Raw genomic sequence first — 1,135,197 nt, forward strand, 5'->3', positions numbered from 1 at the left:
GGGAACTGAGGTTGCTGGTGGAATTCAGGGTGCTAATCAGACCACCTTAAAATAGGGAGAGTTTCCCAAATATCCTGGTGGGCCAGTGTGCTCACAGGGCTTAGAATTGGAAGAGGGAGGCAGGAGGGCTGGGCGGAGGAGAGGGTGTGAGAACTCCACCTGCCACTGCTGAATTTGCAGGAGGGAGGGAGGGACCACGAGCCACCAAGCGCAGATGGCCTCTGGAAGCTGGAAGAAAATCGGATTCTCCCTGAGAGCCTCTGGAAGGAGGCAGCCCTGCCCACATACCGGTTTTAGTTCAGAGAGCCCTGTCTTGGACGTGTGACCCACAGAGCTGTAAGACAGTAGAATATGCTGCTGTTTTAGATTTGCTATGGCAGATATAGAAAATGATACACAGAGGATGTAAGAGGCATTTTTTTCAAATGATGCCTCTTTCAGTAGGCATTTTTTGGGCACTTCTGGGTACAGCAGGAGGCAGGATTTCTTCTGCATCTATTGTTTGTCCTGCAATTTCCTCAGTGGGATCCAGGGCTCCTGCCTACACAGTGAGTCTCACAGATTTCAGCAAGGCCCCCTTCACCCTGCTGGGAGAGCAGCTCAGAAAATGGGGCATCCTACTACAGGAGCAAAGGTGTGTGTGTGTGCCTGTGTCAGTATGGTGTTTTGTGTGTGTGTGTGTGTGCTGCTTGCTGACACATGCTGGTTAGGAATTTACCAAATAGGAAGAAGAAATTAGGTTGGAGAGCCAAGGACCAACAGTGCAGACTGGCTTTATGTCTGTATTAAGAAGGGATGGGCATGCTGAGGCCAGGTGGCAAAGCACAGGAGACACAGTGAGGTAAAAATCCTATTCCCAGGGCCATGTGCTGGGCACCTGCTTTGCTGCACAAGATGACCGTCCACTGTCTCCTGCCAGCCCCAGATCCATCACACAGCTGGGCTCCTCTCAGGGGTGCATCCCCCACACACACACACAGGCCCTAATGCACACACAGATAAACATACATCCATATGTTCACATGTGCATATGTGCTCTCATGCACGTTTATGCATGTATACACATGCATGAAATCATACTTCCACATATACACACATAAGCACACACGTACACACATGCATATGCATGAACTCACCCACCCACACACCTGTGCACACACACATAAGCATACATGTGTACACACTCATGAACTCACCCGCCTACACATGCGCACATGTGCACACACAAGCACACACACACACGTGCATACACATGCATGAACTCACCCACTTACACACGCACACATGTGCACCTACACATATGTACATACACACATATGCATGAGCTCACCCACCTGCACACACCCACGCACAGGGCTCTGAGTTGGAGTGGTCGTGATGCTGCTTCACCTCCCCATGAGGAGTCATATGGTAGCAGCAGAGGTGGTCATGACCTGAAGCCAGCGGGAGGGGCCAGAGGAGTGGGGAGCTATCCAGACTGTTATTGGTAACAACACAGAAAGTCCAAAGGTTATTGTTAGGCTAGAAAAAGATTACACTTCATAAAACCATGTTTATTCAAAAAAATCTATTCAGAAAGTCTGGAAAGCGTAATAAATATCTGTACAGTGGCCACCCATCTCAAACATGAATTACAAAGCAGGAACATAAAAATGATGTGTAAACATAACTGCTGAGCCAGTGAACAAAGTGCTGAGTCAGGAGCGAGGCAGAGAAGCGTGCTCAGTAGAACGACACAGATGCTGCAGCCTCCGTCCTCAGCCCCTCAAGCTGCGCTGGAGTCCACCTTCCGCCCTCTCCACACCGCTCAGGGACCGGCAGCGTCCTTCTCCATTCTCGAATTTGCATGACGCTTAGAAAGGTAGGAGGCAGCAAAACGTGTCAGAAATGAACGGAGTGCAAATCAAACTTTGCCATGTGCTTGAGAGAATCAGTAAAGCGTTAGGTAAAAATCCCAAGTGCAGCTTTAGGATAACACCATTTAATGAACAATACTGGATAACATTAAGTACTATTATCACTTTAAAATTCAAACAATCTTCCAAACATCAATACATACACAGTTAGTTTAAAATCACAGACAAATCGGACTTGAGGGTAAAAGTGAAATCCTCACCTCTTGCCCATGTTTGACTTTGGGATGGAATTCAGCAAAGCTCTCCCACTGCAGATTGGGAGAATCAGGTATTTCTCCCACATGGGGGGCTGCCAGGGAAGGAGGACCCTATAGGGTGGCCAGCAAGGGGCCACTGGCGGTAGGTCAGGAAGCCTGAGATCTAGGGTTCAATGTGTTTATAAGTTCTGTGATTTTCATGACCCGGGGGTGGGGGGTTGGGTTATGATGAACTGTGTGAGGAAGGAGAGCCAGTTAACTTTTGGGGAGGTCTATGTCATTTGTGCAAATCATACGGAGCATTTCATTCGTTGTGGAGGTGCGCTGAGCTGGCAAAATGCGAATTCTAAGAACACCTTCATTTACATGTCGACTGCTGCTTGAAAGCAGTCACTTGCTATTTCACTAAGGTTTTTGAAAGCTTAGTTTAACATATGATACCATAACTTCTTTAGGCTGACTTTTGTGGAAGGATGTCAAGTATCATTTTGTTCTGGATATGGGAGGGAAAGTAGAGGTATTTCACAGACACTCAGCGGAGCAGGGCCAAGCCAGTGTTCTCCTCCGCTGATGCACATCAAATACATGTAAGGACAGAGCTCGCTGTGATGGGGAGTCTCGTCGGTCCCTTTGGCATTCTTAGAGTTCAGAAGCTAAGTCTGTACAAACTGGGATGACTGAAAAAGACCATGAGCTGGTGCCCCATGGGCACACAAGGAGGGAAAACCGTGGCCGCTTTCTCACGGATGCTTTCCCTTTCACTTCCCCCACTTCTCACTCCCTGCACCAGAACCCACTGACTTTAAGCAAACAGACAGGCCTGCACACCAAGCCAGGCCAAAGGGTCCGGGCAGCTGATGGGGGAATCGTTGCCTGTGTAGCAAGCAGAAAAGGTGATGACTTTTGTTCATTTCTGGGAGGACAGATTGTGTGACCTCAGGATTATCCACTTCTTCCTAAGTTTCTAAAAAGAAGTGAAATAATTAAGACCTAAAAAGCAAATTCATCATGGTGGAAGTCGTTCTAGCCTTGGGAAAAAGCATCTTCTATGGAGAAAATGTGAGGAATACCCTGTGGGCACTATGGAAACAGGTATTCAGTCCGACTTGCTCCTTTTATGTTTTGTGGTTCTCTAAGAAAAAAAAAATCCACATGGATTAAAGCTTGTGAAACAAGTTTATATTTTAAGGTCTGAAAACAATCAGACCAAGCTAAGGAGTTATTTTTCAGAACGCAGCACATTTTTTCTTTATTTTTTTTTTTTTAGTTGGGTACGAGAATCGAGATGGAGGGGGAACAAAACCCAACAAAATAACATCTTCTTAGGGAAAACCTGGCTGTGGCCAGCGGGCACCTCCTGAAGCCCTGCTTGCTGCAGAGGCGCCGCTCTTCAGTGATGCAGGGTGAGGGGCTGAGCGGCGCCTCCTCCCATCTAGTCTGCTTGGGGGCCGCCAGGGAGCATCTTCAACACCCTTACAGGACAATGAAGGACCCGTGTGTTCCCTCTGCCGGCTGGACTGGGCGTCGATCCTGCTGCCCGGAACCTCTCACTCGATTTTACTCAATGAAGTAGAGCACAGCATGGCCTAAATGCCCCACACCCGCCCTGTGTGCACACCCAGGGGAATACGGATCAGTGTGAAAAAACAGATCTGTGCAACAGAGACACAAAACGCAACACAAAGCCACAGCATCTACAAAGTGCATCGCTCCTGTCCACGCTGATCTCCGCTGCCCTCCCACCTGTGCCTCTGCCCCTCAGTCTGCTGGGTGGGGCCTGTGTCTCCCTCCAGCCTCCAGCTGGACTGAGAAGGTTTGGGTGGGAAGCCACAGAGCTCCATTTCTCCAATTCACAGTTTCTCCACAGACCAGAAAAATCGAAGTGAACACAGCAAAACCACAGCTTTAGGTGAGCACACAGGAAGCCGACACAGGGCTGAGCAGGTGCGAGAACCCACGACTCCCTGCAAAGCCTCCAGATAGCTGTGTGGCCACGGGAGCTGGGGACAGACGGCAGCCCAGTGCGCTTGGCCCCCCGGGGAAAGCCGAGACTGGAGGTGGACACAGGCTCCTCCGAGAGGCACCCCCTTCCATCCTGGTGACACGGAGCTCTCAAGGCAAAGATCCAGCCTGCCTTCCTCTCGTCTGGGCTCTTACTCCTCATTTGAATCTGGGACAGAGGAAAGGATGGGCTACCCAGCACCTCAGGCAAAAACTGAAGGGCGAGGAGGAAACGGCTCTTTGGATTATTTTGGGCAGAACCAGGCATCTCCTCCTGGACGCCACAGTGCCAACCCCGTCATCCAGCCCGTGGGGAGCCCCGGGATGCCAGGTCACCCCAGCCCTCTGGGGCCCTGCAACCACCAATGGCTGCGCCCTCGCACTGCCACTTTCCCACCGGGTACCTGGGACGTGGGTGTCGGGAGTCTGACCAAACCGACCGGCTTCATAATTGGAAAACAGATCTCTCGGCAGAAACAGAAGCCATGTATGAGAGGACCCGCGGGCTCTGAAAGAAGCCCCCGGCCTCGCACGGGCACGCGAGGTGAAGGGGCGCATTTGGTTTCGCTTGGGAGAAAAGAGAGCGGGCGGGGAGGCTGGCGCAGTGAGGCTTGGAGAAGCCCCCAGGTCAGGACCCTCTCCGGGGCTGAAAAAGAAAACACGGACACGGCGAGGGCGGGCGCCGCCTCCCTGCTGGACTTGTGGTCACTCTGGGTGCCAGACGGGCTCCGAGGCCGGGGTCTGTGAGCCCACGAGGATGCTGGCAGGGGACGCTGGGGCCAGGGTCCCACCCGCTACAGCCGCGTGGACGTGAGTCTCTTCATGCCTCTGCGCTGAGCCAGGTTGGATGACAGCACGGGCTCCAGCCGCGGGGCCTGAGGTGTTCTGTTTAGAGCAAAGTAGGTGGCGGCCATCGCGCCCTGCAAAACAGAAGACAAGGGTGAGAGCCGCGGCGCCTCACTCCAGGGGTTGAGCCGGAGCCCGGGGCCTCCATGGGCCTCAGCTGCCCCCAGGCAACGTGGGAGAAACCAGAGCTTCCCCAGGGTCCCTGGAGCATGGAGTGCTGTTAGCCTGCCGCCAGGGGCCAGCACACGTGGGCCCCAGGAGACAGGGGCCCTGTCTCCTGCACCTGCCCCCCCCACCCCATGCCACCCTGGCACTGTGCTTGTGCCTTGGGGGAAAATGTTTTGGACGCTTGTGGAGCCCCCAGGCTGAGGTCACGTGATCCCCTGCATTCTGACAGTGAGGCCAGGTCTGTTTTGGGGCTCGCTGGGTCCTAGGGGACACAGCGAATGCCAGGGCCAGTCACCCTGGACTTTGGCCACTGTTGAGGAGTCTGGACTCATTTGGAGGAACAGGCATATCCTGGAGTGAATCCAAATTCTCAGAATGGATCTGGAGGGGGCGGCTCTTAACTGGATCATGCCTATTCCTGCTGGGGTGGGACAGTCTACACTTTTCAGAAAAGGAGTCCCACCCAGAGGATGGGGTGCCTGAGAGGCTACTGCTGCCTGAATGTAAGTCACTTATGAAGGGGACTTTTTTTGCATGTGTGGCCTAGAATAGAGGCTTTGAACTTGAGTGGAACAGCCACACCAGCTGCCACCACGTCAGCAGAGGCTGCCACCTACTCAGGTAGGAGCCCTGTGCAATACTGCACGTGTCTGGTGAAGTGCACGAAGGTAGGTGGGCCGGCGGTGCAGTTTGGGGCTGCTATGGGCTCTTTCTCTGCACTCTGTGGTTTCTTCGGAGTGATTGCAAGGTATCAGGCTCTTTTCTGGGTTTCCCATTCCCACCACTCTGTCCTCACTGTCGCCTGCCGGTACCTTCACCAGGTGCACGTCCTGTCGGCTGAGCTGGTTTGGGGACAGGTACTCTCTGTTGACCACCCACGGGTGTTTGAGCACTTGCATCGCCGTCAGGCGCTGATGAGGGTCCACGTGGAGCATCTTGGACACGACGTCCTGCCAGGGAAGGTCATGAGAGTCGGGGGGATGGTTGGATCATTTGTGCTGGGTCAGAGAGCCTCCCCAGCAGAACTCCTCTCCCTCTATGGCAACACCCAACCACTATGCTGAGTGTGGGTCTTTGCATTTTGGGGTCATGTTCACTTTCAGGTTTAGAAGTATGTCAATGGTTTTTAGCTTTAAATATTACCAAACTTGGAAGTTCACTGAAGGTTTATCTTTTATTAAATATTTCATGTCTAAAAAGTTAAATGTGGAAATATTAGATGATGCATGTAAATCGATGAAACACTGTTTCTTGTAACAATTATATCTTTCCAAAGGGAAAAGCTGAAATAATTAATATTCCACAGGTAGAAATCAATTCATAATGATGCACATACTTACATTTTTTATCAGGACTACCCATAAATATTTACTACAAATAATCAGAAACCGCAAAATCTACAATCTGGAGCCATCAGATATGTCCAGTGGGTTCATGTGCAATAATGGTATTTTTCCATTTCATTGTAAAGTCGTAGCAGTAAAAACCTCTAAAACAAGATTCTACATGTGTGTACACATGCACATACAATACAGTGCACATTCTATTACAGTGAATTACATTTGCAGAGTACTTGGTTACAGTGTGAATTACATTTGCGGACAAACCTGATGCTTCTGCTCTAATCACCATAATCATCCTTGAGGTAAATGGGGCAAATATTACTTTTCCTAATTTGCAGATGAAGACATTACTGCCTGAGGAAGATCCAAGATGAGAATCCATATTCTCTCCACTAGCCTACCCTCCTTCCTTAGTGTTCCCACCACATTTGAAGAGGTAATAAAATGAATTAGAATGCGGCTGGGCGCGTTGGCTCATGCCTGTAATCCTAGCACTCTGGGAGGCTGAGGCAGGTGGATCACTTGAGGTTAGGAGTTTGAGACCAGCCTGGCCAACATGGTGAAACCCCGTCTCTTCTAAAAATACAAAAATGAGCTGGGTGTGGTGGCATGCGCCTATAATCCCAGCTACCTGGGGGGCTGAGGCAGGAGAATCACTTGAGCCCAGGAGGCAGAGGTTGGAGTGAGCTGAGATTGCACCATTGCACTCCAGAGTGGGTTACATGGCAAGAGTCCATCTCAAACAAACAAACAAACAAAAAAGAATGCATATAGAATGTGAAGTTGAATTACTCATTAGAATTTTGGGTCATGAAACAACTAAGAAATACTATGCACAATAACAATATCTTTTTTATACAGAAAAATCTAATGCCTTTTGATATTTGATAACATTGACCTTGGTAATTTCTTGAAACAAGTATCTCCTAGAAAAATGAGTGTTGTCATTTTCAGGTGTAAAAACAAAAGCCTTTAGGGCTTTAATAACTCTTTTCACGATCTTATAGTCATGACACTGAGAGAAGCAGTATTTTTACTTCATACCTGTAGGATGTGGAGAAAGACATACTAATTTGTAGCTTTGCTGGTGTTTGGAGGACTGGAGGTTCTGTTGTGTGCTAAGTAAGAGAAAGGAAGAGGCACAGGGGAAAGACGGGGGATGTGGTGGTGGTAGGGACTGGTGGTGAAGGGCAGGAAGGGTTGGTGAGGCCCTGTGAGGCGGCAGAGACCTCTGCCTGCAGCAGCGATCTTGACAATGTGCCCTTGTCCTTGACTTTGCTCCTTTTCCAACACCTTCTCCCTGCTCCCATGCCAGCTTCCAAGATGGCCTTCCAGACACACCACCAGCACCCACGTCCTAGTCTGAGGCTCTATTTTGGGAACCAGAACTAAGACATCTACACTCATTTAAGACAAAGTGAGGGTGTGGACAGGAGCATTTGGACTGTCAGGGTCTGACATCTGGGATATGCTCACTAAATGCCAGCTGCCATCACCTCTGCCACCACCTCCACCATCACCCTTACCATCATTCCTCCATCACCCCCACCATAATCTTCACCATCACCTCCACAATCATCCTCACCGTCCTTCCTCCATCACCCCCACCATTACCCTCACCACAATCACCTTCACCATCATCTTCACCATCTCCACCATCATCCTCACCATCCTCCTCCATCACCCCCACCATTACGCTCACCATCATCTTCACCACCTCCACCATCATCCTCACCATCTCCACCATCACCCTCACCATCCTTCCTCCATCACCTCCACCATCCACCCTCACCATCCTTCATCACCCCCACCATCACCCTCACCATCATCTTCACCACCACCTCCACCATCACCCTCGCCATCCTTTCTCCATCAACCCTACCATCACCCTCGCCATCATCTTCACCACCACCTCCACCATCACCCTCACCATTTTTTCTCTGTCACCTCTGCCGTCACCCTTGCCATCCCTCCTCCATCACCTCTACCATCACCCTCCACCATCATCTCTGCCATTACCTTCCATTATCTTCACCATCACCTCCACTATCATCTCTGCCATTACCCTCATTAGCCTCACCATCATCCCCATCACCTCCACCATTACCTCCACAATCACTACCATCATCTCTCACTATCATCTCCCACCACTCCCACCGTCACCTCCATGATCACTGCCACCACCTCTGCCACTTTTGCCATCCCTTCATCACCTCCATCATTTCCTACCATCACCTCCAAAATGATCACCTCCACGATCACTCCCGCCACCTCTGCCACCACTTCTGTCATCCCTCCACCATCAGCTCCATCCCTGCTCCCACCATTACCTCCACCATCAGCTCCATCCCTGCTCCCACCATTACCTCCACCATCATCTCCACAATCGTCACCTCCACCATCCCTCCACAATCACCTCCATCATCACTCCTGCCATTATCTCCACCATCATTTCCACAATCATTCCCTCCACCATGCCTTCACCATCACCTCCATCATCGCTGTCGCCACCTCTGCCACCACTTCTGCCATCCCTACACCATCACCTCCATCATCATTCCCGCCATTACCTCCACCATCATCTCTACAATCATCACCTCCACGCTCACTGCATGAAGTTGCACTGAGATGTCAACAGCAGAATTGGAATCAGAGCCCCTGACTCCTTCTCTTTCAGCCCTTTTACATGAACACGGGAACAGCTGTTGGTGCTGCTTACCAGTGGCTGGATTATGATTTACTATTGGATTAGAGAGGAATTTGATGATGCCAAGTAAAAAAGCGTCTGATGGGCAAACGAAATAAGGCCGGTCATAAACTGTGTGGACTGCAGACAAGGCCAAATTCAAAGTATTTTACAAGAACAGAAGTATACCTCTGGACAAGAGCTCTACTTGTTTGTTTGGTTTATGAACATGCAGGGCAATCATTCTGCAATATCACTAAAAGCATGGTGGTTAATTTTATATGTCATCATGGCTGGGTTATGTTACCCAGTCTAGAGGTTGCTGTGAAGGTGTTTTTCAGGATGTGGTTAACACTTAAGTCAGTCGACTTGAGTAAAGCAGTTACCCTGCACAATGTGGGTCAGCCTCATCCAATCAGTGGAAGGCCTCCTTAGGAAAAAGACTGCTCCCCTGAGGAAGAGGGAATTCTGTGGCAGATAGCCTGTGGTGGGCAACTGCCCCATCCATTTCTCCTTGGGGCTCCAGCCTGCCGGCTGCCCTGCAGTCACAGACTTCCCCGTCCCCACAATCACGTGAGCCAATTTCTTACAAATAAATCTCTCTCTCTATACACACACACACACACACACACACACACACACGCACGCATGTTCTGTTTGTTTCTTTGGAGAACCCTGCATAAGATACCAAGATAGTGGAAAATGTGAAAATGCTAAAAATGTTTTTGAAAATAATGTTTTTAGATGAAAGGCTTAAAAGATGCCGAGGATAAGGCCAGGTGTGGTGGCTCATACCTGTAATCCCAGCAATTTGGGAGGCTGAGGTGGGTGGATCACTTGAGGTCAGGAGTTCAAGACCAGCCTGGCCAACATGGTGAAACAAAAAAGTTTTAGTACAAAACTTTTTTGTACTAAAAATACAAAAGAGTTAGTCGGGTGTGGTCGCACACGCCTGTAGTCCCAGCTACTTGGGAGGCTGAGACAGGAGAATTACTTGAACCCAGGAGGCAGAGGCTGCAGTGAGCCAAGATTGTGCCACTGCACTCCAGCCTGGGTGAGACAGAGCGAGACTCCATTTCAAGAAAAAAAAAAAAATATGCTGAGGATAAAATACCTATACTACTTACATAAAACCTATCCCCTGGCTTCCTCAGAAATCATATGGCTATTTCAGAATCTGAATATTTAAAAGCAACGCTGGGACATGTACTCACTTTAGCTGCGTCAGATATCGAGTCCCAGTTTCCCCCAGAAAGGGCATACTTCCCACTGCCGATCCGCGCCAGAATCTCCTCAGGGGTATCGTCTGGCCCATTTGCAAAAGGGGTAAATCTGTATAATTAGACAAATTTGTGGTAATGAGCTTGTATTTTACAACCTAAAATAAAGTTTGCAAGTTGATATCACCCCTTGGCTGTTCAAAGGAATAGCACTTTGCTTCTCCCTCCTCTGCTCTGAAGCCAGGATTCATGGGAAAGCGGAACTTACCTCTAACACTATGCCCGTTTTCCTTCCTTAGCAATTGGGTGGCTAGAGGTTGATGGGCAAGTGGGAGAGCCCTGTGAGACCTGTGCTGTATCCCCTCCGGACCCAGGTAAACTGGGATGGGGTGGCCTAGTGAGTTGCCTGGTGCCGTGGTTTCCACGGTGATGGTGTGGCATCATGCGAGAGAGCCTGAGACGTGGAGTCTGAGAGACCCACGGTGGATGTATTCCCAACTCTGTGTTCTTTGACAAGTTAACTTTTTGAGCCTCCACTGCAAATGCAGAGTGTATGCACAAATACACATACATGCTTGGTGCAGCTCTGGCCATATTCCAAGCGCGTGGGAGGTGTTCATGGTGTCCCACCTTAAAACACACCCACACACTCCTAGGAAAGGAAGGACACGTGTGCTGCCAGCGCTTCCTCTAGTGGGAAAGTGTGTGATCTAGTTTTCCGTATAGGCAAAGTGAGTATTAGAAGCGTCACAAAGTAACCTGACTGTGGTATTGGTAAGAAACTGAGGTTCCTTCCTTTGCTACTGCAGTCCTCAGGGTGCGGCTTCAGGGCCTGATTTACTCTCCTTCTGCTGTGGACACTACCTGTTGACTTATGATGAAATAAGTGAAAAGCAGGCCAAGCTCATTCATTCTCATGAGGGCATTCAAGCCATTTTGCTACAGCAAACAGGATTCGATGGTCTAGGGTTCTTTTCTTTTTGCCTCCATTCAAGTATTTAATAAACGTAATAGGAACCAGCGGATCTTGTAAGATCCTAGACCTTCCTGCCTAGAAGCAACCATGGTGTGTCCTCTTCTCACTCAGGGGAGAGGGAAGGGAGGCTGGTACAGGTTAAAGTGTTTAGCCCAGAGTCACGGCTAGTGGCGAGTGGGGCTCAGATGGAAGTCAGCTGTCTGGATGGCAGGCCCAGGCCACTTTCTGTAACACCACGTGTCTTACCACAATGAACCGGCCCGTGCATGACTCATGACCACGAAACCCAGGTACAGATGCTGTTTGACCCTGAAGCTGCTATGGGGCTTTCGGTTTAAGAGGATGTCTGGAAGGCACATCTGTTGCTACCTTTTAAAACAGTGGCAGGTGCAGCAGAGAGAATGGGGACTATGCTGGCAAAAGACTTGATGTTTTGTTCATGAGCTGAGTTTAAAGAAAATGGGTGGCTACATTTCTTGTCCTTGTTGTTCAGTTGTCCTGAGGGGCTAAGAAAGTCTGCGAGTGTTCACTCAAGGCCTGGGAGTGTTTGCATACACGTTGGGTTTGCCCACATGCGCACACTAGGACAGGGCTGGCCCTGGTCCCCTGACAGATCAGCCACTGAGGCTGCTGCCCTGTGTCTCCTCCTGACACCTGTTTGAGGTGACTGCTTACCCTGCCAGCATGGTGTACAACAGGATCCCCAAACTCCAGATGTCACACGCCGCATCATAGCCTTGACGCTTCAGGACCTAGGAGGGAACGACAGGACACCGGCACGCCCTTCACTAAGGACATTCAGATTGACAGCACGTTTCTCCAGCGGCATCCTACGCCGGCAAGCTGGGGACCAGGAGGAGGGCGGTGCCATGTCTTCGGTGTGACCACTGTTTCTTAAGGCAAAGCCAACCCTAAGGTACTGCAGTGGGACTCCTCCCAGGCCAGCCACATGGTAAACTAGTACTCTTTCCAGACACATGACAGACAGGCTGAAAAGGAGGGCCTTAATTTTTAAGGCAGAAGGATTTTTCTGTTACGGTAAAATATGTATGACATAAAATTGACCATCAAAGCCCTTTTTAAGTGCACAGTTTAGCAGCATTAAGCCCATTTACATTGTGGTGCCAACATCACCACCATCCATCCACAGAGCATTTCACCTTCCCAAACTGAAACTCTGTCCCCATTAAACAACAACTCCCTGTCCCCCAGCCCCCAACACCTACCCTTCTACTGTCCGTCTGTGTGAATCTGACTCCTCCAGGGACCTCATAGGAGTGGAATTATGCAATGTTTGTCTTTCTGTGACTGGCCCATTTCACTTAGTATAACACCCTAAGCTTCCTCCAGGGGTCAGAAGTTCCTTCCTTCTGCAGGCTGGACAATGTTCCGCTGTGTGTGCATGCCACGTTTTGCTTACCCATTCATCCACCGAGGGACACTCTCGTGGCTTCCACCTTTTGGCTGTTGTGAATAGTGCTGCTATGAACATGGGTGGACACATGTCTCTTTGCGTCCCTGCCTTCAATTCTTTTGGGTATATACCCAGAAGTTCCATTCTGGGCTACGTGATAACATTTAATTTTTTTGAAGAACTGTTAAAGCAGCAAAACTTGTATGCATCCTAGGATTACATACTTCAGTAGAGGGCAATCCTCTGATATAGTTACAGTTGAATAACAACAAAGGAAGCCACAATGGTGCTCATGGATTACTGCAGATGACTGGATTTAGCATTAAATATCGAGTCGGGAGAGCTCGGCTCAATTTCCTTAGAGATGAGAGCAAGGAGCCTGTCCTTTTCTCTGTATCGCTGCTACCATGTGTGAGCCTGCACCATGGAGGGGACCAGCCAGCGCATGCTGAATGAATGTGGTGCTCATGGTGCAAGCCTCACTTCCTAATCCATCAGCGGGGTGACCTTCAGAAGTCACTTACACACATGGAGCTTGTGCTTTCTGACTCTGTGAAACATGGTTAATAGATTTTACCCTGCCTACTTTGTATGGTGGATGAGAGTGAAAGTAAAAAAAGTTGGTAAAAGTGCTTTGTAAATGGCAAAGGAATATCACAACCTAGGGCATTCTACAATCAATAAAATCAATATTGTGGGAGACCAGAATATGCCACCCCAAAATATGCTGCATAGGCGTGAGGGGCGCTGAGCTGAAGATACATAAGAAGCAGCAGATGCAGGAGAGCTCTGTGTCCTCCATTTGTCTAAAATCAGGACATGGATTAAGACAAAAGGTACCTACCCCCAACCAGAGAGGACAAAGGCTTCCCCTAGGGACAGCTTTGGATGCATGTGGTCCCACCTGGGACCAGCCTCCATAGGCCAGCCCTGCACCTCCCCAAGCTGCAGCCCCTGGAGACCCTAACCCTCTTCCTTTGTCTTGCCAGGTCTCTAAAAATTCTCTGTTCTTTGTTGCAGATACCATGTAGGCTGGATTCAAAGCCACCTCTGTGAGGATGACTCCTTCTCTGGGCATCTCGCATGCATAAATGAGAAGATGTGTGTTAATAAACTTCTTTTTCTCTTGTTAATCTGTCTTTTGTTACAGGGGTCTGGTCCAGCTAAGAACTTATGAGGGATGAGGAAAACGTCATTTTCCTCCCCCATAATATTATCAATATTAATATTGATTAAGTAAGGCATGAACAGAGGCTTATAACCTGGTTACTTTCATTTTTTTTAGTTTTTATTTTTTGAGACGGAGTCCTGCTCTTTCAACCAGGCTGGAGTGCAGTGGCGTGATCTCGGCTCACTGCAACCTCCACTTCCCGGGTTCAAGCGATTCTCCTGCCTCAGCCTCCTGAGTAGCTGGGACTGTGGGCACACACCACCACACCTGGCTAATTTTTGTATTTTTAGTAGAGACGGGGTTTCACCATGTTGGCCAGGCTGGTCTCCAACTCCTGACCTCAGGTGATCCACCTGCCTCGGCCTCCCAAAGTGCTGGGATTACAGGCGTGAGCCACCGCACCCAGCCAAACTTGGTTATTTTTAAAGGGGCCACAGGTTGCTCAAGTGTCTGGATGACCCCTGCATAACCTAAAACAGCCTCTCAGTCCAGCCCCTGGCTGCACATCCGTTCACGTCTCAGCACGCAGAAGCATCTTTGCAATGGACCAGTGGCCCTGGGTGACCTCTTAAACAACTCCAAGACCCACAGTGAGATGCCAGGCGCCTCAGACCTGGCTGCTCGCTTGACTCCCCTCCCATCGGAGCAGCTCTGGTCCAGTTCCATCAAGAACCCACGGGATCCACACAGACTCTGAAGTCCGCCTTCCTTCCCAGTTCCCTCCTCCCCTGTCCCATTGGCAACATCAGCCACAGCCCTTCCCTTCCTCTCTTTACCACTGGCTTTTCTCAAAGGCAAGAAATTGGGCTTAGATTTATAAACACATCCTTGAATTCAGAACCTAATGGAACTTGTTCCCGGGAAATGTGAAAAGAGAGAAGTTCACCAGGTGCCTGCTAGCTGCTCCGAGCGGGGCTGGGAGCAGACACAGACACTGAACAACGTAAGCTTTCAGTGGCAAATCACCCCGGAGCCCTGCGGTTCTCAATCTGACAGCTGCTGACTTGCTGCTGTCGGGGAACCAATCTGGAGTGAGAATTGGGGTGCAGAGAAAATCCGTAAACTTAGTTGCTCCCTGCGCTATGACGGATCCATTTCCCATCCCAGGTGAACCGCAGCTCTGCGTCCTGGTTGTATAAGGAGACTACTGCATCATCTCTCTAACTTGGAATAAATATGCAGATTTCATCCAAATTGTCTACAGAAGACAATTTTACATAAAAATGTTACTGTTGAAAAGTTTTTTCAAATGGGAAAATGAGAATGATAAGAACAACTACGTTTAAGCAAGATTGGCCCCTGGCTCAAGAGACTGAAGGTTCTCGTTTCTGTTTCCCAACACCACTGCTGACGCAGCTCAAGCCGCCTCTGACATCCCCGCTGTCCGGTGGCTCTGCAGTGGGAGGGGGCAGAGCCTGTCTTTGCGGATAGAGAGGCCTGGGTCTGCAGTCGGGGAATGCTCACCTCCGGGGCCACGAAATTGGCCGTGTAGCAGGGTGTCATGAGCAGCCCGTTCCCCGCGCGCAGCTGCTTGGCAAAGCCGAAGTCGCAGACTCGGATGGATTCTGGGCTCCCCGACTCATCCCTGTACAGGATGTTACTCGGCTTCAGGTCTCGATGAACAACCTGCAAGACAGAAGGCACAGTGCCTACTTGGGGGCTGAGGACTGAGCAGGAGAGGGAGGGCAGGTGCATTTGGAGGGGAGGGTGCATTTGGGAACTGTCTTCCTAGCAGGTCCTGCAAGCAGGCAACAGGCCAACAGTGTCAACAGCTGCTGTCTTCTCCAGAGGGCCCCCCACCTTCTCCCATTCTCCTGTGGTGGTCACTCACTTCTGAGCTCCTGGTGTCACCTGCTTTTACAGTGAATGAATATTTGAGTAAATAAGTGAGCACCTCTCCAAGTTGAGGCCGCAGCTTACTGGAGCTGTCACATAAAAGGAAATGTGGTGAGCTCTGGAGATAGGAATGAAAAGCATTTTAAAGATGATATTCATTCAATAACTACTCCCTGTGTGCCCACCCCCATGCACTGTGAGGTGTTGGAGCAGCACCAGTGAGCAGCACAGATCAGGCACCTGCTGTCCTGGGTGCAGCAACTCGTTGGGGAGACGGACCAGGGCCACGCGATCATGCAGTCACTCTGCAATCATGCTCTGAGGCCTCCCATGGAGGACTGCGCTGGCTGCAATGATGGTGGGGCCAGCACACCTCAAAGCAAAGCAGCTATTTAGGGCACAAAGCAATGTGTTCTGAGGGGACAGAGGGCCATTGTGAGGACGTGTGGCGTGCCTTTGTACAGCTTGGATCCTGAACATCTCAATTGTCCTAATGAAATCCAGTGGGAGGATGTAGAAGGGAATTAAAGGGACACACTCCAGCAGTCAGGCCTGGTTTACAGAGGTCCTGATGGCAAGGCAATCAAAGACTGTGGCTTTACTTCCATTACCTCCCCTCATTAAATACAAGCAGATCTGCAGAAAACATCATCCAAAGGGCTTCCCCTGAGTTTGACTGTACTGGGAAAACCTGGAAGTAAGTGCTTAATGCTCAAGACTGGGTGACCACACAGAAAAGACCCCAGTGTGTGGTCCTGGAAGAATATTCCCGTTTGGAGATGACTGCATTCTGAAAACTCAGGACTACGCACACAGCTGGCTAAGACAGTATTTCCTGCTTCAGGAGAAACACTGGGAAGAGATGGCGCACAGAGGAAACATGTGATACGGTGCAGCTGCCTCCCTGTGAGGCCAGGGCTGGGACCAAGAGCACTGCCTGGAACCAGAGAGTGGGAGTCCAACCCCACTGGCCACCTACTCATGTGTGACCTTGGCCAAGATACTCAAACTCCTGTGCCCCTCGCCTGCACAGTGGGTGTGATCTAGGGTTAGGGAGTCAGTGAATGAAGAGCTTGAAGTGCAGCCTGGATCACGGTGAGGCCCACGTGAACCTCAGGCATCACCGTCATCCCTGCCTCAGCGTCCCTGCGCTCCGGTTAATGAATTCTTTACCCGTTGCAAGTAACGAAAATTCTTAATTTCTTTTGATTAAGGCCAAAGTATTTTTTTGGCTAAAGTTGGTAAAAATGATTTTAGACCCTCAAAGGGTAGCAGAGTCAGCCACCCCAAAATATGCTGCTTTGGCATAAGGATTATTTGGAGCTGAAAACAACTGAAAAGATGCAGATATAAGCAAAGCTCTCTGCCCTCCCCTTCTTTACCTAAAAGGAGGATATAAATGGGTAAAGGTGTCCCTCCTGTCCTCTCTGCCTGGAAGGATGGAAGGGAAACTCCTCTAGATGCTTACAGCCTGGAGAAGCTTCCAGAATAATCTCTATAACAAATGTTCCTAACTAGCCCTCATCTTCTGTTAGTTTCCCATAGACTTAGCTTCCCACAGTCTGCTGCCTTAGAAACACAGTCCTTTTTCTTTGTCTTCTTTAAAAATTATTATTCTTTTTAAAATTTAAAAAATTTTAAAATTTGAGCTCTTTTAGGGCTCCTGAAGGAAGCACTAAACATGGAAAGGAACAACAGGTACCAGCCACTGCAAAATAATGCCAAAATGTAAAGACCATCGAGACTAGGAAGAAACCGCATCAACTAATGAGCAAAATAACCAGCTAACATCGTAATGACAGGATCAAATTCACACATAACAATATTACCTTTAAATGTAAATGGACTAAATGCTCCAATTAAAAGACACAGACTGGCAAATTGGATAGAGTGTCAAGACCCATCAGTGTGCTGTATTCAGGAAACGCATCTCACGTGCAGAGACACACATAGGCTCAAAATAAAAGGATGGAGGAAGATCTACCAAGCAAATGGAAAACAAAAAAAAGGCAGGGGTTGCAATCCTAGTCTCTGATAAAACAGACTTTAAACCAACAAAGATCAAAAGAGACAAAGAAGGCCATTACATAATGGTAAAGGGATCAATTCAACAAGAAGAGCTAACTATCCTAAATATATATGCACCCAATACAGGAGCACCCAGATTCATAAAGCAAGTCCTGAATCACCTACAAAGAGACTTAGACTCCCACACAATAATAATGGGAGACTTTAACACCCCACTGTCAACATTAGACAGATCAACGAGACAGAAAGTTAACAGGGATACCCAGGAATTGAACTCAGCTCTGCACCAAGCAGACCTAATAGACATCTACAGAACTCTCCACCCCAAATCAACAGAATATACATTTTTTTCAGCACCACACCACACCTATTCCAAAATTGACCACATAGTTGGAAGTAAAGCTCTCCTCAGCAAATGTAAAAGAAGAGAAATTATAACAAACTATCTCTCAGACCACAGTGCAATCAAACTAGAACTCAGGATTAAGAAACTCACTCAAAACCTCTCAACTACATGGAAACTGAACAACCTGCTCCTGAATGACTACTGGGTACATAACGAAATGAAGGCAGAAATAAAGATGTTCTTTGAAACCAACGAGAACAAAGACACAACATACCAGAATCTCTGGGACACATTCAAAGCAGTGTGTAGAGGGAAATTTATAGCACTAAATGCCCACAAGAGAAAGGAGGAAAGATCCAAAATTGACACTCTAACATCACAATTAAAAGAACTAGAAAAGCAAGAGCAAACACATTCAAAAGCTAGCAGAAGGCAAGAAATAACTAAAATCAGAGCAGAACTGAAGGAATAGAGACACAAAAAGCCCTTCAAAAAATTAATGAATCCAGGAGCTGGTTTTTTGAAAGGATCAACAAAATTGATAGACTGCTAGCAAGACTAATAAAGAAAAAAAGAGAGAAGAATCAAATAGACACAATAAAAAATGATAAAGGGGATATCACCACCGATCCCACAGAAATACAAACTACCATCAGAGAATACTACAAACACCTCTACGCAAATAAACTAGAAAATCTAGAAGAAATGGATAAATTCCTCGACACATACACCCTCCCAAGACTAAACCAGGAAGAAGTTGAATCTCTGAATAGACCAATAACAGGCTCTGAAATTGTGGCAATAATCAACAGCTTACCAACCAAAAGAGTCCAGGACCAGATGGATTCACAGCCGAATTCTACCAGAGGTACAAGGAGGAACTGGTACCATTCCTTCTGAAACTATTCCAATCAATAGAAAAAGAGGGAATCCTCCCTAACTCATTTTATGAGGCCAGCATCATCCTGATACCAAAGCCTGGCAGAGACACAACCAAAAAAGAGAATTTTAGACCAATATCCTTGATGAACATTGATGCAAAAATCCTCAATAAAATACTGGCAAACCGAATCCAGCAGCATATCAAAAAGCTTATCCACCATGATCAAGTGGGCTTCATCCCTGGGATGCAAGGCTGGTTCAACATATGCAAATCAATAAATGTAATCCAGCATATAAACAGAACCAAAGACAAAAACCACATGATTATCTCAATAGATGCAGAAAAGGCCTTTGACAAAATTCAACAACCCTTCATGCTAAAAACTCTCAATAAATTAGGTATTGATGGGACGTATCTCAAAATAATAAGAGCTATCGATGACAAACCCACAGCCAATATCATACTGAATGAGCAAAAACTGGAAGCATTCCCTTTGAAAACTGGCACAAGACAGGGATGCCCTCTCTCATCACTCCTATTCAACATAGTGTTGGAAGTTCTGGCCAGGGCAATTAGGCAGGAGAAGGAAATAAAGGGTATTCAATTAGGAAAAGAGGAAGTCAAATTGTCCCTGTTTGCAGATGACATGATTGTATATCTAGAAAACCCCACTGTCTCAGCCCAAAATCTCTTTAAGCTGATAAGCAACTTCAGCAAAGTCTCAGGATACAAAATCAATGTACAAAAATCACAAGCATTCTTATACACCAATAACAGACAACCAGAGAGCCAAATCATGAGTGAACTCCCATTCACAATTGCTTCAAAGAGAATAAAATACCTAGGAATCCAACTTACAAGGGACGTGAAGGACCTCTTCAAGGAGAACTACAAACCACTGCTCAATGAAATAAAAGGATACAAACAAATGGAAGAACATTCCATGCTCATGGGTAGGAAGAATCAATATCGTGAAAATGGCCATACTGCCCAAGCTAATTTATAGATTCAATGCCATCCCGATCAAGCTACCAATGACTTTCTTCACAGAATTGGAAAAAACTACTTTAAAGTTCATATGGAACCAAAAAAGAGCCGCCCGCATCGCCAAGTCAATCCTAAGCCAAAAGAACAAAGCTTGAGGCATCACACTACCTGACTTCAAACTATACTACAAGGCTACAGTAACCAAAACAGCATGGTACTGGTACCAAAACAGAGATATAGATCAATGGAACAGAACAGAGCCCTCAGAAATAACGCCGCTTATCTACAACTATCTGATCTTTGACAAACCTGAGAAAAACAAGCAATGGGGAAAGGGTTCCCTATTTAATAAATGGTGCTGGGAAAACTGGCTAGCCATATGTAGAAAGCTGAAACTGGATCCCTTCCTTACACCTTATACAAAAATTAATTCAAGATGGATTAAAGACTTAAATGTTAGACCTAAAACCATAAAAACCCTAGAAGAAAACCTAGGCATTACCATTCAGGACATAGGCATGGGCAAGGACTTCATGTCTAAAACACCAAAAGCAATGGCAACAAAAGCCAAAATTGACAAATGGGATCTAATTAAACTAAAGAGCTTCTGCACAGCAAAAGAAACTACCATCAGAGTGAACAGGCAACCTACAAAATGGGAGAAAATTTTCGCAACCTACTCATCTGACAAAGGGCTAATATCCAGAATCTACAATGAACTCAAACAAATTTACAAGAAAAAAAAAAACAACCCCATCAAAAAGTGGGCGAAGGACATGAACAGACACTTCTCAAAAGAAGACATTTATGCAGCCAAAAAACACATGAAAAAATGCTCACCATCACTGGCCATCAGAGAAATGCAAATCAAAACCACAAATCAAAACCACTTTTCATTAAAAAGTTAGGAAACAACAGGTGCTGGAGAGGATGTGGAGAAATAGGAACACTTTTACACTGTTGGTGGGACTGTAAACTAGTTCAACCATTGTGGAAGTCAGTGTGGCGATTCCTCAGGGATCTAGAACTAGAAATACCATTTGACCCAGCCATCCCATTACTGGGTATATACCCAAAGGACTATAAATCATGCTGCTATAAAGACACATGCACACGTATGTTTATTGTGGCACTATTCACAATAGCAAAGACTTGGAACCAACCCAAATGTTCAACAATGATAGACTGGATTAAGAAAATGTGGCACATGTACACCATGGAATACTATGCAGCCATAAAAAATGATGAGTTCATGTCCTTTGTAGGGACATGGATGAAATTGGAGATCATCATTCTCAGTAAACCGTCGCAAGGACAAAAAACCAAACACTGCATGTTCTCACTCATACGTGGGAATTGAACAATGAGAACACATGGACACAGGAAGGGAAACATCATACTCTGGGGACTGTTGTGGGGTGGGGGGAGGGGGGGAGGGATAGCATTAGGAGATATACCTAATGCTAAATGACGAGTTAATGGGTGCAGCACACCAGCATGGCACATGTATACATATGTAACTAACCTGCACATTGTGCACATGTACCTAAAACTTAAAGTATAATAATAATAAAATTAAAAAAAAATTTTTAAATTTGAGACAGAGTTTTGCTCTGTCGCCCACGCTGAAGTGCAGTGGCGTGATCTTGGCTCATTGCAACCTCTGCCTCCCAGGTTGAAGCGATTCTCATGCCTCTGTCTCCTGAGTAGCTGGGATTACAGGTGTGTGCCACCAAGCCTGGCTAATTTTTGTATTTTCAGTAGAGATGGGGTTTTGCCATGTTGGCCAGGCTGGTCTCAAATTCTTGACCTCAGGTGATCCACCTGCATCAGCCTCCCAAAGTGCTGGGATTACACGTATGAGCCACTGCATCCAGCAAAATTATTGTTCTTTTGTTAAAATGCTATATAAGCTCAAGTTCTAACAACTCCTTGGAGTTATTCATGGCTGGGTGCTCCCGTGTGTATGTGAGATGCACATGTTAATAAACTTCTGTTTTTCTCTTGTTAACCTGTCTTTGGCCAGTCTTGTTTATAGGGCCTCCACCGAAGAACTAAGATGGGCAGAGGGAAAAAAGAATTTTTCTTTTCTTTTTTTTTTTTTGAGATGGAGTCTCGTCCTGTCACGCAGGCTGGAGTGCAATGGTGCTATCTCAGCTCACTGCAACCTCCGCCTCCTGGGTTGAAATAATTCTCCTGCCTCAGCCTCCCGAGTAGCTAGGATTGCAGGTGTGTGCCATCATGCCCAGCTAATTTTTTTTTTGTTGTTGTTATTTTTAGTAGAGACAGGGTTTCACCATGTTGGCTAGGCTGGTCGCGAACTCCTGACCTCGTGATCTGCCCGCCTTGGCCTCTCAAAGTGCTGGGATTACAGGTGTGAGCCACTGCACCCGGCTGGGAAGAGAATTTTTCTTCCCTTGCACCGTCACTGAGCCTCCAGACACAAGAGAGACGATGGTGGCACGGAAGGAATTCCAGGACAATCCGCGTTCTCAGCTCTTGAACCCATAAACCCTTGTGGTTTTGGTTCCTGCCCTGAAGCTCCCTCCTCCCCGAAGGCTGCCCCAGGCATGGCTCCTACCCCCTGGGAATGGAGGTAGTCCATGGTCTTGGTGATGGTGCACAGGACGTCACTGGCTTCGCGCTCCGAGAAGTATCTCTGCCGGAGGATGCGGTCCAGGAGCTCCCCACCACGCATCAGCTCCATTACCAGGTACACAAACTTGCCATCATCATAGACCTGCGGAGTGGAGAAGGGGCGCACACGTCACCACGGCTGGTTGCTGTGAAAGAGCAACTACTCCAGAGGGGACAGGAGAGGGAAGTCAGAGGGGAGAGGCTGGGACCACAGGGTCCTATGGGAGTGCAAACAAGGCTTCTGCAGGGTAGAAGCAAATGGCCATTCCTGTCATACCATATGTGCTCTTTTTAGGAAGAAAACGGCTTTAATAATCTGCTGCTAAGCAGGGACTGAGTAAGGACATACAAGATGGGCGTGTCCTTAGCTGAGATGAATGGCTTCATGACTCTGCCAGGAGATATTTGTTATTTATTTATTATTATTATTTTTTGAGATGGAGTCTCGCTCTGTCACCCAGGCTGAAGTGCAGTGGCGCCATCTCAGCTCACTGCAACCTCCAGCTCCTCCTGGGTTCAAGCGATTCTCCTGCCTTAGCCTCCCGAGTAGCTGGGATTATAGGTGCACGTCACCATGCCCAGCTAATTTTTGTATTTTTAGTAGAGACAGGGTTTCACCATGTTGGCCAAGCTGGACTCAAACTCCTGGCCTCAAGTGATCCGCCTGCCTCAGCCTCCCAAAGTGCTGGGATTACAGGCGTGAGCCATAGTGCCTGGCCTGCCAGGAGATATTTAGACGTTAAGAAATGCAAATGTTGGCAAACCACCTTGCAAGAGCAGGGCCTCAAGGCAGTGCTTTTCAAACTGTAACGTGCATCCAATCCAATCTTGGGGATCTTGCTAAAATGCATGTTCTGGTCCTGCAGACTGAGGTGGGGCCTGGCCCTCCGCATTTCTAACCAGTTTCCCATGATGTCTGTGCTGCTACCGCATGGACAGCACTGAGTGGCCAGGCGCTGGGAGCACAGAGAGGCTAGGCAGAGTCCAGGGCGAAGTTACATATCAGAGCCGTGCTGTTGCTTCAGAGAAGCAATAGAAAAAGATAGTTTTCTCCATACTGGCTTTTATCTCATAAACTAAATAAAAACAATATGCTCTGATTATTCTTTTTATGTTTCGATTTTTTGAGATGGAGTCTCTCTCAGTTGCCCAGGCTGGAGTGCAATGGTGTAATCTCGGTTCAGTGCAACCTCCACCTCCCAGGTTCAAGCAATTCTCCTGCCTCAGCCTCCGGAGTAGCTGGGATTACAGGTGTGCGCCACCACACCCGGCTAATTTTGTATTTTTAGTAGAGATGGGGTTTCACCATGTTGACCAGGCTGGTCTCAAAGTGATCTGCCTTCAGGAGACCTCAAGTGATCTGCCTGCCTACGCCTCCCAAAGTGCTGGGATTACAGGTGTGAGCCACCGCACCCGGCCTGTTCGGGCTATTCTTATGCCAAGCTTGCATGTTAAGACCGTTTGCACGCAGCAGTCACTATGCATGAGGGAAACTGAGGTAGGCCCAATATCCTGTGACTCTAGGTTCATAATGCTAGAATCAGTTTGGAGTTGGAGCGTGAGGAGGAAAATTGTCTCCTGTCTGTGCTCCCGGATCCCAAACCCTGCACCCCCATGGGCCTCTATGAGAGACTCCGCCTGTGGACTGTAATTCACACAAGCTCTCTCTTCCTCTGTTTTACTTGCTCCCTCCATGACTGGGGCGGTGGCTGTCAAAAAGACTTGAGTACACAGTCCAGCAAGTCAGCTCCAAGTGACTGAGATATGTGGGTGGTGGAAACCAGCTGAGACAGGCATGAGATGTGAGAAAGCTTGCTCTGAGTGAATGGGAGTTTTGTGTCAGTTGAAGAAACAGAAGGAAGTGGAGATGCTGTTGCACGGGGACCACTCACATCCTTGAGGGTGATGATGTTCGGGTGCTGGCCGTACCGCAGGAGGATCTCAATCTCTTCCGAGGGGTCTCTCTTGCTCTTATCAATGATCTGGAACAAACACAGCACATGGCAGTGAGGGGTCTACTTTAGGCTTTCGGGTGGTATCTGCTGGTGGACCATTGAGTTTGGATAAAGTCTGGCCCCAGGTGGCCCAATCACTACAATCTCACACCCGACCAAGAGATAACCTGAGATTGTCTGGAGATTCATGGCAAGTCCTTTCTTTGACAACTAGTGTAAGATTTACATCTACAAAGAGGAGTACAGGCTGGGCAAGGTGGCTCATGCCTGTAATCCCAGCACTTTGGGAGGCCGGGGTGGGCAGGTGGCTTGAGGTCAGGAGTTTAAGACCAGCCAGCTTGGCTAACATGACAAAACCTGGTCTCTACTAAAAATACAAATATTAGCCAGACATGGTGGTGTGTGCCTGTAATCCCAGCTACTCAGGAGGCTGAGGCATGAGAATCACTTGAACCTGGGAGGCAGAGGTTGCAGGGAGCTGAGATAATGCCACTGCACTCCAGCCTGGGTGACAGAGCGAGACTCTGTCTCAAAAAAAAAAAAAAAAAAGGAGTACAAGACTTCAGACATGAATTTTAAGGTGTTATAAGGTTGGGTGGAGACACGTGTAGGGAGCTCATGCAAGTGCCACCAAATAACAGACTGTGTCCCACCCTCGCAGTGGGCACCATCCACAACAAGCCTCCAGCCACTGTGCACCTTCTGCCTTGTTCCGGGAATTACAAACCAGCCACAAAATGAGGTGAGGCGCATGGCTCTCACCAAGAGATGCTGGGGATGGTGCGCAGGCCAGACCTGCCTTGCTGTTTAGACATATGCAAGCTCCCCTCCCCCGCCCAGCATCTGTATCCGATGTCTTAGGATAACAGATAAAGTTGCTTCAACCCCATGGAGACATATGGTTTCTGAGGACAGGGTGTTGGGATTTAAGCCTACCTTGGAAACAGGAAGTCGCTGTTGGTCCCTGGTGGCTAATCCCTCTGGAGGTGCCTAAGTCCCGCCCTTGCCGCCCCTGCTGTGGGGACGGGACCAGTGGGAGGAGGGCACCACACTCATGGGAAATTGGCAACATGCAACATGTATTTTGCAAACAACACTCAGAGCAGAAGAAAAGCGATTGGAAACACCTTCCTAACCATGATTTGTACTATTCTCACATTAGTTCAACCTAATTTTAAAATAGTCTCTATTTGGAGACCGTGCAGTCATTTTACTACTAGAATATGAGGGTGACTTGCTTTTAACTTCTATCATGTCAAAGTCTCTAGGCAGAGCTTTGCATAAAACTCTATTTCGTTAATTTTTTTTGGAGACAGGGTCTCACTCTGTTGCCTAGGTTGGAATACAGTGGTACAAGCATAGTTCACTGCAACATCAAACCCCTGGGCTCAAGTGATCCTCCTGCCTCAGCCTCCAGAATAACTAGGACTACAGAGGTGTGTGCCACCCTACTCAGCTAATTTTTAAATTCTTTGTAGAGATGATGGGGTCTTGCTGTGTTGCCCAGGCTGGTCTCTAACTCCTGGCTTCAAGTGATCCTCCTGCCTCAGCCTCCCAAAGTGCTGAGATTACAGGCATGAGCAACTACACCTGGCTATTTCTTTACTTTAGAGAACCAAACGCTTGGGTAGCATTTGACTCACTGCTCATAATCTGTCCCCTGGTCACCCTTCGTCCACTCCCCGTCACCGTTATAAAAACTCACCATAGTGCCAGTTCTCACCCCATTATAGTTTCAAAGGATGCTCTGCCACGGCCACCATTCAGCTGTGACTGCATCAGTGGCCCATGATCTGTGAGTCCTAATAGCCTGCGTTGTAAACAGGCAGAAGAGTTAGGGTCCCTTTCTGGACATAGAATTTCTCTCCTTCTGCTGCATTTAATTCTACTGAAGTTTTAGCTAGGACACTAGGACTAATTCTATTGCCAACATAAATGCATCATTCTCAAGTAGAGACTTTTAAAACGATCATTCAAGGAGGGGTGGGGGACTTTCCCTAACATGCCACAGCCTAAGCAGGTCCTGGGAGGCTGGTCCTGCACTGCTTGTAGGGAAGCTGGCTGTCAGGTACCCAAACTCCTCTGCTCCTGTCTGCCTGTGGGCATCCCGTCTATCGGGGCCGGGATCCTGTCTTTGCAATTAGAGAAGGTTAAAATACATTTATAAATTTATAAAAGAATTCAGTAGAAGATTTTTTCGCAAATATGATTTCATGATAAAGGGATGTGTTCTTAGCATGAATCTGTTTTATCACTCTCACAGTGGAACAAGATGCAGAGTAAACAAGAAAGTGGGAGCTTTTTCTCCACCGCCACGGACCATCTTCAAGATACAAGGAGTAAAAAAGGCCGACGCGAGCAGGTGCATCCTACGCCATCCCTTGTTTTAAAAATGGAGAGAAGAATGCAGATAGACGCATCCATTTCCTTGTGGGTGCATAAAATAACCCTGGAAGGAAGGAGGAAACATTTAATTGCCTTGCCTTCCTGTGAGGAGGGGAACAGGGTGCCTGGGGGCCCATGGGTGGGAGGGAAACTTTGCTGTATCCACATGAATTTTTAAAAATTTTGAACCACAAGAATATATTGTCTATTCAAAATATGAAATAAAGAATTCCAAAATTTCAGCTTACTATTTTGTAAGCTGAAATTGCAGGACAACGTGACTATTATTTTAAAGAATCTGGGACTACAGATGGCTGCCCTCTCAACCCTAGTATCTATTTTATTTCTATGTGTTCTTTTGTTGTGAGTCTTCAGAAAAATTCTGACTTACAATGATAAGTATTTGTAAACAGTTTTCAAAGACAGATTACCTTAAACTCTTGCTTACTTTAAAAACTATCTTAAATTGTAATAAAAGCTAGCATGTATGTGCACATGTGAGGCACACTGGATTTCAACCCATCGGAGCCAGTGTCCTGGTCATTTGCTAGAATCTGATACACATTTAAGCATGCATGTTGACTTTCATTACATTTTCAACATATTAGTTACGCCTTTCAAAATCATGTAATTGCTTGGTGGAACCCCCAAAGCACCTCTGTCAACAACCAAACACCACACACCAGCTGTTCGCTGAGGTGGCATTTGGGGAAATGGAGGAAAATGAAAGAAGCTCCCAGGCTGAGGTCCTGTGGGGACAGGAGCTCATCTGGAGGAGACTCCAAGGGGCCCACGAGTGCTGCTGTTTCTCACCACAGGGTAGAGCCAGCGGTCTTTCAGCAAACATCTGGTTTGCTCCTGAGGGGAAGTCACGTTTGCTGTCTCAGGCGACAACACTGCTGTGGGTGTGGGTGGCTTGGCCTGTGGCCATGTCACTTGCTGGTACTTGAATGTGGGTGTCTGCAGGCTCAGCTCCCGTGGAGGGCTGGAAAGGTGGAGGAAGGCGTTGCTCCTGGGGAGGCCACGTGCTGCGTGGTTGGCGGCCCAGCCGCTGAGCCAGTCTGAGCCCCAGCTGAGACCTGGCCTCCCTGTCCACTCCCTGTGGGGTTGCAGGAGCTCCCTGGGCCTCTCTACACCTAGCTTTCTTCATCTGTAAAACTAGAAAACACCAGGCACTCCTCTGGCTCACTGTTAAGATTCAACAAATTAATATGAATCGATCCCTTCATACTCTCCCTGGTACACAGAAAGCACTTGGTACAAGTGAGTTATTCCTATTACAGAGATAAAATAGAATTACCCTGACACCGCCAGGCAAGGGACTAAGCAGCTGTGACCTGCCACGTTTACAGCCCTGAAATGCTGCTTTCGGTCCTGTCTGAATCCTCACTGCGAGTCCGTGCCATGAAGCAGTGTGATGTTTAAAACTAATGTCAGCAGTAGAGCGTGTTTCAGTTAAAGCCCCAGAAAAAAAAAAAAAAAAAAACCTCAGATGTCACACCAACTGGGTCAACCCAGAGGCCTTAATTAAAGGATCGTTTGCAAAGGAGTAGAGTGGCTGGAGGGTCACTGGCCGGCCAGCAAGGCACAGTGTAATGCCTTGGGGGCAGTCCTGGCTCTCAATGCCAAAGAGCTGCGCAGGGTCAGTCACAGGACCAGAAGGGGCTGCATGGGGTGGGGAGGTGCGCCCTGACAGGGGCTGTGGGCAGAAAGGCCTCGGCCCGACACTTCTCTTCCCACTCTTGTCCTGTGGTGTCTGTCTCGCACTAGCAGAACTGCCCAGGAGCCAGAGGCATGGAAGTGGTCCCTAACAGTCAGCCTCCTGGCTTCCTTGCCTCCTGGCCTCCCAGCCTCTGAGGCACAGGGCAGCGAGGAGGGTGGGTTTGCATGGGAAATGGCGCTCCCCGTCCTGGAAGGGAAGTCCCACAGACTGGGGTCTCTCCTGCCTCAGCCTCCCGAGTAGCTGGGATTATAGGGCACATCCTGGAAGGGAGTCGTGGCGGGAATAGGTTCTCACACGACCCTCCTGGGCTCCCGCCTTCCCCTGACCCGGGAGAATTAATCCAAATCAAGCCAAGGCTCTGAGATGAAGTGGCAAGGCAGTTCTGACCCAGCGTTTCCGTCCCGGATGCTGTCAGGAAGTGCTGGCTGCTTTTCCCTGTAACTTTTTCTGAAAAAAAAATTTTTTTTTTTTGCTTTTGTTTTTATTTTTGCATGGAGGGTGAGCTATTTGAGCAAGGTAAGGCTGGAGAGTGCTAACGCAGGAGTGGGCAGTGAGGTGTGGCTACAGTCCTGGAGTACATGACCTGGATCTGCTGCGGGCAGCCGGGGTTTGGACACACTGTTTAGGAGCACCAGGGAGTGGGCCCCAAGTGCCTGCCAGCGCACTTCTTCTCTATGGGGTCGGTTTCTTGGGGTTGACCGTGTTGGTCTTACTCTTATTAGAGCAAGCTCTGGTGGACGGCGTTCCTCATTCTGAGAATAATATTGTTTTATAATCTTTATTATGCAACAAAACAGGGAGGCCTTCTCAGCAAGCGTGGTGATGAACAAGGCCTCCCCTCCAGGCTGACGCTCAAATAATGCTGACGCGCCACGGAGTAGGAGTGGTGTCGTGGGGCGGGGGACAAGCTCGCTCAGCTTTCTTTTTCTCATCTGGCAACAGCTGGTTAGAAAGGACTCCTACAACCTCCAGAGAAGGGCATTCTCCAGGGGTTGGCCACCCACCACAGCCGGTAAATAAACTTTCCATGGTGTTGCCACCGAGCAGGCTGAATATTTCCACCTTCCTTAGAGATGCTGAGTCTAGGGGTCTGAATATCCACGAAGCAATTCTGGGTTCAACATGGATGGCACACCACCATGATCTTCCTGAGCACGGACACATGCAGCCATGTGCCAAACAAACACTGCCATTCCTGCTGGCCGAAGGCGACAACAGGAGACTTCGCTGCTCTTGATAACACCTTTCCTCCTGCTGGCCGAAGGCGGCAACAGGAGACTTCACCGCTCTCGATACACCTTTCTGGTCTTTGCGTTTCTCTACCTTCCCTGTCTTTCTTGTCTCTCTCCATCAGTGGAGACACCGTCTCCCGGGACACTCAGCAACCTGAGCAGATGGCTTTGAGGCAGTAACTACGCGGGCAGTGGCATGAGCTCACAGGCTTGCAGAACACTCCCACTAGGCAGGCCATTTCCCTTGAGTTGCCGAAAGGATCAGTATCGTATTTGACACAAAGGTAGGAGAGCATGTAATCATTTGTAAAATTTAACAGACACCTTCTCCTGTAAAATTAATTTAAACTAATGACAGAGAGAAAGAACTCCTGTTTTATCCTGGTAGAAAAAGTTAAAATTTCCAAGCTCATCAGTTCTCCTTCTAAAAATAAGCTCTATTCATGCCGAACATCTGTCTTAATTCCGTTTCTTTTTTTGGTTGGCAAATTACACACACAGTGTGAAGATGGGCACAGAAACACCACGTTCTTTTCAACGGTCTCACGTGAGTACAGACTGGAGCCTCCTCAGGAAGGCTGGCCCGCGCTCCAGGCCTGCGTGGTCACGCCGCGTCACTACAGTTAACAGCTGGGTGACACATATTCTTGCACAGTTCTAAGGATCTCACTTTATTTCTTATCAGATTCTGTTGCTAAAGCAAACTAAGGTACTTTCAATACCATAACAACAAAAATTTGCTACCGAAAAGGGAGAGTAGCTGCATCTTAACTCATGTGCTTCTTTCTAGGAAAACCCAGCCCCACTGAGCTTGTGCGGTCTTCTTCTCCTGCACGAGCTTTCAGACAATTGAAGGGAAATTTACAAGTGCAACAGTCAGTGAACAGGCACGTATATTGGTACCATGTGTTTGAAGATACAACAGGCCAAGAGAAAGAGCCAAACCAACTGTAAAGCTCATTTAATTTCAGATTCCGGAGATGCACTCCACTTTTTGGTATAGTTTCTGGTTCTGTCATTGACACAATTCCTAAATGGCTAAGCTGTGAGCTCCCTGGAGCAGGTTTGTGTTCTCACCTTGCCCTGCGTCTGTTGCAGTAAAAGCGTCCAATTAAAAAAAAAAAATTCTCAATGAATGAAAAAAGTAACCAGCTTCCTGAACAAGGGGATTGCTGCAGAAAGAAATGGATTCCAAAGGCACGAAGTGCTCTGTTGAAGAATTATATTATAAACCCCGATTTTAAAAATTTGAATTTGAAGGAAAGCTCCTGATTCATATTTTTTCTTGTCTTTATTTTTAATTAATTAATTAATTAATTATTTGAGATGGAGTCTCTCTCTGTCGCCCAGGCTGGAGTGCATGGCACAATCTCGGCTCACTGCAACTTCTGCCTCCCAGGTTCAGATGATTCTCCTGCCTCAGCCTCCTGAGTAGTTCGGATTACAGGCACGCGCCACCATGCCTGGCTAATTTTTGTATTTTTAGTAGAGACGGGGCTTCGCCATGTTGGCCAGGCTGGTCTCGAACTCCTGACCTCAGGTGATCCAACTGCCTTGGCCTTTCAATGTGCTGGGATTACAGGCATGAGCCACCGTGCCCGGCCATATATTTTTCTTTTAATCAACACTTAGCCTTTCACTACCAAATATTTATGCTAAATGAAGATAAGGAGCCCCTTCATTGTGTGCTGAAATTGAGTGAGCTCCTGCCATGTGCCCGACTTTGTTGAGGTGCTGGAACTATAGCAAAAGCAAAGCCTTTGTTGCCCTGGAGTGGCTGCCCTCACAGGGCCGTGCACACAGACAGTGAACAACCCATGCAGGGGGAACGTGCCATAGGGAAGATGATGTGGGTGAGGGGGGCTGCTGGCTGCAAAAGATGGAGGCGGGGAACTAAAATCAGGGCATCCTGTGGGCTTTGGGTGCATATTTGTGTTCTCTGGTTGGTCCTGACTTGGAAGCAGGGACAGAACTTAGGAAGCTGTCAGTCATTCATCAAGTCCTGGCCATGTGGGGCTGACTGTCACAGAATTTATAGTTCAGCTTCCTGGGCTGTCACTAGAGATAGCAATCTGGCTTCCTGCAAGCCTGACACAGCTGCTGGCCTCCCGAGCTATGTATTGTAGATAAAGGGGCTGGCTGCAGGTGTGGGTCAGACTTCTGTCGGGCACCCAGCCTGGCCACCATCTGCTGTGTATCCACTCTCAGCCCCCAGAGCCCGCGGAAGGAACCAGCCTTGGGGACACTGGACTTTAGCCCAGTGAGACAGATTTCAGAATTCTGACATCCAGAGCTGGAAGACAATAAGCTCAGGTTGTTTTAAGCCACTAGATGTGGGGTAATGTGTTGCATTCCTAAACAATAGGAAACTAGCCTGTGTTGAAAGACCGGGGAGAGGTTTGCAGTGGGAGAGTTGAGAGCCAAGTTTTGGCTGGTGGGTGGGAGCCTGTGAGATGGGCTCGGGGACCCGGTAGTGGGCAGAAGGCACATGCTACATCTTATTGCTGATGACCGTCCTCCGCCGCATGCCTGCTGGGAGGGGCTGAGCATACGAGAAACAAAACCATAAGCCAATCACATTAAGCCTTTCTCGTTTCGAAAAAGCAAAAGTGCAGCTCGCTGCCAGCGCTCATTTGATTTTACATAAACATGTTCATTAAGGCTGAAACAAATCTGATTTTCCATGTGAAAATAAAATTTAAAAACTGTTACTGGAGTTATTTCTAAACAGAACTAATATCAGAATCATCTGAATCATCAGAATTGTCTATTTTGGAAAAATTGGATTCATCAAATGAATCTTTGGCCAACAACTGTTTGAGAACGAAGTTAACATCCCATGTAGGAATGCTACGTTTTCTAGGATTTGACATTATCAGCAATCGATTATGACTATATTTTGTAAATGGAAATGCCACTACTAAAAACAGAATGCTATCGATAGAATGATGTCCTTTGTTTCCAAAGTTGGTATACTAGAGCGGTGCAAAAATAATAATAAAAGTGAGATATTTCGCGGCAAAGTTATCTCGGGGCAAACGCTGCAGCCGCAAGTGCCGCCGGTGAGTATTCTTGGGGAAAACGGGCAAAGGGTTAAATCATCCAGAAAGGCAGCTTCCCAGTGTGTGTTTCGAGGAGATACAAATGCCCAACCAATTCCACTGAGGAGCTTCTTTGATTAGAGAATGCCTGTGCAGAGACACAGGCTGGACAGAGCATCTATTCTGGCAGGCGATACAGTCATTTTCCCGTCTTCGAGTCTCTCTCTTCTGGTGGAAGAGAAATTTATGCCACCGTTTTCCTCAGTCATGCAATCTGTTACCAAAGCTGCCCCGTCTCCTTCCTTGTCCATCTAAATGTTGCTTTCTTTCTTTTCTATTTTCTATTTTATTTAACTGCTCCTAGTCCCGGCCTCTGTGCCTGTGAACGCTCCTTTCTCTGTTTCCACTGTGGCTGTGAAGGCATCTACAGCCTCTGCCTGTCTCTGCACCACTGCTGTTCTTGAGATGGTTCATGTTGCTCCTTCACATAGCTCAACTCTCAACTGCTGTTTCTCTTTGCTTCAAATTTTCACATGATTTCTATGAAAAATGCATTTTGATCCCTAAAGACAGGACTGGCCTGGACCTCTCTCTTCCCAGGTTTGGCCACAGTGGTTTGACTCAGCTGCACAGCCACCTCTGTTCCCCAAGACGGGTGCAGCTAACACCCCACGTGATACTGGGAAGCCCCATGGTGAAACCATCCACTGCTTTCTCAATGGCTTAGAATTCTTTGCAGGACCTGGCACTGGATCCTCTGGAGTGAACTTGAACACAAGCTCCCCTGAGTCCTCTCCTTCTCCGGCCCCGTGCGGCTCACTGCAGCGCCCAGCGTTAGGCCATGGGCTCTTTCAAGATGTAGCTTCTGCAACAAGCCCAGGTGCTGCCCTGAGGACGAGCAGGCTGTGATCCACAGGAGCCGGGGCTAGTGCTGCCAGTGACCTCGGAGCACAGACTGAAAACAGAGGTCTACATGAACGCAGACCATCCTGAATGCTGTGGGGAAGGAAGCTGGAGCAGCTGCCGGGGGCCGGGGGCCGGGACCCTGGCTAGGGGCCTCGCAGCTGAGTGCTGGAGGAACCAGGTGCACTGTGCCTTTGGAGGTGAAGTTAGAGGAAGCGGTCCGGCTGCCGCTCAGCACTTACACAGCTGAACCATGGCCCACTTGGTGGCAGCAGGACCTTTCACTGGGGTACACCCAGACTCATAAGACCAGGAGACTCAGGTGCGATTTTACATAGAGCTCCACTTGCACCTGGCACACCTTCCCCTTACAGCCTAGGGACTTTGGCTATTTATCAAACAATGGATTTTTCTTGCAGGTCCCATGACTTGAGCTTTCCAGCTATTCTGAAGCCCAGCCTTACTGCCCAGCCCCATCTGCTCTGAATACTGCCTCATTCTTTCATGGTTTGGGTACTCTGAGATGCATAGAGCATCTGGCTGAAACAGAACACTGGGGCTCCCCGCCTTATGACGAGTGAGTCTGCTGGACAGGGGTCGAGAGTGTGCACTCGGGGTCTGACTGCTTGGACGGGAACCTGCTCTCTCACTGACCGGCTGCGACTTCTCGCATATGTGTTGAACCGTTCTGAGTTTCTGTTCCCTCATGGGGATAATGAAAATAATTACACCGTGGGATGCTGTGAGGATTAAATGACTTCACACATACAGAGCGCTTATAGCAGTGCTTGGCACGTACTGAGTATGAAGTATTTACTCTCGTCATCCTCGTAACTCTCGTCACCATATTCTATCTAACGCCTGCAGCTCCTGGTCTCAGGAACTTCAGTTCTCGGGCAGTTTCCTCTTCATATGTGTACTGACGTTGGTGTTTTGCAAAAGAGGGTCAAGGTGGCAAAATTGGCACTCGAATGATGTAATGTAGTTTTATGCCTATTATGACATCTATAATAAATAAAAACTTCAGTCATTAGTAGAGATGGCCAAGAGCTCTCTCAAGGTATGTGTATTAAGCTTATGAGAAGGGGAGATACTAGTGACACAAGCTAACATTTCTGTAGTGAATTAGCTATGATATGTGTAGACAGTTGACCCTTGAACAACATGGGGGTTAGAGGTACCGACCCCTCAAGAAGTTGAAAATGCACATATAACTTTTGACTTCGCCAAAACCTAACTAATGTCCCACTGTTGACTTAAAGCTTTACCAGTAACATAAACGGTCCATTAACACATATTTTGTATTTGTATAATTATATACTGTATTAAGAATAATTATACAATTATATACTGTATTAAGAATACAGTATATAATTCTGTAATAATACGATCTAGAGGAAAGAAAATGTTACTAAGCAAATCATAAGGAAGAGAAAATACATTTAGTGTATGGGACTGTATTTATGGATATAGTGAGTTTATGCCATCTGTTCACAAGATGGATCGTCTGTCTGAAAAGGGGGGCACTCACAGCTGCAGACCTCAACCTGGGGTACGTATCATGCAATTCAACTTTTGTTTTTTTTGGTCATGTGATGACTTTTCTCTGCCTCTTGGGAGCACTCACAGCGTCCCTAGTGGCACGGGACTTCTTAGTGGTTCTATGGTGTTATTCAAGGTTTATGGAACTGCACTAAACACGGTGAAAAATATGTGAGAACCACAAGATACCATTTTTTACTGCTATTCCCAATTCCCTGGAGAGACAGACTCCTCACATGGAGACGAGGAGTGTCACAGGACGTTTAAAGCGGATCCTTCCAACACCTGAGCTTACTACAGCAGCAATGGAAGGCTGCTGTGAAATTCTTACGGTAGTGCCATATTCGCCACAGTTAATTTGCTGCAGCTATGATTTAATGCTGAATCTATGTTTGTTTACATTTATCTCAACTGCAAATGGCGCCACGTATGGTCTATGCTTGAGCACATAAATTTTGATACATTTTAAGTTTGTATAATAAATCTGTGTATATTTTATAGTAGAAAATGATAAAATAGACTAGCATCTATGTATATTTTATGCATCCTGACATACCATTTTCTTAACTTTTTAAATATTTCTAGGCTATGTGGTTTGTCTGTGAGTTTCTTCAAATTGTAACAAATCTCTAAAAAATTTTCCAGTATATTTACTGAAAAAAATCTGCATACGTGGATCCTCACAATTCAACCCCGTGTTGTTCAAGGGCCAACTGTATATATTTACATATTCCCCCACCAATATAATGCCAGGAATCCTTCCATTTATACAAATCAGCACTATCTAGAATATGTACCTAATTATGTTAAGCAACAAAGTCCTAAGAATAAAATAAAAACAAATAATTCCCTCTCTCAATTCTTATAAAGTGAATACAGCATCTTTGATGGAATAGGAATATTATTTTTTCTTTCAAATACACCTCTCCCCTTCCTTTTAATCCTCCTGGATCACGATTACCTCCAACACTTAATAGTCACTTCTATTTTAATCTTATTTTAAATGAAGGGTGCCCTAATGTGCGGACAGCAATGCAGCCATCCGTCATGCTATTTTGAAGCCCTATACAACTTCATCGCCCACCACTAGTCTCCCTGGGTTGGTTATAAAAACAAAGGCGGACTTTAGTTTTCCATTAGATTACTTAGCTGTTTTGTCCCAATAAAATGGCTTGTAGTTATTAGAAAGTAGGGCACATCTGTTCACCTACAATGTGTCTGATAAAAGGAAGAGGAAGCGCTGAGGGAACATAATAGCTTTTCTCATTCAACCATCAGAGCACTGGCTGGGGGCACCGGCAGAATGCGCTGCATCAAGTCCAGCCTGAAACAGTGCCGTGCGCGTGAGAAGGAAGAGGGTCGGTGTCTTCCCGCCCGAGGCCGGACTGCCCCAGTGAAGGATCTTGGACGTTCTAGTGTTGTTTGCCGAAGTCGAGAGGGAGGGACAAGCCTGGGAATCCAGGTTGTCATTCAGCCCACGTGAATTGAGCCCCTGCTCTAAGCTGGGCACTGTGTTGGAGACTGCGATAGCTAGAATTGGTCTTAATTTTAGTCCTAATTTTAGGACCGATTCTAGCTGTCACTTCCCACAACCTTTGGCAGAGTACCCAGCATATAGCAGGGACTCAAGTTAAAAATGCAGCTGAAAATAAATGCAAAGTGAACAATCTTGTCGTTTGATTTACTCAGGTAAACTGGTTTCAGTAGAACCTTAAATGTAGTTTACGTTATTCAGGGTAATTATGGTGGCAAAATTAGAAACCTGCAAAAATGCAGAAATAACTTAAAGCAAAATATAATGATATTCTAAGAATGTGAGAAGTACTATGATTCCATACTCACTATGAACCTCCATACCTGACCGTCATAGAGGTGAAGAGCTGGCCCCACTCTCCTCTTAGAAGGACCTGCACTTTAAGTCACGGCCCAGTCACAGTGGGGTGGGGGTGGGGGGCTGCCCGCAGCACGTGGGGAACACTGAGCTGTTGGTCGGTCATCATCCTGTTGCTAAAGGACTCACCAGAAACTCAATGAAGAAGAAAAACTCCATCCCCATCTCCAAAATATCAACCTCCTGGCCTTTATCTACATGAGACCTGCTCTCACCCACAAGGATGCTGAGGCTGGGCTTCTCAACCTTTCGTTGGGGCAGCAGGTTGTGGGGGCTGTCCTGTGCACACAGGATGCTAACCAGCTTCCCTGACCCGTATTCACCAATGCCAGGAGCCCCTGTCCCAGCTGGAAAAACCAGAAAGTCTCCAGACATTGCCAGTGTCCCCTGGGGGCCACAGTTACCCCAAATGAATATGACTGCCCTGGGCAGAATCCATCGATTCTGGTCACTCTCCTCATTGCTTACTAAAGATTGCTGCATTTCTCTTTCTGTCATTACTCGGTGGGGACATTTCTGGGTCATCCCTGCCATTGAATGGGAGGATGCCCTGTCTGGCTGTGACGGGACTGCTTCTGAAGCAGACCCCGTTTGTATCCATGAGCCAGGGGTAGGTGGGATCGTATACGGCTCAAGCGGCAACTGGGAGTGGTAAAGCCGGATTCTAGTGACAATCTCGGCTGGACATCTGCTGAGCTGAGATCCAACTCACACATCAGATAATCAGCTGCCACATGCTTAGTTCTGGGTCATGTTAGAAGTCACCGAACTTTGCTGTTTCTTAGTCCATCAATAGGTGGGGATGCTGCTTCTCATGAACAAGTCAGCAGATACAGACAAAGGCCAAAAGTATTTCAACTACATTCCACCTGGAAATGCTGAAAACAAAACCGCACAGTGCTCTGCACTGGGTCAAAGCAGTTTTGGTAACAAGTGGACCCATTCTAAATAACAAGCTCGTTGCACAGAAATGCCAATTCGTCCATCTTGGAAGGAAATCCAAACAACCGTGTCTACCTGCAGATAATTGAACTTGTTGTCACCGCTCCCTTGACCGGCTGAAACGTGCTTCTGAAGTGGCTCTGGTCACAGGAGCCTTCTGGACCACGAGCCACATCTCTCTAAAAAGTCCCGGGCCGTTCATGGGGCTGCACCTTCCCGTGCTCGGTTAATTTATGCATCTTCCAGACTACACATTATTACCCACTGTAGTCTCAGAAGGGACAAGGGAAATCCCTGCCATGTCTGCTGGCCAACTTTGTCCAGGGAACTTCAGGGTTTGTGAAAGAGAAACAGGAAGACCGGGCTCTTTCTTCTACCATCGGCCAGAGCCACAGTGCCTGGCTTCTCTCCCCGAGAGCTGTTGCTGAAATTCCACAGAGTTTGACCTCAACAAGATCTTTGAGGACTGACGGACTGAGTTTAAGCTGTGTAACAAAGCTGAATTCAGACAGTGTCCATATAAGAGCTGGATATGGGAATATTAGGAGAAAACACACCATCGCCTCGTCACTGGGGGATTTACTTGCAGAGGCACAAAATGGGGGCTGATCCGCAGGCTGTTTCTGGAAGGGCACCGCGGCTGCTGGGCTGACCAAACCGTAGGCTTGTTTCTTTGAGCTCACTGGGAAGCAGTGATTGTTTCTGGGATTGCTGTCTGTCACCTGGTAAATAATCTAAAGAAATCCTGTGAGCAATGACTCAGGCAGAAAAAAATTCCAAGGAGCCTATGTAGGCTTACGAAGCACATGTGAAATACGTTTCAAAGTACAAGTGAAATTCTCTTGTCTAAGGCAGAATACAGGTCTGCTCTTCACCACTGGAACATCTGGACACAGGAACGGCACCTGGGTATGCAGATGGTAGGCGCCCATCTAAGTGCTCCTTTAAAAAACTCTCCCAATGGGATGGAGGAGCAGGACAAACCAATCTCAACAATCCAAATCCTAGAAACGCATGAAGCCTACGCGCCCCAGGCTGCAGAGGCAACCACTTCATAACAAAACTTGGTTTTCTCCTGCCCTTCACACCACGGGTGGACATTCTACCATGACAGTAACCCTCGCTGCAGTCTCCACCCAATTACAGTTCCAGGAACTGTAAATCATGATCTATTTCCTTCCATTCACCCTTCCTGGATGTGTTCAAGACTCTGGGCAGACTAAACACAGAGATGGTATCAGAGCAAATCACAAATTGATTATTTCTCCATATTTAAACTTTCTTTTTTTGTTTGAGAAATTCAAGATAAATTTGTCAATAATCCATAAATTCTTGACCCAAACAAAATCAAGGGACCTGAGATTTTTTTTCGGCTGGCGTCTTCTATGACAGCAAAGCGTTTTCCCAGTGCAAGAAACACGGTAGACGTTCCCAGTGAATATGCTTGAGGATCCCAGGCCATGCTTGAGGATCTACCCTTTTGAAATACCTGTTTTCACAAAATGTCAGTGGAGCTCTGGGCAAATGAGGATGGAACTGGGTCATCTCAACATTGTCATTATTTTGAACAATCTCTTCAGAGTGTAGGAGAATCACAGTTGATGAAAATTACTCTTTTTACACGACTTGCTGGCTGGGCAGATGTTCTTTGAAGGGCAAGCGTAGCACCGTGTGCTACAGACGTGTCTGGGAATAAGCCGGGAGGGTCCTGGTCATGATGGCAACACAGGCTGGGACCTCGCTCTGCGACAGCCTGGGGTTTGGCTCCACTGGAAAGGGGCAGAGTTTCAAGTGTCTCTTGCTGTCTTTTGGAGAGGATGTACAATGTATCTTTTTTTAACATAAATTTCATTCTGATTTTAGCAGGAAGCTTTACCTTTAATCCACATTTTACTAACCAAAAATCTCTAGAAACTGGTATTCTGGATTCCCAGATCAAATATTTAAGCAGCAACAATTACGAAAGCTAAAGTTACTATGTAGAGATTGCCAAATTGGGTTACAAAGAATTGTTTCTCTATACTGTTCTTGACGGTTGGGAGTAAAACCATTAGCTCTCTGCCAAAGTTTGTTGTAAGTAATACAAGCTTATTTATTTCTTTGAGTATTTTCTTCCTCCCTTTTTTCTTTCCTTCCTTTCCTTGCCAAATTCTATACCTGTCCCCCAACTCTGTTTTCTCAAAATACTGGGGGCCCAAAACTTTTGCTCTTGGTGTATGTCATACACCAAGCTACGAAAGGTGCTCAGTCCCTGCGTGGTACATATGACTGAAAATATTCATGATTTGCAAAACTACCTTTTAATGGGTGACCTCATATCAAAGCAAACTGAACTCCATCATATCAGAGCTTGGAAAATGGCAAATGGAGAGAATGTTCACTCAGGCTCAGGTGTCCCTGCTGGAGTCACTGCACAGCTGAGCACGTGAGCACATATGCTGTGCTCCTATGCTCCGTGCTCCCATGTGCTGTACATGCTCCCACACGCTGCACTCACACAGGGCCCTGCTATGCTCCTATGCTCCGTGCTCCCACATACCACACGTGCTCCCACGCGCTGCACTCACACAGGGCCCTGCTCACTCAGCAGGCCTGCCTTACCTTCACGGCATACTCGGTGTCTGTGGCTTTATGCACACATCGCTTGCACACTGAGTAGGAGCCCACCCCGATGTCCTCCTTGATCTCGTAGCCATCGGTGAAGTGGATGTTGTTCCCGTGTAACTGCTGCAGAGGGACCAAGAGAAGAAGAGTTGTCGGAACCCTCACACGAGGGGACGGTGCAGCTACACGCACACAGAATGTGGGGCGAAGAGAGGCACCGACTGTGAACTGAGTGTGTGGAGGCCTGGGAGCTCATGGGTCCCCCTGCCCAAGGCTGCAGAGCTACTTAGTGATGTTCTTGACCTAAATGCCAGCTTCTCTGATTCCTTGGGCTATGACTCTTAACTTTGAGACACCAGGCCGTTCTGTGTCCACTGGCTGGTATGTTTCTCGCAAAGATCTGAGAGCAGGAGAATGTGAAAGTGAAAAGGAAGTGCTGGCAGCTGCTGGGTGCGTGGCTCCAATGCCTGTGTGCAGAGCAAGACTCTGGATGGAAACATCTCATCGGAAATCTGACTCCATGGTGTCCAAGTCACAGCCTGCTCTGACCTGCATGCAGCAGCCCCACCCACCCGCTCTTAACTAAGACAGAAAGCCACCATGGCAGCCTGCACTGTCATGACAACGTCTACTTTACACACCTGTATTTCTCCAAAGGCCAGGGAAGGAAATAGGATGGAAATCCAATGCCATTCAACTTACCCGGATTTCATTCTTAAATAAGTTTAATCATAATTAGAATTAAGTTTAACCCCTTAGAATTCTCTGTATTCTGGTTACATTTATTAGGTGGGAAACTCATTATGAAAATACCACCTTCCAAAGACCTCCCAAAGATTCCATTTCATCATGGGAAAATGATGCCCACAAATTAAACTGCTACCCTAGGGTCCTGGCTGGGCTCCACACAGTGAAGATGCTCCAGTCTCTGGCCATAGACACCATGGTGACATTCTTCCCAGGGCTTTACCTTCCCTCTTTAAGACGAATGCCAAGTAGGGTAGGAGCAAGGGCTCAGAACACCATGGAATACCACCACGGAGACCATTACAGGGACCACCATGGGAGCCACCACGGGGACCACCATGGGAACCACCACAGGGACCACCACGGGACAACCACGAGGACCACCATGGGAACCACCACGCGGACCACCATGGGACAACCACGAGGACCACCATGGGAACCACCATGACAGACTACCACAGGGACCACCACAGGAACCACTACAGGGACCACCATGGAGACCACCACAGGGACCGCCATGGGAACCACCATGGATGTCACCTAAGGGACCACCACAGGAGCCACCATGGGAACCACCACAGGGACCACCGTAGGAGACCATCATGGGTACCACCGGGGAACCACCATGGGGACCAACATGGAGACCAACACAGGGACCACCATGGGAACCACCACAGGGACCACCAGGGAGACCACCATGGGGACCACCACAACAGGGATCACCATGGGAGGCTACCCTAGGGACCACCACAGGAACCACCACGGGAACCACCACAGGGACCACCATAGGAGACCATCACGGGTACCACCAGGGAACCACCACGGGGACCACCATAGGGACCACCAGGGGGACCACCACAGGGACCACCATGGGAGGCCACCCTAGGCACCAGCATGGGGACCACGACAGGGACCACCACAGGAGATCACCACAGGGACCACCACAGGGACCACCATGGGGACCACCACAGGAACCACCATGAGGACCACCATGGCTACCACCCCAGGGACCACCCTGGGAGACCACCATGGGGACCACCAGAGGGACCACCCCAGGGAACACCATGGGGACCACCACAGGGGACCACCCAAGGGACCACCATGAGGACCAACACAGGAGGCCACCATGGGGAATATCCATGGGAGACCACCACAGGGACCACCCCAGGGACCACCCTGGGAGACCACCATGGGGACCACCACAGGGACCACCACAGGGACCACCACAAGGGACCACCCCAGGGAACACCATGGGGACCACCACAGGACACCACCATGGGGACCACCACAGGGACCACCACAGGAGGCCACCATGGGAGTATCCATGGGGACCGTCACAGGGACCACCACTGGAGACCACCATGGGGGCCCACAATGTGAGACCATCACAGGAACCACATGAAGGAGCACCACGTGAGATCATCATGGGGACCGCCATGGGGGATAACCACGAGGGACCACCATGGCAGACACTCAGAACAATGGGAAGTGTGAGGGAAGAATTGGTGATTAAAGTCCACCCATCCTAAGCACCCAACCCCCGGGTGACTGAGGCCACAGGGAACACCAGAGTCACCCATCATCCAAGTGCCCTCTTACCCCCAACCCACTGCAGGCAAACACAGTTACCTGCACGATTGGGTGAACTGGGACTTTGTGCAGATCTTGCTGTGAGGGCTCCTGGATCAGGCTTGAGGCCACAAAGCTGAATCCTCTAAACAGGTGATGAGCGTTTGCACTCGGGGGGACGCCAGGAGAGTCTGTAGGTGACAGGGGCAGAGTTCAGATGCCACGAAAGCTGGGTGACCCTGGGGTGAAGTGATAGTGTGTGTGTGCATGTGGTATGTGTGTGCAAGTCCGTGTGTGTGTGTGTGTGTGTGTGTGTGCACGTGGCGTATGCCTGTGGTGGAGGAAAAGGTAAAACAGACATGTAGAAATGCTGAACCAGATGAAACTACATTCTTTTGGCTTGTGCTAATGGTTTGATTTTTAAATGGCAAAAATACCCAGAACAAAAACTTCAGGATTATCATTGATGGCATCTGTTAGTTTGCCAACTTCTGAATTTACTCTATATTCTTGACCACACTCCTCCACCCCTACCCACTCCAGACTCAGTTAAGAAGGCACCAATGACCTCAGGATGGAATTGTCAGTGAACATGAATCCTGTATCCTTAGCTTCTGGTCTCTAGGTTCGACAGGTCCCACCCCTGTGCCCACAGCTGCATAACTGCATGTGTGCTGTGCACGTGCTCTGCTCTCCAAGGACATTTGGGCAACGTTTCTCCTGTCCACAGCAAGGCATAGTACGAAAGGAGTAATTCCCTTCCATTAAGATTTTTCTGATCTCTGTAAGATCTGTGTTCAAAAGCATGACTGCTGTGAGATTGATCCCATTTCAAGTTTATCATTAAGAAAAACAAAAGGATAAATCCCTCGTGGGGAAAAAAAATCTGCATCATACATAACAGATGAGAGGTTAAACTCTCTATTGCCCGAAAGCTCCCAGAGATCAATGAGAAAAGAGCAAAATACTCAAAGGAAGGAATTCTGATAGCTACCATAGGCATGAAAAGATGCCCAATCTCTCTAAGGAGTAAGCATACACATATTTAAATAGGACAACACTTTTGTCTAATGAACTAACAAAAATGAAAGAAATCAATCACATCTGGGTTTGGCTGGGGGTGGACACTTATAATTGTAGGAGGGAGCATAACTGGCATAATCTTCTGGAAAGTCAACTGGCAACATTTAAAGCCAACTTTAAAATTTCAAAATTAAAAATTTTGAAAGTAATTCTACAGAATTACTTTCAAAAGTGCACAGTAATAACAAATTGTAGATGACGCAAACAAATGGAAAAACATCACATGCTCATGAATCAGAAGAATTAATATCATCAAAATGAACATATCACCCAAAGCAATCTACAGATTCAATGCAATCTCTATCAAAAAACCAACGTCATTTTTCACAGAATTAGAAAAAACAATCCTAAAGTTAACATGGAACCAACAAAGAGCCTGAATAGCCAAAGCAATTTTAAGCAAAAGGAACAAAGCTAGAACTAGAAGCATCACATTACCTGACTTCAATTATATCACAAGGAGATAGTAACTAAAATAGCATGGTACTGGTATAAACATAGACACACAGATTAACGGAACAGAATAGAAAACCCAGAAATAAAGCCACATGCAAAGTCAACAAAAACTTTGTGGGGAAAAGACACTCTTTTCAATAAATGATACCGGGAAAATTAGTTCGTCATAAGCAAAAGAATGAAACTGGACCCCTATGTCTCACCATATACAAAAATCAACTAAGAGATTAAAGACTTAAGTGATGAAAGACCTGAAACAATGAAAATACTAGAATAAATCCTAGAGAAAACTCTTTAGGACATGGGTCTAGCGAAAGACTTCGAAAGTCTTTTAAGGGCTGGGTGCAGTGGCTCACACCTGTAATCCCAGCACTTTGGGAGGCTGAGGCAGGTGGATCACTAGGTCAGGAGTTCGAGACCAGTCTGGCCAACATAGTGAAACCCTGTCTCTACTAAAAATACAAAAAAAATTAGCCAGGTGTGGTGGTGTACGCCTGTAATCCCAGCTGCTTGGGAGGCTGAGGCAGGAGAATTGCATGAACCCGGGAGGCGGAGGTTGCAGTGAGCCAAGATGGCGTCACTGCACTCCAGCCTGGGCGACAGAGTGAGACTCCATCACACACACACACACACACACACACACACACACAAAAAGGCTTTAAGACCAGCATAAGAAATCATCAACAGAATGAACAGACAACCTGCAGAATGGGAGAACATATTTGCAAACTATGCAACTGACAGGGGAGTAATATCTAGAATTTACAAGGAACTCGAACAACTCAACAACAACAACAAAACAAATAACCCCATTAAAAATTGACCAGAGGACATAAGTAGACATTTTTCAAAAGAAGACATACAGATGGCCAAACAGCATATAAAAAATGCTCAAGATCGCTAATCATCAGATAAATACAAATGAAAACCACAATGAGATATCACCTTACATCAGTCAGAATGGCTATTACTAAAAAGTCAAAAAAATAACAGATGTTGGTGAGGATGTGGAGAAAGGTGGTGGGAATGTAAATTAGTACAACCTCCATGAAAAACAGTACGGAAATTTCTCAAAGAACTAAATGGAACTATATTCGATGCAGCAATCCCACTGCTGGGCATTGCCCAAAGGAAAAGAAATCGTTGTCTCAAAAAGATACCCGCACTTGGAAGCTTACTGCAGCACTATTCACAATTGCAAAGTCATGGAATCAACCTAAGTGTCCATCAACAGGTGATTGGGTAAACAAAATGTGGTACATATACGCAATGGAATACTATTTAGTCATAAAAAAGAATGAAATCATGTCTTTTGCAGCAACATGGATGGAAAAGAAGGCCATTATTTTAAGTGAAACAACTCACACGTGGAAAGTCAAACATCGCATGTTCTCACTCATAAGTGGGTGCTAAATTGCTAAATAATGTCTGCATGTGGATGTCGAGTGTGGTGGGATAGAGAATGGAGACGTGGAAGGGTGGGAGAAGGTGAGGGATGAGAAATTACTTAATGGGTAAAATGAACACTCCTCAGGTGATGGTTACACTAAAAGACCAGCCCTCACCACTATGTACTCTACCCATGAACAAAACTACATCTGTACCTCTGAAATTTACAGAAATAAAAAATAAAACAGGCTGGGCGCGGTGGATCACACCTGTAATCTCAGCACTTTGGGAGGCTGAGGTGGGCAGATCACGAGGTCAGGAGTTCACGACCAGCCTAACCAACATGGTGAAGCCCTGTCTCTATTAAAAATACAAAAATTAGCCAGGCGGGGTGGCGCACGCCTGTAATCCCAGCTACTCAGGAGGCTGAGGCAGGAGAATCGCTTGAACCTGGGAGGTGGAGGTTGCAGTGAGCCAAGATCGCACCACTGCACTCTAGCCTGGGTGACAGAGCGAGACTCTGTCTCAAACAAAACAAAACAAAAAAACAAGCAAACGAAAAAATCCCAAAGTACTTAGACATAAATGTAGAAAAAGTCTGTTTCAGTGATATGTGTTACAGAAAAGAAAAAGGAGACACTAAATACTCCTCACTAAGACAATCATGGTCATGGTCAACAGTGGCCCATCTGTATCAGGATGCTTTGTAATGATTGCAGTGTGAGTCCTGCCAGCGAGACCAGGGCCATCAGAAGGAGCCACAGTTGCATGGACTGACAGAGACGTGGCTTCCTAATCGTTTGTCAAATCAAAAAAGCAAAAAGCTGTTGAACAATATGAAGAACCCAGACATTACTTAAAAAATTAAATATATTTTAATATATTTAAAAACAGAATAGGATAATAGATTAATATATTAAAATAGAATATATATTACACTAAAATAGAATACTATAATACATTATATAATATGTAAATTTATAATATATGAAAATATAATACGTAATTTTTCCTGAAAACACACATATGTACAAATTTAAACATTCTTATTTATATATCTTTTAAGACTCCCTGTATGTATAGTTGTGTGCATATTTGTATATTCGAGAATTCTCTACCCGCAGGCCTTTGTCTCTCAGCACTTCTTCCCCCCCTCGTCTGTTTAGGTGCTGTACTTTGAAAGGAAGAAAGTGCACCTAGTTCTCAGTTTTATCTCCACACGGTGCGGCAGGTGTGTGGGGGTGGGAGGCAGCTGCAGAGAACACGTGTTTTGTTTCTTAGCATCATATTTTGGGGACAACGGTTATGAGGGCAGCCGCTCCGAAGCCCAGGAGCCGGGCCCCACGCCGCGTGGGCCTCTGGTGCAAGCGGGGGCCAGGCCGTGGGCAGATGGACGACGCAGCGTCCCACTGGTGCTCTTCCTGGGGTAGGAAGCGTCATGGACCCGGGCTCATCTTCAGTGTCCTGAACCAAGAGGCAGCTAGAGCCAGGTGTCGGCCCTCAAAGGGGCCAAAAAAGGGGCCTTCACAGTCACCCCAGGTAGATGCCCACGCGACCCCTGGACTAATGTGACCAGAGTCGGCTGTGTTTGGAAATAAACTTCCAACGCTCCAGACTAGCGAAGCGTCGTTAAAAAACCGAAGGTACCCTGAGTGGTTTTTAGAAACTGAAATTCTGCAGCGCGACCCGGCAGAGAAGCTCGGGGCTTTCTGAGCGGCTCTGCTTCGCGGCACACGGAGCCGCTCGAGGAGGAGGCGCTCCTGCTACACCCGGTTTGCTCTCTGCACAAAGTCTGGCTTTGAGGTCTGCCTCCTCCCAAAGATCCCCTGAGCTACCACGGGCCGCAGATTCTCCCCCGGAAAAATGAAACACACATGGCTACATCATGGTTTAAGAAATCTTCAAACCTGGAGGCACTTTGATGTCTTCCCTTAGGGATTTAGACTCAGAGCTTGAGCTTATTCTGGGGAATCCGCAGAGCCACACGAGTGTGAAGTGCTGAGCAAGGATTGGGAGTCCAATTTACAGCCTGTGGAGGAGTGTGTGCGGGGGTGGGGGCACAGGCCATGTTAACTTGACAGACACAGTTTCATTGGTGAATGGAAAATCTGTAATTCCAATAAGCAATGTCTTCTAACCAACCAAGAGGCACGGAAGACACAGCCACAACCTTCCGTGGCCAGAGAACCCATGCCTCTCCTCACACAGACCAAGGAGAGCCTGCGGAAAGGGTAAAAGTAACAGCAATTTACCGAAGGCCAAGTGGATCTTCACCAAAAGTTAAGAGGCTGACATTTGGTCGGTGTGGCTAGCTAGTAAGGAAATGACAGGTGGCCTAAATAGAATTTAAAGCACTTTATAATCACCTGAGGGATGCCGATTTTCAGCACAGTATTTAAGAAGAGCAAAATTGTGAGTCAGATAAAAGGAGATGTAGAACTACAGTAATTACAAACAACCTCTCATGGTCCTGTGGGTATTTCCTGATTTGTGGAGTCTGCCTGATCGGTTTAAAATCTTAGATTGGCATCTCGGGCTAAGCAGCATGCTCTAGGGGGCAGCCAAGGTGTGATCAGGGAATAGAAACCAGCTTGAGCGCTGGCTGAAGTTTCAGAAAAGACTGAAAGCCTAACTGTAAGAAATTCCCACTGTGAGTCCAGGATCTAACATAGAGGATTTGTAGCTTATCCATTGCTTCAGAGTCACATTTCTACAGCTGCTCATTCACCCAGCCATGTGCTCAGCTCACATGCTTAGAAAATCCTACTCTCCTGTACAAATCAGAATGAGTTTAATGTGTCTTTAGCACTTCAATTACTACCTACCTCAAAGGCAAACAGTGGTGTGATAAATTAACTGAAACTGATTGGAGAACTGGAAACACTAAGGAATAAAAAAGGCAATTCTGAATAGCACTGGAGTGCATTGTGTCTAATTATGTTTTCCTTAGGCTATTATTAAAATACAATGGAATTCTCTAGAAGCTCAAAAAAAGCTTCCGGTTCCACTGGCCAACTAGGTTGGGGTTTAAATTCTTCACAGATAAGATAAAAGGCATGTCCATATGAATATTAGAGTTGACTGTATTAACATTTTCTTACCAAGCAGCACAAACATAGACTTTCTTTCCACATTTTAAACACACAGCCCCACATGTTGGCACCTCACGAGGATGTGTGCACGTTCTGTTAGGGACCTTATGGTCCTTGTGGACTTAGGGACAACGATCTCGTGGTCAGACCTAATTGCCTCTGAGCTCCTTTTACATTCAGGCCAACAATAGGTGGAGAAATATCATGACTTGCTTGGGTGACCTGTGGGCAGGGGCAGGAGGGAATCCCCAAATCCTGCCCCATCTTTTCAAACTCAGAAACTGAAAAGTAATCCTGTTCTGTGAATTGGGTTAAGTTTGTCAATGGGAAGGACCAACCCCAACACACAAATACTTTCTAAGGAAGCTGAGAATGGGGTGAGGTGAAAATCCCACAGTCACTTACCGGAGAGAGCAGACCCAGAAGTGTTCTCCAAGGCAGCCTCATTACATCATGAATCAGTGATGAACCAAAGCTATAATGATAGTTTTAATTCTACCTGGGGACTGCAGGATGACCCAAAAGAAGTAACTGAGCAGCCGGTGGCATGACTCCCTGGTTTACAGTGCCCGGAATCAGCTTTCTTCCTGTTCTTGGTACCAATGTGGCCTGGGTCAGGAGCTGGCCTAGGCCCATCAAAAGTCCCGCTAAAAGCCCCGCAACCCTCCCTATCTGCACACGCTCACACCCTCCTCAATGTGTTCATCTGGGTATATGGGAAACAGGGATTTCACCAACAGCTGAATCTGGAGGAACAAAGTGGATTCTCTAACTTCATCTACCTGACATTTTGTGGTTGACCATATATTTGTTTCCCGATTATCTTTTAAAAAATAAGAAAATTTCAGATTCAAAAGCAGCGAGAAAAAATACAGTGAATCCCCGTAGATCCAAGATGCAGCCTGGCCAACCACCAGCTCCCTGGACTTGTCCCACTTATGTCTACAGAAGGAGCTTGTGGATGGTTTTGTACATAACCAGCATACTGTTAGTGTTGTGGACTGAATTATGTCCTTCCCAAATTCAAATGTTAAGGCCCTACCCCCAAGTGTAACTGTATTTGGAGACAGGGCCTTGATATGGTTCAGCTTTGTGTCCCCACCCAAATCTCAGGCTCTGTGTCCCTACCCAAATCTCATCTTGGAGCCCTCATAATTCCCATGTGTTGTAGGAGGGACCTGGTGGGAGATGACTGAATTATGGGGGTGGGTCTTTCCTGTGCTGTTCTCATGATGGTCAATGAGTCTCATGAGATCTGAGAGTTTTAAAAAGGGGAGTTTCCCTGCACAAGCTCTCTCTTTGTTGCCATCCACGTAAGATGGGGCTTGCTTCTACTTGCCTTCTGCCACGATTGTGAGGCTTCCTCAGCCATGTGGAACTGTAAATTCACTAAACTTCTTTCTTTTGAAAAATTGCCCAGTCTCAGGTATGTCTTTATCAGCAGTGTGAAAACAGACTAATACAGGCCTTTAAGAGAATAACTGAAGTTAAGTGAGGATAAAAGTGTGGGGCCCTAATCCAAGAGGACTAGTGTCCTTATAAGAAGACAGAGAGACACCAGAGCTCCATCTTGCTGTCTTTGCACACACAGAAGAAAGGCCACGTGGGGACACAGCAAGAACACAGCTGTCTGCAAGTCAAGGCGAGAGCTCTCACCAGGAACCAACCCTGTCAGTACCTTGAACTTGGACTTCCAGCCTCCAGACTGTGAGAAAATAAATGACTGTTGTTTAAACCACACAGTCTGTAGTATTTTGTTATGATAGCCCTATCAGACCAGGATAATTACCATATATAAAAAAGCAGACTTTAATTCATTAATATCCCAAAAAGATAACTTTTAAAGGGAGCTGACCAGTTCTGATGAAATTTGCTAGACCCCAAGAGTAATTTCAGACACACCAGGAGACCAAATCTATGCATCCAATTGCTGTGCTATTTAGTAGCCGATACTACTTTTCAAATGGGTTTCTGTTTTTTGCATGAATAATATCTATAGCTCATAAATCTATAGACATAACTGACAGCCTTCCCTCTCCGTAAATGCACTTTAATTGAAAGAGGGATTTTAATTGCCTCCAGTTTCTTTTCTTGCTCTTGCTGTGTGTCTCTCTGACACAGGAAGTAACTGGACCGGTGTCTTGGAATAAGGATACCTTCATCATTTCCAAGGTGGAGGTTATATAGGGAACAACAGAGAACTGGGGCTATCACTTAAACCTTTATCACTGAGCAGAGAAAACAACAACAAAAAACCCAAACAGAATGGACAGTTATTTTCCATGAAAAGAATTCTGAGGCATGGGAATTTCTTGTTCCTAGATATCTGTCTCTAAGGGGTCAGGTGGGAGAAGCCACCGATAGAGGGAACCACTGTGGCACACACCTGTGGGCGTCCGCGCTGTGAACTCGGGGTCAAAGTGGAAGGTGTCCTCAGGCCTGCCCACTGCTGGTTTGAACGGTGGCTTGATCTCCTTCCGGTACAGCGTCTATTAATACAAGGAAAGCAAGACAGGGCACTGAGGATGCACAGACATTGCCACAGAACACTGGGGACAGAGAAACCTGCTGTGGGGAGGGAAGGATGTTCTTATCACAGACTGCATTGGCCTTGTGGATTACAAGGGATTTCTAAATACTCTGAAATATAGATGGCATAAAATATATTATGTGTAGTATGATAGATACTATGGCATATATAATAACGATGTATTATAGAAAGGTATAGAAAAGGCATAGTTTGAGGTATGAGGGTTTGGGGACATGCCAAGTGTTCTTCATTTTAGGGCAATAGTTTTCTAGCTTCTTCTTGGTAGTAGAATCTTCTTTTCCAAGTAAAATCATACAGGACAGCCACCACTTGCCCCCACTGGGGACAGCAGTGAAGAGGCCGTGTGGCTCTCTCCTCCCTGCCCTGGGACTTTGGGGCCAGCACCACGGAACTTCAGCTCTGCGGGGCACTGCAAAAACCGCCGACCCAGAGCCACCCCAGGGTGCTCTCTTGCCAGTGTCTCAGGGCCTGTGCTCTGGGGCCTTGGCACCTCTGCCAGAAACCTGCCTTGGGTGTCAGAATGAGGGCGCCCAGGCTCCTCGACAGGAGGACGCCTGCATCTGCAGAGAACCGGCCCTTCCCATGCCCCCTCTGGGCCCAAACTTATTTCCCCAACAGGACCTTGGACAGAAGGCACAGAAAGTCCACAGCCCTCTGTGCTCCGGTCTCAGAGCTGCCTGCCTGACAATGCTTTCCAAAGCTGAGATGTGTTGTTTTCAATCCTCTAGGGCAACAAGGCATTCTGTTGGGAATTCAATGTAAAGAAAGCACACACAGGTACCTGGAACCTGGCGTAGTCCTCAGGCGGGTGATGCTGCAGGTGGTGCTTAGATGGAGGGAGCCGGGGGAGCCCAGTGCTGAGAGAAGTGTGGAGGGGGAGGGGCACTGGAGGGAGGACTGGGGCCTGAGGCCTGACTGGAAGGCCGAGGGACCTCCGGGCAGATTCAGTAGAGGATGCTGGGTTTAGTCAAATCACCCTGACGACAGAAGGCACGGGCCATGCCAGTGTGCTGAGGGGCCAGCCTGGTAGTTAGCAGGGCAGCAGCAGGGCAGGGCCAGGCTGGGGTCTTGCCCCCCACTGAGCATGGGGTTTCCTTAATCCTGCCTAGGGAGGGTCCCCACGGTGTTCGCAGAAAACATCCAGCCTGGAGTCCTGTCCTGGGCACTTGTGTGTGACCATCTAGAGCTCAGTTCTGGACTCAGGGACCCTCATGGCCGTGCAGCTCTGGAAAATGGACACAGTGACTCCAGCTAAAACCTGTTCTACATCTCTGGAAAGCAAATTTCAACACCTCCTCCGATGAGGCCCGACGGGAAGGGAGAGGAGGGAGGAGGGCGTCTGACATCTGGGTCCCACCTGGGGCACACCCTGCTCTGCTTATCCGGGAGCACCTGGGTCAGAGCCCAGGCCAGAAACCAGGGCCCACAGCTACTGCAGGAGGGCGAGGTGCCAACAGACGCCCCCGAGCTCCCCCGGGGGCTTATCAGGCAGCAGGATGTGCCCTGATGTGCAAGAGCTCAGGGCGTGCACGCGGGAACCATCGGAGGAGAAACAGGATTGAATTCAGCCCTGAATTATTTGCTCATTTCCTGCCTTGGGGGCATAGATTTCATTAGCACCGAGTTACTCTTCAAGCCATTTTCAGAAATGAAAAGACGCTGCTTTCTGCAGTGAGGCACAGGACAGGTGGGAATAATCTCCCCAGACACATGTGCTTGCCTGAGGAAGTCTCCTGAGCTGGGAAGCCCAGGCCATCGGGTGCCACGAACAGGCCAGTGCAGCCCATTCCCCACCCAGAGAGTCCTGAGAGCCGGGCTATTAAGAATCCTGCTGAAGTCAAAATCACATCCTCCCTCTGTGTGAGAGCAAGCGAGGGAGAGAGGTGGAGAGAGAGAGAGAGAGAGATGGGGAGAGATGGGGAGAGAGGGGGTGGGGGGAGAAAGAGACGGAGGGGAGGAGGGGAGAAATGGGGGAGGGGGAGGGGAAGGGGGTAAGAAAGAGAGAGAGCACGCACTAGCTCGATCCAGCACAGAGCCAGGCCTCCTACTTTTATTATGAGGAGGAATTTATTTACACAAGAGATTTCCATTAAAAACAAAATAAAATACAAAACTGGTTGTCACGTATTCATTCCAGTGTGAAGTGTTTACCTCCGGAAAGCAGGGGCCCACATGGCCCCTCTAGCTCCTCTCCTCCGTGCCAGCTCTTCCTCCATCATCCTGGGGACCCATCTTGCCCACCCCTGCCCCTGCCCCACCACAGCCTCTGATAAAACCATCCCCAGAGCCTGGTGCCCAGTGCTTCTTCATAGAGGGGTTTTGCCCCCACTGGGACATTTGGCAGTGCCCAAAGACACTGCTGGCTGCCACACCTGTGTGACCGCTGCAGGCTCCCAAGGGGTGGAGGCCAGGGTGTGCAGAACCCAGCCACCCATAACAGCCCCACCACACAGCATCGCGCAGGTGCCACCCAGGGTGAAGGTGGGAGACCCTGGCCCTGCCTGCTTCCTTCTCTACCTCACCCTTCCTGCCTTGTTTCTGCTCCAACCCTCAAAAGTGCAACGTCAACCAGCTTCTTCAAGAAGGAGGACTGGATGTTGAGGCGACTGGCCACTGTCCTTGGAACCCCTTCCCCTCCCCATGGAACCCCCGGTGGGGCAGGGCTGCAGGCTCTGCCTGGCTTCCTACAGGCCACATCCTTCTCCCTCCTCGTCCACCGATGGGGCAGGCACCACAGCCTCGCTTCACAGCTGTCCAGGAAAGCACAGGCTCTATCTGTGACCACCCTGCCTCTGGAGGCTCACATCCAGAGGCTGTCACCTTCCTGCCTTCTAAGTCAGATTCACAGCCCAGCACTGGTACTGCTGTGACCTCCTCTGGGCTGAGGCCATCCCACTCCTTTAATACTAAGTATCTGCTGCTAAGTCAGGTCCCGGTTCCCTCCAGCCCAGGACACTGCGCCTGGGGGCTGGGCTCAGACTTCCCCTGTGCTCTGCCCCATCTGTGCCTAGCCCGGTGCTGCGAGTCACCTGGGATGCCCAGTGAGGAGGTCCTAAGCCCAGGTAGTCCCGTAGCACTTTTGTACCACACAAATAGCTCCCCCTCACACGGCAGCAGGAGGAAGCCCGCCTCTGCTTTCCCCGTGCTTTCCACCCCTCGGCTGTGAGCCCAGGCTTTCAGCTCACAGACCCCAACAAGACCAGAGGGAGGCATGCGTGTGAGAGTGGACGGAGCGCTTGCTGAGGGCCAGGGCCTTCCTTCTGTGCCGCGGGAGCCTTCAGGCAACTGGCCACCCCGTAACATGGGTCCGTGTGCCAACCGCAGCTATGAACACAGCCTGTTCACTGGGGCCTGCAGACCACCATGCCCCACCTGCTGGAGGCTGCTGCGTTCTCACTCTGGTCTGGGCCAGGCAGTGAGGTTCTGTGCGGGCCGCCGGTGGCCAACTGGAGCCGGTCACTCTGGCCCTTTGGACGGCTTCCTCGAGGCTTGCTGCAATCTTAAAGGCCGGTCAATGTCTTCCTGATGCTGCGTAAACATTTGGAAGGTGCTAATATGTGTTATTACTGTGTATGCTTTTTCTTTCCATGTGCAAACCTAAGAACGGGTTTGAGGCTTTGGGGGAGAAGTCATCCGGCCTCTTGCTTTGTATGTAAACCACTGTAGGCAGGGTTGTGTTGAGAGTGAAACAGCAGCAGCATCTCACCTGGGATTCTGAGCTTAACGAGACAGACACTGGCAATTCTGCCCTGGATCCCCCCTTTCTGAGACTCTGGGACAATTCATGCCGAAACCGACGAGAGAAAATGCAGTCTCATGATCAAATTCGCCAGGCACATTTAAAATCATCTCATTTGTCCCAGGATGTCAGAATGACACAGTGTGGCCGCAGGGCTGAAACGAATTTCACGGGAAACAAGCGCACGTGAGGAAGCCCGGAGCAGGCCCATCAGGATTCTATTTATACTAAAGACCTTCAGCTAAGTGAGAAGAGGACCGAGACAGCAACAGAAAAACGGGAACTGGGTGATGACATAGGAAACAGATGCTAGTTTGGGGTCTCAGACCCTAACATCTGCCTTCTGTAGACGGTTTTGGCTTCAGGCATTTTGGAATTAATACGCTCCAATAAGGCAAAGGGCACATTTATAGATTATTCCTAAAATAATAATGCAAAAATATGCAGACCAGAGAGAAGACAGGATCGAAAGCGCCGCAGGAAGAATCTAAACGATTTTCAAAGCGTCACGATGGGTGTGACAGGTCAGTGGCTCATGGAGCGGGACTGTGCCTGCAGTTTACCCGGCTGTAGGTGGGTCCAACAGAAGAAGCACCTGAAGGGTGATGATTCATTGCACAGAGTCCTTGCTGGGTTCCCTGAAGGGGGAGTGCTCCTAGTGTATATAATGTAGGAATAAAAGGATAGAAATCTCGCTGCTGGCAATGGGAGCAACAGCTGCATGGAGACGCCTGTGCTGTGAGGCCCTGACCCGCAGCCTACAGCTCCCACACCCCCAAACCACTCTCTGCGCCATACTGCAAATACTCCACTTGTGGGCAAGAAGACCAAAGTGGCCTGAAGACCCGGAACCCACCCTCTGCTCCTGCCAGGACACACAACAGCCAAGTTCAGGGCACACCCCACGCGCTGCCAGATCACCGAGCGACCTCAAGCTTCTCATTGTCCTGTGCCTCAGTCTCCTCTACAAGTTTCTCCCATCTCACAGCATCACAGCTAATGGTGTGCTTGGAAGGGTTTCAAACTGTACAAAGAACATAAACATGAGCTACTAGTATTGATCATGAATAACGAATAACAGTAATAATAAGAGTCAGTGCAATACTAAGGGTCTAGGCCCTGGACAGAGTTCCAGAAACAAAGATGTCCCTCCCTGGTGACTGTGTGTCTCCAGCATCATCATTCACTGCCTGTAATAATATTTGCAGTTCCCTGGGTCCCCCTGCAAGGGACGCCAGGCTGGGCTGGGAGCCGTCCTCAGACTGGCTTGTGCTGTCTGCAGTGATTAACTTTTACGAAGCTTTTTTTGGGTTCGTGCTAATTCTGTGTTCTCAGCATGCTTCAGCCACGGGGGAAAAACCAACACAGCTTCTATCTGCTGGACTCTGCCGTATCCTCTGCAGAGGTTTGTAGTCCGATCATTAACTCGTGGCTTCTCACTCAGCTCATCAAGCAGAGCTGGCCTTCAGAAGGAATGGCTCCCGTGCAGACGTTCACTCGCTCATCTCTGAAGCTAAATTAAAAGGCAGCAGCCCACACCTCCACCGTCCCCACACTTACTGTCAGCAGATGGGTCCTGCTCCAGCAGGCCACTGAAGACCCCGGGGACAGCAGTGGGATGACAGGTGTTTACTTAAAAAAATAAATAAATAAATAAATAAATAAAAAGATCTGCTGGCAGTATCGGATCACAGAGAGCAGCAGAAAGCAAAATAAATATCCTAATATTTTCCCAGTTGGATCCTGAGGCAAGCCATTGGGTGAAGTACCCAGGCAGAAATCTAGTGGTTAGGAAATGTCTTCTCATTCGTCATTAAGGAGTGTCTGCATTGCAGAGGGAACGGCTTTTGGTGTTAACAGTTCTTGCAAATGAGGCTGAACTGTGGTTTTCAGTTTTCTGAGCTGCCGAAAAGCAGAATGGGCACATCTGGACAAATACATCACGGAGTAAAATTACCCCTTAAATAAATACCTTTAAACATCTTGCATTTTAGCCCCTGCTTTCTGAAGAATGGGTTGATGGCTTGCCTGGATGTGTTATTGGGGTTTGAGGTTAGCCATGAAGACACATGGGCTGCTACTGGGGCCGCAGACACAGGAGAACACACGGGCAAACTTGACTCATGAGAGAGGATCAGCTGAGATGGGGGGACCACTGGACTCATCCTAGCAAGATGTTGACAGCTTCTAAGACCATCACGGAGCGGGACTGTGCCTGCAGTTTACGCGGTGTCCTGAACACGGTGTTTTCATGCCTACACATCTTTGCTGGAAGCATCCTTCTTCTCCTCCTTCTGCCCCTCTGCTGGTTAATTCCACTCGCCCTCTTTCAGGCATCATTTCTCTCTCTTTCTGCTGGCCACTTTCACTGTGCACAAACCTCTTCCATCGGTGGATGATGGCGTTATGGGACAGCAGACTCCTCAGTCTGTGAGCAGCTGGAGGACGGGGCTCTGCGTTCCAGCTGTGACGTCATGGACATGGACACTTTGCTGGTGCACCACCAGGGTGAGCACCAAGCGTTATTTATCAAATGCATGAATTAATGCAAAAGTGGCATTTCTGAGCTCTTCTGCCACTCACGGGCTGTGTGGGTTCAGGGCGCTGGGCAGAACAAGAGCCTGCCATTCCTCTAGCACTGCTGCCTGCCTTCCTCTGGGAAGTACAGACATGAAGGAAACACGCCTGGTTCTGATCAATCACAAGGACCTCTCTCAAAACGAAAACAAGGCCAAAATAAAATCAAATTAAGTGCTAAGAGCAACAAAAGGAACTTCTCAGCTCTGATTCTAGTCTGATTCCTTTGAAATCACGCAGAAATGCCACCTTCTTGGGTTGTGTTTGCTTTCCAGCCACAGGGAGACCAGAGCACCCTGAGCAGAGGCGCTGTGTAGAGAAGGCTCTTATTGCCACAGGAAAAAGGCGGCTTCTGCTCAGAGCTCGCCGGACCTCAGCATTCTGGAATGCACATTAATCTAATGTGTCATAGTTTTCCAAATCCATCGTATTGTTAAAATTCCAGGCATCTCACAAGGTTGTCTTAGCAAGTGCGTAAGCCCTTCTGGGCCATGCATACTTTGGAGTGGCTCCACTCTTGGCTGAGTGCTCTGTGTTGCACTGTGTCACCTGGGGGTTCGGTGTGAAGAGACTTCTCTTTCCTACCAGCTGCAGCCCTCAGGGTCTCCCATCCCAGGATGCTGCCCTGCCCACCTGCAGCTCCCCCTCCCAGCCCAGCAATCCTGGTTCTCCATTCTCCCAGGCATGGTCTCTGGAGGAAGGACTAGAGTGTGAGAGTGAGGAAATGGAGGGGGCAAGTCTCCCTCGACAGCTGTGACTCCTGTCTTGAGAGTCTCACTCATTCATTCACTGATTCATTCACTGACTTACTGACTCATTCACTCACTTATTCACTGATTCACTGACTCATTCACTTATTCATTTGCTCGTTCACTCACTCCCTCATTCACTCACTCCCTCACTCACTCATTCACTAACTCACTCACTGACTCCCTTACTCATTCACTCACTCACTCATTCACTCACTCCCTCATTCACTCATTCCTTCACTCACTCCCTCACTTGTTGACTCACTCATTAACTCACTCCCTTACTCATTCATGCACTCCCTCACTCATTAACTCACTCACTCCTTTACTCATTCATTCACTCATTCATTCACTTCCTCACTCATTCACTCACTCATTGACTCACTGACTCATTCACTCACTCCCTCACTCATTCACTCTCTAACTCACTCCCTCATTCACTCACTCCCTCACTCATTAACTCATTCATTCACTCACTCATTAACTCACTCACTCACTCCCTTACTCATTCACTCACTCACTCATTCATTCACTCCCTCACTCATTCACTCCCTCCTTCCCTCACTCATCCATTCACTCACTCAGTAGGGATTCATAAAGTGCCTCCTTTGAGCCAGGCCCTGTTTTAGAGCTGTGGGATACACCTCTAAGCCACAGATTCCTGATCTTGCAGCTTACATTCTAGTGGCAGGAGACAGAAAATAATAATATACATCAGAAACACATGGTATTTTGAGGCGAGTCAGAAAGTGATAAGGGATATGAAAACAGAGCAAGGCCGGGGGCTGGGGTGCTGGGAGAGGAGCTGCAGTTTGGAAGAGCCGCAGGACAGGTCTCATAAGATGACACTGAATGGCAGACTGGAAGGAGGAGACCAGTGAGCCCTTGGGAGACTTGGGCAGGAGGGGCCCTGGAAGCCAGACCAGCTGGAGCCAGTGCTTGGGGGGAACCTGTTCCATGGAGGCATGGGAAGGAGGCTCCGTGAGGATGGGAGGGGTGAGGTGTGGCTGTCCTGACCACTTTCGTGTGCTTCTCCATCTGTCCCCTGCTGCATCCTCCTTGTCAGCACAGTGTCCTCCTGTGACATGTGCAGACCCATCTGTCCACCGCCTTTCTCTGCCAAGTCATCACAAGACCCACGGGTGCAGGACTTTGTTCCATCTACGGCTCTATCCCCAGCCCTGGAAAGTGCCTGAGACTGGGACGCCCAGCAGAAAGGGCTGGATAAATGGAGAAGCAGATCATACGGGGAGAAGCTGTGTGGTCCCACCTTAACCACTGGCAGGCAGGGGAGGGGATGCAACATGCTGTGACCCCCTGAGGGGCAGGCATCTGGGTTCCAGGCACAGTGCTGTGCTAACCATCCACAGGCTGACACCCAGGTCCATTCTTCATGAAACAGGCTTGCCTGAGATCTAAACGCCGTGTAAGGTGAAGTCTCCATAGAAAATACATTCCAACGCAGAGTCGAATGACAGTGACCTTAGGTGCCCATCTGTGAGGTGAGCACAGCCTGAGCTTCTGATAAGCCTAAATTTTCAGGGAAGCTAAGTAAGAGACTCCAAAGGGAGGCCTTGGTTTTCATTTCTTGGAGGTCCTGGTTGGGAGGCACAGATGTCCTGAAACTTTACACTCTTTTCTCTAATCTTACTTTCGAAAAGAAGTCTAATCTTACGAAAGTTCTTTAGTCAGAACTGTAAAACTAGGTTTTAAAAAGTTATCACTCTTCCCCAGTTTGAGTGCTTTGCTGGGGCTCAGGCTGAAGGAAGAGGAGAGCTGGCTGGTTTTATCCAGCACTGGTGTTACACATTCCCAGAGGAGAGGTCTGGGGCTGCAGGTGGGGCCCACCTCTTAATGAAATGCGTGGAGGCCCCGGACTCCATGAGGACATAAAGAAGACAGAGGCCGGGCGCGGTGGCTCACGCCTGTAATCCCAGCACTTTGGGAGGCCAAGGTGGGTGGATCATGAGGTCAGGAGATCGAGATCATCCTGGCTAACACGGTGAAACCCTGTCTCTACTAAAAATATAAAAAAAATTAGCCGGGCGTGGTGGGGGCGCCTGTAATCCCAGCTATTCGGGAGGCTGAGGCAGGAGAATGGCGTGAATCTGGCAGGTGGAGCTTGCAGTGAGCCGAGATCGCGCCACTGCACTCCAGCCTGGGCGACAGAGCGAGACTAAAAAAAAAAAAAAAAAGAAGACAGAGAGGAAAGCGAAAGCAGATAATAAACTCTATACTGTAGAGGGCATTTAAATCTTAAAAAGTGTTCCATTAAAATCTTTTGAGGTTAATTTGTTAGGTCAGGAAAAGAAAATCCCAACATAGCTGTTTTTGTGTTAACCTAAAGGAAAGAGCTGAAAGCAACTGATAGGAAAGGAGGTATCGCCTTCCTCAGATGGAAGGAACAGCCTCCGAGTTTTAGCCGCGAGAACTCCCTGTGTGGGGGACGCGTCAGACGCTGACTGCTTCACCATTCGGAGTTGGCGTCTTGGCAGAAATAGGCAATTGACACTTGTAGCTTGGTGAAAAGTGAGATACGAGAACTTCTCAGACAATGTCCAGCCTGGCCCAGAGAACTGGAAATGGAGGCTTTACCAATAACTCCACTAACAGAAGCTCCAGTTTATTCCAACAACTCGGCACTGTTGTTTTTTTTTTTTTTTTTTAAATGTGACTTCCACGTGGGCATCAGCTTGACTAACGATGGAAAATGCAGTATCGAATCTGGGCCTGCCCATAGCCCTAGCACTAAAGGGTCCTGGTTGAGCAGCTTGTCATGACTTTTGTCTGTTCAGCCCTTGAGGTTAGAAGACAGTCACTCCTGGAGCAATCGGGAATATGCAGGGCTCGGAGAGGCCGGGGAGTGGGTGCAGGGAGGACAGAAGCCTCGACTCTGATGGGCAGAGGAGAGTAGAAGGAGGAAAGCTGAGGGGACTTCAGGCCTCAAGCTGGAGGGAGGGGCACTCACGTGTCTGTGCCTCCCAAGTTGCCAGCCCGCTCAGCAGGGTCCTGGGGGCTCCCTGCCTGCAGGTGGCTTGTCTACATTCACCTCCGACCTACTTGTGACCCGGACACTGAGGACCCTCTGCACCAAGCCGTATGTTCCCTCCACCCACTTCTGTGTCACGCGTGTGCAGGTGGGGACTGTGGCATGCAACTTACGTTCCAGTCTATGGTCACAAAGAAGGGATGGCGCTTAATTTCCTCCACTCCGTCAATGCCAGCACCTGTCAACAACACAGAAATGATCATCAGAACAAATCCAAGATGGGGTTCTCTGACAGTTTCCAATGCAGCAGTGTGGAGGGTGGGGATGTGCAGAGGTGGGGCCGTGGGAAGGAGCCCAGAGGCTGCTCACTCCTGCCCAAGGCACCTGCGCACCTGCCGATGCCCCCAGCTCAGAAAGCCACGACTCAGCCCCGAGGGCTTGTGAGGCAGAGGTGGCCTGGGGTTGGAGTGAGCAAAAGAGGTGGTCAAGAGAAGCATGGGACAGGCCAGCCAGGTGCTGCCTGCTGCATGTGACGGCTGCCTAGCACCCCACTGTCACCCCCAGGAGCTTGAGGTGCCTGTGAGTGTGAGCACCAGGTGGACCTCCCAGGAGGCCGGAGGGGAAGGTGCAGAGCAGAGTTCCTGGCAAAGCTGCTGCAGTTAACCCGGGAGGGAAGGATTCCAGGAAATGAAGAGGAGTTGACAGGACTGAGTCCCGGAGGAAGCCAGAGCCCAGCCTCCTGCCCACACCTGGCCACCCCTGAGCCTGCTCAGACAGGTGACTGTGTTTACCTGGAGGCTGCTTACAAATATCTCTGCTTTGTTCTGTTATTTCTACCTAACCTCCTCCCTTACTTTGTTGCGTACAATCCTAAGGCCCTGGGGCAGAAAGGAAGGAGGGAGGAGTAGGCGGAGCGCTGGGGGCCCTTTCAGGCAGCATGATTCCCTAACGGTGGATACATGTCCACTCATCTGCCAGAAATCGCCACTGTCCCCCCAGAACGAGCCCAGTGTGGACAAGGCCTTTAGTCAGTAGCTCAGCTCACCGACTGCAGAAGCGTGCCCATTCACGGAGGCACTACTGTTCGGGAAAGCGGTGGGGCAGGGAGTGAGGGGCCGTGGAATCTTGCTGCAGTTTCTGTTCAGTTTTTCTGTAAACTTAAAACTGTTCTGAACACAAAGTCTATTAATTAAAAACAAAAGGCCCTAAAGCTCTAGGACTCTGTGTTTTCTCCAGGATGGGACGGCCACAGAGGAGCCCATCCTCCCGGGTCACGAATCCGAGAAGAGGCGGGCTTGGCTGGAAGGGGCAGTGGCGGCGGTGGCTGGGGAATTCCTGCCAGCTCCGGGCCCAGGGCTGGGGAGGGTCTGATCCCTGGGGCCCGGCTCCCCTGTTCTGCAAGCTGTGTTCCTTTCCGCTGCCAACTCCTAACGGCTGTGCTCCAAATCAGAGCCTCCTGTGCCATGTATGCCCCTTCGTGGAGCCCCCCTCATGTCCAGCTCTCACTCCTGGAAGAGCGGGGCTGCCCGGGGATGCTGTGGTCAGCACAGGTGTGGCCCGGCCTGTCCGGCTGGAAGCTGGCCTGGAGTGGCGCAGGTCACCGGGAGTCACAGCAGATGGTGCCATCGTTGGCTGGAACTGCCCGTGTCCTGACCCCTCCCACCCCTCCATTCCGCACTCTGGGCAGTGATGTGGAGGAGGCTCGGGGGCTGTGGTGGCCTCAGAAAGCGCCTCTAGGTGGTCAACGGCTCAGAGACAGTCCCCTTACCCTGGAAGCTTGGCCAGGGCCATGGTGCTAGGAACGAACCCACATACTAAATGCCCCTGAAGGCACTCTCACAGCACTCTCAGCTTTGTGTTATTCACACTTTGACGTGAAAGTCCATCTAGAAGGAATTAGAGGAAGGGCACACATTCAGGAGTTTCTCCTTCCATGAGGACGCAGAATCATAGGACAGACATAGCACACGGACATCTCAGTCATCCGATGCACAATTGCTGTTCCCATTTTACAGACGAGGACACTGAGGCTGACACAGGTTGGGTAGCTTGTTCAAAATCAGACCAGAGGTTATGAGTTACAGGTACTGGGTTTGGAGGCACATGTCTGAAAAGCAGCTGAGGTGCCCCACCTTCTGAAGTGTCTTTCCCGAGGACTCCCTGCTGAGGCCCCTCCGGGTCCCCAGTCTAGCTCCCTTGTTCTCCTCTAAACCCTGAGCCCAGGGATCTGATCCCAGGCCTTTGCAATCGCAGCAGCTGGCATGAGCCTTCGCAGGCGCACCAGTGGCTGCTGTAATGAAATTTCCAGAGCGACAGTCTGACTTCCAAACAGCCCTCCCCAAGCGCCCATCCTGTGTGCAGGCCTCCTTTGATGATGACCAGAACTCTGGGTTGAAGAGTCCTTCTGGTCACGATGATTAACAGAAAGACCCTCCTCTGAAGTGTGCCTCTCCTCTACTCTTTTGTTTGGTGACTGTTGGACGCATGGCCAGAGGCACTCTCAAAAGGCTGGAGATTGGAACAAACAGTTCAGAGGCCCTGGTACACGCACAGGTGTGGCAACTTGTTGGCTGTACTTCTTTGGAGGATCTATTTCACATTTTGTACCCACTGTATTTCCTTCTTGTTCATCATTTGCAAATATGGTCTGCAGGAATTTTAGAAAGTGAGAGGCAGAGGAAATACAGGTATTGGTATAACTACTATGTAACTGGTATATGCTGGGTTTACCTGGATCACTGCAATCAACACATTTCTATCTTTACCTCCTTTCCCCTAAGGTAGTAAGATTTTGCACCATGTTTGTATTTTAAGCCCTCAGCAAAAAGAGTCAACAGGGGAATAACACTTTGGTTATCACTAAAAAATTACAGGGGTTCCAATTACAGGGGGAAACATGAAACAGGAGGAGGACTTTTGCACTCAGCACCTTGAAACCTGTGTCAACCCTCCCAGGGCAGTCAGGTTTATTATTCTTGTTAAAATAGGTGACTTTGCACTCGGCTCCCCCTTTTTATCTCCACTGAACCCACTGGACAAATGACGGTGAGTGGAGTTCTGGGCGGGGAGAATCGGAAGGTATCAGGCTGATGCTGGAATCACGGCTGGCTCGCTACGGGATGCGGATGACACGCACTGAAGGCCTTCCTTGGTTCTAGAGGACTGCTGCCACTCATCTAGATCATGAAGCACTGACAAGAACAGGGACAGAAACTGTGAGCACAGAAGGCCGGAATTCCCTCCTGTCAGGCTTAGCAATTTGTCGTTAAGTTCCTTAATGCAGGGCAAATAGGAGTTCAAGGTTCAGGGGAACAGAAGATTCAAGAATCACACTTCTTCTCGGTAGTAATAACACCTGATCCTGTTTGTTTAAATGGCTTGTGGTCTATCTCCAAATTGGGGCGTCACCTAATGTGTTTATCTGGGTCTGTGTCTCCAATTGCTGTTCTCTGGTTAAGGGTATAATTTTGCAACCAGTTGGAACTCTCATATCAATGACTAAAGTGCAGTGCAGTGCCTGTGAATGGATTTTTTTTTTTATTTTGGGGGGATTCATTCTGTCGCCCAGGCTGGTATGCAGTGGCATGATCGTGACTCACTGCAGCCTCGATTTCCTGGGCTCAGGTGATCCTCCCAGCTCAGTCTCCTGAGTAGCTGGGACTACAGGCATGTGCCACTACACCTGGCTAATATTTTGTATTTTTTGTAGAGATGGGGTCTCACCATGTTGCCCAGGCTGGTGTCAAACTCTTGGGCTCAAGTGATCTGCCTGCCTGGGTCTCCCAAAGTGCTGGGATTATAGGCAGGAGCCACTGCACGGATGATTTATTCTTTCATTGCACCGATTCTGTCCAGCTCTTCTACTCCATATTTTTCACGAGGTAAGCCATTCATTTCATTGTGGGGATTCTAAATTCTCAGCAGGTGATTCCCAAAGGGTTTTGGTATCTGCCAAAAATGTGTGCATTGTGTCTGTATATCCACAGATAGCTTTAGGAGATGGTTAATTCATGGTTTGGGACTCCTTTGCAATATTTTCATTTTTGTTGTTTGAGAGTCACACAAACCCATCTCCGACACTTCTGGGAACATTCAGTAGAATCTTACTGGCTGCCTCCTTAGGTTTCTTACATACTGCAAGCTTCTCCTAACCAGCCCACCATGTCCAGCCTATAACCATCCAGGGCAACTTCCATCATTGACTTAAATACTAGGTCTGCTTTTTCAATTTCTTCATCACTTAAAGGTTATCTACACATTATTTGTTTAAAGGTTTTTTTTTTTTTTTTTTTGGCCAATTTGAAATTTCATCTATTTCATGTTTACACCCTTTGTCAGGGAGTCGCTCGTGTCCCACAGGACTCAGCCGGTTAGGAGTCAGGGATGGGCTAGGGGCTCAGGCTTGAGCGGTGTGGGAGTCAGATCTGCAGACAGGCCCTGGGCATGGGTCTCTAGCGGCTCCCTAGGGCTGGTTGTGAGGGTGGGGCTGCCTGGTCTTCAGCAACCATCAAAGCCTGGCTTATGACAGGCAGTCCCAGCAATGCCAGTAGAAACTGGGATGAGGATCAGAATGGACCACGTTTGAAGTCATTAAAAACACATCATCTGGAGATCAGTTCTGGACAGGAAAACAGTAACAAGAGCAACGGAAAACCTCTGCCCGTGCGTCAGCCACAGGCAGCAGGTGTGCTGTGAAGACAGCACGCCTGGCTTAGGTGATGGGCGTTGATTTGCTGTGCTATTTTTGTGCTCATCAGCACATCGAATTCCTTTCTAACCTTTCCCTCACTTTAAACTTCCCCCTGGGAGTCTCAGAATATCTCATGAGTTTCTAGGAGAAGCTACAGATGCTCATTAGGAATGAGCTAGAAAGCTGTCAGCTTTGGAAAAAAGGAAGATTTGGAGGTAGGCTTAGGAAGTTTTATACTCACTGCAAACTCCTGTCCTGGGGGGGAAGTCGGGAGATAACAAATAACAAACACTGGTGCTGAAAACCCCAGCAGTTCCTGATCTCAGTGCAGGATACATTTACAGCTGTTTCTAGACATCACTATGGTATAAACTTCCATCAGAAATGGAACTCACTTAAGTAATGAGAAGCAGCCAACACCACACCCAGGGTCTAGCCCTACAAAGCCTGTTCAGCAGAAGCATCACCCACAACCGCGAGCCTCTCCCATCTCAGCCGGGAGCAGCGCCAAGCACAGAGGGACCAAATGTCCTGCTGAGCCTGTTCCTGCAGAGCTTCATCCCGGAGCCTACCCGTGATGCTGCCTTGGTCCGTGCTTACAGGGTGCAGTGCCGAGGGCGCTGGCCAGGAGCCCCTTTCTCACCTTTCTTTTATTCTATTCTTTGAAGTCCCTGGATTTGCAAATCACTCAGAGTCACCGAGTCCTCCACCTGGGAGGCGTTTTCCTCGCACAGACAAGAAAGCAGACAGCCTGAGCAGGGGTGTGACCCTCCAAGGCCTCTATCGTGGGATGTGCCCCAGCCTGTGGTGCTTCTGCTTAGACTGGGTCACCCCATGCTGCTACAGCCACCCCAGGGTCTTTCTCTAATTCACAACCACACAACCACCAGAACAACAGTGCGAAGAAACAAGACTGGTGTCCCCTCGGCTGCACCCTTGAGAGCCCCCACGCTCACCACACCCACTGCGTACTCCCGAGCGTGGCCCGGCCCCTGGCTGCTCTGTCTCCTCTCCACTCACCCGTCACCCAGGCATGGGGACATTGCAGAGTCACACGTGCCCCCAGGTGTGCCATTCTTCCTTCCTTCCTCCCACTACTCTGCACGTGACGTTTCTTGGGCCCAGAAGGCCCCTCCCCCCACACCCCGTCCAGCATCTGGGACATCTTCTGAGACCCAACCCAGGCGTCCTCACAGAGCAGCTCTGTCGCCCCCACTCAAATAGATCAGTGGCCCCAAACCAGTGGCCTCTGGAGGTCAGTGGCAGTGCCATCCACCTTCCTAAGCCAGCACCTGCTACGGGCATTCAGTACACATTCACTGAACAGATCACACACGAAGGCAGGGGGATTCAGTCTAGAACTCTTTTGAACGAAGACATTTTATCTTCAGGGGATGTGGAGGTGGGAGAAATGCCAGTCTTAGACTCAGAAGCCTAGGAGCCTGGAGCAACTCACACGGGGGCAGAGGGCCGTTTTCTCACCTGCAGAGTGTAAGAGAGGAATGAGATGCGTCTGTATTTCTGGTAGTCTGGACATGTATAAACACATTATGCCATCTCTTCCAGCTGTCAATATCTGTGCAGAAACTCTGGGAGGGGTCAACTCCCCCAAATTTGTATGCTGAAGCCCTAATCCCCAATATCCCCAATGTCTCACAATGTGACCACATGTGCAAAAGGGGTCACTGCAGGTATAATGAGTCCGGCATCAGCAGGGCAGGCACTCATCTCCTATGACTGCTGTCCCTAGAACAAGGGGAAATTTGGACACAGACCCACACGGAGGAGAAGGCCACATGGAGATGGAGGCGGAGGTCAGGGTGTGGCATTCACAGCCAGGGGTGTCAAGGCTGGCCAGCAAAGCCCCGGGGTCTAGGAGCGGCCAGGGACACATTCCTTTCAGTGGGAGCACAGCCCTGCAGCCTTGAGCTTGGACCTCTGGCCTCCAGAGCTGCGGGAGGACACATTTCTGCTGTTCAAGCTGCCCAGTTTGCAGTTCTTTGTCAAGGCTGCCCCAAGAAACTCACACAGAGGGGCGGCCAACGAACAGCTCAGTGTTCACTGTGGTCCGCTGGGCATTAGAGACGTGTGTTTTTATCCGTGTTTCTCGCTACACTGTGCGCACACAGAGGGCACATTTTTCCTTTGATTTCCTAATTTCTAGCTTATTGTTTTGTCCACTGATCCCTCTGTCAACTGGACTGAACGGAACTGTCTGGAAATCCAGAGGCTTCCCGCTGGTGGGGGCTCATTAAGGAAGAGGCAGGGGTGAGGAGGTCGAGAGGCAGAGAGGGTCCCCTCTCTCCCTGGGGGAGGCCATAGAGAGGGAGAGTCTACAGCTCGAGGGGACTCACACTAGGGGAGACACCAAGAGAGGACAGGTGGGAGGCAATGAAGACGCATTTGCTCCTCCTCCCAGCCCCTCAATTGGGCCCTGAGGTCCTGTGTGGCGAGTCCAGGGCGGGAGAGCTCTGGCATTGAGAGCTCTTATCAGACAGGCTCAACACAGGGGCAGCTGGAGGTGTGCGATTGCCTTGCATATCCATGCGAGGGCCCAGGGTTAGAACGAGGCCTCTAACAGCCACCAATTCCCCAGATGGTCAAAGGGAGAACTCAATTCCAGGCTCTTTTGGAGGAACGAGAATAAGGCTCACGGCAGTCAGAAGCAGAGGTAAGTTCCAGCCACAAAACCGGCCGCCTGTGCAGGTGAAGGTGACTCTGCCCAGCGGGGTTTTCAGACTACCTGGCTCCAGCTCCGCAGGCAACTAAATCCAGCGCCCTCCCTGGATAAAGGCTGGGCAATTAATTCTGACTGTAGCTTCTTCATGTTGAGCCTGGGCATCTTAGGTTGTAAAATACACCTGTGGGAGGGTCCACAGCTCCTCGAAAGCTTGATGATAACTCACTTAGACACGGTTTGAAGGGCGATCTTGGCCCGAGGTGAGCCATTCTCCATGCTTGTGTGAGCTTCCAGGGGGCTGGTATCTTTTAACCAATACTCATCTCTACACCTAGGGAGGAGGTAGCTCCATCTTTCTCTCATCCATAATTTAAACCAAATACTAAAACAATATTTTAAAGAACTATGATTTTAGTAATGTTAAATTTGAAGGGTTTTAATTTAAAAAATAGGTTATTTAGAAAATTATTTGCTTCTCCCAGAACAAGGGGAGAAAAAGTACAAACACCCCAATACTTTGTCACATTCACCCAATTTACTGTAGCAAATCCTCTCCCAGCAATATAATAATGTTTGAAAGAAAATAGTGACTCTGGCCAGGCACAGTGGCTCACGCCTGTAATCTCATGTTGGGAGGCCAATGCAGGAGGACTGCTTTAGTCCAGGAGTTCGAGACCAGCCTGGGCAACATAGCGGGGCCCCTTCTCTACAAAACAGTAATAAACTAGTCAGGTGTGGTTGTGCATGCCTGTAGTCCCAGCTACTCAGGAGGCTGACGTGGGAGGACTGCCTGAGTCCAGGCAACTGAGACTGAAGTGAGTCATGATTGCACCACTGTGATCAGCCTGGGCAACAGAGCAAGACCCTGTTTAAAAAAGGAAAGGAGAGGAAACAGTGACTCCAAGACAAAGCGCTTCGATTGCTGCAAGAATAGATCTGAATTGTTGGCTCTCATGTACGTTTGGATGAATAAATACGTCCAGCATCTCCACTTCTCCTTTCTGACTCCAATTCGCATTTCCAGGGGGAGGCCAAGCAGGGGAGGGGTGCACAGCAAACCCTCACGCATGTGGCCCCACAGGTGGTGACTGCGGCAGCTCGGCTGGGCGGGGGCGGTTACCATGCGTCACCTCAGAGGGAGTGGCAGAGGTGGGGTCGCGGTGCCTGCCACCTGAGGCGGCACGTCCCTTGCACATATGCTCACGTGCTTATGTTATAATAAGTGTCCAGATGTCATTTGGGTGCTTGGGAATGACAAGGCAGAGACTACACAGATTTCCATCATAAAAGCTTGGTCTTGAAAGAGGAGTTTCAGCCACCGGCAAGGTTCCTGGCAGCAACTGTGTGAAGATGTTACCCTCTGAGGGATCAGACCCCGGGCAAGGCGGGCATGACTCTGTGCTCTTGCCAGGGTGGATTTCCCGGGTGAGCTTCGGGACTCTGGCATTGGCCTCAATGTTCTTCTGGCTGGTACTGCAGGCTTTCCATTTACCCTTCCATTCTGCAACCAGCTCAGTGGAGGGTTTAACAACATCTATTAAAATGCATCTCACAAAACGATGGTTTTCTCCAGAAAACGCTCAGAATTGTGGCTCCTCGGCTATTGTGCACCAGATAACGTTCCTCTGTTCTGTCCCACAGCCAAGTGGCAGAGAAAGAAAAGTGTCAGATGAGCAGGAAGCAATGAGGCCGGGGGGTTGGACACCCTTCCCGGCCACAGGCCTCTGCACACCGGTGCTCTCTGCTTGTTTATGTGTTTACTCGTCAGACCCATTACAGTGCTTCCCACCCATCAGGCACTGCTCTGCCTCCTCAAATCCTCCTACTTCACGATGTCGGTGCTGGTATTACCCTCAGTTCGTAGAATAAATAAGCAAGCACAGAGAGGTGAAGCCATCCGCTCAGGCCCACACGGCCAGGAAGGGGTGCGTGGCGTGGGTCTGAGCACCTGGCTCTCGCTTCACTTTGCTTCTGTGCCCTGCCCTGGACTCCAGCCTCTCCCACACGCTCCCCTCTCCTCTTTCGCTGCTGCTCTTTCTTCCCCTTCCATCAGGCCCTCTCCCCTCTTCTGAGATCCATTTTGTGCCTCATCTGCTTCTCTGCCCTGGCTGCAGGCATTTGTGCGCGTCTGGGCTGCAGCTGGCCTTGCTGTTTGCTGTCAGAGAGCCCACGAGCATGAGGGCCACACTTTGGCTTCACGGGTCCCCAGAGCCTAGCCCACGAGTGAGGGAAGGCACGGGCCAGACTGCCCATTATCCACTCACACTTGCTCTGGACGAAAGCACCCAGTGTCTGCCCAAGAGCCATGAGAAAGGGGCAGCAGGCGATGCTGGGGACAGGCGGTGGCCCCAGCCACGGCGAGGTGGCAGTGTGGTCCTGCAATCTGCCAGGGGGGCGGCCCCGGCCACAGTGAGATGGCAGCGTGACTCGCCAGCTGCCCGAAGAGCATGGTGAGTGGCAGCATGGTCCTGCTAACTGCCAGGTGAGGTGAGGTGGCAGCCATGGTGAGGTGGCAGCATGGTCCTGCTAACCGCCAGGGGGTGGCCCAAGGTGGGGCGTGTGCTAGCACGTCACAGAGAAGTCTCTGGCATCAAATGTTTCTCCCTAAAACAACTTTTTAAAAACTGGGTTTTCAATCATAAAAATAATACATATTGGCAGAAAAAGTCCATATTGGCATGAATGAGGTGAAAGGAAAAGCTCCCCTTCTGCCCGTCCCTCCGGGGAGAAGCACCCGCTGTAGGAGCTGCTTGCCTGTGTTTGCAGAATTTTTCTTTGCTTACCTCCCTTGCTTCCAAAAACACAAACAGGATAATTCTGAACGTTCTGTGCTGCAATGAGCTATTTTTACTTAACACTTCTTTTTTTAACTTACACATCCTTCCATGTTAGTGCATGCAGAATGGCCTCACTCTTCAGTACTCACATAGTATCCCCTGTGTAGACGACGGTAATTCAGTTAACCGTCCCTGGGTGATGTGGGTTTCAGCTTCCATATCTCTCTGTGCACTTGTGTGAATATATTTGAAGGATATATTATTTGAGGTGGAATTACTTGGGTGAGGTGCATGTGCTTTACTTTTGCAGAGATTTTTCAGGTTGACTTATGAAAAGTGGGAAAAACACACCCCTTCACCCGGAAGTTGGGAAACTGCTCTCCCATCGCCAACAGTGAGGATTGCCAAATGTGTGCCTCTGTGCTAACTTGAGAGGTAAAAATGGGCTAGACCTCCATGAAGACAGTAAGGACATGAAATATCACGAAGAAATGTACAGGTACTGGCTGATTCGAAAGCACAAAAACATTCACGGAAAGCAACAAGTGCCGAACTTTCAATAGCCCCTTCGTAAGACAGGGAGGGCTTTAGGAAAAATCTTCAACCCTCGCTAGATGTTTTGGACCTGACAAGCAAGAATCTTATATTCCTTAAGATTGTGATTTTATATATATATATATATATATATATATATATATATAATATATTTTTTTTTTTTGAGAGAGAGTTTTGCTCTGTTGCCCAGGCTGGAGTGCAGTTGTGCGATCTCAGCTTACCACAATCTCCACCTCCTGGGTTCAAGCAACTCTCCTGCCTCAGCCTCCTGAGCAGCTGGGATTACAGGCACCCATCATCACACCCAGTTGATTTTTATATTTTTAGTAGAGATGAGGTTTTGCCATTTTGGCCAGGCTGGTCTTAAACTCCTGACCTCAGGTGATCCGCCTGCCTGGGCCTCCCAAAGTGCTGGGATTACAGGCGTACACCACCACTCCTGGCCAATTTTTGTATTTTTGGTAGAGATGGGGTTTCGCCATGTTGGCCAGGCTGGTCTTGAACTCCTGACCTTAGCTGATCCACACGCCTCGGCTGGGATTACAGGTATGAGCCACAATGCCTGGCCAATTTTATATACATATCTTTCTTCTAGTGTTTTTCTAAACCTTGATGCTTTTCGCCCAATTTTTCTATAGAATAAAAATTCTATATAAAATTCAATGAAAACAAATAAGTTGGGATTTTTACAAAATTCTGAAATTAAGCTACAGTGAAATTCTGGGAAATTCTCTGCAGGAAAAGAGAATAATTATACATTCATTCCATATTAAAGTATAAAAGAATTGAGTTGTGAATTAAAAGATAGTTCATTTTTCAAGTTTAAAAGGCCAAGTCAAGTACTCTTATCAGAAATACAAGCATAGCTATAGGGAATTTTCCTGAAAAGCCTTTTCAATTTTTAATTAAGACTGAGCAAAGCTCAAAGTGGTCTTTGTTGTTGCAAAGATTAGAAATAAATAAGCCATGAAGGCTCAGCTCTAATTTGTGGCTTTAAAAAGGATACTGATGTCTGACATTGCTCTGGAATCAAGCCAAGGTCCCCTTTGAAATTGAATTAATAGATCTTAAAGTATTTGCTGCAGAGTGGAGGCCTCTGATGAGATAGTAGAGTGTACGTATACCTCTCTGATCAATCTTAAAGTATGTGCTGCAGTGTGGAGAGCTCTGCTGAATTCTCTGATGAGATAGTAGACTGTATGTATATCTCTCTGATCGATCTTAAAGTATGTGCTGCAGAGTGGAGGCCTTTGCTGAGTTCTCTGATGAGATGGTAGACTGTACATATACCTCTCTGATAGATCTTAAAGTATGTGCTGCAGCGCGGAGAGCTCTGCTGAGTTCTCTGATAAGATGGTAGACTGTACGTATACCTCTCTGATCAATCTTAAAGTATGTGCTACAGAGTGGAGGCCTCTGCTGAGTTCTCTGATAAGATGGCAGACTGCAGGTATACCTCTCTGATCGATCTTAAAGTATGTGCTGCAGTGTGGAGAGCTCTGCTGAGCTCTCTGATAAGATGGTAGACTGTATGTATACCTCTCTGATCAATCTTAAAGTATGTGCTGCAGAGTGGAGGCCTCTGCTGAGTTCTCTGGTAAGATGGCAGACTGCACGTATACCTCTCTGATCGATCTTAAAGTATGTGCTGCAGCTTGGAGAGCTCTGCTGAGCTCTCTGATAAGATGGTAGACTGTACATATACCTCTCTGATCAATCTTAAAGTATGTGCTGCAGAGTGGAGGCCTCTGCTGAGTTCTCTGATGAGATGGTAGACTGCACATATACCTCTCTGATCGATCTTAAAGTATGTGCTGCAGCGTGGAGGGCTCTGTTAAGTTCTCTGATGAGACGGGAGAATGCACGTGCATCTCTTTGTTTTGGTGCAGGCACACACAAGTACACTGGAAGTCTTGGTTCTTTCTCATTTTACTTGGGTTGTCACCAGTTTCTGGCAGGAAATTCTGCCTCAGCTATCGGGGCCCAAGAGCCAAATGTGCTCCAAATCTGGGCCCTCGGTGACTGCAGAGATGCCACCCTTTCCTTTCAAATGCAACTGCCCTTGCTGGGGGAGGAATGTCCCAGGAAATTCTCTGAGTAACACTGTGTCTGGGACAGGTATCTGTGCTCCGAGGAAAGAAATAGTTTTCTAAATAGTTTGTTTTTGTCTCAGAAACCAGAGCCAGGAGCAATGACAGGGAGCCACTCAGTTAACGCCTAGAGGCCTTGCTTATTCTGGCTGCGATCACAGAAGGCTTCGGGCGATGATGAGGAAACGAGTGTGACCCTCTCAGGCTGGCTTCACAGGGTTAGCCGTTGGAGGAGAGAAAACCCACCCAAATTAGTGAAGTGGAAAGGTTTCATGAACTTCTCCAGTTTCAACAAGTGAAATCTGTGTGTTTGGGTGGGACTGGAGACAAGGGAAGATGAGGGAGAGGAAGGAGGAGAGAGGGAGAGAGACATCACATCCTATTGCATCTTCCCTAAAACCCAGAGTGCTTCGCAGCCATGCTACAGGACGCCCTCACCATAAAGCAAATGTGGGGGATCATTTTAAATTAGTTGCCTCCCAAAAGGGACTGTTCTAAACAAAGGTGGCCGTGCAGCCTTGACCTTCAACAGGGAGTCCCAACACTTTTCCAATTGCCTCAAAAGCAGAGATTCTGGAAAACCAGATGCAACAAGATGCCCCAAGACTCACAGCCTGAAGACTGCGGGGAGCCTTTGGGCCGATGGGGCCGCTTTTATAGGACATGTTTGTGCCACACCAGGTAAGAGACCACCTGGGACGTCTATGTGTGTGGGGAGAGGACACGCGCAGCTGCATGCTGTCGGAGCTGGAAGGAACTGCAGGGACCATCAACCCCACCTTCATTTCCCAGAGAAAAGGAGGGACAGGGCCCATGGCTGTGCAGCTGGCCACAGCCCAGTAGGGTCTAGAACTCAGAATCCGGACAACCCCCATGCCACTGTGGGCCGCAGACCAGAAGCTCACAGAGCTGGGGCCGTGGCCTCCTGGATCCTGCTCTCACACATCCTGCTGCCACACCAACACCAGAGAATCCACCGCTTCTAGCAGGAGGACGGCCCGCAAACGCTCAGGGGAAAGGAAAAATCAGGCCTGATTTCTTACGGAGTTGGAAAAAATTAAGAAAAGCCCATTTTGCATTTTGAAGACCAAAAATGTCGTGCTAACGAAGAATGAGAAGAGCAGGGCCTTTTTTTCCTCTTTTTAAGATTAAGGGTAAATCGCATCCTCACTAAATAAGAGAAGCTCATACATGGTCTTCTCAGAAACCCACAGAGAAGGAATGGGTTTGTGCTTCCACATTCGGGAAGGGAGGACCCAGGCCTCTGCGACAGCTGCACTGCTCTCTGGCTGGTCGGGTGCCAACTAGAGCCGACTCCTGCACACATAGGGTCCCGGGACAAGCCCTTGTACCTTGGAACAGAGCCTCACTCAAACAGAAAATGATGAACACAATTTTACAGTCTTGTCATGAAGATCGGAGGAGATGACAGGTGCGCATGCTTGGCAGGTGTGAAGTGCTAAGAGAATGCAGGACTGTGCAAGTCACTAGCAGAAAAACACTTTGTGAACAAGAATTCTGGGTAAGCGCACAGAAACAGCATGACGTCCATGTCCACAGGCAGAGCCCGTGCATCTGAGCAGGCACTGCGGGGGCCAAGGCGTGACATGCCCGCAAACCTGTGCTGTCTTTTCTGCTTTACCACTTGACAGGGAAAATGGATAGAGATGAAGCAGGAGCACCAAGGGTCAGGCTCGACTCAACTCCACACACTTCAGGGCAAGGAGCTTTTCAGAGCACCTTAAAGAACAACTACAATTCCTTCAATTCACTTTAGTTCATGCATATTCACCAGGGGCTCTGCGTGGTCCGAGAGCTGGACACAAAGATGAGCCAGACACAACCTCTGCCTTCGTGGATCTCATCACTTAGTGAATACCTGTGGCCGGCCCAGCTGCCTGGCCAGTAAAGCCGCCACTCCAGCCCTCATTTCCTTCCTCCAACCACAGATGCTTGTTCTCCTGCCTTCCTTACGGTGCCATATGTCACGAGTGCCATGAGACAGGGTTCCAGTCAACAAGAAGTACAGAGAACTCCCAGGGGCTTCCAGAAAAGCTTTGTTTTTGTGAAAAAGGGGACAGAGGCAGCTGGCCTCATCCAGTTCCTTTTTCTCCTGCAGTGAGGATGTGATTCCAGGAGGTGTTGTAGCCGCATTGCCATCACAAGGCACCGAGGATAAGGATGAAAAGGCAGTGCACTGAGGATGGGAAACAGAAGCCACAGGAAGATCTGGGCTCCTGACAGCAGTAGTTCAGCTGCCAGTGTCTACAACTCATCCACCACCACGTGGTGTGTTAATAAGAGAATGAAACCGTGATTTGGAAAACTAAATTAATTGAACAAAAAAATTAAAATTATTTAAAGGTTCTATTCCTTGCAGCTAAAAGCAATTCCTATGGATACATCTGTTTTCATAAGTGAATTTCGTAAGTTTCTTGTTTGACCTGCTTTGAAGTACTGTCACGAGAATTCAAGTCAGATAATGACTACCTTAGTGCAGTGCCAAGGCATCTTCTCATCCTCATCAACAGCACCGTGCCGGGGGAAACCTGAGGCTCGAAGAACGACCTGTTCTCCTGGTTCATTAGAAATCCGCCCAGGCAGGGGAACGTCGGAGCTGTCCACCCACCCTCTGCCACCACCCATGGGGCCTGCCTTCCAGGGCTGTGTGGGGGAGGCTGTGCTTACACCCAGCAGCATAGAGAATGAGGGGAGGAGAGCCACAGACACAATAAAGGTGCAACCTAGGGTCACGGAAAAGAACAGCTCTGGACCAGACACTGAAAAGGCTGATGAAATGAGACCAGGGGCTCCAGACATGGGCAAACTTCAGAGTTGAGAGATGAGTGGAAATGGCATGCAAAGATGCTTCTGTGCATTTTGTGGCAGTTTACAGCATTGCAAACTCGATTCTAAGGCAGGCGTGTCCTGAAGTGGGTTGAGATCTGCTGAGCTGGGGAGCAAGCCCCTGCCAGCGAGCCCCTGATCCCCTCCAGCTGGGAGGGTTACTTCCTCCCAGAAGGATTACATCCACATTGCTCTTAGGGCTGACGGACACTGCAATGGAAGGGACTCAATTTAATTCACAATCTGGAAGACTCAGATCAGAAACATGACCTTTGACATAGCATTTGGACAAACCAGGGCACCGCGATGCATTGGCTTAGCTGAGACACGCTTCTCAACTTGCATCTGTCTCCAAACACGCCCTCAGAGTTAAGAAACACCGCCTCCCCCACCTCCCCAGACGCACGGTGATGAACGGGGGGGTCTGTAAACAAAAGGCCAGACCACACCCAGATTTGGGAAAACTGCAGTGAAACGGCAACTTCGGGACACAGGGTGGGACACAAGCCCTTCCTGCCTTGCCCAGCCCAGGCTGTCCCTCTGTCCAAGGCTGCATCTCCCACCACTGGGACCCCACCCTCAGGGGGTGAGGTCTTGCCCATGACAGGCCCTGTGTGGATAGGGACTCTGGGCACTAAGGGTGAGCGCTGAGCCCTTGCTGCGTTTCCTGAGCCGAGTCACTGTGTAACCGTGGGTGTGCACCAGGACCAGCGAGTGAAGGGCCAAGGTGCAGACAGCTTTAGGAGCTGCACATCTCTTGGAAATGTGGCTGTGACCCTGGCTAACGACGACCGTCACCACTGATGAAAAGGAGGAGTCCTGATGACTCTTGGTTGGAATCTCAGGTCCCATCTGGGACTTTGCTGAGGGGGTCCCAGTAACAACAACGTGGCAAAAATTGTTTGGTCAGTAGGTTCCTCTAAGCCATGAACCCCACACACAGCTGTGAGCACACACACACACATGTGCACGCACACGCATGAACACACACACACAGTGCCCCTGTGTGTGCTGCAGCATGGGCCCTCTGTCCTGATCAGGCGTCCTCCCCTCTGGTCCTGAGTGCTCTCCATCCTGGGCCTCCCATCTCATTGTCGCCCCCAGCTGGCATCTCAGTGACTTGGGGCTGCTCTGCTGGGGCCTTCAGCTTTGTCCACAGCACTGTTGGTGAATACCCCTCTAAGGAAGCTGCCTCTGTCTGGGTGACAGTTCCCCAGCCTCTCAGACCCTTGACTGGGGACAGCGCTATAAAATGTGTGCAGTGACCTGCTAGTTAGTTTTCATCCAATGCACTGGACACAGTCCTTTCCACAGACACCAGCATGGGGCCCTGCCAGGTGGCATTGGGGGCTGGGTCCATCGGTGTCTCCATGTGCCCTGGCATGGATGCACTGTGGTGTGGGTGGCACGGGCTCCGCTGCGGGGTGAGTCTACACTCTCCAGCCATGTGGGCTGCAATTCAGTCTAGACCCTGGCCCTTCCATGTCAGTAACAGCAACGTGGAGATTCTCAACAGGGGGACTTTGCCAATGTCAGGAGACGTTTGATCATCACGGGGTGGGGGTGGGGATGCGCTAAACAGCCTCAATGCATGGCGCAGCTCCCAAAACAAGAATTAACCGGCCCAAAATGCAGACGGTGCAGAGCCGTGGCCGAGACACCGTCCTCCAGCCCCAGGCTGTGGTGTGGACGTTTCATAATTGATTCAATGATTTCCTTATTGATTGATGCTTACTTCATCTTCAGGTCTTTGTTAAACAGGAAGACCTTCGGCAAACACCGTTTATTTGTACCCCTTTTACGCAGGTATGGCTATTTCTGTTGGAGAGATTTCTGGAAGTAACACTTCTGGGCAAAAGGGTGCATACATTTAACATTCTGATGGTTTTACCAAGGTGCTGAAATGTTGCAGGGATTTACTCTCCTGACACACACCCACGTGCCCTGGGCTTTCTGGATTGGCCTGCAGTGACTGGCAGACAGTGACGGCAGAACACCCTGTGACATCACCCATGCCACGGGGAGCTCACCGTGTCACCTGCTCTGACGTCACCAGTGCCACGGGAGCTCACTGTGTCACCTGCTCTCCTGGTAGCCACGCTCGGCATGCAGAGGTGCTCGGTGACAAGGAGGAATTGCTTTACTGTGTTGTGTGGAAGAATGAAAACAGGCTGAGTGGACAAAGGCGCTGACAGTGGGTTATCACCGAGAGGTCTGTAGAGTGGAATAAAATATCTGCTTACACAGAGGAGAACTGCCTCGGAAATACAACTATGGGACATCTTTATATGAAGTAAAGAATTACTATGAAGATGAATCTGCAGGAAGGAAGAGTGGTTTACGTGATAAAAATCTGGATTAGAAGTTGGATGTAAATGTGTTTAATTAGGTGAATACAACTATGACAATTCATTACAAGATGAATCTCATGGGGATTAGTACTCAGTACTTTAAATACATCAATGTTGATTTTTAAAAATCACCTTAACTCCTTTTTTCTAAGATCACAGTTATACTTCAATTATCTCACATTGTGAAATATGACTGTGGAGTAGGAAGGTACTTTTGATTAGCTTCACTTTCAATCACTGAAGGATTGCAAATGAATGCAAAAGTTCCCTGCAATGGAAGCTGATGTGGGGAAGAAGTTAAATGGGTCCTTCTTTCTTTGGGGTTAAGGCATGCAGAGAGGAAAATCTAGTATTTTTTCCGAAATGAAGTATTTCCTGATTTAACTTTTGCCTTCCCCTCTGGTATGTCTTCTATCTATGAGGTTAGAGTTTAAAAAAAAACAGAATTTAATGTGTTCCTTTCGTTTTCTTGTTAAAATAACCTGAAACACCCTGCTCCAGTTGCTGTCTAAACCGTAAACACCCTGCTCTAGTTGCTGTCTAAACCGGAAACACCCTGCTCTTGCTGCTGTCTGAACCGAAAACACCCTGCTCCAGTTGCTGTCTAAACCGGAAACACCCTGCTCCTGCTGCTGTCTGAACCGGAAACACCCTGCTCCTGCTGCTGTCTGACTCTGAGACAACACGGCCGCGCCAACTCGCTAAGACCGGCCCAGCCCACGGAGTAATCCTCAATACGCTGTCACATACACGAAAAGAAAATCAATCAGTAGTTAAAGTAGATCCTGATTTTAATAGATGTGGAGGTTTCTCAATTTAGGGAGAATTAAATTAGAAGCAGCTTTTCAACGGTTCTGTCCTTAGCTTAGAGACTTTCAAAACTCAGGGAAGTCAGATTGGTTGAAGGATACTACCATTTTGGGTAAAACCAGTGGCTTTTAGAAAACAGCTTATGGTATTTTGGCAGCAACTATGTGTTTTAGAAGCTGTGAAGGGGCCTTTTTTCCTGGAGCTCAGATGGCACTGGTACTATTTCAACCTCTAGGTGAGGTCTGTTTTCAGTGACCTTGGTTGGCATTGGGCCGGAGCAGGAGGGTGGCCCTCCACATCTCCACTGTAGCTTGCGGGGCAGCGCCCTGCACGTTCCCGTGGTGGGGTGTCCCGGGGAATCTTACCCAGCCGGTTGCAGGGGTTCCGTTTGAAGAGAGCTCGCAGCAAACTCTGTGCCTCCCCACTGAGGAACTGCGGCATCCCCAGCTTGGCTCTGAAAAACAAGATCCTATTTTAGGATCTATTTTAGGAGAACAAGGACAAGCTATAAAGAGGGCCCCAGTCAGCATTCAGAGACCTCAATCGCAGTCACCCAGAGCAGCCCGTGCTCTACCACGTGGGTCTTAGGACCCTTTTATGCTTTAAAAGTTACTGAGGACACCAAAGAGCTTATGTTTATGTGGGTTACAGCTGTGATATTTACCACAGTAGAAAGTAAAGTGAGAAATTTGTATAATTTCCATTTCCTAATTCACTTTAATAAATTTTTATTAATAAACATTATTTAATAATAAAATCATTAAAAAACAATAACACTCCCATTAACACAAATAACATTGTTAATGGAAATTATCTATGTTTTCTCAAACATACATATAAAAAAGTCTTTAGTGGCATTGTTCTGCACTTGGGTGCGTCTCTTCCTGGCTCATAGGAGACAGCTGGACCCTGTGCTCGGTCTGTTGCGATGCTATGAAGAAAACCTGCGAGAGGAGGACCTGCAAACCCCGGGAGGGTCTCAGGACCACCGGAGTCCTCAGAGCACACTGAGAACCCCACGCGCAGAGCCTAGTGCTCCCTCCAGAAATTCTCCATCCCTCCCAAGTGGAATGCCCTGAGGCCACACCCGTGACTTGCTGTCAGGGATTATTCCAGCTTTAGCAAAAGTAAAGAACATGTCCTCCCTTAAAATTCAAACAATGAGAATCACTGCAAAGGTCCTGACTTGCAGCTCTCAGTGTCTGCTGCAATTCAAGGTCCCTTGATGGAGGAAAAGGCTGATTAAATAAAAAGACACTCCTTAGCTTGACAAAAGGGTCCTCACAATGGGGCTTCCTTCACTCCCCTCTCTCCTTCCATCTACATAAGGACCGAGCTTACAAAAGCTGAGCTGGTGGTGTTTTAGGTGATTCTCAATTTTATAAAAGTTATGTGTCCATTTGCAAGCAGAGTTGGCAAGAGCAGCTCATGAGGACAAACAGCTTTATGACTCCTCCACCGAGTGGCCTCACTTAGGAAGGAACTGATTAGGGGCTCCCAGCCTCTCTGTTTCCTGCCCTCCTGCTGTCTGCTCTGGGACAGTGATAGTCAGTGGTGTCTGCTCACATTTAGGATGCTATGGCAAGGTGGTATGGGGATCAGGCTTCTTCCTACAGTCCAAGAGCAAAACCTTGGCTTAGTAAATGATTTTTCATGAGAATTAAGCAGAAAATGGTTTGTATCCAGTCACATGGTAAAACGATACCGAGTCCTGCCAAGGTCAACCAGGAGTGCTATATGAATGGGGTCAGCAGGTGGGGAGGGAAAGGAGACCCCTGCTCCTGTGATCTCTCCGGACAAGGCCCTGGAGGCCTTGTGTCTTTTTCCGTCTATCCTTTACTTCTGGGAGGTCACCAACCATCACGCTTGAAAACCAGCCACTACACATTCTAAGTGACTTACTGATGGAAAACTATCTATGGTAGAAGAGTTCATCAGAACCACTCAGCAGGATGAGACAAACCAGCAACTGCTCCCTTGACCCACTGTCATTAGAATGCCCAGCACCCTATTACCACTGCTACTGGCGGACGAGCGCTACCATTTTGTGTAAAACCAGTGACTTTTAGAAAACAGCTTACAATACTTTGGCACTGTAAGCCTAGCAATGTAATTAAAACTTCACAGTTCCAGGTTCAGAGGCAGCAGCTCTTGATATCAGAAGGTGCTCGCAGGTCTCTGGGGTGGCTCCCACACTACTCACTTGAGGATGAGAGCCATGGTCTCCTTCCTGTCCTTCCCCTGGAACGGCAGGGACCCCGTGAGCATCTCAAACTGCAGAGCAACACAGAGCACAGTGAGTTCATTCATCCAGATGGACCCGGCTTCACGGCAGAGTACCCCAGCAGGGCAGCCTGCTACCGTGTCCATTTCCTCATGCAAAATCTCCATCAGTCAATTGTAGCCACTGGCCTACGTGCTTGGGGTACAACAGTGACTAAAACTGCCTCGCAGAGCTTGCCATTTGGTGGGTGAGACGGGTAAATGACAGATGTGGTAGATAATCACACTCTGTGGCAGGCCAGCAGGCCCCGAGTACGACAGAGAAAAGAGGCAGAGCAGGGTCCTGTGGTCAGGCAGTTTGGACGAACACATCTTACACGCGGTTTAGGAACCTGTCCTGCCCTGGCAGGTGTTGTGGAAGGGATGAGCTAGGAGGAGGAGGAGGAGAACAGCTAGCTCATGTTGAACACCCATGCATGCCTGGATGGTGGGGGCTAGAGTGCTTCCAGCATGAGATAGACCTGACCACAGCCATTAGCCTCTGACGAGGACAATATGGCACAGCAACCTCTCAGATACAGCTGCCGCACCCTACATCCTTATTTTGTTATTACTGGACACCTGCCAGGACGGAACTTGAGATAAGGAGGGGATGGAGCACAGCCTTGTCTGAGCATGGGTTTCTTTCTTGCACCAACTCCCCCGGGCACATGCAGTGGTGATTACACACACTCTGGAAGCAGTGGCCTGGAATGGTCTCATCAGAGCAAGGTGCACAGCTGACCGCTTCTCACAAAAGAAACTAGGGCTGCAGCAGGAACCAATCTTTTCATAAAATAAGACCCTGAATCTAAGTGGAATGTGCCCAAGGATCAATCCTACTCGGTGTCTTTCACGTCAGTTTAAATTACGGGGAAGCAGGTGTTTCCATGGTCTTATTGAATTCTCTCTCATCTTTATTTTTTGCTGCGTGTGTCTCTGCCCTTTTAGAATTCATCCTCCAGCATTCGTCCTTTGCAGTTCGAAAATCTCAGGAGATACACAAAGTAGAAAGACCAAAAAAATCACGCAGAATTCCATTACCCAAAGATATCCAAACTTAACATTTGTTAGTTCCTCCTAGTACTTTTTTCAAGCTGTTTTTTATTTTGTTTTAAAAACACAGATAAGGTTTTGTATACTAACTTTTCACAGAATAATATAAAACTTTCAATGGTTATGATGAAATCTTTGTAATATCACTTAACAAACATGGATATGACAAAATGTATAGTGAGTGTATTTGTTGCTGTACACTTAGGACATTTCCAATTTTCTGCTATTGTAAGTACTACTGAAATGTGCACAGATGATTTCCTAAGATTTATTCTTATGATAGGCTGCTAGGAGTGAAATTATAATCTTAAAGAAATGAATGCATTTAAGGTTTTATTAATATTACCAGTCTGCTTTCTGAAAACAACATTATAAAAGAAATGGAAACTCTTCCACCAGTTCTGACGTTTGAAGCCTGTTCTGTCACATTAAAATGTGCTGTCCATCCGGTGCACAGAGTAAGTGAGGGAACTCAGAGCAGACAGGCTGCAGGCAATCAATCAATACAAAAGTAATAAAAAGCAAGCGGAAGGGGGTCCAGATGAGAACTGAAAAAGAGACAAGTGTAATTAAACAGGAAAGGCCAGAATGCTCTGACTGGCAGATGAGCTGTTTGTCTGGTAAAACAGGATGAAAGTTTATAAGCTGATCATACACACTGAAATATCTCTCAGAATAGAATGGTATTAGCAAAGGGAACTCCTTTCCTATTCTGCTCTTTCTTCTTTCTTTCTTGAGTCTATTAATAGCACTATGAAATCCCATTTCCAAGGACAAGCCTTCTGGCTACATGAAATGAGAAAGCTGTCATCCCATACACACCGTTTAATCCTTGTTACACAAATGGTGCCTGTCCAGATGCCCGGATATCATTTATTTTTTGCTGATGGACTGGTATCTTGCATACATTTGTTTGGTGATTTCTTTTTCTTTTCTTTTTTTTTTTTTTTGAGATGGAGTCTCGCTGTTGCCCAGGCTGGAGTGCAATGGCACAATCTCGGCTCACTGCAACCTCCGCCTCCTGGGTTCAAGCGATTCTCCTGTCTCCACCTCCCGAGTAGCTGGGACTACAGGCGTGAGCCACCATGCCTGGCTAATTTTTGTATTTTTTTTTTTTTTTTTTTTTAGTAGAGACAGGGTTTCACCATGTTGGCCAGGCTGAACTGGAACTCCTGACCTCAAGTGATCCGCCCGCCTTGGCCTCCCACAATGCTTGGATTATAGGCGTGAGCCACTGCGCCTGGTCTGGTGATTTCTTTTTAGCTTTTGAAGATGATTCCCTTGTGATCAGGGTCCACTGCTTTGTGGTTCTCTCTCTTCCTCCCCTTCTTCCTCCATCCATATGGTAGGAGGTCCCCAACCATCTACTCAGCCAGAGAACACCCAGCACAGCACCCATGAATATTCAACAACTGCTTCTTGGTGATGAAGGTGCTGCTGACGGTGGGGATGATGCTGGGGCGGAGGTGTGGACTTTGCAGCCTCCACCAGCCATGGGGTTCTGCTGCCTTTCCCATCCCCTTATCCACCCTTTTCTGTGGAGAAGGGAGATCATTTCAGTATGATTGTCTGAATGGAGCTGCCCGGGAACTTTCCAGTGCCGAAGCATTACTGACTGAGGTTTTGCTGATGAGTTTCTTGGGACGTTATTTACAGTAAGACTTTTGCTGTGTTGCTGAGCAGCACTGAGACTTGCCAAGGCTTCCGGGGTGAACTGAGAAAAGCCGAGGTTCATCTTGGGGTTCCCACAGTCAAGTACACGCACCGGGGGAGGGAGGGCACTCCAAAGGATTCTTTCCCAATCGGCACCGAGACCAGGCTGCAGACAGGCACAGAGGGGCTCAAGGAGATGTAGCCAAAGCTCCACCGGGTGCAGGCCCGATGCTTCTGGGAAGGTAATTGGACAGACATAACGCAGTGCTTCTCAACTGGGGTCACCGTTGCCTGCCAGGGGACATTTCCGGCTGTCATGCCCGGGAGCCCTGGTGCTACAGGCGTCCACTGAGGGAGGCACAGATGCTGCTAAACATCCTATGACACACAGGGCGCCCCACAACAAGGAAGTGTCCAGTCCCGACCTCAACAGTGCTGGCTGAGAAGCCCTGTCTAAAGGGACAGCTAAGGAACCTGGAAAGAGTGGCGGCCCCGGCACAGGCAGGATGCGCCTCATGGAGGCCAGTGGTACTGGGGGCAGGGGAAGGAGGAGACTCTGGGGAGACCCTTGGTGACAGGAGCCTCGATTTCAAGTTTACTTGGCCGATCACCATTCTTAAAAGGGCACCAAAAGCAAGCTAACATTTTAATCTGAAAACAGGCGAGGACAAGCCCTGACCTGAGATGGATGACTTGAAGTGGTAGAGGGCCTGGCTTTGCAGGGTATGGAGGGGCTGGGTCTCGGAGAGCTGTGTTGATCCATGCCCATGTGTGGAGGTCCCTGTGTGCACAGACACATGCCCTCTAATCCGAGCTGCTCTCGCTCCGTGTGCTGCACCCCACTCCGAGTGCCAAGAATCTCAGTCTCAAAACAGCCTTGGAAGGTGCCGTTCCTCACAACCGTCTACAGATGAATGGTCCAGTGGCAAGCAGCAGAGCCTGAGCTCAGAACCATCCGTGTTTGCTATGGTGGCATAAGGACACATCACATGGCACCTGAGGCGGGATGTCCAGAACATTCCGTGCCCGTGGTTAAGAAACGGGAGAAGGATAAAGTGGTCTCACGAAACCAGAGTGCTCAAGAGATGCTTTAGATGTTTACAAAACAGCCCAAATATCCTTCTAGAAACTGGCTCCAGCCTGGCGTAGAGGAGTGCTGGAAATTCTACAAATGTCACCACGCAGCCGGCCACCAGGTTTGCACGTTCTTCTCCAGGTACCAGCTCCTAATTTCAGACACGGAATTTTATTCAGGGACACTGACTTCCTGCCCCTGGCACAGGCATCCTTCCTTCCAGGTCTGGGGAGGGCACTTGTGGATGCTGCTCCTCGGGAAGAGATCCCAGCACACATCCACCTCCAGGGGACGGACGGCCACCCACACATGAGGACCACTCCCTCAGCACGCGGCCTCCAGGGTCTCAGCCTTCTTTTAAAACAAGGCCCCTCACACGCACAACGGCTCTGCACCGATCCGCTTACAAGGCTTGGGTAAGATACGACTTCAAAGGTCACCCGAGGCCCATCTCTTAGCTGCAAATGAGAATTCAGAAGTCACTTCTGATGCCACCCACGGACGTGTGGGAAGCGTGGGGCCTCCACAGTCAAGACCTTTGCCTGTGTGCAGCCAGTCACCACGTGGGCGGGCGGCACTAAATGAGAATGTGTTTCTGGGACTATTATGTGATCTTGAGCCCGACACTTAGGCTCTTTCAGCTTTAGTTTTCATTTCTGTGCACAGAAAGAATACCGTCTTTCCTGCCCGGCTTGGAGATTGTTGGGTTGAGATCAAATGTGAAGATGGCCAGGCAGCCTTAGCTTGTGGTCACCACGGCAACAGCCAGCCCTGCCTCGGGCTCGAGAGTGACACAGCAGTTCTGGAGCCGGACCCCTTCCCCAGCTGTCACGAGACATTGAATGCGGGACGATCCCAGCAAACAAGTGAACAATTCAGTAAGAAATGTCCTGTGCCCAGGGAGGCACGTGGGAGGAGAGTGCCTGCTGTGTTGACGTGCCGGGCAGCGCTGGGCCAGGCCTCCTTCAGAAGCTCTCAATATCATCTTCTTCACACTCCAGGGACAGGGAGGGTGGGGACTCCAGGATGGGTGAAGGCTGCCGGGCACTGGGTCTGGGTGTGAGTGCCTCTCTGCTTCCACCCTGTTGTCTTCACTCCCTCATGGGTCCCTTGGAGGCCTGGCCAGGTGCAGGCACTTTTGTCTGTGCTGGGGCATCTTGGGTAAGGTGACTGGTGTTTAAGAAACTCCACGTGCCAGGAGACACTCACAGAGACAGACAACGACAATAAAAGATGGCAGACGTTAGAGCAGTGGCAAGCCAGGAGTGCTGAGAAGACACCGAAGCCAGAGCCACCAGCCAGAGCCACCAACCCGGCCAGGGTCAGCAAAGGCCACTGGGAGTGGTGCTTCTGTCTTAGGGCTGATGGTGGAAGGGGACCGGGGGGAGTTTGCTGGAGCAAGGCGAGCCCGACGTGGTCTCATTTCCTCTTCTTCTGGCCCCTCGTCGTGTCTCCATCTTTGGATCATTCCTCTTCTGTCTCTTCTGTTCTCCTATTTCTTTTTCTTTCAGCTTCTCCATTTGTCTTTTCGGTTTGCAGTGATTAAGACCAGAAGAACTGGGCGTGGTGGCTCACGCCTGCAACCCTAGCACTTCTGGAGGCCGAGGCTGGCAGACTGCCTGAGCTTGGGGGTTCAAGACCAACCTGGGCAACACGATGAAACCCTGTCTCTACTAAAATGCAAAAAAAATTAGCTGGGTGTGGCGGGTGCCTGTAGTCGCAGCTACTTGGGAGGCTGAGGCAGGAGAATGGCTTGAACCCAGGAGGCGGAGGTTGCAGTGAGCTGAGATTGCAACACTGCACTCCAGCCTGGTGACAGAATGAGACTCCATCTCAAAAAACAATAAAAAATTAAAAAATAAAAAGAAAAAAAAGAAAAAAAATTAAATATATATTTTATATTATGAGATAGGTTTTATGATCTGTTGCCTTAATAGAAGAAACAGAAGACTATCAAATCTCCCCTCCCCCTGTCCCCCCAGAAACCTCACAAAACTAAGTCCAGTTGGTTTTGACTTATATGTGGTGTTTTGGCTGTGCTTTTCTCTGCTAAGTTACTCCTCTCCACTCCAGCCTGGCCTCTTGTTCTTTTTAAACATTGGTTCACCTGAGAGCCAGGTGGCAACATTTTATGACCTTGTTCATTACACAAAGGCTGGCCCGCAGTACTGCTGGATGGGCCACTTGTGAGCCCAGAGTTATAGGACAGGACCCAGAGACAGAAGGATGCCAGGAGCCCTTTCAGGGAGCCTGGATGTGCAGCGTGGCCAGCCCTGCTCTCTGGGGGAATTTGGGGTTCTCAGGAGGGGGTTTAAGAACTGGAATCTCTCCTGAAGCCACAGACTATAAGCTTGGACCCATAGCCCAGCGTCAGCAAAGGCAACATCAGACTTCCCTGCACCGGCAAAACCTGCACCAGCGTGGGAGGTCTCCACAGGGCTATCCCCGCTGCCCTCACCCACCACTCACCAGCCAGGGTCACACAGGAAACCCACACATGTGGAAGGGAGTGGACCTATCGAGGCAGAAATCACCTCCAAGACGGCAAAGCAAACCTGCCTCACTGACCTATCTAAAGAAAACCTCTTTCAGTGGAAGGAAAGCAGAGGTGGTCTCAGAGGGGTGACCGTGGGGGACTTAGCTCTGTGGTCTCCGCATGGAGAGGACCTGCTCCTTAGCCAGTGCCACTGAAGGTCTGAATAATAGTAAAAAATAAATCAGCAGCATCATCCTCTTGGCTGAGCTCGCGGGCCCCTTGCTTTGCTGCAGGCATTCTCTCAAGTGTCGTGCCTGTGCTCACGTGTTGAACTGCACGACTGTCTGTGTTGTGACTCACTTTACAGGCAGGAATGACCAGGGACGGAAGGGGCTTCCACAGGAAGGAGTAGCCACAAACGTGATGTGGGCATCTCCGACTGCGAACTGGCTTTCTGGGTTAGGCTGTGGGCCCATCTCCGGAGCTGGTCTAATGTGTGTCTGCCCCTCGCGGAGAGGTGAGCAGCCCGTGCGGGCACGTGGAACACAGCCAGGGCCTGTGAGCTCCCGGGGCTGAGGCCGGAGCCTGGAGAGTGCTGCAGTGACCCAAGTGGCAAAGGACCAGCGAGGCCCTGGGCACCAGCCGGGGGTTCTCCAGGCGACACCGCAGGACTCAGCCCTGGGGTTCCCTAGCAAGGGGACGAGGAGTAGGGTGTGGTGGGAGGAGAGGCGGTCAAAACTCTGAAGGGAACTGGGTTTGGCAGGCACACAGTTCTGCCACACGCCAGCGGAGCAACCTTCATCCCGTCTCCTAAAGTGCTCATGGCCTCAGTTTCCTCCTGTGTGTGATGCACAGGCCGGAGGGCGGGATACCCCTGAAATGCCACGACCCGATTGTCATCCAGGTCAGATTCCAGAGCACTCACTGCACGCCTGCTCCACCCTGAGGTCACCAGCCCCCTGCCCAGCTGGGAGAGTGGGATTGGGGGAGGGAGGGAGGGTCCTGTGAAGATTGGGAAAGGAGCCCACACAGTTCCTAGGGCGGAGAAGACCCAGTCCAAACTGGGTTCTGTTAAGCACTCTGCCTGCGAAAACGCGACAGAGACAATTCACATTTCCAGACGCTGATGCAAAAATGCCTAACTCCGTGTACATCTCAGTTTGTAACTAAGCGCAAGGATTCTGTGTCTAAATAAGAAAAATACTTTAACTCGAAAATCATGGCATCTCTTGTAATCATCACGCTAAGCCCGAAGAGCACAAAGCATAAAGAGGGTTCGACTCCTCCCACGTCTGCGTTTCTGCGTTCTCGTTTGCATCCCAGCCCCACTTTCTGATGGTGGGGATGTGGGATGGGGAGGAGGCTGCCAGGAAATGCTTGGCCTGGACACTTGCCCAGTGTCCCAAGCCCTCAGGCACTGCCTTCTTCCGCATTTCGGGACCTCTGAACCAACCTGGGGACAGGGGTCCACGTGGGGAACAGCCGCCATGGCACAGAAGAGGGTCGGGGCAGGCTCACCATGAGCACGCCGAAGGACCACCAGTCGGCACTCTGCGTGTGTCCTCGCCGGTTCACCACCTCGGGCGCCATGTACTCGATCGTCCCGCAGAAGGAGTACGCTCTCTTGTCGTGGTCAATGGCCTCCTTACTCAGGCCGAAATCTACATGCAAACACAGCACACACACTGCCTCAGTCTCTGGGTGTGTTCGGGGGTCCACACTCAGGCGGGCATCAGCGTCCTTCTGTGGGCTCTGCCCCCTCTCCAGGTGGGCGCAGCAGAGCCCTGCTCAGCAAAAGCGGGACCATGTGAGTGCTTCCCGAAGCCCGTCAGTGCCCGAAGCCCGCCGGTGCCTGAAGCCGAAATCCTCAAAGCGTGAGGAGTTCCTTATGAGTGTACACACTCAGGAGCGCCTTGGAACACCACCCAGACAGCAGGTTGTCAGTCAGTGACGGGAACTCCCCCAGACCCTTTTCCACAGGCACGTGGAGGTGGGGTGTTGCAGGGCAGAGGGACCTGGGGTGGAAGGCAGGTGTGTGGCTGACAGCTACTGGGAAAGGGGCTCTGGCTGCCGGGGAGCCAAGGGGAAGGCAGAGTGTGGCGAACCTGCCCTGCCCCGACAACACGAGGGTGTGGAGAGCACAGACAGGCGGAGGAGGCCTGGGGAGCAGAGGCCGAGCTATGATGGAAGAACAGGGATCTCCAGGTGCCACAGAGCAAGGAGGGGCTTCTGAAGGAAGTGGCCCCGGGGCTGGAAAGAACAAGAGTGCATTGGCTCAGGGCCCCCAAGTCTTGGGGATGACAGAGCGTGGCTAAATAGAGCCAAGGCAGGCCCAGCCAGTGGGTAGAGCAGCAGTGCCCAGAGAGGCCATGTCCTTGCCCCTGAGCCTGGGAATGGGCCACCTTATGTGGCAGAAGGGACTGATATGGTTTAGCTGAGTCCCCATCCAAATCTCACCTTGAATTGTAAGAATCCCCACGTGTCGTGGGAGGGACAGAGTGGGAGGTAACTGAATCATGGGGGTGGGTTTTTCCAGTGCTATTCTCGTGACAGTGAATAAGACTCACGAGATCTGATGGTTTTATACAGGGCAGTTCTCCTGCACATGCTCTCTCTTTGCCTGCTGCCATGTAAGACGTGCTTTTTCTCCTCCTTCTCCTTCTGCCATGATTGTGAGGCCTCCCCAGCCAGGTGGAACAGGGTGAGTCCATTAAACCTCTTTCCTTTATGAATTACCCAGCCTTGGGTATGTCTTTATTAGCAGTGTGAGAATAGGCTAACATGGGGACTTTGAGAACAGACTAATACAGGGACTTTCAGAACAGACTAATACAGGGACTTTGAGAACAGACTAATACAGGGACTTTGAGAACAGACTAATACAGGGACTTTCAGAACAGACTAATACAGGGACTTTCAGAACAGACTAACACAGGGACTTTGCAGATGCCATTGAGGATCTGGAGATAGGGGATGACCCTGGATTTCTGGGTGTGCCCAACACCATTGCAAGGGTCTTCAGGTTAGGAAGGGAGGCAAGATGCAGTCAGAGAGCTTGGAAGATGCTGCCTGCTGGCTTCCACCATGGGGGACGCAGCCCAGCCAAGGACTGCGGGCAGCTTCTACTAGCTGGAAGAAGCTAAGCAAGGGAGTCTCCTCTAGAGGCCCCCAAAAGGCAGGCAGCCCTGCTGACACCTTGATTTCATTCCTGGGAGACTTATTTCACACTTGGGGCCTCCTGACCTGTCAGGTGATAAGTTTGTGTGGTTTAAAGCCCCGATGTTCCTGGCATTTTGTTGCAGATGCTATAGGGAACTAATACAAATGGGGTGTCCTGAGACTAGAGGAGCTGTTGCCAGTTTGACTGAATTTGCTGGTGGCTGCCAGGGCTCAGATGGAAACAGGGAGGGAAGTCACGTGGCCACCACCACGGTCCAGGGAGTGAGAAGGAGGCAGGGACAGCATCAGTGAGGGCAGCAGTGCAGGCCGCACTCCAGCGAGACTCCAGATGTCTGCCCTCAGGTTGGCACTGGGCATCTGCAAGGCCCACATTGCAGGCTACACTCCAGCAAGACTCCAGATGTCTGCACTAAGGTCAGCACTGGGCACTGGGACTCCTGAACTAAACACCCAGCGACGCTGAAGGAGCCCAGCAAACAGAACGTGGCAGGGGAGAGGGAAAAGAAGGGGCCACCGGGAAGCTGCATGGGTCTGGACGTTATGAAGACATACAATGCCATAAGCAGTCTGTAGCTATAGAAAATTCTGCCAAATCAGAGACAAGCATCTGGCAAAGGGAAGGGCGGTGTAAATAAGAGGGCTTGGGCTTTGAGGTGGTCCCCAAAGGTACCAGGGCTGAGATGAAGCCATGGAGGGGGCCTGCCGTCTTTTACAAACCTGTGATCTTAATGTGCCCCTCTTCATCCAGGAGGATGCTAAAAGAAAGGGAGAGAAAACAGATGCTTTAGAAAGAGACCCAGCCTGCCGACGGGCACGCAGAGCTCAGAGGAGAGCTGCGGGGCAGCTGGGGGCGGACGTTTTCAGGGAGCCCTGATGGAGCTGGCCCAGGAGATCCCCACGGCTTGTGCGGTGGGCCTTCCCATCCTGCCTCGCTTCTCCACAGCTCCCAGCTCGAGAAAGCATTTGGTGCCACACCTCCTGGATAAAGGGATGTGTGTTCGTGCAGCTGGAGGACTGCTGGCTTTAGATATTCGTGGGTCCCCAGGGAAGGTCTAAGAGCCCTCCAGACTGCTGTGCGCAAAGCATAGGTGGAGAGCGTCCTGGGACTGCTGTGGCCTGTGGAGACCCAGAGCCTCGCAGATGGAATGTTTCTGCACTCGGGATGCCCTTGATGTCCAAAGACCCCCTTCTTCTCCCATGTATCCTCCCCTGAGCCCTGCCCTGGCTCTCCAGACCCACCCAGGTGAGGCCTGCACAAGCGGGGGCCAAGGCATCGAGGAGCTTCGGGCTTCAGCAGGTACATCTTGTGATGAGACCTGCTCCCGGCTTGGCACCCCTGCGGGCCACTGGGTCCCTGTCTTGTTCCCTGCCAAGCCCTTGTCACGCCATGTGCCGGACGTGACAGTTGCCTTTGCTCCTCCCAGGTATCCTGCCGTGGGGTGAACCCTGCATAGAGAATGGAGGCAGGGTCCGTAAAGGGCTGGGTGCAGGCATAAATCCCTTCTTCCCTGAACATCAGGCGGGAGTCTGGGCTGTGATACCTTGACACACCTGTGGCCCTAAACTTTCCCCATTTATTTATTTGGCTGTAATTAAATCCTGTTCTTCCAGATGCTGGGAGGTACCAGCCTAGCCCTAAAGAGACCAGGAAGTGGGCTGGAAAGAAACAAAGGCAAGGCTTGGAGGATTAATCTGTGATACCTTTATAGAAACCTGTGAAAGGAAGGAAAGCCTGACTTGCTACAGCACAGAGGAGCCCGGAGGACATTATGCTCGATTAAATAAGCCCGTCCCCAAACGACAGGTATTATATGATTTTACAAATATAAAATGTATGGTCCCTAGAGGGGCCAGAGTCACAGAGATGGAAAGTGGATGGCGGGTGCCGGGGGCTGGGGAGCTACTGTGCAGGGGGACAGAGCTTTAGTTCTGCAAGATGAAACAGTTCTGGAGATGGACGGTGGGGATGGGGGCCCAGCAATGGGAACGTGCTTAATGCCACTGAACTGGGCACTTAAACGTGGTGAAAACTGTAAAAGTCATGTGTATTTTTCTACAATTAAAAAAAATCTGCCACAGAGTTAAAAAAATAACCACTATTTTCTGGAAATGGGAAGGAAAAGTTACAGCATGTAATTAAGATGACAATTTATAATGAACAAGGCAAATCTTTTCATCTTTGCCTTTTGGGCATATTCAATCTTTGCCCAGAATTAAGCACCTTTCAAGATTAATTCTCTAATAATTCTAGTTGAACAACACAACCTTTTCCTTCAAGCTTGCAATTAAATAAGGCTATTTTTAGCTGTAAGGATCACGCTGACCTTCAGGAGCAATGAGAACCGGCACTCCCGGCCTGAGTGGATGCACGGGGAGTGTGTCTAACACACAGGCGTCAACAGCCAGGGCCGCACGAGGAGGAGGAGTGGCAACGTCCACACAGACTCACAACACGGCACTCCGACTTGGAGGGTAATTAATACCAGGTTAACTTCTGGGATGACCTTGGCAACGACCCAAGGTGACAGGCCAGGCTCTGCAATCACCTCCCAATTAAGGAGAGGCGAAAGGGGACTCCCAGGGCTCAGAGCACCACGGGGTTCTAGGTCAGACCCACTTTGAAATGGAAATCTGGCCTTGTGCTGCTGCTCTTGTGGGGAGACAGCAGCTGCGGAGGCTGCTCTCTTCATGGGATTACTCTGGATAAAGTCTTTTTTGATTCTACGTTGAGCATCCCTTATCTGAAATGCCTGAAACCGGAAGTGTTTAGGATTTGGGGATTTTGCAATATTTACTTATATATAATGAGATATCTTGGAGATGGGCCACAAGTCTGAAATGAAACAAAATTCATTTATGTTTCATATATACCTTCTACACATCACCTGGAGCTAATTTATAGAATATTTTAAATAATTTTGTGTATGAAACCACGTTTGTGTTAAGTGCTTATGTGTGGAATTTTCCACTGGGGGGTGTCCCATTGGGGCTCAAAAAGTTTTGGATTTTGGAGCATTTCAGATTCGGATGAGGGATGCTCCAGCTGTATTTACACACGTATTCAACTCACATGTGTGCCTGTGGCGTTCCACGGACTGGTGGTGAAGTCAGATCATCAAGCACATGGGCAAATGCATTTTGCATCCTGCAGTGGATATGGGATGTGACCTGGTTTCTGGGTAAACCCAGCTGTTTCCCATAGATGACAGCTGCATCTAACAACACCAGCTTCGGAGCAGGGCTTGTCTTTTCTCAGTTCCATGCAGGTGACAGGGCAGGAATGTGGAGTAGCAACTGGGACGCGTTTGCAGACCCCAGGGCCCCCCCTTGGTCTTAGCTCACAGGCACGGGGCTCTCTGGTGGTACCCAAGGCCGGTCGGTCCCACCAGGCCACAGGTGATGCCTCATCTAGGGGCGGCTATGGGCCCTGGTCTGGGTGGGTGGCATTAATCGGCCCCTCAGGGCAGGGAAGAGTGAGTGATCACCTCAGGGATACTGCTGAGGTCAACTCAACCTAAAATACCATCCTCCAAATCTCTTCTTTTCTAAGTGGATCACTCCTAGTTATGTGTCAGGTCTACAAAGAATATGTAAAAACAACAACAACAAAATGAAAATGGGAACACTATTATTTTGGAGGGACTTTACTGTTCAAAAATCTAGAATAGATTAGCAAAATATCGTAGAAATAATAGCCTCACAGGTCACCACTGCCAAGGATATACAAATCTCAGTGGACTCTGGGTCTGAGAATTCTGGGGCCGTTGTCTTTTAGGTAAGTTCTTGGGAGAGCTGTTCTGACTGGGGACCTAGAGGTGGGGCTGACAAGTAACTGAGTAGAGGTTCATTGACCACATTCCTGGGACTTGCTGAAGTAGATGAAAGGGCTTCCTGAATCTGGAGGACAGTAGGGAAGAGATGAGAGAGGAGGAGAAACTGCCCTGGAGGCAGCCATGTTTGAGATGGTCCCCAGTGGCCAGATGAGCCTCACCCAGGAGAGAGGGCGGGAATGTGGGTCAGGGTCGTGGGCGTGCCCCTCCCCAGCTCCGGCTTCCCGTGCATCACAGACATGCACCTGAGCCTGGCCTCCCTCAGGCGTTATGAGTGTCAGGTGAGAATGGGCCTGGGCATTTCCTATGCAAATCAGCAAGGCCACACCTGCATCTGGGCACCTGATGCCTGAGCCGGTCCTGCCGGCACAAGAGTCTCCCCAGCCTGCTCTCTGATATGTCCTCATTTAGGAAATAAATATCTAGCAGTGGCTACCAACATGGGCCAGGAAAATACATGGAGCTGATGGGCGTGGGGAAGTCAGCCCTAGTTTTTTCTCACTTACTTCTCAGGCTTCAGATCTCTGTAGATGATCCCCAGGCTGTGGAGATGGTCTAAAGCCAAGGCCAGCTCAGCCAGGTAGAACTTGACATCCTCCTCCGTGAACATGACCTAGTAAGAAAAAAACAAAAACAAAAACAAAAAACGTTTAACTTGTTTTATGGCTGGTGTGTTTTAAAGAACTCTGCCAGAGAGACTGAGAGTCCACACTGGGGTCAGTTTGCTCTGTGGAACGCTATGGCCCCCCAGAGTGGTCTTCTGACTCTTCTCATGGAAAAGTGAGTTCCCTCTGCAGTTCCAAGATCAGTGGATGGAGACGAGGGCTTCCTGCACAGGTGACTCATGCCGCCTTGAGAGTGGGGTGCTGAGATTCAGCCTCTCCTCTCTGTGTCCTTCTCACCCCTGCAAATCATTTGGCTCTGGAGTAGGTTTCTGGGTTTACATTCTAGCATGAGTGCTGCTCATGTGAATTCATAACAAATGTAATACAAGTAAGACGCTGAGGGCTTGATGAGGTGACTGAAAATGGGGCTCAAATATCATTCTTTCCCCATGGATTATCTATCTCCACTCCTTGGGTTGATGCAAACTAGTAGCCTACGTAACCTGCTGTCAACCCAAAGTGGGATTAGTTCTACCAAAGATCACCCACAGGTGGTACAGAGTTGGCTATGGGTGCCCCAAGCTGAGGGGGCGGGATGGGGAGGGGTTTCCAGGTGTTGGGGTTGGCAGCCACATTCCGGGATCCCACGTAGCTGGGACAGCTCAGGGCTGGGAGGTGACCAGGCAGGGATGGCCTAAGTGTCCATGTCCCGGGGGCTCACTCAGGCCAGCCGAAACATGCATGAGGCCTCGGAGCCCAACAGACTCCAAAGCCATCGCCCCATAATGACTCATCCCCACCCCCGACTTGTTAGAATCAGCACATAGATTTTGTAGACCCCCTTAAGAGGAAGCAAAATCATGACCACAAGCCATTTTCTATATTCGTCAGGAGAAATCAATGTTATGGAGACTACAAGTCCACATGATTACTGAATTCTCTCCGGTAAGCAGACGTGAAAAATCAGCACGCAGCCAGAAGGCTGCCCGGCAAACACAAAATTAGAAGGGCAGCCAGGGGACCTGAACGGTGAGTGGCGTCAGGCCGACAGCCGGGCACCCGCTTCACACAGGGGGTTCTTCCACAGGGCTGGACACGCAGGCTCTGCATCCTGACAGTGACTGGTGGGTGCCAGCCACCCACCGGCCCCCCGAGTCCCCGTCCTCCATTCCACGCTTGGCCAGCGCCTTTCCCGGATGTATGTTTCTTTTCTAGATCGGTTAAGGTGCTCAGTGGACTGACTGACAGCACGTTCTGCTAGTGGCCTGGTTCTTTCCTCTGACTTGACATATCCACACGTGGCCCACCATGGGTTTTGTGTACAATTTAGGGCTCAGAGGCAAACCTGTCTTTCCACTCCCCTAGCTCTTAGTGTAACCCCCAAGGACAATAGCAGGAAGTTTCTCCATAGAAAGGGAACACCTCACGGTGTGAGTTCTGCAGGTTCACCGGCACAGCGATGGTCCCCGTAAGATGCTGGACCCCGTACTTGCTAAATGACGACCCAAGGTGAGTTCTGCAGGTTCGCCGGCACAGCGACGGTCCCCATAAGATGCTGGACCCCATACTTGCTGAATGAGGACCCAAGGAAAAGACTTTCCGCAGGTTCCCAGCAACTCCACGAATCTGTGGTGCCCGCCCTGGACAACTTCCCTCCTACTCCGAAATGAAGGCCCTCGGGGGAGGCACACATTCCCACGTGGGGAGCTGCAGGACTTTTTGCTGATTACTGTTGTCTTTTTGGTCAGGGGGCCCAACCACAGGCGTGTCATAGCAGCTGCTGGACAAAACTGGACCCCAAATGGACTGACTCCCTGTGGATGAGAGGGGAGTGGACAAACCAACAGATGATACCACATGAGGAATGGGCAGACACCAGGCTCCAGCATCTTTGGAAATGGCCACACAGCAGGAGGCAAAGGAAGGGGCCAGACGCCAGTTCCCAAAGGCCTTTGTGTAGAGCTTGGATCAGGTTCTCCCGGCCCACTGTTTTTCCTCCATGCAAGGAGCCCCACAGAAACGTGCACCACTGTCCAAGGGACTGCTGGACGCAGAGGGACAGGGCAGCCATGGTCTCTGGGACCCTTTGCGCCCGATTCAGGAGCAGCTCTGCCTTGGTTTACTGTTCATTTGGGGCTTTGTGCAAGACAGCGGGGTCTCCTGCTGAAAAGGGGGAAGGTGGGGAAAAGGGAGTGGGGGGTGTGAAGGCCACTGTTGCTGTGAAAGCACCTCGGCCACTCCTTTGTATAAGAGATGAACAAGCAGGATCGTCAGAACGGAAAGCCCGGCACTGGCACTGCCATGGGCAGAATCTGCCTTTTGCCATCCCATGAAGCGGGGTGCTTTTCACGTCAATCAGGGCCACGGGGCTCTCAGGGTGCAGTGAAGTTGCATCCTGGAGGGTTCCTACCTAAGGCACTGGAGGTCAAGGAGAAGCCCTGGGGTGTGCAGTAGCGGCTGTGAGACAAAGGTGGCGTGCGAAGACCACACCCGATGCTCCCGAACAGCCCCAATGTTCAGCCGGCTTAGCAGTACCTCCCTCTTCCCTCCCTCTTCCCAGGATGGAAAGTGAGACCCTGTGAGAGTCTTTCCCAGCCGCTCCTACCCACCGACCTGCGCCTTCCATCTGCGCTAGCTGGGAGGTCAACAGCGTGACTTATGGTCCCAGAGCTGCAGGGGCGCTGCCAGGGCCACCTGGGACGATTGCTAGGGCCACTTGTGCAGCTTCCTTAGAACCAGGCAGCAATGCACACAGCACACCCAACACACACACACACACACACACCCACCCCACATCACACATAGCACACACCACACATACCACATACAGCACACACACACAACTCATACATACACACACCCTACATAGGCACACAGGATGTCAAACACACAGACACCCCACACCACACAAAGCACATACCACACATACCACATATAGCACACACACACCCACACACAAACACACCCCACACATACACACACCCTGCATATGCACACATGCACAAAGCACACCACACACCCCACACATAGCACACACCACGCACACCAACCCCACACATGCACACAGCATGCCAAACACACCCCCACATATACACATAGCACACACACCATCACACACAGCACACATCACATACACCACAAATCACACGCCTGACATATACACACAGCACACATCACACACATACCACACACTTATCACATGACACATGCACACCCCACATGCACACACACTCACATTCCCACACACCATGCACACACAACCCCAAACACCACGCACACCCCCCCACACACGCACTCAAACACATACACACCCCACACATCACGCACATGCACTCACACAGCCCCCATGCAAACCCCACACATGCACATGCAGTCTCGCAACCCCCCACCACACATCATGCACACTTGCACACACTCACACATGTACACCTCTCCCACACACGCACTCTTGCACACACTCACACATGCACACACCCCCACACACACACACGCACTCTCGCACGTGCTCACGTCCTCTCAATGCTCTCCACCCCTCCTCCCCTCGAGTCCCAGACAGAAGCTCCTGCCCGCCCTCCTGTGTGATGTGGCGGCTGCTCACCTCTTTGGAGAGCCGGGTGAAGAGGTCCCCTCCCCGCAGGAAGTCCAGGATCAGGTAGAGCTTTCCTTCCGTCTGAAAGGCTGTGGGGGACAGAGACCCGCATTTTGACAGCTTGTCGAATGTCCTGTGGCAACATCGCTCTCTGGCTTCTCCCTGCTCACGGTGCTGCTTACTCCGGGAGGCTGAGTCACTTGAGAAACGGCAGGACCCCGGCTGGTGACCAGCTCAGAGGGGCAGCACCCGGCAGAGGGGGTCTGACACTGTGAGCGCTGCCCCTCTCTCACTGTCGTTAGGGGGCCTTGAGATTTCTTTCATCTTTCTTTCCTCTCCCCTCCCTCCCTTTTTTAATCACAAAGGAATTGAAAGATACACGGGGAGAAAGATGTGAATATTTAAGCTGGTATCGTTGCTGGCTTTTGTCGTAATGCATTAGTGAGCAGCCTGAAGATGGCTCTGGTGGGTTTGGAGGACATGTCCTTTCCGTCCTATGGAAGTGCCTTCTTCTTACAGAACTCCACTCTGGTACCAGGGAGCCCCCCGCTTGCCTTCCTCTCTTGAGGCAGTTCTGGTGATAGGTCAGCCCAGTTATTTGAACATCAACAATGGGGCTCACGTCCTAGGTCTGGTCACTGTGAGCTATAACTGCAGACTTTCTGTTTCAGGCCACAGGCAGGCTACACAGCTCCTGCCCACACTCAGCAAGGGCCTGCCTCTGTTGAGCGGGCGCATGAGCACGGGAGGGTCTAGAGAAGCCCGTCACCATCGCTGCTGTGACGATGGTTGCTGCAGTGGCACTGGTGAGGCACCGCGTGGCATCTTTTTTATCTACAAAGGAAGTGTGGCTGGAAGGGATCCCAATATCCCTGCATACTAGAAAACGTTTTATTTTCTAAAAGTAAATGCTAGAAGCATCATAAATGTGGGGGTTTTAGAAACATAGCCCCCAGCTAGAAAGCCCTCTGCCAGGACTGTGTAAACTGAGTGTGCATTAAATGCTCCATCCTGGGCTTGGCAGGCAGGTGGAGGTGCTGGGTCACCACTGAGGTGATGTGGAGGTCTGTTTAAAGCTCTTTGTAGGACACCCAGTTCTCAATTTCTTCAGAAAAGCACCCTAGCAAGTAATGTAAATGACACGTGGGATGGGACTTGACACCAGCCACTTGGCAGCAGCGGAGGGGGCAGAGTTTTGGAAAGCCAGCCTCTGCAGCCTCCTCTGCCGGGAGGTAGAGGTTTGCAACTGCGCTGCCCACGGCCGAGAAGGAACAGCAGGGTGTGCCCAGCTTCTGCAGGCCTCCTTCATCCTGTCCTCAGATTCACGCAAATCTCACTAACACCTCCCCGACACACCACCTTGCCCTTTGCAACCAAGAACAAACTATTAGTTTTGTTGCTGTTCCCTTCTGTACTTTGCTCATCTGGATTATTAGGTGGGAAAGTTTAATGTAATAAGCCATGAATCTGCAGCCACCATCTCATCACATCTTTTTTAAATTTGAAGATTTCACTTACTGCTTCTCTGTTGGGATAAAAAGGCAGACAGCAAATGAAGAGAAGTTGTGTGGCAAAGCAGCTATGTGGCCTTTGGTTAATTATTTGAGCCTCAGAACATGAAAATAATAAGCTACCTTGAATAGAAGTTTTGAGGGTTCAACGAACTACTATCTTTAAACATGATATTCATTTGAAATGAGGTGTTACCATTTCTGGTTTAAAGAAATTATTGGGTCATAGAGTATTTTATTCTAAAACAACACAAAAATAAGTCATAGATTCACCCCAATCTAGGTTAAGATCTTCTAAATTATCAATGGTATGGTAATAATTTAATAATGGATACCCCATCTAAAATTAGATCTTTGAGATGAAAACAGGGCTTCTTGCTCTTTCAAAGAAAATAAATACAGAAGAGATTAAGTGATCAGGATAGAAGGCACCTTCCTCCCCAGGCAGGGCAGGACTCTATGGTATAGGAAAGATTTTCTTCTTTCTGATCTGTTATTTCTTTTTCAATTTTCTTTGATCTGGAGAAGGTTGCCCTGGGTCCTCTTTAAAGTGTCATTTTGACTCTACTTACCATAATGAAGCTTCACAATGAAGGGGTGATTCACTTCTGCCAAGATGTCTCTCTCCATCTTCGATCTCACTCGGTCCCGAACTGCAAAGTAAAAAGATAAAGGCTTTCATGAGGCAGGAAATAAGAGTTCTGAGGAACACTGAACATGAAATACTAGATATAATTCCCGCCAACTTTTCATTAAAAAATTTCAAACATATACAAAACTTGAAAAAGTTGTACAATAATCCTAGATTTAACAACTGCTTACGTTTTAATACATTTGCTTTCTCTCTCTCATATATATATATATATATATATATATATATATATATATATATATATATATATATATGCATCTCTAGCTCTCCAAAAAATTGTAGGCAGCACGACATGTTACTCTGAGGTGCATGTGCAGGTGTCTCCTAAGAATAAAGACAGTCTCTTAGCATAACTTTAACACCTACTGTGCCACATAGGAAAGCCAACAATCACTCCATGAAACATCTAACATCCAATCTATATTCAGTCCTCCCCTCCACGTCGTTTTCCCGACCTAGGATCCAGTTCAATTATATTGGTTGTTAAATGTCTTTGTTTTGCTCCTAGAAGACAATGGTCCCATACCTATTTCCCTCGCCCTGTATTTTTTCGTGGACTTTTTGGGAAGTCCAGGTCAGTTTTCGTCTGTAGAATGTTCCACATTCTGGGTTCGTCTGATGGTTGCTCATTTGCTTTCTAAAACTCTTGTATTTCTTGTAAACTGGAGGCGTGATAAGATTGGGGCTAAATGATTTTGGTCACCAGGTGATGCCTGTACTTTAGCCTGCCTCAGATCAGGGGGTGCCTGCTGGGCTCACCCTCTCTGTGTGATGCTAAACGTGATGTGTGGTTGAGGTGGCAGGTCACCATCTCTCCATGGAAAAGGTCTTCATGTCCCTTTGTAACAAGAACCTGTGGGCTGATATCTGGCATAGAGTGACCTGCGGGTTCCCTAACAATCCTTCATCCAATGGTGTGAGCATACATACGTGATCCCTGCCTGAATCATTCAGGGCTAAAGAACAGCCATGGTCACATTTCTGATGGAACTGGAAATCAAGAGGAAGATTCCTTCTCTCCCTCTCCATGAAGATAACCATGGACCATGTACTTTCTGTTGAATTTAGTGTGTTACAACAGCTACATATTCTTCTTAGTGCTCACACTATCTCAAGTGTGGCCATCTGGGAATACAGATGTAATTAGTTTTGATGCAGAAACAAATGAACAAACAAAGAGCACCACTTGAGTAAAAACAGCTTTAGCATTCCCCTGGGCAAGCTGCTACACCCAGGGCAGTATCCGGGACCTCACACAGCCCCATGAGCGATGGGAGAAAATTTCTTCAAACATTGCTATTGGGACAAATATGATCAGTATTGTATCATGGGCCAGGTATTTAAATTTATCCATATTTAGGACTTGTGATACATACTGCTAAAGTTTTATTTAAGAAATTCTTCACCAAGAATGCTGCAATAATAAAAAGAAAATAGAAAATTACAAACTGGGAGGATGTGGAGAACTTGGAACCATCATGCATTGCTGATGACAGTGTAAAATGGTGCAGTCACTGAGGAAAATAGCTTGGTAGTTCCTTACAAAGAAGTAGAATTACCATGCAGCCCAGCAACTCTGCTCACAGGATACACATCCAAAAAAACTGAAAGTATGGATTTGAACGGGTTCATCCACCCATGTTCATGGCAGCATTATTTACAACAGAAAAGGAGGAAGCAACCCAAGTGTCCATCAACAGATGGATGAACAAAATGTGATGCTGTAGTAAATACACACACACATACACAAACACACACACACACACAATGGGATATTATTCAGCTCTAAAAAAGAGTAAAATTCTAACACACAGTATGAATGAAACCTCAGGACATTATGCTAAGTGAAATAAGCCAGACACAAGAGGACAACTATTGTAGGATCCCACTTATAAGAGTTGCCCAGAGTAGCCAGAATCAGAGAGACAGAAAGCAGGATCGTGGTGAACAGGAGCTGGAAGGGGGAGAATGGGAAGTCATTGTTTCCACCTGGGATGATACAAAGATTTTGGGTATAACATTGGTGAGGACAACATTGTGAATGTATTGATGTCACTGAACTGTTCACTTACAAATGGTTAAAATGATCAATATTATGTTATATATGTCTTACCACAGTTAAAAAGAGAAAGTCCTTCCTCATTCCTGGGTCCCTGAGTTTCACTGTCTCAACTCCTGGTTTTAATACTCACACCTAGGATTCAGGCTGTCTGAAGTCCACCTTTGTCTTTGGTGTTGGGACAGTTTTGCTTTCCCGTTTGGTCTGTAATACTGTCTCCGGGGGCCCAGGTGGTGACCGTGGTGTATGGCCCTGCAACCCAGCTCACTGTCAGTGTCACTGTGCCCTACTCTTGGCTTTGGTTTCCTCATATACAAACCGGATGAGATGGCTCCCCCTCCTGGGGCTGCCTAAGAAACCTGTGCAGTGATGTGTGTGCCACAACAACACGGGGCCCGCCCACACTGTGCCGCTTCAGGTGTCATTGCAGTGACACCTTTATTATATGCTCAGATCCCCTTTTTTTCTTTTTCTTTTTTTCTGATCTCTCCTTGCTGTTCCACTGCTCTGCCCATCCCTCTTCTAACCCCAGACCCTTGTCATCACCGTGGTCCTGTGACATTCCTTACAGCAGGGGTGTCCAATCTTTTGACTTCCTGGGCCACACCGGAAAAACTGTCTTGAGCCACACATAAAATACACTAACACTAGCTATAGCTGATGAGCTTCAAAACATCACAAAAAATCTCATAATCGTTTAAGAAAGTTTACGAATTTGGGTTGGGCTGCATTAAAAGCTATCCTGGGCCCCATGTAGCCCACAAGCTGTGGGTTGGACAAGCTTGCCTTAGAGTCTAGACAGGCATCGAGTAGGCACCCAGCAGGCAGTGCTGTGGGCAGAGCTGGGGGATACTAGTGTCTCCCCTAAACCTCAGCACCTCCTTCCCCAGTGGTCCTCGCAGTTCCTAATCCCTTGAGACCAAAACACCAAGGTGGAGGGTGCGGGAGCGACTGCTTATCACTTCTGCCCAAGGGGACACAGGAGGTCCTTCTTCTGCCTCAACTAACGGAATCAGGATTTTATTGCTTAAAAGACCTTGGGGAGCATGCAATTCAACCCCATGTTCTTACAGAAGAGGAAACATGCTCACTGCAGTAAAAAGTATTGCTTAAAGTTAGGTAGCTCCTGGTAGCCTGGAGGAAGGAGACCCCTGCCTGCCCCGCTCCACTGGGTGAAGGCCTGGCGTACGTCCCAGCCAGCATGTGAGCACTGTCCTCACTGGACACAGGGGCAGCATGGACTGTGGCACAGAAGACAAACGCTGGGGAGGAAAAGGGGGAAGCAAGCAACCTGGGCTGAAGGAGATTTAATGAGAGGGGCCATGAATGGAAACCACTGTCCCAGTCGTTAAAGTGGAGCACTGTGTTCAGAAGCCAGGATAGCGCAGAACACTTTCAAAGAATACAATTTTGTACCCCTGGCTATGATTTTCTCTCTAGAGTAATGACCCCGGAGTTTAGAGATTCTTTTCTTCCTTTCTGATTGTAGTCATTGTGTGCAAACATTTTCAGAAGGCTCTCCTGCAGAATTTAGTCTTGCACCCGCTCCTGTTTATCATTTGTGAGTTCATGTCTTAGTGATCTGGATTCTGCGTGCTGGTCAGAGTAGTTTTTCTTCTCTATGTAGGTGAACTGGAAAATAGGCCATAGGATCGCGGATTGTGGGGAGATGTGGGAGCAAAGGTAGGCTCGGTCTTCCTAGCCCTTTTGCAAATCAGACAGCTGAATGGTGAGGTCACAATTCTTGCCGCTTGGCCTCAAATTCCTTCCTCCCCCACCTCTTCTCCTGGCCCACTCCTTTCCCATCACTACTTCTCAGTCTTCTTTGTGCCAGGTGTTTGGAATGTGAAGAGGCAGGCTCTGCCCTCCAGGAAGTGAGAGCCCAGTGGGGAGATGCCCTGTGGTGATGGCAGCAAGGGGCCACCAGAGGGTGACCAGTCCCACCTCTTGTGTGCTGGGGGACCTGTGCATGCTGGGGGAACTGGAAACAGCCTGGGAGGTTTTCACAGAGGAGGGGCTAAGCCTTACAGGGGACCCGGGAGCCTCCAGGTGCTTGGGCAGGAGGATACAGGCCAAGGGATGGCCCTGTAGGGTGGCAGCTGGGGTACCCTCAGGGATGCCAGTGGGCTGGCGCACAGAGCTGCAGTGCCACACTGATGAGGCCTGCGGGCAGGGACATGGGGGCCTGGGGAGCCAAGAGACCATGGACAGGACTTTCACACAGCACATGTTTAGGGCCTCTAGATTTAAGAGGTCATGTGGAGGATGCAATAGCAACATGGCTGGAATGGACAACGTGGCTAGAATGGGGCAAAAGGATACTGCTATCCAGCCCTGCAGAGGGACAGATCTGGCCTGGAGGAGGGAGAACTGAGACCTCAGGACCTCTCAGCTGCTGAGAATAAAAAGAAGGGAGCTGCATCATCCTAGCCCTCTGCCTGGGCGACTGGTGGAGAAATTAGCCAGGAGAGAAGTCAGGTGGTGGGCAGGGAGAGAAGAGGCCACCTGCATTCTCGGCCTGTTGAGTGCTGGGGACATGCAGGGCTCAGGAAAAGACTTGGTTTGGAGCTTTGCTGGAAATACAGATGCGAACGCCCACCCCACAGCAGCAGCCAAGGGTGCCCAAGGACCACTGGAGGATATGTAGGATGAGAGTAGAACCATGGTGAGGACCTCGGTAGGGTTACTGTTGTTCTGGGGAAGGAGGGAGAGAGGATGCACCATGATGTGGTCCACAGTGGGAAGACCTGGAGGAGACAGACAGAGAAATCAGGAAATGTGAAAGAAGTGTTTGGTGGCAGCAGATGCTCAAGACAGTCCACCAGGTGGGGACTGCAGGAGGCCGCTGGTGGAGTTGCATGACTCATGGCCGATTCATCAGGGACGATGTGATGAGGACATCGCTCATCCCCCGGGAGGGGCCCGCAGCTGGGTCTGTGATGTGGTGGGTGAGTGAAGTCAGCATCTCTGTAACCCCTTGGTGTGACTTTTAGAAGCTCTGATATACTTTCTTATTAAAACATTTTATCCATTCATTCTTGAAAAAATAGTTCCTGATGTAGATAAAAAGAAGAGAGCTTGTTTTATTAACCATGACTGCAGTTATGCACCAGAGAGGACACTCTGAAGGGCAAAATCTCATATCAGCATCGGCGTGACGTCATTAGGATGCTCTCAACACAAGCTGGAGATTGCCGAATGGAGCTCTTGTATCTACTACCCTGGCTCTGCAGCAGAGGAGAATGAATGTAGGGAGGAAAAGCAAAATGATTCACAGGGAAAATGTTACAAAGAATGTCTCTGTGAAAGGAAAATAAATCCTGGGGCCCCCACATCACTAAGCTAAAGGGAAAAGTCAAGCTGGGAGCTGCTGAGGGCAAATCTGCCTCCCATTCTATTCAAAGTCACCCCTCTGCTCACTGAGATAAATGCAGATCTGATTGCCTCCTTTGGAGAGGCTAGTCAGAAACTCAGAAGAATGCGACCATTTGTCTCTCATCTACCTATGACCCGGAAGCCCCTTCCCCGCTGAAGACTGGAAAGTCTTCCCACCTTTGCTTCGAGTTGTCCAACCTTTCCGGACTGAACCAATGTTCATCATACATATGTTGATTGATGTCTTATGTCTCCCTAGAATGTACAAAACCAAACGGTCCCCTGACCACCTTGGGCACATGCTGTCAGGACCTCCTGAGGCTGTCACAGGTGCATGCCCTCAACCTTGGCATAAACTTTTTAAATTAACTGAGACCTGTCTGAGATTTTGGGGGTTCACATCTCCATTGCCCACCTCTCCCCCGTTACAGCCTCCAATAGCTACAGCCAGTGTGAGCACCAAAGAGTTTCAGGGAGTTGATGAAAGCAAACCTGGAATCTATTCACTCAGCACAAAGACCCCAAAGGAAGAAAGGACACAGTGGAGTCAGAAAGATTTCTCTCAAAGTAAAAGCAAAGGCCTAGGCAGAAGACACAGGGCTCACGAATGCAGGCAGGCTCTGCAGGAAGCCAGGGGTGGGGGAGGCAGGAGTGACTGCACACAGTGGGAGGGGTGGGGACACTGCCCCTTCTAGGATGATTAAACAACAAGCCTCTCTCTCTCTGAGCTGCCTGCTGGCATCAAACAAAGTTAAACTCAACAAGGAAAACTTCTCTGTCACACATCACACAGCCAACGGGGCTGCCATTGAGGACCCGTGGGCTCTGCCACGCCCTAGACTCAGAATGCTTCCACAAGGAGAAATCCTCATGAGATGCATGTGGCCAGGCTTCCTACACTGTGCCCTTTATCTCAGCAGAGCAGGCCCAGGCTCGGCAGGGCCCACGGGAGAGCAGGCCATCCGTCATTCCAATGTGCCTCCTCTTCTGGGTGAAGTCCCTGTTCCATCTGCCAGGCCCTGCATGATCTGAAGCTGAGACCTGGTGAAGCAGCATGGCAGAGAAAAGGGGGGTTCCTACTCCATCTTGCCATCTCCTTGCAAAGCTTGATCTTTGACTCTGGGTAAGAGCATCTAAAAATCCTCTAAATAGGACTGATGTTATTGAATTCACATCCATTTGGAATGAAGAACATTGTTTAGCCACATGTCTGACTTTATAGCATTGGTAAGGAAAACTTGGTAAGTCTGGTGAAAAATTAGAGAAAGATAGATGTCTTATATTCAAATTTTGAAGGGACTACCTAGTTACAGTAAAAAAAAAAATAGGTCTCCTCCCTATATCTTACACTAAAATAAATCCCAGATCTATTAAAGAATTACTTAAAAAACAAAACAAAACAAAACAAAAAAACACAAAGCTGGCCAGGCACAGTGGCTCATACCTGTAATCCCAACATTTTGGGAGGCTGAGGTGGGTGGATCACTTGAGCCGAAGAGTTGGAGACAAGCCTAAGTGTTGGGAACAGGCCCCCAAATCTGGCCATAAACTGGCCCCAAAACTGGCCATAAACAAAATCTCTGCAGCACTGTGACATGCTTGTGATGGCCTTGACAGCATGGCCCACCCAGGGCGGAAAACCACTTAAGGCGTTCTTTTGTTTTGTTTTTTTTTTTTTTTTTTTTTTTTTTTTTTTGAGACGGAGTCTCGCTCTGTCGCCCAGGCCGGACTGCGGACTGCAGTGGCGCAATCTCGGCTCACTGCAAGCTCCTCTTCCCGGGTTCACGCCATTCTCCTGCCTCAGCCTCCCGAGTAGCTGGGACTACAGGCGCCCGCCACCGCGCCCGGCTAATTTTTTGTATTTTTAGTAGAGACGGGGTTTCACCTTGTTAGCCAGGATGGTCTCGATCTCCTGACCTCATGATCCACCCGCCTCGGCCTCCCAAAGTGCTGGGATTACAGGCGTGAGCCACCGCGCCCGGCCCACTTAAGGCATTCTTAAACCACAAACAACAGCATGAGCGATCTGTGCCTTAAGGACCTGTTCCTGCTGCAGATAACTAGCCAGTGCCATCCTTTTATTTGGGCCCATCCCTTTATTTCCCGTAAGGAATACTTTTAGTAAATCTTATGACTGACTTGCTGTCAGTAAATATGTGGGTAAATCTCTGTTCGAGGCTCTTAGCTCTGAGGCTGTGAGACCCCTGATTTCCCACTCCACACGCTATATTTCTGTGTGTGTGTCTTTAATTCCTCTAGCGCTGCTGGGTTAGGGTCTCCACCACTGAGCTGGTCTTGGCACCTGAGCAACATGGTAAAACCCTGTCTCTACTAAAAATACAAAAAATTAGCCAGGAATGGTGGTGTGCACCTGCAGCCCTAGCTACTTGGGAGGCTGAGATGGGAGAATCTCTTGAGCCTGGGAAGTTGAGGCTGGGTGACAGGAGTAAAACACTGCCTCAAAAAAAAAAAAAAAAAAAAAGCAATAACAAATTATAATAAAGTTGAACACTTATCTGGTGTCTGGAAGGGGAATCTTTTTTGTTTTTTAAATATAAACTATGGAAGAAATAACACAGTAAACATAGTTACAAAATATTTACAAATTGGCCATTCAAAAAGATTATAAAATTAAAAGGCAAACAAAAAAATATGATTATCTTAAACAAGCAGAAAAAAGGTCAAAAGCCAAAATAAATACAATACCCAAATACTATCATTATGCTTATAATAATAAACAGAGAATCCAGCCATGACAGTGAATGCAACATATTCCAGATTAAACCCATCAGTGCAGGGAAGACGTTTTTATAAGAATGTTCTGTATGGTTGACTCCCCAGGCACAATGTGGCCTAACACAAGTATATGTTGAGTTTAGGGTGGCAGAAAACAGGAAAAGGATGTGTTCATTCCAGGGCAGGGCTATATTACTGCTGACAACACTGTGTAACTGACCATGCCTAGTTTCCATATATGAATGCAAGGACAAACTAAACAAGATGTCAAGGGACAAGGACAGTCATTACACCAAGCAATGCCCTCAGCATATGAAATACTAGGACTGGAAATGGCTCTTCAAGAGGGACTAGGGAAGATGTTCAGGTCTGTGCAAATTCTAGCTTTGCTGGGCAGAGCTGCAATCCACTGACCTCACCATTGCCCACCCTAGGTGGTGTCAGTCATTCATGGCCCATATCCAGGGATGGAATGAGAGAGCTGCAACCATGGATCTGCCAACTGACAGCCATGGAGTGATTCTTCCACTAAGAAACAGACAGTGAAAGCAAATGTTTCATTTTCTGATGCTGAGTACGTTCAAGCCGCCTCTTTGACAGCCAGGGAGTCCAAGGAGTTTTCATTTCTAAGATCTAGATGTATAAAAAAGAAAACCAAGTGAAGAGGTTTCTTCAGAAATGTCAGCAACAATTTCCTGTTGGGTAGTTCTAGACTACTGGAGACTCTGGAGCCAGGCCATTTGGCCCAGGCTATAGCGTCTCTGTGATGTTTATTCTCTGGTACTTAACAGGTTAGTCTGGAGTTGACTGGGGATTGCTACTATAGATGTGAAAAGAATAAATGTTCTCGGCTATCTTGAGATTCGCTAATAAATGGTAGGCACTGGGGATAAGTTAAAATTTCATTGTCCTTCAAATTAGCCCTCTATTTGTGGCCAACCTGCCGCGTTTCGGGTTTGGATGATGTAGTTTCCGTGGTTTACTTTGCTCTGTTCAGCAACCTGTGCCTACTGGTACCAGCTCTAACTGCCATGTGCTCTTCACCTGTCATGGCCCCAAGACAATCCCTGGGGCTGAGATGGTTGTGGAGGCACCAACAGGTTCACCCCACTGTGAAGGGCACACTGGTTTCCTTCCCAGGAAAACACGGGAGGAAGCACTTTGTGAGATTATCCTGGCAGGCATAGGATATATGATATGCAACTAGAGCTACTTTCTGGAACCCCTCTTCAAGGTGCCTCTTTTCAGGCAGCAATGCAGGCATTGCTTTGTGTTTCTGATTTTTAAATGATCTCCACCAATAGACATTATATGTATATTACATTATGTAGTATATTGTGGTGGTTAGTTTTACATGTCAACTTGACTGGGCTAAGAGATGCCCAGAGAGCTGGTGAACCATGATTTCTGGGTGTGTGTGTGAGGGCGTTTCTGGAAGATATCAACATTTGAATTGGTGGACTGAGTAAAGATCACCCTCCCCTATATGGGCAGGCACCATCCAGCCCACTGAGGGCCAGAATAGAACAAAAAAGCAGTGGGAGAGGAATCTGCTCCCTGTTGAACTGGGACATGCATGTTTTCCAGCCCTCGGACATCAGTGCCTGGTTCTTGGACTGAGACTTAAACCATTGCACTCCTCTCCCCACACCAAGTTCTCAGGACTTCGAATTCAGACTGAAACTTATACCACCAGCTCTCCTGGTTCTCAGGACTTTGAATTTGGACTGGAACTTATACCACCAGCTCTCCTGGTTCTCGGGACTTCGAATTCAGACTGGAACTTATACCACCAGCTCTCCTGGTTCTTGGGACTTTGAATTCGGACTGGAACTTATGCCACCAGCTCTCCTGGTTCTCAGGCCTTTGGATTTGAACTGAATGACACCCCAGCCTTCCTGGTTCTCCAGCTTGCAGACAGAAGCTCCTGGAGCTTCTCAGCCTTCATACCCATGTGAGCTGATTCCTGTAACAAATCTCCCTCTAAGAAATGTATATCCATCCCGTTGGTTGTGTTACTCTGGAAAATCCTGAATAATACAGAATTTGGTACCCAAAAGTGGGATGCCCCTATAATAAAACCTAAGAATGTAGAAGTAGCTTTGGAAATGGGTAATGGGTAGAGGTTGGAAGAGTTCTGAGATACAGCTAGAAAAGGCCTATCTTGCCATGAACAGACCTTTCAATGTGATTCTGGTGAGGACTCAGAAAGAAAAGGAGAGCTGTAGAGAAGGCCTACATCTTCTTAGGGAATAACTAAGGAATCCTGAATGCTGATAGGAAGTCAGTATGGACCAGCCATCTCCACAGAAGCCGGCAGCGATTCTCCAAGGCAACAGAAACATGACCCTGCAGCCAACTCAGAGAGCATCAGGGCTGCCCACCCATGTCAGGCCAGGCACAAGAGCCCCAGGGTAGAATGATTTAAAAGTAGGGGCCACTGGTGCCTGGGACTGCAAGGGCACTGCCTCACATCATGGGCTGCCCACCCTCCAGCACTGCTGTCCCTGGCTGTCCCGGGTGCAGCTCTGCCTTGGGCAGACCCTGGTGCCCTGTGAGCCCCAGCAGTTGCCTTCTGGAGGGAGCAGGTGGCAAAGGCTGGCAGTGACTGTGTGGTTCTCTTTTCCCCACCATGGGGAGTGCAGGAGCCTTGGGGGTGTGGCTGCCCTTACCTAAATTTCAAAGGCTGGGGTCCAGGCACAGAACCACTGTAGGGCCATCCAACTACACTGGATTGGGTCACCCAAAGCTGTGGGAGGCCACCCAAAGCTGTGGGGCCAGGGACTTGGAGAGCCAACCCCTGCCCTGCAAAGCTCCGGGGCAGAACCGCCAACTCGTTATGTCCAAAAGGCAGGACCCCTGCTCCAGTGGGTCTGGAGGGCACAGCATCTAGTCAAAGAGGATTATTCTGGAGTCTTGAGGTTCCATGTTATTTTCTCTGTTGGGTTTTAGACTTACTTGGGACCTGTTACTCCTTTTCTTTCCTATTTCTCCTTTCGGAAAGAAAATGTCTGTCCTATGCTGGTCCCACCACGGGATTTCTGAGGCACAGAGCTCGTGTGTTTTCATAGGCTCACAGCTGGAGGGTGACTGTGGTCAGGATGAATCATACCTTGGATCTCACTAATACAGAGAGATCGCAGAGATACTGACATTGGGGATCAGAGGAAACCATATGATTTGGATGAGATGTTGGGCTTTAGACTTGAGTTGATGTGGGAATGAAGCGGAGGCTATGGAGATGGGATGAATGTGGGAAAGATATGAATTTTAGGGACTGGGGTGGAACGCCATAGACTGTGTATGTTCCCCCCACTAAATTCATATGTTGAAACCTAACCCCCAGTGTGATGGTTTTAGGTGGGGCCTCCGGGAGGTGATTAGGTCAGAAGGGTGGAGCCCTCATGCATGAGATTAGTGCCCTTAGAAATGAGACCCCAGAGAGCTCATTCATGCCTTCCATCAAGTGAGGACACAGCCAGAAGATGGCTATGAACCAGACAGCAGCCCTCCCCAGGCACAAAATCTGACACAGCCTGGATCTTGGACTTGTGGCAGAACTGTGAGAAAAAAATTTCTGTTGTTTAGAAGCCACACAATCTATGATGTTCTGTGATATCTGCCTGAATGAACTAAGACACGTATCGTATCATATTATAGCATACTGTTCTGTTCTGTTCTATCTAGGTGATAATACAAAAGAAAATTAAGGTTAAGATAAAATTAAATTAAATGCAATTCTGTCAGCTGCTGTGAAGATGAGCAATGGCTGTGTAAATGCACCTAAGGAAACCACTGTGTTGGGGACGTAGTGGATGCCGCACTGACCGTGCAGTGCCAATAGCTCTGCTGCCACAAACCCACGGGACCTTGGCTTCTGCACACACCTCTGTGGGGGGCTGAGCATACGCAGACGGCCTTGGTGACCTGAAGGCCTGGCAGTCAGAGGCTCGATGATGCTTTGTGGTTGATGCAGCGCAACTGGAGGGATTTTGAAGACTGAGCCGACAGACACACTTTCGCCTGAGACTTACCAGCACTGGAGAGTGCGGGCTGTGCTAGCTCGGTCTCCCCCACTGCGCGGCCATTGCCTGAGACTTCCTTTCTTTACCCCCATAAAGGCTATTGAGCCTGAAATTATATCCCGAGCAGTCTCCCAGATGCAGAATAAAAGTCCTTCTTCCCACAGTATCTTTTAGCTTTCAAAGGTTTAATTCATAGTAAAAAACGGACTTCCACGAGCCATCGTGTGGCTAAACTTTTGGGGGCAAACTTTTTACAGTGAATTACTCCACACATAAAGGAAGAGAAGAAAACCATAAATAATAAGAAGCAAAGTTAACCACACTGATTACCAGAATGGGCATGACTCCCCAACAGGTGTCTTTTTATTCTTCTATACTCAAGTATTTTTTAAAAGACTGATATGGTTACTTAACTGACTTCCTTAATAGAGAATCTTTGTCAGAAAAATCTTAAGCCCATTACTCTTAACTACTTACACTGCAGAGGTATTAAAGATGACAAGTAATGAAAAAAATCTATTTCCTCCTTTTTGAATATCTGTAATTCAAGAAATGCAACTCTGGTAATAAACACATAGAGGACTCCACCATACAGAGGCGGGTGTATCTGTAATAAATCAGATGCCTGTTAGGTAAGGGTGATGTTTATCTGAAATGCAAGAGACAGAGTGAGATCGTACCTTACAAAGGGCTTGAGAAAGACAGAAGTCAAAGATGGCTTAAGGAGGAGACATTTTCATTTTGTTTGTCATCTTATGCAATTAAATGGGAAATGAATCCCTTGAAGAGTAAACACCTTAAGTACCATGAGCAGGGATGTAGCTTCTTGCTGAAGAAATGCAGGGAGTCTGTCATCTGGTGAGGATGCAGCTGGCCCAGGGAGGCCTGGGGACCCCAGGAGTTATCTTGGGATAAGCATAGGATTCTGACCTTCACCACCTCCAAACAATACGCTTTTGAGTAACTTTGCTGCCTTGTGCCTTAGTTTCATCATTCGTAAATAAAGATGATGATTTATAAAAATATAATAATAATAATAACAGTCCTCCCCTCTTAAGAGAGGGCAAAATTGTGCTTAGAATTTTCCTTACTTTTTTCTCCCCTGGGAATCTGAAATCATCCAAATGGGAATCAAATGACATAAATGAATTAGCATATTATGGAAATACAATCTGTTCAAGCTACCAGATTGATCGGAGCTGAGTTTCTGAGTGACTCAGTGCCTTCTAACGAAGCATCTCAGCATAAGAGAGGAAAACAAATAAAGAGGTGCTGAAAATAACATTCTGGGGTTTGCAGCCAGGCGGGCTAACTCCGAGGAGGTTCTATTTCAAGATGCTGTCATTGATACCTGTCTATGCGGGTCACTACACACAGCTCTGCATTCCCAGTGCCTCTGCAGTGATCCCATCTTACAGGACGTGCTCCACTGCTTACAGGAAGGACAGAGGGGGCTTTGACATGTTGGCAAGCTCGGACTGTGCTGCCTAGGCCCATTCCAGCATCTCCTGACTGCCGTGGGTGCCATGAGAGTGACCCACCACACAGCTGCCAAAAACACACACCAGCATAACCATCAGTGACTTGACTTGCTTCAACAGAGAGATTCTGCTGGAATGATTTTATTTTCTCCTTTACAAACAACTGAACACAGCTTATTTCCTTCCAGGAAGGGAATGCATATCTCCTCTAGGCTGAGAAAGTTGACTTGCAGGGAAAATGCTTGAAAACTAGTTAGGCATGAAAACCCAGGTGCAGTCCTATCAGAAAAATCATCATTACCAAGAAATATTTCACGTAAGCAGCTCATTCGACACTGCGGAGAGCGCCTACCGAGACGAAGGAATTCCACACTGCAAGCCCTCCTGCAGAAGGGCGCACCTGTGTTCTCCGTGCAGGCACCGGCCATCTTTAGTCATGAACATGATCACAGGCCTTTCATATTGTAACTGGAGGTATTACAGCTGAACCAAGACATCATTCTTTCTAACCAGGTGGCATCTAACTTCCTCCCCACATCCCTATTCAGCAGAACTAAATAAAACCTCAACCAGGAAAGTCCTAACACAGCTCCAAAGCCAAGCAGTCTTTGTGGAGAAAAGGGCTGAAGGTGAACACAGCTTACACTTTCCAAGCCTTTGCTTGAGCCGGCAGCACTCTGCACACTCTAACAAGGGAGAGCCTCACGTCGGCAATGATGTGGGGTAGTTATCTGTTAATACAACCTATCCCACTTTCAGCAGGGGGACACTGAGGCCAGGAGAGGCACCCCAAGATGACACAGCTCGTGGGGTTAGAGCTGGACTCAGCTCCAGGGTCTGGACTTGGTGTTCCTGGCCCCTGTATCAGGGATTCTCCATGTTGGCAGTGCCCTAGAGACACCGGCGGAGGTAGCTTTCATCAATTCTCGCGCTCAGACCAACCAACTTAGAGTCTCCCAGAGGGGTCCGAGGCATCAGCATCTTGTGAAAGTCCCCCAGGCCATTCCAGCTTGCAGCTGAGGATGAGAACTACTGCTCCATACAATACAGCCCATCTCTTAAGGTGCATGACCAACCCTGTTTGATGAAGATGAGGCTTGGTTCATTCTTGGTCTCACGGTTGGGAACACGTTTCTTTGCAACACATTCTTTTAAATCAAGTTCCCTTACAATACAAAGTGGGGATATTACCCTTTGGAATTCATTTTATGTGGAATGCATTATATAGAACGGTTACCTGTAATAACTCCATGTTGAGTCATGAATATGGAAGCTTTGTCAAGTTAAAGGAGTCGAGCACATTTAAGGCATCCTTAAGTACTGGGGCGACAGGCAGCACCGCCGGGTCAGAGGGAGAGGAGCAAGGTTGCAAGCGCACCCCAGCAGTGTGGCCCCCTCAGCAGCTGAGCAGATGACCTCCCTCGGAAGTGACCCACCCCCTCTCTAAAGGAAGGAGACGGGTGCCCAACGCTCCAAACTTGTTTGGAGATCAAATGGAGCCGTCGGAAGCCATTATCCTCCGAGGTGAGCTGGAAGGAATCCCACTGACAACCCTCACTTCCAGGCACAGGACAATCAGCCACGGTTTGGAGAAACAAGCTGGAGTTTCAAAATGACTTCTGCAGGTCTCCCGCCTCCTTTCATTTTTCTTTTTCAAAACATTTGACTATTCACATGCCTGGCATCTTCCCTGGACGGCCGCCTGGGCTTTCGGGGTTTTGCTGTCAGCAGGTGGAGAGCATCCCTGCGGCTGTTACCATGCGTTCCTTCTTTCTCCTTGACATTCTTCAGGATGATTAATGATCTCACAAATCAGGGATATTATGAGGGTGGAGAACGGGTTAGGAGATACTTGAACAACTTGGGCTAATGGAACGCAGAGGTGTTAGAGCTGAGACAAACTTGGAGGTCCCTTTGAGTCAACTCTCTTCTTTCACAGATGAGGAAGAAACAAGAAACTAAGGTTTTGGGCCAGCAGGTGTCCTTGCCCAGGCTAAGTGCTAGTTAGTACCAGTTAGTGCTAGTTAGTGCCAGGCCTCCTCTCCACATAACTCCGCTGCATCATGGTTAGATCCAGGGACCTAACCTACTTCGAAGTATGCAAAGTATTATTTGCAAAGCTTTTCTATTTTTCTCTTCAGAAAATAGATTCCAATGAAATTTTTGGGAAAAAAAAATCTACTTTTTAGTGATGGATCATTACGGAAAGCCGAAACAGTATAAGATGTAAAACAATGATTAGTTTTAAAGCTGACTTTTAAGGAACACAAGGAAACAAAAATGTTTCTATTCTTCTATGTTTATATGGCTTTTTTTTTTTTTTTTTTTTTTTGGACAGGGTCTTGCTCTGTCACCCAGGCTGGAGTGCAGTGGCACAATCACAGCTCACTGAAGCCTTGAGATCTTGGGCTTAAGCAATCCTCCCACCTCAGCCTCCCAAGTAGCTGGGAATACAGGTGTGCGCCACCATACCCAGTTAATTTTTGACTTTTTAAATTTTTCGTAGAGATGGGGTCTTAACATGTTGCCTAAGTCTCGAACTCCTGGGCTCAAGCAATCTTCCCACCTCTGCCCCCTAAAGTGCTGGGATTACAGGTGTGACTACCACATCCAGCCACATGGCTCATTTTCATAGCATAAAAATAATTTTAGCTACTCAAGCACATTGTTCCAAAATATTTTAAAAATAACTTTACATTACAAAAAAATTAGAGATATTTCATTTCTGTTGAAAACTTGCAGTAACAGAGTATAGGGAAGAAGACAACAGCTAGCCCCAATCCTGTAAGTCAGCCCTTCACTTTGGCATGTTTGCTTCTGGCACAATGTCCATCTCATGTGTGTACACACAAATACACACACCTCACTACTGCTCAAGTCACTCTTAAATTTAACAATACCATGATTATTCTGTACACAGAGTTTTATGTCCAGCCTATTCCACATAACCATGGATCAGGAGCCGTTTCTCAAGGACACTGTGGACTGGATTATAAACAGCCGTGGATACTTGCATTAGGGAGAGTGAAGTCATCGAGATGGAGCGTTCTGCACTTTAGCTAAGAGGCCAAGGTCAGCCCTGAGGGAGTCCAGGCTTAGCGACAACTTAAACAGGGTGCAGCTTCCCGCTCCTCCATTCCACTGTATTCCTACAGAGCAGAGCAGGCAGGCACAGATTCCAGCTGCATTCCCACTTTGCCTCCCTTTCCTTCAGTGGCGGGGGAGGGTGAGGCCAACTTTGAAGGGAAAGAAGGAACCGTTACGCTTGAAGGAGAAAAGGAGCTCTTCCGGGTCACTCCTGGTGCCCTGGAGAGGTGAACATGGAACCGCCTGATGGACAGTAGGACAGTGTGTGGCCAAGGACAGGCTGGAGAGCTTCCCGCATCCACTTGCCTTTGTCTTAAACCACAGGAAGATGCCTCATCTGTGTTTGAGAGCAAATCTCAATGCCTCGAGGATGAAAGAGTGGGTTTTAGGAAAGGAACGTATTATCTAGCAGCTGTTCATTTTAAGAATAACAGCTTTTTGGAGATATAATTCACATTCCATATGATTTGCCCATTTAAAGTGTACAATTCAATGGTTTTTAGGATATTCACAGAGTTGTGTACCATCGGTGGGTTTTAAAGATTTTAATCACCCAAAAGCAGCTCCAGACCTGTCTGCACTCAGTTCCCACCTCTCTCACCCCCCAGCCTAGGAAACCACTCATCTACTTCCTGTCTCTAGGGTCTGCCTCTCCTGGACGGTCATATGAGTAGAATCTTAACCCGTGCGGCTTGGTGCCTGGCTGTTCCCGCTAAGTACACTCTTCCCAGGCTTCACCCATGTTGGAGTGGGCACCAGTACTTTATTCCTTTCTATTGCCCAATATCATTCCGTTGAATAGATAGACACTTTATTTTTCCATTTCCCAGATAGTGGACATTTGAGCTCTTTCCCTTTTTTGGCTACTGTGAATTGGCTGGTGCTGCCATGAACATTCCTGTGCTAGTTTCTGTGTAGACAGCTGTGTTCATTTCTCTTGGTGAACCGCCTAGGAGTGGACCAGTGAGGTCGCATGGTAATCTCTGGTCAACCTTTCGAGAAACTGCAAGAACAGTTCACTGTGTTGGCATTCAGATGATCCTGCACTAACAAATGTCTAATTTAACTTCCTATTTTGAAGAGATAGCTGTAACTGAAGAGACATAGACCAATGGAACAGAACAGAGCCCTCAGAAATAATACCACACATCTACAACCATCTGATCTTTGACAAACCTGACAAAAACAAGAAATGGGGAAAGGATTCCCTATTTAATAAATGGTGCTGGGAAAACTGGCTAGCCATATATAGAAAGCTGAAACTGGATCCCTTCCTTACACCTTATACAAAAATTAATTCAAGATGGATTAAAGACTTAAATGTTAGACCTAAAACCATAAAAACCCTAGAAGAAAACCTAGGCAATACCATTCAGGACATAGGCATGGGCAAGAACTTCATGTCTAAAACACCAAAAGCAATGGCAACAAAAGCCAAAATTAACAAATGGGATCTAATTAAACTAAAGAGCTTCCACACAGCAAAAGAAACTACCATCAGAGTCAACAGGCAACCTACAGAATGGGAGAAAAGTTTTGCAATCTCCCCATCTGACAAAGGGCTAATATCCAGAATCTACAAAGAACTTAAACAAATTTACAAGAAAAAAATCAAACAACCCCATCAAAAAGTGGGCAAAGGATATGAACAGACACCTCTCAAAAGAATACATTTATGCAGCCAAAAGACACATGAAAAAATGCTCATCATCACTGGCCATCAGAGAAATGCAAATCAAAACCACAATGAGATACCATCTCACAGCAGTTAGAATGGTGATCATTAAAAAGTCAGGAAACAACAGGTGCTGGAGAGGATGTGGAGAAATAGGAACACTTTTACACTGTTGGTGGGACTGTAAACTAGTTTAACCATTGTGGAAGACAGTGTGGCGATTCCTCAAGGATCTAGAACTAGAAATACCATTTGACCCAGCCATCCCATTACTGGGTATATACCCAAAGGATTATAAATCATGCTGCTATAAAGACACATGCACATGCATGTTTATTGTGGCACTATTCACCATAGCAAAGACTTGGAACCAACCCAAATGTCCATCAATGATAGACTGGATTAAGAAAATGTGGCACATATACACCATGGAATACTATGCAGCCATAAAAAAGGATGAGTTCATATGGTTTGTAGGGACATGGATGAAGCTGGAAGCCATCATTCTGAGCAAACTATTGCAAGGACAGAAAACCAAACACCACATGTTTTCACTCATAGGTGGGAATTGAACAACGAGAACCCTTGGACACAGGATGGGGAACATCACACACTGGGGCCTGTGGTGGGGTGGAGGGATGGGGGAGGGATAGCATTAGGAGATGTACCTAATGTAAATGATGAGTTACTGGGTGCAGCACACCAGCATGGCACATGTATACATATGTAACAAACCTGCACGTTGTGCACGTGTACCCTAGCACTTAAAGCATTAAAAAAAAAAGTTCACTCTAAAAAGCATGGGTTAAATTACGTTACAATTGATAACACTGAACTAAAAACTTGAGTGCCTACAATAAACTAGAATGTCTCACCTAAGACTTTTGTGTACGTAAGAATTACTGGGACATCTTGTTTGAAAAGTCATATATCTAGGCCTTGTTTCTACAAGATGATGATTCAGTAGATCAGGAGTGGGGCCAGGATCTGTGTTTGTAACAGTCCTCTCCCCGCCCCCAAACACACAGACAATTCTAATCAGGTCTAACCAAAGTGGTCAACTTCTGCATTTTCTTACCATTGGTTGTACTGATAAATGTCAACCAGATTTCTCTCCCCTATAGAATTTTCACCAGAAGTCCCACGGACCTTCTAACTCACTTGGAAGAGCTCTTTTCCTCCTTTGTATACTTAAGTGGTTTAAAGTCTGTACATATTTGGTCTATGCATTTTTTGTCCTTCTTGTTGGTGACAGGTCCTTCCCAACATATATCTCATTTCCTCAGCTAGAAGGCAAGTGACCTGAAGGCAGAGAATGATATATTTGTACTGCTCCCCTGCCTGTAGTTGCTGGGGACACTGTTGCAAGACCTAAAAATTCAAGTGCCGCCTTCACATCTCAGAGCCTCATGGGGCCCCAAGGCCTCTGCATGAGCTCCCTGCTCTGCCAAGTGTGCCCCCCTCCCAGAGAGAAAGTCTCCCTACCCTGCAGGTTTCCCCATAAGCTGGACCAGCTGCCCCCATCCAGCACCCACCCTAAAAGGCTTCAGTTCCCTGCCAGCCCACAGAATCATTCCAACAAGCCAGCCACACCTTCTGCAGGAACCAGGGGCCACGTGACCCTCCCGTTCCTAGGAAGCCTGCCTCTCACCGTCTCGGCACCTAAGTGCTGCCCCCGTGACGCCCTGTGTGGCACGGGGTGCCCTCCTCCCCAGGGGGTCAGTTTATGTAACTAATAAGCTGCTGTCAGTTCATCTGTCCAGTGCCCGGCGCTGTGTGTTCAATCGCCTAATGCTGTTTAGGGCAGGGGGAAGTTCCCTCTCTCACCAACACAGTGAATAGGAGGTGATCAGAACAGATACGGTAGGTGCCCAGCTAGTGACGGGCTTAAAGACTGTGAGCCTGGAACGGAGATTTTGGATCACATTCTGACTCTAACGCTGCACTAGGGGCTCATCCCTCACTTGCAGGATGGGCGTGCAGAGGAGCTGGGCAGAAATCGGTATTTCTAATGCCCAGTCACTGGGTCAACAAAGGAAAACAACCCAACCCAACCATGAGTCACGTTGTATTTAAAACCGAGTGAGGCCGTCGGCCTGCCGGTATCGAGGCTGGTTTGTCAGGCCCCATCCAGCCCAACAGCCTGCTCGCAGCCTGCTGCTCTGCTTTCCCAATGCCGCTCCACGGCAGAACATATGTGGGAGAATGGTATTTACGCAATACAGCTCTTCTCTGACAATTGTGGAAACTCTGCAGGGATATTTTAAATATTCATGGAAATGTTTATACTGTTTATTATCAATCAGAGAGTAATGTGCTCATTTAGAGACATTTTCAGAAATCGTGAACATTAAATGGAATGAATATTTCCTCAAATAACGGAGTAGAAATTGCAGTTACCTGTCTCTGAAGCAGCCGGCCCTTCCGAAGCTCTTACCTTTTAGGGTGGCTTTCTTAAGGACCTTCATGGCGTAGAGCTGCCCAGCGTCGGACCCCTTCACCTTCCTCACCAGGAACACCTTAGCAAGAGAAAACGGAACATCAGAAACCCGTAAGACTTCAAACTCGCTTTCCATATTGGATTTGACAAGGGGATACACAAGGAAGTTTAGAGCATTTTCAATAAAACAAGTACACTGGTGAGAATTTAAAATTTTCTCCAACGTCAAGGCTGCCGGAAAATGCTCTAAGTTCCTATAGCTCTGCGGCGAACATCACTATGTGCCTGTATGAAGAAGCGTCATTTGTTTTTGGTATCATTAACTTTGCATTTTATGCCAGAAATAATACCGCCCCTTGTTTTGAAGACCAGCTGTTTAGAAAAACAAACAGGAGTTTTAAGGGAGATCCTTTGGTTTGAGTATCCCTCTGTAAATCCTTACTGAGAGACCACGCTGAAAGGTATTACCAATCACACAAAACAGGCTCTATCCGATTTTCAAGAAAAGCTACTTTCTCTTACTTCAACTGTCTTCACCCAAATTTTAGCTGTGAGTAGCTTAAGAGTTCCTTTCTAACTGGATCTTAAATACACTTACGGATATTTGGCAATGCTTTCTGAAATACATTTTGATGTGTATCACTGAGAAAAACAACAAAAAAAGGTAATTGAGAGCTTGAGTTTAAATTTGTATTAGTGATTTTTTAACAAACTTAGTAAACAAAACTGGAGTTCCTTTGTATAAAAAAAAAAACTTCCATGCAAATTAAGAAAATAGTACTTGATTTTCCTAAAAGTGTTTTCCAATAGATGCAAATATCTGCTTGCATGATGGAGATGACACAGGCACACGGTGCACTGGTGTGGCTGCCCATGCAGTATGGCTGGAGGGCCGAGGTAGGGTGGCTCCTTCCCAAAACGTCTCCTTTACTAAGCCTCAAAAAGCCAGAAAGACCAGCCACTATAGATGTTCTAGTTCCATGGAAACTCCAGGTGGCCCAAGTGAGCATCCGTGTGGAGCAGCAGCCTCACCTGCCATGGGCAGAGGGACATGGCTGGGACCTTTGCACTCTTGGCTCCCCCCCAAGACTGGAGGGGCAACGTCTAGACACTTACCGAGTGCAGGGGCTCTAGGAGCAGGGGCTGCTAGGGCAGCCCAACTGGAGGGAGACCAACCAGCGTCTATTCTAGAGGCACAAATAAAGAGGGACCGGGAAGACGCAAGGTCCCAGCACAGGCATGTGGATTCACGGAGTTGCTGTATCAGTGTCACGCTCTCACCATGTGCCCCTGAAGTGATTCCGGACCCCACTGCTGCCCTGCCATCTGTCCCGATCACTGTCATTATTGAATCACAGCCCCTCCCCAGGTGGGGACTCTTCTAGATGACGCCCATGGGAAAGCACCCCAGCACCCCTACCCGGGGTGCAGGACGGTACAGCATCATCCTGTGTGATGAAATGCTGCCTCTCGGACCCGATTAGGTCCCAAGAAGTCACAGGCAATTAGAAAGAGGCTTCCCTCTTCCCCTGGGTTATAGACTATACCATCACCGACAGTTAATATTCATCTCTGGGAGATGTGTGGAGTGTGAGAGAGAGAGAGAGAGAGTGTGTGTGTGTGTGTGTGTGTCCCCAAAGCTGGATAAACAAGCTTGTGGTGAAGCCCTGGGGCGATAGCTGGGGCATCACCCTTACGCACACTGTGGTGGGAGACACAGGCACAAGCCCTTCTCCGGGCTCAGGATCCCATGGCTCTTGCTGGCAGACCCACTGTAGCCCTGGAAGTTACTGCACATGGAAGGACTCTGCCTCAGGGTGTTCCCTCTGTGCAGTGGGCGAGCTTCCTGACAGGCAGGTAGAGATGTGAAGGCAGTGGTCTGAGGACAGGATTTTTACAGAGAGAAAAACATTAGTGCTTAACTCTTGAGATCTTCTGCTTTGAATCACGGGAAAGTCACATGCCATGCACAGTTTTAGCTTCCATCTGATGCAACTCCTTTCATTTCTCCAGCCCGTCCGTGTGCCTAATGTCCCTAGGTTGACTTGATGAGTGGTGCTGTGGAGATCAGGACCAGCCAGGACAGTGCAGGGAGGAGGCAGGCGCAGCCCAGGAGTCCAGGAGCTGGGCAAGGCTGCGTGAGCGTCCCGGTGCCGGAGAGGCCGCACTGGCAGAGAGGAACCTGGGTCCCAAAAAAGTCGGAGGGGGTGTGGAACAAGGGACAGTTGTGTTTGTGGCAGGGACGCCACATTTCCCCGGCATCCTGCAGGTAAGTTGGGCAGTGACACCAGCAAGGGCAGGGGTGTGCCTTCCTGGCCTAGGCAATGAAGAGCAGGTGCAAAACGTTCCAGCTGCCACTCCCTGCTGTGGCAACTGAGGACACCTGGTGCAGGACAAACCGGGCAGCCTGGTCACTGAGTCACTGTGTGGAGGATGGAAGCCTTGGGTGGTTGCTCCAGCCCATGGTGGACTTTGGTAGGGTGACAGATGAATCTATCCATTCCATTGCGGCGAAGCTGACATGTTAGCTCCCAAAATAAGGCATTCTTATAATCAGAAAACAAAGGGCCAGGTTCAGTGGCTCACACCTGTAATCCAGCACATTGGGAGGCTGAGACAGAAGGATCTCTTGAGGCCAAGAATTTGCAACCAGCCTGGGCAGCATAGCAAAACCCCAGGTCTAGTAAAAATAAAAATAAAAATTAGGGCTGGGTGCGGTGGCTCACGCCTGTAATCCCAGCACTTTGGGAGGCCGAGGCGGGCGGATCACGAGGTCAGGAGATTGAGACCATTCTGGTTAACATGGTGAAACTCCGTCTCTACTAAAAATACAAAAAATTAGCCAGGCGCTGTGGCAGGCGCCTGTAGTCTCAGCTACTCGAGAGGCTGAGGCAGGAGAATGGTGTGAACCCGGGAGGCGGAGCTTGCAGTGAGCCGAGATTCAGCCACTGCAGTCCGGCCTGGGCGAAACAGCGAGACTCTGTCTCAAAAAAAAAAAAAAAAAAAAAAAAAGAAAGAAAAAACAAAAATTAGTTGAGTGTGGTGGTTGGTGGTGCGTGCCTGTAGGCCCAGCTATCCGGGAGGCTGAGGCAGGAGGATCGCTTGAGCCCAGGAGTTTGCAAACAACAAGCTCCCTCTTTCAAAATGGGAGGACCCTGAAGAAAAAGGAAGCAAGGTACATGACGGATTTGTGTTTGGACGGTGCAGCCTTCACAATATCCTGAGTGGGTCCGTACTTTCAATACCTCTGCACTCAACCCCTAACCCATAAGAAGTACGACCGTATAAACTCAAAGAGCAGAGGAAGCCCCATTCCACTCAAGTCTGAACTGGAGACCAAGTCCACATGGGGCAGCTGCCAGTTAAGATTTGGTTTAAATGATGTCAAGTTTTGCATAGGTCTTGACACATGAAACTTTTCTCTCTCGTATGTTAGGCCTTAAAGATGAGATGACTGATGGTCGTGGCTAATGTTCATACTTATCTGTTTTGAAGAGAGAACCATACTTTTGCTTTTTAAAAGAATGGAAAAAACTCCATCCTACCAATGTCTGCCAAGCTTCTCTGTGGGGCCAGGTACTGCGAATTCCTGCAGCAGGTGCTGCCTGACTCGCAAGCACAGGACCCAGTGGAGGGGAACGGCACCTTGAGACGAGCAGCAAAATACAGCAAAAATGCAAAAATGATTTTGGTAACGAGTGTGGCAACTTGCTGGTCTGCGACAGGGATCTTGACCCTTGGGTGCCGTGCAGTTCCCTCTCCCTCTCTGCTGTCATTCTTGTCACTGAAGATCAATTTTAATGTAGTGGAATAAGCTCCAAAACAACACTGTAACCTCGAGCTAACGCAGGCACTGTGTCTTTAATACTCAACCCAGTGGGCGCTGTGTGTGCCCCCTCATTTCATTTTTAGAACTGCCTCTCCAGCAGCTTGGCGTGCTGCATTGCAAAGATGCTGTGAGAACCGCGACCTGGCAACAGGTGCGATGTCACTCTGAACTGCCTCATGATGTCATGGATCACCGTGATCTGCTGATTCTCTCAGCAGAATTCTCAGCTCTCTCTCAGAACTGGAGGGTTTCTATTGGGCTGCAAAATCCTTCAAGCAGGAGCTAAATGCCCATGTGCACTTCCAGGGACTTTTGAGTAACAGCCACCCCCAAAAGGAAGACATTTAAAGACATGTTCTTATCATGCTACCAGCAAAGTCAGAGAAAGCAAGGATTTTTAAAAAACTTTGGTTTGGTTCCTTTTTCGAATGCAGGAATCATAACCTACAGTTCATTCTCCAGAATATTTTAAAGGAAAAGAGGTTTCCTATCCTACTCCTGGCACTTATGCGAATAGGGGAGCTCCAGGAGCAGGTGAGGAGGTGGGACCAGGGCAAAGCCACTTTCCCAGCCCCGGGGTGGTTCCCACACCTCCCTCCTCTAAGCTCGCAGGGAACACTGGGTCTGCACCCCTCCTTTCAACACTGAACAAGCTTCACCATCTTTCATTGCTTTCCTGATTCAAGCTTTAAATTGCTTTTCATTTTGAGGATAAGGCTGTTTTCTGTGCTTTTCTCTGGTCCCAAGCACCACCCATGGCCCTGCTCTCTAGATAGCGATGAAATCATGATGGCTTCGCCTTGCAGGACTGAGCTCAGAGCTCATAGACGCTTCCCGCTGGTGGTGAGTGCAGCTTCTCCCACAGGAACAAGCTTATTCCGGCTGACCAGGTGAAGAGCAGCGGCTTCGGAGAGCCTAAGCGGCTCACACAGGCAGGCAATGGGACAAGTCACTCGGATGGCTCCTGGTGCAGTCTGAGGTCAGGAGCTGGCACCAGTGCAAAAAGTCTAAAGGGAAGAAACTGCATGTCATCCATTTCTGCATCTCCAATGTCATCATTAAATAAGAGAGAAAGAATGGAGTGGCTCAGTGACAGGCAACTATGAGCCCTGTTGAAGGACTCGGCTCCCAGGCAAGGCCTGTCCCGGGACACTGCGTCCAGATTCACACCAGGTCTTTGCTCTTTGGAGCGGAGGCAGGAGGTGGAAACCTGAAGAACAGGTGCTTTCTGCAGAATGAGAACATTCAGTGTTGTCCTTCTGTCCCTGGTAGGTGCAAAAGGGAAGATGACTCTTGCATAAGGTTGTGTTATTTGCATGTAGAGAGGAGGAATACAGTAACGTGGGGCATTAGAACACACGGCTTCTCCCCCTCGTCATCAGTTTTGCTTAAATTAAAAAAACTCACCACAAACAAACCTATGTGGACAAATACAATTTGTATCTGTGACTCTCTAGTGACGATATTAGCTCCAACCTTCCCTGGAAATGTCTGAGCAACGCTTTTGAGAATAGTATCTCTTCTTTCCAGAGTCCAGCTCGCATTAATCCACGAAGCGGACCTAAGCCTCCCTTCCCACGCCAGCCCCAGCCTGGACCTCCTGCCCCGCCCCTCACACCAGCTCTGGACAGGCATTACTGGAGCTGGCCCATTCCGTAATCCCTGGAGGTCAGACACCCATGGGCGCTGCCACTGCCTCATCCTTCTCTTTCCCCTACCTACTACTGTTCTTGAAACTTTACGTTTTAATTCCTCATATAATAAAGACACAAGTAAAGATAAAATTAGAAGTGGTGAAAGGCTGGGAAGGAAAGGGACAGAGTGTTATGAGCATTATCATTCCAACGGGATTCTGCCAAACACCATGATTTCACTTGTTTTCCAAAACATGTTTTTTTAAAGCAAAATTAAAATTCAAAATTTGAAATCTGAACGAGGGAGCTGGAAAAGCCTTTCTCCTTTCATCTTTAATACCCCAGTTCTGTGAGGAGGACATTGGTAAGATTCACTCTGTAACAGAATTGGTCAACCAAAGCCCTCCAGACACTTCCTGGGCCTCCGCCATGGGATGTATTCCAGCGCTCCTTCCCTCCAGATAAAGACGATTCGGCTGATTCTGTGCTTCCACAGGTGGAATCTGTTCTCAAGAAACAATGCATGGGCAACACCCTTGAAAGGTGGAAAAAGGAAAGAATGCTTGCTTGTCTCTGTTTTCAAATCATGGAGAAAATTATTCTCCTCTCTCTTTTTTCTCTACATTTCTAATTAATAGTGAGGCATTCCACTGTCACATTACGCAGGCTCTGCCTTCTGTGATTTTGTGCTTTTTGGTAATGGCTATTAACATCGTGAGAAACTGAAATCTTCATCCCCCTATTTCATAAACACCATATCAACTAGCCATATTAAATAGACATTTTTGTAGGCCCAAAATATTGCTGGTAATTTCCTATGGTTTAATCTAACGTATAAAAATTTTACAAACAATCCAGTTCATGCGGACTGTAGGATTATCCAGAACACCGATGTACTATTCATTCCATCCAGTTCATGCGGACTGTAGGATTATCCAGAACACTAATGTACTATTCATTCTACACTTAAATTAACAGCAGCCACATGCATTTTGGCACAAAGTCATGTGAAGAATGCAAAGATTTGGTAAATGTCTACATACCACACAAAAATAGTTACTTTAAAGAGCCAGGCTGTTCTGCTTACATGTAAGGAACGGTTGGCTTCATGGTTTATTTCAGGCCCTTATGTTCTAGAAATCAAGTTGTCAGAGCCTATATATTTCTAACAGCTAACCCAAGGAGGCAGAGAAATCAGCATTGTGCTGGAGTAAGTCACGTGTCATCATAATTGAAAAGCGTTATTGACATCTTGTTGTATGTGGACGTGGCATTAAATGAAGAGCCAACTATTTCTCATTTCCTGAAAGAAATTAGCTTTTATTGCTGCAATTTGAAGGTGACAAAAAAGGGAAATGAACAATTCCACTGCACAAATACATCTTAGGCACCTGCTGGGTGGGATTCGTGCCCTATTTACTCCATGGAACAACTGTATAAAGTAGGTTTTATCCTTTCCATTTAGTGGGTGGGGAAGCTGAGGCTTCATGAGGCAATCGTGCAGGGTGAGGAGGGGAGCCGGCTGCAGACCCTAGCCTTCCTGGCTCCTGTGCCCAATCCAGAGGAATGGATTCTTTTCTTTTCTTTATTCTTTTTTTCCTTGTTCTCTTATTTTTTTCTTTCTTTGGGGAAAACAGCTGCTAGAATGCACTTTCAAAGATACATTGGCTCAGGTCAATAACCTTCCTCACCTTGGTGATGATTTACCAAGAGCCAAGGGAGGCTCTAGAGAGAAGGCAAAAGTGCATGTGACGGCTCCAACGGCATTTTGTTCTCACCTGGCACAGCCCAGCCCTGTGCCACTGGAATTCTGGCTGTGCAAAGTGAGACCCCGGTTCTGAACTGTCCAGGTTCCCGTGATCGCAGCCCTGCAGGTGAGGACCGCCTGCAATTTTCATCCAGGGGGGCTCTGTCCAGGTGTCCTTTGTGTTCAGGAATGAGACTCAAGAGACAGCCAGGGCTGAACTTACCTTTCCATAGGATCCTTGTCCTAAAACCTTCAGCAGCTCAAACTGGGAAGGATCTGCCTTCTCAAAGCCCTCCTTCACATGATGGCTGATGTCTATCTCCTTCACGACGCCTTCTTCCTGCAAGAGAGCGGCACGGGTGAGAAACACACCGCGAGGAGTCCCTCAGAGCCGCTCACAGCTTCCTCCTCCCCTGAGTTTACCACGAGCTGGGTCTGTTACAGATTTTAGCGCTGGAGTTTGAAAGTGGAGACACCATTTAGTTGTGTTTTTTTCTTTTTTTTTTCTTAAGACGGAGTCTCACTCTGTCTCCCAGGCTGGAGTGCAGTGGCTGGATCTCGGCTCACTGCAACCTCCACCTCCCAGGTTCAAGTGATTCTCTTGCCTCAGCCTCCTGCCACCATGCCCACCTAATTTTTGTATTTTTGTATTTTTAATAGAGACGAGATTTCACCATGTTGGCCAGGATGGTCTCGATCTCCTGACCTCGCGATCCACCTGCCTCGGCCTCCCAAAGTGCTGGGGTTACAGGCGTGAGCCACCCCGCCCGGCCCATTTAGTTTTATGGAATCAACTTGGTGATGTGTGTGGTTATTGTGTGCACCCTGTGGGCCTTCATGGTTTCTTTTCTCCATGGACTTTTGTCATTTGGTCTTACCAAGGCCTCCGAAAAATCTAAGGGTACTCTCAATGAAATCCATTCTGCTCTTTAACAGTCTGGGCAGAAGTTCTGGTACGATGAATATAGCAACTATGGAACAAAATGACAGCAAAAGCATATTGACGGGTTCCTAGATGGAGAAGTGGTCTGGAAAATGCAGACGGCTTGTCCTCCTTCTCCTTCTGATTCACGCTATCCCTGGTATGTTTGTCAAAGCTAATGTAAAGAACACGTCATTGCCATCCTATAGATTATATTTCAGAAGAAGCAGTCAGGTAAGATTTGCCACCAGCCCAGAAAGCAAGATTTCCCTGTAGGAGAAAGAGTCTATAAGTGAAAACACTGACAGAAAACACTACAAATTTTCATCCCAGAGCTTCCTGTCCCCAGAGTCACATGACTTCCCTTGTAAAGGGGTAGGCCATCTGCCCAAGTGCCAGGCCCTGGAAATGGAACACTGGAAAGGAGGTGTTTCTCCCAACATGAGACATTCGAGCCCAACTGTTCCTTGAATTTATCTCTGCATTTCTCTGAGATTTCTGTTCCACTATCTATACATTCGTACACCCCTTTCTACAGTTTTAGCTCGGGGTGAGGGGCTGAAAAACTTCAGAAACTGCTGGCTAAAATGCGCATCCAAAAACAGCAACCAGGAATTGTATGCATAGTGTGCTCTGGGAACCAGGGGCCTCTCATTCCTCATTGCTTCTTTTCATGAAGAAACTGTGAAGTGGAGATTTTCTCCTGAGACTCAGATTACACATTAATAGCTGGAAGTGATAGAGGTGGGCTTCTCATCAAGGACTGACTTCGAAGCCAAGTACTTCCACCCTCTGTTTTACTCTAAGAGTGAAGACTTCCAAATGAAATCACAATAGCAATAACGTACATGACGATGTTTGAAAAATTCAGTTTCTCAAAACGGTTACTTATAAATCTTGCTATTTTACCTCCATGTCACAAATAGAGGCACATGTAAAAGCAGATAAGGTGTCTGAGCCGTGGAAACTCACAGCGGATTAGAGGCCTATGCAGTTATCCATGGCTTTTCCATTCTCAGTTAAAGGAAACACTTTCGTCTCCATATCTTCAAGGATGATTTGCTATTTTTGTAAAAACAGTGGTTTTTTTTTGTTTGTTTGGGAAAACAATGAGTATAGCCAAAATTGACTCTGTTTAATCCATCCTGAAGTTCATATGAGTGCAGTTGGAAGATACAGAATTACAATTTTGTTGCTTCATAATTACTTCTTGAATGAGTAAGTAAAAATGCTAGAGGCACAGCCCAGCCAATGGGCATTATATTTAGATGCTAATTTGTGAGGGGACATCACATTTTAAGCCCTTCCTCCCTTCACAGCACAGGCTTACTAGAATTGCAGGACCATGCTAGCCACCCGAGACTGTGCAGCTTTTGTGGTGAAATCTCCTGGTTTATGGAAAGGGACAGAAAAAAATGAGGCCCTCAGGGATCCACGTGTGTCACTGCCTGTGAGAACCACTACCTTCCACGCGGCTGCTGGAGGTGGCTTCCTGCACAAAAAACAAAGGCAGGAGCCCAAGTTCAAAAAAATTCATCATGGAAACATGTATGCTATCTTTTCCCGTCATTGACCTACGAAAGGAAGAAAGAAATTGCAGACGATTTGTCATTTAAAGAACAACAAAATACTCCTCTTCTGTTACTAAAACACTGTCCTCGCAATGGGTCCATTAACATCCTCTACCTACAGGACTAGCACGCGCATGAGTCATCCAAACCCCAGCCTCCCTCCCAAAATAGCTCCCATCATGCAGCTGTGTTAATGCGACGCCCACACTATGAAAAAAGGAATCACCACCAAAGCACACCCTTCTGTGACTTCATTTTGGTAACGAGAGCATGGCAACGGCCACACTGCAGAACAGAAAGTAAAATTCAACACCGCCCAGAGGTGTGGGGCAGGCGAGGCACGAGCTGGCCAGGGAGGCTTCACACTGCAGCCACCACCCTTTCCTGGGGCACGTTTCCCAGCCCTTGTGTATGTTTCCTAAAGATTTCCAGTTCCTTCCTTTTTCTTCAGCAGCTCTTTGTGGAGGGTCTGAGACCCACAGCTGTGGTGAATGAGCTCATGCAGTCCCATGGGTCCTGGTCCCCTTCACTGCCTTTGTGGGACATGCCTTTGTGGGACTAGGCTCTGAAGCGAGAGTGACAGCATCCGGGCTACTTGGATGCCACCTGGCCATGGACGCTGGCACCTCAGAATTCCCATGGGTGTTCCCCTGCTCCCAGTCAGCCCGTTTTTTAGGCTGGCTTCACGCCTTCCTCAGCACTTCCAAATTGCCATCCCCTGTTGCCTCCCGCCTCCCCGGTCCATGCCACACCCCCACCTCCGTTGCAGAAGTTCACCTTCTTTAGTCATTTCTGTAACGTTTCGAATCAAAGCCTTCGACGCAGATATCTCATAACATTTCAAATTTTGTGCAGATTCTTTCTGTCAAAGTATTGAGAGCAAATGTACCTGAAGTACACACATAATTTCATCTCCTAAAATGACATGAAAAACGCCAGCTTTCTTCCCTAATAATATTGCGATAGAGTTCACTTCTCATTTCAAATCAGTAAGGTTTTTAACCGCAAAGCATCTGAGGCGTCAATGGAAAAAAATCCCCAAGAGCATCACCTTTCAGACTTCAGAGTTCTGCCTTCACAGTGACATTTTAGCTTGAACTTGCTGGAGGATGCTTAACTTTCTTTTTCACTTTCCCCAAAACGAAAACAAAACAAAACAAACAAAGATCTGGTGTTCCATGGACTCGGCGCGCACTCTGGGGTCTGTGTGAATAGGAAACAGCCAGATGAAGCCCCAGCACCATACTCCCGGGCACTGCTGATAACGACCCTCTCTGGACAGCCCTGGTTTCTGGATCCCTTCATGACAACCACCCTAAGGGGCAACTAGCATGAAAATGTTACTCACATTTCATTTTGAAATATGTGCCTTTTCTGTTTTATGAAGCAGGTAATTTTATCTAGAGCTTGATGAGGATTTGCATGCAATGCCTTAGGAAGATCAAGTCTGTTCCTGAATCGGCTGCATCCATGGCAGGAGCATGTGGTTTCCAGCACAGCTACTGTAAACAGTATTTTTAAAGCTAACTTGAGAGCTTTGGGAGGAGGAGCTGGGACGGTGATCAGGTGCTAGCTCCATAAGCAACAATTCCAAACATTTTGTAACGTAAGAAAGAAAAACTAGAGGTATAAACTGTTTAAATGATGTTTGAATGTGACAAATTGTGACAAGGAATTTTTAAAATTCCTGCAGAACTGCACTCAAAATTCCAATGACTGCAGGAAGTCCCGGGCAGGTATTTCAGCAGCTGCTGGGAGCGGCTGGGAAGTGGGAGTGACAGGGAGAAAGATGAGGGCGGTTGGCCACTGGCTCTGCATGCCTCTCTCTGGGCCAAAGTCGCCTTCTTAGGTCATTTCCTCTGCTCTGAATCACCTGCTCTTCATGTCATTAAAGGGATAATATTTATAAAAAGTGCAAATTAAAAGTTGTGGAATATTAATGATAAGGACATAGGAAACAAAATAGGCAAGGGTTCACCTCATTTCCAAAAAAGGAGAGAGGTCATTCTATAAATCGCAGATTCACATGTAGGATATTAATTTCCAGAATAATAACAGAATATATTATTACACAGGTGGTTTATGAAAATGTGGAAAAGAACGTATCTCCAACTCACAGGTCCCATCAAGCCAGCACTGTTCTGCTGCTGACGGCATGAACTCATGAGCAGGTGGACAAGAGCCTGGCTTTGAGGGCAGCTTTGGTGGAGTCCCTCCTGAATCCCAGGTGACAAAGAGGCTGGCATCATATAAACGCTTAATGACAGAGTACCACATCGCAAGTCATTCTCTCAAGGCACAGAACCCGGACACACCTGCCCAGGAACAGTATCGTGTCCTGGAGGTTCTGAACGTATGAATGTTCTATGTTGCCCACCTGCTTCAGAATCACCCCAAGGAACTTGTTAAAATGCAGATTCCAGGCCCTGGGCAAGGCCTTCTTGGTCTGGAATCTCTAAACTTGGCTTCGTCTAGAATCTGACTTTCATTATCTCACCAAAGGTGCCCTTCTCAAGCCATCCAAATCTTACCCATTGCTAAATCGAGTGGCTAAATTTCCATCCTCCATAGCACTGGGCATGGCTATTCACTCCCTCTCACTTGAAACACTCTCTTCACCTGGATTCCAGTACATCCTACTCCCCTGGGTTCGCTCCCACCTCCCCCTCTTTCTGTGTCTGCCAAGGTCACCTTTCCCCTGGGCACAGTCCCTGGCCTTTTGTCTCCATGTAGTTACCCCCTTGGAACCTCGTCCTGTCTCCGGGCTTTATAAACCATGTGAATAAACACTGACAACTCTCAAATCTCAATCTCCAGCAGGGGCTGCTCCCAGAGGTCCAGTTCTAGAGGCCCATCCATCACAGGCAACTGTCCTGAGTGTGTGCACGTGTGTGTGCGCATGTGTACATGTGGAATGCACATACGTGAGTGTGTGTGAGACAGGTCTTGTTCTGGCTTTTTCTCACATTGGGATGGAGCTCCTTAAAGTCCCAGCTTTATGCAGGAAGTGGGGCAAGAGGTCTGCCTGGGGCCAGCCCTGGGATTTGTCACCAGTTCCCCTGCCCTGTGAGGCTGTAAACAGCCAAGCTCAAATTCACCAGGTTGTCACCTGGCCTCCAGGAGAAAGCTGGCTTTAACTGTCTCCTTCCTTGGGTTCCCTGCTCTAACACAGGGTTTGGCCTCTGCGTATTCCTTACTCCCCAGCTCACTCACACTTTTAAACATTCTTAAAGGGATACTTGATCCAGGACTTTCGGTTGTATTTCACATGAGGGCTAGCCACATGTAGTCTACCACGCCGCTAGAATGGAAGCTCAGGAATGCTTTTAAAGGGAGAGAAGATTCACTAAATGGCTTTTTAGCCTCTTCCGGAAAAGAAAGACAGCCGCAGACTTGCTGAGAAGAGTAGAGGGGAGTCTGTGCAGGAACAGCCCCCGGAGAGCGAGCTCCATCTGCGGCACGACTCCTGATAGCTCGTGGGTCCTCGGCCTTTGGTTACCAGGAAAGCTGGCTGCACCAGTGAACACATGCCACCCATGACAAAAATCCTCCAGTAGGCCGTTTTTGTAATTACTAAAACGAAATAAAAATAACTAGACATTTGAACCAAAGACTCTTAAGAACCAGAAGGAACCTCCCATGTAGCAGGTTGGGCATCTTACTATTCAAGGGACGAGAATTCAGATCATCTGAGGCCCAGGACCCATGCTCCTGGCAAAGCTGCTTCCATTCCAACCAGGGCCTAGGACGTTTAGAGTGGTAACGGCTCGCGAACTCTGGGGCCTTCTCTGCCCTTTAAACTGCCCTTTCTGCATCTCCGCAAATGTGTCTGCTTTTGCTGGTGTGAGCAAATGTGAAATGAAATGATGGGACCAGCTGCATTTGTCCAATCAATTCCTTAGGAAACCATTTCTACAACAAGTTTCCCTTCCATTTCTAAAAAGCTAAATATAAGTGAGCCATTTAGTACAGCAGAACGAGTACCCTCAAGAATGGAAATCAGGCTGGTGACATGGGCGCTTGCTGGAATCTAGGTGAAACAAAGATGGCTTAATTTAAGATGAATAAATCTGCTACAAAATCATAGGAGGAAGGGAAGCAGGAGAAGGAAAGAGAAAGGAAAATACCGGGTGCCATGTCAAGATCGCAGATAGAAGCTCTGAAATTTCAGGAGTGTGAGCCTATCTACTTGATAGAGGGCTGCTCAGCGAGACAAGGTCTCCATTTCAACCCTGGTCATTTTCAGAGTTTGAACTGCATCTATTCGATACAATGCTCAAATGGATGCCGCAGAATCCGCGGAGGGAAAGCAATGTGCAGGAACAGGGCTGGGCTCTGTTTTCTCATCCATCCTAGAATATCACTTTTTCTTTTTCTGACCAATGAAAGTGATTTAGCTTCCAAGAGTGGTCACTGCAGTCACCGCATGCACAGTGACAATCTAGGAGTGGGCTGGCTGCTCGGGCTCCTTTCCTCTTTGGGGAGAAGTCTCCGTTAAGCTACTCACTGAAGCTCCTCGGAACTGAGGCTGGGCTAATGTAAGGTTCCTAGAACACAGCAGCACTGAGTGGACAGAGACTATGGGAAGAAAGGAGGAGAAGCAGCAAAACCAGCCTTGGCATTTCTCTCCTTTTTTTTCTCTTTCTATCCAAACTTGCCTTTCTGCCTCCCCACCCCGTCCCTGTTCATTTTAGTGACTGAGGAGAGAGGAACCTCCCAAGGATGTTTCCTCTCTGGTTTTAATTAAGCCCTGCCACTTCGCCACTGTTTCTGCCTTCGCCTTCATTGCCTGTTGTTCCCGTGGATTATTTTCTCTTCCCTTCTTCTCAGCCCTCAGTCTGCTGGTATTTTTATAAATCACAGTCAAGGCAAATTGGACTCTGAAAGTTGTGCTTATAAACGGTGACTGACAGATGGAGCGCCGCCACTTTTGCAGGGGCCTCCTTCCCACAGAAAAGACGTGCAAAGAGTGGAGAGCCAGGGCTTCCTGCACACACATGGGCTCCCAGTCCTGACATCGGCCATTCTGTCGGTGTGCTCATTCTGATAAATCCTCCAATCCTTAACCTCCCTGGGAAACGTCAGTGTGAAGTCCTCACGGAAGCCTGGGGTGTTGGTGTCTGACACGGTGTTTTAGGTATGGCTCCGTGACCCCTTCCACTTCATCTTGAAAATTATCTTCAATGATTTGCTTTATAAAGACTCATTACTAGCATCGGGGAATGAGACGGTAGCTACTGACTGACATGAGTGTATTAAGATGCACAGGAACGATCTCCGAGAAGCCTCACACTCGGGGCAGGTGGAACACGAATGCAGATTAGGTCAAGCCACAGTGTTTCCTCGTGGAACAGCTTTAGATGGGACCATTTCCGGTCTGGGCAGTGGGATGAGTGCCCAAAGGGGCTGAATACATCTGTATTATTTAGCACAACTTTAAAATAACGCCAGGTAAAAACCCGGTGACAGTGATACCAGGACGCATGCCTGGTGTGCACCCAATGGGACATTATTTATGCTAGTGTGTCACCCTGACTGGGAAAACTTTTTTTTTTTTTTTGTCTCTGAGATATATAGTATGAAACTGCACTAAGAGATGAGAGAAAACTGATAACACGGGATTTAAAATCACAAGTGGAAAAACCTACATCATCATAAACTACATCATCAGTATAACCAAGAAAACTACAGTCATATCCCAGTGAGACCTATTGGGATAAATTTCCTATTTCTTTAGCAGAAAAGGGAAAATAGAAATTCTACAACTATCATCTTCTCCCAGACTCAATTATCGATGTGTCCAATGTGATCTCCTCATTCTTTTTCAAAAGCAACATATTGGTGAATGTTTGGTCAATACCTCTACCAGAATAAGTTGATGGCTGCGATGTTTCCATTAAGAAGAATAAAAAATGCTGAGTCAACTAGGATGTAAAGAAAACGCACATCCCAAGAGTGCCCAGCTGTTGGGAACGCTGAGCTGGTGGGCTCTTCTCACACAAAGTTAGTTTCTTTTCTTTTTTTTCTTTGAGACAGGGTCTTACTTTGTCACCCAGACTGGAGTGCAGTGGCATGATCTTGGCTCACTGCAGCCTCGACCTCCTGGGCTCAAGCGATCCTTCCACCTCAGCCCTGCAAGTAGACAAAATTAGTTTCTATTTCAAGTGTACTGAGCAAAATCGCAAGGCTATATTGATCAGACCGTTCAGATACCCAGCAGAGGGACGCTTGCTGGGGTAAGAGAGGCCGGTGACGTGCGTCCTCCTCTCCAGCAGCTGAAATGGGAGTGTGCACGGGGCCAACTCACTCTACAATGCTGCAACACCACCGACTTAGAGGAAGGAAGGCAGTTTGGGCTCTGCAAGGAAAGGCTGCTTAAGTAATGGATTTTTAAAAAATGGTCCACCAAATCCATGGCAATCAGTATCACAGCTGATGGGGTGATGGGGAAAGTCTCATCCCCAAAATGGTTCTGAAAGGTCGGCAGCTGAGTTGGCAGCTGAGTGCCCGCTCTCCGGCAGTGGTGCTGGTGCCCAACTGGTCATGCACGGTGTTTGTGATCTGGATGAGAGCTGGCAGAGCAAAACTGTTAGGCTGCAGATCAGGATGAATTATTCAAATTGATAACATCTTAGCAAATGGAGAGGATGTGCTAGAAGATCAGAAGAGGCCATTCCGGCAGGCAGAGTGATGGCGGCAGCCGCTTAACCCATGGCACGTGTGCAGCACGAGGTCATGTTTTCAAAAAAACAGTAATTGTGCCTTATATGGAACTTTATATTAATTGTGATAGAGAGTAGTCAGCTGCAATGCAGGAAAGGATGGAAAGAGTAACTGAGTCCGTGTTTTAGAAAAAGAAATACCACTGTGAGTGGAAACGCACCTGCCCTATGGGGCAGACTGGCGGGCCCTGAACAGAAAGCCTGCTTCTATTCTGTACAAATTCCATGGTCGACCAATAGGCATAACGTGCACACCTTCTGACCCAGGGACCTCACTCCTCAGAATTCATCAAAAACATTTACACATAGAAAGCTGTAACATTATTTATAACAGTGAAGAAATAAGAAACAATTGAAACGTCCAGCAAGTGGGGAAGAATAAGGAAAATGATGATCTATCCACCAAATGAAAGTTTACGTAGGCTTTCAGAGTGATTGCGCTTTTTCCCATTACTCCAAAAAGATGAAATACTTACATATAAAGTAACAAAACAAGTATAGTATCTGTGTGTCAAAAATTACGGAACATATTATTGGAAGAAATCAAAGATCTAAATAAATGGAGAGACATGTCATGTTGACAGCTCAGAAGAGCCAACATGGTAAAGATGTTAAGTGTTCACAAATGCACCTGTAGGTATAATCTCCCATCAAAATCTGAGCAAGCATTTTTTTAAGTATAGAGAAGTTTATTCTAAAATTTCATGGAAAAGCAAAAGACCTGTAATACCCAATTTTGAAAAAACACTAAAGTGGGAGGAATCACTCTACAGATGGTAAGGTTTGCTACATAGCTACAGTAATCAAGATGGTGTGCTATTGGTGAAGGGGTAGACACACAGATCAATGGAATGGAATAGAGGACCCAGGAATAGAAGCATTCAAATACACCCAGCTGCTTTTGGAAAAGCAATTCAATAGAGGAAAGGCAGCCTTTTTGACGAATGATGCTGGAGCACTGGACTTTCATAGGCAAAGAAAAAAAGACATTTAACCTAAATTCCATCTCTTATACAATAATTAACTGAAAATGGATCACAGACATAAATATAAAACATAAACTACAAAACTTCTAGAAGAAAACATAGGGGAAAATTGTCCAAACTTAGGGCTAGGGAAAAATTCTTAGACATGACACCCAAACCATGATTCATCAAAGAAAAAAGTGATAAATCAAACTTCATCAAAATTTAAAGCTTTTGCTTTGCAAAGACTCTGTGAAGGAGATGAAAAGACAAGCTATAGAGTGGGAGAAAATGTTTAAACCACACATCCAACAAAGGTTCTGCATCCATAATGTATAAGGAATTCTCCAAAGTCAATAGTAAAACAAAACAATCCATTAGAAAATGGGGGAGACAAGCAGATATTTCACCACTGAAGATACACAGATGACAAATAAGCACATGAGAATATACTCAATATCATTAGTCATCAGAGAAGTGGAGAGCCGCAATAAAGTATCAGTACATACCCATCAGAATTGCTAAAATAAAAAAATAGTGATAAACATCAAACATCGGTGAGGATGCAGAGAAACTGGACCTTGTACGTTGCTGGTGTAAATATAAAATGTTCCAGCCATTGTAGAAAACAGTCTGGCCAGTGTCTTACAAAACAAAACATCCCAGCAAACGTATTCCAGGGCATTTATCTCAGAGAAATGAAAACTAAGCTCACACAAAAACCTGTACTCAAATGTTCATAGCAGCTTTATTTGTGATGCAAAAACTCGAACAGCCCAAATGGTCTTCAATGAATGAATGGTTCAACAAGCTGCAGTACATCACATCATGGAATACTATACACAAATGCAAAGGAACAAACTACTGTTAGTCACAAGTTGTATGGATCTCCAGAAAATTACGCTCAGTGAAAAAAAGCAAATCTCAAAGGATTATACAATGTATGATTCCATTTACATATTTTTTGAAATGCAAAATTATAGAGGTGAACAGTTTAGTGGTTGCCAGAGGTGAGGGATGGTTGGTGTTGGGGGGGTGTGTGTGTCCATAAAAGGGTACCATGGGGGATATCTGTGGCGATGGGACAGTTCTGTATCTTCATCAGGATGGTATTGCCACAGATTACACATGTGATATATTTGCAGAGAACTCATATACACACACACGAGTACACGTAAAACTGGTAAAATACGAATAAGGTCTGTTGATTGTACCAAATGTGAAATTCCTCGTTTTCATACTGCCCTGTGGTTGTACAAGGTGGAGCCCGGCTGAAGCACAAAGGACCTCTGCCACGTGTTTTGCAGCTTCCTGTGACTCTATAATCATTTAAAAATTTTAAAAATGGTAAAAAGTGATTTTTAAGTCTATTTGCCAATATTGAAAGAGCTTTGTTATAAGATTTAAAGAAAGCAGAAAAATAAACGTCATGTATATGATGATTACCGTGACATTTTTACAAGGTAGGAAAAATATTTATGGAAAATACGTCAAGATATTAGAAGTGATAGTATTAGAAAATATAAATGATTAATTTTCTCCCCTTTGTTTTCTGAATTTCCTATACAGAAATAGAAAACTGGCCAAGTTTCTATACAAGGACATTTAAAATGATAAACTATGCGACATTCCCTCTGTTTACTCACTGCTATCCTATTCAGCTGCACTGAACTATAATGGAAAGTTCAGGCAAAATTAACTGTGAGTTTTCAAAAGCAAATAAGATCAAACAACTTGCTGCAAGGGAAAAAAAAATGGAAGCCAATGGAAAACAATTTGGATATCATTTCTGGATCAAAGAATAAACCTATTAATTGGTAAAAAAAAAGAAGGACTCAATATTTTTAAAGCTATTAACATTTTTTATACTCAACACACAGATTCCTCCCGTGCATGAACATGGAATGTCCAATCAGGGTACAGATGGCGAACATGGACGCCTGCAATATGGACGGCAACATGCACTTCCCAGCACTGCGGGCAGTCAGGGAGGCAGTTCACAGATTTTTTCCTGGGAGGTGGGTGTCTCTAGGGGTGGGTGGCAACAATTTACTGGAAACTGACAAACAAAAGAACTTGTTTTAAAGTGAAATTAGGGTTGGGCGCGATGGCTCACGCCTGTAATCCCAGCACTTTGGGAGGCCAAGGCGGTCAGATCACAAGGTCAGGAGATCGACACCATCCTGGCTAACACGGTGAAACCCCGTCTCTACTAAAATACAAAAAATTAGCCAGGCGTGGTGGCGGGCGCCTGTAGTCCCAGCTACTCGGGAGGCTGAGGCAGCGGAATCGCTTGAACCTGGGAGGCGGAGGTTGCAGTGAGCCGAGATCACGACACTCCAGCCTGGCAACAGAGCCGGACTCTATCTCAAAAAAAAAAAAAAAAAGAACGTGAAATTAGGTACTACTCTCTGTAACACTAATTAGATAACTGAGTTAAGTGTGATACATTTATTTCTTTTACATTAAGTAGTTTTCTAGACATAAATATGAAGGGTTCAATTTTTTTTTCTTTCAAAGTCCTTAGGATTAACTCAAGCAAAACCAGCGACCATCTCTTTTGTAATGTATGTGTGTGTTGGACTGATGCTCCCCTAATCTTTGAAGGAAGGTTCAATGTGAATGGTATTCTCCAATGCATAAATGAGATAATTGGGGCAATGGAAGAGAACTACTTCTGCAATACTCTCTGGTCCTAACTACTTTTTCAGTTTCCTGCTAAAAGTAGATCATTCCGGATCTCCTTGAGAGAGGATTTCCAATGTGGCCAGTGGAGTTTCAGAAGACATGTGGCATGTGGCAGCCCCTGCTCTGTGTGCTATTTCCTATCCTGACGATTCTTACGAATGGAAGCCCTACGAAAAACAATCAACACTCCAGAATTAGGTTTCAATGATGTCAGAGGTAACGTGCAGATCATCATTTAGCAGTTTCCAAAACTGTTGAAAAGATGAAACTTTTGGACAAAAACCTCATTCAAAGGAGTTCATTAAATAGCCATCCTTCTTTCTTTTCTTTTTAAACTAACCTAGTTATTGCATTCTAAAAGATTATGAAGCATTTTGTTAAAAAAAAAATTAGATATGGTGCAAAGTTTAGAAACGGCCTCACCAGCCCACCAGGCACCTGATCACCCTCCATCCCTGAGCCTGCAGAATGGTGAGAGCAAGAAGGACTTGGCACAGAACAATAACTTGAATGGAATTAAGCTGACTGCTGAAATGCAAACATGCGGTAGGCTTTGCCAATATGAGCTACAAATTACGGATTTCCGAACAGTCTTGGGCACAGATAGGGTATTTCAAGTGAGGCGACAAACTGAAGTCGTTGACACAGCACAATGCCCTTGCAGACCGCCTTCCGACACAGCTTAATTCTATCAGCGTTTCCATTGTCATTCGCAAGCAGCACAGACTGACAGGCTGAAGACCCACACCTAGTGGATTTCACCCGCCTAGAGATCCTTGTTACCCAGTGCTGCTCCAAAGCAGCTCCCTGACCCCATGAACACTTACAGGGGAACTCAGGGGCTGTGCATGGATTAAATACAGTCTCAATTCTCAATTTCACAGGTCTTTGACCCCCCACAGGACAGGCCACATTTTGTACTAATGCCTGCTTATCCCCTCCTACCTCGCAAAGCGTCTGGCACCATCCTTCCTCAGTCTTTGTTCAAGGAATCGATGAAAACTTGTGAAATGGTTTAGAGCGGTGCTTGGCGGTCCCCAGGAGGCCCTGCTCAAATGCCAGGCTGCAGAATCACCCAGTGGCATGGCCTCACCCACATGATGACAGCCAATCCCTCTGTGTGGCGAAAGATGTGGGCTTGAGAACTTTCTACACTCCAGAAGCCATTACTGGCACAATATATAAGTGTTCAAGATCAAAAGAAATTGTATTATAAAAGTTTTTTTTTTAAATCTACCCTAGCTTGAGGTTTGGTAAAATGCCTTGGCCACATCCCCCAACTGCAGGTGTCCTGTTCTGCATCTGGACCACACGCCTTGCCTGGGAGAGACTTCAGTGATGGAGGAGACAATCCCAAAAGGTTTCTGAAGCTCTCACAGTCACATGCCAAAAAGTCCACTATTTATTTTAGAAAAAAGGATTTGGAAACTTGGTTAGGAAACCCATGCATCGAGGATGCTATTTCCGAATTGCTAAGTAAAAAGTTTATCATTTCCTATGCACAAAAACGACCAGCTCTTTTTCAGTGGCATAGCAGGGATGGGCCGATAACCACGCTGGTCCCTGGAGGCTAATGTGGGCTGTATCCTGGCAATGGCCACAGGTGTGCAATGGCTCTCTACGGATTCTGCAGTCTAGCTTTGACATTGATCTACTAGGTTTTAGTAACAGCTTGACATCTGAATGGTTTATTATCATTAGCATATGAACACACACTTATATAATATTGCTGAATGTAAAATTCTCAAGGTAGGCTCAACTCAAACCCTGGAGGCAGCATGTGTCTTAGCCACTTACTCATTTTTGGTTTTTGTTTTTATTTTTGAAACAGGGTCTCACTCTGTTGCCTGGGCTGGAGTGCAGTGGTGCAAACACCCCTCGCTGCATCTTTGACCTCCCTGGGCTCAAGAGATCCCCCACCACAGCCTCCCGAGTAGCTGGGGCAACAGGTAAGTGACACCATGCCCGGCTAATTTTCTTTGTATTTTTTTGTAGAGATGGTGGTCTCACTATGTTGCCCAGGCAGGTCTCAAACTCCTGAGCTCAAGCAGTCTGCCCACCACGGACTCCCAAAATGCTGGGGTTATAGGTGTGAGCCACCATGCCCAGCCTCCACTTACTCATGTTTAGTCCCACTTTTTTTTTTTTTTCCTTAAACTCCTTAATGCAAGAAAATGCTTGGGAAAGAAACAGGAGTCATTTAAAAAAAAAAAAAAAGGCACCCACTCGTGGTGTTCCCAAGTAGCAAACTGACTGGGCAGAGTGGGAAGGACTCAGAGACAACTCACTGACCCGCCCCGCCAGCCCTCTTTCTCTGCTGGCTCTGACGTGGGCCAGTCAGCCCTGACTCAATGCTCACATATTATCACACGTGCGGCTCATCCCATTGTTAGAGGATACCATTGCTGAGCCAAACACAGGGCACTGCTTTAAACAGACTTGGCTAATTTCTGCACCCATTACAAGCTGATACGTTAAAAAAAGAAAGCCAGCCTACTATCATCTGTTTTCAAATGTTTCCAAATTGCTCTTCTTTCTCAGAATGACAGCTTTGGAACATTAGCGCAAATCCCCACCGAGATTTGCATCCGTATTCTTGGATCTTATTCAGAACTTAGCCCTGCTGAAAAATACACAGTTAGGTCAAAGTCTGTTCATGGGAAACTAGTATGCGTATTTCAGAAGGAGCTCTCACCTACAGGCTACCCCGAGGCAGTGGCTGGAAACTGCACCAAACCCTGTGTGTGTATCTGTCTATCTGTCTGTCCAGGCAAGAACATTTGGAATTTTCTAGTGCAGTTCTTGGTGCTGCCATCACTGAAGCAACTGATGCAGTTCGTAAGTTCAGCTTTCTGCTACTTCTTCCCACAGAGTGACATATTTTTCTTATTAGACTTAGAGCTTTTCAAATAATGATGACCTGAGAAGCGACTGCTACCCCTTTCCCAGAAGTAAGAGATCTGCAAAATTTTGCTCGTTCGTGAGCATTTTAGCTTCTGTTTCAAGTCTTAAGACTAACATATTCCCAGACTGTCAGGCCAGTTTTATGAAGCTGAATGTGATATAAAGCTTAACCTGCCTCCTTTTGTTGTAAACATTGGATGCAAAGAAGAATTAACCATGGAACTAGAAGCTGCTGGCTGAATAAAAATCCCACGGGAATTTCTGTTCCCTTTCTATTCCTCTTCCCAGCTCCGGATGTGCATCCTGTGTGGGGACAGAGAGAAACATTCAGGGACAAAACCTAAGTCACGAGGTCTGATGCGATGTGAGAACTCGCGGCTGGCACGCGGGTGGCCATGGGGGGGTGGGGGTCCCACTCCAGCACAGGACTCCATCCTCCTCCACTGCAGCCTGAAAGCAGGGGGCAAAACCAACCTGCTGTCTGAAAGGGTTTTGTTTTTTTGTTTTTTTCTAAGCAAACAAGTCTGACCTTCCATCCCTAGGAAAGGCCTACTTATGATGAGAATTCTGATGTCAATGTGAGGAGACACTGCCCAGACCAGCAACTCCACAGCAAGTCAGAAATACAGAGATTGCCCACCGCATGAAAAATGTCTCCAGTTTTACAAAGGTCAATTGGTAATTTACAAAACCTGATTTTGAGATGACTTTAGGAAATTGTTGCTTCTATACTTTTTCTCTACAGAGCTAGAATACTGTTCAAGCGACAGCAGAAAACATCAGTTCCCTAAACCCAATGTAAAAATTGATGATTTCTCTAGCAATTTGGGCTCAAAGACACTGCAATAGCTTGAACCAGGAACATACATCCTAAGCAGGTAAATCTGTTTTCTTCCCAGGTACGTGGTAGGTTTTACAATGGGAAAGGGACTCCTCCAAGTCACGGTTATTTGTGCATCTCTTCATAAGTGACAGGGGTGAGAAGAATTGCACGCTGGCTTCTGGACAGGAATACAGTTCTAAGCAGCATTCATCAGGCCGCACTCTGGCCCACTTCCTTGTTGTGAAAAGTCACATAGCTCTAGACACTGACCACCTGCACCCCTATTGTTCTGGGCTCTCCGACCTTGGAGCCATAAAGCTTTTGTTTAAGGATCACTTAAGATGTTTTTCAGACCCTGAATTCCAGCAACCAGTTTGAAGACCCCCACAGAGGAATGGCATTGGTGTAGAATATAGCTTCTTCCTCTCCCTGTCCCACGAAGTCACCCTGTACTCTTCCACAAATCAACAATCTCCACGCTGCAGCCACTCCAAAAGCCACAATCCTGAGCCCAAATTCCTCGGGGAGGTGGATTTGAGGTTTTCTCCCATCGCCTCGTTCAGGGATGCTACGATTGAGCCTCTTTCTCTGCTGCAACCCAGTATCTCGGTGTACTGACTCCTGTGTGCATCGGGCAAAGAACCTATTACGCTTACATTTCCCAGTCACCTTTCATGTTTGAGGTTTCATCATTCTGAAAGGTGACACAGAATCATCATGGAACAAGAGCATCCTTCTCCCTACCCAGATAGGTCCTTCATCTGGGCGTCATCAGAGAGGTGGGCTGCTGTCACCTCACTTATAGGTAAAAATATACTTTAGGCAGACTGTGGGGAAAAGGAAGGAGACTAGAGGATGCTGCTCTAGGAAGGATGGCCCAGGGTGGAGGTGATGGGGAATCCTAGAGTGACAGTTGCTAAGTGGGGTATCTGGGGGAAAACAGTTGGGGCAGTGAGCTCAGGACTGGAGTGAAAGGGCCACGGCTAGAAGCCCTGGGGTAAGAAGATGCAATTTCTGATTATTTCTCCTGTAATCCAGGGGTTATCCATATGCACTTATCTGGAGCTGGTCTTTGGGGAGCAGTGAATAGCCTGTTCCTGGACCCTCTTTCTCTCTTCTGCAAAGTCCTGGATGGGCAGGAAATCAGGTGGCTCTCTCCTGTGCAAGAGTCCTTGTTCCAGGCCCTACCTGTTGGGGTTCTCTGCTCGGGTTCAGACAGAGCCTCACCCACTGGGTGCAAATTCACTCACACCAACTCCTCAGCTCCACAGGCGACTGACTGTAGATGTTACTACATTTTCATTTTTCTTGGCTTGTAAGTCCCTAATGACTTTTCCCCCTACTACCTGACATGTTAGAAATGGTCATTCCCATAGCCACTGAAAGATACCCATGTTAATCTCCACCTCTGAGTCAACTGGCCTTGTAAGCACACTAACCCTTCATCACAGAAGAAAGTGAATTATGTGAGTGGGTTGTGGTTGGGAACCACTTACTCCTGAGAAGACAGCAGAATCCCACCACTAACCTATAGGAATGAAGATGACCAAGTCATGCTGGAATAGACTCAAGAGTACAGAGGTGGGCAACTGGCACACCCAAAGGAACACAGGACATAATACAAACCTTCCTTTCCCACCACAATAATAAAACCCCAAAGAGAATGTAATGTTACTGTTTCTCTGTGGAGCAGAATCCCTCTGAGTCCAGCTGTCTGAATCGGGCGTCGTTATTCTAGGTAGGCCACCCACAGCCTTCCAGTAAGCTCCACCAGAAACCCAAACAAAACACAACAAAAAAAACTTGTCAGGGCAGTCTTTGTAAAAGTACAATCCCCTAATGAACATTTTCTATTGTTTCACCCAGGCAGATTTAGAAGCCCGCTAGAGGCTGGTATGCTGGGCGTGGACTCAGTGTGTAGCTGGTGTCCAGTGTTCTGGCCAAGTCCACGAGTTCTCAGGCAAGTGCCAAGAAACCTGCATGCCAGCAACCAGACCACGGGGCATTAGCCGGGGCTGACTCATCACATCCCGCCTCGCCAAACACGTTTTCTCTTCCTGTTACCCAGTGCCAAGTGGCTGTGCTGAACAAGAGGGCACAAAGTAGAACATGCCCTCCCCCTCTCTGCTAAGTTCCTCCCTGATCTACGGCAGGCAGTTCCCACCCAGCCAACAGGCAGAGGCAGCTGCAGCCTGAGTGCGCAGAGGGTAGCTCCTGCCGGGGTGAGGACCGTGGGCGCGGAGCATGCTTCCCAAGAACAGCCCGCAGGGAAGACGCCCAAAACCTAAATCGACATAAACACGGTCCTGGCCACCACGTCCCCCACAGACTCAATGGTCAGGTGGCCGGGGTCACTCTGAAAATGAACTGTTCTCCCACTGAGCTGTGCCTCAACCCAAATTAACCTGAAGTTCTGTTTACAGGGATTGAGAGAAATGAATGGATTGAATTATGCTAATATCTTCCCTTCCCATAATCCTAATTGAGTGATATGGTCTGGCCTTAGAGTTTCTCTGGCACCTTTGTCAAATGACAGAAAAATCAGCTTTTGTGTTTTTGTGTCTGTTATTAAAAAATGTTTTAATGAAGTATTATACCACATAATAGATATATAGAAAAGTCCAGGCAACTTACAGAAATAATACAGATAAATTACAAGAAAGTTGTTATTCCCAGGCAAATATCCAGAGTTCAAAATGAAACTCGAAATCCTTCTAGTCTCTATATACAGACTTTCCTCACTCTGTGAACCCTCACTATCCTAATATTTTCCATAACAACTTGCAAAACATTTTAGCCCCAGTTCACCATCCAAATAGAAAGCCTGTTACACCAGTGTATGTCAGGGTTCTTCAGAAAAACAAAACCAGTAGGTGATATGTGTGTATGTGTGTGGGTGTGGGTGTGTATAGAGATGTATATGTATATACAGAGGGGTGTGTGTGTGTGTGTATATATGTATGTGTATATATAGGTGTGTATGTATGTGTATATATAGGTGTGTATGTATGTGTCTATAGATTTGTATGTGTATATATATAGGGGTGTGTACATATATATGTATGTATATATAAAGATGTGTATGTGTGTATTACATCTATGTATGTGGGGAGAGAGAGAGAGAGAGAGAGAATGAATCAGCCCCCACACATATAGAAGCTGACGAGTCCCAAGGTCTCCAGTTAGCAGGCTAGAGACCCAGGAAGAACTGATGTTTTAGTTCAAGTCCAAAGGCAGGAAAACACCAATGTCACAGCTCAAGCTGTCAGGCAGGAGGCGTCCCTCTTCCTTGGGACAGGGCCAGCCCCTTTGCTCTGTTCAGACTTTGGCTGGTGGAGGAGGCCTACCCGTATCTAGGGGGCAACTGCCTCACTCAGTCCAGTGACTCAGATGTTAAAACCATCCACAAACACCCTCACAGACATACCCAGAATAAGGGTTAACTAAATATCTGTGCATGTGTGGCCAAGTTGACACATGACATTAATCTGCATCCCAAGCAGTGTGTGCCCAGGGCAACACTCAAGGCTGGGCTGGGGCAGGGGGAGGGTGAGAGGCAAGCGGTGTCTCAGCCATTCTCCAACAGGATGGCGACCATAAGTGGGGCGGTAAATGTGCTTATAACATCACTGTTGGTGGCCCCATGCTGTTAACGGAAAAGGTTTTCCAGGAAAGTGGCAAACCGTGAGAAGTAGTGAGGGATCCGAGAGGCCTAATAAAGCCCACACCGTGGAGAAAGTCTACAGTCACGGAGCATCACAAGTGCTGGCTGGACACGTGAACCCATGATGACACACAAGCTCTGACATCCTTGCTATGAAGGTAAATTCAGTCTTGAGGAAACATTTGGTGTTTCAAGTGCTTTATGTGAGGCAGAAATTCTTGAAAGATTATATTGGAGTTTCAGAGTTTTTGTGTATTTGTGTATTTTGTGGTTTTGTGCTTTTGAGTGGGTTGAGCTAGGAAAATGTAATTTTTTGCCATTTAAAATAAAGGCATGTGGGCTCCTGATATTCATAAACTTGCTATGCTCCATCTCTTCATGAGGATTAGATCTGGGTTAAGAAGGAGGCTTTGGACCTGGAATATGACACACCGGAACTACTGTATCATTCTGTAGTGGGCAGTGTGGGCAAGGATTCAGTAGAGGAAAAGAGACATGGAATATGACACACCAGAACTACCGTATCATTCTGTAGTGGGCAGTGTGGGAAGGGATTCAGTAGAGGAAAAGAGTTCTGCATTTTCTTTCTCAATGCACAGGGATAGAGGCATGTAACAGGAGAAAATACATGGGTAGGATGCATGACATACGAATTTTGTCAGTGTTGCCTCATCCTTCAAGTGTGCACCAGCCAAACACGCAAACCTTCCGACACTTCCTGAATGCCAAAATCATCACATCAGAGCCAAGCCAAATGAGGCAGAAACCACCATGCTAAGTGATGAATGCTTCTCTTATTAAGGATTAGTTAATAATGACCATGCTGTAAATTACTGTATCATATGTCCAAAGACATCCCCAGTGGACTGGTGAGTAAGTTTCAGTAACTTGTATGAGTAAAAACGATAAGCAGGGCCTCCTAAACTCTCCCCTATCCAGAATCCGAATTGAGTAATATGGTCTGGCCTTAGAGTTTCACTGTCACCTTTGTTGAATGAAAGAAAAATCAGCTTTTGTGTTTTTATGTCTGTGTTATTAAAAAAAAGTTTTAATAACATGTTATACCATATATTAGATGTACAGAAAAGTCTAGGCAACCTAAGGAAATAATAGAGATATATTACAAGAAAGTCAAGTTATCCCCAGACAAATATCAAGAGGCCTCTTAAAATGTTACCAAAAAGAGAAAAATCTATGCCACAACTAAAGATCCACATTTTTACAAGAACTCTCAGCACCTTTCTTCTAATGGCATTTAAGAAGAAACCAGGAAAACATACACATGTGAACTTACAAAGATGCAAACCGCATGACCTTCCCTGACACTAGCACTATGACATCAAAATCAGCATGATTTAGACTGAGATGTGAGTCTAGTGGGCATCTCATACCACACACTGTCAGGACAGTACCAGACACAGCAGACACACCAGACCACACCTACTGCTCATAGGCCATGGAAAGAAGCCACCAATGAATAAGCTGGGCATGCATTTCTGGCCCTCTGTGTTCTGCAGGGGAAGGGTTCTATCACCAATGGGCCCAGTTCCTGGGATTCCAAGCACATATTTCAATGCGCTTACATGAAATACTGGTTTTTATTTCAAAGAACAACTAGTCTTCATATTTCTTTTAAGGTCTTAACAAGTACCTTGCAATACAATAAATAATAACCAAACACAATGAAGGCAGACATGAAGATAAATTATCATTCCAATGAGGCTTACAATTGTTTTCCTGACAGTGAATGTTCTCAAGCACAGTGCCAGAATGCAGCATAAAGAACAATGACACATTCCATACATTTCGCTTAAGATATGTGATCAGAATTCAGAGGAGACCAGGGTCTTAATATGCTTAGGGGGCTTCTGAGGAAGGAAAATCACAAAACACACACCCATTGTGACGGGAAATCACAGCAGAAAAAAGAGAAATGGGGTGGTCGCGAAACTCCAAGGCCCCGCTTGGTGGGAGGGGAGGGAGGGCAGGCACCAGCAGGTGGAGGGGGTGGCCTGGGCAGAGGATGCAGGTGCAACGTGACCAAGTGAACAGGAGGACTGGCTTCCTACCCCTGAATCTGCACCCCTCTTACAACACTCTTGCTTTTTCTTTTATTCTTCCCTAACGCTTCCCCAAGCATACACCAAAAGAAATGCTATCAATGGTCACTTATTCTCATGCAAGTGGCTCATTCCACGGTCCTTTTGGGGCGTATTTCTTAGCCCAACATGGTGTTTTTTTTTTTCCCTGAGACTAATCCCATTCACTCATATGTGCATTGGTAATCCACACCCCTACTAAATAAAGCAAGCTTTTTGCAAGTATTGATCAGAGAAAAGCGTTCAACTTATCCACCATTAAAACAAAAAACTCAGGGCTGTTTCCAGTAGCAAGAACAATCATATAAACGACCTTCCTCCATGTTGGAGGTGTGTTTCCTGGGTGCACTTGTGCACACACACTCCCCCTGGAGCCCTACACACCTCATTCAGGAGACCCTGGAAGGCCAGCGGGCAGGAGCCCTGACCTGCAAATGTGTTGTCATCTCCACCCATTTCAAGACCTTCCCTCCATCCTTGGAGGATGAGACCCTGTGCCCAGCTCAAGGTCCCTGCTTTGTCCCCGATACCCTGAACACTTGGTCTTGCTCCTTCCTCCCCTCCACCATTCTTCAGCTTGTCCCCCTTCCCAGGCCTGCTCGTTCCCCGCCAATGGGTTCCCTCCCTCCTATAAAGAAGAAAATCTGTTGAGCATGGTTCATCGTTGACTGCTGCTCTGTGCCCCTACTGCCACCCCCTCCCCATTGCTGAGCCCACTCTGGGAGTCACCCTCGACTCTCTCATCTGCTTGACTCTGTGGGGGGAGTCCTGGGTCAGTGCTTACCTGTGACAGTTTCTAGCAGGCAAGACGGCTGAAGGGGTATTAGGAACTAGGCTGCTTGACTCTTGCTTTCAAGTTGTAGTCACAGTTGACATGTACCCTGCCCCAAAGCCTTGGAAAAGTCTGTTTACACCAGGAGTGTCCAATCTTTTGGCTTTCCTGGGCCACACTGGAAGAAGAAGAATTGGAAGAAGAAGAAGACGATGGGCTGCGGGTTGGACAAGCCTGGTTTACACAGAGATTTTTGAGAGGGAGGCTCTGGAGCAATCACAGAGAAGCAACTGGCTTTCATACCAAACAGCATGAGGGAGGAGAGAGCGGCCACCAGAAGCCAAGGTCATAAAAGTGAGGGCGTACTGAGCACGCATATGTCAGGCACTGTGCAAAGCATTTTGCAAACATTATGTCATTCAATCTTCAAAGCAGGCGGAGAGGGAGGCATTGCTGGCTCATGTTTAGAGATCTGGGGAGGGAGGAACACAGTCACCCGAAACTATAAGCCCTGGATATTTTCAGAGTCCTTAGAGAAGGAATTAGACTTCCTACAGGATACAGGACACGCAGCTTGAGGCAAATAGATTTCAAAGCAAAATCCACCATCTGAGAGGCACACTCCAAGCAGCACCACTTACTCACTTTGCATCTCTAGGAGAGCTGCTTAGTCTCCTGGGCCTCTGTAAAATGGCGTGATCACAGTACCTACCTCGTGGAGTTAATGCAGAGATGGCATTAACCAGTGTTGGTGATCAGACACTACCTATTATTTATATTATTGTTAGTATCACCCATGTATACATACAAGTCTCTAAGTATGCATTTCTATGTGCATACATACATAGCACACGTAGAATCAATGAATGTAATGACCATCTCTGGCTCTCTGTTGAGAGAAACATGAAAATTTATAATCCCTGCCCTCAAGGAGTTCAGACTCTGGTGACAAAGGAATAAACTAAATAGGTAGACTGCCAAGCACAATAAAATTCATTCCCAAACTGGTCCTAAGCACCTACTAAGAGCCCGGCTGCTACTAAGCCTTGAGTATGTCAAAGTATGACCCTTTCTCTGCCTCAGGCTCAACCTGGCGGGAAAGACAAACCCGTTACCCATAACCTTCCAACATTCCAAGAAACAGCCTCAGAAGAGGTTTATCCCAGGTGCTGGAAGTCTCCAGGTGGGACACACCAAGTTAATCCAAGATGCTGAGCTGGTGGATGGGACAGCATGGCCACGATGGGGGCTGGGGGCTTTGCAGACGAGGTGTCTTAGTTGAGCCCTGAAGGCTACTTGGACTTCCAGAAGTTGGGGGTGCAGGGGGCCTGGGATGTGTGGGCAGGATGACTGGGGCAGAAGCAGGGGTACAAGGACAGGCGCCCCGGCGGGACAGACTGAGAAGGCGGCCGAGCCAGACCGAGGAACAGCGCAAAAGGTAACATCCAAGTCACAACAGGAGTCCAGAGGGTCCTGAGTGTGGGAAACACAAGCTCTTCTAGCTTTTAGTCCTTGGAGTCCCTTCCAGTGTGTGGAAGAGATCCAGCCTGCAATGACTGGAGGGTGGGAGTGGACGAAGTTTATTCTGGAGACAACAAGGGGTCCTGGTGGCTTTTCCGGGGTAGTGGAGACACCGCCACGTCTGTGTCTCTGGAGAAGGAAGATGGAGAAGGCATCCTCCGGTGGGATGGGGTGGAGCTGGGAGAGGCCCCAGCGGGAAGCACTCGGAGGAGCGGGGGCCAACCCGGAATCAGCCTCTGTTCCTTCTTTTCCGCAGCTCACCTGTTCCCGGCTTTTCCTCCCAGTCTCCTGGGCTCGCCGCCAGCGGTGGGATCCCTCTTCCTGCACAGAACCGCCTCTTCCTTCCTCCTGGTGACAGATGCCCCCTGCCACCCCCAGGGGCTGCGGCTCCCCCAGATGCCCAGCCTCAGCCTCCTGAGTGCTGTGCCTGCCCCCACTCCATCTGAGCGGCTGACCAGTCACCAGACTCACCCCCACCCGCCCTCTCCCCTCCACACAGGGTAGCCCCCAACTCCAGCCAGAGGGAGCCAAGACCTCCCACCCCAGGCAGATCTTGTGGGCAAGGTATCTGCTTAAAGACATTGATGGATTTTATGAAGAAAATATTTAAGCCAATTTAAATATTTCAGCAATTGATAAGTAACTCAGCTTTTATGGGCTGGACCTTTAGGGTATTGTTTGTAAGATGTATATGATTTTCATATCTATATCAGTGCTTATAATATTGTTTGCATGAAAAAAAAGTTTCTCATGTTTGCCATCCATTTACAAATGAGCTTTACCTATTTGTAAATTACGGGCTTTCAACACGCAGCTGGACGTGGCAGGAAAGAGGAGACGATTACTCCGTGTCTCAGCATGAAGAAATGGCAGATGTCAGATGTCAGCGCTGCCAATGTTTCAGCACTGCGGTTCCTTGCTCACTGAGTAGGAACAGTTTGCAGAAATACTGGACAACCTGCTGTGGATAATAAACTATGTCCCAGGCTCTGTGTTTCCTCAGGAATATATTTACTTAGAGAAGCGGCCTATTAACATTTCCCGGGAAAATGCAAAATCCATTTTGTGAAGCAGTGAGGCTGAGTTTTCATAGTTCTTTCCTCCTCCAGGTGTCTTCACTCCAAGCTTGTCACCCGCATCATTCGATCAAGAGTGCCCAGAACATCGCATGTGTCAAATCCTTACCGTTTCTGCCTAATTGGCAGTTACAGCCTCGGCCCACCTGTTTCCAGGGTTCCCAGTGTCAGTCGGACACTGGAGGGGCCTCCCTCTCCCCACCAGTCTCTGGGGCAGATTCCCCCTCAGCCTAAACATTCTGCACTGCAGAGGGCCTGCCACTCACAAGCAGCTTCTGTGCCGCTCTTCCAAATTACCCTGAAGACATTCCCTGTCCGCCCCACGCCTCCCCTTTATTCTCTTTCTCATCTCCAATGTTAAAGAGTTTCTGAAGCAAATGACAATGACAGTTGACAGATTTCAGTCTGAATTTCCCTTTTCTAGGGCCCTCTTCTAGGCATCTATCTTGCACTTGCTCTTTAATGTGAAGCTTTTTGACTATTTCTGTTGTAGGAGCTCTCATTCAGACGCTGTAAAAACAGCTGTTTTCCAAATACACAAATAACGCAGTCTAGAAAAACTGGGAACTTTCTATGGGGGAAAGTCCTTGCTCATCCTCCCGAGCCACGGATCAAGGTCGAGGGCTGCAGCGTGTCCCTGCGGCAGCATCACCTTTCTGAGAGTCCTCAGGAAGCATCCTCAGTGGCCAGATCCCATTTCAAGGGCCCTGTGCTTCAGGGAGCGGGCAGGAGCTTTAGGACATGTGATCCCTTATATGTCTGAGCCGTCATCTGTGGGCCATGAATGTGTTTTTAAAATGGTCATTTTAATTACCCTTATGAGGTGTTCACGTGGTTCCCCATTCAGAGTCTACAGCCAGGAGGGAATAAGGCAGACACCAAGAGCCACTTGGCGAAGTGGAGATGGCTGGGCTGAAAGTCACTCCTGCATCTTCCTGTTGAGTCTGGCTTGAAATTCCTGGGAGAAAAGAGCAGGCTGGGGCCAGTGCTCGGCCTCTGCTATGCAACCAGAGGCTCTCCAACTTTTCCCCATCCCAAGTGATTTAAGTCACCGCCAATTCCAAACCATTAAACTCACACTGGAGAGAGGCCCGTTGTTTAAGCTGAGATGGTGCTGACAGCGAGGCGGTGGGGGCTGGCTTTAACGAAGCCCTGAGCTTGTTCTTCTGCGGTGTGCTTCAGCCATTTCTCCAGCTTCCCTCGGGACTGACTGAGCTCATCAGACCCCGGGATCCAAAGCCTGTGCTGGGATGCAGGGGTCCGCCCTCCCTGGCACCTGGCTGCAGGCTTTGCTGGTGTGGCTGGCCTGGGCCCCGGCTGCCTCTGCCTACAGTGCCATCCACGCTAGGGAACAGCTGTCCCCACAAGAACCATGTGGTCCATGTCTGGGCAGTGACCGCCTCACTTGCAGCCAACCCCACACTCTTCAGTGGTGCCGAGGTCCTGTGGCAGACTCAGCCAATCCCAGTGTGGACTTGACTCGGTCTTGGACACCGGGGGCCAGTGAGCTAGCTGTTGGGCCAGTGGGGCTCAGCCTGATACTGGACAGAGCCTGGACCTGGGGCCTGTGGCTGGGGAGGGGTGCTCCTGTGTGGGCCAACAGGACGGCCGATGGCCTGGAAGACAGTGTGACCGAGCTATCAGCTAGCACTCGGGACTCCACATGGATGCAGAGGTCACCGCTGGCCATTTCAGGAGACACTACGCCTAGGAGCTACTGCAGCCAGCACTGCCAGGCAGCGACATCACAGGAGGACATTTCTAACAAAACAAAAAGCATCTTCCCATCTTCGTGGACAACTGCCATGTGGTTCTGATAACCACTTTTCAGGAGAAGAGACACATGAAACTTGGGATAGAAATAAAGAATGGGAAGAGTGTCATGGAAACCTAGATGAAAATGTAGGAATTAATCTTCAAAGTTCAGTGTGAGGTGTGTGACAGCAGGGAACATCCTAGGGTGTACAGAAAGGGAACAGACCTACTCCCGGGCTCCTGGGACGTGATGGCCTTGGCTGGGCGCAGGCTGCTACTGCAGGGGAGGCCATGTTCCTCTTCATGATTGTACCACATGGGGAAGAGCCTACATCGGTGTCCTTGCCAGAATATGCCAGAACATGCCTGGAAATCCCAGGCTGCTCCTTGGCATCTCCAAAGGGCCCCTTCACAGGCGTAGGCAGTGTATCAGGCAGGGACACCTGAGCCCTGCCAGCCATGTCTGAATGAGGGATGGATGGCTACCACCTCAGTCACCTCAATAACCTCACTGTTGGTGCCACAGGTCTGCCCATCCACCACATCACCAGAGGTTCTGTCTCCAGATGATTCTGAAGCACCAGGCTCAGGCTTCCAGGCAGCAGAGCTCTGCACAGGTGCAGGGGGTGGCCCTCTCCCAAGCTCCATGCGATGCTATGGTCCCTGGAAGTCCATGCTGGGTCTGCGGAGCCTGTCTTGCACAGGCCCATGGGTCTCTCACACCTCCCCACCCTTGCCTGGAATCTCCCCAAGCCTCTTAAGGGAAGCAATTCTGTCCACTCCTGGCCCTGAGGTCTCTCAGCCAGGAGCTACCCTTGCTAGAGGGGCGGGGATGAGCTCTGAGCCAGTCCCTGACAGCCCCACTCCTGCACCTGACAGGCTCAGGGAAGCTGGGTGATTGGCTGGAGATCACACAGCCCACGCAAAGCTGAAGGTCTCATCTCCCACACTGTTCTGTGCCTGTGGCAGGATCACAGAAAGCAGAGCTGGCAACAGGGATTTTCCCTCGGACACAGTGACTTCCATAAACCCTACATTACATCGTCGCAGGTGCAAATGTGAACTAAAGGAGCTTCTTAGCCCAAAGAGTTGCAAATACGCTGAAAACAGCTTCCAGAATGGGTCACATGAATTAATGGCAAAAAACAATCCATGATGAGCCACTGAGGTAACCCAGGAAGACATCACAAACACAGAGGCCTTCGCTGCCCTTCCGCAGAACACCCTGCTTGCTACCCACAAAAGCACCCTTTAATCGGCCATGAGTCACATCCATGGTGGCAAATCGGATGTTCTTTCCTAAGTGGGATTTGAGAAATCCAAATCCTTGACATGTGCTTGGCCGTGAGCCTGCAGCCCTGCCTGTCCTCCCATGCAGACCACATACTTCGACTCAACCTTGTGATTCACTTTCCACACATCCCTACACACCCATGGTTAATAGGGAGACAGTAACCCAGAGGTTCACGTGAGTCACTAAAAAACCAGAAGGAAAAATGAGTGGCCACGTGAGAGCAGCTGTCAGGGAGGAGCAAACACCCAAAGTTTTGATTAATTTCCCAGGGATCTAATTTAACATAAGAAGTAGACATGGACAGATTAACTATGGGCACATGACAACACATCACGGTACCAGGTTTCTAAGAAAAATGTTTGCCCAGGGGACTAGCTTAAAACAGAGAGTAGTAAATCGGCAGCGGACTGGTTTGCTTATAGCCCAATGTGCATTTCACTGTATCACTGAACTGAGCTGGGGTTTCGAACAGAGCTGGGATTGAGATAAATCACAGCACATGCTCGGCCCTCAGTCTAAACTGGAAAACCTGTTCGGAGGAAACCCATGCCCTTCCCATGGAACGAGCTGAATTACCTAGACCAGCAGGAGACAAGAGGTTCCATCTCTCCCCAGCGATCCGTGCTAAGCTTACGTTTCCCAAGGGCCTGTCAGAAAAATGGATTAGAGAAACCTATTTCCCTCTGAATCTAAAAGCCAGCTCACCTGGGGAAAGAGCACACCACCAAAGTCCAAGGGCACGCCAGTGCAGCCTCTGCGCCTGGCAGCTCCTCCTCCTGGGAAACATCCTGTCTCAGGTCTAGGATGGAAGAGGAAATACCTCCACCGCCAGCCCCAGAATCGGCCCTTGGACATCCTGCTCTCGTAACCAAGAGAAAAGGGGACACTGGATGCCCACCACAGGCCTCAGCTTTCTTGGGGTGACAGGAATCTTTAAGAATTTCATGAAATCTTGGCATTTTCTTCCTGGAAAAACACACACATGCACATCCACATAAAATCTGTCACAGACTGTCTGGAATTCCTGAGACCCATCCACAGAAGCCATGTTAAGAAAGCCTGTTCTCAGAGGACTGCATTAAAAGAAAATTGAATCCAAAATCTATTACTTGGCCAGGCGCGGTGACTCACGCCTATTATCCCAGCACTTTGGGAGGCTTAGGCAGGCGGATCACCTGAGATCAGGAATTCGAGACCAGCCTGGCCAACATGGCAAAACTCTGTCTCTACTAAAGATACAAAAAAAATTAGCCGGTCGTGGTGGCAGGCACCTGTAGTCCCAGCTACTCAGGAGGCTTGAGGCAGGAGAATTGCTTGAACCTGGGAGGCAGAGGTTGCGGAGAGCCGAGATTGCGCCATCGCACTCTAAGCCTGCACAACAAGAGCAAAACTCCATCTCAGAAAAAAAAAAAAAAAAAAAAAAAAAAAAAAAAAAAAAAAAGCAAAATTTTTTACTGGCTACCATGTTTTGGGGCTGAAACACATAAGACTTCGGAGACCCCACTAACCAGGCAGAGCCCTGCCCTGGAGGTGACTGTGCTTGTCCCTGCATAGCTAGTGACCAGCACAGGCCCAAAGCCATCTCTGAATGTATGTGGCATAATTACTGAAACTAGAAAACAAACATGCAAATCACAAGTGCGTTTTGTGCAAATAATGTGATATTTTAAATCAGAAAATCTGGGTATCAATCTAGACTCTGCTTCTTCCTGATTTCATGATTTTGAACAAGTACTTTTTTTTCCTCTTTTACCAAATACTGTAGTTGAAAGTGTATTAAAAATTAAGCTTACATTAATAAACGTATACAAAAGATTATATTCTGGATTTAATAACAAAGAAGGGTATTGGGAAAAAAACAAGTCTGTAAGTAAAAAAATGCAAGTTTACTCTAAGTTAATGGGTACAGACACAAGCATGTCCCGTATAATTATTCCCTTTCCATTGGATTCCTCCCCAAGGACTGGCACAATCTTCAACCCACAGGGGCTGAGACCCCGCAGGGGCCTTGAGACTGGCCCTGGTTTGGCCCATTCTGCTCCTCCCGTCTTCCATGGCGGGTTTTCTTCTGAGCGACCTCTCCACAGGGAGGCACCGAGGGCTGGGCGTCACGTGAGGTTAGCGCTGTTCCTGCCCTGGCCGCTTTCCAAGTGATGTTTACTCCCATTTCATTCGGCTCCCTTGCAGCATCTCAGATGTTTGCATGGTATGTGTCTCTTTCTGTAGAAGAACCTTCTGGGTGGTTTGGGAAAGGCCCTGGCCTGTCATCGGATGCCTCTGCCCTCGCTGGGTCCCTGCTGGGGCCGCCCTGGAAATCTCCAGGCCAGGCATTCTCACCACCCTCTTGCCTTCTCCCTGGACCTGCTCTCATGAGGGGTCTTTCTGGTCACTCCCAGGACTCCTCTATGGGCAGGGGCCACATCGTAGGCTGCTGCACGGACCACAGACAAGGTCACCTTGGGAGCTGTGGACTTCTGTGTCCTTGTGATCCCTCTGGGAACTATACTTACTCTGCACGGTGATTCGGGACAGCAAGGATGGCAGAACACTTCTCAAAGGACACCCCCCTCGGGAATAGGACATCTCCCTGTACTGACTTGGTGCCGATTCCTTGCAAAGCGTCTTCCCCTCGTCCTTCAGGACTGCTGGCCAGCACTGAAACTTACATCCCAATTCTACAGTCCCAGGAGAAAAGCCTCACTCTGTACTTTCAACCCCTGCCATTGCGCTGAGGATCACAAGATTCACAGAAGAGATGTCTTATTTTCACTTTGCAGGTCTTAAAACTCTGAACTAAAGTACTGTCTAGACAATTATCACTTGAAAGAAAGTTCAGCAAGTCACACATATAAATCCAAGGGAGAGGCTGTCCAGTATGAGGGTGACAAAGGGACACGTTCCCACAAAAGAAGCCTACTGAGTACCTGTCACCTCTTGCAGCAACCCCAAGGGTGTAACAGCAACTACGTGGTCTCAGACCCAGGAGCTTCCTGCCATAGCTCCAGACCCTCGGGGAGCAGCACTGAAAAATGGCAGCACCCCGGTATGGAGAAACATGGGCAGTCACCGCCTCCTCAAAGAGAGGCACAAGATGGGTCAGCAATGGGCCCTGGCTCCCCTTCCACTGTCCTGCATGCCCCGAAGCTGTTTCTGACAGCTGCACCCACTCCCCACAGTCAGATGTTAGGGTCACCAATGACAACGCATTGATTTCTGTTTCATGTGTTTCACCTGCAAAAACAAAAACCCTTAAACTTAGGATATAAGAAATTGCCACCAATACTTAAAACTCTTGGACATTTCAGCAAATGAAGTAAGCACAGAAATAGAAATAAGAACTACAAATATAGCTCTAAGGCAGTATGCTTGTATATTCAGCATAAACTAAAATAAATACAGCAGATCTAATAATACAGGGTTTAGATACAAAAAGAAATACACACATAAATTCCATGCTTATAAATCAAAATTAGCATGACAGTGAGTGCCACAGGGAAACCAGACAACATTCAAAGATTTACTCCTAAATATTTAATAGTGAATATTAAAATATTAAAAATAACAACTAAAGGGTATACAGAAAAGCAAAGGGAAACATTACAGAGACACAAAGGTAGATCTGAATAAGTAGACAGGTAGGCTGGGAAGACTGAGTATGTTAATTCTCTTCACTGTAATAGTGTTTAACCCAGTTTAAATCCAAATTTTAAGAGGCCTTTTTAGGAATTTAAAAATGGCAAACTTTTTCTAAACTTTACACGAAATAATAAAGAATAGCATAGGAATTCTGGGAAAATAAAGGCGTGAGAGAGAAGTCGCACTGCCAGATGCTAAACCATGCTGTGAATCTGCACTGTCACAACAGTGCGGTGAGGACGCACCCCAGGACCGATGAGGCCGGCCCCGCATGCCCAGCAGGCCTGGGAGACCGAAGCACTCCACACAGGAAACAGTAAGCGCGGGACCAACCCATAAGGGATACCGGGGAAACTGCCATGAAATTCATCAGGTGAAAAATCGAGTCCTTCTCCAGTTGCCATCAGATACCAAAACATCTTCTATCGGCTTAAGGTTAAACGCTGACACACACAACACAGAGAACTAGAAGAAAGACCAGCAAAGAGGTTGCTGCTTCCCGAACAGCAAAGAACTCACCCTAAAAGCAACAGCAGAAAGACAATGATTTAGCTACACAAAAACGTCTGAACTTTAAAAGCTCGTAAGCAAAATGAAAAAGCCAATGACAAACAGAAAATATTGAGAACCACAAAATAGTGTGTGCTTGGGCGTGTGTGTGCATGAATGCACGCACATGCGCGTTCTAGCACTCCAAAATAAACAGTGGTCAAAGGAATGAAATGCACAGTTACATGGGGGGAAATTTAAAATCCAAGAAATATATTCTTTAAAGTAGTCTCATTAGTAATCAAAGAAATAAAATTAGATAGGTGAGAGACTTTTTTTTTTTTTTGCCTATCTAGTTAATTAAAATGTTGAGAATAAAAATATCTAACATTTGCCACGTTGAGCGTGGTGACGACTTGCTGACAAATGCCAGTGTGAGCGCAGCTTGAACGGCCTCTGGAAAGCAATCTGGTGCATTTGTATCAAAAATCATAATCTTGAAACAACTGACTTCCTTTTTAGAATTTTTGGAAAAAAATCAGAGCCAGGGACAAATACTTCTGTGTAAACGTGCCATGTTGGCATTATTTATAGTGAAGAACAGTGGGGGGAATAAAACCCTTACATCTTCTATATTGTCTTAATAAAGGCAAACAACAGAATATTATATATAAAATAAAATGCATTCATAATATTTAATAACACGAGAACATACACTATAATACTCAGTTTCATTTTAAACACAAAATTCTATGTTCAGAATTTTATTAATTTTATAGCAAAACTCCTACATAGATATAAATTCAAGAAAGAACCAAAATGTCCCCAGATATTAAATATGTGTATCTGAGTGGTGGGATTGATTAGGGATTCTAATTTTCTTTCCAGTTCTCTAATTGGAATATCTGATACAATGTCTTCCATATATTAGCTACCCAATAAATATTGAGAAGAAGAATGAAACGATTTCAAACTTCCAACATAAACATGAACGATTACTAATTCTAAGAAAAGAGTGAAAGCATGTTATAAAACAAACACTAATAAACAGATATTGGTTTAGGAAGGTGGCTGGTGGCCTCTCAGGCTGGCTAAGCCAAGGGATGTTTACTTTTGTCAATTTCTGCAGAAACCACACAAGTGGCTGGTGACGTATTTAGCTCTTTCCTCACAGTAACCCTCCTGAGGACTCTAGGATGATGTTCTCACATAGCTCTCATTGCCGGCTGCTTTCCCTGCCTGTTGCCCTGTGGCAGAGCCCTAGTTATGGGCTTACAGCTCCTCCACGCTCCACTGGTCATATGGCCTGGGGATAGGGGACCAGGGTGGCTGAACCTGGACCAGCAAGGCCCCCTTTCCTCCTGCCTGTGACCCCTCACTGAGGGTCCTTGGGGGACACAAGCAAAGAGGAACATAGCCCACACGGAGCCCGCGTCACTAGCAACGGCACACGTGTCTCTACCCTCATGCAGGGTGTGAGACAGAGCAGCTCCCACGTCCTCTGCTCCCCTTGAATCTGCACGTTCGGGTCTACCCCTGCCTGCTGAAGAAGAAAACAGGGGAAATGCAGGAATGCAGCTCATGAGGTTGGGCCCAGGGAGCCCCTGCGTGGTCAGAGGGAGCGGAGCACAGGAAAGGAAGAGAAAGGAGAGGCTCCTCTGCATGCCCAGCCCCACCCCACACCATGAGGACAGTGTGCCTGGGGTTCCCGGGGTGCCCAGAAGCTCTCGGGAGCCCTCCTTCACTGACAGGAGGGATGGCCCGGTGCAGGGAGGGCAGGAGGGTGAGATCTTTGGTCTGTGGGAAGCCACATCAGATGCAGAAAGTCCATTTCAAAGACAACACTGACCCTGCACAAATCCAGCTCCTCTGCCCTGTCACGAGAAGGGCACTCCATCAGGGCAGGCGCTCACCACCTCTGGTTAGAGCTTCCAGAACCTCGTGTTATGAAGCACATTCAGGGACGGGCAGCACCCTCGTGCAAACTCAGGGAAAACAGAGGGTCCACTGCTGCACCTAGGTTGAAGAGGATGGCAGGGTCTGCAGGGGGATTTTTATCTTTTTCTACGTAAAGGACAGAAGACCCAGCGCACGTGTTCTGATGCAGGAAGACGTACTGCTGTCTATGTAAAGTACAGATCAACAGCAAACCCAGGAATAAATTCCTGCTGAGGAAGGCATCCAGGTGCCTCCCTGCAGAATGTGCCCCTGGGTCAGGCTGCAGCTGACTTTTTACAAAGTGAGCTCGCCACTGCAAAGCCCCATGGGTTTTGTCACACTGACTCTGTGGCTCCGGCCTCACCGGCCTTTGCTGCACTTACTCCCATTGACTGCCAGGGTCGTGACCGTAAACACCGAGGTTCTCTTCCAGAGCCTGGTGGCATAAGCTTGCAGCCTCGAGTCCATTGGCTGCGTGGTGAAACAGTCTGGGAACTTCCCAGTTTTGAAAAAAGTTAGAGATGGAACTTCCCAGTTTTGAAAAAAGTTAGAGAGAACTTTTAAATAGTTAATAGAGCATTCAGAGAGAAGAAAGAGCTCCTCACGCATGTGAAGGTGTGTCAGATGCAGCAAATCCATTTCAAAGGGAACGCCGACCCACAAAGAGCAGCCACGCAGGATCTTTAAAAGGACTCTCAGTCCTAACAGCTCACAATAAACCATCTCTACGCGGTCCACTCAAGACACACTCAGGCCCTGCCGTGGTCATTCTCTCTCTACAGCACACAGAGGGCAATGGCACCACTCCTTGCTCTTATCCTGAGTCCTGGCGTGCTGACCGAGGCCAGGTGCAAGAGGGTTTTTTAATTTTTTAAATTCTTTAAAAAAACATTCTGGATTCAGGAGGTCCATGTGCAGGTTTGTTACGTGGGTCTATTGCATGACGCTGTGGCCTGGGGTATGGGTGGCCCCGTCACCCGGGTACTGAGCACAGTACCCAGTAGGTAGTTTTTAAGTTCACATGCCCCTCCTTCCCTCCTCCCCAGCAGCCCCCAGCGTCTGTTGTTCCCATCTTTATGTCCATGTGTATTCAATGCTGAGCTTCCAGTTTTAAGTGAGAACATGCATTTGGTTTTCTGTCCCTGAATTAATTTGCTTGGGATAATGACCTCCAGCTGCACAGATGTGGCTGCAAAGGACATGATTTCATTCTTTTTATGGCTGTGTAGTATTCTATCACGTATATGTACCACATTTTCTTTGTCCAATCCACCATTAATGAGCACCTAAGTTGATTCCACGTCTGTGCTATTGTGAACGTTGTTGCAGTGAAAATACAAGTGCATGTGTCTTTTTGGTAGAATGATTTATTTTCCTTTGGATATATACCCAGTAATGGAATTGGTGTGGTAGTTCTATTTTAAGTTCTGCAAGAGTATTTTAAATAAAAAGTTATATAAAGATAGGAGTAAGATGGAAACAGGAAACATACAAATGATTGCAGAAAAACCAGGTTAATTCATCAGGTAGCTTGAAAAGCGGGACTTTCTGAAGCAGTAAAATATCTGACTAGGTTCTATATAAATGAAACTTGTATTACCTACAAATAGAGTAGACTTAGTAAGACACCAAGAACCACCAGGAAGAGCTACCAAGGATCTACTTTTGTCAACAGATAAGAATGATTTTAAATGAACAAATCGAGAAAGATGGAACAAATAATTTAAAAATTTCCCTGGTCTGCCCCACTGCTCCCAGATAATTTCAGGTATCTGGCAGAAGAAACTGACTGCCCCAACCATGATAGGCACAGCCACCAACAAAACTAGACATGCAAAACGCCTGGCTCTTTTAACACAGCTTTTGTTTACGAACGCCATACAACTTCTCAGAGCACATTGGAGGAAAGATTTTCAACACATAAAAACTTTGAATAACTACAATGATTCATGTGATTTTTTTGTCTTTGCATTCAAAAGTCAGAAGCATAACACGAGGCTATGTGTGATCCGGGCTCAGGGAGTACGGGGGAGCGCTCAGAAGTGTACGGAGAACTATTTTCAGCGCTGGCTTTTGCTGGAGTCCAGACCTGCCAAATCGAGCACGAGAGGGCACCTTTTGCCAAGATGGAAGCACTATGAAATCCAAGGTTGCTCATTTCCGGTTCATTGTGTTTATCGTGTGAGGCTTTCCAGAAGGGAAAAAAGCCAGCTTCTATTTTAAATGACGATCCACTGATGAGCAGATGGGTTTGGTGTTGCTTTTTGTTTATTCTCTCTACATCTGAAAATATTTCAACATTTTAACTTCACAGAAGTATAATGATTTTTCTTTCCTTTTTTACATGCTTTCATTATTAAACGTTTTACCTCAGGAGAGTTAAGACCTCAGAACAACACCTCCCACTGAGCTGAATGGAAGGACACTAATGGGTCCACTGCCTCTTTATCAATGGGAACCATCTCTCTAAACACAGAATTTCCTCCATGGATTGGTTTGGAAGAATAAAATTTTCAGGTGTAAAGGAGCTCACCAAGATAGCAATCTATTCATTTCACATGAAAAAAAAATTCCAAAGATGAGAATGAATGACTTGAGGTCCCAAATAAAGCAAAATAGGTGATATGGTTTGGTTCTGTGTCCCCACCCAAATCTCATCTTGAATTGTACTCCCATAATTCCCATGTGTTGTAGGAGGGACCTGGTGGGAGATAATTTGAATCATAGAGGTGGTTTCCCCCTTGCTATTCTCGTGATAGTGAGTAAGTCTCAGGAGATGTGATGGGTTTATCAGGGGCTTCTGCCTTTGCTTCTTTCTCATTATCTCTTGCCACCACCATGTAAGAAGTACCTTACACCTCCTGCCATGATTCTGAGGCCTCCCCAGCCATGTGGAACTGTAAGTCCAATTAAACCTCCCTTTCTTCCCAGTCTTGGATATGTCTTTATCAGCAGCATGAAAATGGACTAATACAGTAAATTGGTACCAGTAGAGTAAGGCATTGCTGAAAACATACACGAAAATGTGGAAGTGACTTTGGAACTTGGTAACAGGCAGAGGCTGGAACAGTCTGAAGGGCTCAGAAGAAGACAGGAAAACGTGGGAAAGTTTGGAACTTCCTAGAGACTTGCTGAATGGCTTTGACCAAAATGCTGATAATGACGTAGACAATAAAGTTCAGACTGAGGTGGTCTCAGATGGAGATGAGGAACTTGTTGGGAACTGGAGCAAAGGTGACTCTTACTATGTTTTAGCACAGAGACTGGGCAGCATTTTGCCCCTGCCCTAGAGATTTGTGGAAGTGTGAACTTAAGAGAGATGAGTTCAGGTATCTGGCGGAAGAACTTTCTAAGCAACAAAGCATTCAAGAGGTGACTTGGGTGCTGTTGAAGGCATTCAGTTTTATAAAGGAAGCAAAGCATAAAGGTTCAGAAAATTTGCAGCCTGACAATGTGATAGGAAAGAAAAACCCATTTTCTGAGGGGAAATTCAAGCCGGTTGAGGAAATTTGCATAAGTAATGAGAAGTTGAATGTTAATCCCCGAGACAATGGGGAAAATGTCTCCAGGGCATGTCAGAGGTCTTCATGGCATCCCCTCCCATTGCAGGCCTGGAGGCCTAGGAGAAAATGGTTTCCTGGGCTGGGTCCAGGGTCCCAGAGCTGTGTGCAGCCTAGGGACTTGGTGCCCTGCATCTCAGCCACTCCAGCTGTGACTAAAAGGGGCCAAGGTACAGCTCGGGCTGTTGCTTCAGAGGGTGGAAGCCCTAAGCCTTGGCAGCTTCCATGTGGTGTTGAGCCTGTGAGTGCACAGAAGTCAAGAACTGGGGGTTCTGAAACCACCTAGATTGCAGAAGATGTATGGAAAACGCCTGGATGCCCAGGCAAAAGTTTGCTGCAGGGGCGGGGCCCTCATGGAGAACCTCTGCCAGGGCAGTGCAGAAGGGAAATGTGGGGTTGGAACCCCCACACAGAGTCCTTACTGTGGCACTGCCTGGTGGAGCTGTGAGAAGAAGGCCACCATCCTCCAGACCCCAGAATGGTAGATCCAACGACAGCTTGCACTGTGTGCCTGGAAAAGCCTCAGACACTCAACACCAGCCCATGAAAGCAGCTGAGAAGGAGGCTGTACCCTGCAAAGCCACAGGGGTGGAGCTGCCCAAGACCATGGGAACCCACCTCTTGCATCAGCATGACCCGGAAGTGAGATGTGGAGTCAATGGAGATCATTTTGGAGCTCTAAAGTTTGACTGCCCCACTGGATTTTGGACTTGCATGGGCCCTATAACCCCTTTGTTTTGGCCAATTTCTCCCCTTTGGAACAATAACTGTACCCCCATTGTATCTAGGAAGTAACTAGCTTGCTTTTCATTTTTCAGGCTCATAGATGGAAGGGACTTGCCTTGTCTCAGATGAGACTTTGAACTGTGGACTTTTGGGTTAATGCTGAAATAAGTTAAGACTTTGGGGGACTGCTGTGAAGGCATGATTGGTTTTGAAATGTGAGGACATGAAATTTGGAGGGGCCTGGGCGGAATGATATAGTTTGGTTCTGCATCTCCATCCAAATCTCATCTTGAATTGTACTGCCATAATTCCCTTGTGTTGGGAGAGGGACCTGATGGGAGATAATTTGAATCATGGGGGCAGTTTCCCACATACTGTTCTCATGATAGTGAATATGTCTCAGGAGATCTGATGGGTTTATCAGGGGTTTCCGCTTTTGCTTCTTTCTCATTTTCTCTTGCTGCCACCATATAAGAAATGTTTTTTGCCTCCTGCCATGATTCTGAGGCCTCCCCAGCCATGAGGAACTGTAAGTCCAATTAAACCTCTTTTTCTTCCCAGTCTTGGGGATGTCTTTATCAGGAGCATGAAAACAGACTAATACAACAGGATTGGAACCCAGGTTTCCTGACCCTCAAGATGCTGGGCAACGTGTTCCTTCCCTCAGAAGCCACGTGCCGTAGACTCCTCCATCTGTGCCCTGGACTGGGGGCTGTCCTGCTGCTGCACACCTACATGTACTGTCCTTGAGCTTATAATTGGGTGGCCCTAGGAAGTAGTGGGATAGTAGGAGCAGTTAAGAGGCCTCAATGCTGGAGGTGAACAGGTGGGATTTGGGTCCGGGCATCATTATGTAGGAGCTGGGTGACCAGGGGCAAGCACCTTAGCCCTCCGGCACTTTGCTGTTCACTTTTGCAAAGCAGAGATGAGTGCTTTGGCCTTAGGGCTGTGAAGTTTAACAGTGTTAAATAATGCAGAAGAAAGCAAGCATCCCACAGATACTACTGATGACAATAACACAGCTCTTTCTTTAACAAATGATGGCTTAAAAACTAATCCTGGCCAGCATGCTCCAATCTAGAGAGCGAGGTTTTGTAAACCTGATCCTCAGGTGACAGCAGTGTCTGGACCAGCAGGGCTGCTCACAGGAGTCACCGTGCCAGGATCACTGTGCTGGAGCAGGCCTACTCAATCAGAGTGTCTGGGCTCAGCTCCGAGGTCTTCCACCATGCGCCTCGTGCATTTTCTACACAGAGAAAAGTGTCAATTGGCCCAGGATATTGATGGGATCTGTGCAGAGATATGTGAGGGACAGGAACGTCACAGCTTAGAAACGCAGTTTATGAGATTCTGCATTTAAAACCCACCTTGACTCAACTGCACTCAGAGAGACCAAAAAGCCTCTGCATTCTATATTTCACATTTAGTGAGAAGGCCCAGGTTAGAAGGAAACAGTAAGTCTGATGTCGAGCAGCATGGAAAACGGAGGATCAGTGGATCATGAAAAACAAGCCGGAATGAGAAGGCGTGTCAGTCAAGACAGCCCCGAGCCACCGCCTGGCCGTATCTGCCAAAGGGGTTTGTGATCTTAGACAAGTATCCGTTTATGCTGTTTAGAAAACAATCTATAGTTGTATTCTATTTTCTGCATTCAGCTTTTTTTGAGTGCCATTATGATAAAATGTCATGTTATTATAAAATTTGAAGTTATAATAAAATCCAGGTTGAGATGGGCCCAACAGGTGCGACCTGCATTCTGTACAGAATGCTACAGAATTCTTGGCTGCTCGGGCCCTTCCTGGAGTGGTGCTGGCCTGTCGCCCACAGGCCATCTGGGGAGGAAGAAATGTATGCAAGAATGTCATGCTTCCAGAGGTTTCGGTGGTGGCAATTCTACTGCAATTATTAAAGATACATTGTTACACTGGCTAGTTACAAGTGGGTTATATTTAAACAAAATTTGGAGAAAAATGTTAAATAAAAAATGTTTCCAAGCACAAAATTGTTTTTGGAGAAGATGAACATCCTACGTCACCATGAAACTGGTGTATTCAAGATTCAGGCCATTAGGAAACGCCATGTGTCATGTTACAAGAAGGAAGCAGCCTGTGAAAAGTGTCAACCGCTCCTTTGGCAGAAGAAGACCAGTGTTGTGGTATTTAATGTCGCTAAATTTCACGATTTGACATTTTCTACATTTTCCTTTTTCTAAGATCTAAAGATCACATTATTGAAATTTTATCTCTAAAGAATGGACCTCTTAAATAGTCCTCTTTTATGATTATGCAAATAACTCACATACTGTTTTGAGAAGAAAAAAAAGACAACTAAATAATCTGAGGATAGTTCCTCTGTTATCCCAGCCAAAAAGAATAGGGAATGCATAGTGACAACACCTTCCTAACTGCGACCTTTAGAATCACGGCACTTCATCAAGTTCAGCATTGAACATGCTTAAAGGGCCGTCTTTCTATGACTCAGCCCGGAGGTTCTGGAGTTGTTGCCCCCATCACAGTGGGCTTTGGGCCCCCGGGCCTGCCCCTTGGTTCTAATGATCAGGGAGGTCCTCCCTTATGTGCCCACTGAACTTCCAGTCTCAGGCTGACTCACACAGGACACACTGTGAAAAGCTGGAGAGGAAAGGGCCCAAGTGACACAGTCACCCGATGGCTCTCAGGGACCTGAGGGCCGGCAAAGGTAGAACAGGTGTCCACTAAGCCTGGAGCGTAGCCTCAAACCCACTGTGCCAACACACCCTGACTTCAGCCATAGTCCCGTGCATATCCAAAGGTCTGAAGGAAACTTCAGAGGTGTCCAGTCTTTTGGCTTCCCTGGGCCACCCTGGAAGAAGCAGCATTGTCTTGGGCCACACATAAAATCCGCTAACACTCATGATAGCTGATGAGCTTTAAGAAAAGAAAGGTGAGTGCATAAACCTCATAATGTTTTAAGAAAGTTTACAAATTTGTGTTGGGCGACATTCAAAGCCCCTGGGCCACGGGTTGGACAAGCTTGCTCTGGATTGTACCCAGTCCATGCCTGTCATTGTATGTGATCAAACTAAGCAAAAAGACCTGATTTTCAGTCTACCCCACCCCCAACCCCTGACCCCCTCAGTGGGTCCCCAGTGAGGACGGATGAGACCAGAAGTCCCAATGAGCCCAGTGTGCCTTGTGTCCCTGGGGGAACCAGACCCGATTGGACACGGACTGGATTTTCATGCGTAGGGGGCGGAGGAAAGGGAGGACATTAAATCTTTAAGTGGTTAAAGACACAAAACCCACAGGAATGATTTCTAATGAACAGAAAAAGGGCTGAGGAATTTTTCTTTTCTTTTCTTTTCTTTTTTTGAGACGAAGTCTCATTCTGTTGCCCAGGCTGGAATGCAGTGGCGCAATCTCGGCTCACTGCAACCTCTGCCTCCCAGGTTCAAGCGATTCTCCTGCCTCAGCTTCCCAAGTAGCTGGGACTACAGACACACCACCACGCCCAGCTAATTTTTGTAATTTTTAGTAGATAGGGGTTTTGCCAGGCTGGTCTCGAACTCCTGACCTCAGATGATCTGCCCGCCTCGGCCTCCCAAAGGGCTGGGTTTATAGGCTTGAGCCACTGTGTCTGGCCAGGGCTGAGGAATTTAATATTGCACATACATATTGTCTATGATTCTTTATGTGAAAATCCACTCAAACATCCACTCTGCTTTTGACAGCATCAGCCTTTCTCATGACAAAACCTTCCCCTCAGGGCCTATGCGGAGAATGCCGACAGCACCTGGGCTCCAGCGCCTTCTGGGGCCTAGGCCTCTCTACACCCACCTGGATGCGCAGGTCAAAGTGCTTTGCTTCTCAGGGAGGGAACTGACGCCCCGCTCAGCCCTTCCTTCTCCTACGCTCCACTGTCCTGAGGGACTTGATGTCCAAGTGCTCAGGTGGGTTCGGCATTTTCCACAAACCCAAGGACCAGGCATGGCAGCCTGTTGAGGCCACCGAGAGGCCGGCTTCGAGTATGCGGGGCAGTGGGTGGGTATTTCGCTGTGTCCATTTTCCTTATATTCACTTTCTATTTGAATGACAGAGAATTATACCCAGAAACAGACTAGTTTAGATTTGAAAGCCCTTGGAAATCACCACTTCAAATGAAGACCCACCCTGGGCGAGATGGGGAGGGAACACCCGCTGGGCAGGAGGGCACGGGGAGAGGGCCGGATGGGGTGGAATGCCCACTGGGCAGGTGGGCTGGGCAGGAGGGCACAGGAAGAGGGTGAGATGGGGTGGGACGCCCACTCGGCAGGTGGGCTGGGCAGGAGGGCACGGGGAGAGGGCGGGATGGGGTGGAATGCCCACTGGGCAGGTGGGCTGGGCAGGAGGGCACAGGGAGAGGGTGAGATAGGGTGGGACGCCCACTGGGCAGGTGGGCTGGGCAGGAGGGCACAGGGAGAGGTGAGATGGGGTGGGACGTCCACTGGGCAGGTGGGCTGGGCAGGAGGGCCCAGGGAGAGATGAGATGGGGTGGGACGCCCACTGGGCAGGTGGGCTGGGCAGGAGGGCCCAGGGAGAGGTGAGATGGGGTGGGACGCCCACTGGGCAGGTGGGCTGGGCAGGAGGGCACAGGGAGAGGTGAGATGGGGTGAGATGCCCATGGGCAGGTGGGGTGAGCAGGAGGGCACAGAGAGGGTGAGCACAGTGGCCACTGAAAGCCGCTGAGCCGTCCATGGAGATCTGAACTGTTGAGCTGGCTTCCGGTGGCATGCACTTTTTGAAATAAAGCCTTTTCATTTGACCATGAATGTGTTCAACAAAACCAAACTTCTTGGGAGAGTGAACATGTGTTAAATGACCATATACTAACCCATCACGCTGACTGTTCACAGCTGCTCACCACCATGACCTCATTAGTTGGGCGGAGATGAATATGCAGCCATTTTACGATCACAAATTACATTCCACAACTGAAATGTAGCATGGAGCTCTGAGAGATTTTTCATAAATCACAAGTTTTATAGTATGCAATGAATTTTTATCAAATTCATAACATAGATGCATACATCTTATTTTGGAAAATGAAATGGCATTTATTTTCTCCACAGAAAAAGTGCCAAAAAATGGGCAGTAATAAAATTTCCATTATTCAAGAGGTTAGATATGATTTCCATCTTGACTGAAAAAGCCAGAACGCTTTGAAAGAACTTCTTTTAGGGGTTCTTATGTAAGAATTGCTATTATGCATCCAATGTGCAGAGGAAGAAAAAACAAAACACAAAAAAACCTCTTGAATAATAAAAGCTATGGAATAAAGCAGTATAATAGGTTGGTTTTAAAACTTAAATATTTTTGGTAACTTGATGTGGATAATAATTTGAAGATTTAAGAAAAATAACTCACTATATTTTTTACCTTCCACATTTTCTCCTACTTTAAAATTCACTCACTTTGTCTTGACTTGGTCGTTGACTGCTTTTATTCATAATTCACTTGGGATAAACAGACTTGAAGCATATACACGATAATTATTTCAATATCAATTCTAATAAAGACAAAGCAGTTTGGTAAGTTTTACTCGCATTCGCATACTTTTCAAGGTATCATATTACACATAATTAGATCCTAGAAACAACCAAATTGCTACTTGTGAGCTAAAAGTGCTGAATTCTTGCTTGTTTAGAAAGCACACTGCCTCATCCAAGGCCCTGATGTCCAGCTCACCCTAGGGTCTAGCACTCTGCACCCTGTAGGACTTGCACCAGAGATCACGGCCTTCTTGGGGCAAACCACAGCACTGTCGCTGTGATCTGCGGAAACGGCTCCCTCCACTTTGCCTCCTGTGAGTCTTGGTGATTAAATTGTTGAGCAACTTCAAAGCACAGAGGCGAAAACCAATGGGAAGAAGCAGCTGGTGGTGGAGAGCTTAAGCATCCTGCGCACCTTCTCTGAGCTCTGGCCAGGCCGTGCTGAAACACTGCGGAAGTCATGTCTACACCAGGGTTCCCCACCCACTGTCCAGAGGTGACAAAGGAGAGACGCTCCTGATAAATGTCTTCACGTGACAGTTTGTCATTAAAAACCGAAGCTAAGCCCACTGAATTCCTGAGTGCTTATTAAAGCGCCAATGGCCAAAAGAGACAAGACTCACAAGACTGTGGCTTTCTCCTCTGGATGGCAGAAGACGTATCTCACTTGGCTTGTTTCAGTCCAGGAGGCATCACGCCAAAGGAAGTACTATGCCACAGGAAGAAATGTGCAAACTGGCTGGTTCTCACGTTTTTCTACAGCATTTTACTTCCATGGGTTCTATCTAATGGTAACATAGGTTAGAGCAAAACACAGTCAACACAGTTGCTTTAGCTCAAGTAATTTCATCACCTTACCCCATAGTGATAGTGACCCTCTAAGGGTCAACAAAAAGGCGCATCTTAAAATGTATTTTATAGCTCTGGTAGGCCAGGTGTGCAACGAAACAAGGTTAATAAATTTAAAATGCCTTGGTGTGTTTTGCTCCTTTCTTAGTCTGCCTGAGCTGCCATAACAAAGTACTATGGATTGGGTGGCTTACAAAACAGACATTTATTTCCCATAGTTCTGGAAGCTGGAAGTCCAAGACCAAGGTGCCAGCCATTTGGTCCTGGTGAGGGCCCAATTCCTGGCTCACAGGCAGCTGCTTCTTGCAGCGCCCTTTCGTGGTGGAGCAAGAGCTCTGGTCTCTCTTCCTCTTCCTCTGAGGACACTACTCCCATCGAATCAGGGCCCCAGGCTTAGGACCTCACTTCACCTTCATTACTTCCTTACAGGCCCTTTCTCCACATAGAATCACACTGGGGGTTGGAGCTTCCAAATGTGAACATGGAGGGATACAATTGAGTCCATTAACATTCCATCCCTTATTTGTAGTAACAGCATGACCATACTCAGTGATGACAGGGACACTCTAAATGTCAACATTTACATCTTACAACACTTTTTATAGCTCTATTAGGCCAGTTATGTCATGACATCACAATTAATAAATGAAAAATGCCTGGGCATTCTGGGGATACTCAGCAGCTCTCCAGATGTTAAGGAAACTCAGTATACCCCAATCTGGTCATTTCTATCTGTGATTGTGATCTTTTGCACTTTATTTTATAGTAATTTTAACTGAAATTTTTAACGGAAACAAAGGAGCTACGCTGTCATGCCAAGTTTTCAGTAAATACGTTGAGGAGCTGTGAGCTCAGAAAGCGTTCCAATAGAATTCATTTCTCATGGAGAGACCATGATTGATCTATTTGAAATGCAATATTGGTCCAGAAACTCAGAAACATTTGGTGGAACTCAGGGTTTACAATAACAACATTAGCTAAAGATTCAATCTGGACCTATTTTAAGATCCCGAGGGGGTGGCACATTGGTGTGTCATTCCCAAGATGTCTCAAAACACACAGCAGATTTCTGCTGTAGCAACTAGTGTGAGAAAACCCGAGAGCTTCTTGGTCATCTTTGCACCTCTGAGTGCTGAGCACACGTGTGGTGACGATGTTGCTACAACGATGTGGGGTGCAGGAAGCTCGAGTTTCAAAAGAAGATCATAAGTAACACATTTTTCCTTCTAGCCAGAATGCCCTGAAATACATGAAAAAAGATGCAGCTCTGGCTACGTGAAAAAGAGGTAGTGAGTGACTCGGGGCTGGGAAACGAAGCCGTCCTCGCTGGGATGGACTTTCAGTCTCACATCTTCAGCAACTTTAGCTTCTTCATTATGACTTTTTTTCTCTTGAAGATTAAGGAATCGAGGATTGCTGACATGTCTGTATTGATTAGTTATGGTTCTCCACTATGTTTACTGCCATCCTAATTACAGAACCTAATTTTCACATTTACTTATAATTGTGTGCAATTGTCCAGGCTGATCTTTTAAGGTTAAAGAGAAAATCTCAAACATGACATCAAACAAGTCTTTTTTTTTTTTTTTTTTTTTCCTTATTTTACAGCTTTATTACTGATTTCCCTCTAAAAAGAGACTCAAGTGTGGAGCTGACTCATCTATAGATTAAGGAATCACAAAGTACCATAGTCACTTAACAAATGCAAAAAAAAAAAAAAGCAATTGTTTTACCTTTCAACTGCTGATGTTATGTACAATCTATCACAAAAAGCATAGCTGTGCATTCATGAGCTGATTATATCAACCTCTAGAATTTTAGAAACGAGCACATCTAAGCATATGGATACTCTCTTACCTTACAAAGTAAAAGCATTTTCTATTTTAAAATTTTTATTTCTGTGTAAAACAAAGAATTCCTAGAGGTCAAATAATATACCAAACTTAAAGCACTATTAAGTCATGAAACAAAGAAGATTCTGAGGTAGAAGTCAAGCAATATAATCCACAGTTTCAGGTATTCCCAGCAACCATCGCATTTCGCAAGTAAGATCTATTTTTTTTAAAGTCTCAACTTCCAAAAAATCAATAATCCATTCTGTAAAATCAGATGTAAAACTATGACCAACAGAAGACACCCAAACTTTTCTCATGGTAACAGAGTAAATGCTTTTACTAAAAGCTGCCAACATTTCTATCAGTAGTAACCGTAAGGAGGCCGCTGGTTGTAACCATAATGTCCATATTGCTGGGGATAGTAAGGTTCTTGTCTGTGTTGCGGGTAGTTGTTACCCCAGGATCGTCCATGCCACTGATTGGATCGATTGTCACTTGGCCACCCCCATCTGTTGTCCCTGCCTCTGAACTGTCTGTTGTCTTGCAACCGATTGCCTCTGTTTCTTTGGTTCCCACCAGCTCTGCTATTCCATTCCTCAACAATTGGAGGAGACTCAGGAGGGCGTTTCAGGTATTCCTGATACTCCTTGTCATTTTCTGTGAATCTACTAGCAAACATCTCTTCAAAATTTGGAACAGCTTCGGCAGTGTCAGTCATTCTGAAAATCCCAAAGGTTTGAGGCAGCTGTATTGCTTAATGTTTAGGTTGTTTAAATCCGCCAAGGGCTATGTCTATCCAGCTCAGGCCGAACCCCGCCGGCGAGACACTGAGAAGCCCAGGAGAGGTGGCCTCTGGTCCACTACACCGTGGAACTCCAGACCACTCCAGTTCTCCAATGTAACCGAGCGCCTTCCTCTCCAAACAAGTCTTTTAATAAGGCCCATGAACTAGTCCATATATATACCAGAGGAGGAAAGAAAAAGAATGACCACAGTTTATTCTGAAGACATGACAAAGGTAACACACATCAGTTATACACAAAGTCAAATTTCAGCATTACCTCCAGGGCAGAGGGAGCCAACAGCTTTCAGAAATCTCTGCTCCTGCCATAGACTGGGGCTCCCCTCAGCTGCCTCCCAGTGGGGACTACATTACCCAGCCCTCCTTGCAGGCAGGTGTGGTCATGTGACTAGCCCTGGCCAATGGAGTGTGTCTGGATGGTGTACCTTAAAGAAGCAGGTGCTTCTTTCATAGTCTCTTTCCCCCCACAGCTAACTGCAGGCCCTTAGGGCTGGTGGAGCTACAAAGAAGAAGCCTGGGTCCCCCAAATCCCCATGTGGAAGCAAAGTGGCCAGTCATCAGGAACCCTGACATTAGACTAACACATAAGGAAGAAATAATTTTTCTTTTATGAACTCAGGGAAATATTTTCCTGAAACACAAGAGTGCACAGTCCAGAGACCCTGGGTCAGAGCCCTACAGGCCCAAGAAAGGCTTGGTTGGACACTGGCATGGGACAGAGGGAGGCAAGAAAGATGAGATAAGCACAGACTAGAGATTCGTATCTGCTTTTCATAAGTACAAGAGAAATGTACCATCAAAATCAGTTCTAATCACCGTCACTCTAATTGTGTGGCATCAGACAAGCTCCTCACCCGTCCTTGGCCTCAGTTCCCTCCTATGTAGAATGAGGGGGTCCTACCTGGATTAGTGGTTGTGAGAAATAAATGAACCCACGCATGTAAAACTCCCAGAACAGTACCTGGCATAGAGTGGGTTCTCAAAAATAACACTTTAGTTCTTCCTGAATATCTCATGCAGTGATATAACATCTTTCTTGAACGAGTCTGCCCTTTTTGAAGTCTGCCATTGGAAAAAAAAAAGCAAACCAGCATAAAATAAATATTATATATATATATACACACACAAAAATGTAAAATATATAAGTGGATTCAGAAGTAGAAGATGAAGGGCCCACGTCTCTGAAAAGCCACAGCTGAAGGCGCTGAAACTAGCCGTCTGGCCTCACTAGCACAGTGGGTAGAGTCTGACTTCCTGCTGGCTGCTGTCATTCATGGCAGGACTTTCCGGGACTGTGCGCTCTCTGCCCTGTGGGGAAGAACCCCGAGGAGGTGAGAGTGAGACCCTGCGCCCTCCTCACTCACTCAGGTTCCAGCCACAACAGTGAATTTATTTTGTTTTTTATCTGTTTGGCTTATCACATCTGAATGCAAAATATGCAGCATAAAATGAATGAAAATTGAGACCCCAGTGATGGTTAGAGAATTCTCGTATCATGAACTAAAAGTGAACTTCTTTCCAAGAAACAGGGGACCTTCGTTTTGCTCCCCAATGTACACACTGTGCTGGGGTCTGAAGTAAACAAGGCAGGAGCTCAGCTCCATCCCAGGGCCCTCACCCTCCACTGCTCCCTGAGTGTGGTTTAAAAAGAGGAACAAGGACCTCCACAAAGTCAGCTTCACATTCAGCAGGTGGACAGCAGAATCAAATCTCTGCAAAGAAACAGCCTATGAGTGTGTGCAGCTGCTCACAGGCCTAAATTATAATTTCCAGGTGGGGCCAGCGAGTTGCTGCAGGGGTGGCTTTCTGCAGAAAAAATGAGGGGTGGCTGAACTGGATTCCACAGGCCCTAGCCACACAGAGCATCATGCACCTGAACTGGGGGTCTTAGGGGACTCCTCTTGGGCACACGACATCCCTTTGCTGCCTCCTTTCCACAGGGACCCTGCGCTGGGAACTTGCAGCACGTCGCTGAGACACCAGAATCTGGGGAAATTCTGCCTGTCCCCAACCTCTCGCTCTGGCTGATTTTGCCATCTAATTTGTAGCCTTGCATGTACATAATTCCTATTTGTACAGAAAAACAATCAAAGGTGGAACTAGATCGTCTGATCTCAACTCCAGAATGTGGGCTTTATTGCTGCCCTGTAACCTGGGGCTGCTACTCTGCCCTGATGATGGACACAGGGTTCCCGGAAGCTCAGGGCCCGAAGAGAGTCCAGCTGGGCAGTCGCACATGACAGACAGGGTGCGGCAGCCAATGGCCCTCCGTGCTCACTGTCAACCCGGCCAGCAGAGGCCATGCATAGGTGGCCAGGTGCGACTACCTGTGTTCCAGCAAGTAGATGGAAAAGGAACACTGTCGCTTTCTCAGGGCTGACTTCCAAATTGGGGGGAGGAGGAGTGGGTGGTTAAGGGCATCTAGGAGGTGGGTGGCAAGGGAGTGCCCCCGCAGAAAAGGAGGAAGAAGCTCTAAGCCCTTGATGAGTCAGAGCTGAAATTAGTAACATTGGGGTTGCCACTACTCTTTCAAAATTTAAGTCTTTTATAAAAGAGCCCCAGGCTTTCTGGAAACAGGTGGTCAGATTGAAATAAAAATGATGGCTATGGGGCCAGTCTCCTCCTACCACCAGCAAAAGCCAAAAGTGAATTTATGTTTCACAGCCAGTGTGGAGAAAGCGTCTGCTCAACAGCTCAACAGGAAACCACGGTGCATTCCAGGGCCCCTCCTGGGGTTCCTTTGCTCATTTTCACATAAAGAAAGAAAAAGGATGGGAAGTATTAATCTGCAGCACTAAGTATGCACTTTTGTGAGCACTTGTTCTAAATTATTGCCATTACATATCCACACTGGAATTGAAAAATAACCCAGCTCAATTCATCGGCCAAAGACACCCAGCCTCCATGGTCAGAGTATCTTCTATGCCCGACAGGAGGGACTGTACCCTTAGAATTGAAATCAGTTGAAATCAGTCATGCTTCATGGAAGGCTGCATAAACAATGTCATTCTACCCTTAGGTATTTTACCCTCATTAAGTCGCAGAAAATAAGAGCCTAAAGGGAAACTGGGAAATTGAACTTTCAGCTTTTACTATCAGCTCCAATAGAGACTGTTGGTAGAAATGGGCGCACATCACCTGTGTCTCCAGCATCTCTGCATGAAAAACAGAGCGTGGTCTATCAGTCTTACAGAAGACTCTCACCCAGTGCTTTGGCCCAAACAAATCAGATTTGTTGGAAACATTTTCAAAATTTCTAACTCCTAGATTTGATATACAACATAAACTAAACTGTGGCATGAACAGAATGGAGAGAGACTTGGGATCTTACCGGGAGACAAGATCATACCCACCAACCCAACAAATGAGGCCACAGGCATGCAAGTGAGATACACAGAAAACAAGAACAGGAAGGGCCAGAGGAAGAAGGGCCCCTGGGCAGCTTGATTGGGGTGCTCAGAGGAGGAGGCAAGGGAACTGGGGGGAATACAGACGGTGCTGTGGAGAGGGCATTCAAGGTGAAATAAAACAGCTCAAGCAAAGACACAGGGGCTGGAATTGGCAAGCATCATCGGGATGATAAAGACTAAATCTATTTGATTAGAGCAGCCTTCTGGTTTTGCTTCTTTTGTTGTTTTGCTTATACTTTTTGCTTAAAACTTGGACATAGTGGGAAATAGAATCAGAACAGTAAATTACTAGTTCCTACATCAGTAGGCTTTGAGGAGCAAGAACCTACTAAACGCTGATAAGAATCAGTCATTAGGGTCTGGCAGATACAGCATCCACGTAAGATTAAGTTCACAGATTCCCAGTGTGAACTCCGTGTCAGACTCTGCTTTAGGAGGAGACAGATCCTATTTCAGGGCTGGGCACACCTAAAGATGGAGCCTGGCGAGGAGCATGACTTAGGGTGAGAACCATGCCATCAGCCTGCCCCAGAAGAATCCAGACATGCAGCAGCACAATTGAAATCCTCATTGAGGACTTCAGGTCGTTGCACTGTACTATACAGGGGATTCGTGTGGAATGAGTTGATTGCTGCTGCTCTTGCCCCACAACACACACACGCACGTGCATAACTGAAAGCACGTCTATGTTAATGGGCTTTCCTGCAGTAACCTTCTTACTATCTCTACTCATTTCCCGTTGCATCATGTATACCTTAAACATACACAATAAAACTCATTTTAAAAAATTAAAAAAAAAACCTCATTGAGGCAGTGAGTATAATCAACACTAACGGATAAGTGATGGCCCCAGGCAAAGAGCATAAATAAGGGAACGGAAGAGATCATCAAAGACACGACTTAGAGTAAGGCCTTGCTGGATTTAAAAACAGATTAAAACCAACCCACACAAACCTTTGCAAGTAAAATGGATCTGCCTGCCATGTCACAGTCAATGAAGAGTCAAATCTGAGCATTATTTAATTACAAGCATCACAAAAGCAGAAAAACAGGTTGTCTCGGTCTGACTTTAGAATTCTCTTCTACATATTAAATGCCAGAAGATGCCAGAGAGCAATGTTCACTGAGCATCAGGTACAAAAAGGTTGCAGCCCAGGCATTTCACAGTCGCCCAGGCACTCTTCATAGATGCAGGTGATGGAAAAGGCCAGCGTGCAAGGACTCAGCAAACACACCCTCCACGGGAGGCCCTGGGGGCACCTCGGAAAGATGTTACCATCATTCAACGCGACCAACAGTGCCACACTGGAGTGCCTTCTGGGATGAGCAGAATGCCTTTAGACCAGTCACAGTGTGGCTGCTTCCGTCCAAATGGCGCTCGGCATGGGCATGGTTTGATGTGTGCCCCCCACCCCTGAAAAAAGACGTGTTGCATGTCTTGACTTGGAAACATGTGACTTGACTTGGAAACAGGATCACTGCAAATGTGATTAGTTAAAACGAGATCACAGAGGAGGCGAGTGGCCCTAATCCAAGATGACTGGATGACCACCTAATCCAAGATGACTTCTAAAAAGGCCACTGGAAAGCAGACACACACCAAGAAGGCGGCCCTGAGATGATGGAGGCAGCCAAGGAGTGCCTGGGGCCACCAGAAACCAGAAGGGGCAAGGAAGGATCCTCCCAGGGCGTTGGAGAGAGCTTGGTCTTGCCCAGGTATAGTCTCGGAAATCCACCCTCCAGGACTGTGAGAGCATAAACTCCTGTCGGTTAATCCCACCTGTTCGAGGTAGTTTCTTACAGTAGCCCCAGAAAACTAACCCAGCATTTAGTTTTTACTAAAATCTCATCAGTGTACCCACCATGGCCACCTTCAAGCCTGTGTGTATTACACACTGAGTTCCACAAGACAGAAGGCTGTGGACAACAGCCCCCAAACCCAAGCCGGCCCACACTGATGGCACTGGCTGGGCCCACTGTACCTGCAGAAGACAGAAGCATCTGCAATACAGAAATCACTCAGAGCTTAGACAATGAGAAAATGATGGACGTTCTGTTTAAAAAATAATCACCAGCCAGGGCGCAGCAGTGAACCAGAAAGTTCTCAGAAGTCCTGAAAAGTGGGCAAGAGATGGGCCTGGCTTGTAGAGAAAGTGACTTCACCAAATACCAGCAGAAAGAGAAAGACTTCTCGAGGGAACTAGAGAGTCACATATTATAAATAGTAGCGAGGGTCATGGAGAAATCAACAGGATAATGAATTCTCTGCTCTATGTGGAGTCCTGGCCTGCTGAGAGCTTCTGATGGGTGCACCTCAGATTAAAACCAGGGAACTCACCTGCGGGGAAGAGGGCCCCGGTGTGGTGCTGTGAGGGGCTGACAAGCCCGGCCTGTCCTCTGGATTTACAGGGGACTACTTATTCACCCAATCTATGGGCTAGGCAGAATCTGTGAATCTCACTTTACATAAGGGAACTAGGAGGTGAGAACTTACTAGTTATTCTTATAACTAATAAGTGAGGAGCTGGAATGTGAACCCAGAAGCCCAGAGTCAGTGTTGGTGACCATTCTGCTGTAATGCCTGATACGTGAGGGGAAGAAATCAGAATGTGAATCAGCGCCTGTCCTTATATCAGGCCCGGATTGATGAGAGGGACAGAAGCACAGAAAGGGACGGGGGAGGGCAGGCAGGGCAGCCACCGCACAGAACTGTACTACAGCGCTTCACTTCCAGGAGAGCACTCCTACCTGCCCACCTGCGGTCTGCCCTTACATTCTACAGGGCAACGGCTCTTGGCTATGTCTACTGTGACTCAAAGAACAGGCCTTCGGGGAAACAGATCATGCCAGCGATCTATCCTAATTATATTCCTAATTATATTCCTTATGAATCAATAACAAAAGGATCATTAGACATCGGAGACCAAAAACATCAGCACAAAAGGTTGAAGGAAAGTATGTTTGAAACTCGAATTCAACATCAAGCTGAGACAGTTCTCACAGGAACAGGACAAACAGACGTGTTAGTCACTCAAGACCTCAGAGCTCACCACTGATGCAACCTCGACAGACACCAGTGAGCAAAAGAGCAGTTCAGGAGAAAGGCGCAGGACACAGCAGAAAGAAGCTTTCCGATGCAGTGTGAGCACCAAAGAAGGCGGCATGAAGTCAAAGGAGAATTCAGGGGCCCTTAAATCCCAATCAAATCCCCAACATATACTTTTGGATTCTAAGCGTTTGGAAGAAAAATTCTTTATAGGTAATACCAGAGCTAAAAGAGAAACAGAACAGAATACAACAGAACAAAATAGAATAGAATGAAATAGAAGAGAATGGAATGGAATGGAATAGAATAAAACAGAAAAGAAGACTATATAAAAACAGAACATTTGACAAAAGTAGTATTTCAGATTGTGGGTAAATAGCTAGTTCTAAAACCATATGCTGGCTCACACTACAGTCAACTGGAATTATTGTGATCAAGTGTTAACAGAGTAAAATTATAATATAGCCAGCACAGTACAGGCAACCAGGTCCACAAATCTCAGAATGGTATCGATTTTTCTTATGCAGGTACAACAGCAAAGAGATAATTTATAAAGGAAATAATTTATAGATTTGGTTACATTAAAATTGACGTGCGTCAAAACATTCCATTAAAAAATGTAAACACAAACTGGTTTTCGGAAAAAAAAAACTTGCAAAAGGCAAGAGCTCTTAATATATAAAGAGCTCTTACGAATCAGTAAGGAAGACAAATAGTTCAATTAAAATGGCAAAAGATCTAAACAGGTGATTAACACAATCAATAAACATATGAACAAACTTCAAACTCACTAATACTTAAAATGTATATTTTTAATGTGTCAAACTTCTATAAATGATAAAATGATATCAAAAATTCTGAGAATATAGGAGAGTAAAAATCTCAGATAACTCAGGTAACACTATCACAAATGTAAATGCACAGAACTATTCTGTTCATGCCATTGACCTAACAATTCCATTCCCGACAATTTACCCTAAGAGAATAAAAGTGCACGGACAATTCTGTGTTCAAGACCGTTCATCATAGGGGTTTTAGTAATATAAAAATCGAAATGAATTTAATATTAAAATATATGATTAACTAAATACAGCTTACTTTATTTGATGTGTGACCATTATACTTGTATGTGTGGAATATTTAATGGTGGCGGTAAAATTCTGAAAATGTCTTGGTAAGTGATATGAAACAGTTTCTAGAAGGTGATTCAAATTTTTAAAGAACTGCACATATGTATACATGAAGAAAGAATCAGAGGAAATCAAAAATTTAACAAGGGTCATTCTAAAGTAGAAAATGTTAAATAATTTGAGTTTTTAAAAATTTATTTCCCTCATAATTTTCACAATAAAATGTGTTATTTTAGTAAGCAGATCAAATATCTTATTAAAAAAATTGTCACGTGAAAAAACAAAACAAAAAACTTGTCTGTCCAAACACATTTTCTTTTTTTTTTCTTTTTTGAGACGGAGTCTCGCTCTGTCGCCCAGGCTGGAGTGCAGTGGCGCAATCTCGGCTCACTGCAAGCTCTGCCTCCCGGGTTCACGCCATTCTCCTGCCTCAGCCTCCCCAGTAGCTGGGACTACAGGCGCCTGCCACGATGCCCAGCTAATTTTTTGTATTTTTAGTAGAGACGGAGCTTCACTGTGTTAGCCAGGATGGTCTCGATCTCCTGACCTCGTGATCCGCCCGCCTCGGCCTCCCAAAGTGCTGGGATTACAGGCGTGAGCCACTGCGCCCAGCCCAAACACACAGATTTTTCAAAGATCTGTCCTAAACTATCACTTTCATAGTGCTTTTCTGCTATAAGGTTCTCAGAACACCAAAGTTCTTTCCATCCAGTATTTACTGAGATGCAAAGAAACAAAAGAAGTAAAAAGATAAAAGAGGCAAAATAACATAATGGAAGGAGATCTGGAAACTGGGTCTGGGATTCTAACATTAGTCTTGAAATTAACTGGTTCTGTGACCTAAGCCAAAGTTCTTGGTCTTGGTTTTCTCACCCAAATAAACAAAGAAGTTGAAATGAATAATTTTTTTTTGTTTTTTTTTGAGACAGAGTCTCATTCTGTCATCCAGGCTGGAGTGTGATGGCAGGATCTCAGCTCACTGCAACCTCTACCTCCCAAGTTCAAGCGATTTTCATGTTTCAGCCTCCTGAGTAGCTGGGATTACAGGCACATACCACCACGTCCGGCTAATGTTTTGTATTTTAGTAGAGACTGGGTTTCGTCATGCTGGCCACGCTGGTCTCGAACTCCTGACCTCAAGTGATCTGCCTGCCTCGGCCTCCCAAAGTGTTGGGATTACAGGCATGAGCCACCGTGCCCAGCCAAAACGAATAAACTTTGAATGCAATTTTGTACCCTAAAGCTCTATGATGCTATTTCATAATTCCCAAAAAGCCAAGTTCAACGACAGCAAAGCTGCCCAGGGAAGCGGTTGTATCCTCCACCCGCACAGACTGCGGCTGTCCACTGGGACTTCAATCCCCAGATATGCTTGTGATTGGAAGCCCTTTTTCCTCTCTGAAATTTCAAAAGGTGCTGCAGTCACAGCTGGTTCTATTTTGCCACTGACAGGCAGACACATATTTTTATGCATTAGTAACCTTAGGAATCTCAGCCCCTCAGTGATGTGAGTCAAACAAACACATTTCATGTTTCTAAGGAGAGAATCCAGTCTAATGTTAAATGATCTTAAGGAAGTCATTCTGTCCTTACATGATCTACCAGTCAAGGAAGACAGGCAGAAAGATATAAAAGAATAAGGATGGGTACACATAAAACTACTTGGAGGAAAACTCCCTTCAATGTATTACCAATAAAGGAATGGGGTTCCCTCATCAGTCAGTCCTGAGCCAAGCAAATCCAAGCCTGGTCAGAGGCCAAGACCTCTGAAAGAGAATGGCTTTTAGAACTTATTGTAATAGTATCCAACCAGTTTTTTAAAGCTTAAAATAAGATACACAAGGTTTGGATATGGAAATCTTTGAAGAGTCATTGGTATCTTATCTCACAGAAAGGGAAAGGCTTTCAATGGGTTTAAAATATGTGACTTGCACTGTGATGCCAGGCAAACTGCACTCACTAGAGTTGATGTGCAGGAGGTTTGGAAGGCGGGGCGGCCTCCAGACAGGGGTCACAGGCCATGGGGAAGATAGGCGGTAAGGTCCACGTGATGATCAAGGAAGGAGGTCGGTTTGAGTTTATGGTCAATAATACTCTGTGTGATGATTAATACTGACTGTCAACTTTACTGGATTGAAGGATGCAAAGTATTGTTCCTGGGTGTGTCTGTGAGGGTGCTGCCGAAGGAGGTTAACATTCAACTCGGTGAACTGGGAGAGGCAGACCCACCCTCAATCTGGGTGGGCACCATCTCATCAGCTGCCAGTGAAGCTAGAATAAAGCAGGCAGGAGAAGATGGAAGAGCAGACTTGCTGAGTCTTCTGGTCTTCATCTTTCTCCTGTACTAGATGCCTCCTACCCTCGATCATCAGACTCCAAGTTCTTCAGTCTTTGGAATCTAAGACTTACACCAGTGGTTTGCCAGGGGCTCTCGGGCCTTCGCTCACAGACTGAAGGCTGCACTGTAGTCTTCCCTAATTTTGAGGTTTTGGGACTCAGACTGATCCACCACTGGCTTCCTTGCTCCTCAACTTGCAGATGGCCTATAGTGGGACTTTACCTTGTGATGGTGTGAGTCAATTCTCCTTAATAAACTCCCTTTCACATATACATCTATCCTATTAGTCCTGTCCCTCTACAGAACCCTGACTAATACACTCTGTGAGGAAACACTGGGCCTGAATATGGGAGACAAACAGGGTGGGGGGTTTCCACCACTGAAATCTTTACTGTGGGACCAGCAGAGCTGTCCCACCGTGGATGGACAAGCTATGTAGGGGTGAGGGGGATTTCGAGGGGACTGTGGTGATTCACCACAGATGCGCCAGTTGGGAGCTGCAGAGAGAGGCCTGGGTGATGGGCACATGTGATGTCAGGCACAGTCATGGGAACAGATGGAGAAAGGACACGGGGAGGGGCCACAGATGCTGAGAACCAGCCCATGGTGTTCACCCACGAAAACGAGACCAAGTGAGATGGAGAGAAAGGAAAAGAAACAAGATAGTGCACGCCATGGGAGGCAAGAGAGGGGCACAGGTGGCTGGGGACATAGGCTACGGGATAAGTCGAAAGAATGGAGTCTCTAGAGGGCAGAGCTGGTGGCGAGGCACCCCGTGAGGCCCCAAAGGACACAGCCCCCGAGGACGAATGGGACTCAACAGGTGGAGACAGCTCATCTCTGAGGAGGTGGCAGTCACTGAAGGGAGAAAAAAAGGACAAGAGACAAATGTGAAGCCAACACCTGGCAGCCAGGCCATGGGGGCCATTTGAGCATCTCTACAGGACACAGAGCTGGGGAAAAGGACGGCAGTGGAGCGGGTGCTGGGCTGCAGGGTGGAGGAGGAACTGGCTTCAGAAGGAGGAAGAGCATCTCTTCTTCTGGGAAAAAAGGTAGGAGGATTGGAATAAAGATAGAGGAGACATTTAACACATAAAGAAAACGTAAGCCATTTTGGAAACAATCGTTCTGGAATGCAATGATCATGGAGCTGATAACATGCAAGATTGCAGCTCTAATAGACACTGTAGGCAAGCCAAAATTTTCATGAATTTTTCATGGATTTAACTAGTAGCCTCAAAATGACCATTTCATATTATTAAACATCAAGAGACAAGAAATATCCAATGGGTGACGGCATCATCGAGAAGAGAATAGAAACAGATTTCCGGAGTCCACGGGCTGGTGAGATGCTCTAGAGAGCAGGACTCTGCTCTCTGGTGTGCCAGCCCCAGCCGGGCACCGTGCTATTGTTGGTTTTCATCACCCAGTTCCTGTCAGAACCACTGCAGTCATGCCACAGACAGAGCTTTTGTGCAAATGGTATTTTCTTCCCTATTAAAATGTTCTACTCTGTTCCCATCTAAATGGGTCCAGGAGCAGTCCCAGAGACACCTGCAAATTGCACAGAGGCATGGTTTGATTTCACATGCTCCTGATGACCATAATTGTTGCTATTATTTTCCTTACTATTTCACCTCTCAGGCAGAAAGTAAACAAAACACTTCTCAGGAGAGAGCGGGGAGAAAGGAAGAGAAGACATTGTGGGGCCAAATTGGAGCACAGGACGGCATTTGTTGAACCGTTCTGATTTCCTTTGATGCTTTCCCTCCCTGCTGTTCAGGATAATGCCTTGTTCTCCTCCCTAACTTGGTGTGGAAGGAATCCCTCCAAAAGGCAATGGGGGCAGACAGACCACGCTTTTATTTTCTTATAGGCATTTATGTTCTTACAGGAATGGTTTAGAGAGGCTTATGGATGAATTAAATGGTTTGCAAAATTAAGACTGGATTCTCTACCAAGTAGATAGGCAGGGACAATAAAGGAATAAAAAGCCACATTTGGAGCTAATGGCATTGCAAAACCAATTCTGGATGGAGAAGTTGGAATCAGATGACCCTCTGAACTTGAAGACATTTGGTGAAACAGCCTGGAGTCTGCCCATCATGCACTGAGTCACGGGTGGTTGGTGTGGGTAGACGCTCTAAACATTTTGGCTCTAAGCGCCTCTGTTTATACAACATTCTTTCCCGTTGCGTCAGGAATAGGAAGCCTGTTTTCTCTGAGATAATGGAGTCAGGAAGAGAAATCATGTCCCAACTCTGGTAGATTTTGTGGCAGTCCAGGAAACAACAAGGCTTTTCTTTGTATAAGCACACAGCACCGCTCTTTCCTACCTCCCTTCTTTCCTGCCTCCATCCTTGTATTCCACAGCTGATCAGGACTCAGCTCATCCCCATCAGACACGGCTCACTCTCAAGTGGTCCTCCAGGTGGGGTTGAAACAGTGGGGTGTCCGATGCCCAGGCAGGGCCCAGCCCGGCCTGTCTCAGGGGTTACTGCTGCTTGTCCAGGTCTGTAACTATTGTCCCAGGTTCGGTGATCAAAATCTCTCCAGATAAATTTCATCCTAAGAAATAATTAAAGAATCCAGAGCAGGAGTCACCTGGTGCGTGCCATATGTAAACAACCACTCTTGAGGATGTTTGAAGAAGCACTGGATTGGTATCAAGGACTGAAAGCAGGTAGAGGTTTTTAGAAAGGTAAATTCTGCTAACTACAGACAGGGAGATTGGAAATTAGCTTGACAACGTCTTAGGGAGGAAGCAGTGATCAACAATAATCAGGAGAGTCATATGAAATATGTGCTGATTTCCTTCTCTCCTCTGATGAGGTTACCAGATGGGTAGGTGTGGGGAAAATGGTAAACAGTGTCTCTGGTTTTCAGGAAGAATTTAACAAGGTTTTCTCATTATATACACCGAATAAAATGAAGAAATGATGACTGGCAGATTAATAGCTGCCTCAACCAAAGGGAAGTAATTAAGCAATCCATGTCAACCAAGAAGGCAGTTCTGAGGGCACCCTCCTGGCTAGCTCCATTCAGCCTTCTCATTAGCGCCAGGGGAAGCACGAAGCTTCATGACACGGGGAAGACAGCAGGTCACTTGCAGGATGATGGGATATGTATCTCTAAAAATACCAACCAACAGACGCATGAATTTAAGAACAAAATAAGAGACATAAATGCAACATCTTACTCTTATTAAACAAAAAACAAATAAGCTGTAGGGGGAGGGGCCAGATTAGCAGGAGTGTTAGCCCAATATGCGCTCAGTAATGTGAGGATCGTGTTAAGTGCTGGGAGAAACGACACAGGCTTCTGTGTGCATCTTCCCAAGGCAGGTCTCCTTCCCACTCCATCTCCATCCTCCATGCGTCACTCTCAAGGCCTAGAGCAGAAGCCACCATCTCCCTGAGCCCTGCCTGATCACCTCCCTAGAGTAGCTCCTTCCGTCATGATCCAAGGGACACCCAGCCTCCCCTCCTCCGTATATGGGTGAGGGTGGTAAGTTTGTTTGTTTGTTTGTTTGTTTGTTTTGAGACAGAGTCTTGCTCCATAGCTGAGGCTGGAGTGCAGTGGTGCCATCATAGCTCACTGCAGCCTCGAACTCTTGGGCCCAAACAATCCTCCTGCCTCAGCTTCCCAAATAGGTGCACCTACTATAGGTGCACCACCACGCCTGGCTAATTTATTTTTGTTTTTAGTACAGACAAGGTCTCACTATGTTTCCCAGACCAGTCTCAGGAGCTCACGTGATCTTCTGGCCTCAGCCTCCCAACATGCTGGGATGACAGGCACGAGCCATCATGCCTGGCCAAGGTTACTGTTTGGCATCTGGCTTCCCAAGTGGACCATGGGCTCCAAGGGCAGAGACGATGTCTGTCTTATTCTCAGATGTTTAGCCAGGCAATGCCTGGCACCTTGTAGAAACTCAATCAAGGCTTGCTCAGTGAAGATAAATGAATGAGTCACCACCATCAGATGTGATTTTCTTCCGATCTAAATTCACCTGGTTTCCCTGTTTGACACACTGTCTTGGGAATTTGGAAATATCCCTTATTCCTGATGGGTTTTGAGATCCTTTAGTGCAGGAAGTCCACCTGATTATCTTTGAATAAGAACCTACGAGAGTCTAAAAACTGGTTGCATAAACAAATGGGAGAAGAAAACACTAATTCTTTTAACATACAAGTTGTTGCACTTGCCCTATTTTCAGGACTAAATAATATAGCTGCATGTAGCGTATTTGAAGTAAAATGAAATTTCAGATGTGTAGAAATCAGTGAAAGAAGCTCATTGCACAAAGTGAATAGAAATGGAAAATGGAATATGCATGCATTTTGAAATTGGTCTTATCAAAATCAGTAGGAAATTAAATTTTAAACTCAGTCATTCTTATTATATTATCCCTATTGAAATTCATCTTGCTTTTGCCTGTAGGCAGGGAGCAATTTATTAAAATACTCTGCATATCCAATATTTCTTAAACAAACAAACAAAATCTCTTATACTCAGCTCAAAAAGATGGTGACAGATGAAGGAAGAATTAGAAGTGTTAAAAAAAGAAGAAAAAGAAAAAACAACTAACCACGTGGCCTATCTTAGAACCTGACTGATGATTCCATTCAGATAATATTTCTTGGGCACCCACAGGCCACAAGCCACATGACATTAGATAGAGAAAATGATAGAAATCAAGCCATATTTCTCTACTTGCAAGCAAGTTATATACTAGCAGATACATACAATACACAAAATGCTCTTAAATCCAAATAAATCACATTTTCATGATGCAAATACTGACAGCTTAAATCGACATAGCACTCCATTGGTTACAAAGCACTTCTACCTAAAACATCTTATTTAATTTGAAAGTAAGTTAATCTAGTTAGGTTAAAGAGTTGTGTCAATCGCAAGTTGTCTCCAAAAGCTACCTGGAGCATAAAGAACCAAGAAGAGCTACGACAATATTGAGAAAACCCGATAAGATAAAGGTAGGAGAGACTTGCTGTATTAGCTATCAAGACTTCTTTTAAACTGATGGTTAATAGGACAGTGTGGTTTTGACATAGGTTAGACACATGAAACAGAATAGAGCCAGAAATACTCCATCCTTATAGGGAATTGTGTGAATTCAGAAGTGCTTGCAGGTAAATGGAGAAAGGATGAACAACACAATAAGGGGCACTAAAAAAATTGGTTATCTTATTTAAAAAGCAGAAAACAAAACTAGTTCCATTCTTTACACTACACAAAGAATGCAAGTCATTAAAGACCAAAGCGTTAAAATTAAAACTTTAAAAATTTTAGATAACAGATCACTTTTACAACTTCAGAGTGAGGATAGACTTCTTAATTAAGACACAGAAAGCATATAATGTAAAGAAAAGGATGAATCAATTCAGCTGCATAAAAATTTAAAACTTCTGTATAAAAAAGTTTAAAAGATTGGCCACAAACTTGATAGCATTTACAATGCATGTAACTGATGAAGAGTTATTATACAGAATATGTAAAGAACTCTTATAAATTAACTAAAAGAGGCAGAGAAAAGGAGAACAGGAACACTGTATAGATGGGGAACGCAAAGAGAACTATCAATGCCCCTGACATGTGAAGGGAGTCTGACCACACTGGCCATCGGGCAGTGCGTGTTCCGGCCACGGTGGGACACCATCTCACACACAGCCGATGGGCTGCGACTCAGTGCCTGATGTCCTACCAACAGCAAGGAGGGAGAGAATGAGAACTCACATCTACTGTTGGTGGGAATGCATCTTATACGACGACTTTGGAGGAAATTTGGTAACATTTACTATAGTTGAAGATCGTGTGCTCCATGACCCAGCAATCTCACTCCCAGGTATATACCCGAGAGAACCTCCCCCAACACCTGCCCCTACGGTGCTCAAGGGATGGATGCACAAGATCATTCATGGCAGCACTGCTCTCAGAAACACCAGAAGGAAACAACAAGCATCCAGCCCCAGGGCAACTGACACAGGACTGTTGGCACAGTCAGATGAAATACCACGCAGAAGCAAACATAGGAACCAAGCGCTACCCATCAGCATGGATACAGCTCATGAATGCAACCTGGAACAAGACGCATTCATGCATACACGAGATGACTCCATTTATATGACACGTAAACTGCAAAAAACAATACAGTGTTTAGGATACACACAATAAAACAGGAAGAAATATACAGGAGTGGTAGACCTCAAATCCAGGGAAATCGTAGCCTCCAGGTGGGAGGGAGAAGGATGAGACTGGGGGACCATAAATGGTGTTCAACTGTATCGATAACTTCTTGATTTCTTAAGCTGAATTTATGGGTGCAAAGGTGTTTCTTAACAGTATTTTGATTCCTAAATATGTCTGAAATATTTCCTAAGACAAATTTGAAAAGGGCTCAAGTCAATATTTCTGTTCACTGAGTAGAGGAAGTTTTCTGCAAGCCAATGGTCTATCCACAGTGAGAATCTGGAGAGAGAGAGAGGTGTTGGTCAGGGGCACCTAGGAACCCATTCTGCTTTCACCCTCTGGATGAGTTCATTCAAAGACTAAGAGACCTAAACATTTGGAAATGTAAACATTCACTTACATCTGCATCTGTTAAGTGTTAAGTTCTGACATGAGCTTAGTCTAAAAGGGATCTGGGCGGGATATCAAGAACCAAACATCACAGATCCAGAAAGAGCCTTCCCTCTGCTACTTCCCTGTCTGCGGTCTCTGCGTGACACAAGTTATGGTTTCTAAGGGACAGGGAAGCTTGGCTGAGATCACTGCACCTGCTCTCGGCTTGTGTGGGCCATGGCTCTTTCAAAAAAGATCGTGCTGCTTAGCATAATTAAACCAGGAACTCAGCGCAGCCTCAGAGTGCGTGGGGTGGGGCAGAGCTCTGGGAGGCCGAGTGGTGACTTCCTCCAGTCCAGCATCCACCAGCCACACGGGAGATGGTGTGGGATGTGGGATCTGAAAGGCTTCATTTGGCCTCATAAATGGGATTAGCATGGGGGCAGCTACCGACCAGTCACCTTCTGGAGTCGAGGGCGCCCAGGTAAAGGGCTTTGGCATGGAAGTGCAGGTTGCTGAAGGAGTCATGGGAGGGGACATGACAGAAGATGCTTCCACCTGGGCAACACCTGTCATTGGGAGGGCATCGTGAACATGGCTGGCACATTCCGGGTGATCTAAGGCTCAAGTTAGACAAAGTTAACAGGCACAGGAAGGATACTGAATATTGCGAGGTTGCAGAAGGGAGGCCAGGGAATGGCTGTGGCCCAGGTGTATCAAATAAATGCCCCCGTACTGTTGTTTGCGATAACAAGTCAGGGGTGTTAGAGGAGCCAAAGACCCCCTCAGCACCCACCAAACGGGCAATCGAGGTTGTTTTAGGCAGAAACTGGATTGCCGCAAAGCTGACATGTTGGAAGGGGTGAGATGAGAGCTAAGAACTTCTCCAACTCGTCCTAACGTGTCCCTCCTAGAAGTCACGAAGAGAAAAGGGCGAGACTATGAAACAAAGTGTGTAAAGGTGGAAAGAAGTAAAAATAAAATTAAGAAGAGTTCCATCCTGATTAACCCTCCATGGAAAAGCTCCAGAGAAGGTGCCTCTGCCAATTGAAAGTTTTTCACTGTGAGCAACTCTACGTAAAATGCATCTGGACCAGCACATTCCCCTGTGGACAGCTCTGCATGGAGATGTGACGGGGACAAATGATCTGGGAAATCATTGTTTTCGTATCAGTGTTTGTAAGTTTCAGAGTTTACTTGAATGGGAACATAACAGCTCACTAATAAAAAATGAGGAATGTCTTACTTTTTTTAAAAAACGTTTCCCCAAATAGGTTTGCTTATATGATCTATTTGGGGGTTTGGAATGAGTATGTGGAAAACTGAAAAAAAAAAAATTCAGAAATTAATAAAGACATAAACTCCATGTTTTATAATGCCCAGAGTGGTGCGTGCTTCCCCGCTGGGGTAACTGAAGTTGCCGGAGCTGGGTTCACTGGGGATCGTAAGGGAGCTTCCCGGGCGGGGCCATCCCCAGCTGGGGGAGGTGGCATCCAGGCACCTCATATGCCGTGCCTCGGGCCTTACCTGAGCATCAGAGTTTTTAAAAGTCCTTCTGTCATGGGCTTGCTGTAAGAAGTCAACATAAATATGGACAGTGCTCAGAACATGGGGCGCCTGATGTCTGGAGCAGCAAACTGTGATCAAACACTCATATTTCCACAGCAAAATAATGATCCACACTAATGGAGGTAAAGAAGGAGAAGACTACGAGCCTTCCTCACCCAACGCAGACCTACCAGGGCTCTGTGCGCCAGTGCCACAGGCATCCCTTGGGTGGTCACGTAGCCTAAAATACGAATGAGACTAAATATAGGGATGTGAAAGTTCTGCTTGACACTTAAATGTGCTTATTAAGACTTAATCCAATTATATTATCGGGATTGATATCTATAAGTCTCTAATAGACATTCCTATTTAAGTTTTAAAATATCATGCTTCCCACAGCTGGCCCCTCAGGCCCTCCCGTTCCAGGGCTTCACTGCGACCACGTGGCACTCTTCACTGGGAATATCCCTCTTGCCTCTCCTAGAACTGCCTCCAACCAGATTCTGGCGGGAGATGATGCAACCTGCAACCAAGTCACCTGCACAGGGGCCCTGGCCCCCAAGGGCCTTGGGTGTTGCCAGTAGATCCATGTTCATTTTATCAACGACATTCTACCCCTCTAAAGCCACATTGTGTTTGCAATCTACAACAGGTAGATGACATCAAGTCTTACAGCATTTACAATAATTTCAAGACAATGACTCTTATCTCCTTAATTAGATTACGAGCTCCTTAAAAGGCATCCCTTGGGTGGTCACGTAGCCTAAAATACGAATGAGACTAAATATAGGGATGTGAAAGTTCTGCTTGATGCTTAAATGTGCTTATTAAGACTTAATCCAATTATGTTATCGGGATTGATATCTATAAGTCTCTAATAGACATTCCTATTTAAGTTTTAAAATATCATGCTTCCTATCTAGGCACGTAAAATGCCATGTGACATTAGAACAAAAAATTAGCATGTAGAATGATTAGCATGTGAAATATGATATTAGAACAATAAATTAACATGTAGAGTATGATTTAATGTGAAAGGGCCACGTGAGGTGGCATTTTAGATAGAAATGCACTCACGCACACACACAAGCACAGATACACCTCCCTCCACACATTCAACTGAGATCTTTCAAAGGTGACATCAAAATAAAAATAGCACACAAATTTTATGGAAAAGAGCAAATCAAAAGATTGTTTTCTGTAGTGATAAGACCTGAAATGAAAACACATGACCAGTGGTGGAGACATAAAGGCATTACGCTGCCCAGAGGCGCAGCAACCAAAATAGAAAGCTCTTTACTTTGCAGGTTGATGTGATTTAGCCTAAGGCACTAAATCAGCACCTGTTATCAGATCACGGTCCTTGGGTCCTGATTTCCTTCTGCCAGCAAAGCACCTTGATGAGTGTCTACAAGAGGGCAAAGGCAGCATAATGCCGCCCATGGTAGGACTGCGGGGCTGCACACATTAGGCTCTTTGACGCTTTTATTACAGCTACAGCCCAAGGATGCAGTTCCAACTCCTGCCCTTATGAAAATAAAATGGTGCACACCATACAAGACTATTTAAATAGACCAGACTTCAGCCATCTGCACCCCACTTCTTTTGAGACCCACAAGGTCGGAGTGCTTGCACGAGAGGTAAAATGATTTCCCTGGAAACACGCTCACCTGTGCACCATGAGAGACCCAAAGCTGAATAGCCCTCTTGCCTTCCTTGCTCGATTACACAAGAAAAGCAAAAGCAAAAAGCACCTGGCATGGTGAATTTAATTCTGCAAAAATATATCCTGAATACAACTCCCTATTGGAAATGTGAATATCTAAGCAGCGTTGTGTAGGCCTTTCAAAGCGACTGCAAATTATGGTGGAATAATATGGTTAACACAGAAGTTATGGCATTTTTGCTGTAAACAATACCATCAAGAAAATGAAAATACAACCCACTACGGGGAAAAGTATTTGCAAATAATATGCCTGAGAAGGCACTTGTATCTAGAATATATACATAATTCTTATAACTCAACAATAAAAAGATAAATCACCCAATTTTTAAAAATGGGCTAGTGACCTGATGTGACATTTCTCCAAAAACATACAGCCAATAAAAACATGAGAAGATGCTCTACATCATTTGTCATCAGAGGAATGCAAATCAAAACCATAAGGAGGCACCACTTCATACCCACCAGGATGGCTGTATTCAAAAGGTGAACAATAACAAGTGGGGAAAAAATGGATCTCGGCTGGGCATGGTGGCTCACGCCTGTAATCCCAGTACTTTGGGAGGCCAAGATGGGCAGATCACCTGAGGTCAGGAGTTTGAGACCAGCCTTGACCAACAGGGTGAAATCCTGTCTCTACTAAAAATGCAAAAAGTAGCTGGGTGTGCTGGCAGGTGCCTATAATCCCAGCTACTAGGGAGACTGAGGCAGAAGAATTGCTTGAACCCGGGATGCAGAGGTTGCAGTGAGCCGAGATTGTGCCATTGCACTCCAGCCTGGGCAACAAGAGGAAAACTCCGTCAAAAAAAAAAAAAAAAAAAGCTCCATCTATCACTGCTGGGTGGGAATGTACAATGTTGCAATCACTTTGGAAAATGGTCTAGAAGTTCCTCAAAAGCTCAGACATAGAGTTGCCATCCCAGATCCAGCAATTCCACTCCCAGGTATAAACCCAGGAGAAATAAAAACATATGTCCACACAAAAACCTGTACAAAAATGTTCACAGCACCATTAGTCACAACAGCCAAAAAGTAGGGACAACCCAAATGTCTATCAACTTACTAATGGATTAAAAAAATGTAGTATATCCATGCAGTGGAATATTACTTGGCAATAGAGAGAAATACCTGCTACAACACGAACGAACCTTGAATACATGAGGCTAAGTGAAAGAAGCCAGCCACAAAACCCCACATTGTATGATTCCGTTTATATGAAATACCCAGAATAGGCAACTCTACGGAGACAGAAAGTGGATGTAGGGCTGCAGGGGGTCGTGGAGGGGAAAAGGGGGACAGGGTTCTGTTCTGAAGGACGAAAACATTACAGATGTGGTAACAGTTGCACAACCTTGTGAATACACTTAAAACATGGAATTGTACATTTTAAATGGGTGAATTGTATGGTATGTGAATTAGATCTCAAAGCTGTATGCAAAAACAGAAACAAAATGTTATGGCATTCAGGGCAATTTGAAGCAAAACAAATACTGAGATGGTTCTTCAGAAGGGACTTTCCTTTAGCCGGGCACCAGGTGGCATGTACCTGTGGTCCCAGCTATTCAGGAGGCTGAGGCAGGAGGATCACTTAAGCCCAGGAGGTGGAAGCAGCAGTGAGCCATGATCGTGCCCCTGCACTTCTGCCAGAGCGAGAAGGCAAAACCTTGTCTCAGAAAGAAAAAAAAAAAAAAGAGAGAGAGAGACTGTCTTGGTGCCTTTTATTATAGTGCATCTTGAAGAATGGAGGGGAGTGCCTTCTTCCACACATCTAGCTTTCATTCTGAGTCCATACTCAGGACAGATTTGGAATTTTTCACAAAGACTCCCAGGAGGCAATGGCTTAGTGTATGATAAGTAATTTCCTCAGGATATTTGCTTCCTGGCAACAAAATAAAATTTAGAATGCAAACAATATGGTATATTTTGAAACAGAGTCCCCCAGAGGGTAGACAACGCTTCTCTTAGCCACTGTATAGAACAGTCTAGAAGTTGGATAACCTTATTTGTATGGTAGTAACCAATATCTCTATATTCATGTGAATTCAATCCAATTTGGTGCTACAAAAATTAAAAATGCTTGACTCAAAATTCTTACATCTAACCTGACTCAACAATCCATCGGCGCATGAAAAAAAAAATTCCCCTTTAAGAATTTCTAGTTATTGAATTCAGGATTGTTTATCTCTGAGAGGGAGACAAAATCAGAAGTAAGTTTGGAGTCTCAGGGAAAACATAACAAGTTGATTATTGTTTAAGTCTAAAAGGCACCAAAGCACTTGTCCCTGGGTACCACTCAGATGCAGGCAACATTCAGTTAAAGTGCCTCATGGCTTTTTTTCCTATGAGGCCTACAGAATGGTCCCTCACAAGTTTTCTATTTCTGTTCTGCTTCAAAGAAAGACTTTCTCAACTTTTTTAGGGCTCCAGTCCTGGCCCATCGTGGATGGTGAGATATTCTTTAGATGTTTGTTCTGTTTTTTTTTAAGTTGATATATATTTAGGCCCAAAGTCATGTTTATTCACAAATCCAAACAACCGGCAAGCTAAGGCTAATTTTTTCATGTAGAATATTTATGAAAGAAAACAATGAATAAACAACTTAAGATTGGGGATTTACTCTGAAGGGCACTTTCCGGAACATGTCATAGGCTCAGCCCCAGTTCAACCCCATCTCCACTGCGGTTTGGAAAATTGTCAGGCCTGAGAGAGAGCAAGGGGTTCTGTTTACTCCACTCTAGGATTAAGGAATGGAAATATAGGGAGAGCCAAGTAAGGAGGTTGTGACTCAGTTCCTCCCCCTGGATAAATGTCTGCACAGACTTTAGACTTCTGGTTTTCAAACTGGGGTTCAATAGGACCCTGAGTTCAGTGGAGTGGGAGGTACTACAGAGATGAAGCAGATGCCCCTAAAAAGTGGCTCTTTCTGCATAAGATGTTTAAAAAACTGGGTTCCGGGTGTGAGATAAATGGCAGAACCTTGATTTAGATCTACTTTCGGGGTTGTTACAGAAAGATCTGTTGGGCTGTCTGGGGTGAGATTAGATGATTCTCATTATTTTTCTATGGTTAAAATTGCTATAGCTACCATGGTGTATTGCAAAGTTTGGTACTTATATCAATGACTCAGGAGCACTGAGACACTGATATACTGAATTATCAAAAGTTTAATTTTTTTTTTTTTTTTTTGAGACAGAGTTTTGCTCTTGTTGCCCAGGCTGGAGTGCAGTCTTGGCTCACCGTAATCTCCGCCTCCTGGGTTCAAGCAATTCTCCTGACTCGGCCTCCTGAGTAGCTGGGATTACAGGCGCATGCCACCACTCCCAGCTAATTTTTGTATTTTTAGTAGAGACGGGGCTTCACCATGTTGGTCAGGCTGGTCTCGAACTCCTGACCTCAGCTGATCTGCCCGCCTCGTCCTCCTAAAGTGCTGAGATTACAGGCGTGAGCCACCGTGCCTGGCGTAAAAGTTTAATTTTATTTAGACAAGTTTTAGTGTCAAGTATATTTTATTAATCTGTAATTACTCGAAAATGGGAAATTTACAAACTGGAATACTCAGGCAATTGGAAAACATCTCCCTACACTTATTTGAAGATTTAAAAAATGTATTAGCTTCGGACTAGTTATTCTTGTTCTCTTTTACATATTTTTCTAATCATTCCTACTCATTTTCTCATCTTGATTTTTTTCTCTCCTCCTATCTCCTCATTATATCTCTTGCTATTTAGTTCAACATGAGATCTTTTACAACCAAATAGCTTGCTAGAAACAGCAATGCTTCATGGTAAACAGCGTGAGGGAAAGATGTTCTGAAATGGTTATATAAGCACGTGTGGCATCAACTACAACGTGAGGCACGTCATTTGATCAATGTATAAATAGCAAGTCGTAAATGATTCTTTCCACTCCTGAGCAGCCTGGCAGTAGCACAGAAGGTAAATGCAAATGGCCTTCCGCTCCTTTCCCGTGAATAAGGAGATAATCCCACCAACATAGGCCTTGGCAGCAGGAAGCGCAGCAGGAAATTCATGTGAATTTCTGAATTCTGAGAGAACTAGTTACCCATCGGCTGTAGCAAAAATCAAGAACAAAATTCAAAGGAAAGAATTCATGATGGTTAATACAGATAAAACCTATGCAACTGGGTTACACACTTCATGAGGCCAAACACTTAAATATGCATTTAGCATAAAATGTGTTTCTGCCGAGGGCCATGGAGGCCTCCAAAAATGCTACTTTCACCCAGGGCCCCTCAGGAGTCTTTACCTTCTCCGTTGTTTCCTATATTAATAACAAATTCCTTCTACTAATTTATCAAAACATAATCACTGCAGTTAAAAGGCAGCGCTGCCAAATATTTGACCATAAAATCATATGGAAAGTAGTGGTAAAGAAATAATGTTACCATGTTTTCATAAAATTCATCCTACCAACAAATATATGCATATACAATTATTACATTTATTATAGAGTTATAACAGAATAGTTTTTAAAACTGGAAAGCCACATGTAATAAATAATATACCTTTCCTAAAATCAGTACTTATTTCTGTCTTTCTTTTTTGAATCCTCACTTCTTTAAATTACTATCTGCATATTCTGGATTTTAGCCTGGGAGAGTATTATGAGAATGAGAAGTACAAAGAAAAAGAACAAAAGTATCCTTAAACCTACTAAATACCCTGAAAGGATAAAAAGAATGATTGCAGACAGATAATATATTTATTTTTTTCAACGAATGAAATAAATTTAATCCTATTTATCCCAGTTTACTATCTCAAATAGACTGGTAAAACTGAAAAAGCATTTCTACTATGTTTTGAAGCAAATTTAAAAGTATTATTATATTTTCCAAATATACATCCTATTAAGACATGCCCATATTTTTCACATATAGCCATTTAGCATAATTTCAACAAGTCCAAAGCTGCTAAATATACCATATGTGCCCATTTATTCTAATGAACCAATAACACAAATACATTACCAGATTCATGCCCCTCTGCTCAGAAAGTATCACTAGCCTGTAGCTGCTGAAAAGCTGTTCCATCTCAGTCACCCACTCCACCATCATCCGACATGACCTATCCTGCTCCTGGCCAGAGGACCTTTTCAACATTGGATTCCAATTCCTCATCTAGGCAAAAGGTATATAACATACTTATCCTCAGGCAAGCTTCTTGTACAGAGTGAATGAGATAAAATATGTGTGTCACAACGCCTTTATCTGTGTCAGAGAAAATCCAAATCAAACTGGCTTAAACAATGAAAGAAATTGCTTGGCTCATATAACTGAAATATCTCAAGGTAATGTGGACTTCAAGCTCAGGCTGATCAGGGCTCCAATCTCATTTCTCTGTGGATTTCCCAGCTCTTTCCTCTCGTGTGTTGGCACCATCCTTAAGCTGGGTAACTTATGGTCACAGATGGCTGCAAAACCGCAAGTCAGGACTCCACGTTTCCATGTTTCTCCACAGCCACTGGGCAGGGATCTCAGGTTACATCCTATTTGACCATCTTGGGCCACATTCTCAACCCTGAGCTCATCCCTGTGACCAGGAAAGTGCCATGGGTAGGGCACACACGCCCAGGATGCAGATCTCCCTGGGGCCAAACAAACTTAAAAACAAAAAGTTTCTCTAAAAACAAGGTAGGCTTGGCTTTCTCCAACTGCCTCATCCTCTAATTGCACAGAAGAAATACTGTGAATGAATAAGGCATCCAACCCATTCTCCAACACCCCTTTCCCAGGCCTGTTTGTTCTTTTTCCTCTTATTTTTCCTCCGTCGTCCAACATCAAGATGCAAGGGCCGCAATCTGAGTGTGAGGGCCAGGGAACTCACTGACCATCTGGGGGGGCTCTAGGAAAAGCCTGGAAGAGACTCTCTGTGGGAAGCTCAGGGGAGTCAAGCCCCTTGACGAGGTGTGTGATGTGGGCAGGTGTGATGGAAGAAAAGAGACTGGGACTTGTCCTTTCTGGCTTCTCAGTGGTCTGCTCAGAGACGTTTATCCTCCTTGCAGCTGGTGCATGAGTGAAACTCTGAATTTGTAGTTTTCCTTAGGAGAAAGATGGCATGCACCCCTGGGTCACCTGGCAAAGCTATAACACACGGTGGCTCCTGCAGACCCCTGGCTCCCCTCGCGGGCTTGCAACCAGGCACTCTTCCTCTCTCCCTCCATGACAGACCAGGGCGAGGAAAGGAGAAATGATGAGCTCTGAGCTGGGGCCTTGCTGCCCGACTGCCTCCACTAATCCTGCTCATCTGACCGAGGTCAGACACTGCTTTGCAGAGCCCGTGGGCTGTGCTCCATTTATCACTCTGTCCGGGCGTCTGTTGTTACCCATGCTCGGGTAGGAAAATGCTGAGTGAAGGTAACAGGACTGTGCAGTTGGGAAGCTCATCTCCTCTTACATTTGGATGTTTTCCCAAGTGGCCACTGCCAAATTTACTCCACATCAGCCTCTCTCTCTCCATGCCCTTGACCTGTCCTCCTCCCTCTGGCCCTGCGCACTACGTCCCACTTGTTTCTTGACTCTTCTCCACTCTTCCCCTTCTCTTGTCTTTCTTCTTCCTGCCTCTTCTCTCCCCTCTCCTCCTGCCCTTTAATTATTGTTTAAAAGACAGATGCTTGAGCAGTGTTTCCCGGACCTCCCAGAGAAAGCTGACCCAGAGGACACGGAGCTATCCATTTGGGTGGACTTTTCAGGGCCTTTCCCTGTATTTCAAGTCCTTAGTTAAAAGCACGTGTCTGAATTTTCTAAGTTAAGGGGGGAGGTTTGATTTAGTGATCAGAAAAATTTCCAGTCCTGAAACATGCCTGCTTTTACCTGGAATCCTTCACTTTCAGTGGCATTTGCAGTTTGACATGAATGCTTCCGGTGCTGCATTTCATAGACCTGCTGATTTGTAGCTCAGCCTGTCGCCACCATTCAGGCGGCTGGGGTGCAAGAGCTAGGAGCAGTGCTGCTGAAAGTCTTTAAGACTTCAGTGAAGCAAACAGATTGCAGTATAACGAGAAACATGGAGTTTTTTCAAAACAATTTTGTCTACTGCTGAAATTTGCAAAACACGTCACCGAAGGAGTCTCAGGTTGATCCTGTACAGAGGAGAGCTCTGACCTGCCTCACTAACCCACACCCTGAGCTACTCACCCTGCTTCACGGTCACGCCTGTTTCTAAAAGGTAGCTCAGGCTGAAGATCTAGGAGTCATCTTTGATTTTTCTGTCATGTATAGTGTGTCCAGGCTATCTGCAAGGCCTGTCCACCCTGGTGTCGGATGGCAGCTCCGAGAGCTTGCTAGCTCAGTTTCTTCTCTGCCAGCCTTCAATCTAATTGCACGCATCACCCAAAGGATCCTTTTAAATTGAGATATGATCCCATCACTCCCTTATGTGAAACATTAGGGCTTTCCACGGCCTTCAGGACACAGTCGGGCTTTCCACGGCCTTCAGGACACAGTCGGGCTTTTCACGGCCTTCAGGACACAGTCGGGCTTTCCACGGCCTTCAGGACACAGTCGGGCTTTCCACGGCCTTCAGGACACAGTCGGGCTTTCCATGGCCTTCAGGACACAGATTCCTCCCCAAGGCCCCAAGAGCTTTGGGCTCTCACAGCCCACCCCATCTTCCCCGTCTTTCTGGGGACACTGACTTCTGGCAGGTGCCAGATGAGGCCAAAGCCCAGTCAGCTCAGGAACCAGGCTTGAGCCACATCTCCCCCAGAAACTCTGCCCCACACCCTCTAGGGGCCAATCACCTCTTTCATTCAGCCCTGCGGAGATGTCTCCCTGGACTGCCCTCTCAAACACTGTCCTCCTCTGCCACTCATGGCTCCCTGCCATGCCTTACAATTTGTGTATGTTTGAGATCAGTACATTTTTCTATGTAGACTTGATTTGTAGACAGATATAGATGCAGCCGAGCTTCCTACGCCTGTCGGAGGCTGAACATCTGGCTCTGGAATGCCATGTGGACATCTAGTGAACACCTCGAGCCCTCTATCGTAATACCTCGAGCCCCCATTCCCAGAAGGACACTGGGACACAGCTGTGCTGCCCGGCCCGCTTCCTACCCAGGCCCCGAGGGCAGGTGTTCACCTTCTGTGACCAGGCCCTGCCCTGCCCTGGCCCCTGCCCGTGTCCCTCCCACACTGAGGCCACAGCCCTGCCTGCGTCCTGTCTGCTGCATCTTCTACAACATGCTATCTTCCTCAAAGCTGAACTGACCAGAATATTCGCTTTGTCTTGCTGCTGTGACAAATTCCACAAATTCAGTGGTTTGAAACACAGGGTTTTCCCTCCCAGTTGTGGAGATCGGAAGTTCGGGATCCATTTTGCTGGTGTTGGCAAGGCCGGTCCCTCCGGTGACTCCATGTCCAGCCCTGGGGGCCACCTGCGTTCCTTGCTCCTGACCCTTCCTCCACCCCTGTAACCTCTGCCTCCCTGTCACACCCTTTCCCGCTTCTGCAATCAGACCTCCTCTGCCTCCTCTCACGAGGACTCTTGTGATTACATTTAGGGCCTCCCCAGATTATCCAGGAACATCACGCCATCTCCAGGTCCTTAACTTGATCGCACCTACAAAGCCCATTTTGCCACATATGGGAACAGCTCCAGGTTCCAGGCTTAGGCTGTGGCTTTCTCGAGGAGACATTATCCAGCCTTCCACACCCACCAAGAACACCAGGGGTCTACACCTGAGCACCTGCGTCAGGGCTGGATGTGGGGCTCAGCCGGATGAAGCCCAGGTCCCGACTAGTCCTACTTTATTTCCTGCCATTGAAATCCCAGCAGGATGTGGCCGCATTGTTCATTAGCACCTTTTTTCAGAAGTTCAGTTCTGATAATTAACATTCCCTCTCAGCTGACTCATCTGACTGGGAAACAAGCATAGATAGATGTTCCACTGGGGGCTGAGCCATGCGACTCCCGCACCACACACCAGAAAGAACATCGTGTCTCACACTCCCAGGCTGGCCTTCCAGCCACCGTGGACTCCCTGTGCACAGTATTTTGGTCACAGGTCACAAAAGCAAAAAGGAAACGTAGAGGAAGAAGATGTAGAATAAAGGGAGGAGTAAGAAAAGCATTTCTGAAGATGATTGAAGATATCGGAGGGGATGCCTTTTTCTTTTTAATGAAAGGAAGCAGTGGACAAAGGCCAGGCTGACCTGCCCAGTCACATCGGAAGGACCTGCTGACCCCCTGGGGCCCCAGAGATGCCCGGCCTTTCCCGCTTGAAACACAAACCTGCGGCGCACAGGCCAACGGTGCCCACACACCGTGTGCTCGCTCCGCTCATACCAGGTAGGAAACAGCAAAAGCAAGAGCTGGGTGCAGGTGCTGGAATGAGATACCGATGGTCTCCGGGACCTCTCTCCTTATCCCCGCTCTATCCTGTCCTGGACCATCTTGAACATCAGAGAGGGAGAGCACACCCCCCCAGGATGGGCGCTCTGTCCCCTGTGCTGCCTGTGGGGTCTAGACACCATTGAGGACTTGCCCACTCAGCGCAGGACTCCCGCCCACTCTTTGCCCTTTGTGAACAAGGGGATGGATCTGCTGCATTTGGGAGACATCTCCCTGCATACACAGGCCTCACTGCAGTCATTCTCATTCAATGGAATTCAGCCTAAATGACGACGCTTTTTAGACACCCAATCCCTGTAACAGCAGTCCCTGCGCTAGGCCTCTACCGTGTCTCTTGCCGTACCCTGCCACCCACTGTGTGTGGGTGCAGGGACGCAGCCTCAGTGGGGAGAAGGTGCCAGTCAGACCACACCCCGGCTGACCTGCCATGCCACCTGAGAGCCCCCCAGCACTCTGGAGTTTCATTTATTACGGGTCAGACCCTGTAAGGCAGATGTTATACTAATTTTACAGAGAAGAAAATTGAGCCTCAAGAAGTTCCCATTGGTGACCTTGCCAAAGTCATATGAGTGCCACATAGCAGAGCCAGAATTCACAACATGGGGGCTACCTCCAAAGCCCCAACCCCGACGCATGGATCACAGGCAACAGCTCCCCTCACCAGCTGCAGGAGAAATCACCACCACCACTAACGGGACCCGCCCTGCTCACCAGCAGCAGCTCTCATGCCTGCCTGAGGCCATGTCAACCGAGTCGCTCCTGTCCAGCAACACGTGTTCACATACATGACGGTACAGTTGCGGACAGCTCCGGTAGGTGCATGGCGCACCTTCTACAGCCTAGGGACAGCCAGGCTCAAGAGAGGGAGATGAACATGCAGAACCCCCGACCCTGACTCCGGAAAATGGCTCCAAAGGCTCTCAGCTGCAGGTCCATCCTTCCCATCCATCCTCCCTCTGCCAGGCCAGAGCCCAGGCCCACAGCTCTGAGCTGCATGTGGGTGTCAGGCCAGCTGGGGAGCAGGGCCTGATGGCCACATGTGGGTGTGGCAGGATTTTTGCCCTAGAGACCTGGGCTCACACAGGGGCAGTGAGCCCACTGTGGTGCCCATGGGGGGCTGCCCAGCAGGAGCCACAGTGCTGACCTAGCCCAGAGCCACCAAGGCCCCTGACAACAGGTGCCTGACTCTCCTAATCTAAGGTGCGCCAAGGCCCCTAACACCCAAGAGGAAGAGGAACAAATGAATGTGGGAGAAAGAACTGAGCCCAGAAGGTTCATGGGTCCAGGTACAGGAGAGCCCTTGACAGAAGCCCGGCTCTGCCTGACAGAAGGTGCCGGGCGCCCGCTCCATCGTGGGCCGAAGGCAGTCACAGGCTGGAATGTGCAGAGGGAAGTCATTCATCACAGAAACTCAGCGTCAGGAGTCAAAGACTTTAAATCTCACTATAAATCTCTATCAGCAATGTCACGAAGGCCATCTTCCTAGAATAAAACCTATTCTAGAAGCAACAGCTTTTAAAACAAACATCCTTATTGACTTTTCCTGTTTTTCTATTTCTTAAAAATTACCAGCATTAATACATGTGGAAATCTGTGCATTTTAAAAAATGTTGATAGTTTCTCAATCTTTTAAGATATTTTGTTGCTTTTAAAAATTTTTAAGTAATCAAAGTTGTTCGGGGATTTTTTCCCAAAAATGTTATTGTAAGATAACACTAGATCAGCTATATTGTGAGCCTAGATTAGACATTTTTTCTACAGAAAATTTTTCAAGGCCAAACAGTAGTTAGTAAGAAACCCAATGCCAGCACCACCTCATGCTGTTATGTGGTTCTCTCGTGGCTTCTGAGTAATTTGACTTACGCGACGGTTTTAATGACCTCCTCCTCCATTGGCGTCAGGTAAGCACCACTTTTTGTCTGCATTTTAACCCTCTACACCCAAGTCCTACTGATAATTTAGGCACGTAGTGAATAGTCAGTCCATGGCTAATTCCTAAGATAAAATGTCCTAAATGACCTCCAAGGACTTTGTACATATTAACCTAGAAGCTGCGAATTACATGGAGAATGGCCACGCATGGCTCGGGGGCAACGGTCCCGCAACAGCCACAGCTGTCTGTGGCTGCCGAGCAAACGCCAAGTCCAGCCTGCGGCACCTTCCTTCTGCACAAGCTTCACCAGCATTTTTAGCGGCACAGACCACAAATCAGCCCGAGGTTTTCTGTAAATTCACACACAGCAAAGAAGTATTATGGGGTCCAGGCTGATGACACCATTGGGGAGAACCCGTGTGCTCTGTCCCGGATGGCTGAGAGAACGTGAAGCTCTGCAGACTCGGAGCCTGGCCATGCAAGGGGACCTGTGATTCAGGACACTTCTTAAAACTCCAGAATATACCACTGTGGGTGACCAAGCCTTGAAACTCCAGAATGTTCCCACCATGGGTGGCCAAGCCACATCACAGGGAAGAAACCTTCAATGTGCTTTCTGTGCAGCACACTCCTCTCTTCTGTGATCTGAACACGAACCACCACCTCTAGGCTAGGACTCAGATGCAGTGAGCTCCACTATACCCACAGTCACATACGGACAGTAACTTCTCTTCCCGAATCCTGTCTGGATCCAAGTGTCCCTGGGCCAGAGTCTCCCTAAGAGACAGCCCTGAGTCCAAGCCCCTGAGAAGCTCAGGGCCATGCAAAGCAGGAGGCCTGGGTGTGGAAGGGGTATGGGTAGGGCCTGAGAATGGACTGAGGGGCAGACAGTTCAGGGAAGGGAAGATCACTGGGGTAGAGAGGTGACCTGGAGGGAGGTCAGCGTGGGCAGGGGTGAGACCAAGGAAAAGATTGACCATCACTAGAAGATCAGGCTCACAGGCAGTGAGAGGCCTTGGCTGAGTGGGAGGTGGAGATAGTAAAATGAAAACACGGGCACTACTCTATAACTCCCATGGCAATTCGGGCAAATGCCCATCACCTCCGTTACATCCAAGCTTCGGGAGGGTAGGACGAGCGTCTCAGACGTACATCTCTTCTCCTGCCTCACGCACACAGAGTGATTGTGGCCAGCTCATTTTAGCAGGTCACACTCCCTTCCCTCCATCAGTTGTTGTTCTGCTGTCATGAGCCTTGACACCGCAGTACGACGCGCTCAGGAAGACATCAGGACAGAGGTCTAGACGCTTACAACCCTGAGAGACACACTGGACGCTGCGCGCAAGAGCCCTGTGCATATGGACTCCGATTGACGCCATCAGATTCGCCCACAAGCCCTGTGCGTATGGGCTCCAATCGATGCCATCAGATTCGCGCACCAGCCCTGTGCATATGGGCTCCCATCGATGCCATCAGATTCGCGCACGAGCCCTGTGCGTATGGGCTCCCATCGATGCCATCAGCAAAGTTTTTTCACTTCTTTGTTGGGTTGTACTCTACAAGGACTTGACTGAGTCACACATCATGATCCATGCGTTTTCTTTGTTAAGATCTAGAAATAAGAGACAGACCCAACCTCATGCTGTGTCTCGGGTTCTCTGGAATGAAGGCAGTCAGCTATAGTCACCACTTTGATTCCCGCAGCCCGTCTGTTCAGTCCCTGAAGTGATGAGAAACCAAGAAGAATTCAAGAAGTCAAAGGTGTTCTAAAAATAAATGCTCTTTTGAAAGTTGTTTTGTTTGTCTGTGTTTCTTTCCTTCGCTATGTTCAAAGTCAACCAATCAACAGAGTTGCTTTAACAAGTTACAGGCAAGAGGGCTTCTCGTAGCACCTTTGCAAGCATAGTGTAGAACGCAGCAGTCTCTCCAGGGCTTGACCCTGTGACAGAGAGCCCAGGGCCCCAGGTGCCTGCAGGAGCTGACGGCCATGTGGCCTGAAGTCTTAAGGCTCGTGGAGGGCCTGCAGAGCCCCCTGGGCTTCCTGCCTCCTCCCAGCCTTGCCCGGCTCCCAGCTTTTCTCACACAGAGTCCTCTCAAAGCCATCTTCTCTGCTCCTCTTGTGTTTTACCCACAGTTCAGAACAAGAGGCTTCCTTGGTTTTTCACCCTCAGAAAGATTGTCCACATGATATTATGGATGTAAAACTATTTGGAAGCTAATATGATATCTGACCTTAGTTCTAGAGAACTAGTTGCAATTATCCTGGGCTGAGAGCATTAAAATTGGGACCTGTGCGAGCTTCTTAAGTAGTCGCTAGGGCATTTCTACCATAACCATTCCAAAACAAAGTCATTCAAAGTAAAATCCCCCCACTCCTCCTGTTATAAATTTGGCCTCACAGTTTAATGAGTAAAAGCTGCAAGCCCACAGGCCCTTGGCAGGATGTGTGGCCAAGATGTCTTGGTGCAAAGAATGTTACCGTGCACTTCGAGTGCAGAGACTGCTCTCCACAGCAGGCCCCAGGCTTGCATTCTGGCTAATGTCCATCTGAAAATTCAGATTGTGAAACTACAGCATACGAATCATTCCACAGGTATGAGGCCTGTTTTTCTTATTTGTCAATCTCATTCAAGCCTTTCTTTTCTTTGGCAACAGGAGGAAATACACTGGCCAATACCTAAGTACTAATCTTTGATTCATTTTTTAAAAATCTTGCTAATTTCATACAGAAGACAGAATAACTGAAAGAAGAAACAATTCTTTTCTCTAAAAGGCTAGATAATTTCTACCAGTGCCTTCTCCTTTCTCCCAACAGTCCCCACTCAGCCATTCCTTGTGGGCTGATGCCAGAAACAGCGTGGAAAACAAGTCTGTTTTCCAAGAGGGGCTATTACCACGAATTATGTTTAAAATGACAGCATCAAAGATTAAACCATCATTGTATATAAACTTAACATAGCTATAACCTAGGAAAAGCTAGTTTCATGGTGATAATACTAATTAGAAACAGATGTGTATTCAAAGGGGCAAGGAAAGAGGCTGGCAGGAGAGAAAAAACATTTTTCCCCCATAATGTAGTGCAAGAACCTTTACAGATATGGTCTCACCAAAGTCAGCTTTGTGCAACACCACGGATGCCAAGTGCAAGCTGTCCTGACAAGGCACATTTCACTGATGAAGCATTTAATAAATTGCAGATAACCCTTATTACAGGGTTACCCCTATTTTGTAGCTGGGGAGACAGGTGCTCAGAAGGATTCAGTGGTTTGGCAAGGGAGACAGCAAGAACACTAGGGCAGTGTGAGGTGGCTGGGAGAAGGGGCAGCCGGCAAGGTCAGGCACTTCCCACGGCAGGAGACTGGCACCGAGCAGGGGCAGGAGGGAAACAGGGACACCACCTGCTCCATGCCTGCAGAATCCTACCTCCACGGGGCAAGGCAAGGGCAAACCACCCAGCCTGGGGAGCTTTGCACACCAAGGCTCATAGAGGAAGACTGGCTAGGGAGCATTCGCCGAATGGAATCAGGTAGGGCTCTCATATCAGTAGCATTCTTGGGAACACCCTCTGACTGATCTCCAGGAACGCATGCAAATGACTGCATAACATATGCAAATGACTGCATAACAACAGGTACACATCTTGGCTGGTCGGAAACACTGCTTCTGGCCTGCTTGGTAATAAATCCTAGGTGTATGGTTACGCACATTTGTCCTCCACGCCCTGATATGCAGGTGCCTCCGGCTTCCTTGTAGCTGCACCATTATTTTCCCCTAGCTAAGCAGTTAGCAGGCAAGGCTTCTCACGCAGCTGCAAGTCAGATGTGATTAACAGTATTTCATATGGAATATATTTGTGTCTGATCCATTTGCTTGATTAAATCACACTGTAGCTTAACAGCCTATTTGTTGATAATTTTTACTTATTTGAATTCAATGTAATAGCTTTTACTAGTGAAAATATATCAGCAAACATAAAACGCTGAGAAAATGCAACACAACCTAATTCAGTGTAATCAGAAATAAAAGCAGAGCATTCTAGAGAATGCTGCTAGTCTTAGACCAGCTCTGCTTATTTAATAAGCACAGATCCTTGGAGCAAAAAAGGTAGAGTATTTCTGGCTAAGTTACTGGTTACCAACTCCACGTCATACAAAGTAAACTCATCCTGGTCCCCCATATCAAAGGAGCACTCTCCTGGCAGCTCCCTGAAGGTCCCCAAGGCCGCACACATCTCTGGTTGACCCGAACGTTGCCTTCATCCTGAAGCTACAGCCCTAAAGCCTCTTTCCTCCCCTTCCCCTTCACAGCCAGCAGCCCTGGAAGCTGCCTCAGAGAGTTCATACTTCTCCCACCCACTATTAAATTGCCACTTCTGAGAAACTATTTGCCCCACATGTGAGAAACAGAATGAAATTCCAGGTAAATGGTAAGTCAGAGGATGTGAACATAGTTCCTTTTTTATTTAATGGGCTTCCACTTCATTCTTCTACTTCTGAATGCATGAAAAATAGTCTGAACAGTCTTTGCTGTGCTGGGTGTGGCCAAAGACAGTCAGCACGTGGGTTTACGGAAAAGGACGGGCAAAGCAAAAGGGGCAAAATCTCACTACGTTTAGTTGTCTTTTCACATCGTTTAAAAAAACAACAACACTATTTCGGGGATTTTTCCTGAACGTAAAGAGAGAAAGTATGTAATGAAATTCCAAGCATAAGGCATATCACAGAAATTGTGACCACAAATAAGGAATTAAGCTTAATGTCTTTAAAATGAGTATATAAAGGAGCAAAAAGAAGAACAAATTCCAATTCAGTATTCACTAATATGGACTATTTATTGTGGTTTTTTTTTGGCTGTCAGAAAATCCAATAAAATTAAGATAAACATAATTTCTTTGGGAGCATTTATTGAGAGTACCTGAAAATTATCTTAATTAGAAATGGTTTTCTTGGAAACCACCCAAGATCTAGAAGAAGAGCTCACCTATCATGCCCCAAGAATAAGCCTTAGTGGTAAACTTTCCAGGAAGCTTTCTTTTTATCCATGACTGGAGCCAATATTGTTCCTGATGCTTGCTAAGAGTCCCTTCACACTTCCTTTATTAGGATACCATGTTTTCCTTAAAAGGGATGAGCAATTAAAATGTCTTTATATGTACAGATAGATGAATTCTGATGATCTGTGACCACCAGAAATAGAAATAAATTGACAATTGATCTAATCAGACCATTTAAATCCAAAGCTGCCAATAATTTCACAGCACTTATACCCTGATAGCAAGCTTCTTTTGACTTGTTTGCCTCTATTGTTAGACATTAAGCTCACTGAGGGCAGGGATCCTATTTTTATGTCCCAGTTGCTTAGCACAATGCACACAGTATGTGCTAAAATCTTTTGAGTGTATGAACAATTGAGCAAATAGATAAATAAAACGAAATTCTCCTTCCACTCAGCAGTTCATCACTAGCAATATCCCAGGTAGAGTCTCGCATTTTGTCTTCCTCATTCACTCCCTACTGTCTTTCAGGAGAAATGCCAGTTACAGCTGAAATAGCTCAAATAATAGGTCACCAAAGAGAACCCTCTGGCTTTGGTAACTCCAAACTAATAACTGCTTCCTAAATGAAATGACTTTGCATATTGACACCTTTAGCAAGTTGGTGGAAGTCTTGAGTTAATAATCTCACTTTTAATTAGTTTAAATGTACATTCCCTGTTGGAAGAAATACAAACTAAGCTTTGGAGGTTCCACATCCCATCTTCTGAGGCTCTACTGGCGTGTGGAAAGGTTGAGTGGGGAGAAGATTCCTTTCAGCTCAGTGGACCTATGGTTCTGCTAAGTTAGGACGGTGAGGGTGGTGCATTTCCTTGCTCTCAAAGCCACCTTAGCTCATTAGGCAACTGGCATGGGTAACGTATTTTGTAGATAAGTGCAGTGACTCATAGGCCAGACACTCAGAGGGTATCCTATCCCAGCCAGGTGACGGTAACTCCAGCTTAGCAAATGGGCCAGTGTCCCCTTTCCTCATCTATGAAGTGGACTGTTGAATGAGATGCAGGTTACTCTGCCCAGCAATGTGTCGTGGTTCTTAGGCAATACTGTCAATGCCCTGAAAGCAGAGCTCTCTTGGGGATGAGGGTCTTGCGGTCACTGAGACCTGACACCTTTCTGGGGCACACCCATGGAAGTCTATGGAAGATACCCAGTTTTCCTCTAGAAACCCCCAAAATTATAGTTGCCAGAGTCAACAACTTGGCCATCTCACTTGGTTCTATGCTGATAGAGGACAAAAATATTCAGTGAATTTCATTTTAATCTGTAATTAATAAACTGTTTCCAAATATGATTAAGTAACCTGACTTCTCTGTCACTTAGGGTTTAGCAAATGTTGGGTTATGGACGTAAAATTTATTTTAAAATCAAGTATGTTCAGAGAAGTTTTGCCAAGCATAAATGTAAAAGAGAGGAAAAAAAAGAAGGAACTTTAGAAATTTCTCATTATTTAAAAAAATAAAAAATGAAAATAAATAAAATCAAGTATGAAAACATTAGGACTGAGTCTCTCTCTGAAAGCCTTTTAAATGAAGATATTGTTTTCAACTTAAAGTAACTACATTAATTTCCTGTTTATGTCACTAGACTTTGAATTTCAAATAACAAAAATTTTCAAAGTCTTTGTATATTTCAAAATATAAATTTCACAGAAACAATTTTAAAATGTTTCCTATTATAAAACAAGTTATCTTTCTCATTCATCCACACAGAGGAAATACACATCTGTGTTCAGTACTTTGTGTCCTATTTCTCAACCTCAATCCATTGACAGACCTCCCCTGCTCAGTTTTACATTTTTTGATGAGTGCTTCTTGGCCTATAACCAGCTGTGAACACACAAACGAACAGGCAGCCTTCTCAAGTATGGGTAGGGCGCAGAAGAGGAACTTACTGGACTGGGGCACAAAGTCAGCTGCTTGTGAGACTCATCACTGGGTGGAAGTGCCCTGAGGCCAGGACTTCTATGTCTCGTGTCTTTTTGGACACAGTATCCAGAAAAAGACCAGCCCAAGACCCGGTCCTCCATAAACACTTGCAGAATGAATTCCTTGGAAAGCTTTTAACAAGACTCTCAAACTCTCAGGGTTTCTTCCCCTTAGCAATAGAATGAGGAAAGTTACATATGCTACCCCGATTTTCACAAGTATCAAATAATAGAAAGCTGGGGAATGCATTTGTAAAAAAGAGAGCATTGTATTAGCATTGACCTTTTTTTTTTTGAGACAAGTCTCGCTCTCTCGCCAGGCTGGAGTGCAGTGGCGCAATCTCGGCTCACTGCAACCTCTGACTCCCTGGTTCAAGCGATTCTCCTGCCTCAGCCTCCTGAGCAGCTGGGATTACAGGCACGCGCCACCATGCCCAGCTAATTTTTGTATATTTAGTAGAGATGGGGTTTCTCCATGTTGGCCAGAATGGTCTCGATCTCCTGACCTCATAATCCGCCCGCCTTAGGCTCCCAAAGGGCTGGCATTACAGGCATGAGCCACTGCGCCCGGCCATTATTGACCATCTTAGTGAGACCTCCAGCACCTAGTACGGGATCTGGCACACAGGAAGCACTAATTGACTACTTGCTCTTAGACTACATGTATTTTCAGCCCATTTGACCTCCTACATCGCTGATGGTTTATGTATGACTTCTAGAAATTTTATTTCTACATGGAAGAAACCTCGTTTCCTATTCCCACCACCCCCCCACCCCCCCCCCCGCTTGTTTCCCACTGTATTCTTTCCGGAGGCACGCCTGCAGCCCAGCCCTCCTTGCAGAACCCTGTGACACCAGAGGCGTGTGTATCCAGAATCAGGCAGATTCCTGAACTCCCACTGGTCAGCCAGTGTCTAGTGCTGCTCTTCATAAACAATGCCTGGAGTGTGCTCACACGTGTACCTCTTCTTGGCAAAGACAGTAAATGGAAGGAGACAAGGAGTTGTCTAATAAACTTGGCATTGAGATGAAACAGGAAACAAAGACATGTATCCGGATAAAGATAAATACTGTTCTGAGTTTCTGATCTTGTCAACTTCAGATTTTTTAAGTGCCTGTGTCCCAGGAAAATGATTTGCCTCACTGGTGTGCTTCATTTCTTTCAATATTAGACTTAAAAGCAAGCCCTCCTCCAGTACTGGATTAACAGTTTTGTTTGAAAGATGTGTTTTACCCTCGGGAACCGGCCATACTGATCCTATCTAGTACTTCCAATTCTGATTTAGGGATGCCATAAGAGAAACTTTTTAAACAAGTAATTCTCTTCTACTTTTTTGTCTATTCCTCAGGTCTCTCAATGGTTACAGAACCCATGTCTGTGTCTAATATCATGGCAGCTGGGACAAAGAAAACCAAGATGAAACATTTGAGATTGTTCCAGCTGAAACAAACCAACCAAAACCCCACAGGTGCCAGCCTTGAGGCAAAGGCGGGACAGTGTCAGGCGAAATCTTTGGGTCCCAGCCTCAGTCTCCCCATCACCATGTCTTTTTCACTTAAACACGTTTCACTGTTTTGTCATCTATAGATTCAACAATGTGATTTGGACACTGGGAATAAGAGAATAAGATTTGATGGTTGAAATAAAACACACCACGAGAGAACCGTCCACAAGGAAACTCTAAGATGCCAAGATGCGGGACAGGTAGAAAGGACAGGGCTTTGGGAGTACTCTGGGTTTTCAGGACGAATCTGTATCAGCCTCGGCGCTGCGAGGATATTGCATCAGGCTCTTTACTCCTGAACGCCGTTTTAGACGCCTAAGCAGATTGTGCTGCTGCCTGTTCTTCCCCGTTCTGTGAATTCTACACTGACTTCAAGTGCACGAATGAGCTACAAGATAAGGTGGAACCTGCCGGCCGGGCACGGCAGACAGCACCTGATCAGCGCCTCGGAGGGCGGAGCTGGGGGGCTTCTCCACTCGGGACTTTGAGGGACCCCCGCGGAGCGCTCCGCGCCACTCGGCGGTCTAGCTGCAGAGAAAGCCCCTCCTCACCCGGGGCTCCCTGTGGCCCACAGGGGACCATCCCACACCCCGTGCAGCCAGCGGCGGAGAAACCAGCTGGAAATGCAGTGGGGGTGGAGTTGCCCCCGCGAGGACCCACGGACCGCCCAATTACTACGGAGTCCCAGCGATAACGTTTGGAGCCGTTTGGTTCGATTTTCGGAACCGGACCAGCTTTCCAGTAACTTGAACTCCCTGACGGGTCTCGGGGTCCACCCAGGGGTGGCGAGGCGGGCTCGGGCGACCACGGCCCGCTCAGTGCCCGGCACCTGCGCGCCCCGAGGGCGGCCGCATTACCTCGAGCCGGCTCAGGCTGGAGCTCTTGGAGCGCGACTTCCTGCGCAGGTACACAGAGAAGAACCTGCGCACGGCGAACTTCTTCATGCTCAGGTCCATCGCCCCGCGCCCAGCCCGGAGCAGCCGCAGGGCCGGGGGACGCGCATCCCCGGCATCCCAGGCGCGGGGCTCAGGTCCGCGGGCGGGCACGCGTGGCCAGGGAGCCCGGCACGGCGGCCATGGGCGCGGGGCGTGGGGCGCGAGCTGCGGTCACAAAGGGCAGGCCGCGCCGGCCACCGCGGCCGGGGCCACAATCGCTCCCTCCGCCTCCTTCTCCGCCTCCCCTGCGAGTACCAGCGCCGGCCACGCGCCACGCCTACACCACGCCCACCACCACTACCACCAATCAGCGCCCGCCGCTCCGCGCCCCGGCACGCACACCTCCTCCTCCTCCGCCCCGCCCCGCCACTACGGCCAATCAGCGCTCACCACCCCTCCCGTTCCCACCCACCACCAGCACTGCCAATGAGAGCCCACCGCCCCGCCCGGGAGAGCCCCGCCTCTGCCGATACCTCCAATCATCAGCGCCGCCCTGTGGTTCCAGGTGCCCATCCCTCCTCCTCTTTCTACTCCTTCCTACAAGAACCAGCTCCGTGCAGCCCCGCCCCCACGCGGTTCCGCCCACGGCCCCGCCCACAGCACTGCCCGCCAATCAGTGCCCGCAGCCGCCGCATACCTAATGAGCCTCGGCCCGGGACAGCTCCCGGCCCGGGCGAGTTGTGCAGCTGCTCCGGAGCCGCGCAGTCGCGGGCGTTCCTGTCACGCAACTTCGGCCCGGCTGCTCTTTCTTCCAGCTTGGGGCCGTCATTATGTTTTCCTTCCTTAAAACATCCCTATGCACACTTTGTCATCATGTTTTTCTCTGCCGAACCAAACTTTAATTGTTGATCAGCAAACGCAGCCAAAACCTCAGCGGCACAGCGAGCGAGGGACCGCCGCCTGCCAGCGGGCCCTGCAGCTCGGCCAGGAGCCGCCCTCCGCGGAACCGGCGCCTTCCCTCCGCCGGAGCGGACAAAGGCGCCCGAGGGCGGGGGCTCAGGCAGCCCTCGGGGCGCCTCCCTCCCGCGGCTGCAGAACAAAGACGCATCCGCCCTCCGCAGCCGGTCCCGCTCTAGGAAACGTCTACACAGATGGCTTATCAGGGCCCGCGCTGGGAATACCCGGGCGGGGTGACCTGGGTCTAGGGCAAGGCCCTCAGACCCGCTGCTGGCGGCAGCGCCGCTCGGGATCCGCCTTAAAGGGAAACACTTTTTTCTTTTTTTTCCTAGAAATGCTCACCAAGGGCTGCAGCAGGGCCGAGAATGCGGGCTCACGACCCCGTGCAGCCTGCTCTGTTTTCCTCTTGTGCACGTGTTGAGTTTGTATTTAAAAACAGGGAGAAACCGAGCCCATTGACATAGCACCATCACCACCTGCAAAGAGCAGAAACGAGTGCGGTGGTGAGTTGACAAGTCTTGCTTGCTCTTTTGCAGTGCGAACTGCAAAATCCTCGCGTTGTTTTGCTCCCTGGACTAGTCAGATGTTGCGTTAATACTTGTGTAGTCTATTTTGGCTAAGGTGGGTAGAGAGGTCAGAATGTCCTTAAATAAGAGCTTTAAAGTCATGCTGCATCCGGGCTGAGGTGAGGTCAGATAGGCTCTCTGGGTTTCCTGGAGACCCGCGTTGAGCGGTGCTGCTCCGGAGTGGAAGCCGGGAGTTTAGCACCACGACTCTGGCGCTGCCCCTTCCTTGCTTGGTGAACTTGGGTGCCGTTGCACGTTGTTCCCACGACTCATCTCTAAGAGGAAAATACGAGTGAAACCTGTCTCACCTCCCTTACTGGATACCAAGAGGCTTATGCAAGATCACGGATGTGGGAGTGCTTTGTGAATTTAAATAGTGCAATTGATTTTCATATTATGTATTAAAGGATCTATAATGACTATTCTTTAAAAACAGAAGTGCAGGACCCCACAAGGACACCAAACACCACTTTTTGCTCCTTTTCAAGATGGTGTGCCAGTTAAGTGCCCATGAAAACTGCTTTGCCTGCTTCCTTTAAGGTTCTGCTGGGAGGGTAGTAATCTGTGCTCTCAGAACCAGCCTCTTAGTGCCCTGTATCCCTGCTGGGACCCTCAGGCATCCTGGCTCTAGGCAAACACAAAGACACTCTGTACCCAGCACGGGAAGAGGTAGATGGACCTCCAACTGGACACAGACTCCGGGAATGAGGGAGGACCAACCCGACCATGCTTCCCTCGGAAGGGGAGCCAGTAATACTGGCCGGAGACAGGAGTGCTGAATGCCACCTATACCAACTCATGGGCATCCTGTTCAGGACAAAAGCCCCAAGGCAGGCAGGCCTAAGTCAAGGCTTGTGTTGTACCAACAATAGTATTTTGACCTGATCTGACAAAATTGGAAAGGAAATATTTCATGGGACATTCATTAGTTCCCCAAATTTGAAGGCAACAAAACTGTTCTGTTGAACTTGGGAGGGAAAATCATTCAGATTTCACTGGAATTCATTGCTAGAACAATAAATCTGTTTGCCTTTGTTTTTCTCCTGGTAAAATACACGTATACCAAAATCTCTAGTGATCATGGAACACTACTTCATGTGATTATGTAATGAAATCCTCCAAAACCACTAAATCTAGGGTAGGTATAATATCAAGACCCACTGTAACCGAAATCCAAATTATCCTTACCAAATACCAGAAAAGAAAGTGAACTTGATAAAGGCTCTTGCCCAGATGATGGAATGGGAGAGGACTGAAGAGAAGATAAAGAGCTTGGTAGACCTCTGAGTATCTCACATTTCCTCTGACTCAAGCACAGTAAGTTTGAGACTGAATTCCGTGGTGACTGCTGCTTCTATGAGTACCAGATTAGCTGATGTGTGGTCAATGCAATTCCACAAGTGATTATCGAGCACTAACATCTGGCACTGTGGTGGTCATTTGTGACACAAAATGATTACAACATCCCAAGAAGTTCACAGTCTTATGGAAGAGAAGGTGAGTGAACAGACAAAGCTCATGCCGTTTTTATGTAAAGTGAAAGAAATGCGTAAGAGATGAATGAGAAGCCAATTCTAATTGGCGAAGTCAAGGAGGAGATGGCCTTTGCTCTGAACCCCTGAGGGTAAGAAGATGAGGGAATAAGTTTCCTGGACAGACAAGAGGAGGCGGGAGTCCCAGGCTGAGGAATAACAGGGCACTGTCAGGCAGCTGTGACAAGGTTTCCCATCTCTCCCTGCTACACAGGCACCTTGTGGGTAAGGCTGGTGTGCTCTCTGCATATGGGAAGATGCCACATTCTCGGGGCACCCCACAGGAGTGGCTTGAGTGACATCCAAGAGCTTCTAATTAGTCAAGTACCACAAATGTCTGTTCGTCTCCAAACAGTCCTACAGGCTGCTGAAAGTTTCAAGCTTCTAAAACTCCCACATATTTTCAATAAAACGCTAAATTGCACTTCAAGTGAAACTATATATCTTTAAAATAAATTGAAACATTCGGTCTTCATTAGGACTAAAGTTTTGCCATGGGAGGTGAATTCACTAGGTTCACCTGATGCAAAACTTCACCAGGATCACCAGGGTCACCTGGTGCTGGCCATCTGCGAAAGCAGGAAGTCGTGCTTTTCCGGAGTATCAGCATTCGAAGGCTCTGCCCATCACAGGCATCCTGCTGGATGCTCCAGAGACAGTGTCCAGCCAGTACGAGGGAGGGAGGTGGGCTTCAGTGTGTGCCCCTGTGAACTACTTCCTGTGGCTGTGATACAAATGGGTTTAGTCAAGCTTCCCTTAGTGTAGTCCCTGAGTGTACAGAAAGGAATCCTTTTCCTGGGCTGTGGATCCCCGTGTACTTGAAATGTTTATGACTTTGAAGTTTCTTGAATGTAGGAATTAGTCCTTGCTCAGGAAGATGGTCTTAAAGTCCTGAGACCCTAGAAGGTAAACTGTAGTGGACAGTTCAGGTGGGGGCACGTTCGGAGCAGGTGTCAGCAAGGGGCCTGGAGCTGTCAGGGAAGGGCTTCTTGGGCCCTCGGCAAAAGTCAGAAGGGATCAAGTTTGCCTCTGGTCTCTGGCTGGCCCCTGGCCCTCACCCACAGGACACTTGGGTCTCATTCACATCTGGGTGCCAACCAAGCCATGTCAGAATGACACCTGTGCCCTCAGTTTAACAGTTTAAAATCTCTGAGCATATCGAAAATTTAAAAAGAAAGTCTTAATGCGTAAAAGTCTTCAAAATGACAGAAATAAAGCTCTAATGGTGAAGTACCAGGAAATGGAATTTACATTTGAAACCAGAGGGCCTGGTTTCTGAGTAGTCAGGAGAGGCAGGTGGAAACCCACAGGCCAGTTGTACTTGACCCTTATTGACTGGCTTACATTTAGGAAGAAAAACCACATTGGGTTTCAAGCTGTGGAAACCATCATGGTTGGCTTCCTCCCTCCCCGCTGGAGCCCTCATCCCCCATCCAACCTGGGTAGGAAGGCACAGGGCTCACAGAAGGTGGGCTTCACCTGCAACACCTCCCCCGCCAGCCCGCTGTGAGGACAGCTTTGGATTTTATTGGTTTTTAAATACTATGTTCCTTCATACCACTTTCTTTTGAAACCCATTTATAAACCATAGGGCCAGAATCTACAGAGAGGCTGATCAAATAACTTTCCTGGTAACACAGATTTTTTTTCGTCCCTCTGCCTGGGGCACTCTGGTGCCTTCCATGGTGTCAGCGGAGCACGGCTGGAGTCATGACTCCCAAACAGCGAGAAGGGAGGGCCCTGCCTCAGTGAGCCCTTTTTCTCTTTGAGACAGTGGAACCCAAGAGATAGATGCGAACACACAGAGCAGTCATAGACACAGCGGAGCAGAGACAGACCAGAGAGAGGCTGCGCGGCAAACGGAGCCCAGACAGGTGGCACCTCAGGGCAGCACCAGTATCAGCTAAGGTGTAAATGCCTCGAAAAGACCTAAATCAAACACCACATGAGAGAGATGAAATTCAGACAGAGAGGCGGTGGGGACAGCGCTCCTCTCCGCACATTTCCAGGATACTAACTCCAGCTGCCATGCGGTGCCTTCAACCTCCAGGACCTGTCTGCCTCATAGCTGAAGCTTTGTACCCTTTGAGCAACATCGCCCTTCCCCACCCCCAGCCCTGGGGAGTTTTTAGACTCCACAGATAAGTGAGATCATGGACATTTGTCTCCCCATGTCTGGCTTATTCCACTTAGTATGATGTCCCCAGGCCCACCTGTGTTGCCCGCAGGTAGCTATGTGAGATGATGGGTGTGTTCATTAGCTTGATTGTGGGAACCCTTACATGAGGTATACCTACAGCAAACACCATGGGGTGTCCCTTAAATTATGCAACTTTTGGCTGCACGGGGTAGCTCACGCCTATAATCCCAGCACTTTGGGAGGCTGAGGTGGGCAGATCACCTGAGATCAGGAGTTCGAGACCAGCCTGACCAACATGGAGAAACCCCTTCTCTACTAAAAATACAAAATTAGCCGGGCATGGTGGCGCATGCCTGTAATCCCAGCTACTCGGGAGGCTAAGGCAGGAGCATCCCTTGAACCTGGGAGGCAGAGTTGCAGTGAGTGGAGATCATACCATTGCACTCCAGCCTGGGCAACAAGAGCGAAACTCCATCTCAAAAAAAAAAAAAAAATTTCTTTGTCAATTATACCTCAACAAAGCTGGAGAAAATAAAAAGAATGAATGAGGAAGGACATACAGAAATCAACAGCAACAACACAGAGGAGAAAGACCAGAAGACAGACACAAAGACCAGGAGACCAAGAAGGAACTTAACCCAAAGGAAAGGAAACTGGGAGCCCGAGCTTAGTGAGGGAGGAGAAAGCAGGGACAGACAGCGCAACTCAGGAACAGGGTCGGGGAGAGGCAGAGGCACACTGAGCGGTGTGGGGAGGCCAGAGGACAACGTGGACTCAACATGGGCGTGAAATACCTCGGGGCCGGGCGCAGGGGCTCATGCCTGCAATCCCAGCATTTCGGGAGGCCGAGATGGGCAGATCACTTGAGCCCAGGAGTTCAAGGCCAACTTGGGCAATATGGCAAAACCCATGTTTTCTCTACTAAAAAATACAAAAATTAGTTGGATGTGGTGGTGTGTGCCTGTGGTCCCAGCTACTTGGGAGGCTGAAGTGGGACGATCACTTGAACCTGGGAGGCGGAGACGGCAGTGAGCTGAGATCGTGCCACTGCACTCCAGCCTGGGTAACAGAGTGAGAGCCCATCTCAAAAACACCAAAAACCAAAAAACAACCTCAGAGGAGATTGCCTAAGTCCACAGAGCAAGAAAGGAAATTGGGGCAGAGTAAAGGGGTGAGTTTCTTCTTCTACCTCTGGCCAGTGTGTAAGGATGGGATGCTCAGAGCTAGCAGTACTTTGGGCCCATGAGGTCATGCTAAGCATGGCACAGCAGAAAACTGGAAACATTTTGGATCCTTGATAACACTGTTGAGTTACTGCATTAACCAAGTCTGCAGCCAAACCGCTTTGAGGCTTACTTCTGTGGAAAATAAATCTTCTCGTTGAGCTGAGTTTTCTGTCATTAGCAGCCAAAGGAATCCTAACTGATATACTGAGCAAGGCATTCGTTATTCACTCGGTTAATCCAGACTTAAATCTAGTTACTAAATCTAAATTTTTATAAAAGTTACTTACAGATTATTTAATAGTCATAATATTTGTAAAACATTATGGTAGAAAATGCTGTGAGATTATAATTACAGTTATAATTATAGGATGGAAGAATTACTTGTTTGAATTTATTCACGTATCATGCATTTCATGATCTCTTCCTCTGTACTCAGCACTGTGCCCTCTCACAAGATCATCACGGGCTAGTGACAAATGATCAGATACAAAAATATACTATGAGTCAGCGGAACGTGCCACGCTTTAAGGCAGACAAACATGCAGCTGGCCCATGGGGAGGGAGGAAGGACTAGAGGGACACGGGGACGGTTTTTCAAACCAGGCAAGTGGAGACGAGAGCAGAAAGAAAGAGCAGCTTGCGCAAAGGCCCTGGGGTGAGTGACACTGTGTGGGCAGAGTGTGGGCTCAGGGCGTGGGGTCAGGCAGAGGGAATGACGTTTGTTCTCAGCTTAACAAAGAGGCCACTGAAACGTGAAGCCAAGGACGACAGGGACACACTTGCATTTGAGAAAGTTCTCCTGGCAGCAGGGTGCACAGCAGAGGAAGCAGATTCGGGGAGGTGCCCCTGTGACAGTCTTGTGGGGCAGGACAGTGTCCTCATGAAGAGCAAACCGCAGTGGCCACAGTGATGGAGAGCAAGAGGCCGAGGTGGGCAGTAACACTGGGAGCAGAACTTGCCGCAGACCCACGGGCTGAGGGGAAGGAAATGGGGCCGGACGTTTCCAGGATAAGTCCTTGCGTCCACAGGCGCCACCTCTGAGTTGCTCCTCCCCCTTCCTCATCCCTCCATTTTACCACCTCGAAATCAAAATCGAAATCGAAATCGCTGAGCTTTTACACAGTTCACTCAGATGCTTCCCTGTAAATCCATGACTTGCAAAACTGTCAGGTTTTATTCCAACATGACCACAAACATGGAAAAACAAAGACATGTGTAAATTATGTGAGATGAGAAAATAACACATAACTCTAAAAAGGGAATTTCATTTGCAAATGTTTTTTGAGGCAGAATCTCACTCTGTCCCCCAGGCTGGAGTGCAGTGGTGTGAACTCAGCTCACTGCAACCTCCTCCTCCTGTGATTGTTGAGTCGCTGGGGCTACAGGTGTGCGCCACCTTGCCCAGCTAATTTTTGTACTTTTAGTAGAGATGGGGTTTTGCCATGTTGACCAGGCTGGTCTCGAATTCCTGACCTCAAGTGGTCCGCCCACCTCAGCCTCCCAAAGTGCTGGGGTTACAGGTGTGAGCCACTACACTCAGTGTTCATTTGCAGATTTTTTTAGTGTTTGGTATAGTTTCACACCATAAATACCTCACATCCTTAAAAATCCACAGGAAAAAAACTAATATTCAAGAACTAGAACAATTTTTTAAAATATGAGGAAAATGAGACCATAATTTTTAAATTATAATAATTTTAAAAAGACTTGTGATAACGGAGAGCCAACGGTAGTACGTGAAAGTGACCGTGTGGGGCATACTTGGTTGTATTCATGTTTGTGACTCACTAATTATCAATCACTTCTCTCCCACGTACACCTTGGCATGAATGAGTTAGAGAACCACGGCAGGAGCCCAGTGTCATTCATCAACCCAGGTCCTCTGCGCATCTACTGTGCCTGCTGCTGTGGGCTGTGCTGAGGCTGGGATCTGAGGGGCTGGGCACAGCAGGGACTCCTGCCCTGACGGGCACTGCAGTCTCTGGGGTAGCACAGACAAGCCAGGGTGCGTTCACTCCCAGGCAGGAAGGGCTTTAGAGGGGAGAGAAAGCCCTACGGGAGCCCCCAGAGGAGCCCTTAGTCTCGCAGATGACTGCTACATTCACAGGCTATGATGAGCAAGCGCCAGCCAGATACACAGGGACAGACAAGGGTGTTCCGTCAGGGAAGCTCAGGCTAAAGGCCAGTGAGAGCATGGTCCTGAGGAGGTTCATTTGGCTGCTGTGTGAGGGTGTGTTGGAGTGGGGACAGGGCAGAAGAGGGGTGCTAGGTCACATGGTAGAGAGCCCCATGGAGTTTACCCCAGAAGAGGAGGAAGAGCCCGGGAGGCTTTGGCAGGAGGATGCCATGAGCATCACCTGGGTGTGTCTGCAGAAGGACGTTCAACTCTGAGCCTGCCCACCTACTGCGCTCACCCCAGGACAAGCCACCATCCCCACCCTGGGGAGAAGGCTGCATCCACCCCAGGAGGGTGACCTGGGTGTGTCCGGTAAAGGGTGTCTTAAGTCTGACCCTGCTCGTCTTCTGCGTCCACTCCAGGACAAGCCACCAACCCTACTCTAGACCAGGGTGGTCACCTGCTAGCTTGGCCGCCCATGGCCATTCCACATAAATCCAAATCCAATCATCCACTTCTCTGCTTATAACTCTTCCAGGCTTCTTACTTTCTTGCCAGTAAAGTATAATAAAACCCAAACTCCTCGTTCTGCCTACACTGACTCTGCTACAAAGACCCTGGGTCTCACCACCTACCGCCCATCCCGCCCTGCCCCACCCTGCTCCTGGGCTCCACCAGCCTGGCCTTCCCTTCATTCTTGGAACCGCCAAGGCCGTCCCACCTCCAGCCTTGGGTTCTGGCTCCTTCCTCTGCCTGGGCCCCTGTTCCAGCTCGCTCTCAAGCTTTGGCTTCCAGCTTGAATCAGTACCTCCCTGCAGAGGCCTTTCTGGATAGCCTATCTCGGACAGGCTTGAATCAGCGCCTCCCTGCAGAGGCCTTTCTGGATAGCCTATCTCAGACAGGCTTGAATCAGCACCTCCCTGCAGAGGCCTTTCTGGATAGCCTATCTCAGACAGGGCCTCTCTCCACTACTCTCTAGAACACCTCATGCTCATTTTCTTTACAAAACTTCTGATAATATGTGATTCTTCTTCCTTTTCTCCTCCTCCACATATTTCTCCTCCTCCTCCTCCTTCTCCTCTTCCTCTTCCTCCTTCTCCTTCATCCTTTTCACCTTTTAAATGCTTGTCTCCAGTAATCACAATATAAGGCCCTAAAGGACAGGAACTTTAACATCCCAGAGGCTGCTGTGACACAGAGCCCAGCTCACAGTAGGCACTCCGTGGATATCTGCTGCCCTTGTTGAATAAAGACATTGGGGAACGAGGCCAGGAGAAGCAGGGTGTGGCCGAAGGGAAGTGGATGAACTCCAGGGTTAAATTTAGAACAAACAGGATTTCAGGATTGATCATTTGAAAGGAAAGTTTCTACCAACTCCCTGAGATACACTAAGTTTGAAAATTTCAAGGACAAATAGCTATAGGCCAATTTTTAAAAAAAAGTGCTGAGAGGCTGTTCCAAAACCCTGACACTGCTCCGGTCTCTGAGAACACAGGATGGCCTGGAGAGTAAAGGAGGGGAGCATGCAGGGGAGGAAATTCGGCAGCATCTGTGCTGAGCACCCTTCCTCTCCACCACCTAAAGGGCTGGGGAGGTGCCGCCTCTGTTGTTGTAGCCCAGGCAGGATGACTTTGTGGGGCCCCTTGGGGAGTGCTGATATGCTAGGACCAGGTGGCTTAGGTCTGGCTTCCACTGGGACCATCTGGAGGGGAACGCGAGGAGGACAGAGAGGCTGTGTGGTGGCTGACCCTGTCCGCGCAAGGCTTGTTGGCCAAGGACACACGAGTGCTTCCTACAGGCCGGGCCTGGGCCAAGGAGGGGCCATGCGAAGTCCTCAGAGACCCTGCCTGGAGTGAAGCCAACAGGGACCTCCAGGAGAGAAGGGTCAGGCTGGGGAAGAGAGGAGATCAGTCGAAGCCCATTCTCTCCCCTCCTCTTCCTCATTCCTGGCTCTGGCCCTGAGAGGAACAATGAGCCGAGAGGAACAATGAGCAGGTGCCAGGTCGGGGGAGAGGGTGGTAGGGGACACACAAGGTGGAGAGTAGGAGAGCCAGCAAGCTCAGACTGCAGGCTGCCTGCGCAGGTCTCTGAAAGGGACCCATCCTGAAGACCGGAAATACTAACCAAGCGCTCAGAACTTAAAGTCAGTGTGGGCTGTCTGTTGTCCAAGAGTGGGAAGAAAAGCTGTGGAAAGTGATAGGGTCCTCACTGGAGAAGGGGGCGTTTGTCCCACTGGTGGACATTGAAATGTGTGTTTTGACCCAATCTCAAGCCAGGTTTGTTCAAGTCAATGAGGTGAGGAAGCAGAGGCAGGAACCAAGAAGCGGGTTCAGATTTGCAGCATAAGACCCCGTGTCTCAGCCGTGGGGGCCGCAGGGGACAGAGCCCACTCCCCAAAGTGGGGATCCAGCAGGGCGCTGCACTTGGCCTGAGGGCGGGGCTGAGGGAGGACCCCATAACCCCCTGGATGAGGAATCGTGGTTGAACACTGGCGCTAAGCAGGGGGCCGGGAGCGTGGGAAATCCTCTGGGAGTTTGTGGCCACAGCCAGCCTTCGCCCAGGGGCACGGCCTCGGTTCACCGCCTGTGTGAAAACAGCAGCACCAACTCCGGCTGACAATTTAAAGTGGTCTTGAGTTGTTGTTGCCCTAGGTGCCTATCAGAAACAATCACAAATGCTTTCTAGAGGAATCTGCATTAGAGCCAGGCTTCAAAGAAATCCCTCAGACACAGCTCCAAGGAGCGCAAGCTCGCAATCACTGTGCGCAAAATCCACAAGACCGCTGAAGTCAGGAGCACAGCCCGAAAGCCAGCCAGCCGCAGACTCGGCTGTGAGCAGGCTCCAGCCACTGGACCCTCCAGGAGAGAGCAGTGAATGTCAGATTTGATAAGCTTAAGGAGATAAAAGCAAGATATGAAAATGCCATTAAAGACAAGAGACTCAAAGTGACCAAGCAGATAAAAAAATGAACAACGTCGCTCTTGAAATGGAAAGACATGAATTACATATAGCTGAGCACGTGTACCATTTATTAAAGAGCAAATTAGATGTAGCTGGAGACAGGCGAAAGACGGATCTAAAAACGACCGCGGTAAGCAGGAGCCTGTGATGGACTGTACACTGGGAAGTAAAATATCTTGAATTAAATTTCTACCCGCTGTTCAGATCCTATGACCTGACTTTGGCTGAAATTCTGAGTCTCTAGAACAGTGGTTCTGGGGCGGTAGAGGATGGGTCCCAGGGGACGTCTGGCAGTGTTAGAGACATTTTTGATTGTCACAGCTGGGTGGGGCTACCGGCATCTCGTGGGTTGAGGCCGGGCACTGCTGAACCCTCTACAGTGTACAGGACAGGCTCATTACCAAGACGTGTCCATCAAAAATGTCAGTAGTTTCTGTTCCTTCTGCTCAGTTTGTTTGAGAACCTAAAATGGCTCTTAAAAAATAAAGTCTATTTTTAAAAATGTTGATGGTGAGGTTGAAAAAGCTCACTTTAGGATGAAGAGGGAGGAAGAAGAGGGAAAAAACCCTGTTCTCACCAGGTCGTCACCTATGCAAACAGCAATTTCATGCAGTTAAACCAATATGTGGAAGGGCTTTATAAATCATAAGGTGCTCAATGGAGTTATTCGTAGAAATCCTAGAGTTTCACACAGAAAATTAATGAAATGGCTGGGAAGGCAGTCGACTCCCAAATATGAGAATTTGTATCTGAAAACTCCCCTATTCAACTGTATTGTCTTATGCAAGGCATAACCATGTGCCCCGCTGCCCAAACCAGAAGGTAAGACTTACCGTGACCTCCTGACACGTCCTTATTCCCTACGTCTCTAGTTACTGAGATTTGTCAACTGTGCCTTCTACATGTTTTCCCCGTCTTGCCTTCTTTCCAACCCTGCCCTCCATAACACAGCGTGGGTCCTCCTTAGCTCTTGCCAGAAAATAGTAATTACTGGCTAAAGGCTTTCCCTACAACCCACCTGTGGTCCTGCCACCAGCCTGATCCTTCTAGAAGCGAATCTGGTTCAGTTACCCCAGGGCATGCATAGCTCCAGAGCTTGGAAGCTTGGAAGCCCCAGACTCTGTTCTTCCTAGCCAGGCCTTCTTCCATGTTGCGTTTGCCTCTCCTCCTTCCTCCAGGGTGCAGTCTCTGCTCCTGCCCCGCTGACTTACTCCTAAGAAGATGAACTGTGGTGTCTCCGTGACATCATTCACGCAGTGGCCACGGCTGTCCTTCCTGCCCGCTCTGCCTCTGCCCACTGGCCACATCTCCTTCCAGCATCTTCCAGACCCAGCATTGCTCCAGGAAGCCACACCGAGATCACTCCACCCCACAGGCCCTGTTGGGGTCTCTCCTGGGTTCCTCTAGTTTGCTCACTGTGCTGTATTAAAACTTTGGGTTCCCCTCTCTCTCCCACCAATGTTAAACTACTTCAGAGAAGCAAGTGTCCGTAGCGTTCCATGCGTGTGTGTAAACAGACGTTACTAGGATTATTTTCAGTGGGTTGCTGATTAGGAAGAGCTTTGGTCTACATTATTATTTCTGTGACACATTTATCTACGAAAGAGACACAGCGAACCCCCTTATGCAGTGAAGATGGTGAGGCTCTAGGAGGTTAACACAGAAATAAGGGACTTTTCCAAGCCTATACATAAATTATAGAGGAATTCAAAAGGAAGGGAGTCAGCAGGAAAGAGGAAACAGGTTACAACTATAGCAGGAAGGATTTCTGTAGCTTAAAAAGGAAAAAAAAAACCCATCATAGAAAAATTTCTCAAGATCTGGCATGGGTACAAAAGAGAACATAAAATCTTTGCTAGATTTGTTTTAGCAAATTTTCATTGTTTAAAAATATTTCATAAACACCTATAGTATTTCAGGCACTAAATACCTCTACTAGAGATGAGAACTTGATGAACACGTAAAAGCCAGACAGGGGGAGCTGAGAATAGCCCGTGTGGCAGCCCCGGGAGAGGCGCGCCCTGTGGTGCGGTCTCCTCCTCCCCTCATCAGGGGAGCTCGGGAGGAAGCTGGGGCTGGGAGGCAGCACCGCCCTTCCCTGCTCCGCTGGGTTTTTCCCTGTTCTGGGCAACCTGCTGGGTCACGTATGTAGAGAGAGCCTTCCCGGAACACATGAGAATGCTAGATAAAACAAGGGGGAAATCTCTTCTAATGAAGTGTGGCTGGTCCGATAGTAAGCAGGGAAGAATAAACGCAGGCAAAAATGAGGATAAGGAGATATTGTGAGGTCGAGCACTGTTCTGAGCAGTGCCTGTCCTGCAGGCTTATGTGAGTCTCTGCCATCTAGACCAGAGGTTCAGTGGGGGGCCAAGCAGGGTGTGGGGGGTCGGATCCGAGTCGGCATTCCCATAGAGCAGACTCAACGGCGTGACCTTGGAAGAACCTCACTGTGAAGAAGGAGGCTTGCATCTTCAGGTGGGAGTGTGGCAAAGAGCAAGGGGTAAAAACTGCCCTCTCAGATTTCTTTAGCTCACACTTCAGCCAGTTGGAAGCCAAAATCCTCACTGCTAGTATGGCCTGAAAAACTCCAATCCAAACTTATAGTTTTTAGAGGTTCCAGATTGGTAGCACCCAGAGGACCAGGCAGAGGCAAATGTAAGTACAATCAGGAGGAACATGCTTTAAACACGTGTCACAGTTTAAACGGGAAATTTCTAAGGGGCATGAGCTCGCAAACATAAATCACTAAATAATCACAGATACAAACTGTGGGCAAGAGTCAGCAGAGACAACAAATTCCAAAATCAGACCTGTACAGATAGCAAAGGTTAGGAATTTGTATAAATAATATAAAATATGTGTCTTCAATACATTTGAAAAACAGCAAGGAAGGTTGAAGCATTACAAGAAAACAAGAGATTATAAAATGACCAAGCAGATTTGTAAAAATAAGTAAAACTTTAAAATTGAAACAGTAATAATTTAAATAAAAAATTCAATAGATTGGCCAGGTGTGGTGGCTCATGCTTATAATCCCAGCACTTTGGGAGGCTGAGGTGGGCGGATCACTTGAAGTCAGGAGTTCAAGACCAGCCTGGCCAACATGGCGAAACCCCATCTCTACTAAAAATACAAAAATCAGCCAGTGTAGTGGTGCATGCCTGTAATCCCAGCTACACGGACTGAGGCAGGAGAATAGTTTGAACCTGGGAGGCGGGGGGTGCAGTGAGCCGAGATCACACCACTGCACTCCAGCCTGGGTAAAAGAGTGAGACTCTGTCACAAAAAAAAAAAAAAAAAAAAAAAAAAAAAAAAAAAAAAAAAAAAATTCAATAGATCAATTAACAGCAGTTTGGGCAAAGTCCAACAAAGAGTTGGTAAAAGAGACGTTGGATCTGATGATAATTGAGAGAAAGACAGAAATACAGGAAATATGAAAGGGGGGTTAGGAAATATGGAAGATAGAAGGAGAAAAATCCAGCATGCCTCTGACTATTAGAATGAGACAGAAGAAACAAAGAAAAACAGAAAAGCACTATTCAAAGAGGTGAGGCAATACTGCAGAATTTTTCAGAGTAGATAAAATATACCGATCTTCATATTTATAAAGACCCCCAAAATCCCCAGGAGGATTCAATGAAAAGAAAATGATACCTAAATACATCATATTAAATATTTGAAATACCAAAAACCGAAAAAAAAAATCTCTCCAGAGCAACCAGAAGAAAAGACAACTTTTCTACAAATGAATGTTAATTACTGTCAGCTACCATCTCAACAGCAATATTGGAAGCTGAGAGAGTGGAATAATATATGCGATGTGCTAAGAGAAAATAACTTTAACCTTGAATTCTCTGTCCTACAAAAAAAAAATCTTTCACAAACAAGGACAAAACAAAGACATTTCCAAGTAAACAATCGAAGAAAATTCTCACTTCCAGTGAAATTGTGTGGGTAAAGCTAGACACACACGAGCTGCATGAAAGTAAATCATTTGTGTATTGTATAATTTGTGGACTTAAGTTGGAATTGATGTCTTAAATATGCTATTTAAAAATAGCATATACGGGACAGTGATCAGTTAAAACCTTCTAATGTTTTCATATTTTTCTGAAGATAAAGAGGCTTGATTACCTTTAGACAAAAATTCAATAGATTGGTTAAGCATACATGCTAAAGTTTCCAAAGCAATCAATTAAAGGAATATAAATCCAATGTGTAATTGCCAAACTAATAGAGGTCAAAGTATAGAACAAGAAAAAAATTTCAAATGATAGTAAGAAAGCAGGAAAAAAGACACCTGGAAAAAGCAGGATAAGTAAAAAAAATACCAACTGTTGGGAAGGGCCACCGCCATGGGTCCTGAGCGTCACTGCACCTTCTTGCTGAGTATGTGACGAATGTCAGGCACTGACCACTGTTAACCCAGGCCATTGCTCAGTGTCACATTTGCAGTGAGCAACCTTGGGAAATGAGGTAACATTTTCCTCCAAGACAAAAGCAGGCTTGCTGACCTCTTGTTAAAGAACACCAGGTTCCCCAAGCTCAGCTTTCCTCAACTGAGATGCAGTTTTACTGTAAACATAGAATGCATCTAGGCCCCCATAGGATGTGGGGGGCAAAGGAGTCCTATGCAAATATGATACTCATGCCATTTTCTGTTCCTTGAATTAAAATGTCCTTTATCTCTGATCTTCCAATATCCACCAACTCTTCTAGTAGCTATTATTGGGCTAATTAGTAGTTTGTAAGTGAGGCAAAATAAAATCCTAGACCATATACAATCTAAATAGAAATAAATCAAAATATGTAAAAAAATAAAGTCAATGTTAATGAGCTAAACTCTCTAGTTAAAAGACAAAGAGTGCCAAATAGGTTTACAATAAATTTAGTTATAGAAAAACATATATAACAAGATACATAAAAAGTTTCAAATAAAATAATGGAAATAGATACATCATGCAAAAACTAATGAAAAGAAGTAACATTAATGTCATACATAGGATGCAACAAGCATTCATAGATATAGAAAAAGCACTACATATTGATGAACGTTTCAATTCACCAGGAGGATACAATAATTCTAAGCTTACATGCACCAAATAATATAGCTTCAAAATGTATTAATCAAAAAATGACAAAACCAAAAGGAGAAATTGACAAATCCATTATTATTTAGAAAAATTTTTGTCTCAATATATGTCTTGGGCCATTGTATATCTTGCTACTCTCATCTGGACGATGTGGTACCTGCCTTCAATTTTGTTTACCAAGATTAATACTGAATCCTCCTAAAGTTCTGACCTCCGCTGTCAGTCCTTCAAGGATGCTCTCTGTGACCCCCAGACTTAGTCAGGTGCCCTGGCAGATGCTCTTAAGATACTAGGAATTTCTTAGATGGGAATACTTACTTAGGTGTATGTGTGTGAGCATTTAATTAATGCTTTTATTAGACTGTAAACCCTGTGAGGGCAGGAATTGTGTCTCCTTGGCAAATCACTATACACAGTGCCTGTTACTGATGGCTGATCTACTTAGAACAAATATTTGCTGAATGGATAGACGAGTGAAAGCAGTCACTGAACTGGCAGCCAGATGGCCACTACTGCTTTTTTGACATGCACTTTGTGCCACAGGATGGAAGTGCAGAATGAGGATTAACTTGTGACAATTGGTTCCCTCTCTCTCTTCTCCTCTCCTTCCCTTTTCCTCTTTTTAAGCCAGTAATTAGCACATAACCTTGGGCAACTGAGGCAATAAGTCAGTAACTCTACATACTATTTTTAGATTTGCTAAGGGCATACAACATGTACTATTCAAAAACGAAAAGAAAGGGAATTATCTAGTAGGGCACAGATGTTATATTCACAATGGTACATCCTGAAGTTCAACACAGGGAAAAGCCCACATTTCTTCAAATCAATGTGCGTCCCATTTACTGTGCCTGCTCCCCCAGTCCATGACGTCACTTCTTCCAGTTATTCTTGTGATTACATGTCCTTCCGGGAACAACTGGCTGGAGATTCTGGTGACTTTTAGGAAGTTTGAGGCTCCAATCCTATCATCATTTTCCAGGAGCAACTGCTTTAGCTAAACCTCCCGGTATTCTCAGGGAAGGATCTGACTTAAGTTGCGTGAAAGTATATTGCAAATGTGTTTTGGCTTAGACGTATTTTAAATAAGGGCCCATACATATTAAAAAGTAAAGAGAGAAATTACAGCCTAGGGGTTTGTGGTGTCCATGTAGCATTAACATAATGAGTGCTGTGGCTTACTTGCATCCTGCAAAAAGCCACCTTGAAGTCCTAACCCCTAGTACCTGTGAACATGACCTCACTTGGAAATAGGGTCTTTGCAAATGAAATCAAGTTAACATGAGGTCATAATTGGATTAGGGTGGCTCTAAATCCAATATGACTGGTGTCCTTATAAGGAGAGACACATACACACAGAGGAATGCCTGGTGAAGGAGGAAACAGAGATTGGAGCGGGGCATCTCCAAACTAGGGAACACCAAGGATTGCTGGCAACACCAGAAGCTGGAAAGAGGCATGAATCAGATTCTTCCCTACAGCCTTTAGAGGGAGTGAGGCACTGCCCACCCCTGATTTTGGAGTTCTGGTCTCCAAAACTGTGGGAGGACAAGTTCCTATTATTTTAAACTGTCCAATTTGTAATGCTGTCTTATGGCAGACCTAGAAAATGAACGAAACTACTTACGCATCCTTTAAAGCTAGCTATTAAAGTTTCCTATTTGATAAAGACTTGAAAATGTAACAAGATGCATAATAGCATCTACAAGTATTCACCTTTCAATATGAAGAATGGCAAAGGGTGACCAGGCTGCCAATAAGATAAATTATGGAGCTGGAATCAGAGGCACAACGTTAGTTTTTGAATTACCAGTCGTGTGGGGGAAGCTGTTTAAGTAAAAGAACACTGAGAATGGGATCAGAACACTTGGGCTGGAGTTTCCGTTTAGCCGCTTTCTATATATTTCCCCTAAGCACTGGTACACCCTGTTCCTTCTGCCAGTCACAAACTCTCCACCTCCCCTCCTCTCTCTTCAACCTGCTCACCTCTGTCCCTCTCCTAGGCCTTGGCTAAGACTCCACTCCTGGGAGGTCTGCCCTGGTTCCTAGGCTGGGTTACAGGACCTCCTGGAGCAGCCCTGCCATGCTCACGGGAATGTGCCCCCCCTTCTCTGGATCTACCTGGAGATGGGGGCACTCCAGGAAGCCTGGCCCCAGCTCATCATAGTCCATGTTGTACCCACAGAGTTCTTGGCACATAAGAATTCATTTTTAGCTCTAAATAAGTAAAGGTATGAATTAAACAGTAGCATTAACTTTGCCATAGTTTTGCAAACTCAAAGTGTGGTTTACATGTGTCAACATTTCAACTTAACCACAGATTATTTTGCCTCCCAATGGATATTTGGCCAAGTCTGGAGAAACTTGTCAGAAGGTGAACTAAAGGATGCAAAGACAATCTGTGCGTGCCCCTCAAAGCTGCCAAAGCGGGCCTGGAGTCTGCAAGTGCTCGTTAGAACAAAACGTTTGCTTCTAGGGCCAGTCCTCTGTGCAATTAGAGTTGTAGTGGTGAGGTTGTAAATCAGAGTTGATAGCTCCTATTGTTAGGGAATTTAGCTGTAGGAATTGGGAAATTTGCCATGGTCCCTGAGCACTGAACCCATGACCCAGGGGTGGCTTGGTTTCCTTAAACTTAGTGCCCATCTCAGTTGATCAGAGGGCATCTATTTCAGTCTCTCAGATCACGTGGAATCTCTTGATCGGTTCCACATGGACCAGCTTCTGACACCCTGGCTGCAGAACAGAAGCGGCGGCTGGGAGAGGTAAGTCTAGACCCAGGTAGCAGGGACCCCCCTGGACCCACACGCCCACACGGCCATTGCCCTGAGAGCCAAACCTTCCAAGAGGCCCTGAAAGAGAAAGAACACAACCAGCCAAGCTTGGGACTGGACAAGCCAGTCAGCAGCACTGAACCTTACAGGATAAGTCCTAGGCCACGGAGGAGCCAGTCGAGGTCAGCCTGGAGTCTTCTTTATTCATGACATTGCATCTGTGCAGCGCAAGGGCCCCGCCAGGAAGACCTGGTCCAGCCGCATGCCTTGGCTGGGGCCCCTGACACGCTCCTTCCTGGGGTCACCCGCGTCCCAGCCTGGCCCTTCTGGGCCACGGTGCAGCTCTCAGGGACCTTCTTCGTTTCACCAGGGGCTCCTCACACCAGAGCTTACCCCAAAGAAGTGAACCCCTAAGCCCCCTTCAGTTCCTAGGATCCTTGACTCCTACCAAGCAAACCCTTTTGTCCTCACCCCTTTTGAATCTCCTTTGAGATCTCAGAGGTAGGCATCTCCTGCTCCATTCTAATTCAGGCACCTTTCCCCTCTCCAGCAAGTTCTCCTGCTTCTCAGGCCGTGGTGGGTGTGGGCCTCTGTGCGAGCCGCTCCCCTGTGTGCCTTCGGCCGCCACTCCTCCCTCAGCTGCTCGCATTCCCACTCTGTCCTTTCTCCAGGCTGACGCCCAGCCCTCCAGACCTCCTACCCCAGTTCAGAGCCACAGGTCCCAAAGCCTCCGTGGATGTCCTCCAGGCACTGCCAGGGAAGAATTATTCCACAAATATCTGTATATCAGTATGTGCCAGAAATCGTTCTGAGTCATGCCGATCTCCCAGTTCACCATCTTTTTTGCCCCAGTGTTCTCCTATTTTTTTTTTAACTCTAAACCACTCAGTAAATGACACTGATGTCATCATGATCACAGTTCTTCAAATCATCCTGATTTCTCCCCTTTCACGGCCCTCCCAAGCCCAGCCCCTTATCCACACTTTGCATCCTGTGCGTTTGATCGCTCTGTCACCACACGCCCGCCTCGTCCCCATGGCCGCAATGGCCAGAGGCATGGCTTCATCTCTTCTTGCCGGGTTAGTGCAGTTCTCTGCTGGTGGGGATGTGGGCCTCCAGGATTCCTCCCCAATCTGTCTGCACCGCTGTTCAGATGTGTTTTAAAAATTCAGGTCTGGTCAAGCCCTTCCCTACTCTACACCGTCAATAATTTCCTGTACTTTTAAGGATAAAGTTCACATCTCTCAGCTGACCACGCAAGGTTCTACATGCCCGTTCCACCTCTTTCCATACCGCTCCCTAACAGGAACTCTTTACTACTGCTCTTAAATTATCCAAACGTAGCACATTTGAAAAATAGCCCCACCATTTAGCCAATTGCCTCTCATCCTTTGAAACTTTTAAGTTTTTCCAGGAGGCTTCCTATACCCACAGGACACACATACATGCACACACACACACACGCACATGCTCATACACACACATGCACATGCTTACACACATACATACACACATGCTCACACACATGCACATGCTCACACACGCACACGCACATGCTCATACACACATGCACATGCTGACACACATACATACACACATGCTCACACACATGCACATGCTCACACACACGCACATGCTCATACACACACATGCACATGCTTACATACATACACACATGCTCACACACACGCACATGCTCACACACGCACATGCTTACACACATACATACACACATGCTCTCACACACATGCACATGCTCACACACATGCACACGCACATGGTCATACACACACGCTCATACACACACGTGCACACACACGCTCATACACATACATGCACACACGCACATGGTTACACACCCATGCACACATGCTCACACACATGCACACATGCTCATACACACACTCATGCACACACACGCACATGCGCACACACACACATTCACACAGGCACACACACTCATGTTCATACACACGCATGCACACAGTATGCACACACACGCATGTATACACATGCACACACACATACATGCACACGCTTCTCCTCACTCCCTGATTTTTATGCTGTTTTTCTGAGGGCCTGGAGAACATTGTGCACGCCTCCATCTTACCATATACAACTGCTGCACAATCTGCCTTTGTACCTGAGACTGGGCAAGAATTACTTGAGAGCAGAAGCCATGTCTCATTTGACAAACAGGCAGCTGGCACGGGAAGGGGACGGGCATTTAATAAATGTTTCTGGATTGAACACGTGAGTGAGTTCGTATATTCCTGAATGACTCGCCATTTTAGTATTTTCACCTATCACCGCCACGCAGCTGACTTCTTAATCTGTTTCCAGCTCTGCCCTCTCTCACTAGCTGGAATCCCGTCTCCAACTCTCTGCAGCCGACTCCATCTGCGCATCACTCCGATCTGTATTACAGTGATTACTCCGGCGTCTGCATCTCGTCCTGAGGTCCTGAACTTTGGGATGGCACCGACCATCTGTGACTGTCCGACTCAAAACATCGGTGCCTGGCACAGGAAGCATCTCATTCTGTCTCTCCTCACCCCCCTTATGCATTTCACCCATCACCAAGGCCCATAGAGTCTACCTTGCAGCGTCTCACCAATTCACCTGTCTCTCTAAGGCCACTGGCACCTCATGCCAGCCCTACTAATGGGCTCCTTCCTTCGCCCCTCCTCCAGTCTAGTCAATATGTTACCAAAGCATTATCCCTCTCCACTGCTCTGCCCTTCAATCATCTGTACCACAAAATGTGACTCAATAAATTCAAGCTGCTATTCCAAACGTGGCCTCATTTGTCACACCAGCCTCAAGCTTCATCTCGCACCACTCAGAGTCTGCTCCACACCAAACCCAGCAGGACCAGGTAGTATTTCCACATCTGCCCCTCGCGTTCCTGCCCCTGCGCCCGTCTGCGCTCCTGCCCCTGCCCTCCCCTCTTCCTTCTTCTTAGATCATCTATCCATCTTTTAAGTCCAAACTTAAATAGGACCTTTGTTCATGCATTTCCTCATTTCCCATTAAGATAAAACTTATTTCTCCTGTGAAACCCTGAGCACTTTATAACCACTGCAGTATAACTTGTGTTCTAACTAGAATCTGTTTCCGGGTCATCCTCCCTGTTAAATCCCATGCTATGTATCGTAATTCCCAACAAAACAAATGAGCATGGTGCTGAGGGAATCCTCCTCATGGTATATAGATTTCCAGATTTTTAGGGAATGAGAGCCTAATGTCACCCTATCTGACATTTCTGAGGCCAATGGTCTTTTAGGGGTAATGAAGAATTATTACTATGATAATTATTTGGGAATTATACCTTACTCACTCATGCAACCCCCACTCCCAGGGCAAGGCCTTGCAGGCAGGAGGTGCTCAGTAAAGGACCATGCAATGGATGGGATTGTAGACCCAGTGAGCTGAAGAAAAACCAGACCCCGGGGGGTTTTCGTTCCACATCAAGCAGGTGAGCTGAGACCACGGGCTGTCTTCCTTGGAAAGCACAGAGAACCTGGCACGATTGTTTTGCTACCAGGACTGCAGGGCTGTCTTTCTGCGAACTTTCATTACCAGAGGTTTAAAGGCTCGCCAGCAGAAACTTCAGAACTGCATGCCCAACATGATCTCGATAAGTAGTGGGTCATTGCGGAGGGTAGAGAGAAGTAGTCTCTGAGTTAGTCTTATTAAAACAAATCTTTATTACCCTTAAAAGAACATTGGCCTCAGAAATGTTAGATGGGGTGACATTAGGCTCTCATTCCTTAAAAACCTGGAAATTTATATACCATGAGGAAACTTCCCTCAGCACCAGGCTCATTTGTTTTGTTGGGAATTACAAAAAAAAAAAAAAAAAGCACAATTAACTTGTACCACAAGATGCTGAGCCAGAGCCCCTCTCTACTGCGGAGGGAATGAGATAAGGCCTCCCCTGGGGTTTCTATTCTGGGGTCTCCCACAGGAAGCCTTTCATCACCACATTCTTATTCATAGACATTGAAACAATACTAGCATTTAATTTGCACCAGGAACTGGGGTAGCAAGAAGAGGGGGCATTCTCCAGCTGTCTAGAGGTGGGAGGGAGGGGGTCCATGTTCACCGTCCTCTTTTCACGGCCATCACTTTAGGCTGGAGGTGGGAGGGAGGGGGGTCCATGTTCACCGTCCTCTTTTCACGGCCATCACTTTAAGCTGGAGGAGAGAAGGAGGAGGGGTCCGTGTTCACTGTCCTCTTTTCACGGCCATCACTTCCGGGTCAGGAAATGATGATGACTGTTCAGGCCTGTGTCCTGCCTTCACTAGGGCCAGCCAGCGGCATCCATATTTTTGCAGTGTTGTATGTGAGGGTGAACTGAGTCAGGCTTGCCCAAGTAGGTGGCATTCTGCTGGTTCAGGAAAACTCAAATTGTTGGCTTCAAGTTCACTTGGTTCTCTCTCTGTCTCCAGTCCTGGCTGAAATTCTAAGTGATTTTTTACTTCTGGAGCCATCTGTAAGAAAGGCTCTTCTTGGAACCCTGAAGACTGCAGGTCTCGTTTGGGCAGGTGAGAGGGATTTGAGGTGACTGAACAGAACCCATGAGGCTCAAGGTGGTTGGGTTTAATACTTTGAACCTGAACATAGGAATAGATCACTTTTTAAAATTGTTTTCAGCACCTAAAATTATGGCCATGGACAGCTCCATGCAAAGGTCCCCTGACTACAAGGACCTGCCCCGTGATGTGGTTGTGTTACCCAGACCCTGCCTGTCCAGCTGTGGAAGCCAGGCTGTCAATCCGAAAATGTCAGCGCCTTGCTCAGATCACTCCAGTGTGTGAGGATCACAATTTAGATAAGAACCCAGATTTCTTGGTTTAAAATTGGTATTTTCTACTTTATCTCATACTTATATCATATATATATAATTTGGTAAAAAGCAGAACATATTCTCTACTTCTAGAGGCTCCATCTGCAAGCATTTGTACAATTCAGCAAGTACAGAAAAGTGTTGGATCATGTGGGCAGCAATTCAAAGATTTTTTTAACCAAATTATGCAATTATCTCAATGCACAGGATTATGTAAGAGTATCTAAAAAACAGGTTATTACAAGCAATAAAGTCAGAGATTTGCAGTTGATTGGTTTTCTATGTATTTCTAAACTTGGCAATGGGTTTGTAATACCCAGTGGGCTCTTTTGTTGCTTAGCTTAACGTTTTTCAGAAGTAGACAATTCTTCACGGGAAGACAACGGAAATCCAAGGAAAGCTACGAAGGCTGTTATCAGAGAAAAATTTCCTCGAAGCACTTTAGCTGTCACTTTGAAGTGTTAGTGACATCCTTTGGCAGTGATTAAATGTGCCACATGCCACTAATCTTGTTTAGAATCCTTAAAGAGGACAGCAGCCCTTACACAGGATGCTTCGATCTGATGACGATGGTGTTTATGCAGTGATGTGTGGCTCACAGGCACGTATACAACACCATCAACTCTTCCATCTCATACCTCATCAGAGCTTTCCATCTGATCCCATTTGGAGAAGGATATCACACCTGAGGAATCCACGTGTAAGCTATTGCTCTTGTATGAGTTCAGGTGCACACGCACTGTGGACGCACACTGCACTGTGCCCCCCAACGGCTGACAACGTGGAGCCGGGATGCAGGAGCATCCGCCTTCTCCAAGTGAGTTCTCGGCACTGCCGTGCTTTCACTAACCCTTTATTTACTTCTGCTAGTAGACTTTCAACGCCACTGAGTGCTAGAAGAATTTAAGAATGTTAAAATAGATATGATGAGAATACTGTTTTTTGAACATCTTCACATATGAAGAGTAAAAGTCAGAGGATAGAGCTTCGGATTATCTCATAGAAGAAAAACACCTTCGCATTACATGTGGCATGAGCCATTCGCGGGTATTATATCTTCTTCATTTGCTATTGTTTTCTTTTAAAGCATCTCACCAAGCACTCGCTTCACTGTGCATTTTATATTCTGGTTTTATTTCCCAGTTCACAATTTTATTCAGAATCTTAAATTAACTGTCCTTGGGAAGTATACAACTAGTTTTACCCAAAGGATGGCTGAAAATGCATTGTCTTCAACACAAGATAAATTAACCTGTTTTCCTTGCGATGTTTCCCATGAGGAGTTTGATCGTTTGCACCTTATTCTCTTCGGGGAACTTAGGAAAAACCACATGGAGGTTGTCTTCTCGATGGCGCAACCATGAACTGGACACGTTTCTTGACTTAATCAAGTTATGTCCTATTTTTGCCCGTATTGATCTTTATGTCACTGAAAGCCAATGTGTACATTTGTCAGTGTCAGAGCACCCTCTGACCAACTCAACTCTGATCTCTTGTTGTTAAAATCCCACCCGGTGACCTGCTTGGGTTCCCCCAGCTAGGCGAGAGTTGAGTCCTTAGTAATTTCAGGCGGGGCCCAGAGATCATGGAAGAGATGCGGGTAGTGGTGAATCGTACCGAGATTTTCAAGCTCCATCTTAATCAGTGTAGAATAATGGAAGCTTTTTTAAATTCAGCAGGCAAGCACTATAATTAAACTCGCATGTCATCAATATTCCATCAGGGTGCAACTCAGCCGCCTGTCTCCCTGCCTCGTGCCTTGGGTGGCTGGGCTGTCTTCATCATGCTGGGCCCAGCAGCAGGCTATTTGCCAGGGCACCCACTGTGGACACTCTGCCTTCCCAGGGTAGCCCCGGGCCACAGAACCTGCCACTAGGCATTGCCCATTATTCCATTTTTCTCTCCTAATGATTTTCTGTTGTTGTTCAGAGGGAGTCTCGTTCTGTCTCCCAGGCTGGAGTGTAGTGGCATGATCTTGGCTCACTGCAACCTCCACCTCCTGGGTTCAAGCAATTCTCGTGCCTCAGCCTCCCAAGTAGCTGGGATTACAGGCATGTGCCACCATGCCCGACTAATTTTTGTATGTTTAGTAGAGACAGGGTTTCACCATGTTGGCCAGGCTGGTCTCCAACTTCTGGCCTCATGTAATCCGCCCGCCTCAGCCTCCCAAAGTGCTGGGATTACAGGCGTGAGCCGCCCTGCCTGGCCCTAATAATGTTTTTAAGGAGGTGAATAATTCCCATCGACTTAACTCATCCCAGAGATTTAGGTCCAGCAGAGCCAGGCCCACACAGTTATTGAATCAGACACGAGAAGACGGAATCGACATGGCAATCAGCATTTAGACAGGCTACTAAGTGCTGCCATCAATCACCTTCTCTTCCCAGAAAAGTACAGATGTCTCCCTGGATTTCTTACTAATAACCAGAAATACAGCTGTCCAGGCCCTGCACATATTTTGTATCACTTGATAAAAATAGCTAATAGCATTCTATCTGTGACTCCTGGTTTATCTCATAAACTAAATGGATGGAAAAGAGAAAGGAATGCTACTTGAAATCCCATCTCAGCGGCACATGAATTCCAGGTAGCGGCTCCCTGGTTACAGGACAGAAGTAAGTGAAGTAGCACACACAAGAGAAATATCGGAAAACAGAAAATAACTTCTAGAGGAATAATTTGTTGCACAAAATGCAAACAAAACATGTTCATTAATACGTTTTATTTAAACATATTTTCAAATGCTTACAATTGTGGATTTTAGGAGGCTGTGCAAAAATCATGAATATTTTTAATCTGTCTTAACAGGCTTCTCTCCCACCTCTCACTGTGATACTGAGCAGAACTCCCCAAAGAAAAATCATTTCTCAACTGTGAAACTAGGGAAGACTAACCAGATGTGATAGCACACTGTATTCTGATCGAAAGTGAACTATTCTTCCATCATATTGGTCAAGCTTTCAAAAACACTTACCTATACTTCAGGGCGAAAGATTCTCAGCATCCTCTAACAAATGTTTGCCTCAGAACCATTGAAAAGAAAAGGTTTAGAATTAATGACAGAGAACAATGTACCCACAGCTGCATTTTGCTCTTTTGAAAATTAGATATTTTTCTGCAGATAATACTACAGAACCACAATAAAAGTTATCATCATGCTTCACATCTAGTAATGAACGTGAAACAAGCACCCTCGAATAGCTGCATCGAGCATGAAAGGGCACGGGCCCCACTGCCGGCCGGGTGAATTCTAGACGGGCCCCACTGCCAGCCGGGTGAATTCTAGCAGATACTTCACCCAAAATGCTTCAGTGTGCATCAAACTGACACGAGCTCCTACACAATCACAATATAATTTACTCGCCTGAGAGATTCAGTACACAATGTCCCCAGTTTCCCCCCAATATCCTTAAACTGATTTATTCTGCACAATTCCATCACAAAGTTTTTCACTTATTTGTCGAATCTCAACAGTATTCTTGAATGAAGTATCCTCCAGTTTTTGTTGCTGTTTAGACATTTACATTTATGAACAAAGAGTTCAGGGCAGCTGCTCTGTAGAATGTTTCATAGTCTGGACTGATTTCGTGGTTTCTTCATAATTAGATTAGGGTAAAATATTTTTAGCTGCTGTACATCACGTTAGGAGACCTGTCATGTCAACTTGCACCATTGTGGGAGACACTCGCTTCTGCCTGCCGGGTCGCCTTTGTGAAGATAACCTTTCCCATCGTAATTAATAAGTAGGATGTGGGGCAATAGCTCCTCAACCTTTCCCCTCATGGCTTTAGCACTTATAAAAAATGTAAAAAAAAATATCAGGTGTCCATTTTCAAGGCTGAGGGTGGGGGAAGAATCTAATTAACTTTGAACAGCACCTGGATGGCAGAATCCCTCTAGACACTGACAACCCACCGCAACCCCAAACTTTACAACTATTTCACCCAACTCTTTTCAACAGAAGTTCTCATTTTTGTTCATATATATTGAATATTTCCAAACTATTCAATTTACCTTCCACAGAAATTGCTCCTTTTTATTACTCAAAGTTCATCGGATCATAGTAATTAATGATCATACTTCAGTGTATCTAGGGTAAGACTGACTACAAGGTACATCAGTAGTTTACATGCCCTACAGGAAGAAAACACCAAGGACACATAACAAGCATCACTGCACCACCCACAACTGATGTTGGTGACAACGTGCAGACACAATATTTGCACCCGGAGTCAGTGAAATGTGGTGAATGATGTCATGTGTGCAAAGTAGTACAAACAGGTCAGGGAACAAACAGAGCGGACTCCTGGGAACCACGTGTATCTCCAGTGGCTGCCAACTCAGGCCGGTCTGCAGAGGATTCTGCCACAGCCTGGGCTGGAGGCTACACACCTGGCTGGTGGATCTGAGACAGAGCAGGGCGGGTAACTGAAGACCAGGCTGGAAAGGTTCTAGCTTCACATAAGGTACCAAATAAAAAATTAAAACTCTCCATCAGAACCAAGATGCATATGTCTTTCTTGTTATAATTCAAAATATCTCATAGCTAGTAAGATCTTACTGACTATAAAAGGTTGGAAACACATGAAGCAGCCAGGACTCCCACACTGGGCTGGCGAGAGTGTGAACGGGCGCCACCAGTTTGGAAAACAACAATCTCATCAGGTTGAAGATGTGCAGGCCCACGGCTCAGCGACTCCACCTCAGGACTACATGGAGCAGAGCCCCAGCAGGTGCACTCGGAGACACGCCCAGGAATACCTGTAGCTGTCTTTGCAGGATAGCCACACGCCAGAAGTCACCACAATCTCTAGCAATGGTGGAAGGAACAGGCGCCCTGCGGTAGATACACGTGGCAGAACACTACACAACAGTGAGCATGGGCTGCCTGAGTGTGCACAGCACACACCTCTAAACACAGGGGAAGCTCACGCCTAGAACCGTGAACAAAGGAAGAGAGACACGGTGGAAGCTCACCGAGAGCTTCTTATTTACATAAGCCTCAAAAACAGGTAAAACACAGCTTATTGCTTAGAAAATGCTACATGGGTAAAGATATAAAGAAAACAAGGAAATCATTGACAGAGGGGTCTGGCGTTAGCGGTCTCTGAGAGGAGATGAAAGGGAGGGAGGGGAGAGGCAGGGAAGAAGAAGAAGGGGGAGGAGAGAAACAAGAGAGGGAGTGGGCAGGACGATGGTCTGGGAAATGCTCTTCGCCCCAACCCAAAGGCGTCTTCCTCTGTGAAGGGTTGGGCGGGGGTGGAACTCGGTTCACCCCAGGGGCCTCCCCTGCCCTGCCTGAGTGGTGTGGCTCGGACACAGGGGCATCTCCCCACAGGCCTGTGCCTCCTGAATGAGGAACAGCCATTCCCCTCCAGCAGGGCCTCGGCAGGTGGGCCCGGCAGGTGCTCCCGTGACTCTGCCTCCGCCTCCAGCCCTGGTCTCTGGGATGCGAAGATGGATGGAAAGACCATATGAAGCAGCCCCGATTTCCCGGAGCTCCCAGCTGAGGTCGCATTCATCCACACAGGCAACAGAAGCAAGTGCAGCACTGCGCGGTTCACCTGCTGTGGGAACGGCAGGCCAGAATTCCCTGTGGAAAAGGGAGGATGGGAAGGGCCCCGATCCCCAGCCCCTGGCTCAGGTAGGTGCCATCGCCTCCCAGGGCCGTTGTCCAGATTCACCGCGGTGCATGTGAAAGCCCGGGCAAACAGATGGTGCCCAATTAACAGAACTATTCTTGCGGCACTGGGGTTTGGTGAGACTCTCTCTGACTCAGAGAAATGACGCAGGATGGCCACTCTGTCCTTGGGGCCCCAAGCCTAGAATCTGAGTCTCTGACTCCCTGCCAGAACCTGGTCGAGACCTTGAACTCTCCTAGCTGCTTCCTCACCCAGGAAACGGGAAGAGCCCCACCCCCAACACAGAGACGGTGGGGAGCAGGGCTGGAGCTGCGGAGCACCAGCCGCACCTGGCGCCAGGTCCCAGGAGCCACACGAGGAAAAGGAGAACTTCATCATGGGCTAGGAAACCCACTGCCTGGGCGGGCGAGGGCATTTCTTTCTGTTTGGAAACACACAGAATAACAAGCAAAGTTAGATAAGGGAATGAGAGTCCTTGTGAGGGGTAAATCAGTGTTAGATGATAATTGTCCTGCTTTTGACGATTTTCTAAAAACAAAACAGAACAAAAAAAAAAACTTTAGGGAAGCTTTAAACAGATACGAGAGAAAAGTGTCTTATTTTCAACGACAAAAATGAAAGTAAATTCACCAAAAGATGGTACAGATGAAGCTCAAATATTTATGATAACAACATTCCTTGGTTGTAGAAAAAGAGGAATACGTCCTCATTGCCTGAAACTAACGACACGGAACCCTTGTGGGAACCAGGGGAGGGAGGTGTTGGTGAGCAGTTATTATGATGGTTAATTTAGGAAGTTGTAGGAAGGTTCTGCAGAGCATTCGACAGATGATTAAAAGGACAGGAGCCGGACATCTGGGCCTTGTGGTTTCTAAGGAGAGTGTGCTAGGCGTTGGAAGGAGAAGAACGGGAAGAGGCTGAGCCCTGGTGCCAATTTGCCTCAGAGGTGCAGGCAGATTTCGCTCACTTGAGAGCAGGGCGAGTTCTGCTTTTGAGGCCAGAAGTCATACAAATGCGGACAAGAGGCCTGAAGACCGAAAACCTGAACTGCAGATGTGTTTCTGCAGAAAACCTGGCTGGGAGGAATTCACTTTTCTTTCTTTTTTTGAGACGGAGTCTCACCCTGTCACCCAGGCTGGAGTGCAGTGGCGAGATCTCGGCTCACCGCAACTTCCACCTCCCCGGTTCAAGCGAGTCTCATGGCTCAGCCTCCCAAGTAGCTGGGATACAGGCATGTGCCACCATGCCTGGCTAATTTTGCATTTTTAGTAGAGATGGTGTTTTTCCATGTTGGTCAGGCTGGTCTTAAACTCCCGACCTCAGGTGATTCGCCCACCTCGGCCTCCCAAAGTGCTGAGAGTACAGGCATGAGCCACTGTGGCCAGCCCAGGATTTTTTACTCCTGGGCGTGATTTGTGTTGGGGGTGGCACCAAGTTGATGGCCTCGGTGAGGAAGCAGGGTCAGCCCTGCTGAGCCCAGGGTGCATCCGTGACTATGCTGAACGCTGCATGTGATGCCCGACAGCCCTGTGCACAGCCTTGGCCCACTGTACGCAGAGATCACAAGGCTTCCCGAGCCAAACCCTTCAGGATCTCACAGCTGCGGAGCTGGTCGCCGTGTCACTCAGCTGTCAGCTGCTCTCTCCTTCTCTGGTGTTTCATGGATACTTCACTTTATGCAAATCCCACAAATGACACAAGGCAGGGGTGGGACAGCATCGGGGGTCAGAGACCACTTCAAAACCACGCACTGAAAACTTTTCAGACAAGGCCAGACTACTTGATAAAAGTCATCTTCCATGTCAGGATGTACCGGGACACCCTGGCAGAGCCAGCCCAGGGCACGGGGAGTAGGAGACACTGATAATGATAAAAACATGCGGGATGGGAGTGCCAGGGTTCGCCTGTGCAATTCAAGAGTGGTTTGTGGTGTTGAAGTTGGCAATTCTGACCTTCATCTGTGCAAGGGAAACTTGTTGAACTATTTAAGTCCGAGAAACTTAAGGCCCTAAACCCTCCGTGTTCCTCAACGGCATCACTAGAGAGACTCTCTCTGGAACTCGCCCCTGCTCTGTACAAGACACATGGGTCAGCATGGGGTGAGGAGAGCTCTGGGCAAAGGGCAGACATGCTGGGAACCCGCCCCGACACGTGACTGAGTAATTAGATACCCCGACCAATGACATCCACAGGCTTCCCCAGAATCATACATGCTTCTCCGGTAAACTGTGGTCCCAGTGACCCTTGGGAGGTAAGAAGCTCCCCACAACACCCCCCCTTTTGTGGCGCTTACATGGGGATCACAGAGTCACCAACTGACTGTGCAAATTGGACAGGTGTCCAAAATGAAGCACTAATGAGCATGAAGAAAATGAGCATGAAGTCAGACAGGCTAAAAAAAATTAAGACAAAAAGTGCCATTTCCCAATTTCAGCCCTATTAATTAAAAACCAAAATTAAAACTGTGTGGAATCGCTCATTATGTTTTTAAATTAAACACAGGCTGACAAAACTAATTGCACTAACAGTCTCCCCCAGCTGTTCCCTGCTGACCTCTGCACAGTTCTGGAAGGCTCTGGGTGAGGGGTGGCCGGGGAGGGGAGAGGGGGCCATCCTCAGGAAGACGATCGTGCAGGACAGAGCCAAGGCCACTCAGGGAGGATGGCTTTTGTTGCTTTTACTTCACTAACCTGGAAAGAAAGTATTTGCTTCCAAATTTTGTCTTGTTTTCCAAACAGAGGCTGTAGCCATAAATATGCATCTTATTGAACATCTACTCTGTGCAAGGCATAGTAGGTTATCAATCATTCCAGGGAGTGGAGCGTAAGGAGAAGGAGAGTCATCTGGCACCAAGAACTCAGAGCTGGGGGAGTCTGTAGTTATTTTTAGTGCTGCCACTGGTCAGTGGACACGGGTGGGAGCCAGCGCTGGACGGCGTGGTGGCTTGACGTCCTTTGCCCAGGCTGGCCCTGCCGCCGTACAGCTCTAGCACCGACTGCGGGATGGGGGACCAGCGAACCTCGGGAGCCCACTCCCTCAGTGACAGCATGCGGTGGTAGCTGCTCTTATCTCACTGGCTGGTTGTAAGAATCCAAGTAAATTAAGAATGTTTAAGAACTAATACATTTTTTGTATTTTTTTTTTTTTAGACACAAGGTCTCTATGTTGCCCAGTCTGACCTTGAACTCCAGAGTTCAAGTAATCCTCCCAGCTCAGCCTCCCAGCGTGTTGTGCTCACAGGCGTGAGCCACCACACCTGGCCAATAATTAATTCTATAAACTGGAAAGTGTTAAACAAACATTTCCCATTAGGAGAACTGAGGAATTTTAAACTCTGTTTTACTTTTTTTCCACTACTTTCAATAGCTCATTGTTTCATAAATTAGATGGATACATGATGCCACTTTTTAAAACTAAAGAATCCATAATTGTACTGCCCATAAGTAATCAGTGCTATTGTTCTGGTCCATTTTTTCTAATGTGTAAGTCTGCCTCCTGTATCTCATTGTGTGTGTGCATGTGTGTGTGTGTGCATGTGTGTGTGTGCGGGTTGGTGTGTGCGTGCGTGTGTGCATGTGTGTGCATGTGTATGGGCATGCGTGCGTGTGTGTGTGTGTGTGTGTGTGTGAGAGAGAGAGAAGAAGGGAGGGAGGAGAGAGATTACTGAACAAATATTTGAGTGTCTGCCTGTCACACAAGACATCATGCCAGGCATAGCCTTCCTAGGGACACAGTGACAACCAAGATAAACACAGCTCCTGCCTCATAAGGATAAATTCTATTTGAAGAAACATAAAGTGAATAATTACCTACACAATTAATAGTGTAATCACAAAAAGGATCAGTATTTCAAAGAATCATTTGGGTTACATGAGAGTGTGTAACAGAACACCCACCAAACAGCCTTTACAGTATGTGCTGTTCTTGAGCCCAATCTCTTCCCTTAGTGCTGTCTAGCAGGCGTTTCCTCGGGTTTTCTGACGGCTGCATAATATCCTCTTTACCTGGGTGGCATGGTTTGACTACTCCCCCATTGATGGATTTTTTTTTAAATAAAAAATAACAGCACAGAGCATTCATGAACGTAAATCGTGAGTTAATTCCTTATGGTTTGCTTAAAATGCGTTCCTGCAAATTGGAGTACTGAGTTAAAAGTCATAAAAATTTTGAGGTTAATGAGACATATGTCAACTTGCTTTGTAAAAGGGTGAACCAATCCATAATCTTACCTCGTGTTTCTCAAATAATGCCTGTTAACATTAAGTATTGCCCTTTAAAAACTGCCAATTTGTATGGCCAAAATCTTTTTCTTTTTGTTGTTGTTGAGACAGGCTCTCGCTCTGTCGCCCAGCCTGGAGTGCAGTGGTGCGATCTCAGCTCACTACAACCCCTGCCTCCTGGATTCAAGCGATTCTCCTGCCTCAGCCTGCTAAGTAGCTGGGATCACAGGTGCCCATCATCACGCATGGCTAATTTTTGCATTTTTAATAGAGACAGGGTTTACCACGTTGGCCAGGCTGGTCTCAAACTCCTAAACTCAGGCGATCCGCCCGCCTCGGCCTCCCCAAGTTCTAGGATTATAGGCATGAGCCACCGCTGTATGGCCAAAATCTTTTACTATTTTAATTTGCATTTATTTGATTAGTAGTCATGTTTAAAATATTTGATGGCTGTTTGTATTATTTTTCTATTTGTAAATTATGTCCGAGTCCTTTGCCTCATTTTTCCTATTGCAGAGTCAGCAATTTTCTTATTGTTTTCTAAGAGTTTTTGGTATATGACTGAATTAACTTTTTATCATAGTCTCCCTATATAATAAATATAAAATCTACATTTATATTTTCTAGTCTATTTGCCTTATCATTTTTAAATTTTGACATATTAATAGTTTTCAATATTTTAGTAAGTCAAATCGAATAGCTTCTTTTTTTGTGAGATTTTCTTTCCTTTGCATGCATGCTTACAAAGCCTTTTCTCTTTCTGAAATCGGTTAAATATTCTAGAGTATTTTGTCTTTTTTTATAATTCAGTTATTTTTATTTGACTGTGGCCCATCTGGAAGTTGTTTTCGAGTACACTATGAAGGGAGGAGCTTCTTTACCCATAGCCAACTTTCCCACATGTTGTATTGAATCGTACATATCTCTCCCTTTATAACACAGTACATATTGAAGAACTATTTCAGGATGTTTTACTCCAGTTCAATTCCTCGTTAACACAAATTCTTAACGGGACTAGTGAGAATCCCTGCTTTGTTCCTGATTTAATGGGACAGTATTAAGTGAGTAAAGATAGGGGTTGTTTATCATATTATGAATATTTCTTAATTTTTACCTACTTAATATTTTAAAATCAGAAACTGTCTAAAATGTTATCAAATTATTCTTTTTAATCTTTGAAGATTATCGTAGGTGTTGAATTCTCTGCTTCATGTACCTTTAATTCACTGGTATTCTTTTTTCTGGGATATTGCCATTGTAAGATTTGGCTGCTATTACGGGGTGACAGTCTTTTCAGTAAGGTAATTTAGCTATCCATTGGCAGGCAAAGGACGTATTTGATGCAGGGGTGGTAAGAGATGGGTTGGCGCAGGAGGTATGAAAACTTACTCCAAATTACAGACACTTTAGATATCTGCTTTCTTTGGGGACGTAAGAACAGCTCTGCTTGCAAATCCAATGCCTATGTTACAGGAGTGCAGTTTTATGTTTGGAAAGAGTCTCTTAGCATTATGAGGGTTATTTATGTTATGAACACCAGTTAGTTTGCACCAGTTCCAGGAAAGAGATTCAATATGAAAATATGGACACAGATTCAGATATAGTGTTGGGAGTATATGAATTTGACTTGTGTATCATATACCTGGATTCTCTGGTTTAGCTTGTAAACCCAATATTTCATCATAATCCAGTAAACCAAATTAACTATTATGGACTGAATTGTGTGCTCTCCAAATTCATATGTTGAAGTCCTAACCTCTGGTACTTAGACTGTGACTGTGTGGAGAGAGGACCTTTCAAAGGGGAATTCCATTAAATGAGGCCTCGGAGTGGGTGCTTATCCGCTCTGACTGCTGTCCTTAGAAGAAGAGGAAGTCTGAATACGCAGAGACACCGGGGCCGCCTCTGTGTATGGAGGAACGGCCACGCGAGGACAGGGAGGAGGCGCCATCTGCAAGCAAGAGGAGAGCCACGGAAGACACCAGCCCCACCAAGACCTCGAACTGGGCTTCAAGCCTCCAGAACTGAGAGACATTAAGGGTCTGCTGTTTGAACTGCCCAGTCTACTTCTAAAAGGATGAACCAATCCATTGTTAGGGGAGCCTGAGCAGACTAATATGTTAACAGAAAACTGAGCTGTCTCTACTGCTTCTCTCATCAAAGATCAGAATTGAAAGGTGGCCAAGAAACAAAAACCAATAGATAATCTTCCTACTGTATCATCCCAGAAGGCAAGGATGAAAATCTTCACTCAGGTCAGCTTTGCTCTACCCAAGGGCTATTAAATGCAGCTGGAAAAGAGAGCTCCCAGGAGGGCAGAAAAACCTGCGAGTGACAATGAACGTGAATCTCATAGTGCTCTGCAGCCCACCCCAGCCCCCAGAACCCAGGCTTTGCACCCTGAGAAAGCACAAAGCACAGTCCACTTCTCTACTGAGAGCGGGTTCTCCACCACGGCCAAGGAGTTCTTCAGGGAAGATGCTACTCTGTGAGTGGCTGGATAGAAAAATATAAACAGGGTTATTCCCCTCTTTGGGTCTTTGGTTTGTCCCTTCTCCAAAAGGAATACCTTATTTTCCCCAACAGCGTGGCTTCCTGTCGAATAACTATTCCTACCATCCCTCTAAGAACATGCAACAGGGGAAAACACCTGCTGGGAAGCTGCCGCCAGAGGCCCCACCCTATCCCGGAAGGGCCTTAGAGGAAGGAAGTTGGGGAGGAGGAGGAGGGTCAGGGTGGATGGGAGGATGAACACAGCAACTGCTGGGACACAGGCTTCGGCGCTGCACCCACCTGGAGCTGACAGTCAAGCCTCACTTGATGTTAAAGAAAGAGGAAATATGGTATCAGAAAGAGCATGAGGGTAAATGGCAAGACCTGAGTTTAAGTTCAAAATTGATTATTAGCTGTGGGACTCCACAAACCACTTAGACTTGAGATGTCTCTGTTTTATTATCTGTAAAGCAGGGCCACCTCTACCCATCTCATAGGTTTTCTGACAGTTCAGTCATGGTTGAAAGTGCTTTATAAACATTAAGTGTCATAGAGGAAATTTGTTAGAAGCGTTAATAACTTATGTGTCCATCTGCACATTGCACATAGGATAGGCCATTCTTTTTAGCATTGCCTTTGCAATTGATTTAATTTCCCAAGCTCTGTTCACCTTCTGAGACCATAACAAACATTACCCTGAAGTTTCTGTTTCCATTTCCATTGGTCCCACTCTAAGTGAACCTTGGCAATCAAAAGGGCATCATCATCCCTCCTTCTACTGAGCCCAGTGAGCTCACAGCTGGAACGCTGCTCCACGGGACTGAAAGTAAACACTTTAAGTTTCCGGGTGATAACTGTTGGTCATGGTCAATGTCAGCACACTCATTTAAGAGGCGCATTTTCTTGGAACCACTCACTGAAATATACACTCAACACCAAATGTGAGCTTCAGAAGATATTTTAAGGGCATCAGGAAGATGAAACTGTGCCTGCCCCTTGCGGCATGGAGGAATCCACACACACACAAACATTTCTACACACTCACACTTGTATTCTGCTTCTGTGTGTTTACATGTTGTTTCTTGTAAGAATAGAGATTGCAAAGCTCAACTTAAAAAATATTGAATGGTAACATAAACAAATTATTAGGCCAACCACAGAGAATTGCAAAACTTTTGACTGTTTTTTAGTTACAAAATTCAGTTTTATACATTATATATTAAGAACCTACTGAGCAAGAAAATATTCTATTAAGTGGTATTTGCAAGAGATTATTCTAATAGAGAGTGTGCTAGAAAAGAAAAGAAAGATGATACAACGGATGAGGCCCCTACTGGATATGAGGTGCAGAGAGCCAGCTTTCGCCTCCTGAACACAGATAGTCCTCCTGACTCCTTTAGGAACATGAGCTCCATTGGAAACATCTGGAAGTTGAGGATAAGAGAAAACAAGTCTGGCCAGGTGTGGCGGCTCACACCTGTAACCCCAGTACTTTGAGAGGCTGAGGCAAGAGGATTGCTTGAGCCCAGAAGTTGGAGACCAACCTGGGCAAAATAGTGAGACCCCATCTCTACAAAAAATAAAATTAGCCAGGCATGGTGGCGTGTAGCCTTCAGTCTCATAGCTGTCAGGGTGTTCAAGTTCTGCCTTCCATACAGAACAACATCTGCAGGGCTCACAGACAGAGGAATGCCCCCCAAGATACTAACTCAGGTGAAAGATTGTGAGATTTCATCCTCAGGTACACACACCATGGTGTGACTTACAGGAGCACCCCGAGGTGTATAAGAGTGTCCCTAAATTGATGTTAAGAATACTAATGAAGGATGAACTGAGTCTCTCTGCAGCTGCCTCTGGGCTTTGTCTGGTGTGCCTATACCCAATGTCACCCAAACCCAAAGAAGGGTTTGCAGCAGCAGCTGCACAAAGCTGCTGGACAAAGCCGAATCTCCAGGAGCCCAGTCCCACCCTCCCCTCTGAGAAGACCCCCATGTGACTTCCCCACCTTTGTGGCGCATGGTATGAAGAGTACAGGAAAGAACAAAGGGACAGCAGCCAGGGCACAGATGCAAACTACTTTCAGAAACGTGTTCTCTTCTGAAAGACTCCAGAGCCAGTGCGACCCTCATTAGAACAAGCACCGGAGACATGAAGTTTGCTACTGAAGGTCTCCCAGCAAGCTGCAGGCGGCCCTGACCAAGCTTAGGTCCCATGAAATGAGCCCCACTTGCAGAGCTTGTTCTGAACCTCGTTTTGGGGAGAAACTTGGTTGTTCATGTCACGGAGAAGGAAGCCGAGTGAGGATGAGAAAAGCAACCTTCACAGAGGCAGAGCTGGATCAGAAGAAGGTGCAGCTCTGCTCAGCACGGCCCCCAGCCTGCTTCCTGGGCAGGAAATTCACATGTGAAATCCAGTTTCTGAGAGGCTCAGGAGCCTTCTTTGACATCATGATGATGAACCCAATCATGTATATATAGCTTAAATCAAGTGGAAAAGCCCACATCACCACAGGCTGCGATCTGAAGGAGCAGAGATTAGCAATCTAGAAATAGAAAAGTTATTGAAAGCCAATCTTCTCCCAGCTGATTGATCCGCAAATGATGGCAGGAAAAAGCTGAACTCACTTCAGAAGTTGGTGTCTAAAATTGGAGACTCTTTCAGCAAGGCCTGCCTGGGTCACGGGGTCTGCCCCATCTAGTGAGTGCTCTGCTGTGCATCAGAGAGAGGGGGCGGGACTGGCATCTTCCCAGCAAAGTAGGGGGCAAGGGAGCACTCTGTAAAAGCAGGGGATGATGTGTAAACCCATCCATCTTCCTAGCGCATCAATAATAATGTTCCACTAGCTAGTCAGGTACTCAGATCCTGACATTTGTCAGTTGTGTCAAAATGCTAGAAAGTACCATTTCAAATGCTGTTATGTGTTGTTTATAAAATATAAGGATAATTTCACCAAAGAAGATATACAAATGACCAAGAAGCATATGGAAAGATGCTCAACGCCAGTCACTAATCCTTAGGGAAATGCAAATCAACACCACAAGCAAATCAACACCCGATAAGATACCCCCTCTCACCTGTTGGGATAGCTACATCAAAACAAATAGCATAATGAGTGTTGGCGAGGGTGCTGAAAAATTAGAATTGTTGTTTACTGTTGGTGGAAATGTAAAACGGTGCAGGAGCTCTGGAAAACAGTATGGCCATTCCTCAGAAAGTTACACATAGAATAACCATATAATTTAGCAACTTTCACTTCTGAGTATATACCCAAAAAGAATGGAAAGCAGAGCCTCAAAGAGACATTTGTACACTCACATTCATAGCAGCATCATTCACAGTAGCCAAAAGATGGAAGCAACCTCAGTGTTCATTGGTGGATGGATGGGTAGCAGAGTGCGGTGTAGGCACACAATGGAAGGAAATGACGACGCACGTTGCAATGTGGATGAACCTGGAGGACATTATGTGAAGTGAAATAAGCTGATCACAAAAAGACAAATACTGTATGATTCCGCTTACGTGAGGTACCGAGAATACTCAAATCATAGAGACAGAGAGTGGAATGGTGGCACCAGAGGATGAGGATTAGGGGGAAAAAGAGTTATTGCTTAAAGGGTAGCATTTCCGTTTTGAGAAAGGAACGGAGTTCTGGAGAAAGATGGTGGTGATGGTTGCACAGCAATGTGAGTGTACCCAATACCACTGAACTGCACACTGACACATGCTTGAGACGGTAAATTTAACGTCACATGTTTTACTCATAATTAAAAATTTTTAAGTGTAAGGATAAATGTAACTGCAGTATATGTGCATGATATATAACAGCACATAGTTACACATAGTTATGTCGATAATTTCTTATTCTATAGCATTTTAAACTACAGAAAATATACCTAATGAAAATTACTAATTTGCCTGCTATTTTGTTTTAACATGCTTGAACCATAAGCTCAAAACACCTGTTGATACCTTGTGCCTGCCTTTGAATAAAACCTAAATCCTTCTAATGTCGCCATAGATGAGATGTACAGGCCGGATTTCATGTCATTTAGTCAGGAAAAATGTCACAGGAAAGCAGTTTCTCATAGATATCAGCTTTCAAACTTTCTACACCTGAGGACCACTTGGGTGGGTCTAAGAGAGTGACTGTGCACCCCGACCCCCTGCAATTGTGGAAACTCAGAATCACGAGCCAAAGAAGGTAACCGGGATAAACTGGGTAGAATCAGCAACTTTTGGAGGGAGGGGATCACACCTTTAACACTACAGCTAGGCGTTTTGAATGAGGTAAAACCTGAAGACAATCTGAATAATGAGAACCACAGCCCTTGGTGTCATAAGGAACCTTTCAAGCCAGTGCCTGCCAGACTCTGAAACCCCTGGGCCCTGAGTGTACAAAGAAAAGAGGGAGTTCCTGCCTGCGTCGTTGGTAGAAAGTAAAGACACAGATGCCAGAGGGGAAGAGCACAGCCCGCACACAGCGGGAGCTCATGAGATGTTTGGAGATTGATGGGCACATATACAGAACACAGTCTCCTGGATTAAAGCACTCAGTGTGCAGGGTGGGGCCAGGGAAAGGACAATGCCAGGTTCCTGGAGAGCTGGAGTGACACAAACGAGCAGGAACAGGACTGCAATGCCACCGAGCAGTGCAAGCGAGGTTTGGTTTCCCTGAGCATTTGGAGAAACTGAAGGAAATGCAGAGTGAAGACAGCGTTCCTGAACACAAAGCATGAGGCGTGAAGTCCCAAATCCAAGCCCACCCTCGTTCCTTCCCTTGTGTGGGGCCCTTGGCACCTCACCCCTCAGTTCATATGGTGGGGTAGTGTTGAGAGCCCGTCGCTTTCAGCCAGATTGTGGCCTTTTCCATTCCAAGCCACAAGAGCGTCAGACGTGAGGCTGTGCTTCATGGCCAGGCAGGGACTCGGCATCTGAACGACTCAGGGCCAATCAGGAGAGCGGGAACCACAGCAGTTATTTCACAGAAAGTGTTTCATACAAAGAATTGGCTGAGTAAGGCTGGAAGGCTGGAAAGGCAGAGGAACCCCCAGTAACCCCAAGATGGTAACTGCAGGGAAGCAGCTCCTTAGACCGAGGGAAGAGGGTGGTGTCGTGACAACCTGGGAACACTGAGAACGGAGGCAGTGCTCAGCTGCTGGGAGCCTCTCTGAAGAGGCACAGGGAGGCTGGTTCTGGGAAGCAGGCAAAATAAATGGACATGTAAATGAAAACCAGAAACTGGTTCCAATAGCTTTTGCCAGAATTAAGAGGTTTCCTTTCTTTTTTTCTTTTCCTTTTCTTTCCTTCCCTCCATCCCTCCCTCCCTCCCTCCTCCATCCCTCCCTCCCTCCCGCCTTTCTTTCTCTTCCTTCCTTCCTTTCTTTCTTTTCTTTTTTTTTTTTCAGGGCCTCACTCTGTCACCTAGGCAGGAGTTCAGTGATGTGATCACCACGGCTCCCTGTAGCCTCGACCTCCCAGGCTCAAGTGATCCTCCCACCTCAGCCTCCCAAGAAGCTGGGACCACAGGTGTGTGCCTCACCATATCTGGCTAATTTTTGTATTTTTTGGTTGAGACGGGGTTTCACCATGTTGCCCAGGCTGGTCTTGAGCTCCTGGCCTCAAGTGATCCGCCCACTTCAGCCTCCCAAAGTGCTGGGATTACAGGCATGAGCCCCCGTGCCTGGCCAGCATTAGGAGGTCTTAATGGGGACAGTGACAGGAATATGAGGCAGAGCTGGGGGATCAGCACCTGCTCCTTCCCCCGGGCTGCCTGTCTCTCTGGCACCCTCTATTCACAGGGTGCATGGGGCAGTGGACATGGAACATGGACGAGGCTCCCAGCCCATCTGCTCCCCCAGGCCATGTGTAGAGGGTGGGTTTGGAGCTGAGAGAGGACAGCTATGTAGTCAACACACTGTCTGATCCCAAATTCATGTTCCTGGATTCTGCCTCACCCTCGCCTCTGTTGGGGGTTGAGAACCTGCCCCAAGTCAGGTCCTACTGCGTTTTCATGATGGCTCCAAAGAGTCTCCCTTGAGTGCTGGAATTGCACGGGGCCCAGCACCGTTGGCTGCAAGACTGTCTAGTAGCCTGCACTTCCAAGTCTCGCTGCCTTCTGGGTGTGGCCAAAGCCCTGTTGCTGCCTCTGGGATCCCTGCTCCTCCCCATCCCCTGCCAGCTCACTCTCCAGCCTGACCCACCGCGTTTGCTCTTGGTTTATCAGCTCATGCCTGTGATGCTTCATCCCAGTGGGTGAAAGACAAGATTCTGGCTGCTCCCTGCCTCACCCCCTCCTCATTCCTCACTGGTGATTCCTACCGAGGTCCAGGGTAGGCCAGGGCCTATGGGGAGACCTACTATGGTTTGAGGGTAGCCACCCTCCTGCAGGTGTGATAGCAAGGAGGAACCCACGTGGGGCCCGGGAAGTCCTATGGAGGAGTTGCCAGGGGCAACCACTGTGGGTTGAGGGTTGCTCCTCCCTCTTGCAGGTTCAGAACTGCAGCCTTTCCAGGGCATCCAGAGATGAGGGCACTCAGGAGAAGGGCCTTGCAGGCATGAGCCTCACAGAGGTGCAAATGGCAGTGCCAACACATTGAATAGGATGTGGAGAATGTACACTTCCAGTCACAGGAAAGCTCAGGTGCTGCGTTCAGGGTGCCCTTCCCTATGTAAAGGTAATAGGGAGTGGAAAATCACACTCATCCTTCACCGGTCCGTGCGGCCTTGCCCTTTTCGGCAGCCTGGTGAGAGGTCCATGTGGTGAGGCTGTAAGCCCTGCAACACGCGCATGAGTGAATTTGGGAGTGATTCCCCAACGTCATCCTTCGGATGAGACCACAGCCCTGCCTGACAGCTGGATGTAGCCTCATGAAGAACTGCTGAGCTGCAGCCACACTTCTGCCCCCACAGCAATGGTGAGACAGTAAATGCCTCTTTTGTTTTTTAATGCCAGTAAGTTTGGGGGTAATTTGTTATGTACTAAAGGTAGTTAGTACACCTCGTAAAAAATTGAAACATACTATTTCATTCTGAGTAACATGACTGCCACACTTTGAAGTGATTAGTCTTCAATGAGTATCCCTCCTAAAACATAAGTGTGATCTTAATTTTAGACATCAAGATTATCCAGGTAAAGTGGGCTTTTGCATAACATTCAAGAATATGACCCTCACCTCTCAGGGCCTTTGTATTCACAATTTTGATTCTCATATTTGAAACGCAACAATTGATAGTTCCTACAGATGATGGGAGTTTCTCTACTCTTAAGGCTACCCTCAAATGTCAGCTAAAATTCCACTAAGTGTCCAACACGTTATTTATTTATTTATTTTTAGACAGGGTCTCACTCTGTCGCCCAGGCTGGAGTGCAATGGCATGAGGTCAGCTGACTGCAACCTCCACCTCCCAGGTTCAAGTGGTTCTCGTGGCTCAGCCTCCTGAGCAGCTGGGATTACAGCCTCGTGCCACCACGCTCAGCTAATTTTTTGTAGAGACAGGTTTTCGCCCCATTGGCCAGGTTGGTCTTAAACTCCTGTCCTGAAGTGATCCACCCGTCTCTACCTCCCAAAGTGTTAGAATTCTAGGCATGAGTCACCATGCCTGGCCCCAACATGTTATTTAAATGCAATGTTCCTTTTGCCTGTTTTATGAGAGCCATGCAGAGTAAATGGTCATTTTTCAGACAAGTAGAATGATACTTCTGGAAAAGTTGAAGATAGTCATTAAAATTCAGGCTGAGGGAACAAGAATCTCATTTTGTCACTAGTCCTGGTCTGTTGTAATTACAGCAAAGATGGTGTGTCTGGTAACCTCTCTATTCAGAATTAAACAAGACACGCCAACCTGTGGCTGCATTGGGTCGAAAGCATTTCCTATTAACACCTGGGACTGCTGGGTCTAAATAGCAACAATCTCAAGGCAGTCATATTCACTACTCCTGGAGCCCCCATGGTGTACTGACGCTGGTGACCTGTATATTGGAGGGGGAGCCGCTCCACCACACGACTCTTCTCATGATCAAAGTACAGACACTCAGTTTCAACCACACCAGCCCAGCCAAGTTATTCCAGTAAGAAAAGACTCAACACAGCCTCAGATGGCAAGGTCAGCAATCTGACAGCGAGCTGCCGTGGGTAATTTGTCAACATCCACTTTCTTCTCTGTGCTCTGAAATCTACACAGCGCAGGGAAAAATGCAAAGTCAGGGTGCAGATATCAGGCTGAGTCTGAAAACCTGGTAACAGGGACAAGCAGAGGCTGCCCAGCACATGGGAGGGAAGGGTGGAGCTGGACACTGGCCAGTGGGCTGGCCAGAGCCGGGATCTCAGAGCATCTCACACCAGTAAGTCAGCAGCCTCAGAGATGCAAATTGGGTGGGGCAGAGCTCACCGAGGTTCAGATTCGCAGGAGGACAGCAGGGGATTAGGAAGGTCCATTCTCAGTTCAGAGGGAGGAGTCCAGGGGTCTGACACCTGTGGCCAAACCAGGCGTGTCTCCACCTAGTCATGATTTACGAGTTATAGCCAAGTGCACGACCTCAGCATTTCCTGTGGGTCCCGCTAGTTGCTGCTGGATTAGAGGTTGTGTGTATATTCTAAAGTCTACTTGGAAAAAATGTACAGACACCAAGGAAAACCCTGGGTTAAAATGTTATCGGGAGGTTAAAGAGACCCAGGGCGGATATGAGGGAGGGACTGCTCCAGGTATGTGGGGACGGAGAACACTACGGGGAACAAGTCCCACGCACACACTGAGTGCTGCATACCTCCTGCACCACAAGCGATACTCAACCAGAAGCCGCCAACATTCAGGGAAGAGAAGGAAAGCCGGCAGATACTATTCATCTGCTAGATTCACAGCAGATAACAAGCATAACCAGTCAACCCACGGATGCTAATTAAAAAGATACTTAACTGATTTCCTGACCTGTCCCCCTCGAGCTCCAACTAGCACTGCAGAATGTTTCCAGTCATCGTCTGGGCTCTGTGGGTGCCATGGAGGCAGAGTACCCATCGCTTTATTTGCAGGCAGCAATTTCAATTGGATACCTTCAATTCTTTTTCTTGGTTTCTAGATTTCTGAGTCTTACCATCCAAAATAGTAAGAAAAAAATGCTTACTCCTCTACTGCGATACTGTTTACAAGGTTTATTTTCTGAGAGAAAGGAATGACATTGTACTGGACAGAGGGCTGATCTCAGAGGGGGGCCGGCTCACCGGATGAGAGCAGTTGAGGATGCCACCATCCCCTGTGTCCCAGGGAGCCTGCTGCTTCTGTGTGTAGTGGGGACAGGAAATCCTTGCCTCCTTCACAGATATTGCCTCTCCAAAGGGAAGGAAGCCTTCCCCTTGGCTGAAAGAGAGGCAGTTGCCGTAAGCCTTAAGCCTCGGCAGAAGGAGGCTCCGCACTCTTCCGCGTCCCTGGCTTGGAGCGTGGGTTTGATGTTGGCGTGGGCTTGCTGCAGCCAGCTGATGTGCAGCAGCCTGACCTGCAGGCTCTGGGTGGGCCCCCGAGCCCTCTCCCAGCCCTCCCCAGAGCTGCCCTTCCCTCCCCACTTCCTCCCATCTGCTATACTAGGTGCACACTCACTGTAAAGGGAGATGCAGAACCTCAGTCTCCCGCTGCCTGTCCCTCTGGCCTGTGTCACGTATGTGCCTGTGGATGAAGGGCACCTTCTCTACACTGTAGCGCTCTGAGCCACCCTCCTCCACGTGCACACAGACCCAGGAAGGCCTCCTCTCAGGACCAGGGGTGCAGGCTGCGGCTCTAGGGATCTCTGTGCTGTGGAGGGTCTTGGGAAGCACTGATCCTGGGTGCAGAGCAGTCTTGTCCCCCCAGAGCTGTCATTCCAACTGCAGCTGCCATAAGGGGGTGCCCAGGACCAGGCTGCACTGAGGTCTGGCTGCCCAGTCAGTCAACAAGGACCCTGGAGGAGAAATGACTGAGTCGCTGTCCCTGGGGGGCTCCTGGTGCCCTGTCGACAACTCTGCACAGCCCTACGGACTCCCAGCTGCAGAGCACCTGGCCCTGAGCCCATGGGGCCAGCTGCTATTTGATGGATGGAGGGTCCACATGGCTCAGGAGGCACAAAACAGGACAAAAGTTTGCAAACTCTAAACCAAACTTGTCCAAAGCGCAGCCTGCAGGCGGCACGCAGCCCAGGTCAGCTTTGAATGTGGCCCAACACAAATTTGTAAACTTTCTAAAAATATTATTTCTTTTGTGATTTTTCTTTTTTTAGCTCATCAGCTATTGTTAGTGTATTTTATGTGTGGCCCAGAGAACCCAAAGATTGGGCAGCCCTGCCAAACTAAGCTTGCCGTAAGACATGCCAAAGCATCCAAAATTTCCTTACCATTTGCTGTTAAAAATAGCTTTGATTTGTTATCCAGACCTACTGTGCCGTTCTAAAGAGTTACCATCAGATAAATATACATAAAGAGCCATGAACATTTTCTCCTCAGTGAAATTCTATGGAGCTGTTGCTATCTTCACAAAGCGTGTCAACAGCCCTGAAGAGAGCTGCATCGCTGGGGAAAGAGAGTTCGGGCAAGATTGTTGATTCTTCTTTCTGATCAAGAAAATTGTGTACTGGTACTCTTAGAGCCCTGGAGAGTCTGCAAACAGGAAATGCTGAGTTCCTCATCAAGACAATCTTTTATAGCCATCCATGTCAATAAATAGATTATTTTTAAAAAGGAAAGCAACATAATGCATTCAGGAAGTTATTTGTGGGAACAGGAAACCTCTTATTTGAAAGAGTTATTGACTTTGATTGGGGACAGTAGTGCTTTGAACATGGCAGGTGGGCGCTGGGCAGAGGCTGCTGCCTGGCTGAGGGGGACACAGGCATGTTAGAGGCCTGTGGTGTCCGTTCTGATGGGGACCACGCTAAACCGTGGGACTGCTGCCCTGGGAGCAGGGAGAGGCAGCTCAGGGGTGGTCTGTCTGAGCAACAGCAGGACACGCAACCCAGCAGGCACCAAGGACAAGAGGTCGATATCTTTAGAGGGAGACCGGGTGAGGAAAGGGCTTGGGAATTAGGAAATACAAAATAGGAAATCAAGGAATGTGTTCAGAAGCTGTTTATGGAAATAAGAAAACTCTTACTTCAAAGATATGGGACATGAACCAGAAATAAGCATCATGATGATGAAGACAGTGTTTTGTTTTTGTTTCTGAGATGGAGTCTCACTCTGTTGCCCACAATGGAGTGCAATGGTGCAATCTGGGCTTGCTGCAACCTCCGCCTCCCGGGTTCAAGCTATTCTCCTGCCTCAGCCTCTCAAGTAGCTGGGATTACAGGCCCCTGCCACCACGCCCAGCTAATTTTTGTATTTTTAGTAGAGATGGGGTTTCACCATGTTGGCCAGGCTGGTCTCTAACTCCTGACCTCAGGTGATCCACCCACCTGGGCCTCCCAAAGTGCTGGGATTATAGGCATGAGCCACTGTGCCTGGCGAAAAGACAATGTTTAAACTTCATATTTCTACGAAATATTCTGCCACCAACACAGACACATAAAGAGTGAGCTGCAGTGCACCAAACGAATCAGGTCCTGTGGTTCTCAGGTTCTTCTGTTCTCCTTGGGTTCCAGTGCCATGGCCAGGGCTTTCTGCATAGGGATCCTCTGCCCAGCTTGCCAGCAAGCGGAGGGCACTCACACTGGGGACAGGGCCCAAGTCTTCTGCTTAAAAGAAAACAGGACGAAAGCCAAAGGGAAGAGGGTCTCTCCCACATATCATCTTCATGCCTGGGAGGAGGCCGGCCTCCCCTTCCCAGTGGGGAAGCCCCTGCAGTTCCAGCCCACCTACCCCTGCTCCTTCAGTCCCACTTTCTCTCCCTCTCCCCCAGCCCAACCTGCCATCTCTCAGCCCTGGTCCTGCCCCAGTTTCCACGCTGTTAATCAGCTGCCTTTAAAGATGTTCGTGGCACAGTCGTACCTGCAAAGGTAACCAATCCCACAAGAGCAGAGAGGCTGTGACACCCGGCAAGGCCCTGGAAAATCCCCTCCCCAGCCCCAGCGCGACGTGCTCCTGAGATCAGCCCTGCTGGGTGGTCCCCTCCACAGCCATGGACAACATGCAGGCTCCTTCCTTCTCGGTGGGTTAAGACATAAGGAACTCACCAATAGGAAATATGAAGATCTAGTAAAGTTTCCTCTCATTTCAATCCTATTTTGTGCCTGTTTCCAGTTCCACTCACTAGAATTCCTCAACACTGTCCCAATATTTGTTTTTGTGTTTTAGCACTCCTATTTTAAATCGGGAGGAATGCTTTCACTTTTCCAGTTATTCCTTATTTGTTTCATCCTGTTTGTTTTTTGGCTATTGTGTCATATCTTCACAGTCTCTCTAGGTTTTTAAAGGTCTCTGTTCCCTGAGTTCTATATGCTGCTTCTGAGGTCACCATTTGTTTGCTTTTCTCTGGGCAGGTAAGGAAGCTGTCAATCGTCATAACAGAAAGTTGAGTGTAAACAGGCTTCGCCGTAAGGGATTCACTGGCTCGCCAATGAAAAGTCCTGGGAGGCCGGGTGCGGTGGCTCATACCTGTCATCCCAGCACTTTGGGAGGCCGAGGGGGGATGGATCACTTGAGGTCAGGCGTTGGAGACCAGCCTGGCCAACATGATGAAACCTTGTCTCTACCAAAAACACAAAAATTAGCTGGCCGTGGTGGCATACACCTGTAATCCCAGCTACTCAGGAGGCTGAGGCAGGAGAATCACTTGAAACCAGGAGGCGGAGGTTGCAGTGAACCAAGATCATGCCACTGCACTCCAGCCTATGCAACAGACTTAAGACTCTGTCTCAAAAAAAAAAAAAAAAAATGTCCTGGGAGGTGCAGCCTGCACAACTGCCTTATCCACTTCTCTTCTCCTGAAGGGCTGGCCCTGCCCCAGGCCGGTCTCCCCTAGAAAGTGTGGCCGGTTGATCTCCGGAAGCGCAAGTCCACCCTGTGATTCCACGCCTCACCCTCTAGCGGCTCGGCTCCCTATTACACGGGAAGATTCCTCTTGATTTGAAGTCAGCCATGATCAGATCTCACCTAATCTCCATGTAGAACTTGTAACCAGGACCGTTCCAGGCACACACTTCAGACTGTCCCCTCCTGGAGGTGTCCCTGTGCTGAGCCCTCCCGTGAGGCCGGGCATCAGATAATAAGACTTTTCCCCTTGAAACTCCACAGCCATCTGCTTCATGTTTCCACAGCACTTACCACACTCTGCTGCGAACACTGCTCCCAACGTCTACATATTCACGCTCAACCAGATTTAAACTTCCTTCAATCTACATGTTTGTATGTATCCTACAATACCAAACACAATTTACTACACTTCAAAGAGGCTCATGATTATGAATTGAATTTTTTCTCTTGTCCTTCTTGTTTTGACTGATTAGTTATTGGAGAAACTGGAACTGAGAAAGGATTTCTTTAATGGTCCAGCACATAGGAGTAGTGTGTCGTGATGTTCTCTTGAGAAAGCCTGGGCTTCTCTTCAACGGAGTTTTAGTTAACTTGGAGAAATCTTCTGTTTCCAGTATGCTCAATTCTACCAAATTTAGGTGAATTTATATATAGTTGTTTTGCGTATTTTGAAAATTTATAACCTTCAAGGGCTACCAGGTGTCTTCACAACAGAAAGCTTGAGGTAGTACTAGGATGGAAGGTCAGAGGTTGACACCTTCCAGAAAGACGGAACGGAAGGACATGGGCATCAAGCCAAGGTTAGGTTTTATACCTAAGAGGCAGAACCGCCTGATTCTGAGAAATAGAGATATAAAATAGTAGAAGATACTATACAATACAAATACCTTCTACTGTGTAGTTAAAAATAAGAAACGTGTTCATATCAGTTTTTTTTTTTTTTTTTGAGACAGGGTCTCACTTTGTCACCCAGGCTGAAGTGTAGTGGCATGATGTCGGCTCACTGCAACCTCCTCCTCCAGGCTCAAGCAACCCTCTTGCCTCAGCCTTCCGAGTAGCTGGGACTACAGGCATGCACCACCACTCCCAGCTAATTTTTGTATTTTTAGTAGAGACAAGGCCAGGCTGGTCTCAAATTCCTGGCCTCAAGTGATCTGCCTGCCTGGGCTTCCCAAAGTGCTGGGATTACAGGCATGTATTTACCAACCTGAGTAGGTATTAATGCTATTCCATCTTTATCCTTGAAAAGGGGAAGGAAGATATTTTTGGATTATTCTAAAATTAAAAGTAAATTATATGATGCCTAGGACTTGCCACAAAATAACCTGGAGCTGTGTGGGTAGGTGGAGAAGGAGAGGGAGTGGACACATAAATAAAACAAGACTGGCCTGGTCTGGTAATTTTGGAAATTATCTGAGACAGATCTGTGGGGATTTATTACATTCTTTGCTTCCACATGTGCTTGCATTTTTTATGATAAAACTCATCTTTTTTAAAGCAGGGGTTTAACCTCTCAAGCAAATGAGTGTGACTGTCACTTTTAAAATGCTTCTGATATTAAAATCACTCCCAGAACAGCATAAAATAAGTCATTTTTAAAGCTGGTGTGGGATGTAGCTGTGATCCTGGGAAAATATAAAGCTGGTTTCCGGTATGGATCCACACCTGTGCTGTGTTCATACCAACAGCCCGGCTCAAGAACATATGCCAGCCGTCAAGTTGTGCAACCAGCACCAATTTCTCCTGCCAGCCAGAGCCTCCTTACCTTCCCACCTTATTTCCGGCCACTTCCCAGCACCCATTCTTACTCCAGGTGGGTCTAAATCCTCTCTGCTCCTCACGAGGCTCTTCCACGCTTATCCTGGCTCAGAACATCTCTCATCCCCCTGACTGGGCCTCCACCCTCCACGGGGAACCAAATCATGGGAAAGCTGGATTCCACAAGCCGCCCTGCAAGCCCACTGACCGCAGAAGGTTGCCTTCTACAACAGCTTAGCTCAAAACCTTCTTTTCGCTAAATAAAGTTGTATTTTACTTCCATGCAAAATAAACAAAAACTCAGTTTCCTGCCTTCAATCCTTCTCTCTTTTATTTCACAGAAGGAACTTTGGTTCTCTTAAATAAGGCTTCCACTCTGCATGTCTTTCCCAACAGATAAGATCGTTTACGTCTACTTACAGTTCTCAATGTTTGCTGTTCTGCGTCACCCTCAGAGTTACAGATGACTGTGACTCACGCCTGGAGAAGCAGCAAGGTGGGGTGAGAAAGGCCAGGTGGTGACCTTTGTCCAACCATGGCTGGCAAGCGACAAAGAAAGGGGGCTCAAAACGTGGCCTCTGAAGTCTCGATCCCCCGCATTTCTGCTGCGCCTTGAGCCCCCTGTGCTTCATGGGGCTGGGCTCTCAACCGCAAAGCAGGTATTTTTTGACCACAGATGAATTTCTAAAATTTGGCAAAAGGATTTAAAAACTCTAGAAATAGTGTGTATTTAGATATCTGTTCCCCAGATAAATTTGAGTATGACTTTTTTTGATCATGGTCATTAGTAGATAAAACCGTATTTGTTTACAAGTAATATTAATTCTATAGGATTTAGTTCACGTTACAAAACCTGGTTGACCAATTACCAGCACTAACAGAACTAAATAGTAAGTTTGGAGAAAGAAACTGTGAACAGAAAGGCTATTCAGTAGGAGATGTTGCTTTTTAAGTCACAACAAAAAAATAATAAATATTGTCACCGGGCGTGGTGGCTCATGCCTATAATCCCAGCACTTTGGGAGACTGAGGCGGGTGGATCACCTGAGGTCAGGAGTTCGAGACCAGCCTGGCCAAGATGGCAAAACCCCAACTCTCTTTAAAAAAAAAAAAAATACAAAAATTAGCCAGGCATGGTGGCGGGTGCCTGTAATCACAGCTATTCAGGAGGCTGAGGCAGAAGAATCACTTGAACCTGGGAGGTGGAGGTTTCAGTGAGCTGAGATCACACCACTGCACTCCAGCCTGGGCAACAGAGTGAGACTCCATCTCAATAATAATAATAATAATAAATAAATATTGTCACTTATTTTTGCCAGTGCAAATCTAGAAAACATGAGATGAAGGATAATGTGTAGGACATAGCCAAAAAGAGCTTGAACGTGAAAGTGAGAGGTAACAACGTGCTAGCAGCCCTGGCTCGCTCTCGGCACCTCCTCAACCTGGCGGCGCTCCTCGATCTGGCCGCGCTCGAGGAGCCCTTCAGCCCGCTGCTGTGCTGTGGGGGCCCATCTCTGGGGCTGGCCGAGGCCGGAGCCGGCTCTCTCTGCTGGTGGGGAGGTGTGGAGGGAGCGGCGCGGGCGGGAGCTGGGGTTGCGAGTGGTGCTCACTGGCTGGCGCGGGTTCCAGGTGAGCGCGGCTCGGCAAGCCCCGCACTCAGCGCGGTTGGCCAGCGCCTGCTGGGCTTGATGGGGGACGAGCTCCCTCTGGGCTGCAGGAGTACCTGGACTAGGTGCCGCAAAGTCCCTCGGCAGTGCCAGTGAGAGGTGAAGCCAGCTGGGCTTCTGGGATGGGTGGGGACTTGGAGAATTTTTCTGTCTAGCTAAAGGATTGTAAACCCACCAGTCAGCACTCTGTGTCTAGCTAAAGGTTTGTAAACGCACCAATCAGCACTCTGTGTCTAGCTAACGGTTTGTAAACGTGCCAATCAGCACTTGTTTAGCTAAAGGTATGTAAACGCACCAATCAGCACTCTGTGTCTAGCTAATCTGGTGGGGACTTGGAGAACTTTTGTGTCTAACTAAAGGATTGTAAACACACCAATCAGCACTCTGTGTCTAGCTAAAGGTTCGTAAACACACCAATCAGCACTCTGTCAAAACTGACCAATCAGCTCTCTGTAAAACGGACCAATCAGCTCTGTAAAATGGACCAATCAGCTCTCTGTAAAATGGACCAATCAGCAGGATGTGGGTGGGGCCAGATAAGGGAATAAAAGCAGGCCGCCCCAGCCAGGAGACCTACCTGCTCTGGTCCCCTTCCACGTTGTGGAAGGTTTGTTTTTTTGCTCTTTGTAGTAAATCTTGCTGGTGCCCACTTTTTGGGTCTGTGCCGCTTTTGTGAACTGTAACATCTCCACGAAGGTTTGCAGCTTCACTCCTGAAGCCAGTGACAGCACGAGCCCGCCAGGAGGGACGAACAACTCTGGACGTGCCAACCTTATGAACTGTAACACTCACTGTGAAGGTTTGCAGCTTCATTCCTAAAGTCAGCGAGACCATGAACCCACCAGAAGGAAAAAATTCTGGACATATCTGAACATCTGAAGGAACAAGCTCCAGACATACCATCTTTAAGAACTGTAACACTCATCACTAGGGTCTGTGGCTTCATTCTTGAAGTCAGGGAGACCGAGAACCCACCAATTCTGGACACAAAAGGAGACTTGCTGAGGCCAGAGGCACAGTTCAAACTTCAGTCAGATGCAGAATCGGAAAAGTTTCAGCCTTGCTGCCCCTCTCCTCCCATTTTTGACTCTGGAAAGGCCTGTGAGGGACCTGTTTGGCGTATCGAGTGAGGACTGCTCTTTTTTAACAGCAGCCGCTTGTCTCTCCCATATCTTCTCACCCCTTCTGCTCTGAATCAGGCTTTGTTCCCTAGTGAAGCACAGAAAGCAGGGAAAATTGGAGAAGGTGGAAAGGGCAGAGAGGCAGCGCCAGAGCACAGATCTAGCCACAACGTGTCCACCCCACTGCGTTTAGAAAATGCAAGGAAGGATGTACCAAAACTGCAGGTTACAACACTGTATCTTAGAAATTTTCTGAGCTTAAGAAATAGATGCCATACCCCACGACAAAAAGAAGTGGGTTGCACAATGGACTTGTACCATTTCCTGATACAAATGATGCTTATTTCCCAAGAAAAATACGAGGCATAGCCAATGGCCTAGGATGCAAAATTATAAACCAACTCATTGCTCCACTGGAAACCACGCCCTTCTTCTAGATTCCGTCTTGACATAAGGTCCAAGTTTCTTATCTGCACCCTCCACACGGCATCTCCTACCCCTAATTCCTCTCTGACACCTGCAGCCACGGCTGACCAGTGTGACCAGTGCTGATCGGTGGCCCCAGGAAGGCTGAGCTCTCTCCCTGCAAGTTGCACCAGGATTCTGTGCCCCGAAGGGAAAACTGTTCCTGGTGATTCCCGTGTCCCAGTTCCTTCCTTTTGTGATTCCAGCTCACAGGACCAGGCCTCTCCCTGGATCTCCCCCTGCCCGCCCCCCCCCCCGCCCCCGCCCAAGATCTTGCTCTTGGTGGCCTGTCTCCCAGAGATGAAAAGTCCTGTCTTGACCCTTGTTTGACCCTTGTGGCCCAGGGCTGGGGCCTGACACCTGCAGCAGGTGCCTAGAATGTTAATGCCACCAACTTTTCCTGTCCTCTGCTGGGAATGCCTTGTCCACCAGCAGCTCCTGCCGAGATCCCTTGATCGGCTCCTTCTGTGAGTCTCGACACCACCCACCACCGCACTGTTCTCCCGCAGAGATGACAGACAGCTTAGGTTTAAGTCTTCTGATGCCCAGCAAGAATATACAAAGAAAACTGGCCTAACCAATGTATTAATAGTAAAATCTGGTTCATTCGTAAGTAGAGTTCTGAGGGTTTTGAGATGCTGCTGTTATGTTTAAGCTACAGGCAATTTACCCAAGGAATGTGATGTTGAAATATGTTTCAGAATAAACTTCCGCTTGAAAATTACAGGCAATAAAATGTACCAGCTTTCTCCTTTTCTTCTTCATTAATGAATTGAGGAACATAAAAGCTCAATTAAAAATAAAGACTCATGCGTCACTTAGTTGTTTTTAGTCCTTTCAATTTAATAAAACATTGGTATTGAGGTGTCGTAGGAAAATGGAAAGTCACTGCTCCGTGTCTGGCTCAGTATCCACGTTTGGCTTACATCATAAATCCAGAGCCATGGGGAGTGTCTTTTCCCTACTTCATCGGAGCCTAGAATGCCCACAGGTGGGGTCCGGTGTGGGCAGCACAGGGGAAGCATAGAGAGGGTGAGACAGCCCTGGGGAAAGGCAGGGGCAGGGAGCAAGCTCCGAGGGCAGGGCCAACATGTCAGGTTTACTGCTGAACTCCAGGGTCTAGAACAGAGTGAGAGGGAGGAGGGACTCCATAATTAGCTGTCGAATAAGTGGAATCCCAAGAAGAAAACTGGGTGGGAGTGTGGAGATAAACACTAGCAACAACGACACAAAGAAAGCAAGGATTGCTTCATAGCCGGGACAAGCTCATTCATCGGAAACCATGAAATGGAACCTGTCTCCCCACACCCAGCAAAATAACAGCCCTACTGCCTGTCCTCAGAGCGCCCTATGACCACCACCTACCTCAGTAAAGAGACAACCCATGCATTTGACCACATCCTAAGCCCTTTTTCCCCTTCTCTGTTTCTTCTCAAAGGCCAGGTGATCATGTGGGTTCCAGCTTTATAACCACATTCCTTAGACCCAAACCAATGAGTTGAAGGCATGAATGAAGTAGGTAAGTGAAGGCATGAATGAAGAAATGCAACGAGAAACTAGGGGAAGGCCTACCAGCTGATGGACGTCAGATGGGTCTCGCCGCTTGCCCTCGGTGAAGCCCAGCCTGAGACCACAGCTGGCAGCTGTGCTTCTGTGGGAGAAGATCCAAGCGCTGCTCAGGGGTCACAACATGCAACATGACTCTTTCTACAGGGCAGGGGCAAGCCCTTAACCATGGAAACACATGCATTTCCACGACAACTCATACCTACGTGTGCCTCTGTGTTGGAGAGTATTGCATATTGCAGATGTCCAAAAGTGCACAAAGTTTTAACTTTATCAATTACATGAAGTGATGCTCTCCTAACTCAGAGTTACATTTTGGCAAGAGCCAGAAATGTACCAATGTATTTCCAAGCAAGCAGTGAGTAAACAGGAAGCAAAGTGTTTGCTCCCCATGATCAATTATAATCTACAGACCACATTCCTTCCACTCTAGAGACCTAGAAATATGTTTTTAAAGTATCTCATTAGTTTAAATTATGATTTTAAATTACTTTATTAGTTACTTGTGTGGCCATTTAAATAAGTCAGATTTTACTGGGAATAAATCAATGATTCATCTAAGGACAATGTGTGACTCAAATATTTCCTTCCATTAATCAGTAAATGTTCCTTTTCCCAACGTGCTTCCCCGCCAAGGAAATCAATGTCTCTGGATAACTAGGTAGGCGCAAATATGTCAGAGCACATCAGACTGAGAACACAGAAGGGAAACACATCTGGAGCTTTTCGCATCCAGGGCCTCACTCCACCGCTGATACGCTGGTAGCTGAATCTCGTCCGACCACATGGTGGGTGAGGCTGGGACAGCCTGGAGATACAGGAGAGAGCAGCTAGCGAGAGGTCCTTGGGGTGTTCGGCAGCTGTGGTCCCTAAGGTTCCAGCCCCCAGGCAGGCCTACAACAGCCACGGCACCTCCCCTTCCCTTCTCAGGACCCAGAGCTCACCAGGCAGCAGCAAGGGGCTACCGTGCAGGAGTTCATCTTGGACCCTATCCCAGACACGCTCTTGTAGGAACCCAAGATAACTGGAGGAGTCTATAAGGAGGTGTTGTCATCTAGATGTAGCTGGGGACAGAGATCAGAAAACAGGGCCCAACCTCCCCAGTGAGGTAGGAGACGGGACTTGACTCTGGAGGCAGGGTTCAGATACTGGACCAAACTGAGACCCTGCTAACACAGGGACGGAGGTCAGGGGATGTACCCATCAGTGTGCCATGTCTGTTTACTATTGCCATGGCAACCCCCAGGCATTACCGCCCCTTTTCATAGCAATGACCCCACAACCCAAAAGTTACTGCCCTTTTCCTAGAAATTTCTGCATAAACTGCCCCTTAATCTACATGTAATTTAAAGTGCGTATAAATATGACTGCAGGCCTGCCCTGAGCTGCTACTTTCTGCCTAGCAGGTAACTCTGCTCTGCAGGAGCAGTCACAGAGCTGTAACACTGCTGCTTCAACACAGCTGTTTTCTTCCACCCTACCGTCTGCTTGCTCTTGAATTCTCTCCTGGGTGAAGCCAAGACCCTTTGAAGGCTAAGCCCCAATTTGAGGCTCACCTGTCCTGCATCACCAGGAAGACCAGAGACCAAAGGTGGGGTCTCACCGGGTGCAGTCATCCTCAAGCCTTCACCCTGCTCTCTGCCCTCCTCTGCTCTGCCCCAGAGGCCCCAGGAATCCGGCAGATGCCGTTGGATGTATCCACAGTGCAGCTCCATCCCCGAAAGCCTCACCTCCAGCCTACATCGCTTTTACCTCCCAACTTGAACATTTATCACCCTTCCCCCTGAACAACTTGATTTGTTTTCTAAGAAAAATTCTGAACCTACTTTTTAATAATTAAATGCCCTTTCTCCTTCTTTCCAATTTATAATAAGAGAATGTCTTACAAATCTGAAAAGCAACAAGAAACATTGTGCCAGAGGAGGAGCTAAAAGAGGCTATCCTTACTTGAGAGAGCGTGGTACTGGGAGCCACACTGCAGGGAGGCCCTTGCAGGAAGAGGGAGATGTCACTGCGGGATGGTAGCTCCAGAGCCCTGCAAGGGCCAACCGGCTTCCATGGAAGCACCCCAACCTCGAAGTCCCCATCCAGTGGGCGGAGCTCAGCACTACAAGGAAGCTCAGACATGACCCTGATGGAGTATGGGTGGGTGTGCAGGCTGCGGGGACAGAGGCCGAGGAAAGCTCAGGCAGGACCCTGATGGAGTGTGGAGTGTGTATGCAGGCTGGGAGGACAGAGGCCGAGGAAAGCTCAGGCAGGACCCTGATGGAGTGTGGGGTGTGTGTGCAGGCTGGAAGGACAGAGGCCGAGGAAAGCTCAGGCAGGACCCTGATGGAGTGTGGGGTGTGTGTGCAGGCTGGGAGGACAGAGGCTGAGAAGGGCAATGGTTAAAATGATCTGTTGGCCATTTCTATCACTGTCCATCCCACTTGTCCTCCCTCAGACACTCGGGACAAGAGTCCAAGGATCCCAGACCTCTGACTTTCTTTCTGCCCTAGTTTCATGGAGGTGAACTGATGGATTCATAGCCATGCATCTTTGAGAGTTGTTGGAGTACAGTTTCATTCCCTAGGATTAGGGAAGATCTTGGATTCAAATCCATAGACTCTTCCTGAGCTCCCACTGCATCCCAGCTTTTGAAAGAATTCCTCCCCGTGCACCACCACTCTTCACCCTCACGACAATTCTATGGGCATCACGTTTCTTATGGCAAAGAGCCTTGTAGGACTGAGGTTCAAGCTGGGTTCACACAGCCAGGTACTTGGTGCCCTTTCTCCCACCACATCTCCTACCACCTCCTTGCTGCCTTGCTCCCCGGCTAAGCTGGGTCTGTGCCTCTATCTCCATGGTATCTACATCACTGCTTTTAACTCCTACCATCGAGTGATCCCGCAGACAATGCACCATGGTGATGGACGATGGGCCCATGCCCTAGGAGGGAGGGGGACAGAGGGCGAACGAAGGGGCTGAGACGAAGGAGCTGTGAGGTCTTTACATTCACAGCCTCAGGTCTTAGGGCTAATGAGAACGAATGACTGGGATAAGCCAGGTGCCTTTCCAGACACCTACGGAAGGATCGAGAATCTTATTTGGCAGTGACACCAGTTCTACCCCACAGAGATGGGAAGAGATCAGGACAGCATTGACCTAAGGGCCATCCTATGCTCATGTAAGGTCGGTCCTGCTGAGTCCTGCCGCCAGGAACAGGAGTCAGGGTGCATATCGGGCACCAGGCATGAGGATTTGTCACTGGGAACAAGGATGTGTGGAGACCGTGCAAAGCAACCCGACCTCTCCTACTGTGGGACCCTCTGGCCCAGGGTTATCTCCATGTCACCTGGTGGGCTCCTGAGCAACTTTTCTGCTTTTTTGTATGCAGGGAGGTGAAATGACCCAGAACAAGCCCTGAAATCCAAGCAGGTTGGTGTGAACTTCTGAAACCTCTGATGCCAAACCAGCACCTCCCAGATACTCTGGAGCCAGCACACATGCTCTGCACCCAAGGCCATGTGGCTTCTGCTGACAGGCCCCAGCCCATCAGTGCATCTGATCCTGCAGCCCATGTGGCTTAGCTTTCCTTCTCTCTCTGCCCCGAATTCTCCACCCCTCACTGGCTCACTTCTGCTCATGCTTCAGCCTCCTGGCTTCCTCTGGGAAGCTGCCTTGCTCCCCGGCTGAGCTGGGTCCATGCCTGTATCTCCATGGTACCTATGTCACTGCTTTTAACTGTGCTATGTTTTGAGGACCTGTTCAGGAGCTGTTTCCTGCACCAAGCCGAGAGCACTCACAGCAGCACCCATGGTAGGAGCTCTGTGCATACCTGGTGGATTAACATGTGCCAATTACAGTGTGGCCACAAATCCAGGACAGCACCACCACTTCCTTCACCCGAGGTTTGAAGGAGAAAGAACAGGGGTGAGGGGAGAATAGGATCGAGTACAAGTCCGGAGGGACTGACTGGGTGCAGGGCAGAGGGCAGCTCTGTCTGCGCCCATTCTCCATGCTATTGAGATAGCCATATGAAGACACAAGCCAACCAAGGCATCTGCCCTGCCTTCACGGACACCTGCGACTCTGCCTGGGCCGTGGAGATCCAGACACAGACAGCAATGCCCCAGCAACTGCCTCCACGGTCTCTGTGGGGAGTAGCAGCATTGTGATCATTGCAACAGCAGCCACCGCGGGCAGAGTTCCTCCTGCGTGCCAGGAGCCATGGCAGGTGCGATACCTGCCTCGCTTCGTTGACCCTGACAAGGTCACAGGGCAGGGGATCATTAGACCCAAATTTCAAATGAGGAACACACAGCTGTAGTCTGCACTGGACACGCACATGCCTTGATAGCACAAGGCACCATTACTGAGTGTCCATGGTGCTGTGTATATATTCACTATTGAAAGAACAACAGTGGCACCTCCCTGCCTGTGAGCGTGGCCTTGTTGCTGTTCTAGTGGGGGCAGGGGGACACCAGTAGAGGCCAGCGGGGTTTTTCACCCAGAAGCTAAAGAAAAGGAAGAGGTGGTTTGGAGGGAAAATTGTTGACTGAAGAATTCAACTATTGGGAGCCAGCTGACTCCACTCTATTTATTTTTCTATTAAGATGGTTTACTGAATTATTTGAATTGCAGGAATCCAGTCATTTTAATTTGCTCAGATGTGGCTTATTGAACTTTGATTTTCTGTGCTGAAGAGCAAACAGAACGTTCAAACAAATTTAAGTTGGGCACGTTTAAATGAAGCGCAGCATTGCGTCGGCGGCTCTGTGTGGAGCGTTATCAGGATTTGCTCAATGCGTGTGCACAGAGATGCAAAATTGCCTTTACCAGAATCAATCTTGGGTTATGTGTGGTCCAAAGAATGCTTCTAAGCCCCCTGCGGTAGGAGTGAGACCTGGAAGATATGGGCAATGAGACAAAGGCCCCCAGACCACCACTGGGGAGGGGGTTCTATTCACAGGACGGGGGAGCCTGCTTGGGAAGGAGCAGGGACAGAGCTGGGCTGCTCTGCATGACACAGCGGGACAGGGATTGGCTGGGAGGAGATGGAGTGAGTATTCAAAAGGCAGGAGGAGGGAGACAGGGCCGCAGACCTCAGGGTGGGAGGGGTATGTGGGGTTGGGAGGCCCTGACGGGTCTCTGGAAGGCGAAGGAGCTGGCAGGGCTTCCAGGTTCACTGTGGAGCAGCTGGGGTGCTCTTTTGTCTGCTCTGCCTGCCTCCGAGGTCTCTGGGTGTCTCCCTGGCTCACTAAAGCTCGTGTGTGGTGGATCTTTGAGGGGGAACTTGAAAAAGACACAAGCTTTGCCACTGGGACACTGCACAGGGCCCCCGCCAGGGTCCTCAACCTCAATTTCCCACTCGTGTCCCACCTGCCCGGCCCCCTCTGCTCATCCCCGGCCTTGCCAGGGGCACATTTTTACCTCCAGTGCAGCTGCAGAGGGAGCTGGCCACGGGTGGCTGGGTTCACAAGTCAGGACCAAGTGATTAAGCAGGGCCACGTGTGCCCCCTAGCAATGAGCAGAACCGTGGGGTAAAACAAAATCACTGGGTTTGGAGGATGAAAGGGTAAGAAGCAGGTGGCTAGGAGAGGGGCACACAGTGTCACCATGAGGAGGTGACATGATCCCCAGGTAGGGGGCGGGAAGGCGAGAGCGACAGCGTCAGCGTGAGGCTGGCAACAGACAGCGTTGAAACCGCAGTTGTGCTTAGGGGCTAGGACGTGCCTAAGGTTAGCCAAACAACAGAAACCCCGCATGGGGGCAGCCTGGGAGCCCTCTTTCCACACCTTCATGTCCACATGAACCCATGTGGGGCCATCTCCTGTCTCAGTTTCCTCATCTGCAAAATGAGATCGTAATTGTGCTCCTAAAAAATTACAAGGACTAAGTGAATTATTACATGCAACAAAGTTAGAATGCCCTCACCATGCACAGCCTGAATGCAGAGCAAGAGATTTCAGTGGAGTGGAAAGAAATCCACCCTTGCTTCAGGGCTAACTTTAATAGCATCCCCGAAAACAAAGGAAACTCCCTGAGTACAAGGGGAACCTCCTGCCGAAGGCCAGCCCTGAGCAGGTCCTCCCCACTCGCCCAGGTGAGCAGGGCTCTGGCCGCCCTGTGCCTGGAGGCTGCGCCAAAAGCGCTCCCCTACCAAAGCCCTCGCTTTCTCAGTGCCGAGCACCATGTTTCCATGTGGATTTACACCACTTCTTTACCCCTGCAGAGAAGACTGGTTTCCTGTCCCAAAAACAGAACTCGTGTCTGAATTGACACCAAGATGAACTCAAGGCCAGGAGCCCGGGATGAAGGTAGCATCCCAAGGCACTCCTGCAGCGTTAGCAGAACTCTCTGCACACAGGCACCTGCCACGGATATGTGTGCGTGGCTTCCCAACGTGATACAAGGAAAAGAGTAGACATGACCACAGTGGAACAAACAATAAATATTTAATTGAATGAAAAAATAAGTAAGGATCCCGAGGAAAGTGTTGGTTAAACTGAGCATGGCCAGTTCCGATTTTTAGAACCTCCAGGGGATCCTGGAATCTGCTTCTCCCCACTGGATTCGTAGGTGTTGGGCTCTGCTGGCCCTGTGGTCAGAGGTGATACCCCCCAGGCAGGCCAGGGGGACCTAGTGGGACAGGTGTGGGAGACTGAGTGCAGGCATCTCAGACAGCTGTTTGAAGCCTCGGGCATTTTAATAAATGTCCCCCTATTTCATAGGCAAAAGTTTGGTGTCCCTGAACAAAACCATCCAACTGTAGCTGAGTGAAGACAGCACTGGTGGAAGCAGCTCTGTGCCCATGAGGGTTCTGCTCTGCAAGGCTCTGTGCACACACCGAGGACACCAGGACCAGAGAAAGCCACATGAAAGTTTTAATATTCGGCCCTCAGGCCAAGTGGCAGGAAGCAAAGCTGAGGCCCACCCACCTCACCAGGAGGCCTCTGGTCCTGCTGCTGTGGCCAAGGAGTCCACACTGCGTTCCCTCCCCAAGGAGGTGGCAGAGCTGCACGGTCCCGCAATCCCACCGCATGGCTCCGGTCTAGGGATTGGGTGAGGGGCTCTGGGAGCCCTGGAGGTGGCCTGTCAGGGGAAGGACCAAGCTGAGGGGTGGAGGGAGGAGGGTGAAGTGTGAGGCTGCTTTGGGACCACATCACAACCCACCAGTCTGACGTGAGCACCCAGCATTGGGGTGACGGGGTCTTTTCTCCCACAGCTTTTTCACATAAATCCACTGCTCTGGGAGGGGAGTGTCAAGCTGTCCTTACATCCAGAGTGAGTCCTTGAGGGCCACCACTGAGACCTGTTCATTCCACACCATCAGGGCTAAACTGGTCTATTCCTTGACAGAGCATCCTAGCCCCAGAGGCAATACGGAAATACAGACATGTCAGCACAGAAAGGCAACAGGATTCCCATCAAGTGTCTATCACAAGATCAGACAGTCTGAGCCACCTGCGTGGCTAGAATTATGTCTCAAGGTGCCAAACAGCTTTACACAGTTCTCGGGATTCTTCAAAGGGAGAAGAACTCCCTCTATGAGCTCGAAGACACGCGTCGGAACTCCAGGCGTCCTCTGACACCTCGATGCAGCTCCGTGAGCCTTGGTTTTCCTCTCTGTGGATGAGGACACATCCGCTCCCTGGGGGCAGGAGGGGACGGGGGCTCAGCTCTGCAGGTCCACAGTGAGACTCCCTGGGTTGCACTCCTCAAAGTCCCTTCCGCTAGATAAGCCTCAGTTTCCTCAGCTATAAAACGGACGTACACCATCTACTTAGCAAACACTGCCCCTGCACTGTGGCAAGTCTTAGAATTCTCATTTTTTCTCAGGGGAAATCTCTGACCACGGAGACCCTGAACAGGCATGCTGTGGACAGGTGTTTACAGGGCTTACTCTGTGGCATGCCATCTTGATTATAATGTTTTATAAAGGACATTAATTACATGAAAGCATTAAATAAATAATTAATGTGATCATCAACAGTAAACAGCATAATAATCAACAGCACACAGTCCATATAATATATTCTTGATGGTTTTAAACCATAACGAAAATAGAAAATGAAAAACTGTAGGTTCTAGAAGATTCAAGCGTTGCCAACTCATGCCGGGAGACCTGCGCTCTGTCATAATGTTGCTTCTCCTTTTATACCTGACTCTGCCATCTGATTGCCCTGAAAATTACGGCCCCGGGTTCTAGCCTCCACTAAGAGTGCTGCCAGGACTTGACCTCAGGAGTTCCTTGGATTCTTTCCTTCTCTGTTTTCACGGCCCGCATGCCAGGTTAGGCCCTCCTCATCTTATGACTCACTCATGCTATAACAACCTTCAAAACGATTTCCTGCTTTTAATCTCTCTCCACTCCAGTCCAGCCTGAGACCTGCCAGGCTATTCCCAAAATAACTCTTCTCGTGTGTCACTCCCTGCCCCAGGCGCCCGACACCTTCCCCGCCAAGCTCTCTGTTCCCCTGCTCCTGGCTCTCTCTCCTGCACACAAGCGCATCTCACCTCCCGGTTTTCAGGGTACTGTGCTCAGCCCGGGCCTCCCCTGCTGCCCTGTTAGAAGCCCTCCTCCCTCAGAGTCCAGGGAGCTCCGACCCTCTCCGTGATGTGTTCTTAACTTTACTCCACATTTTGACACGACTTACCTGCACCCCACCATTAGTACCATGCGTGCCATGACATATGTGACATTTTCTAAGGCCCCTATCTAAATATTTCATCTTCAAAAGGAGTGGAGGCTCCTTTGGTTTGAGGCAAAAGCATGTTACAAAAGAACAATGCTAACTAGATTGCAGGCATTTATGTAATTATCTATTTATCCATCTTCTATACCCTTACACGGGGAAAGGAAATGAGAAATTGAAATGCCAGCAAAAGAAAACAAAGACCAGAATGAGAGCTCAAGAAGCACGTGAGGCCGGGAGGAAGCCACACAGGCCACAGGCTCCTGGGCAGCTATTCCCCGTGTCCCAGGAGCAGTCACCCATCAGCTGAAATCCTCCCTCCCTCTGGAGTTAGTTACAGGTCAGGGCGTCCTGTGTTGGGGGAAAGAACTGCAGATTCACAAGCGTGCATTAAAATTAAATGACATGGAAGAGGAAGAAGCAGAGAAGTGGACGTGTGGGTTCTCCACCTCCCACAAGTGTCCCCTGTCAAGATTTGTTGTCTTGGGAAGATAAAATAAGGGAAGAACAGAAGAGTAAAAGGGATAAAGTGAGGCGATAGAGAGAAAAGAAAAGTAAGGAAAGAAGTAGTCAGAAAAAAATAAAAGAAGCAAACAGCGCTTATCCTCCTACCTCTGCTCAAGCTATAAACTAAAATCGCCCCCTACTGAATATATGCCCAAGAAGAAGATGCTGTGAGAAAAGTGTTCTGTCGAACCCAGGGACCAGCGTGTGCAGAGATGGACGATGGAAACCCAGCCATGGCAAACTCAAGGACAAGACAGAATAACACTGGACAGAGAGCAGACGCTCTGCTGAGCAGGAAACTTTTGCAAGCCAAAGTTTAAAGATACATAGGAACAAAGTAGAATAAAGTAGAATAAACAAGGACAGAAAACATGAGAAAATTGGATGCTAAAAAAACCTACTCTAAGCTGCATATTAAGTAAAATATTAAGAAATAAGGAAAAAAAAGTTACAAATGTCATCCGTTATTATGCCAAATAATAACTAACTGGCCTGTTTGGCTTCCAGAGCGGATCAGGAACCATCTTAAAAACAAAACCAAACAACACGGCAGGCTCCAAAGTGCTTTTTAACAAGGTAAACAAGGGTACTTACTAACAATATCCCATAGAACTTAGAGAAGGCTTGGCGGAGGAGAGAGAGCATGTCGCCTAAGTTAGAAATGATGACGATTTTGGCCAGGGAGCCACACTGTCTTTCTCTTCAAGCATGGAGCATCTCACTCCTCCACATTTCAGAGAGCAAACCTCCACGGGAGTATGTAAACATTCAGGCTAATTGTCACTCGGGATCATCCGAAACTCAGGAGAGGGCAAGAGGCAGTTGATTGCAGCAAGGATATGACAATGTCACTTTTAGTAACTGACTCAGTCCAACACCTCAGAGTCAAGTGCTTAATATAGGGCTACTCTTTCCGTTGGGTGGCAAGTTTAGCGAAATTGACCACCTGTTCCCTTGCAAGTCTGCCTGTCTCCAGCCTAAATCAGAAGGAGCACCTGGCACCGCAGCTCGCAGGAGGTGCTGCAGCGATTGGATTTTGCCTCCTATCACTGCCTGTGAAATCCAGATGTTCTGGGACCTTCTCCACTCCTGAGAAGGCTGCAGATCAAGCTGCTAAACACGCGGAAGTGATTCTTGTTGTTTTTAATATCCTTAGTTATGTGTCTTTTCTGGAGATTCTATTTTTGTAAGTTTAAAACTCTGGTTTCCTTGCACATCAGCAGGGCCTCTACTAAAGAAATGGAAAAAAGGAGCGTCTCAGCCGTGCACTCAGGGTCCTGCGCCTCCATCGCAAAGCCCCAGGAGGACTCCCTGTTCCATATTTGTGGACTGCTCCAAGTCCACTTAGCCAGGATCTCTCGCCTGGTCTGTGGCCAGGGAGATCGAGGGTACACTCAATTTGTTCATAAAATGTCTCCAGCAGTTTTTTAGAAAGTCTGCACCATTAATATCCCCCTCCCCCGCAATTTAACATGATGTCGTTTGCATCCTTGTGAATACAGTGTGCCACCAATTTGAAACTCTAGCCGTGTCCACTAGGTTTTTGTCCTGGGCTTTCCCAAACAACAGCTTAATTGGAGTCAGCAATTTGAGGGAGAAAGGCCACAAAAATAAAAGTAACTCATAAAAAACAAGTTCCACTCACCAAGCTTAGACACACCCCTTAGGCACAGGTTACTCCTGTGGTTTGCTGGTGAAGGCCAGAACCTCACCTCTTCCTTAGACATCCCTCTGTCCCCTACCTCAAAGAAATTCCTTTCTCCCTTAACGATAGTTCTCGCCATTCTGTTAAATGACAAAATTGATAGAATGTCTCTATTGTGCATTGTGTGACATTGCAGCTCATCAGGAATTTATGAGTCATTTTTGACAAGACGATGGCGAACCTCTTTATGACTGGGGCTCGCTGCCCTTATATCTCCAAAGGGCTGGATGGCCCACATGCTCTCTGCCTCCCACACACGGAGGTTCTTTGCCATGTGGATACCCAGAGACTTGAGAAGGAATTTCACTTGGCAGATCACTTGACCAACACAGGAACCGGCTGCTTTATTTCCTGTTGAAGCACTCACCTGGGCCACAGAGGAGCGGGAGTTGGACGGCCTGGCTGGCACTTCTCCTCCTTTAGGTGAACTTGCTGGGAACATCCCATATTGTTTAGAAGACTCTGTAGTCTCTTTCTGTTCACCCATCTCTCCATTCACGGTCTTCCAATACAATAAAGTCACTACTCCAGTGATTCTTGATTCCTTAACTAAATTGTGGAGAGATTTCTAGTAACGTCCAGGATAAAAAAATGTCTGAAACTGCGAAGAACAAAGCCTGGCCCAGAAGAGTTCGTCTAACACTTTTTGAGGCTCTGACCACCTGGTAACTGGGCAGGGGCACTGCATTCCAAAGTCGCAATTGCAGGATCCAGGAAGCTGATGCGAACCTCTCCCTACATGGTGAGAACCCTTTACCTTCCCGTAGCTTTAAATATCACTCGCATTCTGCTAGAGTGATTCTGTGCCTCTAGTCGAATCTACTGTTGTTGGTGGGAAACATACCACAAAGCATAATTATCTGAATGACCTGAGCCCTTACTGCATCTTTCCACGTTGAGAGAGAAAGAGAGTAATTCATTCATTTAAGAAATATTGATTGAGCATGCTTGCCGTTTCATCATCTAATGTATTTACCATTCCTCCCAGCTGGGTTTTAGATACCAATGTGATCCATATGCTATTTGCTTACATAAGTCTGCTTGTAATATCCATTTATTCAATAAATAGATATTAATCACTTAGGCTATGGGATCAGCTCTGGAAACACAGTGGTGAGGAAGAGAGATGCTATCCTGGCCACCAAGGAGCTAATATTCCGGTGGAGAAAATGTCACTAAGCAAATAACGACATAGACAAATCTATGAATACAGTTGATATGGCTGCTGTGCAGTGAGTTGCTATGCGAATGGACTCAGGAAGACTTGAACCCAGGTTGGAGAGACAGGAACATCCTCTCTGAGAAAAGGTCACTAACTCTGAAACTCAAAAGGTGGGTCCAGATTCTCTAGGCAAAGAGAAGTGTGCAGAGCAGCCCGCTTGAAGAATACCCAATGGCAAAACAAACACAACACAAACAGAACAACCCCCAGGAGCAAACCCGGAGCCAGAGAAAAGCGCAGTGTCATTGAGGAGACCCACAGAGACGTACATGGCCAGAACTGGCCAGAAAATGGGGTAAGCTCTTGTTAACATGTTTAGGTTTTATCCTAAGTGCAGTGAGGGTCTTGCAGGGTTTTAATTAGAAGAATGTATTTTTCTGATTATGTCTGTTAGACTGGGTTCCCAATCCTCAGGCCTCAGACTGGTACAGGTCCATGGCTTGTAGGAACCAGGCCGCACAGCAGGAGGTGAGTAGCAGGCAAGCGAGTGTTACCTCTCTAGCCTGAGCTCTGCCTCCTGTCAGATCAGCAACAGAACTAGATTCTCCTAGGAGCACTGGATTCTCCTAGGAGCACTGGATTCTCCTAGGAGCACTGGATTCTCACAGGAGCACTGGATTCTCACAGGAGCACTGGATTCTCATAGGAGCACTGGATTCTCACAGGAGCACTGGATTCTCATAGGAGCACTGGATTCTCACAGGAGCACTGGATTCTCACAGGAGCACTGGATTCTCATAGGAGCACTAAATTCTCATAGGAGCACTAGATTCTCACAGGAGCACTAGATTCTCATAGGAGCTGGAACCCTACTGTGAACTGCGCATGCGGGAATCCAGGTTGCACACTCCTTATGAGAATCCAATGGCTGATGATCTGAGGTGGAACAGCTTCATCCCCAAACATTTTCCCTCCCTGCACTCCCCCCTCTTCCACGGAAACATTGTCTTCCACGAAACCGGTCCCTGATGTCAAAAAGGTTGGGGACGGCCGTTTTAGGCTGCACAGCAACTGACTCTGATATGGGGAAGAGCCGGAGTGGGATTAGCAGCTCTCCAGGAAACAGCAGGATGTCTCCTGCACTTAGGCTGTGGGGAGAAGCAGCCCCACGTGAGATCTGGGTGGTAGTCTATCAGCTGGGTGCGGACTGAATCAATACGGGGGTGATCAGAAATGAGAGATGGGAGATGCTCATCGGAAACCTGAATAGGTAGATGGAAATGCATCATTTGTATTCAGATGATTTCTCCAAGTTTATCTCTATCCTGGACTTACCTTCTGAGCTTCAGACTAATATCTCCACTCTCTGGTAGAAACCTTTATTCTAATATTCCCCAGGAAACTCAGTGAACATATCCACAGCTCAAATCATTGCCCCTGAACCATCCATTAAAACAGTTCCTCCCCCATTTTTCCTTAACCGAGCAAATGTTTATCAGCTGAAACGGTCCATTTTCTACGTCAACTTGACAGGGCTGCACGGTGCCCAGATACTGGTCAGGGTTATTATGAATGTGTCCGTGAGGGTATTCTGGGAGGAGACGAACATTTAAATTGGTGAATGGAGTCAAGCAGATGCCCTCTCCAATGTGGGTGGGTCTCACCCAATCAGTGAAAGGACAGAACAGAAAAGCCAACTCCCCCACAAGTGAGAGGGACCCCTTCCCGCCTGGCCACCTTGAGCTGGGGCAGCAATCTTTTTCTGCCTTTGGACTCAACCTGAAACACCAGCTCTTCCTGGGTTTTGAGCCTTCCAGCTCTCAAACTATACCATTGGCTCTCCTGGTTTTCAGGCTTTTGGACTCAGACTAGAACTTACACCATGGGCCCTTCTGGGACTTCAGCCTGCCAACTGCACAGATCTTTGGACTTGTCTGCCTCCATAGTTGTACGAACCAATTCCTTACAATAAAATCTGTGTGTGTATATATATGTGTGTGTGTGTGTGTGTGTGTATTTGTATGTGTGTATATGTGTGTGTGTATGGATACAAATATAGATATAGATACATATCCTATCGGTTTTGTTTCTCTGGTGAACCCTAATACACCAGCTACAGAGGAAATAATATTGTCTAGGGAGAAGGTAAAGTTAAAAAAAAGACTCATATAAGCTATAGGATATCCCCACATTGTAAATAAACCATAGTGCAACCCAAGAAATAGAAATGAAAGCGGAAGTTGACCACAAATCAAGTAGGCTGGAACTGTGGCAGAATGTCCCCTGGGCATGCAGCCACCTGGCTGGAGATGGAGACTACATTTCCCAGCTCCATTCTGTCAAGTGTAGCCATGGGGCTAGGTTCAGATCAATGGTATATGAGGGAATCGATGAACTCCCAAGGAATCTCCATAAAGATGAAGCCACTGTCGTAGACTTCTTCCTTTTCTGTTTTCTGAAGGCTGAATATCCAATTTGAAACTGACCCAGTTTAAACTCTGCAAACAAGAACCACACCCTAAAAGATGGTAGAGCGAGAAGATGGAGGGAACCTTGGTTGCTGGATGACCTGGTGGAGCAGAGCTTCCACACCAGCCTGGACTGTTCAGCTGTGGGCCGGATCCCAGAAGGGAGGCTAATATCTCTCCTATTTAAGTCCCAACATTCTGAAATCTCTTTGCTACAGGGTTTGTTTGGCTTGTACTGAACTGAAACAGACATGGAAACACACACACCCGACTAAGCAACATGGATGGATGGCCGTTCCCTCGACTGGAACAGAAGGCATGTCTGCCTGCTCTGCTCACTTCTGTAGCCCCAGAAAATGAGGCAGGATCTGGCACGGGGAGGACTCGGCGGCTGTATGTGGAATGAATGGATATTGGAAGAAATACAGACTGGCAGTAGAAGGATGGTGAAGAAGTGGGGAAAGAGTCGATAGTTAAATCTCTTTACAAGGATTTGCTGTGCAGAGAAGAGAGTGACTGTAAGGACTGGGGTCCGGCTGGGATTCCTGTCTGTGCCGTGCAATGGGCATGTGTGTACATGGGTGACATAGGAAATGCTGGGGCATATTTCCACAAAAATATAAAAAATCCGACAAGAGAAAGGACTGCGACACAAAATAGAGTGTCATAAATTTCCTGGTATGTGTAGCAGGTGAAGTACTTTCTTCATATCACCAGAAGGGAAGAAGAGGATGGGTCGGTATACAGCAAAATCTGTTGGGTCACAGGCAGGAATTTTAGGATGTATCTGAGTGATGACTCTTAAAAAACTTCTGTCTGGTGGGAAGCAAGGTCAACCTCTGGAGAGAATGCTGGCCAGTGGAAGTCAGGCTGAGGTCAATGGAGAAGGTTGAAAACAGTCATTGTGGAGTGAGAGCAAAGTGAGTATAGGGCTATGGTCAGAATAAAGGGAAGTTCTCAAAGGCTGATGAGGTTGGGTACCATGCATTTTTATAGTAACCATCTGCCCAGTGTGTGTCTTTCCCAGCAACTGTCAGGTATTAGACAGACATGGAGAACAGGAAACACTCGACTTCTTCTGGGGCTGTGATTTTCCCCAATGATCAAAATTAAAAGGCTGAAGGGCAACTTCCGTTGAATATTGCAATAGAGTAGTTACTGCCTCTCTGTTGGAGAGGGAAGAAGCTGCTGGCAGGAAGGGCTGGTGGATGAGGTGGCGAACTCGTCAGCGGACGGGAGGTTCTGATAGGACAGGCATCTGCACTGTGGCTTTTTAACCAGCCTGGTTGGAGGACGGAAAATGGAGGCAAGAGAATGTGCTCAATGATTTTGTCAATTAGAAGTGATTAAGTTTCCAGGATGACAAAGTTTAGAATGACGGCTAATTTGGAGTAGAGATAAACATCACTGGAGATGAGGAGGCGAGGAACGAAGAGGTCAGGTGGTCAGATGTGTTTTTCAGGAGGATGTGGAAGATGCCGAGTAGATAGCAGGCATGGTAGTGATGAGGAAGACTGGCATGGATTCCAGCGACCCCTATGAGTGCACCGTAGTAACACAGGTGGAGTAGATGACAACTAAGAGGAGAGGAGAGGCGGCATCATCAGGTTGCATGAGATTTAAAGAAGCAAATGTTTGTCCAGCTAATAGAAAGGCTGTGGTCAGAAAACTACCTGAAGAGGAAGGATGACCTGGCACTCAGGTCTCAGGGGCAAAGAGAGAGCAAATTGCTTCCACTTGAGAGGATCACAAAGGAAGTGGGTTCTCAGGAGCCATCAGATCCTAGTTAAGGAAAGCAAGAAGAATCTTGAGAGAAGAGTCAAAGGTAAAAGGGCATTTTTTTGGATAAAACTACAAAAAAAACTTGCTTTCTGAGAACATTAAGGAAAACACTTTAAATCATTTTCAAAATGTCTAATTGATATGATCTTCAGAAAAACATTATCTAGTCTGTATAGAAATTCATCTTGAAATAAGAATGAGGCAGAGTGATCTTTTTAAAGGGTGATATATACAAGTCTTTAGATCAGTGTAACATGACTGTGATCATCTTACCAACAAAACTCAAAATCAATTCAGAGAGCAGCATGGCCTTGGAGACCACCCACACCCAACACAATTGTACATACTGGGCTTTGCTGTCAAGTTAAGGAGTGAGCAAATGAGTTCGGTATCAAAGGTCATATGTTTTCACAGTCATTCGAATTATATCCCAAAAACTTGTCTTGTATTCTCTATCTTTTGACTTTTTTTTCCAAAGAACTGATTGCACAGTATACAGAAATCCTGCTATATTTTACTACTTTAGGTGGAGTCTAATTTTTTGTTTTTAATTTATCAGTGCTTAAAAATCTTCAAAATAGCTTAGTGAGGCTCATGACAGTGCTGGCCACATGGAAATGTAGCCTTTTGTTGCCTTTAAACACTGTCACACCATCTATGACTGTCCCATTGGTCTGAAGTGTACTGGCAAACTAAGCATCCTGTAAGACAAGCTAAAGCTTGCTTTTTGCCAATCAGTTGAAAGTCCTGCATCTCTTCATTGATGCACTTTCTTTAGGTATTGATAGTCAAAAGCACAAAGCATTTATTATGCATTCAATCATGTAGCTAAACAAAAAACTGCAGTCTCCTGAAGCCATTTAAACCAGCCGTTCCAAAATCTTCTGCCACCACTTTGTTAGTACCATCAGAAACTTTCTCAACTATAAATGAAAGAATAAATGGTAGTGCTGCTCTCCAGATATAAGGCACTGCTCTGTATCTTTGAACATTTGATTTTTTTAACTCATAACTGTGTCAAAAGCCTCAAAAAACCCTGAAATTAATTTTCCAGCTTTACTGTCACCAGCCAGAAGTAAAATTCTTAATTTGCCTATTAGCTGTTGCTGTTAAATTTTAAATTTATTTTTTAAAAAACGGTTGGACTTCTATCATTATAAAGTATATAAAATTTTCAAAAAAAAAAGAACAATTTTGCTTTTCATTGTATTACTGAATACCCGAGGTAGTTGAGTAAAAATGCACGTTTTATACCCCTGTCAACACCGTTCAGCACTTCCCTTAGGTTACTCATGTTAGTGTTAAGTAAAAATAAAACTGAGAACAGTTTTTCCATGCTAATGGCTTAACATTTAAGTTCCTGTAATAATTATTCTGCTCCAATTTTAACAATTGGATTTAGGAACAATCTATTTGATGAATTTAGTGAAAGCATCATTAAGCCAATTTCTGGCATTATGGGGGAATATTAAGAATAATTAGAATATCTGTTATACTGTGAGACTACAACAAAGGGAAGTGCAGAGCTCTTCTCTTTCCCCCCTCTGCCACCCTTTTTTTGTGTGTTTGTTTTAAAGCTGGGTGTCATACATTTCAGAGAGCATAAAGTACACATTCTCACAGAGACAGGAGTTCAAAAGTTGCCTGGTCCTCAGAAACAAGTGGCTAGGTAAAAACTTGTGCATGTGATTCTGGATAGGGGGTCAGCGCCTGTCTGTTTGTTAAGCAATCTGTCTTTGGTTTGGCATCTGCCTCCGTGGTGGGCTGTTTCCTGAGCCTTACTTCCGTCTTGACTGAGGTGGTCCACTTTGCAGAGCCTTCTGTTGTTGCTGCTGCTTTACCTGAGTCAGAATTTCCTGAATTTTTCTCTGGGCAACCTGGCAAGCATAGAAGTGACCAGTTATTTTGACAACCACTTGGTCATTCTCATCAGGTGTCTGGTCACAAGGGACAACAACTTCTGCACTTGACAAATTCTGAAGTTCATTCACCGTTTTGCCTCCTTTTCCAGTAACTGCCAGCAGCAAAGGATGGCACTCTGATATGAGCTTCAAGTTTCACCTCTTCTTTAGGACTAACGAAGTTTTCTTCTTTCATTTTTCCATAATTCTTCCCTGAGCCTTGAACCGAGCCTCTGGTGATCCAGCGATCATCACCATCCTCACCTTAGCATCTGGTGCTTCCACTGGAGCAATCTTACTTGAAGCTCCAGCAAAGCGAGAAAGCTGCTTGATGTGCTGGCCCTGCTTGCTGATGAGGGCTCTGACTGATAGAGCCGGGATAAACAGATGAACAGTCTCGGATTCTGATTGCTCAGACTGCGGGGAGGGAGGAGTCATGGCTGAAGGGGGCCCTGAGGTGGGAGGTGGCATCCCTGAAGTGGGTGGGAACAGACCCAAGGCGTTCAGATTTAATCCAGGAATTAAATGTGCTTGAAATCATAGAAGTGATATCATTTTCCTAACGCTCCCTGATTTTCTTCATGATCTCTTCCTCAGCTTTGGCACATGTCTCAACATTGCCTTTAGCTGTAATGGTGTGTTCTGGATTATACTGCATCAGTTCCTGCAATGGAGATATCGTGATTTTAGTGTCTGTGTCTTGCTCAATTTTTTTAAGATTTCTTCCTTCTTTACCAATAAGACGGCCAACAAAGTTATTTTGAGCTAAAATCTTCAAGGGGATCTCTTCTGTGAATTTTACATCTTGAGTTTCCTTACGCATAATCTCCAGAATAGACTTACAAGCCGCAGAGGTGCCTTCAGGAGTAGAGAGGATAGTAATCGACTTCTCAGCAGCCCCTGCATTTTCTTTACGGTGGACATCGATTTTAGACTGGGTCTGTTTGGTGATGTTCCGAATGGTGGCACCTTCTTTTCCTATAATGGCTCCAACAAATTGGGTGGGAACCAGCAGGCACAGAGGCAAATCACATGGTTTCTGCTTGGACACGGATCCTGGAGACCCCTGCCTTGAGGAGCCCCTCTGCCCAAGCCCCCGGCGACCTCGGGGCTGCAGAAAGGGGTTTTGCTGGGTGGCCATTTCATCAGGGATATAGGCTACTTTCAAGGTGAAATTCTCTAACTGAAATCCATTCAGTTTGTCTAGTGCTTGTCTAGCGCTTGTCTAGCTTGGTCCTTACTGGAATAGGTTACATTTACAACTGCAGTTTCCGAGTCAGTGTTCACTTGCTGACAGCTCTCCACCACTCCATACTGGACTAGTCAACTATCCAGCACCTCCCACTGTAAGTGAGGAGGGATATTTCGTATCTGAAGTTTCCGAATCCTTTGCCTTTTTGGGACCGAGTGCTCAACTTCTATGGGTTTCCCGTGCAGTTCTATTTTACCTGAAAGCGCCTCAATGGCCTTGAGGGCCCAGATCTCGTCTGGGCAGTCCACGAACGCGTAGCCAATCTTCACCAGGAAGGGTCCCGACACGGGGATCTTGGCGTCCTTCAAGATACCTTCTAGGTCCAAGGGGGCGGCGTTCTCGCTGAGGTTTCTGATATACGGTTTGTTCATTGTGAAGAATGGTTGTTTAAAAAAAATTAATGAGAAAAACGAAAATTAAAACCACCCACGGTGATGGATGGATCCAGCTGGTTTTGTTCCCCTCGTCTTCTCGCCTTTAAAATACACAAACACAGTAAGAACCAAGCACAAGAACGAGGAGCAAAAAATCAGATCCGAGGCTTGTTTTTCCTTGTCTAGATATGTTTTAAAAGAGAAAGAAAAGAAAAAGCCTAGCTACAACCGAAACGCATCCACCAGGCTTGAATTGAGCTAACTTTTCACAGTCATTTTTTAACCATAATGCTCATCTACCAAGCAATACAGGGGCAGTCGTGTTTATCACCTATGTTATAATTTTATTAGCTGCGGAATGCTTATTCGTATATGGATGTCAATGGCTACATGTATTGATTAAAACTCCCTTCCCAATTATGTTACTATGGGAACAGCTAGAAACATTTCAAATGTTAATTACCTTTTGTTACACCTGGGTCACATTAGCAGTCACTGCATGGGAGGGGTGCTCGCTTTGTTTGGATTGGCATTCTGCCTCCTACACGGGGTTCAATTAACATTAGCTGAGACTATTTTTTAATTCAAAGAATATGCATATTGTCTTCATTATGAAGCCTAGAACATGATTTTCTCAGGTTGCCACATCAGTCAGATAGAGATACCGTGTAGTTTATAATCACAGCTAAGGCAGCTCAGCAGCGTGTTACATCCAAGAGGCTGACATACAGGAGAGATGTCATTTCCTTCTTAGTCTGCATCATTAAAAAGATCTTTTTTTCTTCTGAAGTCTTTCTCTTGGTTGCTCAACATTTCTTCACAGAAGGAATATGAAGGAAATAAAGTGATACATAGCAGGCGAAATCACGGAAGCAGGATTTTGTTTAGAAGAATGCAAGGCTGCACTGACTGACTACAATTCAGAAGAGCTGCAGCTGCCAATGTCCTTTCTGCAATTCATTAACCTTATATGTACCTTTCCACTTTAAGGGATTTTTTCCACTCAAGAAAAAAACAAAAGGAGAATGGAAAAAATTATAGAAATATGAAATGGGACTTACAATGAAATAGAATAATTTGCATATTTTTCTCAGGTAACATATTTTATAAGACAATTTCAATTCTTCCAGCTGCTGTCTTCAGAAGAGCTTAAATATAATTCTGGATATTATTTTCATTTAAAAGAAGATATTGGCTCACACTTCTTGCAGAAAGCTGAGGAGCCAGAACTTGACTTCGTATAACAGAGGTGAGAGTTATATCCGGAAAAGAACAATTCTCCCCTCCAAATTAGGACAAGTTCAACAATATCCTAAATCACAGTGATTTTAAATACTTTTCATGCTTATAAGAGATTTTAAAATGAAACAGCAATCTGTGAGGTGTTGATAGCATGCAGTATGTAGCCAAGGTGACCCAAGGTCAGTGTCTCCTTCTAGATGCATCTGCAGGTAGTTAGCATTCGCCACCCACACACCTGGCCCAACAGGAACACTGACGAGGCATGCGCATACTGCTGATGAAATGCAGCCTGGTTTGCTCCAGAGCACATGTTTTCTAAAACACACGTGTAACTGATAGACTTAGCGACTGACTAGGTGTGAAGATAATATAAAAGTTGCATTAGTCATGAGCCAATTTCTCTGATGCACTCACGTTTTAAGTCACCGTGTAACAGCAGGTCTGTGCTATAACACAAAGGACTGTGACACAGGTGAACACAGCAAGACACCAGGAACACACTTGGATGCCCATCGGCCCCAGGTTTCTTCTGCTGGTCCTGTCTGGCCATGTGTTTGGGTTTGAAAGTGTCCAGATTGCCTGGTTCTCCTGGATCTTCACGCAAAAGAAACGAGCACATGATGGTGACCTGGAACTCTCCTCGCTGGCGTCACTGCATTTTTGCAAAGCCTGTAACTGTCCTGTCTGCATTCTGGGCTCCAAGGCTCAGTCCTCTGATCTTTCCTGACCTGTCCTTCCCCTAGGCTGCCTTCCTCTTTTTCCTTATTACAGTAAAGTTCTGTATGTACTGCAGCATATTCCATTTATTGGGAATTGAATATATTTCTTCTATGCCAGGATTTAAAATTAGGATTGTTAATATTGTGGTTTGTGCTCTGGTTACAGAATTTCTAAGGTTTGGGTGTTCTATCCCAGCACCATATTTTCTCAAAGCCTTGCTCTCTGCAGTGGGTGATTTTGCACAATGCAAACTTCTCAGGTACTTTCTTCTGAGCTCCAGGTCCCCATATCCAACATCTACTCAACATCTTATTCTGAGATGTTCACCTCAAACATGTGAGAATCAACATGTCAACATGTCAATACCTCTTGCAGGATTTCCTAACTCCACAGATGGTATCCGTCCAATTGTGCAAGCCAAGAGCAAGGCGCCAGCTGGGACGTTTCCCATACCCAATCTATCATCATGTCCCATTAAATTTTACCAGTAGTGTTTCTCGAATGTGTCCGTTTCTCTTTGTCTCTGCTGCCACCTTCATCTTACACCTGAATCACTGCAGCAGCCTCCTCCCTGGCCACAGCAGTCTATGAAACACTAATCTGAGCAGATCACCACCCTCCGCACAAACCCTTAGGGAACTAGAAGAAAAGTCGCTCAACTTGGTAAAGGCTACATTACAAAAACAACCAGTAAACATCACACTCAGTGGAGAAACTTTAAAATCAGAAGCAAAGATGCCCATTAACATCACAACTGCTTAGCATGGTACTAAAGGTCCTTACAGACAAAAAAGAAGAAAGAAGCAAGAAGGAGAGAGTCAGAAAACAAAATAAATTAGTGGTATAAGATTTGGAAGGAAGATAAAAAACATCCTTATTGGCAGATGACACAATCCTAGACATAGACACTCCAACAGAATAGAGACTATTAAAACTAACGAGAGTTCAGTGATGTTGATGGATTTACAGTGGGCTTAAAAATTACTAGCAATTATCCTCACCTATTGATACAGACTGAATGTTTGTGTCTCCCCTAACTCTTATGTTGAAATCTAATCCCAAGTGTGATGGTATTTGGAGGGGGGTCTGGGAGGTGATTAGGTCATGAGAGCAAAGCCCTCATGAATGGGATTATAAAAGAGACCTTATGAAAGAGACTCTAGAGAGGGCCCTCACACCTTCCACCACGTGAGGACTTGGCAAGAAGGCACTGTCTGTGAACCAGGGAGCAAGTGTCCACCAGACACTGGATCTGTGGGTTCCTCGATCTTGGACTTCCAGCCTCCAGAACTGTGAGAAACGAATTTCTGTTGTTTATAAGCCACTCCGTTTATCGTTTTTCATTACAGCATCCCAAATGGACTAACACACCTGCAATAACCAATTACAGTTTTTATTAAACTTAAGTGGTGAAATTTTATCAAATACCTCTCTGTACCAATTGAGAGGACCACATGGCTCATGTTGCTATCAACAAGAAAAGATAGGCAACCCAACCCAAAAAACAGGCCAGGAATGAAAACAGTTCACAGCAAGAGAAATGTAAATGACTGGCAAGTATGTGAAGAGTTCCTCAACTCAGTCAATGTAACCAGAAGAAATAAAATGAGGAGAAGACAATTCAAGCCATCATATTTATAAAATGTAAAGGCGTCATACAACCAAGAGTTGGTGAGCGTGGGAAGGAAGATCTGGGGCCTCCTGCAATTCTTCTGGAAGCGTCCCCTGCCGTGACTGCATGGAGAACACTTGAGCAGTCATGAAGATGAAGAACGAGTATCATCTGTGCTCTTTCCATCCCATGCTGCATAGCCTGGAGACCCCAGACCCCCAGCCCTCCACGACTGGATGGGTACCCAGGCAAGGGGACAGCTAGTTAGGCAGGCTTTACGCACAGTACCCAGGGGGAAGTAAAGCCCCGTGCCAACTGTCTGTGCAAAATGAAATATCACACGCACAGCCTGTTACTGTGTATCTTAAAGGATACATTCATATCTAAGAATATAGAGAGGGTGGGATCGGGAGGAAAAGTAAAATAGTATTAAACAAGAAGAGTCTTATTTTGACAGTTGTGCTAGAGTTCCTTGAATAGTAGTAACAAAACTCTGCATAGGAAGTTTTTGAAAAACATTAAGAGTAAATGGTCTTCAGATTTATTGGTGGAAGGGTGACAGCCATTCAAATGGATAAGTTCAATTTAGGAGTGAATATTACTCAAAATAGAACAAAGTCCAACATACCTATAATTAGTGTGCAGGAAGAAGAAAAGTACCCAGCAAACTTGAGAGTAAAGGCTGATCAGAGAAGAGAGTTAGCAGGCAAAGGAAGAGAAAACCAGCATCTGCTAGATGCCTTCCTTGTGGCAGCACTGGACAGATAACCCTTTGTGCAATGCCGGGGTTGCCGGGAAGGGGGCAGCTCTGCTCTCTGTGCAGATGGACGGCAGCCCGGCAGCCACGCAGCCCGCAGAGCAGAGCCGGGTTAGAGCACAGTTCCGTCTCACCCACACGGTTAGGGAGCTCCAACCATGTGGCAGGGAGACTTTCAGGAATAAGTGAAGGTCGGTTTCCAAAGTGCAGCATGATTCTTAGTAAGCAAATATTGTTGATTCATTACAAAGGTAAATAGAAACAGTTTCAATGGAGCAGTGAGGAACAAAACCAGGTGACTGGGTGGTGGGGAAGTGGCAGAGGAATGAAAATGACTTATAAATTAAGGATAGTGAATATCTGGGCACGTTTAAAGTTATGGATGACAGTAATGGAAGGAGTGCAGAATCAAGGCCCAGGGTCATTATAAAGGAGGAGGTCCAGACAGGTGCACCTGGATCAGATTGGGAGGTGACTAAACAAGTGACCTAAAATGTATAAATATAGTACCTTAATTATGGTGATCATTATTACTTATCTTCAGAGAGTAATCTTTCTTTCTTTCTCTCTCTCTCTCTCTTTTTTTTCAGGGTCTTACTTTGTTGCCCAGGCTGAAGTACAGTGGTGCGATCTTGGCTCCTAGGCTGGTGGCCTTGACCTCCCAGGCTCAAGCAATCCTCCCGCCTCAGCCTCCAGAGTAGCTGGAACTACAGGTGTGCACCACCGTGCCCAGATAATTTTTGAATATTTTACAGAGACAGGGTCTCACTATGTTGCCTAGGCCGGTCTTGAACTGCTGGCCTTAAGTATTCCACCTGCCTCAGCCTCCCAAAGTGCTGAGATTACAGGCATGAGCCACCACAACTGGCCTGAGAATAATTTCTTTTGCTAATATTGTACAACCACAGAAAAAAGGAAAATATTCTCCGGTAGAATTAAATCTATATACTTACACTTATTTATTAAAAATATTTGTGTTTTTTATTGGATCTAGAAAAAAACCTGATTTAATTCAATATATTTTTGTCACTATGTATTAATTCTGTTGGAAACATAATAGGATTGAGCTTGATGTCAAATAACAGGATGAAATCTTTTTTTTGCATAAAGGAACATAAAACTATTTATTGACCACTCTTCACAAGTATTTACAATAAAGTAAACATTATACAGTTGGATAACATTCTGATTACTGCAAAGTGGTTTTTCCTGGCTTTTGAAATCACTTTTAAGAATAGTTAACCTGGACTTGACACAGAAAAATCTCAACTCTCAAAAAGCTAAGCCACACCAAAGAAACTGCTTTATCAGGTTGTTGAAAACATTTAGGATGTTAAAAATAATTTCAGTATAAACAAAAATGCTTTCTTCCTTGCAACTTCCATTCCTCCTGCCTTGGAACCCTGGCAAAAGCTAAGAAGTTAGAAGACATTCCAAGACGTTTCGCAGGTCCTGAGAAGGTACTTACACACCCGCTGAGAGTTCTCGTCACCAGGCAGTGCACACTGCTAAACAGGCTTTACCAGTAGGCCTTTACTAGTACTATTTACAGTTACAATAAATAACTTTCTCTAAAGTTTTACCACAGTGACTTCCTTCTCATACAATTGAACTTGCTCACTTTCAAGTGTAATTATATTTTTGAAATACATACTTCTGAACTGAAGTCTCCACCATTAATTTTCATGGGCAATACATGATAAAATAAATGCATTGTACCACAAATTGCAATGTATTAAGTTCTGTGGAGTAAGTGAAGCCAGTCATGTAGACAACTGGGAGAGATATGAAATAGAAGTGACACACCGCTCCGTGTTGATATTCAAAGTAGAGAAACAAGGAAGAGGTGTGAGCCACAAGCTGTGAGCCTGCAGTGGGGTTCCATACACATTCCCCCAGCCGGGTACTATCGGCTTGTTTTAGCACGCCTCTTATCCGGGTTGTGCCTCAGTTTCCTCCTCCTTAAAGCAGCACTGAAGTTCATCTCACCTCTGCTTCCCTCACCGGTTGTCATAAAGATGTAACAAGATAACGGATGTGGGGTGCTTGTCAAGCTGGGCACGCATGTAGAAAATCATTACTTTTATTAATGGAGGAATAAGAACAATAGTCCCAGAAGTCAGAAATAAAGACACAACATATCCTCAAAATATCCTTAAAAATAAACACATGGGCTGAGTAAGTTGGCTCACGCCTGTCATCCCGGCACTTTGGGTGGCCGAGGCAGGAGGATTGCTGGAACCCAGGTGCTGGAGGCTAGCCTGTGCAACATAGTGACACTCCATCTGTACCAAAATAAATAAATAAATAAACACATGACCAAAAAGAAAAAACTATTTGATGGCTTCGCTTTATCCTAATCTCAAATCACATTGTTATTCTTTACATCATCTTTCTTTCTTCATAAAAGTCAGAATCTCAAAGGAAGTTGGTCAAGATCCTGATGTGCAGATGGGTTAAGAGGATTAGTAAATGTCAAATAACAAAATAAAAAGAAGAAAGGGATGAAATTAAGTCCTGGCACATTCCTCAGTTAGTTGTATTTCCTCTTTCTGGCCCAGACATCCCCTGGATTTATAGGTGCGTAAGTGTCCCTTCTCGTCACCAGGACAGCTTTAACTACCATCAAGAAGTATTTTTCAAATAAACACTTCAGTCTCTGTGTCTGAAGTGTTTATTTGACTGATCACAGCTGAGAACAAGTTAGGGGTTGACAAGGTCCTATTGTGGGCAGAACAACTGTGATTTTCTAAATGGAAGCACATCTTTAAAACTGTAAGAGGGTTTCAGTTTTCATGTACGCCATATTCTATTATCGAACCAGAATCTTCACTCTGAAGTACTATTCAAAATCCTGATGGAATAATAATCAAATTGATGCAACTTAGGTTTAATCCTGTTCACTTCTTAAATTATCACACAATGTCTTTTTTCCCTATCCTTACAAATCTCATAGTTTACCTTTGTAAGTATATGTGTATGTCAATTTAAAAAAATACAATGAAATCCCTGAACATCTGAAAGATTCCATTCAATTTTGCTGTTCTTATTAAAACTTATTTCAAATCTGGAGTATTCAAAGTAACACTTGAGTCATAATCTCTACAGCATGCTTTAGCCTTTAATCAGTTATATTGGACAGATCATCCTCAAACACTGCTCTCAGCACCCTGATGTCCTCCCACCATAATGTACTTTGTTCTGTACTCTTTGATATATTTTTTTGTAAAATATGTATATATGCATGCACGAGTGTGTGTGTGTATGTGTACGGTGTTTGTGGGGTATATGTGTATGGTATGTGTTGTGTGAGTGTGTGTGTGTGTGTGTGTGTGTGGTGTGTGTGTGTTATGTGTGGTGTGTATGTGTGTTTGCATTGTGTGTCTGTGTGTGTGTCTATGCCATCAAATACTATCTCTTTTGATTACATCCTGGAGGTGCATGTGTTATGCATCCTTCTTCTCTTCCAGGAAGATGGACTAGGCATGTATTTCCCTATTCTTCCCACTAAGTACAGTTGGAAACCCTGGACACTTCCTGGAAGATGACTCTGACAGGAGGAGAGAAGAAGTCAGGATAGCTAAGGGCCTCAGGACTTGAGGAGCAAGCTGGTGGAGAATTCCCTGGGTTTTCCTTTGCCTCATGTGTACTAGACCTGAAGCCAAATAAATCAGCAACCCAGGAATTCCAGCAGGCACAGACAAAATAAAATCCCAACAAAAGCCTCTAGCCACAGGACCAGGGAAGGGGGCAGAAAACTCTTAGATGATAACTGCTCTACTTTAGCCAAACAACACAGAAAAACCTTGGCCCCACCTTCACCCATGCCAGTAAAGGCTGTGTGGGTGGCCTAGAATTCCACCCTCATTAGTCTGTAAGGAGGTGCCCCAACATCCCCCCAGGGGTGGTGTCCACTGGTGGTGGTGGAGGACACTGAGGACTCTGACCACTGCCCAGGGGTAACAAGGCCATAAGTCTTCTTGGGATTAGTGGAGGCCACAGAGGGAGCTGGAGCCTCCACCCCCACAAAGCAGGAATAGCCCCACAACTTCCTTCATTGCAGTAATGAGGTGGTGCCCCCACTTCCTAGGTTGGAGTCACGTGAGACCCAGTCTGTTAAAACAGAAAGCTTATATAAGATCCAGAGTCTCATAACATAGTGCCCCAAAAGTCTAGGTTCCAATTTAAAAAAAAATCACTAATTACACAAAGAACCAGGAAGATCTCAAACAGAAAAAAAAAAGATGCCAAACCAAGATGACAGAATGTTAGATATATCTGACAAAGATTTCAAAGCAGCCATGATAAAAATGCTTCAACAAGCAATCACAAACCAGCCTAAAACCAATGGAGAAACAGAGCCTCAGCTAAGGAATGGGAGATATAAAGAAGAACCAAATGGAAGTTTTAGACATGAAAAATACAAAACCAAAATGAAAAGTGCACAGACTGGGCTTAATAGCTGAGTCGAGGGAACAAAGGAAAGAAACAGTGAAATGAAGGATGAAGCAACAGATGTTCTCACCTCAAAACCCAGAGAAATAAGAGCAGCATAAACCCAAAGCAAGCATAAGAAAGAACATAAATAAATAAAAGGAAGTGAAGAAAGAAAGAGAGAGAGAGAGAGAGACAGAGGAGAAATCCATGAAACTGCAAACAAAAACAACAGAAAAAACCCATGAAACAATGAGCTGATTAAAAAAAAACAAGACCAATAAAATTGACAAATCTCTTGCAAGACTGATTGACAGAGAGAGAGAGAGGAGATACAAGTTCATATATTACCAGTATCAGGAATGAAACAGAGAATCATTACAGATCCTGCAGACTTGGCAAGGATAATAAGGGCACACTGTGAACACCTCTATACACATGGATTTGATAAATCAGACAGAATGTACGTAGGGATGCCCACCCTGCTGGTGCAGCCTGCTCAGGAGTGGCTGGACCTAGGTAAGAGGTCCACATGGGTTTCAAAAAGAGGCTCAGGGTCACTGGGGGAGGAAATTCTGGCAGCCCAGGTACCTGGAGAATGTTTTTGGAGGGAAGGGTGCAAACTGTGGATAGGCACATCACCTGACCTTCAAAGACTCTCATCTGGTGGTGAGGGCAAGGCCAGCAGCAGGCAGAAGGAGCTCTCAAATGCTCAGCGTCAGGGCAGGGGCCCCTCTGGTCCAGCTCTAAACACTGTGCTGAGTACAGATGGTTTTTTTCTTGACATTGCCAATGAGATAACACTCGTCAAAACAGAGGACGACTAAGGATCTGGAGTCAAGAGTTAACAGCCTTCAGGAAGGCTTAGCAGGCTTTGCAGCTATTCCTTTCATTATCTAACAAGTATCTGTGAGGGTTCTTGCTATAACTCAGTATCTGGGCCAAGCATGCAGTGTGGGGTTAGAAAGAGACGCACGGACGGGCTGTGGCAGCCTGGGGAGAGTGCCATGCACCTGCAGAAGTAGTGTGAGCCTCTCACGCCATGATGAGGTCACAGTTCCCCTGCACTATCTCTTGATGTGTGATGTCCCACCGAGGCCCACAGGTGGGCTGTGTCCCTCGATGTCTGGAACATACATTGAGGTCACAGGGTTCTGCCTTCCCGGCGCCCCCTTCTAGATGTTGCCACGTGGTCAATGGATAAGCAGACAGCACCCGAGGAGCTGCTGAAACACAGCGTCTATCCCGAGCTTTCTCTTCCTTAGTGCTACTTGCTCAACACTGCCTGTGCCTCATGTCTCGCTCTCTCTCCCCTGGGTGGGAGCACAGGGAGACCACTCTGTGAAGCTCTGGGTTCCCGACAGCCTCATTAGAAATGAAGCCAAAAAGCACAGGCACAGATCAGGAGAACAGGGTTGTGACCCCTGGAAATGACACGTCTGTCCCTGGAGGTGGCGTCCTTCCCCATGCTTCTTCCCAAGGTCAGTTTCTGATGAGCTTCCATGACCTCCTCTGCCAGGCCACCTGTGCCTTCCCACTGCAGAGCTCTTCCCCATCCCCCGGAACACAACTCACTTTCTCTCTTTTCAGGGCGGAGGAAACCCAGCTCCAGGGTGACCCACAGCCACTTGGATCTCCGGGTATCAGAAGACTGGCGCCAGGCCCATAGCCGGGTTTTCACACCGGAGGAGGTGGGAGGGGTTTTCATTTTGTTTTGTTTTGTTTTGTTTTAATAAAGTCATGCTTGATTAAATAAAATGAGAGAAAAGTAAATTTAAGGAATTGTGAGGGAGAAGAAAGAGCAGATTGTTGTGAACAGTTGGTGGGATATCTATGCAGATAGACAGTGCACAAAAATTATAGGACACAGCTACTGATTTTTTCTCTGTTCTCCTTTTAAAGGACCAGTGCGTAGATATCTGGGTCACAGCCCTGGGGAGAAATACAAAAACATTCACGCATGATATGGAGAGAAAATAAAGAATAGAAATATCCATGACTGGCTGAAAACACATGAAGAACAAACACAGATGCACGATTTATGTGTTCTGGAAGCAAAACCATTCCTGCCTAATGCAGCCATTTATTCAGCTTTATTATTCTAGCAAGTAAAAAACACAAAACTGCGCTTTGTGAAATATCCGGAGGGAAGCAGAGGAGGAAAGTGCTGCCTGTGATGTCCTGGGGTCAGCACTGGCCACGTTATCTGCAGAGACGACTGGGGTCATGGTGTGAAGTTCCGTCGTGGAGGAAGCTGACAGGCTTGTTAGTGCGCCCCTCATAGTCAGCGGTCACCACACCCTGTCACCCACGTTAACCTATCGCTGCTGCCATCACCCAGTTCCAAGTCCCAGTGCTTCATACCTCAGCTTCCACAATGGCCTCCCTGATCCCGCCTTTCCCTATGGGTTTATGCCAACAGCCCAGTTGGGTTAGGCTTCCCCACACCCTGTTCCAACCATGTCCATCTCCTGGCCAGCCATCAGTGATGAATTATTCCTTCCTGTGACTTCGAGCCTAATCCCAGCCCACAGGGTATCAGGCAGGGTTACCCCCAGCACGCTGTGGGGATGGGAAGAGGTGCAGGCCAGTGTTCTTTCTGTGCTACTGGTTTGAAACACAGAACACATTCTCACACAGAGACAACAGCTTGAATTGTGCTTGGGTTCTCATGAGAAACACAGAAAAGGCATTTGACTCAGAGCTGAGCCCTGGTGCTCTTGTTTCGGGTCCTGGGAAGAGACAGCTGTGAGATGGAGGCAGTAGGAGGTGAAAGAAAATAGTTATTTACTGGTTCCTTATGGTTGAATTGTATACCCTCAAAAAGATGCGTTGATGTCCTAACCTCTGGAACTGTGAATGTGATGTGACCTCATCTGGAAATAGGGTATATGCCAATATTAGCAAATTAAGACAAGGTCACTGGGGTGAGCCCTAACTGTGCCTGACTGGTGTCCCTAAAGGAGGAGAGACAGAGACGCACAGAGGGAAGACAGCCACCTGGAGACAGAGGCAGAGGCGGGGCAATGCGTCCACAAGCCAAGGAGCACCCGAACCGCCTGAAGCACCAGAAGCAAAGAGAAGGGCCTGGAACAGGCTGTCCCTCCCCGCCTCAGCAGGAGCCCACTCTGCCACACCTCCAACTCGGACTTCCAGCCTCTGGATGGGAGAGAACAGAGTCCCTTGCTTGGCCACACAGTTTGTGGAACTTTGTTTACCACAGCCCCAGGACACCAATACCAGGTCCCAGGCAAATTTTTGTCAGAAATGCAAGTTGGCTTTGGCAGCCTGTGCTGGGCCCGTATTCTGGTCTGTTCTCTCTGCTGCAGGCCAGGCCTCAGGCTGTACTGGGCACCCTCCCTTCCCGTCCGGCCTGTGCTCCTTCTTCAGCTCACCCTGAGGAAACTCCCTCTCCAAACACCAACACATCCAAAGCAGGGGGCTGAGGAGCAAACCTCACCAAAGCCTTCTGCCTTGCAGACGTGAGAAAGGAAAGGCAGTGGAGGGTGGGCAGGTGGAGCACTGGGAGGCCCCAGAGACTGCAGAGCACCCCTCCAGGCAGCCCGAGGCGGGAAGCAAGCCCAGCACAGCCCCTCCTGGTGGCTTCCCTCCAACTTGGCTGGGTCAGTTAGTGACTCCGCTGCAGAAGGAGCTGCGTCTTCAAATGGGAGGCATGGACGGTAGCTGCCACCATAGAAGCCGGGCCTTCTCCCTGCATGGGGCACTTGAATTAGTCTGACCAGGCTTCCTGCCAGCTGCCTCTTAAAAAGGAGTAAACTTATCCAGGAGACAAAATTGTGGGGATAGCCAAAAAATGCTGGGTGAGAAGAGGAATGAGAGACAGCTTATCCTAGCAAATACTAAAATACGATATTAATAATAGCACAAAAAGGCAAATTAATGGAACAGAAAAATCCAACAACAGATGCAAGCACAGCCGTGCATCACTTAACAACGGGGATACGTTCTGAGAAAGGCGTCATTAGGTGATTTTGTTGTTGTGAGAACATGACAGAGTGCCCTGGCACACACCGAGGCTATCTGGTGTAGCCCATGGCTCCTAGGCCGGAGCCTGCACACACACGGCTGCGCTGAACACTGGAGGCAGCTGCAGCTTCCTGGTCGTGTATCCAAACATAGAAAAGCTGGGCCAGGCATGGTGGCTCACGCCTGTAATCCCAGCACTTTGGGAGGCCGAGGCAGGCGGATCATCTGAGGTCAGGAGTTCAAGACCAGCCCGGGCAACATGGTGAAACCCCGTCTCTACTAAAAATACAAAAATTAGCTGGGCATGGAGACGCATGCCTGTAATCCCAGCTACTTGGGAGGCTGAGGCAAAAGAATCGCTTGAGCCCTGGAGGTGGAGGTTGCAGTGAGCCGAGACTGCACCACTGCACTACAGCCTGGCTGACAGAGTGAGACTCCATCAAAAAAAAAAAAAAAAAAAAAAAAAAGAAGGAAAGAAAGAAAGAAAAGCTGTAAGTCCTCACTTCAAGTCATTGTAAGGTTTTGGAAACAGACTTGAAGCAAAATGACATATAACTAAACCAGTTTTATCACAGGTTAACTGATGTCAACAAGAGTTAAATTCCTGCAGCATATTTCAAGCCACAAAACCGTCACCAAGCCTCTAAATAAAGACCAAACCGCTTCTAATATTGAACATGGAAATAAATGTAAGCTATGCGGACATTTAAGAAAAACAGAAAAACAAATAGGACGATGATTTCCCACCGACTCCAGGCCAGGGTCTCGAGTTGCCGGAGCCTGTCCCGGCAGCTCAGCCTGTCCTGCGAGGCAGCCCCCATCCTGGCCAGGACATCATCCCAGCGGGCATCAATTCTTTTTCACATCATCACTGTATCGAAATGACATTGAATGAAACGACGTCATTTGAGGACCTGCTGCACAGGTAAAATACCGTATTATACTCTTATGGGACCACCTTCAGATGTGCGGTCTGCTGGCGACCAAAACGTCCCTCTGCACTGCACGGCTGCATATGTAAGAGGTTAAGACATCGTGATTTGTGAAGTCAGAATGGAAAAGGGGGGTTGTAATAACAAATTATTCATTTGGAAAAATAGTTAAATCCCTCATTATATACCTCACAACCTAAAATGTCAGAAAAGACAAAAGCAAACGTGAAAATTTAACACGGAAGTACCAGAATAAAGTAAGGGTGATCATTTATGCCATCTTTTGATGGATACAACTTTTCCAAGTGTAAAGCATGACTAAATTTAAAACTTTCGGATGTCAAAACACTGTAACCGAAATTTAAATAAACTGCAAAAAAAAGGTTTTGCGACATGCATGCAAAGCATCAGTGCTCCACGTACAGAACTCACACAAATGAGGAAGAGAACAAGGACCTTGCTCATGGCTGTGTAGGAGGATCCGGAGCCAGAAGGAGCAGGGAGTGAGGATGGAGAATGGGCTGCTGGGACACATGTGGGAGGGAGATCAGGACACAGGCTGCGAGTGGAGGCCACGCGCTCACCTCTGCAACAGAGGGAAGGAGGTGGAGTGTGTCTGTGGGCAACTAGCAGGTAAGGAAGAGGAGTCTGAGTTCGTCTGAGGCTCAGGTTTTGCAAGGGGGTGGAGGCATCGCCATTGCTGGGAACAAGGAGCAGAGCATTGCAAAGAGGTTACCAAAAACAGTGAACATCTGGGATCATTGCTGTGTATTCCCCGCAACAGAGAGCTGCAGAATGGCCCAGGTGCGCTGTAGGAGATGGAAGAGAACAGGAACCAAAGACCAGCCACAGCCTGGAGGAATGGTTGCCAAAGAGGCTGGCGCTGGGCACACACTGGCACCAGGAGTCTCTCCCAGCTCTGCTCTGCCACCCTGAGAATGGGAAGAAGGCCAGGGAATTTTGCAAGTGGGAGCCAGGTGAGGAGAGCTGGGGTTCCAAGGAAACTGGGATGTTAACAGGGAAGAGCTCAGCAGACCACTGGCAGTGACAGATCCCGCGGGTGAAGTTGGAGCAGCGTGGGGTTGGAAGGGAGTGGGGTGCACAGCACACGTTCCATCCAGGGCGAGTTTTAGATTCCAGTGGTAGTGCATATCTCTCTAAGATCCAGAGTGCACCAGAAACACAGGTCAGCATGCTGAAATGACCCAGAAATTTTACCAGGGGTGCCTCTCACAATTAACTGTACTTGAGGCAAGCCCATTTGTTATAGATTTTTCGCCGATGATTGTTTTATTATTTGTCATTTTTCTTTTTTCTTCTTTTCTTTCTTTTTTTTTTTTAGACGGAGTTTTTGCTCTTGTTGCCCAGGCTGGAGTGCAATGGCACGATCTCAGCTAACTGTAACCTCCACCTCCTGGTTCAGGCGATTCTCCTGCGTCAGCCTCCCACGTAGCTGGGATTACAGGTGCCCGCTACCACGCCCAGCTAATTTTTGTATTTTTAGTAGAGACAGGTTTTGCCATGTTGGCCAGGCTAGCCTCAAACTCCTGACCTCTGGTGATCCACCCACCTCGGCCTCCCAAAGTGCTGGGATTACAGGCGTGAACCACTGTGCCCGGCCCTATTTGTCATTTTTCTATGAAGGCAAAAGCAACTGTGCACATTTACCCTCACTTCCCCTTAAGTAGCTTTCTGAGCTCCAGGCACAAAGGGAACTAGGGAAGGTCTTATCTAGCACAGGGCACCATGCAGACTGGCAGATAGCAGTTATCAGAGGCTGGCATGGGGGGAGGTTAGTCCCCACAGTGCCGATGTAGGAAATAATGCTCAGCCTTATGTGAGGCTGTTTGAGTTTCCAAGGCACCCCTAAACTAATCCATCAGGAAGGCAGAAAAGGCTTTGGAGATCATTTTCCCCTTAAAAAGACTAAGCATTCCATGTTCGTTTGAAGAAAAGTAATAGTTGTAAGGCCATATCAAAATCTAAACCAATACATATTGACTTTTTTATCATACAATAAAATGCAACCGTATCTGAAAATACAAGACACGAGTATTTGTACACATTCTCTTTAAAGTGGTTAAAATAACTTGGCCCCCAAACATGAATTAATGAGGACATGCACCCGAGAAAGTAGCACATACTTCAATACAGACGTATCTGTAAATCTCACCCGCTGGTGTAAGATAGCTGCCCCGCACATGTGCACAGAGGTGACATAAACTTGGCAGGACTTTCAGATCGGTTATGTCTCAATAACTGACCTTAACTTAATGAAAAGTGAGATCCCAATATTTCTAAACACACCGAACAGCTCTTTTGCTTTTTCATGAACCTAGAGAGGGGTGGAACAGGCTAATTAGGTTAAAAGTCTAACCATTAGATTTTTTCTTATTTGTGTGTCTGTATACAGGCATATATGAGTAAGGATTAAAAACATTAACATTTAAAGGTTATTGACTTTGACAACAAGGCCAATATACTTGGCACCAGCCGGCAAACTTTTCTCTACATGTACAGGTAGCAAACATTTTTGGGGCCACACAACCTCTGTCACGCCTGCTCAACCCTGTCTTTACAGGGGAAACTGCCACAGACAACACGTAAATGAATGTGCATGGCTGCGTTCTTAGAATGCGTATTGGACATTGCTACCATTTAGTGAGCTCCTCTTATGTGCTTGGAATGCACTATTTATAAACTCTCAGGTTGGGAACATAATGTTAATTACATTATTCATCTTCCAAGCTCACTACAAAGAATAGGTTTCCACAAATGCTTATTTATGGACATTGAGATTTGAATTTCATACAATTTTTATGCATCATGAAATCTTCTTTTGACTTTTTTCCAACTGTTAAAATATGTAAAAATCATCCCTAGCTCACATAGCCAGAATGTATGCAAGGTTTGATATCAATGAGAGCTTTAAATGAATTTAAGCTTGTTTGGAAAGACAAGTAACCTGCAATCTCTCCTTCTCTGCCATTTTAACTGCCTTTGAACAACACATGTCTGTGACGATGTATCTATGAAAATACATCTATTTTGCATGGTCTTCTTAAACCCCACAATGGATACTCTGAAACTAACTCAGTGTTTGATCATGTATTATTAAATGTCAAAGGAATGATTAAATGAATGCATCTCCAACTCTACTCACTTATCATTAAAACGTTCATCAACGGAGGGATAGTCAATCTCACTAGTTTCAGACTGAAAGCCGACTACTTTCGGCTCAGGAACTGCAAGGGAGCATGATCATCAGTCTTGCATTGATCCCAACAAGCATCATCCTAGTTATGCTGATTAGAGTATATCTGGGAGATCTTATAAAGAATGTTCATATTATAATTTGCAAATGCTATGTGCCAACTTTCAACCACAGTTTCCAGAAGGAATTTCATGGCAAATTTCTGAAAGAGTGGCAGCTTTGAGATATGTGGGAGAAAGAAGTTAACTCTAAACCTTTAGCTGGCTTAAATTCCCAATTCAGAAATCTTCAAGCCCCAAAATACCCTGAGTGCTATTTCTTATAATTACTATTAATAAGACTTTCACTTATGTAAGGATTCCTCATTGAAATAATTCAAGGCACACTTTTAAACAACAAAACATTGTAAAGTGGGCATCTTTGTATTAAATTCCTATTCCTATTTTATTTTAGGTAATAAGTATTCAAATTTTGGTGAACCCTATACAACAATAACTACCATTTAGTGAGCTCCTCTTATGTGCTTGGAATGCACTATTTATAAACTCATAAGTTGGGAACATCATATTAATTACATTATTCATCTTCTAAGCTCACTACAAAGAACAGGTTTCTAATCATTATAATAAATGGAGAAATATGTCACCTAAATAAAAGAATGGATGGGTGATATTGAACACAGAATATCTGCAATGCACTTCTTTTCCCCAAAGGAACCCAGGAACCCAGATGAAAATCCAAGGCTCTCTGACTGCAGAAACGGAGCTGTCAGTCACCACCTAGAAATCTCTCCCCAAAAATAAAAGTGTAAGAGAAAGAAAGGCATTATCAAAGAATCTAGGAAGTCCTTGTATGAGAAACTAGCACTAAATAATTCACTTTTTGAGATAGTTTGAACATATTTCTAACTCTAAATAAAGGGAAATACTTGGTCATAAGAAAAATGACCTCTGTGTATTAAATGTCTAGTTTGTGCCTCGCATTTTACATTCATATCATATCCTCATTATGGACAGAGTAGCCCATTCCAATCACCCTTATTTTACTCAGAAGGAAACTCCGGCACAGCGAGTTTGATTTGTGCAGAGCAGCAAGGCCGTACCTGCCTAGCTGCCACTAAATCACAGGGAGCCTAGAACCTCCCACGAAGCAGGGATGAGCTCCTGTGTTTAATCTCAGATAGTTGAGGAGAAGACGCTTTGAGAAGCTGCATGTTTAACACTAAAGGGTGATTTCACAGTTAAAAGTCATCTTACATACACTTCACAGGAAATGGAAATGACCCCACTAGTCTGTGTACCTCTTAACACCTGAGTTCACACAAGCAAGTGCTCCATCGTTACTTTACAAGGTGACTAATTTCTTAACAATTTCACGAGGATCCCTACTTGAAATCTGTCACTCAGATTGGTGTGTCTAATGAAATGGTTTAACATCAAAACATCTATGGATAAGGACAAATAACACAGGAAAGGTGGAAAGGCGGGGGACATCGGGGGTGCGACTGAGGGTCTCCTCTGCTTGGATGGGTTTCCTCAAAAGACTGCAGCCTCCAACAAGAGAGGGAAAATACCGGAGAGGCAAAGTTACATCTGACAACACTTAGAATTCATCTGACGGCCAGGACCCGGGAGCACAGGCCTAGCCCAGACACTGGGTCCTGACGTGGCCACAGCCACAGCTGAACCCCCTCCATTGCCACATCCCTCCCTTGCCAGAGATTTTACCAGATGGTGCCTAGTAAAAGAATTTTAAAACTTCTAGAAGATCAAGCTTTCCAAATGGCTCTTTCTTAACAGAAACTTTCTAGTTTCACGAACAAAATCACAGATGAACATGCTAGAGCTTCGTAAAGCTAGGCAGCTTTCCGGGCAGTGCTGGGTGATCGCAGTGGGTCTGCGTCTGGGCCCCTCCTTCTAAGACCGAGTCTCGGGGACGGGAAAGATGCACAGCTGCTTCAGGAGCATTTCACCCAGTGGGCGGGCGGCAGAGTTAGCAGAGCTGGACTTTAACAGAAGCTCCCGCCCCACCTTGCAACCTCGCTCATCAGCTCAGCTGCTTCCCCCAGGAGGTGCCAGCTCAGAGGAGGAGCCGGTGCCAGCTCAGAGGAGGAGCCGGTGCCAGCCTCGGCCCCGGATCCAGATCCTCTGACTCAAAAATAGCCTGATTCCTATCATGCTTCCTCGCCGGCAGGGATACCACCATTTGTGCAAAATGTTTAGGTACACATTTCACACATATAGACTCATTAAAATAGTCCACTTTATTTGGAATGTCATAGTGGAGTAAATATAAATACAGTAGGAAAATATAACCAGAACCAAAATATAATCAGAATATAATACAATCAGAAAAATTAGAAATATAAGCAGAATAACTCAGTAGGTAAAAGCAGTTTGCATTTTAGGAGTTGGTGAAGAAAGTGGAGTGTGACTCAGAAGGTCCAATCATCCATCCTAAATTCCAGCCCTGTGTTCCAACCCCTGCATGATTCTGCCCCAATTCAAAACCATGCTGGAACGTGAGCTTGGAGACTGGAGATCCCACACACAGAAGGAGAAGCTGAAGACGCTTAGAGTGGAAAAGCGTTTTGTAAGGCGGGTCAGACACTCAACAAAGCAGGTGAAAGTGATGGAAAAATGGAGGAGCCGCAGGGGGTGGGAGGCACAGAGGGCTCCCCTTATCTTATTGTATTTTCCCTCTTTCGGTTGTGAGGACAGTCCATCCTGGTTCTAAAATCACCGTGGCCCACGCCACGTGGAACCCACAGGGCCCACAGCCACAGAGGCTGGGGTGGCACTTCCAAGACTGGTGGCTGCAATGGGAGTGGAATGTCCACCTGGCTTTGGGTCCGTGACCCTCACTAGCCTATCCCTGGAGTTCTGTAAAAAGAAGAGCCAGGACACCTTTCTGATGGGGCTGCCCGAGCTTGTTGTGGATGCGGAGCTGTTGAATTCTCCAATCCCATTCTCTGAAACGCTTGATACACGTGCTTCTCCACGTGAAGCAAATGCCTCCCTTTTTGAGATTCGTCCTTCAGTCTACTACTTAGACTTTACCTCCAGTGACACTTCAGTTTCCATGAGCTTCAATCGCTGCATTTTCAGCCCATTCCTCTCTGCATTTCTGGAGTAATTTCGGTTACTCTTTGCACAGCTCCCTCTCCGAGTCCACAGGACTCATCACAACTCGCGAGACACCACCGCCTCCAAGGTCTGTCTGTGCCTACACTTGGCGACTATGACAACCGTTAAGCGATGCAAGGTTTGGGGCGCTGCAAGGACTTAGAGAAAAAGCTCTGTGGAGACTACAGTAAAAGAGCCCAGAATACTGTTGGAGTAAGGCCCAAGTAAAGTTGTCAACAAGTCAGGGCAGATGTACCTTAAATGGACCCCCGCCTGGTGGGAAGGCTGGGCTGGGGCTGGCAGGCTTGGGTTGCCCCTGCCTCGAACGTTTCCTAGCCCTGCCATCCTGGCTCAGTGCCCAGCCTCTTGCTCAAGTCCCCCCTTCTGGAAAGTAAAGCACTAACTTTTAAGGACCAGCTGAGGTGCCGCAGTGAAGAAGGTGGCCTAGGCCCCCCAGATGGTGTGGGAGCGACAGAACATGAATGCACTGCCTTCCTCACCCCAGGGGGGTCCCACACGTGTGCACCGCCTTCCTTACCCCTGGGGGGTCCCACACGTGTGCACTACCTTCTTCACCCCAGGGGGGTCCCACATGTATGCACCGCCTTCCTCAGCTGGTGCCAGGGGACCCCCAGTAGTACCAGGAAGGCCGTGCCAGTACATCAAAGTGGCAGCCAGGATCTAATAACAATACGTAAATACAAACAGAAGCGAGGGCACTGTTTCTCAGTTGGGTGCACTGTGATTAGAAAATAAAGTCCGAACTAACTCTATAGTTAGGAAATGACCGAATTTTTCCCTGAGTCATAATTTCCTTTTTCTTTTTTTCTTTTCTTTTCTTTTTTTTTTTTTTGAGATGGAGTCTCATTCTGTCGCCCAGGCTGGAGTGCAATGGCGCGATCTTGGCTCACTACTACCTCTGCCTCCCGGTTCAAGCGATTCTCCTGCCTCAGCCTCCTGAGTAGCTGGGATTACAGGCACGCGCCACCACGCCCAGCTAATTTTTGTATTTTTAGTAGAGATGGGGTTTCTCCATGTTGGCCAGGCTGGCCTCGAACTCCTGACCTCAGGTGATCCACTCTTCTCAGCCTCCCACAGTGCTGAGATTACAGGTGTGAGCCACTGTGCCTGGCCCCTGAGTCATAACTTAAAGTATGTTTTTGTAATATGTTTCATGGACACTTAAAAGGTAAGTATAATCTATTTTCAGGGTGTGGATTTCTCTCTTTCTCTGCATATATGTCATACACATGCACATGTATGGACATATGTATGTATGAGTATATCAAATATGCTATATTAAGTGTGTATGTGTGTGTGTATATAAATATATTTGCCTCTGATTTGTGGTATCCTAACAGCAATGAGTTAAAGTTTCCTAACTTTGTAATACTTTTTCTTCTTGTATTTTCTGCAGTTTTTGCTTCATAAATTTTGACGCTGTTACTTGATTTATGGAGGTCCACGGCAGCTAGCTCTTTGTTGTAGACTGTGCCTTTATCATTATTCTAAGGGCCCTTAACATTTCTTTGTTGAATTTAACCTTGCTTGTTATTCATATTGAAAACTGATATTAAAAAAAAAAACACCAAAATCCTTTTATACCAGACTTTTTGAGTTACTCTTTCACAGACACATTATTTAAGGTGCATTTCTTAATCCAAGTGGGTCATTTTTGCTTCTTCCCGCCATCTGAGAACTTTGTGAGGTGTGCTCACCCCACTTATGCTTTGTGACACGGCCACGGCCTCAGCTTTGTCACCATACGTCACCGCACAGGTCCTGGTTTTCCTGCCGCCTGTTTCTAATCTGTGGCCATTTGGCCTGGTTTCCTAGTCCTATGCTGAGGGTGCAGGTTCCTATTCTTTTAACGTGGACCATCTGCAACTGGTTTTAATTTAAGAGTTTTATGATCAAGACAAACATCTATTTCTTGATTCATCAGCTTTACACAGACTCCTGTCATAGCCTAGTCTGAAAGATAAACAAGTTAGCTCACGCCCTCCCCTCCTCTCCACTTGCATTTTTGGTTTATTAGATTATAATACTTAGTTTTTCCACCCATTCAATACCTTTGTATTCGACTTCTCAAGTTGAAATGCTCTCTACTAACTCTCTGCTCAGAGAGTTGAGGAAATGAAAACAGACTCTTCTCACCTCATCTTCCACTGTTCTAGCTTTTGTTATGTTCTCTTCTGAGAGCAAAAATGCCAAAGAATAATCCCACGTTCTTTGGCTTTAGTTTTATATTCAAATAGACTTTTTCTATTTTTCATGGTTTTTCCATTTATCCCTTGGTTTCCTGGACTGAGTAAAAAAAAGTCTTTTATTTTTTTTAAAGAAAGGCTTATGTTTTTATGTCACTCCATTATCTGATTTTTCTCATATTTAAAAATGTCTCAGTTTTCTTTCTCCTTGAAAACAACCTTAGCTCTGTATTAAATCCTCACAGATTATGTCACATGGTGTTTTTCTCTTTAAAAATTCCATTTGGGAACAAAATGTAAATATTATAATGACAGAGACTAGGTAGGCACATGACAGAAGGAAACTGGTCTACCAGGTGCCTCTGGTCGCCACCCCTCACCCTCCCCTTCAGCCTCCTAGCCCAGCCCAGCCTCTTTCTCCAGCCTCCGAGAGCCCACAGCAGGTGGACAGCTCCAGGCAGTCAGGGGGAGCATCCCTGGGAGCCACCTCTGTGGGTGCCTCGAAGGGAGGTGGAGGAGGTGGGGCGCACACACGGAACCAAAGGAGTGTGAAAGGACAAGGAGCTGGGTGAGCCAGTGGGGGGTGGGGTGGGCCCACGGGGAGACCCTCACTCCACCTGCCTTCTCTTCAGATGCTGGGGACGAGAGTGAAGCTCCGAGTTTCTGCTTGCACAGCTTCCTCGGGCCAGCGTGGACGTTCCCGACCTGCCCCACAGCACAGAGACTGGCTCCAGGTATGCCGGGCAGGGAGGCTCCTGGCGGCGCAGGCCCAGAGGGAAAGCAGTGTCAGCTGAGGGGTGGGGAGGAGGCAGAGGGCGCATCACTTGTGATTCCCCAGCTTTGAGAGGAGCTCACAGAGGCAGCTTTTGGGGAACCGACAGATTTACTAAATAGCACCATGCTGAATTTGAAACAGCCACGCCCCAGAAGCTGATCAGAAAAGATTGTTTTCAGGCCAAGAGTAAGATGTAAGAATGTGCTGTGAACCTTTATGATTCTGTGAAAACACGTGGCTTTTAGGTCCTACAGAAATGCCCTTAGGCTACAATATAGAAGATTTTTTTTTTTTTTTAGTTTAAAATCTTACTTCACATAACTACTTTGATAAATCTACTATTTATAAGCAAAGTCCTAGCCACGGCCATCTGATGTGGTAGAAGAATAAACTGAAAAGCAGACAGTACCTAGGACAAGGACAGACCAGAGGCTGACGGCTTGCAAGTAGATGTGGAAGATAAAGAAGTAGCAATCCTGGGGAAAGGGCTAAACTCCACTGGGGGAAAGTTCCATTCCACCTCCGATTCCTAGAGCTGCAAGCAGCAAGTTGACACAACACTTAGCAAACTCTTAGTCACCTCCCGAGAGCCCAGACCCTGTAGCAGAGGCTTCTGTCACCAATGATCATTCCCCAAGTCAGAGACATGGAAGGGAAATGAAAGAAGGACATGCATCCTGCCGCCCATGTCAGACACACGTCCCTTGCATGAAGAACTTAAGACGTTTCTGAAGTGACTCACCAACTGATCCAAAATATATAACCGTGATCACCTTAAATCACATAAACATGATCACCTTAAACAGAGAACTGGATCTCGTGTACTGATGCTGCTGGCAGCATTGGAAAGTGACTCTTACAACTTCAGTTGCGATACCGGTTTCCATAAGCTTCTGTGAATTCTTGTCAAAGCTTTAAAACTGAACACGGCAACAACTCTAGGTGAGGAGTGTTTGGCAGATGAAACCCCTCCACCAGGGAGGTGACGGGTCTCAGGGAGTGTGTCTGGCGGGTGGGGAGGAATCCCAGGCCTGGAATCTACCGTCCTGGGTGCTGTCTCCTCCACCACGTAAGCCAAACCTGATTTCCGTGAAGAATTTCCCACTTGCACTCATGAAGACATGGCCATTCCCAGGTATCTAGGTGTTCCTCCACTGATCAGAAACTTACACGACTTTATCAGAAGCACTCTGAGATGGACACTGCTGTGTTCGTTCACCAGGACCACATATCCCAACAGTTCCCCATAACCTGGGGGTGGTTTCTCCTGAGGGCATTTATATAATTAGCAGCTAGCATCCTCTTTTTCAGGTAGCTCATAAAGACCTGGTCCAACAACAAAACACACCTCACATGTCGTTCAACAGGCCATGGAATCATTCTGCTGATGTGTGAAAGAATTGAAAGTAATGCAGTTTACATCATATTATTATATCGCATCTTATAATTATAGATCATACTTAAACAAACAAACACACACACACACACACACACACACACACAGCTGTAATGCAATATATGCTGTAATGTGTTACCAGTTCCTGAGGTTTGGAAGATGGGTCATGAAGGTTGTGATGCCTGGTGGCAGTGCTGCTCCTAAAACAACACCAGGGCCAGCACCCAGAACATCAGCACCCTCAGGTATCAGCACCCTAAGCACCGGCACTGTAATGTGCCAGCACCCTAAGGTACCAGAATCCTCAGGGACGGCACCCAAAGCCACCAGCCCCCTAAGGTACAGCACCCTAAGCACCGGCACTCTAATGTACCAGCACCCTAAGGCACCAGCATCCTGAACACCCTCAGGTATCAGCGCCCTAAAGCACCAGCACCCTAAGTCACCAGCACCCTAAAATATCAGCACCTTAAGGCACCAGCAGCCTAAACTATCAGCAACCTAATGTGGCCCCCTGGCCTGGTGCAGTGCTGCTAGATAAAGGGGTCAGGAATTGTCAAGAGGTAAAGCCACAGTTTGTAAAAAACAGCAGCTTGCAAAGCTGAAAATCAAAGGCCAGACTACAGCTTCAGGAGCCGAGCACCAGTGACCCTCTGATAGGGGTTTGCCACCCATGAATTCAACCAACTGAGGACCAAAAATATTTGGGAATAAAACCAGATGGTCATGTCCATACTAAACAGACTTTTTCCCTTGTCATCATTCCCTAAACAATATGGTATAGCAACTATTTCCATAGCACTTACCTTGCATTGGGTATTATAAGTAATCTAGAGATAATTACAGAATACAGAAGGATGTGCTTAGGCCATGTGGAAATACCATGCCATTTTATAGGAGGGACTTGAGCAGTGCAAATTTTGGTGTCGACAGAGGTCCTGGAACCAGATGCAGAGGGGTGGCTGTACTGGGGTGGGTGCTCATCTGTACGAATGGGGCGGACTGGCCAGGGTGATTCAGAACAACGTTCCCAGGCCCAGTCACTCATCAGATCCCTGCCCCTCATGGCAGAGACCCAGGTTCCACGTGGTGTGGGCAATTCCCATGACCTGGACGCAGGGGTCCCCCGGGGTCTCGTGAGCTTCCAGGGTAAGAAACTGCTGTCCCAGGGAGCGTTGCAGTGGATAAAAAAGAGTCACCCATGGGTACATGACAAGCCTATTCTTCTCTCTTCCAGTTTGGGCCCCTTTACTCTGGTCTCTGAGCCACGTTTCTGCAGTGCCCAGGGAAAGAGTGGACGGCTTCCTTCAGCTGACTCAGAGAAGCCCTCCTCCCCGTCAGCCAGACTCACACCCTCCAGCACACAATCCAGACAAATTGCTTGACCAGAGGAAGCTGGAAATTATTAGTGTTGTCTTGATTTTACAATAGAATCTGTGGAATGTAGGATCAATACCACGTGCTTACTTTCTCACTTCTAAAAAACGGTATGGTCTCGACGCATACAGATCAGCTCTTGCTTTACAGCTGGAGAGAGCTGGGCATGGGGACTGCCTGGAGGGGTCGGGCACCCGCCAGGCAGGTCTCATGTGGGTGATGTCCACGACATTCTTGGAAACAATCATTTTAGTGTGCTAAAACTGGCATTTCTCAACCTGTGAGGTGTAGCTGCATCCCTCCTTTGGTTTACTTTACTTCAGCATTTACTTGGTGTGCTGCCCTTCACTAGCCAGACAGACCAAAGGAGGAAGTGACTGCTGCAAAAAGTGACCACAGGCTGACACATGGAGTGCTCCCCTGCGGAAGGGCCACCCCACAGCAGGTGTGCCAGCATGCTCTTCCCTCTCATCGCTCCCTCTAGCCCTCCTGCCAGGGCTGCTGAGTAGGGGGTAGCCTAGGCAGAGCGTGAAACAAGATTGACATCCATCGGCCAGACAACCCCTTCCAGCTGTCACCTCTGCTGCCCATTCACAGAGCAAGCAGTCGAGGGCCCTTCATGGCTGCCTACAAGCCCTGGTGCAGGGAACGCACACTGCCTCAGGCAAACAGAGCCAGCCACAGGGAGTGAGACATCAAAGTCACCTGCCATTGCTCAGGATGTTATTTCTTTCTCTTTCTGTGTGTGATGGGGTCTCACTCTGTCACCCAGACTGGAGTGCAGTGGTGCAATCACGGCTCACTGCAGCTTCCACCTCCTGGGGCTCAGATGATCCTCTCACCTCAGCCTCCTGAGTAGCTGAGACCACAGGTATGCACCACTATACCCAGCTAATTTTTTTGCAGAGATGGAATTTTGCCATGTTGCCCAAGCTGGTCTTGAACTCCTGGGCTCGAGCAGTCTGCCCACCTTGGCCTCCCAAACTGTTGGGATTACAGACATAAGCCACCACACTCACCCTGAAACATTTATCTTGAAGGTCTAAGAAAGCAATGTTTTCCTCTAACGTAACTTGATTCTGTTCTCTCGGCTTTTCTTGAAATGTCTGGATCGTTCAATGCAACCAAGAAACTTCCCATGCTGTTAGTAAGGGCCATATATTTCCCTGATCAAAGTACTAGTTTTCTTATTTATATTCCCCTGTAACATAGTGTGTGATAACCCTGGACACCCACTTCCTGTGTGTGACGAAATTCAAGGGCCCTTCTCATCAGGTTTGACTGCCAGGTTGTCTAAATGGGCTTCCCATGAGGAGAAGCAATCCCACTGCAGGAGGGTTTTTCTCCACCTTTTTTCGTAACTGGTCTAAAGAAATAAAGATTTTATGTTTCATCAAGATAATTTTCTGTGTTGCCTTTATTAGATTTTCTGATTGCTTGGAAAAACTGAGCTTTAGAAGGATTAAGATTCTCACATGCATGTAACTTTCTATATTGCTTTTGAAGTCTTTGATCATCACTCTGGTTAACTGAATAACTGTTATTTTACAGTGACTTGTGATTCTGTCTCGCTCAACTGTTTTGAATCTTTTGATATCTTTGGCACATTTCTCCAGAACTTTTATCTGGTAAACTGTATGGGAGGCATTGTCAAATGATAAATTATATGGGAACTTCTTTAGTTTGGTTTATGAGTTATGGACATTTATGAGTATGTTATTGATATAAATATTCTAAAAGTTATATAAATTCATAAAAATATGTCATCAGTCATAATTTTGATGTTGTTAAATGTTTTATAAAATTATGTGGATGTTATTGTGAATATTCTGATGATTATATGAAATTTGCAAAAGTCTAATGATCCTGACATGACACTGTCATTCATAATTCTGGTTGTTACCTTAGAATGCTGCGTGTCATAGAACCAACTAAATTTTCTTGTCAATTGAAAATTTTCATCAAATTTTAACCATGGCTAGTCTAAGTTTTTGTCATTCACAGCTTTTATTCTAAATTCTTCTCTATAAACATTTGAAATCAGCTCTAGTCCAAAAGTGCTTTTCATGAAAAAGACTCTAATAAATATAGGTACAAAAAGAGAAAAAAATAGTACAATTAATCAAAGAATACGCAAATTTATGTTCTGGTTTTGTTAAATGGTTATCATGTTTATTTTCCCCCAATCTGGGAAACTCATTTTGATGCTGTTAAGTATGTGCTGCTATGAAGAATCTGTAGTATCCGGGTAGTCATCCGGTTGAGGTGGTTTGTTAGGTGCAGGAAAGGCAACATTAGAAAAAAATCTCAGATCATGATAATTAAAAAATAGATGTCATCCGCCGGGTGCAGTGGCTCTTGCCTGTAATCCCAGCACTTTGGGAGGCCGAGGCGGGCGGATCACCTGAGGTCGGGCGTTTGAGACCAGCCTGACCAACATGGTGAAACCCCATCTCTACTAAAAATACAAAATTAGCCGGGCGTGCTGGCGCATGCCTGTAATCCCAGCTACTCGGGAGGTTGGGGCAGGACAATTGCTTGAACCCGGGAGGTGGAGGTTGCGGTGAGCCGAGATTGCGCCATTGCACTCCAGTCTGGGCAACAAGAGCAAAACTCCGTCTCAAAAAAAAGAAAAAAGAAAAAAGCCATCCAAAGTGTGTTTTCCAATGAAGAGGCAAGTATGTTCGTTGGGCCCTACATTTATTCCTTGCAACTACAGCTAGAAGCTGCCGACTGCCCTAGTAAAGATCCCCCTAGCCATTAGAGACAATCAGCATTGGTCTTGTAAATGCAACCAAGTAGCTGATTTATGATTAAAAGGGGGAAGGAGGGGCGTGGTGGGGGCGGGGCAAGGAACTTGTGAGACAAAGTAACAAATGTCGGAAGCCATGTCTGTTTCTTTCTGCTTGCCAACAGCACTTCAGAAAACCCCTGATTCTGTAATGACCTCTAGCTCTCCAGAAAGATGCTTTGAAGACAAAGCAGGACAGAGCACACAGCCCCCGGCATCTCCTGCTTGAGTCGCTCCATTCCTCAGGAGGTAAATGACCCTGGCCTTGCCTTTTCCTACACACAACCTCTGATGAGGTTAGCCGCAATGCTTCTGTAATCTGCGACCAGATGTACACTTACGCCCAAACCTGGATGTGAATTTGCACGGACTGAAGCTCCACCACCTAGATAGAAGTGGTGGGTGGAAACCCTGTGTGGGGCGGTCCCATGGAACCTCTCTAAAGGACTCCCCCGGGGCCATCACCTCAGTCTACAGTCCTCAGCAAAGCTCCTGAATAAAACTAACTTTAATTATTTAAAAGCCTGATTTGTTCTTTAGTCAGCATTATTTAATAAATATTCTTTCAAAGTACAAAAGTAGATGGAAAGGCCTCATAGAAATTTTTTATTAGTGGTGGCTACTGAGGAGACGGGAAGGGATGGGATTGGGGAGAAATAACAAAACTGGAATACCTTTTCCAGAGACCTTAATTCCTTTTTCTTTTCCTTTTTGTTTTACCAATAAATAAATAAATAACCAAGAAAAATACTTTAATACAATGTGCCAAAAACAGTAACATCAACCTGGATGCTGGGAACCTGGCATCTGTTAAAGTCTTCCCGCACTTCTGTATAGCTTCATGATTCCCCCAAAATAGACTGATAAAAATACAATTTAGAAGTATGTCTTTCCATTGGGATGAAGCATTCTCAGAAATATCTCAGAAAAGTCCACCATGAAGCCAGTGGCACATGGGGTCTGATTATTGGAGGCTGTTGGAGAGAGCTGGGTCACCAAGCCGCACAGCCCAGGCCTTGATATTTGCCTGTCCACCTGGAGGGATGTGACTTCCATCAGGCTACAAACATCCTGGGACAGTGAACCGGGAATCACTGAACCTTATCACATGGGCTTGCTATGGGAGTTCACATGATTTGAAAAACAGATGCCCACTCCAAGTCCATTCAACAGCCATCCACTGCATCCAGACTGTTGAATCTTCAACCAGCATCAAAGAAAGGAGCCGCCTTTGCAGGGATTGCTGTCTAGGGGATGGAAGCGCAAAGAAGCTCGGAGCTCCCACAGATGATGTTAGGTGCAGAGATGGGGGTGCACCCAGGGCACAGCACAGGGGCCCGGTCAGAGCCTCTTCCTACCAGAGGTGATGACAGGGGGATGACAGGGGGAGCTGTGAAGGCCACCGGAGGCTGAGTCTGGTGGAAGGAGGCAGGGAACAGCCAAAGTGAAGGCTGCTCTGGTTCAAGTTGGTGTTCAAATAAAAGTAAGTCACAACAAAACAAAAGACCTGAAGTGAAGCCTGCTGGCTTAGAGGAAATGAGGAACCGGAGCGGCTGGGGTGCAGGGTGGGAGGCAGGGGTGCACACTTATGCATTTGCCCAGTTTTGCATCGGATTTCTGGAGGTTTGGGACCCTCTTTGCAGAAGCTTTCACGAGCCTAAGGGTGAGATGCTCTGCCCCCTGTGGATCGAGCCTACCCTGTACTCAGGGCCATGCCAAACCATTGCACATCATTTTGAGCCTTCAGAACATGATATCAAATTATACTTGGATGTCACATTATCGGCCAGAATGGGAGTACTTTTGAAAGCCTAATAGCCTTAGGCTGCAAGAGTCCTGTGGACGGCACTGTTCCCAAAGTCACAGACCCTTTATGGACATGCAGGACTGATGCCGCCACTGTCAGTAACAGCAGTGGTGTTGGCCGTCTTGATCAGTTTATTATGTCTTGGAACTCATCCTTGAATTAATTGGAATGTTCTTTTGCATTGTCGTCCAGGAAATTTAGAGGCCAACGAGGGCAGGATCTACTCCCAAAAAGACATAGGGACCCTTACAGTACGAGTTTTGGGTACTAACCCCATGGCTGACCTTTCTGATCTTTCCTCATTCGGATCTTATATTCCTTCTTCTCATCTCATTTTCTTCGTCTGATAATCTTAATTTTATCTTGTAGCATGTATGTATGGAAGCCAGTGCCAGTCTCTTTAGGAAAAAGGTTTGGTAACACGGAGGTCACTAGCATCCCTCGTGGACAGTTTCCATGGAATGTCCCAGGCACAGGTCACATTTCAGCGGGTTCCGGAGCTCACTCTAAGTGGGGAAGTGGAGGCTGCCCTGGTAGGTGCCATCCCTAAACTGTTTGGGAGAGAAGAGGAAGAGAGAAGTAAAAGGAAGGTTTCTGCGTTTTTCTGTTTATAAAGCGGATATGAGCAGGTTTACAGGCTGAACAGAGTAAACCAATAGAAAGAGAAATGGTAAAATGAAAAACTGAGATTTCTAAGGAAACTGTAGGGTGTGGAGTAGGATCACTGCTAGGGTGTGGGAACAGAGGACTGAGGGGTGTTGACCTCCAAAAGCAAAGGTGCATGCAAGCGAAGGGACATTGGTAAGAGGGAGGCAGGAAGTTGAGGTAAGCTGATAGATTGCTTCAATTTTCCCCAACAATAGGATATGAGATCACCTGTTTAGAGGTTGGGACAGGCCCTGAGGGGAGAGAGGAAAGTTAGGTATGGCCCCTGAGGGGCAAGGGGGCCGAGGGCTCCTGGCAGGAGCTTAGGATTCATGGCTAGCAGCAATTCTCACTCTTCTTACTAGTTTATAACTCCCATTAGCAGAACCCGAGCACTCTTGCCTCGTATACCTGTTTCTCTCCTTAGCAGGGGTCTAAGATGTTGACATCGACCCTTTGGAGTAAGGGTTTATACTGACATGAATTCTCAACTCAAGATTTTCTCCCTAAGGGCCACCTACCCAAACGGAAGAGCAATAGGTCCTCTTTTCCATATTCAGGTGCTAGGAAATAAACGTAAGCTATCAGCAAGCCATCACCATCTTACCATCCAATGGTATATAATTACTCTGTGCTCACAAGCAGCGGCTGATATTGGTGAAGTAATTAGGAGGTTCCCGGCAATCATTTCTTTCATGTCCCAATTAAGACACTCAGCCATTGTTCATTAGGGGTGTTAAGAAAGTCAATGAATTTAAGCACAGGTCTGTGGGGCCTGAAGCACTGCAAGAGTCACTGGGGGCGTGCTGATTTTCCCTGTGACAATGTGCCTTATTCAACATGAGAGGGAGCGTGTGTGGCTGAGGCTGGCATACCTAAGACCATGGAACTGGTGCTAAGCAGTGCCCTGCTTTATTTATAAATCACTTCCTCCTTTGGGGGTACTTAAATATTTTATAAATTTGTCTCATAAAATGTTAAACATCCTCACCTTTACCATGACAGTGTTTTCACATACAGAATGAGAAAATATCACAGATTTTGAAAGTTCCTATCCTCTTGTTATGGCAATCAGTGAAACATTATTCAGTCAGAAAGAAGTCTCAGTTTAGAAACTGTAAACCTTTATGTCTATAGCCTTGCACTGCCACTGAATTTAGATCCAATTTCTGAATTATATCATTCACAAAAAGACCATCTTGGATTAAGTTTCCATCAAACTTGGAGAACTCTGAGAAGGCCCTAAGCGTGTCCATGCTGGAGAAGCTTTGGCAGGATAAGAAGAGCTGGAAGGGGCATCCTCCTGCCCAGCCACTCCGCTTCAGGCTGTGCTGCAGAGAAACTTCTGCACCCATCAACAAGGAAATATGTTTATAGCAATTATTTGCAAAAGCAAACAACGTGACACAAAACAAAACAAAAAACTGAAACAACGTGAACATCTATAGTAGGAATTGACAATACTCTCATGGCGGACTAGTCTCCATTTAGGGCAGCAGTCCCCAATCTTTTTGGCACCAGGGACTGGTTTTGTGGCAGATAATTTTCCATGGATGAGGGTGGGGGACAGTTTCAGGATGATTCAAGCACATGACATTTATTGTGTACTTTATTCCTATCCTTATTACACTGTAATATATCATGAAATAATTATAGAACTCACCATCATGTAGAATCAGTGGGAGTCCTAAGCTTGTTTTCCCGCAACTAAACGGTCTCATGTGGGGGTGATGGGAGATGGTGACAGATCATCGGGCATTAGATTCTCAGGAGCATGCAACCTAGATCCCTCGTGTGCACAGTTCACAATAGGGTTCAAGTTCCTATGAGAATCTAATGCTGCTGCTGACCTGATAGGAGGCAGAGCTCAGGCGATAATGCAACTGATGGGAAGCAGCTGTCAATACAGATGAAGCTTCGCTCACTCACCTGCCACTCACCTCCTGCTGTGTGGCCTAGTTCCTAACAGGACATGGTCTGTGGCCGAGGGGTTGAGGACTCCTGATTTAGGAAAACACTACAACAGACAGCTCTGAAAAGCTTCGTAAGAAAGAGGCAGCACACTGGGTGATTTATAGGTACAAATATGATCCAACTGAATAATGTACTCATTGTTAAAAATAGGTGTAGGTTCCCAAGTGATAAAGACCATGGTAAAATTTCTGGAACAGTCAGACCCCTCGACCAATGCAGAACAGCTGATTTTCTAGTTATTTATCACCTAAGTAAGGCTGAACATATACAAGTAAGTTGGACATAAAATCTACTTGTGTGATATTATCTGTTTCAACATCAGAAAATTATTGGGGCTTACAGAGCTGAGGACATTTGGACTTTATGTCTTACATGACAGAGTTGAAGTTATTTGTCTCAAAGTATATTCAATCCACTGGGTCATTTTGTTCTGCTCTTTCTTGGATGCTACTTCAAAGCAGTGATCTCCACTGAGATTTTCTCAAGAGTCCCGTGGCATCATTCTGTACAGCAGGGGCACACCGTAACTGTGTGTTGCCTGAAGACTATTCTCAGGTGATTTTCACATTAACCCTTTACTTCTGCCACCTTGCTATTTGCCACTTAGTGTCATTAACAGATTGGATTCCATAATGCTCCCCATGTCCTTTTCTTCCTATTCCTTTTGATTTCTCCAGTAAAATATATCCAAACTCAATGGAAGGTCACAAAATATCAAGATTCCATGTCTTAGGGAAAGTGAAGATCATTCCATTTTTTTTCCTGGCAACAAAAAACCCACTCCAAAGTGTGCAAAACTCTAAGATACCATCCACAGTTCATCCTGTCCAGACAGCGGGCCTGCATCCATGAGGCTGGCCGAGGGTCGCCACCCACCCCGCCCTGAAAGCTCTATGGCCTGTGTCAGTGTATCAGGAAGTGAGCTCTCCTCTCAGCTGGAAGCAGGAAGACCAGAGAGGCTGACTAATGATGGGAATTTCAGAGGGAGCCCGAGAAGCCTTTCTCTTCCAGTTGTAAAGTTCATGAATCACCATCCAGCTGCCAGTCATGATGGCAAGAGGAAATGAAAACAGAATATCTCCTAGCAGAATTGACAAAATGGGAAAATCCCTGAAGACATGTACTCCCAGAACCATAACCGATGCAGGGGGTGGGGAGGGAGGGGCTGGGAGGGGAGAAAAGGGGGCAGGAAGGGAAAGAGAGCGGCAAAGCGCATGGAGCCTACGCTTTTTTACAGACGCAAAAAGATAGATGCACATTCTTTGTCAACTGTCACAAACGAGGTCCTTGATTTTCAATTTCCTGCAATCCTGGCTAAGAGACACAATTTTTAAGACATTCCTCATCAGTTGCCAAATATTGATTATTCTCTGTTTAGTCTACAATGAACCAGATCACACTTGTAATATTATTTAGAAGCAAATAAATCTGCAAGGCTATTGGCGTCTCTCCCTAATAAATCGTGTGGCTGCCATGACCCTTCACCCCAGCGGCAGCCTGGTGTGATAATTGGTAGGTAACCAGTTTGCTTTTCACTCTAAAAAGTGCTTAATTGTCTCCCTTAGATTTGTAGGCATGCATAGCCAGACACCTCGAGAAATGACGCACGCCTTACTCATTTATAATCAGCATCAAGCAGACAGTGAAAAATCTATAAATTAGAGATAAGCATCACACTCCAGAGGCATTAAAGAGAATTCTAAACGTCTCCTTTGCAAATTGTTCAATTAAAAACAGAATGAGCTTTTTCACAGGAAACTACTACTGACTCCTTTTAAGCTTCTAAGACATTCACTGAGGGGCCCCTCCCAGCTTTCCAGGCTAACGTCCGGATAATCCCCCCAGGTACCTGGGCCATGGATCTAACTCCTGTGATGCTATAAAGGACTCTGGTGACGGTTCTGAACTTGACAAATGCCGTACCCAAAATAGTATATTCCCTGTTTAGACGAACTCTAAATTAAACTCAAATCCCTTTGGTTATTTTTAAATCTGTATTAGTTATTTTCTCATAAACAGAAATAACTTTGATTATGAAACGAAGCTATTTCTCATTGTGAAAGAAATAAAACATACAGAAAAGTATACAAAGTAAAATAAAAATGTCATGCCATCGCTCAGAGAGAATCCTTTTAATATTGTTTACATCCTCCTAGAATTTATATGCATTCATACCATATTGTATTCATTTTTAAATTAAAGTACTATTTTTGCTATATTACTGTCCCATGACCTGCCTTTTGCATTTAGTACATGTGGATATTTCTTCCCTATCAATGAACATATTGAATGCTAGTATTTTATTGTTAAATATTCCAATCCTGTATGAATGTACACATAGGTTATCTCCAGTTCATTATTATTATTTTAAATAAAATGACAGAAAGAGTAATTATAACTCAAACAGTCCTGAAAGCCACTGTTTTGGAGGAAGTCCTCCAACATTTGGAAACCCATCCAGTGAATTCCCCAGTTGGTTACCCAGTGGTCTGGAAGGCAGCAGGGAGGTGGCTGGGAAGTGGGGCTTTGAAGGAAGGCCTCGGGGGGATGGTCCAGGGAGAAGAAAAGGGTCTAAGGCCAAGAGCAGAGACCCTACAGCAGGAAGGCCAAGGTGGACCCTCAAAACAGAGGAATTCATCACAAGGACAAGGACCGAGAATCAGGCAGGCAGCCCCAGCTGACACTCACAAGGAGATTGCACAGTACCTTGGAGGCAGGCACTGCCTTTCAAGCCCGGCGTGTGTAACTGTCTTACTAGGTTGACTCATTTAACTGTCCCCATGGCCCTGGACATGTTACCAGTATTGTTCCCATTTTACATGGGAAGAAAGAGAATATGGCTTTAAATAAAAACGACGTCACTGGATACCATGACGTCTGCCAGGAAGACAGCAAACTTTCACATAGAACTGGAAAGATATCAATCCACGGAGTTGCAAAAGAAAAGTATTAATAGAGAAATGCTTGAGTCCAGCAATGGAATCTGCCACTAAGAAAATTTCCAGAGACATTAGAGGCCATCCATCATTTCCTGCCAATGGCTCTTGGGAAACATTCCCAAGCTTTACACAGCAAATATGTAGTTACAGCCTAGATATCCAGGTGTGCATGTCTGCAAGATGAGTGCTCCTGAAAACACCTATAGGTTTCCAAATGTGAACAACTGAATACAAATGCTAGCAATATTGCTTCACTGGAAACTGTAGGAAAAATCAAGAGTAATTCTTAAAGCCACAGGGAGGGTGGAGAAAAACACCCTAACATCAGAAATAAAATTTACAAGAATTAGCAAATATTTATAAAATTCATGACAAGCTAAGTATCTGCAGTGAGTCACTCAGATTTAACTTGTCTAAACTCATGGCTTTGACAATTTTAACATTTCCTCTTTTCTTTGATATTTCTCATGGTGCTATTCCATATGTAAATAGTTTTAAATCTGCACAGTGCTAACGCTGGAATGCAAAAACACTTTAAGCAGATAAACTTAGAAATATGAACTCTAGGAAACCCTCTAGGTAAGGATCCCTAACTAAATTACTTGAGCACAGCTGTTAAGTGAAAGCACAACCCTAGACATTGTGGAAACCCTTAAGCCTCCCACTAAGGGAATTCCCATTAGAGCTCGTCTCTAAAATCCGGGCCCTGGCGTTTCTACTGTGAGCTCACAGAGCAGGCTGGGAGTCTGTTGGCTTCACTGGGAGCTTTTGCTCAGTGTCTAAGTCAGGCAACCGAATGAGAGAGCGGGTACGGAAAAGACAGGAAAAGAGGGTGTCGTGTGATTCAGGAATATCAGGTTAAGGGGACCCCACGGTCATTGAGACCAATCACACTCTGCAAATCCCTCTGTCTGTGCCAATGCAGCCTCCGCCTAAAAGACTCCGGTGATGGGAGAGACATCTCCACGTAGGAGCCACTGGATCTTCCAAAGTTCTGGATTTGAAAGAGCTAAGTGTGCACGGGGCTTGGCTCCGTGCAGCTTCCACTCGTGGTCCCGTGGTATCAGGAGGGCAGTCGGGACAAGCCCAACCCCTTTCCGTAACACAGCCAAGTGTTGGAAAGCCTGCCTTCTTACTGTGTTCTTCCTCTCATGTGGATGACACCAGCACCTTCATTGTTTCCTACAGGGCCTGCTTTAAGTATTCATTAAATATTTATGGGACACCTACCAGGGCTAGGCCTGTGCTATGCACACACACCAGTGCCCAGGGCCCTGATGTCCCAGTGGGTGAGGAGCTGGTCCCTGAGCATTCTCTATGAACATGCTCTTCGTGGCTTCTTGCCCTTAGAAGACAGGATGTGGACTGGACACAGTGACTAGGGTGTGGTCTGACCACCAGAGACACCTACCTTGTGGTAGCTTCTGCTGCACCCTGAGAAACCATCTGGATTAAGTCCAGCACTGTTAAAAATTATGATTCAAAATGAACAAGCTGCCCTACTGCTTATTTTGAAAATAATGTTCAACCTATTATCTGTTTACTTTACTGGTGACTGGGGGGCTCTCAGTACCCAAAACACAGTTAAAATCTATCAAAGTAGCAGAGAGGAAAACAGACTCCTCAAAGATCAGCTGTGCAATTAATCCATGGAGAGCCTTTCTATCAGAAAAATGAAATTAGATTCCTATATTATTCCATATACAAAATCAAACTGAGTATAACAATTTAACAATAAGGAAGAACAACCCAGTCTTTATGTTCTTAAGTGGGAATAGCTTCTTTAAAAAATTCAAAATAAAAGCACAAAAATATTGAAAGTTAAAAACTTTCTTCTTACAAAAGAACTCACACATAGACAAAGTTAAAGATAGAAAACTCTTTGAAGATGTTTGCAGCATTTGTGACAAAGGACTGATTTCCAGAATTTATAAAGACCATCAACAAAAAGACAGTAACCCAGTGGAAATATAAACAAAGGGTATGAGCTGGCAATTCGCAAATGGGAAAACCAAAATGTCCAAGTAAATATTTGAACAGATACCCAGCCTCACCAGTAACAGGAAAATGCAGATGAAAATATTCCATGCATTGCGTGGGCAAAACGTTTGAAATGTCTGAAAGCATCAAGGAGTGCCCCCTCTGTTAACAGAACTCACAACAGAGGGTAATTGGCAGTACCAACTGGAAATGCGCGTATGTCACGACACGGCTCCATGCCTACATGCACAACTGCCAGACACATGCAGCAACGTTCAACAGCCCAGATGAGGAGGTAATGCAGGCGCTCATCCAAAGGGGTACAGATAAGCAAAATCAGTGACACCTGAAGGAGAAAAGATGGCTTGCAGAAAAACATGTACAGTATAATTCCATTGATGAGACTTAAACACACAAAGCCATTCTATGCACCGTTTATACACATTGTTTATGCATACATTGCTTATATGTAAAGACGTGGATAAGAAGGTTTGCACACGGAATTCAAGCCAGTGGATGGCGTTGGTGGGAAAGGAAGGGGTGGTGGGTGCCACTGAGAGCTCTACAAAGGGAACGTCAGCTTTATCTTAACATGATCTGAGGCACATGGTCTAAATGTGATTCTGGCTCGCCAGGGACTCAAATGTTATATCTAAGTTTTGAGTGTTGAATGTCAAATCATTCTCTGCACTTTCCTATATTTAATTTCCTGCCACATCGAAAAACGGAAAGCACAAAAATTAAATAAATATTAAACCGGCACTCAAGTGGATAATTTAACAGCCTCTAATTACAGACCAACGGATTGAATTAGGATCATTAGAGCCCCGGTGTCCTTTAGTACTGTGCTGAGGGATCACCCACTGCTTATGTGTACCCTAAGTATGCAAGCCACGAGCAGTCATACCCAATGGGTGGCTCTTCACCAGCCCTCCAGGGCCCCGCCTTCAAGGGCCAAGAGTGAGGTTAACGGAAGGGACAGAAACCCCAGAAAATTGCTCTCCTGGGAGTTCCATCTGGGTAGCCCCGTTTCCAGCATTCTTCTGCTCTCACCGTACCAGCCCTGACAGCTGCCTCAAGAAAGGCCAGGCCGGGCGCAGTGGCTCGCACCTGTAATCCCAGCACTTTAAGAGGCCGAGGAAGGCGGATCACCTGAGGTCGGGAGTTCAAGACCACCCCGGCCAACATAGTGAAACCCCCGTCTCTACTAAAAATACAAAAATTAGCATGGCATGGTGGCGGGCGCCTGTAATCCCAGCTACTCAGAAGGCTGAGGCAGGAGAATCGCTTGAATTTGAGAGGCGGCTGTTGCAGTGAGCCAAGCTGAGATCACACCACTGCACTCCAGCCTGGGTAACAGAGCGAGACTCCATCTCAAAAACAAAAAACAAAACAAAAAAAGACAGGCCAACAGCCCTGGGCTGAGTACCATTAACACTGAAATAAATAGGGCCCCATCACTAATGCTCTGCACAGATTGTGTGCACAGGGCTTTTCAAATGTCTGTCCACGCACAGGAGTGAACAAAGGCAGCTCAAGAAGAAATCTCTTCAAGAAGAAATGTTGAATTCTCTGATTTCTCACGAAAACATTTATTGCTGAGGGAACCCTTGGTGTGGTATCCTCTCCGGTGTGGGTCTCAGAGTTGTGTCATAAGAGAGACACAGACCTATGATTCTAGTTAAAGGAGAAAATGCATTTGCGTGGCAAAATGCAAAAAGTAATGCTAACCTGCAACCAAATCCATGAGGATTTCCCTTCTGCCTCCTCCTGACACAAACACGAGGAGCTGTGGCAGCTCTCCCTGCGGTGGCCACGGGAGGGGAGGACGGCTCTAAGCTGTACTGCATCCTAGGTCCTTCATCCGCCTCTCATTCCTGCAGCATCCTTCCCAGCAACACCTTCCTCTTCTGTGCTTCTCTCCACTGCACCCACCAACATGCCACACTGCATACTTTTTATTACTCATAATGTCTGCTCAATGCATCATTTCATTAACTCTTAGTTCCAAGCTAGCAGGGATTTTTCATTATTTTGTTAACAGGTGAATGGAGCACTCTGTGTCCCGTCCGTGCCTGCAAAACACTGAGAAGCCAGACACACAAACAGACCCCATAGAACGGGAGCGTTCCCATTATGGAGGCACAAGTTGCTCTGACTAATGGCGCTGAAATAACGCAAAATCATCCACCTACCAGAGAGCAGAATTCTTCCCAAGACATTTGTCACAGAGCTAGAATACTGGTATGAAAGCAGCTAGCGCACTTCCCCAAAGACACTCTGGTAACAAAAGAGGACAAGAATGGCCTGCTGCAACACATACACAAACTAGCACTTATGTACTTGATTTCTGCATATCTCTCTAGCAACTGGCCCAAGACCCTGGAGCCGAGGCCAGCTCCGTGGCCCCCACCAGCCAGCATTAAACTTGCAAACTGTCACCAAAACACGGTTCACAAAGGAAACTTCACAGCTCACTCTCCTTTTGAGGATGGGCTATGAAAACTCACACTGCGGGACTTCAAACTCATGGTGCCCAGCACAGGCCAGGACCCTGGTGCCATTCCCCCAGGAAGGGCTGGAGAACACTGCCCTCGTGAACATGCCCACAGAACGCCCAGCAACCAGGCCGAAGAACAATCCCAAACCCAAGCACACTTCCAATTTCAGCGACTTTAGCCACATCACGGCTTTTAATGAGTGTGGAACATGAAAGACACAGTTGGGCAGGTGCTTGAGGCCACACACACTTACACATCAGCAGAAAGTGCTGGTCCTTGGTTGCTATAACAACAGTGCCACCTAATCTACAAAGAGCTTGGAGGCCTCTCCACACCCCGGGGAGCTACCGCCGTCTCTTGTAACCCTTTGGTATATTGAGACATGCACACACTGACACGGGCATTTTAGGACATTTTTATGCCCCTGGCGGCGCCATGCATCCTGCGAGAGGGATTCTCTGCCTTCTCTTTAACTTTTCACCCGTAGAACGTTAACAAACCAGGCCCACGGCAGACAGGGCTTTGGCTGGTGGTCAGTGCACAGCAGACAGGGCTTTGGCTGGTGGTCAGTGCACGGCAGACAGGGCTTTGGCTGGTGGTCAGTGCACGGCAGACAGGGCTTTGGCGGTGGTCAGTGCACGGCACCATCTCCCTTAGCAGCAGAAACACAGAGTGAGACAATGAGAGGTCTGAATATTTTCCCTTTTAATCCAGCTTCTGGCACTTTCCGAAGATCTGTCTTTCCTGTCAACCACCGAGTGCAGTGCTGGGGCCCTGAGCCATCCCACCCGTGTCTCAAATTCATACCCTGAGCACCTGAGTATCCCCTAGGAAGTTCTGTCTCCCATAGACAGGGGTAAACACCCACCCACGCTAGTGTGGTCACTCCCTTCCATTCCACACAGCACTCTGCATTCATGAAATTCCATCCACCGACCTGGATTTTCCTTTTTAAAAAGTCTCTGAGGACAGCCAGCCCTGTGGATGCAGTGGCCTCTGGGGGCTGGTGGCAGGGTCCCTGGCTCTCCAACTGGGAGGCAAAGGCACCGGCCTCGGCCAGCGTGTGCAGGGGTTCCCCGTGCCTCTGGGCCATGCTGGCCTCGCCGCAGACCTGAGACGCGGCCCCGGGCCCGGGGAGTCGGAGGGGAATGGGAGCGTTGCTGCCCGCTGAGGCCTCTGGGGGTAGGCTGGGTCCCGGGGGCCTGCACTCCTTTCAAAACACAGGCTCTATGGCGACAGACTTAAGAAAAAACGGTGCTGGGCCTCAGCCCCCAGGGACTGCCTCAGAGGAGACTGCGCTGCAGCAGGGCCCAGGCTGGAGAGCCGCGCACCCGTGCAGCAGGGCCCACCCTGTGGGCCAGGCCCAGACACCCCCGAGGGTCCTCCCGCGCTGCCCCTTCAGACCTCTGCAACATCTGCTTGAGGGCAGGCCCCAGGAGAGGAGGAGATGACACCTGGGGGCATGCAGGCCTGGGCTTGGCTCTGGATTTAAAGCGGCACTCCACGTCCCTGGCGGCGGTGGGGTCGCGAGCCTGCACCTGACTCCAGTTGAAGACACTAGAGGGAGCACCCTCAGTACTGGGCCCTCCCTTCCTAAAGCTTAGGGGGCCTGGGCCTTCCCCGGCTCTGGGAATGGAGTCTACCTCTGCCTGCCTTTCCTCATGGGTGCACTGGGCTGTATGAGTCAGCTCAGGCTGCGTAACAAATAACAGAGGCTCGTGGTTGGAACAGCAGACATTCACTTCTCACGGTTCTGGAGGCTGGAAGTAGAGATGAGGATGTTGGCAGGGTTGGCTTCTAGGGGGACCTTGCTCTTTGGCTTTGGAGACAGTGTCCTTCCCCCTGTCCTCATGTGGCCCTTTCTCTGTGTGTGTCTGTGTCCTAATCGGCCTTTTTTTTTTTTTTTTTTTTGAGAGAGAGTTTTGCCCTTGTTGCCCAGGCTGGAGTGCAGTGGCGCCATCTCGGCTCACTGCAACCTCTGCCTCCTGGGTTCAAGCGATTCCCCTGCCTCAGCCTCCTGAGTAGCTGGGATTTCAGGTGTGTGCCACCATGCCTGGCTAATTTTTGTATTTTTAGTAGAAATGGGGTTTTACCATGTTGGTCAAGCTGGTCTCGAACTCCTGACCTCAGGTGATCCACCTGCCTTGGCCTCCCAAAGTGTTGGGATTCCAGGTGTGAGCCACTGCACCCGGCCCTAATCTCCTCTTATCATAAAGACACCAGTCAGATTGGACAAGGGCCCACCTTCAAGACCATTTTACCTTCATCACCTCTCTAAGGACCCTCCCTCCCAATACAGTCCCATTCTGGGGTCCTGGGCTTAGAGTTCCAACATACATTTGCGAGGGCACAGTTCAGCCTATAATAACAACAGAACCCCAAAGCCTGGGTTTCCACCCAATATTCACTCAGAGAACGAGAGGGGGTGACAACAGTGCCTGGGCGCTGCGGCAAAAATGCTGAGAGCTGGCAGCTCCACGTGCAGCACTGTTCTATCTACCTCGGGTGTGTGAGGCTGAGGAGACTCTCAGGCCTGCCACAACTCCCTAGTGTGTCATGGTTTAAAAATTATCTACCGAAATGTGGAGGTTAGAATCCATCGTCTCTACAACTGGTGACTCAAAAAATAGAGACTAATTTGGAAAAGAGCTGTCAGGCCCAACAGAATATTAATGTTGCTGCTGTGGTTGCCCAGTGAGGACATGAGGAACGAAACACAGAACATCACTCGCTCACATCTGAGCCAGCGGTGCTGCTGTGAGTCTCTAAGAAGTATCCGTGTTGCAGCTACTGAGACACGCTTTTTCCTGCCCGGGTCACCTTCCGCCTCTACAGATTTCTTTAGATGGTCCTTTCAGCAAAGAAGCCAGTGGACAGCTGAGTGGCCAGTGCCTTGGGACGCACACACCCAGCTGGAGTATGCAGGCTCTCCCCAGAGCAGGCAAGGCCATGTGATAAGAACAACACCGAGCTTTCCTCTGAGCTCCTGCACCCCTGCACCTACCAGTCATGTGACTGGATCCAAACTCACCTGTTGAGGCTAATTTCCCATTTCAGTATCTGGGATAAGGACACAGGAAAACTCAGCGTGTGTTTTCCTGTTCTCACACAGTCAACCCAACACTCTGACACCATATGTTGGAGACCTATCAAAGTGTTTATCCTACTCTGTACTCTCAGGCAATACCACATTTCACCTGCAGTCTCCACAGTGCCTGGGGATTTCTTCCCAGCAGCAACCGATCAGTTCTGCACAGACACCAGCAAGATGTCCTTTAATTCAATTCGAATTCTGACACTACCGACCTGGAGATAGCCTCAGATTCCACAAGTTGAGGGCTCAGTCCCAGAAGGCTACCCCTCACTTCAGATGCCAGTCGTAAGCCCCAGGCTGTAGCCTGTGCTTTTAACCAACTGGCTATAAATAGGGGTTCCTATTGTCTTCAACTAATTTGCTTCAAGTTCCCTCCTTGTCTTCCACTAATTTCAACTAAATAGGGGTTCCTATTGAAGGGGTTCCTTCAACTAAATAGGGGTTCCTATTGTCTTCAACTAATTTGCCTCAAGTTCCCTCCTTGTCTTCAACTAATTTGCTAGAGCAGCTCATAGAACCCAGAGAACCACATTATTAAGGTTTGCTGGTTTGCTGTAAAGGATATTACAGGACACAGATGGGCAGCCAAATGGAGATGGACATGGGGTGAAGCATGGGGAAGGGTGTGGAGCTTCCGTGCCCTCTGGGCAGCACGACCCTGCGGAATCCTCCGGCTGTTCAGTAATCCGAAGCTCCCCAGCCCCAGTCCTTTTGAATTGTTATGGAGGCTCCATTACATAGACGGGCTTTATCAAATCATTGGCCATTGGTGATAAGCTTGACCGTCAGCCCCTCTCCTCTTCCTGGGGGTTGGGGGTGGGGATGAAAGTCTCAACCCTCTAATCCTGCCTGTGGTCTCTGGGGTGACCAGCCCCCATCCTGAAGCTACTCAGGGGCCCTCAGCCACCAGTCCTCCCATTCGTGTACAAAGGACACTCATCACTTCACCGATTCCAAGGGGTTCAGGAAATGGGAAGAAAGAGCACATATATGTATTTTGGTATCGCAGATACTGCCTGCCTCAAGGATTGTCAGGAGCACTCAACCATAATGGAAGAATGGCCCAGTTGGAAGACACCTTAGAGGCTATTTCAAACTTTTGCACACCGACAATGTTCTACAACATCCTTCACAAATGCACATCGCATGTCTTAGTGACACAAGCCCGACTCACAGATTTCCAGCTTTGTGCAGCTATGTGTGGCCGCTCCTCCTCCTCCTCCCAAAGCTTCCTTCCCCCTTTCCACCACACAGACTAAGGCATGAGGCTGGGCAGGGGGAAGGGGGATACTGAGTGAGGAAAACAGAGAGGGCGGTGGAGGTGGCCACACAGCATAGCTGGTGTGCTCTTTACAGCAAGGCTTCAGAGCAGCGCTGGTGTGTGCGTGGATGCTGAGGATGAACTCAGGTCCAAGCTGCCTGACTGTACTCCCATGGGTACGCCTAGCTGGGGTGCTTCCTTTCCAATGCAAACGACCTCTGCAGGAGACAGGATGGCACAGGGGCCTCCTCCTGAAGCTCTTACAGCAGATTCTCGACCTCTGCAGCTGTGAGAAGGCAGCGGCTGTGTACGGACACAGAGCAGACACAGGCACTGTGCAGAGGGGTGTGTGCTTGACATTCTGCCCTGAGTTGCCCATGCCAGTGAATGTGCCAACGGTCCCTGTAGATCTGCAGGAGCCTGGAAATGTCTCATTTGTCCCGAGGGCAAATGCTGGACAGGGGGTGGTGACCAGGGTGAACGAGACTTATCCTGTCACTTTTGTATAGACTCTGTAACTTTAGAACCATGCGAAGAGATTACTTCTGAAAAATGGAAATTAGCAGCAACCGTAGAGGAAGCTGGTCAGAGGAGTGTGGCACGTGCTGTCTTCAGGAGGGCGGGATGAGGGCAGCCCGGGAGGGAGTGCGGGCCAGGCTTCCGGCTCCATGCTCCCACTGCCAGCGCCACCACCTCCCCAGGCAGGAGAAACAGCTAAATCCTGAAAACTAACAAGTAATGGGTGTTTCTGCGGTGTCTTCCACCGGCAGAAACTCCACCGAGTGCCTCAGCGAAATGACTCCATCTGATCCTGGCCACAGGCTAGTGAGGGGGAACTGCGCCGGGAAAGATGCCGGTGCGGGGCTGGAGGATGCTGGGCAGAGGGGGCAGATCAGCCTCCATGGGGGCCCCACCTCCTCGGGCCCCCCATCCCCTTGGGCCCCCACCTCCTCAGGCCCCCACCTCCTCGGGCCCCCATTTCCTCAGGCCCCCATTTCCCTGGGCCCCCACCTCCTCAGGCCCCCATCCCCTTGGGCCCCCACCTCCTCAGGCCCCCATCTCCTCGGTCCCCCATTTCCTCAGGCCCCCACCTCCTCAGGCCCCCATCTCCTCAGGCCCCCATCTCCTCAGGCCCCCATCTCCTCGGGCCCCCATCCCCTTGGGCCCCCATTTCCTCAGGCCCCCATCTCTCAGGCCCCCATCTCCTCGGTCCCCCATTTCCTCAGGCCCCCACCTCCTCAGGCCCCCATCTCCTCGGGCCCCCATCCCCTTGGGCCCCCATTTCCTCAGGCCCCCATCTCCTCAGGCCCCCATCTCCTCGGTCCCCCATTTCCTCAGGCCCCCACCTCCTCAGGCCCCCATCTCCTCGGGCCCCCATCCCCTTGGGCCCCCATTTCCTCAGGCCCCCACCTCCTCAGGCCCCCATCTCCTCGGTCCCCCATTTCCTCAGGCCCCCACCTCCTCAGGCCCCCACCTCCTCAGGCCCCCATCTCCTCAGGCCCCCACCTCCTCAGGCCCCCATCTTCTCGGGCCCCCATCTTCTCGGGCCCCCATTTCCTCAGGCCCCCATCTCCTCGGTCCCCCATTTCCTCAGGCCCCCACCTCCTCAGGCCCCCACCTCCTCAGGCCCCCATTTCCTCAGGCCCCCATCTCCTCAGGCCCCCACCTCCTCAGGCCCCCATCTCCTCAGGCCCCCATCTCCTCAGGCCCCCATCTTCTCGGGCCCCCATCTTCTCGGGCCCCCATTTCCTCAGGCCCCCATCTTCTCGGGCCCCCATTTCCTCAGGCCCCCACCTCCTCAGGCCCCCACCTCCTCAGGCCCCCATCTCCTCAGGCCCCCACCTCCTCAGGCCCCCATCTTCTCGGGCCCCCATCTTCTCGGGCCCCCATTTCCTCAGGCCCCCATCTTCTCGGGCCCCCATTTCCTCAGGCCCCCATCTCCTCGGGCCCCCATTTCCTCAGGCCCCCACCTCCTCAGGCCCCCATCTCCTCGGGCCCCCATTTCCTCAGACCCCCACCTCCTCAGGCCCCCATCCCCTTGAGCCCCCACCTCCTCAGGCCCCCATCTCCTCGGTCCCCCATTTCCTCAGGCCCCCACCTCCTCAGGCCCCCCATCCCCTTGGGCCCCTCTTCCTCAGGCCCCCATCTCCTCAGGCCCCCATTTCCTCAGGTCCCCATCTCCATCCTCCTTAATGTCTGCACTGCCTGGCTGGGAGCTGCAGCGGGAGCCTGGCCTCTCCTCCTCCTCCTCCTCCCAAAGCTTCCTTCCCCCTTTCCACCACACAGACTAAGGCAGGAGGCTGGGCAAGGGGAAGGGGGATACTGAGTGAGGAAAACAGAGAGGGCGGTGGAGGTGGCCACACAGTCAGCATCGGAAGCAGAGCTGGCATGTCCCTTCTGAGTCCAGCCCGGCTTGAGTCAGCGGGGAGGGGCAGGGAGGAGGGGGCCTTCCTGGGAGAAGGCAGGGGCCGCACCAAGTGCCCCTGAGGTGCCCATGCCGGAGAGAAGTTGGCTTCCTGGAGCCCCACTCTGTGCTACTGTGAAGGGCGGTTCCATCCGCCTAGGTTTTGTTAGTTCTGTGAGCCATACAGGATTAGCGTGCCCTGCAGTGCTGCAGAGACATCGGGCGTGCTCCCCTCCTGTGTCCTCAGCTTCTCCCCTGGGGGGGTGCTCACCAGCCCAGGGCCCCACCCCAACCCTAGAGGTCCCTGGGATTCCCTGAGTTCTCACCAGCCTTGGAGGCCCCGAGTCACCCCACGCAGTGCACGCACATCTGTGACACACTCCTCCCACACAGTCTCCCTCAGCCCCTCTTGACCCTCCTCCTCCTCAGACACACGCCTTTCCGGGGCCTGTACTTGTCAATCCCCAGACATCCCTGGCTGCTTCCTACATGCCCAGGCTCTGCGCTTGCTGGCCCAGGAACTGCCCTCCGTGCCTCTTCTGACTCTGTCACAACGGGGGTTTCTGCATCTGTGCTGTCTTCCCTTCTACTGTGGCTGAGGACCGCAGGTGCCACCCGAGCCCGAGCTCCTTGAGCATCCCTTGTGCCTAGAACATGCCAGGCACGCAGCACAGATGGGTGTCATTGGTCTGGGACATTGCCACGGAAGTCTCCAGCCCTCATGCACCAGAAAGAGAAGAGTGACAAGGATCATACTGAGGAGGTCAGGAACTCTAGCTGAGAATTGGTCTAAAGCAATGGAAATGGGAAATTCTGTAAATCCAAGCTCTGCTCCTTGGAATCATTTAGAAACTGGCCAAGGGCTAAGACATCCCTCTTGCTGCGTAGACTGTGATCATATTCAGGAGGAAAAGCACAACTCTCTGAGGGGACAAATTCTATTTGCCTAAACAGAGGTGAGGCTGCTGACACTCTAGAAAGTGTGAAGTGTGCTTTTGTGACCGAAGCTGGCCTCTGCATCCCCTAACTCAGCACCTCACAAAGTTTATAACCCTCACGCAGTGCCCCCGAGCTGCAGGTGACGGCAGGCCTCCAGGTTCAGCGGTGAAATAGCGGAGCAGTAAGATCTTACAGCATTACTTCCCCAAGTCAGCCGGAAGTTTTGCCAGCCCCGTGCTCCTCCCTGAAACCTCAAAAAGCCTGCTTCCAAGCCGCCTGCTTGTTCTTCCCAAGGTGGAGGCAAGACCAGCGCCCTCTGGCCAGGTGCGTTCAGGAAGGGGCAGAGATTACACAGGAATTCAGATGAGTTCCAGGGACGGCAGCTGCCAGGGTCCCGTCAAACGCACAGTCACAGGAGGGCTTCCCCTGAGTTGGCCCTGAGTCAGCCAGCTGGGCTGTGGTCTGCTCTGCAGCAGGAGGCAGCTGAGCAGAGCCTGTAACCCCTCAGGGGAGGCAAAGCTGCACCGCAGGGCGTGGAGGAGGTGCAGGCCGGCCAGCCCAAGGCAGATAACAGATGGCGACAGGGGCTTGAGGCTTGGCTTCTCTGCTGGCCTAGGTGTCTGGAACGGCTGGGCCGCCACTGGAGCCGTGGAAAGAGGGGTCTAAGTGTCTGAGCTTGGAATCAAGGTATTCCCAAATTTTCTGCTCGAAGCCCCACAAGTTTCCATTTTCCACCACAGCCAGTTGGATCAAACTTTGCACCATTCGCATCCTAGTGAAGTCCAATAGTCAGCCGATTTGGGGATTCTATGCAAAGCCAAACAGTGGCACAGACTCTAGGAAATCTACAGAATGAGCAGAACATGTCTTCATGACGATTCAAGGTCAGGCCCTGTGGACCAAGGACAGCATGGAGCACAGAGGCCAGACTCCGTGGAGCACAGAAGCCAGACGCTGTGGAACACAGAGGCCAGACTCCATGGAGCACAGAGGCCAGACTCCGTGGAGCACAGAAGCCAGACTCCTTGGAGAAAGGGGCCCCAGAAGACAAAGGGGCCAGCACAGGCCAGCCAAGGAGTACCTGAGACCTCAAAGGCGACACCAGGTCCATTTGTACCTGGGTATTCAATGTCTCATGTGCATTTGTTAGAAATTAGATAAAATCAATGCTTATTATTTTAAATAAAGACATCGTTTCTAACTATTTTAGTCATTAATAACCTGTGATCTTCCAGATGGGCCGGCCTAGCCAATGGGCGGTATAGCCACAACCCAGGTCCTCTGTGAGTATGATGAAGACATCACACAGAGTGAACAGCCTCTGAAACGTAGGGCTGTGAAGCGCGTCCACAGTCACCGCAGAGCAAGACCAGAGTACACATCCTTTACCAACCTCAGCTTCACATTCAACAGCGAGCGGACACACTGAAGTCTAGAGAGGCAATTTAGAATGAATGGAAAGAGAAACCTTAAGAGACAGAAAGGCAGAGAGAGATTTTTCAAAATCTTATTTTATAATTAGTAAAAATATAGGAATACAGTCACTTCAAAAGCTGACATTAGCTAAGAACATTAATGGGTTATTAAATATTTAATTTAATTCAGAGATGATAGACCCATAATGATGATTAAGGTTATTATAGAAAAGGATGATTCTTGGTGTTAGAGATCATTTACTCAAACCCTTGTATTTTAAAAGAAAGAAAGACTGAGACTAACAGAGTTAATTGATTTCTCCCAAGGAAAAGCACGGATCACAACCTGGTTCTCCCACCTGCGGTCCCCACACCATTTTATGTGGTTGTTAGCCTCTCCCCCTGACTCTCCCCATAGTTTTGTGCTTGTTGTTGCTGGTTTCTTGGTAAAATCTGCATCAAGTAGATGGATACTCTTGGGGTAATGGTGGCCCACTCCCTAACCACTGTGTTAAGCCTTGTATACTCTGCTGAGTAGGTAAATATTTTTGTCCCCTAACTCTGCACCTGGATTTATTTGCTGTGAAACGCAGGGCCCATTCCTACCGACTATAAGCAATTTATTCTGTGGGTTTAGTCACTGCAGAGGGCAGAAACAAGATACCACTCCCTTTATGGGGCATTAAAAACAAACTCCTCTTTGCTGGTGACCCTGTTTCTGTAGGAAGTGTGTGGTTTACCTAGAGCAAAGGGGCTGGCTGTCCTGCCAGACTTAAGCCAGATGTAGGGCTCCATCTATCTTGTTCATGGTTTCACCCCAGTCCCCAGCTGGTATAACCGGAGCACCCAGTAAAGAAGAATCTACGCAAGGGAAGAACAGTCCCCCTCAGGCTGAACAAGGAGACGCCACCTCTGCTTATACAGCAGCACTCAACTGACTTTCTCTGTCCATTCTTCACTAAACTCCTTAAAAATAAAATTTTAGTTATAACTTCAGAAAATTAACCTCTGTAAAGAATCAATAATATACTTTAAAACATGTGTAATGCTGTTGGAATTTTTTTCTTGTCTTATGAACACAAAATGTCCTATATTTATATAAAAATCACTGTGTTGACCTTTCTACATGTTCTTCCACAGCTATCTATTAATACTATGACATCATATTGCAAAAACAAACACACACAGCAACTCGGATGTGTTTGATAATAAAATCACACAGCAGTTTAAAAATTCATCCACAGGGACATAAAGTTAACTGTTGTTATTATGAAAGTTTGTCACCTCCCTACAAACACATCTTGACTGTTATTTAGATTGTGTTAATGTGTGGTGTTATTATAATAAAGCCCTTATTACCACACTTATTGTGGTTGTTAAACAGTCATTAGCAACCATGAAACTGGGAAAATACACTGAGCTGCGTTGCCCATGAGCTATCACGGTTAATAATGAAGAAAACAGATCAAGAGCTCTGGGATCCTCTACAAGAAGATGCCCACTTTCCCGAAATTTCAAGAGAGACGACTGTCAGAAACGTACTAACCCAACACAAGCATGATGAGGAACCCAAATTCTGGAAAGTGCCTTTGGCCATGCTTGAACTTGATCTGTAATGCTCTCCTGTGCCGTCCGTCTTCCCGTGAGAATCCAGCCCCGAGCCCCAGCCACACAAGACCTCAGTCTCCCTGAGGCCCGAGGTGCATGCAGTGATGACTGCCTAGGACCGCCTCAGTGCCTGGAACGGTTTCTCAGGCACAATTCTCACCTATTTTTGCATTTCCCACATCATGTATGTTGGAAGAATCTTGAATACACAAAAGCTACCAGTTTTAAAAACAACTGACAGTGTTTTAAAACTTAGGCTCTATTATTATTCAGGTGTGGCAGGGCAACAGGTCAGGAGACAACTGTCAGCGAAAAGAGAGTTTGTTACTCACAGATCCCAAGAGAGGGGGCCAAGCCCTGGGGACCACTCAGGGATGCACTGAGCCTGTCTGGAGGCAGAGGGGTGCAGGAACGTGTGGGCAGGGGCCTTTCACGTGGCTTCCAGGGAAGGAACAGGTGAGCCAGGGTGAGCCTGCATGGGACTGGTTGGTAAGGGCAGTTCCCGTGGGCCCTGCTGCACAGGGGGTTGCCCTCGCTGGCTGGTACTGGGCCCTGGGAGGATTAGGGCAGGAGGATGTGGCCCAGAGCGTGAGAGTCCATAAAGGAGGTGGTGGGGGTGGGCTCTGGTTTGCATTTGAAAAGTGCACTCCTGGGTGAGTTGCCTGCTGTGTCTGGGAATTAGAAACCCTGGGGGAGCAGCCTCTCCAGGGCCAGCAAGCCTCCCCCTGCTCCCCACCAATGTCAAAGCATCAGATGCGGAAAATGACAAGGCCTGGTTAGTGTAGACAGGTAGAGGTCCCTTTCCCAGTCCTCAGGCTGGTGTGCTGCACCCTCCCAATGCCATGTTTGACCATTGTGGTCTCAGGGAAGGGCTCTGAGATGGGTGCCCAGGGCGGCGGGTTCAGGCCCTGCCCTGTCGCTCACTCGTCACAGGGTGAACTTGGGTCAGGAATCTCAACTCTCGGCCTCAGCCTCCTCATGTGTGCAATGAAGGGGTTGGGCTCTGTGATTTCAATGACCCCTTCCAGCTTCCAGATTCCACGAGCCCCTCCTCGTAACCTGGAACACAGAAAATCTATAATCCTGTGCTTGTCAAGGAGCCCAGACCCAGGGCCACTGAATTCCAACAAATGTATGATTCCTCAGCCAAAGCCGTGAAGGGTGGCTTGGAGGTTTGCATCCACGCATACTTCTAGGTGGCCTCAGATGGCCCCTGGGGTAAAGGCAGATCTTCCAAGGGCAGCTTGCTGGTCTCTGCAGTGTGGATTCCCAGTAGGAGTGCTTTCTCTGCTTTCCGTTTTAGCCTTACCGCCCCAGCCTACAACCCCGGGCATGGCAAAAACCTTATGAAGAGATGCATTGGGCCTCCTAGATGCATTCTGTTCAGGGTGTTCACTCCTTTATACGGTGAACTCTCCAGGAGAACCAGCAGGAGATGTTTCTTACAGGGCTCGGAACAGAAAGAGATGTGTTTACCTACACAACTGGGGTTTATTTATTTATTTATTTATTTTGCTTGTTTTGTTTTTATGTTTCCAGTCTGCCCTGCTGCGCTCCACTCCTTGAGAATCCAGCAATCTCAGAATCACACCCAGGCCCACCTTCCGCAGGGCTGGGGGTCCTTTCGACACGCACCATGGCTGCTGCGCTCCGGCCCAGCTTCCTACCTCCTCCTTTCCTTCACCTAAACAAACGCACTTATGGATTAGCTTAGCCTTGTATGGAATATAGGTAAGTTTACTGACATCTTTCGGACGTAAGACGGGGTGTCGGTAAGGAAATACCCCCACTGATGTGACTTTATTTAAATCAGAGCAAACAACTGCATGAGAAGCTGATGTCAAGATGTAACGGACTCAGGGCTGAGCTGGGTAAGGAGCTGGAATTCACACTTAGAGACCTGTCTGTGCTTGTCACGTGTGGATAAGCCACTTGTTTTCTTTATGCTCAGTTTTCTTAATTCCAAAAGTTGAAGTAAACAACTTTCATTCACATTATATAATTATTTAAAATAATATTATTTCAGGAGTAATTTCAAAATAAAATATAAATATTCCTTAAAATTATATTCTGTGGCCGAGGCGGGTGGATCATGAGGTCAGGAGATGGAGACCATCCTGGCTAACACGGTGAAACCCTGTCTCTACTAAAAATACAAAAAATTAGCCAGGCGTGGTGGCAGGAGCCTGTAGTCCCAGCTACTCGGGAGGGTGAGGCAGGAGAATGGCGTGAACCCAGGAGGCAGAGCTTGCAGTGAGCCGAGATCGCACCACTGCACTCCAGCCTGGGCAACAGAGCGAGACTCCGTCTCAAAAAAAAACCAAAAACAAAATGTGCACACAGTTGGAAAGTCACAGATTTTCTTTCAAAATAATGTCATACCCATGGGTCTGTCAGTGATTTCTAGAACACTGTATTTCATATTTTTTCTTTTTAAAAAGAATTACATGAGTTACACTTAACAGCAATTTCTCAACAGATTGTAGGAGCAATTAGCATGACCTGGTTTGGATCCTAATCTGATGCACTCTGATTACATATGATTATAAACACGTTTGGGTTAACTCACTTAAAAATGGGCAATCTCGGCTGGGTGTGGCGGCTCACACCTGTAATCCCACCTCTTTGGGAGGCCAAGGTGGGTGGATCACCTGAGGTCAGGAGTTCGAGACCAACCTGACCAACATGGAGAAACCCCATCTCTACTAAAATACAAAATTAGCCAGGCATGGTGGCGCATGCCTGTAATCCCAGCTACTTAGGGGGCTGAGGCAGGAGAACTGCTTGAACCCGGGAGGCGGAGGTTGTGGTGAGCCGAGATGGCGCCATTGCACTCCAGCCTAGGCAACAACAGCGAAACTCCGTCTCAAAAAATAAAATAAAATAAAAATAAATAGTAAAATAAAATGGGCAACCTCAAGGGTGGGAGGAATGAGGAGTGTTTAATGGGAACAGAGCTTCAGTTTGGGATGATGAAAACGTCGCGGAGATGGCGGTGGTGGTGGCTGCCCAATGTGAATATACTTAATGCCGCTGAACTGTGCACTTAAAAATGGTTAAAACTGAAAAATCTTACGCACATTTCACCATCACATAAAAAAAAGCAGAAACAATTTTTTAAAGGGCAAACTGCTAGCTCTTGAAGAGTTGGTTCTCTTCACCCAAAACTTTACCTTTTAGTAACAGTAAAAATAAACGTCAGCTTTGTCATATTTTCTCCCCTTTGCTTCTGCACTTGCAGAAAAATTACGGACACCCTTCCCCTCAGTTGTGAAAATACACTTGGGAACAGAAACATTAAGTTTTCTTGGGCTCAAACACACCCTCAAACACAAGATAAATTAAAAACAAGGCAAACTTCAGCCAGACATGAGGACCTGCTCTTGGCACCGCTCCGAGACCTGTGTTCATGATCTGTGAGATTCCACTCCGCCCAGAAAACAGCTTGCCCCTGGCCGCCCAAGCTCTGTCACACCCGTGATTTCCCAGCAGTAAATAAAAACTGCCAAGCTCCCTGGGACCCCCATTTCCTGCGAGCCCTCCCTTACCTTTCTGAGGAACAGTCTCTGCAGCTTCTTGTGTGGCAGCCTGATCATCATGATGCACTCCCCAGGTCCCGGGGGCCGGGCTCCCCTTGCCGTCCAGCCATTCTGCCAGGGCAGCCGCCACTCCTTTTATCACCTTGTGGGCTGCTGCGCCCGTCCTCGTCACCAGGCAGCCACCCCGCACACCTCCTCTTCCCTCCCCTCACCCCTCTCCAGGCAGCCACAGATTCCCAAGCCGGGAGTCCTGCCCCTCACAGGCACCAGCTGTGAGTTGAAAAAACTCTGGCTGCAGACAAAACCCCCGCTTTGCAAACTCAGAAGCAAAGGAGAGAAGCTGAGAAAACCTCAGCCCCGAGGCTGGCCTTCTCCTCTGATGAGAATGCGAAGTTACTCATGCTGCTCCGAATCCCAGCAGGCTGGAACACAACATCTGGCAGAAGCCGGCAAAGCAGAAGCGTCACTTAGAGGCAATCAAATGTCAGAAACCATCAAAGACACTCTGAGGGGCAGGCCTGAGGTCCTCCTCAACGCACACCTGCCCCCACTTGCCCACAGCCAGGCTGGCAACGTGCCTTAGCAGTGCATGAAAAGACACTTCGGTCCTTCTCTGTGTCATTTAAACTGAAAGGAGGAGGCAGGCGTAGGAGGAAGGTGAATGAAAATGGTTGCTTATTTCTTTAGGTGGCGCTGGGTCAGTGAATGCACACCAAGGGTGCGAGGATGTCATCACCCTGTATTACCCCTCCAGATGATGCCTCCGCCCCAGAGACACAGGCACGTGCACATGCATGCACGTTCTCTCTACAAGCTTTTCCCGGGCTAACTCGGAATATGTCCTCTCTGGCTAACATAAACATTTGCTTTGTTTTCCTGATCAAAACTGAATTCCCATGTTTCCAGAACATCAGCCCCTTTCTTGCTTTCACTTGCCATGGAGCCCTGCCTTGGTTCTGCCAGAAGCGTCCAGGGCTCCGTGTGATTGGCAGCTGCTGAGTACAGGCGGCAGGTTCAGAGTCAGACCCAGGACACTGGCGGAGTTTCCTTTGTTTACTGGTATAGCTTCTTGTTAATACATAAATAGCTTTCTCCTCTGAAAACCTACAGATGCAACAGAAGAGACCTACCAACTGACAATCGCCTTCGAGGTGACAGACAATAGAGGCCACGGCTAAGGATGCAGGTGTGGAAATAAACAGATATAAAAACACAGGACTTGAAAAGAAGGAAGCAAAGGCAAAGAGGAAATTTAAGACTGAAATGGACAGAAATGACCTTGATTTAGGGTAGTGCATTGCTAAAAGACGGGGCCCTGTCCATCCCTTCCTTACTCCAAGACATTGAGATAAAGAATATTTCCTTCCCAATCAGACAGAAATAGTTGAAGTGCAATCGTCCTTTCTCCAGTGGTTGCTATTTCAGGAAATGGGTTCTACCAAAACAACTTTTCACCCATTTCGTGGCTTCCAGAGCACACATGGCGTATGTTCTTTCCCTTGAATGCAGAGCTGATTAAAACTCATTTATCCAGGTCAATGTTGCATTCGTGTGTGTGTGTGTGTGCACATGTGTGTGCCTGTGTGTGCAGGTCTGCGTCTACACAGATACATACATACTTCAGGTAAATAACAACTGAAAGGAGCTTTGGTCAGTCCTTCAGAGGGACTTTCTAAGGGATCATTTTTATTAACCCTACTTTCCACTATGGGAACTTTATTAAGAACCTATAATGTAACATTTTTAGAAACACATGCCATACATCTGCCATTATATACACATTTTTTTCTATTCTGGAGCCGTTGGCAAATATTACTTCTAAGCAGAACGGTCACACTTCTGAGCTGTTACTTTGAGAATAGAGCACGGTTTGTTCACAGGCCAAGTTATGGCAACAGAAGAAAATGCCTCTGTCTTCCAAAATTTCTCAATTACCTTTTGCTACTTTTGCTGGCCCAAAATAATAACACGGGGAGATTAATAGAAAATAAGGCTCTTTCTAGTCTCACGAAATTTCGTCTCTGTGATTTTATGTGAGTCTCAGCACTGCTGGTGTGTTTCAGCCTTGACTTCTCTCTGTGAAATCATCAGGAGCTTTAAAACAATCCCAGTTCTATTTCTTTTCTCCAAAATGAATCCACATCCACATTTCACCTCTTTGAAAATGCTGGATCTTAAAATATATGTGCAGCCTTTCACAGAAATAGGCACTCCTGCTTCCTGGAAACACACTGCTGGCGTCTTCTCATACCGTCTACCGCTGGCTGCAGCCTCAGCTCCTGCGGAAGACACAGCCGCAGCCGAGTCCGTATCCTCGCCCAGCGGTCAACGCAGCGCCGTTCCCACCATTGTACAGAGAGGTTTGTGCTTGGTGAAGCCCTACTGCAGGGGATTTCTGAGTGTCGAAGGAGGACAATATAAAATATTTTCCTGAAAACTTAACTCTGTGGTCCTTCACAAATACTTTGTTTTAATTTTAAAATATGTAGTATTCAGGCTTGATTGAGATTTAGAAATTTTTACTAAATTTTTGTTTGAGGGTGTGGTGTTGGGGCCCTGGTATTGTTTCAAATACACAGGAATAAAAACGGAAGGTTTCTTTTGGCTATCTGTAACCTATTCATTCGGTTGGCAAAGATGCGTAGCTCATGTAGGGCAATGTTCCCAGCTTAGGCAAATCAGGGGCACCTGGGGAATGGCGATTTGGAGAGAGGAAGGTGGGCTCATTCTGGTGAACAAATATTTCCTTAGGTAATTTTGCACACAGAGTAAAAGTGAAAGGCTTCTTAAGAAATTGTGTTTACAATTGTATAAACATCTTCTTTCGAGGATATATTGAGCTGGTCTAATCTCCAAAGGAAAAATACCCAAGTCAAGCAAAGCAATTGAACTACATCGAAGATGAACTCACCAAAGCGATCTACTGAATGTCAAAGTGATAAGATCATCGCACAGAGTATGTGGGCACCGCCCCCACCCCCATCGCGGTCTGGTTTGAGACTGTGAGGACTCCAGGTTGATTCTATCGCTCCTGGCAACAGGAAACTAGCATAGGTTAGATCAGTGCAAGCCACGGAAAGCTTGAAAATGGCTCGGCCAAAAATGCTCATCTTTCCTGCACCACATATTTTGCTGGAATCGCTTGAAATAGCCTGCTCACTGGCAATCCCTCTTCCCATTTCCAACCTGATGGCAACGTGCATGGATACTGAGTTGGGGAAAGAAGAATCGGATGGGGGAAATGGAGGCACAAAGGGTCCGAATAATCCTCACCTACAGTCATTTGGGTTTTGGTATCTGTATTTACAGTTATCCTAAATACAATTCAATCCAAACTTCCATAAGAATTAAAAGGAAATTTTCCAGGACTTGGTACTTTTGAAAGTGCATTAGCAAAATAAATCAGGCCTTTGGTCTCTGGCTAAATGGTGGTCATGTGAGAGCTAGTGGGTTTGCAATGGAAACCCTTCATTCTTAATGGCATTTAATTGCAGGTGGATGTGAGTTTGCGAACTGAATGTTGTCGTGGTGATGATGGCAAGAAATTGCCTTTTATTCATTTCTGAGACCGAGTCTTGCTCTGTTGCCCAGGCTGGAGTGCAGTGGTGCGATCTCGGCTCACTGCAACCTCCGCCTCCCGGGTTCAAGCAATTGTTGTATTTTAGCCTCTTAAGTAGCCACCGCACCCGGCTAAATTTTGTATTTTTTGTAGAGACAGGATTTCACCATGTTGCCCGGGCTGGTCTCGAACTCCTGACCTCAAGTGATCTGCCCGCCTCAGCCTCCCAAAGTGCTGGGATTACAGGCATGAGCCACCACACCTGGCTGCCTTTTATTTTATGCCATGGGGAAATCATCATAACAATCTTGGCTTACTCATCTACCAAATACATTTTTAAAGACATTATTTTGAAAACATCTCTGGCTAATTGGTGAAAAGCAGCTATTACTGTGTATTGGCTATGGCTTTAAAAGCATTGCTATTGTTGACAGGTGAGCATCCACCTTCCAGCAGCAGAACCAAAACGCTCACACAATTCAGCCCAAAGAATAAACAACCACGACACAGCGGAAAGCATCTGTTTCGTGTTTCCATTAGACCATCAGCGTCTCAGCCTGGAAGCAATATTTTGTGTCTTCCTCTGAAAAACCTAGTAGTTCACTTCCATATCTTTGGACCCATAGAGAATCAGACGGATGATTTTAGCCTGTGTTGAAGACATCACTGGGAGTGAGTTGTACCTTTCCCCTTCCTAGGCCCCGGGGAGATAGGAAGGTGGGACCGCACGGCTGTGTCCTCCCCATTGGGAATGGAGTGGAAGGGAAGTGTCTCCTCGCATTTGAGGCAGCGTTGAAGGCGCAAGTTATCCCCTGCACCCCAGTCTCATGGCGAGAACAAAGAGCCCAGGGAGGGTAAAGCTCCAGATGGGGCAGCCTCGTCTCCCAGCCCCCTGGACCTCCCAGAAAGTGGCCGAGGATAACCCTGCCTGTGACCTCATGGAAAAGAAGCCTTGCAGACAGGAGTGAGAAGCAGGCTCTATCACGTGGAGGCCCTGGTGTCACCACAGAGGTACATGGTCTGTCCCACCTGGACCAAGACAAGTGGCAGAAACCTTAGGTACTGGTTTCACCAAAAGGAAACTGAGGCCCAAAGAGGCCACACATCCCAGGCACTAGGACAGTGGTGTCCCTGCGTCCTCCCCTCCCTCAGTCTCCCCACATTTTACCACATTCTCCCTCAGACGCAAAACCGAATCATGGCCTCTCTTTACCGCTCAGCCATGTCAGCTCAACCTTAGCACCGTTCAAAGCAATTGGTATGCATGTGTGTGTTCATGCAGTGTGCGTGTGTGTGTTTGTATGTCTATGCGCATATGTGTGTGTGTGTGCATGTTAAACGGAGGACGGAATATGAAGTTCAAATTCCCCCACGGCACCTGGCGTAGTCCCTGGCACATGGAGTGTGTAAAGTCATGTTCTTAAGTGAAAGTATCTTGGGAAACTGGCCTCATTTTCCCTTACGCAGCTGATCTCGAATCACACAGGATCTCGCACTGGGCTGTAAGCCGGCACCAGGGTTACAACCTGCTGTGCACCACGGTCCCTGAGAGACTCAGCCTCACATGAAAGTCCTGTTTGCTCCCAGTTCACAGGTAAATAAATCAACAGCTCCACGGAGAAAGAATAGCACCTTCCCATCCTGTCCACTCCCAGGAAACGACCTTCACTTCTGCCCCGACTTCTGGGAGCCAACAAGGAAAGCGGAGCAAGCCATGACCCTGAGCCTTGCACCACGAGATTTGAGGCCTGTGGGCACCGAGGCTACTGCAGAGCACAGGTGGAAACACAGGTACATAGGTGACTCTCCGTAGGTCAAAGAAACGGTTTCACATGCTTCTGTGATAACAGCTGCAAGCATGAATAAAGTTCAGTTTCCTTTGGAAGGCATTGATGGTTTCAGCAGCTCTCCTCAATGCGTGGATAGCAAAAATATAGCTACTACAAGGTGGGGTCTGTGATTTATTGTTATTACATTTCCAACAGAGTCTTAAGCTAAAAATATTTGGGACCCAGTAACTGAGAAGTCCTAGCAGTAGTATCAGGATCACAGAAGGAACCACATTTCCTGCCTTACAGGTTTGGTTTCCAGACTTAGCTGAAGCCTGTTAGATGGCATTCGCTTAGCATGGAAAAAGCAAAGCCAAGAATAATTTTAAATTCTTTTGGAGTCATTAAAGGGTTACATTAAGAAAATGGAAAAATATTATTTCCACAAAATAAACTGCAAGAGTAAATTATCTTTGATTTCAGCAAATGTCTGCATCATAGAATCACAGTTAAGACCCTAAAGCCACATGGCTCGGTTCAAATCCATGACTCCCCTACTTGGCTGTGTCACCTGGTACAACTTAATTGCCTCCATGCTCTTATCTGTAAAATGGGAGAGAGCGGCAATGAGAGTGACTACTTCATCTGGTTGTTGAGGGTCAAATGAGTTCACATTGCAAGGTGCTTAGAACATACTGAGTATTCTATAACGATTTACCAAAGAAAAGCAAAGCAAAAACAGGAGCAAGGAAGGGAACCTTGGATTTCCTTGGGGGAACAACCTTGGAAACCAAAAGTTAATTAAGAAAGAGCTGTCAATTTCTTTACCTCCTCCCTGTACAGATAAGAGCATTGAGAAAAGGCGTTTCGTAAGTAGTGAGGCACCACACGGATGAACGGCGACGACCTTGTTAGTTCGCTGTTACAGATCAAGTCCCAAGGGCCCCATGATAATAACCAACTGCAAACGATCCCAGCAAAACCAGAGCTGTGCCTGTCCGTGTACCTCGAGAAAGAGGGGTGCACCCAGCAGTCCTTTAAAGATTGTTTTCAGATCCATGACGGCACGGCCGGCCTTGTCTATGTCCGTCACCAAATGCTGAATTGTGTGGCAGACACAACACTGTCCATGACCTGCTGTAAAGCAGCTTCTGTTAGGGTTCTTGTTGTTCGGCTAGAAAGAATGCGAAGTGTTTGGGGAGTTGTGAGCGTGAGGAATTGCCATGTGCGGGGCTTCTGAGTGCCCTGTGCCTTGCATCGCTGCCGGCTCTGAGGACCACGCGGTGCTGGGACTCCACTCCCACTGGGGAGGGCGTGAGTGAGAGGGTGAGAGAAATGAGGCTGAGCCCCAGCTCAGAGCTGGGAAGACCCCTGGGATCGCCCGGCACAGTGTGGTCAGGGTCATTTAAGGCCAGCGACATTTTAGTGATGGGCAGAGGGAAGGACACCAGGGGGCGCGTGAAAAGGAAGACTGTGAGGCGGGAGGAAGAGTGGGAGGCTCTGCCCAGGGTGGCCGAGGAGCAGGGTGCTTCCTAAAGGAAGGTGTCGAGAACGGCAAGCTCTGAGGAGGTGCTGGAACGCGGGGATCAGGTCTAACAACACGGGGCCCGCGCTTCCCTCCTCACAAGGCAGCTCAATGAAGCTGAAGGAGTGAAATCCAGCCACAGTGAGAAGGCGGGCAGGGGTGGTTGCTGGAGGAGGCCATGCCGCAGGCCTAGATGGGGAAGCAGAGTGGGGCAAGGAGCAGGGGGTTGGGAAGGGGTCAGGGTCCCTGTCACTGACCACATTGAGTGTGGCTGCACTTCCCCAGGCACAGCCGGGTGCCCTCACTCTGTGAAAAACAAACCACAAGGAGCCTGCAGCCATGAGCCCGCAACCCCTGACAACGGGAGGAAGACGCGCCACAGGGACTGGGACAGCGGCCACCGCGGTGACACCTACAGCCACGCAAGCACCTGCGTAAACACGTGCTACAGTCACATGTTACGTATTTCACACATTTACACACTACACAACGTGTGTGTGTTCACACACATGTGTATCAACACACATATGCAGGAACGACAAAGCACTTTGGCAGCCTTGACGTTATCTCTACCGAGTTCTGTCCTCTCATCATATGTCCACGGAGGTGGCATGACCTTCCCAACACCAAACGGCCAATGGGGTGACCCCGCCTGGGTCTCTCAGCTCCAGCCTGGGGCTTTCTCCTCCCTGCCAGCTCCAGGGCAGGTGGCAGGAGGAACAGCCACCACGCTGAACAAGGAAAGGACCCAGAAGTTAGGCCACATGAAGAGAGCCACAGTCCTGGAGTGAGCCTCCACGTGGCCAGCCAGCATGGGTAGTGTGTGCAGCATCTCTGGACTCATAAACAGTGCTCCTGACGCTGGACTCCACAAAGCCAAGTGCCATGAGAAGCTCCCAGATGTTTCCAGGGCTGCAGGTCAGCAGGTGCGTCCAGCACACCGGCCCTCAAGTAGAGGATGCTCCGGGACGCGTGGTGACGACCCACGGCCACGAGCACAGCCAGCCCTCCTTAGCCATGGCCCCCGCACCTGCTCCCACCTCCAAGATCCCTGCTGCCCGCTTAGTGTGGGGTGACATAGGTTCCTTATTGCATCCGCAGCTCAGGGACGGGCGCAGTGTGCTCCAAGACATAGAGGCTCAATAAATCCTGCAGTAATAACAAGAAAACGACTTTGTTTAACTTTTCGTAGATTATAAAGGATAACCATCATTCCCTATAGCTCTTATTTTCTGAGACCTCGATGTAGAAAGTGCTGGCTTAAAGTGGTGTAGAAGGTGTAAGATGTGGAGCTGGCATTTAAAGAAGAGAATTCAAAGAGCATCTTACTTTTTTGAAAGGCGTGGGGCTAAGCATCACATTTTACATGCACAGCTGAGCAATCGACTTAAGGTGTTTTAGGCTTCATCTCCTCATCTGTAAGATGGCAATACTCACAGTAATATAAAGAAACAGTGATTATGAAGAATTGGCTGGGGCAATGGCAGGCACTCAGCGACTACCAGCTTTTCTGAACAGGGGAAGGGAGGTTGAGTATACACTCCCTTCACGCTGACACAGTCCTCCAGCCTGTTAGGAACAAAACACTTCCCGCTTTCTAGTTCACTGAAGGTCAATATCATAATGGCTGTGATTACGATATGAGAAATTCTCAGGGTGAATTACAAATTCCAAACAAAACATTCCCTTTGGGTAGCCTGAGGTGTGTAATTATCATGATGACGTCTTTGGGGTTGCATTGGTAAGTGGCAGTGACTTGTTTGATTAATGGATTGAATATTTCTTTTCATGTCACTGAATAGAGGATACCTTCAATTGGTGAAATTGCCTGAGAGACAACACTTATCCATGTTACTAAACCCAAGATATATTGAATAACTTAAATCTGTATCATATCATCACCCAGTGAGTATAGTGCTATTTAAAAATTTTTTAGGATAAGCTGAGCCTTAACTTTAGGCCTATAACTTCAATTATATTTAATTTTCAAATATAATTATTGTACCAGTAATATAGATTTCTTTGGAAATTATTTTAAAAATGAAGAAAAGAAAAAATACATATAATTGTACAACTTAATGAAAAGCCTTGGTAATTTTTGGATTTGTGTGTATGTGTGTTTTCCTTTCAAGCTTTTTCTAAAAATCTTGCCTGTTTCTGTGGGAGTTAGGAGGTGGGCTATAGCTGAATATGATAAAACTTTGATGTACTGTTTTTTCCCCTAAAATTAATGATTTTTCTCCAGCTATCCCAAAAAGACATTTATAAGTATGGCCTCAATCAAAGGATTTTTCTAGCTCAAATTCTAATTCTGACTACAGCACTATTTTCTGCTGAAGTGCAATGCACAGATTTTGAAAGCCCACCCAGTGACTCAAGTAACTACAGGAATGAAACAGAATTTGTCTCTTCAGCGGTTGTTTGGGGCTGGAACGCAGAAGCACAGAGGTTGCGAGGTGCTCCTTTTTAGCTGCTGGTATTTCCTTTTGCTGCCACCCCTGTTCTGGAAGCTTCCCTTGGCACCCTACTCGCCCCACAGTGTCTGGACCCAGCTGCGTGGCCCTGTGGGCCTAACGTGCCTCTCCTCCCTCGCCTTTGTTTACAAGTCCAAAGAATGTGCCTCCCCACCCCCGAACCCTGCTGCACCCAGAAGTCTGCACCAACTCACCGCCACGAGAGTGAATGAAGGTCCCTTCCTTACCTGGGGGCTGCCCTAGCAAAGAGGAAGGGCTCAGCTACCTGTGGGAAAAGCCAGCTCCACCATGGAATTTTTGTCTCTGAAAACAGACTGAAGAACCAGACTTTTGTATTTTATCCCCTAGACTCTGCCCAGTTTTTAATGTCGCCTATCACCTCCCCATGAGCAACGCCATCAAAAAGCAAAATACAACTGCGACTACCGTCTCACACGCTTCAGCTTGCAAGGCAGAGGCACGGAACGATTTGATGAAAAAGACAGAGGAAAACAGAAAAATCACTCCTCTAACCAAGACCACAAAGGCCGCGCGGATCAATGTGCTCCAGATCAATGCGGTCCAGAGGTGAAAGCGTGGTTAGAGGAAGACAAAAAGGACAGAGAAGCCAGCTCGCGCTCCCTTCAGGATCCTACTTGGAAAATTAATTTTGTGACTCAGCTGAGGGCTGCTGCTGTCACCCAGGAGCCCTTCAGACTGCGCTCCACTTGCCAGCAAGCCTCAAAGGGACCCAGGAAGGGTGAACATTCGGCCAGAATGTGTTGAGCGTCCACAATGTTCCAGGCTTAGCCCCCGCACTGCAGCTCCCTAAGTTGCTTTGCAAAGGACTGAGTTTGGGTCACCTCATTATTTTATTTGCATATCAGGTTACCTGACAAAAGAACATATTGTTTCCCAAATTATTAAGAACTAAAGACAATACCTCCTCAAACACACACACACACACACACACACACACACACACACACACACCCTGGTGTCAGGCAGCCGGCCACCACAGAGTGTGTGCGGGGATTGCTAACCATGGCAGAGCCTGCTCTCACTGTTTGGGTGCAAACCTTGGGGGTTTTATTTTTCCACGACTGTGGAGTCTGCCTCTGTGTCCCCACATGTAAAATCGCTACCTTGGCCACCACTGCACCATAACAAGAGTGCTCACATTTCTGTCCTTCCAATACCAGGAAATCTGAGAAACAATTACTTTTTCTTTGTTCAAGTCCCACCCAATCGACAGATGATGGATCAATGCAGCTCTATAAAACAGGGCATGTGTGTTCACTTCAAAGCCATAAGAAAAGGGAAGAAAGAGGAGGAAACCCAGAGAGGGCCTCAGCGGGCAGCAGTGGCCCTGGACAAGCTCCCCCCGTTCTGGTTGAGGTTGGGTATGGACAAAAGAAAACATCCTCCCCTTGGAACTGGAACCTCCTTTGTGTCTTTTCTAAAAGTGATTTTTTTATAAAGGCAAATAAATAAAGAGTGAAATCATGATGGAGAAAGAGGACATACAATTAGCTGTGAAACTAGAGGCACCTTGCAGGACTTATTAGGCAAAATCCATGAAAGACGCTGACCGCTGTGTTAGTGCCACCCACGCTTCTGGGACCATCCTGGTGAGCGGCCCAATGTTCCTTAGCCAAGCGGCAGGGGCAGCTGCCTCTGCTTCAGAGGCTGAGTCTGTGTTAGGAGTTTCAGCAGGAGACTGGTATAACAATCTGTTGAACATCAACTTTTGTAGAGTCTTTTAAAAAATATGTACAGAGAGAGGTGAGTAGGGAGGGAGAGAGAGAGGAAAACAAAACAAAACAAAACCAGAATGATCAGCAGAGGGAGAGTTAAAGCCTTCACTTGGCAATCACTGCTGCCTTCCTACCTTTTCAGACTTCTGGGCTGCTCCCGGGTGACGCTGTGTGAGATCTGATTTGCTTTTTTCATCCTGAACCTACGGGGTTCCCGCCTATCAAATTCAAGGTGAATCTGGAAACACTGCCAGGAGTTTAACCTACTCCGGGCCTAAAGGCAGTGGAGGGGATTTTGCTGGCCCTCAGCCCACAGAGACCCTGTGGCCACATGGCTCCGGGGGTTCTCCCATGCTTTGACCCTAGGATGTGACTGGACACAGGGTCCTGGCAGAAACAGCCGCTTTCCTGGGAACACTTTCCAGTTCCAACTATGGCAACTTACGGTTAATGCCTGTGCCGGCCTGGCTGTTGATTTAGGAAGGAACGACTCTCCAAGGGCACCCACACCCTACCCTGGCCCTGAACTCTGTGCAGCACCCACCAGACCAATGGCTGTGCCATTGGCCCAATGTTCACTGCTATGACCAAGAGAGGAGAAACACCCAGTATTGGAACGCATCATCTTTATTTGGAGTGCCCAGGCTAGGTGTGGATTGGGATGATACAGATAATAATAAAACTTTTTCATTTGCCAAGAAACACAGTTCATCACACATTTGGATAAAGCCACGTCAAGTTTCGCTAAGAATCACCAATTACAGCTTGACTCTTTTTTTCTTGGACAGATTATGGAACAGACTGACAAGAGATTATGAGAAAGGAATAGAAGACGGTGTTCCTCCAACTCCAGCAGACCTTGTTTGCTGAGTTGATTTAAGTTAGGATGTAATCCAAACTGGGATTCAGGCATTTGCTTAACCCCTTAACTGAAATAGTCAGAACCAGCTTGAGATTCTGTGTGCCCACCCCTCACCTTTGCATGGCCTCCATCAACCATACAGTTCAAAACACAAGTTCCACGTCCAATAAGGAAACTTAATTCATGCAAAATGCGTTCAGACCCAGATAGTAGTACCACAAGTATGGAAAAAGTAAAACAGTGGAATTCAAATGTCAAGCATTGTGGGCAATGGAATGCAGTAGGGACCTCTCTTCCAGGATTTGGGACCACCTAAAACCAGGTGGGACTCAGCCTCTCCCATCAGGGACTTGCAGGCCCCAGCGACGGGGCTGAGAAAAGGCGGCCGCATCCTTGTGCAGTGCCCTCCCTGGGCAGCTCCGAGGGCCACCCACTGCCCAGCAAGACCCCTGTGGCAGAGCTCATGCTGTTCTCATAAGACCTTTTTAACCTTATTATATTTTTGCTTTTTAGCTTCAGGAAAGCTGCCAGAAAATCAGGAGTATTTTTGTTTCAAATGAACTACAGCGCAGTTTAACGTATCAATGTAGATGAACATAAGCTCAACCAGAAACCAACTTCCAATGACCCGTTTGGCACCTACAAGGAGCAGGCCCATCTAGCCTGCTGTGACCGCTGCAGAGGCGCGGCCCCAAGGATGATCAATCCCATGGTGTCACAACCACATGTGGCGTGACTACCGACTTACTACATTTCACCTGAGTGTTGCAGCCCAAAGCATTGAAAACAGCTATTAAACTATCTTTAAAAATGTCTTATTAATAAAGGTATTAAAACCAGATAGATGCTTGAAATAGGAGAAATCTACCTCCATCTAAAATTATCTATTTTAGTCCTAATTCCTAGAAAAGCTGTTGCTGAGCCACACGCACTAGAGTCTGGAGGCTGGTCGGCCACCAGCCTGCAAACCTCGAGGGCAGACACAGCCCCAGGCAGCTTCAGCACCCCCACGTTTGCCTCGCTGCCATGGCTCCCTTCTGCCGCTGGTAATTTCAGCTTATTTTGAAGGCACGTCGTAGTTTTAAAAGGAATATTGGACATAAAGTGATGCAGAGATTCAGAATCAAACTCAAATCATAATGCATGGCAAGATGACATCCTCAGTTTAGCACGCAAGGCAGCCCCTGCTGTACAAGGACATTACTGCACAAAGCACTCGGATTCCCCACAGGATGCCAAAAAATTCACATTTTCCTGTGGAGTGGTCCAGCCTTCTAAAAGCTCTTCGCACCTTGCCTTGCTGGACTCCGGGCACCGTGAAACAACTCAATAAATTGAAAAAGACTTCATGTTTAACTTAAAAAAAAAATGTAACTCACATAAGCATGGAAAAAAACAAACCCACAGGAACGCTTCTTACCTCTACGGATCCAGCTACCTTTGTCTTGCAGGCAGCTGAGTCACTTTTGCCCTGTGAAAATGGAAACGAAGAAAGAATTCCTTTAAGTCACAGGACGTATTTACAGTCAGCAACTTCATTAGCAAGGGCATTACTACCATACTCACCAGGCCTGTGAGCTTTTTGTTTCTAAACATTAATCTCCACATAATTTTAAGTAATTGGAGGAGTTTCTTTCGCGTTCAGGAAGCCCTTTAGTGAAAGCCTACAGAAGAAAGGAACTTGCGACTTTTGTGCAACTTTTAAAATTTAGCCAAAGGAAGTGATGGTGTCCCATCACCAACCTCAAAGCTCAACGGAAAGAAAGTCTCTTTCAAGCTCCATATGCACAGCATTTATCTTCCAAGCCACGCATCAGTGACGAGCAGGCAAATGCTTTCAGGTGACTCTAAACTCTAGTCTATGGAAGAGGCTCATTCCAGCTATTTTAATCTGTAGATTTCATCTTCATCTGTAATACGCTCGCATACACCTAGTTAAAATTCCAATCGTGCTTGGTCCAGGGCTTAAACCCGGAAGCGCGTGTGTCTAGGAGGCCTTTCTTCTTCCCAAGCCTCTTTTTGGCCAGCATGGTTTGGAGGTGACCTGAAGATTTTACTCAGCAACGTGGTTTTAGGACTGCTGAGAGCAGAGACAACGGCTACCCTTACTGCGGCACGTTCAGTGATGCAGGGGCCACATTTCCATTTCCTACTTTCTCCTTTAGCCTTTTCCTGCCACATTTCTCTTCTGTTCTCTGTTCCTTGGCTCATACCCACTGAAATATAAGAGATGAAGGAAGAAGCCAGAATTCAAATGAAATCTCCTTTGCCCCTACTGATGACTGCGGTTCAAGTGTCAGAAGACAGAGCGTTGGAATCACCATCTAAATGAAATGAGGCTAACAGGAGATGCCAGCGGCCTCTGCTGCCTCACATGGCCCTCGGTTGTCACGAGTGAGCACAGCTTTGGGGCTGGCTTCTCCCGAGTGTGCCATGAGGAAAGGGGTCCAGCGATTCTTCCCTGAGAGAAACCCCTGCACTGCGGGTGCCCATTCTCGCCTCAGCCTACACCTCCTCTGTCCTCCAACACAGCTGATGAGCGGCCGGTTTATCGAGGTGAGAATCATAGCTCTGTTTGTTTTATGTTCCCAACTGGACGGTAATTAATAACTGGCAAGAATACAGTTGCTAATGCTGACTTTACCACTTGTTTTTGCCATTTATGTACCTGTTTGTATTGTACTGGGCATGTATGGTGAGCCTATGTGGGGTTTCTACCCAGCAGCCCTTCTCCCCTCCTGGCAAGCACTCCCTTTCTTTCTATGGGACACTAGTTCCATGGAGTCCAGGTGGGAATGACCCCACCCCCCAGCCCCCCCACCACTGGGAGAAAGGCCCTAGCAGGGCTCCCTCAGAGCTGTCAGCCCCCTTGTCCTGGGATGGCCAGCCTGGCAGATGACCTAAGTCTGGGGTTTGTGCTTGCTCTGCCTTGGAAATGTGCCTGCCTGAGAATGGAGTCGAGCAAGGAGGAAGAGAAATTCAGTGTCCTGCCGACAGCTTCGGACGCTGGGATTCAGACCCACCAGAAACCATCTCTTTCAATGGTGTGAGCCAACAAATTGCCAATTTTAAGAAGGTTTGATTCTGTTTCTATAACTTGAAAAAGATGGTGAGACCCGGTGGAACATAAATGACGCTTTTACAGAAAAATACCTAATAGCATGAAAATCCCAAATGTGCCGCAATGTTGTGCCTTCGCCTATCACCTCATTCCACTCCATGACCTACTCTCAGGGCAACCAGCTTTTCAAAGGAAGTGCCCCACAGATGGCGCTACTAAGCCCGGCTGTCGGGACACACCTGAGACTGTGCATCCAGGGTATGCGGTGCTTGGGGTCCCTCATAAAAAGACACATTACTAAATTTTTCATATTGTCTTGTTTAGAATCACTGACTGTCTTTCCCTTCTCACTTCCTGGACTCTCTTCTTTGCAAACAACATTAAGAATGTTGTTAACTCCCCTGAATTAAACAGGGGAATCTGGAATGACTTGGACATTAAATGAGGATTCTCCAGCCACTCTGCAGCCACGCTATCCCTCCCACCTCCACCCCTTCTCTTCCTCCAAACTGGCCCCCACACCCATCCTCTCTACACCATGGTCAGCCTGCTGTGCGGGCTCCACGTCTGGGTCAACCCTGTGTGGGCAGAGAACAGGGGCAGCTTCCAGCTCCAGAAGGAAATCCCAGCTCCTCTACTACTCCTTTCCGATCCAGGACACGAGAGGAGAGGACTCCCCTTACGGATCCCATCTCCTCCCCTGAAGCATCTGTGACTGTGCAGGTTGGAGAAGGAGGCAGGGAAGGGGGTGAGGAGAGGGGGAAGAGGGGTCACAGGAAAGCCCAGTGTGCCCTAATGAGGGGCTTTCCATCACAGGGGAGTCAGAGCCCCCACAGGAAATCCTGACTCCTGAAGCAATCCACTTTTCTTTTCTTTCTTTTCGTTTTTTTTTGTTTTGTTTTGTTTTGTTGTTTTTGAGGTGGAGTCTCGCTGTGTCACCCAGGGTGGAGTACAGTAGTGCAGTCTTGGCTCACTGCAACCTCTGCCCCCCAGGTTCCAGTGATTCTCCTGCCTCAGCCTCGTGAGTAGCTGGGATTACAGGCGCCCACCACCACACCCAGCTAATTTTTGTGTTTTTAGCGGAGACAGGGTTTCACCATTGGCCAGGCTGGTCTGGAACTCCTGACCTCAGGTGATCTGCCTGCTTTGGCCTCCCGAAACACTGGGATTACAGGCGTGAGCCACTGCACCTGGCTGCAATCTGCTACTGTCCCCTTCCTCGTCTGTCCATCCTGTTACATACCTGTGACCACATTATCGTCAAAATACGTTTAACATGAATTTATTATCATCATGGCTAGCTCCACCAGGAAGAAAAAAAAACTACCGTTGAGATGACATAAAACGCTTTGTGCAAATGATCGTCCTCCAGGGGTATTCCGTGAAGAGGACACTTGTCATATAGCCAAGCATGCTTGCAGAAAATAAATGGACGTGGTCAGACAAATATTTTTGTGTGTTTCATTGATTTGAAATAAACTATCAGAAATTTCTAAACAAATACTCGCCAACCTTTTGGAAAAAAATATGGATTGAATCTTTTTTTTTAAGTCTAGAAAGTGACCCAGTGTTGTGGGAGAAATGTGAAAGGCAGGCACCATCGCTTTCACGGCACTTGGGGTCATAGTCTGGATGACCAAGATTCATTTGATCCTCAGGGGTCTTTTATGATTGGACTGCAAGTAAAGCTGCCAGCCAAATTTTATAACACAAAAGGTGTTCCGTGTGCTCACAGCACCCCTGCTTACCAGATGACAGAATGTCTTGAAGATTGTGCACGTTCCTCAAAAGACACATTTAGACAGTCATGGTCAGGCAGTTGATAGACTCGATATCAGCTATGAATTTCTCAGTGAAATTAGTGCATGGGATTCTAGAAAATTGGACACTTTCAAGTGGTGCTGTGGCTGGAGTGGTGCAGCCGTCTTTACCCAGCGAGCGTCCCGGCGTTGGTTATTCTGGGTCTTTGAGAATGCTGTGACTGTCCCTGCTGCTGCTGCACCCATCCCAGCACCACGTGGCTAAGCTCTCCCAAGATGCTACGGACCATGGTAGGGAGCTCAGCCTCCCAAGCAGCCAGCCAGGGTTTATTTCCTGGCACCAGAACTTAGGCAAGTCATTGGACTCCTCAGCCCCAATTTCCCTGTTTGTACAATTGAGGAAGACAGTCCCTTACACAGGGGTGGTGGGAGAAAGAAATGAGCTGGCCCATATTGGGCTCCCAGCAGACAGCAGCCATCAGTGAACATCAGCATGATGACGATGTGGGGAAAATTAAGGCGTTCCCAGATTACAGCAGCATAAAGGACCCCAAAACATCTCGCCCTTCTTTGAGAACGCTGGCATGTGTGCTTCTTGTCTGTGACCTCTGAGGAGTCGGATCCCCAGGTGCTTCAATAGCTCTGAGCTGTCCTTTATTTTGGATGAGCCCCGTCTTCCAGCTTTTAGGGTTGGGAGGGCAGAGGAGAAACGGCAGGTGGCACTGCGGATATTTTTACACAGGATAATGTGACCTGCCCAGCCTGCACCTGCGCTCAGCATCATCAGAGTTCCGTTTCTTATACTTAATTAGGCTACACAACCAATTTTACGATTTTACCATTTTGAAATCACGTGGGAGTTACCAAAATGGTTAATTTAAAACGGTTTTACCCAGACTTTGGGGGGCAGTCTTGATTCTTAAATGGCTTTGATGGCTTTGATAAACACCCTGGGCCCTTCCTCCAAAAAATACACACTCATTGAAAGCCCCCCCCACCCCCGGCCCCTTCGCACTATGCACAGCCCTCAGGAGCTCCACCTTTGGTTTTGGGGGAGTCTCTAAGTGCCCAAAAGTTTCCCTCGCAAATTTGCACGTCTACCACTAGATGGCAGCAGAGGACACAGCAAGTGAGAACACTCCGAGGCGCGTGCAGCCAATGAAATCCTGGAAACTTGTTACATTTTGTTATAACAAACAAAATATAGGCCTTGGTTTTCTTTAATCTTACTGATGTGCTCCTGGAAGAAGAAAAATGCTAATTTACACAGGGTCCACGTTGTAGGAAGGCTGAATTTGGTTTCCATGACCCCCGACTCTCCCTCCGCTGGTGCTCAGCTCTCCCCACACCTGCCAGCTTTATTTGGATTTCTGTCAGTTCTGAAGTATCAGCTACCTGAGGCTGCAGCATCAGCCAAGAAACCGTCTCTTTCAGACGCTTGCTGGCTTCAGGGCTGCAGCCCGGGGATCTTCTCTAGATAAAGCGCGGTGGAAACACACACAGACACATGACGATGCTGTCGACCCACATGCCTGAGCTCTGGGATTCCACGGCTGGAGCTCGGAACTGCGAAGGGGCAGAGACTGAGCGCAGGCAAAGGCGCACAGAGAGGACTACACAACACAAAGGATAATGTCCTCGCGATGGAGGAACCACTGTGGACAGTCAGGAAGACAGACACGCGTGGAGGGCCAGAACTGGAAGTGAGGGCGGGCATTGCTGGCTTTATCTGATCACTGGGAAGGGTGGTTGTGAAAGCCACTGAGGGTGTGTGCCTCTCCCCAGCCACAGCGGTGCTGGAGAGGAGGCTGGGGCGCTCACCACTCTTTCCTCTACCATCCGGCTCTGGGGGCCAGGTCCATGCAAAAATACGTGGAGAAAGTACAGCTTAGAGGACTTCTACTTCCAGCAAGACGCCAGGCAGAAATGACAGAGAATGATCTCGCTACACCCACTAGAAGTGGTGGATAAAACACAACAAAAAAGGAGGTTCAACGAAAAGCTGAGTTGTAAGAAGGAAGGATTAACCCACAGGCTCCAGAAATGAGGAGGACTGGAAGAGAGAGAATGGAGTCCCCGCACTGACTTTGAGACCGTCCTGGGGGCATTTTCCGTTTCTGTAATCTTCCAGGTTAGATTTCTTGTTTTTGTGTTTTAATTTTTTTTATATCGAGGTGAATTTCACACAACAAAATTGATCGTTTTAACATGAATGATGAGGTGGCGTTTAGTGCATTCACACTGACGTGTCACCAGGTAATTCCCAACATCTGCCTCTTCCACGCCCATGAAGCAGTTGCTCCCCACTCTGCCCTCCCAGTCCCTGGCAACCAGCAATCCGTGCCGTCTCTGTGGGTTCACCTGCTCTGGGCATTTGGTATAGACAGAACCGCACAGCGTGGGGTCTTCTGGGTCTGGCTTCTTTTGCTCTGCATGATGTGCTCGAGGTTCGTCCATGTTGCAGGGTGTGTCAACGCTTCCTTCCCTTTAGTGGCTACATAACATGCCATTGTTTGTTTACACCACAGTTTGTGCGTCCATTCATCCATTGATGGACATGTGGGCTGTCTCTTATCTTTTGGCGACTGTGAGTTGTGCTGCTATAAACAAGTGTGTGCGTATTTTTGTTTCAGTACCTGTTTTCAACAATCTTGGGTACATACCTAGGAGGGGGTCAGCCGCAGCCTTTCATGTGCTTCTCCGCCATTTGTAGTTCTCTTTTGGAGAAATGTCTACTTAAGCCCATCACCCATTTTTTCATTGGGCTGGTGGTCTTTTTGTTGTTCAAGCTTGGGTTTTAATATGCTGGAGATACAGGGAAGGAGGATGGGGCGGCTGTGAGGTGAAGAGCTGGACCTGAGGTTGCTGCGGGAGGCCTGAGCAGGGAGCGCAAAGCCTGGACGAAAGCCCCGACCAGCTGAGAAGAGGACGGGAGACATCGAACTTGTCCTGGGCTCAGGTTAACAATACATGGATTTTACGTCTTCTCTGATAATTAAAAATGCCAGGCCTGTGCCTTCCATGAGTTTGGGTGTGAATTCATAATGACAAGGGTGGCTCAGGGTGAAGTTTAATGTGACAGCTGGTCTGGTGCCAGGAACATGCCTAAGTCACAAACCCAGAACTCCGCTGAAGGGACCACCTGAAACTGAGCCACGGGGAAAGCACAGAGAGAGGAAGTGGCCTCCGAGTGCACGCACAGCCAGGAGCCCCAGAACCCAGGCAGCGCCACTCTGCACGATGGGCAGAGGACACACAAAAAGGCAAAAATGGAGCCAAGAATTCCAGAGAACAGATGAACAATATTCAGGAGTATTAAAGAAGTATTGTTAAAAGTTATAAAATCATAAAGAACATAGTAAAAGAAATAAATGTAAACAAGTTGGAAAGAATAAATTAAAACTGCTACGGTTCACAGATAGTATAAATCTCTACAGAATCCAAGAGAATCTACAGAGAATTTATTAATTTGAATAAGAGGGTATGGAAAGGTTATGGATGGAAAAGTAATATTCAAAAGCAGTTTTGGCAATACAGCAGAAAATAATTTTAAATGATAGCATTTGCAATTGTGAGAGAGAGAGAAAAGAGAAGAAAAAACCTTATAAGCTATAAAAGAGACATCTAAAAAAATGTGTAATGTCTTTACAGAAAAGATGAGTAACTTTATTGAAAGATATAAAAGAAGACTAAAGTAAATCTTAATACAGTAAATATAGCAATTTTTCCAAAGTCAATCTGTAAATTTAATTTAATAAAATCATAATCCAAAAAGGACGATTTTTTCTGAATTTAAAACAAAGTGATTTTGAAGGCTGAAGGACAGCCAACACCATTTTAAAGACACAGAAGCAAAGACAAGCCCTGGCAGGGAGATATCGGTGCTTACGTTAGCCTTAGAAGAACTCAGAGGGTGCCACGGGCGCAGCAGAGCCTGGAGACCTGCCTGCCTCTGTGTGGGGCTCACGAAAGGGCAAAGCTGTTAGAGAACAGCAGGGTGAGATGGCCTCTGCAACGACTGGCGCCGGCCAACTGACTGATCAACCTCATACCATATATATCAATACATTCAAGATGCGTTAAAGGCCAGAATGTGAAAAAACCAAACCACAATGTTCAAAAGGATATCCAGGAGATGATATGGTTGTTTTAACTTGAGCTACTAAAGAATTCTTTAAACAACTCAGAACGCCATACATTGTTTTACAAATTGTTTTTTAGGCTGGGCATGGTGGCTCACACCTGTAATCTCAGCACTTTCGGAGGCCGAGATGGGTGGATCACCTGAGGTCAGGAGTTCAAGACCAGCCTGGCCAACACGGCGAAACCCCGTCTCTACTAAAAATATAAAAATTAGACGGTTGTGGTGGCACGCGCCTATAGTCCCAGCTACTCGGGAGGCTGAGGCAGGAGAATCTCTTGAACCCAGGAGGCAGAGGTTGCAGTGAGCCAAGATCATGCCATTGCACTCCAGCCCGGGTGACAAGAGTGAAACTCTATCAAAAAAACAACAAGATTAACCCATTAACTCATGTGTTAATAAGATGCGTCCACTCCTGTCAGAGAGTGAGCTCCTGGCTCCTACAAACAGCACCGTAAGCGCCACGCTGCGTCTGGTGAGAGTTGGAGAAGCAAAAACTCTGGCCCGTTGCTATTGACTACACTGATGCTCTGATACACCCAGCATTCAGCTGCTTTGGAGAGCAGTTTGTCGATAGCAGATTAACTTGAAAATGCGCAAATCTTGTGGCCTGCCGATTTCACATTGACGTGTCTAGACAGGGAGTGTAACTCTGGCGCACACTGATGGGGAGACAGGTGCGAGCTTTCTCACTGGCACTGCTTCAAAGATCAAAACATTGAACGTAATCTAACGGTTCCTTGGTGGGAGAGTGGAAAAGTAAACTATGGCATTTTTCCTACCGTGATGTTCTCTACGGCCCTCAGGATGGTGCAACAGAGCTCTGTCATCAGCAGGGGTCAATCCCAAAATATCCTAAGGAGTTGTTTTTAAAGTAAGCTTCAAAAGCAAAGAGACTGCCTTCCGTCCAGTAAAGATTTAAAGCACACCTGTAATTTATAGATGCTGAGTCTCATGGACTGAATTGTATCCTCAAAATTCCTGTGTTGAAGCCCGGCCCGCACATGTGGAGGGTGTGAGTCTGGAAATGCTCAGGGACCCCCGGGCTTCACAAGATGACTGAGACATTGGAGGAGGGGCCTGGGAGCCTGTGCTTGTGACCCCAACCCTTGGCTGGTGGAATAGGGGAGAGCCCAGGGCTAAGGGAGAGAAAGAACCAGTAACCCATGTGCCGGAGCCGCTCCGGGGCCTCAGTCTAGTCAGGATCCAGATCACACAGCCGTGATCGCCCACATCCCGTCCACAGAGCACTTGCTCTGTGTCCTTAGGTGAGCGGCCAGGGTGTTTCCTTTCCATGAGCAGATTCGGCTCAACTCATCCTCCTCTCACCCCAGACTCTCACCAGGCAGAAGAGGAACTGGATGGCTGACTGCAGAAGGGACCCATGAAGTGAGGGCGGCCAAGAGAAATAACGGCAAGGCTGGGGCTAGCGTTGCCGACGGCTGCTGGAAAAGGACTCACCAAGTCCCTCAGCTCGCTAGAGACAACCAATGCTCTCAGTGGCAAACACTGGGGTGGCAGACTGGGAAGGAGATAGTTTTTTTGAACTCATCCCAAGGATACCACCATATTTTAAAAAGTGCCAAGATGACAGTGCTCCCCCTTTTCTATGGGAGATAGGGAAAGGCCTCCTCTGCTTTTCTTCATGGTGGGAGGCCTTGCTAATTTCTCAGGCAAGGGGATGGCTCAAAGCAGGAGAAGTGTTCCTTGGCAAGCAATGAGTAGCGTCACTGTGACCAATAGCAGCATAGTTCTGGGCTGCATCGCGTACCCCAAAATCCATGCCTTGAAGTCCAGCCCCAGTGCCTGGGAATGTGTCCTGATTTGGGAAAGGGCCATTGCAGCTGGGCTTAGCTGAGAGGCAGTCACCTCGGAGTATGTGGGCCTAGTCCAATATGATGGTGTCCTCAGAGGCACAGAAACAGGTGCATGGGGGACAATGGCCACCTGGCCATGGGGAGAGAGATGGGGGAAGGACCACCAGCAACCATGAAGCCAGAGAGAGGCCCGAGCACAGCCTCCCTCACAGCCCCAGCGGGAGCCAGGCCTGCGGCACCTGGACCTGGGGCTTCTGGCCTCGGGACTGTGAGACGACCAACCTCTATTGTTTAAGTCGCCCAGTCTCGGTGCCTTGTTACGGCAGCTCTGGCAAATGCGTATACCACAGAAGCCAGAGGTTCCCTTCATGGGCCCACCCAGAGGAGCTGGAGAACCAGGAGAAAACATCATTCAGTGTTTAACCAAGGGGAGGGGTCAGACTTGAAATATGAGCCAATCCCAGATGTCGAAGGTCTCCTGGTGGTCTTTTATGGGCATTTAATATGCTATTTATAGTTTTCATCTGCACCTGTAGAAAATACATAATTGTCTCAAACTAAGACTCAGGGCAAAAAAGTGTGTCTGCAACATTGCAAGTCAGCCTGGTTGGATTACACAGATGTGGACAAGACCTTTTAAAAAATATCTTGTAACACCCCAGGCTGAGCAACCAACACTCCCCAGTGGACTAATGCAGAGCCACGCTGCAATCAAGTTCATCACAATCATGACTACTCCGATATTCGGACACTTCGCTAGCAGAAAGAGACTATTTTACTGACTCCTACTAGAAGCTCCAGTTCCTCTCCCAGCCTTTAAGGACTAGAAATCTCTCTAAAGAAACAGTATTGCTGGGTTGTAAATAAGACATCACTCCTCTAACAGAAATACAAAACATGATGGACCTTTTTTCTCTGCTTAAATTTATGAAGGTCATAGCTTTAGAAAGACCAATCAACACATCAGGTTCTTATTAAGTGTATTTAAGACGAAGGTAGGTCATTATCAACTATTTTCACAAAGGAACTAGGAACCGCATTTCACTCTTAATTATACATAAGTTGACTGTGCATTTTGGGGATTGTTCAAGATGACTTCTTAACGTCAGTGGCTTCTCCCTGTCACTTGGACGCTGTCCTCACACCCCCTGGCGTGCTCCCAGGGAAGACTAGCCAACTTGACCCCCTGCTGAAGCAACACAATTGGGGTCACAGCTCCCAGCAGAGGCAGGACTTCGCTCTCTTTGGGTGAGAGGCACCTGGAGGGGCTGCCACAGAACTACATGCACCCACCCAAGTCAGGCAGGTTCACCTGGTGGGGCTGACCCAGGACTGCATGCATGCACCTAAGTTGGGCAGATGTACCTGGAGGGGCTGCTCATGTCCCGTATGCACTCACCCCGGTCAGGCAGGTGCTTGGTAAACAGGCCCAGCTGCAAATGACAGAGGAGGCCAAGCAAACTGGGAACCTTCCTGAGGACAGATGATGGAGCTAGGAGACGGCATCTCTGAGATGCAGCAGAGACTTGCACCAGGAGCCAGGAGCCAGGCAGATGGAGAAGCAGGCATGGTTTAGAGTCCAGAAGGCAAAGCTTCTCCCTCAGAGCCGACTATGGGCAGAGTGTCCCAACCACCAGTGTCGACATTCTGAGTGGATGACTCTGTCGTGGGGCCTGTCCTGTGCATGCTAGGATGTTCAGCAGTATATCTGGCCTTGACCCACTAGTGGCCAGTAGCATGTCCCCCCTGGACAGCCCAAGTTATGACAACCAAAAATGTCTCTAGAGGCCGGGCATGGTGACTCACACCTGTAATCCCAGCACTTTGGGAGGCCAAGGTTGGCGGATCATCTTGAGGTCAGGAGTTTGAGACCAGCCTGGCTAACATGGTGAAACCCTGTTTCTACTAAAAATACAAAAAATTAGCCAGGTGTAGTGGTGAGCGCCTGTAACCCCCGCTACTCAGGAGACTGAGGCACGAGAATTGCTTGAGCCTGGGAGGAGGAGGTTGCAGTGAGCTGAGATTGCTCCACTACACTCCAGCCTGAGCAACAGAGCAAGACTGTCTCAAAAAACAACAACCACAACAAAATGTCTCTAGACGTTGCCAAATGATGTCCCTGAGTTGGGTGATGCAAAATTACCCCTGGTTCAGAAGCAATTGAGTCTTTAGAAGCACAAGTCCAGCCTATCTGGGGTCCCGGCAGGTTTTGAAGATGGAGACTCGGGTATAGGAGGAGACACACCCATGCACCAGACTCTTAAACAAAGTCCTAGCTGTGCTCTCAGGACCGATCAGAAGCCAGCACTGAAGCAGCAGCACGAGGTTAGAGCCACCAGAAGGAAGCGTGACTCGATCCCGAGGCCCGGATTGCTGAGTTGGGCCTCCTCAAGTCCTCCCTTGGCACCAGCAGAATTACTCAAAAGCCTGTGTCTGCATCTTAGAGGCAGATGGCTACAGCCTGCTCTGGGAGGGAGCGGATGGCCAGGAGAGAGCCGGGGCCCTACCTGACGTCAGAACTGTCCTCCCAGCCCCAGCTCAGCCCGGATGCAACAGAAGCCAGAAGTGCACCCAAGGTGCAGGCAAGCAGGGATTGTTCAGCACAAATGCACTCGTCAGTTCTAACTTATTCTTAAGCTGACTCAGCAGAGTGCTTCTTCCTCTGCTCTGGGTGATCATGGAGGCCACCCCAGGCTTGTCTAATCTCTCTCAGCCAATCACAGGCCTCTGGCCCCAGGATAGCTAATTTGTGTCCACTTGGCTGTGCTGTGGTGCCCAGTTGTTTGGTCAAACACCAGTCTAAACTTGCTGCAGGGTATCTTTTAGGTATTATTATTATTATTATTATTATTATTATTATTATTATTATTATTATTATTGTTTTTGAGACAGGGCCTCTCTGTGTCACCCAGGCTGGAGTGCAGTGGAGGCTTCACAGCTCACTGCAGCCTCGACCTCCTGGAATCAAGCAATCCTCCCGCCTCAGCCTTCCAGGAGCTGGAACTACAAGCAGGAGCCACGTGATTAACATTGAAATCAGCAGATTTGAGTAAAGTAGATTACCTTCGTAATGTGAGTGGGCCTCGTCGAATCAGTTGAAGGCCTTAAGGGAAAAGACTGAGCTACCCTGAAGAGGAAGGAACTCTGTCTTCAGACAGCCTTGAGACTAGAACATCTACTCCCACTAGAATTCCCAGCCTGCTGGTCTGCCCTGTGAACTTGTGACTTGCCTGCCAGCCCCACAATTGTGTGAGCCAATTCCTTAACAAAAGCAAATTGCTGTCTCTCTCTAGATAGACAGATATAGATACAAATGACATAGATATATGCATACATACATATCTAAAATTTCATATATACACATGCACACATATCTAAAACTACATATATATGTACACATATCTATAACTGCATATATACATGTGCACACCTATGCATAGCTATGTATACACATGTGCACACCTATCTGTAACTACATATATATGTGAACACTTATTTGTAATCACATACACGCGTGGACACCTATCTAAAACCACATATACACATGTGCACATCTATCTATAACTACATATATACACGTGCACAGTTACCTGTAACCACATATGCACACGTGCACACCTATCTATACCACATATGCACACGTGCACACCTACGCATCACCACATATGCACACGTGCACACCTACGCATCACCACATATGCACACGTGCACACCTACGCATCACCACATATGCACACGTGCACACCTACGCATCACCACATATGCACACGTGCACACCTACGCATCACCACATATGCACACGTGCACACCTACGCATCACCACATATGCACACGTGCACACCTACGCATCACCACATATGCACACGTGCACACCTACGCATCACCACATATGCACACGTGCACACCTACGCATCACCACATATGCACACGTGCACACCTACGCATCACCACATATGCACACGTGCACACCTACGCATAACCACATATGCACACGTGCACACCTACGCATAACCACATATGCACACGTGCACACCTACGCATAACCACATATGCACACGTGCACACCTACGCATAACCACATATGCACACGTGCACACCTACGCATAACCACATATGCACACGTGCACACCTATCTATACCACATATGCACACGTGCACACCTATGCATAACCACATATGCACACGTGCACACCTATGCAGAACCACATATGCACACGTGCACACCTATGCAGAACCACATATGCACACGTGCACACCTATGCAGAACCACATATGCACACGTGCACACCTATGCAGAACCACATATGCACACGTGCACACCTATGCAGAACCACATATGCACACGTGCACACCTATGCAGAACCACATATGCACACGTGCACACCTATGCAGAACCACATATACACACGTGCACACCTATGCAGAACCACATATACACATGTGCACACCTATCTATACCACATATATACACGTGCACACCTATGCATAACCACATATGCACACGTGCACACCTATCTATAACCACATATATACCTATGTATGCATGTCTATACATGAGACCAGAGAAGTCCCGCAGTGGTCTCCATGTCTCATCCAGGACAGAGGAAGCATTCTACCGAGTAAATTTATGAATAAGTTTGGCTTGATGAGTGCATTTGTGATGAATAATCCCTGTTTGCCTCACTTTGCATGTGCTTCCTGGCTTCTGTTGTACACGGGCTGAGCTGGGGCTGGGAGGATGGTTCTGATGTCAGGAAAATCCCCAGCTTGCCCTGGCTGTCAGGTCCTTCTTAGAGCAGGTTGTAGCTATTGGTCACTCTCTGTATACACGTGTCTGTATATGTGTAAATCTTTCTGTGTTTGCGTCTACCTATCTGTCTGCATCTTTTTAGATCTGTTTCTTTGGAGAGCACTGACTAGTACAATCCCATTTGCTTGTAAAGGCAGTCTCATTCTGAAATAAGACAATCTTCCGAATTCTTGATGTAAGCCTCTGCCTGTCTGGGACATTCCCCGGAAAGCAGGGGAGGGACTTGGCGCTTCTTCTCTTCACCCCTCATGTGCCACCCCCCACTAGGCTGCCAAGGCAGGTCACCCAGTTCTGCCGGCCTCAGTCTCCTCCCTAGGTCGCTGGCTCCAGGTTTGAAAAGATGTGTATAGGGCAGGGATTATTGGCTCTTTCAGTTTATGGGAGCTGTTGCTCCTTTCTTCTACTTACTTGAGGGTTTATTATTTTTTAAGTAATTACTTTCCATAGACAATGGACCAGAAAACACCTGAAAGATAGCGACTAAGTTCAAGGTTGCTCCACGCCAGGCATGGTGCTCCTGGTTCGAGAGCTCCACTCACGTGGTCCTTACGAGAATCTGAGCAACATGAACACCGTTTTTCAGCTGTTGAACCTAAGACTGAACAAGGTTAAATAATTTATCCAAAGTCACAAGCTAGTAGTTGCAGAGCCAGCATTTGAAGTCAGACTTAGCTGAGTCCAAGCCCGTATTCTTAAGCACCACAATTTGCTTCCAGGCATCTTGTTTCTATAAAGCACTCAATGATTTTACTACAACGATCTTATTTATATGAGACTTAAGTCATTCAAATATGTTTTTAGGACATGTTAGTATAAAGACAAGGTATTGCCAAAAAGATTTTTTACCTTTCTTCCTTTTTGTTCTAGAAGGTCAATAATGAAATCTAACAAAATAATAATAAAAATAGCAGATAATAATCAATTAAATAACATTTGGTTTTATTTTCTTTTTAAAAATCTAAGAAAAAAGGGGTTCTGACAAATGTGACCAGAAAACCATACAATTCAGATATCCTTTTTCAACAATCATTTATGGGTGTTTCTTGTTATTTGAGAAAATTGAGTTAGGAACAGTGACTCCTCCAATCCACTTACAGTATGGAAAGCTGATATCACAGTACATTTTAAGTCCTTCTGTGGTGAACAGTCTCCTTTTATTTTGCTAATCATCATGGAGCAGAACTAAATATGAACACAGGAGTGGCAGCCTGGCTCAGCCAGCCCAGAAAAATGTCTTTAAAAATGAACTTGTCTAATAAACCTTAATTCCAAATACAGAACATAAGGAAGGAGAATTTACAAATCATGGTATTAGCAGTAAGAAAAGCAAACCAGTTAAAAGGAGTTAATAGAGAATAATGATTGTTAATATGGCCATGAAAATGGGAGAAAATGGTGACAAAACTGATTATCAAAGTAGAAAAGGTAACAAAATAATTCATGAATGATATCACGGATGCAAAAAAAAAAATTCTGATTGCATCAACAAAGATTTGTAGACGGTTGGGAGTAGTATGGAAGGAAGAATGTAAAAGTATTCTTTTTTGTAATTTACTTCAAACATTGCTAGGTTAATAGATATTGCCATTTTATAGTAGTATAAACAAAAATGCTACAATTATACTTTTAAAAGATGCATACCTTCCACATCACAGGAGGAAAAAAATGCTTAAAAAAATCATCATAGCAAAAGTGAAGAAAACTGAATTATGTCATGATAAATTTTTAGTAATTGTGTAATTTAGTGCTCAAAAATAGTTTAGTTCAGGTGTTTTATGCTTAATTTTGGTTACTTTCATCAGTAGAGTAATATATATAATTCCAGTTCCACATTTTTGATCCTCATGACCACTAGAGGGCAGAAGAGAAAAGTACAAGAGGCCCGAGATAGGTCAAATGAGCCTGATGCCATTTTGCAATGTGGGTTTTAAATGGCCTTCCCAACCAGGAATTCTGATTCGTGGTAGACACAGCTATGTCGGTGTGCCAATATGTGTATAGAAAACTCAATCCAGAATTTAAATATTTTTCCTAAATTAGGCCTTAAAATATTATTTTGCATAAAATAAGATGTAAAATAAGCATGTTTATATAAAAATATTCAAATTATTTGACCCAATAACTTCTAGGAGTTTATCCAAAGATAAAGACTGATGTATGTGGATGTTTATCATAGTGTTTTTTTTATCATGATGTATAATTGAAAATTTACCTAAGTAATCAACAATAGGGGATTGTACTAATAAATTATGGTACAGCTATATGATGGAAAACTCTAGCTGCTTTTAAAAATATTTAAGTGTTTTGGGGAAAAGTTATGAAATGTTAAGAGAATATTATAAAAAGTATGATTTGATATTTATGAATTATATAAACTGTGTTGATTTAAATATAGAAACATATCTAGATACTGATGATAAAAATATAAGTCTGGCTGTGGGAGTACAGATATAGAAGTAGAAATGTTCCAAAAAAAAAGGTCACAGTTGAAAAAAATATACCCCCTGTTAAAAGTTACTGTCTCTTCTTTATTACATTTAAATTTATTTTAAGCATTTATACCCTTCACTGGGAAAACTGACTAGCCATAAGCAGAAAACTGAAACTGGACCCCTTCCTTACACCTTATATGAAAATTAACTCAAGATGGAGTAAAGACTTAGATGTAAAACCCAAAGCCATAAAAACTCTAGAAGAAAACCTAGGCAACACCATTCAGGACATGGGCATGCGCAAAAACTTCATGACTAAAACACCAAAAGCAATGGCAACAAAAGCCAAAATTGACAAATGGGATCTAATCAAACTAAAGAGCTTCTGCGCAGCAAAAGAAACTAGCATCAGACTGAACAGGCAACCTAAGGAATGGGAGAACATATTTGCAATCTACTCATCTGACAAAGGGCTAATATCCAGAATCTACAAAGAAGTTAAACAAATTTACAAAAAAAAAAAAAAAAAACCAACCCATCAAAAAGTCGGCAAAGGATATGAACCGACACTTCTCAAAAAAAGACATTTATGCAGCCAACAGACATATGAAAAAAAGCTCATCATCACTGATCATTAGGTATTATGATTAGGCAAATCAAAACCACAATGAGATACCATCTCACACTAGTCAGAATGGCAATCATTAAAAAGTCAGGAAAAAATAGATGCTGGTGAGGCTGTGGAGAAATGGGAATGCTTTTATGCTGTTGGTGGGAGTGTAACTCGGTTCAACCATTGTGGAGGACAGTGTGGCGATTCCTCAAGGATCTAGAACAAGAAATATCATTTGACCCAGCAATCCCATTACTGGGTATAGACCCAAAGGATTATAAATCATTTTACTATAAAGACACATGCACACCTATGTTTATTGCAGCACTATTTACAATAGCAAAGACATGGAACCAACCCAAATGCCCATCAATGATAGACTGGATAAAGAAAATGTGGTACATATACACCATGGAATACTATGCAGCTATAAAAAAGAATGAGATCATGTTCTTTGCAGGGACATGGATGAAGCTGGAAGCCATCATCCTCAACAAACTAACACAGAAACAGAAAACCAAATACTGCATGTTCTCATTCATAAGTGGGAGCTGAACAATGAGACCACTTGGACTCAGGGAGGGGAACATCACACACCGGGGCCTGTCCGGGGTGAGGGGCAAGGGGAGGGAGAGCATCAGGACAAATACCTAATGCATGTGGGGCTTAAAACCTAGATGACAGGTTGATAGGTACAGCAAATCATCATGACACATGTATGTATATGTACCAAACCTGCACATTCTGCACATGTATCCTGGAACTTAAAGTAAAATAAAAAATAAAAATAAAATAGGTGGGTGGAGCCAAGATGGCTGAATAGGAACAGCTCCAGTCTACAGCTCCCAGGGTGAGTGACGCAGAAGACAGGTGATTTCTGCATTTCCATCTGAGGTACCAGGTTCATCTCACTAGGGAGTGCCAGACAGCGGGCACAGGACAGCGGGTGCAGCATACCGTGCGCGAGCTGAAGCAGGGCGAGGCATTACCTCACTCGGGAAGTGCAAGGGGTCAGGGAGTTCCCTTTCCTAGTCAAAGAAAGGGGTGACACACGGCACCTGGAAAATCGGGTCACTCCCACCCTAATACTGCACTTTTCCCACGGCCTTAAAAAACAGCGCACCAGGAGATTATATCCCACACCTGGCTCGGAGGGTCCTACGCCCACGGAGTCTCGCTGATTGCTAGCACAGCAGTCTAAGATCAAACTGCAAGGCTGCATCGAGGCTGGGGGAGGGGCGCCCGCCATTGCCCAGGTTTGATTAGGTAAACAAAGCAGCTGGGAAGCTCGAACTGGGTGGAGTCCACCACAGCTCAAGGAGGCCGGCCTGCCTGCCTCTGTAGGCTCCGCCTCTGGGGGCAGGGCACAGACAAACAAAAAGACAGCAGTAACCTCTGCAGACTTAAATGTCCCTGTCTGACAGCTTTGAAGAGAGTAGTGGTTCTCCCAGCATGCAGCTGGAGATCTGAGAACAGGCAGACTGCCTCCTCAAGTGGGTCCCTGACCCCCGAGCAGCTTAACTGGGAGACACCCCCCAGTAGGGGCAGACTGACACCTCACACGGCCGGGTACTCCTCTGAGACAAAACTTCCAGAGGAACGATCAGGCAGCAGCATTTGTGGGTCACCAATATCCGCTGTTCTGCAGCCACCACTCCTGATACCCAGGCAAACAGGGTCTGGAGTGGACCTCTAGCAAAGTCCAACAGACCTTCAACTGAGGGTCCTGTCTGTTAGAAGGAAAACTAACAAACAGAAAGGACATCCACACCAAAAACCCATCTGTACATCACCATCATCAAAGACCAAAAGTAGATAAAACCACAAAGATGGGGAAAAAACAGAGCAGAAAACTGGAAACTCTAAAAAGCAGAGCGCCTCTCCTCCTCCAAAGGAATGCAGCTCCTCACCAGCAATGGAACAAAGCTGGACGGAGAATGACTTTGACGAGTTGAGAGAAGAAGGCTTTGGACGATCAAACTACTCTGAGCTACAGAAGGAAATTCACACCAATGGCAAAGAAGTTAAAAACTTTGAAAAAAAAATTAGACGAATGGATAACTAGAATAACCAATGCAGAGAAGTCCTTAAAGGAGCTGATGGAGCTGAAAGTCAAGGGTCGAGAATTACGTGAAGAATGCAGAAGCCTCAGGAGCCGATGCGATCAACTGGAAGAAAGGGTATCTGTGATGGAAGACGAAATGAATGAAATGAAGTGAGAAAGGAAGTTTAGAGAAAAAAGTATAAAAAGAAATGAACAAAGCTTCCAAGAAATATGGGACTACGTGAAAAGACCAAATCTACATCAGATAGGTGTACCTGAAAGTGATGGGGAGAATGGAACCAAGTTGGAAAACACTCTGCAGGATATTATCCAGGAGAACTTCCCCAATCTAGCAAGGCAGGCCAACATTCAGATTCAGGAAATACAGAGAATGCCACAAAGATACTCCTCGAGAAGAGCAACTCCAAGACACATAATTGTCAGATTCACCAAAGTTGAAATGAAGGAAAAAATGTTAAGGGCAGCCAGAGAGAAAGCTCGGGTTACCCACAAAGGGAAGCCCATCATACTAACAGCGGATCTCTCGGCAGAAACTCTACAAGCCAGAGGAGAGTGGGGGCCAATATTCAACATTCTTAAAGAAAAGAATTTTCAATGCAGAATTTCATGTCCAGCCAAACTAAGCTTCATAAGTGAAAGAGAAATAAAATCCTTTACAGACAAACAAATGCTGAGAGATTTTGTCACCACCAGGCCTGCCCTAAAAGAGCTCCTGAAGGAAGCACTAAACATGGAAAGGAACAACCGGTACCAGCCACTGCAAAAACATGCCAAAATGTAAAGACCATCAAGGCTAGGAAGAAACTACATCAACTAACGAGCAAAATAACCAGCTAACATCATAATGACAGGACCAAATTCACACATAACAATATTAACTTTAAATGTAAATGGGCTAAATGCTCCAATTAAAAGACACAGACTGGCAAATTCGATAAAGAGTCAAGACCCATCAGTGTGCTGTATTCAGGAGAACCATCTCATGTGCAGAGACACACATAGGCTCAAAATAAAGGGATGGAGGAAGATCTACCAAGCAAATGGAAAACAAAAAAAAAGCAAGGGTCGCAATCCTAGTCTCTGATAAAACAGACTTTAAACCAGCAAAGATCAAAAGAGACAATGAAGGCCATTACATAATGGTAAAGGGATCAATTCAACAAGAAGAGCTAACTATCCTAAATATATATGCACCCAATACAGGAGCACCCAGATTCATAAAGCAAGTCCTGAGTGACCTACAAAGAGACTTAGACTCCCACACAATAATAATGGGAGACTTTAACACCCCACTGTTAACATTAGACAAGTCAACGAGACAGAAATTTAACAAGGATATCCAGGAATTGAACTCAGCTCTGCACCAAGCGGACCTAATAGACATCTACAGAACTCTCCACCCCAAATCAACAGAATGTACATTCTTCTCAGCACCACATCACACTTATTCCAAAATTGACCACATAGTTGGAAGTAAAGCACTCCTCAGCAAATGTAAAAGAACAGAAATTACAACAAACTGTCTCTCAGACCACAGTGCAATCAAACTAGAACTCAGGATTAAAAAACTCACTCAAAACCACTCAACTACATGGAAATTGAACAACGTGCTCTTGAATGACCACTGGGTACATAACGAAATGAAGGCAGAAATAAAGATGTTCTCTGAAACCAACGAGAACAAAGACACAACATACCAGAATCTCTGGGACACATTCAAAGCAGTGTGTAGAGGGAAATTTATAGTACTAAATGCCCACAAGAGAAAGCAAGAAAGATCTAAAATTGACACCCTAACATCACAATTAAAGAACTAGAGAAGCAAGAGCAAACACATTCAAAAGCTAGCAGAAGGCAAGAAATAACTAAGATCAGAACAGAACTGAAGGAGATCGAGACACAAAAAAAAAACTCTTCAAAAAATCAATGAATCTGGGAGCTGGTTTCTTGAAAAGATCAACAAAATTCATTGACCACTAGCAAGACTAATAAAGAAGAAAAGAGATGCAATAAAAAGTGATAAAGGCGATATCATCACCAATCCCACAGAAATACAAACTACCATCAGAGAATATTATAAACACCTCTACGCAAATAAACTAGAAAATCTAGAAGAAATGGATAAATTCCTGGACACATACACCGACCCAAGACTAAACCAGGAAGAAGTTGAGTCCCTGAATAGACCAATAACAGGCTCTGAAATTGAGGCAATAATTAATAGCCTACCAACCAAAAAAAGTCCAGGACCAGATGGATTCACAGCCGAATTCTACCAGAGGTACAAAGAGGAGCTCGTATCATTCCTTCTGAAACTATTCCAATGAATAGAAAAAGAGGGAATCCTCCCTAACTCATTTTATGAGGCCAGCATCATAGTGATACCAAAGCCTGGCAGAGACACAACAAAAAAAGAGAATTTTAGACCAATATCCCTGATGAACATCGATGCAAAAATCCTCAATAAAATACTGGCAAACCAAATCCAGCAGCACATCAAAACTCTTATCCATCATGATCAAGTTGGCTTCATCCCTAGGATGCAAGGCTGGTTCAATATATGCAAATCAATAAACATAATCCATCATATAAACAGAACCAATGACAAAAACCACATGATTATCTCAATAGATGCAGAAAAGGCCTTTGACAAAATTAAACAGCCCTTCATGCTAAAAACTCTCAATAAACTAGGTATTGATGGGCTGTATCTCAAAATAATAAAAGCTATTTGTGACACACCCACAGCCAATATCATACTGAATGGGCAAAAACTGGAAGCATTCCCTTTGAAAACTGGCACAAGACAGGGATGACCTCTCTCACCACTCCTAGTCAACATAGTGTTGGAAGTTCTGGCCAGGGCAATTAGGCAGGAGAAGGAAATAAAGGGTATTCAATTAGGAAAAGAGGAAGTCAAATTGTCCCTGTTTGCAGATGACATGATTGTATATCTAGAAAACCCCACTGTCTCAGCCCAAAATCTCCTTAAGCTGATAACCAACTTCAGCAGTCTCAGGATACAAAATCAATGTACAAAAATCACAAGCAGTCTTATACACCAATAACAGACAAACAGAGAGCCAAATCATGAGTGAACTCCCATTCACAATTGCTTCAAAGAGAATAAAATACCTAGGAATCCAACTTACAAGGGATGTGAAGGACCTCTTCAAGGAGAACTACAAACCACTGCTCAAGGAAATAAAAGAGGATACAAACAAATGGAAGAACATTCCATGCTCATGGGTAGGAAGAATCAATATCGTGAAAATGGCCATACTGCCCAAGGTGATTTATAGATTCAATGCCATCCCCATCAAGCTACCAATGACTTTCTTCACAGAATTGGAAAAAACTACTTTAAAGTTCATATGGAACCAAAAAAGAGCCCGCATCGCCAAGTCAATCCTAAGCCAAAAGAACAAAGCTGGAGGCATCACGTTACCTGACTTCAAACTATACTACAAGGCTACAGTAACCAAAACAGCATGGTACTGGTACCAAAACAGAGATACAGAACAATGGAACAGAACAGAGCCCTCAGAAATAGTGCCACATATCTACAACCATCTGATCTTTAACAAACCTGACAAAAACAAGAAATGGGGAAAGGATTCCCTATTTAATAAATGCTGCTGGGAAAACTGGCTAGCCATATGTAGAAAGCTGAAACTGGATCCCTTCCTTACACCTTACACAAAAATTAATTCAAGACGGATTAAAGACTTAAATGCTACACCTAAAACCATAAAAACCCTAGAAGAAAACCTAGGCAATACCATTCAGGACATAGGCATGGGCAAGGACTTCATGTCCAAAACACCAAAAGCAATGGCAACAAAAGACAAAATTGACAAATGGGATCTAATTAAACTAAAGAGCTTCTGCACAGCAAAAGAAACTACCATCAGAGTGAACAAGCAACCTACAAAATGGGAGAAAATTTTTGCAACCTACTCATCTGACAAAGGGCTAATATCCAGAATCTACAATGAACTCAAACAAATTTACAAGAAAAAAACAAACAACCCCATCAAAAAGTGGGTGAAGGATATGAACAGACACTTCTCAAAAGAAGACATTTATGCAGCCAAAAAACACATGAAAAAATGCTCATCATCACTGGCCATCAGAGAAATGCAAATCAAAACCACAATGAGATACCATCTCATACCAGTTAGAATGGCGATCATTAAAAAGTGAGGAAACAACAGGTGCTGGAGAGGATGTGGAGAAATAGGAACACTTTTGCACTGTTGGTGAGACTGTAAACTAGTTCAACCATTGTGGAAGTCAGTGTGGCGATTCCTCAGGGATCTAGAACTAGGAATACCGTTTGACCTAGCCATCCCATTACTGGGTATATACCCAAAGGATTATAAATCATGCTGCTATAAAGACACATGCACATGTATGTTTATTGTGGCACTATTCACAATAGCAAAGACTTGGAACCAACCCAAATGTCCAACAACGATAGACTGGATTAAGAAAATGTGGCACATATACACCATGGAATACTATGTAGCCATAAAAAATGATGAGTTCATGTCCTTTGTAGGGACATGGATGAAGCTGGAAACCATCATTCTCAGCAAACTATTGCAAGAGCAAAAAACCAAACACCACATGTTGTCACTCATAGGTAGGAATTGAACAATGAGAACACATGGACACAGGAAGGGGAACATCACACTCCGGGGACTGTTGTGGGGTGGGGGGAGGGATAGCATTAGGAGATATACCTAATGCTAAATGATGAGTTAATGGGTGCAGCAACACCAACATGGCACATGTATACATATGTAACAAACCTGCACATTGTGCACATGTACCCTAAAACTTAAAGTATAATAACAATAAAATAAAAATAAATAAATAAAAAATAAAAATAAAATAAAAATTCATCCATTCTAAAAGAAATGTTTATACTTTTGTATATTTTTCTCATTTTCTACATTGTAATATACTGTATTCCTTTTAAATTCAGGGAAAAAAGAAATACACATTATGTGGTATTAATAAAGCAAAACCTGGACCCTCTTTGGTCTTTCAGTGTCTTAAAATCATAAAGCCAGACCCATTTGTGATATATGGAGGCTGATAGTTGAAAAGAATGTACAAATCTCAACTGTATTTCATTTTGCTGTTCTATTAAAGCTATCTTATCATTATAATAGAAAAAAGAAAAACACAGTCTTTAAATTAAAGGAACAGAACACATACAAACACAACTGCTTTCACTCAAAAAACTGACAAGACACTGAAACTGGTCCCAGTGGTCAGGTGAACATTGACCATGTGGCATTAAAGAGCCAGTGCCCAGCAAGAGTGACTTTCTTCTTGAACCTGACAGCCGATCGCAGCTCTGCATCAGACAAAACCAGATCCTTCATTCTCTAAGCTCTTCTGAATTTTTCAGGATTTCACTTTCCTTGTAAAGGGCAGGTAATCATCGTGGTTGGAGGTTGTCAGGGGTCCCCTGCACCAAGCTAAGTAATGAGGACTGCGGGGTGAGAAAGACGGACTCTCCCTGAAGGGTCCCAGTGATCACAGCTGGGCTCCAGGCTGTGGGCTGCTGCCCCAGCAGGCTCAGGTGCAGTGTGTGGGCACCGTGGTGGGATGCTCGGACCACAGGAATCAGGAATAATTTTCCATAAAAGGTGGGACTTGAGCCTGGACTGCAGATGGGAGCAGAAAGGTGTCCCTGGCAGAGAAAGGAGAACAGGAAGCATCCAGGCAGTGGGCTGAGTTGTGTCCTCTGGACCAATAGTCAAGGATAAGGGAATGGCTTCTAGATGCTGTGGGGACCCACTTGGAACCCCAGGCACTATAAAGATTATTTTAATCTGAAGACATTTGAGACTCAACAGATACAGAAAGAAGCCTTCTCAGAGCTTTTCTTATCTGACCAGCAACTTCTCAGAGCTTTTCTTATCTGATGGAAAACAGCAACTTTCAAGAAATGAGGACTGCTATTAATTCCCTCCTCGGGGAGACTTCTATTCCTAGCGGGGAGACTAAAAGTAAGCCTACGATAAATCCCCACTCTGAGGGAGTTGTAGAGCCCTGAAAAAGACAAAAAGACCACTCATGTCCATATGGACAAACATTATCACAAACTTTCTTATCTCTCATATGGCCCCCTAAAAATCTGGCTTGTCGGCTGGGTGCGATGGCTCACACCTGTAATCCCAGCACTTTGGGAGGCCGAGGCGGGCGGATCACGAGGTCAAGAGATAGAGACCATCCTGGCCAACATGATAAAACCCTGTCTCTATTAAAAACACAAAAATTAGCTGGGTGTGGTGGCACGCACCTGTAATCCCAGCTATTTGGGAGGCTGAGGCAGGAGAATGGCTTGAACCTGGGAGGTGGAGGTTGCAGTGAGCAGCGATGGTGCCACTGCACTCCAGTCTGGCAACAGAGACTCTGTCTTAAAAAGAAAAACAACAACAACAACAAACTCATTTGTCTTTCCTGAAGAAATCTATTGCTCTTCCCATTGGAGCCTCTCTCCTCTCCCTTTCCCTGCTAAGTTGGTTCTACAGACCCATATTCAAACCACTCCTTTCAGTTGCTCAAAACTACGCAGTCCTGAGTGCGACTGCACAGTCCTGAGTGCACGCACGTGGCACACTCACACGAGTCACTCACAACTGCACAGTCCTGAGTGCACGCACGTGGCACAGTCACACGAGTCACTCGCAACTGCACAGTCCTGAGTGCACCCATGTGGCACACTTACACAACTCTTTTCTCCCGCTAATCTGGCTTTTGTCCATTTAACTTGGAGGCTCCCAGGTACCGAACCTGAGAAGGCAAAGCTTTTCCTCTCTACACTGCGTTTCATTCTCCAGGGCATTTGAGAGCAGTTCATGAAGAGTGGCTCTCACGCCCGAGCAAAGCAGTCACAGCACTGGCTTGTCGGTCTGAGCACAGCTGAGGATGATGTGGAGACAATCCCTGGGTTGGAAAAACTCCGTTTCTCCAATCCCAGGCTCTGCTGCCGCATCTCTGTGTCTCCTTCATCAGGCACTCTGCGTCCCAGGGAGGGAGGCACCCCACATCCGTGCTGGGGACATTGTGCAGGATGGCAGGGGCAAGGCACACCTCACAAAAGAGATGGATGCCACTGAAGGAGATGAAATTATTTCCAGAAATGTTTTTTTTTTTTAGAATCAGTGGCATGACATATAGTTGATCCTTGAACAGTGCAAGAGTTAGGGACACCCAGCTCCCTGCAGAGTCAAAAATCCATGTCTATCTCTGGACCCCCAAAGCTTAACTACTAACAGCCTACTGTGGACTGGAAGCCTTACTGATAACATAAACAGCCTATTCACACATATGTCATATGTATCATATACTGTATTCTCACAATAGGGTAACTAGAGAAAAGAAAATGATATTAAGAAAGTTATAAGGAAGAGAAGATGTATGTACCATCCATTAAGTGGAAATGGATCCTCATACAGGTCTTCATCCTTGTTGTCCAGGCAGGGGGTGCTGACGAGAGGGAGGAGGAAGGCTTTGTGTTGCTGTCTCGGGGTGGCAGAGGTGGGAGAAAATCTGCATATAATCGGACACGTGCAGTTCAAACCTGTGTTGTTCAAGGTTCAATGGCAATTAGTTTTTATTAGAAAAAATATATCAATGTGGAGAAGCCCTTGAAGGAATTTAAGCACAGAGGTGATTGATAGGTGTAACCGCCGGGTCCAGACAGGCCAGAACTTGAACTCAAGTTGTGCTGGTCAAGGGAGGTAAAAGAATCAAACCTTGATGACCAGAAGACACTGGAGTAAAAGGCAAGAGTGAAAAAAACCTTGATTTGTTACACGGTGAAAAGCAGCAGAAGAAAAATGGCACCCGAATCATCGATGTCACTACCGTTGGTTGGTCAGGTAGGCCATGAGAACCAACCAGAGATCAAACAGAGCAAAATCGAATATGCGATAATTTGTTCATTTCCATTCCACCATTCGCCCTCAGTGTTTATCCCATGGTAATTAAAACCAACTGTAGCTATTGAACAATGGAATTTGCTGGTCAAGCTCTTCAGAGCCCAATGTCATCAGCCTTGGGGTGGCCCCTGCAAGTCCTTGCTGTGTCCATTCTGTTCTCACTGAATGCAGAAGGTGCAGCCCAGCTCAGGGATGAGTTACAGCTGGCCTCAAAAGTGCCAATGCCACGGCCTAAGCATCTGGGACAGACACTGAGGAATGTTTGATGAGCCCTTAACTACCAAAGGTGGACAACTCTGCTATTGATATTAATATTTAGCACCCAAAAGGAGCATCCTGGTGCTGAAAGAGGGCATTAGGGAGCTTCCCCAGGGAGCCCCAAACAGCGTCTCTGCAGATCTGAGCGCTCCCTGTTCCGGCTGCAGGAGGCTGTGTTCAGCCTGCTGGGTGCTGGCCCTGCAGCTGGGGAGCGGCCCTCTCCACCACAGTGGTCTTCAGACTGGGGTCAGTGTACATGCAAAGACCATCTATGGGGCACATGGCATAAGTATTTTTAAAGTAATTACTTATCATTTCCAGCTCGTCAGCTCTTTCCCAAAAGTGATCTGTCTAGGAACTTCTCTGGCCAATCCCTTTCCCAGACCCCTTTACAATCTCCTGCCCCCTTCTCCACAGACAGGTGCATCTTGGACCTCGCACCCATCCCAAACCCCTCTCCAGGGTGTGTTCCTGGTGGTGGCGCCCTCCCTAGAGCACAGCACCAGAGAGAGCGCCCCTGTGAATATCAGCAGCCAATTGTACCCAGTGACTAAGGAAACCAGCCTTCAGCAAATGCGGCAGTTTCCTATTCTTTGCTTTCCACAAAATTGAAAGAGAGCCCCTATTCAAGTTGTCAGCTGAGAGAGCTTTAAAAACAATCTTGTATAACAAGCACAACGTGCTTTTTGGCATACAACTTGAAAGGAGCTCAAAAACCAGTGACATAGCAAATCTTTTTCCATTTCCATCTTTCATTCCCATTTATGTGAACAAGTTTGCTTTAGCTCATAAAAATGAAACTAGAGAAAATCTCAGTGCCGAGCCTGTTTTAGGAGCACCCCAAGGGTCTGTGAACCCGGGCAGGGGCCCATCCCCAGCATCGCTGATATTGAATTTCTGAGATTTTAATTTTATAAGAGTCAATTTTTTAAAAACTATTTAAATTTTAATCAATTGTATACTACTAATAATTATAAGGATAATTCAAAGAAACAACATTTAGAGTCTGTGGTTACAGAAAATTACATTTAAAAAATACATTCAATTTATATACAGATTTTTTACTGTAAGAATGTAAAGGTGATGAATAAAGACTTTTAAGCCAAAAAGTATACCTATCACACTGGCATAATATCCTAAAGGAGTAGTTAGAATGGAAATTTGAGCTTATAGAGAAAAAGGAGTCACAAAAAAAATTGCATGCTCAGAAGGAAAGCATTTTCATGTTTTTTTTTTTTTTAAAAGGATGAGAGTGGTGTGAAATCACTACGGTAATTGGATTCCAGCGGAAACACTTAAGAGTTGTGCGAGAGTTTTATTTTGGAATATCAATGTTTTGAAAGGCCAGAAGATATACCTTTTTCAACTAATAAACCTTACTTTTAGCTGAGTATTTTTTTTTATTTTAATAGTTTTGGGGGAACAGGCGGTGTTTGGTTCCATGGATAAGTTCTTCAGTGGTGATTTCTGCGATCTGGGTGCCCCTGTCTCCGGAGTAGTGTACACAGCAGCTGATGTGTAGTCCTTCATCCCTCACCCTCTCCCACCCTTCTGCCAAGTCCCCAGTAACAGGTCATGGCTGCGATCTCTCAGGAGATGCGCTAAGCACAGGCCCCAGGCCTGCCTGGTGGGGATTTGCTCAGAAGCTTTTCGTGGAGACCGTGGGTTCCTTTTAAACACCAGGTATTTTTTTTGTTTCTGGCAGTCTCCAGCCTAATACACTCATTTGAATCCTGGAAAATAGATCACTCTGTTTCAATTAGGCCAACTCCTCAGGAGTTCTAGAAAAATATTTTAAGCCAGTGACTCATTGAAGTCCCAGATGACAGTACCCTCTGGGGCAATTAGGCCAACGTACCAGGAGGCCGGCAAAGAGGCTTCCAGTGGCTCTGACACGTTGCCACTGTGTCTGCCCTCAGCCCCTAGAGCACGGGGAGGACATGGGGGAGCAGCCCAGCTCCCGGACAGTTCTGCGGCACAGTCTAGGGCTCTGCATTCTGGCCTCCTGCCACATCCAGGGCGCTGAATGCCATGGTGTGTGTCCTTCCACAGCGCATACACTGGAACACAAACGTCAGCATGACAGCATTAAGAAGTGACTAAGTCATGAGGGCCCCATCCTTATGAATGGGACTAGTGGACCTTACAAAAGGCCCTTCCACCTCCTGTCATGTGAGGACACAGCACTTAGCCCCTCTGGAGGACGCAGCAACAGGGTTCTGTCTTGGAAGCAGAAATGGGTCCTCACCAGACACCGAACCTACAGTGCCTCGATCTTGGACTTCCGGCCTCCAGAACTGTGAGAAAGAAATTTCTGTTATTTGTAAGTCACCTGGTCTAGGGTATTTTGTTACAGCAACCTGAACAAAGACAGTTGGCCTTCCTTTACCTGAGATCATTTTAAACACCATTATCCTCAACTCAATCGTTTCCTTAACTCAAGGAAGATACCTGATTTCATGGCAGGCACTGGAAATATATGCCTTTGGTTTTCCCTGTAATTGCAAAGAAAATTTATATGTAAAATAACTGAAACAGGACTCCTCATTTCAGCATTTAAAGCAAAAATCTTTAAAGTTAATAAAACTTCTACTCTACAATAAGAATTGTATAAATGCCAAAGTTTTGGATGTAACAGAAATGAGAGTGATACTGAGAAATTCTCTAGGCGGTCATGGAAATAAGAAGACAAAGAAAAAAATTTAAACCATGGTATGTGCACTTTTGTAAATGGTTTTGCTGCAAGTGCAGTGAGGAGTTTTGTGGTGATTTAATTGTGTCTACTTTTATAAAAATTTAAAGCATTCAAAAGAATCTGATATGCTAAACTCGTGAAAAGTTTAATTGATAAAGCTTGCAATCAAAACATAAAACATAAAGATAGTATCCAGGGAGAAAAGAAACACAGCTAAGTAAAAGCGGAGGAGGTGGGGAGAGGAAAAGAATCTAAAGGAAAGGGAGGTTTATTTTATTTTATTTTATTTTATTTATTTTGAGATGAGGACTCGATCTGGTACCCAGGCTGGAATGGAGCAGTGCAATCATAGCTCACTGCAGCCTCCAACTCATAGGCTAAAGTGATCATCCTGCTTCAGCTTCCCAAATAGCTGGGACTACAGGTGCATGCCACCATGCCCAGCTAATTAAAAAAATAATGTTTCGTGAAGATAAAGCCTTGCTGTGTTGCCCAGGCTGGTCTCCAACTCCTGGCCCCAAATGTTCCTCCTGCCTCAGCCTCCCAAAGTGCAGGGATTACAGGCATAAGCCACCACACACCTGGCTTGATGTTTAATGAGTCTAATTTTATTCATTTTGCTATATTCAAGTTTTAAAAGTTAAAAATATTTTACCTTTATTTAAAATGTTCTGCATAAATATATTCATGCACATAATTTTCAAACAATGAGTATATTTGACTGCAAAACTTCATATTTTGAGAAATCAAATGAGTTAAATTTGTAAGTTCTTTGCCTTTTAGTTGTGTGAATGGTTTATAATTGACTAGAGAAAAACAATTGAGAAGGAAAGTCTTTAACAGTGTTTAAGATAATGTAAATTCAAAAATCTGAGAGGAAAATTAAAAAAAAAAAATTTTTAAATCCCTCCCTAGGCCGGGCGTGGTGGCTCACACCTGTAATCCCAGCACTTTGGGAGGCTGAGGCAGGCGGATCATGAGGTCAGGAGATCGAGACCATCCTGGCTAACACGGTGAAACCCCATCTCTACTAAAAATACACACACACACACAAACAAATTAGCCAGGCGTGGTGGTGGGCGCCTGTAGTCCCAGCTACTCAGGAGGCTGAGGCAGGAGAATGGCATGAACCTGGGAGGTGGAGATTGCAGTGAGCTGACATCACGCCACTGCACTCCAGCCTGGGCAACAGAGTGAGACTCCGTCTCAAAATAAAAAAAAAAAAAATCAATCCCTCCCTAGACATTAGGAAAGAGTAAAGAAGGAAATTACTTTTAGTTCATCGTAGTGGCCCTTTATTTTTACTTATTCATTCAAGGAAAAAAACTCTAGAAAAATAGACTACACAAAACATAAGATTTAAAAATAAGACCAGATCTCGGATTTTGGAAGGTCTTATGTGCTCAGAATGAGTTAAAATTCAGACAAAAAGAGATAGAAGCTCTCACATAACAGTGAGGCTGCCTTTGCTGCACGACCGTCTGCCAGACACTAACGGGAATGTTTTCTGGGCTGACTCATTTGGTCTTTAGAGGGGAAGACTCTCTGAAGAGCATCCCTCTGAGGGGACTGTGATGGGCTCCCCCAGTTTGCAGCTGGAGAAACTGAGACATGAAAACCAGTTGATCTGTCCAGGTGCACTCAGGTGGCCATGACTCAGCCAATTCCTCGGACGAAACTACATCAGAATAAAGTTTAGCCAGTGGTTGAACGCTTGTCACTCATTAAGAAATAGAGAAAATTAGACAAGCCATCTTACTAATAAAGACAAAAGAATTTACTTGAATGTAACCATAATGTTAAATTAAATGTTTAAATGATAATCTTCATGAACAAGTGATAAACCATAGATTATATATAATGTATGTATATGTGTGTGTGTGTATATATATATATATATATAAAATGATTAAATGAGACCAATTAGACTAATTTTTAAAGTTTACATTGTATTCTTTTAACCAATAATCCTTAAATGTTGGGTACTAAATCTATTTATTTTGAAGCAAGTTGGCCCTGAAACTTTGTGCAAACTAATTGGAATCTAAGAAAAAAGGACATTCCAAAACAGAGACTTAGAAATTATTCTGCACTTTGACCAAATACCCTTCAAATAGAAAATCAAAAGTATTTGACAATTAAAACTTCCACTGGTAAAGTGTGCAAGAAGCGATCTTTTTAGAAGTTTGCTCTTTGTTACCTGAACAGGTTTGTAATTGCATCAAATGTATGCAAAAATTGACGACTGTAAGTTTCATTGTTACCCATAGTTCCTAAACCTTTCACCAAAACAGGTTGCTGAGCTGATACGCTAATAACTATTTCAGAAGTAGTTTTGTTTTGGTAAACAAAAGCCCAGCACAGGCTGGAATACAGTTGTTGGCCCTCATGCCCGGCTCACAAGGTAAAGTCAGCAACCCACATGTTATGAGGCCCAAACCAAGAGTTAATCTAAAAGCTTTAGAGCCCCGGAAATCCCGTGTCAGGAGTCTAAACGGCAGGCAGCGAGAGTTAAACTACTGGCCTCTGCCAGGACTGGCCAGGATGCCAAATGCTTAGCTGACTAATTCGGATTTCAGCAAAACCATATTCCACACGTGAGACTCTCAGTGGATCTGTCAAGCAGGAAACCCCACAGAGACTGATTTTGTGCCTGTGTTATTCACACAGTCGCCATGGAGCGAAAGACTGGGAAGCACGAGATGTTTTAATTTACATACAATTTAGAAAATTGCCTCTTAGATATTCCATAGCTATGTTTCTAAGCCATTTTTTTCATTCTAAAATGGAAATCCCCTTGGGGATAAGCAAAACTGGCTGAAAATTGCTTTTAAAATGTTAGAAAATGTAATGTTGTTATGAAATGCAACTGAAATGTGCTAATGTCTTTTTCAGTCTGTTCTAGTGTAACCCTAATAATATTGCAAAAATACGAGCCTGTAAAACATTCTTCACCTGAAATTTCTGTGAGGTTTCTGAAGTCTGATGATTCTGGTTATTGATTTGATTGTATTTGCTAATTTCCTTAATTCATAATTCTATAATTTTAAAAGTCAAGCAATACAGTGTGAGATAATAATTATAACTGGAATAATATATGTAAATTAGTAAAAAAAAAATACTTAACTAGTAAAGCCAGAGTTAACATTAAAGCTTTCTGTCACAGATAAATAACAGCCCACAGGCCCATAAAAATAAAGTTCAATGAGAGGTGTAGGCATTATATAGAGCATTATATATTTATCTGTATATGTTAGGTATCATATATTTATGTGTTTTATATCTCCTATTGTTTTGTCCATTAATTTTTTAATACAATCAAAGATATTAAATACTCAGTGGATTCACATTCTCTGGTATCTCACTGCGGGGAAATTAAAATTTATTCTCTTTTTGAACAAACGATCTGTGCAACTAGACTAACAAGACATATGATCTGGATTGACAAAATTTTTAAAAAGCATTCCAAATTAAAGCTTTCTGTTATAGATAAATAACAGCCCACAAACCCATAAAAATAAAGTTCAATGAGAGGTCTAGGCATTACATAGAGTATTATATATTTATCTATATACGTTAGGTATCATATATTTATGTGTTTTATATCTCTTATTGTTTTGTCCATTAATAATTTTTTAATACAATCAAATATATTAAATACTCAGTGCATTCACATTCTCTGGCATCTCACTGTGGGGAAATTAAAATTTATTCTCTTTTTGAACACAAATGATCTGTGTAAATAGACTAACAAGACATATGATCTGGATTGACAAAATCTTTTAAAAGCATTCCAAAATACTTAGATTTGAATTAAAGAAAAAGGAATTAATAGAGGCATCTCAAAAGAAAATATACTGACAGATTAAGTAGTCAAGGCAGCAGGATTACACTTTTTCTCTCTTTCCTCTTGAGACATTATTATTAAAAAGAAATACAGGAAAGCTTCTGGAAATGAAAGAGCAAATGCATATGAATCCATCTCTACTTAGACAACAATTGCAATAGAGTAATTATTTTGGAACTCTGGGGTCTATTGAAGGCTTGCATCTCACAGGGGATGTCTCGAATGATAAATTATGGTTACATTTGGTCAATTTTACCTCTTGGCGTAGTAACAGTTGCCTGCTCTCCACCCCCAGCCCTCTATCAGGCAGCTGGGCAGTTGTTCCTTTCGCAACCTGCAGGTAGCTTAATGGGCAAAGAGAATACCGTCCTCCAATGACAAGGGATCTGTGCTCTGATCACAGAGTTGCAGACAGAGAGGCTTGCTATCATTGTTGTCGCACCTCCCCTCATTGTTGCAAGGCCCTGTCCTTCCTGCTGAAGTGACTTCCAGGAGATTTAAAGAATCGGCACATTTTTTCCACTTTATTTTTCTTACCCCCTCCCCCAACTTGGGGGCCAGATGTTGAAGACCAGCATATTAAGAAGCAACTGCATATGCAGGGAAAATTACACAGCAACCATGCATGCCCAGGGAAAGGCACAGACTCAGAAAACACCTGCAAATACCTAAAGTCTACATCTCAGTCTGATCCTTGACACAGAGACAGCCTACAACAATTTTTTAAATGTTAGCAAATCCTGAGGAAGGAGAATCTGACCTTCAGAGCTACCACATTATTAGATTCCAATGTCCAGTTTCAACAAAAAATCATAAGACATACCAAAAAACAGGAAAATAAGGCTCATTCAAAGGAAAAAAATAAACCAAAAACTGTCCCTGAAAAAGACCTGATGGTAGATCTACTAGACAGACTTTAAAACAACAGTCTTAAAGATGCTTGAAGAACTAAAGGAAGACATGGAAGAGCTTCTGTGTGAACAAAATGAAAATATTAATAAAGAGATAGAAAATCCAAAAGAAGCCAAAAATAAAACCTGGACCTGAAAAGTACAATACGTTAAATTTTAAAAATCACTAAAGGGGTTCAAAGGCAGATTTAAGCAGGCAGAAAAAAGAATCCACATATTTAAGGATCGGAAAATGGAAATTAGTCATTCTGAGGAACAGAAAGAAAAAGGATTGAAGAAAAATTGAACAGAGTCTAAGGTACCTGTGGAACACCCTTAAGTGAATCAACATATGCATTATAGGAGTCACAGAATGGGGAAAGAGAGAAAGGGATAGAGAGAGAATATTTAAAGAAATAATGGCTGAAAATTTCCAAAATTTGACTTAAAAGACATGAATATTAGCATCCAAGAAATTCAACAAACTACAAGTATGATGAACTCAGAGACTCACACTAAGACACATTATAATCAAACTGTTGAACAACAAAGGCAAAGAGAATTTTGAAAGCAGCAAAAGAGAAGTGACTCATCACATACAGAGGGATCCTCAAAAAATATTAGCAGATTTCTCATCAAAAACTTTGGTGGCCAGAAGGCAGCGAGTTAATATATTCAAAGTGCTAAAAAATTAAATTAAAAACCCATCAACCAAGAATTCTATATTCAGCAAAACTGTACTTTAAAACTGAAGAAGAAATTAAGACATTCCCAGATAAACAAATGCAGGGGGAGTTTGTTATCATGAGACCTGACCTTCAAGAAATGTTAAAGGGAGTCCTGAAGATTGAAATGAAAGAACACTAGACAATAACTAAAAGCAACATCAAGGAATAAAGATCTCAGTGATGGTAATTATATGACAATTATAAAAATTAGCATAATTCCAACAATGACATGTAACTCCACTGTTTGTTTTCTACAAGAGATTACTGCATTAAAAAAAAAATTAGTTTATGTTTTTGGACACAAAATACATAAAGATGTGATTTTGTGAGTTCAACAACTGAAAGAGGTGGTAAAGGGGCTGCTGAAGAAGCAAAATTGTTGTATGCTATTAATGTCATGATGGTACAAATTCAAATCACAATGTTACAATTTTATAATGTTAAATTTAGTCTCTGTGTTAACCACAAAGAAAATTGCTAAATAATATACACATATAAATTTAAATGTTTTACTATAAAAATCAACTAAACACAAAAGAAAACAGCAATGCAGAAAATGAGAGACAAAACGCTATAATATAGAAAACAAATAGCAAAATGACAGAAGTAAGTCCCTCCATACCAATAATCACTTTAAATGTAAATGGATTAAACTCTCCAATCAAAAGGCAAATATTGGGAGAATGGATAAAAAAGACATTTAGACATGTGGCTAAATTTAATCATCCATCCTCAGTTCTCATCTTTCCTGACACTCGTGATCATTTCCTCCGTTTTGAATCCTCTTCTTACCTAGCCTTTGGTATCAATCCCTCAGAAAATCCTGTTGACTCTGCCTTCCAAATATACCCACACATGTGTTCTTTTTTCCACTTCCCTAGTGACCTACCTCTGGTCCAAGCAGCCACCACCTCTGGCGTGGAGGGTTGCAGGTCTCCCCGCTTCTGCCCTGCTCCCTCTCCATCTCTTCCTAACGCACAGCCAGGGCAATCCAGTGAGGGCAGAGGACGGCTCCCACTCAGACCCCAGGGGCTCTCCATCTTAGTCTGAGTAGCAGCCCCATTCCTACAGAGGCCAGGAGGTGCTACACCACCTGGCCTGGTGACCTCTGCGGCCTCTCCCCTGCTGTTCTCCCCCAACTTGCTCTGCAGGTCACGCTGGCCTCCCACAGTCTCCCACCGTCTGCACACAGCCCAGTGTGCTCCCGTCTCTGCCTGGAGTGTCCTGAGCTCAGGTGGCTGCAGGGCTCACTTCCTGGGCTTCCTCAGTCTTCATTCGTAAGGCCTTCCCTCAACACCTGTTTAAAATGACAGCTGCTCCACCCCCAGCTTCCCAGTCCCCCTTATCCTGCCGCACTGATTTCTGCCATGGCACTCATCTCCTTCTAAGGTTCCATATAATTTAACTAATGAGGCAGCCCTGGGAGTGCAGAGCTCCCACCGCTGCAGGGGAGCACGATGGACCCATGGCTCCACTGATGCACCTCGGGATGCATGAGGCAGCCCTGGGAGTGCAGAGCTCCCACCCCTGCAGGGCAGCACGATGGACCCATGGCTCCACTGATGCACCTCGGGATGCAACACCATGTTCACAACAAGGCCAAGCTCCCCGTGGTGCTCCCTGGACCGGGCTGGGACAGGTCCATCACAGGGACACACACCACTCCTCAGGGAGCAACTTTTCACCCAGGACGCCCTGTTGGCCTGGACAGACCTTTCTTGAAGCTGAGACTCTCCTACCCCTACCTTTTCTTGCCTTTTCTCCTTCTCACAGATGTTGGACCTGCAGCGTGGTCTGAAGTCTCTCTTTACTCCCTCTCCAAGAAATCTCCAGCATGTCCAACTCTACCTGGTTTCTACTCCTCAGTGAGTGTGAGCTGTACAATTGATTATTATTACTGTTATTGCTTTGTTCATGGTCTGTCTCACCCCACTAGAGCATGAACCCGCCAGGGCAGAGGGCTTTGGTTTTTTCCTGTGCTTTCCTGGTGCCTGGAGCAGGGCCTGGCTCATAGCAGAGATGCAGTAAATCTGTGCTGAATAAATGTCTTACGTATTGAATCAGATGATGCATTTTAAAAGCATGCCACCTAGTCTTGCACAAAAGAACCACGTGTTCAGTATTGACCATATTTACACTAAAAAAAAGTCAGTTTCCATTAAAGAAAGTTAAAGTATTTAAGTAAATAAAAACATAGACTGTGTTCTTGGGGTAGGAGCACACTTTAGCAGTATCAAGTATAGTCATATAAAATGTAAATGTCAGTATCCCCAAATTGTCTACAAATTAAATGCAATTCCAATCAAAATTCTAGCTGGATGTTGAGACATTCATAAATTCATGCTAAAATTTGCTTGGATGAATAAAGGTCCAGAAGTAGCCTAATTAACTGTGAAAAAACAGGGTACAGAGGCGAGACTTGACCTAGTAAATATAGACTGCAAGACACTAATAGTGATGGTAATAGTAATCTTTACAAGTATGGTACTGGTGCAAAAACAGACAATAGATCAATTAGCCAGAGTAGAAAGCTCAGAGAGAGACCACATATACACAGAAGCTCAGCATCACAAGTCAATGGGGGAAAGGATGAATTTTATATCGGTGGTTTCAGGAAAACTGGATTACTACATGAAGAAGATGAGGGCACATTCTTTGTAGCACTATGTGTAGCAGGGGAGTCCTGGAAGGCTAAAGGCCTGCAAGTAGAAATTTAAACTCTAAAGCTCAGAGAAGATAATGGAGGAGTATACTTCTGTGACTTGAGAATAGAGAAAGATGTTTAAACGAAAATATCTCCCTACAAAATAATGGATTTGACAATATCAAAATCTAGGGGTTTTATTCACTGAAAAACAAAATGGACAAAGTTAACACATGGCAGATAGGTTGGGAGGTGATATTTACAATTTTGAAAACCATCAAGGGACTGATATTAAGAAAAACAGGGAAAGTCTGTGAATCCAAAGAAAAGACAGAAAGAAATCAAACAGAAAAGTTGCATAGGGTGTGGACAGGTGAGTCTCAGAAGAGAAAACCCAATGGCTAACATGTATGTAAAGAGATGGTTAAAGTCATGTCAGATAAATGCAAATTAGAACATCAGTGAGACACCACTTCACACAAGTGTCAGACTGACAAATTAGGATGCTGGGTGGTACCAGGGACTAAGGCAGGCACAGGAGCACAGGATTCCATGAGCTGCAGGTGGGTGCAGGTGGCACAGCCATGGTGGAAGGCATCCTGGCGATGTTTATTCAGATTAAGAACAGGCAGCCAATGACTCAGAACTTCATTCCTGAGAACGTGTTCAACGCAGGCCCATGGATGCATGTGAGGACGCTCATGCAGCCTTACTCGTGGCCATGTGATGCTGGGGGAATGAACAGGCATGATGTATTAGTCTGTTCTCACACTGCTATGAAGAAATACCTGAGACTGGGTAATTTATAAAGGAAAGAAGCTTAAGTGACTCACAGTTACGCATAACTGGAGAGGACTCAGGAAACTTACAATCATGGCAGAAGACAAAGGAGAAGCAGGCACCTGAAGACAAGGTGGCAGGATGGAGCGAGTGCACGCAGGGGAGATGCCAGATGCTTCTGAAAACCATCGGATCTCGTGATAACTCACTCACTGTCACAGCATGAGGGAAAGCACTCCTGTGATCCAATCACCTCCACCTAGTCCCGCCCTCAACATGTGGGGATTATGGGGATTACAATTCAAGATGAGATTTTGGGTGGGGACACAACCAGACCATATCAGATGATGTGTGGGTGCGTGGAATGCTCTGGAATGTGTCACAGCCCCTGGCTATAAGCAACAGACTCGGGAGTGCAAAGTAACATGGAAAGATCTGAGCCCACGAGGATATTTGCCTCTTTGTGACGGGAAAGTGAGGGCAAAAAGGAGGCAAACAGATACATAGAGAGATGCATTAAAGACGAGATGTGCCTTGAACTGAGATTGTGACTAACTCAATCCTATGCACTTGAGGCTAAAAAAAAAGTATCTTAAATAGCTGAGAATCACCGGTAATCAATGGCATCACCTCCTATGATCAGGCTTTGTAAGTTGCCTTTGTGGGTCGAGGCTGTCTTCTTGTCCACCCCACGCAGGCCTGTTACCGGGGTTAACCCGAGTCTAGGTCCGGATAAAAGCCTATATATGGAAAACTTCATGGGATCTCCTTGGAATCCATTCTTAGCAACTCACAAGGTCACAAAGTACCATGGATGAGAAGTTTGGACACATGTCAATTTCCTGCCTAAGCCCAGGCTCAGGGAATAAGCTGCCTCTTTCTGATCCTCAAAACATAACAAGGACCAAATGCAGTGTACCAACACAGAGCACCAAGTGTCTCCACACAAGATCACAACCACATGAGACAGTGACAACTTCATACAACTCCAGGAGGGTCCATCTTCCCTCGAGAAGCCAGGACTGGACAGAGAAAGTACCCGGAGGCCCGCACAGCTGGCAAATAGTTGATGTATTTTCAGACAGCACAGTTTCTTAAGGACCAAGAATACGATGACATCACACTAAGAAGAGAAAATAAAATCTTGAAAAATGACTTAAAGTATAGGTCAAATATACATGCCATGCGGGTGCTCCAAGAGATGGACAAATTGATCTTATTGATCATATTTTTATACCTTTAATTACATTTGCTTATCTCAGCACCCACTCGCTCTAGAGCCCCTCAGGTGCCCTCAGCCAAGTGGGACTGGACTGACCGCCAACAGCCCTGGTTCCCTGTTGGCCTCAGACAGAGCTTGCCCAGAATGTTATTTTCTTGGCTGTGTTTTCAAATTGTTGTCATGTTTATCCTAAGGTCATAATTTTATTCTGCCTCATAATTTTCCACCTGAAGGGGCTGCCCAAAACCTAACTACATGCCTGGGCAACATAGCAAGACTCCATCTCTACAAAAAACTATAAATATGAGCCAGGTGTGGTTGTGTGCCTGTAGTCCTAGCTGCTCCAGAGGCTGAGGTGGGAGGATCACTTGAGCCCAGGAGTTCAAGGCCACAGTGAACTATAATCATGCTACTGCACTCCAGCCTGGGCCACAGGGCAAGACCTAGCCTCAGAAAAAACAAAATAAAAATAAAAGTGTTTTATATGTACAAAAATTCTTCTTAATCTTTTGATCCAAGGAAAGCATCCCCTAACCTTTTAAAATAAGTTCAAAACAGTATTTTTGCAAATCTGAGTGCAGTCCGATTTCTACTAGAGTTCCAAAGTCTTGGTGAACCACCCATTCTTCTTAATCAAGTTATCATATACATAATTACTAGAATAACAGCTCTCAAAAATTAAAATTCACTTAACAAGAAAATTATATTGAACACAATACATTCTTTCTCCAGTGACTCCAGAGCCATCCGAGGATATTTCAGTGCCTCGTCAAGATGTTAATTACGAAGCTGAACAATAGTTGCTGAGTGCACTGTAGATTTTAAATGAGTCCGGGGAACTTCTTGTGAAACCTGGCTGTCATCATCTCATCCTGGAAAACGAGTGGATGAAAGCAAGCGGGTCGGTTGTGGTGGCTCAAGCCTGTAATCCCAGAACTTTGGGAGGCCAAGACGGGAGGATCAACCTGAGGTCAGGAGTTCGAGACCAGCCTGGCCAACATGGTGAAACCCTGTCTCTACTAAAAATAAAAAAATTAGCCGGGAATGGTGGTGGGCACCTGTAATACCAGCTACTCAGGAGGCTGAGGCAGAAGAATTGCTTGAACTTGGGAGACAGAGGCTGCAGTGAGCCAAGATCGTGCTGCTGCACCCTGGCCTGGGCGACAGAGTGAGACTCCATCTCAAAAAAAAGAAATAAAGCGTCTGGGCTCCCAGATGTTGGCAGCTCCCTCCCAGCCCTGCCCTCCTCCCACAGCCCCCTTGCCTCTCTCTCAACTCTCAGCTTAAATGTCACCTCCCAAGAGAGGCCTTCCCAGGGGCTGAGTGTGGGGAGATGTCCCTTTTAGGCTTTCTCTCAAAGCCCTGCAGGGCCCTGTACTTATTTAGTGCAATGGAAATCCTCCACATGGGGTCTGTGTTGGGCGCGTGGCCTCCCATACCCGTGGCCACGTGGCCTCAAGCTCCCGCTCTCGTGTGGAACCTGACCCTCTTCCCTGCAACTTCACATCTCACTCCAGGAATAATTTTATGCCAAAAACTTAAAATATTTTTAAGAACCTACTTATTTGCATGTTTTCTAGTGACCTCATGAGAAGATCAATTTAGCAGCTTCTCACATTTTTCATCTTTGAGATTCACAGCCACATCACTGAGAAATATGTTAAGGAATATTTAACAGGTTATAAACTACAGCAATCCCACTCAAGACTAAATAGCACCAAGACAGTTTTCTATAGAAATCGGGAAACTCTCCAGCTCTCACTGAAAATAATGCTAAGACAATTCAGAGTCAAAAAGGCCTCATGGGGTTTTTTCTCCAGATAACTCAATTAACCCAAACTAAATCCTGAGACACTCACGCACCTCCATGTCTCTTGATTTTGTTTGTGGCTTGAGGGGTTGAGAGGCACTGCTTCTCACCGTGACCCAGACCACCGCTCCCTGGAGAACGGATCCAGACTTTCCCCACATCTTTTATAGTACCTCCATATCACACATGGGGGAGGTAGGTCCACAGGCCTGCATTTAACAAGCGGAAGCCAGCACACGTGCAGGTGTGGAGCAGAAGGTCCCACAGCAGCAGCCAGGGCTCCGATTCCCTGGAAGAGCCGCCCACTGCTTCTGACCAAACCTCACATTGTTGCTTCCATGTGGAGCTCCCTGGAAGCAGCCAAACCTATAAAGGATTGGTTACAACTGTAGATTTGATTATGTCTAACTTTAATGAGATTAAAAGGAATTCATTCTACATTTTATGATTTGTTTTCCGAGTTCATTGGTAATACATTGCATTAGTTTCCAAGGGCTGCCCTAACCAAATACACAAACTGGGTGGCTTAAGACAACAGAAGTGGATTGTCTTGCATTCTGGATGCTAGAACCCTAAAATCAATGTGTCTGCAGGGCTGTGCTCCCTCTGAAACCTGCAGGAGAACCCTTTCTTGTCCTTTCCAGCATCTGGTGTTGCTGGGAATCCCCAGGGACCCTTGGTGTATAGATGCGTCACTCCAGTCTCTGTGTCCACCGTCACGAGGCTTTCTCCCTGTGAGTCCGTATCTGTGTCTCTTCTAAGGATGCCAGTCATGTCATTGAGTTTTCATGACTGAAAACTCTTGGAACATTATTCTTTTTTCAAAAGGAAATAGGTCAAAATTGTAACTGGATATAAAATACATAATGGGGTGATGATATTGGAGATAGACTAGATTTTTGCTCTACCTTTCTTCAGCACATTTATGTTTGATATTTAAGTAGAACTGTCTTGCACTTCAATGTTTAATGATGGCCGGTGTCTGGTATTCTATCTGGCACATGGCAAACACTAAATAAATACTTATCAATTGTTGATTATTATTGATCAACCCCATATTGTTGGTACGCATACATTTTGCAATTATAAACATGAAATATACATAATGTTTTTCAAAGATACGTATGGTTTTATGCCTAAATTTTTATTGCATTAGGATGATCTCATTAGGATACCACATGGATGATAGTATGTTTCAAAAAAATTGTCTGTTAAAACAAATTATAATTAAAACCATTTTCTAAGTGTTGGCTATATTAACCAGTAAATAACAAAGACAAAATATTTTAAAAATCTAATTTAAAAATCATATGAGTTCTTTGGTTTTAAGGCATAGTAAAGCAATGATTCACATCTTTCCTTTAAATTGGTCATTCTTATTCACTGAAGTTAAAGGAAAACATCTTGGTAATATGTGCAAATACTTTCTTACGAATTATTTAAAGCAAGAGTTCCCAACCCCTGGGCCATAAACCAGTACCAGCCCGTGGCCTGTTAGGAACCGGGCCACACAGCAGGAGGTGAGTGGCCAGTGAGCAAAGCTTCATCTGTATTTACAGCCCCTCTCAATCGCTCACATTACTGCCTGGGCTCCGCCACCTGTCAGGTCAGTGGCAGCATTAGATTTCATCTGTATTTACAGCCCCTCTCAATCGCTCACATTACTGCCTGAGCTTCGCCACCTGTCAGGTCAGTGGCAGCATTAGATTCTCATAGGAACATGAACCCTGTTGTGAATTGTGTATAGGAGGGTTCTAGGTTGCCCACTCCTTATGAGAATTAAATGCCTGGTGATCTGTCACTGTCTCCCATCACCCCCAGATGGGACCGTCTAGTTGCAGGAAAACAAGCTCAGGGCTCACATTGATTCTACGTGATGATGAGTTGTATCATTATTTCATTATATTTTACAGTGTAATAATAATGGAAATAAAGTGCATATAAATGTAATGCACTTGAATCATCCTGAAACCACCCCTCTTCCACCACACCTGGTCAGTGGAAAAACTGTCATCCACAAAATTTGTCCCTGGTGCCAAAAAGGTTGGGGACCACTGCTTTCAAGGTAGCAAAGTTTTACCCTAGCACTTGAAAAATGGTATTCTGTGGTACAACAAAGAAAACGAGAGATACTCTAAGGGAAGTTCTGTGTCTTCTAAATGACCGATTAAAGAAACTAATGAAAAGTCACTTTTTGTGGCCATGAAACATGAATTTAAGAACTATTCTGAAGTTGGCATCCACATAGTCTAGAAAATTTTTCATCTCTTTCATTTCCCACATTCTTTACAAAGTTGTATAACAGCAAGGCCTTCGAGGGTCACTGAGGCACAGGGCACTACTAGACCTCTGATCCCTGTGCGGATGCTGCCTGCCACATGCTTCACTGGATGTGAGGTGAGGAAAGAATGAATATTTTTTTCATCAAACTGCTGAGCTTTTTAGCCCACTGTGATTTATAGTCACTAAAATAAAACAATTCCTTTATCATTCAAATACTACTGACATCTAAATTCAGACTAATACACTCTACCAAAATCATATCATCTGGCCTGTAACTTAAGACCTACAGACATCAGTTAATTTAGGAAATAATCTGATGTGCAAAGGAAAAATTCCATGGAGAGATGACATCCTCCTCTCTTCTCCCCAGTATGCAGGGCCATTCAGCTAATGGGGTAAGCATTTCAGGAAATAATGTGGCCCTGATATATGTCAGTGGCAATGGAATTAAAGAGGAAGAGACAATAAAAGGAAAAATTTCAAAAGAATTGCCGGTTGAAGATGGATAGAATGAACACAAAAGTTTTGAGCCCTGGAGAGGAGAGTTTCAGTACCGCGGACAGAGGTTTTTGCCGTTGCCTACTTTTCCTTAGGCCTCCATCTATGATAATTCATTCTACAAAAATAAAAGGAGTGAATTGAAACTAAAGTGTAGCTCATAAAGAGTAGTAGCTGTGCTACTTATTTCTACAGAGCATCAAACCTAATGCTGTTGATGTTGATACCTCTTCTGAAGATGACAAAAATAAGTAAGTCCAAAAAATACACCCTAGTTTTTAAAACATGAATGTGGCTGACAGATGATTAAAACACTTTCATCAAGATTCTAAAAAGCAGGTAAGATTAGGTTTTGCTTTTACAGCATTATATAAGCAAAATCCTGCTTCGTTCTCCACAACAGTGCCTTCCTAACCATGTACATCATATGCCAAGGTCTTCAAAGGGCCCATGCTTTCTTAGCATGCCCAGCATATTTAATTAAAGAATTATTGAACTATGGTCAGGTGTGGCGGCTTACACCTGTAATCCTAGCACTTTGGGAGGCCAAGGAGGGTGGATCACCTGATGTCAGGAATTCAAGACCAGCCTGGTCAACATGGTGAAACCCCGTCTCTACTAAAAATACAAAAAAAAAAAAAAATAGCTGGGTGTGGTGGCACACACCTGTGATCCCAGCTACTTGGGAGGCTGAGGCAAAAGAATCACTTGAACCCAGGAGGTGGAGGTTGTGGTGAGCCGAGATCACGCCACTGCACTCCAGCCTGGGTGACAGAGCAAGACTCCATCTCAAAAAAAAAAAAAAAAGAATTATTGAATGAAACTGAATTGGAAGATGTTAGTAACGCCTTCCCCAATTAATGGATCTTTGAAAAAACATATAAGTAGATACAGAATGACTCAGTTGTTACAGGACATTTTAAACAGTGCTTCTTATATGTGTTACTCCACAGGAAGTATTCAAAAATTAGAGTCAAACTCACTCTCAGGAGGTTGTTGTCAACTGGTCAGGTTGGAAACAAGCAAATGTTTACATTTCCTACACACTCATATGCTTCCCTCCTAAGACAGGGGAATTGTTCAAAAGAACAACAGGTAGTGCTCCACAGAGCACCACTGACTGCTCCACAGAGCACCAACCCAAATGCTTGGGTTGAAACATGGAAAAAATCACCAAGGCCTCTCACTCCGAGTCCACGCCCCAAACACAAACACACATTTCTGGAGGCTTTCTCAGATGATGCTGTGGTCACCTCAAACCATGATTCAAATAAGGCAGATTTTGAGTTTGTGCATAAATGAGATTAAATGTGTGTGCCTTTCAGAGTAAATGGTGAAAAGGAATAGAGAAAATATATATTTCTTTGTAATGTTCTCTAATACAAGTCAGAAATCAGACCTGAAGGCCAAAAAGTGACATTATTTCTTCCCCTGCTGCTCCCCCCTTAGCACCATGATTAAAGCTCTAAATTTGAAAATGTTACCAGGGGACAGTGATATTCCCCAGCCTCAAAACTCAAGACTCATCATGGTGGCTTAGTCTGGCAATTATGTGTATTATGCATAGATCACCACTGTAAGGTTAGATGGGGAACACAGATCCATATAACTCAACAAAGAAACACACACACGCATGTAAACACACACACACACACACCCTAAACCATAAAACAGTAGAGCAGAAACACACAGAGATATCTCCATGTAAATTTTAAAACCTGTCTGCTAGATACTATGACTCCTTTAATATCTGCTGAGATTCTACATGCAAGTCACCTTTTCCTCCAGTGTTTTATTTTAAACAGGTAAAAATCCACAGAAAGGTTGAAAGAATCGCACAAGGAGCACCCACATGATCTTCACTCTGGTTCCCCAGTTGTTACAATTGTGCATTATTTTTTATCTTTCTGTATGCAATTCAATACCACCTTTTTGGCCAAACCATCTTTTTTCTTTTTTTCTTTTTTTTTTTTGTTTGAGATGGAGTCTCGCTCTGTCACCCAGGCTGGAGTGCAGTGGTGCGATCTTGGCTCACTGCAACCTCTGCCTCCCGGGTTCAAGTGATTCTTCCGTTTCAGCCTCCCGAGTAGCTGGGATTACAGGCACACACCACCACACCCAGCTAGTTTTTTGTATTTTAGTAGAGATGGGTTTTCACCATGTTGCCCAAGCTGGTCTTGAACTCCTGAGCTCAGGCAATCCACCCACCTCGGCCTCCCAAAGTGATAACATTATAGGTGTGAGCCACTGCGCCCGGCCCGGCCAAACCTTTTGAAAGTAACTTGCAGATATATTGACATTTCATCTATCACTATTTCAGTGTGTTTCTCTTTAGAAATGGGATATTCTCCATGACAATAATATTGTTGTGCTCAAAAATATTAAAATTAATATAATGATATTATTAAATGTACAGTTTATATTGAAATTATCTCCAAAAATGTCTTTGTAGTTTTTTTAAAATCCAGGATCAAATCATAGATTGATCACGCTGCATTTCGTTGTGATGTCTCTGTAGTCCCTGATGTAGGACTTCCTTCCTCCCTTTTATCTCTGAAGAGTCCAGGCTAATTGCATTGTAAATTTTCCACAACCTGAATTTTTTCTGTCTCCTCATGTTAGAATCAGATTAAAGCCTTTTGACAAGAAAGCTGCATCGCTGTTGCCAAGCAGTCTTCTTTGCAGCACGTTAGCTGGCAGGTCCATCCCTCATGAAGCTGTGTTTCATCAACTGATTAAGGTGGTGTCTGCCAGACCTTTCCATTGCAAAGGTCCCTTTCTATTTCTCAGGAATAAGTGATTTGGGATGTGATGCTTTCGGGCTGCACAGTCACCCCTTCCCCAGTTTTGTCGTCCATTCAGAGACCGTTGCCTGTGCTTGTTATTAAAGTGGAGGTTGAAAACAGTGATTTTATAATTCCGTCGTGCCTTTGTCACAATAAATCCATCAATTATTTTTTAGTCGAGATGTTATAATCCAATGCCATCATTATTCTTCCGAGTATGCCGTTTTTAAAAATTTGGTCATAGGAGCCTCTTTGAACCAACGACTGTGTCCTCTCTACGTGTTCCCGCTGATAACTGGACATGCCCTTATTTCCTGGACCAACAAAATACCCCAGGCTCATCTTGTATGTCGCCTGCTCCAGACCTGGAGCCAGCTACTGCTCCAAGGATGCTCCCTGGCTCCCTTCATCGGGGAGTGTGGCTTACACACCAAGCTCAGGATGCATGTTTTCTTATGACTATGGGGGTGTCAGCCTTTGAAACCCTTTCAGTGGACAGAGCTGGGAATTTCTGGGGTTTAGCACATGGACACGCCACTCAGAAGCCCACAACATCATTTGAAGGTGCCTTCTGAGGAGTCTTCATGCCAACCTTAGCTTTCGCACCCCATTGCTACTCATTCTTCTTCCCTATAAGAGGGGTTTCTGTTCTCTTCCGAGGAATTCCATCTATGTGTTGGTTTTTTGTTTGTTTATTTTGTTTTGTTTTTACAAGGTAAGCAAATATATAAATATTTATTTTTACTTGCCCTCACTTCTTACATGAAAGGTAGCATTACACATAAATATATCCACATGTATACAGTTGTACCTCAGGGTCTGTTGGGGATTGGTTCCAAGACATGTCCCTCTGCAACCCCATATACCCATATCTGCAACTACTCAAGTCCCAAGCCCCACAGTCGCTCCTGTAGGACCTGTGAATGCAGAAAGTCAGCCCTATAGGTGGGTTTTGCATCCCGCAAGTACCGTGTTTTCCATCTGCATTGATAAGTGGACTCACACAGTTCAAATGTATGCTGTTTAAGGTCAACTGTGTGTAGATAGGGCACAGTATGAGTATACTATACTTCATTTATAGTCTTTTGGTAAAAATCTTTAAAGTAAATCCTGGAAATTACCTGAATTTCATGGAGATTGTGCTCATTCTTTCTAGGGCTCTGCAGTGCCCCATGCATAGATATCCTGTAGTTTATTCAACTGGTCTCCTATGGGTAGCACTTAGGTTGTTTTCAATAACTGGCTGTATGAATAATGCTGCAAGGAATAATCTTGTATTTACTGTATTTATGAAGGTAGGTCTTCAGGGTAAATTACTAGAAAGGGGAGCTCTGGGTTAAAGGGTAAATGCATCTATAATTTTCCTATAAGGCCAATTTTCCTCCTCAAGAGTTTTTCCACTTTTCTACCCCAAGGGCACTATATGAGAGTGTGTGTTTTGTCAACAAAGCCTGGAATCAAGCTTTGGAACTCCTGCAAATCTGAGGTGAAGGGAAGTAGCTGGAGCAGTTTTCAGTGCATTTTTCTGTCCATGACTGTTTAAGGTGCTTGCCATGGGCTATCTGTATGTATCTTTGTCCTTTTATCCAGGGGACATGTACATATAGTTGGACAAAGCCCCTTCTTCAACTTTTCCCTTAAGCTCTGAGCCCACTACTAGATGTCTTCATATGCTGTTACCTGTGCAGGTAAAACTGCCCCACCCACCGACCAGCCTCCCATGTCTGTCCAACTCCTAACCATCCACAGAACCCCACTTGAATGCCCTTTTCTCATTAAAGGTTTCCAGATTTCCTTCCTCTATCTCAATCTCAGATTAAGTGCCTCTCACCTGGGTCTCAAATTATCTGATTCAATCTTGGTTAAAATTATGTTTAGATGAGTGGGCTGTCTCACTGGGATTTAATGAGAAGCCTTGTGTGAAGGTAGTTGTCTTGGGAATATAAAGGCTTTGGTGGGTGGAAAAAATAGAAGAATAGGTTAGAAAACATTTACATTCCTGATACCATGCAATTTAAAGCAAATGTTCTATTCTGTTACCACAAAGTTGAGTTACTGTGCAGATCTTTCCACTGTAAAGAACAAAGAGCTTTCTTATAATATTGAAAGGTTTATTCCCATAATTCCAATAAAAGCTGACTTGTAATTTTGATTTATATATATATGAATATAACACACATTTTTCCATACTTATTATAGAGAATTGTGCTCATTACATTTTAAACTGCATTTGTTATAAGACAGTAAATTGCCTCCTTAACAAAAAGTAATTAACCCACTTATAATGACCTCAATTATTTTGTTCAATTATAATTAACCAATTACTACGTTCACACACACACTAGTTTAGGAACATTATGTAAAAGCACTCCTCCTTGCCTAAGTTCGCTGCAAGTAAAAATTAACAAGTATCTCTCACAGATGAATTTTTAAACATAGCACAAAATAGCATTTTATCACAGGGAGCCAAGGGCAGGGACAAGCAGGTGTCTTGGAATGATGGGTCCAGGGCTATAGGGATTTGGATATTGAATTAGGTTACCATATTTTGTATCACACGCTAGGCACAGAGTGAGCACATAGGAATTATAAGTATTAATTAGGATAAAATTGTATAAATGTAAAACACATCTAGCAAATTTGAAGTGTTATTTCGAATTGCTTAGTGGCTTTATTTTTAAAATATAGAGGTGATCGGGTAACACCGAGACAAGGATTTCTCTTTCTTTCCAGCAGGCGCACCCCAGGAGTGACAAATCAGCCTTCAATTCCCTCTGGGGAGGGGCCTGGTTGTCCTCTTTGGGTGGCTTAGCAGCTCAGGCCCTGTGGGTGCGCTTCACATGCGTGGGGCTGTAGGATGGAGGGGTGGAGAGGCAGGCAGGCAGAAACACAGGAGGCCTCACTATGTCTTCTTCCAGAAATCCCGGCTTCTCCTGTAAACGCTGCAGTCAGTCTCCATCCTTAGCCTGGCACGGGTCTGCCCTGTCCATGTGCATCCTCCGTGTGGGTGCGGTGGGCCATCCCTCCTCCCACCGTAACCACCTACGCTCCCCTGGGTTTCCTCCCCCTCACTTATTCCCTTTCACTATTGCTGTGCCCCAGATTTCCACTCGGAGCCCTCATCCCTTCATAATCTGTAGCCTCTTCCAAGACAAACTTCCCTTCACTTTAAAAACCATGTTTGCTGAGGATGCCCAGTAGTAAGGCCCTGACCCTTCTGTGACCTCCCTCCTAAGGCCGCCTACTTGCCCTCTCCACCTGTCTATTCACAGGCATACTGAAGTTAACGTTGTTGTGTTGGATTCCCCACTCAGACACGCTCTTCTCTCCTTCTTCCCCTTCTCAGTTAACGGCACACTCAGATGTTCAGGTTCAACACTGGGCACCATCCTGAATCCCTCTCCCTCAGCCTCCCATCAAATGCGTTGGCAAGTCTGACAGCCCCAAGCCCAGCACGCACCCAGATCCTGGCCCTCCACCTCTGTCACCATGGACGCTGCTCGCGCCACCACCATCCCTCCTGGAGCTGGCCTCCTGCTCCTCCCCCCTGCCCTGTCAGTCTTGTCCTTGCAGAACAGCTGCAGTGGATTTTAAAGAAAATCTGACTCTAGCAATTCCATGCTTGACATTGGTAAGGGCTTTACGGGCTGGATATGTCCCTGCAAACTTCCTGCATTGAAGTCCCGACTCCCAGCGCCTCAGAATGTGCCTGTGTCTGAAGACAAGGCCTTCTAAGAGGTAAATCAGCTAAGATGAGGCCACAAGGGGAACCCTAAGCCAATCTGACTGGTATCCTCATGAAAAGAGATTAGGGCACAGGGAGACACCCTGGCTTTGCTTGCGCAGAGAGACAACCAGGTGAGGACGCAGCAAGAGGGTGCCCCGGCAAGCCAAAGAGAGGTGGGGTGGGAACCCACCCTGTGGACACCTTGACTTTTGATTTCCAGCCTCCGGAGCTACAAGGAAGTAACTTTCTGTTGTGAAAGCTGCCGAGTCTGTGGTCCCTGTCAGGGCAGCCCTAGACACAGACACAAACGATTTCCAGCTACACTGAGAGTCCATCCCATTCCCTGCCTGCCCCACCACCTCCCACCACCCCATCCAGCTCATGGATTATTTATGTGTCTGTCTCCATCCAGCAGAAAATCAGGACAAAGATGTGGATTTGTCTGCCCTGTTCAGGCAAAGGTCTATCCCCTAAAGCAGTGCCTCACACATAGGGGCTCAGCACGTGTTTTCCAATGAATGAATGAATGAATGAATGAATGCAATCCCATGTTGCCAGATCTAAGGACTTTCCATAAGGAGCCATGTAAGTGGATTTTTAGACAGAATGTTGTGGTTCCTCAGTCATAACTTTTTCTTGGTAGAATGACAAGTTTCTTTTAAGGAAGTATTCCAGTTCATCAATGAAGAAGTGCTAGAATGAGGGTATCACTCTTTGATCACTCCTAGTGAGTTATTGGATCTTGGCAATCACCAAAACTGAAGAAAAAGACAACCAGACATCCAAAGGGCAGACGACCCCACCTGAATATTGGTGAGACTCTAGACCCAACTGACAAAAGACAGGAGCTACATGAGACAGGGGACCATGTTCAAGGATGCAATGAAGAAGCAGGCAGAAAGATCCAGAATGCCCAGAACACTGCAGGACAGTGGTCCAGTTTCTTTAACAAGGCAAGAAATATGCAAGATGTAGAAGGAGACCACATATTAAATGAGACTTAAGAGGTGTGTCAACCAACCACGGTATATGAGCCTCTCTTAGAGCCTGACTCACACAAACTATTACAGATCAGATAACTGGTGAAAGTCAAAGACCTGACATTTGATGATACTAAAAAATTATTATTAAATTGTTATGCACTGTATTGGTTTTGCAGTGTGTGTGTGTGTGTGTGTGTGTGTGTGTGTGTGTGTGTAAAGGGTGACCTTATCTTTAGAGACACTTCTTGAAATACTTGTAGCTGAAATAATGTGATAATAAACTTCTTCAAAAATAGTCTGGTGGATGTGGGCTTAGGGGAAGAGATGGAGTTTAAAGTGGAACAAAATTTTCTGTGAGTGATATTTGTTGCACAGTGGGAGCAAGAAAGTTCCTAGTGTTATTCCCTCAACTTCTGCAATTGCTCAAAATTTTCCAAAATAAAAGCAGAAACTATGCAGTACAATGAACACGGACAGGCATTTCACAGGAGAGGAATCGGACATGGCCACTAAAAATGTAGAGAGAAGTGAACCTTATTTGATCAGCGAAGTTCAATTTATCCCCATTCAACTGGCAAAAAGTTAAAAGGTCTTACGATACCACATGTTAGGGAAGACATAGAGCTTCTCTGATACGTGGGATAGTATGCTCACGTTCTGCTGTTGGGAGTATAAACTGGCACAACCAATTTGGAAAAAAGCTTGGCATGCTCTCCTCAAAAGTTTATGCTCTCCATGTGAATTCCATTCAATAATTCCATACAACGATTCTATAATTCTATCTCTGGTTGGTTGTGTATGTGTGTGTGTGATGTGTATGTGCTTGTTTATATGTGTATACACATGTGAATATACATGCTTGTGTGTATGCATGTGTATACATGTACACACATCTCTTTGCACCCACGAGAAACTCCTGCACATGTACCCGAGGTGTCATGTATAAGGACGTCATAGCAAATGAATGAATGAAGGGAGGCAGCGAGGGAGGGCTGCCCATGGAGCAGAGATAGAGATGTGGTATGGACCAACCAGTACTGGACCTGGTGCACCAGTGTACAGAGAAGCCGCCGTGTGGGGCGACTCTCCAGATAGCAGCCTGTCCCCCTGGTGCCCGGCACTGCCTCAGCAGGTGGCACCTGCTGGGGTTCTCACTCTGCAAGATGCCTGGGGGACATACTTCCCAACTTCTCTGTGGCAGTTTTCACTTAAAAGGAAACTTGAATATTTAATCCGACCCTAAGTCAAATCCTTCTGTGCTAGCATGAGGGCATGTGTGTGTGAGTGTGTCTATATGTGTGTGTCTATGTGTGTCTGTGTCTGTGTGTGTGTGTCTGCATGTCTAATATGTGTGTGTCTGTGTGTCTATGTGGGTGTCTGTATGTCTGTGTGTGTGTGTGTGTCTATGTGTGTGTCTGTGTGTCTACATGTGTGTCTGTGTCTGTGTGTGTGTGTCTGTGTGTATGTCTGTGTCTGTGTGTATGTCTGTATGTCTGTGTGTGTGTCTGTGTGTCTACGTGTGTGTCTGTGTGTGTGTCTGTGTGTCTATGTGTGTCTGTGTGTGTCTGTGTGTGTGTGTATGCTTGTGTGTGTATCTATGTGTGTCTGTGTGTGTATGTCTGTATGTATGTCTGTGTGTATGTGTGTCTGAACTTTGTGAAAAGAGGCAATCACATCAGGACAGTTGCAGGCCACAGCGTTCTGTGCTTCACCCTGTCCGGGGTGCTAACTTGAAGCCATGAGCGGAGCACCCCAGGGAGCTGCCTTCCCGTCCGTCTTCTGCCTCCACCCACACAGCAGTGCTGCAGAGCGCTGTTCTTCCACGAGGGAATAGCAGGGCCTCTAAAAACCCTTTTACAAATGTCGCTTTCATGATCAGGAATCCATTTCAAAGCCAGAGCAGAGCGGGCTCCCCACAAATGGGGGCTCTGAGTTGAGGGGTGCTGGATGCTGAGGGGAGGGGGCAAAGGGGAGTGATCCCATGAGTCCCGAGAATAAAAGGCAGGGCTGATGGTGCCGTGACTGCTGGGAATCCAGGGTACCCGTGGCTGTGAGGGGAAGGCGACTATTCTGAAGAGAATAACTTTAACCTCTCATTCCCAGGTAACGCCTGGAGTTGAGGAAGAACTCGGGCTTAGGGGAAGAAATGGAGTTTAGGTGGAATACAGCAGAGAGGGACCCCTGGGCAGGCCTGCTTCCCCTGACATGACCCAGATCCTGGCAAATCATTATAGTCCCTTCAGGGTGCTACTTAGCTACTTACCCTAGACTGGGTAGCTTAGCTACTTACCCTAGACTGGGTGGCTTTTAAACAACAGAAATGTAGTGGTCCCAGGTCTGGAGGCTGGAAGTCCAAGGTCAAGGCACCAGCAGATTCAGTGTTGGATGAGAACCCACTTCCTAGTACATAGACAGCAACTTCTCCCTGTGTCCCCGGTGGTGGAAGTGGTGAGGGAGCTTTCTGGGGTCTCCTTTATAAGGGCACTAATCCCATGAATGAGGCTCCACCCTCATGAACCCATCATCTCCCGAGGCCCCACCTCCCAATACCATCACCTTGAGGGTTAGGATTTCAACACGAATTCTGGGAGAGACACAAGCATTCAGACCACAGCACAGATGAAATGTCCACAGCAGGAAGGAACAGATTCCTCCACTGGGCTGTCATCTGAGCTCCTGCCTTTCACGTCAACATTTGTGAGTAGAAAGTAAAGAAAATTGGATCAAATTAACCTGAAAGAATGAACCAAGGCAAGCACAACAATGAGTCATTAGAAAACACTTCGGGCATAAATAGATGTTCTCTTTTGGCAAATTTCCTAGGTTGGTGGATATTTTAAGTTTTACTAAGAAAAACAAATGTAAATGTTATTAAGCGGCTGGGAAAAACAAAGCATGTGATATATTTTTCACACATTTTTCTTTGTCCTCCCATTAAACTCTATGTTCATATGTAGTTTATATTTTACATCTAAAACTTGATAGGATGTTTTTCATTTGTTCTGAGAAAGTGGAAAAGTAGAAAGATACGTTTCCCATTGCCACACCTTAGCTGTTTTTAAAATGTTCTCTTCTCTCACACACAATCAATTGAAAGAGCCCTTTCCTTTTTCCTAGGACGTCCTGAGCACTTTGCTCACACTGTAGGACTCAAAAAGTCTGGGCCATGTCCTGGGATGACCTAAATCAGATTCAAGTCATCCACAGCGCTGCTTGGTATGTGTGCAATTCAAGGGAGAATCTCCCACACACCTCCTTGCAGACAACTCTGAGATTTGGCTCTTACAAAAGATTAGTTGGGTAAATCACTGTTACAAAAGATTGCCAGAAAGATGCGCTTTTCTACGGATTATAAAATTGTCCCCTGAATTAAGCTAGGCTTACCATAGCTAGGGTACCACGTTGCCTCACATCCCATAAAACTGTCTTCATTGACCTCGATTTTGCCATTATACTCTCTGTTTACATTTATGGACCCTATAAGAGGGACATATATGAAATTCAGTACTAGATTTAGTATAGGGCTTGGTCTACTGGATTATTGAGGGTACTCTTCATGGGAAGATACAGGAATAATTAACCTCAGACCATAGTTCTCAGAAAGGCTATATTTCTTGTGTTTTAATGTGCAGATGCTATGAATTATATAACTGATTATGTTTCTCATTTTACTGAAGCCTCTAGAAAGGTCAGGGTTGAATTCCAAGCCTACCTTTAACATAGAAGCAGAGAGTAGAATTGTGGTTAGTAAGGGTAGGGAGGTGGGGGTATGGGGAGACCTTGGTCAAAGAGCACAAAGTGTTAGTTATGTAGGATGATAAGTTGTAAAGGTTGTTAAAGTTGTCAGAATAAAAATGGAGTCACTAAAGTTAAGAAAACCTTGACAAATAGAGCTGGGGAAGGCCAAGAAGAAAAGGTTCTCAGGCTTGTACACCTGATAATGAAAAAGACTTTACAAAAACCACAACCTTGCACAAAGGCCATCACAACCTTATACAAAAAAAAAAAAAAAAAAAAAAAAAAAAAAATGCTTCTGGAAGGACACCTGCCCCGAAACTGCCTGTCCAACCTCGGACTGTAGGAACAAAACGTGATGTGTATATATCTACAATGGAACACCGTTCAGCCTTGTTATTGATCTTGTGGCCAAGAATAATTATTGCAAAACAATTATGTAATCCTCCTCATTTTTTTCTTTAAACACCTCTGTCTTTATCTCCTGAATATATACATAGTTTACTATGGCACATGTATTCCCATTGCAATGCTCTACTCGCAAATAAACATTTTCTTTTAGAGAGCCACTGTCTGTTATTAAGGTTGGCAACATCTAACACACAGCATGGAGAACACGGTTATTAACATTCTGTTGCGTACTGAAAATTTGCTGAGAGTCCATCTCAAGTGTTCCCACCACCAAAAACAAGGTAACTGTGTGAAGAGATGGGAAGTGAATTAGACTGTCTGTTGTAATCAGAATACGATGTGTATGGACATCAAAACCTCACACTGCGTATCTTAAATATAACAATTTCAACACAAAATGTGAAAGCAAACTGTAAGGATAGGCTGGTGCACTTTGATCTCTTGTTTTATGCTCTGCCTTCATTGTTCTGTACCCTTAATCGGGTTTTTAGTTTCAGTCTATTGTGTGAGAAGCATTTTAAATTAATAAGGTGCCTCAACTTCCTCTTGGAATGTAGATTGGGTGTAAACATACATCTGTAAATACACATATATTCTGTTAGAAGAGATGGCAATCAGCTGCAGGTACCTGACAGAATTTGCTACATCAAACCACAGAAACATGCTGGAGGAAAAAGTAAGTACAAACCCATGGATGAGATCTCATGATGGAGACAATTACACCTCAGGGTCAGCATGGGGCATGGGCATCCCACCTGTTCCCTCCCAGCTTCAGCACAGTGCTGTGGCCTCAGGGAGTCCTCTGATGGCCACAAAGTGAGCACAGAATCAGAGCCCAGTGGTCAGAATGGCCCGGAAGGTGAACCTGTCACCTGCAGAGCCTCTTCTGAAAGACCTGCCCTCCTTTCCCCTTCCTCCCCAACTCCACACCCGCCACCTTCCTGTGGGGACAGAATTCAGGCAAGACTGCCACGCCAGTCCCCAGTGCTAAATGACAAACCACGTTGGGCTCATGCCGTATCTGCCCTTTCCTTCACCCTTCCTTCCAGAATTCTTTTGCTCTTAATATTTCTAGGGTAGAAGTAGAGCAAGTACTTTATCTATGGGAATAAATTTATCACATAAAAATCTAACAGAGCTTGAGATATAAATGTATTCAGTGTGCCTTAAAAGTGGTATCACTGACTCATCAAATTGTCTTGTGAAAACTGGATATCAAGATGCAAAAGAATACAGTTGGACATACTCTATATCATACACAAAAATTGACTAAAGATAGATGAAAGACCTAAATGTAAGACCTACAACTATAACACTCTTAGAAGAAAAGATGAGAAAAGCTTTATCACATCAGATCGGGTAATGATTTCTTGGATATGACGTCAAAGGCACAGGCAACAACAACAAAAAATAGATAAATCAGACGTCATCAAAATGTAAAACTTTTGTACATCAAAAGACACAATTAACAAGATGAAACAACAACCCACAGAATGGGAGAAAATATTTGCAAATCATATATCAGATAAGGGGTTAATATCTGGAATGTATAAAAACCTCCTACAACTTAATAACCTCAATAACAATAAAAAACCAAATAACCCAATTAAAAAATAGCAAACGACTTGAACAAACATTTCTCCACAGAAGACTACAGGTGACCAATAAGCACACGGAGAAACGCTCAACATCACGAATCATGAGAGAAATGCAAATTAAAGCCACAGTAAGGCACCACTTCACTCCCATTGGTATAGCTGCTATCAACGAAGCAGAAAATAGCAAATGGCAAGGATGTGGAGAAACTGAAACCTTTGTGGCACTACTGGTGGAAATGTAAAATAGTATAGCTGCTGTGGAAAACAGGACGGTGGTTCCTCAAAAACATTTAAAAATGAATTATCGGCCGGGCGCGGTGGCTCACGCCTGTAATCCCAGCACTTTAGGAGGCTGAGGCGGGTGGATCAGGAAGTCAGGAGATGGAGACCATCCTGGCTAACACAGAGAAACCCCGTCTCTACTAAATATACAAAAAATTAGCCGGGTATGGTGGCGGGCGCCCGTAGTCCCAGCTACTCCAGAGGCTAAGGAAGGAGAATGGCGTGAACCTGGAGGCGGAGCTTGCAGTGAGCCAAGATCGCGCCACTGCACTCCAGCCTGGGCAACAGAGCGAGACTCTGTCTCAAAAAAAAAAAAAAAAAAAAAAAAAAAAATTATTATATGGTCCATCAATTCCCCTGCTAGATTGAAAAGCAGAGACTTAAACAGGTATTTGTCTACCCATGTTCACAGCAGCTTGACTCACAGTACTCTGAAGATGGAAGCAACCCAATGGTCCATCAGCAGACGAGTGGAAGAACAAAATGTGATGTGTATATACCTACAATGGAACACCGTTCAGCCTTAAGAAGAAAAGGAATTTGTCTGGGTGCAGTGGCTCATGCCTGTAATCCCAGAACTTTGGGAGGCAGAAGCAGGTGGATCACCTGAGGTCCAGAGTTCAAGACTAGCCTGGCTAACATGGTGAAACCTCATCTCTACTTTTAGTATTTTTAATTTTTAATACAAAAACTATCTGGGCGTAGTGGTGGGCGCCTGTAATCCCAGCTACTCCAGAGGTCAAGGGAGGAGAATCGCTTGAACCTGGGAGGCGGAGATTGCATGAGCCGAGATCGCACCATTGCACTCCAGCCTGGGCAACAAAAGCAAAACTCCATTTCAAAAAAAAAAAAAAAAGAAAGAAAGAAAGAAAGAAAGAAAAGAAAAGGAATTTTCACACATGCTACAACATGGAGCCCATAACCTTGAGGACATTACGCTAAGTGAATATACCAGTTGCAAAAAGACAAATGCTGTGTGATTCTGCTTACATGAGGTGCCTAGAGTGTCAAAATTATAGAGACAGAAAGTAGAACAGTTGCTGTCTCATTGGGGAAGTGGCTGAGGGAAGTGGAGAACAGAGAGTTGGTTAGTTTTTAACAGGCAGAGAGTTTCAGTGTTGCAAAATGAGAAGTATTCTGGAGGTGGATGGTGGTGATGGTTGTACAATGATGTGAAAGCCCTGAATACCTCTGACATACTTAGAAACCGTTAAGATGGTACATTTTATATTTTTATAATTTCTTTTTAAAAAAAGCTCATCGCTGATACAAAGTATAAAACATCTCTCCCAATACATGCACAAGAAATGACACATGCAGAGTTCATGGACAATTTCCTACGAGGCAAGGGAAGTAAGGCCTGCCCTCTAAATCTGCCTTAGCGTGTGAGCCCACAGCTTTCTGCTGTGGGTTCTGACATTTCTCATCACACCAAGCGTCAGTCCTCTCAGACCCAGATCTGAAAGCGGGGGCTGAAACCTGTGTTACTGCCTTAGCTGTCATCTCCATGGCTGTGTGGGATCCCAGAGCCACAGCCTTCCGTCCTGGCACTGTGTTGATTTTTAAGGCCTTTTCTTTGAGATTTGGGACATTATTGTTTCCTCTTTCCCAGCTCCCCCCTATCAAGCTAGAGCCCTGACCATTAGGCACTCTGGCCAGACCCAGGCTCTCCCTTGGGCTGGGTCACACGCTGTGGTTGGGGAGTTTCTTCTGCAACGAAGGCCTCCCTGGACCCCTGACTCACCACGCATGTGGCCAACCACACCTCTGAGGGCCTGGAGCCCAGACCCTCCAGTGGCAGGGGGTATTGGGTCCATCCACGGAGAGAACCCCTGATGGAAGAGGCGCCTCCCTCCTGGGCCATCCACACTGACAATGCAGCTGCTCCCTGCCCCCACCTCCTCCTCCACTCTCCGCAGGTGTTGGTCCTGCGCACCTCACTAAACTTGCTCAGAGGCAGGTTCCTCAGAGGCTGCTCCACGCATCCAGGACCGGAGGCCTCACCAGGGATCCCTTCTCAGATCCTTACCCTCCCTGCCATCTCTCTTCTGCTCAGGTCCACAGTGGGTCCGTGGCCATGATGACTATGGAGCTTCTCTACTTCAACTTGAATTTGCCCTTCCTTCAACCACTCTGTGTATTTCTACACCAGCATGACACCTTCCCCCCTGCCCCTGCCAGACAGAAAGCTTCAGCTGTAAGGGCAGTGAGGACCAAGACACTCTTGCCTTGTCCGCACCTCTTCACAGGCTCCTTCTTCCCACAGAGGAAGGCTTGGCCCCCACTGAGAGACGCTCCCTTAGGGAACAGGTGCTGTTCTATTTCCATGCCGCATTTGCCCTCACCTTCCCTGGGCCTGGGCTCGGTAGCAAAAGACCACAGAGAGAAATTCCAAAACTGAGAATAAAAACTATAACAGGAAATATTTTTAAACAAATTGTATTTTACCACATCTACATACATACACACAATAACAGAATTACATACTAGATAGATGATAGATACATAGATAGATGATAGATAGATAGATGATAGATAGTAGACACATACATAGGTAATAGATATATAGATACATATATACATAGATGATAGACAGATGATAGATGGATAGATAGATGATGGATGGATAGATAGACAGATGATAGATAATAGATGGATGGATAGATAGCTACATAGATACATACGTAGATAATAGATACACAGATATATGGATGATAGATACATATATACATACATGTATAGATGATACATGATAGATAGATAGATAGATAGATAGATAGATAGATAGATAGATAGATATAGATAATCTACAGTAGTGAGTTGGTTGCATGTTATGACCGAGGAAGAATATAAGATGCGTACCAGATTTCTGATTTGGCCTTGAAAGTGACCTGGGAGTATTTTTAATGAAGTAAACAGGAAGAAAGTGGCTGATGGTGTTGGAATTTGCCTGGCCTGGGAGGAAGAGCTGAGTTAGGATAAGAGGAGTGGGATTTGGACACATTGGCTGTGCTGAGGAAGTTGGGGGGGAAGCTCCAGGCTCTCAGCACATGTTTGGATTTACTCACAGATGCACAGATAGCAGAGGCTGAGCTGGATTTTGAATCCAGTTTGAATCTACTTCTGACAGACCCCAGAGCCCAGGCTTGGAACCCCAGGCAATACTGCCCCTGGCTACACCAAGATATTACTCTAGAGACAAAAATGCAATACACTTTTAAGTATAATAGCCAAAAATGGAAATTCTGTTGGTGTTTTCTCTATGGTAAGTCCGCTCATGTCAAGAGAAACTAACTCCATCTTGAAAATAAACTTTCTGAATCCCTCTCTTAAGAAGCATGCTGGGAGGTCGCAGTGCCCCACAGTTTAAATGTTAGGAAATGCAGGAGATCCAGAAAATTGACAGATTTATTACTAAATGTTTACTTTTGATGTTCAATGTCATTAATTTGATCTAACTGGGGAAATTGTCAGAATTAGCGAAGATCATGAATCACTGAAGTATATTTAAATGTCATTTTATTACTTCCAAGCACTCATAATTAAAGAAACTAAATGTTAGAAAAGAATTGAGCCAAGACTTTAATCACGATACCTTAAAGAGCAAATTTTAATTATAATGTTCACATTAAAATGTCTCATTGCAAATAGATCTTGCCAATATGTTTGAAAGCAGCTTGCTCTCTTATGTAAATGCAGTTTAATTTGCTTAATTAAGATGTTTAGCAACTTTTTCTTTCATAATACAAATAATCATAATAGCAGACATTTATTGAGTGCTTACTGTGTGCCCACAGTTAGCCAAGCACTTGCATGGTACTACCACATTTCATCCTCACAACCATGAAGAAAATACAAATATTATCCTACACGTGATGAAACAAGCTTAGAAAAGGCCAAAGTGGTGAAATAGACTCACAGCCAGGTGATCTGATGGAAGAAACCATTCTTAGCCAACAAAGGAAGGCATCAGGAACAACAAAGATGAAACTGTCTACATCTACATTAATAGAATCCAAAGCAAGTCAGTCTATAACTGAATATGGACTTTTCCTTTATGATGTAATATTTGAAACTGTAACTCCCTAGAGTTTATGTTTTTCTAAGTCAGATTTATTGAAGTTTAATTTACCTACAGGCGAATTCACTTCCTTTAAGTGTAGAGATCAATGAATTTTTACAAATTTGTACAGTCATGTAACCATGATGACAACCAAGGCATGGCACATCTCCCTGCCCTAAACGCTTCCCTCATGTCCCTTTGTCAGTTTCCTCCGGCAGCCCACACATCCTGGACACCACTGGTCTACAGGTAGAAGTGGAGTATGCAATACATAGTATTTGGGCCTGGCTGCTTTCCTTCAGACTAATTCTTGTGAGATGTACTTGTGTTGCTGCAGTCACCCCTGGTTTGTTCCTTTCATTGCAGAGAAGTGTCCCAAGTTTAGACGCAGAACACAATCTGTTTATCTATTCACGAGTTTATCATTTGAGCAGGTTCCAGCTTTTTGTGATTATGAGTAAACTGCTGTAAATGTCCACATTCAGGCATTTTCATGGATGTATGTTTTTATTCCTTTTGCATAAATTCCTTTTCTTCTTTCTTTCTTTCTTTTTTTTTCTTTTTTTACAGGGTTGGGGTTTCACTATGTTGACCAGGCTGGTCTCAAACTCCTGGCCTCAAGTGATCCTCCCATCTTGGCCTCCCAAAATGCTGGGATTACAGATGTGAGTCACCATGCCTGTCCCCTTTTGCATAAATATCTAAGGGTGAAAGCATTGGGTTATATGGCAAGGGTATGTTTAACTATAAAAGATGTTGCCCAACTATTTTCCAAAGTAGCTGCGTCATTTTGCATTCCCACCAACAACGGAAGAGAGTTCCAGTTATTTCACACCTTTGTCAGCACTTGATGCTGTCAGACTTTTCAGTTTTAGCTACTCTAGTAGGCTTGTATCAGTATCTCACGGTGGTTTTAATCTGCATATCCTAAATGACTCATGATGTTGAGCATCTTTTCACACACTCATTTGCCGTTCTCATGTCTTTGTTAAAATGTCTGTTCAGCAGGAACAGAAAACTGAATACCACATGTTCTCTCTTATAAATGGGAGCTAAATGATGAGAAGACATGGACACAAAGAAAAGAAGGAACAACAGACGTTGGGGTGTATCAGAGGGTAGAGGGTGGGAGGAGAGAGAGAATCAGAAAAAAATATTGGGTACTATGCTTAGTACCTGGGTGATGAAATAATGTGTACCACAAACCCCCATGACACAGGTTACTTATATAACAAACCTGCACGTGCAGCCCTGAACCTAAAGTAAAAGTTAAAACAAAAATGTCTGTTTAAATCTTTTGCCCATTTTTATTGGGTGGTTGTCTTCTTATTTTCTAGTTGTAAGAGTTCCTGATGTAATCCGGATATAAATCTTTTATGAGGTATGTGTTTTAAAAATATTTTCTCCCACTCTGGCCAGTATTTGGATTTTTCTGACAGTGTCTTTTCAAGGACAGGAGTCTTTAGTTTGTATGGCGTCCTATTATTTATTTATTTATTTATTTATTTATTTATTTAGCAGTTCATGCCTTTTGTGCCATATCTAGAAAACTTTTGCCTAAACCAGCGATGATTTATTCTATCAGTGTTATTGTTTTAGGTCTTAAATTTAGGTCAATGGCCCATTTTTAGTTACTTTTATAAACAATGCAAACACCAAGGCTTATCTTTTTGTTTATAAATATCTACTTGTTCAAACACCATTTGTTAAAAAGATAATCTTTCCCCTCATTGAATTACACCGACATCTGTGTCAAAAATCAATTGACCACAGTGTGACAGTCTGTTTCTATTCATTCCATTGACTATGTCTACTTTTATGCCAATACTGTACTGTCTTGATGACCACATCACTGTAGTATAGCTTTAAAAGACAGTGTGAGTTCTCCAACTTTATTCTTCTTTCGCAAAGTTCTTTGGGTTATTCTACATCCTCTGAACTTCTGATTAAGTTTAGGAATCTGTTTGCCAAATTCTGTGGAGATTTTGATTGGTGTTGCATTGGATTCTCAAAATCAGTTTGGAAAATCAGCACCCTAACAACACTAAGTCTTCTGATCATGACCTTAGCCTGCATTATTCATTTAGAACCTCCCTTTAAGCTCTCAGCCATGTTTTGTAATTTTCAGTACACAAACCTTGCCCATGTTTTGTAATATTGGGATCCTACTGTATGTCATTTTAATTTCAATTTCTCATTTTTGTTTCCTTTATAAAGAAATAAAAAATTGACTTTGGCATATTTACCTTACGTCCTGCAACCATCCTAAACACGTGAGTCTTAATAGCTGCTTTTGCAGATAATTTGGAATCTTCTAGGTAAATAGTAATGTTGTATGAAAATAAATGCAGCTTGCTTTCTTCCTTTCCAATTTGTATAACTTACATTTCTTTTTTACCTTCTTGCACTACCAATAATTTTCAGTATAATGTTGAATGGGAGTGGTGCAATGTCCTCATCTGAAGGCAAAAGCCTTCCATCTTTCACATTAGGTGTGATGCTGGCTGTCAGCTTTTTGTAGAAGCACTGTATCATATTGAGGATGTTTCTTTTTTATCCATAATTTTTAGAATTTTAGGAGAAATAGATTTCGAGTTTTCTCAAGTGATTTTTATGCATCTATTAAGATGATCATGTGGTTTTTCTCTTTAGTCTGTTAATATGGTAAATTCCATGCATTTATTTTCAAATATTAAACCAAATTTGCACTTGCTGGAATAAGTTCTACTTTTTTATGATGCATTATTCTTTTTGTATGTTGCTGGATTCAATTTGCTAATATTTTCCTAAGGAAAATATATATTATTTTTTAAGTGTATATTTAGGAGAGACATGGTCCTATAGTTTTCTGTTTTTGTTTTTGTTTTTCTTGTAATGTCTTTGCACGGGTTTTAGTATCGGGGTAATTTTGGCTTCATAAAATACTTCCTCCTCTTTTATTTTCTGGACATATTTGTGTAGAATTGGTAATATTTCTTCCTTAAATGTTCGATAGAATTCACTAGTGAATTCAATTAGTCTGAAAACTTCCTTGTGGGGGTTTTTAACAACAAATTAAAAACCTTTAATAAATATAAGACTATACAGTGAGTAAATATACATGTTAATTATTTTCTATTTTTCTACCTCCAAGTTTTCTGATTTTTTTCCACTTCTGTGCCCAATGTATTAATCAGCTCATTACAGAATACTTCACCTCTGGTATCACTTCTGAAGGTTTCTAAACACAGCCATGTGACTTATCTTCATCGCTTTCCCCTCTGTGCTAAAACTCAGTGTCTCCTCACACACACTGTCCACTCTTTCTGGTAGATCTCTCATCATATTTATTATAGTTACTTTCAAGTCTCGTCTGTTGGTTCTAGCGTCTGGGCCAGTCTCGAGGACAGGTTGGCTTTTGTTTGTTTGTTTTGGTATGTGTCTTCGAATTGTTAATCAAATACTGGGTATGGTGAGTAGAGGAACAGCAAAGGCCGAGATGACTTTAAATTACACCTGCACCCAAGCTGGCCCACCTCGGTCCCTGAGCCGGGATTTGTCTTGTCAGGAGCTGACCAGGCCTCGCTGCTTGGTCTTTGCCTTCAGTGTGCCCCGTCTTCAGTCCCGCTCGGGCACCTGCAGCTGAGCTTCTCTTGGGACCTGGGACCTGGCCCAGCACAGCGGGATTTCCAGTACCCGCTGCACCCTCAGCGCTGAGCAGGTGCCGCTCACCTGGCCACAGCCGGCTCTTCACTGCGTGCCCCGCCCGAGGAAGACCGACGCTGTCCATTCTTGCTGGGAGGTGCGTGGTGAGGCCAGGGGGCTCCGAGGCCTCCTGTCCAGCCTGTCTCAGAGGCAGCCCAAGGACCCAGGCCTCAAGGGTCTGGGGTGGGAGGGCGCCCTGCCCACCCCCACGGAGCAGCCTTCTCTAGGCTCTCCCAGCCCTTCCCCGGGGTGGAAGGCTCGGCCGCTCCCTGACCCCTGGCCTCAGCAGCCCTTCCCTGGGCCAGAGGCCACACTGCAGTTTTCTCAGCTCAGGCTCACTGTGGAGCAGGGGTCACTCCGGACCCTCTCAGAGCTCCCACCTCTTCCCCGAAGCAGGGCCTTCCCCCTCCCACTGGCTAAGGGCTCTGTACCACAAGAGGGAAAAGGCGACCGCAGGGTGGACCTCTGTGTCTGTCCACCTGAGGGCTCCCCGCTCCTGCCTAGCCCCCAGTCCCCTCCCCCTGCGAGAAGGCTGCAGAGGACACTGGAGTGAGGATGGCCCCGTGGCTGGGGCTCTGGGGTCCTAGGCTGGTGCTGGGCCCACACCCAGCTGTGTCCTCATCACCTCTGTGGGGGTGGCTGTGTCTTCCACCCGCCCTCTGCCCCTCCCGGGCTCCCCACCCTTCAGGCTGCCACCTGGCCGCCCTGCTCCCGATAAGTTCAGGGAAGGTGGGGTTCCCAGATGACCTGGCTGGGCTTCATTGCAAACCAGGTTGTCACTGCGTTCTAAGTCCTAGGCATAACTGGAAGCTTTTTGTTTTACTTGGTTGGTTGTTTGCTTTTTACCAATAATCTATCCAAATATCTTCTACGGAATGAAAATAAAGCTTGCACATGGAAATGGAAATTAAGAAACAGAAGTTTTTCTGGTTCAAAATGAGCTTGACAGTTGGTTTGACTTCTGTGTCTGAGACACATAAACGCAACGCAGGCTCTGCATGAGCACAGGCTCCTTGGCAAAAGCCCCAGATCACAAAGTCAAAGCCCTTACTGGCTCACAGGGAGCACCTGAGTCATGGGCTGAGGACCTCAGGCTTGAAAGCCCTGTACCAGCCGGTCAGCGGCTAACATTATTTGCTAAAATTAACAGTTGGAAATCAATGCCTTGTCCAACAGAGGTACAATTGAGCTATAATTGATTCAAGGAAGTAAAATAACACTGAAGAAGGGTGGTCAGCCTCTAACTTACAAGGTGAAGTGCTTCCGACCTTCCTAACGCAATGGTTCTGGGGAAGGCAAGGATGAGAGTGTCAGCGTGTCAATGATAATAGCATTGTGCTTATGGAGGAAAATGTATTTATTTTTCAGAGAGCCATACTGAAAAATTTAGGAATGAAATGTTATGGTTTATATACATCACCAAAAAAATACTTGAGCAAAAAATATTCACAAAAAAATACAAATATAAAACAAAATCAAAAAAAGTTTATCTAGTCCACGTTCAAAGTCCCCCAATTGTCCAAAGAAATATACTTTACTGCTGGTTTCTTCAAATCAGAATGGAACCAACAAGTAAATGTTACATTGTATTATCATGTCCCTACGTGTCATTAATACACAGCAGTCCTTCCCAGTCTTTTGTGTCAGTCTTGTTTTCTTGCAGGTAGACCAGGTATCCTCAAGGCCTCACCACTGGAGGACTCGGAATCTTGGCCGCAAAGATACTAACAGATGTCCACGTGATAAGCCCCAGGACCTGTGAGAATGGTATGCGGCAAAGGGGCTTTGCAGCTTTGGACAAACAAGGAGGACCACCCTGGATTTTCTATGTGAGTTTAATCTCACCAGGGCCCTCATAAGAGGAAGGCAGCAGGTCAGAGTCAGAGGACGAGATGTGGCCATGGAGGTCGGGATGGATGGGAGTGAGGCCGCTGCAGGAAAGGGCCGTGAGCAAAGGAGTACTGGCACCTCTGGAGGCTGGCACAGGCAGGAAGTGGGTTCTGGAAATGAAACACAGCCTCTGCCAACTCCTCGATCTTAGGATCTGTGCCCTCCAGAACCGTTAGACAACCAGTGTGTGTTGTTTTACACCACAACGTTTGTGGTGATTAGTTCCAGCAGCCAGAAGGAACTCACAGCCACCCGCTGGGGGACCCGCGCGTAAGTCATGGTGTTCCCCCCTTGTGTCTTTATTGCTTTTTTCCTGTAATTAGCTGGTTATGTTCAAAGTAGCTTCCTGCATTGTTCCGTGAATTCATGGCTATATATTTTATACTGTGATGATCACGTCTCCTGCACATCAAACACCCAAAAACCAGAGGACTTGTCATTCATCACTGCAGTGTCTACGTGGCCTTTTCCAGGATACGTTATGAAGAAATGTTTGTTAGATAAATAAGTGAGTAAATGTGTACTATTGATGTAGCAACTTTTAAGGGAAGACATTAGAATAAGGGGGAATTGAGCCTTACCATATCTGAGGGGTTAGTTACTGTATATTTATCATTATTTTCTAAATGTAAAATGAAATGGACTCGCTTCTTGTTTATAATGGGGGCTTTGGAATAGTATGGTTCACCAATGTAAAAATAGATGCCATCCCAATGTAGTCACAAGGGTGCTTATAAGAGGGAGGTGGAAATCAGAGCAGGAGAGGAGAGGGGAGGAGAGGAGAGGAGAGGAGAGGCGGCACTGGAGGCTCTGGAGGCGCAGCACAGGGCCTCCAGCCAGGGTATGTGGACAAAGGCCCAGAAATGGGTTCTCCCTTGGGCTTCCACAAGGAAGGCAGTCTGCTGATGCCTGGATTTCAGCCCAGTGAGACTGATTTTGGACTTCTGCTCTCAAAAGTGGTAAGATGATAAATTTGTGGACTTTTAAAATTAACTAAAATAGAAAAGGACAAAAATCGACCTCTCCAATAGGTAATGAGTTCAACTATTGAATGAAATTAGTATTATTCCATATATATATATGTAAGCAATAAGCTTAGTGTTAACATAAAAAATAGATGCCATAATGCCACTTGTTTGCAGGAAGTAAAAATTTGAAAGTGAACACTGGAAACTGTTCTGCAAAGCTGCCCCCAAATGACTCCTTTGCTCCTAAAACAGACCTCCAGCTGCTGTGTGCCTGTGGTCTTGCTCCTTGATCTGCAGTGTCCTGCACCATCCACACTCAAGCATGCTCTGGCACCTGGGCACCAAGTTCCTGCAAAGCCTGTGAGAAATCCACTGGACCAGAACCTGAAGTTTTATCAAAGTCTTGGTGGTTTCCATGCACAGCAAAAAGAAACAGACTTCCAGGCTTTCATGTGAGAGTGCGACGGCCTTCCTCTCTCTACCTCCCCACGAGTAGAGCTGCCCGGGGACCCTCTGTGGCTGAAAAACAGAGAAAGTTTGCCTGGCACAGACACATTCCAGGACTGGGCAAATGGTTTGGGGAGCTGGTTTTCAAATGCTCCTTTACAACCCTCTAGGAAAACAAGGTGTGGTGCTTTCCTTTCCTCGCCATTTCTCCAGCAGCACTCTGAGGATATGCAATGCTAGACAGCACGTCCTTACTGTAACAAAATGCCAGTGAGTTGTGTCCTGAGCCCAGGAGGCTTAACTAATCACTAACCTTGAAATGTACCATCTCACATTGTTTAAAAAGAAAGCTGGGCCGGGCGTGGTGGCTCACGCCTGTAATCCCAGGCTTAGGCGGGCAGATCACCTGAGGTCGGGAGTTCGAGACCAGCCTGACCAACATGGAGAAACACTGTCACTACTAAAAATACAAAAAATTAGCCAGGTGTGGTGGTGCATGCCTGTAGTCCCAGCTACTCAGGAGACTGAGGCAGGAGAGTCACTTGAACCCAGGAGGCAGAGGTTGCGGTGAGCTGAGATCGTGCCATTACACTCCAGCCTGGGCAACAAGAGCGAAACTTTGTCTAAAGAAAAAAAAAGAAAAAAGAAAAAAAGAAAGCTGAGGCTGGGTGTGGTAGCTCACATCTGTAATCCCAGCACTTTGGGAGGCCAAAGTGGTAGGATCACTTGAGGTTGGGAGTTCAAGACCAGCCTGGGCAACAAAGCAAACCCTGTCTCTACAAAAAATAAAAAAAAAAAAATTAGCCAGGCAGCTACTCAGGAGGCTGAGGCAGGAGGATCAGCAGAGCCCAGGAAGTTGAGGGTGAGATTACACCGCTGCACTCCAGCCTGAGTGACAGAGTGAGATCGTGTATCAAAAAAATAAAAAATGAAAAATAAAAACCTGAATATCCCTGGTGCGTTAAAAGGAAGATACTGCATTCTAGTAAGAGTCAAGGCCATGTCTGCAGCTTCAGCGCTGACGCGTGCTTCTTGCCATGCTGAGCCAGGCAAAGTGCGTGCTGCACCTGCTCTTTCAAAGACAGTGGTCCCAGAGCTGACGATGAGCTTTTTCCAAAGCCTGAAGATGAAAGTGTCAGAAGAATACTGTATGTTTTTTCAAAGTTATAGGAGGGTAAGGTGAGAACACAAGAACAAAAACTTAATTGCAGAGGAAAAATAGAAAAACTCAGCAGGTCTGAGATGGCAGCTCTGATCTAGACACAGCAGGTGCTGCACCCAGCCTCCAGAGGCCCACAGCCGAAGGCCTGCAGAGGCTGAGTCAGAAAGGACCTAGTGATTGCACTTCACTGCTAAGGAAAAGGTGAGAGGGGGCTGACAGCAAGTAATGGGACCTGTGTTTCATTCCTCCCTTTTGACATGGTATGACGGTAACACCCCGTGACCACTCTCTAAAGAGATGAGGAAGAGGCCAGGAGTGAGGCTTGTTTGGTAGAGGACAGAGGGTCTGATACAAAATCACCCTAAAATATTCTCTAATCACCAATTGGTCCCCGCTATGACCAGGAGTTTGTGGTGGCCTCAGGTCTTCCCTAAGGGTCACCGTGATTCTGGTGCCCTTGGACAAGCCTCAAGCAGGATCTGGCATCTCTCGAGCGAACAAAAGCCAGTGCCCAGGCAGCAGGGAGGCCTCTACACACCTCCAGCGGTAGTAGAAGCAAAAATCATGATAAAAAATCAGGTCAGCGTGCAACTCATCGATTTTGGCTCATGCCCCAAAAAGCAGGTTCTCTCGCAAAGACTCTGAGACCCTGACCCACAACGCCAACCGAACGGGGGTTCCCAAGCACAGTATCTGCTAGGGGTCGAATTATGCTCCCCAAAAGATACGTGAGTCTCCAACCCCCAGTCCCTCGAAATGTGGCCTTGTTTGGAAATAGGGTCATTGCAGGTGTAATAAGATGAAAGTCGCCAGGGTGGCCCTGATCCAATATAACTGCGTTCTTAGAACACCATGTGAAGATGGAGGTGGAGACTGGAGAGAGAATCCCACCAGCCAAGGAACACCAGAGGTCACCAGCAAAGCACAGAGGACAGGGAGAGGTTGGGACAAATTCTCCCAAAGAGTCCCCAGCAGCAGCCAGCCCTGTGGATGCTGTGATCACAGACTTCCAGCTCCAGAACGGTGAGGGAGTGAATTTCTGCTATTTAAGCTGCCCGGTGCATGGAACTTTGTTGCAAGGCTCCAGGAGACTAATCCAGCACTGAAGCCAGAGGGGCTGTATCCATAACGGACCCGAAGGGCTTTCAAATCTCTTCTGTGAGCATCACGTCCCACAACTTGTGTCTCCGGCCAGCTCCGTGCTTCTTAGCCCAATACCCAGAGTTACTTATCTTAAAAATACAGACAGGGAAAATGGAGATTAAGATGGTGGATAGGAGGCAGGACTGGCTTGCAGCTCCTGCTGGAACAGACAAAGCAGCATGTGGAGAGACCCACATCGTGAACTTTTGTTCCAAGAACTACCACAGCAACATACCAGGAAAGCCTAGAGAATCCACGGACCCTTTGAAGGAACTTTATCGCTGCTGCAGGCTCCATGAGACGCTGAAAAACCGTGAGTCTGCCTGCCTTCTCAGTGGGGAGGGCAAGTTCTCAGCCCAGGTCACCGGCTGCCTAGAAATAGACTCGGTGCTGTTGGGGGCACAGTGGGAGTGAGACCAGCCTTTAGGACTGTGGGCTGCATGGGAGCAGGGTGAGGCCTGTGACCGCCGCCTTTACCCCACTTTCCTGGTGATCTGTGTGATGCAGCAGAGGCCCCCTGCGAACATAGCTCCATTGGCCTGGGAATCACACCCCCATCCCCCACAGCAGCCACACCAAACCCTGCTCAAGGAGAATCTGAGATCAGAAACACCTAACCCTGTCCCACCTGGGGGTCTTTCTCTACCTGCCTTGGTAGCCAAAGACGAAGGACATAATCCCTTGGGAGCTCTACAGCCCTGACCACCTCTGGAGAAACCTGAATACTTCAAAGGTGACCCAAGGGCAAGCTTGTCTTCTCCCTGTACAACCTCAGCTGATGCACTCCTGAAAGCACCACCTCCTGGCTGGAGGACAACCAACACAAAACCAGTGCACTGAACAAAAACACAACCAAGGACCCTCATAGAGTCCACTTCACTCCCTGCTACCTCCACTGGAGCAGGTGCTGGTATCCACAGCTGAAAGACGTGAAGACGGATCACATCACAGGACTCTTTGCAGACGTTCCTCAGTACCAGCCCAGAGCCAGTAGCTCTGCTGGGTGGCTAGATCCAGAAGAGCAAAAACAATCACTACAGTTCAGCTCTCAGGAAGCCCCATCCCTAGGGGAAGGGGGAGAACACCACATCAAGGGAGTACCCCATGGAACAAAAGAATCTGAAAAGCAGGTCTTGAGTCCCAGATCTTCCCTCAGACATAGTCTACCCAAATGAGAAGGAACCAGAAAACAATTCTGGTAATATGACAAAACAAGGTTCTTTAACACCTCCAAAAGATCACACCAGCACACCAGCAATGGATCCAAACCAAAAGGAAATCTCTGAATTGCCAGAAAAAGAATTCAGAAGGTCAATTATTAAGCTACTTAAGGAGGCACCAGAGAAAGGTGAACTCCAACTTAAAGAAATAAAAAAAAACATGTTATACAAAATGAAAGGAAAATTCTTCAGTGAAATAGCATAAATAAAAAAATAATCACAACTTCTGGAAATCAAAGACACACTTAGAGAAATACAAAATGTGCTGGAAAGTCTCAGCAATAGACTCAAACAAGCAGAAGAAAGAACTTCAGAGCTCAAAGACAAGGCTTTCGAATTAACCCAATGCATCAAAGACAAAGAAAAAAGAATTTTAAAACATGAACAAAAGCTCCAAGAAGCTTGGGATTGTGTTAAGCATCCAAACCTAAGAATAATTGGTGTTCCCGAGAAAGAAGAGAAATCTAAAAGTCTGGAAAACATTTGAGGGAAAAATCAAGGACAGCTTGCCCAGCCTTGCTAGAGATCTAGACATTCAAATACAAGAAGCTCAAAGAACATCTGGGAAGTTCATCACAAAAAGATCATTGCCTAGACACATAGTCATCAAGTTATCTACAGTCAAGATGAAGGAAAGAATCTTAAGAGCTATGAGGCAAAAGCATCAGGTAACCTATAAAGGAAAACCTATAAGATTAACAGCAGATTTCTCGGCAGAAACCCTACCAGCTAGAAGGGATCGGGGTCCTATGTTTAGCCTCCTTAAAGAAAACAATTATCAGCCAAGAATTTTGTATCCAGTGAAACTAAACTTCATAAATGAAGGAAAGATACAATCTTTTCCAGACAAACAAATGTTAAGAGAATTTGCCACTACCAAGCCAGCACTACGAGAACTGCTAGAAGGAGCCCTAAATCTTGAAACAAATCCTCTAAATACACCAAAATAGAAACTTCTTAAAACATAAATCTCACAGAACCTATATAACAATAACACAACAACAACAAAAAAAACAAACCAAGGTATTCAGGCAACAAATAGCACAATGAAAAGAATAGTACCTCACATCTCAACACTAACATTGAATGTAAATGGCCTAAATGCCCCACTTAAAAGATACAGAGTAGCATAAACTTAAGATAAAGAGGTGGAAAAGATATTCCATGAAAATGCATACCAAAAGCAAGCAGGAGTAACTATTCTTATATCAAACAAAACAGACTTTAAAGCAACAGCAGTTAAAAAGACAAAGAAGGACATTACATAATTATAAAAGCAGTAGTTCAACAGGAAAATATCACAATCCTAAATATATATGCACCTAACATTGGAGCTCCCAAGTTTACAAAACAATTATGACTAGACCTAAGAAATAAAGAGACAGCAACACAGTAATAGTGGGGGACTTCAATACTCCATGGACAGCACTAGACAGGTCATCAAGACGGAAAGTCAACAAAGAAATAATGGACTTAAACTATACCCTACAACAAATGGACTTAACAGATATTTACAGAACATCCTGCCCAACAACTGCAGAATATACACTCTACTCATCAGCACATGTAACATTCTCCAAGATAGACCATATGATAGGCCACAAAACAAGGCTAGGTAAATTTAAGAAAATCAAAGTTATATCAAGTACTCTCTCAGACCACAGTGGAATAAAATAGGAAATTAACTCCAAAAGGCAGGCTCAAAACCAGGCAAATACATGGAAATCAAATAGCCTGCTCCTGAACGACTGTTGGGTCAACAACAAAATCAAGATGGAAATTAAAAAATTATTTGAGCTGAACAATAATAGTGACACAACTTGTCAAAACCTCTGGGATACAGCAAATGCAGTGCTAAGGGGGAAGTTCATAGCATTAAATATCTACATCAAAAAGTCTAAAAGAGCACAAATAGACAATCTAAGGTCACACCTCAAGGAACTGGAGAAACAAGAACAATCAAAACCCAAACCCAGCAGAAGAAAAGAAATAAAGATCAGAGCAGACCTAAATGAAATAGAAACAAAAAGAAAATACAAAAATTAAATGAAACAAAAAGCTGGTTCTTTGAAATGATAAATAAAATCAATAGATCATTAGCGAGATTAACCAAGAAAAAAAGAGAAAATCCAAATAAACTCAATTAGAAACAAAATGGGAGATATTACAACTGGATACCATAGAAATGCAAAAGATTTTTCAAGGCTACTATGAACACATTTATGAGCATAAACTAGAAAATCTAGAGGAGATGGATAAATTCCTCAAAATATACAACCCTCCTAGATTAAACCAGGAAGATATAGAAACTCTGAACAGACCAATAACAAGCAGCAAGATTGAAGTGGTAATTTTTAAATTGCCAACAAAAAAAAAGTCCAGAACCAGATGTATTCACAGTTGAATTCTATCAGACATTCAAAGAAGAATTGGAACCAAGCCTATTGACACTATTCCACAGGATAGAGAAGGAGGGAATCCTTCTTAAATCATTCTATGAAGCCATTATCACCCCCATACCAAAATCAGGGAAGGACATAAAAAAAAAGAAAACTATAGACCAATATCCCTGATGAACATAGATGCAAAAATCCCCAACAAAATACTAGCTAACTGAATCCAACAGCATATCAAAAAGATAATCCACCATGATCAAGTGGGTTTCATACCAGGAATGCAGGGATGGTTTAACATCCACAAGTCAATAAATGTGATATAGCACATAAACAGAATTAAAAACAAAAATCACGTGATCATCCCAATAGATGCAGAAAAAGCATTTGACAATATCCAGCATTGCTTTATTATTAAAACCCTCAGGAATATTGGCATAGAAGGGGCATTCCTGAAGGTAATAAAAGCCATCTGTGCCAAACACACAGCCAACATTATACTGAACGAGGAAAAGTTGAAAGCATTTCCCCTGAGAACTGGAACAAGACAAGGATGCCCACTTTCACCACTTCTATTCAACATAGTACTGGAAGTCCTAGCCAGAACAATCACACAAGAGAAAGAAATCAAGGGCATCCAAATTGGTAAAGAGGAAGTCAAACTGTCACTGTTTGCTGATAATATAATCGTATACCTAGAAAACCCTAGTAAAGAGGAAGTCAAACTGTCACTGTTTGCTGACAATACCTAAAAAAACCTAAAGACTCATCCAAAAAGCTCCTTTAACTGGTAATTGAATTTAGCAAAGTTTCCAGATACAAAATTAATGTACACAAATCAATAGCTCTGCTACACACCAACAGTGACCAAGCTGAGAATCAAATCAAGAACTCAACCCCTTTTACAAGAGCTGAAAAAAAAAACCTTAGGCATATACCTAACCAAGGAGGTGAAAGACCTCTACAAGGAGAACTGTAAAAACACTGCTGAAAGAAATAATAGATGACACAAACAAATGGAAACACATTCCATGTTCATGGATAGGTAGAATTAATATTGTGAAAATGACCATACTGCCAAAAGCAATCTACAAATTCAATGCAATTCCCATAAAAATACCACCATCATTTTTCACAGAACTAGAAAAAACAATTCTAAAATTCATATGGAACCAAAAAAGAGCCCACATAGCCAAAGCAAGACTAAGCAAGAAGAACAAATTTGGAGGCATTATATTACCTGACTCCAAACTATACTGTAATGTCATAGTAACCAAAACAGCATGGTACTTGAATAAAAATAGGCACATAGACAAATGGAAGAGAATAGAGAATCAAGAAATAAAGCCAAATATTTACAGCCAACTGATCTTCAACAAAGCAAACAAAAACATAAAGTAGGGAAAGGACACCCTATTCAACATATGATACTGGGATAACTGCCTACCCACATGTAGAAGAATGAAATTCATTCTTCATCTCTCACCTTATATAAAAATTTACTCAAGATGGATCAAAGACTTAAATCTAAGAACGTGAAACAACAAAAATTCTAGAAGATAACATTGGAAAAACCCTTCTAGACATTGGCTTAGATAAAGAGTTCATGACCAAGAACCTAAAAGGAAATACAACAAAAACAAAGATAAATAGATGGGACTTAATTAAATTAAAAAGCTTCTGCACAGCAAAAGAAATGATCAGCAGAGTTAACAGACAACCCACAGGGTGGAAGAAAATCTTCACAACCTATACATCCAACAAAGGACTAATATTCAGGATCTGCAAGGAACTCAAACAAATCAGAAATAAAAAATAAACAATCCATCAAAGTGGGCTAAGAACATGGATAGACAATTCTCAAAAGAAGATATACAAATGGCCAACAAACATGGAAAAATGCTTCAACATCACTTATTATCAGGGAAATGCATATCAAAACCACAATGCAATATCATCTCACTCCTGCAATAATGCCCATAATTTAAAAAATCAAAAAATAATAGATGTTAGCATGGATGCAGTGAAAAGGGAACACTTTTACACTGTTGGTGGAAATGTATAACTAGTACAACCACTATGGAAAACAGTGTGGAGATTCCTTTAAGAACTAAAAGTAGATCTACCATTTGATCCAGCAGTCCCACTACTGGGTACCTACCCAGAGGAAAAGTCATTATACCAAAAAATACCCGCACATGCATGTTTATAGTAGCATAATTTGCAAATGCAAAAATGTGGAACCACCCCAAATGCCCATCAGTCAATTAGTGGATAAAGCAACTGTGGTATATATACCATGGAATACTACTCAGCCATAAAAAGAATGAAGTAATGGCATTCACTGCAACCTGGATGGAACTGGAGACCATTATTCTTAGTGAAGTAACTCAAGAATGGAAAACCAAACATCGTATGTTCTCACTCATAATTGGGAGCTAAGTTATGAGAACACGAAGGCATAAGAAGGATTCAACGGACTTTGGGAACTCACGGGAAGGGGTGGGAGGGGGATGAAGGATGAAAGGCTACACACTGGGTACAGTGTACACTGCTTGGGTGATGGGTGCACCAAAGTCTCAGAAATCACCACTAAAGAACTTATTCATGCAACCAAATACCACCCGTTCCCCAAAATCCTATTGAAATAAAAAATTAATTTTTAAAAAATTAATTTTAAAAATATATATATATATGTGGGTCCCATCACTCTCCTGCTTAGAAGTCCCAAAAGGCTTCCAGGAAAAAAGGATATAATCCAAGACCTTGCCATGGCCTCGAATCCTGACATCACACTCTTCTCTCCACATGCATCTCAGGCCAGCCTGGGCAGCCCCAGGCCTGCACATGGTTCCTGAAGCCAAGCCCAGCTGAGGCTTCCTTGGTCCGGCCATGCCAGGGTCTGTCTGTCTGTCTGTCTGGGACAATCCACCCCTGGTCTTGCTGGTTGGTTTCTTCTCATCAGTCAGGTCGTGGCCTAAACATGGCGTGGGTAGAGAAGTCTACGGTAACCATGCCCCATGCCTCTGCTGGTATGGCCCACGCAGAGCACTCCCTGTCACCCTATTTCTGCACAGTACTTACCCCCGTGTGAAACCATCTTGTTGAGCTAGTTGTTTATTTGCGAGGATGCTAAAATATAAGATTCGTGCTGTCTTCTTTTTCATAGAATCCTGGTGCCCAGCACAGGGCCAGACACACAGTTATCACTCCCCAGACTTTGCCCGAAGAATAAAAGAAGAAGGGAGGGTGAGGTGGGGGCGGATCAGCTTGAGTCACCACGCGTGTAGCTGACAGTGGAGGACCCCAGGCCACCCCCGCCCGTGGAAATCCATGAGACCGTTCATCGTTTCAAGAAGGACATTGCAATGTTTACCCTATTAACTTGGAGATAGGCATTTATTGGGCTAAATCCTCACGTAGAATGAGCTTTCCCAACACAGGAGCTGCGTCCTATGCATACTCAGTCCCATGTGCCTGGCGCAGTGTGTGGCCTGAGACTGACACCAGCATGTGTTCACAGCCGTTTCCTCAAGCTGACTGAATTCTCGCCTTCGCTTTCTTTGGAAATGGTTTTATAGGGTTTGCTCCATCTGTTCTACATAAGACAGAAGTGAGACACCGGGTTCAGGGACCAGGGGCACTCATGCCTGGCTCCGCTGTGCCCACGGGGCCTCCACCAGAGAAGTGTGAGACTCCGGGTTCAGGAACGAGGGGCACTCACGCATGGCTCTGCTATGCCCACGGGGCCTCCGCCAGGGACGTGGAGCGGAGGCGTTTCCTTCTTGGTGGCCACTCAACGTGCATTTGGCAAGTGGGATGTTTGGGTTCTACATCCTGGAAAAATATGTCTTCATGATTCCCTGGAGAATTTTATGACTCACATAAATTGCAAAGTCTGTCTCCACACCCAGCTCTCAGCTGCATGTACATTACAAGGGTACAAGGATTTTTTTTCCCCATTTTATTACTTCAAAATACCTGAAGGATAACAAACTATACAATTTTCTAACTGACACCTTGCATCTTACCCAAACACACACAGCATTATCTATGGGAGAAAATCCACTCAATTAAAAAAAAAACCTATATATGTATATAAATCTTACCAAAATTATTTAAATTGTCCATCTAGGATTAATAAAATATAAGGAGCTTTTGTAATTCTTGTAAATCAATAATACATCCCACCTATGACAAGATAGCAGTGAATAGGGAGGTATAATTTTTAAAAGCAGCTCCATCTAAAAGCCCCCGGATTTTTGTGCACTCATAAAGAAATAATGCTTGTCTTTCTCCAGTGTGAAGAGAGGAGAGAGATTTTGGAAAGAGAGGAGAAAGGGTCTCAGTGTGGCAACGCAGGTCCCGTGAGTTCCACGCAGCCTCGGCCAGAGTCACAGATCTGAGCCCCTGCGTCCTCCTCAGGAAAGCTCTGCTCGGGATGGCGGCTCAGCGGGAAGCCAGGCTGCTTCTGAGGTCTCACGGGGGATGAACCTATGGGAGGTGGGCTCCCCCACATGTGGGTGAGGAGGGAGATGACAGGGACATGGAGGGACAGACAACGTGGCCAGCACCCTCTGTGTGACCAGAGATGCCTGTAGCACCGAGATAAGGCCTGAACAGAAGGAAGGGACTGAGCCACCAGGTTTGACCCATGACCTGACTGCATTAGCCAAAAATAAAAAATCTGCCCCCATTGTTGAGTACACTGTGGGAAATCAAGGGTTCTAGGAGGAGAAAATAAGTCTGTAGAAAAAGCCTTTGTTTGAAATTCCCTCACTCATTAGTTCTCTGCTATACTTAGCAAATTACATCACCTTTGGTGCCTCGATTTCACCACCTGAAAAATGGGGGAAAACTAACAGACCTCCTGCCCACTTCCCAGGGCTGAGGGAGGGTGCAAGGCGTGGAAAACAGGCGCACATCAAGAGTTGGGTTGTTATTTCACAGCCAGTCCTCTGCAGGCAGGAGGAGAGCCACGCCACCAGTCCTCAGGGGCTCAGACCTGGGAGGCCTTACAGACACCCAAACTGGATCTCATCGCCTTCTCCAACCTGCTGCTCCGCACACTAGACACAGAGAAAACGGAGCTTTCTTTGGGTCTTTTGCTTCATGATTTAGCAACGACCTCAACGCAGAAGGTGATTCTTGGCTGTGATCGGATGAGCACAATTTTTTTCTGGAGAACCGGCGTTTTCTTTATGAGACACCCCCATAAAATCACCAGGCAGCAGAGATAGTTACTGCTCTGCCCCAGAGGCTACAAGGAAGCCCCCACAGGCCATTTGCTGGTGCACACTCCCTGGAGCCATGCGTGAGGAGCCAGCGGTGAGTGCTCCGCTCCAGGCTCCCGATTTGGTGCTCTCAGACCACGGGACACAGTCTCCAGCCGGTGCCCACGATTTTAGAGACTGTTCCCATTCGCACTGAGTAATCCTCTGTTTCTCGGAAAGAAAGCACTCTGGGAAATGTGCAAAGGCTGACTTTGTTACAGAAGCAGAAAAATGAGGATCCCAGAAACTGAAAAGAGCTATACACTGTCTTCATCTGCCCAGGAATGACAAATGACAAACACTCAGTGAGAAAGGAATAACCAGAAGGAGGGATGTCTGCAGATGACAAGAGCCAGACTTCTTGTCTTTTGTGGATTCTTGCAAATAATTACCACTTACACATCAAATGATATGCTGTCCCAATCTTCTTTACAAAATCATACGTTTTTCTTCTTTTCTGCCTCAATAAATGCTAATGTTCCATGAAGCCAATGTTATTCTCACCCGCTCCACAGTGCGTCTAAACACAGATGGGCCTGCAGTGGCTTAGCCGCATCACCCGCTTTCCAGGAGGCATGATGCTTACCCTACCCTTTTCTAGCATTTCTGCAAGGACTAAAGTGATTCTTGTCTGCTGGACAGAGAAACAGTAAGAAATACAAATGCAAATAGACTGCCATCATGGTGACTTATGTAACACCAGCTTTCAGAGACGCCACAGAGACAGATTCACAGGAGGTAATAAGCAGGGCCTGGAAGATTGTTTTATCAATCTTCTTTCAAATCTACTAGTGATTTCTTGTAAACAGTAATTGCATTGCTCTTAATTGCTTCATTAGTGCCTGGGCTTCATTATTCACCTTGTCTCACTTCTATTCAGACCAGTTTAGATTGTTTTTCTTTCTGTTTTTTTATGAGGAACAATGGAATTCTGTCTGGATTGCAGAGACATGAGAGGCAACGTGGCCGCACAGGCGGTTTAGCCTGTCCCGGGCCATATCCTGCTGGAGCTTTGGCCCAGAGCTCCTGAACACACCCGGCCTGGCTCTCTCTTTCACCCTTTCTGCCTGTTGCCACGAGTCTCTTCCTGACCCTTTTCCTCACCAGGGGACTCGTCGAGGGGTCCAAGCAGCAACGGCTCGGCAACTCCGGGAGCTGGGCATTGGAGGAGGCCACGCTGACACGCTCAGGAGCTCATCCCTGAGCGCCCACAGGCCCCTGGATGTCCCTGTAAGGAGGCTTCCTGCCCAGGCCTGAGGGTCCCTCTGTGACCTCTCAGCTGGTGCTGTGTCTTCAGCACCCTCCTTGGCTCAAAGAGACTGTCATCTGGCAGCCGAAACCCTGTGATCCCCGTGTGGCTGTGTCCTGCCAACTGATGGTGACAGCAGGAAATGCACCTGCCCTGCCCCCTCGCCCGGATACTTTCTATTCTGCTATGAAAAACAGAGTAAAATTTGAGAGGAAAGGGAAAGTACCCCCGTAGCCACAAGGAAATGAAGTGGAATCACGCTGACATTTTCAATAACACCTGGATCTGGTTTTATAAAGTTGACCTAACAAGAAAATGGTCCTATTGTTATCAATAAACATAACCCTGAAATCTAAGCGCTTTAAAAATCCATGCAACAGGGCAGGTGTGGTGGCTTATGCCTGTAGTCACAGCACTTTGGGAGGCCAAGGCGAGAGGATCGTTTGAGTTCAGGGGCTCGAGACCAGCCTAGGCAATATAGTGAGACCCTGTGTCTACAAAACAAAAACTAATTAAATTCATGCAACAAATTCTAATATTTTTCAAAGGCTGTTCTGTGAAATAAAAACTCACCTAAAAATCATCTATGTATCTAAGAACATGTAGGGAACAAAGACGATAAAACAGCACAGAGACCCGGGAGCCTGGGGCTGCCTGGCCCTGCACAGACTTCGCCTCTGTGCCGTGGAAGTGGACAGGTGGGGCCTCTCCTGGCCCAAAGCCATTGAAGCTGGCTCTCCTCCTCCATCAGGACAGCCTCAGCCCTCCCAACCGCCCAGCACAGCAGCTCAGAGGAGGCTGGCCGAGCGCAGCCGCCGCCACGTCCTATCCCACCAAAGATCCATGCTCAGCATCGTGGCCACCTAAGTCTCACGAGTGTGGCTGTGAGGTTCGTTTGAGTACACTTGGCCCAACATCCAGATCAGGTTCCCAGGCAACAAGACAGCAGGTTGCCTCTAGACCCTCAACAAGTCCGCCCAGTTAGGCCTGCAGGGCAGTCCCCAGGGGAGCCACGAGCTTGTTTCCTGCACGGAGCTGTCGCCTCATGGAGGCGCTCTCAGCCCCGGTGCTCCTTTGCCTCAGTACACATGGCCTGCAGGAGAGAGGCAGGATGGGGAGAGGCCAGAGCCTCAGGGAGCCAGGGCCTCGCCTGCTCACAGGAGTCATTTTGCTTCTAGATTTTTCTTCCACGACTGTGATGTCGCTATACTGAGCCCCTTCAAGTAATCTCTTAAAGACGTATTGCCTGACAGAATCTGCTGGGTTTTGTGGTTGTTGTTCAGAATATGAAGGATGCCTGCCTCTGATGCGTCAGATGAAATTAGACCAAGAATCCACCCATCCCGTGAATTTATGACACAAACTCCCCCACATCACTACTGCCTTCTTGAGGGAGGAGGCCGTTCCCTCAGCAATGGTGAATAAAGGTGTATTGCAGTAACACCCAAGCTCAAGAACAGACATCTTGTCTTACACCCAAGCTTCACACGGGACCTTCACCAGAACTCACCTTCTTGGAAGCTGCACAGAACCGTAACGTGAGGAATCACATGCCTAGATATCCTATGTGAGCTATCCCAAATGCCTTCTACACTTCAAAAACTATGTGAGAAGTCTACTCCACGAAACTCATATCAGTGAAAGTACTCACAAGTTGGAGTGATCACAGCACCTCCTGCGCTCCTCCAGGGCAAGCCTCGCTCACCTTTTTATTCTTTTCCATGAACCATAATGCCTGGCCTACAGATTATCAATAAATATTCTTGGCTGAATAAATGAATGGGAAAACTGCTGCTGACTTGAATGATTTTTTTCCTAAATAAGATGACTTTTTATCATATATGTTCAGACTGGCAAGAGGCATGAAACGTTTATCAGTTTAGTTGCCACAAAATTTCTTTCTTTTTCAAAATAACAACAGATGTTGGCAAGGATGCAGAGAAAGGGAACGCTTATACACTGTTGGTGGGAATGTAAATCAGCACAACCTCTACAAAAGACATATGAAAACTTTTCAGAAAACTAAAAACAGAACTACCATTTGATCCATAATCCCACTACTAGGTATCTACCCTAAGAAAAAGAAATTATTATATAAAAAAGACACCTTCACTTATCTGTTTATCACAGTACAATTCACAATAGCATAGCCATGGAATCAACATAAGTGTCCAACATCGAAGAATTCAATCAAGAAAATGTGATACAGATACATCATGGAATACTATTCAGCCATAAAAAAGAATGAAATCATGCCTTTAGCAGCAACGTGGTTGGAACCGGAGGCCATTATCCTAAGTGAAGTAACTCAGAAATGCCGCATGTTCTCACTTATAAGTGGGACTAAAGAATGAGCACACGTGAACATAGAGGGGGAAGAGTAAACACTGGGCTACAAAAGGTGGGAGCGTGGGAGTGGGGGCGAGGATGAAAAATCACATGTTGGGTTCTGTGGTCACTGTTCTGGTAATGGCTATGCTAGAAGTCCAGAATTCATGACTACACAATATATCCACATAACGAAACTGCATTTATACTCCCTAAATCTATTAAAAGACGAAGAAGACGAAGAAGACAAAGATGAAGATGAAGAAGAAGGAAAAGAAGAAAAAGGAGAAGGAGGAGGAGGAAGAGGAGGAGGAAGAAGAAGAGGAAGAAGAGGAAGAAGAAGAGGAAGAAGAAGAGGAAGAGGAAGAGGAAGAAGAAGAAGAGGAAGAAGAAGAGGAAGAAGAAGAAGAATAAGAAGGGTTTTGTGATTGTGGTTCAGAATATGGCTCTTTTATTTGAGCCATAAATCCCTAACCTAGAGAAGACCTTGCAAATAACCCCTCTGGAGGCCAAGAAGGATGTCGAAAGCCTGTCTCTAACAAAAGTTACACAACATCATAGAGTATTCAAATGACATTCATCTGCAGCTAGACTAAAAAACTCCATGTTGGGTTTTCAGCATCATCTATCAGAAACATCAAGTAAACAAGTAATTTTCTCCAGTATTTTCTCATTCTTCCCACAAATACTGCAAATGTACCTAAATATCAAGATTATAGTTCTGCAAAATACTCCTAAAATCTGTTTGGAACTCTATTCCTTCATTTATTAAGATGCAAAGATATACTGGTTTTCTATTATCCAGATACAGTAAGCATCAGGAAACAGTAATAATTTCCTCCATCTGATATTCCGTTATCAAAAACAACTTTTAAAGAGGTTGGTTACTTTCATTACATTCTATGATAGATTCACATCTAGATTTCCACCAAAAATGTAGAGAACACGACAACTTGAGACTAGGAGCTCTTAAAAAATAAACACTGTTGATGAATTAAAGGATTTTCTGTTAGTTGTATACATGCACTTTGGGGCATAACATGTGCTATGGTCTAAATGTTTGTATTTCTCCAAAACTCATATGTTAAAATCCTAGCAATAAAGGTGATGGTGTTAGGAGGTGAGAACTGTGGGAGGTGATTAGGTCTTGAGGGTGGACTTCTCATGAATGGGATTAGTGTCCTTATCAAACAGACCCCAGAGAGCTCCCTTGCCCCTTCCACCACGTGAGGACAAGGGTAAAGACGGCTGGCCATGAACCAGAAAGTGTGCCTTCACCAGCCATCAAACCTGCCATGCCTTAATTGTGGACTTCCCAGCCTCCAGAACTGCGAGCAATATCTTTCTGTTGTGTAGAAGCCTCCCAGTGTGGCATTCTGCTATGGCAGCCTGAATGCAGCAGGACATGGTGTTATGGAATCTTGTTGCTTCAACTGAACCTAGCAGAATGAAGAGTCTGCTCCACCCATCCTGGCTCAGGGCCTTGTCGTCAGCCTCCTGAAGCCAACTACTAAGTCATCACATAAGTCTGTCTGCAGTAAACACACTGAAAGTTCCCTGGAAATCACAGTTCCTACAAAAGCCTAGGCAAGTATTCTGAAAAATGACAGCCAGTCATTTCTCTGAGACCTTTGGCCTTATGAATTTGCTGGGAAGGTACATCTTCCTTTCCTACCCCTACCACTTTGCAAGTATCAGATTGAGCATCATATTTTCAGGAGAGTCACTGCCTCATGCCTGCCTACCTTTTGATCATCATGGAACTGGCAAAAGCAGCGCTATCTACTTTTCCAGGGGATGCAAAGGTACAAGGCCAGGCCAAGCATAGTGTTCAAGAACGCAGCTGGATCGCTGCGCAGCTAGAAGAGAGCTGGACTCTAGACTCCCAGATTAGTGAAAATGCACAGAACCGAAAGGCAGCTGGATAAACGTAAGGCAGCTGAATGCCATTTTTCTTTATTTAACCAGTGGGCTATGTCATCGGATCATAAGATCCAGCGACACTTGGCTTAAATGTTGCATTGGTGTGCATAGGTTTAGATGGTAGTGAAACGTAGCGTTCAGCATCTGAGCAGACCATTTTCTAAAACCAGTAATGTTCATCGATCCAGCCCTTCCAGTCTGCAATATCTGCCAGCTATTTTAAAAGTCAACAGAGTTGCAAATTTTCTAACTGTTCTGGCTCCAGGTGGCATGTGGCTGAGCGACTCAGTCTTCTTAATGGCCAAGTCAATGGCCCACGGCTCCGGCTGCCTCTGAGAGCGTTTGCTTTACCAGTGGTGGAAGTGTGGCTGCGTAACTACAATGCCTTGACTACAGCCTCAACTCAGCCTTCCAATTTACCTCTTTGCTGGCCAGTGTCTCCCTGATGGATACACTTATCGTTACCAAAATCTCCCCTGAGAACACCAGTGTTGCCGAGATACTCTCACTTTATTAAAGTCTAAGTCTGTTTTCTGCTGCCTGGATCAGGCCCATGCTCCTGCACAGCATGAAAATGAAGAAATGCACAGCCTGCAGCAGCAAGAGCTCTTTCTTCTCTTCCGTTTGATGACCACCTCGGGCTGATACCCTGTCTCTCTTTCCTTCTTTCCCAGTCAACCCCTACAGGCCCTGGGACTCCTCTCCGTCCACTGGAAAGGCAACTCCCCACGGATGGAATCCGCTCTTCTCCCCAGCTCTGCTGAGCACCTCATCAGACATTTTAAGCAGCTGTGTCACATGACTTCCAGTACAGGGAGCCCCACACCAGGCTTCCATGCCAGCTGGTTACTCCCAGGCCTCCTTGACTGGTACTAATGCACCATGACCCTCACAAGTGCCCATGCCAGGAGACCATGAACTTTACCTCGATGGACAGCCTTCCGTCCTATGCTCCAGCTATTCTTTTTGAGGGAGATTACCGAATATAATAAGCACATGATATGTACATATGCATATATACACGTTTGTGCATGTGTATGTATAGAGACACATATGTCACTAAAATAACTGCTCACAGATATTTAATTTCAAACTTCCATTTCCCCCTTCACCACCTTCTGGGCCCAATCTCCCCAAACAAAGCAGAGTGTAATAAAACGTGTATAGTTACTTCTTCTGCAGTGTCTTCTGTGGTGGGCTCCACATCCAGGTTGAGATCCTCCTCTGTGGTCTGATAACAAAGATAGATGTTAAAGATGGTTAGCATTGCCATGTGTTTGTAGGTGGCCTCATACAGGTTACCAATATGAAAAAGTACTAACTAAATATCCCGCATGATTTCTGTAGGACATGGAAACCATATCACCGTCCCTTCCCACCTGAATTTATGTTTAACTGTGTGATGCTTCATGTCCGAGATGGATCCTTTATACAACAGGTGGTAAGTAAGGCAAGGAGTGTTCACACTAAACCCTAACTCAAACGACTAAATCAATGAAGCGAGTGTGACTTACGGTACAATCTAAAGGACGACAAGGTGATTCTTGCCAGTGGAGAAAGCGTGGATTTTCATGAAGCTAAAATACGAACGGAGCTGATGTGGAAGCACAGAGCAGCGGTGAAGGCATGTGTGACCACTCCCATGAGAACGGAACCAAATCACAGTCCCAAGTGAGTGCTGGGAGAATGGATTCTAGCAGAGAAATGAGGCCCAGCCCATAAAACGTAAAGCAAGTGTTTCTGTGGTTGGCACAAGGTTTAAGTGGAACCATCTGGGTCTGAGTCTTTGGTTTCTACTTAACAACTTGGAGCCACCTGCTTAACCTGGGCCTCGGAGACATGGCAGTGCTTCTGCCTAGAGATGTGGGGAGAGCTCCACGGAAGAACACCAGCCAGCCATCAGCACCGGCTGCCATGCAGCAGACACGGGAGAGCTCCACGGAAGAACACCAGCCAGCCATCAGCACCGGCTGCCATGCAGCAGACACGGGAGAGCTCCACGGAAGAACACCAGCCAGCCATCAGCACCAGCTGCCATGCAGCAGACACGCAAAGTGAACTGCTGTCATTATTACTATTTCTAGTTTCATCTTCTCACCTAGTAGCCAGGAGATAATCATCTCTATCCAAGCTTGACTATGAATCTTCAGGGAATCATGTTTGATCTGCATTGTTTAAAAACGGAGCTTTCTCTTTCTCTATCTAATGTATTATGACATCCCAGAGAGAAAAATCATGCTTATTCCTCCAAGAGAACACAAATAAAATGGGTCAGCCAGACCTTGTGGGCTGGCTTATGGACTTGCCTTACTCATCATTTCTCCCATTTTCTTATCTTGCCCCCAAAGCACGCCCTTGGCTGCTGTAACCCCGCTGAAAGCAATGATTGAAAAGTCCTGTGTTTGAGATGTGCCTTCAACTTGCCAGAACATAATTCATGAAATACTACATGTTTCTTTTTCATGCTAGATTCTGCCGGGGTTTTCTGGAGGTTCTGGCTCTTAATGAGCACGTTGCCTTGTCAACACACCCATTTATGGGTTAATTATATATCTGAAATATCTCAGAACAACACAGAGAACCACAAAGACTTTCCCTGGACAGTCAGATGAATCTCCCCTGGTCTACAATTTTTATAAACTGTATTTAGTGTTCTCTAGTACAATGGACCTCAGACCCAGTTCAGTTCGGTTCTCTCAGACTACAGATGAGAAAACAGGCCAGAAAGGATAGCAGCTTGAAAAGGTGGTTAGAGCAAAACATGAATCCAGGAATGCTGATTCTAGTCCCTGGAAATCCAATCATCAGTCCTGTCACATTTGCATAACAGCAAGGAACTAAAGCAATAAAATCTAAACTAAATCACTAAAAAATAAGCACTAAAATCTCTTAGCAGATTTTCCGATGAGAAAAGCATGCAGGCTCCTCCTGCAAGGGTTTTAGGGCATTTAACTTGGAGTTCAGAGGCCAGATATGCTCCATATAGCTCTGCCACATTTCTTGATATGTGAGTTATTTTAATACCATGCAACATAAAACATGGACAAAACTAGAGAGGAAATTCAGACTGTGAATTCCAAAACACAGAGGATTTTGTGGATTTGGAAATTTCCTCAGAAACTTGAAGTACCTCATGGTTAATATTTAAGCTTTCATTTTTCTATAGAAAGAACTCTGGTTTTCTGGGTTCCAAGTAAATAGGAATTTAACACTGTCCATACTCCACCAGCTGTGCTCTCCTGAAAAAATTCAGCTAAGAAGCCTGAAAAAAATTTATTTTGCTTCAAGAGCTATTTAATGTATCCAATTTTCCTCAAAACCTTTACCATCTGCCCTCTCCTGGGGCTGGCAAGGCAGGGCAGACCATCAGTCAACTCGGCTCCAAATTCTTGCCACTTGCAAGTGCTTTCTAGGCTCATGGCATGGTTTTCAAATCATGGGAATCTATTCATTGCTGATCCATTTATGAGCGATTTGAGAAATATGTGAAACACAAGCTGCTCCTCATGGCTTTGGTCACTGGAAATAATGTAAAGACCAGGGTCCCACCTGGAATTGTAAAGCCCCTGGCCCCCTCTCTCCCATCCTTTCTGAGCCCAGGGCGGAATCCTCCCTCTGGACAAGCCCTTCATTCGTGAGGGCTGAGCACCTTACAGCTTCAGCACAAGCCAATGTGCTGACGATGACCAGCTGGGCTATAGGAAGCACTAGTAAATGAGAAAAGAACTTCTAGCTGATCACTTGCTCGTTCACTAATTCAATATTTAGAAAAATTGAATCTCTCTCTCTCTCAAAAAAAGTAGACTTGAAATGGCAACCGCAGTAAGGGAATGGATCTTTCCAAGGCACCATCCTCAACACCAAGAACAACCCCATGTACAAACAGAAGAATCAGTAACAGTAGGGAGCCCTGGTGTCATCCTTCTCCCACCCCAGGTACTTTCCATGAGCAGCAGTATCTGGGCTGTTCCATCTAAAACAAATGGACTTCAATGTCCGTGCTATGCCCAACAGTCTCTGCTAAACATCAATACATATGTCGAGCATTATTTAGCTTGGCTTTCCAAGAAAACTATTCAATATGAAGCATTCAGTAAATTCTCTTCTAAAACAGAATCTCTCATTCAGTTCAAAGGTATGTTATGTGACTATCTCAAGACGTACATATAAGAATAAATAAAATTTAAAATAGCATTGAATTTATAAGTACAGTGCTGGGAGTAGGAGATAGGCAAAAATTAAATTGGACTTTGAGGAGGTTTGGTGAGTGATTACAAATGAGCCATGTTTAAATGCCATTTGAGTTGCTATAAACACAGAACAGGTATATCTAATAATTTAGTAGACGTTAATAAATTTGGGGAACTTTCTCTTCTAGGAAAATGTATGTTGACCATCTCCAATTCAAATGGAGCAAATCAGATTCCGTGGAGCAGAGGTTTGCGTGTCCCCAGGGAAGCATGGAGTGAAAAACTCTCAGCAGTGATTCCTGCACACCCACCAGCCCTGGGACGGGCAAGGAACACTTTGATTTCATTATCTTTTCTGTTTATCTTTAATCACACCTCTTTATCTGACCATTCATCCTTTTAAGGTTGCATTATCTTTTTTCGTTTAAGATCACATTATCTTTATGCTCTCTGTTCCTTGATTCATCATTGATTTTTGCCTTCTGGTTTCATCTTTCACTGTAGCAAATGGAAGGCTTCTAATTTAAAGCCACTTGTTGAAGGAAAATCAAACTGATGCAGATTAGTTTGGAAACGGGAATACTTTAAGACTTACATAGACTTTAAGAAGCATCCTGAAGTTTCCTTAAGGGCAACAATTTGTTTCTTGTACTCATTATCATTTATGTATTTACACCACACACAATGCCGTGCGTGTATACACACGCAATGTTTATCCATGTGCATACACAACGCAACATATACATCCACACACACTGGATAGCCAACTCTCTGACCCATCATAGTCACCTAATGGACATGAACTGATTATAGTAAATGAGCAATGCATTGGCTGCAGAGTTCGGATTCTTGAGGATGCTGTGAAAAGTGCGTTCTCTCCTGCACTCACCTCTATTTCCATAGGCTCCACCTCGATCTTTTTCCATAGTTCCAGCAACTGTGCGATTGGCATTTTTAAACTTTCCTTTTCTGCTGGTCGAGTATTGATAGTAGGAAAGGAAATAAACAGAGGCTCGGACCGGCACAGGGGGACGGCCAGACGGGATGTCGGAAGCCAAGGGACGCAGAGGCCGGCGGGTGGCGGCGATGGAGAGGACAGATCCGGCTCCCAGAGGAGGTCGTGAGCGCGGGGCCTGCGCCGGCCGGAGGAGGGACCCGGGGGGCTGCAATATGGCTGCTCGGGCGCCGTCCCCTCCCTGCCAAGCCAGGGCTCTGGGGAGCTGCTGCCGCTTCCCGCTCGGGCTGGGGCGAGGAAAGGAGGGGACGGCGCTGCGGCTTCGGAATCTGTACTGCGACTTTGGCAGAGTAAACGCTGCACTTGCAGCTTCGAATTGAATTTCCTGCCTCTCCCCCCTCCCTTCCCTGGCCACGCTCTTCCCTCCTCCCCTCACTATTTTACCTTAATTGGCTCTAAACGAGGGTGAAAGTTGAGTCTGAGGATGCCGCTGCCATAGAAACTGCATAGCAACCAAGGGCTGGGGAGGCGGGGGGGGGGGGCGGCAGGTCTTTCCCCCCCACCCCCAGCACGCGCACACCCTTCCCCACCTCCCCAGCCCGCCGCGCCTCCCCGGAGACCCACACCGCCACCTCCCGCCGCAGAACGGGAGGGACAGGAACACGGACGGAGGGACCGGGACGAGGGGAGGGCTCCACGCAGCACAGCTGCTTTCCTGCGGAGCGTTCAGGAGACTCGGGCACCTCTGGAAGCGCTGCGGACTGAGCTGCCCGCGGCTGCCCCCGCCCCGAGGGCCGGGACAGCACCTCAGGAGAAGAGGGACGAAGAGGGACGACAGACAAATAGCTGGGGAGAGGCGGGGGGGGGCGGCCCGTGGGGTCCGCTGGGCCCTACCCAGCCCTGCCCGGAGCTGCCCGAAACAGCACTCAGGCCTCTGCGGGCCAGGATGAAAGGCACGTGGGCCGCTGGGGCTCCCAGTGGCAGGGCCCGAGGGACAGAAACATTAATTCAAACAACGTGTATCCTGCCCCTCAGCTCCTTCAGGTCTCCACCCCGTCCTATTTCACAGGTGACAAAGTCCTGAGGCTCAGAGAAGGAACCCCCGAAGACACAGCCAGGCGCCTGCGGGAGAGCAAGGCCTCCTGGGCCACCGCTCCTTGGAAAGGAACCAGGGGAAAATTCCCCTCCCTGTTTCCCTTTTTTGGGTTGTGGAGTGGGGGGATCTCTCTTGCCTCCCTCCTTACTCCCTTCTGTCCTGGATAATGAAAGGTGCGTGCGGGTGAAAGACATATTCATTTCTCCAATCGTCCAAGTGCTAATCCTGAAGCATTATGGTTCCCTCTTTTAGGAAAGGGTGTTAAAGTTAACACAATTTAATGCTGCTTTGGGAGTAAGTGTATTCATTTCTATAGCAAATTCCTTTATCTTTGAGAGAAATATCTTTTTAAAAATAGCTTAATGTTCTCCAAAATTATCAATCCCTTTTTCTTTTTCGACTTTATGCAATCACTAAGAAATTCAATTCACTGGAAAAAAAGAAAAACCCAAATCCCAGATACTTTGTATCTCATAGCAAAGTAGAGTCCAAAGTTAACAGAGGGGTTCTGTACTTGGTGTTGATTTATGACAGTCACTTTATCTTTCTACAAAATTAGGCCAGAAGGACCTTTAAAATCAATTGCATTCAGAATTTTAAAAATAGCAATATTGTTCGTTTTCAAATTGGAGATTCTGTGATTGACAGAGCAGAGTGAAGGTTTTCTTGTGTTAACAATCATAAGGTGATTTTGTACATGCTGTAAAAGGTCACAGATTAAAAACAGACAAAGCCAGGGTGGTGGCTCATGCCTGTAATCCCAGCACTTTGGGAGGCCAAGGCGGGCGGATCACCTGAGGCGGGAGTTCGAGACCAGCCTGGCCAACACGGTGAAACCCCGTCTCTACTAAAAATACAAACTTAGCCGGGCGTGGTATCGCATGCCTGTAACCCCAGCTACTAGGGACGCTGAGGCAGGGGAATTGCTTTAACCCAGGGGGCGGAAGTTGCAGTGAGCGGAGATCACGCCACTGCACTCCAGCCTGGGCAACAGCGCGAGACTCTGTCTCAAAAAAAAAAAAATGGTTTTTGGTTTTTCTGTAAAAAAGCTAGGAGAGTCACTCATAAAAGACAGTGAAGAGATGTCAAGAATCTTTAATCTGATGGTAAAAATGTGGACTCCTGAAGGCAATGGGAAAGAAATGAACTCAGATTCTTTACTGTGTATTTACAAAGACTCCAGCTTCTGGAAGTTTCCACAAGTGCTCTGTTGTGGAAGAAGGAAATAGAGGTCCTTTATATGAGGGAGGAAAAGTCCTTTGGACGGGCTGTCTTGTGATTGGCAGTGTGTCCTAGGAAACTTGAGGGAAGCCCAGCTCCTGGGAGGCCATGGGTGAACAGCCTGCCAGAGTCCCTAGCAAAAAAGAGCTCATTTTAAGGGGTATCTTAGGAATTGCTGAAAATGTGGCTCATAATTTAGCATGGTGTTTTTTTTAACTATGCAAATATGACACTAATCAACAGACTGCACATTATTTGGGCATCTCACAGGCAAGCAGAGAGCCTGGAGAGATGAAGCGATCACCAGGGAGTGAGACGAGAGTTCATGTGGCCAGGGCTCTGGGCTGGAATTCCCACACTTACTCCCTGCACTGCTGCCTTGTAAAACACCTACGGGGTCCTCCCAAAGCAGAAACCTCCCGGATGGGTTCCTTTCCATCAGCTTTTTACATGCAAGGCACTCCCAGGGCTGCTGCCCACCAAGATGCAGTACCAGGTGTGCCAGACACTGGGGAAGGGGACCTGGAAACAGCCAGAAAATAAAACAAAATAAAATGCAACAAACTGAAATCTTCAAAAGGTGATATTGATCTGGGAAAACAGCCCCACTTATAAAGTTTGTGTTGGGAAAGGTAAACAATTAGAGGTAAGAAGGAATAATTTTTCTGAAAGGAAATAATGATTACATTTAAATACCTACGAAGATAAAGATTCAAATAAAGAACCCAGGAAATTAGATGCGTTGGAATTAAAATGTTCAAATAAATCCCAAGAAAACTTGAACAATCTTTTTCTTTCTTTCTTTTTTTTGAGACAGGGTGTCACTTTGTCACCCAGACTGTAGTGTAGTGGCACGATCTCAGCTTACTGCCTTCTCGACTTCCTGGGCTCAAGAGATCCACCCTAGCCTCCCAAGTAGCTAGGACCACAGGCGCATACCACCACACCACTCATTTTTGTGTGTGCGTGTGTTTTCTGTAGAGACAGGGTTTTGCCATGTTGCCCCGGCTGGTCTCAAACTCTTGAACTCAGGCAATCTGCCGGCTTCGGCCTCCCAGAGTGCTGGGATTACAGGCTTGAGTCATTCGGCCCGGCCTGAACAACACTTTCAACAGAACACCACCTGAAAAAGCTATTTCTGAGATATTCACCTCCAAAGCATCAATTTCTAAGAAGAACTGTTGAAGCAGCCTTGCTGAAAATGGGTCCTTAATGAACCAAACTCTGCAAAAGAAAAGCAATGGGAAGTATTTTAAGTGTCCCAAGTCACAGCCATTGTGAGATGAGATGGATGAGCTGGCATGAAACTCACTGAGACCCAGCCCCAAGTGAAAATTACTCTCTTGCTCCAACGAAGGAAGAGCACTCCTCTGTGTTCATTGCCTCTTCAATCTTAAAGTGTCTCTTTTCTCTTAGGAAGGAAAGACGGATGGAGAAGGGGAGGGAAGGAGGGATGGAGAGAGCTTATCCATTCCACGGATTTCTGACAACCAAAGAAAAGCTGAATCAGGAATCTGGTCCTGGTCCCACTTCTGCTACTAATAGCTATCTTCTGTAGCTCAGTTTCCCCACAGAGGGGGCTGCCACGGCCTGACTCACAGAATACACAGCAACGAAATGTGTTTCGTGATCTGAGAGAAAAGGCCCAAAGAAATCCAAGTTTTCTGATGGACAGACGTGCTTGACCTCCACACTGAATCCGACGGACATTTTTAAAAGACCCAAATGTTTTATTCTGGGCTGTTCCGTTTTGCAATATTGTACATTTTGAGATGGATGAAAGATTTAGTAAAAATGAAAACAGTGTCCAGATGCAGTGGCTCACACCTGTAATCTCAGCACTTTGGAAGGCCGAGGCAGTAGGATCACTTAAGCCCAGGAGTTTGAAACCAGCCTTGGCAACACAGTGAGACCCTGTCCCTACTAAGAATAAAATTTTTTTAAAATAGCCAGGCATGGTGGCACATGCCTGTAGTCCCAACTACTCGGGAGGCTGAGATGGGAGGATGGTTTGAGGCTGCAGTGAGCCATGATTGTGCCATTGTGCCACTGCTATCCAGCCTGGGTGACAGAGCAAGACTCTGTCTCAAAAAAAAACAACAGTTACTAATTTCCAGTGACATGGTCACCAGCTTTGGTATTTTCACTCTCCGGAGTTTCACAAAATTCTCCAAAAAACTTAAAACCAAATTTATTTAAATTTTAACAAAAATGCATGTGACCCATTGTCACGGGCTGGGCCATGTCCCTCTACCTCCCAGATTCCTGTGTGGAGGCCCTAACTCCCACTACCTCCAAATGTGACCTTCCATGGAAGCAGGGTCCCTGCAGAAGTAGCTGGTTAAGGTGAGGTCATGCTGGAGTGGAGTGGGCTTTATGTGATCTCATAAAATGGGGAGATTTGAACACAGACATGCACACAGCAGAACAGCACTGGGACGCTGGAGCTCTGCTGCCACGAGCTGAGGAACTGGGAGCTCTCCCAGAAGCTGAGAAAGAGCCCGCACAGACCCCTTCCGGACACCTTCAGGGGGCGTGCGACCCTGCTCACACCTTGACCTCAGACTTTGGGCCTTCAGAACTGGGAGGCAATCATATTCTGTTGTTTTGGCCACTCAGCTGGTGATACTTTGTGATGGCAGCACGGAAGCCGACTAACATACCAGCTGGGGGATGAGGTGAGCACACAACAGCAAATCCAACAGTGCCCTAAGGCCACAGCTCTGTCGTGACCAGAACCCGAACTCCAAGAGAAACCCGGCGCATAGAGATCTTCACTGACACCTTTTCTCCACAGGGACCAGTCAGGGCAAGAGGGACATCATTTCAGCTGCAAATGGCTTAGCTTCCAAGGTGCACAGAGGCTCACAGAAGCCACTTTATATACTGGCAGCCGGCAGCTTGGTCCCGAAAGGCATTAAGGTGCCTGGGGCCCAGGCCAGCCGCCTTGGCAGGACGCCCTCAAAGCCTCATTTCCAGCCCAGCAGCGTCGTGACACTCAGAACCGTAACAGCAGCTTGTTTTCAAAAGAAATTATTCACAAGGAAGAAAAAAAGGCTGAGTACAGAGTAAACAGCCTCTATTATGAAAAATAAATTATAAGCTAGGAGAACATTTGTAAAAAGGAGCTATTGCTTTGCAGTCTTCCCAACTAAGCTTTTCATCTCACTGGTAGGAAAAGTCATTGTGATCTGGACTGCCCAGATTCTCGGGACGCCCCCCAAGTCTTCCTACATGTTGTGAAGGCTTCCCAACTTTAGAGTATAAATACAACACCAGGCAAATGCTTACTCATTTTAGTTGCATGAATTTCATACTTAAGAAAGTGCAGGCCGGGCGTGGTGGCTCACGCCTGTAATCCCAGCAGTTTGGGAGGCCGAGGTGGGCGGATCATGAGGTCAAGAGATTGACGAGACCATCCTGGCCAACATAGTGACATCCCATCTCTACTAAAAATATAAACATTAGCTGGGTGTGGTGGTGGGTGCCTGTAATCCCAGGGAGGCAGAGGCAGGAGAATCGCTTGAACCCGGGAGCCAGAGATTGAAGTGAGCTGAGATAGCGCCACTGCACTCCAGCCTGGTGACAGAGTAAGACTCCACCTCAAAAAAAAAAAAAAAAAAAAGAAAGAAAAAAAATGCACACACACATACAAGCACACACAAAAAACAGAGAGAAGTGAAAATGCTGAAACACCTGCATTTCCTTCTCAAGTCACCCATCTTATTTGTCCACATGTAACATTACCCAGGAGTTACCACAGTCGTATTTAAAAAACAACCTAGTGCTAACCAGCCTTCCTGGTTGGGAGTCCCTCTGGCTTGCTGGTCCTGCAGAAATGGTAAGACCAAAGCTGCACTCTTCACTGACTTACCATACTACGCAATAATTGTCAATTAAGCAATTCGTAGGGATTTATTTAATTTAGCCTCAAGCCAGACATATTGGTTCTAAAATTTATTTCAGTTTTCATAAGCCTAATCATATAAAAAGTCAACGAATATACTATGAGCAGCCAGGATCTGGAAGATTGGGCACATGCCATTTCCCCCATGCCATACCTCACCTGAAAGATCTTGGCATCATATATACCACTGGAATTCATGTGAGCAAAGATGGCCATTGTAATGGTTAACACTGTCAACTTGATTGGATTGAAGGTTGCAAAGTATTGATCCTAGGTGTGTGTGTTGGTATTGATCCTAGGGTGTTGCCAAAGGAGATGAACATTTGAGTCAGTGGGCTGGGACAGGCAGACCCACCCTTAATCTGGGTGGGCACCATCTAATCAGCTGCCAGCGTGGCTAGAATATAAAGCAGGCAGAAAATCATGAAAAAACTAGACCGGCCTAGCCTCCCAGCCTCCATCTTTCTCCTGTGCTGGATGCTTCCTGCCCTCGAACATCAGATTCCAAGTTCTTCAGTTTTGGAACTTGGACTGGCTCTCCTTGCTCCTCAGCCTGCAGATGGTGGGACCTTGTGATCGGGTGAGTTAATACCTAATAAACTCCCCTTTATTTTATATATATATATGATTACAGGCTGGGATTACAGGCGTGAGTCACGGTGCCCAGCCGGCACGTTCTTAAGTATGAGATTCATGCAACTAAAACCGATAGGCATTTTCCTCGTGTTGCATTTATACTCTAGAGATGGGAAGCCTTCACAACATATAGGGAGACTTGGGGGTGTCCCGAATAATATATATATATATATATTCCATTAGTTCTGTCCCTCTAGAGAACCCTGACTAATACAGCCTTCAAGGAAGATTTTTAAAGCAAAACAAATATATTTCAAGACTTTGAAAACAATTATGTTCTATTGAACCAACTCAAGTACTTTTGAAAACAAAAATATGTATATTAGCATCTGTGATCTGAATATGGAAAATGCCTTTTAAAAAACCCGGTGTGAAGTCTATGGAAGCTGTAGAGACAGAACAACTGGCTTCGAGGAGAAGTGAAGGGTAGGGTGAAGCAGCCCGCAGCAGTAGCATGCAGGTTTGACTGATGTGCTTGTTGCATTATAATAATGGGCAACATGCGTTACCTGGTTAAGAGTGGACCACAGCAAGAAACAAGTATATAAAAATGACTAAAGGGTGGAAAGAGTGACTTTAAGAGGATGGCTCTGTGTTTACTGGACTTGGGGAGGGAACTGGAACAACTCCTCTTGGAGGCTGGTATTAGGAGTTAAAAATTAAACATAGGCACCAATGGGACTTAGCAAATTCTCAAAACTACAGTAGCTGCTGTCTCAAAATATAAATTATCAGTAAAAACAGTATGTATAGGAATCTTCTGGTTAATCTGTGGAATTGATGTTCTACTCCTGGTGAAAGTAGTTGAAGTATACTCAACTACTTCAGGTAGTTGAAGGTCACAGATAAGAATAATAACTAGGCCGGGGGCAGTGGCTCATGCCTGTAATCCCAACATTTTGGGAGGCTGAGGCAGGCGAATCACCTGAGGTCAGGAGTTCGAGACCAACCTGGCCAACACGGTGAAACTCAGTTTCCAGTGAAAATACAAAAATTAGCCAGGCATGGTGGCGGGCGCCTGTAATCCCAGCTACTCGGGAGGCTTAGGCAGGAGAATCGCTTGAACCCAGGAGGCAGAGGTTGCAGTGAGCCAAGGCAACAAGAGCGAAACTCCAGCTCAAGCAAACAAAAAAAAGGAATAATAACTATAGTGGCATAAAATTCTCTTTAATAAAAGGTGAAGTTTGAGATATGGTGTGTCACCTGATGCCACCACTGAACTAGGCTTCTGAGGAGAAGAATGGAAGACAGGAGAGCTTCCAATGTGAAATGTTAAGTTTCCAATTGCAAGAATATGTCTAAACTACAGGCCCCGAAAGCCCTGCTTTGGTCCTTCTGCTGGCACAGGCTGGCTTTTTTCATGCTGTCAACTTTAATTTCTACATTTTTTTTTTAAATTCATGCTTGCTTACCTTGTCAGGAAAATGTCAGAATAGAATGAACTAGCCAAACTTGGCACACAGCTGTGCAAGAGAACTTTTTTTTTCCTGAAGTATTTAGCTTAAAGAATGACTAGAACAGTAAAAATTACCGGAATAACTGTTTCTGCCTCCGTTTTTGAGATGTGGAAAGAATTATAAAAGCAAAGTCATGGAAGGAAATCCTTAGGATAATAAACCAGCAAAACTAAAAGACTGCCACTAACAACAAACCCAGTATTTTATCTTCACCTGTCCTGTTTGATCTCAAAGGGGCGTTAAAATTCCTTCTATGAAGAGGTGAGTCAGAAAGCACAGGCGTGGAAGATCAGGTCACCACAGAAGCAGACAGAGCCAGAGAGAGGTCCTCCGGGGGCTGGACGCCAGGCGTCGGTACGGCAATGAGGAAGGGCCGTCTCAAAGACCAGCCTGGCCAGAGTCGCACTAGCTGTGAACCAAACGACAGGCTGCGCCCAGTCAGAGGGTGGAAGGTGCCCCGCGGTGTGCTGAGAACTGTGCTTACGTTTCTCAACATAAAGCGGAGCATTGATAAACCCCAGAGAACAAGCTGTGCGGCGCTGACCACGCTGTGCAGGGCTGAACGCACATTAGGTGCTTGATAAATGACAACTGATTAGTTGCTGAGGGAATTTTTTAAAGAATCAGCAAAACGATGTGTGTATCTGTGTGTGTCTGTACATGTGTGTAAGGATAACCCATTGATTTCCTGAAAAAAAAATTAAATTACAGAATTTTCCAGTCCTCACTAGCCCTTTTGACTGAGTTCTTCAATCATCCAAACAAAAGAAAGTGTTGCAGTGACCACAACCCATGGGGGCGTCTTGAGATGGGGAGGGCTCCTGTGAGTTCCTGATGTCTCAACAGGGCCAAGCAGAGGGCTTAGTCCACATTCAGTCTTTGGACAAGATTCTGCCAAACAAAGGAATGTTGGAGGCTTTGAAGGGTTGGAAGCCCTCCGCTCCCGGGGTAGAGGTAGGCCATAAACACAGTGGATAAGACCCAGAGGAACTGACTTCCCAGTACGAATGCAGTGATAATTCGTTTTGTCAAACTGTTACGGGGCAGAAGAGTGACTTTTTTTTTTCTAGTTTTAAATGAAAATTCTACAAGATGAACATGGATTATATTAACAAGAACACTGGTAAAGAAATTTCATAGCAGGACTTTTTTTTTTTGAGAAGGAGTCTGGCTCTGTCTCCCAGGCTAGAGGGCAGTGGCGAGATCTTGGCTCACTGCAACCTCCAACCTCTGCCTCCTGGGTTCAAGTAATTCTCCTGCCTGAGTCTCCCCTGTAGCTGGGATTACAGGCACGTGCCACCACACCTGGCTAATTTTTGTATTTTTAGCAGAGACGGGGTTTCACCATGTTGGTCAGGCTGGTCTCGAACTCCTGATCTTGTGATCCTCCCACCTCGGCCTCCCCAAGTGCTGGGATTACAGGCGTGAGCCACCGTGCGCGGCAGGAGAACATTTTTTAAAATGTCTCTTTAATATTAGTATTTCTTGACAATAGTTCAACCTAACCTTGAATTCTTATACTAATTTAGGGAATAAAGTAAGAAGTATTTCTTGTAATGATATATTACTTGTTATAAAGGAACCCTTTATTTTTTTCTAATACTTCTCCCACCCACCCCCTCATACCCCACAGAATTTAGTTAAGTGGATTGCACTTCTCTTGCTGAGGAAGTGTTCGGAAAAGCCCTTTCTGGTTCTCTACCAAGTCCCCAGGGGACCCCTCTCTACACCTTGGTGGGAGGCATGCAGCCTGCAGAGTGGCCCCTGTACAAGCTCCTGGCCCAGGCTGGAGTGGGCAGTGGCTCTGCGGCGGATGCTCACACCTCAGCAGAGGCCTCCCTTGCCTTCCATACATCCCATTCACTCCTAACCCACTCCAAGCTTCCACATGAGACTCCCCAGCCTGGGAGAAGGGCATGGGCCAAGAAGCAGCTGGGCTGGAGGGAGCTGGTAAGCAGGGGCAGTGAGTGACCAGTGTGGGCCCCGTGCTGTGCGGCCATTGAACAATTTTGGGTGGGAAACCTCCTAAGGCGCTCCAGGAGGCTAAAGATGATCAAGATTCCTCTCAGGCTAAATTTGATTTAAAGAAAAGAAATGAACAGTTCCTGTATACCTTCATTTATGGGCTGAGTGTCCTACCTACAAGGAAGCGAAAGGAGACACAATGGACCATGGCCGGGGAGTTGGCCTTGCCTTGAACGTGAGGATGCGGCAATCAAGCCTCATGAGTTTCTTGGATAATAAAAATACATGTGAACCAGGCAAGCCTGAACACCCTTGATAATGAGGGAAAGTTCCTTTTTGCAATTCTTTTCAGCTCTTGTATCTGATTCTTAGCATGCAGTATCCACAATGGAACTTTTATAATGGGTGTGGTTCTTCAGGCCAGCCTCTCACCTCCTCCCTGGGCGGGCTCCTGTAAGTGGGGTCCACCTGGAGCCCGACGCAGGAGCAGCAGCAGTCAGGCTTTTCCGCAGCATTCCATTGCAGCACGTGTTCTCAGAAACCTGGATTCCTTTCCTAGAAAAATACTGAAGTCTTGGCTATTTAAAACAAGCTAAATAGCCTTCTGATTTGTTTATTTCATCCAGCATTTTTTAAAAATCTGGCTTGATTTTCTTTAAAAACAGTCTTGTCTCGTGATGTGGATGTTTTTCTGCCCCACAGCTGATTACCGCAGCCTTTTAGATGGCACTGCTGTCAGCTGAGATACTTTTTCCTTCTGCTTCAGTAAAAATAGATGAATTCTGATTGGAGCTTGTGGAAGTTTCTCTGCATTGTCAGATGCTGATCCCCCATCAATATAAATCTTTGCCCTTCTTAAAAAATATTTTCTAATGAACTTTTGAAAAGCTAGAGGAAAAGGAAGTGCTATAAATATCCATGAATATATGTAATTTTTTAAATCTCTGGATCGTGTGCATTGCTTATCTGATAGAGCAGATCTGGGGACATGGCTGGAGTGAGATGGGATGCCCGTCAGTCACCCCTCCTCTTGGGAGTGGGGCACAGTGGGGTGGAGTGGGTGGTCAGCATGAGTCTGGCCAGGAACATTTCCATGGAGGCCCACGTGACACATGTGAGCCCCAGGACTTGGGGAACTCTGACCTCCCCTCTTCTGCGTCAGCCTTTCCCCCTCCCCTCATGAGCACAAAGCCCCCAGACCTTGGAAGGCATGAATACAAACATGCACTAGACCAGCATTGTGCCAGAGACAAAGACAACTCACCTGAAACCAGAGATTCCTCCAGCACAAGCGAAGTGAGGGCTGACAGACGTGGCTATGGAGGGCTCTCTCCACTGCCCAAACGGCGAGACTCATCCACCTCCTAAATCTCAGCCAAGGGAAGTAGGTCCTTCCCTGATGCTCCTGAGACTGCCCAACAAATGGTCAGAACTGCAGCCTCTTTCAGGCAACCCCTATCACGCCAGCCAGGTTTTTCTTATCTGTAGTTACCCTATAGGTAAAGGAAATAGATGGGCAGGGCTGCTTCTAGCAAGATAGCTCTTTTTCATAATGACTGACAAGCTAATATAGCTAAAACGAAATTAATAAAATAATGTCCATGGTTCCCTAGTATTTATAACTTCTGTACATTTTCATTTCACAGACCGTTCATATGCCCAGGTTCCTTTGCACCTGGTCTGGACAAAACAGACAAAAATCTTTGCCCGGGTTCCGTTTTAGTTGGAGGAAAGCAAGAAAAAAAAAAAAAAAAAGAAGTACTGGACAGTGTGTCCTGAGGTGGGCAGAGAAGGTGGATGGAGCATGTCGGGCAGGGGTGGGACCTTAGCTGGAGCGGCCAGGGAAGCGCTCACTGAGATGACATCAGCGAGGACTCCAGGCCAGGCAGGGGACTTGGTTGTGGTGTCGGGCGGAAGAGCAGTCCTGGCAGCAAGCACAAGAGTCCGAGGCATGGGAGGGGGACACCTGGCAGGTGCAAGGAACAGCAGGGGGTGAACGTGGCTGGTGAAGGGTGAGCAAATCCAGAGGAGCAGGAACTACAGGGAAGAAATGCCTGCAGGGAACATACTGTCTTGTAACAGCATCTTAAAAATGTTTCCCATCTTTTAAAACATAGCCTAGTGAAAATGTTTTCCAATGTTATAACAGCCCTCAAAATTACATTTCTGTGTAAGATTCCATTCTATTGACATATCTTCATGCATGGAATCATTCCTCATAGGGGAATATTTTTGTTTCAGTTAACATCTCTGTGCATAAGGCTTTTGCCCTATGCTTAGGACAAGCCCCCAAATGCGACCTTCCTTGGTAAATGATTATGAGCATTTTTTACCTCATAAAATAAAAAAAAAACACCCTAAAATACAGTAAAGTATGTTTTAACAGAGGGTCCTCTTACAAATAGGAAAAATGAGCTTTGCTTCTGCGAGTGATTTTTAAAAAGTGACCTGAAAGATCTTCCCAACTCAAACATATTTTCCATTTTGATCTTTTATTATGAAAGCTTATTGGGGAGTATTAAAGGATTGACTTACTGACCCAAATAAATTAAGAGATGCCACATTTCTGGCTAGGAAAACTGAAAAGTTTAAACATGTGTATTCTACTAAAATTAATCTGAATTTCATTGTGGCTATAATCAAATCAAACTGTGATTTATGACTTAAGAAAATAAGCAAGAGTTTAAAACTAAACAAGAATGAAAAGGATAAGAATACCAGGAACAACACCTGCGCTGCCAGGTGTAATATTTATAGAAACTTTAAAGGCACACAGATGAAAGTGGAGTGGGAGCAGAACAAATACACATAGATCAATGGGAAAGAACAGTTCAACTCGTAACTAGGGTAAATATATATGGACTTAAAATGTGGTAGAAAAATACTGTACACAAATTACAAAGTGACAGAATTTTTATGAGTGTTGTGTTGTGGGGGATATTGGCCATTTGGAAAAAAAATTAGTTTAAAATCTTATTTCCCAAATACATAAAATTAGGGATAAACTCTATATTGTAAAAAATGTGAAATCATAGCAAGAAGAAAAAAAGGTGAATATTTATCTGACTTGGTTTGAAAATAACATTTTAAGCATAAAAAAAGGAATAAATTTCAAAAAATTGACTAATAGATATGTCTACATAAAATGTAAAGAGTGTAATTAATATTCCAAAGTAACATAAAGGTTTGCAACAATCACTTTTTGATAACTTATGTAATATAAGATTTGAAATAAGTGGACAAATATACATCTTCATCAATGTGAATATATTTATAAAATCTTCCCTTTCCTTTTTGCTTAGAAACAAAAACTTACCTTTCTACTGATTTGGGAGGAGGCAGTCTTTTTTAAAAACATGAAATCTAAGCATTATCCGTATATTTCATTATGTGTCTGTATACTTTTGATGTTTTCTACTACTTTTTAATGAACCATCTGTCCAAAATTTATTTTCAAAATTGAGAAATCAGTAATTGGGTGAATTATAGACTCGTTTTTTTATTGCATTATTGGTTGTGATTTAACTGTTGCCATCTGAGCTAAGGGCTGTGAGAAATGAGGAGGCAACTGCAGGCTAGCAAATCATGTCCTCAACAAGCAGCTCAAGACAATCAGGTGGAATGTAAGAGCAGTCCTGAAATCCGTGGTGTTTTTGAGAAGCCAGAAATGTGCATTACTTTGTAGACTTGGAGGAAATTTTCAAGAGGATAGAAAACACGCACACACACACACACACATTCACACACAACTAGATTCAACTGAGTCGGATCAGAACAAGAGCAGACTAGAACACGATACTCACAAGAGCTAAAAGGATAGGGAAGCCAGCGGCCAGCATTTGAGGCGATGACTTGACATACAAACGTAACCACGTGAATAAAGGGAAGGTGTTAAGTCCAGGTATGGGGAAGAGCACAGGGCTTGGAGTAAAATGACTGAAAACTCCACACCCTGGCTCCGCGATTTCATTAGCATGTGATCTAAGTGGGTGGCTTCCTTTCTCTGACCTTCTCTTTCCTCCACAGAAATAAGAGTATTAGCATTATCATCAACAACAACATCAACCACATGTGTCTAATACCACAGCCCCAGGGTGATCAATGAATTTCCCTACCACCAGGGCTGAGCTGGCAGAAGGAATGTTTCCCTCTTAAGCTACGAGCAGCACAGAAACCAAGGAATGACATAAACCCAGAGCCCAGGAAGGAAGGGCATGCCAAACGCCTCCCGAAAGCTGCTCTGTGGCTCCGAAGGGCAGGGAGCTAAGTGCATGGAACACCTGGCATGAGTGGGGAGGAGTGGGCTCTACTGGGCCGAAAAAGCATTGTTCCCAGTTGCTGGTCTTCATGGCTTGCTGCCACCTCGTGAGTGGGAACATCAGCTGGGTATAGAGTGACAGAGATCCTTCACCTCTATCAATCTCACCAAATTGACGCAGGGATCAAATATACTTGTGAGGGTAAGGAGTTTTTGAATATCACAATTAACTATACAAATATTAATTTGTTCTATCATTATTGGCAAATGATTACTCATCCATCAACTTTTATCTCAACATTTGCTTCTTCTGGAGGCTTTCCAGTATTTTTTTCAACGCCATTGTGTATGGCTGTGCAGGTATTACAGTGCACAACTCTAGAGGGCTACAATGTCAGTGGTGCTCAGCACTGCCCTGTGTACAGCCTACACAGTTGTATGCAGAGCCCTGACCCCCATGCAGAGATTTATGCAACATTTCTCTTAAATCCACACTGCACTTTATGAGGGCCTCTAGAACAATTGCCTACAGATACTATACTTAATGCAACATTTGTTCTCTGATGCTTTACTCCCACCTGTTCACTCTTCTGGCCTAAAATTACAGGATTTGAGAATAGAGACTTTTGTTTTTAAAATGTTTATCTCTAACACTTGCAAAGTACCTGGAAATTTGCTTAATAAATTAATAATATGAATTATTACATTATAACTTGAAAGCTGCTTTTATTACAGAATGATCTGTCAACAAAAAGGGTCAAACTCTGTACAACATTTGAAGAGATTTATTGTGAGCCGAATATGACTCATCAATATTCTGTGACCCAGGAGATGCTGAGAACATGTGCACAAGGTGGTCAGGATACAGCTTGGTTGCATACCTTTTATGGAGACATAGACATCAATCGATCAACCTACATTGGTTTGGTCTGGAAAGCTGGGACAACTTGAAGCAGGGGCCTCCAGGTCATAGGTGGATTCAAGAATTTTCTAATTGGCAATTGATTGAAAGAGTTAAGTGATTGTCTAAAGACCTAGAATCAATAGAAGGGAATGTCTGGGTTAAGATAAGCGGTTGTAGAGAACAAGATTCCCCTTATGCAAACAGAATCAATAGAAGAGAATGTTTCTTATTAGACTTAAAAAGTCTTTTCTATCAGTCTTAAAGTCTCTGTTTTAATGTTAATGCTGGTCATCTGTGCCTGAATTCCACTGGGAGGTGTACATAACGAGGCATGTCTAACCCCCACTTTCCCTCATGGCCTGAACTAGTTTTTCAGGTTAACTTTGGAATGCCCTTGGCTGAGGGGAGGGTCCATCAGATGGTTCAGGTGCTTAGAATTTTATTTTTGGTTTACAGATCAAATGCCCTTTAAGGTAGGACTGTATGCCAAGTGGTCGCAATGTCTGTTCCCTTAACCACAAATATCTTGTGAGTAAGAAAGCCTAACCTCCTAGGAATGTAGCCCAAGTCTCAGCCTCATTTTTCCCAGCCCCTCTTCAAGATGGAGTTGCCCTGATTCAAATACCTTTGACAACAGGGCTAGATAGAGTAGGTCAGGCAAGAGATATGTAACTGGACCAAATGGTGTGGAAGATGGTAAGATGGGTTAACTAGGAAAGATTTCAGGATTGACCCAGCCTGGGGACAGTCTAGAAAGAACCAGAGCATTAAGAAGAAAGGTGAGAAGATATTTTTACATTGGTTGAAAATACCAGTAGGGATCCTGTTAAGGATTAAATTACCTACAAAAATAATAATATAGTTTGGTTTCATCTCTAATAGACCAAACCTCCTGAAAGTAATAATCATTGACTAAGTAAAAAATACAAAACAACTACCTGAAAGCTGTGAGAGTATACCAAGGCAGGCAGATTTGCAAGGGAGACACAATTTAAAAGAAAGGAATATCACATTGTGAGTTTTTCATTATATAATTCTTAGTCATAGTCACAGTACGGCACAACTAAAACACAAGTTGAAAACCCATACTCAGAGACTTCTATTTCCGGCTGTGATGAAGGAAGAGTGCTAGATTTGTCCTCCTGCCTTAAACAAAAAGATATATAAAATAAATATATTTTCCAAAATATATAAAACAATGGATATGAGTCATATTTTTCTGCGTTTCTTTTGCATAGTTGTTAATTTTTTTATTGGATGCTAGACATTTAAAATTTCAACACAGGACAGAAATCTCATCTGGGAGAAAGGGAACAGATAATGTAAGCCCTAACGTTGTCCTATATCAATGCCTGGATAGAGTTTCTAGGTGACAGGGCAAGAAGCAGAGCCCAAACAGAGCCTGGTGGTCCCCCTGAATTGAGGTGACAGAGTTTGGGGTTTAGGGAGTCCAAAGCAGCTAGAATCTGTGGGATAAAAACCAAGGAGGATAGAGCTCCAGAAATAGGAAGAGAGGTGCCCTTGAAAGTGTGACTGATAATGATCTGAGCATGTATATGAAGAAAATACAAAGGCAAGTGAAAGAATCATTGTAAAGGAGTAGGTGGTACAATCCCTGGAGCTTACACAGGGATGAGAATAGTTTGTTTTCACCAGCCAGAGTTAAAAGCCACCCAATACATAAGGCATCAGTAGAATCTTCAAAAGAACATTGCCTTAGTAATAGAAATAAATTAGCCCTAGACTAAGGCTGCCATGGGCCCATGCTACAGAGCCTTACAGCAAGATTTGAACAGATTAAAATAATTACAAGTAACTAAACTGCATCCCAAAGTTCTGCAATATTTAAAATAATACAACAAAATTGAGTACCCAAAAATGTTAAATTTAAAATGTTCAGCACCCAGTCAAAAATTATTAGGCATCCAAAGAAACAAGAAGATATGATCCATAACCAGGAGAAAAATCACTCAAAGAAACACTCAGAAATGACAGAGATGACAGAAGTAATAGAAAATATATTAAAATAGCTATTATAAATATAAATATATATATCATGTTTAAAAAGCTTAAACATGATGAGCAGAAGAACCAAAAATATAAAAAACAAATGAAATGTCTATATATGAAAATAAATTATTTGAAATGAAAAACACACTGAATGAAACTAAGTGCTGACTAGACATTGAAGAAGAAAATATCTATACATTTTGAAGACATAACAATAGAAACTATTCAAAATAAAAGAAGGAGGGGAAAAGACTGAAAAAAAATGAACAAAGCAACAATGATCTCTGGGACGATATCAAGTGGTAAGAGGCAGGAATAACTGGAGACCCAGAAGGAGCAAAGGGGAGGAGATACAAGAAAATATTTAATAAAATATGGCTAAAATTTTTTCAAGTTTGATAACAAGCTGTAAATTCACAGATCTAAGAAGTCCAAAGTACTACACATTAAAAAAAAATAGCATATCACGGTCAAATCTCCATAAACCATCAAGAAAAGAAAATCTTAAAAACAACCAGAAGAAAAAAAGTATATACAGAAGCAAAGATAATTACAGCAGACTTCTTGTCTGAAATTATGTAAGGCAAAGAACCAAAAAACCAAAACAACAACAACAACAAAAAAAAAACAACAAAAAAGAAACAGTGGTATGGCAGTATTAAAGTAGTGGGAAAAGGTCAGCCTAGAATTCTATATGCAGAAAAATATCTTTCTAAAATGAAAGTAAAATAACTTTTTTCAGACAAACAAAACTTGCCAAAGCACATATACTATGAAGAATCAATTTATAATATATAGTACATATACTATAAATGGCAAAGCTGCAGAGAAAAACAGAATGCATACATTGCTGGTAGATATGTAAATTAGTTCAGCCATTGTAGAAAGCAGTGTGGCAACTTCTCAAAGAACTTAAAACAGAAGTACCATTCAACTCAGCAATCCCATTACTGGGTATACACCCAAAGAAATACACATCATTCTACCATAAAGACACACGCATGCATATGTTCTTTCAGCACTATTTACAATAGCAAACACATACAATCAACCTAATGCTCATCAATAGTAGACTGAAAAAAAAGAAATGTGGCACACATACACCATGGAATACTACATAGCCATAAACAAAATGAGATCATGTTCTTTGCAGCAACAAGGATGGAACTGGAGGCCATAATCCTAAGTGAACTAAAGCAGGAATAGAAAACCAAATACTGCATGTTCTCACTTATAAGTGGGAGCTAAACGTTGAGTACATATGGACACAAAGAAGGGAAAAACAGACACTGGGCCCTACTGGAAGGTGGGGGGGTGGGAGGAGTGACAGGGTCAAAACACTACCTATTGGGTACTATGCTTACTACCTGGATGACTAAATAATCTGTACACCAAACCCCCATGATATGCAATTTACCTATATAAGAAACCTGCACATGTACCCTGATCCTAAAATAAAAGTTAATAAATATCTCCTCCAAAAAAAAAGAATTGAAAGTTCTTCAGAAAGAGAAAATAAGACATCAGACAGTAATTCAAACCTAGAAAAGAAATCAAAGTAATTTAAAATGAGTATGTAAATCAATAGAAAAGATTGTTTAATTTTTAAAATATCTTAATGCTAATTAAAAGAAAAATAATAACATATTGTGTCATCTATAACATATAGAAGCAAATATAGACAATAATAGCAAACAGGATAGGAAGGAAGAAAGGGAAGTATTTCTTGTAAGGACCAAACATTTCAATAAGTATGAAATGTTATAATAATCTTTGAAGTTATAATGTAATATTGCTAGAGCAATTATTATAAAAATAGGGTGTACAATTACTAAGCCAATAGTAGGGTTAAAGCTGAGTCATAAAATACTCAATTATTCCAAAAAAACAAGGAAGGAAAAGAGGGGTGGAAGGAACAAAGAACAAATAAGAAAAATATAAAATAATAGAAAATATTAGATTTAAACCCAAAGTTGTCAATGATCACATTAAATGTCCATGGTATCCCTTAGTTTATTCAAAGACAGGATAATTTAAAACAACAGAAATGTATTGTTTGCAGTTCTGGAAGCTGAGAAGTCTAAGATCAAGAAATTTGGTGTCTGGGGAGATCTCACTCTCTGCTTCACATATGGCACCTTCTTGCAGTGTTTTTACATGGTAGAAGCTCTCTCATGCCTCTTTTATAAGGGCACTAATCCCATTCATTAGAGTGACTCTCTTATAACCTAATCACCTCTCAAAGGCCGCACCTCTTAATACCACTACACTGAGGTTTATGTTTCAACCTATGAATTTGGTGGTGGAAAAAAACATTCAGATAATAGTATGGTCTAATCACTCCAATTAAAAAGCAAAGGCAGTCAAATTGGATTAAACAGCAAGACTCAAGTAAATGCTGTCTACAAAACACCTCCTTTATATACAAAGCCAATACAAAGGTAAGTAATAGGTTAAAAGTAAAAGGATAGAAAAAGATATGTCATGCAAATATTAATCAAAGGAAATGGAGTGACTGTATTTATATTAGATAAAATAGGTTTCAGTACAGAGAATTTAACCAGGTATAAAACTGGATATTTCATAATGATAAACAGATCCATGAGAAGCAAAATCAAGAATATATAAAAATCCTAAATATTTATGTTCCAAATAACAAGCTTCAAAATACATAAAGTAAAAACAGAATTGAAAGAAAAAATAAACAAACCAACAATTACAGTTGGAGCTTTCAAAAGTCTTATTTTATTAATTGATAGCACAAGTGGACAATTAGTAATGAATTAGTAATGAATATAGAAGACAAATAATACTATCAACCAATTTAAAATCTATATATCAATTTGATCAAATATCAATCAAACTGATATTTTTAGAATGTTCTACCAGGAGGCACTGTTAGCAAAATACACACTTTTTTATACATGCACACAAGAAATACAGTCTTATGCTGGGCAATAAGTAAATCATATTACATTTAAAAGGATTGAAATTATGCAAAGTATGTTTTCTAAGCACAGCTGAATTAAACAGAAAAATATCTAGGAAAACCCCAAATATATAGAAATTAAAAATTAAATAGTTCACGGATCACATAAAAAATACAGTAGACATTACAAAATATTCTAAATCTAATAAAAATATAAATCAACATATCAAAATATGTGGGAAGTTACAAAACAATTCTCAGAAAAAAACTTATACCTTTAAATGCTTGTGTTAAAAAAGAAGATATAAGATCAACGATCTGAGGTCTGACTTTAAAAAGTTAGAAAAAGAAGAACAAAGAAAACCCAAAGTAGACAAAAGGAAGAAAATGATAAAACTAAGAGCAGACGTAAGTAAAATTTGTAGACAAACAATACAACAAAGTCAAAAGCTAGTTCTTTGAAATAATTAAGCAAATTGATAAGTCCATAGTTAGACTGATTTTTAAGAGTGATAATACATATTGTGAAAATCAAGAATGAAAGAGGGGTTATCACTACAGATCCTATAGACACCAAAAGGACAGTGAGTACTATTAGCAACCTTATGCCAATAATTTCTGTAAATTAGATGACACAGATAAATTCCTTAAAAATACAACTTTTAAAATTGACACAGATGAACAGAAAATCTACATAGCTCTATATCTATTAAAGTAATTGAATTAATATCCAACATTAATTCAACTGGCTAGATATTGGGTGAATTCTGTCAAACATTCTAGAAAAAAGTAATATAAATTTCATGTAAACATGTTAAATTCAGAAAATAGAGGAGAAAACATGACCAATTTACTTCATGAGTCAAGTCTAATATTAATATCAAAACCTGACAAAGACATTACAAAAATTACAGGCCAGTAACACTGATAAACATAGACACAAATTTTCTTAAGAAAACACTCGCAAGTATAAATTGAATATGTCAAAAGAAGTAGGTTTTATCAAGTAAGTTTTACGTGAAGAATGCAAAGTTGGTTTAACATTTTACAATTAATTACCATATTAGCAGATGACATCTTTAAAAAGTCATTTCTAATATTACTAGAAAAAAATAAGCAATACAATTGTTTTAATAGGTGCCAAAAAAGCATTTGACAAAATTCAATGCCTGTTCATGATTTAAAAAACAACAAACTCTCAAAAATCCTGAAATGGATCTGAACTTTCTCAACCTACTAAAAAATATCTGGAAAAGATCTACAGCTAATAACATCCTTAATGGTTATGGTTTAATTAAAAAATAATCAATTAAGTAAATAAATAAATAAATGAAATGCCCTAGGTTCCTCACAAAAAGCTTCTGAAACCTTTGGAAGGCAGCTATGCTCACCACTATACCACCAATGCCTGCATTTCTGAAACCTTTGGAATTTCTAAAAGAGTCATTGTCTTTGGTAAGATAATGAGATGCCTGGTAGCTGGGGTCCCCTAGGTAGCTTCAGAATGGGGACTGGTTGCTACAAAGACCAAGCCTTGATTAGAAGCTTAGAACTCTCAGGCCTGTCTCTCAACCTATAGAAAGGGAAAAGGGGTTGGAGACTGTGCGAATCACCATTGGCTGATGATTTAATCAATCATACCTACATAATGAAGACTCCATTAAAACCCTAAATGACAGTTGGGAGGGTTTCCAGGTTGGTGAACACATCAAGGTGCTGGGAGGGTGGCGCATCCAGAGGGAACATGGAAGCTCCTGCCCCTTCCTCCATACCCTGCCCTGTGCAGCTCTTTCATTTGGCAGTTCCTGAGGTGTATTCTTTATAATAACTGGTAATTTCCACCAAATTATCAAACCTGCAGAAGGAGTCATGGGAATCCTCAATTTCTACCTGGTCAATCAGAAGTTCAGGAAGCCCTCAACCTGTGACTGGCATCTGAAGTGGGGGGAAGCGGATCGAGCCTTTGAGCTGTGGGGTCTGCACTAACTCCAAGGGGTTAATGTCAGAATTGAATTGGATTGTTGAACTCACAGTTGGTGTCCAGAGAATCAGAGAATTGGTTGGTATGAAGCAAAAACCCCATACCTTGGTGTCAGAAATGTTATAAGTAAAAACAGCTGAAACGTAAATTATTATATGCTTCCCCTTAAGTCAAGGAAAAGGCAAGGATGCTTCTTCTTACCGTGTCTACCCAACATTCTCCGAGTGATTCTAGACAGTGCAATAGGGCGAGGTAAAGAAATACAAGCATAGAGGTTCCAAGATGGCCAAATAGGAACAGCTCCAGTCTGCAGCTACCAGCGTAAGCGACGCAGAAGACGGGTGATTTCTGCATTTCCAACTAAGGTATTGGGTTCATTTCACTGGGGCTTGTCAGACAGTGGGTGTAGCCCATGGAGCAGGGCGGGGCATTGCCTCACCCAGGAAGCGCAAGGGGTTGGGGAATTCCCTTTCCTAGCAAAGGGAAGCCGTGACAGATGGTGCCTGGAAATTCAGGACACTCCCACCCTAATACTGTGCTTTTCCAATGGCCTTAGCAAAAGGCACACGAGGAGATTATATCCTGTGCCTGGCTGGTGGGGGCGGTCCCACACCCACGGAGCCTTGCTCACTGCTAGCACAGCAGTCTGAGATCAAACTGCAAGGCAGCAGGGAGGCTGGGGGAGGGGCATCCGCTATTGCTGAGGCTTGAGTAGTCTCAGCGGCCGTGAATAAGTGCCCACCTCATGTGCAGAGACACACAAAGTGGCCGGGAAGCTCGAACTGCATGGAGCCCATTGCAGCTCAAGGAGGCCTCCCTGCCTCTGTAGACTCCACCTCTGGGGGCAGGGCATAGCTGAAAAAAAGGCAGCAGAAACTTCTGCAGACTTAAGCATCCCTGTCTGACAGCTTTGAAGAGAGTAGTGGTTTTCCCAGCACAGAGTTTGAGATCTGAGAATGGACAGACTGCCTCCTCAAGTGGGTCCCTGACCCCTGAGTAGCCTAACTGGGAGACACCTCCCAGTAGGGGCCGACTGACACCTCATACAGCAGGGTGCCCCTCTGAGATGAAGCTTCCAGAGGAAGGATCAGGTAGCAACATCTGCCGTTCTGCAATATTTACCATTCTGCAGTCTCCACTGGTGATACCCAGGCAAACAGGGTCTAGAGTGGACCTCCAGCAAACTCCAACAGACCTACAGCTGAGGGTCCTGACTGTTAGAAGGAAAACTAACAAACAGAAAGCACATCCACACCAAAACCCCATCTGTACATCACCATCATCAAAGACGAAAAGTAAATAAAACCACAAAGATAGGGAGAAACCAGAGCAGAAAAGCTGAAAATTCTAAAAATCAGAGCACCTCTTCTCCTCCAAAGGAATGCAGCTCCTCACCAGCAATGGAACAAAGCTGGATGGAGAATGACTTTGATGAGTTGAGAGAAGAAGGCTTCAGACGATCAGTAATAACAAACTTCTCCAAGCTAAAGGAGGATGTTTGAACCCATTGCAAAGAAGCTAAAAACCTTCAAACAAGATTAGACGAATGGCTAACTAGAATAAACAGTGTAGAGAAGTCCTTAAATGACCTCACAGAGCTGAAAACCATAGCACGAGAACTGTGTGACAAATGCACAAGCTTCAGTAGCCAATTTGATCAGGGGGGAGAAAGGGTATCAGTGATTGCAGATCAAATGAATGAAATGAAGCAAGAAGAGAAGTTTAGAGAAAAAGGAGTAAAAAGAAACGAACAAAGCCTCCAAGAAATATGGGCCTATGTGAAAAGACTAAATCTACATCTGATTGGTCTACCTGAAAGTGACGGGGAGAATGGAACCAAGTTGGAAAACACTCTGCAGGATATTATCCAGGAGAAATTCCCCAACCTAGCAAGGCAGGCCAACATTTAAATTCAGAAAATACAGAGAAGGCCACAAAGATACTCCTCGAAAAGAGCAACTCCAAGACACATAACTGTCAGATTCACCAAAATTGAAATGAAGGAAAAAATGTTAAGGGCAGCCAAAGAGAAAGGTCGGGTTACCCACAAAGGGAAGCCCATCAGACTAACAGCAGATCTCTCAGCAGAAACTCTACAAGCCAGAAGACAGTGGGGGCCAATATTCAACATTCTGAAAGAAAAGACTTTCCAACCCAGAATTTCATATCCAGCCAAACTACGCTTCATAAGTGAAGGAGAAATAAAATTCTTTACAGACAAACAAATGCTGAGAGATTTTGTCACCACCAGGTCTGCCTTACAAGAGCTCCTGAAGGAAGCACTAAACATGGAAAGGAACAGCAGATATCAGCCACTGCAAAAACATGCCAAATTCTAAAGACCACCAATGCTAGGAAGAAACTGCATCAACTAATGAGCAAAATAACCAGCTAACATCATAATGACAGGATCAAATTCACACATAACAATATTAACCTTAAACGTAAATGGGCTAAATGCTCCAATTAAAAGACACAGACTGGCAAATTCGATAAAGAGTCAAGACCCATCAGTGTGCTGTATTCAGGAGAACCATCTCACGTGCAGAGACACACATAGGCTCAAAATAAAGGGATGGAGGAAGATCTACCAAGCAAATGGAAAACACACAAAAAAGCAAGGGTCGCAATCCTAGTCTCTGATAAAACAGACTTTAAACCAGCAAAGATCAAAAGAGACAATGAAGGCCATTACATAATGGTAAAGGGATCAATTCAACAAGAAGAGCTAACTATCCTAAATATATATGCACCCAATACAGGAGCACCCAGATTCACAAAGCAAGTCCTTAGAGACCTACAAAGAGACTTAGACTCCCACACAATAATAATGGGAGACTTTAACACCCCACTGTTAACATTAGACAAGTCAAAGAGACAGAAATTTAACAAGGATATCCAGGAATTGAACTCAGCTCTGCACCAAGCGGACCTAATAGACATCTACAGAACTCTCCACCCCAAATCAACAGAATATACATTCTTCTCAGCACCACATCACATTTATTCCAAAATTGACCACATAGTTGGAAGTAAAGCACTCCTCAGCAAATGTAAAAGAACAGAAATTATAACAAACTGTCTCTCAGACCACAGTGCAATCAAACTAGAACGCAGGATTAAGAAACTCACTCAAAACCACTCAACTACATGGAAACTGAACAACGTGCTCCTGAATGACCACTGGGTACATAACGAAATGAAGGCAGAAATAAAGATGTTCTCTGAAACCAGTGAGAACAAAGACACAACATACCAGAATCTCTGGGACACATTTAAAGCAGTGTGTAGATGGAAATTGATAGTACTAAATGCCCACAAGAGAAAGCAAGAAAGATCTAAAATTGACACCCTAACATCACAATCAAAAGAACTAGAGAAGCAAGAGCAAACACATTCAAAAGCTAGCAGAAGGCAAGAAATAACTAAGATCAGAACAGAACCGAAGGAGATCGAGACACAAAAAAAAAACTCTTCAAAAAATCAATGAATCTGGGAGTTGGTTTCTTGAAAAGATCAACAAAATTCATTGACCACTAGCAAGACTAATAAAGAAGAAAAGAGATGCAATAAAAAATGATAAAGAGGATATCATCGCCAATCCCATAGAAATACAAACTACCATCAGAGAATACTACAAACACCTCTATGCAAATAAACTAGAAAATCTAGAAGAAATGGATAAATTCCGCGACACATACACCCTCCCAAGACTAAACCAGGAAGAAGTTGAATCCCTGAATAGACCAATAACAGGCTCTGAAATTGAGGCAATAATTAATAGCCTACCAACCAAAAAAAGTCCAGGACCAGATGGATTCACAGCCGAATTCTACCAGAGGTACAAAGAGGAGCTCGTATCATTCCTTCTGAAACTATTCCAATGAATAGAAAAAGAGGGAATCCTCCCTAACTCATTTTATGAGGCCAGCATCATAGTGATACCAAAGCCTGGCAGAGACACAACAAAAAAAGAGAATTTTAGACCAATATCCCTGATGAACATCGATGCAAAAATCCTCAATAAAATACTGGCAAACCAAATCCAGCAGCACATCAAAACTCTTATCCATCATGATCAAGTTGGCTTCATCCCTGGGATGCAAGGCTGGTTCAACATACACAAATCAATAAACATAATCCATCATATAAACAGAACCAAAGACAAAAACCACATGATTATCTCAATAGATGCAGAAAAGGCCTTTGACAAAATTAAACAGCCCTTCATGCTAAAACTCTCAATAAACTAGGTATTGATGGGATGTATCTCAAAATAATAAGAGCTATTTGTGACACACCCACAGCCAATATCATACTGAATGGGCAAAAACTGGAAGCATTCCCTTTGAAAACTGGCACAAGACAGGGATGCCCTCTCTCACCACTCCTAGTCAACATAGTGTTGGAAGTTCTGGCCAGGGCAATCAGGCAGGAGAAAGAAATAAAGGGTATTCAACTAGGAACAGAGGAAGTCAAATTGTCCCTGTTTGCAGATGACATGATTGTATATTTAGAAAACCCCATCGTCTCAGCCAAAAATCTCCTTAAGCTGATAACCAACTTCAGTAAAGTCTCAGGATACAAAATCAATGTGCAAAAATCAAAAGCATTCCTATACACCAATAGCAGACAAACAGAGAGCCAAATCATGAGTGAACTCTCATTCACAATTGCTTCAAAGAGAATAAATTACCTAGGAATCCAATTTACAAGGGATGCGAAGGACCTCTTCAAGGAGAACTACAAACCACTGCTCAACGAAATAAAAGAGGACACAAACAAATGGAAGGCCATTCCATGCTCATAGATAGGAAGAATCAATATTGTGAAAATGGCCATACCGTCCAAGGTAATTTATAGATTCAATGCCATCCCCATCAAGCTACCAATGACTTTCTTCACAGAATTGGAAAAAACTACTTGAAAGTTCATATGGAACCAAAAAAGAGCCTGCATTGCCAAGACACTCCTAAGCAAAAAGAACAAAACTGGAGGCATCATGCTACCTGACTTCAAACTATACTACAAGGCTACAGTAACCAAAACAGCATGGTACTGGTACCAAAACAGAGATACAGACCAATGGAACAGAACAGAGCCCTCAGAATTAATACCACACATCTACAACCATCTGATCTTTGACAAACCTGACAAAAACAAGAAATGGGGAAAGGATTCCCTATTTAATAAATGGTGCTGGGAAAACTGGTTAGCCATATGTAGAAAGCTGAAACTGGATCCCTTCCTTACACCTTATACAAAAATTAATTCAAGATGGATTAAAGACTTAAATGTTAGACCTAAAAACCATAAAAACCCTAGAAGAAAACCTAGGCAATACCATTCAGGACATAGGCATGGGCAAGGACTTCATGACTAAGACACCAAAAGCAATGGCAACAAAAGCCAGAATTGACAAATGGGATCTAATTAAACTAAAGAGCTTCTGCACAGCAAAAGAAACTACCATCAGAGTGAATAGGCAACCTACAGAATGGGAGAAAATTTTTACAATCTACGCATCTGACAAAGGGCTAATTATCCAGAATCTACAAAGAACATAAACAAATTTACAAGAAAAAAATCGAACAATCCCATCAAAAAATGGGCGAAGGATATGAACAGACACTTCTCAAAAGAAGACATTTATGCAGGCAACAGACACATGAAAAAATGCTCATCATCACTGGCCATCAGAGAAATGCAAATCAAAACCACAATGAGATACCATCTCAAATCAGTTAGAATGGCAATCATTAAAAAGTCAGGGAACAACAGATGCTGGAGAGGATGTGGAGAAATAGGAACACTTTTACACTGTTGGTGGGACTGTAAACTAGTTCAACCATTGTGGAAGTCAGTGTGGCGATTCCTCAAGGATCTAGAACTAGAAATACCATTTGACCCAGCCATCCCATTACTGGGTATACACTGGTTATATACTGGGTATACATAATAAGGATTATATAGCATGCTGCTATAAAGACACATGCACACGTATGTTTATTGCGACACTATTCACAATAGCAAAGACTTGGAACCAACCCAAATGCCCATCAATGACAGACTGGATTAAGAAAATGTGGCACATATACACCATGGAATACTATGCAGCCATAAAAAAGGATGAGTTCATGTCCTCTGAGGGACATGGATGAAGCTGGAAACCATCATTCTGAGCAAACTATCACAAGGACAGAAAACCAAACACCGCATGTTCTCACTCATAGGTGGGAATGGAGTAATGAGAACATTTGGACACACAGTGGGGAACATCACACACCAGGGCCTGTCGTGGGGTGGGGGGAGGGGGGAGGGATAGCATTAGGAGATATACCTAATGTAAATGACGAGTTAATGGGTGCAGCACATCAACATGGCACATGTATACATATGTAACAAACCTGCACGTTGTGCACATGTACCCTAGAACTTAAAGTATAAAAAAAAGAATAAATTTAACTGAGATCCCTATGTTCTACTTGCCAACAAACACCCTCCAGGAAAAGAATTAGTCCTAAAATTAAAAATAAAAAAAAAAGGGCTACCCTCTTTGAGTCCCCTCCCTTTGTATGGGAGCTCTGTTTTCACTGTATTAAATCTTGCAACTGCACTCTCTTCTGGTCTATGTTTGTGTCGGCTTGAGCTGAGCTTTCACTCGCTGTCCACTACTGCTGTCGCAGACCCGCCGCTGACTTCCATCCCTCCGGATCCTGCAGGGTGTCCGCTGTGCTCCTGATCCAGCGAGGTGCCCATTGCCGCTCCTGATCAGGCTAAAAAGGCTTGCCATTGTTCCTGCACTGCTAAGTGTCCGGGTTCGTCCTAATCAAGCTGAACACTAGTCACTGGGTTCCACAGTTCTCTTCTGTGACCCACGGCTTCTAATAGAGCTATAACACTCACCACATGGCCCAAGATTCCATTCCTTGGAATCCGTGAGACCAAGAACCCCAGGTCAGAGAACACGAGGCTTGCAACCATCTTGGAAGCAGCCCACCGCCATTTTGGAAGCAGCCAGCCACCACCTTGGGAGCTCTGTGAGCAAGGACCCCCTGGTAACATTTTGGTGACCATGAAGGGACCTCCAAAGTGGTAATACTGGACCACTTTCACTTGCTATTCTGTCCTATCCTTCCTTAGAATTGGAGGAAAATACCGGGCACCTGTCGGCCAGTTAAAAACCATTAGCATGGCTTTTTAACCATGCTATATGCCTATGTCCTAGGCATATAGCCTAGGACATAGGACATGCCATGCCTATGTCCAGACTTAGGACTCAGGTGTGAGGCTATCTGGGGAAGGGCTTTCTAACAACCCCCAACCCTTCTGGGTTGGGGACATTGGTCTGCCTGGAGCCAGCTTCCACTTTCAATTTTCTTGGGGAAGCCAGGGGCCAACTAGAGGCAGAAAGCTGTCATCCCGAACTCCCGGCATTAGCCAGTTGAGATCATGGTGCAGCCAGAAGTCTCTCCTCAACAGTTGCCCATGCATGCACCCCTACCTTTCCTTCTGACCCATACATCCTGGGTCCCAACCACGACGTTCTTGAAAGTGTAGCCCCAAAATTCTCCTTACCTCTGAATCTTCTTCCTCTGATCCCTGCCTCCTAGGTACTAATGGTTCAGACTTTCATTTCCTCTGGCAAGTTGTAACTCCAAAGGGATCTAAGGAAGCTCTACGCTGTGTTCTTAGGCATCTAGGCTACAAACCCAGGAAGTGTTATCCCTGGTGTCCCACCCGATTTAAGTATACAGCTCTCGACATGGGCAGTTATGTTGGACCCGTTCCCCACCACCCTTGCCAGGGCCCCAAATTTGTAATGGCTAAGAGAAGGCGAGAGATGGAGGAGAGAGAGAGACAGAGGAGGGAGAGAGAGAGAGAGATGGAGGAGAGAGAGAGAGAAAGAGGGAGTCAAAGAGAAAAAAACAGAGAAAGATAGAAATAGTAAAAAACAGTGTGCCCTATTCCTTTAAAAGCCAGGGTAAATTTAAAACCTGTAATTGATAATTGAAGGTCTTCTCCATGACCCTATAACACTCCAATACTACCTTGTTGTTAGTGTAAACAAGGGCGTAGCCTGAAAACACTGAGACCGCTAACAACCAGGAGCCTTCCCATCAAAATTCCTCAACTCAGTGACCCGCAGATGGCCCAAATGCATACAGTCTGTAGCAGCAACTGCTTTGCTAACAGAAGAAAGTAGAAAAGTGACGTTTAGAGGAAACCTCATTGTGAGCACACCTAATCAGTTCAGAATTATTCTAAGTCAAAAAAGCAAAAAGGTAGCTTACTAACTCAAAAATCTTAAAGCATGCGGCTTTTCTGTTAGAAAAAGGTAATTTAACACCAACCACTGATAATCCCATTAACCCAGCAGATTTCCCAACAAAGGATTTAAATCTTAATTACCATACAAAGGTCCGACCAGATCTAGGAGGAACTCCCTTCAGGACAGGACAGTAGATGGTTCTTCCCTGGTGACTGAGGAAAAAACCACAATGGGCATTCAGTAATTGGTAGGGAGACTCTTGTGGAAGCAGAGTTAGAAAAATTGCTTAATAATTGGTCTCCTCAAACGTGCGAGCCGTTTGCACTCAGCCAAGCCTTAAAGTACTCACAGAATCAAAAAAGACTATCTCAATCCTGACTCAAAAGGTTACCTACACCCTCTCTGAAATGAATTTGCATAAGAACTGTTGTTTATGGGAATGCATCTTGATGGGGAAGCTGGGTTGTTATGAAATACTCAGGAACCCAGCCCAGCTCTAGGACTCACCCCTGAGCACAAAGGCAATGTTGGGTACGCTGGTAAAGGACCACTAGAATCCAGCAGCCTGGACCCCTTTCTTTGTGGTCAAGAAAGGCAGGAAAAGGGTGCAAGACTGCTACTTCGGTGAGCATAACTAATCCGATAAGCCGAGGTCCATGGGTGGTTACGCACCCTGGAAAGGAATAAGCATTAGGACCACAGCGGACACTCTAAGATTAATGCACATCGGAAAATGACTAGGGGTGCTGGCATCCCTCAGTTCTTTTTTCAGATAGGAAATGTTCCGCCCAAGGCAAAAATGCCCCTAAGATGTATTCTGGAGAATTGGGACCAATTTGACCCTCAGATGCTAAGAAAGAAATGACTCATTTTCTTCTGCAGTACCGCCTGGCCACGATATCCTCTTCAAGGGGGAGAAACCTGGCCTCTGGAGGGAAGTATAAATTATAACACCATCTTACAGCTAGAACTCTTTTGTAAAAAAGAAGGCAACTGGAGTGAAGTGCCATATGTACAAACTTTCTTTTCATTAAGAGACAACTCGCAATTATGTAAAAAGTGTGATTTATGCCCTACAAGAAGCCTTCAGAGTCTACCTCCCTACCCCACCATCCCCCCAACTCCTCCCCCAACTAATAAGGACCCCCCTTGAACCCAAACGGTCCAAAAGGAGATAGACAAAGGGGTAAACAATGAATCAAAGGTGCCAATATTCCCCGATTATGCCCCCTCCAAGCAGTGAGAGGAGGAGAATTCATCCCAGCCAGAGTGCATGTACCTTTTTCTCTCTCGGACTTAAAGCAAATTAAAATAGACCTAGGTAAATCCTCAGATAACCCTGATGGCTATATTGATGTTTTACAGGGGTTAGGACAATCCTTCGATCTGATATGGAGAGATATAATGTTACTGCTAAATCAGACGTTAACCCCAAATGAGAGAAGTGCCACCATAACTGCAGCCTGAGAGTTTGGCGATCTCTGGTATCTCAGTCAGGTCAATGATAGGATGATAACAGAGGAAAGAGAATGATTCCCCACAGGCCAGCAGGCAGTTCCCAGTGTAGACCCTCACTGGGACGCAGAATCAGAACATGGAGATTGGTGCTGCAGACATTTGCTAACTTGTGTGCTGGAAGGACTAAGGAAAACCAGGAAGAAGCCTACAAATTTTTCAATGATGTCCACTATAACACAGGGAAAGGAAGAAAATCCTACTGCTTTTCTGGAGAGACTAAGGGAGGCATTGAGGAAGCATACCTCTCTGTCACCTGACTCTATTGAAGGCCAACTAATCTTAAAGGATAAGTTTATCACTCAGTCAGCTGCAGACATTAGAAAAAAACTTCAAAAGTCCGCCTTAGGCCCAGAGCAAAACTTAGAAACCCTATTGAACTTGGCAACCTTGGTTTTTTATAATAGAGATCAGGAGGAGCAGGCGGAACAGGACAAACGGGATTTAAAAAGGCCACTGCTTTAGTCATGGCCCTCAGGCAAGTGGACTTTGGAGGCTCTGGAAAAGGAAAAGCTGGGAAAATCGAATGCCTAACAGGGCTTGCTTCCAGTGCGGTCTACAAGCACACGTTAAAAAAGATCATCCAAGTAGAAATAAGCTGCCTCCTCGTCCACCATTATGTCAAGGGAATCACTAGAAGGCCCACTGCCCCAGGGGATGAAGGTCCTCTGAGTCAGAAGCCACTAACCAGATGATCCAGCAGCAGGACTGAGGGTACCGGGGCAAGCACCAGCCCATGCCATTACCCTCACAGAGCCTCGGGTATGCTTGACCATTGAGGGCCAGGAGGTTAACTGTCTCCTGGACACTGGCGCGGCCTTCTCAGTCTTACTCTCCTGTCCCGGACAACTGTCCTCCAGATCTGTCACTCTCCGAGGGGTCCTAGGACAGCCAGTCATTAGATACTTCTCCCAGCCACTAAGTTGTGCCTGGGGAACTTTACTCTTTTCTCATGCTTTTCCAATTATGCCTGAAAGCTCCACTCCCTTGTTAGGGAAAGACATTCTAGCAAAAGCAGGGGCCATTATACACCTGAACATAGGAGAAGGAACACCCATTTGTTGTCCCTGCTTGAGGAAGGAATTAATCCTGAAGTCTGGGCAACAGAAGGACAATATGGACGAGCAAAGAATGCCCATCCTGTTCTAGTTAAACTAAAGGATTCCGCCTCCTTTCCCTACCAAAGGCAGTACTCCCTTAGACCTGAGGCCCAACAAGGACTCCAAAAGATTGTTAAGGACCTAAAAGCCCAAGGCCTAGTAAAACCATGCAATAGCCCCTGCAATACTCCAATTTTAGGAGTAGAGAAACCCAACAGACAGTGGAGGTTTGCACAAGAGCTCAGGATTATCAATGAGGCCATTGTCCCTCTATACCCAGCTGTACCTAACCCTTATACTCTGCTTTCCCAAATACCAGAGGAAGCAGAGTGGTTTACAGTCCTGGACCTTAAGAATGCCTTTTTCTGCATCCCTGTACATCCTGACTCTCAATTCTTGTTTGCCTTTGAAGATCCTTCAAACACAACCTGTCAACTCACCTGGACTGTTTTACCCCAAGGGTTCAGGGATAGCCCCCATCTATTTGGCCAGGCATTAGCCCAAGACTTGAGCCAATTCTCATACCTGGACACTCTTGTCCTTCAGTACATGGATGATTTACTTTTAGTCGCCCGTTCAGAAACCTTGTGCCATCAAGCCACCCAAGAACTCTTAAATTTCCTCACTACCTGTGGCTACAAGGTTTCCAAACCAAAGGCTCGGCTCTGCTCACAGCAGATTAGATACTGAGGGCTAAAATTATCCAAAGGCACCAGGGCCCTCAGTGAGGAACGTATCCAGCCTATACTGGCTTATCCTCATCCCAAAACCCTAAAGCAACTAAGAGGGTTCCTTGGCATAACAGGTTTCTGCCGAAAACAGATTCCCAGGTACAGCAAAATAGCCAGACCATTATATACACTAATTAAGGAAACTCAGAAAGCCAATACCTATTTAGTAAGATGGACACCTAAACAGAAGTGGCTTTCCAGGCCCTAAAGAAGGCCCTAACCCAAGCCCCAGTGTTCAGCTTGCCAACAGGGCAAGATTTTTCTTTATATGCCACAGAAAAAACAGGAATCGCTCTAGGAGTCCTTACACAGGTCCGAGGGATGAGCTTGCAACCCATGGCATACCTGAATAAGGAAATTGATGTAGTGGCAAAGGGTTGGCCTCATTGTTTATGGGTAGTGGCGGCAGTAGCAGTATTAGTGTCTGAAGCAGTTAAAATAATACAGGGAAGAGATCTTACTGTATGGACATCTCATGACGTGAATGACATACTCACTGCTAAAGAAGACTTGTGGCTGTCAGACAACTGTTTACTTAACTATCAGGCTCTATTACTTGAAGGGCCAGTACTGTTAACCCAGCCACATTTCTTCCAGACAATGAAGAAAAGATAGAACATAACTGTCAACAAGTAATTCCTCAAACCTGTGCTGCTCGAGGGGACCTTTTAGAGGTTCCCTTGACTGATCCCAACCTCAACTTGTATACTGATGGAAGTTCCCTTGTAGAAAAAGGACTTCGAAAAGTGGGCTATGCGGTGGTCAGTGATAACAGAATACTTGAAAGTAATCCCCTCACTCCAGGAACTAGTGCTCAGCTGGCAGAACTAATAGCCCTCACTCGGGCACTAGAATTGGGAGAAGGAAAAAGGGTAAATATATATACAGACTCTAAGTATGCTTACCTAGTCCTCCATGCCCACACAGCACTATGGAAAGAAAGGGAATTCCTAACTTCCGAGGAAACACCTTTCAAACATCAGGAAGCCATTAGGAGATTATTATTGGCTGTATAGAAACCTAAAGAGGTGGCAGTCTTACACTGCTGGGGTCATCAGAAAGGAAAGGAAAAGGAAATAGAAGGGAACCACCAAGCGGATATTAAAGCCAAAAGAGCCACAAGGCCGGACACTCCATTAGAAATGCTTATAGAAGGACCCCTAGTATGGGGTAATCCACTCCAGGAAACCAAGCCCCAGTACTCAGAAGAAGAAATAGAATGGGGAGCCTCACGAGGACATAGTTTCCTCCCCTCAGCATGGCTAGCCACCGAAGAAGGAAAAATACTTTTGCCTGCAGCTAACCAATGAAATTACTTAAAACCCTTCACCAAACCTTTCACTTAGGCATTAATAGCACCCATCAGGTGGCCAAATCATTATTTACTGGACCAGGCCTTGTCAAAACTATCAAGCAGATAGTCAAGGCCTGTAAACTGTGCCAAAGAAATAATCCCCTGCACTGCAGGCCATTCATTTCAATCCCTGTATCTTTAACCTCCTTGTTAAGTTTGTCTCTTCCAGAATCAAAGCTGTAAAACTACAAATCGTTCTTCAAATGGTGCCCCAGATGCAGTCCATGACTAAGATCTACCGTGGACCCCTGGACCGGCCTGCTAGCCCATGCTCTGATGTTAATGACATTGAAGGCACCCCTCCCGAGGAAATCTCAACTGCACCATCCCTACTATGCCCCAATTCAGCAGGAAGCAGTTAGAGCGGTTGTCGGCCAACCTCCCCAGCAGCACTTGGGTTTTCCTGTTGAGAGGGGGTACTGAGAGACAGGACTAGCTGGATTTTCTAGGCTGACTAAGAATCCCTAAGCCTAGCTGGGAAGGTGATGGCTTCCACCTTTAAACACGGGGCCTGCAACTTAGCTCACATCCGACCAATCAGATAGTAAAGAGAGCTCACTAAAATGCTAATTATGCAACAACATGAGGTAAAGAAATAGCCAATCATCTATTGCCTGAGAGCACAGCAGGAGGGACAATGATCAGGACATGAACCCAGGCATTTGAGCTAGCAAATGCTACCCTCTTTGGGTCCCCTCCCTTTGTATGGGAGCTCTGTTTTCACTATTAGATCTTGCAACTGCAAAATAAATAAATAAATAAAATAAAAAAGTGTCTGCTGAAGGTCTACCTGCTGTGTAAGAAAAGAAAACACAATATCGACAACATTCTTCCATTTGCATCATTATCGCTCATTTACTTCTAAAAGGATGGCCTCTGCTTGGAGGGAAAAAATGGGCAATTGAAGCAGAGTTAAAGCATCGTTAGGGCAATATGCCTCTGTCTTTTTAAAGCCTTGGGCTTGTGAGGCTCACTGGTAGGAGATAAAATGTGATGTGAGCACTCAGATACCCCCAAACACAGACAGGAACGACAAACACTGGCATTGAGTAAGTGCTCTAACACCCAAACTCAGGACCACGCCCTACCTGTACATGTTACCTTATTTGGAAATAGGATCTTTCAGATTTAGCAAGATAAAGGAATACTGCACATGGGTGGGCCCTAAGCCAATGATTGGTGTCCTAATGAGAACAGAGAAATTTGAACACACTTGGGGCAGAATGCCAGGTGAACACACACAGGAACAATGCCACGGGAACACACACAACGGGGAGAACGCCATGTGAACACACAGAGGGGAGAACGCCAGGTGAACGCACATGGAGGGGAGAACGCCGGGTGAACGCACACAGGTGGGAGAACGCCAGGAGAACGCACACAGAGAGGAGAACGCCGGGTGAACGCACACAGTCGGGAGAATGCCGGGTGAATGCACAAAGTAAGGAGAAAGTTGGGTGAACTCACAGAGCTGGGAGAACGCGGGGTGAACGCACACAGCGGGGAGAACGCCGGGTGAACGCACACAGGGGGGAGAACGCCCGGTGAACGCACACAGAGGGCAGGATGCCGGGTGAACGCGCACAGTGGGGAGAACGCCCAGTGAACGCACAGAGGGGAGAACACCGGATGAACGTACTCAGCGGGGAGAACTCCAGGTGATCGCACACAGAGGGGAGAACGCCTGGTGAACGTACACAGGGCGATGCATGCACACAGGTGGGCGAACGCCGGGTGAACGCACACAGCGGGGAGAACGCGGGTTGAACGCACACAACGGGGAGAACGCCAGGTGAACGCTCATAGAGGGGGAGAATGCCGGTTGAACCACAGAGTAACAGAGTAGGGAGAACGCCGGTGAATGCACTGGGTGGCGGGGCGGCGGGGGGTGTGGAGAACGCCACTTGAACGCATATGGGGGAGGACGCCAGGTGAACGCAAAAAGAATGGACAAGGCCTGGTGAACGCACAGAGAGGAGAATGCCACGTGAACACACACGGGGGAGAATGCCTCGTGAACGCACACGGGGGAGAATGCCTCGTGAACGCACAGGGTGGAAAACCCCGGGTGAAAGCACAGGAGGCAGAACGCCACGTGAACGCTCCCTGGGAAGAACTTCTGGTGAACGCAGGGGAGGAAGAACGCCGGGTGAATGCACAGTGGGGAGAACACCGCGCTAACACACACGGGTAATAACTCCACATGAACACACATGGGGGAGAACGCCGGGTGCGCGCACAGGGGAAAGAACGCCAGCTGAACGCACATCGAGCATGGAGTCCCAAAGTGATTATGACCTAAGCAGCCAGCCAGGGCTTTACCCTGATATGGAATCAACATTTTGTCCCTTGTCCCCCCAATTCCTGTGTTGAAATTCTAATCCCAAGGTGCTGGTATTAACACCTTGGGATTAGAATTTCAACACAGGAGAGAACCTCCAGTGAGCGCACAGAAAGAAGAACGCCACAGGAACGCACAGTGGAGAGAATGCCATGTGAAGGCACAAAGAACGGAGAACGCTGCGTGAACGCACACACGTGGGGGAGAAAGCCAGGGGAACGCACAGAGTAAATAGAACGCAATGGGAACGCACAGGAAAGAGAACGCCACGGGAACACACCGGGGGAGAACGCCAGGAGAACACACTGAGGAGAGAACTCCGCGTGAACACAATGCGGGAGAACTCCAGGTCAACGCACGGAGAGGAGAACGCCTGCTGAATGCACGGGGTTGGAGAACGCCGGTGAACGCCGGTGAACGCACGGGGAAGAGAACGCCACGTGAACACACGGGGGAGACGCCGCACGAACACACAGAAGGGAGAATGCCGGGTGAACACACACGGGGGAGAACGCCCACGCGAACGCACAGGGTAGAGAATTCCGGGTGAAGGCACAGGAGGGAAACGGCGCGCGAACGCTCAGCGGGGAGAACGCCTGGTGAATGCACGGGAGGGAGAAGGCCAGGTGAACGCACAGGGGGAAAATGCCGCGCTAAAGCACACGGGAAATAACGCCGAGCAAACACACAGGTGGGAGAACGTCGCACGAACGCACAGCGTGGAGAACGCGACGTGAACGCACACGGGGAAGAACACTGCGCGAACGCACAGCAGGGAGAACGCCACTTGAAAGCAAAGTGAGGGGAGAATGCCGCGTTGAACGCACAGTGGGGAGAACAACCCGCGAACTCATAAAGGGGAGAACGCAGCGTGAAAGCACACAGCGGGGAGAACGCCTGGGGAACGCAAAGAGTAAAGAGAATGCCTTGGGAACGCACAGGAGAGAGAACGCAACCTGAACACACGGTGGGGGCTGGAGGAAGAACGTCGGGAGATCACACAGGGAGGAGAACGCCAGGTGAACGCACAAGAGAAAACGCCTGGTGAACGCGCAAAGAAAGGAGAAAGCCAGGTGAACGCACAGGGAGAACGCCGCACAACCGCACAGGTAGGAGAAAGCCATGTGAACGCACAAAGAAAGGAGAACGCTGAGTGAACGCACACAGGGCCGAGAACGCCAGGGGAACGCACACAGTAAAGAGAACACCGAGAACGCCGTGGGAACGCACAGGAGAGAGAACGCCACGTGAACACACGAGGGAGAACGCCGCGGGAACACACAGAAGGGCGAATGCCCGGCGAACGCACAGAGGGGAGAACGCCAGGGGAACACGCACGGGGGAGAACGCTGCGCGATCACACAGCGGGGAGAACACCGGGTAAACACACACTGGGGAAAACACCGCGTGAACGCATAGAGGGGAGAACCCCGGGTGAACACACAGAGGGGAGAGCTCCGTGTGAACACAAAGGGAGGAGAACGCCTGGTGAGCACACACGGGGAGAGAACACCGCGCGGACCCACAAGGGGGAGAATGCCTGGTGAACGTACAGCGGGAGGGGAGAACGCTGGTGAACGCACAGCGGGGAAAACGCCATGTGAACGCACAAAGGAAGGAGAACGCCAGGTGAACTCATACAGGGGGTAGGAACGCCAGAGGAAAGCACACAGTAAAGAGAAGGCCGTGGGAACGCGCAGGGGAGAGAACGCCGGGAGAACACAGAGGGAGGAAAATGCCAGGTGAACGCACAAGGGGGAAAACGCCTGGTGAACGCACAAAGGAGAAAGCCAGGTGAACGCACAAGCAGCAGAACGCCAAGTGAACGCACGAGGGGAGAATGCTGCGCCAACACACACGGGAAACACAACCGCGCGAGCACGCAGTGGGGAGAACGGCACGCGAACGCTCAGCAAGAAGAACGTAAGTTGAACGGACAGCGGGGAGAACGCCGCCCTAACACACGCGGGAAATAACGACGCGTGAACACACAGCAGGGAGAACGCCGCGTGAAAGCACAGGGGGGAGAACGCCGCGTGAATGCACACACGGGAAATAACGCCGTGTGAACACACAGCGGGGAGAACGCCGCGTGAACGCACACAGGGGAAATAACGCCGCGCGAACACACAGGGGGAAGAACGTCACAGGGACGCACAGTGGGGAAACGCCATGTGAACGCACAAAGAAAGAACGCCACGTGAACTCGCACACGCGGGGAGAACGCCGGGGAAACGCACACAGTAAAGAGAACGCAGTTTGAACGCACAGGGGAGAGAACGCCACGTGAACACACAGAAGGGAGAATGCAGTGCGAACACACAGAAGGGAGAACACCTGGTGAAGGCACAGAGGGGAGAACGCCGAGCGAACGCACAGGGTGGAGAATGCCATGTGAACGCACAAAGAAAGGAGAACCCCTGGTGAACGCACACAGGAGAAAGAATGCCGAGGAACGCACAGAGTAAAGAGACCGCCGTGGGAACACACAGGGGAGAGAACGCCACGTGAACACATGGGGAGAACGCCGCGGGAACACACAGAAGGGCGACCGCCTGGTGGATGCACAGAGGGGAGAACGCCAGGGGAACACACACAGGGGAGAACGCTGGGCGATCACACAGGGTGGAGAACGCCGGGTAAATACACACTGGGGAAAACGCTGTGCAATCGCATAGAGGGAAGAACGCCGGGTGAACACACAGGGTGCGTTCTTCCATCATGCGGCTGCGCCTGAGTCTCTGAGTCTACTCTGGCTTAGAAGGCTGCCTGATTCGCAAATTGTTTATTGCTCAATTACATGCTTTTAAATTTAATTCAGCTGAAGTGTTTCTTTTCTCACGGCCCACCCACTAGATGTGGCTCTGTCACTGGTGCTGGCCAGTGGGGCGTGGAGGGACCGGTGTCCTTCCCAGCACAGACACAAGGAAGCGGCTGTGCCTTCTCCACACTCTTCTCCCTGACTCTTGGCTACAGCTGTAAACCCAGGGTTAGATTCAGGGGCCTGTGACCTCCAATGGGAAAACAACTGCATTATTTGTACCTCATATTTAGTATTTCCATCAATTATGAGTGTAGGCAAAAAAGCACAGTAGCTTCAGCAGGACTGGTGTTTTGCTGGCAGTACAAAACATTTTCATATCCTATTCCTTGCTGTCTTGTGTTTTCTTTAATGTGTTAAAAAATCTTATTCTGAGACCATCAGGCCACTGGAAGGGGTTCATGGCACAAAAAAAGATGCAGCCCAGCAATAAGGTGAAAGAGAGATGACGGAGCCACTGGACACAAGAAGCCTTGCACCCTGAGTCACCCCGTGGAGCACTGACGAGCCTCGGCTCCTGATTCATTATGCGGAGTGCTGCCTAGTACCAGGAGCAACAGCACTGGACAGGGACATGAGTAAGAAATAAAACTTCCAGAGCGTGAAGCTAGTGAAATGATGGGATGTGTTTATCACAGGGCTAGCATCATCCTAACCAGCATGGAGACATGCGGGGCTGTGAACGGGAGCCTAGAGCTGCAAATTAGACAAGCCTGGGCCAGGAGACCTTTTGCAGGCTGCAAAGCTGCTCTCTCCTTTGCCTCCTCTGTACCTCAAAGGACCTGGGGTGGTGAAGGGAGTTGTGGGCCGACCTGAGTCAGCCTGAACAGGCTGTTCCTTCAGCAGATTCCTCAAGCTCTGCCCCGGCCCCTTCCTCGGCCCACCCCAGCTTGCCCTCCAAGGGGTATTATCACTGTGACCCTCGTCTCCTCCTCCTGTTCAGGCTTTGCCTTGGCAGCGCAGCAGTGCCCCTCTGCAAAGGGGTCTCGCATGCTGTTCAGCAGCTCTCTTCCCGCCACAGCGATGGGCAGCCGGATCCCAGCTGGAACTCCGCCACATCCCAGGAATGTGAATACCAGTGGAATCCGGATAGGACGGTGTGACCCAGGCACAGTGGGTGAGAACCGGAGCTTGGCTAGCAGGCAGGGGTTCAGCTGCTTCCTGACCTGTGCCCTGGCACCTCTGACCTGGCCGGAGCTTCTCAGGCAGTGACCACTGCTGAAACTTTGAGACCCCAACATGTGTGGGAGCATTTCTAAGCCTTCCTTGCATGGACACACTCCTCCCTAACGCTGTCCCATTTTCCAGACAGGGTCTCACCCACCCCGCACTGCTGCCCCCAGTGCTTTGATTCAGCCCCTCAGCTGTGAATGGAGTTGGTTCCTCATATGAGATCTCAATAAGACTATGGTGGGAGTCGGCGTAGAGCAGGGAAAGCCTGGACTTTCTGCCAGAAGGTCGGGGTGGGGCAGTGCAGGCCACGGCACCTCCCGGCTCTGTGCACAGGGTGGGCCACCCCAACCCGGCTCCTCACACTTCACGGCATGCAGCAGCCTCCTGGGCCCTGGGAACATGCAGACTCTGAGCAGCAAGACTGCGCAGGACCCGACATTTGCATTTCTAAACAGCTCCCAGGGGACGCCAATGCTGCGGGCTGAGGCCCACGCTGGAGGAACACCGGCCAGTGGGCAGCTTTGGGTGAACTTCAGAGTGGGTGGAAGCGCAGCTGCCCCGCCTGCCCCCACGGCTGCTGCGCGATCAGGAAACACAGCACACTCCTAAGTGAGTCGTCACCATGGTGACTTTTGGATTCCCACTGCCAGTTCCTGTGGAGTCAGAGAGATCTTAGCTCAGAAGTGCTGACAGCAGGGGCTGGCTGGCCACTGGCCACATGGGAAGAGGAGAAAGGCAGCAGGAGCCACCGTGAGGCAAATGAGCTACAAGACGCCGCTCCGTCTGATTTCCCGCCACAGCTCCCAACACAGGTGAAATGGCTCAGAACAGCTCAGCATGTCCTACTGAGGGGCAGGAAGGATGCTGAGAAAATCCCAGGCAGCGGTCTCAGCTGGGATGTAATTTGAGGGCGAAAAAGTTGTGTTGCTTGCGGTTTCTTCCTTGCTCCTTGCAGGTTATATTTGAAATGAATGTCAGAGCCATGCGGCCGCTGCCAACTAATTCCCAGCTAAGAAGGTAAACACCAGCATCACCTGGGTCTTCTGGTCTACCTGATTCTGCAGCTCAGAGGGAACCATGCAGCTGGCAAAAATGACAGCGAGGGCAGGACTATGACCCAATTAAAGGAATGTGAGTTAAAACATGGGGAGCCAAACACCCAAATTCCAGCCTGATCCTAACTGTATGTAGGCATTAAACCCTTATGCTGTCATTCCCACCACCGAGTAGAAAGTGTGGCACGTGGCTTTGTATCACTGTAAATATGATTCTATTTTACTGGCCTTCAGCCTCCCTCCTTTTGCTCACAGCCTTTACTGCAGCCAGCAGAGAGGGGCACTGCCTCCAGCACAGCCCAAGCGAGCTGGCTTTCCATGGAGGCTCGAAAGGGCTCCCTGTCTCCTGCACACTCACATGGCTTCTGCTGCTGGACACGCACATAAAAGCATGTTTGTGAAGCCTTGCATGGAATCCACAGCAGAGGTGCAAGGAGATCCAGGGGTCTTGACCTCCTGAGATTCTTTGGGGCGGCAGGGGTCGGGCGTTGTATAGCGATATTTACGTTTTTTCCATTCTGGAAACCACAGAGACAGTGGGAGGGGGAGATTCTCTGGTCAAGAAATGAAATAGAATGGAGAAGCAGAGAGAAGAGGAATGAGGAAGCTGGGTGGTACCAGGTCTCCCTGAAGAGGGATAGGGGGGCTGGGTGGTACCAGGTCTCCCTGAAGAGGGATGGGGGGCTGCGTGGTGCCGGGTCTCCCTGTGCTCACAGCACCGTGTGTATCCCCTTCGAGTGCCATGGGAGGTGTGTGACTTCTCTGAAAGGCAGGAAGCGGCAGGGACCACATTTCTCCTGTCACCCGGGTATTCCCAACCCCTGGCTCACTGCTTCTCCCCCAGAGCAGGAACTCTGCAGACAGTTGCTGAATAAACAAGTGAACCAATGAATGAAATAAAGGTGAGACCCAATGGGAAATGCAAGAGTTGCCAGGAACAGCAGGAGGACCACACTCCTGGGAGATCTCCCACGCCATGAATTATACCACCACACACCCACACGCATGCTGCCCGCGCTGTGGAAGCATAGCACAACCCTGTGTATGGAGCACACACCCCCCCAGAACACAACTCCATGTGTGGGAGCACACTCCCTTCCAGAGCACAACTCTGTGTGTGGGAAAACACACCCCTCCGGAACACAACTCCATGTGTGGGAACACCCCTCTGGAACACAGCTCTGCACTCACCCCTCCAGAACACAACTCTGTGTGTGGGAATACACACCCCTCCGGAACACAACTCCGTGTGTGGGAACACCCCTCTGGAACACAGCTCTGCACTCACCCCTCCAGAACACAACTCTGTGTGTGGGAATACACACCCCTCCGGAACACAACTCCATGTGTGGGAACACCCCTCTGGAACACAGCTCTGCACTCACCCCTCCAGAACACAACTCTGTGTGTGGGAATACACACCCCTCCGGAACACAGCTCCGTGTGTGGAGCACTCACCCCTCCAGAGCTCCTGTACTTTTCCCTTTAGGCCATATAGGACGCTGGTCAAAGAATTTCCATCCAGGAACCAGCTAGGACTCCCAGGGTCTCTTCAGGCCTTTCCCACTGCCTTCCCATCATCCCCAGCAGAACACCCGTGGTCCTGCAGCCCCGCAGCCTGCAGTCACGCTCTGTCCTCCCACTCAGCAGCATGAGGGACAAATTGTAAATTTCTGCAGCAGGCCTTTGTTCCCGCCAGCACCGGGCTGTGTTTGCCTTTCCGTGCCTCGCATGCTTTCAGGCCTGAGTCCTCTGGCTTCTTTCCCCACACTCTCTCCTCTGACCACCAGTTCCCTGCCTCTAAGCTATTGCTGCAGGTTTTGCCAACGCTTCTTCCTTCTCCACTTCCTGCACCTTCGCATGTTCCTTGAGGCCTTGAACCCCTTTCCTATGCTGCCCACTCCTGTTCCCAAGTTGCACTGCCACCCCACCATCTCCACCCACCGCTGCTGCATGCCCTGTTCATTACCTGCTGATGTCATTGCTGCCACCGTCCACCCACCCTGAAGGCCCAACCCGCTCTCCCCACCAACTCCTGATGCCAGCTCACCTCCCTGCCCGGCCCCGCTCTCCCCACCAACTCCTCAATGCCAGCTCACCTCCCTGCCCGGCCCCGCTCTCCCCACCAATTCCTCCTGCCAGCTTAGCTCCCTGAGCAGCAGCCTTCAGCAGACACAGGGCTGGCTTCCACGCAGTGGTGAATTCATGAAAGGGGCCCTGTTCGTGCTTCTCTTGATCTCTTACCACCTGGATTGGATGAAAATCTGCCTGGATGTCTTTATTACTGGCTAGTGAATCCTAACACATGGGCTTTCTGAGTATATCTTAATTTAATCCATCTTGCATTTTGCCAATGGTTCCTCATAGTCAACCTCCGAATCAAGGTGGATATCTTTCTTAAGCTAAAACATGTAGAATAAAAGCCACTTTTATTCAGGAATTTTCTGAATGTTCCTCTCCGCTGAGGACCCCCACTCTGTCCCCTAACCCACACTCCAGGGCAAGACACCAGTTCCTTTCTCCCCACTCCTCAATGGCTTTCTCAGCTGTCGGACACTAGGTAAGCAGCTTCCTCAACGGCTCATCAGCAATGGACTGAGTATTACTAATTTTAAAATAGCCCTTGAATATTATTGATTCATGTGGTTTTTCTACGAAACACAAACTTAGCTGCACTGTGCTTGCCTGGGACTTCCTGTTTCATTTTGGCCCAGCATATCTCCCATGCAGAGCACATGAGAAACCCTTGTAAGATAATGAAGGCAAGAGGATGGGGACTGGGCAGTGTTGGTGGCTGCCTTTTGTGTCTGTCCTTGGTTCACCAAGCAGTCTATGGAAGACACGACAGTCGGGGAGAGCTGGCTGGGGCCGGGGGCCTAGGTCTGAGTGTCTGCCTGACCGTGCACCTGCGGAACCTCTGGCAGGTGGCAGATTCTCCAATGACTCACAAAGGAATCAGTGTCTCCTCACTGGGATTTCATTTGGAGTGAAACCAACATAAGATGGCACGCACACAGCAGAAGTGCCATGTATTAAACACCCATCATGCCACAATTCTGCTTCCTCTGTCTCCTATTCAAGGGGCCTTCTATGGGAAGCCTTGGGGGAGTAAAGCAAACACTCCCTGCAATATCGCATCCACCATAGAAACCCCGAGAGGAGATTGCTCCGTGAGACCACGCCAGGGAAGGAGGATGCTGAATACAAGATTCCGTCCTCATCCATGGGCACAGAACTTTATCGGGACCTGGGCAAACAGCTAGAGCTTTACACAGCATCGCGTGAGCTCTTTGAAGTGCAAACATCAGTGCAGCAATGTGATTTTTCTCTCCCGCTCTCAAGGACATTCTCTCATGCCTTGCTGTTGGAGAGGGAACATTGCCTGCTCACTTAGCCTTTCCCTTGAACCGTTTCCTCCCTCCTCTGGGTGACAAGCTCTGCTCTGCTCTGCTCTGCTCTGCTCAGCTCAGCTCAGCTCAGCTGTTTGCAGTGCGGCTTCTGGAGGCTCCCAGCAGACACCTTCCCTCCTGCCGGGACAGACACGTTCCACAGAAGTGCCCCTGTTCTCCCTGCCACAGCCAGCGTGGGAAGCAGGAGAGAGAAGAAAACGAATTGTTGTGAAAAGATGTTATCACAGCATCACAAAAATATGGGATAAATGGAACTAGAAACACCACTATAGGTCAGCAAAGGAGGAGACCCATCAGTCCCCCAGCACGCCAGGAATGAAGCTTCTCAGGATGAATTCTGAAGCCTTGGAGGCCAGCCTTAGGCGGGTAACACCCAGGGCAGCCTCCTATCTTAACTCCACGCTAAGAATCAGGCTTTTCCCAGTCCTCTGAAGGGACTCACACAGCAGATGATAGGGATGCAATGATCTGTGCATTAGCTGTTAGAGCACAACACGCATCCTCCTCTCTTTGGTCTTGTGCTTGCATTTTACTTTGGTGAGAATTTTAATACATAAATGTGCACATGAATGGAGTTTACAGATTGTAAAAGTGAAAACATTATAATGCTTTGAAGCGTGGTAAAATTTCCTTCCCTCTTTCTTCCCTCCCTCCCTTCTTCGTTCTAGGGTGTTAGGTTCCAGTGGAATGAGGAACTGACAGTGGAGGATGGCAGAGGCCTGGCAGGGCATGTCAGCACTGAGGGGGAGGTGGCACCCCCATCTGCAGGAGGGACAGCAGCACAGCTTGGTAACATACACATAGATCAATAAAATAAGTGAAGACAATGGGAGCCAGGTTTATCAATATTAGGGAAAGTTACAAACATGGACAGAAAGAAAACTAGAATGATCTCTGCAGTATTAGATTAGAATTAAAAGCACTGGTGTGAACCTACGGCTTGTAGTATATGTGGATCAATGTAGATATGAATGCAGACATCCACGTATGTGGGGAGCGGTACTTCTCTCCTGGTAGGTATGGCTGGCTCCAGCTTTGGGAAGCACATGAGCTAGAATGCACTGCACTGCCCAAGAGTAAGGAAGGGCTCAAACAATGGCCTGGAGGTGAGAAGATGACCCAGACACCAGGTTGAGGGTCTCTCACTGGCCAAATGAGAGCTATTTAAGCCATAATGAAAGCAATGGGTTTTAACTCACAGAATGAAACAGGAAACCTTAACTCCATATCGACTTAAATTCCTAAATGAGGAATGGAATATTTACATAACTTCTGAGTTCTATTAATTACAAAGAAGAAATGAAAACCTAACAGTGGAGAAGCTGACGGACCCAGCCCCAGTGAGTCTTGTGAGGATCACGCACCATCTAACAGGATGCCACAAGGAGAAGCCCAATTGCTCACCCTAGAAACGTGCCCTGAGGAAACGGCAGGCAAAACTAAGCTGAGGAACAGTCTACAGAATAACCACCTGCAATCTTCACAAAAGCCAAGAAATCCCCGGGAGCGTTCCAGACTGCAGGAGACTGTGGGGCACAACAACCAAACACCCTGTGGGTCCTAGGTGGATGCTTTTGCTTGAAAGGAAATTGTTGAGACAATTGGTGACAGTGAAATGAGGCCTATGGATGGGGTGACAGTGATGTGTCAGGGCCCATTTCTTTCTTTCTTTTTTTTTTGAGATGGAGTCTTACTCTGTCACCCAGGCTGCAGTGCAGTGGCGCAATCTCGGCTCACTGCAAGCTCCGCCTCCTGGGTTCACGCCATTCTCCTGCCTCAGCCTCCCGAGTAGCTGGGACTACAGGCGCCCGCCACCACGCCCGGCTAATTTTCTTGTATTTTTAGTAGAGATGGGGTTTCACTGTGTTAGCCAGGATGGTCTCGATCTCCTGTCCTCGTGATCCGCCTGCCTCGGCCTCCCAAAGTGCTGGGATTACAGGCATGAGCCACCGTGCTCAGCCAGGGCCCATTTCTTGATCCAGGCGGTTATGCTGTGAGGTGTAAGAGAACATCCTGTGTAGAAAACATGCCCTAAGTATCTAGGGGTGATGTACATCATGTCAACAACTTGTTCTCAAGTGTTTCAGGGGGAAAACAATTCTTTGCACCATTCTTGCAAATTTCCTGCAAACTTAAGTCTTTTTAAAAGAAAAAGAAATACGGAATCAGGTGTCCAAGCATCTAGGGAAAGGTGTCATTCGACTAAGGGATGGGGCTGGGAGCGAGGCTTACTTGTCATAACACACTTTGGTTTCAAATTTTGACTGTTTCCACCTATTCTGTTCATGTTGGTAGTAAAATCTGTGTCTGTACATACTTGTTCTTTCTTGGGAATGGAAGCCATCCAGGAAGCCCTGCATGAAACTGTATGTTATTTCTTCATCTTCGCCCCAAAAGGAGAACACCAGGAACAGCTCAGAGAGAGCCCAGGGAGGTCAGGTGTGTGGGCGCCTGCGTGCACCGAACAGACGATGTTGACTCACAGGGGATGGATTAGTCAGGGTTCTCCAGAGAAACAGAACCAATAGGATGTGTGTGTGTACAGGGAGATCAATCTATTTTAAGGAATTGGCTCATGTGATTACTAAGGCTGGCAAGTCCAAAATCTGTAGTTAAGCCCAAAGGCCGTGTGCTGGAGAATTCTCTCTTGCTCGGGGGAGGTGAGTCTTGTTGTATTCAGGCCTTCACTGACAGGATGAGGCCAACCCACATTAGGGAGGGCTATCTGCTCCACTCAACTCCACTAACTGGAGTGCTCATCTCATCCAAGAGCACCCTCACAGAAACATCCAGAATAATGTCAACCAATTATCTAGGCACCCCAAACCCAGCCAAGTTGATGCATAAAATCGGTCAGCATGTTGAATAGAATATCTAAAAGGAAAGTAGAACCATTTTTCAATTTTTCTGGGCTATATTTTTATGTTATAATTTCATTATTTTAATACAAATGTGTTAAACTGCCTGAACTTCACAGCTATGGCCAAATGCAAATGCAATGATATGTTCCCAACATCCATGTCACCACTTCCTGCATTACCAGGTATCAGAAATGGTCTAGTGACTCACAGCAGCAGAGAAGATAACACAAAAGAAGCAACTCGCCTGACCTCAGTGTAAAAATTAGCAACAAGTCTGTTGAAATTAAAATAAGTAGAAGACATACCACATTCTTAAGAGATTGACCAACCCTTTCTTAGGGAGATTGCTAACTAGAGAAACTCACTGATAAAGGAACAGGCATCCCATCAGACAGGAAAAGAGCAAAAGTTATCATGAAAGAGCAAGGCGAACTTCATAACACACCCCGGTTCTGCCGTCCGTTTGCTGATAACCCATTCTTTCTACTCCTCTGCACATCTGATTTTGATCACCACACTGTACACCGGGGTGGAGAGAAGTGACAGCATCACCAGCAACAGCATTCCGAGAAGAAGAGGGAAGAGCTTCTAATTTTATATTGAACAAGTCATAGTGTCTGAGTAAAAACAAGTTGCTATCTGCCTCCTGGTGATCACCTTAGAAAATCATCATCCATATTTTCTTTCTTTTTGAGACTCCAGCCTCTGTCACCCAGGCTGGAGTGCAGTGGTGTGATCTCAGCTCACTGCAACCTCTGCCTCCTGCCTCAGCCTCCCAAGTAGCTGGGATTACAGGCACGCGCCACCATGCCCTCCTAATTTTTTTGTATTTTTAGTAGAGACGGGGGTTCACCATGTTGGCCAGGCTGGTTTTGAACCTCTGACCTCAAGGGATCTGCCTGCCTCGGCCTCCCAAAGTGCTAGGATTACAGGCATGAGCCACCGTGCCTGGCCAATCCATATTTTCCAATTTAGAAATATGGACTATTGATGAAAAAACTAATTCTCAACAACAGTGATGAGCGACGTGCAGCCCCCAACGATCTGTGGTGAAGAGAAATGAGATTAGGAGGAACGGCTGAATTCCACACATGCTTTTCCAAACCCAATTCAATTCATTGTTGGGTTTAGTTTCCCTTTATCAAAGATCCTGTCCATATCTGGTATAACTCAGATTTTAAAAATTGAACTTGAGACAAATAGGACACAATCAGGAAGCTATTTTGCTTAAAAAAAAAAAGTCTCACATCATCTTCAGGGCTCTTATCCTCAGAACACAAACACTTCAGGTGCTCAGCACAGAAGGAGAAGTCTACTTTGTTCCAGTTTCATTCATCAGGACTCAGTAATGCAAGGTGATATGCTGGTTCCATGCAGGATGTGCTTAGCAAACACCCATTACAAGTCCTGGTTGCCACCTGCCTGCTCTCTGGGAAGAACTATGGAGAAAAAGATGTCATCGTAAGCCCAATTTGCCCTAATAAAAAAATTACTCAGTGATTGCACTCTTCACCAGTGAAGAGTCCCCAGAGAACAGCACAAGGACAGCAAGTAGAAGAATCCGTATCTTCTTGCATTCTCAGCATCACTGTTTGATGTGTGCTGGCAGCTACACTCCCCATTCAAGATGGGCACAGGACAGAGCCCAGAGACATCACTGTCCTGCATGTGCAAATGTTACACTTCTTGTATGTTACACCTTGCACATTCAGGGTGCTTTGTCTAAAGCCTAGGTTTAGAGAGCCACTCTGTCCCTCAAGGCTTGTGCCTGTCTCTGCTTTTCTGAGGGTCTACAGGTCCTATGCTGTTTGAAAAGGTGGTGTGGTGACCTTGAAGTCCCTTACCTCAGTGATACATGGCCCATGGGGCCCTACTTGTGTTCACCAAGCTGCAGCAAGGGTGACCTCCTGCTGACCTCCATCTTCAATTCGTCCAGGTCAGCCCTGCCTCTGTGAGTGCAGCTCTTCTGTAGAAGCCCTGCTCCACTGGGGCTCTCCCCAGACTCTCCTTTTCTTTGCATGAGCTAGGACCCAAAGGAGAGGATCACAAAAAGGCATTCAAGGCCACATCTCAAGCTTCAGTCTCAAACTCACAAAGAAAATTGGAGGATGCCAGCAACTAGCAACTGTTTACAATGGCCTGGAATGAAATGACATCTTCAATTCAATTCAGCAAGCAATCATGCAGCACCAACTATTTGCACAACACACTGACAGAGGCTGGCAAAAAGGCTGCATGGTTTACATGCAGAGCCTGTTCATTCAGCATCATTGGCTCCTTCCACAAAGATAAATCAAATGTCTGTGTTGTGATTGGAAGTGTGCTCAACTAGTGTTTTTAAAAGTTCAAATGCTTTTTGAAAAATGCCACTTACCATCACTGTGTCACTATACAAATTGTTTAACATGTCTATTTTTGATGCTTCATTAAAATGGCAAGGACCATACTTTGCAGAGCTGTTGTGACAATTAAATAAGAACATACATGTAAAATACCCAGCATGTGCACTTTTGCACTTATATATTACAATTAATTGTGCATAACATATAAAATTACTTATTCTATTAGAATCTCCAGCTCTTAATAGTGCCTGTAAGAAAGGGACCACTTGTCCTTATAAATCCTATATAGAAAAAAATGAAAGAGAATAATTATTTCAGAGACTTGGTTTGGGGAAAGTTGCTTTGCATTACAAAGAAAATAAATGGGAACTTTCCCCCAGATGGATTGAAGTCCTGGCATGGCTCCTACCATTTTGTTTCACATGGAAGACAGGCTAAGAGAAAAGCCATAATATAAAGCAGGACAGAGCCCAGCGTCCTGGGAAACAATTAACCTGGACCCCTGATCAAACTGTACCTTGTAAAAGTTTTCAGAATCAAAATGAAGTCATTTGTGTAAAACAACAAAAACAAAAACAGAACCCTGACAAATTGATCTGGGGAAGGATATGAAGGGGTTCTCATGCTTGCAGGCCTGGTAACAAAACTGTCACAAAAGACTACTAAAACAAAACCTTGCACAGAGCCATCACAAACTTACACAAAAAATGCTTCTGTGAGGACATCTGCCCAGCAACTGCCTTTCCAGTCTCAGAATAGCATCATCTTTATTATTGATCCTTTGTACCCAAGGATAATTATTGCAAAACAATTATGTCATTCTCCTGCATTTTTCCTTTAAAAACCTTTGTCTTATTTTAGTTTCCCAAATATGCCCATAGTTTACTATGGCACATGTATTCCCATTGCAATGCCCATCTTCAAATAAATATCATTTTTCTTTAGAGCGCCCATGTCTATGTGTTATTTAGGGTGACATAAATGGTGTCAGAAGTGCGACCTTGAAAAAGACCATCAGAAAGCACCAGTGATTCTTGGACCTGGTGTGAACTACTCACTTGAGCCCATTGAATGCTCTGCTTCCAGGGCTCACTTTCTCTGCCCTGGTGCATTGTCTCTCAGGCCAAGCCTCCTTCTTTTTGGTAGAGAATTTTTTATATTATTCAGGATTTTGTTTGGTTACAAGGCTGTCTTAATAAAGGATCTGACATCCTTCCTGGAGATGATAAAAGACTTTTTGTCTTTTCTGGCAAGTCATTTCTGGTATAAAAACAAGAATCTTTCTGATTTGAGTACCCTGATTTCCACAGAATTTATATTCTGTCTGCGAGGCATGTCTTTCCTGGTGAACTTACTTTTGTTCTATGCATCTAGCTGAGTAATTTGTTTGATCATCCTCCCTGGGTTAAAATGAACACTCTGAGTATAGTCTGAAGGCAAAAAATAAACATTCTAAATGGCTAACTAAAAGCCATCAGGGTGGTTGCCACCATCTAAAATACCAGTCCAAACTTGTGACAAGATTTATAGGATCTTGTTTTCTTCTTCAGAGATTAATAAGAAATGGAATGGGATTCTCAAACATAAAGGCATGCTAAGTTTTCTTAGATGCCAGCTTATTGCGGGATCTGGCCAGCAGCCCACAATGCAATGGGGCTCTCTCTTTGTTCCCAGGCAGATCAGCAGGTCGAGAAATAATAGACACACACAAGATAGTGAAAGCTGGGTCCAGGGGGGTCACCGCCTTCTGGTCCTGCAGTGCCAACAATGCACTGGATATACCAGCATTTATTATTAAGTTTAGTGAGGGCAGGGGTAGGTTAGTTAGGGATTTAGGGTTGTTTGATTATGAGGTGAGATGGTCACATGGGGATGAAGTAATTCTTTAACATAACTTCTGTATGCAGAAGTACAGTATACAGAGATAAGAATTTACAATATAGTGTGTGCATCAGTAATTTCTAACAGAGCCTTAAAACGGAAAAACAGTCTTTCCATAACCTATGATTAGCAAGATATTAATCAGCAGTAACAGTTGCAGCAAAAGCCGGTTACAAACAATCCATAGAAACAGGACGTGAAGAAATTCTCAGAAGGTAGTATGCCTTAACCCTAAAGAGGCCTAGAAGAGCTGTGGCAAGATGAGGGCGTTTATAGCCCTATCTTATCCAAATGGACAGGCACCCCTCATGCGTCCATTTATAGCTCTCCACAAGGGTCACATTCCATTCCCAGAGCTATGAACATCTGCTTTTCTGGGATAGGAATCTTGGTGATGTGAAACCTCCCTGACTGCACATCCATTCATAGGCTCTCTGCAGGGGGAAGCACAACACGCGCTGCTGGCTCGTTCTGGCAGTCCAACCTGGCATTGTCTTTACACAATCCTGCATGCAATCCTGTATTTACAACAATCAGGAGCATTTCACTTTTTATTCCGTAGCAATACTTTCAGGGGGTCTCCCTACACCAGCTGACTTATTATGGCTCATTTTTGTGCACATTTTTTTAACTGATTGACAAATTACATCAAGGAAAATTCAGAGGCTCAAATGGTCATTACTGAAACTCTCTAAAAACATCCCTGAAACTATAGTTAACATGTAGTGCCTTCTAAGTTCTCTAATTTTCTCTTCCAATTTTTTTCTGCCTAGTTTGAATCTGCTGACTTTTCTACTGGTGTTCAGATAAAATTCACTGCTTATTGCATTCGAGCCAATATTTTTACAAAAGGTCCTAAAGGTCATTCAAATTAATAGCTTTACAAATAACAACAGCTCAACGGTAACCAAGAAACTAGACATAAGGGTCAACTCTTTTAATGTAAATTTGGGCTTGCCTAACAATTGCTTAGGATAATTAAATAATTAATTGAAGGACTGGCAACTATAAAACTATAAACTACTTATAAAACTAAAAGAACTAGATAAATGTTTATAAAGATATAAAGATTGAAACTAAAAAAAGGATTAAAAGAGGTATTTTTGTTCTTTTTAAAAACCAAACTGTTTTACTCAAAATTCTGGTCCACAGCTTTTATTATATTACCTATTTGGGCAAACAAAGTGTAGTCATGTGAACAGGTCCCAATTTTGTCAGAAATGCAATTTGGATCCAACTGTCTTTTATAAACTAATGAGATTGTATGCTTTACAGTATTATGACTAAAATTCTAAAATGAAAGCTATAAGAACTTTGTTTCTGTGTGTGAATATGTGTGTTTGTTCATATGTACATGTATTATATTGTATGTTGTGTCTCCATGGCAAAATCTGGTATGGTCAGCTAGAAATCTCTTAAGAAATTTTATTCAGATTGGCTTAGATAAAAAAGCACTCATATAAAATATACAGCAATTCACTCAAATGCCTTTTAGTTCATATGACTTAAGTAAATCTTTAATAAACTGGCTCTAAAATTGTTGGAAAAATAAAAATATCTTTAGAATTGTCAAAATACATTTTTGCCTGAGTTTATTGGTCAGACAGTTTTATGTCTCTATGAGATATTTTAAGGTAGCAAGGTTTAACGTAAAGGTTATAAAACTACAAACCCAGCCGACAACAAGATGATCTTTGTCCAACTCTCTGATAAGACTAATTTAATATTGTTGGCTTAATATAAACAGCTGTGTCTTCTGAGTTATTTGCAAAATATTCACATACTTAATTTTGAGATTCTTATTTAGGTGAACATGTGATATTCTTCAGGCTATAAAAATAGTTAACAACAATAACAAAAATGGAATAACTAGCCTTGTCTAATATCTTGGTTTTCACAAGTAATCTAGGTATATTGTTCAAAATAGATAAATTAGTTAAGCATAAATGGGGTAAACATTTATAAATTAACTTTTAATGTAATTTGAAATATTAAAGCTATATTAAATTAATATTCATTAAATATCTGGGTTATTTCCAAATGAGATTAAAACTGAGAAATTTCTGAACATAAATGTTTGTTCTTTGCTTCTTAAATTTTATGACTAAATATATTTGGTTCTATTAATGTACATAAAATTTATGTTGTGGAAAAGCATTTTTTAAAATTATAAAATGGTTCTCATCTATAAAATACCAGCATGTGACAGTTTAAAATTACTTGCTAAAAATTAAGGTTATTAAGAGTTAAAATTCTAATTAATATTTATAAATCTGTATATAAAGTGCACCTAAGATGTTTTAATAATAAAAATCATTTTAAAAAGGCATTAAGCATGTGTTATTTAAAGAATAATTTTGTCTAATTTGAAGGTTAAAGGTTGATTAAAATACGGAGTTAGAAAGAAAACAGAAACAAGATACAAAGAAATCAGTAAGCAGGAAAGATGTAAAGAAAGTTATGAGTATGAAGATGTACTTTTGGTTAGAAAGGTTGAAAAGACAAGATAATAATTTTGTATGAGAATCTTGTGTGATAATTTTTTGTACTAAAATAAAATGACTGGTTGGTTTTTTTTAAAAAAGAAAGTATAGGACAAAGCAGAGAGTCTAAACATGCTGTAAAATTTCCAAGCAGGTAAATAAAAGTTAATGAAGGATGAATTTATGAAGAAATTTCACATTATCAAGTTGGCTATAATTAGAAGGAAATCACTTATAATTCTTTCTGAAGATTGAGCTTTGATATCAAAATAAAAATGCACTAATAGAAAACTAAAAATTTTATCCCATATGTTAGAACAGGGTTTTCCTGAAATATTGATTTGCTCAGCCCGGTGCAGTGGCTCACGCCTGTAATCCCAGCACTTTGGGAGGCCGAGGTAGGTGAATCATGACCTCAGGAGTTCAAGACCAGCCTGGCCAAGATGGTGAAAGCCTGTCTCTACTAAAAATACAAAAAAGTTAGCTGGGCATGGTGGCAGGAACTTGTAATCCCAGCTACTCAAGAGGATGAGGCAGAGAATTGCTTGAACCCGGGAGGTGGAGGTTGCAGTGAGCCGAGATCGCACCACTGCACTCCAGCCTGGGTGACAGAGTGAGACTCTGTCTCAAAAAAAAAAAAAAAAAAAAAAAGAAAGAAATACTGATTTGCTCTTAGTAAAACTGTAAAGAGGTTTTGATTTTTAACTTTGAAATCGGTTTCTTCAATAGTTATCTTCTAAATTGCAGGGAGTTTCTCTTTTCTCCACATTTCTTCCTAAGATTCTTTTAATTTCCCTAGTTACAGGTTAGAAATGCCATCTTTTTCATTCAGAATGGAAATTTCCTTTCTTATGGCAAAATTTTCGTCTTAAAGCTTCTCCGATTCCTATCTGAGAAGCTCAACTTTTGCTCTATCTCAACAGCACATCATTTGCAGGTCTCACACCATGGCCTTCAGCTCTTTCTCTTTGAGAAGACGTGTGATGATAGCCCTCTGCTTCAACCTTTGTCACTCCTGTAACTTTCTTCTCCAGTTCTATATCTGCTATTATAACGTGACACTGAAATATTTCTCCTGAAAGCCTCGGAAAGTAATGTTGCCTTCTAATATAACTTGATTCTGTACTGTTGGCTTTTCTTGTGTCTGAATTGTTCCATGTAACCAGGAATCTACACATACTTTAATTTTTTCTAAGAGCCATGTATTCCCCTGCCCAAGGTGCTAGTTTTCCTGTTTCTTCCCTATAACATGGGGTACGCTTACAGCTTGGACACACATTCTTTCTGTGTTCAGTTAAATTCAAGTATCATTTTCAAAAGTTTCAGCTTCCAGGTTATCTAAACAAGCTTCCCGCAAGGAGAAGCACTCACACCGTAAGAGGTTTTTCTTTGGCTTTTTGGTAACTGGCCTAAAAAAATAAAGAATTTATGTTTTATCAAGATAATTTTCTGTGTTGTCTTTATTAGGTTTTTGATTACTTCGGGAAACTGAGCTTTGAAAGAGTTAAGGTTTTCACATCCATGTAACTTTCTGTATTGCTCTCAAAGTCTTTTCATTATCACTCTTGTTAAATGACTGTTATTGCACAGTGACCTATGATTGTTTTGAGCAAGCATTTTAAACCTTTTGACATATAATGACAGGCTTCCTTGGGATCAAAATTCTGAAGTTAGTCTTTTGACCTAGAATTAACTTTGAGATTTCCAGTTAGGTCCCTGGGGAGCCTGAAAGAATGTATCTCTCATCTTACAGAGATATTACATGATTAGACTTATTTAGTAAATCGTATGGGAAACATCATCAAATGATAAGTGGTATTGGATCTTCTTTCAGTTACATTTATGGGAATGGTACTGATATGAATGTTTCAAAAACTATATAAATTCCTAGAGATCTAGTATGTTATCAGTCATAATTTTGGTTGCTAAACCTTCTTTTAAGTTATATTTATATGAATATTGTTGATGTATTCTAAAAGTTATATAGAATTTATAAAAGTCCGATGGTCTTGATGTGATGCTGCCATTCATGATTCTGGGTGTTCTCTTAAGATGCCGCAATAGAAAGAAATAAATTTTCTTGTCAATTGTGAACTGTCGTATGATTTTCACCCATAGCTAGTGTAAGCTTTTATCATCCACATTTACTGTTTGAATTTTTCTCTAAAAGCATTTGCAATTAGCTATAGTCTAAAATTGCTTTCTATGGAAAGGACCCTAACAAGCACTCTTGAACACAGATTTCTGAAAACCTTAAGATCAATGGACTAAATAACAATTTTCAGAACTCTAACCAAAAACTGAAGCATTCATGGAATGCTAATCAAGATCAAGCAAAACAAAAAATTAATTACATAAAATTAAGTAACTGATGATAACAATGTTTTTGTAACTTTTGTTTAAAACATTTTGAGTTCTTTACTTAAATGTTTTGTTCACCAGATTTAAGACAACATTCTATCTTAAGCTATCTATGGTCTACAGCAATTTGGTAAAGTATACTTTTGTGAATAAAGGTGAAAACATTTGCTCTTTCTCCCTATTTGATTCCTCCAAAATTTGGTAACTATTCATATTCTTACTTTTTAAGACAGTGTGCCTAAGTTCAATAAAAATCTGTTATCTTTATAGCAGGATAAAATTGTAAACCTTGATTATATTACCAAGGATTTGACCAAATTTCATATTCAAGAATGTGTATACAATGTCTGTCTTCAAGAGTTCCCAGTTTTAAGTGATTGAGGAAAAAGTGTCACTTCCTGGCAGGCCCAGGAGCCTTAAGGCTGTAAGGAAAACCCAAAGTCTGCATTGGATTGGCTTCCTGGCCTCAAGAGGTTTTTAAACCTGCGATTCCTATGTGATCGATGCAGAGAAAAAAAGTTGTGTTTCTAAAAGACTGTCATAAACCTGCTGTTAGACTGTAGCCCCGTTCGTTATTTGAAAGTTCTTTTTATCTGCCTATAGGCTAAACTAGATCTGAATTCCTTTAGATTCCTCCAATCTCACTGTCCTCCACAGAATTACTATAAATGGAAACTGCTTTGTTCTGAAAGTCTGATATATGAGCCATAGAAAGTGCACCAAACTGCTCGATGCTATAACCCAGTGACACGCAAACAGTAAACTTGGATAAGCTGATGTTTTTCATGCTGTAGACATGACATCAGAATGAGACTCCACATCATATGAGACTTATCTCTCTTAATATCCACCTTTTTCACTTGGCAGGATAATGGTATAATTGAAATTTCACAATTAGTAACTTCTATTATAATTTGACAGAACCTGACCCAAGAAATCCTTAGTATCTACTGGTTACATTTTAAAATGTCTGTACTATTGTTAATATCACATGCTGTACCTGGATAAATTTCTCTGGGAAAGTTATACAAAATAAGAAGATAGGTCACATGGCTACAACAGGTCTCACCTAATTCCCCATGGTTATTTGATTTATTCTATTGGTTGCCTTTCAAACTTAGGTCTATTATGCAAAACCATTACGCAAACTGAGACGGTCATATTAGTATTAATCTTGCTTTGTATTTTACCTTTTTAAACTTAGTATCTGTTGTTTGTTAAATTTTTTCAGAAGTATAACTCCTAACAAAATAATGTTGGTCCAGCACTTTGAGATAATAGAGATAATAGCAAAAGACTGCAGGAGAGACAAGATTGAACTCAGTAGTGGACTTCCAGGAGGCTTAGCCTGAGAGTCACCCACTTCAAACCTCCCTTGTTGCTCAAAAAGGAAATGTGAAAGTTGTCAGAATCAAAATGGAGTAACTGGCATTAAACAAACCAACAAAAGGAACTTTCACAAAGCACCAGGGAAGGCCATAAAGAGTGGGTTCTCACGCCTCGATGCCTGATAACAAAAAGGACTACAAAAAACACAACCTTGCACAAAGGCCACCACCATGTTACAGGAAAACATACTTCTGCAAGGGCATTTGACCAGCCACTGCCCATCCCGCCCTGGACTGGCATCATCCTTGTTATTCATCTTTGCAGCCAAAGATAATTATCTTAAAACAGTGAAGTAATCCTCCTCTTGTATTTTCCCATTAAAAACCTTTGTCCTCCTTTACCCCCCTGAATACGCAGTTTACTATGGCACACATACTCCCATTGCGATGCCCTATGCCCAAATAAATATCATTTTCTTTTAGAGAGCCTGTTTGTCATTTAGGTGGACACACTGAAATTTTCAATGACTTGAGTCAATTAATTCTCTCTGTTTTTAAAGACAGCTTCCACTTTTTATTGATAACTATAGGATCCTAACTGCTAAGCATATATGTTGATCATGTTTACATGTTTATGTTGGGGACATTATTATAAATGTGAAAGAAGTATCTATAAATGTGATTATGGATTACTCACTGACACACTCAAAAAGCGCGGTGATCTGAGTTATAGTAAAGCCTGTTTCGTTGGTGTTTGCCTGATAATATCTTACACCTCATCTCTCATCATCAGCAAGTTGCATCCCACTGACCATCCCCCGGCTCCCCATCAAAAAAACCACTTGATTTCCAGGAATTGCCATAGGCTAGAGTCTCAGGTGTATAAAATTTCACTCATTGACTTAAGTGGAATGATTAACCTGGAGGAGACTCCAATCAACCTGAATAGAGTCCACTCAAATGTCTCTTCCCATGGCTGAGTCTATTCTGCTCTAAAACATTCAGAGAAAAACCAATCGGGTGACATTTCAGTTTTGATTAGTGAGGTACCAAGCCCCTGAATATTGGGAGCATCTTGGTGACTGGCTGAATCTTGTACATGACTTTTGATGTATGTTGTTATCTTTGGGCCACTGCTGACTATCTTTTCTCAATTCAGGTTAAATATTTTCAAAACACCTACTATGCTCAAGTAGCTGTGTTCAGTACTGGGGCAGCACGAGCAGCCCACATCTCAGGGTGCAGTCCAAGACATATGGTCATCAAGACAGAAGAGCAGATGGTGACAGGTACCAACCACCAAAGCTGTACACGCCAGGTTCAATGTCTTTGCTGGTAAAAATGGGCCACTGTCACTCTGCAGACTTTTCTCAGTGTTAAAAGCGGGTAGGAAAAGGTGATTGTGTAATTCTTGCTCCCTCAAATAAAGGGAATGTAAATGCATAAGAATGCACAGGTCTGAAATGTGAAAAGCACGTCAGCATAAAGTCCATACAGCATTTAATGGATCTTAACTTTATCCATCTCAAACTTTCTTTTGGAGATGGAGTCTCACTCTGTTGCCCAGGCTGGAGGGTGGAGCGCAGTGGCGCAATCTCCACTCACTGCAACCTCCAGCCTCCCAGAGGGCTGGGATTACAGGCGTGAGCCACCAGGCCCGGCCTTTTTTTTTTTTTTTTTTTTTGAGACAGAGTCTTACTCTGTTGCCCAAGCTTGAGTACAGTCTCGGCTCACTGCAGCCTCCACCTCCTGGGTTCAAGCCATCCTCTCACCTCAGCCTCCTGAGTAGCTGGGATTGCAGACACCCGCCACCACACCCAGCTAATGTATTTTTAGTAGAGATAGGGTTTCGTCCTGTTGGCCAGGGTGGTCTTGAACGCTTGACCTCAAGTGATCCGCCCACCTCGGCCTCCCAAGGTGCTAGGATTACAGGTATAAGCCACTGCGCCTGGCCCATCTCAAACTTTCTAATAACTATCATCTGAGCCTAAAATGCTAATTCTGTCTTTTTTGTCTAAAATAAATGGAAGGCCCATTACAGTCACTCAGAAAAAAAAAATAGAATTCTTATCAGAAAAAAAATGACATAAAACTGCATTTCTCATCATCTGTCAGAGATTTTGCTTCAGATAAGAAAACCCTCACTACTGCCCCTTCTATGGGAAACGTAGCTCATCCCATAAGCAATGCAATGGACTTCTTTTCTATAGACGCCCAAATACTGACTTCATATCTGTGATTGTATCCTGGTAATTTCATTTCAGGAGCTAGAGCTTGTGAGGAAAAGTAGTATTTTAACTTCTGAGTCTTTTCCAGCCTTCTGCAGTGATAGATCTAGCCAATATAGTTGAATTCTGAAAATATTTTACATTACAATTCTCAGCTGCCTTAGGACCTGCATTAAATTATTTTTATTCCTGATCCAAAGTTCGCAGAAACAAAAAGTGAAAACAGGCGATCTGCATGTTTCCTCATCTGGGCGTGGTGAGAAGCCAACAGCAGGCACCTTCCACTGGGACCAGTGCTGCATTCTCTTTTTTTCTTTTTTTGAAACGGAGTCTTGCTCTGTCATCCAGACTGGAGTGCAATGGTGTGATTTCGGCTCACTGCAACCTCTGCCTCCTGGCTTCAAGTGATTCATTCTCCTGCCTCAGCCTCCCGAGTAGCTGGGACTACAGGTGCCCGCCACCATGCCCGGCCAATTTTTGTATTTTTAGTAGAGATGGAGTTTCACCATACTGTCCAGGCTGGTCTCGAACTCCTGACCTTGGGATCCGCCTGCCTTGGCCTCCCAAAGTGCTGGTATTACAGGCATGAGCCACCACGCCCGGCCTCTCTTTTCTATTTTATTCATTTATTCACTCCATCACTAGAGAACACTGGCTTAGAGCTGATGTGCCTCAGACACAGGTGCACTCATGGAGCACAGAAGCGAGTTGGACAAAGTCCGGGCCTTTGTAGTGTGACGTGGCCATTAGGGCCCACAGATCCTTCCCTGCAGTTGCTGTCTCCCTTTCTTCAGGTTCCGAGGAAGCCTTCCCTGGCCGCCTTCATAACTCTGACCTCCTCCCTCCCTCCAACCTACCAGCATCAAATGCACCAGCTATGCTCCTCTTTTCCCTTGCCGTCTGTTGCCCTGCACTTTGGGAGGCTGAGGCAGGTGGATCACCCGAGGTCGGGAGTTTGAGACCAGCGTGACCAACATGGAGAAAACCCATCTCTACTAAAAATACAAAATTAGCCGGGCATGGTGGCATATGCCACCACTCTTGGAGTGGGCCCAAGAGGAAAAGATCCCTGCTTATGGCCATGTCCCAGTGCCTAGAAGAGAGGCGGCTCATAGGAAGGGTTGAAAAAAGTGTGGAATGAATCAATAAACAGCTCTTGATTTAGTGGCAGGAGAAGTACAGGCCTCACCTCCACCGCGCAGGCCTCATCTACGCCATCCAGCCCTCACCCACAGTGTCCAGACCTCACTTCTCCCACCCAGGCCTCTACCCAGTCATCTAGGCATTCTCCCTGCCGTCTAGCCCAAAACCGGAACAGCACAGCCCTCACCTCTGCTGCCCAGGCCTCATCTACGCCATCCAGCCCTCACTCCTGCCGCCCAGCCCTCACTCCTGCCGCCCAGCCCTCACCTCTGCTGTCCAGGCATCACCCTTGCTGTCCAGCCGACACCTACGATGCGCAGTCCATGTCTCCGCTGCCCAGGCCTCATCTATGCCACTTAGCCCTCACCCATGCCATCTAGCCCTCACTCAAGCCACCCAGCTCTCACTTCCTCCATCCAGGCATCATTCCTGCCACCCAGGCCTCATCTACACTGCCTAGCCCTCACCTCCCCTGTCCAGCCCGTCCTCACCTACACTGCACAGCCCTCACCTCTGCCACCCAGGCCTCATCTATACTGCCCAGCCCTCACCTCCCCTGTCCAGCCCTCACCTCCCCGGTCCAGCCCTTGCCTCCCCCGTCCAGCCCTCACCTCCATCATGCAGCCACTGTCTCTGCTGTCCAGTCCTCACCTATGCCACATTGTCCGCATCTACACTGTACGGCCCTCCCCTGTGCCATCCAGCTGGCATCTTCTATGTAACACAACAAGAGCTGGAAGAGAAGAGGCCCTGGTCCCTGGGCGTGGAGGCGCAGAGCCACCCAGGACTGCAAAAGAACTCTTAACGGCCAACCATGGAACTGGGTGTTGATATCCCATGGAACTTGCTAAACTAGGTGAGCAGAAGAGCACTCCAGGCCACCCAAACTGCGCGGAGAATCCAGGCACAAGGAAGTGCTAAGCAGAGCCCTCATGGGCTGTGGGGAGTGGGTGGAGGCACTGCCAACAGGGCAGGAGGGATTGAGGGAATGTCCCTGAGCCGCCATACTGGGGAGGTGTGATCTGGGAGCAGAGAGCCATGGTTGGTTACGGAGAGTGGCACAAACACGGTGCCAGCGTCCAGCACTGACAGTCAGGTGGCGTGGCAGTCAATGCATGGCCCAGATGGGAGACTGAGGCTTGAACTAAGTCAGTAATGAGAAGGATAAGCTGAATATAATTCAGAATACTTTCACAATTTAGGCAAAATTTTTTTAAAAAGTTTCCAGTTCACTTTGAGGTTTCTACCTGGAATAAGCGGATGGTGATGTCATTCACCGAGATGGAGGCAAAAGTTTCGGTGGAAAGATAAGATACCTGGGCCAGGCGCGGTGGCTCACACCTATAATCCTAGCACTCTGGGAGGCTGAGGCAGGCAGATCACCTGAGGTCAGGAGTTCCAGACCAGCCTGGCCAACACAGTGAAACCCCAACTCTACTAAAAATACAAAAAATAGCCGGGCATGGTGGCGTGCCTAGTCCCAGCTACTCGGGAGGCTGAGGCAGAAGAATTGCTTGAACCCAGGAGACAGAGGTTGCAGTGAGCCGAGATCGCACCACTGCACTCCAGCCTGGGCGACAGAGTGAGACTCAGTCTCAAAAAAAAAAAAAAAGAAAAGAAAAGAAAAGATATCTAGTTCTGAATATGATACAATTGCTACTGTTAGTTATTCAAGCGCATAATGATCTCCCACTACTAGCTTGGAGAGAGGGATTGCTTTCCAGGTGACAAAGCATTGTCCCCTCCCAGGCCAAGAGAAATGCTCTTGGGTACAGCAATAGCCCTGCTGAGAAGGGGCTGGTCTGAAGGAGTTTCATGGGAACCTGGTTTTCTTGTCTCGCTTTTACCTATGGTGTCTTTTTCCACCATAAGTTCCACTCATCCCTGTGGCCTAGTCCACGGGTCCTCTTTTCCATGGTGCCGCAGAGATGCTCCAGGCAGACGCCTGCTCTGGCTGAGACCCGGGCCAGCTGCCCCTCCTGGCTGCTCTCCATCCTGAGATGCGCCTGCTCCTTTGTCCCCCTGGGAGACACTTGTACCCCCAGCTCTGATCCCAGAGCCTGGCCTGCTCCTCCTTCCACACATACGAGCCTGAGACCCCGCTCACATGGGAGGCATTTCTCAGTCACCTCCGCCCAGTTACAGCGAGAACCGTGTGGTCAGAGTTGCATCTTCCTGAGTTGAATCTGGAAAATGCACGACCTACTTGTTTAATGATGTAAAAACATGTGCTTGGATCTGATCTCCATCACTGAACCTTAAACGCAGAGTCTTCCCCTTCTGTCTCCTGCGGCTCATAAGTGCCTTATACTTACATGATCTGAGGCAGGTTATCAAACGCTCATGTTCTACCTGCTCCTGAGCTCTAGGCCAAAATAGGAATATTAAGAGAGCCAAGCATTTGCTTGTGCTCATGTTTTGAACCATCCAGCCCCTCACCAGTGCCTTCTTCCATTTAGCTGACGTGACAATGGCAGGAAACCAGCACTCCGCAGCCCATGCCTCCCACCAGGATGCTACCTTGTTGGCGTCCCCATCCGCTCTCAAATGCTCACACTCATATAATAAATACACGCTACTTAAAAAAAAGAATGGCTTCTTTAAAAACCGCAAAGGCCAGCCGACTGCAGACAGCCTCTGAAGAGCTGCTTTCCTTGACCCCCCAAGGCTATAAAATAAATGCAATTTGAATAGGAAGTCTGTTCAAATTCACCAGCTCCTCTGGGAATAATGAAGATAAAACCCAAGCCTTGATCCCTGTGTTCGCAAAATGACTCAAAAAAAAAAAAAAAAAAAAAAAGAATTGACATCATTTAAAGGACTCTGAGGCTTAAGAGTCCAACTCTAAAGTACACCCACTCCCTGAGGACGCAGAGCAAATGCAGGAAATCACGCCCTTCCAGGTGCAAAACAAATCAGATCTTGTCCCTCTCACAGGCATCAAAACACAAATCATCAGTTCCCGACAGAAACAAATCCTGCCCTGCCAAGCCAACAGAAAAACACTGGAGACAGAAATGAGCTCAGAGAAGGGCCGAGGGACAATGACAAGGTGGGGACCCTGGACCCTTGGGCTCCGCTAGCCTTCCCCACAGCTTGCAGAAGAGGGCTCAGCTCCTCCATTACAGAAGAGACAAAATACAGGGACTGCTTCCATCAAATCCCCCATCATCTCACTCTGTCTGTCTGCAGAAGCTGTCAGGCCTGGCTGGGTGCTGCCTGTCTCAGGCTCTTACTGCAGAGCTTGTTTCCAGAGGGCCAGAGGCCGTCCTGTGTCTCCTTTAATGCCTGCGGGGGACGCAGAGGCCACTGAGTCTAGGATCAGGACTGCGACACCTACTTTCTCACCGTCCCATCTGCCTGGTAAACCTTTGTCTCTCTCTGAACATTCTGCATTTCAGACTGTCTTGTAGACACCATGAAGTGAGGTTTTGGTTTGAGCCAATTTGAAAATCTCTTCTTTAAATGGGCGAGTAAAGCCGAATATTCACAGGCATTGATACAGCTGTTTTTTTTTTTTTTGTAAATTATGCTGACAATATGGTTATTCTAAGGATTAAATATTTCACGTGTTGAACACAATGCCTGGCACATAGTAAGTTCTATTTTAAATGTATATTGAATAAAACATAAATAGGACGTTAATGTGATTAAGACAAACAGAGAAAAGGATTTAAAGAGAGAAGAGGCCAGGAGACGCGGGAGAAGACAATGCTAACAGGTTGTCTTAACAACACATGGAAAGCTCCTCACTGCACAGCCCCCAGATGCCTCACTCCACGAGTGAAATCCCTGCACGGCAGGCCGAGAGCGTGGGTGCAGCAGTCTGCCTGACGTGAGAGCCATGTCATCACATATCTAGAAGGTAAGGGTACCTCCGGTTCTGGAACACACAATGTAGGCACATTTCGCTGGGGGCTCCATGTACATTTCTAAATAGATACCAGTGCAGGGACCTGGCTACCCTCTGATAAGAAGGAAGTGAGGCCTGACAGAAACTGACCTTCCAGTAACCTGGAAGAGACTGCTCTGACGGAGACAGGAGATGGCTGCTCTGTGAATACACCCAAATCTCCTAGGGCAGGAGGGGCAAAGTCACCGTTCTAGGACACACCTGTGACCACACCAGGCCTCCAACAACGGAGCAGCTGGCTAAGGAACGATGTCCTGGGGCTCTGGTCACATGGAACAGACCCAGTCTGAGCTAGAGACACCCCCCAGGCCCACCAGGCATCAGCGTGGGCTCCTGCCATGCGTGGAGCTCTTCGTCTTGACAGGGTCCCTGCGCCAAGAAGGCAACAGGCTCCGAGGGGAAAACTCGAGCAAGAGAGTCCCCTGAATCGGTGCCATCTGTCTAAATTCCAAGTATGCCTGCCTGATCTACCAGGGCACTGAAGAGTTTAATAGAGAAAAAAAAAAACAATCTGTGAGCTTTATCCCAAGCACAAAACAGCCACTCAGGCGTGGGAGAGCTCCTTTCTCCCCGTGTACGCCACATGCACTCACTCTACAGGGACCACAACATCCAATTCACAGGCATGGAGGGGAAACAGCAAAATAAACAGACTTCACTTTGGAGTTGTTTTTTAGAAAGCTGCAGTTTGTGAATTTCTCTTGCTTTTTAAAACAGAATATTTCCAAAACTTGGGCATCAATGCTTGGTCTTTTTAGGTGGGGGATAGAAGACTGGGCCATCTTCACAGACTCTCAGACCCCGGCTCTCGGCGGCCCCATTTGCCAGCCAGACTTCCTGCTTGGGGGACGGCTGCTCCCCCGGCTCGGTGCAGTTTTGCAGCTGCTGGTCTTGCTTAGTGAGGCACAGTTCTATCTGACCAATTGTCTGTACTTCCTCATCCTAAAAGTAAACAATGAAAGACGCTTTAGAATTCAGATCTTGGATTATCATCAAGGTCTTAAGATCATGAACTTTTAGAACTTTTAGAAGATAACAAAAGCAGAGGCTCCACACCACAGGTTCTAGGTTCCAAGAACGGACCCCTTCATTGAGCAGAAGGCTGCTGTGCACTAAATTGGAAGGAGTGGCCCCAGGTGACTCGCCTGTGGGCAGTGGAGCTGGGCTTGGGGGTTGGATCCCCTGGTCACCACCAGAGGCCAGCCTGGTGCCCTGGTGAAAAGCCTCTGCTTTTATGTTAGAGAAAATTAACAAAGTTACACACAGATACAACAGCACTCAACATATCTATCAAGATATTAGGAGAAGAAATGGCTTTTGTAGGCCAAAAGGGCAACAGTACCCTATTGCTAAAAGAACAGGTATATTCTTGTTAAAGATAAGCAAGAAGACAAACCCTGTCCTAGCATGCTGTCAAGAAACCATGCTTGCTCACACACAGCACATGCTCACACAGACACACATGCATGCTCACATACACAGATGTGCAGGCCTGTGCACACATGCAGAACATGCCCATATGTGCACACATACACACAGTACATGAACATGTTCATATGCACATTCACACAGAGGCACAGGCCCATGCACACACACAGCACATACCCACATGCATGTACACACACACACACACGCACATGCCCACACAGCACGTTCACATGCATGCACACATTCACACATGCACACACATGCCCACATGCATGTTCACACAGAGAACATGCACACACATGCACACACACAGCACATGCACACATGCATGTACATGCACACACAGCACATGCCCACATAATGTACACACTTGCACACACAGCACATGCGCACATGTATACTCATGCGCATACAGCACATGCACACATGCATGTACATGCACACACAGCACATGCCCACATAATGTACACACATGCACACACAGGACATGCACACACATGCACACATAGCACATGCCCACATGCATGTACACACACATGCACACATAGCACATGCCCACATGCATGTACACACACATGCACACACAGCACATGCACACATGCATGTACACACACACATGCACACACACACCACATGCCCACATATACAGACACAAATGCACAAATACAAGTCTGCCCCAGGGAACTGCATGGTGAAGACAAGGCCATCAGAAAAGTAGAACCTGTCTTCTTGAGAAAAAAAGGAAGACAAAACATAACTGTCTAACCTGGCTTGGTGGAAGGCACTGGATTTTGGGTATCACTCCATATACTCTGGCAAGGGCATCTTTAAAATCTGCAACCTGATTTTAAATACAAGTGTATTAGAAATTAAACTTCAACAGAAAAGATCTGACAGTTCTGGACTATCCTGAGCGCAACAGTGGCAGGGTCCTGGTCTCCCTTGGCTGGCAGGGACAGGACCCAGCACAGGTGTGAGAATGATGCCCCCACCTCCACCAGCGAAGCAGAGGATGCTGTCAACCTGGGCTTCATCCCCAGACCACAAGCCGCTCGCTGCGGCTCTGTTTTCCTCTCTGCTCCTGTTTCTCTGGAGAGCAGAGCTCTCCTCCTCCCAGTGTCTTTCTGGGCCCCGAGCTGTCTCACCTGAAACGCCACCTGCCACAGCCACCCTCATCCACCAACAACTACTCTGCCTTTCGCGGCCCATAAAGCTTTCTCAGCCCTGTCCACTCTGAAGTATCTCTCTCTCCCGACCCCCTCCCCACGGTGGACACATTCTCCTTCACAGAAGAAAGGCCCTGGGACCCCTCAGCTACCGGTCCCGAAACTGCAAACCTAGACCCCCCTGTGCTCCAACCTCCTCTTGGATGAGGGGCCTCCTCCTCGCTCTACTGAGGGAGTCCTCCCCCACTGCTTCTGCCTCGTGCCTTCTGACTCAAACCTCCTAGGAGGACACCTGCATCCTCTCAGCCTCGTACTCTGGCTTTGGGGGGCACCAAGCTGGGGTCACCAGCTCCAGCAGATGCCTTTTGCCCCTTGCCTCAGACACTGTCCACTCCTTCCACGAAGCTCTCCTGTGGGCCTCCTGAGCACCTGCTCCACTGACCGCCTGGCTGCCGGCTGCCATTCCTGCCCCATCTCCTTGGCCTCCTTCTTCTCCTTCACTTATGGCGAGTTTTCACTGCCTTCCATTGGAAGCTATCTTTTCCACCCCATGGCTTCCCTCCCATCCAGACCTCTCTTCCTGGACTCTGCAGAGAGCTCCAATTCGAACTGTCCATGCAGGGTCTGATCATCCTCCCCTCTTGCCAAGCTTCTGACACCAGCAAATGTCACTCCTATGGAGGCCTGAGGCAGGACCTCTGCCTCTCCCATCCCCCTGTCCCAAACGGCCAAGTCCAAGCTCCCCACACTATCCCTTCCTCTCCAGCTGCATAGCCATAGGCCCAGATTCCCCCAGCATGTGACCTACTCGGAGGGTCTCTGTGCCTAGCCTCTCCCCAGTACCACGGGGACAGCAACAAGCAAACACCCCGGCCTACTCAGAGCTCAGCGCTGCTGGAGGATGAGGTCCTCATGTCTATGGCTCCCACCCGGCCCCTTCCCAACCCTCCTGCTCTGCCCCTGAGCCCCCTCAAGAAGCAACTGGTCCCATATCTCCCAGCCCCCAGCCCCCAGCTCTGCTCCACTGAACCACTCCCCTCAGGGCCTGGGCAGGCTGCAGGCCTCCATCTCAGCAACGCATTTCCCAGGAAATGTCTGGGTCGGCAGCTCTCCTGGGTGCTCCCGCAGCCCTGATTTCCCCATAAAACAGATGAGTGGATACGTGGCTGGATGCTGGATGCAAAAGCAACAAATTTCTCCTGATGATAAATCAAACTCCTTTCAAAGGACAGGACTCCGAGTATCCACCGTGCTGTTTCTGATGCCCAAACAAGCGCCGTTCGCACCTGGAAGCAGCTCAGCAAATGTGTGGCCCCTGTGGCTTTTGCCACCCCTGTAATCAGTTCCCTGAACACCGAGCTCTGGGCAAACATGGCAGGCACATGTCCCTCATCTATTCGCACATGAGTCCAGGTGAGGACGGTGAGGGCCCTGCAAGCGATCATCTTACGGCTTCCTGGGGTTGGGGTTGAGGGGGAGTCTGGAAAGGGCTGGTAGACTCCTTCCTCAAGTCCACTGCTCCCCACACTCTGGAAAAATGGCTGCACAGGTAAGCAGACACCATGAGAGCAAAGACACTGTTGCCAATTTATTTCACAAACAGTCAAGATACCAAAATAATTGTTCAACATCCAGCCATCGCCCCAGAACTACTAAGATCAGTGACTTTCAACCTTTTTCTAAATCCACAACCTGTGATAAATACGAAAACTATCTCAAAGAATCTGATACCTTTCTCTAAGGCAAGAGTCTGCAAACATTTTCCGTAAAGGTCCACGTCGTAAATATCCCGGGATTTGTGGATGACACATCGGTCCCTACTGCAGCTACACCATGGGAGCACAAGCATCCCCAGGTAACAAAGGAGTACAATTTTGTTTACAAAAACAGGCAACCAAGAGTTGAAAACAACTACTTTTTCTTTTTTTTTTAAAGAGACGTGATCTGGCTGTCGCCCAGACTGGAGTGCAGTGGGGCGACCATGGCTCACTGCAGCCTCAAATTCCTGGGCGCAGGCAATCCTCTGACCTTAGCTTCCTGAATAGCTGAGACCACAGACACATACTATCATGCTCAGCTACTTTTACTTCTTTCTAGAGGTCTCACTCTGCTGCCCAGGCTGGTCTCGAAATTCTAGCCACAAGCAATCCTCCAGCCTGAGCCTCCCAAGGTCCTGGGATTTATAGGCGTGAGTCACCACACCTGGCAAAAAGCAACTTTTTGTATATGCTTACCAGCTAATAACATCTTGTCATGCTTAAATATCTATAGTTTCTTTTATCATAAAACAAATCACAATTTTATCATGAAAACAAACCACAAACAAATATAAGACTACGTTATAAAAGTGAATGTGACTCTTGAAACTGCAGATTCCACCTGCTCTGCCGGACCCTGGAGCACACACTTCTCACAAAGGGAGCCATGAAATCTGTGCTTCCAAATCACTGGTCTAAGCAGCCTTCAGCTCCTACTCAACATGCGCAGGAAAATAAAATGCAAATAAAATCTGTTCACATGATAACATTTAAGTAGGAAGGGGGTTTGCACTGGGGCAATTTACAGCCCATTGACTCAGAGGCTGAAACGGCCCTACTGGAGGTCCCCGGGAGAGACACACGAGAAAAGAAGCAAAAGCAAGACTTACTTGGTAGTAATTGATGGATGGTTTTATCCCCAATTTTAGAAGCACACTAAAATTTAAATTTAAAAAAGTTAGCTGTATAATGAAGGTCCACTTTGCTTTCTTGTTCTTTTCAGGTATCATATTTCATGGTAAAAATTAAGACACTCTTAAAGGAAAGTGTTTTCTATGACTTTATGCAACAAATGTGTCAACATGGACTGCAAATACATGGTTCCCAGTCCCCGCCTTCCCCACCCCTTAGCACACACACAAACTGCTCCAGGCAGGTACCCTTTCCAGTTCCTGACTCCTTCGGAGCATGGGAGCGCTGGGGCCACCACCGAGTGGAGCTGGCACACACATCACCACCCGTTTGCCACACCTGCTTTAAAAGACAGCAATTGAAATCGGATTCCAGGCTTATCCTGGTAAACTGCATTTGGACAAATCTTTAAACACAGTCATGCGCCACATTACGACATTCAGTCAGTGAAGGCCTGCATGTACGAGGGCGGTCCCATATGACCACATTTCTACTGTGCCTTTTCTATGTTGAGATATGTTTAGATACACAAATCCTTACCATTGTGTTACATACAGGTGCCTACAGTACTCAGTAGAGTCACACACTGTACAGGTTTGTAGCCTCGAAGCAACAGGCTATACCACAAAGCATATGTGTGTCGTGGGCTGTATCAGCTAAGTAAGTGCACTCCAAGATGTTCACATGACAATTTTATACCCCATCACCAAGCAATACATAACCGTATGGTAAGTCCCTACAGCTTTCAATCACCTCCTAAAGCACTTCTACACAGAATCCTACCAAACTACCATATATAGAATTCACTTATTAAAGTATAAAGGTACACTGTAAAATTCTGAATCATTGCAGAAGAATATCCTAGTTCCCCATCAAGCCTTGGTAGAAAATTCTAGATCACGATCACAGAGTGGACACAAAGACTTAGACATCCTCTGTGGGCAATAACTTATTGTCAGACTGTCTTGGCCACAGAGTTCCTGGAACAAGGACCGAGATGCCGGACCAGGGTCCTTTCAGCCCCATCATGGCCCGAACCCACAGGACCTCGCCTACCCTAGCTGTTGGTGTTGTATGAATAACAGGTTTCAGACTTTGCAGTTAAAAAAAAAAAATGTAAACTAGCTTATTAATTTTTTAATATTTATCCTAAGTTTCGATGATCCTATTTTTGATATATTGAGTTTAATAAAATATTTTTGAAATTAATTTAACCTGTTTCTTTTTGCTCCTTTTAATGATGCTACTAGAAAATTTAAAATGACATCTGTGGCTCGTGTTACACGTCTATTGGGTAGCATGCTCCTGACTTGGGTGATCAAGGGAATACGGCAAAGAGAGAAAGATGTGGGGAAATGCAGCACCTAACCCAGCATCATGCTTTCTGCTGAGTTGAGATGAGCTTGGCACGCATCCCAGGTCTTTATCTGTGGGTACTCTAGCACGTGCCATCAGCTCATCTGTGTCTATGGGAACCCTGACAACTTTGCTTCAAGATGATTTGTGGTTTTTCAGGTTTGCTGCCTTCATATTATGAAGTGAAGAAAAACAAGCTACAATTTTTTATTCTATTTTATTTTTTTGACACAGAGTCTTGCTCTGTGGCCCAGGCTGGACTGCAGTGGTGCGATCTCGACTCACTGCAACCTCCGCCTCCTGGTTTCAAGAGATTCTCCTGCCTCAGCCTCCTGAGTAGCTAGGATTACGTGCACCACCATGCCCAGCTAATTTTTGTATTTTTAGTAGAGACGGGGGTTTCACCATGTTGGCCAGGCTGTTCATGAACTCCTGACCTCATGATCCACCCGCCTTGGCCTCCCAAAGTGTTGGGATTACAGGCGTGAACCACTGTGCCCAGCCTGTTCCAGTTTATGATAATTTGAAAAGCCAACCTATGAGAAAAAGATAATTTGTGATACCAGTTTACAAGGAAAAATGAGGGGTCTTAAATTTTGACTTCTTAATTTAATTTTTAGATTAAAATGAAGGCACTAAGAATTATAGATTTCCCTTGGAGAAACTAAGAATATAATTTTCCTATAATTGTTCTTTATAGGTTTTAGCAAACATACTCTCAGTAGTGCTTTGCCCTGGCAGGCCCTCAGTGAACATTTACTGAATGAATGAATGAATGAATGAATGGAGGACGCACCATTCCCATCTACAGCAATGGCAGGGCAGCACTGGGCTCTGCTGAATCCCCACAGGAACTCCAGGACTTAGAGTTTTGCATGTGTCGTGTGTGTGTGTGTGTGTGTGTGTCTCAGTCTGTCTAGTGTCGCTATACAGGAATACCTGAGGCTGGGTAATTTATTTAAAAAAAGAGGTTTTTTTGGCTCAGGGGTCTGCAGGCTGTCCGAGAAGCATGGAACCAGATTCTGCTTCTGGCAAGGGCCTCAGGAAACTTCCGCTCATGGCAGAAGGCAAAGGGGAGCTGGTGTGTACAGAGATCACATGGCCAGAGAGGAAGCCAGGGGTTGGGGGCGGTGCCAGGCTCCTGTTAACAACCAGCTCTCTGGGGAACTGAGTGGGAACTCGCTCACCCCTGCAAGGGGGCATTAACCTACTCATGAGGGATCCTTCCCCGCAGCTCAAACACCTCCCACCTCCACACTGGTGATCAAATTTCAACATGAGATTTGGTGGGGATAAACCAACCACATCCAAACCATAGCAGGAAAGCTACTGAGTTTCAACGAGTGTAAGTAGGAGCCACTTAATAAACTATTTGTTGGATACAGAGATGAATTATTTAGATGATTGATTTTAAAATTTTCAGTAGTATCCATTTATCCTTTCTCTGTTTGATTAAATGAACTGGTTTATGGAGTCAGCCTGGAAAACACCAGCACTCTGCAGCAGGGTCAGGACTGTGAGACCCCTGTTTTGAAACAGAGGGCATCTTTCTTGTCATCTCCAAAGTGGGTCCTACCCTGCCAGTCTTTCAGCAATGTCAGACTTTCTTTTTAACTGCAAGTCTCCTGTGCTCCAGGAGCTACCTAAGACACTCTCTTGGTTAATCCTCATAATGACTTTTTTTTTTGAGACAGTTTTGCTCTTTTCGCACAGGCTGGAGTGCAATGGCACGATCTCAGCTCACTGCAACCTCCACCTCCTGGGTTCAAGCCATTCTCCTGCTTCAGCCTCCCGAGTAGCTGGAATTACAGGCATGCACCACCACACCTGGCTAATTTTTGTATTTTTAGTAGAGATGGGATTTCACCATGTTGGCCAAGCTGGTCTTGAACTCCTGACCTCTGGTGATGCACCCACCTCAGCCTCCCAAAGTGCTGGGATTACATGCATGAGCCACCACACATGGCCCATAATGATTTCTGAACAGCTAATTAGCTACATTTGTTAGGTGAGAAAATGTTTCCTAAAATATTGCTCTTACTGCAAGAAAGCAATGCTTCCTTTATTAAAAACCTAAGATTAAATTACATAGATCAAATTATATACACAAACTATATACAAATCAAAGTGTATAGGTCTGTGTACGTTTCTTAGTGTATATACCTGGTAGTGCAGATTTTAAGAGCTGGAAGAGACTTCAGGGTTGAGGGCAACCTATCCATTTATTTCACAGCATGGAAAAAAGAGCTAGAGGTTAGATACACAAATTGTACAACTAGTTAGTGTCAGAACCAGGATGAAAAGGCACACCTAATGCCACGCGCTCTGGGAGGTGATTTTTAAAGAAGTTTATTCACAGGGCATTCTTTGATGTAATCTTGATCCCCGCTAACCGTGCCAAGCCCCTCTTCTATCAGTGCCTGAGCTCTATCCCACCCAAGTTGCAGCTGTTAGACTGCGTTTCATCAGATGACACAGGAGACCATCTGTGTGAGACGATTTTGTACGTTGAGGAGGCAAAGCACATGTCTAGATAAGCAATGGAGGTTTATTCATCTTTTAAGCAGTTTTGATTCAGAAACCTTAAATACAGCTGATTAGCTAAGGCTCCTGGTATTATTCTGATTTGAAGGAGAATTGCTCTAAAACAAGCTGCGTGAATTCCAAAAGCAGCAACACAGAGGCTGTGCAATTGCCTGTCATGTTTTTCACGACTTCACTGGTTTATTATGACCTCTTATGATGAAGGTCAGTGAGAGCAGCTAAGACGCTGACACCCTGAAACGTCCCGACGGAGAGGTAAGGGCACACCCTGGCTCTCTAGCAACCAGATTCGGACAGTGAGTGGGCTCGGTGTGGCGCTCAGAAGGCACTTTGCTTTACAAGTCAACTGGCTCAAGTGGGACAACGTATTCCACTTCTCAAGAATAGAGGTGAGGGCAGGCAGGGACGATTTAGGCAGGTTGGGGTCATTTCTGGGGCTTAAAGAACCCTGGCCCACATCTCTTTCCTGCCTGCTTGTTCCAGGAGTTCTGCGGCAAAGACCTACAGACTTCCAGAGTTTCCGTCTTTCTAAGGAAACGACTTATTAATGCACTATCCTTTATCAGGAATCATGGCTGAGAACGGCACATGCTGGTTGGAGTCCTCGTTTTCCCTATGGCCGACTCTGATGATGAGATGGTGCCCAGATGGGCATCCCAATACTCTGCACCCACTCTGTGTGATCGTGATGTAGAATGATCTGGAAAGGCTTGGTAGGCTCAGAACATTCCTCAGGAATGATCCCAGTAGCCGAATAGTGCACATGCAGAAGCTGCTGGAGGGCAGTGAGGTCTACACCCACTCCCCTGGATCCAGCTGTCAGGCTTGGGCGACAGCAGAGATCCCCACTGGGAAGTGCAGCCGGGGGAAGGGCGCACCCACCTGTTGAGGTCCAGCTCCCTGTAGAGTTCCAGGCTTCTGCCAAAGTACTTCTTCTGGGAGTTGAGCGCATCCACCTGGGCGGCGCAGGTCCCATGCTTTTCCCACTCATGCTTCCTGTGAGGATTAGGAAAAATCTCCACTTAAAAGTAGTGAAACAGGCTGCGTGCAGTGGCTCATGCCTGTAATCCCAACACTTTGGGAGGCTGAAGGGGGTGGATCACCTGAGATCAGGAGTTTGAGACCAGCCTGACCAACATGGTGAAACTGTCTCTACTAAAAATACAAAAAAATTAGCCGAGTGTGGTGGCAGGTGCCTGAGATCCCAGCTACTCAGGAGGCTGAGGAGGAGAATCGCTTGAACCCGGGAGGCAGAGGTTGCAGTGAGCCAAGATCATGCCATTGCACTATAGCCTGGGCAAGAGACAAACTCCATCTCAAAAAAAAAGTAATGAAACTGATTCCCAATTAAAATGCTCAAGCATGTTTTCTCTCAGCACAGACTATTCCCATGTGGTAGGCATGTCATTTCTTTTACAAAGTAGGAAGGATAAAATTCCTTATTTGCAACATAGGCAATTATTTCAATCCCCCACGATTAAATAATCAGTTTCAGTTCACGTCTACAATTACAGCTTGCTCAATTAACAACAAATCAAAGCTGAGAAAAAAGAACATGCTGCTGCCCCAACCCCCACTGATTCACAAAGCAACGTGTGGTCTCCTGCAGTGAGTGGGTGCTTTGCAGTCAGGGAATTTCGCAGAGTGGCACAAACTGTCATTTCTAAGCAACCAGCCATGGAAAGGCAGGACAGCTAATTACCAGGAAACACCTCAGGCCCATTTTCCATTTCAGCTTCTACAAATTATAGTTTAAGCATCCATTCTACATAGAGGACAATAAGAACAACTGAATAGCCTATAACTAAAGGGCTGCACGTGAACAGCAATTTGTATTCCAGAAAAATGTGGTCACTGAGAATGATTCCTGATATTTTACTGCAGATTAAAGGTTTACAAAAATCTTTCACGTTCTTCGTTTGGTTCTCAAAACTCTGCAAGGCGGAAATATCACTGCTAGTTTACAGACAGGGAATGGAAGCCCAGAAGGGCCAGGGGACTTGCTGAAGGTCACTCAGAGCCTGCCCTTGAAGGCCACGCTCAAGTCCAAGGTCAGCGCCCTTCCCACTGCACTGGGCTGTCATCCAATCAACTGCTGACGAGATTGACAGCCACCTTCAGAATGACTGGCGTGTCATCAGATGTTTATCATCTTTAGCATGAAAAGACAAAATGGGAATCAGATTTCCTCAGCTTTATTGGTGATGAATTCATGAAGTTTTAATAAATAACATTCATGCAACCACTTATAAAGCACTTATATGCAGTCTTAAAAACACAATCTAAATGTGCATTAATTCACTGGCAAAATTCATCCAAAATACTAGTTTTAAATAATTCCTATTGATTTAACTCTCAGAAAATGATGAAAAGTTGAAAACAGGAACGATGAAAGTGGATGAGTAACTGTCTTCATCTAGAAGCCTTTCCAGAGCAAATTACCTGATAACTTCCTATATCCTATAAGGTAGAAAAAGGAGATTATTTTAAACTAATTGAAATGTAACCTGAATTCCAGGTGACTTAGTTTCTATAAAACAGGGGTAATTCTGCAGGTGAGATGAGGTGTGCTGAGCCCTTCCACATGAATGAAAACAGTTCCTGGCTCACAATAAACAGTAAATGTCAGCCATCATTATTCCTGGAGCAAGCTTAACTCAACAGATGTTGGAAATAGATTGATATTCATGGAGCTCACAGCATTCACTCACACTTCATTTGGACTGGACCTTTTTTTTTTAAGCATCAGAACGGTCAGTCACCAATGCGAAGTGACTCAGCGTGTTGCCCTCTGTGCTGAGAGACACCCTGACTCACCCACCAAGAGCAGATGCAGCCAGGAGCGGATGTCCCAGGCTCACCCACCCACTGTCACCCAGCCCGCTCGGCCACAACAGGCAGCCAGTCCTCGGGGCTGGTTATGCCCAAAGACACATTCCACAGCAGTGCTGTGACACCTTCCCCTGCCCAAGGAGCAGAGGTGGAGAAGCCAGAGGCCAACCCCCATGGAGTTAGTCAGGTGACTTGAGTGATAGGCACAGGACTGGGTGACACAGCCCAGACAGGAGCTCCTCCCTAGCTGATATTTTGTATTTAGGAGCACTCAAAAATATAAATATTAATTTGTGTGTGAGATTTATCTTTTTCATTTAGAACCAGTTTTTTAAGTGTGTAATTCAACTATCAACCTGAAAATTTAAAGTAAGTCATCTTGCCTTTATCAGAGCCCAAAAATAAATGCATACTGTGCCCACACTGTTTTGATTAAATGCTCAAGACCCAGCTCACTGAAGGCCTTTGCATGTTTGCTGATTTATTTTAAGCCATTTAGCTAAAATCTGACAGACTCTATCATGGAACATTGTAACAACTGGAAAAATTCTCTTTCACATAACTCAGTTACCATAAACTCATCATCTGAAGTACACTGTGAAGTGACATATAATTTTTTTTCCTATCTTCTTCCATTCCAACTTATCATGGCCATTATTTTGAAATAATTTTCTAGAACACAGGCTGTGCAGAACAGGTGACTGAGACCTGAACCATTCACCACCCGAATTTTCAAGGGTGATTCAACGCACAGACTGAGGGTCCATGAATCCTAAGGCCACTTCACTGCCACACCGATGAACCAGAAAGGGGGACATCACTTCCATTTCATTTTGTTTTCAAAAGCTTTCTTCTAAACTTAACTTTTAATTTTCCTGAAAATTATACACAAAAATATTTCTAGGTTAATCTTCCCACCTAAAATTTGATGGGTTGTAATCTGAATTATAAATTGCAATATTGAAGTGGGATAGAGAAAATAATTACCTTCAGTTAATATAATGTTAATACAAGGAATTTAACTTTATGTTCTTAAAAAAGCCAGGATTTTAAAAGCTATCTTGAATTCAACATGGCGTTTATGCCCTAGGCTTAGCTTCTGCTGAACTTAAAGGTGCTTCACTATGACTGAGGTCTCAGCCTCACATGCTAAGTCTCACTTTCTCTCCTCCCTAAGTCATAGGCATGAGATCATCATTTTAGAAGACATCTTCTTTTTTTTTTTTGAGATGGAATCTTGCCCTGTTGCCCGGGCTGGAGTACAGTGGTGCAATCTCGGCTCACTGCAACCTCCATCCCCTGAATTCAATTGATTCTCCTGCCTCAGCCTCCCAAGTAGCTGGGATTACAAGCGTACGCCATCATGCCCAGCTAATTTTTGTATTTTTAGTAGAGATGGGGTTTTGCCATGTTGGCCAGGCTGGTCTCGAACTCCTGACCTCAAGTGATCCACCTGCCTTGGCCTTCCAAAGTGCTGGGATTACAGGTGTGAACCACTGTGCCTGGTCTCTTTTTTCTTAATGTATTTGAAGACAGGAGCACAATTTCCTTAAGAAATATTCTCTCCTGTCTGATATGGACTAATTCTTAGATATGCAAGCATTGGACTTTGTTAAGCCTCAGAAGAGAAAATTTGTATCTTTATTTTGTTTTTGAGACAGGGTCTCACCCTGTCACCTAGGCTAGTTATCACCCCAGCTGATCACAGCTCATTGCAACCTTGATCTCCCGGGACCACAGCCGCACAATACCACATCTAGCTGACCTTTTAAATTTTTGGTAGAGGTGGCATTTTGTCATGTTACCAGGCTGGTCTCAAACTCCTCAGCTCAAGCAATCCACCCGCCTCAGCCTCCCAAAGTGCTAGGATTACAGGCACGAGCCATTGTGACTGGCCGAGAAAAGTTTTAAAGCAAAGTAATAAATACCATACAGGTTAGAAAACAGGCTTATATGGTAAATTCCACTTGCTTTCAATTTTTTATACATTGGAGAAAGGCACCAAAAATGCCGTAACAGAATCATATCTCATAAAAGGTTGTTCAAACTGCTCAGCCCCAGAAGACAGATTCTGTTATCTTGCTTCCCACACAGTTTCCACTTCTAGCGATTCATCACGCTCCCCACACCCGCTCAGACAGTAATCAAGACAGCAATCAGAGGCTGGGACTTACCAGAAGCGGCTGCGATTGGGAAACGAGTGAATTACGTCAGGCCAGTATGCCCTCATTTCTGGCAAAAGATCCTATGCATTAAAAAATAAAATAAGTCTACGCAGGTTCTTAATAATAAACTCAAAACCTAGAAGGTAAATTTGATAAACTGACACCAAAGAATTGAGCTCTGCTAATTAACAATACTTTGGTGAATAAAATAATCCTATGCTTATTTTGTATGAAGTGTTTGTTAAGATATATCTACAAGTGCAATTTGAGTAATCATAAAACTGCACACGAAAATACAAGCTGTTATAGGTGAAGGGATAAAGTGTACATCCAAACAATGGAATATTTTCAGCAACAAAAACCAATGAGCCGTCGAGTCATGAAAAGACACTGGAGGAACTGCAAACATACATTGCTAAGTGCAAGAAGCCAGTCTGCAGAGGCTACATACTGTATGATTCCAACGACGTGACAATTTGGAAAAGGTAGTCTTAAGAGACAGGAATGAGATTCGCGGTTGCTTGGGGGTTCAAGGGGAGGAAGAAGGGGAGGTATGGCTCAGGGGGTTTAGGGCCAGCGGCTGCTCCAGAGCACACTGGGTGGGACTTGCTCTCCTGCATTTGTCCAAAGCCGCACAACACAGGAGTAAACCCTAATGTTAATGCTAAACTTTATTTAATAATAAAGTATCAGTATCAGTTCATTAATTGTAACAAATGTAACACACTATAGAAGATGTTAATGATTGGGAGAGTTGAGGGGGAAGGGAGTGAACTGTCTGTAATCTCCATCCAATTTTTCTGTAAACCTATAACTGTTCTAAAAACATTGGCCGGGCACGGTGGCTCACGCCTGTAATCCCAGCACTTTCGGAGGCCGATGCGGGCGGATCACGAGGTCAGGAGATCGAGACCATCCTGGCCAACCTGGTGAAACCCTGTCTCTACTAAAAATACAAAAATTAGCTGGGCACGGTGCCACATGCCTGTAATCCCAGCTACTCAGGAGGCTGAGGCAGGAGAATCGCTTGAACCAGGGAGTCGGAGGTTGCAGTGAGCCGAGATTGCGCCACTGCACTCCAGCCTGGCGACAGAGTGAGACTCCATCTTAAAAAAAAACAAAACGAAACCATCAGTTAAAACAAACAAACAAACAAAGGACAAGCTCTCCTTTTCCCAGAGAAGAGCTTGTGTGAGCTGGGCAGCCTGGGCACCAGTCGCGCTAAATCCAACAGAACTGGAGTTTACTTTTCTATTTCTACACACCCTCTACACCAAAAAAACCCCAAAAAGGTCAGTAAAAAGGTGCTTAACAAACTTCGGATAACTTCACTTTCCTTCCCTTTCTCCTGTTTTCCAGCACCCTATATGAGGGTCCTTTTCTCAGCCCATTTGTAACTCAGCCCCTACCCCACAGCCCCTGCCTGTGTGGGCGCAGCTCTGTCCCCCTCCTCTTCCCCTCCAGCCCCCCACCCCACCTCTCCTGCCCCACCATGCTGGCTTCAGCCCCATCAGCTCTCCGAGATGTCCTAGGGCACGATATGATTGAGTGTGCAAATTGGGCTACTTCCGTTTGGGACAATGCAAAGGTGTTCCTACTGCTACACAACAAGGAAGCCAGGACTACTCTGAGGAGCAGCGGCTCACACCACCACAGACCCACGACCCACCCACGCCCCCACTCAAAAAGCATTTCAGCTTTCCTGTCCTGGACCCCCCGGGGATATGCAGTCCTACGGTGCCTCTTCTCAAATCTCTCCACTCCTGGGTTTCCGCCTTTCCCAGCTGCAGGCACACATGCCCCTTTCCACCTGGCTGTTAACACGGGGCTCCACCAGCACTGTCCCCTCTGCCCACCAGGCCCACACCTGTCAGCGCTGTCCCCTTAGCCCACCCACATCCGTCAGCCCTGCCCCCTCACCCACCCACGTCCACACCTGTCAGCCCTGCCCTCACCCACCCACGTCCACACCTGTCAGCCCTGCCCTCACCCACCCACGTCCACACCTGTCAGCCCTGCCCTCACCCACCCACGTCCACATCTGTCAGCCCTGCCCTCACCCACCCACGTCCACACCTGTCAGCCCTGCCCTCACCCATCCACGTCCACACCTGTCAGCCCTGCCCCCTCATCCACCCACGTCCACACCTGTCGGCCCTGACTCCTCACCCATCCATGTCCACAGACCCATGTCCATCCCCACACCTGTCATTTTGATTCACCATCCTCATGCTAACTATGCCTAAAGCCACCTTTCCTCTGACCCTGAAGATCCTCTATGTCACCCCCTGGAGGTCTCAAGGGCACTTCAAACTCAATGTATCCTGAAGTGGCCTCTTCATCACGCCTCCCCAGAAACCATTCCCTGCAGTGAGTCCCGGAGGAGAGGAGGAGAGTCTGTGTGAGGAGCTAGAGACAGCACCAGGCTCTGGGGTGTCCCTTCTAAGTCTCACGGCAGTCCCCAGCCTCTTGGCTCATCCCACTGAAGGTCTTCACGGGGAGGAAAAAGAAAACAATTCCATATGGATTAGAACTTGTGGGCTGGGCGCGGTGGCTCCCACCTGTAATCCCAGCACTTTGGGAGGCCGAGGCAGGTGGATCACCTGAGGTCAGGAGTTCGAGACCAGTCTGACCAACATGGGGAAACCCCATGTCTACTAAAAATACAAAATAAGCCGGGCATGGTGGCGCATGCCTGTAATCCCAGCTACTCAGGAGGCTGAGGCAGGAGAATTGCTTGAACCCGGGAGGTGGAGGTTGCAGTGAGCCAAGATTGCGCCACTGCACTCCAGCCTGGGCAACAAGAGCAAAACTCTGTCTCAAAAAAAAAAAAAAAAAGAAAAGAAAAGAAAAAAAGAACTTGTGATGGATTTGCAACTAATGACCTTGGGGAATGTACCATTCCTAGGAAAGACCCACAACTCCCGCAAGCCTTCAATGCTACCACACGTTTTAAAGAAGGCCTCAGTTACCACCCCCTCCCTGGGGTCCAGGTCCAGTTACCCTGGTATATACTGGTTACACACAGGAACTGTTGGCACCCCTAAGGAAAGATGAGGGCGTGTGTGTGAGTGAAGACTCCGTATGACATATAAGGTACGGGTATCTCAAAGGAACGCCTCTGCTAGTATCTCTAATAAATTCCCGCCCTGTGAGTTTTCTTTAATCAAGCTCTTGTACTGGAAAGGCCCAGCATGTCCACCTGCTCAGAAACCCATCCACCAGATAGGACGGCCCCAGGCCTGTGCTCTCTGAGCCTCAGCTGTCTGGAGATGCCTGGCGATATGGCACACCGACCAGATTCCCACGTCGGTCATCTGACCCAGAAGTCCTGGGGCCTGGGACGAGGCGGGGCTGGCGGGCGAGCGTCAGGATCTGCACAGGTCTGGCATGGGGGAGTGTCAGGGCTTGCTCCGGTCGGAGCCCCTCGCTCAGGCCCCTCATGCAGTGGCTTGGGCACAGGGCAGGGGAGGGGAGGAGAGGGAAAAGGTCAATTGGTGTAATTTGTGGGGTCGAGATAACAATACTTACTAAAACAGCAGCAAGGGCTCAATCCTGGTGAATACATTCATGACCCCTTAATTTTAAAGATGACTTTGAAGGTACGCTTGTGAAGAAAAGAGTTAATCTAGGTCAACACTCTGCAGTAGAAATATAATTAAAAGTCAATACCTTAATCTCTTCTAAATTGAAGGGCCACGATCTATTACATCCTTCACTTTTATCGGGCCTGGAAATTCAAATTTAAAAGAGAAAATAAGAAATATTAGGCTTGGTTGGGGTGGCTTCTACATGACCTTAGAAAACACTTTCATTGAAGTCTGCAAAGAATAAAAAGAGAAATTCTAATTGGGAATTCCTTATCCCAGGCAGGATGCTTAAGAAAGAAGATGCAGGTAAGAGGAGTCAGAGTTCAAATTTCTTTAGAAGGGAAAAGAAATTGTGTTAAACCGTCCAGGAGTAATGCAGACAGGCCACTGCTTAGTAAAGGAAGTGCAATGGATAGCCTAGTAGCACCGAGGAGCGGGGACTCTGGGGTCAGCCCCGGCTGGGTTGACGGCAACCTCTGCTGCTCCCTAGCACCGAGACCTAAGTAAGCTGACCCCCGGCCAATCTCCGCACCACAGATCCAGCATGAGAACAGCGAGAGTCTGTTCCTTTCAATGGTGAGGAGGACTCCAGGAGATGACAGATAAAACATGTCAGAAAGTGCCTGGCGTATGGCAGAAGATCAGCTAGTAGGATTTTCATTTCATTTTCAGTAGCAAACGCACTTACACTGTCTAGAACTTTAACTCCATCCTCACACATCTAATTCTGGACTTATCAACTCTGACTCTTGAGTGCTGCTTACTCCACAAGGTCACTAACTTCCTAAGACCCCGACCCCTCAGAGCCCCAAAGAGGCCAGGGAGGAGAGTGTCTTCAGGGTCAACAGCTGGACCAGCATGTGAAACCTGCCTGATTCTATCCGCTGGACTGGACAGCATTGCAAAGCTTCATTCCAGCCTCAGAAATGAAACGGCCATGATGGGCAGAGGTACATTCAGAGCACTTGGTCACAGCAGGGGAGAGGACACCACGCAAAGTCTAGCAAAGCCAGGAGCCCCAGAGACAGGAGGTCAAGGTTATCTGACCAGACAGAGAAGAAAGTGAAACCCGAAGCCAAGTACCTACATCCCAGTTTAACTTGTTTTCCACCAATCCCTCTTCCTAAGGAGCCAGGAGGCACCAATTAAGCTAAAAGGGCCCTTTTCAATCCCGGCATCGAGGCAGTGGGACAAAACGGGTCCTTCAGATGGGGCGATTAATGTGCACAGTTCAGCGTCACAAGTATGTCCATGTTACATAGAAAAGAATTAACTGAACAAAACGCAGACAAAACCAGAATAATAAATTTGAGTGTCTCTGAAATGTGTACGAGACGTGCATTTATGTATTTTCATGTAGTTATTTATAATAAACCCCAAGAGAAGAACAAAATGAGAAAATTAAAATGTAGTGACCCTGACATGTACCGAGAATCTGTAAACACTATTTTAAAAAGTGTTATTGGCTGGGCACAGTGGCTCACACCTGTAATCCCAGCACTTTGGGAGGCCAAGGTGGATGGATCACCTGAGGTCAGGAGGTCGAGACCAGCCTGACAAACATGGTGAAATCCTGTCTCTACTAAAAATACAAAAAATAGCCGGGTGTGGTGGGGCGTGCCTGCAATTCCAGCTACTTGGGAGGCTGGAGCAGGAGAATCACTTGAACCTGGGAGGTGGAGGTTGCAGTGAGCCAAGATCGTGCCACTGCACTTCAGCCTAGGCAACAGAGTAAGACTCTGTCTCAGAAAAAAAAAAAAAAAGTGTTATTGTTCTATGAAGACAGAATTAAAGAACAAGAGAATCAGGGTTCTGCTAGAAAGACTAAAGATATTTTTAAATAAGAATCTAGTCTATTGGATAAACTCCTAAAAATAAAAAACAAGAATAAATATTAAGACCACATTCAAGCTAGGGTTCCCAGTCAGCAAGCCTCTTCTGCCTAAGATTTAATTGTGTGAGACACTTGCCATAGTCCATGTATTGTCCAGTAATCCGGAGGGTCTCTACAGTCGTTTTGAATTTTCTAGGGAGAAAATATAACAAGAAAATGATTGGCTCTTTGTTTATTCAAATACACTTAGGAACCCTATTAAAATACATTTAGCAGCTAGTTGCAACATATGCCAACGAGATACAGGTACTGCACTAATAACACAAGCTAAAGCCAGGGCTACTTCACAATACATTGCTTACAACAACACATCCATGAGGAAGCTACACTAGGGCTGGATGTTCTAAGCCAAACGTCAAACAACTGACTTAACAGAAACAGCCATTTTTGTTAAGCCATTCCTCAAATATTTGACTTAACAGAAACAGGTGTTTTTATGGGCCAGGCGCAGTGACTAATGCCTGTAATCCCAGCACTTTGGGAGGCCAAGGCGGGTAGATCACCTGAGGTCAGGAGTTCCAGACCAGCCTGGCCAACCTGGTGAAACCCCATCTCTACTAAAAATACAAAATTAGCTGGGCGTGGTGGCAGGCGCTAATAGTCACTACTACTCAGGAGGCTGAGGCAGGAGAATTGCTTGAACTCAGTGAGCCGAGATCATGCCATTGCACTCCAGCCTAGGTGACAAGAAAAAAACCGTGTCTCCAAAAAAAAAAAAAAAAAAAAAAGGCTGGGCACAGTGGCTCACGCCTGTAATCTCAGCACTTTGGGAGGCGGAGGTGGGCAGATCATGAGGTCAGGAGATCGAGACCATCCTGGCCAACCTGTGAAACCCTGTCTCTACTAAAAATACAAAAATTAGCCAGGTGTGGTGGTGGGCTCCTACAGTTCCAGCTCCTCAGGAGGCTGAGGCAGGAGAATAGCTTGAACCCGGGAGGCAGAGCTTGCAGTGAGCCGAGATCGCGCCACTGCACTCCAGCCTGGGTGATAGAGCAAGACTCCATCTCAAAAAAAAAAAAAAAAAAAAAAAAAGAAAGAAATGATCAAGGGCATAATCTGAGCCAGATAAGTGAAACTGCATTTTCATTTGTCAACAGAAAAATCAGTTGAGGAAGTAGAACAGAAAGTCCTTACTGCTCAGTGCTGGAGAAAGAGGGTCAGAGGCCAAAACCTGTAACTTCACCTCTGCCACTCAACTCTATCCCTCAGGGAACCCAGTTCAAAGCCAGAAGCTGGGCTCCTTTCCTGGAGGCAATGCAGAGAGCAAAGCCTGCACCACACGGGGCTCTGAGGGCTCTGCACAGCACTCAGTTCCCAGGCCTGCCTGCATGGAGCTGTGGGAGAGCCCAGAACACTGAGAACCCGACAGGCAGACTGAGCATCTTTGACACAAGCATCTCATCAGAGGGGGCACCAGGGACAGCCCTCACTGCCTAGGAGGACACCTGGGCTCAAACAGAACCCTTCACCATGGCTGCCCAGTAGGAAATACACTCCTTAACAAGGACATTTTGCTACAGATTTTTTTTTAAATCTTGTTTCTAAAGCCTCAAGGCAAAGATGTGCCTCCACCCATATTTACATTCAGTGTGCAGGGACACACCCACGTTTTGTCATGTAAATGCCTCCCTGAATGCAGAGCAGCCTGGTCTCAGGCCCTGGAGGCAGATCCTTCAGTGTGGGTCAAAGACAGTGCTTAAGTTCCAGCTCCTCCTCCACGGTCCTTCTTCCGTAGGAACCAAGGACTCCAGCAATCCCTCCCTATCTCAGAATGCCAGCTACACTCCCAACAATTGAAAGTTGATGCCAGGCAGCTTCCGGCTCCTTCTGTCCACTGCCCCAACCCAAGGCAAGGAAACAGCAGCAGGAGCGCAACATTAAGTCTGCAAAACTGAAAACGGGGCAATCTCGTGTACAGAAGTGAGCAAGAGCATAATTTGAGCCAGATAAGCAAAATTTCATTTTCGTTTGTCATCAGAAAAATCAGTGAGGAAGTAGAAGCGAAAGTCACTACCACTCAGTGCTAGAGGCAAAACATAAAGCCTGCGTGCTCCTGACAGAATGTGGTGCTAGCTCAGCAACACGGTCAAACACTTGAGAAGTGTGCAATGCACACCAGGGTCAGCTTGACACACCGAGCAGGGTACGCCCTGAGGTGCAGATCCAGGCAGTGTCCTGGCTCTGGGTGCTCCAATGAGAAGGGCCTGGACACTGACGCACTGAAGGGATGTGGGCATGGAGCAAAACGCAGCCAGATGATGAGGGGCCAGCCCGGAGGGCCGTGAGTGCCATGGGTGCCAAGCACAGCAAAGGAGGCAGGGAAGCTCTTGGGTCCTCTTCACTCACAGGACATGTTAATAAAATGTCCAATACATGGAGGGATGTAGGGACCAGCCCTACAGGGACTGTGGGTTTTTCTCCTCGTGTGGAGACGAGAGATTGTAGAAATAAAGACACAAGACAAAGAGACAGAAGAAAAGACAGCTGGGCCCAGGGGACCACTACCACCAAGACGCGGAGACCAGTAGTGGCCCCGAATGCCTGGCTGCACTGTTGTTTATTGGATACAAGGCAAAAGGGGCAGGGTAAGGAGTGTGAGTCATCTCCAATGACTGATAAGGTCACGTGAGTCACGTGTCCACTGGACAGAGGGCCCTTCCCTGTATGGCAGCGGAGGCGGAGAGAGAGAGAGGCCAGCTTACGCCATTATTTCTTCTATGCATTTCAAAGACTTTTAGTACTTTCACTAATTCTGCTACTGCTATCTAGAAGGCAGAGCCAGGTGTACTGGGTGGAACATGAAAGTGAAACAGCAGTGTGACTGCTGAAGCACAGCATCACGGGGAGATGGTTAGGCCTCCAGATGGCTGTGGGCAGGCCTGACTGATATGAGGCCTATCCACAAGAGGTATGGTGAAGCAGAGTCTGCTCTAACTCCCTTTCCCAGTCTGCTGAGTAACGGGTGCCTTCCCTAGGCACTGACGCTACCACTAGACCGAGGTCAGCTAAGTAATGGTTGCCTTCCCAGGCACTGGTGTTACCACTAGACCAAAGAGCCCTCTAGTGGCCCTGTCCGGGCGTGACAGAGGCTCACACTTGTCTTCTGGTCACTTCTCACCGTGCCCCTTCAGCTCCTATCTCTGTATGGCCTGGTTTTTCCTAGGCTGTAATTGTAGAGCAAGGATTATTATAATATTGGAATAAAGAGCAATGCTACAAACTGATGATTAATAATATTCATATATCATCATATCTATAATCTATTTCTAGTATAACTGTTCTCATTTTATATATTTTCTTTATTATACTGGAACAGCTTATGCCCTCGGTCTCTTGCCTTGGCACCTGGGTGGCTTGCCGCCCACAGAGGGAGGAGACAAACTGAGGCTTGCTGTGGGTTGAACCGTGTCCTCCCAGAAGATATATCCCTGTCCTAACCCCTCCTCCCATCTGTGAACATGACCCTACATGGACACAGGGTCTTTGCAGATGTCATCAAGAAAAGGTGATACCAGATTAGGGTGGGCCCTAAATCCAATTACTGGTGTCCTCATCAGAAGAGACAGAGAGACACAAAGTGGAGAACACACCGTGAAGGAGAAGGCAGAGATTGGGGTGATGGGTCAGCCCAGGAACGCAGAGGACCACGGGTCCTTACTAGAAGCTAGCAGAGAAACAGAACAAACTCTCTCAGAGCCTTCCAGGAGGAACCAACCCTTCTGACCCCTAGGTTGAAACTTCCCCTTCCAGGACCGTGAGAATAAATTCCTGAGGCTCTCAGCCACCCAGCTTGTGGCACTTTTGTTACAGCAGCCCTGGGAAGCTCACACACAGCCCTCCTGGAGGCAGTCTCTGCAGGAGACACCGCCCACCCGCCAGAGCGATGCCTACCTCCCGCACCAGCAGCGTGGGTGCCCTGGACGGGCACGTGCACACAAACCCCTCTTCACAGGGCTCCCCAGGCCCCAGGGCCCGTCAAGGCAGAAACACTCACCTCGCATACTGTCTCAGGCCAGTGCTGAACCATAATTAGTTTTTTCCACTCATGGTTGTCACTGTTAAAACATAAGAAACTTATTTTTCAAGAACTTTTTTTAAAGTTACAGAAAAAATTCATCCACCCATCCATCCCTTCAATCATTCATTCAGCACTGAGTGCTGTGGGAGGAGGAACACTGCCTGCCCTGCTGCTGCACACACTCCCGTGAGGAAGGCGGTACACCCCTACACTAAGAAGGCACGTGTGGTGGCGTCCAGTGCTGAGTGGCGGAGAACATGAATAGGATAAGGGGAGGAGGGGAGAGGAGGGGAAGCGGAGGCAGGGCAAGCTAGGAGTGCAGCCAGGGAGGGCCTCACTGAAGGGAAGCCACTGAGCCACGAAGCACCTTTCTCCTAAGGATGCTCAAGAGAAATGCAGACCCACGATCCCTCCCCTGCATTCGTGAAACCCATAAAAGCCTGAAACCTGGTAGTTTTTTGTAATTCATTTGGCAACAAAACATAACCTGAACTAGCATAACGCTATTTATCGTTACTACCCCAACTCAGTTTTTAGACTTCACTTGCTTCTCTGCAGAATTTGTGTCATTTGATTTTAGGGTGCTACTTCAGATGCCACCAGGACTGTTAACTTGAACACGGTATGTGCACTGCATCATGAATGTTATTCACGACATGGTATGCACACAGCACTGCATCACACGTGTTACCCAGAACCTGGGGCCACACTGGATCACAAACCTGAACACCGTGAAACTCATCTGACTCTAAGACTTCAAAGAAGCCACTGTGGAGCGGCAGCTTATTCATGGCAGTAGGCCTCTAGCCAGAACTGCAAGACTTAACGAGACTGAAGTAAAAAGAGCAGCTTGCAAAAAATGCACATGGAAAAAGCCAGCAGCAACACAGGATATAAGTCAAGCAGACACTTCAGGATAAATCAAATTTTAGAAGGGAAGATTCCAAGTAAGAAGATCAAGTTGTCACACATTAGCTTTTGTAAATAATTGAGTCCTGTTGAATTTGTATAGAATTTACAGTTAAGATGGTATGAAAACTTAGTTGTACATTGGAACTAATTATGCAAGCTCTCAGTATAAAAGGAAAAAAGGGTTCAAGCGTGGTGGCTCACACCTATAATCCCAGCACTTTGGGAGGCAGAGGCAGGAGGATTGCTTGAGCTCAGGAGTTCAAGACCAGCCTGGGCAACATGGTGAAACCCTGTCTCTACAAAAATTAGCCAGGTGTGGTGGCATGAACCTGTAGTCCCAGCTACTTGGAAGGCGCTGAGGCAAGAGGATAGCTTAAGCCCAGGAGGTGGAAGATGCAGTGAGCCCAGATCACATCACTGCACTCCAACCTGGGCTACACAGCCAGACCCTGTCTCAAAAAAAAAAAAAAAGGATGAGCTGCAGGGTGAGAATTGGAGCTGGTAAAGCATTTTTTACCCTTGGGTGAAAAACCTTATTTTACATAGTCGGAACCTGAGGCTGGAAAGCTTAGCAACACCCAGGAAGATGAGACTATCAATATGCTTACAACAAAACTACCAAGACTCAGACGTTTGTAACAAACTCTCCATCTAAAACCAGGCAGAGTGATGTGACTGCAGGAGACCCCCTCCCACACAGATGCCCCCCTCCCCTATTCACGGAGAAAGTAATGGAGAAGCTAAAGAAAGTCAAAGAAGAAAGAAAAATCACCAAGGTCTCAAAACCAGTTAGAACTTGGGAAAATGCCCGCTGACCTATGAAGCCCTCGTGGTCTGAATCAACCATGTTCTCGCAAATCTTGCCTGCTCAAGTTTGTCCGATCATATCAGTTGCATGAATTATGGGCTGGGGTGGGGGATCCACATATGACAGCCTGTTTTATGCTAATGTTTACTTCCAGCCAGACATCATTCCAAGTTACATTCTGTACCTTAACTGATTTCTCCTGAAGCCAACTCTGTGAGGCTGACTGTTACTATTTCTACTTTACAGATGAGGAAACTGGGGCATAGAGAGCTCAAAGGTCCCACACCTGGGTGTGAACTAGCAGTTTCCACTCAGCCAGCAAGGGCCAGCATGCCACAGACTTCCCCAGTGAGAGGCTCTGAACCTCATGGCCAATAAATAAGGACATAAATGTAGCTCTTTTTCAGAAAATACACTTTCCGGAACACTGAAATATAATGCTACATTTTAATGTACATGATTAAAAATATATACCTAAGGTGTTTAAAAAGTAAAACCCTGGCCGGGTGCAGTGGCTCACGCCTGTAATCCCAGCACTTTGGGAGGCCGAGGCGGGCGGATCACCTGAGGTCAGAAGTTCGAGACCAGCCTGGCTATTAAAAATACAAAAATTAGCCAGGCGTGGTGGTGTGCATCTGTAATCCCACCTACTCAGAGGCTGAGGCAGGAGAATCGCTTGAACCCGGGAGGTGGAGGTTGCAGTGAGCTGAGGTCACGCCACTGTACTCCAGCCTGAGTGACAGAGTAAGACTGTCTAAAAAAAAATAAATAAGTAAAACCCACCTTTTCCACACCTACTATGTAAGTAAGAAATCCTATTAACCCGATCATTACCCAAATAGAAAGAAATAATATGGTATTCAAATATTGGTATCTTCCACAGAATTAAAGTTGGAGTTCTTTGCAGCACCGCCTGTTTACCCCTAATTAATTTGGGCGGCTGCCACACACACACACGCACACACGCACGCACACACGCACGCACACACGCGCACACACGCACGCACGCACACACACGCACACACGCACACACACACACGCGCACACACGACACACACGCACAGACGCGCACACACGACACACACGCACACACACGCACGCACGCACACGCACACGCACGCACACACACACGCACACACAAACGCACACGCACACACACACACGCGCACACACACACGCGCACACACACACACACGCGGAGGGCGAGCCAAGGGAAGGGATTCAGAACAGGATACTCAAAAAGAGGAAGAACCGTCGTTTCACCACCCGCCGCAGTGAAAGCTGAAATTAAGTGTCCCCTCCACGACTTCTTCGACCTCTGAGAGAACTTCGAGTGCAGGAACAGTGCTCCACCAAGCCTGCCACCTGCTTTGTCGCGTCCTAGGCTGGGAGCAGTCTGTGGGATGAGTTTCCAGTCCAGCTCCAGGCTGGAGTGTACCCAGGACCTCACCCTACCCCCTACTCCTTCCCAGGGGTCACCCCGGGGAGTGTTCAGGGCTCCCCAACCCACTTCTTCCCAGGAGTCACCCCAGAGCGTGCCCAGGGCTCCCCCCAACCCACTCCTTCCCAGAGGTCACCCCGGGGCGTGCTCAGGACTCCCCTCATCGCACTCCTTCCCAGAGGTCACTTCTGAGTGTGCTAAGGGCTCCCCCCAACCCACTCCCTCCAGGGGTCACCCCGAGGCGTGCTCAACTTCCCAACTTCTTCCCAGGGGTCACCCCGGAGCGTGCTCGGCTCCCCCCGCCCTCCCCAGTCGCTGCCCGGGGCTCAGCGACCGCCGACCCCGAGAGCTGCAGCCTTCACCCAGTGGAAAGCTCTAGGGCCCGGCTCCCACGCTCCCCACTTTACCTCGCAAGGTAACTCACCGCAGGCGCTTGTCCGCACCGCCCAGGCAAAGCAACGCCAGGCAGAGGCAGCCCAGCAGGGCCCCGCGCAGGGCTGCAGGGCGCATGGTGCCGACCTGCGGAGAGAACGCTGCCAGCTGCCGCTCCGGCTCCCACTTCCCACCTGCTGCCCGAGGAAGACTTCCGGGAGAAACGCTGTCTCCGAGCCCCCGCGCCGCCGCGCTCCCTCCGCTGCAGCAGCGGCCACCGGGTGCGCCCGGAGCCCTGGGACGGCCTAAACCAGTATCTCGCGGGCCCCGCGCCGGGCTCCGGGAATGGCCGCAGCAGCCCTGGCGACCCGGGCCCCTCGGAGCTCCCCTTCAGGATCGTGCACCAAGCGCGCACGTCCCGGGCTCTGCTTCGCGACCCACAGCGACCCCAGCTCCTCCACGCTGCAGCCGCCGTCCGCCCACGACCACGGTCAGTCGCGTTGCTCCCAGCCCAGGGCGCCCTGCGGGCCTGCACCGGAGCAGAGAGCCACGCCCCCAGGACGGCACGCCCCCGCCGGTGGACACGCCCCCCAGAACGGCACGTCCCCGCCCGGCGTTCACGCCCCGCCCCGTGGTTGGCTCAGAGAGGCCGAGGCAGGAGCAGCTCCGCGGGCCTTGAGGGCGTGTCAGGCGGCTGTGTTCCTTCGCCACGCAGGCGCCCCGCGCCTTTTCCCGCAGCTCTGCGCCACTCCCACACTCCCGGGTCCGAGCTAACCTAGACCACCCGTGAGGACCGCCCTCGGGGGGACCGCCCGTGTCTGCGCCATCCCCCGCCAGCAAGTGGGCGTGCGGGCCCCAGGGCCACTCTACTCTCCAGGGACAGCCCCCAGCCCGACCCGCGCACCCTGCAGGCCCGCGGTCCGCACGCAGCACCCGCTTTCAAAAACTGCGCCCTGCAAGCTGCCCGGGAGCTCCTGACTGCAGATGGTGCTTGGCCGCCCAGGCTCCCCGCAGCCTCCCGCCACCTCGGCGCTCCACTGCGCAGCCCGAGGGACGGCTCCAGAATTAGGAGGGGACCTACTCGGGTCACTCTCCTGGAAACCTCTCCAGTCTCCCGGTGCTAGGTGCTGGGAGCACCAACATTCCTAGAAGGGCCTGGCCCTCACCCAGCCCTGGGCCTCACCTGCCCCTCCCCGCGGGCCCCAGGAGCCCGGAAGTCATCTCTGTGGGGGCAGCAAAGAGCCGCCTCGGGGCGCGACCTGGGAAGTCATCTTGTGAGGGATCCCCTCCCAGAGGGACGGGCCACCCCCCACGGATGAAGGGGACTTCATGTCAGCCCCACCTTGGCGTAGCCAGGGCCAGTCCCATAGGCCCGGTCTCCTCCCCCAACACCCTGGCCTTCCCAGCCCTTCAGAGGCACGGGTTCCCCTGCACCCGCGGCCCCGCCCACGGGCTGTGCACCCGGCATTGTCTCTGCAGATGTTTCTCCTCTTTCCCTTCCCTGTCCGCACACCCACAGCTAGTTAAGGCTATTCCTATTTACACGTCGAGTAAACTGCGCCTTCCTCGGGGTCCTCTGCCACTGGTAACTGTCTAAATAGCAGGTGGGCCTGTAGCCTGCTCTCCCACAGGCCTGGACCTTGCCTGCATGCATTACCATTCTTTGAAACAAAATATTTAAATGATTAATCTGTTTTTCCCACTAGACTGCAAGGCAAGGCCCATGTCTATTTTGCCCACCTTGAGTCCCTGCCACTGAGCACAGTGGATGGGGGACAGTCGGTGCTCAATAAAATGCCACCTGTGGAACAGATGGGGGGGGAAAATGGCTGACACCTCCTTAGCTCCTCCAGGACCTCCTACAGGTCATGGTGTTATTCTCGTTCTCCTTTTCCCTAACGACTTATTTGTTTCTTTCCGGCTCCTTTCATTCCTTCCTCTCAAGAATATAGGCACACGCCACAGTTCTTTTTCTCTTTTCTTTTAAGCTAAAAAAATAATTTTCTTAAAACAAAAGTGCTTCCCAGAATCCTCATTTTCCTTTAAATCACAGTCCGGTGTGTTTAAACAGCCCCTTGTCAAGGAGGGCTGTTGTGACCACTGCCAAATATAAAGCAAATCTGGACTCGGGGAGGAGTGGTGTTATGAGGACCATTATTGCAGGGGCCTGGGGGCCTTTTGTCCCTACTAAAAATACAAAAATTTGCTGGGCGGGGGTGGCACGCGACTGTAATCCTGTGGCAGGAGGAGCGGCAGACAAAACCTCTCAGACACCGAGCTATAGAAGGAAGGGCTTTATTCAGCTGGGAGCATCGGCAAGCTACTGCCTTAAAATCCGAGCTCCCCGAATGCACAATTTCTGTCCCTTTTAAGGGCTCACAACATTAAAGATTTCACATGAAAGGGTCGTGATTGATTTGAGCAAGCAAGGGGTACGTGACGGGCTGCATGCACTGGTGGTCAGAGAGAAACAGAACAGGGCAGGGAGTTTCACAATGTTCTTCTATACAATGTCTGGAATCTATGAATAACATCGGTCTCTAAGTCATGAGTTGATTTTTAACTACTAGGTTTAGGCCAGGCAGGCCCAGGTCCGGTTTTGGGCCTGGCGCCGGGCTGCCTGTCTTTGATTTCACTTCCTTGTTTTTTTCTTAAAACAGGTACTGAGTATAAAACAATATAAAACAATATGAGAGGGTCTCTCTCTTCCCTCAATCCCAGCTACTCTGGAGGCTGAGGCAGGAGAATCGCTTGAACCCAGGAGGCAGAGGTTGCAGTGAGCCGAGATCGCGCCACTGCACTCCAGCCTGGGCGACAGAGTGAGACTCGGTCAACAACAACAACAAAAAGAATGAATGAAAGAAAGAAGAAAGAGAGAAAAAGAAAGAGAGAGAAAGAATGAACTGGGAATGGAGAAGTGGGATGAGAACCTGCCTTCATAGGACATTAGATCAGAGAAGGTTGACCCCGTGGCCAGCCTGTTCTCAGGGGGGACTGACTCAGGCTAAGATGAGGCCAAAAGTCCTCAGCCTCGGGGGAAGAGAGGAGCCTCACCAAGTTTGCTTAACAAGTGTGTTATTTCTATTGACTGGCTCATCATTGATGAGGTGAAGAATGGGAATTGGAGGATCTGTGTCTGGCTTTGTCCTAGGTAATGGGTAGGGGGTGGAGTGAGGGGAGCATCCGTCACTTTTCCTTTTTTTTTTTTTTTTTTTGGAGACAGCGCCCAGCTGCATCACTTCTATCACTCTTACCTATGTTATGTGGGGAAGAAGGGGGTCTCTCGCAGCAAGCCACTTTCCACAACTCACAGAGAGGAGATTTTTATCAGATAAATTCAGCAGCGTCCTACCCAGCCTGAAGAAGCCACCCAGTCATTTCCTGTTGCACTTCCTTGTTTATTTTCGACACAGTTCTCCCCACCCCTGAGAATTCTTGTCACTTCCTCCTGTACTGCCCACTTCTACTCCCCCACCCCCACATCGGAAGCTAATGAGGAGCTTCAGGCCCCTTGCTGGCATGGGCCCCACCAAGACCCCATATCTCATTCCGTATTCACAATTTTACCTTCTTGTTCTTAAAGAAGGACATCCAAATGGAAAAGCTCTCAACCCCCCAAAACTTGGATGTGAACCTGGAGCATCTGTCATCTGTCTTGTTCACTACTTGTCCACCTACCAGGATCCTAAACGGAACCCTACGTAGGGAAGAGGCAGTGGCTGTAAAGGCTGGATTTGGGTCTGGAAGCCGCCCAGCTTTACGAAAACAAAGAGGGCTCCAGCATCAAGCAGGTGGGCAGGGGCCAGAGTGGGAATTACATTGACTCACACAACATAGTGTAAAAGGGTACAAACTATGAGGTTTAAAAGATGCTGCTGGCTTGTATAGAAACATGTCCTTAGGAGAGGGGAGGGGGACAGGATGGCAACAGCCATGTCTATGAACAGACATCCTTAAATCCTTGTTAATTCTGAAGAGACCAAGATACTTTCACCACACAACCTCTTCTTGGCATTAGCTCCAGGTTTCCTGTTTCCATGCCAGCTTTTGCTGGGTTATGCTACAATAATACACCGCCCCCAAATCTCAGTGTCTCACTTAAACGGAAGTTGATCATTTATCATTCATTTGCCCATATTCCATGCTGGCTATGCGTCAGATGCCACTGTGGTCCACGGTATTTTTCACTCTGGAACCCAGGCGGTAGGAACAGCCCATATCTGGTGCTGGCCATTCCAATGGCAGAGCAGTGGCACAACTACACAGTTTAGGATTCTCATGCTCTAAAGAGCTTTGTCACACTTGAAAGAATCTCACCTTAAAAACTCCTTTCCATCCTGAATTACTTATTTGCTGAGAAAGTGAGGCCAGCTGCTGGGTGTTTCCCTGCCCTTTCTCTTCTTTTTCTTTTTCTTTTTTTTTTTTTGAGACAGAGTCTCACTCTGTCAGCCAGGCTGGAGTGCAGTCAGTGGCACAATCTCGGCTCACAGCAACCTCCGTCTCCCAGGCTCAAACAATTCTCCTGCCCTAGCCTCCCGAGTAGCTGGGATTACAGGCGTGTGCCACCACGTCCGGCTAATTTTTGTGTTTTTAGTAGAGACGGAGTTTGACCATGTTGGTCAGGGTGTCCCAGCACCTCTGGCCTTGCCATGCCAGCCTGGCCACTGTGGTACACATTTTGTGGAACTCTTTTATTCTGAGCTGTGGCCATGACAAAAGGAGGACAGGAGAGAAACAGAAAAGACCAGTCATGTGTTTCTCACAATATAATTTGTTCTTCAAGTGTGACTTAACTGATGGAACCAGAGGGAAAAAACTTTCTGGAACTAGACAATAAGAATAAATCAGATCAAATAGCATGCTATTATGAAATGTGAAGCAAAGCAATATATTACATTTAATCATGGATGTCAAATTTTCAAAGCATATTTACTCTGAAAAAGGAAAAGAAAAAAACCCATGAGCTTACACACACACTCACATGCACACACATACACACACATGCACACACATACTCCTATACACGTGGATATTAGGCTGCTTACTTGAGCTGTCTTACAATTATTTATCTTAAAAAGATAAGCAAGGCATTTTAGACTTCTGAGATTTTACTACATAACTGAGCTGCTTTACTTTAGATAAGCCCTTCTGCATTACAAATAATAGTTTAATATTACATTAACAGTTAATTTTGGCTGGGCTCGGTGGCTCACACCTGTAATCCCAGCACTTTGGGAGGCTGAGGCAGGCTGATCACCTGAGGTCAGGAGGTCAAGACCAGCCCTACCAACATGGTTAAACCCAGTCTCTACTAAAAATAAAAAAAAAAATTAGCCAGGCGTGGTGCCAGGTGCCTGTAATCCCACCTACTTGGGAGGCTGAGGCAGGAGAATCGCTTAAACCCAGGAGGCGGAGGTTGCAGTGAGCCGAGATGGCGCCATTGCACTCCAGCCTGGACTCCCTCTCAAAACAACAACAACAACAATTTAATAGATATTTAATAAGTATTTTTTAAAAAAATAATTTCAACTTTTATTTTAAATGTGGGGGTACATGTGCAGGTTGGTTACACGGGTATACTGCGTGATGCTGAGATTGGGGGTATGTTCATCCTGTCACCTGGGTAGTGAGCCTAGTATCGTATAGTTAGTTTTTCAACTCTTGCTCTGCTCCCTACCTCCCTTCTGTAATAGTCCCCACTGTCTACTGTTGCCATCTTGTCATCCATGGGTAACCAGGGTTTAGCTCCCACTTACTTATTTGTTTATTTTTTGACATTGGAGTCTTGCTCTGTCGCCCAGGCTGGAGTACAGTGGCCTGATCTCCGCTCACTGCAACCTCCGCCTCCTGGATTCAAACAATTCTCCTGTCATATCCTCCTGAGTAAACTGAGATTACAGGCGAGGGCCACCATGCCTAGCTAATTTTTTTTTTTTTTTTTTTTTTTGAGACGGAGTCTCGTTCTGTTGCCCAGGCTGGAGTGCAGTGGTGCGATCTCGGCTCACTGCAAGCTCCGCCTCCCGGGTTCACGCCATTCTCCTGCCTCAGCCTCCCGAGTAGCTGGGACTACAGGCACCTGCCACCATGCCCAGCTAATTTTTTGTATTTTTAGTAGAGACAGGGTTTCACCGTGTTAGCCAGGATGGCCTCGATCTCCTGACTTCGTGATCCTCCCGCCTCGGCCTCCCAAAGTGCTGGGATTACAGGTGTGAAATACCATGCCCGGCTGCCTAGCTAATTTTTGTATTTTTAGTAGAGATGGGGTTTCACCATATTGGTCAGGCTGGTCTCAAACTCCTGACCTCAAGTGATCCACCTGCCTTGGCCTCCCAAAGTGCTGGGATTACAGGCGTGAGCCACCGTGCCCAGCCTAGCTCCCACTTTTAAGTGAGAACATGTGGTATGGTATTTGGTTTTCTGTTCTTGCATTAATTTGCTTAGAATAATCCAGCTGCATCCGTGTTGCTGCAAAGGACATGATTTCATTCTTTCATTATGGCTGTGTAGTATTCTATGGTATATACATACCACACTTTCTTTGTCCAGCCTACCATGGATGGGCACCTAAGTTGATTCCATGTCTTTGCTATTGTGAATAGCGCTGTGATGAACGTGAGAGTACATGTGTCTTTTTGGTAGAATGATTTGTTTTCTTTTGGATAGATGGCCAGTAATGGGATTTTTCCTGGGTGAAATGGTAGTTTTTTTTGTTGTTTGTTTGTTTTGAGATGAAGTCTTGCTCTGTCGCCCAGTCTGGAGTGCAACGGCATGATCTCGGCTCACTGCAACCTCCGCCTCCCAGGTTGAAGCGATTCTCATGCCTCAGCCTCCCGAGTAGCTGGGATTACAGGCACCCGCCACCATGCCCGGCTAATTTTTGTATTTTTTAGTAGAGATGGGGTTTCACCATGTTGGTCAGGCTGGTCTCGAACTGCTGACCTCAGGTGATCCACCCGCCTCAGCCTCCCAAAGTGCTGGGATTACAGGCGTGAGTCACCGCGCCTGACCATGGTAGTTCTTTTTAAAATTCATTGAGAAGTCTCCAAACTGCTTTCCACGGTAGCTGAACTAATTTACATTCCCACCAACAGTGTAGAAATGTTCCTTTTTCTCCACAGCCTTGCCAACATCTGTTGTTTTTTGAGTTGTTTTTTTTTTTTTAAACAGGGTCTCACTTTGTCACCCAGGCTGCAGTGTAATGTCGTGAACATTGCTCACTGTAGCCTTGACCTCCTGTACTCAAGTAATTATCCTACCTCGGCCTCCCGAGTAGCTGGAACCACAGGTACACACCACAGCGCCTGGCTAATTTTTTAAAATTTTTTGTAGGCTGGGCGAGGTGGCTCATGCCTGTAATCCCAGCACTTTGGGAGGCCGAGGCGGGCAGATCACCTGAGTTTGGGAGTTCGAGACCAGCCTGACCAACCTGGAGAAAGCCCATCTCTACTAAAAATACAAAATTAGCTGGGCATGGTGGTGTGTGCCTGTAATCCCAGCTACTTGGGAGGCTGATTCAGGAGAATCGCTTGAACCCGGGAGGCGGAGGTTGTGGTGAGCCTAGATCATGCCACTGCACTCCAGCCTGGGCAACAAGAGCGAAACTCCATCTCAAAAAAAAACAAAAGTTTTTTTGTATAGAGATGAAGGCCTCACCATGTTGCCATAGCTGGGGTTTTTGACTTTTTAATAATAGCCATTCTGGTTGGTGTTCTGGTTTTGATTTGCATTTCCCTAACAATCACTGATATTGAGCATTTTTTCATATGTTTGTTGGCTGTTTGTATCTCTTCTTTTGAGAAGTGTCTATTCATGTCTTTTGCCCACTTTTTAATGAGATTATTTGGTTTTTGTTTGTTAAATTATTTAATTTTATGGTAGATCCTGGATATTAGACCTTTGCCAGAGGCAGAGTTTGCAAATATTTTCTCCCATTCTGTAGATTGTTCACTCTGTTGATAGTTTCTTTTGCTGTGCAGAAGCTCTTTAGTTTAATTAGATCTCACTTATCAACTTTCATTTTTGCTGCAATTGCTTTTGAGGACTTGGTCATAAATTCTTTCCAAAGGTCATTGTCCAGAATGGTGAGTCCTGGGTTTTCTTCCAGGATTCTTATAGTATGAGGTCTTTTAAATCCTTAAACCATCTTGAGTTAACTTTTGGTGAAAGATAGGAGTCTAGTTTCATTCTTCTGCATATGGTTAGCCAGCTATCCCAGCACTATTTTTCGAATAGGGAGTCCTTTTCCTATTGCTTATTTTTGTCAACTTTGTGGAAGATCAGATGACTGTAAGTATGTGGTATGCTGCTTCATTTCTGGGTTCTCTACTCTGTTCCATTGGTCTGTGTGTCTATTTTTGTACCAGTACCATGCTGTTTTGTTTACTGTAGTCTTTTTTTTTTCTTTTGAGATGAAATCTTACTCTGTGGCCCAGGCTGGAGTGCAGTGGTGCAATCTTGGTTCACTGCAACCTCCGCCTCCTGCCTCAGCCTCCTGAAGCTGAGGATTCTCCTGCCTCAGCCTCCTGAGTAACTGGGACTACAGGTGCGTGCCACCACACCTGGCTGATTTTTTATATTTTTGGTAGAGACGGAGTTTCACCATGTTGGCCAGATGGTCTAGATCTCTTGACCTCGTGATCCGCCCAAGTCAGCCTCCCAAAGTGCTGGGATTACAGGCATGAGCCACCGAGCCCAGCCTACTGTAGACTTATAGTATTGTTTGAAGTTGGATAGTATGATATATCTAGCTTTGTTCTTTTTGCTTAGGATTGCTTTAGCTACTCAGGCTCCTTTAGGTTCCATATGAATTTTAGGATAGTTTTTTTCTAATTCTGTGAAAAAATGATGTTGGCAGTTTGATAAGAATAGCATTAAGTCTATAGATTACTTTGGGCAGTATGACCATTTTAACAATATTGATTCTTCCAATCCATGAGCATCAAATGCTTTACTCTTTGTGTCATCTATGATTCCTTTTTTTTTTTTTTTTTTGAGATGGAGTCTCGCTCTGTCACCAGGCTGGAGTGCAGTGGTGCAATCTCAGCTCACTGCAACCTCTGCCTCCCAGGTTCAAGCGATTCTCCTGCATTAGCCTTCTGAATAGCTGGGACTACATGTGTGCACCACCATGCCCAGCTAATTTTTGCATTTTTAGTAGAGTCAGGATTTCACCATGTTGGCCAGGATGGTATCGATCTCTTGACCTCGTGATCTGCCCATCTTGGCCTCCCAAAGTGCTGGGATTACAGGAATGAGCCATCACGCCCAGTCTCATCTATGATTTCTTTCAGCAGAGTTTTACAGTTTGCCCTGTAGAGATCTTTCACCTCCTTGGTTAGATGTATTCCTGGATATTTTATTGTTTTTGTGGCCATCATAAATGGAATTGCTTTTTTTTTTTTTTTTTTTTTGAGATGGAGTCATGTTCTTGTTGCCCAGGCTGGAGTGCAGTGGTGCGATCTTGGCTCACTGCAACCTCTGCCTCCCAAGTTCAAGCAATTATCCTGCCTCAGCCTCCTGAGTAGCTGGGATTACAGGCGCCCACCACGATGCCTGGCTAATTTTTGTACTTTTTAGTAGAGATGGGGTTTCACCATGTTGACCAGGCCAGTCTCGAACTCCTGACCTCAGGTGATCCGCCCGCCTCGGCCTCCCAAAGGGCTGGGATTACAGGTGTGAGCCACTGCGACTGGCTTATTTTTTTTTATTTTTTTGAGACAGAGTCTTACTCTGTTGCCCAGGCTTGAGTGCAGTTGCACCATCTCAGCTCACTGCAGCCTCCACCTCCTGGACTCAAGCCATCCTCTCACCTCAACCTCCTGAGTAGCTGGGATTACAGGTGCCCGGCACTACACCAGGCTAATGTATTTTTAGCAGAGACAGATTTTCGTCATGTTGGCCAGGCTGGTCTCGAACTCCTCACCTCAAGTGATCTGGCCACCTCAGCCTCCCAAAGTGCTGAGATTACAGGTGTGAGCCACCACACCTGGCCCTGGAATTGCATTCTTGATTTGGCTCTCAGTTTGTACATTATTGGTAGATAGAAATGCTACTAATTTTTGTGTCTTGATTTTGTATCCTGAAACTTCACTGAAGTCATTTATCATTCCAGGAGCCTTTTGATAGAGTCTTTATGGTTCTCTAGGTATAGAATCATATTATCAGTGAAGAGAGATAGTTTGATTTCTTCTTTTCCTGTTTTGATGCCTTTTATTTCTCTTGACTGATTGCTCTGGCTAGCCCTTCCAAGACTACGTTAAATAGGAGAGGTGACAGTGGGCATCTTTGTCTTGTTCTGGTTCTCAGGCGGAATGCTTCTGGCTTTTCCCCATTTGGTATGTTGGCTATCAGTTTGTCATAGATGGCTCTTATTATTTTGAAATATGTTCCTTTGAGGCCTAGTTTGCTGAGGGCTTTTATCATGAAAGGATGTTGGATTTTACTGAAAGCTTTTCCCATGTCTATTGAGATGATCATATGGTTTTTGTCTTTAGTTCTGTTTATGTGATGCATTACATTTGTTGATTTGTGTATGTTGCTGCTGGATTTGGTTTGCTAGTATTTTGTTGAGGATTTTTCTGTCTGTGTTCATCAGGGATATTAGCCTGTGATTTTCTCTTTTTTTGTTGTGTCTTTGCCAGGTTTTGGTATTAGGGTGATTCTGGCTTTGTAGGATGAATTAGGGAGGAGTTTCTCCTGCTTGATTTTTTGGAATCATTTCCAAAAATGATTCCAAGAATCAATCGAAGAGCTAGGATTGGTACTAGCTCTTCTTTGAACATCTGGTAGAATTCAGCTGTGCATCCATCTGGACCAGGGCTTTTTTTGTTTGGTAGGTTTTTTATTACTGATTCAAGTTTGGAACTTGATATTGTTCTGTTCAGGGTTTCAATTTCTTCCTGATTCAATCTTGGGAGGTTGTGTGCTTCCAGAAATGTATCCATTTCCTCTAGATTTTCTAGTTTGTGCACATAGAGGTGTTGATAATAGTCTCTGAGGACCTTTTGTATTTCTGTGGTATTGGTTGCAATATTGCCTTTGTCATTTCTCATTGTGCTTATTTGGATCTTTTGTCTCTCTCGTTTTCTTTGTTACTCTAGCTAGTGGTCTGCCAGTCTTGTTTATCTTTTCAAATAACCAGTTATTGGTTTTGTTGATTCTGTGTATGGATTTTTGCATCTCAATTTGGTTTAGTTCTGCTCTGATTTTAGTTACTTATTTTATTCTGTTAGTTTTAGGTTTAGTTTGTTGTTGTTTTTCTAGTTCTTCTAGGAATTATATTAGATGGTTAATTTGAGATCTTTCTAACTTTTTGAGGTAGGCGTTAAGTGCTATAAACTTTCCTCTTAACACTGCTTTTGCTGCATCCCAGAGATTTTGGTATGTTGTATCTTTGTTTTCATTTATTTAAAATAATTTTTTAATTTCTGCCTTAACTTTATTGTTTGCTCAAAAGTCATTCAGGAGTAAGTTTTTTAATTTCCATGTAATTGTGTGGTTTTCAGAGATCTTCTTGGTATTGATTTCTATTTTATTCCACCGTGGCCCAAGATTGTGGTTGGTATGATCTTGATTTTTTGAATTTATTGAGACTTGCTTTATGGCTAAGCTAGTGATCAATCTTGATGTATGTTCTGTGTGCAGATGAGAAGAGTGGTTGATCAGTGGAGTGTTCTGTAGGTGTCAATTAGGTCCAGCTGGTTGTGTCCAATTTAAGTCCAGAATTTCTTTGTTAGTTTTCTGCCTCAATGACCTTTCTAATGGGGTGTCGAAAACCTCCGCTACTATTTTATGGCTGTCTAGGTCTTTTCATAGGTCTAGAAGTACTTGTTTTATGAATCTGGGTGCTCCAATGTTGGGTGCATATATATTTAGGATAGTTAAGTCTTCTTGTTTAACTGAAATCTTTATCATTATTTAATGCCCTTCTTTGTCCTTTTCTACTTTTGTTGGTTTAAAGTCTATTTTATCTGATATAAGAATAGTGACTCTGGCTCTTTTTTTTGTTTTGTTTTCCATTTGCATAATAAATATTTATCCAATCCTTTACTTTGAGCCTATGGGTGTCATTATGTATGAGATGAGTCTTTTGAAGTCAGCACTCGGATAGGTCTTGTTTTTTCAATCCAACTTGCACTCTGTGCCTTTCAAAAAAAATAAAGATAGGATCTCACTTTGTTGTCCAGGCTGGTCTCAAACTCCTGAGCTGAAGCAATCCACCCACCTCAGCCTCCCAAAGGATCACAAGCATGAGTCACTGTGCCTGGCCATGACATTCTTTATAACATTTTATTTTTCTTGATACAATTTCTTTTGATTTTCTTTATAAAATTCATCTTTTTGTCATTAAAGTCCTGTTTTGTACTGTCATACATTTGGCCTCAAATTCCATATCAGTTAATACACATATTGCTACTCCTGCCTTATTTTGTTAAAGGGAACCCTGGCTCTTTTTAGTTGAAATTTGTATTTAGAGGTCATAGTCCTGGCCCAAGGGTTGCTTATTGCCCCTGGGTTGGTCCTTGTTTCTAACACTTTTCAGCAGATAGAGCTAGGAAATAAATTTTGTTTGCTCATTTGTTCTATTTATGGTTTTTTTTCTTTTTCTTTCTTTTTTTCTTTCTTTCTTTTTTTTTTTTTTTGAGATGGAGTCTCACTCTGTTACCCAGGCTGGAGTGCAGTGGCGTGATCTCAGCTCACTGCAACTTCTGCCTCCCAGGTTCAAGTGATTCTCCTGCCTCAGCCTCCCAAACAGCTGGACTTACAAGTGTGTGCCACCATGTCTGGCTAATTTTTTTGTATTTTTAGTGGAGACAGGGTTTCACCATATTGGTCAGGCTGGTCTTGAACTCCTGACCTCAGGTGATCCACCTGCCTTGGCCTCCCAAAGTGCTGCGATTACAGGCGTGAGCCACTGTGCCCGGCCTTGATTTATGTTTTTTTAAAAGAAAATATATCATGAGTCCATATTGACATTTATAAATCAAATTTAGGAATAAAAGGGTTTTCTTATTTTGTTATTTTATTTTGTTTTCTTATATTGACATATCTTTGCATTTTCCTTTAATCTCTTTCAAGCATTTGGCCACAAATTAAAAAGTAGAGTCTATTTAGTCTAAAGGCTATCTTGTTCCTTCCTCAAAATATAGTTAGTCATTAAAGTAATTTACTTTTACTCTTGGAGCTGATTTTGGCTTGGGAAGCTAGTTAAACCACAAAATTGTTTACCTGGACTAGATTAAGATGATGACTTATGACTTGTCTTCACTAGCTTGAAGTAAACCAGATGTCCTCATCATTTGGCTTTTATTATTGTCCTAATAAGTCTGTGTGTGGGATGGCTAATTGGCTCATCATAGTGTTAACCTTCTGTACATGTCTGTTAATATCAACATCAAACAGAAGCATCGGGGGAAAGAACATTAAAGGCAGGTACAGGGGAAGAGACTGAAGGTTGCTCTGCACCAGACAAGCAACAGGAATAGAAAATGCACCAGAACGCAAAGCCAGCCATGGCGCATGGCTCAGAATACTAGAAATTAGGCTTTTCCCCAGTCTAACTGTCTCTACTGGTGTGCTAACCTTTCATCTTAGCATCTCTGCTGGTAGTTTCTGCTCCTTCTGCCCTTCACATCCTCTTCATTTGTCAAAATGCAACTCATATTTCATCTTTTTCTTGAAACTTGGCACAATCTAAGCTGATCCGGATCAGCTACTTCAAAATGGAGCAGGGGTGGGGGCTCCAGCAGCAGGAAGAGCAGTTTCAGAACTAAGGGCGTCAAATAAGGAACAGATGTGGGTTGTTACAGATTGGGAACGGATGTGGGTTACAGATTGGGAACGGCTGGAAGGTTGTTTACTGTAATTACGGGCAAGGAGGCAAGGTAGTTAGGCTTTGAAAATAAAGGACAAGAGGAACCTTTGAGGAGGAACTCACTGTTTCCAACAACTTTTAGAATCTTGCTAGGATACAAATGCAAATTATTTTTGTCTCATAGAAAAGATAATTTCTGAAGTTAAGTTTTAGTTCTCTGAAGGTGCATTAACCAGTTTTGTATCTAGCAATCTCATTCCTCATCTTTCTTCAGCAAATAAACAATGTTTCAGGTTATCTTTGAACTAGCTTTATCACCTGATTTTTTCCACATCAGTATTAAGTCTTTGACATGCACTTACATTGCATCCTCATACATTGGTATGAGGATTGTGTTTTACAACCTCTTGAAAATTATACTTTGATAAATAAGGGAACCATGACATCTGGAAATCATTGCAGCAGGTAGCTTTGTGTGCACCCCTCCAGCCCCTAGGAGAAGCAGATGGCACCTGTCAAGAGTAAGGGTCCCACACTGGGGCAGAGGGAGGAGTACAGAGGAGCCTTCCCTTAGCAAGATGAATCACTTTTGAGAGAATTCACCTAGGTTACTGTAAGCAGCCCCATTGTCTAGGGACAGAGACATTTCTTGTTGACATTTAAAAGAAAAACCTATACATCCTTGATATGGAGGCCTCGGGTGGGACAAACACCAGGAGCGTTTCTGCCCCGGGTTTGCAGGGGTGGGAGGGATGGTGCTCTAGGACAAGCTGAGCCCAAGCACTGGGTCACAGCACGGCTGAGCTGAGCAGTGAAAAGGGAGGGCCATCTCTGTGGCAATTTTGAAACAAGGTCACAAATTATTGGACCCTCTTTTCATGGAGAGATGGGGCCTGTGTTCCATCCTTCTGAATCTGGGAGGGCTGTGACTGCTATAGCCAACAGCGTACATCAGAAGGGACCCTGGGTGGCTCCCATAAAGGTCCCATCATAAAAGTCCCACCCTGAGCGCAGGAACACTCCCCCTCAGAGCCCTGAGGTGACCGCTCTGAGGTGTCGGGTATAAAGAAGCCTGGCCACACAGACAGGCTGCGTGCAGGTGCACGGGGACGGTCGCAGCTCGCCTCACCCCTGGGTGGCCCCGGGCAGGCATGGGAGTGAGGAAGCCCGGGGCCTGCTCTGGCCGCCCCAGTGACCTCGACACTCAGCTCTTTCCAGCCGAGGCCACAAGCATCACGGAGCAGGGGCCTGCCCACTCTGCCTCCTGAGAATTCTTGACCAGCAGAATTCACGAATGTACAAAGCTTCGGGGGTTATGTTTTAAATAACTTCATACTGAATCAAGTTGACCCTCAAGATCAAGATTCATTCTCAGCATAACTGACACGTTGGGCTGTAATTCTCTGGTGCGCGGTGGGTGGGCGCGCTGCCTCGGGTGCTGTAGGATGTTTAGCAGTATTGCCGGCTTCTACCCACCAGATGCTAGGAGCACTCCCTACCCAAGTTGTGACAACACAAAATGCCTCTAGACATTGCAATGTCCCCTGAGGACCAGAAGCTTCCAATCGGGAACCACTGGTCCAGATCCCTGGCCTCAAATGCTCCCGGACACCTGCCACACACCCACTTTAGGAAGCCAACTGTGGCTGGCATTGCACCGTGGTGTTACAGGTGCCTGGGTCCTTGTAATCTCCCAGGATAGAAATCAAGAGAGATCACCAGACATAGTAGCAAAGAGAGTTTATTTTAGCTTGTGCACAAGGAAGTCAGCACCAAGAAGGAAAAACGACTAGGCTGCTCCCCAAGGGTAGTGTGTGGGTTGGTTTTATAGGACCTTTCTCTGTGAAGGGTTACGTCAGGGCATGTTTAGGAGGGTTTTCCTAGTGCTTGAGTACTTACTGGCTTAACATTTTTTAAAAAACACATTGTGTGCAGTAGTAGCATTTTAAATCTCAAACTCCTGACCCCAGGTGATGCACCCAGCTCAGCCTCCCAAAGTGCTGGGATTACAGGCATGAGCCACTGTGCCCTTCCTACATTTCTGTTTTTATTCTACCAATAATTTTAAAGTCAGCTTGTTTAGCAAAGTTATACTTAAGTCAGGTGAACTTGAAAATTGCTTAAACTTATTTACTTTATTTATGAGTGCTCTTTTACTTGTAAGCCAATTTGGTAGACACAATGTATTACAATAGGTGTACATACAAATAAACACATCTAGACATGTAGACCCACACATAAACGAAGAACCAACAGCTTGGAACCTTAGCTGTGAGATAGCAATACAAGCTTGTTGGCATTTACTTTGTCTCAATAGATAATCCAACAAAGGCTGTGAACCAAAATTTCAGGTAAAGCAGTCTCCATGGAGCTTGATTTTTCAAGACCAAACCTCTCCAGATTCCAAAGAACACTGGGGCCAAACAGCACCCAAGGAGCATGTCACATGTTAACCAGGCCCCCTGCTTAGAACAGCAGCAACAAAGGCTGGATACATGCAATGCCATCCCACTTTCCCATTCAACAGGAAACTCCAGATTCCAAACTATACTGGGGCTAAACAGTATTGCAAACCGGAGAGAAAATTCTAAGGGGGGCTTAGTACTAGACCTCAAAACCTCTGCCGAGAGCACCCCCTTTGGAGAGGTTGAGATTCGGAGGATCCTCAGGGCGTCCCCCTATGGGGTCCAAAAGAGTGTCAGACGTCTCTGACCTTTCTCTGCATGTTTTCCCTCCAGAGCCTCCTATGAGCTATGAGCTTGATAAGGATAGCCCTGAACTGTAATGATACATAGGAACTGGATGCTGGGTGGGCTTTTTTGTCCTTAGATAGTTGAATAGGACAAGCAAAAAACTTAGCATAAGAAAAGGTTTAAGTCACCTGAAACAAGTGTGAGTTACCACCACCACCGTAGGGATCAGGGACCACACCTGGAAAAGATAAAAAAAAAAAAGAGTCATTCCCCCTTCTGGGTAGGGCAATTATTCCCATTCACTCTTTGGCCTTCAGGCGATACCAGGGAGTGACCCCAGCGAATTGCCCTCAATTTCCAAGAAGCTACTAGGAAACAGCCGCTAAAAGACTGAAAAACAAACAAAGGAAAAGAAAAAAGAAAAACACTCAGGTCCCTTAAGTGAATAGGGTGGTGGTGGTTAGGCACCTCCACATGGAAACCCCTTATTTCACTGGTCACAGCCAGAAACCTGCAGTTGCTTCCATGTTTCTGCGCTTCCCACCAAGGGTCCCGAGGTGGAAAGGAACAGACAGACAGAGAAAAATCTCCCTGTATGTAAAAGGGGAAAGGAGAAAAATAAATCCCAAACTTTGGGCCTACCTTCTCCTGGCTGGCTCGCCAAAATATGTTACCGGTGGAGGGTGTCCAGTTTCTTGGTGTCTTGAACAAAGAATTAGACAAAAGGCACAAACAAAATAAGGAAGGAATGAAGGGATTTATTGAAAATCAAAGTACACAGCTGGGCGCAGTGGCTCAAGCCTGTAATCCCAGCACTTTGGGAGGCCGAGGTGGGTGGATCACCCTGATGTCAGGAGTTCAAGACCAGACTGGCCAAGATGGTGAAACCCCGTGTCTACTAAAAATACAAAAATTAGCTGGGTGAGATGGCGGGCGCCTGTAATCCCAACTATTCGGGAGGCTGAGGCAGAGAATTGCTTGAACCTGGGAGGCAGAGGTTGCAGTGAGCCGAGATCAGACCACTGTACTCCAGCCTGGGTGACAGGGCAAGACTCTGTCTCAAAAAAAAGAAAAAAAAGAAAAGAAAATGAAAGTACACTCCACAGTGTGGGAGCAGGGCTGAACAGAGGGGCTCTAAGGCCCCGTTACAGAATTTCTGGGAGTTTAGATACCCTCTAGAGGTTATATTCCATTGGTTACTTTGGGTGCACCCTGTGTAAATGAAGAGGATGAAGTAAAGATACACAGTCTTTTACTCGGTGTGCACCCTGTGGAGAGGATATTTCCTGTAATAGCTGAAGTGTGAATCGGCCTTATGTTCCCTGCTTCCAGACCCTATTTTTCTGCTTCAGTTTGGATCTGTGTACCCCGACCAAATCTCATGGGGAATTGGAATCCCCAGTATTGGAGATGGGGCCTGGTGGGAGGTGATTGGATCACGGCGCGGAGTTCTCATGAACACCTTAACAGCATCCCCCCTCGGTACTGTAAAGTGAGTTCTCATGAGATCTGCTTGTTTGAAAAGTGTGGAACACCTTCCCCTTCTCTCTCTTCCTTCTGCTCCAGCCATGTAAGATGCCTGCTTCCCCTCTGCCTTCCACCATGATTGAAAGTTTCCTGAGACCTCCGGAGAAGCAGAAGCTGCTATGCTTCCTGTACAGCCTACAGAATCGTGAGCCAATTAAACCTCTTTTCTTGCCAGGCGCGGTGGCTCACGCCTGTAATCCCAGCACTTTGGGAGGCCGTGGAGGGTGGATCACGAGGTCAGGGGTTTGAAACCAGCCTGGCCAACATGGTGAAACCCTGTTTCTACTAAAAATACAAAAATTAGCCGGGTGTGGTGGTGGGCACCTGTAGTTCCAGCTACTGGAGAAGCTGAGGCAGGAGAATCACTTGAACCCGGGAGGCGGAGTTTGCAGTGAGCCTAAAAACAAACAAACAAAAAACTCTTTTTTTAATAAATTAGCCAGGTATTTCTTTAGAGCAGTGTGAGAACAGACTAATGCAGGGTGATCATTTGGATCTAGCTGCAAAGAGAAGTTTGACGTTTGCATTCATTGAGCCCTTTTAGAAAAGATCAGGCAGCTAACTGTTGGCAAGGGTATAGAAACTTGTGTGCTGGAAATCAAAAGGCCTGAGTACCTGTCCATATTTCCTGCAACTTGAGGGATCTCTGTATAGAAATTGAGAAAGAAAAGAAACTTTATCTGAGGAATGCAAGCCTGCTATAAATTATAGACCCACAGAGGCATGAGAGTGAGGCAGCAGTCCATCCCACCACCCGCCTTGAGCTAAGTAATCAGCTCTTGAAGCTGCTTGCTATGTGGGCTCTAGACCAGCTGCTGCCACAAGCAGCTATCAACTAACCAAGCAAGGCCACTCACTGGACACCATACTCCATACCCCACAGTTCACCAATGTATAGTCAATCACTAATCAATCTTATTTGTCTAACCAATGGGAATTCCTGACAAACAGCTGTATCAGCCCACTCCCTGTCCCTCTTATTGCTTTGGAAAACCTGCTTCTGTCAAAGGCCTAACAGAGCTCATATCCAAGGTGACCTGGGTCTGAGTCTTCCAGGTGGCTGTCCTCTCAACTTGGCTCAAGTAAACTTTTTTTTAACTGTTATTTTAGGTTTGGGGTACATGTGAAGGGAAACTTGCATCACGGGGTCCTTGTCGTACAGATTTTTTCATCACGCAGGTACTAAGCCCAGTACCCAATAGTTATCCTTTCTGCTCCTCTCCCTCCTCCCACCCTCCCCCATCAAGTAGACCCCAGTGTCTTGTTTCCAACCTATGTTGTTCATGATTTCTTATCATTTAGCTCGCACTTACAAGTGAGAACATGTGGTATTTGGTTTTCTGTTCCTGTGTCAGTTTGCTAAGGATAATCGCCTCCAGCTCCATCCATGTTCCAGCAAAAGACATGATCTTGTTCTTCTTTATGACTGCATAAACTCCTTAAAATTATATTTTGTGGCTGGGTGTCCTAGCACTTTGGGAGGCTAAGGTGGGTGGATCACCTGGGGTCAACAGTTCAAGACCAACATGGTGAAACCCCGTCTCTACTGAAAAATACAAAAATTAGCCGGGCATGGTGGCGGGAGCCTGTAATCCCAGCTACTTGGGAGGCTGAGGCAGGAGAATTGCTTGAACCCAGGAGGTGAAGGTTGCAGTGAGGCGAGATTGCGCCATTGTACTCCAGCCTGGGCAACAGAGCAAAAACTCCGTCTCAAAATAAATAAATAAATAAAATAAAACCAAAGTATATTTTGTGCCTCAGTTCCTTCTTTTAGGTCAACAAAATAATAAATTATTTATTGGCCGGGCGCGGTGGCTCACGCCTGTAATCCCAGCACTTTGGGAGGCCACGATGGGCGGATCACGAGGTCAGGAGGTCGAGACCATGCTGGCTAACACAGTGAAACCCCGTCGCTGTTAACAATACAAAAAATAGCTGGGCGTGCCTGTAGTCCCAGCTACTTGGGAGGCTGAGGCAGGAGAGTGGCGTGAACCTGGGAGGCGGAGCTTGTAGTGAGCCGAGATCGCGCCACTGCACTCCAGCCTGGGCGACAGAGCGAGACTCCATCTCAAAAAAAAAGAAAAAAAAATTATTTATCATTATTAAATAAGAACCCATAGATGTAACGCTGCTGTGTGCAAACCTAAATGTCAGTCATATCGTGGAGTAGAAAAAGAGAAAGTTGAAGTTCTAGACCCAGCTTTGCCCCTTACTAGCCTTGGGTTCTGGAGCAAGCCACCTGGTCTGAAAGTGGCTTTCCTGGGCTATGACAGTGCATAGTACAGTCTGCCCTGTGGGGCTCACCAACCTGCAGATAGGAGCAAACAAAGCCATGCACAGGAAGATGCAGGCAATGCACGGTGTTAGTAAAAGACCATCTCAGAAATAGGAGCCACTGTTTTCCTAAGCCCAAATGGACTAATTAGCCCAGACAGCCCCCTCACTCATACCCATGTTGAATCAGTCCCAGAAACACTGTCAATTCCAACTAAGCAATGTCCCTTGATTCTGCACTCTCCTCTCCAGCTGCAGGACCAATGTCTTGGGTTTCTTTTACGTGTTTGAGAAACACCCCATACCTTGTAGCATAAACCAGTGATGATGTTGTTATGCCCACACATTGTGAGGGTCTGGAATTCTAAAAAGGCCCAGTTGGGATGACTGCCATTGCTCCACAGTGTTTGGAGCCTCTGCTGGGAAGACTCACTTGGTTTCAATTTGTTCAAATGGCTGGGCCCTGAGACAGCTGGGGCTGGAGAGTGCGCATACTGGGTGAGCCCTTCCTCCCACATGGGGCACTGGGCTGGGATGGTGGAAAGACAGGCCCAGCTGAGACGGTCAAACAGAGCCCCACCCCCATGTGGCCTCTCATCCCTCAGAGCCCCCCATGTGTCCCCCCCCCCACAAGAGTCCCCCCATGTGTCCTCCCCTCCACCAGAGTCCCCTCAGCATGGGGGGGATCTCTGGGATCCTTCTGAAGTAGCAGCTGGATTCTGAGAAAAATCTTCCCAAGACGGGCCTCCAGGGAATCAGCACTCCAGCCGTTTTCCAGCCTCCTCGAGTCATAGGACATCACCTCACTCTGCTCAGTAGCTGGGGGCATCGCCTTTCTTTATCTTTGTTTTTTTTTTTTTTTTTTTTGAGACAGAATTTCACTCTTTTACCCAGGTTGGAGTGCAGTGATGCGATCTCGGCTCACCGCAACCTCTGTCGTCTGGTTTCAAGCGATTCTCCTACCTCAGCCCCCTGAGTTGCTGAGATTACAGGCACCAGACACCACGCCCAGCTAATTCCACACCCAGCTAATTTTTGTATTTTTAGTAAAGATAGGGTTTCACCATATTGGCCAGGTTGGTCTCAAACTCCTGACCTTGTGATCCGCCCGCCTCCCAAAGTGCTGGGATTGCAGGCGTGAGCCTCCGCGCCCAGCCCGCCTTTCTTTTAATGCTTTGATATCTGGCAATTCCTTTTCTTATTTCCCTGAAATGAATGCCTGGCTTAGAGTAGGAAACGAATTTGTTGAGTTAATAGATTGGTGAAATGACTGCAGTGCTATGATGTTGAGAAATATTTTCTTTTCGGTCAGCATACACATATATGTGTATATGCTTATGGGGGTGTGGGGTAGGTGTATATACGCATGTGCACGCCCATTCGTGTATATCTCCCAGGCACTGTTTTGCAGGACAAATAGAAATTCCTCTCTGAATTTTTCATCCTTAGGTATTTTTACAGCATTCCTTTCTATTTCTATCTGGCTTAGACATTGGAGCAGTTCTTAGGATGCTTGCTGCAGCCAACAGACAAAAGGAAAAGTGACTTCTCTACACTTTATGATTTACATCAATTTTATGTAATTAAAGTAATTTAGAGCTGAGTTTCTGAGCTTATAATTAGGGTTTTAAAGCTTATGTAAAGCTGCTCTTTCAAGGAGAATTACTTCTTAGATATAAGAGCAGATTTGGACAGAAGCATTTGGATTCTGTCAAAAGACATTATTTTGTGTGTATCTGCCTACTGTGAATACCGACATAACTTCCACACTAAATTATGACTATGGCTTCTTGAAATGTCACCAAAAACAATGTGATAAAAACGCAAGAATATGTCCTGTTTAGTGATAACCTCTATAGTGAATTTCATTGGGTAAAATTAAAATAATCTACAGGAAGACTGTATTTATTTATGAGTCAGTTACGAGAAAACATTCTGAGGAAATGATTGAGTCTTTTCACCCTCAATTTACTGTTTTAAAATGCGGGTAATTATTTTTTCGGTCTCTTGGGAATTTAACTATTACACAACTTATTACCCCATACAAGTATTCAAATATGAGACTGACTCATATATACTGTTTCACATTATTCTTTTAAAATTGAGAAAATTATTGAATATAATTAAAAATTCATAAAATACTTTCAATGTTACTGTATTTCTACCAGTTTTATTTCTTCTCATTAAAAATCCAAACCATTAGCCTTTTGCAGAGAGCTAAGAGTTGACTCTATCATACAGCTAGAATATATATTTACGTGATTTATCCTGGAGTTGACTGCATGTAAGTGATATATTAGAGGTACTCTCATTAAGAATGTTTGTTTTGTGCCACGCGTGGTGGCTCACACCTGTAATCCCAGCACTTTGGGAGGCCGAGGGGGTGGGTCATGAGGTCAGGAGTTCGAGACCAGACCGACGAACATGGTGAAACCCCATCTCTACTAAAAATAGAAAAATCAGCCAGGCATGGTGGTGTGCATCTGTAATCCCAGCTACTTGGGAGGCTGAAGCAGGAGAATCGCTTGAACCCAGGAGGCGGAGGCTGCAGTGAGCCGAGATTGCGCCACTGAACTCCAGCCTGGGTGACAGAGCAAGACTCCATCTAAAAAAGAAAAGAAGAATGTTTGTTTTGTCTTAAATAACTGAACCAAACATATATGTATATACATAATGTTTATATAGAAAAAAGGGCTAGAGAAATACCCTGAAAAAAATTTCCTTTTACTTATTTTCAAATGTTTTATAATGAAAACATCCTACTGTTGTAAAGAGAAATATCACTTAAAAATTAAAATCCAGAAATGCAAAACTATATCATCTGGTTTCTTCACGTCAATATAATTAAAATTCATACTTCTGGCCAGGAACGGTGGCTTGCACCTGTAATCCCAGCACTTTGTGAAGCTGAGGCGGGCAGATCACCTGAGGTCAGGAGTTTGAGACCAGCCTGGCGAACATGGTGAAACCCAGTCTCTACTAAAAATACAAAAATTAGCCAGGCTTGGTGGCGGGAGCCTGTAATCCCAGCTACTTGGGAGGCTGAGGCAGGAGAATTGCTTGAGCCTGGGAGGTGGAGACTGCAGTGAGCCGAGATCATGCCACTGCACTCCAGCCTAGGTGACAGAGTGAGACTCCGTCTCAAAAAAAAAAAAAAAAAAAAAAAAAAAAAATCATACTTCTTAGCTGTTCTAGGATGCTGGGCACATTAAAGGAGTAAGACTTGGTTACTGATTGAAAATAAGTCATAAAATTTTGACCAGTAGGACAAAAGTATACACTTAAAACTGTTAAATCAAACCCAAAAGTTAAAATCTTTTGAGCTGTATGAAATGGCTGATTATCTATCAAAATAATGCTTTTGGCTGGGTGAGGTGGCTTACGCCTGTAATCCCAGCATTTTGGGAGGCCAAGGCAGGTGGATCACTTGAGGTCAGGAGTTCGAGACAAGCCTGGCAAACATGGTGAAACCCCGCCTCTACTAAAAACACAAAAGTTAGCTGGGTGTGGTGGCAGGTGCCTGTAATCCCAGCTCCTTGGGAGGCTGAGGCAGGAGAATCGCTTGAACCTGGGAAATGGAAGTTGCAGTGAGCCGAGATCGCGCCATTGCACTCCAGCCTGGGCACCAAGAGCAAAATTCTGTCTCAAAATAATAATAGTAATAATAATAATGCTTTCATTGACTGCAAAATTACTTCCTTTGTTATTGACATTTGGGAAGTCAGTATCTTTGTCACATGAAAACTACTATAAAATATACATATTAAACATAAGAAGCTAGCAAAAACTAAAGAGGGTAAGTCTAATATTTATTTCACTTCATACATTTTAACTTGATGAGGAAACATTTTTATTATTTTATTTTATTTATTTTTTTGAGATAGAGTCTAGCCCTGTTGCCCAGGCTGGAGTGCAGTGGCATGATCTCGACTCACTGCAACCTCTGCCTCCCAGGTTCAAGCGATTCTCCTGCCTCAGCCTCCCAAGTAGCTGGGATTACAGGCGCCCACCACCAGGCCTGGCTAATTTTTGTATTTTTTTTTTTTTTTTTTTTTTTTTTGAGACGGAGTCTCGCTCTGTCGCCCAGGCTGGAGTGCAGTGGCGCGATCTCGGCTCACTGCAAGCTCCGCCTCCCGGGTTCACGCCATTCTCCTGCCTCAGCCTCCCGAGTAGCTGGGACTACAGGCGCCCGCCACCACGCCCGACTAATTTTTTTTTTTGTATTTTTAGTAGAGACGGGGTTTCACCGTGTTAGCCAGGATGGTCTCGATCTCCTGACCTCGTGATCCGCCCGCCTCGGCCTCCCAAAGTGCTGGGATTACAGGCGTGAGCCACCGTGCCCGGCCTAATTTTTGTATTTTTTAGTAGACACGGGGTTTTCTCCATGTTGGCCAGCTGATCTCAAACTCCTGACCTCAAGTGATCCACCTGCCTCAGCCTCCCAAAGTGCTGGGACTACAAGTGTGAGCCACCATCCACGGCCAAATCCTGGTTTTCAAAACAGAGAGGATAACACAATTAAATATATCATATGATTATTTATTTGCTTTAATTGACATTGCACACACTCCATTCTCAGAATAACGATGACATCACTATCACCCAAAATGATTACTGAAAGGCTAAAAAGACATTTTTCATACGCTCTCCCAGTGCCCTCCTCATATGTCTTCAGAGTGGTGGTGTATCTACATTGTCAAGTCATGGATCTGTTGCATACTAGCTTCTCTTTTTTGAATCCATTGATGTGCTAGGAAATGTTTAACAAGAGACTCTCCAGAAAAAGGGGGAAAAAGCCCTGATTCATAGCATTTTGCAGCTTTCCATGGAGTAAATACTTTCACCATTGGTGAGCTATCAAGGTGACATCATTAAATGTGGAGTTCGGGAAAAGATGTGCAGAAGCTGACCCTATCTCCACCATTTGATACAATCAATGTAAATAACCTCAAAAGCATAGATAATTGTAAAATGTAGTAACATAATTATGAAGCGATGTGTTTTTAGTGTTTACTGTTTTTAATTTATTTAAATGTACGTACATGTATATACTTTAACTGTTCATAATGTCTATGTTTAATAACCAACTCATAAAATTCTTGAAAAGTTCATTGGCTCTCATAAGCTTGTCCAAATTGCCTCCAGCAAACAGCTGGCCATATCTACAGCTGTATCTACCTACCCACCCACTTAATATTTGCCATCTGTCTTTACGTCAATGTCTCTGCAGTCATTGTGACTGTTTGAAACTTGTTCACTAGTAGATTCCTTAGGAATAGCTTATGGTAACTGTATTTCCTGAGTCTTTGCATTTTGGTAACACTTTGCTGCTTTTATACTTGAAAATTATTTTGGCTTATCTTTACTTTCCTCGAGTATCTTTTTTCATTTTATTTTATTTTTTTTATTTTTTTTGAGACAGAGTCTCACTTTGTTACTCAGGCTGGAGTGCAGATCATAGCTCCCTGCAGCCTCAACCTCCTGGGCTCAAACGATCCTTTCAGCTCAGCCTCCTCAATAGCTGGAACTACAGGTGCATGCCACCATGCCTGGCTAATTTTTTGAAGAGACGGGGTTTTGCCACATTGCCCTGGATGCTCTTGAACTCCTGGGCTCAAGCGATTCACCCGCCTCAGCCTCCCAAAGTGCTGGGATTACAGGTGTGCGCCACCACACTTGGCCTGAATATGTAACTCCATTTTGTTCTGACATAAGGCATTGCTGTTGAAAAATCTGATGTCAAACTAATTTTCTTTCAAAATGTCAGTGCATCTTCTTTTGGTGGGGAAAGGAACCCCAAGAAATTTTATTTCTTCCCTCTTTCCCCTTCTTCCTTCTTTCCCCTTCTTCCTTCTTTCCTTTCTCTTCCAATAATTTTACTAGAATGTCTTGGTATTGGATATTTGGACTCCATTTTCCAAGGTGTTTAGATAATCTTTCAATATGTCGTTTCAAGTATATGCTTATTTCAGGAAACCTTTCCTGAATTATACATCTTGTTTGTTTGGATCTATTCCTTTTGATTTTCTTTTTTTTTTTTTTTTTTTTGAGACGGAGTTTCACTCTTGTTGCCCAGGATGGAGTGCAATGGCACGATCTCGGCTCACTGCAACCTCCGCCTCCCAGGTTCAAGCAAGTCTCCTGCCTCAGCCTCCTGAGTAGCTGGGATTACAGGCCTGCACCACCACGCCCAGCTAATTTTGTGTTTTTAGTAGAGACAGGGTTTCTCCATGTTGAGGCTGGTCTTGAACTCCTGACCTCAGGTGATCCACCTGTCTCAGCCTCCCAAAGTGCTGGGATTACAGGCGTGAGCCACCGCGCCTGGCTGATTTTATTTCTTTAGGAACTAATATATCTGTGTGTGTGTGCGCATGCACGTGTACCCATGTGTACAGGGTCTTCCTTGCCTGTTTCCTATATATGTATATCTGTCATTTCCTTTTAAATCTTTTTCATCTTGTACTAATTTTCTACCACTGTGTAGCATATCACCATAAATTTAGTGTCTTAACACATTTATTATCTTACAATTTTGCCTTCAGAAGCCCACCATGGGTCTCACTGAGCTAAAACCAGGGTGTCAGTAGGTCTGGATTTCATTCTGGAGGCTTTAGGGCAAATCTGTTTTCTTCCCTTTTCCAGCTTCTAGAGGTAGTACACATCCCTTGGCTCATGACCACTTTCCTCCATCCACAAAGCCAGCAATGTACCATTTCTCAGACCGTTTCTTCCATAGCTGCATTTCCTTCATACCACTGCAGTCGACTCTCCACTGTTAAGGACCCATGCAATTAGGCTGGACTCAGCCAGATGATCCAGGATCAGGCTTCTCTCTTGAGATCCATAAGGTAGTCACATTTGCTGTCACTTTGCCATGTCAGGTGACACAGGCACAGGTTCTGGAGATTAGGATGGGGACATCTTTGGGTGACCGTTATCCTGTACCACACGTCTCTTTTATAGCCTCATATTTTTTCATCTTTTCTTTTAATGCATTATCAGTTCTGTTTATTTGCTCGTGTTTCTTTCTCTCTTCATTTCTGAAATGTTTTTAAAATTTTTACTTCTTTTCTGAGTTTGTCATCTCCTTTCTGTATATTTCTAAATCTGACACGTCATTTTTTCATATCTAATGTCATTTTAGATGTTTATTAACTTATTTTAAAATATTTTAGTTTTCATCTGTTTTGAAGCCATGGCTTTCTGTCATAATTTATTTTCTAAAGAAATTATGTTTTATTCTCTTTTTTTCTTCATAATGACTTTGTATGGGATTTGACCTTAGTTTTTTTGGTACTCATTTTCAAGTAATGCTAGTTTTCCTGACTTTTAGAAGGGAAGACTTAATTAGGGTAGTTTTTCTAATTTCATGGCTCTCCTTTCTCTTTATTGATTCATCTCAAATTCAATAACAATTCAATAAGTTGGCCCTTGATAAGCTGATTCAGTATCTTATCTGGATGAGAAAAGGCCTAAGAATAGCCAAAGAATTCCTGAAAGAGAAGAATAAATGAAAGATTGCCCTATCAGATGTCAAAACATATTATACAGTTTTAATAATTTAACACTGTTATTAGTGTAGTTATGGAAACACATACAAATGAAACAGAATGGAGAACCCAGGAAAAAAACTGACATATATCAAGCTGATTTATGTTAGTGTCAGCATTGTAGCTATCTGGGTAAAGAAGCAACTCCTCAATATAAGAGATGCTGAAATAATTGGTTATATATGTGTGAAAAAATGAAATTTGATATCTCCCTCACTCCATACGCTAAATTCCAGGGAGATTAAGGATTCAAATATAAAAAGCAACACTTTTAAACTTTCAGCAGAATGTACAGAATAATATTTATAGACAGTAAGTTTGGTTTCTGAATACCATTCTCCACTAAAAGGAAATAGAGATACGTGGAAAAATGGCTGGCTCCAGAGCTGGGAGAGGGAAGACCACTGACTCTGTAAAAGGACACAGGAGTCAAAAGGACACCAGCCAGGGCTGGGACAATCTGAGCAGCAAAATAAACAATAAAAATAATGGATTATAACTAACTGAGTAAAATAGGAGTCTATACACCAAACTGATATAAATAAATAAATAAAACAAGAAGGAAAAGCTCTTGTTTAGAGTAGATGCCTACTAATAAATGTAGATGTTATGATGAAGTAAAACAAAATGATGAAACCTCACCATTTTGCAGCCATCTTATTAGTAACTGATTGAAGAAAAAAGTTGTCTTTTTTTTTTTTTTGAGATAGAGTCTTGCTCCATCGCCCAGGCTGGAGTGCAGTGACGCGATCTCAGCTCACTGCAACCTCTGCCTCCCAGGTTCAAGCGATTCTCCTGCCTCAGTCCCCCGAGTAGCTGGGATGACTGGTGTGCGCCACCACGCCCGGCTAATTTTGTATTTCTAATAGAGACAGGTTTTTGCCATGCTGGCTGGGCTACTCTCTAACTCCTGACCTCGGGTGATCCACCCACCTTGGCCTCCCAAAGTGCTGGGCTTACAAGCATGAGCCACGGTGCCCGGCCAAGAAAAAAGTTTTCAATGGATGCTATATTAGTTATCTACTGCCATGCCACAAATTACTCCAAAACTTAGTGGCTATTTTTTATTTTTGGACAGTTTTTGTGGGACAGGAATTTGGGAATGGCTTTTCTGGGTGATTCTGGCTTGGGCCTACTCATGAGATTGCAGTCCAGATGCTAGCTGAGGCTGCAGTAATCTGAGGGCTTGATCAGGGCTATGGGAGTATCTCCGTGGTGGCTCACTTACATGGTCATTGGCAGTAGGCCTCATTTCTTCACCATGTGCACCTCTCCAAATGGCAACTTGAGTATCCTCACGACATGACCTCTGGCTTCTCCAGAGCAAGCGCTCCAAGACAACAAGGAGGAAGACACAGTGTCTTTCTTTACAACTTAGCCTCAAAAGTCAGACTGCATCACATCCTCAACTACCTATTGGTTACGTAAGCCATTCCTATGCAGTGTGGGAGAGGACCACACAGACATGTACTTATTAGGAGATGGGATCACTGGGGCCATTTTGGAGGGTGGCAACCAGATGCTAAAGTTGGTGGAGAAAAGTTTGATGAGGGAGAGGATATCCGCGTAGTCTCAAAGTGTCTCATATTAATTACAAAAAGGAAATAACAGTTTTACAATGAAAAAACCTCACACATGCCACTTAACCAAGTGGCCAAAATTGGTATCACCAATAATAGGACAAACCGACATCACGGGCTTCTTATCCAATGAACCAAGTAAACATCATGTATGTGGTATTCCTGCCAAAAACGCATAATGTAAATCTAATCCAGAGAAGACACTGGGTAAACCCTAATTGAAAGGCATTCTACAAAACACCTGACCTGTACTCTTTCAAGAACAGCAATGCCCCAGTAGACAAAAACAGGCTGGAACCACTCCAGGTTAAAGGATACTAAAGAGAGGTGACAAATGATGATACAGACCGAATCATGAACTTGGAAAAAAACATGACTATTAAGGACATTATTAGAGCAGTTGGTAACTTTTGCATATGAACCATGGATTCGTTAACAGTAGCTTTGTGCTCACCAGTTCACTGATTCCCTGAGAGTTGATTGTTAAACAGCAAAGCATGTTTTGAGCTGGTTGTTAAGCTGTTGATAACCTGAAATCAGCCATGATGAGCCACTTACCATGGTATTTTGGGAAAACTCTCTCAAACTGTGTTTTTCCTCTGCTCTCACACCACAACAGCAATCATCAACACAGAAGACTCCTGTGACCATATGTGTGGGAACTTCTCCCCACCACCAAGAGGCAGACACAAGCCAGGACCTCCACCCAGTTCCTTCACTATCTATCTGGAGGTAGCATCAGATCCCACAGATTGAGGGCTCAGACCCCAAGACCACCCTCACCCCCAGATATCAGTTGCAAATCTGGGCCTTGGGAAATTCTGATTGAGCTTCAAGTTGGGGTTCCCATGACCCCCTCTTTGGGTTTGATTGATTTGCTGGAGTGGCTCACAGAACTCAGGGAAACACATTTGCTGTTTTATAATAAAGGATATTACAAAGGATACAGATGAAGAGATGAGGTGCGGAGGAAGGGGCTCAGAGCTTCCATGCCTGGGGCGCCACCCTCCAGGAACCAGGAACCTCCATGTTTTCAGCTATCCGGAAGCTCTCTGAACTCAGTCCTCTTGAGTTTTCATGGAAGCTTCATGACGTCAGCATTCCTTCCCCCAGTGTGTATGGCAGGACCCTCTCTGAAAAGTCTTAAGACCCACAGTTGGAAAGGTGGGAGAAGATGGAATCCTGCCTTGGGGCAGGTGAAAGGAGGGCAGGAGAGAGATTCTGTTTCTTGAGGCCTGCCCTTGCGGCCTAACACACCCCACATTTTAATAAAAGACTGTAACAAGGACAATGGTAGTTATGAACCAAAGTAAACCATCACACATGGGAACTGGCAAATGTTACAAATCAGGTCCTCTCTCCCTCTCTCCCTGTCTGGACAGTGCACCAGCTTGCCACTTGGTAACAGTATTATAACAATGCTGTCTCCTGATTTAGATAAGTGTACTGTGTGGAGTAATGGTCTTATTCTTAGGAAGACGTGGTAAAGTGTTTAAGGGTAAGGGGATCAGATGTCTACAACTTAATCCCAAATAGTTCAAGATAGATAGGTCAATAGACTGAAAGAGAAATTGATCAATAGATAAAGTTAATATGGCAAAATTGTGACAACTGGTGTATCTGAATAAATAGGTCTTTGTAGTATTCTTGCCATTTTTCCTTTAAGTTTGAAGTTTTTTCAAAATAAAACGTTTTTTAAAAAACCCTCCAACAGCTAACGTTACCTGGGTTATTAAGTCTAATAAACATGACTGACTTGCCCAAAGTCATATAGAACATTAATGTTTGGTCCAAAGCTGTCATGACACCTTGAAGTAGCCTTTTCTGAAAATGTTTAAATTTCTTTAAAATTTCTTGTGATCAAATTAATGTGTGAATATTTTTTATATCTAAAAAATAATGTTACGCGTAAACTTTGAAATTAAAAACTAACTTGGTATTTTGTTTGGGCCTGATAATTCCTGGCCGTAGGGGCTGTTCTGCACAGTGTAGGGTGTGTAGCGGTATCTCTGGGCTCTGCCAACTAGATGCCTGTAGCAGAGTGTCCCTCCCCCTACCCACAATCAAAATGTCTCCAGACCTTGTCAGATGTCCCCGGGGGAGGGCAAAATCGCCCCAATAAAGAACCACATTTCTAGAGTCAGTGTGATATAACAAAGTCAAAAGGGAAAAGAAGGCTGGTCACAGTGGCTAAGGTGACAAGGTCGCTTGAGCCCAGGAGTTCAAGGCTGCAGTGAGTCATGTTTGCACTACTGTGCTCCAGCCTGGGTGACAGAGTAAGACTCCTTCTCAAAAAAAAAAAAAAAAAAAAGGAAAAAAGAGATAAAGAGGCCGGCAATATGTGCAATATACATACATATGAAAAAAAATTTAAAGAGACCAAGGGTTTTTCCAATGGGTATATCCCAAACTTTGTCTTGTGTGTGTGTTTAATCCTTTTGTGCTCTTAGAGTTATTATCAGTCAAATATTCTATTTGACACACATTTTAGAGAATGAGTTTATAACCATTTTTGGAATTTAAATAGTACTGCCATCTAATGGTGTTAATCAATTAATTCCAGCCCTGATACACTGGCCAGATTCTGAGGCTGAATGTCAGATACTGAAGTAATGGGAGTTAAAACAGTGAGTCAAAACAGCGAGTTAACCACAAATCAAAGTAGTTCTTCAAGAAGGAGCAGTACAGAGCTTCCGACACACTGAGAATGTGCATTTCCAAGGTTTGAACGTACCATATATGGCTATGGTACCAGGCCTATGGCTTTTGAACCAATGAATTTTTTGTATACATGCACTTAGCAACACAATAATTACATTTATAAAGGGGGCTAGGCATTGTAAAGCTAAATAAATAACAAAATCCTCAGAGAATTAGTAAAAGAAAAACACTTTCATATTGTTCTCAGCATTTATTTTAAAACACCTAATTTGAAGGTATCAATTAACATAGCCAATTAACTGATAATATTAGCTATCCGTTTTCCCTCTAAAGCAGCCTTGTTGTCTGGGATATCAGCTGAGGTTTTTTGTCTCATGGCCACAGAAATGAAGAATGCAGACACACAAAGGGTGAAGTTAGAGAAGTGTAATAGGCAAAAGGAAAAGGACAGCTCTCTCTCACAGAGAGAGGTCCCAGACGGGTTGCCGTGCTGCAGTAAAATGGAGGGTTTTTATCAACGAGCTAGTAGGGAGCGGGTATCTTATCTACATAGGGCATGAAAACCTGGTTAGGACCAGGTGTGTCATCTGTATAGAGTGGAATCTCTGGCAGCCCCTACCCCATTCTTTTATCATGCAGGCAGGCTCTTAGCTTGGGCGACTCCACACTGCCTTTCTCCTTCCACCTTGCATGTGCTAACAAGAATAGGGGGAGTTTCCATGCCTTGTCCTGGGTACCTCCTTGCAGCTGCAGGCATTTCCCCCACCCCACCATGCAAGCTTCTAGCTAACCTTAGTGTGTCCCTGTCCAAAAAAGGGGAAAGGAATGTGCTCATTAAAGCCTACTGTTTTTACTGGGACCCATTTATGTAAGTTTGGTGACTACCCAAGAAACTCTCCCTCTGTGCCGGAGATGCTTATCTACATTATACAGTCCAATCTTCCAGGCTGCTCTTTGTTAAAAGAGAAGTGATTTATTTGGACTGCCTGTGGTTAGAATGGAAGTAATTTCTGAGCTGTTTTTTGTCAGAAGAAAAGCTTTTGTCAGGGACTCTTTCACCCTATCTACCTACCTAAATTATTTCTATCTCCTGTATTGCCTCTACCCATCTTAGTTCTCTGGCTGAGGTCCTGTAAATTAGACTGGCCAAAGACAGGTTTGTAGCCACAGACAAAACCCCTCAGACACCGAGTTGTAGAAGGAAGGGCTTTATTCAGCTGGGAGCATCAGCAGACTCACGTCTCCAAAAACCGAGCTCCCCAAGTGAGCAATTCCTTTCCCTCTTAAGGGCTTACAACTCTAAGGGGGTCCACATGAGAGTGTCATGATCGATTGAGCAAGCAGTGGGTATGTGATTGGGGGCTGCATGCACTGGTAATTACAATGGAACAGAACAGGACAGGGATTTTCACCGTGTTTTTCTTTTTCTATAAAATGTCTGTAATCTATAGGTAACATAACCGATTAGGTCAGGGGTTGATCATTAACTAGCATGTCCTGCCTTTAGGCAAAGAAAGGGAAGGCAGAGTTTTTCTTTTATTTGTTTCTTCTCAATCGTCTTCAGCTCAAAATAATCCTTATGCCAAAGAAGCATATGTTAGGGTGGCATATTCTGGTGTAACATCTTTGTCTCAGCAGGCAGTGAAAAATAATTTAAAAAGCCACCTTCTCTGCCTGCTGCACACTGCCCCTTGGTGGCCATCATTTTAACTGTCTTTGGTAAAGGTAGCTTTTCTTTTTTTTGCTTTGAGACGGAGTTTCGCTCTTACTGCCCAGGCTGGAGTGCAATGGCACATCTCGGCTCACTGCAACTTCCACCTCCCCAGTTCAAGCGATTCTCCTGCCTCAGCTTCCCGAGTAGCTGCAATTACAGGCGCCTGCCACCACACCCAGCTAATTTTTGTATTTTTAGCAGACGGGGGTGTTTCACCATGTTGGCCAGGGTGGTCTTGAACTCCCGACCTCAGATGATCCACCCGCCTAGGCCTCCCAAAGTGCTGGGATTACAGGTGTGAGCCACCATGCCCAGCCCAGAATGACCTTTGCTATCTCTTGCCTTCTGCATCTCTTCATTCAATCATTTTCTCTTAGTTTAATTCTAGTCAATTAAATTAAATTCTATAAATATTGAGAGAAAGCAAAATATCATGAAAAGAACATGAGCTGAAAACCAAATAGACTTGGGTGGTTCATCTCAGCTGCTAGCTGTGTGTCTGTGGGCATACTACCTAGCTTATTGGAACACTGTCTCATCTGTAAAATGGAGTTGTTTAAAAATAACTCAACATGCTCAGATCATGGAGAAAATGAAATTAGGTTGTATATTCAAAACAACTAATAATAGTTAATATTTTTATTATGTTATGATTGGGATTTTGAATACAATCTACTATCTAGCTATACATATTCACATCTACGGAGATTTTTATCCTAATTTACAAACAGAAAACTGAGGCAGAGAGACATTAGCTAACTTCCTGTGGTTAACATAACTAGTAAGTGGATTTGAACCCATGTAATGTGGCTGTAAAGTCCATGCTTTTAACCACTACACACAACCTGGTAAATCCTTGTTGAAATAAGAAAGCAATTTCAGTAAGTTGTACTGTACCAAAAGAAATGTGGAATTCATCTCTTTTCCCAACATGCTACTATCTTTTGAACATTTAAAAAAACTAATAGGCCATTGAGAACCTTATTTATTCACCACTACCTAAACTATCCTGATCTTTATGGGAACAGAATAGATGACTTCAATGAGAAGGCATTAATATTACTGAGTGCAGACTGAAAGACTATCTCGATGATTAACGACACATTTTCATTTTTTTTTTTTTTTTTTGAGATGGAGTCTCATTCTTGTTGCCCAGGCTGCAGTGCGGTGGCGTGATCTTGGCTCACTGCAACCTCCGTCTCCCAGGTTTCAAGTGATTCTCCTGCCTCAGCCTCCTGAGTAGTTGGGATTATAGGCACGCGCCACCACTCCCAGCTATTTTTTTGTATTTTTAGTAAAGATGGGGTTTCACCATGATGGTCAGGCTGGTCTGGAACTCCTGACATCGTGATCCACCCACCTCAGCCTCCCAAAGTGCTGGGATTACAGGCATGAGCCACCATGCCTGGCCTTCAATTTTTAACATTTAAGAAAAAGTGACATTCCAAGAATATGCAAGTGGAAAGCCAGAAAGCATTTCCCCTATCCTATCCTGAGTTTATTCTCATAAGAATCTAGTTGTTTAAAAACTAAGTTACTGGAACATATTTGTGATTAATTTTATGTGTCAACTTGACTGGGCCATAGAGTGCCCAGATACTTGCTGAAACATTATCCTGGGTGTGTGTATGAGGGTGTTTTGGGATGAGATTAACATTTAAATGGATAGCCTGAGTAAAGCAAATTGACCTCCCTAACATATGAGTGAGTCTCATCCAATCAGTTAGAAGCCTGAATAAAACAAAAAAACTGATCCTCCCTGAGTAAGAAAGAATCTCTCCTGCCTTCTGATCTTTTGACTGGGACATCAGCTTGTTTCTTGCCTTCAGACTCAGATTGAAACACTGACTCTTCCTGGATTTCAAGCCTGCTAGCCTCTGGTCAGGAACTATGCCATCAGTTCTCCTGGGTCTCCAGCTTGCTGGCTCATCCTGTAGACTTGCCAGCCTCAGTGATCTTGTGAGTCAGTTCCTTATATGAATCTCCTTATATATATACCCGTATACATACATATATCGTATTGGTTCTGTTTCTTTGGTAAACCCTAATACAATATTTATATTTCTTTGTTTTTTTTTTTAGACAGGGTCCCACTCTATCTCCCAGGTGGGAGTGCAGTGGCGAGATCATGGCTCACTGCAGCCTCAACCTCCCAGGCTCAAGTGATCCTCCCACCTCAGCCTCCTGAGTAACTGGGACTACAGGCCATGCCATCACGCTTGGCTAATTTTTGTATTTTGTGTAGAGAGGGGTTTTGCCATGTTACCCAGGCTGGTTTTGAACTCCTGAGTTCAAGCAATCTGCCCACCTCACCCTCCCGAAGTGTTGGGATTACAGGTGTGAGCCACCGCCCCGGCCAATATTTATATTTCTCAGACGCATCCTCTTTTTTCCATGTTCACTTGTGCAATTTTAGTTGATGTCCTTCTTCTTTCCTGGACTATTGGAATAATTTCCTTGTTCCAGTGTCAGTACATCCAATTCACCCATCCCCTCCTTGCTTCTGGAGTGCTCTTTCTAAATACAAATAGGCTAATGACATTTTGCTTTTAAACTTGTTTAGCACGCTATTTCACACCTTCAAGATGAAAGTCAAATTCATTAGATTGGTGGATAAAGTCCTTCCCAATCCAGTCATTTCTTCATCTCCAGCCACGCCACACTACCTGCCACTTCTTGCACAGAGCAATCTGCCTTAGCCTCTTGGTCTTGCACTCTTGTATGTTCGGGTACTTCTGCCTGGAATGCCTCTTTCTTATTCAATCAGGAAACTCTCATAACAGGTGTGTGTGTCTGACATTAAGTGTCACCTCCTTAGCATACATCTTGGATTTACCTCCCTGAAATCCAGGGGTGAAGGAGTCAGGGGTCTTTTTCTATTCATTGCCTTCAATTGAGCATACTTGCAGGGTGTGTTAATTCCTTGGCACTTTAGGTCTTCCCAAAATGCAGGCAGAGCAGGCTCTGGTGGACAAAGATAGCTGATAATGCAAATAACTTCAGGTGCCGGCAGTTGGAAGTTGGCCCAATGTGCAGAATGTTCTGTTCAGGGGCATGTGGGCTTGGCCTAACAGATCTGTTATAGCCCTAATATCATACTGTTGTTGGTTTTTCAATCAATGCACAAAGTTGGAAAGATATAGAGCTGACCCTGAACAACAGGGGTCTGAACCAGTGTGGGTCTACTTATATGCAAATTGTTTTCAATATATACAGTTGGCCCTCCATATCAGTGGGTTCCACAACTGAAACCAAGAATAGGTGGAAAATACAGTATTCTTGGGATGCGAATGGTCATATCCACAGGTTCCACAGGGCCAACTGTGGGATTTGAGTGTATGTGGATTTTGGTGTATACGAGAGGTCCTGGAACCAATCCCCCATGGATACCAAGGGATGTCTGTAATTTTATTTACAAAAAGAATGCAAATTCTTGACAGACTAAAAATGAGAATGAAACTAACAAAATTAGGAGGGGGAGGGGAAAAGACGAGAAAGTAAGAATGTACCAATTCCTCACCTCTCCTAGTAGGGAGCCAATATACAGTGTGTAAAATTTATAAATAATGATTTAGGTAAACAACCTAAAGTCATGAAAGCTTCTAGCAAAACTAAAAGTAATACAATTTTTTAAATTAGGAGTTAAGAATAAGTTTTTGTCCCTTTGAAGGATTTTCAGCTGGTGAGTCAAGATGTATATGTACAGTATTTAAGGTTATAATGAAAAGAACCAGAAGAACTAAAACCAGAAATTGTTAATTGCAGTTGGGTCTAGGATATGGTAACAGATAAGGTAGGTGGGTAGGTAGGTAGAGTAGCAGGGAGACCCTTACTTTTCTTTTAATATGTTCCCCCCTTTTGTTTGGATTTTTAACGATTATTATGCATTATTTCCATAACAAACAAATGTAAATAAAGTGTAGTTTAACTACAAAAAGTAACTTTTAGAACACCCTTAACAAATATTTTGTAGGAGTCAAATGAGGTAGGATCTATACGGTATGCATGAACATCAAAAAATGATCAGGACTTCTTAAGTCAAGTTAGTAAACTAAAAGATAATAGGCATAGGATCCAAATTACAGAGAGGGAGGAAGTATGTGTGTGTATGTAACATATCTATGTACAGTTGACCCTTAAGCAACATGAGGTTAGGGGCACAGACCCTCACAGTCAAAATTCCATCCCCCAAAACTGTAGTAACAGCCTACTGTTGATCGGAAGTCTTACCAACAACATAAACAATTAACACTTTTTTTTTTTTGAGATGGAGTCTTGCTCTGTCACCCAGGCAAGGAGTGCAGTGGTGCAATCTCGGCTCACTGCAACCTCCGCCTCCTGGGTTCAAGAGATTCTCCTGCCTCAGCCTCCCGAGTAGGTGCGATTACAGGCACGCACCATCATGTCTGGCTAATTTTTATCTTTTTAATAGAGACGGGGTTTCGCCATGTTGGCCAGGCTGGTCTCAAACCCCTGGTCTCAAGTGATCCGTCTGCCTCAGCCTCCCAAAGTGTTGGGATTACAGATGTGAGCCACCGCACTCGACAATTTTGTATGTTACATATGTTATATACTGTATTCTTATAATAAAGTAAGCTAAAGAAAACGTTTTAAGGAAATCATGAGGAGAAAATATATTTACTCTCCATTAAGTGTAAGTGAATCATCATAAATGTCTCCGTCCTCATAATTTTCACCTTGAATAGGCTGAGAAGCGGGGGTTGGCTTTGCTGTCTCAGGGGTGGCAGAAGTAGAAGAGGTGGAAGAGGAGGCAGGAGAGGGAGGCACAATAAGTGTAATCTGATGGAGATACATCATAATTTGTCTGACTTTTTTGCTTTTCCATTTCTCTAAACATGTTTCCATTTAGCACCAATTCTTCTTCCACCATTTGCTTTAGATTCAGTGCCTGTTTCATAGAAAAGTCCATGTTATAAGAGAAGTCAAAAGCCATATTGAATAAGTGGAACCCTTCTGCCAGATTGTCTAATGTCAATTTGTTTTCTGGCACTGCTTCGTCTTCTTCCTCATCGTCTGGCACTGGGTTCAGAAGGAGTCATCTCCATCAAGTGGTCTTCTGTTAATTCCTCTGGTGTGGTGTCTCTTAGCTCTTGAATTTCTCCAAGATTTGTATCTTGAAACCTTTTTTGCCATATCTGCAATCTCTTTCATGATTTCCTTGATTGGCTCTGTCATAAATCCTGTGAAGTGATGCACAACATCTGGAGTTCCTCCAGCAGGAATTTGTTTGGGCTTGATGGCTTTTCATGGTTTTTTCTGAAACAACAATGGCATCTTCAATGGTGTAATCCTTTCAGACGTTCATGATATTCTCTCAATTGGGGTTCTCTTCCACAGAGTACTGTGTGTAATGATCCTTAAAGTCCTTATGACTCCCTTATCTAGAGGTTGAATTAGAGGTGTTGTGTTTAGGCGCATGTAGACCATTTCAATGTGTTTGTATTGAACTCATGGGGTTCTGGGTGGCCAGGGGCATTGTCCAATATCAAAAGAACATTAAAGGCAATCCCTTACTGGCAAGGTACTTCCCGACTTTAAAAACAAAGCATTTATATAACTGATCCAGAAAAAGAGTTGCTGCTCAGCCATCTTGCTGTACAACCAAAAGAGTGGCAGGCAGTGTTTCTTTTCCCTTCAAGGCTCAATTTTATAGATAAGGGCAGTCCTGATCATACATCTGGCTGCATTTGCACAAAACAGTACAGTTAGCCCATCCCTTCCCGCCTTGGATCCTGATGTTCACTTCTCTTCCTAATAAATATCCTCTGTGGCACTATTTTCCCCCAGAATAGGGCATTTTCGTTTGCCTTAAAAACCTGTTCAGGCAGATATCTTTTCTCCTCAGTGATTTTCTCTATTTTTTTTTATTTTTATTTTTTATTTATTTTTTTTTGAGAGAGTCTCATTCTGTCTCCCAGGCTGGAGTGCAGTGGTGCAATCTCACTGTAACCTCTGCCTCCTGGGTTCAAGCGATTCTCATGCCTTAGCCTCCTCAGTAGCTGGGATTATAGATGTGCACCACCACACCTGGCTAAATTTTGTATTTTTAGAAGAGACAGGGTTTTGCCATGTTGGCCAGGCTGGTCTCGAACTCCTGGCTTCAAGCAATCCACCCACCTCAGCCTTCCAAAGTGCTGGGATTACAGGCATGAGCCACAAAGCCTGGCCTTTTGTCCTCAATAATTTCCTTAATGGTATCTGGGAACTCGTCGGCTGCATCTGGGTCAGCAGAAGCTGCTTCTCCTGTTATCTTGACATTTTTTGAAAGCCAACCCACTTTTTAAAATTATCATACCTTCCTTCATCTTCCTTTTGCTTTGTCAGATAATGACTTCACTTTTTCTTGAATATTAGATTATATAGGTATGCCTTTCTCATAGCAATCCTGCACCCACAAAAAGCTGCATTTGCAATATGAGATAAAAAGGTATTTCCCAAAAAGTGCAAGGTTTTCATGCTTGTTGGTGTAGCTGCAGCGATGGCTTCATAAACTTCCTTTTGTTTTTATACCACAGTCCTTATACTGGATTCATTTATCTTAAAATGGCAGGCGACCTTAGCTGCAGACCTCAATCTACAATACACAGCAAGCAATTCCGCTTTTTCTGTAATGTCATTAACTTTTCTCTGATTCTTGGGAGCATTTCCAGCACCACTAGCGGCACTTCGTAATGGTCCCATGGTGTTACGCAAGGTTTACAGTACTGCAGTGAACACAACGAGAAATATGTGAGAACCTCAAGAGCTTACCTTTTACTGTGATATGCAATGTACTGGAGAGATCAACTGCTCACTCAGAGATGATTATGTTACTTGGAATTTTTAGCCAATACCAGCAACACTGACGCTCACTGCAATAGCAACAGGAGGTGGCTACAAAATCATTACAGTAGTACTCTATGTACTACAGTGAATTTGATGCAGTTATTATTTAATATTGCATCTTTACAACTGTTTACACCTCTCTTGAACCTAATGGGTGCCATGTAACTGTCTGTTTGTACGTGTAAGTTTTGATAAATTTTAACTTTTTATAACAGGCTTGTATATATTTTATGATAGTAAATAATAAAATGGCCTAGTATCTACATATATTTTATGCATTCATGACATATCTAGCTTTTTCTTTTCTTTTTTTTTCCATATTTCTTGGCTAAGCGACTCATCTGTGAGGTTTTTCACAAAATTGTTGCCATCGCCAAAAATATTCCATTTACTGAAAAAAATCCACATATAAGTGTACTCACGCAGTTCAAACTAATGTTGTTCAAGAGTCAACTGTATAAAAGGTATTAATATGTCTGGAAAGAGATATGTTTCCAATTTAACAGACACTACCAATGAGAAGAGTTGGGCTAGGCAGGAAACTTCAAATTTTCCTTTTTTACTTTATATATTCTATTTGTATCTCAACTTATAACCTGTGGACCACGTTTATTAGAAGAAAATGCAGATTCCTGAAACTTCCTGCAGACCCCATGAGTGACAATCTCAGGGAGATGGAGTTCCAGAATCTGCTTTTTTTCATAGATGTTTCTTTGCCATTCCTGTGTATATCTGAGTTTCAGTAGCACTGCTAATCAATTGTTTGGGGTTCTCTCTCCTTCACCAGCATGTTCTTGCAAAACTAACCAAACACATATAAAGCGCAAACAGTACAATAGTGCACTGCACCTTCATGACCCTTACCTGTTCCAGCCTCTTCCTACCTCTTCCACATGTGATATGTGTGTACATACCCACAGACAGAAACACAGAGACATGTTTGGAAGCCAGTGTGGATGCCCTGTGATCTGTGTGTACACATGACAAGTGCATACACACGCACATAAAGGAACCCAGAGACGTGTTTGGAAGCCAGTGTGGACACCCTGTGATCTGTGCGTACACATTTGACACCTGCGTACACACTCACAGACAGAAACACAGAGATGTGTTTGGAAGCCAGTGTGGACATCCTGTGGTCTGCGCGTACACATGTGACAGGTACGTGCACGCCCACATACAGGAACACACAGAGGCCTTTGGAAGCCAGCATGGGCAGACAGGCCCTATCCCAAAGCGGCCGGCAGGCGTCTCCTAAGAATGGTTCTCGGACACACCTCTGAAAGGAAAATACAACTCGGCACCGCAGTTGACTCGGCCAAAGGAAAAAAACTTAAGCTGAAAGCTGAGGCCTGCCCGAAGGAGCCTTTCCTGTGGCGCCTGAGCCGAGGGCTTCAGGGAGAGGGCCGCGCATCGCAGCGCAGCCGCCCGTCTTCCCGTGGCTTCCCTACGGCCGCGGCTCCCGCTGCTCCTTTCCGCCGGCCACGCGGGTCGCACGACCTTCCCCTCCCGCCCACCCTGAGGCGCTGAAGCCCTCGACGCCGGCCTCGGGAAAGGCGCGGCCACCGCCCGTTTCGGATTCCCGTTTCCTTCCTCCGGGCGCGTCCTTCACCGTGGCCAAATCAGCCTCTCAACTGCTGGAGCCCGGCCTCGGACACTTCTCGGCTTACGCCGCCATACAGTGGCGCACCCCGAAACCCCGGAACCGACAGCTCGGCTGGCCTTGCGCACCCACACTCTCCAAGGCAGGGCTCGGTCCGGGGGCTGGTTTTGCCAAGGCGAGGGGCGAGGGGCAGCCCAGGCGGCCGGATGGATACCAAGAGGGCGCGTCAGCTCCGGCGGGACGGGGCTTCCAGGGCCCGGGAGGGGTCCAGGACTCCCCGCCGGCGCCTGGCTGTCGGCGGAGGGCCGCGGGGCAGGAGGGAGTGGAGACTGCGGCCCCAGTTCGGGCAGCGCGGAGCCCACCCAACGCCCTCCTCGGCCCTCGGCTCTTCCTGGGGCCATCCCGCCCCTGCACCTCGGCCTGGCACCTTTCCGGTTAGCCTCGGAGGCCGTGGCCGAGCAGGGTGCGTTCGCCTGGCTGGGGGGCCTCAGAACGTTATTTCCGGGTGACAACCTGCAGGGCCTTCCGCCCCTCGCGACCTCTCGGGAGTCCCTTCCCCGGCGCCCCCCCGGGGCTGCAGGGGCTGCAGGTTCGGTCTCGGGGCCTCCTTACCGCAGTCCGCCCGGCTTTAGGCTAGTGGGCTTTAACTACGTCGATAATATGACTCCGGCGATCTTGTGCGGCGATGGGATGCGGCCGTGGGCGGTGGAGTCCAGGCGGAGTCCGCTCTCCACACGCGAGGGCGCCTCCTCCTCACCGCTCGCCGGCTTCAAAGCTCGCGCCTCAGGCGACGGCAGCCAACGGGTTGCCGGCTGGAGGCCCCGCCGACGCCCCGCCCCTTGCGTGCCCACCCGCGCCCCGCAGCCCCGCCCCCAGCGCCGACCCTAAGTTTCGGCGCTCAGTGGTCCGGCGCTCCCCAAGGCTCGGTGTCCAGCGTCAACCCCGAGGTCTCTATGCCCCGCCTCCCGACGCCAGGGGGCAGGGCCAGCGCGCTGCGCGTCGGGGCGGGGCTTTGGCTGCGTCGGCCGCGTAGCCCGCGCGCGGAGCGTACCCTGCTGCGGCCGTTGGCCGTTAGCGCGGCTTCGGCGGTTGTCTTGGAGAAGCAAGATGGCGGCGACGGCGGCCGCAGTGGTGGCCGAGGAGGACACGGAGCTGCGGGACCTGCTGGTGCAGACGCTGGAGAACAGCGGGGTCCTGAACCGCATCAAGGTGAGGCCGGAGGCTGGGGCCGGGCCTGGCGGATCCGCAGGGCTTGCGTGGACAGCGGGCGTCACAACGGTCGCGGCGAGGAGGCCGCCTCCCTGGCGAGGGACCGGGGCCGGCGGGCACTGGGGGCGCGCCCCGGCATGGCCTCCGTCCTGCCCGCCCCACAGAGGGGGTCGGCTCGTTCGTTCGTGTGGTCCCGGAGGGCACCGCGGACTGGGGGTGCCTGGCCCATCCCCTGCCTCATTCCGTGGGGGCGGGACCGCGGGGCTTGGGGGCCACACGGGCGGCCCGCAGCTGGGCCCTGGAGTGCGGCCCCAGCGTCTCTTCCTCAGGCTCGGGCATGATCCGCGGCGGGAAAGCAGCGCGTCCAGCCGAAGCCTGGGGGTCGGAGAGCTTGTGTGACTGAGAACGTTTCGGAAGGCGTTTCTGACCTTTGCACCTGCCCTCCCAGCTCGTTGGCTTGCTCGTGTTTGTTGCTGGATAAATGTGAGCTTGTTGTGAAAATTGTCTTGAAATTATAATTTCCTGTTTCTTAACTTTTTTTTAAGGCTGAACTCCGAGCAGCTGTGTTTTTAGCACTAGAGGAGCAAGAAAAAGTAGAGGTATGAAGTTTCCAGATTTTAACATGGCTGTATTCGTTAATACTTAATTTCTTATTCATTAAAAACCGTCTTAAAAATAGTTTATAGTAACATATAGCTAGGGATAATTTTGAACTGTTAAGGATTACATTACTATTGAGAGAGAGCCAAAATTATTCTTTTTTCGTGTAGCTTTTGAATTTGGGGGTAATCTTAAGGTACCACAGTAACTCTGATACTAATGCTTAATCTGAAACAAATGGTCATAGGAGTTTCTTGAAGAAATGGTGCCATTGTCAATGTGTTAAGTGCAGGTTCACTCAGATCCTTTAGTAAGCTAATATGTTATTAATCCCTATGAAACGGGGTATATAGTATGCAACTTTTCCCAAAATTATCTGACCACTCAATTATTTTGACAATGAAAAAGACAGCGATTATTTTAAAAGTGCAGCCACTACTCTATATTTAAGTGGGTAATTTAACTTTTTCGGAGTCCCACCAACCATCCTGAGTAAATATTCTGGAATTTGTCAACAAGAATAGAACCATCATCAAAGCCTTAAACTCTTGCTGTATGACAAATCAGTCTACTGTCCTCTCACTTCTTTAGACCTGTATACCTAATCTCTAATTTCATCAAAATCTTCAGTTCTTTGCCCTTTCCATGTCTGTGCAGGCATCAGTCTTCTCTTGGCAGCATTTTGCTCTGGACCCTATGGGTCTGGACCCCTAATTACCTTGCCTTAACGGTCATACGTGGTCTGGAAGAAATCTCAGTGGTCATTTAACCCAGCAAACTAACTCTTCCCACTTTGCACATATGTGCTCTTGGAGAAGAGTCAGTCAATCCTGTGGATTGCTGATGTTGCAAATTGGCAGGTACCAACCTGGTTAGGTCCTGAGCAGGCCCAGCAGCTCTCTTCTTCACCCTAGCTGTGCAGTAGCCTTCTATGTCACCCCTGCTTCCTTCTCTCTGAACACATGGTCTTGTTGCTTCCTCCACAGGGAAGGTAGAAGCCATTAGATCCTAACTTTATGTCCTCCTCTCCTGTCCCTCAATCTATTGCTCACCTGTGAAAATGCTTACCTGTGTCTATGTTTATCTGTACCTCTTTCCTTACTGCTTTAGAAGAAGAGGCTCTGTCCTGTCCAAGAATAATCACTCTGTCTTGTGTATACTTTCAAGTCTTTAATTATTTACTGTATCTTTGACCCCTTCCTTTTCTGATGGCTTTTCTTTTGAGCTTGAAAACATGTTTAAATAACTATTAGGAGTAAACTGTTTTCCTTTACTCACATTCTGCTTTTAATACCGCTGTGGTTTTTTTCCTTCACAACCTGGTTTTGACCACTCCTTGGTTTCTTTAGCATGATCTTTTTCCTGTACACCTGACTGAGACTTATCCACAGTTGTCATTCTGTACTGTCTCACAGACTGACCTTATTCATCCAGTAACTCCAGCCCTGTAACTTTCATGCATGTTTCTTTCCCGAGCTTCAGACCTGTATGTTAAACTGCCCACTGTATTATGCCCTTAATGGGACCATCATTTATCTGGCAAGAAATCTAAGCGTTTCTTAGGCCTTGCTCTTCTTTCCACCTGCTCAGCCATCACCTGGCTCTGTGTCTGTCAGGTGTGTATCTGAAGTGTCCCCAAGGGAGTGCTCTGCTGCCTCCTTTGTGCTTGTTTCTTCTTTTCCAGATTGCCTTATCCCCTTCCTACTTGCCAGTCTCCGTTTCCGTGGTGTCCCTCACCATCTCCCTGAAGTCCTTTTTCCACATTGCTCCTAGATTGGCTGTTTATAGTACACATCTGATCTGTCCCTCCATTCTCTTAAAATATTTCAGTTGACTCCCTATCTTAGAATTCCCTGAACCAGCCTACCAACTACCTTGAGGATCTCTCCTCTCCTTGTCTTTTATTTTAACAACTTTATTGAGGTAAAATTGACCTATAGTAAAGCTAAAGTATTTAATATGTACAATTTGATTTTTAATAGTTAATTTATGCAGCTGTGAAATGATCATCACAATCAAGGTACTGCGCATATCCTTCAAACTTTTGACCTTCAAAAGTTTTCCTTGTGCCCCTTATGTAACCCTCTCCCCCACCCCAAACCTTTTTAAGAATTATATAAATGGAATCGTATAGTAGGTACTCTTTTTTTTTGGTCTGTTTCTTCAACATAATGCATTTGAAATTCATTCATGTTGTGGTATGTATTAATAAATCATTTCATTAATACATTGTACAGATATGACAGTTTAGCCATTACCTGCTGACAGACATTTAGGCTGTTTCCAGTTTTTGAGTATTACAAATAAGGTTTCTGTGAACAGTCACATACAAGTCTTTGCTTGGATCTGTGATTTCTCTTGAGAAAATATGTAGAGGTGAAGTGACTAGGTCACATGCTAGGAATATTTGTGACTTTTAAGAAACACTACCAAATTGCTGTCCAAACTCGTTATGCCATTTTGCATTCCCATCAGCAGTGTATGAGGCTGCCACTGTAGCAGCAATTAATGTGGTCTTAAGGAAGCTTACCATGTGCTACCTACTGTAGCCTCTTCTCAGCAACAATCACAGGCTTGATGGTCTAGAAGTATTTTTTCCATACTTATTCAAATAAATGTATAATTACAAAAATAAGTTGGCCTATGGGCCGCATAAGATCATCTCACATTTCATGGATAAACTGGGAATTACAAGTGTATAATTAAATTCCTGTTCATAGTAAGTATGCTATAAATGGTAGATACCTGAGATGACAAAACTTTTATCAAACTTCATGTATTTGAAATAATAAACAGTTGTTGACATTTAATTGTATTTCACACAGGTATTTGAAAATATCTAGCTTCAAAAGCAGTTTATAAAACATTTAAAAATTAAAAATACAAATCTTCATATATGGTTTTGTTATATTAACTTTGAGAAATTACTAAATAGCACAAAGTAAGTCCTGTAGTAATTAACAGTTGTAGAATGGATTTTGTAAAACCATAATTTTATCAATGAAAACGTTAAACTTTATATTTTGTAGTTGTTTTTAGGGTAAACACATGACACTTAAATTTTTTTTTTTTTAACAGAACAAAACTCCTTTAGTTAATGAGAGCCTGAAAAAGTTTTTAAATACCAAAGACGGTAAGATGTTCAGTTTGTTCTTGTTTATCTATCTCTGAATTTTTGAATCTTGATACCATTTGGGAGAAATCAGGAATTTCAGGGCTTTTTTTTTGTCTTCAATTGTTATAGGTCCTCATTTTAAAATAATATTTTATTGTACAACAATCGTGTTGCTATTACATATTTTTGGATTTGGGATGTTGTTGCTTAAAGCCAGTTTTACTACAAAAAGCCAATATTAACCATTAAAAAGCGAAACACTGAAATCTATGAGATGATTGTCTTACAGTTAGTTACAGACTGATGATCCCAGTGAAAAAATCAGGAGATTGAGATTTTCATTACTTAATCATATTATTCAAAGAGGAAATTTGTAACTTAAAAAATTTAGAAACCTTTCTTCCATTAATTTAGTGTATCTATTTCATAATGTTAATTTAAAAAATTCAGTTTTTGAAGATTTGCTTACTTACCTTTTTCTTGATCTTTATAGGTCGTTTAGTGGCTAGTCTTGTTGCAGAATTTCTTCAGTTTTTTAACCTTGACTTTACTTTGGCTGTTTTTCAACCTGAAACTAGCACAGTAAGAATAATGATTTTTACATCTATCTTTTGAAACCTTTGATACAAATGAGTTAATATTAAGCTGAAAGTTAATAGAATTTGACAACTGATAGTTTTTTACATTTAGATTATTTTTGGTAGTTGATTATCTGTTTTTCTTAAAAGCCATATGAGCTTTCAGATAGCTGGCACCAGTGTTGCTGCTTTGTGTTACTTGAAAGCTTGCTAATAAAAGTGTTACTATAGAGTTAATTTTGATACGATGTTAGAGTGCACCTGTTAATGGAAACGTTGAAGGTAGAGGCTCTGTAAAAGAAATAGGCATAATTTTTTAAAATAGACATTTCATTCATTAGTAAGACAGTCTCTTTGAGTTTAAAGATGTCTTTAAACTCTGAAAATATCTTCTTTACTCCTTGAGAATAACTTCTGCTATTTTTTTGTGCACTTGTATTTTAACTTCTTTTCTAGCTGCAAGGTCTCGAAGGTCGAGAGAATTTAGCCCGAGATTTAGGTATAATTGAAGCAGAAGGTACTGTGGGTGGACCCTTATTATTAGAAGTGATCAGGCGCTGTCAACAGAAAGAAAAAGGGCCAACCACTGGGGAAGTAAGTAGAATTCTGTGTTATCTTTTTCTATTTTAATTATTGGCTGCTTAGTTTAGCCATGCAGATTAGTGCATATATAGTAAATTAAGGTTTTCATACTAGAAGATATTCCTTAAAAACAAAATGAGATGCATTCAGATTGTATCAATGCAAATTTTAATGAAAATTAGGAATGTGCTGACTGTGATTCTGTGGCATATCTGTTCTGGTTTTTGATCCTCAAGAGTGTTGGGTCATGAGCTAAACTGTCTGGAACAAATCCCAACTCCTCGTTGCCTCACTTGATCCTCCATTCATTCCATACTGTGTATGAAGTGGGCTCTACCAGGCCCTACCTTGGTGTTCTGAGGCTTCTCTGCATAAGCCAACAGAAGCACTCAACTTGCTATTATTTTTATTAAAACATCTTATTTAAATATAAAAGGGCTGATTTATAGGATAGTTAATAAATTTTTGGACTTAAAGGCCTCTTTAGGCTTAAAACTAAGCTGTTGATTTTGCTTTACGCTGTTTAGAAACAGTTCAAACTTACACTTTTTTGATCAGTAGTACTTTTCATACTCTTAACCTTTTTTTAGAAATTGTGCTAATGAGATTAATGATATAATTTTATTTTCATACATTAATTTTACATGAAGATACTCTGTTTTATAGATACAGGTAACATCTGTAACTGTTCCAGATATTTGATTAAATGTGAGCTTTTAGTCAGAAATTTATAGGTAAGAATGTGGAGGGCTGTATAGGTTTCCAGTTATTTTCTTTGGTGAGTCTCAGAGGATGTTTTCTATTAGAATTTTTGAAAATTGATAAAGCTTGCCTGAGTACTAATTATGTGTAAGGCATGGTAAATAGACTTTGTGGGTACTATAAGATAAAATATAAGAAACTTCTGTGTCTCTGAATAGCGCAGAGCTATTTAAGATAAAATGTGCTCAAATAAGGAAATTAACATTTAAATAACAGTTTAAGATTATGGAGGAATTGTCATTTAACACATTATTTCCAACCATATTATGAATAGTTTAGAGGAGGAAGCGATTGTCACATGCCAAAATTTTATTGAAGTCAATTTTAAAGTGAGAGTAGGATGTCAGTTGTGGGGCGAGGATTGGGAAGGGCTTTCCGAGAAGTTGGAACGGTGCCAGCCAAGCGTGGGAGCAGGAGAGCATAGCCAGATCCCAGGCTGGCTGGGAGTGAGGCGGCTCACCCAGAGCGCAGGTTGTCACTTCAGCTTGTGCATATAATTTCATTCCTTCATTTATCAATATCCAGCAAGCTTTTATTGTGCGCTTATTTGATAGATACTGTGCTGGGTACTGGGCAATCAAAAACAAACTAAAGAACCCAGTCTCCTGGGGCCAGCAGTCTGTAGGTCATGATGACCTCTCTTTATTGGCTTTCCCCTCTCGGCTTCTGTGGCCCTGAAGAACTCTCTTCTCTTTCTAACTGCCCTTTCATTTTCTTTTCTGTTTAGTAGTTGTGCTTTGGCTCACCTCATTGCAGTGGTGTTTATGCATATTTTTCTGTCTAGATTGATCTTTCTTCCTTAACATACCACTAGCATGGACTCTGGAACCAGGTTACTTGGGTGAAACCCCAGCTCTGCTACATTCTAGCTCTGTGAGCCTGCAGTCACTCAGCCTCCGTGTGCCCAGGTTCCTTATCTGCAACATGGAGATCACAGAAGTATCGCGCCTACAGGTCTGGAGGGGGTCTGAGGAAGCAAGATGTGTGAAGCTTTGAGCACAGTGCTTGGCACGGAGGACTCTGTGTGTTACTGTAGTAGGCATCAGTGGATTCAATTAACTGCGAATTGAAAATATTCGGATAGGCTGAGCGCGGTAGCTCATGCCTGTAATCCCAGCACTTTGGGAGGCCGAGGTGGGCGAATCATGAAGTCAAGAGATGGAGACCATCCTGGCCAACATGGTGAAACCCCATCTCTACTAAAAATAGAAAAATTAGCTGGGCGCGGTGGTGTGTGCCTGTAGTCCCAGCTACTTGGGAGGCTGAGGCAGAATCACTTGAACCCAGTAGGTGGCGGTGGCAGTGAGGCGAGGTCGTGCCACCGCACTCCAGCCTGGCGACAGAGCGAGACTCCATCTCAAAAAAAAGAAAAAAAGAAAATATTTGGATAAAATACAACAAAAGAATGCAAATATAGTAGAAAACTATTTATATAGCATTTACATTGTATTAGATATAAGTTAGACACGATTTGAAGTACATAAGTTATATGCAAATATGTCATTTCACATAAGAGACTTGAGCATCCTTGGATTTTGGTGTCCACAGGAGAGTCCTACAACCAGTCCCCTGTGGATACTGAGGGACGACTGTGTTAGTATTACTGTTTCTTGTTATTGTATGGATGACTCTTTAAGTTCAGTGTAGTCTGCCTAAGCTCAGCTCAGTCCTTTATCCTAGCTCCAGACTAGAATTTCCAGCTCTTCACAAAACATACCTCCCTGGATAACCCAATAGTATATTCGAATCCTGTGTGGAAAAACTTACTTTCTTCTCTTTACCTCTAAAAAGTAAAAACATAAAGACAAAAGCAAATCCCACCTTACTCCCCGCAAATAACCCTCTTCAAGTTCTTCTTGCTCACTTCTGTGTTTTGATTGATTCTATTCCTGTGACTCCTTGGTTTCATCCCAAGGAGCCACCTCTTCACATGTGCTCTGGATTCAGTTCTTCTGTCAGGAAGGATTCACTCTCCACCTTGCACCCCGTAGCTTTGGTAACAGGCTGTGGAAGAAAGAATAATTGCTGGAGGGCTTTCTGTTCTCTGCTAGATAGGAGTGTACCTCAAAATGAGACCCAGTAGCATGCCTGTGTAGTGGGTGTGATGTGAAAATGGACACAGAATCACTGTTCTTCAGTACTTCATTCTGACTCGTGGATTTGAGGCCTCCCCTGAAGTTTGCCCTGACTTTTTCATAGCTGTGATTCTGTCAAATAGAGCCAGGATAGGAATTCTGTATCCTCAAAAGGTAGTTGTTTTACTCCCCCAAGTTGCTGAACCAGTAAGTTGGGCATCTCATCTCCATTTTTTGCTAGTTTTCCCTTCCTAATATCTGGATATTTAATTTTAATAGTTTGTGCATATGTATATAAACAAATAGATAAAATATTTAAAATAGAGACCTCAAAGATGTATGTTTTGGCCCTTCATTATTTATTAGTGTTTTCTATTACTTTGGAAGAAAACCTGTTGTTTATAATGAAATAAAAAATTAGAGCTTTTATTAGCTTTTGACTTTGACTGTAGAAAACTAGCTATAGGTTAAGCTCACTGAACTAAATTACTGATGCTTTTTACCAAAACTGCATTTTAACCACCTCAAGAATCAGGTTGCTGTGCCCCACCCGCTTTAACCTGACTTTTGTTTGGTTTTATTGGATGCTCCCAAGCCGTAGATAATTAAAGCCCTTTCTTGTTTTCTGAGCCCCTCAATGGATCATTTTCATCTCCTTCAGCACCTCTACCATGTAGGTCCTTATATCTGTCCAGGATCATTTCTTCCTAAAGGTTCTCATGCTTTCAGTCTGTCATTCACTGTTGCAGAATTATTTTTAAACTTCAGCCCTTCCTCTGTTCCTTTCTTCTGTACGATTGTAGTGACTGCACTGCCGACTCAGGAGTCCCAGATTCTTCAGCCCTTATGAAATGTTCTGTGTGATGTGGCCTTAACCTGTCTTTCTAGCCTTATGTGTTTTTTTTTTTTTTAATGTGGAACCTTGTACTTAAGTCAGATTGAACTTTGGACTTACTACTTGAAAGTGGCTTGTGTTTTTTCGCCTTCTCTTATTTCGTTATTCTATCCTCCACTTGGAATTATACTCTTTCCCCTTCCCCAGCTGTGGAATTTTGTCAGTCAGGTTTTCTCCTCAGCTGCAACTCTTGTTCTTCCTCTCTCCTTACTGGAAACTGCATGTAACTTAGTGCCTCCTTCTGTCAAAGTTGTAGTAGTGATCTGCACTGGTTACACATGGAAATTTACTGAGGACAAGGGCTTTATCTTCATATCTCTTACACAGTCTAAGGCATTGTGATTTTTTTTTGTTTTTTTTTGAGACGGAGTCTTGCTCTGTTGCCCAGGCTGGAGTGCAGCGGCAAGATCTCAACTCACTGCTGCAAGCTCCACCTCCCAGGTTCACGACATTCTTCTGCCTCAGCCTCCCGAGTAGCTGGGACTACAGGCAGCCACCACCACACCCGGCTAATTTTTTTTATTTTTTTATTTTTAGTAGAGACGGGGTTTCACCGTGTTAGCCAGGATGGTCTCAATCTCTGACCTCGTGATCCACCCGCCTTGGCCTCCCAAATTGCTGGGATTACAGGTGTGAACCACCGTGCCCAGCTGGCATAGTGATTTTTAACATACTGTTCACAGTCAGTGGAAGCCTTTGAAAATTTGAAGAGGAATACCCATTTAGAAGATTTGTGGAGGTTAGATTGGTAAAATATGGAGAAGTTAGCAGACTAGAAAGAAGTGAAACACATAAGAAGGCAAATCTAGACAAGAATGGTAGCAGTAAGAATAGAAATAAGTGGACATACAGGCTAGACATGGTGGCTCACACCTGTAATTCCAGCACTTTGGGAGGCCGAGGCAGGCGGATCACTTGAGGCCAGGAGTTTGAGACCAGCCTGGCCAACCTAGTGAAACCCCGTCTCTATTAAAAATATAAAAATTAATGTTGGGCGCGGTGGCTCATGCCTGTAATCCCAGCGCTTTGGGAGGCCAAGGCGGGTGGATCACCTGAGGTCAGGAGTACGAGACCAGCCTGGCCAACATGGTGGAACTCCATCTCTACCAAAATACAAAAAATTGGCCAGGTGCGGTGGCTCAAACCTGTAATCCCACATTGGGAGGCTGAGGCGGGCGGATCATTTGAGACCAGCCTGGCCAACATAGTGAAACCCTCTGTCTACTAAAACCACAAAAATTAGCTGGGCATGGTGGTGTGCACCTGTAGTCCCAGCTACTCGGGAGGGCGAGGCAGGAGAATTGCTTGAACCCGGGAGGTGGAGGTTGTGGTGAGCCAAGATTGCGCCTCTGCACTCCACAGAGCGAGACTCTGTCTCAAAAAAAAAAAAAAAAAAAAAAAAAAAAAATACAAGGAATTAGCTGGGCGTGGTACTCGGGAGGTTGAGGCAAGAGAATCGCTTGAACCCGGCAGTCGGAGGTTGCAGTAAGCCAAGATCTCGCCATTGCACTCTAACCTGGACAACAAGAATGAAACTCCGTCTCAAAAAAAAAAAAAAAAAAAAGTTAGTTGGGTGCGGTGGTGCATTCCTATAATCCCAGCTACTTGAGAGGCTGAGGTGGGAGGATCACTTGAATCTGGGAGGCGGAGATTGCAGTGAGCCGAGATCGCACCACTGCACTCCAGCCTGGGTAACAGAGTGAGACCCTGTTTCAAAAAAAAGAAAAATAAAAGAAAGAAAGAAATGAATAGATAAAGATGACCTTTTGAGAATCAACAAGACTTGGTAAACTAATATTTTGGCATGGGGCAAGGTCACAGAAGGCAATAAGAGAAAAGAAAAGCTCTCAAAGGCCAGTTTAAGGATTTTAGCCTAGAAGATAATATCACCAACAGAAATAGTGGGACTGAAGAGGGAGAACTGAAGTTATGAAGAACAGCACATTTTCGTATTTAAAAAGTTACAGTCAGTCATAAAGGGATTTTTGTAACAAACAGCCAGTATTTACTATGTACAGTGTCCTAGAGCTTGTGCTGGTAGTGGATGAATTGTAGGAAGTGATTTTCATTTAAGAAACATTTTAAAAACCTCCTCCTTGGCATTAACCACAGTGCTCAGAACCCTGTGGTGACAGGGCACTGGGCAGCAGACACAGATGACTCCTGTGGAAGTTGGGCTAGAACAGGTACTTACCATTTTGGAAAAAAAATGTGTGAAAGTAGAAAACTGGGAGAGTGAACTACTATTTGAAGGGGTAAAGTATTTTTAATGAAAGTTGTTATTTGGTATTTTTTCTTGAGATAAAATGAAGTAGGGAAACAAATTCAAGGAGGGCAAAAAGTAGATCTTAGAGAATTACAGGATATTATTTGTCTGGAGAGTAGGGAGAAGGGAAGTGAGGAAGTAAATCCTGGAATGGTAGACCTGGGACAGATTTCAGTGGAGAAAGACAGTATCCTGTTCAAAGTGAATAAATGAAATATTTTGCAGGTAATTAGAATCTAGGGATGTGTAGAAGGTTTTTGAGGGGGTAAAATTAGAGGAAAATCTAAAAAGGATGGTTACTTTAATAAGAAATAAAATACCAACATTGTATAGTGTTTTTAAATGCTAAAATTCTATTGGAGTGTAATTGGTATATTTGTGTTTTATTTTTAAATGTATTTTAATTTTAAACTAAAATATTTTAGGGTGCACTTGATCTATCTGATGTACATTCTCCACCAAAGTCACCAGAGGGAAAAACAAGTGCACAGACAACACCAAGTAAGGTGAGTTAGCTGTGGAACACGGAAGTCATGTCTGGACTTAACTCCAGAGTGCTCTGCTTTTCTCTCTCTAGTCTTTCTTGTTACAAGTTGTATTGTTTTATATAAACACATGGGCTCTTTAGTTTCTTGAAGGTGCTTTTTTTCCATTAAGTATACATTAAAAAAAAAGTTTTGCTTTGTTGGTAGTTGTTTGACATTTGTATTGTAGAAAGGAATGTGCTGGTAAGTAACAGAATCATAGAATATTTGGATTTATTTGGTACTTCGGACATTTTCTCCTATTAACAAGGAGATTTACTTACTTTTCATTTATAAATTCCTAGCTTGAGAATATTAAGCTAGAAATATGTATTATAGGATATAATATTGAATGAATATTTTAGACTTCTAGATGGGTGATGAGATTCAGAATTGTAAATCATGATGGTTTTTAATATACCTGGGCTGTTTTGATACAATTTCTAAGAAAATGTATGTACTTTGGTTACATTTGTGTGTGTATGCATGTGTGCGTCTGTTTGTGTGTTTATGAGTTGTTAAAGGTAAGACTTGATTTCAGAGATTAAGCATAATGGGAAAAAAAATGAGCTCTACACTTTGAATTTAAGATCCAGGATATGTAGGAATGGATAGAAAGATGATTGTCAGGAAATTTGTTTTCTCAAGAGCACAGCATGAATTGGTAGTCCCAGGCGGTCTTACCAAAGGATAGGTTGGGGTCTGTCTTAGTCTGTTCAGGCTGCCAAGTACCATAGATTGGGCAGCTTACAAACAACACATTTTTCCTCACAGTTCTGGAGGCTGGAAGTCCAAGATCACGGCATCACTGTGGTTAGGTCTGGTGAGGTCCCTCTTCTAGGTTGCAGAGAGCTGCCTTCTCATTGTGTCCTCACGTGGTGGAAAGAGGGTGAGAGAGCTCTCTGGGGTCAGGGCCCTAATCCCATTCACAAAGCCTTCACCCGCATGATCTGCTCACCCCGCAAAGGCTCCACCTTCTGATACCATCACATTGAGGGTTAGGATTTCAACATAGGAGCTGGGGGTTTGTGGACTACACAAACCTGCAGTCCATGACAGGTCGGGTTTGTATTCTTTGACTGTCCCTTTGATTTTCATCCCATAGGAATAGAGTGATGCTGTGGAGTCCATTCCAAAAGATGAGGTCCCATGTGGGTTTATGGTGGTGGATCGACTCTCAGATACAGTTGCATCTTTTTAAATAGATGAACTTCCAGGACGTAGTGATTATACTACACGATACCTTTCTTTTTTAAATGTCTAGGCACAGAACATTGCTGAACGATTGCTGTTATTTTTTGCTTGTTCTTTGATGTTGTTGCTCCTTTTTATTGTTTAAGTTTGGAAAACTAAGGAATTTTATACTTCATTTCTAACCAAAGAAACAACTATTGTATTGTTTATAGTTGCTCCTTCTGAGATTTCTAGTTGGTGTAGGGAAGGCCTTTTTTTAAAATTTTTTTTTTCCTAAATACTCATAGGAGGCTATAACCCCAGTGATAGAGTAAGGTCATGAGTAAATTTTTAAAATTTCTTTAAATTAATTGCAAATAAAACAGCCTATGTAAGTAAGCTTTACTTTTCATGAAAATACCTGGCTTTAGAAAAATTAAAATTAATGAATATTCCAAAATACTTATCAGTACCTATAGCATTTGACTATTTGGAAGCTCTTTTTAGCAAATTATTACTGTTTTTAAAGCAAATTAGCAATCCTAACCTATATATAATGTATGTCTTCAGGGTAAAATATTAAAGTCTATTTTACGTACTCTTATTCTCCCTACATACATTTTAAGATCTAAGAATTATAATGAGAATCTCAATGTTTTAAGTCAGTCAGGAAATGATGCTGTGAGTTTTTCCAGAGAAGGGGGGACTGTCCTGAGGCTGCTTTAGAGAATAGCGTTTGTCCTAACAGCTGTCTCTGCCGTCATCCCGTTATTCTAGTTTAGTCTCCGTTTCTCAGTTGGCCTCATAAACCCACTTCAGAAATACCCTAGATAGTCCTTGTGTAGGGTTGCATCTGTTCTAAAATAAACCCTTATTTTGGCACTTAAAATGCAATTTCTCTAGTACTAAAGGACCTGGATTTGGGATCCAGTACTTTCCCTACCGTCTTCTTGCTAGCTACCTCCTACCAAATCAGCCTTGAGGGCCCACGGAGAATGCTAGAAACTCTCCAAGAGTAGGGTCCACCCAACCTTTAGGAACCAGCTTTGTGTGCTCCTGAGAAAGGTCAGATGAGGTCAGGACAAGTCTTCAAGGAAGTTGCCTAGGAACTCAAGTGAGGCTTATTTAGAATGCTGCTAAAATGTAGCATGAAAGAGCTGATTCTCCACCCAGTAGAAGCTGAGCAGGTGGAGGCTAAGGTATCTGTGTTTGACCTAGTAACTATTGGAAACAGTAAACATGAGGTAGATCACTCTAGGAATAGTTAAGAAAGGACCAAAAAAAGCAGGCCTCACAGAACATATTAACTAGATGTTCCACTTCTGAGACATTTTTCAGTAGGTATCTTTGTTTGGTAATGAGTTAGTTTATTTTTTAAAGATTTCTATTTTGTGGTAAAATCTCATTTTATTCTCATGCTCAGATACCAAGGTATAAAGGACAAGGTAAGAAGAAGACAAGCGGGCAGAAGGCTGGTGACAAGGTAACATGCATGAGGGCAGAGGAGAAAAGCAGCCTGTGGGCATCAGGTCTCGACTCTGGGGCCTCCTGGAGCGCTGGGCTCCTGTCAGATTGGGTTCTCAGTTTTCTTATGAAATGTCACTTGAGGCTGGGCTAGGTGGCTCACGCCTGTAATCCCAGCACTTTGGGAGTCCAAGGCGGGCGGATCACTTGAGGTCAGGAGTTCGAGACCATCCTGGCCAACATGGTGAAACCCCGCCTCTACTAAAATACAAAAATTAGCCGGCCGTGGTGGTGTGCGCCTGTAATCCCAGCTACTTGGGAGGCTGAGGCAGGAGAATCGCTTTAACCCGGGAAGCGGAGGTTGCAGTGAGCTGAAATCGTGCCATTGCACTCCAGCATGGGTGACAGAGTGAGACTCTGTCTAAAAAAACAAAAAAGTAACGATGGCATGAAATAAAAAGTAAATTTCACTGTCAGTTTTTATCCAGGTGAAAATCATACTGTTGAATCTTAAAACCATGCTCTCAGTTTTACTTTGAAAATTCCTGTTGTGTTGGCAATTAGAGTTGAAAATACGTATTTTTCTTTTGAATGGATGATTATATACATATTAGTAACATTGTGATTTTTATTTGAGGAAAATAGAACATCAAACTATTTTTTTGAATACGTACCTATTGATAAATTAAAAATTAAACGTATTTCCTCCAAGATGTTTTTGTGTTCTGTCATTTTTCAGACAATTGCACATTTGTGATCCTTTATTCAGTGCCCCTGCTCACAGTAGACTGCTGGGGGCCAGTGCTGCATACTACCAAGGCCTTGGCTGCTTTTTCATCCTCTCCTAAAGATCACAAAAATTGACTAATCCAGTAGATTAGCTGCTTATGAAATTTAAATATTAGAAGTTTTAGAAACATTATCAGTACAGTTTTTACATGTACTTAGGATAAGACAAAATATTTAATTTTCAGTTCTGTGAGATTCATTAGTCCTATGCTGAACTTTGGTTATGTATAGATTTTTTCACTAGGTTGAAAATCTTCAAACTTAAAGCTTTTTAAAAATTCCACCTGTTGTGTTAGATGGCTTTAGTTCTAGGAGTTTCAAAGGTAAATTCCTATTACTGTATTCTCTTTCTGTTCACACTGTTCTTTATGCGTTATTAAACAAGAAGTTGCTTTAAAATAATGATTTAGTAAGTTTTTTTTAACATTTACATAGTGAAAGTTATTGTGTGTTAATGCTTTGGGCAACACATTTAACACAGTTCTCACTTAAGGAGTTTATAGTTTAATTGGAGAGATGAGACATACCTTAAGTAAGATATAAAACTTCTTAATAGATTTTAAAAATCAGTTTCTTGGGCTTTTCTAAAATTTAAAAGCATATTTTATAGTATTAAGCTTTTATAATCTTACTGCTATTGTGGGTTTCAAACAACTTAAACATTTTCAAGAAGTTTATACATAGAGCCAAGGCATCCTAAGAGATGTGGTTTTCACTTTGTGTGATGTGAAATAACTGTGATGGGCCCAGACTTTAGCTTTCGCGGTACTTTGGGCAGAGTGTAGTGTGTGCCCTGACTTGAGAGGGGATTGAAGAATCTAGGTGGGCCCATATCCCAGGATTTAGTCCATAATTTGGGTCTCTTCTATTTCATTGTTGTGTTCCTGAGGCCAGGATGCTTCCTCAATTACTTGGAAACCTTTTTCCCTGTACATTTCTGATCTTGTTTCTGAACTGCCTTGTGAGAAGTCTGTATTGTACCCCATGTGGCCTATTGCCAGCCTTACTTATATGGGTAAGCCCTTAGCTCTTTGTTCCCCTGCCTTTCTGCTTTGCCTTGTGCATGCAGTGAGTTCCCAACAGCCTTAACATTCTCAACATCTTCATCATCCAGATGCTATGTTGCATGTGGTGGTTGAGGTTGTACACAGCAAGACTCCAGATGGAGCCATCCGCATGGTAGGTGAGTGGCATCTCCCAAGGTATGCAAAGCCATCATGGGAGCCCTGCCTGTCCTGCAGACGTGAACTGGGCATGCGATGCAGGAGGGCCTAGGGTACCGCTGCTCCCGGAGCTCTGGAGCACTGATCAGGAGTGTCGCATGTGTCCGGTTGCTTTCGAATGCAGGAGGCGACAAGTACTAGTGGCTCACTCAGAGACCCTTGGCACTTTCTTCAGGGAAGCTATATTCATATTATAAATAAACTTAAAAAAACATTCATATGTATAGTTAGAATTGATTTGTAGGGTTTTTGAACTGATGTAACTTGGGCAAAACTGAAGTTCTTATTTTTGTTGTTGCTAAGAGACAATAAAGATAAAAATAAAATAAAGATTAAAGATAAAAGATTTGGTATACAAGGAGTATAAATATGAAATGAGAGGGCATTTTAAAAATGAATTAATAATTTTGAAATATATATTAATACTTGCTGACTTCCAAAGTATCATCTGTGATAATTTATCTCATTGTATTCCATTTCGTTGTACCAAACATCCTAATTGTTTGGAAAAAAAAAAAAGTATCAGAAAATTATAACAGACTTTTGATAGGCCCTACTAGCTTAGGTTTTTACCATTTAGTTGGAAATGTTGAGTAAGATCTATATTTTTTTGTTTTTAATATTTAGAATTAGTTGCTCTTTATCATTATATTAAATGTAATATGAAAGATCATCCTTTCTTCTTACAAATAGTTTTCAGGTGTCTGTTTCTTTTTAGAGACAAGGTCTCACTCTGTCACCTAGGCTGGAGTGCAGTGGTGTGATCATGGCTCACACCACTTGTCCTCCTGGGGTCAAGTGCCCACTTCAGCCTCTTGGGTAGCTAGGACAACAGGTGCATGCCAGCACAGCTGGCTAATTTTTTAAAAAATGTTTTCATGTAGAGGCAGGGGTCTCACTATGGTTGTCCATTCTGATCCTCAACTGTGGGGCTCAAGTGATCCTCCTGCCTCGGCCTCCCAAAGTGCTGGGATTACAGGCATGAGCCACCGTGCCTGGCCCAGTTTTCAGGTATTTTAAAACTAACATGTATTGAGATGCTTTTTCACATTACGTGTAGGTTTTGGGGCATATGTTTTTGTATCTTTGGCAGTCACCTGAGGATTTTCCAAACCAGGCGTTACCATTCCCTGTCACACTCTCACACCATCCTGAATGAATGGATACATGGATGCATGAATGTTCCCACACTTAGCCCTGTAGTAAAATTACTTCTCTAAATAATTCATTAGTAAGTCATGGATCAGAAACTGTCGTTGGCAGGGAGAGAGGTGGGGGGCAGAGGCATGGGTGAAGAGAATTTTAAATACAGTCAGCCTCATATCTGGAGGTTTCATATGCATTGCTTTCACACCTGCAGATTCAGTCGTATGTAAATGGAAAAATGGTTATAAAAAATAATAATACAAATTTTATTTATTATTTATTTATTTTTTTTTTTTTTTATTTTTTTGAGATGGAGTCTCTCTCTGTCGCCCAGGCTGGAGTGCAGTGGCACGATCTCGGCTCACTGCAAGCTCCGCCTCCCGGGTTCACGGGAGGCTCCTGCCTCAGCCTCCTGAGTAGCTGGGATTACAGGCGCCCACCACCAAGCCCGGCTAATTTTTTGTATTTTTAGTAGAGACGGGGTTTCACTGTGTTAGCTAGGATGGTCTTGATCTCCTGACCTCGTGATCCACCTGCCTTGGGCTCCCAAAGTGCTGGGATTACAGGTGTGAGCCACCGCGCCTGGCCAATAATGATACAAATTTTAAAATAATGGTATACAACTGTCTACATAGCATTACATTTATTAGGTATTACAAGTAATCTAGAGATGATTCAAAGCATATGGGAGGATGTGTGTAGGCTATGTGCAAATACTACAGCATTTTATACGAGGGACTTGAGCATCCTCGGACTTTGGTGTCTGCAGGTGTCCTGGGTACTGAGGGACAACTGTATTGCATGAATTTTTTGAATACTTTTGCAAAACAATAGTATTTCTTTGATATTTTTCCTACATGAACAGTTTGGAAAAAAATTCTTTTTTTTTTTTTTCAGGTTCTTAAGTCAGTCTGATACAATTCAGTTTTTGACTACTGAAAAATTAAGGTTTCTCATTGTGAAACTTCTCTAGTGCTGACTTTTTGTTAATCTAGAAATGATTGGCTTCTTTATTATATGAGTGTACTATTGGATAATTTAAATATATACTAAAGCTTTCTTATGGCTGCACTATAATTTCCCATAGAGCTTATTATTAGTCTTGAGCTCCAGCCAAGAGAACTTAATGACCGTTGTAGTGCTGTGCAATAGGTCCCTCACTTTTATGAAAAGACAAAACTTGTTTTAGTTTTTTGTTATAAATGACTTGATTTGTTTCCTAGGGCTAATGTAATATAAGTACCAATATTGGGTGGCTTAAAACAACACATGTGTTGTGTCACAGTTCTAGAGGCTTAAAAATGTGAAATCAAGGTTCGCGGAGGGCTGTGGCTCCTGTTCTAGCTTCTGGTGGCTGCTAGACCCAGATGCTGTTTGGCTTGTAGATGGATTACTCCAGTCTTTGCCTCCATCTTCACATGGACTTCTCCCTGTGTTTCTCTGTGTCTCTTCCCCCCAGCAAGGATACCACTCATTAGGTTAGGACCCAGGCCCACCCTACTCTTTGAATGGACTCATCTTAACTAAATACATCTGCAGTGGACACTGTTTCCAAATAAGGTCACACTCTGAAGTACTGGGAGTTAGGGGTTTCAACATATTTCATTTGTGGGATACAGTTTGACCCATAACTTTTGTGCTTGTCCAGAGAATGAATTCTAAGGCATTGCCATGGTATGTGTGTGTGTGTGTATTTTTTTTTGAGACGGATTCTCGCTCTGTCACCAGGCTGGAGTGCAGTGGCGGCGATTACAGCTCACTGCAACCTCCAACTTCCTGGTTCAAGCGATTCTCCTGCCCCAGCCTCCTGAGTAGCTGGGATTACAGGCACGTGCCACCACACCCAGCTAATTTTTGTATTTTTAGTAGAGACGGGGTTCCACTATGTTGGCCAGGATGGTTTCGGATCTCCTGACCTCATGATCCGCCTGCCTCGGCCTCCCAAAGTGCTGGGATTACAGGTGTGAGCCACTGTGCCTGGCCTTATATTTTTTAAATCTTATTTGTTAGTTTTTAAACAATACTTAACCTTAGTTATTTAGCTTCATTTTGAATCTTCAACTTAGCCAAATCCAGGTGATACAAAACCCAAGTAACTGAAGTTTATGTACGTAACATAAGTTCGTCTTAACTCATGATAAGGGTTTTTAAAGCAGATTCCCGGGTATACATACGTATACAGATGGTCCCCAATGTTACAACAGTTTGATTTATGCTTTTTTGACTTTATGATGGTACAAAAGTGATATAGATTAAGTAGATAGCATACGTTGAGTTTTGATCTTTTCCCAGGACAGTAATCGGTGGTACGATTCTCTCTCGGGGCCAGGCAGTGACGTTGAGCCACGGCTTCCAGTCAGCCACATGGTCACGAGGCACTCTGATGCCAGGGGACTGAATAGCCAGCATTTTTTGGATATTGTGTTTTTGCACCTCATGTTTATGAAGTGCCCGTTTTCCACTTTGTGATATTTTCACTTGACGGTTGATGAGGTGAAGCGCTGTTGTGGGTTGAGCATCTGTGCACATGCATACACCTGCTGTGCACACGCATACACCTGCTGTGCACACACATACACCTGCTGTGCACACGCGTACACCTGCTGTGCACACGGGTACACCTGCTGTGTACATGGAGGAGCCACTGAAACTGCTCTCAGCGTTTTCAGTGCTTTGGTTTTAATCTGCAAAATGTGTTGATGACAAATCTTTCTCCTCTTCCTGTAGATTTTTTTAATAGTGAAGTTTATTTGGAATTAAGTTTAGTGAATTCATTAATAACCTAGTTGGTAATGGTCTTTTGGCAAAAATGAGCCATAGTTATAAAGTAGTAACATGTTACTGTGTGGTTTAGAACTAGATTTTGAGAGCAGTTCCAAAGCAGATTGTTTCAGAATTTATTTTTACTCCCTGGATTAAGAGAACTATATTTTTAAAATAATTCTGTTATGTTTACAAGTATGTGTTGTGTAATATAGTAATGCCCTTCTCCGTAAAACTTGTCTTCCTAAAACTGGTCTTTCTGTCTATAGCGGGAATATTGGTCAAACCTGTCAAATAATCATGGATACCTACTAGTTGCTCAGCTTTGATACTAGATAGTTCATTATGTGGATTTAAGTTACATTGGCAGTGTGAATTCTTGGGGAAATCAGAATAATTATTGTTTCTCATAATATTGCTTTACATTTACATTTTTCAGTTTCTGTCATGCCAGTTATTCTTTGGCACTTTCTCATGAGTGTTTAGAAGGAGAGAATCTGTCGTGGCCACAGGCTGTGTCATTGTACATATGTTTAAATATCACATCAGGGTATTTATTTCCAAATGCATATTCTTTTAAAAAGACATAAATCCATTATTAAAACAGTGTAAAAATCAGAAATTACAACTGCTGTGAATTACATAATATTTTTCTATATTTGATAATACCAGGAAAATGTCAAGAAAGTTGTTAGGAAATTTTTGAAAGTTTCCATCCCTTTGAAAATATGTTGTCTAAAATTATAACTTGCTATTTATTTTTTCAGACATCTCTTTATAATCATTAATTTATATTAATAACATGGAATGTGTAGCTCTCTAGAAGGCAATAAAATTTGCACAGCATATATCTTGCCTACTGTCAACTAGTCAAGACCTCTACCTGGTGTAAAGATGTAAACGTATATCATAAGACATGCATAATGCATTCTGTCTGTACCCATATGAAAAGTGAAACCATCCTTCAGGAGCGTCTTGTTCGGTAATGTCTAACCCAGACTTTGGTCACCATGCTTCAGTAGTTACTACTCTTTAATTCTTTCTCAGCCATCCATCCCTTCCTAGATATAATTTGATCTGAAAAATATGAATCTAGTTCAATTCTTGAGGAAACTCATGCCTAGGAAATTAATTTACTTAAGATTACACGGGCCATGTATGGTGGCTCACGGCTCACGCCTGTAATCCCAGCACTTTGGGAGGCCGAGGCGGGTGGATCACTTGAGGTCAGAAGTTCGAGACCAGCGTGGCCAACATGTTGAAACCCTGTTTCTACTAAAAATACAAAAATTAGCCAAGCGTGGTGGCACGCGCCTGAAATCCCAGCTACTCAGGAGGCTGAGGCAGGAGAATCGCTTGAATCTGGGAGGCGGAGGTTGCAGTTAGCCCAGATTGCCCCACTGCACTCCAGCCTGAGTGACAGAGCGAGACTCTGTCTCAAAAAAAAAAAAAAAAAAAAAAAAGATTATACGACTGGGTGTAGTTTGTGCTTGTAATCCCATAAACCCAGCTACTTGGGAGACTGAGGCAAGGAGGACTGCTTGAGCCCAGGAGTTTTAAGACCAGCCTGGATGACATAGTGAGAGCCTGTTTCTTAAAAAAGAAAAAAAAAAAAAAGAAAAAAAAATGGAGTTAATAATTTTGGACTACATTCCAGATTCCTTGTTTCAGTTGAGTGCTTTTTCTATTATTCCACGGGTATTTTACACAATACTGCTCTCTTTAGTATGCAAGGCTGAATTTTGGGAAATTGCCATTTTTAACCCATAAAGCCCACAAATTCATTATAATTTAGCTTAATAGCATAAATATTGAGTTAACCTCTGGAAGCAGGCTTTGACTTTGATATTGACCTGACCACTTAACTCTCTGGAGACTTTGACAAGTGACATCAATGTCTGTCTCTGTGTTTCCTGATTTATATCCACAGATAGAAAGCCATCTCCAGATCCTAGGGCCATTTTCAAGATTCAGTGAGATAAGGTGAAGCATTTGAATGTTCTCCATAAATGTCAGCTGCTTTTATTATTACTAGCATTATTTTTTGTTTTCATTATTATTATTAACATAGACCCGTCTAAGGGCAGAAAGAAATCTGACCAAGAATGGAGTGAAAGTCGGCTGTGAAGGTTAGGACTCCCTGAAAACAAAAAAGAAAAGTGGTAACATCACTCTGTATCCAAGGGCATGGATAAGGATGATTCAGAATTTTTTTATAACATTGATGTTAATATACATAGAGAAATACACACACACACACACGTATATATGTCCATGGACATCAAAATGAGGTATAGGTTAGGAAGTTACCCTGGAAGTTAGAATTGAGATAATTACTTTGATTAGCAAAGGTTTATGTTAGAAATATGAGTGGTTGAAGGCAGCGCCTTTCACCTTGATGCCTGTTGTGTTTAGCACTGGATAGAAAATTGCTATTTTTACTGATGACTACTTTAATGCTTGGTTCATTCATATGAAATAATCTTTCTTTTCTCCTTTAATAATAATGATCTCTCCTGATTTCAAGTTGAAAATGTATTAATTTAAGATAACTTATGAAGCAATGACATATGGAAGAGGAGATGGGAAATTGTTTCTCAATGGGAAAGTGTTTATAAATGGGATAGGTATACTAAAGGTATTTCCATTTAGGGAAAGAGGAAAGGAATGGTATTAATATATTTCTCTAATATTTTTCCCCCTTTGAAAGTTTGCCATGTTAGGAATCCTGGGGATGGAGTGATGAATTGTGGCATTGCTCTGCAGTTCACGCTGCTGAGAGCTGCCCCAACACACACACACACACACACACACACACACACACACAAAGGTTGCACACACACAGGTTTGATTATGCTCATGAGACTTCTTTTATTATTGAAAATATCTTAAAGTTTTATCTCACCAAGGAGGCCTTTTCTCTTTCCCTCTCTTTCTAGAAGGCCAATGATGAGGCCAATCAGAGTGATACAAGTGTCTCCTTGTCAGAACCCAAGAGCAAAAGCAGCCTTCACTTACTGTCCCATGAAACAAAAATTGGATCTTTTCTAAGCAACAGAACTTTAGATGGCAAAGACAAAGCTGGCCTTTGTCCAGATGAAGATGATATGGAAGGAGATTCTTTCTTTGATGATCCCATTCCTAAGCCAGAGAAAACTTACGGTTTGTGAGTAAATGGTTTTTGAGCTATGAGACTAGGGGTTTAAAAATAAGATAAATGTTTTCATTTTATAGTTAAAAAATAATGAACTATGGAAGGTTTATAATTATTGGATCCATAAATCTGACTATGCGTTGTTAATGCCTTTCATGTTGTAAAACAATCCCAGATTTTAGAAAAACCTAGACATGATTTATTCCAACAAGTAAGTGTAGATTGAGTGTCAGCCACTTGCCAGGGCTGTTCCAGGGTGGGGTGCAGCAATGATAGAAGAGGGAAGACTCCTGCCCTCAGGAAGCTCATGCTCTGGTGACAGAGTCAGGCAATGAGGGTTATGCTGCAGTGTGTGGGGTGATGAGAGCAGAGCAGTGATGGGAGCCCGAGTGTGTGGTCAGGGCAGGTGCATGTCAGCTGTCCAAATTGGAGGGGGCCTCACTTGGAGGTGCCCAGTGAGCAAAGAGCTAGAGGAGGTAAGGGAGTTGCCGTGGGTTGATGGAGCTTTGGGGAGAGGAAACAGACAGCAGGGAGGCGAGTTGGGGGTAGCAGAGAGAGCAAGATGGGGATCGGATGAGGTGGACTCAGAGATGAGGAGCTGGACGGCTTTTCTTTGAGACTGGAAGCCCTGAGGATCTTGATCTGGCGTACATTACAGAAGGATCCTGAGGTTGCTGGGGAAGGTTGGTCTTAGAGTTTCCAGTTAGGAGGCCGTTAATGATGGAAAAGGATTTGCCAGTAAGTGCTAGAGAAAAGTAATATACAGAGTGGCATCATGGTTTTTAGCCTGCAAAACTAGAAGGTTGGAAACACGTTAGATGAAGAGTGGCAAGAGCAAGAGTGGATTACACAGACAGGTGGCATGACAGCCTGGAGGCCCCTGTTGCTGTGCTAAGTTAGAGAAGATTGCTAGTGGAAATCCAAAGTAGGCTATTGAGTGTATGCGTTGGGATTGATGGAGAGGTCTGAGCTGGAGATGTAAATTAGGAGTCATCAGTTTGTAGATAATGTGGGGTGTGGGAGACTACAGAGGATCACCAAGGAAGCAGGTCCTGCGCACCTTGAGGCCAGAGCAGGGAGCTAGAAGCAGCAGAGGAGATGGAACCAGGAGAGTGGTGTCTGTGGAGGTGGCGGTAGGGAGGAGTAGCTGTATGATGCCGTTGGATTTAGCCATCTGGAGGTCAGTGATGACCTTGACACAGTTTTGTTGGAATGGGGGTGCGAGGCAGGTTAGAGAATTAGAGTGCATTCAAGACAGACAGGAAAGGATTGTAGATGAAAAATAGTTTTCTGATGAGTTGTAAAAGTGTGCAGAGGAGCAGGGTGGTGGCTGGAGGGGCAGGATTTAGGGCTGAAAAACGTGTTTAGGTGGGAGAAATAACAGCATGTATGCTGACGAGAGCTGTTCAGCTTTAAAGATGGAAGAATTAATGATGTAAGGGAGTGAGAGGAGAACTGGAGGGCTGCGCAGCAGTGGAATCCCATGCAGGGGCTTGTGTTTGCTGGAAAAGTGGAGAGCGTGTGGGTCTCATTGTAGGCAGGGGGTGGATATGATGGTGGCACCTGTGCAAGCTGTCACCTGAGTTCATAGTTGAGTGAGGATGGAGGACGGAGGTTGGAGATAAGAGGAGAGTGGAGAAAGCATGAAATCTTTCTATAAGAAAGTAAGGCGAGAAGGCACTGTGGAAACCCGGAGGGTTGTTGGGCAGTTTTAAAGGTCCCCTTGAGGTTAGTGGTCATGACTTTAAGGGGAGTTCATCAGCATGGCTGTTAGTGGCTTCTGTAAGCAATATTAAATCTGAGAGGTGGCACTTATTTGCTAGTAAACTCCTGTATTGTCCCTTGGCTGCATGTCTGGGTAATGGAAAAGGGCTTCCGAAAAAAATCACAGTGAAGAGGTCAATTTAGTTTATATCAAACAGAATTCTAAAGAGAGGTGAGCTGATTTCTTACGCCCTGGCTGTGCCGATTGTGGTTGATCTGTAGTTTGCACTCCCTTGGTGTACTTTATGGTTTTGAATCTTTAAAGTGTATATTCTTGATTTCCAGCCACCACACGTATAAAATATCTTTAAGTTGCTTTTGTTTCTGTGGCAGAATAAAAGTGTTTAGTGGCAGAACATAAGAGCACCGATTAACTGTCCTTGTTTCTTGTTAGGAGGAAGGAACCTAGGAAGCAAGCAGGAAGTCTGGCCTCGCTCTCGGATGCACCCCCCTTAAAAAGTGGACTCAGCTCCCTGGCGGGAGCCCCTTCTTTAAAAGACTCTGAGAGTAAGTGCCCAAAGATGTGGACTTCAATACTCGGGATATTTTTTCTCTAATTAAATACTATGTGATTATTGTTGATTTTTTTTCCCAGGAAAATCACTAAAATAACCTATCATTTTATCACTCAGAGATATTTCCTGTTAATATTTTGTTGTGTTTTGTTACTTCTAAGGTGGTCCTATTTTATATGTTGTTTTGTATTCTGGCCCTTCCTATACCTATATACCATCGGAATACTTTTGGGAAGTTGACTTTTTAGCTGATTTTTATTATCTATAGAAATAAAATTTTTAAATCATCTCTCCTTTTTTGGACATTTACAATGACTTGAGTTGGATTTGCTTTCAATTAATTTTTAAAAATTTGGTGATACCACAGTAAGTATCATAAAATGTTAAATAAAAAATTATTCTGCAGATCATTTTCAAGAACAGTGACCTGACATGTCATCGTAAATGCAGCAGAGCTAAAGAGCACTGGTTACACATGGAATAGTCTAGCTCTGGCACCAGTTACTTTCCCACCTCTCCCCACACACAGTGATAGGAATTTAAAAAGCATAGCCCTGAACATGTAGGATGGGCAGAGGTCCTTTGGAAACCGTATCATAGTAAATGTTGTATTTAATTAGCGTAGTGTTTCAGAGCACGTGTACCTCTTTTGAGAAAGTTTCCTAAAGTAGATTCACTAAGAATTTGCAGTATGCGTTTTGCATAATTGTCCAGTATTTCCGAATCTTTTTGTATTGCTTGATATACTGTGGGACTTCCTAGGGCACATAAGAGAGCCGGCCTGTTGCTTCTCTTAAACCAGCCATGTATTTATAATGTCCGCATCCCTTCCCATTTGCTTCTTTCCCGTGGTTACTGCCACCTTTAAGAAAGGAATCCAGGACATCATGAACATGTCATTCTGACATTGATTAGAGAATGATCATTTAGAGAGGACGTTGAGAACAAAGGACTAAAAAACCAGTGAGGATGTCACTTTAGTAAGTGAAATAGCAGTTGCACTGAAGAAAAATTTAGAAATTCAAAGGAAAAATAAGACTCATGAAAATAATTAACAGTCTATGAATTCATACCTAACAGGGCTGTTTATGGAAAGTGATGTCTTATAATGAGGCAAAAAATGGTTTTTGGTGGTTGTGTTCCAATAAAGTAGTATTGTTTATGGTTTAAAAAGGGATGTAGCTGGGTGCAGTGGCTCACGCCTGTAATACCAGCACTTTGGGAGGCCGAGGTGGGTGGATCACGAGGTCAGGAGTTCGAGACCAGCCTATCCAACATAGGGAAACCCTGTCTCTACTAAAAATACAAAAATTAGCTGGGTGTGGTAGCACATGCCTGTAGTCCCAGCTACTCGGGAGGCTGAGGCGGGAGAATCGCTTGAACCCAGAAGGCAGAGGTTGCAGTGAGCTGAGACCGCGCCATTGCACTCCAGCCTGAGTGACAGTGATGAGACTCCGTCTCAAAAAAAGGGTTGTGATGCATAGCTTAAGCGTTCATTAATCACAGTTTATTTTTTCCTTAGTTTTAGGTTATTATGCTCCTGTCATAAAGAAGCCCCATATTGAACAACGACAAAAATTGATGTGGTTTAGAGACTGTTATATTCTAAGTCACTCTAATGTTAATATTTTCTCCTGTTCACAGGTAAAAGGGGAAATACAGTTTTGAAAGATCTGAAATTGATCAGTGATAAAATTGGATCACTTGGATTAGGTAATTAGATTTCTAGTTTTTGTGCTGATCGTTTTAAAGTGATTATTTTTAGGGTAAGGCTGTAAAAGAAGTGACTCCGTCTGCCTACGCTGAGCACCTTCCTGCTGCTGCTCATTCAGCAGGTGTTTGAATGGCTTTTATGTGTTCAGGATTACACGCTATGCGAGAGATGGCTACAGCAACAGCCATCATGTTCTCGTGAACCTCTGTCTTCATGGAGTTTAAATTCTGGTCAGGAATATGAACATTAAACGGGCATCTACAGATATTTTGACTGTAAAAGGGTCAGTATATATGGGTATAGAAATGGCTAGTAGGTTACCTTTGTCCAGTCTTGGCATTCAGGGAAGACTTCTTATAAGAAGTGACTTCTGTGCAGAAGCTTCATGGTTAAGTACATGTATAAGAGAGAAGGGAAGATATTTCAGTTCAGACTGAGAAAAATTTGGGCAGAGGCAGAGCCATTTGCTAGATGCTGGTAGTACATGGTCCAGGCCTCAGAGAATTCAGTCTAGTGGGGAAACAGACTTATTGAAAGAAAAATTGTGAGATGTGTTCAGTTCTGTTCTATGGAGCAGAAGTTGGTAAGCCTGCCATGTAAGTACATTCATTCCTATGGAAGTAAGAGTGTCGATGTGAACATTACCGAGCCCTGGGCCATATGTTGAGAGCACATTTCTCATTCAGTGTTCTGTTCTGTGCAAGACTGTAGCAGTGTGACAGGCATACTTTAGGCAAACTCATTTATGTAAAGGCAAACTTGGTGACCTGAAGGAAACGGTGCAGCCAGGTTCTCAATGGCCACTTCCTATGCTCTCTGTGGATGTGATGGGATCCCTTCCTGGTCTGTAATCACTCACATGGAAGCATTGGAAGAGCTTCACAGGCAGGTTAGGGAGAAAGAAAGGTGTGTCCCCATTTGCTTTTAAAACCCAGCCCTGTCCAAGGGGCAGCTCCGAGAATGCCCTTCCCTCTTCTGGAGAGACATTCTGGATAGTGCAAAGAACTTGGGCTTGGAGTTGGATAGAAGTGACATCTCAGATGTGGCACTGATTGATGGGTAGCGTAGGGAGATAAACTAAACTGCTATTTCCTCATCTGTTAAGTGGAACTAATAACATCTGCCTTGTTTTAAAGAGTAAATAGGATTTAAATATCTCTTCATATGTAAATTAAAGTACAGTGGCTGGCATGGTAGGTGCCTAGTAAATGTTAGTTTTCTTTTTACGTTACTTTTCCCCCCATTTGCAGAAGAATAAATGTTCCCTGAGCTGCCCGGATTCTTGTTCCGCACAGTGCCCTGGAGTCCTGGTAACTGAGTTGCTGGTTGTGCTGCCATCTGCTCTTTGTGCGTCCTGGTTGCTGGCTGGCCAGCTAGGTGGGCCTGCCTCCTTTCCCTCCCTTGTGCTTTTCCTGTCAGCTGTGGTCATGGTTGCCATTAGATGTTCTTTTCCACTAAATCTCAGTGGCTAACTGCCACCAGAGACTTTACTCCTGACCTCTGCACCGTGATGGCCGCCTTGTCCCCTTTGTGTTCTGTTTTTTTCACTTTTGTGGTGTTTCACTCTGTTGCCAAACCTTTTAGCTTTTTTCTCTGACTGCTCTATTCTCTTACCAAAGCGAGGGTTTTCCCTCCTGTTTCTGAGTGGGGAGCTGCCGAGAATTGTCATCCTCAGGAGGGAATGTCGTTGCTGGGGCTGCAGAGTTGCTGGGTACAGGCAGGAGGGTGGTGTGCTCCTTCACTTCACTTTGTCTTGGGACTTAGGCATATCTCGGGTTGGAATTGGGGTAGTTATGCAGGTGAGAACTACCAGTTCACTAGCTGGATGTTTGTCATTTAGCTAGGCATTAGGATTCAGTAGAAATAAAGTTTTATTTCGTTTTGCAACAATGTTGTTTTCTGTTTGGGTTGTTTACATTTTAAATATACAGTACTCTAGGTATTTTGAGTAATATGTAGACAGATGTTAGTGGACCAGCCTAGGAGAATAATGATGTTAGTGGTAAGTGCCTGGCACTGTACCAAGGAATTATTTTATTTAATTCATATCCTATGAGGTAGGTTTTATTACTATCTCCATTTTTACAGATGAAGAATCTAGGTTAAGTAACTTGCCCAAGGTCATGCTGCTTTTAGAGTCCTGATGCATCACACAGAGCCCTCACCACTGTGTTTTACTGCCTGTATGTTATTTAGACATATTGAAATAATCATTTCAATGGGAACATAAATTCTGAGTTCCAAATAAATAATCTACAAATAAAGCTTTAGAGCACCATCTATTTTAGTTTGGCAGACAAATATTAATTAAAGGTGCCCAAAAGGAGTGTTTATAGATAGGTACTTTGCATATTTAAAGCAAGAGTTGCTAAGCTTTTTCCGTAAAGGGCCAAATAGTCTATATTTTAGGGTTTGTGGATGGCATGTACTGTCTCTCACATAGTCTTTGTGTGTTTTTTTGTTTTTTTGTTTTTTAACAATCTTTAAAAATGTAAAAGCCATTCTTAGTTCACAGGCTGAACAAAAGCAGGTCATCAGCCAGAGGCAAGAATGAAAGTAAGGAAAGCAGAAGGCTGTCAGGAAGTCCGGGCCAAAGATGACTGGGGTAAGGGCAGATAAGACAGAGGGTATGGGATGGGGAGGAGAGACTGTCAAAAAATGAAGAAAACAAGAATCCTTGGCCTGAGGGCCAAAATTTGCTGACCCTTAAAGTAATGTAGTACAGGTTGAGTATCCCTTAATGCAAATGCTTGGGACCAGAAGTATTTCAGAGTCTGGATTTTTTTGGATTTTGAAATGTTTGCATTTTTCTTACCAGATGAGCATCCCAAATCTGAAAATCTGAAAGTCCGAAATGCTCCAATGAGCAGTTTCTCTGAGCATTACGTCCCCACTCAGAAAGTTCTGGATTTTATTCAAGTTTGGTTTTCAAATTTTTGAATTTGGGATGCTTAACCTGTATGTATTCTGTTAATCATTTTGACACTGGCTTAAATTATTGTAATACTAAACAATACATAACCAAGAAGTCAGAATCTGATGTGTTATAGCACATTATTCAGTAAATATCTTTGTCTCATGTGTCTGTCTGAAGAGACCACCAAACAGTCTTTGTGTGAGCAACATGGCTGTTTATTTCACCTGGGTGCAGGCAGGCTGAGTCCGAAAAGAGAGTCAGCAAAGGGTTGTGGATTATCATTAGTTCTTACAGGTTTTGGGATAGGTGGTGGAGTTAAGAGCAATGTTTTGAGGGAAGGGGTTGGATCTTACAAAGTACATTCTCAAGGGTGGGGAGAACTACAAAGAACCTTCTTAAGCATGGGGGAGATTATAAAGAACCTTCTTAAGGGTGGGGGAGATTACAAAGTACATTGATCAGTTAGGGTAGGGCAGAAACAAATCACAATGGTGGAATGTCATCAGTTAAGGCTATTTTCACTTCTTTTGTGGATCTTCAATTGCTTCAGGCCATCTGGATGTACACGTGCAGGACACTGGGGATATGATGGCTTAGCTTGGGCTCAGAGGCCTGACAATCTTGTGTTTTGAATTGGCTACAAATGCTGCCAGGTGGGGAATCCAGTTAGCTTTCTTTAAATCCACATTGCAGCCACAGCCGTCCTCGCTGTCTCAGCTCAGTGTCCACCTCTGCTCTCCTCACTGGCCTTCACACATAGGAACACTACAATGGGTCCTTGGAGGCTGACATTTTAGTAGCTGCCACTCCTGGTTTTACTTAGCGCTTGCAAACCAGCCACATATGTAGTTTGTTTAATCAGATTTCCACTTCTCCTTCTCGGCCCTGACAGTGCCTGGTTTCTGGCAAGCACTTGCAGCCCTTTAACCTTTGAGGCTACAGTGGAGACGAGCTCTTGATTCTCAAGAGGAGAGGAAGCTCCTGACATGTCCCTCCTGACTGCTTATGATCAGGGATTTCCAGTTCATTACTGGGCAAGGTTTGGATGTAGCAGGAACAAGGACTCATGTTTTCTTCGTTTGCTGATATTCTTCCCACCCCATATCATCTACCCGTCTGTCTTATCTGTGGGACACCTGCCTTGACCCAAGCCTTTTACCCCTGTTCTCTTTGGCCTGGACTTTCTGACAGCCTTCTGCTTTCCTTACTTTCATTGTTGCCTCCTGTACACATATTTCTTCTGGCGGTGGTACGATTATCTCTGGGAAAACAGAAGTGAGGTAGTGCTACCCTGCACTTTTTCACTCCTGTCTTCCCCCACCCCACCCCATCCCTTTGTACAAAGCTTCCCTTTGTATTCAGGCTAAGATCCTTATTGCAACCAACCAAGCCCTAATGATCCGGCTTCTGCCAACCCTTCTGATCGCCACTCCTTTTTTCTTCCTCCACCCATTCTGTCCCCCAAATTCATTGTTTTATGGTTGTATGGCTTCCTTACTGGTGGTTTTTACATTTTTTTTGAGACAGTATTTTAAAAATTAAAATTTAAAAAATAAAATAAATTTTTAATTTTTGAGGGGGTCTTGCAATGTTGCCCAGGCTGGTCTCAAACTCCTGGGTGCAAGTGATCCTCCTGCCTTGGCCTCCCAAGTAGCTGGATTACAGATGTGCGTCACTGCTCTGGGCTGCACTGGTGGTTTTTCAAACCACCGCACCCTCCCCCACCTCAGGGCCTTTCACATGTTTCCTCTTGGAACACACTGTCCCCAGTAATTTGTACCTCTGCAACCTAGGTTTCCACTCAGTTGCTACCTTGGAGTTCTTCCCAATTGCACTAGCAGTATTTGGTTTGTTCCACTGTTCCTCTTCACTAGAGTGTTTGCTCCCTGAGATCAGAGATACCATCTTAGTCATTGCTATACCTCTAGGGGACCTAGTCATCACTCAGCTGGTTGATAAATTAATCATATGATTTGGCTGTAAGAGAATTACATTGTCTAACTGTCTGGACAGAGCTTGAATCCCCTCAGCAGTCTGACCGATTTAGAGACAGTCCAGCCTTATCTGAGGGAAGATCGAGGACAAGGCCCGCAGGGTCTTTGAACGGCTCTCTGTCATGCCAGGTCTTCTTTTTGTGATCTGCATCTTCTGCATGTGGCTGTACATGCTTCCTGGGTCTTTCATAGGCCATCCATTCACATTTTAAGTTGGCTCTCATGTGCCTCCAAGTCTGCTTTGAGGCTGACAACTCTTTTTCCTCATCTAGCCCTCAGAAGTCCTGGGAGGGAAGGGCTGCTGATTTGCAAATTTGTCCTTTATAGCCTTAAGTTGATCTGAAGGTGCCCCCTCTGTCAGAGGCTTGTGGTGCACTTTGAGAAACTGGTAACACTGCCTCACTATTCACCATCCCACCTTCATTCAGTTGCCTTTTATTAAGATCTTACTGTGGACCAAGGTCTCTGTTAAGCACATCATGTACCTGAATCCTTATGTTAACTCTGATTGGTGTGGCTTTGGCTGTACGTCAGAGCAGAGGACATGGCCCAGAAAGGGCACCTCACATTCCCAGGTCACAGAGCTGTTGAGTGGCAGGTCTGAGGCCTGAGCCTGGCTCTGTCTGACTGAAGGTGCCCTTATTTGCTGTGCTTCATGGCCTCTTCACACCTCATGAGTGTTTTTTAACTTTTATAACAAAACAATTAGCATGTTGAAAACGCTCAGTAGTTCATCTAGTACCTAGAGGGGATTGATGATGACTTGCTATTGCTATACGCCATTAAGTCAAGGGACCTTATTAATGGTGAGTGTGCCCCATGTTAATTGCCTTAGAGTACCCGGAGTAAAGATGAGGTGTTAACCACATTTTATAGTCACTTGTAACAGTTTATTATTTCTTAGGTATTTCATTTGTCATTTGTCTTCATATTATATATGCTTAAAATGTTATTTCTAGTCTGGGACTTTTTAAATGATGCAATATAATTAATTTTTTTTAAGGAAATGTGTGTTTAATGGTAGGTAAATTGTGACGCACATTAGATATAACATATCTTTTCTTAAACTTATCAGGAACTGGAGAAGATGATGACTATGTTGATGATTTTAATAGGTAAGAAAAACTATTGGGCAAATATATAAATATATACGTTATTTGTAAACAATTTCCGAACACAGACAAGACAAAATTACATTTGGTGCTTATTTTAATGTATTTGATTCTGTTGTTCATATTGATTGAAGATGAAGAAAAGATAGTTAATCCAAAATTAAATATTTGATTTTAGAGCATGTTTTTGATTTTACATTAGAATATAGACAGTCACATTATGTTCAGGAAACTTGGTAAGAAGAAGAGAAACAATTGAAGAATTAACTGAGAAGTCATTTAGAAGCAGTTCAGTTGCCGTGTCATAAGTGCTGATTTTCTCTTCCTTCCATACCTTTTTGTGGCGGGAATTGTCTCAAAATTGACCTAAAATAATTATGCTCTCAAATTAGTTTTTTGATTCAGATCACATTTCCTAATATGTGGATATGTGGTCTGCCCTAATAAGATTGCCATTCTCTTTTTTTTTTTTTTTTTTTTTTTTTTTTTGAGACAGAGTCTCACTCTGTTGCCCACGCTGGAGTGCAGTGGTGCGATCTGGGCTCACTGCAACCTCCTTCTCCCGGGTTCAAGCCATTCTCCTGCCTCAGCTTCCCATGTAGCTGGGATTATAGGTGCGTGCCACTACGCCTGGCTAATTTTTGTATTTTTGGTAGAGACAGGGTTTTGTCGTGTTGGCCAGGCTGGTCTCGAACTCCTGACCTCGTGATCCACCCACCTGGGCCTCCCAAAGTGCTGGGATTACAGACGAGAACCACCATGCCCTGTCGATTCCTTTCTTATACACAGAAAGATAATATGTAATGTAGAAGTAATATTTGTTGTGGATATGATTCGAAATTTTAAATTAGATGCCTGAGAATTTTATTTAATTGACAGGTTATCTTTCCAATTGGAAGTCTGTATTTTTTTTTATAATTTATTATACAGTTTTTGAGAAAGAGCATGATGTAGTAGATGAAATTGTAAAAATCTGGGTTTGTTTCTTTCTTGCTATTGTGACCAAAGTCACTGCTTTGAACCTTTGTCTCCTCATCTGTTACATTGACTTGACTGCTGCTGCCCTTGCTACATTATTTTAAGGGTCAAGCAAGACAATATGTATGAAATTAATTATAGTTAATATTATATTTTACTTAAAGGATTAAAAGAAATATCTGAATGTTTAAAGAATAGTAATCTCTTTAAATGTTTATTTTCAGAGTTCTTATTTTTTTTTCCCCTTCTGAAATTAGTACCAGCCATCGCTCAGAGAAAAGTGAGATAAGTATTGGTGAAGAGATAGAAGAAGACCTTTCTGTGGAAATAGATGACATCAATACCAGTGATAAGGTATGGTGTTCTGCATTTCCCATAGAGTGCTTTTTTTTTTTAACCTATTTGTCGATTTACTGTAAAGCTTCAAAATTCATACTAATTAGTAGAAAAACAGTTGAAAATTATGAAAAGTCATGACAGAGACCTGGCTCGAGTTTATAAAGAATGTCTTTGATGAATGTGTAAGATTGGTTTTGGTTGTCACTTCCTTTGGTATGCAAGTCTCGCTGCTGAAATGCCTGAGGATTATTCCTGGGGCACTGGGATTGCTGTGGATTAAGAGGGATCAGGGTGGGTCAGGCTTAGTGAGAATTGACCACCTGGTGCCATAGGTGGAAGTCAGTATAGGGTACTGTGATCACAGGAGGAAGCTGAGCCTGGAGTGCAGAGAGTGTGGTCATCTTGGCCAGTTGTGACATCTGAACAGGCAAGCCAGACTGGGCTAAAATCCACAGGAGACAAGACAGTAGGCCATAAAGTTAGAGTCCGTATTTGAGATCCAAACTTTACCTTTTTATGTGGGTGGAGAACAGAAGATCCTTCGATGGTGAGCTGTAGCATTGCAGGGTCACCTGTCAGTACCCACTTCAAGCTGTCCCCAGCTCAGAGGAGTCTACCAGTCAGGTTGGAGGTTGCCATGGCTGGGTGGGGACTTGCTTTCCAGAACATGGTGGGATTCTCCAAGCGCTGTGATTGTCACACAGGGAGAAGGCCTTTGAGAGAGGTAGCGTTTACAATGCAACCACACAATCTAAGTCAGCAGCATCCGTGTTTGCATTCTTATTCTTTCATATATTTTCTTATTTAAGCTTTAACCTTTGACTCTCAGTTTCTTTACTTGTAAGATGGAAGTATTAATACCTATGTGATAGGATTATTTTGAAGGTTAAATGATAATATATAAAGCACTTCTCTAATTCCTGATGTATTATATACCCTTATAATTATAAATTTAGCTTTCTCTTTTCACCCTGCATCATCCTAAAGAGGCCTGAAGAATGTTGCTTTAAAGTTATACCAAAGAAACTATGAAGGATTCTTTAAATATGAGGGAGAGGACTCGAAGAAATGACTGTTAAACTAGGATTTGTGAAATGACGTGGGTTGAAGAGGAGGTGTGGCATCCCTTTGCCATTGGGGGCCTTGGATGGCGTCCAGGAGTCTGGGCTTTGTTAGACTGCTTCTCACTGGGTCCTACTCACTGGGTTTGGCACATCAATGTTCCTAGGAGTTTTCACTTAAAAGCTTAAATTTAGATAATTTTGCCATTTACATAGATTGGACTTTGACAGTCACTGTACTTCATCAGGAAGCATTTTCTAAAGCCTTCTGTGTAGAGAATTGCTACTGGGCACCTGGGGAACACAAAAGCATTTGTATTCTTTGCAGTAAGAATACAGCAGACAATCTGGTCACCTTTCAGCCAAGGTGACCAAAACCAGTGTCCATTAAGCACCTACTATTTAGAGAGCACAGGGCTGGGGATGTGGGGGTGTGAGGAAGGAGATAGCCCAGTGGAATGGGCAAGTTCTGTAAGTTCATCACATCTGGGTTTGAGTTCTGGAGCTGCTACTTACCACTCACAAATTTGGCCAAGTTATTTAACTTTTTTTTGTTTTTTTTTTTTTTAGACAGAGTCTTGCTCTGTTGCCCAGGCTGGAGTGCAGTGGCGCTATCTCAGCTCACTGCAAGCTCCGCCTCCCGGGTTCATGCCATTCTGCTGCCTCAGCCTCCCGCGTAGCTGGGACTACAGGCGCCTGCCACCACGCCCAGCTGATTTTTTGTATTTTTTTATAGAGACAGGACTTCACCATGTTAGCCAGGATGATCTTGATCTCCTGACCTCGTGCTCTGCCTGCCTCGGCCTCCCAAAGTGCTGGGATTACAGGCGTGAGCCACCGCGCCCAGCAAGTTATTTAACTTTTGGGGCCTTGGGTCTCACATCTATTTTGCAAGAGAGATGGTGGTAGTGAAAATTAGAGATAAGCGTGTAAAGCATATAGCTCAGTGCTTAGCAGAACAGGCATTCAATAAATGGTATCTAATACTATTATTCATTGTAGTCACAATAGACATTTCTGTCGTAGGCACAGATATAGACTTCTTCCCTCAAATTTATGCAGGATCAGAGAGAGAAAAGCCATGTACACAAACATAGGAAAATCAAGATAAAAAGTGACAGGTGCCATAAAATGCCAGTCATTCATGGGCCATGAAAATTCAGAAGCAGGAACTAATATTTGACCGGGATTTTGAAAGATGACTCTGACTTGGTTCTGCGAGGGCTGAGGAGGAACATGGTAAGCTCCATGAGAACAGAAGGGAGATCCCGGGACATGTCAGTGCTGCCCTGATTCCAGAGCTTCACTGGAGGGTGCTGTGTGAAGAGACAGAATGTTGGGAGGAGCAGGGTTGTTAGAAGGTGACTTTGAACCAGAAATGACAGAGGATGAACTAGGAGCAGAGGCCCTGGGGAGGGTAGTCTCTGCACGGGAGCCAGCACGAGCAAAGACATAGGTAGATGTTGGAGGAAGAGGGCCACACGTTCCTAAGGGACAGAACATAAGTGTGCATCCCAGGTTTCTGTTAATGCATAGCAATCTAATTCAGCAAACGTGAACATTTACACTTCATAAAACTTTTCAAAATCTTACAAGTTCCCGTCGATTTGTATGAAGCTTGCTATCACAGGGATCCTTTGTTTCCCTTTCAAGACTCAAAATGTACGTTTTAGATATTTTTATTTTGTGATGTAAAATCTATTTTTATAGTTTTGAACTAAGTTGGTCACTTTGAGTTCTTATTCTAAAACTAAGGAGGCATGAAAGCCGCCTTTATTAGTTTTGTTTTTGTTTTTGTTTTTGTTTTTGAGACAGAGTCTCACTCTGTTGCCTAGGCTGGAGTGCAATGGCTGGATCTTGGCTCATTGCAGCCTCTGCCTCCTGGGATCAAGCAATTCTACCTTAGCCTTCTGAGTAGCTAGGACCACAGGCATGTACCACCATGCCCGGCTAGTTTTTGTATTTTGAGTAGAGATGGGGTTTCACCTATGTTAGCCAGGCTGGTCTCAAACTCCTGGCCTCTTGTGATCCCCCCGCCTTGGCCTCTCAAAGTGCTGAGATTACAGGCGTGAGTCACTGTACCCGGCGGAAAGGCTTTATTAAATAGCCATTTATTTCTAGTTAGCTTTTGTTCATTCAGTTTTCTTTCTTGGTAACTACTTTAAATGAAACTGTTCTTCTTGGAAGTTTCTGGTTATTATTGTGGTCTTTTCTTTGCCTTAAAGCAAAACTAAATTAATGATCTCCAATAACTGAATTATCTAGATTAAGATCGTTTTCAGTCCACGATTTTTCCTGTATTCACTCTTGTCTGTAGTTTAGCATTTGTATTAATATAACACTCAATTACTTTGTAAACGAGATGGAATACCTTACTGATTTCACTCTGTAATAATGATGGGAAGAGAAAATTACAGTTCCAAGGTATCAGTTTGTTTTACAGTCTGTCTGCAAGCTTTTCTGACTTTTCAGTTTTTGTGTAAATTGGATTTGAATTGAATGCATAAGAACTGTAATTAAGATTCCTAATAATTTTCTTTGTGAGATAGTTTTACAGCAGGACTATGTTTGGACCAAGAGAAAGGGCAAGGACTTATTTGTTGAAAAGGATTTTACTTACAACTTAAATTTCTGAATATCCGAAGAATAACAAAATGAGAGGATATGTGGGGGGCAGATGAACAGACAAATAAAAGCATCTCACAGTATCTCGGGATGAAACTGTTGCATCTCTACAAGATGTTCCTATTCTTGTGCGTTATTACCTGGCCCAGGTGTTGGCACACTTGTTCTCTAAAAGGCCATATAGTGAATATTTTAGGCTTTGCAGGCCATAACTACTCCACCTTGCCATTGCATGGAGAAGACAGCCATAGACGATGCCTAAGAGTGTGTGTGTGGGTGTGGCTGTGACTGTCCCCTGGTCTGTTGCCACAACAATGAGTCTAGGTGGGACTGGGAAGGTTGGGTTCTGTCCTTGTTCAGCTGTCAGTGGGACCTGCCCAGCTGTATGTTCTATATTCTGGAGCCTGTATATTCACCCGTGGTTTTTTCCTTAGTTAAGAAATGTTTTCCCAGCCTGCATTATGCTTACATATCTATTAATATTTCCTTTCTCCATTATCATGAGTTGTTTATACAAATGAATAGATATAAGTTGGTTAATAGGTTAACTTTCTAGTTTACAAGTAGTTTAAACAGAAGTAGAAATGAGTCGTTTCTTACAACACTTTGTGAACCCGGGGCTGGGAGTCTGAGACTCCATGGGCCGTCCTGTCTGCCCTTCTGTTTTCACTTCATGATCTGGCTTCAGGTGGCACAGTGTTAAAGTGTGTCACACCATGTCGAGTTTGATGTTAGAAACTTAACGTTCTATACCGTCATATGAAAACATAAGAAGGGATCGTTTCCAAATTATACATTTTAATGAATTTTCGTGAAATTTAACGTGGGTAAATTATGGTTTTAGAGTTAGCAATTCATAGAGTGATACTTCCTGTGAACAGAATCATACATTGGGACTATGCTCAGGTAAAGAAGTTTAATACAGTTTTTCACTAATTTGTTTCTTAGATTAAATTGGAATAATGGCTAAGATGTGTTTTATTTTAAATTTTCACTTGAAATATTTGAGAATAATCATAAAACATTGGGCTCTAAAGATTGTACTAACTTAGTAGACATGATTTTAGGCAAATCGCTTCTCAACACAGCTTTAAATATGAGTTGGTTTATGAAGTATAAAGTAATACTTTACAGCAACAGTTTTTTTAATTTTTAGTTTTTTATTTCTTATTTCCATAGGTTTTGGGGGAACAGGTGGTGTTTGGTTGCATGAATGAGTTCTTTAGTGGTGATTTGTGAGATTTTGGTGCACCCATCACCCTAGCAGTACACACCGGGCCCAATTTGAGCCTTTTATCCCTCACCCTCCTCTCATTCTTTCTCTGGAGTCCCCAAAGTCCATTGTATCATTCTTATGCCATTGCATCCTCATAACTTAGCTCCTGCTTATTAATGGGAAGATGTGATGTTTGGTTTTCCATTCCTGAGTTACTTCACTTAGAATAATGGTCTCCAGTTCCATCCAGGTTGCTGCAAATTCCATTATTTTGTTACTTTTTTTTTTTGAGTCGGAGTCTCGCTCTGTCACCCAAGCTGGAGTGCAGTGGTGCAATTTCGGCTCACTCCAACCTCTGCCTCCTGGGTTCAAGCGATTCTCCCGCCTCAGCCTCCCAAGTAGCTGGGACTACAGGCACCCGCTATATTGTCTGGCTAATTTTTGTATTTTTGTAGAGACAGGGTTTCACCATGTTGGCCAGGCTGGTCTTGAACTCCTGACCTCAGGTGATCCGCCTGCCTCAGCTTCCCAAAGGGTTGGGATTGCAGGCATGAGCCACTGCGCCTGGCCTATTTGTTCCTTTTTATGGCTGAGTAGTATTCCATGGTATGTATATACCACAATGTCTTTATCCAGTTGTTGATTGATGGGCATTTGGGCTGGGTTTCATGTTTTTGCAATTCGGAATTGTGCTGCTGTAAACATGCGTGTGCAAGTATCTTTTTCATATAATGACTTCTTTTCCTCTGGGTAGATACCCAGTAGTGGGATTGGTGGATCAAACAGTAGTTCTACTTTTAGTTCTTTAAGGAATCTCCACGCTGTTTTCCATAGTGGTTGTACTAGTTTACATTCCCACCAACAGTGTAAAAGTGTTCCCTTTTCACCACATCTTCACTGACATTTATATTATTTTTTGATTTTTTGATTATGGCCATTCTTGCAGGAGTAAGGTGGTATCTCATTGTGGCTTTGATTTTTTAAAATAACTTAAGACTACTCACATTCTGACACTTAATTATTTTCTTTCTTTTGAACAACAAAGCTTGATGACCTCACACAAGATCTGACTGTATCCCAGCTCAGTGATGTTGCGGATTATCTGGAAGATGTTGCATAGACACGAAGAAGGAAGTATTCTAATTAACAAGGACAGAGGACTGACCGGTTCCATTTTTTTTTTTTCCAGACAATCACTCAGCTGGAATGTCTGCTCTCTATTGGTGCCTTGCATTTCAAAAACACTGCAGATATTTTTTAAAAGTAATTTTCATTTTACTAAACAAAATACTTCCTATTTGAGCCCATGTGTGGAAGATTTAATATTCTTAATTTAACTGTACATTTCTTTATGGAAATTGATTATCTACACTCAGTTTCATTACAGGGAAGGAACCCATGAAAACATCAGTGTTAAGAGCATGATGAAAGGTGTCAATAAAGCCGTAGGATCGCGCAACCCTTTGTGTGTGTGGCTGCTGGTACGTGTGATCTTTGAAAACCTTGGCTTTAGCCCTCTGGAATCAGAGCTTACCCACCATAGTATATTTTGATATTAGGTGGTTCTACACATAGTTGGCAAAATGACTTGGTAAATTTGTAATGCTGAAGTATATTAGTATAAGTTAAATTTGATGTGTCAACTTTATTTTGTATTTCCTTCCATTTGGAAGGTTTGTTAGACCATTAAGGTTATATTAAAGTACTCTTGTGTGTGCTATTTAGTTTTGCTTGTTTTAAAGAAATCTAGAAGTGGTTATGAGTTTTAATTCATAGAATTGTCAATAACATAACATTTGCAATCGTCATTCCTCCTGTTATCCATGTAAGCAGCTTTAGTCGTAGGTTCTCTTCATTATAATTTATTATCTGTAAAGATTCCTTGAAACTTAAATGCATCTGAAACCATTAAGCAGTGCTTTTATTTCAGATCTGTAAGTTAATTGTATTAAAATCCAAATTGGAATGAAATAGTAGTAATGGCCTAAGACCATGTTCAGTTTGACAAGCTTTATATACTGTACATAATTTCATTGTAACCCTTAAAAATAGAGCCAATAATAGAATTTCCACAGTCTCATTTATACGGTTAAAGCATTATTGCTATTATGTAGGTCACGGATGTTTATAATACTAAAGTATTTTAAAATGTGCAAGTAGAAAAAACAGTAGAAAGTGATGCATGCATATTTATATATAAGTAAAGCAGGATTGTGCTGTTTTTGCACTTTATAATTTCAATTAAGTTGCGGCTTTTTACTACAAGTTAACTTTATTAGTAAAAGGAGCAAATTAGACCTAATTCATTGATCTCGGTTAAGTGAGCAGACTGCATGACTTGTGTAATGCCAGTTTCTCATTTCATATTAGCCTAAATATTACAGAAATTACTCCTTGGGCTCTAAAATGTAGAGGAAATGAAAATGTAAGGATTAAGGCTGTGTAACAGAATCTGGCTTTTTAAAATTTAAGTGAAACTAAGCTGTAAACATCAAGAGGAAGTAGGACATAAACTGGGCCGGTACAGCCTGGGAGCCCTGTGTATTTCTGCCCTCCGTCTGTGAGCTGCTATCTCAGTCTCCTTCAGCTCTTCATGTCTTAGTAAACAGCACCACGTGCAGATGTAATCTTGTTGCAGTCCCCCAGTGTGGTTGTTATAAAATGCATTTCTTTGTAAGTCATCTCTGTAAACAGTCACTTTCTAAAAGCACTATAGTTCTGGTCCCCTGGAATCTGGATCACATGTATGATTTATTTTTAATATTTGATAGGAACTAGGTTTCAGTGAAATGATTTGAAAGCATAGCAGGATGTGGCTTTTTAAATTTATGAAACTTTCGAACAGTAGCAACTGAAATTTGTCACTTTTCTGTTACGCAGAGAATCAGACCTTTTGATAATATTTGGGAGGGTAAAAGAAATATGCCAAATATGAAACTTTTTTGTCAGCACTACATACATCTTTTTTTTGCGGGGGGCGGGGGGGACAGAGTCTCACTGTGTCACTCAGACTGGAGTACAGTGATGCGATCTCGGCTCACTGCAACCTCCGCCTCCTGGGTTCAAGCGATTCTCCTGCTTCAGCCTCCTGAGTAGCTGGGATTACAGGTGCACACCACCACGCCCGGCTAATTTTTGTATTTTTAGTAGAGATGGGGTTTCACCATGTTGGTCAGGCTGGTCTTGAACTCCTGACCTCGTTCCTGCCTTAGCCTCCTAAAGTGCCGGGATTACAGGCGTGAACCACCGCACCTGGCCAGTACTACATCCATTTTATTGAATGATTTTGAATGACTTAAAGTTCAACTATGAAAAAGCTTTCTTTTCACATGTACTTTTTGATTAGGTATTATCAACTTATGAAACTTGAAGATGTGAAGTGACAGGTTTTGCATGTGATGAGTGTTTTCTGTTAAAAAATAAATATTGAAATATTAACCCATTAAATACATTTTTATGGTAACCTATGTTTTACAGTGGAGTTTTAAAAATGCTAGGTCTTTCTTTCATTTTATTGATAACTACAAATGAATAAAAAGCATTTATTCTCTTTGTTGATATTCGGTTGTGCTTTTATACTTTATGTTGGATAACAACCTGTGGGCAGTTGTGTAGATGCCATTAGTCCCTGCCTCATGCTTGCCCACAGCTCTTCCTCCCCTCCTTACTTCCCTCTCCTGCCCATGCACCAGAGCTGTGCCAGCCCACTGCTGCACAGCCTCTGCACCTGAGCTTGCCAAAGCCCTTCCTGTCTCAAGGTGTGATATTTGCCCCTCCTTGTCTGGAATGTCCTTCCCCTAGAACTGCATGAAGCTGGTTTATTTCAGTCTCATGTTCAAAGACGCTTCCAGACCTAAGGGAGATGTCCATTCTCCTCCCTGTCCCTGCCCCACCACTTGCATTTACCCCTTTTATTTTATTCATCTCAGCATACTCTGAAATGGTCTTGCTTATTTTGTGTGTGTGTGTGTGTGTGTGTGTTTAACTATGAGCTCGTGAGAACAGGGATTTTCTTTTAAACTGCTGTGTACCTGGCACAACATTTGTCCCCTAGTATGAGCTTGGCATCTTTGGGGCTGTAAACAGGCTTGAGCACTGACATGGGGCCTGGAGAATGTGGTTTCTGGCTAGGCAGCTGGAACAATCTACAAAATCTGAGGGGAAAGCTGTCCTTACCCTAAACCTGGGGAGGTCCCTAGGTTCAAGTCTGCAGGAAGGGGATCTGGTTCAGGAGAAGGCCGTCCTGTGAATTTGCCCCACCCACCAAGCTCAGCTGGAGCAGGGCCTCTGAAGGAGGTGCCCTCTGTGTGGCTCTGCTGTGGTGTTGGTTCATGAAGGACATGGGAGGGGGGCAGGACAGGAGAGGCAGCTCTTCCTGGAGAAAAACACACCCAGCCCAAGTTGGAGCCCTCCTGTGGCATTGGGTGGGGAGGATTCCCGCCATCAGTTCTCTGTCCATGGGTGCTAGTCTCACCCCTGCCCTCCGAGCAGTCCGTGCTCCCAGTGTCCCTGTCCTCTTTTTTTTTTTTTTTTTTTTTTGAGGTGGAGTTTTGTTCTTGTTGCCCAGGCTGGAGTGCCATGGGGCGACCTCGGCTCACTGCAACCCCTGCCTTCTGGGTTCAAGTGATTCTCCTGCCTCAGCCTCCCAAGTAGCTGAGATTACAGGTGCCTGCCACCATGCCCAGCTAATTTTTATAATTTTTTTGTAGAGACGGGATTTCACCATGTTGGCCAGGCTGGTCTCAAACTCCTGACCTCAGGTGATCCACCCGCCTCAGCCTCCCAAAGTGCTGGGAATACAGGTGTGAGTCACGGTGCCCGGCCTAGTCTTCCTGCTCTAGGAAGGGACGTGTTTGGGGAGGAAATCCAGGGCAGCTACCTTTGTGAGTTGTCCTAATGCTGCGTTCAGAGTTCCACACGTTCAACAAGCATCTGACATTTAAGGAAAGTGAATGTATGTCATGAAAGACAGATGAACAAAGAACTGATCTTGAAGAAAATGTAATCAGGAAACGAGATAATTCAAGAACAAAAACCTGTGAAGGACTGAATGTGTCCCCCAAAATGTGTATGTCGAAACCTAATCCCACATAGGATGGAATTAGGTAGGGCCTCTGGAAGTTGATGAGATCATTAGCGCCCTTATAGGAGGCCCGGGAGAGCTGCTTTGCCCCTTCCAGCGTGTGAGGACACAGTGAGGAGGTGTTGCCTATGAGGAAACAGGCCCTCCCAGATGGTGAACCTGCCGGTACCTTGATCTTGGACTTAAGCCATCTGAGCTGTGAGCCCTACACTTCCATTCTTTATAAATTATCCAGTCCAAGGTACTTTAGGAACCTGAATGGATTAAGACAAACCTGATTATGCCACTCCGAGATTTGAGGTAACATTTGAATCTAAAAGAGGCTATATGAAAGAGGTTATAATAAAAATGATTTTTGACTAAAAAATTGTTGGCCTAAGATAATTCAGTAGCAGGGCTGAATAATGGGATGACTCAAAATCAGTAAGCTCAAAGGCAATTTCAAAGAAATCTTTATGTTTAGCAAGAAGACCAAGATGACAAGATGCGCCAGGAGACTTGGCCAGAGGACCTCCAGGCTGACAAAGTTTCCCCGAGGAAGTCAGATTGGAAAAGTGTCCTCAGGTTCAAGGAAACCTGGGTGTGCACCGGGTGAATGAGAGTGGCAGACAGAAGGAAACAGCAAGGCCTCTGAGGTAGGAGGGACAGCGTTTTTGAATGTGAAATTTATTCCCTGATACATGTTTTTAAAAATGAATCTTGCTGCCCTTAGAAAATGAACCCCCGAACAAGGTAAGGTCGAGCTGGCCCCTCGTGTCATCCGACTTTGCGTTGTGGCCCTGCCTGCAGAAACGTGTGCTCTGCTACAGCCCTGGGAGGAGGGGCCGGGCTCCCAACTCCTGCCCCGCTTCTAGCACATGCTGTGCTTGGCCACTTCTCTGCCTCTTAGTTTAACAGCAGCACTGGGCAAGGTTTGCCCTCTGCACACCAGACCGGCTTCCCAAGAACCGGGGAAGAGGAGAGGGCATGCCTGGGGCCTGAGCTTAGTGGGCCGGGTGGAGGCAGGAGGTACTGCATGGAGGAGCGTGGACAGTGGCATGCAGGAGGCCAGTCATTCTGCGGTTTTAGCTGGAGGTTTGTTTTTGGTAGTTTGTAGAATCATCAGATTTGATGATGAAACTTTTTTTCCATAAATGTTAAATTTTCAGACACTTGTATTTTTTTTTTCCTTTTTTTTTTTTGAGACTGAGTCACTGTCGCCCAGGCTGGAGTGCAGTGGTACTAGCTCGGCTCACTGCAACCTCTGCCTCCCAGGTTCAAGCGATTCTCCTGCCTCAGCCTCCTGAGTAGCTGGGATTACAGATGTGTTTCACCATGCCCGGCGAATTTTTTTTGTATTTTTAGTAGACACGGGATCTCACCGTGTTGGCCAGGCTGGTCTTGAACTCCTGACCTATGGTGATCCGCACCCCTCCCCGCCCCCCCCGCGGCCCAGCCTCCCAAAGTGCTGGGATTACAGGCATGAGCCACTGTACCCAGCCCTGTATTTTCTTTAAAAACCAATTTTGGGCCGGGCACGGTGGCTCACGCCTGTAATCCCAGCACTTTGGGAGGCCGAGGCAGGCGGATCACGAGGTCAGGAGATCGAGACCATCCTGGCTAACATGGTGAAAACCCATCTCTACTAAAAATACAGAAAAAAAATGAGCTGGGTGCGATGGTGGGTGCCTGCAGTCCCAGCTACTCGGGAGGCTGAGGCAGGAGAATGGCGTGAACCCAGGAGGCGGAGCTTGCAGTGAGCCCAGATCACGCCCCTGCACTCCAGCCTGGGTGACAGAGCGAGACTCCGTCTCAAAAACAACAACAACAACGAAAAAACGATTTTGGCATGTTTTGTAAGTTGCCAGACTATTGGATATACCTCTTAATCATACTTTGTTTGAAATCCTTTGTGGTTTCTAAAGCACTAGTAGCTTTCTGAAAGGAAAATTTTTAATGAATGAAGCATGCTTCATCCTGCACATCCCCTCCTGCCCCAGCACCCCTACTGCCCATGCGCCTCTCCTGCCCCAGCACCCCTACTGCCCCAGTGCCAGGCCTTTTCTAGCAGCTCTCATGGGTTCATCCCTGCTGCGGGCATTGCTCCACCAAGGGGCAGTGCTCTCCCTGCCGGTAAGTGTTGGAACTTCACGTTTCCCTCTAGTTTTCTCTTTACATTTTAACATACACTATTATGTGTCAATATATTAATTATATATTAATTACATTTATAGAGGTTAGGTATATATGGCAGATCATATCTGAGCGTGAATTACATTCTCCAATATTTTTATTTGTCATGATTTATTGCAGGGTTCACTTATTTGATCTACCCCAACTTAACACACATTTCCAAGAAAATATCCATCACACTAGAAAGAAAGAAAGAGGAAGGAAGGAAGGGAGGGAGGGAGAGAAGGAGAAAGGAAGAAAGGGAAGGAAAATGGAATGGAGGAAGGGAAAAATGGAAGGAGGAAGGAAGGAAGGGAAAGAATGAAGAAAGCCATTTGTTCCTGCAAACCTAAACCTCTTTGTAGTAAGTTCTGGCAGAAGGTGTGTTTCTGGAGTTAAACTACAGGCTTGGAAATGGAATTTCTTAGCCTAATTTCTAAATTAGAACTGCTTATGCAAATTAACACTCCGTACATTTCAACAAGCAGTTGGCTGATTTCTTCTGTCCACTCCACCTGCAGATGCAGAGGTGGCCCCATCCTGTGATGTGCCACCACATCCCTTTTCAGTGAAGGGCTTTGTTGGCTGCTGTGGGCATTCTCATGGCCTCTCCAGGGATGGCCTCCACTGTAGAGACCTATGTCACCAAGGCCAGGCCCTCTCAGGGGGCTCCATCCAACGACCATTCTGCCTCAGGGTAAGAGGCCCGGCCCTCTCAGCCTGAGTCCATTCTGGCTCCAGAGCTCCCTGAGAGCTTGCCTGGCAAGTTACTCTTGCAATTCTAGCTTCCAGCAGGCGTTGATTTCTGGGGCACTTTTGATAAACTCCTGGCAGGAAACTCAATCTCTGGGGGTCAGAGTCCACTTCCTGGGGAGCCCAATCTGTGACCCCTAGGAGTGGGGACCATGGAAGCACTTGGCTCTCCAGCATGTGCTGAATAGGGGGCGCTGCCTGCAATGTCCACGTGGAAACCTGGCTGGGAGAATGCCTGTGTGCTCTGCATGGGGATGTAAAGGTGTGAGCAAACCTTCTTCAGAGAGGGGATGTTCAATGCGAAATTTGAACATTGGGACCTGAAAAACTGATGGGCTGATGGGGTCTGCCCATGATTGGCAGCCTTCATAGAATCACGAGGGAGGAGCACAGGCCACCCTAGACAGGAGGGGTCCCCTACTGACAGGGAGGTGCTGTCGGGGCAGCAGGCACGTGCAGGAAAACGGAAAAGCAGAGTAATTGAATGTAAATCATGCAACTCCACTACAGTGGCTAGAAGCCTGGATGGGCAACTTGGCTGAGTGATGTTGGGCAAGTTATTTAATATCAGTATTCTCAGTTTTCTCATCTGTAAAGGGGATTAAATACTTCCTTCCCTTACAGGGCTGCCCTGGTCTTAAGTAATGCCCACAGAGAGCTTAGCATTGTTCTTGGCAAGTCACTAGTACTCAGTAAATACTATTTTTATTAAGAAGGTAAGATTCACAGGACTTAGTGTCTTAACTAGATGTTGAGAGTAAGGAGAAGAGAGAATACTTCTCGGATGATTGTTCAGTTTCTGATGAATGTCTGTTCCCCTTTCAAAACCTAATTCAGATGTCACTTCCTCCTCAAAGCTCTCGCCCCGCGCCGAGCTACTGTGATGTATTTTTATGACCTGGCAGCTTTTTTCTCATATCCCTGTTAGCGGTATGTGGTAAGAACATGAGACACAGAATCAGAAACCATGGATTTCTGGTCTTGACTCCACTACCACTCAGAGGAACCTCACGGTGGATGCCGTAAGTGTTTACACTGAAAAGGATTTTCACGAAAACCTGCATTTTCATTTCGTTCACAAGAGAATTATGAGACTAGAAAAACAACAATTCTTAGTATACCACAGACTGTGGTGCCTAGGAATAACAGACAAGCTTTAACTCACACGATGAGCATCTTTATTTAGCTCTGCTTTTAGATATCTGCATGATAAAGATGAGTGATCCAACGTTAGAAATCATCTGGACATTAAAACTGAATTGTAGGCAGGCGTGGTGGCTCACACCTGTAATCCCAGCACTTACGGAGACCAAGGCGGGCAGATTGCTTGAGCTCAGGAGTTTGTGAGACTAGCCTGGGCAACATAGTAAGACCCCTATCTCTACAAAAAATATAAAAATTAGCTAGGCATCATGGCCTGTGCCTGTAGTCCTAGCTATTGAGGAAACTGATGCAGGAGGATCATTTGAGCTCAGGAGTTTGAGACCATTCTGGGCAATACGGTGAAACCCTGTCTCTACAAAAAAATGCAAAGATTAGCTAGGCATGATGGCACATGCCTGTGGTCCCAGCTACTCGGGAGGCTGAGGCAGGAGGATTGCAGGAGGTTTGCTTGAGCCGGGGAGGTCGAGTCTGCAGTGAACTGAGATTGCATCACTGCACTACAGCCTGGGTGACAGAGTAAGACCCTATCTCAAAAAAAAGAACTAATTGTAACAAACTATCTTTCAAATTATATCAAAACAGTGATTCATAAATTCCATGTTGCCCAGAGATCATGAGGAGCTCTTCTATGATTTGACAGTGCAATTACTGAAGGGGAAGACACCATGCAAATACATGGTAAAAATATTCAAATTATTACTGATTTGACACAAAATATTGATGTAAATAACATAAAACTGTAATATGCCATTATGATGACATTAATGAAAAATTGGTTAATGAATGTCATTGAAAGAGCATGTACATCACTAAATGTTCTTAGTCACTGAAAGTGTGAAATAGCCTCTAAACTCATATGTGGAAAAAGAACTTGAAAAAGGTTTCCAGAAATGTGACAATTCTAGTACTTTCATGACATTTTAAAAAAGGGATTGTAAAGACTGATGAAACCCTTAAAACCTCTCAAGAATTAAAAATCATTTTTGATCAACAGAGTAAACTGATTTTTTATCTCTGTTGAAAGATATTTTTAAAATCATTGTCCTATGGAAAAGTCATATAGAACGTTTGCTGTTTAATGTAGCACAGATGTATCAAAAAGCCATGCCAGGCAGTTATAGATATCTTAGTTTTCTGGATTTTGTGACGTTTGTGGTATTTGTCAGATTTTTAAAATTTGTGATTTGTTGGGATTTGTTCCTCATTCACAGGTAATTTTATATACTTTTGTATTCACTTTCGAAAAGAAGGCAACTCTAAATTTTATGAACTTCAAGTGCTATAAAACAATTACCACAGTAAATTTTGAAAAATTCACCCCAAAAAGAAACCTTGTATCCATTGGCAGTAACTCCCTATGCTCCGCCATTCCTCTCAGCTCCCTGTCTGGCAACCACTTCCTGTCTCTTCAGAGTTGCCTCTTCTGGACATTACATATAAACGGAATTATACACTATGTGGCCTTTTATGACTGGCTTCTTTCACTTAGCATAATGTTTTCAAGAGTCATCTGTGTTGTAGCATTTGTCAGTACTTCATTTATTTTTGTTTCCTAACAATACTCCATTGTAGGGATTGACCACACTTTATCCATTCATTGGTTGATGGACATTTGGGTTGTTTCCACTTTTTCTGCTGTTGTGAATAACAGTGCTAAGCACATTCATATGCAGTGTTTGTGTAGATATATAATATGCTTTATTTTCTCTTGAGTACATAAAAGTGGAGCCTCTGAGTAATATAATAACTCTATGTTTGGTGTTTTGAAGAATTGCTAAATTGTTTTCCAAAGCAGCTGCACCATTTTATATCCCTACCAGCAATGCATGAAGCTTCCAGTTTCTCCACATCATCACGAATACTCCTTATTCTCTCTCTTTTTAGATATAGACATTCTGGCAGGTGTGACATTGTATCTCTTGTGGTTTAGATTTGCATTTGGAGCATGTCTTATGTGCACTTAAAAATATTAATATCTATTCTGCTGTTGTTGGGTAAACTGTTCTATAGATGTTGATATGGCTTCGCTGTGTCCCCACTCAAAATCTCATCTTGACTTGTAATCCCCATAATCTCCATGTGTCAAGGGTGGGACCAGGTGGAGGTAATTGGATCATGAGGGTGGTTTTCCCTACTCTGTTTTCATGATAGTGAGTCTCACAAGGTCTGATGGTTTTATAAGCATCTGGCATTTCCCCTGCTTGCACTCAGGCTGTCCTGCCACACTGTGAAGAAGGTGCCTTGCTTCTCCTTTGCCTTCTGCCATGAGTGTAAGTTTCATGAGGCCTCCCCAGCCATGCTGAACTGTGAGTCAATTAAACCTCTTTCCTTTATAAATTACCAAGCTGCGGCTATTTCTTCATAGCAGTGTGAGAACGGACTAATACAGGTGTTTTTTAGGTCTTGTTATTGTGTCGTTCACGTCTTTTATTTCCTTGTTGATCTTACTCTTAGTTGTTCTATCCATCATTGAAAATGGGGCATTGGCCAGGCGTGGTGGCTCACGCCTGTAATCCCAGCACTTTGGGAGGCCAAGACCAGCAGATCACTTGAGGTCAGGGGTTCGAGACCAGCGTGGCTAACATGGAGAACTCCTGTCTCTACTAAAAATACAAAAATTAGTCAGGTGTGGCAGTGCGTGCCCGCCTATAGTCCCATCTACTTGGGAGGCTGAGGCAGGGGAATTGCTTGAACCCTGGAGTCAGAGTTTGCAGTGAGCTGAGATCATGCCACTGCGCTCCAGTCTGGGTGACAGAGTGAGACTCAAAAAAGAAAAAAAAAAAAAAAAAAAAAAAGAAAGAAAATGAGACATTGGATTTGTAAGTTTCTGACAGGTTCATTTTGCCTGCTGCCCAGATAGAGCCGATTTATGAGGACAGGGAAATTGCAATAGAGAAAGAGTTTAATACATGTAGAACTGGCTAAACAAGAGACTGGAGTTTTATTATTACTCAAATCAGCCTCCACAAAAATTTGGAGGCTAGGTCTTTTCAAAGATAGTTTGGTGGGCAGGGGTTTGTGTACTAAGAAACTAAATGTTTCTTGTGTACTAAGTCAGCTTCTGGGTGGGGGCCAGAGGACCAGTTGAGCCAAGAATTCAAGAGGTACAGGTTCAAGTAGGGCCATCTGGTTGTCAGAAATGCAAAAGCCTGGAAAGTCATCTCAAATGTTAGGTTCTACAATAGTCAAGTTATTTATAGTAATTGGGAAAGTTGCAAATCTTGTGACCTCTGTAGAAAATAGGTGGTAATCTTTACACCTATATCTTAGTAGAATTCAGGCCCCTCACTTCCTCCTAACCTGGTAGCCTTTCATTAGTTTTACAAAGGCAGTTTAATTTTGGGGGGCAGGGCTATTATCATCTAAACTATAAACTATAATCGTTTGTCCCAAAGTTAGCTTGGCCCATGCCCAGGAATGACCAAGGGCAATTTGGAGATTAAAGTCAAGATGGAGTTGGTTAGATCAGATCTCTTTCACTGTTATAATTTTCTCACTGTTAAAATTTACAAAGGCAGTTTCAAAATCTGAAACTTTTATTGTTAAATTATGTATTTATTCCTTTAGTTCTGTCATGTTCTGCTTCTTATATTTTGGAACTCTGTTGTTAGGTGCATACATATTTATAATTGTTATATCTTCCTGATGGATTGGTATTGTAATCACTGTAAAATACACTATTATCATTGTAAAATATTCCTTTTTATCTCTAGTATTTTTTGTCTGTTTGACTTAAAGTCTATTTTGTTTGATATTAGCATAGCTATTCTTGCTCTTACTGTGGCAATTTGTATGATACCTTTTTCTTTTAGCCTATTTATATCTTTGAATCAAAAGTTTGTCTCCTGTAGATAGCATATAGTTGGATAATTTTTAGTTCTTTTGATTGGATTGTTTAATTCATTCATTTTTAGTGTTACTATTGATATGGCTGGATTTGTGTCTGCAATTTTAATTTTTGTTTTCTATATGTCTCGTGTTTTTGTGGCTTTGCTTCTTCTTCTTTGCTTTCTTTTGCATTAAGTATTTTCTAGTTTAACAACTTAATTTCTTAAATTATTTTTAACTATATTTTTACGTATTTCCTTAATGAATGCTTGATGGCTCACAATCTCCTTCTCAGTTTATCAGAATCTACTTAAGTTTATACTAACTTATGTCCAGTGAGATAGAAACACATTTCTTCTTTATAGCTCTAGGTCCTCTTCACTTGTTTTTGTGCTATTATTGTTATACTTACTACCTCTGTATATGTTACAAGCCCAAGAATACTATTCTACTTATTTATATAATTTTATGTTTTTTAAAGAACCTGAGACTGGAAGTGAGGGAAATAGGGCGTGCAGGAAGGAAGGAAGAGGAAGGAAAAGTGTGTGAAAGGGGGCTCCACCTCCTTTAGTGGATACCCTGAGCTTATTTCCAGGGGCCTTTGTAAATTCCCAGTGACAACTCTTTGGAAGATGAAATCCCCCTCTTCCCTGCATCTTATTAGAACAGTGTATCCTGGAGGACATCCCTTGCCTTTCACCAAGTGACCCTATACTGGCGGCAGAACTTCTCGATTTTGCGGATTTCAAAATGGCTCCACGTACTCATAGTTTTCATGACAGACTTCATTGCGATAGTCAAATACTGTTCCACTTACTGCAGTTGCCTACAGTCTGGGTTTTGTTCAGTTGAAATTAAATAAATTTTATGCACAAACCTTTCATGGCTGTCTGCGATCTTTTAAAAAATGTGAACATGTACAGGATGATAAGTTCTAAGGATGTATGTTCTGCAAAGCCTCAGAGCAGGAAGTAGAAGTACACTTGTACATTAGAAGATGAATATGCTTTTGGAGTTTGGACTCCATTTTCTTTTTTTGTTCTTTCTTTCTTTCTTTTTTTTTTTTTTTTGACAGAATGTTGCCCTGTCCCTCAGGGTGGAGTGCAGTAGCACGATCTTGGCTCACTCCAACCCTGCTTTCTGGGTTCAAGTGATTCTCATGCCTCAGCTTCCCGAATAGCTGGGATTACTGGTGCCCACCACCACGCCTGGCTAATTTTTGTATTTTTAGTAGAGACGGCTTTTGCCATGTTGGCCAGGCTGGTCTTGAACTCCTGACCTCAGGTGATCCACCTCAACCTCCCGAAGCACTGGGATTACAGGCATGAACCACCACGCCCGGCCTGGACCCTGTTTTCTACATTTTAGCACACATATTCCTATAGAGAGATGTACATAACCCACTGACATACCAGGGAACTTTTGAAATGTAACCTTTCAAAAACTGAAGCTTGAGAAACTTTGTTTTGTTGTACTCTGTATCAATGGAGGAGGCATGTGTTCTATAATTGATAATAGTTAATGAATGTCTTCTGGGCTTCATTGACCCATACATTACCTTAAAATCAAATGATGATTTCTTAAAGTCTAGACATTCCCTAGAAATGGGAACATTCTGAGTTTTAAGTGCTAAGTCAGAATAGGTGTTAAAATGAGCCTTTGGAAAAACAGTTTGTCAGTTTGCACACATCTATGTTTTAGGTGCAATAGCAAATAAACACAGTACATGAACGAATGAGTGCTCATGGGAAATAAGAGGTGGTCTTATCTAAAGGGAAGTACTGTGGGCCATGGTCGGAATCCTAGGGTTCCGGATCCTGCCATGCCACTCGCTGGCAGCCTGGTTGGCTTCCCCGGGCTCCACCTTTCACCAGCGGGAGCGGAACTGTTTCTCATTGTTTCCACTCTGGGCTGTTGGAGCCCCAGGGCTCTCAGGGTGTTTCAGGGGGCTGTGGACAGGGAGAGGAACAGCACTTTTCCCCTAAGATTTACAAAGAGCAATTCTCCTTAAACAACTGGTTTAGGAAAAGCTACTGGACTAAGTTCTCCCAGCCCCAACTTTCTGGCACTTTAGAAACTGTCCATTTCCACCGAGTGGCTGGCCTCAGTTAGGATTGCAGTGAGCAAGCTGCCTGGATGGTGTGATCACCTGGGAAGGAAAGCAAAGCTTTCTAGAGAAGACCAGTGGGACCTCTGTGTTGCCAGCTGAACGTGTTCTGAGGTAACATCAAATCCTGATGCTCTGGCAGACCGTTCAGGCCTCTGTTAGAAGATAAGCGTGCCTGCTCATGTCTAGGGAAGCTGTGTTCAAAGTCAGTGAAAGTGATGACTAAAATTATTTTATATCTTAAAAACACCTCCTCTCCCAAAATGCTAAAACTACTTTGTTTTTCTACTTCTAGGTAGGTATTTAAATCAGATCATCTACATAAAATAACTACTAGCAGCAAAAAGAAAAAATAGGTCATTTATCCAGCTCATATTTTCAAGTCAAACCACTTGAGTTGTGGGAGTGGTTTATCAGCAGCTATTTCCACCTCTTTGAAAAAGAGAAACAAAAAACATTGCCATGGGCTTAGAAAAATATTTGGCAATGCATCTCCTAAGAAACAGTGGAAAGCCTTTCATTTATTTTTCTTTCTTTTCTTTCTTTTTTTTTTGAAACATAGTCTTGCTCTGTCGCCCAGGCTGGAGTGCAGTGGCGCGATCTCGCCTCACTGCAGCCTCTGCTTCCCAGGTTCATGTGATTCTCCTGCCTCAGCCTCCTGAGTAGCCGGGACTACAGTTGCGCTACCACGTCTAGCTAATTTTTGTATTTTTAGTAGAGGCAGGGTTTCACCTTGTTGGCCAGGCTGGTCTCAAACACCTGATCTCAGGTGATCCTGCCTGTCTTGGCCTCCTAAAGTGCTGGGATTGCAGGCGTGAGCCACTGCGCCCGGCCTACATTTATTTTTCTACTGAGGAAATAAGTTGAGGGCTTAGAAGACTTGGAAAAAAATATGGGTTTTTAGAGGAAAATAGTGTTTAAATGAGCAACTTTACAAGAACAACGATTTGGTTGATTTCTCGAGGTGAAGTGAAGATGGAGACGGAAAGTGGCAGAGCCCAACAGAATGTGAAAGACAGAATCCAGGGCCAGGAGGAGAAAGTTCAACAAGGAGAGGAGGAGCTGGAGACAGGGGAGGAGGAAGGGCAGGAGAGGACACGCTGGACACGGTGGGGGTGAGCCCACTGCGAGTCAGTGCTCCCAAGGGGAAAGAAAGCGAACAGTAATGGATTTCTGCGCTCATTGCAATAATTGGGGTTTTTTGGCTGCTCTTATCAGAAGGGGCTATCGACCGATATTGCTGCCATGGCATTCATGTGTCACCACCACGCACAATACCCTTATCACTTCTATCAGTGATTGACTTTACTGTATTTATTAGTCACAGAAGCCTCCTGGGAGGAAATATTCTCAACTGCACTGGTGTGGAAAAAATAATCTCTTCTTGTAAGGTGCTTGCTTCAGGACTGAATAAAATCCTGTAGACTTTCCACATCCTAGTTCTGAGAATACTGTAATACATATGGAATACAGTTATTCCTGAGTACCCATGGGGCTTGGTACCAGGACGCCTGAGGATACCAAGTCTCTCATATGAAATGGCATCATATTTGCATGTAACCTATGCAAATCCTCCTGTGTACTTTAAATCTCTATTATGATATCTAATACAATGTAAATGCTATGTAAATAGTTGTTTATTGTTTTTTAACTTGTATTTTTTTATTGTTGTATCACCTTTTGTTTTATTCTTTTAAAATATCTTGGTCTATGATTGGTTGAATCCACAGATGCAGAACCCATGGATACAAGGGCTGACTGTATATGCATAATATATAGAAAGCATAATATATACAGAAATGAATGCTCAACAGATTATTTTTATAGGTGATGTTTACCTCCCAACCTAAATAATTTTCTAAAACTGAGTTGAAGATTTTCAGAATTCTCAGAGATTTATTTGTGTATTGAAAAAGGAGCTCTCTCTCTATACATTTAAAAAAAAATTTTTTTTTTAGGCAGAATCTTACTCTGTCGCCCAGGCTGGAGTGCAGTGGCATGATCTCAGCTAACTGCAACCTCTGCCTCCTGGGTTCAAGCGATTCTCCCGCCTCAGCCTCCTGAGTAGCTGGGACTACAGGCAAGTGCCACCACACCCGGCTAATTTTTATATTTTTAGTAGAGATGGGATTTCAGTATGTTGGCCAGGCTAGTCTCGAACTCCTGACCTCAAGTGATCTGCCTGCGTCGGCCTCCCAAACTGCTGGGATTACAGGCATGAGCCACTGCAGCCGGCCGCAAAAACTTAAGTTATATGAAATATTTAAATTATCTTGATAATACTTAAAGCCTTCCTGTGAGATGGAATATAGAGCCAAGCTGTATATTCTCAAGCTCTAACTTCCAGGATTCCTAATTGTTTTCTACAAACCATAGTATTGCAGACACTATTTAATATACCATATGTTCTCATGAGCATTTGAGAACATATATATATTTGCAGAATTAATAACTTTTCCTTAATTGTGTGGGCTTGAAGAAGTAGTAGAAATATAGGCCACCATAGAGTGCAGACCAGAATAGGAAGCCTTGCAGAAGATTATCTTGCCATTTCTCTCCAGGGTAGCTGAATTTTCCACTGTGGTTTGACTTCTGTGGTTTCAGAGCTAATGTGTGCACTGAGAGTGTGTACTGTTATGTAACAGCAACCATACTGTGGATGTGCTTGTCTGTCAGTGCCCACTCATACTTGGATAAAGTAAAACCCTGGTTAATGAGCTGACTCAGAGACGGGTGCTCTCATTAATTGAATTTTCTTCTTAAATGAAATATTTGGAAACTTTATTATTGAATACATATTTAAAATGCAAGCACATTCATTAGTACACTTCATAATTATTCTTTAATGATTTAACTTTTTAATGACTTAAGACCTTTTATTAATCAGGGTCATCATCCTAAATATCAGTTATTGTTTAATACTTCAGCTGTTGCCATAGGAGAGAAGAGAAAGTCCTGCATGAAGCCTCCCAAGGCTGCTGTTTCCCAGCTGTTAACTTGTTTGTGACCTTTGGGTTACCCTTAGTCCATAGAGAATGGGGGAACCAGGAGTGGGAAAGAGCCTGGGTGCTGAATTACTGTGTGGAGCAGATTCTCCTCCTCAGAAAAGCTGATTAGATGATTGGGTTTTTATGTGTGTAAGAAGGTTCTAGTGTGCTTAGTCACTGAGATTTTAACTTACACCTCAATTAGCATATATTTTCCATTTTCTAAGAATCATAAAATATCAGGCTAAATGTGTGCCAGGAGATTCTCAGCAAAGAGAGAAGACATCAAGAAAACTAAGTGGAAATTGGAACTAAAAATTCAATAAATGGAATAGATTCTCACTGGATGGATTTGTTGATAAAAAGAGCCAAACTCTGTAAAATATTTGAAGAGGTTTATTCTGAGCCAGATGTGAGGGACCATGACCCATGACATAGCCGCAGGAGATCCTGAGAACATGTGCCCAGGGTGGTTGGGTTACAGCTTGATTTGGTACATTTTAGGGAGACAGAAATTACAGGCAAAGACATAAATCAATACATATAAGGTTTACATTGGTTCAGCCCAGAAAGGAGGGACATCTCAAAGTGGAGTGGGAGGCTTCCAGGTCATAGGTAGATTCAAAGATTTCCTGATTGGCAATTGGTTGAAAGAGCCTAATGAGTTGAAGTCAGCAGAAATAAATGTTTGGGGTTACGGTAAGGTGGGTTGTGGAAGCCAAGATTCTTGTTATGTAGATGAAGCCTCCAGATAGCAGGCTTCAGAGACAATAGATCATCAGACTTTAAAAGTTGCCAGGCTCTTAGTTAAATCTCTCTGGATCAAAAAAAGGACTGGAAAGGGAAGGGGACTTGGTACAGAAAGTAAAGGAATGAAATGGCCTCTTAAAGATGTTTCTCGTCTTTGCAAGAGACAGTTTACAGGCCCACTTCAAAATACGTTGAAGAAATATATTTTGGAGTAAAATATTTTTTGATTTCTGGAGTAAAATATTTTTGATTTATTTCATAGCCTGCTATGTCATGTGATGTGGAATTTGGTATCTTACTGGTACAAAGAGCCTATTTTGTTATTCTTAAGGTCTCTGTTTTGCCTGGGTGCGGTGGCTCACACCTGTAATCCCAGTACTTTGGGAGGCTGAGGCAGGCGGATCACCTGAGGTCAGGAGTTTAAGACCATCCTGGTCAACATGGTGAAACCCTGTCTCTACTAAAAATACAAAAATTAGCCCTGTGTGGTGGTGGGCGCCTGTAATTCCAGTTACTTGGGAGGCTGAGGCAGGGTATCACTTCAGCCCAGGAGGTGGAGGTTGCAGTGAGCCGAGATTGCGCCATTGCACTCCAGCCTGGGCAGCAAGAGTGAAACTCTGCCTCAAAAAAAAAAAGGCTCTATTTTATTGTTAATGCCAGTCAGCTGTGCCAGAACTTCAAAGGGAGGAGAGTATAATGAGGCATGTCCCCCTGCCCCGCCACTCCCCCTTCACATCATGGCCTGAACTACATTTTCAGGATTTTTTGGAATGCCTTTGGCCAAGAGAGGGAGTCCATTCAGTCGGTTGCAGGGTTTAGAATTGCATTTTTAGTTGACAGGTTCAAAAACACAACAAAGATAAAAGAGGAATGAGTCAGCTAACTTGAAGACACACCAACAAAATTATCCAATTGAACAACAGAGAAAGAAAACTAAAAAAAATGAACAGAACCAGATAATTTTGGATTACTACCAAAAGGCTTAGCATTTGTATTATTGGAATACTAGGAGAGGATGAGAAAGAATGAGTACAGAAGAAATATTTAAAGAAATAATGGTGAAGAACTTTCCAAATCTAGCAGAAACGCTTAAACCTACAGATTCAAGAACCTCAGCACCCCCAAACAGGATAAATCCAAATAAATCCATGTCTAGATACATCAGGATCAAACTACTGAAAACTAGACAAAAAAAGTTTTGAGAACAGCCACAGTAAAATAATTCATTACTTATTAGAGAAACAAGGATTCAAAGGGATGCTGATTTCTCATTAGAAATCATGAAGACCAGAAGGAAGTGCTGAAACAAAGGAACTATCAGCTAGAATTCTGTATCCAGGGACAATGTCTTCCAGAAATGAAAGTGAAATCAAGATATTCCCAAATTAAGGAAAAGAAAGAAAATCCATTGGTAGGAGGTCTTTTCTAAAAAACTGCTAAAGAAAGTTTTTCAGTCAAAAGAGATGTGTTATCAGAGAAAAACATTAAACATCAGAAATGGTAATTATATAAGGAAATATAAGACTGTTCTCTTGGGTTTTAAAAATGATTATAATTTGATGGTTGAAATCAACAATTACAATATCTGTTGGGGTTTCCAATGTATGCATCGTATGTAGATGTAATATGATGAATTATTTTTACTCCTAACACTTCTGGCACTAAATACATGTTTTTGTTTTCACACCAGCAACCAATTCTCCAACTCGCTGGATGCCAACTAGGTGTCCAGCAATTCAATTTAATTCTGACACTGACTACCTAGAGTTAGTGTCAAAACCCACAGGTTAAGGGCCCAGTCCCACAAGAATGTCCCACTTCAAATTTTAATCACAACTTCCAGTTCTTCTACATTTCTGACCAACTGGCTCCAAATCGGGAATTTTCATGACCCCCCGCCCCTTGTGGTCAATAATTTGCTAGACCAGCCCACAGAACTCAGGGGAAACAGTTTATTTACCATATTGTTAAGTATGTAAATAAACGGCCAGATGAAGAGGTACATAGGGAAAGATCCAAAGGGTTCCTGAGCGTAAGAGTTCCTGTCTTCATGGAGTTGGGGTGCACCTCCTATCTGGAATGCGAATGCATTTGCTGACCTGGAAGATCTCCAAACCCTTTTACTAAGGGCTTTTTGAGGGCTCTCCTACAAAAACATGATTAATTAAATCTGGCCATTGGTGACTTAGTATCCACCTCCTCTCCCTTTTCCAGAGGTTGGAGGGGGAGGTGGAGCTGAAAGTCCAACCCTCTGATTATAGAGTTGTTTTGTCTGATAACCAGACCCCATCCTGGAGCCATCTGGGGGCCTACCAAGAGTCATCTTACTAGCATAAACTCAGGTATGGTTGAAAAGGGCTTATTGTCAATAACAAAAGATGGTTCTCCCACTCCTATCACTCAGAAAATTACAAGAATTTTAGGAGCTCTGTGCCAGGAACTGGGGATAAAGACCAAATATATGTTCTTTATTATATATAGCTGGACACCCAGTTGGTGTCAGAAGAGTTGAAATATTGTTCACTGGTGTAGAAAAAGCCCACATATTGGTGTCATACATGTTAGAAGTAAAAACAATGAGAGATAAAGGTACCCATATGATGCTTAGCTTTCTCCATTTAACTTGAAGTGGTAAAATATTGATTCTAAGTAGACTGTGAAAATTTTGTTAACTGTGTAATGTAATTCCTTGAGTAAACACTTTTAAAACTATGAAAAAATACATAGTTAAATATACAACAGATAAGTATAGTATGCTACAAAATGTTTGTATAATTGGAAAGAAGGTAGGAAAGAGAAAACAAGAATGAAAAACAGAAGATAAAACAAAACAAATAACAAAATGGTAAACCTGAAGGCAAATACATCAATGCTAACAGACATCTATAGAGCACGTTAGCCAAAAACAAAATATTCATTTTTCTATATATATACACGAAACCTTCTCCAGGATAGATTATATGTTAGGCCAAAATCAAACTTGAATATATTTAAAAGGACAGAAATAACACAAAGTATGTTCTCCAGTCACTTTGGAATAAAATAGGAAATTAATAACAGGAAAAAATCTGGGAAACTCACAAATATATAGAAATGTAAAGACACACTCCTAAATAACCAATGGATCAAAGGAGAACTCAAAAGGGAAATCAGAAAATACTTGGAGATGTATGAAAATGAAGATAAAACACACCAACCTTATGGAATCCAGTGAAAGCAGATGAGGGCTTAGAGGACAATTTATAGCTGTAAATGCTTATATCAAGAAGGAAAAAAATAAATCAATAAGCTAATATTCCACTTAAAGACACTGGGGAAAGAAGAGCAAACTAAATCTAAAGCAAGCAAAATGAAGAAAATAAAGATTAAAATGAAAAATAATGAAATAGAGAATAGAAAGACAATAGAGGAAATCAATAAAATTAAAAAACTGGTTCTTTGAAAAAAATCCAACAAAACTGACAATCCTATAGCTAGACTGGCCATGAAAAAGAGAAGATTCACATTCCTAGCATCAGAAATAAGAGAAGACATTATTTCTGACCTTGACAGAAATACAAAGGGTTGTAAAGGAAGAATATGACAGCAATTGTACATCAACAATGAAATAACTTAGATAAAGTGGGAAGATTTCTAGAAAGATATAAACTACCAAAACTGATTTAAGAAAATATCAAAAGTCTAAAAAGAATTATAATAATCAAGATTGAATAGCTAAGCAAAAAATCTACCCACAAAGTAAAGCCCTGTATCAAGTGGTTTCACCACGGAATTCTACTAAATTTTTTTTTTTTTAAATGAACACCAATTCTTTACAAATTCTCTTAAAAAAGAGGAGGGAATACTTTACAATTCATTTTATGAGGCTAGTTGCCCTGATACCAAAACCAGACAAAAACCTCATAAGAAATAAAAACTAAAGATGAATATATCTTATGAATAGATGCAGACATCATGAACAAATACTAGCAAACCAAATCCAACAGCATATAAAAGGAAATATCCACCATGACCAAGTGGAATTTTTATCCCAGGAATGCACAGTTGATTCAACATTTGAAAAATCAATTAATGTAATGCATAATAACAACAGAATAAATACAAAAATTACATGATCATTTCAAAAGATGCAGAAAATACATTTGGAAAAATCCACACTCTGTCATAATATAAATACTCAAGAAACTAGGAATAGAAGAAAACTTCCTCAACCTGATAAAAGGTAACTATAAAAAACTCACTGCTACTATTATCCTTAATTGTGAAAACATGGATGCTTTCCCTCAAGATGAGAAATAAGACAAGGATGATCGCTCTCTTCACTTATATACAACATTGTTCTAGAAGTTCTAGCCAGGGCAATTAGGCAAAAATAAAAAGAAAAAGCCATCAGTTTGGAAAGAAAGAAATAAAACTGTAGATGTTATGATCTTGTATATATAATAGTCTAAGGAATTCACTTTAAAAAAACTATTGGCACTAACAAGCTCAGCACGGGTGCAGGATATGAGATTAATATACAAAAATCAATTGTGTATTTTTACATATTTGCAATGAACAATCTGAAAATGTAATTAAAAATATTTGTTTATGATAGCATCAAAAATAAATTCTTAAGAATAAATTTAACATAAAAATTGCAAAACTTACTATACTCTGGAACTATAAAACATAATGAAAAAATCAAAGATCTAAACAAAAGGAAATATATTTCATATTCATGGATTAGAATACATAACACTGTTAAAATGACAATACTCCCCAAATCGTTACACAGGTTAAAAGCAATCCCTATCAGAATCACAGAGATTTTTTGCAGACATCGACAAACTGATTCGAAATTCATATAGAATTGCAGGGAATCCACAATAGCCAAAACAATCTTAAAAATGAAGAATAAACTAGGACTCATACTTCCTGATTTAAAAATTTACTACAATGCGATAGCAATCAATCAAGACAGTGTGGTACTGGCATAAAGATAGAAATACAAATCAATGGAATGGAATTGAGAGTCTGGAAGTATATCCATACATCTGTGGTCAACTGAGTTTTGAAAAAGGCTCCAGGACCGTTCAATGGGGAAAGAATAGTCTTTTCAACAAATTATACTAGGTGGAATGGATAGTCACATCCAAAGAATGAAGCTTGATCCTTACCTCACACTGTATAAAAAATTAACTCAAAATAGATCAAAGATCTAAATGTAAAACAAAAAAACTAAAACTCTTAGAAGAAATCTATTAGTTAGGGTTCCCTAGAGGGACAGAATTAATAGGATGGATGTAGATGTAAAGGGGAGTTTATTAAGGAGCATTAACTCACACAATTACAAGGTGAGGTCCCACAATAGCCCATCTGCAAACCGAGGAGCAAGGAAGCCAATCCCAGTCCCAAAGCTGAAGAACTTGGAGTCCGATGTTTGAGAGCAGGGAGTATCCAGCATGGAAGAAAGATGTAGGCTCAGAGGGTAAGCTAGTCTAGTTTTTTCACATTCTTCTGTCTGCTTTTATTCTGGCTGAGCTGGCAGCTGATTAGATTGTGCCCACCCAGATTGAGGGTGGGTCTGCCTTTCCCAGACCCACTGATTCACTGATTAACTGATTCAAATGTTAATCTCCTTTGGCAACAGGCTCACAGACACACCCAGGAACAATACTTTGCCTCCTTCAATCCAATCAAGTTGACACTCAGTATTAATCATCACAAGTCCACCCCTTGTCAACTTGAACCCATACACATCTCCTGAAATCATACATAATCTGCAAATAAAGACAATAATAAGGTAATAATAATTATGCCTAACATAATACAACCATCCTTCATACAACCAGAAACACACCAATCCCCAATTCAAATGCTATTACATAAAGTTAACAACATTTAAATGTTGATATGAAGTCAATAAATCTTATGTCACTAAAGGAAAAAGGAAATAAAATGAAGATATTTTCTTTTTTTTTTTTTTTTTTTTTGAGATGGAGTCTTGCTCTGTCACCCAGGCTGGAGTGCAGTGGCGCGATCTCGGCTCACTGCAAGCTCTGCGTCCCGGGTTAACGCCATTCTCCTGCCTCAGCCTCCCCAGTAGCTGGGACTACAGGCACCCACCACCACACCTGGCTAGTTTTTTTATATTTTTAGTAGAGACAGGGTTTCACCATGTTAGCCAGGATGGTCTCGATCTCCTGACCTCGTGATCCACCCGCCTCAGCCTCCCAAAGTGCTGGGAATACAGGCGTGAGTCACCGCGCCCGGCCAATGAAGATATTTTCTTAGTACAAGTGTATACATGCACAAACGTGTTCTTAACGAAGGAGGAAATACTCATGACAATTACAGTCCTTGTTTTTGCAGCTGGTCATGTGGTCATAGCTGGTATTGATGACTACCTTCTTCTACTACCCATTTTGTATTCCCTTTGCCTTCAGCAAGCACCTCAGGAGGTCGTGGTTTTTTTCCTGGTGGAGTGACCCAAACCTTCATTCCTGAAGAGTCTGAGCCATTTATAGTCCTGCCTGGATTGGGCTGTTGTAGTTTCCCATTGACCTTAATCATAGGGCATGGTAATACTAAGAGATGCCCTAGTGGATCTCCTGTATTCCACACATACTCTTCGTTACCTCCACGGTGGAGTGAAATTAGTAGTGAAATTAATAGTAGACTAATTTCATCTTGATAGTTCGAGTCAGTCACCCCAGCCAACACTGTAACTCCCTTCTCTTAGCCTGTTGACTTAAAGGTAGGAGTAGCCCAAAGTGTCCAGGTGGCAATCTTAACTTCCAGTTTAATGGAATTGTTGTTATGTCTCCTGGTGGCAGTGTTCCTTCTTGTGGAACTAAGACTCCTAGGCCAGCAGGATGTAATGCTGTGGGAACAGGAAGCAAAAATTTTGCTAGTGGATCACTAGGGGTGATGGTGAGTGGTGCCACTTCCACTTCCACTCCTTGATTCCTAGACTTGTGAATTGCAGCTATGGGAGAAACAGTACCATATATTGGATGCTGATTCAGAGCATACACAGCCTTCTGGAGAACTTTGTCCTGGCCCTGCAAACTGTTGTCACCTAGTTGGCATTGTAATTGTGACTTCAAAAGGCCATTCCACTGTTCTATTAATCCAGCTGCTTCAGTATGAGGGGGAACATGGTAAGACCAGTGAATTCCATGAGCATGAGCCCACTGTCACACTTCTTTAGCTGTAAAGTGAGTGCAATGCTGTGTGGAATACCATCACAGTGAATAAAGCATTTTGTGAGTTCACAGTTGGTAGTTTTGGCAGAAGCATTGTGTGCAGGATAAGCAAACCCGTATCCAGGGTAAGTGTCTATTCTGATGAGGACAAAGTGCTGTCCTTTCCATGATGGAAATGGCCAGTATAATCAACCTGCCACCAACCAGCTGGCTGATCATCCCAAGGAATGGTGCCATATTGACAGCTCAGTGTTTAGATTAGATGGTGCCCATTCAGATTGAGGGTGGGTCTGCCTTTCCCAATCCACTGACTCAAATGTTAATCCCCTTTGGCAACACCCTCACAGACACACCCAAGAACAATACTTTGCATCCTTCAATCCAATCAAGTTGACACTCAATATTAACCATCACAAACCATACAGAGAAATCTTTATGACTTTGGATTTCGCAAAGGATTTTTAGATATGATACCAAAAGCATGAGGAACAAAAGAAAAATAAATTTGACTTCATTAAAATTAAAATCTTTGTGACCCAAAGGACATCAAGAAAAAACATGAAAAGAACAACCCAAAGAATGGTAGAGAATATTTGTAAATCAAATAAGGTACATGCATCTAGAATACATAAACAACTCTTGCAACTCAATAATAATAAACCCTAAATAATCCAGTTGAAAAATGGGCAAATATCTGAATAGATTTCTCTAAAGAAGATAAACAAATGGACGACAAGCACTTGAAAAGATGCTTGAATATTAGGGAAATGCAAATCAACCAAATACAACTTCCTATCCACTAGGATGGCTAGAATGAAAAGGTCAGATAATCACAAATGCTGATAAGGATATGGAGAAATCAGAACCCTCCTACACTGCTGCTGAGAATGAAAAATATCATAGCTACTTTGGAAAACAGTTTAGCAGTTCCTTAAATGATTAAACATAGAGTTACCATACGACCAAGTAATTCCACTCATAGCTATATATCCAAGACAAATTGTGAAGACAAATTGTGATATTGTGAAATATACATTTGGTATTTGATCCAATTTCCTGGCATACAACTTCTGAAATCCTTAGTATCTCCAAAGTGATGTCTTTTTGTATGCTAATGATTGGCTGATGGTTGGCTTCTCCTAGGTAGCTTCAGGATGGGGGCTGGTTAACAGAAAGACCAAGGCAAAATTAGGAGGTCGAAACTTTCAGCTCACTCCTAGCTCCAGGGAGGGGAGAGGGGCTGAAGGTTAAGTTGATCATCGGTGGCCAACAGTTTAATAAAATGTCTACATAATGAAGCCTCCATAAAAACACAAAAGGACAGGGTTTGGACAGCTTCTGAATCACTTAGCATGTGGAGGTTCCTAAAGAGTGGAGCACCTGGGGAGGACATGCAAGCTCTGAGCCCATTCCTCATACCTCAACCTATACATCTCTTTATCTGTGTCTTTTGTAATATCCTTTATAATAAACTGGTAAATGTAAGTAAGTGTTTCCCTGACTCCTGTGAGCTGTTCTAGCCAATTTATCTAATTTAAAGAGAGGGTCATGGGAACCTCAACTTAAAGCTGGTTGGTCAGAAGTTCCAGAGGCCCAGACCTGCGACTGGTGCCTGAAGGTGGTGACAGTTTTCTGGGACTCAGCCCTCAACCTTTGGGATCTGACACTACCTCCAGGAAGAGTCAGAATTGAATTGGAGGACACCAGCCCACTGCAGAACTGATTGCTTGCTTGGTGTGTGGAGAAAACCCTCCAACATTTGGTCACAGAAGTCTTCTGTGTTGATTGCAGTTATGCTGTGAGAATATAGAAAATAAACAGTTTGTGTTTTTTCCATTTACAAATAGCATGACCACAAAATAACTGCTGCACGGATGTTTATAGCAGCATTATTCATAATAGCCAAAGGTGGACACAGCCCAAATGTTTATAAATGAAGCATGAAAAAAGTGGTATATCCATTATTTGGCCAGAAAAAAGAATAAGTTACTGATACATGCTACAACTTGGATGGAACTCAAAGCCCACATGTATATATCCATTCCTATGAGAGTCCAGAATAGGTAAATCTATAGAGACAGGAAGTAGGTTAGTGATTGCTGCTTAGGAATGGTGGGGGTGAGGATGAGCTGATGAGTGCTAAAGGGTATGATGTTTCTTTTTGAGATGAAAATGTCCTAAAGTTGACTGTGGTGATGGTTGTACAACTCTGAATATCCTAAAAACCCACTGAATTTGTAGTAGAGACAGGGTTTCAATATGTTGGTCAGGCTGGTCTCGAACTCCTGACCTCAAGTGATCCACCTGCCTCGGCCTCCCAAAGTGCTAGGATCACAGGCATGAGCTACTGTGCTGTGGTGGCAGGCACCTGTAATCCCAGCTACTCGGGAGGCTGAGACAGGATAATAGCATGAACCCAGGAAGCTGAGGTTGCAGTGAGCTGAGATTGTGCCATTGCACTCCAGCCTGGGTGAGAGGGCGAGACTCCATCTCAAAAAACAAAACAAAACAACAACAACAAAAAAACCCACTGAATTGTATAGTTTAAGTGGAAAGACAACTTAAAAGACCAAGAAATTGTATGGTATACAAATTATATCTCAATAAAGTTGTTAAACCTAACCCTAAAAAGAAAAAAAAGCAAAAAATAAAGGATGAAAAAGATATACTGTGTAAACACAAATCAAAAGAAAGCTGGGTGATTAGTATCAGACAAAATAGATTTCAGAGCAAAGACAATTACCAGGGATTACAAGGGACATTACCTAATGACAGAAGTGTCAGTTCACCAAGAAGACACCTAACAACAGAACTTCAAATTGCACAAAAGAAAAACTGACAAAATTGAAGGTAAAGAACGAATTCACAATAATAGTTGAATATTTCAACATGCCTGGCTTAGTAATTGATAGAACCATAAGCAGACAATCAGCAAGGATAAAGAAGAGGCAAACAGCATCACCATTCAGCTGGACCATATTGACAATTGTGGACCACTTCACCCAACAACAGCAGAATAAACGTGCTTTTCAGGTGCACATGGAATAGTCACATACACAGAGCACATCTTACGTTATTAAAAGACACTTAACCAATTTAAAAGAACTGAAAAATATGAAGTATGTTTCTGCCCACATAATTTTAAATCAGAAAATAACTAAATATTTTAATATTATCACAAGATAATATTCTTTAAAAATTTTTTTATTTTAATAGTTTTGGGGGAACAGGTGGTATTTGGTTGCATGGAAAAGTTATTTAGTCATGATTTCTGACATTAAGGTGCACCCATCATCCAAGCAATGTACACTGTACCCAGTGTGTAGTCTGTTATCCTTCAGCCTCTCCCACCCTTTCCCCTAAGTCCCCAAAGTCCATTATATCATTTTATTCCTTTGCGTCTTTATAGCTTAGTTCCTGCTTATAAGTGAGAACATATAATGTTTGGTTTCCCATTCCTGAGTTAGTTCACTTAGAATAATGGTCTCCAACTCCATCCAGGTTACCAAAAATGCCATTATTTTGTTCCTTTTTATGGCTAAGTGGTATTCCGTGGTAAATATATACCACATTTTCTTTATCCACTTGTTGGTTGATGGGCATTTAGACTGGTGTATATTTTTGCAATTGTGAATTGTGCTGCTGTAAACATGTGTGTGCAAGTGTCTTTTTCATATAATAACTTCTTTTCCTCTGGGTAGATACCCAGTAGTGGGATTGCTGGATCAAACAGTAGTTCTACTTTTAGTTCTTTAAGGAATCTCCATACTGTTTTCCATAGTGGTTGTACTAGTTTACATTCCCACCAGCAGTAAAAGTGTTCCCTTTTCACCACATTCCCACCAACATATATAATATTATTTTTTGATTTTTAAGGTATGGCCACACTTGCAGGAGTAAGGTGGTATCTCATGTGGTTTTGATTTGCATTTCCCTGACAGTGATGTTGAGCATTTTTTCATATGTTTGTTAGCCATTTGTAACCATTTGTGTATCTTCTTTTGAGAATTATCTATTTCAGTCCTTTGCCCATTTCTTGATGGGATTATTATGTTTTTCTTCTGATTTGTTTGAGTTCCTTGTAGATTTTGGATATTAGTTCTTTGTCAGATGCATAGTTTGTGAATATTTTCTCCCACTCTGTGGGTTGTTTGTTTACTCTGCTGATTATTTCTTTTGCTGTGTAGAAGCTTCTTAGTTTAATTAGGTCCCAATTATTTAGTTTTGTTTTTGTTGCATTTGCTTTTGGGTTCTTGGTCATAAACTTTTTGCCTAAGCCAATATCTAGGAGAGTTTTTCTGATGTTATCTTCTAGAATTTTTATTCTTATTTTTAGGTCTTAGATTTAAGTCTTTGATCCATGTTGAGTTGGTTTTTGTATAAGGTGAGAGGTGAGGATCTAGCATCATTCTTCTACACATGGCTTGCCAATTATTCCAACACCGTTTGTTGAATAGGTGTCCTTTTTCCACTTTATGTTTTTGTTTGCTTTGCTGGAGATCAGTTGGCTGTAATTCTGGGTTCTCTATTATTTGTCTTTATTTCTGGGTTATCTATTCTTTGCCATTGGTCTACATGCCTATTTTTATACCAGTATATTTTATTAACTATGGCCTTGTAGTATAGTTTGAAGTGAGGTAATGTGATGCCTCCAGATTTGTTCTTTTTGTTTAGCCCTGCTTTGGCTATGTGGTTCTTTTTTGGTTTCATATGAATTTTAGAATGTTTTTTTCTAGTTCTGTGAAAAATAATGATAGTATTTTGATGGGAATTGGATTGAATTTATAGATTGCTTTTGGCAATATGGTCATTTTCACAATATTGATTCTACTTATCCATAAGCATAGGATGTATTTCCATTTGCATGTGTTGTCTATGATTTCTTTCAGCAGTGTTTTGTAGTTTTCCTTGTAGAGATCTTTCACCTCCTTGGTTAGGTATATTCCTAAGTATTTCTTTCTTTCTTTCTTTTTTTTTTTTTTTGGCAGCTGTTGTCAAAAGGGTTCAGTTCTTGATTTGATGCTCACCTTGGTCATTGTTGGTGTATAGCAGTGCTACTAATTTATGTACACTGATACATTGATTTTGTATCCTGAAACTTTACTGAATTCATTTATTAGCTCTAGGAGCTTTTTGGTGAGTCTTTAGTGTTTTCTAAGTATATAATCATATCATTGGCAAACAGTGACAGCTTGACTTTCTCTTTACTGATTTAGATGCCCTTGATTTCTTTCTCTTGTCTGGTTGCTCTAGCTAGGACTTCCAGTACTATGTTGAATAGAAGTGGTAGAAGTGGGCATCCTTGTCTTGTTCCAGTTCTCATGGGTAATGCTTTCAACTTTTCTTCATTCGATATAATGTTGGCTGTGGGTCTGTCATAGATGTCTTTTATTACCTTGAGGTATGTCCCTTCTATGCTGATTCTGCTGAGGGTTTTTGTTGTTGTTGTTCTTTTGTTTTTTGTTTTTTGTTTATTTTTTTGTATTTTTAGTAGAGACGGGGTTTCACTGTGTTAGCTAGGATGGTCTCCATCACCTTACCTCGTGATCCGCCTGCCTCGGCCTCTCAAAGTAAGTGCTGGGATTACAGGCATGAGCCACCACACCTGGCCCTGCTTTTTTTTTTTTTTAGACGGAGTCTCGCTCTGTCACCAGGCTTCAGTGCAGTGGTGCTATCTCGGTTCACTGCAACCTCCGCCTCCTGGGTTCAAGCGATTCTCCTGCCTCAGCCTCCTGGGTAGCGGGGACTACAGGCGTGCGCCACCACGCCCAGCTAATTTTTTTTTTTTTGTAGAGATGGGGTTTCACCATCTCTACATCTACATGTTGGATTTTGTCAAATGCTTTTTTTGCATCTATTGAGATGATGATATGACTTTTGTTTTTAATTTATTCTGTTTATGTGATGCATCACATTTATTGACTTGCATATGTTAAACCATCTCTGCACTCCTGGTATGAAACCCACTTGATCATGATGTATTATCTTTTTTATATGCTATTGTATTCAGTTAGCTAGTATTTTGTTGAGGGTTTTTGCATCTATGTTCATCAGGGATATTGGTTTGTAGTTTTCTTTTTTTTGTTATGTTTTCTCCTGGTTTTTGTATTAGGGTGATAGGGTTTTAGTGGCTTCATAGAATGATTTAGGGAGAATTCCCTCTTTCTTTATCTTTTGGAATAGTTTCAGTAAGGTTGGTACCAATTCTTCTTTGAATGCCTGATAGAATTCAGCTGTGAATCCATCTGGTCCTGGACTTTTTTTGTTGGCAATTTTTTATTACTATTTCAATCTCACTGCCTGTTATTGGTCTGTTCAGAGTTTCTGTTTCTTCCTGGCTTGATCTATGTGAGTTGTATATTTCCAGGAATTTATACATCTCCTCTAGATTTTCTAGTTTGTGCACATGAAGGTGTTTATAGTAGCCTTCAATGATTTTTCTGTATTTCTGTGGTATTGGTTGCAGTAGCTCCCATTTCAGCTCTAATTCAGCTATTTCAGTTCTAATTGATCTTCTCTCATCTTTTCTTGGTTAATCTTACTAATGGTCTATCAATTTTGTTTTATTTTTTCAAAGAACCAGCTTCTTGTTTCATTTAGCTTTTGTATTTTTTTTTGTTTCAATTTTATTTAGTTCTGCTCTGATCTTTGTTATTTCTTTTCTTCTGCTGGGTTTGGGTTTGGTTTGTTCTTGTTTCTCTAGTTCCTTGAGATGTAACCTTAGATTGTCTATTTGTACTCTTTCATAGTTTTTGATGTAGGCATTTAATACTGTGAACTTTCCTCTTAGCACCACTTTTGTAGTGTCCCAGAGGTTTTGATAAGTTGTGTCATAATTATCGTTCAGTTCAAAAAAATTTTTAATTTACATCTTGATTTCACTGTTGACTCAAAGATTATTCAGGAACAGATCATTTAATTTCCATGTATTTGCCTGGTTTTGAGGGTTCCTTTTGGAGCTAATTTCCAATTTTATTCTGCTGTAGCCTGACAGGGTACTTGATATAATTTCAATTTTCTTTAATTTACTGAGACTTGTTTTGTGGCCTATCATATGGTCTATCTTGAAGAATATTCCATGTGCTGATGAAAAGAATGTATATTCTACAGTTGTTGGGTAGAATGTTCTGTAAATATCTGTTAAGTCCATTTGTTTTAGAGTACAGTTTAAGTCCATTGTTTCTTTGTTGCCTTTCTGTCTTGATGACCTGTCTAGTGCTATCAGTGGAATATTGAAGTCCCCCACTGTTACTGTGTTGCCATCTATCTCATTTCTTATGTCTAGTAATAATTGTTTTATAATTTTGGCAGCTCCAGTATTATGTGCATATATATTTAGGATTGTGATATTTTCCTCTTGGACCAGTAATTTTATCATTATATAATGTCCCTCTTTGTCTTTTTTAACTGTTGTTGCTTTAAAGTCTGTTTTGTCTGATATAAGAATAGGTACTTCTGCTTACTTTTGGTGACCATTTGCATGGAATATGTTTTTCCACCCCTTTATCATAAGTTTATATGAGTCCTTATGTGTTAGGTGAGTCTCTTGAAAACAGCAGATACTTGGTTGGTGGATTTTTATCCATTCTGCCATTCTGTACCTTTTAAGTGGAGCATTTAGGCTGTTTACATTTAATGTTATTATTGAGCTGTAAGGTGTTGTTTTATTCATTGTGCTAGTTGTTGTCTGAATACCTTGGTTTTTGTTGTTGTTGTTGCTCGTTGTGTTATTGTTTAGTTCCTGTAAGATTTATGCTTTTAGGAGGTTCTATTTTGGTGTGTTTTGAGGTTTTGTTTCAAGATTTAGAACTCCTTTTAGCATGTCTTATAGTGCTGGCTTGGTAGTGGTGAATTATCTAAGCATTTGTCTGAAATAGACTTTCTTTCTTCTTCATTTTTGAAGCTTAGTTTTTCTGCATATAAAATTCTTGACTAGAAATTATTTTGTTTAGGGAGGCTAAAGATAGGACCCCAATCCCTTTTGGCTTATAGGGTTTCTGCTAAGAAATCTGCTGTTAATGATGGGTTTTCCTTTATACATTATCTGATGCTTTTGCCTCACAGCTCTTAAGATTCTTTCCTTTATCTTGACTTTAGATAACCTATGATGACTAAGTGCCTGGGTTATAATCATTTTGCAATGAATTTCCCAGGTGTCTTTTGAGCTTCTTGTATTTGGATTTCTAGGTATCTATTGAGGCTGGGGAAGTTTTCCTCAATTATTATCTCAGATATGTTTTCCAGACTTTTAGACTTCTCTTCTTCCTTGGGAACACCAATTATTCTTAGATTTTTCATTTACCATAATCTCAAATTTCTTGGGGGCTTTGTTAATTTTTTAAAGTTATTTTTTATTTTTCTTTGTTGGATTGGGTTAATTTAAAAGCCTTGTTTTCGAGCCTTGAGTTTCTTTTTTCTACTTGTTTGATTCTATTGTTGAAACTTTCCAGTGCACTTTGTATTTCTCTAAGTGTGTCTTTCATTTCCAAAAGTTGTGATTATTTTCTCTTTATGATACCTATTTCTCTGGAGCATTTTTTTCTCCCAATCTTGTATTATTTTTTAAATTTCTTTAAGTTGGTTTTTACCTTTCTCTAGTACCTCCTTGAGTAGCTTAATAATCAACCTTCTGAATTCTTCATCTGACAATTCGGAGATTTTTTTTTCTTGGTTTGATCCATTGCTGGGGAGCTAGTGTGGTCTTTTTGGGGTGTTATAGAACCTTGTTTTGTCATATTACCAGAATTACTTTTTTGATTCCTTCTCATTTGGATAGACTATTTCAGTGGAAAAATCTGGAAGTCAAGGGCTGCTGTTCAGATTCTTTTGTTCCACAGGATGATCCTTTGATGTGGTGCACTCCCCCTCACCCTAGGGATAGGGCTTCCTGTGAACCAGATTGCAATAATTGTTGTTGCTTTTCTGGGTCTAGTTACCCAGCAGGTCTACTGGGCTTTGGGCTGGTGTCTGCAAAGAGTCCTGTGATGCAATCCATCTTCAGGTCCCCCAGCCATGAATACAGCACCTGCTCTGGTGGAGGTGGCAGGGGAGTGAAGCAGACTGTGTGAGAGTCCTTGGTTGTAGGTATGTTTAGTGTGCTGGCTTTCTCAAATGCTGACAAGATACTATTCTTGAGCTATCACAAGAGCATCTTTAAACACTTAGAAATTAAACTGTACATTACATAGTCCTTGGGTAAAAGAGGAAGTCTCAACAGATGTTGGAAAGTATTCTGAACTGAATGAAAATGAAAATATATCAAAACACATGGGATACACTAAAGCAGTACTTAGCAGAAAACATAAAGCATTCAGTGCTTATATTAGAAAAGAAGGGATTTAAATAGAATCTTATTCAAAAAGAAGAGGAAAATAAATGCAAAAATGATAAAAACCAAAATCAATGAAGTTAAAAATAGAAAAACAATAGAATCAGTGAAACCAAAATCTCATTCTTTGAAAATATCAGTAAAATTCATTAAGCTCTAGCAAGACAAAGGAAAATGAGAGAAGACAGAAATTGCTAATAAAATGAATAAAATACCAAATCTCACGATAGACCCCATAAAAAGGCTCATAAAGGCATACCATGAAAACTCTTTACACATGAAATTGATGACTTGGGAAAAATGTCTAAATTCCTTGATAGATACAAATTACCAAAATTTACTCAAGAAGGAATAGGTATCCTAAATGGTCCTACGTCTATTAGAGAAATTAAATTTGTTTAACAGCAAAATCTTTCAAATAAGGAAACTCTAGATCCAGATGATTTTACTGATTAACTCTACCAATCATTTAAAGAAGAAATAATAGAAATCCTTCACGAAGTCTTGCAGAAATGAGGAAGAGGGAGCACTTCTCAACAGACACCAAACCAGACGGACAGTGCACTAAAATAACCCCCCAACACCCATGTCCCTCATAAACACAGATACAAAAATGTGGAAAAATATTAGCAAATGAAATCCAGCAATAGGTAAAATTAATAATACATGGTGACTACATTGAGTTTTTCTGGGGGAGTGCTAGGGTGGCTCAATATTTGAAAGACAATGCCATCCAATATGTTAACATTCTAAAGAAACACCACCTTATCATGCCAATTTATGTAGAAAAATCATTCATTTGATAAAATTAAACAGCCATTCATGATAAAATTCTCAACAAACTAGGAATAGAAGGGAATTTACTCAACCTGATAGAGGATGTCCACAAAAAACCTACAGCTAACATGATGGTGGAGGAATGAATGCTTTCCTTCCAAAGCTGTCCATTCTCATCACTCCTGCTCAATATTGTACTGGAAGTGATACCCTGTGCAATAAAAAAAAGAAAGAAAAGCTTACAGATTTGAAAGAAGATACAAAACTGTTCCTACTCACAGACTTGGTGATTTTCTATGTAGAAATCCTTGGCCTTAGGATTCCAGACAACCTTGATCCCCCTCCAATTTCTCACACTGTTCACTCAGTGTATTCAGCTAGTGTTTAGCTCTGTGACAAAGATTCTCTGTCACCTGGGTCAGAGGAAACTAGAGCTGACTCAGGGTCCAGCTGGTTCTCATGCTTTACATCCAGTTTGCTCCCTTCTTTCCCACTCGACATCCATTTTCGTTCCTGACTGCCTGCCCTGCCAACCTGAAGCACCAGCATCAAATGGAGAGAAAACAAACTTACCTTCCGAATAGATTTTCTACTGGTTTTGCTTCTCTGGTTAAACTCTGAGACAGTTATTTAATCTCTCAGTTTCATTATCTAAAAATGGGAAATCATACCTATTTAATCAGTTCAATCAGTTCATGGTTTTTGGTTTTTTTTTTTCCTTTTTGAGATGGAGTCTTGCTTGATGCCTAGGCTGGAGTGCAGTGGCGTGATCTCAGCTCACTGCAACCTCCACCTCCCAGGTTTGAGTGATTCTCCTGCCTTAGCCTCCTGAGTAGCTGGGATTACAAGCACAAGTCACCACGCCCAGCTTATTTTTATTTTTTTGTGAGGACGGAGTTTCCCCATCTTGGCCAGGCTGGTCTCGAACTCCTGACCTCAGGTGATCCGCCCGTCTTGGCCTCCCAAAGTGCTGAGATTACAGGCATGAGCCACTGCACCCGACCATCTCATGTTTTTAGAAACATACTTGCTAGGTATTTTTTTCTGTTAGAGAAAAGGGATCTACCTGTCTCCCTGTCTTCCTTCCTTCCTTCCTTCCTTCCTTCTTTCCTTCCATCCTCCCTTCCTCCCTCCCTCCTTCCTTCCTTCCTTACTCCCTTCCTTCCTCTCTCCCTCCCTCCCTCACTTCCTTCCTTCCTCTCTCCCTCCCTCCCCCTTTCCTTCCTTCCTTCCTTCCATCCTCTCTCCCTCCCTCCCCTTTCCTTCTTTCCTTCCTTCCTTTTTTTGCTTCAAATGACATGAGAAGAATGATTTAGTGTTCCATCGAACGTTTATCCAAAAGTAGCAGAGAGTTATATTTAAATGGCAACATTAGTTCACCATTTCTGCCCAGTAGAACTTGTTCAAAGACATCAGAAAACCTCCCCTTTCTGAAGGAGTCACCTGGACAGTCCACAGACCCCAGCCATGATCAGAGCATCTCCCAGTGTCTGTCCCTGAAACCAGGTGGGCTCATGCCAGCGAGTGGGGTGGGGTGAAGTGTTTTGAGTTGGGCTATTGAAACAGGGAAAAGGTTCCACTTTCAACAGGGGGCTGGAAGCAAAGCAGATGCTATCTGCACCCCAGTGAAAACTGTACCTTATGGGACAAAGGCAGAGCAAGATTGTTGGGCTGGACTCTGCCTCTGAGTGTCCTGAAACTTGCCTCATTGCAAGGAAATAAATCTAAGTTAGACTTTGTCCAGGAAGGTGAGGCAACCCCTAATTTTGTCAAGATTTTGAGGCAGTACTAAAGGGGTGGTGAAACTTGGTGACTCGGAATTAAGACCTATTTTCTCATCTTCTTTCTCCTGGAAATTTACCTATAGTGTTTTTATCTGCTAAACTCTTTAGAGTGGAATACTTTAGACTTGTATTTTATAAATCTTAGTTACCAGAGTCCTTAAAATTTTGGATAGATCTTGTCTAAACTAAAATAGTAAATCCTTGGATCTTAATTAAACATAACCATTATAGAAATCAAGTTGATGTGTCAATTTTTGAAAATTCATTCTCCAGCTCTCCAGAAAGAAGGGGAGAATGGATTTGGGGGAACAGCCAGCAGGTGGTTACATTGGTTTTTTCTTTATAACAAAGCCTCAGCAGTTTGGCAAAAAAAATCGGTTCAGTTTCTGATTTTTCCTTAAAATAACCTGGACAATGTGGTGACTAAGTCAGATGTGAGTTGGAGACAAAGCACCTGGCCTGGGAGATGTAATTACGAAGCAGATCAGCTTCCTGAGTCCCCTTTTGACGCTTCCCCCTAGTGCCCCATAGCCTCATTCCTCACGGTGCAGCTGTTCAGCATCTGACCTTTCCAGTGACCTCCAGAATGGCTTGCCCTTCCTGGAATCCAGTCCTATAACTCGTACCGTCATGTGGGGAAAGAGGGTCAGTACATAACAGGCCAATTTTGTGTTGAAATCTAATTCTGAAGTGCACGGATTGTGTTAGGGTCAAACCATTTCCACTCTCTCCGAGTCTCAGTTTCGCATCGGTAAATGGAGATAACACCTAGCTTGCATAAAGGCTGTGAGTTTTAAATGGGAAAACCATATCTAATACATAGTGGGTTCTCAGACTTTATTATTTTCTGCTCACCTCTGCGATTCCCAAGCTGTCGAGGATGTTAAGAGGACCGAGTTCTTGCCAAGGTCCGTCAGTCCTCAGCAATGCGTAAGGCTGTTAACAATTGTCTGTGGGGCCGCCACACAGAGCCAGCAATTCTCAATGGTGTATGTTCCAGACATAGGGCGCAGGTGTAGAGACAGATCCATAGGTCACAGCTTCTCTGTTTACCAAGAGCAGAACATAGGCCTGAGCTCTGACCCTAGTTTCATTGCTTACAGGCCTGTGACTCTGGGTATGTTTTCTTTCCTCTCTCAATTCCACTTTCCTCATCTGTAATATTTTTTTTTTGCATAGGTTTATTAAGAGAAATATTATTACTCCATGCAAAGTACTTAGCACATTGCTGGGTACAGAGAAATCACTCACATATAGTTAGCCAGAATTATGAATGCAGCCTGTTTGATAACATCTAGGAAGTGAAATCCCACACTCTTAAAAAGGTGAAGAACAGATTGCAATGATCCCAGCACATAAATAGCCTTCAGAGTCTGTCAAAAACACATCTTGGTCTTAGTTCGTTCTGGCTGTTGTAACAATAGACATTTATTTCTCACAGTTCTGGAGGCTAGAAGTCCAAGATCGAGGTGCCGGCAGATTCGATGTCTGGTGAGGGCCCAATTCCTGGTTCACAGACGGCACCTTCTTGCCTTCACTGCATCCTCACAGGGAGAAGGGACGAAGGAGCTCTCAGGGGTCTGTTATACGGGCACTAAGCCCATTCATGGGGTTTCACCCTCACGACCTAATCACCTCCCAGAGGCCCCACCTCCTAATAGCATCCCTTTCTTTAAGGGTGAGGATTTTGACATAGGAATTTTGGGGACCACACAGATATTCAGCCCATTACACCATATTGCATTTTAGAGAGACGTAATCCAGTCCATTGCAGCTTCTCTTGCAGAAGTGCTCTAGAAGGGTAAGACAGTTTTAAGACTGTTTATCTTTATGCAAATCTTTGTTTGCCTTTGGATTTTTCCAAACCTGTTACTTATGATAAAACACCCATACCAGTAAGGAGAGGCTAGACTCTCCTACAGTAACCAGCAGCCTCATGTCTCACCTGGCTCTGTGTCCTCCCAGGCCTGCCCCACAGGGCTGTCACTTGGAGGTGCTGCACGTGGTTCCACCCTGTGGGGTACCAGGGAGAGGAAAGAACAGAGCAAACTGGACACCAGAACCAGAAGGCTTCGCTCAGAAGTGCACACATTGCCTTCGTCTCAGTAAATTAGCAGAGCAAGTCCTGTAACCCCCGACAGTGATGAAGGCTGATCTGTTCCGTGCTCAGAAGGCGGAGACCTGGAAATACTGATGAAACACGAATGACTGCCCCACAGACACAGAGAAAGATGAGAGATTCTGGAGCACACTAATTTCACTTTCAGATAACATGACTCTGGCGTTCTATAAATGCCTGTGCCATGTGAGATGTCACAATGGATGACAGCTTTTTATTCCCAGAAGAAAATTCAAAATAAGACTCATCATTTTATGGTCTAATTTAAAGTGATATTTAGGAATACCTTTTTCTAGGAACACCTTTTTCTAGGAACTAATAATCAGATAAAGTTGGGTTTGGGACTGTAGACTTGGAGCCTGAAGCAATACTCTTTCTATAATGAAAATCTGAGTATAGTTGCTTCTAACAGCAAGTGAGGATTTCCTACAGAGTGTTGCTGAGGGGCTGATAAGAAACCTTTTCAGAAAGAACAGCAGATTCCTATAGACCCTATTCCCATGGAAGCATCAGCAGGAACTCCTTTTCTTTTGGTGAAAACTTTCATGTCATTGGATGATCTGTTATTAGACGACACTGCCTGAGTTCTATCTTACGATGGGGAATTGGCGTTTCTTAAGATCTTCCTTTAAATATAGCACAGATCCCCAGTATGCACATTTTCACAGAGGTGGAAGCTTTAGAAACACTCATGTAGCAGCAGATGTCTACTGTGCTCTAGCATAAGTGGAATGAAATATTCCTTAATATAGAGGGACACACACAGGCAGAACCTCTAGCGGGTCTGTGAATAATGGGAATGAAAAGTGGAAGTCCTATGGCCGGCAAGGTAGATTCCTGGGCTTCAGAGGAGGATATGAAATATTTATAGAAAACAAAATGAAATATGAACAACACATTTATCATGTTCTCCAGGCATGATAATATGTGATTTGCAGATGAGACATTCATTTGAAAAGCAAGTACACCATGAACCCTGGGACGAGGCTGTACGTTCCTAAACATGCTTGGCTTACGGCCTGGCTCAGAGCAGGGCTTGCCACATGTCATGTCACTCACAGCCATTGAGGGGCACTGCCATTTGTGCTGTTGCTGTGCTTTTTGGTCTGTCTTGGAAACCTGGGGAAGTCCCCGTTGTTCCAGTGGGGCCCTTGATAAACGTCTCAGTTTCAGGTCCTCAAGTTGAGACATCCTTTCAGTCAACTTGTGGAGTTTCTAATTCTGTGTCACTGCCTCCAGTAGAGCGCGTTTTGTGGTGGAGAGCGATGAGAGCCTCAGATCCTCGGGAAGTGCTCCACGGGTCCCGGGTCTGGCTCTCATTGTGTGTGCCAGAGCCTTGCTGCCCAAAGTGTGGCCCCAGGCCAGGGCCTTGCTGTCACCTGGAGCTCTCAGGCCCTCCCAGGGCTACTGTATCAGAACCAGTGAATCCACATGAATTCACATTGCAGTGCTTCGTCTGCACATGAAAGCTTGAGAAACACTAGCCTAGAGAACACCTCAGCATCCTTTCTGAATTAGAAGTTATGCTTTCTAGGGTTCTCATTAAGAAATGGGCAGTTGCACAGCCAATCAATGAAAATGGCTTTGCGTTCCCTGAATCTTCAACTTCTGAGAGAAGGAGGAATGTTTTTTTTTCTTCCACTCTGGTCCCCAAGAACCACTACAGGCGTTCCTTACAGAACAGCAAATGACACAGCGTTCAGCCCCAACAAGTGACCCGAAGACGCGTCCCTCATCTCATGCTTGCCTGTCTAGGCCTCACCCTTTCTCAGTTGAAATCAGTCACTGCAGCAGCGTTCGAATGGGGTCACTGGAGAAAACAGCCGCAACTTCCTGGTCCTCCGTGGGAATGGCTGAAAGTGGAAGATGGAGAGAGAATCCTGAGAAAAACCCTCCATAGGTCAGCCCCATGTCAGCCCCAGCATCTATCACCGGAGGGTTCTGAAGCTTGTGGTGCACTGAAGGTGATAATTATAAAAGAAAAAATCAAATCCAGCTCCACTCCTGACTAGATGGGCAAACACTTCATCCCCTGCACCACACATGAAGCTTTCTTTTTTTATTATTATACTTTAAGTTTTAGGGTACATGTGCACAACGTGCAGGTTTGTTACATATGTATACATGTGCCATGTTGGTGTGCTGCACCCACTAACTCATCATTTAACATTAGGTATGTCTCCTAATGCTATCCCTCCCCACTCCCCCCACCCCACAACAGGCTCTGGTGTGTGATGTTCCCCTTCCTGTGTCCATGTGTTCTCATTGTTCAATTCCCACCTATGAGTGAGAACATGCAGTGTTTGGTTTTTTGTCTTTGCGATAGTTTGCTGAGAATGATGGTTTCCACCTTCATCCATGTCCCTACAAAGGACATGAACTCATCATTTTTTATGGGTGCATAGTATTCCATGGTGTATATGTGCCACATTTTCTTAATCCAGTCTATCACTGTTGGACATTTGGGTTGGTTCCAAGTCTTTGCTATTGTGAATAGTGCGGCAATAAACATACGTGTGCATGTGTCTTTATAGCAGCATGATTTATAATCAATCCTTTGGGTATATACCCAGTAATGGGATGGCTGGGTCAAATGGTATTTCTAGTTCTAGATCCCTGAGGAATCTCCACACTGACTTCCACAATGGTTGAACTAGTTGACAGTCCCACCAACAGTGTAAAAGTGTTCCTATTTTTCCACATCCTCTCCAGCACCTGTTGTTTCCTGACTTTTTAATGATCGCCATTCTAACTGATGTGAGATGGTATCTCATTGTGGTTTTGATTTGCATTTCTCTGATGGCCAGTGATGATGAGCATTTTTTCATGTGTCTTTTGGCTGCATAAATGTCTTCTTTTGAGAAGTGTCTGTTCATATCCTTCGCCCACTTGTTGATGGGGTTGTTTGTATTTTTCTTGTAAATTTGTTTGAGTTCATTGTAGATTCTGGATATTAGCCCTTTGTCAGAGGAGTAGCTTGCAAAAATTTTCTCCCATTCTGTAGGTTGCCTGTTCACTCTGATGGTAGTTTCTTTTGCTGTGCAGAAGCTCTTTAGTTTAATTAGATCCCATTTATCAATTTTGTCTTTTGTTGCCATTGCTTTTGGTGTTTTAGACATGAAGTCTTTGCCCATGCCTATGTCCTGAATGGTATTGCCTAGGTTTTCTTCTAGGGTTTTTATGGTTTTAGGTCTAGCATTTAAGTCTTTAATCCATCTTGAATTAATTTTTGTGTAAGGTGTAAGGATGGGATCCAGTTTCAGCTTTCTACATATGGCTAGCCAGTTTTCCCAGCAGCATTTATTAAATAGGGAATCCTTTACCCATTTCTTGTTTTTGTCAGGTTTGTCAAAGATCAGATGGTTGTAGATATGCGGCATTATTTTTGAGAGCTCTGTTCTGTTCCATTGGTCTATATCTCTGTTTTGGTACCAGTACCATGCTGTTTTGGTTACTGTAGCCTTGTAGTATAGTTTGAAGTCAGGTAGCATGATGCCTCCAGCTGCGTTCTTTTGGCTTAGGATTGACTTGGCGATGCAGGCTCTTTTTTGGTTCCATATGAACTTTAAAGTAGTTTTTTCCAATTCTGTGAAGAAAGTCATTGGTAGCTTGATGGGAATGGCATTGAATCTATAAATTACCTTGGGCAATATGGCCATTTTCACGATATTGATTCTTCCTACCCATGAGCATGGAATGTTCTTCCATTTGTTTGTATCCTCTTTTATTTTGTTGAGCAGCGGTTTGTAGTTCTCCTTGAAGAGGTCCTTCACGTGCCTTGTAAGTTGGATTCCTAGGTATTTTATTCTCTTTGAAGCAATTGTGAATGGGAGTTCACTCATGATTTGGCTCTCTGTTTGTCTGTTATTGGTGTATAAGAATGCTTGTGATTTTTGCACATTGATTTTGTAACCTGAGACTCTGCTGAAGTTGCTTATCAGCTTAAGGAGATTTTGGGCTGAGACGATGGGGTTTTCTAGATATACAATCATGTCATCTGCAAACAGGGACAATTTGACTTCCTTTTTTCCTAAGTGAATACCCTTTATTTCCTTCTCCTGCCTAATTGCCCTGGCCAGAACTTCCAACACTATGTTGAATAGGAGTGGTGAGAGAGGTCATCCCTGTCTTGTGCCAGTTTTCAAAGGGAATGCTTCCAGTTTTTGCCCATTCAGTATGATATTGGCTGTGGGTTTGTCATAGATAGCTCTTATTATTTTGAGATACGTCCCATCAATACCTAATTTGTTGAGAGTTTTTAGCATGAAGGGCTGTTGAATTTTGTCGGAAACCTTTTCTGCATCTATTGAGAAATCATGTGGTTTTTGTCGTTGGTTCTATTTATATGATGGATTACGTTTATTGATTTTCGTATGCTGAGCCAGCCTTGCATCCCAGGGATGAAGCCCACTTGATCATTGTGGATAAGCTTTTTGATGTGCTGTTGGATTTGGTTTGCCAGAATTTTATTGAGGATTTTTGCATCGATGTTCGTCAGGGATATTGGTCTAAACTTCTCTTTTTTTATTGTGTCTCTGCTGGGCTTTGGTATCAGGATGATGGTGGCCTCATAAAATTAGTTAGGGAGGAATCCCTCTTTTTCTATTGATTGGAATAGTTTCAGAAGGAATGGTACCAGCTCCTCCTTATACCTCTGGTAGAATTCGGCTGTGAATCCATCTGGTCCTTGACTTTTTTTGATTGGTAAGCTATTAATTATTGCCTCAATTTCAGAGCCTGTTATTGATCTATTCAGAGATTCAACTTCTTCCTGGTTTAGTCTTGGGAGGGTGTATGTGTCAAGGAATTTATCCATTTCTTCCAGATTTTCTAGTTTATTTGCGTAGAGGTGTTTATAGTATTCTCTGATGGTAGTTTGTATTTCTATGGGATTGGTGGCGATATCCCCTTTATCATTTTTTTATTGCGTCTATTTGATTCTTCTCTCTTTTCTTCCTTATTAGTCTTGCTAGCAGTCTATCAATTTTGTTGATCTCTTCAAAAAACCAGCTCCTGGATTCCTTGATTTTTTTTTAAGGGTTTTTTTGTGTCTCTATTTCCTTCAGTTCTGCTGTGATCTTAGTTATTTCTTGCCGTCTGCTAGCTTTTGAATGTGTTTGCTCTTGCTTCTCTAGTTCTTTTAATTGTGATGTTAGGGTGTCAATTTTAGATCTTTCCTGCTTTCTCTTGTGGGCATTTAGTGCTATAAATTTCCCTCTACACACTGCTTTAAATGTGTCCCAGAGATTCTGGTATGTTATGTCTTTGTTCTCATTGGTTTCAAAGAACATCTTTATTTCTGCCTTCATTTCGTTATGTACCCAGTAGTCATTCAGGAGCAGGTTGTTCAGTTTCCATGTAGTCGAGCAGTTTTGAGTGAGTTTCTTAATCCTGAGTTCTAGTTTGATTGCACTGTGGTCTGAGAGACAGTTTGTTATAATTTCTGTTCTTTTACATTCGCTGAGGAGTGCTTTACTTCCAACTATGTGGTCAATTTTGGAATAGGTGTGGTGTGGTGCTGAGAAGAATGTATATTCTGTTGATTTGGGGTGGAGAGTTCTGTAGATGTCTATTAGGTCCGCTTGGTGCAGAGCTGAGTTCATTTCCTGGATATCCTTTTTAACTTTCTGTCTCATTGATCTGTCTAATGTTGACAGTAGGGTGTTAAAATCTCCCATTATTGTGTGGGAGTCTAAGTCTCTTTGTAGGTCTCTAAGGACTTGCTTTATGAATCTGTGTGCTCTTGTATTGGGTGCATATGTATTTAGGATAGTTAGCTCTTCTTGTTGAATTGATCCCTTTACCATTATGTAATGGCCTTCTTTGTCTCTTTTGATCTTTGTTGGTTTAAAGTCTGTTTTATCAGAGACTAGGATTGCAACCCCTGCCTTTTTTTGTTTTCCATTTGCTTGGTAGATCTTCCTCCATCCCTTTATTTTGAGCCTATGTGTGTCTCTGCACATGAGATGGGTTTCCTGAATACAGCACACTGATGGGTCTTGACTCTTTATCCAATTTGCCAGTCTGTGTCTTTTAATTGGAGCATTTAGCCCATTTACATTTAAGGTTAATATTGTTATGTGTGAATTTGATCCTGTCATTATGATGTTAGCTGGTTATTTTGCTCGTTAGTTGATGCAGTTTCTTCCTAGCATCGATGGTCTTTACAATTTGGCATGTTTTTGCAGTGGCTGGTACCGGTTGTTCCTTTCCATGTTTAGTGCTTCCTTCAGGAGCTCTTGTAAGGCAGGCCTGGTGGTGACAAAATCTCTCAGCATTTGCTTGTCTGTAAAGGATTTTATTTCTCCTTCACTTATGAAGCTTAGTGTGGCTGGATATGAAATTCTAGGTTGAAAATTCTTTTCTTTAAGAATGTTGAATATTGGCCCCCACTCTCCTCTGGCTTGTAGAGTTTCTGCCAAGAGATCCGCTGTTAGTCTGATGGGCTTCCCTTTGTGGGTAACCCAACCTTTCTCTCTGGCTGCCCTTAACATTTTTTCCTTCATTTCAACTTTGGTGAATCTGACAATTACGTGTCTTGGAGTTGCTCTTCTCGAGGAGTATCTTGGTGGTGTTCTCTGTATTTCCTGAACTTGAATGTTGGCCTGCCTTGCTAGATTGGGGAAGTTCTCCTGGATAATATCCTGCAAGTGTTTTCCAACTTGGTTCTATTCTCCCCGTCACTTTCAGGTACACCAATCAGACGTAGATTAGGTCTTTTCACGTAGTCCCATATTTCTTGGAGGCTTTGTTCATTTCTTTTTATTCTTTTTTCTCTAAACTTCCTTTCTCACTTCATTTCATTCATTTGATCTTCCATCACTGATACCCTTTCTTCCAGTTGATGGAATTGGCTACTGAGGCTTGTGCATTTGTCACGTAGTTCTCATGCTGTGGTTTTCAGCTCCATCGGGTCCTTTAAGGATTTCTCTGCACTGGTTATTCTAGTTAGCCATTCGTCTAATCTTTTTTCAAGGTTTTTAACTTCTTTGCCATGGGTTCGAACTTCCTCCTTTAGCTTGGAGTAGTTTGATTGTCTGAAGTCTCCTTCTCTCAACTCATCAAAGTCATTCTCCGTCCAGCTTTGTTCCGTTGCTGGTGAGGAGCTGCATTCCTTTGGAGGAGGAGAGGCATTCTGATTTTTAGAATTTTCAGTTTTTCTGCTCTGTTTTTTCCCCATCTTTGTGGTTTTATCTACCTTTGGTCTTTGATGATGGTGACGTACAGATGGGGTTTTGGTGTGGATGTTCTGTTTGTTAGTTTTCCTTCTAACAGTCAGGACCCTCAGCTACAGGTCTGTTGGAGTTTGCCAGAGGTCTACTCCAGACCCTGTTTGCCTGGGTATCAGCAGCAGAGGCTGCAGAACAGCGGATATTGGTGAACAGCAAATGTTGCTGCCTGATCATTCCTCTGGAAGTTTTGTCTCAGAGGAGTACCTGGCCGTGTGAGATGTCAGTCTGCCCCTACTGGGGGGTACCTCCCAGTCAGGCTACTTGGGGGGTCAGGGACACACTTGAGGAAGCAGTCTGTCCGTTCTCAGATCTCCAGCTGCATGCTGGGAGAACCACTACTCTCTTCAAAGCTGTCAGACAGGGACATTCAAGTCTGCAGAGGTTTCTGCTGCCTTTTGTTTGGCTATGCCCTGCCCCTAGAGGTGGAGTCTATAGAGGCAGGCAGGCCTCCTTGAGCTGCGGTGGGCTCCACCCAGTTCGAGCTTCCAGGCCACTTTGTTTACCTACTCAAGCCTTGGCAATGGCGGGCACCCCTCCCCCAGCCTCGCTGCCAACTTGCAGTTTGATCTCAGACTGCTGTGCTAGCAATGAGTGAGGCTCCGTGGGCATGGGATTCTCTGAGCCAGGCACAGGATATAATCTCCTGGTGTGCCGTTTGCTAAGACTGTCGGAAAAGTGCAGTATTAGGGTGGGAGTGACCCGATTTTCCAGGTGCCGTCTGTCACCCCTTTCCTTGGCTAGGAGAGAGAATTCCCTGACCCCTTGTGCTTCCCGGGTGAGGCGATGCCTCACCCTGACATGAAACTATTTTTTAAGGGCATAAACAGTGTCTACTTTTACACATGATTTCCAGCAGTAAATCAAAAAATGACAGTTAAGAAAACAAAATAAAACAAAAACAAAAACAACTCATAGTCAACTTATAAAGCAATCAATCAATAGAACCAGAATTCAAGATGGCCCAGATGTGGGAACTCTAAGACAGGGGCTTTAAAATAACTCTGATGAGGCTGTGCATGGTGGCTCACACTTGTAATCTCAGCACTTTGGGAGGTCAAAGTGGGCAGATCACCTAAGGTCAGGAGCTCGAGACCAGTCTGGCCAACATGGTGAAACCCCATCTCTACTAAAAAGACAAAAATTAGCCAGGCGTGGTGCTGGGTGCCTATAGTCCCAGCTACTAGGGAGGTTGAGGCAGGAGAATTGCTTGAACCCAGAAGGCAGAGGTTGCAGTGAGCCAAGATTGCACCATTGCACTCCAGCCTGAGCGACAAGAACAAAAACTCCATCTCAAAACAAAACAAAAACAAAAACAAAACAATACAAAAAAGCCCTGAAGAATTTGTTAAATGATCTAGAGGAAAAGGCATATGGCATACATGAACAGATGGGAAATTTCAGCAGAGAGATAGAGAGTATAAAAGACATGTGGGAATGCTACAAAAAATATATAAGACATAAAGAATTCCTTCAGAAAGCTTATCAGTGAACTAGTCTCAGCTGAAGAAAGATTAAGGAACTTGAAGATAGGTCAACAGGAATCATATAAAATGACACACAAATAACATAAAATGGGCTGGGCACAGTGGCTTATGCCTGTAATCCCAGCACTTCAGGAGGCCAAGACAGGTGGATCACAAGGTCAGGAGTTCAAGACCCGCCTGGACAACACAGTGAAACCCCATCTCTACTAAAAATACAAAAATTAGCCTGGTGTGGGGGCATATGCCTGCAGTCCCAGCTACTCGGGAGGCTGAGGCAGGAGAATTGCTTGAACCCAGGAAGCGGAGGTTGCAGTGAGCCAAGATTACACCACTACACTCTAGCCTTGGCGACAGAGTGACACTCTTGTCTCAGAAAAAAAAAAAAAAAAAAAACAACAAAAAAAAAAACATAAAATAGAGGGAAAAACTCTGTCTAACAAGGCCTCCAAGAGCTGTGAGATCATCTAATGTACATGCAGTTGGAGTCCCAGAACAAGCAAACAAACAGCAAGGAATAAAACAGAAGAAATATTTAAAGAGATAATTTGCAAATATAATGCAAGACAGCAAACCTCAGGTCCAAGAAGCTCAGGGAATCCCAACAGTATAAATACAAAAACAAATAAAAAATCTCCATACCAAAAAAAAAAAAAACCCCACCTAGACACATAAAATCAAACTTTTTAAAACCAAAGATAAGGAGAAAATGTAGAATGCATTTGGGAGTTGTGGGGGACATTACATACCCAAGAAGAAAGATAATTGTAATAGATTTCTTGTCAGACATGTAAGCTGGATGTTAATGAACTGACATCTTAAAGTACTGAAACAATTAATCCAGAATTCTATTATTCTATTACAGATCCATTAAAATATTGTTTTAAATTAAAGGCAAAAATAAAAGCTTTTTAGACCCTGAAAAACTAAGATAACTCACTGCTGAGAGACTTGTGCTACAATAAATGTTAAAGGTAGTTCTTTAGGCTATAGGAAAATTATACCAGATAAAAATTTGGGGTTACACAGAGAAGTGAGCACCAGAAATAGTAAAAGTGGATATTAAAAACATTTTCTCATGGCTGATTCTTTAAAAGACTGTCAACTATGGTGGCCAGGTGCAGTGGCTCATGCCTGTAATCCCAGCACTTTGGGAGCCTGAGATGGGCAGATGGCTTGGGTTTAGGAGTTTGAGACAAGTCTGGGCAACATGGTGAAACCCTGTCTCTACAAATAATACAAAAATTAGCTGGGCATGGTGGTGTATGCCTGTAGTCCCAGCTACTCAGGAGGCTGAGGCAAGGAGGTTGAGCCCAGGAGGGTGAGGTTGCAGTCAGGCATGACTGCACCACTGCACTCCAGCCTGAGCAACAGAGTGAGACCCTGTCTCAAAAAAAAAAAAAAAATTGTTAACTAAATTAAAAATAGTAAACAGGGTTTATGACAGATGTAGAAATAAGATACATGAAATCATTTGCACAAAGTGGAGGAAGGAGTTGGAACTATCTAATGTCATAAATGCAAACTACTAAGGAATGATAATATTCTGAAATTGTCAGTTTTTTTTAGGCAAAGTAATAATTTCAGATCAGTTGCTAGTATCAATGAACTATCAATGTTTGAAATGTTTTCAGTATAAGTAGTTCAAGGGTCAGTATGAAACTTAAATTTCGAGGGAAAAAAACTAACATCATTTAATTCTGTGGTTTTCAGATTTAGCTAATATCAGAATCACCTGGAAGAGTTTGTTAAGCAAAGTTTCTGAGCTTTCTGGGCACTATCCCTGAAAAGTCTGATGTCACACATCTCCTGGAGGTAACGCCTCTCTGTTTAACAAGCAGCCTCTGCAGCCAACAGGTTTTGCTTCTCTGGGGAGGAAGTTGACCTCAGCTGCAGTGACCTTCCTGGAGAATTAAACAGAGGGGTGCAGATCCTTACACATGGCCCTCTACCAGGATGACGACCTCCCTCTAGAACAGGAGATACTAGTTTTACTGGTTAATGGCAGAGCCGAGTCAGGGGAGGCCAGAACCAGGCAGAAGTAACTTGAGTTTTCAGCTCTGGAGAGACTGCAGCCTTGGTCAAAGCCAAGAAAATCCCCGTCCTTGCGTTATTGAAGTGGTCAGTGTGAAGAAACAAGAACTCCCCAGACACTGGATCTCTTTGATTGATCTAAAGACCTTTCACTCCAGGCACATGGGGCCCATGAAAACTGTGGGCCCAGCAGCATATCACACCAGCCTCTTGGTGTGGTGCTCTCTGTGGTTCAGAATAGGAGCCTCTCGGGTCACTGTAGGACCCCACCGGCCCCTTTCCTCCAGACATAGGCCACAGATCAGCAATGTATTTTAAGCGACCCCGTTGGCGTTGGGCCATGTGTGTGGCATCTCTGTGGCAGCAGGTGGCCACATGCTCCTGAGTCTCAGACTGGAGGTGAATAGGGCAGCAGAAGAAGTCACCAGTGTTGAGCCAAGTCACAAAGAATAGGGCCAGTGGCAAGGGTGATGAATGGGTCAAGGGGATTGTAGTCAAGGAGCTGTGGGCCAGGGCTGGGCTCCATGCAGGATTGTGCCTGGGGGACCATCGTGGGAAATGGCTTCCTTTGAGCTCCTCAAATGGAAGCAAGAGTCAGCCTGGTTTTCTTCCCTCCAGGGAGCAACACAGAAAGGATTTTCTTTCTTCCACACAAGAGGAAGTTTTTAGGCTCTGCCAAGTAACCAAAGTAATAGAAACTGTGATGTCTCCAGAACTAGCCTCCAACTTCCTCCAGGTGGCAGGAAGGGGAGCAGCCACCTCGCCTCTGTGGCTGCTTTGTTTTTCCCTTCTTTTCTTGTTCCTCCATAGCCTACTTCCTCCATTTTGGGGTTCCTGTATGTAAAGTACTCATTGACCCAGAGATTGTATCTCAAAACCTTGTACCCAAAGGAGCAATTTTCCTGTGAACGTTCCCAAGACAGCGTTCCCAAAAGGTGTTACCAGCCTCAAGTCAGCAATCATAGTGTGGAACGGCGGTTTAGTTGTTGAGTGGAATCTCTTAGCAATCTTCCGACAAGCTGGATCAATCAAGTGAAGCTAGATTTCTATTGTTGATTTTGTTGTTTGTATGTTCTCATGACTTAGGCATGACCTATGTGCCTCTCCTCCTCCAGCTCTCCAATTTTCGCCATCCACTGTGTGTCAGACTCAGGCCTTTGAGGTGCCTGCATCTCTATATACCACACATGAGGCAGGTAGGGCTCAGAAAGATTAACAACTTTACACACATCACCCCATTAGGAAGTAGTAGGGTCAAGAGTCGAGATTCAAATGCTGATATAATTCCCAAGTCTGTGCTCTTAACCAGCAATATCATCTTCAAGTTCAGCAAAGAGTGTTTTGTGTTTCTCTATCCAAATGATGCCCATCTACTCTGTACCATCTATGAGCGTACACCATCTATACTCTCATATCCTCACGTGCCCATTTTTCCTGTAATTCCACTTCTTAGGCTTGTTCCCTTTAATACTATAACCAAGCGAGGGAATTTCCACTTTAAAAGGGAATTTGAAAGAGTAGAGTCTCATGTGACTTCCATTCATTTCCCTGACCTGTAGTTGTCCAAGGGACAGAGGGCGTCTTTGCATGTTCAGTCAGTCTAAACAGCTTTATTTGGCAAGATGTTTACCAGTTTCCATGGTCTTTGGCAAGATGTAAACATGGGCAGAGGGTCCCGAGTAAGAAGAAGTTGGAAAGGAAGTTGCCTGGCCACCGATGAGGCTTCGCGTAACTGTTCCACATAAAGGTCGTCTACTGTTTTTTTTTTCTCTTTCAAGTTAAACCTCTTCCCCTTTTTAGATGACAAGTCACAAAGCTGATCTACCCCAGATTGTGGCAACCTCACCCTATCTATACATCAGCTAAAGGCTGATCGAAGATCAGGTCTAAAGATTGTTGCAAAAAATGAGATAAGCTTTTAAAAAACCCCAGATTCTTTAATTTTGTATGTCAGTCATCAAGTCTTCATTCACACGCTCACTCAGCAACTCTTTCTTGAGCGCCTGCTGTCTGCGCTAGACCCTGGGTAGGCAGGAATGCAGGCTAAGCGCCTTCTCTATGGGGCCTTACATCCAAGCGACAACGTGCCAGGAGGGGACCAGTGCCCAGGAGAAAAGGAAGCAGCATCAGAGCCAGGAAGGGAGTTGGGATCGGGAAGCTCTTTTAAGCTGGGTAGTCAGGGAAGCTTGAACTGAGACACCCAAGGGGCCGACAGTGTGGTTGTCTGGAGAGCAACCTGGGAGAGAAGCAGCAAGGACCAGGGCCCTAGAGCAGGGACCGGCTGGACAGATCCCAGACACAGTGTGATTGCCGGGGCAACTGGCATAAACAACAGAGCTGGGAAGGACACAGGGCAGCGGGAGGAGAGCAGGGCAAGGGCGAGGGCTCCACGGGGCCTCTAAGTCATGGGAGGACACAGGGCATTATCCTGGCGCATGTGGGGTGCCCTGGGGAGCTCAGAACAGAATCCAGACATGATTTGAATCATGCTAAAGCTTTGCCTTCTCTGGAGGGCAAAAGTTTGGGGCAGGAAGGAGTGGGAATGACTGGCTATGAATGTGGGATATACACTATTAATACATCCTGGAGATGGCCAGGAACATTTGCTGATTTTGCTGACGTATTTGATGTGGAGAAAGAATCCAAGCACGACTGCAAGGTTTGGGGCCTGAGCAGTTGGAAGGACTGACTGTTGCTTTGATGATAGCACATGTCGGAGGAACAGGTCTGGGGAGTGAAATTGAGTTTGGCTTCAGATCTGAGACTCTTCTGAATACTCTGAGTGGGGGTCGGCGTCTGGAGTTCCACAGGAGGCTCTAGGCTGAAGACAGCGTGTAGGAGTGGAGTCGGTTAATATGATTATTAACTGGATAGTGTCTTCCCAAAATTCATGTTCACGCAGAATATTATTTGGAATATTATTTTATATTATTTGGAAATAGAGCCTTTGCAGTTGCAATTAGTTATGGGACTCAAAGTGAAATTATCTTGCATTCAGGGCAGGCCTTATGAAAACAGGAGAGAACGCAGAGACGGAGGGTTTGTGAAGACGGAGGCATAGATTGGAGTGATGCATTCACAAGTCAAGGGGCACCAGGAACTGCAGACCCCACCGGAAATGGGAAGCGAGGCTGGGGACGGTTCCCTGCACAGCCTCCAAATGGAGCCACCCCTGACAGCACCTCGATTTCGGACCTCTGGCCCCCGAAGAGTGAGGAAGTAGGTTTCCGTTGTTTTAAACCACATTGTTTGTGGTACTTTGCTGAGGAAACGGACTCAGGGCTCAGCCTGTAAAGGGTGTTTACAGCATGGGTCTGAATGATGCCCTCCAGAACCTGTGCCAGTGTGTGTTGATGTTGGGGGGAGGTGGCCAGGCAGAGGAGCTTCGTGAATCTTCTTACTAACCAGTGAAAAGCAACAAGGAAGAAACAGACGGTGCGTTCCAAAGTAATTCTGGCCAGTGCTGCCTCTGCAGCTCTCTGGGTAAAAGCTCCGTAAAGACTGAAAATCAGGGAACCTCACTCCTACCCTGGTGCCCAGTACTGAAGCTCGGTGCCCAGTACTGAAGCTCGGTGCCCAGTACTGAAGCTCGGTGCCCAGTACTGAAAATCATCCTTACAATATCAGCATTGGCTTGGAGGGGTGTTACATATTTTTAAATATCAGCTTTATTGGGATAACTTACATACAGCAAAATGCATCCATTCTCAGGGTCCACTTCAGTGAGTTTTGACAACGACTGTGTTCCAGTGTAACTGCAACCCCAATCAAGATCTAGAACTTTCTACTCCCACCAGCTTCCCTGAGCTCCCTTCCTGTCAATCCCTCCCCGTCTCTCCCTGCTCCAGGCAACTGCTCACCTGTTTTCTGTGACTAAATAGAAGAGGCTTCCCCTAGGGTTTTGCATACTTGGAACCCTACGGAAGGCACTGTCTGTGCCTGCGTCTTCGCCCCGGCGAGCTGTTTCCAGAATCCTCTGGGCGGTGGCCTCGCCTCCTGGGCTGCGCTGCGATCAGCTGGGGCAGGCTGTGCTTCTCTTACCAACCCTGCTTCGGTGACACCGGGTTGTTTGCCTGACATTGGCCGTGGTGTGAGTGTTGACCTCACAGAAACGGGCCCGGGCTACCAGCCGGGGCTGCGTTCTCCCAGAGCACTGGAGGATACACATCTGCCGGTCACACGCTGGCCATGTCTTTTCACATTCAGAATAATTTCCTGATCACTCTTCTGCCCATATGAGCAAAAGTCCAGTCTCCATGATTGCCCTGCCCCGGCCTGCTCATAGCTCACCCTCCCGTGTTCCCAGGAATCCCAGGAGCCCGCCTCGAGGGCCGTATCCTGCTTCCAGAGGCATCGTGGACAGAGAAAGGAAGCCCGAGGCCCATCCCTGGCTTGACTGCGTGGGACGCGTTCTCCGCTGCCCTTGCTTCCCTCACGTGGAGCGGAGAGCAGGCGCTGAGAAGGGGCCCTGCGTGGTGACCCACTAGGGTTAGTTCAGAGCCTTGTGCACACAGACCCGAGGGGGTTTTCAAAGGAAGCTGACACCCCCGCGAGCTGAGGGCGGCTGTTCTCACGCATGCTCAGTGGCGCTCCCTGAGTGCTGAGAGCCACGGTCGGTGAGAGAGGAGCTTCCTGATGAGCCTCAGACGGTGCTGAAACCAGCCGACTCTGCCCAGGATCCTGAGTCCTGGTTTCCTGTTGACCCTTCCTTCCCTCACGACTTATTTCCCCTGGGAACTATCGATGTTCTTTTGGCCAGTGGGCTTCCGTTGAGGCCATCCTAATCATCAGAGAGGTTTTAGTCGAGTTAAACCTCAAAAGAGAAGGTGTTTCTTAATTTTCCCAGGGGTGCCCTTGGCCCTGATACAGATTTAGCTACCTTCCCCCGAAAGCCTCAAAGTTCTGCAAACTCACAGCCAAGCAAAACGCAGCTGCAGTCGAGCCAGCCTCGAAAGGTCTTACAACTTTCTGCAGTGGCCAGCTTGTTCTCTGTTTCCATGCCTTCCAGAATGAAGAAGATCAGTTCTAAGGTTTCTTACTATTTCTACCAAGAGACGACCATCGGCATTCCACAGACGGCTCCTCTAGCTGTGCACAATGCCTGTTCTTATCGTTATCACCCGCTTCGCGCCAGCGGTTCTCAATACAAATTCCTTGAGGTTTCACAGTCACAGATAGGTTGTATTTGTAGGGAAACAGAAGTGCTTCAGTGGAATACTATTGCTCTTTGTACAGAAACCTGACACCTAGTACTTCTGAATTCTAATCCTAGTTCTGTTAACAATTGGCTTTGTAGCAGCCTAGATAAAGTCAAATTATTTCTCTGTGTAAAAGAAAAACCTAACCAGTAGCAGGGGCACAGTAGTCTATGTGCCTTCCCTCTGGGCTTGTGGTTAGTCAGCAATGGGGGCTTTGTGAACTGCGTAGACCAGCACCCCACAGTCTGTTTCAGTTCCAGTTTATCCCATTGTCTCACGTGATCTTGAGTCATTTAATCATTCTGTGCTTTTTCAGCCTTCAGTGTAACAAAATAATTTACTAAGCACCTAGCAACTTGGGGTTTGCTTGAGGTTGTTATATCTGATTAGATATATCTCTATTAGATATTAGATGTGTCTGTACATGTAAAGTATGATACATTATATCCCCACAAGCCAAACAGGCACACGTAAGGCCAGCTTATAGCATTGAGATTTGGAAGACCCCTTAGAAGGTAGATCAGTGACCAACAACTGGGCAAGAAATTCCCTTGACAATGCAGCTGCTTGAGTAGTTTCAGTTTCAGAGCTCTCCTGTGGCAAGTGAATTATTGGATAGTAGTGACTTATTCATGTGTTAGAAAGTCCTTCTTTGGATGAGCTGGTATCTACGGAAACTTCCCTTATTCTACTTTTGTCTCTGCACCTAGCATAGTTCCTGGTACAGTATATAATGAGCCCTCAGAAAATATTAGGGGAACTGAGAACAAGACTGTTTTCTTCCACACAGTAGCTCTTTAAAATTTGAAGGTAGCTCTCATGTTGCCCCCTAATTTTCTCATTTTGGGACTAAACACACTCACTTGCTATAATTCTTTATAGAGGGGTGTGGCCCCCGATGTGTGGCTGTGGAAAGGCATGGTCCCCAATGTGTGACCGTTCAGGTTGCGTTTCTGAACGCAACTCACATCACTTCTAAGATAGGGTGTCCAGGTCTGGAAGAAATGATCCATTTCTCTACTGATGAGCATAGCAATCTGTGGGCCTGTTGCTGTCCACGTCTGGAATACCAGCTAAGGTGGATTGATGGTGCCGATGGCCCCCATGCATAGGTTCCTGGCACTCCCATCCTCTGGGATGTGGTCCACAGCTCCTCCCATTGCAGGTGGAGGGTCTGCTTCCCCACCCAAGTCTGCCTTGGCCTGAGACTTGCTTTGACCAGTGGAATGTGAGCAAAGTGAGGCTGTGCCAGTTCCAGTCTGTGCCACCAGGTCCCTGCTGGAAACCAGCTTCCATCATGACAGCAGGCTGGGGCTGGCCTGCATGAGGGTGACAGAGCACAAGAGGTACAAGAGTTGTTCCTGTCAAGGCCATTCTGGACCAGCCTGCACTGGCTGACCGATTGACCAGACAGGGAGTGTGCTGGGCCAGGTCATAGTGGCCCTAGGACCACCCTGGAGACTTGGGGGCAATGTTGAATGGTTATCACTGTGTGTCACTGAGGTTTTAGGGTTGTTTCTCGGGCAGTGTTGTTTTGGCAATAGATAATTCATACACCCTACTACTAGCACTGCCCAAGACTGGATTATCTGTGACAGGGACTTATATCAGACTTGTGACCTATGACCTTCGTCTGATCACTTTTATGTATACCAATTTCCCTACCTGTGCCATCCAACATGGTAGCCACCAGTCATGTGTGACTACAGAGTGCTTGAAGCATGTTAGTCTGAAGTGAGATGTGCTATAAATATAAACTACACACCTGATTTTGAAGACTTTCTACAAAAATCTAAACGATCTCACTGACAATTTTTATTGATTACATGTTGAATGTATTATATTTTAGATATATCAAGTTAAAATAAAAATATTTGGAAAATTAATAATTTCAGTTTGCTTTGTTTTGTTTGTTTGTTTGTTTGTTTTGAGATGGAGTCTTGCTCTGTTGCCCAGGATGGAGTGCGGAGGCTGCAACCTCCATCTCCCGAGTTCAAGAGATTCTCCTGCTTCAGCCTCCCAAATAGCTGGGATTACAGGCATGCGCCACCACACCCGGCTAATTTTGTATTTTTAGTAGAGATGGGGTTTCTCCATGTTGGCCAGGCTGGTCTCAAACTCCTGACCTCAGGTGATCCACCTGCCTTGGCCTCCCAAACTGCTGGGATTACATGTGTGAACCACTGCGCCCGGCCTCGGTTTGCTTTTTTGAATGTGGCTGCTAAAAAATTAAAATGACATACGTGGCTCACGTTACATCCCTGCTGGACAGCAGCGTCCCAGACAGAGCCCTGGAAACCTACATGTTTCTAATTTCCTTATCTTCATATTTTATTGTTTTCAGCTCAGAATTCCAACCACATGAGATAATATGGAACCTTGAGCACTATCTGTAGCATCTGTTGTCCATCACAGATCTTAGAATTCAGCAGGTTTGATAATCATCTTTCCCTTTTGCATGCAACTCATTGATTTAAAATAATTCTGACCAGCACAAGGCCAATGGCACGATCATGTAGCATTTCATTAATCAATTCTTTTCACACCAAAAATATCACTTCCCATTCCTGGTGGTACAAAGTGACTCAATCAGCAAGGAATCTACCTAAGCAGCAGGGTCATTCGGCCTACATTTGCCATTTTATCTCAGGGGATTTTATTTATTTATTTTCTGCTTTTTTTGAGACAGAGTTTCACTCTTGTCACTCGGGCTGGAGTGCAATGGTGCGATCTTGGCTCACTGCAACCTCCGCCTCCTGGGTTCAAACGATTCTCCTGCCTCAGTCTCCCGAGAAGCTGGGATTACAGGTGGCTGCCACTGCACCTGGCTAATTTTTGTATTTTTAGTAGAGAGGGGGTTTTGCCATGGTGGCCAGGCTGGTCTTGAACTCCTGACCTCAGGTGATCTGCCCACCTCGACCTCCCAAAGTACTGGGATTACAGGCATGAGCCATCGCGCCCGGCCTCTCAGGAGATTTTAAAGGAATCTGCGAGATGCTTTGCTGAAGTCCAGATCTGCGGGAGGTGGAGCTGCCCGAGCCCAGCGCTCAAGGCCCAGCCAGAACCGAACCAAGGCTGGCTGGGGCCGATGCACGCGAAGTGCTTGTCCCGTTTACTTCTAAATGCCCACAGGGTGTTCATTAGACAGCGTGGCCTGAAGTGTTTCCTGATGTCGAGTCATGGCCGCCTGGGTTTCTTCACAGCTTTCCTTTTGGAGCTCAGGGCGGCTGTCGTCTTGGGCTCCAAGGGTGCCTTTCCGCCTTCTCGGGTCCTTCCGGGTGCTGGAGCCGGCGCTCCGACACAGGGAGATGTCTTCATCAAGGGGATTCCACAGAGCCACTCCCAGCCTAATACCAGATATAAAAAGCTACGTTCATGGATGCAAGCTCAGTTTTCTACTTAAAAAGTGAAGAGATTCCGCTTGCAAGTTTGATTCAGTTCAATACCTTCCCTGATACCTCCTGTTTTACTTTTCTCATATATAATTCTTCCGCCTATACACAGGAAATGCAACAATTTTTTTCCACCAAGCCTCTTCTAGGTGCCCAGACCACCCCCGCTAACCCCAGTGTGCCCTGCACAAACGTGGGGTCCTGTGGATGCCCGGAGGTCATAATCGGGGAGCCCTGCTCTCTCTCCCGCACCTGGTTCCCTGGCCTCAGGCTGAGTCACACAGTCCCTCAGGCCTGGAGTGCTCTCTGACTCTCACCTGTGTGGCAAACGCCTCTGCATCCTTCAGCGCTCCACCCTGGACCTTACTCCTGCTGCGCTGCTCCTCAAGGCCCGGGAAAGCTTCCCAGGACCGATCTGGGTGTGGATGTGTGGGGCACGTTATTCTAACAATTTGAAGTAAGTTTCTTATGATGGAAGTGCCCCTGTCCCCAGGTCAAAGTACCTGCTTTCTAAAGCCCAAGTCTAACATCCTTATTCCAGTCTCCAGGCACGAACCTCGCCGAGACACCTCCACACTGCTCCCCATACCTCCCTGCAGTTTTCCTCCCTGGGTTCCTCCATGGACACGCTTCACTCTGCAGGGAACCTCCTAGCTCCCCTCCCTGCTGCCCCATGTCAGGCACCCTTGGGGATAAAAAGCATCTGCTGTGGGTGCATGAAGAGCATCTGCTGTGGGTGCATCTCCTGGCACGTCTGTCTTCCGTAGCTCCTCTTAGAACTCCAGCCATGGGTGTCGATTCTGTTCAACCCACAGTCCTCACATCCTGGGAACCCCCTTGTGGTTGCATTATCTTTAATCTTTTGTGATTATGTCAGTCAACACTGAGTTGCCTTTTACACAATGGGAGCAAGAGGAAGAAGGAGGAAGAGGAGGAGGCCAAGCTGCAGGGAAGAAGGATATGGAGAGGAGGGGGCAGCAGTTACTCCCACCCTTGGTTGATGACAACCAACACGTTTAGGGCTTGTTGAGTTAAAACCACAATCCCCCAGGAGGTGAATAGAGAAACTTGCGAGAAAAAGAGAGACAAAGGCATTTGTGAACAGGAAAAGCAGGCTTTGTTTTCAGGCTGCTTGGAGAAAGTACTTAAGTAATGACTTTTACTGGGAATAACTAGAATAACTGGTCATGGATAAAAGTCCCTTCTCTTGCTTTTATGTGTCCAAGAAAGTATCCCAGAAACCAAAGGTCATGGTCCCAGGAGGCATCTCAATTCTAGGGAATAAATGCTGAATGGGAGTCTGGACTGGGGGAAGATTTAAGTATCCAAGTCCAACGGGACGAGTGGAAACTGAGCACCACCTGATAGGACCAATGGCGAGAGCTCAGCGCCACTTCTGTGCGATTTCTGTCAGAAATGTTGGTCCCGTGTCTGGTCATAAGGAAACACGAAACAAACCCAAATTGAGGAACATCATATACGCTGCCATTGTCCCACATCCCAAGGTTATGGTTCCCGGGAAAGAGGAAACGGACTTATTTTGAAGGGGACTAAAGAGAATCTGAGAAACAAACACAACGTGTGATTCTAGATTGAATGCTTTTGCTAGGGAGGATGTTAATGGGGCCTGAATCTCTGCCTGCATCTCTGATTAGATGGTGGATGTGTGTTGTGGGCTGCGCAAGGTTGGAGATAACCAGGTCTACTCACGTTTGCGTCATTTTACAATGTCACACTTTTACTGATGGTATTTTACTCATAAAGCCATATGCTACATGGAGTTCCCAAGCAGGCAATTCTTAGTGCTTCCATTCACTCAGTTGTCAGGGCCACCGGCACACAGGCTCAAGCCACAAGCCATTCAATACTGCGAACTGTACATCAGAGTATACTTAACCAATACATAGATGTTATAGATTAAACACTCTACAATAAACAAAGTGACATTTAACGTCAAGAGAAAGAGGATAGGAAAAAGGGCTAACAGGCCAGTCCAGGTAGAGTGATGTGGACAAAAAGAATGTCCTGGCCTGGCCCGGGCGGTCGTCAGCATCAGCGTCATGCAAGAAGGAATCTTTGATGTGGGCAGAGCCTTTGGTGACAGATGCTGGGTGCTTATCATGAGTGATGGCAAGATGGTGTCTGTTGAAATGGCCATTTCCAGCTAGTGAAGCACTGCTCTCTTTATGTTCTTTATGGCCACAGAGTCCTCTGGTGAAGACTGATAGTGGAAGAGTGTGCCTGGGAATGTCCTTATCTGGTGCAGTCTTTATTGATGAGGCAAACTTCTGGTTCCTGTGATGAGGTGCCTTTTGAAGTATAAGATGGAGTGTTTTTCTAAGATGGAGTTACTTACGTCAAGGGTGCGCTATGCAATTCGTCAGGGCTGTTGTGCTGGTATCAATTCTTCTTGCCTCAGCAAATCGATGAATCCTCGCCATTATTGTTCTGCGGCAGGCAGGCCTATGCAAACCTACCCCCAAAGTCCCAGGAAGCCGAGAGGTCAAAGAAAGAGGCTGACAAATTTGGTTTCTGAGGAAGAGACATTTAATAGGGACTTACAAACAGAACCCATGGTCTTGGGCAGCCAGGAAACAAGATGGTGGCCCCCTGGGCTATGACCCCCAGGTCCAGGGCTTCTACAGCATAGGGAAGGAATGTGTAGGACAATTGAAGTAGATCCCCAGGGAAAGGCAAGAGTGCTATGTGAACCTGCCCAAAGGCAGGGGTTATTGTCAAAGTTGTGTTGACCTAAGGGCAGGATTTATGGCAAGCATAAGATCTTACCCAGGGAACAGTAAATAAAATAGAAATCTTAGAGGCCTTCCTGGAACAGGGGTTAATTAGAAGTCAACATGGAAGATTAGCGTCCAAGCTGGAGCTGCTTCAGCCTCCCCAACCGCGCTCTTCGGATAGTAAAAGGCAAACTGGCCACCAATAGCTTCTTTTATATTTTCTGCCTACTTTAAACGTAGAGTTGTAAAACATAATAATGATAGGAAAAAATTTTTAAAGTCACTAAAAGAGAAACACAGAAAGTTAGGTTTGCCAGAAAGTACTTTGTTTTGAAGAGTTTTGAATATTTTCCGTAAGAAAAGGACAGAACTATGTTCATTGAAATATGTTTGGTGATTGAACTGTGCACCAATGGAATCAGTATTTTATTTTTATCATCATCTGTCTCTTTAGCATCAGATATTTGGGGCCAGATTCCCTTTTCATTGATTTTTAATTATTAACTTTTCATTTTATTTGACCATTTGTTCTTTGTGGAGCACCAACATACAGAAACAGGCAAAAACCACTGAAAAATTGGCTCTGAGCTCTGAGTGGCCCCTGTCTGAATGTCTTCATGCGACAGATGCTTAGAAATTTAATCCCAAGAAATAATAGGATTATATTTGGGAATGACAGTGACCATGTCCAGCTTAGTCAGAGTTTAAGTAAGGCTTCACTTTGGCACTCTTCCTCAGGAGAGTTGGAGGCAGGGATGGATGAAAGACTGAACCTTTTCATTCTAATAATTAAGACTTTGCTTTTGATTAATAAGAATGTCAATCCAAAGCATAATAATAGATACCAGCAGGTAATATTTCTAAATAATCAGATTTAAATATGCATTAAAGGAAGTAATTACCATGATGATTACCATGACTAAGGTTGATTGTTCATGTTCACACTGAATCTCCAGATTCCTCCATGTGGCGCATTCTCAAGTCTTTACAGTGCCAGTGTCAGTGATGATGGGCAGCTCTTATTTAAAAATAATTGAGTTCCATAGCACGGTTCCATTTGGCTATAGTAGGGAAGAATTGGACCCATTTTATTCCTTCAGAATAAATGAATGTTGGTACTAATACTGTTTTCTGCAGCAAACATGAAGAAAGTTTATTTCCAAGTGGCTGTTTTGCTCACTCTGCCAGCATCCCACCGGCATCTTTATAATGTGTATTTCAGTAAGCCAAAACAAAAGGCTTACCTGTAAAATATGTGTGTGTGTATTGAAAAAAATGTACATATTAGAACAATAAAAGCAGATGTTGATCCCAGGATGGAACAGGCAGTGTTTACAAGTTTCCTAAGTTCTGCCTTAGTTTGGGGTTTGCTGGCAGCAGCCCCTGCATTTGAGTGTGGGTGTGTTACCTGGGAGGCATCACCAGGGTCCTGGAAAGTGACGGTGAGGGTGGGAAAGGAGGGTCCCTGATGAAAGGGGCATGGCCCAGCAACGCTCCCGGGGGGATACCTGGGCTTGACTCCCCATGGGGATTCTGGCCAAGCCAGGGTAGAACATGTACCATAAACTTTCCCCACCCAAAGGGAGGGAGTGGGGTTATTTATACACCAAAGGCCCATCAGATATTAAGTGGGGGCTGCTCCTTTGTGAGGCATTCGTTCTCCAGCACTTCCAGGCCAGCAGGCCCTGGTTCCCCACTCAGTCCATCAGCATTCCATCCTGCTCTTTTTGTCCAATCCCCTCTCTACACAGCTGTCCATACTTTGTTGAACCTAAGCATAGACATAGACAACTTCCCCAGTACCCTTGGGTTTTCATTCTGGAGGCTCCTGTGTATACACATTAAATACATTTATCTTTCCTCCTGTTAATCAATCGGCCTCATGCCAGAGATTTCTCAGTGAAGCTTTAGGGGCCATGAAGTTGAGACTGGTGACCTGATGGGAGAGCGAAGGCAGCACTCTGTCGTCATCCACATCACTGCATATCTCAGCACCACATTCACATCTTCTGCCAACACTGACATGAAGATCAGCGCTGAGGGGGACAAGGAGTCACAAATGAGCAGTGTTTCCCCTAGAGGGTTGGAGGTGGTGGGAGGAGAGGGTTCCAGGGTGGGGGCTGCAGCCATCTGTGCAGGGGGTGCAGTACCTTGCTCTCTGGACTCGGTGATATTAGGGTGGCCTTGGAGTAGGTGAGTGGGTGCTGCTATCCACGTATGTCAGGAAGAGGACCTGAGCGTGTTTACTTTTTGTCATAATAAGTTGCTGAAACAACTGCCCCTCCTTCTCAGTCCTTTAGTCCATCCCTAAGGGAAGGAGTGAGGGCCCCCCACCATTTGCCAAACAGGAGCTTTGCTTGGACACTCAGGGCCGGTGCACCTGCACTCTGACTCCCAACAAGGAAGTGTGGGGTATCTGTAAGTTTCTGTGGTTGCAGATGAGTTTCTGTTTCCCTTGCCCTCAGCCAGCCTCTCGGGAGGTCAAGGTTCTTTACTAGGTGGAGAGCCAAACTTTCATTCTCCGGTTCTCTGAGTCCTGTCTGTGTGAGTGCTGTGGGCTGAATGTGTTCCCCAAAATTCATATGTTGAAGCCCTCACCCCCAAGGCTTGATGGTATTAGAAAGTGGGAAGTGCAGGAGGTGATTAGGTCATGGGGGCAGAGCCTCATGAATGGGATTGGGGCCTTAATAAAGGAGGCTCAAGAGAGTCGGCTCATCCCTTCCACCATGTGCGGACACAGGGAGAAGGTGCTATCTATAAACCAGGAAGTGGCCCTCACCAGACACCCAATCTGCAGCACCTTGATCTCAGACTTCCAGGCCCAGAACCGTGAAGGCTGAACTTCTGCTGTTCATAAAGCCACATGGTCAAAGGTACTTTGTTATAGCAGTCTGAACAGACGAATGCCGTAACAGTGTACCCCAGATTGGGCAGCTTAAGCAACAGACATTTATTGTCTCAGTTTTGAAGGCCAGGCCTCTGAGGTCCAGATGTCAGCAGGGCTGGTTCCTGCTGAGGCCACGAGGCAAGGATCTGTTCTAGGCCCCTCTCTTAGGCTTGCACCTTGCTGACTTCCCCAAATGTGCGTTTGTGTATCTGTATCCAAATTTTCTTCTCTTTCAAGGACACCAGTCATATTGGATATTAGGACTACACTCAATTTCTTTCAAGGACACCAGTCATATTGGATATTAGGACTACACTCAATTTCTTTCAAGGACACCAGTCATATTGGATATTAGGACTACACTCAATTTCTTTCAAGGACACCAGTCATATTGGATATTAGGACTACACTCATGACCTCATTTTAACCTGATCATCTGCAAAGACCCTATTTCCAAGTAAGGACACATGCACAGATACTGGGGGTCAGGACCTTGACATCTTTTGGGCGGGGGGCACATTCAGCCTATAATAATTCTGTTCTAATCATCCTCTAATCATCTTCCATTCACCTTTTCCATTGCACATGGCGGTGCCTCCAGGGATCTTCCCCACCAAAACGTCTGTCTACTTATATTGCTTCTGGCTCCACTTTGTAGAGAAACCCTATTTTCTCCATGGCAGCCAAGGGCAAGTCCCTCAGCCTGCAAAGTGACCCTCCATGGGGCCTTTGCAGAGCAGCATGGGCAGCCTCAGTGGGCACCACAGTGGCAGCCTCAGCTCCAGACTTGTTGGAAGCACGATGGTGTTCCAGGTGGAAGGACTCTGCCTTGGGAACTAAAGTCTTGGAGACCCCAGAGATTCAGGAATGGGATGCAGCAATTTTGAGGATGTTTTAGCAGATGTAATTTCATGAAGAATTACCCTCTTTTGGTTCCTGGAACCATGAATTCTAGCCATGGATATTGACTTGGAACATTTGTGTGTGATTCAGAGAGCATCGTAACATTTCAATGTGCTGTGCCCCAGTTATCCTATAAAGAAGTCTTCCATAGTTGATTCCAGCATTCTTTAATGCCAATCACTTGGGCTTGATGAGGACGGGATAAGCCTGCTGGCTGTCACCACATGGCTTTGCCCCTTTCACGGGGAGCTGGATTTCTCGGAAGCTACATTCAGTGGGATATCATCACGGTCATCACGGCATTCAGGGACTCTGCTGAGATGAGCAGAGGCACAACAGGCAGGAAAAGCAAATCTGAACTCAGAATCATGGTCTATTGTAGTGAGAGCAGAGATCTGCCCTTCCATGCTGGAAGAAGCCCATGTGGTCGGCCTGACTCCAGGCAGCTGTCTGGTGTTTCCCACGTTGCAGTACCACAGCAGGGGCTCAGGTTTGGCAAGCTGAGCAAAGGTGTTAGTCAATCTTGGTGAAGGGAAGCCCAATCATAACTGAATCCCCTGCCTTGCCCGCTGGCATGGCTAGCAATAGGGGCCAGCTGGCACGGTCGGAGCAGAGCCTGCTGTTCCAGTGATTCCGTAGTGGGCCTCTCCTGGAGGGCATTGCATGGGATGATTTTTTTGTGTTGGACCCATTTGAAGAGCAGCAGTCCATCCACACACACCCTTCTCCAACCTCCCTGACACTCGTTCCCCATCCTGAGCATCTCTCTGGTGAAGCCACTGACCCTGAGCAGGTATGAACTGAGGTTCTCACAGGAGGCCCTGGCAGGCCAACCATCATGTGTGCTCATCTTTCCTGAGGTGATCTTTCTCCTCTATTGTGCCTTAGAATGGTCTGAACTGGGCTGTGTGTCCACTTCCAGCTCGGGCCAGCACAGTGCACTGTGAACTCTATGAGGCCAAGTCTTCTCATCCTCATCAATTTGCACAGAAAATGCCCATGGAGCCATGGGCTTGGGTTGAGATAGAGCTAAACATGCTGGAAATGTGAGCAAACTGTGTATGCAACCGATGCTTCCAGGCCTGCTCAGGTCCAGGCCTGAGTGTGCTACTTAATTGATGATGAAGTGGGGTTAAGTGTGCCCAACTGTAAGACCACATGGGTCATGTAATACCTTGGGCATGCTGTGCATGATCAGCAACTCAGGCTCACTCATGTTTGGTCTTCAGTGGACAGGCCATAAATACCAACAAGAGCTTGACCCCCAGATCCAGGGACCTGCTCTGTGATTTCCCAATCGGGGCCTCCTTAGTCTCCTTTTGATGTTTCCCCCTTGTGCCCCATAGCCTCATGCTAGGGATCCTGATCCACAGAAGCCACTTGGGGCTCACAGCACCTCTGGTCATCAGAGCCTGGGAGCAGGGTTATCTAGCCTGGGCCACTCTGGGAATTCTCATCTTGTCCTCAGACCCACTGAAAGCTGGCATCTTTTCAAGTCATCCAGTAAATGGTTTGAATAAGATAATCAAATACGTTGCTTAAAAATCCAAAGAAGGGCTGGGTGCAGTGGCTTACACCTAACATCCCAGAAGTATCACTTGAGCTCAGGAGTTCAAGACCAACCTGGACAACATGGTGAGACCCTGTCTCTAAAAAAAATTTAAAAATTTAAAAAAATCCAAAGAAGCCTTGACAGAGTTCAGCCTTCTTAATTGTAAGGAATTTCAATTCTAGATGCTTGGATCTGTGGGAACAACTCCAAGAACACAGGCCCCTTTGAGGCTAGAGGATTTATTTCCCACCCTCTGACCCATGTGTGTCTTTTCAAAACAACACAACTTTCTAATCCTGTTTTCTCAGCAATGAAAGCTTCACTGTAGTGCCCAGTGTGACGTCTGAGAGGCTGCCCCCTGACTAGCACTCTTCCTTTCCATGGACACAGATGACTAAATTACCCCAGTTGGTAAAAAGGCCAGTGAGCCAGTATAAGGAGAAGAGCTGAACACCTCCCTCCAACTTCACACTTACTGGGAGAGCTTCAGAAGCTCTCACTGGGATGTGAAGCATGGAAAGACACATTTCTAGAGAAACGAGGTCTCATGCATTAGTGTGGAGCTTGGAGCTTGGGGATATCTGATACCTGGTGTTTGCTGCTTGCATGCTGCTATTCCCCAGTTTCTAGCATCGCTCTTGGCCCCTAAGCCACACTTCTCTTTCCACTTGGGGTGCCTGATTATGAAATTCACTCCTCTAAAGCCCCTCTAGCGTATGTCTAAATCATGCAATAGACTTTTACTTAATGTGTGGGGATGGTGGAGGGCTGGCTATGTTGTAGCAAAGGCCAGGACAACCTGAAACTAAATATGAGAAATTTCTACCTCTAAATTCCTGTTATTATATTATGCCAGTAATATCTCCCCAACTCCAGCCTAGATTGACCTGTGGGCCTACATTAGCAGATTCAAAAGCATCCATTAGCAGATAATCCTTATCAATAAGGAACAGATAAGCCCACAATTACTTCCCTTATTTATTGTACCACCCAAGGATACCCAAGAAACTTATTAGTTCTTGCTTACCATTTTCACTTTTCCGCAAATATAGTACTCAGTAAAGAGGCAGAGACTGGCAGCACGGGTTATTATCTGGGCTCTGACTATACTGAGTGTGAGCTTGCTGACTAAATATCAGAGTATTAGAATGGACTTGGTGTGTGAGTAAAGTAAGTGGGGGTTAAAAGGAATGAAGTGCTGCATTCATAGATGATAGTATTAGGTTGGTGCAGATGTAATTGCTGTTTTTGCCATTACTTTTAATAGCAAAAAACTCAACTATGTTTGCACCAACCTAATAAAATTTCATAATTAATTTTCCTGAGAAGTGGCAGGGACAAAATTAACAAACATAATGGACAATTTAAGTAAATTATGGTGTTAAAAACCACCATCGATTTTTATAGGAAGCAAGGGTTTTGATGAACAGTGTTCTTACATTTGTAGTTGACACCAAGGACAATGACATCCCGTCCTGACATAGTCCTTGGAACCAAGTTAGAGACAATGCCCTGGGTTGGATAAACCCCATGTCTGAAACCAGATGGGGAGCATCCCACTGCCTTTTAACTAATCTGTCATTGGGCCACCGCTAGAATGTTCTGGGGACCGAGTAATCTTTGGGGGGTTAGAAGGCAATGCAATACATGTATCGCCCCGCCCTCAGTCCCCAGCCCCTTCTCTGTCTTACTCAGTTGGCTAAACCACAGCCCTTGTTGAATTCACCTCTCCTCCTACTCAGCTACTGCACCTACATAACTGAATGTGTCTGAAAAGAGACGAGAACATCGTGGCGACTGCTTCATTTTAAGTTTATGGCTGCTGACTGGGCAGTTAGAATTCTCTAGCCCCTTGCTTCTCCCTCTTCCTGGATGGCTGATTTATTCCTTTTCCTTTTTTCTTAAAACTAGGATGCCTCTTTTTCCATCTTCCCCCTCAGCAGATGCCTTGGTTTCCTATTTCCCTAAGAAGATAGGAGCAATCAGAAGAGAGCCCCCATGGCCGCTCACCAACGCACCCACCTGTCTCCTGGCCTCTGTGACCCCGGGATCCGCCTCCTCACCTGCCACCAGGGAGACTAGCCCCATCCCTGACACAGCCCCTTCTCCAGGGGGTGCACTGAATGCCTGCCCCTTTGTCTACTCTACAGACACTTCTCCCTTCTTTTTCCTTCACAGTCAGCATTTTCCTCTTTATGGGGTCATCCTTACCAATATGACCTGATCTTAAACAAAATATGTTTTGCTCCAGTGTCATCTCCAGCTGAGACCCATGTCTGTTTCTCTCCACACAGCCTCCCTGGAATAAATGTTTGCATTCTCTCCTGTGTTTATCCCTCTCCCAGCCAGGTATCCTCCCACACCACTCCATGCCATTAAGCGTGACCACACGTGGCATGAGAAGCTCATCTGGTTGCCAGGTGTGTGCCAGGTGGGGCGGGGCCCAGATGTGCCCACTTTGGGGGTCTCCAAGTCCTCGAGGGCTGCAGGGTGGGGGCTCCGCAGCTTGGTCTTACTCTGAGACCACAATGATCTCCAAGTTGCTACATACGGTGGTCAATTTTCAGTTTTGTGCTGCTTGTGATCAGCAGCATTGACATAGCCGACGTTCTCTCCATCTGGAGGTGCCTGCTCCTCTTGGCCGTCTGCTCTCACTGCCTCGGTGCCCTAGCTGGTGGCTCCTCAGTGCACACCTCCTGCCTGAGCTCCACCCTCAACTCCATTTCTCACTGAGAACACCAGATATCTGCACTGGAATCTTCTTTTTTATTCTTTATTTTGTTTATTAATTTATTTTTTGACACAGAGTCTCACTCTGTCACCCAGGCTGGAGTGCAGTGGCGCAATCTTGGCTCATTGCAGTCTCCACCTCCCAGGTTCAAGTGATTCTCCTGCCTCAGCCTCCTGAGTAGCTGGGACTATAGGCTCATGCCGCCACCCCCGGGCTAATTTTTTTATTTTTAGTAGAGCTGGGGTTTCACCATGTTGGCCAGGATGGTCTCGATCTCCTGACCGCGTGATCTGCCTGCCTCGGCCTCCCAAAGTGCTGGGATTACAGGCGTGAGCCACCGTTCCTGGCCTAGTCTTTATTTTTAATTGACAAGTAATAATTGTACATATTTATGGTGTACATAGTGATATTTCAATAGCTGTAATGTACAGTGATTAGAGGAGGGTAATTGGCATATCCATCACCTCAAACATTTATCATTTCTTTGTTTTGGGAAAGTTCAATATCCTCCTTCTAGCCATTTGCAGTGATATGATATAAACTCTGGTCATCCTGCAGTGGCCTGGAACATGAGGACTTATTCTTCCTGTCTAGTTGTGATCTTGTGTCCTTTCACAAAACCATCCCTATCCTCTTCCCCCTCCCCTTCCCAGCCTCTAGCATCCTCTGTTCTACTTTTTGCTTCTATGAGATCCACTGTTTTTTAGCTTCCACACATGAATGAGAACATGAGGTATTTAACTTTCTCTCCCTGGCTTAACTTAGCATAACGTCCTCCAGTTCCACCCATCCTGCGGAGCATGCCAGGAGTTCCTTCTGCTTTCTGGCTGGGTAGCATTCCACGGGTATAGACAGCACATTTTCCTTACCCATTCCTCTGCCAATGCACACGTCGGTTGGTTCCATGTCTTGGCTCTTGTGAATATGCACTGGGATGTTCTAGTGGCTGCTTTAATGTCTCAATTTGCTAACCGGCTTCCTGTGAACACTGCCTCCCACCCCAGACCCACCTCCTCCTCATATTCCCAGCGCATTGAATGAGCAGCTTTCACTGCACAGGGCAGACACCTGGACCCATCCTCTGTGCTTGTTCTTTTGTCAAATCTCACATCCAGTCTGCCAGTAAATCCTGTTGAGTTTGTTTCCAAAATATTCCCCTCATATCCTACCCGGGTGGTCTTCTTAATTCTGCCTGAAATCCCTTGAATCCGTTTTCAACACTGCTGCCAAAGTGATCTTAGAATGGAAGTCAGATAATGTCACTCCGAAGTCTTAGTAACATCCCGTCTCCCCTGGAGGAGGCAAAGTCACTGTGGTGGACTGTGAGGCCCTGCGACCGGCCCCTCACCTCTGACTACAGCTCTCATCCCTCCCTGGCTCACCTCACCCTCACTGAGCTCCTTCATTGCTTTGAATATGTCAGGCAAATTCTGCATCAAGGACTTCACCCAAAGTGCTTTTCCTCCAGGTACACATGTGGCTCACTCCTTCCCCTCTTCTGGGGCTCTATTTAAATGCCACATTCTCAGTGAAACCTCCCCTGTTCACCCTCATTGAAATTGCAGCTGCCTCAGTTGCACCTCCCTGCTTGATTTTTCTCCACGGTATTGGCCAACTTCCATACTACGTATCTTTTCATTCATTTTTTTTTTGGTTGTTACCTGTGTTCCATGACTAAAATGGAAACCCCAGGAGGCCAAGACTTTTACTTGTTTTAGTCACTGCCGTATCCCTTGTGCCTGGAGCAGTGCCCAGCACGCGGTGGGCATGAGGAAGTGTTTACCGGAGGAATCGCTGGACTGCCGTGTGGTACAAAGAGGACGTGGAAGACCTAGGGCTTATTTTCTGAATTCACTACTCCTGGCTCATACATTCTTGGGAAGTTACTCAACGCGTTTTGTGCTGGTTTCTTTCCATCTGCAAAATGAAGGTCACAATGTCCATTCTCCCAAAATTGTTTGTCAGGATTAAATGAAGTAATAAACATGAAAAGTACTTTCTAAATTGTATTACACATGCATTAATTAACATTTAACAATGCTATTTATAATCATTTGAAAAAGGAAGGAGAGGGGTGGATGACCTAGAGTTGTAGACTCTCACTTCTGTCCCTGCAGAAGCCGTTGGCGTTTCCTATCAAGCAACAATTTTGGACTTTCCTTAGGGGATTTGTAGCTTGCTTATTATAGACCTAAGTGGAGAAGGTAACCTAGATTTCCCCTTAAATTACGAGGTTGTTCTTAAGCTGAGCGCTGACAGTTGCCTTGGGAGTATGGAAACTTAGGGGTTTCTGCGTCCTCAAATTGGTCAAGTTGTGACACGTGGCCACAGATTGTAGAAAATGGCTAACAAAACAACATGAGTATTTTGAGGGTGGAATTTCTCCTTTATGCTTAGGGTATGCCTTCTTTTGTGGCTGCCACTGACCTGCAGTGGGATATTGGTGAGATACTGATTCTCTATTCACTGTGTCTTTACTCATAAAGCATATATCATATGGTATTTTCAGGTTTTTTTATTCTCTTAAGAAAACTGTAGAGCCTTTCAGAGAACTTTACAATCATTTGAATTAATTTGTAATTTCCAAGAAGAATCAAGAAATATTCCACAGATCAATAATTCTGAAACAAAGAAAAATTTACGTCTGAAATTGAAATTACCAAGTGACCTAGTTACATCAACCCATCTTCCTTCCTCCACCTTATTTGTCTCCTTTCTGTGATCTGAAGTGTGTGCTGAGGAATAAAACTTGTGGTAAGGAGGGCAGCCCAGCACACCACCCAGTGTATGGGTGAAGGAGGCAGCAGTGTGGCCGGAGAGGAGAGCTGGGCTGGGAGCACAGGAAGGTCCCCAGGACTCTGTGGTCATCAGTAAGAGAGGGCCCACGTGTATATGCTGGTGAACAGAAATGTCAACCTTTTCAAAGTCTGACATTTAAGAGAAAAAACTGTGGCTGTTGGTTTGTGGAACAGACAGCTCCTTCTTTATTGGTAAGTTTTTTTTTTGTCTTGGAACTTAGAAAATATTGTATTTCTTTTGTCTCAATAATTGTTTTATGCTTTGGAGGTAATAGAGTATTACAAAAGTTTATGTTATCAAGTCATGCATTGCGAATACTTATTTATTTAGGCTACTTTAGTCATCCCAAAAAGAAAGAAGAGATGCTGACCTTTGTTGAGTCTATTATGTGACATGCTCTATTCTAGAGACTTTGGTATGTGTTATTTTATGTAATTCTGAAGACAATCCTGGCAGGTAGGTGTGGGGCTATTTTAAAGAGTTAGGGCGGTAAAGTCACACAGCCAGAAGATGGCCATGGAGGGTTGGGAGGCAGATTTTTCTGATCCTAGTCTGTGTTCTTTCTATCTCACAAAGACATTCCATACCATCTGCAAGTCGCTTTTGACTAGCACTCGAGAAAGAAGTATGGGGACATTGGAAACGCTCTAATAGACCACAACCACCTTTGAAAGAGCAGTCATCTCTATGAGCCATAACTATAAGGAAGAAATGCAGATCCCACAGACCAAAATGGAACATGTCTCCCAAACTTCTCACCCTGGGGGCTGTGGCTGCTGCAGAATGGGGGGTGCTGGTGGATCTAACATGAATGAGGCTCGGTGGAGGGGCTGGCTTTGTGCAGGGAGGTTGGGATGAACAAGGGCAGCAGGCGGCATCACAGGTGAGAAGGACATCCCAGGAGGGAGGAAAGAGCCACAGCGTGCTGACGAAGGTGGGATGGGGTGAGGTGGGGGAGACACAGAGAAGCCCAGAGCCAGCCTCGTGGAATACACAGATGTGTCTGGAACGTGTGTCTCTGGATACACTGATGGGTCTGCTTCAAGAGAATTCTTGATGCTGCAATGCATCAGAAGGAGTTCTAGTGATAGCATTGTCTCCCAAGTGAAAGTGATAAACCAGTGACAATCAGTTTCACTGTGTTGTGGGTGAATGCATTTATGTCATTTAACAATACTGCGATTCCATTTGTATAACAATCTCGGATGCACTTGTTGTAATTTTGCATTATGTCTTCTCTAATTAAACATCTGAACCCTCTGAGGCCTGACTTACCTGGAGCTCTCTTATCTAATAATATCAACCTCTAAGGCAGCCTGAGAAAGAGGAAATGAACCCAAAGAGACTCTGCACCAAAATAGATACCACGAAGCCTGTACCCAAACTTGGTGTGTTTTTCTCCCAGGGGAGACCCTCAGGTGCACATTCAGATACACTGGCTCTTATTTTAGGCACAGTTCTGATAAGGGGGGGCTGTTTGGTTTCCCAGCCCAGAGCTTATTGGAAGCAGCACATTCAGTGGGAATGTCACCTGCTGGAGTCAGGCACGCTGGAAGTGATGAGGAATGGCAGACAGCCAGGTGCAGTCAAGAGGTGGGCTGGAAGAACCCCAAAACACAGAGAGGGCAACTCAGTAGACCTCACATGGGCCCATTTAATGCGGAAGCAGATACTGTAGTTCCAAGTATTGGAAGGATCTCAGTGTGGAATTTGGTGTGCTGCTGCAGATGAGAAAGCACACGTCCCCAGCGGCTCCACGAATGGGGCCCAGGCAGGGTTGGACGACGCCCAGCTCCCCTGGAGACAGCCAGAAATCTCATCACATGTCTTAGCAATATTTTCACCCATCAGATCCCAAGTTTTAAATGTTTAAAATGATTAGTTGAAAATTAATTTGGAATAGGCTTCCCCAAGACCAAAATGTTGGTTGGACATTGCTGTGTTGCTGAGTAAAATACAGTAAATATGCAGCGCATCCTTCAGCGTTCAGATGACTGCGTTAGAGAGGATGGGGCATCTAGGCAAGACATGCATTCCTCTTTACTTTTTAAAGCACTCCTATTTTGGGGGGTAGAATGAGAAGATGGATAGATGAAGAAAGGGAAAATGGAACAAAGAAAGGAAAAAGGGCAGGGCAAGGAAGAGGTTCCAGGATAAAATAGACATGAGATCTTATGAGCAGAGATCGTTAGGGCAGGGTGGGTGGACCAGGTCACACAACCGTGACAGACACGGCTCTGGGCTCTGACAACCGCATCGCAGCAGACAGGATCAAGATGCAAAGCAGGGCCCTTCGGCAGCCGGCGCATGACCTAGAGCTGGGTGTAGGAGGACTCTCCGGCAGCTTCTGCCTCTCCCTCCTCACCTTCCCTTGATCGGGCTTATGTCATGAGGACGTCATCCTCCCTGTGCTGTCCCCACCTCCTGCCACACAAGCTGCCTGAAATCCTAGGGGCTGGTGGAGATGGTGGTTTGATGGGTTATAAATCACGTGACTTAGCTGAGACGGTCTAGCTCCCTCCTGCTCCCAGGTGGTCTTCTGAGCAGTGGTAGACCTCGAGAGGAGTTCAGAATCACAGGACCGCAGGACCCAGCCCTGGTCTATCCACCCAGAACCTACATTTGAACCCCAAGGAGAGGCAATTCATAATCACAGTGCACTTGGAAACCCTTCTTCCAGGCATAGGAAACCCCAGTCCAGAGGCATCACTTCATATTTCGGAGGGGTTACTGCCATTGAGTGGCCTAAATTTCAAACCCTGGCACGGAGATGAGCAGGGCCCCCTTCTCTATGCAGAGCCCCCTGGCCGAGGCCTGCTGTGACGGCTGCTGTAACCAGCCTGTGGCTCTGACGTCACCGTGCACACGTCACCCTTTTTCATTTCTGTAGCAGTTTATAAGTCAGTGAGGCTGTTCCCGGCAGACAGAAATGGAAATTAGCACTCTGAATCTGGGTCACCGAGCAGTGCTGTAAATCCCAGGGGAGGCCCCGTCCTTAGCTCTGCATCCAGTGAGGACCTGAGGTGAGGATGTCTTCACAGATCCAAGGGAGGAGGTTTTAGACACATAAATCTGTGTGATTATCCAATGGCAAGATCATTTGATAGGAGATCCCCAACCTAAAAAGAATGTGGCTTTCAGATCTCTTTCTGGTAGACAAACAGATGTTTTAGTAAATCAAAAAATCAGCCTTGTGAGTGTAATTAAATGACTACGTAATAAAATCAGTCATTTTCCTTTGGTCTTTTTGTCAGAATGAGTCTTCAGGTTCTGTAAAGAATCTGTCTCCTCCGACATACATCGCCAAGACAGCGGCGGGCTAATGGGGGCTGTGCTGCCCACTCCTCAGACACTGGATGGGGGTCTCACTGGTCCACCCCGCAGTTGGCTGCTGGGTCAGAGAGTGTGCCAGCCAGACCCCAGCGCCCAGCGCCCTCTAGATGTTGCAGAAGGGCGAGAGAGGCTTTCTGTGGTCCTCATTCTGTGAGCAGACCTGTCCTTTCTGGCAGTCAATTATGCCTTTGCGGAATATGATTGGGAGATTTTTAAGTAAGTCAGAGGAAAACTGATTCTGCTGGAAGTCGGTTTTAGAGCTGCTGAGAGCTATTTCATTCATCATAAAAATCTTGTTGGTTCAACAATACCTCTTTTTCCACATTCCTGGTGTTTAAGCAGGGTGCCTTGTCCAAAAACCTAGTGTCTTTTCCCCATTTTCTGTATCTGACTTGAAGCAAAATAGTATTGTCCACTGTTCTGGAAACTAACACAGAAAGAAATTGTGACTATGGCAGCACTCACACAACAGTTTATCTGGAAACGTCTAGAAGGTGTTATTTTTCCAGCAGTGAAAATTAGTGATATCCATAATAGTCACTATAATTAGTCCTTTTGCTTTTCTTAGAAATTCTGTTTCATTATGCAACCAACTTATTTTGTTATTAAATGAAAGTACAAAGAGAATTTTTTAATAATTACATTTCTTATATTTCTACCTCCTTATACAAACACCATTATGATTTTCATGTCTCTTCTCATACTTGTGTCAGTTTCTCACTTTTATTGCTAAAATTTTGCAAAACTGAGGCTGTATCTATAATGTCATGGTCAGGGTTGGAAGTTTAAATTTGAGACCTCAAAGAAGATTTTTCAAAGGGGATGCTATGAAAAGCTCCCCATTTTCCTCCTAGTTCAAAGATCCGCAGGCGTTATAAAGCGAATGACTACTGGTTAGGTGGAATTCATTTCTGAAGCCGTGGCTGCCGCCAGGAGGGAGCACACCAGCAGGCGTGGATGGGCGTTATTGTTGTGTCTTCTTTCTTGAAAAGCTCCAGGGTCCAACTGCAAGAAGAGATCACGAGAGAGAATGCGGAACTCCTGGCTCTGTCTCTGGAGAACATTCCAGAGGTTGTGCTGGAGCCAGAAGGAGCGCTTTCTTATGCTGCTGTCTCCTTCCCGAACTCTCCAGAGCCTCTGGAGTCTTTCACCGGGGCCTCCCCGCCCTCGCTCCCTCTTGGGAATTCTCTCTCTCCAGCACCCCCGACGCTTTCTGTTTTAGATCAAATTGACCTTTCTGGCTTGACACCCTTTCCAGCACAGGAGGCAGCTGGGCCTTTCTCTGAGGCCCTCCTCTCAGCCCACAGCGCGGCAGATCCCTGCGGGGAAATGTGTCCTCCCTTCTCCCAGCCCAAGCCACCTCCTCCCACCTGCATGGCTTTTGGCCAAAGTTTTCCTTTTGCTTCAACTGAGAGTAGAGCTGCTCTTTCTCCCTGCAGGCACCCTTCACATACTGACGGCAGCCGCCCCCTCGGCCTTCCGCTGCACCCCGCCCCTCATTTCCAGTGGCCCTCTTGCTTTCTCAGGTGTCAGGGCTTCCCGCCTATGCCACCCCCTAGCAGAGAGGCACCCAGGGGTACCCTAACCATTGCAGAGGAGAAGGGCGACCGCCTCCCAGTCCCGGACGCCTGCACATCCGTTAGGCCCAGAGTGGCTGCTCTTCCTGCTGTGGCAGCACTGTCCTGATTTTAGCACAGACGTTTCTACTTTCCGGGAAGTCTCTGGAAAACTGGGAGGGTTGGCCCCCTAATCCTGGGAGTCCAACAGGAAGAGCCAGGAAGATAATGCTGCAGGAGATGACCCGTCCCGTGGGTGAGGGTTCCCTCCCCTCCCGCGGTGGGTGGAGGGTGAGTCCTGTCGTCCTCCTGTGGCGGGAGAGCTGTCCATCATCCATCACTGATTCCTCTCCACTTCTGCGCTGTTCCTGAGGGCTGAGCACAAAGCCTCCTTAGAAAACCAGAGTTCAGGGTGCTTAGATGGAAAGTGTCCAAGAATACTGCTGCGTCTGCGACCACCTCAGCCTCTTTATCCCTCCCCACCACCGTCCCCGCATCCCTCCCTACCACCGTCCCCGTCCCCGCATCCCTCCCTACCACAGCCTCTGCATCCTGCCTACCACAGCTGCATCTTATGTCAGAAGAGTGTTCGAGGGATCTGGGCTGAGGGAATGGAAGGTGTTACCTGCTTGTTTTCAGTTAAGGAAATAACCTGTCTCCTGGGTTTGCTGCTTACCGGAACTCTATTTTCTTTTTTTTTTTCTTTTTTTTTTTTTTTTTTTGAGACGGAGTTTCGCTCTGTCGCCCAGGCTGGAGCGCAGTGGCACGATCTCGACTCACTGCAAGCTCCGCCTCCCGGGTTCACGCCATTCTCCTGCCTCAGCCTCCCGAGTAGCTGGGACTACAGGCGCGCGCCACCACGCCCGGCTAATTTTTGTATTTTTAGTAGAGATGGGGTTTCACCGTGTCAGCCAGGATGGTCTCGATCTCCTGACCTCGTGATCCGCCCGTCTCAGCCTCCCAAAGTGCTGGGATTACAGGCGTGAGCCACCGCGCCCGGCCTCTATTTTCTTTTTTGAGTCTCCCTGTCAGTCCTTAATGTTTTCCACCCCTGTGGTCTCTATTCCCTCAATGTATTCTTCCTTCTTAAACCCTTTAGTTAAGCTCTCACTTGGACATTCTTAAAGAAATTTTGTCTCAAAGAGCACTGAGAACAGTAGTGATGAAACGCGCAGGTCGCTTTTCAGTGCTCAAATTCTTCACTCTGCAGGTTTCCTATAAGCACTTTTCTGTTTTTTTTTTTTTTTTTTCTTTAAAGACACTGTACTAATATTTTAGGACCTATCCTCTGGCCACTTCTGAAGTGTCACTTTTCCAGCTTCAGTCTGTCCTTCTGCTTTGTAAACATGAGCCCAACATCCCAGCAGTTCCATCGGCGTCTCTGGGTTTAATTACAACCTCTCCATGCAAGACCGTTCCTGCATCTCTTGCTAAGCCCCCTCTTTATGACTCAATAGTGGTAACTTCCACCCCCATCTCTACCACCACGACAACAATCATAATTACAAAGCTGCCACTGTGCACCTAATGCTGTGTGAGGCATGAACTTTGTCTTCGATCTTCACATGAATCATTTACAAATCTAAAATCCTCGTGTATTGATTAGGAGACAGACATCTAGAGGTTAACTTGAAAAGTGACTTTCGATTCTTGACATGAGTCTAAAGTCATGTCAAGAATCTCCAAGAATTTTCAGTTACACGAGACATCAATCTCTTCACATTCCAGGTACTTCAATGACATCCATTTTCTTCCCTCTTAGACCGGTTTCTATAACTGTTCTTCTACGTAGAAATAAATTAGTAAATAAAAAGTAAGCTTTCAGTTTGATTTCCCTATTTCTGTCCCGATGTAAAATTTGGCATCATCTTGATTCCCCTTTTGCTTGTTCCTTACTGATATTTTCCAAAACATCTCCCCACATCATTTTCTCTTCACATGTATCCCAGAAAGGTATGAACTTTTGGATCAGATGACATGGTTTTGAGATTGGCTCTTCAACTTATTGGTGTATGAACTTGAGGAAGTTGCGTTTTTCCTCTGAGTTTCAGTTTTCTCATCTGTCACTTGAGGAGGACTATGACAACCCCAGGGCCCCTGGGCCTTTAGTGAGGATTAATGAAAATGAATGGGTGAAATGGCGAGGGTCAGCCCCACATGCTGGACGCCCTTGGTCCCGGCTCCCTTCTCTACTCTGTGATGTCAGGCAGGGCTGCCGCCAGGAGGAGGGTGCACCTGCCCTGTGACCTGCTCTTCTCCCTACCGTAAACTCGCTCCCTGTCCCTCCACGGCCCACAGACGTCTGTGTCTTTGTATTGCTGCCAGCCTTCCGGTCCTGCAGCCACCCTCCCCAGCTCCCCACTGAGGGCTGGTGCCCCCACCTGTCCTTACTGCTCTCCACCTCGGTGCCTTTCTGCCTCCCCACCCAGGCTCATGCTGTTTGTCCCCAAATTGCCTTCCTCCCCCTGCCTACCTGGTCAGATCTGAGTCGCCTTCCTGGCTGAGTCCCAGCCTTTCACGAAGAGCCTGAAGTCCAGGATGCTGGAGGTGGAGGAGCTCCTCTGTGCTCCCTCCTGTGAACTGGACGCTCGCAGTGGCATTTCTTCACTGATCCGTCACACGTAGGCTCTCTGCATATCACATGTGGCTTGTATTGTCATGTATTTAGGCCTCAACTTTCCAACTATATGAGTTCCCAAAAGGTGGGAAGTAAATGGCATACTTTTAACTATTTCTGTAGCTTGTGTGCTGTACATAGTAACTATCTGAAAAAATGATTCGTATCTGAAAAATAATTTATAACAGGTGTTCTCCTGGCTATTTGGGAGAGTAATTTTCAGGCCAGCTACTTTATGGGGTAGAATAACACAGAGTGACTCCCCATGCCCAAATGTATTAGCATATACAGTGAGCATTGAAGGATACACCATTTGACATCTTCGTAAACTCCAAAATTCAAGGTGTCAGCACAGCTTGTACTTCCTCCTATAAAATGTGTTTTTGTCCCTACTAGAGAATTTGCTGATGTAATTTGTTAAGTAGCCTTTTTTAACTTTTTTATGAAGAAAAAGATATAGATCCAAACCACATAACACAGATCCAAGCACTGCTGGGCTCGGTAGTCTATGTTTTTGCAATGGGTGTGAGCCTGTGGCTGCCTGCCAGCTGTCATTGTTGTAGGTTTCTTCTTCCTGTCCCTCCACTCTCAGCACCTGTGCTAACTCTAGGCTTTCCTGGGGAGGGTTTTGTAAAAACCAACAAATGACGCTTTTATTTTAATTTGTTTTGTTTTTTAAAAACATGTTCATTACTTCAGAAGTTTTGTGCGCACAATGAGAGTAGAAAACTGCCCCAGTTATCTACCACCTTGAGTCATGGTGGCTTTAACAGTGATTTATTTACAATCTCTTGTGGCTCTGGGGGTCAACTGGGCTCGGCTGAGTGCTTCTCAGTTGGGGCCTCCACTGCAGGTACCATCAGAGAGTGGGTGGGAGCCATGTCATCCGAAGGCTCGATTGGGCTGGGGGACTCCCACATGTGGCCGGCAGGTGGTGCACTGCTGCTGCCTGGTATCTCAGCAAGAATTCCCAACCAGCTCACCATATTGACTTCCTCAAAGTTTATACAGAGTGTTACTTTAGGGGTTAACAAAGCATTTACTATCTTTTCAACTTTGCTGATAATTTCAAAAGATGACTGACACCCAGATGACCAATGTCCACAAAGTGGTGTGCCATGGCCTCCAGTGTGTGTGCTATGGCCTCCAGTGTGTGCAGAGCCTGTTTGTGAATTAAAGGCAATCACAAGGAGAAACGGTCATGGTGACCCATTCTGAGCTGTACACAGTGTCCTCTGTAGGATTGTAGCCAGAGGCAGATGGCTTTCCTAGAAATGCCTCAATGTTGAGTTTTAAAGCAACTCCTTATGACTGTTATCTGAATTTACCAAACTGTCCCTGGCTTTTCTTAGGAATGAACTTCTGATGTTGCTGTGGAATTTTCTGCCTGGAAACTTATTGTTATGAAACATGTGACTGTAAGCCACATTCCTCGCCTTTTATGCACCTCACAGTGTCTATGCAAATGAACAGTGTGATTTTAAATTTGAGGAAGTTTCAATAAGAGTGAGATCTAAGAGGATCTTTAATATAGGGGCATTTTTAGAGAGCTAAAAACCAAATAGGTCTCAGCTTTCTCAGGGTGACATATAATTTAGATTTGACTTGGAACTACAGAAGGAATATGGGGCAAAGGACATGAGAAACATTGCAGAGGTCAGTGCCATATGGAGCTTCCACCTCAGCTCTCGAAGTAAAGGCAACCAGCCCAGGCTGGGAGCCAGTCAGCAGCAGGGTCTCAATCTCCATCCACTACCTTCCCCTCTGGGGCAGGGAGGGTGTTGCAGGGAGGAGGCCACTCTTGGAGACCTCCAGATCCCTGCCTCTGTGCAGTCTAACAGAAGGGGCCCCCACAGTGGCCATGAATCTCTTTGTTCTGCAAGGAAGGGGGTGTCATTGGGCCTCCTGGGTCCCTCAGCATCTGCGTGGCCACACAACGCGGTTTTGTTCAACACGTTACATTTCTGCTTAATTAATGTTCATTTTTGGTCCCCAGCAAAGTCCAATCTGTTTTTCGTTTTCTTTCTTTTCTTTCCAGGCAGGCATTGCCAGGGCTAATCATCTATAAAAGGGCTTACTTTCTTACCTTCACGCTAAGCAAGACCATCCAAGGGCAGTGTTAGAGGGCACCTGAGAACGCAGGAGGGGTGTGTTACCTGGTGGCCTGTTTCTTCCTCCTATGGGCAGCCCTTCTACAGGAAGCAGAAGCCTCAGGGGCGATGGTAGAAATGAGGAGGAGGGGATGGAGCTGAGGTAGCAGGGGAGGGGTCGTAAGAGCAGAGGGGAGGGTCTTGCTTTGTTCGCCATCCAATAATCAGCAGGTTTCGGGTTGGGGTGAACTACTGGGGAGGAGCGCCCCAGGGCTTCTCTCAGATGGAGGAGGGACAGGTCACCCAGAGTGAAGGAAGTTGTGAGCTCTGTTAGAGGAAAACAGCCAGGACTTAGTCAGGAGAGGCTTTGTTTGGAAGGATTGTTGTAAGGCAGGGAGAGGAATGATGGCAGCAAGAGGACCCCGTGACCATAGGTCTGCAAGCACTTCAAACAGAAAAGGCCCTTCTTTTATCCAGTAAGGGGGAGCCACTGGGGCCAGCAGAGTCTTTGGAGGGGACCCTGGACAAACCCGGGAAAATGGCCAGTGGGGTTGAGCAGGACACAGGTCCTGCTGTGTCTAGCTGGTTCCCCAGAGAGATGATAAGGGGTGCGCTCCAGCTTCTCAGGCTCACTCAGGCGTGAGGACGTGGAGCTCAGGGCTCTGCAGGAAGGAGCGACCCAGGTGAGGTGTGGTCAAGATAGAGCAGAGCTGGGCAGCGGGCAGTGGAGCCTCGTGGGCAGCCTGGGGGTGGGGAGGCACAGTGCACTGGGAAGTGGAGAAAGTGTGAGTCCATCAGGCTGGCTGAGAATTGATCACGAACCTATTGTCTGTAAAACTTTTGTTATTTCCTGAGACGTGGTTCACAGCAACCCAGGTGCGAACAGCCTTGTGATTCTAGGGTTCTTTTCTATTTTTTAAGCACTTGCATCTACAAATAAATTTCTGAGTGACTTGTCGTCAGCTGCTTTCCTTGATATGTCTAAAGACAGGGCAGTGACCCGCATCGTCACCCAGAGATTCTGTCTCTGTGCCACATGAAGATTAGGTGCCCGCTTTTGATTGAGGAGCTCCTCTGTTGCTCTCAAAGTATCTTGTAATAATAGCTGAGATGCATGGAGAACCACCTCTCCTTCAGGCGCTGCTCCTCGGCTTCCGTGGACGGGCATGGCTATTTCTCGGAACCCTCTGAGGTTAGAGCTGTCATGGTCTTTCTTCTGAAAGAGGAAACCGAGGCTTGCTGGGGCTCAGTGGCCCTTCTGTGGCTGCACAGCTTTCGGGGTGGGGCCAGGACTGACTGACTCCACACAAAAGTGCTCCCGGCCCATGTCTTTAACTCACACGGCCTCTTGCAAACGTTCCCAAATCTTCCCAGTCGGCTTGCAGAGACTCCTTGCTCCCAGGAGATAACCAGGTAAAGGAGTATGAAAGTTTGGGTACAAACTCATTGCTGCAAATTGAAAACCATGCAAAGGCTGTCTTCCTCTGGGGAGTTCAATGCCTCTCTTTTTCTTATCACTTTACCATTGGTTGGACTTTGATTCCAGGGATCCTACGATTACTCAATACCCTACAGGATATACATGGTTAACCATTTGCATTTGGGCAAATAGGCGTTACTTTTCAATAGGAAGTGGCAATCCAGAACTTGCTTTTGGGCAATTCTAGTAGCTCACCGCTTTTTTCTTAATGACTGCTAGAAGCTGCATCTTATTGACAGATGGTCATCACATTGGTGAGCTGGAGTCATCAGATTGTGGGGCCCGGAGTGAGGCTGAAGGGAGTGGATCAGAGCACTGCCTGAGGTGAGCATGCCAAGGCCCCTGAGACTTTTCTTTCAAAAATGTAACTTCTTTGATCCCCTAGTCTGACAGGAATGGGACTGTTTTACTCATTAATCTTCCAGAATGCTGGCATATTGACCATGTTTATGCTTAACGACACAGACTTCCTTTCCTGAAAGCATTGACTTTATGGTTTTAGGAAGCCCACTTTTCCTCTAAGTGTATAGTAAGGGATTTCATACTCGCTCCCTGCACTGGAGCTTCGGTGATGGTCTGGGTACTTGCTCCTCATACAGGAGATATCCTCAGGGCATCAGTCTGGAGAGGAATGTGATTCTTTATTTGATCAAATACACTGAAAGATTTTGGAAAACAAAAAAATTAAGCTAAGAAATATTTTGGAGGCAGTAAGTCATTTATGCAATGAAGGCTGATGAGTGGGCATCCCGGACAGCCTAAGATTGAGCAGGAAGGAGCTTGTGAGGGGGAGTTAAGAGAAATTGACAAGGTGGAAATTTCAACAAGTCTCAGTTGCAAAGCTCTCATGAGGGCTGCCAATGCCACTGTGATTATGAAGGCAGTATCTTATGACCAGAAAATAATACACAATGATATTAAAGGGAGCCAGGCTAGGTGCAGTGGCTCATACCTGTAATCTCAGCACTTTGGGAGACCAAGCTGGGTGTATCAGCTGAGGTCAGGAGTTCGAGACCAGCCTGGCCAACATGGTAAAATCCCGTCTCTACTAAAAATACAAAAATTAGCCAGGCATTGTGGCATGTGCCTGTAATCCCAGCTACTTGGGAGGCTGAGGCAGGAGAATCACTGGAACTTGGGAGGCGGAGGTTGCAGTGAGCCGAGATCACGCTACTGCACTCCAGCCGGAGATCAGCTCCAAAGTCCACTTAGCAGCAGGACATAGATATTGTAGAGATCAGCTTTATAAAGAAAAACAAAAATGCAAGGCCATAACTAAAGCTATTCTTTAAATGGTTAAAGATGTAATTTCTGCAAATAAAACAGAAAACATAAAAGCAAACTTCCAAAGAAATTAAAGGAACTGAAAAAAAAAAAAAACCAACCCACAGAAGCTTAATAAACAAATCACCGGGGGAAAACAAAAAAAAAATCAAACCTCCTGGTCTCCTCCTTAGCCACTCTCATTCAAAAGCAGAAGGAAGCCAGCCTAGAGTTTCAGCTCCACTGATGCTTATCTAAAAAGGTATAAAATATGGTGGGCCCATGATTCAAATAAACTTAGAGAACATAAATGTATTGAACACCTACCATTACAGTATGCAAAACTCTGATATCAATAAGATGTTTTAAAATAAATATATTATTTAAGATCTTGTGGGAATTCTATGGCATTTCACTAAGACCTGCTGGTGGCAAGGTGAATTAGAACGGCGAGTAAGAGACAGTAATGGGAGTCTCACCAGTACTCACAGTCCTAGATGAGCTACACTCGCTATCTGTAAAATGGGTATGATGTCTACCTTAAAGGGTTTTGTGAGGTTAAAAGAGATAAACAGCTGTAAACCAGTGATTCTAATGCCTAGCAGGTAACTAGAACTTAATTTACAGCATATGCGCGCACACACACACACACACATATGCGTGCATATATACATACACACACGTCCATATGTACACACACACAGTTATACACATACTGCACACACATGCATGCATACACACATGTATGTATACATGCAGGCACCAATATACACCCATGCACACACATGCAAATACACACATACACATGTATACACACATGTGCACACCTATATACACACATGCATACACATGCATATACACATACATGATATAAACAGGTGTATATATGCAGGCATATGCACACTGCACACATGCACACATGCCTAGACACATACATACACACACACCGACATATGCACACACACACACATACTCTTATTTAGTTCTTGCTCCTTGTTTTGCAGGGCCACTACTATTTATGAAAGTAAGCACAAATTTAAAACTGTCTGACAATTGTAACACATTGTTAAGCTAGTTATTAAATGTTTTTAAATTACAAGTCCACACAGTTTTTATTACCAGTAATATTTTCATAACTATTACTAATGTTTTCCCCATATTGAATTTTCTTGGACAGAGTCTGTCCTTGGCCAAAGGGATGATCAATGGCAGTCGGTCTGTTGCTTGGTCCCCCCAACCCCTGCTCTTCTTGGGGAGCCCCCCACCCACAGCTCTCACCGGCCTTCCCTCTTTGCTACCACCACAGAGCCAGCCAGTATTGGTCTCCCTGAGAGTGTGTGCTGTGGCTACCCACCTCTTCTGGGGCCATTTGCCTGTGATTAGAGGACTCCCAATGCCCTCAAGTCCAAAAACATGGTTTTCTCTAAGGTAGAGGCACCGTTGAAGGCCGGGGGGAGATGAGTGTGGCTGTGTTTGGAGAACTGAACACGGCCTTAAATCCTATAGTGAGGGCAGCCCCTCCCTCTTTCTTCTGGTTCTGCTTTTTAGCAGAATGTATAATTAGGTGTTCTTTTCATTTCTAAATGAATTAGCCAATTAATTATTACTTTCTGAGATACTCTATTGCATATTGTACCTAATAAAAGTTGTACTAGGAAGCCACATTACTTTATTGCAATAAAAATTGCAAAAAAAATTGAACATTTTAAATGCTATGTAAGAAATATTATTCTGGAATTAAGTTTTTATTAAAGTAACAGTTTTAAACATGTGTGATAACAAGATCTTTGAAATGTTAAAATTGAAATTCAGAGGCTAAGTTATTACTTACCATGTGCATATATTTAATCTTCATGAGATCCTAGTACATTTGCATTTCATTTAAAAGAGTAGGGTGGTGGCTTGTAGTCCCAGCTACTCTAGAGGCTGAGATGGTAGGATAGCTTGAGGCCAGGAGTTTGAGGCTGCAGTGTGCTATTATCGTGCCTGTGAATGGCCACTGCACTATAGCCTGGGCAACATAGCAAGACCCCATCTCTAAAAAAAGGTAGTTTATTTATATGATTTCAAGCCTAAAATACATACTGAAGTATAGCTTATCATTATTTGCCTCTAAGTAAGGGAAGAAAAAGCCATTAAAAATATCTTTTAATACGAGTTTATTTCTAAGTCTAACGTATGTCCACAAAGAGAAGAGAATCAATCAGACGTGAGGCCTGCACAACTTTTGTTTCATGCATTTGCTAGGGGAATGGAGGCACTTCAAGTCAGAGGCTGGTGTGGGGACCAGCACACCGTCTAAAGATTCCTCCTGTGTTTGCCTTGGTGGCACCCCTTGCCACATTCCCTGGGTCAGGCAATGCCAGCCCTGGGGGGCCTGTGAGCTGCTGCAGTCAGGTGGTGGGTGCATGTAGCCATCTTCTTGTCTTCCCTCTGCTGTTGCCTCGAATAGGGATTGGCCCCTAGGAGCTGCTCAGACCTGTCTTTGGATGAATGAATGAAGAGTCCTCTAGGTTAGTGATATTCTTTGGCTGTGTCCCCATCCAAATCTCATCTTGAATTGCAGTTCCCATAATCCCCACGTGTGGTGGGAGGGACCAGGTGGAGATAATTGAATCATGGGGCAGTATCCTGTTCTCGTGATAGTGAGTGAGTTCTCACGGGATCTGATGGTTTTACAGGGGGCTTCCCTCTTCGCTGGGCACTCATTCTTCTCCTTCCTGCCATCATGTGAAGAAGGATGTGTTTGCTTCCCCTTCTGACATGATTGTCAGTTTCCTGAGGCCTCCCCAGCCATGCTGAACTGAGTCAATTAAACCTCTTTCCTTTATAAATTACTCAGTCTCAAGTATGTCTTTATTAGCAGTGTGAGAACGGACTAATACAGTCAACTTATTGATCATATGGTTTATATAATCATACATCTATAATTATATAGATTATATAGTCAGATTATATGATTTATATCATCATATAAATAAACTACCTTTTTTAAAGAGATGAGGTCTTGCTATGTTGCCCAGGCTGGAGTGCCGTGGCCATTCACAGACACGATAATCACACACTGCAGCTTGGAACTCCTGGCCTCAAAAATTTCCCAAAGTGTTTCCAAAGAACAGGAACTGAAAAGGTTCTGTGAGTGAGAAGGTTTGGGAAATAGTGAGTTATTCCAGCAGGGCTCTGAAGGGCCACTGATAAACAAGCTCTAATAGGAATAAACTAGGGAAGGATGTAGTTAGCATCTTATTAATGTCTTAATATACTAGCCACAGAGAAATCATTTCCCACCCCTGTCTGTCTCCCTCCCTTCTTTTTACCCAGAGCATCTCTTGGAACTCACTTTTAGATGCTGGATGCATGAATTCCCTAAGAAGAAACAGCTCCTAAATTGAAGTATGCATTAGAATAATACAGAGATTGTGTTAATGCAAGGATTTGAATCTTCAAAGCAGACATCCATAGGATCTATAGATCTTACCTAATGTCAAACTTTACTAATGATTCAATAACAAAAACACTAGGCAGAGAGATGCATCCCATGTTGGCTGGGCTGTTCTCAAACTCCTGGCCTCAAGTGATCCACCCACCTCAGCCTCCCAAGGTTCTGCGATTACAGGTGTGAGCCACTGTGCCCAGCTATTCTGTGCTTTTAGATAGGGGTTCCCAGGCTTCTTTCCACTAGTAAGTACTATTTGCATGTTTACAAGGAGATCTGGTCCTCGCCCAATCCAGTCATGGGCAGAGTTCAGTTCTTTGTGACTGTAGGACTGAGATCCTCATATTCACGTTGGCTGTCAGCAGAGGGCCTTTTTAGCTTCTCAGGGCAACCACATGGCTCGGCTTGTGGCCCCCTCTTCTGTCTGCAACTCCAGCAACAATACATTGAATCTCTCACCTTTGAATCTTTTCTTCTCCCGTCTCCAGGGAGAAGGACTCTTCACCTCTAGGGACTCGTGATTGCAGTGGGTCCAACTAGATAATCCAGCATGATCTCTGCTTACCTCCAGGCCCTTAGATCTTTGACTTCATTGCATATGCAAAATCCCTTTTGCTGTGTAAGGCAACACGTACACAGGTTCTGGTGCCTGTGTCAGGGCCTGGGCAGGGGGCCATGATTCCGCTAACCACAAGCGTGACATGGGGCCATGATTCTGCCGACAAGTGCTGTCCCCTGTGTCCGGTGCCTCCGCGCTCTATCTATTATTGGGTTGGAAAGCCTTAGTGACCACGGTGGAGAGTACCCAGAGGTGAGCAGAGCTGGCTGGCTTTCCAGCTGGCTGGATGTCTGCGCCCACATAGTACTGATTAACTAGCCTCTTGGTGAGATTACTAGCAAATAAAATTCTTAAGATTTTTGCTGCTGCTGCACTTTCATCTTATATCTGTGTAGTTGCTTATTTATTTTTGTATTTTTATTTTTTATTTTTGAGACGGAGTCTTGCTCTGTCACCCAGGCTGGAGTGCAGTGGCACAATCTCAGCTCTCTGCAAACTCTGTCTCCCAGGTTCAAGTGATTCTCTTGCTTCAGCCTCTTGAGTAGCTGGGATTACAGATGTGTGCCACCACACCCAGCTAATTTTTTTATATTTTTGGTAGAGACAAGGTTTCACCATGTTGGCCATGCTGGTCTCAAACTCCTGACCTCAAGTGATCCGCCTGCCTTGGCCTCCCAAAGTGCTGGGATTACAGGTGTGAGCCAATGCACGCGGCCTGCTTATTTAAAGCTATGTGGAGAAGCTTCTATTTTCCCTACTGAATTTTACAACATTAGATTTACCCATTGCTTGATTCTGTCCAGAATATTTGTACATTGATTCTGTCATCCAATATATTAATTATCTTTTTAGGCTTCTTGACATCTTCAGATCTAATGAACTTGCCTCCTCTCTTTTTGCCCCTCTCATCAATAGAAGCAATGGGCAGGACACAGCTGAAGGCCGAAATCAGTGCAGTGTCCATAGGGCCTTGTGCCAGCCTGCCAGCAAAGTGGTGTCACAGAGCCAATTGTCCAGACACCTAGCAAGCCACCTAATTGTACTTGCACCTGGATCATGGTTCCTCTTCTTGATTGCTTATAAGTTTCAGATTTTATCGTAAGTGTTCAATGTCTGTAACACCTCCCTGATCTGCAGTTTATTGACTGTTACCACCAAGGCTTGGAAATCAGTGTGACATGACTGAGTGTTACCAAACCCACGCTGACCCCCAAGGGCCCACCACTTCCGTTCCAGACGCTCCTGCACTTGCTTCATAATGCCCTCAACACCCTGCTGAGAACCAACAGCCAACATTTTACCTCATTCGGAGGCATTATCTTCTTTCTCTCTGCAAATGGGTTTTGAGCTTCCTTACACCAGCTCTATGCTCCTGGACTTCACAGGCACCATTCGCTGGAGTCAGGCAAATTCACTGCAACATTCCCTGAATATTTTTGAAATGCTTTTTTTAAAAAAGAGTAGAGAGGTGCCAAACAGGAATCAAGAAATTCTGCTTTCTCTTGTCTTCAGAACATGTGATAAAGCTCAGTCAATGAGATATGCCTTCCTGGTGAAGGAGATACTCAGGGGATGAGACATGATGAGTCTCTCATTTGGTGTCATGCCATAGTGTGCCCGCCCTACAGGGTACCCCGGGTCCTGTGAGAGGCTAACATTCAGGTGGGGGGTGACAATGAGTTACTGAGACAGCAACAATCGACACTTTACTTGAGGCAGCTGAATATTGGAAAAGAAGCCTCTTAACTGCAAAACCGAATTGAGTCAAATGACATTTCTAAAGTGTGTCATTAGATGACTTTTTCTTAGAGCCCCTGAAACTCCTCCTCCAAAGAACAGTGTGTCCTACAGAAGCTCTAGAAGTATTCCTCTGCCCACTTGTTTGGGAAATATCTAAATTCCAAAGACAAGAAAATTACACTTTAAGAATCAGTTGAGCTGAATGTATTTTACATGTGATTTAATGACATCAAAGTGAGATCTGGTGAGAATGGTGGTCATAGGGACCACGTGTGAGATAGGAAGTGCTGAACCTCAAAGAGACAGTGTGAGATGTGTTGCAGGTGGCTGCTTTGCAAGGGTAGGTTCACTGGTTCACCAAGAACTGGACACAGGGCTCAGCACATTTCCCTGCATCTCTCATCTGCCACTCGTAGATAACAGGGTGTCTTATTCTCAGTTCATTAAAGAAGGAACAGAAATATCTACTAAAAAACTTCTTAGTGTCTTCACATCAACATTTTCTTAATAGAAAATCTGCAGCCTGTTTCTCCAAGGAGCTGGTGACTGCTGCCTGAGATCTGAGATGATAGAGCAAGTTGTGAACAGGATTCTTTACACGTTGAGGTGATACCCACGCCAATCTGTCACCAAAACAGTTTCCTTAAAACAATTCACACAGTTTTTCCTGTGAAAACAGTGGCTTGGGGAAGGCCGAATCATTTTCAATGACTGTGGCTGGCATACAGGTGAACCTGACAACCACCGTTTTTATGGAGAATCCTGATTCTTAACCACAGTGACATTAAATTTGTCATTATCTAGAATTGTACATTGTTTATACCTAACACGTGCAAAACACCATCCTAAGAGACATGGAATTTATCAATTTTGGTTCATTGACTTATTCTGACATGAGAATAAATGAAAGGAAATTAAAGTAGTGTCTTATGAACAGGACGGAGTAGGCCAGCTTCTCATAGCTCTGCCGGGAACTTCCTGCCCTGTGGCCTGTGTATCTGGTTCCCTCTGGGCCTCCTTCTCTCAGGGACCCCACCCTCTGGGCCCCCCTCCCTCCGGGACTCCTCCCTCTGGGACCACCCTCCCTCTGGACCCCCTCCCTTTGGGACCCCTCCTTCTGGGACCCCCATCCCTCTGGACCCCTTCTCTCTGGGCCCCCTCCCAACTCCTTCTGCCGACAGGGATCCATCACACAGGCGCCCCAGTGCTGGCCTTCTGTTCACCAAGAGTTACTCACTTTCTGGGGTGCATCTCGTGATGACTGCTAGCATGGAACCGTTATATAATTACTTGTTTACCTGGCAGCCTTTTGAAGCTCAAGTACGCGTTGAGTCATCGCTGCACTTCAGTGCCTCTCCTCCGTAGACAGTTCATAAACATTTGTTGAACTGAGTTCAACTTAAATTCAGAAAATACTGTGTGTCACGGTGCAGTTAAACAAATGCTTACCTTAAATGGGGGCCCGTTGGGCATCGAGTGCACGGCGTGCCGGGCCGTCCCTCCCTTTTTGGCCCCCGCTGCTCTTCCCATCGTCATCAACTCAGCCTCCACGTGATGGGGAGGTCACTCCCTCCCATCCGGTCCCAGCCCCACTCACCTGGGAACCCGTGCCGCTGGCCCCACCTTGGCCTAGCATCCGTCCAACCCTGCAGCGACCGCTCCCCACAGCCCCTGCTCCCTTGTTCTCCAGAGCCGCGCCCCTGCTGCAGGCCTCCCCCTCGCTGTCCCCAAGCCCCTGCCTTCCACCCACACTGCCCACTCCTTCCCACCGTCCCCGCCTCTGTCCTTATGGAGTCCTCAAAAGCTCTTCTTGCCCCAGAACCTCCCATTACCCCTCAGTGCTCAGCGGCAGATCCTTGCTGTGACTGTTTATGGCACTAAGTGTCTGTTCCAACACATTTGCGCGGAAGAGTACGCAGGTACTTTTAAATTAACTTTATTGAGGCTAATTTATATGCAATAAATGTCACCGATTGAAGGGTACAATTCAACAGGTCTTGACAAGGGCACCCAGCCATGTGCCACCCCCACAATCAGGATAGAGGACATTTCTGCCACCACAAAAGCCCCTTGTGTCGCCCAACCCCAGCCAATCCCTTCTTCCCGTCCTGATGACAATCCCTGATTTCATTCCTGCCACTGTTATTTTGCCTTTTCTAGAAATGTTAGGGGTGGAATGGTGCAGTGCATGGTCTCTTCTGCCTGGATTTCTTACCGAGCGAAGGTTTTGAGTCACCCCCGTTGGAGCATGCATTAGTCGCCCGTTCCTTTTCATGGTTGAGTAGTATATGCTGTTGCATGGATACACTTCAACTCGGGTATCTGCTCACCAGTTCACAGACATTTGGGTCTTTTTCAGTTTGGGACGGTTAAGAATAAACCTGCTGGGAATGTTCCAGTGTTAATCCTCCCATGTCTCTTGGGTAGACATGTAGGAGTCGGTTGCAGGTTCCCATGGTGGATGCATGTTCAGCTGTGCAAGAAAGGACCCCACTGTCTCCTTGGAGTGGCTGTGTGATCTTGCAGTCCCACCAACAAAGTGTGAGAGCCCCAGATGCACCATGTCCTCTCCCAGCTTCCAGCCCCCTGTTTAATCTTAGTCCTTCCAGTGGGATCTCTGTGTGTGTGTCTGTGTGTGTGTGTGTATGTGTGTGTGTGTTTTGGACGGAGTCTCTCTCTGTCACCCAGGCTGGACTGCAGTGGCGTAATCTCAGCTCATTGCAACCTCCGCCTCCCGGGTTCAACTGATTCTCCTGCCTCAGCCCCCCAAGTAGCTGGGATTACAGGAGCACGCCATCACGCCTGGCTAATTTTTGTATTTTTAGTAAAGATGGGGTTTCACCATGTTGGCCAGGATGGTCTCGAACTCCTGGACTTAAGTGGTCCGTCTGCCTCGGCCTCCCAAATTGCTGGGATTACAGGCCTGAGCCACTGTTCCCAGCCTTCATTGTGGTTTTAATTTGCATTTTCCTCATGATTAATGGCATTGAGCGTCTTTTTTGTGTGTGTATTTGCCATCCATGTATTTTCCTTGGTGAATTGCCTGTTCACATTTCCCCCTGTTTCTTATTGTTTATGTTTTTGATAGGGAGTTGTAAAAATTATTTGTATATTCTGGATATAACCTATTATCAGATATAAGCTTTAACATACTTTTTTCTATTCAATATATATATGTTTCACTTTCTTGAGTGTCTTTCAAAGAGCAGAAGTTTTACATTTTGTACAATCAAGTACAATTTATCAATTTTTTTACAGTTCATTCTTTTTGCAATTTATATAAGAAGCTTCTTTTTCCAGGGTCACAAAGATTTTCTCCCATTTTTCCTTCTAGATGTTTTATGCTTTAGCTCTCACATTTAGATTTATAACTCATTTGAGTTACCTTTTGCAAATGGTGTGAGGTAAGCAGTAAGGATCGACTTTTTGTTCATGTCATTCCAGGACCATTTACTGAAGACTGTTCTTTTCCCATTGAGTTACCTTGGCACCTAAGTTAAAAATCAGTCCGCCATCTATATGTGGATCTATGTCTGGCCTCTGTTCTGTTCCAGTGATTTATGTAACTGTCCTTTCAGAAATCCAACACCGTCATGGTTAGTGTAGTTCCTTGTCAGCTCTGAGACTGGGTAGTGTGAGTCCTCCATTTTTTTTTTATCTTTTTCAAAATTGTTTTGGCTATTTTAATTTCCTTGAATTTCTATAAAAATTTTGGAATTGACTTGTCAATTTCTCAAAAAAAAAACCCTACCATAATTTTGATTTAGTTTATGTTGTATCTACAGATCGATTTGGGGAGAAATTATATCTTGAAATTGAATCTTTGATAAATTTGAACATGAAATGTCATTGAAAATTGAACATGATAAATTTCTCCATTAATTTAGGTCTTATTTAATTTTTGCCAACAATGTTTTGTAGTTTTTAGCATATAAATCTCACATAAATTTTGTTAGAGCTATCCATAAGTATTTTACATTTTATGATACAATTGTATATATAATTATTGATACTATTATATATGATATATGTGTGTATATATATATATATATATATATATATATATATATATAGTTTTAACATCCAAATGGTAATTCCAATTGGTGTATTTTATTTTACATATTGTATATTTCACCTCCCATGCCCTCCACCCCTGCCATGCTCTGCAGCTTAGAAAGAGTGTGTATCATTTCTCACTGTATTTGTTCTCCTCCTGCCAGGATCCATAATCCTGTGATGCCTAGTGCCGAGGTCTGAAAATGGTTGTTACATTTTGTAGGTTTTTCTAGTTGTTTAATGCAGCAGGGTGCCTTTGGTCTCTGTTGATCCACCGTGGCTGGAAGCTGAAGTTTAGCAGTGGTGTTCTGATTGCTGTGCTTCTTCTGATTGATACGATTACCTCGTCACATGCTTTTGCAACACAGGGGTCTATACCACGCTTCTTCTGCATACTCTAAAGCACTCAACTGTATACCTGCTGGGATTACAAAAGTGCAGAGGTGACTCCATACCTTCCTCCAGCTTTTTAGGCCCAAAGCAGTGACTGAGGGGCAGTGAAGAACCGATCTCTAAGTTGTGACTCCAGGCATCAGGGAAGGAATGGGGTGGAGTAAATAATGAAATGAGAATCAAAATTATGTAAGAAATAGGTTTGGAAAATAATTCAGGGTGAACTTTGTGTTACATGGGCTTCCTCTCCAAAAGGTCAGTATCCACGTGGACTCGTAAGTGAGGACTGATATGACACAGTGTGGGGGCGAGGAGGGCAGTTCCACTTTCTCTGCCTGTGCACCTGGGGCTGCACTTCCCTAGCTGCTCCCGCTTGGCATGGCCAGGCCCACGTGGTGCGAGAGCAGGGAAAAGAGGAGGAAGATGGGCGATTGGCTGGGAAGCACATCCAACGTCAATATCAGAGCGTTTCAGGCCATGGATTTTACTGGGGGACGTCCAGGGCGTGTTAATAAACAGGATGATGGACAATGCTGGAAAGAAGGAGTGAGCCTGAGAATAGCGAAGGGTTTTTCTTTCTTTTTAAGTTTGCTTCAGATGGTGGATTTCAAAGCCCTTCGTCCTCAGGCGCTCCACAACCGCTCCAGCTCTTCCCGGTCTCCTGCTAAACTTCTTCAGCCTGGACCCATGCACCGCCACTGCTGGCGTTCCCAGCACACGGTATACTCCATTGTTTCCTGACAATCCAGTTGATTCGGCCAGGCTGGTTGCTCAGCTGTTTCACAAACATACAGGGCTCATGACTCAGGACTGCTCTTCAGCCTGAGACGAGCTGGTCACCTGAAGGAGATGGCGGTTCTCTGTCAATCATTGGCCCATAGCCTCACCATTCTCCAAGAACCCTGATCAGAGCCTCCTCCTCCAGGAAGTCTTTCCTAACTGTGCCAGCCTCCACCTTTCCTCTGGCATTTGGATTTCTGATGATTAGGATGCCTCTGCCACAGCAGATTCATGCTTGTGACCTGGAATGTCTACTGGAAAGGTCTGCGGCTGTGGAGAAGCAGGTGCATTCCTCTCCAGCGCCTTCCCAGGCTGGAGCAGCTTGTTCAGTGTGTCTTGAGAACAGCACTCATAGTCAAACTTTAAATTCTACTGGAGATTCTCACATGCCCACAGGGGTGATCATCACTGACATATATTGTGAACGATTTAAAGCCCGGGACTATGAATTATACATTTTCTATGCGCTTTCACACTTCTATAGATTTTGTTCAGTAAAATCTTGTTGAATGTTTTTAAATTTTGCGTAAAGATTTTTGTGCAGATCAAAACTTGTGGATTTCTGAGAGCACCTTATTTAACCAATAGATCAAGGGTTGGCAAATTATAGCCTCTAGCCAACGGACCCCGGCGAGGCCTGTTCAGTTATGTAATTGTAGATGCTTTCAAGCTCCAAAGGCAGATTTGAGGAGCTGTGACAGAGACCATATGGCCTGAAAAGCCCTAAAATATTTACTATCTGGCCCTTTACAGAAAGAGGTTGCTGATGCCTATTCTCAATGAATATTTGTATGTAAAATAGTGTGCTGTGCACTCTGTTCACACGAGATGGAATGCTGGTAACTTAACTGTCTGGCTCTCCAGGAATACCTGTGTTAACTGTAGTGCATTTTGCCTTCTTTCCTTCTTAGAGTCACCTCTACTTTCCTGCTACCGCTGCCTGTGAGCTGAAGGGGCTGAACCATACACTCCTTTTTCTACAACCAGCTTGCATTTTTTCTGCCCACAATGAGCGGGGTAAGATTTTTATTTTTGGCAAGGGGTATAATTTGGGTTCACTGTGGCTACTTGAACACTACACTGCAGCTAACTCTATCTTTGTTTCCTTTCCAGGAATCAATGAATTTCAGCGATGTTTTCGACTCCAGTGAAGATTATTTTGTGTCAGTCAATACTTCATATTACTCAGTTGATTCTGAGATGTTACTGTGCTCCTTGCAGGAGGTCAGGCAGTTCTCCAGGCTATTTGTACCGATTGCCTACTCCTTGATCTGTGTCTTTGGCCTCCTGGGGAATATTCTGGTGGTGATCACCTTTGCTTTTTATAAGAAGGCCAGGTCTATGACAGACGTCTATCTCTTGAACATGGCCATTGCAGACATCCTCTTTGTTCTTACTCTCCCATTCTGGGCAGTGAGTCATGCCACCGGTGCGTGGGTTTTCAGCAATGCCACGTGCAAGTTGCTAAAAGGCATCTATGCCATCAACTTTAACTGCGGGATGCTGCTCCTGACTTGCATTAGCATGGACCGGTACATCGCCATTGTACAGGCGACTAAGTCATTCCGGCTCCGATCCAGAACACTACCGCGCAGCAAAATCATCTGCCTTGTTGTGTGGGGGCTGTCAGTCATCATCTCCAGCTCAACTTTTGTCTTCAACCAAAAATACAACACCCAAGGCAGCGATGTCTGTGAACCCAAGTACCAGACTGTCTCGGAGCCCATCAGGTGGAAGCTGCTGATGTTGGGGCTTGAGCTACTCTTTGGTTTCTTTATCCCTTTGATGTTCATGATATTTTGTTACACGTTCATTGTCAAAACCTTGGTGCAAGCTCAGAATTCTAAAAGGCACAAAGCCATCCGTGTAATCATAGCTGTGGTGCTTGTGTTTCTGGCTTGTCAGATTCCTCATAACATGGTCCTGCTTGTGACGGCTGCAAATTTGGGTAAAATGAACCGATCCTGCCAGAGCGAAAAGCTAATTGGCTATACGAAAACTGTCACAGAAGTCCTGGCTTTCCTGCACTGCTGCCTGAACCCTGTGCTCTACGCTTTTATTGGGCAGAAGTTCAGAAACTACTTTCTGAAGATCTTGAAGGACCTGTGGTGTGTGAGAAGGAAGTACAAGTCCTCAGGCTTCTCCTGTGCCGGGAGGTACTCAGAAAACATTTCTCGGCAGACCAGTGAGACCGCAGATAACGACAATGCGTCGTCCTTCACTATGTGATAGAAAGCTGAGTCTCCCTAAGGCATGTGTGAAACATACTCATAGATGTTATGCAAAAAAAAGTCTATGGCCAGGTATGCATGGAAAATGTGGGAATTAAGCAAAATCAAGCAAGCCTCTCTCCTGCGGGACTTAACGTGCTCATGGGCTGTGTGATCTCTTCAGGGTGGGGTGGTCTCTGATAGGTAGCATTTTCCAGCACTTTGCAAGGAATGTTTTGTAGCTCTAGGGTATATATCCGCCTGGCATTTCACAAAACAGCCTTTGGGAAATGCTGAATTAAAGTGAATTGTTGACAAATGTAAACATTTTCAGAAATATTCATGAAGCGGTCACAGATCACAGTGTCTTTTGGTTACAGCACAAAATGATGGCAGTGGTTTGAAAAACTAAAACAGAAAAAAAAATGGAAGCCAACACATCACTCATTTTAGGCAAATGTTTAAACATTTTTATCTATCAGAATGTTTATTGTTGCTGGTTATAAGCAGCAGGATTGGCCGGCTAGTGTTTCCTCTCATTTCCCTTTGATACAGTCAACAAGCCTGACCCTGTAAAATGGAGGTGGAAAGACAAGCTCAAGTGTTCACAACCTGGAAGTGCTTCGGGAAGAAGGGGACAATGGCAGAACAGGTGTTGGTGACAATTGTCACCAATTGGATAAAGCAGCTCAGGTTGTAGTGGGCCATTAGGAAACTGTCGGTTTGCTTTGATTTCCCTGGGAGCTGTTCTCTGTCGTGAGTGTCTCTTGTCTAAACGTCCATTAAGCTGAGAGTGCTATGAAGACAGGATCTAGAATAATCTTGCTCACAGCTGTGCTCTGAGTGCCTAGCGGAGTTCCAGCAAACAAAATGGACTCAAGAGAGATTTGATTAATGAATCGTAATGAAGTTGGGGTTTATTGTACAGTTTAAAATGTTAGATGTTTTTAATTTTTTAAATAAATGGAATACTTTTTTTTTTTTTTTAAAGAAAGCAACTTTACTGAGACAATGTAGAAAGAAGTTTTGTTCCGTTTCTTTAATGTGGTTGAAGAGCAATGTGTGGCTGAAGACTTTTGTTATGAGGAGCTGCAGATTAGCTAGGGGACAGCTGGAATTATGCTGGCTTCTGATAATTATTTTAAAGGGGTCTGAAATTTGTGATGGAATCAGATTTTAACAGCTCTCTTCAATGACATAGAAAGTTCATGGAACTCATGTTTTTAAAGGGCTATGTAAATATATGAACATTAGAAAAATAGCAACTTGTGTTACAAAAATACAAACACATGTTAGGAAGGTACTGTCATGGGCTAGGCATGGTGGCTCACACCTGTAATCCCAGCATTTTGGGAAGCTAAGATGGGTGGATCACTTGAGGTCAGGAGTTTGAGACCAGCCTGGCCAACATGGCGAAACCCCTCTCTACTAAAAATACAAAAATTTGCCAGGCGTGGTGGCGGGTGCCTGTAATCCCAGCTACTTGGGAGGCTGAGGCAAGAGAATCGCTTGAACCCAGGAGGCAGAGGTTGCAGTGAGCCGAGATCGTGCCATTGCACTCCAGCCTGGGTGACAAAGCGAGACTCCATCTCAAAAAAAAAAAAAAAAAAAAAGGAAAGAACTGTCATGTAAACATACCAACATGTTTAAACCTGACAATGGTGTTATTTGAAACTTTATATTGTTCTTGTAAGCTTTAACTATATCTCTCTTTAAAATGCAAAATAATGTCTTAAGATTCAAAGTCTGTATTTTTAAAGCATGGCTTTGGCTTTGCAAAATAAAAAATGTGTTTTGTACATGAAGTAGGAATCGTATTTCAGCTTCAAGGTTCAGATTGAGGGGCCCACTGTTTGGAGAGGATGGTATTCAGGCTTTCTCATGTCCTTCAAATCTGTTAGCGTTTGACTCTAGAAATCAAAGCAAAGGAGTGGTTACCCAGACACTTCTTTTGGTGTGATCAATGCGCTGATGTGATCTATGAAGATGATTCATGCTTGAAAACTAGCACAGAAACATCTTGCTTATTTGCCAAAGCTGGGAGATGAGCTTCTCTGCATAATTTAAATGTTCAGATAAATGAAGCTGACTTATTTAAGCAATAACCTTTTAAACATTTTAGCTAAGATGTATAAAAATGTTTCCAAAATATACCACATACTTTATTTCTTCTTAAATGTAGTACATTAGGTTACATCATTTTTCTTGCTGTCTTGGGCATCAAAACAGGTGCCATGGTAACCTGACACTCTCAGGAGACATTAAGATAGAAGGGGCTGTTCTTCAGTGGTTCCCATTGATTCTCCCCATATCTTTTTGCTCTCAGGCTCTGGCCGTCTCTTCCTGAGCCTTAACTGTGTCTGCCGTTAGTCCTCCTCTCCACTCATTGCAAACATTATTCTATATGTTTGGTGGGGACATCAGCTATCTGCGCTTGTCAGAATTGTCTATTAATAGGGGCAATGTGTTAGAACCTCCAAGTATTCAATTATTTCTGGATACGTGAGATCTTACTGTATGTAAATCTCAACATTTAGGTACTTAAGTATTACCTTGCAAACTGTACGTGATTTGCTTCTCAGGACAGACAGACTGGATTTTAAATGAGGCCAGAAAAACACAATATTTTCAAATCCTTTTAAGACTTGTGGTGATGTGTGCAAATTACAGGCATTCTGGAGATATGTGTACAGAGAATGTGGTCTCAATGAACGCAGTGTACATGCTATAGTCTGCTAGGACATTAGTTTGCTGGGGCTGCCCTAACAAAATACTACAGACTGAGTGGCTTAAACAACACATTTATTTCTCACATTTTTAGAGGCTGGTTAAGGTGTTGGCAGGGTTGGTTTCTCCTGAGGCCTCAAATGGCTTTTCCTCTGTGAGCTGACGCTTCTTATAAGGACACTAGTCAGATTGGATTACAGCCCACCGAAAAGGCCCTTTTAACTTAATCACCGGTTTAAAATCCCAGTCTCTAAATATCACAACTTTCTGAGATACTGAGGGTTGGGACTTTGACATATGAATTTTAAGGGGACACCATCCAGCCCCTAACATCTATTTCCCTGAAGGTGGGGCATATTTTCCTATTAAAGTTAACCTGAAACATGTGAGAATTTCTTTGTACATACTTTCCGCCTTTCCAATAAGTTATGTTCCAAACATTCATTCCCATTTCGGCTTTTCAGGTGCAGACCTCACAGAGAGATGACAGAGAAGGGTTGTGGTCCCCAGTGAGACAACGCCTGCCTATCTAACCTGCACAGCCTTGAGCTCCAGCACCCACCCGTGCACAGCCTTGAGCTCCAGCACCCACCCGTGGTGCAAGTTTCAGTATCTGATCCCAGTGGTTCACCTACTGCCCTGACCTCTGCCCTGAGGTGTGGCATCTCCTCCCTTCCCAGTTCTCTGACAGGGAAGTGGGGAATTTCCCCAAGTCTGAGTGGCCTCCATATTCAAAGCAGAGACATCCCCCTCTCAGCTGTGGACCTAGGGATGGTGATCTCAGCTGTGGCAGCAGAAAGCAGCTGTGATAGCCCAGGGGAGGCCAGGCCCTATTCTGCCCCCTATTTGTATAAACAGAGCATTCAAGGCTCATGACTTCAGCGGGGCTCTCTGTTGTCTTAATCTCATTCTTGGGGCACATTCTCCTGTAGGACACAGAAGGAGGTGGCATTTTACATTTACCATTAGATGATTTGAGTCATTGCAGCCTCACAGCACAGCTGCCCTGATGCATTCTACATTCTGCTGGCTGCTGTGTGGAGAACCTGACATGTTCATGGTCTTTGTGCTCAGGGATTTCACGGAATAAAGAGGCTGCAGCATTCGGATGAAGGCCACCCTCGCTCTGGCATGTTTGCAGAGCTTGGGGTGGTCTGCATTCTACATTCCGCTGGCTGCTCTGAGAATCTGATGCACTCAGTCTTTGTGATCTCACAGAATAAAGAGGCTGCAGCATTCGGACGAAGGCCCCTCGCTCTGGTGTGTTTGCAGAGCTCAGGGTGGTTTGCTGTGACCTGATTTCATGCTTATGACTCAGTATGCACAGCTGCAATCTTCTTCCTTGTGTTGCATTTGCCAATAGCATGATATTCCTGATGCCTTATTTAGGTAAATCCATATAAGAGCTAAGGCAGGAACGATTTATTTTCTACTTCTTGGCTGATTCCTCTCTTCATTGAGAGTCCAGGTGGACAGTCAGGAATGATGGGCAGAGTGCTGTTCTCCTCACCTCGAGGCTGTCCTCAGCACAAGGGAGCTGTTGTACCTCCTTCCAGCCCATTTCCATTCTAGACAACAAGAAGCAGGATGCGGGAAGCAGGTGGCCTTAAAGACACAACTGGAAAGCTGTGGAAATCATTTCTGCTCCCAAGGTGGGAGCCTTCACTTAGTCACATGGTTACAGCCAGGTGAAAGAAAGTCTGGGATGCTCTTCAGCGGGTGGCCGTGTGTCCATGTGCACGCAGTAATCACAAACACACCATGTAAGAAGGGGGAGAGATACTGAGAAAACCACTTTCATGGAGGGGAGGCAGCCGGACTCCTCTCTTTAACCAGAGGGGAGGGTCTGCATCTCCCCAGCTGTAGGTAAGCGGTAGCCGAGGCAGCCCACTAGGCCAAGGCCACTCAGGAGATATGGCTGGCCCTGTGCAGCAAGTCTAGGGTCACCTGGGATGCGCCCTGTACACAGGGGCCTCTTCTCCTGTAGCCCACTAATAATTACCACAGTGCCCACAGCCGGTCCATCTAAATGTTCAGAATACTGTATTTAGAATTAGTGTTAACATTTGAATAAGGTTTCATTTTTCTGCCTAACATTGAAAGATGAACTGGATTCTTGGATGTCACATAACATTTTGGGGTCCCCTTTCTGAACCTAGAATGTAAATAGATGAGCTAGCACTTCTCTTCACGCCAGTGGGGAGCAAATGCGATTCCTAAAGTCCTGGCTTCACCAGGAGCCGAGCTCCTGAGCCTTCCAGGGGTGCCTCTGCCCTGGACAGGGCGCTGCTGCCCTCTGGTGCGCGAGCCGCCTCCCAGCGCCTGCACCTGCTCCTGGAGACGCTCACCTTCCCGGCTGTTGCCCTAATTCTGCAACGTGTCAAAGGACAAATGTCACATGTATGTCTTAGCGGGGAAACTCTACAGTTTATTTTGGATAATAAGTATGTGAAATTAATACAATCTTATACTATCTTCTTGCACCCGTGGCGTAAAATCTTCAGAAAAATATCACTGCACTATTGCTGCTGTTCATTTTTCTCCTTGTTGCTTTTAACATTCACAATAGTAGATTGGCTCTTTCCTTTTTATTTTATTTTATTTTTTTGCTATGTGAACATATACATAGCAGAATAAATATATGTATAAATCAGGAAATACAGCATCTATATATTTTTATGGCAGATAATGTAGAATGACTTTTAGGATATTAAGTTAATAAAAAGAAGATATGTAAAATGATGTAATCTCTACTCACCAAGAATTCATTATGCAAGTCCAAAATTAAGGAGAAAGGTAAATAAACATTCCAGGCAACCTCCCTTTTCCACCTTTGTGAATCACGGCACATCTGATTGTGCACTAGGATGGCAGAGGAGTGTGTGTGACCCTGGGCGAGCTGGCTTTCATGGTGGTCCTTGCTGCCTTTGGGCCCCCAGGTGTCCAGGTGGGGCAGGAGAGGTGGTGCTGCCTGGAGGCAGCCTCTCCTTAGGAAAAGCCTTCTCAGGACCCCTGTCCCTCTAGTCCTCTGCAGACCTGACTTGACACCATCTCACACGGATGCATGAGAGGCCGTGGCCAGGGGTGCCCTCTGAGAACCAGCCCCCTGGCCCTGTCCTTCAGCCTTCTGGGCCTCCTTACTTACTTTTCTCCAGGGAATGTGATAGAGACAACGTGGCTGGCGGCGGGGCTGGGGGTGCAACCAGGGGAGAGCTCGTGCTCTGAGATCTCTCCCGTTAGCTGTTTGCTCTGCTCGCCGCTCACTCTAACCAGCTACAGAGCATCTATTCTGTGGTGTGGGCAGCTGCCCACCACCCTTGCCTCCTGGGTCCATGGCTGAGCCACCTTGTGCAGCCCCTGGGGACTCTGTGGGGCATGGGACTGAGGTCTGGCTGGAGATGCCTGAACACAGGTGAAACGCATCATTTCCAGGTCTGGTGCACAAAACCACTCGCTTTCTCCTGAAGGCCGGAGGGAGCAGGCACAGGAGACCTTGGAAACAGCTGCTGGAAACAGCAGAACCTGAATACACTGACCCTCCATGTGCCTGGTGCTACTGTGTGAGCAAGAAATGAACTTCTGTTGGGTTTGAGTCAACCTACATTGAATTTTGTTTCATGATTTACTCATCCGAGGCATGGGCCATCGTTCTGAGCTGTCCCCAGGCCTGACTCTCCATGGCTCTGGCTGAGGTCCTTCCACCCGCCCTCCTTCCTCCCCACTCACGTGTGCCCATCAGCCTTGGTGGAAGCTTTGCTCAGGAGATGTGGTGTTGCAGGGGCTCTGCCATCTTCTGTGGCCAGTTCCAGGGCCCAGGGCATTGGCTCTCCCCCAACCCTTTGTCGCCAGTTTCAAAGGTGGAAGCCACCCTCCCCAGCAAAGGTGGACCTGGCCTGGGCTGTGCCTGTTGATTGTCCTAAACTCCACTCCCTAGCGGTGCTGCACACCCACACCCCTGCCCTGGGCCTGCCGTGGGTCAAGTGGAAGATTGTTCCCATCAAATAGTAAAGAGGAAAGTGAGATGGATGCAAATCCCAAACCCCACTTCCGTATTCTGCCCTCTCTCCACCTGGTCTTCTGCCTGTTTCCAATGCTCCCATTCACTCTGGAGCCCCTGGAGTTTGGCCCCTGCCCCCATCCCACCAAGCTGTCTTCAAGAAGGCTGCCCTGTGCCCTATGCAGCCAATGCAGCAGACGCCTCTCAGCTGCCTCCTGCAGGTAGCACGAGCCCTTCTCCAGGGCCCGGGCAGTGGGCTTTGCTCTCCTCCCTCTCAGGTGGGCAGCTCCATCTCTGCCTCACTTTGGCCCCTCCAACTTTATTTGACCCTGACATGCAGTGGTGCTCCTGACGCCAGGTGGGGTTTCTCTTTCTCCTCTCCCTGCATCCTCTCCCCAGGCCACCCTATCTCCCCTGGACTTCAGGACGGCACACAGGCCGATGGCACCAGCATGTGCATCTCAACTCTAGATCTTCCTCAAGGACCCTGCCAGGCCTGACCCCGTGCAGTCCTCATTGCCCCTCTCCTCCATCTTCTTCCCTTCCTGCTGCAAGTCCGGCCCCATGGCTGTGCCCCTTCTTCCCTAGGTCATGTCTTCCCTGCCCTGGGACAGCCGCCTCTACCTGGCACTCATCTCTGGCTCCTCGGCGTGGATCAGGTGGGCTCACCCTGCAAGGTTGTACATGTGGACCCTCCTGCCAATGCTGCACCCTCTTCTTGGCCTCCTTGCTTCACATACACTCACCTATCTGCCTGTTCATGGATTTGTCCTGTGCATCTTACTTTCCATAGCCTGTGTCCCCAATGGAGGTGAAGCAGAGTTAGGGATGCATTGTGTCATAAGGAGTCATGCACTCAAGACCTACATGCAGTTATTATGCAGGTAAAGAAAAGGCTCTTAGTACCACTTCAAGGGCCATGTCCGTCCAACCATCCTTGACTTCTTGGTTTGGGCTGCACTTGTGATTCCATTGTGCTTTGTAAATAAATACCACCTAGAGCAATTACAAATGCATCACCTTTATTTTTGTTTGCATGATAAGAGGCCCCTAAAGTGAGTTCTTTGGCAGGGAATAGCTTTTCAATTCTGAGTCCCTAGTTTGAGAAACATCCATCAGGCATATAATTGTCACTCAGATGTTTTCTTCTGCGTAAACTCTTCAGTCCAATCTACAGCATGAACATCACTGTTCCAGGCTTGTCTCGGTAAGATGAGTCACAGGGGCAGGTGAGATGTCCTGAGGTTGCATCGTGGAATAAGCAGTGAATTTATTAAGCCATGGTTAGTAGTAATAAGCTGAATGCGAGGTGGGTCAAAGCAACATGTGCTATTATCTGAGTCTGTTTTGATGCCATATTTCTCGGAGAAGCAAATGTGTAACCCTCTTTTTGGGTATTACTTAGATCTTGTCTTTTAAATGGCAGGTTTGGCTTCCTTAACTCTCGCCTAGAGATTTTCAGACCACGTCAATATTTTGCAACCAAAGGAGGGATGCTGGGCCGGCTGGCTGCCAACCATGACTACCCCGAGGCTCCTGCTGGCTGTTACAGTTGTCATGGTTCAGAGGGCAGCTGGGGCCCCAGAGGGTCTCAGTGAGGGTGGGCGGGGCTGAGGGGAGGGCGCTCACCTACCCGCCACCAGCGCCCAGTGGGGCCACTCCATCTGCCGGCTGGATATGAACGGGTGTTGCGCCTGTGGTGGTTCCAGATCAGTCTGTGTCATCTTCCATCCCCACCCCTCTGCCACCCATGAAGGGTGGTGGGTGTCCTCTGCCCCGTCTGCTAATGAAGCTATTTTCATCAGTTCCCCCACCCCACTCACTCCTTACGTACCAAGCAATTCGGTGATGAAGTCACTGGTTTCCAGTACATTGCCTACATTTTAATTCTTTGTTTCCTTTCTTTCCTTTTTTTTTTAAAGCAGGTTTTCATTTGTGACCTTCATATTGGCAAAAGAAACAATTAATGCATTTTTCTAGACAGCAAGCTCTTAAAATTGTAGGATTCTGGTGTTCGAAATTTTTTGAAACACAAAATGTTTTGTAATACAATAAAAGCTCTAACTGCTTTTAGCCTGTTGTAGGTAAAATAATGCAATCACACGTGTGCTCCAGGCACCGTGGACTCATTATGGAACAGGATTGGAGCCTTTTGAAAACAGATGTATGAGGAGGGCTTCAGAGTTTTAGTAAATATGAGAAGAAGGAGTCATTAAAGACGAGGGTGTTTCCTTTCCCGGAGGAATTTTTCTAGCCATTCATGTGCACACAGAAACCAAAACCCTCCGCGCAGGTTCTTCTGCGCACTGCGCTGCTCCCAGCGCAGAGGGGCCGTGTTCCGGGAACACGTTTCCTGCTCTAAAACGTCCGGTGTGTTCCGGCCCAAGTGCCTGCTCAGGTTTAAAGGGGGTTTCTTTTGCTAGTACTTAAAAAAGTTAAAAATAATCACTACTATTAAATAGATCTTTAGTGTGTTTTAAATGGCAAAAGCACTTCACTCAGAATTGGTGATTCTGTTTCATGCGTGTGTTAAGTGGGGATAGGTTTGTGGCAAGAGTTGGATGCTGTTATCTTGCTGAATGGAGAAAGTATAATGTAAGTATATAGCTAATAGAGCAATTTGAGTTTCTGGGCCCTGTCCAGAGGTCAATAGGAAATCTGGTGAATTTTCATTTTTTAATAGCACTATACAAATATACGACTGGTGTGGTGTTGCGTGAGAAGTGTTTGGTTTGGTGTAGAACAGAGCCCATGCCACAGCTCTGGGGGCCGCAGAGCACAGCAGGATTTAGTAGGGCCGTCTGGGGGTCGCCGTGCTGTGTAATGCGGGGGGCACTGGGAGGGAGGAGAGGAAAGCCTTAAAGTAAGAGGCACAAAGCACACGAGGGTGAGAGAAGCTGCAGGTGGTGAAAATGGAAATGAAGGGTTAAAAGGAAACCTTTTGAAAATCTGCACCGCCAGCCATCCCCGAAATCGCTGCCTCTGGGGAACTGGAGAGCACAGCACATTCCTGTCAGCCGCGGCTCTCCAGGAAGGCAGAATCACAAGCGGTGCATGTAGATTAAGGGATTTATTTAAAGGCATTGGTGCCCAAGCTTGAGTTGGGCGAGTCTGAGACCCGCAGGGCAGGCTGGCAGGCGGGAAACTCAAGCGCAGTTTGTACCTTACAGAATGCAGGCGGGAATTCCTTCTCCAGGAACCCGCGGTTTTTGTTCTTAAAGCCAAGGGATTGGATGAGGCCCACACACATTGCGGAGGGTCACCTGCTCTACTCAGAGTCAACTGAGAACAGGCGCTCATCACAGCCTCCGCATACCCCCGCAGCAGCGTCTAGACTTGCGTCTGACCATCGGGCACCATGGCCCAGCCAGGTTCACATATGAGATTAAGCATCACACTTCCCAAGGAAGGGACACCAAAATTATGTTTGAAACCCAGTGAGGTGTGGTCCACACACATACATGCCTGCAGGGACGAGGCAGGGACCTGAATGAGAGAAGGGTGAGCACAACCCACTTCTGGGCGCCAGCTCCTCGGTCCAGCCAACGCAGAGCAGAGTGAGGGCCCAGGGCTTGCAAATCTTCTGGTGTTCAAGAAGAGCTGAAAATCTAGCCTTTTAAAAATGCAGAGCCTCACTTGAAAGTAGGTGATGTAATATAATTTTAATATATTCACTAACTATAATGTGAACGTTTTAAAATTATTTGTGAGCCAATCAAAATCTGTCAGTCAGCTGAATTTAGGCCTTGGGCAGCCAGTTAAAGGGTTGTGAAATGAACGGTATTTGAGTGGTCAATACACAGCCGCCAGCTCGGGAGCTTGCTCCCCACCCTAGCTGCCAGGTCTGTGATGAGAAAGCAGGTGTTCTTGGCCTAACAGAGAGTGCATGTCTCGATCTAATGCCTTCTCTCCTTCCCTCTCACCTGCTTCCTCCTCCTCCCTCTTCTCCCTCTGTAGACAGAGATGCCTCTTGCCTGGAAGGGCTGCCTTGGCATCTAGGAGCAAAGGGAAACTCTCTGGGGCTGATTTCCATCCCACTCTTGTCTCCAGAAGCTGCTAGAGATGTAAAGTGAAAATGATAGAAGAAATGTCACAGAAGGAAAACTCAATTCCCTTGTTGACTCAAAGTGGCACATTAAGCAAACTGTCACTTTTGATTGAAGATGTGGGGAGCATTTTGTTCTCCTTTCCATGGGCTGAGCTGGGCTGACAGAGAGGATTCCTTCATGTGCTCCAAGTGACCACAGCCTGAACTGGCAGCCACATCCCAGGGGAGGAGGTTGACACACACAAAGTTGGTGGTCTTGGCCCAACTCAGTTCCTTGGCAAACTCAGTTTTTTTGTCCTTGTATGACTTTTGGAAGCAGGTGGCTGCTGGGAAATGCAGTCCCTAGGTTTCACCAGCAGATAGGAGAGAGGGCAGAGCCATCCCCTAGAGCCTACATTTGGCATTTGAGTCCTAGTCTTGTCCCTTGCTGGTTGTGTGAGTTTGTGTGAGTTATTCCAACTCTCACATTTCCAGTTTGCTTATCTGTAAAATGGGTATTAATGATAGTACTTATCCCATGTGTGTTTAAGATGAAGATGGGTTATAGGCAAGAAAGCCAGGGTAGGCAGGGTGGAAACTGGTTATCATCTGCTAATCAGCCGTGGAGGAGACCCAGCCTCTTCCCCAATTCCTACAATTCCTACCATGTTGGACTCAGTTGGCTTAACTTAGGAAACAAGAAGTAGTTTGGGCCCAATATTAATGCTGCTATCCTTTATTGGAATGTTAAATACAACAGAACAACTGTTTCATGTTATTGTATACTTTTGGAATAAAATCTATAAAAGAGAAATCCTCTAGCACTTTTTGGTTGCTAACTCTTACATATGTAAGTTTTCTTTTCATTTAAAATATTCTCCAAAAATAATCTTAAGTTCCCATATCTGTAGATGCATTGCTGTTTTATTCACTCATTACAAAAAGAGAGTCTGATCGATTGAGGGTACAGAATTCAATGTTTCCCAAACATACTTCATCATGGAACTTTCCTGTGGGGCATCTCCAAGGACAAGCGTTGGCATGAACTCACATTGAAGGAGGCTGCTTTAGCAATTCAACGTTTCCAAGAACCTTATTGGGTACAGATTAGTATGACCTCATTTTTATAGACACGGAAACAAGGTGGTTATGTGACTTGCCGGAGAGTGTAAGTTACAAGTGACACATGGAGAACCTGGAATTTTAACCCAAGGATGTCTGGCTTCATGCACCATCTACCTCAGCCTCTTGCCTTGTTTTAGTTCTTTGGAAATTAAAGGCCTTGTCTTTGTCATCCTACAGTTACTACATGATCATGCTGTGGAGCATTTCACTGAGTTTCTTCTGGGTGCCTGGATTTTGTGACCGTTTGGTGGCCTTTAAGAAGAGACTTTATGGTAAGATGTTTCTGAAAGTTTCCACCAGGTGCAGGTGATGCATTTGAGTTGACAGCAAGCAAGCGTGCTGCCAGGGTCAAACGCTGGCCAGGACCACAGGCTTCCAGCACCTTCCCGAGCCCAAGCTCAGGATCTGTTCTCCTTGCCAACACTTGTAGATGTTTTTCTATTGGGGTATGCAGGAAATTCTTCTTTGGATGGCTTTAATATATTTCAGTTCTGTCCTAGCCTTCTATTCTGCATGTGTGACAGCAGGTCGAGAGCGGCACGACCTGTGGGGACTGATGGCACAGCAGACAAGGGGGCATGGGCAGTGACGTTCTGGAGAGTCGGCTGTGAAATATTCAGGAATTTGGACAGCCAGTTGTTAAAACTGTTGGTAGCTTATTATCAGCCATGCTGGGAGTATATATACACTGGAAATTGGAAAATGCTACAAGTCAAAACTGCTGCTGCTTTTCTTTTTCCACAGAGAGTCAGTTTTGCCAGTACACCTCTGGATATAAAGAAAATCAAAATATAAGTGAGCAAAAATAAGCCCAAAGACAAAAGTGGCAAGGAGGAGAAAAATGGGGGCTACAGTCTGAAGGTTAGTGTTCCCCACAAAATTCATGTTTAAACTCGTGGTGGTAGGGTTGGTCATGGTGGCTCATGCCTCTAATCCCAGCACTTCAGGAGGCCGAGGTGGGTGGATCACTTGAGCCCAGGAGTTTGAGACCAATCTGGGCAACATAGCGAAAACTCCATCTCAACTAAAAATACAAAAATTAGCCAGCATGATGGTGCACACCTGTAATCCCAGTTACTTGGGAGGCTGAGGTATGAGAATCCCAGAGGTGGAGGTTGCAGTGAGCCGAGATTCCGAGATCATGCCATTGCACTCCAGCCTGGGCAACAGAACAAGACTGTCTCAAAAAATAATAATAAAACAACCTGTGGTGGTATTAAGAGGTAGGGCTTTTTGATTAGGTCCTGAGGATGGGGCCCTCATGAATGGGGCTACTGCTCTTATAGAAAGGGCTCAAGGAAGTTCCCTGGCCTTTTCCACCATGTGAGGGCACAGCAACATGGTGCCATTTTTGAAGCTGAGAGCAGCCCTCACCAGACACTGGATCTGCTGGCACCTTATCTTGGACTTCCCAGGCTCCAGAGCCTCAATCAATGCATTTTTGTTATTTATAAATTACCCAGTCTACAGTGTTGTGTTAGAGCAGCCCAAAGAGACTAAGACAAGAGGAGACCAGAACGTAAGAGCGCTGGAGCAGTTCCAGGAGATCTAGGACTGCATCTCAGTTTTGTTGTTTAGTGGCCGTGTGGGCTCGGCCAAGCTCCTGAGCCTCTTGGAGTATCAGTTTTCTGATCTATAAATGAGGATATTGATACCTTCCTTGCTTACCTCACAGGTTTTGTCAACAAGAACTACTTATTATACAACTACATTGGGGCTTTTTGCATTTTGGCTGTGCTGACTTATGGAAGCAGGCATACACTGGGTGTGTGAGTGTAGACTGTCTACGCTCTTGAACCATGTGTCTGATTTATGGAAAAGTGTGTCAGAGTATGAGTCAGTTTTCTCTTGCTGCAACTGAATACCACAGACAGGGTAATTTATAAATAATGGAGGTTGATTTAGCTCATGGTTCTAGAGGCCGAGAAGTCCAGGATCGGCAGCTGCATCTCGTGAGGGCCTTCTTACTATGTTATCTCACAGTGGAAGAGTAGAAGGGCAAGCAAGTGTTTGTGAAAGAGAAAGCACAAGGGGCCAGGCTCAGTTTATAACAACCCATTCTTGCTATAACTAACCCATTTATTCATGTGGGTGGGGCTCCATGACCTAATCACTTCCTAAAGGCCTCACCTCCTGCCCTCTTAGAATGACAATTAAGTTTCACCTTGAGTTTTGGAGAGGACATTCAAATCACAGCAGGCTGATTATGAGGAAGCGAAGATAAAACAGCCAGGGCCGTATAGGAGTGCCTGTCACATTCTTGTAAAGGAAGGTCATTAGCTGAACTGGGTTTTGAAATGTCAGAGAGTGAAGGAGTAAGGGAGCATTACCTGCAGAGAAAGAAGAAAACAAGAGGGCTGGGCTCTCTGTGTAACAGCAGCATTGCTGCAATGCTGGGAGGAAGGCAGGAGAAAGGGTCTTACTCAAGGAAGACAAAAGAGAAGGTATTTCGCTCTTCTGTTTTCACTGTACTTTTGATTTCTCACCACAAACCACACAATATTTTTTAAGGGTCCCCCTTTTATTGAAAAATCTTGCGCCATTTGTGGAGAGGAGAATGTGGCCTTCTAAGTTACACCGAGGGAAACGTTGATCACTCCTCTGCATGTCGGGCAGGGTCTGGCCTGCAAGCAGCTGAATTCCCCTGGGTGGTTTTGAGTGGCACTTTTGTGTGCTTGTTCAGCCGTCCCCACAGTCCCTTGAAGAAGGTGCAACCATCTTCATTTTTTTTCAGGTAAAAAAGTAGACATCATGTGTTGTTGTGCCCAAGACCACACAGCTAAAGAGCAGCAGAGATAAGACCCAAACCGAGGGCCTACAAGCTTCCAGTCCAGTGAACCGTAAACCAAAATGTGGAGTATGAGACGAGCGGAGATGCTGCAGTTTCCTAGACTTAAAGACTGTAGGCCTTCAGTTTGAGTCTTATCTCTGCTGCTCTTTAGCTGTGTGATGGAATGGGAGGTTCAGGCTCCTGTTCTAATTGCAGAGCTTGGTGGCATGAGAGGAGATGATCCAATGGCACATGGAGCTGTCACGAGGACGCTCTGCCACTGATCACGGTCATGCTGACAGAATTCCTGGATACACTTGTCCTCTAACCTGCGATTTCAGTGACAAAGAAGACTTAAAAATGGAGATGGCCTGTGAGCTCATGGACTAGAGTGTGGTGTGGCCACATCGTACACTTATTGTCGGCCTGGTTGTAGTGTCCAGGTTCCAGCTACAGAGATTTCTTCTTAGTTTCTGAAGATACTAAGCATTTCCTGATTTTCAAAGAAGCACTTTTCCACTGCACATCCATTAGGATGGCTACTATAAAAACAGACAAACAAGCTGGAGAAGAACAAGTGTTGGTGAGGATATGAAGAAACTGGAACCCTTGTGTGCTGCTGGTGGGAATGCAAAAAGTGCAGCTGCTGTGAAAACAATATGGCAGTTCCTCACAACATCAAACACTGAATTGTCATATGATTCAGAAATTCCACTCCTGGGTATATCTGCAAAAGAACTCAACTAGGTCTCCAAGAGATGTTTGTACACCTGTGTTCACAACAGCACTATTTACAACAACCAAAAGGTGAATGTAACCCATGGATGCGTGGATAAGCAAAATGTGGTGTATGCAAGCAGTGGAATATCATTCATCCTTCAACAAAAAGGAAATTCTGACACAAGCCGTCACATGGGTGAGCCTTGAGGATATCATGCTAAGTAGAATAATCTAGCCATAAAAGGAAAATCCTATAGGTTTCCAGTCATAGGAGGAACATAGAGTGGTCAAATCCATAGCGAGAGAAAGTAGAGTGGTTGTTGACTGGGGCCGGGGAAACGGAAGTGGGGGGTTGCTATATAATGGGGCAGAGTTTCAGTTTTACCAGCCGAGGAGAGTTCTGGCGGTCGCCGGTGGTGGTGGTTGCACAGCAGTGTGATGTACTTAAAGGCACTGAATTGCACTTACAAATGATGAGAATGATACATTTTATGTATCTTTTACCACACACGCTAAAGAGGCATTATGAGGATGGCTATTATTTGAGGACCTCACAAGTACTTAGTGGAATGTTCTGGAAGCCCCTGGGAGTCACGAAATGCATTTCACAGTCCCCAGCCATGCTCACAGGCAAATGCAGAGTCCTTTTATTGTCCTGACCTTTAAATAAACCGAAAGTGTTGATTTTATTACTGGCAGAAATGATTATGAGAAGACAGAGGACGAGCTTTCTCTAGCTGTCACCCAGTAGATTTTAGAAAGAGAAACAACTAACGGAGTTTCCCAGCTGATAGCATTGCCTCCGTATGGACAAGAAATTCATCACTCCCGTGGAAACTGAAGCTCCTGGCTGTCTTTCCTGGATCTGCCAGAATTCTGACGGTGCCGATTTGCATGACTCTCAGACATGATGGTGCCCCTGCCTCATCACAGCAAGTGAGTCACGGGAGAAAAGAAACTGGAACTTGCTATTGGCAGCAAAACAGTCGTGGTCCTGAGACTCGCCATTCACCGTCTGTCCACACTTCCCTTTTGAGTCATTTCCTTATTCAGAGACAATAACGTGGAGAAGAATAAGACCCTTGTTATCTCATCTCTTTGAAGAAGAAACCCCATCTATGTGCAGTGCTGTGGATGCTCCTTTGATGAGATGGGGCTGGACACGTGAGAAACATCCCCGGAGGTGGGGGCCACTCGCGTGATCCTCAGCCTCCCAAGGGACAAGAAAAGTCCCATTTCATAGATGTGAGAAGCGAAATGAGGCACACAGAATAGCCATAGGAGATCCCAAAAGGATCTGCTACACAAGAAGAATGATAATCAACCTTTGATTTAACAGAACTTTTCAACTTCCAGTTCATAAGACACCCTTCCCATGCCAGGTTCTGTGTTGAGAATACAGAGGGAAAAACTATGTCCCCAAAGCCCCCACAATCTGGTTGGGGAAGTAAGCAATGAAAATAGAATTGTGTGATCACTTAAAAACAGCAAATTAGTATTTACTGATGCTTATGACATACTGTGCTAAATGTTTTGTGTTATTTTACTTAATCCCCACCATAATCCCACGAGGTACATTTTACTATCCCCATTTTACAGAAGTCCCCTTCTGTCCCAGGTCACAGAGCTAAGAAGTGATGGGGCAGGATGTTGTTGCCCAGGCCCTGAGCCACTCACCCGGCGAGTCTTAGACCTGACTGCCCATTGATAGAATTAATGAGGGGACTTCAGACCTACCAGTGCCCAGGCTCCTCCCCAGGCCAACTGAACCAGAACGCCCGGGGCTGGCCGAGGTATCAGGGCTTCCTAAAAGCTCTGGACCCCCCAGGCCTGCAGCGCTGCATCAGGCACACCTGTGAGCAGAGTGGAGGGCTGCCAGCTCCACCCAGGAGATGTCAGAAAGAACTCGAGAGACAGCGGTGTGGAGCTGACACCACCCCAGATATAGGCGCATTTTGCCAGGCTAAAAATGCACACAGGGAAGGCAGAGTGTACAGAAAGTTGTGGTATCCTGGAGAAAAGACAGTGCATTCCCAGGGAAAAAGCCATAGATCAAGGGGTTTGGGAGAGTCTGTAGCCCCATGACATTCCCGCGCACAGTGCTGGACTGCAGAGCTTTTCCTGTGAGTGGAGGGGTGGGCTGTATCCCTCCAGTGGGAGCCTATTCCTACAGGGCATCTGTCCCCACCTGTGGGGGTCTATTCCTACAGGGCATCTGTCCCCACCTGTGGGGGTCTATTCCTACAGGGCATCTGTCAGGGGGCCATGCCACTTCACTGTGTGGATTCCACCTGTGCAGAGAGTTATGGATCTCAACATCCAACAGCAGAAAAACAGTTAAGAAACACCCATAGTGTCGACTATTGTGTAACCATGCAAAGAATGCTTATGGGGCATTTATTATGATATGAAAAATGATTCTGTCAAATGTTAGGTTTTTCAAAGCAGCACTTAAAATTATATATGCATTAAGATCAGGGGAAGAAAAATGAAGATATTTCCTTTCTGTTTCAAGGGAAGAAAACAGGCACAGTGTAGAACGAGTCCACATTAAAGAATTTTATTCAGACATTTCACAACTATCTGGTCACTGTTCCCTTCTTAGCCCTTTGAAATTCTATTCACTTAGGAGGAAATAAAACCTCAGACAGTAGCAAAGTAATGCTGGTAGAATTCCAAATTATACTCCTTTCGTTGGGCAGATTTTTACACCCTTCCTTAGCAGAACAGGTGGAACTCACTCCCACATTTCAAATTTGGTTCTGATAAGGAACCTCCCTGGCAGGCTGTCAGCTCTGCAGATGGGAGACTTGCCATTTTCTGTTGCCTAGAGCCATCATTTTTGACCTCGAATTTGACAGAAAGCTTGGGACCACCCCTGTGGGATAATTGAAGGCATCAAAACACCACAGAACTGATATTTAGTACAAAAGTGTTTTATCGTGTTAGGAGATAAAGAATAGTTTCTGCACACGAATAACATGAGTGCAGCTCCAGGGAGGCTGAGGGGCAGCTCACCAGGCCCATGTCGTGACAAGGCAGGCCTCCCGCCTCCTCTGGGCATGGTGGTGACTGCTTTTTGGCCCTAAGCAAACTTTTAGGTTTGAGCAGAGAATGAGAGATAAGGCAACAAGGAAAGTGACTTTGAAAATCTTTTATCATCATCGTGAGACTCAGTTTTGGAATACAATTTACAAGGAATGAGATGAAAAGATGGCAGCTGTTGTAACGGCATCCAGAGGCTGGGGCTGGACGCCTGCCCACCTTCACACTGTGGCCCATGGAGCCCTGGCATGTCCCGAGCACCATTGTCCACCAGCTGTGCCAGCGGGGTTGGAAATGACCATTTCAAACACCACGTGATAGCTTACATTGTGCACTTCTCGCAGGAGGCATAAAGTTCTGTGACCTTTTTTTCACATCGGGGGAAGCAAAGTACATTTCAAAAGCCTTTTAGACATTCAAACTTAAAAAACAGCTCTAGAGGCAAATTCCAGAAACGTATCAGGAAAGCATTTCTTACAGTAAACTAGGGAACTCACTACATTTTCCTTAACATAATGTATAATCTAGAAAAATGAAGCAAAATTTTATGAAAACAAAAATGTTATGTTCCAAATAAAGGCTAGCATGTACGACAGTACCTTATATACAGCAGAGTCTCTTTTTAGAACCAGGGCACTTTCTGATGTCGGTCATCCCCAGTCTGCACAGCAGGTGGGAAGAAAACATAGTTTTTTTTTTGTATTTAAAACTGAAGCATAATAAATGAAAATGACTTGCTGAGACCAAGTAAGAGTTGGAAAGATGCCATCACCCGGCTTTCTTCTCTTCCTTCACTGATTTAGCAAATTACATTTCTTCAAGTGTGGAGATGGAGTAGCTGCCCGACTTTTCAGTTCAGCAACTGAATCTGCATCATAGTTGGGTAGGAGGAGGTTCTAGCTTGTTCATTTTGATTTGCCACTCTACAAGGTAAAATCACAGAGGACCACCCTGGTCAACAAAGTATAAGACCACACCTGCAGCAACTGTGCCCATGTTTATGCTCTGATCCTTGTATTGCAGTCTTAAGACTTCTTCTTCTTCCAGAATCCCAAAGTAGGAGTAATTATTATTTAGGTCGCAGGTAGTTCCATAAACACGGGCGTTGAGGACGCTGGCTGTTGTCAGGAATAGGAGTCTCTGGGGTTGAAATCTGGGGGCTCTGCTGCCTGCCCTTTGCCTCGGAGGGTGTGGAAGACCCTCCGATAGGAGCTCCTGAAGGTGGGGCTGGAGAAGCAGTATACCACGGGGTTGAGCACACTGTGCAGGTAGGTGAGGCTGCCCGTGACATCCGAGGTATGAGCCACTGCACAAAGGGCCCTGCAGCTCCCCAGATTCTGGAAGATGTGCATCAGGACTCTGGCCAGGAAGCAGGGCAGAAAGCACAGAGCAAACAGCACCACCACCAAGGTGACCAGTGCCTGGGCCCGCTGAAGCTTGGGCTGTTTCTCAGGCTCCCGGAGTCTTTTCTGGAGAGCCCTGATGATGCCTGCATTGCAGAACACGATGAGGCCAAAGGGGAGGACAAACTGAAGGCAGGAGAGTGCTTCCTGCCAGATGATGCTGAAGGAGCCGTCTGCCCTGGAGTAGAAACTGTGGCACCTGGTGGAGTTCTGGGCGGCCTCAGAGATGAGCAAGCCCGGGCAGGTGAGGGCGACCATCAGGAGCCAGACGAGGCCCGAGACCCCCAGGGCCGCCTGAGGAGACAGCAGGTTGACCTTAAGCCGAGGGTGGACCACACGGAGGTACCGGTCCAAAGCCACGGCGGCCAGGAAGGCCATCCCCACGCTGCGGCTGAGGTCCAGCAGGAAGTGCAGGGCCCAGCAGCCCACACGGCCCAGATGCCAAGCCTGGAGGCTCAGGTAGAAGGCGGCCAGGAAAGGCAGGCACGCAGCCAACAGCAGGTCAGCCAGGGCCAGGTTGAGCAGGTAGACAGCGTACGGCTTCCACACCCTGACCCGGAACAGGAAGGTCCACAGCGCCACCGCGTTGCCCAGCAGACCCAGCCCACACTCCAGCCCCAGCAAGACACCCACAGCTGTGGCCACCACAGTGCTGGGGGCTGAGCAGTTTGGGAATGGCATCACCCGGCCGTGAGGGGCTGCAGGCACAGCTGGAGCAGGTACAGGAGGAACTCTGTGCTCTTTCTTACAAAATGAAAGAAAAGGCCTTTTCCTGCCACAGAGTAGACAAGATCTACATTTGCCCAACAAGAACAGTTCCTCAGCAGAATAGAGTCCACAGCAAACCAAAATTCATTTGGGGAAAGAGGATGAGCAGGGGAGGGAAAAGCCCCTTTGCAGTTGTGTTCTGTTTTCTTCCGCCATAAAAAAGGGGAAATGGTGTTTCGCTTCACATCACCGGGCTGCAAAGCTGAGGAGTAATGTCCTATAACGTCTGGGGGTCCAGGGCTTTGCATCCACAGTCCTGAAAGAAGGAAAAGTCTAATTATGCAAAGACTCCTATGTCTGTATACAATTAAAATAACAATGGAATCAAAAAGATTGTTCTCTACTTTGAATATGTTTCATGGGGAAATTTTCTTCTTCCTTTTCATACATAAAGGACGCTTGCTGGGATCCTTCTGCATGGGGCTTGATTTTACACACTGGTCAGATGTGGTCCCCACACTTAAACTTGAAAGGGGATTTGAGACAACCTGCTCATTCCATAGCTGATGGTTTCACTTGTACTTGTGTTTTGTTAAATACAAATTTATTTTATTTTCTCTGCTGGAGTCTTTCCTACCTAGTACACCACTTGGATTGGGATCTGGACCAGCAGGGCCTGGAGTGGGCCCTGGAAGCATGGAAAAATCAATGGCTTGTAAAAATGCGTAGAATCCACTAGAAAGTTAGGTTCATCAGCCAGGGACATACTCCATATATCCATGTGTCGCTAGTGACAGACAATGCCTGGCACACAGCATTATCAACAAGCATTTCTTTGATGAATAAACGTGTGCAGTCATCATTACCCTCTGATGACCCTAATACATCTCAGTCCTTACCCATCAATGACCCTATTATACTTGGTTCTCACCCAATGTTGACCCTAATTTACCTTGGTCCTTACCCACTATTGACCCTAATTCATCCTGGTCTTCACTCAACGTTGACCCTACTTCATCTTGATCTTTTCCCACTTTTGACCTTACTGCATCTTGGTTCTTACCCACTGATGATCCTAATTTATCTCAGTCCTAACCATTCTTGATCCTACTTCATCTTGATCCTTACCAACTGGTGACCCTACTTCATCATAGGTCTTACCCATATTGACTCTAATTTAAGTTGGTCCTCTCCCACTGTTGACTCTAATTTATCTTGGGTCCATTCAGCCTGGTTTGAATTTTGGAGTTAAGTAAACTTTAGTTATAATTTTTTGTTTCTCCATTTATTAGCAGTGTGGTTTTGGGAAAGCAAATTAACTTCTCTGAACTCCAGGCTCTTCACTTGAGAGGTGAAGATGGTAACACCTTCTTGAAGAGTTCTTTTGAGTAGTCAAGGTACTATTACAGGTAAAGCACTTAGCGCCATGTCTGGGTGTTGTGAGAGCTTGATGCTTTTACTAGAGTATTTATTAAGCCTCTCTGATGCATAGGCTTTAAAAAACTATTCGTTATCTCTTAACGCGATAAAACACTTTTGTACTAAATATCCGTTCTATGGTGTTTTGATGCCTTCAATTATAGTATCCAAGTTTAAGGCTTTAATAATTATTATTACTAAAGTATACTGCATGTTCATTGCGTGTCAGTCATTGTTAGTGCTGGCCTAAGTTATTTCAATGAACCGTACAATAGTGAGATGAAGTAGGTACAATGTTAAGCTCTATTTTATGAGTAAAGAAATGGAGGCATGGTAAGATTAGGTAATTTGCTCAAGGTCACAGGCAGGTAAGTGGTGGGACCAGGACCCTCCCAGCCCAAATTTCAACCAGAACTGGATTCACAGCTTCCCTATAGTCCTATGGCTAATGGTCAGGCTTCACTCTTTTTCAAGTCCCATAGGGCTGTGATTTGTATGATATCAAGGTAATTTGACTTGCATTCTTCTTGCTTTCATTATTCCATTATTTTTAAAAATGGGACTACCAGCCCACATATCATCCCATTTCTATGTCATACAAGTCCGCATGCCTTTTTGTTTTCTAAGGAGGTGAATTTGGAGAGTCCTCCAAGCATCTGGAATTGTGGAAATGTCCCAACTAGTCTCTGCACAGTGACACCTTCTATGAATGAGGATCTCTGGTTGCATGTTCATTACGACATTGTTCCTGGGGAACAAGAGGATAGAGCACAACGCTGACCTGTGGGTGGTGTAGTTAGTCTCATTTGGACGAATGTTGTCAGGCACACAATGACCCTCAGAAAAGCTGGCAGCAAATTCAACTCTTTAGTGATTAAAGTTTCATAAATGCAGGAAAGAAATGGATTGAAATATCTTTCTTGCAACACACTAAAAACTTTAACAGACCTTAAAAGCTACTCCTTAATTTCAGATTTCAGTTTATACCACCAATAACTTCCTAAATTATAAATATTTTAGCTCAACTGGCATGTGAACATTAATAATTACGTATTTTCCTTTTTAAAAACTTCTGCCCCTTTTTAAAGTACTTTGATTCATCTTTTTCACTTCTGAAAGACATTGAATTGTTTTTCAGACCATCTCTTTTAAAGTTATAGTATTTGAGCTTCTCCCTTAGGGATCTTGATTTATTAAACCTTATCACCCCTAGAGACTATTTTCAGTCATTACTACTATTTCTTCAATACTCTACTTGTTTAGGAAACTTCTCTGTGTTCATTTCAATTTTTATGCTGTGTATTTTATTTACACGTGTGCCTAACTTTAAATGAAAACTGAATTATTGCTTAAACCCACACATACATTTAAACATACATTTAAAGGTTTTTTGTTTGTTTGTTTTTTTAGAGACAAGGTCTTGTTCTGTTGCCCAGACTGGAGTGCAGTGGCAGTATCATAGCTCACTGTAATCTCCAACTCCTAGGCTCAAGGGATCCTTCTGAGTACTTAAGACTACAGGTGTGTGCCACCAGACTCAGATACAGAAATTTAATTCTCTGCATTTTTCCTTTCTAATTTTTCTGTTATATCTTACAATAATCAGAAAGATGGTTATTCATAAAGACTGAATGAATACTCAGACTTAGATTCTCCTGCTACTTATTGCAAAGTTAGCCCGCCGTGAAGTCTAGGGAGACAGTACAATTCCCACAAGACCACCTTCTGCCTGACATTAACTTAAAGTTTGGAGGTCCCCAAGACCACTCTCAGGTTAGATAATTCTCTAGAAGGACTTACAGAACTCACAGGAAGCTGTTACTTTCATAGCTATATCATTTTTTACAGTGAAAAGACACAGGTTAAAATCAGCCAAGGGAAGAGGTGCATGGGACAGAGACCAGGAAAATTGTAAGCGTGGGGCTCCCATTGTCCTTTTGCTGTGAGTCAGGACAGTGTTACTTTCTCAGTATCGATGGATGACAGTGCCCAGACCACTGCCACACCGGGAAGCTCACCTGGGTCTCCTCATCCAGAGTCTTTATTGGAGTACCTCACCCAGGCATAGCTGGCCATCTGTGAGGCTGTGTTTAGTCTCTAGCTGCTCTGGGGGCTGAGCTACAGCTGCAGGACCAAAGCCCTCACCCTAAACCACATTATTACTGTCTGTCTGGCTGAGGGTCCCCAGGCAAACAAAGACATCCCCATTGGGCATGATATCCTAAAGCCTGGGAGGTGACCTCCTGGCTACTGAGGGCCAAGATCGGACCTCTTTAACTTTGCCTTTTGGGAAAAGTTTAGCTCTTTTCTTATTTATTCAACAAATTTAGAACACAATGAGTGTTACTCATTTTATACTGAGGATACAAATGCTTATAGTGTTACTAGAAAGTGGTCCTGATCCGGACCCCAAGAAAGGGTTCTTGGACCTTGTGCAGGAAAGTATTCATGATGAATTCATAGAGTAAAGTGAAAGCAAGTTTATTAAGAAAGTAAAGAATGGCTACTCCATAGGCAGAGCAGGCCCAAGGCCTGCTAGTTGGCTATTTTTATGATTATTTCTTGATTGTATGCTAAACAAGGGGTGGATTATTCATGATTTTCCTGAAAAAGGGGTGGATAATTCCTGAAACTGAGGGTTCCTCCCCTTTTTAGACCATATGGGGTAACTTCCTGATGTTGCCATGGCATTTGTAAACTCACAGTGCTGGTGGGAGTGTCTTTTTAGCATGCTAATGCATTATAATGAGCGCATAATGAATAGTGAGGATGAGCAGAGCTCACTTTTGTTACCATCTTGGTTTGGTAGGTTTCGGCCAGCTTCTTTACCACATCCGTTTATCAGCAAGGTCTTTGCGGCCTGTACCTTGTGCTGACGTCCTATCCCATCCTGTGACTAAGAATGCCTAACCATCTGGGAATGCAGTCCAGTAGGTCTCAGCCTTATTTTCCCCAGCCCCTATTCAAGATGGAGTTGCTCTGGTTCAAATGCCTCTGACAATAGCACACTCTGACTTTAAGGGGCTTATGTTCTAGTGGGGAAGATGAATGTGGGAACAGACTTGTAGAGAACAATATGATACAATTAGCTAGAAGGTGCATCTGCAGTGGGGGTGGGTGTCATGAGAGAGGTGTCATGGAGAGAGGAGAGTGAAGAGAAGTCAGCTAAGGGGCTGAGGGATGGGGGAAGCTCTGGGCAGGGAAGGTCCAGTTGGGCAGAGGGGACTGCCCACTGTGTGTGACCAGTGTTAGATTTTGAAGGAAAGGGGAGGGTTAAAGAAAGACACATACATAGAAAGAGGGTGGCTTGACAGCAAACGCAGGCTTTACGTCCAGCATAAAACCAAAAGAAGTGGGGGACCAGCCCAATGCCAGTGCCCACTGCGGGCTTACAGGCTGGGGCAATGTAAATGTATGGGCAGGAGGGGTATGGGCACTATGGCGTGCGCCCGGCAGGATATTGAGCAGATGTTCCCATGATGAGGCACTTCTGACCCTTGTTCGGGTGGAATGTGGTGCTCCTTGCACTTTCTCCCAGAAGAACATGATAAGAGGCGTGCTGTTTCCTCAGTCGGCCTTTGTCCACCTTGTGGTCAGGTGGTTACGCAGGATGCTTCTCACGGCCCAAATCCCTGTGAAATGTTTCACTTTGACGAAGGTCTGCAAAATAGCAGGGAGCTTACCAAATGGTGCAGTTTGGACTGACACCCAGTTGTGAGATATTTATAGCGAGCTGGAAGGGCTCCCCATTTTTTTCAACCACAGTCAGTAACTTTCTTGTCGACTCTCACAAGTTCATTGCATTTCATTTTCTTGTCTTGCTCTCATATCCAAACCATCGTCCATCTCTGTAATGTCACAGTTTCCTCTTACTTCAGGGACACCTGATTTTCCTAAACCTGGCTCCCCTCCCAGGTCCAGATCGTGCTAACACCTCATTTCTCTTGTCTTATTTTCACCTCCAGCCACAGGGAAATTGAGCTTCAGGAGAAAGGAGCTATGGTCATTTCCAAAAAAAAAAAAAAAAAAAAGGAATCATTGTAGAAAGAGAAGCTGGGAGTGGTCAGAGGCAATGTACAATCTCGGAAGTTAGAAGTTGCGAGGCCTGTGATGGTCCTGAGCACATGTTTGAGTTTCTGAAACTACCTTGGCAAAAATTAAATCAGTGAGAAAATTGTGACTGGGGGAGATCTTGATCTAGCCAGCCCCCTTCTGGCCTTTAGCTTTCACGCTGCCTTAATTATTCCTGGGCTCAGGCTGGGCTAGCTTTGGGAGATAAATAGTTTGTAATTGAAATGATAATAGCCCTTCCCCAAAGCTCAACGACCTTTGTAAAGCTAATGAGAGACCACCAGGCTAGGGGAGGGGAGGAGTCTGAATTCTGCTAAGGTGTAGACGTGAGTGATTCTGGAGGTCACAAGGTGTGCAACTTCCCCAGTTACTCCTCAGGTAACATCACTGTTGTAGAACCTAAGATTGTCCTTTTGAGATATTGTTTTAAGTTTTTCTGCATGTGTGACACAGATGCCTCCGCCTGGCTCCACCTGGATCGGAGCCTCAACCCGGCAACAGCTCCTGTGACCCCACCCAGAAGTGACTGAGTACACAGGAGGACCCTTTCCCACATGCCTATGACTGCACCCCCCAGGCAGCAGCAAGTCCCCGTGGCCTAGCTACCCCACCCCTTCCCAGCAAACTACCTTTGAAAAACCCGTCACCTCTGAGCTTTCCGTGAGACTGATTTGAGGAATAACTCTGTCTCTCGCATGGCGTCGGGGGCCTTGTGTCAATTAAACTCTTTTTTTACTGCAATGCCATGGTCTTCATGCAGTGAGCAGGAGGAACCCATAAGGCAGTTACATGTATAGTTTGGAATAAAATAATTTTAGCAGCCTCTTAATATTTCTACAATGTGAAGACCATCAAAGAAATGAGTTACTAATGAAATCAGCATTTCATGTATAAGAAGTCATTTTGAACATAATTATATTGTTATAGAAAAAATTTTAGTCCTACAAAATAAAATTTTAATGAAAGTTGAATAATTGTATTGGGACCCAACACTGTTGAAACATGAAATGTGCAAATGCGCTTGTTAGTAAAAACAGCTTTTTTTTTTTCAGTTTTATTTCAACAGGGTTAACATAAACATAGTGTTTTAAGCTTAAAATGATGGAAAACCCCTACGTAGATCTTCCAACGTGGACATTCCAACAGGAAGCTATAAAGAGAAGTAAAAGTGACAGCACATTATCAGTGAAAAATAAGACTAGGTTTAAAAAGGTGAGTTTTTGTTATGTTTATTGCCACTGGAGAATTTGATTTAAGACATCAGAAAATTGCATTATATTTTTGGTGTAACATGGATACTTTAAACAATATTTTGTTCATTCATTTGCTTGTTCATTCAACTAAACGTATTGAATAGCTCCTCCATGCAAGCACCTCTCTGGCCCTGGGGGTGCAGCGGGGTATGAAGCAGAGACCCTCTGTCCATGGAGCCACATTCTGCCGGGACCCACAGTCCGTGAGCGTGGAGGCAGGAGCACTGGGAACAGCTAGCTGGCTGGGGCCTTCTCAATAGGGAATGTCTTAGGCAGTATTTGAAGGATACCTATGGGTATAGAGAACATACTGGGAAAAGGAAAGACAGTATTTTTCTTAGAACTTGAAGAAATTTCTGTAATTGTTTTTTGGAAGAAGAAGTAAAAGTATGGAACACCATCATTTAAAATGAGATACTAAAGTGTACTCTTCAGTTATAAAAATTAAAACACTCTCATCATGATGCAGAAATAGGAAGATCTATGGAAGAGAAGAAAAAAGCAAATAAAGTTGAGGATGTGGAATATGATAAAGGTGCCTCCAAGTACTTTGTACTTCTGTTTTAAAGAATGTATTCTGCACATTGTTTTCTGTTCCACAATACAGAATTACAGACGCTCTTCCAGGTGGCAGACCCGAGTCAGCCAGGAACTGTCAACCTGGAGATGAAGTGCCTCGCTGGGTGGCCTGCGCATCATGTGTGATGAGGGAAGTGCTCCTGCTGTCACTCAGTCATGAATTCCTGTGCGTGGTGGGTTCCAGCAGTCAGCCAGAGGCTATCATCAAACTTGTTTTGCTTTGTATTAAATTAAACTCACTAGAAACAGTGCAAGGTCAGGAAAGGCAGTTATCAAGGCCTTCGACCTCTAAGACTTTACATTTGCTGTGAGTAGACCTTAGCATGCCAGGAGAAGTTTCTCATCAAAACCCAGCTTCCATCAGCAAAGACAGGAGGAAGCCAAGTCAGGACCAGAGCCCCCTCTCTCCTGTAGACGGAGGATACATTCAGGAACTCAGAACCTGGAGGAGAGGTGAGCAGGGGGTTAGCAATGATATGGTTTGGATTTGTGTTCCCGCCCAAATCTCATGTCGAATTGTAATCCCCAATGTTGGAGGAGGGTCCTGGTAGGAGATGATTGGATCACGGGGGCAGATTTCCCCTTTGGTGCTGTTCTCATGATAATTGTCCTAGTACAGTCTCTTCCTCTCTCTCACTATGCACTGACTTCTCAGGCACCTGGGACCACGTCTCACACTCGTCTTTAAGCCTTGCAATGGCTGCACAGTGCTAGGCACTGGAGGTTGTTGATTAGTTTACAGTTAATGAATTAGAAAATAATAAGGAACAGAATAGAAACATGTTGAATTAAGCTTTTACTTTCACTGATGACTCAAAAGTCCCATGATTTTGTAGTATTTCAAGACTACTATTATGAGCATTAGTTTTCATTTTTCTTGCAACTATTTAGTTCTGTCTAACAGAGCTCTGACTGGGTAAGTATCAGGTCACAGAATATTTACCACAGGTTCATATGATGCAGTAAACCTGTGTCTTTCATGGGGGCTTTTAGCTAAAGCAGCAATTATAGGTGTCTGTCAGAGGAACCCCTTAGCTAATTGTTAAGCTGTACCTGAAGTCTCCCATGAAGACAAGCAGTCAGATCCTGATGTCTCCCAAGATGACAAGCAGTCAGATCCTGAAATCCATGACTGGTGACTTGTGAAATTCTAGTGGATATTCTGCAATGACGTGCCATGAGCCTCTGTCATTTCACCTCACCATCATGCCACAAATTAGTACTCACAGCTGAGAGTTTAGACCTAGAAAGGGCAATAAAATTAAGTTCAAATACTGTATTAAGGGACTTGCCCCAGATTACATAATTCTTTTGTGTAAAGGCCAAATTATACAAATCCTCAGATTCTGAGGTCGGAGTTTCTTTTCCTATAACATGTTTCTTCAAACATAGCTGTATCCACATTTCATATCAAGCAGATCCAGGAAAAATGATGAATAATCAGATAGCATGATATGAACACAAGGTCATGAGCAATAAAGGGTTCCGATAGAGCTATTAGGAAGAGCATCATGCTCACGAGCAGTAGGAACATTGTTCTATGTATTTATTGGCCTTGTAACTATGGTTTAGAAGTGGTAGGAATCCACAGAGATATACCTACAGAAAGATTTGAAAGAAATAAAACTCCCAGCCTCAGTGTGGTATCATCCCACCCTCAGTATCACTATCTCAATCTTGACCTTCATACACATATCAAGAAACTTTCCACTTCTTGAAATACAAGAACTTTCAGATATTAAAAATGTTTTAAGATTCTCTCTCCTCTGTGGCCTCTTCAGCATTGGTATTGGAAGTCATGGGTTGATGTTATCTGGCTGAGGGGCTTATCTAGAAATGTCTCCTGATCCCAGGTCCCTTTAGGTCTAAGTTAGCTTCTTCCCCTGTCCGTACTCAGTCTCAGCTGGTCACTGACTATGTGATATCCTTTCTAATCACTTGTGTCCTACTGCAAAAACAAAATAACACAACATAGAGTAAATACATTATCGGAATGGCTAGCAATCATTGGACATTTTTCTCCATTCATTATCTTGAGGAGCATAATGTACTCCCCCAATTCATTTTAAACAAAAAAACTTTAGAATGTAATTAATGGAAGCACTCACTATTGTGGATTGAGTAGTTTTTATATGTTGCCTTACCACCTTGCTTAGAGGGGCAATGTCTTTCCTTATTCTCAATTTTTACAAAATATTGTACAGAGAAAATGCTTGAAAAGTGTGTAATCCCAGCACTTAAGAGGCTGAGGCAGGTGGATCGCTTGAATCCAGAAGTTTGAGACCAGCTAGTGCAACATAGCGAGACCTGTCTCTACAAAAAATTCAAAAATTAGCTGGGTGTGGTGGTGTGAACCTGTAGTTCTAGCTATTAGGGAGGCTGAGATGGGAGGATTGCTTGAGCCTAAGAGGTCAAGGTTGCAGTGAGCCGAGATAGCACCACTGCACTCCAGCCTGGGCAACAGAGCAAAACCCTGTCTCGCAAGAAAAAAAAAACGAGTGTGTCACTTATAACATTCAGACTCAGCTCATAAAATCCAAAAGAAACGTGGAGTTTGGGGAGTGCTAAAATGCACCACTGAGGGAACAACTAGAAAATGACTAGAAAATCCTTCTCTTTTTGTTCTATCATTGTACGCTACAGCTACTGGTGATAGTATTAAGGCATGTTTTACAATTCATATTTGGATTCCATCACAGGGCTCACACTCTCTTATCTCCACCTCTCACAAGTTTTACCATACGAGTTTTGTGGTAGTTTGAGGAACTCAACACAGCTGCAAGTGTTCCGCTGGAATCTACTATGATCTGTGTCACTTGAGGCACAGTGTGAGCGCACGTCATTCCTTGGATGACACGCACCCCTCTCCTAACTTAGTATTCCGACATTTAGTCATCCACGAATTCGCTCAGCTGCCTCCAGTGGGGTGGGTTCCAGTCTCAATGGCATCTCACTAGTTCCCCATCACATTGCTCATTTGCAGTGATGACATTTACAAAAGGTGATTTCTTTTGTCAGGGGTCTGTACCACTATCGAAGTAGTCCTTTGAACCAGAAATTTAAACAGCTAAGCTACTTTAAAAAGTGTATCTGCTGCTACTCCAAGCAGCCGACTCTGGAACTGGCTTCTGACTTTAAAAGATGAGTGAAAAGATGTGCTGTGCTTTCCTCTGCAGAATGTTCAAACCAGAAGGCCCCTGGAAGACTGTGCCTGAAACGCGGCTAAGGCACCACCAGGCTGAACAGAAAACGGGGGCCTTATCAGAGAGAAGGGAAGGGCCCCATAGTCCAAACGCCCAGGAGGCTCCGACCTGACCCGCGGCCACGAGTGTTTGCTGCAGGACGAGAATCTGGGGAAGATGCAGCCAAGAAAATGGCCTGGCCGGGCCGGGAAGAGCAGCCCACAGAGACCCGCAGCACAGAGAGGGATGCGGGGAGCCTGCCCTGGGAGCCACCCCGGCTGAGGCTCAGGAGGGGAGCTGCGAAGCCTGAAACCCATCGATGATGGCTGGTGATGAAAACATGTGGGTGGACCTGCTTTGATGGCGAGATGGACAGGTCTGAGCTCACACATCCTCGGGAAAACAAATAAAACTCTGTGGAAATGGACATGAGACACTGGGCCCTCATTCCCCAACTTGTAGAGATGACTGAGAAAAGCTTCCAGAAACTCGAGGACATCACAACTTCCAGCTGGGTCAAACTCAGGGTGCTGTGAGGCCTGGGCAGAGAGACCCCCAGGGTTTCCCAGGGATGGCGGAGTCTCTGGAGGAAGGAGACACCATGAAGATGGGGATGGAAGCTGCCTGCCCCATGGAGAGGGGAGGGGGCCGGCCACTCTCACCCCTCGAACAAAAACCGGGTGGAACCTGAGAGGAGCAAAGAAACAAACACAACCCTCACACACCTCAGGACACACACACAACACCTCACACACCTCAGGACACACACACAACCCTCACACACCTCAGGACACACACACAACTCTCACACACCTCAGGACACACACATAACCCTCACACACCTCAGGAAATACACACATAACCCTCACACACCTCAGGAAATACACACAACCCTCACACACCTCAGGAAACACACACAACCCTCACACACCTCAGGACACACACAACCCTCACATACCTCAAGAAACGCACAACCCTCACACGCCTCAGGACACACACACAACACCTCACACACTTCAGGACACACACACAACCCTCACACACCTCAGGACACACATAACCCCTCACACACCTCAGGACACACACACAACCCTCTCACACCTCAGGACACACAACCCTCACACACCTCAGGACACACACACAACCCTCACACACCTCAGGACACACACAACTTAACACCTCACACACCTCAGGACACACACAACTTAACACCTCACACACCTCAGGACACACACACACAACCCTCACACACCTCAGGACACACACAACTTTCACACACCTCAGGACACACACAACCTCTCACACACCTCAGGACACACACACAACATCTCACACACCTCAGGACACACACAACCCCTCATGCACCTCAGAATACACACAACCCTCACACACCTCAGGACACACACACAACCCCTCACATACCTCAGGACTCACAACACCTCACACACCTCAGGACACACACAACCCTCACACACCTCAGGACACACACACAACACCTCACACATCTCAGGACACATATACAGCCTCTCACACATCTCAGGACACACACACCACAGCCCCTCACACACCTCAGGACCCACAATCCATGGTTAGAATGACGCGCAGGGACAAAAGTGCTTCGTTTCCTCTTTGTGGTAGTTTCTTCGTTCATTCACGACGTCGGTGTTTACTGCCTATTGCAAGCGAGTCGCTTGAGGAACTATCCGAGTGACACACAGCACAAGCAGCCTCAGGGGAGCCCCAGGTGTGCTCTCCACAGGCAGCACCGTGGATGAGAAGGATGGCCAGGGCTTAACAGGAACATGGACCCTCGCTTGTGCCTCATTCTCTTCTCTATCACAAAAATCACACGACAATTCAGATGGAGATGCATTCTGTGAAATGATGAAAATTTGAATCCTGTCTCCTATTTAAACTCACATATATTATTTTCCCTTCATAAAAATGTTTTTTCTAGTAAATAATTTGACATCCAAAGAGAGTTTATATTTCTTCAAGAATGTATGCTCAGAGAAATGAGCTCTTACTACACGTTGGGTATTGAAGACTTGATATTAAACACATGGTTTTTGTCAATGGGGAGGAGCAGTTTGACTCTCTCCAGTGTCCTTTGTGGATGGATGGACTCCACTGACAATGAGCTCCTATGTTAGAATTGCGGGTTTGGGATGTTTAATTATTATCTGAGCTGGTCCAGTGGTGATGCTGAGTGGGACGCTCATGCCCCTTTAAGACAGAAAGTCCGTTGGAACCGTCGGCTGCTCTCTGGTCTCTGGAGATGAGGCGGGAGGACTTGGGGACAGCTGTGGGGACACGGCCCAGATGTTCTGGTCCCAGCAGAAGTGACTGGCGGGGACCAGGTGAGGTGATGAGGTCTGGTAGTGGGGCTGAGGGAAGGGGTCTTCCCCAGACTGAGGGGGTCACAAGTTTGGGGCCGAGGACACTGGGGTATCCCCTCGGAGGAGCGGGAAAGAAGAAGCTTTCTCAGGGCTGTGAGGACCGCGGACCCTTGCCCACTTCCACAGAAACTGTCCCAATCCCCGCGGGGAAGGAACAGCCAGGGATCCGGTTACTGGTAGGTCTTGCTCTTGACCTTCGATTTGCCTTCATCAGGAGACTCTCTTTTAAACAGCATTTCTCCAATCACTGTGGTTAAACTGTTCATTCTCAGGTTTGTATACAGTGAGAAGTTTATGAATAAACAGCTGGGGTTTCGTTGGGGGCCATTCGCTTCCTAAAACCGAGAGGGTGAGGCAGGGTTGGGAGCGGCTTTCAGAGAGGACCCTGCAGGCTTGCAGGAAGCTTTGCGTTTTCTCTTTTGTTTTAGTTTTCTGATTGCTGTGAGCTTCCTAGAACTGGCATAAATGCTGTACCTATAAAAAGGTGTTTCCTTTCCACGTCTTCACCATGAATTCACAAATGTCATCCCGATGGTTCAAGACTCAGACTCAACACGACTCAACACAGTGTGGGGTCTGCCTGTGCACCTCCAAGTGGGTGTTGATCCAGTGTTGCTGATTAAAGGGCTAAGAGTTCCCTCAGGGCCGCACGCGACCATCCACACACATCCCACTCACACCCCGAGACCATCCTGCTCACATCTGCTCACACCCATTCACATTCCCCTCACACCTGCTCACACCCCACTCACACCGGCTCACACCCCGCTCACACCCTTCTCTGGATGACCAGAGTGCATTCGGTGTCAGGCTGATCTTCTAGGATCTAAAGCATTTTCCACGGAGGATGATGGAGAGCCAGGTGTGGACCGCTCAGTCCCTCCGTCTGTGGATGGTGACAGTGTGTTAGGTGTCAGGCTGATCTTCTAGGAACTGAAGTGTTTTCCATGGAGGATGGTGGAGAGCCAGGTGTGGACCGCTCAGTCCCTCCGTCTGTGGATGGTGACAGTGTGTTAGGTGTCAGGCTGATCTTCTAGGAACTGAAGTGTTTTCCATGGAGGATGGTGGAGAGCCTGGTGTGGACCGCTCAGTCCCTCCATCTGTGGATGGTGACAGTGTGTTAGGTGTCAGGCTGATCTTCTAGGAGCTGAAGTGTTTTCTTGGAGGATGGTGGAGAGCCAGGTGTGGACCTCTCAGTCCCTCCCTCTGTGGTGTCCTTTCACCTGGTCAGCTTCGGGCTTGGGAATGTGTACAGGACCCCGGGGGAGAAGAGAGGCTGTGGTTTCTGCTCGCCCTTAGGTTGAGGCTGGGGCCTTCAGCCCACACTGACGGGGTAGGGGGCTGCATTCAGGCATTGCCATAGCTCTTCCCTTCCCAACCAGGATGCTGGAGGGTCAGCTCGAGGCCAGGGAGCCCAAGGAGGGCACCCACCCAGAGGACCCGTGCCCGGGAGCTGGGGCTGCCATGGAGAAGACACCTGCAGCAGCCGAGGTCCCCAGGGAGGACAGCAATGCCGGGGAGATGCCGGTGAGCTGATCTCTGTGGGGATAGAGTTAGTCCCACCAGGCGGGACCCTGATTCCTGTCCCTGAGGCCTGTCATTGGACTTCCCTCGCCAGACCCCTGTAGGAATGCGCCACCCTGGGACGCTGATGCTAAACTTCCTCTCAGAGGGGCACGTGGCTCTTTTCCCCTCTGCAACCTTCTCTCTTTGTTGATGGGAGGCAGGACACAGAGTTAAAGAAAATATTAACATTCCAGCTTTTCTCTTCTAATCCAGGAGAAGGCACCAGACTTTAAAAACTTCATTAAAGAAAATCAGGTTGACATGCCTCACATCATCCCAGCAACCACCTTCCTCACTGGACCCTGTTGGACAGTGCTTGCTCTCATGAAAGTGCCATGGGTCTCTGTGGCCAGGGCCACACAGTGCAGGGCTGTACCTTTATCACGATCCCGCTTATTCTCAGAGCAAGGCTGGAGGCTCTACGGTCCAATGAAGGATGCCACGGGAAGGCTAACATGTCAGGTTGAAAATGCAGTGGCTTCCATAATTTTTAAACTGTTGACCATACATCCATGCCAGCACAGTGTTTGAGATCAGCCTAGCCAACATGGCAAAACCCCGTCTCTACTAAAAATACAAAAATTAGCCAGGTGTGGTGGCGTGCACCTGTAATCACAGCTACTCAGGAGGCTGAGGCACCAGAATTGCTTGAACCTGGGAAGTGGAGGTTGCAGTGAGCCGAGATTGTGCCACTGCACTCCAATCTGAGCAACAGAGCTTGACCCTGCCTCCAAAAAACAAAAACAAAAACAAAAACAAAAAAAAAGAAAAAGAAAACAAGGAAGGGAAAAAGAATGCCAGCCTCTTATTGCTGTAGTGTTTTAACAAAGAATCATAATTCACTGACCATCTTTATCTGGTTATATTATATGGACTAACTCATAATAAACACTACTTAATAAGAATAAAGCTGTGGCCAGGCATGGTAGCTTATACCTGTAATCCCAGCACTTTGGGAGGCCGAGGCAGGTGAATCACTTGAGCCCAGGAGTTTGAGACCAGTCTGGTGAAACCCCATCTCTACTAAAAATACCAAAATTAGCCAAGTGTGGTGGCACGCACCTGTAGTCCCAGCTACATCAGAAGCTGAGGCAGGAGGATCACCTGAGCTCATGAAGTTGAAGCTTCAGTGAAGTGAGATCATGCCACTTCACTCCAGCCTGGATGACAGAGTGAGACTCTGCCAAAAAAAAAAATAAAAATAAATAAAAATTAAAAAAGAAAGAAAGAAAGAAAGAAAGAAAGAAAGAAAGAAAGAAAGAAAGAAAGAAAGAAAAAGGCTGCGGTAGTCCTGTTTATCTCATCGGGTGTCCTTTTGTCCAGAAAGAGTGTTGGTCTCACTTCAGAGGGGGCTTGAGTATTTTGCAGATGAATGTGCCGGTTGGGCGTCTGAGAGGTTTCCTGGTGTTCTCTTCCCAATGACAGTCATTACAGCAGCAGATCACCAGCCTCCACCAAGAGCTCGGGAGACAGCAGTCGCTGTGGGCTGATATTCACAGAAAACTCCAGAGTCATATGGATGCCTTGAGGAAGCAGAACCGGGAGCTCCGAGAAGAGCTGAGAGGCCTGCAGCGGCAGCAGTGGGAAGCCGGGAAGAAACCCGCAGCGTCCCCACACGCGGGGCGAGAATCACACACTCTGGTACCAAAGGCGCATTTGTGTTTTTGTATCATTTGCGTCGTGTAAAAATAGCGTCCCCGTAAAGATGTGGGCTTTGTCGCTGGGTGACGTGGTATCTCTCACGTTCCAGGTGGTGGGAGGGCTTGCTATCTTTCCATCAGCTCCATTTCCCACAAGTAAAGATTAAAGAACTGGATACATCAGGCATCTCACCTGACGCTCCAGCAGACAGAAGCACAGCCGCCTCCAGGCTGCGCGTCTCACGTCTAGAATTCTAAGACATCCCATGATGTCTCAGGACAACAGCAGCAAACCCTTACTGTGGACTTTACATGGGCTAGGTAGGGAGCTTTACCATCTTACTGTCTACGACGACCCTATGAAATGGATCCTATAACTAACTCCATCATGGCCACGGGTTGGAGAATGCGGAGCTGGGATTTGAACCCAGGGTGACTCCAGAGTCAGCTCAGTGGCCCGGTGTCCTTCTGTTCATCTTCTAGGACAGCTGTGTAGAATGCGATAGAGACCTGTTGAAACGGGAAAAGTTCCCTTGTCCCCCTCCCAGGGTGTGCGAAGGGGATGTGGCTCGCTTGCTCATTGTCCCACAGCTCAAACCTCTAGGGGAGCGTAGAGACGGGCAGCTGTGCAGCTCCAACCCCACGGCAGTGTCTAGGGGTGAATGTTTACAGCTGAAGCCCCAGTGGGCGTGTGTTACAGGGCGTTCTTTCAGTTTAGCTCTCTGTAGGCAGCTTGTGTTTAGCAGCTCAGTTAGACCCTCTGCACATCACTAGGACGGAGGGCTTTCTGTATCCTGGGTTCCTGCCTCGGTGTACCTGAAAAATCAGATCACATGTGGGCTTGGAGGATGGGTGCAAGGTTTTTTATTGGGTGATGGTAGCTCTCAGCAGACAGGGGAGCCAGAACCGAGATGGAGTGGGAAGGTGGTTTTCACCTGGAGTTGGGCAGCCCAGCCGCCGGGCTCTCCTCTGACTGCCCTGATCAATCTCCCTGTCATTCTGACAGTCAATGGCTTGCTGATGTCTGCCAGTGTGTTCCTCTCGATGCCAGCCACTTGTGTCTCTGCCCACTAGGGTCTCGGGGTCTTCACAGGCACAAGATGGGAGTGTGGCAGGCCAGGGTGGTCTTGGAAATGCTACATTTGGGCACGACAGCAGAAATGCCTAGGTCCCTGGGCACAGGCCCGGGGGTGGAGCCCTAGCCAGGGACCTGCCCTTCTCTACCCAGGACTTTCCTGCGCCCGTCCCATATCACCGCCCTGCTCTATCCCAAAGGAAGAACCAGCATTCTCATGCTGAAATAGTCGGTGCCTCCCAGCACCCACCTGCCTTTATAGAACACTGAGCTTTCGAGTTTGATCACACGGCTCAAAGACCGAGCCTAAGAGAGTGTGAATGTGGCCAGTGTTATCACTGCCTTGTCTGGGTTCTGTCTCCCGCACATGGGTGTAAACAACTTGAATCATTAAAATTATATGTACAGGTCAGGACACGCGGAACCACGTGAACACCCTCCAAATGTAAGTGGGGATATTTCTCAGTGGGTTAAGAAAAGTACCAACATTTCCTATCTGCACTTATTGCGTGAACTTTTAAATCGGTACTTCCAGGACTTGGAATGTTTCCGATATGACACAGTGATTACAACACACACGTGTGCACACACACATGCACACACACACAGAGGCACCCACAGAATACATTCCAGAGGAGCCTGCTCTGTGGTCGGTTCTCCCAGCATGGCAAGAACAGCCACAAATTCCTCTACAAGAAATTACGGGAAATCTTGGAAGTCATTCCCAGTCTTCGGGAGCTCTGCGAGAGTTTTGTTTCCGTGGAGATGGCTTCTGCTGCCTCAGAAAGAAAGCGGGTTTATCCTCTCAGCACAGCAAAGTGCCCAGTCCTTCTGCCGAACGACGAGTGGAAGCCGGGCAGGCTGTTCCTCCGTCAGAGGTAGAGAGGGAGAAATTGCCACAAATACTGGCCGGGATTGTCCACCTTCTGTGAGGAGAACCCATAAGACCCACAGGGATTTTTCCCTGCATATACTGTATGCCAGTTCCTAAAAAATAGTATCTACTGCCCCATTTGGGTCATTGTATGTTGGTCGAAATGTTACCGTAACAGTAACCCCAAGAGCCAATGAAGTCTCGTCCAGTCTTCACACTCCCTACAGCTTCCATTGTTCTCTTATTTCGAGGTTAGAGCTTGGGGAATTTCCAAACTTTTTTTTTGATTCTGTGCATTGTACTGGTCACCATGGGGCTATTTATAGGAAGAGGATCTATGCTCACAAGAGCATACCTGATTTGAAGAAAGGACGGGATATGTGAATTCCACACTTCAAATTTGCGTAGGTGTATCTGTGTGTAGTCGCAGTTTTAGGGACTGAGCGTCTAAAAGGCTGAGGCATGAGCACCCTCGGAACGCGGGCACGGCTGTGTGGGTGAGCCACTCTGGATCTGGTATTAAGGGTTCGTTCATAGCAACCCTCTCCCCTTCTCACTCCCTCCTCCTCCTCAGAGGGGAGAGCGGGGAATAATTAAACATTCCAGACCTAACACACCTCCTCCCACCTGCAGGATCACGCTGTTCCAGGTCAGTCTGCTGATAACAGGGGAAGTTGGGAATTTGCATTTCGAATCTTAGACAAGTTGTAGAGACAACACTAGAAGGAGCATCACATTTTCCTCCTCCGTTGCCACATTCCCCGTTGAAGACACATGAGCCTGAAGGAAGATATGTTGGGTATTGATCATTCTGTAGCCTTTGGGATCCTGTGATCAATTTGAAACAAGGAACCACAATAAGAAACACAAAGCAAATACGGGCTCCACAAAGCTTCCTTCACAAACGTTGGGTGAGGGTTTCTGTTCTTATCAACATGTTAGGGGAAAAACCCAGGCCAAGTCCCCCCACCTCGTACCCTAATTTTTTCTAGGACATTCCAATTATTTTGGATTTTATTAAAATTTGAATTTATCTTACCTTTGAAAATGTGAACATTTTCCCCGCATTTTGTCTTTTAGGCATTGGAACCTGCTTTTGGAAAAATTTCACCTCTGTCAGCTGATGAAGAGACAACGCCCAAATACGCTGGCCGCAAGAGTCAGAGTGCGACTCTCCTGGGACAAAGATGGTCATCTAACCACTTAGCTCCTCCAAAGGTGACCCTTCGTGCTTATCGTCTGTAAAGAGCAGCAGAGCTTCTGTACCCAAACACACACATCCCATCAGCTCCTCACCACACAGTTTCACCTCCCTGGGTGAGCATGGTGCTCCCCGGAGTCCTGCGTTTTTCCAAGGACATGGGTGCATGCCTTTCAAACAAGATCCTAAACCACAGCACTTCCTGCTGTAGGGCAGATTCCAAGTCCTGCCAGCTGCTTCCCTCTGAGCTCACTCATGGCAGCAAATGTCTGGCTGGGGCTGAGTGGACTCGGGGGCTTTGTTTCCGTGGGTGCCACCCACGGAGGTGATACGCGTGGCGCTCTCGCCACATGCCATGGCCCGTGCGTCTGGGGGCTCGCAGCCTCCCACGATCCCTGCTTCTGCACTGCGGTCTTGCACCTGCTGCTTGTCAGCGTGGACTCCTCTGAACAGGGGCTGTGCCACTTGCTTGGGGGCCACGGTGCAGGATGCTATTTTGTCTCCAACACATTTTTCCTTGTTAAAATTAGCTCCTCTTTAGAACCTTCTGCTGGCCAGTGTGTCTCTTCCCATCCTAGCTTTGTGTCACCCTCACACTCGGGGGGCAAATCTCGTGAGTCCTCAGCCAGCAACTGATACTGGGTCGATGTGGATGGAGAAGACTGCCCCCCAACTCCTGAAGATGATTTATCCCCTCGCTTCTTTCCCAAAGCAACTGCTGAACAGATAACACTTTATTCCCTGAAGGAAGATCAGAAATCTACTCCAAGCATTTGTCACAAGTAGGAAAATAGTCCTTTCAGATCCTATGAGTACAAAACATTGAAAGTCCCAGGACGGACTGCATAGGTCCAGCCTCCTGTGAGACACGGACTTCTCTCACGCTTCTGCATTGACCTGAGTTAATCACACGCGTGCTGGGCAATGTACGAGTAAATAGATAACTGAATGGGTGGCTTATCCACGCCTCCAAACCCTGAATTTTTAAGCAGCAGAAAAGGTAGAACATTATTTTCATTATGCATTTTTGAATTGAGTTTCAAGTACTTTATTTCACTGTTGACTATTCTACAATGTCAGCCATACCGTCCCTGAATTCCTCAAGAGCGTGGCTGTAAAATGGGGAATGAGAGCGTGGATGCCTCATGTGTCCTTCTGTAGGAAGCGGGGGTAGAATCCTCTAGATTCTGTGGCAGCTGGTGTGATGTGTTGCTCAACATTTTAAAATAATATGATGGTTATTAATGCAACCACATTTATTTTCAGCCAATGAGTTTAAAGACAGAAAGAATTAACTCGGGGAAAACACCACCACAGGAAGATAGAGAGAAAAGTCCTCCCGGGAGACGTCAAGACAGAAGTCCAGCACCCACTGGAAGGCCGACTCCCGGTGCAGAAAGACGGGAGGTGTCTGAAGACGGAAAGGTGACCTCGGAAACCTGGGTCACTCTACACTGGCAGCATGGAAAATTCAGATTCAGATGAAGTTCCACTTAGGTCTCATAAGAGTACTCAATTTGTTATTCGAAATAGACCTAGTAATTTATTAACCTAATTATGTTTCTATAGATAAAACTTTGAATTTCTGCAGACATGTCTTTAATGCTATAAAAGCAAATAAATTGAATTGGGTTTTAAAAAGCAAACAACTTGAATTGGGTTTTAAAAATCAATTACTTGCCCGAGCTCCGTAATTGGTATATTTCTGCAGAGTCTTTAAAAGAATTGATCTACCTTGTAGTGCTGAGCTCAGGGCTGTTGGGTGAGCCCTGGGGTCTTGCTGGAAATTGTGGATGGCTGAAGATGGCTTCGTGCTCCCAGCCTTTGGGCTCGAGGCATTGCCGGCTGCAGGGACCTTATGACAAGGGAGGCCTCTGACTGTCTTTGCCCCAGATTATGCATCCATCTTCCCGAAGTCTGCAAAACTCCGGTGGCAGAAAATCACCAGTGCAGGCTTCCCAGGCCGCCACGCTGCAGGAGCAGACGGCAGCAGCCGGAGTTGCTGGTGAGCAGGGTAGGGGGCTCCTGTTTCCATGCTTCCTGTAAAGTGGGGGGCTTTCTTGTGGATACGCGTGAGCAGAACATCTTACTACGGCAAGGACATGTCCTTCATGGAGCTGCCTAATTTCTGACCACTTTTGTCCGATTCCCTGGTTGGGTCCTCACCTGGGAGTCTTGCCGACACCCCTAGCCCTCCACCCCACACACAGCCCACATGCCGGTCTCCAGGGGCCGTGGCTGGAGATTCCGAATCCTACCGGCCGCTTCCCCTGAGTACACTCCCAGCTGAAGGCGTCTGGCTGGGCCTGGGCGGACTCGGGGGCTTTGTTCCCTTTTCTCCGTTTGCCCGCCCATGGCGTTGCTGCCACGCTGATGGAGCGCCCTCTCATCGGGCACCTGCCCGGCCTCTTTCCTGAGCCCAGCTCTGTCCATGCAGATGTGGGTGCTTTCTGCATTGGGGGTCCCACCGGGAGGAGCCAACAGTACCCCTGGTAGAGTTGGGAAAGAACTCCTTCCTCACGTTACTGCCAGAAAATGACCATAGCAGCTTCACAAACCCCGCAGGAACCTGTCTTCCTAAAGAAATGGAGCCCATGAGGTGGCCGAGCCTCAGGTGTGGTCCTTATGCACAGCACAGCCCAAGCCTGTGGGCACAACTCGCCCTGGGCTGCCTGGCACCTGGACTCTTTCCCATCCTCGGCCCAGGCCTGTGTGGCCCTGTAGGGCCAAACCCGACACTGTCTTCCTCCTGGGTCCACTCCCCGGGCCTCCTGCACCCCAGACTGCTTCATGGCCTCTGCAGGGAGCTTCACAGAGGTGAGACTGGTGCCATCTGTCTGCTTCAGACCACCCCAGGCTCTGCGTACCCTCACAGTCCCCTCTGCGCTCCTCTACGGGGTGGGGAAGCCCTTCCCATCAGGTCAGCACCAGCCTGGCCACCTTGTTTCTGCTGCCCCCTCCTCTTCAGGCCCCCAGACCAGACTTTAGTTACTTGCTGCTGCCGGGCAGAACTGGAGGCCTTGTCTTGCACAACCTCCACAACCTCCAGGCATCATCTCAGCTGACAGTGATGCCATCCTGGGGACGACCCCCCGGATCCCGGGCTCTCCTGGAAGCCTGTGATGCTCCTTCACCACAGCCCCTGTCCCTTCATAGGTCCCATAAGCCAGTGGTGCAGGGATCCGGCCTTTCTCTCCTGTGTCTGCCTCCTGCAGAACCATGAGCAGCTTCAGGGCCGAGGCAGTGCCTTTCCATCCGTGAATCTCCTGATCCATCAGAATACTCGAGAGAGAGTGATGCCCAAGAAATACTGACTGAGTGTATTCATGAAAGAATTAATGTTCTTACAGGATCACTTGTTGTTGAACTGACCTGACATGTGTATAGTGATCTCATGAACAAGAGGGAAGCTGTGCATCCATTCACTTCAATTGGATTTAGCAATCGCAGTAGGATAATGATATTTCCACAATGTATATGCTCTGTCCCTTTAAATTTAACTTTTTGCTTTTTAGACAGAAGCTCATCAGTCTTAGGGAGTTCTGAAGGCGGATTTCTCAGCCGCGTTCAAGCTGAAGAGTTCGCCAGTTCTTCCCCAGACAGTGCAGAGCGGCAGGTAGGTGGCTGAGTGGCTTCTGTGAGGGCGGCCCACCCGGTTCCCCTCAGGGAGACCTGAGAAGGTGACCTTTTCGTCCTGGGGAAGTGAGATTCGGAGCCGGTGTCATGAGATGGTTGCATCTTCCCATCTTCTCAACAAGAACAGAAAATTAAGATGATTCCAAATGTCTCTTTATTTCCTGAAGTTCAGCCTTTCAAACAGAGACTTTTTTTTATAGATTTAAGTTGGTTGCATTTAGCCCAAACAAGATTAATGTTTTTTATGACTTAAGAGTTCCCCTAGTCAGAGTTTCATTTTTTATCATTTTGATTTACAGTTCTCAGTTGACATTAATAGACTCGAAGGCAAGAATAGCAAACATACTTCTAAGCCCTAGCTAGGGGCCCACTTGTAACATGCTATATTTTACAAAAAAAAAAAAGTCAATAAAATAAAATTATTTTCTCTACGCCAGGAAATTTGGGCTGTGAACTTACGTATGATGTAAAACTAGACACCTGGCGGGGAAGTCTCAGAACACAGGTCCCGCTTGTTTTCTGTTCTCCTGCGAAAAGCCCACATTCTGTTCTGCCCTCTCCGACGTCTTCAGTGGGGGGACGAGTGGGAATATTTTTCTTGGGATTTTATTTTGTTTGGGGATCCAGCTAATGAGTTCACCTGGAAGCCTCCGGGCTAATGATCTACATTGAGAAGCAGTGCAGCAGCCATGGCAGGTGGTGTCTCTGTGTGGTGTTTGTATCAGGTGTTAAATGTGGCAGTTGTCATTGTGGCCACCCTGACTCCAGACCAAACATACAAGTGGGAGATAAGCACTTTAATAAAACACAAAACATGGTCCAAAGTCCCGGTGCTGACTGTCCGGGGCTCAGCCGCGCCCACTGACTTAGAGGCAGAGGCTGCAAAATGCCAGGGCAAGGTGCATTTCTCCCGCCTCATACTGCAGTGTTCATGGAGACCATGGGAGATTAGGATTATGCTCTTTCTGCAGAATCTTCCTGTAAACCCACCATCTTCCCTGGAAATAGCACAGGCCATGGACACTAAGATGAAAAAGGAGGAAGTACAGGAAGAAAAACGACATCCAAATGGCAAGGCAGATGACTGCCGGCGGTCCGGTTTCCCGAGTGAATTTCCAGGAGCTCTGCATGCCGCTCCCTCCAGACAGGACATGGGGCCCTGACCTGGAGGCCAGGCGTTTCTAGCATTGTTGACTGCCAGTTTATTACCAGTAAATAAAGCAATACGCTTTTCAGGAGGAAGATTTGTTTTAAATACTTAAAAAAAAACCCAAAACTATAGCCTCAAATATCTTCCAGCCACCACATTTTAGCCCTTGAGGAGAGCTCAGTTCCGGAAGGACGCGTCAAGGTGGCGGTGGTCGGCATTGACTCAGGAAGGGGTGGGAAGAGGCACCTGCTGCGGCTGCGGCTGCGGCTACAGTGTTTTGTGAGCTCCGAGGAGACCCAGTCCTGCCTGGGGCAGCACATCATCGCTGCTTCTTCAGCTCAACAGTTCGTTCATCTCACGCCTCTTGCTGGCCTGTTAGAAACTGGGAGTCGGCCTCAGGCTAGCTTTGCTGAGGGAACTCTGCCTCAGTAAAAGCGAATTCATGTCTTGCAAGCGGATAAAGCATTTGGATAAATGAACAACAGGGAATGCTACTTGCAGTAACAGTTTGAATTCACTGAAATGCTTTTGTCTTTAGCGCAGTGGTTGTAGTGGTTTGTCAGGGGAGAAGGAAACCCACATCATTTGAGCACCTGACCTTGCCATCCCCATAGGCAGGTCCATGAGACATAAGTGATGCTCCTCCTTGGCTAAGTGCATGGAGAAACCAATCGCTGAAGCTCATGAAACCACGAAGATGAGGACACAAGAACTAGGTAACGCGCTGTGCCCTCTGCTAGCGCGATCCTTCCTTTCTCCCCACAACCAGCGGTCACCCACCTCTGCCTGCTCCTACGTCTCTGGCTCCCCCACCCTCCCTCCCAGGTCTTCAACACTTTCCTCTTCTCGTGACTCATCTTGCATCTACTTCTTGTGTGTCTTGCATTGGATATGCCAAAGTTCTTTCCTTTTTTGTGTTTTCTTTCTTTTAATAATATAAACTCCAAAATAGATTGTTTGATTCTTTTCATGTGGAACATTTAAAATATTATTTGTGCTTTATTACTTCTGAGAGTAATTGATTCTTTAAACGTTGCCGCAGTTTTTAGTGTTGGTTAAAAGTTCATCTTCAGATACGGAACTGAACACAGCCCTGCTTCATTCACCGAGTTGGTTTGGGAGCAGGTGGAGTCATCTTAGTTCAAACCCCATCAAACAGGAGGCTGTTGTCCCGGCCAGCAGGTGGCGCACACCGTCAAGGTTTGTTTGGTGGATGGTTGAAGACAGTTTAAGAAGCCCAGCATTCGCTTCTATTCCCTTTGTATTTTCTCAGCTGAATTAACACCTATATTTCTGAGCTATGGTTAAGAGGGACAGTGTGACATAAATAACAAAAACACATTTTGCCATTTGGAATTTTCACATGCACTTATCTTATCTCCCCAGATCTTGAGATTATTTCTCTCAGATATTTTCTTTTGCTAATCTTTACAGGAGTAATATTTTCAATGTGAAGACAAAGATATTCTTTCTACATTCCTTGTCCAGCATTATGCACATGAGGTTATATAATATTTGCTGATAGTTAATTAAAATCAACACATCTTCGGGATGGGCCGTAGGAGCGAAGAGGTAAGGAGATTGGGATGAAAAGGAAAGAAAAAGCTTCCAAGAGTAATTTTTACGTAGTAATTACCACAATTCCCATGGCCCAGTACTCTAAACTCACCAAGTCAGCGGCCGTGGAAGATCTAGACTGATGGCCACTGTGGGACACGAGCTTATGAAAGACGAATGTTGGTGGGACAGATCATAGCACTTATTCATTACTGATAACCACATTCGGGGATGGGAATTTGGACCTGATCTACTCAGTCAGTACAGTTTTGGGGGAAATATCACACCCAGTGTCGAGAATGCCATGTAGGTGATAATCATGTAACAATTCTGAATTGAAGAAAAAATAATGAAACCACAATAATCAGGCTTTACATCATTTTTCATCTTGGAGCTTTTGTGTTTCCATAAAGGTAGAACAGGCACTGAGCGAAGGTTGTGCCATCACCACCTTCCCCGAGGCCAGCCAGAAGGAGCCGAGCATGGATAAGAAGGCGACCATCATCCGGTTTTCTTTTATTTATTTATTTATTATAATTTAAGTTCTAGGGTACATGTGCACAATGTGCAGGTTTGTTGCATACGTATACATGTGCCATGTTGGTGCGCTGCTCCCATTAACTCGTCATTTACATTAGGTATATCTCCTAATGCTATCCTTCCCCCCTCCCCCCTCCCCACGACAGGCCCGGGTGTCTGATGTTCCCCTTCCTGTGTCCAAGTGTTCTCATTGTTCAATTCCCACCTCTGAGTGAGAACACATCATCCGGTTTTCTAATGGTGACGTGAAGAAGATCAAACCCGATCAGAGAGTGTTGTGTACAATGGATGTTTTTTTTTTATAAAAAAGATCTGTCTTTTTTTAAAAGAAATCACAACTAACTCAGTTATTAGGAACGATTTTGCACATCTGTACCCCCTTTCCTCTGGGTGTTCAGGATGGGTGGGGGGGGACGGGCAGAGCACAGGCTGTGGAGGCGGGCGAGGCTCTCTATGAGCCAGGCTGTTCCGCTTCCTTGGTGCGCTCAGGCAAGTGAGACCCTGTTGTCAAGACCCTCCGATCTGCGCGGTGACACAAGAATGCAGCAGCACCCCTCCTGGCTCTGAGTTCAGTCATTGTTTTCAGCTTTTCTAAGCCTCTGCAAAATGTGGCTGATAATTAGGACCTAAGTCAAAAGATGGTTATGAAAGTTAAGTAACATAGTCCATTAAATAATGTCTCTTCTGCAGAACTCTCTAGAAACACAGTGGTAAACACTTAGTACATGTGCATTGATTGTAGAACTAGCATTAGTATTGCAACAAAGTTAGGCAGAGTCAGGAGCTAATCCCTGGTACAAGCTGGAGGTGAGATCCAGGGAGACGGTTTTTACAGCCGGGAGGAGGCACTGTGTCCAGCAGCCACCTTGCAGGTGGAGCAGAAAGCACAGGCTTGGGGTTCACGGGCTCAGCTGACTGGCAGCTCTGCCAGACCAGCTGTGCCAACACCAGCCAACTAATTCATCTCATCAAGCCTCAATTTCTGCATTAAAAAAATCAGGAAATATTCCCAGGTCTGGTTCTCAACTGGGGGCAATTATTCCCCCTGCCTTGAGGACATTCACAATGTCTGGAGACATATTTGGTTGTCACAACTGGGGGTGGTGGGGGTGCTGCTGGCATCTAGATAGTGGGGCCCGGGGATGCTGGTAAACATCCCAATGCCAAGGACAGCCCCCCAACCCCACAGAGTTATCCTGCCCAAACTGACAATAGTTCTGAGGCTGGGAAAGCCCCATTAGGTTATTATAAGGACCAAAGTTATGCCATGCATATATTGCTTGGCACCCATCAAGTACTCAGCAGCTGACAGCTGCTGTTACCATGACGATCATCACTGGTAAAAGCCGATGATGTGTTTGTGGAAGAAAGCCACAGATCACAGTAGCTGGGGGCCCACTTGATGCTGAGGAGCTGTGAGGATGCTGTGACCCCCTGGTTCAAACTACATGTCTCTGTGTGTCTAGGGATCATGTATGGAAAACACAGATGCTGAGCAATCTGGAGGTCTTCTAGGCAAGGTCTCCAGGGTGGCAGTATTTTTGTCCAGATAATTCAGGGTATATAACTCGATTCTAACTTAAGAAAATTTGGATAATTTCCAAAACCGATTGTAAATAAGGTGAGATAAGGGAGGTCAGGGCAGGGTTTGTAGTGCATTGAGAATAGTCTCTTAGTACCCACACATTACCAAATTGTATTCTAAACATTTCCCTCTTTAGAATGATCAGTTTCCCTGTTGTTAGCCAAGCTTTGGGTACAAATGTAGAGGCACAGGGTCCAGGAGTTCTGAAAGACTGCAGAGCGCGCCTCTGTTTTTTGTGTTACTTGCTTTAATGAGAGGCGCCTGCTTGTGGCTCTGTGATTTTATCCCAGCGAAGCCTCTTGACCCTTCCTGAGGGTGGATGTTAGAAGCCCCGAGCGTGGACACAGGCGTGGTGTGCCCACCACGTGCTCTTCCACCGACCTGAACTAACTTGCATGCTCCCTTTTTTGCAGGGAAATGCAGACAAAGAGCTTGGATGACCCCCTTTAGACGGTGGCCTGTGTTACGCCACTGCCCAGTGGAGGAATCTGTGATACCGATCTCATAGCCTGCCCCAGCCTTTCATTGTGAGGTCTAGCTTTCCGTCACTTTGGAGTAGGAAATAGCCGTTTCTTAGCCAGATGTGGGGGTGTAGGGAGGCAGAGTGTGACAATATAAGAATTGATGCGGTGAGGATGAATCAGCGGGAGAGAACAGGGCCTGGCACAGGCCTTGGAAGGACATCCTCCTATTCTGACCTTCTGCGTGGTCAGAGGGAATGGCCACTGCAGGCCAGCGAGTGTGCACCTCCCCAGGTCTCCTGAGAGCCCCTCTGTTCCCCTCAGACCTCTCTGGTCTCCAAAGGGAACCCTGACCCCAGCGAGGAGCCTGAGCTTGGACTTGATGATTATTGGGATGATGCAGAATTGAGAATTTGTGGCTTTCTTCTGACATTTGGACAAATGTCCCCCATGTGAGAAAAATGCCTTTAAAATAATGGCACGGAAATAGTCCCTTCGACTTCAGTGTCATGGTTTTTCTAAATAAGTCACCTCTCCTATTCTCTCCTGCCTTCTCTCAGCCTTTGACGGGCAGCGATGCTGTTGCTATGATAGATGGCAGACATGCAGTGACACACCGGGGTCCCAGAGCTCAGGAGAGAGTGGATGCCTGTCCGTGGTCCCACTTCAAAACAAACATGTACATCCCACGGTTTTCTAGTTCTGGACCCTTAATTTTTTAATAATTCCCCCTTCCCTACTTATAGTCAAGGCTCGCTTGACCATAAGGAATGTCCCCTCCCCTCCCGGATGACTGTCCTCTTCCAAAGCAGCTCCTTCCCCTCTTCTTTTCCCCACTTTATTGGAAACCAGAGGGGGTCACAATGATGGGAAACTTCACAGTAATGTGACAATTCAAGAGGCACAACCCAGGGAGTGTTTCTGTTGTTTGGAGCTGCTGGGAGACCCTTGGTCTCTGAGCTGTGGGGTTTGGGTCTTAGGGCTCCTCACTCATATTCACTATGCTGGACCTGGACCTCCTGCAGGCCCCCAAGGCTGCCAGGCCCAGCAAACTCTAGTTCAGAGCCCACCAGGTGAAGGACCGGGAACTCCACCTCGGTCCAGTCCTCTCTCCCACGAGCCTAGAGCCACAGTGTCTTGACTTTTGGGCTTGGGTGACAAGCCCTCCCCCCATGCCCCCTTGCTGTGGAGGGTGCCCATGGACAAGGTCAGCCCACTCCCACCTGCTGGGATGGTGCTTTTACCCACCCGCAGGAAGGACTTTACTAGATTAAATCCAGGTTCAAAATGATAACATAGACTTCCTCCCAACGTAGGTGTTTCTGGAGCTTACAGATTTACTATCACGCAAATGCTCAGACAGTGTGCACGACCTAACCCTGACGGTTTGGAAGTTGTGCAGTTTCCTAACAAGCAGACAGGTGAGTAACGTCACCAGGAACCCGCGTGGGTAGGTGCCTTTGCATGTGAGTGTGTAGAGGTGTGGAGACTTGCAGGTTAGCAGATACCTGAGCCCTGTAGGCAAGTTCCCCATAGCAGCAGCTGTCCAGATAATTTGGGGCTTACCCTGCTTAATGTATGTTTTCCTGGTTCTTATCCAAGAGCTGTGAGCCTGTGGCTTCTGTGCGGGTGTGTAAGTGCACCCAGGTCTGGATGCCTCTGTAAACGCCGTCAGACCTTAGTCAGGGGCTTGTGTTTCAGCTTTTCTGGGTGAGCCTGGCTACATGGCTCGAGCAACAACTGAGATAAGTGGGTGTTACTTATTCGCACAGCCTAGTCAGCGCATTGTCCTAAAAGCCACCACATTCTTTCCTGAAGTCTCGCCTGGACTCTAAAATGCCATCCTCTGGGTAACCCCTGGGTCTCTTGGGAACTGGGCTGCACAGCAGGAGGTGAGCGGAGGACAAGCCAGGGAAACTTTATCTGTATTTACAGCCACTCCCCATGGATCCATTATACCTGAGCTCCGCCGCCTTCAGATCAGTGGCAGCATTTGATCCTCACAGGAGCGCAAACCCTACTGTGAACTGCGCACGCAAGGGATCTAGATGCGTGCTCCTTGTGAGAATCTAATGCCTGATGATCTGTCACTGCCTCCCTTCACCCCCAGATGGGACCCTCTAGTTGCAGGGAAAAAAGCTCAGGGCGGCCGGGCACAGTGGCTCACACCTGTAATCCCAGCAGTTTGGGAGGCCAAGGCAGGCCGATCACAAGGTGAGGAGTTTGAGACCAGCCTGGCCAACATAGTGAAACCCCATCTCTTCTAAAAATAAAATACAAAAAATTAGCCGGACGTAGTGGCAGGTGCCTGTAATCTTAGCTACTTGGGATGCTGAGGCAGGAGAATCACTTGAACCTGGGAGGTGGAGGTTGCAGTGAGCCGAGGTCACGCCATTGCTCAGGCCTCCTACTTGTTCTACGTTGTGGTGAGTTGTATAGTTATTTCATTACAATGTAATAATAATAGAAATAAAGTGCACAGTAAAGTTAGTGCAGTGGAATCATCCAATCTTCCCACAACCCACACCCATGCCAGTCTATGGAAAAATTGTCTTCCACAAAACTGGTCCCTAGTGCCAAAAAGGTTGGGGACCACTGCATTAGATAATGAGAGAACTGTTTTAAAAATATCCCAATTTGGGCTGGGTGCGGTGGCTTACGCCTGTAATCCCAGCACTTTCGTGGGCCAAGGTGGGCGGATCACCTGAGGTCAGGAGTTCGAGATCAGCCTGGCCAACATGGTGAAACTCTGTCTCTACTAAAAATACAAAAATTAGCCGGATGTGGTGGCGTGCACCTGTAATCCCAGCTACTCAGGAGGCTGAGGTTGGACAATCACTTGAACCTGGGAGGCAGAAGTTGCAGTGATCCCATATCATGCCACCGCACTCAGGCCTCAATGCAGAGTGAGACTCCATCTCAAAAAAAAAAAAAAAAAAAATTCCTACTTTGGTTATGAATTTGCTAATATTTATTTGTAGTTTTTCTCTTTCTTTTGAATTGGTTTCTTTTTAAAAATCCTTAACCAGTAATACATATTTTTATACCTTTAATGCTTTCTGCTTTAAGTCTATTAAATCTAATAGGTACAGCAGCTTTCTTTCAGTTAGTTAATATATGCCTGGTATATCTGTTTCTATTCTTTCTTTTGCTATTTCTAAATCTTTACCTTTAAATGTGATCTTATAAGAAACAGACATTAAGAAAAATATATAATCTGAAAATAACTTTCCTTTTAACCTGAGGTTTTATTGCATAAACTGAAAATGTATCAGTGTCCTTACTGTCCTCTACAACCAAATCAAGAGTCTTTTAGTCCGAATTCCCCTCCCCAATCTTTCACGCCATTGTGTTGGCTTCTGCCAGGATTTTTACTCTAACTTGATTTTCACCCTCAGTATTAGTTATGATTATTACCGTGGTGTTTATGTAACCAGTGTTTACTTTAAACTTTCTAAATTTATGCAGAATTTGGGGCTCTTCTTTCTTATATTTTGGGCCTTTCTTCTTGGCACAATTTCCTTCTACTTGACGAGCATGAGGAGACGGGGGCAATCAGCCCTTTTGGCTCATCTGAAAATGTCCTTTGTTTTGCCTTGTTCATGAGTGGTCGTTCGTCCTGATGCACCTTCTGACCCCTCATCCCATAGCTATTACATGGCCACCCTGTGGCAGGCATTGTTTTAGGGCTAGGGATCCAGCAGTGAGCAAATTTGTGAAAAGTTCTTATTTCATGACATTTTATTGGAGGGAAGCATAAAATAATCAGGTAAAAATAAATATCAATATAAAAATCAGTCTCTATGAAAAGCTACAGAGAAAAACAAGAGGGTAGAAAGCAGGGAGGGAGAGTGCTGGGCTGCTGCCCTAGGGGGCCATCTGTATGCCGTTGAGGAGGGCCTCACTGAGGGGGGATATTTTAGGGATCCATGAGTGATGTGAGAGAGGGAGCTGTGTGCGTGTCAGGAAGAACATTCTAGAGTGAGAAAGAGCCGTGAAAAGTGTGTGGTGTGTCTGAGGAAGAGCAAGGAGGCCGGTGTGGCAGGGGTACAGGAGATGAGGTCAAAGTGCCAGGACCAGGCAGTGTAGACCATTGTGGAGAAGCCATTGGATAGTATTGAGCAATGGAATGACAGTGATTTTTCTGAGCGTGTTGAGGACTTTATTCCACTCCCACACGGTGTCTGCTGGAGGATCTGATGGTGGACTAATTTCTTCCTTCGAACGTGATTTTTTTTTTTACTTGCTGCTTTTAAGGACTCTTCTGTCTCCAGTGACATTATGATATGTCTAGTTATGGATTTAATTTTGTTCATTGTATTGGGGATTTGTTTTGCTTTTTTTTTTTTTTTTGAGATGGAGTCTTGCTCTATCCTGGAGTGCAGTGGCATGACGTCGGCTCACTGCAACTTCCTCCTCCCTGGTTCAAGTGATTCTCCTTCCTCAGCCTCCCAAGTAGCTGGGATTACAGGTGTGTGCCACCATGCCTGGCTAATTTTTTGTATTTTCAGTAGAGACGGAGTTTCACCATATTAGCCAGGATGGCTCAGGTGATCCGTCTACCTTGGCCTCCCAAAGTGCTGGGATTACAGGTGTGAGCCACCGCGGCCAGCCTGTTGTGCATCTTAAATATAATCACTGTGTCTTTCAGAAGCTTAGGTTGCCAGATTTAGCAAATAAAAATGCAGGATGCCCAGTTGAATTTGAATTTCAGGTGAATAATAAATGATGTTTTTTTGTTATGAGTATGTACCATGCAGTATGTGGGACATACTTATACACTAAAAAGTCATTTGTAGTTTATGTGAAAATTCAGATTTAACTGGTGTCCTATATTTTATCTGGGAACACTATCAAGTTCAGGGAAATTCAGAACTATTATCTTTACCAATCTTACCTTTCCTCCATTCTTTCTCTTCCTGTACTTCCAATTATAGCTGCATTACACCACCTCATTCTAGCGTCTTTCCCTCTTCACATATTATATTTTCTTGTTATCATCTGGGTAAATTATTTTTCTGGTTTCTCAGTTTTCTCTTCAGCTGAATATTATGTGCTATTTAATATATCATTTAGCTTTAATTTTGAAGATTATATTGATTTCATTTGTTCTTTTTCAAATCCACCAAGAATTTTTTCTCTCTTTCATTTTTAATTTCCTACTTTAATTTTTTAAATATTCTACAAACATTTGCCTTGTCATCAGTTTCTGGTAGCACCACGCTTGCCGTCTCGGAGCTCCGCGTGACACTGGCTGCTGCTAGCTTGTCTCTGCTTCCAATACTTCTGGCATTTCCTCATGGTGTTGCGCTTCCTCACCTATTTTATATTTGTGCTGGCAGCCTGTGTTGGTGGCGATCCTATGGGGCCCAGTCTGGGAGATAGTATCCAGAAAGCTTTGTGTTTGCTTCTGCCAGGTGTCCCAGGGCACGACCAGCCTGGGATCACTTCATGTTAGCTTCTTAGTTTAAGGTGTCCCAGGTACAGGTAGCAGAACTGCAATTGCTAAGGGTAAATGAGGGTCACCCTGTAGTAACACATTCTTTGGAAAGAGCTCAGAGAGAGACAGCAACACTCCTTGGTGCTCTCCATCTGCCGGCAGGGAGGTATTTTCTAGTTCCCTCTTTCTTTGGGCCTCTAACCCTCAGAGAGTGTCCTCTTTAAGTTCCCAGACAAAGCCCTTCATCCTATCCCAGCAGAGTGACTAAGGACCAAACCTCCTGGAGACTGCAGAGGTCACCAAGGCAGCCGCAGGTCAGGTTCGAGTCTGCATTCCAGCACCCTCTGGGATTTGTAGCCCCTTCCATGAACTTGGGTGCTCATTTCCCAGGGATTTTGTGATTTGCTTGAGCATTCCTCGGTATTTGTAGTGGATGTGTGGCTGGGATGTCTGATCTGCCCCATTGCAAGGGCAGAATCAAGGCCGCTGTGGGGTATCTGCTCCTCCGTGACACAACGGACCTCCAGATGGGCCCTTGAAGCTGCTGAGACACACTGTCCTGTGAATTCCTGGCTCCCACCCTTTTTCTTTTTGTCCTAATATTTCAGCCAGTGCAGCTGTGTGTCTTGTTAGAATTTTTGCCTTCACAAGCTGTCATTTAGGCTCTGACTGGGCACATAGCAGCAAAGTGGGCACTAGAGCATTTGTTTTCTTGAGTGACCTCCAGCAAACATTCGACAAAGAAAAATTACACTTGCTAGTTTGCAAAGGCCATGCTGAGCGATTGATTAATATTAACGCCAGTCTTCTGAAAAAGAAAAGTATTTATAGGTCTGTATTTTATTTTTGTTTAAAAGACCTAAAACTTTGACTCTCAGCTGGTCCATGTAGAAGGTCTCTGATCAGTTAATTTTCCAGCAGGAATTCTAAGTTCTGTTACTGTTCTTGGATATATTTATCAGACGTTCAACAGTTCTGCCTACGGCTGATATTTCAAGAACAGAGTGAAACAGAAGTCCCATTGTTTCCCACTCCTTCCATTTTACAGGTGCAATTGTGTGTCTCATGCATGGTTCTTATACATTCATACAAATCAGCCAAGAGTCAGGCATTGATATGTACCAGGCAGGGAGTGAATTCAGTTGCTCTCAGCTGTTGACCCAAAGAAGAGCCCCCAGTTTCTGCAGGGTGTTCCATTAATATACAACCGGAAAACAATCTTTTACCATTTTGTGCTAAAAATTATTTTAAGGGGTAGAATTTTTCCTCAGTTGTCAGATTCTTCACTGTATTCATTTTGCTTAAATACAGTTTGTGGGCTGGGCATGGTGCTCACACTAGTTATCCTGGTGCTTTGGGAGGCCACAGCGGGAGGGTCTCTTGAGGCCAGGAGTTAGAGACCACCTGGGAAACATACTGGTGCTTTGGGAGGCCACAGCGGGAGGGTCTCTTGAGGCCAGGAGTTAGAGACCACCTGGGAAACATACTGGTGCTTTGGGAGGCCACAGCGGGAGGGTCTCTTGAGGCCAGGAGTTAGAGACCACCTGGGAAACATACCAAGACCCTATTCCTTCAAAAAATAAAATATTAGCTGGGCATCGTGGCATGCTCTTATAGTCCTAGCTAGGGAGGCTGAGGCAGGAGGATCACTTGAGCTCTGAGTCTGAGGCTGCAGTGAGCCATGATCACACCATTGCACTCCAGCCTGGGTGACAGAGCGAGGCCTTGTCTCTAAATATACACACATACACACACACACACACAAAGAAGCAAATGGATGTTAAAAGAACAAATGGAGGCCATGTGTGGTGGCTCATGCTTGTAATCCCAGCACTTTGGGAGGCTGAGGTGGGCAAATCACTTGAGGTCAGGAGTTCGAGACCAGCTTGGCCAACATGGTGAAACCCTGTCTCTACTAAAAATACAAAAATTAGCCAGGTGTGGTGGTGCGTGCCTGTAATCCCAGCTATCCAGAAGCTGAGGCAGGAAAATCGCTTGAAACTGGGAGGTGGAGGTTGCAGTGAGCTGAGATCACACCACTGCACTCCGGCCTGGGTGACACAGGGAGACTCCGTCTCAATGAAAAAAAGAAGAAATGGAAACTCATCAATTAAGTTTAATTTGGCAGCTTTTCTTTTTTTCAGAAACACATCAAGCAGCTGTGAATGCACCCCACATGCAGGCACTGTAATCACCTTCCTGTTCCTGTAATGAAATAGAAGCAGTGCAGCAGTATTTCAGCAGGCTCCACAGCGAGTTCCTCAGTGTCCAAGGGTTCTGTCTCCAGTACAAGGTGAAAATCACTGTTATTCATCCCTGGAGGATACCATAGAGGGTGAATTATGGCTCTTTCCTACAATTTATTATTCAGCTGAAAACTGCAAATCAATATGAAAATGTCAAGTTGAATGTTTACCATAGCAAGAGTCAAAAGCATTCAGAAGCAGAGGGCACCGACTGTGGGGTTCATAATGGAGATTGGACTTCAAGCATAGGGACTCAGGGAGTCAGACAGCGTATGGGTGGGAAAGGAAACTTTCAGCCAGGGAGATCACTTGAGCAAAGTTGGGAGAATCTAAATTTTGTGCTTTAATGAGACCGAGATCATTCTGCCCAGAGCAAGATATTCAAGTGTAAATAAAAAAATGATAAGAGCAGGTACAAAAATGCATGTTGAATACCGGTTCTTTATGGAGTGTGCCTTATCCTGTTCAGGCTGCCACAGCAAAGTGCCATAGACTGGCTGGCTTGTCAACAACGGTGTTGGGGCTGGAAGTCCATAACGAAGGTGCCGGCAGCTTCACTGTCTGGTGAGGGCTGCTGCCTGGTTCACAGACGGCATCTTCTCATTGCAGCCTCACATGGTGGAACGGGCGAGACAGCTCTCTGGGGTCCCTTTAGTAAATGTGCTGATCCCATTCACGGGGCCCCACCCTCATGACCACGCCACAGCCCAAAGGCCTCATCTCCCAACACCATTGCTTTGGGGATTAGGTTTCAACATACGAATTTGGGGAGGACACAGCATTCAGCCCATAGTGGAGCAGATCACCACAAAGTAGGTTTAAGCAGCTAAGTGACACAAGCGTCCTGGTTTGGAAATATAAATTTACTGAATTTGCCATGATAGGTGTGTATGTTGTTTACAACCGGGTTGAAACAGTGAAACACAGCAAATGTGCTCTCAGATGTTCACACAGTTTTTCTTCTTGAGTATTTTCATACAGTATTGAAGTCCTTAAACTTTTATTATAAGTAGGATTGCCAGATTTAACAAATAAAGATTCAAGTCCCTCACTGAATTTGAAATATCAGATAAACAGCAGTAATTTTTGGTATAAAAGTATGTTCCATGCAATATTTAAAATATACTTATGTTAAAAATTATTCATCATTTGGCTTGGTGCAGTGGCTCATGCCTGTAATCCCAGCCTCTGGGAGGCCGAGGCAGGTGGATCACCTGAGGTCAGGAGTCTGAGAGCAGCCTGGCCAACATGGTGAAACCCTGTCTCTACTAAAAATGCAAAAATTAGCCATGCCTGGTGACGCATGCCTATAATCCCAGCTACTCAGGAGGCTGAGGCAGGAGAATTGCTTGAACTTGGGGGGCAGAGGTTGCAGTGAGCCAAGATCATGCCACTGCACTCCAGCCTGGGCAACAGAGTGAGACTCTGTCTCAAAAAATAATATAAATAAATAAATTATTCATCATTTATCTAAAATTCAAACTTCACTGGCCATTTTGTATTATACCTGGCAATCCTAGTTATAAAGCCAGATGATTAGAAAATACTCTCTATAAATCTCATGAATATTTTATAGATTATTTGCATAGAACATGTTTCTAAACAGATTCAATGTAACATACACTGAAAAACTGCATTCTGCAGAAAAATTCTACCCCAATGGCTCCAAAGAAATCGTGTTTCCCAATGGGACAGTGAAACATTTCAAGGATGGACAGGAAGAGACCTTATTTCCTGATGGGACAATCGTAAGGGTGGAAAGGTCAGTAAAGTCAGACAATGCGAATTTGAAACATCCCCAGTTTTTGTTTATTTAATAATTTCTTTATATTAATTTAAGTTTTTGCAAACATTTAAGTGCTTGTATTAAAAAAAAAGAAAATAATGTCATTGACTCTAGAAGTTTTGTCTTATGGCCTTGATTTGAATCCCTTTACAGAGACCATGGGTTTCAAATGGACTTTTAGGTATTTACTTCACTGACGTTAGGTTCGTTTGAATTATAACCGTAAAAATCACTCCAGTCTTCAGTGCTCACCTCAGACCACGTAGTCTAGAAGCCCGAGTCTATTGCAGAACATGTGCAAGCAAATGTTTAAGGCACACCAAGGAAGAGCTCATCAGAGCTGCTATTTCAATGCTAGTTTGTGCAGAAAGTAAAGATCCACTCAGCTGCCCGAGGGAGAGTGTGGGAAGTTGTTTTACACCTTCCCTGTCTTTCCTGATATCAAAGTGAACACAGATTGCTGTGGGCTGTGTCTCCTCGCTGCCCCGCCTCCGCCCTTTCTCTGAGGTCTGAGGTCTCCCGCTCTCACCATTTCTCCCCTGGGCAATTACAATAGACTCCCCCAGCTTCCTCACAGCAGTCAGAACCTTCCCTGTCACCTCCGGGGCCACTTTTCTGAAATGATTCAATGTGTGTCTCTGTCACTCCCTGTGTCAACCCTGCCATCCCTCTCACCATCAGAGCCAGCTGTCAGCACAGGCTTCAGCCTGCAGGTGAGCAGATGCGGCTGACCTCCCGCCCTGCCTCCTGGCCCTCCCCACCTGCCCTCTCTCACCCACACCGAGTTTCTGCCGATTCCCTGAGCCCCCCGTGCACCTTTCCTGCCCCTGCCCGTGGCCTTCTGCACCCTCATCTAACGAGATTTGGAAGGAGGGCTCCAGACCCGGGTGGGGGCATTATTCTGTGCTCCCCCAACCCCCACTGGCCTCCACCCTGGCACAGGCCGCCTTACCATGTGTTTCTCCTCTCAGGAACGGCGACAAAACCATTGTGCTCAGCAACGGGCAGAAAGAAATCCACACAGCCCGGTTCAAGAGGAGGGAGTACCCGGATGGCACCGTCAAGACTGTGTATTGCAGCGGCTGTCAGGAAACCAAGTATGCCTCCGGGAGGGTTAAGATCAAAGATGAAGCTGGAAATGTCGTCCTGGACGAGAAGCAGATGAGCCCTCAACACGCAGCATCACATGGGAAATGCCAATTGCAGATTTTTGCTAAAACAGACAAAAACTAATAACATATTAGCTGCCCTAAATGATCTTGGAGAGCCACCAAAACTTTAGGACTACCCAAGTCATCTAGAAATTGCAAAGGAAAAGACATTCTCTCCCCTATTTAGGAAACTTGGTTAGAGCAGCACACGTCAGAGAACAGAAGGCTCACAAAAGAACGATTTCTTGTCTTCTGCTAGCTTTTGAATATTTTGCTCTTGCTTCTCTAGTTCTTTTAATTGTGATGTTAGGGTGTCAATTTTAGATCCTTCCTGCTTTCTGATGTGGGCATTTAGTATTATAAATTTTTCTCATAACACTGCTTTAGCTGTGTCCCATATATTCTGGTACATTGTCTCTTTGTTCTCATTTGTTTCAAAGAACTTTGTTATTTCTGCCTTAATTTCATTATTTACCCAGTAGTCATTTAGGACCACGTTGTTCAATTTCCATGTAGTTGTGAGGTTTTGAGTGAGTTTCTTAATCCTGAGTTCTAATTTGATTGCACTGTGGTTTGAGAGGTTGTTTGCTATGATTTCAGTTCTTTTGCATTTGCTAAAAAGTGTTTTACTTCCAATTATGCAGTCGATTTTAGAATAAATACTATGTGGTGCTGAGAGGAATGTATATTCTGTTGATTTGGGGTGCAGAGTTCTGTAGATGTCTATTAAGTCTGCTTCATCCAGAGCTGAGTTCAAGTCCTGAATATCCTTGTTAATTTTCTGTCTCATTGATCTGCCTGATATTGACAATGAGGTGTTAAAAGTTTCCCACTATTTTTGTTTGGCAGTATATGTCTCTTTGTATTTCTCTAAGAATTTGCTTTATAAATCTGGGTGCCCCTGTATTGGGTACATATATATTTACGATAGTTAGCTCTTCTTGTTGCATTGATCCCTTTACCTTGTTGCATTGATCCCTTTACCATTATGTAATGCCCTCCTTTGTCTTTTTTGATCTTTGTTTAAAGTCTGTTTTATCAGAGACTAGGATTGCAACCCTGCTTTTTTTGCTTTCCATTGGCTTGGTAAATATTCCTCCATCCCTTTATTATCTCACACGTCTTTGCATGTGAGATGCATCTCCTGAATACAGCACACTGATGGGTCTTGACTCTTTATCCAATTTGCCAGTCTGTGTCTTTTAATTAGAGCATTTAGCCCATTTACATTTAAGGTTAATATTGTTATGTGTGAATTTGATCCTGTCATCATGATGCTAGCTGATTATTTTGCACATTAGTTGTTGCAATTTGTTCATGGTGTTGTTGGTCTTTATATTTTGGTGTGTTTTTTGCAGTGGCTGCTAATGGTTTTTTCCTTCCATATTTGGTGCTTCCTTCAAGAGCTCTTGTAAGGCAGGCCTGGTGGTGACAAAATCCCTCAGCATTAGCTTGTCTGTAAAGGATTTTATTCATTATGAAACTTAGTTCGGCTGGATATGAAATTATCGGTTGAAAATTCTTTTCTTTAAGAATGTTGAATATTGGCCCCCCACTCTTTTCTGGCTTGTATGGTTTCTGCAGAGATATCCAGTCTGATGGGCTGCCCTTTGTAGGTAACCTGACTTTTCTCTCTGGCTGCCCTTAACATTTTTTCCTTTGTTTCAAATTTGGAGAATCTGACAATTATGTGTTTTGTTGTTGCTCTTCTCGAGGAGTATCTTAGTGGTGTTTTTTGTATTCTCTGAATGTGAATGTTTGCCTGTCTTGCTAGGTTCGGGAAGTTCTCCTGGATCATATCTTGAAGTGTGTTTTCCAACTTGGTTCCATTCTCCCCATCACTTTCAGGGACCCCAATTAATTGTAGGTTTGATTGTTTCACGTAGTCCCATATTTCTTGGAGGCTTTGTTTGTTCCTTTTCATTCTTTTCTCTAATCTTGTCTTCTGGCCTTATTTTATTAAGTTGATCTTCGATCTCTGATATCCTTTCTTCTGCTTGATCAATTCAGCTATTGATACTTGTGTGTGCTCCATGAAGTTCTCATGCTGTGTTTTTCAGCTCCATCAGGTCATTTATGTTCCTCTCTAAACTGGTTATTTTAATTAGCAGTTCGTGTAACCTTTTGTGAAGTTTCTTAGTTTCCTGGCATTGGGATAGAACATGAACCTTTAGCTCAGAGGAGTTTGTTATTATCCACCTACTGAAGCCTACTTCTGTCAGTTAGTCAAACTCATTCTCCATCCAGTTTTGTGCCCTTGCTGAAGAGGAAGTGTGATCATTGGGAGAAGAAGAGAGGCATTCTGGTTTTTGGAATTTTCAGCATTTTTGTTCTGTTTTTTCGTCATCTTCGTGGATTTGTCTACCTTTGATCTTTAAGGCCGATGACTTTTGGATGGAGTTTTTGTGTTGATGTTGTTGTTGTCGCTTTCTGTTTGTTAGTTTTTCTTCTAACAATCAGGCTCCTCTTCTGCAGGTCTGCTGCAGTTTGCTGGAGGTCCACTCCAGTCCCTCTTTGCCTAGGTATCACCAGCAGAGGCTGCAGAACAGCAAAGATTGCTGCCTGCTCCTTCCTCTGGAAGCTTCATCCCAGAGGGGCACCAGCCTGATGCCAGCCAGAGCTCTCCTGTATGAGGTGTCTGTCAACCACTGTCGGGAGGTCTCTCCCAGTCAGGAGGCATGAGGGTCAGGAACCCACTTGAGGAGGCAGTCTGTCCCTTAGTGGAGCTCAAGCACTTTGCTTGGAGAACCTCCTTGTCAGGATCTGCTGCTTTCTTCAGAGCCAGCAGGCAGGAACGTTTAAGTCCGCTGAAGCCACGCTCACAGCCACCCCTTCTTCCAGTTGCTCTGTCCCAGGGAGATGGGAGTTTTATCTATAAACCCCTGACTGAGACTGCTGCCTTTCTCTCAGAGATGCCCTACCCAGTGAAGAGCAACCTAGAGAGGCAGTCTGGCCACAGCCACCTTGCTGCACTATGTTGAGTTCCACTCAGTCGTTACCACTGTGAGGGGAAAAACCACCTCCTGAAGCCTCAGTAATGGCGGATGCCCTTCCCCAAACCAAGCTCCAGTGTCTTAGGTCAACTTCAGACTGCTGTGCTGCCAGAGAGAATTTGAAGCCAGTGGTGCTTAGCTTGCTGGGCTCTGTGGGAGTGGGACCCACTGAGTGAGACCACTTGGCTCCCTGGCTTTAGCCCCCTTTGCAGGGGAGTGAACAGTTCTGTTTTGCTGAGGTTCCAATTGCCACTGGGAACGAAAAAAAAAAAAAAACCTCCAACAGCTAGCTCAGTGTCTGACTTAACAGCTGCCCATTTTTGTGCTTGGAACCCAGGGCTCTGGTGGTGTAGACACATGAGGGAGTCTCCTGGCCTGCAGATTACAAAAGCCATGGGAGAAGCGTAGTATCTGGACGAGTAACACAGTCCCACATGGCTTCCCTTGGCTGGGATAGGGAGGCCACCCACTCCTTGCACCTTCTGGGTGAGGTGACACCCCACAGTGTTTCTGCTCACCCTCTGTGGGCTACACCCACTGCCTAACCAGCCCCAATGAGATGAACAGGGTACCTAAGTTGGAAATGCAAGAATCACCCACCTTCTGCGTTGGTCTCACTGGGAGCTGCAGACCAGAGCTGTTTCTATCTGGCCATCTTGCCAGATCTATCCTGCCTAGTTTTTAAACTAAACTTAGTCATAGGCGTGCATGCCTGAGAAATGTCATAGTGCATACAGGGCTTGGTACTCTCTGTGGTTTCAGGCATCTACTGGGGGTCTTGGACTGTGTCCCTGAAGGATAAGGGGGGGTGTAATTGTGCATTTTCTGTATCTGTGTTATAATTCAATAACAAGTTTCAAAACTGAAGTGCACACATTGCAGGTGAAGAAGAGCATTTGGAGTTATTACTGTTAACTAGCGTCTTAGTAGAAAAGCATCTGGGCCAGCAGTTATGAAAGCAGATTCTAGTCCTATGTCTTCCACTAGCCAGCTGTGTGGCTTGAACAAGCCACTAACCTGCATGATTATTCTAGTGTTCCTCGTAAATATCATGTGAGTAATTTGAACTACAGTTACTGTAACGCCCAGTCCTTCCCGATCCCCAAATCTCTCCCTGGGTCAGGACCCTTGACCTCCACATTGCACTCCAGCTGCTGCTTCCTTTCTGGGAAACCCTCCAGGAGGGGCTGGGCACCCTCACCAGCCACACTTTTTACCTGGTCTCTTTAGGCCGCTTGATTCAGGTCTTCATCCCCAAAGCGCCATCGAGCTGCTCTGGCCGTGGACACCAGTGACATGATCCCTGCTAGACCCATGACTCACCCTCAGTTCGTGTCTAAGCAGACATTCCAGCAGCAACCGATGTTGTCACCAAGTCAGTCTTTCTGGGATCACCTCTCGCTGGGCCCCGGGCTAGCACGAACTCTCGGGTCTTCCTTTATCTCACTGGTTGTGTTTCTGGCTCCTCCCCGTCTTCTGGACCTCTAAAGCCGGGAAGGCCCAAGGATTCCGATGACCACGCTTTGCTCTCCTCCATCCTCACTCCACACAGCCGGTCTCTTGACTTCCAATTTCCTGTCTCTCCAGATGGAATCTCCAGTAGGTGCCAGTCCTATGGATCTAACTGCCCCTCAACAAAACCACCTGAATGTCTGCTCACATGCAGAAATTAACTTACCCAGAACCAAACCTTGATTTTTTTACCCCACAAACCTGCTACTCTCTGAGGCTTCCTCAGTCTGAGTAAACGACCACTTCATTCTTCCAGGTCTTTGTTAGGCCAAAGGCCTGGAGCTTTCCATGGCTGTCTTTCTCTACACTGGCATCTCCCTAGACTCTACCTTTAAAGAACATCCAAAGTCTGACCACCTCTCCTGCCACCATGACCACCCTGGTACAAGCTGCTATTGTTTCTTGCTGGGGCGATTTGAGAGCTTCTTAACTTAGCCTTTTTGTCTTACTCCTGGGCTGATGGTGTCTTCTCCATCTTGTAGCCAGAATGATCTTTTTATAAAGAAGTCACTTCATGCCACTCCTCTGATCAAGGCTTTCTAGTGGCTTCTGTACTGGGATCAACAGTGTCCCCCAAAATTCATGTCTTCCCAGAACCTCAGAGTGTGACCTTTGGAAATGGGGCTGTTGCAGATGAGGTTAATCCAATATGACTAGTGTCCTTCTGTGGACACCAGTGGCATGAAGTTCCTCTTCTTAGAGGAACTAGACACAGAGACACAGAGGAGAAGGCTGAGCAAAGACACAGACACATGGGGAAGAGGCTACGTGGAGATGGTGGCATAGATTGGAGTGGTCCATCTACGGGCCAAGGAACACTGGGGATGGCCTGCAGCTCCAGAAGCCGAAGAGCCAGGAAGGATCCTCCCTTAGGGTTTTCAGAAGGGCCTGGCCCTACTGCCATCTTGATAGAATTCTGGCCTCTAAGCTGTGAGAAGTGAATGAATTCCTGCTGTTTTTGCCACTCAAATTTGTGGTGCTTTATTATGACACCCTAGGAAATGAATACGGGTTCCCATGTGGCTCAGAATAAAACTTAAGGGCCTTACCTCGGTGCTGGGCCCTGTGCGATCTGGGACCTCTCCATGGGCCTCCTCTCAGACCTCAGCCCCCCCTTTACCTCCCTGGCTTTCCCGCTGGGTGCTGCAGCCTCTCCCACCACCTCGTCAGAGGAAGCAGTGTTTCTGCCCTGCACACAGCTGTGCCATGTCTGTCCTCATGCCCTCGCCCTATTCCATTGCTCTTCCTGCCTCTGGCCACCCACAAACCGATTTTACATTTTTTTCTGTAGAATAGAAACTTATTGAGAACAAAACATTGCTGTTTAAAGCCTGCTTGATTCACTATATCTAGGTCAATGTGTGGCACTTAGCAAATGCTTCACATTAAGTACATATTTGTTGGATGAATGAATGAATATCCTAATTTGCTTATTAGATAATTTTCTTGCATGATGAGAATGAGACCTGCTTGGAATTTGTTGGGGTTAAGGATGGAAGTGGAACAGATAGATGAGGTCTCAGGAAAGGTTGCTGCAAAAACAGAAATCACAGTTGCCTTCTGCAGGACTGGGCAGGTGAGGGAGGAGTGAGGGGACGGCCCTGGAAGGGGGCTGGCCTGGCGGGAAGGCCCGGGAAGGAGGGACAGGGGTGGTGGGTGGGGCTTTCTCCTGTACTTGGAGGCCGAGTGAGATCCATGGCTCAGTATTGAATGGGAGGTTCCCGAATCTGCTTCTCCTCAAGGCCTCTGTGCTCTCCTCGGAGCTGAGTGTGTGGACTGTGCAGCTCATCGGATGTGCACACACACACACGGGTGCTCATGGGCACACTTCCAAGTTGAACAGGTAAACCCTCTGGGTTTCAGGGCCATATTTTCAAAGGCCCACCCTGTCATTGGTGCCCTTTCAGGCCATGGCTGGAGATGAAGCAAAGCCTGCACTGCCAGCAATGGGCAGGAAAGAACTATTCCCTAAGGAAGGAGGCTTCCTATTGCCCACACGCATCAGGACAGGCAGACGGAGGCGTCATGGGAGATAAATAACTTGCTTTGCGTTCCCGGTGTGAGACTTTACCTTCCAAAGCGGTCTGGTCGAACGCCTCTGTAGATTTTTGTTTTGTCTTATTTTTGCAAACAGAATGACTAAGGAAAGGGAGGGAGTCAGGGACTGAGGGAGGGCGTGTCGCGTTGGGAGTCGGACAGATGCTCTCCAGACAGGGATAGTGAGTCAGGCACAGGAGGGAGCAGAGTGGGACATTTGCAACGTGGGTAGGATGGAGGCTTTGTAGTCACCAGGGGAAACCCACGGCGGCGTCTGTCTTTCACCACAGGAGACTGTTCTCTGCCCATGCACGTTCCTTGAGGCCACGGTACAGCCCCTGTCCACCAGGGCACCACGTCTCCGGCCGCTGCTCCTTTGTGTGCCGGTCTGGCCGAGCAGGGGCCTGGGCAGGCAGTCTCGGGGGAAGGAGCGTGGCTGGCCCCGTGGCACCCGCAGCTCTCTCAAGAACGATTCCCGCCACACACGTGCTTCCTTCTGGATTTCCTACCCCTTCCAGGGTGCTGACCCCATGGGAAGAAAGGGGGAAGGAGGAAGGAAGACAAGTTTCCTGATTCCTTCCCCAGACTCAGGTCTTCTTTCAGCTGGCGTGATCTGTCCTCGGGACGCTAGGAGAAGGTGGGCTGGGAACTTCTGAGAGAACATTCCAGAGGGACTGGAGTGGGGCCCCGGGGACTCAGGCAGCTTTGACTTGGGCCTGGAAATGAACTTGGGAAAAAGAAGTAATGTCTGTTTGTTATTTGGCTGTGAAGCTGGAACAGACTCAAGTACCTTGACAAAGGCCAGACACCTCAGTGCTTTGGAGCTCTCCTGCGGGTTAGCTATCTCGGCATCACGGCTTTCACTGGGGTGAGGTAGCGATGAGTCACTGACTAAACAGACCCAGGCTAGGCGGGTGCTACAGAGGCCCCAAGCCCAGGCGTGGACGGCCCTCATCTCAGGAGGGTGCACACTCCTGGTCTCATTAGCAGACCTTGCTCACACACGTTCAGAGAATCACGTTCCAATGAGATCATTGCAGTTAGCAAAGATCACAGTCACCAAACAGCCGTAACAACCCATCAGAGAAGAGTGTCCACTACACTCGCTCCATGTTTTTTGGCCGGGGACCCACATGAAAATCCCCTTACATTTTGGGACCTAGAAAACGAATCTCTTTCTTGATGCTGGCAGGCCTCTTTTCATCAAAACTGACTATTTTATAATTTGCATTTATTTTTCTGCCGTGGCTGCCAGCAAGCTCAGGGCTAATCTTAGAATGCAATAGTAACTGCAGATGGGCAACAGATCTGGGTCAGCGGCACCCTCCCTGTCTCTTCATTATATGCTCTTAACGTTTTAATTTCTATATTTAAGGGCTTTCTTATAGATAGATCTTTAGATTTTAGAAAATTTTGTATAATATATTGTGGCATACATTATATTTTTTAAAAATCTTGCCTTCATCAAATCTCTGATCAAGTAAAAACAGGGCACATTTGCCTCTGAGTCCTGGGAGTTGGGCCATGGAAACTTAAGACTGATGAATGAAATGTTATGAAAGCTTAGAAGAACGCACTGCAGTTCAGGGATTGACAGAAAAGCACTGCATTTTAAGCTTGGTTTAGGGGATAGCTGTTCTTATTGTTCCCTTGTATAGCTCTTGATAGCACTTTGTGATACACACTGTTTTAATTTTTCTTTGTGAAGTAGGAATATTCCCAGTTTACACACTGAATACTAAAAAGAGTGAGGTTAACTAATTTGCTTTGACACAATGGAAAGTGAGGCTCCTATTAAGAGTTTCACAAATTGGACCCTTAACCTGGAAACTGGTTAGAAAGGTTTTGTGATCAAAGTGACCTGGACGCACCAGCAGTCATGTGAAAACTAGAGAGAGAAACTATTTTTTCTGTAGTGTGTAGATGTTCTGATTGAAATAAATGCTATCTGGAGACCCGAAAAACCAAAAATTTGCTTTGAAGTCCCGTTACTGTTCAACTTTCCCGCTAAGCACGTGCTGGGCTGGCAATACTGATACGACCCAGGGACCCAGCCACACACCCTCCCCCCGGGACCAGGAAGAGATTAGAATCTGGTTTGCTCTTTCTCTAGGCTCTCACCAGGGCACTTGGGCGCAGCCACAAATGCTTCAGTTCCAAAATGCAAAGGATGAAGAAATCAGAAAAGTCCCCAATGCCACCGGCCACCTTTAGGGAGAGCCTGGCTGTCCAGACAAGATGCAGGTCAGGTGCATAGCAGTGGGGTAGTGCTGTGTGTTGAGGGCATCTGCGTAGCTCTAGCTGGCTGCTCCCAAAAACCAGACCCTCCATCGAGCTCGATTGAACCCCCCCAGTGACTCGGAGGAGGCTCGGGCTCCTGTCACACAGACCCTCCGTTGAGCTCGATTGAACCTCTCCAGTGACTCAGAGGAGGCTTGGGATCCTGTCACTCAGACCCTCCGTTGAGCTCGATTGAACCCCTCCAGTGACTCAGAGGAGGCTTGGGCTCCTGTCACACAGAGTCTGGCACTTTCCTGTAAGCATCAACATCAGCAGAACACGATCATGGCTCAGTCTCTGAGCAGAATTCTGATGATCCTGCAACCCCAACTGGACTCTTCTAAACTAGCAAGCTCTCTGTCCCAGGAGCACTTGGAGAGGCTGCCCTGCTCCACCTCACTTCTGAACGGCCGGCTGGAGCCACACAGACGCACACTGGTTTGGACACGTGCACACGCACTCCCCAACTCCTCTCACCTCTGGGTCCTCCCCTCCAGCCTTAGGCCCAGGGCTCACTCCTTAGTGCCCCCCACACCTCATGAGCAGGCCTAGTTCATTGTCTCCAAGACATTCTGCAAAGGCCTCACTACCCCCGAAGGTCTAAGGAGTTCCTACTGACTTAGGGTCTACAGGGTTCAAAATGCTCTGAGCAGACTGAGAAACCAAAGACCAGTTCCAAATAAGACTTATCCTGAGGAGCACCAGGAGTGCCCATCATCAATTCACAAAATCCTAAACCTCCAAATGGAGGGGACGTGACATGTTACCTCACCCTCGATGAACGCCCTCTACACAAATACCCTAGCCAGTCTTGACTCCTTTTGACATGACCCTGTTGTGGGAGCTGCAAAGACCATCATGGATCCCACAAACAGGCATGGCGCTGGGCAAGACGGCCATGGATCCCACAGACAGGGATGGCACCAGGTAGCCCATGGTGCATGGCGGGAAAGGGGAGGGCAAAGCAGGGCAGGGATTAGAGAGTGCAGAGGCCCAGCTTTAGGAAGCTGGTTGAAGCCTGCAAAGAGTTAACGGCATTCCACTGGGTCTGGGAGGATAAACGTGGTTTGGATAGAGACACAGGAGCAGCAGGAGCGAAGGGCCCACAAGGGAAGGACCTCGGTATTTAACAGAAGCATTGGACAGAGAAGTCTGGTGAAATGGACGGAAGGCTAGAGAGGCAGCTGGGATTAACTCACAGAGGCCTGGACTGTCCCAGCCAGGGGGTAAGATTGTGCTCTTTAGATGGGCGCTGGAGGGTGAAGTGTCCTGTGCTTTAGCAAAATCCCTCTCTTGATAGCTCAGATGGAGGAGAGGACAAGCCCTGCATGGAGGACAGTCAACCAGGAAGCAACTGAGAGGAAATGGAACGGAGGCGGAGGATCCAAAGACAGGAGGAGGGATGGCAGTGCCTGCTCCCTGATCAGCCAGGCTGGGGAGAGGGCAGCACGCCCCAAATGAAGGGCACGTGAGGCTGGGTGACAAGAAGAAGGCTGCTGGTGGTCAGAGACACTGGGCTATCAGGGGAATTCTAACAGGTGGGAGAAAATGCACAGCTCGGCGTGGGGCAGCTTGAGAGGTAACATTCGAGAGGCCAGGAGGCATTAGCTCGTGGCAGCTGCACTTTTCTCTGCCTTTGATCATCGCCTGTCTGGGCACCTGGCTGTCACTGACTGGAAGGAGAAAAGGCCAGGGCCGGGTGGCATTTGCTCCCCCTCCCATGGTCAGAGGTGGCCAGTGGCCTAATGAATTAGGGTGAGTGAAGGAAGCATTTGGAATTTCATGGAGAGGCCCATTTCCTTCCACACATATGAAGCACCTGCTAGTGCTGTGTAATAGACGCTAGAAAGCTGAAGTTCCAGGAGGAGGAGATGCTTGTAGAAACAATAAATGAACAACATGCAGGTGGGAGAGCCACAGACAAGACCTAGAAGGTTTAGAGGAAGCCTCAGTGTGAACCAAAGAGGAAGGGGAGGAAGAGGAAGGGGAAGGGGAAGGGGAAGGAAGCAGCTTAAGGTTAAAGGAACAAAAGAGAAACAAAGCTCCAGGCACACATGCTGGGGAGGGCCGGGGAGGCCAAGGAGAGGCAAGGGAGAGGCCAGGGAGGGCTGCAGAGTTGGGGGAGGGTAGGAGAGGGGCAGGGAGGTGGCTGAGGGTGCCAGGGGGAGGGCCCGGGAGGGAGGTGTGGGTGGAGGACTGAAGGGGGCCAGTGAGGAGGGGTGCTGGAAAGGGTGCTGGGGAGGGAGGGGTCTGGGAAGGGCTGGTGAGGGTCAGAGGACCCGAGCATATTGGACAAGGAAGAAGCCTTGGAGATCAGCGGCCAGCAGCGCTGCTAGGAAGAACAAGGGAGAGAGGAGACCAGGTGCCAAGGGACAAGACGATGACTGTGAGATGGGCAAATATCACTCAACCCATGCCCGGCACCATTTTCCATGTTAACAGACACGTGTAGCATCTTCACCTGAAATGCTCTCGAAGGTCTGCGAAGGCCACAGCACACTAAAGCACTGATGTGATGAAGTGTGTGTGTGTGTCTATGTGAGTACTTAGCACAACAGTACTTGGGCAGGAGGTAAGTCCGTTAAATAACCGTCTTTATTTAGAAACGCAGACCCCACACGTTTCAGGAATCCTGAGCCCCAGTCTGGCTTTGTCACCCCCTGACTCTGTGAGGTTGAGTCAGCTGACTTGTCAGGACCCCTTTGTAAAATGTATGAGGTTTTGATCCAAGTAGAGTTAGAAGTTTAAAAGTTCGCCCATTTGTAAAATTATGGGGCTCAACTACATTTTTTAAGCAGGCTTCCAATTCTTAAAAACAACTACAGCAATAAAACTAGGGTGAGTCTATGATTTCAGGCAAATTCTAATTGGCTGATTGTACGTTAGACCTTTTTCTTTTGCATCTAAAATTAAATGAACTGATACCTTCATGTATACACTTGATCTCTGTTAAGATGGTGGACTAAAAATTTGTTAGAATAGAAAAAAAATACATAAAGAGTGAAATAATATGATCTCTTCAGAATGGCCAAATTGTGCTGAGATGGTGATGAGGAGCCGCTCTATGTCCTGAGGCATCTTCTAAGAAAACTCTCTGGCTGGTGCTTTCTGAGTTCATCCTCCTCAGACCTCACTGCTCTCACATTTTTGTTTGTATTTCTTCATCCTCTGCCTGGTTCGCCTGTCCTGGAGCGTGGGGTCTGATCGGGTTCTTGGACTCCACGCGCTCCACAAGCCCATACGCCACCATGGTCAGGCTCAGGACCCCCAGCAGAATGTAGAGCTTGACGTGCACGCACAAAAACGTGCTGTACCCGAAGGCAATGACGAAGCCCAGGGCCTCCCACAGGCGGTGATTGGCGAAGGCAGCTTCCTTGCTCTTCTCAAACAGAACGCCGTAGAGAGCTGCAGAGGAGAGAGCGGAGTGAGAGCTCTGCCATGGGCCCCACAGTGACCCTGTTCGTGAAAAGAGCACAGCTTTCCCACTGCCCCATTTTCTCAACTAAATCAGAAACAAACGAACGAACAAACAGGGATTTCACATTGCGGATGCGGCTTGTCAGTGGCGAGTCAGTGGCTTCCCCAGCAGGGGGGCAGTCACCATCCGCGGGTGAAGCAGAACCCAGGAGACCCCGGCCCTGGGAGGAGTCTCAGCCCTCCCCTCACTCTGCAGACAAGGGGCACACAGCCCGGAGATGAAGCTCGCCTGAGGTGAGTTGTGGCTGCCTACCAGCCTCCAAAAGCAACAGCTAACGCAGGTAACAATCACACGGGTAAAGACACTCATCCTTTCCCTTAGGGAATGTCGTCAGATATGTGTACTGAAGCTTAGCAGAGAAGAGATCTTCACCTCCAGATTTTCAGATCACTGCAGCAGAGTCAGCAAAATCACTGCTGGGTGGGGGTTTCATTCCCATGTGGAGACTTGAAGAGCAAAGTCTGTTCCCTAAGCACAGCTTCCACGTCAAGGGACTCCTACCTGTGCCTCCAAGAAAGGTCTAAAGTCTATTAAGTGAGCCCTGGGGGGATGTTAAAGACCCCTCAGGTGGTTGCCTTAAGGTTTGGGGAGAAATGACCTAAGTCTATGCCATGGGCTGAATCCTGTCTCCCCAAATTCACAGAGTTAAGTCCTAGCCCCCAGTTCCTCAGGATGCGGCAGTGTTTGGAGACGGGGGCTTTACAGAGGTGGTTATGTTGAATGAAGCCTTCGGGGGGGCCCTGTCTGGTCTGCCAGGCTTGCGAGTTCCAGCCTCCAGCCCTGCGGGACAGGTCTGTGGTGTAAGCTGTCCCATCTGTGGTACTTGTGTTGGCAGCCCAGGCTGACTCACACGGTCTGATCAATACTTGTAAGTGAAGGCAAGTTAACGTTTCTGTCCTATTTGCTGTGTAGTCATATTTTGAGATACCTGGATGAGAACAGCTAGAGATGGCCGGGCAGTGACCACACCTGGACCGACAAGGGACCCTCCAGAGCATCCAGTACATCCTCAGCCCTCCTCCACCCAGGACCCCCTTCACCTCCTGGGCATGGCAGGCTCCTCCCCACGTGCCTGCCTTCCTCCCACCATGCCCAGGAAGGCCCCTGCATGGTGGGTGATCCCCTGGTCCCCTCCAGGGCTTTACACTGTCCCCTCAAGCCCCTCTCATGTAGCGTTCCCCTAGCCCAGAAGCAGGCCAGGTGAGTGCCATTCTTTCCTTTCCTCCTCCCTTCCCCGTCTCTGACATCTCAAAACATAGGAGAGAGGATGTGGGGGAGGAATGGCCCCACCAGTACTGAAGAGCCGGGTCCTTCCAGCCCCTTCTGCCCACGCAAGCCAGGCTACAGCACACAGAGGAGCAGCGTCCGAGGCAGCACCAGGGCCTGGAAGGCTAGGGGCGAGGCCCTGTGCACCCCCCATGCAGGAAGATGAGCGTCCACTCTGGGCAACCTGAGCTTGTTGCAATCTCCACCCCACAGCTTCGCGCCTTCACCCTTTAGACACCCAGTGGGAAGGGCTTCACCCTCGGCAGTAACTCAGAACCTGGCACCGGCACACATGGGGGGTCCCTGCAGGCCACTCAAGGCCTAGTGGCCCCCATAGGCAGGCACAGCCCCCCAGCGAGGGACCGCAGGAGAAGCAGCCTCTTGCTTGTGATTTAAATGCAGTGGCCCATTTTGGGACTCCCCCCAGGCGGCCGGCCACACAGACTCAGGAAAACCCTCCACAGGCTGAGGCCAAGTGGGCAGAGGGAGCAGGGACAGGAACAGGGTCAGGAGCCGACCAAGTTCTGGTGGGCCAGGGTGTGCGGTGACTGCACTCAGGGGCTGAAACCAGGGGCAGAAGCATGCGGTTCCCAAGAGGATTCCAGACTGCGAGCCCTGGGGTCCTTGAGGCAGGGAGGATTTCATTTAATTTTGTAAACTCTATGGCATCTGGCTCAGCGCAAACCGTCTTCCCAAAGACAAGCTCTGCCCACCCCTCCTTAGTCCTAGAGATGATGCCGTATGCAGGGAGGCACAGCATTGCCTGTGCTTGGCGAGGGCACCTGTCCGGCTGTGGCTACAGGGAGGGCAATGACAAGGGCTGTGAAACACTGCCTGGGAAGCCACGTCCCCAGCTAGCAGGGCCCTGGCCCTGGGAGGGCCTGGGGGGATGAAGTCCGGTCTCTCCCAGACAAACAGATGATGTCAGTGAGAGAGGGATTCCCTCCAAGAAGGAAAGTGTCAGATAAACACCCTGGAACACAGGCGCTTGCCTTCCTGGGGGCGGGCCTTCTTTCAACAGCACCGTTACAGACATCCTGTGAACAAGGCCCCAGGGATGTTCTATTCCCATCCAGAGAGGTGCTTTTTTTTTTTAAAAAAAAAAAAAAAAAAAAAAAAAGGCCTTTCTCTGGATATAAAGAAAGTTATGAGAAGCAGCTGGTCCCAGGCTTTGTTAATTGGTTTTATACAAAACAACTCACATTATGAATATTCCTCTACTGCTAAGGACCAACACAGATATGTGCTTTCAGCCAGGGAGTCCCCGCTTAGAGCCCTAAGATTCACATTGCAAACAGCTTATGAACATTCAAGAAACAAGAGGCTCTTTGGAACCCTCAGGAGAAGGCACCCTTCTTGTCCCACAGTGCACAGTGTCCACCTTAATAAAAGCAATAACCCAAGGAGAATCAAGTAACCAAATTTAGATTTAGTTGTGGCTTCTAAGACTATTCTAAACACCTCTTGTCTTTTTTTTGAGGGTGACTCTTGGCACTGGATCCCAAACCAAGGTTGAGGGAAGAAAATGCAAGTTGAGACACCGTGGCTACAGGTGGTAGACCACGCCACGTTCTATGGCTAAAAGTGCCCGGCTGTACTCCAGGCAGGTCGGAGAACCAGAGCCAATGGATCCAGGTTATAAATATTCTAGTAATACAGGCAACTCTAATTTTAAGCTAACTTTTTGGGAATATGGGTTGGTATCTTTCCAAGATTTCAAGATGAAATTTAGATTGTGCTGCCATGATTAGAAATTGCTGTCCTCCAAGAAAGGGACTCATCTCCCTTCATCAAGTTCTGGTTGGTTCAAGGCCAGCTCAGCTTCCTCCTAAGCAGACATGTGCTGCTCAGCCCTCTGAGGTTTTCATGAACTTAAACTTCCTGGGCCCTCAATGCTTCATATGTGTCACATGAAGAACTTCCCATTGTCGGAGTCTGGTTCCAAAATCTGGCCCTAAAGGGGAGATTCACAGCAAAGAGAGAAAGAGCTGGACTGTCTGCTAGCTCACATACTTGTGTTCAAAATTGCCTGGATGTGTTTGGGAGACAGTAGCGTCCCCAGCCTGGAGGACTTGGGACCCAGAAGGTGGCTGGAAAGCGGGCTGCCCCCTGGTCACACCACAGAACTGAGGAGGCCGAATAAGACGGGTGTGGCCCCAGACAGAGGTGAAACCCTCACTCCTGCCTGTCTCCTAACACGGCTCTACCCACAGAAGCAGGGTCCACACCCACAGAGGGAGATGCCTAGGACCCAGAGGATGCTGCTGGAACTGCCTTCAAGAAAACAAGGAGGAGGAATGGGGGGAACCATTCACCCACTCGGGAAAGGGGAAGCCACATGTGTGAATGACAGCAGCCCAGGCTAGGGGAGGAGAGGCCAATGCCAGTCATAACTAAAGTCAGGCTTTTCAGGGAATTACTCAAGATTTGGCTCCTATGTTAATCCAAACATAAAGAGAGCAATGCATTTATTGTTTGTAATTGCAAGGAAATACCCACAGCTAATGACATAGTGGGGAAAGACATTTTTTAAAAAGGAAAGTAGACTGAAAACGGTATTTCAACAATTCTGAAATGACTGTACATGTGTACAAGATTGAACACATAAGGAAGCAGTCATACCTAGTGGGAACCAGGCTTCTGGCTGCTGCAGAAAGGAGTGACAGCTACGCAGTGGGGGCTAGAATAAGCCCTGTGGTGCTGGATGGGGCCAGGCATCCGTATGAACTTGCATGCATTGCAATGCGAAAGCAGCTGGAGACAGACATGAACACAGATGTGTGTACACAGGCAGAACACAGGCAGGTGTCTCCTCTGTCCAACCCTGAGGGCCTGGAGACAACGGCACCTCAGCAGCCATGAGCACAGCCTGCACTCAAATCTTGGCTTCTAATATAATTTTCCAACAAAACAAATGTGGGTTCCTCTGAGAAATGCTGATTCTTGCCCTAGAGAAGGGAAAAATACAAAAGATAAGCGTGGAATACATTCTAGTGCTAGAAAGTAAGAATGCACTGAAAAGAAAAGCCACATACACGTGTCTATATCTATTTATGGCCCATCAGAAGGACACAAGAGCCAATGGGAAAGAGCTCAAAGCAGCCACAGAAGAAATAATGTGGCGATGGATGGTGACCCAAAGTGTAGAGTAAATATATGAGCCCATGCTGACGCAGATCAATGATTGAGTAATAAATACATCGGGGAGAAGGGACAGGCGTTTTTTATGGAAGAATTACAGAGTACACATAGACATTCCTCAGGGTGGAGATTAGCTGCTGTCTTCTTGACTGCTGGCTCCCTGGGCACTCGCTCCCGCAGAACCGCGTGTGGAAAGGGAAGGCAGTGGGTTTGCAGTGGAGAGATGTGGCCGGCACCACGGAGCCAACGGGATCAAGGTTAACATCGCTGGTGAGGAGGCCTGTCCCTGTCCTGTATCCCCCATATGACGGGACAAGAAAGCGCCTCACCAGGGAGCTGTCCTCCGCAAACCCACAGCCCCAGCCTAATCATGAGAAAACAGCAAACAAACCAAAATTAAGGAACAGTCTACAGACTACGGTGCTCTTCAAAAGAGTCCAGGTCATGAAAAACAAGGAAAATGAAAAGCTGTCACAGAGCAGCCAGAAGATCCGATGACTGAGTCCAACAGGGAATCCAGGACAGGATCCTGGCACAGAAAAAAGAACCTCGTGGGAAGCCTGGAGGAACCCAAATAAAGGCTGTCCCCCGACTAACTGTCACATGGCAGCGTTACTTCCTAGCTGTTCGAATGTGCCGTGGCTCTGTGAGATGCTCAGCATTTGGGGAAGCTGGCACAGGGCCTACGGGGTAAATGCGTTGGATCTATAGGTTGGTACCTTTCAAGGGGACTCTCTGTACTACATTTGCAACTTTTTTGTAAATCTAAAACTATTTCAAAATAAAAGCTGTATTTAAAAAGACAAAGCATTGCTCTCAGCCTGGCCTGTCTGCCTCCTCTTCCCAGGTGGCCCAGGGTTAAAGAGACCAGGATGCTGCTCCCGTCCTCAAACACTGGGATGTGGATGAGAAGCCCAACGATGTTGTTTGGTCAAAGAAGACAGTTAAGTGAATGGGGCATTGAAGAGAAGTCAGGGCAAAAGAGTATTTTTAGACTAGACATTCTGTATCTTCACGGCAGCGCATTGGCGGGGAAGGGTTGCCATGGCAACTGCACCCATCTTTCGTTAGCTGTCCGAGGGAATAAGCAGAGAGGAGTGCCTGGCACAGATCTCCCCTTGAGAGGCCGGGGGATGGCTGGAGCCCAGTGGGACAGTGACCCGGGCCCGGGCTTCCTCAATTCTGCCCCAGGAAGGAGGGGCTTGAATGGTGAAGTCCTCTGACCTGCTTCTATGTGGGAGACTGTAATGATCAGTCTTTAAATTGAGCAGTGATGACTGAAAGGTGAGGACAAAGTGCACTGGGTTTTATTCAGTGTCGTTAATTAGGAAAGTACGTGTCCCACATATTTTCTTTTTCTTTTTCTTTTTCTTTTTTTTGAGATGGAGTTTCACTCTTGTTGCCCAGGCTGGAGTGCAATGGCGCGATCTCAGCTCACTGCAACCTCTGCTTCTGGGGTTCAAGTGACTCTCCTGCCTCAGCCTCCTGAGTAGCTGGGATTACAGGCATGCGCCACCACATATGGCTAATTTTGTATTTTTAGTAGAGACGGAGTTTCTCCATGTTGGTCAGGCTGGTCTTAAACTCCCGACCTCAGGTGATATGCCTGCCTTGGCCTCCCAAAGTGCTGGGATTACAGGCGTGAGCCACCGTGCCTGGCCTACACTTTTTCTTTTTCTTTTTTTTTTTTTTTTTTTTTTTTTGGTGAGACAAATTCTTGCTCTCTCGCCCAGGCTGGAGTGTAGTGGCACGATCTTGGCTCATTGCAACCTCTGCCTCCCGGGTTCAAGCAATTCTTGTTCCTCGGCTTCTGGAGTAGCTCAGATTACAGGTGCCTGCCACCACACTTGGCTAATTTTTTGTATTTTTAGTAGAGATGGGGTTTCGCCATGTTGGCCAGGCTGGTCTTGAACTCCTGACCTCAGGAGATCCACCTGCCTCGGCCTCTCAAAGTGCTGGGATTACATCCCACATATTTTCTTAAAAGAAAGCACACATTTGGGGAGAATAAAATTAGAAATCTAACTTGCTATTTAGAAAAACAAAAATGAAGAGAGCTGCTCTTGAGATGTAGCCAAAGCTACATAAAATTTCCAGCTTTTTCAAAAAATAGAGAACAGAGACCTTGTGTGTGTGCTGTGCTGCATGGAGAGCCAGCCTGCCAGGAGTGCAGGAACGCAGTACTAAAATGCCACTCACGCATGACGATTGCGAGTACAAAGTCCCCAGGAGCTTCTCAAGTATGTGAAAATATTTTCCCCAACATTTTTTTTTTGAGACAGTCTTGCTCTGTCGCCCAGGCTGCAGTGCAATGACGTGATCTCAGCTCACTGCAACCTCTGCCTCCCGGGTTCAAGTGATCCTCCAGCCTCAGCCTCTTGAGTAGTGGGACTACAGGCATGTGCCACCACGCCTGGCTAATTTTTATATTTTTAGGAGAGATGGGGTTTCACCATGTTGGCCTGGCTGGCCTCGAACTCCTGAGCTCAAGTGATCCGCCACCTTGGCCCCACAAAGTGCTGGGATTACAGGCGTGAGCCATCATGCCAAGCTAATTTGATTTATTTTTGAAAAAAATTACTTTTTCCTGTACAGAAAGACAGAAATAGTTTCAATTTAAATTAGCATCCCTTATTAAAGGGAGTCTTTATTCCAGTCATTCACCGGACTTGGACGTTGATACTCTTTGTTTGACCTTAGGTAACTTTGTTTGCACAATTCAACAAGGCTTTCCCTGAGAGTATCATGTGTCCATATAAGGAAAAGGAGAGTTGAGTCCACTATTTACATAGCTCACGAAGAACAAAAACCAAATATGAATGATCACATTCATTGGGAGCATTTGGAGAGTTATCGTATGGAATATTGTGGGGATATTTGTCCCAGTGTTCTCCTTTTCATTTAATGTGTAAATACATTTTAAAATTCATGTAAGTTCAGATAAGTCATGGTGCACTTCTGGTAATGGGATGTGCATTTGGGGAGCTCAGTGAAACACCGGCTCTGCCACACATCCAGGGGACAGTTTAAACAAATGCTGTTTGATGCTTATTGGTAACGTAGCTAAGAGTCCAGCAGCGACGTGACATGCCACTAGGTTATAATTCTGCACTGCCAAGAACACCAAAGTGAGTTGCTGTTTGTCTCCCCTCCATTAAATCAGTATTTGTTCTGTTAAGCAATGCCCCGGCCTGGCCTCGGGTCCAGTCTACCCCTTCCAGCCTCCAGGCCTTGATCCCGACGAGCCAGAGTGTGGCGCTGGGCCAAGTACACACACATTTTGGTGAAGAGCTTCACTAGGTCCACCTGCATTACTGGGGCAGCAGAAAGGACTGTGAAACACGGCTCCTTAAATCCAACAGTGTGGGTTTGTTCAAAGGTGATTTTCAGCTGTCCTGTGGATACGCAACCCACCAGGAAGACAAGAAAGGAAGTGCCTGGAGTGTTCAGTCCACGATCTATGAGGTCACGTGTGCTCTTTATCCTCAGTGCAGGGACAGCAGCCAGGTCTGTCATCTCAGAAACATTGGCCTGTAGTTCGTTTGTGGGTTTGCTTTTTCCATTTTCTAAGCCCCGAGTGTTTGCCAGATAAAGGCAGAATGGTGAAGTCTCTCCTGAAGGGAAGAGGGTCTCATGTGAGCCATGCTCACCTCCGAGAGGACACTTCATCTCACCTCATCAGCATCTCTTAGACACGCAGTCTTGCCTCTTTGGGCCTCTGACACCCCTCGGGGCCTTAGATGGGGTTTTTGGGAAATTCAGGGTTCCTACCCTAAGTCCTCATCTGTGTCATTTTCAACACCACCCAGTACGCACACCCTCCGGCAAGCGGCCACACACACTGCCCCAGCTTCCTTCTCTCCCTAATGACCTTCCTCCAAAACCCTTTCATGCATCTCCTTGTGGAAAACATGGCCAGCCAGCACAAAGCACCTCAGAGCTCAGCAGAGCCTGGCACCAGCACCTGATATATGGCAAAAATGTTAACTTCAAGATACATATATGGTTCAACTTCACCAATAAATGTTATCCTCAATAAATGTTAATTGACTAAGATGATATTTTGACTTTCAGAGACAATACAAATTGGAATAATACGTAAAGAAATTAGCATAACGTGGACTTCTTCATACTAACCGTGTTATCGATCAATCAACTTGGACCTTATTTTTATTTTTTGGCAACACTTTAGTTTACTTCAGTTCTGGCCTCTCATTAGTTCCCACGGATGACCTGTATTTTGATATTAGAGGACCTTCCTGATGTTTTATTGCACTGTCTGCTGGTCTTTCTCCCTTGGTTGCTTCAACTCACCAGCCCCATCCTCTAGGACTCGCTCTCTGGCTCTGGGGGCTGTTTCCAGAGGCTGCTCTTCCCCTCCCCTTCACCAGCCTGTGCCTTCTAAGGAGCTTCCCTTTGTGCACAAATAAACCTGGTCTGTTTCCATCCTTCCCAGCCACACCCTCCCTGTCCCTCCAGCACTTCTACTGGGATTGAATTTCTGAAACCATGGCTTCAGTTACGTCTGCTTTTTCTCCCCCTTCCTCCCAGTTCCTCCTTTTAATCTATGTTCAAAGGGATTTTTAAAAAATGACCAGTATATTTCACTCTCTGCCTTTTCTCTGTAGCAGAATAAAATGCTACTCTTAGAGGAGATAGTTCCCAGCATCCCCCAGTGTTCCTGTGACCAGGGCAGGTCTTAGGATGAGACCACAGGGCAGGTCCCCCAGTGGTCTCATCATAAGCAAAGGGACACTCTTATCTTACCCGACCCCTGAGGCTGCCTTCCCGCAGCCTACACATTCCTGCAGACGTGGAGTTGCCTGAGGGAAGAGAGTGCAACCTCTAGAAACCCAGAGCTGGCTTGGCTCTCAGAGCTGGTTTTGGCATTATGAGCTCTGTGTGTGCACTGGAGCCATGGCCCGGCCCAGGGCTGACCTGCCAAAGGCCAAAGAGGGGTACGTGTAAAGGATTTAAAAGGTGTCAATAGCCACTTCAGTCCTTAAAATTAACATCTGGGCTCTATCAGCTTGAGAAAAGAAGTGGTTCTGTAGATCTGCTCGAATCTGCAGGTCACTCATTGGACGTTAAAATGACAGATGCCCTGGGTGATACAAAGCTCAGAGCACGCGTGTTCCGGAAAACCGAGACTTCACCAGCCACTAGATGGCACCGTTTTGCTACGGCTGAGTTCACCACAGGCGCCATGTGTTCTTCATGCTGTAGAATCACCTTGTAAATCACCAAACTTCCGGCTAAAAAGTCAAAGATTAATATAAGGGAAGTCTACTCAATGGTTTGCTTTTTTAAGGAATGTACTCATGTAAGCAAATTAATATCAATTTTCTTGACATTTACATCTGAAATCTTTGTTAATAAAAGCAACACCAAATAAATTCGAACGTATCTTATACCATTTTATCTGCATAAAGATGAAGAAGGTATCTATAGGGAATAGAACGAGTTCTTGGCTACTTTAGGGAATTTCACACTTTGGAAATAAATGTACTCATGCTGTGTGTGTGTGTGTGTGTGTGTTTAAGGAAGAACAATTTGTGTAAATACAACCATGGCTTGAGAGAGTATTTTCTCTTAGCAAATGTTCCAAAGCATCTTAAATCTTGGCAGGGGCTGACCACTCCGCCTTCCCCTGGCTAGACAGGCCACCTCCTGAGCTGAGCGGGCATTTGGGGCTCTGGCTTCTTCCTCGGCCAAGGAGAACCCAGAGAGCCAATCAGAGAAAAAGCTTTGGGGCCAGTTGGCTGTGTCAGGCCCTCAGCCAAGACCCTTAGCTAATTTCCATTACTTATCAGAGAGGGCAGACCCATTGAGGGGTCTGGAAAGCAAGGCTGGCTGGAAATACTCCCATCCTCACACCATTTGTGAATCCTCCCAGCCTCCATGGCGTGGTTGAAGCTGCTGGTGATGTCCTGGGATTCTGGGTCTTTCTCTCAGCCCACGTCTCCACCTGGGGCATGTGAGTGGCCTGACTACTCATCCAAGACTGTCGAGGGTCTGCAGGGCCCCTGAACAGCAGCATCTGATTGGGCTAAGGCACCCTCATTTTGCACCAGAGTGAAGGAGAGCAGCAGCTCTGTGACTGATCACTGTCTTCCACTCTTTCTATCAGGGCGACAAAGCTAGGTGAGCCCGAGTGCGGAGAATCTGGCCTGTTCCACTCTCATAGTCAGGGGGATCGTGTAGGTCCTGGTTCAGAACACACTCGTGTGAACTGTGCACACACACACTCACACATGCACACACACATCCTTTTTATTTTCCAAGTTCGTAGGTCCTTTTCCTTTCCCATGAGCCCTCTGCAGCCTGGGATACAGCACCCACTTCTACAGTCATCCACACTATTTATTGAGCGTCTACCCTGGACCAGGTATGCTTCCCAAGGTACTGGGGTACCACACTGATAAAAGAGCCGGGGGTCTCCATTCTCACAGAAGCCTAGTTCTAGTGGAGGAAACAGACAGTGAACAACTAAGCAAAACAGAGAATTCAAATTCCCATGGTGAGAAGAAGTGCGATCCCAAAATTAGAGCAGCAGATGGAATGATAGGGAGTATGGGGCAGGTACACACGCTATCCACATCGCATCTACACATGGGTGACAGAGCAGCACCCGGGTTTGTAGAGAGCAGCTCGGCTGGACCCAGGCATCACCAGGTCTGCAGCTCAGCAGCCCTTTCTGCCAGCCCCGCAAAGTGGAGCAAGTGGCTCTTTGGGTGGAAAAGATCCAGCTGCGTGCAGTGATTAGCCGAGGAAGCCGTGCTGTGATTGGACAGGTGACAGCGAAGTACGACTGTGACTTGACAGCCAAGGAAGCCGGCCTGTGATTGGACAGCTGAGGGCCAAGTACCTCTTTGTCTCCTGTGCCTTGATGAGCGGCAGAAAGTGCTGATGCTGCTGGAATTTCCTGGGGATTTTTTCTATCAATTATTTTTGTCTATGCAGACAAAGACACAGTGATAGTAAATTATGTCCAAAAATCTCCAAAGATTTCGTGCCTTTGCTCTCACAACCACAAACATCCATACAATTTGAACTCTGTCCTCAAGCGAGATAACGCCATCCTGGGTGACGTGACCTATTTGCAGTCCCTTCGCTCCAGCCGCTATTGCAGCGCGTGGCTTCTAAAATCTCAGCGAGTGTCAGCAGGTGAGACTGAGGCATTTTCCCCGTTTGTTTCCAGCTACGGTGCAATGACCGCCTCTTTTCAGTGGTCCCTTGAGAAGCCACTGTGCCGCTTCTTCCCGCTCAGCGGGCGGTAAGGCCTGTATGTGCAATGTGGGTCTCTCAGCAGCTGCTCCTGCTGGAAACTTCTCCACTGACTTTGGAAAGGATTTGCTGGAAAGCTGTAGAAAGACAGACTGGAAAGGTACTTGATATGATGAAGGGAGAACATCTTGTAAAGACAAGCATTGAAGGTTATTGCTTAAGTTTTGACTAAACATAACATGTATGAAAAATCGTATACATATGCATATGTATACATGAATATAAATAGATACATGTATATATGGACATGCATATATATAAAATATAGGCTCATTGTGTGTGTGTGTAAATATATATCTAGGGAGAGAGAGAGACATCAAACTCTTCTCTAGATAATTAAATTTCTGAGAGGAAAGGGGCGTGTATCCTTTTTTTACTGGATGCACCTATATACTATTCTGTATTTTGTTTTGTTTTGTCTTGTTTTTGAGACGGAGTCTCCCACTGTCTCCCAGGCTGGAGTGCAGTGGTGAGATCTCAGCTCACTGCAACCTCTGCCTCCAAGCTTCAAGAGATTCTCCTACCTCAGCCTCCCGAGTAGCTTGGACTACAGGTGCCCGCCACCATGCTCAGCTCATCTTCCTGTATTTTTAGTAGAGTCAGGGTTTCACTATGTTGGCCAGGCTGGTCTTGAGCTTCTGACCTCGTGATCCGCCCGCCTAGGCCTCCCAAAGTGCTAGGATTACAGGCCTGAGCCACCACGCCTGGCCTATTTCTGTATTTTTAAGAAGAACATCTAATTTAAGAAGAACAAAATTTTTAAGGAAAACTATACTTCTATAAAGGAATTTTCTAGAAAGAACTCTATCAGGTAAGCTAAGCCCCCACCTGCCCTCTGGGCTGCCCATTCTTGTGGTTGAGCTGCTTCCCCAGGCGGCCCCCAGAACTCCCACCGCGGTGGTTGTAAAGAAACTGTGAACCGGAGCGCTCAGGCACCAGACACAGCCACCTGAGACAACGGCAGTGGCAGGGAAGCCGTTTCCACCGCCCTGGCTAACTCTCATCCCCTCTGGCCCCGCAAGCCTAATCAGGCTGCAATCCAGTGTGAGTCCCGGCTTGCCACCAGTCATTTAGGCCCCGGCTCACGTCACCCCCGTGGCTGGCAACTCCTTTTCTCCTGACCGGTTTATGATGAGCTGTAAAGAAGCACACAGTGGGGTTGGTCCCTGGGATGAACCCTGGCAGACAGCTGGCTACATGGCAATCCTGCCTTCAAAAAGTATTTCCTGAATTCTGCACATTAGACAAGGGGAGACCTGTGACAAATGCCAGCCAGGGCCCTTTCCCTTGGCCTAAACGCCATGGCTCAGGGCCAGCCTGCATAGCAGGGAGTGTGCCTGGGCATGGTGTCCCAGATGGTCAGCCACCCTCCCTTGGGCAGGTAACTACACACCTACGTGTCCCACTCAGTGCTGCCCCTCTGCAGTGGTGCCACCTGGCAGGGCCCGAAGGCCCAGACGGTGTGGGAAGGAACAGGTTGGCTTATGCTGGCACAGCCGAGGAGAAAATCAAGCTGATGATGTGTTTTGAGAACTGGAGAGGATTATGGAGAGGACTACAAGGCGAGTAGGAGTTCTGTGCTTACAGCGTGATACCACCAGGGGTCTGGGGTTGGTGGGCTGTGTGCGCTGTGTCCGGCGTTCCCAAGGTAAGGACCCACGGACCTCTGTAGCAAGATCTCCCAATGTTCTCAAGCAGCCACGATTTGTCAACGCACCCACCTGTGGCGACCGCCCTCAGAGTCCCAGACTGTGGGTCTGCACCCCGGACACGGGACCAGGGCCCTTCTCAGGAAAATGGGCTGTGTGTGGGCACTAAAGGCAAGACTCTGTTTTTCCAAGGAATCCCCAATATCCTGTGTTTTTCTTACCCAGTGTGTTCAGTTAATGAATGATATTGAGCTGTGTATTTCCAGTGGCCCGAAAGCCATGATCAGTATCTACTCAAGTGGGCAACATGAGCTCTGTGTGGATAAACCTAATGAACAGGGCTTAGCGGAGAGGATGGGCATGCCTGGCCTTCGCTTTCTAGTCCTCCTCTCCTCTGTCCCCCATCCCTCCCCAGCCCGGATGTTCGGAAGTTGTTTTTAAACCCCTTTACCCCACTGCCTTCACACTGTGTCTCTTATTTTGTAGGAACTGAGTGTCTTGATTTATCTGCTCATCAGCTATTAGTTAACACCAACTGCATGTCATGCACTGGGCCAGACAGTCTCTAGAAGCTCACGCAACTGTTATCCTTGTGATCTATGAAGAAAAATATCACATAAAGTTAAAAAAAAAATAAATACGTAGAAGAAAGATTCCATGCTGCAGTAGAGGGTCTGTAAGTGCTCCTGTGCCCATGGGGGTTCTGGTAAAATCTGCCCCATCCCTAGTGTTTTGAAGATGGAACAAGGCTTGTTCTGCGGGACTGCCCCAGGCCCAGAAGTGAGCAGAAGCCAGAGAGCATTTTGCCCTGGGTTTTGTACTTCGTTTGCATTCAGCAAATATTTGTTGGATTTTAGTAGAATGTACAGAGTCTGCCAAAATAAGAGAAGTATGAACTTTCCGAGAGGAGATTTAACATGCTGTGAGCCCCTGACTCTAGGAAAGTGTTTACTGAAATGCCCTCATGTCAGGAAGACTCAATTTATCTTTCATATGTCTACAGATTTCTTTCCTTTTACCATCTGTGAGCCCTGAAAATCTGAGACAGGTCTCAGTTAACTTAGAAAGCTTATTTTGCCCAGGTTGAGAACGCACCCGTGACACAGCCTCAGGAGGTACTGACGACATGTGCCCAAGGTGGCCGGGGCACAGCTTAGTTTTCTACATTTTAGGGAGATGTGAGACATCAATCAATATATGCAAGAAGTACATTGATTCAGTCTGGAAAGCGGGGACAACTTGAAGCTTCTCAGGAGAGAGATAAGTTTGTACCCCTTTTTGTTACCGACACAGTAAGTTCAAGTTAAGGGCTTGTTGATGGGCATTTCCAGTATCAACCTTGATCCAATCAGGTACCTGATTCAATATTGCTGTATTTCCTTAACAATGAAGCATGCATTTTTTTCCCCTAATTTCATTCATAAGGAAAAAGTGCCTCAATTCTCTGACAGTTCCAAAACACAATTCTTAGTAAAAGAGGCAGATCGTGATCTGTTTGAGTTGTACATCCCCCCAGGCTAATTCACCTGGCGTAGGAGGTGCTCAGAGGCCACCAACATTGCCACAAGGTCCATCTTTGTGGATGGGGTAGGAACAGTGTGCAGAACAAGGGGGCATTGTCTTGGACCCACCGCAAGGACACCCTCTGCAAATGGACTTGGTGAAAATTCCACCCTGGGCCCTGTGGCTATTCCCCTTTCTGTGTGAGGCCAGCAGGGATCAGCTTCCTTCTGTGAAAGGAAAATAAAATCTCGGGAACCCATTCACTATGCCAAAAGGAAAAGTTAAGGCTGGAAGCTGAGTCATGCAAGAAACTGCCTTTCCTTTTGTTCCTAAGCAGATAGCCTCACATAGAAGGCCAGGTGTCTCCACAGGCAGCTGCTCTGTGGTCACCTTATCTTAGATAAGTGCCAACTTACTGAGCATGACATGAATACATAACTGAGTGTTCCCTCTTCCCCTCCTTTTCACACACAACACGTGGATTCAGTAAGTCTAATCAAAGACTCACAAGAATGTGACCCTATGCTCCCTCTTTCCCTTCCTGCTCACTTTTCCTCTTTAAATATTGAAGGCCCAAAATGCTCTTAGAAAAAGCACAGATCTGGGCAACGCGGTGACTCATGCCTGTAATCCCAGCACTTTGGAAGGCCGAGGCGGGCGGATCACCTGAGATCGGGAGTTCGAGACCAGTCTCACCAACATGGAGAAACTCCGTCTCTACTAAAATACAAAATTAGCTGGGCGTGGTGGCGCATGCCTGTAATCCCAGCTACTCGGGAGGCTGAGGCAGGAGAATTACTTGAATCCGGGAGGAGGAGGACGCGGTGAGCTGAGATTGTGCCATTGCACTCCAGCCTGGGCAAAAAGAGCAAAACTCCATCTCGAAAAAGAAAAAGAGAAAAAGAAAAAGCACAGATCACAGATGTTCCTGTGCTTTTGTGTTCCCTGTTCCCAGGCACATCCTCAAACTTGACAGAATAAACCTTTACACTGATTGGGACCAGCCTCAGACACTTTTTGGTTTAGACTTCCTAAGAAACGGTACTGTTGGATCTCTGTGGAGTCATAGTTTGTTACACCAATTCTTTCTTTCTTTGTTATTCACATACAGTGAGAGAGATGACTGAGTCCAGTTTGTTTTATATTTTTGAACTCTGAAATCATGTCAGCTTCCTTGCAGTATAACTTTGACAAAGAGCAAATGTACATTATAAAAAAAGTTTTTCTTGTAATTGTGAGTTCTCAATCACGGGCCCATACTCAATATTCCCATCAAATACAACCCGCTCACACAGCCTGTTATCCTAGGCGTTAACTTTCATCTGAAGCCTCATTTTTGTCTCTTATCTGAAGCCAACTGCATTCCCATTGTCCTGGGGTCCTGTTGGCAGCCACTTCTCCTCCCATAACAATAAGATGCTGTGCAAATTGTGTCCTTTGCTTTGCTCCCCTCATCACTGGTGGACTTGAGATTGTCAGCTGAAATTAAGACTGTTGAGGCAGAAATAATTTTATCACAGTTTATTGAAAGCCAAATGTGAGGTTGGACCTGGGAAGACATACCCACGGAGTTGACAGCATTCTGGAGTCTGTCACAAGGCCAAAGGTTTTTGTAGGAGAGTTTAAATGAGTAGTCTTCTTTCTTTTGGAGGATGCAACTCAGAGGTCACAATCATTACTACAGATTACGACCTGCAGGCTAACAATGTCCACATGAAAACAAATCAGTAAAACTTCATGCTTCAGCTCATCTTAAAATCACAGTGCCCTCTCCAGCGTCAGCAGGTGATACATTGGTCTATACTATACAACAATCATTTGAGGAACTTATGATAAGACAGGGTGCTGTCCCCCGCGACCTCTGGCCAGGTTTCAGCCAGCAAAGGGACCCACAAAGGGAGCCACTCCAGCAGACCTAGACTGAGCGGTCTCGGGGCTCTTTGACTCTCTAAGGACTGAGATATTCATAATTCTTTTTAAATTATCCATGGAAACAGCAGGACAAAAAATGCACAGGGCCTCCTAGTGCCTGGGTGAATGTGCTCAGCCCTCTTTGAAGAGAAACCTCAAGGATACGGAAGTGAAGGCTTTGAAAGACAGGGTTCTATTGAGATGAAGGGTGCCTATTCCTTAACAGCAAGTAATTCATATGCTATTGAAATGAATTTAGCATTTTCCCTTGAAAGCACACAGCATTTTCCCCCTCATTAACAAATGTGCTCCTCCTTCCCCTCCCCCAGCCTCTACAAAGGATTTGAAGGCACCACCTGAGATCAGGGGGCGCCTGCAGGGGGTAGGAGCCGCTCTCAAGGCAGGTGGCCAGCTTTGCTGATCCCGAGACCTCATCCTCGGCTTTTGAGTATCTAATGTACAGTTACATCTGTACCTTGAAACATGAGATTGGGTTTTGAAGTCTCAAACTAATACACATCAATAAAAGGCCAGTGACGGGAACTGAAGAGGAAGTAAGGGCACTGGAATCCTCTCAAAGCAAATACCTTCCTGCGCTCATGGACTTCCTTAAGAACATCGCTTATTACACAATCTCACAGTGAATTGTGGATTGCCTGGTATTGTTTTCTAGGTATTTCATGCAGTCTTGTTTTCCCAGCTGGACTCCACTGAAATTCAGACTAAATTCAACTAACCATCATATGTCAGGCAGTCCTAATCTCTTTCACACATGCCTACTTTTTTTATCCTCCAAGGATAAGGATCTGGCATCTTTGTTGATTTTTCTGTTGCACTGCTCTGCTTGATTTCAAATATACACATAATTTTCGGTGGAAAATTCCATGAGTATTGCACCCTTCGTTTACGGTCATACTCAACTGAATCAAAGAAAGAATATATTTTCTTATTCCTAGTAGCCCATTCTCACTCACATAGAACAAAATATAAGCAATGGGTTAAAAATCTAAACAGAGAGACTGATTTAAGTAATAATAAAACTCTCTTCTCCCGCACAGCTGGCTCTGCGTAAATTACTTTTTCTCTATTGCAATTCCCCTGTCTTGATAAATCAGCTCTGTCTAGGCAGTGGGCAAGGTGAACCCCTTGGGCAGTTACAAATGTGTGGGCTCATCCGGGATTGCCCTTGTGGCTGCCTGCCCATGGTTCAGTAGCCCCCTCTCCAGCGATGGATCCAGAGGCCAGACCAAGCGGCCACGTAGTTCTCTCGGACTAGGGGCTAATTGTGGTATTCTCTCTGCTGGTGGGGCGCTGCCGACGCAATATGCATGGATTTAATTGCAATAGAATTATAGTCCTGGGGAGGCATCTCTTAACTGTAACCCTATCACAGGATGTCTGTCTGTAGCCCCATGGTGGGGTATATGTTTGTAACCCCATTGCAGGATATCTGGGTTGGTGAGTATCCTAGGCATTGCCAATGCCTCCTTCCTTCTGCTGACTGGTTCTGTACCCTCCGGTGGGGTGTCTGTAGCCCCACTGAGGGATGTTGGCTTGTAGCTCCACCATGGGGTGTCTGTGTCTGTAACCCAATTCGGGGTGTCTGTCTCAGTTTGTCTCCTGGGGGTCTCAGTTGGCTCTTTCTTTTATATTTATTTTTTGAGACAGAGTCTCCCTCTGTCACCCAGGCTGGAGTGCAGTGGCACAATCTTGGCTCACTGCAACCTCTGCCTCCTGAGTTGGGATCAAGTGATTCTGCTGCCTCAGCCTCCTGAGTAGCTGGCACTACAGGTGTGCACCAGCATGCCCGGCTAATTTTTGCATTTTTTGTAGAGATGGGATTTTACCACACTGGCCAGGCTGGTCTCGAACTTCTGTCCTCAAGTGATCCTCCTGCCTTGGCCTCTTAAAGTGCTGGGATTACAGGCGCGAGCCACTGCGCCCAGCCTCAGTTGGCTCTTTCTAACTAGTAGAAAGAGTCTTGGTTTGGGAGACTTCTCCTCAATCAGGAAGATTTCGAGGAGATTTCTCAGATGGAGAATAGAAGGACAGTTTGGAAGGGACACTCTTGGAGTTCTTGGTTAGGGATCTGATTTGGAAAACGCTGTGTTCATCTTGTCTTTATGTGTGTTTGTATATGTGGAGGGGATCTCAGAGGGAATTGCTGATGGACGTTCAGCAGGCCTAACTCAGAGAACCCTCCTTATTTGTCTGGTCACATTCGGTGAGCCCTGAAAAATGCTCAGCAGGCCTGTCTCGGGGTGACTATGTGCTCTTCGCCTTGCCCAGAGACCCCATTGTGAATTACCCTTTGGAGGTCATCCCGCCCCAGCTGGGGTGGATCAAAGACAACAGAGACCAACGGGAGAAAGTTTGGGCTTTGCCAGGCTGATAGTGGGTGCTGAATGAGGTGATTCATGTCTGTTTTGTTATGTGTATTTCGCTGGGATGGAAAATGTTAATTGGGTTCCCCAGGCAGCCTGTTGGGCAGCATCTTGCAAATTAAGAATCTTGTCTGTGGTTCCATAACACAGAAAGGGGTGATTTTCTCTTGTAAAGTGGTTTGAACCCCACAGCCATGGCACTAGCGAGCAGGGTCATCAGAGCTGCTCCATTCTTCTGGAAGCTGCAGAGAAAGGGAGCCCGGAAACCTGGTATGCCGGCAAAAAGGGTAAGAAATTCTTACCAGCCAAGTTTCTGGTCTCTCTCTCTTCCTCTGTCTGTGTAAACGGTAATCGTCACTATTTGTCTCTCTGCAAGGGTTTGATTAATAGACAAGGGATTTGTGAGACTACTCTTAGGTTATAGCAAATCTGGTGTACTTTGTGCTGAGAATTTGTCTTTCTGTGTTCTGTAATGGACAGAGGGATAGCACAGGCTAGAACGTGGGTTTAGGACCCCATAACCTGCATTACAAGCCAGCCCAGCAGACTGGTCAGTTACAAATTTTGCTGTGGGTTCCTGAAACCAATACCAGATGAAATATCTCTGTCTTGTTTTGTGTCCTTAAGAGCTTAACCTTGTGACCATGTGCAGACACTTTCTCTTAGATTCGGCCTTAGATTCTCTTAGATTCGGTCTTAGAGGACAGGAATTTTAGAGTTCATGTCATAGCCCTAAAAATTTTCTTGACCAGTTAAAAGCCTTGGCAAGCTTGAAATTGGCTTCTCTAGGACCCTTCTGGGAAAAGCAATAAAAACTGCTCAATGCCATAATACAGTAGCTAAGGCTTTGCCTTTTGATGATGGTGGCCTGGGTTCAATTCTTGCTTTCTGGAATTATTCCTTTCTGATTTGTTAGTTGTGTAATTTTGCCATTTATTGAGTTGTTTTTCCCCCCCCCAGGGAGTTTCTGATTTCTTCTCTTGAATTTTCCTTTCTCTGAACTACCTTGGGAAGATTCTAAATCTTGTAAAAAAGAAACTGCTTACCATGTCTTTGAAGCATCTGGGAGGTCACCTTTGGTAAAGTTCAAAAGCCAGAAATATTGGCCGCCTGGCTAAAGTCGGGTAATAAGAAATTTAAAAGGACTTTTTTTTAAGAGCGCTCTGGTTAAAAGTCAGCTTGATTAAAAGTGGATAAACAAGCTATAGATATATTTAAAAGGCATTTATGTTGTTCCCTTCTTGGATCTTGTTTTTCTGGAAAAAAGGTTTTTTTCTTCTCAGTCGACTTAATTATTTTTCTCAATTTTTTTGTCTTGCTAATCTTAATGCATACATGAGAGGTCCTCTTCTGGTAGCCTGGTACTCCTTGAAAAAAACAGGAGGCACCATAGACCCTGTTTTGGAAAAAAGCTCTGTTTTCCTCATGAAACCCTAGGAACTAAAAGCGGATAGATCCCTCTCAAAATCAAAAGCTCTGCTCTGTTTTGCATTGTGTTATCTGACAGTTTTGAGTTCTTGGGGTTTTAAGAAATTACTTCACATTACGAGAGAGCTTGGGTGTGTAATAACAAGGTAGGAAATACTTTAGGGGATGGCTAGCAGTAGTTATGGAGGGATACTTGACTGCACACTTGGATCAGAGAAGCAAATGCTCGTGGACACCTGGAAGACATGGAAAGGTCCCCACCCTCAGCTGAGAGATGAAGCTCCCGTGGGGGATGGGCTGATTGGCTTTGGGTGGCCTTGCCATGAAATGCACGTAGAAGCATTGCACTGTCTCTTCTCCTGTAGGATTTTCCTCCTTTTGAGGATTCAAGATCCAGTATAAAATGGCACCCTTAACTTTGGGGATCTGTCTTTGCCTTCACCTGTTCCTGCTTATTTGGCCCAAGAATTGCATGCTTTCCTGACTCTGTTCCTTCAAGGGCTCCACCCTGAAGTCAGTAATCCAATTAAGAAAACTGGCAAATGAAAAATGTTACAAGTGCTAAATCTTCTGTATTTCTGTCTGCGTATTTATATGTGTTGGGTGTGTGATGTTTGTATGTAAAAGAGCTCTGATAATTGGCTTAGAAAAATAAGCATGTAAATGAAATATTTTGACAGAAAAAATCTTTAATGCCTTTTTCTTCAAATGGCTTTAGTAATCTTTTGCAAATAAAGACAGTTTTAAAGATTACTGGTAAAATAACATGTCTTGAAAATGTAGGTATTTGGTCTAAATTAAGGTCAGATATCAGATTTGCTAAATGCTTTAAGGTCAAACTGTTTCCTTTGGAAAAATTGTTCAGTTTACCTGCTTTGGAGGATTAGATGACAGAGGAGGCCTGGGGAGCTGTGGAGAGCCATGCCCCTGGCCATGCTGAAAAGAGTCAGACCTCATCTTCACTTCTGCCTGATGTCCTGGGCTCCACCCAGTACATAATTAAAATCACTTACTCATCAGGGTTTTCACTAAAAACAAAAGCTGCTAAGAATTAACAATGTAACATTGAGACCACTGGAGAAACAGCTTTACATACATGGTGTGTAGGGAATGTGTTTTTGATAAAAGATTATAAGAAGGTATGGGAATATGGCTTCTGTTAAAGGGAATGTAATTTTGTCTAGTTCAGAGGGTTTTAAAGATTGTGTTAACCTAAAAGAGTAATGGGATAAAACCGAAGGCTTACTCAAAGTGAAAAGGGTTTGTAAAGGGTTGATTTGTAAAAAAAAAAAAAAAAAAAATTCTGTGGGTATAAACAAGTTGGCTAAGATTTGAAAGAAATTATTTAGCTTTTCTCCATAAGTTAAAACACTAAAACCATACTGATACAGGGCCAGCGTCTGGGCCCACGTGTCCGAATAATAGGGTTTGCTTAGAAAATTGATCTGCTGTTTGATGGAAAATTGGAAAGGGTTCTAAAAAGTTCATGAAAATCTTACCTTATGGTCAAACTAATTAAAACTGGACAGATATATAAAATTTTATTTAAAAACTAGCTTTAGCATTAAAGATGCACTAATGCAAACATGAAATTTGGTTTTCTCTTTTGAAGATGATTTTTATGTAATATTAAAGGATAATGAAAGGGTTTTCTTTCCTCTTTTAGGTAAGTGGCAGGGAAAAAGGGGAGGAGAGAGAAAAGACAGACTCAGTTGGCCTCATGCTATCTTCACTGGGTCTTGTTGGAAAGCTAAGTCTCCTCTATCAGAGTAAAGATTTTTCCTTTTTAAAATTTTTGGAGCTATCATTTTGGCCAAATGGATGACTTATGGTGACCTGGGATGCTATTTTGTGATATTCAGTGTTTTAAACCTTTGATATTTGACAAACGTTCCAAAACCAAATTATAAATTATGTCTCTTTTTAACCTTTTAGATATTAGGTTCTTTAAAGTCCAAAAATGACATTTGGCTTATTTGGTATAAAAATCATACAGAAAGCATTGTCAAATATGACATGGTGTTTGGCTTTCTTTGGGCTATATTTGTGCAAATATGTTATTGACACATATTTCAAAATTATGTAAAACACCTATAATTCTAATATGACTTAGTATAAGTTATCAGTAATAATTATAATTATTATGTTAAATGACTGTGTGCCACAGAGGTAACAAATTTCCTTGCCAATTGTGTCTTTAACTGTGGCTGCCCTAAAATGTTTTGTCATCCACAGGCAATTGTTGTCTCATTTTGGTCCTCTTTTTTTCTTTTTTTTTTTTTTTGGAGATGGAGTTTCACTCTTGTACTCTTGTCGCCCAGGCTGGAGTGCAATGACACGATCTTGGCTGACTGCAACCTCTGCCTCCCGGGTTCAAGCAATTCTCCTGCCTCAGCCTCCTGAGCAGATGGGATTACAGGTGTGTGCCACCATGCTCGGCTAATTTTTGTATTATTAGTAGAGACGGGGTTTCACCATGGTGGCTAGGCTGGTCTCGAACTCCTCACCTCAGGTGATCCACTCACCTCGGTCCCCCAAAGTGCTGGGATTACAGGTGTGAGCCACTGTGCCTGGCCAGTCCTCTTTAAAGGATGGTTTTATAATCAGCTATAAAATTTAACAGGGGCTCTTCAGTGCAGATTTCTGATTAATAACCTGGAGATTGTGACGTTAGAATAGAGAAAAAAACTTTCAAATAGAAGAGTGAATAGTGTTTGGTTGTCTTTGGACTGTATCTGTATAGATATGTTATTAGTATGTGTTTCAAAATTATGGGAAACTTCTATAATTCTGATATAATTTAGTGTTATTAATAATTATAATTTTTATACAAAATTGTTGTATGCCACAGAAGTAAACAAAATTCTAGTCAATTGTAGCTTTAGTAGTGGCTATCTTAAGACTTCTATCATACACAGACATTTCGTCTTGCTTTGGCAGTTTATAATCAGGTATAAGTCTCTTGGGGAATCTGACCTCATACCTCATCTATGCAGTTCCTGTACAAGGTTCCTGACCTGTGGTAAGTAATGAATGTCACTTAGATAACCCCAAGTTACCTTTGGGCCTCAAGAGGAGAGGAATTTACCCAACTCATAGTTATTTGAGGGTACAAACCGATGGCTGGGCTCGGCTTTTAAAAAGTCATATGTGGGATTCCTCATGGAACAGAATTCCATCAAAGCCCATTAAAAAGAGCCTAAGTGAAAAATAATTATTCTTGCTGCAAATGATCAGGCCAAGTACGGGAAGACTAAAGTTGATTTTGTAAACAAATCCGTTCTATCATGATTTGTTTTTAATAAAAATGGGGACTGAAGAGAGAAAAATTATATTTCAAAAGAAAGCTATAGTACACCTGTTGTTAGCTGTTATTGAGGTTTTTTTCTGCAGTTTGGATTAATTCCTAAATTCTTTGTGGGTTAGAAGTCCCCAAACTCATGCTTTCTAATCATTGCTTTTAAAACTGGGAATTGTACTGCTCATCCTAGGACTCGTTATTTACCTTATGGTACACTGTTCAGTTAAATACTGTACTGAAAGTATAGATGAGGGTACTAATGCTTTTGCCATGCAAGGTTTGGAAGCCCAGTCAGACCTGCATGCGTCGCCCAGACAGCAGTAAATTGGTTCACTCCTCTCACCTTGGGGTTCACTCCTCTCACCTTGGGGTTCACTCCCATTCCCACTACGCCCTCTGTCAGCAGGAAGACGCCAGAGCGATCCGCAGTCTTTTCCCATCTTCATAGGCTAACCTCAAGATTAAGGTGTTATAAAACACAAAGGGAGGGATTGAAACTACCTTTGCAAAATTATGACTGAGACAGTGAAAGAAATCTAACTTGATCGACTCCATCTTGCTTCTAACCTGCAAGCTGTCCTTGTCCATTCTTGGACCGAGGCTGAATTAACTTTGGGAGGAACTTAGTTTATAGTTTAAATCAAAGACGGTAACAGCCCTTTCCCAAAGCAGACCTCCTTCTTGCCTGAAGACTAAATTGCCTTTGTAGGGCTAACAATAACCACGAGATAAGAAATCATGGTGGAGGAGTCATGTAGCTGGAGGGTACAAGATTCTGACCCTCCCTAAACTGCTCCTAAGATTAGTGCTTGAGCTATTTTGCCGACCCTGCACTTGATAGATCAGCTGACACCACCCAGATGGATAAACTGGCTCATCTGACTTGCGGCCCCCACCCAGGATCTGACTCGGTGAAAGAAGACAGCTTTGACTCCCTGTGATTTCACCCCTGACCAATCAGCGCTCCCAGCTCACTGGCTTCCCCCGCACCCACCAAGTTTTCCTTAAAAATTCTGCTCACCAAATGCTCAGGAACATTGATTTGGGTAATAACACAATTCCGGTCGCTTGCAAAATTAAAAAAAAATCTAAACAGTACAGCATGTTCTTTATATATTATCTGAAAGATAATTTTCAGAAAAAGGTAAAACAATGACTTGCACCAAGATATTAAAATACACAACTCTTAAAGATTTTATTTTACACATATGATAGAAGGGAACTAGGCAGATGTTAGAAATAGTTTAAAGGAAAAGTGAAAACAATACAAATTTATATGGAGTAAAGGAATTTTGAAATGAGTTGCAAATGGAAAGAAAACTTTTTTATTTATTTATTTTCAAATTTTTTACAGGAGAAAGAAGCCAGTAAAAATCACTACTAGACAGGGCAGAAGATAGATAGATAGATAGATAGATAGATAGATAGATAGATCGATCTATGTCTATATATCTCCATCAGTTACCTGCAATTTGCAAAGAATTGTAAAATAGTTCAAAGACAATGAACAACCCAGAAGTATGTGTTACAGTTTTCCATTGAAACACATTTTTTAAACATATCTAATAGGTATGTCTTAACTAGCGAATTCACACCACTCTTCAGTGAGAGGACTATTTATTGATCATCTGCCTGTGTGTTGCAGGTTGCTGTCTACCTTTTTCAAATTTGAAGCAAAGATTTTCATTAAAAGATTTTCACTAGAATTAATTAAAAATCAAAGCCCAAATCAAAACAGAATACACAGCAAGCTGTGCTAGTGACATGGATGACAACTTCTCCTGGGGATTACAACTCTCAGGGTGACATCCGTGTAGATGATTCTGTAACTGTTAAAATGAAAAACTCCCACCCTGTGGGAACAGAGCCGGGTGAGCCCTGGCTTCCACACAGTGCCACCCTGAGAAGGCGAGGTCTCCCCAGCGTCTGTCTGCAGTGCAGCCAGGGCGGAGGAATGAAGTGTCACAGCAGGAAGCAGATGGCTGCATTTGCAGATAATCAATCTAGAGACTTGCAGCCCTGAGTTTCAGGGGAACTTGTCTAAGTAGCATCCTGTCGCTGGAAGGCATCTAATGAACTAAGTTACTGGTGTTCTTGCTTGTCAGATAGCCCTGGAACACTGTCTGGATTTTATAATCATTTTCTTGAGATTGACAAAGTCTAAATTCTTGCTGATCATTGACGAGTCTAAGTTGTAAAGAATGCTACCCATGGATGGAACTTTTTGCTTAAACTTAAGAAAGGGAGGAGAAATAACAGCAGCGGTGCCCCGTGAAGGTTTCCCAAACATGGAGGAGTCCTGGTATAAACCATGCCTTGGACCCACAGCGGAAGGAGGAGCACAGCACAGCTGGGATCACGAGGACTCTGAAGTCTCCTGGGACGTGACAGGAGCAGGCTCAGCCACTGTGCACAGCGTGCGTCCTTGAGCAGGTCACCTAAACTGCCTGGGTCTCACATCCCTGCCATTCATGGTGTTGGGGCTTGCCCTGACTTTGTACCAAGATCAGAGAGGGGCTTATAGTAGGGAGAACCCAGGCAGCGGGAGGAGGCACTTCCAAGCCCCCAAGGGTAGGCGTGGCCTTCCCGGCCCCCAAGAGTGCAGGGATGCCAGAGGCTGCAGCGGCAGATTTGGGCGACTGCGGGTGTGCAGGGTGGGGGCTCCTGCCTGCGCCATGGAGCTGGAGGCCCCTGTCTGCAGCCCCAGTTCGGGCGGCTTCCGCGAGCGCAGCAGTGCCTAGGAGCATGCAGGGCTCCTGCCTGCCCCCACCCACCCAAGAGCAAAGGGAGGCTCAGATCTGCAGCCGCAACATGGGCGGCTGCAGCCCTGTCCAGGAGGGTGGGGCTCCTACCCGCCTGGATTAGGAGGTCAGGTCAGCATCCCCAGTTTGGGCGGCACCCTGGAGTGCCACAGCACCCAGGAGCGCACGGCTCCTGCCTACCCTCAGCCCTCCAAGAGCACACAGAGGCTCGTGTCTACCGCCCCAACTCGGGCGGCTGCAGCCGCGCGGGAGAGATTGGCGGTGCTGCTGCCTGCTCCTGGCTCCCACCCACTCCGTGGGGCACACAGCCCCAACTGTGACCCCTTGCAGCCTGAGGCAGGGGCTCCTGATCCTTGCTGGGCTCAGGCCAGCGTCCAGGGCAGGGGCAACATTACCACGAGCTCCCCCTGTTGCCCCCGTACTCAGGGGTGGCCCAGGGCAGAGTGGATCGTGGGCCTCAGGCCCCGCCCTCAGGAATGGCAGGCTTGGTGGTCACCCCGACGCCAGGCGGACTCCAAGGATACGGTCTGGGCAGCCCCCACGCAGAGCCTCCTCCCGCGACCCAGGAACCCGGCACCCTCTGTGGGGTGGGCACAGTGGGTGCCCAGCTGGCCAGGTCCCCTGAGTAGGTGTCACTATCCCTTCCTGCCCCGGATCCCCGAAGTGCGGCCCAGCCCTCATCAGGCCCCTTTCTGTCGGAGGAGCTACTGCCCCACTGCACGGCTGCCCCGCCGGTGGGTGAACTGGACCCCGCCTAGCTCCATCCCGGCGGCCCCCAGGGCAGCGGGTGGAGGGAGGGGGCTGTCCACCTCCTCCCTGCACACGCCCCGCAGCAGTCTGCGTGCGGGCAGGGGCCAGGCCGCACCAGATGGCCCACTGCTGCCATCACAGGCACTAACAGGAATCAGCCTTCTGCATCCAGGCCTTGTGTTAATGTGTGAATGACAAAGCAAAAGACCCCAGTGTGTGAGGCAGGAATTTGGACATCAGAAGGAGGAAAAACAGGATGAAGCTTCCGGAAGGAATAACCATCCCAGCTGTATCACCACACACACCTAGAACCCTTTAGTCAGGAGGAGGGAGGACGGATCCAACGTGGAATATGTAGGATTTTTCCGTTAGCCTGAATGTACCACCAGATGGAAGGAGGGTCAAGAACATAAGTCTGTGCCTTGAGGACTAAACTCTGACCTTTTTTCTCTCCTGCCCAAATTCCTACCTAAGGGGCCTGGGGAGGTCACCCTACAAACCACAAAGCCTCATTGGAGGGGTCTTATTAACCCTGTGTAACTCGGCTCTTTCCAACCTTACTCTGGTGTAACCTCACATGACAGATAAGGAAGAAAATCCAAATATTTTAACCCTAAATATGTTTCTTGGCCATATCTTGAAATGTCCCTGCAGAGCTGTCTCATGTGGGGAAAGTCTATATTCTGTAGAAAATCCTGTTCCCTTTCCAGGCCTTTTTCCTCATCCAGGAAATACTCCACTAAGTTTCTGGCACCTTTTAAGTCTGATAAGAAACATTTACCATCGATTCTCTGTAAGTCTTCTACCTGGAGGCTGCATCAGCGTAATAAGAACCTTGGTCTCCACAACCCCTTATCCTACCCAGATATTTCCTTTCTATTGGTTCCAGGTCTTTAGATAAACTCTTTCAACCAACTGCCAATCAGAAAATCTGTGAATCTGCCTGTGATCTGGAAGCCTCTGCTTCCTGGTGTGCCACCTTTCCCGTCTGAACTGATGTACAGCTTAAATGTATTGATTGATGCCTTATGCCCTATAGCATGTATAAAACCTAGCTGTGCCCTGATCACCTGGGTCACACGTTCTCCGGGTCTCCTGAGGACTGTGTCACGGGCTGTGGTCACTCACGTTTGGCTCGAAATAAATCTCTCCAATATTTTACAGAGTTTGTTCTTTTTGTTGACAATCTTTTAAAATGTCTAATCAGGAGAAAATCCCACTCATACAGAGCACCCAAAGGTGTGCTGGCTGCCCACTGACTATTCCGGTCGACAGAGCCAGGTACAGGGGTCAGAGTCACAGCAGCTCCCGTGGGCCGATGAGGAGGCATGGCTGGGGAGGAGGCTCTGTCTCTCCACACCCGATGGAGGCAGCTCTGCTCCTGAGCTCAGGGTGGACTTCACCTGGAGTTAGGAGTCAGGGGTCTGGGTCCTGCTTCCTCATTGCTCTGGTACCTGAAAAGATAAGCAGTCTCCGTGAGATGGGGCCTGACCCAGCATGCACAAGCCCGGGAAGGAAAGGAGTGAAAGGACCTGCTTCCCTGGGACCAGAGCAAAGAGCAGAAAGAGAGTAAGTGATTGATGTCGCCTGGGTTAGAAGGAGGAAGTAGAGAGGAGCGGGTTAGCGTTAGGGGCTTGCCTGGGCAGTCACAAAGGGCCCCACAGGCAGATGAGCCTGTAAACCAAAAATACATTTCTAAGGCCCCCCAGCTGATAGAGAATGGATGGGCTCCTGACTAAACTCCACCCTCAAGCCTAGAACCTTGGCCTTAAGTGAAAACAGCTGACCTGTTTGCCTTTTTGGCCCTCCCTGTATCCTATCCTGTGCTCATAAAAAGACTTCAGCTGGCAGAGCAAAGAAGCTGCTGAGGTAAGCAGTCAGCGATGCAAGCTGCTGAGCGGTGGGGATGCAAGTGGCCGAGTGTCAGAGACTCCCGATTGACAGCGCTGACTTCAGATGGTGTCGTTTTCCATGGGGAACCCGGCCGGGGAGGACGGTGCTTCACGGCAAGATCACCTTCTTTCCACACCACCCCCTTTCCAGTTCTGCCTTTGTCATCATTCAAACAGTCTGTGTGACCTGATTCTTCCTGGACACTGAACAAGAACTTGGGTGTCAAAAAGGGTGGGTGCAGAAGGCTGTGACCTTGACCCTTTGCTGGGCCATTAACACTTGGCTGTCCACGGACCGCACGCTGAGTGAAATGAGCCACTACAGTTCCTTCCCACAAAGGGGGTCAAGGTCAAAGGAAAAATCCTGTCTCACAATGCATTTCTGAATGCATTTCCTCCATGGCCAGGACACTCGTAAAATTTAACCTAAAAGACTGCTTCAGGCCATGACAGAAAGTGGAGTAAGACAGGTGTCATATACCTCTCCAGCATCAACATCAACACAGACCCCCCACCCCCACCTCCAAGCAGCCTCTAGGCAGGTGTCCTTTGTTCTAACTTCTCAGCTCTCTACCAGGGCCAGCTGCAGGATTTAGGGGCCCAGGGCAAAACACAAATGCAGGGCTGCCCACACATTCCTCTCAGTCACACATCGGGCCCCTCCTGCTGCCTTGTCCTGGTCCCAGTGGGCCACCAGGTAAAAGTGTCACCCTTAAAAATGTTCAATTGATGCAAATTCACATTTAAAGTTAGTTTACTCTGTCCCGGCACAAAAGGGTTGTTTCCAAAGTTACACTGATTAGACAGAAGTGGACCTTTGTCCCAGCTGAGGCCCTCCCATGGGTACCCACCCCCTGAACGGCGGATGCAAGACGGCAACAGTGTTGACTGAATTCAGGCAGTTTCAGGCCACAGCCAACTGGGGAGACAGCAATGAGTGATGAACGGTCGGGGTCCTCTATGCCACGCCATGAAACCTGAACTAACCGGACAAGTTTATCCAGAGCTGGACACGACCCTTTGGGGGCCATGTGGCATGGTGGTTACCATTGGCCTAGTGGTCAGGTCCAGCTTCAGCCTGTGGCTTCCCTGGCTACTGGCTGTGGGACCTGGGACCGGACACTGAGGCTGACTAAGGTTTTTACCTCAAACATGCTTATGGTTGTGTGTACCAAGAGGGTGATGTAAACCAGACAGCAAGTGCCTGGTGAGCAGCGAGTGATTAATAAAAGGGGGTGTGTGTGTGTGATCCATATACGTACACATACACTTATTTTAATTTAGGAAAAAGTGCTTTCTTTCTCTCTCCTCTCTCTCTCTCTGTCTCTCTCTCTCTCGCTCTCTCTTCTCTCTCTCATTCTCTTCTTTCCTTCACAGGGTCTCCCTGTGTCAGACAGGCTGGAATGCAGTGGTGCAATCATGGCTCACTGCAGCCTCAACCTCCTGGGCTCAAGAGATCCTCTGACCTCAGCCTCCCAAGTAGCTTGGACTACAGGCATGCAACACTATATCTGGCTTTATTATTATTATTACTATTTTGTAGAAATAGGTCCTCACTATGCTGCCTAGGCCAGTCTCCAACTCCTGAGCTAAAGTGAGCCTCACTCCTTGGCCTCCCAAAGTGCTGGATTGACAGGCAGGAACCACTGTGCCCAGCCCCCACACACATTTTTTAGTCATCACTGATGGAGTTTGGTCCTGGGTGTGTTGCTGGGCCTGATGAGAACTTCCTCAACAGGTTCCTGATGCGAAACCCCGCGTTTCTCCCTTGAAAGGGGGCAACCAGCTTCTGGGTTACTCTAAGCTCTGAGACAGACCTCTGCTTTTCTTCCCTTCTGCTATCACCTTGTTGAAGAGGGCCCTGCTCTGAAGGCTGCCAGAGGCGCCTGGGCCTGCGGAGATACCTGCTCCCGGCACGTCTCAGAAGCAAAGGCTGTGCACAGCCACTCAGGTCACCTGTGCGGACTCTGTCCCTGGTAGGAGTCCTCCCGTGCGTCCGGGAGCCGGTGCCATAGCTTGTCTCTGACCGAACGCCCACTGGCAGAGGTGTAGAAAGAGGAGCTCTTAGAGTGTGACTGCAGTCCAGGTCCAGCCAGAGAGAGACTTCATCCTCCTTATGACTGTGGGACTCAAGTATGTCTGTCATTAGGTGGAGGCTTGATCGATAGGCTCAGCCGCCCTGGTGTTCTGACTCTTGTTCCACTCACTGCATGAAATGAAGCTGGCGGAATATTGCTACAAAAGAATGATCGTGGCAGGAGGCGGGGTAGAGCAATGTCAGGTCACGGTGCGTCTTGCACCGAAATATTAAGGCAGTTGTAATGATCTTTGTCTCACAGAAATGAACAGAGTGATGAAGGAGGCTCAGAGAAAGGCAGCTGAGAAGAGCAACAAGGTAGAAAGGCTGACTTAAAGTAGAGAAATAAAAATTCATCCAGCACCTCCCAAGGTCGGACATTGGTCAAGAAACGCCCAAATAGTTCAGGTCGTTTAACTTTGCTCAAATTCCTCAAGGCAGGTATCACGACTCCTCCTGCTTTAGAGGTGAGAATGCCAAGGCTCCCGAGGGCTGAGTAAGGAGCCCTGGTTTGTTTGAGTGCAGGTAACACAACAGGTGTTAAAGCCCAATCTTCAGGGTCTTAATCCAACAGAAGTTAACTTTCGCTTAGAAAAAGTTCAGCACCAGAGTTCCTGGTGGATAAGCGACTTCCCACAAGGTCATTCCTGGGCCTTCTCTGTGTCTCCCCACCCTGTCCCCCTCTGAGGGTTTCAAGTCCTCGGAAGGTTCTAGATCCACCCTGCATGGAGCGCAGGGCCCCACTGCTTGTTTCCATTGCTGAGCCCAACAGGAAAGGCTGGGATCGGAGGTCGCCTTGCACCCAGGATGGAAGGGAAGTGCGTTTGGTGAACACATAGTGCCCAGGCCACCTACCCAAAGCCGCACAGCTCCAGCAGCAGCCTACAGTCCGACCCGGGCCAAGAAGCGAAGTCCAACCTCATGCTTTCTCTGACTTGAGTTTTCTGAACCTCAGAGTCCTCTCCTATAGAATGGAGAACACGTCTCCTTCACAGGATTACTAGGAGAATGAGCAGAGAAAATGCCTGTGGAGGAGACTTCTGGACACTTAGTTATGGACAGGGCACCAGGAGAAAGGGTGGTGCTGGAGTCTCTCCTTAGCTCTCAGAGATCATCACAAAGAGGGTGCCTCCTGCTTCCGGCCCATGGCAGAGTGTGTCCGAGAGGCCGCCTCTCACCTCCCTCCCTGGCCTCGCACACGCAGTCGGGACTGGATTTCTGATGGCAATTCAGTGACGCACAATCGAAAACCAGCAGGGCGGAACAGGAGATGGGAGCAAACTAAGCTACCGTTTCACTAACTTCACAGAGGAGCCTGACACAGAAAAATGTATACATTGTTTGCCTTAAAGTGAACAATAGGGAATAGCTATCGTATCTTCAAAGCAGCTTTCCAAGATCAAATCCGTCGCATCCGGAATGCGTTTCTTTGACCTTGGAACCTCCAGGAGTGGCCAGGCTCCCCCACAGATCACACGCAGCGTTGCCTAGAAGCCGGTAGCTCTCCCGTAGGACGCTGGGAAGCAGCCAGCTGTTCATGTGGGAGTGTCGGCGTGCGTTCCTTTGTCAACGTCCTGCAAGAAAGAAAAGGCAAGAACGTCAGCGATGGCTCCACTGACTGATTAAGGCAAAGGAAGTCGCCACTGTGAGTGATCACCCAGGCTACGCTGGACAGAAACAGGCCATTTGCCAAGTCCCCCAGCAGCTGTCTTTGTTTCCCACTTCGATTTGCTAATGGGCAATGGGGCTGGAGCTCACTCTGCTCCTTCAGGGAGTGGCTTGGCGACCAGGTCAGACTTCAGTGTCTCCAGGAGCCTGTGAACCTGGTGCAAGGCTCTTCAGAGTCAGGGAGGGTGGCACACGGTCTTCAGACACGGAACTGAGGCTGTCAGTGGTGGGGAGTAAGTGAAAAATCCCACAGGCCCTGCACTGTGTCCATACGTGTTATTAATCTTAGCAATGTGGCCCAGAGAACGCAAGCTCTTCCAGCCTCTGCCCAGGGGCAGCCCAGGAAGCCGTCAGGGATGAGTGATTCCCTTCCCTTCCCAAGAACCTGAGACAGGCGCAATTACCTCCATGGCTGATAACCACTGTTCTAATCCCATGCTTGACTTAAAATCATCGTATTTCAGACTTAAGAAGTCTAGACCCAGCTGATTAATCAGCCTTTCCCAGGAGCCATCTGTGGGGTAGGATCAGAAGAACCCCGGAAATTTTCTGCCCACTGGGAAGATTTCATTTCACTGCTATCTTTCAGGGATGTCCTAGAGAGGGGCCGTAGTGCTGCAGCTGTCCACTTTTGGGTGGTGCCTGCATATCATGCAGAACCATCTGTGAACCAGGCCCTAGCCTTATGTTCCTCTGTCAACTGATCACAGGGAACTCCCCATGAGGCCAACAGTGCAGGCTGGGGGAGAGAAGGCAGGGTGGCAGGAGTGGAGACCATGAGCATTTTAGCCACTTCCTCGTGTAACTTACTTGTGCCTTCAGGACCTGCTTGAGCCCGATCACATATATACCACTTCCATTTGATGCTGGAACACTGCTGTGCACAACCCACTTTATGGCGATGGGTCAGAAAGCACCCAGTTAATGATAGGCAGTTCAGGTCGCATGGTGACTTGCTGACCCATAGTCCAATGTTCAGTTTCCACCAAAGCCCAGTAACAGGCCAAGAGCTGTCTCTCAAAAGGAGAGCAGTTATCTGCAGAAGATGGCAGGGCCCTGGCCCAGAGTGACAAACCCAAATGAGAAGTGTCTTGCCTCCATAATCCACACCTTCTCAAAATGAGTTGTCCATTTGTAACCCACTAAATTCTGTGGGGAATTGTCCCCATCAACTTTTTATAAAGCATTAATGATGTCACCGTTATTCCACCCAAGCTTCACCATAAATCTAATGCTTTTTCTTGCTTTCATTTTAGCAGAGTTCGTGTTGCTCTGATAGAGGCTTTTTTCAAACTGATGTCTTATCCTTCTTAGTACTTCAAATTAGATCCTATTCAGACGTGTTATAACAAGTTAGTATGAATTTATTTTTCTGCAAAAAAGTTGATATCCATGCATTTTTTTTTTTTTTGAGACAGTCTCGCTCTGTCGCCCAGGCTGGAGTGCAGTGGCGCGATCTCGGCTCACTGCAAGCTCCGCCTCCCGGGTTCATGCCATTCTCCTGCCTCAGCCTCCTGAGTAGCTGGGACTACAGGTACCCCGCCACCACGCCTGGCTAATAATTTTTTTGTATTTTTAGTAGACAGGGGTTTCACCGTGTTAGCCAGGATGGTCTCGATTTCCTGACCTCGTGATCTGCCCGCCTCAGCCTCCCAAAGTGCTGGGATTACAGGCGTGAGCCCCTGCACCCAGACTTCCATGAACTATTTTTTTATAATATGTATTTTCCATGAATTTTTTGAAGTCCTCTTGTATGTCTTCCTACAAAAAAATAAAATGTAACTCAGTGCATTTGCCAACCTACCAAGGAAAAACATAGAGGCCTAAAATGTGACCCCCTGCAATGATCTGATCAGGGAATAGTCATATTTAAAAGGTAAATGTGAAAGTCAACTGAGTTGAAATTTGAATGAAAGCTTTTCAATATGCTAATTATTTTAATTCCCACGTCTCCTGAAATCCAGTGTAAAGGTAGTTTGTGCGGACACCAAAAAAAAATTGTACAACACAGAGGAATGGAGAAAACGCCATCCTGCTTTCTGTGGGACCGCTGACAGAGGAGGGGTGCTGGTCTGCCTTCTCTGTGAGCTGTGCCTTGGGTACTGCACCATCCTGCTTTGCGTGAGGCTGCTGACGGAGGAGGGGTGCTGGTCTGCCTTCTCTGTGAGCTGTGCCTTGGGTACTGCACCATCCTGCTTTGCGTGAGGCTGCTGACGGAGGAGGAGTGCTGGTCTGCCTTCTCTGTGAGCTGTGCCTTGGGTACTGCACCATCCTGCTTTTTGTGAGGCTTGTGACGGAGGAGGGGTGCTGGTCTCCCTTTTCTGTGAGCTGAGCTTTGGGTACCATGCCATCCTTTGCGTGCAGGGCTGCTGACGGAGGAGGGGTGCTGGTCTGCCTTCTCTGTGAGCTGAGCTTTGGGTACTGCACCATCCTGCTTTGTATGAGGCTGCTGACGGAGGAGGGGTGCTGGTTTGCCCTCCCTGTGAGCTGAGCCTTGGGTACTGTGCCTGCATAGTACATATGCCTGAAGCTCACTGCTTCCAAAGAAACCTGATTCCAACAGGCTTCTGGGTCTCGTTGCAGTTTTTAGAGTGGTATTTTTGGCCTCCCTTCTGAGGCTGAAAATGTGCCCGGAGAACAGATGGGTGAGATCTTCCTCATTAGCTGGGATGGATTTACATTGAAAGGCATTTGTAAAGTTGCTCATCATTAGCAATATAACAGAAAAGATCTTGACAAGTATTCAGAATTCAGCCTGACAGCCTCATCTAATAAAGGCAGGAAATGAGGGTGGAAGGGAGGGAGGAAGGAAAATACTTGAAGTGTAGCTAAATGTAATCCCTTGTGTAAAGACTAGACAACCCCATCTTAGAAAATAGTGTCCATGACATCAGAGACCTGTGCTGTGTCTGTCAACCAGCAGCAAGCAGAAGGCAGACAAAGGGAGATCTCCGAGCCCAGGGCAGGAAAATAAGATGCTAGAAACAAAAAGTAAAATCTAAGCCTCTCAACTGTCTGAGTGGAGCCCCATCTGTGCCAAAGGGACCCCACAGAAATCTGAAACACTGAATTCCTGGCCATGATGGGAAGGGGAGTCAGACACACCTCGTTATGCCTCCCCCGCCACTTTTGAAGTTTAGAAACAACTGACCAATATTAACATGAAAATAGAGACCATTAGACTGACAAAACCCACTCTTAGTGGTAATAAGATGCCAGATTCCAACCTGACTGTGGTGTAGTGCTCTGAGCGCTGCCCCTTGTGAGACTTCATCTATATAGCAAGAACCTTGGCTTCTACAACCCCCCCTTTTCTTGCTCAAGCGTTTCAACTGACTTCTTAAATCTTTAGACAAAGCTTAACTCTTTCAACCACTGCCAATCAGGAAAACCTTTGAATCCACCTATGACCTGTGAGCATCCACTGCTTCGAGATATCCCACCTCTTTAGGCTAAACCAACATACACCTTCCATGTATTGACTTATGTTATGTCCTTGCTTGTAACTTCTGCCTCTCTAAATTTATAAAACCAAACTGCCACCTGACCACCTTGGGCGCACTTTCTCAGGACCTCTTGAGACTGTATCCAGGCCACAGTCATTCATGCTGGCTAAGAGTAAACCTTTTAAAATATTTTACAGAGTTTGGCTTTTTCATCAGCATGGCAGAAACACCTTTCCCCTTTCTCTAGACACCCAATGTATCAGTGTGGCTGTTGGAAGATAAACACTTTCATGAAAATAATGAGGCAGTCATAAGTTCCTCAAACCTGCTGTGTTTTAATGTCTCTTGACAGATGCCCTGGATCTGTTCCTGAAGGATTACAGCATGAAGAAAAATAATGTGGGTAGCCGGGCTTCATCTTAGCAACACGAGCACCTCATTTTGGTTTTCAGTTGGTCTTTTAATGAACAAATGTGTTGGAATGTTTGGGTCTCTGGTTTTTATGCCGATTTCTACCATCCTGCCCTGGGGATGAGGTGGAGCTGGGATTAACAAAAAATTCCTATTCTCCAGCCAGGCGCAGTGGCTCACGCCTATAATCCCAGCACTTTGGGAGGCCAAGGCGGGTGGATCACCTGAGGTCGGGAGTTTGAGACCAGCCTGGCCAACACGGTGAAACCGATCCCTACTAAAAATACAACAAAAAGTTAGCGGGGTGTAGTGGCAGGTGCCTGTAATTTCAGCTACTTTGGAGCTGAGGCAAGAGAATCACTTGAACCCGGGAGGGGGAGGTTGCAGTGAGCCGAGACCACGCCATTGCACTGGTCAATAAGAACGAAACTCTGTCTCAAAAAAAAAAAAAATCCTATTCTCCATGGGACCCAAATCCCTTTTTACCTCCACCTCCTGGATATGCAGCAATTAAGTGATTCACGGAGGTGCAGTGAGGCGAAGGTTCCATGTAGCCACAGGTTGGAAGAAACAAGTACTGTTGGCATCAACTTTGTCAGCTTGAAGCAGGCCTTCTAGAACCCATAATGCCAGGACAAGCTTTCTAGATGGCAGAAGAGCCTAGCCTATTTGGTGTGAATGAAAGACACTCAGGTGATACCTTCTATCTCTTCAAGGTAGGTGCTTAGCTGAAATAGTGCAATGAAGAAAGAGCACTGAGCTGGAAGCCATAAGGCCTGGCCCCAACACTGATAACCATGTGCGCTTTAACAAATCATTTCTCTCTGAAACTCAGACATAAGGCCTGGCTCCAACACTAATAACCATGCACGCTTGAACAAATCATTTCTCTCTGAAACTCAGCTTCCCCATCTGTGAAGCAGGGATGGTGCTACTTTTCCAGGTGTGATAGATTAGATTATTGATCCCAATTCTTCCAACCCCTTAGAAAGGGTTGTACATCCACCCTTGCCATGTGACTTGCAGAGTCCTCCCCACAACCTCAGATTCTGTATCCCCACTATTGATATTAGCCACGGCCGTGGGACTTGCCTTGCTAGTGGGATGAGGGCAGAAGTATCCATGCGCCAGCTCTGGGTCCCTGCATGCTTTTGCTAACTCTCTTGTGTGTGGGTGGGTCCTTCAAGAAAATAAGATGACCCAAGCAGCTGTGCTCCTTCAGCCCCAGAATAACATACGTGTGACAGACCAGGATTCAGCCCACAGCCTGGAGCCAAGACACCATCCGACCCAGATGAACCTGCGTGGATCACCTGAGCCACTAGTGACCCAGAGATCCTGAGAGTGAAAAACATGCATGGTCCTATACACCACTGAGTTTTGGGATGACTTGTTACTTAGCACTATTATGACAATTGCTGACTAATATACCAGGCTCCTGGAAGATTTGTTGTGAGGTTCTCATAAAATGATGAATGTGAAATTGCATTGTAAGCTGCTTTTAAAAAAGGTACTTAGCTGGAGTGAAAGCTCTACAAAGGCAGAAATTGTTTTGCTACTGTAACTAGATGAGTTCCTGGAATAAAATAGTAGCTCAATAAATACCATATTAATTGAATTGGATGGATGGATGGATATATATATATATATATATATATATTTTAACCTTGGAACTTCTATCATAGGCATTTTTCCTTGGGTTGAAACTACTAATTTCTCTTAAGTACAGATACCCCCCGAGAAAGCTAAAATGCTGTATTGTTTATCACAATACTTTTGGTTCATGATAATTACTGCCAGATACCTGGAGTAATTATAGAAATTGTAGAGAACAAGAGGTGAGGGGTGGGAGAGCTAAGAAATGGATTTTCCAGTTTTGCCCATGGCTACTTTGTGCAGCACCTCTGACAAAAGCTTTGGGAGTTTTCCAGAAACTAGCATTCTGCGCCCTCCCCAAGCACTTATTTCTTCCTTCCCCAGGGTGCCGTGTTTGCATTTCTGCAGCACAACATGGAGGGTAAAGGGATTGCAGAGTGAGTCTCCACTTCCACTCGTCTCTGTTGTTGGAGAGGATTAAAAGAGCAGGAGAGGGGCTGCCTGTGTCCTGGGAAATTTTCAGGACAGAAGAAGAGGCTGGCCCTGTGCAGTAGGTGCAGAGCAGGCACCCGGCCTCCAGGGCCACCGATGACTCCAGGGCCTGGCAGGAGCCAGGATGTGGCTCCTCGTGGAGGGCTATGCCAGCCGTGTGTCCGACCCAGAGCACAGAACCATTGCCCCAGCAGGGCTTTTCAGTGGAACCGAGTGTCCCCACACGAGCTTTGTCTCCGGATGCACACGAGGAGATTCTGCAGCACAGTGGATCCGATTAAGCCATTACAGCTTTCCAGAGGGAAAAGAAAATTTAGGACGTGTAGAAACTAAGTCTTTGCCCACAATCAAGTTTCCATTCAAATTATGAAAAGGAAGTGATTGAATGAGAATGAGATGACCTTCCCCTTCCCCCACGGATCTTCCTCCCTCTGGTTCCCTCTGCTGCTGACACGAGCACTGCACCCAGGCGACGGCCCCGGGCGCCCAGGCTGACTCCCGCACTCGGGCGCTGAGCTCATGGCCGGTTCTGAAGAACTCTGGTTCTGCTCATGCCCCACATCAAAACGGCCAAGTCTTCAGATTTGGGATTTCCCAAGCCAAAAGCATTTTCATAGAATTGCATTTCAATATTTACATTATCTTTAAAGAAAGTCCAGCTAAAAATAAAAAATAAGTAAAAATGTTAAAAATAAAACAACCCCAGAGAGAAGTGGGGTCTACCTGAATGCAATGCAAGATGAAGTGGACATCTGGACGCCCCTCCTCCAGGGCTTCGCATGCTCCCCGGGGCTCAGGGGCTCGGGTGGGGCAGCTCCTCATGGCGTGGGGTAGGGAGGGTGACCCCAGGTTCTTAGTCAGGGCAGGTGCAGGCCTGTGAGACACCAGGCGAAGGAGGCAGAGCAGGCCGTCCTGTGTGGAGTGGCTTATTCTAATTCAAACTCCCCTGTTTTCTTCCTCTTCCTTTTGGGGGAACTCATCCCTCTGAGACCTCAGACAGACATGCACCAGGCTATGGGTGGGGGTAATGCAGGGCAGGCAGGGTGGTGCAGGAGAAGCATTCTGCTCTTTTCTGCAGTAAGGTAAATATCGTGGCCGTCATCTGTTCCACCTCCTTCCTGCTGTCTGGCTTCGTTAGTGCAGATCAAGAGCATAGGTCAGTGCCCTGGAGGGTGTTCAGGATGACCGTAGCAGAGGTCTCCGTGCCACAAATGGAACCCAGCCTTGCTAACTTCTCCAGGCTCGGTGCCCAGCACCCCCAGGGCACACAGAAACCACTGTGGTGTGAGTGGTGCTGGAGCAGCAGACACAGGCGCGTTGTTGTCGGGAGGTGGGGGAGCCCCCGCCGGCTTGCGTGTTTTCTTCCTTAGCAACTGCCCCTCAGAAGCAATACAGGACTTACCCTAATGTCACCTCTGCTGAGTCCACGCCGGGGAATGGCTGAGAAACAACTTCATGCCAGAATCCTGTCAATCTAAGTCTCTACAAAATTCTAGGAACCAAGAAATTATAAACTGAAAGCTCTTAATGAGAAGCTCTCTGTGGGCAATGATCTGGGCTCTGCAGGGGGCTCCAGCAGCTGCCAGAGGGAAATAAACGTGGAAAAGAACAACCTGAGGCTGCTCGGCTGAAGGCCGGAGCATGGGGACTGCCCTAACCCTCACTCACGGTGCAGGGAGCTTCCCAGGAAGTCTCAGCTCACCTGCAGCCTTCGAACCAGGAGAGGCTCCGTGAAAGAGCAGGTGCGTGGACCGGCTGGAGGAGTCAAGAGAACTGATGCCTTGAATGAATCCAGATGAGCAGCCACCATTGTCCTAAAACACCCTTGTTCCCTTTGGAAAGGGTGGGCCAGTTCTGTGTAGGTTGGGAAGGTGACTGGGACCCAGGACGCCCCATGGCAAGCCAGCTTCTGCCCAGGAGGTGCTGGCACCGGGCCGCAAGATGGGACATGGCCTGCTGGTGAGGGGTGGTCCCTGAGCTGCCACTGCAGCCTCGACATGTCTCCACTTGGAGATAAACAGCAGCTTAGGCCTGGGGGGCATCTCTGCACCCAAGAGCTCCGGGTGCATTGTCTCACTGCTGTTTGTCCAGTCTCAAGGGCTTTGATTTGTTCTGCCCACACCTGTGACCACAGCTGCCCATGCCAAACTTTCCTGCGGGATCGTCCTAATAGATCCGCGGGAGCTGGTGGCTCCTCTTCCAAAGCCCCAGACTTTCATGTGGATCACCTTTCTTCTCTGTCCCCAGGATGCTCGAGGTCTGGCCTCAACCCTGTCATCATTGTCAATCCCTGCGGCTCCTCCTTCCAGGGAGGCTGGGCAGAAGAGCAACAGGAGCAGGTGCTCAGGGGCAACACAGAAGACAGGAGCAGGTGCTCAGGGACAACAAGTACTCAGGGGACAGAAGGTGCCAGGAGGTAGTAGGTGTTCAGGGGGCAGCAGGTGCTCAGGGAGCAGCAGGTGCTCAAAGGCAGTACAGCAGACAGGAGCAGGTCATTTCTAAATAAGTTTAAAAACTGAAACATGAATTACTAAGCATGAGTTTAAAGTTTATATCCTTTGACATCGTGTTTTTACATAGTATAGAGAAGCTAAATGTATTTGGTTCTATTAATAAACATGAAAATTGTCCGGGTGCAGTGGCTCACACCTGTAATCCCAGCACTTTGAGAGGTTGAGGAGGGCAGATAGCTTGAGCCCAGGAGTTTGAGACCATCCCAGGCAATGTAGTGAAACTTTGTCTCTACAAAAAAATACAAAAATTAGCCAGGCGTGGTGGCTCCAGTTTTGACTGCAAGGATGGACCCCTGAAAACGCCCAAGGCTTCAGAGGATGACCGCTAGAGCCAGCAGTTTCTCTTTCCATAATCAATCATGTTATTTGATAGTTATGAGAGTTGATTCAAGATTGAGAGATGGAATAGGCTGTTATTACTCAGGCTCATTTCCTAAAGTAAATCATAATTTATAGATGTGGGACACATAGGCTTTGAGATTCCGATACAATTAGTGCAAACATTTAGAAGATAAATTGGCCTCCATTCCAAGGTAACCAAATGGATCCCTTTTTTAAGAATTGAGAATACTATAAAACAAAGATGCAAAAATACCCAAAATTGATCAATAAGGATCACGCAGAGATTTATTTTTTGAAGACAATACTAACATTTCAAATGTAGGAAATACTATTTTATGCTTTAAACAGGGACATTTAGTCTCGAGTTCTAGTTTTAATGCCCTAACCTGGTTTATCCATAAAGTGGAGAGAGGCTAGTGCATAAATTCATGTGGTACAGCCAATCTTATTCATTTTTTCTCAAGGGACAGTTATAACCAGAATGAACAAAGCCTGGAATTCATTAACAGAGCTTACAGGGAAGGTGAGTGGTTTCGAAGCATTTTTACTAATCCTTTGATAAGTCACCCTGATGTGAGAGGTGGATTTAGCGACTTGCTTATGCCAAGTAGCATATGGCAAAAGTAATGATATTTCACTACTGCACGTATCTGCAAAGGGAGCACTCACTCTGGGGCAAGCCAGGCCTGTGTCATGAAGACACTCGAGCAGCCCTGTGGAGAGGCCCAGGCGTAAGAAACAGACGCCTCTTACCAACAGTCAGTGAGGAACTGAGGTCTCCTGCCATGAGCCATGTGAGTGCGCGATCTTGGAGGTGGGTTCTCTAGCCCCTGTCAGGCAGTCAGATGATGCAGCCCCAGTCACATGCAATCAAGTCTAGGTTCTTGATATTCTAGTTACTTAAAGATTGTCAAGCAAGAAGTCATTTCTTCCCCGGCTATGCTATTCAAAGGTTCATGAATCTTTTGGATTTTGTATATTTTAGAAATTCCAGAATTTATCAGTAGGAACCAGAAATAGAATATCCAGCAGGAACGGCATGATGTATAAAAAAATATAGTCCTTTTTGTACATTCCCCTCTTCCATTATTCTAACTGTATCTACCTTCAAATCACACCTAAGATTTCAGGGATAGACCCTTTACCTCGAAGATAATGAAACCCATCAGATTATAATTTTTTTTTTGTTATGGACAATTCCCTTCCCTAATATTTCTCAAACTGAAGGTTGTAATCTACTTCAAAGAGTCGTCCAAGGAAGGCATGGTGATCGACGAGTTTCAAATAACTATCAAATACATTTATTTATCCTAAAAACGTTGACAGTAATGATAGAAATACTCATTTTTAAAATTCTTGAATTCTGATACATAGTTCTATTTTAAAGTCCTGAAATACCAGTATTTTTTTATTGGTATACTACAATTATACCACTATTTTTGGAAACTAAGGTCTGAATTATTAACTTCTTTTTTTTGAGATGAGGTGTCATCTGTTGTTGTTCAGGCTGGAGTGCAGTGGTGCAATCACGGCTCCCTGCAGCCTCAGATCCCTGGGCTCAAAGAAATCCTGTGAGCATGGCACTGTACCCAGCTGATTTTTTAATGGTTTGTAGAGACAGGGCTTTGCTTTGTTGCCCAGGCTGGTCTCAAGCTCCTAACATCAAGCAATCCTCCTACCTTGGCCTCCCAAACTGCTAGGATTACAGGTGTGAGTCACCATGCCCAGCCTTTATTTATCTCTTAAAATGAAAGTCATTGACTAAACTATTCAATTTTGTGCCAAAAAAAAGATGAACTAATGTGCAGTCTTCAAAACTGATAGGATTATTCTGGAAAATTTTGTACATACACACACAAAAAAAGAAGCATTGATGACTTTTGTTAAAAACACCAAATAATATGTCATTTTAAATGTTTATGAACGATTAATTTCTTATTTCAATATAATGCTTAGTTGATTATTTGTAATAAAAGTTTATTTTTGTTTATGTGCTAATCCATTAGGATGTGATATAGTTTGGATATTTGTCCCTACCCACATCTCATGCTGAGTTGTAATCCCCAATGCCAGAGGTGGGGCCTGGTGGGAGATGTTTGGGTTCTGGGGGTGGGTCCCTCATGGCTTGATGCTGTCTTCTTGAGAGTGAGTTCTCATGAGATCTGGTTATTTAAAAGTGGGTGGCACCTCCCTGCCCACTGTCTCTCACTTGTTCCTGCTCCTGCTCCTGCCATGTGATGTGCCTGCTCCCCCTTTGCCTTCCGCCATGATTGAAGCTTCCTGAGGCCTCCCAGAAGTAGAAGCCGCCATGCTTCCTGTATAGCCTGTAGAACCACAAGCCAATTAAACTTTTTTTAAATGAATTACCCAGTCTCAGCTATTTCTTTATAGTAATGCAAGAATGGCATAATACAGGATGATAATATGTTGAAGGTTTATAGATTCAAAAAATGTATTTTAGTTAATTTGAAAAATAATGTAAGAAACACATGATAAATATTCAATTACGTTTGTGAAATACACTAAATCCCTACCTGCTTATTTCCTAGCTGGGCTGCTATAACACAGTGCCACTCACTGGGTGGCTTTTACTGCTCACAGTTCTGGAGACGTGGACATTTACAATGAAGACTGATTAGGGCCAGTTTCCTGATTCACAGATGGGGCCTCTCGCTGTGTCCTCACATGGCAGAGGGACAAACAGGCTCCCTCTCTCTCTTTTATATGGGCACTGATCCCATACATGAGAGGTCCACTCTCAGGACCAAATCACCCCCTTGAGACCCCACCTCTCAACACTATCACCATAAGGATTAGCCTTCAGCATCTGAATGTGTGGGGAGGAAGCACAAACATTTAGATCACAGCGCCCTGTCCCTGGTTTCCCAAAGTTCACATCTTCCTCACGTGACAAGTACATTCATTCCATCCCAACAGCCCTACAAGTCTTAACTCGTTCCAGCATCAACTCAAAAGTGTGAAGTCCAGAGTCTCATTTAAACATCGTCTAAATCAAATACGTGTGTGATTTAAGGTAAAATTCATTGTGAGACAAACTGCTTTCCAGCTGTGAGCCTGTAAAATCAAACATGTTATGTGTTTCCAAATTCAATGGTAGGTGTTATGGTTTGGACTTGTGTCCCCACCCAAATCTCATTCAATTATAATCCCCGGTGTTGGAGGTGAGGCCTGGTGGGAAGTGATTGGATCATGGGCCGGAGTTCTTAAGAATGGTTTGGTACCATCTCCCTTGGTACTGCATAGTGCGTGAGTTCTCATAAAATCCAGTTGTTTAAAAGTGTATAGCACTTGTCCTTCTCTCTCCCTCCTGCTCCAGCCATGTAAGATGCCTGCTTCCCCTTTGCTTTTCACCATGATTGTAAGTTTCCTGAGGCCTCCCCAGAAGCTGAGCAGATGCCAGCATCATGCTTCCTATACAACCAATGGAACTATGAGCCAATTAAAAAATACTTTCCTTATAAATTACCCAGTCTCAGGTATTTCTTTGCAGCAGTGTGAGAATGAACTAATACAGCAGGATAGGCACAGGATAGACATTCCCATTCCAAAAGAAACAATAGGAAAGAAGGAAGGGGAATGGGTCCTAAGTTCAAAACCTGAAGGCTGAAGAAAAATCTTTTTGACTCAATGTTCTGCCTTCTGGACACACTTCGTTGGTGGCTGGGCCCCCAAGTCTCTGGGAAGCTCCATCCCATGGCTTTGTTAGGCACTGGCAACTCTCATGGGTTGGAGTCAAATGCCTGTGGCTCTTCCAGACTGGAATTCCATGCTGGTGGCTCTACTAGGCTAGGGTCATGGGGCAGCCCCACTCCTTTTGGCATTTCCCTATTGTGGACATCTGCAGTCGATTCACCCTTGAGGTGACCCTCTGCCTGTGTCATGTGTCTGAGGCTCTGGGTGGCTCCAGCTTTTGAAATTGAGGTGGAGGTAGCCATGCCACTGTAACTCATGTGCTCTGTGCACCAGCAGAGATAGCACCATATGGACACTGCCAAGCTTTATAGCCTTTGACCCCTAGAGGAGAGGCACCGGCTCCCATACCACCTGGGGCATCAAAGAGCATTGTGCTGGGATGTAGGGAGCAGAGCTTTGAGGTTATTCTGCCCCTCAGGCCCTGACACTGAGTCTGTAATGGGAGGGGAAGTGCCAGGAATCTGAAATGCTGCTAGGATCATTCTTCCACTCTCTTCGTGAATATCTCCTGGTTGATCCACACCAATCTTCTTATCTAATGATTGCTTTGCTACACTCTTTGTGCTCTCTCCCAAACACACTTTCTCATTTTTTTACAATATGAAAAGGCTGAGAATTTTCCAAATTTTAAGTTCTGCTTCCCTTTTGATGAGAAAAAATCTGTCCTTAAGTCATTTCTCTCTTTTTACATTTTACTATATAAGATTTCAGGAGAAGCCAAGGCATGCCTTTAACCCTTAGCTTAGAAATTTCTTCAGCCAAGTATTCTATTTAATTCCTCTCATGTTCTACCTTCCGCAAAACACTGGGACACAAACACAATTTAGCCAAGCTCATTGCCACTTTATAACAGGCATTGCCATTCCTCCAGTATCCAATAGTATGTTACTCATTTCCATCTGAGACCTCCTTGGAATGGCTTTAACTGTCCATTTCTATGAACATTCTGATGACAACCACTTGGACCAGCTCTCAGAAGACTCAGGCTTTCTCTACAGCTCTCCTTATCTCCTCAGAGCCCACCCAGAATCCCCTTTAGTGATCTCTTTGTGGCCATGCAGGCTTTTTTCCAGCAAAACTCTTCTAGGCTTTCCCCATCACCCGCTTCCACTTCCATCTTTTAGGTATTGGTTACAGCAGTACCCCAGTCCTCAATACCAATTTCCTTAGTCTGTTTGGGCTTCTGTAATAATATACCATAAGCTGAGTGCATTATAAAGAGAAGGAATTTATTTCTCACAGTTCTGGAGGCTGAGAAGTCCAAGGTCAAGGAATAATTGGTGTCTAATAAGGCCCCATTTTCTGACTTGTGCATGTAGCCTTTTTGCTGTGTCCTCACATGGCAGAAGGGACAAAAGGCCTCCCTCCAGTCTCTTTTATAAGGGAACTAATTCCACTCATGAGGCTCTTCCCTCATCACCGAATTACCTCCCAAAACGCCCACCTTTCCACACCATCACATTGGGTATCAGATTTCAATATACACACTTTGAGGGGACATAGACATTCAGACCACAGCAGTCATTTTTCTTTAGTGGAGAAAGAAACTCGTAAGTGTGCCCCTCAGGGGATCGTTCATCACCTAGATACTTTGCCTGCAATTAAGATACACTCTCACCAGGGGGCGTTATAGTCCAGGCAGCTATTTCTCCATAGGCATTGTTACCACCAGGAAATCCAGTTACACTTACATCTAACTACCCTCTTTTAATGAGAATATATCTCAAGAACATGAAGTTATTCTGATGCTGCTAAATGTAAAACAGTAGGTCACTTGTCCACACTCACCTGAGACTGAGGCAGTGCCACGCTGGGCCTGAGTGTCTTTCATTTCCTGGTGTTGGACTTTGAGCCATTAGAACCGTGAGCAGCTTGCAGTGTGTCCTTGGTGGGCCCAGCTTTCTGGGGTTACCAGCTGCAAGGTGGCGAGTATTCAGCTTGCCTCTGAAGAGCCTTTGTCTTGCTTTCCGGAGGTGATGGCCAACCGCACAATGACTAAAAGCTCCTTTCCTCTGAAGAGGAATCAGGGCTCAGATCTGCGACATAGCCCTTGAAAACTGAAATTTGGCTTTTTGCCCCCTTATGGATTTAGCCTGAATGTCTTCCGGAGTCTAAGGATATGTTGTCTGTAGTCTAAGGATATGTTTTCTTGATGATGATGTTACTGATGGAGGGAACAATTACAGCTTCCATTTATTGAGGGTTGACCATACATCAGGTGCTGTTTTGCTTTCATCATCAGTAGTTAATTATTACTAGTAATTGTTTGTATGACTTTCTAGAGGGTTTGCTTTAATATATTCAAATAAATACACATTTCTACTCCTCTTTTACTTAAATGGTAGCATACTATATACACTGTTCCATACCTTGCTTTTTTCTCAATAATTTACCATGGAGTACTTTTCTCATTAATATATAAGGAGGGGTTTTTTTTTTTTCTTTTGAGACCAAGTCTCTGTTGCCCAGGCCAGAAGGCAGTGGTGCAATCTCGGTTCACTGCAACCTCTGCCTCCCAGGTTCGAATGGTTCTCCTGCCTCAGCCACCCAAGTAGCTGGGATCGCAGGCATGCCTGGCTAATTTTTGTATTTTTAGTAGAGATGAGGTTTCACCATGTTGGTCAGGCTGGTCTCGACCTCCTGACCTCAGGTGATCCACCCACCTCGGTCTCCCAAAGTGCTGGGATTACAGGTGTGAACCACTGTGCCCAGTCAGGGTTGTTTTTGTTTGTTTGTTTGTTTTTCTTTAAAAAAAACAACAACAATTGTATAATGTTCTTCTGTAAGGAAGTGACGTTTATTTAACCTATCCCCAACTGAAGGGTATACCTGTTGTTTCCGATCTTGCTATTACACACCGTGCTGTAGTGAATGCCACATGAAACTGTATACATCACATAGGGACAGATGTATGTCTGCCATTGTGATGGGCTGTGACAATTTACACTTTTGAGCAATACATAAAAACACTTACTAGATGCTTCTCCCCACCCATCCCAGTAGTACTAACAAATTATTGAATCTTTCCCAGTGCTGCAAACATGTTGTCTCATTTAATTCTCACACCAGCCTGTTTACTGGGCGTACAATTGCCGTGGTTCAGAACTGTGCCGTGAGCTCACCTGGCTGGGGAGAGAGGGCTGGTTCTCAAGCAATGGTGTTATGCTGCATTCCCAGTAATCCCTTTATCTTAAATTTGGTTAGGATGTTTCTCTAATCAGATGTGCAGAAGGTTATCATTTTATTCAATTATATATATATATGTATAAATATACACACAGACGTATACCCTGCCTCTTACAGTATATTTATTCAACCTGACTTTTGAAAGGTTAAAAATAAATTTGTAGCACCTACATATCCCTATTAAAGTACTGAAACTTCCGTTTTATTAATGGGGTTTCCTTTTCTTCTTGGCTGTGGATTTTTAGATAGTTACCTTTAATGTATTATCAATTTCTGTCTTGAATCCAGGTAATCAGATTTTGTAAGTAAGAAAATATGAGGGGAGGGGCCAAGATGGCCAAATAGGAAAACTTCTGGTCTGTAGCTTCCAACGAGAACAACGCAGAAGGTGGGTAATTTCTGCATTTTCAACTGAGGTACCCAGTTCATCTCACTGGGACTTAGGCAGTGGGCCCAACCCTCAGAGGGGGAGCAGAAGCAGGGTGGGACATCAATTCACCTGGGAACTACAAGGAGCTGGGGGACCTCCCTCCCCCAGCCAAGGGAAGCTGTGAGCGACTGTGCTACCCAGCCCGGATACTACACTTTTCCCCTGGTTTTTGCAATCTGCAGATCAGGAGCTTCCCTCTTGTGCCTACACCACAAGGGCCCTGGGTTTCAAGTGGCTGTTTGGGCAGACACTGAGCTAGCTGCAGGAGTTTTTTTCATACCCCAGTGGTGACTGGAACCCCAGCAAGACAGAATCATTCACTCTCCTGGAAAGGGGGCTGAAGCCAGACAGCCAAGTGGTCTCGCTCAGCAGGTCCCACTCCCACGGAGCCTCGCAAGCTAAGAACCATTGGCTTGAAATTCTTGCTGCCAGCACAGCAATCTGAAGTTGACCTGGGACAATCAAGCTTTGTGGGCGGAGGGGCATCGCCATTACTGAGGCTTTGGTCGGTGGTTTTCCCCTGACGGTACTGAGGCTGGGAGGTCTGGACTGGACAGAATTCACCACAGTGTGTCAAAGCAGCTGTGGCCAGACTGCTTCTCTAGATTCTTCCGCAATGGGCAGGGAATCTCTGAAGGAGGTTAACAGCCCCAGTCAGGGGCTTACAGACAAAACCCCCATCTTCTGGGGACAGAGCACCTGGGGGAAGGGGCAGCTGTGAGCGCAGCTTCTGTGGATTTAATCATTCCTGCCTGCCTGCTCTGAAGAGAGCAGCTGGTCCTGACAAGAGGGATTCTCCCAGCACAGCGCACCAGCTCTGCTAAGGGACAGACTACTTCCTAAGTGGGTCCCTGACCCCCCCTGCCTCCTGACTGGGAGAGACCTCCCACCAGGGGTCAACAGACACCTCATATAGGAGAGCTCTGGCTGGCATCAGGCCAGTGCCCCTCTGGGACAAAGCTTCCAGAAGAAGAAGCAGGCAGCAATCTTTATTGTTCTGCAGCCTCCACTGGTGACACCCAGGCAAACAGGGTCTGGGATCTGCAGTGGACCTCCAGCAAACTGCAGCAGACCTACAGAAGAGGGCCCTGACTGTTAGAAGAAAAGCTAACAGAAAGCAACAACATCAATATCAACAAAAAGGACCCCCACACAAAAACCCCACCCAAAGGTCATCAGCCTTACAGATCAAAGGTAGCTAAATCCATGAATATGAGGAAAAAGCAGCACAAAGTGCTGGAAATTCCAAAACCTAGAATGCCTCTTCTCCAAATGACCACAACTCCTCTCCAGCAAGGGCACAAAACTGGACAGAGAATGAGACTGATGAATTGACAGAAGTAGGCTTCAGAAGGTGGGTAATAACAAGCTCCTCTGAGCTAAAGGAGCGTGTTCTAACCCAATTCAAGGAAGCTAAGAACCTTGATAAAAGGTTACAGGAACTGCTAACTACAATAACCAATTTAGAGGGGAACTTAAATGACCTGATGGAGCTGAAAAACACAGCAGGAGAACTTCATGAAGCACACACAAGTATCAATAGCCAAATGGATCAAGCAGAAGAAAGGATATCAGAGATTGAAGATCAACTTACTGAAATAAGGCGTGTAGACAAGAATAGAGGAAAAAGAATGAAAAGGAACTAACAAAGCCTCCAAGAAATAAGGAACTATGTGAAAAGACTAAACCTATGATTGATTGGTGTACCTGAAAGTGATGAGGAGAATGGAACCAAGTTGGAAAACACACTTCAGGATATTATCCAGGAGAACTTCCCAAACCGAGCAAGACAGGCCAACATTCAAATTCAGGAAATACAGAGAAAACCACTAAGATACTCCTCGAGAAGAGCAACCACAAGACACATAATCATCAGATTCTCCAAGGTTGAAACGAAGGAAAAAATGTTAAGCACAGCCAGAGAGAAAGGTCAGGTTACCTATAAAGTGAAGTCCATCATACTAACAGTGGATCTCTCTGCAAAAACCCTACAAATCAGAAGACAGTGGGGACCAATATTCAACATTCTTAAAGAATTTTCTTTTCTTTTTTTTTTTTTTTTTGACAGAGTCTCACTCTGTCACCCAGGCTGCAGTGCAGCGGCACAGTCTCAGCTTACTGCAAACTCCACCTCCCAGGTTCAAGCTATTTTCCTGCCTTAGTCATCCGAATAGCTGGGACTACAGGCATGTGCCACCACACCCGGCTAATTTTTGTATTTTTAGAAGAGACGGAGTTTCACTATGTTGACCAGGCTGGTCTCGAACTCCTGACCTTGTGATTCATCTGCCTCAGCCTCCCAGAGTGCTGGGATTACAGGCATGAGCCACCGTACCCGGCTAAAGAAAAGAATTTTCAACCCAGAATTTCATATCCAGCCAAACTAAGCTTCATAATCAAAGAAGAAATAAAATCCTTTACAGACAAGCAAATGCAGAGGGATTTTGTCACCACCAGGCCTTCCTTATGAGAGCTCCTGAAGGAAGCGCTAAATATGGAAAGGAAAAACTGGTTCTAGCCACTGCAAAAACACACCAAAATATAAAGACCAATGACATTATGAAGAAACTGCATCAACTAATGTGCAGAATAACCAACTAGCATCATGATGACAGGATCACACATAACAATATTAACCTTACATGTAAATGGGCTAAATGCCCCAATTAAAAGACATGGACTGGCAAATTGGATAACGAGTCAAGACCCATCGATATGCTGTATTCAGGAGACCCATCTCATGTGCAAAGACACACATAAGCTCAAAATAAAGGGAGAGAGGAATATTTACCAAACAAATGGAAAGCAAAAAAGAGCAGGGGTTGCAATCCTAGTCTTTGATAAAACAGACTTTAAACCAACAAAGATCAAAAAAGACAAAGAAGGACATTACATCATGGTAAAGGGATTAATGCAACAAGAAGAGCTAACTATCCTAAATATATATGCACCTAACACAGGAGCTTCCAGATTCATAAAACAAGTTCTTAAAGACCTACAAAGAGACTTAGACTCCCACACAACAATAGTGGGAGACTGTAACACCCCACTGTCAATGTTGGACAGATCAACGAGACAGAAAATTAACAAAGATATTCAGGACTTGAACTCACCTCTGGACCAAGCAAACCTAATGGAAATCTACAGAATTCTCCACCCCAAATCAACAGAATATACATTCTTCTCAGGGTCACATAGTATGTATTCTAAAATTGACCACATAATTGAAAGTAAAATGGTCCTCAGCAAATGCAAACTAACAGAAATCATAATAAACAGTCTCTCAGACAACAGTGCAATCAAATTAGAAACCAGGATTAGAAAACTCATTCAGAACCATACAGCTACATGGAAATTGAACAACATGTTCCTGAATGACCACTGGGTAAATAACGAAATTAAGGCAGAAATAATGAAGTTCTTTGAAACCAGTGAGAACAAAGAGACAACGTACCAGAATCTCTGGAACACAGCTAAAGCAGTGTTAAGAGGAAAATTTATGGCACTAAATGCTTACATCAGAAAGCTGGAAAGATCTAAAATTGACACACTAACATCACAATTAAAAGAACTAGAGAAGCAAGAGCAAACAAATTCAAAAGCTAGCAGAAGACAAGAAATAAGATCAGAGCTGAACTGAAGGAGATAGGGCCATGAAAAACCCTTCAAAAAAATCAATGAATCCAAGAGCTGTTTTGTTTTTTTTTTAAGAAAAAATTAACAAAATAGACCACTAGCTAGACTAATAAAGAAGAAAAGAGAGAAGAATCAAATAGACACAATAAAAAATGATAAAGGGGATATCACCACCGATCCCACAGAAATACAAACTACCATCAGAGAATGCTAGAAACACCTCTACACAAATAAACTAGAAAATCTAAAAGAAATGGATAAATTCCTGGACACATACACCCTCCCAATACTAAACCAGGAAGAAGTCGAATCCCTGAATAGACCAATAACAAGTTCTGAAATTGAGGCAGTAATTAATAGTCTACCAACCAAAAAAAGCCCAGGACCACAGAGATTCACAGCTGAATTCTACCAGAGGTACAAACAGGAGCTGGTACCATTCCTTCTGAAACTATTCCAAACAATAGCAAAAAAGGGACTCCTCCCTAAGTCATTTTATGAGACCAGCATCATCCTGATACCAAAATCTGGCAGAGACACAACAAAAGAAGAAAATTTCAGGCCAGTATCCCTGATGACCATCATTGCAAAAATCCTCAATAAAATACTGGCAAATTGAGTCCAGTAGCACATCCAAAAGTTTATCCACCATGATCAAGTCAGCTTCATCCCTGGGATGCAAAGCTGGTTCAATACATACAAATCAATAAATGTAATCCATCACATAAACAGAACCAATGACAAAAACCACATGATTATCTCAATAGATGCAGAAAAGGCCTTCGATAAAATTCAACATCCCTTCATGCTAAAAACTCCCAATTCACTAGGTATTGATGGAACACATCTCAAAATAATAAGAGGTATTTATGCCAAACCCATAGCCAATGTCACAGTGAATGGGCCAAAGCTGGAAGCATTCCCTTTGAAAACTGGCACAAGACAAGGATGATCTTTCTCACCTTTCCTATTCAACATAGTATTGGAAATTCTGGCCAGGGCAATCAGGCAAGAGAAAGAGATAAGGGTATTCAAATAGGAAGAAAGGAAGTCAAATTGCCTCTGTTTGCAGATGATATGATTGTATATTTAGACAACCCCATCATCTCAGCTCAAAAACTCCTTAAGCTGGTAAGCAACTTCAGCAAAGACTTCAGGATACAAAGTCAGTGTGCAAAAATCACAAGCATTCCTATACACCAACAATAGACAAACAAAGAGCCAAATTATGAGTGAACTCCCATTCACAATTGCTACAAAGAGGAAAAAATACCTAGGAATACAACTTACAAGAGATGCAAAGGACCTCTTCAAAGAGAACTACAAACCACTGCTCAAGGAAATAAGAGAGGACACAAACAAATGGAAAAAACATTCAATGCTCATGGATGGAAAGAATTAATATAGTGAAAATGGCCATACTGCCCAAAGTAACTTATAGATTCAATGCCATGCCCATCAAGCTACCAGTGACTTTCTTTTCAGAATTAGAAAAAACTACTTGAAATTTCATATGGAACCAAAAAAGAGCCCATATAGCCAAGACAATTCTAAGCAAAAAGAACAAAGCTGAAGGCATCACGCTACCTGACTTCAAACTATACTACAAGGCTACAGTAACCAAAACAGCATGGTACTGATGCCAAAACAGATATATAGACCAATGGAACAGAACAGAGGCCTCAGAAATAATGCCACACATCTACAACCATCTGATCTTTGACAAACCTGACAAAAATAAGCAATGAAGAAAGGATTCCCTATTTAATAAATGGTGCTGGGAAAACTGGCTAGCCATATGCAGAAAACAGAAACTGGACCCCTTCCTTACAACTTATAAAAAAATTAACTCAAGGTGGATTAAAGACTTAAATGTAAAACCCAAAACCATAAAAACCCTAGAAGAAAACCTAGGCAATACCATTCAGGACATAGGCATGGGCAAAGACTTCATGACGAAAACACCAAAAGCAATGGCAACAAAAGCCAAAATTGACAAATGGGATCTAATCAAACTAAAGTGCTTCTGCACAGCAAAAGAAACTATCATCAGAGTGAACAGGCAACCTAAGGAATGGGAGAAAAATTTTGCAATCTACCCATCTGACAAAGGTCAAATATCCAGAATCTACAAGGAACTTAAACAAATTTACAAGACAAAAACAAACAACCCCATCAAAAAAGGTAGGCAAATGATATGAATAGACACTTCTCAAAAGAAGACAGTTATGCGGCCAACAAACATATTTAAAAAAGCTCATCATCACTCATCATTAGTGAAATACAAATCAAAAACCACAATGAGATATCATCTCACGCCAGTTAGAATGGCAGTTATTAAAGTCAGGAAACAACAGATGCTGGTGAGGCTGTGGAGAAATAGGAATGCTTTTACACTGTTGGTGGGAGTGTAAATTAGTTCAACCATTGTGGAAGACATTGCAACGATTCCTCAAGGATCTAGAACCAGAAATACCATTTGACCCAGCAATCCCATTACTGGGTATATAACCAAAGGATTATAAATCATTCTACTGTAAAGACGTATGCACATGTATGTTTATTGCAACACTATTTACAATAGCAAAGACTTGGAACCAACCCAAATACCCATTAATTATAGACTGGATCAAGAAAATGTGGCACCTATACACCAAGAAATACTATGCAGCCATAAAAAAGACTGAGTTCATGTCCTTTGCAGGGAGATGGATGAAGCTGGACGCCATCATTCTCAGCAAACTAACACAAGAACAGAGAACCAAACGCCGCATGTTCTCATTGATAAGTGGGAGTTGAATAATGGAACACATGGACACAGGGAGGGGAACATCACACACCGGGACCTGTTGAGGGGTGGAGGGCAAGGAGAGGGAGAACATTAGGACAAATACCTAATGCGTGTGGGGCTTAAAACCTAGATGACGGGTTGATAGGTTCAGCAAACCACCATAGCACATGTATACCTATGGAATAAACCTGCACATTCTGTTCATGTATCCCAGAACTTAAAGTAAAATTTAAAAAAATATACAAATATATATATATAATTCAGTCTGCAAGTTTTAAGATGTTTTGTGGTTGGATGAGATTGTAAGTGTAAAGCAAATATGTGAAAAATGTGTCCTGTGTTTTATTCCTGTTTGAGCGAAGTGATTTTTTTGTCTACTGAAGATCTTTTATGACAACAGGAATCATATTTGAATTTTTTTTTCTTTTTTGAGACAGAGTCTCGCTCTTTTACACAGGATGGAGTGCAGTGGTGTGATCTTGGCTCACTGCAACCTCCGCCTCCCAGGTTCAAGTGATTCTCATGCCTCAGCCTCCCAAGTAGCTGGGATAACATGCATACGCCACCGTGCCTGGCTAATTCATATTTGAATATTATCTGCTTTTATGTTTTTTATTATTTTATATTAAGTTTGAATAGTGTACTTTATTTTAATTGTCTAAAGAAAGTTACTGTTTAGTTTAAAATACTTCCATTTTTGCTTATAAAAAGTCCAGAAACAAATTGACGTCTAAATGAGACAAAATTCATCATCTCATTGTTGTCTGGTGATGGAAATGCAAATGCAAATGGATGTGTAAATTTTATGGTACTTTACCTTTAAAAATGTTTTTTGAGCTTTAGTTCCCTGGCAGACAGTTGAGAGGTCACCTCCCTGCTGTAAGACCAGTACAACAGAGCACCTATGTGTACACACATGCCCTCCCTGGCCCAGAAGAGACATATTCCTTGAGTACTCAGAGTGCTAGCTAAAGGATTTTGAGCATACTGAGACTATGGCAATTAAAAACATAAACAAATGAACTGAAAACAATGACAATATTTATCACATAAACCCTTTTCTACTTGTTGTCTTATCAATGTCTCTAGCTTAGTTATCAGAATTCACTTATAGTACATAGGCAAAGTATGTACATAGTACAAAGATCCATTATTTTATTAAGTGACTTTCTTTTTACTTCTTCATCACATAAAAATGGGGACATTATATTGCTTTCTTTAAAAGGTTATGTTATCTGTGAGTCCTATTAGAAGACAGCAAAGGAGCATTATAAAATATGTGTTACAGTGGGGTGCTGGGTCTGAGACAGCTGAAGCTGTGTTTATCAACGCACTGTTCGTAGCATCACTATTCTCAGGGGGTAGGCATTTTTATCAGGAAACTTCTATTTCTAGTGGGAGTAATTTCGGAAAACAGGACAGAGAGATTCAGGCTGAACAGAAAATTTCCAGGGTTCCTCTGACCCTGCCCCGCAGATGGCTCCTGGGAAAGGCTGATTAATCAGCTGGGTCCGGACTTCTTAAGTCTAAAATATGATGATTTTAAGTCAAGCATGGGATTAGAACAGTGGTTATCAGCCATGGAGGTAATTGCGCCTGTCTCAGGTTCTTGGGAAGGGAAGGGAATCACTCATCCCTGACGGCTTCCTGGGCTGCCCCTGGGCAGAGGCTGGAAGAGCTTGCGTTCTCTGGGCCACATTGCTAAGATTAATAACACGTATGGACACAGTGCAGGGCCTGTGGGATTTTTCACTTACTCCCCACCACTGACAGCCTCAGTTCCGTGTCTGAAGACCGTGTGCCACCCTCCCTGACTCTGAAGAGCCTTGCACCAGGTTCACAGGCTCCTGGAGACACTGAAGTCTGACCTGGTCGCCAAGCCACTCCCTGAAGGAGCAGAGTGAGCTCCAGCCCCACTGCCCATTAGCAAATCGAAGTGGGGAACAAAGACAGCTGCTGGGGGACTTGGGCAAATGGCCTGTTTCTGTCCAGCGTAGCCTGGGTGATCACTCACAGTGGCGACTTCCTTTGCCTTAATCAGTCAGTGGAGCCATCGCTGACGTTCTTGCCTTTTCTTTCTTGCAGGACGTTGACAAAGGAACGCACGCTGACACTCCCACATGAACAGCTGGCTGCTTCCCAGCGTCCTACGGGAGAGCTACCGGCTTCTAGGCAATGCTGCGTGTGATCTGTGGGGGAGCCTGGCCACTCCTGGAGGTTCCAAGGTCAAAGAAACGCATTCCGGATGCGACGGATTTGATCTTGGAAAGCTGCTTTGAAGATACGATAGCTATTCCCTATTGTTCACTTTAAGGCAAACAATGTATACATTTTTCTGTGTCAGGCTCCTCTGTGAAGTTAGTGAAACGGTAGCTTAGTTTGCTCCCATCTCCTGTTCCGCGCTGCTGGTTTTCGATTGTGCGTCACTGAATTGCCATCAGAAGTCCAGTCCCGACTGCGTGTGCGAGGCCAGGGAGGGAGGTGAGAGGCGGCCTCTCGGACACACTCTGCTGTGATCTTTGATTCAGGAGACACCCTCTTTGTTGATGATCCCTAAGAACTAAAGAGAGACTCCAGCATCACCCTTTCTCCTGGTGCCCTGTCCATAACTAAGCATCCAGGAATGTCCTCTGCAGGCATTTTCTCTGCTCATCCTCGCAGCAATCCTGTGAAGGAGACGTTTTCTCCATTCTATAGGAGAGGACTCTGAGGTTCAGAAAACTCAAGTCAGAGAACACGTGAGCTTGGACTCCGTTGCCTGACCCGCGTCGGACTGTAGGCTGCTGTTGCAGCTGTGTGGCTTTGGGTGCCTGGCCTGGGTGCTATGTGTTCACAAAATGCACTTCCCTTCCACCCTAGGTTCAAGGTGAACTCCGATCCCAGCCTCTCCTGTCAGGCTCAGCAATGGAAATGAGCAGAGGGGCCCTTTGTTCCATGCAGGCTGAATCCAGAACCTTCTGAGGACTTGAAGCCCTTTTATGCGGACAGGATGGGAAGTTAAGCGAAAGTTAACTTCTGTTGGATTAAGACCCTGAAGATTGGGCTTTAACACCTGTTGTGTTACCTGCACTCAAACAAACCAGGGCTCCTTACTCAGCCCTCAGGAGCCTTGGCATTCTCACCTCTAAAGCAGGAGGAGTCGTGATAACTGCCTTGAGGAATTTGAGCAAAGTTAAATGACCTGAACTATTTGGGCGTGTCTTGACCAATGTCCGACCTTGGGAGGTGCTGGATGAATTTTTATTTCTCTACTTTAAGTCAGCCTTTCTACCTTGTTGCTCTTCTCAGCTGCCTTTCTCTGAGCCTCCTTCATCACTCTGTTCATTTCTGTGAGACAAAGATCATTACAACTGCCTTAATATTTCGGTGCAAGACGCACCGTGACCTGACATTGCTCTACCCCGCCTCCTGCCACGATCATTCTTTTGTAGCAATATTCCGCCAGCTTCATTTTGTGCAGTGAGTGGAACAAGAGTCAGAACACCAGGGCGGCTGAGCCTGTCGATCAAGCCTCCACCTAACAACAGACATGCCTGAGTCCCACAGTCATAATTAGGATGAAGCTTTTCCCTGGCTGGACCCGGACTGCAGTCACACTGTAAGAGCTCATCATTCTAGGCCTCTGCCAGTGCGTGTTCAGTCAGAGGCAAGCAGTGGCCCCGGCTCCCAGAAGCATGGGGAGGACTCCTACCAGGGACGGTGGCCAGAATGGCTGCACACAGCCTTTGCTTCCAAGAAAAAGCATCTCCGCAGGCCCAGGCACCTCTGGCAGCCCTCAGAGCAGGACCCTCTTCAACAAGGTGATAGCAGAAGGGAAGAAACGCAGAGGTCTGTCTCAGAGATTAGAGCAACACAGAAACTGGATGCCCCCTTTCAGGGGAGAAACACGGGGTTTCACATCAGGAACCTGTTGAGGAACTTCCCGTCAGGCCCAGCAACACACCCAGGACCAAACCCCAACAGTGATGACTAAAAAATGTGTGTGGGGGCTGGGCACAGTGGTTCCTGCCTGTCAATCCAGCACTTTGGGAGGCCAAGGAGTGAGGCTCACTTTAGCTCAGGAGTTGGAGACTGGCCTAGGCAGCATAGTGAGGACCTATTTCTACAAAATAGTAATAATAATAATAATAATGGTAATAATAATAATAAAGCTGCATGGCCCCCAAAGGGTCGTGTCCAGCTCTGGATAAACTTGTCTGGTTAGTTCAGGTTTCATGGCGCGGCATAGAGGACCCCGACCGTTCATCACTCATTGCTGTGTCCCCAGTTGGCTGTGGCCTGAAACTGCCTGGTTTCAGTCAACACTGTTGCCGTCTTGCATCAGCCATTCAGGGGGTGGGTACCCATGGGAGGGCCTCAGCCAGGACAAAGGTCCACTTCTGTCTAATCGTGTAACTTTAAAATAAAGCTTTTGTGCAGGGACAGAGTAAACAAACTTTAAATGTGAATTTGCATCAATTGAACATTTACAAGTGTGACACTTTTACCTGGTGGCCCACTGGGACCAGGACGAAGCAGCTGGAGGGGCCCCAATGTGTGACTGAGAGAGGAATGTGTGGGCAGCCGTAGCGAGGCTGAGAGGTGAGCAGGCTGGGAAAACCCAGCGAGATGAGCGTGGCTGGAGACCGGCGGAACAGGCAGGCTGTGCAGGGCTTGCATGGGCGAGTGAGGCGCCCGTGCTGGCCAGAACATCATGGCTCTGTGCTGAGGGAACCACGGTGAGCGACGCCCAGAGACCCAGTCTTGGATCAGGAGCTGTAGTGGATACAGTTGAGGGAGTTTTGTGTAGTGCCTCACTGTTCTGATAAGAAGAAAACATGTACAAGCTACGAACTGCAAATTGAGAAATTTTGGTGATTTTGCAAATGAGATAAATGGTCCTATATTTGCATTTGAAATTGGCATTGCACAAAATAAGTTGACTAATAATTTTTAATTTTCCTTCTTAGAATGACAATGTGGCAAATAAAGGAACCCAATGAAAAGAAGGGAAAGAGACTGCAGAGGGAAGGAAAAAGCTTTATATTTTACTACCATAATGGCACTTTTTAAAAAATTTTTATTTATTTATTTATTTTTGAGACAGAGTCTTGCTCTGTCGCCCAGGCTAGAGTGCAGTGGCACAATCTCGGCTCACTGCCAGCTCCGCCTCCTGGGTTCACACCATTCTCCTGCCTCAGCCTTCCCAGTAGCTGGGACTACAGGCGCCCACCACCACGCCTGGCTTTTTTTTGTGTGTGTGTGTGTTTTTAGTAGAGACAGGGTTTCACCGTGTTGGCCAGGATGGTCTCTATCTCCTGACCTCGTGATCCACCTGCCTCGGTCTCCCAAAGTGCTGGGATTACAGGCGTGAGCCACTGGGCCCGGCCAATAATGGCACTTTTTCCTGCTTTTTGTACAGGGGGTCCTGCATTTGTGTTTTGTCCTGGGCCCCTAAATTCTGCAGCTGGCCCTGGTAGAAAGCTGAGAAGTCAGAACAAAGGACTGCCCAGAGGCTGCACGGGGTGGGGGTGGGGGTGGGGGGGGGGCGTTCACATGGTCCGGAGTCCCCACCCCACCGCGTTTATATCTGGCACACTCTGGAGGACCCATCCATCTGTGTTCATGTCTGGCTGTGGCATCTATTGACCATGGGCTCTCAAAGTCACCTAATCATTTTGCATCTCTCTTTTTTCATGTCTAAGACAGGGATAATGATGGCACATACCTGTTAATGGCTGTTGTGAAGCTCTGTGTTAAGTTCTTAAGACAGAACTTGTCACAAGTCAGCCAGGCGTCATAATCACCGATGCCATCTCTTAACAAACTGGCCTTAACTATGAGCAGAGGGTGCAATGCGGAGGGCTGTGGGGTGCCCAGAGGTGAACAAGATGAGTGCTGTTGTCAGGGAGCTTTCAGTGGGATGAGGGAGCAGGGCCCCATCACGAAGGACATGGGGGGTTAGGGGAAAGGGGAGCCTTCCGGTGTGGGGGACATGGACAGACCTTCGGAGGAGAAAGGGTTGTGGGTTGAGTTGCATCCCCCGGAAAGGTATGTTGAAGCCCTAACCTGGTGCCTGTGAACGAGCCCTCACTTGCAGAACTGATCAAGTTGAGCTGGGGTCAACTAGAGCAGGGTGAGCCTCGAGTTCCATGTGACCAATGTCCTCATGGGAGGAGAGGGGAGCACGGGGAGAAGGTGACCACTTGAGGACGAAGGCAGAGGTTGGGGTGACGCGTCTACAAACGAGGGTTTCCCCGAACACCAGAGCTAAGAGCAAGGCATTGGCGCCCTCCCGCTGTGGAGTCTGCAGAGGGAGCCTGGCCCGGCTGACACCGTGGGTGCAGACTCCCGGCCTCCAGGCTGGGGGACAAGAAGTTCCTGTTGTGGCGACCTCAAGAAACTAACACAAAGGGGCATTTGAATTCAGTTGTCCAGGAAGATACAGGTGTTGCAGGGATGGGCTGCCACGTGGGCGGAGGCCTGGATGGGAAGGATTGTGCCAGGCATGGGTTCCCGCAGTGTGTTCCCCTGGCTGGCAGCGTCGCGGCACCTGGGAGTCATTAGGCAGCAAGGGAGGGAATTGCGATTCTGGGCGGGGCTCAGCTGTGCAGATTTTAGCAAGGTCTCCAGGTGCTTCTGCTGAGGGCCAGAGTTAAGACAGAGCTTAAGACAGAGAACCTCAACAGGAGGCCTGAAGGAAAGCACCTGGGAGTCATTAGGCAGCAAGGGAGGGAATTGCAATTCTGGGCGGGGCTCAGCTGTGCAGAGTTTAGCAAGGTCTCCAGGTGCTTCTGCTGAGGGCCAGAGTTAAGAAAGAGCGAGAACCTCATCAGGAGGACTGAAGGAAAGGAGCCAGGCTGCAGCCCTCTGCCTGCCCTTCCGTGCCATCATCTCCAGGATTAATGAAAGGGCCATTCAGGAAACAGCACAGGTGAGATGTGGGATGGGCTCCGTGGCTGCCTCTGTTTCCTGCCTTCTGTCTGTAAACTTCTGATTCAAGGAGGTGGCGTGGCCTCTCAGGGCAGTTGTATTTTTGGTTTACAGGCTCGTCAGCCCCCACTTATCTATCATAAGTGGGACACACATATGGGAGGAAAAGTTTCCTTTTCCTTCTACCCATCCTAGGTTCTCTGGCTGAGGTCCTATAAATTAGAATGGCAAAAGACAGGTTGACAAAATAGAAACAAACAAGGTTATTAACATGCTCATCATGCACACACATGGGAGCACTCAGCCATGAGTCACTCCAAGGGTTTATTAGAACTTGGGCTGATAGAGCTTCTAAACAAAATAATGACAAATTTTAGAGGAGTGACAAGACAAAGGAAAAGACCTTTGGGCTTCTAGGGCAGCAAACTGCAGCCAGCTAAACACATGGGAAATGAATGGAGGATAAGGGCTAGTTCCTAGTAGTCAAGTTTGCTGAGTAGATTCCTCCAGTGCTGTCTCCAGGCTGATAAGGCCTAGACTTGCCCCAGTGATTGGCTTCTGTCCTTCCTGGTAGAGACAGGAGTGGGGACACCTTCACTAAATTATGTCCTGCTTTTAGGCAAAGAGGGGCAGGAGAGAGAGCTTCACTTATATCTACATCTTAAAAATTGTCTTCAGCTCAAAATGATCCTTATGCCAAAGTGGTGTCTTTGGGGGTGGCTGACTCTGCTGCTCTTTACTTACCTTGAACTCCCACCATCATGGCTGCCTCAGAATCCCACAGGGCATCGAGAATGTTCTATGCAAATGGAGAGGCCAGGAGCAGTGGCAGACGTGCAGGTGGCACAAATCTCTGCTCTCAGGCCTGCTCCCGGTCCCAGTGACGTTTAGAGCACACGTCCAAAGATATGATGAAGAATTTCCAGGTGGTGACAGCTGAGCATTAGGCCTAGCAAGGGGCCTGTTGACGAAGAGCCAAACTCTGTAAAATATTTGAAGAGATTTATTCTGAGCTGAGTATGAGTGACCATGGCCTGTGACACAACCCTCAGGAGGTCCTGAGAACATGTGCCCAAGGTGGTGGGGAGCAGCTTGGATTTATACATCTTAGGGAGACATGAGACTTCAATCAAATACATTTAAGAAGTACATTGGTTTGGTCCAGTAAGGTGGGACAACTTGAAGTGCTGGTGGGAGGTTTGGGGGACCTATTGCTATTAATAGCTTATAGGTAGATTTGAAAATGTTCTGGTTGACAATCAGTTGAGTTTATCTAAAGACTTGGAGCAAATAGAAAGAAATTAAGATAAGTTAAGATAACAGGTTGTGGAGACCAAAGTTCTTATTTACAGAGGAAGCCTTCAGGTAGCAGGCTTCAGAGGGAACAGATCACAGATGTTTCTTATCAGAGGTAAGGTCTGTGTTGATGTTAGTGCTGTAGGATATAATGAGGTCTGTCCGGCCCCCACTTCCCGTCGTGGCCTGAACCAGACTCTCAGGTTAAAATTTAAGAGTGCCCTGGCAGAGGAGGAGGTTCATTCAGATGGTTGGGGGGCCATAGAATTGTATTTTTGGTTTACAGGCTCGCCTGCCTGTGGGCCCCTTTGTGACTGCCCAGGCAAGCCGCTAACGTGAACGTGCTCCTCTTACTGCCGCCTTCTAACCCAGGTGACATCAATCACTTACTCTCTTTCTGCTCTTTGCTCTGGTCCCAGGGAAGCAGGTCCTTTTACTCCTTTCCTTCCCGGGCTTGTGCACGCTGGGTCAGGCCCCATCTCACCATGACTGCTCATCTTTTTGGGCACCAGAGCAATAAGGAAGCAGGACTCAGGCCCCCAACTCCTAACTCCAGGTGAAGCCCACCCTGAGCTCAGGAACAGAGCTGCCTCCATCGGGTGTGGAGAGACAGAGCCTCCTCCCCAGCCATGCCTCCTCATTGGCCCATGGGAGCTGCTGTGACTCTGACCCTGTACCTGGCTCTGTCAACTGGAATAGTCAGTGGGCAGCCAGCACACCTTTGGGTGCCATATGTGGTGAGATCCTATCCTGACTTGACATTTTAAAAAGTTGTCTATAAAAAGAGCCAAACTCTGTAAAATATTGGAGAGATTTATTCTGAGCCAAACGTGAGTGACCATGGCCCGTGACACAGTCCTCAGGAGACCCGGAGAACGTGTGGCCCAGGTGATCAGGGCACAGCTAGGTTTTATACATGCTATAGGGCATAAGGCATCAATCAATACATTTAAGCTGTACATCAGTTCAGACGGGAAAGGTGGCACACCAGGAAGCAGGGGCTTCCAGATCACAGGCAGATTCACAGATTTTCTGATTGGCAGTTGGTTGAAAGAGTTCATCTAAAGACCTGGAACCAATAGAAAGGAAATATCTGGGTTAGGATAAGGGGTTGTGGAGACCAAGGTCCTTACTATGCTGATGCAGCCTCCAGGTAGCAGGCTTAGAGAGAATCGATGGTAAATGTTTATCAGACTTAAAATGTGCCAGAAACTTAGTGGAGTATTTCCTGGATGAGGAAAAAGGCCTGGAAAGGGAACAGGATTTTCTACAGAATATAGACTTTCCCCACAAGAGACAGCTTTGCAGGGACATTTCAAGATATGGCCAAGAAACATATTTAGGGTTAAAATATTTGGATTTTCTTCCTTATCTGTCATGTGAAGTTACGCCAGAGTAAGGTTGGAAAGAGCCGAGTTACACAGGGTTAGTAAGACCCCTCCAATGAGGCTTTGTGGTTTGTAGGGTGACCTCCCCAGGCCCCTTAGGTAGGAATTTGGGCAGGAGAAGAAAAAGGTCAGAGTTTAGTCCTCAAGGCACAGACTTATGTTCTTGACCCTCCTTCCATCTGGTGGTACATTCAGGCTAATGGAAAAATCCTACGTATTCCACGTTCGGTCCGTCCTCCCTCCTCCTGCCTAAAGGGTTCTAGATGTGTGTAGTGATACAGCTGGGATGGTTATTTCTTCAGGAAGCGTCATCCTGTTCTTCTTCTTCCTGTTTATCCTCCTCTTCCTGCCCAAATTTCTGCTTCTCACACTGGAGTCCTTTTGTGTTTCATTCATACATTAACTCAAGGCCTGGATCCAGAAGGCTGATTCCTGTTAGTGCCTGCAGTTGATGTTTTCTCTATGACACTCTTAGCTGACTGGCGGCTGTCTAGATGAGGGTTCAAATCCAGACTCCATCACTCACCTGCTACGTGACATGGGCACCTTCTTTAGTCTTGTTGAGCTTTGTTTCCTCATCCTTAAAAACAATACCAATGACAACAACAAAACTACCATGCAGAGCTTCCATGCCCTGCACAGAGACTAGCGAGTAATGAAGTAATAATACAGAGTCAGCCCCCATTCCCTATGCAGTCGACTTCTGCAAGGTCCAAGCTCACAGTGCAAATTGCTCCTGCAAAGCTACTTTGATTAGGCTCATTCCTTGACCTTCTTCCAGACAAATACGTCTCAGACAGGGAGAAAAAATAAGTCCTTCATACATCAACTGGTGTTACCAGACGTGGCACTGAGTCCCAGAGTGTGGTTCTAAGATGGACTGAGTTCTGCTTTTCCAATGGCAGCAACACCACGTGGAAGTGTTGAGGGGGCCTCCTTCCATAGGAGCTGACCGTGGCATCTGTGTTTTCAGGTGTCTGGGCAGTTGCATGCAGGAGACTTGGGCTGGTGTGTCACTCTTCTCACTTCACACTGAGCTGCCTGGTTGCCTGCGAAACTCTGCAGGGTCTTTGGGTTCCTGTTGGACCAGTTCAGCCTGTCATTCTGCCACGTCCTCCTCTGGCAGGATGGCCGCTGGCCCACACAGCACCAGTCCCAACAGTGAGGCAGGTGGCTTCCTCAGTGGCGTTTGGCAACGTGGCTTTCTATCTGTTGGAATACAGGTCAGTCCTCTTCACACCCTTCCGTTTCCCTAATGATTCCCCAGGTTGTCCTGAGAATGCAAATCAGTTTCCAGGAGCTGGCACTCTCCACATTTGGGCTTTCATGATACCTGGTGGTCAGCTCACCCACCCCCAAGGGCAGTCAGCGGGGGGATCTTCCAGGAACTCTTGGTCATGAGAGTGGTAACTTCCTGATGTGCCTGCACAGACACAGTGCGTGTGTTCATTGGCAGCATCCTCACACCTGTGCAGCATCAGGCAGGCCTGGCTCTGCATGAGGCACATGTCCCAGCAGGCTGGCTGGACCAGCAGGTTCTGCCCAGTCAGACTTCCCCACCACACCAAGCACAGACAGGATGCTGGGTCCACACCCTGCTTTCATCTGTGTCCAGCTCAGATGCAACCTTGTGCTCCTCACGGGTTGTATGCTCGAGTATCCAAGAAGTGAGTCTTTTGATTGGACCTGAGCTAATCTCTCTCAGATTGGTGAAAGTGCAATGAGAATGGATGCTGTGTATTGCTGTTAACTCTGGTTATCCTGCAGTGGCACAGAACACTGGGCTCCTTCCTCCCGCCTAGCTGTGATTTTGTGTCCATCACACATCTCTCCCTACCCCTCCCCTCTCCCTACCATTTCCAGCCTCTAGTATCCTCCATTCTACTTTTTAACTCTATGAGATCATTTTTTTCTTTTCTTTTCTTTTTTTTTTTTTAGCTCACACATATGAGTGAGAACGTGTGGTGTTGAACTTTCTGTTCCTGACTTACATCACTTAATATCTTGTCCCCAGTTCCATTCATGTGGCCACAATGACAGGGTTTTATTCCTTTTTATGGCTGAATAGTATTCCGTTGTGTATATATACTGCATTCTTCATCCATTCATCTGGTGGTGGACACCTCTGTTGGTTCCATATCTTGGCTATTGTGACAGTATTGGGATGAATGTGGGGCAGATGTCTCTTTGATATACTGACTTCCTTCCCTCTGGATGAACACCCAGGAGTGGGTTAGCTGGCTCATATCGTGATTCTATTTGTGGTTTTTTTGAGGAATCTCCATACTATTTTTTATAGTAGCTGTAGCAGTTTACATTCCTACCAATAGTTTTATGAATTTCTAAACCTTGTACAATAGTATTATTCTTCCCACTTTAGGGGCAAGAGATGTGAGACCCCGGCAGTTTAGGTGACCTGCTCGAGGACACACACTGTGCACAGTGGCTGAGCCTACTCCTGCCACATCCAGGAGACTTCAGAGTCCCGGGATCCCAGCTGTGCTGTGCTCCTCCTTCAGCTGTGGGATCCAAGGCATGGTTTATTCCAGGACTCTTCCATGTTTGGGAAATTTTCACAGGACACTACTGCTGTTGTTTGTCCTCCCTTTCTCAAGTCTAAGCAAAAAAAATGTATTTATGGGTAGCATTCTTTAGAATTTAGGAAACCCCGGGAGTCGTGGCCATCCCTGTCATCACACCTGGTTTCTGCTTTGACCTTTGGTACCAATAAACATGAGCAGCTGCCATCCTGTGCCCAGTCCCCGGGGTGTACCTGCAGCCCACGCTGGCTGTCTTTGCTGTTCTGTGCCCAGGTGAGATGCGCTGCAGGCAGCAGGGAGCCACACAGACAACGCCCACCCTCCTGGGACTTGGCAAGCCCAAGGCCATGCACAGGCCACCACAGACTCCCCTGATGTGGGCTCATCAGGGGAGCCAGTGGGCCGGGGGCACGTTACGGCCAGTCAGGTGCATTTGTCTCCAGTAGGATCACCCTCTGTGAAGGTAGCAGCTTGCACCTTGTTGACTGGTCACCAGTGACATGGAGTCTGGCCAAGGAGCCATCTTCACCCTGAGAACTGCGCCTGTGCCCCCAGTGCTCCTGCCTGGCTTCTGCTGTGTGCCTACAAAGCTGGGCTTTGTGCTGGCCCCTCTGCCTTCTGGCCTGTGACCTGCCTTGGCGACCTACCCTTAGCCGGTGGAGCCTTCCAGCTGGCCTCTGACCATGGGGCTCTCCAGGCCCTGAGTCACTGCTGGCCTGACCAATTCAGGTGTCCTGGCTTTTGCTGCAGGGCTTCTGTCCTGGGTCTCCTGATTGTCCAGTTCTGGGCTCCCCCTCCACAAAAGAACGGCCCCTCCTGCAAAAGCTCTGGTCAGGGCAAATCCAAGGGCAGAAGAGGCAGATTGCAGGTCAGGCAGAGAGTGGACGGGCAGCTGCTGGGCCACTGTCTCCACCGTTCTCTGGCTATCTCTGTCTCTCTCTCTCTGACTTTCTCTCTCTCTGTCTCCCTCTGTCTCTCTATCTCTCTGTCTCTTTCTCTTTCTGTCTCTCTCTGTCTCTGTGTCTCTGGCTATCTGTCTCTGTCTCTATAACTCTTTCTGTCTCTCTGGCTATCTCTGTCTCTCTGCCTCTTTGTATCTTTCTGTCTCTCTCTGTCTCTGTGTCTCTGTCTCCCTATCTCTATGTCTCTGTTCTTCTCCCTCTGTCTCTGTCCCTCTCTGTCTCCTTCTGTCTGTCTCTTGGTCCCAGCTGGCAGCTGACTTTCCTGTCCTCCCAGGCCCTGGCAGAGCCACCAGGCGGGCTCCTGTCCTGTGCTGTCCTGGACCCCTCACCCTTGTTGCTGCTCTGGGTCAGAGCGCTTTCTTCTTGAAGCATCCTCTACCCACCCCAGGGACTTGAAAACCGGATTTGAAATGCCAAATAGGTTTAAAATTAGAGCTACAGAATGTCTTCCTCAGAGCCCAGACTTCCCGAGGGGTCCTGTCAGGCACAGACAGGGCTACCACAAAGGAAAAAGGGACACATTACATTACATTACATGAACCTCAGTCACTTGTTTTCACTGACATATACCTGAGTGAGGGCGGGAAGCAAGCCCAGGGTTGGGGAAGGTTTGACAACATGGTGTCTAGAATTTATGCCAATTGCAGTCAGTAGCCGAAGAGGACAGTGCCACAGAGAAGCAGCCAAAGGCCAACTCGGGTGTCCCCAGGGCCCGTGAGGCCAGCGCACGTGAGACTGGTTCATCAGTTACCATCAAAGCTGCACGGTGGGTGCATGAGGCTGCAGCACCACAACTCCATGGCCAAAATGGCGCTGCTGGGATCATGAGGACCCACGGCCTGCCCTCACCTGACAATCAGGAAGAATTTAGACTTTGTCAGTCTCAAAGAAGAAAATGATTATAAAATCCATACAGTGTTCCAGGGTTATCTGACAAGCAAGAACACCAGTAACTTAGTTCATTAGATGCCTTCCAGCGACAGGATGCTACTTAGACAAGTTCCCCTGAAACTCAGGGCTGCAAGTCTCTAGATTGATTATCTGCAAATGCAGCCATCTGCTTCCTGCTGTGACACTTCATTCCTCCGCCCTGGCTGCACTGCAGACAGACGCTGGGGAGACCTCGCCTTCTCAGGGTGGCACTGTGTGGAAGCCAGGGCTCACCCGGCTCTGTTCCCACAGGGTGGGAGTTTTTCATTTTAACAGTTACAGAATCATCTACACGGATGTCACCCTGACAGTTGTAATGTCCAGGAAAAGTTGTCATCCATGTGATTAGCACAGCTTGCCGTGTGTTCTGTTTTGATTTGGGTTTTGATTTTTAATTAACTTTGACGAAAATCTTTTAATAAAAATCTTTGCTTCGAATTTTGAAAAGGTACACAGCAACCTGCAACACACAGGCAGATGATCAATTAAAAGAAGTTAAAAATAGTCCTTTTCCTGCAGAGTGGTACAAATTCACTAGTTAAGACATACTTATTAGATGTGTTAAAAAGAATGTGTTTCAGTGGAAATCTATGGCACATACTTTTAGGCTGTTCGTTGTCTTTGAACTATTTTACAACTCTTTGAGAATTGCAGGTAACTGACGGAGATATATATAGAGAGAGATAGATAGAGAGAAAGAGAGAGGGACATTCTGTCCTGTCTAGTAGTGATTTTTACTGGCTTCTTCACCCTGTAAAAAAACAGCTTTCTCTCCATTTGCAATTCATTTCAAAATTCCTTTACACCATATAAATGTTTTCACTTTTCCTTTGAACAGGTTCTAACATCTGCCTAGTTCCCTCCTATCGTATGTGTAAAATAAAATCTTTAACACTTCTGCATTTTAATATCTTGGTGCAAGTCATGATTTTACCTTTTTCTGAAAATTATCTTTCAGATAGTATATAGATATAAAGTAAAGAACATGCTGTACTGTTTAGATTTTTAACCCATTGCTTATATTTTATTCCATGTGAGTGAGAATGGGCTTCCGGGAATCAGAAAACATATTCTTTCCTTGTTTCAGTCGAGTATAACCATAGATGAAGTGTGTAATACTCATGGAATTTTCCACAGAAAAATGTGCGTATATTTTGCATCAAACAGAGCACAGCAACAGAAAAATCAAAGGACAAAGCTTTTAGTTTGCACATAGTAGAGAATGAAAAAGATGCCAGACCCTTATCCTTGGAGAATAAAAGAAGTTGGCATGCATAAAAGAGAGTAGGACTGCCTGACATATGACACTCAGTTGAATTTAGTTTGAATTTCAGTGGAGTCCTGCTGAGAAAATAAGACTACATGAATTACCTAGAAAACATTACCAGGCAATCCACCATTCACTGTGAGATTGTGTAATAAGCGATGTTCTTAAGGAAGTCCATGAGCACAAGAAGATGCTTGCTTTGGGAGAATTCCAGTGCCTTTACTTCCTCTTTAGTTCCTATCACTGGCCTTTTATTGATAAGTATTAGTTTGAGATTTCAAAACCCAATCTCATGTTTCAAGGTACAGATGTAACTGTACATTTGATACTCAAAAGCCGAGGATGAGGTCTCAGGATCAGCAAAACTGGCCACCTGCCTTGAGAGTGGCTCCTACCCCCTGCAGGCTCCCCGTGAGCTCAGATGGTGCCTTCAAATCCTTTGTAGAGGCTGGGGGAGGGGAAGGAGGAGCACATTTGTTAATGAGGGGGAAAATGCTGTGTGCTTTCAAGGGAAAATGCTAAATTCATTTCAATAACATATGAATTACTTGCTGTTAAGGAATAGGCACCCTTCATCTCAATAGAACCCTGTCTTTCAAAGCCTTCACTTCCGTATCCTTGAGGTTTCTCTTCAAAGAGGGCTGAGCACATTCACCCAGGCACTAGGAGGCCCTGTGCATTTTTTGTCCTGCTGTTTCCATGGATAATTTAAAAAGAATTATGAATATCTCAGTCCTTAGAGAGTCAGACAGAGAGCCCCGAGGCCGCTCAGTCTAGGTCAGCTGGAGTGGCTCCCTTTGTGGGTCCCTTTGCTGGCTGGAACCTGGCCAGAGCTCGCAGGGGACAGCACTCTGTCTTATCATAAGTTCCTCAAATGATTGTTGTATAGACCAATGCATAACCTGCTGACACTGGAATGAAACTAGGGAAAAAATTGTATGCTTCACTGTTAAGGAAATACAGCAGTATTGAGTTAGGTAACCGGTTGGATCAAGGTTGATACTGAAAACGCCCATCAGCAGGCAGGCCCTTAACTTGAACTTACTGTGTCAGTAAGAAAAAGGAGTACAAATTTATCTCTATCACAGCATTTAGAATCATCTTCAACAGGAAACCCAAGCCATACTTCTTTCCCTTAGCAAAACAAACAAGCAAATCAACCTATTTTTCAGAGGTTCCTTCTGAAGTTGAAATTATCATGATTGCCCAGAAGGATGTCCCACCAAGAGGAGCCTCAGGCGGTAATCCCACCAAAAGGAGCCCCAGGAGGTCATCCCACTGACAGGAGTCCCAGGAGGCCATCCCACTGAGAGGAGCCTCGGTAGGTCATCCCACTGAGAGGAGCCCTAGAAGATCATCCCACTGAAAGGAGCCCCAGGGGGACAGCCCACCAAGAGAAGCCTAAGGAGGTCATCCCACGGAGAGGAGCCCCAGGAGGAGGATGCCCACCAAGGGGAGACTCAGGCCAATCATTAGCCATTCCTCTTACTCCCAAGCTGCCTGTTTATTCTGAGACCAGAGGGTCATACATGCCCTCCCTGGCCAGGAGTGAGAATGGATTGGAGTTGAGGATGAGATGAGTTGAGCTGAATACTTCTTGTAGCTAAAAGGCAGCCAGGAGGCCTAGCAACAGAGCAGGATTCTAACACTCACTCCCTGGCCTGCAGGGCCCCTTGGGAAAGTGAGTTTTAGATGCACGTGGGGAGGAGAGAGTATGTGCAGGAGCCAGCAACTCCACAAAACGCCCATAAATTGTGTATCTTTTTACAACGTAGCCTGTGTGTGGTGAGGGGAGATTCAGGCTCCATGACTAAGCTCTGGGTGGATTAGGGGCTGTCAAAAAGGTGAGAGGGGCTTTTGGCCTCATGGAGTTGGGACTCTTCATTTGCTAGGTGCTGATGTCCACAAGTCAAGCCAAGCAGTGGGCTGTTCAGAAGCTGGCCCAGCCCGGCCAGCCAGCAGCAGTGCCCACATCTGCAGGTGGAGCTTGGCCTGTGTAGCTGACTCTCAGGCTCACCCCTTGACTTTCCTTTCAGAGGAGATAAGGATTCTGGTTTCTCAATTAAAGAAAGGGAATAAACAACTCCAAGTCATGGTGACATGTAGATGACGACCTCTACTTATTTCCTGGGAAAGTAGACTGAGACTTTATGGTCTTTCCTTAAGATTCATATGGAAATACATGTGTGTTGTGAGAGATAAAAAACAAACAGACCAGCAGACTAATTTTTATTGTACCAGGGAGAGCCGCTATGCTAGAATCAGTCTTTGCAGGGTGGCTTATCGTAGACTTTCCTGGGACGGTAGACAAGTTTCAGACAGGGTGATGTAGAGCTGGGGGATGCCTCAGTCCATCAGCTGACCAGGAAACATTTTCAATGTGTCTGTATCATTCCAGGGGGTCTAGAGGTTCTACTCTCAGCTAGTCAACCATGAGAGAGAGTGGAGGCCTGCAGGGTGTGGGTCTGGCCTTGTCACAGGTAAACAAGAGGTCATCACACACCTGATGGGGTCAAGAGAAAGTGTGCATAGGGGGCCCCACCAAGGTCTGTGGGGGAGGGGGATTTTTTGTGCTGATTCTTTCCTGGAACAGAAAAAGGTGGGGGGAGATTTGGGAAAATAAGAAATTGGAGGGATTTTATGACTATTATTGTTTTCTTGGAGCATGGGTTCAGGTTCACTTGAAAATGTTGACAAGTTCATTGTCAGTAAAAAACAACAGATTTTGTAGCAAATGTTCAAGAAATGGTGGGTTGATTATAGACTTTCTTGTGTCCCAAATATCAGGTGAAATGTGGATTCTATATGTTGATGAAAAAACCTAAACTTTGTAAAGTATTAGAAAAGATTTATTTTGAGCCAAATGTGAAGACCATGATCCAGGACACAGATCCTGAGAACATGTGCCCAAGGTGGTTGGGCTACTGCTTGGTTTCATATGTTCTAGGGAGACAGAAGACATCAGTCAATGCATGTAATGTGTGCATTGGTTCAGTCCTGAAAGGCGAGACGACTTGAAGCAGGGGCTTCCGGGTCAGAGGTGAATTCAAAGATTTTCTGATTGGTAATCGGTTGAAAAAGTTATTATCTAAAGATCTGGAATCCATAGAAAGGAGTGTCTAGGTTCAGGTAAGGGGTTGTGAAGACCAAGGTTTTATTATGTTGATGAAGTCTCATAGGTGGTACCCTTAGAGACAACAGATGGCAAATGTTTCCCATTCAGACATTTAAAAAATGCTAGACTCTGAGCTAATCACTTTGGGGTCCACAAAAGACCTGGAAAAAGAAGAGGATTCTTTAGAAAATGTAAATTTTCCCTGCAAGACACAGCTTTGCAGGGCCATTTCAAAATGTGTCAAACAAAGTTATTTTTGGGTAAAATATTTCGATTTCTTTCAAAGCCTGCTATCTGTCATGTGATGCTATAATAGAGTTAGGTTGGAATGTGGTGTCTTATTTCTACAAAGAGTCTGTTTTGTCATGCTTAAGATCTCTGTTTTCATGTGAAGTCTGGCCAGTTGTTCCTGAATTCCAAAGCAAGGAGGGTATAATGAGGCACATCGGACCTTGCCTTCCCATCGTGGCCTGAACTAGATTGTTAGGATTCTATGGAATCCCCTTGGCTGAAAAGAGGGGTCCATTCAGTCCGTTGCGGGTCTTACAATTTCATTTTGGTCTACAGTTATCTGAAAGTGGGAAGGGTAAGGTGGCAGGGAAAGAGGTGGGTGCAGGTACATCTGCAAAACTGATTTCTGCGCTTGTCCTACCTCTAAAACATGCTCACTCCCTCACTCCCCCGCGTTGCCTGCCAGCTAGAATGAGTTGCGGAACATGCCAAGTTTGAGATACACACACACACCTTAATTTTCATTCTTTCACAGTTGGTCTGATGAATAAGAGGTAACAGAGACCCTTCATCATGTTCAGAGAGAAATTATAACTACTCAATGGTTAAAAGAGTATAGTCACAAGAAAGAACATCCAAAAACCAGCATCAATAACAACTTACGATGTTAAAAAGACAGTAATTTGTAGATATTTCAAAGATAAATTGAGTCTTCGTGGTATGAGGGCATTTCAGCAAACGCTTTCATAGCATCAGGATCTCACAGCACATTAAATCCCATCTGGGAAGGTTCACACTCAGGGTCAGGCTTTCCCTCATTTTGGCAGAGCCTGTACGTTCTACTAAAACTCTACTAAAATCCAACAAATACTTGCTGAATGCAAACAAGTGCGAAACCCAGGGCAAAATGCTCTCTGGCTTCTGCTCACTTCTGGGCCTGGGGCAGCCCCACAGAACAAGCCTTGTTCCATCTTCAAAACACTAGGGATGGGGCAGATTTTACCAGAACCCCATGGGTACGGGAGCACTTACAGACCCTCTACTGCAGCATGGAATCTTTCTTCTTGTTTTTTAAACTTTATGTGACATTTTTCTTCATAGACCACAATGATAACAGTTGCGTGAGCTTCTAGAGACTGGCCCAGTGCATGACATGCAGTTGGTGTTAACTAATAGCTGATGAGCAGATAAATCAAGACACTCAGTTCCTACAAAATAAGAGACACAGTGTGAAGGCAGTGGGGTAAAGGGGTTTAAAAACAACTTCCGAACATCCGGGCTGGGGAGGGATGGGGGACAGAGGAGAGGAGGACTAGAAAGCGAAGGCCAGGCATGCCCATCCTCTCCGCTAAGCCCTGTTCATTAGGTTTATCCACACAGAGCTCACGTTGCCCACTTGAGTAGATACTGATCATGGCTTTCGGGCCACTGGAAATACACAGCTCAATATCATTCATTAACTGAACACACTGGGTAAGAAAAACACAGGATATTGGGGATTCCTTGGAAAAACAGAGTCTTGCCTGTAGTGCCCACACACAGCCCATTTTCCTGAGAAGGGCCCTGGTCCCGTGTCCGGGGTGCAGACCCACAGTCTGGGACTCTGAGGGCGGTCGCCACAGGTGGGTGCGTTGCCAAATCGTGGCTGCTTGAGAACATTGGGAGATCTTGCTACAGAGGTCCGTGGGTCCTTACCTTGGGAACGCCGGACACAGCGCACACAGCCCACCAACCCCAGACCCCTGGTGGTATCACGCTGTAAGCACAGAACTCCTACTCGCCTTGTAGTCCTCTCCATAATCCTCTCCAGTTCTCAAAACACATCATCAGCTTGATTTTCTCCTCGGCTGTGCCAGCATAAGCCAACCTGTTCCTTCCCACACCGTCTGGGCCTTCGGGCCCTGCCAGGTGGCACCACTGCAGAGGGGCAGGACTGAGTGGGACACATAGGTGTGTGGTTACCTGCCCGAGAGAGGGTGGCTGACCATCTGGGACACCATGCCCAGTCACACTCCCTGCCACACAGGCTGGCCCTGAGCCATGGCATTTAGGCCAAGGGGAGGGGCCCTGGCTGGCATTTGTCACACGTCTTCCCGTGTCTAAAGTGCAGAATTCGGGAAATACTTCTGAGGGCAGGATTGCCATGTAGCCAGCTGTCTGCCAGGGTTCATCCCAGGGCCCAATCCCACTGTGTGCTTCTTTACAGCTCATCATAAACAGGTCAGGACAAAAGGAGTTGCCAGCCAGGAGGGGAAGTGAGCTGGGGCCTAAATGATTGGTGATGAGCCGGGACTCACACTGCAGTGCCCACATGTGCCTCGATGGTGGCCTGACTCGCCCGTGGGGCTGGCGGGGATGAGAGTTGGCCTCTGTCGCAAGCACAGGGCTGGAGTCGTGGAAGCGGCTTCCCTGCAGCTGCTGCTGTCTCAGGTGACGGCATCTGGTACCTGAGCTGGCATTCAGTTTCTTTATAACCCACTGGGGTGGGGGTTCTGGAGGGCGGCCCTGGGCAGCAGCTCAACCAGGAGAATGGGCAGCCTGGAGGGTAGGTGGGGGGCTTAGCTTACCTTACAGAGTTCTTTCTACAACAATTCCTTTATAAAAGTGTAGTTTTCTTTAAAAATTGTATTCTTCTTAAATTAGATATTCTTCTTTAAAGTATAGAAGTAGTATATAGGTGCATGAAATAAAAAGAGTAAACATACCCCTTTCCTCCCACCAATTCTATGTCCAGTGAAGAGTTAGTTTTCTTTCTCTCTCTCTCTCTCTCTCTCTATATATATATATATATATACACACACACACACAATGAGCCTATAATACATTTTGTATATATGCATGTCTATATATACATGTCTCTATTTATATTCACATATGGCTATATGAATATATATACATATCTTATATTCACATATGTATATATGGACATGCATATATACAAAATGTGTATATGCATTTTTAGTCAAAACTTAAGCAATAACCTTCAATGCTTGTCTTTATAAGATGTTCTCCCTTCATCATATCGAGTACCTTTCCAGTCTGTCTGTCTATAGCTTTCCAGCAAACCCTTTCCAAAGACAGTGGAGAAGTTTCCAGCAGGAGCAGCTGCTGAGAGACCCACACTGCACATACAGGCCTTACCGCCCGCTGAGCGGGAAGAAGCGGCACAGTGGCTTCTCAAGGGACCACTGAAAAGAGGCGGTCATTGCATCGTAGCTGGAAACAAACGGGGAAAATGCCTCAGTCTCACCTGCTGACACTCGCTGAGATTTTAGAAGCCACGCGCTGCAATAGCGGCTGGAGCGAAGGGACTGCAAATAGGTCACGTCACCCAGGATGGCATTATCTCGCTTGGGGACAAAGTTCAAATTGTATGGATGTTTGTGGTTGTGAGAGCAAAGGCACGAAATTATCTTTGGAGATTTTTGGGCGTAATTTCCCATCACTGTATCTTTGTCTGTATAGACAAAAATAATTGATAGAAAAAATACCTAGAAAATTCAAGCATCAGCCGGGTGCTGTGGCTCAAGTCTTTAATCCCAGCACTTTGGGAGGCCGAGGCGGGCGGATTGCCTGAGCTCAAGAGTTCGTGACCAGCCTGGGCAACACGGTGAAACCCCGTCTCTACTGAAATACAAAAAATTAGCTGGGTGTGGTGGCGGGTGCCTGTAATCCCAGCTACTCGGGAGGCTGAGGCAGGAGAATTGCTTGAACCCGGGAGGCGGATGTTGCAGTGAGCCAAGATCGCGCCACTGCACTCCAGCCTGGGCGACAGAGCAAGACTCTGTCTCAAAAAAAAAAAAAAAAAAAAAAAAAAATTCCAGCATAATCAGCACTTTCTGCCCCTCATCCAGGCTTAGAAGACATGTAAGTGGTTGGCTCTCGGCTGTACAATCACAGCCCGGCTTCCTCGGCTATCCAATCACAGCCGTATTTGGCTCTCAGCTGTCCAATCATAGCCATACTTGGCCCTCAGCTGTCCAATCACAGCCCGGCTTCCTCCACTGCTCGCTGCACTCAGCTGGATCTTTTCCACCCAAAGTGCCACTTGCTCCAGTTTGCAGGGTTCATAGAAACGGCTGCTGAGCTGCAGACCTGGTGATGCTTGGGTCCAGCCGAGCTGCTCTCTCCAAAGCTGGACACTGCTCTGCCGCCCGTGTGGAGATGGGGTGTGGATAGCGTGTGTACCACCCCATACTCCCTATCGTCCCACCTGCTCTAGTTTTGGGATCGCACTTCTTCTCTCCATGGGAATTTCAGTTCTCTATTTTGCTTAGTTGTTCACTGTTTGGTTCCTCCACTAGAACTAGGCTTCTGTGAGAATGGAGACCCCTGGCCCTTTTATCAGTGTGGTACCCCAGTACATTAGGAAGGATGCCTGGCCCAGGGTAGACGCTCAATAAATAGTGTGGACGACTGTAGAAGTGGGTGCTGTATCCCAGGCTGCAGAGGGCTCATGGGAAAGGAAAAGGACCTACGAACTTGGAAAATAAAAAGGGTGTGTGTGTGTGTGCATGTGTGTGCATATGTGTGTGTGTGCATGCGTGTGTGCATGCGTGTGTGTGTGTGTGTGCACTGTGCACATGAGTGTGTTCTGAACCAGGACCTACACGATCCCCCTGACTATGAGAGTGGAACAGGCCAGATTCTCCGCACTCGGGCTCACCTAGCGTTGCCGCCCTGACAGGGAGAGTGGAAGACGGTGATCAATCACAGAGCTGCTGCTCTCCTTCATTCTGGTGCAAAATGAGGGTGCCTTAGCCCAATCAGATGCTGTTGTTCAGGGACCCTGCAGGCCCTTGACGGTCTTGGCTGGGTGGTCAGGCCACTCACATGTCCCAGGTGGAGACGTGGGCTGAGAGAAAGACCCAGAATCCCAGGACATCACCAGCAGCTTTAACCACACCGTGGAAGCTGGGAGGATTCACAAATGGTGTGAGGATGGGAGTATTTCCAGCCAGGCTTGCCACACGATGGGTCTCTGCCCTCTCTGATAAGTAATGGAAATTAGCTAAGGGTCTTGGCTGAGGGCCTGACATAGCCAACTGGCCCCAAAGCTTTTTCTCTGATTGGCTCTCTGGGTTCTCCTTGGCCGAGGAAGAAGCCAGAGCCCCGAATGCCCGCTCAGCTCAGGAGGTGGCCTGTCTAGCCAGGGGAAGGCGGAGTGGTCAGCCCCCGCCAAGATTTAAGATGCTTTGGAACATTTGCTAAGAGAAAATACTCTCTCAAGCCATGGTTGTGTTAGCACAAATTGTTCTTCCTTACACACACACACACACACACACACACACACACACACACAGCATGAGTACATTTATTTCCAAAGTGTGAAATTCCCTAAAGTAGCCAAGAACTCATTCTACTCCCTATAGATACCTTCTTCATCTTTATGTGGATAAAAAGATGTAAGATACATTTGAGTTTATTTGGTATTGCTTTTATTAACAAAGATTTCAGATGTAAATGTCAAGAAAATTGATATTAATTTGCTTACATGAGTACATTCCTTAAAAAAGCAAACCATTGGGTAGACTTCCCTTAAATTAATCTTTAGATTCTTGGCAGGAAGTTTGGTGATTTACAAGGTGATTCTACAGCATGAAGAACGCATGGCGCCTGTGGTGAACTCAGCCGTAGCAAAACGGTGCCATCTAGTGGCTGGTGAAGTCTCGGTTTTCCGGAACACGCGTGCTCTGAGCTTTGTATCACCCAGGGCATCTGTCATTTTAACGTCCAATGAGTGACCTGCAGATTCGAGCAGATCTACAGAACCACCTCTTTTCTCAAGCTGATAGAGCCCAGATGTTAATTTTAAGGACTGAAGTGGCTATTGACACCTTTTAAATCCTTTACACGTACCCGTCTTTGGCCTTTGGCAGGTCAGCCCTGGGCCAGGCCATGGCTCCAGTGCACACACAGAGCTCATAACGCCAAAACCAGCTCTGAGAGCCAAGCCAGCTCTGGGTTTCTAGAGGTTGCACTCTCTTCCCTCAGGCAACTCCATGTCTGCAGGAATGTGTAGGCTGCGGGAAGGCAGCCTCAGGGGTCGGGTAAGATAAGAGTGTCCCTTTGTTTATGACGAGACCACTGGGGGACCATGTCTAAGACCTGCCCTGGTCACAGGAACACTGAGGGGTGCTGGGAATTATCTCCTCTAAGAGAAGCATTTTATTCTGCTACAGAGAAAAGGCAGAGAGTGAAATATACTGTTCATTTAAAAAAAATCCCTTTTAACATAGATAAAGGGGAGGAACTGGGAGGAAAAGAGAGAAAAAGCAGACGTAACTGAAGCCATGGTTTCAGAAATTCAATCCTAGTAGAAGTGCTGGAGGGACAGGGAGGGTGTGGCTGGGAAGGATGGAAACAGACCAGGTTTATTTGTGCACAAAGGGAAGCTCCTTAGAAGGCATAGGCTGGTGAAGGGGAGGGGAAGAGCAGCCTCTGGAAACAGCCCCCAGAGCCAGAGAGCGAGTCCTAGAGGATGGGGCTGGTGAGTTGAAGCAACCAAGGGAGAAAGACCAGCAGACAGTGCAATAAAACATCAGGAAGGTCCTCTAATATCAAAATACAGGTCATCCATGGGAACTAATGAGAGGCCAGAACTGAAGTAAACTAAAGTGTTGCCAAAAAATAAAAATAAGGTCCAAGTTGATTGATCGATAACACGGTTAGTATGAAGAAGTCCACATTATGCTAATTTCTTTACATATTATTCTAATTTGTATTGTCTCTGAAAGTCAAAATATCATCTTAGTCAATTAACATTTATTGGTGATAACATTTATTGGTGAAGTTGAACCATATATGTATCTTGAAGTTAACATTTTTGCTATATATCGGGTGCTGTTCTAGGGGCTTTCAAAATTATCCAAGTCTTGAACTTTTGCAACCCTCCTTTTTAAAGAGGAAACAGGTTCGGTGACTCAGTGACCCACCTGAGATCACCTAGCTAACAAATTACAGGATTAGGGTGTGAACCCGTGGAGCTCATCTGTTTCCATGCTCAGAATCCCTTTGCTAGACTGCGTGGCTCTTATGTCTATGTAAGCATGATAGTCCATGTTTAGTTAATATAAAAAGCTATTGTTTTCATAAAACTTTCATTTTCACTGAAATACATTAAGTGACAAGAACTTTACCCCATTTATCATTGGCCCTGATCTTCTGATGGTCTGGCAAGCTTCCCTGAGTAGTGTTGCCAGGATGCTAGACTTACCTGCGAGATTTGCCTTATAGATCTAATCTAGACAGAAATGGCTGACTTCACAGAACTTTGGAAACAATCTGCAGACATCAAGTTTTACTTATAATTGAATAAAAATAATTTTTCTTGCTTATTAGCTATGACATTTGTGGTAAGTTGCTTAAAGCTCCAGACTTACCCCGTCTAATACAGTTGTCTCTAGCCACATGTGGTTAAATTTTAATTGTAATTAACTAAAAGGAGATGCAGTTGTGAACTCATTTTATCAGTTGCACTTGCCACATTTCAGAACTCAATAGTCACATGTGGCGAGTGGCTACCATACTGGACAACACTGCCCCAGACCAAAATACCAAATCATTTAACTTTTCTGAAGCTGTTTCCTGTCTTATAATGGGTCTAAGATTTCTAATGATCATTAGCATAGCACTATTGTTGGTAACATGAAATAATGCATGAAATTCTTTGCATATTGTAAAGTACTATACTCATGTAAGTTGTTTTTTCTTTTAATAATTGCTGTACTGTGTTGTGAAACTGTACAGTCTTTGCAATACTAAGACTTTGGCCCCAGGATCTTACAATCACGTTAGCTCTTTTTCAGAAGTTGAACTATGTGTCTTGAAGTTGACATTTATGCTTTGTTCTTTAAGACTGAAGTCCTCATTCTGCACCACTGACAACTTCTGACAGTTTCTCTTACTGTGGAAGGTTCTATTCTATATACACATAAAAAGTGAAACATATCACTTTACCATCTGGACCATGTCTATTAGAATTTAATAGGAAAAAAGCGCAATTAACTAGAAGCTGGTAAGAGTAATGATCTTTTGCCCCATACAAAGTGGACATTGTGGATCACAGAGAAGGTAAATGAGTAACAGAGCTCCCGTATGCTTCATGGGGTCAGTGATAACCAAGTTCATTAACGAGTGACAGTCTTAATGACTAACACACCTCTAACATTTCACCTCTAGCTCAGATGAGAGAGAGAATGGGACTTCTTGGTACTGATTGTTTTTCCCATGCCTCAATTGGTTTCTTTTAGGGAGCTACAAATTTACGTGTTCACTGGTGATTGATCTTTTCATCCAGCACAATGGACAGAAGTCTAAGGAACGTCCTTGTGGTTTCCTTTGGGTTCCTGCTTCTCTTTACAGCCTATGGAGGTCTGCAGAGCCTGCAGGTATGTGTGTCCGGTCATCAAATTACCTGAACTTCTTGGCCTCCAAGAATCCCTGTGGTCACAGACAATAATGAATTGGAAATTTGAAAAATCTAATTCACCTGGTGTTTCTTTTTCACTCTGTACCAAATCCTCTAAAACAAACAGTGGTTCTCAGATGCAGTCCTACAGTGAGCAGTTCCCACTCACGTCTCAATAGGATTGCACAACAGCGAGGTGCACGTTGCTCTTGGACAAGGACAGCAGGGGTCTTGGGACTGTGATTTGTTGGGACATTCTTTGCCTTTGGGTGGTTAAAAGGAGACACAGGAAAAGTCATTGTGAATTCTATGATTGATTGGATGCCCTTGGCTTTGTGGTTAGGGGCAGCCATGTGAATTTATCAAATGTCACTAGACCTTATACATTCCAAGCCTACTCTAAGCTAAACTGTGAACTTTGACAACATGATCTCTCTATACTTTGAACTCCTTATGGCATGCTCTCCTCCATAGTTCCGTGAGCCCATGAAAAAGCCAAACGGCATTCTCCGAAAGGCTGCAGCATTCATCATGTGCACCTAGACATAGACCTGACACATTTTCCCAAGCTGGTTACATTTCAAGTCTGATCTTTACCTGGATTCCAGTCTGAATTCCAGGGAATTCCAAGGGCTGGTCAGGAAGCAGGGCTATTGTTACTCCCCCGGCTTATTCATTGCCACAGTGTTGTACCCTGTGGCCTGGTGTGGTCACATAAAACATTTCAGAGCTTCTGATGACAAATTAGTGTGGTCTTACATGGTTCGTCAATGAAGAATAAGAATTGGGCACCTACTGTGTGCATAGTATGGAACCAGAAAAGCACACCTGGGAACTCAGAATCCGAGGTTTCTCCTCTCACTGTTGTTGTGCAAACACTTGGGACTCCTGGGTTGCCAAGGAAGCTGGAATTCAGTCCTGAATTCTCAAGTAATGTTTCCTTTTGCTGAACTCCTATCTGGTTCTATTTCTGATCAGGCTTACAGAGGATAAAATGGCAGCCAACAGTGACTCTCAAAGTCAAGTGGAAGGGAACACAGTCTCTTTTCTTGCCGCAATGGTTCATTACTTTTGGAGTCCCTGCTTTGCCCAGAACTTTGTGTTGTTGTCACAGAATGCTGGTGTGAGTGAAATGCCTGTTGGGTTGAGGTGAGTGCATGTTGAATGTGGTTGGTGTGCACTTTCTGGAAGGAGGGAGTCTCAAGGATGTGGACTGGTCAGTAGCCCTTTCTCTTTAGAAAGCTCACCTGCCTGCAGAAGGAGACCCTGCTGTCCTCCTGGCACAGCAGCTCCCCTGGGGTCAGCATTCCTAGGAACCGACAGCTCCCCTGGGGTCAGCATTCCTAGGAACCAGTTCTGGTGGATCCGCTGTGGCTCAGCCACTGTCTGAAAATTGGCCTCTGGACTTGGAAGCCAGAGGAAGGGGGCTGGAGGGGGCTGGGAGCTGCCAGGGGTCCCTCCTCTCAGGCTGTGACGGCAGGACCCAAGGCTGTGGGCAAATGCGGGCAGACAACCCTTTGCCTCTTCAGCCCCAGTTTGGGGGTGCCTCATTGGGGAATCACTCATGGTGGCATCTGGATGAGCTCCGCAGCTGTGAGCAGCTGCCTGGGGAGTAGATTGTCCCACGCCCCGCCAGCACTTCCCACTCCTCCTGGGCTGGTGGAAGTGGGAGCTGCTGTCTCATGATGTCAGCCCTTCCTTCTCAAAAGACTGGAGATGCAGGGGAGCCAGACCTCCCTCTCTGCAGGGCCCCAGGACTGTGGAAGGGTCCCCTCCACTCCAGCTCCACCCTGGTTCGAGGCCCCACCCGGGCCTATTGTCGGCAGCTGACCTTGAGCATGCGGACGTGCTTTAACCCTCTAACTGGGACAGCTGTCTCTGCTACTCAGGACTGGCATGGGCAACACAGAGTGTTCAGATAGAAGTGACTCAGGATTGGTTTTGCCCCAGCATGCTGAGGAGCCGAGCCCACCTCTCTCCAAGAACCCCAAGGCTACTATGGGGTTGGCTTCGCTCTCAGGCCCCAACAAGGCACATGCATCCCCAGGCTCCCTCCTCAGAGCTCAGCAGCCCCAGTGAGAAGACAGGGCCTCATTCCAGAGAGTTCTCCTGAGTCCTCACCCTGGTCTGGACTAGGTCCCCTCGTCCAAGGACAAAGGACGCTCTTTTGTGGCACCTCCCCCTGTAGCCACCACCTCCTTTCACCCTTTCTGGCTGCAGGCCTCCAAGTTCTCATTCAGCTCTCAACTTGGAGGTCACCTCCTTCTCCCCACCCTGCCCTGGAGCTGAGGTCTGGATGGGGCACCCAGCACCCTCGTGGCGGTGTGTGCCTGCCCGGGTTGTCTCCACCAGTGGTGGCGGCCTGCAGTTTCCAGGATACGAGGGCCACGTCCCTGGTCCATTCTCAAACCTTAGACAGTGACGGGCACTCGGAGGCGGGCGATGGATATTTGGTGAAGGAAGAAATCATTCATGTGCACTCAGCTGCTTCATATCCTTCGGGCCTCCCCATGGGCTGAAGGACCCCTTACATTCCCTGGGAGCACGCAGGCTCCTCACAGATGAGTTCTGGCAGAGTCTCCAGCCCCATCCTGTCACACTGTCCTGTTCTCAGCTGAGATTCAGGCAGGTGTCCACAGAGGCGTGAGCGGCTCTCACAGCCATCCAGCCCCGGCGCAAGCACTCACAGGGGTGCCGGGCCTTCACTCCCTGATGTTTAGACACACTAACTGCTTTATTCCGAATTCACCTGCACTTTTCTCCCACCAGCTTCAGAGGAGGCTCCCAGGGCAGCAAGCCTGTGGCTGGCGGTTCCTGGGAGCTGTGGCGGCCTCCAGCCTGGGGGACACTGAGGACCTGCTGGTGCCTCATCCCGCTGTGTCCATCCTGTGCTCTGACAGGGCTGGCTTTGTTCCCACAGAGCAGCCTGTACAGCGAGGAGGGCCTGGGTGTCACAGCGCTCAGCACCCTCTATGGAGGCATGCTCCTGTCCTCCATGTTCCTCCCACCGCTCCTCATCGAGAGGCTGGGCTGCAAGGGGACCATCATCCTCTCCATGTGTGGCTACGTGGCCTTCTCCGTGGGCAACTTCTTCGCCAGCTGGTACGCAGCCACCACCCCCTGCCCACCCCACCCCGGCCGTTCCCCACGCTAGGGACGTTCACTCTGCACATGAGTTGCATTTGCACCTGATTACTGTTCACTGCAGGCATTTTAAAATGAGCTCTCCTGCCCCTGCACCCCCGCCTCGCTTTGGTGACAGACGGTGCTGGGCTTCCTTCCTGTTTTCCCACCAAGGCTCCTCTGTGCCCCCCACTGCTTCTGTCTCCTCCTCCCGATCCCCGATGCTGGCCTCTCCCTGGGATCCGTCCTGGTCCTCAGCTCCCCTGGCTGGGCGAGGGTTCCAGTAACACAGGGGACTCTAACTGCAATGCAGATGGTGAGTCTCGTGGGCACCTAGGCAGATGTCACCAATGGACCGAAAGCTGCACCTCGCCCACCATTAGGAGGTGGGTATGGCCAGGGCAGGTCACAGGGATGGGAGGCCACCCTGCTCCCTGGTGAGATGGACCACAGAGACTGAGCTCTGAGGGCTTTGGCCTGCACCCCAGGCCCCGGGAACACAGCCATGGAGCATCTCTTCCAGGGACCCTGGTTGTGCCAGGACATGCTGCTGATGATGGCTGCAAGTCCTTCTTCCCGGTAGCTGCAGAGTCTTACATGGCATGCCGCCGCTGAGGCCCGAGCCGGTCACTAGGTCTTTTTAACCGGGGCTGTCCCTCGGCCTCCCTCGTGCTCCTCGCCTCCCTCGTGCTCCTCGCCTCCCTCGTGATCCTCGGCCTCCCTCGTGCTCCTCGCCTCCCTCGTGCTCCTCGCCTCCCTCGTGAACCTCGCCTCCCTCGTGATCCTCGCCTGCCTCGTGCTCCTCGCCTGCCTCGTGCTCCTCGCCTCCCTCGTGCTCCTCGCCTCCCTCGTGATCCTCGCCTGCCTCGTGCTCCTCGCCTCCCTCGTGCTCCTCGCCTCCCTCGTGCTCCTCGCCTGCCTCGTGCTCCTCGCCTCCCTCGTGATCCTCGCCTGCCTCGTGCTCCTCGCCTGCCTCGTGCTCCTCGCCTCCCTCGTGCTCCTCGCCTTCCTCGTGCTCCTCGCCTCCCTCGTGCTCCTCACCTTGTTGTTTGCAATCGCATCCGATACAAGGAGCCTCACTGGCTTCAATTTCACTTTTGCAAATCAGTCCAAGCTAGGAAATGCACTGATATTGCTCATTTTTCTGAGTGTAATGGTGAATCCATCCATCCAACCAGCAACACTCATCACCACGCTTGCAATGGGCCAGGCGGTGGTTCCTTCTCCCAGATTGACTAAAGAACTGCAGGGACATGGGTGCAATGGGCTTGCGTCTCCTGTTACAGGCTATGGGTCTGCATTTTACCCACAGGTACACTTTGATCCCCACCTCCATACTGCTGGGACTCGGGGCCGCCCCGCTGTGGTCTGCACAGTGCACATACCTCACGATCACGGGAAACACACATGCAGAGAAGGCGGGAAAGCGTGGCAAAGACATGGTGAACCAGTATTTTGGCATCTTCTTCCTCATATTCCAGTCATCCGGTGTGTGGGGCAACTTGATCTCATCGCTGGTATTTGGCCAGACTCCCAGCCAAGGTAAAAGGAAAAGGGGCAAGCAATTGTCTCCAAGTGGAGCAGGGGTTTCAGTGATGGGGGAGAGGGTTCCTGATTTCAGTTGCACACCTGCCTTGATTCTGTAACTTGAGCAGGTGAGTCAGGCCCCACAGGTGAGATTCTCAACCTGCCTGTGCTTCAGAGTTGCCTGTTACCTGCTGTCTTCTGGACAGTCGGGTGGGACTGAAGAAGATCTGCGTCTTCCACAGGTGCCTCCGCAGGGGCAGGGGAGCCCTTGGGAGAGGGCGCCATGGGAAACTGAGGGCCACGCCAGTAGAATTTGTGTTCATGGAGTCTCAACTGCACAACTGTCCTTTTTAGACTAAGGATGGGGTTGCCTGATTTCTTTTCCCTGTGACTTGATACAATGACCAGATTTTCAAATGTTTTATGACAGGCCCCTTATCCCATGACAGATGTGGACATTGGATGGGCTGATGCCCTGGCTCCTCTGTCTCTACCCGACCTTGCCCTGGTATAAATATAAAGTGCATATCTCATTTGTGCCCATGACCTTAGTGCCCACGTTGAGGCTTTAAGCACAGGGCAGAGGACATACATCTCTTTCATGCTTACAGGAAAACTTTCCCAACGGGGTAAAAACCAATCCAGCCCTCCTGACTAGTATCACAACTATTTCTATCACTTCATCAAGGTTCTCCATCTTGCTATCCCATAAAAATCCCACGCTTGGTAAACTCTGTAGCCAAAACCCCTCTCCCTTTTTCTCATGCGATGTCATGCCTGCTAAGTGCATTTGAAGAAGGGAAGCCGTGAAGGTGATGCATAGCAATTTTTACTCATTATTGCTGTTGGTGTCAGCAACAATGAAACAGAAACTGGGGTTACAGCTCAGTCTGCATATCACGGCCAGTGAAGTGGAGGAACAGGCATTTCTTTCGAAGACCTTTCTGCAGGTGAGTTAGTTCTCCAAGTCAGCACAGGACACAGAATCTGGGGCTGGAGGGATTTGGAGGGCGTCGTGTGCTTCTCCACCTTCTTGTACCTTCTCTTATCAGCTGCACATCTCACCCACCTAGAAGATTTTGTGAAGCTGTCTGTTATATAATTTGTGTTATTAAAATAATAAAAACACTGAATATTCTTTCTCCCACCACATCTTTCTCCTTTCCCCAGAGATTCTGACAGGACTTCTGACTGAGAGTCATTGCTAATTCAAATTGTATTTTTCTAAGAGATCACAGAACTAACGTTAGTTTTCAAAAACAGAAAAGTTATGAAATCACCTGCCCAAAGTCATTGAGTTGGTAACAGATGAATCTGAAAGAGAATCCAGCATTCCTGGCACCCAATCTCATGTACTTTTTTCTTTTTGACTAATTTTGAAAACTTGAAAAATTTTAATTATGTCAGAAAAGCAGTAAAACAAGTAACCAGCACTTTTCCAAGTTCATTCTTCCCTGAATCTTTGCAGAACACGAATAGGATTTTCCACCTCCCAAAGTGTCTTAAATCGAGTCTAGGGACATGTGCCTAGACTCGATCTAAATCTATTTTGAGACACTGGGTCTTTCCACGTGACCTGTAGTGATGCCTCCCCCCAGGTGTCCAATGTCCTTTCCACTGTCACTTTGATTTCTCAAGAACCTACATCTTGTCACATTTGCCGTCATCTCATGTCTCCTGTCCACTCTGACTTCATAGAGACCCTTCCAGAAGAGCAGCTCACGTCCTGTGGGGCCAGTGACTGCCTGATGGCCACCACAACCACCAACAGCACCCAGAGGCCCTCCCAGCAGCTGGTCTACACCCTCCTGGGCATCTACACTGGTACGAGCTCCATCGGCCCAGGGCAGGGTCCCTAGCAAAGCAGAGCCAAGCCTCCTTCCTGGGCTGACAAAGACTGTCTCTCCCAATGTAAAAGTAATCTCTCTTCTTCTGAAATATCCTTGCAAAATGTATTGGTCTGGATTATATGCAGGCGGTGTTCTTATGAATCAAATGCAGTACACCCGTGCTGTCTAACAGAGGATCCTGGGGTGATGAGATTGTTATACATCTCCAGAGCCCAACACAGCAGCCATTAAGCACTGTGGTTGTTTACATCTTAACTGATTAAAGTTTCAGTTCCTAAGTCTCCCAGCCACACTGCAAGTGCTCAGCAGTACGGGGGCTGGCGGCTACCATTACAGACAGCTTGGTGGCTGGCTAGGGCACTGGGATTGACTGTTTGTGTTTCAGCTGTGGCCAAGGGGCCCTGAACATCCATAATTGCTATAAGCCACTTTTTTTTTTTTTTCTGAGAAATGTGCTGAGTACCTTCTGTGGAAAGGCTAGAGGGGCGAGTGCTCCCAAGTGCTTGTTGCACCTTAGCTGGAGACGTTGCAAGCTCATGGTGAAAGGGCTGCCCAAAGGAAGTTAATTGTCATGACGAGGCTCATTCTTAGAAGTTCATTTTAATAGAGAATGTTATGTAATAGTTTCATATGTGACTTCAGTGTTATAGTCAAAGGTTTATTACAACTTTGAAGGGGATACATTTAGAGAGTTTTAAAAACCATTTTGTAAATAATTTAAATATTTTTTTTTTTGGCTGGGCATGGTGGCTCACACCTGTAATCTCAGCACTTTGGGAGGCTGAGGCGGGCAGATCACTTGAGGTCAGGAGTTCGAGACCAGCCTGGCCAACATGGTGAAACCCCATTTGCACTAAAAATACAAAAATTAGCTGAGCGAGCATGGTGGCATATGCCTGTTATCCCAGCTACTCGGGGGGCTGAGGCAGGAGAATCACTTGAACCCGGGAGGTGGAGGTTGCAGTGAGCCAAGATCGCGCTGCTGCACTCCAGCCTGGGCAACAGAGCGAGACTCCATCTCAAAAAAAAAAAAATACACACACACACACACACACATATTTATATATGCATGTACATATACATATACACGTATATATTTCTATATGTATATATATATATATATATTCTTTGTCATTCTTGGATTTGGGGATTCATAAAGGCCTTGGAATGGGTCCTTCTTAAAGATCAAAGGCCTGGCACCTGTGAGCTCTGGGGGTACCAACTCCTGCACTCTGCCGGGGTCAGAGGTGAGGAGGGTTCGTGGGCACTGCAGAGCTTTTCCTCATGCTGAGATGATGTGCGGCACCAACCTCAGGTCCCCTCAGGCCACTTCCACATCAGAGGCTCTGAGTGAGCACTTGTAAAGCTATCGCTGGAAGTCGACAAAGTGTACTGAGCACGTGCTAGGCCATGCTAGGCCTTCTTGGTCCAGACATTCAGATGACTAGAAGCTCGCCTTTAGTAAGCTGAGAGCCTAGTGAAGGAGGCAGACACACACCCAACTAACCGAGACCAGTCCGACAGTGTTCTGAGCACAGTTCCCAGCTGACTTGCAGCTGCATCTCCCTGGAGCACGGAGTTTCAGGAAAGCCTCCAAGGGCGGGTGGTCCCTAAGCCGAGTCTGGACAATGAGCAAGATTTGGCCAGGCAGGGAAGTGATGCTGAAGTCCCTGGAGGCGAGATGTCCAGGAAGAGCCCGCAGGGCTGGGGGCAAGGTGGAGGGGCAGAAATGGGGCACAAGACTAGCTGTGGCCCTTGATGTTGTGCCAAAGGGTCTGGACGAGTGCAGACTTGCCTTCTTGACAGACCCCATGCCAGCGTGACTTAGAGGTGCAGAGAGACAGCGGGCAGAGACCCACTGAGGACGGAGTGCTGAGTCCAGAGGAGGGAGCAGGTACGGGGAGGCAGAGATGGAGGGGCTGAGAGAGAGGCCAGCAGGGTCCGTGTGGGTTGGACATGGTGTGGGGAAGAGAAGACAGCCCTGGGGTTGACAGGAAGATGAGCTCAGGCCGGGAACACCTGGCTTGAGGACGCAGTGGGACTCTTGCATAGTGTCCAGTGGGCAGTCTGACGCCGTGCAGGGCTCAGGCCAGAGGCCAATGCAAGTGTGGACGTGGAGGCATCTTCCAACATGGTGACTGGAATCATGTCAGGGATGAGGCTCTTAGGGAGAAAAAGCAGAGGGAATTGTTACAGAGAAGGGAGTATAGCTGGACCCCTGGTTCAGCAACACTGAGGGCCAGGCAGACAACTGGAGCCTTGGAAGGAGACAGAAAACCAAACCAGGGTCTTGGAGGACACCAGGGTTGTAGAATCAGCTGGGGAGGGGGTTTGAGAGTGTTGAGTGTGGCAGGGCCCCTAGGAGGCTCAGGGGGGAGGCTGGACGAGGCTCTTAGCCAGTGAGAGGCTGTTGATGCCCATCAGGCGAGCAACCTGGGGAGGGTGCTCGTGTGCAAGGCCCAGACTGAGGGTTTCAGAAGTGAGTGGAAGGTGTGGACAGGGAGTCAGGAGGAGCCACGGTTTTCTCTGGTCTGCAAGTCTCTGCTGACTTGGAATTGTGGTCATGTTTTCCCAGCAGGCCCCAAGGTTCCCATCAACATGGTCCCAGGGACCAGCCAGGCCTGTGCTTCCCCAACACTTCCCCTCACCACCTCCTCTACATAACTAGGAGGCTGGGGGACTCGGGGACATTGAGCTGAGTCAAGACCATCAGGTCTCCTTCCAGCTCCACAAATTCCAGTTAGGCAGCCACCAACAAAGACTTCTCCTATCTATAAAAGAACAGAATTTTGGAGTGGGGGCTGCAGCCTTCCTCTGTGAAGGGCTGACAGCAAATATTCCTACATGTAAGTATCTTTCTGAGGATCATATGGTCCTTGTTGCAATTGTTCAACATTGTCTTTGTAATGGGAAAAAGCCATAGACAACATGTAAGCAAATGAGCATGCCTGCATGCCAATAAAACTTTATTTTCAAAAGCAGGCAGTGGGCAGGCTTTGGCCCGCAGGCCATAGTTTGCTGGCCCCTGCTCTAGAGGAACAGCACAGGCTTCTCTGTGGCTTCCAGGCCCTTCATTGCCAGCTGTCCTCCGCAGGTGGCTGTTGTCTGTGGAACCTCCCCTGCAGGGTTACCCCCAGTGTGCTCTCTGGCCACAGCCCCATCTCGGTTCACGGAATCCCGCAGCCTAAGGGAGTCCAAGTCTAGAAGTTATGTAGAGCAGAGATCACACACATGTAAATGAAGAAGTGGTCTTACTATTGTGATTGTAACAGTCCTGCAGGATCCTGTGTGTGTCCTTTTCTATAAAGCAAGACCATGTCTCCATAAAGAAAAACATAGGAAGAGAGAAAAATGGACCTAAAAGAACAAGAACACCCTCTCCCTGGGTAACTTTCCTGGGTTTCTGAGCATTGCATTCATAGTCAAGTTTCTTGCAAAGAGCCATTCTCTTTAGAATTTAGGACACAGCTGTGCAGCATCCCCCAATTCATGCCCCACAGAAGGCTCTGAGTCACATGACACCCGGACATACATAATTCTGAACAAAGGGGTGTGGCTTCTGTGTTCATAACCTGCCTCTCCCCTTCCCACAAGGCTTTCGGGGAGATTGTAGGTTGTGTCCTATTGGGCTGCTTGACACTGAAGTCCTGGCCCACAAGACGAGATTGTGAAGAAGGCGCTGCCTTCAGTGAGTGGAGGAAAAATGTGCCTTTTCCACATGGTCTACACACAGTCAGCTCAGGGGGTCGGCTTGGAAGGGGGCCCTGATCATTGTAAATACCCTATGGCCTCCTGTGCAGGCGTGACAACCTGCCAGACCACATGGTGGCCAGGACAACACAGAGGAAAATCAAGGGTGACCAAGAAACACCTGTGGCAGCAGGAGTCCTGCTTTCATACGAAATTTCACAAACTTCATGAGAATCTTGAGTTATGAAATAGGAAGGGGAATATGTTTAGCCAAGATGGAAAGTAGCCAGATAACGGAAAGTAAAGCCTAGAAATAAATCTGCATTTCTAGGTGGAACCACATTACCAATGGTGCTTTCTGAGACAGGTGCTAGGATTCTGCTGTTTCTGCACACAGCTTGGAAGAGAGCTGGCTTTGCAAACCTCCCAGTTTCAGGAACGCTCAGCTGCCGGGCACAGTGCTGCAGCAAGTCCACTGCATGGGTCACACGAGGACACTGATGCTGAGAGAGAAAGCACTAGATAAGGTTGGTCAGGCACAGTAAGATAGGATAATTCCCGTCGTCTTTAGAGGAGCAGGGGTCTAAGTTCTCGGAGGTAGAAATGAACCGTTCTGAAAGATTCTGGCCCAGAGAGAAGGGAAGGATCGCCACCACTCTTGAGTCATCTGTGGTGCCCCAAACACTGTGTATCATTACCACTGCCAGGTGGGAGGAAAACAGTGGAGATGCAATGGTATCACAGACGGCACTTACAATCATGAGGGGACGAAAGGGCTTCTAGTAAAGTGAGAAACGCCTAAATAAACATCAGTTCTCCATCGACAGAAATTGAGGTGGATCAAATAATAAAGTGGTGGGCAGATGGAGATTTAGTCATATTTTGGAATTATGAGAAAGTACAGGATGTTTCCTCATGGATGAAATGAATAGTTAAAATATTTTTTTGTATAGATAACCCATTTATATAGTTCAAAATGCAAATCCAGGAGTCCCCCTTGTCCCCATTTCATTTTGTGTGGCTTCAGTGACCTGAGGCTAGCTGCGGTCTGAGAACCTTAAGTGGAAAATTCCAGAAATAAATAATTCATAAGGTTTAAGTTGCGCTTGTTCTGAGTAGTGTGATGGAATCTCTTGCCGTCCTGCTCACCCCGCCCAGGCTGTGACCCTTCCCTCTGTCCAGCGTGTCCGCACCATAGATGCTCCCCGGGCCATAGTCTCTCAGTAGCCACCTCTGCTGTCAGAGTGAAAATCCGTGGTACATGTAGAGTCTGACACCACCCGTGGTTTCAGGCATCCGCTGGGGCCTTGGAATGAACCCCTTTGGGTGGGCAAGCACTGCACTGTAAAAGGGTGTGCGGTGGGGAGTCTCCCTCTCACTGCCGTCCTCAGACCCCGTTCTGCACCCATAGAAAGTCCATGCCTGCTTTATTCCTAGACATATTTAATGCACATATAAACAAGCACATCTTTATGTCCTTTCTTACTAAATTCAATTGGTAGCGCACTCTACACAGAGGTCTGCATCTTGCTTGTTTTTTCTCTTTTTACCATTTATGGTGGGGGATTTTCCCATCCGTGTATAAAGAGCTTCTTTTTTATTTTCTTCAAATGCACAACATTCTGTTGTAGTTCAGATACCCCTTAATATCTTTAACCAGTTCTTATTGGAGGACTTTTGCACAAAATTGTTTATTTGAAATAAACAAAAGTGTAGCAAATGGTACCTTGTGGGAATCATTATCCTAAAAAAAAAATCAATAAAAAGCTGTCTCCTGTTAGAAATTGCGTTGGGGATTAGAATGAGAAGCAGAGTCCAATGGTTAAGGACACTCAGAACTTCTGGGGTCGCTCCGGAATTTTTTGTATTTTATGCCGGTGAGGACAATACTGACCTATTGTGGCAGGTTTCATGTGAAAGCCGGTAAGTCTTGAGGTAATCAGAGAATCAGCACGATCAAGTGCAACTAGACACCTGAGATCCTTAAGCATGTTGTGTCTAATGTCGCCTGAAATCTGGATCTGAATTAGCCCTCCCTCGCGAGAGGAGGATGAGTGACTGAAACAAATCCTTGCCAGGCACCCTGCCTCTGGGCCCCCATGAAAGCTGAAGCCTTTGCTATGTCCTTTCAGGGAGTGGTGTCCTGGCTGTCCTGATGATAGCTGCGTTCCTCCAACCCATACGAGATGTTCAGCGGGAAAGTGAAGGAGAGAAGAAATCAGTACCTTTCTGGTCCACTTTACTGTCGACTTTCAAGCTATATAGAGATAAACGTCTGTGCCTCTTAATTCTGCTGCCGCTGTACAGTGGATTGCAGCAAGGATTCCTCTCCAGCGAATACACAAGGGTATGAACGAAAGTGAGGGCCGGTGGCTCAGGCCATGCGTGGCATCACTGCCTTGCCTGTGTCTGTACCTGCAGGACCGCAGAGTGTCTCAGGCCACCTGCCCAGGGCTGGGGCTGGAGGGAGCGGGGTCCTATGCTCCCAGTGCTACCATAGCTGAGTTTATGATTCAAGGTCTCAACCTCCAAGTAACTTCCAACTCACAGGAGCTTCCACTTCTTGTCTCAAGGGAGAACGTCTTGCTTGATCCGTGTCTTCCTGGGGAAGGAGCCGGAACAAGTGGATGGGCAGCTGCCGCTGACTCACCCCACAGACACTCATCGGTGTTACCCCTGCCTGGACCTCACCCTGCACTCTTACTTTAGAGTTTACATATAGGAAAAGCATTAAGTCCATGAATACCACCAAAATTTCTTATCTCTCTAGTTTTTTTTTTTCTTTCTTTTTTTCTTTTTTTGAGATGGAGTAACACTCTTGTTGCCCAGGCTGGAGTGCAATGGCGCCATCTCAGCTCACCGCAACCTCTGCCTCCCAGGTTCAAGCGATTCTCCTGCCTCAGCCTCCCAAGTAGCTGGGATTACAGGCGTGTGCCACCACGCCTGGGTAATTTTGTATTTTTAGTAGAGACAGGGTTTCTCCATGTTGGTCAGGCTGGTCTCAAACTCCCAACCTCAGGTGATCTGCCTGCCTCGGCCTCCCAAAGTGCTGGGATTACAGGCATGAGCCACTGTGCCTGGCACCTCTAGTTTTCAAATCATGCTTCACAATCTAAAAATCGATGTGGCTCTTGAAGCTTCTGCTCCATCCACTCCTGCCACCTTCTCCCCTCAAGGTGAGAGAGGCGGTGCCCCACCTCAGGGTGCATAAAGAAAGAAGCCACTCCTGGAGGCTGTTGAGAGCTGGGGGCCAGAGCTGGACCAGCAAGGGCCTGTGTCTGGCAGAGGCTCTCCTTCCGGAGGAAACTTCTCTGCTCCAGATCCCTCCCAGGCAAGGCTGCCAACTTAGCAAGATAAAAAGCACCTCAGCAGGTAGAATTTGAATTTCAGATAAACCACAAATGTCTCTCCAGGAGTATGCCCAGGCCATAGTGGGTGTCCTCAACTTTATCTGGCAGTGCTACTTTTAGGACAGCCTTGATGGAGAATCTTAGGAGCTTAAAAGAGTAGAAACAGGATAACAGAAAGGTCTACTTGGCGTTTTGGGGACAGCCCCTCCTGCTCCTCCACTGGACTTGTCCTTGTCCCCCCTGATGTGGCTGTGGCTGGTCTTCTCGTCTCAGTCCCTGTTCTGCGTGCCCGCCCTTGAGGTCGCCCGTGATGGGAGTGTGGTGCGGTGGGCATGAGACACATGTGCAGCCGGCTGCTGGGCTGCTCTGAGGCCCCGGAAGAGGTGTCAGGGCAATCTTTTCATTTTCTCTTTCTCTCTCTGTTTTTTTTTTAACTCTCTTTAGACCTAACAGGTAATGATTGGCCCCAGCAAGGGCAGGGTGTATTGGCTTCCATATAAAATAGTGCCCATTTCACAGCAAATAGTGAGAAATACATGAGAAAGAATTTTGTCTGCAGTTGTCCAAACTGCCTCCTTTTAGTTCTCCCCAAACAGGATTTTCTTACAAACACCAGCTTTTCTCCTGCATGGGAGCCACAGAGCCTAGAGGAAGGTGTAGGCAACACTGGCCTGCTGGCCATCTCAGAGCAGATGTTCTAAGCACCCGACTGCAGCTTTAGCTTGAGCACGGGAGGCCTGGGAGCGTCCATGACGTGGCTCTGCACCCCTCTCCCCAGTCCTATGTCACCTGCACCCTGGGCATCCAGTTCGTCGGCTACGTGATGATCTGCTTCTCGGCCACTGACGCGCTGTGCTCCGTGTTGTATGGAAAGGTCTCGCAGTACACGGGCAGGGCTGTGCTGTACGTGCTGGGTAGGTATCAGCGTGGGTCCCATCCCAGCTGTCATAACGATTTGCAGTAGCAAAAGCGCACAGCTCACAGTCAGGACAGGCTGGAAAAGTGCCCCTGAAACTGCTTTGAAATCAGTAACGCCCTGTAAGATGCATTCATTCTTTCAGTCCTTTCTTCACCCCCTCAACAAGCAGGAATCAGATCTCTCCCCAAGCTGGCTCTGGGCAGGCACTGTGCTCGGCATGAGGCCACACAGCAAGTGCCTGCTCCGAGTGGGCACTCGGTGTGGTGACCAGGCCAGGGTGGGGCAGGGCAGGGTCTCTGCAGGTGCAAATGAGGGACACGAAGCCAGTGGTGAGGCCATGGGGTTCACGGAAAGACACGCTGGGGTTGGGGCAGCTCTGTTCCACATCTATTCACACAGTGGATAAGGACAAGACTTCTAAGGCCACAGACTCCTCCCTAAACACACAGCACCTTCCATTTTTCTTGGGAAGGGAAGGGAAGAGATGAGTCAGAGATCACGTGAACAATGAGGAATGCAGGCACTACGAAAAACAGCGCCTGGCATGTCAATGCCCCAGGCAGGGCTGGGTGTGGGGGCGCAGCCAGAGGAAGGGCACACGGTGAGCATCTGCCAGGGCCATGGAGCCTGGAGGCTCTGCCTGGGGTTTCCTATCCGTCTTCACGGCGCCCTGTGAAGCAGACAGTGTTCCCTTACAAATAGGAGATCATGGAGTGCAGAAGTGGAGGGACTTGCCTAAGGTGGCACAGCCCTGGGGCATGCGGTGTGGACCTGCCTTTCCGCTGACAGAGACCCTGCTCTTCCTCTGTGGCGTCTTGAGCGTCAATGGGCAGCCTCATTACTGCATCCTAGAGATGCCACAGCCTGTGGAAATTGGGGTCCCAAATCTGTGACCTGCTGGGACGAGTCACAAGGTGGGGCCCACAGATGCTACCTGCCTGGGGGGTCTGTGGCCTCCTCCCTTTTGTCCCCATGCCCCTACTTGGAAGGCTCAGATGAAACCATGGGCACACTTTGTCCTACCCCCTGGCTACTCGGAAAGGTGCTGGGATGCTTCAATTTATACCTAATGAGAAGGCCCTTCTCTTTCTGACTTTAAACCCTCTTAGCTTAGGGGCAACCTCAGGCCCAGACAGGGTGACCTTCCTTCCCAACATGATGCCAGACCACACCCAAGGCCCTCCAGGCTGAGGCTGCGGGTCACGCAGCAGGTGTATGGTGCAGAGCATTGATTTAGAGCTAGCAGCACGCATACACATCAGCTCACAAATTAAATGTCAAGGTTCCAACTAAAAAGACGACTTCCAGAGCATTAAGGGAACATTGAGCATGAAGCAAACATTGAGACAGTTCCAGAGGATGGTTGAGACGGTTGAGATGGTTGAGACAGTTCCAGAGGACGGTTCCAGAGGACGGTTGAGATGGTTCCAGAGGATGGTTGAGATGGTTGAGACGGTTCCAGAGGACAATTCCAGAGGATGGTTGAGACAGTTGAGATGGTTGAGACGGTTCCAGAGGACGGTTGAGATAGTTGAGATGGTTGAGATGGTTCCAGAGGACAATTCCAGAGGACGGTTGAGATGGTTGAGATGGTTGAGACGGTTCCAGAGGACAGTTCCAGAGGACGGTTGAGATGGTTGCTCCAGCACTGACCCACCTCCAGGCCCCTCCAGGCCATGATGATGGCCCTCATCGCCTGGCGGTTTCCCCTCTGCACCCCCAGGCGCGGTGACCCACGTGTCCTGCATGATTGCCCTACTGCTGTGGAGACCTCGTGCTGACCATCTGGCAGTGTTCTTCGTATTCTCTGGCCTGTGGGGCGTGGCAGATGCCGTCTGGCAGACACAAAACAATGGTGAGTCCCCAGCCCAGGCCCCTTCCTCTGTGGCAGCAGGGGGCGGTCCCTGGCCAAGGCAACTGTGGGGCTCATTAGATGCCAATGGGCCAGAGCCAAGAGAGATGAGTTGGGAGAGACGGGAGGGCCAAGAGGGCTTTGATGTCGCCTCTGAGTCTGATGTATTTTCTCTGAGCATTTATTCAGATTCATGATGCAAAACTGGAAAACCACCCAAGGTTCCTTCTGGGCACCATTCCCTCAGGATGATGTGGTTTTGCTTAAGTCAAGTCGCCCATTCGAGCTGGGGTGCAAGACTCTCTACCCCTAGGACAGCAGTCTCTTCATGACTGAAAACCTTTATTCAGATGTGCTTGTGAGCAGAGGCACACTCCCGTGTACCTGGGCCTGGGGTGTAAACATGCAGAGCCTTCCAAGGAGCCCACGGGACGATGGGAGGTGGCAGTGTGAGCCACAAGCCACACACATCACAGGTCACTAGGGTCAGTGTCTGTGGACGGGGCTCTGGGGCATCCTGGGCAGTGGTGGGTTTTCTGGGAGCAGCAGGTGGGGGCCCTGTGGATGTGGGGGAGCAGGGGAGGCCAGGGTGGGCTTCCTCCTAGAGGCTACATCTGCATCACGTATGGGCTGACCACTGTCCAGGTGGGGTGGGGTGCAGGAGGAACCAGGGCAGGAGGTGGCAGGGATGCTCCAAGGCCTTGCTGGGGCTGGGGCCCCTAAGAAGGCGGCCTGGGGGGAGTGCAGAGGAGTGGGGTGGAGTGGCAAGTCGGGTCCCCAAGTGTGGGGCCAGCATGTGGGGGAGGGTCAGATGCACCTAGGTCACTGGAAGCAGCAGAAAGCGCTGACACCCAGGAGTGACTGGGAGCTATGTGGAGTCGGCCCCGTGTCACAACAATCAATTCCAAAAGGCAGGTGACAAGGTCCAAGGTGCGGCCCTGTGGGGAGCCGGGAGGGCTGGTTGTCGGATAGAAGGTGACATCCCATGATGATGGCAGGAGCCAAATGCCAAAGTCCTCACAGAATAGGGTGGCCTGGCCAGGAGGTCAGGCAGGGCAGTGAGGACACGGATGGGAGATGAGCGGGAGCCAAGGAGCCAAGCAGGAGCCAGGGAGGAAGGGGCCCCAGGCTCAGGCAGCTGCACTAGAGAGGCCTGAGGGCAAGAGAGCTGGAAGGGGACATGGCCGTTGCACCTGTAATCCCAGCTACTCGGGAGGCTGAGGCAGGAGAATCACTTGAACTCCGGAGGCAGAGGTCATAGTTAGCCGAGATCGCACCACTGCACTCATGCCAGGCTCTGCTGAGCTCCGAGGTGCTTTGTGCGGGCTGGCTGTGTTTTCCACAAGGAGATGCGTGAGAGCGTTTTGGAGGAAGGTCACTAGGAAGAGAAGGAAGCTGGGGCAGTGTGTGTGGCCGCTTGCCGGAGGGTGTGCGTACTGGGTGGTGTTGAAAATGACACAGATGAGGACTTAGGGTAGGAACCCTGAATTTCCCAAAAAACCCCATCTAAGGCCCCGAGGGGTGTCAGAGGCCCAAAGAGGCAAGACTGCGTGTCTAAGAGATGCTGATGAGGTGAGATGAAGTGTCCTCTCGGAGGTGAGCATGGCTCACATGAGACCCTCTTCCCTTCAGGAGAGACTTCACCATTCTGCCTTTATCTGGGAAACACTCGGGGCTTAGAAAATGGAAAAAGCAAACCCACAAACGAACTACAGGCCAATGTTTCTGAGATGACAGACCTGGCTGCTGTCCCTGCACTGAGGATAAAGAGCACATGTGACCTCAGATCGCGGACAGAACACTCCAGCCACGTCCTTTCTTGTCTTCCTGGTGGGTTGCGTATCCACAGGACAGCTGAAAATCACCTTTGAACAAACCCACACTGTTGGATTTAAGGAGCCGTGTTTCACAGTCCTTTCTGCTGCCCCAGTAATGCAGGTGGACCTAGTGAAGCTCTTCACCAAAATGCGTGTGTACTTGGCCCAGCGCCACACTCTGGCTTGTTGGGATCAAGGCCTGGAGGCTGGAAGGGGTAGACTGGACCCGAGGCCAGGCCGGGGCATTGCTTAACAGAACAAATACTGATTTAATGGAGGGGAGACAAACAGCAACTCACTTTGGTGTTCTTGGCAGTGCAGAATTATAAGCTAGTGGCATGTCACCTCGCTGCAGGACTCTTAGCTACGTTACCAATAAGCATCAAACAGTATTTGTTTAAACTGTCCCCTGGATGTGTGGCAGAGCCGGTGTTTCACTGAGCTCCCCAAATGCACATCCCATTACCAGAAGTGCACCATGACTTATCTGAACTTACATGAATTTTAAAATGTATTTACACATTAAATGAAAAGGAGAACACTGGGACAAATATCCCCACAATATTCCATACGATAATTCCCTAAATGCTCCCAATGAATGTGATCATTCATATTTGGTTTTTGTTCTTCCTGAGCTATGTGAACAGTGGACTTAACTCTCCTTTTCCTTATATGGACACATGATACTCTCAGGGAAAGCCTTGTTGAATTGTGCAAACAAAGTTACCTAAGGTCAAACAAAGAGTATCAACGTCCAAGTCCGGTGAATGACTGGAATAAAGACTCCCTTTAATAAGGGATGCTAATTTAAATTGAAACTGTTTCTGTCTTTCTGTACAGGAAAAAGTAATTTTTTTCAAAAATAAACCAAACTGGCCGGGTGCGGTGTCTCACCCCTGTAATCCCACCACTTTGGGAGGATGAACCAGACAGATCACTTAAGCTCAGGAGTTCAAGACCAGCCTGGCCAACATGGTAAAACCTCATCTCTACTAAAAATACAAAAATTAGCCAGGCGTGATGGCACATGCCTGTAGTCTCAGCTACGAGGGAGGCTGAAGCTGGAGGATCACATGAACCTGGGAGGCAGAGGTTGCAGTGAGCTGAGATCACGTCATTGCACTGCAGCCTGGGCGACAGAGCAAGACTCTGTCTCACAAAAAAAATGTTGGGGAAAATATTTTCATATACTTGAGAAGCTCCTGTGGACTTTATACTCGCAATCGTCATGCGTGAGTGGCATTTTAGTGCCGCGTTCCTGCACTCCTGGCAGGCTGGCTCTCCATGCAGCACAGCACACACACAAGGTCTCTGTTCTCTATTTTTTGAAAAAACTGGAAATTTTATGTAGCTTTGGCTACATCTCAAGAACAGCTCTCTTCATTTTTGTTTTTCTAAGTAGCAAGTTAGATTTCTAATCCTATTCTCCCCAAATGTATGCTTTCCTTTAAGAACATATGTGGACCACGTATGTTCTTAATTAACGACACCGAATAAAACCCAATGCACTTTGTCCTCACCTTTCAGTCATCACTGCTCAATTTAAAGACTGGTCCTTACAGTCTCCCACTTAGAAGCAGGTCAGAAGACTTCACCATTTGAGCCCCTCCTTCCTGGGCCAGAATTGAGGATCCCTGGCTCACTGTCCCACTGGGCTCCAGCCATCCCCTGGCCTCTGCAAGGGGAGATCTGTGCCAGGCACTCCTCTCTGCTTATTCCCTCAGACAGCTAATGAAAGATGGGTGCAGTTGCCATGGCAACCCTTCCCCGCCAATGCGCTGCCATGAAGATACAGAATGTCTAGTCTAAAAATACTCTTTTGCTCTGTTGGCTGTTTTCAGGGTGATAAACTCAGAAAATCTCACTTCTTCAGTGCCCTATTCACTTAACCTGTCTTCTCTGACTAAACAAGATTGCTGGACTTCTCATCCACATCCTGGTCTCTTTAACCCTGGGCCACCTGGGAAGAGGAGGCAGACAGGCCAGGCTGAGAGCAATGCTTTGTCTTTCTAAATACAGCTTTTATTTTGAAATAGTTTTAGATTTACAGAAAAGTTGCAAATGTAGTACAGAGAGTCCCCTTGAAAGGTACCAACCTATAGATCCAATGCATTTACCCCGTAGGCCCTGTGCCAGCTTCCCCAAATGCTGAGCATCTCACAGAGCCACGGCACATTCGTACAGCTAGGAAGTAACGCTGCCATGTGACAGTTAGTGGGGGGACAGCCTTTATTTGGGTTCCTCCAGGCTTCCCACGAGGGTTCTTTTTTCTGTGCCAGGATCCTGTCCTGGATTCCCTGTTGGACTCAGTCATCGTATCTTCTGGCTGCTCTGTGACAGCTTTTCATTTTCCTTGTTTTTCATGACCTGGACCCTTTTGAAGAGCACCGTAGTCTGTAGGCTGTTCCTTAATTTTGGTTTGTTTGCTGTTTTCTCATGATTAGGCTGGGGCTGTGGGTTTGCGGAGGACAGCTCCCTGGTGAGGCACTTTCTTGTCCCGTCATATGGGGGATACAGGACAGGGACAGGCCTCCTCACCAGCGATGTTAACCTTGATCCCGTTGGCTCCGTGGTGCCGGCCACATCTCTCCACTGCAAACCCACTGCCTTCCCTTTCCACACGCGGTTCTGCGGGAGCGAGTGCCCAGGGAGCCAGCAGTCAAGAAGACAGCAGCTAATCTCCACCCTGAGGAATGTCTATGTGTACTCTGTAATTCTTCCATAAAAAACGCCTGTCCCTTCTCCCCGATGTATTTATTACTCAATCATTGATCTGCATCAGCATGGGCTCGTATATTTACTCTACACTTTGGGTCACCATCCAACACCACATTATTTCTTTATTAAGGTGGTAAGACACGGGGCTTATTCTAGCCCCCACTGCGTAGCTGTCGCTCCATTCTCCGGCAGCCAGAAGCCTGGTTCCCACTAGGTATGACTGCTTCCTTATGTGTTCAATCTTTTACATGTGTACAGTCATTTCAGAATTGTTGAAATACCATTTTCAGTCTACTTTCCTTTTTAAAAAATGTCTTTCCCCACTATGTCCTTAGCTGTGGGTAGTTCCATGCAATTCAAAACAATAAATGCATTGCTTTCTTTATGTTTGGATTAAAATAGGAACCAAATCTTGAGTAATTCCCTGAAAAGCCTGAGTTTAATTATCACTGGCATTGGCCTCTCCTCCCCTAGACTGGGCTGATGTCATCCACACGTGTGGCTTCCCCTTTCCCGAGTGGGACAAACGGTTTCCCCTGATTCTTCCTCCGTGTTTCTTAAAGGCAGTTCCAGCGGCTTCATCTGGGTCCTAGGCGTCTCCCTCTGTGGGTGTGGACCCTGCTTCTGTGGGTAGAGCTGGATTAGCAGACAGGCAGGAGTGAGGGTGTCACCTCTGTCTGGGGCCACACCTGTCTTCTTTGGCCTCCTCCATTCTGTTTTGTGGCCAGGGGACAGCCCACTTTCCAGCCACCTTCTGGGTCCCCAAGTCCTCCATGCTGGGGAACCTACTGTCTCCCAAACACATCTAGGTGATTTTGAACACAAGTATGTGAGCTAGAAGACAGTCTAGCTCTTTCTCTCTTTGTTGTAGATCTCCTCACTAGGTCCAGATTTTGGAACCAGAGTCAGAGAATGTCAAGTTCTTCATGTGACATGTGAGGCATTGAGGGCCCGGAAAGTTTATGTTTATGGAAAAACTCAGAGGGCCGAGGAGAACATGGCTACTTATGAAGAAGCTGAATTGGCCTTGGACCAACCAGAACTTGACGAAGGGAGATGGTGGGGGGGCTGGGGGAGTGGAGTGAGTCCCTTTCTTGGAGGACAACGATTTCTAATCACGGCAGCACAATATAAATTTCATCTTGAAATTCTTGAATGACAGCAACCCATATTCCCAAAAAGTTAGCTTAAAATTAGAGTTGCCTGTATTACTAGAATATTTATAATCTGGGTCCATTGGCTCTGGTTTTCCGACCTGCCCAGGGTGTAGCCGGGAGCTTTTAGCCACAGAACATGGCATGATCTACCACTTATAGCCATGGTGTCTCAACTTGGATTTTCTTCCCTAGAACCTTGGTTTTGGATCCCATGCTAACAGTCACCATCAAAAAACAGACAAGAGGTGTTTAGAATAGTCTCAGAAGCCAACTAAATCAAAATTTGGTTATTCAGTTCTCTTTGGTCATTACTTTTATTAAGGTGGACAATGTGCAGACTGTGGGACAAGAAGGGTGCCTTGTCCTGAGGCTTCCAAAGAGCTTCTTGTTTCCCAAACATCCATGAGCTGTTGACAGTGTGAATCTTAGGGCTCTAGCAGGGCACTCCCCTGCTGTAAGCGCATCTGCGTTGGTCTTCAGCAGTAGAGGGAGCATTCATGATGTGAGTTGTTTCGTATAAAACTCATTAACACATTTAGTGCTGGGCCTCCCCACACACGGCATTGTCTCCAGCACTAAGGGAGGGGTGGGCAGAGCGAATCTTCGGCAAGACGGTTCTTTCCACACTCCTGTGTGTCTTGCGCTGAACCAGGTGCCATGGAGTTTACAAAATTAAATGCCATCCTCCCTGCCTCAAGGACCCCATGGCTGGCAGTCTGGAATCCTCCTGGGGAACCACATGCTTCTGCCCCTGGTTTCAGGCCCTGCTGCCTGCAGTTAAGGTCACCGCACACCCTGCCTCACCGGGGCTCAGGCTGCCACTGTCCCTGCTCCTGTCCCTGCCCCCCACCTGCCTACTTCGCCTCAGGCTGTGGAGGGTTTTCCTGGGTCTCTGTGGCCAGCAGCCTGGGTGGAGCCCCAAAAGGAGCCCTGTGTTTAAATCACAAGCAGGAAAATCCTGGGGCTCCAAAATCCCTAAGCTAAAGGGAAAAGTCTAGCTGGGAACTGCTTAGCACCAACGTGCCTCCCGTTCTATTCAAAGTCACCCCTCTGCTCACTGAGAGAAATGCAGATCTGATTGTTTCCTTTGAAGAGGCTAATCAGAAACTCAAAAGAATGCCACCATTTGTCTCTTATCTACCCGTGACCCGGAAGCCCCCTCCCTGCTTCCAGTCTTCCTACCTTTGCTTGGAGTTGTCTTGCCTTTCTGGACAAAACCAATGCTCATCTTAACCAAACCAATGTTCATCTTACGTATGTTGATTGATGTCTCATGTCTCCCTAGAGTGTATAAATCTACAGTGTGTTCTGACCACCTTGGGCACATCTCGTCAGGACCTCCTGAGGCTGTGTCACGGGCACCGGTCCTCAACCTGGGCAAAATAAACATTCTAAGTTAACTGAGACCTGCCTCAGGTTTTCGGGGTTCATGCTATCATCTGGCATGTAAAATCATTCTGTTGTGAAAAAAGAAAAATGTCTTGATTTAGTTGAGAAAATGGGGCAGTGGGAAAGCTGTGCTCTTTTCACAAACAGGGTCACTGTGGGGCCCATGGCAGAGCTCTCACTCCGCTCTCTCCTCTGCAGCTCTCTACGGCGTTCTGTTTGAGAAGAGCAAGGAAGCTGCCTTCGCCAATTACCGCCTGTGGGAGGCCCTGGGCTTCGTCATTGCCTTCGGGTACAGCATGTTTTTGTGCGTGCACGTCAAGCTCTACATTCTGCTGGGGGTCCTGAGCCTGACCATGGTGGCGTATGGGCTTGTGGAGTGCGTGGAGTCCAAGAACCCGATCAGACCCCACGCTCCAGGACAGGTCAACCAGGCAGAGGATGAAGAAATACAAACAAAAATGTGAGAGCAGTGAGGTCCGAGGAGGATGAACTCAGAAAGCACCAGCCAGAGAATTTTCTTAGAAGATGCCTCAGGACATAGAGCGGCTCCTCATCACCATCTCAGCACAATTTGGCCATTCTGAAGAGATCATGTTATTTCACTCTTCATGTATTTTTTTTCTATTCTAACAAATTTTTCGTCCACCATCTTAACAGAGATCAAGTGTATACATGAAGGTATCAGTTCATTTAATTTTAGATGCAAAAGAAAAAGGTCTAACGTACAATCAGCCAATTAGAATTTGCCTGAAATCATAGACTCACCCTAGTTTTATTGCTGTAGTTGTTTTTAAGAATTGGAAGCCTGCTTAAAAAATGTAGTTGAGCCCCATAATTTTACAAATGGGCGAACTTTTAAACTTCTAACTCTACTTGGATCAAAACCTCATACATTTTACAAAGGGGTCCTGACAAGTCAGCTGACTCAACCTCACAGAGTCAGGGGGTGACAAAGCCAGACTGGGGCTCAGGATTCCTGAAACGTGTGGGGTCTGCGTTTCTAAATAAAGACGGTTATTTAATGGACTTACCTCCTGCCCAAGTACTGTTGTGCTAAGTACTCACATAGACACACACACACGCTTCATCACATCAGTGCTTTAGTGTGCTGTGGCCTTCGCAGACCTTCGAGAGCATTTCAGGTGAAGATGCTACATGTGTCTGTTAACATGGAAAATGGTGCCGGGCACGGGTTGGGTGATATTTGCCCATCTCACAGTCATCGTCTTGTCCCTTGGCACCTGGTCTCCTCTCTCCCTTGTTCTTCCTAGCAGCACTGCCGCCTGCCCATCTCCAAGGCTTCTTCCTTGTCCACTGCACTCAGGTCCCCAGGCCCTCCCCAGCCCTCCCCCATTACTAGCACCACCTTGCCCAGCCCCTTCCCGCCTCCCGCTCATCCTCTCCCACAACCCACCCTCCCCGGCCCTACCCCTGCCCCCCCCACCCCTCCCCAGACCCCTTCCTGGCCCCTTTCCTACCCTCCTTGGCACCCCCCCACCCTTCCCCCACTCCCGTGCCCTCCCCACCCCCGCCAACCGCCTTCCCTGCCCCCCCCCACCACCCTCGCTTCCTGGACCTGCCCCGCCCACCCTGGACCCCCCCCCCCACCCCCTCACTCCTGGGACCTCCCTGGCCTGTGGGCCTGGAGCTTGGGATCTCTTTTGTCCTTTAACCCTAAGCTGCTTCCTTCCCCTTCCCTTCCTCTTCCTCCCCCTCCCCTTCCCCTTTGGTTCACACTGAGGCTTCTTCTAGACCTTATGTGTCCTGTCTGTGGCTCTCCCGCTGCATGTTGTTCGTTTATTGTTTCTACGAGCATCTCCTCCTCCTGGAAATTCAGCTTTCCAGTGTCTAGTACACAGCACTAGCAGGTGCTTCATATGTGCAGAAGGAAATGGGCCTCTCTGTGAAATTCCAAATACTTCCTTCACTCACCCTCATTCATTAGGATGCTGGCTGCCTCTGGCCATGGGAGGGGGAGCAAATGCCTCCTGGCCCTGGCCCTTTCTCCTTCTAGTCAGTGTCAGCCAGGTGCCCAGACGGGCGATGATCAAAGGCAGAGAAAAGTGCAGCTGCCACGAGCTAATGCTTCCTGGCCTCTCAAATGTTACCTCTCAAGCTTCCCCACGACGAGCTGGGCATTTTCTCCCAACTGTTAGAATTCCCCTGATAGCCCAGTGTCTCTGACCACCAGCAGCCTTCTTCTTGTTACCCAGGCTCATGTGCCCTTTATGTGCCACTCTGTCCCTGGCCTGGCTGATCAGGGAGGAGGCCCTGCCATTCCTCCCCCAGGCTGCCGATCCTCTGCCTCCATTCCATTCCCTGTCGATCCTCTGCCTCCATTCCATTCCCTGTCGGCTGCTTCCTGGTTCATTGTCCTCCCTGCAGGGCTCCTCTTATCCTCCATCCGGGCTATTGAGAGAGGGATTTCACTAAACACAGGACACTTCACCTCCAGCGCCCATCTAAAGAGCACAGTCTTACCCACTGGCCGGGACAGTCCAGGCCTCCGTGAGTTAATCCCAGCTGCCTCTCTAGCCTTCCGTCCGTTTCACCAGACTTCTCTGTCCAATGCTTCTGTTAAATACCGAGGTCCTTCCCTTATGGGCCCTTCGCTCATGCTGTCCCTGTGTCTCTATCCAAACCACGTTTATCCTCCCAGACCCAGTGGAATGCCGTTAACTCTTTGCAGGCTTCAACCATCTTCCTAAAGCTGGGCCTCTGCACTCTCTAATCCCTGCCCTGCTTTGTCCTCCCCTTTCCTGCCTTGCACCACGGGCTGCCTGGTGCCATCCCTGTCTGTGGGATCCATGGCCGTCTTGCCCAGCGCCATGCCTGTTTGTGGGATCCATGATGGTCTTTGCAGCTCCCACAACAGGGTCATGTCAAAAGGAGTCAAGACTGGCTAGGGTATTTGTGTAGAGGGCGTTCATCGAGGGTAAGGTGACATGTCATGTCCCCTCCATTTGGAGGTTTAGGATTTTGTGAATTGATGATGGGCACTCCTGGTGCTCCTCAGGATAAGTCTTATTTGGAACTGGTCTTTGGTTTCTCAGTCTGCTCAGAGCATTTTGAACCCTGTAGACCCTAAGTCAGTAGGAACTCCTTAGACCTTCGGGGGTAGTGAGGCCTTTGCAGAATGTCTTGGAGACAATGAACTAGGCCTGCTCATGAGGTGTGGGGGGCACTAAGGAGTGAGCCCTGGGCCTAAGGCTGGAGGGGAGGACCCAGAGGTGAGAGGAGTTGGGGAGTGCATGTGCATTTGTCCAAACCAGTGTGCATCTGCGTGGCTCCAGCCGGCCGTTCAGAAGTGAGGTGGAGCAGGGCAGCCTCTCCAAGTGCTCCTGGGACAGAGAGCTTGCTAGTTTAGAAGAGTCCAGTTGGGGTTGCAGGATCATCAGAATTCTGCTCAGAGACTGAGCCATGATCGTGTTCTGCTGATGTTGATGCTTACAGGAAAGTGCCAGACTCTGTGTGACAGGAGCCTGAGCCTCCTCTGAGTCACTGGAGGGGTTCAATTGAGCTCAACGGAGGATCTGTGTGACAGGAGCCTGAGCCTCCTCTGAGTCACTGGAGGGGTTCAATCGAGTTCAACGGAGGGTCTGTGTGACAGGAGCCCGAGCCTCCTCCGAGTCACTGGGGGGGTTCCGTTGAGCTTGACGGAAGGTCTGGTTGTTGGGTGTCCATGTGGAGCGGCCAGCTGGACCTATGAAGATGCCCTCAACACACAGCATTTCCCACTGCTATGCACCTGACCAGCGGCTTGTCTGGACAGCCAGGCTCTCCCTGAAGGTGGCCGGTGGCATTGGGGACTTTTCTGATTTCTTCATCCTTTGCATTTTGGAACTGAAGCATTTGTGGCTGCGCCCAAGTGCCCTGGTGAGAGCCTAGAGAAAGAGCAAACCAGATTCTAATCTCTTCCTGGTCCCGGGGGGAGGGTGTGTGGCTGGGTCCCTGGGTCGTATCGGTATTGCCAGCCCAGCACGTGCTTAGCGGGAAAGTTGAACAGTAACCGGACTTCAAAGCAAATTTTTGGTTTTTCGGGTCTCCAGATAGCATTTATTTCAATCAGATCATCTACGCACTACAGAAAAAATAGTTTCTCTCTCTGGTTTTCGCATGACTGCTGGTGCGTCCAGGTCACTTTGATCACAAAACCTTTCTAACCAGTTTCCTGGTTAAGGGTCCAATTTATGAAACTCTTAATAGGAGCCTCACTTTCCATTGTGTCAAAGCAAATTAGTTAAACTCACTCTTTTTTAGTATTCAGTGTGTAAACTGGGAATATTCCTACTTCACAAAGAAAAATTAAAAGAGTGTGTATCATAAAATGCTATCAAGAGCTATACAATGGAACAATAAGAACAGCCATCCCCTAGACCAAGCTTAAAATGCAGTGCTTTTCTGTCAATCCCTGAACTGCAGTGCGCTCTTCTAAGCTTTCATAACATTTCATTCATCAGTCTTAAGTTTCCATGGCCCAACTCCCAGGACTCAGAGGCAAATGTGCCCTGTTTTTACTTGATCAGAGATTTGATGAAGGCAAGATTTTTAAAAAATATAATGTATGCCACAATATATTATACAAAATTTTCTAAAATCTAAAGATCTATCTATAAGAAAGCCCTTAAATATAGAAATTAAAACGTTAAGAGCATATAATGAAGAGACAGGGAGGGTGCCGCTGACCCAGATCTGTTGCCCATCTGCAGTTACTATTGCATTCTAAGATTAGCCCTGAGCTTGCTGGCAGCCACGGCAGAAAAATAAATGCAAATTATAAAATAGTCAGTTTTGATGAAAAGAGGCCTGCCAGCATCAAGAAAGAGATTCGTTTTCTAGGTCCCAAAATGTAAGGGGATTTTCATGTGGGTCCCCGGCCAAAAAACATGGAGCGAGTGTAGTGGACACTCTTCTCTGATGGGTTGTTACGGCTGTTTGGTGACTGTGATCTTTGCTAACTGCAGTGATCTCATTGGAACGTGATTCTCTGAACGTGTGTGAGCAAGGTCTGCTAATGAGACCAGGAGTGTGCACCCTCCTGAGATGAGGGCCGTCCACGCCTGGGCTTGGGGCCTCTGTATCACCCGCCTAGCCTGGGTCTGTTTAGTCAGTGACTCATCGCTACCTCACCCCAGTGAAAGCCGTGATGCCGAGATAGCTAACCCGCAGGAGAGCTCCAAAGCACTGAGGTGTCTGGCCTTTGTCAAGGTACTTGAGTCTGTTCCAGCTTCACAGCCAAATAACAAACAGACATTACTTCTTTTTCCTAAGTTCATTTCCAGGCCCAAGTCAAAGCTGCCTGAGTCCCCGGGGCCCCACTCCAGTCCCTCTGGAATGTTCTCTCAGAAGTTCCCAGCCCACCTTCTCCTAGCGTCCCGAGGACAGATCACGCCAGCTGAAAGAAGATCTGAGTCTGGGGAAGGAATCAGGAAACTTGTCTTCCTTCCTCCTTCCCCTTTTCTTCCCATGGGGTCAGCACCCTGGAAGGGGTAGGAAATCCAGAAGGAAGCACGTGTGTGGCGGGAATCATTCTTGAGAGAGCTGCGGGTGCCACGGGGCCAGCCACGCTCCTTCCCCCGAGACCGCCTGCCCAGGCCCCTGCTCGGCCAGACCCGCACACAAAGGAGCAGCGGCCGGAGACGTGGTGCCCTGGTGGACAGGGGCTGTACCGTGGCCTCAAGGAACGTGCATGGGCAGAGAACAGTCTCCTGTGGTGAAAGACAGATGCCGCCGTGGGTTTCCCCTGGTGACTATAAAGCCTCCATCCTACCCACGTTGCAAATGTCCCACTCTGCTCCCTCCTGTGCCTGACTCACTATCCCTGTCTGGAGAGCATCTGTCCGACTCCCAACGCGACACGCCCTCCCTCAGTCCCTGACTCCCTCCCTTCCCTTAGTCATTCTGTTTGCAAAAATAAGACAAAACAAAAATCTACACAGGCGTTCGACCAGACCGCTTTGGAAGGTAAAGTCTCACACCGGGAACGCAAAGCAAGTTATTTATCTCCCATGACGCCTCCGTCTGCCTGTCCTGATGCGTGTGGGCAATAGGAAGCCTCCTTCCTTAGGGAATAGTTCTTTCCTGCCCATTGCTGGCAGGGCAGGCTTTGCTTCATCTCCAGCCATGGCCTAAAAGGGCACCAATGACAGGGTGGGCCTTTGAAAATATGGCCCTGAAACCCAGAGGGTTTACCTGTTCAACTTGGAAGTGTGCCCATGAGCACCCGTGTGTGTGTGTGCACATCCGATGAGCTGCACAGTCCACACACTCAGCTCCGAGGAGAGCACAGCGGCCTTGAAGAGAAGCAGATTCGGGAACCTCACATTCAATACTGAGCCATGGATCTCACTCGGCCTCCAAGTACAGGAGAAAGCCCCACCCACCACCCCTGTCCCTCCTTCCCGGGCCTTCCCGCCAGGCCAGCCCCCTTCCAGGGCCGTCCCCTCACTCCTCCCTCACCTGCCCAGTCCTGCAGAAGGCAATTGTGATTTCTGTTTTTGCAGCAACCTTTCCTGAGACCTCATCTATCTGTTCCACTTCCATCCTTAACCCTGACAAATTCCAAGCAGGTCTCATTCTCATCATGCAAGAAAATTAATAAGCAGATTAGGATATTTATTCATTCATCCAAGAAGTATGTACTTAATATCAAGCATTTGCTAAGTGCCACATATTGACCTAGATATAGTGAATCAAGCAGGCATTAAACGGCAATGTTTTGTTCTCAATAAGTTTCTATTCTACAGAAAAAATGTAAAATCGGTTTGTGGGTGGCCAGAGGCAGGAAGAGCAATGGAATTGGGTGAGGGCATGAGGACAGACATGGCACAGCTGTGTGCAGGGCGGAAACACCGCTTCCTCTGACGAGGTGGTGGGAGAGGCTGCAGCACCCAGCGGGAAAGCCAGGGAGGTAAAGCAGGGGCTGAGGTCTGAGAGGAGGCCCACGGAGGGGGCCCAGATCGCACAGGGCCCAGCACCGAGGTAAGGCCCTTAAGTTTTATTCTGAGCCACATGGGAACCCGTATTCATTTCCTAGGGTGTCATAATAAAGCACCACAAATTTGAGTGGCAAAAACAGCAGGAATTCATTCATTTTCTCACAGTTTAGAGGCCAGAATTCTATCAAGATGGCAGTAGGGCCAGGCCCTTCTGAAAACCCTAAGGGAGGGTACTTCCTGGCTCTTCAGCTTCCGGAGCTGCGGGCCATCCCCAGTGTTCCTTGGCCCGTAGATGGACCACTCCAATCTCTGCTGCCATCTCCATGCGGCCTCTTCCCCATGTGTCTGTATCTTTGCTCAGCCTTCTCCTCTGTGTCTCTGTGTCTAGTTCCTCTAAGAGGAACTTCATGCCACTGGTGTCCACAGAAGGACACTAGTCATATTGGATTAACCACATCTGCAACAGCCCCATTTCCAAAGGTCACACTCTGAGGTTCTGGGAAGACATGAATTTTGGGGGACACTGTTGATCCCAGTACAGAACCTGCTAGAAGGCCTTGATTAGAGGAGTGGCAGGCATGAAGTGACTTCTTTATAAAAAGATCATTCTGGCTACAAGAAGCATTTTAAAAAGAACATGCTTATGTAACCAGCACCCAGAGCAGGTCATGGAACGCCACCAGCAGCAGCCGAGACCCTGGGGACCCAACACCACCACTTCCCCCAAGGCAACAGCTTCCAAAACTGGAGGCTCGTTTTATGTACTGAATTTGATGTATCTCTGTCTTCATTAACATTTATTATGAAAGCATCATGTTCATTATAGTCCTTCAAACAGTACTGAAGTAAAGATGGTAATAAAAGTCCATTCTCAGTTAATATTGACTATCTCCCCCAGTGAATCAGGTACTGTGCTCGTCGGGGGGTTTTTGAGGAATGCTAACTGGAAAAATGTCTAGGCTTTGGCCACCGGGTTGGGAAGATCTTTGGGAGGCACAGAAGTCCCCCCGAATTCCCTTAAGCCACGCTGTTTTTCAGTCTTTCTCCCTCAGGCTCAGTAGAGGGTAGAAGGGGTTCTCCTTCCATCAACCACCTGGGATGAGAGTCTTGATGCTCACTGGAGGGATAGGATAGGGGTGTCATAAAATGGAGAAAATTCTACGTATTGGTACAGAGTTTTCTTGCACTTTGCCAAAATTATAGATGTAAACATCATAATGAATCTAACCTCCTCTTGATTCCACAGGAGGGTGCGTAAAATAAGTGTGTTCTGGTGCCAACAGTGGGAAGCGGGGGATAGATTTATGCCATAATAGTGGGCATTTGTGAGTTCCACACAACAGAACATAGGGAGCCCCCAAGCACGCTGACTGCAGCACGAAGCCAGGGCGGGAGGAGACGCTGGACCAACACTGTGGTGGGATCCAGTGCTCCTCTGGGTTGGGTCTCTGACGTTAAAGTCCAGAATCTGTGTGGTCAGTCCCTAGGAGGTGCAAAGCCCATCTCCAAGCCTTTCCATATCCAGTAACCAGGAGTTAGGTGGAGAACTGAAGCCAAGGAGAGGAGTGAGCCCCATGTGAAATCAGGGAAATAATCAAAGGGAACAACAAATGGTTTGGGGAAATGTGTTTGCTTCTAGTGCTCACTTCAGACAAAAATACATTTTTATAAAAAATGCACACCGCATATTTTTCTTGCCAAAATGCCCCTAGGAGTCTCCTCTAGTCTTGATAGCTTTGCCCTTCTTCTGCCAGATACCCAAGTGGAGAGTCAGCACGAAGTCTCGGAGGTGCAGGTGTAACATCTCCAATGGAAGGGACAGATGAAACATGGCTGAGTAAATGCATGATTTACAAATCGACACACCAGTGATCTGAGCCCAGGTGCTCTTGCTTGTGCCAGGATTGCCTTCCCTGGGAGTGCAGGAAGCCCAGATAAAGTAACCCCACCCACCCACCCTTCCTCGCACGCTCAGGAAGACAGTCCTGGTGGAAGAACCTCATTTCACTTCATTTTTACAAAATTTACCCCACCACGTGCTGGGAGAAAAACAATAAATAATTAACAATGCATGAACATGTCAAATGGAAAAAGAAAAATGCCTTTCAGATTATATCTTATGAATGACTTTTGTTCTTGGTTTGTGGATAAGGAAATTAGCCATGTTTCCCTGTGCTTGACAGAACTTGGGCAACCTCCTCAGCAGCTTGGTGTGCAGTTTTTATAGAGTTACGTGAAGCAATTGATTGTTTCTGGAAGACGGTGGCAATGCCTGTAATCGAATAGATGGCAATAAAGCATTCAACTGTCATCCACAGAGGCAGCCACTTGCCAGAGCCAACATGTGCCGAGGGTAGAGAGTCTACGGCTCTGAGACGCCTGGCAAGGCCTCTCCAGTTCCTGCAGTCCTGAACCTCAGGGGTGGTGGCCGGAGGCCGTTAGATTAGCGAGGACACAGCCTGAGCTGGAAGGAGGGGTCCAACTGGGATCTCTGACACAAACATGGCTTAAACAAAAAGACACGTAATTCATTTTGGAATCTCAACTGCTTTTGTGTAGACATAACTTTTTTTTTTTTTTTTTTTTTGAGATGGAGTCTTGCTCTGTCGCCCGGCTAGAGTGCAGCGGCGCAATCATGGCTCACTGCAATGTCCACCTCCTGGGTTCAAGCAGTTCTCCTGCCTCAGCTTCCCAATTAGCTGGGATTACAGGCACCCACCACCATGACCAACTAATTTTTGTATTTTTTTTAGTAGAGACGGGATTTCAACTCGATTATCTCCATCTCCTGACCTTGTAATCTGCCTGCCTTGGCCTCACAAAGTGCTGGGATTACAGGCATGAGCCACCGCACCCAGCCCACGTTAAATATTAAGATTCCATGCAGGCGAAGCAACAGGAGAACCTGGCAAGAACAGATGCCACCCCGCCAGGCAGCCCACAAGGCCTGCCCCCTGTGTGCTGGCCGCTGAGGCCTGAGGCATGGGGACTGGCAGGAGGCCCACTGGGTCGGAGAGAGAACTCTGAAGCTTGGAGGGAGGAAGGTGTGATGAAGCCTGGGTCCCTGTCCCTAAGGGGTCCTGACAGTCTGGGCCCCACCCTGAGTCTATGACTGGCTTCCCCTTTGTGAGGAGAGCAGACCCTGCATCATCAGCAACCAGTGCTCCCTCCAGCCTCCGCGCATTTCAGCTGGCGCTGCAGCTGCTGCACAGAGACCCACAGAGGCCACCCTCGGAACCAGCGCCCAATGAGAGGGCGGGACCTGTGTTCCTCCACACAAAGCCAGGCGCTGGGGTAAGCGTAGGAGGCGACACGTAGGATGGGAGGGTGGCCCCGATCATGCCTCTGTTCCAGGACCAGCCCCTTCCCGAGAGCACAGGGGCCAGGGTCACTAGGAGCAGCGAGTGTGCACTGGGACCCCCGAGGGGCAATTTGTAGTCAGCCCTTCATACTCCTTCAAGGGAAAAGCAGTCCAGCATTGTATGAAGTCATGTACTTTTCAATCCAAAAATTTCCTATGGTGTCCAGTGCCTCCTGCATGCTGAGGTGCCAGTTATATAAGAGTGAACGAAGTAGACCCATTCCTGAGACTAAAGTTACCAAAGGAGGGGAGTGTAAGTTAACTGCATCCCATAGTGGGTACAGGAAATTCAACTGAATTCAACCAAAGCCGATTGAATGGCCGCTGTGCTCTGGGAACTGTGACAGATGCTAGGGTTATGAGACGGAACTGGATCATCTATGAAACACACATGGTTGTAATTCAGGGCCGAGCAGAATTGTTTCCATAGGATAAGTGTGAAGTGGTATGGACCCCACGGGGGAAAAGAAAATCCCCCCAGTGTAGAAAGGAAGGGCTTCAAGGAGGAGTGGGCATTCATGCTGGGCTTCCTGGGAGAGGTGGGCTTCCATCAGCAGAAACTCAGGGGCTCTAGGGGCATTTGAGGCTGAGGAGGGTGGGCTGAAGCACTGGGCTCCTGTTGTCACATGCGAGCGGGAAGCGGGCTGTGACAGGCCGAACAGCGGCCGAGAACGGGTGCAAGGCCGTGAGTGCCTGCCGGCCTGTAGCCTCCACACCGCAGGCAGAGGTCATGATGAGGGAAGAGATCACACCTGCCCATCTCCAGTCTTCAAAGAGGCAAAGTCAGCTCTCCCAACTTGGGCTAGTGATGGCGTTTGCGTTTCAAGCAGCTCAGTCTACCCCGGGTTTGTTGGAAATGAGGCTACTCTGGGTGTCTTGGGGCTGAGCGTACACATGGGACTTGATCTTTGACCTCTGCGACCTTAGAACTTTCTTGAGAAAACAGAACTTTCCTGATAATTAACAGAAAAAATAGTGCATGATTTCTGGTTTAATAATAAAATAATTATTCTGTGTTTCAAGCAATACAAATTTTTATTCAAAAGAACATTTAGGTAGGAAGTTTTTTTAAGTTGGTCAACTCAAAAAACGGGACTGTCTCATCTATAATTGGGGTGAAAAGCATTCTACATTCCATATAAACTATAAGCCACAGCTATCAACTATGCATCAGGAAAGGTGACAAGCAGAATGTGGACCATTTACAGGCCAAGTGCTTGAGGGTGACTGATCTCCACAAATGGCTTCAATGACCTAGAACAATCACGCACAAGGCCTGCAGCTACTGTGCGTTCCTACCCAATAAAGGTGGGATATTTTCTATGTCTACACCAAGCTTGTCCAATCCGAAGTCCTTGGGTCTCATGCAACCCAGGAGAGCTTTGAATGTGGCCCAACACAAATTTGTAAACTTTCTTAAAACATCATGAATTTTTTGTGATTTTGTTTTGTGTTTTTAGCTCATCAGCTGTCGTTAGTGTGAGTGTATTTTATGTGTGGCCCAAGACAATTCTTCTTCCAATGGGCCCAGGGCAGCCAAAAGACTGGACACCCCTGGTAGACAATGTAAATCAAAGAAAATGACCACCGCAAGTCTCAATCATTTAAGAAGTTTATGTGCCAAGGTTAAGGATGTACCCAGGAAAAAGAACACAGAACCACAGGAAAAGGCTGTGGCTTATGCTTTTTCCCCCATAGAGGGTCTGGGGACCTTAATAAGTAAAGAGAAAAGAGTAGGTATTGGGGGAAAGAGGAAGGAAAAAAAAAGGAGGGTCTGTAAGAGGGAAGCAGTTGCAACTTTTTGAATCTTTGGTCAGCATTCACTGAATACACATTTTATAAGTGGGGCGGGTAGAGGAACAGTCGCTTAGCATTCGTCTTGCTTAGTGAAACTTCATTTTTATATAAGATGAAATAAACATAGGACAGAGGATGCCATCAGTTATGCATTTGCCTCAGGTAAATGGAGGGATGACTTTGAGTTCTGTCCTTTGTCCCGTGCCTGTGAAGATGAGTTATCATCTTACATTGTCAGGGTGAAATTCAGCAGAACTGTTCTTGGGTAAAGATCTTGGAGCCCACCAGGAATTTCCTTGTGAGGGAGGTCTGTATGTAGCTTTTGCATCTTTGCAGCCATCTTCTTTAGGAGTAAAATGGGAGGCAGGTTTGCCTGATGCAGTTCCCAGCTTGACTTTTCCCTTTGGCTTAGTGGGTTTGTGGTCTTGAGATTTATTTTCCTTTTACAACAACTCACTTCTAAATTTGGAACTCACTGTGCTAAGCCGTGTGGAACAACAGCTGTGTGTATGAATTTTACATTCACACCAAGATGGCATATAGGTTTTTACATATTTACGGCTTGGCTACAGGGGTGGCTATTAATAGTTAAAAAGTGAAGGAAACCATATTCGCACAAGAGAAACGGAAACATACAGGTTATGTATGGTGAATCTCCAGGAATTCCAAGTAAAGCAGGGAAATGCTTTTGTAATTAACCTCTGAAATCCTAAAAGTATAGGTCTTTTTATATAAAAATGTACACTTTTCTTTCTATCTCTTGCACATGAAAGAGGCAAAGAGCAGCATTGCCTATTCATTGGCGGATGTTTTCTTTGGTTCTCTATGTTGGTGAAAACTCCTTTTACAGCATCTGGTATCAAGGTCACTTGAGAAGGGCCCCTCTCCTTGACCCCAAAATATTTTCTCCTCATTTCAGTTCGATGACACCTGAAATTCCTGGTGTTGAATCACATGGTTTAACCCTTCAGCTGGATCCCGGTCAAATGGAAAGTTGCTCTGGGGCTCTGTCCTGTAAGCAGTGAATGTGCCAAAAAGATAAAATGTGAAGAAAAAGACTCTTAGTTATTTTTGCAGAGCCTGTCTTGGATGGAAGAAAGCACCAAAACTAGGAGCTGTCGGCTAAGGAGGCTGCCGTCCCTGGGAGCCGCTCTCTCCTACTGCATCCTGTTGTCCCTCAGTCTTCTGGGCAAATCAGTGGGCCCTCATCTAGAGATCGGGATTCCCGCAGTGATGGAATACATTATTTTTGGCTGACTTCCTTGCCATGGGGCCCCATACACCCAGGAATATCATCAAGGTATGGAAAAAGGGGGCTCTTCCCCCTTCCTACACCAGGAGGCTGTGGCTCTTAAGAAATTGGGTCACTCCTGGTCATTGGAATGCTGTCTATGCCCTGATGACATTGACTGGTGTTCTAGCCCTTGAAGAGGGAAGAGCTGTGCTGGCTTCAAAGTGTCTGTCTGTTGGCTGCATGGTGGAAGATGCCATATGTGTTTCCTTGTTCTAGGTGCATATGCAGTTGGGTTAAATGGTGGCTTAGTACTGAATGGTGGGTGGTATTTTCCTTCCAGATGAGGACTCTGACCTTAGAAGTTTTCAGCGGGTGGCGTTTCACAGTAATGGAGTCTGACATACACAAATGGGACATCCACCTCCATTGCCTGTTCTTGTAGGCTGTGATGTGGCAACAACTCTGTTTAATCTCCAGGATCTCAGAGTTTACATCCTCTGAGCTTGGTACTGGGTGCTTCACCAGTGATAGTGAGATTCCAGGCAGGGCTTTCCCTACCTATGGAAACAGGCACAGGGGTGTCCACTCTCTGAATGTGCACTCCCTTCCTGAACACTGGTTGGGGGAATAGCTCAGATGTACTCTAGTTTCCTTCTGGAAGCTTCTATGTGGAGGTCTGACTGCACTCTCCTAGGATGCTGCCCAGTCAGGGACTCTTTATATACCAGGTGTCATTGACAAAAGAGCACTTTCAGTGTCCGCAGTTCAAAGGGCCCATCCCTCTCTCTGTGGCCCCCAACCTCGTTAAGGACCTGCTCGCAGAACCCCTCCCACGGGCCGCACCTGAAACACAGGCTCCCACCTCAGGAAGCTTTTGGCAGTGCAAGGTGGAGATCATGACGTTGCTGATATAATCAGAAAGTTCCTTGGTAGTTTACATATTAGTAGCAAAATCACACTTTTACCTACTTCAGAGACTATCATGACTCAACAGCGTGACTTCCCAGTGAGGCTGAAAACCCTCACTGAGGCCCTGAAAACCCAAATACAGTTTTTCGACATTTTGAGCTTATGTTGAATGACTTCTTTTCAGATAAATCTTGTAGGCCCGGAGAGCGGTTTTAGTTGGGCTGTTCTGTCTATGCTCAGGGTTAAGACTGGGTTGGTTAAATTGACAGGTGTCCCAGCTTCTGCCCCAAATAAGTGGCAAATGCTGTTACATAATTCATAATTTCACGTTATATTTTTGTTGTAATATATTTGTATATTTGTATAGTACATTTGTATCATATTACACGTCCCTTTGCCTTTTAAATCTGAGTACGGTAAACCTACTTTATTCTTCTCTAGATAATTTTAATTATTGATTATAAGCTTTGGCTAATATAAATGGATGCCTTCAGGGCCTAGCCAGGACCCAGCCTCTGCAATCAAGTGCCCCAGACCCTGTGGTTTTATGTGTTATTTGTATCTTTCGTGAATTTTATTATGCTAGCAGTCGTTCTTGTCTGGTTCCAGCACCATCTCACCAGTTCCCCACCAGCACATCTGATGTATTATAGGCTAGAAGTCCAAATATTCAAAAGCACATTTTGTATTATATAAATGTTTCCATGTATATGTATAAATATACACCCAGATGTGATACACACACATGTACATGCAGCACACACTGATTTAAGCACTGAGGGTAAAAGTGTAGGACTCACTCTCTTTGGTAAAATGTCAGGTTTTGTGATGTTTGTTTTCACTGAGAGTAGATATTCTACTGAATTTTGGGTTCAAAGCCAAGAGGGTTAAGTTAGCCATAAATCTCCTGGCTTCCGACCTAGAAAACAGATGTTATAAAAATGGAGGAAGAATTTTAGGTAGATATGAGCAATGGAATGGGAATTGTGTGTCTGTATTACTTGTACTCAGTACAGTTTTTCAATGTTTGAAATAAAAACAATGTACTGGCCAGGTGCAGTGGCTCATTCCTGTAGCCCCAGCACTTTGGGAGGCTGAGGCAGGTGGATCACCTGAGGTCAGGGGTTTGAGACCAGCCTGACCGACATGGTGAAACCCCGTCTCTACTAAAAATACAAAACAAATTATCCAGGCGTGGTGGTGCCCACCTGTAATCCCAACTACTTGAGAGGCTGAGGCAGGAGAATCGCTTGAACCAGGGAGGCAGAGGTTGCAGTGAGCCAAGTGTGCCATTGCACTCCAGCCTGGGGGACAAAAGCGAAAATCCATCTCACAACAACAAAAAAAAAGAAAAAAGAAAGAAAGAAAACAATATACAAAATGTTTTATTCCATTAATGTAAAGGAAAAGATCTAGACCCCTGTACCCCTCCCTCCCTGCACTTTGGTGTGTTGGTTCATTCATTTATTCCACAAACATGAGGGCACCCTGTCCAGGAACACAGATTAAAAGGACACCCGTGGCCTCATATTTCAGCCAGCGAGGCAGCCAATGGACATTTCCCAAATCACACAGGCCCCAGGACCAAAAAGGGCAGTGAGGGAGAGCGTTTGGGGTGGAGGCTCAGCCAGAGACCCAGGAGGGCAGCGTGGGCATTCCCGTGATCCCTTCTGCAGTGCACAACACTGCAGCATGAGCTCGATAGCGCCTGACTGGGCAAGCCTGCAGCTCAGCTCCTTGTCCAGCCGGACCCAGTCGCTCCCCGGGTGTGCTGGGAGAACACAGGGTGAGGTCATGGTGCACCAGTGCCCTTCCTGTTCCTGCACAAGTTGGCTTTCTAAGAGCTACTCAGTACAAATGAGTGTCATTTTCTCTTTATTTTCATTATTTTATTTTATTAACTGAAAAATATTAATTGTATATATTCATTGGGTACTAGTGAAGTTTTGTTATGTATAATGTATAACGATCTGATCAGAGTAATTAGCATATCTATTGTCTCAAATATTTATCATTTCCTGTGGTGAGGATGTTCAATATCCTCCTTCCAGCTATTTGAAACTATTATATATTACACTGCTGTTAAGCCTGGTCACTCTGCAGTGGCATAGAACACTAGGACTCCTTCCTCCTGTGTGGATGTGACTTTGTGTGCTTTAACAAATGTCTCCCTATGTCCCCTCCTCCTAACCTTCCCAGCCTCTAGAAACCTCTGTTGTACGTTTTACTTCAATTAGATCCACTGTTTTTTTAGCTTTCACCTATGAGTAAGAACATGCGGTGTTTAACTTTCTGTTCTTGGCTTATTTCATTTTATGTAATGTTCTCCAGTTCCATCCATGATGGCATGAATGACAGGATTTCATTCTGTTTTGTGGCTGAATAGTGTTAAAGTGAAGTAAATATGGCCAGAGAAGGGCTCCGTACTTTTATATTTGAGTCCTTCTGGATAGGTAGACAAGATTGAAACCCCAACTTAGGAGTATGCACCTGTAACAATCGCTGAGTCCTGGCCAATCCCCGCAGCTGTACTTCAACCACTCATACACTGGCGAGTGCTCAAACTGTGTTCAAATAAGGCAAACAGCAACCTGTAACCAATCCAGCTGTTGCTGTACCTCACTCCCGATTTCTATACGCCGCTTTACTTTTACGTCTGTAAATTTGTTCTGACGACGAGGCACCCCTGCAGTCTCTCTGAATCTGCTGTGACTCTGGGGGCTGTATGATTCGTGAATCATTCGTTGCTCAACTAAACTCCTTTAAATTTAATTTGGCTGAAGTTTTTTTTTAACAATAGTATTCCATTGCTAAAAGAAAAACCTTAGATAAATTAAATGTAACAGAGTTTAACTAAGAAGGAACTCTTCACGAATTTGGCAGTCACCAAACCAGAACAGGTTCAAAGACCCCACACTGCGTCCGGGTGGGTGAGAATTCATGGAGAGAAAAAGGAAAGTGAGGCACGGAAAATGGAAGTGAAGTACAGAACCTCCTGTTTGTTACAGCACGGGGTTTGCCTTTTTTGAACACAGTTTCAGCAGTTGGCTGCCTGTGGTCGGCTGATTAGTAGTGTGCTAATCACTACTTGGTGATTAGTACAACAGTAAGTTACAGTTTGTTTACCCTCCCGTTAGCTGACAGCTCACTGTGTATGAAGGAACCTTTAGACCCAACTTATAAGGAGGCAATGTTAGGCGAAATTCAATTTAATATGAACTTTAAAGTAGTTTTTTCCAATTCTGTGAAGAAAGTCATTGGTAGCTTGATGGGGATGGCATTGAATCTATAAATCACCTTGGGCAGTATGGCCATTTTCACGATATTGATTCTTCCTACCCATGAGCATGGAATGTTCTTCCATTTGTTTGTATCCTCTTTTATTTCCTTGAGCAGTGGTTTGTAGTTCTCCTTGAAGAGGTCCTTCACATCCCTTGTAAGTTGGATTCCTAGGTATTTTATTCTCTTTGAAGCAATTGTGAATGGGAGTTCACTCATGATTTGGCTCTCTGTTTGTCTGTTGTTGGTGTATAAGAATGCTTGTGATTTTTGTACATTGATTTTGTATCCTGACACTTTGCTGAAGTTGCTTATCAGCTTAAGGAGATTTTGGGCTGAGACAATGGGGTTTTCTAGATATACAATCATGTCGTCTGCAAACAGGGACAATTTGACTTCCTCTTTTCCTAATTGAATACCCTTTATTTCCTTCTCCTGCCTAATTGCCCTGGCCAGAACTTCCAACACTATGTTGAATAGGAGTGGTGAGAGAGGGCATCCCTGTCTTGTGCCAGTTTTCAAAGGGAATGCTTCCAGTTTTTGCCCATTCAGTATGATATTGGCTGTGGGTTTGTCATAGATAGCTCTTATTATTTTGAAATATGTCCCATCAATACCTAATTTATTGAGAGTTTTTAGCATGAAGCGTTGTTGAATTTTGTCAAAGGCTTTTTCTGCATCTATTGAGATAATCATGTGGTTTTTGTCTTTGGCTCTGTTTATATGCTGGATTACATTTATTGATTTGCGTATATTGAACCAGCCTTGCATCCCAGGGATGAAGCCCACTTGATCATTGTGGATAAGCTTTTTGATGTGCTGCTGGATTCGGTTTGCCAGTATTTTATTGAGGATTTTTGCATCAATGTTCATCAAGGATATTGGTCTAAAATTCTCTTTTTTGGTTGTGTCTCTGCCCGGCTTTGGTATCAGAATGATGCTGGCCTCATAAAATGAGTTAGGGAGGATTCCCTCTTTTTCTATTGATTGGAATAGTTTCAGAAGGAATGGTACCAGTTCCTCCTTGTACCTCTGGTAGAATTCGGCTGTGAATCCATGTGGTCCTGGACTCTTTTTGGTTGGTAAACTATTGATTATTGCCACAATTTCAGCTCCTGTTATTGGTCTATTCAGAGATTCAACTTCTTCCTGGTTTAGTCTTGGGAGAGTGTATGTGTCGAGGAATTTATCCATTTCTTCTAGATTTTCTAGTTTATTTGCGTAGAGGTGTTTGTAGTATTCTCTGATGGTAGTTTGTATTTCTGTGGGATCGGTGGTGATATCCCCTTTATCATTTTTTATTGTGTCTATTTGATTCTTCTCTCTTTTTTTCTTTGTTAGTCTTGCTAGCGGTCTATCAATTTTGTTGATCCTTTCAAAAAACCAGCTCCTGGATTCATTGATTTTTTGAAGGGTTTTTTGTGTCTCTATTTCCTTCAGTTCTGCTCTGATTTTAGTTATTTCTTGCCTTCTGCTAGCTTTTGAATGTGTTTGCTCTTGCTTTTCTAGTTCTTTTAATTGTGATGTTAGGGTGTCAATTTTGGATCTTTCCTGCTTTCTCTTGTGGGCATATAGTGCTATAAATTTCCCTCTACACACTGCTTTGAATGCGTCCCAGAGATTCTGGTATGTTGTGTCTTTGTTCTCGTTGGTTTCAAAGAACATCTTTATTTCTGCCTTCATTTCGTTATGTACCCAGTAGTCATTCAGGAGCAGGTTGTTCAGTTTCCATGTAGTTGAGCGGCTTTGAGTGGGATTCTTAATCCTGAGTTCTAGTCTGATTGCACTGTGGTCTGAGAGATAGTTTGTTATAATTTCTCTTCTTTTACATTTGCTGAGGAGAGCTTTACTTCCAACTATGTGGTCAATTTTGGAATAGGTGTGGTGTGGTGCTGAAAAAAAATGTATATTCTGTTGATTTGGGGTGGAGAGTTCTGTAGATGTCTATTAGGTCCGCTTGGTGCAGAGCTGAGTTCAATTCCTGGGTATCCTTGTTGACTTTCAAGTCAACCCTAAGCCAAAAGAACAAAGCTGGAGGAATCACACTACCTGACTTCAAACTATACTACAAGGCTACAGTAACCAAAACAGCATGGTACTGGTACCAAAACAGAGATATAGATCAATGGAACAGAACAGAGCCCTCAGAAATAACGCCACATACCTACAACTATCTGATCTTTGACAAACCTGAGAAAAACAAGCAATGGGGAAAGGATTCCCTATTTAATAAATGGTGCTGGGAAAACTGGCTAGCCATATGTAGGAAGCTGAAACTGGATCCCTTCCTTACACCTTATACAAAAATCAATTCAAGATGGATTAAAGATTTAAACGTTAGACCTAAAACCATAAAAACCCTAGAAGAAAACCTAGGCATTACCATTCAGGACATAGGCATGGGCAAGGACTTCATGTCCAAAACACCAAAAGCAATGGCAACAAAAGACAAAATTGACAAATGGGATCTAATTAAACTAAAGAGCTTCTGCACAGCAAAAGAAACTACCATCAGAGTGAACAGGCAACCTACAAAATGGGAGAAAATTTTCGCAACCTACTCATCTGACAAAGGGCTAATATCCAGAATCTACAATGAACTCAAACAAATTTACAAGAAAAAAACAAACAACCCTATCAAAAAGTGGGTGAAGGACATGAACAGACACTTCTCAAAAGAAGACATTTATGCAGCCAAAAAACACATGAAAAAATGCTCATCATCACTGGCCATCAGAGAAATGCAAATCAAAACCACTATGAGATTCCATCTCACACCAGTTAGAATGGCAATCATTAAAAAGTCAGGAAACAACAGGTGCTGGAGAGGATGCGGAGAAATAGGAACACTTTTACACTGTTGGTGGGACTGTAAACTGGTTCAACCATTGTGGAAGTCAGTGTGGCGATTCCTCAGGGATCTAGAACTAGAAATACCATTTGACCCAGCCATCCCATTACTGGGTATATACCCAAATGACTATAAATCATGCTGCTATAAAGACACATGCACACGTATGTTTATTGCGGCATTATTCACAATAGCAAAGACTTGGAACCAACCCAAATGTCCAACAATGATAGACTGGATTAAGAAAATGTGGCATATATACACCATGGAATACTATGCAGCCATAAAAAATGATGAGTTCATGTCCTTTGTAGGGACATGGATGAAGCTGGAAACCATCATTCTCAGTAAACTATCGCAAGAACAAAAAACCAAACACCACATATTCTCACTCATAGGTGGGAATTGAACATTGAGATCACATGGACACAGGAAGGGGAATATCATACTCTGGGGACTGTGGTGGGGTGGGGGGAGGGGGGAGGGATAGCATTGGGAGATATACCTAATGCTAGATGACGAGTTAGTGGGTGCAGCGCACCAGCATGGCACATGTATACATATGTAACTAACCTGCACAATGTGCACATGTACCCTAAAACTTAAAGTATAATTAAAAAAAGAAATGGAAAAAAAAAAAAAGAAATTCAATTTAATAGAGTAGAGACCACATTTCCTGTATCCATCTCTCCCTGAATGGACCCCTGGGTAGATTCCGGACCTTGGGTATTGTGACTGTGCCATAGTAAACACAGGTGCCGTTGCCTCTTGGATGAACTGTTTCCTTTCCTTCCTACAGATGTCCAGTGTGGGGGCAGCTGAGGATCATGGGGGTTCTGCTTGTAATTTTATGAGGAGCCTCCATGCTGCTCTCTACAGTGGCTGTACTGGTTTCCATTCCCACCAACAGTGTATGAGAGTCCTTTTTTCTCCACATCCTCGCCAGCCAGCCTCCTTCACTGAAAGAAGAAATAATAATATATGTTATGATATAATATATCTAATTAAGTATTGTCACTATGTTCTATATTTATTTAGCATATTACATAAGATGTTATTGTTGTATACTAATTTGTATTAGGTATTAATAATATACTATTTAGAATATAAATTAAGCATATAAATATATAATTAAATCAATTCCCTGCCATGGGTCGTGGGTGGCATTGCTCATCCCCATCCTCCTTCTCAGCGATGGGGACTTTGTCCCCCTCAGCACAGATCAAGGAAGAAAATCTGCAGGGAGAACTGTCCTCTTACCATAGGGACGAGAGTCCCTCCGAGACAAGACAGTGGTTTTGCTCGTTGGCTCAGCTGTCCTGTTCCAGAACGGGGGCTCGGCCTCACCCGTGCAGAACTAAAAATTGCACTGAAGAGCTTGTGGTCTTGTTTGTTCCAAACAGGCAGTCTCTACCCCAACCCCACAGGCAAACTCCACCACTACAGCTAGGGTGACGGAACATCCTCAGTCAGCTTTAAAAACAGCATTTGCTTCCTTCAGAATTGGGAGGTGGAGCCATTTAACTGAAAAGAAGCATTTCCTCCCCTCTGTGTGGGCCTTGGGGGGCTCCTCCCCACCTCTGTCCCCCGCCCTGGGATGATGGCCAATCAGGCCACACCATGACCCACACCCCAGCCCTCACCCTGGCCCTCTTCACAGCCACAGGACAAAGTGCTGGCTCTCCCTCCCATGCCAGGGGCTGCAGACGTGTCCCAGCCAACTTCAACAAACCGCACATGCTTTCCACACACAATCAAACCAACCGCTGGCTGTGGTCAGCATCTTCAAGTCTGAGAAAGGCAGGATACAAGACATCTGTGGTAGTTCCAAAAGGACTTTGAGAAGAAAAAGTTCTTGAGTATGCATTGCTCTCTGGAGGACACTCCAATGGGAAGGCAGATGCGTAGTTGAAATGGGGTCCCCAACCCGGCATGGCTTGCCTGGGCAGCCCTGGGAAGGGGCAAAGCCTCATGGACTGCTCCAGGGAGGGCCGGCCACTCCTCTTGCTGCTGTGGGGAGACGGAACTGAGGTTTGCAGACCTGCCCTGTCTCGGACGGCGCTCGCTGACCAGGCACGGTGGAGCCTGGGGGGTCCAGGCCAGGCCCTAAAAGCCTATTCCAGGGGAGGCAGGGCTCAGGCCAGGGCGCGCCAACCTTCTAGAGCCTGGATGCAGCGTTCTCAAGGCTGGGAAAAGGTGGGGGTGCCAGAGACTGGACAACATTCAGTCTGCAGTCTGGCGCGGTGTCCCCACATTGGTTTGTGAAATGGCGACTGAGCTTCCACAAGATTCAAGAGGGAGCTGTGATCAGATAACAGCGTATTTCTTGGTGATAGGAAAGAAGCATTTTTAACTTTGTTTAATCCAGTATCCATGGTTATTCCACTCTGGATTTCCTCCTACACACACATGCACACACACACACACCACACACAACACATACACACAGATAACACACACAACATACACACAACACACAGACATGCAACGCACCACACACACAACACAAAATATACACACAATATAAGCAGCATACACACAATGCACACAACATACACAGCACATACAACACACACAACCCATGAAACACACAACACACATACATACCACGTATAACACACAATACACATTCACATATACACAGCAGACATACACAGCACATACAACACACCACATGCAATACAACACACACTCATACACAACATAAAACATACAAGCAGCACAAACAAAACACACACCACATGCAACACACGACACACATACATGATACATACAACACAATACACAATACACACACAACATAAACACACAGCACATACAACACACAACTCGTGCATACCACATGCAACACACAACACACACAACATACACACAACACAAGCAACACACACAACTCATACAACATACACAACACACAGCAAACATACATGCTAGATGCAACACAACACACATGACACACATGCATGCCATATGCAACACACAATACACTCACACAACACACAACATACAGACAACACATACCACATGTGACACACAATACACACAACATGCACAGACAACACAGAAACAACAAACACACTCAACAGGCACAACATAGTCACACACACACACACACACACACTGCTTGAAACTTATTGATAGCATGGAACAATTTGAAAGCATTACTGCAAACTAGGACAACTGAATTTTAATAACCATGATGGATTGATCAATTCTGTATGTTCCTTATTAAAGCAACAGTGACAAGGGAGATGCTGTGTGTTCATTGTTGATGCTGCTTTGTTCACAGATCTTTGAGAACCACCACCCCAGCCTTTACCCTTAACATTCCATCCGAGGCAAACCACACTGAGCAGCCGCCTGCAGGCCTGGGAGCAAGGCTACAGGAAGCAGGTGTTTCCATCCCTCCCAGGCGAGGCCGCCCAACACCAACACTGGAGAAGAAGGTGGGTGGGCAAGCCAGGTAGTTCCTTCCTTCCTTCCTTCCTTCCTTCCTTCCTTCCTTCCTTCTTTCCTCCTTCTTTTTTCCCCTCCCTCCCCTCTTCCTTCTTCTTTTTCTTTCCTCCTTCTCTCCTTCCTTCCCTTCCTCCTTCCTGCTCTCCCTCTTTCTTTCTCTGCTTGCTTCCCTCCCTCCTTCCTGCCCTCCCTCCTTCCTCCTTTTCTACTCTTTCCTTCCCTCATTTCCTCCTTCCTTCCTTCCCTCCCTCCCTCCTTCCTTTCTTGTAAAACCTTCACGGAAAGTACAGCATCTGTCAAAATTTACTTCTTTTATATCAATCAGAAATTTTCAAACACTACAGAATTTCCACCAAGTAAGTTATTTATATCATTATGTGATCAATTTTGCACGAACAATACAAATCAAAATTGCCTTAGCTTGAAAATTTTGATGAGCACGTTGTCTCAGGACTTTGACATATGTACATTTTTATCAAGAGTCTTTGACGTTTTTTACCTTTTCTCTAGATCTTAATGAAACAACACACTTCATCATCAGTTATGATCGTCTTAAGAATTATTCTGCTTTCCTTCTTCGAAGTTCAAAAGAATATTTCAAATCTGCCTTTTATCTTTTAAAATGTGAGGCAAAATCTCTACATTATTATTTTTACTGAATAGGTTTTAAAAACTTAAGTTGTTCTTTCCGACTCTCTTTGTCACTAATAACCACTTATTTGAGTGACCCAAGCCTCTATGCACCGAAACCCCTCCAGTGGGCCTGATGGGTCAGGTGGGTGCATGGGGAACCATGGTAGGTGCCTGGCCTTCTTAAATTTCTCAGGCCAAAAGAACTCTTACTAATTTTATGACATCATTGTTTCACACCTCTTGTAACATACTTGAATTCATTTAACTAAATGAAAGTTGACATTCGTGTTTTGTTCTTAATCATGCTCACTTTTTAGGCCAACAGGACGGGCCGCAGATATGGGTCTGCAGGGACTCAGCCCTCAAAAGTATGATAGAGTATTTGCAAACATTTTTAACATGTTACTAACAGAATGCAATAGCAGGGCAAAATCGGAAGAAAGAGTAAAGGGGTTCCCAGGACAAGATGGATTTATTCTAATAAAGGGAGCAGAGATGGGTGCATTGGTGAAGAGACGTGGGTGTCCGGTGAGACTGCACAGTGGGAGGGTGGACACACAGGACAGCTGGCAGCACCGGGTGCACGGTTTCCTCAGAAAAATCTACTAGGTTATGGTCTTGACCACTCTCCTAACCTTTCTCAATGATCCATTTTTAGAAAAAACCTCATTTGATGGCGGAAGATGAACCTTCAGGGGCCCTCTTGAAGCCGCTGGTTTTTCGCGTTGACGAGACCACCCCGGCTGTGGTGCAAAGCGTCCTCCTGGAGAGGGGGTGGAATAAGTTTGATAAGCAGGAGCAGAACGCGGAGGACTGGAACCTGTACTGGAGGACATCCTCTTTCCGAATGACCGAACACAACAGTGTTAAACCGTGGCAGCAGCTAAACCACCACCCTGGAACCACCAAGCTTACCAGGAAAGACTGTTTGGCCAAACACCTGAAGCACATGAGGAGGATGTATGGCACTTCCCTGTACCAGTTCATCCCCCTGACGTTCGTCATGCCCAATGACTATACCAAGTTCGTGGCTGAATACTTTCAGGAGAGGCAGATGCTGGGCACCAAGCATAGCTATTGGATTTGCAAGCCTGCTGAGTTATCTCGTGGGAGGGGGATACTAATTTTCAGTGACTTTAAAGACTTCATCTTTGATGATATGTACATAGTGCAGAAATATATCTCCAATCCTTTACTTATTGGCAGATATAAATGTGATCTCCGCATCTATGTTTGTGTTACTGGCTTTAAGCCTTTGACCATTTATGTTTATCAGGAAGGGTTGGTTCGGTTTGCCACGGAAAAGTTTGACCTCAGTAATTTGCAAAACAATTATGCCCATTTGACCAACAGCAGCATCAATAAATCCGGGGCCTCTTATGAGAAGATCAAAGAAGTGATTGGTCATGGTTGTAAATGGACGCTCAGCAGATTTTTTTCCTACCTTCGTAGCTGGGATGTGGACGATCTGCTTTTGTGGAAGAAAATCCACCGCATGGTTATTCTCACCATTCTCGCCATTGCACCATCTGTCCCCTTTGCTGCCAATTGCTTTGAGCTCTTTGGGTTTGATATTTTGATTGATGACAACTTGAAACCATGGCTTTTAGAGGTCAACTACAGCCCAGCCTTGACCTTGGATTGTTCAACAGATGTGTTGGTGAAGAGAAAACTTGTCCATGATATTATTGACCTGATTTACTTAAATGGTCTAAGAAATGAGGGGAGAGAAGCCAGTAATGCCACACATGGAAATTCCAACATCGACGCTGCAAAAAGTGACAGAGGTGGGCTTGATGCTCCTGACTGTCTTCCTTATGATTCTCTTTCGTTCACAAGCAGAATGTACAACGAGGATGACTCTGTGGTGGAGAAAGCTGTGAGTGTGCGTCCTGAAGCTGCACCTGCCTCCCAGCTGGAAGGAGAGATGAGTGGGCAGGATTTTCATCTGTCAACAAGGGAGATGCCACAAAGCAAGCCCAAGTTACGGAGCAGGCACACGCCTCACAAGACACTCATGCCCTACGCGTCCCTCTTCCAGTCGCACTCCTGCAAGACCAAGACCTCCCCGTGTGTCCTGTCAGACCGTGGCAAAGCTCCAGATCCCCAAGCAGGCAACTTTGTTCTTGTTTTTCCTTTCAATGAAGCAACTCTCGGAGCTTCCAGGAATGGATTAAATGTCAAAAGAATAATCCAAGAGCTCCAGAAACTAATGAATAAGCAACATTCCTAAGTGGTAAAAAATCAAATCAAGAAAAAGTGACATGGATTTTTAAAAACCAAGGATCCTGTCCTAGAGAAAGCAATAGTTCAAGTCCCTACCTGTGCCACCAGCATGTTAACTATGACATTGGGACTGAAGATGTGGCCATATGTATAAATATAACAGCTCTGACAAAGCACAATATGTTCAAGTGGTGATTAAACTACATTACATCCCATGTTTATTTGCTCAGGTGTCTTGAAAGAATTCTACAAATACCACACAGCCTCCCACCAGTAATTGAATGTGCTACACTACGATTATGCTATGTATGTATTTAAAGAGGAGAAAAAGATTATTCTAATATTTTTAAAGGATTATTAGGTGAAAACAGTACAAAAGAAGCCAGGAGTTAACTTTCTGTGTGTTTTTTTTTAAATCAACCAGTTATTTGTTAAAATTATTTTGTTAACTTAAGATCAGACAATCATTCAGAGTGAGATAAATCACTGAAAGCCCTAATGACTCTGTTGTTTACAAATCCTGGGCTTGAAATCAGACTTTGCACCAAAGAGCTCCCTGTGGGGGCATCTTTGGGCTGTATTTAAATAGTGGCCCCTTGGCCTTGTCACCATTTGTTTACCATCACAGCATGTGAGGTCATGGCCTCCCAGATCAAAGTATGCTGTCATTCCTGCCACATAAAAAGCATCTGCAGTCCTAAGACATAAAAATTCCAGTAGGTTACTTGAAAACATTATTCTAGTGAAAGTAGTCAGATACAAAAGGCCACATGTTGTATGACTCCGTTGATATGGAATGTCAGAATTGGCAAATCCATCAAAAGCAGATTGGTGGCTTAGGGGAGGGGTAATGAGGAGTGCCTACTGATGGGTAGGGGGCTTCCCTTTGGGGTGACAGAAATGTTCTGGAACTATATAGAGGTGATGGTTGCACAACACGGGGAATTCACTAAGTATCACTCATGGTACATTTTGTGTTATGTGTGTTTTACCACAATAAAAAAGTTAAAAGCTGGCCATGGTGGCTCATGCCTTCAATCCCAGCATTTTGGGAGGACAAGGTGGGAGGATCTCTTGAGCCCAGGTGTTTAAGACCAGCCTGAGCAACATAACAAGACTCTTCTCACTTAAAAAAAAGAAAAATTATTTTTTTATTTTAAAAAAAAAGGTAGGGATGGGGAAGTGCAGACAGGCGTATCTCCCAGCAGGTTCCTGGGTGGGCAGGCCTGGTCGCAGGTCATAGCTGAGAAGAGCTGGAGCCAGTTGAGAAGATCCCCCGTGGACCAAGGTCAGAAGTCAGCCTGCAGGGGCACTGCTAGACGTGTGCCTCCAGGGTCCCCAGGTGGACAGAACCACTCTCAGTCTGCAGGCAGGATGGGCCAGGACCGAGGTCCAGGGCCCTTTGAGGATCTGCCATAGGACAGAGGTTGGCAAGCCTACTCCAGGGACGGAATTGTGTGTCTCCTGGCAGGACCCCGGCTCGGCAGAACTCTCCCAGATCATAGCCTGGTAGGAAAGGCTAGACCCGAGCCCCAGGGCTGTGTCAGGATCTGCAAGGGTCCAAGTTCATTAAGCTCCATCCAGGGGCACTGGTGGGTGAGACTCTAGCAGTTCCCTATGTGACTGGAACTTCTCCTGGGTGGCAGTAGAATGGGGCTGGAGTCAGCATTCAGAGCTTGTTCAGGCTCTGCAATGGGACAGAGGCCAGCAACCCTATCGTGGTGGCCTAGACCAGCGAGTCTCCCAGCAGGCCCCTGTGTTGTTAAGAGGGCTCCTGGGTCACAGCCGAGAGGGCCTAGAGCCAAGAGAGGGTCCCGTCAGCATCTGCTGTGGAACAAGACCCACCGCAAGCCTCTGGGTGTTTCAGATGGGTGGGTCTCTCTCTGGGTCCTCGTAGGAGCAGGATTAACCTGCAACCACAGCTGAGGGGGGCTGGTGCCAAGGCACAGGGTAATTTTCACATCCACAGCTGGGACCATGTAGGTGGACCTGCCTGCTGAGGCACTGCTGTGCGTGACTTCTCCAGGACTCCTTGGCAGGTGGTTTAGGTAGACTGAAAGTGAAGGGATGGAAAAAGATATTTCAGGCAAATGGAAACCAAAAGAGAGCAAGAATGGCTATCCTTATGTCTGAAAAAACAGACTTTAAGTCAATAACTGTAAAAAGAGACAAAGATGGTCCTTACATAATAATAAAGGGGCCCATTCATCAAGAGCATGTTACAATTTTTAAGTCTGTGTACCCAACATTGGGCCACCTAAATATGTAAAGCCAATAATAATCAATCTGAAAGGAGACATAGACTGCAATATGATAGCAGCAGGAGGGCTTCAATACCCGACTTTCAACAGCAGACAGATCATCCAGACAGAAAATCAGTAAGGAAACATTGGGCTTGAAACTCACATTGGCCCAACTGGACCTAACAGTCATGCACAGAACATTCTCCAGGATAGATCATAGGTGAGGCCACAAAGCAAATCTTAGCAGCTTTAAGAGGACTGGATTCATATCAGGTTTCTTCTCTGACCACAGTGGAATAAAAATAGACATCAAAAACAGGACGATTTTTTTTAAAAAATCACAAACATGTGGAAATTAAGCAATATGCTCCTGAACAACCACTGAGTCAAAGAAGAAATTAAAAAGGAAATTTTAAAATATCTTGATACAAATGAAAATGGAAACACAACATACCAAAACTTATGGGATGCAGCAAAAGAAGTTATAAAAGAAAAGTTTATACCAATAAATGTCCATATCAAAAAAAAAAAAAGATCTCAAATAAACATCTGAACAATGCATTTCAGGGAAGTAGGAGAATAAACTCAACCCAAAGTCAGAAGAAAGGAAATAAAAACTAGAGCAGAAATAAATGAAATAGACACTAGAAAAACAATAGAAAAGAACAATGAAACTACTTGGTTTTTTAAAAACATAAAAAAATTGTTAAATCTTTCACTAACTGAGGAAAAAAAAGATGACAATAAAATCAGAAATGAAAGAGGAGACATTACAACTGATACCACAGAAATACAAAGAATCATAAGAGACTATTGTGAATAATTATATTCCAAGTAATTGGATAACCTAAGAGAAATGGATAAACTTCTAGACACATACAACCTAACAAGACTTAATCATGAAGAAATGGAAAGCCTGAATAGACCAATAACAAGTAAGGATATTGAATCCATAATAGAAAGTTGCTCATTAAAAAAAGTCCAGGACCTGATGACTTCACTTCTAAATTCTACCAAATATTTAAAGAAGAACAAATACCAATACTCCTCAACTCTTCCAAAAACCTGAAGAAAATACTTCTAAATTCATTTTACAAGGCCAGACAAGGACACTACAAGAAAGAAAATTATAGACCAATATCTCTGATGAACATAGATGCAGAAATCCTCAACAAAATACTAGCAAACTGAATTCAACAGCACTTCAAAGGATCAGAATCAAGTGGATTTTCCCCTGGGATTTGAGGATGGTTCAACATAGGCAAATTAATAAATATAGTACCCCATATTAACAGAACAAAGGGCAAAAATCATTTGATCATCTTGATAGACACACATACAAAAAAAGGATTTGACAAATTCAAAAACCTTTCATGATAAAAATTCTCAGCAAAGTAGAATCAAAGAGGTTACCTCAACACAGTAAAGATCGTATATGGCAAGCCTGAAGCTCCCATCATACTCAATAGTAAAATGTTGAAACCTTTTCCTCTAAGGTCAGGAACAACATGAGGATACCTGCTCTCACCACTTCTGCTCAACATCATACTGGAAGTCCTAGTCAGCATTAAGAAAACAAACAAACAAACAAACTAATAGGAAAGAAAGAAATAAAATTGTCTCTGTTTGTTGATGACATAATCTTATATATAGAAAACCCTAGAGATCTCACCCCAAACTGTTGCAAACTCAAACAAATTCAGTAAAGTTGCAGGATACAAAATCAACAAGCAAAAAGCAGTTGCATTTCTACACACTAACAACAAACTATATAAAAAAGAAATTAAGAAAATCTCATTTACAATAACATCAAAACAATAAAAATACTTAGCAGTAAATTTAACCAAAGAGGTGAAAAATATGTACGCTGAAAATTGTAAAATGTGATGAAAGAAATTGAAGATGACACATATTAAAATATTATCCTGTGTTCATAAACTGTCAGAATGAATATTGTTAAAATGTCTGCACTACCCAAAGCAATCTACAGATTCAATACAATTTCTATCAAAATCCCAATATCATTTTTCATAGAAATAGAAAACACAATCCTAAAATTTGTATGGAACCACAAGAGACCCCAAATAGACACAGCAATCCTGAACATAGAGAACAGAGCTAGAAGCATAGCACTATTTATTTTCAAAACAGATTACAAAGCTAGAGTAACCAAGCCAGCATGGTGGTTGCATGAACACATACGCATCGACCAGTGGGACGGGATAGAGAGGCCAGAAATCAAGCCACGTATTTACAGGGAATTGATCTTTGACTAAGGTGCCAAGAACACACAACAGGAAAGAGCAGTCTCTTCATCAAATGGTGCTGGGAAAACTAAGTGCAGAAAGATGAGATTGGACCTTTTGTTCACACCACATACAAAAATCAACTCAAAATGGATTAGAGGCCCAAACAAAAGACCTGAAACTGTGCAAGTACTAGAACAAAACATAAGGAAAAAGCTGCACAACATTGGTCTGGTCAATGATTTCTTGGATATCACCCCAAAAGAGTAGGTAACAAAAACAAAAATAAATGGGATTAGATCAAACTAAAAGCGCCTACACAGCAAAGGAAACAACAGAGGGGAGACACAACCCCCAGGCTGGGAGGAAATATTTGTAAACTCTGTATGTGATAAGGGGCTAGTTTCAAAAATATATTTAAAAATTCAAATACGAGCAAAGGACCTGACTAGACATTCTCAAAAGAAGACACACAAATGGCCGAGAGATACATGAAAAAATGCTCACTATCATGAATCATCAGGGAAATGCAAATTAAAACCACTAGAGCACTTCATACCTGTTAGAATGGATATTATTAAAAAGGTGATCCATTACAATATCCCTTCTAACAGGTATGAAGTGATATCACACTTTGTGTTTTGCTGGGGATGTGGAGAAAAGGAAGTCTTTGTACACTGCTAGTAGGAATGTAAATTAATACAGCCATTGTTTTAAAAAAGTATGGATGTTCCTCAAGAAACAAAAAATGGAATTACCATATGATCCAGCAATCCCACTTCTGGGTATATTTTCAAGAGAAATGAAATCAACATGTCAAAGAGATGTCTGCACCTCCATGTTCCTGGCATCATTATTCCCCATAAGACACGGAAGCAACCGAAGTGTCCAACCACAGATGAGTGGATAAAGAAAGGCTGGTGTATATCTACAATGAAACGCCATTCAGCCTTTAAAAAAGAAGGACACTGTCATTTGTGACAACATGGGTAAACCTAAAACACATTATGCTAAGTGAAGAAAGCCAGGCGCAGAAAAATAAGTATCACAGGTCTTCCCTTGTACATGTAATCTAAAAATGTTAAGTTAATTGAAGTAGAGAGTAGAATGCTGGTTACCAGAGGCTGAGGAGTGGGTAGGGGTGGCAAATGAAGAAATGCTAGTCAAAGGGTACAAAGTTCAGTGAGGCAGAAGAACTAAGTTCTATGAAGCCGTGGTGGGGAACTGCTGCGGGAGGGGCCGGGGGAGCGGCTGCGCTCTTGGTCGGCCAAGTGGAAACCCATGTGCCTTGGTCTGTGGGCCTGGCTGAGGCGATGCAGCTCTCCCAGGAGCAGAGAATCACCCTGGCAGGAGCGTGGAATCCTGGCTGAGTTCTTCCCATTTGGTATCAACAGCATTTTATATCAGCACAGCACATACCCACCTGAAGCCTTCATTGGAGTGCAGAGTACAGACTCACCTTGCTTGTAACTACAGATCCTGTGCTCATACAATACCTAAATAATGTGCTCGAACAACCAAAGGATTGGCTATACAAATGTTCGTTCATAAATTCGCCACAGTCATTGCAAATATTGAAAGTGGTGATGTCCTTGAAGGAAGGCACTTTGATACTGAGTGTGACAAGACTGCAAAAGATGACGGTGCACCCAGAGAACAGAGAGCGCACCCAGAGAAAGGAGGACAGGTAACCCAGAGAAAGGAGGACACTGAACCCAGAGAAAAGTCTCAGAAAGCTATCCAGGACAAAATCCATCCAGCGATCAGATGAACCACAGTTAGTGACATTTCTGCAACTGTTGAATTTTCTTGTTCATTCGATCTATGATTTATGCAAAGATCTGGTTGTACCTGGAAGATGGGAAGAGTGGGGACCACAGTTCATGACCAATCCGAGCAAGTCTCCCTTCATTCATTTGCTGCTACATCCACACAGCTCACAGCGTGGTGACCCACAAAACCTTGTCAATGACCGAGGATGACATGAGGAAGATAGTGTAATTTTCAAACGTGGTTTTCCTGAAACCAAGTCAACTATAGCTGATATGTTTTATTTCACTGGTTAATGTTGACATGGGAAAAACCAATATTATACTTTACTGAACTTTGTGTAATTGGTCAATTTTTTTGATACCTGTTAGGCTTACCATGGGGTTGACATAATGAATTTATTGCACATTGTTCAAAAGGAACCAGGAGGTTTTTGTCAGCACCGTAGTGTAAATTCCATTGCAGATGGTAACTGTAGATGGAAAAACTTTTGCTATAAAATGAAATGCTTCCTTAAATCAGACATTCTGGTAAAGTGGCTTGACTCAGCACAGGTAGGGAGATATTTAAATATAAAATACAATGAAAGCAGTCTAAATATTTAGAATCTTGGTTTAGATCCTGAAAGTAACTAATAATCCATAAGCAATGCAATATTGCTCTACTGGATCCTTTTGACATTTATTTCATCATGTAGTTTTCCATATTTAATAAATTTACAGATTTAATTTATATAACTTGAACCTATGAAGGAACAGATATTTCTACTGTTTAATGTCCTGTGATGTAGAACTCTTGAAAAAATTTTTTATTTTATATAATCAAGCTTTAAGTAAAAAATGAAGAAATAAAGTTAAACGTGTTATTATTTTTTAATTAATTAATTAATTATTTTTTTTTGGCAGAGTCTTGCTCTGTCGCCAGGCTGGAGTGCAGTGGCGCCATCTCGGCTCACTGCAACTTCCGCCTCATAGGTTCAAGTCATTCTCCTGCCTCAGCCTCCTGAGTAGCTGGGACTACAGGTGAGTGCCACCATGCCCAGCTAATTTTTGCATTTTAGTAGAGACGGGGTTTCACCGTGTTGGTCTTGAACTCCTGACCTTGTGATCTGCCTGCCTCGGCCTCCCAAAGTGCTGGAATAAAAGAAGTTCTAGTGATCTGTTGCATAGCATGGTGACGATAGTCAATAATAATGTAGTGTATATTTCGAAATTGCTAAAATAATAGATTTTCAATGTTTTCTTCACACAGAAAAAATGATGCCTGTAAAGTAATGGATATGTTATTTAGCTTCATTCAATCATTCCACAATGCAAACATACATCAAAACTTCACATTGTACCTAAGAAATATATACAATTACCGTCGGTTGAAATTATTTTGAAAGAGGCCAGATTAAGCTGCTGCAAGTAGGGATGCAGAGTGGGTGGCACAACTGCAAAGAGCAAGGGTCACCGCCAGGGTCAAGACAGTGACCTCTAACCGTGGCTGGGTGCACAGGGAGACTGCGGGTACAGCTGACAAAGCCTATGACCTCATCCAGGCGTGGGGGTGTGCACCTGTGGTCCCAGCTACTCCAGAGGCTGATGCAGGAGAATTGCTTGAACCTGGGAGGCGGAGGTTGCAGTGAGCTGAGATCGCGCCACTGCACTCCAGCCTGGGAGACAGAGTGAGAGTCTGTGAAAAAAGAAAAAAAAAAAAAAGGCTGTGACTTGACCTGCATGGAGTTCAGAGAAAAGGCAGGAGAAAAAACATGTTCCGGGGAATTTAGACACGAGACTGGAATGAACACTTTGTTCATTGCCTGTTTTCACGCATTTATACATTTATACGTTCTCAACTCTGTTCCAGGAAAGATTTAAAGGACGCAAGTAAGAACGCAAGCCCGTCAAGGCTGCTCCGATTTTAAATGTCAGTTCAGCTCCTACTTTATGGGGTTTGGCAAATAGAGTTAAGGGCCTTTTCCTCAAATGCTCAAACATTCCAATGAGACTAAATCAAGCAACTGGAATCGCTTGAAAACCAGAGACCAGATTCCATTCTCCCTCCGTTTTTTTGAAATCTTCACTTCTTTATCACTAGCTGGGTTTCGATGACTCTTCAGGTGTAAAGGTCAACCTCACAGAAATGGGAAAACCTGTGTTGTTAGGAAGGATGGTTTTATGTGAGCATTTGAAGTTTTAGGGCAAGAATGGCCTCGGGCCATCTGTCAGGAGAAGCTGCCACATCTGGCAGTATCTCTCCTAGGGTGAAACGTGCGCAGATTAAATTGAAGTAATAACGAGCTCACGTGGAGTCTGAGACGAGACAGGAAATTTGTATGCACGGCATGTGCCTTCGGTGCCCGGGCTATGGAGGAAAGAACACAGACAGTCTTCCTGAGGTGGGGCAGACAAAACCGGTGAAAGTGAAGGAGAATTAAGGCGCTACACGGTGGTCATTCAAAAAGCCTCAGAATTCCCCTCCTAAGAAGATGGAACAGGCGTGCGTTTTCCTCCGTCCCGCAGGTGCAACCGGAAACCTCGGGCAGTGCCCATCAGACAAACGCAGGAAGACGAGAGGCGGAGAGAGGAAGCCCGGGGGAGCCGGGGGACCCTGAGAACGACAGGGTGGGGCGTTCCTGGGTTTTTTTTTTTTTGACTCTTCCACCCCAAACTGGGTGCTCACAAGGACGCGGAGGAAGACAGCCACCGCTGCTGTCTCCAGCCAGAGCACTGGGAGAGGCGCGGCTCCAGGAAACATTTCAAGGACCCTGGGAAATGGGTGGAGATCTCCGAATCTAAAAAACCTTCAGGAGACTGGAAGTGTTTTGAAGTTGAGGGTTGTGGTTCTTTCTCATTTGGTTTCAAAACAGGATCCCCATTTCCCTTAATGTAGGATTCGAAGGCATAAGCAGAAGAGGAAAGGGGTGTCAAGGTCAGAGCCGCCTAGAAGCAGAAGCGCAGGCCAGCGAGATGCTCTTCAGAGTGACTTCGCTGTGGGCTGCGGCAGGCAACAGAAGGAACTCAGCATCCACTGGCCACGATCCCCTCCCCGGAGCGGAGGACAGAGCCCAGTTTCTTCAGGCGGTGGCTCCAGCCAGCTCTGCCCCACAGGGAAGGAGCGCGCAGCTGCCACACACCGCAGGCAGCGCTGACAGACTCGGCCTTCCGGGAGCGCAGGCGGGTGGGGGGCGCCGCCCTTGTCGCTGTCCGGAGCCCCGCAGGCCCGTGGCCCCCTGCCTGGTTCTCCCGCCTCTGCAAGCCTAGCCTTCAGGACTCCGCCTCGCCCCCCTCTTTTCTGTTCGGAGACTCACGGGGCCGTCTGTCTGGACCACGTGTGCACATTTCTGACCACGATTCCTCCGCACACCAGCTACAGGCACCGCAGCGCTGGGGACGGCACAGCTGAACTGTGCTGGCAGCGAAGGGGCCTCACGGGGACGGCTCAGCTCCCTGAGGGCGCAACCCACCTGGTCCGGGGGCGGGGGGGGGGGTGAGGAATAAACTTCCGCGGTTTTCAGTGACCCAGTTTGTTGCATGGCACATGTTGGAAAGGTGAATCTGACCGCGTTGACCGCGTTACTTCAGAGATGCGCTGTGAGCTGCTTTGTGCCGCGAAATGACCTGTTTACCCGACAGCGCCCTCTGCAGCCCAGCGCCGGAACGGGCTTTTTCATGATGTTCCTGCGTTGTGTTTACAGCCTCCCTGCGAGGGGTTCGCACGCACAGGCGGACCTCGTTTTGTTGCGCCTTGCTCTATTGTGCCTCGCAGATACTGCACTTGTTTTTACAAATTGGAAGTTTGTGGTAACTCCGTTGGGGCACATCTGTGGGTCCCGTTTTCAAACAGCTTGTGCTCACTTCATATCTCTGTTTCACATTTTGGTAATTCTTGTAATATTTCGAATTTTTTCATTATCATTATATCTGTCATGGTGATCTGTACTTAGTGATCTTCGATTTTACTCTGTAATTGTTTTGGGGAACCAACAACTGCACCCACGTAAGACAGAAAACGTAATAAATGTCACGTGTGTTCCACATGCTCCACTGACCAGCTGCCCCCATCTCTCTCCCTCCCCTCAGGCCTCCCTATTCCCATTACACTATTAATAACCTACAACGGCCTCTAAGTGTTCAAGTAAAAGGAAGAGACACACATCTCTCACTTTAAATCGAAAGCTAGAGATGATTAAGCTTAGTGGGGAAAGCCTGTTCAAAGTTAAGATAGACTGAAAGCAAGGCCTTTTGCACCCAGGAGTTAGCTCAGTTGTGAATGCAAAGAAAAACCTCTTAAAGGAAATTAAAAGTGCTGCTTCAGTGAACACATGAATGACGAGAAAGTGAAACAGCTTTATTGCTGATATGGATCCCTCAAGCCAAAGCCTAATCCAGAGCAAGGCCTCAACTCTCTTCAGTTCCGCAAAGACTGAGAGGAGTGAGAAAGCTGTAGAAGAAAAGTTTGAATGTAGCAGAGGTTGGTTCATGAGGTTTAAGGAAATAAACCATGTCCATAACATAAAAGTGCAACATGAAGCAACAAGTGCTGATGGAGAAGCTGCAGCAAGTTATCCAGAGACCTAGCTAAGGTAAGTGATGGAGGTGGCCACACCAAACCACAGATTGTCAGTGTAGATGAAACAGCCTTCTGTTGGAAGAAGATGCCATCTAGGACTTTCATAGCTAGAGAGGAGAAGTCAATGCCTATCTTCAAACTTCCAAGGACAGGATGTCTCTTGCTAAGAGCTAATGCAGCTGGTGACTTAAACTTGCGGCCAATCTCATTTACTATTCCGAAAATCCTAGGGCCCTTAAGAATTTTGCTAAATCAGGAGGCCGAGGTGGGTGGATCACCAGAAGTCAGGAGTTTGAGACCAGCCTGACCAACATGGAGAAACCCCGTCTCTACTAAAAAAAAAAAAAATACAAAAAATTTGCCAAGCATGGTGGTGGGTGCCTGTAATACCAGCTACTCTGGAGGCTGAGAAAGGAGAATTGCTTGAATCCGGGAGGCGGAGGTTGCGGTGAGCCAAGATCATGCCATCATACTCCAGCCTGGACAACAAGAGTCAAACTCTGTCTCAAAAAAAAAAAAAAAAAAAAAAAAAAAAAAAAGAATTATGCTAAATCTACTCTGTCTTGGCTCTATAAGTAGAATAACAAAGCCGGATGGGAGCACATCTGTTTACAGAGTGGTTTACTGAATATTTTGAGGCCACTGTTGAGATCTACTGCTCAGAAAAAAAGACTATTTTCAAATTATTACTGTTCATTGACAATGCACCCAAGGGCTCTGATGGAGATGTGCAAGGAGAGGAATGTTGCTTTCATGCCTGCTAACACCACATCCATTCTGCAGCCCATGGATCAAGGAGTAATTTCAACTTTCAAGTCTTGTTACTTAAGAAATACATCTCAAAAGGCTATAGCTGCCATAGATAGTGATTCCTCAGATGGATCTGGGCAAAGTCAATTAAAAACCATCTAGAAAGGATTCACCATTCTAGATGCCATTAACAACATTCATGATTCACGGGAGGAGAACCAATATCAACATTAACAGGAGTTTAGAAGAAGTTGATTTCATTCCTCATGAATGATTTTGAGGGGTTCAAGCCTTCACTGCAGAAAGTAACTGTAGATGAGGTGGAAATAACAAAAGAACTAGAATTAGAAGTGGGGCCTAAAAATGTGACTGAATTGCTGCAATCTCAGGATAAAATTTGAACAGATCAGGAGTGGCTTCTTATGGTTGAGGAAAGAAAGTGGTTTCTTGAGATAGAATTGACTCCTGGTGAAGATGCTGTGAACGTTATTGATATGACAACAAATGATTTAGAATATTCCATGAACTTAGTTGATGGGGCAGTGGGTAGGGTTTGAGGGGATTGACTCCAATTTTAAAAGAAGTTGTACTGTGGGTAAAATGCTATCAAACAGCATCGCATGCTACAGAGAAACCTTTCATGAGAGGAAGAGTCAGTCAATGCAGTAAATTTCATTGTGGTCTTATTTCAGATATTGCCACAGTCACCCCAACCTTCAGCAACCTCCACCCTGATCAGTCAGCAGCCATCAACATCCAGGCAAGGCCCTCCACCAGCAAAACAATTATAACTCACTGAGGGCTCAGATGATCATTAGCATTTTTTAAATCAATACACTATTTTTAAATTAAGATATGTTCATATTTTAGACATAATGCTATTATACACTTAATAGACTACAGTATAATATAAACCAAACTTTTATAGGCACTGGGGAAACAAAATATTTGTGTGACTTGCTCTGTTGCAATATGGGCTTTATTGTGGTGGCCTGGAACCAAATCCACAGTATCCCCAAGGCCTGCCTGTAAGGTGAGGCAGCAGCCTAGGAGCTAGTGCAGCCTGCCAGGTGCTGTGTGTTCCCAGCAAGCAAGGACACTTGGGAAGTGATACAAAGACAGAAAAGTTTTGGTCGTTTGAGAATCAACTCATAATAAAAAATAAATAATGAAATATGGTTAATTGAAGTAAGTTGATTACAAACTGAAAATGATATTCAGAAGAAAAAAGTTATATACAAAGATGGTTGTGATACAAAAGAATATAATGACACATTTAATTTTATTCCCTTTAATAAATGAGGAATGTGGTCTTACTCCTTCCATTGTCTGCTTCTAAAGTATAGATATAAACCTGTATCTATCTGCAGATGCAGATAAGAAACCTGGGAAACCACAAGAAAGCCAAGTAGCCTGGGAAAAAATGGGCATTGAGCCAAGAGCAAAAAATAAGAGTCGATCCCGTTGGTGCCACCTGACAGCAGAGATGGCTGAGGACCCCCGAGCGTGAGTCCAGAGAGCTGCCCTGCAGCCCCACCCTGCCTTTCCAGGATGAACCTTCTCTGGGAAGCCACTGCTCATTCGGAAAGTGAAGAATGCCTGTGTTTCCAACACCAACACCAGCTCTCCTGACGTCTCAGAATGCCAGGACCACGCGTGATGGAACACCAGGCAGGGGAGACTCAAATATACAAGGCGAGAGGCCAGGCAGGGCCAGCGTCTCCCTCAGGCACATGAGGGCCCACGATACTTTTAGGAACCCACGAAAATGTTTTAATTTCTCTTAAAAATCAGAAGGAAACAAATAAACTCTTAGGTATAAGAAAATGTTTCAATATACACGATTGATATATCCACCTTTATACAAATGCAGTAACAAAACTTACGTGTTTAAATTTTTTAATGGAAAAAAGATCCCACAAAGGCAATGAAAGTCATGATGTGGCCTGATCCCAGGTTGCAAAAAACTAAAACATTTGTGAACGGCGTTCATTAGAAACACAAGAATGCTAATGTAGCATGTCAGGTTTAACCATAAAATGTTGAATACGATGTCCAGTGACTTGAGTTTAAAATGCTGGAGGAGGAATAACCAGAGAGTAACACAGTTTCCGCTGTCACACCCACACCCACAGCAAGACGAACTACAGAATTTCTGTTTTTCTTTTTAAAGCAGGGAAAGAAGTAAAAATGACAACAAAATATAATTATAGTAATAATTCTAGGAAAATATAAAAATTAAATATAGAATAATGAGGAAATGGTTAATGCTGTAGAGTAGGTTCAAAGTGGAGGTAAGAAGTAGGTGATAATCTGAATTGTTTGGTTGTGTCTCTTGTATAAGGTATTTGTTCAAAAGAATCAGCCATGCTAAAACTATAATTGCAGTACTCATTAAGACAACTTAATTAGAATCAATCTTTAAGTGCTCAAGCAAAGGTTGTTTCAAAGGTGAATTTGATAAACTGAGCATCAGAGTCCTCATTTTTGGGCGTCAGCCTCCATGTTGAAATCCCTTTCACTTTAACACCAATAATCAGAGTTCACGAGGCCCCTCTCCATGTTCTCACCTCTTCGTTTGCTCCAGAGCCTCTGAGGCTCCACTCTCCACTCTAGCTGCTGGGGAGAGAAGGTGAAGGTGACTGAGCTCCATCCTCAATGTGTTCTCTAGATGGGGACGGGCAGGTCCCAGGGTCATTGGGATACAGTGTGAGGAGGACCCGAGGGGTGCAGGGTTCAGGGAGCTCTTGGGGGCTTTAGCCTGGGGATGGAGCAGGGTGAGCCAAGGAAGGTTTGCAGAAGGAATGATGAGTCGGAGGAAGCAGGACTGACCTAAGGGAGGGCCTTCTGCTTGATGTCGGCCATGAGGAGCAGGAGAGAAGGGGCGGGAGGGGCTGCGCCTGATGGCCATGAAACTTGGGGGCCCATGCTCTGAGAGGGACCTGTGCTCCTTAGGAAAACATGGAGCCCACAGGACTCCACGCGCAGAGACAGGAGGGCCCCACCCGAGACTCCCTTCAGGAGCAGCACCTGGGTGGAATGGACGAGATGACTCTGTCCTGGTCCCTTGTCACCCATCCCCACAGCATCCCTGAGCCAAGCAGGGGATGAAGTGTCACCCACTTAGGGAAAAGGAAGTGGGGGACAGCTGAGGGTTTCTTCCAAGGTGGCAGTAGACAGTGGCTCAGATGGGTGTGACTCACCCCATCTTCCAGCCCTTTATACTCTGTCATTGTTTCATGATTGTCTTAATGCTACCTTTTTGAACAAGTAAATGTGCTTGTTTACAATTTGTGCATAAATGTGCCTGCAAATAGGTAAATACGGACCCCCTCCTCAAAATTAATGTAATAAATATAATCAGATTGTACATCTAATAAGAAGCCTTTAGGAGATTGTTAAGAACTAAAAGTAAATTCTGGCTTTTTGCAAATCAGTATGAAGTGTTGTTTTAATAAGCTTGTACTGATTTCCAATATCACAGAATGTATATTCCACGAAGGGCTTCCCGCCGAATGCGCACACTGAATTAATCCTATTTGGATGACAGATTTTACACCCATCACTATTGGAGAGTGCACCGCAGATGATATTTAATGAAAACTTCCAGTCAGGCAGGTGATCTGATGCCTGAGCATGGCTTCCTGATAAAATTGCATGTTTCTTTCTTCCTCGATCTCCCACAGATAATGAGAAGTGCATTTTTTGAGTACAGCTGTGTATCGTTTTGTTTGCTTCAGCGACAATTCTTAGTATAAGCTGATTCAAAACAATCAAAGCAATAGGCAAGTCCATTCTTTCAGCCAAATGCAAAGTAGCTTTTTAATAATGGATTTGTTTTGCCAGTTGTGCCTGACAAACAGCCTTGCATTGCTTTAGCATTCATCTGAAAAGAAAAGGCCTCCATCCACTGTAATTGCAGAATTCTTTTTTTTTCCTTCAAAGCCAGATAGCACATGCTTCTTGAGTCACTTTAAATAGCATTACCAAATATTGAGGGCTACAATGATGCATGCACAATTTTAAGGTTAAAATAATCCCTGGCCCTAAAATATGGTATTGTATTTCATAAAAACATGAGTACATAATGGAAAAAAATTAACTATGCATCTTCTGATAAGATTTTCAAGAAATTATATCTTTCCAAAATCATGTTGGGGGCATCTACATTTCAGTATAAAAATTAGGTGAATTGGCATTTTGTATTTCTAGGTGGCCTGCAAAACAACAAAAGAAGTAAGTAACTGGTTATCATTTTTATATTGGGATTTAAGAAATCTCGAGTTTCAAGAGGCGACGTGCTCCCCGGGCTGCGAGAGGCCACGATAACTGCACTATTGGAGCCCTGACTCAGACACCCCTTGGGTGTCCTTGTAGTGACTAGAATTGTCTCCCTCTTGTCCCAGCGAGGACAGGGGTGTCGGTGACCAGAGGGGAGCAGGCCAGGCTGAGCTTCTATAATTCTGGAGGAATGAGCCGTGCCTGGGGTGGGCCACACGGGGAAGAGGGGCTCAGCACTTTGTGAATCAGCTGGTCCAACGGCACTTGCTCTGCAGAGACCTCCTGGGTCCATCACAAGGCAGAAATGGCCCCTGTGATGATCAAGGAGGGTGCAGCCTTGCTGGGGGCACTGAAAATCGTTCTTTTGTGAGCCTCCTGTTCTCCGACGTGTGCTGCTCTAACCAAGTTTCCTAAATAGGGGAGAGAATGTCTTTTCCTTTGCAATTTCTAGATGACTTGGGTAGTCCTAAAGTTTTGGTGGCTCTCCAAGATCATTTAGGGCAGCTAATATGTTATTAGTTTTTGTCTGTTTTAGCAAAAATCTGCAATTGGCATTTCCCATGTGATGCTGCGTGTTGAGGGCTCATCTGCTTCTCGTCCAGGACGACATTTCCAGCTTCATCTTTGATCTTAACCCTCCCGGAGGCATACTTGGTTTCCTGACAGCCGCTGCAATACACAGTCTTGACGGTGCCATCCGGGTACTCCCTCCTCTTGAACCGGGCTGTGTGGATTTCTTTCTGCCCGTTGCTGAGCACAATGGTTTTGTCGCCGTTCCTGAGAGGAGAAACACATGGTAAGGCGGCCTGTGCCAGGGTGGAGGCCAGTGGGGGTTGGGGGCGCACAGAATAATGCCCCCACCCGGGTCTGGAGCCCTCCTTCCAAATCTCGTTAGATGAGGGTGCAGAAGGCCACGGGCAGGGGCAGGAAAGGTGCACGGGGGGCTCAGGGAATCGGCAGAAACTCGGTGTGGGTGAGAGAGGGCAGGTGGGGAGGGCCAGGAGGCAGGGCGGGAGGTCAGCCGCATCTGCTCACCTGCAGGCTGAAGCCTGTGCTGACAGCTGGCTCTGATGGTGAGAGGGATGGCAGGGTTGACACAGGGAGTGACAGAGACACACATTGAATCATTTCAGAAAAGTGGCCCCGGAGGTGACAGGGAAGGTTCTGACTGCTGTGAGGAAGCTGGGGGAGTCTATTGTAATTGCCCAGGGGAGAAATGGTGAGAGCGGGAGACCTCAGATCTCAGAGAAAGGGTGGAGGCGAGACAGCGAGGAGACACAGCCCACAGCGCTCCGTGTTCACTTTGATATCAGGAAAGAAAGGGAAGGTGTAAAACAACTTCCCACACTCTCCCTCGGGCAGCTGAGTGGATCTTTACTTTCTGCACAAACTAGCATTGAAATAGCAGCTCTGATGAGCTCTTCCTTGGTGTGCCTTAAACATTTGCTTGCACATGTTCTGCAATAGACTCGGGCTTCTAGACCACATGGTCTGAGGTGAGCACTGAAGACTGGAGTGATTTTTACGGTTATAATTCAAACGAAGCTAATGTTGGTGAAGTAAATACCTAAAAGCCCATTTGAAACCCACAGTCTGTAGAAAGGGATTCAAATCAAGGCCATAAGACAAAACTTCTAGAGTCAATGACATTATTTTCTTTTTTTTTATACAAGCACTTAAATGTTTGCAAAAATCTAAATTAATATAAAGAAATTATTAAATACACAAACAAAAACTGGGGATGTTTCGAATTCGCATTGTCTGACATTACTGACCTTTCCACCCTTACGATTGTCCCATCAGGAAATAAGGTCTCTTCCTGTCCATCCTTGAGATGTTCCACCGTCCCGTCGGGAAACACGATTTCTTTGGAGCCATTGGGGTAGAATTTTTCTGCAGAATGCAGTTTTTCAGTATATGTTACATTGAATCTGTTTAGAAACATGTTCTATGCAAATAATCTATAAAATATTCATGAGATTTATAGAGAGTATTTTCTTTCCTTTTCTTTTCTTTTCTTTTTTTTTTTTGAGACAGAGTCTCACTCTGTCACCCAGGCTGCAGGGCAGTGGCAGGATCTTGGCTCACTGCAAGCTCTGCCTCCCGGGTTCACGCCATTCTCCTGCCTCAGCCTCCCGAGTAGCTGGGACTACAGGCGCCTGCCACCACGCCCGGCTAATGTTTTGTATTTTTAGTAGAGACGGGGTTTCCCCCTGTGTTAGCCAGGCTGATTGTGATCTCTCTACCTTGTGATCCGCCCGCCAACGCCTCCCAAAGTGCTGGGATTACAGGCGTGAGCTACAGAGAGTATTTTCTAATCATCTGGCTTTATAACTAGGATTGCCAGGTATAATACAAAATGGCCAGTGAAGTTTGAATTTTAGATAAATGATGAATAATTTATTTTTATTATTATTATTTTTTTGAGACAGAGTCTCACTCTGTTGCCCAGGCTGGAGTGCAATGGCATGATCTCGGCTCACTGCAAACTCCACCTCCCCAGTTCAAGCGATTCTCCTGCCTCAGCCTCCTGAGTAGCTGGAATTACAGGCATTCGCCACCACACCTGGCTAATTTTTGTATTTTTAGTAGAGACAGGGTTTCACCATGTTTGCTAGGCTGCTCTCAGACTCCTGACTTCAGATGATCTGCCTGCTTCGGCCTCCCAGGGTGCTGGGATTACAGGCGTGAGCCACTACACCTGGCCAAATGATGAATAATTTTTAACATAAGTGTATTTCAAATATTACATGGAACATACTTTTATACCAAAAATTACTGTTGTTTATCTGATATTTCAAATTCAGTGAGGGACTTGAATCTTTATTTGTTAAATCTGGCAATCCTACTTATAATAAAAGTTTAAGGACTTCAATATTGTATGAAAATACTCAAGAAGAAAAACTGTGTGAACATCTGAGAGCACATTTGCTGTGTTTCACTGTTTCAACCCGGTTGTAAACAACATACACACCTATCATTGCAAATTCAGTAAATTTATATTTCCAAACCAGGACGCTTGTGTCACTTAGCTGCTTAAACCTACTTTGTGGTGATCTGCTCTACTATGGGCTGAATGCTGTGTCCTCCCCAAATTCGTATGTTGAAACCTAATCCCCAAAGCAATGGTGTTGGGAGATGAGGCCTTTGGGCTGTGGCGTGGTCATGAGGGTGGGGCCCCGTGAATGGGATCAGCACATTTACTAAAGGGACCCCAGAGAGCTGTCTCGCCCGTTCCACCATGTGAGGCTGCAATGAGAAGATGCCGTCTGTGAACCAGGCAGCAGCCCTCACCAGACAGTGAAGCTGCCGGCACCTTCGTTATGGACTTCCAGCCCCAACACCGTTGTTGACAAGCCAGCCAGTCTATGGCACTTTGCTATGGCAGCCTGAACAGGATAAGGCACACTCCATAAAGAACCGGTATTCAACATGCATTTTTGTACCTGCTCTTATCATTTTTTTATTTACACTTGAACATCTTGCTCTGGGCAGAATGATCTCGGTCTCATTAAAGCACAAAATTTAGATTCTCCCAACTTTGCTCAAGTGATCTCCCTGGCTGAAAGTTTCCTTTCCCACCCATACGCTGTCTGACTCCCTGAGTCCCTATGTTTGAGGTCAAATCTCCATTATGAACCCCACAGTCGGTGCCCTCTGCTTCTGAATGCTTTTGACTCTTGCTATGGTAAACATTCAACTTGACATTTTCATATTGATTTGCAGTTTTCAGCTGGATAATAAATTGTAGGAAAGAGCCATAATTCACCCTCTATGGTATCCTCCAGGGATGAATAACAGTGATTTTCACCTTGTACTGGAGACAGAACCCTTGGACGCTGAGGAACTCACTGTGGAGCCTGCTGAAATACTGCTGCACTGCTTCTATTTCATTACAGGAACAGGAAGGTGATTACAGTGCCTGCATGTGGGGTGCATTCACAGCTGCTTGATGTGTTTGTGAAAAAAAGAAAAGCTGCCAAGTTAAACTTAATTGATGAGTTTCCATTTGTTCTTTTTTTCATTGAGATGGAGTCTCTCTCTGTTGTCCAGGCTGGAGTGCAGTAGTGTGATCTCAGCCCATTGCAGCCTCCACCTCCAAGGTTCAAGCGATTCTCCTGCCTCAGCCTCCTGAGTAGCTTGGATTACAGGCATTCGCCACCACACCTGGCTAATTTTTGTATTTTTAGTAGAGACAGGGTTTCACCATGTGAGCAAGGCTGGTCTCGAACTCCTGACTTCAAGTAATTTGTCCACCTCGGCCTCCCAAAGTGCTGGGATTACAAGCGTGAGCCACCACACATGGCCTCCATTTGTTCTTTTAATATCCATTTGCTTCTTTTTCGTTTGTATTGTCAACTGTTAGCAGTTTCTGGCAGATAAGGGGCAGCACACACACACACACACATATACGTGTGTGTGTGTCTGTCTCTGTGTGTGTGTGTGTGTGTGTGTGTGTGTGTATTTAGAGACAAGGCCTCTCTCTGTCACCCAGGCTGGAGTGCAATGGTGTGATCATGGCTCACTGCAGCCTCAGACTCAGAGCTCAAGTGATCCTCCTGCCTCAGCCTCCCGAGTAGCTAGGACTATAAGAGCATGCCATGATGCCCAGCTAATATTTTATTTTTTGAAGGAATAGGGTCTTGGTATGTTTCCCAGGTGGTCTCTAACTCCTGGCCTCAAGAGACCCTCCCGCTGTGGCCTCCCAAAGCACCAGTATGTTTCCCAGGTGGTCTCTAACTCCTGGCCTCAAGAGACCCTCCCACTGTGGCCTCCCAAAGCACCAGGATAACTAGTGTGAGCACCATGCCCAGCCCACAAACTGTATTTAAGCAAAATGAATACAGTGAAGAATCTGACAACTGAGGAAAAATTCTACCCCTTAAAATAATTTTTAGCACAAAATGGTAAAAGATTGTTTTCCGGTTGTATATTAATGGAACACCCTGCAGAAACTGGGGGCTCTTCTTTGGGTCAACAGCTGAGAGCAACTGAATTCTGCCTGGTACATATCAATGCCTGACTCTTGGCTGATTTGTATGAATGTATAAGAACCATGCATGAGACACACAATTGCACCTGTAAAATGGAAGGAGTGGGAAACAATGGGACTTCTGTTTCACTCTGTTCTTGAAATATCAGCCATAGGCAGAACTGTTGAATGTCTGATAAATATATCCAAGAACAGTAACAGAACTTAGAATTCCTGCTGGAAAATTAACTGATCAGAGACCTTCTACATGGACCAGCTGACAGTCAAAGTTTTAGGTCTTTTAAACAAAAATAAAATACAGACCTATAAATACTTTTCTTTTTCAGAAGACTGGCGTTAATATTAATCAATCGCTCAGCATGGCCTTTGCAAACTAGCAAGTGTAATTTTTCTTTGTCGAATGTTTGCTGGAGGTCACTCAAGAAAACAAATGCTCTAGTGCCCACTTTGCTGCTATGTGCCCAGTCAGAGCCTAAATGACAGCTTGTGAAGGCAAAAATTCTAACAAGACACACAGCTGCACTGGCTGAAATATTAGGACAAAAAGAAAAAGGGTGGGAGCCAGGAATTCACAGGACAATGTGAGTCTCAGCAGCTTCAAGGGCCCATCTGGAGGTCCGTTGTGTCACGGAGGAGCAGATGCCCCACAGCGGCCTTGATTCTGCCCTGGCAATGGGGCAGATCAGACATCCCAGCCACACATCCACTACAAATACCGAGGAATGCTCAAGCAAATCACAAAATCCCTGGGAAATGAGCACCCAAGTTCATGGAAGGGGCTACAAATCCCAGAGGGTGCTGGAACGCAGACTCGAACCTGACCTGCAGCTGCCCTGGTGACCTCTGCAGTCTCCAGGAGGTTTGACCCTTAGTCGCTCTGCTGGGATAGGATGAAGGGCTTTGTCTGGGAATTGGAACTGCATCCATGCTTAAAGAGGACACTCTCTGAAGGTTAGAGCCCCAAGGAAAGAGGGAACTAGAAAATATCTCCCTGCCGGCAGATGGAGAGCACAAAGGAGTGTTGCTGTCTCTCTCTGAGCTCTTTCCAAAGAATGTGTCACTACAGGGTGACCCTCATTTACCCTTAGCAATTGCAGTTCTGCTACCTGTACCTGGGACACCTTAAACTAAGAAGCTAACGTGAAGTGATCCCAGGCTGGTCGTGCCCCGGGACACCTGGCAGAAGCAAACACAAAGCTTTCTGGATACTATCTCCCAGACTGGGCCCCATAGGATCGCCACCAACACAAGCTGCCAGCACAAATATGAAATAGGTGAGGAAGCGCAACACCATGAGGAAATGCCAGAAGTATTGGAAGCAGAGACAAGCTAGCAGCAGCCAGTGTCACGCGGAGCTCCGAGACAGCAAGCGTGGTGCTACCAGAAACTGATGACAAGGCAAATGTTTGTAGAATATTTTAAAAATTAAAGTCGGAAATTAAAAATGAAAGAGAGAAAAAATTCTTGGTGGATTTGAAAAAGAACAAATAAAATCAATATAGTCTTCAAAATTAAAGCTAAAATGATGTATTAAATAGCACATAATACTCAGCTGAAGAGAAAACTGAGGAAATAGATAAATAATTTACCCAGATGATAACAAGAAAATATAATATGTGAAAATGGAAAGACGCTAGAATGAGGTGGTGTCATGCAGCTATAATCGGATGTGGAGGAAAGGTAAGATAGATAAAGATAATAGCTGTGAATTTCCCTGAACTTGATAGGGTTCCCAGATAAAATATAGGACACCCAGTTAAATCTGAATTTTCACATACACTACAAATGACTTTTTAGTGTAAGTATGTCCCACATACTGCATTGTACAAAAAATCATTTATTATTTACCTGAAATTCAAATTCAACTGGGCATCCTGCATTTTTATTTGCTAAATCTGGCAACCATAGCTTATGAAAGACACAGTGATTATATTTAAGATGCACAACGGGCTGGCTGCGGTGGCTCACACCTGTAATTCCAGCACTTTCGGAGGCTGAGGCGGGCGGATCACGAGATCAGGAGATCAAGACCATCCTGGCTAATGTGGTGAAACTCCTTCTCTACTAAAAATACAAAAAATTAACTAGGCATGGTGGCACACACCTGTAGTCCCAGCTACCTGGGAGGCTGAGGCAGGAGAATCACTTGAACTGGGGAGGCAGAAGTTGCAGTGAGCTGAGATCACGCCACTGCACTCCAGCCTGGGCAACAGAGCGAGACTCTGTCTCAAAAAAAAAAAAAAGCACAACAAATCCCCAATACAATGAACAAAATTAAATCCATAACTAGACATACCATAATGTAACTGGAGACAGAAGAGTCCTTAAAAGCAGCAAGTAAAAAAAAAAATCACGTTCGAAGGAAGAAATTAGTCCACCGTCAGATCCTCCAGCAGACACCGTGTGGGAGTGGAATAAAGTCCTCAACACGCTCAGAAAAATCACTGTCATTCCATTGCTCAATACTCTCCAGTGGCTTCTCCACAATGGTCTACACTGCCTGGTCCTGGCACTTTGACCTCATCTCCTGTACCCCTGCCACACCGGCCTCCTTGCTCTTCCTCAGACACACCACACACTTTTCACGGCTCTTTCTCACTCTAGAATGTTCTTCCTGACACGCACACAGCTCCCTCTCTCACGTCACTCATGGCTCCCTAAAATATCCCCCCTCAGTGAGGCCCTCCTCAACGGCCTACAGATGGCCCCCTAGGGCAGCAGCCCAGCACCTTCCCTCCCTGCTTTCTACCCTCTTGTTTTTCTCTGTAGCTTTTCATAGAGACTGATTTTTATATTGATATTTATTTTTACCTGATTATTTTATGCTTCCCTCCAATAAAATGTCATGAAATAAGAACTTTTCACAAATTTGCTCACTGCTGTATCCCTAGCCCTAAAACAATGCCTGCCACAGGGTGGCCATGTAATAGCTATGGGATGAGGGGTCAGAAGGTGCATCAGGACGAACGACCACTCATGAACAAGGCAAAACAAAGGACATTTTCAGATGAGCCAAAAGGGCTGATTGCCCCCGTCTCCTCATGCTCGTCAAGTAGAAGGAAATTGTGCCAAGAAGAAAGGCCCAAAATATAAGAAAGAAGAGCCCCAAATTCTGCATAAATTTAGAAAGTTTAAAGTAAACACTGGTTACATAAACACCACGGTAATAATCATAACTAATACTGAGGGTGAAAATCAAGTTAGAGTAAAAATCCTGGCAGAAGCCAACACAATGGCGTGAAAGATTAGGGAGGGGAATTCGGACTAAAAGACTCTTGATTTGGTTGTAGAGGACAGTAAGGACACTGATACATTTTCTGTTTATGCAATAAAACCTCAGGTTAAAAGGAAAGTTATTTTCAGATTATATATTTTTCTTAATGTCTGTTTCTTATAAGATCGTATTTAAAGGTAAAGATTTAAAAATAGCAAAAGAAAGAATAGAAACAGATATACCAGGCATATATTAACTAACTAAAAGAAATTACAAATAAATATTAGTAAATTCATAACCAAACTAGGGTTTTTTTGGTTTTTTTTTTTTTTTTTTTTTTGAGATGGAGTCTTGCTCTGCGTCCAGGCTGGAATGCAGTGATATGGGATCACTGCAACATCTGCCTCCTGGGTTCAAGCGATTGTCCAACCTCAGCCTCCTGAGAAGCTGGGATTACAGGTGCCCGCCACTGCATCCAGCTAATTTTTGTATTTTTAGTAGAGACAGAGTTTCACCATGTTGGCCAGGCTAATCTCGAACTCCTGACCTCAGGTGATCCGCCCACCTCAGCCTCTCAAAGTGCTGGGATTGCAGGTGTGAGTCACTGCGCCTGGCCCAAACTGGGATATTTTTAACACAGTTCTCTCATTATCTAGTGCAGTGGTCCCCAACCTTTTTGGCACTAGGGACCAGTTTTGTGGAAGACAATTTTTCCACGGACTGGCATGGGTGTGGGTTGTGGGAAGATTGTATGATTCCACTGCACTAAATTTACTGTGCACTTTATTTCTATTATTATTACATCATAATGAAATAATTATGCAACTCACCACAATGTAGAACAAGTAGGAGCCCTGAGGTTTTTTTTTTTTGAGATGAAGTCTCACACTGTAACCCGGGCTGGAGTGCAATGGCACGATCTTGGCTCACTGCAACCTCCGCCTCCCAGGTTCAAGCGATTATCCTGCCTCAGCCTCCCGAGTAGCTAAGATTACAGGTGCCTGCCACCACACCTGGCTAATTTTTGTATTTTTTGTTTTTTTAGAAGAGATGGGGTTTCACTATGTTGGCCAGGCTGGTCTCAAACTCCTCACCTTGTGATCGGCCTGCCTTGGCCTCCCAAAGTGCTGGGATTACAGGCGTGAGTCACTGTGTCCAGCCACCCTGAGCTTTTTTCCCTGCAACTAGAGGGTCCCATCTGGGGGTGAAGGGAGGCAGTGACAGATCATCAGGCATTAGATTCTCACAAGGAGCACGCATCTAGATCCCTTGCGTGCGCAGTTCACAGTAGGGTTTGCGCTCCTGTGAGGATCAAATGCTGCCACTGATCTGAAGGCGGCGGAGCTCAGGTATAATGGATCCATGGGGAGTGGCTGTAAATACAGATAAAGTTTCCCTGGCTTGTCCTCCGCTCACCTCCTGCTGTGCAGCCCAGTTCCCAAGAGACCCAGGGGTTACCCAGAGGATGGCATTTTAGAGTCCAGGCGAGACTTTGGAAAAGAATGTGGTGGCTTTTAGGACAATGAGCTGACCGGGCTGTGCGAATAAGTAACACCCATTTATCTTGGTTGTTGCTCGAGCCATGTAGCCAGGCCCACCTGAAAAGCTGAAACACAAGCCCCTGACTGAGGTCTGACGGCGTTTACAGAGGCATCCAGACCTGGGTGCACTTACACACCCGCATGGAAGCTGCAAGCTCACAGCTCTTGGATAAGAACCAGGAAAACATGCATTAAGCAGGGTAAGCCCCAAATTATCTGGACAGCTGCTGCTATGGGGAACTTGCCTACAGGGCTCAGGTATCTGCTAACCTGCAAGTCTCCACACCTCTACACACTGACATGCAAAGGCACCTACCCACGCGGGTTCCTGGTGATGTCATTCACCTGTCTGCTTGTTAGGAAACTGCACAACTTCCAAACCGTCAGGGTAGGTCGTGCGCATTGTCTGAGCATTTGCGTGATAGTAAATCTGTAAGCTCCAGAAACACCTACGTTGGGAGGCAGTCTATGTTATCATTTTGAACCTGGATTTAATCTAGTAAAGTCCTTCCTGCGGGTGGGTAAAAGCACCGTCCCAGCAGGTGGGAGTGGGCTGACCTTGTCCATGGGCACCCTCCACAGCAAGGGGGCATGGGGGGAGGGCTTGTCACCCAAGCCCAAAAGTCAAGACACTGTGGCTCTAGGCTCGTGGGAGAGAGGACTGGACCGAGGTGGAGTTCCCGGTCCTTCACCTGGTGGGCTCTGAGCTAGAGTTTGCTGGGCCTGGCAGCCTTGGGGGCCTGCAGGAGGTCCAGGTCCAGCATAGTGAATATCAGTGGGGAGCCCCAAGACCCAAACCCCACAGCTCAGAGACCAAGGGTCTCCCAGCAGCTCCAAACAACAGAAACACTCCCTGGGTTGTGCCTCTTGAATTGTCACGTTACTGTGAAGTTTCCCATCATTGTGACCCCCTCTGGTTTCCAATAAAGTGGGGAAAAGAAGAGGGGAAGGAGCTGCTTTGGAAGAGGACAGTCATCCGGGAGGGGAGGGGACATTCCTTATGGTCAAGCGAGCCTTGACTATAAGTAGGGAAGGGGGAATTATTAAAAAATTAAGGGTCCAGAACTAGAAAACTGTAGGATGTACAAGTTTCTTTTGAAGTGGGACCACAGAGGACAGGCATCCAGTCTCTCCTGAGCTCTGGGACCCCGGTGTGTCACTGCATGTCTGCCATCTATCATAGCAACAGCATTGCTGCCCGTCAAAGAAAGGCTGAGAGAAGGCAGGAGAGAATAGGAGAGGTGACTTATTTAGAGAAACCATGACACTGAAGTCGAAGGGACTATTTCCGTGCCATTATTTTAAAGGCATTTTTTTCACATGGGGGAAATTTGTCCAAATGTCAGAAGAAAGCCACAAATTCTCAATTCTGCATCATCCCAATAATCATCAAGTCCAAGCTCAGGCTCCTCGCTGGGGTCAGGGTTCCCTTTGGAGACCAGAGAGGTCTGAGGGGAACAGAGGTGCCCTCAGGAGACCTGGGGAGGTGCACACTCGCTGGCCTGCAGTGGCCATTCCCTCTGACCACGCAGAAGGTCAGAATAGGAGGATGTCCTTCCAAGGCCTGTGCCAGGCCCTGTTCTCTCCCGCTGATTCATCCTCACCGCATCAATTCTTATATTGTCACACTCTGCCTCCCTACACCCCCACATCTGGCTAAGAAACGGCTATTTCCTACTCCAAAGTGACGGAAAGCTAGACCTCACAATGAAAGGCTGGGGCAGGCTATGAGATCAGTATCACAGATTCCTCCACTGGGCAGTGGCGTAACACAGGCCACCGTCTAAAGGGGGTCATCCAAATTCTTTGTCTGCATTTCCCTGCAAAAAAGGGAGCATGCAAGTTAGTTCAGGTCGGTGGAAGAGCACGTGGTGGGCACACCACGCCTGTGTCCACGCTCGGGGCTTCTAACATCCACCCTCAGGAAGGGTCAAGAGGCTTCGCTGGGATAAAATCACAGAGCCACAAGCAGGCGCCTCTCATTAAAGCAAGTAACACAAAAAACAGAGGCGCGCTCTGCAGTCTTTCAGAACTCCTGGACCCTGTGCCTCTACATTTGTACCCAAAGCTTGGCTAACAACAGGGAAACTGATCATTCTAAAGAAGGAAATGTTTAGAATACAATTTGGTAATGTGTGGGTACTAAGAGACTATTCTCAATGCACTACAAACCCTGCCCTGACCTCCCTTATCTCACCTTATTTATAATCGGTTTTGGAAATTATCCAAATTTTCTTAAGTTAGAATCGAGTTATATACCCTGAATTATCTGGACAAAAATACTGCCACCCTGGAGACCTTGCCTAGAAGACCTCCAGATTGCTCAGCATCTGTGTTTTCCATACATGATCCCTAGACACACAGAGACATGTAGTTTGAACCAGGGGGTCACAGCATCCTCACAGCTCCTCAGCATCAAGTGGGCCCCCAGGTACTGTGATCTGTGGCTTTCTTCCACAAACACATCATCGGCTTTTACCAGTGATGATCGTCAAGGTAACAGCAGCTGTCAGCTGCTGAGTACTTGATGGGTGCCAAGCAATATATGCATGGCATAACTTTGGTCCTTATGACAACCTACAGGGGGCTTTCCCAGCCTCAGAACTATTGTCAGTTTGGGCAGGATAACTCTGTGGGGTTGGGGGGTGTCCTTGGCATTGGGATGTTCAGCAGCATCCCCGGGCCCCACTATCTAGATGCCAGCAGCACCCCCACCACCCCCAGTTGTGACAACCAAATATGTCTCCAGACATTGCGAATGTCCTCAAGGCAGGGGGAATAATTGCCCCCAGTTGAGAACCAGACCTGGGAATATTTCCTGATTTTTTTAATGCAGAAATTGAGGCTTGATGAGATGAATTAATTGGCTGGTGTTGGCACAGCTGGTCTGGCAGAGCTGCCAGTCAGCTGAGCCCGTGAAGCCCAAGTCCATGCTTTCTGCTCCACCTGCAAGGTGGCTGCCGGGCCCAGTGCCTCCTCCCGGCTGTAAAAATCGTCTCCCTGGATCTCACCTCCAGCTTGTACCAGGGATTAGCTCCTGACTCTGCCTAACTTTGTTGCAATACTAATGCTAGTTCTACAATCAATGCACATGTACTAAGTGTTTACCACTGTGTTTCTAGAGAGTTCTACAGAAGAGACATTATTTAATGGACTATGTTACTTAACTTTCATAACCATCTTTTGACTTAGGTCCTAATTATCAGCCACATTTTGCAGAGGCTTAGAAAAGCTGAAAACAATGACTGAACTCAGAGCCAGGAGGGGTGCTGGTGCACTCTTGTGTCACCGTGCAGATCGGAGGGTCTTGACAACAGGGTCTCACTTGCCTGAGTGCACCGAGGAAGCAGAACAGCCTGGCTCATAGAGAGCCTTGCCCGCCTCCACAGCCTGTGCTCTGCTCGTCCCCACCAACCCATCCTGAACACCCAGAGGAAAGGGGGTACAGATGTGCAAAATCGTTCCTAATAACTGAGTTAGTTTTGATTTCTTTTAAAAAAAGACAGATCTTTTTTCAAAAAAGATCCATTGTACACACCACTCTCCGACTGGGTTTGATCTTCTTCACGTCACCATTAGAAAACCGGATGATGTGTTCTCACTCAGAGGTGGGAATTGAACAATGAGAACACTTGGACACAGGAAGGGGAACATCAGACACCCAGGCCTGTCGTGGGGAGGGGGGAGGGGGGAAGGATAGCATTAGGAGATATACCTAATGTAAATGACGAGTTAATGGGAGCAGGACACCAACATGGCACATGTATACATATGTAACAAACCTGCACATTGTGCACATGTACCCTAGAACTTAAATTATAATAAATAAATAAATAAATAAAAGAAAACCGGATGATGGTCGCCTTCTTATCCATGCTCGGCTCCTTCTGGCTGGCCTCGGGGAAGGTGGTGATGGCACAACCTTCGCTCAGTGCCTGTTCTACCTTTATGGAAACACAAAAGCTCCAAGATGAAAAATGATGTAAAGCCTGATTATTGTGGTTTCATTATTTTTTCTCCAATTCAGAATTATCATATGATTATCGCCTACATGGCATTCTCGACACTGGCTGTGATATTTCCCCCAAAATTGTACTGACTGAGTAGATCAGGTCCAAATTCCCATCCCCGAATGTGGTTATCAGTAATGAATAAGTGCTATGATCTGTCCCACCAACATTCGTCTTTCATAAGCTCGTGTCCCACAGTGGCCATCAGTCTAGATCTTCCACGGCCGCTGACTTGGTGAGTTTAGAGTCCTGGGCCATGGGAATTGTGGTAATTACTACGTAAAAATTACTCTTGGAAGCTTTTTCTTTCCTTTTCATCCCAATCTCCTTACCTCTACGCTCCTACGGCCCATCCCAAAGATGTGTTGATTTTAATTAACTATCAGCAAATATTATATAACCTCATGTGCATAATGCTGGACAAGGAATGTAGAAAGAATATCTTTGTCTTCACATTGAAAATATTACTCATGTAAAGATTAGCAAAAGAAAATATCTGAGAGAAATAATCTCAAGATCTGGGGAGTTAAGATAAGTGCATGTGAAAATTCCAAATGGCAAAATGTGTTTTTGTTATTTATGTCACACTGTCCCTCTTAACCATAGCTCAGAAATATAGGTGTTAATTCAGCTGAGAAAATACAAAGGGAATAGAAGCGAATGCTGGGCTTCTTAAACTGTCTTCAACCATCCACCAAACAAACCTTGACGGTGTGCGCCACCTGCTGGCCGGGACAACAGCCTCCTGTTTGATGGGGTTTGAACTAAGATGACTCCACCTGCTCCCAAACCAACTCGGTGAATGAAGCAGGGCTGTGTTCAGTTCCGTATCTGAAGATGAACTTTTAACCAACACTAACAGCTCCGACAATGTTTAAAGAATCAATTACTCTCAGAAGTAATAAAGCACAAATAATATTTTAAATGTTCCACATGAAAAGAATCAAACAATCTATTTTGGAGTTTATATTATTAAAAGAAAGAAAACACAAAAAAGGAAAGAACTTTGGCATATCCAATGCAAGATACACAAGAAGTAGATGCAAGATGAGTCACGAGAAGAGGAAAGTGCTGAAGACCTGGGAGGGAGGGTGGGGGAGCCAGAGACATAGGGGCAGGCAGAGGTGGGTGACCGCTGGTTGTGGGGAGAAAGGAAGGATCGCGCTAGCAGAGGGCACAGCGCGTTACCTAGTTCTTGTGTCCTCATCTTCGTGGTTTCATGAGCTTCAGCGATTGGTTCCTCCATGCACTTAGCCAAGGAGGAGCATCACTTATGTCTCATGGACCTGCCTACGGGGATGGCAAGGTCAGGTGCTCAAATGATGTGGGTTTCCTTCTCCCCTGACAAACCACTACAACCACTGCGCTAAAGACAAAAGCATTTCAGTGAATTCAAACTGTTACTGCAAGTAGCATTCCCTGTTGTTCATTTATCCAAATGCTTTACCCGCTTGCAAGACATGAATTCGCTTTTACTGAGGCAGAGTTCCCTCAGCAAAGCTAGCCTGAGGCCGACTCCCAGTTTCTAACAGGCCAGCAAGAGGCGTGAGATGAACGAACTGTTGAGCTGAAGAAGCAGCGATGATGTGCTGCCCCAGGCAGGACTGGGTCTCCTCGGAGCTCACAAAACACTGTAGCCGCAGCCGCAGCCGCAGCAGGTGCCTCTTCCCACCCCTTCCTGAGTCAATGCCGACCACCGCCACCTTGACGCGTCCTTCCGGAACTGAGCTCTCCTCAAGGGCTAAAATGTGGTGGCTGGAAGATATTTGAGGCTATAGTTTTGGGTTTTTTTTTAAGTATTTAAAACAAATCTTCCTCCTGAAAAGCGTATTGCTTTATTTACTGGGAATAAACTGGCAGTCAACAATGCTAGAAACGCCTGGCCTCCAGGTCAGGGCCCCATGTCCTGTCTGGAGGGAGCGGCGTGCAGAGCTCCTGGAAATTCACTCGGGAAACCGGACCGCCGGCAGTCATCTGCCTTGCCCTTTGGATGTCGTTTTTCTTCCTGTACTTCCTCCTTTTTCATCTTAGTGTCCATGGCCTGTGCTATTTCCAGGGAAGATGGTGGGTTTACAGGAAGATTCTGCAGAAAGAGCATAATCCTAATCTCCCGTGGTCTCCATGAACACTGCAGTATGAGGTGGGAGAAATGCACCTTGCCCTGGCATTTTGCAGCCTCTGCCTCTAAGTCAGTGGGCGCGGCTGAGCCCCGGACAGTCAGCACCGGGACTTTGGACCATGTTTTGTGTTTTATTAAAGTGCTTATCTCCCACTTGTATGTTTGGTCTGGAGTCAGGGTGGCCACAATGACAACTGCCACATTTAACACCTGATACAAACACCACACAGAGACACCACCTGCCATGGCTGCTGCACTGCTTCTCAATGTAGATCATTAGCCCGGAGGCTTCCAGGTGAACTCATTAGCTGGATCCCCAAACAAAATAAAATCCCAAGAAAAATATTCCCACTCGTCCCCCCACTGAAGACGTCGGAGAGGGCAGAACAGAATGTGGGCTTTTCGCAGGAGAACAGAAAACAAGCGGGACCTGTGTTCTGAGACTTCCCCGCCAGGTGCCTAGTTTTACATCATACGTAAGTTCACAGCCCAAATTTCCTGGCGTAGAGAAAATAATTTTATTTTATTGACTTTTTTTTTTTGTAAAATATAGCATGTTACAAGTCGGCCCCTAGCTAGGGCTTAGAAGTATGTTTGCTATTCTTGCCTTCGAGTCTATTAATGTCAACTGAGAACTGTAAATCAAAATGATAAAAAATGAAACTCTGACTAGGGGAACTCTTAAGTCATAAAAAACATTAATCTTGTTTGTGCTAAATGCAACCAACTTAAATCTATAAAAAAAAGTCTCTGTTTGAAAGGCTGAACTTCAGGAAATAAAGAGACATTTGGAATCATCTTAATTTTCTGTTCTTGTTGAGAAGATGGGAAGATGCAACCATCTCATGACACCGGCTCCGAATCTCACTTCCCCAGGACGAAAAGGTCACCTTCTCAGGTCTCCCTGAGGGGAACCGGGTGGGCCGCCCTCACAGAAGCCACTCAGCCACCTACCTGCCGCTCTGCACTGTCTGGGGCAGAACTGGCGAACTCGTCAGCTTGAACGCGGCTGAGAAATCCGCCTTCAGAACTCCCTAAGACTGATGAGCTTCTGTCTAAAAAGCAAAAAGTTAAATTTAAAGGGACAGAGCATATACATTGTGGAAATATCATTATCCTACTGCGATTGCTAAATCCAATTGAAGTGAATGGATGCACAGCTTCCCTCTTGTTCATGAGATCACTATACACATGTCAGGTCAGTTCAACAACAAGTGATCCTGTAAGAACATTAATTCTTTCATGAATACACTCAGTCAGTATTTCTTGGGCATCACTCTCTCTCGAGTATTCTGATGGCTCAGGAGATTCACGGATGGAAAGGCACTGCCTCGGCCCTGAAGCTGCTCATGGTTCTGCAGGAGGCAGACACAGGAGAGAAAGGCCAGATCCCTGCACCACTGGCTTATGGGACCTATGAAGGGACAGGGGCTGTGGTGAAGGAGCATCACAGGCTTCCAGGAGAGCCCGGGATCCGGGGGGTCTTCCCCAGGATGGCGTCACTGTCAGCTGAGATGATGCCTGGAGGTTGTGGAGGTTGTGCAAGACAAGGCCTCCAGTTCTGCCCGGCAGCAGCAAGTAACTAAAGTCTGGTCTGGGGGCCTGAAGAGGAGGGGGCAGCAGAAACAAGGTGGCCAGGCTGGTGCTGACCTGATGGGAAGGGCTTCCCCACCCCGTAGAGGAGCGCAGAGGGGACTGTGAGGGTACGCAGAGCCTGGGGTGGTCTGAAGCAGACAGATGGCACCAGTCTCACCTCTGTGAAGCTCCCTGCAGAGGCCATGAAGCAGTCTGGGGTGCAGGAGGCCCAGGGAGCGGACCCAGGAGGAAGACAGTGTCGGGTTTGGCCCTACAGGGCCACACAGGCCTGGGCCGAGGATAGGAAAGAGTCCAGGTGCCAGGCAGCCCAGGGCGAGTTGTGCCCACAGGCTTGGGCTGTGCTGTGCATAAGGACCACACCTGAGGCTCGGCCACCTCATGGGCTCCATTTCTTTAGGAAGACAGGTTCCTGCGGGGTTTGTGAAGCTGCTATGGTCATTTTCTGGCAGTAACGTGAGGAAGGAGTTCTTTCCCAACTCTACCAGGGGTACTGTTGGCTCCTCCCGGTGGGACCCCCAATGCAGAAAGCACCCACATCTGCATGGACAGAGCTGGGCTCAGGAAAGAGGCCGGGCAGGTGCCGGATGAGAGGGCGCTCCATCAGCGTGGCAGCAACGCCATGGGCGGGCAAACGGAGAAAAGGGAACAAAGCCCCCGAGTCCGCCCAGGCCCAGCCAGACGCCTTCAGCTGGGAGTGTACTCAGGGGAAGTGGCCGGTAGGATTCGGAATCTCCAGCCACGGCCCCTGGAGACCGGCATGTGGGCTGTGTGTGGGGTGGAGGGCTAGGGGTGTCGGCAAGACTCCCAGGTGAGGACCCAACCAGGGAATCGGACAAAAGTGGTCAGAAATTAGGCAGCTCCATGAAGGACATGTCCTTGCCGTAGTAAGATGTTCTGCTCACGCGTATCCACAAGAAAGCCCCCCACTTTACAGGAAGCATGGAAACAGTTAGGAGCCCTCGACCCTGCTCACCAGCTCCTCTGGCTGCTGCCGTCTGCTCCTGCAGCGTGGTGGCCTGGGAAGCCTGCACTGGTGATTTTCTGCCACCGGAGTTTTGCGGACTTCGGGAAGATGGATGCATAATCTGGGGCAAAGACAGTCAGAGGCCCCCCTTGTCACAAGGTCCCTGCAGCCGGCAATGCCTCGAGCCCAAAGGCTGGGAGCACGAAGCCATCTTCAGCCATCCACAATTTCCAGCAAGACCCCAGGGCTCACCCAACAGCCCTGAGCTCAGCACTACAAGGTAGATCAATTCTTTTAAAGACTCTGCAGAAATATACCAATTACGGAGCTCGGGAAAGTAATTGATTTTTAAAACCCAATTCAAGTTGTTTGCTTTTTAAAACCCAATTCAATTTATTTGCTTTTATAGCATTAAAGACATGTCTGCAGAAATTCAAAGTTTTATCTATAGAAACATAATTAGGTTAATAAATTACTAGGTCTATTTCGAATAACAAATTGAGTACTCTTATGAGACCTAAGTGGAACTTCATCTGAATCTGAATTTTCCATGCTGCCAGTGTAGAGTGACCCAGGTTTCCGAGGTCACCTTTCCGTCTTCAGACACCCCCCGTCTTTCTGCACCGGGAGTCGGCCTTCCAGTGGGTGCTGGACTTCTGTCTTGACGTCTCCCGGGAGGACTTTTCTCTCTATCTTCCTGTGGTGGTGTTTTCCCCGAGTTAATTCTTTCTGTCTTTAAACTCATTGGCTGAAAATAAATGTGGTTGCATTAATAACCATCATATTATTTTAAAATGTTGAGCAACACATCACACCAGCTGCCACAGAATCTAGAGGATTCTACCCCCGCTTCCTACAGAAGGACACATGAGGCATCCACGCTCTCATTCCCCATTTTACAGCCACGCTCTTGAGGAATTCAGGGACGGTATGGCTGACGTTGTAGAATAGTCAACAGTGAAATAAAGTACTTGAAACTCAATTCAAAAATGCATAATGAAAATAATGTTCTACCTTTTCTGCTGCTTAAAAATTCAGGGTTTGGAGGCGTGGATAAGCCACCCATTCAGTTATCTATTTACTCGTACATTGTCCAGCACGCGTGTGATTAACTCAGGTCAATGCAGAAGCGTGAGAGAAGTCCGTGTCTCACAGGAGGCTGGACCTATGCAGTACGTCCTGGGACTTTCGATGTTTTGTACTCATAGGATCTGAAAGGACTATTTTCCTACTTGTGACAAATGCTTGGAGTAGATTTCTGATCTTCCTTCAGGGAATAAAGTGTTATCTGCTCAGCAGTTGCTTTGGGAAAGAAGCGAGGGGATAAATCATCTTCAGGAGTTGGGGGGGCAGTCTTCTCCATCCACATCGACCCAGTATCAGTTGCTGGCTCAGGACTCACGAGATTTGCCTCCCGAGTGTGAGGGTGACACAAAGCTGGGATGGGAAGAGACACACTGGCCAGCAGAAGGTTCTAAAGAGGAGCTAATTTTAACAAGGAAAAATGTGTTGGAGACAAAATAGCATCCTGCACTGTGGCCCCCAAGCAAGCGGCACAGCCCCTGTTCAGAGGAGTCCACGCTGACAAGCAGCAGGTGCAAGACCGCAGTGCAGAAGCAGGGATCGTGGGAGGCTGCGAGCCCCCAGACGCACGGGCCATGGCATGTGGCGAGAGCGCCACACATATCACCTCCGTGGGTGGCACCCACGGAAACAAAGCCCCCGAGTCCACTCGGCCCCAGCCAGACATTTGCTGCCGTGAGTGAGCTCAGAGGGAAGCAGCTGGCAGGACTTGGAATCTGCCCTACAGCAGGAAGTGCTGTGGTTTAGGATCTTGTTTGAAAGGCATGCACCCATGTCCTTGGAAAAACGCAGGACTCCAGGGAGCACCATGCTCCCCCAGGGAGGTGAAACTGTGTGGTGAGGAGCTGATGGGATGTGTGTGTTTGGGTACAGAAGCTCTGCTGCTCTTTACAGACGATAAGCACGAAGGGTCACCTTTGGAGGAGCTAAGTGGTTAGATGACCATCTTTGTCCCAGGAGAGTGGCACTCTGACTCTTGCGGCCAGCGTATTTGGGCGTTGTGTCTTCATCAGCTGACAGATGTGAAATTTTTCCAAAAGCAGGTTCCAATGCCTAAAAGACAAAATGCGGGGAAAATGTTCATATTTTCAAAGGTAAGATAAATTCAAATTTTAATAAAATCCAAAATAATTGGAATGTCCTAGAAAAAATTAGGGTACGAGGTGGGGGGACTTGGCCTGGGTTTTTCCCCTAACATGTTGATAAGAACAGAAACCCTCACCCAACGTTTGTGAAGGAAGCTTTGTGGAGCCCGTATTTGCTTTGTGTTTCTTATTGTGGTTCCTTGTTTCAAATTGATCACAGGATCCCAAAGGCTACAGAATGATCAATACCCAACATATCTTCCTTCAGGCTCATGTGTCTTCAACGGGGAATGTGGCAACGGAGGAGGAAAATGTGATGCTCCTTCTAGTGTTGTCTCTACAACTTGTCTAAGATTCGAAATGCAAATTCCCAACTTCCCCTGTTATCAGCAGACTGACCTGGAACAGCGTGATCCTGCAGGTGGGAGGAGGTGTGTTAGGTCTGGAATGTTTAATTATTCCCCGCTCTCCCCTCTGAGGAGGAGGAGGGAGTGAGAAGGGGAGAGGGTTGCTATGAACGAACCCTTAATACCAGATCCAGAGTGGCTCACCCACACAGCCGTGCCCGCGTTCCGAGGGTGCTCATGCCTCAGCCTTTTAGATGCTCACTCCCTAAAACTGCGACTACACACAGATACACCTACGCAAATTTGAAGTGTGGAATTCACATATCCCGTCCTTTCTTCAAATCAGGTATGCTCTTGTGAGCATAGATCCTCTTCCTATAAATAGCCCCATGGTGACCAGTACAATGCACAGAATCAAAAAAAAAGTTTGGAAATTCCCCAAGCTCTAACCTCGAAATAAGAGAACAATGGAAGCTGTAGGGAGTGTGAAGACTGGACGAGACTTCATTGGCTCTTGGGGTTACTGTTACGGTAACATTTCGACCAACATACAATGACCCAAATGGGGCAGTAGATACTATTTTTTAGGAACTGGCATACAGTATATGCAGGGAAAAATCCCTGTGGGTCTTATGGGTTCTCCTCACAGAAGGTGGACAATCCCGGCCAGTATTTGTGGCAATTTCTCCCTCTCTACCTCTGACGGAGGAACAGCCTGCCCGGCTTCCGCTCGTGGTTCGGCAGAAGGACTGGGCACTTTGCTGTGTTGAGAGGATAAACCCGCTTTCTTTCTGAGGCAGCAGAAGCCATCTCCACGGAAACAAAGCTCTCGCAGAGCTCCCGAAGACTGGGAATGACTTCCAAGATTTCCCGTAATTTCTTGTAGAGGAATTTGTGGCTGTTCTTGCCATGCTGGGAGAACCGACCACAGAGCAGGCTCCTCTGGAATGTATTCTGTGGGTGCCTCTGTGTGTGTGTGCATGTGTGTGTGCACACGTGTGTGTTGTAATCACTGTGTCATATCGGAAACATTCTAAGTCCTGGAAGTACCGATTTAAAAGTTCACGCAATAAGTGCAGATAGGAAACGTTGGTACTTTTCTTAACCCACTGAGAAATATCCCCACTTACATTTGGAGGGTGTTCACGTGGTTCCGCGTGTCCTGACCTGTACATATAATTTTAATGATTCAAGTTGTTTACACCCATGTGCGGGAGACAGAACCCAGACAAGGCAGTGATAACACTGGCCACATTCACACTCTCTTAGGCTCGGTCTTTGAGCCGTGTGATCAAACTCGAAAGCTCAGTGTTCTATAAAGGCAGGTGGGTGCTGGGAGGCACCGACTATTTCAGCATGAGAATGCTGGTTCTTCCTTTGGGATAGAGCAGGGCGGTGATATGGGACGGGCGCAGGAAAGTCCTGGGTAGAGAAGGGCAGGTCCCTGGCTAGGGCTCCACCCCCAGGCCTGTGCCCAGGGACCTAGGCATTTCTGCTGTCGTGCCCAAATGTAGCATTTCCAAGACCACCCTGGCCTGCCACACTCCCATCTTGTGCCTGTGAAGACCCCGAGACCCTAGTGGGCAGAGACACAAGTGGCTGGCATCGAGAGGAACACACTGGCAGACATCAGCAAGCCATTGACTGTCAGAATGACAGGGAGATTGATCAGGGCAGTCAGAGGAGAGCCCGGCGGCTGGGCTGCCCAACTCCAGGTGAAAACCACCTTCCCACTCCATCTCGGTTCTGGCTCCCCTGTCTGCTGAGAGCTACCATCACCCAATAAAAAACCTTGCACCCATCCTCCAAGCCCACATGTGATCTGATTTTTCAGGTACACCGAGGCAGGAACCCAGGATACAGAAAGCCCTCCGTCCTAGTGATGTGCAGAGGGTCTAACTGAGCTGCTAAACACAAGCTGCCTACAGAGAGCTAAACTGAAAGAACGCCCTGTGACACACGCCCACTGGGGCTTCAGCTGTAAACATTCACCCCTAGACACTGCCGTGGGGTTGGAGCTGCACAGCTGCCCGTCTCTACGCTCCCCTAGAGGTTTGAGCTGTGGGACAATGAGCAAGCGAGCCACATCCCCTTCGCACACCCTGGGAGGGGGACAAGGGAACTTTTCCCGTTTCAACAGGTCTCTATTGCATTCTACACAGCTGTCCTAGAAGATGAACAGAAGGACACCGGGCCACTGAGCTGACTCTGGAGTCACCCTGGGTTCAAATCCCAGCTCCGCATTCTCCAACCCGTGGCCATGTTGGAGTTAGTTATAGGATCCATTTCATAGGGTCGTCGTAGAGAGTAAGATGGTAAAGCTCCCTACCTAGCCCATGTAAAGTCCACAGTAAGGGTTTGCTGCTGTTGTCCTGAGACATCATGGGTTGTCTTAGAATTCTAGACGTGAGACGCGCAGCCTGGAGGCGGCTGTGCTTCTGTCTGCTGGAGTGTCAGGTGAGATGCCTGATGTATCCAGTTCTTTAATCTTTACTTGTGGGAAATGGAGCTGATGGAAAGATAGCAAGCCCTCCCACCACCTGGAACGTGAGAGATACCACGTCACCCAGCAACAAAGCCCACATCTTTACGGGGACGCTATATTTACACGACGCAAATGATACAAAAACACAAATGCGCCTTTGGTACCAGAGTGTGTGATTCTCGCCCCGCGTGTGGGGACGCTGCGGGTTTCTTCCCGGCTTCCCACTGCTGCCGCTGCAGGCCTCTCAGCTCTTCTCGGAGCTCCCGGTTCTGCTTCCTCAAGGCATCCATATGACTCTGGAGTTTTCTGTGAATATCAGCCCACAGCGACTGCTGTCTCCCGAGCTCTTGGTGGAGGCTGGTGATCTGCTGCTGTAATGACTGTCATTGGGAAGAGAACACCAGGAAACCTCTCAGACGCCCAACCGGCACATTCATCTGCAAAATACTCAAGCCCCCTCTGAAGTGAGACCAACACTCTTTCTGGACAAAAGGACACCCGATGAGATAAACAGGACTACCGCAGCCTTTTTCTTTCTTTCTTTCTTTCTTTTTTAATTTTTATTTATTTTTATTTTTTTTTGGCAGAGTCTCACTCTGTCATCCAGGCTGGAGTGAAGTGGCATGATCTCACTTCACTGAAGCTTCAACTTCATGAGCTCAGGTGATCCTCCTGCCTCAGCTTCTGATGTAGCTGGGACTACAGGCGTGTGCCACCACACTTGGCTAATTTTGGTATTTTTAGTAGAGATGGGGTTTCACTATGTTGCCCAGACTTGTCCCAAACTCCTGGGCTCAAGTGATTCACCTGCCTCGGCCTCCCAAAGTGCTGGGATTACAGGTATAAGCTACCATGCCTGGCCACAGCTTTATTCTTATTGAGTACTGTTTATTATGAGTTAGTCTACATGATATAACCAGATATAGATGGTCAGTGAATTATCATTCTTTGTTAAAACACTACTACAGCAATAAGAGGCTGGCATTCTTTTATTCTTTTTCCTTCTTTTTTTTTTTTTTTTTTTTAAGACAGGGTCCTGCTCTGTCAACCACGCTGGAGTGCAGTGGCACAATTTCAGCTCAATGCAACCTCCACTTCCCAGGTTCAAGCAATTCTGGTGTCTCAGCATCCCAAGTAGCTGGGATTACAGGTGCACGCCACCATGCCTGGCTAATTTTTGAATTTTTAGTAGAGACGAGGGTTTGCCATGTTGGCCAGGCTGGTCTCAAACACCATGGTGGCATGGATGTGTGGTCAACAGTTTAAAAATTATGGAAGCCACTGCATTTTCAACCTGACATGTTAGCCTTCCCCTGGCATCCTTCATTGGACCGTAGAGCCTCCAGCCTTGCTCTGAGAATAAGTGGGATCGTGATAGAGGTACAGCCCTTCACTGCATGGCTCTGGCCACAGGGACCCATGGCACTTTCTTGAGAGCAAGCACTGTCCAACAGGGTCTGGTGAGGAAGGAGCTAAAAATCAGGAAGCTTGCTGGGATGATGTGAGGAAGGGGTAAAAATCAGGAAGCTTGCTGGGATGATGTGAGGCATGTCAACCTTCTGATTTTCGTTAATGAAGTTTTTAAAGTCTGGTGCCTTCTCCTGGATTAGAGGAGAAAAGCTGGAATGTTAATATTTTCTTTAACTCCCCATCCTGGCTCCCATCCACCAAGAGAGAAGGTTGCAGAGGGGAAAAGAACCACGTGCCCCTCTGAGAGGAAGTTCAGCATCAGCGTCCCAGGGTGGCGCATTCCTACAGGGGTCTGGCGAGGGAAAGTCCAATGACAGACCACAGGGACAGGAATCAGGGTCCCACCTGGTGGGACTAACTCTGTCCCCACAGAGGTCAGCTCACCGGCATCTCCCCGGCATTGCTGTCCTCCCTGGGGACCTCGGCTGCTGCAGGTGTCTTCTCCATGGCAGCCCCAGCTCCCGGGCACGGGTCTTCTGGGTGGGTGCCCTCCTTGGGCTACCCGGCCTCGAGCTGACCCTCCAGCATCCTGGTTGGGAAGGGAAGAGCTATGGCAATGCCTGAATGCAGCCCCCTACCCCGTCAGTGTGGGCTGAAGGCCCCAGCCTCAACCTAAGGGCGAGCAGGAACCACAGCCTCTCTTCTCCCCCGGGGTCCTGTACACATTCCCAAGCCCGAAGCTGACCAGGTGAAAGGACACCACAGAGGGAGGGACTGAGAGGTCCACGCCTGGCTCTCCACCATCCTCCATGGAAAAAACTTCAGTTCCTAGAAGATCAGCCTGACACCTTACACACTGTCACCATCCACAGACGGAGGGACTGAGCGGTCCACACCTTGCTCTCACCATCCTCCATGGAAAACACTTCAGTTTCTAGAAGAAGATCAGCCTGACACCTAACACATTCTCACCATCCACAGATGGAGGGACTGAGTGGTCCATACCTGGCTCTGCACCATCCTCCATGGAAAACACTTCAGCTCCTAGAAGATCAGCCTGACACCTAACACACTGTCACCATCCACAGACGGAGGGACTGAGCGGTCCACACCTGGCTGTCCATCATCCTCCGTGGAAAATGCTTTAGATCCTAGAAGATCAGCCTGACACCGAATGCACTCTGGTCATCCAGAGAAGGGTGTGAGCGGGGTGTGAGCCGGTGTGAGTGGGATGTGAGTGGGGTGTGAGCGGGTGTGAGGGGAATGTGAATGGGTGTGAGCAGATGTGAGCAGGATGGTCTCGGGGTGTGAGTGGGATGTGTGTGGATGGTCGCTTGCGGCCCTGAGGGAACTCTTAGCCCTTTAATCAGCACCACTGGATCAACACCCACTTGGAGGTGCACAGGCAGACCCCATACTGTGTTGAGTCTGAGTCTTGAACCATCGGGATGACATTTGTGAATTCATGGTGAAGACGTGGAAAGGAAACACCTTTTTATAGGTACAGCATTTATGCCAGTTCTAGGAAGCTCACAGCAATCAGAAAACTAAAACAAAAGAGAAAACGCAAAGCTTCCTGCAAGCCTGCAGGGTCCTCTCTGAAAGCCGCTCCCAACCCTGCCTCACCCTCTCGGTTTTAGGAAGCGAATGGCCCCCAACGAAACCCCAGCTGTTTATTCATAAACTTCTCACTGTATACAAACCTGAGAATGAACAGTTTAACCACAGTGATTGGAGAAATGCTGTTTAAAAGAGAGTCTCCTGATGAAGGCAAATCGAAGGTCAAGAGCAAGACCTACCAGTAACCGGATCCCTGGCTGTTCCTTCCCCGCGGGGATTGGGACAGTTTCTGTGGAAGTGGGCAAGGGTCCGCGGTCCTCACAGCCCTGAGAAAGCTTCTTCTTTCCCGCTCCTCCGAGGGGATACCCCAGTGTCCTCGGCCCCAAACTTGTGACCCCCTCAGTCTGGGGAAGACCCCTTCCCTCAGCCCCACTAACAGACCTCATCACCTCACCTGGTCCCCGCCAGTCACTTCTGCTGGGACCAGAGCATCTGGGCCGTGTCCCCACAGCTGTCCCCAAGTCCTCCCGCCTCATCTCCAGAGACCAGAGAGCAGCCGACGGTTCCAACGGACTTTCTGTCTTAAAGGGGCATGAGCGTCCCACTCAGCATCACCACTGGACCAGCTCAGATAATAATTAAACATCCCAAACCCGCAATTCTAACATAGGAGCTCATTGTCAGTGGAGTCCATCCATCCACAAAGGACACTGGAGAGAGTCAAACTGCTCCTCCCCATTGACAAAAACCATGTGTTTAATATCAAGTCTTCAATACCCAACGTGTAGTAAGAGCTCATTTCTCTGAGCATACATTCTTGAAGAAATATAAACTCTCTTTGGATGTCAAATTACTTACTAGAAAAAACATTTTTATGAAGGGAAAATAATATATGTGAGTTTAAATAGGAGACAGGATTCAAATTTTCATCATTTCACAGAATGCATCTCCATCTGAATTGTCGTGTGATTTTTGTGATAGAGAAGAGAATGAGGCGCAAGCGAGAGTCCATGTTCCTGTTAAGCCCTGGCCATCCTTCTCATCCACGGTGCTGCCTGTGGAGAGCACACCTGGGGCTCCCCTGAGGCTGCTTGTGCTGTGTGTCACTCGGATAGTTCCTCAAGCGACTCGCTTGCAATAGGCAGTAAACACCGACGTCGTGAATGAACGAAGAAACTACCACAAAGAGGAAACGAAGCACTTTTGTCCCTGCGCGTCATTCTAACCATGGATTGTGGGTCCTGAGGTGTGTGAGGGGCTGTGGTGTGTGTGTCCTGAGATGTGTGAGAGGCTGTATATGTGTCCTGAGGTGTGTGAGGTGTTGTGTGTGTGTCCTGAGGTGTGTGAGGGGCTGTGGTGTGTGTGTCCTGAGGTGTGTGAGGTGTTGTGAGTCCTGAGGTATGTGAGGGGTTGTGTGTGTGTCCTGAGGTGAGGGTTGTGTGTATTCTGAGGTGCGTTTGGGGTTGTGTGTGTCCTGAGGTGTGTGAGGTGTTGTGTGTGTGTCCTGAGGTGTGTGAGAGGTTGTGTGTGTCCTGAGGTGTGTGAGGTTTGTGTGTGTCCTGAGGTGTGTGAGATGTTGTGTATGTGTCCTGAAGTGTGTGAGAGGTTGTGTGTGTCCTGAGGTGTGTGAGGTGTTGTGGGTGTGTCCCGAGGTGAGGGTTGTGTGTATCCTGAGGTGTGTGGGGTGTTGTGTGTGTGTCCTGAGGTGTGTGAGGGGTTGTGTGTGTGTGTTCTGAGGTGCGTGAGGGGTTGTGTGTGTCCTGAGGTGTGTGAGGTGTTGTGCGTGTGTCCTGAGGTGTGTGAGAGGTGTTGTGTAGGTTCTTGAGGTGTGTGAGAGGTTGTGTGTGTGTCGTGAGGTGTGTGAGGTTTGTGTGTGTCCTGAGGTGTGTGAGATGTTGTGTGTGTGTCCTGAGGTATGTGAGGGTTGTGTGTGTGTCCTGAGTTGTGTGAAAGTTGTGTGTGTCCTGAGGTGTGTGAGGTGTTATGTGTGTGCCCTGAGGTGTGTGAGGGTTGTGTGTGTGTCCTGAGGTGTGTGAGGGTTGTGTGTTTCTTGAGGTATGTGAGAGTTGTGTGTGTCCTGAGGTGTGTGAGGGGTTATGTGTGTGTCCTGAGGTGTGTGAGAGTTGTGTGTGTGTCCTGAGGTATGTGAGGGTTGTGTGTGTGTCCTGAGTTGTGTGAAAGTTGTGTGTGTCCTGAGGTGTGTGAGGTGTTATGTGTGTGCCCTGAGGGTTGTGTGTGTTTCCTGAGGTGTGTGAGGGGTTATGTGTGTGTCCTGAGGTGAGAGTTGTGTGTGTGTCCTGAGGTGTGTGAGGTGTTGTGTGTGTGTCCTGAGATATGTGAGGGTTGTGTGTGTGTCCTGAGTTGTGTGAAAGTTGTGTGTGTCCTGAGGTGTGTGAGGTGTTATGTGTGTGCCCTGAGGTGTGTGAGGGTTGTGTGTGTGCCCTGAGGTGTGTGAGGGTTGTGTTTGTGTCCTGAGGTGTGTGAGGTGTTGTGTGTGTGTCCTGAGGTGTGTGAGAGGTGTTGTGTAGGTTCTTGAGGTGTGTGAGAGGTTGTGTGTGTGTGTCCTGAGGTGTGTGAGGTGTTGTGTGTGTGTCCTGAGGTGTGTGAGGGTTGTGTGTGTGTCCTGAGGTGTGTGAGGTGTTGTGTGTGTGTTCTGAGGTATGTGAGGGTTGTGTGTGTGTCCTGAGGTGTGTGAGGGTTGTGTGTGTTTCCTGAGGTGTGTGAGGGTTGTGTGTTTCTTGAGGTATGTGAGAGTTGTGTGTGTCCTGAGGTGTGTGAGGGTTGTGTGTATCCTGGGGTGTGTGGGGTGTTGTGCGTGTGTCCTGAGGTGTGTGAGAGGTGTTGTGTAGGTTCTTGAGGTGTGTGAGAGGTTGTGTGTGTGTCCTGAGGTGTGTGAGGTTTGTGTGTGTCCTGAGGTGTGTGAGATGTTGTATGTGTGTCCTGAGGTGTGTGAGAGGTTGTGTGTGTCCTGAGTTGTGTGAAAGTTGTGTGTGTCCTGAGGTGTGTGAGGTGTTATGTGTGTGCCCTGAGGTGTGTGAGGGTTGTGTGTGTGTCCTGAGGTGTGTGAGGGTTGTGTGTTTCTTGAGGTATGTGAGAGTTGTGTGTGTCCTGAGGTGTGTGAGGGTTGCGTGTGTGTCCTGAGGTGTGTGAGGGGTTATGTGTGTGTCCTGAGGTGTGTGAGTTGTGTGTGTGTCCTGAGGTGTGTGAGGTGTTGTGTGTGTGTCCTGAGGTATGTGAGGGTTGTGTGTGTGTCCTGAGTTGTGTGAAAGTTGTGTGTGTCCTGAGGTGTGTGAGGTGTTATGTGTGTGCCCTGAGGTGTGTGAGGGTTGTGTGTTTCTTGAGGTATGTGAGAGTTGTGTGTGTCCTGAGGTGTGTGAGGGTTGTGTGTGTGTCCTGAGGTGTGTGAGAGTTGTGTGTGTGTCCTGAGGTGTGTGAGGTGTTGTGTGTGTGTCCTGAGGTATGTCAGGGTTGTGTGTGTGTCCTGAGTTGTGTGAAAGTTGTGTGTGTCCTGACGTGTGTGAGGTGTTATGTGTGTGCCCTGAGGTGTGTGAGGGTTGTGTGTGTGTCCTGAGGTGTGTGAGGGTTGTGTGTTTCTTGAGGTATGTGAGAGTTGTGTGTGTCCTGAGGTTTGTGAGGGGTTATGTGTGTGTCCTGAGGTGTGTGAGAGTTGTGTGTGTGTCCTGAGGTGTGTTAGGTGTTATGTGTGTGTGTGTCCTGAGGTGTGTGAGGTGTTGTGTGTGTGTCCTGAGGTATGTCAGGGTTGTGTGTGTGTCCTGAGTTGTGTGAAAGTTGTGTGTGTCCTGACGTGTGTGAGGTGTTATGTGTGTGCCCTGAGGTGTGTGAGGGTTGTGTGTGTGTCCTGAGGTGTGTGAGGGTTGTGTGTTTCTTGAGGTATGTGAGAGTTGTGTGTGTCCTGAGGTTTGTGAGGGGTTATGTGTGTGTCCTGAGGTGTGTGAGAGTTGTGTGTGTGTCCTGAGGTGTGTTAGGTGTTATGTGTGTGCCCTGAGGTGAGGGTTGTGTGTGTTTCCTGAGGTGTGTGAGGGTTGTGTGTGTTTCCTGAGGTGTGTGAGGGGTTATGTGTGTGTCCTGAGGTGTGTGAGGGTTGTGTGTGTGTCCTGAGGTGTGTGAGGGTTGTGTGTTTCTTGAGGTATGTGAGAGTTGTGTGTGTCCTGAGGTGTGTGAGGGTTGTGTGTTTCTTGAGGTATGTGAGAGTTGTGTGTGTCCTGAGGTGTGTGAGGGTTGTGTGTGTTTCTTGAGGTATGTGAGAGTTGTGTGTGTCCTGAGGTGTGTGAGGGTTGTGTGTGTTTCCTGAGGTGTGTGAGGGGTTTTGTGTGTGTCCTGAGGTTTGTGAGGGGTTATGTGTGTGTCCTGAGGTGTGTGAGAGTTGGGTGTGTGTCCTGAGGTGTGTGAGGTGTTGTGTGTGTGTCCTGAGCTGTGTGAGGGTTGTGTGTGTGTCCTGAGGTGCGTGAGGGTTGTGTGTGTTTCCTGAGGTGCGTGAGGGGTTATGTGTGTGTCCTGAGGTGTGTGAGGGTTGTGTGTGTGTCCTGAGGTGTGTGAGGGTTGTGTGTTTCTTGAGGTATGTGAGAGTTGTGTGTGTCCTGAGGTGTGTGAGGGTTGTGTGTGTTTCCTGAGGTGTGTGAGGGGTTTTGTGTTTGTCCTGAGGTGTGTGAGGGGTTATGTGTGTGTCCTGAGGTGTGTGAGAGTTGGGTGTGTGTCCTGAGGTGTGTGAGGTGTTGTGTGTGTGTCCTGAGCTGTGTGAGGGTTGTGTGTGTGTCCTGAGGTGCGTGAGGGTTGTGTTTCCTGAGGTGCGTGAGGGGTTATGTGTGTGTCCTGAGGTGTGTGAGGGTTGTGTGTGTGTCCTGAGGTGTGTGAGGGTTGTGTGTTTCTTGAGGTATGTGAGGGTTGTGTGTGTCCTGAGGTGTGTGAGGGTTATGTGTGTGTCCTGAGGTGTGTGAGAGTTGTGTGTGTGTCCTGAAGTGTGTGAGGTGTTGTGTGTGTGTCCTGAGGTGTGTGAGGGTTGTGTGTGTGTCCTGAGGTGTGTGAGGTGTTGTGTGTGTGTCCTGAGGTGTGTGAGGTGTTGTGTGTGTGTCCTGAGGCGTGTGAGGGTTGTGCATTTCTTGAGGTATGTGAGGGTTGTGTGTGTCCTGAGGTGTGTGAGGGTTGTGTGTGTTTCCTGAGGTGTGTGAGGGTTGTGTGTATTTCCTGAGGTGTGTGAGGGTTATGTGTGTATTTCCTGAGGTGTGTGAGGGTTATGTGTGTGTCCTGAGGTGTGTGAGGGTTATGTGTGTATTTCCTGAGGTGTGTGAGAGTTGTGTGTGTGTCCTGAGGTGTGTGAGGGTTGTGTGTGTGTCCTGAGGTGTGTGAGGTGTTGTGTGTGTGTCCTGAGGTGTGTGAGGGTTGTGTTCGTTTCTTTGCTCCTCTCAGGTTCCACCCGGTTTTTGTTCGAGGGGTGAGAGTGGCCGGCCCCCTCCCCTCTCCATGGGGCAGGCAGCTTCCATCCCCATCTTCATGGTGTCTCCTTCCTCCAGAGACTCCGCCATCCCTGGGAAACCCTGGGGGTCTCTCTGCCCAGGCCTCACAGCACCCTGAGTTTGACCCAGCTGGAAGTTGTGATGTCCTCGAGTTTCTGGAAGCTTTTCTCAGTCATCTCTACAAGTTGGGGAATGAGGGCCCAGTGTCTCATGTCCATTTCCACAGAGTTTTATTTGTTATCCCGAGGATGTGTGAGCTCAGACCTGTCCATCTCGCCATCAAAGCAGGTCCACCCACATGTTTTCATCACCAGCCATCATCGATGGGTTTCAGGCTTCGCAGCTCCCCTCCTGAGCCTCAGCCGGGGTGGCTCCCAGGGCAGGCTCCCCGCATCCCTCTCTGTGCTGCGGGTCTCTGTGGGCTGCTCTTCCCGGCCCGGCCAGGCCATTTTCTTGGCTGCATCTTCCCCAGATTCTCGTCCTGCAGCAAATACTCGTGGCCGCTAGTCAGGTCGGAGCCTCCTGGGCGTTTGGACTATGGGGCCCTTCCCTTCTCTCTGATAAGGCCCCCGTTTTCTGTTCAGCCTGGTGGTGCCTTAGCCGCGTTTCAGGCACAGTCTTCCAGGGGCCTTCTGGTTTGAACATTCTGCAGAGGAAAGCACAACACATCTTTTCACTCATCTTTTAAAGTCAGAAGCCAGTTCCAGAGTCGGCTGCTTGGAGTAGCAGCAGATACACTTTTTAAAGTAGCTTAGCTGTTTAAATTTCTGGTTCAAAGGACTACTTCGATAGTGGTACAGACCCCTGACAAAAGAAATCACCTTTTGTAAATGTCATCGCTGCAAATGAGCAATGTGACGGGGAACTAGTGAGATGCCATTGAGACTGGAACCCACCCCACTGGAGGCAGCTGAGCGAATTCGTGGATGACTAAATGTCGGAATACTAAGTTAGGAGAGGGGTGCGTGTCATCCAAGGAATGACGTGCGCTCACACTGTGCCTCAAGTGACACAGATCATAGTAGATTCCAGCGGAACACTTGCAGCTGTGTTGAGTTCCTCAAACTACCACAAAACTCTTATGGTAAAACTTGTGAGAGGTGGAGTTAAGAGAGTATGAGCCCTGTGATCGAATCCAAATATGAATTGTAAAACATGCCTTAATACTATCACCAGTAGCTGTAGCGTACAATGATAGAACAAAAAGAGAAGGATTTTCTAGTCATTTTCTAGTTGTTCCCTCAGTGGTGCATTTTAGCACTCCCCAAACTCCACGTTTCTTTTGGATTTTATGAGCTGAGTCTGAATGTTGTAAGTGACACACTCGTTTTTTTTTTCTTGCGAGACAGGGTTTTGCTCTGTTGCCCAGGCTGGAGTGCAGTGGTGCTATCTCGGCTCACTGCAACCTTGACCTCTTAGGCTCAAGCAATCCTCCCATCTCAGCCTCCCTAATAGCTAGAACTACAGGTTCACACCACCACACTCAGCTAATTTTTGAATTTTTTGTAGAGACAGGTCTCGCTATGTTGCACTAGCTGGTCTCAAACTTCTGGACTCAAGCGATCCACCTGCCTCAGCCTCTTAAGTGCTGGGATTACACACTTTTCAAGCATTTTCTCTGTACAATATTTTGTAAAAATTGAGAATAAGGAAAGACATTGCCCCTTTAAGCAAGGTGGTAAGACAACATATAAAAAGTACTCAATCCACAATAGTGAGTGCTTCCATTAATTACATTCTAAAGTTTTTTTGTTTAAAATAAATTGGGGGAGTACATTATGCTCTTCAAGATAATGAACGGAGAAAAATGTCCAATGATTGCTAGCCATCCCGATAATGTATTTACTCTATGTTGTGTTATTTTGTTTTTGCAGTAGGACGCAAGTGATCAGAAAGGAAATCACATAGTCAGTGACCAGCTGAGACTGAGTACGGACAGGGGAAGAAGCTAACTTAGACCTAAAGGGACCTGGGGTCAGGAGACATTTCTAGATAAGCCCCTCAGCCAGAAAACATCAACCCATGACTTCCAATACCAATGCTGAAGAGGCCACAGAGGAGAGAGAATCTTGAAAACATTTCTAATATCTGAAAGTTCTTGTATTAAAAGAAGTGGAAAGTTTCTTGATATGTGTATGAAGGCCAAGATTGAGATAGTGGTACTGAGGGTGGGATAATACCACATTGAGGCTGGGAGTTTTACTTCTTTTAAATCTTTCTGTAGGTATATCTCTGTGGATTCCTACCACTTCTAAACCATAGTTACAAGGCCAATAAATACATAGAACAACATTCCTACCACTCGTGAGCATCATGCTCTTCCTAATAGCTCTATTGGAACCCTCTATTGCTCATGACCTTGTGTCCATATCATGCTATCTGATTATTCATAATTTTTCCTGGATCCCTTTGATATGAAACATGGATAAAGCCATGTGTGAAGAAACACGTTATAGGAAAAGAACTCCGACCTTGGAATCTGAGGATTTGTATAATTTGGCCTTTACACAAAAGAATTATGTAATCTGGGGCAAGTCCCTTAATACAGTATTTGAACCCGATTTTATTGCCCCTTTTAGGTCTAAACTCTAAGCTGTGAGTAGTAATTTGCAGCATGATGGTGAGGTGAAATGACAGAGGCTCATGGCATGTCGTTGCAGAATATCCACTAGACTTTCACAAGTCACCAGTCATGGATTTCAGGATCTGACTCTTGTCATCTTGGGAGACGTCAGGATCTGACTGCTCGTCTTCACGGGAGACGTCAGGATCTGAATGCTTGTCTTCATGGGAGAGTCAGGTACAGCTTAACAATTAGCTAAGGGGTTCAAATTACAGATACCTCTAATTACTGCTTTAGCTAAAAAAAACCCCATGAAAGACACAGGTTTACTGCATCATATGAACCCATAGTAAATATTTTGTGACCTGATACTTATCCAGTCAGAGCTCTGTTAGCCAGAACTAAATAATTGCCAGAAAAATGAACACTCATATTCATAATACCATTCTTTAAATAGTACAAAATCATGGGACTTTTGAGTCATCAGTGAAGGTAAAAGCTTAACACAACATGTTTCTATTCTGTTCCTTATTATTTTCTAATTCATTAACTATAAACTAATCAACAACCTCCAGTGCCTAGCATTGTGCAGCCCGTTGCAAGGCTTAAAGACGAGTATGAGACATGGTCCCAGGTGCCTGAGAAGTCGGGGCATAGTGAGAGAGATGAAGAGACTGTACTAGGACAATTAGCACCTAGATATTAATAGCATGGTGCTGAGCAGAGTGTTTCACACAAGAGGGAACACCTTTCCAGGTCAAGCTGAGGCAGCTTTCTGTAGGATCAGAGAGAGAGAAGGGATATTTCCAAAGGAAGGTGGTCAACCAAAGCCCAGGAGGAAGCAGTGGGTGCCTCCTCACCTGTGTTTCTGCACCTGCGCTTCCTCACCTGTGCCTCGTCACCTGCACCTCCTCACCTGCGCCCCCTCACCTGGGCCCCCTCACCTGGTACCAAACCTGCACCCCCTCACCTGCACCCCTCACCTGTGCCTCCTCACCTGCGCCCCCTCACCTGCGCCCCCTTACCTATGCCCCCTCACCTGTGCCTCCTCACCTGACTTCCTCACCTGCACCCCCTCACCTGCGCCTCCTCACCTGACTTCCTCACCTGCGCCCCCTCACCTGTGCCCCCTCACCTGCACTTCCTCACCTGTGCCTCCTCACCTGCGCCCCCTCACCTGTGCCTCCTCACCTGACTTCCTCACCTGTGCCCCCTCACCTGCGCCCCCTCACCTGCGCCCCCTCACCTGCACCCCCTCACCTGCGCCTCCTCACCTGACTTCCTCACCTGCACCCCCTCACCTGCGCCTCCTCACCTGACTTCCTCACCTGCGCCCCCTCACCTGTGCCCCCTCACCTGTGCCCCCTCACCTGCGCCTCCTCACCTGCAAGGAGCTGTGCAAAGACTGTTCTGATGGGAGAGGAACTTTTCTTCAGGACATAAACCTGGAGGTATAGTGTGGGTCGGATGATGGTCCTTTCAAAATTCAGACACTCAACCTTGGACTTAACATGATCATCAGTGGGAATGGTTTTAAGTTTACTGTGATGAAATCTGTAGATTATAAAAGATGATTCTGGCAGAAGCATACAAATAAATTAGAGGAGGAAGAGAGACAAGCCAGGCCCAGTTAGGAAACCATTTAGTAACCCAGTCATGTGGGAAGAAGGTCTAAGCTACCAAGTTTACATACTGAGTCCATAAAATGTGTGATAGGCAGAATAATGGCCCCCAGAGATGTCCACATCCTAATCCCTGGAACTTGGAAATATGTTACCTCACAAAAGGGACTGTGGGGTGATGAAGTCAAGGATCTCGAGATGGAGAAGTTATCCTGGATGATCTGGGCAGGCTCAATGTCATCACTAGGATCTTTACATGAGGGAGGCTAGAGGGTCAGAGTCAGACGATGTGACAATGAAAGCAGGGAGGCCAGGCGCAGTGGCTCACACTTGTCATCCCAGCACTCCGGAAGGCCGAGGTGGGGGGATCACTTGAAGCCAGGAGTTTGAGACCAGCCTGGCCAATGTGGCGAAACCCTGTCTTTACTAAAAATGCAAAAATTAGCCTGGTGTGGTGGTGCACTCCTATAGTCGCAGCTACTCAGGAGGCTGGAGTGGGAGGATCACTTGAGCCCAGGAGGCAGGGACTGCAGTGAACTGAGATTGTGGCACTGGACTTCAGCCTGGGTGAGTGATGAGACTCTGTCTCAAAAAAGAAAGAAGGAAGGAAAGAAAGAGAAGAGAGAAAGAAAGAAAGAAAGAAAGTGAAAGAAAAGAGAAGGAAGGAAGGAAAAGAAAAGAAAGAAAGAAAAGAAGGAAGGAAGGAAAGAGAGAAAGAAGAGAGAGAGAAAGAAGAGAGAGAGAAAGAAGGAAAAAAAGAAAGAGAAAGAAAGAAGAAAGAAAGAAAGAAAAAGAAAGGCAGGAAGGAAAGAAGGAAAGGAAAGGAAAGGAAAGGAAGATGGGGGCAGAGAGGTTTGAAGAGGCTCCACTCCTGCCTGAAGTGAGGAAGGGAGCAGCAGCCGAGGAGCTCTCAGCCCCAGAAAGGACAAGAAAGCAGAGCCCACTTCCAGCCTCTGGAACGAACGAGCCTGCCAAGGCCTGGGCTGTAGCTCCATGAGACTCAGCCAGGATTCTGACACACAGAACTGTACGAGAACACGTGATTGTTGTTTTAAACCGCTAAGTTTGGGTAATTTGTGACGGCAGAAACTCTTTTGAAACGTCCATTTCTAGGCCTTACCCACATAAATTCTGATTCAATAGTTTTGGGTTGAGAATGTGAATTTGTAACCAAGTGCCCCAAGTTACTCTGACCAGGTGCCAAGAATGACTTTAAGAAAACATGGCTGCCGGTAAGCAACAGAAATATGAAGAAAGAGCCACCACTACTAACTCTACGCGGACAGAAATGGTTCCGGAGATCGATGAGGCTCTGATGACGAAGGGGCACCTGCGTCAGGATGGGTCTCACGTTTCCAGCCAGAGAGGAAGGAGGAGGCTGAGTGGCTGCACAGAGGAGAGGCCCGCAGAGGGGAGAGTCTCCTCTCCGACGCACTGGGTCTGCGGCATGGCTGACCAGGTGCCCTAATGCAGGAGGCATCGGAAACTGTGGGCTCAAAGCTAAGCTACGAGCGGGGTATTGAAGATACAGAGTAAGAGTTCGCTGCGCAAGTTTGATAGTCGAGGGGAAAAAGTTAGATCGGGTTATTGGAGTTACAAGGAGAGAGGGACAGCGCAAGGATTCCAGTACTGGAGAATGTCTAGTTTACTGTAGCCAAGATGTTGTATTTTAGGGCATAATCTAAAATGCTCCCTTGACTCCCCCACCCCATGGAAGATCTCAGGTTGAGCGGCCCTGCTGGCCCCACATGAGGTCCTCTGTGAGCACCAGCTCCTCTTCTCCTCTCCTTCCCTCTGTGATAGTGAAGCTCTCTATTGTGGGAGTGGTCATATTAGGGGCAGGCCCAGCTCCCCCAGATGTCACCTCTCTGCCTTCTGAGTATCAAATCAGAGTCTCCTTCTCCCTAAGCCTCCCAAACTGTGGGGACTTACGTGTGAGTGTCATTTCAGTTTTTGTATGACTATAGATACGTGAAAAAGGAATATTTGATTGATAAAATCTGATTGTCTTTAAAAATTGTCCTGACCTCCCTCCTCCCGACCCCTGTGGGAACCCACCACTTAACCATGCAAGGGCCTGACTCATCGAGCATCACAGCTTGGGGAAGAAATGCCAGCCGTGAGCCGGAGAAACAAAAATGAGGGCCTGTCCCTAAAATGCAGGATCTAAGGGACTTGAACTGGAGGGAAATCAGGCAGCACCTCACGGAATCCAGGCTCACAGAAAGTCAGTTTCAATTAGAATTTAAAACATCCCTCTTTGTGCTGCAACTCTTAAGGCTACTGACAAGGTGACAGGACCACACTTTGTACAGGATACAAGCATATTCCCAATGGGTGGACAAAACGACCCCATATCCCGTCTACACCAAGGAGCTGCACCTGCGCCTTGTGTAGCCAGATGCAATTTTCTATTGTCGGAGAATCTACTTTAAGTCGTTCTTCAGCAAATTCTTCCAAAGTACTGTTTTCTTTCCTCAATTTCTGGCCTAGCAAGCGTAGAAAGAAAACAAAAGGAATGTAAAATGTTCTTGGTTGACTTTACACTTAATTACTGAAATGCAAACAGAGAAAATTAAAATCAAACAGGTGCAAAAAATTCTTCTAGAGCCTTGCACACAATTCCAGTTCTTGAAATCGTTCATAAAGCAAAGCGAATGAAATAAACAAAGGCGTGGCTGGACGGATGTGCATTGTACTGTGCTGATGGTACTAAGTTGCTCACTGCATCTCTCGTTCCACGGCCTCCGGGCTCGCCCCCAGAAGCCTGTTCCTGAGCTGATTGGGGTTCTGGGCCAGGGGTCTCGAGGAGTGAGGCTCAAGCTCAGGAGGACAAAAAGCAACCACCTGGAAAGTGGCAAAATCTGTAAAATATAAAATCTGAGTGGTCTCAGGAGCAAACGCTGTGTCCAGAGCCTCATGTCCGGAGGTCCAGCCCGGCCTCCTGGCTGAGCCTTCCCACCCTGACACCCCGAGACCGTCCCAGCCTGGCTGGGGTCAGTTTGTGCTGTTATCACCTGGCATCTGCTCGACAAGCTTTGGAAATGAAGTTTCTGTTTTAGATGACAGAAAAGTCGTAGGACTAACCCAGTTCCCACATTCCCTACGCTCTCAGCTTCCCTGCTAACAGCTTATTTGTATAAAACACTTGTGGCTGTTGAACTAATATTTACACACTGATATTAACTGAAGTCCACACTGGATTCGGATCTCCTCGGTTTTTGCCCAATGTCCTTTTCCTGTCCCAGGGTCCTGTCCAGGCTCCCACACGACGCTTAACACCACGTCTTCTTGGGCTCCTCTAGGCTGTGACCGTTTCTCAGACGTTCCTGGTTTCTAATGACCTTGGCTGTTTGGAGGAGGGTTTTGTCTGATGTTTTTTCTCAAGATCGGACTGGGGCTGTGGGTTTCGGGGAGGAGGACCCCAAAGATGAGCTCTATGCCTGTCACAGGCAGTCAAGGGCAGTGCTGTCGATGTGACTTGTCACTGACCATGCTGACCTTGTCCACCTGGTGGAGGTCATGCCCGCCAAGCTTCCCCTCCGCACACTCTTCTCTTTAAAAGGAAGTCACACGCACCACACACACAGGAGCATGACGGAGCGGGGCTAATTCTCCACCTCCCAGGGCGTGTGCCCCGTAGTCTTCGATGGACACCAGCTCCAGGGCCCGCACCAGGGAAGAGCTCAGGTCCTGGAGGCCCTGAGACCTGCCCCTCGGTAGATGCTTCATAGTAACCCAGGCCTTCACTGCACCTGTGTCTGGAGAAAAGCTCCAACCACCTGTCCTCACTGCCCGAGCAGCTATGCCCTGTCTGAGCCTGGGCAGCTGCCCAACAGGCCTGAGGCTGGCTGGACCATCTCCTGTGAGCACTCAGGGCCTTGGTCTTACGCTGCTGAGGCCTGGGTCCAAGGGGCCGCGTAGGGCTGACTGAAGGCAGACGACCCTCCCAGCACGGCTGTCTTCCACATTGGCATGCAGTCTACTTCATTTATTTCTCAGAAAAACGACACAGGTATTATTATTATTATTACACTCATTTTAGAGATGAAAGCTGTGGCTAAAGAGGGGAAGCCATGGCACAGGGCTGTGCAGCTTGGGGGTGGAGTAGGAGGGATTGAAAGCCAGACACTTCCCATCCCAAAGTCTGTACCCTTCACCCTTGAGCTCCAGGGTGTGCCTTGACCACAGCCCCACATGAGGCCTGGGGACTGGGACTCCCTTCCCTTGGCCTGATGGGCTTCTCTGGATTCTAAAGCCCCAGTGAGGCTGCCGTCCCTGTCCGCCCAGTTCCCACTGGCACCTGGTTCAGTTCTCCAGGTGTGAAGCATCGGCCCTGCCCTGCACAGGTGTGTGGTGGTCTCCCATTGTGGGAACTACTAGATTCACAACAGATGCTGAAAATGCCAATACAGTCATTTATATTTTACTTTCTTAGAAGCCTCCTCTACTACAAAAGAGTAGCTCGTACTTCTTTGTTTTAGGACCGTGCGCACCTGGGCCCAGGCTGTGTTGAGAGGTAGCCAGCAAGTTTGACTATGTCAGCCTTATATCTAGCCTCGGGAAACAATACCCCGGCTGACACAGGTCTCTGGATTTTAAGAGTATTCAGCAATGCTCATGGAAAACCTCAAGGCATCCTACACTGCACCCTTCCTAAATATGCATTGGGAGTATCTGTGGCCTTATTGTTTACTGGCCTCAAGAACTGTGTTACTTGGGAAAGCGATTACACTTCCTGGTGCGCCTTCTCATTTGCACAAGGACGTGCAGTAAAGGGTTGACTCAGCAGGCTTGGGGTGTCCAAACCCTGCACGTTCAGAGGAAGGTCTGGCCCTGTCCTTCCCAGAGGATACCCTTTGAGCCCTTGGATTATCTTGCTTGATAAGAGTGTCTTTGTTTACCAGCGACCTCCATCCATGGCCAAGAGTTCATGGAGTTCATGTTAACAGTGATTTGTGTGCAGCCTAGAGCCACGCTACATCAGTGTGACCTCTGGGATAGCTGGACTGGGTGACTAGGATTAGCCAGCGGGATGATGCAGGCCTATGTGACCCGCTCCCAGGAGAAGCCCTGGATCCCAAGGCTCGGGGGCTCCCCTGGCAGGTGGTGCTGTGTGCACACTGGCACAGTCGTTGCTGTGAGAATGAAGTGCATTCGTGGCTCCCTCAGGACAGGACAGTGGGCAGCTCACAGCTGGTCTCTCCTAGACTCTGTCCCAAGTACGTTTTCCCTTTGCGGATTTTAATCTATGTCCTTTTCTGTAATAAATGGTAAGGTTCTGTGAATCCTTCTAGTGGATCATTGACCCTGAGGGTTGTTGGAGGAGTCAGATACAAAGGGGATAAGGACACCTGCCCTGGCTGCCTCAGAGGGGCTGTGGGGAGCTGAGATCCAGCCATCACAGTGGGGCCATACAAGTCCGGGAGTTCTTATGATGCAGAATTCTAGTGAGGCAAACAGAACTTTCAGAGTAAATAAAGGAGGGGTGTCCTTCACTTCCAGCGTCTTGTGGTCTGCCGAAAGCTACGTACCCTCTCCGTGGAAGATGCAGGGGCAGGGTCTCCCATCCACAGCAGGCACACAGACGCCCAAAGGCCCTGGGTGCAAAGCTCTGAATTAGGAACAGGTTCCCTGCTGGGAGAGCCCCATACTGCCTTAGTCTTCTCAGGATCCCTGATACAATTTAGGGTGGGGATGTGGGAAGCTGGCTTCAGGGTCAGACCCGAAGACAAGTAGCTGACCTGGGGGTTGAGCCAGGACTCCCACCTAGGCCCTTCTCCAAGGGGCTTTACCAAAACCAGCCCCATGTCCTATATATAGACGTGACTTTTGTGAACACACACACATATCCTCTTCATATGCACATGTGTTTATGTAAAAGAAATGTATGTTTATATGCCAAGGTGACTTAAAAATCATAAAGTGCTGTACAAAGATGTTATTTACGGTGTGATGAGGGTAAGGTTTGGATTCCATGCTGTTTGTAACTATGTCAGTTGGAGTTCTTCCTGGGATAAAGGAGGGCGGGCGGTCAGCACTGTTCCTGTTTTGTGAATCAAGGACCTTCGTTCAAGCACTCCTTACTGGACACCCGTGTCCCCATCCTCGCTAATACACCGACCAGCCACACATACTACACCACAGAGTCCCTGTGTCGCACCAGCCCTGCAGGCACCTGTTTCTTGGTGCCGAGCGTCTTTCACGAGTGTGAACCCATCTGATGTTAGTCCCCAGTAGGGAAAATGCCCATGGGAAACGGGGTGTCGGGGGAGCCCAAGCCTGTGGCCCGGACATTCTGCGCAGTGAGTTGCTGCCAGTCCATGATGCGCTGATGCAAGTCATAGCTGCTCAGCACGACTCTGCCCAGATTCCGTTTATTATCCTACTAAATAATTATTTTCATTGTCTTCATCTTTTCATGGCGATGTTGATGTCTTTCTATTAAAATCTAAAGAACGCTCTCTCCACGGGGCAGACTTTGTCATTTATAAGCTAACTGGTGAGAAATCGAAGAGGAAAAGGCAATCACATAAATGCCTTTGGAAGACCGCAATCCTGGTGCACTCAATTAAAACTTGGTGGGAAGGGAAGCAAGGACGTTTGAGAAGGTGAGAGGCAGGACTCTGATTCAGAAACCTGTGCTCAGGCCTGGGTCCCTCTCATTGGCTGGGGGTCTTGGAGAAGACACGGCCTCTCTCTGAGCTCAGTTCCTGCATCTGCAGAGACCATGATCCATCAGCCTTTTGATAGGAAGAGTGGATGGGGGTCCCATGTGACAGCGTGCAGGACACTCCAGAACGCTGCATATTTCTCTGCATTTTGTGTGTATGACAAGCCATGTGGGGTTATTATTTCCATCAAACACTAGACAAAATCCATTCTGCCCGATTCTATCCAGTTGTTGCCTTCCTAGAAACACAGGAATAACCTGCAGCACCATCCCCTTCCGTTCTGTGGCATTGACACAATTCAGGAATCTACTTTTGTGCTTTTACACATTGAACTGACAGGTGACATCAGGCATCGACTGTCACAGGGGCCAGTGGAGAGGTGGCAGGGACGCCCACATTCGATGAATCCTGCATCACGGTGTTGGACTTCTTGTTTTTGACACTAAACTTGTTCACATTCGATAACTTGAGCACGAATAAAGGCAGCTCACAGCAATAACGCCTGATGGGCACGGGCCCTGTGCTATGCTCTAAACACTGCTCCTGTCACCCCTCCAAGACATGGGTCCCGCATTTTACAAACATGAATTCTGAAGACAACGAATAACTGATCTTGCCCAGCTCAGTTGGGCCCTAGCCCCATGCCTGGGGCCGGGATGTGGGTCGTGTTTGGAGCCTGTTGCAGATGCGGATTTGTCTGCTTCACGCAAGATGCTCTGATGTACTCTGTGTGGCCTGGAACTGAGAAACCTGTGCTGGACCCAGCGCCTGCAGATGCTGCACCAGGGTAGCTGTTTTCCAGGGGTCAGGAGACATGCTCCGGAGGCTCCAGAGGCACAGACGGCCCCTCTCCATACACAGCACCACCTGGGAACTGGTTGGAGATGTGCACAGGCAGACTCCAGCCGGGGGGACATTGAAGTCCAGCAGCGGCAGACCGCGGCTGTTTTTCAGGCAGTTACCTGATTCCTATGATCTAGGAAGTTGGGGAGAAAAGAAAACTTGCTTACTTCATAATGTTTCCCACAGCATGCAAAAAATCTGACTTGAGAGACAGGATCTCATGCCGTCAGCACGCAGAAAGTTATAGGATTGACGCCTTTTCCTTTGCTAATGCGTCAGGGTGGGATTGCACTAAAATCAGGTACAAAAACACACATGAGTTTTCGAGAGAAGAGTCTGGGAAAAGGCAGCCCTTGTGACCTCCTCCAAATTGCTGCTATAAAGTGTTTAGTGAGCATCATTTCCCGACCTTTAGCTGATGAAATTCGTGTTGGGGGCAATTGGCAGGAGCTGGTAGGAACCCGTGTTTACCCAGTGTGACCAGGTGGGGCTGTGCTTTATGGAAAGCAATACAGGTGGCCGGCTCAGGAAGGCTGCAGCCAACAGCCAGGCAAGTGGCGCACGTGACCCACTCAGGAAGGCTGCAGCCAGCAGCCAGGCCTCTGCACACAGGGAGCCACAGTCGGCTGCCCTCACAGCAGCACTTACTCACTTCCCCTCGAACATGCTGGCTCTGCCTGGAGTCCACCTCCGGACTGCGGAGTCTGTGCTATCTCTGTCCCGGGGACATGCCAGGGCACTCTGTTCCGAGAGAGACCCCTGCCTTTGGGGGACTCCTCACCACGGCCTCGCTGCAGGCTTCACCTCACATGAGCGTTTGTCATGGGAACTTCCCAGTCCTCAGTTCTGCTGCATCCTGGTGGGGGAGAGAGGGAGACTCACAGAACCCGTCAGGGATGGGGACGGGCAGAGGGAAGTGAGGCTTAGTTGAGCATGGGTTTCCTTCTGGAGAAGGAGGAACCGGAGGGGCATTTATCAATTCTAAGTCACTGGGATTCTGGCATCATTGGTGAGGGCTGGCCCAGGAGCGCGGTGAGAAGGTGAGGGGACATTATTAACATTGCTGCCGGTTTACCCCTAATTGTTTAAGCTTTTTATTGACTTCTGTGCTCTTTCATTTTACCGCACATGCTAGAATGGCTCACACACCTCCCCTCTCCATGTCCTCCCTCGGCTAGGGGGCCTGCAATTGTGAGCGTGGGGAGCATACCCCTCACCTCCTAATGTTTGGCCAATGGGCTGTGCTGGCCTGAGAGGGGAGGGCCAGAAACGAGCCAGCACAAGCAGGTCAACCTTTCCTGTTGTTGAGCACACCACAAGGAGGTCATGCCCCAGACAGCTGCTGTCCCTTCCGGGTGGGTCCGGACGAGACGTGGAGAAACCTGAGCCCAGCCTGGGGTCTGGGGCTCCTGACCCACAGCCTGAGGCCACGCTGTCCAGTCAACCCACTGAGCCAGGTGAGAAAGAGAAGGGCCAATTGTCACCAGCCGCTATGAGTCTGAGGTTGTGTGTTATGCGTGAGCCTGAGGTTGCGTGTTATGCGTGAGCCTGAGGCTGCGTGTTATGCGTGAGCCTGAGGCTGCGTGTTATGCGTGAGCCTGAGGCTGCGTGTTATGCGTGAGCCTGAGGCTGCGTGTTATGCGTGAGCCTGAGGCTGCGTGTTATGCGTGAGCCTGAGGCTGCGTGTTATGTGTGAGCCTGAGGCTGTGTGTTATGTGTGAGCCTGAGGTTGTGTGTTATGTGTGAGCCTGAGGTTGTGTGTTATGTGTGAGTCTGAGGTTGTGTGTTATGTGTGAGCCTGAGGTTGTGTGTTATGTGTGAGTCTGAGGTTGTGTGTTATGTGTGAGCCTGAGGTTGTGTGTTATGCAGCACACAACTGACTAAGGCTTGTGGTAAATGCACTGACTTGGAACAAAATTCAAAATGTACAAAGGGAATTACAGTGACATATCTCCCCAACCCTGTCCTTCAGCCTCCCAGCTCAACTGTCCCAATATTATTACAATACTGGGAAGGTATATAATAACAATCCTTAATTGTTCTAGGTGTATATAATTAGAAAGAAAGATATTTTTAAAATAATGGAACTAGTGCCATCCCTACAAAGGATTGCAAAATAGTATGGTCAGAAGTCCATAGTGGCTCAAAATTCAATACGTAACTATCTGAAAATCCCCCCATCCCATATCTGGCCAGTCTTTCTATTTTCAGGAATGAAAAGGAAAGAAGAAGGAAGGAGGGAGGGAGGGAAAAGAAGAGAAACAATTATGGCATAAGACAGATGGGGACTCCGCTTTGCGCCTGTAGGAGAAATGCATGGACATTACCACTTCAGATGAGGATTCCAGATCCTGCTTTTTGGTGACAACCAAATCCTCCGTCTGGTTAAATGCTAAGCAGTTCACCTCTGTTGGATAAATGGACCCCTGTGCTCAATTTGTACCTGATAATTCAATGCAGTCAATTCCTCCTTTCTCCCCAGCAGAGGTGCTTGGGGGCGTGACGCAGGTGAGCTGCTGGGGACACAGTGGGAGGCAGCCTTCCAGGCCCTGCTGCCTCTAACGCTCATGACCACTTTCCAGTTTTTGTCCCTGTGACTGCTGCTTCCAGGCTGCCCCTCTGCTCCCCAAGATGCACACTCACTTCTCTCTTTGTGCCTCATGTTTTTATAGATCTGAGAATCATTTTTGAAATTGTAGCCTGGAGGATTTGTCCCTAGTTGTTCCCGCCTGTCTAGCTACAGAAAGACACTATGGAATGACTAAAATAAAATCTGCAGGGGTAGAAGGAAAAGGTGGAATGTGCAGTGGGCATATGGCACTTCCAAACTCGTGAACAGTTCCAGGCAGAGTGGAGGGAGGGAGGGGCATCATCCCAGGATGGTCAACGCTGCTGGGCTGTCCCCTGGCACCACAAGCAGTCCCTCATCAAAACCAGGCAAAGCAACCATGCACACACCGAGAAGACCACAAAGAGAGCAGCACAGTTCAGGGTGGATGGAGTGCTCTCCTGGGGGACATCGGCAGGCTCCATAGGTCTTGGTCATGCTGGTCCGTCTCTCAGGTTGGTCATGGAGCTCATGGTGCTCATCCTTATCTTAGTCCCTTAGTGTTGCTGTAAAGGAACACCTGAAGCTGCAGGGAAACTTATAAAGAAAGGAGGTTTATTTGGCTCACGTGTCTGCAGGCTTTACCAGGCTCATGGTGTCAGTGTCAGCTTCTGGGGAGGCCTCAGGAAGCTTCCACTCACTTTGGAAGAGGAAGGGGAGTTGGCGTGCGCAGATCACATGGTGAGAGAGGAAACGAGACAGGGAGGAGGTGCCAGGCTCTTCTTAAGAATCAGTTCTCACGGGAACTAATAAAGTATGAACTCACTCATCACCACAAGGACAGGCACCAAGCCATTCACAGGGGATCTACCCCTGTGACCCAAACACCTTCTATCGGGCCCCGCCTCCAACACTAGGGTTCAAATTTCAACTTGAGATTTGGAGGGAAAAGCACCCAAACTGTGTTACAAAGCATGTCCCAAACACAGCAATCCTCCCATCATTCTTTAAGTGTCTCATGCAGCCACCCTTTCATGTCGGGCTACGTTCCCCCTAGGGCTGTGGCATCTGGGTGGGCTGGGGCACCTGGTCCATTTGCCTGCTCACAGAGCATTCCTGTCCCCGCTGGTCCCTGCAGGTCATTTCTCGTGGTGACTGGAGAAAGCTCTCTACAGAAACGCCTGTCATCCATGCCTTCACCTACGCGAGAGCATCCTCTGCTCCCTAGACCACACCAGGACAGTTCTGCACGGACCTAAGGAGCTCACAGCCCAGCCCCCTCCCCGGGGAAATCTCTGCACTCCGGACTGGTAATTTCCAGGGCATGGTCTGCCTTTCTCAGCTTCGTGGGAAGCACCTTTGGTTCAGCCTCGCTGGTGAGGGTGGAGGCTGCCTCCCGTCCCCTCCTTGTTCACCAGCAGGCGTCAGCAGGGCTGCTATTGGACCCCTTTAGACCAAGGCGCAACCTGGCTCCTCTGTTCTCAACAGGATCAGAAATGTCACGCAGGTCGTATCTGGAGTGGTTCTCTTTTTCCCTTTTGTGGAGGGTTAGAGTGGTATTCACACCTAGGCACGTCTACGTCTGAAATCTGTGATAGACTGAATGTGTCTCCCTCCCAAATTCAAGTGCTAACCCTCGGACCCCAGAATGTGATTGCATTTGGAGACAGGGCCTTTAAGGAGGTGATCGAGTTAAATGAGGTCATATGTGTCCCCTAATCCATCGTGACTGGTCCTTATTAGAGGAGATGAGGACACTGACACATGGGACGACGGCCACAGGAGGACACAGGGGAAGACGGCTGTCTACACAGCAAGGAGAGAGTCTGCAGGGGACACCAGTCCCGCCAATACCTTGACCCTGGACTTCCAGCCTCCAGGACTGAGAGAGAACAGCTGAACAGATTCAGAGGTCCACTACGTGGCACGTAGCAGCCATTCATTCACTCACTGTGCCTGCTCCCTTGAGCCTGGCTGTAATCTGGCTGATAACATTCATTCATTCATTCATTCATTCATTCATCAGGTATTTCCTGTGGGCCTACCATGTGCCAGGCATGGGCTAGGTTGGTTCTGGGGTAAAAATGGTCCTTTGCCCAAGCTACTGATGGAATCACAGAGACGATGGGGAAAATCAGTGAGTAAACAAGCTGAAGACGGAAGGCAGAGACTCGGAGCAGAGCCCGACCATTCTGCTGGTGTGGGGAGAGGGTGGAAGCCTTGTCCAGGGAGGTGGAGAGGCCACAGCAGGAGAAGCATGCCCAGGCTGAGACCAGAAGGATGAGAGGGACCAGAAGGAGGAAGAGCTGGACTGGGACAGGGTGAGGTTGTGGTCGGCTTAAGTGGCTGCCAGTGGCTCAGTTCATCTGCAGAAAGCAGCAGGGAGAAGGGTGAAAGGAGACTGGGGATGGAGAATCAGGGCCACCCCTTACAACCCTGTCTTAGGGTGTGGCCTTGGTCCACGGGGAGCAGGAAGTCAGGAGCGGTGTCAGGCAGGAGGGCAGTGGGCGTAGGTTCCTTGTGACCTGTGAGCAGAGAGGGGCTGAAAGCCGGGCCTGGTCCATGCTAAGGGGTGCGAAGGGGAGAGCATTTTCCACCAGGGCTCAGGTGGTGTCATCAGGGATGGGGCAGGGGCAGCGGCAGGGCCCTGAGAGCTGTGCCACTTCGTGATGCCACTGCGACCCTTGCCACTGTGTTTCAGGGGTGCAATGCTGCAGGTGAAATTGATGCAGACCCAGGCTTCAGACCTGTTCTCCTAGACTGCAGTGGTGCGATGACAGCTCACTGCAGCCTTGACCTCTGGGTTCAAGAGATCCTCCTGCCTCAGCCTCCCAAGTAGCTGGCACACGCCACCACACCTGGCTATTTTCTTTTAATTTTTTATTTGTTTGTAGGGACAGGGTCTCACCATGTTGCCCAGGCTGGTCTCCAACTCCTGGGCTCAAGCGAATCTCCCACTTCAGCCTCCCACAGTGCTGGGATTACAGGTGTGAGCCACCATGCCTGGCCTAGTTTGGGTAACTTTGAGTCACCTGAAGAGTCAGCCTCAGCCCCAGAGGGTTCTCCCTTCCCCAGGGTGCTGTGTTTGCATGGGAGCACAGAACCATTGCCCCTGCAGGGCTTTTCAGTGGAACCGAGTGTCCCCACACGAGCTTTGTCTCCGGATGCACACGAGGAGATTCTGCAGCACAGTGGAGCCGATTAAGCCATTACAGCTTTCCAGAGGGAAAAGAAAATTTAGGACGTGTAGAAACTAAGTCTTTGCCCACAATCAAGTTTCCATTCAAATTATGAGAAGGAAGTGATTGAATGAGAATGAGATGACCTTCCCCTTCCCCCATGGATTTTCCTCCCTCTGGCTCTCTCTGCTCCTGACACGAGCACTGCACCAAGGCGACAGCCCTGGGCACCCAGGCTGACTCCTGCACTCGGGCACGGACCTCACGGCTGGGCTGACTCCCGCACTCGGGCGCTGAGCTCATGGCCGGTTCTGAAGAACTCTGGTTCTGCTCATGCCCCACATCAAAATGGCCAAGTCTTCAGATTTGGGATTTCCCAAGCCAAAAGTATTTTCATAGAATTGTATTTCAATATTTACATTATCTTTAAAGAAAGTCCAGCTAAAAATCAAAAATAAATAAAAATGTAAAAAATAAAACAATCCCAGAGAGAAGTGGGGTCTACTTGAATGCAATGCAACATGAAGTGGACATCTGGACGCCCCTCCTCCAGGGCTCCGCATGCTCCCCGGGGCTCAGGGGCTCGGGTGGGGCAGCTCCTTATGGCATGGGGGAGGGAGGGTGTCCCCAGGTTCTTGGTCGGGGCAGGTGCAGGCCTGCGGGACACTAGGTGAAGGAGGCAGAACTGGCTGCCGTGTGTGGAGTGGCTTATTCTAATTCAAACTCCCCTCTTTTCTTCCTCTTCCTTTTGGGGGAACTCATCCCTCTGAGACCTCAGACAACCATGCACCAGGCTATGGGTGGGGGTAGTGCAGGGCAGGCAGAGCGGTGAAGGAGAAGCATTCTGCTGTTTTCTGCAGTAAGGTAAATATCGTGGCTGTTGTCTGTTCTGCCTCCTCTCTGCTGTCTGGCTTCGTTAGTGCAGATCGAGAGCACAGGTCAGTGCCCTGGAAGCTCAAGGGTGTTCAGGATGACCGTAGCAGAGGTCTCCATGCCATGAAGGGAACCCAGCCTTGCTAACTTCTCCAGGCTCGGTGCCCAGCACCCCCAGGGCACACAGAAACCACCGTGGTGTGAGTGGTGCTGGAGCAGCAGACACAGGCGCATTGTTGTTGGGAGGTGGTGGCCGCCAGGCTGGGGAAGCCGTTCTGGGGGATGGGGGAGCCCCCGCCAGCTTGCGTGTTTTCTTCCTTAGCAACTGCCCCTCAGAAGCAATACAGGACTTTCCCTAATGTCACCTCTGCTGAGTCCACGCCGGGGAATGGCTGAGAAACAACTTCATGCCAGAATCCTGTCAATCTAAGTCTCTACAAAATTCTAGGAACCAAGAAATTATAAACTGAAAGCTCTTAATGAGAAGCTCTCTGTGGGCAATGATCTGGGCTCTGCAGGGGGCTCCAGCAGCAGCCAGAGGGAAATAAACGTGGACAAGAACAACCTGAGGCTGCTCGGCTGAAGGCCGGAGCATGGGGACTGCCCTAACCCTCACTCACGGTGCAGGGAGCTTCCCAGGAAGTCTCAGCTCACCTGCAGCCTTCGAACCAGGAGAGGCTCCGTGAAAGAGCAGGTGCGTGGACCGGCCGGAGGGGTCAAGAGAACTGATGCCTTGAATGAATCCAGATGAGCAGCCACCATTGTGCTGAAATGCCCTTGGTCCCTTCAGAAAGGGCGGGCCACTTCCGTGTGGGTTGGGAAGGTGCCTGGGACCCGGGCCGCCCCGTGGAGAGCCAGCTTCTGCCCAGGAGGTGCTGGCACCCAGCCACAAGACAGGATGCGGCATGCTGGTGAGGGGTGGTCCCTGAGCTCCCACCACAGCCTCGACACGTCTCCACCTGGAGACAAACAGCAGCTTAGGCCTGGGGAGCACCTCTGCAGCCAAGAGCCCCGGGTGCACTTTCTCGCTTCTCGAGCCAGGAACCCATGTCCAACATGAGTGGAAGTTAAAACTAAAAGCTTTTAATGGAACACTTTGAGTTTCTAATATAAAATAGTCCTGTCCGATGCTGTGAGGCAGGTGCCATTGCCATCTCCATTTTATTAATAAGAAAGTCAAGGCCTACAGAGACATGGCATCTTATCCAGCACAGCTACTAACCCGGAGGCAGGTTTTGAATCCATGTGTGAATGCACCCAGAGCCCGCCGCCTCAGTGAGCCTTGAAGATGGCAGGGCATCCTCACCGGCTTGGCACAGGGCTGGTGGAGACCTGCGGTGCCCACAGTCATTTGCAGTGGCTGTCACAGAACTCCAAGGCCTGGCTCTGGTCTCTGGATGTGCTGCGATCTGGGCTCAGGCTCATGTGACTGTCCCGGAAGCTGCGGGCTTTGCTGCCTAAGCTTCACTTCTGGTGGGTTTGTGAAAGCATATTTTCCAGTCTGTCATGTCCTTGCAGATTCTAGGGTGTGGGATGCAAATGAGGGTTGTGTTCCATGCTCTCCTGCCTGCTCCACAATACAGTGACTCCTGTGTGTGCCCTCGGCTGCCCTGTCACCAGGCGCTCTCTGCTTGTACGTTATCATCAGTGCTGCGTCTTCACTTCTGAGGCCTCCGTGATGCACTCCATCAAGGATCCTACCCTGAACCTTAATAGTTCTCACAATTGCCTCGGCAAAGGCCCACCACGGGATGACTGCAGGGTGGATTTACGTGTAAAGCGTCTCCTGCAGCAGCGGAGGCATTCCCCAGATGGCAGGAGGGAACAGCCAGCCCTCGCTGTGGTGGATGGCAAGGCCTGCTCCAGGAGACTGGCACTGTTGTGGAATTTCACCCTTTCTGTGGACTTTTATTATTCTTCCTGGGCTAGCTTCACCTCCTGCTCAAGGGTTTCGACTTGTTCTACCCACACCTGTGAAAACAGCCTCCCATGCCAAGTATTCCCACAGGATCATCCTAATAGATTCCAGGACCTGGCGGCTCCTCTTCCAATGCCCCAAACTCTTACAGGGATCAGCTTTCTCCTGCTCGGTCTCGAGGATGCTCAGGGTCTGGCCTCAACCCTGTCATCATTGTCAATCCCTGTGGCTCCTCCTTCCAAGGAGGCCGGGCAGAACAGCAACAGGAGTAGGTGCAAAGGGACAGCAGATGGTCAGGGACAACAGGTGCTCGGGGGCAGCAGGTGCTCAGGGGGTGGCAGGTGCTCAGGGACACCAGGTGTTGGGGGCAGCAGGTGCTCAGGGGACAGCAGGTGCTCAGTTGGCAGTAGGCGGTCAGGGACAGCAGGTGCTCAGGGGGCAGCAGGTGCTCAGGGACAGCAGGTGCTCAGGGACAGCAGGTGCTCAGGGACAGCAGGCCTGGGTCTAGACCTGCTCCAGCTTGCGTCCTTGGACACCTCACTCAGTCCCATGGGGCTCCCTTTCCCCTTCTCCTGGTGGTTGTTGTGAGTGTCAGATAAGACTTTAGCTCCAAGATAGGCCATGGACACATTTTGGTTGCTGTTCTTAGGCCCTTGGACTCCGGTACCATAGACTCTGATCCCAAAAGCACTAACTCTGAGGAACAGGAGCCTTCTTTCCATCCACACCACAGCCCTCCCTCACGGAGATATAAGTGAAGACCCATCCCCTCCAGAAACATTTCCCTACACTCCCAGTTGGTCTTGAATCTTGCGACACAAATGTCGTTTCGCATCTATAGACTGGAGAAGCCCTCTCGGGCATGGAGCCAATACCCCATCCAGCAGAGACAGTCACATGGAAGGAGTAAAACGCATCCCCTGGTGTGAAGGACTCAGGGTCTAAGGGAGATTCCCACCCAAACAAGAAACAAGGGAGCTCTGACATCAGTGAGGCAGACGCTCAAGGCAAGAATAGGAAGTGAAGGTCCCGCCCAGAAAGCAAGGCAGGGCTGGCTGGGGAGGAGAGCCCAGAGCTCTCAGCAACAGTGCGCTCTGCATGGCAAGTTCACAGTCAGACAGCTCACCTTCCTGACAGCTCCCTTAGATTCCACGTCCTTGCTGTGGCCCCTCCCACATGGGACACAGGTAGGCGACCCCGGGCGTGGACACAAAGACCCCATCATTACACAATGTCTCTAAACACACCGATATAACCCCATCCTCCAGAAGTGCCTTCTCTTTGTTCTTGGCCTGGTATTTGTATTTTTAAAGCATGAACTCTACTCATTGTTCTGCACTCTCATGGAGAAAAAAGGGAGAGGAGGAAAGAAACCACCTTTTTGTGTTTGTTTGAATTAGTCCCTTGTTAGGCAGTTTCATAACAAAGTAATTTAGGTATAACTATAGGAGGCAGACATTATATGGCTGTTTTGCAGAGGTGAAAACAGTTTCAAGAAATTTGGAAAACTTGCTCACAGCTTTTGAATTATGCCACACCCTTTTCTGAAATACAACCTGGGCTCTACTCTCCTGCTTAGCTGATAACCTAATGGCATTCAGCTGGGCCAGTGAGTGGCTAGAATGCTTATTTTGTGTACATAATGGAAGTGTTAGGAGATTTATATTTTGAATTTGTCAAGAGTGCCAGATTATTTTCTAGTTTACTTTGCTTACACAACTTGAAGTTCTGCTAATGTAAATATAATCGGTGCCTCAGTTTACCCAGAGAGTTGTTGAATAAGAATGAAAATGTTTCCTAGGGACAGGAGAATGAGAAATAGCCATTAAAAGGAGAGAACAGAAATCCTATTCCTTTGTGGGTCTGAATACCCTACCCAGGAAATCCCAGGGCAATAAAGACCCCTTTCAGCCACATGTTCTGCTTTAATAATCAGATTCAGCAGAAATGCGAGCCAGGCAGGGTGTCGAGATGACCACAGGATCAATGCTAAAAAGGGATGGAGGTTAGATGCTCCTCTTGTCATCTTTCTTTAAAAAAATCAACAAAGTATAAAAGAGACTTTCATAGTCTTTTCATAACAAGTAAAACTACATGTAAGACGTTCATGAGGGAAGATTGTTGATGGACTTGATGAACTTAAGTTAATTTTTCTCTGACGGCCCTTCCTATACATTTTTCTAACTCAAGAACATAATCCATTTTATTTTATTAAGGGCTGATTAAATAAGAAACTTATATTTACCATGTGATTATTTGATATTCTAACGAGTATTCAATGCATCACACGTTTGAGCCCTACTATTTGCAAAACATCATTGCAATGTGCCAAAGATTATGCAAAGATTACTAAGATATGCCCCTTTCCCATCTTTACTGACCTCAAATGAAACTGGACTTCCTGAAGATTCTAACGTTTGACAGGAATTGTCACAGTGTTCTCGATGCTTATGGAAAATGAGAATACCGCAGCGGTGGTCAGATACAAATTACACTAAAGCCATATTTCTCAAAATGTGACCTTGAAACCAGCAGCAGCAGCAGCATTGCCTGGGAACTTTGTAGAAACTCAAGTTTTCACCACTGATGGGGTTCAGGACATGCTACCCCAAAATATGGCCCCTTGGCATTTGAGAAAACAGCAAAACCTATGATCACTCTCGGACCTACTTCCATCCTTCTTCCCTGAAGCAGGTGATTCATTGGCCCTTCAATCCAGAGGTGATCTTCCTTTACCCACAGGAAAGGAGCAGCTTTATCTCTGACGACGAAGGGACACAGAGAAGAATCTGAACGCACAGACCTTGACAGGTTGTCCCGGTTTATCACCATTAAAGCATGCCGCCTTTGTCCCATCATACTTCCCCACAACTGTCCACTCTGTTGCAGGTGAGTGACAGCTGTCAGGGCCAGTGATGCAGGGGGAAGAAGAATTGACCAAGAAAGCTGTAGGTAAAGAAAGGCAGATTTATTAGAGAAAGTAGGAACATGCAACAAGGCAACGAGTAACTGGCAAGAGAAAAGCTGACTCCCAGGAGACCAGGGTTTGCTGGGATTGTCCAGGATGGTGTTTAAGCTGCGTGTTGAAGACGGCTTTGTGCAGCATGGATCACTCCAGGATTGCAGTGAGCTCACGTGCATAGCTAGACACAGGAAGACTGTGAGTTATTTGCTCAGGAGAGCTGTGTATCCTGGACCATGGAGAAAGGCAGACTTGTGGCTTATCTGCCTTCGGTTTCTGCTTTTCCTTGCTCCTGCCAGCCTGGTTCTTTTTCCCTAATGAGGACTCCACACGCTCTTCTTTCTAAAAATGCACAGGTTTCCCTGTTTCTTTGACTTTCATTTCTGAAGACTCCCATGTCATGTAAAACTATATTAAATAAATTTGCGTGCTTTTCTCTTGTTAAAAAACTATAGGTAAGATGTTCATATCAGAGGTGTTTTTAATAAGGAAAAATTAGAAACTGCAAGAGGAGTGGTTTGTTATTGGCAGTTCTTAATCACACTCAGCCATTATGAATGACAGTGCCACAGGTGGAAATGCTTTTGATGTACTGGGGTAGGACGTTGTATGTCTAGGGTGGTCATGGCGGCCACTGTGGCAAGACACCCTGGTGAATGTCAGCACCTGGCAGCTTGTGAGAGGCCTGCTGAGTCCGTGGGCGCAGAAAGTGGGCCCTGAAGGGAATGGCTGTCCCTAAGGTGGGCCATCTTAGGAGGGGGCCAGGTCTTATGACTTATACTATACTTGACCAAAGGGAAAAAGTGTTTTACATGATCAAGACAGGGCGGTGATGATTCAGACAAATCACACCAGAGTTTCCAAACTTGCTAAAAATGTGTGATGCTCTTGGCACGTTCAGAGCCCACGTTCTGAGCAGACACACAGAGGTCATGGTGTCCATCAGGACAGCTAGTGGAATTCTGCCTGGTGACTCTTGGGTGATGTAGGACAAGGAACACTGATTCTGAATGTGACCTGGTCACGGGGCACACACCACAATCACCCCGTCCTACAAGCTCCTTGCTTCCATGGAGATCTATGGCTCATCCTCCCAGCCTCTTACCGATGATGGCCTCTGGGAGTGTGGGCAGGACGCTTGCTCCAGAGAACACAAAGCTCTTCCCCAAACCTCTTTCCTATGACAAATCTGTCTCCCTTTACTTTCAACTGTACAGTCACGTGCCACATAAAGATGCTTCACTCAACAATAGAGCACACATGCAACAATGCTCCCATAAGATTATGACGGAGCTGAAACATTCCCGTCGCCTGTGATGCTGCAGCCATCGTAACATTAGAGGACAATTACTTCACCTTTCAAAATAAATTGAGTGTAGCCTGAGTGCACAGTGTTTATAAAGTCTACAGATGTGCAGTAATGTCCGAGGCCCTCGTACTCACTCACCACTCGCTCGCTGGCTCACGCAGAGCAACTTCCATCCCTGCAAACTCCATTCATGGCAACTGCCCTATACAGGTGCATCCTTTAAAAAATATTTTATACCCTATGTTCACTGTACTTTTTCTATGTTTAAATACACAAATCCTTACCATTGTGTTACAACTGCCTATGGTATTCAGTACAGTCACATGCTGTGCAGGCTTACAGCCCGGGAGCAACAGGCTCCCCCAGGCAGCCTCTGTGTGTGACGGGCTGCACCACCCAGGTGTGTGGCAGTGCACTCTGCCATGTTCTCACAATGACAAACTCACCCAAGGGTGCATTTCTCAGAATACATCCCCATCATTAAGCAACCCATGACTCTATTCTATGGAAGCAGATTATCGATGTATATAACTAACTTAGCAGGTTAGCGACCAAAGAATTATAACATCGTTATTATTAGTTATTACATTATTATACTTAAAGTAGATCTCATTTGTTAATCTCAGATGAAACTGTATCTACTCTGAGCTTCTTACAATTAATGAATTGTGTATCGAGGCACACTTACAAATTATTTCACAATTTAAACAAAATGTAAAACAGCTGAATTATTACATTTCTGTATAGTGATACCCAATTCTTTAATTTTTGTCTTACCTTCATAAAGAATAAGCAAGTTATGTGCAGTGTGTTTTGACTTATACAAAATGTTATCATTTTTCACAGGTTTTATTTCCAGACATTACAATTTTAAAAAGGAAATTTTCCTTTGTGATGATTGAAATTCATGCAGTATATATAACTTGGTTTCAGCTCTGACTTTTTATTAATTGTGAGCCTTCATTAAAATAACTCATTTGAAAAGAGTAAGGATGGTTACTGCTAAAAAGAACATTTCTTGTATTAATATTTAACTAGTGGCACTCTTAAATCCACAAGCGAGTAAGTAAACGACATCTGCAAAGGCTTATTGCAGAAACACCAAAGCTGTAACAGGTTGGTTTTAAGGCATTTGTTGTTCTTGCTGTTTTCCTTGATAGTCTTAAGACAGCCCCTAGGTCTGGGATAATTACTGTGGTATGTAGAATTCTCTTGTCCTGCATGACAATTTCTTATCGTTCTCAAAGATGGAAAGTGCGGAGGTTCCCACACGTCTCTCCTCGGTCGTCCAGTTTCCCCCGACCCATGGCAGCAAGAGAGGCTGAGTGAAGAAATGAAGCCATTCCGGCCCAGCCATACTCTGCTGCCTAGGTCCTCCTCTCCATCACATTTTCTCAAAGTTATCTACATTAATGTTAAGGAACATCGGTTCTTTCTCTTTTCAAAACACTATGTAGCTTTCTTCCCAATGTGTTTTGCGAGGAGACGCATCCTGGGGAGGAAAATGAGGGAGATTTGGGATGAGGGATGCGTGCACCTGTTTCTGGAGTGCAAGGCTTTTTTTTACTGGGCTTCCAGGCACGGAGGGGGCAGGCAGGGTTGGGGAGCCTGTGGTGGGCAGGGCCCGCACGATGCCACCGCTTCGGCCAGAGCCTGCTGCACGGCAGAGCCTGCCCTGCAGACCAATGGCCTTCCCAGGCCCGGTCCAGGGCTCACACCCAGCGGGCCTGCGTATAGCCGGGGCAGCCTGGGGTTTCCGCTGCAGGAGAGCCAGCAGCCTCAGCTGTGCTCCAGCAGAAAGGACATGGCCGCAGCAGGGAAGCAGCCGTCTCAGCTGGTGAGGACACAAGAAACCAAAGGCCAGGCAGCCAGGACACAGGAGCCAGGGAAGCCACAGGGACTCAGTGCTCCTCTCTGCTCTGGGTGGGCAGCGGGGGCCTCCCGCCTCTGCAGGGCTGCAGTTCTGGTCGCTGCAGAAGGCTGGGGCACCGTGTCTGCCTGAAAGGCCAACTGGGCCCAGCCTTGGCTGTGTCCTGCCCCTCGCCTCCAGGTCCCTCTTCCTTCCAGGGGTCCAGCTTTGTTCCACTCTCTCATCTTCCCAAACAAGCTGCATTATCAGCACTGGGGCAGTGTGATGGAGGGCAGGTGAGCAGTCCCGCGTGGGGGGGCTGGTGGGCTGCCTGAGGCCCCAGAACAGGGAAAACAGGACCTTGGGGAAGATGGTCAGGGTGGCTGCATTCCACCTGGATTGTTTTCATTTGAGGGAACGTGGAGAAAACATCTTCACACCTGCCTTGACCTACATTGTAATGGGACTCATCAAACATGAAAGAAACTTTATTTTTAAAGAAAATAGCTTTTAAACTTCCTCCCTTGAGCCCTTCGTTAGGATTTTTATTTAAATAGTTTTTCGAACAATTTCTTACTGGAAAATATATTTTCTCAGTGAACCTGATATCTGTGCCCATTTTAATAATTTCTACCAAATAAGAACTGTGAGAATGAAACTGTGGCTTCTGTGTTGGGAGCCGCAAAGCACATAGAACAACGCCTGACAGAGGGCAGTGGACATTTTTGTTTGTATTGTTTTCTTCCTACACCAGCCTCTCTCATTCTCTTTGCTGTCACAGGCCCCAGCTATTTTGTTTTATATCCTTACATATGTATGGGTCCTTGAAGATAGATTATATGATATCTGTCTGCATGTTTTCAATGTATGTAAATTAAGTGTGTGCTTTAAATATGGGTCTGTTCTTCCTGTTTCCCATTCACCCTGTGTTTTATGATCTCTGTGGTGTTCCTTGCACATCGAATCTATTTCATGCTCCTCTGTGAAATGTACCACTATTTGCAGACAGTGTGTTCCCCCTACTTTCTAGCATGGATGGACACCCAGTTGCCTGGGGCTCCTGCTCCCTCAGAGCAGGGCACCTCCTGGGAGGCTTCCTCACAGGGCTAGACACGGCTTCCTCTGGGTTTGTGCCAGACATGAGGCTGCTGACCCCAGGAGCAAGTGTCTGGGCTTCACGATTCGGTGCCGTGAGATGTCCCATGCAATGCCCACGTCTTTGCCAGTCTGGCTTCTCATGGGTGTGTGAGTTTGCTTTTTTCTGATCACTAGTGAGATGAGCACGTCCTCCTCTGCTGTTATCTGCTGATGCTTCCTCCTTTGGAACCAATTGTTTTGTAAATGTGCCTGTTTTTCTGAGTTGAACGTCTTCTTTTTGATCAGCAAGTGTTCCTGGTGCATTGAAAATATTAATTACTTGTTGTTTTCAGTATTGCGAGACATCTGCCGCCCATCTGTTCACTTTGCCCATCTGTATCTTTTGTGACTATGATGTCATCAAGCCATCGTTTTTACCACTTAGGGTTTGTAACCTGGGCATCCTACTTAAGATACCTTTCCCATCGCAACTTTACAGTTATGCCTGCACACAATTTCTTCTATTAAAGTGTTACCCTTCATATTTCTATCTTTAATCCATTTGAGGTTTACTTCTATATATGGGCTGAAAAAGGAATTGAATCATTGTCTTCTCTATAGATGTGCCTCCTAACACCATCTACTAAATGATCACTCTGTTCCCATTAATCTGTGATTGTGCCACAAATATTCCAAACAAGTTCCCTTGTGCAATAGGTTTCTGGACTTCTTATTGGGTCTCATTGGCATCTTGCATATTCTTGGGCCGTCATCTCACTTTCTTATTATACGCAGGAGACTACCGACCAGCAGTGTGAACACCATTCCTTTTCTTTTACAAAACTACCTTAACTCTTTATGGAATTTGCTTTTACCATTAGGAAAAATGTGGGTTTTTTAATTAAAAAAGTAATGCATATTAAATGTACATATTAATATACATTAAATAGCCACAACTTTTTACATGTCAACCATACCTCAACAAAGTGGTTTTAAAAGAAATGTACAATCTTTGATCATTTGTAAAAAATAAAGTCTAAGATCTTCCCTATGTTTCTTCACTCCACATCATGTTCATTGCCCAGGGTTGCCAACTACCCTGAACAGCTTACCTCTCCCTCTCTCCCTTTCCTCTCCACCCTTCATCACCCTATGGTTTATCCATTCAATGAGTCCATTCAAAACTTTTTTAAAATGCAAAAATATCATTTTCTAGATGCTATTCTGTAACTTGCTCTGTTTCGTAGTGTTTTAGTTTTGCAGTATATAATCCTGCAATTCGAGTCCATGTGGATGTGCTTCTCTGATTTTAGAAGTTTTACACCATCATATCCTCTGGAAAAAACAGGTTTTTTTTTGTTTTGTTTTTGTTTTTTTCCATTCTCCTTTTGACAGTCTTTTGGATGACTGTCAAATCTTTGGCCATCATGGATGTTGCCTATTCATATATCCTTGGCCACTCATGAGAGAAGATCTCTAATAGCAGAATTAGGAAAAATTGTCTCCTTCGTGGCACTTGGATAAGATGAGGTAGGGGAGCTACGTATGTAAGACCCTTACATTGTCGATGATAGGGGAACTGACATTCGTCCAAGTTACATAAGCAATACATGACCTGAACTCAAAACTGAGTCTCAACTTCAAGCTTCTCACCAGACTCTCTTCTTACTTCCACAAATATCGTTTTTTTTTTTATGGTAAACTTTCAACAGGCCATTTTTTATTTGCTAAAAAGTTTGTTTCTTTCTTCACCCAGTCATCACTGCCCTCAAAGCTATCTGCTCAGAGGGACAAAAACAGCTTCTAGAAAATAGCAAATACAGACTTCCAATAAGAGAAGTTTAATCCAGAAATATATTATTTAAAATAACTTTTTTTTGGCTAAAAGATATATATCTTTGCACACACACATATACATATGAAAGAAAATTCCTTTATACATTTGGAATGTGGAAAGATTTCTAAATTATTTCCTGAAATTGAAAAGTCATAAAAGACAAGATTAGTAAGTTTGACCACATACGAATTTTTTGAAACCTTCAAGGCAAGAAAAATGTCATACATAAAAGTCAACAGACAAATAGCAACTGAGACTGAACTTCCTAATATATAAGACCAAATTGATTAAGAAAAAAAGAAGAAAAAATTCAACATTTTGATCAAAAAATTGGCAACAAGTATGAATAAAAATTTTGCAAAATGATATACCAATGGCTCTTGAGTATATGAAGAGAGGCTCAACGTTGTTCATAGTGATCACAAGCAAATTAAACTGAACAGGTGTATTTAATCTGTTGGATTGGTAAAAAGCAACAGGTGAAGCTGCTGGGAGGCGTGCAGACGGGAGTTCTCATGCTGTCCCGGTGCATATATAAATTGCTGCAAACTCCATGGTGAGCAATTTGCAGTATTTCCCCAATTTGCAAGTACAAATTTGAGAATTTCGCTTTAGGATTTTGTTTTTTTTTGAGATAGCCTTGCTCACATGCTCACATGTGGAATGTTGTTTACACAGTCATTTTTCATTGCAGAAGAATTTATAATAGCCAAAGATTGGAAACAACCTACTTGTCTATCAGTCGAGGGCCAATCAATAAAGTTCTGCCATTCTCAGATGCAACTGTTTTCAGCTCTTGCTACTGTTTCTTCTGATAGTTCTCTCCATGTTTCTAAATAATACACCTTGTCCTGTTTCCCATCTTTCTCCATTAGTGTGTTTACTGTACATGTTTAGTAAGCAGATTTTTAAAGAGAGTTTTAATTATAAATTGCTAGATAATTTTATCAAAATGTTCTGCACTTCTTGAGAAAATCAGATGATTTTTCTTCTTTAGTTCATTAATGTGATGTATTAAATTGATAAATTTTCTGGCGAAAAACCATCTTGATAGCTCTCTGACACACCGTATTCAATCATGGTGTATTTTTAAATTAATTTTAACTAGTTTGAAAATTGATGGATTCATTTACCAATAGATGTTTGTTCAACAGTCAAAGTGGCCTACACATATTTTATTTTATTCTGCCTGTGTTCAGTTAGGATCGAGGTTATGTTTGCCTTATAAAATAGGTGGTCAGCTTTCATTGTTTTTCCTTTTCTGGAATATCTTGTATAAAATAAGGAATTCTCTGTCCCTTAGAAGTTAAGTAATCAGTAAGAAAGATCTCCACAAAATAAATTTTAGACAAAAATTAACAAGGTTCAGAATAGTGTAGTACTCTATCCTTTTAACTGTAGTAAAATATACATGGCCGTTAAAATTTCACAAGTTTAACCACTTTCAAAGGTCCAGTTTAGTGGTATCATGCACATTTACATCGTAGTGCAGGCATCATCACCATCCATCTCCAGAACTTTTTGTCTTCCCAAATTTAAACATTATACCCAGTCAACACTCACTCCCAATTCCCCCTCCTGGCAGCCCCGCTTTACTTCCTGTCTCTAGGAATCTGACTCCTCCAGGGATCTCACAGAAGCGGAGCCATTCAGGGTCTGTCCTTTCGTGACTGGCTCATGCCATACAGCACAGTGTCCTCGAGGTTAGCCCTGTAGTAGCCGGTCTCAAAGCAGATAATATTCCATCGTGCACGCCCGCGTTTTCCTTATCCATTTACCCCCGGTGGACACTGGGTCTGTCGCCATGTTTTGTCTGCAGTGAACTGTGTTGCTGAGAACACAGGTGTACAGATAACTGAGTTCCTGCCTTCCATCCTTTGGAGTGTCTGCAATACACTGACTTTTGGGTGCATACCTCCCGAGTAGCTGAGATTACCAATCACGCCCAGCTAATTTTGTATTTTTAGTAGAGACGGGGTTTCACCACGTTAGGCAGGCTGATCTTGAACTCCCGACCTCAGAAGATCCGCCCGCCTCGGCCTCCCAAAGTTCTGGGATTACAGACGTGAGCCACCGTGCCCGGCCAGGTGCATTAAAAAATAAATAAATAAATAAAAATACTGTTGAAGGGTGGCAGAATACACCACCTCAAAATATCAAAATATGCCACTTTTATTTTGAGCTAAAGGCATTTGAAGTCAATAGATGAAAGAAGGACGCCCGACCTTTCTTTTTCTTCCTGAAAGCAGGAGATTAACCACCCCTGCCCCCCTCCCACCTCTGTGGAAGGGGTACACCCTGTACTAGGAGGAAAAAACTTTCTTATCACCAGAGACAGGGTTGAGGCGCTGAGGGGACTGTGTATAAAGCAACCCCAGCTTGTTAGACAGACGGACCCTTATCTGCCTAGTTACTTCCACGATTCCCTGAGCCGGCCCGGGCCCCCGGGTCTTGTCATATTCAAACAATTTACTATGCTTTGTGCGACTTGGTGGGCAAGTGTTCAGCTGTCGCTGCTTCTTTGTGTCTTCATTTTCCCAAGGGGTTTCCCATGTGCACGTACAATCCCAGCTTTTCTCCTGTTAATCTGCCTTAATGTCCATTTGATTCCCAGGCCCCCTGGAGCCCCTGGGCGGGTGGAGGTGCTGTGCTGCCTCCCGTGCTGTGCGCGCTTCTCAGCCCTCTCTGCCAGCATTTCTGTCCTGGAGCTGCAGCTGCTTTGCCTGCGTTGAGCAGGGCGCCTGCGGAGCGCAGGTGACATCAGCCACAGCCGTGCCTGCACCCGCCACCGCTCCAATCCCCACGCAGCCCGGTCACCCGGTGCCTCCACTGCCTTGGCTGGCGCTGGGCCGGGGCCTCCAGGTTTCTGTGTCCAAAGGGCAGGAGAGAGGCGCAAGCGGGAGCTGCTCTTGCTATGCCAGGGCGGTGCTAGAGATAGACTTTGCCCTGGGCTGGGCTGTTTTCCCCCCACGCGGATCCTCACCTCCGCTTCTCCACTGGCTTTCCGCCTTTACATACGTCTATTTTAAATTTGTGTTAGGCACCCCCACACTGTGACTCCCCTCAACACTGCCGCTCCCCCACGCACACAGCGGCTCCCCCAACACACGGCTGCTCCCCCCACAGCCTGCGGCTCCCCACACACGGCGGCTCATCCACATATGCTGGCTCCCCACTACGCAAGGCGTCTCCAACCCTCCAGACGGCGGCTACTCCACACACGGCGGCTCCCCCCACACACACACGGCGGTTCCCCCCACACACGGCGGTTCCCCCCACACACGGCGGCTCCCCCCCCCACACACGGGCTCCCCACACACGGCGGCTCATCCACATATGCTGGCTCCCCACTACGCAAGGCGTCTCCAACCCTCCAGACGGCGGCTACTCCACACACGGCGGCTCCCCCCACACACACACGGCGGTTCCCCCCACACACGGCGGTTCCCCCCACACACGGCGGCTCCCCCCCCCACACACGGCGGTTCCCCCCACACACGGCGGCTCCCCCCCACACATGGCGGCTCCCTCCCACACACGGCGGCTCCCCCCCACACACGGCGGCTCCCCCCACACACACACGGCGGTTCCCCCCACACACGGCGGCTCCCCCCACACACGGCGGCTCCCCCCCCCACACACGGCGGCTCCCCCCCACACACGGCGGCTCCCCCCACACACACACGGCGGTTCCCCCCACACACGGCGGCTCCCCCCACACACGGCGGCTCCCCCCCACACACACGGCGGCTCCCCCCACCACACACGGCGGCTCCCCCCCCCACACACGGCGGTTCCCCCCACACACGGCGGCTCCCCCCACACACGGCGGTTCCCCCCACACACGGCGGCTCCCCCAACACACACACGGCGGCTCCCCCCCCACACACGGCGGTTCCCCCCACACACGGCGGCTCCCCCCACCACACACGGCGGCTCCCCCCCACACACGGCGGTTCCCCCCACACACGGCGGCTCCCCACACACACACACGGCGGCTCCCCCCACACACACGGCGGCTCCCCCCACCACACACGGCGGCTCCCCCCACCACACACACGGCGGCTCCCCCCCCCACACACGGCGGCTCCCCCCCACACATGGCGGCTCCCTCATACACTGCGGCTCCCCCCACCACACACGGCGGCTCCCCCCGCCACACACACTGCGGCTCCCCCCACCACACACGGCGTCTCCCTCATACACTGCGGCTCCCCCCACCACACACGGCAGCTCCCCCCCCCCACACACGGCGGCTCCCCCCCACACACGGCGGTTCCCCCCACACACGGCGGCTCCCCCCACCACACACGGCGGCTCCCCCCCCACACACGGCGGCTCCCTCATACACTGCGGCTTCCCCCCCAACACATGACGGCTCACCCACATCTGGCGGCTCCCCCTCTACACGGCTCCCGTCTCCAACCCTCCACACGGCGGCTCCTCCACAAATACGGCGGCTCCCCCTCCCACGGCGGCTCCCCCACACACAGCAGTTCCCACACACACACTGCGGCTCCCCCGCACATGGTGGCTTCCCCCCACCACACTGGGGTTCCCCCCCAGGGCAGCTCCCACACACACGACGGCTCCCCCCATACTGTGGCTTCCCTGCACACGACAGCTCCCCCCCCACACACCATGGTTCCCCCCACACGGTGGCTCCCCCTCACACAGCAGCTCCCCCGCTACACGGCGGCTCCCCCGACACGGTGGCTCCCCACACGTAAGCAGCAGCTCCCCCCACACACGGCCCTCCCCACACACACACACCCGGCGGCTCCCCCCACCACACGGTGACTCCCCCTCACACAGCAGCTCCCCCCACACACGGCCCTCCCCCCACACACACACACCCGGCGGCTCCCCCCACCACACGGTGACTCCCCCTCACACAGCAGCTCCCCCCACACACGGCCCTCCCCCCACACACACCTGGCGGCTCCCCCCACCACACGGTGACTCCCCCTCACACAGCAGCTCCCCCCACACACGGCCCTCCCCACACACACACACCCGGCGGCTCCCCCCACCACACGGTGACTCCCCCTCACACAGCAGCTCCCCCCACACACGGCCCTCCCCACACACACACACCCGGCGGCTCCCCCCACCACACGGTGACTCCCCCTCACACAGCAGCTCCCCCCACACACGGCCCTCCCCACACACACACACCTGGCGGCTCCCCCCACCACACGGTGACTCCCCCTCACACAGCAGCTCCCCCCACACACGGCCCTCCCCACACACACACACCCGGCGGCTCCCCCCACCACACGGTGACTCCCCCTCACACAGCAGCTCCCCCCACACACGGCCCTCCCCCCACACACACACCCGGCGGCTCCCCCCACCACACGGTGACTCCCCCTCACACAGCAGCTCCCCCCACACACGGCCCTCCCCCCACACACACACCCGGCGGCTCCCCCACACAGAGCTGGGAGGCTCCAGTACTCTCGGAGCTTGGCTGGGGCTCCTGGGGAGGGCCGTGGCTCCTCCTCACCCGCTGGGGAGCCAGGAGTTCCGTGAGTGGTTGAAGCCCTGCTGGGAGGGTTGGGCGTTTCCAGCCATTCTCACACGGCTTCTCAGCCGGGGTCTCCCACCCCGGCCCTGGCCCTGGGCCTGCCCTCACTGCCTCCTCCCCATCCCCTACCCCTAGAGGCCTCCTGCCCTGGTCACCTACGCGTCACCTAAGCCCCGAGGCCAGGCGGCTTCTTGTCTACTAAAGACTTCCGGAGAGAGGCATTCACCCTGTGGTCAGAGCTGGGGTTTCCATGGAGGAGCACCACAGCCATAAAGAAAGGTAGGGTGACCCCACCCCTCGGGCCTAGCGGTCCCGAGCCCTGAGGGGTCATTGGGTCCACCAGGCCCTCCCGGCCTCCTTTTGTTCCCCAAACTCCCAGGGTCCTCCTGTACTTTCCACATGGCTTCCTTGCTGATCAGAGAAGTATTCCAGCGGCTCTGCTTCACCTCCTGTAAACATCAGATGACCCGGCTTAAACCTAACCACGCACATTGGATGAGTCCTTCATCCAGTGTTGAATTTCCCCCACTACATGGTGACAATACCCTAACGTCATTTTTCCTCACATCTTTGCCATGTACACTGGGGTTCTGGGGACACCTCAACGTGCTGGGTTGAGCAATGAAAGCAAAATGGCTTTATTCGTTTCTGTCCCTGGACTCCCTTGCAGAGAGCTGAGTTGGGCGCCCTAGGCCTGCTCCAGGCTCCTGCGTCCTCCCCACGGTGCTGACGGGGCCTCTGGGGTGTCACGGGCTCCAGACATCCTCCTGCATGTTTTCTCCAATGTGTCACCACTAAGTCACACAGTGGGGACATCAAATGAGCCCCTCAGTCTTTTGTACACGTTATGCTCAGGGTCCCCTGATCTTACCCTTTTTCATTTTGGTTGACTACACTGACTGGGTGTGTCATGGGTACTGGAGAATGCATTAGGAAGAGTGTTTTCTTAAACACCAAGAGTTTTGAATGAGTCGAAAGCAAGGCAACAGCAAAAGGGGTAAGGTGAGATCAAGCCTGGGTCTTGCTGGATGGGACCATGTAAAATGGGGCCTGTGATCGACTCACTCTATGTTTTTCCCACCGTCTCCCTCAGAATTCACACAAAATACACAACAACTAGTCTATCCTGGCCTTTTCCAAGATCACTTGTAAGGAGTAATGAGCAGCTCTGATTGAAATGCTGGGTGATACCAGGACCTCAGACATTCCATGTGAAGGGTTTTTAAGCCAGTGGAGGTTTCTAAAGTCTGAGAAAATGTCAGGGTACAGGTGGAACTCAGATTTGCCTCCCCCTTTTGGTTGCATTCTACAGGGAATTTTGGTTGTGAAGAACGTGCTTTATAATATCTTTAGGGCTTTTGTCCCTTCATCTTACATCACACTTGGCCTAAATGGTGCGGGTCCTTCCTGGGGCACCACTCCCTGAGCAGGCACAGGAGCAGGGCAGCACCTGCCCTAAATTGCAGGACAGCATAAGCACAGTCAGCCCCCAGAGCCTCAGTGACCCGGCAGGGTCAGCGGAGTCACCCGGACGGTGTTGGCCTTGCTGGTCACGGGAATTACTGCCTGATGGCCACCATGACCAGAGTTTTCAACTTGACATGCATTTTGAGGAGGACTGCGAAGGGACAGATTTGTTTGGGAAGGTGCAAGGATACAAACGTTGGTGGACGAAACTGTCACTGAGAAATGGAACATTCCAGTGCTTTGCCTTGCAGCCATCTCAAACAGGCTCCTGGGGGCCCTGGCACAGCTTCTCCTCCCAGTCGTGGGGCACAGCCAGGGCCTCTGCACTGGCCCGGTGCTTAGGAAGCCCTCTGTGTGAGTGGAAGCTGCGCACTGTCAGGACGCACTCCACGTCCCTGAAAGAGTCTCACAAATCAGCTCCTAGCCAGTGTCTCTGGCACTGGAAAGTCTTCTCAGGAGGTGAGAATTAGAGACCCTGGGGGAGCTGCAGGGACCCCACGGAGGGACCGTCCCATAACCGAGGGAACTCATTTGGGGGACAGCAGGAAGTGCTTCGTGTGCTGAGGAAAGTCCTTGCTGGAAGCCACTTAGAGGAGTTTAAGTTTCCAGGCTTCCTTCTTTGGGACACAAACTATCCCTGTTTACACTGTCATTTCCTCTTTCCATTTCAAGTAAACAAAAGATAAAAATAAATACATCATCGTAAAAGACAGTAAGATACAATAAAATGAAAGGTCAAGTAGAGAGGCACAATAGCACAATATAAGTACATTGTTTGTTAAAAACAAAACAAAACAAAAATTCCAAGCATAGCCTTTGTCTAAATCTAAAAGACATAAGAGGGTTGGTGAATGTTGTAAGGCAGCAGAGTCCAACAGAAATATAATGCAAGCCACATCTGAATTTTATATTTTCTAGGAGTCACATTAAAAAGGTAAAAAGAAACACCTAAAATTGGTATTAATGGCATATTTTATGTTACCTGATATCATCATTTCTAGATGTAATTGTTAGAAAACTTACAAATGGGACATTTTACTATCATTGTTAAGTCTTTCAAGCCCACAGTGTGCATTTCACTCTTGCAGTTTAGCTCAGTTAGGACTGACCCACTTCAAGTGCGTAACAGCCATGCATGGCTGCCAATGGCGACCTCATGGAAGAGCTCAGTTTCAGCATAAAAGTGGAGGCTCTCAGGTCAACATGCTGGACTGAAAAGCTTCAGCACTGGTCAGAGGCACGGACTAGGTAGGCAGCTATTAACGGGAGGAGATAAGAGCCATTAGGGAAAGGAGCCATGGGTCCTTCTATGGGGCTGACTCAGCTATGCCCTGCAAATCTGTGGTAGCTCACACTTCCACCAGGAGAAAAGGAGGGTGCCTATTTCCTCGAACTCTGGATAGAGCTGACAATCTGATTTTACATGTGTAATTTTTATTTGTTTTGCTTATTAGTAAAGCTAATAATTCTCTCTGGTTTATAGGTTATTATTATCCCTGCATTTGCGCTAAAAACAAATTATTGAACTAGAAGACTACCGTTTTAGTTTGTTTTCTGTTGCTTATAACACAATCCCTAAAACTGGGTAATCTCTAAGGAAAAGGAATTTATTTTTTACAGTTATGGAGGCTGTGAAGTGCAAGGTCAAGAGGCTGCATCTGGTGAAGACCTTCTTGCTGGTAGGGTCTCTCTACCTGGTCCTGAGGCAGTCCAGGGCATCACATGGTAAGGGGTTGAGCATACAAACATGCTAGCTCAGGGCTCTCTTCCTCTTCTTGTAAGCATACCAGTTCCATTCCCATGGTAGCCCATTAATCCACTAACCCATTCATCTATTCATTTATGAATGAATCCCTTCATGAGAGCAGAGCCCTCATGAACTGGCCACCTCCTAAAGGCCTCACCTTTCAATACTGCCACATTGAGGATTATGTTTCAGCATGAGTGTGGGAGGGAGCATTGAAACCATAGCAACTACCATAGATAATTCACTCAAAATTAAGATGCAGGGGGTGGGAGAGACAGAGGATATCAACAGTAAGAGTCATGGGTGACACTGACCAAGAAACCCACTGTCCATGTCAGCACACTGCATTTAGTGTATCCATATTAGTACGCTGCCTTTTTGGTCCAGCTCCTCACCCCTCCCTATACCTACATGCTAAGCCATGTGACTTTGGATTTTCCTCTATTAGAGTCAGAGTATATTTCCTGGTCCCATTGGTGTAGATATTGGCTGTATGACTTGCTTTTGCCATCTAAGTACAGGTGGAGATGAGTGTGCCCGTTCTCAGGCTGGGACTTAGAAGATGTCTCACGTTTTTACTCACCACTCTTGAATGTCTCCCATTGATACCAAGTGGACATGGTCGCAGGAGGAGAGGCACAGGGAGCAGTTTCCCTGCTGACCTGCAGCCCTGCAGCCCGAGGCTGTGCTGTCCTGAGCATGGTAGTTTGTGCTTATGGTCCCAGGCCACTGAGTTTGGGTGGTTCGTTACAAAGCACAAATGTGGTGATAGTTTAACAGGCCATGTGCAGAGACTGGAGAGGCGATAATACAGGAGAATGTCCCTACACTGAGGAAAGACTTGAGTCTCCACATCGAAGGCTGAGGGAGAATATTAGGCAAAGATACACATACAGGTGCAAACCAGCAAATTCTTTTCATTCCACATTGAAGAAGATACTACAATTCTCCAATGGGAGTGAGGTAACTTAGAGGAAAGATAATTAGACTGACATTGGAGTCCTCATTGCAACACTACATTTAGAAAGCAATGATTGTAGAGATTTTGAGGGAAAACATGGAAATATTAGAAGCTTACACTCAGCCAAACTATTGTTCAACTTTGCTTGTGAAAGAGATTTTACCACCATACACTTTAAAAAAAAACAAAAAACAAAATTCATGAAATATACCAACCACACCAAAACTAAAAACTCCCCAAAGATGTAGAATTCAACTCCAAAATCTATTCTTTTTCCACTTCCCATCTTTTTCAAAAATATGTTCTGAGCAGCATGAGCCCCACAAGATGTTCATAATCATGGAATTGGTTGGTCTACTAGGGCCAGGAAGCATTCACACTTCATTAGCAGTAACAGTTATGAGTACGCCACAGCCATTGCGCCCACGTATTCACTCCTCATTTAGTTTTCTCCACTGCTCCACAATGTAGGGACAACTATTGCCACCACATCACAGAAGGAAAGTGAGTCATGAGGACGCTGAGCAGCTTGCTGAAGGTTGCAGAGTGAGTAGGTAACAGAGCTGGGTGTCCCAGCACTCTGGTGTTCTGCTGCCTCCTACACAGATCTCTAATGGACCACCATCCTCCAGGCATCTGCACAGCCATGTGTGTCCACACTTACCATGGTATTGTCTGTGTCAGAAAGAAACTCAAGTAGCCACAGACCAGGAAAAAGTGTCCACCTGCTGCCTCAGTCTCACAGCACTTCCTCTCCTGCAGGGAGGTGCCCTTCCCAGTCCCTGTGTCTGAGTCTTCTGTGTTGCTGGCCCTAGGTCTCTGTGTTGTGAGTCCTAGGGATAAGTATGTGATACTGGGGGTGGGCAGTCATTCCCCTACCCCTCCTGGATACAGGGACAGGCCTGGGGTAGGCATGTGACACAAGCTAAGGATGCAGGAGGCCTTTTCTGAATGTTATTTTAAAGAAAAGGGAAGAAGACTTTGCTTTTTGAGTTGCACAATTTGAAGGCTGTGGATTGGGAATGCCGGAAGGCTAGGAATCACCTTCCACGACAGATGAAGGAATCCTGTCTGCTATAGGCAAGAATGAGACTGAATAAAAAAAGAGGGAAGGAGAGCAGAGTGGAGTGCAAAGAAGGGGAAGGAGAAGAACAAGGACAAAGTCAGGAAGAGGGTAGTGTATACGTCAGCTCAAGCTGTTGTAACAAAATGCCACAAACTGGGTGGCTTAAACAGCGTAAATTTATTTTCTCACAGTTCTAGAGGCTGGAAGTCTAAGGTCAATGTGCCCATTGGTTTGGTTCCTGGTGCTCTTCCTGGCTTGTAGAAAGCCCCATCCACTATGTGCTTGCCATGGTTTGAATGTATCCCCCAAATTTCATGTGTTTGAAACTTAATCCCCAATGCTACAGTGTTGAGCAATGGAACCTTGAAGAGGTGATTAGATCATGAAAGCTCTGCCTTTATGAATGGATAAATTGTTGTTATCTTGGGAGTATCATGGGAGTGGGTTCTCACGGGAGTGGGTTCCTGACGAAAGGATAATTTAGCCCCCTCCATTGCTCTCTGGGGCACCCTCTTGCCCTTCCATCTTCTGCTGTGGATTAACATAGCATGAAGGCCCTCACCAGATGCCAGCATCATGCTCTTGGACTTCCCAGTCTCCAGAATCATGATCCAAATACATTTTGTTCATTATAAATTACCCCTTTTGTGGTCTTCTGTCCTAGAAACACAAACAGCATAAAGAATGTTATATGGGTTCACTCAGAGAAACCTATCTCTGGTGTCTTTTCTTACAAGGGCACTCACCTCATCATGAAGGTCCACAATCATGACCTCATCTAAACCTAATTATCTCCCAAAGGCCTCCCTCCAAATATCATCACACTGGGGTTAGGACTTCAACAAATGAAGAGGGAGAGGGACACAAATGTTTAGCTCATAACAGGAAGGGAAGGGAAAAGGGAAGGAAGAGAGGAAGAGAGATCTAACAACCTCATTTGAGTCCCTGGATCCAGTCATATCTGAAGCAAGAAATCTATTTGTGACATTTCTAGTTAAAAGCATCAATAGATCCCTTTTTAATCTTAAACTGTATTGAATTGGATTTTTGATATTCGCAATTACAATAGCTTTGATTAATTCGTAACATGCATCTACAAAGTGAAAAACCACACAGTCATTAATGTTAAAGTGTATTGAATTGGATTTTTGATATTCGCAATTACAATAGCTTTGATTAATTAATAACATACATCTACAAAGTGAAAAACCACACAGTCATTAAGAGTAATGAGAGGAATCTATATAAACTATTAAGGAAAGGGGCACACAATATATTGTTTATAGTAAAAAGGAAGTTGCTGAGCAGGAGATATAGCATGATACTATTTAAGATGGAATGTACCATATGCATATATTTATATGTGTGCAAATATTTCTATGTGTGGAAAGGAAGATAGAAACAGTGGTTATCTTCAGCATTGGGGATGATAGTGGTTATAGGGTTAGGAGAGTTGACTTACTTTACACATGTCTCTGTGTGTGTGTGTGTGTGTGTGTGAGAGTGTGTATGGTGTTGGGCTTTTTGTATTGTTTTGTTTTAGAGACAGGGTCTCACTGTGTTACCCAGGCTGGAGTGCACTGGTGGGATCTCAGCTCAGTGCAGCCTCAAACTCCTGGGCTAAAGCAATTCTCCAGCTTCAGCTTCTGAATAGCTGGGACTGCAGGCATGTGCCACCATGCCTGGCTATTTATTTATTTATTTATTAAAAAAAATTTTTTTTTTGAGAACAGTGTTTTGCTCTTGTTGCCCAGTCTGGAGTGCAATGGTGAGATCTCAGCTCACCACAACCTCCACCTCCTGAGTTCAAGCAATTCTCCTGCCTCAGCCTCCTGAGTAGCTGGGATTACAGACATGCACCACCACGCCCGGCTAATTTTGTATTTTTGGTAGAAACAGGGTTTCTCCATGTCGGTCAGGCTGGTCTCAAACTCCTGACCTCAGGTGATCTGCCTGCTTTGGCCTCCCACAAGCGCTGGGATTACGGGCGTGAGCCACCACACCTTGCCTATTTTTTTATTTTATTTTTTGTAGAGACAGGTCTCACTATGTTGCCCAGGCTAATCTGAAATTCCTGGGCTCAGGTGATCCTCCCACCTTGGCCTCCCAAGGGGCTGGGATTACAAGCTTGAGTCACTGTGCCCAGCCCCTATCTATGTTACTTGATTATTTTAAGCATGAACAATTATAATTTGTAATAAAAATAATTAAAATGCACGTTTCATTTTGAAAAAAAAATTTGTTTTACCTGGAAAGTTTTTTTCTATTATTTATTTTATGAATGTCTCTCTTTTTTCACCTCTATTGTCTTCTTTTAGAATTAAAATTTTACAGATTTGTGATTTCTGGGCTTAGAGTTTATATAATTTCCATCTTTGTACTCTTTCCTTGCACAATCTTAGGGACTTTCTTGAGTTTTTGTTATGATTAGCCAAATTAACTTCTGCAATACAGATTGATTCTGTTTTATCTGAAATACTTAGGACCAGAAGTGTTTTAGATTTGGGCAATTTGGGGAAGGGGATTTTAGAATATTTGCATTATACTTACTGGTTGAACATCGCTAATCCCAAAATCCAAAATCCAAAATACTCCAATGATCATTTTTTTTTTTTTTGAGCATCATGTTGGTGTTCAAAAGGTTTCAGATTTTGGAGCATGTCAGATTTTAGACTTTTGGATTAAAGATACTTGACCTGTACAGAATGTGATTCCAGTGTTTATTTAGTTTTCCACTGAAAGCACGACATTCACAAGAACCCTCACATACGGTGATAGACATCTGGCTGATTTTCACACAGTGGACACACCCCAGTAACCAAGTAACCAGCACCCAGATCAGAAACAGAACATCGCCAACATCTTAGAACCCTTCTCATCACCTTGTAACCACAAACTCCTGGAGGCCTCCGCTTTCTGGAAGCATAGAATTTATTTGTGGGTACTTGGACTTCATGTCAATGGAACCCTGAGGTATCTATGCCTGGGTGTCTGGCTTCTTTGGCAGCTCCTGCCTGTGGAATTCATTCACATGGTTGCACGCAGCCAAGCACTTCCATCCTCATTGCTGGTTAGGGTTGCACTGTGTGAAGAATACAGCTGATTGCCCCAGATGCAGCTTTGTGCTTAGTGATCACCCGCCAGATGCAGCTTTGAAATTTGTGATCACCAACCAGATGCAGCTTTGTGCTTAGTGATCACCGACCAGATGCAGCTTTGTACTTAGTGATCACCAATTTTCATCTCGGGGGCTCTTCTCTGATCTGTCATCCTCTCTTCATGTTAACCTGCTCTGGTTTCACGGACAGACTATCCCTTTATAAAACTGAAAACCTGAAAACCTCCCTTCTCTTTATTTGGTTTTAATTTTGATTCCTAAAGGTATTTTTTGTTTAAAATAAAAAGAACCCTTCAGCTGTTGGGTGGCATTTTCAGGTAGTTCATCTTTCCAGGAACGAGCGTCTGTGCAGAGTATGGGTGGAAGTGGTGGTGGCAGAGTGGAAGAGGCCATGGGGTGGCAGAGTGTGGATGGTGGTGGTGGTGGTAAAGTGTGGATGGTGGTGGTGGTAGAGTGTGGATGGAGGTGGTGGTGGTAGAGTGTGGATGAAGGTGGTGGTGGCAGTGTGTGGATGGTGGTGGTGGTGGAGTGTGGATGGTGGTGGTGGTGGTAGAGTGTGGATGGTGGTGGTGGTGGTAGAGTGTGGATGGTGGTGGTGGTGGTAGAGTGGGGGTGGTGGTGGTGGTAGAGTGTGGATGGTGGTGGTGGTAGAGTGTGGATGGTGGTGGTGGCAGAGTGTGGATGGAGGTGGTGGTGGTAGATAGTGGATGGAGGTGGTGGTGGTAGAGTGTGGATGGAGGTGGTGGTGGTAGAGTGTGGATGGAGGTGGTGGTGGCAGTGTGTGGATGGTGGTGGTGGCGGAGTGTGGATGGAGGTGGTGGTGGTAGATAGTGGATGGAGGTGGTGGTGGTAGAGTGTGGATGGTGGTGGTGGTGGTGGCAGAGTGTGGATGGTGGTGGTGGTGGCAGAGTGGCAGAGACCGTGGGGTGGCAGAGTGTGGATGGAGGTGGTGGTGGCAAAGTGGGGATGGTGGTGGTGGTAGAGTGTCGGTGGAGGTGGTGGTAGAGTGTGGATGGTGGTGGTGGCAGAGTGTGGATGGACGTGGTGGTGGTAGAGTGTGTGTGGATGGTGGTGGTGGTGGTAGAGTGTGGATGGAAGTGGTGGTGGCAGAGTGTGGATGGAGGTGGTGGTGGCAGAATGTGGATGGAGGTGGTGGCGGCAGAGTGTGGATGGAGGTGGTGGTAGTGTGGATGGTGGTGAAGGTGGCGGTAGTGTGGATGGTGGTCGTGGTGGCAGAGTGTGGATGGAGGTGGTGGTGGTAGAGTGTGGATGGAGGTGGTGGTGGCAGAGTGTGGGTGGTGGTGTTGGTGGTAGAGTGTGGGTGGTGGTGGTGGTGGTACAGTGTGGATGGAGGTGGTGGTGGTAGAGTGTGGATGGAGGTGGTGGTGGCAGAGTGTGGGTGGTGGTGTTGGTGGTAGAGTGTGGATGGTGGTGGTGGTGGTACAGTGTGGATGGAGGTGGTGGTTGTAGAGTGTGGATGGAGGTGGTGGTGGTAGAGTGTGGATGGAGGTGGTGGTGGCAGAGTGTGCGTGGTGGTGTTGGTGGTAGAGTGTGGGTGGTGGTGGTGGTAGAGTGTGGATGGAGGTGGTGGTGGCAGAGTGTGGGTGTTGGTGTTGGTGGTAGAGTGTGGATGGAGGTGGTGGCAGAGTGTGGGTGGTGGTGTTGGTGGTAGAGTGTGGATGGTGGTGGTGGTGGTACAGTGTGGATGGAGATGGTGGTTGTAGAGTGTGGATGGAGGTGGTGGTGGCAGAATGTGGATGGAGGTGGTGGCGGCAGAGTGTGGATGGAGGTGGTGGTAGTGTGGATGGTGGTGAAGGTGGCGGTAGTGTGGATGGTGGTCGTGGTGGCAGAGTGTGGATGGAGGTGGTGGTGGTAGAGTGTGGATGGAGGTGGTGGTGGCAGAGTGTGGGTGGTGGTGTTGGTGGTAGAGTGTGGGTGGTGGTGGTGGTACAGTGTGGATGGAGGTGGTGGTGGTAGAGTGTGGATGGAGGTGGTGGTGGCAGAGTGTGGGTGGTGGTGTTGGTGGTAGAGTGTGGATGGTGGTGGTGGTGGTACAGTGTGGATGGAGGTGGTGGTTGTAGAGTGTGGATGGAGGTGGTGGTGGTAGAGTGTGGATGGTGGTGGTGGTGGTACAGTGTGGATGGAGATGGTGGTTGTAGAGTGTGGATGGAGGTGGTGGTGGTAGAGTGTGGATGGAGGTGGTGGTGGCAGAGTGTGGGTGGTGGTGTTGGTGGTAGAGTGTGGGTGGTGGTGGTGGTAGAGTGTGGATGGAGGTGGTGGTCGCAGAGTGTGGGTGTTGGTGTTGGTGGTAGAGTGTGGATGGAGGTGGTGGTGGTAGAGTGTGGATGGTGGTGGTGGTGGTAGAGTGTGAATGGAGGTGGTGGTAGTGTGGAGAGTGGCGGAGACCATGGGGTGGGGTTATCTGGGGTATTATTCAGGATGGGAAATGCTGCAACCGGCAATGCACAAACGCATCGTATGCATTTGCTCAGCCACACTGCACTCCTGCTGCAGCCTCTACATGCTGAGAGTGGCCCTCCTGCTGACAGCCAGCAGGAAAGAAGGGCCGTAGTCCTCACCATGACAAACTGAATTCTGGCAACAATGGGTGGGCTTGAAAGAGTATCCCAACCCAGAAAGGAACGCAACCACCTGACTCTGATTGCAGGCTGGTGAGCCCCAGAGCGGAGGACCCTGCCGAGCTGTTTCCAGACTCCTGATCCACAGAAACCGTGAGAGGATAACATTGTTCTGCTTGAAGCCACTACACCTGCCGTCACTTGTCTCGCATCATTAGGGAACCAACGTGCTCTGGAAGACAGCAACTCTCAGGGTCCATTCCGCTGACACCAGCGCCTCAGATGACACAGGACGTGGCATGGTGGCTATTGACTCATCAAGGGAACAGCAATGGTAACAACAAAACCTGGTTGTTCAGAAGTCACACACTCAAGGCCCTACGGGGCCAAGAGGGGTCCAGGAGCAGCCCAGTGAGCGGGGCAGGGGAGGGGTGCAGTCCACCCAGGACCCGTGCTGCCCACAGGCTGCTGCTGTGCTCGGAGAGGGCCTGCCACATGTGTCCGCAGAGAGAATCCGGGAATGCAAATTTCTAAGCGAATTTCTCCATACTTCAATGTTTGACAATCAGTAATTTTTCTTTGTAATTGATTTTTTAAATGTGAAACTCTTTTCAGGCAAACAAAACACACTTGCAGGCTGCCATTACACAATTTTGTTTTAATCATTTTAAGGTCTTCATTGTCTTTTACACAAAAGCTGGGAATATTCTCCCTCTTTCCAGAATTCAACTGGTTTAGTGACTAGGAAGATATTTTGTAATACATTTTTTTAAAAAAGAAAACCATGAAGGAATATTTCAAATAAGAAGCTGACTAGCTTAAATTAATAGCTGTTAAGTATTAAATATGATGTGCTTTCTCTTAAACTAGGCCACTCTGCACCTTGCATTCCTATCCTTTTTTGGGCTTCAGATCAGAAATCGCAACTTTTGCGTGGAGATCCTGGGCCTCCACACTGCTGGCCTCCCATCGTCCCAAGAATGACTCCCTGGAAAGAGCCTGTTCAGACCCTTTGTGACTGGACTCTACTGTAAGAGGAGAATCAAATGCTTGCAAGAAAACTGTAAAGCAGAGTTTCCTAAAATACATTTCATAAGCGTGAGTGCCAGGAGTGCCTTAAAAATGTGACTCTATTGTCAAATAAGTTGGGCAATTTACTGAAGTATACATGAATATGTTAAAACCTCCAAGGAGTCCTGAATTTAAAACAAACCTACACACAAAAACAAAGGTATTTTTTAACCTATCTGTTTGTTTGTTTGTTTTTGTTTGTTCATTTGTTTTGAGACAGACTCTGGCTCTGTCACTCAGGCTGGAGTGCAGTGGCGCAAACTCGGCTTATTGCAACCTCCGCCTCCCAGGCTCAAGCAATCCTCTCACCTCACCCTCCTGAGTAGCCCGCCACCATGCCCAGCTAATTTTTTGTAGTTTTGGTAGAGACAGCGTTTCACCATATTGCCCAGGCTGATCTTGAACTCCTGACCTCAAGTCATCCTCCTGCCTCAACCTCCCAAAATGCTAGGATTACAGGTGTGAGCCACCAGGCCCAGCCTAAATTATCTTTAACCCACTGTTTTCCTCAAATTATTTTAACAGATAGCTCTTTTTAAAAATAAATAAATAAATAAACACTTTTACTATCCCAAGTACTAATAGGAAATACTTCGAAAAATGTGACCCAGGACCCCGCAGTGAGCTTCTCACACACCTGACTTCACCTCCAGTGGAAGGAAATCTGCGGCCTGCTGAAATAAGAGATGAAGGAACTAAAAGAAAATCCCCAACATTTTTACTTTCAAAAACCCTAATAAATGGTACAAATAGAAACAAATAGCATGAGAGACTTAAATCTGCTATATTGATGGTTACATTTAATTAGTGGTCTAGAGACTCCTATTAGAAGGCAAAACTTGTCAGAATGGATAAAGCACTAGGGCCCAACTCTACAGTATGCGCAAGAGATGAACTTCATACACACAGGTAGAAATAGGTTAGAAGAGAAAAGAGGGAAAAAGACGCTCCATGCAAACAGTAATCATAGGAAAGCTGGGTGGTACCAAGTATTCTAAGAACAGATGTGCCTGATGATAGAGCTTCAAATATGTGAAAAAAAAACTGACACCTGAAAGACGAAGTAAGTCCACAATTACAGTTATACCTTTCCGCGTTCCCCTGTCAGTAACTGCTCGACAGAAAGTCAGTAAGAGCACAGAAGGCTTGAAAAACACTAAAACCCGGCTCGATCCACTTAACATTGCTTAAGCATTCCATCCCACACGTGCAGACTATAATTATGTTCTGATAGAACGCTGATCAAAATAGACCACATTCTAAGCCATGAAACAAGACTCAATAAAGTTAAAAGAACTGAAATCATGTATAATACATTTTCTGGGCTGGGCGCGGTGGCTCATGCCTGCAATCCCAGCACTTTGGGAGGCCGAGGCGGGCGGATCACAAGGTCAGGAGATCGAGACCATCCTGGCTAACACGGTGAAACCCCGTCTCTACTAAAAATACAAAAAATTAGCCGGGCGTGGTGGCGGGCGCCTGTAGTCCCAGCTGCTCCGGAGGCTGAGGCAGGAGAATGGCGTGAACCCGGGAGGTGGAGCTTGCAGTGAGCTGAGATCGCGTCACTGCACTCCAGCCTGGGCGACAGAGCAAGACTCCATCTCAAAAAAAAAAAAAAAAAAAAAAAGAAATCCATAGTAATAAGATAGCTGGAAAATCTTTAAATATTTGGAAACTAAATGGCACTTCCTGTAAATAACCTATGGACCAAAAAATATTACAGCATTGTGAGGGTTAATCTTAGGCATCACCTCCACTGGGTCCGGGATGCCTAGGTGGCTGGTGAAGCCTTGTTCCTGGGCGTGTCTGAGGGGGTGCTGCAGAGGAGACTGACATTTGAGTCCATGGACTTGGAAGGGGAAGACCCACCCTCAGTGTGGGTGGGCACCCTCCAATCGGCTGCCACCGCGGCTGGGACAGAGCAGGCTCCTGTGCGCTCCTCCCACCCTTGGACATCAGACTCCAGGTTCTTCATCCTTCAGACTCTTGGACTTAGACCAGTGGTTTGCCGGGGGCTCTCAGGCCTTCAGCCACAGAATGAAGGCTGCTCTGTTGGCTTCTTGCTTTTGAGGCTGCTGGATTGGGACTGAGCCTCTGCTGGCTTCCTTCTTCCTCAGCTGGCAGATGGCCTATCATGGGACTTCACCCGTGATTGTGTGAGCCAATTCTCCTTAATAAACTCCCTTTCATGTATACATATATCCTATCAGCTCTGTCCCTCTGGAGAACCCTGACTGATACAAAAGTAGATTTGCTTCCTAGGGCCGACATAGAAAGTGCCACAGACTGGGTGGCTAAAAACAACAGAACTTTCTCTCTCACAGTTCTGGAGGCCAGAAGTACAATATCAGTTTTACTGGACAGACATAAGGGTGCTGACAGGGCCACACTCCCCCCAGAGACTCTAGGGAGGCTCTATTCCTCGCTATTCCAGCCTCTATAGCTCTAGACATTCCTTGGCTTGTGGCCACAGCACTGCGGTCTCTGTCTCCATCTCCTCATCACCCTCTCCTCTGTGCATCTGTGTTGAAACTCCCTCTGCCTCCCTCTTCTAAGGATCTGTGTGATTGTGTTTAGAGTCCACCAGGAGAATCCAGGGCTAACCCCTTCTTACAATATGTTTAATCTAACCACATCTTTTTATCACATAAGGTAATATTCACAGCCTCCAGGAATTGGCTGTGGTCATATCTTCAGAGCCACCATTAAGCGTACTATACAAAGGAAATTAGAAAATATTTTAAGTCGAATGATAATGAAAATAGAAAATATCTAAATCTGTAGGCTGCAGCTAATGTAGTAAGAGGAGGGAAATGCTTAGTTATATCTGCTTAATATCATAAAAGAAGGAAAACGGAGAAAACACAAACTATGAATATCAGGAACAAGATAGTAGCATTGCCACAGATGCTACAGACAAGAAAATGATAAAAAGAAATATTAGAAAGAATCTTGTCAATATATTTGGCAACTTTGAAGAAGTAGACAAATTCCCTGAAAGACACAAATTACCACAACTGACACAAGAAAGGATAATTTTTTTAAAGCATGACTTTATATATCCCAGAGAAATTGGATTTGAAATTAAAAGCAAAGAAAATTTCAGATGGCTTCACTGATGAATAATGTCAAGAAAGAAAGACACCAATCTTACTCAAATTTTACCTGGAAATAAAAGAGGGAAGGATATTTTCCAATTCATTTAATGAGCCCGGCCATGAGTTCCTACTCAATCCAGATGACACATTAAAAGGAAATAAAGTTACGCATGAATGTTCCTTATGAACAAAAGTGTAAAAATCCTCAACAAAATATTACCGAGTGAATCCAGAAATAGAGAAAACAGATAATACCGTATGGCCACTGTGGGTTGACTTGTGCACTCCAAAAAGACATGCTGAAATTTTAACCCCAGGTACCTGTGAATGGGCCTGTATTTAGAGATAAGGTCTTTGCGGGTGTAATTAGTTAGGCTAATATAAGATCATGCTGGAGTAAGGTGCTCCCTAAGTCCAACATAGCTAGTATCCTAAATCTGACATGAAGAAAACAGAGATACAGGGAGGAGAAAGCCATTCGGAGAGGCAGAGACCACGTGTCCACCAACCAAGGAAATGCCAAGGATGGCCAGTGGCCACCAGAAACTGGAGGAGGAAAGAAAGGTTCTCCCCAGAGCCTTTGGAGGGAGTGAGGCTCTGCCCTCACCTTGAGGTGGAGTCCTGGCCTCCAGCACTGTGGGAGGATCTGATTCTGTTGTTTCTGTTTCTGTTATTCTGGTAGAGTAGCTCAAGAAAATTAGTACAATGGTCAATGGGATTTGTTCCTGAACTACAAATTTGGTTTAATCTATGAAAAGCAAATAATGTAATTCACCATGTTAACATAAGAAAAAAAATCATCTCAACGTGTCTAGAAAAATTCATTTAACATCCATGATTAAATAAAACATTTCAGGAAACTAGAAATAAAAACATCTGTAATTGGATAAAGAGCATCTACAAAACACCTACAGCTAGTATCATACCTAATACTGACAGACTCAGTTCTGTTTCCCTAAGGCTGAGCAAGGTAGGATGTGTGCTCTCTCTGCTTCTGTTCAACATTGTACTAGCCAGTAAAATAAGCCAAGAAAAGAAGTAGATGGTATACAGACCAGTAAGGCAGAAGAAAATCTGCCTTTATTTGCAAATGACAGGACAAAGTACACAGAAAATGCTAAGCAATTGCAAAAAAAAAAAAAAAAAAAAAAAAATTAAAAAGCTGCTAAAGCTATCAATTTAGCAAGGTTGTAGGATGGAAGGCCACTATAACAAAAGCCTATTCTTTTACCATATACGAGTAGTGCAAATATTGGAAATGAAATTTTAAAAGAACCTTTTACTGGCTGGGCGCAGTGGCTCATACCTGTAATCCCAGCACTTTGTGAGGCCGAGGCGGGTGGATCACCTCAGGAGTTCGAGACCAGCCTGACCATCATGGTGAAACCCCGTCTCTACTAAAAATACAAAAATTAGCCAGGCGTGGTGGCAGGTGCCTGTAATCCCAGCTACTTGGGAGGCTGAGGCAGGAGAATCGCTTGAACGCAGGAGGTGGAGGTTGCAGTGAGCCGAGATCGCGCCATTGCACTCCAGCCTGGGCGACTCTTGTCTCAAAAAACAACAACAACAACAACCAAACAAACAAAAAAAAACCAAACTTTTACAATTGCATAAGAAGCATGCTTAAGGAGAAAATTAACAAAATAAATGTTAGACCTGGAAACTACGCTACAAATATAATAAATCGATGAGAAAAATTAGAGGACTTGAATAAATGATATGTAGACTGAGCTCATGGGTTGAATTGGTCAGTATTATTAATATACTAATTCTTCTGAAATTGATGTATACACTCAATGCGGTCCCCCCATGGCCCCCCGATAAGCACTATATGCGTGCACATCATGTGTGCTGATGAATGTCCTCTGCACACATGTCTGGAGATTTTAACCCACTGGGTCCTGAATAATCAGGAACCTAGAAGTCTTTTTAAAGCCCCACAGATAATTCTGATGGACAGCAAGGGTTTTAAGAAGGACTGGCCTAGAAAACTGTCAACACCCAATCAGAAAGCAGGATGACCTGCTGTAAAGAACAAGGTAGGCCAGGCACAGTGGCTCACGCCTGTAATCCCAGCACTTTGGGAGGCCAAGGCAGGTGGATCGCTTGAGGTCAGGAGTTTGAGACCAACCTGGCTAACATGGAGAAACCCTGTCTCTACTAAAAATACAAAAATTAGCTGGGCATGGTGGCTCATGCCTGTAATCCCAGATACTTGGGAAGCTGAGGCAGGAGAAGTGCTTGAACCTGGGAGGCAGAGGTTGCAGTGAGCTGAGACAGCACCACTGCACTCCAGCCTGGGCAAAAGAACAAGACTCCACCTAAAAAAAAAAAAAAAAAAAAAAAAAAAACCGAAGAAAAACACAAAGTTGCCTCCTACTGAATTATAAGAATTAAAAACGAAAACAACTCTGCTTTTACCTGACGTTGTAATTAGCACAGAATTCCAAAAACGGCCTTTTCTTCCCGCCTTTTCTTCTGTTTGCCTCCAGAACAGGGTGCCTGCTCGCTCATCACACAGGTTGGATAAGATCGACAGGAAAAACCCCTCCAACAGCACAGCAGAGCAGCACAGAGCCCTGCCTCTCTCCAGCTGGGGAAGTCGGGAGCTGAAGTGGAAAGCTGGTTGAAGAACAATGTGAAAAAAATGAGGCCTGACTCAATTCCTAAAAGCGGCTGCCTGACCTTATGCAAGCCACAGCTTCTATTTACAAACCCAGGAAACTGGACAAAATACTGAAAGGATCCCCTAAGATAATGAGAGTTAACAACAGATGCAAAGCAAGGTTCTGTGGAAATGTAAGGTCGTGTTACCACGCAGGGCTGAAAAGCTTTCCTGACTACTTTCTGATTTGCGTATACTAAGGACTATTTCAAGAGGGTGACATTTTATGAATTAAAGGCATGCCACTTCCATTCACAGTGCTGTTCTGAGAGATTCGATTCTGTCCTTGACAATCTAAGAAAATCTTAACTCTGCATTATGTAAATACTAAGGACACGGGGTGTTTCGAATGAGACCAACCTCGTATCTCTCTCAACTCCCTCTCCTCCCGGGGCCACCCTTTTCTTTAATTGAAAGCACAATAAACTTAATCAGCTGCTCCTAACGATGCCTGCCCCAGCCTGGGAGATTCAGCAAGGCTTGGGGCGTGCATGACAAAGAAACACACACTCCAGAATCTCACTTTTGTTATTCCCCAGCCATCTTTTGTTATGTGGCATGGGAAAAATCTTAATGAGCCTGCCCTGCTGCTGCAGAAATTCTTGTCAGATGAAAAGCAGCCCCTCCTTCCACCTGGCAAGGGCTTACAGAGAACACAGCAGCCCACATCTACTCACGTTTCCTGAAACAATCCCCTATTTAACTTCCTAGGCAACAGAAAATCTGAAGAAAATGAGATACCACAGAAGATGAATTTGATGTAACAAAAAGGTGTTTTAAAAAGATAAGTAGAGAGGCCATCCTACAAAATTTCATGGCTGACAATGGTAAAAAAGATGCAGAAAAGGACCATCTGGCCTGAAAAATTCAGCCGGGGTCGGGGGAGGGGGTCCCGCAGCAGAGGCCAGGCCTTCAAGGATGGGGATCCTCTTCTGTCTTCCTTTTCTCAAAATGTTTGTTGGATGATGGACTTAATTTTAAAACCCCAAGTCACTGCGGTTTAGCCAGCTATGGATGATGAAAGCACTACAATCATTGAAACTGACAAGGAGGCAGTTTCCTTCAAAAATACGAAAACTGTACGCAGAGTACATGGAGAAAAATGTGACACAAGCATTTGGACACACTACTAAACAACAACATGGGACAATATAGACAACAATTGGAAATACACTTTGAGGAGGTAAAAAGTTCAGTATTCACTGGCTTCCTTTTGGAGGTTGTTAAATTGCTGAAATTCAAATAAAAGTCATTGAGCCATTGTGTCTGTCAGCTGTGCCTCTATCTCACCCCCGGGTGGGTGGAGGTCCCCCTGGCTTTATTCTCTGTGTTGTTGCTGCAGATCCAGATTCAGGATTCCGCCCTGAAGGTCTGCGTTCCCTCCCGAGACAGCCTCTGTTTCAAAATGCACAGCCATTCTTGACAGACAAGAAAGGGATGTTGAAAAACAAGTCATGCTTTGGATTCGTGTGGCTTTGAGATACAGAACGAATGAATTATTTCCTGCCTGGCCCAGAACACTTTGCCTCGGTACAGGAGTGTCAAGGCAGAGTGGGTGGGGAAGATGAAGGGTGAGGGAAGCAATTGCAATTAAAATCCATAAGGAGCCGGAGAAGGTGGTGCTCATAGATGGATCCCCTAACTGAGTTTAGAGGGCACAGGAGGAGGCGAAGGGAAGCAGTCTTTCATATATGTGACTTAGGAAATATATAAGGATTGTGTATTTTACGGCACTTATGAGATGGGATAATTCCTTGACTCTTTCATGGGTAGGAACTGGAGTGCACCTCTGGGTCCAGTTGGCCACTTCAGCACTAGCAGGGACGAACTTCAATCACTTGAACCTGCTGGACTCAACCCCTCATGGGAGGGAGCACATAGGCGAGTGGGTGCTGGGACCCTGGCAAGGGCTTTTGGGCTCCAGACCCACAGCAGCATCTAGGGTTGCATTACAATTAATGCTCTTTTAGCTTTGCCGTCCACAGATGGCTTAAGTGTTAAACAGCTCAGTGAAGAGTCAGTGTGACAGCCTTTATGGGTTCCCACATCCAGTGCATGCTGAATTCTTGTCCAGCGTCCAGGAAGAATCGGGCCACACAAATGGTTTGAAAGGTGATGAATGCAGAGGATTTTATTAAGTGGTGGAAGTGGCTCTCAGCAGAAGGGGAGCTGGAAGTGGGATGGAGCAGGGAGAAGGTTATCTTTCCCTGAAGCCCGGCCATCTGCAGCCAGGCTCCTCTCTGAAGCTGTGCCGTCTGAAGTTAAGCCACATCTATCCATAGTCTCTGATGCTCAGCTGCTTCTTCTCTCAACGTTCAGCCACTTGTCTCTTTGCCAGCTGAGGCCTGGGGTTTATATAGGCACAGGATAGGGGGTGGGGTGGGCCAAAAGGTAACATTTGGGCAAGAAAACAGGGATAACTGTTCTCATTTAGGGCTATGGTTTCCAGGCTTGAGGGTGGTGACTTGCCAGGGAACTGCCCTCTTCTGCCCAGTATTTCCCTGCCTCCTGTCCATATCAATTTGATATTTTTTGTGACACAGGTAGATAATTATCATAATCTGAAAAATAGCTTTCCATTGCAGGGGAAAGGGTTTGAGGTTCTGTCAACAACCCATGGACCTCTGGTCTATAGAATGAACAAAGAAATAATGTCATATAGATAAGCTACCTTGAGCCTTCTGGCAATTTCAGACTGTTTATAAATGTCTTGCTAAACTGTGAGGCCTACAAGGACGTAGGCTATGCCCGTCTTGCCTGCCATTACTTACCCAGCCTGGCACACAGCAAACACTCCGGTAATAGTGGTCACGCCAAAAAGTTATGACCACTTGGTGTCACTCAGCTTCCAGACTTTGTTACCTTACCAAGCCCGCTCCCACCTTCTGCTAACCTCCTGACCTTCGGAAGAAACCACCAATTCTGCAGTGGGCTCTGCACGCTCCCCAACTCTCAGCAGCAGTGTTGGTTAAACGAGTGAACATTCTGGTCTCTTCTATGAGCAGACCCAGGGGGTCAGCTGAGTCTCAAGTGTACACAAGGAGAAAGACATCCATGGGATAGCAGGGAGTTAGTGACACCAGCGCCCACAGGGCATCATGAACTCCACCTGGAGTCAACTCAGTGCTCTGCTGTCAAACTCCCCACAAGAAATGACAAGTTTGTGTCCTACAGCATCAATGCAAGGAGCCTGGCACCTACCAGGCAATTTCCAGCTGTCACTCATAGCTCAGCTCCTTGTAAATCTACTGCTAATGAGTTTATCTTGATTCTTCATGGACCTATTTAAGAATTCAGCTCTTCAATTTCATGGGGTATTTGCTGAGAGCAACAGACACTAGGAGAGGCCATGGTCTCTACTTCTTGCAGGAATTCTCTTAGGTTTTCTGCAAAGTGGGGAGCAGGGCTTGCCCTGTCTACTTCAGCCATACCCAGATAGCTTCCATCTCCCTTTGTGAGGCCAAAGGTTTTATCCTACCTGCATATGGAAAATCATTTTCCCTTTAAGTTTGCGGGTGCTTTTTGCCCAGATAAGCTTGCCTCAGGGTCCGGAGATGCTGCTCTTTATCACAGTTACTGGGTCCCATCTCCCCTCTCTGGGAAGCCCCTCATCTTCTCATGCAGATCTCACCAGAACTTGATTCCTGCAGGGGCTCCCTGCTGCACCAGCCCCACCGTCCCCAGCACCCAGCGTGTCTCCACCTGCGTGATTCGGTGAAGGCCCATCTCCTCCCAGGCTCAGACTCACAGTGGCAGAAACCATGGCTGGTTTTGAAGACAGATTTAACGCCAGCTCCGCATACCAAGCCTGAAACAGAAGAAGTGCTGGCAATATCTGTGGAGTGACAAAGTGCTGCACATTGCATTACCTCACAACTTCACAACTGCAGGATAGATTCCTGTCTGACTTTCTCCTTTGTGTCACGTCCCTATAAAAAATTAGTTGCACCTTCTCTTGGCTTTTTGACATAGGATGTATCTTCCACTGGCTTTTTTAAATAATAAATTCTGGGGCGACCTAGCATTCCTTTGGCTTTTAATAAAGTGTTTTAGAATGTCTCCAGGTTCCTTGTGGGCCTTTAGTTTTGAACATTTCACCATTATCCCCCAGCTAATCCCCGTGTCGTGCTGCCCCTCACCCGCGACCCTACACGTTTCCCCTCTGCTTCTGTTCAACGCTTTCTGAAGATGAGAGCTTAGAGCACTTAATTATTGATGATCCTATTTCTCCTCATGCAAATTTCATCAATTCACAGAGATACCAATTGTAGCTCCTGGGCAAATCTGATATTTTCTTAATGTTCAGCAATGTAGCAGAGCGCCACAGCTGTTCTGTCACTGATGCTGGGAAAAGGAGGGGGCAGGGCCAGCGCTCTGCTTCACCTGGAGAGAAAGAGAAAAATCCCCATTATTTCAGCACTGACTCACATTTACCAGAGGCCCCCACAGATGGGCTGAGCTGGCCTAGGATGTCCCACTGCCCCTAGGACACCCTGAAGCCCTGACGGGGGCAGGGAGCAGGGGCTCCTGAACTTTATTTCATTACTGTGAGTGCTGCACGGCCTGATGAGGGACACCTTGCCCGGCTGGAGGGGGACTGTGGAATAAGGAAAGCAGTAAGAGCTCTCAGGGTGGGCGGCCGAGGGCTAGGTCCGCATGAGCCACCAGCTCTGAGCAAGGCTTAGAACTTCGCCACCATCACACCTCGTAAACTGTCCTGCTTTGGAAAAGTGGACTTGTGCAGGACTGAAGCTTGCTCAGCCAAGGGAAGGACAGAGGAACTACCTGACCCATTCTTAATTTGTCTGTTTCAGAAACACTAGGTTGTTCCAGGGTGGTCTACACTCCTAACATTTCAGAAACTGAACCACACCCACAAGAAACGAATGGGCCTCTCCAAGCATATATTTAGGGAAAGGGCATATAAACTAGATTACAGCGTGGAGGTACTCATTATTGATAAGAAGTGACTTAAAGTTTTTATAACAGAAAAGTGGAAGATGAAGCTCAGCAAATATATGTCTGTGTGTGTATGCACACACGCATGTAAGTATATATATGCACACACACATATATACACACAAACACACATATGCACACACACATATGCTAATATATATTCACGGAAGAAAAGAGCATTAATAGAACATAAGGGCCCCAAGAACTGCTAACTTAGCGGCACAGATGGTATATCCAAACTGGCGTGTTCTCACTTTGTTATATTAGAAACCCAGCCATGGCTGCGCGATGGATAATATCACACATTCTGCTGAGCTCCACAACCAACATTTCTATGGGCTTGTCAGGAAAATGCCCTTCCATATGCAGGAGGAGCCATTGCCGCTGGCGTCTGGGGTTACCTGGCAGGCATGCCTACTGTAAGCTGAGTCGTCAACCTTCAGATGGATAGTAAGGAAATTTAACCCACAAAGACCTTGTGGATATCCAGGAATACATGGGTTCTTCATAAATAAAGACACCCAGCTTCCAGTCCCATTATTATTTCTGTGGAAATTTAAGCAAGTCTTTAATGCCTGTTTACTAATCAGTGAGTGAGGGTGCTGGCAGCTCCAGTGGCTCAGCTGACTATTGATGCTTATTAGGGGACACTGCAGGGGGAAGTGCCTTCATAAAGACATAGCCACATCCCTGTGGGTTTGTGATGGGATGCCGGTGGCATTAGGCACAGCCAGAGAGTGCTGACATCCTGCAAGATAAAGAAATCAGTTGGGCGCGGTGGCTCACGCCTGTAATCCCAGCACTTTGGGAGGCCGAGGCAGGCGGATCACGAGATCAGGAGATCGAGACCATCCTGGCTCACACGGTGAAACCCTGTCTCTACTAAAAAGACAAAAAAAAAATTAGCCAGGCGTGGTGGCAGGTGCCTATAGTCCCAGCTACTCAGGATGTTGAGGCAGGAGAATGGCGTGAACCTGGGAGGTGGAGCTTGCAGTGAACCAAGATCGTGCCACTTCACTCCAGCCAGGGCGACAGAGTGAGACTCCGTCTCAAAAAAAAAAAAAAGAAATCTTACTCTATGCAGACTCAATGCACAGAAACCTGGGCTAGACAGTGAGAGTCCCCTGGGAACTGAACAGGCCAGAATGAAAAGAATCAGTGTCCCATTACCTGAAAGTGGAAAGTGAGACGTCTAAGCAGACACCCTCTGGGGCTCGGAGGTCTGCTCCAAGGCCAGCCTGGTGTGGTGAGTCCCTGCACTAGTCGGTTTGAGCTGCTTGTACATCATGGTGTGGTTCCTCGAACTCAGAACCCCGTGCAAGTCTCGGTGCATGGTGGACGCTCAGCATGTGTTGAGTTGCAGGTGAACTGGAGATGGAGAGAAGGCCACACTGCGCCTTCCACAGGATGTGGGAGTGGCAGGGATGCCCAGGGCAGCACCCGCCTTCCACCTCCCTGCATTGGGCCCAAACACTTGCATTGAGGAGATCCTCCTTAGAAGATATTGGGGTGCGGAATCTGTGCAGTCAGGAGTTGGGCTGAAGAAGACAAGGGGAGTTGACAATAAGAGTGACAGCAAGAGAAACAGCAGCCACCTGGAAGCCCCCATGAGCCAGGGTCCCCGGGACACAGCCAGTGGCACTGTGACCTCGGGCAGCCACATCCCCACCTGCCACTGATGGTCACCCTGATTTGGGCCTCACCCAGGCTTCTGGGGAGTCTGGCTGGGGGTCTCCTCTGAGCTCACTGACAGTCCCTCCATGTTGGTGTTCGCAGCTTCTGAAGCTGCTGGAAGGGGCACCTGCCCGGGATTTGCTTCCAGAGCCTTTGTGCCCAAGTCCCTGTCATGAAGTATGTCTCCAGATGTCCACCAGGCTGCATGGCCTTGGGAGCATGGAGTCTGCAGGCCCTGGGGCTTTGCCTGTGGGGGCTGTGTGTGTTCCATGCTGAAGGTGGGAAAATGCCCCCCTCTCCATGGGGTTGCACTTTGTACCGGGGGCTCAGAGTCCCCCAGAGACCTGCTTCCTCCTACAGCCCCTTTCCATGGGGTCCAGATAGGGGCTCTTGAGGTCAGGCCAGGACGCCCGTCTCTAGGGCAGACCTCAAGCCATGTCCCGACTTTAACTCTCCCCATGCACCACACAACCCTTCCTACTCATCCAGGCAAACCCTCCTAAAAGTTAACTCCAGTGGGGCCAAGCTCGACTCCAGACACCCAAGAGGGCTCACACCACCTGAGGACCTCCTCCCTGCTAGGTAGACTTGAACAAAGGATGTAGGGGCTAATATACACTCATTCAGTCAAGGGGCATGGACAGTTATCAACGCACTGTGTATAAATGCACACATAATGAGTTGCATTTGTGGAATGATTCATAGTTCACACAGTAGTCTCGCATACTGACCTGTTTGACAAGTATTCATGCCTTGTGAGTTCTGACTGCCCTGTGGTATAAGCATGTAAACTAAAAATAAAATCCTAAGCCCCCCAACTGACTGAACAGATTCCCTCTTGGCCAGGAGGACCCCAGAGAAACCTTAGAAACTGAGTTCCTGGCCATGATGGGACAGGAGGTCAGACGTGCATCTTCATACCCCTCCCTTTTGGATATTAGACACAGCAATGGCCCAGCACTAATGTTAAAATAGAGACCATAGGACCGATGGAGCAGACCCTTTGTGGCACTAAGATAACAAATTATAAACAGGACCTAAGTTCATACCAGGCAAGGGTTAAGTCACACACCCTACTCTTACAAATTACTCTGTGTTCTAACTGCCACAAGGATATTATTTTTTTTTTTAGCAGTAAAACAGGCACTGCCCTCAAGATAAGCAAGATTAAAACAATGGCCGCTTCCCAGCCTTCAGCATGGCCACCTTGCAGGCTGTAACCCTTTGTAAGAAATAAAGTCATCGTGGTCTCTCATCTCAGTTTGGAATGTGGCACCTGCTGAATCTTGGTGACAATCAAAATTCTTACTGCACCATCTTGGTGCCCATTCAGTGGGGAAGATTGGCTCCTCGTAGCAAAATGGAAGGAGAGGAAGTAAGAAGGAATGGATATTGAGCAGATAAAACCAAAAGGTCTGACTTAGGGCAGAGGCACCACTCTGGGCCTACATGGCTCTGCCTTTCCATCAAACTTGTAACTGGAACCGCAGATAAATATCCCCAAAGATCTCACTGTGTATTTCTCCATCTGGCAACTGCAAGCTCAATTACCAGGCCAAAGCCTGCAGAGGAAGCCTGAAGTTCAAACATCATGGGTAGGGCAAGGGAGGGGGCGGTTAATCGGGTGTAAAGGAATGAAGGTCACCTTGTGCTGCCTTCCTCCATTAACATTCTGCTTACCCATGAAATATTCCTAAATTGAATAACCTCATTACATCTTTTTTTCCTGTTGTGAAAATAATTGTCCTTAAAGGTAGTAGACAATCTCAGAAGAGAGTCATGGTTCATGTTTTAAAGCCCAAAAAGGAGGGGGAATAGAGCCTTGGGCAGAGGGTAAGAGTTTGGAGAGTAGTAGTTGAGGGAAGAAGTCCGTGAACAAATGTGGCTAAGCTCTTTAAGTCCCTAAGAAAGGTAGTTGGAGCCAATTCAACCATCTTCCAAAACAAGGGATTTGCAACTCATTGAAAGATGGGGATCATTTATGTCCACACTTTCATTCAAAATCTGAGCTACAATAAATGGATCTGGGATGAAATGAAAACCTTTCATTAAATATATTTTCAAAACAGGCGTGAAAGACGCTGAACAAATCCCTGTCAGCTGCACAGGTGTCTTTGTAACACATTGCCAGTTAGCGTGACAATGCACGGGAAGCAGCTATGCTCCAGGTTGTGCTCCAGCTGCTCAGCATTGACCCTGCCCCATGCCCTCTGAAGAAGCAGCTTTGCCGAAAGTGGAGGGCCAGCAAAGAAGGAAACTGAAAGCAGGTGTCCAGGTGAGCAAGCACTTCCTTGGGGAGATGGGAATTGTAGTTGAAAACTCTGGACTTCTACTTAAGGAAAAGGGAGAGATTTCCCAGTGTGGAATGACGTTCCATGGCACAGGCTGTGTTCACCCCATGGCACCCCTCAGGAACCAGGGTGCTTTGAATGTCCCCTGGAAGTTGGCTCAGTTTGTGCAAGGGCTGCTGGGATGAGCTATGGGGCAGATGGGCTGAGGACCACCAGTAACTGAGTTTTAATTGGGACCCAAAGTTTCCAGGCTCTGCTTCTTAGAACATGGCCCCAAACAATGGTGGGAGCCCATAGGTTCCCATCAGGGTCCTGAGCAGAGAGAGCCATAGAGTGGGTGACTTTTATCTGCAGAAGCCCAGCCTTGCTCTTCTCCCCCTCTGTTTCTTGCCTCTCCCTGGTGTATCACGTGTATCAGCACCTTCCTCCAGGTCTCAAGAAAGACTCCTAGGTCAGTGGAGTGAAAAGAGCTGGGACTTGGAGAGGGAAGACCTGGGCTTGGATCCCAAACCTCACACCAGCTACCCACATTACCTCAGGCACAGGCTCTCTGAACATCCGAGAATGAAGATAGCTACAGCCCACCGACCTCACAGGGTGAGGGAAGATCAGAGTCCTGATCTCCGAATTCACTGATGAACTCTAGAGCGCTGCCATGTTCTAGGTACCAGGATCCCACAGTGGTGTAGGTGTGCCTAAGCCACTGGGGCTGCTGTAAAAACACAATGCCTGGGGGCTTAAACAACAGACGTGTGCATGTCACAGCTCTGGAGGCCCAACTCAAGGCACCTACTGTGTCGGTTTTTTCTGAGGTCTCTCTGCTTGGCTTGTAGACACCAACTTCTCCCTGTCTCTTTACATCATCTTCCCTCTGTATCTTCTCTGTCCCAATCTGTGTCATATGGCTCTGTCTTATGAAGACGTAGCCATATCAGACCTGCCCCAGTGATCTCACTTTAACTTGACTACTTTTGGAAAGAAACCATCTCCAAATAAGGTCCCACTCTGAGCTACTGAGGGTTAGGGCTTCAACATATGGATTTGGGGGGACACAATTCAAAGTGTAACAGAATGGATTTGCCTCTCTTTCTTCTCCCAGCACTACTGCATGCCATCCTGTTTCTTCATGAAAAGCTGGAAGTCATTCCTAGCTCTACAGCTGTGGGTCCCAATCTTGGAGGCTGTTAGAATCTTTGAGGGAGTTTTAAAAATGTGATGCCCAAGCCACATGCAGACCAGGTAAATCAGAACCCTTAGGAGTGGGGTCCAGGCATGGGCACATTTCAGAGCTCCCCAAGGGGCAAATCTGAGACCTAATGCCTTAAAAGGACTTGCGGGGTGAGAGTGATTAAATGTTGACATATCAGAGCTCCTCTCCTGAGGGCTTCTGCTTTGCTACGTGGCTCTGCTCAGGAGCCCAGTTAGGCTCTGCTCAGGAGCCTGATTAGGCCTGACATGGGTCAAAAAATTAGAGCAAAAGCTGGAAAATTGTCTCCATAATGAAATGAACTATGTTTATAACAGCAGTGCCCTTGGAGGAGAGAGATGCTCATTCCAGTGTCTAGCACTAGAGAACGGGGGTGAGCTGTCCAAGCAGAAACCGGATCAAGGACGACGTCTCAGACATCATGCAGGAGAACTCTCTCTTCTGTAGTCTTATCAGCAAATGCATCATGCTCTTTAGGGCGGCTCTTTGGTGACAAGCATTGAGACTATAAGCACCATATGGAACAAGATGATGAGGGCCCCTGGCAAGACGCTTGTGAGATTGCGCCAGCCTTTGGGGCTAGAGTAAGGCTCCCTCAATGGGGTATGTGAAAGGGACTGGCTGTTCACCAGCACCAGAGAACCTGGAGTTTGAAAACCCAGATCCTGAAATATTTTCTGGTATCTGGGCCCCTGAATCTATCCTGATTTTCAGTACATCTTTTTGAAAGTTTTGGTGATGTTACCTGCCTTAAAATGGGACAAAGAGGCATTTTTGTTCACTCTTGGACCAGGGCTTGAAAGGGAGCCCTGTACTCTTGGGACCTGTAGGAGGGCTGCAGGAGGAACAGGGAGAAAGCCCGTCCTTGAAACCCCCAGAGGATGAGGGCACTGCTGGGCCAAACCTTGCTCCTCAGACATGTGTTCTCCTCCCATCTGGTCACTCACTCATTCATCTATTCACTCATCCACTCAATCATTCATTCACTTATTTACTCATTCACTCATTCACTCACTCACTCATTCATCTATTCACTCATCCCTCACTCACTCATTCGTCTATTCATCCACTCATTCACTCACTCACTCATTCGCTTATTTACTCATTCACTCACTCAGTCACTCATTCACTCACTCAGTCACTCATTCATCTATTTGCTCATCTATTCACTCACTCCTTCACTCACTCACTCATTCATCTATTCACTCACCCATTCATTCACTCACTCACTCATTCACTTATTTACTCATTCACTCGTTCACTCATTCAGTCACTCATTCATCTATTTACTCATCCACTCGTTCACTCACTCACTCATTCATCTAGTCATTCATCCACTCCTTCACTCAGTAATTCATTCACTTATTCACTCACTCAGTCACTCATTCATCCATTCACTCATCCACTCGTTCACTCACTCATTCATCTATTCACTCATCCACTTGTTCACTCAGTCACTCATTCACTTATTTACTCATTCACTTGTTCACTCACTCAGTCACTCATTCATCTATTCACTCATTCACTCGTTCACTCACTCACTCCTTCACTTATTTACTCATCTGCTTGACTCAGTCACTCATTGATCTATTAACTTATCCACTCATTCACTGTGTCAGTGACTCCTTCACTTATTCACTCATCCACTTGCCACTTCTGTGGCTTTCAGGGGAGATTGGGCATCCTCCCTCCTTGGCACAGCCTGGGGGTTCTTTACTTTGGCCCCAGCCTTATTGGGCGGCAGGTGTGTGGCTGCCTCCCTCTGTGGAATCTTCTAGTTCATGCCAGCTCCTCCTTCCTGGAACTATTGCGTGCTCCTCCCTGCCTGGCTGCAGTTGCATTTACTCATTCGTTCATTCACTGACCCACTCACTCATTCATTCACTCACTCATCCATTCATCCACACATTCATTTATTCATTTGTCCACTCATTCTCTCACTCAATCATTCATTTGTTATTCATTCATCCACTAATTTACTCATTTTTTATTCATTTACCCACTCAATTCACTCACTCACTCATTTATTCACTTATCCACCCATTCACTCATTCATTCACTTATTCACTCATCCACTCATTTACTTATTCATTCACACATCACTCATTTACCCATTTATTAATTCACTCACTCACTCATTTATTCACATATCCACTCATTTACTCATACATTTGTTCAATCACTCATTCACTTATTCACTCATCCACTCATTCACTCACTCATTTATTCCCTCATCCACTCATTTACTCATTCATTCATTCACTTGCTAATTCATTTATTCACTTATCCACTGATTTACCCATTCATCCATTCATTAACACACTCATTTATTTATTCATTTATCCACTCATTCACTTATTTCTCATCCACTCATCTACCCACTTGTTCACTCGCTCAATCATTCATTTACTTATTCATTCATCCACTCATTTATTCACTGATTCATTTACTCACTCATTTGTTCACTCATTCACTCATTTAATCACTCGTTCATTTATTTACTCATCCAGTTGTTCACTCACTCAATCACTCATTCACTTATTCACTCATCCACTCATTTACTCATTTATTCATTCACTGACCCACTCATGTATTTATTCATCTACTCATTTACCCACTCATTTATTCACTCATCCACTCACTCATTTACTAACTCATCCAGTCATTTACCCACTAATTCAGTCAGTCACTCACTCATTCATTTATTCCCTCATCCACTTATTTCTTCACTCACTCATTCAACCCATACTCAGAGAGAACTTTCTTTTTTTCTTTTTTCTTTTCTTTTCTTTTTTCTTTTTTTTTCTCTTTGAGATAGAATCTCACTCTATCACCAGACTGGAGTGCAGTGATGTGATCTCAGCTCACTGTGACCTCTGCCTCCTGGGTTCAAGCAATTCTCCTGCCTCAGCCTCCCATGTAGCTGGGATTACAGGCACACACCACCATGCCCAGCTAATTTTTGTATTTTTAGTAGAGACGGGGTTTCACCATGTTGGCCAGGATGGTCTCCATCTCCTGACCTCGTGATCCACCTGCCTCAGCCTCCCAAAGTGCTGGTATTACAGTGGTGAGCCACCACGCCTGGCCCAGAGAGAACTTTCAACATGCCAAGTACAGTTCTGTGCCCATAGATGAGGGAGTGAGCAAGATAGACTAAGTTCTTGTGCTCTTGAAGCTAATATTTTACTGGAACAGACATACAATGAGTAAGCTAACAAATCAATATACAACAGCTTCAGGTGTTAAGAAGTACTATGAAGAATGATGAAATTAGGTAAATTAATAGAGAGAGGGCAGGCAGGAATGGGAGCATCCCACTTTCTCTACAGTGATCAGAGAAGACCTGAATAAAAAGGCAGCATAGCTAAAGCAATTGTTTGGCCTTTGCTTCCTTCTTATAAAGAGCGTTGGTGTTTACTTAGCTTTGCAGCTTGCAAAGCCACCTCAATCCACTGTCTCAGTTTATGCCCACAGTGACCTGGCAGATGGAGGAAAACAGGCGCTGTTCTTTCTATTTTTACAGGTGATGAAATTGGCACAGAACACCAAAGGATGGAGCTGAGATTCATGCCTGGGCTGCCTCCCCACAATCCCCTCACGTTGAATCCAACCCTGACTTTTGTGTCCCACCGAGGAAAGAAGAAAGCCACCCACCCCAGTGACCATGGCCTCTAACTGCTCTCTCTGCCTGTGGAAAGCCAGTGGATTGGGCTAGGACACAAATGCCTTCCATCGATTTTCCTTTCAGCTTTTATTGGGCACTGTTCATGGGACTCTTTAAACATCAGTGTGGTTTCCCATGGCCTTCTGAGGAGCTGTAAAACTTCTTTCCTTGCCATTCAAGTTCAATTCTGGCCTCAATAGATTCTATCTTGTTTTATGCTTTTAATGGAATTCAAGTTTACAGAATAAAATGAATCATTATTCTTGATTCATGATACATGCTCATCTTTGCTCCATACTTGACTCTCCTGCTGTCTTGTATTTTATTTCATTTATTTACTAATTTGTTTTTAGTAATATAATGAAAACCAAGATTCATACCACTCAACCCAAGAATTTCAGCACTGGCCACTAAAGTCTATATGCCCTTCTGGCTTTATTTCTCCACTCAGACGGGTAGCCTCCAGCCTGAATCAGGCATTATGGTTCTCTTGATGTTTTTAGTGTACAGTGTTAGCAAGGGTGTGTATGTGTGTGTGAGCCTGAACAATATATTGTTTAGATTTGGTAGCTTTGTATTCTTAAAAGCTATTCTCTAAGCTGTAGTTATCACCATTTAGCCTCCATACAGTAGGATCTAAGAATATGGAACTTATTAGAAATGCTAATTCTTGAGTCCCACCCCAGACCTACTGAATTGGAAATTCTGATTTGCATTTCTCTGATTACTAATAAGGTTAACAACCTTTTAATTTCCTGACTGGATGTTTGTGCTTCCTCTTCTCTGAAATGCCTCACAGACATTTGCCGAGAGTTTTTAAGTTGTATTGTTTATCATTTACTGATTGATTTTAGGAGTTCTTGATGCATTTTTGACAGGAATTCTTTCAGGTTAAATGCATTGAGAATATTGTCTTCCAGGTAATAGCTTCTGTTTTCAATTTCTTTGTGCTGTCTTATGATGAGTGGGATTTGTAATTTTCATAGAATCAAGTGTTTTGCTCTTTTTTTGTGGTTGCCACATTTTGAGTCTTCTTTAAGAATTGTTTTCCTTACCCCAAGGATAGAAACACCTATATATTTTCTACTAAAGGCTTGAAAGTGTTTGCTTTTGACACATAAGTCCTAAGGCCTTTCAGAATTGCCTTGTATGTGGTATAAAGTTGGGATCCATGTTCACTGTATTTTCCAAATGAATAGTCACTTTTTCCTGGCTACATTTGTTGAATAGCTCCCCCTTTTCCCCGTGATGTCCTGTGACTCTTCTGTCAAAAGTTCAAGCTTCACAACTGTGTGTGGTTGTTTTTGGGCCATCTATTCTATTACATCAGCCAATGTGTATATTTTTACACCATCAACAACTGCCTTAATTACACTCACTTCATAGTAAATGTTTATATCTGGTAATCAAGTTCCCTTTCCAGATGTGTGTCTACTGTTTCTATTGGAATTTTCATTGAGCTTGTTTTGAACCGATGGTCACTGTGGGGAGAATTCCCACTTCCAGCGCTCTCTCCCGAGACTTCTTCCAGGAACCCGAGCTCTCAGTTCAATTGACCGTCCTTGTTTCAAGCCTTTGCTCACGCTCCCTCTTGCTAAGCCCACCCCACCTCGCAATTTAGAGCACACCCTGCTCTCTCCACTCTCACACTTCAATGCTCGGCTCTGCCTCCTTCCCGAACCTTTTTCTAACAGCTCAAACCCTCGGGATCCCCCCATCCCATTGAAAAGGGACAGTGCCTGTTGAAAGGAAGCTCTGTTAAATGTTAGTTGTTATAATGATTATCAGACTAGTTTCTCCATTCGCTGCGAACTTTTTTAAAGGTAATTTATTTTGAATTTTTTCTTAAACATTTCCTAAGAATGACTATAATTCTTCAAATTGTCTCTTATTTTTCTAAAGCCATAGCAAAGAGGAGGAACCGGTGACTTTCTAGAGGAATTCCTGGCAGGACACCCCCGCCCAGCAGGAGCTCTGGGGTTGTGGCGGTGGACAGGCTGCCACTGGCCAATGTCTCGTCTGAACTCAGCTGATGGCTTTCTCCAGATTCCCACCTTCATAGATTTGGGATGATTTTGAGGGAGAATCTGGTCCATATATAACCAGTCCTTTTTAAGTGAATTTTCTCTGCGTATGATGTATAAAGTCCCAAATTAAAGAACTTGGAGAAGTTTTATGGATCAGTTTATGGCTGCATGAAAGTTGACTCTTTAAAAATGTGTGGCCTTTGGTTCTCGTAATATTTGTTCTGTTTGTTTCTGTTCAAGTTACTAATAAAAATTAATAAATTGGCTATTCTTGAGTCTTTGGAAACTGGTTGTGTTTCCAAAACAAATACACCTGCCTGTGATCATCATAAAAGTGATCTATCCAGAATTATCTGAGGTTGTAAATGTTAAGAAGAAAAGACAAAATTTAAAGCATCAAAAGGCTCTATGGAAACAAACTGCTCAGTAATCTGTGTTTTTGAGATGCATTTAATGATCCAGAGTTAAAATGCCAAAGTCATTTTGTTTTCCTCAATGTAGAAATAAATTACTTGGGAAAAGAGAGAGTTGTGGATTAAAGACAATTACTGAAATTCTTATGACTTTGATTTTCATGGTAATTCATGTGATACAATTTTTTTAAAATCTCAGGTTTGAATCCTCAGTAAATTGTACTTCTACAAGAATAATGGTTAATAAAAAAGTCATTCTATATGCTGTACAGATCTCTAATGGTCAGGCAGTAAAAATTCATTAAATATTCTAGGTCTAACACTAAAGAAAAAATAATTCAATCTCATAGAACTTTGTGGCTTGGAAGCTACATCATAATCTCAAAAATGAAATTCAATGTAATAAATACTCACTGAGGGCATATCCAGGCCCAGAACTGGACTCTAAAGATGCAGAACTGGACAGGACACAGCCCTCCCCTCAAGCAGCTCAGCAACTCAGCATATGCCTGTGGGTTGCCACTATTGACACCAGCTGCCATTGCACCGGAGTTTGAAACTATTACTGTTCTTTCTTTCTGATAGTTTGGATTCTGCATGAACTAGACTATTGATTAGAAGCGACCTGATTTATAGAGCAAGTTGCTTGGCTCAGTTGTACCTCGATTATTTATCTAAAAGACAAGGATGATGGGTCTGACCTTCGAGAGGCAATACTGTGAGGCTGCAAGTCACTTTTCTAACATCTTAAAACCTGTGCAGATCCCATTCTCATGTCAAGACAGACTATCAATCCTTCGTGAGCTGAAGTCTAATGAATCACTCAGCAAACACATGCCTCCCCTCCCTCCCTCAGGGAGATGGATACCAGGGACCAAGAAGTCAAGATGAAGGACAAGGAGTTACTGCAGGAGAAGCCTTGCTGAGAACAGGAATTAAGAGACATATTGCGGAAGTGTCTCTGCCAAAGTACTGAGTTCGCCTACTATTTGGTAATAAGAACATTAGATTCTGTTCCAGAAACCACAAAATATGAACATAAATAGATGACCATATTACAAACATATTTTGAACGTAAGTGTATGAACATATTTATTATCATAAATATATGAACATAAATTCAGTGAAACAGTGAGGCTCCCTCAGGCCCAGGTGCGAAGTCCCCACTGTGTTGAAATAGCAGCTGCTCCCTGATGCTCTCCACGCTACCTTCACGGCGTTTTCTACTCCAGCTCTCCTGGATTTCACGTATTTTGTTTGTTTTCAGACGGATCCTCAAAGAGGCATCTTGACTTTCTGGTTTGGACACTGTCCTCACAGAACAGCATCTGTAAAAGTTTTAGTTGCTCAGTGGTAACATTTGATGATAAGGAGAAAAAGCCCAACACAGTTATGCTTCCATTTTTTAAAAAAATACAAGCAGTGGACATTGAAGAGCCTGTGGCAGGTGAATGAGGGATTGAACATTAAATTCACAGAAAACAATATCTTTCCTTTCAAAAGAATCCCTTATGGGTTCCCATTGGGAGTTACCTTATGACATTCAAAATATTATTCAATTTACAAAAAAAATTTGGGGGATGTGTACATGCAGAACAGGGAGAAAATAGTGTGGGAAAGAGTCTTCTATTCTGTGCTGATTTACTGCATTCCGGGTTGATGTGTTCAGAATGATGAAAACAACACATCAACCACTATTAGAACACATAAGATAAAGGTTGCTGCTGATGGTGAAAATGGTTAAATAAAAACTTTGGTCCTATACGTGGGGCTGGGGAAATAGAAGTCAAGTAATTATTATAATCAGAGGTCCTACATTCCTGAAAAAAATTATATTGGTGGGGTAAAATGAGTCCATTTAAATCCATCCTGTATAAAAGGGTAATCGATTTAAAAAAGTGTCCTAATAATGGTGATTGTTACTTCAGAGTTGACTTATTCAATATCAGTCCCAGGAGAAGCTATTTGAATGATGTAGCCACTGATAGTCTCCAAGGCTTTCTGGTACTTTGCAATTCAAAGTTCACACATAATCTGATCTCCTATTTATTTGTTTATTTATTTTTGAGACAGAGTCTCATGCTGTCACCCAGGCTGGCGTGCAGTGGTGCGATCTCAGCTCACTGCAACCACTGCCTCTCAGGATCAAGTGATTCTCATGCCTCAGCCCCCCAAGTAGCTGGGATTACAGGCATGCACCACCCCCGCACCCAGCTAATTTTATTTTTATTTTTATTTTTAGTAGAGATGGGATTTTGCCATGTTGGCCAGGCTGGTCTCAAACTCCTGACCTAAAGTGACCCACCTTCCTTGGCCTCCCAAAGTGCAGGGATTACAGACTGCACGCGGTCCCGATCTCCTATTTAAAAGCAATTGGGGAAAATGTGTCCCTGTGCTATTACAGTCTTTGAACGTCCTCAAGAAATAGCCAATCAGGGAAATGGTGGCTCAGCTCCGGTAGGAAAAAAGAATCATAAAAGCCCCAGGTGTTTTATTTTTAAATCTTAACCCCACTTCTTTCTTTAAAGAGGAGGACACATGGCCCTCATGGATTGTTATTTGTTTGGGATTTCCCTGCTGAGTTTGGCTATGATCATGAAGATGCAAGCTTGGGAGACACACTTGTTTTCAAAGACAAATCCATCTCCAAAGAAAATGAAATGCATTCCCTGAGCTGTGGGAACCAGGAACTACCCATGCTTGCCACTTCTGATTAAAGTAAGGCATTGAGAAGAGAATAGACAGAAAGAAGGAAGAAGCTGAAACAACAAACATCAGACCACCAAATAGCACAAATCATATGTCCTCCCTTTTTTTTGAGGGAATCAGTAATAACAAGGAACCCAAATGCCCATCCATCAAGATAGTCACTTTTATCCAATTCTCACTCTGAGCTCAAAAATGAAAACGTTAGAGCAAAGACAGGGCGCCGGATTTGGAGACCAGGGAATGACCAGGCACATTTCCTAATGCACAGCCGGACAAGCTCAGAGTGCCATTAACACACCCCGCAGCATCTTCCCAAAACTTGTTCAAGAATTCCCTTAAATGTGTTAAACACAGGTTGGTGTGAAGGAGAGAGGGCAGTTCTAGACCCAGCGGGAAAGTAAGACAGAAACCAAGGCCGAGCCCTGGGCCTCAGGGTGGAAGATCAGGATAGAGTTGGCTTCTCTCCGGAGGCTCTGACACCTGCCAGGAAGAATGGCGACTCCATGGCAATTAGCAGCTATTGGAACCAACTAAGGGCTCCAGGAGCACAGCCTTCTGCAACCGACTGGAACAAATGCTGGGTTAGGAAATGCGGCTTCCTCAAGAACTCAGAGGACAACTGCAGAGTTTGCTTCTATTCATCTTCATGGTGGAGCTGGAAGTTCACTAGAGACAGGTGTTTTTTCTTTCATTGTTTGCTTATTGAAAAATCAAGGCTCACAGACGTTGAATACAACCCTAAACTCTACAGCAAATCATCTCAAATGAAAACTCAACCCCCTGATTTGTGTCTGCCTCTCTAGAGTTCATCCATGACTGAATTTCCCACTCGTAAAATAAAGATGAAACCAGAGGTAGAGTTGCCAGAGTCAGCAGAATAAAAGTAGAGGACACTCAGTTAAATTTGAATTTCAGAAAAACAACAAATACATGTTCAGTATAAATATATTCTATGCAATATTTGGTATGTGCTTATATTAAAACAATATCTCATTGCCTGGAATTCACATATGACTGAGTGTCCTGTATCTTACCTGGCAACCCCAACCAGAGGAAGAAACTAGCCCTCTCTACATCCAACAAAGAGGGAGGATGCTCTCCTGTCCCCCTAGATGTCAATCACCCTTCACCAAACTTCTGCCTCCCAGCGCCTCCTCCTGAGCTCCAGCTTTTCTCTTTGCCAGTCACTTAAAGGGGTCCATGCAGAGCTGATTGATGAAGAGTAGATTAACTTGACCTAGCCCAGCCCAGCCAACGTCCACTCACCAAATATTCTGAACTTGTTGGCACAAGAGAGCTTTTCTCTTCTGATCAAGAAACTCTTGTTATTTTTAAACATTTCAACTAAAATATCATTTATTAATTTTGACATTGTAAGCAAAAATAAATACAATGCTTGCTGCACAGTGCATCCTAAGTGTTTGTGAAATGAGGGAATGGATGAATGAGTGAGTGATTCGAAGTGAGGAAGAGCAGAGTTCCCACTGGGTCAGAAAGTGATTTTTCACATTTACATTATAAACCCTTTTAGAAATACTGACTGCCTCCTGGGTATTTATATATAAATATTTACATGTGGCTCCAGCAGAAGAAAGAAAACCAGGGTACCTGTAGGCCATCCTTTCCTTTTGACTTGACTGCCCATGTTCTCTGCTTGCTCCTGTGTGCTGGGAAGGTGGGAGGGCCACCAGGATTAGGTTAGATTTGAGGTTAGATGGGCTGAGCGTGGCATAGTCATAAATGAAAGAATCTGTCACATCCTTGGGACGGAGCTGGAGAAACATTTTCTGAATAAATGCAATGCGCAGGAAGGAAAGGCCCTCGATGTCTCCACCCACCAATATGAGTAAACTTCAGCTCATACTTCCTGGCTCCACCCACCACCAAAAAAGGCTCCAAGTGTCACCAGAAAATTCAGTGTATTTTGATTACTTTACTGAGAAGGGTCTCAATTTTGCTACCCAAGTCTCGTTGTAAAGCTAAGCCTATTTGCTTCCGAGGGTGGCTGTAACAAAGGACAGCAGGGAGGCTTAAACCAGGAGAGATTTCTTCTCTCACTGTCTGGAGGCCAGAAGCTGGAACCCAGGTTTTAGCAGAGCCGTGCGCCCTCTGAGAGGCAGAGAATCCTTTCTGCCCCTCCCAGCTTCTGGTGGTGGCCATCACTGCTTGGTGGTTCTGAGTTTGCAGCTGATCGCACCAGTCACTGACCCTGTCATCATACCGTGTCCCCCTGTGGGATCGCGCCAGACCCTTATGCTGTCATTATACAGTGTCCCCTTGTGGGTGGCCTGGCCTCATGCAGTGTTTTCCTCTTCAGATAAAAACACCAGTCATAGGGGATTAGGGCCCTCCCTAGTGACTTCATCTGAATCTAACTACATCTGCAAAGAACTTATTCCCAAGTGAGATGACATGCACAGATACCTGGGTTTAGGACATCAACATGTCTTTTGGGGAACACAGTTCAACTCATGACATTAAGTATCACAATATGTCCCATGTACCAGCCATTCTACAAAGCAGAAAGACTTGCAGGTAAATACCATTGTCCAACTCAAGGGCGTGGAGACAACGACAGCCAGGGACCAATTCCTCATTAGGATATGTACTGAGCATGGGCTGTAAGGCAGACTGTCCACTCCTCACATGATTCTATCTCACTCACGACTGCAGTGCATAAACAGGTGCTCACTGTTTGCAAAAAAAAAAAAATGTACATAAATAAACAAGGTACCAAGCTAACAAGTGAGTAACCAGCAAACATGGAATAGTTGTGAGCAAATATGGGCTTATTCACAATGGGCCATACTCTGTCAGATCTAAACCTTCACCAGTTATATAACTCACCACTGCTTTTTGTGCCACAAGGAAAAAAAAGTGTTGCCAACTAAACCATTGCACAGTGAATTCTTATCACTGAGAATTGTAAATGTATTAATAGAGTTCTTGGCTGGGTGCCATGGTTCATGCCTATAATCCCTTTAGGAGGCTGAGGCAGGAGGACGACTTGAGCCTAGGAGTTTGAGATCAGCCTGGGCAATATGGTGAAACCCCATGTCTACAGAAAACGAAAAATAAAATAAAATAATTAGATAGGCATGGTGGTGCATGCCTGTAGTACCAACTACTTGGGAGGCTGAGTGGGGAGGATCACTGGAGCTCAGGAGGTTGAGGCTGCAGTGAACCAGGATTTTGCCACTGCACTCCAGTCTGGACAGTAGAGCAAGACTCTGTCTCAAACATAAATAAATAAATAAATAAATGGGTTCTTTTATTTAGTCATGTTTTCGTATCCTATATCTCTTGTGCATAAAAATGAAAAGGAACACATAAGCAGTATGAAGAGCTAAGATGTTTTTAAAACTTTTTTGAATGCAGCATCCGCTGCTCCTAAGTCATGTCCCGGCTCACTCAGCCTCACTCACGCCTTCCCACGCGGTATCAGCCTCTGAGCAGCCAAGAGCCAGTTGGCTCCACTGTTGCCCCTGGACTTTTTCAAGCTGCCAACACCCATTCTGTATATTTGGATGCTGATCCTTTGTAAGCTTAACAGAAGGTGTAATAGAGGGTTCCAGAAAGCAATCAAAATCACCTCAACCTCAAATGGTCTGAGTTACTGGGTAGTTGAAAGCCAAAGATTGGGATGTCCAGCTGTGGCACTAGGCGACAAGTCTAGATGACAAGTCGCTGGGCTGTGCATTGAGCTTGTTCTGAATTTCACTCTTACAAACATTCTCACACATGCGGGCAAAAGTCGATCATGATTTCAGATCAACCACAATTACAATCAATTACCAGACACATCCTTATACTAAAGATGTTAAAATGTGAAGAAGAAGGGGAAAAAAAGTACAACTAGTGTTTGATGAATAACCTGGAATGATCAATGGTGATCATTGGTCAACTATTTGCTAGCTGTTGTCTTCTGTGAAAGTATCAGCAAAGGCCAGACCTCTGTTAGGAAATGCAGGCATCATCTAATCTTTGTGAAAGGCAGCTATACAGTTGTCTTTAGTGAGAGGCAGTAACACTTAAAGCAATTTCTGAATGAAATAAGAAATAATAACCATTTAAACGACAGAGCAGAAGCAAGCCATGCTGCGTGAATGTTTCAGAATATTTTTAAAGTCATTAATCAATATGCCTTTTGGGCATGGAATGGTAGTGAGAATGAGATCCAGACTCTGGCTCCAGTCTTATGCTGTGTGGCCTCTTGCAAGCTCCTTCATCTTTCTGGATGCAGTTTTCTTCTGTGTAACATAAGACTCTCAGGTTTATTCCAGATGCAACATTCTACTTTTGATTTTTCAGAAAAAGACCTCATAGCCATTTGCAGTCTGGCCCCTTGCTCAATAGGTCACTTGAAGCTCTTTCTTAAAAGTATGCACCAAAGTATAATAATAAATAAATAAATAAATAAATAAATAAATAGTTACTGAAAAATAAAATAAAATAAAATATTCTAAAAAAAAAAAAGTACGCACCAAACACTTTCTACGCAGGAGGATAATTTCTAATTCAATAGCAGCATCCAGGCCCTCTTCCATGTGGCCTGCTTTGCAATGCAGGGGCACACTTTGAGATAATATTAGGGTATTTCAAAGAACTTTAGAGTGCCTCAAGTTCCACCTTCTTTACAGAACTAGAACTTTGCTTCAATACCCAATCCTTTGTTAAATACTCCTCTGAGAACGTGTTTATGTCTCAGCAACGCAGCCAGTTCAATCAATCACTCAAATGGCTGGACAATTCTTTCCTGCCCAGTTGTCACAAACAATTGGAATAGAACAGGACGTCCAGACATGGACCCAGTAAGAGAGGACAGTGCCCAGCACACACAGCAGAAGGCTCACACTGAGCACCTAAAGACCATTGAAACACACATCGCCTGGTGGAAAATACACAAAGAACATCAACAGATTGTTTAATAAAAAGAAAATGTCATCGGCTCTCAACCATACAGAGGCATACTCAAGCTGATACAAAATAAGAAAAATACAAAATTAAACTCAGTAAAGGTGTATTTTCAACTCTCAATTAGGCAACGATCAAAAAAGCTTAACAACAGCTGCTGACCAGGCCTAGAGGAAACAGGCGTCCGTATACATTGTTGGTGGGAATATAAATTGATAGAGTTTACAGGAAGGGGAATTTGACAATATCTACCAAAATACAAAAGCACGTAACTTGTACCTACCAATTCTACTTCTAAAATTATAAATCACAGAAGCAATTCTCAAGCTTTTTGGTTTTGGCACCACTTTATACTCCAAATCTTACTGAGGCCCCAAAGACTTTTGTTTACATGGGTTACATAGACTGACATTTACATTAAAAATTATAAGTGATGAACTTAAAAGAGATGTATTATATCATAAAATAATAATAATCCCATTGCATAACAATATAAAACACATTTTCATTAAAAGTGGTTATATTTTCCAAAAATATTAGTGAAAACAGGGCATTGTTTCACATTTTTACAAATTGGCCTGGGAGAAGACAACCAGATTCCCAGCTCCACTTCTGCACTCGGCCCTAGTGAGGTGTGGTTTTGGTTGATGTCCCTGGAGGAAATCTGCCTGACTTGGGAATGAAGCTGCAAAAGAAAGCTACTTGCAGGAGAGGTGCGGGACTCGTTTTGGGAAGCTGAGTCTGACAGACAGCCACAGGCATGTGAAACCATGGTATCATTCCCTGAGGTGTTGCTTGTTAACAGCAGAGGACTGGCAACAATCCAAGGGTCCCTCGAAAGGGGGATGATTAAATAAACTACAGCCCATTTGTAAGAATGGAATTCTATGCAACTATTAAAATGAATGATGTAGTGTATTAAGTACCGTTATGTGGAAATGAAAGATTTATCGATAAGCATAAAGTAAAAAATAATCTGCCGAGCCTATTTATATAAATATATAGTTTATATAAATATATAGTGTATATAAAATACATCTGGAAGGAAACGCAGTAAAGCATTATTGATAGTTACTTTCCCAGAAGGGATGGGGGCCTTCACATTAGGGCATCGGCAGGCTCACTTTTCATTTTACATCTTTTGTAGCTTTTGAATTTTCTACCATGTGTATATGTTATCAAGCCAAAATTAATTAATCAATCACTGTAAATACAAATTTATAACCTATTCTGAAGACAAAATGAATTAATGCATGACAAAATGCCTGGCCCTTTGTAGATATTCAATAAATGTTAGCTGTTCTAGTTAATAATTTTATTATTATTATTAAATCATAGAATAACTCTAGTTTGGGTTATGTTTAGTCTCCAGTCTTCCACTACCTGGGTCACCCTTATAAGTGCTACAACCCCTGACGGTCTCTCCTGAAAGTAGTTCCAGGTCTGGTCTGAACGCCACAGCACAATAGAACAGCCTCAGAAACCAGTTTAGGTTTTATTTTTGGGCGTTAAATATTTCCTGTAACCATATTTTGTTAGTCTAGTCATTATCGAAACAGTACCTTTGCCTTCCCCTATGGGTTCGATTAATTTCCCTTAGAGAAACCCTTCCAACACCTGGAGTCTTCACGCCTCCCCGTGTGCTTGGATCGGGAGCACAGAGTGAAGCTCTGATGCTCCCCGTGCTCCCTCATTCTACGTGTGCTCATTTTCCTCTAAGGATTTATTCCCACCTCGGGTTTTAAAATACCTCCCACATATACTTCCTAGATTTGTGCTTACAAACCAAGTCATCAATAAATGTTATTTGTTTGATGTGTAATAATTCACTTTTCTATTTCACTTTGCCTTAGACTCACAAGATTTTAGACAACACCCATAATTCCTTCTCCACATTACTCAGTAATCACAATCTAAATCTAAGATTCAATCTATTTAGGAAAAATACCACACACAAAAAATTCAAAATCATTTTGTTTCATGTTTTAAACAGCTAAAGTAGAAATAAGCATTTGACAAGCACGACTATAAACTGCAATGTGGTGGATCCCACACCCCTCTGATCCGAAACTCTGTCATTCCTGCACCACGTAGAGACACTGCGACACATTTCTCAGCCTTCACCGAGTCTCTGTGATCATGATGTCGAGATGCTGCCACATGTTTCTCAGCCTTCACCAACTCCATGAGATCGTGACGTCGAGACACTGCGACACATTTCTCAGCCTTCACTGACTCCGTGTGACCATGTCATTGAGACGCTGCGACACATTTCTCAGCCTTCACCGGGTCCGTGTGACCATGACGTCGAGACGCTGGGACACATTTCTCAGCCTTCACCGGGTCCGTGTGACCGTGACATCGAGACGCTGGGACACATTTCTTAGCCTTCACCGAGTCTGTGTGACCATGACGTCAAGACACTGTGACACATTTTTCAGCCTTCACCGGGTCCGTGTGACCGTGACGTCGAGACGCTGGGACACATTTCTCAGCCTTCACCGAGTCTATGTGACCATGATGTCGAGATGCTGTGACACATTTCTCAGCCTTCACCGGGTCCGTGTGACCATGACGTCGAGACGCTGGGACACATTTCTCAGCCTTAACCGAGTCCGTGTAGTCCGTGTGACCATGATGTCGAGACACTGCTATGCGTTTCTCAGCCTTCACCGGGTCCGTGTGACCATGACGTCGAGACACAGTGACACATTTCTCAGCCTTCACTGAGTCTGTATGACCATGATGTCGAGACACTGCTACACATTTCTCAGCTGTCACCGAGTCTGTGTGACCATGATGTCCCCTTCTCTTCAACATCTTGAAATAGGATTAAATATATAAAGTCTTAGAATCCAAAGCCAGCCTGTCACTGACTTCCTAGAGCTACCTGCTCTGCTGTGTCCTGGGCCCTGTATGGAGCTTGCTGAGATTTCTGGTCTGTTCTCCGAGGTGCCTTTTTTCCTTCATTCTTCATTCATTCCTACTCTATTGAATGCCTGCCACCTAAGCACAGGGGGTACAGGGTTGATGAGGAAAATGGGGCCCAATGGCAAACTCAGAAACCATTCCAACTTATATTTCCCTTTGAATGTCCCCTCTCTCAAAGGCAGTTGATCAGAGCACCGCCCACGGCCTTTTTCAATCTTCGCCTCCATGGTAATAACCATAAAATCACCCACCTTCCTTTCATGTTATTTTAAATTTAAAACTAAATACTGTTATCAAATCACATAAAAGTAAAAATCTTTCTAGAATCAAAGTTATCTTGATTTGAAAGACGCGTATGATTGACTTCAAAGATAGGATCAGTGTGAAGATTGATTCTACTTGCTTACCACAGGTTTCCTATTATTTAACCACAATCAGTTTCCAATGAGAGTCTGCTCATGGGAGACTCTGACTCTCTCACTCCTCCCCCACTCCACGGAATGGGGAAAACCAGCCCGGCCGAAGCCCATCAGTGCAGCAGGAAGCTGGGGGCTTGCCCAGGAAGTCTGGGGTGAGGCAGGCCAGGAAAGGATGTGGGCCCCTCAGGAACATGTGAACACAAAGTGGAGACACTTCTCTCCAGATCCTAGATAGGAAATGGGAGGTGACAGTGATCAGAATTCCCAGTAACAATCAATTACCAAGCACAAGAGAGCATTTGGAACTCCATGGAAGCAGTTTGGGTAGCATTGGAAGTGTCTAATTGGTAAATGTCGACAATAAATTTACAAAAACTGTCAATGAGATTTTGAAATGGTAAACCCTGAAGATTGGACATGAGGTCACCTGTTGATTCATTAAAATAATACTCCTTTTTATTATATCAAAACTAGATTTATTTTTAACTTTTGAGAATGTATGTATTACATAAAATAAGATACCAGGCAGTCAAAGTCGAGGGGAAACTGAAAGGAATGCTTTGGGGGCATCAGGAACGCCTTCCTAGACTTCAGTGCCAACAGCACTCATCTCCTCTCAGCTTGCGAGCTGCGCTCTCCTAGGCCCTTGCAGGTGGGATGTGCGCCAGCTCCTCCCTGTGCGGAGGCGGCACGTGGGGAGAAGGCTCTACAGGGCTGTGCAGGGGCTGCAGCACAGGCTCTGCTCTGGATCTGCAACAGCTTGTGCAGCCAAGGGCAGGCATTCAGGCTCAGTCCTCAAACAAATAATCAGATCTGACACTGTTGACGCGGGAGGTAAAGAAATTGCTTTTTCCCTGGAGCACAAAGTAAAGACACCATGAAACAGTCAATTCCATGGGGAATGACCAGATATTCTCTCCATCGTTGGTGTTTGCTGGTAGGTGCACAGTTAATCGTGGACAGAATCTTCATGTCCCATGGATTTGCCAGACATGGCCAGTGTCTGCTGTAGGATCCTGAGTCAGAGCAGGGCGTGCGGAGGACTGAGGCGAGGCTTGTGGGGCAGATGGTGTGAAGTAGAGATGGGAGGGGGGCGATGTCATCCCTCCTCCTGGAAGGTGGCAAGTTGTCCTAAAGCCCCAGGGTAAAGCTGCAGAGCTCCCTGTGCCGTGGATGCCCTGCTCCTAAATCGGCAGCGTGGCCTTATGTCACCCTCCTTATTTTCGTCTGGGTACTGTTTTTAGCAATGTCCCACTTTTCTGAGCAAGACACCACCTGGCTGGTTGGACACAGACATCCCTAGACTCTGAGCTTTCCTGGGCTTCCAAGATTGAAAAAGAGTCTATTTAACATCCCTGAGCAGGGTGCCCAGCCAGGGCTGCTGTGGGTGAAGGTGTCAGGACCTCCTATCATGGCCCATCTCGGCCTCCAGGGCTGCTGTGGGCAAAGGTGGCAAGGCCTTCCACCATGGCGCTGTCTGCAGCCTCTGACTTAGGGGGTTGAGCTGCTTCCCACAGAAAGGCCTGAGCCCTGCAATCTCTGGATGCTGCATCACCCAGGGCAGGGACTCTATGAGGCACAGCATCCTCCCAGGGGACAACGGGAGCAACGCCTTTCCCTCTGCAGGGACACAGCAAACCTCAGCCAGCTCACAGCTGTGGGCTGGCCCCAGTGATGACCAGAACCAAACAGAAGCCTGAGCAGACTTCAGGCCACTGTGGCTGCCCTTGCGGGTGCAGAAGCCTGGAGCTGCAGGGTGTTGGCTTGGTTGGCCCTGGTCCTGGTCCTGAATAGTCAGGTCTGCTGTGGACGCACATCAGAGCCAGGCAGGACTGAGGGCCCTTGGGAGAGAGGCCATGGGAAAACCGTGGGCTGGGGGATTATGAAAGCCTGAGGCCTGCCCTTCAGCTGGGCCTGCCCTGTGCCCGCCAAGTGCAGGGTGAGTGAAATTCTCAGCCTCCAAAGCTGGTCACTGGCCCTCGGGGAGAGAGTGCTCACCCCACCCTGTGTGGTCCCATTTCCCTGCTCCTGTCCTCCTGGGGCAGCCAGCACGCTCCTATCTAGAGCTCTCCAGCACAAGTGCTTGGCTTCCGTTCACACTGCAGTGGCTTTCTCAGAGCCATCACCAGCCAGGGTGAACCACACATTGCACCAACTCAGGGGCACCCTCCTCCTGCATGGTGGTCCCTGAACCTGTATGGGCCTGGAGCGTTCGCCTAGTTCTGTGTGATTCCTGACACTGCGAGGCTGTGTATTCTTGCTCATAGACGACTTTCTCATCCCTAGTCTCCATCCTATGACCTCCGACAGACCAGCGGCATCCTTGGGTCAGCTGAGAGTTTGACTCACCATTTTTCATCGTGGTGTCAAGCAGTCCCGTCCTCCAGACTTGAACATCTTGGCTGAAGTTGTTATTAAGGTCAGCGTGTTCAGTTTACCGAGGCACAAGGACGGTGCAGGGCAAGGAGCCATGTCTCCCAGATGGCAAGGTCAAGGAGCATGAGGGCTTCATGCAGAGGTGGAAGCAGGAACAGGAAAGCCATCCGACATCCACATCCCTCATCACTCCAGCCCCTCCCCGGTCATAGCGCCCCTGTTTCTGTTACTCACTGTGGGGCCTTCCTCCCCGGCTCTGCCCACAGTGCTCTGGGATTCCTACAACCTAGACGTGCTAGAGGATGTTAGGAGCCCACTTGGCCACCGCACCCCAGCCATGACCTCTCCATCCCCATCAAATTCCTTAAAACACACTTGGAGCCCGCTTGGCCACCGCACCCCAGCCACAGCCTCTCCATCCCAATTCAAATTCCCTAGAACAGTAGTCCCCAATCTTTTTGGCGCTAGGGACCAGTTTCACGGAAGAAAATTTTTCCATGAACAGTGGGAGTCGGAAGGTGGTTTCAGTTTGATTCAAACGCATTACATTTGTTGTGTACTTTATTTCTATTATGACACTGTAATATATAATGAAATAATTATACAACTCACCATAATGTCAAATCAGTGGGAGGCCTGAGCTTGTTTCCTGGCAACTAGAGGGTCCTGTCTGGGGGTGATGGGGACAGTGACAGATCATCAGGTATTAGAGTCTCATAAGGAGCGCGCAACCTACATCCCTCGCAGGCACTGTTCACAGTAGGGTTTGTGCTGCTATGAGAATCTAATGCTGCTGCCGATCAAACAGGAGACTGAGCTCAGGCAGTGATGCCAGTGATGGGGAGTGACTGTACATGCAGATGAAGCTTCACTGGCTCACCAGCTGCTCACCTCCTGCTGTGCAGCCTGGTCCCTAACAGGCTGCAGACCAGTACCTGAGACTGGGTAATTTATATAGAAAAGAGGTTTAGTGGCCCACAGCTCCACAGGCTGTGAGGGAAGCACAGTGCTGGTACCTTCTCAGCTTCTGGGGAAGCCTGGGGGAGCTTTTGTTCATGGCGGAAGGTGAAGCAGGAGCAGGGGTAGCATAAGAGCAGGAGCAAGGGTGGGTGTATTGGTCCATTTTCACACAGCTGATAAAGACATACCCAAGACTGCACAATTTACACAAGAAAGAGGTTTAATGAACTTACGGTTCCACATGGCTGGGAGGCCTCACAATCATGGCGGAAAGTGAAAGGCACATCTTACCTGGTGGCAGACAAGAGAGCTTATGCAGGCAAACTCCCCTTTATAAACCCATCAGGTCTCATGAGACTTACTCACTATCATGAGAACAGCACAGAAAAGACCTGCCCAGTGATTCAATTACCTCCCCCTGGGTCTCTCTCACAACTGGTGGGAATTCAAGATGAGATTTGGGTGAGGAAATAGGCAAACCATATCAGTGGGGGAGATGTCATACACTTTAAACTATCAGGTTTCCTGACAACTCATTAACTACTAGGAGGACAGCACCAAACTATGAGGAATTTGCCCCCATGACCCAAACACCTCCCACCAGGCCCCCCTCCAATGTTGGAGAGATGACAGTTCAGCATGAGATTTGGCAGGGACAGTTACCCAAAGCACTGCAGAATCTGACTGAACCAGACTGTGTTAAGTGAGTCCCTCACACAATCAGTCAGAATGAAGTGGCTCCCGGTGCATTGAAAATAAGTCCAAATTCCTTGCAAATCCAAGGGGGAGGTGTGGCAGGTGGCTTTGTGGCAGGTAGGGACCCTGGGCCTGCAAGGAATTTGGATTTATCATCAATAAAATGGTCTTCTTTCTCTTGCTTCACCCACTGGCTCTTTGTTATGTGGACTGCATTCCTTTCTTTGCTATTTTTGTATTCTTTCTCCCCTTTTCCCCATTACTGGAAATTTCCACAGCAGAAGAGAGCCCAGCAGTGACTGAGGGGGAAGAACTAGCTGTTAGAGCTCTTCTTAGAAACTGGGTCTGGTTTGGGAAAGAGGGTGATGGTGGGGAAGGCGACAGGTGGGGCAGAGGGGAGGGAGGATGATGAGGGAGAGGCTGAATGGGTGAGTTAAGGACCTGTCCCAGGTGGCAGCTGGGCCACGGTAGAGCTGGACTCAGACACAAGCATCCCACTCTTGTTGTGTGTCCCGTTATGCACCCAGCACTGCTTAGGAGAATTGCTGTCCTTTTATTTTCACTAAGTTGAGGGTTGATTGACAGCTATTTTTGGTTCTGCTAGGAAAGGAAGCTGTCAATGAAAGCAGGAAGGTGATAGTTCCTGGGATCTGAACACAGCCACTTCTGTCTCCTGTATCCTGGGCAGGAGTGGAGTTGTGGGACCACTCGGTGTCCAGCCCTATACCCTACACAGCTGTGGGTGTTTCTGCCTCTTTTGGAATGGGCCAGTCCTGATGGTGTCAGTCTTTCAAGAAGGGTCCCGGGCTTCGGGCAAGTCAGGTCTCCGCCTTCACCAGTGACCCCAGTTCTGGCGGCTGCTGTCTCTGCACTGGGCCTTCCACCTGCTGAGAAGCACGGCTGAATCAATGTGTCTTTTCTCATCAATGATATTTAGAAGTGCGGGAAAGGCATTTAATGGATTCTGATAGATTTATTTCCTGCGTTGCTGACTCTATGTATGAGATCAGTAAAATGGGAGGACTTTGCGGTTTTTTTTCTGGGAGGTTATTTTGATTGTCTGACAAAAACGTTAAAGGAGAGAGGTGGCGTTAGTGTATTCCCTCCCCATCCCATGAGGGTTTGACCCATGAGCAGCCCCGTGCCAGGGCTGTCGTCTGCAGGTGACTTACGGCATCAGCAATGCAGGCCCCATCAGAAGGAGCCACCTCACTGCATTCCTGGTGCCCTGAGATGCCTCCAGCCACTCCTCTATTGCAGAAGGCTTTCTCCTGGGAACTTTCTTCTTGAAATGCAGATAGTTCAATGGTTCTATGGTGAGGCTGGGCCGTTTCATGACAATTTTCCCTTCACAGTGCTTTGGCTATCCCTGCAGAGTGAGGTTGAGGAGACACAGCCTCAGCCACAGCTCTGGAAGGGCAGAGCCCTTGCTCCACAGACCCGAGGCTGTGAGGATGGCCCAGGAGGGAAGGAAAGGCCCTTACCAGGGAGATGGCTGAACCAGGAAGGCAGGGGCAACAGCTCATTGCATGGAAAAGGCCACCCCTCTGGGCATGGGCACCACCACCCTCTGGGCCTGGCTGTTTCTACCTGGGCCTCTGTGCCAGCATCACAAGCATGCAGGGAGGGATGCACCTACACAGCAGCCAGTGCCCTCAGGAGGCAATTGTGGAAGGTCCAGATTGCAGGTGACCTCAGCCTGCAGCCGACTTCAGAACCCATGTCTGCTGAAGTTGGTTCCACCTCAGCCCCACAGCCTGGGAGGAGAACCCTGCCCAGAGGCAGGGCCCAGGGCTTCTCTCGGCACCAGGAGGCACTGCCCTGCCAGGGAGAGCACAGAACTCAGAGTGCAAGTATTTCCTTCATAGAAGGCTCCAATCCACTGTTCATACTGGCATTTCGAAATCAGTGTTCAGAATCCATGCATTCTTTAAAAAAAATCCTAAACCTTTCAAATGCAAAATTTATAAACAGGATAGAAATAAAAAATGTACATTTGTAAAAGTAGAAATATGAAGTATGTATTCTTTATAACTACCTATGAATAGATATTTCTTAAATGTGCTAAATGCTACACAAAAAAGGACAATAAATTATTAATGACAAATGAAAATGAAATATTGTTATGTATTTCTTAACAGTGTGATCTTAAAAATCACAGTGCATCTACAATGATATTTTTGTAACAGAAGCATATGTTCGGTCAAGTTTTCACATGTGCAGAGAAAGCTCTTCCAATATTCTCAAATCAGGCATTTATTTATCTTCATCTTTTTTTTTTTCTTTTTTGAGACAGAGTCTTGCTCTGTCACCCAGGCTGGAGTGCAGTGGCGCCGTCTCAGCTCACTGCGGCCTCTGCCTCCCAGGTTCAAGCAATTCTCCTGCCTCAGCCTCCCAAGTAGCTGGCATTACAGGTGCCCCCCACCCTGCCTGGCTAATTTTGTATTTTTAGTAGAGATGGGGCTTCACCATGTATAGATAGAGATTCTAATGTAGGATGGTGGTCATGCTGACTTTCTACTGTTCCAAAAGTATCTGGAACCATGAAATAATTATTCCTATAACAGAAGCTTTGCTTTGTCCATTATCCTCGTCTTCCTCCTCTTGAAGATTTTGAAGGTATAGAAGCTTGCTTTCTAAAAATATTTTTCTTGGTTTGATTTAAACATTTTAAAGCAGTGTTTAACATCATGGTATTACTTCACGAAACAATCAGTAGTTCAGGATTCGGGGTGATATCCTATGTATTTAGCACCTAGTCCCACATGGGCAGTGGCCAGTCAGAATGAAGGCCAGCTCACTGCCCTGGCTACCAAATACCGAGGGTCACTTAAGCACCAAAGGCCTGGCTGAAACCTGCCACTGCAGGTGGTATCACGTGCAGGGGGTATCACACTGGCAAGACACCCAGCAGTATTGAAATGCTAAAACCAGGGCCAGCATCCTCAGGATCAAATTTCCTTCACCCTGACAACTGTCAACACTTCATGGCGACCGTTTTCCTGGAAGCCTGCCTGTGCCCCTGTGACTCCCGCGGATTTGCTCAGGGGTCTGAGGAGCCTGCCCCGCTCCCTGCTCCTGTACCCCTCGGTTTGTGCCTGCATTCTGACTTTCATCACTTCACTCCGCAGCTATGCTTTTGCTGTCCATTTCTTCCTCCTCTCTTCTGCTAAGCTGTTATGCACTGAAGGTCGACAGAGTAGCGAGATTTTTATTTGAATCCTAAGTAGCTGACATAATACCTGGCACATTGAAAAATGCTCTGAAAATGTTGGTATTATGTTCCAAAAGTTCCAGGAGATTCCAGGAAGACATTTTTCAGAGATTGTGGAATAATAGGAAAGTGAAAAATGGCATTTTTACTATGTATTAAAATTTATACTTTATTGCTGTTTAAACCACCATAACTAAGATAAGGCATATATAATCCATGATATCCTGCCTTCAAAAGTAAAACAAATACTTCCATTGCTTTTGGGGGCTGGGGCTGCTTATTCTTACCCTTGCTCATTGCCTTCAGAGAACACTCGAAGAATTATTTCCATAGCTGTGGAGCTTCCAGGTTGTCAAGTAGTTCATGACTTCCAAAAGTTACATTAACGTAACAGTGGCCAAAAATCACATTTACCTATATGTGTGATTTTTTTTAATCTCTGGCATTTTTACCTTAAGCAGATGGAACTACACTTAGCTATAAAATATCAAGTGTCACTTAGACGCCAAAATGCTCAACGCACACCCCTGGGTGGCAAAAAACCCTTGCCGGAGTGATGTGGTCACGTCCCTCAGGTGAGCAGACGCCTCACCAGTGGTGGGGCCATTGGCAGCCTCTTCTCTGGAGACATCTGGCAGTTCCGGATGTAATCCCTGAAGGTTAATGTGGCAGGGCAGGTGGCTGAAGCCATCTTCTTCTTTCCTGCCCCGACTAGGGGTGAAGGGGAGAACACAGCCACTGAAGGGGACGAGGCCCTTTGATGTCTGCACCTACCAGGACTACGTTTTTCTGGAAGCTGACTCCCAGCTTAAACTGACTTTAGCAAAGAGTAGAATTTCGTATTTTCTTCTCTTTCATCCTCTTTTTTTTTTTTTTTTTTTTTTTTACAGAGTCTCACTCTGTCACCCAGGCTGGCGTCCAGTGGTGCGATCACGGCTCACTGCAGTCTCAACATCCCAGGTCCCAGCGATCCTCCCACCTTAGCCTTCAGAGCTGGGGCTACAGGTGTGCACCAACAGGTCTGGCTAATTCTGTTTACTTTTTGTAGAGACGGGATCTCACTATGTTGCCCAGGTTGGTCTTGAACGTCTGAACTCAAGGGTTCCTCCCACCTCAGCCTCCAGGATCATAGGTGTGAGCCACTGTGCCTGGCCAAGAGTGGAACTTATTATTCCCATAACTGAAGTCTGGATAGATTGGGATCCGACAGCTCTGCTGATGTCTTCGGGACTGGGTTTTATTCGCACGCATCTCTGGAGTGTGCTTTGCTGTCTTCTTGAGCAGTTCTCTCTCTGTCAGAAGCTCTGAGATGAGGGACACCGTGGCTTGCCTATGCCTTGTCCGAGTTGTGATGGTTACGGTCATTTAAGCAGCTGTGGAGCTCTGGCCTCTTGGATCCTCTGCTCCAAACACGGCAGAAGTAGCCCATGGTTTCCTGGCCACTCCAGGACCAGTCCCAGGGCAAACGCCGGTGGAATCTACTCGAGTCACGTGACCATTTCTGAGCCCAGCACTGTGACCAGGGGAATAGAATATATTCATTGGCCAGGTTTATCCTCCCCTCTCAAATTTTCCAAACCTACCCTGAAGAAAATCAGAATGACTTAATGAAAAGATGGGGAAACTGATAGATACCAGGTAAGCAAAAGCAGCACGTGTCTCATATACATGTTGGGAAGCGTCGTTAGCTGGGGTAGGGGTGTTCTGTATGCCCTTCTTCATGGATCAGTGTTAGCGCTGGTTCCCCTTAGCTTCACATAGTTACTTGCTGTATTATTGTAGGGAAGCATTAGTTTAGATTCATTTTCAAATATGAAGAATCATCTTTTAGACAATGTGATCTTTCCTTGTCTGTTTTCAGTGCTATTCAACATAATGGAATATTTCAAATAAAACCAACTAGAGTAAGTTCATTTCTCTTTCATTTTCCATTTCTCTGTATTCCTTCTCCCATTTTTTTTAATAGAGATTGGCTCTCACTCTTTCTCCCAGGCTGGAGTGCAGAAGTACAATCATAGCTCACTTCAGCCTCGAAGTGGCCTCAAGTGATCCTCCCACCTCAGCCTCCCAAGTAGTTGGGACCACAAGTGTGCACCACCACACTAGCTAATTTCTTTTCTTTTTTTTTCTTTTCTTTTCTTTTTTTTTTCTTTTTGTTTTAAGAGACGGGGTCTCACTTTGTTGCCCAGGCTGGTCTCAGACCCCTAGGCTCAAGCGATCCTCCTGACACAGCATCCCAAAGTTCTGGGATCACAGGCATGAGCCACCATGCCCAGCCCTTCCTTTTTTTGTTTGTTTGCTTCTTATTTTATCCTCTATTCCATCCTCTTTTATTAATCACCAAGTCTCTGAGTAATGCTGGTAATATTACTAGCCAGACTTGTTTTTTATTGGAACAAGACAGAGAATCAATGGTTGGATGGATGGGTGGATGGATGGATAGACAAACAGATGGATGGATGAACAGACAGATGGACAGATGGATGGACAGATGGATGGCCAGATGAGTGGATGGATGGATGGATGGATGGATGGATGGATGGACAGGTGGACAGATGGTTGGATGCACAGACAAATGGGCAGATGAATAAACACATGGATGGATGGACATATGGACAGATAGATGAACAGATAGATGAACAGACAGATGCATGGACAGATGCATGGACAGATGGATGAACAGACGGACAACTGTATGTATGTATGTATGTGTATATGTATGTATGTATGGATGGATGGATGGATGTTGAGCCATAGATTGAGATAAATGAATCCCTGTTTCAGCAGGTGAGGCGGTGTTTTGGTCCATGAGTTAATGTGCCTAACACGCCTGAATCAGTTATTCAGTCAGCCTGAAGGGTGTGGCTTGTTGCTACCATAGAGAGAGTCACAGTGGAGGGTCTGACTGGCTCATAGTTAGAAAAGGATTCTAATAAGGCCTCCTTCTGAGGCCACCTTCGAACACTTGAAGCCTGTTTTCTGAACCATATTGAGTACTTTCTTTGGTGAGAGAGAAAATTTCTTTTAAGAGCAAAGTATGATTTTATAAGCCTCTATGTATATATGCTCTTTGCCATTGTGCAATGTGACGTTTGGCAGCTGAGGCACGCTTCAGGGCAAAGGGTCTTCCATGATTCATTTTTAATGCAGGAATATAAGCTGCACCACAAACTGAATTATAATAACTTTTACTGCCTTCTTTTCCAACACAGCTTCACCAGGACAGCCTTAACCCCTAAAAGGAAACAGCAAAAGGCTAAGGCAGGAATTTCTAATCGTGACCCTGAGACCAGACTGGAGCTGCTTACAGAACACCCTCTGTGTCAGAGAATCAGAGACGTTTGCTTGCGATTGTTCCTAGGTGCCAAGCTCAGAGGTGCCAAGCTCACAGGTGCCCTAGTGCACACCATGTCAAGCCCAAAAGGAGGAAGACCCTGGTCGGAGGCCTCCCGGCGGACCACGTGTCCCACTTGAGCCAGTTCCAGGAGGGAGGAAGCTCCTAAGAGAAGCTGTTTTTCAGGCACCTTCAAATGACTGATTTTTTTCCGATGCTTTTCGTAAATAATAGATCAAAGCCTCTGTTTCTGCCAGAAGCCTCCCACCCCTGTGAATGCTGAAAGAGCAGATCCACCAAACTCCCCTGGGGCTCTGAAATGATCACTCTGCAGGCTTCGTCCCTCTGCAGAAGAGCTGCTTCCTCTCTCATCAGAAAAGCAATAGTGGTGTGTCGGGGAGGCCCCCGTGCAGTGTGCAGATGGGGGAGCCATTGGCAAGGGCCACCCTTACCAGGGCCTTCTGAGAGCTCTGTGCATGGCCCTTCTCCCACCTGGGCAAGGCGGTTTGCTGCTCTGGGCTTCCTGTTTCTATTTCTGCTCTCCAAGTTTCAAGTTCTTTATTTTTTCCCAGGACTCTGGGCTTTCCTTGTCTTAAGAGGAAAGAAAGGGCGAGGCTCTTTGAATATTTTCTGCATATTATACTCCACCCTGGTTTCCAGACTTCAGATGAAAAAAAGAGCTATTGGAAAGGGGAAGCCCTCTGGCCTTGTTTTCAACAGGCCGGCTTCACTTCCCCTGCAACTTGTTAGTGAATCCTTGTTATAAAGCAAACCATTCAGGGGCATGTGTTTCCCATAGGAATAGGATTACAATTGCAGTTGGCTCACCTGACTATGCTTTTTCCATTAAAAAATCATAGCCAGGACTAATAATAGGACAATAGAAAAAGTTACAAAAATCATAAATCTTCAGGAGGATTTAAAATAATAGGGCATGGTCCAAGTCCTGTAAAAATAGTTATTTGTGAACTGTGTGTATTCCTTATAAATCAAGTGCCCAAAAAGTAAATCTATTAAATTAGAAACTTAACCTAATGAGCTGGTGTTACTAGAAAGGGATCCCAATTCACATGCCAAGAGAGGATTCTTGGACCACACAAGAAAGAATTTGGGGTGAGTTCATAGAGTAAAGTGAAGGCAAGTTTATTAATAAAGTAAAGGAATAAATGATGGCTGCTCCACAGGCAGAGCAGTGGAACAAATGATGGCTGCTCCACGGGCAGAGCAGTGGAATAACCGATGGCTGCTCCACAGACAGAGCGGTGGAATGGGCTGCTCCGCTGAGTATACTTATAGTTACGTCTTGATTTTGTGCTCAACAAGGGGTGGATTTTTCTTTTCTTTTCTTTTCTTTTTTTGAGACGGAGTCTCATTCTTGTCACCCAGGCTGGAGTTCAATGGTGTAGTCTTGGGTCGCTGCAACCTCTGCCTCCTGGGTTCAAGCAATTCTCCTGCCTCAGCCTCCTGAGTAGCTGAGACTGCAGATGTCTGCCACCACACCTAGCTAATTTTTGTATTTTTAGCAGAGATGGGGTTTCACCATGTTGGCCAGGCTGGTCTTGAACTCCTGACCTCAGGTGATCCTCCCACCTCAGCCTCCCAAAGTGCTGGGATTATCGGCGTGAGCCACTGAGCCCAGCCAAGGGTTGGATTTTTCATGAGTTCTCCAGGAAAGGGACAGGGATTTCCCTGAACTGAGGGTTCCTCCCCTTTTCAGACCACATTGGGTAATTCTGGACATTGCGATGATATCTGTAAACTTTGATGGTGCTGGTGGGAGTGACGGCATTTTCAGCATGCTAATGCTTTATAATTAGCACGTAAGAAGCAGTGTGGATGACTAGAGGTTACTTTCATTGTTGTCTTGGTTTTGGTTGGTTTGGGGCCAACTTCTCTATCGCATTCTGTTTTCTCAGCAGGGTCTTTGTGACCTGTATCTTGAGCTGACCTCCTATCTCATCCTGTGACTAAGAATGCCTGACCTCCTTGGAATGCAGCCCAGCAGGTCTTAGCCCCATTTCAACCAGCCCCTTTTCAAGATGGAGTCACTCTGGTTCAAATGCCTCTGACACTAGCAAGAACAAATTTCAATGAAGCATTGAGTCAATGGCAGTTTATCATTCCTTGTAACATTCAAGTAGATAATTTTGGAAGTGGATGCTTTAGTCTACTCTGTTTACTCAAAACATACTTCCTGGGAAGTTCAAACTGATATACTTTTGTCTCAATAAATTCTCTTGTGGGGCAAATCCACCTGAAATGATTGCCTTGTCCTTTGAGTTCCAATTTTGAAAACTTCTCAAAACATATCATTGCTGTATGGAGATACTTGAATTCCTCAACGCAGGCCCCATTTTGATCTTTTCTTCGTTCCATCGAGGAAATCTTAAAGACACATAAGCTCAGTGTGGCACTCCAGCTTCATTTATCACCGAGAGCTCAGCGTGGCTGTGGCTGTCAACTAAAGGATACTTAAAGCCTTAGAAGTCAGTCTCGACTCAAGGATGCAACTTCCTTCCTATAACTCCAGGTGAGTTCCTTTCTTTCAGTATGAAATATTATTATTCCCATTTTCCAAATGAGAACAGTGAGGTTCAGAGGAGTTCAGTACTCTTCTCCAAGCCACCCAGCTTAAAGCAATGGAGTCACATCTAAGCCCAAGCAGATCTAGCCCCAGGATGTACCCACTGACAAGCCCGCACCTGCCTGCCTAGCCAGGAATGAACCCGGAAGGTTTTGGGGAAGGAGGACACCAGGAGGGAGAGCCAGGGAGTGCACAGACTGGGGTCCCTTTCCTCCTGGGGGTTGCCTTCATTTCTAGTTGGCTTTCAGTTTGTCAAGGAGGTACTGCCTTCCAGAGTATGTTGTCAATGAAGAGTTGACCTCTGTAAAATATTGGAAGAAATTTATTCTGAGCCAAATATGAGGGACCATGGCCCATGACACAGCCCTCAGGAAGTCCTGAGAATATTTGCCCAAGATGGTTGGGTGTAGCTTGGTTTTATGCAATTTAGAGAGGTATGAGACATCAATCAAATACATTTAAGAAATACATTGGTTTGGTCCAAAAATGCAGGACAAGTCAAAGCAGGGGCTTCCAGGCTACAGGTGAATTTAAGCATTTTCTGGTTGACAATTGGTTGAGTTTGTCTAAAGACTCGGGATTGATAGAAGGGCAACGTTCTGGTTAAGATAAAGATTGTGGAGACCAAAGTTCTTTTGACGTCTTATAGTGGCTGTCCTTAGAGACAATAGATGACAAATGTTTCCTATTCAGATCTTAGTTAATCTCTTTAGAATTAGGAGGATCTGGAAGAAAAAGATCTGGCTATGTTAAGAGATTCTTTACAGATGAAAATTTTCTCCCACAAAGAACAGCTTTGCAGGGCCATTTCAAAATATGGCAAAGAAACATGTTTTGGGGTAAAATACTTTGATTTTCTTCTTTTTCTCATAATATTATGCCAGAGTCAGTTTGGAAAGTAAGTTGCAATATATAGGGTTAAATAAAACCCATCTAATGAGAATTTATGATTCATAGGGCACGACTCCCCAGACCCCTTAGATAGGAATTTGAGCAAGATAAAAAATCAGTTTAGTCCTCAATATCAGGGCATTCATCTGTTAAGTGTTAAGAAATTTTTGAATGTAAAAAAAAAAGTGTGAATTTTAAGGGCTTTCAGAAACAAAATGTCAAGGTTTATTGGCTCTGGCCAATGAGCAGAGGATGAAGTGTATGACTGCTTCTACTGCATATAATTATGAAAGGAAATATCTCTCATATTTAGATTTCTTGGAAGGTAGTTGCTGAGTATGGTATAGAGACTTATTCCAATTATGGAGATCCTCTAAGGGATGCCAAGGATTGGGAGTTAGCCTGAGAAGGAATCATGCGGTCTAATTGCCTGTTGGGTTCTTTCTGTGCACTGCACAGACAAAGTCCATTCACCGAGACCACAGCATTGCAGTAAAGACAGCTTTTAATTGGCCAGGCATGGTGGCTCACACCTGTAATCCCAGCACTTTGGGAGACCGAAGTGGGCAGATCACCTCAGGTCAGGAGTTCTACCAGCCTGACCAACAGGGAGAAACCCCGTCTCTACTAAAAATACAAAAATTAGCCAGGCACGGTGGCGTGCACCTGTAATCCCAGCTACTCGGGAGGTGGAAGTGGGAGAATCACTTGAACCTGGGAGGCGGAGGTTGCAGTGAGCCAAGATCATGCTAGATCATGCCACTGCACTCCAGCCTGGATGACAGAGAGAGACTCTGTCTCAAAAATAAATAAATAAAATTATTTTCTAAGCTGTTCATTGACTTTAGAATAATAAAATACAGACCCTAACAATAAAAAGTTAAAAGTTTAATTTCAGAGCTATTATACTGTATATAATACAAAGAAAACAAATACATATTGTATAAATGTAAATAAACGATTTAATTAGTTATATGATAGGCCACAAAAACCATGTAACTTTTAAAACACAGAAATTGTATAAGCCCCATTACTGAGCACAATGAAATAAAATGTAATTTTATAGAAAATAGTAAGAGGCCGGGCGTGGTGGCTCACACCTGTAATATCAGCACTTTGGGAGGCCAAGGTGGGTGGGTCACCTAGGGTCAGAAGTTCGAGACCAGCCTGGCCAACGTGGTGAAATCCTGTCTCTAGCAAAAACACAAAAATTAGCCGAGCAGTAGTGGTGCATGCCTGTAATCCCAGCTACTTTGGAGGCTGACACAGGAAAATCTTGAGCCTGGGAGGCGGAGGTTATGTTGAGCCAAGATTGCACCACTGCACTCCAGCCTAGGTCAAAGAGTGAGACTGAAAAAAAAAATTAAAAATTAAAAGAAAGCGTGTGATTGACATGAGGCTGGGCATGTGGGACAGCTGGAGTTCCCATCACTCATGTCAATCTTCCCATAGGCTTGGGGCTAGGGATTTTCAAGGATAGTTTGTTGGGCAGGGGGCTACGGAATGGGTGCTGCTGGCTGGTTGGGGCTGCCGGCTGGTTGGGGCTGCCATCACAGGGGTGTGGAAAATGGTCCTCCTGAGCTGCATCTGTCTCTGGATGAGGCCCCAGGACCAGTTGAGTCATGAGTCATGAGTCCAAGTGGAGTTGGCTCGTAGGCAGAAATGCAAAAGTCTGAAAAGTAATCTCAAAAGGCCAACCTTAGGTTCTACAAAAATGGTATTATTTACAGAAGTCATTGGGGAAGTTACAAATCTCGTGACCTCTAGAACAATGGCTGGTGATCATCAAACTACGCCTGCATCTTAGCAGAGTTCAGGCCCCACTCATAATCCTGCAGACCCATATGAATTTGCCACTGCTAACAGGCTAGCCTGTGTAACTTCCCACCTCTCTCCCAGCCCTGCTCTGTGTTTTATGGACCAGGTCTCTTGGCACCAGGTGCTTATTGAAAATGCAGACTCCAGAACCCACTCCAGGACTCCCGAATCACAGAATTTTCACAAGCTCCCTAGGTGAGTACTGTGTACACGGAAGTCTGAGAAGCACCGTCCTAAGTTGGGTGGTCTTGCACTGGCATGAGAAACAGAGTCCTGTTTTCTTACAACCACCCCCTGCCAACCCCAGTACAGGAGTGTGCAGCCCCACGGAGGCCCCACGAGCTGTCCTCTCCTCATGCCTATAACCTCTTTTCACAGCTCCTTTTCATCCGCCCATTCCCATCCAGCATGGGAGTGGAGCCAGGCACAGAAGACCTCTGCTGCTTCCTCTCCTGTGCCCCGTAGACGAGCTCCTTGTGCCTGCTTAGGGCCCACACTGTCCTCTTCGCTGGGCTTCCTGCCTCGCTCAACCTGAACATTTTAGTCATCCTCAAGAGGTGACTTGACCCTCACTCTGCTCTAGTTCTCATCCGCCCATTAGACCTGAGGCAGGCACGTTTTCTTCTACTCTTTATACCCCGAGTTCTTTGCTAACTGAGCACACAGGACATGGATGCTGGTTGAGGAAGGAGTGGGATGTCATCACAGACCCCGGACAGGAGGGATATTTCCACCAGGGTGCAGTATTTCACACTGATTCATGGATATGAGTGGGTTGCTTTATAAATTCCTCCATTAGCTCAACTATTTCCAAAGGAAAAAGTGAAAACAGATCTGGAAGATGTTATAACATCGTCTAATAACGGGGGTGGGAAAATGGCATGGAAATTTAGATATTAACATGGATTTGTATTCTTTTCTCCTATAAACTCTAAGACTGCATTTGAGACAATAAGCCATTTCTGTGTTAAGGATTGTAAAACACTACATGGCATCTCATTGGCTTTCATCATGTCTGTACTTAAAACAAAACTATTGGCCGGGCACGGTGGCTCATGTCTGTAATCCCAGCACTTTGGGAAGCTGAGGCGGGTGGATCCCTTGAGGTCAGGAGTTCAAGACCAGCCTGGCCAACATGGTGAAACCTCATCTCTACCAAAACTATAAAAATTAGCTAGGCGTGGTGGTGGGCACCTGTAATTCCAGCTACTCAGGATGCCGAGGCAGGAGAATTGCTTGAACCCAGGAGGTGGAGTTTGCAGTGAGCCCAGATCACGCCACTGCACTCCAGCCTGGGTGACAAGAGTGAGACTCCATCCCCCCGACCAAAAAAAGAAAAAAAAAACTATTTATCAAAACTACCTCGATGGAACTTTTCATGTAATTCAAAACTTGAACATCAGATGTTCCCTGCCTCTTTAATAAGGAGTGGAATCATTGCCGAGAAGATGCAAACAGGATCAGAAACAAGCGGAATCTGTCAGGATGCTCAGCAGCAGGTGTGGGAGGCATGAGGGGCACTGCGCCTGTATCTTCACTCCTCACCCGGCTTCAGAGTTGACGTCAAGCTCTGAAAAAGGGAGCTCCATCTGTGATATCCACCAAGTCCAACCATCAGCAAAGCCTAAATGTGTGCCACTGCTCCTCCTCCTTGTTTTCAGACCTCCTCATTTCCTAACAGCTCCTCCTCTCCTGCCTCTCCTCCAGCCACAGTGGACTCCTCGCTGGCCATGGGCATGCCGGGGGCTCCAGCTCTCTGGGCTGCTTGTCCCTCAGTGATCTGGAAGTCTGATCTCCTCACTGTTGTGGATTGAATTGTGTCTCAGTAAAGATGGGTTAAAGTCCTGGCTCCCCTGCCTGTGAATGAGAGCTTATTTAGAAATAGAGTCTTTGCAGATGTCATCAAATTGAGATGAGGCCATTAGGGTAGGACCTAACCCAAGAGGATCGGTGTCCCTCAGAAGAGGAGAAGACAGAGACACACAGGGAAGATGCTGCATGGAGACAGGTCGGAGGCTGGAGAAGCAGCTGTGAGCCAGGGAGCACTGGGGCGTCAGAAGCTAGAGGAGGCACCTTGAGATGGGATTTCTGGCCTCCAGGGCTGTGAAAGAACAATTTCTGTCGTTTGAAGCCACTTAGCTTGTGCTGCTTGGTTACAGCGGCCATAGGAAACAAATTCACTCGCCTATCTCAAGTGTGGTGGAGACATTCCCTTCTCAGTGTGGTCCATTCTAATCACTCTATTGAAAATGGCAACATCCCCCAAACACCTTCTGATCCTCCCTGACCTGCTGACTTTTCCCCTTGGTGCGAGTCCGCTTACGGATGTGCACATCCCGCCTCCTGAGGTTCGGTGCTGTCTTGCTGCTCAGGTGCAGCTCTGTGAGGTGGGGATGTTCGCTTTGTTCGCTGGTGCGTTCTAAGGGCCTAGAACAGGGCCTGCCACATAGGAGGCACCTGGCACATAGTTTTTGGATGAAAAAATGGATATTTTCCCCCAAGGTATCAGTGTATAAGTTAAGAGCACCTGCCCAACTTAAGTTAATAAGATTCCTGTACAGGAAGATATATTTATACAGGATCATGTTCTCAAATGCATTCACGAACCAGCCTCAGTGAACGGCATCTTCCCTGAAAAAGCATTGATTGCGTTCCTTTTCTTTCCATTCAGGCCGCTCACTATGCTCCAGGCTCCTTCTTCCCCTGCTGCAGTCCTGGTCATCCGCTGTCCTCCTCCTTAGCTGCTCCTCCCTGCCCACACGGGTGCTCCTGCTTTCCTTCTCAGTTCTCCCTTCTCCTCCCGCCGCAGGTGCCGATTCCTCTGCCCCTGATGAATGCTCCCTTTTTTCAGCGGCGTCTATTCTTACTCCATCAGCGTTTTACATGACGTCATCACCTCCTGTGGTTTAACAGTCTCTTGTGTGCTATGGATTCTCAGGTCTGTCCCGTTCACAGGAGCCAAACCTCTGCATTCAGCTGCACACGCTGGCTAATGCCTCACAAGCTCCTGACAACATGATCAAATCTCAGCTCATATTCCTCCATCCCTGTCCTGCATACATGTGGCATGTGCGTGTGAGCATGTGGACATATGCACGTGTGTGTGTGACTAACTGGCCAGTTAATGAAACCAGAGGTTGTGCCCTTGACTCTTCCCTGCCTCTCAGCCCTCCACCCCAGCTAATGAGCAAGCTGTGTCAGTTTTACCCCACATCCCCCCGGCAGGTGCGGCTCTGGGAGGTCGAGAGCTGGAAAAGGTGTCGCTCTCACCATTACAGGAAGGAAAAAGTGAGGAAACTGTAAATTAATGACTTCTCATCAGAGAACTGAGATTTCAGGCAAACATCTAACTATACCTTGAAAGCTCTTTGTTCTTGTTCATCTGTGGTATTCCTATGCACTCTTCAAAACCCTGCTGGAAAGTCCTCCCCAAACACCCCAGAGTCAATGATTCATTCTTAGTGCCCCTATGCTCCTTTCACTTTTGCTCTGCAGAGCCTCTTCTGCATATTTCATTTTGCCAACAGGCCTGTTTCCATGGACTTCAGCATCAGGCAGGCCTGGTTCCCAGTATTCTGCTTCGAGGATTCACCCCTCCAAGCTTCAGTTTCCTTAGATGTGAGGTGGGGGAAAAAGTCACGGCCACATGACGTTATTTTGAGGATTTCACGAGGCAGTGAAAGTGGGGTGCACAGCACTGGGCCTGGTGCAGAAACAATACCCAGTGCCATGTCTCTCTCCCCAACAGGGTCGTGGTTCCTGAGGAGGAGAACTGCAGTTTCAGCATTGCCTCCACATTCAGCATGGGGTGCTCAGAACCTTCCAATATGCGAGGCAGGCTAGTCAATTAGGGGAGAAAGCTTATCTCTTTAAAGCAAGTTAAGTGAATGTTTGTTTCTTTAAAAAAAAAATCAAACTGCCAAACTATTTTCTGAGTGGCTGTACCATTCTACGCTTCCACCAGCAATGAAGAGTAATCCAATTTCGCCACATTCCCACCAACATTTAAAACTGTGGGGATTCTGATAGGTTTGTAGTGATGTCTCATTACGGTTTTTGGTTTTCTGGGTTTTGGTTTTGGTTTTTGAGACAAGGTCTTGCTCTGTCTCCTAGGCTGGAGTGCAGGGGTACAATCTCAGCACGCGATAGCCTCCACCGCCCGAGCTCAAGTGATCCTGCCAACACAGTCTCCTGAGTAGCTGGGACTATAGATACATGCCATTATGCTGGGCTAATTTTCTTTTCATTTACTTTTTTAAAGACAAGTTCTCAGTATGTTGCCCAGGCTGGTCTTGAACTCCTGGACTAAAGTGATTCTCCCACCTTGGCCTCCCAAACTGCTGGGATTACAGGCATGAGCCACTGTGCTCAGCCTTCATTATAGTTTTAATTTGCTCTTTCTTAATATTTAATGATGTTGAATATCTTTTCATGTGCTTACTTTCCATTTCTATCTTCTTTAGTGAAATGTTCGTTCTTTAGTGAAATGTTTTACCCATTTTTTAATTGGATTTTTTTGGTTTGTTTTTATTTACTATTGAATTTTTAGCCCTCTTTATATATTCTAGATAAAAAGTGTTTGTTGGATATGAGGTTTGCCAGGATTTCCTCCCAGTCTGTAGCTTGTCTTTTCATCCTCTTCACAGGGCCTTTTCCAGAACAAAACTTTTTAATTTTGATAAAGCCAATTTATCAATTTGTCTTTTTATGAATTGTGCTTTTGGTTTCTAGTGTAAAAACTCAGCCTAGCCTTAGGTTCTATAAATTTTATCTTATATTTTATTCTAAAAGTTTTATAGTTTTACACTTAGCATTTACATCTGTGATCCACTTTCAGTTTTCTTTTGTATGAGGCATAAGGTTTGCGTTGAGGGTCACTGTTTTCCCTATAGCTGTCCACTTGTTCCAGCACCACTGTTCAAAAGGCCATCATCCACCCATTGAATTGCTTTTGCAACTTTGTCAAAAATCAACTGGTGGCCAAGTGCGGTGGCTCATGCCTGTAATACCAGAACTTTGGGAGGCCAAGGCAAGTGGATTGCTTGAGCTCAGGAGTTTGAGACCAGCCTGACCAACATGATAAAACCCCGTCTGTACTAAAAATTCAAAAATTAGCCAGGTGTGGTGGCACATGCCTGTAATCCCAGATTCTTGGCAGGCTGAGGCACGAGATTTGCTTGAACCTGAGAGACAGAGGTAGCAGTGAGCCGAGATCAAGCCATTGCACTCCAGCCTGGGTGACAGAGCAAGACTCTGTCTCAAAAAAAAAAAAAAAAAAAATCAGCTGGCCATGTTGGTATGGGTACATTTTTGGGCTCTTTATTTCATTACGTTGATCTAACCCTTCTTACTAACACAAGATTTTGATTGCCATGCCTATATAATAAGCTTCAACATCAGGTAGATTCCTGCTATTTAATTTCTTTTTTAAAAAAAAATTGTTTCAGCTATTCTAAGTTCTTTGTCATTTCCTACAAATTTTACCATAAGCTTGTTCATGCTTATAAAAAAAACCTTGCTGAAATTTTGCTAGATCACATTGGAAACCAACATCTTTACTATATTGACTCTTTGGGCCCATGAATATGGTAAGTCTTTCCATTTATTTAGGTCTTCTTTGACATTCTTTCATCAACATTTCATAATTTCTGCATATAAATACTATAGATGTTTTGTTAGATTTTGCCTAAGTATACATTTCCTTTGGAGCCATTGTAAATCATACTATGTTTTTAACTTTTATTTCCACATATACAAACGTAATTTGTTTTTATATGTTGATCTTATGTCTATGACCTTGCTCTCAGAAGTTTTTTGTAGATTTCTTGGGATTTTCTACTTCTAGAATTATTTTATTTGTAAATAGAGATTGATTTCTTTCTTTCTTTTTCATGTGTATGTCTTTTTTTCTTGCCGAATTGACTTCGCTATGACTCCCAGTGCTACCTTAAATAACACGGTAAGGAAGGCCGTCATTGCCTTTTTCCTGGTCTTAAGGCGATGTGTTCAGATCTTCACCTTTAGGCATGGTGTTAGCAGTAGGTTCCATGTAATATTTTATGCACTGTATGAGTTTCTTATTGCTGTGTAACAAATCACCACAAAGGTACAGCGTTAAACAACAAATTTATACTCTGACAGTTCTAGAGATCCAAAATCTGAAATCAAGAAGATAGCAGGGTTGCGTTCCTTCCAGAGGCTCTAGGGGAGAATACACTTCCTTGCTTTTTCCAGCTTCTAGAAGCTCCCCACATGCCTTGGCTCAAGAGCCTTCCTCACATCACCCCAGCCCCTTGATCCACTGTCACATCTGTTTCTTTCATTCATTTGCCCTCCCCGGATAACCCAGATATCCATCTCAAGACCTTTATCTTAATCACATGGGCAAAGTCCTTTTACCATGAACTGTAATACAATCACAGGCTCAGGTATTAGGGTGTTGATCTCTTTGGAGGCATTATCTGCCCATCACACACTGTGTTATAATTGTCTGTTTACTTATCCTTTGCTATTTATTCCTCATCATGTTCCCAACATCTAACCGAGTAGCCAGCACACAGAACGGGCTCAGCAAATAGCTGCTGACCAGCAGAATGGGCGGCTGAGTCCATATTCCCTCCTTATCAGCCTTGGGAAACTGTGAGCCTGTTCTGGTGTTCTGCATAGGTACAGTGATTAGTTTCTCCTGAGCAGAGGACTGATGATAGTTGCTCTGATGTATACCAGCAGATTCATGGGGATCCTGGTAAGGCGTATTTGAATTTTGGCTTTAGAAAAGTCAAGGGATGGGTTTTCCACAGGTACAACCACAAAGCAAATGCTCGTCACCCCAGAATGCTCCCTCCTGACTCATGACGAGACAGACCAGGCAGACAGGAGATAAAGAGCTCTCTCCTCCTGTCCTCTGGACGCCCTTGGCTTCCAAAGCCGTGCTTTATAGATACACGCTTTATGTTGGCTGAAGTCAGCAGTTCGTCTTCTTTACAAAAGAATATTTGTCTTTGCCTCTTCTCTCTTCATTCTTCCTCCTTATCCCTGGCACTTGCCAAGCGGGTGCCAGCGTTTGCCGCCTCTCTCTGAGACCAGCCCTCCTTGGGCGGCTGCCTCCCCTTGCCCCATCTCAAACAAAGACACAGCAGCCGAGAAGACAGCCGGGCGGGTGGAGTGGGAAGAAAGCAAGTTTCGTTGGTTTTTCCAGGATTAACTCAGGGCTGGCTGGGTTGAGTAACTGAGGCCAGGTCATGGGTAGATCTGGCCGAGGGACTTCCGAGGTTTTGTTCCTGGGTGTGTCTCTCAGGCAGTGGGAGGATGGTGGCGCCGTCACCAAGCCTTGCAGCAGGAAGAGGAAGCCCCCACGAGGGAGGATAATGGGGAATTAAAGTCCCTAGATCCGCCTGGGAGGCTTGGGGACCTTGCCTGATGGGAAAACTTTGGTGTAATTTTTTAAAAAACAGAAAACAGGATTTTGTTTTTTCTTGCTCTTTTTAAATGAAAACATCAGTGTTTTTCATCAGGAGCACAACGGGCGTTTTCGGCAGGACAGGTCATCTGCAGACCCTGTGCTTGTACTGCAGGAAGCCTGGTCTCGCTGGGGCCTCTCAGGTGCCGGCAGCACCAGACTATTGCAAAAACTGAGGCACCCCAGTAGATGTTACTAAATGTGCCTAAAGGGAGCAGACTGCCCGCCCCTGAAAACCTGAACTCGGGTTATTTAAAAGGCTTTTTATTCACTGTTTGTAAAAACATAATGTCCTCTAGAAAGCCTGTTTTTCTGATAAGGCATGAAGAGGGAGGATATTAATTCGCATATTGATTGACTACAGCATTGAGGTGTCCCTTCTCCCCCCGGGGGATCGGCTTGCTGGGACAGCTCTGGGAGTCCCCGAGTAGTCACCTTTGGATACCATGTTGGCAGAATCTCAGGTCAGGATGGAGGAGCCTCTGATAGGCATTGAGTGGCCTTTAAATGACCCCATGCTGCTTCAAAGCCCACAGGACTAGTGTTTGCTTTTTGAAAAAATGACTTTCCTACATGTTCTCAGTAAAGAATAGAATCCACACACACTCCCATGCGCACACACTCCCATGCACACACACTCCCATGCACACACTCCCATGCACGCACTCCCATGCACACACACTCCCATGCACACACTCCATGCACACAGTCCCATGCACACACTCCATGCACACAGTCCCATGCACACACACTCCATGCACACAGTCCCATGCACACACACTCCATGCACAAAGTCCCATGCATGCACTCCCATGCACACACACTCCATGCACACACACTCCATGCACACAGTCCCATGCACACACATTCCCATGCACACAGTCCCATGCACGCACTCCCATGCACACACACTCCATGCACACACTCCCATGCACACACACTCCCATGCACACACACTCCATGCACACACTCACATGCACACACACTCCATGCACACAGTCCCATGCACACACTCCCACGCACACACACTCCCATGCACACACACTCCTATGCACACAGTCCCATGCACACACTCCCATGCACACACAGTCCCATGCACACACACTCACATGCACACAGTCCCATGCACACACAGTCCCATGCACACACTCCCATGCACACACTCTCATGCACACAAACATCCATGCACACAAACATCCTCGCACACACCCTCCCATGCACACACATTTTAGAAACGTGACCAGTTCCTTAGGGTGCTCTCCTTTAAAAGGGCAACAGGAAGGCTGGGGGTCAGTTGTGCAGCCTATACTTACCCTCTTCTGTGACCAAGAGCTCGGGGGTCCCCAGCTAACCTCCCCTACTGCTTTAGATATATGCATTTTTACTCATCTTTGATATTTTGGAAAAGACAACATGTTCCATGCAAGTCCCTTTGAATGCTGCCCCTGCAAGCCAGCTCAGAGGGAACACGCCCCTCCACACCCCCCGCACTAGGCCTTGGGTGCGGCCCGTCCGCCTCTCACAGAGCAGATGGCTGTGGCTCCCTCCAAGGCAGAGGTCACCCCGCCTGACCAGAACCGCTTGTGTTCTCTGGAGTGAATGGGACATGAGCGTAACAGGGGCGGGGAAGGCGGGAGAAGGGTTGAGGGGAATGTGTGGGATCTGCCTCCATCGAGCTGCAGGCGCGGGTCTGAGCCCTGATAGCAAGTGTGAGGGCTGGTGCTGACGCAGGGCTCCCCCGAGACCCAGTCGGGTGTGGAGCTGCCTGGGAGGAGGCCTGAGGGGGTGGGGGAGGCTAAGAACAGGAGAAGAAGCAGCTTTTTCTCATGATGGAGCGGGAGCTAAGAACAGGAGAAGCAGCTTTTCACATGGTGGAGTGGCGGGGCGAAGAACAGAAGAAGCGGCTTTTTCACATGATGGGGGGAGCTAAGAACAGTAGAAGCAGCTTTTCACATGATGGAGTAGGGGTGGCGAAGAACAGAAGCAGCAGCTTTTTCACGTGATGGGCCGCGGTGCTGGATTTTGTGCCAACCTGACTGGGCTGCGGGTGAAACATTATCCCGGGTGTGTCCAGAGGGTGTTTTGGGCGAGATCAGCATTTGACTCGCTGCACTAAGTAAAGTGGGTGTCCTCCCTGATGTGTGTGTGTGTGAGGGCTCATCCAGCAGCAGAAACCTCAACAGAACACGCACCAGGAACCCCCTGACCCCCGGAGGAGAGGGGAGTTCTTCCTGCCTCATAGCCTTCGAAGTGGGACCTCGGCTTTTTTCCTGCTTTTGAACTCGAGCAGAATCTTAAGTTCTTCTGGATCTCAAGCTGCTCCTCCAGACTGAAGGACCCCCGCGCCTCTTCGGGTCACCAGCTGAACCTCACGCAACAGATCCTGCGACGCACCAGCTACGGGGATAGTGGAAGCCGTTCCTCCCAATCAGTGTGTATCTGCCTCTCCCAGTGGTTCTGTCGCTCTGGAGAACCCTGACCAGTACAGCAGTGAGGTCCCATCATGCAGTTTCATGGGAAACAGAGGTGACTGGGCCGGAATGTGTCACACACACACACTCACACACACACATACATACACACACGCATACACACTTACATACACATACACACGCACACAGAGAGACACACATACACATATACACACTCACACACACAAACACGCTTATACCCAGATTTACACACTCACACGCGTACACTTACACACATTTATACACACATACACACATGCTTATACGTACACACTTACACACAAACACTATACACACATACACACACTTATACATATACACACATACGTTTATACACACACATATACATACACACACGATACACACATACACATACACACTCACACAGAGACACGCATACACATGTACACACACACAGTTATACAGAGATTTACACACACAAATACACCTACACACATGCTTATACACACACACTTATACACAAACACATTTATACACACATACACACACTGATACATACACACACACACACATACACTTATACACACACACACACACATCTGGGTCCACCAGGAAGAGTTGAGAAATTCTTCAAGGGTGCTAAGAAGCTGATGGGGACCGTGGCATTAGCTTGGAACACTTGTCATTTGGACCCAAAGTCACATCCACTGCTGAGCCCGAGGCTGCAGGAACAGTGGACCTGGGTGAGCAGAAGGCGAGGCGGAGTCCAGATCTTTCCCAGGAAAACATCACCTGGCGTTGGAAATGAAACGCAGCCCTTCAGCGGGCTCACCTACAATCAGGCACTCCAGCATTAGCTGTTTAGAGCCAGGCTACCATTTCCTGGATTCTCTTCTGTTTTCCATACCCGGAGCTTTCTTAGTTTTTTCTCTGGGTTTCATGAATTCATCAGTGGCCAGGCATTGTTTTATCAGATGTGCCAAACGCTGATAAGGACACAGTTCGCCCTTTCTATTTGCATTTGAATTCTTTCTCTGGTCTGACTTCTTGAGCCAGCAGGATTTATTTCTGCCCTGGCATCTGGTGAGCCGCCTCCCGGCGGCTGCTGCCTTCCTGGGTACATTTCAGTCTCCAGGCTTTTCTAGCCACAGGGACCCTGGGGACATCTCCAAGGCAAGTCCTAATATAGCTCATTTCATCCCTCTGTCAATGTCCTCCACGCCTTGAATAATTATCATATGAAAACCTTTGAGAGCAGAGCACCCCTGATTCTGATTTTCCCCAGCTAGATAGATTCCCACGCCGTCTGTCTTTGAGCCAGCTCTGGGCCAGGGAGCCAGGCAGAATTTGCAGAGAGGTTCTCAGTCACCCACCCTGCCCCTGAACTCAACAATGAGACCATCCAGCCGGGGCAGCTGCGTTCAGTCTCTGGCCACCTCCCATCTCCTGCCGCCACTGTCTTGCCATTGTTTATAGTGTGACACTCTCCACAATGAATCTAATCCATAGAAAACAGCACCCAGCTACATACAGAATTTTACAAATAAATCTACAGATGCCCCTACCATGACATGAAGGAAAAATAAAATGAAAATAACTAATGAAAAAAATCCTGTGTTTATGTGTTTAGTATGTAAATTCTCAAGCATGATTACCCTAGAGGAAAGGGCTCTAATTTTATCCGAAACCCCTGAGTGAAGATGTGTTTCAGAATTCCTGTTTCCAAGGACTTTTTCATGGAAATGGCCTCCTTACATTGCACATTCGATCAACTCTGTTAGGACCTGGAGCAGCATCTTCTAATCAAACACATTAATGGTTCCCAAGCACAATGTGTAATCACACAGAGCAGGATTTTAGAAATTGGCTATTAATAGCCTCACACGAGTATAGCACAGACTCCCCTTGGGTTGGGCATGCAGCCCCCGGCCCTGGGACCTGGCCCCAAGCCCCCGACCACCACCTCATGGAAGCACGTGCTCTGACCTGCCGTGCCTCGGAGTGACAGGGCTGGCCCACACAGCAGTGCCACCTGGGTGGAGTAGCACCTGGAGCCCCACCTAAGCCCACATAGGCCCTGTTCCCATTTCTCTTCTGGGTGGCCCCTCCGACCCTGTAGTCCATGTATGGGGCTGACCAACTCTGGGACTTGCCCCTGGGGGTTGTTCTGGGGCCAATGGCCGAGCCCTGTTCCAGGCTGACAGCCTGGCCCAGGATGGCTCCCACTGGTAGGCACAGCATGTCTCCTACACAATCGTGTGAGACTGGGCTGCCAGAATGGGGCTGACGTGCTGGTTGTAGGTGATTCAAATAGTTTAAATAATCAGGGCTCTTCAGAAGAGGCTTTGCCTGGGGCCTTGCACACCCCAGTCGTGTCCTGTTGTTTCAGGTCAGATTTTGCCACTAAATGGATGAAGAAAAGCACTTTGGGTTTTCAAGGCTGTTTAGAATTCTGAGCTACAGGTAAGGAATTATAGATCAATAGACACAAGCTTTTATTTGTGTACACCATCTTGTAAGTGTGAGAATTACAAGTGTGAGAGTACAGGGTACCGGCACCTGAGGACTGCAGGGCCATTGACATCAGCGGCGTGAGTACAGGGTACCGGCACCTGAGGACTGCAGGGCCATTGACATCAGCGGCGTGATTTCCCAAGATGGTAAATAATTCCCAGAAAATCCTCAAACAAAACAAAGTTCAATCTTTATTCTAGTTACATTCTCGGAACATTCAGTGTACGCTAAAGCCATGCAAAAAATTCTTGATGTTTACATACAAAATGGAGTCAGGTTCCAGTGCAAAGAATTACAAGCCAACTTCTAGCTCCCTAGGGACCCGGTGAGACATCTGGAAGGTATGAAGGATATAAGTCAGAGCCAGCTTGATATGATTTATCTGTGTCCCCACCCAAATCTCATCTTGATTATAGTTCCCATAGTCCCATGTCGTGGGGGGAGCCTGGTGGGAAGGAATTGAATCATGGGGGTGGTTTCCCCCATGCTGCTGTTGTCGTGATAGTGAGTGAGTTCTCACGACATCTGGTGGTTTTATAAGAGGCTTTTTCCCCTTTGCTCGGCACTTCTCCTTCCTGCCATCATGTGAAGAAGGACGAGTTTGCTTCCCCTTCCGCCATGATTGTCAGTTTGCTGAGCCCTCCCCAGCCATGCTGAACTGTGAGTCAATTAAACCTCTTTCCTGTAAAAATTACCCAGTTTCAGGCAGTCCTTTATAGCAGTGTGGAATAGACTAATACACAGCTCTTCTCTATTAGGAGATGTCCCCACTCTGTGGGACAAGCACCCCAGCCTCCATCCACTAAATGATGAATGTGCCCCCCAATCATCTCCGCAGCCTGGCACAGCCGCACAAATTCCCACCCAGCTCCTTATGGTGGTTCTGCCCCTTCCCCCTCCTCACCTGCACGGCAGAGCCCCTCACAAGATCCTCCCACGACGGCTGGGCTGGAGACCAGTGACCAAATACCAAGCACCCGTGCACTGGCCCTGTTAGGAGTTAAACTGTGTCTCCCTAAAAAGGCATGTTGGAGTCCTAAGTTACCCCAGAATGTGACTGTGTGTGAAAACCTGGCCTTAATGAGGAAATCAAGTTAAAAATGAGGTCATTCAGGCAGGCCCTAATCTAATACCATCAAAGGCCTCATGAGAAGGGGGAGTTTGGACGCAGAGACAGGTGCAGAGGGAAGGTGACGTGAAAGGGGCCAGGGAGAAGCCACAGCCCAGTGGGGAGCCTGGAGCAGACCCTGCCTCCAAGCCTCTGAGGGGGCCAGCCCTCCGCTCTTGGATTTGGGACCAAGAGAGAGAATTCCTTTTGTTAGATCAGCCTGCGGCTCTCTGTTAAGCATCCTGGGGACACCCCTGCAGCCCATCCACCCTCCCCACTGACCTCCCCTCCCAGCACTCTCCTGGCCCTCCCACCTCTGGCTGCAGGTGCTGTGCACATTCACTGTTCTCTCCGAAGCTCCTGCTGAGGAGACAGGGCAGCACCAGGCCCCCCGTCTGTTCCTGGTCCAAGAGAAGAGCTTGCACCCGGCCAGCAGGTCCTGGGCAGGGCGCTCCCAGGAACACGCGAACGAGCACCTCACAGAAGCAACAAGTGAGATCCAATGCTAAGACTTCTTTGTTAATAATAATAATAATAATACTTTTATAGAAAATGTGTAAGTTAAAAAAATAGGTAAACATTTATAAAGATGATTTTATTCCATTATCTGTCACTAAGAAATAATGTGTCATAATGGTGATCCTTGGACTATCGTCTCCTGCACAAAGTATCAGAGTCCAAGCTGCCCACGTTGCATACACATTGACCAGTCAATCACCAGTCTGCACTTTATCCTTTTCATGGTCGCTGTGTACGGCCTTCCAATTTCAGCAGGTATCTGGGATATTATTTGTATAATATAATGAGCCAAATTCTGAGCGTTCTTTGTGCACTTATTTCATCTAAGCTTCAGTCCACATTCCCACTGCAGCCGCCCTTTCCTGCAGGCATCTATCTGTCTGTGTTGAGCCTTCCTGGCACAGGGAAGGGCAGTGCTGTCTTAGGTTGGCTTCCTCCTTCCGGGTTCTGCAAGCCTCAGCTGTCACAGCCATTGCCAAACTGGACCCTGGATTACCTAGGGAGTGGTTATCATTTCCCACAGCAGAGGAGGAGACAAACCCCAGTCACAGCAGGTGACACAGGCCACAGAGGCCTCCAGCTGCCATAGGTGGGACAAAACCTTCTCACTTCTGAGTGTCACCCAGACCTGTAATCATATGTGCTCCCAAAGATATTACCAGACATCCTGGCTTTCCTATTTCCTGCTTTACACCCCATTCCCCCAGAGTGAAGCAAACTCACTCCTCTGCTGATATGACGGCGGCTCTTTACTGCACACTGACAGGCAGTGGGAAGGGGTGCTCCTGATTCTTCAGATTATTTCTGGGAGTTTTCCTCCAGAAACTGCTTACAGACCATCGAATGGAAAGATTGCACCTTGCGCTAAGCATCCCTCCCAAAGATCAGGTTAGCATCACGGACAAGATCGTAAACAGCCTCTCTTACATCACTGCCAAGCAAGTCAGCAAATATTCTTGAATTTTACTTAGTACCAGTTATGGGCTGGGAAGAGAGGGAGGTATAAAGATGGCCCTGCCCACAAGGGGCCCAGAGGCCCTGAGGAAAGGGCTGGCAATGTCACGGGTGCTACAGGGGTGCCGTGCCCCTGCTGGAGGATGTTCTGGCAGCTCATGGCAGTCACGACCACTCGAATTCTCCTATCAGATTCTCTGTGATGGGAAAGCATAGAATTTGGAAATAAAAGACTCACACCAACACTTTTATTCAAGGCCGGGATAATAATCTGTTGCTTATTTTAAAGTGCTATATCTTGAATCTTGTGCCCAGTGGTGTTGGTGTTGGTGTTGGTGGCCATTATGTCAAAGGCAGACACAGGCATGGCAGACAGAAGCAAAAAGCCCAAGGTTATTTAATAGTCACAGAGGCCTGGTTTTATTTTTGAATTATCCCATGATGTTTTTCCAAAGACTTCCAGCCTCACCTTACAATGCAGGTAATTCTCCTTTCAGAGGGCCCCTCCCTCATCACCAGCAACTGAAGACCACTTGATTTACGAATTCTCTAAGGGTTTATTGAGCACCTAATGAGTGTCAGGTACAACGGTACAACGGTAAGCCTGCAAATACAAATATCGTGAAGCCCAGTTTCTGTTTCCAACAAGCCAAGACCCACAGAATTGAAAGACAGTAGTGACCCAGTTGGCACCTGCATCTATGGGCACTGAGCAATGAGAAATGTGCCCACATCAGCCGAAGCAACCCAGGAGGCCTTCCCAGAGGAGAGGAGCTCTGAGCTGAGGTCTGCAATGGAAGGAGGTGCTGCCGGCACACAGGCGCATGGAAGGCGTCCCAAGAAGAGGGAGGAGGCCGCCCAGCTCACCCCTAGAGCCTGGGCTTTCAAGTGGAAACAGAAGTTGGAGAAGAACCAGTTCTCAGAGCTGCAGGGTGGCACAATAGGAGAAGGGAGTGGGGTGGGGAAACTGAGATACAGGATGCCCCTCCTCAAAGCCCTGCCCCTCCCCAGTCTCCAGAGTCACCCACACTAGCCCTGGGCCCGCACAGCCCCCGCCCATGGCAAACCTCAGTCTCACAGCTGAGACTGAGGATGAGGCCGACACCACCTCCCACGGCCTCCACGGCCAGGCCCATGGTCACCACAGAGCCTGGGGGCCGAAGTACTCAGCTGCTGGACTCCGGCCACAGCCCTCCTGCCCTGGGTGCTGACTCCAGCCCCAGCCCTCTTGCCCCAGCTGGCACTGGTGCTCTCCTCCCAGACAGTGCGGTGCTATCTAAGGGAGATCCAAGACAGAACACAATCCTCTTTTTTAATTCAAAGAACACAAATTTGAGACCTCATATAAGCCAAAAATGTGTCTCCAGTGATTCCTGTCGGTGGGCAGTGGTGGGTGGAATAAAGCAACGAGAGGAGGGCTACATTCAGCTGAGCTGGCTGGGTCCCTTTAGTGGCTCATCCTGCCCTCCTTCTGGGCTCCTGTGTGCTCACACCTTGGGCACCACCAGTGCTTAGGCTTTGGAGAGAGCAGGCGTTGTCCCCCCAAGCTCGGGAGCAACATGAACGAGACCTCCCATGTGGGAACCAACCCATGCATTGAGTTAGATGTGCTGGCTGAGCAGAGCTCACTATGTTGAGGGAGAGAAGGCCACGTGCACCGCAGACATCTGACCCATGGAGGAGAGAATTCGGGAAGAGACAAGCCATGGGGGGTTTGATAAGACTGGAACCTCGGAAGTGACCTTCTGTTGGCCCCACCGGGAGGAAGGAGCTTTCCGCAGTGCCTGTGGCTTGGTCTGGAAGTTGCATCTCAGCAAAGCCCCCTGAGGTGTGGTTGTCAGCCAGCACATTTGACCCAGCGCATGGGTTGGTTCCAAATCCACATGACTCTGTAGCCCGCAGGTCCACAGGCTCCTCGTCATGAGCCAACTCCCTGCATTGGATGCAGCTGCAGGGAGCATTGTGTTGGGAAGAGATCTAGGACAAGGCACCGAGACACATTGGTGATGTTTGCTGTGAACAGGGAAGGCAGCGTGGGAAATTTCGTCAGGCACACGTCTGAAGTGACACTGGGATCTCACAATCAGAACCCAGACTACGCAATCAATTCGTCTAGCGTTGACTCAGAAACAGTTACTGCCACACGCCGGGGTTCCCAGCACCTTCGCAGGAGTGCAGCAGGAGGCAGCAGAGAACAGAATCCAGGTGCCCAGATTCTCATCTGCACATCTGCCAATGGGTGAGGGAGGGCCACAGACTGGAGGGAAGGCAGAAGAGAACGTCTCCATGATTTCAACCAGCCGGTCCCCATCTCTCTAGCAGTCACCAAGCAGTGAGGCCCCGCTCACGTCGACTGACACGTACGTGCTTCTTGGGCATTCTTCTGTGCTCCATGCAAGATAATTGCTGTTTTTTTTTCTTTAGTCTTTATATCCTTTCAACTATCTGGAAGTGTCCTACAAATAAGTGTCCCCCTGGGCAGAACTCCCAAATAGTCACCCCTTTGCCCCCACTCCCCTCCACCCTGGGCCTGCCCTGACCCAACTCCCATGCTCCTGCTCGAAGCCACTAACAAGCCCAAGAGGATATTTCAAGCAGCCAGGAAATGTGTCCACACTGGGAAGCAGCACCGGAGGCTTCATTCGAGTCCATGTGGATGCACGAGCGCTGCCTCCCTTTCAGCCTCCCACTGTTTGCTGGAGCATGGTGTTCACGGAGCTAATCAGAGTCCTCTGCCATCTGGAGCCCACAGGTGCCACAGGTGTTAAAAAGTGGATTTACAGACTCTGCCATTGTCCAGGGCAAGCGCTGGCCTCCAGCTCCTGCTTTGACAAAGATTTGGCAAATGTTTTAGAATGTTTAACTCCTGGGTGGTGCTTAAAGAACTGGTTGGAGAAACAAGTGATTCAAGATGCAGGTGTTCTGAGAGCAGTAGGAACAGTACAGGAGGGAGAGCCAGAGGATGGCTGGCGTCAACCTCGGAGCCCCACTTCCTCCAAGTCTCTTTCCTCACCTACAAAATGAGGATGGCCAGCCTTATTGGGAAAACTCAAATATCATAAGTAAGTACTTCTTCAATTCTTATCACCAAACTGCTCTACAAATAAATATGGGGGCTGTCGGCCCGGGCTGCACAGGAGCTGGTTTAATTCCAGCATCCCCTGGATTGATCAGTCGCATCAATGTGAGTGACAAGCCCACCAGCTTTGCTCCCTGTCCATGAAGATACGTCTCGTTCCCCCTTTTCTTTTGTATAACCCACAGGCTTCTTACAATGAGTTACCACCTCATGTTCTGAAAATTACAGCTTCTGAAGGACAACTTCTTAGAAGCAAGATTTGTCACCAAGAAAAGAATGTGTTGTTGATAAAAACTATACTCCCAAGGATTGGTGGCCACCTGCCTGAGCAGTTTCCAAGTTTACCCCAAGGAGGCCCCAGAAGGCTCTTGATAGTTGTGCTAGTTAAGGGTAAAGGGATGCTCTCATATTCTTTACTTTGAGATGAAGAATTTAAACTCAGACTAAGTAATTGTCAGGTGGGCGTATGCCCTGCTAAGAGAAGAGGTGGGCTGAAAACAATCAGCATCATCCATCTCCTTGTACCACACATGAAGCCTATAAGCACCAATCCCTCCCTGGGGTGGGGGCCGAGCAGGGGATGCAGCACAGCACAGCCTGGACCTCACCATGCCACCCATCTCCAGCCACTGCCTCCCTCCATCCCTTCTCTCCCGGCTTATCTCTGTGAACTCGCATCTTCCAATGTCATTTATGTTGCTGCTTTTGGCACTTCTCTTCCAACCCCCTCTGCTCCCTGAGCCACCCTCTACTCTAGTGCCTTATTTCTGAATGCAAAGCACAAAAACCCAGGAGCGGCTGCCTCAAGCTAGATGGGAATTCCTTGTGCCATCCTACCACAGACATATCTTGGTTTGCTCAGGGTTGAATTGACTTTTCTGAGACATTGGTTTGGCCATGTCATAAATCTCCCTTTCTTGAAAGATTCTATCACACGGATATCTTTGGGCCTCAGCACTGAACCAGGTGCTTGGTTTGGTGATGGAGGCAGAGAGATCTAGATGATAGCTCCTGCCTGCAGAAAGTTCACCGTGGGGCAGGGTCTAATCTTGGATATACAGGGTCTACTTTCAGGAGGAAGCTGATTCCAGGACCTTCCAACCAAGTGGACAGAAGCAATGACATAGGCAGCCTCTCATGGAAGAAAACAAAACAGGAAACGCTGTGCTATGTTTGGAGACATGGAAACAAACAGCTGGGAGGCTCCTTTAGAAGTAGTGGACCTCAGTAGCAGACAATCAGGAGAATTGCTCATCCCAGCAGCACGAAGATGAGCAGAGGATGATGGGAGCCAGGTGGCGGGAGGGGTGGGGGTGGGGGCTTGGCTTGAAGAGCAGCAGTGTGGCATTTTTGAGGTGACGGTCCAGTAAAGACCCAAAGGAATTGGAGAAGCAGGCCGTGAAAACATCTGGAGGAAGCGTGTTTCAGGAAGAGGAAGAGAATAAAGGCCTTTAGAGGGTCAGGGAGTCAGGACTGCTCAGAAGGCCAAGGTCACATCCACTCTTGTCTCATTAAGCAGAGCTGGTCGTACAGCCAAGTTGAATCAACAAGGCAGGGTCCATGCTTCTCTCATGGAGATGTTGGGGCCAAGACACAAGGCAGGGGTGGGGAACCATAATCTTATGACTCAGAGGAAGTGAACATTTGGGAACAACTTCCATCTGCCATTGCAGATGGCTTGGGCTGCCGCCTAGACAGGTGGTACAGAAGCAAATGGTTGGAGGTAGAAGCTCAGGAGAAAGGTTGGGCCTGGGTTCTAAATGAGCAACCTGTAAATGGCATTTACAGCCATAGACCAGATGAGATCACCCAGGGAGGAAAAAAAAGAGAAAAGGCCTTCAGAGAAGATATTGAGAATATTGGAAATCATCATTGAAGATCTAAAAAAAAAAAATAGAAGTGGTTGGTAGGTGAGAAATTAGGTAAAATTAGAGCCAAGCTTCTCACACTGCAGTGCGTCAGAGCACTGGGAAGGCCGTTACCCAACAGAGGCTCAGTCTCACCCCCAGAGCTTCTGGTTCTGTGGGTCTGGAGTGAGGCCCAGGTGATGCTGACAATGCTGGTGGGTCTGAGGATCTCGGATATGGGGCGAGTCAGACGGTGTCGGCCAATGTCAGAGGGTTGGACTGCAGTGGGTTTGGGGTCCTCAGGGACCAGGCAGAACTCGGTGTAGCATGCAGCCCAGATAATTTGCTGGGGAGAAGATAAGGACCACAGGCATGGCTCAGCCCACACTCCCACCAGCAGGCCTGCCTGCAATGGCAAGCCCATCACAGGGCTCGGCAGATTGTGCAAGAGCCTCCGACTTCACAGGGCCTGAGGTGCACAGATCCATGGATGGCAGGAGGCCCCCTGGGTACTGCTGGCACGGTGGTGCCCACAGGCTGAGATGGGCTCACCTGGAACTCAAACCATCAATACCGGATTCCTTCCACAGTTTGAAAATTGGCATGGCCACATCCAAAAATAACTCATAAGAATTCACATTAGCATTTGGCATTTCCAGCTTGCTCCTGTCAGCCCCATGAGCTCCTCAAACTAGAAATGTCTGGCCTATGTCTCTGCCCTTGCAGAGATCTTTCAGTGTGTCTGGGCCTCTGATATCCTCTCTTTCTCACGTGCTCTTCCACGGCCCAGCCCCTACTGCTTCTCTGAACACAAACACCCCTGATATGCCACCTGTGCAGCTTTCTCCTGGGGGGACTCCCCGCGGAAAAGGCAGCCTTCTGAGCCCCTTCATCCTCCAGGTTGCCATTGATCAGGGAAGGGTTTGTCCCTCCCGCAGGGGGTGGCGCACACAGGGGCAGTTCCCAGGCAGGGGTCTGGAGAGGTCCCCTGAATCCACTCCACTTCCTCTTTCTGACTCTCAGGGCATTTTGCCAGGTGCTCAGGGCTGGGTGCATTATTCCACAAGGCAGGGACGGGGTCTAATCCGTCCTCGCCGCCCCACATCAGGCAGCTGCTGAACGGAAGCCCGGGAGCCCAGGGGAGCTCTGGGGGTGCAGGCACCAGCTCAGGCTGTACAGCCTCTCCCTGCCGGGTCCGGAGGCTCCTGCTCGGCCTGGGAGCTGCCTGGGGAGACTCCATCCTGAGTCTCCTTTCTGGGCACCTGCTGTCACCATGGCACAGACCACGTGGGACCATCCCGATTGCTGCTCCATCTCCCGGGTTGGTTATGGGGGAGATATGGTTGGTTATGGGGGAGATGTGGTTGGTTATGGGGGAGATATGGTTGGTTATGGGGGAAATATGGTTGGTTATGGGGGAGATATGGTTGGGGCAAGCACAGCTTTGCATTTATGAGAGCGCGAGACAGCAATGGATCTTCAGAAAGCTCTAGAACAGGCGGGCTGCTGTGCCTGGTGACCCAGCCTGGTTAGGACACAAAACCTGAGATGGGCTGCTGGAGGAGAGCACTGGGCCTCTAGGCATGCAGGGGCACTCCAGTGTGAGGGCACACCCGCTGACCTCGAGTGTGGGAACACGGCGGGCCTGTGTTCCCTCCGGACCACGAGTTTCCATGTTTTCATTATTTTCCCTTTCATCTTAAGACTCTCGAGATTTGAGCAGCCCCGCATGGCATAAAGAACCCTGCTTACGTGCATGGCACCTGCCTGCTTGAGTTCAGCAGGGCACCTCCAGGAATCACAGGGAAACCAACTCTCTAAACAAGAGGAAAGGAACTCGCCCCCGGTGGACTTTGGATTGGCCGGTCCCAGCTTCTGCCTACACATTGGGCTGGCTGGGGAGGGGCTGCGGCTTCTGGGGACACAGGGACCCAGGCTTCTCCCAGGTCCCCCTGAACTGCTTGTGGAGCCCGTCATTCCGCATTTGTGTGTCACACACGATTTCCTTGAGACCTCCGCCCCTCTCTCCTCGTAAACTCCTCTCCAACAGAGAAAGGAAGCCCTTGTTCATGAGATAACGGCTCCCCTCTCTCCAGTCAGGAACTGAAGCAGAGGTTTCATCAGCCTGGGAGAAAAACAGCCCCTTTGGTTCTCAGTGTGGCCATCTCTCTTGGTGGGCATGTAACTGGCCGCCAGGGTCCCGCAGAGCCTCCCGGAGTTGCTCTCCACGCCCCACACCTGCAGGATGTGAGCTGTGGTCCCTAGCATGGTCCTGGGCCAGAGGCGGATGGGGTGGTCCTGCACTCTTTAAATGAAGGGTAAACAAAGGTGCTTCCTCAAAGTGAATTACTCTGCGTAAACACATATAAGTCTGCGTCCTTTGCTTTTGATCCAAGGACTTGGTCCCATGGAGTTGAAAGCATTTCTTGTCAGATCCGGCCCAATCTCAAAGTTGGAGGCAACAGCGTGAAAGGTGCGTGACTATGCTTGGTTCCTTAGGCCGTCCTCTGTCTGACCCCCCTGCACCCCCGTGACATCAGATCCCACCCCGAGTTGGTGGTCACTTTAGGACTGAGCCTTCTCCTTGGGCTGTGGAGGGTGGGGCCTCTGCCAGGAAGCACTGGAGCCATGTCACCAAGGGCCAGGCCTTACACTCGGCCTCCGGTGATCCTGGAGTTGCACCTGCGTCCTCTGAGAAGCCAGCTTCCTCAACATAGCGGAATGCACACATCTGAAGAAAGCGGTCTCCCCTCCTCTTAGCATCCCAAAGAAACAACAGCTGCCAGGGAGCCACACCAAACCAAAGAAACCCTGACGAGATGAATGACCAAGCGTGTGGAGCCCCAACCTCCCCTCTCCGTCCCCTTCCCTCCCCATTCCCTCCCTTCCCCTGTTCCCTCTTCTACCCACCCCTCCCTTCCTCTATCACCTCTCCTCCCCATCCCCTCTCCTCCCCTTCCCCTCCCTTCCCCCGTCCCCTCTCCTGCCCTGTCCCCTCCCTTTCCCTGTCCCCTCTCCTTCCCATCCCCTCCCTTCCCCTGTCAGCTCTTCTCCCGATCCCCTCTCCTCCCCATCCCCTCCCCGTCCCCTTCCCCTCTCCTCCCTGTCCCCTCCCCTCCCCATCCCCTCCCTTCCCCTGTCCCCTCTTCTCCCCACCCCTCCCTTCCCCTGCCACCTCTCCTCCCTCTCCCGTCTCTTCCCCGTCCCCTCCCTTTTCCCGTCCCCTCTCCTCCTGTCCCCTCTCCTCCCCATCCCCCTCCTCCCCATCCCCCTCCTCCCATCCCCTCTCCTCCCCATCCCCTCTCCTTCCTGTCCCCTCTCCTCCCCTTCCCCTCCCTTCCCCTGTCCCCTCTCCTGCCCTGTCCCCTCCCTTCCCCTGTCCCTTCTCCTCCCTGTCCCCTCCCTTCCCTGTCCCCTCTCCTCCCTGTTCCCTCCCTTCCCCTGTCAGCTCTCCTCCCCATCCCCTCTCTTCCTCATCCCCTCTCCTCCCTGTCCCCTCTTCCCCTGTCACCTCCTCTTCCCATCCCCTCTCCTCCCCGTCCCCTCTCCTCCCCTGTCCCCTCCCTTTCCCTGTCCCCTCTCCTTCCCATCTCCTCCCTTCCCCTGTCAGCTCTCCTCCCCATCCCTTCTCCTCCCCATTCCCTCTCCTCCTCGCCCCTTCCCTTCCCCTGTCCCCTCTCCTGCCCTGTCCCCTCCCTTCCCCTGTCCCTTCTCCTCCCTGTCCCCTCCCTTCCCCGTCCCCTCTCCTCCCTGTTCCCTTCCTTCCCCTGTCCCCTCTCCTCCCCATCCCCTCTCCTCCCTGTCCCTCCTTTCCTCCCCATCCCCTCTCCTCCCCATCTTCTCTTCTCCCTGTCACCTCTCCTCCCCATACTCTCTCCTCCCCATCCCGTCTCCTTCCTGTCCCCTCCCTTCCCCATCACCTCTCCTCTCCGTCCCCTCCCTTCCCATCCCATCTCCTCCACATCCCCTCCCTTCCCCTGTCACCTCTCCTCTCTGTCCCCTCCCTTCCCATCCCATCTCCTCCCCATCCTCTCCCTTCCCCTGTCAACTCTCCTCCTCATCCTCTCTCCTTCCTATCACCTCTTTTACCCTGTCACCTCTCCTCCCCGTCACATCACCTACCTTCTCGTCGCCTCTCCTCCCCCACCCGTCGCCTCTCTTCCCCATCACCTCTCCTCCCTGTCACCTCCATCCCCCTGTCACCTCCCTCTCCATTGCCTCTCCTCCCTGTCACCTCACCTCCCCCATCACCTCTCCTTCCTGTCACCTCCCTCCCCCTCACCTCCTTCACACACTCACGCACTCCCACCTACTCGCTCATCGACTATCCCACAGTCAGGTGCTCACACACACACCAACTCTCCCACAGCCACAGGCACTCACACACCCACCAACTCACCCACAGCCAGGCACTCACCCATCACAGCACTCTGCAGACACATCCCGCCGCCTGCACACGCACTCACACTCACACACATGCGCACACACGTCCAGCTGCCACCCCACGTCTATCATGGGAACCCACTGATGCAGCGACTCCATTCATGTTCAGAGACGTGTGGGGCTTTTCTGTCCACAGGTGTGACCAGACGTCCTGTACAGTGTGGAGCTGTCCCCTGCTTGGAGGTGACTGTCAGTTCCACGCGGAGAGGAGAAGGGCTGCTCTGTGGAGAGGAAGCTGCAGATGGGGGTTCTGGTGCTGGATTGGGAAGAGAGCCTCCGAGCACGTCTGTCTCCGGGAACATTTCTGGGGAACGGTGCGCTCGGCTCCATGCCTCTTCTCAGGTCCCAAGTGAGGTGCGGGGAGGCGCAGCCTGGCCCAGTTCTCACCACTGGGTCAGGCCTGGCAGAGGCGCAGCCAGCAGGACTCAGGTGCTGGGTTGCGGACAGTGGCCTGCAGGTGCCCTGCCGTGGGTCACAGCAGCAACACACCCTTGGCAGCCACAGAAGAAGTCAGGAGGGAGACGCTGCATGCCCCCTCTTTCCTGAGCCCAGGCCCCCAACACACACACATTGTTTTGCGAGCTGGAAGACCCCTGAGTACGCAGGAGAGCCACCAAATGAAAAGGCCTTTGAAGAAAGAGGTTGGGTGCAAGAGACTTGGACACGCACAACGTCCACCCCATCTCACAGGGACACAGGGCCCCCAACATGAGCCTGGCAAAGACGCCCCACGCTTTCTGTGGTCTGATGTTTAGCAAAGGTAGAATGGCTGTCTAAGGGGCCTGTGATTGGAATTTTACGAAATGAGGTGCGAGCAGGTTCCAAGTCCCTGGTTTTCCTCCTCGCTCAGTCCCCCATGAAATTGAGAATGCTTTTGATTTAACCAGCCCCAAACGATCTCTTTATTTCTTTTTCTTTTTCTTTTGAGACGGAGTCTCACTCTGTCACCCAGGCTGGAGTGCGGTGGCGCGATCTCGGCTCACTGCAAGCTCCGCCTCCCGGGTTCACGCCATTCTCCTGCCTCAGCCTCCTGAGTAGCTGGGACTACAGGCGCCCACCACCACGTCTGGCTAATTTTTTGTATTTTTAATAGAGATGGGGTTTCACCGTGTTAGCCAGGATGGTCTCGATCTCCTGACCTCGTGATCTGCCCACCTCGGCCTCCCAAAGTGCCCTTTATTTCTTTAACACTACACTAATTGTAGCAAAAGTGCATCTGTGTCTCTTTTGGTAAGCCTTTGGTTTGTAACATGATAGAATCACTTGAAGCAAAATACTGCAGGGAAGGGAAAGCGCTCACTAACAAAGGTTCCCTCCCAGGCAGCACTTTGTCCTCCTAGCAGAGGCATCCTCCACAGGAGGTCCTGCTTCCCACCAGGGCCCCTCCCCTCCTTGGCGCTGTAGTTCCTGGCAAAGGAGGTCCTGGGAAGGTGAGAGCATCTGCATTTATGATTCCTAGCGGGTCAAACAGCAGCAGCAATGGAGCGGCGGCAGTGCGGCCACGGGATAAGCCACAGCTGAGCGTGGCCCAGGGAGTTTAACAGCTGGAGGCTCGCTAATCCCCAGGGAAACACTCACGCTTCCTGGTGTTACCGTGTGCTTACTGGGCATGAAAGCCTTTTTTTAATGCCTATTTTTAATGATTAATTATATATCACATAATATATTCACAAATAAAGAAATTATCAGATGACATGCTACACTTTTTTGGTGGGGAAAATACAATCAGTATAACAACGTGTACTACAATACATTTTGGTATAGATTTAAAAAAATTAATTGTATGGAGGCATGTTTTGCATATCATATAATTCGCCCAATTCAATTATTATTTATTTTGTTCGTTTGTTTTTGTTTTTGAGATGGAGTTTCGCTCTTGTTGCCCAGGCTGGCGTGCAATGGCGCAGTCTTGGCTCACTGCAACCTCCGCCTCCCAGGTACAAGTGATCCTCCTGCCTCCTGTAGCTCCCCCTGTAGCTGGGATTACCGGCACCTGCCACCACGCCTGGCTAATTTTTTTGTATTTTTAGTAGAGACGGGGTTTCACCATGTTGGCCAGGCTGGTCTTGAACTCTTGACCTCAGGGGATCTGCCTGCCTCAGCCTCCCAAAGTGCTGGGATTACAGGTGTGATCCACCACGCCCAGCCCCCAATTCAATTATTTTTCAAACAATTTACCAAGTTGTGCAACTACCAGCATCCATTGATTTTAGCACCTTTTGATCCCTCCAGTAAAGACCCCTCATGCCATTCCTAGGGAATCCCCGTCCTTGGCAACTGCTGATCTGTCATTTCTGGAGTGGTGCCCTTTTCAGCGGTTGCATGTGAATGGAACCATACGTCATGTGGTCTGGCTTCTTTCATTTAGTACCATTTTTTGAGGTTTCTCTTTTTATGTCATTACATGTATTAGTACTTTATCTAAATCCCAAAGTGCTGGGATTAAAGGCGTGAGCCACCATGCCTGGCCAGGTATTTCTTTATAGCAGTGTGAGAACTAATACAGTCATTATTCAAAGATGTGACACATTGCAAAAAAACATGGCTTGTACAGAGCTGTTGTCACTTTTGTTCACAGCAGCCGTATTCTCACGTCTGGCTGTGCTGCTGTTCCTTCCCACCCGTCCGGAGTAACAACAACAAAAAAGAGCCTCCTCTTCCCTTTCAGACTAAACCATCCTTTGGGAGTTAAAGAGTTTGATGACTGGCTGGGATCTGAGAAATTTACACAGATGTATATTAATCCACACAATCCAATGCGACCAGCAACATGCAGAATCACCCACATGGCACTGGTGGGTCATTGTTGGGAGGCAGGGAGAGTGGGTGGGAGAGACAGCTGGCCCAATAACTGAAAAGAAATGAAATGGGAAGATTTCAGGGAAGCTTGTCTAGGCCAGAGCACACATGTAGGTCCAAGTTTGAGAACTGGCAGGAATCACAATTCCAATTTGTGCAGTAATAACTCACACCAAGTCACTTCCCTACGTGCCAGGCACCGTTTGAGGGGGTGGGGTGCATTTACTCATTGAGTCCTCACCGTGGCCTTGTAGTAGGTGCCATCACATTCCTGTTCACAGACAGGAAGACCTGGGCACAGGGGCTGAGTGCCCCATTGAAAGGGCATGCTAGCAAATGGCACGTTAGAAGTTTGAGTTCAGATGTCCAGGCACTTATCCACCAGCGAACCTAAGGTCTTTCTGCCTATCCTAAGATGGAACACAAAATTAGGCAATGCAAAGGCTACCACGACAACAGTGAGTCCTGAATAAACATGACTCCTGGCCTTCCTCCGTCCTTATGGTTTGTGCCCCCTGAAATCTGACTGTCCCAGCTGGCACATGGGGTGGGCCTAGGCCACAGTTTTGAGTGGGGAAAGATGGTGCAGAGAGGCAGCTTCTCCTCATTACACAGGGCCTCCTTTCTTACTTTATAAAGAGCCCATGCACGTCATAATTGCCTAACATCAAATTCTGATTTGGTAAATTCTGCTGCTCCACAGGGCATGATCTAGCTTCACAATGCTGGCAAAGTATCGCATCACTTCCAAATGCTACTGCACTGTATTTATCTCCGCACCACTGAGCCCACGCTTGGCTCTGGTGAGACAGGACAGGCCCTGGCCACAGCAATCGCTCAGGATGCAGTCATTTTTATCAAAACAACTGTTGATGGCCTGAGGTTTGACGACAGATGTCCTAAGTTCAAACCTCAGCTCTGACACTTCCTCACTTGGTGACCCAGCAGAGAAGTTCCTCTTACTCTCCCAGCCTGGGGTTTCATCGTTTGTAAAATAGGGGGAGTCATGAAACCTGCTATGTAGATTCATGACGAGGACTAAATCAGTCAGAACACTTGGCACGATGCCTGATGTATAGATGTTAGCAACGACAGCACTGCATTGAATCTTGGCAGCCGTCATTTACATAACACACCATTATTTGGGTGCTGTTAAGGAAAGAAAATGCTGGAAATGAAAAGACACTCCATCAACTATAAGACATATCCCAATTTTGGAGCTAGTGGAATGTGAGAAAAGTGTGTGTGTTGAGATGGGTGAGACAGCACTGGGGTTGTTGGGGTGAATCACTCTGCCAGGACCTGGGGGCAGCGGACGACGGTGCCCGGCTGAACAGCGTCTTTGAACATAATCAGAGGGGGAGGCTGGACATGAGATAGTAGGATAGGCAACAGAAAATAGCCCTCTGGTTTGAAAGATGGTAGCACTGCCTCCTGCATCATCTTATTTCTTTATCCTTATTTATCTTTTGCCCCAGATCCCCCAATTACTTACTTTTATCTGAGTATAGCTGATGTATTTTTGTAAGCCTCTTTAAATATTTCCTAGGACAATGTGGTGAGGCGATACATAAGCAAAACAAAATAACATGTATCACAATGCTTTCTTCTAAGGTTGAAAAATGTCTCCCTGTATTCCTTCCATTTCTATTTTTAAGAGCAGGGGTGGGAGGGAGAGGAAAGGAAAGAAGAGGACGCGACAGGGCTGTGCTTCATTGTACTTCAGTAAAACAGCAGAAAAGCGTGTTATTCAGCTATTCCGCATAAAATTATTAAGAGTATGCAGAGACAGGGAGCAGGAAACGCTTTGCATGTTTCAATTATTTATTGCCCCGTAACTAACCGCCCCAAAGCTCAGCGGTGAAGCAACAGTGGATCATTTCCCACCACTCTGGTTGGCTGGACAGCTTCCACTATCTCACCTGGCTCCTCAGTGTGACTGGGGGGTGGGGGGTGGTGGGGCTGGGGGACTCGGGGGCTGGGAGCTGGCAGGGCTGGGGGAATGGAGGCCTGGCGGAGATGGGGGGCTGGTGGGGCTGGGGTGCTAGCAGGGCTGGGGTCTCAGGGGCCTGGGAGCTGACAGGCCTGGGGACTGGCAGGACTTGGGGACGGGGGGTGCTGGGGGAGCTGGGGGCTGGCAGGGCTGGGGGCCTGGGGGCCTGGAGGGCTGGGAGCTGGCAGGGCTGGGGGACTGGGGGCCTGGGGGCTGGGGGCTGGCAGAGCTGGGATACTGGGGGCTGACAGGGCTGGGGGACTGGGGGCCTGGAGGGCTGGGAGCTGGCAGGGCTGGGGGACTGGGGGTCTGGGGGCTAGCAGACAAGGCTGCACCTCTGTCCCAAGTCCTTTCTTTTCAGGCTTCTTCACAGCACAGAAGACTCAGGGGTCCAAGAGAGTAAGAACAAAGCTCAAAGCTCTGCAACCCCAGCTCCAAGACACACATGACATCCTTTTGCTACATTCTATGATGGAAGAAACTCCAAGGCGAAGCGAGCCCGCCTGTCAGTCGAGGGGTAGCAAAGCTCTGGGGTCATGGATCATGTTTGTCATCCACCACGTGAGACCATGTGAGGGTGGTGAGCTAGAATTAGGTGAACATTTTAAAAATTAAAATAGGCTGTCTAATACTGATTTTCTCCTCTTCACATTTCCTTCAATATATACAGGTTGAGCATTTCAAATCCAAAAATCCATAATTTGAAACCTGTGAGTGCCGACATGAAGCTCAAAGGAAATGCTCATTGGAGCATTTCTGATTTCAGATTTACGGATTAGGGATACTCAGCTGCTAAGTATAATGCAAAATTCCAAAGTCCAGAAAAATCCAAACTCCAGAATGCTTCCGGTCCCAAGCATTTTGGATAAGGGATACTCAACTTGTACTGATAAATCATTTTTCTTGAAAAAAAAAGATTTCCCAAGATGTAGCTGATGTGAACACCATGTCCTGGCAGCCCGGCTGCCTCTAAGCAGTGGAGCTGCTCTCGGGCTCTGTGCTGATGAGAAGATGGCAGAGAGGGGGACATAGAGTGGGAGAAGGGGAAAGAGCTGCATGGCCTGGGGTACCTGTGGACTCAGGAAGGAGGAGTGATCCACCTGTCCACCAGTAACCACCATGATGTTCATGATGGAACAGTTTCACACTCCATTAACATAGAATGCTTTTTAAAGAACCTCAGTCATCCGGTAGTAAGAAGACCCAGTCAGGCAGCGTTTGCAGGGCCCCAGGAGACCCAGGCACTGAAGGGGTCAAAAAGCTTTCACCATTTGGCTGGAGGGGGTTATCTTCAGAAAATGATGAGTCAAATATGGGCCATTTGAACTCTCTCAGAAGGGACTCTCTTTTTCTACCTCCTACATGGAGCCACTCAATATGTATAAATACCCCCAAAAGGCCCAAGCTTAGAGTTATGTTTAGAAATTCTGACAAATTAGGGTTGATAAAAACAAGTGATCCAAGGAAAAGAGGATTATAGTCAAGAGCACCAAAGTCTTAAGCAAATGGCAGATATTATATGCAAGATACACGCTATATAGAGTGGAAAGCATAAAAACAAACTTGTTAAAGGTGGTCTCTTTCCTTAAATAACTAGTTAGAAAGAAAAATGTATGCTAATAGAAGATTATAAATAAAAATAGCAACATATTGTCCTAACTCAAGACCTTGTACAGATGCTAATGCATCATCATCATCACCATCATCACTGCCACCATCACCATCATCATTGTCAGCACCACCATCACTATCATCACCATCACTGTCATTATCACCTCATCACCATCCTTATCACCACCATCATCATCATCACCATCATCACCACCATTGCCATCATCACTGTCATCATCATCTCCATTACCATTATCATTATCACCATCATTATTATCATCACCATCGTCATTGTCACCAACATCACTATCATCACCATCACTGTCATTATCACCATCATCACCACTACCACTGTCATTATCACCTCATCACCATCATCATCATCACCTCATCACCATCATCATCATCACCATCATTATCATCACCATCATCATCACCATCATCACCACCATCACCATCATCACCATCATCACCACCATCACCATCATCACCGTCATCATCACTACCACTGTCATTATCACCTCATCACCATCATTATCACCACCATCATCACCATCACCATCATCACCACCACCATCACAGTCATCACCATCACCATCATCACTGTCATCACTCGTCAACACTATCACAGTCATTATCACATCATCACCATCATCGTCATCAGCATCTTGATCACCACCATCATCAGAATGGGAACAAAAAAAGCCCATCATCGTCATCATCATCATCACTATCACTGTCATTATCACCTCATCACCATCATTATCATCACCATCATCATCACCACCATCATCATCATCACCATCATCACCACCACCATCACAGTCATCACCATCACCATCGGCATCAGGAGCACCCCACATTCAAGTAAGCCTCCTGGGTGTCAGGCACTGTGCCAAGTGCTTTCACACACTGTTTCATATGGGCTTCACAAAACTCTTATAGCTTTAACCTGACCTTTTATAGATAAAGTCATATAGATTCAGGAAGCAACTAACTGGACCAGGATCACCAGCTGGCCAATGTAGTTATGGGACGTGAGCCAGGGGTGACTGATTCCAACACCTGTATTCCTAACCACTGTGCTTCCCTGCTCTATAGCAGGCAGTGCCAAAAGTGCTCAGAGATGGCAAAAATGAAAATGATAGAAAAAACTTATCCTCTAAATATGTTGTACAGTGCACATCTGTGCTGTCTTTTATCCTGCCGATGGTTTACTTTTTGAAAAACAACCCATTTCATCTAAGCAACTTGTTTTTAAAAGTAAACCATCACCTATTCTGATTTAATAAGTGGCATACACAAAGTTGAAACTAAAGTCAATGGAAATCAGTTCATAAAATCTTTGGGAAAAACTGAAGCAATCAGTGGTGACAAGGCTGGAACTGAAGATACATTTGACTGGGTTGCCCTCAGAATCCCACGCTCCATAAATCATCCTTGTTCTCTGCCACCCTGAGTTTATCAGGGACGTTCTTGCCCTGTAATTCACCCTGAACCATCATGCTTTAGTTTCAAAAAAGTAATTAAGCACTGCCCAGATAAAAGAGATAAAGATTTAGAATGCATTATACAAGCAGATTAGAATGTGAACACAGAAATCTCAATTAACCTTCTAATCTGTAGGTCAGAAGGAGGGGTCTCTGAGTTACAAGGAGAATACAATGCCAATTTCCTGCAGACCCCATTGAGCTGGTGACAAAATTCAGGTCACAGCTATTAGTTATAATAACAGGAAGAAAACAAAAGATTGTGCAGTTTATTTCTGAAAAGAGTGGTGCCCAGACAAAGCCAATCCCAAACGCTGAGCCTGAGGCGGGGTGGGAGACAGCCTTCCCAGCCAGCTGCAAAGTAACCTTTGAGTTTCCTAAAAATCACTTTCTAGAGGAAAGGAGGCATTGGCATGAGCACATGTGATAAGCAAGGGGAACTTCTCAAGCCCAAAGCACAGTATGGCGGTGGTAGTTCAGGTTCATGTCAAGGCGCATCCTGCACGGCTACCGAAGACTGGCCAACCTGGGCACAATGCCACAGGACCTCTGTCTCCCAGCCTCCGTTTTCCATGTGCTGGGCGGTCAGGATCCTTTGAAGAACTGTTTGGTTGGTAGCTTAGGGAGGTTATTGTTTAGTTATCACAATCACTCATTCAAGGTCTTGGGCATTCTTGAGATGTGCTTGAATGTCCTTACAGATCCCCACGGTGCCTTCTAAAGGTCAGCTGGGAGAGGGACGCAGGCTGCCCATCTTGGAGGTGAGGTGCTCAGAAGTGCTCAGCAATAGGCAGCCTGCATTTGCACCTAGTTCCTCCCACAGCCTCAGCCCAGAGGACAGGGCGAGTCTTTTCTTCTCGTGGGACCCTGGCCTGAGCTTTCTCTGACTCCCTCCCACTCTCCAGTAATTTATCAGCTCATCCCTGTCTCAGCCAGATCTTCAGAAAGTGGAGCCTCCATTTACTAGTGTGTTCTTGAGCTTGGGTGAAACCATGTATGTAGGTACTGGCTGAATGGTGTCCCCCAGATTTCACCTTATTCAAAAGGTGTTGTTACGGATGTAGTCAGTTAACATAGGGTCACACTGGAGTTGGGTGACCCGTGCACCTGGTGTCCTTGTGAGAGGGAGGAAGAGCATGAACACACGTGAAGGCAGCGGGAAGATGAAGGCAGAGACTGGGGGGGTGCGGCCACAAGCCAGGAGCACCAAGGGTAGATGCCACCACCGTAAACCGGGAGACACATGGAACAGGTTCTCCCTCGGAGGCCCCAAAAGGAACCCACCCTGACCCCCCTTGACTTCAGCCTTCTGGTCTCCAGACCTGTGAGAGAATGCATTTCTGTTGTTTACAGCACGGCAGTGCAGCAGCCCCGGGAATCCATCACACAACTGAAAGCCAAGCATGAGAGTTTGCCCTGGCACGAGTCAACCTCAATCAGCCCAGAGTCCCCAGCTGCTTCACATGGAATCTGGTGAGCCTGGCCCCTGCCGGCGGGTGACAGCCAGACTCAGAGACATGACTGGGCCCTTGCAGTCCTCTCCCTTGCCCACACACCATGCCCAGTGCTGCTTGAGAAAGACCCACTGTCCCTGCAGCTCATTCTTGAACCTCTTCTCCTTGTAGGCAAGTATTTTTCACCTACATGTCCCTCATCGTCTTCTTCTAACTTCCTGTCCAAAGCCATCAACTCCCTGGCAATTAGCCTCTCAAGCATTTTACAATATCCTTTCAGGGGTCCCCATCTACTTGTAGTATTTACAGCACAGCATCTGGCCATGGTAGATGTTTTATTAGTTGAATAAATAAATGAGTGGATAAACAAGCAAATGAGAAATAAAATACAGTCATCCCTTAGTATGCACAGGAGATTGGTTCCAGGACCCCAGCAAATACCACAACCTGCAGATGCTCAAGATGACATTGTGTGTGTGGATGATCCGCTCACAGCCTCCCACAGACTTTACATCATCCCTAGACGATCTTGTAACACCCAATACAATGTAAACGCTGTGTAAATAGTTGCTATGCTGTCTTTTTATTTGTATTATTTTTTATTGTTGTATTGTTGTGTTTTCTGAATATTTTGGATCCAAGGTTGGTTGTGGATCCTGCAGGTTTGGAGCTCCAACTGTATTACTCATCTATTTATAAAATAGTTAAAGTTTCAATATGCACATGTCATCAGCAGGGGCCTCTTCCCAATCACCTTCCTTTCCTCTGTCTCCCATCCACCTACCAACACCACCCATGTTCTGTCAAAGGGGATCCAACCCAACCAGTTACTGAAGCCAAAGCAGAGGGTGGAGTGGCCAGGAAGGCTCAGCCTTCAGAGGAAAGGGAGTTCTGTGAAAGGAGAACCCAGAGAGTGCAATATTGTTCAGGGGACACCCCCATTTCTTTTTTTTTTATTTTTAGTTGACACATAATAATTGTACATATTTATGAGTTATTTACTTATTTAGTTAGTTAGTTAGTTAGTTAGTTACTTAGTTGTTTTGAGACACAGTCTCGCTCTGTCGCCCAGGCTGGAGTGCAGTGGCGCAATCTCGGCTCACCACAACCTCTGCCTCCCGGGTTCAAGTGATTCTCCTGCCTCAGCCTCCCAAGTAACTGGGATTACAGGCGCCCACCACCATGCCCGGCTAATTTTTGTATTTTTAGTAGAGATGGGGTTTCGCCATATTGGCCAGGCTGGTCTCGAACTCCTGACCTCAGGTGATCCACCTGCCTCAGCCTCCTAAAGTGCTGGGATTGCAGGCACGTGGCACCGCACCCGGCCATATTTGATACATGTATACAATGTACAATGATCAAATCAGGGAAATTAGCATATCCATTACCTCAAACATTTATAATTTCTTTGTGTTTGAAACATTCAAAGACCTCAACTCTAGCTTTTCGAACATGTATAATAGATCACTGTTAACTATATTTGGCCTACAGTGCTGTAAAACACTAGAACCCGTTTCTCTAGCTGTCGTGATCTGGCTGTAATTTTGTATCTATTAGCTAACATCGCCCTATCCTTCCCCCTTTCCCAGCCTCCAATATTCATGGTTCTACTCTCTGCTTCTAGGAGCTCACGTGTGTGAATGAGAACATGCAGCATTGATCTTTCTGTGCCTCAGTTACTTCACGTAACCTAACGTCCTCCAGGAGTGTCTGTGTTGCTGTGAAGGACAGGCTCTCGTTCCTGTTTACGACTGAAATGGACTCCGTTGTGTATATGGACCCTGTGTTCTTTATCCATGCACCCATTTCAGTTTCTTATTCTGCACTTACAAGGGATTGTATACTGTCACAGCTCTGTCCGAAGGAGCAAGCATCGTTGCATTCAGTGAATTTTTAAAATTTTCTGTCAAGCTCTATGCTATGCAGGAACACTCCTTAGGTCACAGGAGCCCAGGGAGCTTCACTGCTGTCTCGCTGATCAGCCCGTCGTCATCAATACTGAATTCAGGTGCACACTGTGCTTCCTTAGTATCTGTGGTCTTTCCCGGAACAGACTCCAAAATGACCATAACAGTCACAATTCTCCCTAGGAATGTCGCATCTGTATCTTCAACATTTACCTAAGTGCCTGTCGTGTGCTAGATGCGGGAAGAAATGTAAAGATAAGGATTTTTTCCCCTTCAAAATGTGTTTAGAATCCACTTTGAGGGGTGTTTACAACCCAAAGATGAAGACACACACACACCATCCACAATTATACAAGAGGAACTCTGGAAGGGCAGGGGTTCTGCAGAAGCGTGGGGGGTGTTCTGAGGAGGAACCTGGAGCACTGGCAGGTGATTTGACCACACCACACAGAATAACAGCACAAACTCACATTTCCTGAGAAGCAGTCAAATGCCCCTTTAATCTAAATCTCTCCCCTAAGAATGGGTCTTAGTGACTGAAATACGCTCATGAGCCTCGTTCCTTGAAGTCCATAATGATGCGTGCGTGATAGCAAACTAAAGACAATGTGATTCCCATTACCAACAGGCCACTCACACCAGTGAGCTTGTCCAAGCACTTTCATGCAGACCCACAGGGCTCTGGGGCCTGCAGCACAGAGCAGGTGATTTAGGACTGCAGAAGGATGCAGGGATGGGGTGCGTCCCAGACATCACAGGCTCAGAAGACACCCGCAGGGCTCCCTGGCATTCAGCACACAGCAGGTGACTTAGGACTGCAGAAGGATGCAGGGATGGGGTGCGTCCTGAGATCACAGGCTCAGAAGACACCCACAGGGCTCCCTGGCATGCAGCACACAGCAGGTGACTTCTTAGGACTGCAGGAGGATGCAGGGATGGGGTGCCTCCCAGAGATCACAGGCTCAGGAAACACCAACAAAGAAGAAGGAAATGCCGAGGGCAGTCGTCTCCTGCTGCAGAATGCTTCCTGGAACCCCTTCTACCTGTTCTTCCCCGTCCACAGCCAACTCAACAACATTCCCTGAGTAGAAAAGTTTGCTTTTTCAGCGATGCTGGATGCTAACAGCTGGGATCCCTCTCTCAGGTTCCCTGCCCCTCAAGGAGCCACAAGAGCTGATCATTCCCATTCATCCCTAAGCCAACTGTCCATTGAGTGGCAACATTACAACCAGTGGTACCCGGGAACGTGCGCCTTCCTGGTTTGTTTTAATTCCCTCAGCATCTCTTTAATGTTAAATTTTATGTGTTCACGGCGACAACCAGTGGTACCTGGGAACATGCGCCTTCCTGGTTTGTTTTAATTCCCTCGGCATCTCTTTAATGTTAAATTTTATGTGTTCACGGCGACAACCAGTGGTACCTGGGAACATGCGCCTTCCTGGTTTGTTTTAATTCCCTCGGCATCTCTTTAATGTTAAATTTTATGTGTTCACGGGGCCAGGTCATGGTGTCCTGTTGTCTGGTCAAGCCCCGGGCTAGGTGTCGCCGTGAAGGTGTGTTTTAGATGAGATTGAAATGGAAGTCAGTCTACTTGGAATAAAGCAGAGGACCGTCCATGGTGCAGATGAGCCTCATTCAGTCTGTTGAAGGCCTTAAGAGGGAAAGTCCACAGTCCCCCGGAGTGGAAGGAATTCTGTCTCCAGGCCACCTTCAGACTCCAGACTGCAATATCAGCTCCTGCTGGAACTGCCAGCCTGCCCACCTGCCCTACAAATTTCAGACTTGCTGGTCCCATGATTCCATAAACTAAGCCCTTAAAGTCCACCTCTCTCTGTGGGTCTTGCTCTTTATGTACGAACACACCCCTACCCACGCCCTCTCTACTCTGTTCCTCTGGAGAACCTTGACAAACACAGCTCGGCTGGATGGTATAGAGTGAATCTACTTCCCTCTTTGGCCTTTAATTTGCTTATCTATAGAATAGGGATAACATTACCTATCCCTGGCAGATGAGATGGGCTCCCTGGCCCCGGCTTTGGGGAGCATCATATGAGAAGCAAAGATCAGGCCCCAAAGAGAAGATGAAGCGCCCGAGGCCCCGTAACCAGCGCAAGGTCACACTGCTGGTTGGGAGGCAACGCCAGCTCTCTAGCACTGGTGAGCAAATGCCTGCAGGGACTAAGCTACCTGGGGAAGACATAAATGCACTTTGTAATAAAACTTTCCCTAAAAGTTATGATTTTCAATGTTCAATGCCCCAGAACAAATGAACGGTTCTGTTGCTTTATTTAGAGCAGGGCACAGTGGCCCCCGGGGCTGTCTTCAGACGGCCTGATGGCTGCTCTCTCCTGTCCCTCACCTCCACCAGACATGACACACTTCATCCTGCTGTTTTCAGTCCCTGCAAACATCTCTCAGGAAAACAAGCCGCATTGCACTGGAGGTAATGAATCAGGGCACGGCGACCCGGCAGCAAAGGCCCAGAGTAATTGTGAGCATATTCAAGCAAGCACATAGCACCCAAGACAAAGCAAGCAAGCACATAGCATTCAAGACAAAGCAAGCAAGCACATAGCACCCAAGACAAAGCAAGCAAGCACATAGCATTCAAGACAAAGGCTTCTCAAGGTGGTGTTATTTGTTTGCAAGATGCTTGTCTGGGGCACCTTCGGGGTTGATCAGACCCTGAAGGTGAACATGTGACAGCCTGACTTCAGCTTGTCAAATACAGACAAGGCAATTGAAGGTGGCTGAAGGGTGCTGGGTCTTGTCTCCCCAGCAGGCTCTGGGCTGGCCATCCCATTGCACACCTGGACTGTGGTAGACGAGCTCCCGTTTGTCCTGCTCAGCTGTCCTGGGAACCCAGGACAGAGGTGGGCTGGGCTGACATTTCCCGAAGAGCTACTTCCCAACCAAATGGTGGGACAGCAATGGCCAGTTGCCAGCACATGGCCGGCATCCACAGATCAGCTTCGAATCAGTCTGAGTTCATACAGGAATCCATCGTGACAGATGTTTTTGCACCGCAAGGATCATGGAGAGCAGACACAGACTCCGTGGCTGGGACAGAGCAACAGAGAACGCTGTCGCCTGAGCGCAGGAATCACCTGTCCAGTTCATCTCACCGTTCACTAAGAATATTGCGCTCCTGACCCAGGAGTGATTTATAAATAACAGGAGAGCCTGCTACGAATGCACATTCCTAGGCCTCCTGTTCAAGAGATCAGAGGTGGGCCTGGAATCTTCACTTTCCACCAGGGCTTCCGGTGGTGATGGTGCTGGTTGTCTGCAAAATCACCCCCAAAGACAGAAGCCTTAACCCTGCCTCCTATGGATGCACCTCTTCCGGTTCAGGAGGATGCAGTTAACACAGCGTCATGGAGTGTGAGGTTGGGAAGGGTCCTTGGAACATACCCAGGATGGTTTACTTCAAATGTGGGGAGAAGAGACCACAAAGTCCTGTGTTCAAGTACAATTTTCTCTGCAGTATAAATAAATAAAACTCACAAAAGCACCTTGAAAGTGGCGGTTGGCAGGTTGGTGGAAGAAAGAGAGAGAAGAGCAGGGATGGGGCCACGCCTCCCACACTCCCTGGCAGTCGGGAGGGGCTCCCTGGCCCTGGCTTTGGGGAGCATCTGGCAGTTGAGAGGGGCTCCCTGGCTCCGGCTTTAGGGAGCATCACCTGAGAAGCAGTGATCAGGCCCCAACGACAGGATGAAGAGCCTGAGGCTCCGTAAGCAGCCTGGTTGGGAGGCGACACTGCTGGTTGGGAGGCGACACCAGCTCTCTAGCAGTGGTGAGCCAATGCCCGCAGGGACTAAACTAGCCTGATACACCACCCCGAGAGAGCCTCCCGCCAGAGGGAGAGCACGTGCCGGCCCACAGCTACATGGGAGATTCCCTGTCCCCTCCATTTCTGAAATGGATCCAAGCCGTCACTATAACGGGCAGACATTTGGACAGAACTTCAAAACCAACACAATCAGAAAGTAATCATTTTTCCCTTCCTGAATGAGCTCCTCCCCCTGAGCTTCCTGTGTCTCTCGTCCACTCTCCTCGAGTCGGGATCCACAGAAGCTTCTGGAAGAAGTGTTGTGTAGAAGTGAAGAGCCTGGTTTAGAATCAGAAGACGGATTTTGAAGCTTGGCTGCACTGCTTATTGGCTCTGTAAGCACTGTCAAGTCACCCAGCTTCACTGGACAGCAGCTTCCTCAGCTACAGAAAGGAATGAATAAAACCATGTTCATGGTATCCGTGTTTGGACACACTCCACAGATATCCGCCAAGTGCCCGCCACATGCCACGCAGCAATCACAGACACTTCGTCAGTGTTATCTTTCCTGCTGCCCCCTCCTTCCCCTGCAGCGTCCCTGGGTCTTACCAGCCTCCCCCTTGCTGTCCACTCATTCCCTTGTTCTCCATTGTCCCTGCTGCCTCAATCATCCAGTTCCTGGTTTTCCATTTTTATGCCAAAGAATAGCTCTGTCCCTGGCTTCAAGACACTCCATTTTCATCACACCTCCTCAATCATTATGCATTTTCAAGTGGCTCCTCGTTACCTAGTGGTTAAAAACCAGCTTCCCAACCAGGCTTTCAAGAATATCCATGATCTGATTCTACCTTATAGACCGGCGTCACCTCCCTTCCTCCCTGATACCACTAAGCACTAACTGCACCACCTCCTGCTCCCTCCTGCCTGTGTCCGGGGAATCCCAGCACCACACCTCTGCTCAGGCCAACCCCTCTCCCAGAAATGCCCTCCCTGCCTCATATCCAAACATCTTGCCTCCTGGAATCAGCTCAGGTTGTGCCTCCTGCATTCTCACTGATACCCTCTGGCCTGACTCCTTCATATGTGTATCCTTGAGGCCTCATAAGCCGTATTTCAGAACAGGGAGGCCTCCAAACCAATGGGCCAGTATTCAAATTAACATTCAGCTCCTCCGAGTCCATCTGTGTGGTCAAAAATGGCAGAATCTCCTTTTTTAAGGCTGAGTAATACGCCATCGTGTGTGTGTGTGTGTGTCTGTGTGTGACAATTTATTTTGCTAAGTGAAATATATAGGAAGTGAAGAAAATATAAACAAAAACACAGGAAGAAAAATGCTACCTGACCCCACTTATATGTGAAATGCAAAGAGGCTGAAGACACAGAAGCAGAGAGAAGGTGGCGACCAGAGCTTGGAGGTGGGAGATGGGGAGATGTTGGTGAAAAGGCACAGAGCTGCAGCTGTGTGGAGACCTACTGCGCAGCACCAGGCCTGCTGCTGCTGACAGCGTCCATGCGCTCACCGTGGTGATCCTTCCACAATGTGTCACATCAGCACATCATATACTTTAAATACACACGCATCATACACTTTAAATACATGCAGTGTTATTTGTCAATTATACCTCAGTAAAGCTAAAACATTTTTTATTTAATTTTAAAAATTAAGTTCCTATATTTATTAGCAGCTCTCAAAGAGCATTAAAGGGAATCCAGTTCATAGCTACAAACCTTCTAAACAATTCCTATTTCTCTCCTTCCCAATCCCCTTTCCTCCTGGAGTCCCCAGACCCTTCCACTCTCTGAACTTACTCTCAACAATGTCCCGGGTCACCCCCGGGATTTCCCATACAGGGGTCTCTTCCTCCTTCCTGCCCCACACCTCACCCCTGAGCCTGCGCCAGATCCCCCAAGACGGCTGGAAGATCCCAAACCTCCACGATCCCTCTTGGGGTCTCACTCCACTGGAATGAAGCTGGGAGCTCCCTGGAAACTGTATTTTTTCCTGTCATCTCATGAGAAGCCCCCATGTGAATTTCTAGTAAATAATATCCTTCGTCTCATTACAAATTTATTGTCTGTAACGTTCCATTGTGACAGTGGATCCCACCCTGTCCTATGGCAACTGAATGGCCTCTTGCATAAGCCTTTTCTTCCCAAACACACTGTGAGCTCCTGAGAGGAGCAGGATGAGTCTTGTTTCCTGGGAGGCCCTGTCACAGCCCACACCACGCATCGAGGGCATGGTAGAGTCCGACGGAGCCGAGCAGAAGGAAGCAGTGCCTGCTGGAGCCGGGAGGGACGCACACCTCGTCTTCACCATACCATGCAACCCTACAACATTGCACATTAAATCACATCACGGCAAGACATGAGTTATTTCCAGATCACAAAAGAATGCCGGTGCAATTGAACAGTAACTAGAATAGGCCGTGTGATTTCCTTCACCACCAAATTCTCAGACTGTCATTAAACACATAGGACACAATACAATTCAGCGTGAATTCAGACATCTGTGAAAAATCCTTCGTGGGAGTGGGAGTGACTGGGATCCCGTACGTAGGGTGCATAGTACGTGCCTACACGTACAGCTGGAGCCCAGAATTTTAAAATAACAATGTGAACATCTGATGTAGGAATTGTGGCTTCTTCTGGATGAGCAGGCTTTAAATGCCACGCTCTGTTGGGTGCTTTCTGGGGCCAGAAATCTTGCAAATCAGGGTTTTCTCCAAGGTTCCCATTGAGTTACATGTCACAGGCCCAGTCAGCATATATTTATTGACCAATTAATGTTGCAGGAATATTTACAACTGCTGAACTCCTCAAGTCAGGCATTTCCCCACGATTACTATTTCAAAGTATAATCTTTTCAACTTTCTTTTAAGGGAGGCTGACATTATGCAATTAAATATAACGTGACACGGTGCAATGCTGTTATTTTGTGGGAAAAGTTTTAAAAATGCTATAAAGGGAAAACATTCCAATTTGGTATGAGATTGCAGCAGATTCTGATAACAGTGCCTATCCTATGTTCCAAAGGCAAACCAGCGCATCTCACTCAGAGTTTTTTGAGGCCTATAAGCAAGATGTCAACATAATTTTGTAAAAAGTGGATCTGCACAGGAGGCACCAGAATCCCACTCAACAAACACCAAGAAAAGTCTTGCTGGCTTCATTCATGCTGGGATTGGCCGTGCGTTGCAAGCAGCATGACAGAAGTTAGGGCAAGTGAGTCCACGAATGCGTCCTGGTCTCTGTGTGGACAGCGAAGTGTGTCTCCTGGAAAGCGCTCTTCAGTTCGGATCCCCACACACCTGGGGAAAGAGCTGGTGAGTTCTTCAGGGGGATAGTGATGGGCATCATGATTCAGAGCATTGACAATCAATGTTGAATAAAATAGGTCCAAGGATTAAGCCCCAGGACAAGCCAGAAATCTTCAGAGTCGACATACCCCTATCAGATATAACTGTTCAGCCAGCTCTGAACAGTTACTCAGGTGTGTGAATATTCAGGTGTGTGAATTATTTCTAACCTACATTTCTCCATCTTGTCCTCAGGGAGACTGAGAGCCTGGCTGGAGTTAAGAGGCAGTGAAGCTCCCACACCTCCCAAGCCTGTTCGCACAGGAAATGAGGTCACCTTGGCATGGCTGTTTAAGTGAGCCAATGCTTGTTGCTTTCGTTTCTAGAATTTTCCAAGACATCTTTTTACATCTAAACTAAAATTGTCCACAGATAGACAGCGTTCACTCATCTGTGGTCTCCATGCAACCTTATTCCCATCTCGAAGGCCACACCATCTGTCCATCTCTTTTGTTCTGCTGTCTTCTCTCATTCCTCAAGATTCCACAGGGATTACCTCCAAGGGCTTGGCCATCTCATTTCTAAGATCTTTTAGATCTTCTGGGTCTCACAGCTTAAACTTCCTTATAGACAGCAGATGCCACATATTACTTTCTATTTGAGATTTCAGTTCTCTCAAGTTTGCTCTGCCCTTTCTGTTTGAAGACCATATTTACATAAAGGAGATGGAAAAGAAAGTAGAAATTGAGTCATTCCAGCTTCTTCTCCATCTGTTAACATCATACCATCTGCCCCTTGCTTCTTGCATTAAACAAAACAAAGCAACACAGAGTCTCAGACGATTCTAGACGAAAGCAATGTGGCCCTAGAAGTGGATAAGAAGAATGCAGCCAAAGGTTTTATGAGTTCCTAAAGGCAGAAGAGAGGCTAGGGTGCTGGCTTGGACTCCCTGCAGACCCCAGACACAAGGGGAGCCTGTCTCACTCTCCAGCTCTCTCCACGTGCCTGCAACAACTGCTTGTTCTCACTAGAGGGGAAGGAAAGAGCAGGAGACCCAGGAATGACCCCGGAGGACACGGCAGGACCCAGCCTAACTCCTTCACCTTCTCCAACGTAAAATGGAAGCTGCAAACTGCTGAGAGGGCAGGAAACCCTCCTCAGCCCCAGATCCCAAGCAGAGACCTGTGCATCCTAGTGAGGGGAAAGCATCCACCCTCTGCCTCTGAGCAATCAATGCAGAAGCTCTGGAAGGGATGACTGGTGAGCTCACAGGTTACATACAACGGAATTATAAAAATATGCTCGATGAATCCAAAAGAAGGCAGAAAAAGAGAAAAAAAGAACAAAGGACAAATAGGACACTGCCACAACAATGATCACACAAAACATAAGCGGTCTGAATATTCCAATGAAAAGGCAGAGATCATCAGAGCAGATTAAAAACACGAGACCCACCCATACACCGCCTGTCGGAAACCTACTTTAGAAGACAGCTGGGCAGTGCCCTGGACAGTTAGATGCCATCTTTACATAGAACACAGCATACTATTCTAGGCATTTACTCAGGAGGAATGAAAACATATGTTCATGCAAGTCCTGTATATGAACATCTAAAAGCAGATTTATTCACAATAAAAACAAAAACTGAAAACAATGCCAATGTCCATCCACTGGGAGTGGAAAAACAAATTGCAGTCTCTCTGCTGTGGAGTGCTATTCTGTAGTAAAAAGGAGCAGCTACTCTTGCACACAGTAGCACGGGTGCTCTCAGCGGCAGTGTGCCAGGACACTAGACACAGAGGAACACACGCTACATGATTCCATTTTCATGCCCTTGTGAAAAAGACAAAACCACAGAGGCAGAACTCAGATCAGTGTTTGTCAGGGGCTGGGAACAGGAGGATGTTGATCCAATGCAAAGGGCCTGAGGAAACTTTGTAAAGGGTGGAATATTCTAACCTGGTTACATGAGTACACACCACACTCATCAAATTATATACTAGAAAAGTGTGCATTGTACTGTGTGCAAATGATACCTCAATATGCAAAAATACTTAGGTCATTGTTTTGAAAACTTAATGGGATTTACCTTTCGCTATCTTGCTGGTGTTCATGAAACACTGTTAACTGATTGACTATAAGGAGGTCATTTGAGGGCAGTGGTTCTCTTAGACTAGGACACTGTGCATGTTCTGCTTGTACCTTCCCATGCAAATTCATCTTTCTGCAGAGAGTTAGCCAGTGAGCTTTTTGTCTGAGGCTCTTACTACTAAAAGAAAAACCAGGAGCTGAGCTAGAGCACCCAGAAGCATCCCCTTAGAATGAAATCTGGGAACAAGAAACAGTCGTGAATCATTTGGCCTGTTTTCACATGCCATTGCTTTCAGCGGGAAGTTAAGCTTGAGTTTGCAAGATCAAAGTCCTTTTCATCCTGCTGGTCCACCTGGAAGCTGTGGTTGCTAAGAGAGACCCAGACCCAGGAATCTGGAGCTGTGGAAGCAAACTGTCAATCTCCTGAGCTGGTACCAAAAGCGCCCCGCATGCCTGGCCCCTTGGCTCTCACTCGGATGCATCCTTTTGCCCTCTGTCATCCTTCCTCCACATGACACGGCGACAGAGAAAACAGTAATTTAAAGAGAACTAGAAGGACCTTCGAGGAATGGAGAAGCATCTGTCTTACACACATAAGCTGCTTGAAAATCAAACCTGCCACCAGGCTTGCGTGTTCTTGGAGAGAGACAATGTGGAAATGGCATCAGAGTTTCTGCCTTATGGATAAGCAGAGGTCTCGTGAAGAAAGGCCAGTGCCTGCCACTTTCAGATAAAAAGGAAGGTATTGCCAAAATACACTCTGTGGTTGTAAAGGTAATTTCTGGGGTGAGAAATCCTTAAGGAAGGTACTGCCGAAATACACTCTGTGGTTGCAGAGGTAATTTCTGGAGTGAGAAATCTTTTTAAAGCACTTGATATTCCTTATTTACCTCTTTAAATTGAAGAGTTTTCTTTTAACTAATCTCTTCTGTGAGCTTTTTTCTGTGGCTCTTACCCTTTTCATGGATCGCCCATCGCCTCCACATCTGGTCTACCTCATTTCCCAATCTTATTTTCTAGGATGAAAAAAAAAAGTCTCAGATAGACCAAAGGAGAGCTAGATTCCACTTCAGTCTTTATCTGAACTGAAAAATCCATGATTTCAAAATCAACCCAATATTGTAAACCAAGCACTTATCACTAATTCCACCTGATTTTCTCCCCCACTCCAAGGGAAAAAGGGAAAGTGAGACCTGTAAACTGCCTTTGCCTGTGAAAGAATCTCTTCTAGGTCCTTCAGTGCATGCAGAACTCAGACAGCGGACGCAGCCAGCAGCTGGACCTCTTCATCCACAGGGTTTACCTCACAATAGCTGGCTGCCAAGCCGTTTCTGTACTGCCTAAAGCCGGGGAGCCGTGGCAACCATCGGGGCCGCAGGTGCTCTGACGGTGGCCCACGTTAGGCAGAGGCACTGCCACAGTCCCCTCTCCCGGGAGCGTCATGGGGCAGGAGCAACCAGCACACCTGAGCCCAGAACCCGCATTCTGGGTGTGAAGTGACTCCACCCTGCGCAGAGGGAAGGCGCCGTCGCAAGTGCAGCCTGCATATCACGTGGGGTCTGTTTTTCAGTAAAAAGTAGGTTTGCAACGTGAGATGGTGAAGGAAGTGATTTCTTACCTGTGTGGCTGCAGGTAAGTTAGTGAATCTCTCTGAGCTCAGCTTCCTCATCTGGACAGCAGGACTCCTTCTGTGCTCCAGGGCTTGTGAAAGTTCTCTAGAATGAAGCAGAGTCCCTGTAGGATGGGTAAAGTGCAGGGCAAAACCCAGTCAGTTCCTGTTGTGAGCTCTCCTATGAGAGCCTGTCTTGGTGTAGCAGATTGAAGCACAGATTTGGGGTTCGACAGACCTGGCTACAGGCCCGCTCTGTCATTCATTACACACGTGCTCTTGGGGAAGCAAAGTAACTTTCTCATGCCTCGTTTTCTCCCCGCAGGAAAGAAGAACATTGACACCTGCCGTCGTGGGTTGTTGGGAGGACTAAGTGATATGGGAAGGAGGCAGGGAAGTGCTGGGTAGAGAAAGGTGGGTCCCTGGCTAGAGCTCCACCCTCGGGCCTGTGTCCACAGAGCTAGGTGAGGACAGGCACTCCTGCCTTCACACCCGTATGTTGCATTTCCCAAAACCACCCTGGCCCAGCACGCCCCCAGCCTGTGCCTGTAAAAACCCCAAGACCCAAGCGGCAAGACAGCAAGAGGAGACCGTGAGCGGAAGAACACCCAGGCAGCTGGACGGCCAGAGGCGCACATTGATTGGAGAGCCCGCGGCAGGCACTGAGACACTGGCACGCCGCAGGCTGTTCCTGCGGAACCACGCGGAGTTTGGCCAGGGTGGTGGGAGAGGAGGCCGGCTGCTCAGCAGCCTGACTCCAGGGGAAAACCTTCCCGCTCCATCTCCCTTCTAGCTCCCCCATCTGCTGAGAGCTACCTCCACTCAATCAAACCTTGCACCCATTCTCCAAGCCCAGGTGTGATCCGATTCTTCCAGTACACCAAGGCAAGAGCCCGGTATACAGAAGTCTTGTGTCCTTGTAACAAGGTAGAGGGTCTAATTGAGCTGGTTAACACAAGCCGCCTAGAGACGGCAAAACTGAAAGAGCACACGGTAACACACGCCCACTGGGGCTTCAGAAGCTGTCGACATCCACCCTAGCCACTGTCGTGGGGTCAGAGCCCCACAACCTGCCCATCTGTATGCACCCCTAGAGATCTGGGCAGCGGGGCACTGAAGAAGTGAGCCACTCCGGCTCTCACACGCCCTGCGAGGGGACAAGGAAACCTTTCCTGTTTTATGAGGATAATAATGAAAGCAAAGCTGTAGCGTGGCATCTACCAAAGCACAGAGCTCAGTAAATACTTGCTGCGATTGTAGGATGGCCGGGAAGTCTTCTCCCCGCAAAACCGCAATATTATGTGACGAATACCATGTGACAGGCCTAACCTCTCAAGGAAGATGAGAGAATGCAGTCATCTGACTATTGAGCTATTCTCCACTGACAGAGAGGCCGTTTATTCAGCAGACCTGAAAGACAGAAAAACAATCAGAAAAGTTGAAGTAGTGACTTTTTTAGAAAAACAATATTGTGGATCAAATAAGCTGAACATTCTACATCTTTACAACTAGAAATGCTGAATGAAAAGCATCAATCATCTTTTCAAATATATAGCTTAGCTCACAAGCAAGCAAAATCCACAGAGGCCAGGAATAAAGGGACCAAATGCCAGAGAGGGAGTCTGGGCTGCAGCAGCCCCACAGGAGGGGCGGGAACATCTGCAACTTGGTCTCTAAGTATCCACGTGACATTAGGTCCCTAGGGAGTTGGAAATTAAATCTGAAACCCTAACAGAAAGATGGGGCCCTCCTCAGTAGAAGAGCACACTAAGAAAAATCCCTTTGGCAAACACAGATGGCAAGCAAGCTTATCCCACTTTCCGTGGGCTCCAAAATGGGGGAAAAAAGTGTTCCCTTAAAATTCATTATTGCAGACCTGTTCTCATCTGGGATTGGGGTTCAGATTTTTATTATTTGATGTAATAACCAACCACCACACTTATTGAGACTAGGTTATTTTTTATTGGAAAAAAATCAGCTAATAATGTAAAAAAAAAAAAAGAGGGAATTAGAAAGTCCACCGTCCATAACACTGTTGAAATTATTGATTCAGGCGAGGATTATCAACTGCTGATACAATCATTAGGTTTAAGATTTAAGGAACAAGTACTCTATGGAGTGCCAGACTAACACAGCACACATTGCTCTCTAGTCAAACGAGAGATGGGGAGGGAGGTTAAGAAAGCCCGACCCCAGCCGGACGCGGTGGCTCACGCCTGTAATCCCAGCACTTTGGGAGGCCCAGGTGGGTGGATCACGAGGTCAGGAGTTCAAGATCAGCCTGGCCAAGATGGTGAAATCCCGTCTCCACTAAAAATACAAAAATGAGTCAGGCACAATGGCGGGCACCCGTAATCCCAGCTACTCAGGATGCTGAGGCAGGAGAATCACTTGAACCCGGGAGATGGAGGTTGCAGTGAGCCGAGATCGCACCACTGCATTCTAGCCTGGGCAACAGAACAAGACTCCATCTCCAAAAAAAAAAAAAGAAAGAAAAAGGAAAAAGAAAACCAGACCCAAACATAGAAAAGGCTGCATGTCCTTTCAAAGAAGTACTGAGCCAGTCTATCATGCCCGCCTCAGGATTATCTAATTCTCTAGGGCTGTACGTCTTTGTTGACTCACAGTTTACTATTGATTAGGATATTTAGCAACTCTGTAAGGGCAGGTGTTAAGCTGTAGAAAATTGATTCCATGCAAATGATTCTTTTCTTATACAAACGAACCCATGTCTGATAGAGGTGCAAATGTTGTCACTCTGATGTAAAAGATAACCCCACGTTTACAGTTTCAACATCGTATAAAACATTAACCTTTCTTGTAGCTAATTTAGAAATCTTATCATAACATTATTTTTTTCAGGGGCTATAAATACTTCTGTATTTCCTGTAATTCTTTGAACCAAAATTGCCATGCTCCTTGTTCCCCCAGTCATGGGTTAAATAAGTCTTTGTCATGTACTCACTTCCTATTTGTAAGAATCATCTTTTTGGCTTTTGAAAAATTATATTTGACAAAGCATAATTTTACATTGGAAACATCAGACAATCGTCATCTTAATTCATGTTGTCATTCTTAGCATCCCATAGTATGTGTCTCCTGATTTGATGCGTATGAAGCTCACAACACCCTGATGTATTCAAGCAAATATTCTTAACTTTAATCTATCAAGGTGTTAAAAGTGACAGCCAGGTGTGGTGGCTCACGCCTGTAATCCCAGCACTTTGGGAGGCTGAGGCTTGTGGATCATGAGGTCAGGAGATCAAGACCATCCTGACCAACATGGTGAAACCCCATCTCTACCAAAAATACAAACGTTAGCTGGGTGTGGTGTCGTGTGCCTATAGTCTCAGCTACTCAGAGGGGCTGAAGCAGGGGACTCACTTGAACCCAGGAGGCAGAGGCTGCAGTGAGCTGAGATTGTGCCACTGCACTCCAGCCTGGCGACAGAGTGAGACTCTGTCTCAAAAAAAAAAAAAAAAAAAAAAGGGGGGGGACAGATTAATAAATATTTAAGGATGTAATGACCAGATGCAGTTTGCGGCTTTGGGTCAGGTCCTGGTTTAGACAAGCCAGCTTTAAATAACATTTCAGGACAATTGGAAAAATTTGAAATGGACAGTGTATAGATAAAATAAAATGTAATTACATGAAAAGGTGGAGATAATTAATGAAGAAACATTGATGACAAAATACGATTATAATAGAATGTCAATTTAGTAAAAAAAAAAAAGAATGAATATTAAAAATATGGATAGAGAAAGGAAGAAAGAAAAAGACCTAGAATACGTACACTATGGTGTTAACAATGGTGACCTCAACATTTTTATTTTTTTCTGTTTTCTAGTTTCTAAATACACATTTACTGCTTTGCAATAATAAATGCTTTTAAAATGACAAACTAAAGCAAAAAATGATACTATTTGGGTAGCTGAAATAGCTTTAAGCTGAAAATTTTATAAAAGCAATCTAATGATGTATTATAACTCTAGGTCTCAGGTCAAAAACAATTGCAAAATTTTCTAGGTAGACACATCCTCACAAAATTTGCAGTTTTTCTGCAGATACATTCTCAATAACAATGGATTTAATTCAAAATAATACAAATGTGAGAGTAAAAAAAATGACGATGTTTCAAAAAATTTAAGAAAGCATTTCCCAGGTGAAGAAGTCCTTACAGCTTGGGAAACCCTTCTTTTTGGGATACTGAGACTGCAAAGTAAATGGACACCTTGTCCACAAACACACCTCAGAGACACTGCAGGTTCAGCTCCACATGACCCTAATGAAGCAACTATCACAATAAAGCAAGTCACACAAATGGTTTTGGTTTTTCAGTGCGTTTACAAGTTATGTTTACACTATAATGCAGTAAATGAGGGTGCAATTGTATTGTGTCTAAAAAACAGTGTACCTGCCTTAATTTAAAAATACCTGATTGCTAAAAATACTAATGATCACCTGAGCTTTCAGCAAGTTGAAATCTTTTTTATTGGTAAAGGGTCTTGCCTGGATGTTGATGCCTGCTGACTGATCACAGTGGTGGTTGCTGAAGGCTGGGATGGCTGTGGCAGTGTCTTCAAATAAGACAATGATGAAGTTTGCTGCATCAATGGAATCTTCCTTTCAGGAAGGACTTCTCTATAGCATGTGATGCTTTTTGATAGAATTTTACCCTCAGTAGAACTTATTTCAAAATTGGAGGCTATCCTCTCAAATCCAGCCCCTGCTATATTAACTAAGTTTACGGAATATTAGAAATCCTTCATGCCTGTAATTCTAGCACTTTGGGAGGCTGAGGCAGGAGGATTGCCTGAGCTCAGGAGTTCAAGAGCAGCCTGGGCAGCACAGAGAAACCCCATCTCTACTAAAATACAAAAAAATAGCAGGGTATGGTGGCTTGCACCTGTAGTCCCAGCTACTCAGGAGGCTGAGGCAGGAGAATTGCTTGAACCCAGCAGGCGGAGGTTGCAGTGAGCTGAGATTGTGCCACTGCACTCCAGCCTGGGTGACAGAGTGACACTCTGTCAAAAAACAAACAAACAAACAAAAAACACTTTGTTTTCATTTCAACAGTGTTCACAGCATCTTCACCAGGGTAGATTCCATCTCCAGAAAACACTTTCTTTATTCACCTGAAAGAAGCCACTCCTCATCCGTTTAAGTTTTATCCTGAGATGGCAGCAATCCAGTCACATTTCAGGCTCCACTTCTAATTTTAGTTTGCTTGCTTTTTCCTCCTCATCTACAATTACTTCCTCCCCTGAAATCATGAACCTGTCAGAGTCACCCATGAGAGCTGGAATCAGCTTCTTCCAAAGTCCTGTCATTGTTGATATTTTTGCTCCTCTCATGAATCATGAATGTTCTTAATGGCACCTAGAATAGTGAATCTTTTCAAGAAGGTTTTTAATTGACTTTGCCCAGATCCATCAGAGGAATTATTTTCTATGGTATCTTCAACCTTACAAAATGTATTTTTTAAATAATAAAACTTGAAAGCTAAAATGGCTCCTTGATCCATGGGGTGCAGAATAGATGTGCTAGCAGGCATGAAAACAACATTAATCTCTTTGTACATCTCCATCAGAGCTCTTGGATGACCAGGTGCATTGTCAATGAGCAGTAATATTTTGAAAGAAGTCTTTTTTTTTAAGCAGTAGATATCAACATTGGGCTTAAAATATTCAGTAAACCCTGCTGTAAACAGATGTGCTGCCCTCCAGCCTTTATTGTTGCATTTCTGGAGCTCAGGTAGGGTAGATTTAGCATCATTTTTAAGGGCCGTAGGAATTTTGGAATGGTCAATGAGCTTTGACATCAACTTAAAGTCACCAGCAGCATTAGCCGTTAACAAGAGAGTCAGTCTGTCCTTTGAGGATTTGAAGCCAGGCATTGCCTTCTTCTCTCTAATTATGAAAGGCCCAGATAGCATCTCTTCCAATAGAAGCCTGTTTCATCTTCGTTGAAAATCTGTTGTTGAACACGTTGTCTTTCACATTCAACATGGCCCCTATATAAAATTTAGCTATGCCCTACAGGACTCAAAGGAAAGGGAGAAGGGAAGGTAAGAAGGGAGGAAAGAAGAGAAAAAAAGAGGGAGAAAAGGAAGCTGTATTTCGGTTTGGGGAAGGAAAAAGAAAACTTATGTTGAATTTTTATTTTAAAAAACAACTGTGCATCACCATGAAATCTGACCCCTTTCTGATAGATTTTGTAAAATAGTTTTGAATTTATACAATTTTTAACATATCATAAATTAAAATTTTAACTTATGAATAAAATGGAAATTCACTCAAAAAAAAAAAGAAAATCGGTTGTTTAGTGTAGTGATCGTCGTCAACAGTCTTAGCTAGATCTTCTGGAGAACTTGCTGCAGCTTCTCCATCAGCTGCCTCACCTTGCACTTTTATTTTATGGAGATGGCTTCATTTCTTAAACCTCACAAATCAACCTCTGCTAGCTTCTGCATCCTTCTCACCTCTCTCAGCCTTCACAGAATTGAAGAGTTAGGACCTTGCTCTGACTTAGGCTTTGGCCTAAGGAAATGTTTGGCTGGTTTGATCTTCTATCCCAGACCACTAAAACTTTCTCCGTATCAGCAATAATGCTCTATCTCTTCATGTGTCCACTGGAGTAACACTTTTAAAGTCTTTCAAGACCTTTACTTTCACATTCACAAATGTAATTGGCTAATTGTTTGAAGAAAGAGGCCTAGTTTTCAGCCTACCTCTGCTGTTGACAGCCTTTCACACTAAGCTTAATCATTTCTAGCTTTTGTTTTAGAGTGAGAGACGGGCAAGTCTTTCTTTCACATGAACACTTTGAGGCCACTGTGGGATCATGAACTGGAGTGACTTCAATCCTGTTGTGTCTCGGGGAATAGGGGGCCTGCCTGAGTAGAGGAAGAGAGACGATGGAATAGCCAGCCAGAGGAGCCGAGAGAACACACATTTATTGTAAGACCTCGAACTATGAGAATCCTAGAAGAAAACCTCAGAAACATGATTCTGGACATAGGCCTTGGGAAAGAATTTCTGACTAAGTCCTCAAAAGCAGTTGCAATAAAAACAAAAATTGACAAGTGGGACCCAATTAAACTAAAGAGCTTCTGCACGCAAAAGAACCTATCACACAGTAAACAACCTACACAATGGGAGAAAATATTCACAAACTCTGCATCTGACAAAGGTCCAATATCCAGAATCTATAGGGAACTTAAACAATTGAACAAGCAAAAAAAAAAAACATTAAAAAATGGGCAAAAGTCATGAATGGATACTTCTCAAAAGAAGACATATGAGGAGCCAATGAACACATGAAAAGATGCCAAACATCACTAATCATCAGAGAAATGCAAATCAAAACCACAGTGAGATATCATCTCACACCAGTCAGAACAACTATTATTAAAAAGTCAAAAAAAAAAAAAGATGTTAGCAAGGCTGCTGAGAAAAGGGAGCAATTATACACTGTGAGTGGGAATGTAAATTAGTTCAGCCACCGTGGAAAGCAGTTTGGACATTTCTCAAAGAACTTAAAACAGAAATACCATTCATCCAGCCATCCCATTACTGGGTAGACATCCAAAAGAAAACAAATTATTCTACCAAAAGACATGCACTCACACGTTCATCGTAGCACTATTCACAATAGCAAACACATGCAGTCAACCGAAGGTGCCCATCACCAGTGAACTGAATAAAGAAAATGTGGTACATATCCACCATTGAATACCATGCAGCCATAACAAAGAATAAAATCATGGCCTTTGCAGAAACATAGACGCAGGGGGAGACCATCACCCTAAGCAAATTAATGCAGGAACAGAAAACCAAATACTGCACGTTCTCACTTATAAGTGGGAGCTAAACATTGGGAGCTCATGAGATACAGATGGGACGCTGGGGACACTAGAGGGAGGAGGGCAGAGGGGCAAGAGTGAGAAACTAACTGTTGGGTGTTACGCTCAGCACCTGGGTGACAGGATCATTTGTATCCCAAACCTCAGCATTACACAATATACCCCGGCAACAAACCTGCACGTGTACCCTAGGAACCTAAAATAAAAGCTGAAAAAAAAAAAAAAAACCGCACATTTATGATTAAGTTCCCTGTCTTACATGGGTGTGGCTCATGGCATCTTCCAAAAATTACAATACTAACATCACAGACACTGATCACAGATCATCATCACAGATATAACAATGAAAAAGTTAGAAATATTCCAAGAATTACTAAAAATGCACACAGAGATGCAAAGGGAGCACGTGCTATTGGAAAAATGGCATCGATAGACTTGCTCAATGCACGGTTGCCATTTACAAAACCCACAATATCTGCAAAGGGCACTAAAGTGAAGTACAATAAAGCAAGGTGTGCCTGAACCACATGTTGTGGGCAGAACAGAAAAAACAAAAACAAAGAAATAAAAGATTGTCTTGGAAAGGGGAAAGAACAAACCAAAACGATACTTTGTTACAGTCAGTATGTTTGTCCACACAGAAATTTTAAAATACTTTTGTTAGAATTATTAAAAGACATCAGTGAGATATTTGGATACAAAATTAATAAACAAAAAAAATTTAAGGATATCCGATTCCAGAAAATATGGGGTGAGAGGAACCAAATTTACTGTCTTGTTTGCTAAAACCAAAGTGTAGTTAAAAAGATACAAAATATTTAAAACAGCAGCTTCCAAAGGTGGGCACAGGCCATAAAGACAATGATCCCCGAGAGCCAGAAGCAGGTGATGAAAGCCCTCGCTTCCTCCGGCTTCCTGACCAGAGAGCTTTACAGGACTCAGTGCAGGAAGGGAGGGCCCGAGTGGATCTCTGCGGGTTCCCGAGTGAAAGGATATAGAGGGGAGAGAACAAAGCAGCTGGAATTCAAGGCGAGAATGAGCACCCCAGAGGAGGGAGTGGCACCTCCACAGAAGCCCAGAGACAGCGAAGGGTCCCCCACACACGTTCAGCAGGGTCCTGATTGTGTGAGGAGACTGCACAAGGCCAGGAAAGAATCCTGTGAAAAGAAGAGAGGGGGCTGGGCGTGGTGGCTCATGCCTGTAATCCCAGCGCTCTGGGAGGCCGAGGTGGGTGGATCACCTGAGGTTGGGAGTTTCAGAACAGCCTGACCAACATGGAGAAACTGCGTCTCTACTAAAAATCTAAAATTAGCCGGGCGTGGTGGTGCATGCCTGTGATTCCAGCTACTCGGGAGGTTGAGACAGGAGAATCGCTTGAACCCAGGAGGCAGAGGTTGTGGTGAGCCGAGATTGCATCATTGCACTCCAGCCTGGGCAACAAGAGTGAAAATCCATCTCAAAAAAAAAAAAAAAGAAAAGAAAAGAGAGGGAAAGAGGGAAGAGAGGCTGTGCTCACAGAGAGGCTGGAACAGTGCCTGAGAGAACACCTCGCATTCCACAGGACACTGGACGGGGCACTCAGAAGGGCCCTGGCTCTGTCACAGGGAAGAATTTGCCCTAAACTATACATGGCTGTGGACCCGCCTGACAAATGTTGAAAAGCAAAATGGAAAGGATCGAACTGTTTCCAAGTAACATAACTATGTGCCAGGGAAAAAGCTCAAGAATATTTTTAGGAATGTAAAAATACCCAGCACCCAGTAAGCTAAAATTCGCAATGTCTGGGATCCAATCAGAGATTATCAGGCATGTAAAAGTCATGTACAAAAGCAGGAAAATACAACCCCTAATGAGGTGAAAAATCAGTCAATCTAAGGGGACTTCACACTGATGACATGGGCGTCAGAACGGCAGGCAAGGGCCCTAACCAGTGACTGTAATCCACCTATGCAGAAATCTAAGGGGAGACGTGTAGGATATAAGAAGGAAAACCTAAATCAAACGTCTGGAGACTAAACTACAGAGGGTTAGATTAAAAAATGCATGGATGGAATACACAGACAATGGAATTAATAGAAAATTGTTAGTGAACTGACAGATACAGCAATAGTAATATCCGAAATGAAACATACTGAGGAAAACGTAATATGTTAGAAAATAGTGTCAGGGAGCTACAGGATGGCTTCAAGCATATTAACATACATGTAATTGGAATCCATGAAGAAGAGAAGAGAGAAGGGTACAGAAGAGATATTTGAGGATATAATGGTTAAAAGTCTTCAAATTTGATTTTTTAAACTACATACTCACAGTTCTGAGAAACTCAATCACTCCCCGCACAAGAGATATGAGTAACACTACACCAGAATACATTATAATAAATTGCCCAAAACCAGTGATAAAGAATCAATCTTAAAAGCAGCCAGAGAACAAACACTGAATTTTTGTTATGCGCTACGTGCAGAGGAACAAAAATAAGAATGACAGCAGATTTCTCTTTGGAAAGAATGCAAGCAAGAAGACAGTTGAGCAATGTCTTGAAGGTACGAAACGGAAAAGAAAAACGACCCTGCCATCCTAGAGTTCTATACCCAGGGAAAAGAGCTTTCAAAACCAAAGGCAGCATGAAGACTTCTTCAGAAATACCAAAGTTGAAAGAATTCATTATCAACGTAACTGTGTTATAAAAAATGCTAAAAGGAAGTCCTTTAGGTAGATTGAAATTGACACCAGATGGTATCAATAAAGAATGAAGAATACTGGAATTTGTAACTACATTTTTAATATACATTTTGTAAATATATATAAATATATATATTTATGTAATATAATACAAATATATATTTTATATATAAATATATATATTTATGTAATATAATACAAATATATATTTTATATATAAATATATAAAATAATTTCCTTATTTTAAAATATCTTTAAAACATAAATGAGTGTTTAATGAGAAATACAGCACAGTATAATAGGGTTTATAATTTATATGTAAAACAGTAAAACATATGACAGCAACAGCATGAAAACTGGGAGGGAAGAAATGGAAATATACTATTGTAAGGTTTATAAATTATACAGGAAGTGGTAGAATAACAGGAAAGCAGGCTGTGATATGATGTGTACAATTAACCCTAAAGCAATCACTAGAATTGGAAAAAAATAGTTATAGCTAATAATTCAACAAAAAATTAAATAAAATGAAAAGTACACAATTTATTTAAAACAAGGCAAAAAATAGGAAAAGGCAACAATAAACAAACGAGATAACATGAAACAAATAGTAAAATGATAGAACTAAAGCTAACAATATTAATAATCACATCAGGCTGGGTGCAGTGGCTCACACCTGTCATCCCAGCACTTTGGGAGGCCAAAGCGGGTGGTTCACCTGAGGTCAGGAGTTTGAGACCAGCCTGGCCAACATGGCGAAACCCTGTCTCTACTAAAAATACAAAAATTAGCCGGGCTTGGTGGCACACACCTGTAATATCAGCTACTCAGGTGGCTGAGGCAGGAGAATCTCTTGAACCTGGGAGGTGGAGTTGCAGTGAGCCGAGATTGTGCTACTGTACTCCAGCCTGCACGACGGGAACGAGACTCCATCTAAAAAAAAAAATTACATTACATGTAAATAGGGTAATCACTCAATTAGAAGACAAATATGGGGCCAGGCACAGTGACTCATGCCTGTAATCCCAGCACTTTGGAAGGCCAAGGCTGGTGGATCACATGAGGTTAGGAGTTCGAGACCAGCCAA

At 46.2% G+C, this 1,135,197-nt stretch overlaps 8 protein-coding genes, 19 long non-coding RNA genes, 2 other non-coding genes and 6 pseudogenes across 70 annotated transcripts, besides 127 other annotated features; 14 read left to right on the forward strand and 21 right to left on the reverse strand.

The window, feature by feature from the left end:
- Positions 1-1,510: 1,510 nt before the first annotated feature.
- On the reverse strand, positions 1,511-454,920 carry RPS6KA2 (ribosomal protein S6 kinase A2). 9 transcript variants are annotated; one of them, NM_001318936.2, is made up of 23 exons: positions 454,255-454,672; positions 450,347-450,406; positions 363,010-363,060; positions 130,815-130,931; positions 123,379-123,460; positions 102,424-102,504; positions 100,350-100,429; positions 96,653-96,759; positions 93,034-93,071; positions 90,655-90,797; positions 82,818-82,888; positions 80,980-81,068; positions 61,988-62,052; positions 51,596-51,698; positions 43,250-43,380; positions 40,871-40,996; positions 24,548-24,637; positions 22,600-22,758; positions 15,403-15,564; positions 12,029-12,105; positions 10,372-10,489; positions 5,941-6,078; positions 1,511-5,034 (listed from the first exon to the last, which is right to left on the reverse strand). In NM_001318936.2, exons 1-23 carry the CDS (start codon positions 454,315-454,317, stop codon positions 4,909-4,911), a joined length of 2,277 nt encoding a protein of 758 aa, NP_001305865.2. In that variant the 5' UTR covers positions 454,318-454,672; the 3' UTR covers positions 1,511-4,908. The 9 variants fall into 9 exon arrangements, with proteins under 9 accessions (NP_001305865.2, XP_047275191.1, NP_001006933.3 ...); XM_047419235.1 differs by lacking the exons at positions 363,010-363,060; positions 454,255-454,672 and adding an exon at positions 454,765-454,920; NM_001006932.3 differs by lacking the exon at positions 363,010-363,060.
- On the forward strand, positions 5,033-13,900 carry LOC124901460 (uncharacterized). The gene is made up of 2 exons (XR_007059866.1): positions 5,033-5,796; positions 13,788-13,900. It is a non-coding gene; the product is annotated as an uncharacterized LOC124901460 (long non-coding RNA).
- Positions 11,669-11,738: an enhancer, noted in NCBI's record as "active region_25434". NCBI's record gives its function as "activates an Ori minimal core promoter by ATAC-STARR-seq in GM12878 lymphoblastoid cells {active_cell/tissue: GM12878}" and the evidence as "EXISTENCE:reporter gene assay evidence [ECO:0000049][PMID:35858748]".
- Positions 27,470-27,971: an enhancer, noted in NCBI's record as "H3K4me1 hESC enhancer chr6:166848811-166849312 (GRCh37/hg19 assembly coordinates)". NCBI's record gives its function as "activates a minimal SCP1, AML or CMV promoter by ChIP-STARR-seq in primed H9 embryonic stem cells {active_cell/tissue: H9 hESC(primed)}" and the evidence as "EXISTENCE:reporter gene assay evidence [ECO:0000049][PMID:30033119]".
- Positions 41,701-42,367: an enhancer, noted in NCBI's record as "H3K27ac-H3K4me1 hESC enhancer chr6:166863042-166863708 (GRCh37/hg19 assembly coordinates)". NCBI's record gives its function as "activates a minimal SCP1, AML or CMV promoter by ChIP-STARR-seq in naive H9 embryonic stem cells {active_cell/tissue: H9 hESC(naive)}" and the evidence as "EXISTENCE:reporter gene assay evidence [ECO:0000049][PMID:30033119]".
- RPS6KA2-IT1 (RPS6KA2 intronic transcript 1) lies at positions 52,810-57,530 on the reverse strand. Its single transcript, NR_046793.1, has 4 exons — positions 57,472-57,530; positions 55,467-55,654; positions 55,133-55,288; positions 52,810-52,985 (listed from the first exon to the last, which is right to left on the reverse strand). It is a non-coding gene; the product is annotated as an RPS6KA2 intronic transcript 1 (long non-coding RNA).
- Positions 61,670-62,573: an enhancer, noted in NCBI's record as "H3K4me1 hESC enhancer chr6:166883011-166883914 (GRCh37/hg19 assembly coordinates)". NCBI's record gives its function as "activates a minimal SCP1, AML or CMV promoter by ChIP-STARR-seq in naive H9 embryonic stem cells {active_cell/tissue: H9 hESC(naive)}" and the evidence as "EXISTENCE:reporter gene assay evidence [ECO:0000049][PMID:30033119]".
- Positions 62,574-63,477: an enhancer, noted in NCBI's record as "H3K4me1 hESC enhancer chr6:166883915-166884818 (GRCh37/hg19 assembly coordinates)". NCBI's record gives its function as "activates a minimal SCP1, AML or CMV promoter by ChIP-STARR-seq in primed H9 embryonic stem cells {active_cell/tissue: H9 hESC(primed)}" and the evidence as "EXISTENCE:reporter gene assay evidence [ECO:0000049][PMID:30033119]".
- Positions 68,201-68,847: an enhancer, noted in NCBI's record as "H3K4me1 hESC enhancer chr6:166889542-166890188 (GRCh37/hg19 assembly coordinates)". NCBI's record gives its function as "activates a minimal SCP1, AML or CMV promoter by ChIP-STARR-seq in naive H9 embryonic stem cells {active_cell/tissue: H9 hESC(naive)}" and the evidence as "EXISTENCE:reporter gene assay evidence [ECO:0000049][PMID:30033119]".
- Positions 78,010-78,510: an enhancer, noted in NCBI's record as "H3K4me1 hESC enhancer chr6:166899351-166899851 (GRCh37/hg19 assembly coordinates)". NCBI's record gives its function as "activates a minimal SCP1, AML or CMV promoter by ChIP-STARR-seq in naive H9 embryonic stem cells {active_cell/tissue: H9 hESC(naive)}" and the evidence as "EXISTENCE:reporter gene assay evidence [ECO:0000049][PMID:30033119]".
- Positions 81,809-82,309: an enhancer, noted in NCBI's record as "H3K4me1 hESC enhancer chr6:166903150-166903650 (GRCh37/hg19 assembly coordinates)". NCBI's record gives its function as "activates a minimal SCP1, AML or CMV promoter by ChIP-STARR-seq in primed H9 embryonic stem cells {active_cell/tissue: H9 hESC(primed)}" and the evidence as "EXISTENCE:reporter gene assay evidence [ECO:0000049][PMID:30033119]".
- Positions 86,921-87,608: an enhancer, noted in NCBI's record as "H3K4me1 hESC enhancer chr6:166908262-166908949 (GRCh37/hg19 assembly coordinates)". NCBI's record gives its function as "activates a minimal SCP1, AML or CMV promoter by ChIP-STARR-seq in naive H9 embryonic stem cells {active_cell/tissue: H9 hESC(naive)}" and the evidence as "EXISTENCE:reporter gene assay evidence [ECO:0000049][PMID:30033119]".
- Positions 95,933-97,132: an enhancer, noted in NCBI's record as "BRD4-independent group 4 enhancer chr6:166917274-166918473 (GRCh37/hg19 assembly coordinates)". NCBI's record gives its function as "activates an origin of replication core promoter dependent on BRD2, P300/CBP, MED14 and CDK7 cofactors, and independent of BRD4, by STARR-seq in HCT116 cells {active_cell/tissue: HCT116}" and the evidence as "EXISTENCE:reporter gene assay evidence [ECO:0000049][PMID:35650434]".
- Positions 98,283-99,223: an enhancer, noted in NCBI's record as "H3K4me1 hESC enhancer chr6:166919624-166920564 (GRCh37/hg19 assembly coordinates)". NCBI's record gives its function as "activates a minimal SCP1, AML or CMV promoter by ChIP-STARR-seq in primed H9 embryonic stem cells {active_cell/tissue: H9 hESC(primed)}" and the evidence as "EXISTENCE:reporter gene assay evidence [ECO:0000049][PMID:30033119]".
- Positions 99,224-100,163: an enhancer, noted in NCBI's record as "H3K4me1 hESC enhancer chr6:166920565-166921504 (GRCh37/hg19 assembly coordinates)". NCBI's record gives its function as "activates a minimal SCP1, AML or CMV promoter by ChIP-STARR-seq in naive and primed H9 embryonic stem cells {active_cell/tissue: H9 hESC(naive and primed)}" and the evidence as "EXISTENCE:reporter gene assay evidence [ECO:0000049][PMID:30033119]".
- MIR1913 (microRNA 1913) lies at positions 101,501-101,580 on the reverse strand. The gene has a single exon (NR_031734.1). It is a non-coding gene; the product is annotated as a microRNA 1913 (primary transcript).
- Positions 125,166-125,667: an enhancer, noted in NCBI's record as "H3K4me1 hESC enhancer chr6:166946507-166947008 (GRCh37/hg19 assembly coordinates)". NCBI's record gives its function as "activates a minimal SCP1, AML or CMV promoter by ChIP-STARR-seq in primed H9 embryonic stem cells {active_cell/tissue: H9 hESC(primed)}" and the evidence as "EXISTENCE:reporter gene assay evidence [ECO:0000049][PMID:30033119]".
- Positions 133,377-133,496: an enhancer, noted in NCBI's record as "active region_25435". NCBI's record gives its function as "activates an Ori minimal core promoter by ATAC-STARR-seq in GM12878 lymphoblastoid cells {active_cell/tissue: GM12878}" and the evidence as "EXISTENCE:reporter gene assay evidence [ECO:0000049][PMID:35858748]".
- Positions 134,087-134,306: an enhancer, noted in NCBI's record as "active region_25436". NCBI's record gives its function as "activates an Ori minimal core promoter by ATAC-STARR-seq in GM12878 lymphoblastoid cells {active_cell/tissue: GM12878}" and the evidence as "EXISTENCE:reporter gene assay evidence [ECO:0000049][PMID:35858748]".
- Positions 134,477-135,077: an enhancer, noted in NCBI's record as "OCT4-NANOG hESC enhancer chr6:166955818-166956418 (GRCh37/hg19 assembly coordinates)". NCBI's record gives its function as "activates a minimal SCP1, AML or CMV promoter by ChIP-STARR-seq in naive H9 embryonic stem cells {active_cell/tissue: H9 hESC(naive)}" and the evidence as "EXISTENCE:reporter gene assay evidence [ECO:0000049][PMID:30033119]".
- Positions 135,425-136,345: an enhancer, noted in NCBI's record as "H3K27ac hESC enhancer chr6:166956766-166957686 (GRCh37/hg19 assembly coordinates)". NCBI's record gives its function as "activates a minimal SCP1, AML or CMV promoter by ChIP-STARR-seq in primed H9 embryonic stem cells {active_cell/tissue: H9 hESC(primed)}" and the evidence as "EXISTENCE:reporter gene assay evidence [ECO:0000049][PMID:30033119]".
- Positions 143,848-144,422: an enhancer, noted in NCBI's record as "NANOG hESC enhancer chr6:166965189-166965763 (GRCh37/hg19 assembly coordinates)". NCBI's record gives its function as "activates a minimal SCP1, AML or CMV promoter by ChIP-STARR-seq in primed H9 embryonic stem cells {active_cell/tissue: H9 hESC(primed)}" and the evidence as "EXISTENCE:reporter gene assay evidence [ECO:0000049][PMID:30033119]".
- Positions 157,200-157,737: an enhancer, noted in NCBI's record as "H3K4me1 hESC enhancer chr6:166978541-166979078 (GRCh37/hg19 assembly coordinates)". NCBI's record gives its function as "activates a minimal SCP1, AML or CMV promoter by ChIP-STARR-seq in primed H9 embryonic stem cells {active_cell/tissue: H9 hESC(primed)}" and the evidence as "EXISTENCE:reporter gene assay evidence [ECO:0000049][PMID:30033119]".
- Positions 164,432-165,321: an enhancer, noted in NCBI's record as "H3K27ac-H3K4me1 hESC enhancer chr6:166985773-166986662 (GRCh37/hg19 assembly coordinates)". NCBI's record gives its function as "activates a minimal SCP1, AML or CMV promoter by ChIP-STARR-seq in primed H9 embryonic stem cells {active_cell/tissue: H9 hESC(primed)}" and the evidence as "EXISTENCE:reporter gene assay evidence [ECO:0000049][PMID:30033119]".
- Positions 171,909-172,409: an enhancer, noted in NCBI's record as "H3K27ac hESC enhancer chr6:166993250-166993750 (GRCh37/hg19 assembly coordinates)". NCBI's record gives its function as "activates a minimal SCP1, AML or CMV promoter by ChIP-STARR-seq in primed H9 embryonic stem cells {active_cell/tissue: H9 hESC(primed)}" and the evidence as "EXISTENCE:reporter gene assay evidence [ECO:0000049][PMID:30033119]".
- Positions 172,410-172,910: an enhancer, noted in NCBI's record as "H3K27ac hESC enhancer chr6:166993751-166994251 (GRCh37/hg19 assembly coordinates)". NCBI's record gives its function as "activates a minimal SCP1, AML or CMV promoter by ChIP-STARR-seq in primed H9 embryonic stem cells {active_cell/tissue: H9 hESC(primed)}" and the evidence as "EXISTENCE:reporter gene assay evidence [ECO:0000049][PMID:30033119]".
- Positions 172,991-173,811: an enhancer, noted in NCBI's record as "H3K4me1 hESC enhancer chr6:166994332-166995152 (GRCh37/hg19 assembly coordinates)". NCBI's record gives its function as "activates a minimal SCP1, AML or CMV promoter by ChIP-STARR-seq in primed H9 embryonic stem cells {active_cell/tissue: H9 hESC(primed)}" and the evidence as "EXISTENCE:reporter gene assay evidence [ECO:0000049][PMID:30033119]".
- Positions 175,156-178,825, reverse strand: RAMACL (RNA guanine-7 methyltransferase activating subunit like). The gene has a single exon (NM_001395999.1). It carries the CDS (start codon positions 178,622-178,624, stop codon positions 178,268-178,270), a length of 357 nt encoding a protein of 118 aa, NP_001382928.1. The 5' UTR covers positions 178,625-178,825; the 3' UTR covers positions 175,156-178,267.
- Positions 179,028-179,167: a silencer, noted in NCBI's record as "silent region_17778". NCBI's record gives its function as "represses an Ori minimal core promoter by ATAC-STARR-seq in GM12878 lymphoblastoid cells {active_cell/tissue: GM12878}" and the evidence as "EXISTENCE:reporter gene assay evidence [ECO:0000049][PMID:35858748]".
- Positions 180,716-180,765: an enhancer, noted in NCBI's record as "active region_25437". NCBI's record gives its function as "activates an Ori minimal core promoter by ATAC-STARR-seq in GM12878 lymphoblastoid cells {active_cell/tissue: GM12878}" and the evidence as "EXISTENCE:reporter gene assay evidence [ECO:0000049][PMID:35858748]".
- Positions 181,346-181,605: an enhancer, noted in NCBI's record as "active region_25438". NCBI's record gives its function as "activates an Ori minimal core promoter by ATAC-STARR-seq in GM12878 lymphoblastoid cells {active_cell/tissue: GM12878}" and the evidence as "EXISTENCE:reporter gene assay evidence [ECO:0000049][PMID:35858748]".
- Positions 210,667-211,433: an enhancer, noted in NCBI's record as "H3K4me1 hESC enhancer chr6:167032008-167032774 (GRCh37/hg19 assembly coordinates)". NCBI's record gives its function as "activates a minimal SCP1, AML or CMV promoter by ChIP-STARR-seq in naive H9 embryonic stem cells {active_cell/tissue: H9 hESC(naive)}" and the evidence as "EXISTENCE:reporter gene assay evidence [ECO:0000049][PMID:30033119]".
- Positions 213,094-213,594: an enhancer, noted in NCBI's record as "OCT4-H3K4me1 hESC enhancer chr6:167034435-167034935 (GRCh37/hg19 assembly coordinates)". NCBI's record gives its function as "activates a minimal SCP1, AML or CMV promoter by ChIP-STARR-seq in naive and primed H9 embryonic stem cells {active_cell/tissue: H9 hESC(naive and primed)}" and the evidence as "EXISTENCE:reporter gene assay evidence [ECO:0000049][PMID:30033119]".
- Positions 219,268-219,617: a silencer, noted in NCBI's record as "silent region_17779". NCBI's record gives its function as "represses an Ori minimal core promoter by ATAC-STARR-seq in GM12878 lymphoblastoid cells {active_cell/tissue: GM12878}" and the evidence as "EXISTENCE:reporter gene assay evidence [ECO:0000049][PMID:35858748]".
- Positions 219,678-219,847: a silencer, noted in NCBI's record as "silent region_17780". NCBI's record gives its function as "represses an Ori minimal core promoter by ATAC-STARR-seq in GM12878 lymphoblastoid cells {active_cell/tissue: GM12878}" and the evidence as "EXISTENCE:reporter gene assay evidence [ECO:0000049][PMID:35858748]".
- Positions 220,098-220,157: a silencer, noted in NCBI's record as "silent region_17781". NCBI's record gives its function as "represses an Ori minimal core promoter by ATAC-STARR-seq in GM12878 lymphoblastoid cells {active_cell/tissue: GM12878}" and the evidence as "EXISTENCE:reporter gene assay evidence [ECO:0000049][PMID:35858748]".
- On the forward strand, positions 225,779-240,857 carry LOC107986671 (uncharacterized). The gene is made up of 3 exons (XR_001744466.2): positions 225,779-226,161; positions 238,349-238,438; positions 240,791-240,857. It is a non-coding gene; the product is annotated as an uncharacterized LOC107986671 (long non-coding RNA).
- Positions 247,569-248,123: an enhancer, noted in NCBI's record as "H3K4me1 hESC enhancer chr6:167068910-167069464 (GRCh37/hg19 assembly coordinates)". NCBI's record gives its function as "activates a minimal SCP1, AML or CMV promoter by ChIP-STARR-seq in naive H9 embryonic stem cells {active_cell/tissue: H9 hESC(naive)}" and the evidence as "EXISTENCE:reporter gene assay evidence [ECO:0000049][PMID:30033119]".
- Positions 281,932-282,600: an enhancer, noted in NCBI's record as "H3K4me1 hESC enhancer chr6:167103273-167103941 (GRCh37/hg19 assembly coordinates)". NCBI's record gives its function as "activates a minimal SCP1, AML or CMV promoter by ChIP-STARR-seq in naive H9 embryonic stem cells {active_cell/tissue: H9 hESC(naive)}" and the evidence as "EXISTENCE:reporter gene assay evidence [ECO:0000049][PMID:30033119]".
- Positions 285,710-286,909: an enhancer, noted in NCBI's record as "CDK7 strongly-dependent group 2 enhancer chr6:167107051-167108250 (GRCh37/hg19 assembly coordinates)". NCBI's record gives its function as "activates an origin of replication core promoter dependent on BRD2, BRD4, P300/CBP, MED14 and CDK7 cofactors, with strong dependence on CDK7, by STARR-seq in HCT116 cells {active_cell/tissue: HCT116}" and the evidence as "EXISTENCE:reporter gene assay evidence [ECO:0000049][PMID:35650434]".
- IGF2BP3P1 (IGF2BP3 pseudogene 1) lies at positions 291,508-295,239 on the reverse strand (annotated as a pseudogene).
- Positions 310,688-310,982: a silencer, noted in NCBI's record as "tiled region #5298; HepG2 Repressive non-DNase unmatched - State 21:Repr". NCBI's record gives its function as "represses a minimal TATA promoter and a strong SV40 promoter by Sharpr-MPRA in HepG2 cells {active_cell/tissue: HepG2}" and the evidence as "EXISTENCE:reporter gene assay evidence [ECO:0000049][PMID:27701403]".
- Positions 328,379-329,578: an enhancer, noted in NCBI's record as "P300/CBP strongly-dependent group 1 enhancer chr6:167149720-167150919 (GRCh37/hg19 assembly coordinates)". NCBI's record gives its function as "activates an origin of replication core promoter dependent on BRD2, BRD4, P300/CBP, MED14 and CDK7 cofactors, with strong dependence on P300/CBP, by STARR-seq in HCT116 cells {active_cell/tissue: HCT116}" and the evidence as "EXISTENCE:reporter gene assay evidence [ECO:0000049][PMID:35650434]".
- Positions 334,599-334,767: a silencer, noted in NCBI's record as "fragment chr6:167155940-167156108 (GRCh37/hg19 assembly coordinates)". NCBI's record gives its function as "represses an EF-1alpha promoter that drives an FKBP-Casp9 reporter gene in an ReSE screen in K562 erythroleukemia cells {active_cell/tissue: K562}" and the evidence as "EXISTENCE:reporter gene assay evidence [ECO:0000049][PMID:32094911]".
- Positions 358,594-359,381: an enhancer, noted in NCBI's record as "H3K27ac-H3K4me1 hESC enhancer chr6:167179935-167180722 (GRCh37/hg19 assembly coordinates)". NCBI's record gives its function as "activates a minimal SCP1, AML or CMV promoter by ChIP-STARR-seq in naive H9 embryonic stem cells {active_cell/tissue: H9 hESC(naive)}" and the evidence as "EXISTENCE:reporter gene assay evidence [ECO:0000049][PMID:30033119]".
- Positions 362,920-364,119: an enhancer, noted in NCBI's record as "BRD4-independent group 4 enhancer chr6:167184261-167185460 (GRCh37/hg19 assembly coordinates)". NCBI's record gives its function as "activates an origin of replication core promoter dependent on BRD2, P300/CBP, MED14 and CDK7 cofactors, and independent of BRD4, by STARR-seq in HCT116 cells {active_cell/tissue: HCT116}" and the evidence as "EXISTENCE:reporter gene assay evidence [ECO:0000049][PMID:35650434]".
- Positions 375,395-376,594: an enhancer, noted in NCBI's record as "CDK7 strongly-dependent group 2 enhancer chr6:167196736-167197935 (GRCh37/hg19 assembly coordinates)". NCBI's record gives its function as "activates an origin of replication core promoter dependent on BRD2, BRD4, P300/CBP, MED14 and CDK7 cofactors, with strong dependence on CDK7, by STARR-seq in HCT116 cells {active_cell/tissue: HCT116}" and the evidence as "EXISTENCE:reporter gene assay evidence [ECO:0000049][PMID:35650434]".
- LOC124901459 (uncharacterized) lies at positions 391,809-393,528 on the reverse strand. The gene is made up of 2 exons (XR_007059865.1): positions 392,903-393,528; positions 391,809-392,810 (listed from the first exon to the last, which is right to left on the reverse strand). It is a non-coding gene; the product is annotated as an uncharacterized LOC124901459 (long non-coding RNA).
- Positions 428,758-429,279: an enhancer, noted in NCBI's record as "H3K27ac-H3K4me1 hESC enhancer chr6:167250099-167250620 (GRCh37/hg19 assembly coordinates)". NCBI's record gives its function as "activates a minimal SCP1, AML or CMV promoter by ChIP-STARR-seq in naive H9 embryonic stem cells {active_cell/tissue: H9 hESC(naive)}" and the evidence as "EXISTENCE:reporter gene assay evidence [ECO:0000049][PMID:30033119]".
- Positions 442,168-442,217: an enhancer, noted in NCBI's record as "active region_25439". NCBI's record gives its function as "activates an Ori minimal core promoter by ATAC-STARR-seq in GM12878 lymphoblastoid cells {active_cell/tissue: GM12878}" and the evidence as "EXISTENCE:reporter gene assay evidence [ECO:0000049][PMID:35858748]".
- Positions 445,270-446,248: an enhancer, noted in NCBI's record as "H3K4me1 hESC enhancer chr6:167266611-167267589 (GRCh37/hg19 assembly coordinates)". NCBI's record gives its function as "activates a minimal SCP1, AML or CMV promoter by ChIP-STARR-seq in naive H9 embryonic stem cells {active_cell/tissue: H9 hESC(naive)}" and the evidence as "EXISTENCE:reporter gene assay evidence [ECO:0000049][PMID:30033119]".
- Positions 454,980-455,289: a silencer, noted in NCBI's record as "silent region_17782". NCBI's record gives its function as "represses an Ori minimal core promoter by ATAC-STARR-seq in GM12878 lymphoblastoid cells {active_cell/tissue: GM12878}" and the evidence as "EXISTENCE:reporter gene assay evidence [ECO:0000049][PMID:35858748]".
- Positions 464,774-464,974: a silencer, noted in NCBI's record as "peak6317 fragment used in MPRA reporter construct". NCBI's record gives its function as "represses an SCP1 promoter by STARR-seq MPRAs in K562 erythroleukemia cells {active_cell/tissue: K562}" and the evidence as "EXISTENCE:reporter gene assay evidence [ECO:0000049][PMID:32103011]".
- On the reverse strand, positions 469,570-489,219 carry LOC124901461 (uncharacterized). Its single transcript, XR_007059867.1, has 2 exons — positions 485,097-489,219; positions 469,570-469,894 (listed from the first exon to the last, which is right to left on the reverse strand). It is a non-coding gene; the product is annotated as an uncharacterized LOC124901461 (long non-coding RNA).
- Positions 493,930-494,429: an enhancer, noted in NCBI's record as "H3K4me1 hESC enhancer chr6:167315271-167315770 (GRCh37/hg19 assembly coordinates)". NCBI's record gives its function as "activates a minimal SCP1, AML or CMV promoter by ChIP-STARR-seq in primed H9 embryonic stem cells {active_cell/tissue: H9 hESC(primed)}" and the evidence as "EXISTENCE:reporter gene assay evidence [ECO:0000049][PMID:30033119]".
- Positions 495,600-496,281: an enhancer, noted in NCBI's record as "H3K27ac-H3K4me1 hESC enhancer chr6:167316941-167317622 (GRCh37/hg19 assembly coordinates)". NCBI's record gives its function as "activates a minimal SCP1, AML or CMV promoter by ChIP-STARR-seq in naive and primed H9 embryonic stem cells {active_cell/tissue: H9 hESC(naive and primed)}" and the evidence as "EXISTENCE:reporter gene assay evidence [ECO:0000049][PMID:30033119]".
- On the forward strand, positions 495,845-497,216 carry RPS6KA2-AS1 (RPS6KA2 antisense RNA 1). Its single transcript, NR_046644.1, has 2 exons — positions 495,845-495,935; positions 496,447-497,216. It is a non-coding gene; the product is annotated as an RPS6KA2 antisense RNA 1 (long non-coding RNA).
- Positions 496,282-496,962: an enhancer, noted in NCBI's record as "H3K27ac-H3K4me1 hESC enhancer chr6:167317623-167318303 (GRCh37/hg19 assembly coordinates)". NCBI's record gives its function as "activates a minimal SCP1, AML or CMV promoter by ChIP-STARR-seq in primed H9 embryonic stem cells {active_cell/tissue: H9 hESC(primed)}" and the evidence as "EXISTENCE:reporter gene assay evidence [ECO:0000049][PMID:30033119]".
- Positions 499,933-500,012: an enhancer, noted in NCBI's record as "active region_25440". NCBI's record gives its function as "activates an Ori minimal core promoter by ATAC-STARR-seq in GM12878 lymphoblastoid cells {active_cell/tissue: GM12878}" and the evidence as "EXISTENCE:reporter gene assay evidence [ECO:0000049][PMID:35858748]".
- RNASET2 (ribonuclease T2) lies at positions 514,260-548,697 on the reverse strand. Its single transcript, NM_003730.6, has 9 exons — positions 548,244-548,697; positions 544,635-544,695; positions 540,717-540,772; positions 538,829-538,886; positions 535,166-535,236; positions 531,042-531,155; positions 526,238-526,283; positions 523,191-523,265; positions 514,260-521,938 (listed from the first exon to the last, which is right to left on the reverse strand). Exons 1-9 carry the CDS (start codon positions 548,327-548,329, stop codon positions 521,735-521,737), a joined length of 771 nt encoding a protein of 256 aa, NP_003721.2. The 5' UTR covers positions 548,330-548,697; the 3' UTR covers positions 514,260-521,734.
- Positions 533,042-533,542: an enhancer, noted in NCBI's record as "H3K4me1 hESC enhancer chr6:167354383-167354883 (GRCh37/hg19 assembly coordinates)". NCBI's record gives its function as "activates a minimal SCP1, AML or CMV promoter by ChIP-STARR-seq in primed H9 embryonic stem cells {active_cell/tissue: H9 hESC(primed)}" and the evidence as "EXISTENCE:reporter gene assay evidence [ECO:0000049][PMID:30033119]".
- Positions 535,243-538,822, reverse strand: LOC105378119 (protein GVQW1-like; annotated as a pseudogene).
- Positions 541,688-542,373: an enhancer, noted in NCBI's record as "OCT4-NANOG-H3K27ac-H3K4me1 hESC enhancer chr6:167363029-167363714 (GRCh37/hg19 assembly coordinates)". NCBI's record gives its function as "activates a minimal SCP1, AML or CMV promoter by ChIP-STARR-seq in naive H9 embryonic stem cells {active_cell/tissue: H9 hESC(naive)}" and the evidence as "EXISTENCE:reporter gene assay evidence [ECO:0000049][PMID:30033119]".
- Positions 541,828-542,122: a silencer, noted in NCBI's record as "tiled region #1234; K562 Repressive non-DNase unmatched - State 14:Gen5'". NCBI's record gives its function as "represses a minimal TATA promoter and a strong SV40 promoter by Sharpr-MPRA in K562 cells {active_cell/tissue: K562}" and the evidence as "EXISTENCE:reporter gene assay evidence [ECO:0000049][PMID:27701403]".
- Positions 541,829-541,898: a silencer, noted in NCBI's record as "silent region_17783". NCBI's record gives its function as "represses an Ori minimal core promoter by ATAC-STARR-seq in GM12878 lymphoblastoid cells {active_cell/tissue: GM12878}" and the evidence as "EXISTENCE:reporter gene assay evidence [ECO:0000049][PMID:35858748]".
- Positions 542,499-542,548: an enhancer, noted in NCBI's record as "active region_25441". NCBI's record gives its function as "activates an Ori minimal core promoter by ATAC-STARR-seq in GM12878 lymphoblastoid cells {active_cell/tissue: GM12878}" and the evidence as "EXISTENCE:reporter gene assay evidence [ECO:0000049][PMID:35858748]".
- Positions 542,669-543,588: an enhancer, noted in NCBI's record as "active region_25442". NCBI's record gives its function as "activates an Ori minimal core promoter by ATAC-STARR-seq in GM12878 lymphoblastoid cells {active_cell/tissue: GM12878}" and the evidence as "EXISTENCE:reporter gene assay evidence [ECO:0000049][PMID:35858748]".
- Positions 542,669-543,747: a biological region, named in NCBI's record as "H3K27ac-H3K4me1 hESC enhancer GRCh37_chr6:167364403-167365088".
- Positions 543,062-543,747: an enhancer, noted in NCBI's record as "H3K27ac-H3K4me1 hESC enhancer chr6:167364403-167365088 (GRCh37/hg19 assembly coordinates)". NCBI's record gives its function as "activates a minimal SCP1, AML or CMV promoter by ChIP-STARR-seq in primed H9 embryonic stem cells {active_cell/tissue: H9 hESC(primed)}" and the evidence as "EXISTENCE:reporter gene assay evidence [ECO:0000049][PMID:30033119]".
- Positions 548,463-549,222: a silencer, noted in NCBI's record as "silent region_17784". NCBI's record gives its function as "represses an Ori minimal core promoter by ATAC-STARR-seq in GM12878 lymphoblastoid cells {active_cell/tissue: GM12878}" and the evidence as "EXISTENCE:reporter gene assay evidence [ECO:0000049][PMID:35858748]".
- Positions 549,263-549,362: a silencer, noted in NCBI's record as "silent region_17785". NCBI's record gives its function as "represses an Ori minimal core promoter by ATAC-STARR-seq in GM12878 lymphoblastoid cells {active_cell/tissue: GM12878}" and the evidence as "EXISTENCE:reporter gene assay evidence [ECO:0000049][PMID:35858748]".
- Positions 549,633-549,682: a silencer, noted in NCBI's record as "silent region_17786". NCBI's record gives its function as "represses an Ori minimal core promoter by ATAC-STARR-seq in GM12878 lymphoblastoid cells {active_cell/tissue: GM12878}" and the evidence as "EXISTENCE:reporter gene assay evidence [ECO:0000049][PMID:35858748]".
- Positions 550,647-550,766: an enhancer, noted in NCBI's record as "active region_25443". NCBI's record gives its function as "activates an Ori minimal core promoter by ATAC-STARR-seq in GM12878 lymphoblastoid cells {active_cell/tissue: GM12878}" and the evidence as "EXISTENCE:reporter gene assay evidence [ECO:0000049][PMID:35858748]".
- Positions 551,447-551,733: a transcriptional cis regulatory region, noted in NCBI's record as "candidate enhancer chr6.5886 targeted for multiplex CRISPR interference". NCBI's record gives its function as "positively regulates RNASET2 gene expression in K562 cells {active_cell/tissue: K562}" and the evidence as "EXISTENCE:mutant phenotype evidence [ECO:0000015][PMID:30612741]".
- Positions 559,597-567,059, reverse strand: LOC105378120 (uncharacterized). The gene is made up of 5 exons (NR_188001.1): positions 566,549-567,059; positions 565,340-565,399; positions 564,886-564,935; positions 561,773-561,959; positions 559,597-560,334 (listed from the first exon to the last, which is right to left on the reverse strand). It is a non-coding gene; the product is annotated as an uncharacterized LOC105378120 (long non-coding RNA).
- On the reverse strand, positions 589,954-590,059 carry MIR3939 (microRNA 3939). Its single transcript, NR_037504.1, has one exon. It is a non-coding gene; the product is annotated as a microRNA 3939 (primary transcript).
- Positions 590,026-590,075: an enhancer, noted in NCBI's record as "active region_25444". NCBI's record gives its function as "activates an Ori minimal core promoter by ATAC-STARR-seq in GM12878 lymphoblastoid cells {active_cell/tissue: GM12878}" and the evidence as "EXISTENCE:reporter gene assay evidence [ECO:0000049][PMID:35858748]".
- Positions 590,616-590,845: a silencer, noted in NCBI's record as "silent region_17787". NCBI's record gives its function as "represses an Ori minimal core promoter by ATAC-STARR-seq in GM12878 lymphoblastoid cells {active_cell/tissue: GM12878}" and the evidence as "EXISTENCE:reporter gene assay evidence [ECO:0000049][PMID:35858748]".
- Positions 591,136-591,655: a silencer, noted in NCBI's record as "silent region_17788". NCBI's record gives its function as "represses an Ori minimal core promoter by ATAC-STARR-seq in GM12878 lymphoblastoid cells {active_cell/tissue: GM12878}" and the evidence as "EXISTENCE:reporter gene assay evidence [ECO:0000049][PMID:35858748]".
- On the forward strand, positions 591,544-644,865 carry CEP43 (centrosomal protein 43). Of its 3 annotated transcripts, NM_007045.4 has the most exons (13): positions 591,544-591,661; positions 592,207-592,260; positions 595,340-595,394; positions 595,870-595,958; positions 596,411-596,548; positions 602,960-603,040; positions 605,655-605,714; positions 614,556-614,782; positions 616,929-617,041; positions 618,694-618,762; positions 624,750-624,789; positions 626,022-626,118; positions 632,051-644,865. In NM_007045.4, the coding sequence occupies exons 1-13, from the start codon at positions 591,560-591,562 to the stop codon at positions 632,123-632,125; spliced, it is 1,200 nt and encodes a 399-aa protein (NP_008976.1). In that variant the 5' UTR covers positions 591,544-591,559; the 3' UTR covers positions 632,126-644,865. The 3 variants fall into 3 exon arrangements, with proteins under 3 accessions (NP_008976.1, NP_919410.1, NP_001265619.1); NM_194429.3 differs by lacking the exon at positions 605,655-605,714; NM_001278690.2 differs by lacking the exons at positions 602,960-603,040; positions 605,655-605,714 and having other exon boundaries at positions 632,195-634,565.
- Positions 591,746-591,905: a silencer, noted in NCBI's record as "silent region_17789". NCBI's record gives its function as "represses an Ori minimal core promoter by ATAC-STARR-seq in GM12878 lymphoblastoid cells {active_cell/tissue: GM12878}" and the evidence as "EXISTENCE:reporter gene assay evidence [ECO:0000049][PMID:35858748]".
- Positions 591,916-592,005: a silencer, noted in NCBI's record as "silent region_17790". NCBI's record gives its function as "represses an Ori minimal core promoter by ATAC-STARR-seq in GM12878 lymphoblastoid cells {active_cell/tissue: GM12878}" and the evidence as "EXISTENCE:reporter gene assay evidence [ECO:0000049][PMID:35858748]".
- Positions 639,773-639,922: an enhancer, noted in NCBI's record as "active region_25445". NCBI's record gives its function as "activates an Ori minimal core promoter by ATAC-STARR-seq in GM12878 lymphoblastoid cells {active_cell/tissue: GM12878}" and the evidence as "EXISTENCE:reporter gene assay evidence [ECO:0000049][PMID:35858748]".
- Positions 640,023-640,102: an enhancer, noted in NCBI's record as "active region_25446". NCBI's record gives its function as "activates an Ori minimal core promoter by ATAC-STARR-seq in GM12878 lymphoblastoid cells {active_cell/tissue: GM12878}" and the evidence as "EXISTENCE:reporter gene assay evidence [ECO:0000049][PMID:35858748]".
- Positions 671,001-671,180: an enhancer, noted in NCBI's record as "active region_25447". NCBI's record gives its function as "activates an Ori minimal core promoter by ATAC-STARR-seq in GM12878 lymphoblastoid cells {active_cell/tissue: GM12878}" and the evidence as "EXISTENCE:reporter gene assay evidence [ECO:0000049][PMID:35858748]".
- Positions 672,011-672,350: an enhancer, noted in NCBI's record as "active region_25448". NCBI's record gives its function as "activates an Ori minimal core promoter by ATAC-STARR-seq in GM12878 lymphoblastoid cells {active_cell/tissue: GM12878}" and the evidence as "EXISTENCE:reporter gene assay evidence [ECO:0000049][PMID:35858748]".
- Positions 672,396-672,896: an enhancer, noted in NCBI's record as "H3K4me1 hESC enhancer chr6:167493737-167494237 (GRCh37/hg19 assembly coordinates)". NCBI's record gives its function as "activates a minimal SCP1, AML or CMV promoter by ChIP-STARR-seq in naive H9 embryonic stem cells {active_cell/tissue: H9 hESC(naive)}" and the evidence as "EXISTENCE:reporter gene assay evidence [ECO:0000049][PMID:30033119]".
- Positions 684,528-684,587: an enhancer, noted in NCBI's record as "active region_25449". NCBI's record gives its function as "activates an Ori minimal core promoter by ATAC-STARR-seq in GM12878 lymphoblastoid cells {active_cell/tissue: GM12878}" and the evidence as "EXISTENCE:reporter gene assay evidence [ECO:0000049][PMID:35858748]".
- Positions 685,473-685,542: an enhancer, noted in NCBI's record as "active region_25450". NCBI's record gives its function as "activates an Ori minimal core promoter by ATAC-STARR-seq in GM12878 lymphoblastoid cells {active_cell/tissue: GM12878}" and the evidence as "EXISTENCE:reporter gene assay evidence [ECO:0000049][PMID:35858748]".
- Positions 685,653-686,022: an enhancer, noted in NCBI's record as "active region_25451". NCBI's record gives its function as "activates an Ori minimal core promoter by ATAC-STARR-seq in GM12878 lymphoblastoid cells {active_cell/tissue: GM12878}" and the evidence as "EXISTENCE:reporter gene assay evidence [ECO:0000049][PMID:35858748]".
- Positions 687,353-687,412: an enhancer, noted in NCBI's record as "active region_25452". NCBI's record gives its function as "activates an Ori minimal core promoter by ATAC-STARR-seq in GM12878 lymphoblastoid cells {active_cell/tissue: GM12878}" and the evidence as "EXISTENCE:reporter gene assay evidence [ECO:0000049][PMID:35858748]".
- Positions 687,613-687,692: an enhancer, noted in NCBI's record as "active region_25453". NCBI's record gives its function as "activates an Ori minimal core promoter by ATAC-STARR-seq in GM12878 lymphoblastoid cells {active_cell/tissue: GM12878}" and the evidence as "EXISTENCE:reporter gene assay evidence [ECO:0000049][PMID:35858748]".
- Positions 703,942-731,288, forward strand: CCR6 (C-C motif chemokine receptor 6). Of its 3 annotated transcripts, NM_001394582.1 has the most exons (4): positions 714,900-714,979; positions 715,266-715,370; positions 728,185-728,290; positions 728,387-731,288. In NM_001394582.1, exons 3-4 carry the CDS (start codon positions 728,282-728,284, stop codon positions 729,500-729,502), a joined length of 1,125 nt encoding a protein of 374 aa, NP_001381511.1. In that variant the 5' UTR covers positions 714,900-714,979; positions 715,266-715,370; positions 728,185-728,281; the 3' UTR covers positions 729,503-731,288. The 3 variants fall into 3 exon arrangements, with proteins under 3 accessions (NP_004358.2, NP_001381511.1, NP_113597.2); NM_004367.6 differs by lacking the exons at positions 714,900-714,979; positions 715,266-715,370 and adding an exon at positions 703,942-704,161; NM_031409.4 differs by lacking the exon at positions 714,900-714,979 and having other exon boundaries at positions 715,243-715,370.
- Positions 705,534-705,673: an enhancer, noted in NCBI's record as "active region_25454". NCBI's record gives its function as "activates an Ori minimal core promoter by ATAC-STARR-seq in GM12878 lymphoblastoid cells {active_cell/tissue: GM12878}" and the evidence as "EXISTENCE:reporter gene assay evidence [ECO:0000049][PMID:35858748]".
- Positions 706,534-706,683: an enhancer, noted in NCBI's record as "active region_25455". NCBI's record gives its function as "activates an Ori minimal core promoter by ATAC-STARR-seq in GM12878 lymphoblastoid cells {active_cell/tissue: GM12878}" and the evidence as "EXISTENCE:reporter gene assay evidence [ECO:0000049][PMID:35858748]".
- Positions 711,152-711,652: an enhancer, noted in NCBI's record as "H3K4me1 hESC enhancer chr6:167532493-167532993 (GRCh37/hg19 assembly coordinates)". NCBI's record gives its function as "activates a minimal SCP1, AML or CMV promoter by ChIP-STARR-seq in naive H9 embryonic stem cells {active_cell/tissue: H9 hESC(naive)}" and the evidence as "EXISTENCE:reporter gene assay evidence [ECO:0000049][PMID:30033119]".
- Positions 718,452-719,474, reverse strand: LOC107986672 (uncharacterized). Its single transcript, XR_001744470.2, has 2 exons — positions 719,296-719,474; positions 718,452-718,792 (listed from the first exon to the last, which is right to left on the reverse strand). It is a non-coding gene; the product is annotated as an uncharacterized LOC107986672 (long non-coding RNA).
- Positions 721,411-721,600: an enhancer, noted in NCBI's record as "active region_25456". NCBI's record gives its function as "activates an Ori minimal core promoter by ATAC-STARR-seq in GM12878 lymphoblastoid cells {active_cell/tissue: GM12878}" and the evidence as "EXISTENCE:reporter gene assay evidence [ECO:0000049][PMID:35858748]".
- LOC112267970 (uncharacterized) lies at positions 730,456-733,498 on the reverse strand. The gene is made up of 2 exons (XR_002956379.2): positions 733,174-733,498; positions 730,456-732,682 (listed from the first exon to the last, which is right to left on the reverse strand). It is a non-coding gene; the product is annotated as an uncharacterized LOC112267970 (long non-coding RNA).
- Positions 734,875-735,803: an enhancer, noted in NCBI's record as "H3K4me1 hESC enhancer chr6:167556216-167557144 (GRCh37/hg19 assembly coordinates)". NCBI's record gives its function as "activates a minimal SCP1, AML or CMV promoter by ChIP-STARR-seq in naive H9 embryonic stem cells {active_cell/tissue: H9 hESC(naive)}" and the evidence as "EXISTENCE:reporter gene assay evidence [ECO:0000049][PMID:30033119]".
- Positions 735,804-736,732: an enhancer, noted in NCBI's record as "H3K4me1 hESC enhancer chr6:167557145-167558073 (GRCh37/hg19 assembly coordinates)". NCBI's record gives its function as "activates a minimal SCP1, AML or CMV promoter by ChIP-STARR-seq in naive H9 embryonic stem cells {active_cell/tissue: H9 hESC(naive)}" and the evidence as "EXISTENCE:reporter gene assay evidence [ECO:0000049][PMID:30033119]".
- Positions 747,394-750,127, reverse strand: GPR31 (G protein-coupled receptor 31). The gene has a single exon (NM_005299.3). The coding sequence runs from the start codon at positions 749,976-749,978 to the stop codon at positions 749,019-749,021; it is 960 nt and encodes a 319-aa protein (NP_005290.2). The 5' UTR covers positions 749,979-750,127; the 3' UTR covers positions 747,394-749,018.
- Positions 755,324-756,312: an enhancer, noted in NCBI's record as "OCT4-NANOG-H3K27ac-H3K4me1 hESC enhancer chr6:167576665-167577653 (GRCh37/hg19 assembly coordinates)". NCBI's record gives its function as "activates a minimal SCP1, AML or CMV promoter by ChIP-STARR-seq in naive and primed H9 embryonic stem cells {active_cell/tissue: H9 hESC(naive and primed)}" and the evidence as "EXISTENCE:reporter gene assay evidence [ECO:0000049][PMID:30033119]".
- Positions 757,116-758,315: an enhancer, noted in NCBI's record as "CDK7 strongly-dependent group 2 enhancer chr6:167578457-167579656 (GRCh37/hg19 assembly coordinates)". NCBI's record gives its function as "activates an origin of replication core promoter dependent on BRD2, BRD4, P300/CBP, MED14 and CDK7 cofactors, with strong dependence on CDK7, by STARR-seq in HCT116 cells {active_cell/tissue: HCT116}" and the evidence as "EXISTENCE:reporter gene assay evidence [ECO:0000049][PMID:35650434]".
- On the reverse strand, positions 757,496-762,127 carry LOC105378123 (uncharacterized). The gene is made up of 3 exons (NR_134592.1): positions 762,078-762,127; positions 758,381-758,570; positions 757,496-757,769 (listed from the first exon to the last, which is right to left on the reverse strand). It is a non-coding gene; the product is annotated as an uncharacterized LOC105378123 (long non-coding RNA).
- A 638-nt stretch (positions 762,128-762,765) lies between these two features.
- Positions 762,766-788,898, forward strand: TCP10L2 (t-complex 10 like 2 (pseudogene); annotated as a pseudogene). 10 transcript variants are annotated; one of them, XR_007059869.1, is made up of 11 exons: positions 762,766-762,869; positions 764,291-764,435; positions 765,900-766,115; positions 769,144-769,281; positions 770,531-770,689; positions 771,158-771,269; positions 772,780-772,880; positions 773,872-774,766; positions 775,093-775,250; positions 775,485-775,622; positions 785,778-785,854. The product of XR_007059869.1 is annotated as a t-complex 10 like 2 (pseudogene), transcript variant X2 (transcript). The 10 variants fall into 10 exon arrangements; XR_007059868.1 differs by having other exon boundaries at positions 775,093-775,622; XR_007059871.1 differs by lacking the exon at positions 775,093-775,250.
- Positions 763,827-764,327: an enhancer, noted in NCBI's record as "H3K27ac-H3K4me1 hESC enhancer chr6:167585168-167585668 (GRCh37/hg19 assembly coordinates)". NCBI's record gives its function as "activates a minimal SCP1, AML or CMV promoter by ChIP-STARR-seq in primed H9 embryonic stem cells {active_cell/tissue: H9 hESC(primed)}" and the evidence as "EXISTENCE:reporter gene assay evidence [ECO:0000049][PMID:30033119]".
- On the reverse strand, positions 785,730-789,052 carry LOC124901462 (uncharacterized). The gene is made up of 2 exons (XR_007059877.1): positions 788,618-789,052; positions 785,730-785,949 (listed from the first exon to the last, which is right to left on the reverse strand). It is a non-coding gene; the product is annotated as an uncharacterized LOC124901462 (long non-coding RNA).
- Positions 797,696-798,195: an enhancer, noted in NCBI's record as "H3K4me1 hESC enhancer chr6:167619037-167619536 (GRCh37/hg19 assembly coordinates)". NCBI's record gives its function as "activates a minimal SCP1, AML or CMV promoter by ChIP-STARR-seq in primed H9 embryonic stem cells {active_cell/tissue: H9 hESC(primed)}" and the evidence as "EXISTENCE:reporter gene assay evidence [ECO:0000049][PMID:30033119]".
- Positions 798,680-799,181: an enhancer, noted in NCBI's record as "H3K4me1 hESC enhancer chr6:167620021-167620522 (GRCh37/hg19 assembly coordinates)". NCBI's record gives its function as "activates a minimal SCP1, AML or CMV promoter by ChIP-STARR-seq in naive H9 embryonic stem cells {active_cell/tissue: H9 hESC(naive)}" and the evidence as "EXISTENCE:reporter gene assay evidence [ECO:0000049][PMID:30033119]".
- Positions 799,182-799,681: an enhancer, noted in NCBI's record as "H3K4me1 hESC enhancer chr6:167620523-167621022 (GRCh37/hg19 assembly coordinates)". NCBI's record gives its function as "activates a minimal SCP1, AML or CMV promoter by ChIP-STARR-seq in naive H9 embryonic stem cells {active_cell/tissue: H9 hESC(naive)}" and the evidence as "EXISTENCE:reporter gene assay evidence [ECO:0000049][PMID:30033119]".
- Positions 800,561-801,077: an enhancer, noted in NCBI's record as "H3K4me1 hESC enhancer chr6:167621902-167622418 (GRCh37/hg19 assembly coordinates)". NCBI's record gives its function as "activates a minimal SCP1, AML or CMV promoter by ChIP-STARR-seq in primed H9 embryonic stem cells {active_cell/tissue: H9 hESC(primed)}" and the evidence as "EXISTENCE:reporter gene assay evidence [ECO:0000049][PMID:30033119]".
- Positions 800,581-801,044, reverse strand: LOC100420305 (unc-93 homolog A (C. elegans) pseudogene; annotated as a pseudogene).
- Positions 801,078-801,592: an enhancer, noted in NCBI's record as "H3K4me1 hESC enhancer chr6:167622419-167622933 (GRCh37/hg19 assembly coordinates)". NCBI's record gives its function as "activates a minimal SCP1, AML or CMV promoter by ChIP-STARR-seq in primed H9 embryonic stem cells {active_cell/tissue: H9 hESC(primed)}" and the evidence as "EXISTENCE:reporter gene assay evidence [ECO:0000049][PMID:30033119]".
- Positions 805,093-805,212: an enhancer, noted in NCBI's record as "active region_25457". NCBI's record gives its function as "activates an Ori minimal core promoter by ATAC-STARR-seq in GM12878 lymphoblastoid cells {active_cell/tissue: GM12878}" and the evidence as "EXISTENCE:reporter gene assay evidence [ECO:0000049][PMID:35858748]".
- Positions 808,588-808,882: a silencer, noted in NCBI's record as "tiled region #9897; K562 Repressive non-DNase unmatched - State 21:Repr". NCBI's record gives its function as "represses a minimal TATA promoter and a strong SV40 promoter by Sharpr-MPRA in K562 cells {active_cell/tissue: K562}" and the evidence as "EXISTENCE:reporter gene assay evidence [ECO:0000049][PMID:27701403]".
- Positions 813,468-814,085: an enhancer, noted in NCBI's record as "H3K27ac-H3K4me1 hESC enhancer chr6:167634809-167635426 (GRCh37/hg19 assembly coordinates)". NCBI's record gives its function as "activates a minimal SCP1, AML or CMV promoter by ChIP-STARR-seq in naive and primed H9 embryonic stem cells {active_cell/tissue: H9 hESC(naive and primed)}" and the evidence as "EXISTENCE:reporter gene assay evidence [ECO:0000049][PMID:30033119]".
- Positions 814,086-814,702: an enhancer, noted in NCBI's record as "H3K27ac-H3K4me1 hESC enhancer chr6:167635427-167636043 (GRCh37/hg19 assembly coordinates)". NCBI's record gives its function as "activates a minimal SCP1, AML or CMV promoter by ChIP-STARR-seq in naive H9 embryonic stem cells {active_cell/tissue: H9 hESC(naive)}" and the evidence as "EXISTENCE:reporter gene assay evidence [ECO:0000049][PMID:30033119]".
- Positions 816,202-816,980: an enhancer, noted in NCBI's record as "H3K27ac-H3K4me1 hESC enhancer chr6:167637543-167638321 (GRCh37/hg19 assembly coordinates)". NCBI's record gives its function as "activates a minimal SCP1, AML or CMV promoter by ChIP-STARR-seq in primed H9 embryonic stem cells {active_cell/tissue: H9 hESC(primed)}" and the evidence as "EXISTENCE:reporter gene assay evidence [ECO:0000049][PMID:30033119]".
- Positions 817,976-818,777: an enhancer, noted in NCBI's record as "OCT4-NANOG-H3K27ac hESC enhancer chr6:167639317-167640118 (GRCh37/hg19 assembly coordinates)". NCBI's record gives its function as "activates a minimal SCP1, AML or CMV promoter by ChIP-STARR-seq in primed H9 embryonic stem cells {active_cell/tissue: H9 hESC(primed)}" and the evidence as "EXISTENCE:reporter gene assay evidence [ECO:0000049][PMID:30033119]".
- Positions 819,891-820,423: an enhancer, noted in NCBI's record as "OCT4-NANOG-H3K27ac hESC enhancer chr6:167641232-167641764 (GRCh37/hg19 assembly coordinates)". NCBI's record gives its function as "activates a minimal SCP1, AML or CMV promoter by ChIP-STARR-seq in primed H9 embryonic stem cells {active_cell/tissue: H9 hESC(primed)}" and the evidence as "EXISTENCE:reporter gene assay evidence [ECO:0000049][PMID:30033119]".
- HPAT5 (human pluripotency-associated transcript 5) lies at positions 820,447-829,659 on the forward strand. Its single transcript, NR_157263.1, has 4 exons — positions 820,447-820,544; positions 823,974-824,104; positions 824,626-824,707; positions 829,388-829,659. It is a non-coding gene; the product is annotated as a human pluripotency-associated transcript 5 (long non-coding RNA).
- Positions 824,152-824,290: a silencer, noted in NCBI's record as "fragment chr6:167645493-167645631 (GRCh37/hg19 assembly coordinates)". NCBI's record gives its function as "represses an EF-1alpha promoter that drives an FKBP-Casp9 reporter gene in an ReSE screen in K562 erythroleukemia cells {active_cell/tissue: K562}" and the evidence as "EXISTENCE:reporter gene assay evidence [ECO:0000049][PMID:32094911]".
- LOC102724220 (uncharacterized) lies at positions 829,655-833,355 on the reverse strand. Of its 3 annotated transcripts, none has more exons than NR_187777.1 (2): positions 832,347-833,355; positions 829,655-829,952 (listed from the first exon to the last, which is right to left on the reverse strand). It is a non-coding gene; the product is annotated as an uncharacterized LOC102724220 (long non-coding RNA). The 3 variants fall into 3 exon arrangements; NR_187776.1 differs by having other exon boundaries at positions 832,295-833,355; NR_187775.1 differs by having other exon boundaries at positions 832,236-833,355.
- A 677-nt stretch (positions 833,356-834,032) lies between these two features.
- LOC102725048 (uncharacterized) lies at positions 834,033-839,610 on the forward strand. Of its 2 annotated transcripts, NR_187805.1 has the most exons (3): positions 834,033-834,112; positions 837,934-837,980; positions 839,215-839,610. It is a non-coding gene; the product is annotated as an uncharacterized LOC102725048 (long non-coding RNA). The 2 variants fall into 2 exon arrangements; NR_187806.1 differs by lacking the exon at positions 839,215-839,610 and having other exon boundaries at positions 837,934-838,063.
- Positions 837,088-838,057: an enhancer, noted in NCBI's record as "OCT4-NANOG-H3K27ac hESC enhancer chr6:167658429-167659398 (GRCh37/hg19 assembly coordinates)". NCBI's record gives its function as "activates a minimal SCP1, AML or CMV promoter by ChIP-STARR-seq in naive H9 embryonic stem cells {active_cell/tissue: H9 hESC(naive)}" and the evidence as "EXISTENCE:reporter gene assay evidence [ECO:0000049][PMID:30033119]".
- Positions 859,797-860,996: an enhancer, noted in NCBI's record as "BRD4-independent group 4 enhancer chr6:167681138-167682337 (GRCh37/hg19 assembly coordinates)". NCBI's record gives its function as "activates an origin of replication core promoter dependent on BRD2, P300/CBP, MED14 and CDK7 cofactors, and independent of BRD4, by STARR-seq in HCT116 cells {active_cell/tissue: HCT116}" and the evidence as "EXISTENCE:reporter gene assay evidence [ECO:0000049][PMID:35650434]".
- UNC93A (unc-93 homolog A) lies at positions 861,179-908,161 on the forward strand. 8 transcript variants are annotated; one of them, XM_011535906.3, is made up of 10 exons: positions 863,323-863,605; positions 873,160-873,308; positions 883,586-883,723; positions 886,664-886,845; positions 888,179-888,408; positions 890,092-890,217; positions 896,066-896,280; positions 898,062-898,197; positions 899,926-900,057; positions 907,334-908,161. In XM_011535906.3, the coding sequence occupies exons 3-10, from the start codon at positions 883,637-883,639 to the stop codon at positions 907,597-907,599; spliced, it is 1,374 nt and encodes a 457-aa protein (XP_011534208.1). In that variant the 5' UTR covers positions 863,323-863,605; positions 873,160-873,308; positions 883,586-883,636; the 3' UTR covers positions 907,600-908,161. The 8 variants fall into 8 exon arrangements, with proteins under 8 accessions (XP_016866447.1, XP_011534210.1, XP_011534208.1 ...); XM_017010958.1 differs by lacking the exons at positions 863,323-863,605; positions 873,160-873,308 and adding an exon at positions 861,179-861,273; XM_011535908.3 differs by lacking the exons at positions 863,323-863,605; positions 873,160-873,308; positions 907,334-908,161 and adding exons at positions 861,179-861,273; positions 901,687-902,743.
- Positions 872,064-872,577: an enhancer, noted in NCBI's record as "OCT4-NANOG-H3K27ac hESC enhancer chr6:167693405-167693918 (GRCh37/hg19 assembly coordinates)". NCBI's record gives its function as "activates a minimal SCP1, AML or CMV promoter by ChIP-STARR-seq in naive H9 embryonic stem cells {active_cell/tissue: H9 hESC(naive)}" and the evidence as "EXISTENCE:reporter gene assay evidence [ECO:0000049][PMID:30033119]".
- Positions 873,404-873,905: an enhancer, noted in NCBI's record as "H3K4me1 hESC enhancer chr6:167694745-167695246 (GRCh37/hg19 assembly coordinates)". NCBI's record gives its function as "activates a minimal SCP1, AML or CMV promoter by ChIP-STARR-seq in primed H9 embryonic stem cells {active_cell/tissue: H9 hESC(primed)}" and the evidence as "EXISTENCE:reporter gene assay evidence [ECO:0000049][PMID:30033119]".
- Positions 873,906-874,405: an enhancer, noted in NCBI's record as "H3K4me1 hESC enhancer chr6:167695247-167695746 (GRCh37/hg19 assembly coordinates)". NCBI's record gives its function as "activates a minimal SCP1, AML or CMV promoter by ChIP-STARR-seq in primed H9 embryonic stem cells {active_cell/tissue: H9 hESC(primed)}" and the evidence as "EXISTENCE:reporter gene assay evidence [ECO:0000049][PMID:30033119]".
- Positions 879,686-880,194: an enhancer, noted in NCBI's record as "H3K27ac-H3K4me1 hESC enhancer chr6:167701027-167701535 (GRCh37/hg19 assembly coordinates)". NCBI's record gives its function as "activates a minimal SCP1, AML or CMV promoter by ChIP-STARR-seq in naive H9 embryonic stem cells {active_cell/tissue: H9 hESC(naive)}" and the evidence as "EXISTENCE:reporter gene assay evidence [ECO:0000049][PMID:30033119]".
- Positions 880,768-881,062: an enhancer, noted in NCBI's record as "tiled region #7476; HepG2 Activating DNase unmatched - State 5:Enh". NCBI's record gives its function as "activates a minimal TATA promoter and a strong SV40 promoter by Sharpr-MPRA in HepG2 cells {active_cell/tissue: HepG2}" and the evidence as "EXISTENCE:reporter gene assay evidence [ECO:0000049][PMID:27701403]".
- Positions 885,724-886,625: an enhancer, noted in NCBI's record as "H3K4me1 hESC enhancer chr6:167707065-167707966 (GRCh37/hg19 assembly coordinates)". NCBI's record gives its function as "activates a minimal SCP1, AML or CMV promoter by ChIP-STARR-seq in naive and primed H9 embryonic stem cells {active_cell/tissue: H9 hESC(naive and primed)}" and the evidence as "EXISTENCE:reporter gene assay evidence [ECO:0000049][PMID:30033119]".
- Positions 899,848-900,142: a silencer, noted in NCBI's record as "tiled region #10682; HepG2 Repressive DNase matched - State 6:EnhF". NCBI's record gives its function as "represses a minimal TATA promoter and a strong SV40 promoter by Sharpr-MPRA in HepG2 cells {active_cell/tissue: HepG2}" and the evidence as "EXISTENCE:reporter gene assay evidence [ECO:0000049][PMID:27701403]".
- Positions 905,973-906,947: an enhancer, noted in NCBI's record as "OCT4-NANOG-H3K27ac-H3K4me1 hESC enhancer chr6:167727314-167728288 (GRCh37/hg19 assembly coordinates)". NCBI's record gives its function as "activates a minimal SCP1, AML or CMV promoter by ChIP-STARR-seq in primed H9 embryonic stem cells {active_cell/tissue: H9 hESC(primed)}" and the evidence as "EXISTENCE:reporter gene assay evidence [ECO:0000049][PMID:30033119]".
- Positions 908,817-909,612: an enhancer, noted in NCBI's record as "H3K4me1 hESC enhancer chr6:167730158-167730953 (GRCh37/hg19 assembly coordinates)". NCBI's record gives its function as "activates a minimal SCP1, AML or CMV promoter by ChIP-STARR-seq in naive H9 embryonic stem cells {active_cell/tissue: H9 hESC(naive)}" and the evidence as "EXISTENCE:reporter gene assay evidence [ECO:0000049][PMID:30033119]".
- Positions 916,772-917,273: an enhancer, noted in NCBI's record as "H3K4me1 hESC enhancer chr6:167738113-167738614 (GRCh37/hg19 assembly coordinates)". NCBI's record gives its function as "activates a minimal SCP1, AML or CMV promoter by ChIP-STARR-seq in naive H9 embryonic stem cells {active_cell/tissue: H9 hESC(naive)}" and the evidence as "EXISTENCE:reporter gene assay evidence [ECO:0000049][PMID:30033119]".
- Positions 917,233-934,835, forward strand: TTLL2 (tubulin tyrosine ligase like 2). Of its 2 annotated transcripts, NM_031949.5 has the most exons (3): positions 917,233-917,367; positions 930,794-930,950; positions 932,252-934,835. In NM_031949.5, the coding sequence occupies exons 1-3, from the start codon at positions 917,321-917,323 to the stop codon at positions 933,824-933,826; spliced, it is 1,779 nt and encodes a 592-aa protein (NP_114155.4). In that variant the 5' UTR covers positions 917,233-917,320; the 3' UTR covers positions 933,827-934,835. The 2 variants fall into 2 exon arrangements, with proteins under 2 accessions (NP_114155.4, NP_001397877.1); NM_001410948.1 differs by lacking the exon at positions 930,794-930,950.
- On the forward strand, positions 939,515-940,481 carry LOC100421518 (mitotic arrest deficient 2 like 1 pseudogene; annotated as a pseudogene).
- Positions 943,126-943,804: an enhancer, noted in NCBI's record as "H3K27ac-H3K4me1 hESC enhancer chr6:167764467-167765145 (GRCh37/hg19 assembly coordinates)". NCBI's record gives its function as "activates a minimal SCP1, AML or CMV promoter by ChIP-STARR-seq in naive H9 embryonic stem cells {active_cell/tissue: H9 hESC(naive)}" and the evidence as "EXISTENCE:reporter gene assay evidence [ECO:0000049][PMID:30033119]".
- Positions 943,126-943,922: a biological region, named in NCBI's record as "Sharpr-MPRA regulatory region 6086".
- Positions 943,146-943,415: a silencer, noted in NCBI's record as "silent region_17791". NCBI's record gives its function as "represses an Ori minimal core promoter by ATAC-STARR-seq in GM12878 lymphoblastoid cells {active_cell/tissue: GM12878}" and the evidence as "EXISTENCE:reporter gene assay evidence [ECO:0000049][PMID:35858748]".
- Positions 943,628-943,922: an enhancer, noted in NCBI's record as "tiled region #6086; HepG2 Activating non-DNase unmatched - State 12:CtcfO". NCBI's record gives its function as "activates a minimal TATA promoter and a strong SV40 promoter by Sharpr-MPRA in HepG2 cells {active_cell/tissue: HepG2}" and the evidence as "EXISTENCE:reporter gene assay evidence [ECO:0000049][PMID:27701403]".
- Positions 948,232-948,773: an enhancer, noted in NCBI's record as "H3K27ac-H3K4me1 hESC enhancer chr6:167769573-167770114 (GRCh37/hg19 assembly coordinates)". NCBI's record gives its function as "activates a minimal SCP1, AML or CMV promoter by ChIP-STARR-seq in naive H9 embryonic stem cells {active_cell/tissue: H9 hESC(naive)}" and the evidence as "EXISTENCE:reporter gene assay evidence [ECO:0000049][PMID:30033119]".
- On the reverse strand, positions 965,237-976,657 carry TCP10L3 (t-complex 10 like 3 (pseudogene); annotated as a pseudogene). 4 transcript variants are annotated; one of them, NR_163194.1, is made up of 8 exons: positions 976,528-976,657; positions 974,958-975,102; positions 973,268-973,483; positions 970,102-970,239; positions 968,693-968,851; positions 968,113-968,224; positions 966,498-966,598; positions 965,237-965,507 (listed from the first exon to the last, which is right to left on the reverse strand). The product of NR_163194.1 is annotated as a t-complex 10 like 3 (pseudogene), transcript variant 2 (transcript). The 4 variants fall into 4 exon arrangements; NR_163195.1 differs by lacking the exons at positions 973,268-973,483; positions 974,958-975,102 and adding an exon at positions 969,118-969,405; NR_163196.1 differs by lacking the exons at positions 973,268-973,483; positions 974,958-975,102.
- Positions 992,623-993,302: an enhancer, noted in NCBI's record as "H3K4me1 hESC enhancer chr6:167813964-167814643 (GRCh37/hg19 assembly coordinates)". NCBI's record gives its function as "activates a minimal SCP1, AML or CMV promoter by ChIP-STARR-seq in naive H9 embryonic stem cells {active_cell/tissue: H9 hESC(naive)}" and the evidence as "EXISTENCE:reporter gene assay evidence [ECO:0000049][PMID:30033119]".
- Positions 1,012,288-1,012,582: a silencer, noted in NCBI's record as "tiled region #8873; K562 Repressive non-DNase unmatched - State 20:ReprD". NCBI's record gives its function as "represses a minimal TATA promoter and a strong SV40 promoter by Sharpr-MPRA in K562 cells {active_cell/tissue: K562}" and the evidence as "EXISTENCE:reporter gene assay evidence [ECO:0000049][PMID:27701403]".
- Positions 1,015,048-1,015,342: a silencer, noted in NCBI's record as "tiled region #3778; K562 Repressive non-DNase unmatched - State 10:DNaseD". NCBI's record gives its function as "represses a minimal TATA promoter and a strong SV40 promoter by Sharpr-MPRA in K562 cells {active_cell/tissue: K562}" and the evidence as "EXISTENCE:reporter gene assay evidence [ECO:0000049][PMID:27701403]".
- Positions 1,015,382-1,029,639, forward strand: LOC105378126 (uncharacterized). 4 transcript variants are annotated; one of them, XR_943263.3, is made up of 5 exons: positions 1,016,174-1,016,329; positions 1,016,464-1,016,607; positions 1,019,416-1,019,520; positions 1,027,356-1,028,796; positions 1,028,914-1,029,639. It is a non-coding gene; the product is annotated as an uncharacterized LOC105378126 (long non-coding RNA). The 4 variants fall into 4 exon arrangements; XR_943264.3 differs by lacking the exons at positions 1,016,174-1,016,329; positions 1,028,914-1,029,639 and adding an exon at positions 1,015,382-1,015,524 and having other exon boundaries at positions 1,027,356-1,028,561; XR_943262.3 differs by lacking the exon at positions 1,016,174-1,016,329 and having other exon boundaries at positions 1,016,337-1,016,607.
- Positions 1,033,942-1,034,810: an enhancer, noted in NCBI's record as "OCT4-NANOG-H3K27ac-H3K4me1 hESC enhancer chr6:167854012-167854880 (GRCh37/hg19 assembly coordinates)". NCBI's record gives its function as "activates a minimal SCP1, AML or CMV promoter by ChIP-STARR-seq in primed H9 embryonic stem cells {active_cell/tissue: H9 hESC(primed)}" and the evidence as "EXISTENCE:reporter gene assay evidence [ECO:0000049][PMID:30033119]".
- Positions 1,034,811-1,035,680: an enhancer, noted in NCBI's record as "OCT4-NANOG-H3K27ac hESC enhancer chr6:167854881-167855750 (GRCh37/hg19 assembly coordinates)". NCBI's record gives its function as "activates a minimal SCP1, AML or CMV promoter by ChIP-STARR-seq in naive H9 embryonic stem cells {active_cell/tissue: H9 hESC(naive)}" and the evidence as "EXISTENCE:reporter gene assay evidence [ECO:0000049][PMID:30033119]".
- On the reverse strand, positions 1,051,405-1,064,937 carry LOC105378127 (uncharacterized). The gene is made up of 4 exons (NR_134591.1): positions 1,064,881-1,064,937; positions 1,055,591-1,055,738; positions 1,054,656-1,054,819; positions 1,051,405-1,051,666 (listed from the first exon to the last, which is right to left on the reverse strand). It is a non-coding gene; the product is annotated as an uncharacterized LOC105378127 (long non-coding RNA).
- Positions 1,066,858-1,067,371: an enhancer, noted in NCBI's record as "H3K4me1 hESC enhancer chr6:167886934-167887447 (GRCh37/hg19 assembly coordinates)". NCBI's record gives its function as "activates a minimal SCP1, AML or CMV promoter by ChIP-STARR-seq in naive H9 embryonic stem cells {active_cell/tissue: H9 hESC(naive)}" and the evidence as "EXISTENCE:reporter gene assay evidence [ECO:0000049][PMID:30033119]".
- Positions 1,071,480-1,072,093: an enhancer, noted in NCBI's record as "H3K4me1 hESC enhancer chr6:167891559-167892172 (GRCh37/hg19 assembly coordinates)". NCBI's record gives its function as "activates a minimal SCP1, AML or CMV promoter by ChIP-STARR-seq in primed H9 embryonic stem cells {active_cell/tissue: H9 hESC(primed)}" and the evidence as "EXISTENCE:reporter gene assay evidence [ECO:0000049][PMID:30033119]".
- Positions 1,073,651-1,073,851: a silencer, noted in NCBI's record as "peak6318 fragment used in MPRA reporter construct". NCBI's record gives its function as "represses an SCP1 promoter by STARR-seq MPRAs in K562 erythroleukemia cells {active_cell/tissue: K562}" and the evidence as "EXISTENCE:reporter gene assay evidence [ECO:0000049][PMID:32103011]".
- Positions 1,073,825-1,081,394, forward strand: LOC105378128 (uncharacterized). Its single transcript, XR_943267.2, has 3 exons — positions 1,073,825-1,074,421; positions 1,077,266-1,077,379; positions 1,080,933-1,081,394. It is a non-coding gene; the product is annotated as an uncharacterized LOC105378128 (long non-coding RNA).
- Positions 1,085,020-1,085,927: an enhancer, noted in NCBI's record as "H3K4me1 hESC enhancer chr6:167905065-167905972 (GRCh37/hg19 assembly coordinates)". NCBI's record gives its function as "activates a minimal SCP1, AML or CMV promoter by ChIP-STARR-seq in primed H9 embryonic stem cells {active_cell/tissue: H9 hESC(primed)}" and the evidence as "EXISTENCE:reporter gene assay evidence [ECO:0000049][PMID:30033119]".
- Positions 1,098,393-1,099,301: an enhancer, noted in NCBI's record as "H3K4me1 hESC enhancer chr6:167918438-167919346 (GRCh37/hg19 assembly coordinates)". NCBI's record gives its function as "activates a minimal SCP1, AML or CMV promoter by ChIP-STARR-seq in primed H9 embryonic stem cells {active_cell/tissue: H9 hESC(primed)}" and the evidence as "EXISTENCE:reporter gene assay evidence [ECO:0000049][PMID:30033119]".
- Positions 1,099,302-1,100,209: an enhancer, noted in NCBI's record as "H3K4me1 hESC enhancer chr6:167919347-167920254 (GRCh37/hg19 assembly coordinates)". NCBI's record gives its function as "activates a minimal SCP1, AML or CMV promoter by ChIP-STARR-seq in primed H9 embryonic stem cells {active_cell/tissue: H9 hESC(primed)}" and the evidence as "EXISTENCE:reporter gene assay evidence [ECO:0000049][PMID:30033119]".
- Positions 1,099,398-1,111,402, forward strand: LOC107986546 (uncharacterized). 2 transcript variants are annotated; one of them, XR_007059880.1, is made up of 4 exons: positions 1,099,398-1,099,569; positions 1,101,676-1,101,888; positions 1,110,786-1,110,905; positions 1,111,290-1,111,402. It is a non-coding gene; the product is annotated as an uncharacterized LOC107986546 (long non-coding RNA). The 2 variants fall into 2 exon arrangements; XR_001743898.1 differs by lacking the exons at positions 1,110,786-1,110,905; positions 1,111,290-1,111,402 and adding an exon at positions 1,104,208-1,104,287.
- Positions 1,111,403-1,119,321: 7,919 nt separating this feature from the next.
- LOC124901463 (uncharacterized) lies at positions 1,119,322-1,123,279 on the reverse strand. Its single transcript, XR_007059881.1, has 2 exons — positions 1,123,149-1,123,279; positions 1,119,322-1,122,971 (listed from the first exon to the last, which is right to left on the reverse strand). It is a non-coding gene; the product is annotated as an uncharacterized LOC124901463 (long non-coding RNA).
- Positions 1,123,280-1,135,197: the final 11,918 nt, after the last annotated feature.

This window comes from Homo sapiens, chromosome 6 (genome assembly GCF_000001405.40).
Source record: "Homo sapiens chromosome 6, GRCh38.p14 Primary Assembly".
In the NCBI taxonomy this organism is placed as follows: domain Eukaryota; kingdom Metazoa; phylum Chordata; class Mammalia; order Primates; family Hominidae; genus Homo; species Homo sapiens.

What these genes read in the sequence shown, in the direction of transcription:
- RAMACL (NM_001395999.1), bottom strand. Translation starts at nt 178,624, where the DNA reads ATGACTGACACTGCCGAAGCTGTTCCAAATTTTGAAGAGATGTTTGCT.
- RPS6KA2 (XM_006715549.4), bottom strand. Translation starts at nt 219,166, where the DNA reads ATGGACCTGAGCATGAAGAAGTTCGCCGTGCGCAGGTTCTTCTCTGTG. An exon ending in TCACCCGGCTCTCCAAAGAG is followed by an intron (nt 96,760 to 100,349) that starts GTGAGCAGCCGC and finishes TTTTCTTACTAG; the next exon opens with GTCATGTTCACGGAGGAGGA. An exon ending in ACCATGGCTCTCATCCTCAA is followed by an intron (nt 81,069 to 82,817) that starts GTGAGTAGTGTG and finishes CTTGTTTTTCAG; the next exon opens with AGCCAAGCTGGGGATGCCGC.
- RNASET2 (NM_003730.6), bottom strand. Translation starts at nt 548,329, where the DNA reads ATGCGCCCTGCAGCCCTGCGCGGGGCCCTGCTGGGCTGCCTCTGCCTG. An exon ending in TCAATTTAGAAGAGATTAAG is followed by an intron (nt 535,237 to 538,828) that starts GTATTGACTTTT and finishes TTTAATGCATAG; the next exon opens with GATCTTTTGCCAGAAATGAG. An exon ending in CCCAATCGCAGCCGCTTCTG is followed by an intron (nt 531,156 to 535,165) that starts GTAAGTCCCAGC and finishes TAATCCTCACAG; the next exon opens with GAAGCATGAGTGGGAAAAGC.
- CEP43 (NM_007045.4), top strand. Translation starts at nt 591,560, where the DNA reads ATGGCGGCGACGGCGGCCGCAGTGGTGGCCGAGGAGGACACGGAGCTG. An exon ending in TTCAACCTGAAACTAGCACA is followed by an intron (nt 595,959 to 596,410) that starts GTAAGAATAATG and finishes CTTCTTTTCTAG; the next exon opens with CTGCAAGGTCTCGAAGGTCG. An exon ending in CACAGACAACACCAAGTAAG is followed by an intron (nt 603,041 to 605,654) that starts GTGAGTTAGCTG and finishes TCTCATGCTCAG; the next exon opens with ATACCAAGGTATAAAGGACA.
- GPR31 (NM_005299.3), bottom strand. Translation starts at nt 749,978, where the DNA reads ATGCCATTCCCAAACTGCTCAGCCCCCAGCACTGTGGTGGCCACAGCT.
- UNC93A (XM_017010958.1), top strand. Translation starts at nt 883,637, where the DNA reads ATGGACAGAAGTCTAAGGAACGTCCTTGTGGTTTCCTTTGGGTTCCTG. An exon ending in CCTCCTGGGCATCTACACTG is followed by an intron (nt 890,218 to 896,065) that starts GTACGAGCTCCA and finishes ATGTCCTTTCAG; the next exon opens with GGAGTGGTGTCCTGGCTGTC. An exon ending in TCTCCAGCGAATACACAAGG is followed by an intron (nt 896,281 to 898,061) that starts GTATGAACGAAA and finishes CCCTCTCCCCAG; the next exon opens with TCCTATGTCACCTGCACCCT.
- TTLL2 (NM_031949.5), top strand. Translation starts at nt 917,321, where the DNA reads ATGAGAGGGCGGGACCTGTGTTCCTCCACACAAAGCCAGGCGCTGGG. An exon ending in ACACAAAGCCAGGCGCTGGG is followed by an intron (nt 917,368 to 930,793) that starts GTAAGCGTAGGA and finishes CTTTGTTCACAG; the next exon opens with ATCTTTGAGAACCACCACCC. An exon ending in CACCAACACTGGAGAAGAAG is followed by an intron (nt 930,951 to 932,251) that starts GTGGGTGGGCAA and finishes ATCCATTTTTAG; the next exon opens with AAAAAACCTCATTTGATGGC.